The sequence below is a fragment of the Phacochoerus africanus genome, chromosome 1 (genome assembly GCF_016906955.1).
Source record: "Phacochoerus africanus isolate WHEZ1 chromosome 1, ROS_Pafr_v1, whole genome shotgun sequence".
Taxonomy (NCBI): Eukaryota; Metazoa; Chordata; class Mammalia; order Artiodactyla; family Suidae; genus Phacochoerus; species Phacochoerus africanus.
Window position 1 is genome coordinate 127,010,389 of NC_062544.1, and position 975,354 is coordinate 127,985,742.

The following is a 975,354-nucleotide window of genomic DNA, read 5'->3' on the forward strand; positions in this document are numbered from 1 at the left end:
CTCCCTGTTAGGGGCAACATGGAAACCTATCTCACCCAGCTTTGAGAGCCCATGCTTCATGTTACCCTTCAGCAAAACCTGCAGCAGCTGTGTCTGAACACTTCACCTCTGTCTACATTGACTTAGAGACCTTATGATCTCAGGCAAGTTACCTAAAATCTCTCAGCCTCAGTTTCCCCTTCCGTCCATCTGGACTAAGACTATTATAAGGATTAAATGAGGGAGTTCCTGTTGTGGCTCAGTGGTAACAAACCTGACTAGTACCGTGAGGATGTGGGTTTGATCCCTGGCCTCACTCAGTTGGTTAAGGATCCAGCATTGATGTTCACTGAGTTATAGGTCACAGAGGCACCTTGGATCCCATGGTGCTGTGGTTGTGGCCTAGGCCAGCAGCTGTAGCTCCAATTCAACCCCTAGCCTTGAAACTTCCATATGCTGCAGGTGCAGAAGCTTAAAAAGCAAAAATAAATAAATAAAATTAATGAAATCAAAATGTATGAGAAAATGAAATATAGAATTAACATATGCTCTAGCAATCCCATTCCTGGGACAAAACTATAATTGAAAAATATACATGCACCCTATGTTTTTTTCACAATAGCCAAGACATGGAAACAACCTAAATGTCCCTAGACAGATGAATGGATTAAAAGACATGGTACATATATACAACGGAATACTATTCAGCCATAAAAAATTAAATAATGCCATTCGTAACAACATGGATGGAATTGGAGATTCTCATACTAAGTGAAGTAAGTCAGAAAGAGAAAGACAAATACTGTATGATATCACTTATATGTGGAATCCAAAATATGGCACAAATGAACCTATCTACAGAACAGAAGGAGACTCAGAGACATAGAGAATAGACATGTGGTTGCCAAGGATGGGGGAGAGTGGGATGGATGGGGAATTTTGGGTTGGTAGATGAAAACTATTATATTTAGAATGGATAAGAAATGAGGTCCTACTGCACAGCACAAGGAACTATATCCAGTCTCTTGGGATAGAATGTGATAGAAGATAGTATGAGAAAGAAAATGCCTATATACACATGACTGGGTCACTTTACTGTACAGCAGAAATTGGCACAACACTGTAAATCAATTATACTTTCATAAAAAATAAAATTAAAATATTGTAAAGAGCTTAGCAAAGCTTAACACATAGTAAGATCTCAATGATATATTTAGTTACTATCATTATAATTTTTATGTCTTCATTAGAAGGATCTTATTCATCTACTTCTGTTGGCTAGCCTTTTTCTTTCTTACTCTTCAATGGCTCAAGTCTTTATTTTCTTTCCCTCTTTAATTCAAGGACATTACACTCTGCTGGGCACTGTCCTCACAGATTGTTGACAATGATGAATGGAACAGATTTCCTTGTCCTCAATAGACAATACAGGAGAAGGTAATGTAATCAGAATGCAATGCAAAAAAAAAGAGCCCATGGCACCAGGGAGGACAGTTCCAATGGTATTACTCTGAATAGCTGATATTGAATGGCACCCTCTTCCCTGCAAACAGCTCTCTACGATGTTAGGAAACTAAAGCGTTAGGAAACTAAAGCAAAACTCCCCACCCAGCTTTCAGTGCTGTGAAAACTGGACTGAAGAAAAGAGGTCCAGGAGGCATGGATAAACTCTAAGGCATTGCAACTGAGGGCTTGAGACTGGCATGGTTTTCTTGCTTGTGGAAGAGAGATATTCATACCAGAATCCAAAAGGATAGAGCTTCTATTCTAACAAAATTGGGGAAATGATTTAAATTGCTTTATTTCCTTCTCTCTACAATTTCTGTAATAGTTCTTACTGCATGCTCTTACTGTCAAATAAAGCTTCATTTAAAAGTCTCCATGCATTTGGAATCTGAATTTATTGCTTCAGCAAAACTTATACATTGTATTAACGTGACCACACATCCTGATTTGGCTAGAATAGTCCAGCTTTATTCCTGTTGTCCTGGCATAATTATTAATAGCATTGCCTTTCACTTGCAAAGGTGTCCCAGCTTGAATGATAAATGACAATTATACAGTCAACCTAACTTTAGTAATCTCTCTTAAAAATTTTTTTTAAGTTTAAAGCTATTTTGATGCTGAAAATTATAGGAGAAGTTGAACTCCTTTTCCATATCCTTCCAATACTAGACTGACAGAACCATAGTGATAATAAAATTATTTACCATTTATTAAAAAGCAAATTTACAAGTCATCATGCCAAGGATTTTGCTCATTTTATTTCACAATAAGCCTTACAGTTTCATTTTTTTTAATTTCCCCAACACATTTTTTTTTCTACTGTACAGCATGGTTACCCAGTTACACATACATGTATACACTCTTTTTTCTCACATTATCATGCTCCATCATAAACGACTAGACATAGTTCCCATTGCTATACAGCAGGATCTCATTGCTAATCCATTCCAAAGGCAATAGTCTACATCTATTAACCCCAAGTTCCCAATCCCTCCCACTCCCTCTCCCTCCCCCTTGGCAACCACAAGTCTATTCTCTAAACCCATGATTTTCTTTTCTGTGGAAACATTCATTTCTGCCATATATTAGATTCCAGATATGTGATAAAATGTTCAACATCACTGATTATTAGAGAAATGCAAATCAAAACTACTATGAGGTACCACCTCATACCAGTCAGAATGGCCATTATTAACAAGTTCACAAAGAACAAATGCTGGAGGGGGTGTGGAGAAAGGGAACCCTCCTGCACTGTTGGTGGGAATGTAAATTGGTACAACCACTGTGGAGAACAGTATGGAGGTACCTTAGAAAACTATACATAGAACTACCATATGACCCAGGAATCCCACTCTTGGGCATATATCCATACAAAACTTTCCTTAAAAAAGACACATGCACCCACATGTTCATTACAGGACTATTCGCAATAGCCAAGACATGGAAAAACCCCAAAAGTCCATCAACACATTGTTGGATTAGGAAGATGTGGTATATATACACAGTGGAATACTACTCAGCCATAAAAAAGAACAAAATAATGCCATTCGCAGCAACATGGATGGAAGTAGAGACTCTCATCTTGAGTGAAGGAAGTCAGAAAGAGAAAGACAGTTTCATTTTTGACAAGTTTCTACAGATATGCAGATGAAGCACAGGGCACAGAAGTGGCTTGTTGAAGAACCATCCAGGGGTAGGTAGAAGTATGTTGCAGAAGGAAGACAAGGTCATGATCCAGAAGGAATGGAGAAGTTACTAAAAGAAAAAGCCTGGCAAATAGGAACAATGCATAGAAGGAATGGAGAAGTTACTAAAAGAAAAAGCCTGGCAAATAGGAACAATGCATAGATAATGAAGTGTGCTACATTCAAAGCCAATCACACCCCCTGGCTAGTGCCTTGCAGAAGTTGAAACATTAATGCTTCTTGAATTGGAGCTTGAGTCAACTATTCAACTGCCCAAATGGTAACATGAAGCCCTGAAGTCCAATGACCCTGGGACATGGAATAGAAGCCTCTGCAATAATGAAGTTTCTTCCCATTTCAACTATTCACCTCCCTGCCACACCCCCAGCTTTTCCTTGGCCATGTACCATCTCTTCAGAGCTCTCTAGAGCTATATCAAATTATAAAGATAAGCATGACTAAAAGCCAAGGGTCATTAAAAATGGATTCAAGAGTTAGCATGGCCTTCAAAATCCCTAAGATGGCTCAGTTGCAGAGGACAGATTTCCTATCTCCTCTCCAATTAGTCTACTGGCTGATATCATGAAGCATGGTCAGCAGATGTGAGCACTGGGGGATGGGTTCCAATTACTTCTCTTGCATCATTCACATTTTCACTGCCACGAGCACAGAAGTCTTATTTCCAACATCACAATTAATCTAATCCCTCCAGGTTTCCACAACTAACCACATCTTCATAAAGTTTAATTTAATGTAATTTAACGTAACACTGCCCTCTTGTGCCTCACCAAACGAGGGGCCTTTTTGGGGAAAGATTATTTTTAATTAAAAATAAAATCTATAATTTCAGTACCTTCTTCAACATTATGCTGGAGAGGGGAAGGTGTATTTCTTGCTTATCCCCCTTCATCATTTGTTCCAGTCTTTTGTTACAGTGGTTTCCACCACTGATAACTGCTGGCCAAGGAAATCAATGCTAAAGGCAGACTTTAACATAAATCCACATGTGATTATTTTAAAGTAGCATATGGACGGAAATAGCAAACAATGAATCCAGGCTGCCTAGGAATGAGGAGTACAGAAGAAACTGAGTAAGAAATCAGGAAATGAAAAGAAAGTTATTAAATAGACTCACCACAGCTGGCTTAGTGATTTCAATAGACTTGGTTGATGGGAAAACAATCAGAGAGAGCCCTTTAATTGCTTTTCTGCTGAGTTCCTTTCCACATCTCCATGTTTGCAGAGATTAATTAGGAGTTCCAATCACAATCTAAAACTAAACTCAATAAGACAGATCAGAGAATTTTTTTTAAATGATAGTATGCTCTGGAAACTTCTGAGCAGTATGTCTCATAAAATTGATGGTCAGTGGTTCCACTTTGCAAAAAGATTATTTGTAAGGAATAAGTAATATAAGAACAGAACCTAACATTAAATAGCACACAAATTGCCACTTTTTAAGTCATATTCCCAGCTCAAAAATTGAGTGTTAGTATTTTTCTCTTCATTAGCCACATCTCAGCACACTGAGCAAGAAATGATGGGTAGGAAGATGATCAAGGAAAACTTGAATGCTCTATAAATTACAGAAGCAAAAAGGAGGCAACCAAGCTGACCTCTAACATAAGGTGACATAGACAGGGACTGCATAAACACCTTGGGTGATGTGCTCTTCTCTTTTTAAGAGACAGAACTTCTTAAAATTGATCTACTATTTCCATTTGGTTTTCTAACTCCAGCATCCATCTCTGTGATTATCTTACAAGATGGATGCTTTGGACAGAATAGATGTCTAAGAATCGCATACACAGCATAGATGCCTAAAAAATCCAGCCCATGTGTTTCTCTTTCACTCCCTTACTTACCCCTTATTAGGCCATCTTCTGCTTTCTCACAAATTCTTTTTATCAAGTCCAGAAATTTCAGCTTTGCCCAAGGCTCAGTACATTCCTGATGTCTTAAATGACCAAGAAACCCCCTCTCTCTTTCCCCCACGTTCCCACTTTTTTGTTTCCGTTTTAAGTATCACGCCCCCTGCTGGTCTCTTTCACGCAGAACCCCATAAGTGTTGCATGACAAAGCCAGAGTACTCTGAGAGGTAATGATGGGGTCACTTTACCTAGTTTAGTAGGTAGAGATAGGTGTCCCTGAGGGACATTCACAAGCCCTGAGAAGGGGTACCCTGACAGTGGGTAAGGAAAAGGAAAAGAAAAAGAAAGGATGATCATTTCCAAGAGAGGTACAGCAAAGGTGAAAATCATAACAAAAGAAGTAGTTCAATTTGTTGGGAGAATTTAGAAACAGTTAAAAGCAAATAAGCAGGAAGGAGACTGGGAAGGACTATTTTGTGTCTTTTCCAGGAAAGAGTAAGAACTTTTATTATCATACTCAGGCTCCCCTTTCTTGATACTTAGTTCCTCCATTCTCAAAGCACACAGAGTTCTGTATCCAGCAATTCCCTCCACCCATCAAAACTACATCTCAGTCACACAGCTGATAAAACTCAGTCACAAGGAGAAGTGACTATAAAAATGTAGTGAGTCACAGGAGTTTCTGATGTCTCAGTAGACTATATATCCATGGAATCTATAAATGGCCTGAGTTCAAATCCAATACTTCACTCTGGCCCTCAGTTTCCTCATCTGTAAAGTGTAAATATTAACAGAATCTTTCTCACAAGGCTTCTGTGAAGATTACCAAGATGTTAAGTAAAGTGCTTAGGAGGTACCCAGAGTGTCATAGCAAAATAATCTTAGCTATTATTTGCATTTCAATTCTGAACAAATCTTTAGGGAGAAAGAACAAATCTAGTGGCATTTTAGGTAAGAGTGGGCTAGAAAAGGCACCCTGAAAGGCCAGGTTTACTACTCATGAAGCAAAGCAGGATGCACTTCATAAAGCTGCACCAGTAGAGGCTGGGTTTGTAGCCACCTAGCCTGGGGAGGAACCCCACACACCAGAGTCCCTATAGTAATTGCAGCCCAACCATGGCAGAGAAGCACACACAGCCCACACAGGGGATATCCCTGGAGCACCTGACTCTGGAGACCAAGGAGGATTATGCCACTGTGTCCCCAAAGGACATCTCCTACATAAGGCTACTCTTTCAAGACCAGGAGACATAGATGATATACCTAATACACAAAAAAAAACACAAAGTTAGGTAAAAGTGAGGAGACAAAAGAATACCTTTCAAGTGAAAGAACAAGAAAAAAACTTCAGAAAATGAACTAAACAAAATAGAGACAAGCAATTTACCAAAGAATTCAAAGTAATCATTATAAAAATGCTCACTAAACTCAGTAAGAATATCAACAAAGAGAGAGAAAATATAAAAAAGAACCAATCTGAAATAAAGTATCCAATAAGTGAAATGAAAAATACTCTATAAGGAATCAACTGCAGATTAAAGGAGGTAGAAAAAGAGATAAGCAATCTGGAAAACAGGATAGTGGAAGTCACTCAATTGGAATAGCAAAAAAAAACAGTTTTTAAAAATAAGGATAGTTTAAGGGACTTCTGGGACAACACCAAGCATACTAATGTTCACATTACAGGAATCCGAGAAGGAAGAGATAAAGAAAGGTAAAAGAGGAACTTCCTTTGAAGACATTCACGGAAAGCAAAAAAAAAAAAATGCCAAAAAGATATTCCACAAAAATGGAAATGAAAAGAAAACTGAGGTAGCAGTACTTACATAAGAAAAAATAGACTTTAAAAAAAGAATGTAACAACAGACAAAGAAGGGCATTCCATAACGATAAAGGGATCAATGCAACAAGTCAATACAACACTTGTAGATGTCTATGCACCCAATAGAGGAGCACTTAAATACATGAAGCAAATATTAACAGACATAAAGTGGAAAACTGACAGTAATGCAACAGCAGTAAAGGACTTTAACACCTCACTTACATCAAAGACTATATCATCGAGACAGAAAATCAATAAGTAAACATTGGATTCTAGTAACACATTAGATAAACATACTAGATAGACATAGGACATTCCAACCAAAAGCAGCAGAATACACATTCATTTAAAATGCACATGGAGGAGTTCCCGTCGTGGCGCAGTGGTTAACGAATCCGACTAGGAACCATGAGGTTGCGGGTTCGGTCCCTGCCCCTGCTCAGTGGGTTAAGGATCCGGCGTTGCCGTGAGCGGTGGTGTAGGTTGCAGACGTGGCTCGGATCCCGCATTGCTGTGGCTCTGGCGTAGGCTGGTGGCTACAGCTCCGATTCAACCCCTAGCCTGGGAACCCCATATGCCGCAGGAGCGGCCCAAGAAATAGCAGCAACAACAACAACAAAAAAGACAAAAGACAAAAATAAATAAATAAATAAATAAATAAATAAATAAATAAATAAATAAAATGCACATGGAACATTCTCCAGGACAGATCACATGTAGGCTACAAACAAGTCTCAATAGATTCAAGAAAAATAAAATCATATCAAGCATCTTTTCCAACTAAAACAGTATGAAACTATAAATCAATTACAAGGAAAAAAAGATACAAACATGTGGAAGCTTAACAATACTTTAAGTTTAGTGAAGAAATCAAAGAGGAAGTCAAAAAAATACCTGGAGATTGACGAAAGTGAAAACATGATGACTCAAAAATCTATGGAAGCAAGAAAAGCAGTTTTAAGAAGGAAGTTTACAGTGATACAGGCCTATCTCAGGAAATAAGAAAAATCTCAAACAATCTAAACTTATACCTAAATAATTCAAAAAAGGAACAAAGCCCAAGTTAGAAGAGGAAGGAAATAATAAAAATCACACCAGAAATGAATGAAATAGAGACCTATGAACAATGGAAAATATCAATGACTAAGATCTGATTCTCTGAAAAGATAAACAAAAGTTACAAACAAACACAACAGAAATGATCATAGGAGCTTACTACAAAAAATCATATGCCAACAAGGTGGACAACCTATAAGAAATGGATAAACTCCTAGAAACATGTAATCTTCTACGACTGAACCAGAAAAAAATATAGAAAATCCAAACAGATTAATCACTAGTGATGAAACTGAATTAATAAGCAAAAATCTGTGAACAAACAAAAGTACAAGATCAGATGGCTTCACAGGTGAGTTCTACCAAATATGTAAATAAAAGTTAATTTAAAGATAAAAGTATCTTCCTTAAACTCTTCCAAAAAACTGCAGAAAGGAACATCTCCAAATTCATCCTATATGGCCCGCATTATCCTGATAATGAAACCAGATAAAAACACCACAAAAAAAGGAAATTACAAGCCAACATTCCTGATAAACCATGGATGCAAAATATCTCAACAAAATATTAAGAAACTAAATTCAGCAATACATTAAAAGAATCCTACATGAGGATCAGTGGAATTTATTCCATGAATGCAAGTATGGTTCAATATGCAAATCAATGAATGTGATACACCATATTTAAAAAAAAAAGGATAAAAAGCCTGTGATCATCTCAATAGACACAGAAAAATCTTTTGACAAAATTCAACGTCCATTTATGACTAAAAATTCCTCTCAACAAAGTAGTATAGAGGAAATGTAACTCACCATAATAAAGGCCCTATATGACAAACTCACAGCTAATATCATACTCAACGATGAAAAGCTGAAAGATTTTGTTTAAGGCAGGAACAAGATAAAGATGCCCACCATTGCCACTTTTATTTAACAGCATATTGAATGTCCTAGTCACAGCCATCAGACAAGAAAAAGAGATAAAAGACAACCAAACTGGAAAGGAAGAAATAAAACCATCAATATTTGCAGATGACATACTATATATGGAAAATCTTGAAGCCACCAATACACTGTCAGTAAATGTGCAGGATACAAAATCAATATGCAGAAATCTGTTGCATAGCTACACAGTAATTAAAAACTATCACAAAGAGAAATAAAAAATTCTAATTACAATTGCATTAAAAAGAATAAAATACCTAGAAATAAATGTAATCAAGGATGTAGAAGAGCTGTACTCTGAAAACTGTATAACAATGATGAAAAAAACTGAAAATAATACAAATAAATGGAAAGATACATTGTGTTCATGAAGTGGAAGAATTAATGCATTGCTAAAATGTCCATACTATCCAAAGCAATCTACAGATTTAAGACAACCCCTATCAAAAAACCAATAATATTTTTAACAGAACTGGAACAAATAATTCTAAAATATGTATGGAATTACAAAAGTCAAGCAACCTGAATGGGAATAAAGTTGAAAATATCATGCCTCCTGATCTCAAACTATACTACAAAGCTATGGTAATCAAAACTATATGGTACTGCCACCAAAACAGACACATAGATTAATGGAACAGAATAGAGAACCCAGGTACAAACACATATTTATAAGGTCAATTAATTTATGACAAAGGAGTCAGGAATACATAGTGAGGAAAAGATAGTCTTTTCAACAAATGGTGTTGGGAAAACTGGACAGATGCAAAAGAATGAAATGGCCACTTTATTGAACCATGCACAAAAATAAATTCAAAATGGATTAAAGTCAAATGTAAGAGGAAATCGTAAAATTCCTGGAAGAAAGCATAGGCAGTATGCTCTTTGACATTGGTCTTAGTTATATTTCTTGATATGTCTCCCAAGGCAAGGGCAATGAATGCAAAATTTAACAAATGGGACTACATCAAACTAAAAAGCTTTTGCACAATGAAGGAAACTATCCACAAAAGAAAAAGGCAACCTATTGAATGGAAGGTATTTGTAATATATTCAATAAGGGGTTAATATCCCAAATACGTAAAGAACTCATGTAACCTAACATAAGAAAAAAGATCCAATTAAAAGGGGGGCAGAGAATCTGAATATATATTTGTTCAAGGAAGACATACAGATGGCCAACAGACACCTGAAAAGAAGGTCAACATCACTAATCATCAGGGAAATGCAAATTGAAATCACAGTGAAACACCATCTCATACATGCCAGAAGGGATATTATCAAAAAGACAACATATAAGTGTAAGCATATATGTGGAGAAAAGGGAAATTTTATGCACTGTTGGTGGAATGTAAATATATGTAGCCTCTATGGAAAGCAGTATGGACATTTCTCAAAATGAAATAGAACTACCATACAATATAGCAATTTCACTTCTGGGTATTCATCTGAAGAAAACAGAAACACTTATAAAGACATATATATCCCTATGCTCACTGCACCATTATTTACAATAGCCAAGATATGGAAGCAACCTAAGTGCCCATGGAGAGGTGAATGGATAAAGATGTGGTATATACAATGGAAAAATTTCCAGCCATAAAAAAGAATGAAATCTTGCCACTTGCAGCAATATGAATGGACATAGAGGATATTATGCTAAGAGAAATAGTCAGACAGAGAAAGACTAATACTATATGGCTTCACTTAAACATAGAATCTAAATTAAAAAACAAAAACAAAAACCCAGCAAACCAAGCAAAACAGACTTACAGATACAGAGAACACACTGATGACCACCAGAAGGGAGGGGCATGGGAAGGTGGTGAGATAGGTGAGGGAAATTAAAAGGTACAAACTTCCAATTATAAAACAAATAGATCACAAGGATATAATGTACAACATAGGAAATATAGTCAGTAACGTTTATAATAACTTTATGTGGTGAAAGACAGTTACTAGACTTATTGGGATCTATTTGTAAGGTAGATAAACATGGAATCACTATGTTGTAAACTGAAGCTAATATATTGTATGTCAACTATAACTCAACTAAAAAAAAAGAAAAAGTATGTCAAATATAACATATATAAAATAAATAATAATAAAATAAAGAACAAATCTGACCATACCACCTCCCTGAACTACACCTTTTCAGTGGAATTCCATCCCCTATTAGGTAAAAGATCTGACCATTACTGACAAGATTATTTATGATGTTTCCTTGTTCCAAGAGCTCCATAGAAATCCTTTGCAAACATCAATGGACATAACATGGCTTGAGGTTCTTGTCAAAATGCAGATTCTGAATAAGAAGTTCAGAAATAAGGTCTAGGATTTTGAGTTTCTTACAAGCTCCCAGGTATGCTAAGGCTCTAAAGACCACACTTTGAAAAGCAAGGGACTACAGCTTTCTTTGAGGAGCTCTCTAAGCCTTCTTGGCCCATGGCCAATCTGGAATGAGTACCCTTCTGAGCCCTTTTAAGTATTCAATGAATACTTTATAATCCTAATGTTGTGTGCACTTGCATGTCTTCCTCACAGCTAGTGAGCTACTTGAGAACATGAAATTCTTTGTCATTTATACCCCCATGGACATTACCCAGTATCAGGAACGGAAAAAGGGATGGATGGAAAGATGGATGGATGGATGGGTAGATGGACGAAACTATATGCATAAATAGATGAGATAATGAATGAATCAGGGACAGATCAGTCTTTTCATCTAGACACATATAGAAGCTTGACTTGAATGAAATTCTTAGAAGCTGTTTAAAATACATTTAGCTAAATGCATGGTGACAAAAATCACTGTGTGTGCTCATTAAAATCTCACCAAAAAATGTCAAGCATCTCTAAAAGTAGAGCTCTTCTTCCCAAGAAGGGCACTATGCCCTGTATTTTGGCTTCCAACTATGCTAGAGAGGTGACAATATAATCTGTTCTTAAAAAGTCATTTGAGAGTATCTTCTTCCACTGTGCTGTTTGCTTTTTCGTTTGTCTTATGTAACCCACAAAGTACATCTCAGTTTCTGCCACCATAGTTGCTGCATTATAAACTCAATTATAGTAACAAGATCAGCTAGACTTTATTAAGAACTTTTTACCAGCCAGGAAGCCTGTCAATCACTTCTACTTGAAACACCTCTCATAAACTTCATAATGACCCTAGTCTATGATACAGATGAAGAAACTGATATTAAAGAGGTTAAGTTAGCTACCCAAGGTCAAACAAATGGAAATAGAATGGAACTTGGAACCCAGGACTCTCTGACCTCAAATGCCATAATTTTAATCTGTACATCATAGTACCTCCTAAGACATGTGCTTTGGTCAGCCATGGGCACATCAAATCTGTTGTTGGGACATTTGTTTGGATAGAACTTTGGATGTGTTGCTTCTTCACTGGATGACCATTCAGAATGTTCATAATTACAAACCCCTTTGCAGAAAAATCTTTGCATTAGTTCTTAAAGGATAAATCCCATCCAGACCTCTGTGATCCTCCACCCTCCTGGATAGCCTTGCATTTCTTCATTCCCATGTCTTCTTTTATTAAAGCAGTGGGGGAGAATCAACATGCATCTGGAAGCAAGTAAAAGGCACATTAAACTCCCAAAGAATTCCACAGATCCTGAGTCTCCCCCAGACTAACAGGGTTTTCTTAGTGTTACTTGCAATTTCTGCACTGATGATGCTCTCAGGCAAGAATCCCAGCCTGTAGCTGTCCTTTTGTTACCCATATGGTTGCTATTGAGACCTCTCTTCATCTGAGATGTAGGATAACTCGGTTTTTACCACAATTACATTGCTTCTGCCACTTCCCCATTTCTCCTAGATCCCCAGTTCTGCATTTGTTCTGTGTCCCTCCTGTCAACTCAGATGAGAAATTCAGTGCCTTGACAGTTGCTACAAAAGCATGATGAAAACAAGGAAGAATTAGAGGCCAGGGACCATAGGAGCAGTCACATCCGAACTCCTGCCACATCACCCATCTTTCTCTTTATTGCCCTTCTCATTCATTGCCCTGAAAATCTAACCTAATCTCTCAAGTACGCAGAATATACACTACACACTGATACCTACATAATCAGCAACATTTCCCTCTTTTACATCCTAATAGAACCCTGAAATTTTAGAGACCCACCCAGACAAGCAAAACTGTGCTTCAGAGAACACCCCCTCCACTTCCCAGCTCCAGCAACAGGCTTGACTTGTCAAAGAGCAATCACATTACCCTTCTAGGGATGGCAAATGATGGTCACTGAGAAGTGAAGGAAGGTTTGCTGGAAAGCTTCTGGGAAAAGAACCCTCTTTCAAAGGAGATGGCAAAAAAGGAGAGAGAGAGTTTCTTGTTTTCTCTCAACCATGGAGAATAGATGTGACACCTGGAACTGCTGCAGCCATCTTGCTACCAGAGGCAAAGGAAGGTGACTTTGAGAGTGACAAAGCAGGAAAAAGATGAAAAGAACTCATGAGACAGATATAATATAGTAAGCACACTAAACTCATTTTATTTTCCTCCTAGGCACCCAGAAAACCCCAGTTAACAGCCTCCCTTTAAGTTAAGAAGTGTCATAAAATTGAATTCTGACCTACTTATATGGGTGGGAGGGATGTTTATAGCTTCTAGACCTGATCTCTAAAACATCCTTCTTGATCTTCCATATTCTTTCTCTTTTTCCATCTGCAGGATGGATTGTACCATGATTCTGAAGCTATGTTCAGAAGTAAGGGCTACAGCATAGAAGAAGCCAAGATCCCTGGATATAAGAAAATCCTCCACTTCCACAGAATGGTTCCATAAATGAGCAGTGATGATGTATTGTGTGAAGCCACTGGGATCTCAGGACTAGCTTGCTAGAATATATTATAGACTGAAGATTTCTATCCTCTCCAAATCCATATGTAGAAATCTAATCTCCAAAGTGATGGCATCTCATGATGAGGCCTTGGTAGGGTAATTTAGTCATGAGGGTGAAGCCCTGATGAATGGGATTACTATCCTTACAGGAAGAGGCCAGAGAGCTGGTCCTCTCTCTTTCTGCCATGTGATGCTATAACAAGTTGGCAGTCTGCAACACAGAAGAGAGACCTTGACAGAACCTGGCCATCCTGGCACCCTCATCACAGACTTCCAACCTCCAGATTTTTGTTGATTTTAAGTCATTTAGTTTGTGGTACTTGTTGTAGCAGCACAAGCAGGCTAAGACATACCACGTGGCATTTCTTACACTGATTAATACAACAAAATTCCTTGAGTGCTGAATCAACCAATCCTGAAATCATTTTACTGTTAGACTTTCTCTTATGAGCCAAGCTTTCTTTCATCTTTAAGCCCATTTGGGGCAATATCTTGTGTTACTTTCAGTACAAAGCATCTTAGAGAAATTCCTATCACTACAGCTCCTACTCTCACACTTGTATAAACAAACCCATCTAGATGGTCACAGAACCAAGGCCAGGATCTACTCTGTTAAAGGTTATCAGTATATAAAAGAACTTTTAAAATACTATCTAGGGGTCATCTGCTTTCTAATTCTTGCTGTGTGATTATCCACCCCCTATTGGCAAGATCTATTTCTGCACTTATTTCTGCCTGAGAAGTCCAGTGAAGTCTCCTAACCAGCATTCTCCTCCAGCCTTTCAGCAGTGGGCATTCTATAACACCTCTCTAGGTAAATCTACTGATCAGAATTCCTTGAACAGTTCCCTCAGTCTTGCAATAAGTAAGATTTTCTTTTGAGTCTTATTTTCTCTGGGTTTTTTTTGGGGGGGTGTTGTTGTTGTTGCTTTTTAGGGCCACCCCTGTGGCATATGGAGGTTCCCAGGCTAGGGGTTGAATTGGAGCTATAGCTGCCGGCCTATGCCACAGCAACAGCAATGCCAGATCCAAGCCGAATCTATGACCTACACTGCGGCTCACAGCAATCCCAGATCCCTAAGCCACTGAGCGAGGCCAGGGGTCAAACCCACATCCTCATGGATGCTAATCAGATTTGTTTCCACTGAGCCACAGTGGGAACTCCTTTTCTCTGTTCTTGGTTCAGTGGCCTCCCCTTAGGAGATGGAAGTTAGCATGAAGGCCCTTAGAGTGAAGGCCCTTGGACCAACTTCCTCTGTGCACACTATTATCTGCTCCTAGTCAAAAGGTACAAGCTTGGCCTTTCTCCCATTGCCAGCTTCCATCTTTCTCAGCCTGGTGGCTCCATTTTTCCACCTAGGATTGATGCATCAGTGAACCTACCTACACTCTAAAGGCTACCAGACGACCTCTGTTGGTCTTCCTGCAGCTCTCATGGGCTATGTAGACATAGGGGTCAGAGAGGGGAAATAAAATAGGCCCAACAAGTAGGTGTTGTAGCCCTATTGATATGTGTGGCAGATATCTGCATATCCTCCCTCTATGGTATTTTCCTTTATAAAATGAGATAATTTGTCTGAGCTCCAAAATCTTTCCTTAAACTCCTCCTCCTTTCTTCTCACATTAGAGTTCATCACTTTCTTCATCTGTGAATCTTATTATGGTCCATACTGTCCTTTGGTGTGTTCACTGATATAATAGGGTATAGAGGTTAAGAGCTTGAACTCTAGGAGTTCTCACTGTGGCTAAGCAGTAACAAACCTGACTAGTATTCATGAGGACATGGGTTCAATCTTTGGCCCTGCTCAGTGCGTTAAGGATCCAGTGATGCCACAAGCTGTGCCGTAAGTCATAGATGCAACTCGGATCCAGCATTGCCATGGCTGTGGCGTAGGCTGGCAGCTGTAGCTCCAATCAAACCTTAGCCTGGGAACTTCCATATGCCACAGGTATGGCCCTAAAAAAAACAAAAAAGAAAAGGAAAACAAGAGCCTGAACTCTAGATAGGCAGCTTTGGCTAGATTCCTAGTTCTATCACTTACTGGCTATGGAACCTCAGTCAAAGTAATCTCTCTAGGCCTTAGTCTCCTCATCTGTAGAAGGGGGTACGGATACTACTGACTTCATGAGGTAGCGGTGAACATCAGCTAATGAAATTGACTTAACGTAACTAGAGGAGTATGTGGAACAGAGTAAGCGCTCCATAAATATGCATGCAGCTATTTGTCTGTCTCAGCTCTTCTTAGATTAGAAGTCTTTTTGAGTTGAAAAACAGACTCTAACCCATCTTTTGTATTTCTAATGGTAGATTCTAAGCAGTGCTCTGTATGTGTTAATTGAAAGAATGAATGAATCAATAAGAAATAAGTGACTGAAAGAATTTCCAAGTGTGTTTATGGCTAATGAGCGATTATTTAGAGAATGTTCCACCACAAATCACAGCTTTATAGCTAGAGAATTCCAGTCTTCGTATCATCTGTCATAACACAAACCAAGCTTGCTTCAGTTTTCTCAGCAATAGCGAGGTTCTGATGCATTTTCTCTTCCATCCCCACCCTCTGCCCCCACCCAGCTCTGTCCCCTGGCCTGCATGAATACATCCTGTCTATCCATCCACAAGAGAATGGTTAAGTAAGTTCACACATACTATGAGGTCACTGAAAAGATGGGTTAAATAGTTCACCCTTCTGTGGAAAGATTTTTGTAATAAACTGTTAAATGATAAACAGGGACTTGCTGTATAGCACAGGGAACTCGACCCAATATTCTGTGATAACCTCTATGGGAAAGGAATCTAAAAGAGAATGGAGGGGGAAGGAGTGGGATGGACTAGGAATTTGGGGTTAATAGATGCAAACTATGGCCTTTGGAGTAGATAAGCAATGAGATCCTGCTGTATAGCACTAGGAACTATATGTAGTCACTTATGGTGGAGCATGATAATGTGAGAAAAAGAATGTATATATGTATCTGTGACTGGGTCACCTTGCTGTACAGTAGCAAATAATTGACAGAACACTGTAAACCAGCTATGACGGAAAAAATAAAAATCATTTTAAAAAATTTAAAAAATAAAAGAGAACGTATGTGCGTACATGTACAACTGAATCACTTTGCTGTAGAGCAGAAAATATCACAACATTGTAAATCAACTATACTTCAATAAAACTTTTTAAAATGAGGAAAAAATCAGGCTATAAAACTGTATCATATATTAGGAAATGCCCAGATCTGTGGTTTTCACCTGCACATTAGACCTTTAAAAACAACCCCTGCCTAGTCCCACAATAGACCCCTGGAATCAGAATCTCTGGGAGAGGGGTACAGGCATTGGTATTCCTTAAATCTCCCCAAGTAATTCCAAAGATATAAAGTGATATGTTATCACTGACTGTCTTTGCCTGGTAGGATTGTTGGTGGTGTTGTTTCTTCTCTTTGCTTATCTTTTTTTTTTCCTCCTTTATACATGTATTGCTTTTGTGATAAGAGGGGAAAAAATACATGCAATAGAAAGTGGCACTGGAAAGGAGGGCAGAGTTGGGGCAATTCTTTAACATCAGCTAATCCCTTAATAGAAGGAAAAGAGCTTTCTTTCTAGAAACACTTGCATGCTGCACTGTTTAAATTGAGGTTCCACAGGACTTCACTGGAGGAGCCAGCAGCACGAACATACAATTGCGTTTTAGATCAATGCCAACCAGTGAAGAGATAATTAAATGATAAGCTGGGCAACTCTAAAACACTAGGCTCATTTTTAAAGTTTATTAAATTTCTTGTTAATTAAAACCTGGCTTTAAGCGTCAACTGCCATCAGACCTTAACCAAAAGAAGTTAACACTGCATACAGTAGTTCCTGAGGTCTATAAAGCTGTGTGGTGATGAAGCAGGGGCCAATGTCTTCTATACAAACAAATCCAATCCTCTCCAATGCACAGAGTTTGAAAAAAATCTCTGAGCTGTCTCTAGAGTTTGATAATGATACATGCAGGGAGTGGCAGGATAGATAAGATCTGAGAAAGCCCCACCAGTAACATTTGTAGGGCTGGGGCAAGAGTACAGATAGAGGGCCACACACTGTATGAAATTGTTTTGTAAGTCAAGATAACGAAGTTATTTAGTTAAATGAAAGGAGACTAAAGAGACATGACCACAAAATGTAACATGTGATCCATGATTAGGTCCATTTACTGTAAAGGACATTAATGCAACAATTGACAAAACTTTTTTTTTTTTACTCAATGAATTTTATTACATTTATAGTTGTACAACCAATTGACAAAATTTGAATGGGGCCCCTGAATTAAATGATAGTCATTTATTAATGTTAATTTCCTGGTGTTAATGATTATACTCCAGTTATACAGGAAAACATCCCCATTTAGGTCAAGTATTGGGGGCACTATGATTGCAACTTACTCTGAAGTGGTTCAAAGGGGGAACTTCTTTGTATGGTTTCTTCAACTTTTTTGTAAGATAGAAATCTTAATTTTTTCCTTCTAAAGTCAAAATTTCATGTAATATGACGCTTTTGCCAAACATTACTAAATAAGTAGTGTTTATATATTTCAACTTACATCTTCGCTTCAGTTTTCTTTATTATTATTATTTAAGTATAGCTGATTTACAGTGCTGTGCCAATTTCTGCTGTGGAGCAAAGTGAAGTATATATATACTTCATACACATACACATACACATTTTTTTCTCATATTATCTTCCATCAGGTTCTATCCCAAGAGACTAGATATAGTTCCCTGTGCTATGCAGTAGGATCTCATTTCTTATCCATCCTAAATGTAATAGTTTGTGTAAGATGCAAACTTTAAACACTATTTTTAAATAACCCTTCACCCTAAAGTTCCACTATGATTGACATTACTAGTTGTCTCCACAAGAAGAAAATATTATCTTTTCTTGGCTCCTCTTTTTAAACTACTAATATTCCCAAAAGGGAATAACATATTTATTCAACAAGATTTTACCCATCTAGCCAATAATTATTTTAGCACCTACTATGTGTCAGGGACTATGTTAGGCAGTAGGGATATACTGGTGAGCAAAATTAATCTCGGTCTGGCTTTTGATATAGTAAAGAAAGAACAAATTGATCCAAAAGTCACACAAACAACTATAAAATTTCAATCATGACAAATACTATAGAGAAATATGTGCTGCCACAGCAGACCATAATAGAGGAATCGACCTAGTTTGTTTAGAATGCTGAAAATAAAAGGGTAAAAGGACAACATACACTCAAAGCACAATAAAGAAAAAGTACATACCAATTAACTTCATTATGACATGATAAGTCTAGTAAGACTAACGTGAAAAAAAAGTCATTCAGAGCTTAAAGAAGGTTTTGATCTTAATGTGAACATCAGATCATGGAGTAAGTGCCACCTGATCCGTATCTTGAAAAGTGAGTAGGCAAAGAAGTGCATGCATATCCAAGGGATTCATGTGAGTGAAGGTAACAGAAGTCATTGGGAGGGGGTTGGGGAACCAAGGCTTACTGAGAGGTAAATATCACAGTATGACTGTCCCACACCCTCTGTGAGAAAGTAGGGTAGGAGGCGACTTTCAAGGCAGTTTAGGATTAGATTGAGAAGGGCCAAAAATTTGGGGTTTTTTTGTTTTTTGGGGTTTTTTTTGTTTTTTTGGCAGCTTGGCACCATTGCAGTTTGTAAACAGTGGAGTTATTTAGCCACTCCTCTGTGTGAAAGTTAACTACACCCCTCCACAGAGGTGAGATTCCAAAATGTTGAACGAATAAACGAGTATGACACCTAAAAAGGTGACTTAAAAAGACTCCTGAGAATATTACAAAATAGAACATAACATGCATTGCCGATATAGTCATCTCAGTTTTAAATGACACAACCTCATTCACCCAGTGTCCACAAAGGGCTGAGGTGTCCAGGCTCCTACCCACAAGGAGCTCCCATTAATGCTGGAAGTGAGCCTCTGAGAATCTGTCCTACAAAGAAATGTGGAGTTTTTTTAGCACTGAAATGTTAATTTCTGTGAGAAATAAGATGCTACAATCTCCATGATTTTTACAAAGAGAGATGGTTTCTAGCTATAAATTCGGGAGGGGGGCCCATCAGATCATGTCAAGTTACATAATTATGAGTCAGAACGCTATATCGTAAGTAAGAGAAACCCAGCTGAAACCAGTATAAGCAAAAGGGCATCTATAGGATCATGTATCTGAGGAATCCAAAAGTTAATGGACTTAGACATAGTTTGACCCAGAAGTCCAAGCAAAGTCAGAGGAATTCTGTATCCATTTCTTATCTTTCTGAATTTCAGGGGCTTCCTTTTCAGACAGGTCCTGTCTTCATGGTGGCAAACTATCACCAGCAGCCCCACCACCCCCAATTCATAACCCACATGTTTAGGATTTATGGTAGTAAAAATAAGACTTTTATCATACCTTTAGCAGCAGAGCCTTGGGAGTTCAGGGAGGAAGACTCTTACAAAACTAATACAGGTCAAGAGTACATCTCTAAACCAATCACAGTATCTAAGGGGACAGGTTCATCTAATTGGCTGTTCTGAGCCAGCCCGATTCAGATCATACAGCTTCTCAACCGAAAATGAGAAAACTATAGAGAATGGTCCAAAAATTTTACCCTAAATGGTGGAAAATCAACCAGGAAAATCAACCCTTAAAAGATGAAGTAGCCATTCCAAGAAAAGTAAGAGCCAAGAATTTTCATCTTCTTTCCAGCAAATCAAACAGTGACTGAAAACTCTTTTGTGAAGGAGCCTTCACTTTATGCTAAGACAGGCAGGTCTTAACACAGGAAGCAGCTGCTATGAATGACTTCATTACCAACAACTGCTAAGCCTTCTCGCTACTGACTGAGAGGTTCTGGAAGAGTTTTCCCACAAAGTTTTTTGTTGTTCTTGTTCATATGTCCTTTAAGAAAAGAGGTGTTGTGGATAAAAACAATTTCCTCTCAGTGCATCAAAATAAAAGTGAGGGTGCTTGGCTCCCACATGTTTTACAAGGAATTTAAATTTTAAAGATATGTGACTTTATCATCTTTTGCATGTCTTGCTTTGGCATTTGTAAGAAACATCCCTTCAAAGGAACGTGTATGTCTACTTTAATATTTATCAAAATTCTGACCTGGTCTCAGCCTGAATCTCCAGTCACTTGAGAAATTATCTGCATCTGTCGTGATGCTGGCAGATAACCATCACAGAGCTTAAAGCCATTTGAGCAGAGGAAAAAATCCTGAAATCACACTGAGGGAAGCCCCAGATTTTCCAGTTTTGTTTTAATGCAAACTTGTTCATTCCATTCTACAAGAAATAGAGTCCCTCCAGGCTGTTCCTCTGGTGGACAGATTCATTATTGCTGAGAAATCAGAGAGCAGTTTCCACAAAATACTAAGGGCTGTGGTACTGACTGTATTTATTAATCCACCAAGGATAAAATATTGGTTGTGATGTTTCAGATATCACATAAATTGATCCATGGAAGGCAATCACTTTTAACAGGTTGGGGGAGGGCCAGAGAGACTGGTCATCAGAGTTGCCCAGAAAAAACAGAGTTACTATTTGTTGTTAATAAGAGACCTTGTAAATTATTGACTGGGAGGTGATATACAGAGCCATGAGACATCGTTGAAGGGCTAAGAAATTAAAAGCCATATAAAATGAGTGTCAGAGAGAATAAAATCTAGACCTTTGAAGGTTAGTTTCCATATGCATGTGTATAACAAAAGAAAAAATTGCTACAAAAGTAAAATAAAAGTGAACTCAATGACCGAGCTTTGTCACTTGCTAGTTGTATGAGTGGACACATTTCACAGACTTTCTACAGCTCAGTTTACTCATCTCTAAAGTGGGCAATTGCACGCACAAGAGGTTTTTTTTTTTTTTTTCACAAAAGAGTTTAGAACAGTCTTCAAATAGTCCATATTTGAATCAAATGTTTGATCAATGTTGTTATTATTGATATTACCACAGCATGATTAAATTAGTTTTCTAGGAAATCAAATACACAAGTGACAACATGAGGTGGTCCCCAGATAAACCAATATTAGCCAAGGAAGAAAAGAATATAATGTTTGGGAGTTCCTGTTGTGGCGCAGTGGTTAACGAATCCGACTAGGAACCAAGAGGTTGCGGGTTCGATCCCTGGCCTTGCTCAGTGGGTTGAGGATCCGGCGTTGCTGTGAGCTGTGGTGTGGGTTGCAGACACGGCTCAGATCCTGTGTTGCTGTGGTTCTGGTGGAGGCCAGTGGCTACGGCTCCGATTGGATCCCTAGCCTGGGACTCTCCATATGCGGCGCGGCCCTAGAAAATGCAAAAAGACGAAAAAAAAAAAAGAGAGAGAGAGAGAGAATATAGGGTTTGAAGGCATTACGATAAAACAACTGTAAATCAAAACCCACTTTTTTCAGATCCAGTAGCATTAAGGAAAAGGCCTTACTGGTATTTCCCTTTAAATTGCTGATTTTTAAAAAGCGTTTTTTAAATAAAATAATGGAAAGCAAATTATATGGATTGCATATGACAGACTTCAACAGAAACAAGAGGATCTGTGCCTGGTCAGTTTGCAAAGGTGACTCCACTCCTAAACTTGCTTAAGAGAATAAACTAAGATTCACAGACATAGAGAACAGACTCATGGTCGCCAAGTGGGAGGGGGTAGAGGAGGGAAAGATTGGGAGTTTGGGATTAGCAGGTGCAAACTCTTATATATAAGATGGATAAACAACAAGGTCCTATTATAAAGCACAGGGAACTATATTCGGTAGCCTATGATAAACCACAATGGAGAAGAATATTAAAAAGACTATATATCTATATAGATGTATAGTAATCATTTTGTTGTACAGAAGAAATTAACACAACATTGTAAATCAACTATACTTCAATAAATTTTTTTTAAAAAGACAATAAACTACATTTACCTTGATAGAGTTCTTCGTACATGCAACTCTGCGGCTTCTCCTCTCATTTCTCTGACATTTCCACTTTTATATCCTTGGCAAAATTATCTGTGTCCACTTGCCTTTTTTATTTGTATTGTTCCCAAGAGTTCTATTGGCTTACTCTGATGGATAAGATGTACTTACTGGTCGGGTCTCTACACTTACACCTGACAGTACCTCACCTTGATTTGAGTTAAACTGAAAAGAGTATTATTATCAATGCAACCAAAAAACCAGATCGGTCTATGGACAACGGCAGAGCAGAGTCCAGATACTTAGATGGTATCCATTAGTAAGGTGTTTTTGTCATAACTCTGGATGGCTCTCTTCATAGTAGGAAGTTCTACTGTTGATCTACTTTCTACCAGCAGAGAGTACCTTGTTTTGCTAATACATCCATCATATATTTTGAGGCTGACACTTACTGGTCTGACTTGGATCCAAAGCCCATCAGGGAACCAATCACTGAACCAGTCACTGAACCACCGTGCCTTGTGGAAAGAAGATACATTTAGCCAGACCTCGTTTATATGCTCACCACAGATAACAGAAAGTGGGAGTCAATCATCACATCTAAACTAAGGTAACCCCCCCAAAATTAATGTTTTCTATTAGGAAAAAGGATGCTGTGTGAACAGAATACTTATTGCACACACCAAGCCTTCCCTGGTCTGGCCCCACCCTTTCCCCCCAGGGAAACCCAAGGAAACGCCTCACGAAGGTAATTCTCACTCGTCCTGTACCACTCTGCTCAGTTATGATTTCCTCCAAGAACTCTTCCTTGACCATTCACATCATCATAACCCTAGGCTGGATTAGGAACCCCCAGGATCCTCTAATTCCTTTGGCCTCTATCATCTCTATCACCATACTTGTACATCTATGCTCTAATTTGGGTTTTTTTTTATCTTTTCCAATAATTTATTTATTCATAAAAATATTTTGTAACTATTATGTGGCAAGAGTTTTGTGAGGTACTGTGAGTAAAGATTTGAAAACACCTTTTTTAATTTTTTATTATGATTAAAGTATAGTTGGTTTCCAATGGTTCTTCAAGTTCTATTGTACAGCAAAGTGACCCAATCACACACATTTCCTGTGCTGTACAGAAGGGGCCCATTGCTCATCCATTTCAAATCTAACAGTTTGCATCCAAAAAACCCCCCAGGAGTTCCCATAATGGCTCAGCAAAAACAAATCTAACATCCATGAGGAAGCAGGTTCAATCCCTGGCCTCTCTCAGTGGGTTAAGAATCCGGCATTGCTGTGAACTGTGCTATAGATCACAGTCTCAGCTCAGATCTCATGTTGCTGTGGCGTAGGCCAGCAGCTACAGCTCCGATTCTACCCGTAGCCTAGAAAACTCCATATGCCACAGGTGTGGCCCTAAAAAAAAAAAAAAAAGCCCATCCATCTCGTTCCCTCCCCTTTCCCTCCTGGGAACCCCAAGTCTGCTCTCCTTGGCTGTGATCTGTTTCTATTTTTTTTTAGATAGGATCATCTGTTCCATATTTTAGATTCCACAAATAAATTATATCATTTGGTATTTGTCTTTTTCTTTCTAGCTAATATGAGAATCTCTAGTTCCATTCATGTTGCTGCAAATGGCATTAGTCTGTCTTTTTTATGGCTGAGTAGTCATCCATTGTATATATGTATCACATCTTTATCCATCTGTCAAAGACATTTAGATTGTTGCCATGTCTTGGCTATTGCGAATAGTGCTGAATGAACATAGAGCATGTATCTTTTTCAATGAAAGTTTTGTTCAAATATATGCCCAGCAGTGGGATTGCTGGATCATATGGTAGTTCTATATTTAGTTTTCTGAGGTACCTCCATAGCGTTTTCCATAGTGGTTGTACCAATTCACATTCCCACCAACAAGGAAGGAGGGTACCTTTTCCTCCACACCCTTTCCAGCCTTTGCTATTTGTTGACTTATTAATGATGGCCATTCTGACTGGTGTGAGGTGGTACCTCACTGTAGTTTTGATTTGCATTTCTCTAATAATCAGTGATATTGAGCATTTTTTCATATGCCTGTTGCCTATCTGTAGGTCTTCTTTGGAGACATGTCTATTTAGGTCTTCTGCCCATTTTTCAATTAGGTATTTTTGTTGTTGTTGTTTAGTTGCATGAGTTGTTTGCATATTTTAAAGATTAGGCCCTAGTCTATTGCATCGCTGACAAAGATTTTCTCCCATTCTGTGGGTTGTCTTTTTTTTTTTTCATGGTTTCCTTTGCTGTGCAAAAGCCTTTGAATTTAATTAGGTCTCATTGGTTTACCTGAATCTTTATTGTCATTATTGTAGGAGGTGGATCAAACAAGATGTTGCTGTGATTTATGTCAAAGAGCATTCTGCCTATGTTTTCCTCTAGGAGTTTTACAGTATCTGGCCTTATATTTAGGTCTTTATCAAATTTGAGTTTATTTTTGTGTATGGTGTTAGATAATGCCCTACTTTCATTTTTCACATGTAACATTCTAATTTTCCTGGCACCATTTATTGAAGAGAATGTTTTTCCTTCACTGCATCTTCTTGCCTGCTTTGTCCTACATTAGCTGACCATAGGTGCTTGTGTTTATTTCTGTCACTTATTGAAGAGACTCTCTTTCTTCTACTGCATGTTCTTTCCTCCTTTGTCATACATTAGTTGACCATAGGTGCTTGGGTTTATTTCACTAGTTTGACACCTCCGCTAAACTCCTTGTGCTCAGGAATTATCTAACCTAAATTCATACCCCTAGAATTTAGTACAATATCTCACCTATAGAGTAGGCACTCAGGTTTTATTGAGTGAATGAATTGATGAAAGAAATTTCAACATAAGGTCATATGCCAAATAATTAGATACATACATATACAAACACACAGATGATATTCAGAATAGTTAACAATTTGTAAATTCTCAGACCAATCAGAAAAGAGGCTAGCTGTAGGACTGGGGCCTAGAGGCATCCTCCAAAGGCCAAGTTTTGCCACTTTTGCTGCTGGACCTGGGGAGATGTAGGGTTAGGGGGATGGCAAGAGGAGCAGGTGAAGGCAGCAACTATTTACCAATTTCTATGGAAATATTGCAGGATTTCATCTGCTAGTTGAACTGGTGCATACTTGCTGATTACCAACTGTGTATGTGTTTGTGTGTATTTATACATACAATATAGTTTATAAACAGGTGCAAGTATGAAAAATAAGATTTCCATCCATTTGCATTATACATTCTCTTATACAAAAACTTCCAGTGGTATCCTGGTAGGTATCCAGATTTCTAAGAAGTATATCTTTGTCCAGAAAGATACAAGAACTCTCTTTCATTATTATTTCCATCAAAGATGCATCTTCAGGTCCCAAAGCAACAGTCCCTGATAGAGCCCTCGGAGATGGCTTTGAGATGATGCTAGTCTCAGTGGCACTTGCTCCTCTCATAAGCAATCTAGTCATACTCAGCTTTCCCCTGAATTCGTATTCATTGCCCAAGAGGGTTAAAAACTGTCCTCTTAAAAGATGGAACAAACACTACGAATCTTAAGTGATCTAAAAGCAACTAGGGTTGGAAAAATCTTCAAGGAGGCTAATTTTGCATTCACAAAGGAAACAGCGGTGGTCAGGTCCTGCCAGTGGGTGAATTTACAACATATAATTCTTTCAGAATGAGATATGCAAATTAAATCAATTAAATCCTGGCTGTGCTTGGCCATTCTGATGTGCACACTCATCGCCACATTAATTGAAACAGTGCTGAAGGAGTCTTAAATTCAGGGTAATAAGTTGTGTCTGAGATAATCAACAGGCAATGCATTCATATTAGGAATGAGAAGGAAGAGTTGATTCTAAATCATTCAAGAATCAAGCACTGCATACGAGAGAGGTGAGTCACACGGTCCTGATAACAAAGAGGAGCTCCATTTTTCAGTTAAATTGGCAAAAGGTACAAGTTGCTCAGGAGAGGAGCTGCTTTTCAGTCTCTGGACACTGAGCAGGCATGAGGGTGAGGAAGAACAATGACTGAGACCTTGACTTAGCAAGCTCCAAAATTTCAGAATAAAACAAGGCCAGTAGCTAGAAATCAAGCCAGAAATTGACTCTACCATATACCGCTTCTGGCTCAAGACAGAAACCTGGAGATTATCCTGTATTCCTTCCATTCTAGTGATCCTTCTCCACCTGTTACTCCATCACTAAATCCTCATTTTTTTGGCCACCTAATTATATCCTTAATCCATCAGCTTATCTCACCCTTTCTTGGCACCACCATACTAGACCGAGCCATTACCATGTTTCCTCTGGACTTCCGTAATTGCTCCCATACTATTTTGCCTGATTCTGCTGGTCGCCACCCCCCCTCCACCAGCCCACTCACCTTAAAGAAACCATGGCCATTGATAGAAAAAAAGGCACTAATCATGTTATACCTTAGAACCCCTCAATAGTTTCCTGTTGTACTTTGAGTAAAATTCAAACCTGTTTTTACTGAGGGATAGTTGATGTACAGTATTAAGTAAGTTTCAGGTGGACAGCATAGTGATTCATAATTTCTAAAGGTTATGTTCCATTTAAGGTTAGTATAAAATATTGGCTATATTCTCCATGTTGTACAATATAACCTTATACTTATTTATTTTATACATCATAGTTGGAACCTCTTAATACCATCTCCCTAAACTGTCCCCTCTTCCCTCTCCTCACTGGTAACCACTAGTTCTCTGTATTTGTGAGTCTATTACTTTCCTGTTATAGTCACTAGTTGTTGTTTTGTTTGTTTGTTTTTCATGTTCCACAAAAATCCAAACTTTGTATCATGGTCCAGTTGGCCACACCTAATGCTCCTCTTTCTGCCTCTTTAACCATGTCTGGTACCCAGTCGCCTCACTCCCCCTTCACTACCCCCTCCTCCACTCTGTCATTACAGCCACACTGGCCACCTTTAAGTTGTACAGATATACAGCTCTTTCCTCCCAGAGCTGTTCTCTCTGCCTAGAACATTCTTCCCTACACACCCCCACTTCTTTGGATGGCTGGCTCCATCTGATCTTATTGGTCTCACCCTAAATATGACCCCCTTAATGAGCCCTTCTCTGACCAATCTACCCAAAGAACATTCTTTCTGACTGCAAGCCCAATCGCATGCCACACCATCTCCCCCAAAATAAAGTTTGATACTTCCTTCTAGGGTTTTCACATTTTCCCCTTTAACTTGTCTCAAGAGACTAAGAAACAGAGACCCCAATTTTTGTCCTGGCTCTTTCAAGCCAGTCAACACCACTGCAGTAGCAGCAAGAGATTAAAGAGTGGGCGCTATCTGCTCCTGCTGGGCTCCATTTCCTCTGTCTGCAGGCATGCTCCAAAAGGGATATCATTCGGATGGCGGGGGACCCACTTGAGCTGATTTGCTTTCAATCCAGTCAACAAGGCAAGGCAATTTAGCCTCACATTTAGTACCACTTGCTTTGCTAAGTACATTCTAATACTTTTAATGACCTAACCAAGGGAGCACTCTATTTACATATAAGTTGATTGGTTGAAAATTTGATTTCCCCACTGGAAACCTCACTATTAATCCATGACTTATTAAGCCATTAGTCAAAGGTTTCAACACCCCAAACATGCTGTCATTAATCCTTAAGCTATCCTATCTCTCACCTTTCTTTTCCACTTCTTGGTATGACTTCCAGGGGCTGCTGCCTCTGGGTGTCTGCCTGAAGGTCCAGTGACATCTGCATCTCACCTCATGTTCTACAAACACCCTCCAGCCTTGAACTCTGATTTAGCCAAAAAGGCCTTAACAGAATTTCCCCCAAAGTCTTCACCAACTTCTATACTATTTTTCCTTTTTAAGGTCACACCTGTGGCATATGGAATTTCCTGGGCTAGGGGTCGAATTGGAACTGCAGTTGGGGCCTACAGCACAGCCATAGCAATACTGGATGAGAGCCATATCTCTAACCTATGCCACACCTTGTGGCAACGCCAGATCCTTAACCTACTGAGCAGGAATCGAACCTGTATCCTCATAGACACTACGTTAGGTTTTTAACCAGCTGAGCCACAATGGGAACTTGACTTCTATACCTCTTAATCTGACTTCATCTATCTTGACCCTGGAAAGGTTTTTAAATACCTCCAGGGAAGCTTTCCATTTTTCTCAACTAATGAACCCAATTCAATCAGATCCACGTTTTGCAAACTCTCTCATTTTTACAAATATGCTAGGGAAACATGATGCAAAAGAGGCATATATAATGTATGCCCTCTCTGACATAGTCCATCAAATGGCTCATTTTTGGATACTTGTTTTTAAATCTAGTTTTTAAAAAAGAATTTCATCTCTTTATTTATTCTTCTCTGGGGTTAAGGAAGTGAAGTCTGGTGGGAGATAATAAACCACTTATTATTACCACTGTCCTAACCTGTTAAAAAGACATTTTCTTCCTACTGACACTGCTACAGATAATAAGCATTATTATCTTTCAGCTTTATCTCTTGACATTTATTCCCATTATCCATCAGAATTCCTAATCCCAGGAAACCAAAAATGAACTCTCAAGGTCCGGAGATAAAATGGAGTTTATTGGAAGGAAAACTCCAAGAATCATAGAATCAACTATGAAACTCATAGAATCAACTACAGATGAAAAAAAGCAAGGAACATATAGAGTTGCCACTGTGACACAGTCGGTTAAGAAGCCGACTGCAGCAGCTCAGGTCACAGCTGAGGCTTGGATTCCATCCCTGGCCTGGGAACTTCCATATGCCATGGGTGCAGCCACAAAACAAACAACAACAAGGTTTGTAAAACATTAAGGAACCATGAGACACTGACAAGCTGGGTATCAGGGATATTTTACCTAGTCATTCCTCCCATAAATTTCAAAAGACAACCTCAAAAGACAACTATGCTTCTGTGACCTTAAGTGAATACTATTGGACCCTTCTTCCCTCCATCCTTTGCTTAAGACTTAAAGTCTCTGGTGAGAGAGTGTGATGTGCTGAGCTTTCAAGCATGCACATTCCATAGCAACCAGGAAACATGGAGACCAAGACCAGGAAACTGACCCAGGACTGGATGCTGTAGTACATTGCCAGCCCTTCCTTTCAGGGTCCAGGATGTCGCCTGTTGACAGCTCACAGAGAAGTCCCTCCCAGGGAATCATCCTCTACTGGGAGGACCTGCCTCACCCAGGGGTACATGCTCTACTAGGGGCCGTCTGGATGCTATGCAGGTGGGTACAGGGACGCAAAAGCCTGGCCCCTGTACCTCAGGGTGGGACATCCTTGAAGGAATATCCCAGACTCTGAGTTTCTTGAGGGGTTGGCTGACATGTCTGTGCAAACTACATCCCAGTTCAAGGTAATACTGTGTGCAGTCCTGTTTTCCTCTCTCCTTCACAGGCCTTGTTCCTAAGACTGCACCCCAGTGAAACACACACAGGTGAAGGTCCATTTTACTGTCATCTTCAACCTATGACAGCCCCCTCAGTTTCCCAAACGGAACTACCCTTAATGGGAGAGTCTGTCATAAATATGACATGGCTTGTATATGGGGTATTCAAAAAAAAATGGCATTGTTCACTATGTCCCCAAACTTTTCCTTGTTAGATTAGTTGCTGACATCAGTGAATACTTAGTGATTTATAATTTTTTAAATCCTAGAAAACCCGAGAGTTTCCTTGTGGTTTAGTAGTTAGGACTCAGTGCTTTTGCCACTGCAGCCCAGGGTTCAATCCCTGGTCCAGGAACTGAGACCCCACATCAAACTACTGTGCACTGTGGCCAAAAATAATAACTAAAATAAAATAAAAATTGAGTAAAATACTAGAAAATTCCTATCAAGTAAAATGAGTTTCCTAACCCCTACTCATCCCCTCTCTTCCCCGTTTTTCTTCCCATTCCTATATCTGTATGATCCTCTCTTTCTCTATGTAGCTATTTCTTTCTCTAGATAGGAGAGCAATAGAGATAGAGACCCACAGAGAGACACTAGGTACAATTTTATTTCCATCTGTCCTCATGATCATTTCCCTTCCTGGAATTCCTTCTCCTGTTTTCTCTCTGCCAGCGTAAATCCTGCCTGTCCTTACTTATAAAACCAAACCCTTACATTTGAAAAGCACTTGGAGAGTTCAAAGTGCTTTAAGACCCTTTAACTGATTTGAGCTTATAAAATCACCACGAAGAAAGCAGAGCGGATGTTGCTGGCCCCATTTTCCCATGGGGAGACCCGTCCTGGAAAGGTCTCATCCAAATTCATTCGTCCATCATCGTGTCCTTTGAAAATCTTCCATCCCAGTATGGCCCATCAAGTCATTCTGGTGATTATAGTGTGTCCCCTAAACTTAATGCACAGCATGAAGTGTCATTCTCCCGGTATGTCACTAAATAGTTACAAAAAATGTATTTAGTGTTTATAACATGTGAGCCCAAATGTATATATATTTCAGTCACATCATCTTTTACAAAACACCAACTAATCCCTCTGCCTTTCCACCAATCATGCACCCAAAAAAGGGCAGCCATTTGTATGTCTGTTATTTTTACAAACTGTCCAGTCCACTAATACATACCGCATTGTATATATCACAAAAATGCAGTATTTTATAAACCAGAAGCAACTCTCACTTTGAGGATGTCATAACTTGAGCCCAGAAAATAAGTGACAATACAAAGTCACACAATCAAAAGGTAGCGGATGGGAGCTAAAACCAAGTCTAGAACCAACATCTCTTCCTCTAGTCCACAAACAAATAGGGTTATTTATCATCTGCTGGCTTTCTCTCAGCCCCATGATAAAAAGACTGGATGGTGCATCAGAAGAGATTAATGCATTTCATTTTAACCAAGTCTCAAAGTTATTTGGTTGCCAGAAATGGAAACCCACTCAGACTGCCTTAAAGAAGAGGAGGTGTTTTTTGTTGTTGTTGTTGTTTTTTAAGAATCAGGAGTATCTTACACAATTTCAAGGCTGTTGAGAAACTAGAAAAGCTAGCTCAAACCAAAGAAGCTATTTTCTGCCTTGCTGTTCTCCATTCTTTACTGTCATATTGTCTATCACCTTTTTTTTTTTTTTTTTTTTTTTTTTGCCATTTCTTGGGCCGCTCCTGCGGCATATGGAGGTTCCCAGGCTAGGGGTCGAATCGGAACTGCAGCCGCCAGCCTACACCAAAGCCATAGCAACGCAGGATCCAAGCCGCATCTGCAACCTACACCACACCTCAGGGCAACGCCGGATCCTTAACCCACTGAGCCAGGCCAGGGATCAAACCCAAAACCTCATGGTTCCTAGTCAGATTCATTAACCACTGAGCCACAACAGGAGCTCCTCATCTCTCATTTCTGCTTTTCCCCCAACTATAAACATTCTTCTCAGGCCCGGTTTTCTCTGCTGCTTCTTAACCATGAAGGAAACACAGCTGCCAGAATGCCATATACTGCTTCCCAGTTCCAATGCCACCAAATAGCTCACTATCATTGCTGGGTCCCAATTCCAAATTCCCACATAAAAACAGCTGATTAGCTGAGCACAGCCAGTGAAAAAATTCACTGTAGTCAGATGTCTATGCTCACCCAAGCTGTTGGAGTCATGGAGGAGTATAGTTACCTAATGTAATCATGATTACAGGGTGTCACTTTTTGTGTGCAGAGAGGGACAATTTATTAGAGAAGGAGCTGCCCAAAGTAGCTACCAGAATAACCTTGGATATTAAAATGACCATCTTGTATGAATCATCTGGCTTCTCCCAAATATCTCAATGATGGGTATCTCCATTTATGCATTATGATGATCCATCCAAAATGAGATGTGACTTCTAATAGTGCCAAAATCATGGGGGAGTGTCATTTAGATTTTCTTTCAAAAGAGACACTGGCTTCTCAAAGGGATATTTTCACACCTATGTTCATTGCAAAAGTATTCACAATAGAAAACAAGTAGAATCAACCTAAATACCCATCAACAGATGCATGAATAAAAAATGTAATCTATACCTACAAGGGAATATTTTTCATCCTGAGAAAAGAATGAAAGGAATGAAATGCTGACACATGCTGCAACATAGATGAATGGTGAGGACATATGCTAATAGTCACAGAAAGCCAGATACTGCATGATTCCACTTATATGTAGTATCTAACAAAGTCAAATTTTTAACAACAGAAAATAGAATGGTGGTAGCCGGGGGCTGTGGGAAGGGGGGAAAGAAAAGTCACTTAAGGGATATCAAGTTTCCATTGTGTCAAATGAAAAAATTCTAAAGATCCCTGTACAACAATGTGAAAATAGTTAACATCACTCTAGAATGAAAAATGGTTAAAATGGTCAATTTTCTGTTATGTGTTTTTGACCGCAATAGGGGGTAGGGGAGAGAGAGACAGAAAGAAAAAGAGAGGGACAGATACTGCAGTTAGCTGTCAGTCTCCACAGTGGGTATCTTCAGAATCCACTTCACCTTTGAGCAGAGGCCACGCAGTTCACTGACATACTCCAGCCAGTGACGAAGGACAAGGACAGCACGGGGCTCACCAGCACTTGATGCCACTAGAGTAACCCTTATGCCACTGCTCCCTTCGAGCTGGCTGAGACATTCTCAGACCTGTCCTGCGTTGTGAGCTCTTCCTCCTTCCTTTCCCCTTACCGTTCATAGGTGTCAGCCCAACTTCAAGGTCTGAAGATTTCCCCTACCTACTCTTCCTCCTTTCCTCTTATCCTTCATAGGTATTATCCCCAACAAACCTCTTACACCCAACCTCTACCTTGGCATCTGCTTCCCAAGTAACCTACCTGCCCACAAAAAAACGCCCACAAATAAGTTCTCCCATACCCGCAAGGGAGGAAGGGCATGTGTGTGCATGTACACCCATAGCTAAGGATGCTGCACGAAGAAGCCACTCTGAGCAGCAACCTGACATGCCCAGACAGCATTAGCTCTTCTCCACTTCCACTGCATCTTTTGAACCTCCACCATCACACTTAGCACCCCATCACAGTTCTTTACAAGCCCAGGATCCCACTGTGAATATGCTCCTTGAAGGCTAAGGGAATACCCTTATGTACTTCTGTATCCCCTGCACCAGGGAGTACCTGGCAGCCCCTGGCAGATGGGACATGCTCAGGACATGTTGGAGGCAGGAGAGAAGAAAGGGAAGGAGGGAAGGAATGAAAAAGAAAGGGTTAAAGGACAGGAACCAATTTTGATATATCTCTGCACGAGTCCAGAAAAATTCTCATCCACAGGCTACATGTGTACAGTAGTCTGCCACTTCCTGTCATCCACCCAAGAGTTACCAAATATATGTTGAGTGCTTCCTGTGTACCAGATGGAAAGAGAATGTCTGCATGACTCATACATGTGCTCTCTATTCAGAGCATCACAACACAGAGGCATTGGATTCTACTGCAGTCACTGTTTCCCAGCACTGTTTGGTCAACAAAGCATCCCCTGTGCACTGTGGATTTTGACACGTGTGAGGAAAGGTGAGGGTCATCAACTGGGAAAATGGACATTGATGTCACTGAGAGTTCTCCCAAGATGGTACAGGGAAACATTCCATTTAATGACTCATTAGTCATTTTCAGGTACAGCGTGAGCTTCCCCTTCACTAATTACATTGACCTTTCTTGAGGCAAAGACTGACACTGCGAATATATTATCTGTTTCAAAAGTCATCTGTTTGTCAATGAAATTGTATCATGGTGCCTGGGGAAATATGCAGATGCGGCCACAGGCATCTGCCTCCCATTTGGAAGATTTTATCACATTTAAGTCATTCGAGTCTTTTAAAACAGTTGCCCCAATTATGATGAAATCTGTGGACTTCCTTCAAGAACAAATACTATTCAATATAGCCCCATTTTAGCTCCATTTTTAAAAATTCATTTTTCTGATTCATCCCAGCTTTGGGTGGATTTCTGAGTGCCAGGGTGGAGTGACCAGTAAGTGATGGAGACTTGCTTCAGTTCAGTGTCCCTTAGCAACAACCATCATTTCACTTTCCTGTTGCCATAACAACTATAGCTTGAACATCAAGGTCATCAAGCCCACTGAGCCTCTCTCAGGGAGCTGAATCTCTCACACTCTTCAGCCTTCTCTTCCCTGTGTGCTCTCACAGAAGATGTTTTATGGCAAATGACATTTGTTTCTCCCTTCCTCTACTCCAGGTTACTTTCGAAAGCAATCTATTTAAAAGGAACAAGGTAATCCCTAAGGAAGAAGATGAAAAGAAATGATTTGAAGATTGATAGGTCCCGTATAACATGGTATTTAAACTTTGCTGTATCTTCAAATGGTTTTTCAAAAATGAAGGGACAACATGGCCAGGGGAAGGATTTTGAAATTCTCAGTCTTCAACTCCAGTGTGACATTTGTCACCATCTGAGGACTCACTTAGGTCCTCCAGCTAGAAATTTCTGGGGCAAAAAGGAGGGAACACTGTATGGGATGATTTCCAAGGCCCCTTGCAGTTACATTTTGTGAATCCACATTCCAACGTGTCACACTTTGCAAAGGCTTGTTTTTAAGTGGTCAACAGAAGCCAGTCCCAGCAGAGGCAAGCTTGTCCACCTCTTCACTAAAACAGCTTCGTGGAACAAAGGCAAATGGCCCCTCTCGATGTGAACTTTTGTGCCCACACTGATCCATGTGTGGCAGATTTGGCGCTCCAGAAATGGTGAATCACCATGAATAATTATGGAACAGCAAACTTTCCCTCCTTTGTGTTCTCTTAAGAATTATAAATAGTCAGTATGAAAAGGGGTTTTTCACCTCAGCCCTCACCCCTGAAATCAGAGGAATTTGCTAGATATTAGCACTTGGAGATAGCATAATTCTGCAGCTCTGTTAAAGCAGACAAATCTCTCAGCAAAACTGAGTCCACTTTGGGGGAAAGAAAGGTCTACTCAGGTACCTACAAGACTAAGTGATAGTTTATTTTAGATAAACTCCACTCACCAAGCTTTGCAAGTCATCACTCTTTACTACAACCATCTTCAGAAACTCCACCCTGCTAATCACAGAACATAATGAAATAACTTTGATCTTAAGACTCTTGCATGGAACTCATTTATTGAACTGAAGACCTCACCTTCTTTCTTTACTTTTGGATGATTTCTCTGTTGGAAAAAAATGTCCCATTAGTTGAAAACGGTTCTGATGGCATGGTGTCTTCTATTTGCCAAAGTGTTTATAGCATTGGTATATTGTTTCTCCTTTCTTTTTTTCCAAAAGGCAATGTGAGCTGAAATTAATGTTCAAAATTATCATCTGTCCCCTTGCTTGTTCTGCCAATCCTTCCTGACATCAAAGTCTTAGCGCTTAAAAAGAAAGGAAAAGGAAAAGGAGTTCCCATTGTGGCTCAGTGGGTTAAGAACCTGACTAGTATCCATGAGGATGCAGGTTCAATCCCTGGCCTTGATCAGTGGGTTAAGGATCCAATGTTGCCACAAGCTGCAACGTAGGCCACAGATGCCCCTTGGATCTGGTGTGGCTGTGTAGGCCTACAACTGCAGTCCAATTCAGCCCCTAGCCTAGAAACTTCCATATGCCACAGGAGTGACACTAAAAAGAAGAAAAAAGAAAAAAAGCCTTAAGACTAGCTAGTCAGGACCTTCTCCCCCTGCCAGCACATAAAGGGCAGAAACTGGGGGGAAATATGGCCCCAAGCCTTACATAGTTGAAAATGTTTTCTTTGGGAAAAGTCAAAACATTGCAAGAAAGAAAAGGTGCTTCCTGGTTGCCCTTGTTTCATCTGTGCATTCAAAGGAGGAACAAGACATCTTGGCAAAGGAGGCAGGACACCTAGAAACTAGTCAATGATTTCCTCCCGTTGGCCTGGAGATCTGAATAGTGTGTTCTATCAAAATGGAAGATGACAGACATAGCAAATGCTAAATTCCCTATAAAAATGCTAATTAGAAACTGGTGCCTGGCACATAGTGGGCACTTAATAAAAGTCTCCAGAATGAATACATGAATCCCAATGTCAGTAATTAGCATGGACTGAGTGGAGGTAGAATAAAGTTGCAACACTGAAGAATTAAATCAAATGCTTCCACTCACAGATGATCCATATAATTATAGCTTACATTTCTAATTTATATAGCATTTTTGCTTTTCAGTGCTCTGCTACACACTCTCCCTGGCACCCACAAACATCCCTAGGAGCATAAAATTCTCCTACTCCCATTGTATAGGTGAAGAAACTGAGATGAATGTTAAATAACTTACTGAAATCATATATATGGCTACAGCACTGGGGGTTAAATTTAATGCATCTGACTCCCAGCCCAGTGGCTTTATCCTAAGGTGGAAGTTTTTCTACAAAGTGGTTTAATTTTGGATTAGAATTCCTTACCTAATAAAATACAGTTAAAGCATCTTTTTAAAAAAAAAAAAAAGAAGAAGAAAAGAAAGAAAGAAAAGGCATCTAATGTATACATGTAAGGATAACCTGACCCCCTTGCTGTACAGTGGGAAAATAAAAAAAATTATTAAAAAAAAAAAAAGAAAGAAAGAAAAAGGCATCAGTTAAGATTCCTGGCTGCGCGGGGCCTCCGAGTCTTCCGGGAGTCCACCATCCAGGAGACAGAGGGATGGCCCAGGTGAGGAGCCCAGGCTGCTAGCTGGGAGGACATACCTTGAAGACTGAGGCTCTGTGCTCTTGGATAGGTTCAAAGCCAGCCACCAATCAGTAAATGGTACTGCTTTTCCTGTGGCCAGAAAGCTTGGGTCCAGAACACAGTGGGAGAGGGCCCCTTACTCCCTAAGTGTCCGTGTTTGCTCTCTGCACGAGCAGCTCTGGGAGCTGTTGGTTTCTAAGTCTTGGTGTGGGGGAAGGGATTCATTCCACAGGGGGACATTTTGCCCTGTACCCAGGTTTTCATGACTGCGATTGACCCTTCCTGCTGCTGCACTGCTCACTGTACCTCCTACACGGACTCTAAGAAGTGGGTGGTATTCTTCCCACCCCAGGGGTGGGCAGCAGAGGCAGTGACACTGGGATCCTGGTGCCAGCAGGCCTCAGAGGCACAGCTTAGCCGTTGATTTGTGGATCTGAATCGCTGGCAAGGACATGATTTGCTCCACACAAGGCTCCAAAAGTGCTTCTCTCTCAAGGCAGAGAAAGGCAGCATTTGGAGATGGGAAGCCAAGAGTTAATGCTTAAAACACACACGTGCGACAATTCCATGCTTCTCCATGGCTGCTAATCTCTGACATGAAGCATGGGACAACAGTTGGGAAATGAAAGCAAAGCAGGTTTTGCCAAGAAGCCTGTAGGCCATGATGAACAGAGCAAAGCTGGTGCACCCCTGATGGTCTGAGCTACATGACTGCCCACTCAACTTTAATAAATCCTTTCTCTGGCTTCACTGTCTTAAAAGAAATTCCATCTGAACTTGGGACGCTTGTCAGTGGAGGGTTATGAGCTGCTCTGTCATTCCTCTCTCCCACCAGCTCTACAGCCCACCATGATCCCTCTGTGCCAGCCAACACCAGAACTGGCCTTCTCCCCTGGGGGGGTCCCAGCCCTCAGATCCCTGCCCCTCAAGTCTCTCAAACACCATCTGGAGGAATCGCACCCGCCTCTCTCCTTTAACTCCCCACAATGCATGCTCATAATTCAACCCGCACGCATTTTCCCCTGGGGACTGTCAGCTGCAACTCCCTGGGCCACCTGTCCTTGGCCAGCTTCACCTGCCTGTTTGTGGTCAGTCAGTGCCTGTCTTTTCAGAAGTCTCACTTTTCAGAGCGAGGTCAGAGCTAGGTCAGAGTAAGGTCCAAGTCACGTTGGCCTCGTTACTGGTGGGCAAGGTGACCCTGAGCCTCTTTCTCATGTCCCAAGCCCCTGAAGGGTAGGGCGCTGCTGGCAGGGCTGTGGGGGGAGGATGGTGTATGCAGGGTGGGGGGCAGTTGGAGGGGCAGAACTGCGCTTCACCTCCAGGGTTCCCACTGCTGGCGGGGATCCGCTTTTGACTCATTTAAACACAGCTATGTACAGCCCTCCCCAACCTGTACCTGCAGAGAAACCATCCTCAGGAGGCCCTCACAGTGTAGATGCAGCATCCGGAAGGGTGCCTTGGTCATTTTGACACCCTAGGTTCCACCCTTATTTCCCCACCTCTCTCCTGCCTCCTTCCCCCTCCCCACTGGTAGCCACTAGTTTTTTCTCTGTGAGTTTTATCCTTTTTTGTTTTATTCACTAGTTTGTTGTATTTTTTTTTTTAGATCCCACATGTAAGTGATATTATATATGTATAAAAAAATATTCCTTGCTGCAAGGTCGATAAACCAATTGTGATCAATTTTAGCAAGAAGGATTACTTGGAAGGATGTCAATGGCTCACTTCCAACAGGCAGGGAAAGTGGGGTTTGGTGCTGGCAAGGGCTCTAGGGGCTGATCTGCTGGAAGCAAGAAGCACAGCAGCTCTCTGTCTTCAGAAACAATATAGCCAGAAAATGAAGGTGACACAGCTCCTGTCACTGCCAGTGCCACCAAATGAAAATTCCTCCCAACATTTTCTTTCTGTTTTGTGGGGTTTTTTTGTTTGTTTGGTTGGTTGGTTGCTTTTGGGTTTTTTTAGTGGGGAGAGGTTTGGTTGTTTTTTTGTTTTTGTTTTTTTGTCTTTGTTTTTGTTTTTTTGTCTTTTAGGGCTGCACATACAGCACATGGAAGTTCCTAGGCTAGGGGTCAAATCGGAGCTGTAGATGCCTGCCTACACCACAGCCACAACAACACAAGATCCTAGCCATACCTATAACCTACACCATAGCTCACAGCAATGCTGGATCCTTAACCACTGAGCGAGGCCAGGGATTGAACCTGTGTCCTCATGAATACTAGCCAGATTCAATACCACTGAGCCATTACAGGAACTCCCCCTCCACCATTTTCTTTCTGCCCATGTCACTGGCGAGTCCCAGGAGAGAGCATCTGATTGGCTGAGGTCAAGTCACTCACCCAGCCCCTGGCTCCTTCAGAGGAGGAATCTGCTTTCCATTCCCCACCCAGTATTTGGTTTCTGTAGCAGGAGAGAGGTACATGGAAGCCCACATCCAATGGAGGAAGGATCATTCTTCAGAAAAAAAGAAAAAACAAAACAAAAAAAAAATCTGATGGCATTAAGATGAATGATTACTGAGCCAAAAATGGAAGTCAAGTACTCATCATTCCAGGTTATAGATAAATATATTATCCAAGAGAATTTCACTAGGAAGCTATTGCCTAGATGTAGAGAGGTGGGCCACCTCCCATCACTTGGACCCTTTTTGGGGTCACTGGAGTAACATAGTGAAAACAGAAGCTAGTAGGACACATAGAATCATAGAACACCTGAATGACCTGGTGAGATGTGATTAGGAGGCATCTTAATTCCCACGTAAGGAGTCTACAAAGACATGTTGGTTAAGCCCTGTTGTACTCTGTGCTATCTTTCTAATTACTACCCCCCACCCCATTCTTTTTCACCATGATAAACAATACCTGTAACTACAGTGGGGTCGTTATTAGGAAAGAAGGCAAGAGTAAGCTGGCACAGGTAATGTTTGCCCTTACTTTGGAATTTGCCATTGAGGGCCTCACTTAGTGATTGAGTGAGTTCATCCAGCCAATGAGCTCTTCTTTCTAAGACTTTTTAACTTCAGAGATACTCATTAACCTTCAAGGTATGTTGGCACCGTGGTGAGTAACCGTTAGTTTTGTCTCTCCAGCAGCTCATTTTCTTCCTTCTAGAATAACATCTGGGTTCTAACAAGGGAGAACACCTCTCCTGCCCTCAGAATACATGGTGATGGTTCTCTCCATGCTTGTTTTCAGCAAATGTAAGAATGATAAATCCATCCATTCATTCAGTGGGCATTTGCTAAGTGCCAGGTGCTCTGATAGGTACTGGGAATACTATATTGTGCAAAACAGGCTTGGGTGCTGCCATCTGGGGGGTGGAGCCATGAGTCTATTAAAGACACAGATAAATATGCTTTGAAAAATGGTGAGGCTTGCTAAGAAGGAAAATACAGAGAACTATGAGAAGGCCACTCTGTCTTTTCCTAGGACACAGAAGAGATTATAGATTGTCTACAGGTAAAGAGGATGTTGATAGTAGTGAAAAATAAAGGGTCATCTTCAAGAGAGACCAAGGAAAATGAAACTAGACAGTTAAGGCAGTCTCCCATTTTGAGTATCCCTCTTTTTTTCAGTATGGTAAGTTGGCAGTAAGAGATTTACTCTCTAAAATTTTTAAGTGCACACAACAGTATTGTTAACTATAGGCACAACATTATACAGCTGAGCCCAAGAATTTATTCATCTTGCATAACAGTAATTTTATACCTGTTGAATAGCAATTCCCAATTACCCCTTCCCTCAGACCCTGGCAATCACCATTCTACTCTCTACTTCCATGCATTTAACTAGATACTTCATATAAGTGGAATCACACAGTATTTGTCCTTATGTGACTGACTTTTTTCACTTAGTATGATGTCTTCCAGGTTCATCCATTACATGCAGCAGGGCTTCCTTCTTTTTGAGGCTGAATAATAGTGCATTGGATGTATAGACCACATTTTCATCATCTGTTCATCTGTGATAGGCACTTAGGTAATATTCACTTTGGGCTACTGTAAATAATGAATATGACAGCACAAATACCTCTTCAAGATCCTGATTTCAATTCTTTTCATCTTTTTAAGGCTCTCCCAACATAGACCAGGGATACAGAGATGAGAAAAAGAAGAGTTACAGAGCAGGGAATACAGTCTCAACTTCAAATGAACAAATTTCAGAGAAAACATCCTAAAAGATCCCAAACTTGGTCAGCTTGTTTTCAGTAAAGGAACATTATTTCATCAGGACTGGGCTAAGCCCTGAGAGGGGTGAAAGAAGGGCGATAAAAACCTATTGTCTTTCAGATGCTCCCAGTGTTTGTATAGAAGAAACAACAAGTCAGTTTATCCAAGGGCATGGTTATGTGAAGCAGACAAACTCTGTTCAAAGATAGTGATTCTCAGCAAAGAGGAAGAAGGCACTTGATATTTGAAAAAAGTATACAATACCCTAAAAACATGTGTCTTTATTATCAAGTTTGGGACTGGTACTGATATACAGACAACAGTGAAAAGTACTAAGGGAACACGGGTTTTTAAAAGTTCTAAAAATGTTTCGGAGTTCCGGTCATGGCTCAGTAGTTAACGAATCCGACTAGGAACCATGAGGTTGCAGGTTCAATCCCTGGCCTTGGTTATGGGTTAAGGACCTGGTGTTGTCATGAGCTGTGGTGTAGGTTGCAGATAAGGCTTGGATCCCACATTGCTGTGGCTCTGGCGTAGGCCAGTGGCTACAGCTCCGATTCGACACCTAGCCTGGGAACCTCCATATGCCGCAGAAGCGGCCCAAGAAAATGGCAAAAAGACCAAAAAAAAAAAAAAGTTCTAGAAATGTTTCATTTAGAGGATAGGTTCATGACAGGTACAGTAGCAATAGAAGATAGCACTTGTAAGTTATAAGGGCTTTGGAGTCAGATGGTCCAGGGTTCAAATCCCAGCACTGCCACTCACTAGCTGTAAGGAACAGGACTGTGGGCATAAGACCTCACTTTTCTGAGTATCAGATAACACTCTTAAATAATAGAGATAATAATATGGCCTACTTTAGAGAGTAGTTGTGATGATGAGATGGGATAATTATTAGAAAAAAATTTGAAAAAAATTTTTAATGCGTACATATATATATGTACAACTGGGTCAATTTGCTGTACAGCAGAGATTGGCACAACATTGTAAACCAACTATACTTTAATGTTTTTTTTTTTATTTTCCCACTGTACAGCAAGGGGGTCAGGTTATCCTTACATGTATACATTACAATTACATTTTTCCCCCAGCCTTTCTTCTGTTGCAACATGAGTATCTAGACAAAGTTCTCAATGCTACTCAGCAGGATCTCCCTGTAAATCTATTCTAAGTTGTGTCTGATAAGCCCAAGCTCCCGATCCCTCCCACTCCCTCCCCCTCCCCCTCCCCCTCCCATCAGGCAGCCACAAGTCTCTTCTCCAAGTCCATGATTTTCTTTTCTAAGGAGATGTTCATTTGTGCTGGATCTTAGATTCCAGTTATAAGTGATATCATATGGTATTTGTCTTTGTCTTTCTGGCTCATTTCACTCAGTATGAGATTCTCTAGCTCCATCCATGTTGCTGCAAATGGCATTATGTCATTCTTTTTTATGGCTGAGTAGTATTCCATTGTGTATATATACCACCTCTTCCGAATCCAATCATCTGTCGATGGACATTTGGGTTGTTTCCATGTCTTGGCTATTGTGAATAGTGCTGCAATGAACATGCGGTTGCACGTGTCTCTTTTAAGTAGAGTTTGTCTGGATAGATGCCCACGAGTGGGATTGCAGGGTCATATGGAAGTTCTATGTATAGATTTCTAAGGTATCTCCAAACTGTTCTCCATAGTGGCTGTACCAGTTTACATTCCCACCAACAGTGCAGGAGGCTTCCCTTTTCTCCACAGCCCCTCCAGCACTTGTTATTTGTGGATTTATTAATGATGGCCATTCTGACTGGTGTGAGGTGGTATCTCATGGTAGTTTTGATTTGCATTTCTCTTATAACCAGCGATGTTGAGAATTTTTTCATGTGTTTGTTGGACATCTGTATATCTTCTTTGGAGAAATGTCTATTCAGGTCTTTTGCCCATTTTTCCATTGATTGATTGGCTTTTTTGCTGTTGGGTTGTATAAGTTGTTTATATATTCTAGAGATTAAGCCCTTGTCGGTTGCATCATTTGAAACTATTTTCTCCCATTCTGAACGTTGTCTTTTTGTTTTCTTTTGGGTTTCCTTTGCTGTGCAAAAGCTTTTCAGTTTGATGAGGTCCCATGGGTTTATTTTTGCTCTAATTTCTATTGCTTTGGGAGACTGACCTGAGAAACTATTCATGATGTTGATATCAGAGAGTGTTTTGCCTATGTTTTCTTCTAGGAGTTTGATGGTGTCCTGTCGTATATTTAAGTCTTTCAGCCATTTGGAGTGTATTTTTGTGCATGGTGTGAGGGTGTGTTCTAATTTCATTGCTTTGCATGCAGCCGTCCAGGTTTCCCAGCAATGCTTGCTGAATAGACTTTCTTTTTCCCATTTTATGTTCTTGCCTCCCTTGTCAAAGAGTGATTGACCATAGGTGTCAGGGTTTATTTCCGGATTCTCTATTCTGTTCCATTGGTCTGTCTGTCTGTTTTGATATCAGTACCACACTGTTTTGATGACTGTGGCTTTGTAGTATTTCTTGAAGTCTGGGAGAGTGATGCCTCCTGCTTGGTTTTTGTTTCTCAGGATTGCTTTGGCGATTCTGGGTCTTTTGTGGTTCCATAGAAATGTTTGGATTGTTTGTTCTAGTTCTCTGAAAAATGTCCTGGGTAATTTGATAGGGATTGCATTGAATCTGTAGATTGCTTTGAGTAGTATGGCCATTTTTACAATATTGATTTTCCCAATACAGGAACATGGAATATCTTTCCATTTCTTTACGTCTTCTTTGATTTCTTTGATTAAAGTTTTATAGTTCTCGGCATATAGGTCCTTGACCTCCTTGGTCAGGTGTATTCCAAGGTATTTGATTTTTTGGGGGGAGCAATTTTAAAGTGTATTGTGTTTTTGTATTCCTTTTCTAATATTTCATTGCTGGTATACAGAAATGCAACTGACTCCTGAATGTTAATCTTATATCCTGCTACTTTGCTGAATTTGTTGACCAGTTCAAGTAGTTTCTGGGTTGAGTCCTTAGGGTTTTCTATGTATAGGATCATGTCATCTGCATACAGTGACAGTTTGATCTCTTCTCTTCCTATATGGATGCCTTTTATTTCTTTTGTTTGTCTAATTGCTGTGGCTAGGACTTCCAAAACTATGTTGAAGAGCAGTGGTGAGAGTGGGCATCCCTGTCTTGTTCCAGATTGGAGTGAGAAGGCTTTCAGTTTTTCCCCATTGAGGATTATATTTGCTGTGGGTTTATCATAAATGACTTTGAGTATATTCAGGAATGTTCCCTCTATACCCACTTGGGCGAGGGTCTTGATCATGAATGGATGTTGGACTTTGTCAAATGCTTTTTCTGCGTCTATTGAGATGATCATATGATTTTTGACTTTTTGTTTGTTAATGTGGTGTATGATGCTGATTGATTTGCATATGTTGAACCATCCTTGTGAACCTGGGATGAACCCAACCTGGTCATGGTGTATAATTTTTTTTGGTATGTTGTTGGATTCGGTTGGCTAAGATTTTGTTGAGAATTTTTGCGTCTATATTCATCAATGATATTGGGCAATAGTTTTCTTTTTTGGTGGTATCTCTGTCTGGTTTTGGAATGAGGGTGATGGTGGCATCATAGAATGTCTTTGGGAGTAGTCCTTCTTCTTCCACCTTTTGAAAGAGTTTCAGGAGGATGGGCACCAGCTCCTCTTTATATGTTTGATAGAATTCACCTGTGAAGCCATCTGGTCCTGGACTTTTATTTGTAGGGAGTGATTTTATGACCTCTTCAATTTCATTTCTAGTGATCGGTCTGTTCAGTTGGTCTGTTTCTACTTGATTCAGTTTTGGCAGGCTGTAAGATTCTAGAAAATTGTCCATTTCTTCCAGATTGTCAAACTTGTTGCCGTATAGTTGTTCATAGTATTCTCTTATGGTTTTTTGGATTTCTGCTGTATCCGTTGTGATTTCTCCTTTTTCATTTATAATTTTGGTTATTTGGGTTCTTTCTCTCCTCTTTTTAGTGAGTCTGGCCAGGGGTTTGTCAATTTTGTTTACCTTTTCAAAGAACCAGCTCTTGGTTTTATTAATTTTCTCTATTGTTTTTTGAATCTCTATTTTATTGATTTCCTCTTTGATCTTTATAATTTCCTTCCTTCTGCTGACTTTAGGACTTTTTTGTTCTTCTTTTTCTAATTCATTTAGGTGGAGGGTTAAGTTGTCCATTTGGGATCTTTCTTCTTTTTTGAGAAAGGCCTGTATTGCTATAAATTTCCCTCTGAGCACTGCTTTCGCAGCATCCCATAGATTTTGAGCAGTTGTGTCTTCATTATCATTTGTTTCAAGGTAGTTTTTAATTTCCTTCTTGATTTCCTCATTGACCCATTGGTTTTTTAGTAGCATGTTGTTTAGTCTCCATGCAGTAGGTTTTTTTCTCTTTCCTTTTCCCATGGTTGATTTCTAATTTCATGGCATTGTGGTCAGAGAAGATACTTGGGATAATTTCTATGCTCCTAAATTTATTGAGATTAGCTTTGTGTCCCAATATGTGGTCGATTCTTGCGAATGTTCCATGAGCATTTGAGAAGAATATGTATTCTGATTTTTTTGGATGTAGTGTCCTGAAGATATCAATGAAGTCTAACTTTTCTATTGTTTCCTTTAGGATCTCTGTTGCTTTATTGGTTTTCTGTCTAGAGGATCTGTCCATTGATGTGAGGGCGGTATCAATGTCTCCTACTATGTGTGTATTCTCGTCAATATCTCCCTTTCTGTCTGTTAATATTTGTTGTATGTATCTGGGTGCTCCTGTATTTGGGGCATATATGTTGACGATAGTAACATCCTCTCCTTGGATGGATCCCTTAATCATTAAGTAGTGTCCTTCTTTGTCTTTCTTTATGTCTTTTGTTTTAAAGTCTATCTTGTCTGATATGAGCGTTGCGACTCCTGCTTTTCTGTCATGTCTATTGGCGTGAAATATTTTTCCCCACCCTTTCACTTTCAACCTCTATGTATCTTTTGTCCTAAGGTGAGTTTCTTGTAGGCAGCATATTGAAGGTTTTTGCCTTTTTATCCACTCGGCCACTCTGTGTCTTTTGATTGGGGCGTTCAGTCCATTGACATTTAAGGTGATAATTGATAGATGATTATTTATTGCCATTTGAACCTTGTGTTCCAGTTGATTCTATGGTTCTCCATTCTTCCTTTTTTTTTTTTTTTTTTTGGTTGGATGGTCTCCTGTTATTATCTGCTTGAGTGTTTTTTTTTCCATTTTTTGCAAATGCAACATTTGGTTTTGGCTTGTGGTTGCCCTGTTTTTTAAGTATGCTAACCCCTTCCCATAATTGTGTGTTTTAGCCTGATGGTCCTGTAAGTTCAAACACTTCATTACTATATTAAAATTAAGAAGAGAAACATACAAACAAACAAAAAGGGTTATTTACTTCCTAACATCCCTTGCCCACATTTTATGGTTTTGATGACTCTTTTTTATTTTTTTCTTTTTAATTTTATTTTGTTTGAGACCTGTTCATGATTAAATCTGTATGCTGGCTTATTTGAGTGACTGCTCTCTGATTGAGGTTTCCTCAGTCCTAGTTCTTCCTCTTCTTCTTTTCTTTTTTCTTCCCTTTCCTTCCTTTCTTTTTGGTTTAGAGAAGCCCTTTCAATATTTCCTTTAACCTGGGTTTTGTGTTGCAGTATTCTTTAAGTTTTTGTTTGTTGGAAAAAAATTTTATTTCCCCTTCTATTTTAAATGATATTCTTGCTGGATAGAGTATTCTAGGTTGCATATTTTTTCCTTTTAGCACTTTAAATATCTCTTGCCATTCCCTCCTGGCCTGTAGTGTTTCTGTAGAGAAGTCAGCTGATATTCTTATGGGGGTTCCCTTGTAGGTAACATTCTGTTTTTCTCTTGTTGCCTTTAGGATCCTCTCTTTATCACTAACTTTTGCCATTTTTATTATATTGTGTCTTGGTGTGGATCTATTTGTGTTCAGTTTGTTTGGGGCCCTCTGTGCTTCTTGTATCTTGAACCCAGTATCCTTTAGATTTGGGAAGTTTCCAGCGATAATTTCTTCAAATATATTTTCCATCCCCTTATCTTTTTCTACTCCTTCTGGAATTCCTATTATGCATAGATTGGCCCGCTTTCTATTATCCCATAGGTCTCTTATATTGCTTTCCAGCTTTTTGATTCGGTTTTCTGTCTGTTGACCGGATTGAGTGATTTCCATTATTCTATCTTCCATATCACTGATTCGTTCTTCTGCATTATTCATTCTGGTTTTTACTGCCCTTAGTTCAGTTTGCATCTCTGCAAATGAATGTTGTAGTTTCTCTTGGCTCCTCCTTATATTTTCTAGTTCCTTTCTGAGGGTATCTGCATTACTGTTCATATCTTCTCTTAATTCCTTCAGTATTTTCACTATTTCTCTTTTGAACTCCAGGTCTGTCTGACTGCAGAGATCTGTTTCATTGTTGACTGTTTTAGGTGAGTTCTCTTGTTGGTTTGACTGGGGGTGGTTTCTCTGCTTCTTCATCTTGCTTGTTGTTTTCTTTCTCCTGAGGGAGGTGTACTCTCCATGATCGGGCAGTGTTTGCCTTGTCACTGCCGTGGAATATTTCCTGAGGGCTGGCGTTGTTGGTCAATCTTTTTTGAGGCAGTGTGGCTTTTCTGGAGTGTTGATGGGGCTAACAGTGTTTCTTTGAAGCAAAGGAGGACTTCCTGAGGGCAGAAAGGACTGGGAGGTCCACACCACGATGGTAGCATATTTCACTTGGTCATGCAGAGCTTGCTCTGGTGTTTTTAGGCTGTGGGGTTCTTGCAGGGGGTTGGCGGTGTTGGGCAGCTGTTCCTCAGGAGTGCAGCACCCCCTGGGGGCTGGAGCAGCTATCTGGGTCACTGAGAACCTAAGAGGCTCTTCCCTAGGGCAGCCCAACTCAGAAGGATGGCCTGAGAATGTAGGCAGATCTTTTCACAGTCTGGCCAAGCTTGTTGCAGCTTTTCTGGGCTGCAGGGGCTCTTCCAGGGGGCTGGTGGTGCTGAGCAGCTATTCCGCAGGAGTGGGGCACCCCCTAGGGGCTTGGGCGGGTAGCAGGGCCACTGGAAACCCAAGAGGCTCCTCCCCAGGGCAGCCCGACTCAGAAAGACCGTCTGAGATCTTTTACCAACTCGGCCAGGCTTGTTGCAGCTTTTCTGGGCTGTAGGGGGTCCTGCCTGGAGCTGGCAGTCCTATGCAGCTGATCCACTAGGGCACCCCCTGGGGGCTTGGGCAGGTAGCAGGGCCGTTGGAAACCCAAGAGGCTCCTCCCTGGGGCAGCCCGACTCAGAAAAACCGTCCGGGAATTAGGCAGATCTATTCACTGCCTGGCTAGGCTTGTTCTAGCTTTTCTGGGCTGCAGGCCTTTTCTCGGGGGCTGGTGGTGTTTGGTGCTACTCTGCAGAAGTGTAGCCCCTCCAAAGGGCAAGCAGGCCTGTGCAGGGACAGCCCCTGCAGTGGTAGGCTTCAGGCAATTGTTGAGGCCAGCCCTCCTGGATGGCAGGCAGCCCCAGGTTCGGCGAGAGCGTAGGGGGTGGCGGGGGTGGGGGGAGGGGATGCACTGGGAAGCACAGCTTTCAGCTAGCTAGCGGGCCTGTAAGCTTGCTGTGGCGTGGGGGGTATTCTATGGGGACCCACCCCTTCTTCTCTCCCTTCCCCAGGACGGGCACAGACCAGGCTCTTTTCCCAGGTTCCCTCTGATGCGGCTTTCCACTTTCCCGCCCCTAGAGTATTGCTCCCTTCCTCTGCGACAGCTTTGTTTTCTAGTCTCCCAGGCAGTCTCTGCCCCGTCAAATGGTTTCTAGACCTCCCAAGCAGTTTCCACTCTGCCCCCCCACCCAGCCTGGGGACTAACCTCTGGAGCCTAGGTCTCGGTGCCCAGCCGCCACCCAGGCGTCCCCCGGCCCTTTCTCGGCGACCAACCCTCGGAGGCGAGGTCTCGGTGCCCAGCCCCCACCCAGGCGTCTCAATTTTTGGTGACTGTGCCCGTAGTTCAGATGGTCCGTTCGGTTCTTGATCGGCTTTTCCGTACTCCAACTTACTGCTACACTCTTCTCTGCATCTGGAGATTCCTCCAGTTCGTTTGATCTTTCCCCCGTGTAGGTGACTTTCCAGGGTGTGGGATCCCTTTCTCCTCCACAGTTCCCTTTCGGGAGCGCCCGTCCCGCTCAGATTCACCTTCTCTCACTCTCCTCTTTTCTCCCGTTCTGCCCCGTAATGTCATGAACTTCTTGCCATTATTGGAGTTTAGGTTCTTCTGCCAGCGATTGGTTGCTGTTCTGTGCGAGTCATTTATGCTGTAGATGTGCTTTTTTTTTGTTGTGTTTGTGGGAGAGGGCGAGCGTGTCCCCCTACTCTTCCGCCATCTTGTCCTCTCTCTACTTTAACTTTTAAAAATTTTTAAGAAAGAAAGAACTTTGTGCTTTCTGGCCCACAATAAATACTCAATAACTCAGCTATTATCATGACCATCATAGCTCTGATATTTGATGGATGGGGAAGGTATGGATAGATTTGGCTCTCAAAGACCAACAGTGCTCTAATAACAAATAATAACAGCTAACTTAAATGGAATATTGATGGCATGCCAGATATCATGGCAAGTTCTTCCCACATTAATCCTCACTCATCGCACAAGGGGCAGGGCAGCAACTCTTATTACCCACGTCTACCAGGTAACAGTACTGAGAAAGTACAAAGAAGTTACTAGTCTAGTCTCACAGCTGAAAAGTAGATATGCAGGGATTAACCTGATACAGTCTGACTCCACACTTGGATGCAACACTAAGCAAGGCAGTTCTCAAGTCTGTCCAATCCTCCTACAAAAAATTTTTAAAAGACTTTATGTCAGGGCCCACACCCAAATCTCCCATTCAGTAAATTGAGGTGGATCTTAAAACTCTCCAGGGGATTCTGAAGAGCAAAAGAATTTGCAAACTCCAGCTTTAGAGGACCATGACCCTGATGACCCTAGAGGGAGTTAACTGTAGCTGTCCACTGCATCCCCTTGCCCCACCCCCCAAATCCTCCAGCCTCCTGGTCTCCAGAATATACAATGCTGCATCTTTCACCAATATTAAAGAATTGTTTTCCTGCAGAACTTAACTCATTTGGGACCAACTATAACTCAGCAGGCAGGCACTCATTCCAGGTGTCAATTTCCTGCATCAAAGTCAAGAGTTATCTTTGCCCAGACTTAAAAGCCACTTAAATATTAATTTTAGTTCCACATAAATCATGAATGATAGCCCATGCCCACAGTCCTTTAAAATAGTTGGAGCTCCCTAGATTGATGACGTCTGTGACCCACTATTTATTTATCCCACTCCCTCCCACAATGTTAGGTTGTCCACTAATGACCATCCCTGGTCCCCCAGATCACAGTCAGGCACCAGTCCTTCAATCACCACAAAGAGATAATGAACATTCTCCAAGTGATTCAGAGCCAAAAGGTCCCATCATGTGTCTGTGCAGGTTCAGAGAAAAGGAGTTAACTGCTTAAGTGGTCTCTTTATACTCTGGACAAGAGACACACCACAAGTGAAAGTTCTATTTGATTTTCTAGGAACATCTAGAATGAATGTTGCTCTCAGCAGGCTTCCCAACCAAGTCCGGAAGTTGTTCTCAATAGTTGGTAAAAACCACCAGAGCTGAGAGCTGTATACATGTGGCTGTCAGCTCCTCATCCAAATGAATGGATTTTCACCATATGACACCAGAAAGCCATTAAAGATTAATCTCAAAGATTTTTTGAGATTAATAACCGAGGCAAATATATCCAACAGTACCCAGAGTCAAGGGGCACCAAGGACATGTTAAATCCAGTCCAGGTATTTACATGCAGTGGAACCATGTAGCTGCTAAACACCTTCCCTCTTTTTCTAGTATGATATCCCGGCATTCATTGCCTGCAGCAGCAATAAGCCTTGTTTAGACAAGTGTTTGAAGCGCATTGTTCACACAATAATGGAAAGAGATACATTGAGCCAAAGCTCTGTGCTTTGACTGATGTGCAATACAGCTTAAGGTGACATAATATAAAATATTTAGCTGAAACAATGCACAGAGCTGGAGCTCTTATGCAAATGTAAACATGAGTACCTTCACAGCAATTACCTCATTACTTGCTGGTGGTTTTTCTACACAATTGTATTCCACCTTCCTCTTTGACAGAGTATTCTGGGGGATTTCTTACACTGACATTCATGTATTTTTAATACAGATTTTTAACTCTATTAAAGATAAATTGATTTTTAACTCTATTCAAGAATTCTAGGGGCCATGTCTTTTTAAATCTAAAACAACCATTATCTTCAACACAAGGGAAGCAGTAAGGATAAACAGCTTCCATCTGTGAAATGGATCTCTTCAGGATGTATGTGGACAAGCAGAGAAGTGAACTACCTTCCAGCTCAGCCACCTCTACCCTGCTTCCCTAGAAAACACATTGAAAATAGATTCTCGGAATGTTAAATACCCCATCCCTGAATTCCCAAATGAATGAGCAAATCATGAAATTAAGTGTAAGCAGGTGAACTTGGGGAATGTCTCCTCTAAGGGTTTTCAATCCCTATTTGTGATTCCTCACCATAAATGTGTTAAATATAACTACATGCAGTTATTTATCTGTCCTAAAACATATCCTTTTGTGCCACTGGGGAAATTTACGCTCCTTTAGTAAGAGTTATTTCCATATTTTTACAATCAATTTCTTGCCCCTATTTTTCTTGGTTAATGGCACATTCAGGATGCACTCTGGAAGGCCCGTTTAATTCTCAGTACCACAGTGGTTAAACACATTCAAGTGACAAACATGTATTGAGCATATCCTTCGTGATGAAGGTGCAGTCTTTGCCCGCAAAAAAACTAAAGGAAGGCATGCATCCTCATCCTTCCAAAGGAGCGGCATGCCCTTCACGGCAGTCACCAAACCATCATTTGAGAACCACCATTTTCTAAGAGCAATTTCCTGGTTTTGTTGTTTATTTATCTGTTTGAGCTGCTTAAAGCCAGCAATAATTCCCAGGTTGCAAGCAAACCAGTCATGGGAGCTAAAACCAGAATAACAGAGATAAAGGAAACAAAAGCTTACTGGACAATCCGTAGTGATTTCCCATACTTTCTCCTCCTTTCTGAACAGCCTTCCATTTGCATTTGGAGATCCACATGATTCTGGGAGGCTGACTCCACACCAGAGTCCATCAGGGGAAACTTTGAGCCCAGCAGACCCAATCTATGCCTTCTACCCTTCTTGTCAGTGACTGCTTCAGGATTAGGTAGGTATTTTAAAAAGGATGTGGCTGTGAATGGGACAGAAACTCAAAATTAACAGGGATTTAAAGTTCATTTCTCTATCAAATAAATCCAAACGGCTGCTCCATAGAGCCAGCAAGGACCCAATTGTCTATCTTCTTGCTGTTTTATTCCTAGAATTCTGCTCTTATCTGCATATTTCCAAGATTGCTTACAACTAGAAAACTCCCATGTTTCCTCCTCTTTACTTTAGGGGAAAAACACTGAAACTATACACACTACTTGCTTCCATCTCATTGGCTAGAACTCAATCATATGGCCACACTAGTAGCAAAGGAAGGTGGTAAATACAGGTGGTTTGTTTGTTTGTTTGTTTTCAGTTATATAATGCCAAGCTAAAATCATGTTTCTAGGAAAGAAGAGAATAGACATTAAAGGTCATCTAGTAGCTTCTTCCTGGCATGTGATCTAAACTGTTCCAGATCTTCATGTAGTAGCTTGGAACTCAAGAAAATAAGTACATATTCCCCACCCCTTGGGATGTATCATTTGCTGAAGTGAGAACCTGAGGTGACAGTAACAATTTTTACAACCATAAAGAAACCAATAACAGGATGAAGCTGACACACAGAAGAGGGCAGAATCAAGCAAATCCCAGAGAAAAGTACCTATATATCTACTAACATCATAAAATTCTGGATCAAACCACATCTGGAACTCCATCTCCAGACTTTTCATTTATGTTACCACATAAATTCTCCATATTTTCTGAAAGAGCTTGAATTGAGATCTTATTTTCAATCAAAACATTCTGAGATTGGAGTTCCCTTGTGGTACAGTAGTTTAAAGATCTGGTGTTGTCACTTCTGTGGATCAGGTCACTGCTTTGATGCAGGGTCGATCCCTGGTCCAGGAGCTCCCACATGCCCTGGGCAGAGCACCCCCACCAAAAAAGTCCTGAAATATAGAATGAGAATGGTACAGAGAAAGAGATAGGGTGAAAGACCAAAAAATACTGAAGGATGCAAGATGGCCATTAATATAAAATGTTGACAAAAGTGACTCTTTGAGACATGAAGGTTATAGTTTATTTAAAATAGAGGTACAGGAGTTCCCGTTATAGTTCATCAGGTTAAGAACCTGACACACTGTCTATGAGGATGCAGGTTTGATCTCTGGCCTTGCTCGGTGGTTTAAGGATCCGGCATTGCCACAAGCCATGGCACTGGTCACAGTTGTGGCTCGGATCCAGTGTGGCTGTGGCTGTGGTATATGCTGGCCGCTGCAACTCCGATTCAACCCCTAGCCTAGGAAATTCCATATGCTGCTGGTGCAGCCCTAAAAAGAAAAGTACATATATACATACATACATACATCCAACATACATAAAACAGAGGCGCTGAAAAGTAACAAGAGCAGAGAATGACCCAAATATTACCAAGACTTCTTAGAACAAAGAATAAATGACAAAGAATAGCAGGTATTGAGCAGCCAGGAAATATGTTTTAAATAATTCTTTCCAAAACTGTTAGCCAGAATTAACTCTATGATAACACCACACTTTACTCCATCCTCTTTCATAGAAAAGACTTTGCTGGGTGAGATAATGCCTTAAACCTAAAAGCCTTACTAAGTTAGCAATTATTCTAGATCAAAGCCTTGGGTAGATGCCATTGGTCTTGATTCTTCAACAGATTCCATTGCGGTGCTCAGCTTTGTGAACTTCGAAGTATTTCATTTAAGGCCCCTTTAACTCTTGGCTCTGATGAAAAGACCAAGCAATTACAACACTTATGGCCTTTATTTTCCCTTAAGATCATCATCAGGAAGTCAAAACATCCAATATAAATGAAGACAAATAGGAACGATGTTGAGAAAACTATGAAGGGAGTTGTTTTCTTCTGTAAGATAATCAAGGTGAATAAGATAACATGGTTTAATAAAAAGGAAATTGAATACATGAGAAAAATGTAAGTTGGAAAAGACTATGTTCCTCATGGTCACTCATACATGAGAGCTAGAGATGGATTTAGAACTGGGGATCTATTTGTTCTAACAGACACCCCACCTAAAATTCTTTCCTTTTTTTTTTTTTTTGGATTTCCAGAGTGAGAAGACATATGATAGGGATAAGTACTGATGGAAATATGGCTTAAAACTGGTATTCTCATACTGCAAAAAGCCTGTTCAAATGTGAAAACAAAAGTCAGACATTCCAGTAAATAATTTTACACATTATTTTGCATATGAGACAGGGAACCGAATGTGAAGTAGGACATTCCACAAACACCGATTGCTCCTACCATGCCATGCCATGAACCACTCTGAGTGCTGAGAATACAGTGTTACATAAAACAGACAAGAAACACCTATGTGCAGGGGCCTTGGGCCACAATAAGGGCTTAAAAAAAAGTGTAAGGGGGCTAGGGAGTTCTCTGATAGCAGGACAGGAAGTCGTTTACAGTAGGAGAGTCAGGGAAAGTCTCCCTGAGAAGGAGACTATACTGGTTGTTTATTGCTCCATAGAAAATCACCCTCATAACTTTGCATCTTCAAACAATAAACATGTATTATCTCATAGTTTCTGTGGGTCAGGAATTTGACGGTAGCTTAGTTCAATGGTTCTGACTCAGGATCTCTCATAAACTGCTGTCAGCTGGGGCTGCAAGCGTCTGAAGCTGCCTGGCACTGAAGAAGCTATAGTTAGGCAGAGCACAGGGACATCTCTGTGTATTCCCCAAAACCCTCACAACTCAGCAGTCAGCTCCCTCACCCCACCCCAGAGCAAGTGATGAGAGAGAGAAATCAAAACAAAAGCCACGGTTTCTATACCTTCATCCCAGAAGTCGCAGGCCACCCTTCCGCTATATGCTCTTGGTCAAACAGATGAAGCCTGGGACATTGTAAAAGACTACCTGCACTGTGACCATCAGGAGGCAAGGATCACTGGGGGCCCCCTTGGAGGCTGACAAACAGTGACATTAAATAAATACCTGAGAAAGATGAGTTCAATGTCACTAAACTTCCAATGAATCACTTTTATAAATTTCAGTTTTCTCATCAATGCACTAGAAATTGTTAAAATATCTCCACCAACATCATGTTGAGAAGACTTAGATTATGTCAATAAATATCCTTGGCTCGGTGCCTGGCATTCCATCAACAAGCAATACATGTTAGCCATTATTATCATAATTGGTGATGTGGTTGTCATCATCATGTTCATTCTATAGATGAGAAAACTAAGCCTTCAAGATTTAAATCCTCACTGATGCATGCCCTTGAAACAGATGAACATTGTATTCAAGCTTTCTGAATCTAAGAGCTTCTTTATTTCACTGTGTTGACTCATTGAGATCATGGGAAGGATGGAAAAGGAGGTAAAGATTAATCCAAAGCATGAATCAGAAATTTTAAATTCTATGAGGAAAGAAAGGCCAAATATTCAAAGTCAACTCCACTGGCATTAACCAAGCAAGAGCTATCAGGAGTGTTTTTTGCCTTAAAGGAATAGAAAACCCAGCTCTCTGTGGCTTAAACAAGAAGTATGATGGTGGGTAGTTGCTAGCTTTCATTCTGACAGTTACCTTTTGGCTTTTAGTCTGTATGCTTGTTGCCTTGTAGTCACAGGATGACTGTTATAGCTTCTGGCTCCACACTCACAATTCAGGAAAATGCTCTGCTTTCCAAGATGCCTCAGCTGACATTCATTTACACCTAAGCAGCTAGAACTCTATCAGCAGCTCCCCTAGAACAGGGGTAGGTGGTGAAAGCATGGGTCAGACCATCATGATTCACCCCTAGGCCTAGACACATTACTGCCCAGGTAAAACCTGCGTTCTGGGGTTTTTTGGGGGGAGGGGGATATAGCTATGTCCATTGCAGGCAATTGATGTGTTCCTCCATAGTCATGTGGATTCCCCAAGAGAAAAGTACCAATTAAGCATGGTTGTCCCGCACTTTTCAAGTGAAATCCACACAAATACTTTCATGGTAACTGAGAAGTTAGTAGCTTCTATGTCAGAGATATAAATGCTGTGGAAGAGGAAGATCCCTGGTGATGCCAGCAGGTTAAGGATCCGGCATGTTGCAGCCGTGGTACAGGTTGCAACTACAGTGCTGGTTTGAGCCCTGGCCCAGGAACTACCACATGCCACACATGCAGCCAAAAACAAACTTGTAGAAGAGCCGCTGGGCAAATGGCCACCTGCTCATTGAAAGCCCCTAATTTTATTTATAACCTCTCTCAGACGCAGGTGAGAGAAATCTGGCTTCAACTTACTGTGGCTCCTTAAACGGCATGAACCTATAAGACCACCTGCCAAGTCAGCCGGACTGTGCTGACACGGCCATGCATATTTCTACCCTTCCTTGCCTCATCACAGCACTGCACTGGCCCTGTGTTTCCTTCCAGGGTAATACAGGACACGACTTCTTGCCCCTGGTAGGTAGCAACAAATGTTCTAGCAATTCCAAATCCCAAACATTATGCTAATCAACCTTTAGCAAAGAACGAATTTTTTTCTTTTACTATTTTTCATATTTGATGATTTCTGTAAACATTCTCCATTCTTTGTGGGTCCAGAGAGCCCCTAGAGATATATTCTACAGTGGAAAATTTCTAAAAGCTCCCAAAAGTACAGGATAGACTTTAACCTGGTTTGTTTGTTTTTGTTTGTTTTTGCTGCAACAAGCAGCAGCTTGGTGTGGGATCTCAGTTCCCAGACCAGGGATTGAACCCACATCATAGCAGTGATAGCCCTGAGTCCTGACCACCAGACCACAAGTGGAACTCCCACAAGGCAGACTCTGAGAACAACATAAAAACAATGAAATTTACTCTCAGATAATCAATAATCAAATGAAAGCACAATGTAGAAGGTTTTTTAATTTAATTTAGGAAAAGCAGATACTTAAAAAAAAAATCCATACCATTGAAATGATGAGGTGGTGTGGTGTATTAGAGCAGAGAACATCAGAATTCCTAGGTTGTAAGCCCTGTGTGTCTAGCTAGAAGCCCTGAGGCATGAACAAAGTCATCTATGCTGAGGCTGAGATGTTTTCTGCCAACAACAGAGACTGAGGTGGTGGACCTGGGGTTAGAAAAAAAAAAAAGTTGTATTTTGTGTGGAAGTGCTTTCTCAATAGCTACATTTTTTTTATGTAACAAGTTTGTGGCAGATCTTATGCAGACTTCACTTCCACCTCCTTTGCTCCCAATCTACATGGTAGGTGTGGTTGTTACTATTTTAGAGTTGAGAAAATTGGGGATCAGAAGAGCTATAGGGACTTAGCCTTGATGACACAGACAGAAAATCATAGAGCTTGGATTCAAATTAGAATCTATATGACTCGTTCCACCACAGTATTTTTTTTTTTGGCTGTACCTACAGCATACAGAAGTTCTCAGGCCAGGAGATGAAATCCCAGCTACAGCTATGATTTATACCACAACACCAGGCTAGTTTGAACCCATGCCGCTGGAGAGACAATGCTGAGGATTTTTGCTTTTATTCAGAGTTGCTTGCACACACACATAAACACACACACACACACACACAAATTCAGTGCTAGTAATTGTATTGTCTACTCTTGTCTACTTTCCAAAACATCTCACTGTCCTTCAGATCTGCCCAAGGTAATATTTTAGAATCTTTAAATGAAATTCAACAACATACTCTAGTACACTGGCTTCCCATGACATGTGTTATTTTAACAATACAGAGATATGCATGCAGTAACACACACACACACACATACAGACACACACATATGTAACACAAGGCATTTTAGATCTTATAGTTTGGGGTAAACTATCAGAACATGAATAAAATGACTGATACAGATTAAATTTTTTAAATGAAAGGAATAAAACTGCTGAAGCTACAAAACTTTTAGAAGTCAATAATCTTTTAACAAAGAGGCTTATTGACATTTTGGCTTTATGGAAAATCAAAGAGATGGGAATTATGAGGAGAATATAATTCTACATTGTATAAATGAGAGGAAGGAAGAAAACAGAGCAGCATAAGCAAGGGAAGTAATTATAGTAGAATACATCTAGTTTCAGAAAAAGTTCTTTGATAACCAGAAAACACCACATTATAAAGTTAAGGATTTAATACTCCCAAGTCCATTACAGATAGAATCTTTACCATGCTGGAAATAATTGAAAAGCAGAGTCATGCAATGGACCACTTTATGGCTTCTTTGATTTCTCAGAGCTGTTTGAAGATCTGAATTCTGGAAAGGATTTGAAAACTGGGCATACCAACCCTGACCAGCTAATTGCCAATGAAGAAGAATGAATTACTCTGAAATTATATTAAAGGTGAAAGAGGTCCCAGGGAAAAATTCTAACTGAGAAAATGGACTTAGGATAAAAGCTTGATTGGTAACAGCCATGACTATTAAGATGTTGAGTCTGAGTTCAAAGGAAGGACAAGATCAATTTTATGTTTGACAGTCTTAAGACAAGGTCACCACCCTCTGCCAAGTATATGCCAACTTATTCAGATATGACATCCATGTCATATATCCTTTCTTTACTCAGCAAATATTTTTAAAATTCTATCATGTTTGTTTACCATGACTTATACCTGAAATTTTCCTTAAGATTTTTGCTTCCAACTCATTCATTGGGCCATTGTCAAGTTACAGACAAATTTATGACAGAGGAGCCTCGACAGACTCATTCTTCTGGACTTGTAGGTAGTTAGTCACCTTATGGAACTCATTAATCCCCAAAACTGATAGAGCTTGAAAATAGAGATAGATTGCAAGCAGGTTTTGACAATTCTTGGATGACGGATCATAATGGGTCCTAAAGAAAAAAAGGGGTCCAACAATTATCTTGAGCATCTAATAGGGTGGCCACAAAAAATACAGGACACCTCATGAAATCTGAGTTTAAGAGAAATAATGAACAATATTGTAATGTAAGTGTGTCCTATGCAGTATTTGAAATGTACTTATACTTAAAAAAGATACGGTTTATCTGAAATTCAAATGTAACTGATTGTCCTGGTTTGGTTTGGTTTCTGTTGGCTTGCTTGCTTACTTACTTGTTTGTTTTTGATAAATCTGGTAATCTTACTGTCTATTAGTATCAGGTCTTATCTCACATGGAGTTAGTTTCTTAGTTGGTGAGTAAGAAAAAACTGCTGTCTTAAAAATTATCATGACCAGAGTTCTTGTCATGGGTCAGTGGTTAATGAATCCCGACTAGGAAACATGACGTTGTGGGTTCTGATCCCTGGCCTCGCTCAGTGGGTTAAGGATCTGGCATTGCCCTGAGCTGTGGTGTAGGTTGCATATGTGGCTCAGATCTAGTGTTGCTGTGGCTGTAGCATAGGCCAGCAGCAACAGTTCCGATTAGACCCCTAGCCTGGGAACTTCCATATGCCATGGGTGCGGCCATAGAAACACACACACACAAAAAAAAAAGGTTATCATGAAAAATCATTCAAATCACTCAAAGTCTCGTCTACCTGATTTTGTCACTGTACTATCTCTCAAAGATTCCCGAACAGACCGTTTTCCCTTAATATTAAAAAGTTCTCAGAAGAGGAAGGCAAGATGGCGGAAGAGTAGGGGGACATGCTCACCCTCTCCCACAAACACAACAACCAAAAAACATCTACAGGTTAAACAACTCACACAGAACAGCAATTAATCACCGGCAGAAGAACTTAAACTCCAATAACAGCAAGAATCTCATGACACAATGGGGTAAAACAAGAGAAAAGAGAGTGAGAGAAGGGGAATTGGGGCTGGACAGGTGCTCCAGAAAGGGAACTGTGGAGAAGAAAGGGATCCCACACCGTGGAAAGTCACTTAATGGACGGAAAGATCAAATGAATCTGAGTGATGTCCAGATGCGGAGAAGAGCACAGCAGTACGTCTGAGATCTGAAGAGCAGAGTGAGAACCGAACAGATCATCTGAACTACTGGTACAGTCACCAAAAACCGAGAGGCTTGGGTGGGGGCTGGGCACCAAGACCTCAGCTCTGGAGGTTAGTCCCCAGGGTTAGTCCCGGGCTGGGGAGGGTGGTGTGGAGACTTCCTGGGGGATTGGAAGCGGTCCATCAGGTTGGTGGGGCAGAGACTGCCTGAGAGACTAGGAAGCAGAGTGTCGCAGGTGGAGGGAGCGATATGCTAAGGGCTGGGGAGTGGAAAACCACATCAGAGGGAACCTGGGAGAAGAGCTGGATCTGCAGGAGAGACAAGGCACCAGTCTTGTCTGGTGGGAGGGGAGGGGAGGGGAGGGGTGGGCCACCATAAAATACTCCCCCCACCACAGTGAGCTCGCTTGCCTGCCAGCTATAAGAAAGCTTCCCAGTGCATCCCCCCTCCCCCTACCCCTCACACACTCCAAGGACCTGAGACTGCCTGCCATCCTGGAGGGCTGGCCTCATCATTTGCGGGAAGCCAGCCACCACAGGGGCTTTCACTTCCCTGGCCTGCCTGCCCTCTGGAGGGGCTAAACCCCCGTGAAGCAGCACCCAGCACCACCAGCCCCCTGCAAGAGCCCCGCAGCCCAGAAAAGCTAGAGCAAGCTCGGCCCAGCCATGCAAAATCTGCTTCCATTGTGGGGCAGTCATGACAGTTCCAGCAGCCCAGGGGAAGAGCCCCTTGGGTTATCAGTGGCCCAGCTAGCCACTCCCACCCTCAGGGGGTGCTGCACTCCCATGGAACAGCTGCCCAGCACTGCCAACCCCCTGGAAGAGCCCCCACAGCCCAGAAAAGATAGAACAAGCTCTGGCCAGCCGTGCAAAATCTGCATCCGTTGTGGGGTGGTCCTGCCAGTTCAGCTGCCCTGGGGAAGAGCCCCTTGGGTTCTCAGCAGCCCGGCTAGCCACTCCCTCCCTCAGGGGGTGCTGCACTCCCGTGAGACAGCTGCCCAGCACCACCAGCCCCCTGGAAGAGCCCCACACCACAGAAACACCAGAGCAAATTCTGACCGGCAATGTGAAATCTGCTTCCATCTTGGAGCAGACCTCCCAGTCCTGTCTACCCACAGGAAGTCTCCTTTGCTTCAGAGAGACCCTGTCAGCCCCGCCCACCCTCAGGAGAAGCCACGCTGCCTCAAAGAAGACCGACCAACAACACCAGCCCTCAGGAAACATTCCACAGCAGTGCCAAGGCAAACCCTGCCTGGCCACAGGGAGTACAACTCCACCAAGAAAAAGAAAACAACAAGCAAGATGAAGAAGCTGAGAAACCACCCCCAGTTAAACCAACAGGAGAACTCACCTAAAGCAGGCAACAATGAAACAGATCTCGGCACTCTGACAGACCTGGAGTTCAAAAGAGAAATGGGGAAAATACTGAAGGAATTAAGAGAAGATATGAACAGTAATGCAGACACCCTCAGAAAGGAACTAGAAAATATAAGGAGGAGCCAAGAAAAACTAGAAAATTCATCTGCAGAGATACAAACTGAGCTAAGGGCAGTAAAAACCAGAACGAATGATGCAGAAGAACAAATTAGTGATGTGGAAGATAGAATGATGGAAATCACCCAATCAGGACAGCAGACAGAAAACCAAATGAAAAAACATGAAAGCAATATGAGAGACCTATGGGATAATATAAAGCAGGCTGATCTATGCATAATAGGAATTCCAGAAGGACTAGAAAAACATAAGGGGATGGAAAATATATTTGAAGAAATTATCACTGGAAACTTCCCAAATCTAAAGGATGCTGATTTCAAGATACAGGAAGCACAGAGGGCCCCAAACAAGTTGAACCCAAATAGACACACACCAAGACACAATATAACACAAATGGCAAAAGTTAATGATAAACAGAGGATCCTAAAGGCAGCAAGAGAAAAGCAAAATGTTACCTATAAGGGAACCCCCCATAGGGTTATCAGCTGATTTCTCTACAGAAACTCTAGAGGCCAAGATGGAATGGCAAGAGATATTTAAAGTGCTAAAAGGAAAAAATATGCAACCTAGAATACTCTATCCAGCAAGAAGATCATTTAAAATAGAAGGGGAAATAAAAATTTTTTTCCAACAAATAAAAGCTAAAAGAACACAGCAATGCAAAACCCAGGCATAAAGAAATATTCAAAAGGCTTCTCTAAACCAAAAAGAAAGGAAGGAAAGAAAGGGAAAAAAAAAAAAGAGGAAGAACTAGGGTGATTGAGGAAACCACAATCAGAGAGCAGTCACTCAAATAAGCCAGCATACAGATTTAATCATGAACATGTTTCAAACAACATAAAACTAAAAAGAAAAAAAAGAGGCAGCAAAATCATAAAATGGGGGCAAGGGAATTAAGGAAATTAATAGAGTCTTTTTTAAAAAACTTTTTTGTTTGTTCATTTCTCTTCTTAATTTTAGTATAGTAATGAAGTGTTTGAACCTACAGGACCATCAGGCTAAAGCACACAATTATTACTTAAAAAACAGGGCACCCACAAACCAAAACCAAACATTGCATTCACAGAAAATGAAAAAAAAAAATAAAAACACTCAAGCAGAAAAAAATTGGACACCATCCAGCCAAAAAAAGAAAGGAAGAATAGAAAACCATAGAATCAACTGGAACACGAGGATTAAAATGGCAATAAATAATCATCTATCAATTATCACCTTAAAGGTCAATGGACTGAATGCTCCAATCAAAAGACACAGAGTGGCCGAGTGGATAAAAAAGCAAAAACCTTCAATCTGCTGCCTACGAGAAACTCACCTTAGGACAAAGGACACATATAGACTGAAAGTGAAGGGGTGGGAAAAAATATTTCATGCCCATAGGCATGACAGGAAAGCAGGAGTTGCAATACTCATATCAGACAAAACAGACTCTAAAACAAAAGACATAAAGAAAGACAAAGAAGGACACTACTTAATGATTAAGGGATCCATCCAAGAAGAGGAGATTACTATCGTCAACACGTACGCCCCAAGCCCAGGAGCACCCAGATACATACAACAAATATTAACTGACACAAAGGGAGAAATTGATGGGAATACAATCATAGTAGGAGACTTTAATACCCCACTCACACCAATGGACAGATCCTCTAGACCAAAAACCAATACAGCAACAGAGATCCTAAAGGAAACAATAGAAAAGTTAGACTTAATTGACATCTTCAGGACACCACATCCAAAAAAATCAGAACACACATTCTTCTCAAGTGTGCATGGAACATTCGCAAGAATCAACCACATATTGGGACACAACGCTAACCTCAACAAATTTAGGAGCATAGAAAGGATTTCAAGTATCTTCTCTGACCACAATGGCATGAAACTAGAAATCAACCATGGGAAAAGAAATGAGAAAAAACCTACTGCATGGAGACCAAACAACATGCTACTAAAAAACCAATGGGTCAACGAGGAAATCAAGAAGGAAATTAAAAATTACCTTGAGACAAACGATAACGAAAACACAACCTCTCCAAATCTATGGGAGGCCGCAAAACCAGTGCTCAGAGGGAAATTCATAGTGATACAGGCCTTCCTCAAAAAGAAGAAAGGTCTCAAACTGACAACTTAACCCTGCACCTAAACGAACTAGAAAAAGAAGAACCTAAAAGACCTAAAGTCAGCAGAAGGAAGGAAATTATAAAGATCAAAGAGGAAATCAATAAAACAGAGATTCAAAGAACAATAGAGGAAATCAATCAAACCAAGAGCTGGTTCTTTGAAAAGGTAAACAAAATTGACAAACCCCTGGCAGGACTCACCAAGAAGAGGAGAGAAAGAACCCAAATAAACAGAATTAGAAATGAAAAAGGAGAAATCACAACGGATACTGCAGAAATATAAAAAAACCATAAGAGAATACTATGAACAACTATATGCTGACAAATTTGACAATCTGGAAGAAATGGACAACTTTCTATACTCTTACAGCCTGCCAAAACTGAATCAAGAAGAAACAGACCAACTGAACAGACCGATCACTAGAAATGAAATTGAAGAGGTCATAACAACACTCCCTACAAATAAAAGTCCAGGACCAGATGGCATCACAGGCAAAGTCGACCAAACATACAAAGAGGATCTGGTGCCCATCCTCCTTAAACTTTTCCAAAAGGTTGAAGAAGAAGGAACACTCCCAAACACATTCTATGATGCCACCGTCACCCTAATTCCAAAACCAGACTAAGACACCACCAAAAAAGAAAACTGTCGGCCAATATCTTTGATGAATATAGATGCAAAAATTCTCAACAAAATCTTAGCCAACCGAATCCAACCACATATAAAAAAGATCATACACCAAGACCAGGTAGGGTTCATCCCAGGTATACAAGGATGGTTCAACATACGTAAATCAATTAACGTCATACACCACATTAACAAAAGAAAAGTCAAAAACCATATGATCATCTCAATAGATGCAGAAAAAGCATTTGACAAAAGCCAACATCCATTCATGATCAAAACTCTTGCCAAAGTACGTATAGAGGGAACACACCTTAACATAATCTAAGTCATTTATGACAAACCCACAGCAAATATAACACTCAGTGGAGAAAAATTGAAAGCTTTCTCACTCAAATCTGGAACAAGACAGGGATGCCCACTCTCACCACTGCTATTCTACATCGTTTTAGAAGTCCTAGCCACAGCAATTAGACAAACAAAAGAAATAAAAGGCATCCAAACAGGAAGAGAAGAGATAAAACTGTCACTGTATGCAGATGACATGATACTATACATAGAAAACCCTAAGGACTCAACCCAGAAACTACTTGAACTGGTCAACAAATTCAGCAAAGTAGCAGGATATAAGATTAACATTCAGAAATCAGTCCCTTTTCTGTACACTAACAATGAAATATTATAAAAGGAATACAAAAATACAATACCTTTCTAAATTGCACACCCCAAAATCAAATACCTGAGAATACACCTGACCAAGGAGGTAAAGGACTTATATGCCTAGAACTATAAAACTTTAATTGAAGAAATTAAAGAAGATGTAAAGAAATGGAAAGTTATTCCATGTTCCTGGATTGGGAAAATCAATATTGTAAAAATGGCCATGTTACCCAAAGCAATCTATAGAGTCAATGCAATCCCTATCAAATTACCCAGGACATTTTTCATAGAACTAGAACAAACAATCCAAAAATCTATATGGAACCACAAAAGATCCAGAATTGCCAAAGCAATCCTGAGAAACAAAAACCAAGCAGGGGGCATCACTCTCCCAGACTTCTAGCACTATTACAAAGCCACAGTCATCAAAACAGTGTGGTACTGGTATCAAAACAGACAGACAGACCAATGGAACAGAATAGAGAACCCAGAAATAAACCCTGACACCTATGGTCAATTAATCTTTGACATGGGAGGGAAGAGCATAAAATGGGAAAAAGAAAGTCTATTCAGCAATAATTGCTGGGAAACCTGGACAGCTGCATGTAAATCAATGAAACTAGAACACACCCTCACACCATGCACAAAAATAAACTCCAAATGGCTGAAAGACTTAAATATAAGACAAGACACCATCAAACTCCTGGAAGAGAACATAGGCAAAACATTCTCTGACATCAATCTCATGAATGTTTTCTCAGGTCAGTCTCCCAAGGCAACAGAAATAAGGGCAAAAATAAACCAATGGGACCTAATCAAATTGACAAGCTTTTGCACAGCAAAGGAAACCCAAAAGAAAACAAAAAGACAACTTACAGAATGGGAGAAAATAGTTTCAAATGATGCAACCGACAAGGGCTTAATCTCTAGAATATATAAACAACTTATACAACTCAGCAGCAAAAAAGCCAATCACCCGATGGAAAAATGGGTAAAAGACCTGAAGGGACTGTTCTCCAAAGAAGATATACAGATGGCCAACAACCACATGAAAAAAATGCCCAACATCCCTGATTATTAGAGAAATCAAGTCAAAACTATTATGAGGTACCACCTCACACCAGTCAGAATGGTCATCATTAATAAGTCCACAAATAACAAGTGCTGGAGGGGCTGTGGAGAAAAAGGAACCCTCCTACACTGCTGTGGAAATGTAAGCTGGTACAGCCACTATGGAGAACAGTTTGGAGGTACCTTAGAAATCTATACATAGAACTCCCATATGACCCCACTATCCCACTCTTGGGCATCTATCCAGACAAAACTCTATTTAAAAGAGACACATGCACCCGCATGTTCATTGCAGCACTATTCACAATAGCCAAGACATGGAAACAACCCAAATGTCCATTGACAGATGATTGGATTAGGAAGATGTGGTACATATACACAATGGAATACTACTCAGCCATAAAAAAGAACAACATAATGCCATTTGCACCAACATGGATGGAACTAGAGACTCTCATGCTGAGTAAAATAAGTCAGACAAGGACAAATACCATATGATATCACTTATAACTGGAATCTAATATAAGGCACAAATGAACCTTTCCACAGAAAAGAAAATCATGGACTTGGAGAATAGACTTGTGGCTGCCCAGGGGAGAGGGAGGGAGTGGGAGGGATTGAGAGCTTCGGGTTATCAGATGCAAACTATTGCTCTTGGAATGGATTTACAATGAGATCCTGCTGAGTAGCATTGAGAACTATGTCTAGATACTTATATCGCAACAGAACAATGGATGGGAGAAAAAAATGTATACATGTAAGTGTAACTTGGTCCCCATGCTGTACAGCAGAAAAAAAATAAGTAAAATAAGATAAATAAAAAATAAATAAATAAATAAATAACATGCCAAACAAAACAGAAAGTTTTCAGTTGAAGAGCAAATGAAGTCTTTGGGTTGTGTTTGTGGGCTATGCTGTTTATAAAACATATCATCTGACTTTTTAAATTAATGTTTATCAAACCATGTTATCATGGTTTTACATGCCAAATAGTACAGTTAGTTGAATGACATAATGAAAAATTACATTCCTTGGCCTAACCTTTCCTCATACTTCAGAGTAACTCCCCAAAGGAAACAAACACTCAACTCTTGTCATTGTTTTCCTTGGTATTTACCTCAATATTTACAAATAATAAGCCTATCCTATTCTTTCTTAACCTACCCATTTTAGACATTACCTACACATTTTATGCTACTTCTGACCCAATCTGTATTTTATGACCATTCCTTCCTCTTCAGACAATCCTTCATAGTTCTTGGAGTCAATCATACCCTTGGGTTGGTTGGTTTACTTACTTGTTTTTGCCTGATTTTCTAAGTCCGATTTTTTATTATTTTTCAAATGCTGCAATATCTCCGCCATGCACCTGTGAATAGTATTTTCCCTTTACCTGAACACAGTTCTATTTGTTTTCTTCCCCAAAGACCTCTCTCCCAGAGCTTTCCACCCACTATGCTCCATTTTGGATCTTCCTTTCTAGGCCTACTACTCAGCTGACATCCTAGGTCTTTTCCTTTGCAAGTCCCTTGTGTTGGAATGCCCATTCTTAAATTCCATGCATCCTTGTCTGTTTGTTTGTTTTCGTGGTTTATAGGAACACACCCTCCAGAATCTTCCTAGGGAAGGCTTCCCTGAAAATAAATATTTTGAATCTTTACCAATATGACAATGTCATTTTGCCAGAAAATAAATATCCTGTCTCTTGTCAGGGGTGCAAAGCGAAGGACAGTCTACTGGCCAAGCAGAGTAGAACAGGGACTCTGTGCTCTAACAGCACTGTGTGATTTTCTTCTTTAACCAATCTCTGCTCCTTCCACCCCATTCATTACTCTGGCTCTTGGTAAGAGATTTTTGAATACAGAGAAAAAAAAAAAGAAGTTACTAATTTTAAGGCCCCTTACACTGGGCCCTAAAAGTGTACCAGATGCTTGAGCTAATTTTTAAAAAGACACCATCAACCAAATCATCTCCTCAAATATTGTTTTTTTTTTTTTTAGTGATGAGGAGAATGAGTCAAAAGGTCCTACTTTACGTTATATGCAAAGGGAGGGATGGCATTTGCCAATAGTCTCTCAAAGCTATGTTGGAGAATTTGAGAATAGGTATGGGCTAAGGATACAGTAAGAGATAGAGTTAGGAAATCCCTAAATGGCTAGTGATGTACTACTAATTGGGAAATAAATAATACTGGTACCATACTAGAGCTAAGAGGAATCAGGGAAAGAATAAAGGATACCATGTTTAGGACTGCAGTAGTTAAGAACACCAATCCAAGTTGACTCCCAGCTCACGTGTCTTCTCACCAACTCTGGCTCCTCTTTCTATCTCATGCTGAATTCTGCAACATTGCTCTGAATCGCTCCCTTCCTGTGATTTTCTGGAGAGTGTCAGATCACAGTGAACACCATCCCAGTGCCCTCACTTCACGAAGTACTCCAGACAAAAGATTATAAGTGTCCTCCTCTGCAGACAGTTTAGAAAGGAGTGATGAGGCAGAGACAGGGAAGGGGAGATTCAGTTTGACAGTAATTGCCCCATAATCAGACTTTGGCCATCACCTTTTTTTAAACCCTCTTTGACTGGTACCAGCTTTTGGCTTGTCTCTAGCTGATTTGATGGCTAGCCCTCTTTCCTCCAGAGCCCCTCTGCCTCTTTCCAAAATGGCTCTTGAGAGCACTCAGATTTATGTTTTTTTATTACGAGCAGAATTTAATTCTCTTTGTTTCAATTTTCTACCTTCAGATCTTGTATAGAGACCATCATTTTGTTGATAAATGGCCTATTAATATATTTTGCTAAGCTAAAGTTTATCAGATCCAGAAAGAAATGTTGCCATCACTTAAAGAGCAGATGTGGCTCTACATGTTTTATCAGTAAGGAACAATTTTGCTTTTCTCACACCTTTTTATAGTTGTACAGTGTGACCACATTTTGATAAATACATATATGTGTGTGCACATATACTTACACACTTTACATACATACATAACGTGTATGTTACATGTATAAATTTACATACATATAAAAAGAGGAAGTTAGAATTATATATATTAATTATACTTAATTATTATATTAATTCTACTGAATATCTAAATATTAAATAATACTTTATTTAATAAAGAAATACTTTATTAAGAATATTTACCAAAACTCTTAATAAAGGGTCAGAGAAGTCATCTCTGCAAAGTGCTATTAAAGAAGAGTTTGGGAGTTCCTGCTGTAGAGCAGCAGGTTAAGGATCCAGCCTTTTTTTTGCAGCAGCAGCAGTACAGTTTCAATTCTTGGCCTAGTGCAGGTAAGGTAAGGGATCTGGTGTTGCTGCAGGTATGGCAGGTCACAGCTGGGCTTGGATTCAATCCCTGGCCCAGGAACTTCCATATGCCATGGGTGTGGCCACTGAAAAAAAAAAAGCAAGAATATGGGTTTTCTACATTTTTACAGAGATGTGCTCCTCAAATAATGAGGAAATGAAAGCCAAACTATCTCCATTTAGAAAAGGAAAGTAAATTGAGAATGTGTCAGATGAGTAATAAACATAAAAAGTCTAAATAGAACCACAGAGAATATAAAAAGAAAGAGGGAGGGAGGAAGTCATAATCTTAAAAACTCATTAAACAGAGGATAACACATCTTAGGTAACATTCCCATAATAACGGAACAGAGATCCTAAGTGCATTTCATGAAGCACACACACAAACAAACAAACAGCTAAAGGTTAAGCCACAGGGAAGGAAGTTAGTCGTTTGACCTGCCAAATCCGTGAGATCTGGAATTGCACTCATGTTAAGGAAGTGAGGGGTTCACACTTCCCCTCCCAATTTACTGCTTTATGGACAGCTCTGGTTTTTCTACCAGATTAATCCAGCTCAGATAGCTTTCTTTACAGAAACATGTTAAATAAATTAAGGAAATTGGCCAATTTGGTCAACTTTCTAAGGAAATGGTGGCTAGGTATGCAATCCCATATCCGGTAGACACAAGAGTAAAGGACCAAATTTCATTGCAGAAGTTACCATATGTTCACACTGTTTCCCCTGAGCACTCTGATGCTGATGGTACCACTGGGGGGGGGGGGGGGGGGAAGAATCCCAATAGCTAGAATTAATTACAAAGTTAAAAAAAAAAAGAAAGAAACAGAATGGAGCATAAATCAAAGAAAAGAAAAATTCCCAATTTTCTTAGTTTTTTTTCTGATTATAAAAGGAAAAAATGAAGAGGGAGAATTCTTTAAAAGGTTGATGAAGTAAAAATAATAAGGTTATTTGGACTAGCCCTCCAACACAAAACAGTTAAAACTGCTGCATTCAACATTTATAATCCTTTTAACAGCATCAACGAGCTGACAAACTAGGAAGGAAATACCAAAAAAGTACTAAGATAAAAAAGGTAAAAGGAAAACTTACAAATAATTTGGCTCTGAAGATGCTTGCCAATCTGAAAGAAACCACACTGGGTTTTTGACGGTGTTGTGAGATGAGGGAAAGAAAAGTCAAACCATGGGCCAATTCAGCATTGTGTGTCTGATAAACCACCTCCCATTTATGCATTAAGCTGAGATCTCAAAGGGCTACAGCACCAGGCAAAGCATCAATCAGGATATTCATCCCACTCCTTCTACCACAGTAGTTAGCAGAGCAGGAGGAAAGAAAGAAGGGGAAAACAAAGAACTGTCCTTGAAAGGGTATAAGCCACAGATAGGCTCTCTCAAGGGTTTACCATCCCAATTTTGCAGCACCTAAGTGGTCAAAAAAAACATACACTATAGTTTTAACTTAAAATAGTTCTCTAGTCATCAGGAAGTACCCTCCCTACACAGACACACACACATGCACACAAACCTAAATACTTCAGATACTGCAATTATCAGACATGGAGTATTTTAAAAAAAAAAAAAAAACTATGCTCCTATGATTAAGGAAATGAGATAAATTTGAAAGTAAATGAAAGGTAAGGAAGTTTTTTGGGGTTTTTTTTTGTTTTTTGGTCTTTTTAGGGGCTTGACCTGTGGTATATGGCAGTTTCCAGGCTAGAAATCGAATTGTAGCTGCTGGCCCACACCACAGCCACAGCAATGCCAATCCAAGTCTCATCTGCGACCTACACCACAACTCACAGCAATGCTGGATCCTTAACCCACTGAGCAAGGCCAGGGATGAAACCCACATCCTCATGGATCCTAGTCAGGTTTGTTACCACTGAACCACAACTGGAAACTCTGATATAGGAAGCTCTAAAGACTGTTACAGAGAATTTGAAAAAGAACTAAATTGAGTTTGCACAAATTAAAAATACAATAACCAGGAGTTCCCGTCGTGGCGCAGTGGTTAACGAATCCGACTAGGAACCATGAGGTTGCGGGTTCGGTCCCTGCCCTTGCTCAGTGGGTTGACGATCCGGCGTTGCCGTGAGCTGTGGTGTAGGTCGAAGACGCGGCTCGGATCCCGCTTTGCTGTGGCTCTGGCGTAGGCCGGTGGCTACAGCTCCGATTCAACCCCTAGCCTGGGAACCTCCATATGCCGCGGGAGCGGCCCAAGAAATAGCAACAACAACAACAACAACAACAAAAGACAAAAAAAAAATACAATAACCAAAATGTAAAACAACATACAGATGGGGCAGCAGATCACACAGAAAGAGAATTGGTGAACTGGAAGAGAGAAGGCACTTATTCAGAATGTAGCACACAGAACAAATAACTGGAAAAATAAGAGAGCCTTCGGAGAGGCCTGGCTCAAAAGAGCTATTCAATAAATAGTTGTTGAATGCACTTAAAACTGAAGACACTTTGATTTTACTAATGAGGTGATTATCTGGCTTCAGATGTGAGCTGGCTCTTCTAGATTGCGACTTGAAGAAAATCCTATAAAAGGAATATCAATTTAAATGCCTGAAACTGGAAAAAGCGACATATCATCAGATATTTGCTGAGAGCTTAATAACTGCAAAACACTGTGCTAAGCATCAGAGTTAAAAATACATATATTGGGGTTCCCATCGTGGCACAGCGTAAACAAATCCAACTAGGAACCATGAGGTTTCGGGTTCGATCCCTGGCCTTACTCAGTGGGTTGAGGATCCGGTGTTGCTGTGGCTGTGGCGTAGGCGGGCAGCTGTAGCTCCAATTAGACTCCTAGCCTTGGAACCTCCATATGCCACAGGTGTGGCTCTTAAAAAAAATACATATATTATCATACATATATATATTGCTTTTTAGGGCTGCACCCACCACATTATGGAATTTCCCAGGCTAGGGGTTGAATCGGAGCTATAGCTGCTACTAGCTATAGCTGCTAGCTATAGCTCATGGGATCTGAGCTGTGTCTGCAACCTACACCACAGCTCATGCCAATGTCGGATCCTTAACCCACTGAGCGAGGCCAGGAATAGAACCCATGTCCTCATGAATACTAGTAGGGTTTGTTAACCACTGAGCCACAAAGGGAACTCTCCAGAAGAATATCTGACTAAATACCTGCATACCCTGCAGCCCAGTCAAGTGAACACAAGCAAATCAAACCATCACACAAGCAGTCAGATACAATCCTGATACACCAGTATGGACCACTTCATGGGTACCTGAAAAACAAAATCCAAGACTTCCTTTAGGAGTAATTTTTTTTAAAGTATCCTCACTCCCTACAATGTTATATTTAGAAAGTCCAAGAGGAAGGGTAGTAAAATAAGAACACCAATATTTAGAAAGTCCAAGAGGAAGAGTAGTAAAATATGAACACCAATATTAAGGGAGTTAAGGATAGTTGAAGAAAACTGACTATTGTGGCTTAAAATGTATCTTAGCCCTCAGAGAAGAGCTATAGTAAAAGTCTTGGGAATAGGTAGAGGAAACATGGCCGCCAGCCCCTTGCCCAACAGAGACCTTCATAACTGCTCCCAAAGGAACTGAAATCACCAACACTCAACCTGGAAAAATGAGACCTGAGCCACCAGCCCCACTACCAGCCTCATAAGAGAAAACAGAACCATGTACCTCGTCAGCATTACAAAAGCTTTCCTGATGTGAAATTCAACATCCTTTTTGATCATTTTCCCTGATACTTTGGAATTTGCGTATAATGAGCATATAAAGCACAAACCTGTTTATACATTACAAGTGAATTCATGAGCCCAAAGGAAAGTTCCCAATTTACATGTGACACTTGCTCACTCGTTCATCGACTTGTTGGATCAATTACTGAGTGCCAAGTAAGCATCAGGCTCTGGGGACACAAAGCCAGGCACTTTGTAAAGAGGTTTAAGAAGTCAGTTCTGTCCTCTAAGAGTTAATCATCTCATACTAACACTGATATACAGACACTGACCTCATGGCACAGAATAAAAGAATTAATCCAGGACATTCTCAGACAGTGAAGTATTTATGTCACAGACAAATTAGCTTAGCATTGAAGTTAATATTTGCAAAGAAGAGTAATTGGACATACAATGAAATGTGTTTCCGTGTAAACTTCCATCTCAGGTCTAGTGGAGAAAGCTTGGGCAAAATGCAGAGCCTCTGCAAGCCTCATTCTTCCCATGAGGTAAACAAAGATAACAATATCTAATATTATGAGTTCCTTGATGATTCAAGAACAGTCACTTATGATGGAGCATGATAATCTGAGAAAAAAAGAATGTATACATGTATGTGTAATTGAGTCACCTTTCTGTACAGTGGAAAATTGACAGAACACTGTAAACCAGCTATCCAGGAAAAAATAAAAATCATTATTAAAAAAAAGCTTATGGGAGTTCCCGTCGTGGCGCAGTGGTTAACGAATCCGACTAGGAACCATGAGGTTGCAGGTTCGGTCCCTGCCCTTGCTCAGTGGGTTAATGATCTGGCATTGCCGTGAGCTGTGGTGTAGGTTGCAGACGCGGCTCGGATCCTCTGTTGCTGTGGCTCTGGCGTAGGCCGGTGGCTACAGCTCCAATTAGACCCCTAGCCTGGGGAACCTTCATATGCCGTGGGAGCGGCCCAAAGAAATAGCAAAAAGACAAAAAAAATTAAAAATGAAAAAAAGCTTATAAAGTATACAGCACAGTGTCCAGCCCTGAGTAAATGAAAAGCAATTTTCATAGCTTCTCCTACAATATGACAATTGCCTGAACAATACAAATCTCACTAGAAAACTAAAGGGTTTACATACCATCTATATGTAAATTTCACAGGCCTACCTTTTTTCTACCAAAGAGCCATAGTCCCTAATCTATCCCTAGTGACTCAGTTCTCATCAAGGCAAAATGTTTTATTGAAGCAAATAGTACGGGGGCTGAAAGTAGAGGAAGAAACTAAATTAAGTGATTCTTTAAATGCTTTTGCCAGTCAGGGAATGAGCCACTGTTTTGCTTTATCAATCCCTGGTCTTCTGAAATTCTTGTCACTTCATCTTCTGTTTAAAATGAAAAATTCTAGGAGTTCCCGCTGTGGCACAATGGGATCAGCAGCATCTTCAAAGCCCGCCATGATGTAAGTTCCATCCCCGGCCTTGCACAGTGGATTAAAGTATCTGGCATTGCTATAGCTGCAGAATACATAGGTCACAACTGCAGCTCCGACCTGACCCCTGGCCGGGAAACTCCACCACATGCCTCAGGGTAACCAAAAAAGAAAATTAATTAATTTTTAAAATGAGCAATTCTATATTGCTAAACTGTATTTTTTACATCCTTATTTTAACACATCCATATTTCCGTTTAACCTAACACTACTTTATTCATTTGTCCACTCATTTCTTAAAACAATGAGTTGAGCACCTACTAAGAGCCAGGCACTGTTCTAAATCTAACATGTTACACAAAATCGTTAAAATGACGCAGTTCCTAATCTCAGCTTTTTTGGTCAAGGCTACAGTTCCAAAGTGTCACCCAGAGCCTTTCCTATCAGGCACTTTCCTGCCCACTCATTGTAAAATGTCATCCCTTAAAGATGGTCCATAGCGTAAGTATCCACTGAACTCCCATCTTTATTTATAGACTGCAATTCATCAGGATGACTTTGATTTCCACTCATCCACAGTTTCTCAAGTTAGCAGGTCCTAGGATGGACAGGTGTACTGATGCTTAATTTCTGTCGTTGGGAAACTGTTCGTGTAAAGGTTTGATTGAACAATAAGTCATTCCTCTGACACAAATGAGGTCCTAATGCCACGTGATGATGACACATAAAAAGAAGGCTTCCCAGTAAATTCTCTCGAGTTTTCATCAACTCAGCAGGAAGGAGATTGAATATCTGCTGCAAGTATATGCTTATGCGGGACAGATGCACTAAGACATGAGCTATCATTTTCCCAAGCAAGATCTTAAACTCCAAGTACGTTCATGTTACAAGACATTAAAGGCCCCAAACAGTCACTGCATGAATTACAGCCGTTTACTGTGTAGGAACCAGTGGATAAGGCTCCAGACATCAAAAGACATTGCCACCAAATTTTCCATCTCTCTCACAACATTAATGCTGGCCCTGACTGATCCTGTATGAAAGACTAGCATATATTTTTAAATAACCTTTTTTGCCTTATGTAACATTCACGAACCAGGTATTGAAAAAACCTTAGCAAATTTCTGGGAAGTTGAAAGCATGTTTTGTTTTAGATGTTCAGCCTCGAGTTCACAGAGAGATGCAATAAACACATTTCCAGAAGTCCAGCAAAACATTTTCAGAAATTCAACAAAAACTCCTGGAAAGCCAAGAGCTATCAGTTCCTTCCAGCCCAACAGCATAATCCCAGACAAGGGCTTAACAAAGAGTAGCACAAGGTCCATACTGACGTCTTTTCTCAATCGTCTAATTTATACCCAGGAAGTAACTCACCCAGTGGGACCTTGCCTCTTTGTTTAATCATCCGCCAACCCCTTCACAGCCCAGTTATGGTAATAAAACACATCATTTGTACCCTGCTGCTGGTCAGCAGGTAGGAGCACCCCTGGGTGTTTACAGGTTGGGAAACTCTCTTTCATTCTGACATTGTTGTGCTTGTCTACTAGTCTCCAAAGCAATGTGACTGACTGATTCTGTCCCTGGGTCAATCTCTACCTCTAATTCTCCCTCCCTTCCTGACTGCATTTTTTTATTGAATATATTTTGCTTTTTTGTTTTTAATTTTATTGGAGTATAGTTGATTTACAAAGTTATATTAATTTCAGGCATAAAGCAAAGTAAATCAGTTATGCATATACATACATACATTCCTTTTCAGATTCTTTTCTCATACAAGTTTATCACACAGTACTGAGTAAATTTTCCTGTGTTATACAGTAGGTCCCTGTTACCTGTCTATTTTATATATAGTAGTATGTATATGTCAATCACAACCTTGTAATTTATCCCTCCCCTCCTCGTTTCCCCTTTGTAAACATAAGTTTGGTTTCAAAATCTTTGAGTCTGTTTCTGTTTTATAAGTTCTACTGTATCATTTCTCTTAGACTCCACATATTAGTGATTTCATATGATAATTGTCTTTCTCTGACTTTCACTTAGTATGATAATTTCTAGGTCCATCTATATTGCTACAACAGCATCATTTCCTGCTTTGCGTGGCGTGTAATATTCTATTATACCACATCTTCTTTATCCAACCCTTCGTTGATGGACATTTAAGTTGCTTCCATGTCTTAACTATTGTGAATAGTGCTGCAATGAACACTGGTGTATATATATCTTTTCTTTTTTAATTTTTTAATTTTTATTTCCCTAATACTATTTTTTTCCTACTGTACATCATGGTGACCCAGTTACATGTACATGTTTACATTCTTTTTTCTCACATTATCATGCTCTATCATAAGTGACTAGACATAGTTCACAGTGCTAGACAGTAGGATCTCATTGCTAATCCATTCCAAAGGCAACAGTTTGCATCTATTAACCCCAAGCTCCTGATCCATCCCACTCCCTCCCCCTCCCAGACTCTCATACTGAGTGAGGTAAGTCAGAAAGAGAAAGACAAATACCATATGATATCACTTATATCTGGAATCTAATATATGGCACAAATGAACCTTTCCACAGAAAAGAAAATCGTGGACTTGGAGAATAGACTTATGTATCTTTTCAAATTATGGTTTTCTCTGGATATATGCCTAGGAGTGGGATTCCTGGTTCATATGGTAGTTCTATATTTAGTTTTCTGATGTACCTCCATACTGTTTTCCACAGTGGTTACACCAACCTACATTCCCACCCACAGTGTAGGAGGGTTCCCTTTTCTCCACATCCTCTCCACATTTATTTTGTGTAGACTTTTTGATGATGGCCATGCTGACTGGTGTGAGGTGATACTTCACTGTAGTTTTGATTTGCATTTCTCCAATAATTAGTGATGCTGAGCATTTTTTCATGTTCTTTTTTGGCCATTTATCTGTCTTCTTTGGAGAAATCTCTGTTTAGATCTCCTGACCATTTCTTAACTGGGTTCTTACTATTTAATATAAAGCTGTATGGGATGTTTGTAAGATTGGGATATTACCCCCTTGTCTGCCAGGCTCCATTTCTGTCACCTTGTGAATCTCTGTTTACACATATCTCTATTTTTCTCTCTACATGGATCTCTCCCTGTCTCTCTTGATCTGTGTCTTTCTCTGTCTCTTTATGTCTCTCTGTCTCTGTTTTTCTGTCTCTATCTCTGTTTGCCTCTCTCACACATATGCATGCATATACAAACAATGACATTATGGTTTATCTTCACTACTAATCCAATCAACTGTTTCATGTCTATCACACTATGGCAATGAAAAACAAAGTTTCTCTGCAGAGAAATTTCATACACTATTAGAAAAAAAAATCCCAATACTAACACAAGGCAGATCTTTATAATCCCCTGCATCCAGTATTTGACAGGAAGACCCAAACATAAAAAACATGTAGGGAGGGACCATTCTCATCACTTAGATGAGAAGTACAAAATATCCCTGGATGGATCCTCAAATCCAGAGGTACCTCTATCCCTGAGTATAGATAGAGTAAGTTATATATTCTATATTTGAATTTACTATATATCCTAAATATGTGTAACTCGACCTTTCTTTTTTTTTCTGGCTTTTGTCTCTTTTTTTTTAGGGTTGCACCCACAGCATATGAAAACTTCCAGGCTAGGGGTTGAATCAGAGATGTAGCTGCCAGCCTACACCACAGCCACAGCAACACAGGATCCCAACTAACTCTGTGAGCTACACCACAGCTCACGGCAACACCAGATCCTTTATCCCACTGAGCAAGGCCTGGTATCGAACCCACATCCTCATGGATCCTAGTTGGGTTCGTTAACCACTGAGCCACAATAGGAACTCCTCAACCTTTCTTAAAAGAGAAACCATGGATGTCCACGATGGGTGGTTTAAAGGGGGCCCATGAATACTCTGAAACTGCACATCATTTTCTGCCTACAAGCATGTTTCAGCAGGAAAGTCCACAGTTTTCAGCAAGATTCCAAAAAAGTTCTCATCTTATACAAAAAATCATCAATGGGGTTGTTATTTTCAAATAAGTATAAGTTCATTATAAAGATTTTGCTTTTGGTCAATATACATCTTACCAACCAAGGGATGCTAACAGGTGCCTCGTCATCATCATATGGAAGTTCACAAAACATCATGACAATTAAAACAGTCCAAATCACTGTTTTAGAGGCTTATAAATTCTGCCTCCAAGGAATTTTTTCATTTGGCATTGCTGTTATTGTTCAATCTTTTCTATAATATTTGAGTACTATTTATGACATAGTCAAAATGAGCTCCATCTCCACAAATGATCACCTTCCTGAACATTTCCAGAGAAACTTTTCTTTTCTAACACAGATCCTTAAATACACACTCATAGAAGAGGATAAAGGCATGAAGCACTGAGCAAGGAGCACACTCTTCTCTACAATTAGTCCCACTAAGGACTTGTGGTAGAGAAAAGGTTGAAAAGGTCACCTATTGTCTTGCTTCTCAATGTAGGATGAGTTTGTGTGTTTGGCTTCAGCAACTCCCCAAGTAATGAAACGATAGAACATGGTCAAGGTTAGTTCAATGGAGATGTTTTACTTCAAATGCAATTATCATTTCATTTCAAAAACACTTCTAAAAAGAAAGGATTGCTTGGGAAATGAGTATCTAAACCGAGAACTAAAATAAAAAATGGGTGATTCCTCAAGGATGCTGGCTTTGGAAAGCAATATAAGGCCAAAGATGGAGAGGTCCTTTAAGAATTCCACCGTGTTGGAGTTCCCGTTGTGGCACAGTGGTTAACGAATCCGACTAGGAACCATGAGGTTGCGGGTTCGGTCCCTGCCCTTGCTCAGTGGGTTAACGATCCGGCGTTGCTGTGAGCTGTGGTGTAGGTTGCAGATGTGGCTCGGATCCCGCGTTGCTGTGGCTCTGGCGTAGGCCAGTGGCTATAGCTCCGATTTGACCCCTAGCCTGGGAACCTCCATATGCCGCGGGAGCAGCCCAAAGAAATAGCAAAAAAAAAAAAAAAAAAAAAGAATTCCACCGTGTAAAAAGGGAAAATCTCTCAAACTGGCCTTGAGGGCTCATTAAAATGTAGCATGAAACTTCCAATCCGTCTTTATCTCCAATAGTCCCCAACAGCCAGATTACCTCTTCCCTTCCCTCTTGAAGCCAGAATTCTAATAACTCTCCATGTCTTTGTGGCAGACAGACTACAAGGTGGCCACAACATTCTCAATGTGCCTGGTGTGTTCCCATCCTTCTATCACCAAACCCCTTGAGGGTATGCTTCCAACCAACAGAATATAGCATAGGGGATGAGATGTTACCTTAGGTATGTTATATAAGATTCCATACTCCAAGCATATTCATTCTGAAATCTCTCCCTCTCTCCTCCTCTCCCTTTCTCCCCTTCTTCCTCCCTCCTCTCTCTCTCACCCTCACCCTCCCCATTGCTCACTTTAATGTAGCTGCCCTGAACACTACAGCCTCAAGGGAATTAATTCTGCCACCAATTTAATGGAATTTAAAAGTGGATCCCACCCCATTTGAGCTTCTTATGAGAACCAGCCCTAGTTAACACCTTGATTGCAGACTTGTCAGATTCTGAGCAGAGAACTCAGTCAAGCTTTGTCCAAACTCCTGACCCACAGAAATTGTGAAGTAAGAAACATATACTATTTTTCTTTTTGGCTGCACCTGTGGAATGCAGAAATTCCCAGGCCAGGGATAGAACCCTCACTACAGCAGTGACCCAAGCCACAGCAGTGACTGTGCCAGATCCTTAACCTGTTGAGCCACCAGACAACTCCCAAATGTGTGTTATTTTAAACTGCTAAGTTTATTACACAGCACAGAAAACTAATGCAGGAAGCACTGTGCTGTCTGTCTAGAATGCTCTCCCTCTTCATTGAAATCCTGCTCCTTTGTCAAGAGTCAGGTACAAAATTTCCCCTCTGTCTTTTTCTCACCTAAAAACTAACATTTTGTTTCAGGGCTTCCCTAGCAGTTTGGTTTTCAGCCTCTTCCCAAAACTCTTTTCCCACAGGAGAGATTATAGTCCTATTTTCTTGAATGATTTCTCTGCTTGTGTCCACATAGATCACCATGACTTTAAATCTATCTATACAATCCACTTCCTCTGCCTGGGAAGTTCTTCATGTTTTTGTGGTTCTATTTCCACGAGCCCATCACTTCTCCTTCTCTTGTCACTCAACTCTTCCTCTCCCCACAACAAAGGCCAACTCGAGCATCTTTCAAACTCTATTGAGACCCTTTAGACTTGTAGCCTGGTTTCTTCCAGGGTCTGAGCCCAGGCTGATTTCTGTGGCCCACCATACTCCCTCACAAGCTTGAGAAGGGCTCAGTTACAAATCACCCCATCAGTGGATACAGCTCTTCAATCAACTCCATGAGGGCCTCACCGCTGGTATAATGGGGCAAACACCCGTGAGGCCAAGCTTTCATCAGTCACCCAGCCAGCTTTTTTCAACACTCAACACTCAGATGCAGGGAAAAATGAGCCCCTGTTTGAGTCCACATCCAGGTCGCAATAGGTCTACCTCACTTTACTTCACCTGCACCTAGTAAGCACCAGATGAGGACAGAGATAGCCTTCAATGTCCATCAGATGGTACCCAGTGCATATTAGGATGGATGAGAGTGTCAACTGAGAGACCATTTTTGCAGAACAATTTGAAATATCTATCAAAATAGAAGAGCTTATACCCTTTTACATGTCAGATGATAATGCTGTACACCTGAAATTTATACAAGAACAAAAGAGTTTATACCTTTTGATCAAGTAATTCCACTCCGGTGAACATCACAGTAAAACATCTTCACAGCAGCACAAAAGACAGGTCCAGGGCCATTCAATGGAGGATGGTTTTTAGAGTAAAAATGTGCAGGGAAAATGTTTAAGATAGATGACATATGTTATGATATAACCATACATTCATACTAAAGAGTGATATTCATCAGTTTAAAAGAACACTAGGACCTCTGCTCCCAGGGAAAGGGAATAGACATTCTTTTCCCTATTCTTCCTGCTAAGTATAACTAAAAACCCTGGGCATTATACATAAAACAAATATAGGGAAACTCTAAAAGAAAGCAGAGCAGCTAGGGATCTGCTATCAAAGGAATGGCACTGTGGTATACATACCCTGACTTTTCTTTGTGCTTTCTATATCCCCTAACTGAAGCTTAAGAAGTCAAAATCCAGCGTGTACACAAATGTTTCTCACATTCTAGATTGGCCCAAACTGGTAACAACCAAGATGACTTTTAATGTGTGAAAAAATTAAACAAAGGTGGTATATCCATACCATGAACTATGACTCAGCATAAACAGGAACTGTGAATACATATGAAAACCTCAATGAACTGCTGGAGAATTACACTGAGTGAAAAGAGTTGATCCCAAAATGTTACACACTGTCATTGGCCGTGTATATAACATTCTTGAAATCATAAAATAATAGAGATAGAGGAGAGATTAGCAGTTATGTGGGTTAAGGAGTAGGTGGGACAGGAAAGAAGTAGGTATGGCTAATACAAGGGCAACAGGAGGGGTTCTTCTGATGGAAAAGTTCTCTATCTTGATTGTATCAATGTCAATATTTTGGTTGTGATATTTTACCATAGTTTTGTAAGATATTACCACTGGGTGACACCTGTGAAAGGATACCCAACATCTCTGTATTTTTTTCTGCATGTGAATCTACAGCTATCTCAAAATAAAAGGTGTTAAGTTAAAAAAGAGAGCAAGAGAGAGAAAATACTGTGCCTAAGCTTTCCAAGATTTAAAAAAAAAAAACAGGGCTAAATTTCAGAATATTACCTCCAGTAGGAACCCATTCGTACTTATAGAGACTTACTGGGTAGCAGGCACTGTTTCAAGCCTTTTGTAAATATTCACTCATTCAAGCCTCACTTTAAGTCTCCAAGCTCAGCACTCTTATTATCTGTACACTAGAGAGAAAGAAACTGAGGCTCAAAGAGGTTGCCTAGCCCAGACAAGGTCACCTTATCTAGACTCAGAATAGACCAGGGCACCTAGGATAGACTCAGAATTTGAACTCAAGCTACCTAGCTCCAGGGTTTATGCTCTAAACAACTTAGTGTATGTTGCCTGCTTTCAGCCTGGAAGAAAATTTTCCATATAAATAAGTAGAAAAAGGTCTTAATAGATGCATATGACCAGTGGGATCCTTGTAAACAAGCTTTGCAGGGGGAAGCTCTGATTTTTCTATGGTACCAATATGCGCAATTGCAATGTGATGTCCCTAAACACAAAGGTAATTAGAAACCACCTCCAGCACATCACTGTTGGTTGTGTCCCTGTGTGTGATATAACAGATAAAAACTATGATGCCCTTGGGGAGGGGAAAATGGGGGATAAAAAATAACAAATGTGATTTTTTACCTTGTATTATCAAATCATTTATAGTGTGAGTATATACATTACTCAGACATTTTAAAAATGCAAAATAAAAGCAAGGGAATGTAAATTGGTGCAACCACTAAGGAGAACAGAATGGAGATTCCTTAAAAAGGTAAATATGGAACTATCATATGACCCAGCAATCTCACTCCTGGGCATCTATGCAGAGAAAACCAGAATTTGAAAAGATAACTGCAACCCAATGTTCACTGCAGCACTATTTACAAGAGCCAAGACATGGAAGCAACTTAAATGTCCATCAACAGAGGATTGGATATAGAAAATGTGGTACATGTATACAGTGGAATATTACTTGGTCATAAATAATAATAAAATAATGCCATTTGTAGCAACATGGATGGCCCTAGAGATTAACATACTAAGTGAAAGTTAGACAGAGAAAGATAAATACCATATGATATCATTTATATGTGGAATCTAATTTTAAAATGATGCAGATGAACTTAATTACAAAATAGAAACAGACTCAAAGAAATCAAAATTACACTTATGGTTACCAAAGGGATAAATGAGGAGGTTAGGATTAACATATACGCACTACATACACAAAAGAGATAAGTAACAGGATCTACTGTATGGCACAGAGAAATCTATTCAATATTGTGTGACAACCTATATAGGAAAATAATCTGAAGAGGAATGGATATATGTATATATATAACTAACTTTACTGTACGCTTGAAATTAATACAACATTGTAAGTCAACTATACTGCAATAAAAAAAAAATGTTATTTAAGTATATCCTGTTGGGTAAGAACTAAAGTCCAGAAAGGCCAAAGTCCCTTCCAACATATTCCAGTGCTCAAATTACTTCAACACACCAATTAACCACAGAACACTCTCCTAGACCCCTTCTCAGGACATAAAAGTCCTCTCAAAGAGTCTGACCTTGGCCTGGTTCCAGCCTCAGTTCCTGCCCCTCTTTCACACAATGTCCCCTGCCACAGACCATTTGCCTTGCACTGTCAAGTTACCATGCTTTTTTTTCATGCCATTTCCTCTTGCAGAATGCCTTTTCCATCTCATTTCTGTATTCATGCTCCACAGCTGACATAAAACCTCCCATGAGACTGTACTCTCCCTCATAGGAAACATCATTTCTTACTCTCTTTGCTCACTGAATTCTCATAGCAACCCTATGCGAGAGGGTCATTTATTATGCACATTTTAAATGGAAGGAATACACGGATTAAGAACTCATTCAAGATTTATTAGTTATCTATCGCTGTCTAAAAATTACCTCAAAGGTTAGCAACTTAAACCAATGATATTTATCTCTCATGGTTTCTATGTGTCAGAAATCTGAGTACTAATGTATCTCTGGCCCACATTCTCTCACAGGCTCTAATAAAGGGTTGCTAGGGCTGATGTCTCATCTCAATGCTTAACTGGGGAAGGGTCTTTTTCCTTGCTGGCCACTGGACTGAAGGTCTCAGTTCTTCCTTGTCTGTGGCTGGAAGTTGTGCCTAGTTCCTTGCCACATGGACCTCTATATGAGACAGCTCAGAGCATGGCAGCTCACCTCACTGGGGGAACAAGTGAGAGCAATTAGAAAAAAAACATGGAAGCCACAGTCTCCTAAAACCTAATCTCAGAAGTGCTGTCCCATCACTTTTGCCACATTTGATTTGTTAACCTGAGTCACCAGGGCCCCAGGGCCCCATCCTCACACAAACACAAGGAGATGGACACCAGGATGCAGGAATCATGGTGAGCCATTTTCAAAACTGCCTATGCACAAAAGTACATTGTAGCCAATGTGCAAAACTCAGATGTGCAGAGCATGTCCAGTATCTCCACACTCATAATCTTTTATCTCCCTGTGTTCACAGCTAGTATTCTCTATCTTGCCATACAAATATGTTTCTTGGACACCTCTGACATACAAGACACAGTCCTGGGTGCTGAGGGATGGCAGGGAACAAACAGACTGAAAACTCATGTCAAATGATAAATGATATCTGATGATAAACAAGGTCAGAGAATGAGGAGAGATGTTGAGGGAGATAATGGTTGAAGATATTCACTCTGAACAGAGACATTAAGGAAGTAAGGGGGATGCAGGAAAAGAAAATTCCAAGCAGAAGGAACAGTAGATGCAAAAGCCCTGAGGTAGGATCATGCCTGGTGTGCTTAAGGCACAGAAAGGGAGCCAGGGAGGTGACAGGGACGTGAACAGGGAGAGAGAAGGTCAGAGAGGTTGGCAAGGTCTTGCAGACCATGGTAAGGACTTTGGTGCCTTACTTCAAGGATGTCCTGATTAGACTGTAGGGTTAAATTTTCTTTTTAAGACCACATCAAGTAGTAAGAGAACAAAGTATTTTTGAGCCATTTTCTGACCCTTATGACTGTCCTGACCTCAACAATTTTTGTTTCCTCTATTTCAAAGGAAGGAGTTTACAAATGATAAGCATATGATATATCCACATGGATATCTCATATATCCATCGTGAGCCTGGTCTCCTTCATGGGAGCCTTTGCCCCTTTTCCCTCCCTGGCTTCATTGGAAAGGTCAACAGCAAGTTGCTAACACAACAGTAGAGATGGTTTTTCCTCTTTATTTTCAAAGCAATCCTCTTGATTTTTCTCTGAACAAATATCATCCAGTTTGACTGAGAACACACAAACACTAGCCAAAATGAAGTCCAGAGTCCCATCAGCTGAGGACAAAGCTGAGCCATTCAGAGCACCTGTGTAAGCAAACACCCCCACACCATCCAGTACACACACAAGGGGTCCTTACAGCTTAAAGAGGCTTTGTGCTGTGTGTGTTTCTGAAACTATACTTCCTGCTTCAACCTCTCCTTCAGATTTGTTTTTGTTGTTGTTTATTAAAGTATAGTTGATTTACAGTATTATGCCAATTTCTGCTGTACCACATATTGACCCATATGTATATATCACACATCATTCTTTTTCTCATACTATCTTTGATCATGTTCTATCTCAAGAGATTGGATTTGGTTTCCTGTGCTGTACAGGAGGACCTCATTGTTTATCCATTCTGTTTATCCATTTTATACTGTAAAACAATATAGAGGTTCCTCAGAAAACTAAGTACAGAACTAACATATGATCTAGCAAACCCACTCCTGGGCATATATCCAGACAAAATTTTCATTCAAAAAGATACATGCACCCCTATGTTCACTGCAGCACTATTCAAAATAGCCAAGAATGTAAACAACCTAAATGTCCATCAACAGATGAATGGATAAAGAAGATGTGGTACATATACATACAATGGAATACTACTCAACCATAAAAAAGAACAAAATAATGCCATTTGTAGCAACATGGATGCAACTAAAGATTCTCATACTAAGTGAAGTAAGTAAAAAAGAAAAAGACAAATACCATATGGTAATACTTACATCTGAAATTTAAAATATGGTACAAATGAACCTATCTACAAAACAGAAACAGACTCACAGACTTAGAGAACATACCTGTGGTTGCCAAGGGGGCACAGGGAGGGAGTGGGATGTGTGGGGAGTTTGTCATTGGTAAAGGGAAACTTTCCTTCAGATTTGAAGTAAGCAGACCCATAGCTATGATGCTCTACAGCGTAGATATAAAGCTGGTTTCTCAGCCTTGGCACTGTTGACATTTTGACATGAACAACTCTTTGCTATGGGTCTGTCCTTTGCACTGTCAGATGTGTAATAGTGTCCCTGGCCTCTTCTCACTAGATGTCAATAGCACTTTCCCAATGTGACAGCCAAAAATGTCTGCAGACATTGCCAAATTTCCCTTAGAGGGCAAATGCCCCAGTTGAGAACAGTTGGACAGTTTCCGTAAAGGCTCAGATGTGTGCCCTTGGGAAGGTTTCTAATTTCTTTGACCCTCTGTTGTTTATACAGACAGCGGGCCTTAGGATAGAAAGTTGGATGATGTGATTCTCTGAGATCTCTGTGAAAGATCTATGCTTATGTGAATTTGTGATACTTAATGAAGTCATTGTATGGATTAAGCCATTTCTTAATTAAGCCATTAAATCCATGCTTAATAAAAGCACCTCTTATGAAACTGAGCTACCTGAGGGCCAGAATGGAATCAAGCCCAGTGCATGGCATGCAGTATATTTTTAATAAATTCTGGCTTGATTATAAATACGTATTACACATGCTATTCTTCTCATGGCTGGCACTACTAGACCTCTTGTTTCCAGCACAAGGGAGGTACTAATAAAAGCTTAAGAGTGTTACACAATGAGCTGAGGTCACTTTAATTCAGGTCCTTTGTGAATTCAAAAATGTTCAAGGTAACCGATTCTATTAACCATTTGTAACTATACAAGTACTAGACAGATGGATATGAATGGAACATGTCTCCTGCCAAAGAGCCATGCTATGGTAGAATAAGCCAATCCCATATAAAATGAGATTCCACTCTTCAATGAAAGATGTTACAGTCAAGATGGCAGAAGGATCCAAGGATAATTCTTTTCCTTGCATCGATTCCCAGGGGAAGAAACTGCAAAGAAATGAAGCATATTAATCAACTACATTTTATAGAAATTAAGTCATTCCTTGGCAAAATCCTTCATGAAAATGGTTCACATATTTTCCCACTTTCCTAACTGAATCACATATATAATTCAATCCAGGGGTGGTTTCATCCTGAGTGCCAGCTTTGACACACATTGGCTTCCAGGAGAACTATGTTGAGTATGATTCTGAGGCCACATTCCAGTCCATGCTCGTTGTCTATCAAGGATCCAGAACAAAGAAACAGTGGCTATCTCATCAATATGACATTGTAAATATGGTCCACCATGTCAGTAAAGGGCAACTCCATCCTTGATTTTCTTGGGCCAGCATCTCTGGAATCATCCTGCACCCCCCTTTCACTCTTACAGGCTACAATCAAACAGTCAGCAAATGTTAATGGTTCTACCAGCAACATATATCCATCTCCACTGCTTCCACCCTGTTTCCATCTCCTGTGACTCACATTTGGACATATTCATCCCACTGCTGTCCTTGAACAACAACTTAGGACTTTCAAGTTTCTAGTTCTTTCTAGTTGGCATGCCCTGTCACCAGCTAACTTCACAGCTTGACCCTCCTCCTTCACCTTCTCCTTTTTTGTTCTTCCTTTATTCTTTTGGCTGCAGCTTGACATATGAAAGTTCCTAGGCCAGGGATCAAATCCAAGCCAAAGCTGAAACCTGTGGCAATGCCAGGCCAGGGACTGAATCTGTGCTGCCACAGAGACAACACCAGATCCTTAACCCACTGCACCACAGCAGGAACTCCCTCCTTCACCTTCTCAATAAGACCTTCTCTACTTTCCTATTTACAACTGCAAAAAATTAATTAGAAAATGGGAATGAAGTTCCCTGGTGACTCAGTGGATTAAGGACCTGGCATTGTCACTGCTGTGGCTCAGGTCACTTCTGTGGCATGGGTTCAATTCCTGGCCCAGGAACTTCTGTATTCCATGAGGGTGGCCAAAAAAAAAAAATCACAGCTCCCACATCCTCTCCTTATATCAAACCTTTTCCCTGACTTGTATCTATCCCTCATCATCAGATAACATCCTACATATTTTTGTTTCTTATTTATTTAGTGTATATATATATATATATATACTTCCACTAAAATATATGCTGCGGGAGAACAAGGTTTCTCTTCTGTCTGTTCACTATTATATCTCTAGCACCTAGAAGAGGGCAAGAATGTGATGTCTGCTTAATAAATATTTATCAAGGGAAGAGTAGCTAAACAAATGGGTGGGCAGGACTACAATTCAATGAAGCTCAGCAATTTTTGGTATTTTAGAAGCCTTTTTGTCCATATACCAAATGACATGCTATAATGCTTTGGTTACTTCACTATAGCCAATGAGTCTATTTAGAGATGTGCTGTTTGGTGTAATAGCAACCAGCCACATGTGGCTTTTTAGATTTAAATTTACACTAATGAAAAGTAAGTAAAATGGAAACTTCAGTTCTTCAGCCACATTAGCTATATTTCAAAGGCTCGACCACCCCATGGGGCTGGCAGCTACCACATTGGACAGCACAGATACAGAATATTCCCATCACTGCAGAAAGTTCTATTGTTCAGCACTGGTCTGGAACATTCACTTTGACTACCCCAGAGTAATTACTGTAATTAATCTGCTGATTTGAGAGACCAACTAAATCAACTTGTTACAATTATACAGAATAAGAATAAATGGAATATCAATCAAGGCCTGACTAATTCTTCTATGGGACTGTGGGCCTGGGCTTTCTGACTTCATCCTACCAAAGCTTTTCTTTCCTCATCTTGGCTTTTCATTGCTGTTCCAAAGTGCTGAGTTTTCTGGGCAGACGGCTTATAGACAGGCGACCCGATATAGTTTCACTTCTACTGCATAAAAATTGCCTCCTTAAATCAAAATTCTATTTTGCCAATCTTCTAAGATAAAGGACACATGACAGCTGTCAGAAATAAAGAGAGGAGTGGGATAAGATTCTCTGTGTGGCTAGGGATCAGAAGAGGAGTAGGTGGGTAGGAAAACAGGAAGTGGAGAAATTACAAAAATAAGTGGACAGAACATCACAAGGTCAATTGTAGTTGACATTCATAGTATGGGATAAACACACACTCTGTGTTTTTAGTACCAAAACATAGCTTACACTAGTTATCTTCCACTTGGGGATTATGATAATCTAGGGAGAAATACCCATTACCAGTTTCTGTTTCAGTAGGTCATGGGACCCACATACTGCTTCATCATTGATGCCCCCAACATTCTTTACTCCAGCAGCCACCAGCAAAGTTGGGACAGGCAAATGTCCTTCAAAATACAGTGGTTTCCCCTGCCTGCCTTTAGCTCTCTCCTCTCCTGAGGACAAAGTAATCTGCCGCTGCTGAAGCAAGTCCGCACTTCAACGCAGGTAACTCTCACCTTCAGGGACAACTGCAGTCTCTCTCTCCTTGTTTAATGACAAACTGCTTTCACATCCGTCTAAGGAACTGTGCCTATCCCTGGTGGACAACAAGCCTTAAGATCCCTCAAGGCTAAGACTAGAGGTTAAGTTCAAATGAGCTATGGGCACAATCTGACCTAATTTTAACCCTGCTAAATAATGAAAAGAAAAAAAAAATAAGCAAGCTTCTAAAAGAGTACTCAAGATGCCTTTTAATTTGCAATTAAAATGAATTTATTTTGAAAACATGCCATGTTTCATCCCTTTCTTTTCTCTAATCTGAGGAATACTCTTGTTATTTCACAGCCAAGATGTTCCTATCATTTTCTGAAGGCAGAAATTTTAATGTGGTGATTTTTCACTATTTAATGTTTGTTTCATGAATAGCATGACTGTGTTCTAATTTTGGTCCATGATTAATTGGTTCTTCCTTTATCTATGCCTCAATTCCATACTTTAGAAAGCTGGCTAGTGGATGATGAGGATTCTGAATAAGTCTTATCCACTTCTTTTGTTCCTCATGGTGCCACATAAAGAATCTGACCATCAACTGGCATGGAATTCTTGAACAAATATACAAATGAATGAATGGATATGGAGTCGCTAGGTAAAGAAGTCATCACACACTTCACATCACTAGTCATCAGGGAAATTCAAGTCAAAATCATATGCAATATCAACTCACACCTGTCAGAATGGCTGTATCAAAAAGAACACAAGTAACAAATGTTGATGAGGATGTGAAAAAAGAGAACCTTCATACATTGTTGCTGGGAATGTAAACTGTTACAGCCACTGTGGAAAACGGTATGGAGGTTTCTCAAAAAACTACAAATGGAACAATCATATGACCCAACAATTCCACTTCTGGGTATATATCTGAAAAGAAAACAAAAACATTATTTGGAAAAGATGCATGTATCTAAATGTTCACAGCAGCACTGTTTACAATTGCCAAGTTATGGAAGTTACCTAAATGCCTATCAATAGATGAATAGATAAAGAAGAATTGTGGCATATATGTATATACACACACACATATACATATATACATATACATACATATATACATACAATGGAATACTACTCAGCCATAAAAAGGATGAAATTTTGCCATTTGCAGCAACATGGATGGACTTGGAGGGCATTATGCTGAATGAAATAAATCAGACAGATAAAGACAAATATTATTTGATCTCACTTATACGTGGAATCTAAAAAATATAACAAATTAGTGTGTATAACAAAAAAGAAGTGGACTCACAGGTATAGAGAACAAACTAGTAGTTACCAGTGGGGAGAGGGAAGGGGGAGGGGCAATATAAGTTTTGGGGGGGAGGTTATTATGAGATTATATGAAATCATGTTTGGAATTTAAAGACTCTTTCATTCAGTAAAAGAAAATAAAAGTGATCACAGGTGACTGTTGAATGGCCAGTCTTGGCCTGTGTGTCTGTACTTGGAGAGTGTTCTCAGACCCTACACCTACAAGTATATTTACCAGTGTGACTCAGTTGTTGTGTTGTTGTACAGAACAACCCAGCTTAGCCCAGCTCAAGAGTAACTGGGGGCTGATGAAGGAGAGCTACTATGAGAAGACTGGGATGCAACACAGATGCCACATAACTGAATGGGTTTAAAAAAAGAAAAGTCTTGGAGTTCCCATCGTGGCTTAGCAGATAATGAACCTGACTAGCACCCAGAAGGACATGGGTTTGATCCTTGGCCTCACTCCCTTCTACAGGGTTAAGATGGTAGAATTGAGAGATTCGAGCTCACTTTCTCTCATAAAAACAACAAAATTACAATCAAGTGCTGAACAACCTTCAACCAAATGGACTGGAAATTCGAAAAGATATCCTACTCCAGAAGACAAGGAAGAGGCCACATCAACATGCTAGGAGGAGAGTTCCTGTCATGGTGCAGCAGAAGTGAATCTGACTAGGAAGCATGAGGTTGCAAGTTTGATCCCTGGCCTCACTCAGTGGGTTAAGGATCTGGTGTTCCCATGAGCTGTGGTGTGGGTTGCAGAGAAGGCTCAGATCTGGCATTGCTGTGGCTGTGGTGTAGGCCAGAGGCTGTAGCTCTGATTAGACCCCTAGCCTGGAAACCTCCATATGCTACAGGTGCAGCCTTAAAAATAGAAAAAAAAAAGGTAGGAGGGGTGATTACATGATATAAGCAACCCCATACCCACCAGATGGGAAGCCCACAGACTAGAAACTTACCGTATCACAGAGACTCACCTACAGGAATGAGAGTTCTGAGCCCCACATCAGGTCCCCATGCCTGGGGATCTGGAATTGAGAGAAAGAGCTTCTATAACATCTGGCATTGAAGAACAGTGGGGCTTGTGTGCAGGAGTTCCATGGAACTGGGGGAAACAGAGACCCCATTCTTGAAAGGCACACACAGGCTTTCATGTGCACTGGGTCCCAGGTCAAAGAAGAGGCTCCATAGTAATCTGGGTTGGATCTGACTGCAGGTCTTGGAGGATCTCCTGGGAAAATAGGGGGTGACTGTGGCTCGTTGTGGGGGAAGGATATTGGAGGCAAAGCTCTCAGGAATATTCATCATGATGTGTGCCTCTAGAGGTGGCCATTTTGAGAAAATCTGACACCACCCATCAGCACTGAGAAGCCCCAGGCCAAACAATAATCCAGGTGGGATCACAGCCCTACCCATCAGGGAACAGACTGCCTAAAGACCCCCCAGGCAGAGACAAAGCCCTACCCACCAGAGGGATAGGAATCAGCCCCACCTATCAGTGGACAGGCACCAGTCTCTCCCATCAGAAAGCCTACAGCAAGCCCCTGTACCAACTTCAGCCACAAGAGGGCAGACATCAGAAGTAAGAGAGGCTACAACTCTATTGTCTACAAAAAGGACACCACACCAAAACTTATAAAAACGAAAAGGCAGAGAACTATAACTCAGAAAATGGAGCAAGAAAAAAAACCCGGAAAAATAGCTAAGTGATCTGGAGAGATTCTCAGCTTCCAGGAAAAAGATTTTAGACTGATGATGCTGAAGATGATGCAAGACACTGGAAATAAACTGGAGGCAAAGACTGATAATTTACAGCAAACTTTGAGCAAAGAAATACAAGAGTTAAAACTTAAGCAAGCCGAGATGCAAAATACAATAGCTGAAATTTAAAAAAAAAAATCATTAGAAGCAAACAACACAAAATACAGAATGAAGAAGAAAGAATAAGTGAGGTGGAGGACAGACTAGTGGAAATCACTGATGTGGAACAGAAAAGAGAAAAAATATTGAAAAGAAATGAAGACAGTCTCAGAGAATTCTGGGACAACATTAAACTCACCAACATCCATTTTATAGGAGTGCCAGAGGAGAAGACAGAGAGAAAGGGACAGAAAAAATATTTGAAGAGATAACAGCCAAAAACCTCCCTAACATGGGAAAGGAACCACTCACTAAAATCCAGGAAGCACAAGTACCATATAAAATAAACCCAAGGAGGCATACCCTGAGACACATATTAATCAAACTGACCAAAATTAAAGACAAAGGGAAAATACTGAAAGCAGCTAGGGAAAAGAAACAAATAACATACTAGGGTACCCCAATAAGGTTACTGGCAGATTTACAGCAGAAATTCTGCAGGCCAGAAGGCAGTGGCACCAAATACTTAACATGATGAAAGGAAAAAACCCCCAACCAAGATTACTTTACCCAACAAGGCTCTCATTCAGATTTGAAGGAGAAATCAAAAGCTTTACAGGTAAGCAAAAGCTGAGAGAATTCAGCAACACTAAACTAGCTTTACAACAAGTACTAAAGGAACTTCTCTAGGCAGAAAAGAAAAGGCTGCAACTAGAAACAAAAATACCTCCAATGACAAGGCTCGCCAGTAAAGGCATATACACAGTAAAGGTAGGAAATCACCCACACACAAATATGCTACCAAAATCAGAAATTGTGAGAAGAGGAGGGTACCAATGCAAGACAATGGAGATGCACTTTCAATTAAGAGACCAACAACTTACAACAATCATATAAATACATATATATACATATATATGTGTGTGTGTGTGTGTATATATATATATATATACACACACATATAGACTCCTATATCAAAACTTCAGGGTAACTGCAAACCAAAAATCTACAATGGATACACACACAAGTAAGAAAAATCAACTCAAATACAACACTAAAGATAGTCATCAAGGGAGTTCCCGTCATGGCTCAGTGGTTAATGAATCTAACTAGGAACCATGAGGTTGTGGGTTCGATCTCTGGCCTTGCTCAGTGGGTTAAGGATCCAGCGTTGCCGTGAGCTGTGGTGTAGGTTGCACTTGCAGCTCAGATCCTGCGTTTCTCTGGCTCCGGCATAGGCCAGCGGCTACAGCTCCGATTCGACCCCTAGCCTGGCAACCTCCATATGCTGTGGGTGTGGCCCAAGAAATTGCAAATATATATATAATCAAACCACAAGAGGAGAGAATAAGAGAAAAAGCGAAGAAAAAAAGAGCAACAAAAACAAATCCAAAACAGTTAATAAAATGGCAATAAGAACATACCTATCAATAATTACCTTAAATGTAAATGTATTTAAATGCCCCAACCAAAATACATAGACTGGCTGAATGGATACAAAAACAAGATCCACATGTATGCTGTCTTCAAGAGAACCACTTCACTTCTAGGGACACATACAAATTGAAAGTGAGAGGATGGAAGAAAATATTCCATGCAAATGGGAATCAAAAGAAAGCTGGAGTAGCAATACTCCTATCAGACAAAATAGACCTTAAAGAATATTATAAGAGACAAAGAAGGACATTATACAATTATCAAAGGATTAATCCAAAGAGAATATAACAACTGTGAATATATATGCACCCAACATAGGATCACCTCAATATATAAGGCAACTGCTAATAACCTTAAAAGGAGAAATCAACAATAACACAATAATAGTGGGGGACTTTAACACCCCACTTACAGCAATGGACAAGATCATCCAGACAGAAAATCCACAAGGAAACTCAGGCACTAAAAGAAGCATTAGACCAGATGGAATTAATAGATATTAATCCAAAAGCAACAAAATACACATTCTTCTCAAGTGCACATGGAACATTCTCTAGTATTGATCACATTCTGGGCCACAAATTAGGCTTCAGTAACTTTAAGAAAACTGAAATCATATCAAGCATCTTTTCTGACCACAATGCTATACGACTGTAAATCAACAAGAAAAAAAACTGTGAAAAACACAAACATGTGGAGACTAAACAATATGCTATTAAACAACCAATGGAACACTGAAGGAATCAAAGAGGAAATTTAAAAATACCTAGAAGCAATTGATAACAAAGATACAAACTCCAGTGAGTTCCTGTTGTGGTGAAGCAGAAACAAATCCAACTAGGAACCATAAGGTTGCAGGTTTGATCTCTGGCCTCTCTCAGTCAGTCAAGAATCCACTGTAAGCTATGGTATGGGTCACAGTGGCAGCTCTGATCTGGTGTTGCTATGGCTATGGTATAGGTTGGAAACTGTAGCTCTGACTCGACCCCTAGCCTGGGAACCTCCATATGCCACAAGTGTGGCCCTAAAAAGTGAAAAAAGAAAAAAAAAAGTTACAACACTCCAAAACCTATGGGATGCAGCAAAAGCAGTTCTAAGAGGGAAGTTTATAGCAATACAAGCCCACCTCAGGAAACAAGAAAAACCTCAAATAAACAACCTAACTTTACATCTAAAGCAGCTAGAGGGAGAACTGACAATACCTAAGTTAGCAGAAGTAAAGAAATCATAAAGATCAGAGCTGAAATCAATGAAATATAAATGAAAAAAAAAAACATAGAAAAGACCAATGAGGAGTTCCCGTCGTGGCGCAGTGGTTAACGAATCTGACTAGGAAACATGAGGTTGAAGGTTCGATCCCTGCCCTTGCTCAGTGGGTTAATGATCCAGCATTGCCATGAGCTGTGGTGTAGGTTGCAGAAGCGGCTCGGATCCTGCGTTGCTGTGGCTCTGGCGTAGGTTGGCAGCTACAGCTCTGATTAGACCCCTAGCCTGGGAACCTCCATATGCCGTAGGAGCAGCCCAAGAAATGGCAAAAAAAGACAAAAAAATCAATGAAATGAAAAGCTGGTTCTTTGAAAAGATCAACAAAATTGATAAACCCTTAGCCAGACTTATCAAGAAAAAAAGAGAGAAGACTCAAATCAATAAAATTAGAAATGAAAAAGGAGAAGTTACAATGGACATTACAGAAATACTAAGGGTCATAAGAGATTACAGCATGCAACTATATGCCAATAAAACAGACAACCTAGAAGAAATGGACAAATTCTTAGAAATGTACAATCTTCCAAGACTAAACCAAGATGAAACAGAAAAGATGAACAGGCCAATCACAAGTACTGAAATTGAAAATGTGATTTAAAAACCTTCAACAACAAAAGTCCAGGAGCAGATGGCTCCACAGGAAAATTTTGTCAAACATTTAGAGAAGAGATAACACCTATCCTTCTAAAACTATTCCTAAAAAATTTCAGTGGTAGGAACACTCCCAAACTCATTCTATGAGGTCACCATCACCCTGATACCAAAACCAGATAAAGATACCACAAAAAAGAAAATTACAAGCCAATTTCACTGATGAACATAGATGCAAAAATCCTCAACAAAATACTAGCAAACCACATCCAACTACACATTCAAAGGATTGTACATCATGATTAAGTGGGATTTATCCCAGGGATGCAAGCGTTTTCAATATCCACAAATCCATCAGTGTGATACACCACATTAACAAACTGAAGAATAAAAACCATATGATCCTCTCAGTATATGAAGAAAAAGACTTTGAGAAACTCCAACACCCATTTCTGATTAAAAACCCTTCAGAAAGTGGGCATAAAGGGAACTTACTTCAATGTAATAAAGGCCATATATGACAAATCCAGAGCTAACATCATTATCAATGGTGAAAAGCTGAAAGAATTCCTGCTGAGATTAGGAACAAGACAAGGATATCCACTCTCACCACTACTATTCAATATAGTTATGGAAGTTCTAGCCTTGGCAATCAGAGAAGAAATAAATAAATAAAAGGAATCAAAATTGGAAAGGAAGAAGTAAAACTATCACTATTTGCAGATGACATGAGACTATACCTAGAAAACCCTAAAGATGCTACTAGAAAACTGTTAAAGCTCATCAACGAATTTGGCAAAGTCACAGGATACAAAATTAATACACAGAAATCGACTGCATTTCTATGTACTAATAACAAAAGATCAGAAAGAGAAACTAGAGAAACAGTCCCATTTACAATCACATCAAAAAGAATAAAATAATTACAAATAAACTTACCTAAAGAGACAAAAGACCTGCACTCTGATTATTAAGATGCTGATGAAAGAAATCAAAGATGACACAAACAGATGGAAAGATACACCATGCTCTTGGATTGGAAGGATCAATATTATCAAAATGATTCTACTACTCAAGGCAATCTACAGATTCAACACAATCAGACATTTTTCACAGAACATGAACAAAATATTTTAAAGTTTGTTTGGAAGCACAAAAGACCCAGAATAGCCAAAGACATCCTGAAAAAGAAAAATGGAGTTGGAGGAATCAGGCTCACTGACATCAGACTATACTATAAAGCTACAGTCATCAAAACTATATGGTGTTGGCACAAAGATAGAAATATACATCAGTGGATTGCAAGAGAGGCAAGATGGCAGAAGAGTAGGGGGACACGCTCGCCCACTCCCTCAAACACAACAACAAAAAAAAACCACATCTACAGGTTAAACGACTCACACAGAACAGCAATAATCACTGGCAGAAGAACTTAAACTCCAATAATGGCAAGAATCTCATGACATAACTGGGTAAAACAAGAGAAAAGAGGAGAGTGAGAGAAGGGGAATTGGGGCTGGACGGGTACTCCCAAAAGGGAACTGTGGAGGAGAAAGTCACCTAATGGACATAAAGATCAATCGAATGGGAGCGATCTCCAGATGCCTAGAAGAGCGCAGCAGTACGTCTGAGAACTGTAAAGCAGAGTGAGAACTGAACAGATCATCTAAACTACTGGTACAGTCACCAAAAACCGAGAGGCTTGGGTGGGGGCTGGGCACCAAGACCTCGGCTCCAGAGGTTTGTCCCCTGGAACAGGCTGGGGAGGGTGATGCAGAGACTAGCAACCGGTGAGTCAGGGTGGCATGGAAAAGACCGCCCTGGGGGAGGTCTAGAAAGCAGGGGCAGAGACTGCCTGAGAGTCTAGAAAGAGGAGTATCTCGGGTGGAGGGAGCAATACGCTAAGGGCTGGGGAGTGGAAAGCCACATCAGAGGGAACCTGGGAGAAGAGCTGGATCTGCAGGAGAGACAAGGCACCAGTGTTGGGGAGTGGAGAGGAGGAGGGGTGGGCCACCATAAAATACTCCCCCCACCACAGTAAGCTCGCTTGCCTGCCAGCTATAAGAAAGCTTCCCAGTGCATCCCCCCTCCCCCTACCCCTCACACACTCCAAGGACCTGAGACTGCCTGCCATCCTGGAGGGCTGGCCTCATCATTTGCGGGAAGCCAGCCACCACAGGGGCTTTCCCTTCCCTGGCCTGCCTGCCCTCTGGAGGGGCTACACCCCCGTGAAGTAGCACCCAGCACCACCAGCCCCCTGCAAGAGCCCCACAGGCCAGAAAAGCTAGAGCAAGCTCGGCCCAGCCATGCAAAATCTGCTTCCATTGTGGGGCAGTCATGACAGTTCCAGCAGTCCAGGGGAAGAGCCCCTTGGGTTATCAGTGGCCCAGCTAGCCACTCCCACCCTCAGTGGGTGCTGCACTCCCATGGAACAGCTGCCCAGCACTGCCAACCCCCTGGAAGAGCCCTGCAGCCGAGAAAAGATAGAACAAGCTCTGGCCAGCCGTGCAAAATCTGCATCTGTTGTGGGGTGGTCCTGCCAGTTCAGCTGCCCTGGGGAAGAGCCCCTTGGGTTCTCAGCAGCCCAGCAAGCCACTCCCTCCCTCAGGGGGTGCTGCACTCCCGTGAGACAGCTGCCCAGCACCACCAGCCCCCTGGAAGAGCCCCACACCACAGAAACACCAGAGCAAATTCTGACCGGCAATGTGAAATCTGCTTCCATCTTGGAGCAGACCTCCCAGTCCTGTCTACCCACAGGAAGTCTCCTTTGCTTCAGAGAGACCCTGTCAGCCCCGCCCACCCTCAGGAAAAGCCACACTGCCTCAAAGAAGACCGACCAACAACGCCAGCCCTCAGGAAACATTCCACAGCAGTGCCAAGGCAAACCCTGCCTGGCCACAGGGAGTACAACTCCACCAAGAAAAAGAAAACAACAAGCAAGATGAAGAAGCTGAGAAACCACCCCCAGTTAAACCAACAGGAGAACTCACCTAAAGCAGGCAACAATGAAACAGATCTCGGCACTCTGACAGACCTGGAGTTCAAAAGAGAAATAGTGAAAATACTGAAGGAATTAAGAGAAGATATGAACAGTAATGCAGACACCCTCAGAAAGGAACTAGAAAATATAAGGAGGAGCCAAGAAAAACTAGAAAATTCATTGGCAGAGATACAAACTGAGCTAAGGGCAGTAAAAACCAGAACGAATGATGCAGAAGAACAAATTACTGATGCGGAAGATAGAATGATGGAAATCACCCAATCAGGACAGCAGAGAGAAAACCAAACGAAAAAACATGAAAGCAATATGAGAGACCTATGGGATAATATAAAGCAGGCTGATCTATGCATAATAGGAATTCCCAAAGGACTAGAAAAACATAAGGGGATGGAAAATATATTTGAAGAAATTATCACTGGAAACTTCCCAAATCTAAAGGATGCTGATTTCAAGATACAGGAAGCACAGAGGGCCCCAAACAAGTTGAACCCAAATAGACACACACCAAGACACAATATAACACAAATGGCAAAAGTTAATGATAAACAGAGGATCCTAAAGGCAGCAAGAGAAAAGCAAAATGTTACCTATAAGGGAACCCCCCATAGGGTTATCAGCTGATTTCTCTACAGAAACTCTAGAGGCCAAGATGGAATGGCAAGAGATATTTAAAGTGCTAAAAGGAAAAAATATGCAACCTAGAATACTCTATCCAGCAAGAAGATCATTTAAAATAGAAGGGGAAATAAAAATTTTTTTCCAACAAATAAAAGCTAAAAGAACACAGCAATGCAAAACCCAGGCATAAAGAAATATTCAAAAGGCTTCTCTAAACCAAAAAGAAAGGAAGGAAAGAAAGGGAAAAAAAAAAAAAAGAGGAAGAACAAGGGTGATTGAGGAAACCACAATCAGAGAGCAGTCACTCAAATAAGCCAGCATACAGATTTAATCATGAACATGTTTCAAACAACATAAAATTAAAAAGAAAAAAAAGAGGCAGCAAAATCATAAAATGGGGGCAAGGGAATTAAGGAAATTAATAGACTCTTTTTTAAAAAACTTTTTTGTTTGTTCATTTCTCTTCTTAATTTTAGTATAGTAATGAAGTGTTTGAACCTACAGGACCATCAGGCTAAAACACACAATTATTACTTAAAAAACAGGGCACCCACAATCCAAAACCAAACATTGCATTCACAGAAAATGAAAAAAAATAAAAAATAAAAACACTCAAGCAGAAAAAAATTGGACACCATCCAGCCAAAAAAAGAAAGGAAGAATAGAAAACCATAGAATCAACTGGAACACGAGGATTAAAATGGCAATAAATAATCATCTATCAATTATCACCTTAAAGGTCAATGGACTGAATGCTCCAATCAAAAGACACAGAGTGGCCGAGTGGATAAAAAAGCAAAAACCTTCAATCTGCTGCCTACGAGAAACTCACCTTAGGACAAAGGACACATATAGACTGAAAGTGAAGGGGTGGGAAAAAATATTTCATGCCCATAGGCATGACAGGAAAGCAGGAGTTGCAATACTCATATCAGACAAAACAGACTCTAAAACAAAAGACATAAAGAAAGACAAAGAAGGACACTACTTAATGATTAAGGGATCCATCCAAGAAGAGGAGATTACTATCATCAACACATACGCCCCAAGCCCAGGAGCACCCAGATACATACAACAAATATTAACTGACACAAAGGGAGAAATTGATGGGAATACAATCATAGTAGGAGACTTTAATACCCCACTCTCACCAATGGACAGATCCTCTAGACAGAAAACCAATAAAGCAACAGAGATCCTAAAGGAAACAATAGAAAAGTTAGACTTAATTGACATCTTCAGGACACCACATCCAAAAAAATCAGAACACACATTCTTCTCAAGTGTGCATGGAACATTCTCAAGAATCAACCACATATTGGGACACAACGCTAACCTCAACAAATTTAGGAGCATAGAAAGGATTTCAAGTATCTTCTCTGACCACAATGGCATGAAACTAGAAATCAACCATGGGAAAAGAAATGAGAAAAAACCTACTGCATGGAGACCAAACAACATGCTACTAAAAAACCAATGGGTCAACGAGGAAATCAAGAAGGAAATTAAAAATTACCTTGAGACAAACGATAACGAAAACACAACCTCTCCAAATCTATGGGAGGCCGCAAAACCAGTGCTCAGAGGGAAATTCATAGATACAGGCCTTCCTCAAAAAGAAGAAAGGTCTCAAATTGACAACTTAACCCTGCACCTAAACGAACTAGAAAAAGAAGAACAAAAAAGACCTAAAGTCAGAAGAAGGAAGGAAATTATAAAGATCAAAGAGGAAATCAATAAAACAGAGATTCAAAAAACAATACAGGAAATCAATCAAACCAAGAGCTGGTTCTTTGAAAAGGTAAACAAAATTGACAAACCCCTGGCTGGACTCACCAAGAAGAGGAGAGAAAGAACCCAAATAAACAGAATTAGAAATGAAAAGGGAGAAATCACAACGGATACTGCAGAAATATAAAAAAACCATAAGAGAATACTATGAACAACTATATGCTGACAAATTTGACAATCTGGAAGAAATGGACAACTTTCTAGACTCTTACAGCCTGCCAAAACTGAATCAAGAAGAAACAGACCAACTGAACAGACCGATCACTAGAAATGAAATTGAAGAGGTCATAACAACACTCCCTACAAATAAAAGTCCAGGACCAGATGGCGTCACAGGCAAAGTCGACCAAACATACAAAGAGGATCTGGTGCCCATCCTCCTTAAACTTTGCCAAAAGGTTGAAGAAGAAGGAACACTCCCAAACACATTCTATGATGCCACCGTCACCCTAATTCCAAAACCGGACTAAGACACCACCAAAAAAGAAAACTATCGGCCAATATCTTTGATGAATATAGATGCAAAAATTCTCAACAAAATCTTGGCCAACCGAATCCAACCACATATAAAAAAGATCATACACCAAGACCAGGTAGGGTTCATCCCAGGTATACAAGGATGGTTCGACATACGTAAATCAATTAACATCATACACCACATTAACAAAAGAAAAGTCAAAAACCATATGATCATCTCAATAGATGCAGAAAAAGCATTTGACAAAGGCCAACATCCATTCATGATCAAAACTCTTGCCAAAGTACGTATAGAGGGAACACACCTTAACATAATCTAAGTCATTTATGACAAACCCACAGCAAATATAACACTCAGTGGAGAAAAACTGAAAGCTTTCTCACTCAAATCTGGAACAAGACAGGGATGCCCACTCTCACCACTGCTATTCTACATAGTTTTAGAAGTCCTAGCCACAGCAATTAGACAAACAAAAGAAATAAAAGGCATCCAAACAGGAAGAGAAGAGATAAAACTGTCACTGTATGCAGATGACATGATACTATACATAGAAAACCCTAAGGACTCAACCCAGAAACTACTTGAACTGGTCAACAAATTCAGCAAAGTAGCAGGATATAAGATTAACATTCAGAAGTCAGTTGCATTTCTGTACACTAACAATGAAATATTAGAAAAGGAATACAAAAATACAATACCTTTCTAAATTGCACACCCCAAAATCAAATACCTGAGAATACACCTGACCAAGGAGGTAAAGGACTTATATGCCTAGAACTATAAAACTTTAATCGAAGAAATTAAAGAAGATGTAAAGAAATGGAAAGATATTCCATGTTCATGGATTGGAAAAATCCATATTGTAAAAATGGCCATACTACCCAAAGCAATCTACAGAGTCAATGCAATCCCTATCAAATTACCCAGGACATTTTTCACAGAACTAGAACAAACAATCCAAAAATTTATATGTAACCATAAAAGATCCAGAATTGCCAAAGCAATCCTAAGAAACAAAAACCAAGCAGGGGGCATCACTCTCCCAGACTTCTAGCACTATTACAAAGCCACAGTCATCAAAACAGTGTGGTACTGGTATCAAAACAGACAGACCAATGGAACAGAATAGAGAACCCAGAAATAAACCCTGACACCTATGGTCAATTAATCTTTGACATGGGAGGCAAGAACATCAAATGGGAAAACGAAAGTCTATTCAGCAATAATTGCTGGGAAACCTGGACAGCTGCATGTAAATCAATGAAACTAGAACACACCCTCACACCATCCACAAAAATAAACACAAAATGGCTGAAAGACTTAAATATAAGACAAGACACCATCAAACTCCTGGAAGAGAACATAGGCAAAACATTCTCTGACATCAGCCTCATGAATATTTTCTCAGGTCAGTCTCCCAAGGCAACAGAAATAAGGGCAAAAATAAACCAATGGGACCTAATCAAACTGACAAGCTTTTGCACAGCAAAAGAAACAAAAAAGACAATTTACAGAATGCCAGAAAATAGTTTCAAACGATGCAACTGACAAGGGCTTAATCTCTAGAATATACAAACAACTTATACAACTCAACAGCAAAAAAGTCGACAACCCAACTGAGAAATGAGCAAAAGACCTCAATAGACATTTCTCCAAGGAAGATGTACAGATGGCCAACAAGCACATGAAAAAATGCCCAACATCCCTGATTAGTAGAGAAATGCAAATCAGAACTACCATGAGATACCACCTCACACCAGTCAGAATGGTCATCATTAATAAGTCCACAAATAACAAATGCTGGAGGGGGTGTAGAGAAAAGGGAGCCCTCCTGCACTGTGGGTGGGAATGTAAGCTGGTTCAACCACTATGGAGATCAATATGGAGATACCTTAGAAATCTATGCATAGAACTCCCATATGACCCAGAAATCCCACTCTCGGGCATATATCCATGCAAAACTTTCCTTGAAAAATACACATGCACCCATGTGTTTGTTGCAGCTCTCTTCACAATAGCCAAGACATGGAAACAACCCAATGTCCATGGACAGATGATCGGATTAGGAAGTTGTGGTATATATACACAACGGAATGCTACTCAGCCATAAAAAAGAACAAAATAATGCCATTTGCACCAACATGGATGGAACTAGAGACTCTCATCCTCAGTGAAGTAAGTCAGAAAGAGAAAGACAAATATCATATGATATCACTTATGTCTGGAATCTAATATAAGGCACAGATGAACCTTTCCACAGAAAAGAAAATCATGGACTTGGAGAATAGACTTGTGGTTGCCCAGGGGGAGAAGGAGGAAGTGGGAGGGATCAGGAGCTTGGGGTTATTGGATACAACTTGGAATGGATTTACAAGAAGATCCTGCTGAGTAGCATCAAGAATATGTCTAGATACCTATATCACAACAGAACAAAGTGTGGGGAGGAAATGTATACATGTAAGAGTAACTTGGTCCCCATGCTGTACAGTGGAAAAAAATTAAAATAATAAAACAAAAAAATTTTTTGGAAAATACACAGAACATAAATAAATAAATATATATATACACACACATACATATATATATACATATTTATATATATATACACACTCACACACATACACATATATATATCAGTGGAACAGGATAGAAAGCCCAGAATTAAACCCACACACCTACAGTCAACTAATTTATGGCAAAGGAGGCAAGAATATACAATGGAGAAAAGATAGCCCCTTCAATAAGTGGTGCTGGGAAAACTGGACAGCCACATGGAAAAGAATGAATTTAGAACACTCCCTAACACCAAACACAAAAATAAACTCAAAATGGATTAAAGACGTAAATATAAGACCAGATACTATAAAACTCTTAGAGGAAAACATAGGCCAAACACTCTGCAACATAAACCACAGCAATATCTTCTCAGATCCACCTCTTAGAGTAATGACAATAAAAACAAAAATAAACAAATAGGACTTAATTAAATTTAAAAGTTTCTGCACAGCAACGGAAACCCTAAACAAAATGAAAAGACAACCCACAGAATGGGAGAAAATATTTGAAAATGAAGTAACTGACAGGGGATTAATCTCCAAAATTTACAAACACCATCTGGAGCTCAATACCAAAAATATGAACAACCCCATCCAAAAATGGGCAGAAGATCTAAACAGACATTTCTCCAAAGAAGACATACAAATGGCCAAAAAACAAATGAAAAGATGTTCAACTAATTATGAGATAAACGCAAATCAAAACCACTATGAGGTACCACTTTACACAAGCCAGAAAGGCCATCACCAAAGAATCTACAGACAATAAATGCAGGGGAGGGTGTGGAGAAAAGGGAACCCTAGTACACTGTTGGTGGGAATGTATTTGGTGCAACCATTGTGGAAAACAGTATGGAGATTACTCAGAAAACTAAAAATAAATTTACCATTTGATCCAGCAATCCCAATCCTGGGCATCTATCCAGAGAAAACCATGACTCATAAAGACACATGTACTCCAATGTTCACTGCAGCACTATTTGCAATAGCCAAGACATGGAAACAACTGAAATGTCCATTGACAGAGGAGTGGATTAAGAAGATGTGGTACATATACACAATGGAATATTACTCAGCCATTAAAAGGAATGAAAAACTGGCATTTTTAGCAACATAGATGGACCTAGAAATTATCATACTAAGTGAAGTTAGTCAGACAGTGAAACACCAACATCATATGCTATTACTTACATGTGGAATCTGAAAAAAGGACACAGGATCTTTTGACTCACAGACTTTGAAAATCTTACGGTTTCCAAAGAAGACAGGTTCAGGGTGGGGGGATGCACTGGAGGTTTGGGATAGAAATGCTATAAAATTGGGGTGTGATGATCATTGTACAACTATAAATGCAATAAAATTCACTGAGTAATTAAAAAAGAAAAAAGTAATTGATCCTGTGATAACAATGACAATGATGATTATGTTGGGAAGCATGTACTTTCATTAGAGAGGCCCATTCCACAAGAGTGCCATAATCCAAGAACACAGCTTGTATTATGGACAGATCTGGACTGTTTCCACAACTTTCTATGAGACTAGAGAGGAAGGGGTTCCACTGTATTTCCATACACGCACCCACTTGGGAGAGGATCTTATGGCACAGACCTCCTGGACCATTACCACAAAAGTGGAAGGAAGCAGAATATAGCATTTATTAGTCAGACTGGCATGAGCTCAAAGCTCAGCTCCATCACTTATTATCTATGCAGCAAGGACAACTAGACAACCTTGCTCTGTTTCCTCCACTACAAAAAGTGATAAAAGCAGTGCCTGTTTCTTCATACTGCCATGAAGATGAAATAAAACACCACACATAAATTCTCTGGTCTTTCTCTGTGGAAGAAGTGTTCCATATAAGGTAGCTATGATGATTTATCTTTTTGGTTAAGATGCTGGTGGAGAACATCAACCTGTTTGAGTCCATCATGGGACTTTGACTCAAAGAACCACTGATTCTAAGTTGCAAGGGGCCTCCAGGATCATTTACCCCATGTTCCTTTCTTCACAGAGGAGAAAATCTGAGGCCCAGAGAGGGGAATCCACTTACCCTAGACTGGGCAGAGGCAATGGATTAGAAACTAGTTCTCCTACAGAAAAGTGGTTGCCAAAGCAGGAGTGGGGAGGGAGTGGGATGGATGGAGAATTTGGGGTTAGTAGATACAAACTATTACATTTACAATGCATAAGCAATGAGGTCCTACTATATAGCACAGAGAACTATATCCAGTCTCTTGGGATAGAGCATGATGGAAAATTATCTAAGAAAATAATATATATGTATGACTGAGTCACTTTTTTGTAGAGCAGAAACTGGCACAATATTGTAAATCAACTACACTTTAACAACAACAACAACAACAACAAAAATCACATAAGAGAAAAGAAAAAAGAAACTAGTTCTCCTTATTTCCTGGTCTGGAGCTCCTTTAGCAACACCAAACTGATCCCCTCCAGGAACACAGCCCTTCTCATTCTTCAGTGCTGTTTCCTTCACCTTATCTCACTGAATTGGGTGCTACCAGTGCTCTAGCCATCATTTCTCAGCACTTGTTTCTCAGTTTCTGTTTTGCTTTTGGTGCGCATCTCTGAGGATGATATACACTGGCCCTCAGGGATTTGCCCCTGGGACTGGGCCCCATCTAACCTCCCCCTCACTCCAGCGCCCCGGGTGGCCTGCTTACTCATCCACCTCCTGTGGACTTCCTTCCTTCTTTCCCCCGTCCCAATTCCCATCACCTTCCCAGAGCTCCCTGGGATCACCTTCCAAATGAAATATTTGCAGTCAATGGTTCATCTTTTGGTCAGCTTCTGGGGGACTACAATCTAAGATACCCACATACAGGATGACTGTAGAGGGAAAAATGGAGGAATAACATAACAGAAAAAAAATCTGCACAAAACAAGACACGTTGCTTGCCAAGTATACAGTTACTATCTGGGCATCACAGAGAGCTCAATCAGAAAGTACAAGCTAGTCATCGGGAGTTACAAAGACTAGAAAACCTCAAGCTCAAGCACCCTGGCTTGTCTCTGGGTCAGACCTTCAGCCAATGGCAAAGTCACCATACTCTTCTATGGACAATCCCACAGCATAACACAGCCTCTCATACCCATAATTCTGCCAACCTATAAAAAAGCCCATTTTCCTTCTCCCCTAAAAACCTTGCTCCCCACATGCATTTTTTTTTTTTGTCTTTTTTAGAGCTGCACCCATGGCATATGGAAGTTCCCAGGCTAGGGGTCCAATCAGAGCTACAGCTGCCAGTCTACACCACAGCCACAGCAATGCAAGATCCAAGCCACATCTGTGAACTACATCACAACTCACAAAAACACCAGATCCTTAACCTACTGAACAGGGCCAGGGATTGAACCCGGCTTCTCACAGATGCTAGGTGGGTTTGTTATCACAGAGCCATGCCAGGAACTCCTCCCCACGCATTCTTGGAGTATAAATTCCTAACCCTGGAAAATTCAGTCTTTCATTTGCGTTCCCCAATGCATGAGTGGGGAGGGTCATCTTTCAGACTGTTTATGGCTCAAGCTTGAGAGCCAGGAAAGCTCGTTCAACTCCAGGCTTCAATGCGACCACTAATAGGAGACAGGACTTCACTATTATGAGCTTCTGTTTTCTGTAAAATGGGATAGTAAGACCTGCCTCCAATAATGTTGTGATGATTAAATGAAATAGTGTCTGTAAGGCACATACTGACCTTTAGGAAGAGCTAAAGAAGCAGCAGCAGTTACAAAGCCAGGGCTGCATTGTCATGGGTGTTGCGATGTTGCTCTTATTTAACAGCCTCACTTGTCGTCACTGCCTGAGCCTCCCGAGACTCTTTCCCAGGGTACCACGTATTCTACAGTGAAGGATTTCAGAAGCAAGCCATCCTTCTCATTTACGAGGAAAGATTCACTTGAAGTTTATCTTTGAGCCACTGAGGGAAGAGGAAGTAGAGTTTGTTAGCGTACCATCTCTAAAAATAGAGACAGCAGGCTAACAAACCTGAAAGGAAGATGCCTCGGGAACAAAACCCAGGGCCACAGAAAACCCAAGAAAAAAAGATGCAGTGATAAAACTTAAAGCTTTCTTGCAAAAGTGGTGCACAAGCCTCTGTTTCTAATTTAAGTTCCACTGTGGCTTGCAGGAGATCTTGAATAGATGATGTCATTTCTCCTTTGCTGTCTTTGTGATCAGGACAAGTCATACTTACACAGTAAATTCCACTGGCAAATGAACGGCATAGTATCTGTTTGAAAATACGACTGTTATGGCACTGGAATCCTTCCTTTTTGCCTTGAGGAAGTGTTATGGATAATCCTACAGAAGTCCATCTAATAGAAGGAGCATGTAGAGCAAAACAAACTCATAAGTAACTGCTGTCTGATGGTGGCTCACTGCTGTAGTGTACAGATTCTGAGATGTTTAGAAGCACAAACCCACTGAGGTTTATTTCTTGTTCGTGTAACAGTTCTGAACAGATAAACAGGGTGGCAGGGATGTCCATCCCATGCAGTCATTTGGAAACCCAGGCTGGCAGAGGCCCTACCCTCATCAGCATGTGACCTCCACAGACGCCTGGGAGTTGGATCTGGCTGGCAGGGAAAGAACTTGGAGGAATGTGTGTGAGAGGCTTATGGGCCAGAACTGTGATGGTGCTTATGGCTTCTTCCCACAGCCCATTGACTGGAACTCATTTTCATAGGTTCGTGGTACTTGAAGAGAAGAGATTAGCATTGGTGTGCAGTCAACAACCTCATTCACAGAACCCCAGATTCTGATTCCAGGGCCATAACTTTTTTTTTCTTTTTCTGGCCCCACCCACGGCATATGGAAGTTTCCAGGCTAGAGGTTGAATCAGAGTTGCAGTTTCCAGCCTATGCCACAGCAATCAGGATCCAAGCCACATCTACTACCCACACCACAGCTCAGGGCAATGCCATAACCTTAACCCACTGAGCAGGGCCACGGATCAAACCTACATCCTCATGGATACCAGTTGGGTTCATTACCGCTGAGCCACAGTGGGAACACCCAGAGTCATTACTTCTTGACCTAGGTAATAGCTAGCTATGAAAAAGTAATTTGACATCTCTAAGTCAAAATGAGGAGCTTGTGGGGGGGGAGGTTTACACCACAGGTGCAGAAAAATTCTTCTCAAACTACACAGCAAGATTACAGGAAGGCCTCTCTTGCCTTTCCCACTGAGGTATATCCCAGTGTGGCTCCTCGGTGGTGGAGGGGGGGATGGGGGGGTTGCTGGTTCAGACTCTCTGGAGTTGGTCTTCCAGCACTGATGGGTGTGTGTGGCCTCACAGATCGCAGAGGTGCAAAGGACCTGGCAATAACAGATGCCTAAAGGCTGCTTCCAGCTCCAACACTCATGCATAAAGAAGCAATCCAGCAGTTTTTTCCCCACAAGATATCGGTTTTTATAGAAGGTAGGGGAAGATCTTGTCTGTGCTTATCCAGCCTGTTAAAGAGTTTCTGGTTGCAGAACTGGAGATCCAAAGCCAACAGGCAATGCAAGCAGAACACTGAATGCAAGGAAAAAGGGAGAAAGAGCTCTGTCAACATTGTTTGAGATTCTGGATTTGAATGTGTCTGAAGGCAGCAAATATCCAAAATTCCCCAAATCACAAACTGATAACCTTTTTTTAATTGTGCTGTCTTGAACTGGATGTCTGCCCTTAGCAACCAAGAGCACTAATACAAGTTCTTTGGTTATTAGCAAACTTGGACTCAAAAATGCACCACTGAACATCAAACCAATGTACTGGAAGGGTCTTAAGATAATACTCAGAGGTAAAGGAAGAACAAAACACCAGAGAAGCTTGGGAACAGCATCCTCAGATGCTCACTCAGTTTCTTTCTGAGATAGTTGCAAAATATGCCTTGGCTCCAGCTGCCTTCCATCTGAAAGAACTACCATTTGAGTCTCCAAATGCCTAGGAGAAAAAATTACGATTGACCCTACTTAGGTAACAAGTCCCCATCCTAAAATAAGCATTTCTCAACCTCAACACCATTGCCATTTGAGTCCAGAAAATTCTCTACTGTGGTGGGGCCTGTTCTGGGCATTGTAGGGTGTGCAGCAACCTCCTGAACCCTACCCACTAAGTGCCAATAGCACCTGCTCCAGATATTGCCAGTGACCCCTGTAGGGCAAAGTCACCCCTGGCTGAGCACCACTGCCTTAGACTTGAAGCAGCCAACAACCAACAGGGCCACTAGGAGATGTGAGGTAAACTGGGCCTCCATCCTAGTATGTGTCTGCTAAAAAGAATTTTCCACTAGAAACAGACTCACAGGAGTTCCTATTGTGGCCCAGCATCTTAAGAATTCAACTAGTATCCATGAGGATGTGGATTTGATCCCTGGCCTCACTCAGTGGGTTAAGGATCCGGCAGAGGCTGCAGATGCGGCTCAGATGCCATGTTGCTGTAGCTGTGGTGTAGGCCAGCAGCTGAAGCTTCGATTTGATCCCTAGCCTGGGAACTTCCATATGCTGTGGGTGTGGCTCTTAATAAAAAGGGAAAGAAACAGACTCACAGATGAGAGAACAGACTTGTGGTTGCCAAGGGAGAGGGCTTGGGGGAGGGACAGACTGGGAGACAAGGATAAGCAGATGTAAACTATTATATATAGACTGAGCAAACAACAAGGTCCTACTGTACAGCACAGAGAACTCTATTCAATATTCTGAAACAAACCATAGTGGAAAAGACTGTGAAAAATTATATATATATATGTGTGTGTGTGTGTGTGTATAACTGAGTCACTTTGCTGTACAGCACAAATTAACACAATGTTGTAAATCAACAATACTTCAATTTAAAAAAAAAAAAAGGATTTCTCTATTGAACTTCAAACTCTTTCTCTTAGATGCCTTGAGGTCACTCCACCTAAATATCATCAAACCCAAAGAAGAGCAGTATTTCATGGCTTGGATCTGGCATTGCTGTGGCTTTGGCATGGGCTGGGCAGCTATAGCTCCAATTATACCCCTAGCCTGGGAACATCCATATGCCACAGGTGTGGCCCTTAAAAAAAAAAGCGCAAATAAACTTCTCATCCTCATGCATCTCTGGGACACCATCCCTGACCTTCTCAGAAAAAGTCATTTATTCCCTTCTCTGTGTTCTCAAGTATTCTTTGTTCCATCTACTGTAAGACTTTGTTAATAGAGTTGGAATGACCTGTTCGTCCATCTGTCTTCCCCATGAAGAAATAGCTTCTCCAGTCAGCAGTGACATCTGCCAGCACCTACTAGACTACTGGGCATCTAGCAGACATACAGAAACATTTTGCTGAATGGGTTTGTCACCTGAAAGTTTAGACTACTTTTTTTTTTTTTGTCTCTTTAGGGATGCACCCATGGCATATTGAGGTTGCCAGGCTAGGGGTCAAATTGGAGCTACAGCTGCTGGCCTAAGCCAAAGCCACTGCAATGCCAGATCTGAGCCACATCTATACCTACACCACAGCTCAGAGCAACACCAGGTACTTAACCCACTGAATGAGGCCAGGGATTGAACCTGTATCCTCATGGATACTAGTCAGATTCATTTCCACTGAGCCATGATGGGAACTCCAGTTTAGGCTATTCTTGCAAAGGCAGCATAAAATTGTTAAGCAGAGGGCTCTGGAATCAAAAAAGAGCCTGGTTCCTATACTGGCTTTTCCTACACCTGCTGTGTAATTCTGGACAACTTTCCCTGTCTTCCTGTGTCAATTTCCTCATCTGTCACATGGGGATAGACACACCAAGTTCTGCATGAGACTGTTATGAAGAGTGCTAAAAAGAGTTAAATAAGGTCACCTCTCTTCCACACTTACCCCAGTGCCTTTGTATCCTGGAATATGTGTTAGCTGCTATTATTCTCACAAATCACCATCATCATTATCCATTCATACTCTGCCAAAAGGCAATCAGGTCCTCTGTTAAAAAGCCATTGCTGGCTCTAAGTTGGAAGAGAGCCAGAAAAACTACCCAGATTTGAAGGGTTGTGCCCGGGGGACATTATCCAATACCAGCTGTACAGGTGATATTGTAATGAGGCTGAACATCAGTGGACGTCAGACCATTCTAAGGCTCAGGACAACAGAGCATTCCTGAAAGCATAGTGCAGAGGACCATGAGGATGGGAAATCTGGCTTCCATCCCCCGACCCCTGGGCAAGTGTCTTCTACGTCTCAGTTTCCTCATCTGTAATATGGGCACAAAATTATCACATACACCTCCCCAGACTATGGGGAACTATCCATGGGACATTTTATTGTCATATCACTTTACAAAGATTTAACTCAATGCTAGTGCAGGGGCTGTGGTTTTTCAAAGTGAGTTGTAGCTGATCTTCACCAGCTGCTCAGCAAAATGATCTGGGCTGAGGTAACTCAACAACATGCAGGACCAGAGAGCTCAGAGAATCAGGATAGAAACTTGGTCCATCTCTCAAATCATTCAGTGCACATAAGGCCTCAAGGCTGATTGGATCCACATGAGTGCACACACACAAAAAACACCACCTTCCCTAAAGAATGGCATTTCAGAGCCAGGAAGGGGAAGCTTGTAACCCAAGGTCACAGGTAAGTAGTGAAGAAACCTATTGAGAACCCAAGCATAGAATGTCTAGACAGGAACATAGATACTGTGATTTTCACAGAATACAGATATTCCATAGTTAAGATCTGCAGTAAATATACAAATCATCCTGCAACATGTCAGTCACTTTATTAGGCACGATATATACTCTATTTTTTAAATTAAAGTATAGTTGATTTACAATGTTGTGTCAATTTCTGATGTACAGCAAAGCCACCCAGTCATACATATATATATACATTATTTTTCTCATATTACCTTCCATCATGTTCTATCTAACAGATTGGATATAGGTCCCTGTGCTATAAAGTATGATCTCATTGCCTATCCATTCTAAACATAATAGTTTGCATCTACTAACCCCAAACTCCCAGTCAATCCCACTGCCTGCCCTCCCAACCCCTGCCTTGGCAACCGCAAGACAGTTCTCTATGCTTATAAGTCTGTTTCTGTTTTGTGAATAGGCTTATTTAGGCACATTCTCTACTCTTAACCTTTGCTCAAATTCTAAAATGGTAGGTATAGGAAGTCCCATTGTGTAGGGCAATTGAAGCCCAGAGAGGTTCAGTAACTTGGCCTGGGTCACACAGCTTGTACAAGGTGGGATAAAATGGGAATCAGTGCCTTACCCCCAAAGCTTGAATTCTTTCCACCCTGTGACATCCTGCCTCATGTTCAATAGATACTACCTCCTTGAAACATGAATTGCTTTAGTCACTTTCTCCTGAGCTTGGCTAATTTAAATTTTGCAGCTAACAACAGCTGCTCGAATGTGATTCAAAGAGCTCCAGGGCCCCTCTCAAGTTGAAAACCTCTGAGAGATTAGGGAGAGGGAACAAATGCAGCTTGTGTCCAAAAAAAAGAGGTAATTCAGATTAAGTGAGGCTGGAATTAGGCTAGTCTGCAGGCTAATTTCCCAGTCAGAGCCAGGGGAGGTCAAGGTCGACAGGAAATCCCAAATGAGAAACTGAAGTGCTCAGCTGCACACCAAGAGGGCTGCCAAGAAATTAATTCATTAAAGAACAGGCTCCAGTGCCTTGAAAAGCACACAGCTTTTGATAAGGGCAGAAAGGCAAGCCCACAGCCAAAAGTCCGAGAACCTCCTTGCAAGGAGCAAGTGGCTGCCTCCATTTCGCAACCTTGGTGGCATCCAGCTGGGGGCTCCCCTTGACAACTGGCTCTCCCAGTTAAGACAATTTCCATGGTTACAGTGGCTATTTATTCATCATTAGAAATGGTGTGTGTGGAGTTCCCGTCATGGCGCAGTGGTTAATGAATCCGACTAGGAACCATGAGGTTGCAGGTTCGGTCCCTGCCCTTGCTCAGTGGGTTAACGATCCAGCGTTGCCGTGAGCTGTGGTGCAGGTCGCAGATGCGGCTCGGATCACACGTTGCTGTGGCTCTGGTGTAGGCTGGTGGCTATGGCTCCGATTAGACCCCTAGCCTGGGAAATCTCCATATACCTCGGGCGCAGCCCAAGAAATAGCAAAGAAAAAAAAAGAAAAAAGAAAGAAAAAAGAAATGGTGTGTGTGTGTGTGTGTGTGGACTAGGAGAGCACAGGTGGGATGGGAGTAAATCTAGAGAAATGGGCCAAGCCCAAAGTGAAAACATCCAATGTTAAAAATATAGAAAATTCTTTGAAAAATAAAACTTGAAGCCATGTTAAGGTCAAGAAGAGAAAATAAATTACCTTTTTCTTTTTTTAAGCCCATCACTTTTGCAAGAACAAAGGATATTCACTAGTCTATGTTCATTAAAAAAAAAAAAAAGGCAGGAATTCATGCTATCTTTAAATGAGGATAATCATTTCAAGTCTTCCTCTGTTACTGCCAAGTTGGTGCTGAAAGAGACTGGAAATTTGTCTGGGAGGGAAAAGCTTCAGAGAAAGTGAGGTTAAGCAAGCAATTAATGCAATATTGACAGTGGGCTTTGCTGATAGACTGCTCTGGCTCCTGGCATCCTGGCATCTCCACCTCACTTGCATGAGCAATTTTTGGATTAGAAAGAGAAGGTGCAAGAAATAACCCATTTGTCAAGGGGTCAGAGGATCTGGGTTTTAATGGATTGAGAATTTCTCCAGGGGAGGGACTTGCAATAGGGCATGGGGAGAGTGTAGGTAACTGGAAAGGGAAAGTGGGAAACATTATCTTTTTTTTTTTCCTTTTCTTTTTATAGCCACATCTGCAGTATATGGAAGCTCCTGGGTTAGGGGTCAAACTGGAGCTGTGGCTGAGGCCTACGCCACAGCCACCAAAACACCAGATCCAGGCCACATCTGCAAACTACACCACAGCTTGTGGCAACACTGGATACTTAACCCACTGAGCGAAGTCAGGGATCAAACCCTCATCCTCACGGAGACTATGTCTGCTTCTTAACCCACTGAGCCACAATGGGAACTCTGATAAAAGTTCCCTTTTATATTAAAGCTGCATTTTCATAAGCAACATAAAGCTCTTCTTTGGATTGTATGTATCTGTGCAGGGCCTTAAAGGGACTGATGGACACATGGGCATCTTTGCTTCTTACTAGTTATGTGTGATGTTGGGCAAGTTACTCAACCTCTCCAAACCTCAGAGATCTATCTACACTCATTGAAGTCTCACTGTGTGCCAGGCATTGCCCCCAGACACTACAACCAGATGAAGCTCCCACCCTCAGGGAGCTTACATTCCAGTGGGGATGAGAGACACAAAATATCAGTGGATACTTACACTCCAGGTGGTGTCAAGGTGAATAAGAGAATAAGGGGTGAGTGGGGTCAGAAGTGGGGGGAAACTGTTTTGGAAAGAGGGCATCTACATTTTCTTCCAGGGGGAAAATAATGGGGCAGAGAACTGAGCAGGGCCAGGTTTTTACCCTTGGCCCTGATGACATTTGTGGCAGGTAACTCCAGGCAGGTAACCCATGGGGGCTTCTACCTACTAAACGCCAGTACAACACTCTTAGTTGGGACATCATTTATGTCTCCAGATGTCTGCCAGATATTCTTTGTGGGCAAAACTATACCAGTTGAGAAAGACTGGCAAAAAGTTAGGGAGAGAGTGAAGTGGTTGTTCAAGGGCAGAGACTTCCAGGCAGAGGAAGGGCAAGTGCAAAGAAACCTTAGAGGGTAGGAAGAAGCTAGCGGTTTGGAGGAACAGGCAAAAGTCTGAATGTCTATGGCACTGATGTCAGGGAAGAATAAACTGCTTGACAGTGAAGTCAGAGCAGCAGTGAGGGGGTGAGTTCACGCAGGGCCTCAGAGTAGGTGGTGAGAGGTTTGGGATGGGAGTGGCAAGAGAAGTTATTGTAAGATTTGGACAAGAAAAGGATTTGACTGCATTTTCATCTTGAAGAGATCACTCTGGCTGCCATGGGGAGGACTGACCCTCGGGGCTAGAACAGAAGCAATGGACCACTTTTGGAGGCTCACTTGAGCATCTGAGGAGAGACACTGGTATGGAGACTGTGGTGATAGCAATGGAGATAGGAAGATGTCATCAGAGGGTTCTATTTAAATGGAAGAACTGCCTGAAATGGGTGATGTCTTGGATGGGAGAAATGAAGAGGAGAGAAGCCAAAGAAATTCTTAGTTTGGCGGGTGAAGAGCTGGGTAGGGCTGCTGCCATTACACTGGGCTTGGCAAAACTGGTCAAGAGCATATTTGGGTGCTCCTATTGGCAGAGCCAATAGCACCAATTGGATGTGTTCCCTTGGATCTGCTTCTCTAGCATTTCAGGTGGGGGTTCTGCCCAATGCTCAGCACATAACAAGAGTTCAATGAATGGGGGAAGAAAGAGAGGAGGGAAGCAGACATTCCTGGACATGTACAGCATAGAATTATTTACTTTAGGAAGGTTTATCAACTGTCCTTAAAATTATACATTTCCCTCACATATTACAGTTCAGACAAATTTGGGAAAAGGATTTCATCCATCACTTACCCCTACCTTTTGTTCCCAGTATTTTCATGCTAAAATAGAAGGACTTATTGGAGTAGCTGGGATCTGTCAGCCATGAGAAGCTGGGTTAATCTTCATGACTGTCCCTCCATTTATTGATTAGACAGTAAATCAGTGGCATAGTTAATTGGAATCAATCTCCTTCCAACATCTTTCTCTAAGATTTCTTACATTCAAGGAAAAAAAAAAAGTTGCACTCCAGAGAGACAGATTATAGACTCAGAGATGTTAACTACAGAGAAAAGTGATTTTCAAGGAGTTTAAGGGTGATATTTCTATTTAGAACAAGCTAGACTTTCTGTTGTTGAGTAGAGAAACTGTTACTGGTAATTAATTAAACACACCCCTGCTGTGTTTCCCCATAGGAGCATGATGCATGTGTCCATGTGAAAAGCATCTGTGGGTGGCTGCCATTTGGAGCATCTATGTCTGCAAAGTCAAGTTTTTTCTTCTTATTTGTACTCATGGTTTCCTCTGCCCTTGCAATCATAACCCATATGGCATATCTCTTTCTATTAGTAGGACCTGGAACCTTAGTCTTAGATTCTCTGGATTAAAGATGAGCACATTTTTTCTCTAAAGGGCAGAAAATATGGATTTTAGACTTTGCAGGCCGTAGAATGTCTTTCAAAATTATCCAACACCTTGTGGTTGCCAAAGGGTTAGAGGAAGGAGTGCAATGGATGGGGAGTTTGGGGTTGGTAGATGCAAACTATTCCATTTAGGAGGGATAAGCAGTGAGGTCCTGCTGTATAACACAAAGAACTATATCCAGTCTCTGGGGATAAAACATGATGGAAGATAATACCAGAAAAAGAATGTGTATAGATGTATGACTGAGTCACTTTGCTGTACAGCAGAAATTGACAAAACATTGTAAATCAACTACACTTTAATTTTAAAATTTAAAAAAATCTATGCTGCTATGGAGACAAAAAAGCAACCATGGATAACATGTAAACAAATATATGACTATATCCTAATGAAACTTCACAAAAACTGGCCACAGGTACAATTTGGCCCATAGACTCCCATGTTTACATCTCTACACCATAGGATGAATCTCTTTCAGATGACACCCAAGTCATTTGTAGACTGACTTTCACATATACAAAAAGCCCACATTAAGACAATCATTTAGAGCACAGCCTCCAAATCTGTTGAAAATCAGTAATAATACATAGGAACAGAATTATACTTTTTCTTTTAAGTTTTGTGTTAGAAACCTAAGCATTTCTAACCCAATAGAAGAAAGACTTGGTAGCCTATCAGCTCTATCCTTCTATTAACTACAGTGAGGCTATATGACTAATCACTCCAAAACTTAGTAACTTCAAACAACATCTATCATTCCTCCATCATCCAGTGTTCCTCTGGATGCTTCTGCTAACATGTGCCTGGCTTGCTGATCTGAGCTGGACTGGCATATGCGTCTGCCTTCAGCTGGTGGGTTGGCTGGAGATGGTTGGTCTTGGATGACCTTGACTAGGCTAACTTAGTTCTTCTCCACATGGACTTCATCCTCCAGAACACTAGCCAGAGCTGGTTCTCATGGCTTGGCTATAGTCCAAGTATGAGCATGACCAGTTATGCAAGAGAAGAGTCAAGAGTACAAGGCCTCTTAAGACCTAGGCTCCAAACTGTCCTACATCATTTCTACTAATTTCTTTTGGCTAAAGCAAGACACAGGGCTGGCTCAGAATCATATAGACATGCAACTACAAAGTTTCAGGGCAAAAGGAAAGAAACCAGAAGGACCATGAATTGGGGTCAGCAACACAGCTGGCCACTCCAAAACCAGCTTCTTACTGACCTGCATTCTCTGGATTACAACACCTCACATTATCACTTAAGCAGGAAAGAGTGAGAGAAATCACCTGACTCTGAGTCTTTGAAAATTTATATTCCAATATGTCAATTTTTCTAAATAGCTGAATAACAGCATTGCTTATTTTCCTCTACTTAATCATGTTTAAGAGAAGTATTTTTTATTTTCGTCTTTTTCTTTTTCTTTTTTTTTTTTTTTTTGTCTTTCTAGGGCCACACCCTCAGTATATGGAAGTTCCCAGGCTAGGGGTTGAATTGGAGCTACAGCTGCTGGCCTCTGCCACAGCCATAGCAATGCCGGATCTGAGCCATGTCTGTGACCTACACCACAGTTCACGGCAATGCGGGATGCTTAACCCACTGAGCAGGGCCAGGGATCAAACACGCATCCTCATGGATGCTAGTTGGATTCATTAACCGCTGAGCCAGGACAGGAACTCCAAGAGAAGTATTTCTTAGTTGAAGCATGGTTGTCTAAAGATATACTTTCTCCCGAAAGTTAATAATTAGCAGAGACTGTAAGTCTTAAGTAAAACAGCACCAAAATATCCTGGTTAGAGGGGCAAATGAAAGAAAAAAAAAATCCAAAAACATGTCTGGAAACAAAACCACAGAAAGCTGTGCTCCCCACCTTCAGGTAGATGGTCCTCCTGTAGGCACAGGATACTTTGTATTTCTCCCCCTGAGTGATTTGGACCTAAGTTTTCCACCAGGAAAGCACATCAAAGACCTTTCACTTCTTTTGTAGCAAGCTCCATGGAAACTGCATTCATTTGAAGCCCATAGTTGCAAGTAACAGAATCCAACCTGAGCTGGCTAAGGCATTTTTTAAAAATGGCTTGTAAGGATAAAGGTTGTCTCTCAGAACCCATGGGCAGAGATGCAACTGTGCTTTAAGAAGAGGCTAGAAAATAGCCAGGAAACAAGATAGTCCTCTATGTCTCTCATCTCAGTCAACTTTATTTTCCTCTCTGCAGACTAGCTTTTTCTGTTACTTAGCCCACATGGTAGAATATACGAAGTGGAAAAATGGCTCTCCCATTTTCCCTATGGTTTCTTTATTTCTTCTCAGAATGAAACAGGATGCCTAAATTTGTATGGCTGTGAAGGTGGGTTTTATTGATCCAGCTTGTGTCAGAGGGCCATGCTTGTCCAGTCACCCGTGACTAGGGTTAGAGGCTATAACCACAGTTCTTGGGGCCCCTTGTTTTTTTTGAAAGCGAAGGAGGCATTTAAGAGGTTGATGAGAATTGCAGAGGCATACCCCCAAAGTGCTTATGACAGCAGTTCTCCACACTTTAGGAACGAGTATCATTAAGAAGGAAAGGAAGTTAGTCTGGCTGTCTCATGAAAAGGTACTCATTCATTGAATCTTCAACAATCTGTGTTCCAAAATATCATATTTTTATAAAAGCTAAAAGATAACATTGTTTATTTTCCTCTATTTAACTTTGCTTAAGAGAAATGTTTTTTATAATTTTAATTTTTCTATTATAGTTCATTTACAAATGTTCTGTCAACTTTCTACTGTACAGCAAAGTGACCCAGTCACACACACACACACATTATTTTTCTCACATTATCCTCCAACATGCTCCATCACAAGTGACTAGATACAGTGCTATACAGCAGATCTCATTGCTTATCCATTCCAAGTGCAATAGTTTCCATCTATTAACCCGAGACTCCTAGTCCATCCCACTCCCTCCCTCTCCCCCTTGGCAACCACAAGTCTGTTCTCCAAGCCCATGAGTTTCTTTTCTGTGGTAGTTTTATTAGTGCCATATATTAGATTCCAGATATAAGTGATACCATATGGCATTTGTCTTTCTCTTTCTGACTGTGAGAGAAACTAGAAAATATGAGAGTCTCTAGTTCCATCCATGTTGATGCAAATGGTATTATTTCATTCTTTTTAATGGTTGGGTAGTATTCCATTGTGTATACGTAACACATATTTTTAATACAATCATCTGTCGATGGACATTTAGGTTGTTTTCATTTCCATGTCTTGGCTATTGTGAATAGTTCTGCAGTGAACACCTGGGTGCATGTGTCTTTTTCAAGGAAAGATTTGTCAGGATATATGCCCAAGAGTTGGATTGCTGGGTCATATGGAAATTCTATATTTAGTTTTCTGAGGCACCTCCATAGTGTTTTCCATAATGGTTGAACCAATTTACATTCCCATCAACAGCATAGGAGGGTTCCGTTTTCTCCACACCCTCTCCAGCAGTTGTTATTTTGTGGACTTACTAATGATGGCCATTCTGACTGGGGTGAGGGTATCTCGTGGTAGTTTTGATTTGCATTTCTCTAATTATCAATGATGTTGAGCATTTATATGAAACCATAAAAGACCCAGAATTGCCAAAGCTATCCTGAGGAACAAAAACCAAGCAGGAGGCATAACTCTCCCAAACTTCAGGCAATGTTACAAAGCCACAGTCATCAAGACAGTGTGGTGCTGGTACTAAAACAGACACATAGACCAATGGAACAGAATAGAGAACCCAGGAATAAGCCCAGACACATATGGTCAATTAATCTTCGACAAAGGAGGCAAGAATATAAAATGGGGAAAAGACAGTCTCTTTAGCAAGTGGTGCTGGGGAAACTGGACAGCTGCATGTAAATCAATGAAGTTGGAACACACCCTCACACCATGCACAAAAATAAACTCAAAATGACTTAAAGACTTAAATGTAATACAAGACACCATCAAACTCCTAGAAGAGAACATAGGGAAAACATTCTCTGACATCAACCTTACAAATGTTTTCTTAGGTCAGTCTCCCAAGGCAACAGAAATAAAAGCAAAAATAAACCAGTTGGTCCTAATCAAACTGACAAGCTTTTGAACAACAAAGGAAACCATAAAAAAAAAAAAAAGAAAAGACAGGCTACAGAATGGGATAAAAACAGTTTGCATCAAATGATGCAACTAACAAGGGCTTAATCTCTAAAATACAAACAACTTCTACAACTCAACAGCAAAAAACCCAACAACCTAGCTGAAAAGTGAGCAAAAGATCTGAACAGATATTTCTCCAAAGAAGATATAAAGATGGCCAACAAGTACATGAAAAGTATTTTATTTATTTTATTTTATGCCATGCTCACAGCATATGAAGTTCCCTGGCCAGGGATCGAACCTGTACCACAGCAGTGACCAGAGTTCCAGCAGAAACAATGCCAGATCCTTAACCCACTGAGCCACCAGAAACTCCAAGAGAAGTCTTTTAGTCTTAATTTGGAGGTCTCCAGCAACAGACCCTGAATCAAGGATTCAAGAACAAAGAGCTTATTAAGGAGTTGATCCCAAGAAAAACCAGTACAGAAGTGAGACAACCAGAGACCAGAAGGAACCAATGAATGGTGAATTAAGAAGCAAATTACCACTGTGGGCAACTGATGCTTAAGCCTGCAGGGGAACTCTGAGAAACAGTGGTGTCATACACTCAAGGCTTGTCAAGCATTGGTTAAAGGCTGCTGAGATTGGGATATTTAATCCCTGGCCCTGACAGGCTGTTGCTTACATGGTAAGAATGGTTCTACTGGCCAGAGACAGCTCAGGGGCTTCAAAATTCAGGTTCTGACCAATGGAAGTCCAGCTGATATGCACTGCCCATAACCAGCAAGGGGAGTCATTGTGATGAAATAGGGAGGGGTCACCCAGGCAGATAATGACAAGATCTGATCTACTTCTTAAAAAGTTCACACTAGATGGGGGCATCTGAGACCAATTAGTAAGTTATGTTAGTCCAGCTTAACATGCTAGTATCTGGAAAAAAACATTAAAGGTGAGGCTGGGGAGCAGTGGTTGAACACTTTTAAGAGTTATAAGAAAGAACCCATAGGAACTACTGGTGGGTTAGAGCATGACAAGGATGAGCTCAAGGTGAGTTTGTTGTTTGTTAGTTTTTATTCCAGGAAGGAAGGAATTCCAGGCCAAGCAGCCGTCAAGGTGTAAGTAATTGCCAGGCATCAAAGACTAGATGTCTTGGGTCTTGGGTGGCATGGGGGTGAGGGAGCTGGTGGAAATTTTGTTAGGGGTCTGGTTCCAAAGGGCACAAGTTGCTTTGTCTTCAGCAGTGAGTGGCCTTGGGAAGCTTTACAGGGAAGAGCGACACGATCAGATATATGTTTTACAAACTTGTTTTGGCAAATCAAGAAAATCAAATCTGAAGAAGGAGTATAGATGCAAAGGGGTCCAGTTACAAAACTGATAATAATCCTGAGATAACAAGAGAAGGTGGGCCATCTTGAGGCAGACGCACTGGCAAAAAAAGTGAGAAGGAGAGATTTAAGAAGCACTACAAGACTGCATAGGAAGAGTCAAAGGAGCTAGAGATCTGGTGTGGGTTTAGAACACCTGGATCAAAGAAGGCTCTGAGGTTTACTAGAGGTTGATAGGGAGGTTGACGAAGCCTTTCCCTGAGCTGGAGGAATTCAAAGAGAGATCATTTTTTCTTGGGTGGGTTTCCAGAAAAAAATTCAGAAAACCCAGTTCCATATGAATTTCAGATAATCAATGAATAAATTTTTTAGGATAAATATGTCCCATGCAACACTTGGAACATACTTATACTCAACAGTTATTATTTATCTGAAATACACATGTAGTGAAGACTTTTGAATTTTTCTTATTAAAATATGGCACTGTTTTCTTTGAATGTGCTGATTTTGAGGTACCTGTGAGACCCAGGGAGCAGGTGGAGACATAGGTCTCATATTGAGGGGACAGGTCATGGCTAGATGTACAATACCTGAGAACCACTTATGGAGGATGATCCAAACTTCTGCTTCTCACACTTGGCTGCACTTGGAAATCAGAAATTCTGTTTTAATTAGTCTACAGGGCAATCCAGGTACTGGGATATTTACAAGCTCCCTCAGGTGATTCTAATAGGCAGCAAGTCTAGGAAGCACTAATTGTGGACATAGTTGGAATCACAAAGGAGAAAATAATGCCCAAGATGGTTCTCTGGGGCCCATCAGTATCTAAAAGGAGCAAATTGACAACACAGAGGGGTGGACAAGATAGGTCAGTGGGAGAAGAAGGAAATAGCTAAGTGGAGAGTCAAGGAGGGAGTGGTTAGCTGTGTTCAGTGCTGCAAAAAGGAAGAGAGGGAAAGCAGAGAAGTGGCATTGATCTTGTCTCCTAGGACTTGCCCATCAGCTTTTATGGGCTCCGGATCACAAGGGGTCAGTGTGGAAAGCCCAATTTCAGGGGCAGAGGAGTGGCTAAGAGATGAGGAGGTAAACTCCCCAACATTTGTTGGCATTTGTAGACAAATAATTCATCGCTTTTTACCTGAATAACAGAGAAAATGCCACTTTTCCTACCAGACTTTCAGAGGGACAAAACTAGACTGAAAAAAAAAAACTGAAATGAAATTTCTGTTGTGTAAGGTTCTAGAAAGACTACATGTCTGACTTTGAAACAGTCTCACCATCATCGCTTCCTAGCGTTGTGATCATGGTCATGAGAGTAGCCTCTCTGGGCCTCAGTTATGCCATCTGTAAGCTGGGGACCATCATACACATTTCAAAAGGTGTTGTGAGGATTAGAGGAAGTATGCATCACCAGGACAGGGCCTGGCATATTTTGACTTCAATATTTTCACAAAATGCAAAAGGTTACACAGAGAGAAGATGACAACGACAATGGTCATGGCTGTAAGGGGAGAAGGAAGCAAACACAAAAAAGGGTTCAAAGATAGAGTCTACAAAGAAAATAAAGATTCCTGTTTATAGGTTATGCTTTACTTGAGAGATTTTTAGCAGAGTCTCATTATCATACTTTCCTTTTTATGGGGGGAGGAGGGTATACAGATTGAATGGATAAATATGAATGAGCGAACACAAACCATCTCTCTAATTTACTTATTGGTGTCTCAGAAGTACTACCTTGAAGTCTCCCATCACTACCAAGGGATTTTGATTTCCCTCTGGGTTTTTTCTTTTTTTTTTTTTTTCACTTAATCTCGCCACTAAAAGAGAATCTGAAAATAGCCATCACAAATGAGGTTTGCATTTTTCTGCTGCGGGTCACTACTGCTTATTCCAATATCCTTCCTCACAGCAAACTAACTGCTCAGGCAAGCGAGAAGGCAGACTGGATCAAAGCTACTGGTAATGTCTAAAAAGTGCCTAATTTGCCTAATTATAAAAGAACTCAAAGCGGGTTTTTTATCTTTAAAGCACCTTACTGAAGTTAACTAATAAATCCCCATAACACCTTCAGATGCACATATTATTATTTAACTCAAGATGACACTTCAGTTGGTGGCTGAAATTTAAATTAAGGTTCCTTGATTGTGAGAAGCAATCTTGAGTATGTAACCAAATTTAGCAGGACAATAGATTTTGCAAACTTTTTCCCAAGAAACCTATGTGTTATAACAAATAAATTAAATAGACTGCATCAGTAGCCATCTGGAAAAAAAAATGCATAAGCAAAAGGAATTTGTTTACTGAGATGTCCATTTCAAAGACATTCAGATTGGCAATCTAGGAGGCTAACCTAAAAATTATGTCTTCCATGAAGTTAAGATGTCAATATTATTTAAAATTATTGCCCCAAATCCTACCAAACATACAAAGAAGAACTTATACCTATCCTTCTCGAAGACTCCCAAAATATTGAAGAGGAGGGAACACTCTCAAACTTACTCTATGAAGCTACCATGATCCTGATACCGAAACCAGACAAAGATACAACCAAAAAAGAAAACTACAGGCCAACAACTTTGATAAATATACATGCAAAAATACTCAACAAAATATTAGCAAACCATATCCAACAACACATAAAAACGATCATAGGCCATGATCAAGTAGGATTCATACCAGGGTTACAAGGATGGCTCAACATATGCAAATAAACCAATATGATGTACCATATCAACAAAAGAAAACATAGTATTGGAAGTCTTCGCCATTGCAATCAAATAAGAAAAAAAAAATATCCAAATTGCCAAATTGGAAGGGAAGAGGTAAAATTGTCATTATATGGAGATGATATGATACTTTACATAGAAAGCCCTAAAGGCTTCACACAAAAACTATTAGAATTGATAAAAACAAATTCATCAAGGTAGCAGGATCCAAGATTAATATATAGAAATCTGTTGCATTTCTTTATACTAGCAATGAAATATCAGAAAGTTAAAAAAAATCCATTTTAAAATTGAATCAAAAAAACCCCATACAGGAGTTCCTGTTGTGGCTCAGTGGCAATGAATCTGACTAGTATCCATGAGGACTCGGGTTCAATCCCTGGCCTCGCTCAGTGGGTTGAGGACGTGGCATTGCTGTGAGCTGTGGTGGAGGTCACAGACAATGTTTGGATCTGGTGTTGCTGTAGCAGGGGCATAGCCCAACAGCTGCAGCTCCAATTTCACCTCTAGCCTGGGAACGTCCATATGCCCTAAGTGACATAATAGACAAAACAAAAACAAAAAAAAAATACAAAACCTAGGAATAAACCTAACAACAGAGGTGAAAGATTTACATGCTGAGAACTCTAAATCACTATAAAGGAAAGTGAAGATGATTTAAGGAAATGGAAAGATATCTCATGCTCTTGGATTGGAAGAATTATTATTGTTAAAATGGCCATACTACCCAAAGAAACCTACATATTTAATGTAATCCTTATCAAATTACCAGTGACATTTTTCACAAAACTAGAACAAATAATTCTAAAATTCATATGGAACTACAAAAGACCTAGAAATGCAGAAAAGTATTCCTGAGGGAAAAGCTGGAGATAGATATAAACTTTCCAGACTTTAGACAATACTGCAAAGCTACAGTAATCAAAACAGTGTGGCATGGACACAACAACAGACGTTGTTGGAGATCAATAAGTGATCTACAACAGATCAATGGAGAATAAAGATCCCAGAGAGAAACTTATATACCTACAGTTAATTAATCTTTGATAAAGAAGGCAAGAACATACAATGAAGAAAAGGCAGTCACTTTAGCAAGTCGTGTTGGGAAAGCTGGATAGCCTCATGTAAACCAACTACATTAAAACACTCCTTCACACCATATACAAAAATAAACTCAAAATAGCTTAAAGACTTAAAAAAAAGACATGATACCATAAAACTTCTAGAAGAGATAATAGGTAAAACATTCCCTTACATAAATCATAGCAATAGTTTCTTAAGTCAGTCTCCCAAGGCAGAAGAAAGAAAAGCAAAAGCAAACAAATGTGACCTAATATAATTTATAAGCTTTTTCACAGCAAAGGAAACCATAAACAAAATGAAAAGATAACCTGCAGACTGGGAGAAAATATTTGCAAGTGATTCAACAAACAAGGGCTTAATTTCCAAAATACACAGACAGCTCATACAACTCAGTATCAAAAAAACCCCAAACAATCCAATCAAAAACTGGGCAGAAGATCAAAAGAGACATTTCTCCAAAGAGGACATACAAATGGCCAACAGGCATGTGAAAAGATGCTGAACATCACTAATTATTAGAGAAATACAAATCAAAATTACAATGAGGTATCACCTCACACTGGTCAGAATGGCCATCATCAAAAGTCTATAAATAATAAATGCTGGAGTGGATATGGAGAAAAGGGACCCTACCTCCACAGTTGGTGGGAATGTAAATTGGTGGAGCCACTATGAAAACAGTATGGAAGTTCCTATAAAAAACTAAAAATAGAGTTGTCATATAATCCAGCAATCCCATCCTACACATATATCCAGAAAAAAGAAATACTCTATTGTGAAAAGATATATGTACCCCAATATTCATAGCAGCACTATTCACAATAGCCAATACATGGGAGCAAGTGTCCTTCAACAGAGGAATAAAGAAGATGTGTTACATGTATACGATGGAATATTACTCGGCCATTAAAAAAGAATGAGATAATGCCATTTGCAGCAACATAGATGGACCTAGAGATTATCATACTAAGTGAAGCAAGTCAGATAAAGACAAATACCATATGATATCATTTGTTTGTGGAACCTAAAAATTAGCACAAATGAACATATTTACAAAACAGAAACAGACACACAGGTATAAAAAACAAAGTTATCATTACTGAAGAAGGAGAGAGGAAGGGATAAATCAGTGTGTCTAATATATACACACTACTATATATAAAATAAACAATAAGGATTTACTGTATAGAACAGGGAACTATATTCAATATCTTGCAATAATCTATAGTGAAAAAGAATATATATATATATGTATGTATAACTGAACCACTTTGCTGTATACATGAAATTAATACATTATAAATCAACTATACTTCAATAAAAAATAAATAAATAAAATTATTTCCCCATCTGCAAGTCCCCAGCAAATCTCTATCATTCAACTTAGAGCTGTTTTTCTCAACCTTGGCACTACTGATATTTTGGGCTAGATAACTCATTGTTGCTGTCATGTGAATTGGAGAATGGTCAGCAGTCTCTGGCCTCTACCCATTAAATGCCAGTAGCACAGTACCCCTCCCCTTCCTCTAGTTATGACAATCAAAGTGTCTCTAGACACAAACTGTGCCCTGCCGTTGCGGCAGGGGTTGTGGCGGAAGCAAAATTGAGAATCACGACTAAGATAAGAGGTCAAAGCATTTCTCTCTAGTTTTGTTCACGTCGAGAGGACTCTTGTAGACTTACCAGAAAAAATAATTTTTATTTATTGTCTCTGGATCATTATTAGTCTTTGATCTAAAGGAACAAAGAATTCTAGATTTTCCTATGGCATCGAGGGGTTTGGATGTACATGCACACAGAGGGCTCCTAAAAGAGGCACAGAATGTGAATGTGGAATTTTGTAACTGGATGTAAACCCCCCTGAACACCTGCGTCTGGACAGTGTCTGGAAACTGAGCTGGGGGTGTCCACCTATGGCTTGGAGCTTTTTCTGTCCTTCAGGTTTCCCACTGGCAATGCTAATTTTTTAAGGGAGGCTTGCAGCCCACACAGGACATTTCTTGCCTTGTCTGCCTCCTCCAACTTTGCATCCTCAAATACCAGATTCTCCCACTCTCTTGGCAGGGAGAGAAGCAGCTGAAAACTCCGTGGGCTGGTGAGAATGAGTAATTGGGCATCAGCCTTTTAGACTTCAATCTCTTGCTTCCCTGTCCCTCCTCATCTCCATACCCTCTCCCTTGACTTCCCACACTCCCCTCCCAGGTGAAGGAAATATTGGTCTCTTTTAGAGCAAGGGACAAAATCATGCTGCATTTAAACTTTAAAAAAAAAAAGTAAAGAAATTTCTCAGGAGTTCCCGTCATGGTGCAATGGAAATAAATCCGACTAGGAACCATGCATGAGGTTCAATCCCTGGCCTCGTCCACCTCCCAGTGGGTTAGGGATACAGCATTGCCCTGAGCTGTGGTGTAGGCTGCAGACATGGCTTGGATCTGGCATTGCCGTGGCTGTGGTGTAGGCCGGTGGCTACAGCTCCAATTAGACCCCTAGCCTGGGAATCTCCACATGCTGTGGGTGTGGCCTTAAAAAAACAAAAAGGGAGTTCCCGCCATGGCACAGTGGTTAACGAATCCGACTAGGAACCATGAGGTTGTGGGTTCAGTCCCTGGCCTTGCTCAGTGGGTTAAGGATCCAGCATTGCCGTGAGCTGTGGTGTACGTTGCAGATGTGGCTCAGATCCCTCGTTGCTGTGGCTCTGGTGTAGGCTGGTGGCTACAGCTCTGATTCGACCCCTAGTCTGGGAAACTCCATATGCCGCGGAAGTGGTCCAAGAAATGGCAAAAAGACCAAAAAAAAAAAAAAAACCATAAAAACGAAACAATCTCCCACAGCAGATAAAGAGATTAAAGAAAGTGTACTACATCCAATGCTGTATAGCACTGGGAACTATGTCTAGTCACTCATGATGGAGCATGATAATGTGCTAAAATAGAATGTATACATGTATGTGTAAATGGGTCACCATGCTGTATAGTAGAAAAAAATATATTGGGGAAATAACTATTAAATAATAATAATAAAACTACTAGTTAGAAGTATTAAAAAAGTTATTGGGCGGAATTATATTTCCCCAAAATTCTTATGTTGAAGCTCTCATCCCCAATGTGACTGTATTTGGAGATAGGTTCTTTAAGGATGTAATTAAGCTTAAATGAGGTCACAGGGTGGGCCCCCATTGGAAAGGATTAGTGTCCTTACTGAGGAGGAAGAGATATCAGGAGTGCCTAGGCACAGAGAAAAGGCCACTTGAGGACACAGTGAGAAGACAGCTGTCTATAAGCCAAGAAGAGTCCTCCCTAGGAACCAACATTGACACCTTGATCTTGGACTTCTAGCCTCCAAAATGATAAGAAAATGAATTACTGTTGTTTAAGCCACTGAGGCTATGCTGTTCTGTTTTGGCAGCCAGAGCTGCCAAACTAATACTCTACAGAATACTATTCAGCAGATTAACAAACAAGGAAAAAAACAAAACAAAACATGAGGACAGTCACTAAACTGGTAAGATCTGTGAGCTATATTAAGTGAGCTAAAACAGGTAACACTGCCAAGCAATATGTACTTTATCATGCACTTGTCATTTTACAACCTCACAGGCAAAAACTATGCATATGTATTTTTATGCATTTTTACATACAATGATGTGTCTGAATGGAGAGGCCCAATTTGACAACAGTGGCAAGCTCTGGGCTAAGACCAGAATTTGGGAGTGGGGTGTCATCAAGAGAGCATATACTATTTGGACTTTTTAAAAAATAAAGCTAATGTAGTATGTATTACTTGCATCATAAAATAAAAAGTTAAGTTTTTTGTCCCATCTGCCTTTCCAGTACTTTCAAAGTCCGAGTCATGTCCTCAGTGATGACCACCTCTGGGTCTTTCTCAATGAATTATAAAATAATAGAGAATTGGGAACTCTGTCAGACCTAAATTCAATGAATGGAGCAGACCACTCTCCAGTCTTTGAGTTAAACCATCCATGACATCACAGGGGAGGGGCACAAAGGATTAAACCCTTTCTCAAAATCTAAATTAAAGCTCATTAATAAAGAAAGACAAGTAAGACATTTTCATTCTCTAAGCATATATTTTTGGGACTTCTTTTTCAATTCACTGCAGTGAAATTCAGGAAAAGAGAGAAAACAATTTTTTTTAAATTAAGACTGAAACAAAAGCCATCCAAACAAAAATACACCCTGGTAATATAAATAAACCCCCATGAAGTCAATTTCTAAAATAAAACTGAAACAGATTGAGGGGAAAGGAAATCATAAACCAGACTGGGCAATTTCAAGGGTTCATGACATTGCTTGATAATTTTGCCCATCGATCTGCAGGAAGCGTTTCCCTGTGTTACAAGTTTCCAGTAAGACCTGCCTGGTAAAATAAATAAATAAAGTGACTGTCAGCAAAGGTACTCCCAGTCTGAGTGCACTTTCTATAACCCAAATGTTGGCTCTGGTAGGAAGAACAAATAAAAGATCTGCTTCTTCGTAGAAAGGAGACGAACGTTTTTCTTTGAAATATATGTTGGCTGTTCTAATAGGCTTCAGGATTATAGAGATATCAAATGTGGTCTATTCTCACTGCTTTTCCTTCTTGTTTTTCTTCTTCTTCTTCTTCTTCTTCTTCTTTTTTTTTTTTTTTTTTCGTTTTTAGGGCCACATCCTTGGCATATGGAAGTTCCCAGGCTAGGGGTCTGTGTATGTAGGAGCTACAGCTGCCAGCCTATACCACAGCCACAGCAATATAGGATCTGAGGCGCATCTGCAACCTACACCACAGCTCATGGCAACGTGGGATCCTTAACCCACTAAGCAAAGCCAGAGATTGAACTGGCATCCTTATGGATCCTAGTTGAGTTTGTTAACCACTGAACCATGAAGGGAACTCCCTCTCACTGCTTCTTTTTGTGGTAGATATTTTTAAAGTGATGGGAGGGGTCACTTGGTTCCCTGTCAATTGCTCCTTTGGGCTCTCTTTCCTCTCCCACTGGACAGTGGGTCTCTCTCCTGAAGGCTCACAGACATTTTCCAAGCCTTGCTTCTACCTCTTCCTTCCTATTTAGTCCCATGGGTCTTCCATTCAATGTTGAACAAGCTGCACTCAAATTGCCATGAGGTCTCTGCCCAGGTCTTCTCCTTGGCGAGCCTTTCCTCCTCCTTGCCTCCTTTCTTTGCATTGTCCAGAGCAAGTCACCCTCTTAAAGACAGTCATGGGCACCACACATACCTCCACTGCTCTTACCACAATTTAACTCAATCATTCAACGTCTCTCTGTCCTGCCAGACTCTAAACTTCAGGAATATTGGGATTTTTCTTGCCTTTGACAATGAGCACTATGCCTGGAGATCATGCTTATTACATATTTGCTAAGTAAGTGCTTTGAAATAAGCTATATATTCAGGAGATAAAGGAGGGAGTTAAAGTCAACTAAGTTCTAATTTCCAAGAATACATGGAGAATCTGCCTCATAAAATTCCTTCCATAGGGCTGACTATAGTGAGGGCTGTCAAGTTGATGGGTTGGACAGGCAGATGAAATTTTCACTGGTCTCACCATATTCAGCAATTAGTTCTAGATTTCATGTTTATTTCAAATGTATTTCCCTTTGGTCCAGAGTAGGGCAGGTCATATCAATGGCGCTCCTCCACCCCGACTGGGTGGATGTTATATCTCATGCTAAAAACAGGAGCTTTTACTTAAATTAGCATTTATTCACAGCACTATTTTCCCAAGAATCTTATTCCCCTTAAATTTTAAGGCTTGTTATGTTCTTTGGATTATAGGATTATAATTATTCAACCATGACATAATTACTTTTCAGCACAAAAGTTGTCTGCTAAAAATAGCTGTGTGGGGGATGGGAGTGCGGTGGGAAAAGAATTGAAAATACTTTGGAAGAATTGGAAAACAACCTTTTATCTTCATGACTGCTAATTGCTAATTATTCAATATGCTCTTTCTCGTTAGGTTTTAGCATACCACATGTCCCTTTTCATAAGAACATTAAAATATTTCTCAAATGAATTTAAATGAAATTATCCTAACAAAATCCTGGTTTAAATGATGGTGTTCAGACCTTTATTGAGAATGTGGTAGTCTCTCCATCATCCTTATTAGTGAATAAATTTAGCAGTGACAGGAATATTAAACAAATCACAATGGATACATATATGCTAAGTATCTTTATATTTGGCTAATAACTTCTTGGAACTGAAAGACTGTTTCAGTTTACCTTGAGAAAACGCTCTCTAACCACCTCTCCTTTGAGCTGCTACTCTGCTGCAAAGTAAACAAGACAACAGCAGATGCTGTGAAGCAGAGAGAAAGAAACTGACCCATGCACCCTCCCCACCCCAGCCTACAAGCTTAAGCAGATGGAGAAAGCAATGGTGACCAATTAGAAGCAGCTGGGACCTTAAAACGAAAAAAACAAAAACCCATGCCACACCCCAGTCTAATTAAAGCAGGCTCTCTGGGGATGGGCCCAGGTATCAGCATTTTTATTTTTATTTATTTTTAATTATTACTTTTTAATAGTTATTTCCCCAATACAATTTTTTTTCTACTGTACATCATGGTGACCCAGTTACACATACATGTATACATCCCATTTTTGCACATTATCATGCTCCATCATAAGTAACTAGACATAGTTTGCAGTGCTACACACGTAGTATCTCATTGCTAATCCATTCCAAAGGCAATAGTTTGTATATATTAGCACCAAGCTCCCCAACCATCCAACTCCCTCCCCCTTGGCAACCACAAGTCTATTCTCCAAGTCCATGATTTTCTTTTCTGTGGAAAGGTTCATTTGTGCCTTATATTAGATTCCAGACATAAGTGATATCATATGATATTTGTCTTTCTCTTTCTGACTTACTTCACTGAGGATGAGAGTCTCTAGTTCCATCCATGTTGGTGCAAATGGCATTATTTTGTTCTTTTTTATGGCTGAGTAGCATTCCGTTGTGTATATATACCACAACTTCCTAATCCGATCATCTGTCCATGGACATTGGGTTGTTTCCATGTCTTGGCTATTGTGACGAGAGCTGCAACAAACACGTGGGTGCATGTGTATTTTTCAAGGAAAGTTTTGCACGGATATATGCCCGAGAGTGGGATTTCTGGGTCATATGGGAGTTCTATGCATAGATTTCTAAGGTATCTCCATATTGATCTCCATAGTGGTTGAACCAGCTTACATTCCCACCCACAGTGCAGGAGGGCTCCCTTTTCTCTACACCCCCTCCAGCATTTGTTATTTGTGGACTTATTAATGATGACCATTCTGACTGGTGTGAGGTGGTATCTCATGGTAGTTCTGATTTGCATTTCTCTACTAATCAGGGATGTTGGGCATTTTTTCATGTGCTTGTTGGCCATCTGTACATCTTCCTTGGAGAAATGTCTATTGAGGTCTTTTGCTCATTTCTCAGTTGGGTTGTCGACTTTTTTGCTGTTGAGTTGTATAAGTTGTTTGTATATTCTAGAGATTAAGCCCTTGTCAGTTGCATCATTTGAAACTATTTTCTGGCATTCTGTAAATTGTCTTTTTTGTTTGTTTCTTTTGCTGTGCAAAAGCTTGTCAGTTTGATTAGGTCCCATTGGTTTATTTTTGCCCTTATTTCTGTTGCCTTGGGAGACTGACCTGAGAAAATATTCATGAGATTGATGTCAGAGAATGTTTTGCCTATGTTCTCTTCCAGGAGTTTGATGGTGTCTTGTCTTATATTTAAGTCTTTCAGCCATTTTGTGTTTATTTTTGTGGATGGTGTGAGGGTGTGTTCTAGTTTCATTGATTTACATGCAGCTGTCCAGGTTTCCCAGCAATTATTGCTGAATAGACTTTCGTTTTCCCATTTTATGCTCTTCCCTCCCATGTCAAAGATTAATTGACCATAGGTGTCAGGGTTTATTTCTGGGTTCTCTATTCTGTTCCATTGGTCTATGTGTCTGTTTTGGTATTGCCTGAAGTCTGGGAGAGTTATGCCCCCTGCTTGGTTTTTGTTACTCAGAATTGCTTTGGCAATCTGGGTCTTTTGTGGTTCCATATAAATTTTGGGGTTGTTTGTTCTAATTCTGTGAAAAATGTCCTGGGTAATTTGATAGGGATTGCATTGAATCTGTAGATTGCTTTGGGTAGTATAGCCATTTTTACAATATTGACTGTTCCAACCCAGGAGCATGGCATATCTTTCCATTTCTCTACATCTTCTTTCATTTCCTTGATTAATTTTTTAAAATCATTTCTTGGGCTGCTCCCATGGCATAAGGAGGTTCCCAGGCTAGGGGTTGAATTGGAGCTGTAGCCACTGGCCTATGCCAGAGCCACAGCAACACAGGATCCAAGCCGCATCTTTGACCTATACCACAGCTCACGGCAATGCCAGATCCTTAACCCACTGAGCAAGGCCAGGGATTGAACCTGCAACCTCATGGTTCCTAGTCGGATTCGTTAACCACTGAGCCACGATGGGAACTCCTGATTAATGTTTTATAGTTCTTGGCATATAAGTCCTTTACCTCCTTGGTCAGGTGTATTCTCAGGTATTTGATTTTGGGGGGTGTAATTTTGAAAGGTATTGTATTTTTGTATTCCTTTTCTAATGTTTCATTGTTAGTGTACAGAAATGCAACTGATTTCAGAATGTTAATCTTATATCCTGCTACTTTGCTGAATTTGTTGACCAGTTCAAGTAGTTTCTGGGTTGAGTCCTTAGAGTTTTCTATATGTAGTATCCTGTCATCTGCATACAGTGACAGTTTCAGCATTTTTAAAGCTCCTGGGTGACTTCCATGTGCAGTTGAGGCTATTAACTGTTAGCTTAGTGGCTACACTGCTTGGTAATTCTCTCTGATGAGATATTGGTCTGTAGCCTATACTTTGCTAGAGATAGTTGTTTCCAATGAAAGCAGGCAAAGTCTCAACAATATTAGTGTCATCAGAAATAAAAAAGAACAGTCACAATGTATCCCTTCAAAAGTATTGAAACAAAACCACTCAAGGGTGCCAAGTTTTATATATAAGGTTGTTTGCTGCAGCATGTTTTTGTAATCCAATCCATACGGGAATATTTAAGTAAATGGTCAACTTCAGAATATGAAACTACTTGCAAATCAAAACTAAAATGAGCTATCACCTCACACCAGCCAGAATGCCCATCAGAAAAAAGTCCTCAAACAATAAATGCTGGAGAGGGTGTGAAGAAAGGGGAACCCTCCTACACTGTAGGTGAGAATGTAAATTGGTGCAACCAATACGGAGAACAGCATGGAGGGTCCTTAAAAATCTACATGAAAAACTACCATATGATCCAGCAATCCCACTCCTGAGCCTATATCCAGAGAAAAACTATGACTCAAAAAGATACATGCACCCCAATGTTCACTGCAGCACTATTTACAAGAGCCAAGACATGGAAACAACCAAAATGTCCATTGAGAGAAATGGATAAAGAAGATGTGGTATATATATACAATGGAATATTACTCACCATAAAAATAATGCCATTTATAGGAACATGGATAGACCTAGAGATTATTATACTGAGTGAAGTCAAAGATAAATACCATATGATATCACTTATATGTGGAATCTATTAAAGTGATACAAAAGAATTTATTTACAAAACAAAAAACAAACTCAGATTTCAAAAGCAATATTTTGGTTATCATAGAGGAAACAGTGGGGCAAGGGGAAGAACTGGGAAGATGGGAATAACATATAAACACTACTGTATAAAATAGGTCAATGGCAAGAACCTACTGTATAGCTCAGGGAAATCTACTCAATAATTTGTAATAACCTATCTGGGAAAAAAAGAATGGATACATATGTGTGTGTGTGTATCCAATTTACTTTGCTGTGCACCTGAAACTAATCCAACACTGAAAGTCAACTATACTCCAATAAAAATTTTTTTAAAAAGAATATAAAACTACTAAGAGTATACTTTATTTAGTGTGTGTTACATAAATGTCCTATAAATAGGATCCTGTTCTGGGAACTTGGAATTCATCAGAGTTCAGGATCAAGATCCTTGCTCTGGTGAAGCTTACAAGGCAAGCTATATAATTTGCAGGACCCAGTGCAAACTGAAAATGTGCTGACCCATGTTCAAAAATTACTAAAATTTCAACATGGTGATGGCGGAGCATTAAGTCAAGCATGGGGTCCTTCAAAGCACAGGGTTGCAAGTCCAGAAATCTCAGTTTCTAGAGGAGGGAGACAGGTCATAAACAATAAAGATAATAAGTAAGTACATAAAGTGTATGCATATTAGAAGCTGATAATTGCTGTGGAGGGCAAGAGAGAAGAGCCAAGAAAGGAAATCAAGTTGTCGATTTAAGCAGAGTGGTCGGAATGGACCACATGGGAAGGGTGAGATTTGCACAGATCTAAATGAAATGAAGGAATCAGCTGTGAATGCTTGGAGGCAGAGATTTCCAAGGCCAGGGACTAGCTAGGGGAAAAGCCCTAAGTGAGGCTGGGGGCGTGCCTGGGGTGAGGATGAAGCCGATCTGGTGAGGAAGGGGCATAGAAAAAGGAAAAGGCCTTCTAGACAGCTGTGAGGATTCTGACCTTTCAGTTGACATTTTAAAAGATTTGCTCTGGTTGCTGCATGGAGAAGAATCTGTAGGTGGGCAGCGAGAACAGAGAGGAAGCTATTGCTGTAACCCAGAAAGGGGGTGCTGGGCTGCGAGGTCCGTGGCTTGCCCAGCTTAAAGACTGAAGAGCCCAGAAACAACAATGGTTAAGTGAAGGGGAGAGCTTACATATCTGAAGCAAGGTCCCCGGACAGCACCCTACATGTGCAGTGGATGGTAGGCATGACATAGCAGCAGTCATCACTCCCGGGCTGGGGTTGGGGGCAATTGCCAGTTATAGGGGAAATTCAGTCACGTTGCCTCATTAGTTACCAAGGAAACCAGTAGAAGGGCACTCCCTTTACCTCCTCTTTGTTAAGCTATAACTATCTGGCCTGATTAGTAGGTAGGAAGGTCAGCTTTGTGTGTAGGGTGTAGATGAAGCAGGCACTGGCCAGGCAGAGGGTGTACAGAGACTAAGGGAACAGCCATCTTGAGTGGCCTGACCACACAGGAGGGCAGATAATGAAAAAAAAAATGTATATATATAAATGTTAAAAATTATCCACGGTATATAAGGAACAGCACAAAAAACAGTACTTAATGGCCCATTTTTTGTTGCATTAAAATGAAATCCCAAACTATGTATACATTTATATATAAGGAGAAAAAGATCATAAATGTCATAAAGCCCACTGTTAATAACAGCTATTTCTCTGGATTGGGATTGACAGGTAGTAAGGAACAATGTCACCTTTTATTTGCTACTCTCCTGACACACTTGATATTTTATTGTAAGTATGAATTAGTTTTGTAAATTAAAAAAACCCCACTGCTTTTCTAAGTAGGATACTCCTGGAGCAGTTCTCTGCTCCACACAGAGACAGGGAGGTTTGACAAAAATTGCATCATACTTAACCGAGTTTCTATAGCTTGAGAAAGATGTAGTTAATCTGAAAAAATAACAACAAAAAAGAAGGCGTTTCCAATGTGGCTCAGTGGGTTACGAACCTGACTAGTATCCATGAGGATGCCAGTTCAATCCCCGGCCTCCCTCAGTGGTTAAAGGATCCAGTGCTACTGTGAGCTGTGGTATAGGTCACAGATGCATCTCGGATCCCAAGTTGCTGTGGTGTAGGCTGACAGCCCCAGCTCAGATTCGACCCCTATCCTGGGAAATTCCATATGCCACAGGTGTGGTCCTAAAAAGCAAAAAAGTACAAACAAACAAAAAAACAAAAATCCCCAAGTTACAAGATTACAAGGTTTGAAACCAGAATCTGGAAGATAAAAAAGAAAAGAAAAACGTAGTGAGGTGGCAATGTATAAACCTGGAGAAAACCAAATAGAACAGCGAATGACTGACTTTAACATAGGAAACCAGATACAGAGTGTTCTGCACGTATGAATAAAGGTACTGTGAAGAGGAGGTGGAAGGATTAAGTTGTGGAAAAAATGAACTCTCCTAACAAGAGGATGATAAACATGGGCCAGGGGACTTTTCAGTTATGAGATGACCTGCCATGTCTAGGTTGCTGTTTCATGGTAAGCGTTGCTCTCTGGCCTGGCACTAGTGCTTTGCAGGTTTCACCCTGACCGTCCTCTACTCTGCACTCCGTGCAGCTCCGAGGCCATCTTTGTCAAGCTCAAACCTGAGCGGGTCAACAGCCCCTCCCCTGGCACACATACAGCTCCCTGGGGGCCCTGTTACATTCTCCAGCGGTCTCCTATGGGGCTGAAGTCTCAAAGGCAGAACAAGACCCCCTCCGCGCTCTCAAGCTGCCGCCCCTTCCATTTTGGACCACATTTCCTTCTCTCACCAGTTAACTTCTCTTCCTTCTGGAGTTATAACCTTCATCAGTCTGGCTAAATCCTCTCTTTTTTTCTCTACTAACACTCTGTGTTTCTCTCTGCAGTGGGATTTAGAAAGAAGCATTTGACTCGTCGCCTTGCCCTCCCCAAATGGAACGTTCCAGACCAGGAGGCAGGTGTTTCTAGTCCCACCACCCACCTGGCCCAGCGTGGTTCTCAGTGTTTTAAGAATAAATGAGGAGCAGGCTTGCCTATTACACCTGTAGGAATTAGCAGACTTTCTGGGCTGTTTTCCCTTCACCTCTAGGCTCCTAGGAGATCTAAGGGAATTTCTTTCCTAAGAGATAAATGTACTTAAAAGGACAGTGTTTACTGGTGTGGTGTGGCCTTTTACAGGGCCACGCTGTGCAGACCCATTTGTTCTTTTCTTGATGGATGTGACAGTGAAACTTTTCAGTTAGGTAAGGTGCTGAGTGAAAGGTGGCAGTCACATGCAAAACTCGAGTATTTACTGTTAAGACCACCTTGCTGAAATCTGTGTACTTTCAAAAAGATCTTGTGCTTTGACTCTAGCGATCACTGAATGCCTGCACTGAAGAAGTAGAACCACACCACTCCCACCCCCAGCCAACAGGTATAATGATTAAAGGACATCATTGGGTGGAACTAGTCAAAAAATTTTCACAGAGGACCCATGCCTGCAAAATGAAAAAGAAAGAAAAAAAGAAGAGAAAGAACAATGGTTGTTTTGGAAAGGGCCAGCCTCTTTTCTTCTTAGAAGTTTGTAATGACACACATTCCAAAATCATTAGGATCTTATTGTGCCTAAACACCCACATGCTGATGATGTTGGGGAAGTCTAAGAAAAGTTACCTGAAGGAATTTTTTTTTTTTTTTCTTTTTGGCCATACCCAGCAGCATGTGGAAGTTCCCAGGCCAGGGATCATATCTGAGCCACAGCAGTAACCCAAGCCACAGCAGTGACAATGCTCAGCCCTCAACTGCTAAGCCACAAGGGAACTCCCGGGAGGAACTGGAAAGGGCTCTTCTTTTCAGGATAAATGCAGAGCAGCTAAGGTGGTTGATTGCTCACCAGCAGGGAAAATCCTTGTAGCTCTTATTAAGTCTCAGCACCTTCTTTTGGGGGTGACTATTTACGGCAGGCAATAAACTTGTGCAACGTAGGGGTTTTACAAATAGTTTCAATTGTCAGCTATGCCAAAGACCACTGTAGATGCCTTCTTAGCAGAAGAGATATTTGGGAAGTGAGCAATATCCATAACTACAATATGACCAAAAAAGCAACGTAACAGCGGAAGAGATGGATTGCAAGGAGGCACATACCCTTCTGAATGCCCAGGAACTCAGGTACTATAGGGAAATCCTAACTACTAAGCCATACTAAAGGTACAATCCAAAAACCGTGTGAAGGAAAAGAGAAAGTATCAGTAACTACCTGATCAACCGGGACACATCTAATTAATTAGCCTTTTCATCTAGATAAAAGTATGTATAACTCCACATGCATCTCTATTTCTGAAAGATATATTTGAAACTTTTCCTCAACTCTCACAGCATGGCATTTTAGATTTATATTTTAAAACACTGCTAAGCATACTTTTTCTACTTGCGAAGTAGTATGAACCACATCATTATTTTTAGAAGGAAGATAGAGGGCCTTCTTCCCCATTTGAATAGTGAGAAAACATTTCTTCTCTTTGACTGGAAAATAAACTAAGGCAATGAAAAGGAGTCAAAAACTGGAGTTCCCATTGTGGCTCAGCAGAAATGAACCCAACTAGTATCCATGAGGATGTGGGTTCAATCCCTGGCCTTGCTCAGTGGGGTGGGGAATCCAGCATTGTGGTGAGCTGTGGTGTAGGTCGTGGACTAGGCTTGGATCCCGAGTTGCTGTGGCTGTGGCACAGGCCAGCGGCTATAGCCCCGATTCGACCCTTAGCCTGGGAACTTCCACATGCTGCACTTTTGGCCCTAAAAAGCAAGAGAAAGAGGGGAAAAAAAAAAAAAGGAGTAGAATACTGATTGCCATACAGAAAATCCTTTTCCAAAAAAAGTTTACTGAGGACTTTTTTGATTGTCAGAGGTGGGCTAAGCACTTTGAATATACTTTTACCAACTCTATACGGTCTACCGTTTAAAAGACAAGGAAACTGAAGAAAGTTAAAAGAGTTTCCACTGTGGTGCAAGAATATGTGGGTTAAGAATATGACTGCAGCAGTTCAGATCACTGTGGAGGCACAGGATCGATTCTGGCCTGGTACAGTGGGTTAAAGAATCTGGCTTTGCCACAGCTGCAGTATAGGTCATAACTGTGACTTGGATTGAATCCCTAGCCTGGGCACTCCATATGCTGTGAGTATAGCAACCCCGCTCCTCAACAGCCGGGGAAAAAAAAAAAAAAAAGAGGTTAAGGAACAGCTCATCACTATGCATAGCTGGGAAGTGATGAAGCTCTTGGCTTGGTGGGTTTTGCTTTATTACCAGCGTTCCATGAAATATCACAAAGCCCAAAATTTCACATGCGTTCACATTAGCTGGGGATCTTGGTAACTGCACATTCTGATTCAGTAGGTTGAGGGTAGGGCCTGAGATCCTGCCTTTCTAATATGCTCCCCTGCCCCCTGTGCACGAGGCAGCAGCCGGTCCAGGGACCACACTTTGAGTAGCAAGGTACTACACTATGGCCAGACCAGAATTTCTTCTCTTTCCACAGAATGGTATGATACTTCATTGAAATGGGAGCCAGACACTCTCACTTGGTTCTGTGGCCCTGATACACTTGAGACAAGACGGAGACAAAAAAAGATATCAATCCAGAAGCAATCGTGGTTATGGAATGCATACATTTCCATGTATTTTTACAGTAAAAATGCATTAAAAAATCTTTCACAAAAGAAACTTAAAAAATACAAGTAGGGTGTTCAGTTCTCCCCACAACATTCTTTCAGGCATCAACTGTGTAATGGGTGGGAGAGGAGGTCCTATACGGTTTGATTTAATCATACAAAATACTCATCCATATCATCTCTCATCAAGACATTTACATGAAGTGGGTGGGGGATTAGGGAAAGGAGGCTCAACAGAAGCAGTCTCCAATGTAAGGTTACAGTAGTTCAGAGAAACTATCTTTCTGCTTAATGCATAGTCCCTGTACAGTACAGTGTTTCCAAAGCAAATCTGATCTATAGCGCTCAGATGACGCAGCCACACCAAAAGTCTTCACGGAAGGAGTCAAGCCCAGATAGGTAGCACATGGATTCTAAAATGTTAAATATCATCTCTGACACCATGAAAGACATCAAGATGTTCACTTCACCATGTACTCCAAAAATCCACCTCTTGAGTTTTATTGAAAACTCTGGACCACAATTGAGAGCATCGATCATTTAACATTACCGATTTGGCTCAAAAGAGTGAGAGAATTCCTAGCAGTGGACTGTTAGGAATCAATTCCCCAGGATGGCTCTTAAGAGACTGATGAAAAAAGAACATCATTATTCAGTTGTGTTCTCCCTCTGCCTTACTATACAGCCCAATGTATGCTTTGGATGGAAAACGCTGATGGTGAAAAGAGCAGTCACACAAGACGTTTTCCTCTCTCGTAGTTATAGAATGTACGCTGTGTCTGTTCCAGGAAAGGAACTTGGTTTGTTCATGTCCACACAACTACAGCTACTCATTCTAATGTATAAACCCATAAGTCAAATAAAGCTATGAACAATGTAATATTTATATATGCATAGTGTTTTATAAAAAGATTGGCCCACATACTGCTTTTCATCAACACAGAAAGAGCATTAAGTCCATAGCACACTGCAAGAGATGAATGAAGAACAGAAATGCAAACAGGTGCTTAATAATTCACAAGCAGGCTCACCATGGAGGAAATGATGGTATTCAGACCAACTAAAGCTTCAGAGAATTACTTATATAGTCTCCCATTTTAAAACAGCTTTACATACCTGATTTAGTTTACAGTAAAATATATCCCAATGAATCAATTTGTCCCATATTCAGAAATATAAACACATATCACATTCCTCACAGCTAAATTTTTGTCATAAATTCTCTTTTATACAAGAAAAAAGGCAACAGTTGTTTTGTTTGTTTTTAAACAGGCTCTATTAATTACAATTTTTAAACTCTGTACACACAATAATTGGCTGGTTTTCTCCACTTTTTTTCTTTCTCCTTTTTCTTTTTTTTTAAAAACAGTACCATAAGAACAACAGTGATTGACTTGCAAAGTTTTGTGTTTGTATGGAAAATGCAAAACAGTACTACAGAAATACACAATGCATCGTAAGCAGCGGTTTGCTGTAGTGGTCCAACAAATACAAGCAAACGTTTTGGCTCAGCTAGGCAGTAATCCATTTCAACCACACCCTGGGGCTACAGCCGACCCAACCAAACCTCCTGCGGGAGAGCAAAAGAATGGGTCTGTTTTCAAAGAAATATCACTGTTTTGTTATGTCCAAAGACTCAGGGTCATAAGGGCAGAAGGTTTGCTAACTAGATCTAGAACCACTGAACTTGCATCCTCCTATCCCTTTCAATCATCCTGGAGACTTTGATTAGGATTCCAAAGGAAAATTGGCATTTCTAAGAATGAACATGCCCAACCCGCACTTCTTTAAATATCACCAGAGAGTTGCCTTCCACCAAGATTTACTCCCCCCACCCCTCCCACAATCTGGTGAAGGGCAACCTCGGGATTACACTAAAAACGGAGGAACATGACTTTTGTGTACTGGGGATTTTTAGGGCTCCCTCACAACGGGCACATTGCCCCCTCCATTTCATCCACTATTCTCCCTCAAATCAGGCAAGACAACATAGGTGTTTGTTGTCCATTCCCTCCTAGTAGTTGAGCAAAGCTGGGATGGCACTGCCTTAATGAGATCTTATTAGATGTTGGTGATGCTAATGAACCTGACCATCTGTGCTTGGGCTGCATTTGGGTCAACCCTCTCCTCTCTGTGCCTTTCTATGGCCGGGAAGAGTACAAACTATTTTCTAAACCATCTATAACTCAAGAACGTAACATTTCTTTGTGCTGTGTTGTTTAGCTATAAATATCCTTCATTTGCAATAGTAGTCTCTTCATACAGTTTGCTTAATTTTAGGATCATCGACAATCCTAATCCATTCCAGAATTCTCAGCTTTTACAAATATAACTTTTGCCTTTTTGCTCTTCTTTTTTTCCCCCAAGAAAACCTCCTAACTACAGTAGAGCACTACATCACTACATAATAGTCTATATCAAGCTTATCAATAATTTTCCTTACTTAGAGAAAATGATCAACAACCCCATTTAACCAGGAGAGAAAAAGATCGCCCCCAAAAGGGAACAATTCTTGATAATTCTACAGTTTATGTAGAAACAAAATTTATATTCCTTTGGGGCAGCATTTGGCAAATAATTTCCAAAAAAAGTATGCATTTAAAAATACTTTCTTTAATATGATACATCAGGCACAACACTTTTCATATAGATATATATTTTTTTCTTCTAAGATTGCGAATGCATCAAATGTTTGTCGCTAGTCACAGGATCATCAGGCTGACGTCAGATGCTTCATTAGGTAAGAAACTAAATTATTTCAGCTTTGTGAGCTTCCTCTTAGAACCTTTGACACGGTAAAGGCCAGGATGTGATTCAGAGTCTCAGATACTGAGGTCGGTGCTACATTCTTTGTAAGGTCGCCTTCTCTGCTCCGGGGGATGTCTGGAACTTCTGCCGGCATCCTGTTTCAAACTCGCCTCGACCCTCTCCCTCTCTCGGTGGCTGCCTTTGTCCTCTTTGCTCTTTTTCTCCAGGGACCGCTCTCTCCTCCGCTCGGGGGACCTGGTCCGCCTCCGGTCTGTGGATTTGGCTCTCCTTTCAGGTGAGCTTCCTCTCTTTCGCTCGGGGGATCGTCTCTGATCCAACAGTCTTTCAAGAGACCTCCTCCGGCGGCTGGGGGAGCCGTCCCTCCGGCGGGTCGGGGACCGCTCCCGCCTCCTCTCCGGGGAAACCTCCCTCCGCTTCTCCTGATGCTCCCTCCTCTCCAAGGTGTTGTCAGCGCTGCGCGTGCCTTCCCTCCGCTTCTCCGGGGACCTCCTCTTGGGGCCATTGGTCACCATCCGCTCGGGTTGGGCATCCCTTCGTCCCTCGGGTGCCCGGTCCTTGGGTCGGCAAGCCCCACTGTCGGGTTTTCTAGAAGTTCCGTTCCATGTGTGATGTTCATTGGGTTGTCGGCTGCCTTTTGGATCCCTCACTTGTGCCCGCTTTTCCCCATGTAGTGATGATTTGTGAAGATCAGGTGCGTAACTGGACTCCAAGGATGGATGCTGTCGGCGGTCGGGTGGTGTGGCCCTCATTTCCGGAACACCTTGTGGACCGGCGGGGGGGCCGTTCCCGTCGCTGCTGGGGTCTGCGAGGCAAAGAAATGGAGAGCAACAGTTTGGTACCGAGGACCAGTCTCCTGTCCCCACCCGCACACTTGAGATCCCATTAGTCACAACAAACAAACAACTGTTAAAAGCAGTCAGAATCAAAGCCAACTGAGTCTTGGTTAATTTCAGTGTCAATGAAACTTAAGAGTTAAAAACTAGTACTTGTGGCTTTCAGCAGCTAGCCCACTGTTCTTTATACTTATGATTAAAAGACTTGCAACATCAGTCATGAATTTCATCTTTAAGGGCACAACTCAAATAGTCTTTCTAAAAATAGCAAAACGTCCCCCTCTTAACTATCTCCTGCTTTTTCCTCACCCTCCCAATCCTTCCCCTCCACCCCCCCAATATTTATATTGAAACAAATACTTGTTTGGGTTTACTTAAAAATAATTTGGACTACTGAACTGGAGGGGCATGAGGGAACTTTTTAGGGAAATGGAAGAGGCTTATGTTTTGATCTGGGTAGGAATTCAATGGGTGCAGACAGAGGTGAAAATTCACTGCAATGTACCTGCAGGCTTTATGCATTTTACTTTAGGCAAAGACTACTTCTATTTAAAAAAAAAAAAAATCCTGTCTGGTGACTAGAGAGAGGCAACAGAGCCAGCTGTTCATGATGGGCAAATGGGACAAAATGTGAGGGTCCATTAAACATTCTACCTTTGTGAATGTTGTTCAACTATTTTCTTTATTTTTGTGAAAGTTTAAGAACCTGTTGTTAAACTGTGGAATCTTTTGACAGATAAAAGGAAGAGAGATTGTTAAGTATACACAGGACATAGTTGGGGTTTAGACAGAGGCGCTTTTCTCGATGCTATAGAAGCACCCATAATTACATCTATGAGCCGCGGAGTCACTGGACAGCTACTTACATCAAGACAACTACAGATTAAACAGCAGCGTAGCCCATAAGGGTGGATATTTATTGTTACGCTACCTAAAATAACACTGCAAATATTTTAGGTAGCCTCTTGGATGTATGTGAGCTCTTTTTAAAACAGGAATGCTTTGTCACACCTAAATTCAGTATGTCATATACATGGTCCCATTCCAGGCAAGGCACCTGAAATAGTGTGCTGCAGCATGGAGGGCAAACTAGAGCCACAGTCATGAAGGAATCACGGATGCCCTGGAAAGATCTTTCATGAGCCAACAAGGTCAATATTAAGCAAATAATCTCCTTCATGAATGGTCTCCCCAAACACAGGGTGGATTTTAACAAAAGCAGGAATACACCGCTTTTGTTAAAAAAACAGGGGTCAGTATACTTTTTCTATAAAGGACCAAAGAATAAAATATTTATGGTTTTGCATAATTTGTCATAACTGGTCATCGCTGTCACTACAGTGCAAAAAAAGCAGCCGTGGACAACACACACAAAAAAAATGAGCTTGGCTAGTACCAATAAAACTTTATTTACAAAAAGAGGCTATGGACAAGATCTAGCCAGTGGCCTATCATTTGCCAAGAGATAGATAATCTCCTCTTCCTATCCAACAAAATCTTGTCCTTCTAGGTGAGAGATTTGGGATCTTTGTTTTCTCTGAACACTGGGTAGACTACTGAAATTAACACACATAGAAGCTTAGGAAGTCATTTCAAGATCTGGGTGAGGGAAGGGCCTTCAGTGACTATCCTCCACCTAACCTTAGGGTTTCTTAACACCTACATTTAAGGGAAGGGAGAGTAAGACTTTGCACAGGGTCAGCGGTGTACTTACAATTCAAGGAACGCAGGGTGCTCAGAATGAATTGCCAAACATATCAAAATAGAGCTAAAGCAGAAGCAATGAGGAAATTAGGCCACAGCACAGAAACACCTAGTATTGATTGAGCTACAAACCGTAGTTTGATTATGGCCCATAAGGTAGAAGCAAGCCTCCCCGTGCTTTTCATTTCTCATACATGCAGCGAGATTAGGAGGTATCATCGCTGTAGAAGGGAGGGCCCAGCACCAAGAACAGTCAGAGAGAAAGAGAAAGAGAGAAAGAGAAAAAGTTGAACATTTAGATTCCCTATAACAAAGAGGAAAGAAAAAAAAAAATCTGCATTGGTTAACATAGGGCAAAGAGAGTTTATTTGTCCAGTCAGACAGTCTAAGGCAACACTCAAATAAGGCTGCAGAGACCAAAATCAGAACAGTGACGCATTCAGACAGCCAGATAAGGTGACTTAAGAACCCAGACAATGAATGCACCCTTTTTTCTTTTTCTTTCTTTCTTTTCTTTTCTTTTCTTTTTTTTCAAACAACTGGAACAATGACAAGCTGGCATAAGAGAGCATTAACAATAAACAACCAAAGAACATAGTTCCCTCCCTCCCAACACCCCCCCCACCCCAAAGACCGCGGCAGTTAAATTAAGTACAAAAAACTCATTACAAAAATAGCCTCACAGAGAAGCAGGTTCCAATCAAGTCAGAAAAATATTGGAACTTAACATATTATAACCCATTTGTGACTCTACTCAATAGATAATAGAGAGATTTAGTCCCGATGACACATGGAGACAGTACAAGCAGCACAGCCCTGGCACGTTCAACCCTTCATAGCAAACGGTGTATTGAAACGATCTTTATTTTTAGCCCAAAGAACGTTGGTTAGTGTTGGATTTTCATCCTCAGTGCAACAGACATAGGTTTTGAGAAGGTACACAGGTTACTGACGATGACTCTCAAATGAAATATCACATCCAACAGAAGCATAGGGAAGACAGAAAAGGGAGACAATGTTACAGTTTCAAGTGGCATCGATACACCTATGGTCAAGGTTTAGTACAGTGCACAGCTGTGGCATCTTAAAGTGGTCAAAATACCTCCCCTGGGGGTGGCCATGTCTAAAGGGGCTTCATCTGATCCCACCTCTCCCCCACCTGGGACCTCTGATATTTTGCACCTGGAGGGATGTCCAACACCTGGGAAGGATGGCCTTCAAAGGAGTGATCCTTCTCCTTGAGCTGCATCTGAATTAAGGATCTCATTAAGTCCAAAAATGCAAGGGGGAATTGTGCAGAACGACTTTCAGAGAAGAGGGTGATTAACAGATAAATCCCTAATAAAGGGGACCAACATATATGGGGACCATTCAATCACAGTTTCTATAGAAACTTTTGTAGACCTTTGGTTGGGAAGAAAAGCCCTACATCTAGGGCATAGCTTTTTTTTTTTTTTTTTTTTAATTTTAAACAAGAATCTCAAATAAATAGGACAGAATTATTACAATATACAATATTTTGCCATCAGAACACTAAGTTACGTAAAGATCACTGCTGTTGAGTCAAATCACGGCTACAGATATGACAAAGGAACTCTATGTATAAGCTGGCTTTCCTCACAGGAAAGGTATAGTAAAGGTATGTTTCCCTCATGATGTGCACTGGGAATCTATTTCATCCTTTATCATTTAAAAACATATGGCTAATGTATCAAGAGTTTTGTTTGTTTTGTAGTAGTGGGCTCAGGTGGTCTGATTTGGGGTAGGGGCCAGTGGAGAGGGATGCAGAAGTGTTGTATACAGAGCATCAAGGAGGTGAGCAAGGCCCCCAAGTCATCTCCCAATTTCATGCCTCTTAAAGACTTCAAGTAACCAAAAAAAAAAAGAGGAGAAAAAAAAAAAAGAATTGTGCCTCGACATATCACTCAGGAAACCTGCTTTCCTGCTTCTTAAAAGGAGTATAGTCATTTTGTGCTAACAAGTGGATCTGAGAAACGGTTTGGCACAGTTCAAACAAACATTCCTTCGCTCTTGGTCGGACTAGACAAAATGTTCTCTCTGATTATCAGAAAGGGGGCTATAAAGATCTTGTCTTAGGCCATGCCCCAGTCCACGTAAGCAAGCAAAAGGATGAAATGTGTAGAGATTTCAGAACAAGCGAGGCAAATAACCACATGGTGCGAGAGGCTGGTAAGACACTGGTGAATAGGGGAAACAAAAGGGCTTTCCTGCGGCAGTTCTGGAGACAAATTCATGGAGTCATGCCAGGGAAGGAAGGAATGTTTTCATAGTTTGACCCACCATATTCTGGGACCGAGCCGTCTCCCCGCTTCAGAAACAGACGCACCCTGCGGCCACCATTCTTAATCAGTTCTATAGCCCGAGAATGCTTCATGTTTTTGGTGGTCTCTCCATTGATCTCTAAAATTTCATCACCAACCTGCCAGAGCAAGAGAAAGCCAAGTGAGAAGATCACAGAAAGGCTGCACCAGTGACTGAGGTGCTTTATGATTTTAAACTCTTTCACTTATTGATTCACTTTGTATTTATTGAACATGTTCCAGAAATATCTTCTACTACTTAGGATAGAACAATGGAAAAAAGACCCCAAATCCCTGTCCTCATGGGGATCATATTCTAATGGGGGAAAGATAACAAGGAAACTATAAAAATGTATGTATGCTAGTCAGTGTAAGTGCTAAGGGGTAAGTACAACAAAGGGGAATATGAACTGCTAGAGGAAGGAGGATGTGGTAAGACAGCTTCTAGGATGTTTTCCAGTAACCCCTGCCTCCTTGAATCCACATCCTGTACAAGAGGTCAATTCAAAGAGAGAGTTACAAAATAAATTTGGCTCCTGTCTTACTTGCCTTTTTTTGTTCTCTCATTTGTTCATTCTGATGCACGCTGTGAGCTGCCTTAGAGAGAGGGCTATGATTTTCCTATGATAAGGAACTACAGGAGGGCTTGGGCCAACAGCCCAAGATGCACTAATCCTGCCAACCAACAACCTTGTGAGTGAGCTTTAGAGGCAGAACCTTCCCCAACTGAGCCTTCAGATGAAACCACACTCCTGGTTGATACATTGGTTGCAGCATTTACTATGAGAAGGCTGCTATTCTAGGCACTGGAGATAAAGGGATGAACAAGACAGGCAAGATCCTTGCTCTCATGGGGCACATATTCTAGAAGGTAGAAGAGGAAAAGACTGGCTTTGGAGTTTACAGCACTGAATTTGTGTCCTATCGCTTGTGAGCTCAGTGACCATGGCCAAATCCTCTAACTTTTTGGAGTTCACTTCATCTGTATAAGAGGAGCATAACAACTCATGCCTACCAAGCTGAGGAGGGCCAATTGAATAATACATGTCAATATGTCTTCTGAACTATACAATATTACACAAAATATCATGATAGTGGTATTTCTTTTTAACAATTTTTTATTAAAGTATAGTTGATTTACAATGATCAACCAATTTCTACTATACAGAAAAGTGATCCAGTAATACATATATACATTCTTTTTCTCATATTATCTTTCATCATGAAATATCACAAATGATTGGATACAGTTCCCTGTGCTATACAGCAGGACAGTAGTATTTCTTTCAATCAGAAAATTTTTAAGTAAGTAAAGCCATGGTAAAGCATATCCCATGTGTCTGAAATTTAAACAAAAGGAATATATACCACTGTATATGAGCCATCTGTGCATGTGTATGCATAGAGGAAAGATATACAAGAAACTGGTATATAGTAGGACACTGGAAACTATATTTTTACTATGTCCGTTTTTTTTTTTTTTCTAATTTAAAATTACATTCATGGTCTACTTTCTTAATTTAACAAAAAAACTCCTTAAAAAATTCAGACTGGTAAGTTCCTGTGTGGTGCGATGGGTTAAGGATCCAGCAGCATTGTCACTGCAGTAGTTTGGCTTGCTGCTGTGGTGCAGGTTTGACCTCTGGCTCGGGAACTTCCATATGCTCCAGGTGTGGCAAAACAAAACAAAATTCTGTCTAAAGAAACTTAAAATTCAAGGTTCTGCTTAAGTTACAAGTATTAAGTTTTCCACCTCTGGTCACTTCCCTCTTTCTGCTTAGGACTAATTTTATTCACATTTTTCTTTTCCTGACCTGACTCTTGATTTCTTTTAATTCCTTGTAAATTGCTCCTAGGTGTATGTCTCAATCTACATCCCCTATGAGCAAATGATAATTCTTTTTTCAATCATCTGATCTGCCCAGAAGAGCAACATATTCATACATGGCAAGAGAAAATAGATATCTATGCAAAAGGGGGTGGACTTTGACCATGTGTGCATTTAAAATTTGCAGGAGTTAACCATTGTGGCTCAGCAGTAATGAACCTGACCAGTATCCATGAGGACTCGGGTTCAATCCCTGGCCTCACTCAGTGGGTTAAGGATCTGGCATTGCCATGAGCTGTGGTATAGGTCACAGACGAGGCTTGGATCCTGTGTTGCTATGGCTATGGCTGGCAGCTATAGCTCGAATGGACCCCTAGCCTGGGAACTTCCATATGCTGTGGGTGTGGCCCTAAAAAAACCAAAACCAAAACAAAACAACCCCCCCACAAAAATGCAGCTTTGACTACTCCCAAATGACTCTGAATATTCATGGCATAGAGTCCTTGGCCCTTTGCTGAGGCAGAATTAACTACCTCCTGAGGACAAGGGAGGGCTGTGGTGACTAGCCAGAGCCTGAATGGAGCTCACAACCCAGAACCTATAGAACTACATGGCTTCCTGCTCTCTAAGCATGCTGCTATACTTAGGAATTCCTAGGAAGTCATATGCCTGCCTCCATGAGATTCAGTAGAAGAACTATGGAGATGGGATTCAGAAAATATCCACTTTAATAAGTTCACACTTTTTTTTAATTTTATTTGTGCATGCCTGCATCATACAGAAGTTCCCAGGCCATGGATGGAACCTGAGCCACAGCAGTAACCAGAGCCACAGCGGTAACCAGAGCCACAGTAATCATAGCAGTGACAGCTCTGGATCCTTAATCCACCAAGGAACTTCTGTATGTGATTTTTTCCCCTCATTTTTGATCTGCTCCATAGCATATCATGTTCCCGATGCCGGGGATCAGATCTAAGCAACAGGTGCAGCAATGCCAGATCCTTAACCCACTGGGCTGGGCCAGGGATCTAACTGGAGTCCCATTGTCTTCCAGTGCTTCCAAGATGCTGCTGATCTCTGTTGTGCCACAGAGGGAACTCTCTATAAGTGATTTTATTTTATTTATTTATTTTGCTTTTTTAGGGCAGAACCTGTGGCATATGGAAGTTCCTTTGCTAGGGGCTGAATCAGAGCTGCAGCTGCCAGCCTACACCACAGCCACAGCAACATGGGATTCAAGCCAGCCGTGTCTGTGACCTACACCACAGCTCTCCGCATCGAGGGATCATTAACCCACTAAGCGAGGCCAAGAATTGACACCTGGATTCTCATGGATACTAGTTGGGTTTGTTACCGCTAAGCCACAACGGGAACTTCTCCTATAAGTGATTTTAATTCCTCATTCAATCCCAGAGTTGGAAGAGCTCACCTAACTTAGGCAGCTACGGCTGCACTTGAGGGAAAGATTTACGCCAGGGTTTCTGCATTTAGAGTGTCCTGAAAGCTGTAGAAAACTGTCCTTCTCACAAACATGTGGATTCCAAAAATAAGATGTCAAGAAGTCACTGCAGATGACTTATTTACATCCACTCCAGATGCCTCTCCCTACTTACCCTCATCTTTCCACACCTTTCTGCAGGACCATCCTCTGCTAAGCGCAGAACATAGAGGTCCATGTTATACTCTCGGCCCCCTCGCAGGCTAAAGCCAAATCCCTTGGCTCCTCTTTCCAGTTCCACAGTGTAAAAATCTTGCTCCTATTCAAAGAAATTCAGTCAAGTCATTCTGGGAGAACTGAAACCCATACCCATTTTTCTCACTCTCTCTCTTCCCAAACATTCTTCACTATGCTCATGTGACAAAAAGGCACAGTCTTATCCCCTTCCTGGTGGTTCCTGATGGTTTATTAATATTCATTAACCTTAGGAATTCAGAGATCCAGGATGTGAAAAAAATATTCATGAATGTGCATACAGATGGCACACTGACATGCATGTATGAAAATGAAACCAGCGAGGCTGTGACTGGCATTTGTAGCAGAAAATCCTTCACTACATGATACCATCCTGCACACTGCTGGGTGTTCAGCCTCCCTACCCAGTGGCTAAAAAAAAAAAAAAATCTCATCCTTAAGAAACCATCAACAACCTCCACACATCTGGAGAGTGGTTCCCATGTGAGTGGAGGAGCATCAGGAACGGATTAGGGGAGGCTCTGAGAAAGCCCATGAAAAAGGAACATATTTAACTCTGTATCAACCAATGTTTCCCAAATTTGTTTCACCTGTTATCACTTACCTGCCCCCCCCCCCCCCGCCCCATTTCCCCCTTGCGGGACAGGTAGCTTGCTTTATGGGTCTCCCTTGAAATTCACAAGTCTGAGAAACACCTTCACAAAAAGACATTTTCTTGACATAAATGCCTCTATGAATACTGTGAGGAGTTATCAGCCACTTTGTGCTTTCTCTGATCACCAATCCTTGAGATAATTAGAGCTTTTTATTTTGTTTGGTTTTCCCCCAGAAAAGGATGTCTAGGAATATTTTTTTCCAAGGTAGTAAAATAAAATGTCATTTCCTTGACAACCACATGTGAGGCCCTATTTAGTACATTCTCCTCACACAAGGTTATTTATTTTAATTGCGGTGCCTTACGAAAGATACCTGGTAAAAATAACTTCAGAAAGTTGGAAAGAAAAGCACAAAGCCAACAAGGGAAAAGAGAAATGGCTCTCACCTGTGTGGCTTGGGGTGCTTTGAACTCAAACTGAGATTCCGGCTTTGGTTTGGTGATATTCCTGCCAAAGCAAGAGAAAAAAATATCAGAGCAACCTCGGGGGAGACTGAGAAAGAATGAAGGCAGAGTAGAGTCACACCAGGGCTGACTCTGTTCCCTTGAAAGTAACACAAGTAGCCAAAGCCATGTCTGACCTGGTCTCCTGAGCCCCCTGCTGAGAAGGGGTGTGTGTGGTAGTGATGGTGGCAATCTTCTCTGCGTTGGTCAGCAAAGTGGCATTCGAAGACTCTGCAGGGTGAGACAGAGCATGATGAACTGGGAGCCCCAGAGAGGACATCATCAAACCAGGACAGAAGCCCCACATCTGAATGACATCTGCTCCTCCGTCAGCACTTCAAACAGTTCTAACATGAATTTCTAAACAAGAGTTTAATGGACCCTTCTAAGAGCTTCTATAATGTGAGCCATGGTACACCCCATGACCCTCCCCACAACCAGCCATCTCCCCAAATGAAATAAAGAGACTGCCCAAGAAAACAGTACCCTAAAATGCAAGCTGAGGGAAGTGCCTCTCACTCCTCCCACCATCACTTAAAAAGGGCAGTCCCATCAAAACATGGCAGGCATCGCACCAGAATTATTTCCCAGAATTTCAGAGGCTGATAATAAATGTCTCCGAGAATGTGTCCTGCAGTTTAACACTGGTCTTTAGTGAGTTGGCTTGATTTTTGCATGTAAATATTAAAATAAAAGGTGTACTAACATCTCATTAAATATATACACACGTAACATCTATATTCTTTCCCAGAGCTTTTAGCTGAAAATGTAGAATTCTTGAGAGATCTTGCCTAAAAAAGTTCATTTTAAAACTTGCATTATTTAGAGCCAGAGTTTGTAAATCTAAGTTGTATAAATCAGAATGCCATCCTAATGTAATGAATATGACTCGATTCTTATGTAAATTGACTTTCTTCTCCACTAAACACATTCACAAGCAACTTCATTAATCGCCAGGAGTTTAGAGACCCAGAATCCGAAAACACTCATGAACATGCTTACAGACTGCAAACCAGCATGCATATATGAAAACAAATCATTCATATAGTAATGGCTGTATGTTCTTTTATGAATTATTTCTGCAGTAAGATCAAGGCAGATAATAAGCAACCATGAGCAAGTTACACTATTAATATTCATTTTTAGGTTGATTGGAACTTGACACAAATTTTCTAATAAAAAAATGCAAGGAGTTTCCCTGTGGCTTGGGGGGTTAAGGAACCTATGTCATCTCTGTGAGGATGCAGGTTTGATCACTCAGTGGTGTTGCCCACAAGCTGTGGCATAGGCTGCAGCTATAACTGGGGTGGTGAACTTCTAAGATTAGCCTATATCTGCCCATGTATTTCATAGCGTGCCATGAAGTCTAGAAGTTTCTAGCAGTCCTGTGGTTTGAGTAGGCACTCTAATGTTTGTGGGATACATGTATCTACCCATCACGTCTAACATTTCTAAGGGAGAAACCTGTGAGGTATCCCCAACTAGGATACCTGGAACACATCTCTCTCCACTGCAGGCTTTGTGACAAGACATCTCACTAATCCCAATTGTTTGTGCTCTATCTTCCATTTTACCTTCCTAATGATATTACTCGTCTTGGGTCTGGCTTCCTGTTATTTTATTTTCATTACATGTTGTTAAAAGCGTGAGCTGGAGATTCAGACCCAGGTTCAAACCCCTTTGCCCTGACTCACTATCTGTATGCCTTATTTTCCTCACCTGGTAGAAGAGGATGATGACAATAATTCCTTTTTCTTAGATAAAAGTATATGAAATGTTCAGTGCCATACCTGAGATATAGTAAGCACTCAACACACACTATAGTTGTGGCCCTTGTTACTACCTCTACTTTATATATATGTATTTTTTATTTTTTATTTTTTTTTTTTTTTGCTATTTCTTTGGGCCGCTCCCATGGCATATGGAGGTTCCCAGGCTAGGGGTCCAATCAGAGCTGTAGCCACTGGCCTACGCCAGAGCCACAGCAACGCTGGATCCGAGCCGCGTCTGCAACCTACACCACAGCTCACGGCAACGCCGGATCGTTAACCCACTGAGCAAGGGCAGGGACCGAACCCGCAACCTCATGGTTCCTAGTCGGATTCGTTAACCACTGCGCCACGATGGGAACTCCCTATTTTTTAAATATTTACTTATTTATTTATTTTGCTTTTTTAGGGCCGCACTTGTGGCATATGGAAGTTCCCAGGCTAGGGGTTGAATTGGAGCTGTAGCTACTGCCCTACGTCCCAGCCACTGCAATGCAGGATCTGAGCTGCATGTGCAACCTACACCACAGCTCACAACAACGATGGATCCCCAACCCACTGAGAAAGGCCAGGGATTGGACCTGCATCCTCATGGATTCTAGATGGATTCATTTCCACTGAGCCACAACGAAAACTCCCTATATATATTTTAATTTTATGGCATCCATGGCATATGGAAGTGTCCAGGTCAGGGACTGAATCTGAGCCGCAGCTTCAACCTATCCCACAGATGCAGCAATGGTGGATCCTTTATATAACCTACTGTGCTAGGCTGGGGACTGAACCTGCACCTCCTCGGTGACCCAAGCCACTGCACTTGGATTCTTAACCCACTGTGCCACAGCAGGAACTCCTCTACTTTGTATTTATTACTGCGGGAATGTGTCTAAGTTATTTAAACTCTCTGTAAAATAAAAAAGTTGAAATAGGATTTTTAAGTTTCTATTCCAGCCCTAAAGCTATATGATTTTGATAATGAAGGCACAAGATTTCCAAGAAAATGTAACAAGGTCATATAAACTGAAATGTGAATCCCATTCATTCTTTAGGACAATGATTCTCAAAAAAAATCTGCTGCTCCAGATTCTGAGGGTACAGGAATCTGAGGTCAAATAAGAGTGAGAAATTGTGAGTAAAAGAGAGAGAAATGTATCTGGATGTTTGTGTCTTGTGTTTCCTGTGGACTCTGCAGAGCCTCAATTGTGCCAATACACTTTTCGAGGCTCCAAGGTGGGGAGGTGGTGCTTCTCAAGCCTCTTGGGCATAGTGGTTACAAGGTCAGAGGCAAGAGTCACATTATCTGCTCTGCAACCCAAAGTCTGCAATTTACTGACAGGACCTGATGCAAAGTTACTTAAACTTTCTATGCCTCAGTTTCTACATTTGCCCATGGAGGATTATGGAGAGACCTAAGAAAACTGGTGAAAAGATGACCTGGGAGGAGAGTGTTTGGGCTTGTGTCTGGCACATAAAAACTGCTCAAAAAAATGATTAGCATATTTCTTATTGGTGGCATGTATTCCTCACAGTATCAAGAGCATAGTATTAAGTCCGTTTTTATGACTTCAGTTAATGGGCATAACCAAGGTGCTAAATCTAAGTGGTTATTTCATAAAGTACATCTACTATGCCAGTACAAAGGATGAGAAGACTGCACAGCCCATCAATACGATTTGCCGGAAGTTTCATAAACATGTATATTGGTCCTTTAAAAAAAAAACTTCATATGGCTCATTGTAATTAATTTTGTGGAAGCTCTCTGGGAAATCACTAAATTGTTCAAGCCATGGGGAAATCATAATCAGGATACCAAAAAGAACGTTTCCTTGTAATTAAAGTGATTATAATTAGTGAATTGTGTGGAGGTCCCTCTTTAAACAGCTTGGGTGTTTTTCGTAGCCAGGGTTTCTAGGCAGATCAGACTGAAATCCCATTCTCAAGCCATTTTGTCTTTCTCTCTTTTTTTTTTTTGGCTGCTCCTGCGGCATGCAGAAGTTCCTGGGCAGAGGATCGAACTTGAGTCACAGCAGTGACAATGCCAAGTCCTTAACTGCTAGGCTACTAGGGAACTGCATCAAACCATTTTAATATTTCTGCCATTTTCAAGGTTTGATGAGGTATAACAGATAGTCAATACACATATAAGAATTCTTTTTGATTTTCCTCCCATCATTCCTTTGCTATTTTTTGCAGATTTATACTCAAATCCATTTTAGATTGAAGCTTAACTTTAGGCACTTCAAAAATTAATATTTAATATGCAAATGCATATTTGAGTCCATTGATTTTTCTCCTTTCATTGTTTTTCTTCATCTATGAACAGCCACCATTTCTTGATTGTTTACACTGTGCCAAGCACTGTGTGAGGTGCATTACCATATGTATGACTGCATTTCATCCTCACAACTCAATGAAATAAATGCAATTATTACTCTCCCCCTTTTATAGTTGGAGACACCGAGGCTTAGAAAAAGTAGGCAACATGTCCAAGGTCATCCAGAGAGCAAGGGGAGGTGTTGGGAATTAAACTAAGGCCTGCTTAACGTTAACTTTTAGTCTTATTCTGTTTACAAGAGAATTATGTGCTGGTATCAAGCACAAATCATATCTAATTGGTACATTCCTTTCAAATAAGCAAGTACTTTTACATTCCTGTAATAAATACCACCAACCTCACTAAGCAGGATCACAGCTTAATTAAAACACAAACTACCCTGGTTTTAACCTCTAGATATCTTCAGCCATCTTCCAAGTGAGCACTAAAATAATTGTTAGCCTACCCTGGATTTCCAGAATACTTTTTTTTTTTCCCCCTTTTTTGGCCACCTCATGGCCTATGGCGTTCCGGGGCCAGGGATCAGATCTGGGTCACAGTTGCAACCTATGCCGCAGGTGCGGCAGCACCAGATCCTTAACGCACTGAGGCCAGGGACTGAACCTGTGTCCTCATGGATACTAGCTGGATTCTTAACCTGCTGAGTCACAAGAGGAACTCCAATTTTAATAAACTTTTAAGTCTTCTCTTAGAATTTAACCAAAACAGTATGTGCTAAAATCCTCTCCAGCTTTTTAAAATACAGAGATGAAGCCCATTATCACAAATGTCTCTATCCCAAAGCAAAATTCACCCCATGTGATAGAAAAAATAGAAAAGGGCCTAATATAAGAGTACACCCCAGCAGCAGTTTTATAAAGGGGTGTCAATGTATCTGACTTTTTAAAACTCCAAGGCAGATGGACAGATTGGCTGCTTTTGTGATAAATTCCAGAAAGCGCCCTATATCCTTTGTTAAACAGTGGTTACACCTGCTTGAGCTCTCGCAGGAATGAAAATGGATATTATTACACTGTCCACAGCAATCGTGTATCCCAAAAAAGCATATCCTAGCTCTCAAGGCACTGTCACGGTGCTGTGCTAAATCAGGGCACTAACTTCTGACAGAAGCTTCCATCTGGGGTTTCAACTTAGCCCCGTGACAAGTGATTACCATTCTAACCTCGCTCCCATGTTAATACCCTTAGCTTCCCTTACAGAATCCCTATTACAGGGCCAAGCAAGCTTACAAAGGAGGCCATCATTCCTTTCATAAATATTTTAATGCATAAACACATACGTAATAAATATCTGGAGGAAGTGTTTGAAAATGTATATCCCATAAATATTTGAAAAGTCTGGGGAGACTTTTAAAGTGTATACGATGGAAACCCTGTTCTTTCTGCCCTAGTCTAGGCTGGCTATTATCGCCACAGAGCCTTCTATAAAGATAATTAAATGATTCCACGCCTTGGTCAAGGAAAGAGTAATATCTGTGCTGCCAAGCCCTACCTCCTAGACACACAAATACTTTAAGTCAGACAGATGTGAAGTACAAATTTAAGAATGTATTTAAATAATACATTTTTGGAGTTCTCTGGTGGCGTAGCTGTTAAGGATTCTGTGTTGTCTCTGCTGTGGCTTGGGTCCAATCCCAGGAACTTCTGCATGCCATGAGAGCAGAAAAAAACAAAAACAAAAACAAAAACAAACAAACAAAAAAAAAACATCTTTCTGTCTATCTCTCATAGTTTCATTACTTTGAACGTGATTCAATCTGAGGATTCCCTGTTAGCCTGGCTCAGCTGGGGTCTGCTCTAGCTGATGAGAATCTCACTTCCACCCAGATTTTGGGGTATTTCTACACAAGTGGTAGGAAACCTGAATGGTTTGACATGTTAAATTTCAAGTTCGGATTCAGTATGTCTGCTCATTCTCTGGGCCTTTCTGTGCTGCCACTATCACTTTCTATCCCTTTCCCATCCTCGTCCCAAAGGCCTAAAAGCAGAGATGGTCCTCTGCAGGCCCATGAACTGCAAAGGTGGGCCTTCTAACAACACAATGATGCCAAATCAGGGGGTCATGTTTCAAAGGTTTGTTGGATGGGCTGGCAGAGGAAGAAAGGTGAGAGGCACACAGGAGAAGGAGAAAAGTAAAACAGGAGAAAATATGAGCCGACTGATGACAAGAAAATGAGCAGCAAGACCTAGGAAGAGCAGTGAATTCAGGTGGGGTCCGAGCATTGCCGCACCAGGAGCGCATCTTCCTGAGGCACCTCCTCAGGTCTCGCAGAACGGCACCCTGGACCAGCTGGATTTCTAAGAGCTTCAAAGCCATTCTGATGAATAACTTCAGTCTCCTTGTGAGGACCATCCAACATAATGTCTCTGGGCCACTTGATCAATTAGATACCAGAGTGAGAGATGCAGGGAAATCATGTCCTTAACATGGAGAGGACACCTCCCTTTTACCTTTCAGTCTACCTTGTCCAATACCCTTTGATGGAGAGGCAGTGGATCCAGCATGATTCTCTCTCTTTTTTGGCCAAGTATGTGGCATGGAGAAGTTCCCGGGCCAGGGACTGAACCTGTGCTACGGCAGTGACAACATCAGATCCTTAAGCACTAGTCCATCAGGGGAACTCCAAACATGATTTTCTCCTCAGCAAACTGGAATGGTCATTCTCTGTCTTCTTGGTTTTTGCAAAATCCTCCTAGATTGCTTGAGCATCTCTCCAGAAATCTCACTCTGCTGCCTTTACTCTAATTTCCAAGACGGCAATTTTTGACCCCATTTAGATGATGAGCATCACTAATCCACCCTCTGCCAGACTTGATTCCCGTTACCAGGACTCTGAAAACTACAAGTAACTGATGAAGAGTTTTATTATCATGGCAACGAATTTCTGAAATATGGTGGCAATGAATTTCTAAAACATTCCATCCTCTGCAGCAATCAACCCTCAACTACACTGTACCAACTTTAATGTTTACTTTCTTCTAACCAAGATGTCCTGTGATATGTCTTTCTGAATTTTATACTTTCAAAGCATTAAAGTTTAAAAAATGTTCTTTTATTGATAATTCTTATTGGATAGTCTATCTTGCCTTAAATATTTTGGTGTTCCAGTTTTCCAAAAAGATTTTCCTTTGCACAACATGAAGTCAACAAGAATGTGCATGGTAGTATATGTGGCTTCTGCATATGTATGTCTTTCCTGATTTCAAACTCTTTTTCTAAGCCCTTCCCTCAAGAAGCACTTTCTTCCCTTCCTTCCTTTTTCGAAATTCTCATGCTCACATTGACTGATCAACCTAGACTGGGCAAGTCAATTCCTGTGTCCATTTCTTTTGGATTAACTGTTTGAAATTTCTCCACAGCTTGTAGATAAATGTATATAAATATATATACTAAATTAGGCTCTCACAGCCATTTGTCACCAATTTTTCCTGGTTCCCTTCATCCTTTCCATTAGGAACCTATGCTCTATCATCTTGTGATCACTTTCCTAAATTGTAATAGCTTTCCAGAGTGGTGAATTGGTAGAATGGACTCCAGACCAGATGGTAAATTACTAACCATGCATCTGAGGCAGGGTGAAGTAGGCCATCATTCAAGCAGCTATTTTTGCCTCCACACTTGGTATAGGGTATTTTTGGTATAGAGAAACTAATCTGTTCTTGGAACCAACAATTTTCAAATATTTACTGTTTGGTTTTGGATTTACTTTTTTCCTGCACAGATTATACCATTTGAATTTTAACCAATATGGCTCTCTTTCTAACAATTAGTATAGGAAAGTGTTCATCTGGTGAATTAATTTTAGATAAAATCCCTGATTTTATTTTACAGACCAATGGCACAGAATTTTTATCAGCTATCTCCATAAACTACAGTTTCCTCTTGAGAAAATATATATTTCATTTCATAACATATATAGCAAGAATGAAAAAAACAAAACAAAACACTGAAACATTCTGGGACAAGTATCTCTTTTTTCCTAAGGGCAAAGTCTGCTTAGAAGGAGGTCAGTATTCAGAACTTCATTCTCTGAAGGATCTATACTTAATAAGAATAGTGTATCAACTTCATTTTTATTAAATATGAATAATGAAATGAGTACTGATATGTTTTGCTGTATAACTTCTGATGGGGAGTGGGGAGGCTGCCCTGCGTACTGCAGGATGTTTAGAAGTATTCCTGGTCTCTAACCATGAGATGCCATTAGCACCCACGCCAGCCAATGCCAAATGTTCCCTGAAGGGCAGAATCATCACTGATATAAAAGATTCAAAGATGTGAATTTAACCAATCAAGCAAACAAACAAGATCAGGAGTCATTTAATGTAGGCCTGCCGAAGTATCAAAAGTAGAGACTTTATTCTTTTTTTCAATCCATATGCAAAAATGAGGAACAAACTATGTAGACACAAATGCTAATAACCTCCCATTAAATAAAAAATTTTGATAAATTTACTTATTCTGGTTAAAAAAAAACAACACAGTACTGGCTCAGCATTGTCATATAGGTTTTGCGATATCGCCGTATCTAGTACACTCAGATTTTAGTAATTATTTTAAAAAAATCATTAATAATGTCCAGGTAGAATATCTGGTGAGCTTCACCACCCATACTCAAACTATTCTGTCATTTTAAAGACAAGGGCATCAAAATAAAATTTAAAAAACTGGGGAAAGTTAAGGATTTTTGGAAATGTTTATCTCTATAGCACAACAGGATCCCAGGGCTAGGGGATTAAGTCAAGAGGGCGAAGTAAAGTTGAGTAACAGTGGCTCACGTTTGTATGATGGGTATGTTGAGTTAGGGATGGATAAGGCTGCCTCTAAGTCAACACTATTCAATTACATGAATATTGATGATACAGAAAGAGACAGAGCTAGAGAGAAACAGAGAGAGAGGGAGAGAGGAGTAGAGGGAGAGAGACACAAGAGGTATACTTTACCATCCCCGGGAATGATGCGGAGGGTAACCGTATTTCCTGCTTCCTTGATTAGGTTGACAATGTCAGAATGGGACTTGTTGGTGATGGAACATCCATTTACTGCCAGGATCCGGTCTCCTACTTTCAGCTTGCCACATCGGTCAGCAGGGCTCCCCTCAATAATCCGACCTATTTTGTGAGGCATAGCCACACATGCATTGCCTGCTTTGATAGTGAGTTTTAATTTTTTTTTAAGTTACATGGGAATATAGTGAAGGGAGGAGAAAAAGGGTTGAAAAGGGAAAGAGAAGGTTAAGTGTTAATTAATTAAAGCATTAAGCAAATGTTATTAAAGGAGAACTCTGTCCCAAGGGTCAAAACATTGGCAAAGTTTGGGGCATTTGCAAAAGTTACCGCCCTTAAAGGATAGGTCATGGCTGCAGTGCTTTCCCTGATTCAAAATGCTGGGGAAACCCCAGATTCCCTCCTCTATTAATAGCAACCTTTGGGATCTTTAGCAACTTTCAAAGATTCCCAAGTGCCCCAAAATAGTTTGCTGTGGGCTTATTTGGGGACTGTAAACGCAAAGCCCAGAGCTTGGAGGCTTTTGCACATTCTGTGTTCATGGTGCTTCATTTTTACCAGCTGTTGCTTAAGCTTCTGCCAATGTTTTGTTCTTTCTCCATTTAGAAAAAATAATCACTGGGCATCTGGTAAAGCCTAAGAGTCTGCTAGCACCAATCTGAAAACATCTAATGGACAAACACTTAGACTTCCTGCCTTCTACCCAGAATGATGAAAGCTTTAGCAAAAGGGTATAATTACAAGATGAGCCAAGAAAGCACCTAACCTTGACACCTATTTTTCCTTTGATGACCTCTGCTCACTCAGCCAATCTTGACGGCTTTTAGAGAGGAGTCCAAATGGCTCATTAGCTTGGAAATCCTCCCTCTTCCTCACAAAAATCCCATCAAAGGAATAAGACAATCTAGCACCTACTCAGGCTGAGGACAGTGATCCGAAGCTAGGTTCAAATCATTCCTCACCTCTTTTCCTTTAATCATTTCCTTTGTGCTGGTTAGTTACTATCAGCGATGATAGGAAAAAACCAGGAAAAGTACATTTGAAGAAGGTTTATTGAATGCTTGGGAGCATTTCATGTCAAAACCAAGAGTGTTGGTAACTTTTATTTTTTGCCTCTGATTCATAATTTAATAGGTGTACAGGTCTGGGTCCCTTATTTTTGCTGCTCATGGGCCCAAGAGCATTGGTAACTTTTAGCTAGTGGTGGAAAATGGGCTCTGAAGACTGACATAGGGTTTCTAGATAATTGTATACTGAGCTTCAATCTTTCTTGTTCATATTCACTGATTTGGAGAGTCTGTCTTTCTGGGGACTGTACGATAGTTATAGAGTTGAGCCGCCTTTGGGAAAAGGTGACAAAGTGAACATGGGTGATGGTGAAACTGAGAAGGCTCTCCCATCATAATTTAGAGCTTAAGGATCAAATGTGTGGGAAAATGAGCTACAATTCCTTTGAATTTCACCACATTTGTCTGTGTCTCTATCACTGGATGTAAGGTCAAGGTTAAAGAATTTCTTAAAAAAGGAAGTTAAACAGTTTTTTTGGAATATAGCAAGCAAGAGTGGTGGAAAGCCTCTATAATCAAATTCAAGTTCTTGATTAAATTTAGTCCACATCCAAGGACAATTCCCATGGGAAAGGAATCATGCAAAGGTATCAGGGCAGCAGGTAGGAGGAAAGCTCTGCATAGCTCAGAAGTCTCATGCAAGGTATTAGGGGAAGTTTAATTTGTCCATTGTAAGAGCCGGAGGATAACAATCAAAGACCAAACTGTAAGCAAAGACATTCAATGTCCATTAAATAACACAGAGCTTCCCACAAGATGTATCTGCTATGTCATTCTAGAAGGGGAAACTGAGAATTCTAAAATTCTGAGAACATCACAGGGGTACATGGGAACAAATTGTAGATCTAAAGGAAATAATCTGAGATTTCTTTCCCCCCTTTGCTTTTCTTTTTATTTTTAAATTAAGCAGAACAATCTCTAGCATTAATTTTAAAACAAGCCAAAACAAAACAAAACAAAAAAAACACACCTCTGTCTTGAGGTCCAGTTGCCTACCACCCATGACATGCTGTGATAATGTTATTAAGGGAGCTCACAAAAGCACTGTTAGTAATGGGCATTTGTTACTGCAGCCACACATGCATGAACCTGACGACGCACCATCTTCTAATGAACACACCTTAGAGGGAAATGGCTTGAGCAGGAAGAAATGTACCAAGACTAAATGGAGGCAAATGGAGTTCTACTGGAGCAGAAGCAGATGGAGCACCTAGCTGATGTTAACTAACAAATGACCTGGGCCACTGGTCCTCGGTCTCCTTGTGGGTAAGTCACTTGGAGAGAGAGCTGAAGTTAATTTCACAGCCTATACAGCCTTTCACTGTCTCCCATCACATTCCATACTAATTAACAGTTGTGCTTGGGGAAAACAACTGATTCTTCTTTAATGCAGAAGGTTGATTATTTTTGGAGTACATACTTATAATTGATTCTCATAGGAAAGAGATTCAGAGTTTCCTAGTTCCTAGAATCACCTGGGTTCCTTTGTGTCTCACCTAGTGTACCTAGCAGAGAGTCAACCTTCCAGGATGGTGACAACTGTGTTTCTCTACACTCTGCTCACATCTCCAGCATCTAGATGAGAAAGGATGCTCACTCTTGCTAGAATTCAAGGGCAGTGAAGACAAATGGCTCTATAACGCAGATGTTAATTTGACTCTTAACCAGGATATGGTAAACATATTGTTTAAAATAAAAATTTAAAAATTTCAGATGGGGATAGAAAAGGGACACAAATAAAATGGAAAGAGTACAAAAAGTACTTCATATACACTTTTTTACTCCTTACACCTCTATTTTTTTTCCCCCAGGCATTTATTTTTACAACCATATTCTTCTTTTAAAACTCATAGACCTTCTGAGGCAAGTGCTATTACTGACATCCTGCTCAGGACTTTACAAATGGTTTTCTCCGGCAAGAGTTTCTCACACTCTATTGTCAAGGAGCTTCTTTGCAAATTTAACATGTGCCTGAAGTTGTCCACCTGTGAACACGCAGGCATAATGGATGCTAAGGGGTTAAAAAAAAAATCCCACCCTTCAGGAGGGGAAAGCTACCAAATAAACTCCATCCCCAATTAAGACTTTAATGATCTGAAGCGGAAAGCATGAAAAGCATTTCTGTTAATGAGATTCTGGCCGTCTTTCACTCGCCATAGAAGAGTGCTCCGCTATCCCAAGAAAACACTGGGGAGCAGAAGGGCCCTCACTCACCGAAAGTCGTGCCTGCCTCGGGCCTGCTCACCGACGACACGATGACGAAGCCGAAGCCCTCGTTCTCCCCGCGCCGGATCTCCACGTCGTAGGGCTGGACCACTGCACTCACCACACCGCTGCCGCCTCCGCCGCCGCTGCCGATGCCACTGGTGCTGCCGCTGCCTGAGCTCACCGTGTTCAGGGAGTTCTGGCTGCCCTGCGGGGTCCGTTTCTCCTCTGTCAGCGAGGCGGGCTGGTTGCTACTGTGATGGGACGAGGCTGGCGAGGGCACCTCGTTCTCCGTTTTGGGGGCTGTGCCAAAGAGAGGCACCTGTTACCTGCCTTTGCAGCAAAGTGTTCCCTGCCACCCCTTCCTCCTTTCTCCCTCAAATCTGCAGCTAAATCAATAGATTGGCAGCTAGCATGGCACCTGACCTCACAGAACTGAACTACAGAAAGTGAAAACAGCTTTTCTGTAAGTCTTTACCATTCGGTATTGGCTGACCGTGACGCTAGGGATAAATCCCCAAAAGGACACCCACATTCTTTATCATTTACACCATACTATATATTAATATCTACATTCAGACTCAAGTTGGCAGCAAGATCGGCCCACTCTGAAATATTTCCTGGTATACAAGTCAAAAAACGACCTCTCCACATTATGCTAAGTGAAATACATCAGATAAAGACAACTATTACTGTATGTTATCACCGATACGTGGAATCTAAAGAATACAACAAACCAGTGGATATAACCCAAAAAAAGCAGATTCACAGACATACAGAACAAGCTAGTGGTTACCAGTGGGGAAAGGGAAGGTAGGGAGGGAAACACAGCGGTAAGGGATTAAGAGGTACAAACTATTATATATGAAATAAGCTATGATGTGACTCCCCGTCATGGCTCAACGGCGAGGAACCCAGCTAGTATCCATGAGGATGCAGGTTCAATCCCTGGCCTCACTCAGTGGGTTAAGGATCCAGCATTGCCGTGAGCTGTAGTGCAGTTCACAGATGCGGCTCAGATCCCATGTTGCTGTGGCTGTGGTACAGACCAGCAGCTTCAACCCCCAGGCCTGGGATCTGCCATGGGTGTGGTCCTAAAAAGACCAATAAATAAATAAATATAAATAAAGCTATGAGGATATATTGCACAACACAGAGAATATAGCCAATATTTTATAATATTTTATAACCTTTAACAATTGTGAATCACTATATTGTACATCTGTAACATATGATATTGTACAGCAACTAGACTTCAATGAAACAAACAAAAATGAGCCATCCAAGGAAGTGCAGGTGTGGCCCACAGCAAGGACAACCGCCATCTTTGCCTCAGAGACATGTCCTTCGCTGCCTTCAAATTGTCATGACCCTCAAGCCACATGTCTGCTCAGCTTTCCAAAGAGTTTTACTTCTGCTTTTTCCATCAGGGGAGAGATAATAAGTTGACAGCACCATTAAGATTTCCATACTGTGGGATTCCTGACAACACCTATCCGAGGCACACTTAGCTTCTCTTCCTAGCTTCTAGATGTCAATTATCTACTTTGATCACACAATTGGATCCATTAGCCTCCCTCGGAATTCATCTTATCAAATTCTAGTTTTATTGCTTTGTCAAGTGACAGGGTAAAGCACTCCTAAATAGCCCACAGTGGTAGGCAGGGCTGACTTATTTTTCATGGCAAAAGCAAAATGTGTGTTCAGGTTTTAGATAGCACTACTAAACTGATTCTCCAAAGCATCTCCTTTCATAGATTTCTTTTTGTTGTTGTTGTTTTTGGTCTTTTTAGGGCTGCACCCACAGCATATGGAAGTTCCCAGGCTAGGGGTTGAATCTGAGCTGTAGCTGCTGCCTACAACAGAGCCATAGCAACTCGGGATCCAAGCTACTTCTGAGACCTACACCTCAGCTCACTGCAACGCCGAATCCTTAACCCACTGAGCAAGGCCAGGGATCGAACCTGCGTCCCCAAGGATGCTAGTCAGATTCATTTCCTCTGAGCCACAACAGGAATGCCCATAGATTTTATTTTTATTATGGTGAGATATACAGAACATAAAACTTATTAATCATTTCAGGTATATGGTTCAGTGGCATTAAGTACATAAACATTGTGTAACCATCCCCACCACCCATCACCAGAACCTCTTCATCTTTCAGAAGTGAAATTCTGTGCCCATTAAATACTAATCGTTTCCCCCTCCCCTGCCCCTGGCAACCACCCTTCTACTTTCTGTCTTTAAAAATTTGACAACTCTAGGTACCTAATATAAGTGGAAGCATATCATATTCGCACTTTTATGACTAGCTTATATTCCTTGGCCTATGTCTCTTCAAAGATTTAACATGTCTTTGACCCAGAGCTAAAAACCTCCAATATTTAAGATTTAAAAAATCAATCTGAAACAAAAGTTAACATTGCTCTCCTATTTTCATTTGGGCCAGTCAGAAAGTTTTTATCTCATCTCAAAAGCTGTTTCTAACTGCTCTTGGTTGCCTGGGTTACTATGCTAAAATTCCAAGGCCAAAATGAACTCCAGGGACATAAGCGATTACCACTGTTCTCCATGGCTGCGGTAAGGTGGGCTCGCCCCCTGGAGTCTGATATCTTAATTCTGCAATTAATTGTATGTCATCTAAATGAGCTCTACTAGTTTTTTTTTTTTTTTTTTTTAAACAAGGTGCTAGTTAATTTCCTCTGATAAGTAGTTGTTTCACTAATATTGAAGCCATGGAGAACTCATAATATTTTGTATTATACTTTTGCAGTAATTCAACTGACAGAACATGGAATCTGTCTCTTCTGCATTCTGGGTTCTTTCTTGACTACTTGGAGGTGGGGGCTGCAGACAAAGGTGCTGAATGCACGGAAAGCACAGACCCTTTGCAATGAACTGGCAAAAAATGTTGGATTCTGATACAAAGGTAAGCATGATTCTCGAGGATGGCAAGAAGGGAAGGCGAAAATCACAAGGCAGTGGGAAGGAAGGAATTGGTGAGGGTTTTAGAGAGAAGGTTATATTGGAGTTGGGCCTGAAAGGATACATAGGATTTTGAGTTGCAGGAGGGAAGAATCAAAGATGAAGTGGAACTGGCCAGCTGTACAACTTTCTTATAGAGAGACATTTTATAAGATGAAAATCTCAGTTTAATATATATGACTGTCAACAACAGAGTAACTTTTTTTATGAGCTTATTTGGCAGCACAAACCCAATTCTTGGTCTCTTAATTTGAAGCTATAATTCTCCTGACTGTCACTGTGACCTCTTTTGTTGAGAATTCTCATCCTATGAAGAAAATGACTAAGTTCTGGTTGGCAAGGGGATGGAGGGAGGGAACACATATTCAGCTAGCCCTCTTCTAAAAGCCTTTGCTGAACATGCATGGATGGCACATTAAAGCACTTTTGAATGACAGGAGTTTCACAGGGCTTGAGAAAAGCAAACCATCTGGAAATTCTGAGCTTAATCACATTTGCAAACATTTGCTAAAATAGATGCATGGGGAGGCAGACACACGGAGGGGGCCTTTTCTATGCATAAAGTGACAAGGAACTGTCTAAAGGAATGAAGGAAAAATATACCTGCAAACACCACTTTACGCCGCACTGTGAGATTGACGTGGCCTTGCTTGGCGGCTTGTTGCATAAGCTGGACCACAAGCTGGTGTGACTTTCCAATGACAGGTGTCCCATCCACACAGATTAATTCATCCCCAGACCTCAGGCGGCCATCCGTATCAGCAGCACCCAGTGGTACGATGTGACCGATATAAATCTGTTGGATCATTGGATGATGGATGAAACATTGACCTTTAGGTTTAGTATTACAGACAGGCCTTGGAGCCATTGTGGGTTTGGTTCCAAACCACCGCAATAAAGTGAATACCACCACAATGCAAGATACATGAATTTTTTGGTTTCCCAGTGAATATAAAAGTTATGTTTACACTATACAGTAGTCTATCAAATGTACAATAGCATTATGTCTAAAAAAGTACATATCTTAATTTTAAAAATACATTTTTTAGGTCTTTTTTTTTCTTTTTTCCCACCCCGTGACATATGGAGTTCCCAGGCCATGGATCATTTCTGAGCTGCAGTTGCAACCTAAGCTGCAGCTGTGGCAAGGCTGGATCCTCAGCTCACTGGGGAGTGCTAAGCTAGGGATCAAAATCATGTCCCAGAGCTCCAGAGATGCTGCCAATCACGTTGCACCACAGTGGGAACTCCAAAAAATACATTCTTGTTAAAAATTGCTACCCATCAACTGACAATGTAGGGCTGACACAAAACTTGAATTTGTAAAAAAATGCAGTATCTGGAGAGCATAAGAAAACAAAGGCTGCCTGTATAATGATGGCCTTTCCATCTGAGAACCATTTCAATTTGTCCATGTCTGCCTTCATGCTGCAAACACTAATTGAGTGCCTACAGGGCACCAGGTAGTACAGTAATTCTTAAATTGTGGAAAAGATAACTTTTTCTTGTTTGGTTTCTTTCCATTTATCTGTAGATTGGTGATGACTCATTCTTTCTTTGCCTTTGCAGAAATAAATCACTTTATTCCATTCATTTGCAAAACTTTTTCTCCTTTTCTATCCACCTAAGAAGCCTCAGTTCAGAAAACTCTGCTAATTATAATAATAGTACAACTTTTCTTTAAAGGTCAGCATATGCCTAGCAATACAGAGTGCATTAAAACTACTCTTAAATGAAGGGATGAATCAAGTAGAGTCTAGTTGGACACCCCCACTTCTGTAGTCTATGGAACTTGCACATAGAGGTGGTCTTTATATTTAGTGTCTTGCTGTTATATTAACCATTCACTAAACTTTAGCTAAAATATTTGTGCTTTCTTTGCCTTCTCACTAGATGATGCTACAAGGATCTTTACATGGCATTTACATTATTTCCAAAGAACTCTGACAAAAGAGTGGTTAAGCACATGGATGCTGGAATCACATACTTTCCACTCTGTCCATTTACTAACTGTGATCCAGGTAAGTTCACTAACCTTTCTGTGTTTTTGTGTTTTTGTTTTTTGGTCTTTTGTTTAGGGCTGCATCTGTAGCACATGGAAGTTCCAAGGTTAGGGTTGAATCAGAGCTACAGCTGCTGGCCTATGCCACAGCCACAGCAACTTGGGATCCAAGCCATGTCTGTGAAAACTACACCACAGCTCATGGCAATGCCAGATCCTTAACCCACTGAGCAAGGCCATGGATCAAACCCTCATCCTCATGGATACTAGTCAGGTTCATTACTGCCGAGCCACAATGGGAACTCCCTATGTCTTTATTTCAGTGATTTGAAAACTGGGGATACATTCAAAGATTTGATGGATATATGAGAAGAATGTGTAAAGACTGTAGAAGCCTTTAGCATAGCATCTGGCACATAGTAAGCACCCAATAAATGGTAGCTATTTTTACCATGACGAGGAAATGAACGATATTTATCTTTAGCTTTCTCTTCCTTTTGCAAAAGAATCCTGTGATATTCTACTCAGTTTATTCTAAAGATGAGGCCTGCAGAAGTTAAATGTCTCCTGATCCTTGTTCAGGGTTCTTTCTCTAATTTTGTAAAGAGAGTGGTCCTACTTTCTCTAATCTCTCATAATGCTTTTTCAAGTGCTCTCTATGTCCTAGCTACTCAATACACAAAGCTAACTACCTGCTGGCAGATTTAATGGAACTGGCCAGAAGGATCAGCCCATTGTATTCTTAGTTGATGTCTATTCCTATTTTGCCTTTTGGTTTACTTTTCTTTGATGGGGAACTCATATGCTACAGCTGTTGCTTTCCAAAAACACAAACACAAACCTTTTAGAAAGGATCTAGTCCCTTCTTACTCAAGACAGAAAATGCTTTCCAAAAGCTAAAGAAAACTCTCCACTGCTTGAGATGAAACAGTCTGGGATTCACTTAGCTGAACTCAAATTCTTGGTGATTTCTCACCGCTCTCAATTTGCTTTGAAGTCTTAGAGAACAGGGGTGAGGGGTGGGGATAGGTAGACAAAAGACTCACAGGTTCCCCTGGTTCATTGCCACCCAGAATCCTAAATCCAAATCCAGTTTCTTTCCTCCAGAGGAAGATGTCCTGTTCTTGGTAATCTGGAACTGCAGAGAGGGGAAAGGAAGAGAGAGGTTATTTTTCTAATAAAAGGAATCAGAGCCTGTAGGCGAACACAGTGAAAGGACCAATACTGATGGTGCCTAAGCAGATGACAGCTTTCCAACACAGACAAGGGAACAAAATAACCTGGACAGGTGAAACAATAACAGAGAATGCTGGGCGAAAATTAACAGTGGGCACAGTCATTGAGCCTTAAGTTTTTTTTCAAAGGACTAATCACTGTTTGATAATTCCTCATCAAGCCCAAAGCTATTAGCCCTGATGGAGGCCAAAGTCAGCACTCACCACTCTCCAAGGTACTGTCACAAGAGGAACTAAGAAATTAAAATCATCATGCTCCCCCCATGTCTGAGGAAGCTCATGTTAAGTCAGAGCGACCTCTGAAGTGGAGGCTGGCTCGGAGGATAGAAGACCCTTCAAGTACCTGATGTTGTCAACTAGAAGATGAAACAAAGCAGCTTGAGGTAAAAAGTGTCCTCAATTAAAACAAACAAAAAAAATCCCTTATTTTTCCCTTTAAAGTAATCAAAACTAGCAAAGCCAATAATATGATTTGTTAGATCATTTTTGCCGAAAAAGTTACTCTTGAATATCCTAATATTTCCAAATGTAAAAATTTACTATGATTTTACTACCCTGCCAACCAGCAGCCGGTTTTACACCCTTAAGCTCAATGGGGACAACAAAATTGTTCTATATCAATGAACTGTATTTCATCGCTAAAATGAGTGCTTTACTCCAGCATCTGTCTATATTTCAACATTGTAAGTATTAATTTATTATCCAATAACTTGATAATTTATTTCTAAAACTCAGTAATAGTCTAGGGCTTTAAAATGAAAATGGCAATTTTTTTAAAGAAAAGTAATTTCTATAAGAACATGCTAGAAATTGTCCTATAGACCAGTCTGTTACTTAACTAAGGTAGTATAAAAAGGTTATTTTTATTTAATTCTTACTTAGTATTTATCTTTTTTTCTTCTTTTTAGGGCCTCACCCATGGCATATGGAAGTTCCCAGGCTAGGGGTTGAATCTGAACTGCCGCTGCTGGCCTACACTACAGCCACAGCAAGCCCAGGTCCAAGCCTCATCTGAGACCTACACCACAGCTCACGGTAATGCTGGATCCTTAACCCACCAAGAGGGGCCAGGGATCAAACCTGTGTCCTCATGGATACTGGCCAGGTTCATTTCCACCGAGCCATAATGGGAACTCCCTAATTCTTACTTAGTATTTTATTTATTTTTTTTAATGGACACACTTGCAGCATATGGAAGTTCCGGGGCCAGGGACTGAATCTAAGTCAGAGCTGTGGCAATGACAGATCCTTTAACCCACTTCACTGGGCTGGGATCAAACCAAAATCTCGGGAGTTCCCATCATGGTGAAGTGGAAATGAGTCTGACTAGGAGTCATGAGGTTGCGGGTTCGACCCCTGGCCTTACTCAGTGGTTAGGGATCCGGCATTGCCGTGATCTGTAGTGTAGGTCGCAGACGTGGTCTGATCTGGCATTGCTGTGGCGTAGGCCGGCAGCTACTGCTCCAATTAGACCCCTAGCCTGGGAACCTCCATATGCCATGGGTGTGGTCCTAAAAAGACAAAAACAAAAAACAAAAAACCCCCCCAAATAACCAAAAAACCCGCATCTCTGCAGTGACTTGAGCCGCTACAGTTGGAGTCTTAACCCACTGTCGCAGTGGGAACTCACTTAGTATTTTAATGTATAAGCAATGTGTTTCACAGTCTGAAATAACACATTTTTTATTTAAAGAGAAAAAATATAATCTAGTGGTCATGAATCCTAAAGGAGATTTTCAGACTTTCTGGTTTCCTTAATTCCTTGGCTTTGGGGCTGAAGGGGTGTGTAGGCATGAGAATTTAATTCCCATCTTTTCTGATTTTGTACAATGGGATAGGGAAGAGATGGTGGTTGTTTAGATTTCACGCTTTCAGAGATGTCCTTTATTCAGAACTTACCCATAAGCTTAAAATATACAGGGAATGAATACACCAAAAGAAAAGGAACTCAATGAACAGGTAAGTACAAGTCAGAGGAGTCTGAATCCACTATTTTTGCTTGAACTATCTTAATGCAGCACTTTGAATGGAGCTTCTTATCCAGTGCTTTTTTAAGATAATTGCTGAGGCTAAGCTGTAAGATGCCATGGTGAATGGAGTTAAGCTACATCATCGGACTTCTAGAAACACAATTTTGAGAGTTGTATTTTCTTAAGCACACTAAGGTAACAATATTTTCTTTCTGTTTGAGTAGCTGGCTAAAGGATATTTGCTGTGATAGCCTCATTGAAACAATAAATTAAATCAAGTTGAGTCTTGTCTTCGGCTCACTCAAGCAGGAGGGTTAGTACTAAAACAGACCACGGGTGCTTTCCAACCAGCACGAGATTCTTGGCAGAATCTGCTTTAAATCTGCTGAGCCTTTCTGTGAACAAGGGAAGGACCTGTGCAGAGACCTCCAACCCAGACAAAATTTTTTTGTAGCATCATTTAATACAGGAACACTTGTCTATCCTACGGTAACACCCAATGAAGAAGTTCCTACCTTGTATTGCTCATTGAGGAGTAAGCTACTATGGGATGGGCGGCTGGGGCCAACAGACTTAGGCTTATCATACAGTTTAGTCCATTGGGGGGGAAAAATGTTCCTTTGAGAGTCAATAAGCAAACAGCAAAGTTTCTTTAAAGAGCTTCCTGTTGAAAAGGAAGATGCCCAATGACAGACACCAAGGATGGGGAAGATGCCAATGATGAGCCTTCTAGGGAAACACACAGAAACACAATACACCAACACAGAGATATGTTACAAAGAAAGTCTTTTGGCCCTTGAACTTGGGAATCTTGACAATTTTTTTCTTCAACCAACCAAAAGCTATAAACCCAAATATATAATTCTGGTGATCAATCAATACTGACTCATCTTACAGAATGTGAGAATTATTTTTCTCTTCTTTGTCCTCTGCTGTTACTTCCTCCTAAGGGCACTGAAGTCTCTAAACAACTCCCTCCACATGGTTTTTGTTCTTGTCTTTATTTCCAGCAGATTTTATTAGAATTAAGTTTTTAGGAGGCAGCAGAGGAGAACCATCTTTCTGATATTACTATCACCTTTTTTTTTTTTTTTTTTTGAGTGAGGCTAAATCAAAAAGAGCTAAGAAAATCTGGTCTAGCTCTCTTTACCTCTAAGCCCTGGCACAGGTGACAATCTGAGCAGCTCATTTCTTTTGGCAATTTCACCAATGACCCAATAAAGCAGTCAAAAGACTTCCTTTGATAATTAGAAAAAATGGAATCACCAAGTTTGGAGAGAGCCCCCCTGGTGTCTCCATTATTATAGACACACCACACATTTGCAGACTTGGCTAAACCATGCCAATCACTTTATTTCATCTCGTGTTTGCTCTATGCTTAGTCAACAAGAACCCCCACATCCTTTCATTCATGGCATCTCTCTTTCTACCCTCCCTTTTCCAAGTTTCTCCCCAGCCCCCAGACTGATGGGAACATTAAACAGGATGAATAGTAATGGAGAAATAAAAGTTTTCAGTGGATCCTTACTCTGACATTCTCCAAAATTCGTGGAACTGATTTCTCTCTCTCTTTCACCCTTGCTCAATCCCGATGCAGGCGAAGGTGACATAGCTGGAATATTAATGTCACAATTTTGCAAAGCTTAATGTATGTGCTTTCTCTTAGTTCATTTTAATTTAGTTTTGATTGATAAGGAACATGCAGTTAAGCTTTCACAGTAAAGGTCAATGCTGCTGTGGATTTTAAAAGACTATGGTTTGATTCTTTTTTTTTCATGGTACTTTCCTTGTCAAAAAGCTAGAATTTACAACTGTACCATTGGGAATTTCATAGGACTACCATTACCATCTTAAACTCTTCCTACTTAATTATACTCTGAAGTACACATTCTCAGATGACCTTGTTTGGATCATGCTAAGAACTTTAGATTTATCTAACCCCTTATTTCCTTTTGAAAAAATTTAAGCATACTTTTGTCACTGCCACGCTAGTGCGTTTATTTAAAATAGTACCAGGTTCTTGATGGGATTAATTCTTGTGCTGATATCTGTTCAGATGAATTCTAGGCAGTTCAACCAGAATTGTCTTTTATTTAGTAACACAAATCATCAGATCAAGCCAAAACTGAACAAATATACAAACAACTGTCGTAAGAGCTCTTAAAATCTGGACTTATGCTTGAGCTGCTTAAACTCACTATGATAAAGGAGTCATTCACCAATTCCAGACTTGTAAGCCTCTCTCTTTCTTGAGGGACAGGTGTATGCTGGTTAATATGACAGCTTTGTCATTTTTTCTTTCTTAACTCTCTTGTCAACAGGCTAAGTTTCAACTGCAAGCTTTAGAATTTCTTTGGTAGTAATCACTAGTGGAAACTAGCAGCTCTTCCTCAACATTTGCAAATAAGATCTCGTCAACGTCACTTTTAAAAGACATGTACAATTGGCACGTTCTCTAGAGAACATACAAAACAGACAACATGGCTTTTAAATGACTTCCATGTGGGTTTTTAATTAAACACTTAAGCTCTTCAAAGGGATTTATTAACACAACTGTAATTCAGACTGATACTTTTGGACACTGCTGTTCTGACAGATGGCCACATCAAGAATTTGGTATTTTGCATAGCATTTACACCACATGGAGGAACGGGATCAAGACTATGGTAAGAATCTTTACACTGCCCTTTACGATAAAAAATAATACAAGGAAAAATAGATTTCCCCCCAAAAGGGGGGATAAATTAAGGGTAGAAGGAAGGGTGCTGTTGCTGTTTTCAATTTTCCTGTTTTGCCTAGAGTACCTGGCTCACTTCATTTATTTATTTATTTTTATAATGATTTTTATTTTTTCCATTACAGCTGGTTTATAGTGTTCTGTCAATTTTCTACTGTACAGCAAGATGACCCAGTCACACATACATGTATACATTCTTACTGGCTCACTTCAACGTGCTGGGTGGATGGGGCAGGGAATCAGAGCTAACAAGGCTACACGCTGCATTTTTTTTTCCAGTCTTTTTTTTTTTGAGAAGACAAGATAAAAAACAGCCTAAGGGCAGAAACTGATCTGGGATAAAGCAAAAATACTGATTAAAGGACAAGACTGACATAGGCTCAGTCATAGGTACTGGGGAAAGAAAGAAAATCTGTGAAAAATATGGAGTAATGACCATGGAGGGGAAAAGTCTCATCATTATCCTCATTTAATCATGTGGAAGAAATCGATGTGAATTTTAACATCAATTAGGCTGGTACAATCACTCAATGACGAGCCTCCAATAGTCAAAAAAAAAAAAAAAAAAAAAAAGGATTCTTGGAGTTCCTGTCCTAGTGCAGTGGTTAACGAATCTGACTAGGAACCATGAGGTTGCAGGTTCGATCCCTGGCTTTGCTTAGTGTGGTGTAGGTTGCAGATGAGGCTCGGATTCTGTGTTGCTGTGGCTCTGGCGTAGGCTGGTGGCTGCAGTTCCGATTTGACCCCTAGCCTGGGAACCTCCATATGCCAAAGGAGTGGCCCTAGAAAAGGCAAAAAGACAAAAAAAAAAAAAGATTCTTATTTGTGCTGCTAGATCCTATTCCTTAGATGTTCAAGAAAATCAAAGTCCAAACTGGCCCCATTCCAAATAGTTCAGCCTGACTTTCCTTCCATGTTTAAAATAGCTGGTTGTGGCAGAATTATATATTTTTCTCAATTTTTTTTTCCAGTGAGAACTTTAAAAAAAATTGCATGAAATACCACATTCTGAAGAAATACTGCTTCCATCGAGGCAAAAATGGCAATATGAGCTGGAGCCTCCTATTCACTGGGTGCGAGAGAATTGTCTGTCAATCCATGTGGCCCCTGACAGCACTTCAAAACACGATTTATTTTATCACCAAAAGATTTTCATACATGGGCAACTCAATCATAAATGTGTCCTCTACTGAGAAAAGCAGGGGCAGGGTCAATAAGGCAATATCTCACCATCAACTGAAGTTGGGCCATTGACTGAAGGAGCCACGTGGTTAGAAATGGGGAGGGAATGTGAAAATATTCCTCTTGGGGAAAACACTACTTCAGTGAAATCACTGCAATTAGTGAGAAGACACAGTGAGAAAGGACCCCGGGGTTCATGCTGAACAACCACTGTTAAGCAGTAGTTAACAAGGGATGTGCCAAATGGAACTTCATTTCCTCTGGTCAGAAGTCAGGTGTCCTCCAGGGGTCTTTCTGGTCCAGGGACTAAGTAAATTCTTCAAAGGATCAGGCTTTTGTCAGCAGAGCAACCCCTTAGCCAAAATGCAGGCTACTTAATTGCACGCATAATTCTTTTTTTGACTGCACCCTCAGAGTTCAGAAGTTCCCAGGCCAGGGATCAAATCCACACTACAATAGTAACCAGAGCCAGAGCAGTGACAACACTGGATCCTTAACTCACCGAGCCATCAGGGAACTCCTGCACGCACTGTTGGAATAAAAAGGCAATGTTCTTTCCCTTGAAGAGGAAAAGGATGGAGGGCCCCCTGAGTGAGTTCTAAAATTTGATGATCAGCAAGACTCCAGATGTGCCTCGTGCCCCCTGACTGCTAATGTTCACCCAGTACTGGGGCCAACCACCTTCTTAGGCAGGGATGCTGGTCTCACTCCCCTGTTTGGTTTGGGTCGCAGAGAAGCTGCCTTAGCCAGCAAAGGAAATGTTTCATGGCCAAGTCCAAGGGGGTGGGTGGGAGGCTGCAGAACCTCCCCCACCACCAACCACCTCTGGGCCTTGGCTCTCCAAGCGGCTCTGTAGGGAGAACCACAGCTATGTCTTCAAAGGAAACCTGTGCTGGGGGAGGGACAGGGAGCAAAATGGATGGATGGAATGAGTCCCTTCTATCTTCCTTCAGCAAACCTGGTCTCCTCCCTCATTAAACATCCTCTCCTGTCCAATGACAACAAGAGTTAACAAAGTGCATGTACTTCCTAGATGCTTCATCCCATCATCCAATCAGACTCATGAGAAGATGGTGGTAAAAAAAAACAGCCAAGAAAAAGGGGGGCTATTTGCAACCTCTAAGATTAAAGCATTTTAGGGACTCAGGTAATAAACAGTAAGAAAAATGAATATTTTTTGTGGTGAATAGTCTTGGAAATCATTTCATAATAAAAAGTAAAAAATTAAATATGGTTTAATAATAAACTATCCCGTTTATAAGAGCCAGAAAAGGCCCTACGCATGACATTAGGATTTCATATTTACTGACAAGATGAAGCCAAGGAACACACTTAACCGCTGTACAAATAATTAAAGCACAAACTACTCACTGCTTTTTTTTTGTTTTAAGGGAAATGTTTAGAAAGACTGATAATGATTAAAAAAAATTACCAGTATTCTGAAAAACCAAGAGACTGCTAAGAAAGCATTTAATTTTTTTCCATTACTCCTGCAATCCAAACCAATCGTATTTCTGTTCAATAGTATATCAGAGCTGTTTTGCAAGACGGGAGCTCAGAGTAGGCCACCATCCCCATGTGGCAAAGAATTAACGAGGCAGCCACTCTTATCTGCCATTTCTTTTAAGGGAAAGGAAAAACGAATCCATTTCCACTCAGACCTTTCACTGGATGAGCATCCATATCTACCCCTCCCCAAACAGAAGCCATAGTGGAGGCTCCATCAAAGTCCAGCAAATTCTGTGGCTGCTCTGAGATGCTTTCACCTCTCACCTGGATTTATCTCCCTCCTATTCCCACAATGAAAATCTATTCTCATTAAGCCTCAAGAGGAAGCTGGTGCTCTGCAACCAGGCCTGGGGAAGACAGAAGGCAGGATGCTACTTACGTCGGTTTTCATACATGCTCCTGGACTGGGCCCAGATTTTAAAAGGATCTGGCTTTTTCTGCCCAGAGCTGTCAGTCTGATCTGAAGCCGGGGCTTCGGCTGGTGGGTACTCAGGGAGCACCTGTGCGCCGTGGCTGGGGGAGGCCGTGTGCAGGCTCCGGTGGCTGGCCACACTGTGCTGGGAACTGTTCTGGCTGTCTTTTCTTTCCAGTGGTTGCTGAAAAGGAAGTGAAAGAGAGGGGCAAGAGGAGAAGATTATTATGGGTTCCCTGAGTGGGTGTTTTTCCACCAGCTTGTTTTCGCTCAGCCCTTCTTTGCACACATACATAAATACATCAACAACACTGTGGCTTCCACCTTCGACCAGCTCATGCTGAATGCAGATAAATCCCCAGGCGACTGGCAGTCAGAGAGAGAGGGGAGGGCCGGAGAGAAGGTCATCGTCACAAACCATACTGCTTTCCGGGCTGGAGCAAAAAACAAACTCTATTTACATCAAGTTTCTCAGCTAAGGCATTGGGCTGGTTTATTATGAGATGTATGCATTTTAATATCCTCAGTTTTAATTATTTATTTTTGGCTGTGCACATGGCATGTGGAAATTCCCAGGCCAGGTATTAAACCTGAGCCACAGCAGTGACAACACTAAATCCTGACCTCTAGGCCATCAGGGAACCCCCAGCATCCTCATTTCTAAACCAAAAATGTGACACAAAATACCATGCTTGTTTTAAATAAAAAACTACAAAATCCAGAAGAAATACAATCAGGGCTAAAAACACTCCTTGGGATGCCACATCTTCCATCTTTCAATAATAAAACACCTAGAGTTCCCAAGTAGATAAGTGGGTTGAGGATCTGGCATTGTCGCTGGTGTGGCTTGGGTCACTGGTACGGTGCAGGTTCAATCCCTGGGCCTGGAACTTCCAAATGCCATGGACTTGGCCAAAAAAATGTATGACAATAAAATACTCAACTTCTATCTAAGGATTTACCATCAGTCTTTCTAGCTGTAAGGAACAGAGAATAGATTAAAATCCCGTCTACATTATGTGCGCTCTTGTACTTGTAAGTATATAAATAACTACTATCTGAAAAGTTTTCATAATTCTTACTGAATCAATTTTCCAGGCACCACATTTTACCTCTTGATCTTGTGATACTACTCTTGGTTAAAAACCAATATCCAACTTTATATATGGGTTGACCTCAGGGAGTCAGCCTTCTGAGATATGCAACTTGTCTCAAATCCAAGTAGTAATCATAGGGAAAGAGATTCATCTACATTTTAGTAGAATAAATAGGTTCCTGTTCCTTAAAACCTGCTCAGCAAAAGATCCTCTGCATTTTATGAGATGCTCTTCGTTTAAAGGGCAAACTGAAGGGAAGGTACATCTAGTGGAAGGAAAAAATACTAGATTGGAAATAAAATAATTTCAGTTTTTACTTTCTCCAATAAAGGATGTGGTTAAGCCCAGGTGTTATAGTTTCCACCATTCAAAATAAAAACCCTGGAGTCCCATCTCACATGATAGACGCCATGACACTGCACTTATCTGCTCCAGAGGATTGTGATTCGGCATCTTCAGCCTCTGTTGTTGACCCTGTTGTAGCTTATGATTTTTTAAGTTGTTTATAAGATCTTTGACATAGACATTTCAGTTCCCTAAAGTTCTTTATAGCATCAAAATCTTGCCTTAGAACCAGTCCTATCACAACCATTCCTCCTTGCTCTTTCCCCAGGTCGCCACCATCTCTCCCATCTGGATGGAAAATTTCAAGGTTCCTTTCATTTACTCCTCAGGTCCCTCTTGCCCTCTCTCTTCAATCCTTGCTTTGAAATAAGCATCTGAAGAAAGGCCAAGGAGGACACAGATTTAATTTTCCCTTGACTGTTCCAGATGAGAGATCTGAAGATAGGTTTTAGCAGGGATTCAAACTTGAGGAAAACTGGGCAAATATTGAATGAGGGTAAGATAGATCATTTAGAATGATACTTGGTGTGCTTGAGGTGGAAATGTGAGGACAATACTCTCAACTAGCAAAGTGGTCTTGGTAAAAGTGAGTGAGGAGTTAATTGACTCAGACTCAAGAGGACAACGTATTCTGGTGAAGATGTCAGGAAAATATAATGACATTTGTGCAGGGACAAATACCACCATTAATTACCCCACATCCCCACCACTCCCTTTTGAGGATGAAGGGCTCAGCTCAGACTTGGATAGACCAGTATTCCAAAGACTTGGAATAGAACCCCGTCCTATCAACTTCCAACAATGTTCTTCCCAAAGTGAATTTGGCCCTCAGGGCCAGCTAGCCCACTTTTGCCCCAAGAAGGTCAATACTTGTCTTCTTGCTTCTTCTGGAGACATGCTGAAGATTTTCAGATTCAGAAAGATGTAATGATGGATACAATCCCCATCCACTTTTGCAAGTGCAGAGAATTTGTTTGTCTCTTCACTGTGGTCTTTGCAAGGGTTTCCATTAATAAACAAGCATGTGCAGCGGTCAGCCCATCTGGGGTGTGTACACACCCTAGCATAAACAGAAAAAAAGATGGACTCGGGGTGGTTTTACCCCCCTCTTATACTTTCCTGTCCTGCCTACCTCTTATTTTTATACTGTACAGAGAATTTTTTAAATAAGACAAAATTTAAGGCTATTTTTATTTAGAAATGAACCTTGGAAAGGAGAATTAATGGGATTGTTACTTTCTATTTTTTACATTTTAGTAGTGTTTTGTTTCTGCTCTGCTCTTAGAAGGAGAGGAAAAAGGCATTTTAAAAGTAAAAGCAGGGGAGTTCCCGTCGTGGCGCAGTGGTTAACGAATCCGAGTAGGAACCATGAGGTTGCGGGTTCGGTCTCCGCCCTTGCTCAGTGGGTTAACGATCCGGCGTTGCCGTGAGCTGTGGTGTAGGTTGCAGACGCGGCTCGGATCCTGCGTTGCTGTGGCTCTGGCGTAGGCCAGAGTCTACAGCTCCGATTCGACCCCTAGCATAGGAACCTCCATATGCCACAGGAGTGGCCCAAGAAATAGCAAAAAGACCAAAAAAAAAAAAAAAAAAAAAAAAAAGCAAAAGCAAATAGTAGTTTCCATGTGCCTCAATGGGTGAAGGATCTGGTGTTGTAATTGCTGTGGCATAGGTTTGATTCCTGGCTTGGAAACTTCCACATGCTTGTGGGTACGGGGAAAAACAAAAACAAAACCATACACACACACAAAAAAAAAACCCCAAAGTAAAAGCAAATAATTCAATTGATTAAGGATCTCTGGGTTTACCACGAGAGTTGCATGCCTCCCTTTCAAATGCCAAACCTCTCCTGGATTTTTCAAATGAGTAGCAAATGCCAGATGTAGGGTTGGTCCACCAATACTAAATTCATTTTGCAGCTAATGTAAGTCTCTGACATGTGAAGCTCCAGCCTCCTTCGTGTAGAAGCTCCTTTTCACAAAGCCTCACTGGGACCCAGAGAGGAGCAAGGCAGGATGACCTAAGGGAAACCACACTCAATCTCCTCTTCCTTTCTGGGGTTACTCTGTAACTGCTTTAAAGTTAACAATGCTTCCCATCACTGCCTCTTCCTGAACAGGAGAAAAATAAATACCTTTCTGGCAATCCTGTCCCACTGAGTCTGGACCTTTCTCCAGCAGGAAATGCCCATGTGCTTTTAACACATGCCCACAACTGCATGCACACAGATTCTATATGTCACCTCATGGGTTCCAAGAACCCCTCCCCCCTTAATTTTTTTTATTTTTAGGGCTGCACCCCCCGCACATGGAAGTTCCCAGACTAGGGGTTGAATTGGAGCTGCAGCTGCTGGCCTACACTTCGGCCACAGCAACGCAGGATCTGACCTCTATCTGTGACCTACACCATAGCTCACAGCAATGCCAGATCCTTAACCCACTGAGCAAGGCCAGGGATAGACCCTCATCCTCATGAATACCAGTCGGATTCATTACTGCTGAGCCACAAAGGGAACTCCCCAAGACCTTATGATGGCTCTCCCATTGTAACAAATCTGACATGGAGGACCTGGAAATCTTGACTAACTGAGGAGACAGCTTTGCCATAACCAAAGGGTGCAAATGAAGGTGACCAGAAACGAGGCTTAGGCATCTTTAAAATGTTATCACCCTTTCTCATCTTCCCAATAAATGACACATTTAGGTTTAATGCATCACAAAATGAAAGATACAATCTGGACCCAGTTTACAAAACTCCCTCTCCATCAAACTGCACCTCTGTATCCCCTCTTAATGCCACCTAAACTCTGTTTCTAAATTTGAAAAATGAAAGTAAAGCAGCATCCTGAGAATATGCTCTAAAAACCATGCCATTGCTAACCCAGCACTAAAGGGCATATTCTCACCCACCCTCAAGGGCTAAACTTAACACAAGCATCTGGAAGGTTTTTGGATCTTCCCTGATAAGATTTAATCTTACATTTCTTTTCAAGTTCAATTATGAAAATGAGTTATTTGAAAATGTATTCCGTATTTGAAATCTTGGCACCTAGCGTTTGGTTTTTTTTTTTTTCCTCATCCACAGCATGCAGAAAGTTCTCTGGGCCAGGAATCGACCCTGTGCCACATTTGTAACCAGAGCTACGGCAGTGAAAATGCTGGGTGCTTAACCAGCAGGGTTCTCTGGCACCGAGGCTTTTTGGAGCTATGTTCTCTGTGTGTGTGGAAAAGTTCAAAATGGGCTTTTTTATTTTCAGAGAACATGCTAATTAGTTATGATGTCTTCTATTTGGTTAGGGTTCAGGAGGGTCCAGGAGAAAAGCCATGTTTATATAGCTCTCAAATTAAAGGCACTTTGTATGCCTCTTCCGCAGTCTGGATTACCTCCCAGAAGACTTGGGGCATGAGAACAAATTCACTTCTGAACTAGTTATAACACAGGATATGATTTGCATCAAATGTGATTGTCTTTCACTTATTTTCCTAGGTGAAAAACTTGACCACAGATGAGCATCTGTAGTTAAAGACAAACTTTCAATTCTGCTAAGGTTATTCTGGGTCTGCCAAGACCATGGATGGAGCAAGCACTCAGAAGACCAATGAGAGAACACCTAGAGTAGCCCCTCTTAAGTAACTATGTGAAATACACTCATTCCTTCATTGAAGAAATATACAATGATCACTGGCTGGAAGCCAGACTATGAAAGATACAATGTGTAAGCTAGAAAGAGGTGGTACCTGAGAATTTATACCTATGTATCTAGATGTGTGTGAGTGTGAGTATGTGTAGATGGATAGTAATCAAATAATCCTAATGGACTGAGGACAACATACTGCAGTGTCCTTTAGCTAAGTAATAAGGAAAGGCCTCTGGAAGAATGTTCCATTAATGGAAGCAGCATGTGCTAAGTCTGCAAAGCCAAAATGAGCTTGGACTGTGTGAAGAACGGAGAGGAGGCTAGTGTGGCATGGAAGGGGGGGTGGGGTGGCCAGAGATGAACTTGGAGATCAAACAATGCATGGGTCTTGTGGGCTCCATGAAGGAGTTTGGGCTTCACTCTCAGGTCTGGGGAAGAGGAATCCACTGATGAATCTAAAGCCAGCATGTGCCAGGAGCCAACTACTTCCAGAGAGCTTGCTCTGGCTAGTGTCTGGTGAATAGCTTAGTGGAGATGGGAGTGAAAGCAGAAGGCCAGTCAGAAGGCTACTGGGCAGACCCTGTGAGGGACCTGGGGTGGTTTATACCAGGGGAAAAGTGGTGACAACGGAGAGGGAGGGCAAAACCAAAAAACATTTTGGTGCCGGATTTGATAGGCATTGATGAATGGTCCAATGAGGAAAAAGAGGAAGGCGAGGGGGAGAGAAGAAGGAGGTGGGGAAGGGGGAGGGGAAGAGGGGATCTTAGAAACAAGGATATCCACCTGCAGGTCCCCAGCTTGAATAAATGGTTGGAAAGGAGCACCACATACTGCGTTGAATATTACCAGTGTTAGCTACTGCCATTATGCAGATATTTTTGAAGCCAGATTTTTATTTCTGAGCATCAAATCAGGGACAACTAGAAAGAAAGAAATGGGTTCAATTTTAAAAACTCCATAGACGTCCTTGGCCACACGCTAGCTGTGAACGTGTGTCAAAATGGTACCAACCTCCCCCCCAAAAAACGATTTCCTTATTACTGACAGGCCAGGGAAATTGGAAAGATGCAATGGACTTCATAAACAGAAATGGGGGAAAAAATCCACTCATTAGTATTTCACAGAATGATTTCAAACTGGAGGTACTTATAAAGTGAGCTGAAAATATTTGCTCGGAAGAGCAAATGAATACAGACAGCACTTAGGAGCTTAAATGATGAAAAGAATTCATGTGGCTTAAAAATGACAAATCGATCCATTTTAAAGCAAAATTATTTACAGTTCACATATCTGCCAAGACTGAAGGCCACTACAGAGATTTACATGGACAACAGGAAAAACTCCAAGTGCTGATGAGGTTTTAGGCCAATGTCATTAAAGGTTGCACGCAAATCAGTCTCAAATACAAGCCCAATCAGAGGATGGTCCTTCATTTTGTTTCTTTCTTTTATCCTTTACGGGTCTAAGTCAAACAGTTTCTTCCCAAAAAGGCACAAAGGAAGAGATAATGGAGAAGAAAAAGCAGGTATTGATTGGATATGAAAATGAGTTTGAATTTATACTGAATGTTTTAATGGAATCTGGTACAAGAGCAAAGTCTATTTTCTAGGGCTCCAAAGGCTGAGGTCATGAGTTGCTACGAGCAGTGAGAGGCAAAAAGACTTAGCTAAGTAACCCTCATCCTTCCCCCACCAACTCTCACTGTTTCTCCTTGAAGCTTGGAGCTTTGGTGGGTTGTGTTATTATCCTAGTTCTGGGACAAGTGGCATTGGGGCCACCAAGAGAGTTTGAGAAAGAGGCAGCACGGAAGACAATTCAGGCCGGGGTCACTTACTATGCACTCTGTCTAAAACACCTCTCCCTTGTACTTCTTAATGCCTTTTCCCGGGGGAAAGGAACAGAGGAAAGTGGATCAGAAACATGTTGTTGTTGCTGCCTCTCAGCTTGCTGTGTTTGCTGAAGAGACTTTCTTGCCCATTATTTGGTGTCCCCTACACGAAAATTTGGGGGGAGAAATTTTTTTAGGCACAAGGAAAATGTTGTCTCCTTAGTGAAAGCTTTATGCTTTTTTTTTTTTTGATCCAAAAATAAAAAGCAGAGTAAATAATGTAGTAACCAATGTTGCATAGGCTGCTGGGGAACTCAGAAGAATTTCACAGCTCCACCACAGCATCTAACTCAAGCTTGGGTCCTTTTTATGGCTTTGGATGACATTTTGCTTAGGTTATTAAAATTAAGAGCTGCATGATTTTCATGGTTCTATGTCATATTTTTGCTTGGTTACCTTTGGAAAGTATATGATTATCTGACTTTTGGCTTCATAAGGATGGTGTGTAGAGATCTGCCTGTTTATCTCTCTCCAGCTATATGAGGGCATGAATATTTTCTGTCTTAGTTCCTGCTGCATTCTAGAGCTGAGTCTGGTACATAGGAGGTACTCAATAAAATACCTGTTGATGGAATAAATGTCAAAAAAACTTTGGTGATTTGTGACAATGACTCTTCTTCTTGAAAGGAGCAATCCATGAATCACTTGTAAGCTCCAAAGAGAATGGCACCATGACCATATCATGCCAAAACCTGACACTTAGTAGTTTCTTGACACTAACTTGCTAAAGGATGGATGGACAGATGGAGCAGTGAATCAAAAGATGAATATATGGAGAGTTGAATGGATATGTGATGGATGGGCAGATGGACAGGTGGACCAAGGGAGAAAATGACTCAAGAGTTGGGAATTAAACTAGTGAGAAAACACAAGTGAACACCAACTTACACTTCAGGGTTTGGTGTGACATTTAGCGTTTGCAATTCTCACACACAAAATCCTTGTGTGTGATTTAGATCAAGAGCCTCTGTGAAACAAGTTTCCAGTCAGAATGATTAAACTGGGCCACAGAATCAGTTTCCCAGGGAGGCCTGAAAGCTAACAGCAAATATGTCTTATTTTTGTCTCTGCCATTTGGCAGAAAAACCCCTGATGCTGTGGTTGTCCAGGTATCAAATTAGTAACCTTTTATTAAAACACCGCCATCGGCCCCCACGAGTATATAAACCATCCATTTAACGTTTAAACTACATCTTGTAGGTGAAAGTGCTTATTGAGAGCCAAGTTATAGAGGCAATCCAGGATGAGAAACAAGATCACCAAGAGAAGTCCTTCTGTTCTACTAAAAACACAACTACTTAATTATTGAAAACATTTATAGAAAAAAATGTATGAGGGCAAAGGAAGCTGTCAGTCAAGTGAAGAAGCCAACAGTGTCAGGTGCCTCTACAAATAAAGAACCAACATATGGTCCTGAGTTCAGACAGTATATTCTCAGAGCTGATGGTCAGGCTCATCCTATCAGGCTCATCCTATCACAGCTCAGGCACAGTGTGCATTTCATTCCATGGTCTGCTTAAGGGACCCCATCTGTTACGATGTGAATGGCTTTCTGGAACTACGACAGCCAGCTTCCCCATGGATTCCCTCCGACCCTACCAGAAAAACCCCATCATCATCTGTCTGTCTGGCAGGACTTCATCAAAATTCAAACTGGGAAAGAGAAACAGCTTTCAACCCACCTGTATGGAACTCCCACTGATCACAGATGTTAGCAAGGCTCTCCTGGCAACAGCAGACCTTGGCTGACACCCCGCACCCACAATTTTGTATAGCAGCTGCCATAGTGTGCCAGCAATGCTGTGAAAACCATCAGCCCTGTCCTGGCAGAGAAACTGGGGAAGGAGAAGCCCCTAGGTGGGGGCTGGTTCCTTTAGAACTCAGCAACACACCAGTCTCTTAGCTTGTGGTAATTAAGAGCCAGCAGACTGTGGGCAAAGCAGTTAAGAGAGCTTTTTTTTTTTTTTCCTCCCCTAGGAATGCAGTTTGAGTAATTGGCTTGCTGCTTGCTAATGACATGGATTGAAAAAAAAATAAATGGTCACAGCAAATTCTCCTCACTGACTTGGTGAATGCAGGCTCCATACCTGTTTGCTAGCCTTTGAGTTCAGCAGGGAATTCCAAAACACTTTGAGGGAGAAGAGATGCAAATGAATCTACAGAAATCCTTTGCACAGCAAGTTTAAATGGGATGCAAAACAGAATACCTTGCTACCTGGTGTCATGCTGCCCGGGCAAAAGTGCTCTATCTTCCCCCAGTATGCTTCTTGTCAAGACTCCATTCCATGTGGAGTGTGTAAAATAAGTCCGCACATCACGTAGCATACTTAGGGGTGCGGGAGGAAAAAAGGAGAACTCCTGCTAACTCAAGCTCATGTGACACATCTTACAGATTTGCTTCTTTTTTTCTGAAGGCTGAATAGATTTCTGACTATTACCCAGGGAGCCAGAGACACACATGCAGGTACACACACACAGATACTCAGACACACACTCTCTCTCACACTCTGGTATCTCTGAGGTTCCAATGTAGACACCTACCAGCACTTCTCACTCTGGACATTAACACAAAATGACAAGGGAAGTAGCCCTGAAGTCACATGTTCCCATCACCATGGCGCCATGCCATTGGAATCACATCAATTATTACAGGTTTTTCTCTTTGGAGAACTTAGGAATGAGGCTTAAGAAGGCAGAAAGCTCTCTCTCTCAGCTCCTCAATAAACTTCTGTCTCTCGCTGCCAGGCTTGGGGACAGGTGGAAAGAACTCAGCTGCAGCACCCACCATAAGCTGCAAAGTTTAAAATATTCTCCTTTCTCAGAAAGCAAGAGGCTGTCAATATCCCTCCCCCACCCCCTCAATATTCAAATCACAAAGAAGTACACCTCTCTTTATCTTAATGTTAAATGATATGGGAAGCTTCTTTCCCCGGGGTCAATTTCACAGATCGATTTCATAGGCATCAGAGTTCCAAATTTTGAGTTTTTAAGTAGCATTGTAATTTGTTGTCAGTGCCGTGGGAGCAGAACTCACCACCACCAAGCAAAACACTACAGCCTCTAAGCTATTAGCTAACATGTCAACTAGGTAATGCATCTTCAGGGAAACCAGATTAGAAAGGACAGCATAACATTGATTTTTTTTGTTTGTTTGTTTGTTTTTTTGTTAAAGAATCCTATACCTGCAGCATAATGCCGCTAAAGCTGGCAAAACAACAAAGGACATTTCTTAACAGTAAGGAAATGTCTTATTCTCAGTGCGGGGGCATTTTCCTTGTGAGCACAGGCATATATACAGGGCAGAGTGATTCCTCTATAAACCTACAGGCTTTAACATTTTTAAATAATTCATCATTCAGTGCCTAAGAAAGCTTGCGGAGGGAATCTACTCTTGTGAACTGCTGGAAACACCACTTGAGAGCAATGCTCCTCAGGAAGCAGGTAAAGCATTTTTTTTTTTTTCTCTCTCTCTTCCCAAAAGAAACAATAGCATTTGTATCAAGTTAAAATATCTAAGAAACTCATTGTTTGAATGAGAGGTGTGAAGCATTTATACAGAGAAAATTCCAAACATGCATTCTTGAGCTAGACTCCTGCAGCCTGCCTACAATCTCTAGACAGTTAAAGACAAACCCCAATACCTTCTATACCAGACGGATCCCCAGAACTTAATAAAATGAGCTCTGGCTCTTGTCTCCTCCACCCACTCTAAAACACATTCAGTGAGGTCCAGCCAGATAGCGTCCTCTCCCAGCTGCAGCCCCCCTACCCGCACCCCCCAAAAGAAGCACCAAGTAACTGACAAGTCCTTACCGACTTTGGGCTCTTCTTGGGAACTGGCAGCCCTGGAAAAAAAATGCAACAAGGAGGGAAGGGGGGAAGAAATCATTAGCATATAAATGTTACCTTTTCCTTAAAGAATAATCCCCAGGTGTTTCATGGCAAGCTAGCCATCTGCAGAGTTATGTCAGATTTCTCCCTAGCATCGGAGTTACCAGGCTGTTCATATCGAATCAAAGCAGAGGGAGGAGGAGAGCGAGAGGCAGGAGATCTATCTGCATTAGCTATGCTGACTTGTACTGCAGCAGCCTGGAGGCTGGGAAAAGAAATTCACAGACCTCAGCGGCCTGGGAAATTGAACACTTGGACAGAATCTCAAATGCTCTTCTGGATTAAGAGGGACTTAACTTACAATTAAGTCCAGGATATTTCCTTTCCACACGATCTACTTGTCAGCTGAAGCAGACCAATCAGGACAGAGGAAGAGGGTGTATATTTAGTTTCAGAGGAGTACATGGTTTAAATTAATTTTTTTTCTTTTTTGGTCTTTTCTCCCCCCTCCCCCCACCTTTTAGGAGAGGAAATGCCTTCTTTATCTGGATAAGCTGAATACCAAAACAAAGACGGATGCTCTTCTGCCAGCACAGAATACAATTCAAGTTGGTCTAGGACCCCCCTCCAACCATCAGTTCATCTCCCCACACTCATCCCCAAACAAACTCCTATTTAGTTGGCTGGGACCAGTGCCTCGAAAGCAAGCTGTTGGGGAGTGAAAAAGAGAAATTTCACAGAGCTAAGCGCAAAGATAATAATGGAGAAAGAGAAAGGCAGGGGAGAAAAAGATGCTCAGTGAACCTAGGTGGCTCTTCCAAAACCCTGTCTTTAGTGGGAGGGTGAGAGCTGGAAGGGACCCCTGATCTTGCTTCTAGGAAAGTCAGCGGCCATCAGGGGCACACTTATGGGAAATCTGTCACCAGGGAGTGGAGCAAAGGAGGGCTAGAAAGGAAAATAAAAGCATTTATCAGTGTTACAAAAGTAATCATTTCTGCAATCTGTCCTCTCATTTTTTTTTTTTTTAATTTTTGGTTTGAGCCAAGATTAAAATGTGAAATGCAGATGCCACCCGTAGTAGGCACAACACGGGATCCGATGTATTGCGATCTGATGATTGTGCAATGGAAATTTCAATCTTTTTATGAAAACCTTGATCCCTAGGTAGCAGGATGATTTCAACTTTCTTGGAAGTGACTTGTCAAACCATGCTAAGTTTGGAGCAAGTAACTCAAGGCCATGGAAGGGGTAAATGGGAGAAGGTAGCCACAAGGAGGAGCACTGCTAAGGGGCCCCCTGCAGGAGAGGCACGACAGGGACTGCTCACCCCCACAGGCAATGGGGGCACTCTTCTGGCACAGCTTATCACCTCACCAAAAGGAGGTCACCACGGTCTGGCACAGAGGCTGTGGGACTTCGGAGTGCATAAGGAGGACGTGGCGGCTTCTTATCAGTGCAGAAGCCCAGGTCCCACCCTGAGGGGCCCAGGAATATGCAGTATGAACAAACATTCCAGGAGATGCTGGCGCAGAACATCTGAGGACCCCCTTTAAGGAAACTATGATAGAGCAGAACGAGGATTATTATTCTTTCAAACTTGGATAGACAAACTTCAGTGAGTTGCTTTAAAGTCCCCTGTGCCTCAGTTTCTCAATTTAAGAAATGGGGAGAATAAAATCCACGGCATAAGGGTAGTTGTAATAATTAAATAGACAAAATGTTTAAAAAGCTTCAGACTTGGCACAGAGTGGGTCCTCAAATGCCAACCCCTTTCATCTTCCTTTGCTAACTTACACCATTCAGGGGGAAAAAAAAAAAAGTGGCTATGGTTATCTTATTGTAAGTAAATAAGCCTAGCATGTCAAAGTGCAAAAAATATTGTAGGGGAACTATTTTGTCTCTGGATGAGAATAACTGTGTTGAGCAATTTAGATGTGTCATTAAAAAAATAATTATTAGGTGCTTTAATTTGCTCATTAATGTGATTCCCTTAAGAACTTTCATCAAGTTACATTCATGTGGGTCACTGTGTACACTTCAAAATGGTATAATGTTACATCTTTAAATATACATTTTTCCCTAATTCAGACTGATCTTCTTAGTTAAGTGGAATAAGCAACACTTCACTGTGGTGAATTTTTACTACACTTGATGTCATCCGGGATCCCAATGACCTTCACCAAACATGGTGAAGAATCTCCAACCAGTTAGGAGGAGGTAGGGAAAATGACTGCCATCTACATTCTGTGAATCATTACTATAACTCTGACCATCTGAAATTCCCAACCTCTTAAGATTTTCATATGGAAATTAAAGGGCATTTGTGATTCTCTATCACAGAGAGACAGTCGCACACACATTCAAACATTATACACAGGTAGGAAGATGCTCCCAAGAGCGTTGTTGGTATAAAGGGAACCTGGAAATGACTGCAAGCCCTACATAAACTCAGGGACATCCAACTCATGAAACCATCTGCAGAGATTAGAAGGCACAAGCTAACTCTATGGGTAACAACATAGATGGTCTCCAAGCCATAAAGCTGAACAAGAAGAGGAGGCAGAGACGCAGGCATAGGAGACAGGTATAAAGCCCACTTAGACACATTCGCCTTCCATGACAGTGCCGAAATGTTTGTGGTGGGGAAAGAAGGGCTGGGGTGAGATAGAGTAGTTTAAGCACTTTAGCTTCAATCTAGAATGTTTTCAACAACACCATATTCACATCTTGCTGAGGCAATAAAATATTAATTTAACAATAAACATTAATGGCCCTTCCATTAATTCTACAAAAATCAACCAGTCTAAAGCCTACTGGGTCACTGGCTAAAGTCTGTTTCCTCTGAGGAAGCAGCTCATGGAGGCTTCTAGGCTCAAGTGACCCCAACAAGTTGTATTTTTCCACAAACAAGAAAAACTTCTTTGAATTTAAAGAGTAATTTGCTCCTCTCTGCTGGCAAGTCGCCAAAATCCTTCCTCTTAAAAGAGCCTCCCCACTGACAGGAGCCAAAAGTGGCCACAAATTAGTATTTAAAAAGTCGAAAATCAAGAGACTCCACGAGTTCCCGTCGTAGCGCGGTGGTTAACGAATCCGACTAGGAACCATGAGGTTGCGGGTTCAATCCCTGGCCTTGCTCAGTGGGTTAAGGATCTGGTGTTGCCGTGAGCTCTGGTGTGGGTCTCAGACATGGCTTGGATCCCGTGTTGCTATGGCTCTGGTGAAGGTGGGTGGCTACAGCTCCAATTAGACCTCTAGCCTGGGAACTTCCATATGCCGCGGGAGTGGCCCAAGAAAAGGCAAAAAGACAAAAAAAAAAAGAGACTCCATTTGACTGCTGGAAAGAAAGAAAGAAAGAAAGAGAGAGAGAGAGAAAGAAAGAAAGAAAGAAAAAGAAAAATTGAAGATTTGTTTTAGGCCCATGGAGTCATTAAATCTTAAAATCTAATGAATATGAATGCTGGAACCAAGCTCCTGATGACAATTTATAATTTATTTCAGCCAAAGCTATTCAGATGGACTGAAAATAGCTGGGAAGACCTAATGGAAGCCACTTAAAGGAGATCACTATTTGGCAGAATTCTCTAAAACCGAGAAATCATGATAGCTGGCCCTGTCTACTGTCTAGTTAGAGGTGACTGCAGGATATCCCACACTGGATGGGCAACAGATAGCACCCTGATCCCATACCATTGGACCTGATCGCACATCATTGGTTTTTCTTACTACAGATGCATGCTCTGTGTTCCCAGTGGCAGCAGGAACCTTGTGTTGTAGAAATCGTGTCACAGGTTACCTATGAGGCACATGAGCAGAAGCAGCCCCTGTCTTAACAAGCTCATCTGCTCCCTCCAGGGAAAGGAAAGGGAATTTTGAGAAGTGGCAGAAGAAAGAATCCACAGACAGCACCATCTGCTCTTAGAGCCTGGAAGGTGGCAAATGCTACTTCAAAGGGACCCCGGAAAATTTCATGGGAACGTGCACCTTCCGAGTGTGAGCCTAAGTGTGATCCATATAAGTGAGAAAAGCTTGGGACCTGCATTTCTCAAGTTCCCAATGAAGAAGGGGTCCCCTGGGAGAAAACACATGGCAAATTCTCTGCTAGCCACAGGGATCTGATCAGTAACGATGAGGAGGAGGAATCTCTTTCCTTTGAAATATCAAAGCCATAAACTAGGCTACTGAACATGTTCTCATATAACTAAGTGGCAAATGTTATTCTTGATGGAATTTTATAACAGCTGTATACCAAAGATTATATCAAAAAAGTAAAACTATAACAGAACCCATAAGCATTTCTGAAACAAGAGAAGATTATACACTAAAACTGTATGTTCTTTGGCTCACGGGATCATAAGAGAGCTTTATTACCTACCTTAGAACTGTCTACAACAAGAAAAGCTTTTTTACTTATGAACCTATACATACACACAAATACCAATCAACAAAAGTCTATACTGCTTCTTTAAGACAAATGCAGCAAATTTCAGAGCATTTTATTGCAATTTTCAATCTCCAGAGACATCTCTGCCCTCTACATCCTCCAAAACTTACTTACTTTTCTCCCAAATGAATATACACATACGGTTTCTTTAAGCACCCTGTTGAGATTAAGACTTGTGTGTGTCCTACCAACTACATGGAAACATGGACAATATTAGACAGCTCAGCTGGGCCATCAGTGAAGTCAAACAGAAGCCAATCACTGCCATTTGGGCACCAAGAATCAAAAACCCTGAGATGCTAGGAAAGTGAGTGGACCACCCCAGACCTAATTGCCTTTAGATTTAAAGGAAGTGAGAATGTCAACCAACCTTATGAGCTGGAAGAATAAAAAAAAAAATCATGCAAAGGGGAGTTCCCGTCGTGGTGCAGTGGTTAACGAATCCGACTAGGAACCATGAGGTTGCGGGTTCGGTCCCTGCCCTTGCTCAGTGGGTTAAGGATCCAGCGTTGCCGTGAGCTGTGGTGTAGGTTGCAGACGAGGCTCGGATCCCGCGTTGCTGTGGCTCTGGCGTAGGCCGGTGGCTGCAGCTCCGATTGGACCCCTAGCCTGGGAACCTCCATATGCCACGGGAGCGGCCCAAGAAATAGCAACAACAACAACAACAACAATAACAACAACAACAAAAGACAAAAAAAAAAAATCATGCAAAGGGCTTGGGGGGTGGTGGTGTGAATCTGAAAGTCAGTATCCAAAGCAAAGCGGATCTAAAATAATAAAAATGTACTGTCTTATCAATTTCCTTTTTTTTTTTTTTAAATTGTGATAGTCATTCCTCTTTGCACTTTGTCCCACCATTTGAGCATTTTAATGGGAACATTTGGTTTCCTCCTCTGCATTCTGACCAACACTATGTCGCGAATCCACATGTCCTCACACACATGAGATTCTTCAGAGGATTGCAAAGCAAAATGCTGCCTTAACAACTGTACTGGTTCTGAATCCAGTAATGATATAGTCATGGAGCAAGGAACTTATATATATCAGAGAGAGGGAGGGAGGGAGGAGTAGTTCATGGAAAAGCCACGGAAAGCAGAAAACTGAGAATTTGGTCAGGGGCTAACTTGAGATTCCCAAGAGGATAAGATTACTTCTGAGTACATTTTCATTTCAGACCTCACTAATCTTCTTTCTTACTGTAAAACTTAGCAATGCAGAATCCTAAACATAGGGCTCAGATTATAGCTGACTTCACCTCAGTAAACTCATCATTAGGCGTTTGTATGAAGGGAACAAGCAGAAAGTCTCACACAGATTTATATAAAACGATGCTTAACAGAATGTTACATAAAGAAGGTAGGAAATGGAAACAATCTGAACTTCCAAGAACTAAGGAATGAATGAACACAGTGTCATAACCAGAAGATGAAAAATTACAAATTTGTTAAAAATGAATGGACTGGAAAAGTAAAGACTATTCAGTGATGTAGAAAAATGCTAAGGACATATGACATGATAGCAGATTTAAAACTGCCAGAGAATATAACCACATTGTTAAAAAAATAGATACATGTATGGAGTTCCCGTCGTGGCTCAGTGGTTAACGAATCCAACTAGGAACCATGAGGTTACGGGTTCGATCCCTGGCCTTGCGCAGTGGGTTAAGGATCTGGCATTGCCATGAGCTGTGGTGTAGATTGCAGATGCAACTCAGATCCCGTGTTGCTGTGGCTCTGGTGTAGGCCAGCAGCTATAGCTCAGATTTGACCCCTAACCTGGGAACCTCCATATGCTGCGGAACGGCCCAAGAAATGGCAAAAAGACAAGAACAACAAAAATAGATACATGTACCTATCACACACGTACATCATACACCCAAAGACTAAAGAAAGATGTGTGAAACTCTTGTTTCAGTATGCTAGGATGAACAGGTGATTCACATTCTTGTTTTCCAAGGTTTTGCATATAATACAGCTATGATCGTAAACGGCTAAGCATTACTGAATACTGCAGCCATATTGAGTGTGCTTGGACAATGGGATGTACTTAATGGCTTCAGTGCAATGCTAGATCAAAAAATAACTGAAGTTTGTTCTAGCGCTCTCTTGGCTCAATGACTGCCTTTTCTAGTCAAGTATCTGTGCTGCTAAATTACTGGGCCATGGCCTTGATTGAAAATGGGATAAAAAGCTGTTACAGCCTCTTTTAAGCAAAGCTGCACAGAAGCACACAATTCTGCATACAAATTCAAGGAACCTCTGAAACCTTGACCAAGGATACTGAGAAACCCATTCTGTTGGGGCCTATGATTCTCAGGTCAAATTACCTTGTCCAAGCACATGGGTATGGTGTTTGAAGGAATTTTAGGGTGAGGTTTACTTTAGTTGAGTTTCTGCCTCTATGAAGAACAATGTGTATGTAAAATACTTTATCTGAAAACAGAGGGGACAGTGAGAGGAATCAAGCAGAAAAGGGAAAATCTCCTTTCTTGGGAAGATGTAAAGGACAGAGCTAAAAATTTTTTTGAGGAGTGACACTGCATTAAAGAACACACTAGGGGAGTTCCAGTCATGGCTCAACAGAAACGAATCTGACTAGTATCCATGAGGATGCAGGTTCAATCCCCCTGGCCTTGCTCAGTGGGCTAAGGTTCCGGTGTTGCCATAAGCTGCAATGTAGGTCACAGACACAGCTCTTGGATCCCATGTTGCTGTGGCCGTGGGGTAGGTCAGTGGCTGTAGCTCTGATTCCACCCTTAGCCTGGGAACCTTCATATGCTGTGGGGATGGCCCTAAAAAGACAAATAAAATAAAATAAATAAAAAAGTTACAGTAATTTATTTTTAAAAAACCCCACCAGAACACTAATATTTATATTAGCAAAAACGCTGCTGCATGAAAAAATTATGAACCTCATATGTAATACTTTTATTCATATTTTGGCTATGTCTATGGCATATGTAAGTTCCTGGGCCAGGGATCGAACGTGTACCACAGCAGTGACTGAAGCCACAATAATGACAACCACGCGCAGATTCTTAACCCGCTGAGCCACCAGGGAACTCCGGTAATGCTTTTCTTGGGCAGGAGGGAGTACTATGATGATGAGACAAAAAAAAAAACCCAAGAGATTAATGAAGAACAGATGGGAAGGGGCACAGGAAAAAGAGTGAAAAAAATCGATGGTTTTCTCAGTAACGCAGAATGAATGATGATTTGACTGCAAACCAGTGGCTCTAAACAATTAACATTAAAGGCCATAATGTTTCTTTTAAAAAAACCATCTGCCCCATTCTCTGCCAATTAGTTTTTTTGTTTGTTTTGTTTAATACTTAATATATAAGTTGGGAAATAAATTTAAATATCCCTCATCTTACCTGTGAAATGATAATAAGGACAGGCCAGAAAACTGAAAAAGGTAGGTACAGTCGGCCTAATTTTTTCCACTAAGGGCAGGAAGGAAACAAAGGGAAGTGCATTCACTCATTTAAGTGAGCTGGGCTAAGGGTCTACTATGTGCTAAGAGCTGGCATGAACTAAAGCAATGCACTCAACCTACAAGGTCCTCTCTTCACAGTGCTCACACTCTGTGGGGAAACAGAATAAACAACTTCACAGATAATTTCAGAGTGATAACTCTAGTGATGCACACGAAGCAGGATAATGGAATAGGCAGTGCCTGAGATCCGTGGCTACATTATACTCAGTGGCCAAGCATGTCTTTCTTTTCTTTCTTTTTACAGCTGCACCTGCAGCATATGGAAGTTCCCAGGCCAGGGGTCTAATTGGAGCTGCAGATGAGGTCTAAGCCACAGCCATGGCAACATCGGATCTGGGCCACATCTGCTTGCAGCAAGGCTGGATCCTTAACCCACTGAGCAAGGCCAGTATTGAACCCGAATTTTCACAGAGACAACATCAGGTCCTTAACCTACTGAGTCAGAATGCGAACTCCAAGCATGCCTTTCTTGAAGAGAGAGAATTTGTGCTTAAAACTTGAATCACGAGAAGGGATCATGTGTGTACCTATCCACCCATGCAAGATTTACTGAGCTCTACCATATGCCTAGCAAAGCAACACTGAAGAGATAAAGGTAAATCAGACACAGCCCTAACCTGGAGGAATTCAGTCTGTCTTAAGAGAGAGAAGGAAAGCAACAGATATAATTCAGTGTGGTGTGCTAAGTGCCATGACAGAAGGGAGGACCATTGCTCTTGGGAACATGTGAAAAGAAAGCCAATCCAATGAGAAGAAAGAGGCAGAAGGTACCCTGAATACTAAAAAAAGGGCCAGCATTTAATCATGGGGTCAGGGAGTTGGAAGCAACATGCAATAATTAATGCTTGATTGAATATTGATGATGACCTTCTTTTAAGGTTCCCCCTCCCAAAACTAAATTAGTGTGCCAGCATAAACTCAAGGCCAAGTTTAAATTAGAGTACATTTCCACTGAAGGACCTTACAAACACAATACATCACAAAATTGAATCCATAAAACAAAATGAAAAATGGTTCAAGCTTAAGACATGTTGGATTTTTTTTCTCCCTCCTCTAGCCAAATACCATCATCAACCCCACAGTATAATTTTTTCATTGCAAATATGATACCAGCTGCCAAGAAGAGGAGCATCAGACTTAACGTCTCCAAAAAGATGAAGACATTCTTTCCTTTGGAGACCTCATAATGGTCATTATGAAATATTATGGCCATCATAATTTAAAGAGATAGCTGGACTTCAACTGTATGGAATAAAGTGGCTCCCAAATGCCGTGTCAGGTGGCATTTTGTTAAGAAGATTAAGAATATGGTTGTACAGCTTTACAGCAATGGAGAAGTCGGCTTCAATTACACAGTACATATAGCCTAATAAATATGTCCCTAAGAGAAATAAATGGCTTGCAAGGCTGGTGATTGCTAATGGTTTACAGAGCCTTTCACCTCAAAGTCACAAGCCTTGAACTGGCACAGGTGAGGAGAGGCCCAGAGTCATTAATACCTGCGCTGCTCAAAAACCTCAGTAAGATGGATGTATGGTCCTCACGCAATTTCTGAAAGATAAACGGTCATTTCAGAAAGGGTGCTGTTGAAGTATCATAGATAGTCGAATTGTTGTGGACTTTTGAAAACATGAAAAACACCCTGAGGGGTCAAAAACTCGGCTTCTCTTCTCACTTGCTAAAAAATAAATAAATATACAGGGTGTCTTCCAAAGCAAGGGCTGAATACAAAAATAACTAACAAGAATGGAGAGCTGGCCTGTGACCCACATTTATTCTTCCTAACTGCTGTCTAAGTACTAATATCATCCCAATGGTTACAGATGAGAAAACTGAGACAACGATGGTTAAATAAAATGTCCAAGGTCACAGAGTCAAGTGAGTGGCTGACAGGAAAGACTTGATCTAATGCCAAGCCTGTGCTTTTAAACACTGAACTGTAAGTCTCATTCAAAGGTGTTCACCTATTTTGGATTACAGCCCATTATGAAGGGATTAAAATGACAGTGTTTATGTAGACAAAAGACATTTTGTCTTTTGCATACAGCTTCACGGTTTAGGTTGATATCCATATAATGGGTAGAGGTATCTTGGACCCACAATTATGATGTGACTTTAGGAAGAGAGTTTCCTTTTTGCAAATAGCACAAAGTCTATGCGTAGTTAATCAAGTTCTTAAGATTCTGAGATATTTTACCCCAAGTCACAATATGGATGTCACTGACCATCTAAAGCTACACATGCTAAAACAGAAGAAGATGGGTCACTGATTTGAAGGCCATGAAGTCGGTCTTTAAAACTAAACATCTAACAGGTTGGCTAGACATGGAGTCTTACAGAATACTTTTAAAAGCTTCTTACTTCTTTGTTTAGCTGGAAAATGTACTGACACTACTTGATAATAGGATTCTTTTCCCCCCCAAAATTGGGAGCAGTGAAAAGAAAAAGCACTATCAATCTAAAAAGTCCACTAATTTGTCATGAGGCCAATCTTCCTTCTACAGGGAATATTTCTACTAAGATCTACTTAAAAGAGTGGAATTAAGCCAGTTTTTCAAATGGTTCCAGGAAAGCTCTCAAAACTCTATGTGGGTTGGAAATGTTTATAATTTGAGTATTTGGGCATAAGATCTTATCTTAGCCTGCAACTGCTTCTGCCTCTGAGGAAGATTCCCCAGCTGGCTTTCCTATCACCTACATTTCAAATTTGAAATACTTTGTGTACAAATGCCCTGTTACTCCCATTCTTCTTACCACTGGTTCATCAAGGTCTCCCTGGGATAAGAGGGACAACCTGTCTCTGCAGCTGTTCTTCCAAAGTTAAAAGTTTGACTTTTAGGAGTTCCTGTCATGGTGCAGTGGTTAACAAATCCGACTTGAAACCATGAGGTTGCAGGTTTGATCCCTGGCCTCACTCAGTGGGTTAAGGATCCGGTGTTGCCGTGAGCTGTGGTGTAGGTCGCAGATGCGGCTTAGATCCTGCATTACTGTGGCTCTGGCGTAGGCTGGTGGCTACAACTCCAATTAGACCCCTAGCCTGGGAACCTCCATATGCCATGGGAAGCGGCCCTAGAAAAGGCAAAAAAGAACAACAACAACAACAAAAAGTTTGACTTTTATCTGCATAGGATGTACAGGGATGTATGGGCCGGGTGCTGCGGAGGTGGGGGTGGGGGGGATTATGAAACAATAGCTCAAAATAGCCCACTGAAACAAAAAAAGTTAAAAATCTCTTTTCTGAGGTAGAAAAACAGAATGCTGTGTGGGTCCTTATTTTAAGGTCACTGGCCCCAAAGGGAAGCTTATCATTGTAATTGGTGCTGAGATGTTTCTAGGTTAAAAAAAAAAAAAAAATACATGCCAGGATCCTTTTCTTCAGGATGACTGACTTTTAGGATGATTCTTATCCTGGGTGCTTATTTTTAGCAACATAAGTCAGGCATAGGACCAAGTAGGAGACCCAAGAGGGTATCCTGAGTTTCATCCTTACAGGAACTAACTCCCTAAAACCTAAGGCCCTTCTTGAGGCTACTTTATCTTCCCCACCACATACACCTCCAGATGGTATCCTGAGCCCATCCAAGTCCGTCCATCTCTACTGCCACCGTCTCGTCTTGCCTAGGTGGCTGCAAGAGCCAAAAACCTTATCTCTGTTTTATTCTCCATCCCCTTTAATGCATTATCCACACCAAGTCCAGAGATACATTTCTACAGTAAAAATCAAATTATATGAACTCCTGACTCCATGTCTCTGTGGCTTCCCAATACATTTTAAGGAAACATGAAGTCCTTCCATGTTCTACCAAGTCCTCTTCACTCTGACCCTGCCTGCCTCTATAAATCCCACTAATCTTACCCTTGAATGGGCACTTTAGCCAGGCTGGTACTCTCTCCACTTCCCAACTCCTTCCTTTCATTCCTCTGGGCATTTTCATTGGCTGTTCCCTCTGTCCAGAACACTGTGCCTGCAGATCTATGTGTGTGGGTGGCTTTTAATCACTCAGGGCTCTCCTCAAATGTCACTTCTCCTGAGATGCCATCCAGGGGTCCAGACCATCAGCAGATCAGAAATGACCCTTCTCATCCCCCTTTATCTGCACAGCCCCCTTTGTTTTCATAGACCCTGTGACTCCCCAAAATCAATGTGTTTACTCATTTGTCATTTATATCATTTATCTTGTTTACTGCCTCCATTTCAGGGCTCTGTATCTTATTCTAGGGCTAGTCCCCCAGCCTTTGAATGGCATCTGGTCCCCTATTCAGTAAGTACCCGTAGAATGAAGGCATGCCTGCTGGGAGCTTAGGCAGTGAGTTTGTGTCTTGAAGGCTGCAAGAAGAGCTGATGAGGCAAAGGCCAGGGGTGGGTGGGGGTGGGCAGTGTGGCCTTTCTTTTCATCACCACCGTCACTGCTGTGACTATTTCACAGCTCCTGATCCTTGGGCTGCTCCTGATTTATTGGCTTGCTGCCAGGCTCAGCTCAACTCACCGCTGGCTGGCTGCCTCCCTCCTCCTCTGGCGCAGAGAGCAAGGTTCTGCTGTGCCACCTTGTGTTCTAAATTCCTTATCACAACGGATAGGGAAGGGCTCAAGTTGAAGAATTCCCTGGAGGCTCACAAGGCATTCCCCAAACCTGAGAGCCCTTGGTCCCAGCAAAGGAGTATGTTCTCAGAGACCCCCGGAGAGCCTAAATACATTTTCAGTTAAGGATGGCTTCAGTGCTTTCCTTTGAAAAGCAACTTTGATGACAACACTGACTTAAAAAGCTGCCAAAGCCTCACCCTTCCCCACAAAAAAGCAAACACACCCTGACGAAAAAGGCTCTTTCAGGTTCTTTTCTTCAGCCAAATCCAGGAATCTCTTAAGCAGTTTCAACAGCTTGATTTGGTGTGACAATCACTCTTTCTGTCACAATGTACTTTTTGCCAACTAGGAGGGCAATTTTCCCATCTGCTCCATAAGGGCGTCTATTATTTGGCCATTTCAATTAACTTCATTACTGAACTGCTTAATTGTAATGGAAGCCACCCCTGGCACCGTATCAAACTTTACTCCAATCTCTCAAATTTAGAAAAGCATGTTAGCCTTGGAGAGCCCAGGTCACGGTTAACAACAGCAAGGGGATCTGGCTTGGGAGTCCAGAGGCACTGCATTATTCAGTGTCTGGCAATCAGACCTAAAGAGCCATTTACTGAAGGGTCATGTTTTTCCAATGAGCAGAGGACAGATGATGAGCAGCCCCATTCATCTCCTATGGAGATATTAAATGTCTTCAAAATCCTCTTGCTGAAACAATATCTGCCCTGGTCTAGGTGATTATATGAATTACAGAGGGGGAAAAAAAGCTGTTTCCTTGACTCTGTCAATTTCTAATGATTGCTGCCCTCTATAGCAACAGGAAGCAGGAGACGCTCATGCTTTGTTCAACTATTAGATTTCAAGTTTTGGCGAGTCAATACTCATTTCGCCAGTTGGATTTGCTTAAAGGCAGACTATGGGAATCAGTTTCACCCCCACACACCCTACACACACACACACACACACACTGTCCCACTCAGGATGAATCTCAAGTAGAAATAACTTTTATAGGTCAAGTGTGTTGAAGATGCAGGGAAAATTCAAGGACTGCAAGGCCACTTAAAGAAATATTTTAGCTGGGAAGAGCATACACAACAGGGCATTGCCTTGAAGAAGTACACTATGTTTATAGCAGGGAAGAGTAAGCAACAGAAATTCTCACTGGAATTAACAAAGGTGCTCCCCCAATAAGCACTTTACAGTGAAGAAGATACTCTACATGCTACTCACGGTGGAGCTCAAATGCCAGAATCCTTTTGCTCCCTCTCCTGTCTGATTTTGGCAGTTGTGTGTGTGTGTGTGTGTGTGTGCTTTCTTAGTAAATGAGGATCTAATGAAGTTTAGTCAGTGCAGAAGGAGAACAATGCAAACACACTGCAAATGGATTTTCCAAAGCTGTCAGCAAGTTTTTGAGACTGCTTTTTTTTTTTTTTTTTTTCCTTAATTTTATGGCCACACCTGCAACATATGGAAGTTCCCAGGCCAGGGATTGGATTTGAGGCACAGCTGCAACCTATACCAAAACTGCGGCATTACCGGATCCTTCAACCCATTGCACTGCCCAGGGGAGCTAACCTGCACCTCCAGAGTGACCTGAGCCAGTATAGTTGGAGGCTTAGCCACTATGTCACAGTGAGAACATCTGATACTGCTTTTTATATACAAGAAGTTAGCCATGGGTATTTTGGGGCAGTCCATGCACAGTGAATGTACCCTGTTAACCAATGTTTCTCTTGCTTTTAGATTTAACATCCTCTGGAATGACTTATACATGACAAAGAATTCCTGAAACAGTCTAACCAAAAAAATGCAGTACGAGCAGCACACAGGAACATGAGGAACATGTCCCTGGCCTTGAACTCATACTCAGCTTCTCCCAAAATTAAGAGCCCGTGGATGCACAGATAAGACAAAGGTGAAGGTTCCCACTGCCCTTCCCATGGTTTGGATTCTAGACCCCCACTCACACATTACTTTCAAGCATCTTTCCTCCTTCCCTCTCCTCTCACCAACCTCCCAACAGCCTTCTTTCCTGCAGCAGTGATTCCTACTTTTTAGATTTCAGGGCCAGCAAATTTTCACTAAACAGATTTGAGCAACTGACCACAAGGTGCCAATTCCCTCTTTTGCAAACCAAGAACATTAAAAAAAAAAAGAGGGGGGGAGGTAGGAGTTCCTATAGTGACTCAGTGGTAACGAACCTGACTAGTATGCATGGAGATGCAGGTTTGATCCCTAGCCTTGCTCAGTGGGTCAAGGATCTGATGTTGCCGTGAGCTGTGGTATAGGTCACAGATGCGGCTAGGGTCCTGCGTTGCTGTGGCTGTGGTGTACGCTGGCGGTTACAGCTCCACCTTGACCCCTAGCCTGGGAATCTCCATGTGTGGGGGGGTGCAGCCCTAAAAAGACAAAAAAAAGGGGGACGGGGTAAATAAGAACCAAGTGCCATTCCATATGTAAAAGGATATTTCAGCAGAGTAAAAAATAGGAAGGATATAATCTCTAAAGGAGTTTATCGTCTTAGAAAAACTTTACTTCATGAATAGTCTACTACTCTGTCCTGCTTTTTCTCATTTCACTGTTTACTGAAAATCACGTCATCCCAGACCGGAAGGAACTTCTCCAGCCACATTTTTTTCCTGAGGCATCTCCTTCTTGCCTTCTCTTTTCTTTCCTCTACCCCAGAAAATGACTCTAAAAGTACTAGAAATGGCAGGACCACCTGAGTTTCCCTTCCACCTCCTTTTTCCTAAGCCCCATCCGGCCCAACAGAGTGGTCAACCGTCCACCAGGACTGCAGTACTGAGCTAGATACAGGTCCACTCCTACTTCAGATGACAATGCAGAGGCTCCGGGATGCTGCCCATGGCTGGCCTGGGCTGCACTGCTGGCGGGTGGCAGAGAGTGGGGACTGCAGGGTGATCGTGACAACGGGCCAAGGGGCTACTTCCAACACTGAGCTGATACAGAAGAAATGGGGACTTCTCACACAAAATCTCTCCAATCCAAGTTCAACACACAAGAATCCAGAAGCTAGTTTCATTTGCATCTTAAAAGAATAAGATACAGCATTTCTAAGAAGCAAAAACTAAGGGTGTCACTACTATATATAACAGAGATCACCAACAAGGACCTAGTGCACAGCACAGGGCAGGGGAATATACTCAGTATTTTGTAATAATCTAAAAAGGAAAAGAATCTGAAAAAGAACACACATGTATGTATATATACTTATAACTGAAGCACTATGCTGTACACCTGAAACTAACAGGACACTGTAAATCAACTATACTTCAATTAAAAAAAAAAAAAAAAGGTGTTGTGGAATTCCCATTATGGCTGAGTGGTAATGAACCCAACTAGTATCCATGAGGACAGAGGTTCAATCCCTGGCCTCACTCAGTGGGTTAAGGATCTGGCGTTGCCATGAACCATACTGTAGGTTGCAGGCGTGGCTTGGATCTGGTGTTGCTGGGCTGTGGTGTAGGCCAGCAGCTGTGGCTCCGATTCAACCCCTAGCCTGGGAACTTCCATATGGCGCAGGTATGGCCCTAAAAAGACAAAATAAATAAATAAATACATAAATAAATAGTGTCGAAGGGGTGAAAGCCATGGTTCTCAGCCAAGGTTACTGCTGCCCTCGGGGGATGCTGGCCATGTCTGAAGACACTATTGGACATCACTGCTGGGGAGGAGAGTGCTCCTGGGATCTAGAGGGGAAAGAACAGGGACAGTGCAACACATCCCATGCTGCATGGGACATACCCACAACAAAGAGTTATCCAGTCCAAGATATCAACAGTACCCGGTAAGGGAAACTCTGGGATAAAAAACAACTGGCTCTTTCTCCTTTGATCACCAAAGTCAAAGTAAAAATTGCTTTGCAGGGGCAAACGACATAAAGAATCCCATGAATTCATGGGCAATGCTATTAGTTTTCAAATGCAAGAATTTCCTGCTTTGCTAAGTGGTATCTATGGCAAAAGTAACTACAGAAAACATTTTTAAATTTAGAAACAACATAAATACCTAAGAAAGCAAAGACGTAATTACAAGTATTTCCAAATGATGAAAATAAACTGGTTACTGTTTATGCAACTATAAGAAAGCTTTTTTAATTTTTACTTTGATTTATTATTTATTTATTTATTTTGGCTATGCCTGTGGCATGCAAAAGTTCCTGGGCTAGGTATCAAACACACCACAGTGGTGACCAGAGGCACAGCAGTGACAATGCTAGCTGCTTAACTCATGTTGAGCCACCAGGGAAATCCAAGAAAGCTTTTTTTTTAAGTTTCTTAATTTTTTTTTTTTTTTTTTTTGGTTTTTAGGGCTGCACCCCATGGCATATGGAAGTTCTCAGGCCAGGGGTCCATTCAGAGCTACAGCTGCCAGCCTACACCACAGCCACAGAAACACCAGATATGAGCTACATCTGCAACCTACATCACAGTTCACAGCAATACAGAATCCTTAACATACTAAGCAAGGCCAAGAATCAACCCCACATCCTCATGGATACTAGTCACATATGTTTTCATGAGCCATGGGAACTCCCAAGAAAGCTTTTTTAAATACAGTCTTTTTGATGGGTGTCTCATGCCATGCCCCCTGAACATGTCAATTGTTAAAATAAATGTCTAGTGAAAACACAGGTTGCTGAATGAGGTAAGCTGATAGCCGACACCAGGGATAGAAAGGAAGGAATTCCCTGTATTACAGAATCTTAAAATTGCTCCCTGCTGCAGCTCACCAACTATTATAACTGCTACTCTATTCTACAGCACAAAAGGATCTTTCGAATAACTTTGCCTCAAATATTAAAATCACAGAAATAGTATATGAGAATTTTTCATGGCAAAGGTAACATGCCAAATGAAATTTCTGGAAAAAGAATTAAGCACGGGAAAAGGGAGCGGATGTGATTAACCACAGGGTATTTTAGCTGTTTACTTGCATGTCATTCACCTATAATGAGAGATTAGCACAGTGCTGAAGTTCCCCTGAATGAAAGGAAGAAAGAATAGCGTTTGCCGCATGTGGCAAGCAGCAATAACAAAAAAAACATTGAGAACATCAGAAACACAAAAAGGAACAGGACTATGAAATAAACCAGAGTAACAGCATGGCTTTAAAAAGGCAGGTTCCACATTGCCAGTGGAAACAACACTCCTAAGGACCTACCTACTGCTATTTCAAAGGTATTAAGGTTCTACCAACAAAATTTTGGAACCCGAAAGGAATACGTTCACAAAGAGGGGACATGACTAATACCTGAGCAGGATTACAAAAAGGGGAACTACCAGACAAAGTATAAGCTGGCAGACATTTTTGAATCTGCAGATGCCAAGATGGCAATGCAAAGACAGACTCAATAAAACCTAGCAGACACTTAAGTCCGAATGGTGGTAAAGAATGTGTGATTTGGAGTGTCTGTCGTGGTGCAGCGGAAATGAACCTGACTAGGAACCATGAGGTTGTGGGTTCGATCCCTGGCATCGCTCAGTGGGTTAAGGATCCGGTGTTGCCGTGAGCTGTGGTGTAGGTCGCAGACACCGCTCGGATCCTACGTTGCTGTGGCTGTGGTGTAGGCTGGCGGCTGTAGCTCCGATTGGACCCCTAGCCTGGGAACTTCCATGTGCTGCAGGTGCACCCCTAAAAAGACAAAAAAAAAAGAATGTGTGATTTACTCTGAGGAAAATGAAGAAAGGTGGGACAATATTACACCAAGTCAACTCACTGCCTCAGATAACAGTTTTGAACATGTTTGAAACTGTAAAATGCTAGAGGAGAGGCTAGAAAGATACCTTTTCTGATAAAGAGAAGCTTACCCAAGTGAGGTCGCAAAACTAGTATTTGCGAAGGCAAAAGCTATCACAATAATGTTCCTCAGAGCAAACACTTTTCATCCAAAGGAGGCGATAACTAATTAATGAATTAATTTTCATATGGAACTAATAAAGCAAGGGCAGAAAATAAACTCTAAAAGTCAAGAAATAGTCTGAAGATACCTTCTTTCTCTGTTCAAAAAAAAAAAGTAGAAATTAAACAAAAAAGAAAGGAAAAGTAGCCAGTTCCTGAAATTTGGAAATGATGATGGTAAAAAGAAACTCCTAGAAAACGAGCTCAGAGCAGGTCCATGCAGCCCTCTCCTGCTGTCTTTGGGTCTCAGTCTCAGCTGTCTATGGGCAATGGGCAGGTAAAGCACTAGAGTGTGTGAGGCCAGACGGAAGACAAAAGGAAATGGCAGCCTGTGGCAAACTGGAATTGTTGGTGCCAAGTAAAAGCATTCAAATTTTAAAATATTCTTTGAAGAGATGACTGAAAAATACATGAGTGTGTCATGCCAAATACTGCCCAGGGACCACCAATTCACAACTCTAAATCCTTCTGATACTTCAAAGCTCTGGTCTAGTAGTTGCCAGCATAAAGCTTTTTTTTTTTTTAGGGCCGCACCTCCAGCATAGGGAAGTTCCCAGGCTAGGGATCAAATTGGAGCTGCAGCTGCCTATGTATGTCACAGCCACTGCAATGCCAGATCCCAGCATCTTTGATCTGCATACACCACAGCTCACAGCAATGAAAGAACTTCAACCCACTGAGCGAGGCCAGGGATCACACCTGCACCTTCATGGATACTAGTTGGGTTCATTTCCGCTGAGGCACAATGGGAACTCCTCAGCAGAGGGCAATTTTGCCCACCATACCCCTAGAGGTGATTTGTCAATGTCTGGGGACTTGTTTTGTTGTTACAATTTGGGGGAGGAGGTGTAGAGGCAGGTAAGCTTCTGGGCAAGATCAGGGATGCTGTTATACCTCCTACAACCCACAGGATGGACCCCTGTAAGAAGGAATTACCTGTTTAGAAAGGATAAGCAATGAGGTCCTACTATATAGCACAGGGACCTCTATCCAGTCTCTTGGGATAGACCACGATGGATGATAATGAAAGAAAGGGAATGTATATTTATGTATGACCAGGTCACTTTGCTGTACAGCAGAAAGTGGCACAACATTGTAAATCAACTAGACTCTAAAAAAAATAATAATTAATTAAAAAAGGAAATCTGGGCGTTCCCGTCGTGGTGCAGTGGTTAACGAATCCGACTAGGAACCATGAGGTTGCGGGTTCGGTCCCTGCCCTTGCTCAGTGGGTTAACGATCCGGCGTTGCCGTGAGCTGTGGTGTAGGTTGCAGACGCGGCTCGGATCCCGCGTTGCTGTGGCTCTGGTGTAGGCCGGTGGCTGCAGCTCCAATTGGACCCCTAGCCTGGGAACCTCCATATGCCTCGGGAGCGGCCCAAGAAATAGCAAAAAGACAAAAAAAAAAAAAAAAGGAAATCTGCACTTAAAAAAAAAAAAAAAGAATTAGAATCATTAGGCCCAAAATGTCAATAGCAGAGGTTGGGACACTCTGCTCCAGCCTCCTGCCAATCAAAAAGGCTTCCTTGTCATCCTCATCCTATCTGACACATCTCTTTTCCAAATCTGTACTGCACAGATTCAGACGACTGTGAGTAAGGTTCACTTGTTAGTTCTGTCTCCCTAACTAGGAGTAGCTTGTTTTCTATCCCCGTATCCAAGAGCTGTGTACAAACTATGCACTTCATCCTTGATTTGGACCAGGAATGTGTCAACTGGAAAGAGGCTCATCACCCATTTACAACTAGGACATGGTATAGAAGAGAAGAGCTATAATGTAACGTCCACCGATTCTATCAATAGGAAACCTCAAATATACAGAAATTTTAAGAGCTTAACTTTAGGGAAAAAAAAAAGAATCACCAAAGCTAGTTCTACTTTCTGCAATTTACAAATACTGCTCCAAAGGCCAACCCCTCCTCTCTTATGCTAGATCCTATTTCATTCTTTTTTGTTTTTTTCTTATTTGTGGCTGCACCTGTAGCATATAGAGGTTTCCAGGCTAGGGGTTGAATCAGAGCTGCAGTTCAGGCCTACACCACAGCCATAGCCACACCAGATCCCAGCTGCACCTGCAACCTACACCACAGCTTGCAGCAACACCGGATCCTTAACCCAATGAGTGAGGCCAGGGATCAAACCACATCCTCATGGAGACTAAGTTGAGTTCTTAATCCGCTGAGCCACAATAGGAGCTCTTGCCCTTCTTAGCACCCTCGCTCCTACAATGATGTCTTTCTTCTCAGCACTTCCAGTTTCTCTGTCTATTGGTTGTTTCTATCAACAACCAGAATGCTGTCATACCTCCCATCTTAAAAACTAAACCAAACTCTCTAGACTGAATATCCCTCTTTAGCTAGTACTTCTTTTCTCGGTTCCATTTTACAGGGAAAACAACTTGTTTAAATCTCCATCCTACTTCTGCCTTCCACCCTGATTCCGGGCTGCTGCATTTGCACACATGATGGGCTCTGCTCTCAGAGCTGACCAATGCTGCACGCACTGTCTCCACACTCACATGCCTCAGCTTTGTGCTGCCATCCTCATGGAAGGAATCTCGAGACATTTCTTCCCTGGGATTTGTTAATACCACATTTCCTGTTTGCGCTGGCTGCTCCATCGCGATCTCCTTTACTCTTCCCTCCTGCTTGGCTTGACCCTTGAAAGGTGATGGGCCCTAGGGTTCAGGCCTGGCTTCTCTTCTTTCCAGTCTTCCCCTAAGTCATTTCATTCACCCTCATGGCCCTAAAGACTGTCTACATGTGCGTCTTTACAAACTGTGGGGGTTTCTGTCGTGGTGCAGTGGAAACGAATCTGACTAGGAACCATGAGGTTTCGGGTTCGATCCCTGGCCTTGCTCAGTGGATTAAGGACCCAGCATTGCCATGAGCTTTAGGTGTAGGTCACAGACGCGGCTCCAATCTGGCGTTGTTGTGGTTGTGGTGTAGGCCGGCAGCTACAGATCTGATTAGATCCCTAGCCTGGGAACTTCCATATGCCATGGGTGTGGCCCTAAAAAGAACAAAAGACCAAATAAAAAAAAAAACAAAAACAAAAGAAATACACCTTATAATACCTTCACATGCATGCATACATGTGTTCATATGTGATCACATATGTGTATGCACACATACAAGTCAGTGTTTCATGAATATGTGCTTATCTTTATTGATTGTGACATATTCTGTTTCTATTTTATTTCAGTTTGAGAAAAAAAACACTGTTCAGCCCAACCCATTGGTTTCAGGACTCAGTAATGGGTCCTAGCTCGTACTATGTAGCAAACGCATGTATAAGGTAATGGCTTATACATGTTTCTCTCTCCAGCCCTAACCTTGCCAGCAGTGAATCCCAGACCCCAGGCAACTGCCTTTATTTCTGTTTCACCTGGATGTCGAATGGGCATTTTACCTTTAACATGGCTGAGAAGCACTTGGTTCCAGAGTTCAAGGTCCACCCACTCCTACCTCAGTATCCAAATCTCAATAAATTGGCCTCAACAAATTGAGGCCCCTCTGTCTATCCAAGCCAGAAAACCAGGGGTCCTCTTGGGCTCCTCTCTAACCTTTTCCTTCTTTAGCAGGGGCTGGCAAACTGTAGCCCAAGGACCAAATAATGTGTTCCTGGAACACAACCAAGCTATTTGCTTCCATAGCATCTGCTACAAGGGCAGGGTAGAAGACTGGTAACAGAGACCGTATGGTCCACGAAGATATTTATCATCTGGCCCTTCACAGAAAGAGCGTGCCAATCCGTACTCTGCAGTCAACTTACCAAGTCCTGTTGACTCTCCAAACACATCCCCAGTCCCCATCTTCACCACCATCATGCTAGCCCATGCTGCCAATACTCTTCTCAAACCACCACAAAGGCTCTACGGAGTTTCCCCCTTCCACATCAGCTCCTCTAAAATTCGTTCTTCACACAGAAGCCAGAGGATTTGTCTAAAATTGTGACATCTTGTCCCTTTACTGTTTGAAACTGGAGGTCATAATGAAGATAAAATCTGACTTCGTGAGGCTGGTGGCCAGTCTCTGAAACCTACCACCACTCCCCATACTCAACTTTCTTCAGTCACACTGGCCCCCTAGTTCTGGTTCTTTCTTGGAGCCTTTGCACTAAATGTCCCATGTTCCTCGAATACCATTTCTTTCCCTGTGGTCACTCAAAATTCGCCACCTAATCCAGCCCTCACGGCCCCACCTCCCACCTCCCATCACTCTCGTTCAGGTCCTCAGGTTTGTTTTCTTCATAGCACTTCTCCCTGGATGACATTTTCTTGTTTATCTTATTATTTCTGCCCTTTGCCTCCTTCCTCTAGAACACAAGCTTCATGAAATCAGGGGCAAACTCGTTTCTTTTTTTGTGGATCATTCCATTCCATCCCCAGTGGCTCCACAAAGCCTGGCCCACACTGTTCACAGATTCCACCCCCCCCAAAAAAAAAGTGAAAACATAAAAATATCCTTATATTCAAATTCAGCCTTGTAAGTAGAAACACAGAATAATTACTCTACAGCCTGCTGGCCATGCCAATAATTCTAGCATGAAATTCCTACCCTCTTTCAGAAAAGGGAGAGGATACCACCACCCCTTAATGAGAGTTATAAATCACGCATTCATTTATAATAAATAATGCACAATAGCAAATAACTAAGTGCATTAAGTTTACCTTCAAAAGAGGATGAGACATTCCTTTACAGAAAACAAAAACAAAAACAAAAAACAAAACAGGAGTTTTAGGTATGCTGACCACTTTGCATTATGAATACAAAAGGAATACAACACAAACCACCCAATAAGTCAAAAACTGCATATAAATGTTAGACCAAGAAAGTCAAGTCTGCTTAGGTTTAAAAATTATAGGACCAAAATCCATTAAAAAATTCTAAGACTGGTAGTTCCCAGTGTGGCACAGAGGAAATGAATCTGACTAGTATCCATGAGGATGTGGGTTCAATCCTTGGCTTCGCTTAGTGGGTTAAGAATCCGACACTGCTGTGAGCTGTGGTGTAGGTCAGAGACCTGGCTCAGACCCCAAGTTGCTGTGGCTGTGGTGTAGGCTGGCAGCTATAGCTCCTATTTGACCCCTAGCCTGCGAACCTCCATGTGCTATGGGCATGGCCCTGAAAAGCAAAAAAAAAAAAAAAAAAAAAAAAAAAACCACACAAAAAAAACTAGGGCCAAAAATCAGAGTTCCTTATATTAAGATGCTGAAAATAGGGAGTAATTTTAATCAACTATATGATGAAAGAACTAGAGACGTTTTTATACTTATCTCACCTCTTCCTATATATATAAATGTGATCTACCAACCTACAAAGAATTCCCAAGTAAAATCCTTGGTAACTGTCAACCGTAGCAGTAAACCAAAATAACTTAAATCTGTATTAAAAATAAAGGCCAGATGATTGCTTAGTAGCAAATACGAGTGGCAGCCTGTTTAGCACCATGCAAGTGATGGGAAGTTTGCTAATTTTAACTTAAACAACTTTAAACAGCTGGGAAGATTTAGCAGCACACTGGATTTGACAAGAGGACTCCACTTGCAAAATTACTAGAAAAACTATGCACCACAGGTAAGCAGGGAGGTTAATTACTTTGAGATACTGAATCAGATAAATACACCAAGAAATCTTCAACATATTGCAGCATATGGAAATTCCCAGTCTAGGGGTCAAATCAGAGCTGCAGCTGCCAGCCTACACCACAGCTAGAACAACACCAGATTGGAGAGCTGCAACTACAACTTATGCTGCAACTCGCAGCAATGCTGGATCCTTAACCCACTGAGTGAGGCCAGGGATCGAACCCACAACCTCATGGTTCCTAGTTGGCTTTGTTTCCACTGCGCCATGACTGGAACTCCCCGACATCTTCCTTTTTAAATAGAAGTCTAACAAACTGTACATTGCTGATGTGGCAGATTATGTATTATTTCATATATGAGAATTTAAAGTGAATTTTTTGTGTTAAAGTTTCTTCCTCTTTTTGGATTAAAGATACTTTACATTTAAAAGCATCTTTAATTAAATACTTAAATTTAAAATAATTTAAATTAAGCTCCATAAACAATATCAGTCCAGTATAAAAGACGAGGTGCTTCCTGGCCAGGTGGAGGCCACATAATCCCAGTTAAAAGCTAATGAAGCTGTCACAAGACTGGGACACAACAGATCTCCCCAAGTGCTAATACTTAACAAGTCTTTCATGTTCTCTGAGTTTCAATTCCTTGTGACCCTGTAACATCCAGTTAACACATATAAAGAGCTTAAAGCAGTCCCTACACATGGAAAGAATTTAATAAATAGGACCCATTATTATTATTATCTGTATAAAAAGAAATCCATTAACCATGAAGTTGCCTTCAATTTCATATCTTTCTTCTATTCAAAGGCATAAAAATAAGAGAAAGGGTAAAGGATATTCAACACACTATGTCTGAGGGCAAAATAACCAAAATCTCTGGAGCAGCACTGTCCAACAGCACTTGCTAGCAGGATGGAGATGTTCTGACTGCACTGTCCAATATGGCAGTCACCAGCCATGTGAAATGTGGCCAGTTGGACCAAATCTTACATCGCATTTAACTTTAATGAGATAGCCACGTGTGGCCAGTGATAACTTCACTAGATGCTAGAAAACATGCTCAACTGGACCTATGTGATTCAGCACCATGCAATGCATTTCATTGCCATTCATTCATTTATTTATCGAAGTATAGCTGATTTACAATGCTGTGTTAGTTTCAAGTGTACAGCAAAGTGATTCAGTTTCACACACACACACATTCTTCTATTCTTTTTCAGATTCTTTTCCCTTATAGGTAAATACAGAATATTGAGTAGAGTACCCCGTGCCATACAGTAGGACCTTGCTGATGTATCTATTTTATGTAGAGTGGTATTTAGGGCCACACCTGCAGCATATGGAACTTCCCAGGCTAAGAGATGAATCAGAGCTGCAGCTATAACGCCAGATCCTAACACTGAGCAAGGGCCAGGGATCAGAAATTGAATCGCATCCTCAAAGACACTATGTCACGTTCTTAACCAGCTGAGCCACAACAGGAACTCCAGTAGTGTGGACTTGGTTTTGTGTGTGTGTGTGTCTTTAGGGCTGCACCCATGGCACATGAAAGTTTCCAGGCTAGGGGTCGAATTGGAGCTGCAGCTGCCGGCCTACACCACAGCCACAGCAACTCAGGATGTGAGCAGCATCTGCAACCTACAGCACAGCTCACGGCAACATCAGATCCTTAACCCATTAAGCAGAGCAAGGATTGAACCCCCATGCTCATGGACACTAGTCAGGTTCATAACCCGCTGAACCACAGGGGAAACTCCCTAGTAGTGTATACTTGTTAATTTCAATCTCCTATTTATCCCCCAGTCCTTTCCCCCTTAGTAACCATATGTCTATGGGTCTGTTTTGTATATGTGTTCATTTTTATAATTTTTTCCTTGTTGTTTAGAACAGCCTGTGACAGCATGGGCTGTGCAGGCCCAACTAACCTGGGTTGGAAGTCGGGCTCTGCCACCTTTTCCCTGTGTGATTTTGAGCCGGTCCATTACCTTCCGCTGCCCACTACCTCAGCTCTAAAGAGAAGTACTCTGCTCAGAAAATTTTCCAAAGGATGAACATATGTGAAAACTAAGGGTCTGGCATGAAATCATTTTGTTCCTTCAATATATATGATTTTCTGAGGATCTACAACGTCCATGACTTCAGGGAGTGGGGATCAAGCAGTGATTGAGACCCAGTCCCTGCTCCCACAGAGACCACAAGGAAGGGTCCGTGGCCTGAGGGAGGATGGAGCAGAAGTGATAGCAATGGATGCTGTTTTCATCTCTTGGAGTGGTCAGAGCAGCCTTCTCGGAGAAAAGGACTTTTGAGCAGAAGCCTGCAGGACAGGAGTGAGAGCCCTGTGGCTCTCTGAGAGGAAATACACAGATAGAAGAAGTGCAAGGTCCTGACACAGGACTTCGGAGTTAACTCTGAATGATGGGACGCCATCCTGACAGGAGCAGTGACTTGATCCAATTGACTTTAAATCACTCTCTCTGGAGAATGGACTGGAGGAGGCACCGGGACCTGATGCAAGGCCACATGGCAAGGCCAGGTGCCACATGATGGATGGCAGAGGCCAGGGGAGAGGTGAGAGGAAGACGGAGGGAGAGGAGGATGGGGAAGGAAGGGGAAGGATGGGGAGGATGAAGATGGGGAAGTGAGGAAGTGAATACACAGAACTCCACCACTATCACTGCCAGCAACCTGAATTCTCCTTTCAGAAGCCCTGCAGCTCAATTTGAGAGATTCTGGCGGTCAGACACTTAAATGGTGCAATTTGCAATTCATTCTCCAGTCGATGACCAGAGGGCAGAAGGAAGACAGGCGCCTGATCGCTGGGTTTACCTCTCCAGCACAGCTCACTGCAGTTCTAATTATGATGGTTTTGCATTGTTTCAGAAGGGGAAAAACACACACAAAGAAGAGCTCGTGCTAATCATGTGCTTAGATGATGGGATTAGACATTGCTTTTGATATGTGGGTCAATGACTATTTAATGAACTAAACATCAGTAAATGTGGATGAAAATCAAGTGGCATTAATTTGCCAAGGACTTCAGATCTTATTCATTCCTTTATGTATAAGATGTACTCTCTAACAGTTATGGTATTGGAGCTTCTTGTCTACAAGGCAGAAGGCTGCTTAGCAGAGTGGTTAAGCAATCAGTCTCCGGAACTGTAATTCCTCAGTTCACATCCTAACTTGTCACTAATGAGCTGTGTGATGCTCCATGAATCACTGAGCCTCTCTGAGCATCCTCTCCTCTAAAATGGAGGTAAGGTTTTAGTCCCCTCAGAGGGCTTCTGAATTCCGATATGAGAAATTTTTAGAACCAACCATGCCTGACACACTATAGAAGTATTTAGTGTTTTTATGACAAATGCTTTAAGCAAGGAGGAGTCTTATACATGCTTTCCCAGAAATTGCCCTTTTGCATAATACTACACAAATTTAGCTGTAGAACATCGACACCTAAAACAAAAGCAGTTCTTTCCTTTTTTTTTCTCCACTAATCACTGCCTTCATTTCCCAGAAGGTCCTATTCAGAATCACACCACAAAAGTATGGTGGTTCTAACATGGGAGGATGTTAGGGTGGGTTGGGAGGTTTTATTTCCGTGTGTGTGGTGTGCGTGTGTCTTGTACCATGATAACAATCCTGGTGCATAGTCAGTAATCAATGATAGCTGTAACATTACTGTTACCATCCCTAGCACCATTTTCAGATGTAGTTTTTGCCTTTTAACATCTTGTTTATCTTTCTGAAGTTATGAAGGGTGACCGTGAAGCTATATAATTAATTTTCCAATGTGATTTGTGGACCAAGTTTAATTTATCCAGCTAGTATATACTAAGACCACATGAGGGTTCCCCAGGATGAGCCAGGGATACAAAAGCATAAAATGGATACAGCGCTGCCCTCTAGGAACCCTAACATTTCATTACTTTATATTCAGATATAAAATTACTTAATGTCTTACTCAATATATAAAACATCACTTCTAATTCTGCTATGATCACCAAAAGCCACAGGAAGCTATGCTCCAAAGAAGCATTTTGGAGACCCAGACCTCCCTTCTATCCTCCTCTGACACAGAAAAATGTCAAACTCAGGAGCTGAAATGGACCTTATGGAAGACAGAGAAATCTGTTGCTTATAAAGCAGAGTTTAAAAGAATATCACTTAGGAATGAAAACACTGTTTACTTTTACAAACTTATTTGGTCCCCAAGTTATATGTCCCAGAATCAAAAGAAGAAGGGACCATGAGCCTGATATTGCTTACAATTCTGGTTTTACATCAGAACTGCAACTAGTATTAGGAGCTTCTAAAAATATACAGGTGCCCCGGGCATCGTACCCTGAGATTAAGCTACAGGTGCAGGCTAAAGTTCTCTTTAAAAAATAAATAAATAAATAAATAAAAAGCCAACACACCCAGGGACTTCTGATGTCAGGTGCTATCAATGAAATATACTGATTTATCATGTGACTGCTTCTAGGTCAGGAACTGGCATGAATGCTCATCAACTTATTTCATCTATATCATACACATGCAAATGAGTAGAATGACTCCCATTTTCCCAAGACACTTACCTAGGGTCACAAAGGAAGTAAAAGCCAAAATTGGAATTTAATCTTGTATTGTCTGACTCTAGAATCCTGTGGTCTTTCCTCTAGACATCAATGAGGTCATTCTTGGCATAAAATTAGAGCTAGAAGGGGTCACCTTAAAGATGATCTAGTTCAAAACATCATTTTTTTGGACACAAAAATATGCTCCAGGGCAGGAGTCATAACCTAGTCAGAAGTATAGAGGGGCTGTGGGTAGAGTATAAACTGGAGGTGGGCTCCTGAAAGCCTCAGATCAGCTTTTTCTTCAATATGCCTCTTCTTCAAAATAAAACCTACATTCTCCAATTTTATAAAGTATTCCAAATATTCTTTTTTTATTATTGTCTAAACTTTTATTATTATTTTTTTAAAACTGGGTCACCATGCTATACAGTAGGAAAAAAAAATTGTATTGACCAAATATTCTTAAAACAGAGTATTCTGACTCAACCCCAAATCAGATCAAGAGTGTTCCAATTCTGAAGAGGTATACATTAGCCAAATACACAAAATATTTTGTACAGAGGAGCACAGATAGTTATGCCACATATAATCTCTTTTTTTAAAATACAAAATTTTCATGGAACAAATTCCACATCTTTCATAAATTAAAAAGAAGAAAAACTATTCAAAAAAGGAGAAATCACCTTCTAGCATGATGTTCCAAACAGCTAAAAAAGCCTCTATATTCACACTGGTGGCAGGTGACAGGTGTCTGAATGGCAAATGCTATGTAAAAAAATTAAGAAAAATAAAAGGCATTCTCCTGACTGGACAGCAGAGGGAGAAGGAGGAACAGACTTGCCTTGGGAAGCTGGGGAGCTAGGCACAAGAGGAAGGTACTGTCCTTTAAAGAACTTGAGTGATATCAGCAGGCAGGGACAAGTTTACAGAGTGGAGATTGGTCAACAAATCAGTAATGGTCCCAGCTGTCAGGGCATGTGGAACCCACAGCAACCCCAAGCCTGACCTAGGAGACTGTCTCCAGAAACTTCCAAAGGATATTTCAACCTCTGCTTATCTCTAGGTGCGTGGGAGGAAGATAAGAAAAGACGGTTAAAAGCCAAAATGCACCTGATCTAGACAAGAGTATCAAAAATGAGCTTGGGAGATTAAGAGTCAAAACCAAAATACAGACGTGGCTAAGTTCTGCCCCCAAAAGACAAGTTCTTTAAAGCTTAGAAAGCCCCATCCTTGAGTTTTGAATTCTTGAGAATCAAGAACAGTATGGATGTAATGAGCTTATCAATCTGCTTACCAGGAGTCATGACAGAAATGAGATTTATTAGAAAGAATCAGTGAAGTGGCCATTTACTTCCTCATTTAACCTAGCTGCTATCTTGGTTGATCATCAAACCTTCTCATTTACACCCCCATCATACAGGAGAAAGGATTAAAGTGCCAGCTCTGATTCAAATAGCTGATATATGGCAGAAACAAATATATGTTTTCTAGAAAGATTAATAATAGCTAGTGGTAGCCTGCCAAATGCAGACATACAAACTTTCTATCTTATACATAAATCAAACACAAGGCATATGGAGTATTCTAAAGACTGCTGATGTTACAGTAACTTTAAATTACTCAAGTTCCAGAATAAACTATGTAGATGTTGACTAATGTGCCAATATATTCTGGATCTTCCCTTATTAATTTAATATTATAATATGGCATTAACCAAAAGAAGACCTTAGTAATTAAGAAGGGAGAATATAAACATATTTGTAATCAAGGGGTATTCGGGGTGGGGGCATGGCACGTGGAAGTTTCTGGGCCAGGGCTCGAACCTGTGCCAAAGCAGCGACCAAGGCCACTGCAGTGACAACACCAGTTACTTAACCACTGCACCACAAAGGGTATGTTTTTATAATGAGTTGTTTGCTCGTTTGGGCAAATTCATTACAATATGGTTCCAGTAACCTTTTCAAGTTTGTAGATTACAATGAGACTTTATTTTTTGCTCCCCTTAGAAGTGAAATGAATGGAAAAGAAAAACTGAACACAATGCCAAAAGAAATAAGGGAGCAAATAAATGAAGAAGGAGAGCAGGGTGATTGGTGACATCCAATGAGTAGTGAGTGAAATAGAGATGCCCTGATGTACCAAAAACCATGTAAAAGTTTCCAAGTTTCAGGCCACTGACATTAGCAATTATGCAAAACTCAGTGGTCCTCAGAGTTAAGTAGGGCAGAGCAATGGACTGGAAACCAAAGAATCCAGTTGAATTTCTCAATCCTACTGTTGGCTGGTACCTTCCTACCTTTCAGGGACGTGGTAAAAATGACATGAGAGACCTTACGTAGGTTTGAAAGTGCTTTGTATATACTGCTAACTTGTCTGTAAGTGCCAGGTAACACCATCATATGCCATCAACACTGGTGGCATATGAAAGTTCCCAGGCTAGGGGTTGAATTGGAGCTATAGCTGCTGGCCTACAGCAATGCTGGGATCTGAGCCTCATCTGTGACCTACACCACAGCTCATGGCAATGCCAGACCCTTAACCCACTGAGCAAGGCCAGGGATTAAACCCTCATCCTCATGTACCCTAGTTGGGATCATTAACTGCTGAACCACGAAGGGAACTCCCATTTTTTTCTTTTCTTTGTTTTTTTTCTCTCCTCATTCTTAACTTTAGGGCATATCACACTATATCTTGATCACTGTCTAAAGACAATTATCTGTGCAGTCAAATGATCTGGGTACATGAAAAGACTTCAAAATTTTATTGGTAGAAATAACTTAAAAAAAACAAATAACACCTACGAATGTCTTTTATGCCTAAGCAAGAAGGATGGAATGAGCATACTGATTCAGACAGTTCTGAATGTTGGATTTCCTTCCAACAACCTCAATCACCACTTCCATCACACAGCTTCAGGAGAGCCTGAGAACATGGCCTCCATGACATAAAAGAACTTTTCTGTTGTAATGAAACCAAGAGGAAATAAAAGTCTGGTTCTTTTCAGAGAGTCAGGATACAATGTGTGTGAAACACATCATGTTGGGAAGGATTAGGAGAACGACCAATCTCAGGCCCCTTGTGTGAGTTGATCAATTACGATTAGTGACTAATACAGACCCAGGAGGAAGACATTTCAACACATGGACAATATTTCTCTATGTGAGGTCATGGGACCTTTGGTAAGGTGGGGATGGGGGTGCTGGCAGGGGAAAGAAGAAAGCCAACTGTCTCAAGATCTCTGAGATCCTTAATTACTTCATTATGTGGAGGTGTTTTTAATATGATTGGTAGAGCTGTTATTCCTGCCAAGTATAAGTAATCACATACCCATTCATTCATTCATTCCCTATTTATTAATGAACACCTAGCAGGAGTCAGGTACTGCATTAAATGCCAGGGGATACAGCTATCAATATGTAGACGTGGGCCCTGGCTTTATGGATCTTATATTCTAATGAAAAAGGCAGAGCAATGACAACCACAAAAAAGGAAAAATACAAACAATGACCTGTGATAATAATGATGGTGGTAAAAGCTATGAAGAAATGGAGTGATGCAGTAAAGATGACATGGGGGTGCTGGGGGCTACCTTAGCTAACTAGTCAGAGAAGCCTTCTATCAGGAGGAGCCTCGAATGAGATGGAACCTGCCAAGTGAAGAGCTGGGAAAAGAGTATTCCAAGCAGCAGGAACAGAAAGCACAAAAGCAATGAGACAGAAAGGGCTTGGAGCATGGAAAGCAACACAGAAACACAGGTGGCCAAGCACAGTGAGGAGAGGAGAGGACTCCCAGATGAGGTGAGAAGAGTGGCCCAGAACCACATTTTGCAAGCATGCTGTAAAGGCCAGTTTCAGGAGACTTTAGGGACAAAAGTTTTCAAATTTTAATGGTTTATAAAAGGCACAGTCTGACTTACATGCAAAGGTTTTGCTCTAACTAAACATGTCCCTTTGTACAAACACACATGAATGAACACAACCTTTATTCTAAAGAGGCTAGCATTTGGAGTAATCAGAAGGCATATTGAATGCATTTCCCAATATTTAAATAAAAATGATCTTCAAGGAATAGAAATTTAGAAAGCCCCACATAACTCTGGTAACCAGAAAGTTAAACAATGGATTTGGGTTTAAAAAAAAAAAAAAGAAAGAAAGAAAATAAATCTACGTACCTCCTCGCTGCACCAGTAGTGTGACCTCACTTCCCTTTGGACATTCGATGAGCATATCTACAACTTGATTGTGAGTCAGAGCCTGCACATTCTTCTTATTAACTTCCACTATAAGATCCCCTTCTTTCAGGCCCCGGCACCTCGGACTGTCAACAATTTGTTTCACTCTTTGGCCACCGCCTCCAGGGCTGTCCGCGATAGTAAAACCAAAGCCCATTGGCCCTTTGACTATGTGAACAGTTATGAGTTCTGGCTGAGTGGCTATGGAAGAAGCCAAAGAGACGGTGTCATTGGGGTAACCATGGGAACCGTTTGAAGCCACATCTGCTGGGCTGCTTGGCCTGGCATCCTTCATGCCATTGACTTTGCCTGTTTTACTACTGTGACTAGCTGGTGAATCATAGGTCTCCTGCCCATTCACAATGATTGGTTCTTTATCCAAAATGGCCACAGAAGTCACCAAACTTGTGTTGGGGTCATCTGGGTCAAAAGGCAATGGATAACCTCGGCAGAGTTCAAGGTCCACGCTGGCACCGATGGGAATGGACTGGAAGATTTTCACAACTTGTGCATGTGTGTGTCCCAAAACACAGGTGTCATTGACACTGACAATTACATCTCCTGCAAAAGAGTAGGGGGTTAAAAAAAACAGTGCCCAGAAAAGTTACATCCATTTTATACTATAAAATCCTACTAATACGAGGCTGAACAGAAACTGGATTTGGGGGTGGTACTGTAAAGCACAAAGAGACTGCTTCTCTTACTTATTTTATGCTAATAAGGCCCTCTTAGAGCAGCTAGTGTCTTCCCTGCTAATAAGAGTATAATGATCACTGAAAGAACACTGGAGCTTTCTTCTAAAACAAATTTTCATTGCAGAAGACCAAGTTTAGAATTCATTTATTCAAATAGAGCTACATTTTTAGTAAATTGCTGCTTTACTGTACTCACCAGCAACCTGAGTTCCCCCAAAAGGGAAATTTTGACAGGGATTCAAAGGTTTTCATCTCTACCAGGGAACACATTTATGTAGTGGAAGAACCCTGCTCATTCACCAAGTTTCTCAAGGACAATTACAAACTTGTGAAATCGTGGCAACCTCTGGTCTTGAGCACACAGGACCAAGTGGTGCCTCCTACCTGTTTCCATCTTGCCGTCCAACGCGGCAGGACCATCCAGGACCAAGCTCTTGATCTGCAGAAACTCATCAGGTTCATCCCCACCAACGACCGTGAAGCCAAAGCCACGACTGCTTTTCCGCAGCTTTGTGTGAATGAATTTGCCTTTCAACTCTGAAGGGTTCCGGGTAAAAAAGGGTTTGCCTGGATTAAAACAAGAAATGCATGAAGAATGCCAACGTGAGTGAAAAGATGAATCAAATAAGAAATGATACAATTTCCAGATCACTCCCCAGGCTCCTGCGCTGAGGCATTTGGGCACAAAGGTGTCCTAACAGAGTCCTCTCTGGATTTCAGTACTAGGGCGTTCCTAGGCCCCTTTGTTTAAGGAAGGGGCTAAAGTATACAGTTTGTCAGCAAAAAGATCCAAAAGAAAATGTAAGAGAAGGACAGCATTGGTGTCCTTCATCTGATACCACTACTTGGTTTTGTTTCCTGTAGTTGAAAAGCATTTGGGCTGCCATGAGGTCCTTCAGAGGAAATGGCACGGATCTTTGCTTTGCATCTTTTGTTTTGTTATAGTTTATATTTTCCAGTATGGCTTCCAATATGTGGCTTTGGTCTTGGATTCCATTTATAGAAGCAACTAAGCAAAAACTCTCAATTAAACAGAAAACTCATTCTGAAAATAAACAGATAATACTAGAAAACATAGTATGGTCACAAAGAATAACTCAATAAAAATGGAGAATGATTATTTTAAAAATTAGTCATCTAAATTGAATTCTAAATTCAACTTTGGATTGAATTCTAAATTCAACTTTTTTCTTTTCATTTGATCTTTTATAAATTTATGAAATCGTCTAGATATGTCAACTGCTAAATTTTTTTTTTTTTGGTCTTTTCTTGCCTTTTCTTGGGCTGCTCCCGCAGCATATGGAGGTTCCCAGGCTAGGGGTCGAATTGGAGCTGCAGCCACCGGCCTACGCTCAGCCACAGCAACACAGGATCCGAGCCGCGTCTGCGACCTACACCACAGCTCACGGCAACGCCGGATCATTAACCCACTAAGCAAGGGCAGGGATCGAACCCGCAACCTCATGGTTCCTAGTCGGATTCGTTAACCACTGCGCCACGACGGGAACTCCATCAACTGCTAAAATTTATGGTTTAAAAAAGTGTAGGGCATATGGTTTACGATATTTAAGAAAAAGGAAAAACAAAAAAACAAACAAAAAGAAACAGTTACAAATAAGAATGAAAGAGCTCCAGAATTCAGTTGTCTCATTTAAAATAAAGTAATAGCTATATAGCAAAATATCTTCCAAACGTGCTAACCTAAGATTGTATTGGCAATTCTTGGTAGCATTCACAAATAACATTTTGCACAGAAGACAAAAATTTTATTTTGGGTTTCTACATAATTGAGAAACTCCACTGGAATTTCTCTGATTAACCCAGGTAGTGAACATCATTCTATGCTCACATGCTCAGACTCTTTCAACTCTCCGAATTATACTTCCTATCTCTTGCCTTTGCCACATCTTTTCCATCTGCCCTATTTCTTTTCCATCAAAAATGGATAGCAATGAGATTCTGTTGTATAGCCCAAGGAACTATCACTTCTGATGGAACATGATGGAGGATAATGTGGAAAAAAAAAAAAAAGTAATCCAGGTTCTTTGCTGGGTTACTTTGCTGTACAGCAGAAATTGATAGAACATTGTAAATCAACTATAATAAAAAAATTTAGGAAAAATGTTATTTGAAAAAAGAAAAAAGAGAGAGAAAAAGTTTCCACCTACCCCTGCACCAGGAAGCTGGCACCGAGGAAGGAAAGTTATTTTTGGTTAAAATAAAGTAATAGCTATATGGTTAGCTATATCTAAAAGGTCTTTTTAAAAAAGGTTTCTGGGCACACATACAATTTTAATTGTACATTTCAAAAGTTTTTGGCTCTGAAAAAGGTTCTTATAAATTGCCTAGAGTCATAGGTCTGCTCACTAACCTCCTCTTCTCTAGTGCAGTCCTGAGGCTGGCTAGAAGCATGACAGACTACAGCTCTGTCACCATGACTAAAGAAAAGCAACACCTTGCAGGATTCAGCCTGCGAAGTCATCTGCCAAAGCATCAGGACTGTGCAGTTAGGGCTTGTGGGGGGACAGTTGCCATGGCAACTACCAGATGGAAAACTGGGGACCACTGAGATAACCCCCAAATTTTACTTTGGGGGGGTATGTGAATAGCTGACATTCTTGAGGCTGAGGCTACTGAAGAGGGCTTGAAGGGAAATACATTTCACTAAGGCAAAGACATCAATAGCTGTCACCTTCTCAAGGAGACTTTGTCTGTCCACCTACTATAAACTGCAATACCTTCTTCAACATTCACCATCCCTTTTACCTACTTTATTTTTGTCCTTAGCATTCATCACCATCTCACATACTATACATCCTACTTCTTGGGAGGGTGTTTGGTCTCATCTCCCTCTACTCCACCCCTTTGTATAAGGCACCGCATGTGCCCATATATCCAACACCAGAATGGAAACTCCATGAGGACTTTGGCTTATATATTCAGGGTGTAAAATACGACCCCTTCATTTTACGTGCTCCAAAATATTTGTGTTGAATGAATGTAACAATGAATGAACAGCATAAAGAAATGAGATTTAACATGTCTTTAAGAAGGCTGAAAGAGGTGGTTGGGTGTGTAAGTTTTTCACCGAACATAGGCAAGGTTATAAAATATTAAAAAAAAAAAGTCTGGCAGTTTGTATGTATTTTTTACAAAGCCATTAGCATAGTTTGAGATTACAATGTTTTCAGCTTAAAAGAGACATGAAGAAGACAATGAAATTGCACCACTGACTTCCTTTTTCTTTTTTTTTTTGTCTTTTGTCTTTTTAGGGCTGCACCTGTGGCATATGGAGGTTCCCAGCTAGGGGTCTAATCGGAGCTGTTGCTGCAGCCCACACCATAGTCACAGCAACACCAGATCTGAGCTGCATCTGTGACCTACACCACAGCTCACAGCAACGCCAGATCCTTAACCCACTGAACAAGGCCAGGGATCATACCCACAACCTCATGGTTCCTAGTTGAATTCATTTCCACTGTGCCATGATTGGAACTTCTGACTTCCTTTTTCAAAGCCTAACCAGGGAGGGAAGAGCAGAGGGTTCTACACTGATACACGTTTCATGACGTTTTATGTATGGGTAGGTCATCAGTTAATGTAGCTTTGGAGAAGTGCTTTTCTACCCACAGCAGTGGAATGTGAAGCTCTCTGCTGCAGCCCTGTGGCACATGGAATTTTCTAAGAGTGACATGACTAGTCACAGGTCATAAGATCTGGTTATGTGTGAGAATCATCTGGGAAGCTTCTCAAAAATGTACTCATTTCTAGAGCCTACCCCAAAGTCACTGATTCAGAATCTTATGGGTCTTGGCCCCCAAATCTACTCTTTTTCTGCCAAGTTGGTACTATTCTTGGTACTAGTGTTTGAATACCCTAGACCAGTGTTGTCCAAGAGAATTTTTTGACCCAGAAAATACTCTAGATCTGCACTGTCTGATAGGGCAGCAACTAGTCACACATAGCTCGTGAGACCTTGAAATGTGGCTAGGGGAACTGAGGAACTGAATTTTTTGAGCTCTGAATTATAATTAATTTGAATGTAAATGGTAACATGTAGCCAGTGGCATCCAAAATGGCTGGCACAGATTTAGACGATGCAATGGGGATGTCCCACAAAAAGACAAAACAACAACAAAAAGGATTTTGAGCCAGGGAGTTCCCGTCCTGGCTCAGCAGAAACAAATCTGACTAGGATCCATGAGGATGCAGGTTCGATCCCTGGCCAATCACAGTGGATTAAGGATCTGGCGTTGCTGTGAGCTGTGGTATAGGTCACAGATGAGGCTCAGACCTGGTGTGGCTGTGGCTCTGGCGTCGGCCAGAGGCTACAGCTCTGATTAGACCCCTAGTCTGGGAACCTCCATATGCCGTGGGTGTGGCCCTAAAAAGACAAAAAAAAAGGATTTTGAGCCAGAAGTTAAACTGTTCCTAATGACAACCAAGGTTCAAGTCTGTGCTCCACTGCTTCCTGGCAGTGCAGCCATGGACAAGTTACTAAACCTCTCTCTGCCTGAGTGTTGGATGTATAAGCAGAGGTAATGATGTACCAACTTCATCATTCACATGATAGTTGTAAGGAAGAACTGTGACAGATAACACAGGAAAAGTGCTTAGGAGGTATCTGGTACATAAAAAGAGCTCCACAGCTCTAAATCATTATTTTGAAGATGGTGGTGGTGAAGTGGGTGGGGTAAAGGCTGCAAAAATCGCTCTCTCAGCATAAACTGAAGGCTAGAGAGATTTCCCAAGAGCAAATCTCTCTAAGACAACCATTTGCTGGGATGAGAAATGCATTCTTGATCAGAGGAAAGTTTAGTTGAACAGTGAACTTAGCAAAATTAATACCAAACCTTCTAATCCAGTGAGCTGTACAGCTTATTCTAGAGTTCTATCAGGAAGGCAGACCAGGAGGCTTAACCAGCAGGCAGGGAACACAGAATTGTAAGCCATGATGATAAAGTCCAATTTAATGTTTCTCATAATTACAGCTTGGAGTTAAAGGGTATAGATTTAAACTGGTTTGTTTGGGACTGAGTATATTCCAAAGATTATGACTATGTTTGAAAGACAAGCATCAATCCAAAGACTATACCATAGAAGGGTTTTAAGAGTAATGACTGATTCCCACAGACTTCAGTGAGCCTCTCCCAAATCCCAAACCAGTGTGGGAACCAAGAGGACTACAGGGAAAAAGAAAAGAAAAGAAAAAAAAAAAAAGGTCTAAAAATGGGGAAGAATCTGAGATAAAGTTCCTAATATAGATCAATACCATTTGGACTCTTAAACTTCTTTGGTGCACTAAGAATTTGGCACTCAGAACCAGAAACTTTAGAGCTTTAATATATTTAATCTCTAAGACAATTCTTTAAAGAAGCTAAGCTGGTTATCATATATGTACATACCCTGTTTCACACAATAATAAATTTTAGCTTAGTTCAGGGTATCCCACAGTGATTAAAAAAAAAAAAAAAAACAAAGCCTCCTGCCTCTATGGATTTAAAGTCTAAAGAGGAAAACAGTTGTTAAATAATTAAGCACAAATGAACCCTAATTATAAACTGCTAAATTCTATAACTGAGAAGTGTAAGATGGGGTGAATAAATAAGACAGGGGAATCCAGCAAAAACCTTGGATGAGTAGAAGTTAGCAAAGCAAAGAGTGGGGAGGAAAAGATAGCTGCCAGGAGGGACCAGCATGTGCAAAGGCTCTGAGGTGGTCCATGGTTTCCCTGATTCAAGGAACTGAAAAGAGGTTCAAGGAACTTAAAAGCTAGAGTAGCTAACCTGCCATGAGAGGTGGAAATAAGACAACATGAGGCTGCAGAAGGGATTTTATGTTTAAAAAATAGAGAGGAGGAGTTCCTATTGTGGTACAACGGAAACAAATGTGACTAGTAACCATGAGGTTGTGGGTTCGATCCCTGGCCTCGCTCAATGGGTTAAGTATCCGGTGTTGCTGTGAGCTGTGGTGTAGGTTGCAGACACGGCTCAGATCCTGCAGTGCCATGGCTGTGGTACAGGCTGGCAGCTGTAGCTCCAATTTGATCCTCAGCCTGGGAACCTCCATATGCTGTGGTTGCAGCCCTAAAAAAAAACAAAAACATTAAAAAAAAATAATAAGAGAGTAGGCCGCAATCATTTTTATATTAATCAATATGTTATTATCTACTATGTTCTATATTTATTAAAACCATTATCACTATTAAAAAGTATGAGATTTTTATACATCGATGGATATTAATACCAATCTCACGACAATATTAACTAAGAGGGAAACAATTTTTCTTATGAAAATTATAATGGAGAAATGACAGGGCAAAGTGTTATCCTACCTATCTTTTAATATCTAACACAATTATATTTCTTTAGAAATGTAGAGAGAAGAAAAATTTTATATTTTTTAAATGGTTCTGTACCACAGACTCACCAATGCTATGAAACATCATGCTTGTTCTGTTTTGTTTTGTTTTTAATTTAAAAGGAAAATCTCTAGGAGTTCCCGCTGAGGCACACAGGGTTAAGGATTAGGTGTTGTCTCTGAGGTGGCATGGGTTTGACCCCCAGCCTGGAGCAGTGGGTTAAGGATCTGGAGTTGCCGCAGCTGTGGCATAGCATACAGATGTGACTCGAATTTGATCGTGGCCTGGGAACTTTCTTTTTTTTTGTTTTTGTTTTTTAGGGCCACACCCATGGCATATGGAAGTTGCCAGTCTAGGGTCGAATTGGAGCTACAGCTGCGGGTCTACACCACAGCTACAGAAACGTGGGATCCAAGCTGCGTCTGTGACCTACAGCACAGCTCATGGCAACTCGAGATCCTTAACCCACTACGCAAGGCCAGGGACTGAACCTGCATCCCCATAGATACCAGTCAGAGTTGCCTCCACTGAGCCACAGTGGGAACTCCTGGCCTGGGAACTTTCATATGCCACAGCTGCAGCCGAAAAAGGAAAAAAAAGGAAAAAAAACCTGAGCAACAAAACCCGCAAACCTTTTCTATCACTTAAGAGTAATGAGGCCTAGAAATATCAAGATTACAGAGCTTCCAATTTTCAAAAATGAACCTCTGTGGGGGGCTCATACCATTTACGAATGTAAATAAGTGAGACCCAATGAAACGTTGTAAAACATGCATAACTGCCAAAACCGCAGCAAGACTAGGAGGTTAGAATTTACAACACAGTAATATCAAACCATTTTAGGTTTACAGAAGAGTCTTAGTCAAAAGCAAAAGTGTTGACTGGAATTGTGAAATATCTAGTGCTGAGTTTTCAATGTATCTTATTTAATACAATATTAACTATCTGTGGTCTCTTAATCAATGGTGCACAACTCTAAGATGGTTTTGCCCCCTAGTGGCATTTAGCAATATCTGGGGACATTTTTGTTAATCACAAGAAGGTGAAGGGTTCCATTGGCACCTAGTGGGTGGAGGCTGGGAACATTGCACAATGTACACCGGACAGCTCCACAACAAAGAACTATCTTGGAACAACTCTTTGGGATGGAACAACTCTTTTTATTTTATTTAAAAAATAAAATAAAATTTGATGCAATTATAAAAACACTTTACCCTGAAGTGGAGCGTCTCTGGCCGGCTCCGGATTGCTTGGGGGGTGGTTTGGAATAACAGGAGGCACAAGCGATGAATGATCTTCTGTCCAATCTACAAGGAAGGGAAGAAACAGTTTACCATTCTTCCTTCAAATAGCTGGTTGACTTCCTTAGGGTGCACCTTCTTCTTAATCACAACAATTAATAATTAAACTACCCAAACCAATAAAACCAGAATAAAACCAATAAAATTGGCAAGAAATTGGTATCTGACCCCACTTCATGTTAAGAATATCCATCATGGTTCCTGTGGGGGGGGAGTCAGAGAAAGTGTTTCTACCTCCTTCTCCTAAGACCTTGGAGGATAGAAATAATGTGGTACAACCACTGAAATCCCCAGTGTTCTTGGGCTGGAGAATCCAAAGTGAGATCAACTGAAAAACATCAAGAAAGGGGGCCCAATGTGGGAGAAACTTCTCTAATGCATTTGAGACCTGGGCTGGGCTGCCGAACTCTGCTTGCATGGGGTAGTGAAGCTGGGTCTCAGCAGTTTTGCTAGGGTGCTCTCTACTATCATCTCTCAAACCCAGAGAGGGTCGATTTCCAAAACTCCTGAGTCCCAACTGTAGTGGTACTCACTTGGGAGGCCCAGAAATAACCTATGATGAGTGACCCTTGAGACTTACCCCAAAGTCATTTTTCAACTAAGCTATAAAATACAGTCAATTTTATACTCATCTTTCTATTGTGTATTCCCATTCCCCAAACTTACAAAAATATTTAAAAATAATTTCTTTTTAAAATAGAAAAGAGATTAAGGTAGAAAGAACTTTTCTTTTTGTGTGTGTATGTGTGCATTTTAGGGCCGCACTCAGCCTATGGAGGTTCCCAGGCTAGGGGTCAAATCAGAGCTACAGCTGCCAGCCTACACCACAGCCACAGCAACATGGGATCCGAGCTGCGTCTGCAACCTATACCACAGCTCATGGCAACGCCAGATCCTTAACCTGTTGAGTGAGGCCAGAGATCAAACCCGAAACCTCATGGTTCCTAGTTGCATTTGTTTCCGCTGCACCACGACGGGAACTCCAAAAAGGAGAACTTTTCAATAGGTGAGTACACTCGCACACACAGACACATATATACACCCTTTCTCTAAAATACAGTCTTTGGCAGTGGTTGGCAAACCATTTACCAGCCAAACTGGCCCCAATGCCTATTTTTATTTCTCTTTTATTTATTTTTTTGGGGTGTGCCCAAAGCATGCAAAAGTTCTCGGGCCAGGGATGGAGGGGGTACTAAGTCCATTATTTTTAAAGAATGCAATGGCAAAAATGAGGAAAAACCTAATATCTATTAATAAACAAACAGCAAAATGAAGTGAAGAGATTCATAAAAGGAAATACTTTGCACTCATTAAAAATTATAATGTAAGTCTGTATAAAGCATGTTTCAAATATGTGCAAGAAATATATTTAAGTGAGAAAAAACAGGTCACAAAACTAGTAAATATATAAATATATAATGTTAATACATATAAATTATGATCTAGCTTTTGTTAAAATATGCATATTTGTATAACCCCAGAAAATTTCTGCCCAGTGTTTCTTGCTGAGAATGGGATAGAACTCAGCAGGGAAGATTTAAATTCTTTCCACTCCCAAACTGTTCATATTTCTCCAAAGAAAATGAATTAACTTGTAATTTTTTAAAAGCATTGAAAATTACCAGCCTTTTCTGATTCTTACATGTAATGTTCTGAAAATGAAAAGTTAGTTTCATACCCAGTACCTCCTCCTAAAGTGCTGAAAGTGGTTTGGATTTAGACACCAGGTGCTGCACAAAGAACATTCTTTCACCAGCAGCAAGTTCTCCCGTCTAATGGCAGCCCCTCTCTAAGTTCAAGTGGAGATCAAGGGCTTTTAAACTGGGCTTCCGGCTTTAGCTGTCAGAAGGGGCTCTCCCAGGAACTCTGCATTACTCCCCACCCTTCCAGGACTTCAAGTCCCCAGCACCGCAAAGGACATGATCCTCAAGGCCAGTTCTGACCACACGGGGGTGTCAGCGCCCAGGCTGTGCCCAGAGCTCCTCAGCCCCAGACATCAAGGCAAAGCCAACCTTCTGGCTGCTGTTGCTGCTGCGGCTGTTGCTGCTGTGGCTGCTGCTGCTGTTCCAGCTGCTTCTTCCGTTTGGCTTCTAGAACGGGGTTCTCATATTGTGTCTTCCTGTTGATGTGGCTGGAGCAGAAGGCAGAATGCATTTGGTTAGGAAACATTTTATCCCGTAAGCAAAACGCCAAGCAGGCCAAGTTCCTTGATTAAAACTAAGCAAAAAACATGGTCCAAGATATTGGGCATGTTGTGTCAAAATGCACAGTTAAAGATGTATTTAAAAAAAAATAAAAACAAATGGTTTCCATATACTGACTGCTTATCTGGACCAAATGTTCTCCAGCACTGACCACACACTACCAGTGTTACATGCATTTTACTTTAAAAATCTTCAGTAAATGCCCGGGAAGTAGGTGCAATTTGTATTCATATCTTCTGGAAAAAGAAAGTAAGCTTCTGGGCAGTTAAGTAACAGCTCGCCTCACATCACAGAGCTGGTCGACACTAAAGAGGCCTACAAGCTCAGTCAGGCCTGCTTTCACATCCCAGGATTTTAACCATCAACTCTCTCAAATGTCCAAGGCATCTCCTGACAGGGGGCGTCTCTTTAATTCAACAGGAAGTCGATTATAGGATTATTTTAAACTGAGCTTAAAGTGGAGAGGCGGTATTTTGTCTGCAATGTGTGATGCCAGAAATTCTGCATATAACTTTCCAAAACAGAGTTCACGGGAGCCTGGGCAGTTCCCTGGATGGTAAAGTTACAAGAAGGGCTCTACCAACATCTGTCAACTATTTTGATCAACCGGCATGGAGTCAGGATTAAAAGGATGAGCCTTAGGCAAAAAGATTCCAAATGCAGCTAACCTAAGCAAATGCGATGTGTTCAAAGTGACAAAGACCCAGATAGTTCAGATGGCTCCAAAATAAGGTCATGGCAAGATAAAAATACACACACAGACACAAAAACACATACATGAATCCAAATGTGTATTTTTTTGGCCATAGACTTATGTATGTACATACACACATATTACCCAAACATATACAGACAAACACATACATATTTCTTTTTTTTTCCTTCATTACCATCATATTCATAAGAAGTTTGGGAATGTTCCTATTGTGTGATTAATTTCAAAATCAAAGTAGTTTTTTCAAGCCAGGCTTTATTTTTTAAATTCGTTTATGTTTATTTCCTAATTCTGGTAGACAATTTCACACTGAGAAATAGTCTAACATTCCTAGGCATCTGGATCCAAAAGGACACAGGGAGGAGAAGTGTATGGTCAGAGAACACCTGGCCCCTCAAACCAAGTCTCTTCATTCATCAAAGCTCAAGTCATCTATTCCTTTTCTCTTTTAATGCACAAATTGGTTGAGGGAGAACTGAAAATGAGCCCCCATTTGACAGAAGCCCCACCGTTCATCTGTGAGAAAGATGATCTGCGGGACACACAAAGGAATTTTATTTTATTAGGGTTGAATCGGAACTATTGCTGTTGGCCTACACCAGAGCCACAGCAATGCCAGATCCGAGCCGCGTCTGCAACCTACACCACAGCTTACGGCAATGCCGGATCCTTAACCCACTGAGCGAGGCCGGGGATTGAACCCGCAACCTCATGGTTCCTAGTTGGATTCGTTTCCGCTGTGCCACGACGGGAACTCCTGAACTTGTAAATTTTTTTACAATAAGATGCTGAACATTTTACGGCCTGGGATTTTTGTATCCTATGTCCTTATCACTAGGGTATCAGAGGAATGACTTGACCTTGCCATTAGCACAAGAGATAGAAAGCTCTCAAGTTATCTTCTCTGTGGCAGGAAGGATTCTGATACTAGAACATTCACATGGCATTTGTTTCTTTCGAAGTATCTTTTTATTATTTATTACCCATCCTTCTTAGAGGAAATGATGTAAAATGTATTTTTCAATGTTTACTCATTTAGGTTTCTTTTATTTTCTGTGAGTATCCTACCAACATACGGTTGTGATAAAAAGACAAACGACGTGCCTATGGCTAGAATAAGGTACATGGTGATGTAGGTTTTGAGACTTGTAAAAATGAAAAATGGGAGCCATTGTATATTGCAGAGGTAAAAAGAAGCTTACAAGGTTTTGCCACTTAGGCTTGCTCTCAACGTCCTTCTTAATTGTGGCAGCATTTCATACATTATTTAGATTTGTCTGAGTGACAAATAAGACCCTTTAAAGAAAGTCTGAATGAATAAATATGTAATTACTGAGAAGTTTGGACCTGGACAGGGCAAAAAAACAGGGAAAACAAGATTCTCTTCCTGAAGATAAGCAACCCACACTCAATAGATCTATTGAATCCTTGCTCTTCTCATTCATTCAACTAATACTTATTAAGTCCGTGCCATATGCCAGGTCTATGTTGGGCTTCAGTAATACAGTGGTAAAAATAGAAGACCTGAAGCCTGCCCTCATGAATTTTATGAGCTAATTTATCATCATCAGATTTGCTGAATATTTTCTCATTCATTAAATTATAAATATATTTTCATTATAAAATTAATATTATTATTAGTCTGTTTATACCTTGTGAGGGTAAACTCTGTTTAGCATAAATGTACATAATTAGAGAAGGGTGCAAACTAAAGGGTGTTTTAATAGGCACTTACTCTACATAGTAGATACCATAGACAGGGTCTTCAATCTTTTCCCAACCAGCAGGCAGTTCTGAAAAATAAAAGAACATTTAGAGTAAAAAGAGCATGTTTTTGAAGAGTTTAGGGCTTTGCAAGGGTTAGGCCAAAAGAGAATAACTCATAAAAATAATGCCTTACATCCAATTAAAACTGTGTATCCTGACCAAAAAAAAAGACCAAGCATTATTTTTATTTTATTTACCAGTGTATTTTTCTACATGAAGAGCAATTCTTTACTGATATTTTGCACAAGCAAAATCAACAATTAAATTATAATGTAATGGAAATAGTTAAATTTTGCCTTGAACAAAATTCAACTAGTTCCTACCTTAAACATTTGTAGTGTTCTCATTTTATTGCTAGACTACCTTACCACACAAGCAAAAATGGATGAAAATAAACGTTTCTTTCCATTTTCAATACAATACTGCTGTTTTTGCTCTCCCTGGAACAGTTAAAATTTTCATCTTATTTTCTCCTTGTACCTCATTAAAATGTTACCAAGTGAGTAAAAATGCCTACATGGAGAAAGGATTTTTGAACTGTAAACACCTATCACTCAACTGCTATACCTGGACAGGACCATCTTTGCCAGGACTGTGCCTCTGAAAGCAGAAATACAGACCTTGCTTTCCAAGAACTTATTACCTAAGAGGGGGTAGAATTTATTCCTTTAAATGTGGTGGTAAAATTTCATTGGGGGATATAAGTGCCTTTCTGAACACTCGACTGTGCTCTATGGAACTTTACTTCATAAGGTTTCTTATCAAAGAGCACAACTTTATTAACTGGGTAATGATGAATTCTGTCATAACAAGAATCTATTGTGAAAAAGCCCATTGCACCAGATAATTTGGTGAGATAAGTAACAATATTGGGCTTTGTGTCATTAAATAACTCTTCAGGCAGAGCAGCAATTCCCCACTTAATTTCAAAGCCACCCTAATATACAGGTAGTTCGGGCAAGCTTGGATAACAGTGTACTCCAAAGTGAATTATTATTCCTAAAAGTAGCTATTAAAACTGACTTGAATGGATTACAAACACTTGAAATATCACTTCTTTTGAAAAACCGGATTTTTTAAAAAATTCAGTGAATCCTGTGGTCACTCTTTGAAAACAGTAACCACTTACTTCATCAGGCCATAGGGCTTCCATAAGCCACAAATAATTCCCTGCTGAAATGGAACCATGTACATAAACACGTGTGCACACATGCACGCGCGCGCGCGCACACACACACACACACAAAGGCTAATTATTCAAAGTCTACATTTTGCTCAGATTTGGCTGCACATCAAAAAAACATTAATTTCATGGTTTTTGCTCCACATGTTATTTATTTGCAAACAAAGAAACAGGTTCCCCCCCCCTTTCTTCCAATTAAAAAAAAAAAAACAAAAAACTCTCCCCCCAAAAAAACACCTAGCAGGTTTTAAAGAAGTCTTTGAGTTCCAGGAGGCATAAGCTACTAAAATGCAAGGCAGGTCCAATGGGCAGATGTTGATACAACTTGGCATTTATACACGCAGAGTCTTGCGGACGGATGCAAATCAAATGCCTGGGAAATGGTTTTCCCTTACAAAGCTGGAAATTACCATTTAAATGAAAATGAACCAGGAAAATATTTCCAAAGAGTTGGAAAATCGAAGATTAGAAAAATGCAAATTGGTGTCCAGGCATAGGTAGGTGTTGAGGGGACCACATCATGTTTAATGGACCAGACCTCTTTTCAAAATCTGCAACCCTAATATATGACCTGATTTTCTTTGATAAAACAGGAAAAAAAATTAAGGATTCTCTTCACTCCTTTATTCATTTGTCCAACATTTACTGACTGTTACTGCTTGCCTGAGGGTGCACTGGGCCTGAGGGGGTGCTGGGCACCAGAGACACAAAGATAATTACAACCAACTGGGCAGACAATTCAAACACAGTACCGTAAGGGCTTTGATGGAGCCCCACAGAGGGTACAAGAAAGAAGCCATCTATGACTTTGCCCTATCACCTACTTAACAACTTATGTTCCAGAGTTGAGACATAAGGCCGGTCCACTGGTATTTCTGGACATTTGTAAATGTCAACACATCTTCTGAGACAGATTAGCAAACTCCAGAAATGTTCCAGTTTTTTCACGCTAAAACTCATTTAAAATTGAAAAGATAGATTTCTCACTTCCAATGTGGTGATTAACTTAATAATAGGAATTAGTCTCCTAAAGCCTAAAATAGAAATGGGTCATTGATTTTAAAAAAGGAAAATGTTTGTCTTCCAATTTGCCATTTGGTTCTAAAAAGTTGAAAATGGCTGAAAATACTGAAACTCAGGAAATGATGACATCAAAATTGTTTTTAACACTCTGAACACCTGTCCATGTCTAAATGTCTAACAACTGTCAGACATCAGACCGGTCAGCACCAGCTGTCACTGAGATTTCAGCTGACTAGGACCTCCATGGCGTTGTCCAGATCTTGATGTGAACCTCAGCTCTACCTCTCTATTAGGCATTGGGCTCGTTTCTTACCACCTTGAAACCACATCTTTCTCCTGAGTTTACCTAAATAAGGATGTTTGTAAAACCGTTCACATAGCACCTTGCACCTAGGCTCAACTAATGGCAACTGATCTAGGAGAGTCCAAAAGACATAGGACAGGTCTATATGTCCTGTTTGTTTGCTGTTCCTGCCACTAAAAATCTCATGGTGTACTAATTGATACCATGGAAGCAAACATGGATGGGACAAATGCTCCAAGTTCTTTTTTCACAAGTTTGGTTAGCACAGAGATTAAAGTCATGTTCACAATCAGAGATGAATTTCCAAAATGTGACTCAGTTTTGGTTGCGAGGGGGACCTCATTTCCTAGTGTCTGTTTCTCCTAACTAGTTGCAGCCCATGAATACCCTGTCGTTTCAAAAAGAAGGTTCTTCAGGTACTTTTTGATTTCAGGGAGGTAACTGCAGAAGATGTGATAAATTCTGCAAAACAAAAGTGCATAATGGAGCTACTGACCCAGCCCAAACAACAGAGTTCGGAAATGACAACTCTGTAATCAAATGATCTGTGTCCGACACCCCAGTCCACCGCCCCCACCTCACAGAGGCTGATTATAGTGAGGATTTCCTTGTCACATCTGGAAGCGTACTGTTCACTGAACATCTGACAGTTGCTATTGTTTGAAATTAGGATCCTCTTATTAAGAAAATGGGCAGTGAGCTTGTCAAAAGAATCTGGAGTGAATGCAATGAAAAATGTGTGTGTGTGTGTGTGTGTGTGTATGTGTGTGTACACGAACCACTCTTGACACAGAGGACATATACAGTCAAAAATCAAGAGTCCTGTCTCTACCTACAAGGATACATTTGGGCCATTTCTATAGAATACATGTTCCTTGTCTGTCCCATGGTAAGGGCAAAGACTACCTAAGGAAGTACTGAAAAGATTAACGAGAATTAGTTCATAAAGAAGAAAAGTGGCAAAAATATGTGCTGGGAGACATATTAAGACACATTCTCAGTAAGTCTCCTCTCAAGCCCCACAGTAACTCCTCTTTCAGGCCCTCCTTATAGATAAGGAACTTGAGAAGCTAAAAGAAGATGACTGACTTGCCCAAGGTCACAGAGCCAGTAAGTGGGGGAGCGCTGATATGAAGCTAGGCAACTTGCCCTAACCCTGGAGAATAGCTCCCACTTCATCAAACCATCTCCCACAATTGTGGCATGAGAAGGGACACCGTGCAGCCAGAAGAACATACTTTGTAGAGTCTTTAACAGCGATAGGAAAGTTTCCACACTTGTTATGGTTATATGAGAAAAAAAGAGAAGAGCTGACTCTTTTCTAAAAATTTCAAGCTTCCACTGACACAAATAAGGTTGTGTGTCCATGCACAATAGTGTTATTTCACCAGCGGTCCACACACAGTTGTGGTCATTCACACACATCAGTCAGGTGGCCTGAGTGGTTTAAACGGGTTTCACAAAGGATCAAGTCACTTGTTTTATATCTGTAAAACCCAGGACTGTCTTTTTCAATGACATTATCTGATATCATTGGATTGATTTTTTTTTAAACAAAATTAGTTACGAATTGTTCTATTACACAGTCTGAATCTCAAGTCATTCCTACCACAAGACCACAAGGACAACTTATTAAATATCTTTAAAAATAGATCTTTCAATAGTTATCGACCACCACTGGCATATCCACCAGTTACAAGCGGATATGTTCCAAACATTAAAGAAAAAAAAAATAGAACCAAATTCTATTACATCCTAACTCTAGTCAACCATGATTGATTATCTTTATCTATAAAGATAAATCAAATCAAATGAAAACAATAATCTGTGTTAAATATTTATATTTTCAGTTCTTAAGGCAATCTCAAAAATGCTAGTCTGATTCAATAATCTCATGACAGTTCCATTTCTATTGATGTTAAATCATTGTCTATTTTAAAAATAAAAATATACTATCATCAATTTTCAATCTGCCAAAATTTCATGCGCAATTTGGCTGAAACTTAAGGCTTTCTCATCTTCCACAGATGCATCAGATGGAATGAAAACTAATTTTAATATTGTTCAAAGCTGAACATAAAACATTTAACTTAGCAGGGAACATAATTCAATATAGTCCAACAGCAAAGATAAAAGAGTTTGGCATTATCTGCTAATGTAAATTACTCTTAAACTGTAAGAGCTAGGAGTAGTCAAAACTTGATTTACATTGTTATACACAGTCTAAGGAAAATGACACATAAAGCCAGCAGCATCTGGTTTTCAAGCCATTCACTACAGTTACAAGTCAACATGTAGTCTATGACTGAATAACAATATAATACTAACACTTAGCAACCATTGAGTTAATCAGTGGAATTGTACTGCTCGTACTCCCACTAAGATCTTTCAATGAGTCTGGTAGATTTTTGTTTGTTTGCTTTGCTTTTCAGTATTCCCCATGGAGAAGGCCACCCACCCCCAAAAAATAAAGAAATGAGACTGCGGTAGATTATAGGAGAGTTCAAAGGAGATGGCATCTATTCTCTCAGTTTTCTCTTAATCCTCAATTTACCAGAGTATCTAGCATCAATTTGCTAACTCTCATTCCAGTCTCAATTCCCTCCAACTTTTTTTTTTCTTTTTAGACAGAGTTTATTACAACTCTGCCTGATGTCTGCAGTCAGACACATGTGTGGGACGACTGATCTCCCATGGATAAGCTGGGATGAATAGCATAATTGGAGACATGCAAACTAAAGAAACCAAGGGATTAGCAATACACTGGAGAGAAAGCATCCAGGGCAAGTCATGCAGGCTGGGAGGGTTTACCTAGTTCACTGTCCAGCTCCTCGGTATGGATCCCTTCTTCTCCAAAGGAATAACAGGAATGAGACAGAAAAGAGAGAAAGAAAAATTCAGACACCATCACCAAGAAAGAAACACCCGTCAAGAAAAACAGCAGCAATCACATCACTTTCTTGCATCCTTACCTGCATTGTGGCTTATTTCATTGGCTTGGATAGTCAACCCGAGACCTCAGTGTAAATCCCAAAATAGTAAGAGCTGATATTGGCACCATTATTAAATGGCTCACTTCCTTGCATGTCAAAATAGGGTTTGATTGGTTGTAAAAGATGACAAACACCTTTGCGGTTTCAATGTTCTTATGTGGGAAGTCACTTATCACAGGCCCGATTTCCAACAAAGCTGTTGGACCTTTCAATATTAGTCCTTTTAATCCTTCAAGAATCCTGTAATCAGTGAGGCAATTATACTCACAAAACATGATTTAACTAATAAGTAATACTGCTGTCTTAACACCGGAAGGTGGGGTCAAGTTGAGGATGCAGATTCTAAGGTGAGCTACACTTCAACGACTTTCTAAAGGAGGTGGAAAAAGGCACTATGTCACAATGATGGACATCGAAGAAGTGAGGCTTGAAGGCTGCCCTGTAAGGGATATTGTGAGGAAGTGTTTACTCTAAGACTTCTAAGTCAAACAGCTCAGAAATACTAGAATGAAAGTGTTCTCAGTAATTTCTTTTTTTTTTCTTTGTCTTTTTAGGGCTGCACCTGTGGCACATGGAGCCAGGCTAGGGGTCGAATTGGTGCTGCAGCTGCCAGCCTACACCACAACCATAGCAATACCAGATCTGAGCAGGGTTTGCAACCTACACCACAGCTTGTGGCAATGCCAGATCCTTAATCCACTGAGTGAGGCCAGGGATCTAACCCACATCGTCATGGATACTAGTCTAAGAATCTGACTAGTTAAGAATCTACCCACTGAGCAACAGCGGTAACTCCTGTTCTCAGTGATTTCAGCGAGCAAAATAAGATCTTTTCCATTCTTGACCACCTCTTGCTGCTGTTTTATTATACTTATTATATTATTATAACTGAGACTAGAACACAGGACATCACACAAAAAATCATTTCATATACAATCACTTCAGCTATATAGTGGTGACTGTCCCCTCCACTGCAAGTTCCGCAAGGATCAACCCTATTTTCACTACTACACTCTGCTCAGTGCCCAGTGCAGTTTTTGATACATGATAGGTAACAACTATTTCTCAAAAGGATGAAAGAAAGAACAAATGGATTGATTACTGACTTCAGTAACCAACATGGCCCTACACACCTTAAAAACTATCCAATGGCCAACAATAAGGTTTGATACTAGTATTGTTTCCTAAGAAGGGAATCCAATTTACATAAAATATCTCAAGAAAATTCCCCTTTGAACTGATTTAACAATATCTTTAGGGCACTCACTCATTTCCTCAAAAATCCTTTAATTAGACCTACTATGTGCCAGCCATTACTCAAGACGACAGAGACATGGAAAAGAGCAGTCAGCCACATCCTTCTGGAAAAGAAGACAAGGCTAAAGCTCACATCAATAAAAATTAAATTAAAACTGTGATAAGTTCTCTAGAGTTATGATAAATAATAGAGTGACCTCATTACACCTGGGGGCAAGGTCAAGGGAAGAGTCCCAGAGCTGAACTATGAAGAATATGCAAAATTTAATGGAAAGATTTAAGAGTGGAAAGTGACTAGAAATTAAGCTCTCCAAGAGCAGGGCCTTTTGTTTATTGTGTTCAATGATCCATCTGCAATTCCTAGAATGCACTTGACATAGAGAAGGCATTCAATAACCATTTGTGGAGAGTAAGGGTATTCTAAGAAGGGAGATTATCCAACTGTCATGGAGCAGAAACTCAATGAGGACTAGGGGGGAGGAAAGATAGAGTGAGGGATGGAACGAGAGGCAAACAAGCTCAGAGAATGAAGCACAGAGAGCTTGAAGAGACGAGCTACAGACTTGGCATTTACAACACCACATTTTGAAAGACTGCTCTGGATACACTGCATAAAGGAGAGTGGGGAAGAGGCTGGGTGGAAGATGAGCATGGTTAGGATGGTAGAGATGATCAAGAAAACAAAAAATGGATTCCAGAGACATCTGGGAGGAGATGTGATCTCAGCTGGATGTACATGGGTTAGAAGTGGCTGTTAAGGACAGCCAAAGGTCTAGGGGGACACTTAAGTCGGCATGAATTTACTCTCACCCGAGACAGGGAACACTTAGAGAAGGCCCGATTTTGTCAGGGGTGGGGTGGGGAGTGGCCTGAAAGATCATTAGTTGGGTTTTAATCAGAATGAGTTTAGGGAGTTCCCGTCATGGCTCAGTGGTTAATGAATCTGACTAGGAACCATGAAGTTGCAGGTTCGATCCCTGGCCTCGCTCAGTGGGTTAAGGATCCGGCATTGCCGTGAGCTGTGATGTAGGTCACAGACACGGCTTGGATCCTGTGTTGCTGTGGCTCTGGTGTAGGCTGGTGGCTACACCTCTGATTGGACCCCTAGCCTGGGAACCTCTATGTGCTGCGGGTGCGGCTCTAGAAAAGACAAAAAAGCCAAAAAAAAAGAATGAGTTTTAAAGTCTCTTTGAGACAAATGACGTTATTAAAGATAAATGCATTAGCCTGGAGTTCAAAGGCTAGGGAGAAGGCTTCTACTTGAACTATTAAAACAAAGAAATGACAATGGGCGCTCAACCCTGAAGATCAGTATCCCAAACTAGTTAATGATTTTTTTGAGATAGGAAAAAGAAAATATAAAATTTTTTCTGGTAAGTATAATGCTATGTACTGTTATATTCTATATGCATATGACCTACAGAGAGTAGAATGAAAGACAAGAACAATATTGTGCCCAACAGCGTGACTCTTCTTTGTGTCGTGATATAAACAACACAAGGCAGATTTGTGGTGACTGGCAAGAGAAAATGCAGGTAGGAAAACTGATACCTGCCATTGTGATATAATCAGGTTATATATTTATGCTTGTATACAAGTACACAGACATACGTATAGTTTCTACTAGAAACAGAATGTTTGCATTCTATCAGTGACGGGATAATTACTAACTGCCTTGGTATGAATACATACTTGTTCCAAAAGGATTAACATTAACACCAGTGACATGAATTCTAAGAATTAAAAATTACTGCCATTGTTAACAAAAACATTCAGTCATTTGACTGAATACTTTTACTCCATTTTTCTAAGTAAAAGCCATTGAAATCCTCTGTTATCTATAAAATTCTATTAACAGGCATTTTCATACATTCCCAGTATAATTATAATGGCTACTGACACTGAAGATCTGATGGTAATAAAAGCACATTCAATGGCTTCAAAATCATCAGGCATTAAATAAAGACTAGATTTTGTTCCAAGAAGTTTTATGGCTGGATGCATTTTATGTTCTGATCTTTGAGAACTGGTCACCTATGTATTATATATTAAACAGAATATGGGAATAATCAGGATAGTCCACTATTCCTTAAGCTTGCAACATAATGCAGCTGCCACGCCTGGGCCGTGCCTTCTTCAGGACTAAAGAATCAAAATAAAATAACCACAATAAAAGGATCCTCTGGGTTATACCTCCTTAGTCAGAAAGATTTGTACTTCCCTTTGAAGGCACTCAGGTAACCATGAACATAGATTCATTCATTTCATGTAATCTGCAATCCACATGTAACAGCAGGATCTTGGACTATAAGGTGTTGACAAGATCGTACTTTAGCAGATTACATTTTCAAACAAACCTCAAGTTTATAAAGACAACAATTCTGCCCCTTAGGATAAATTAATAAAATTTCACTATCTTACAGTAAAATGTGCATTCAATAATTATACTACCAATTCAAATGCCAGAAATGAATAATGAGCAGCAAAGCAAATCATTTCCCTTTTAATTTGTCCATGTCAAAAAGCAATTTTGGTAGAACTTAGGAAAGACTGGAAGGGAACACATTTGTTCTGTCTCAATTTTTTTTTCCTTTCACAAAAGTAATTACAAATCCCAAAGCCTTGAGATAAACTTAAAAAGGGAAAACAAACAAATAAAACTAACTCTTACAGCTAGTTGATTTTTTAAAAAAATAATAATAACAAGGAAAGTGGGGCTAAGGGTAACACCTCAGTCTCTTTTGTGGAAGAAGATGCTTTCTGATATTTAGGATAGATTCCATATCACACAAAGATTCCCAAACAAGGCAAGATATGCATTCTTTAGGTCAAAACTTGGGGGAAATGATAGAGTTATGAAACATGCAGAGTTCAAGAAAAGTTGTATTTTTTTTTTCTCTACGACTGTCATAATATAGGATAAGGGTCCATTAGATAAGTGCCATCTTGGGTTTCTAAAGTCCTAGAAACTTTCTAGAGTTTATCCTCGTTTGTGAAGAGGCATCTTTATTTGAAGAGTTCCTGATTGTTCTGAAGTTCTGCTTCTAATGGAGAATTTAGGATGCCTTCATGTTAAAATAAACTCTTCTTTTATCACCATTTTACCCATGTCCCTCTTGCTTTTGGAAACTACAATGCACTGGATGACCCTTTAAAAACGCACTGTTAAAACCCGAGTGACATGTCAACAAGCCCCCCAACTCACTTAAACCCAGAACTTTCTAGCCCTTACCATCATCTTCACACTCTTCCAGTGGCTTCTGCTGCTTGTTCAGGCACCGAGGGTCTAACCAAGATGTTGTTTTTGTGTTATGGCTGAAATCCAGAAACAAAGAAATATGTATGAAAAGAAAAAAAAAGCAAAAAGCTCAAGGATAAAAGATTTACACAATCTTGATCATTTACTCTACAAACAAAGCAAAGATACTTTCCAGCAGCAAACTGAGGGCAGAAGAGAGCTCCAGTTTGGAATCATGAAATGGCTTGAAAAGGAAGGAAATTTGATAGGCTTTTTCCCAATCTAAAACATAACCATTCCATTATGGAAAGCTTAAAAGGTAATACCGGTTATATTTTTGAAAAATGAACTCTAAATCACACCCCTTGTCTGTACTGTCTACTCTTTTCTAGACTTATTTTAGTCTTCACATTTGTCAAATTTCTATCTATTTTACTTTTTTTTGTTGTTTTGCATTTTTAGGGCCCCACTTGCGGCATATGGAAGTTCTCAGGCTAGGGGCCAAATCGGAGCTGCAGCTGCCAGCCTACACCACAGCTACGGCAACACCGGATCCTTAACCCACTGAGTGAGGCCAGGGATCAAACCCATGTCCTCATAGATACTGGTCAGGTTCATTACCACTAAGCCATGATGGGAACTCCAGGAAATTCAATCTATTTTAAATTAGTCTATGACTTAGATCTTGGATGCTGGAATTCACAAAGGAGGAGGCCACTTCCCTCGTTATATTACAAGAGAATCCTCATGACTATATAAAACCACTTGAATTCATGTGAGGGGTTCAAAGCTGTTAAGACATACCATTTAATTACAGCATCTGAGATGATGCATCAGACAGAGGGAAGGCAACCCCAAATTACCTATCACAAAGAAAACCCGGGCCAAGGAAAAGCTTGGAGAGACTGAACATATCCTACTTTCTTCTGGAGGGTCTAGCTCAACCCTACATCAGGTGTTTCAATGGAACCTGACTACTGCCCTTCAACCACGTTAGAAATAAATGTCAAAAGAATGACAGGGAACGCTGACCTGAAGCAGATCTGGGACAAAGTTCTGCTCAAGCAACTAGTTCACCCACTCTATGCACACTAAATATGAAGAGCAAAGAACTACAAGTCTGGTAGTTTAAACTGCAAACCAGAAATGAGAACAGAAATTTTTAAAAAAGAATTTTTTTAAAAAACATCTGAAGTTAAGGCTGTAAATACATTAAGAAACTGTCACAGTTTTTTTTTTTTTTATTTTAGATCCAAATCTTACTAACTATTGGGGAAAAAATTAGGGCTTAAATGAAAAACCAAATGTGCAAATATATACAAACATTATCTCAACTGTGTTAAAAGAAGAAAGAACAAATGAAAGGTAATATAGTTAGAACTATCTCCACCAATATTACCTATTTGTCCACCTAGAACTATCATAATCTGTCTTGTCATTTACATGTAAGTAACAAATTATTTAACCCTTATAAGAACGCTGAGAGAGGAATATTATTAGTATTAAAATGATCACTCCCCATTTTCCACATGAGAAAATCGAGGACAAAGACTTGAAGAAACGAGCCCAAGGACACTCTGTTGATGCTCGCAGAACTGGGAACCAAATCCAGGGAGGCTCTCACTAGAATCCATGGTCTACACTACTTATACACAATAAGAGTATAAAAATGGTCACTGATGGGAGGGAAGATAATGTGGCTTTAAAAAACAAAAAAAAACAAACACTTTTTCATTTCAAGAGAAATGTAGATTCATATGCAGTTAAAAGAACCACACAGTGAGGTCCTACACACCCCCACCCTTACCCTGAAACCACCAAGGGTAACATCTTGCAAAACTATAGTACATCACTTCCAGAATACTGATACCCATACAGCCAACACATGAAACAATCCCATCATCACAAAGTTCCCTCATCACAAAGTTCCCTCACGTTGCCCTTTTAAGCAACAATTCTCTTCGAATTCCTCCCTATAAGACAAATTTTTAATCCCCTGCAACCATGAATTTGTTCTGCATATATATATATATATATATAGATAGATAGATAGATAGATAGATATTTTTTTTGGCCGCACCCACAGCATGAAGAAGTTCTCCAGCCAGGATTAAACCCGTACTATAGCCATGACCCAAGCCACTGCAGAGACATAGGCCTTAACTACTAGGCCACCAGGGAACTCCTCCATTTCTATAATTGTGCCTTATCAATAGTGTTATATAAATGAAATGATATAGTATGTAATATATTATAGTTTAACCACTGAAGAACATCTGGGTGGCTTCCAGTTTTTGGCTATTTGTAATAAATCTACTATAAATACCTATGTTCAAGCTTTTGAGTGACTATAATAAGTATTCACTTCTTCAGACAAATGTGCAATTGCTGGGTCATATGATAATTATATGTTTTGTTTAAGAAACTGCCAAACTGTCTTCTAGAACACTACACAGTTTATCATACCCATCAGCAGGGTACGTGTGATTGTTTCTCTGCAACTACACCATCATTTAATGTTGTTACTATTTTTTATTTCAGACATCCTATTAGGCTACACATCTATAATATCCTTCTGGTTTTATTTTGCATTTCTCTAATGGTTAATGCTGTTGAACATCTTTTCATGTGCTTATTTGCCACCTGAATATCTTCTTCAATGAAATGTCTGTTCTTGTCTTTACTTCATTTTCTAACTGACCTTTTTGTCTCATTTTGTTTTGAGTTTTTAAATACATTCTAGATACCAGTCCATCTTTAGATATGAGGTTTACAACTATTTTCTCCCAGTCTGTAATGTGTCTTTTCAAATCCTTATCAGAGTCATCTGGAAAACAGAAGTTTTTCATTTTGATGAGGTTAAATTTATCTACGAATGCTTTGCCTTTCACTAGGTTCCAAAGATTTTGCATTTTTTGTTTTTCCCTAAAAGTTCTATTATGTTACCTTTTACACCGTAGTCTATGATGGTCTATTTTCAGTTAATTTTTTTTGTCTAAGGCATGAGATTTAGGTTGAAGTTAATTTATTTACCTCTAGCTATACACTTATTGAAAAGGGTATCTTTCTTGCAATGAATTGCTTTTGCATTCTTTGTTGAAAATTGGTTGGATATATTTGTGAGTCTGTTTCTGGGTTCCATTGATCTATGTGTCTATTTCTTCATAAATACCAGAGTTTATTACTGTGGCTATATAATAATTCTTTTTACCAGGTAGACTGATTACTGTGACTTTATCCTTCTTTTTAAGAGTGTTTAACCTCTTCTAGTTCCTTTGCTTTTCTATATAAATTTTAGCATAAACCTGTCTATATTAACGAAAAGTCTTACTGAGATTTAGACAGGGTTTACAATAAATCTGTACACACATTTGCAGAGAACTGACATCTTTACCAATTCTGAGTCTTTCAATCCATGAATAGAATAGGTCTCTTCACTTATTTAGACCTTCTTTGACTTCTTTCATCAGCATTAATTTACAACCTACAAAATCCTATACATGTTTAATTAGATTTATACATAAATGGGTTTTCATTTTTAATTTTTTAAATTAAAAACATTTATATATCTTTTATTTTTATTTTTTTGTCATTTAAGGGCTCCACCTGGAGCATATGGAAGTTCCCAGGCTAGGGACTGAATGAGAGCTGTAGCTGCCAGCCAATGCCACAGCCACAGCAACACAGGATTCGAGCCACATCTGCAACCTACACCAGAGCTCACAGTAATGCCCAATCAACCCACTGAGCAATTCCACTGATACTAGTTGGGTTCGTTACTGCTGATCCATGACAGGAACTCCCCTAAGTGTGTTTTTTAAAAAAGTAAATGTGAATTATATATTTTATTGTTTGCTTGTTCAATGTTAGTGTACAGATAAACAACTGATATTTGTATGCTTTGCTTTTATCTTGCTGACTTATTCTAGACTTTTTTGCACATTTCTCATAAGTTTCCATATAGATAATCAATCTGCATATCTTTTATTTCCTTTTATTGATTATACTGGCTAGAACTCTCAGCATGGTGTTGAATAAATACAGTAAGAGCTAACATCCTTGAGTTATTCTCAATCTTGCAGGGAAAGTATTTTCTTTCACCATTTGAGTATAATATTAGCAGAGGTTTTTTGCATATGCTCTTTATTAAGTCAATATAATTCCCCTCTATTCTTATTTTTCTGAGAACTTATATCATGAATGAATGAGTTCCATCAAACACTTGCTGTCAATGAATATGGTCACGTCATTTTGTTTTTTCTTTAGTAGGGTATTAATATGGTGGATTATAATGATTAATTTTTTAATACTGAACCAGTCTTGTAGTCCTGAAATAATTCTCACTTGCTTATGATGCATAATTCTTTTTATGTACTATTAAATACTATTTGCTAATATTTTGTTATAGGTTTCTACATCTATATTCAAGAGTATATTGCTCTGCAGTTTTCCTTTTTCATAGGCTGTCCTTGTCTGATTTTGGTAACTAGGTAATATTAGCTTCTTTAACACAATTGGGAAGTGTGCCTCCTCTTTTCTTTTCAGGAAAAGGTTGTGTAGAAATTTAAATCTTCTTTGAATAGTTCTCCAGTGAAACTAGCTGGGCCTAGAATTTCTTTTTCAAGAGAATTTCAACAACATATTCATTTTTCTTAATAGTTACAGAGCTATTCTATTCTATTTTATTCTATTCTTACATCTGCACCTGCAGCTTATAGAAGTTCCCAGGCAGGTTGTTGGAATAGGAGCTGCAGCTGAAGCTGATGCCACAGCCATGGCAGCAACAGATCCGAGACACATTTGTGACTGAACTGCAGTTGGGGCACCACCAGATCCTTAACCCCCTGAGGGAGGCCAGGGACTGAACCTGCAACTTCATGGAAACTGTGTTGAGTTCCTAACTTTTGAGCCACAACAGGAACTCCTATAGGGCTATTTAAATTATCTACTCCATATTAGATGAGTTTTGGTAGTTTGTGCTTCTCAAAGAATTTGGTCCATTTCATCTAAGTTATCAAATTTATGTGTGCAGACTTTTTTGGCAGCATTCTCTCATTACTTTTTTGATGTCTTCAGGGTCTGCAGCAATTTTTTGTTTAAATCTTTTTTTTTTCTTTTGGATATACATGCAGCATGCAGAAGTTCCCAGGCCAGGGATCAAACCTGCACCACAACAATGACCAGAGCCACAGCAGTGAAGACATCAGGTCCTTAACCACTAGGCAACCAGGGAAATCCTGTTTACATCTTAATACTGGTAATTCAAATCTTTAATTTTTTCTTTCTGTCTTACTAGAGGTTCTTCAATTTTATTCGTTTTGAAAAATCAGCTGGTTCCTTTGGTGATAATTTCTCCTGGGTTTGTTTTGGATTTCATTAATTTATGCTCTTAATTATTTCCTTCCATTCACTTATTTCATGTTTTTCATTTGCTTTTCTGTTATATAGGCTGTTAAGCTGGGAGCTTAGACTGTTGATTAGAGACTTTTCCTCTTTTCTGCTATATATGTGTAGGGCAATAAACTTACTTTCCATCACTGCTTTGGCTGTGTCCCAAAGTATAGCAGTCCCTGTTACTGCTATACTTTGCTAACTCCAAGGAAAAGACCATCTTCCACCCTGTCTTCAATAAGCGTTTGGCATTAATATGAAGACAGAAGTGTGGATCATCTCTACCTTTTGGTTGGAAAATGACAGAGGAGCTACATTTCAACCATCTTGGATTTCCTAAGTTAGTTCTGAAAGAGGGTATTCTGAGACCTAAGTCTTTTGTTAAATGTTTGGTGATATAATATTTGTTTAATTTTGAAAGACTTTTAAAATCTTGATATTCTCAAACTATATTCCATATGCCTTGCACTATGTAAAAATATTAACTTAAAATGGATCATAGGCCTAAATATAAAATATAAACTATAAAACTTGGAGCTCCCACTGTGGCTCAGCAGTAATGAACCCAACAAGTATCCATGAGGATGTGGGTTCAATCTCTGACCTCACTCAGTGGGTTAAGGATCCGGCATTGCTGTGAGCTGTGGTGTAGGTTGGAGAAGTGGTTTGGATCTTGTGTTGCTGTGGCTGTGGCATAGGCCAGCAGCTGCAGCTCTAATTCAACCCCTAGCCTGGAAACTTCCATATGCTGCAGGTGCGGCCCTAAACAAAACAAATAAAATTACAAAATAAAACTTTTCAAAGAAATATTGCAGAAAATGACTGCACTTTAACTTTGAGTTAGACAAAGATTTCTTAACTATTACACTAAAAGCAAAATCCACAAGGGGGAAATTTTGCTAAATTAGACTTCTAAAAAATTAAGAACTTCTGGGCCTTCAAAAGACACAGTTAAGATAATGAAAAGGAAACCCAGACTTGGACAAAATGTTTGCAAATCACAAATATAATATAGGAATTTTATCCAGAATATAGGAAGAACTCTTCAAACTCAAGAAAACTGCAACCCAATTAAGAAAAAAATAAGCAAAGAATTTACCATTCTAAGAGGCTAGACATATTCTTCATATATAATACCATAACTTATATATCCGCCATAATTTAGTTGCCTAACTTTTTAAAATTTTTTTTAATTAAAAAAAATTTTTTTTTTGTCTTTTGTCCTCTTAGGAGCTGCACCCTCGGCATATGGAGGTTCCCAGGCTAGGGTTCTAATCGGAGCTGTAGCCGCCGGCCTACGCCAGAGTCACAGCAAGGCCAGCTCCAAGCCACGTCTGTGACCTACACCACAACCCACAGCAACGCCGGATCCTTAACCCACTGAGTGAGGCCAGGGATCGAACCTGCAACCCCATGGTTCCTAGTTGGATTCCCTTCTGCTTTGCCATGACAGAACTCCTAGTTGTCTGACTCTTTAGGGAAATTATTAATCTTATGCTTCCTCCAGCTCTTCAGATTCAATGATTAGGATGATATGCTAATTATTTTTTTGTACAAAGCCTGTTCAGTTGTAGAAGAGGAGGCCATTGGCACACCACCAATTCTTTTAGACTGAATTTATATCTGGAGCTGCTAGAAAGAGAGAAGGAAGGGAGATATTCAGGTAGAAAGAATGGTACTTTACTCTATAAAATAGACTTCGCCATTTTCGGTATAGGCCATCTCCCAGTTTTCAGGTAGAGGACCTAAATTATCCTCTGCAGTAAGAGGTAGGTATTGAGGGAACTTCTGAGAAGGGTCCGTGATGGGAGCAGCGGTGATGCTACTATTCACAGGCGGGAGTGACGTTTCTTGGAGAGTGTGCTCTTCTTGGTCACCGGAATCGGCTGTTTCATCATTGGGAGAGAGAGAGAAAGAAATTTCATCAATTATTGTCCCAACCCAGGAGCTCACCACCGTGCACATCTATCTTCTTTAAAGCCCTCATCCTTCCTAACCGCTGGACAATGACTACACCCTGTTTTATTTAGATGAAAGTTCTTTTAATGGAAAACATCAAAATGATGAACTAAACTTATTTTACCAAAAAAAGAGAAAAACATGCTTAAATGATGGACTGCTCACCATCCTGGAAATGTTAAAGAAGAGACATACTCATCACTCAAAACTCTCAAGTCCCTTTAACTAAGAAGGTCATCAAGTCACTGAATGAGCTGGACTCTCATCCCATAGCTATCTATCATTTGGTTTCATGACCCAGAGGACTTTGGGGGCCAAGAAGAAAGTCCATGCTGAAAACAAAGAAATGGTTTGAGACAGTCCTTGTCCATTTTGTATAAATTACCTGACAATTTTTGGTTGATAGTGGCCAAGATGAAAGATGATAATCAAGCTAAAAAGTCTACAGAAGTTGAGAATATAGATAGTTATACCAGTGAGTCAGTTGCTAGCATCTTTTGGAAAAGTGAGGAGAATGTTCCTGTGAAAACCAAGACAGTTACCCCCAGAAACAGTATCATGTGGGTGGGATGATTTGACTTAGGTCTTGAAAGCTGTAAGTACACAAGTCTCCTTGCCTTCTTGTTAACTAGAAACATCAAGAAGTGATGTCATCAAAGTCTCCACAAATGGCACTGTTGATACTGGTTGAATTTTTATAGAGGCTGACGATATTAAATGTCAGTCTCCATGGGGCTTTAAAACATGATAAGCAGGGGATGTAGTCATTTTCTATTTCCCACAGTAATTCTCTGGCAGACATTTTTGATTTACTCAAGCAGACTTGAGGGTTAATAAAAAGCTGTTTGCAAATCTTTCGCCAATGAGTCACTCCCAATAACACATGAGAATAAAGGTCATCAAAAAATTGGATGGAAGACACAACAAGCTGATTAAACAACCACATCCACCATGAATCTACCGCCACTGAGGAGGCTGCCTACGGTCTTTCTCTGCCCTACCTCTATCCTCTCTTCTTCTGGTACCACTACTCAGCTCTCCCTTCGGAAACCACCCCCTCCATTCAAAGTCCATGGGGTCCGAGGAAGGACTGACTTAGATGAAGTGGGCCCAAAGTCACATCTGTATCACTCTTGCCTTTATGACTGGACCAGGCACATGATCCAAGGAAAATTAGTCCACACATTTGGACCAAAGGAAGTGCCTGCTGGAACTATCAAGCATGGGATAGCCTCTTGATGCTGAAGTTATTAAGATTATAGATTCTCATGTTGTAAGTGCTGGTGGCTATCTTGACAAAACTTGGCATGGCTTGCCTGAGCATTAACCCCCCACCCGATATAGGAAAGCAAAGATGAAATAGAAAATTCCCCATTCCCCTGATGAAGCCTCTCTGATTTCACGTATTCCTGGCCTCTTTAATTGCTTGATCCCCTAAATTCCCTTTTCTGCCTAAACCAATTGGAGTTGCTTTTACAATTTGCATCCATGAGTGCAGACTCATAAAACAATTATAAGTTTGAAGGGAAAAAGGAAATGAGGCCACCACAGAAGAAATACTTTGAAATTACTAATCAATAACAAAATAAATTCAAAACATGGCAAGAATTAAAAGATCCACCCTTAATTCCCCAGGAGCCAAAAGGTCTTCATTTCTGGTCTACCATCAGAAGGTACACTTCTCTCACTTAAACCTATGTGGGAATCTTCAGGAGACATTGTGAAAATGCTGCCATGGCCCTCTATTTCAAAGAGATTTGAAATTAGGCTCAAAAATGTGAATTTCAAGAGCGCCCAGGTGATAGAGGGTCAGGTACAAGAATCATACTTTGAGGACAGAGATATTAAAAAGTGCTTAAAAAAAAATCACTAGTTACTTTAGCTTCCAGAAGCAGTTCTGCCCAGCTGGCAATGTGCCAGGATATGGTGCAACCTCAGGGTAGAAAGTCCTATGATCATTGGTGCTGGGTAAGAGGCACAAATGATGATGTAGGTCTCGAACACCGGAGAGGGTGCATCCTGTCTGAAAGGAGCAGAGAACTCAGTGCCAGGCAGTTAGCAGCACCCTGGGGAAAAGTGGATTTGGATTTTCCAGATCTCTGATTTTTTCAAGACAGCCAGAAATCCATATTTTTATGCAGAAACTCCCAATTTTCCAGTCATAATTCCTTTAAAAATTAAAGCAGTGTGGCATGAGCAAAAAAGTAAAGGGCAGTGATTACAAGCACTGACAGTGATTACAAGGACAGACTGTTGAGTGTGACTCCTGGCCTTTACTGTGCATGAACTTGGGAAACACACTCAATCACTGTGCACCTTAGTTTTCTTATCTGAAACATGGGAATAATAATAATACCTACCTCATGCAATTGTGGGGAGAATTAGGTAATCTAAAGCACTCAGAACAGGCTTTAGCATATTGTAAACATCATCTTCTTCATCACAGTTGTTATTATTAAATTTTGTTTTCAGGTCAGAGCTGGCCCTCAGGCTGATAATTTATTACAAAGAGGCAGGAAAAGATGGATCTGATATCAGATGATAGATTAAATCAAAGTGTGCCCATTTCTACTTGTGTGACTTTGGAAGAGGCTTTACCTTTCTGAGCATTTGCTTCCTCATCTGTAAAATGGGTTTAATGCACACACCATGAAAACAGAATGATTCAGTACATACAAAGCATCTGTAAAAACACCTGGCATTCTGTGCGTGCTCCATGGAGCTCAAGAGTGGCATCTACTACTGGAAATACCAATGGCCAAAGTCAGTGGTCATCTCTTAATAGGATATTTAAGAGCCAGAGGAGTGCAGAGAAGTGGATAGCAGAAATTCAATACTTTTACTGAAAAAAAAAAGGTTTTTTTTGCTTTTTTTAGGGCAAGGCATATAGAGGTTCCCAGGCTAGGGGTCGAATCAGAGCTACAGCTACCGGCCTACATCAAAGGCACAGCAACACCAGATCTGAGCTCTGCCTGTGACCTACACCACAGCTCACGGCAACGCTGGTTCCTTAACCCGCTGAGCAAGGACAAGGATTGAACCCTCGTCCTCATAGATACTAGTCAGATTCGTTTCTGCTGTGCCATGATGGGAACTCTTGAAAAAAAATTTAATGGACCCATTTTAACAGAAATTAGATGTAATAGGAAAAGGGTGGTGGTAATAAGTGCGCCGCTACATATGAAAAAAGAAACAACTTGGTTTAATACGAATGTATACAATTTATGGAGGGTGGGAAGGGAAGGAGAGGGAATAAAAAAGTCCCACCAGTATTCCAAATCCAGAACTACATGAAGGGACTATTAGCTCACTGGAAAAATATATATTTAATTTTAATTTTAATTTTCTAGAGAAAAAAGGAAATCCTTCCAGCAATTAGAACTTTTTTTTTTTAATATATTTTTTTTTCTTTTTAGGGAGCACCTGTGGCATATGGAGGTTCCTAGGCTAGGAGTCTAATCAGAGCTATAGCTGCCAGCCTACACCACAGCCACAGCAATCCCGGATGCTTAACCCCCTGAGCGAGGCCAGGGATCGAACCCACAACCACATGGTTCCTAGTCAGATTCATTTCCACTGTGCCACGATGGGAACTCCTCAAAAACTCTTTAACTTACCAGACATTTAAGAGCACTGCTAGCACTCTCTTGCTAAAGACTGCCAGTGCATCCAAACATGACAGAATGGAATATGGGAACACAGGCTTGGGGAGGAGGCAGGAAGCCTCTCTCTCACTGTCTACTGGGGTTAACACATACAGTTCCTCAATGTTCTCATCTGAAAAATGGGGAAGACAGTTTAAGTAGGCTACTTATCTCTCAGGATTCCCAGGAAGTTTACAGGATATATGAAAAATGATTCATAACCCCAAAACAAACATGAAAAACACTTTCATTTATGGTAAATCAGAAGCTTCCCAGCACTGACATATGCACATACACTTGGCAACTTTTCACTGTGATTTTGACAACATAAGCTCATATCAAACATACATTCCTGAGCTTATTTTATGGCCACACCTGCAGCATATGGCCAGGGGTCAAATTAGAGCTGCAGCCACGACAATGCCAGATCTAGATCTGAGCTACATCTGTGACCTATGCCGCAGCTTGCAGCAACACTGGATTCTTAACTTGCTGAGTGAGGCCAGGGATCGACCCCAAATCCTCATGGACACTATGTTGGGTTCTTAATCCTCTGAGCCACAACACGAACCCCCTAGAACTTATTTTAAATTACACATGCTTTAGGCGTTCTTTTGTGGTGCAGAGGGTTAAGGATCCAGCTTTGTCATTGCAGAGGCTTGGGTCACTGTTGTGGCGGGTTGGATCCCTGGCCTGGGAAACTCCACACCCACGGGCATGGCTAAATAAAGAAATAAATACATTATACATGCTTTACGTTTATGTGCACATCCCACACTGTCTGTATACACAACCAGTCAAAACCTTTGAGGCTGCAAAGGGATAAAAACTTGATTTACAACACAGAGCACAGTGGATGTGGAGAACAGAGCAGGTTCTGGAGTGAGACTTTTAGGGCTGAAATGACAGCTTTGACATTCACTGGCTTTGTGATACAACAAGCTACTAGACCTCCCTAGCATATGCAAAAGAGCTTAGCAAAGTGCCTGCCACAGAGCACTGGGGAAACATTAGCCTTACAGTAAAATCATTATCTCTTGACATTCCAAAGCAATATTTTATCATTAACCACTAATGAAAAAGCAGCATCGGCAACCTAATGTTCAACAATAGGAGGGCTGTTGGGAAAATGAGCCTAGTAACACAATTAAATAACATTTTTAGTGTCTCTTAGAGGTGGTTAATGGATGAGTCAGCTACTTTTTAGTTGTGGCGGTTTGTTATATATTTTCTAAGATGTCTATAATGAACAAAATATGTTTACAAATGTTTTAATTTATTTGTACTAATAACTTCATGCTTTGACCAACTGTGTGAGTCTACTTTCATGAAGCACACGTAGAGTGTCCTCTCGCCAGGGCTCCTTAGGTCCATAATTTGGGCATAATCTGTAGAGGAGCATCTCAACTGCCTTGTGTTCAACAGTCAAGTTCTATGGTGAGAATCTAGGATGACTGCTCATTACTTAGCTCCTGCTTCCATCATCAATTCTAGGAAAGAAGGAAGGAAGGAGGGGAGGAGGGAAGGAGGGAAGGAGGGAAGGAAGGAAGGAAGGAAGGAAAGAAGGAAAGAAGGAAGGAAAGAAGGAAGGAAGGAAGAGAAGAAGCTACCTTCTGAGGATAAGTTCCCTGCTTTTTTGCCAGCAGACAGTACCAGGTTATTTAGGCATTTTATGCCTCCTTCTAAAGACCCAAGAAGAAGTCATCTGAGATAGTATCAATAGCCTGTTATTAAAAATATCCTGGTAAGGAGTTCCCATTACAGCACAACGGGATTGGCAGCATCTCTGCTGCACCAGGATGCAGATTTGATCCCCAGCCTGGCACAGGATCCAGTATTGCTGAAGTTGTGGCATAGGTCTCAGCTGTGGCTCAAATCTGATCCCTGGCCCAGGAACTCCATATGCTGTGGGACGGCCAAAAAAGAAAAACAAACAAACAAAAACTGATAAGTATCATTTAAAATAGCTCCATAGTGTTTCTACATTTGAATCAGATGCTCTTTATCACAACTTGCCCAACCAGGAGCCCAGACCTCATTATGCTCCTGCCATTTCATGCTTGAAGTGGCTGGTGGACAGAAACTTAAAGGTTCAGAGGATAAGAAGCTTTAATACAGCTAGTTTGATACATGTATCACAGAGTGGGTAGTGTCAATTATTTGAAAGAATTTATATGCATTAGGATATGCAAGTTGTCGGCTGTCACACTGGTACTTTGGCAAGTTGAGGAGGCATTTATTCAACATATCCTTACATAACAAAGATGCTCCATCAACTGTATATCTCAAGACCAATTCTCTCTGTGTGCATTCTATTGGCTTTTTTGGTGTTAAGATGGAAACCTGAAGAAGACAACCAGGAGTCACTTCGCTGTCTTTTTGCAGAAACTAATGACCAGACTGAATTTAGCAATGATGACCTGGGCCCAGGTGTTTTTTTTTTTTTTTTTTCTTTGATGCCAGGATTTCAAGTAGGGATTTTATGGAGACAGACTTTCTGAGGTCTGGCTTCTAGAGACAGAGATTCATAGTAGTTAGAAAAAGCATAAAGAGCTGTAGTCAACTACCCCTATTCTGGACTTGCTTTGTACCAAGAAATCCATTTAATGAATGGAGGACAAAAAAAGGCACCCAAGAATTCTTGGGGACCATCCAGTCAGCTTGGCAGAACTGTTTCACTGCAAGGTGAAACACCCCAAGGTCTTTCTATGTTTGTGCCCACATCTAGATTTTGGGTTATATCATGATTCTTAGTGGCAAAAAGATTAAGACATTAAAACACTGGCTATTTTTTAAAAAGAAATATTGACTTTTTTCCATAAACTACTGTTGATTTGGTGACAACTACTATAAATGGGTAAAATATTTTGAAGCAGATGAAATTAGCTGATTTCAACACATGCTTATGAAAAAACTGGTAAATTTCTCCTGAATAGTGCAACTGTACGCCACCCACTGGCCTAATCTGTTCTAATGGAGGAAACGGAAATTTTCATGGAATTGAATTCTCAGAGCTGAAAGGGGAAACTTAGACATGATTTAATCTTAGCCAGTCATTTTACAGATGAGAGAAATTAGGTATTATGTTCATAATAAGACAGCTATCAAAAACCAAACTACGGTAGCAAACCAGGTCTCCTCCTTTCTCTCTCTAGTGCTTCTTGTGGAAGGGTTGGGCTACTATTATGATGATAAGCCATCAAAATTTGTATTTTTCTTTTTTTAAATTATAGTTGATTTATAATCTGGCACCTCTCTGCTGTACAGCATAGAGATGCAGTCACACACACACATTCTTCTACTCATACTTTCATCATGTTCCATCCCAAGAAACTGGATATAGTTCCCTTTGCTATACAGTAGGACCTCACTAAAACAAAACATTTTTTGGCCATGCCTGCAGCCAAAAATTTTTTTGTTTTAAATTCTCACCCTGAAAAATTTTAGGCTTCTGAACTCAACGAATGAGAAAGCTTTAGAAAGGCCCATACAACCTGTAGAGAACATTAAATTAACACAGACTTTTCCCGAAACACTCTATCAGACTTGGGAGGCCAAGGAGGAAAATACAGAGCTGTTAACTAAGAAAACATTTAAGTATAGGAGAAAACAGAAGAAATAAGATGGTTTTCAAAGACTGAAGTAACTTGTGTCTTATGCAGCTATTACATTTCAAGTTAGTATATAAGGTCAAATCCCCATATAGTGAAAAATATTATTAAACAGTTCTGGGTCACTGCATTAACCCAAGAACCCTATCATAGCCTCTGTGAACACTGCCTCCTAGGAATGTGCAATTATTAAACTCTATAGTCTTGTCCTTGAGAATCCCTTCATAAAATATAGCCCACCTAAGCTTGAACATATAGCCCTGAATGTATATACAAAAATATAATGCAATGAGTAATATATGCCACATAATACAAAATACATATGCAATATATAATCTTTTATTCTTTTTCCATGTTTTCTCTCTTAGGGAGTAAAAGTTGCGTAAATTAATTGAACACATGATATATTTCCGCTGTAAGCTGAGAAACTTACAAAGGTGTAAAATAAAAGGATGCTATTAGCCTTCCACACAGCATTAGTTGATATTAAACTGTAAAACACTATCTCTTTAAAAGCAATAGGACATGATTATGGAGCAGTGTTAAGGCCAAGAAATAAATGAACAAAACAGAGAGAGCTTTTTTTCTTCTTCTTTTTTTTTAGGGCGACACCCACAGCATATAGAAGTTCCCAGGCTAGGGTGGAATCAGAGCTACAGCTGCTGGCCTATGCCACAGCCACAACAATGCAGGATCCGAGTGCATCTGTGACCTATACCACAGCTCATGGCAATGCTGGATCCTTAACCCACTGAGCAATGGCAGGGATCAAACCCGCATCCTCACGGATACTAGTTGGGTTCACTACCACTGAGCCACAATGGGAACTCCCAGAGATATCATTTGGAAGAGAAAGAAAGGATGCTGATTTCTTGATTTCTTCCTACAAACATTTCCCTCCTGCCCCTTGAAGATAGTTGGGTCAAATTAAAATACTCTTGCCAAGAAGCATAAAAAATAGGCCAGGCCAGGGATGAGACTCTCTCTTCCCCTCTGTGGTCAGTTTGAATTTTGGCAACGCTTCCGAATTCCTCTTGAGAACAGAAGCCTCCTAACTCCTTGCAAAATCCTCCCCCAGCCTCTTTCCCTAAGTCCATCAAAGGAGGACATGGTCTGGTCTTTACCTGTAAAGCTACTGTTCATTTCAGGAACGTCATCCTCTTCCTCGTTCTCCGCGTGGACTATGCCAGCATTTTGCATATCATTGTAGGACTTGGTTCGCTTTGGGGTCGACTGCTTGGAGCCAGAATGAAGGCTTTGCAAGGCATCCGTCGTGATCACTTTCCCACTGACTGGCTGGCTAGGAGGTTTGGGCGTCCCATAATAGTTTCCTAGGTGATGGAGAGACACATTTGCATGTTTCAGAAAGAATACTTTGTTTTCTCAAGACTACAAATCCCAATCAATTAGCTCATTAATTTTTTTTTTTTTAACTGGAAAACCAGAACAAACTATATTTCATTTCTGGAATGGGTTAGAAAACCTGTTGGTCCCACCCAGCTAGACCTGGTGATTTTGGAAGCCAGGAGGAAAGCTACACTGTGGTGGTGCATTGAACTTATTAAGGCTAAAAACAAAGGCAGCTGTGCAGAATGGTAAAGCTTTACCCTCATTACATTTGAATTTCAATGGGTCACCTTTCTACATATATGCGCCAGCATAATGAGGAATCCAATTTAGAGTGAGCCTCACACAAAATAAAAAATTCATTACTGCCAGCACCCTTGCAGGCCTACAAAGTTGAGGTCACCTTCCCTTAATAAGGGGACTCCTCAAGAGGGAACTGGGGCAATATTTTTCAAAAAGGAGATTCAACACCACGTGGCGCCTCTTTAACTGAATGGCAGGCCTGACTGGCAAGGTCACAAGGGGTTGGAACAAACTCTTGCCAAGTTTCAACAGGAAACTCTGTGTGGACAGTGGCACAGAGGCACCACCTATGGGTCACTGTTAGTAAGTGCCTTTACCTTTAGCCACTTTCTCCCAGAGTTTGGCTCAGGTCTGGCTGTCATGTGCTGAGTGACTGAGCAGTACCTGGATTGGCTTTGACATTCTAATTTTTTATCTTAATATATGTATATTTTGAATGTGTAGTAGAAAGGTCTAACTACTAATAAGTAATGATAGTAAAATATAACATTTACTTTTAAAAATTAAGTGATAAAGCAATTCTTTATAAAATTACTTTTGGGGGGGGGGGATTGTCCATGGCATGTGGAAGTTCCTGGGCCAGGGACTGAACCTGTGCCACAGCAGTGTCAATGCAGATCCTTAACCTATTGAGCCACCAGGGAACTCCCTAAAATTGACTTCTAAAAAATTCAATTTAAAAAATCATACATATATGGGAGTTCTCATTGTGGCGCAGTGGTTAACGAATCTGACTAGGAACCATGAGGTTGTGGGTTCGGTCCCTGGCCTCGCTCAGTGGGTTAAGGATCCGGCCTTGCCGTGAGCTATGGTGTAGATTGCAGATGTGGCTCAGATCTGGCGTTGCTGTGGATCTGGCATAGGCCAGAGGCTACAGCTCCGATTAGACCCCTGGCCTGGGAACCTCCATATGCCACAGGAATGGCCTTAGAAAAAGCAAAAAGACAAAAAAAAAAGAAAAAGAAAAAGAAATTTATCAAGTGAATAATAGCAATGGTAGGGACAAGGATTTCCTTTTGAAAATTAAAAATTATTTTAAAGAAAACTTAGTAAATAATAGACACTAGGTCAAGACATAGTCAAAATCATGAAGGTGATTCATGAATGGCGAACATTTGAAAAATATACCTTATAATCAATAATACTCAGTGACTACATGATAAAAAAAACCCCATCAGTATCAGAATGCCATTGATCTCATGTCTTAGAGTAAGACCAGGAAAATATATCATAGGGAGCCCTTCCAAAAGTCCTAAGTAATGTTTGTAATTCTATCCTTAGTAAAGTAGAATTTGTAAATAATGACAAATCCTGTACTCACTCTTTCTTCTCAAGAGTCTCAACCCATTGTCTAACCTCAACACACAATTATATGATATGATACACATTTTATTGTACAAGCACAAAAGCAAAGGTAGCCAGTGGTACACTGTTCTGGATGAAACACACAGATGATAAAGCATGTGCATCCATTAAGCTTTATCTTTTTTTTTTTTTTGTCTCTTTAGGGCTGCACCCGTGGCATATGGAGGTTCCCAGGCTAGGGGTTGAATCGAAGCTATAGACGCCAGCCTACACCAGAGCCACAGCAATGCGGGATCCAAGCCACGTCTGCAACCTACACCACAGCTCATGGCAATGCCGGATCCTTAACCCACTGAGCGAGGCCAGGGATCGAACCTGCAACCTCATGGTTCCTGGTAAGATTCGCTAACCACTGAACCACAACGGGAACTCCCTAAGTTTTATCTTTTTAATTAAAATTTCTTTTTCATTCATTGACTTCTTTAAAATATTCTTTGAATCATCAAATTTATGAATATACACACCCACTTTCTTTGAAAGCTCTGAACACAGATATTAAAAAGAGGGGTAGACGAATGGGTACCATGTCTGAATTTGAGGGAATCCAGAAGCCTGATATAAGCACATTCTGGTGACTTGTCCTCAGTTCAATCATTACAGTTCTTTCCCAGAAGGTGATACTTCAACTTCTTCAAAAAATTTCTTTCAGGTGCCCCACATAAAGGCATAGGAATTGAGTAGAATCAGTGTGAAGAAAGGGCATTGATGTGTGTTTCTAGGGGCTGTCACAAGTGCAGGAAAGAACAAGCATACAAATGAACCAAGACTCATCCACATTTCTCAAAAGGTTACACCAAAGGATGACCTGCCTTTGATGAAGTTGGAACAATGCCTCAGTGTTCACTATCTTCATGAACTGAAGCCTGTTACTGAGGTTTAGGCAAATAAAGAAACAAAAAACAAAACAACCTCAGCTATTTCAAAAGTAATCTTCACCATGAACAAAAAGTACAGCCAAAGCTCTACTGAATTGATTTCTAATTCCTTTGAATCACTGTTGCACTGAAACATCATACACATCTTTGAGTCAGAGGTTAAAGTAAGACTATAAAGAAGAATTTATATCTATAAATAAGAATCTTTCACTGAAAAATGTGACTCAAAGATACAACCCTTTATTCAGAGTCTTATAATAATAATTTTGCAATCATTACCAAGAATTTTCAGGGCCATTAAACCAAGGCAACATTCATTAAATGACTGTCATTTAAACATCAATTAAAACTTAGACTTCCTCAGTTTTAACACTTACGACAAAAATAAGTGTTTGAAAAAGAAAAGTCCTACTTAAATTTGACAAATATGTGTAGATTCTCTGCAGGTGTCAAGTTCAGGGTCTTTGTTAAGTTAATAAATGATTAGCAGATTTCTCAATGCAATTACACACTCTCCCAAACAACCTACTTATTCACATTGTTTTCCCATTTCTGGAAATTCATTTAAAATTGATTAGAGACAGATAAAGGGCATATTATTAGGCTGAACCATAATCAATGGCTGTTCTTACAGAAGACAAACTATTAAAAGGCAATTTTATTTGGGTTAATCCAATGTACAGGCATCAGTACTCAGCAGATGGCACTGACAAAGAATTTGGAAGAGACAGCTTGTGGTTCAAATCCCAGCTTCACTGCTAACTGGTTATATAACCCTGGACAAGTCATTAAACCATTTTTTTTTTTTTTAAGTCCTTACTCTCTTCTGTAAAATTGGGACTTCTTTTTTTTTTTTGGTCTTTTTGCTATTTCTTGGGCCGCTCCAGCGGCATTTGGAGTTTCCCAGGCTAGGGGTCTAATCGGAGCTGTAGCCACTGGCCTACACCAGAGCCACAGCAACATGGGATCCGAGCCGCGTCTGCAACCTACACCACAGCTCAAGGCAATGCCGGATCGTTAACCCACTGAGCAAGGGCAGGGACCAAACCCGCAACCTTATGGTTCCTAGTCGGATTCGTTAACCACTGCGCCACGACGGGAACTCTGGGACATCTAAGAATACCTCGTTTCTACCTTGAGCACCTCTTATGAGAATACAATGAGAGGGTCCATTTAACGCCTATAGCACACACAAAAGGCTTCACTACAAAGAGGCTTGATAAATACTACTTAATGTTAATAGTGTATGTTTCTAATCTTTAAAATTAGTTTCTTTATACCATGTTGGAAGGATCAATGAGATAATGTGTCTGAAGCATTTGGCACATGGTAACTGAGTACCATTTCTTTAATGATGTAAAAGAACAAGCAAGCAAACCTGCCAATAACCAAAGAACCTTGGGCAGGTTATACACCTTCAGTGTAATAACTTTCTCTGTGAAATGGGAATGGTGGCACAAGCTCTAACAACCTCACAGAATTATCATGAAAATCAAGTGAGGTAGCGCTCTTGAAGGTACCTTGTAAACTCTAAGGTGTTATGAATATGAGACAGTGTCATTATTCAAACCTCTCTAGTACTTCTAATTTCCGATGTTGCCTCCAGCCTTAACAGAATAGCTTTTTCTATCTATAGTGGTTTTCTAAAGGCAGAGGGTTCCATTTACCTTTACAGATTTTTTTTTTGTCTTTTGTTGTTGTTATTGTTGTTGTTGTTGCTATTTCTTGGGCCACTCCCGTGGCACATGGAGGTTCCCAGGCTAGGGGTCTAATCGGAGCCGTAGCCACCGGCCTACGCCAGAGCCACAACAACGCGGGATCCGAGCCGCATCTGCAACCTACACCACAGCTCACGGCAACGCCGGATCATCAACCCACTGAGCAAGGGCAGGGACCAAACCCGCAACCTCATGGTTCCTAGTCGGATTCGCTAACCACTGCGCCACGACGGGAACTCCTACAGATTTTTTTTTAAGCATATTTTTAAAAACTTGAATTAGTGACCAACATTTAAAAATTGAGTATTTCTGTTGAAAATCTGGATGTGCTGGAAAGTGCTCCTTGACAAACAGTAAGGTCTCAGTCCTTGGAATTGTCTCTTAGAGGCAATGAATGCTAGTGACAAGTGTGTGATCAAAACCAACTCACCAGGAACACACACTGAATTAATAAGGGTTTCTGCAGAGAGATTGTGGCTCCTCACATTGGTCTGCCACAGCCCTTGCCAGACAAACACCTTGACCTCAATCTAGACAACTACCTGAAGGCTGTTGCAAAGCAAAGGTCTGGGCAGATAGAGGCGCATGAACACAGGATGGAAGAAAACCTAGACCTTCAAAAAATAAATAAATAAATAAAAATCATGGAGTTCCCATCATGGCTCAGTGGTTAACAAATCCGACTAGGAACCATGAGGTTGCGGGTTCGATCCCTGGCCTTGCTCAGTAGGTTAAGGATCCGGCGTTGCCATGAGCTATGGTGTAGGTGGCAGATGCAGCTTAGATCCTGTGTTGCTGTGGCTCTGGTGTAGGCCGGGGGCTGCAGCTCCCATTCAACCCCTAGCCTGGGAACCTCCATATGTCGTGGAAGCAGCCCTAGAAAAGGCAAAAAGACCAAAAAAACAAAACAAAACAAAACAAAAACCAAACATCCTCAGTAATTCACGACTGTCTTTCAGGGAATTGTTTGGGTGAATCTACTTTTGGGGCCCTGGGTTCGTGGCCAATGGGATCACGTAAGGAATCCATGCTATCTTTTCATGGAGCCAAGGGCAAGATGGCTCATGCACTGCCCTGTTTGCCACAGTGACCACCACTTCCACTCCACTGCCTCTACCCAACCTATTCATTCTCCCACTGCACCTGCCTGGCATTTAAATTCACAACTCCTCCCTTCAGCACACTGGCCACCTTATCCCTCTGGTCACCACCGGGCCAAGCCTCACCATGGCAGAAACACAAACCTACAGAGAATGCGCCCCAAAGACTCCTGGGGAAGAGTATATGTATCACTTAACAGTATGAAATGAAAAATCATTTGAAGAATTATAAATGAAGAAAAGGTTCATTTGGGTCATCATTTGGCAGGCTACATAGTTTCTAAAAGACACGAGAGCCTGACTGTCCCACAGTCCCCATGTCAGCCAACACACCCGGTCTTGAGGTGGCCGGGCTCCCTCCCAAGTGCAGCTCCCTCCCACTGCTCTTTTCAGAAGTGGCTCCATGATACCACTCAGCAGGGATGCCAGCTGCAGAAGGAGGGGTGGGCAGGGAAGATGCAAGAGGAAGCCACCACCGCTGGCCTTAATTAACAGGCACCCTCTCTGGCCACGACTGGGCCAAAGAAAATATTTTCTGACATGCGTTTAAAAATTAATGGGGACTGCAAATCAATTTTTAGAGCTTGATAAAATATTTAAGGAGGACCATAACCCTGAGTTTTAAGCCAGAATGAATCAAATCTTTACGGCCTCTCACTTTGTACAAATTTACTATTCCTTCATTCATTTCCTTATTGAGAATCTCCTCTTAGGCCAGGCACTCTGCTAGAAGTGTGAAAATGGCACTAAAACTAAAACATGACTTTCACAAACACTCTACATGGGATGTGGGGTTTCTTTTTCTCTGTTCCAAGGAATTTTTTTTATTAGAGTATAGCTGATTTACAGTGCTGTGTCAATTTCTGCTCTATAGCATATGCATGACCCAGACATACATATATACATACACATACACACACACGCACACACACATTCTTTTTCTCATAGTATTAGTATGAGACTCTCTAGTTGCATCCATGTTGCTATAAATGCAATTATTTGTCCTTTCTTATGGCTGAGTAGTATTCTATGGTATATATGTACCACATCTTCTTAATCTACTCATCTGTCTATGGACACAAGTTGTTTCCATGTCTTACTTTGGGCAAATAATAGTTCCATTAAGTGGAGAGTCTGCTTTAGTAGGTCAATTCAGTAGTGATTCTGAATTTCTAACAAGCACTCAGGTGATGCTGATGCTGCTGGTCCATGGACCACCTTTTACGTAGCAAAGGAAAAGAGGTTAGAGAAAACCATTCTTCATTCATAGATTAGGAACTAGGAGGCTCAGAGCAGAAGAAATGCCCTCTATATGGTTACTTGGCTGGCTCAGGGTAAATAGCACTCAGGCCCTTTGTCCTCTAGTCCCATGTTTCTTTCATAGTTGTGAATAGGGGCAGGTGGTGGCAGAAGGGATGACTTGTCTGTCCTCCTCCTATAGAACAAGCTTTTGAAGATAAGAAGCAATGGCTGGCAACCTAGAGCATGTACTAACAATGGTGCAACATGGCTCCCAAGAGGCAAAATTGAGTTTGTTTTTGGGGGAAGATCTATGGGGCGCAAAAACCTTATTATTGTTCTGTGTAAAGCACACATTTATATACAGTACCTAAGGACACAGAGAGCCAGCATATCAGTTTTTGCCCTGGCCTCAAGGTCGTGCATATGTGATTCTTGCAGGCTCTGCAAACCCAGTTGATGGTCGCTCCCCTTGCTCTCTGCTCTAATCCCACTAGTTTTGTTTTGGGCCCCGACCAATTTCACAGCTCTAGCACCTTCTCCCCCTTCTTCCTTTCCCTCTTCTTCCTGCCCCCACCCCCAACCCCAGCATCTCCCACTTGTCCTCTGACTTCACCAATGAGACCAACGCCTCTTGCATAGGTTCTCAGGGAAGCTTGAACCTCTTCCCTCCCAAAGCTCTTTGCTGAATTTATCAGACTGTTTATTTAATCATTATCTGTCTTCACCTCTAGACTGTTCACTCCATGAAGGGAGGAGCCACAAGTATTTAGCCAACCACTGCATTCCCAAACAAGCAGGGTGCTAGCACACAGAGTCACTCAGTGATTATCTGCAGAATGAGCAGGTGGAAAAAGTAGAGACAGTACACGTGACTCCCAGCTGAGGATGCTCCTTAATAAGTATATTGTGGATCTGGTTTTGAATCACATGACTCATGGCAGTTTCGTTCCAGTCCATCAATTACATTTGAATTAGTTCAGATCCACATCGCTTCTCTTTGTCACTTGCTTGCTCAACACATGATGGTATCATTCACAAAACTCCCATCTCTTTCTTTTTCCTTTTCCTTATTATCCTGTTCCACCCTGCAAAACTATGATTTGCATGCAAACAGAAGGGCAATGAGCCCCATGTCCTATAAGTAGATGTTTGCTTTTGCCAGTGCTGTTTGGCTTTGAATATAAGACCAAAAAGGGTAACATAAGTTAATAGCTTTGTGACCCTGAGCAAAATAAGGGACTTCACTCTCTTTCCAGCCTCGGTTCTCATGGTATAAAGTAAAGGTAAGACTAGTACCCACCTAACAGAGTTTTTGTGTGGATTCAATTAGAACACGTGTATAAAGCACTCAGCATTGTGCTTGGTACAATGTTAGCATGTAATAAACTCTAGCAGTCTTAAAGTGTGTCTGATGCTGGGAGCAGATAACAGCTCTAAGATGTAAAAGGTGGTATGATTATCAAAATATATATTTAGGAGTTCCCGTTGTGGCGCAGTGGTTAACGAATCCGACTAGGAACCATGAGGGTTGCGGGTTCGGTCCCTGCCCTTGCTCAGTGGGTTGACGATCCGGCATTGCCGTGAGCTGTGGTGTAGGTTGCAGACGCGCCTCGGATCCCATGTTGCTGTGGCTCTGGTGTAGGCCAGAAGCTACAGCTCCGATTCAACCCCTAGCCTGGGAACCTCCATATGCCGAGGCAGCGGCCGAAGAAATAGCAACAAGACAAAAAAAAAATATATATATATATATATATTTAAAAAACATTAACAAGAAGTTACCTTTATTGTTTACCTACCATATCTCATTACACAGACATTCACTGATTCTGATCTTTACTAACAATCCTACAGAAAATAAAAGCCCATCAATATTCCCATTTTCAGATGAAGTAACTGAGGTTCACACAATGCCTAAGTGATAAAAGGATCTTTATGTCTCCACCATCTATGTTCTTGACACCAGGGGAGCCCTGAGCAGGGAATTAAGCAAAATGCCCCTGGCCTCAGCCTCCTCGTCTTCAAAGGAAGAGGAACAGACAATTGTCGCACAGATTTTCTTTGGTTACTTTTATTATCAACAGAGAACACTCCACGGCGGAGTTTGCCAACAGAGCTTATCACAACAGAAGGCTTAGGAGGCCTGCCAAAGAACAGGACTCCAGACGGTCTCGTCTTCCTCAATGACAAACAAGAACTCTCTTCACCCCTGCTTTATCTCCGTGTCCCCCCAAAGTAGATCCCTGGCAGCTGCCTTTCTGCAGACCTTCTAGGAAGCAGAACAGTAACGTTATTGAAAGCTGACATCCCCCCTTCCTAATTAACAGGCAGAGATATGCAACCCATAACTCCAACTGGAAATGTCACACTGGCACTGCACTTCCATGCTGGGGGTAAAAACCTTTGCAAGGCTGAAAGTGTATAATCAGCCTCTTCTACCCAGAGGCATTTGTAAAACAGGCATGTTTGGAACCACCCCTGCTGAATAGTTCAGCCCTTGTAAACTCTCTTCAAGAGAAGTCCCAAGGGCTGGCTGAGGCAGCAACCTGTCTTGCTGAGCGAAAATGTCAACAGGAAAAAAAAAAAAAAAAAAAAAAAGGAAAGCAAAGCAAAAAGGAGATGGTGCTGCTGATTTATTTCGAGAATCCTATCAAATAAATTAGCTCAGTGCCACAATTAGGAAGTTGGGCCAAGGAGGAAAGACATGTTTATTCTTGTCGTCTTTTTTATATTTAATGGCCGCACCCGAGGCGTATGGAAGTTCCTTGGCCAGGGACTGAAACTGAGCTTCATCTGTGACCCAGGCTGCAGCTGTGGCAATGCTGGATGCTTTAACCCATGGCGCTGCACCAGGGATCAAACCCTCGCCTCTGGAGTGACCTGAGCTGCTGTAGTCAGGTTCTTAACTCACTGTGCCATAGCAGAAACTTCTATTTTTATATTTTTTGCCTTGCCTTGATGTCAATACCAGCCAGGGACTGAGTGAGGAATTAGTTCAAACTGCAAAGACAAGACAAATTATGAATTCCACTAATGAATTTTATGCCCCGTGAGGGGCAATAGTTAGGTTCCTCATATGGGCAGGGAGGGCCTCTATTCTGTTGGAATATACACATTATATACTGAAATGTATACCAGTGTCATAACTGTTGGGTGGAAAATTTCATCGTGGAAACCTGGCCTTTTCTAGTGTTTCTTATCTTAGCAAAAGGTGCTAGCATCTATCCAGGTTTCTTTCTTTCTTTTTTTAAGGGCCACAGGTGTGACATATGGAAGTTCCCAGGCTAGGGGTCTAACTGGAGCTACAGCTGGCAGCTACAGCCACAGCCACGCCATATCTGAGCTACATCTGTAACCTACAACACAGCTTCTGCTGAACCACAACAGGACCTCCTATCAAGTTTTCTAAAACAGGAACTAGGAGTCATCCGAGGAGAAGTATTGTCACATGAATCTTCCACCTTCCTTCTACAATAACCAATACATTACCAAATCCACATATATATCTCATACTGTTGATATAAGAATTTGGTGTGCCTCTAAAAATTGCAATATTGTCTAAGATACTTATACTAATGAAAGAGCATGTATCCAAAAAAAATAAATAAATAAAAAATCACATAAATATCTCAAGATTCAATCAGCTCTTCATCCCTACCACCAGCACAGTCTAAAGCTAACAACCCCACGTAGGGTTGAAGATAAAATGTGAGACTGGTGTGAGACTGGTGTTCTGTATTTTTATTTGCTAAATCTAGCTACCTAACTCCAGCTCAACCACCAGAGCTCATCTAATGATGATTACTACACGGGAAGCATTTCCCAACTCCACAGACATCAAATCTCTCCATCCTCTGGTCCCCTTTTTAGACCCTTACAACTGTAACATACTTACAAATGACTATTTACTTCTGTGATTATCTGAATTATGTATCCCATGAACTAGACTGTAAGACCCATATGGACAATGATCGTAATTGCTTGCTCAGCACTTTATCTTTTATGAATAAATGAATGAATGAACAAACTAGGTACAAGAGCAGTGTCCATTTTCAGGTGCTGACATGGGAAAGACTGGCATCCCAGTCCTGCCTGGGACGTAACTAGAGTGATAGGCATTTGACCAGGTTTTGTCCCCAAATCCCTTTAGTGTCTTAGACTATTCTCTCTTTGGATCTCAGTTCTGTCTTGTGAAGAGATGAGCTCTACTGGCTTTCCAGCTTTAAAATATTACAATCCTGCAATTCCCAACCCCAACTAATATTGGACCCGAGAGCATATTTGGAAGGTTATCAGGCCTTGGGGTTTTAATGGTTCACTCTATTTGCCCGCCCCATCATACATCGCTGAATGAAACCACAAAAGAAGATCACCACTCCTCTGTAGTTCCATCCTCTTTGGGAGGATTCATAATTATGCTTTTCTAAAGCAGCTTAATGCTTAAAGATGAGCTTAGCTCTCTGAAGTTGGACGAGTGAGAAGGGAAAGATACTTGAATGGGTCCTCACCTTTCCTTGCAGACACTTTCATTCTAGAACTGCCCTGTAAAATATGGCAGTTATCAGATACCTGTGTCTATTTAAGGCTAAATTAATTTAAATTAAACTTAAAATCCAGTTTCTCAGTCACAATAATCACATACGGCCAGTGGCTGCCATGTTGGAGAGCTCAGAATACAGTATGCTTCCATCACTGAAAAAAGTTCTGTTGGATGGCACTGGTTCTACAGGAAGCAAGAAATGATTCCCTGCTCCTCCATCTCTAGGACCAACCTTCCGACCTTCTCTTGGTTCACTGCACTTGTTGTCTCCGGACTCAAGCCTTGTGGCTGGTGCTGACTTAGAAACTGAACTCATGAGATCCTATGACAAGCTTCAGGCCACAGGTCACTTCCTCAAGGGGACCGACTCTGACACATGATTAGATGCAGTGCCCTTACTATATGCTTTGGGGGTGCCCTTGTAGGTTCCTTCTCAGAATCATATCTCTTGAAATTGTTTAAATTTAATTTACCTTCCAAGACTGAGGGGCTATAGAATACAGACCCTAGAGCTAGAGGCCTGGTTTGAATCCCAGCTCTAGCTGAGCTCACCATATGAACTTCAAAAATAAAATAGGCCTTTGGGCCTCATACTCTTTTTCTGTAAAATGGGGATAAAAATGTACCCAGCTCATAGAACTGCTGAGTAATTAACTGAATGGGTGCATAAATCCCTTTGAAGAGCACATAATATACACTGGATGTTGTATATACTAGACAAACGTTGGCAGAAATAAATTACTAAAAAGCATAAGCACCTTCAGAGGCAGAGCTGTTTGGTTCTTGTCCCATATATCACACCCTGTGCTTTGGAACAATGTTGAAATGAACTGTGAATGCAGAGAGGGGCTGGCTTTAAAACCGCACTGCCACAAAAATACTCTACAGAACTATTCAAAAGAGTGTAGTCAAGGTATTTGTACAGGGATGTTCTTGGCAGCATTGTTTGCAAAACACTCAAAAAGGGTGGGGGGGCATCCTAAATGTCCACCTGTAAGGGGCTGGTTAAATCAACTACACGTATTCATACAATGGGATATTTTGCAGCATTTATGAAGAATAAGATAGAACTATGTGGGGTACCTGGAAAGATCTCTAAGACGTGTTAAATGTGAAATAAACAATAACACTTATTTTGAACTTGTTTGAATCTTTGCACTAGCTACCCTGCCCCCACTTTTTGTGTTTTTAGGGCTGTACCTCTGGTGTATGGAAGTTCCCAGGCTAGGGGTTAAATCGGAGCTGCAGCTCAGCCTGCCTCCACAGCCACAGCAACACCAGATCTGAGCCACATCCTCGACCTACACCACAGCTTGCGGCAACGCCAGATCCACTGAGCTAAGGCCAGGGATCGAACCTGCATCCCCATGGATACTAGCCACAACGGCAACTCCTGCACCAGCCCTTTAAAGATGGTTTGCTGTAAGGAGGAGGAGAAGCAACTTGGGCTTAAATATGTTTAAGTTCTTTACCAAATATTCCATCATGTTCATTTATTACTTCTACTTAAAACTGTTTATAAAGTGTTTTGTGTGACTGTGCAAACTTTTCCTCTCTGGAACCAAGACAGGCCAAGAGGAAAAAAAATGTGAACAGGGGAAACAGACAGTGAGTACCCAGGAAGTACTGCTGCACCAGCAGAAAGGGGGGCGGGGGAATCCACCAGGGTGGCAATTTCGGACCAGTTATGTGTGTCAATATAAGAGCTAATGCTGATGGAAAGCTTACATGTGTCAGATGCTGTGCTCAGCCCCCTCCAATTATTGCTGTACTTAATCCTACCTATGAGAAAGCACTATTATTATCCTCATTTTACCAAAGGGAAAATGGAGACATGGTGCATTAAGCAACTTGCCGGAGGGTACACAGCTCAAGAGCAGAGCTGAGGCTCAAATTCTGCAGGGCCACAGCCCAGTCGCATGCCTGGTGTCCAACACGCAGAGCCACCTTCCAAGGGCTGGTCCAGGGGAGGCAAAGACAGAGAAAGCTCTTTCAAAGCTCTGCAGCCTTAGTCCTATGACAGTATCTGACCTTTAAGAAAAATTCCATTTCACTTGCAGCTTATGAGAGTCAACATGATACACTCTAGTTGGTTCCCAAAAATGATGAGCCATCTTCTATGGTAGGAAAATTATACAGCCGAAGGTCAAAGGCTGCAGAACACAGTCAAATGGCTAAAACATGGGGTGGATTAACACAAGCTAGAAGAGGATTTCAACCCCAAAATAACTGAGCGACATTCACAGAAAGACAGTTTTAACTAAAGATGATAAGACATTTTTGGAAAGAAAACCACTTTTTCCTGTTGCTCCCCATCAAGAAGCTGGGTGAAAGTCCTAATGGGCTGTTTTTCTAACTTTTTAGTTATATCCAGACTATTCTTCTTGGGGTTTTCAGGAAAGTGCATGGGATCTCGAAGTCCAACAGCTGGGTTTGTTCCCTTACTCTAGCATTCAAGAACCAGCTGCACAACCTTGAGGAAGCTCCTGAATAGGACCTGGCTTTAGCTTCCCCATCTAAAAAGTCAGAGATAATAGCTACCCTCGTCAAAGCGATAAAACTAATGGGAAAACCAAGTGACTCCACCTAAGTATCACTTGTAACATCAACACCTCAATAAAATGAGTTGATTTTCTTCTTTTTGTCCCAGACAAGCTGTTGTCTAACTACATGCTTTTCTATGTCAACCCAATACCCTCTGGCTCTTCGCAGCCACTGTAGCCCTGAGCCTCTCCAAAAAGGCAAATGGACTTTATATATATATATATAGTCCATTTGCCATATATATATATATTATGGACTCAAGCTCCCCTAAAGGGCTCCATAACTGAGTTCGGATAGGACAATTCACTTTCTTAACCAAAAGGATCCACACTTGCTCTTTTCTCAGCCACTGGAATTTTTTTTTTTTTTTTACCAGATTCACAGTTATAAGATAATTACTCATTGAAGAAGCTCCTGGTACACCTACTCAACCCCCATTCTCTTCCCTCACCCTATTGCAAAGCCTTAATAAATCATTCTTGATTCCAGCATCTTCAGACCCCTGCCAGCCCACCAACCACCAGTCCCATCCCAATACCTCAAGGAAACCACAACAGCTAGTAATCATCAATACTCTTAAGGAAATCTTCCTGAATTCACAATCGGGAACTTGATTAACACCTAAACATGCTTCAGCGTCTATTCAAAATTTGGAAATGAGCAGTGGGCACAAAGATAATGCTCCAAAAACACATCAAACCAGAATTAGCATCCCCAAGGTTCACAATCATTACTTAACTGTTAGCCACTGCCCGGAACAGGGGCAACTATCACATCAAAGCTATAATATACCTAATAAACTAATAGTCGCTTCCTATTCATCCTTTGTTTTTAAGTCTAATCTTGAAAATGACACCATGATCGTCCAATAAATCCGAATTTTGAGAGCTTATAAGAGTAGACATAGCAACATAACTTGACCTACTTATTATTAATAGTATCATATTGTGCCCTTCTGTCTCAAATAATAACATTCAGAAGAGCAATCAGGCTATAATATTGTTTTCAGAAAATACAAGTTTAATCTCCCCCCACATTTGGCTTAGGGTTTCCAACCCAACTTGTAACATCTCATCCTACAGATTTATTTTCACCTCTGTGAAGTAATTTATGTCCATGTTATTCAATGCAGCCCTGCTTTTTTTATTATTATTCAATGAATTTATCACATCTGTAGTTGTATAATGATCATCACAATCCAATTTCACAGGATTTCCATCCCACAACCCAAGCACATCCCCCCACCCCCCAAACTGTCTCCTCCGGAGACCATAAGTTTTTCAAAGTCTGTGAGTCAGCATCTGTTCAATGCAGCCCTGTTTTGAAATACTAAAAATGTCTACCTAAAGGGAACTCATTAAATAAATATAGTCTATCCATACAGAGATTGTACAGCCACCGAAAAAGGAAAGCAAAAAGTGCTCTGTTACTAAACTGCAAAGACCTCTAAGACATATTATTATGTAAAACAGCAGGATGCCAAATAGCATGTAATGTGTACTGCCTTCTGTATAAAACAGGGGAGAAATCAGAACACACATATAAAACACATGAGTGTGTGTACACCTGCACATGTGTGTTTGTACTGACATAAAACAATTGCAGAAGAGTAATCATAAACTGATAACTGTAATAGCTGGAGAAAGAAGAACTGGAAGCTAGGCAGGTGAAAGATTGATCTATGAAGTCATTTACATCCCAAATATCTTGGAATGATTCTGCTTTATGAAGCACGTAAACACATTATCTACCCAAAAAATACATTAAGTATCGACTGGTAGTTTAAGGTGACATTCCAGTCCTTGGAGATTAAAACAACACGACCTGTAAAGTCGCATTTTATGACTGACCATGATTCTTATTCTTCTTTCTAGTATTATACATGCCCATATGAAACACACAAATACAAATGCACGCACATATGCGCGCGCACACACACATTTAAGTCAATAAATTAAAGGAGAAAACTTTAGCACAAAAAAAATTATTTTAAAAGAATTCTACGAAGCCTTATTCCACATATTTTCTTATTATTAATCACATCAAGGGGAACGCAATTCTCTACAGATGTCCAGACTTCCTTAGTCCACAGGACACCTTTGCCTAGATGGTTCCAGATCCTCTGAAATACCCAGCAGACAGGCATCTTACTGCTGCCACACAGATCAGCTCACCTTCATAGGTGCCAACTTCCAGAAGAGTCCCGCTCTGCTCGAGGTCCAAGAACTCCTTTACAGTCAGAAAGTTATAGTCCACGCCAGGCACCTCTCCTTCTCTGGGAGACCGGGTTGTGCCTGCAGCAAGACGAAGGACAAGAAATCATCAGTCTAGTGAAACAGGAAGCGACCCATCCAGGTGTAATTAAAATAACCTGTTCAGTAAGCTGGTGTACCTAAGATGACAGAACCACCTACCGAGACAAGTCTTCTTTCCAGCAAAAGAGCACTGTCACTCTCCTCCCCCACCTCCCCACTGGGCCTCTCAAAAAAAAAAAAAAGAAGAAAAGAAAAGAAAGAAAGAAAACCAACACAGCTAGGCAACCCAGGGAAATGTATATCATTAAAAACAGAAAAAAAGAAAAGGAAAAAAGAAAAACTGCACTGAATGAAAAGGGGGAACTGGATTTTATACAGACAACACTCACAATCAGCAGTTTTTAGGACTCCAGTAAATTCTGAAAAGTTATCCACCTTAAGCTCAGTGCCTAAGGAGTTTATATTTTTATCCCCGGCCTCAAAATTCTTGTGCTCCTCAATACATCCATCAACTTCCAATGCAACAAACCCTTTTGAAGAAAATGACACCCACTGCATAAACACATCACTAGAGAAATTCAATTGCCCAAGATCTGTGGCTGGATACCGCCCAGGGATTAAAATGTTGCTGCTTTTCATGTAATTAATATGTTTGGCAAAAAGAGGCCACCCATAAGTTCTGAGTGGAGAAAAAGGACACTGCATTTGCTAGAAAATACCTCCCCTAAATTCATCTAGCCATTTTCTCAAAGACTAATAAATATAACAATTCTTCTTATGAAGAAATAACACAGAGCCTCTAGAATATTCAAGTCACCCAGCTCAGATGCTGGGCTGCAGGCCTATCATTTTAGCCCAACCTCAACCAAAAGTGTGGAAAGAATGTGGTTTCTAGACAAAGTTAACAAAGAAAATAAACCAAGAAGCAACTATGTAGTGCTTGCCAGGAACCTATTTTAAATGTGAGGGGAGACCAAAAAAGAGCAAACTTTTATGATTTTTGCTCCTATGTTCAAGTTAGAGCACATAATCAACATGGCTCATTTTACTAGGCTTTCAGGTTAATGCTTTCAGGTATGATAAGCAGGGATTTTTCCCTAGTCCTAGTTTGAATCTCCCCAAAGCAATTCAATAACCAACTGTATGCACTCGGTGGCTACAATGTTCGTGGCAGAGTGCAGTTTTTATCACCTGCCTATGTGAATTTCCACACAACTACAGTGAATATTCAGAATTCTCTGGAATCAGGAGTTCCTGGCATGGCTCAGGGGTAATGAATCTGACTAGTACCCATGAGGACACAGGTTCAATCCCTGGCCTCACTCGGTGGGTTAAGGATCCGGCATTGCCACGAGCTGTGGTGTAGGTCACAGACGTGGTTCAGATCTGGTGTTGCTATGGCTGTGGTGTAGGCCAGTGGTGACGGCTCCAATTCGACCCCTAGTCTGGGAACCTCCATGTGCTGGGGTTGCGGCTCTAAAAAAACAAAAGACAAAAAAAAAAAAAAAGAATTCTCTTGAATCAAAAATACCCTCAACTCAACATTTGTTGCATATTTTACTCAGGCTAAATACATTTTGAAGTAAGCCAAATTTTTTTAATATCTGAAACCTAAGTGTTGTAAAGCGCTACAAAGTGTCCAGGGAAGTTATATTGCAAATGTTGGCTTATGCCCAGCACCCTGGGACTTTCTGGTAAAGAGAAAATTTTTATACTACTGCTTGTGTAGTGTCCCAAAGTCTACTCTTGAACTGTTCCCTAATTCATTTCCATTTCTGGCTCCCCTGGCAGATGACAAGTCCCTTGAGGTCCTTCACAAAATTTAAATTTATATCTCCGATGTCAGGCACACAATGGGCACTCCTGAAGCATAAAGAGTACCACGTACTGTTGTCGAGCAGGTGTACAGAGTGGGAATGACCACGTACAAGCCCAGCTTGTGGTCTTAGGCATGTTTCTCAGCTTTTGTTCCTTCTCAGTTTCCTTATCTGTGAAATAAGGACAATTATATTACCTACACTAGAGATCTGTTGTGTATACTGAAGGAGATAAGACTTTTAGAAGGCTTAGCTCCATGACTGCTCTCAGATACCATAATTTAGGTTATTACTAGAATGAAATGAGTTGGTAGAATATTATACTTCAAATTATATATACTAATTTTATATGTATATATAAAATTACATACATTATTATGTTTCTTTTTTTTCAAGAATCATTTACTGAGGTCCCAGATACCTGCCAGGCACCAATTTAGGCACTGAATAAGCCCAAACCCCTACCCTAATGGAATTTCTATTGTACTATGAAAGATAAAAGATAAAAAATAAATATGTCTATGAATGCAGCATATAATTTCAAGTATCTGAAACTGTCTTGGAGGAAGGAAGCAAGACAGGGGATAGGAGAGCTACTTTTTTTTTAAGCTTTATTTAAGTATAGTTGATTCACAAGTTTGTGATAATTTCTGCTGTACAACAAAGTGATTCAGTTATACATGTATACACATCCATTCTCTACTTTAGATAGGTGATTAGGAAAATCCTAGGTAAGGAGGTGTCATTTAAACTGAGGGCCATGCAAAGGTGATGGGAAAAGCATGGGGTTGCGGGGGGCGGAATGAAAGAGAGAAGGCCAAGGGCTTTGAAGTAGGAATAGGTTTAGCATGTTAGGGGAAGGGCAAAAAGTTCAGAGTAATTGCAGCAGAGCAATGGAAAAGAGGTGAGAAATGAATGCAAGGGACCAGATGACGCAGGCCACCCAGAGCAAATATTTCACATTTTATTCTAAGCATGATAGGAAGTCACTAGAGGGTTTTCAGCAGTAGGCACCATGATTTATTTTTAAAAGATCACTGAACTTGACAGAGGACAGCAGTGTAGGATGGGAGGTGGGCAAGATAGAAGCAAGGAGACCAGTTAGCTCTCCACCTGAAACTAATACAACAGTGTAAATCAACCATACTCCAACATAAAATAAAAATTAAATTTTAAAAATAGAAAAAAGAAAACCGGAAGTCAACAAACAAAAAAGAAGACCAGTTAGTTGGCTATCACTGTGTCCAGGTGAGAAAAAAAATCAGGGCACAAGAACAGCAGGAGGGAGGTGGTAAGAAGCCATCACATTTCTATGACAAACTGTGATCAGTTGGAAGAATGGGAAGACAGTCCACGCGATAGACTCTCTAGATGGAATTAAAAGCACACCAACTCATCAGGCCACGCTCAGTCCATATTTGGAAGACAACTTGTTGATAGAGCAGATGGAGTGTGTAGGAAATAAGGACTGGTATTTTATTCTTTGACTTGGGCATATTGACTATGCCATTTACAGAGATCACAAACATGGAGGAAATGGCTTTTAGGGGGAAAAAAATTAACGGTTTGCTTCTGAAACATGTCAAATTGTAGCTGCCCATTGGACACCTCAGTGTAGAGAGCTGTCGACAGTTGATTTGGTACATTTGAAGATCAAAGTGATGGTTGGGCCCTGAACTTGGAAGTCATCAGTAAACCAATGGCATTTGAAGCCAAGAGACAGAGAGAGAGAGAGAATCTAGGGAGAGAGAGTGTAGAAAAAGCAGCCAAGAAGTTTGAGCTGAACACACAACCTTGTAATTTTTAGAAACAGAAGAGGAGGGAGAGTCTCAAAGGAGACTAAGAGGCAGTAGCCAGAGGAGGGTGTGATGTCTCAGAGCCAAGTGCAAAAGCTGTTCAGCCAGCTACTCAGAAAACACAAACAGCCTACATCATATTGGGAAATTCCAGCATAGGGCAAGAATAGAATCACTTCGAAACTTGCTGTGAAAGAATCTGTCCTAAATATGTTCTTTGTGGCAAGTCTCATCCTTGGCCTCCATACCAAGATTCTAGTACCTAAATCCATCCCCAATTCCCATCCCTATTATTCCTCAAACTAGGATAAATGAGACCAAACAAACGATTTGTTGGGTTTTTGAAGTCTTCTATACCAGATAATATTGGGTTTTGTTTTTTGTTTTTATTTTTTTCACTCCTGTAAGCCATCTTATCTTTGCCATTTCTTCCAACCATGTTTTCAGAACCAATTTGTGAGATTTACTTTAAAGACAATGATAACCTCTGGGTCTTAATTTCCTGGAAGGATTCAACGTAATCAAGAACTTGAAAAATCTACATGTGAGAGGAAAAATGAAACTGGGAGATACCCATTTTTCCCTTGGAAATAAATAAGCTTCAAATGGCCTTTGCGCAGCAGAGGAAGAGGGGGAGGGGTGGGCAAATCCCCACCCACCAAGCCTTCAGGGTTTATTACCCAGACAAAACCTTTCCTCTCTGCAGGCTGGCAGGAGGTTTCCTCCCAGTTATCCTCTAAGCAACCCGGCTTGGGTCTGGGCCAACATGACCAGGCTCCATTCAGTGACGCTGGGGAAAAAGGGCCTGGGAGGGGACCCCGCCCCCTCTTTTCTTCCAGCAGAATGACAGGCTGCCTGCTGGACACACGCCTGGCAGATGGCATTTCAAAGGGTTTTCAGGAGCCATCTGGGGTGGGTACAATTATTACAAACCAGGCTTCTAACAAAGCCAGAAGGGTTACTTCCTGGCAGAAGAGAAGTAAAACAAATTCTATCATGTTTCTCAGGGACAGCATATTAAAAAAAAAAAAAAAAATCACCAGGCTGACAAACAGGGATTTCTAAGCCTGCAACGATGCCTTCTGCTGGTCTAGCTAGAAATTAGGCCAACAATATCTTGCATTTATTAGCTTTATACAAACAAACACAGTGCCTACCTCCTTGCCTTTAATAAGAAGAAAATAAAAGAGAAAGAGATTATCAAACACTAGGAAAAAAAATAATACCTTCTGTTTATTGAATGTTTACTTATGCCTTAGGCTAGGTGGTAAGCACTTAATCAATACCACTGCATGTAATCTTTCTAAGAAACAGAAGGATTGCTATTATACTCATTTTACTGATGAGGAAGCTGATACTCGGAGAAGTAACCTTCCTAAGGTCACATAACAAGTAAGCTGGGCTGAGGTGTGATTTGAAAGTAGACAATCTGCCTTTAGCATCCCTCATTCTAAACCACTGTTGTCCAAGTTAGAACTTTGTGTCATGATGGAAATGTTCCATATGGTTGAGTCTCAACATGGTAGCCACTAGACACATCTGGTTAATATTTTTCTAATTATATATATTTCAGGTGTACAGCATTATAGTTCATTATAGTTCAACATCTGTACACATGTGGTTTTTGATAATGTGACAAAGGAACTGAATTTAAATTTTATCTTAGTTTAATTACTTTATATTTAAATAGCTACATGTGGCCATATGGTCGACACCAGATTGGTGAGTGAAGTTCACCCAAATGCCATGGATGGCATTTTCAGTACAACATTCACTACAATGCCCCCAAGGCACCTCCAGCTCTCAAAATAAAAAAAAAGAAACAGACCAAACTGCAGAATCTTGTACTCACACAGGAAATTCATCCTTTTAAAAACTCTTATATGCTTTGATAAATGATCTAATCACATTTTATGCTGTGTATTAAAACCTCTGGGGAGCTCCCGCTGTGAAACAGCGGCATTGACAGAGACATCGTCTTGGGAGCACTGGAATGCGGGTTCAACCCCTGGCCCAGCACAATGGGTTAAGGATCTGGTGTTGCTGCGGCTGTGGTTTGGTTCTCCTCTAAGGCTTGGATTTGATCCCTGGCCTAGGAGCTCCATATTCCAAGGAGCGGCCAAAAAAAAAAAAAAAAAAAATTCTGTTAGGTTCCTATTGGCTATGGTCTCTTAGGGAAAACAAACAAACAAACAAACAAAAAACTTACAGATATTTCTGATATCACCATTTATAGTAAAAATAAAAATTGAAAAAGAGACCAAAAAAGAAAAAAAAAAGCAACCTTACAAAATAAACAAATTAAAAAATGGTGTGCCTATGAATAAGGGAGTGATTGAATGAAATATGGCAGATTCACCCTTAGAAACTGTTTTTTTTGTTTATGTAAAGAATACTAGGTTCAGAGGAATATCAGGAATGTAGATTTGAGTGATATAAAATGCAAAAAAAATCACTGCATTTTACTGAAAAATAGAAAAGAAAGCCCTTAATGGGTGCTTTATGAGCTAATAAACAGTTAAATGGGTGGAATAAACCTTTACCAGTGGTAACCTCAGGAGGGTGGGCTTAGAAATGGGGAGAGAAAAAATAATTGTTTCTTTAAAGCTCTCTGTAACATTGTGCATGTAGTTGTTTTTGGCATTTTATACATCAAATAAAGTAATTACTTAAGAAATCTTGAAAGTCTGGATTCTTGGGTGTCCTACTCAAGTATCTTCATTAGCTTAGTCCTGGCGAAAATGTGCCAAAGGAGAGAGGCTCCCAGGAATATACTACAAATAAAGTGGAGAAAGTGGCACTATTTTTCTGCCTGATTTTGCTTCAACCTCAAACTGTTCACACCTTAAATAGAGTCCTTTTTTTTTTTTTTTTTTTTTTAGGGCCACACCTGCAGCATATGGAAGTTCTCAGTCTAGGGGTCGAATTAGAGCTGTAGCTGCCAGCCTACACCACAGCCACAGCAATATGGGATTTAAGTCGCATTTGCAACCTACACCACAGCTCATGGTAATGCTGGATCCTTAACCCACTGAGCAAGGCCAGGGATTGAACCTGCGTCCTCATGGATCTTAACTGGGTTTGTTACCACTGAGCCATAAGGGGAACTCCCAAACACTTAAAAAGTGTTACTATTTAATAACATTTGCACCAGAGTAGTGAATACCACCAGCCTTGTTTGCCACCAGATCATAAATTAATTTGAGCTATGCCCTGCTGACTTTCTCAGTATGAATTATCGATGCCCCCAAAAGTCTGCTACTGAAAGCCTGAGTGGCTGCTTTCTTCTGAGGCACATTTTATGGTTCATAAACTTTCAGTGTACCTGACATGAATGATCCTTGCTGAGGAAATCAGGCAATGACCTTCCTTCTCATCAAACACCACAAACTACAGCTACTGAAAGGAAACTGGATTCAGAGCTCATTTGCTCTCTCTGCTTATTCTACAAGTTCGCTTGAAATGCCCAGTTAAGGCAACAACAACAAAAAAATCCTAGAGGTGAGACACATTTAATAAGTTATTTCCTTCTGCTATGTGTTCCCAACACCATTAGGTTTTGAGGCAAGCCATCACTCAGCACCTGCCCAACTGGTCTCGAGGCCAGACTGCTAATAGAGTGATCATTACTAAGATTAAAGTGTTAATACTCAGTGATATCACCTGATGTGAAATTCATCTGGGTCCTGCTGATCCAAATCTAACCTAAATTATAGGCAAGGCAACTACCTCCATGTTAAGGAAAAAGTATAAATTTCTATAACAAAACAAGTGTTTACATTGATTGAAATTGGGCAGATATCCACGATAGCCTCATATCATCTACTCTTTGGTTGATGGAGCAGAGTAGAAGATTTTGTTTCCCCAAATTCACTCCCTTGACTTATTGTGCATAGAATTTTTGCCATATCTCAGGCCCAGCAGTACTATTTATGCAATATTTCCCCTTCAAGTCAAAGTTGTTTAAAAAACAAATATATCCATGTAAAAAGGAATGCTTAACAGCTAGCCACATACTTATTAGAGAGAATTCTTTTGAAAAATCTTACAATATCAGGTGCTGGCAAAAACATGGAGCAATCGGAACTCTCATACATTATTGGTAAGGATATAAAATGGTACAGCCAGTGGGAGAAGAGTTTGGCAGTTTATTAAAAAGTTAAACATACATTTACCATGTGACCCCAAATCACACTTCTACGTATTTATCCTAGAGAAAGGATCACACCTACATATTTATCCTAGAGAAAACAGGATAAATATATTTATTCTATATTCAAATGTTTATAGGAGCTTTATGCATAATCAACCCAAACTGTGAACAATCCAAATGCCCTTAAGTGAATGGATAAACTGTGGTAAATCCCTACAATGAACTCAGCAAAAGTACAGATGTACACAACAACAGGGATTAATCTCTAAGACATTTTGCTAAGTGGAAAAAAAAGCCAACCCAAGTATCTATCAACAGAAGAACTGACAAAGATGTGGTACATATATACAATGGAATATTACTCAGGCATAAAAAAATAATGAAATAATGTCACTTGCAGCAACATGGATGGACCTAGAGATTATCATATTAAGTGAAGTAAATTAGAGAAAGACATATATCCTATGTTATCACTTATATGTGGAATCTAATAAAAATAATACAAATGAACTTACAAAACAGAAACAGACTCAAAGACTTTGAAATCAGCCTTACAGTAACCAAAGGGGAAAGGTAGGGAGAAGGATAAACTAAGAGTTCAGGATTAACATACACACAGTACTATGTATAAAAGAGATAATCAACAAGGACCGACTGTATAGCATGGGGAACTCTACTCAATATTCTGTATTAACCTATGGGGCAAAAAATCTGAAAAAGAATGGATGTATGTATACTTGAATCACTCTGCTGTACACCGCAAACCACCACAACACTTAAATCAAATACTTAAATAAAAAATAAAAATGAAAAAGAGGCTACAGACTGTATGATTCCATTTCAGTGATATTCTGTAAAAGACAAAACTATAATAGGGAAGGAGAATAAACCAGTTGTTGCCAGGTGAGTGGTTAGGGCTGACTACAAATGGACAGCCAAGGGAAAAGGGGAAGGGGTGGGGGCTGAGAAGACAGAACTGTTCTACATCCTGATTGTGACCAAGATCGGAGGACAATGCATTTCTCAAAACCTACATGCAGAACTGTACACCACGAAGAGTAAATTTTACTGCTTACTAAAATTTTAGAAAAGGAAACATTTAGCATTACCTCTGATGAACCATCAGTTTCACCCTGCCATAAACAGTAACTAAAAATAAATGCAACAAAAATATAGTCCTTTGATTTTTATCGAGACCCTGAGGTCCACATTCCCTTATTAATTACAAAGGGAAACTAACAAACATTAGGAAGTTGTTAGAGACCTATTAGCACCAAATTGAGCCTTTCTCCCTAACATCATTACTAGGATTAAAAAAAAAAAAATTATAAAGAACATCATCTGCTTGGTATTAGAATAGACCTTCAAGGAACACGGCCTAAAATCATCTCATAATATCCCTAAAGTCGTTTTGGGTTTTAGGAACCACTAGGATTCGGCTTCTAACACCTGGGACAACCCAGGACAGAGGTTGGGAGTTCCCTTGTAGCACAGCTATGTTAAGGATCTAGTGTTGTCATGGCAGTGGTTTGGATTGCTGCTATGGCTCAGCTTCAATCCCTGGCCCAGGAATTTCTGCATACTGTGGACATGGCAAAAAAAAAAAAAAAAAAAAAAGATGGAAAAAAAACAAGTTCAGCTCCATCACCTGATTCTTCAAAGAATTTAGGTTGCTCAAATCTCTTTAAGTCTCAGTTTCCTCACCTATGGTGAGGATGGGAAAAATAAAATCATAAAAATTAAAGGAGATAATTTTTAAGTGGAAATACTAAAAGTATCCACACCTCTGGACATTGTGCCAGTATCAAGGCATACACCCCTCCCATTATGGTGCCCAGCAGGGAGAAAGTAGGTGAAAGCTGAAAGTTAAAAGCAGTTGATGTGGGGGTTCCCGTCATGGCTCAGCGGTAACAAAACACCACTAGTATCCATGAGAAGAGGGGTTGGATCCCTGGCCTCATGGAGTGGGTTAAGGATCCAGCATTGCTGTGAGCTATGGTGTAGATCGCAGACGTAGTTCGGATCCTGAGTTGCTGTGGCTGTGGCTGTGGCCAGCAGCTTGGCTCTGATTCAACCCCTAGCCTGGAAACTTCCATATGCCACACCTGTGGCCTTAAAAAGAAAAAAAAAAAAAAAAAAGTAAGCAGTTGATGTGGAGTTCTCGTCGTGGCTCAGTGGTAACAAACCCGACTAGTATCCACAAGGATGCAGGTTCAATCTCTGGCCTCGCTCAGTAGGTTAAGGACCTGGCATTGGCGGTGAGCTGTGGTGTAGTTCACAGACACAGCTCGGACTCAGCATTGCTGTAGCCGAGGTGTAGGTTGGCAGGTTGAGCTCCAATTCGACACCTAGCCTGGGAACTTCCATATGCCTTGGGTTCAGCACTAAAAAGACAAAAGCGGGGGGAGGCGGGGCAGTTGCCATTCAGTTGCCGTGGGTTTGGCTAGCTTAGAAACCGGGATCTGAGTTTCAGCACTCTCAGAGATACGCTCAAGGAGAAAAATCTCTCTGCATATGATTTAGATGCATTACATATTATTCAGTATTCCTGCAAGACAGTGTCACAGTCAAGCCAGCATCACATGTCCAACAACTAAGTGATCTTTATGCTTTTCCCCTGTAGGGATAACTCCTGACTCCTTGGCTCAGATTCAGGAATGGCCTAGACCCCGTTTCATCATCTCAAAATAGAAGTCTCATAGCATGTGCCATTGCAAACATTTTTCTATGAGTAAATACTCTTCTAGGAAGCCTGACCAACTACAAGTGTGTAGATCCCCTTACTCCCAAAACAGAGATTTACTTCCAAAACAGTAAACAATATATTTACTGACACTGATACTGATCAACAGCCTAAACGCATTTAATAGATTCACAACACTAGTGACTTATCTATGGTGCCTTAATCATGGCATCAGACACCCAAATGTGTCCTATACTATGAATATGTACCGCATGTTCCTTCCTGGATATAAAGCACTTTTGAAGCTTTCATATTACCAATTCCACCAGTGAACACGAGGTAAGCACACAGAGATAGGCTGTGTGCATATGAAAAGAGAATTTTATCTCCTAAGAGAATGTGCTTATGTTTAAAACAAAGTGACTTAGGAGTTCCCGTCGTGGCGCAGTGGTTAACGAATCCGACTAGGAACCATGAGGTTGCGGGTTCGGTCCCTGCCCTTGCTCAGTGGGTTAACGATCCGGCGTTGCCGTGAGCTGTGGTGTAGGTTACAGACGCGGCTCGGATCCCGCGTTGTTGTGGCTCTGGCGTAGGCCGGTGGCTACAGCTCCGATTCGACCCCTAGCCTGGGAACCTCCATATGCCGAGGGAGCGGCCCAAGAAATAGCAACAACAACAACAACAAAAAGACAACAAAAAGACAAAAATAAATAAATAAATAAATAAAACAAAGTGACTTAGAGATGAATGGATCAAGAAGATGTAGTACGTGTGTACACACACACACCCCCCCCCCCGACACACACACCACAGGCTATTACTCAGCCATAAAAAAAAAAAAAAAAAAAAAGAAAAAGAAATAATGCCATTTGTAGCAACAGGGAGGGACCTAGAGATTATCCTATTGAGTGAAGTTAATCAGACAGGAAAAGACAAATGTCATATGATATCACTTATATGTGGCATCTAAAAAAAAAAATGATACAAATGAACTTATTCACAAAACAGAAATAGACTCAGAGACACAGGAAACAAACTGGGGTTACCAAAAGGGACAGCAGGGTGGTGGGGGGTGGGGAGAGAAAAGTAAATTTGAAGTTTGGGATTAACAGCACTACTATATATAAAACATACAACAGAGACCTATTAACTATAGCACAGGGAACTGTATTCAACATCTTATAATGACCTATAATGGAAAAGAATATGAAAAAGAATAAAAGAATAAACTGAATCACTTTGCTATCTATATACCTAAAACAAATACAGTATCATAAATCAACTAAACTTCAATTTTTTAAAATAACTTATCTATTTATTTATTTATTTATTTGTCTGTCTTTAGTCTCGTTAGGGTCGCACCCAAGGCATATGGAGGTTCCCAGGCTAGGGAACCTAGAGGTTGAATCAGAGCTACAGCTGCCGGCCTACACCACGGCCACAGCAACATGGGATCTGAGCCTCGTGTGTGACCTACACCACAGTTCACAGCAATACCAGATCCTTAACCCACTGAGCAAGGCCAGGGATCGAACCCAAATCCTCATGAATACTAGTTGGGTTCATTAACCACTGAGGCGTGATGGGAACTCTTAAAAGTAACTTTAAAAAAAAGAATGAAAGATTTTAGATCATTATTATTATTTTATTTTTTAAATTGTTATTCCCCTATACAATTTTTTTTTCTACTGTACAGCATGGTGACCCAGTTAAGTCCCCTACTTCTATTTTTTCAAATCCACCAAACGGATAAACAAAAGCAACCCTATTGGGTAGTTACTATTATTGTCCCCACCTCACTGATGAGAAAACAGGTCCAGAGAGGTTAGGAGACTTGACAAAAATTGCACAGCCAGGATTTGAATTCATGATTTTATTGCCACAGAGCAGGAGAAAGCCCTGCACACAGAGATGACACTGGGTGCAGAGAGAAACTAGTGGGGGGAGCACTTCATCACCTGTCCTCATCACAGAAAGTAAAGGGGTGCTCATGGGACTGAGCCTGAAGGAGAGCACCCCCTCCCCCCACTCCCCAGGACTCCCTTAATCCCAAACCTGAGCTCCTGGAAATTGTGTCTAACAACCTCTTAATCAGAATAATGAGGTAAATCAGGCCAGAATCCATTGAACAGGAAAGTCAAGTAATAACTTGAACATGCATATTAACCATTCTTCCTCTTTGATGCAGGGAAGGGAACCTTGGCACATATAAACTCAAGGGAATCTTGCATTCTCTTAGAAACCAGAAAATGAAAATTCTCAAGCTGTCATTGATTCATTTCAAACATTCAGCATCCAGGCAATAAAGGATAAGGATCTCCAGCACTCGATACACGCTTATCAAAAATCAACTTTGGAGGATTATCTCGAGGCATTTTTGTTCAGAAAGGAATGCCGCAAATCAGTAATGCCATAGTCTAGTACTAAAAGCTCTCTGTGATAAAAAGGGATTATCAGATAGACTTTCTCTGTTATGACAGGTAATACTTTCTACTTTTTCTGAATTAATGACAGCAATTGTTTGTAAAAAAATGGAATGAACTAATGCCAACGATTTCAACCAGGTAATTTCAAAAGCATGTGAAAGAAAATGATTATTTTCATGCAAAGCTATAATTAATGAAGAATATCAAGTTTCCACAAATTAGGTGACTCTGCAGGCCCACTGCTGAATGCTTCTAATCTTTGGCAGCTTTCTTTCTTTACTTTTAAAAAAGTAATCAAGAGTGACTGCCAATGGGTAGACAGTTCTTTTGTTGGGGGGGTACAGAGAATATGCTAAAATTAGCTGCAATGGTCGCACAGTTCTAAGAATATAACAAAAGTGCTGATTTTTGTAGAGAGTGTACACTGTCCATCAATAAAGCTTAAATATTTTAAAATATTACACTACAGAAAAGCAGAGATAAAGAGAAAGCAGTATCTGTCCTCAAGGATATTACAATTCAGTAGAGGAGTTGGTACATTTCAGTGAATACTGTGTGCTGGTGTAATTTGCTCTTCAACAGTAAGTTGCTTCTGTTAGTCCTTCCAATATATAAACCAAGTGTAAATTCGAGATCAGAAATTAGTGACTATGTTATGTTATTTTCCTAAAAATTGCAGGGGTCTGGAGTTTTCCCAGAAATGTCATATAGAGAAACCGTTCTGAAATCTAAAATCAGAATTGGTGACTTCGAATTCCAGCTCTGATATTTACAAACTGTGTACACAGCCAAGTTAAACATTTTGGGGCTTGGTTTCCTCATCTCTAAAATGGAGATAATCATAATACCTACCTGGTAAGGTTGTGTAAGGATCATATAAGACAACGCATACATGATGCTAGGCCTGTTTATAGCCCACATTTAATACACACTGGCCACAATGAAAGTATCATCACTACTACCACAGCCTCCTCTTTCTTTCCACCTATTTCCCTTTAAAAGCAAAGGACCTGGAGTTCCCTGATGGCGCACTGGATTAAGGATCTGGCATTCAGTGCTGTAGCATGGGTTCAATCCCTGGCTTGGAAACTTCTGCACATCACAGGTGCAGAAAAGAAAAAAAATAAAGAACCTAACTACTGACCCTTTGTTTTACTGCTACCATGCAACACTGGTTTTCCTGTGCATAAGTTAATTCTTCTTCCAAGAGGGGCAATTTTTTTCTTAAAATTTTCACAGTTCCTAAAAATTTCTATCCTTCTCATTTTTCAAAGCCTCTCACCATAGATGCACACAACTCTCAACCACAACTCTTTGGATGGTCCTTTGATGAGAAATCACAAAGTCAACATATTCTATAAATAACGTAATTTTAGTCACTCATTTATCATTAAGCACCAGCATCTACCTATAAGAAAGTGTCTGAATTTGAAGACCTCAAGTCTCCTAATTTGATGTTACTGTTTTATTCCTCATATGATGAACTCCTCATAAAGGATGTACAACTTATTTGCTTAAGAAAAGACCTATACACCTGGATATAAACAGAGAAATCAATTTACATCTAGTACCCAGAGAGAGCTGTTATAAGAGCACGTCGAGATGGATCTAAGAAAAAAGGAGTTTGTATTGATTTAATAAATACGTCGGTTCTCAGTTGACCTAAGCGTGATAGTTCTTGAAGCCTTCTCAAGTGTTTGGCCTAACAGTCACCACCATGTAAATTTGTCTTTGGTTCCCATCAAGTATGAATACTGCTTCATCAACATAAACAAAAGCAAATAGTGTGTGACATATGATAAGACATGCTAAAAGAATAAAAAGGAATTGGATACAACATTAAGCCTTTATCAGAGACATATATACTGTTGTACTACTTACATGTTTCTGTACTGAGAGTATGGCTGTTATAGCATAAAAGAAAACACAGTGAGAACAGTAAAACTTCTAGGACAGCAGTGTTGAAGGGTGACTGAGCAGAAGGCCTAAAATCTGAGTATTTCTTCCTGTATTTTAACACATGCTTCCCCTCTCTTTTTTATTTTCCTTAATACCATCATTCAACCTTGAGAAGGCTTTATTAGCACCTTAAAGTTCAAAAAGTGTCTTACGAGCCAAGGCTGAGAAACATCAGCAGGTGAACATCGCTGAACGGTGGGTTCCCAGGCAGCTGAAGTCACTGCTGGGACTCTGCTATTGTTCATAATCCACTTAGGCTTTTCCCCCAGAAACGATGACATGGGCAGATTCCCAGAAAACTGAATTACCACCTTGACTTTCCCCCATTCTGGGACCATCCATTACCTTATCTAATGCTTGCCAATTATCTCTCTAACTCTAAGTCATAATCCAAAGAAAAACACGGACTGGGAGCAATTGCAAAATGAACTAGACAGCGCAGCTGATGAACTGTTATTGCCCTCCTTTAGCTTAGTTCATTTCTCAATGAGCAATTATAGTCTCACATTATATAGTGCTTCTCTTGTCACAACTCGAGGTCGTTTTATGTTACAGACGATGCCTCCTAGATAGATGAGTCATATAAATTACTATTTTTCACTCTGACTGTGAAGCCAAATGAAGGAGCTTTTAGAGGTGAAATTAAACACAAATTATTAATGCTCTAAACATTTGCTTGGAAAAATGAGGACAGTGATGAAGCCTGTGCTGATGTGACGGCACCCACACTGACATTTAAAGGAATAATTTCATTAGAATGCTATACGGGGTTTCAAAGTTATTATTAGAAAGTGAGTGGCCAATTAAAAAAAATAAAATCAAGCAGAAATGTTTATTATTATAAGTTACTTCGAATAATTACTACATAGGAACTACAAATTATTCTATGCTTTCTAAGAGAAATTGACCCTTTCGAACGAGCCTTCTCTCAGAGATGTTAGGTAACGGAGCCTTTCAAAACAGCCATGTCATGGGAAACCTGCAGGATTCTCCTTAATCCAAGAATGCAAATTGTACCCTTGTCACCTACACCAACTGCACCTTATGTGAGGCTAAATAAAATTAGATCAAGGGTCTAATCAAGACTATGAGAGACAACTTTTTAAATCGATGCATTAAAAGGTAATGACATCTTAGTTGTGACATATGAACAACCTTTTCTTAGGGGGAAAAAAATCGAGTGGTTTCATTTGTTTTTACTTTATTTCATACCTATTAACTAAACGTCATATCACACAATGTTTCCTGGTCTTCATTCTTTGGTTTCATCTAGTGCAGCAGCCCTATCAACAGTGCCTGCTGGTCAAGGGCAACGAGAGCGGAGAGGTAATCTTCATCTCCTTGATTTGGTGGTGCGTGTGTGACCGTCACTAGCTTCCTATCAGCAGGTGAAGACCTGGGGGATGTGACAGATGATCCCTGAGCTCTTAGAAGCAGTTGTCACCAGATCCTGCCTCTTAACCTATTTACCCAGCAGTTACACTCTCATCTTCTGGGTAACCCACATTTTTGCCCAGAGGGAGCAAAGAGTCTACGTCTTTAATAAATCCAGAAGCTACCACCATGGCCTTCCACAAACCTGGCTTCCCAAAACAAAACCAGAAACAAACAAACAAAAAAACGGTATAAGTATTTTTTTTTCTTTTTATGGCTGCACATGCATCATATGGAAGTTCCCAGGCTAGGGGTCGATTCAGAGCTGCAGTTGCCGGCCAATGCACAACCACAGCAATACCAGATCTGAGCTACATCTGCGACCTATGTGGTAGCTTACGGCAATGCTGGCTCCTTGACCCACTGAGCAAGGCCAGGAATTGAACTGGTGTCCTCACAGAGACAATGTTGGGTCCTTAACCTAATAAGCTACAATGGGAACTTTGGGTATAGGTATTTGATTGAGCCAGCTGGGAAATCCAGAAAACATCTACTCTCAACAACTAACACATGTTACATCTAAAAATAGTAGTAAGAGATTAAAGCTATTTATGTTTAAATTTAGTGACCTTACTACATTTTGTATAAGAAAATTTTTGTTTTATACATAAAACAGAAAATGAGACACTAGAGAATGCTTTCTTAAACCTTTAAATGGGGAGTTCTCATTGTGGTGCAGCTAAAACGAATCTGACTAGGAACCATGAGGTTGCAGGTTCGATCCCTGGCCTCGCTCAGTGGGTTAAGAATCTGGCATTGCCGTGAACTGTGGTGTAGGTGGCAGACTCGGCTTGTATCTGGTTTTGCTGTGGCTCTGGTGTAGGCCAGCAGCTACAGCTCCAATTTGACCCCTAGCCTAGGAGCCTCCATGGGCCGCAGGTTCGGCTCTGAAAAGACAGAAAGACCAAAAAAAAAAAACCCTTTAAATGAACACCAACTAATGTCAATTCATGACATTTACTCCAAAATAAGCAAAAAATATGCAATTCACAAAATAGGGTCCCATCAAATTTAGGATACAGTGGCGCATTTAAAAATTAATAACCTTTACTCTTTTATTCCTAAATTCAGAAATAAAAAGTACACACTTGGAGTTCCACTGTGGTGCAGTGAGTTAAGAATTCGACTGCAGCAGCTCAGACTGCTGCACAGGAGCATGCGTTTGATCCCTAGTGGGTTAAAGGATCTGGCGTTGCCATTGCCATAGCTGTGGCGCAGTTCACAACTGCTGCTCAGGTTCAATCCTTGGTCCAGGAACTTCTGTATGTCATGTGTGTGGGCAATAAAAAAAAAAAAGTACTTGCTCTAGAAAATTTAGAACTCATACAAAGAAGACAACCATCCCCACCATCCAGTAAGGGACACTATCAATGTATCAATCGTTAAGGACCCAAAGTCCCCAGTTAGCACTCCAGGCCCAGGGATGAAGTCTTGGCATCTTCAGGTAAATTCTCAGCCATCAGAATTGTCACAAACCACTGCAGTGTCCATTACAATCAACACTCAACAACCACGGGCTAATACTTGACAAGGAGAAAGCACTGCCATTTTTCACAGCCATGTTATTTAGCCCACTTGCCATGAAGATGCTTGGATTACACAAATACTAAAAATGAGATTGAGGACATGGGGCAAAGATTACTGGAGTAAGTAGTGCTGACTGATGCACAATCAGACATTTTTCCATGGAGTCGAGGGATTGGAATGATAAACATTCAAAAATTTATCAAAGGCAATTTCTTGCCCTAGGCTTCAAGCTCTAAGTCATTAAGTAAGATTATCAGTAGTTGTCTTAATAATAAAGAGCAGGAGGAAAAAAAAGAGAAGCAGCAAGGGCAGTAATAGTGGATGTTGAATTAATAACACAGGTTTATTGCACCTCAATGTTCATAACAGCACTAATCACAACAGCCAAGAAATGGATGTCCATTGGCAGAGGATTGGATAAAGAAGATATAAGACCATATACAATGGAATATTACTCAGCTGTAAAAAAGAATGGGATGATGCCATTTGCAGCAACATGTATGGACCTAGAGATTATCATACTAAGTGATGTAAGTCAAAGACAAATATCATGATATCACTTATACATGCGATCTAAAAAAAATGGCACAAATGAATTTATTTACAAAACAGAAACAGACTCACAGATATCAAAATCAAACTTACAGTTACCAAAGAGGAAATGTGGGGAAGAAGGATAAATTAGGAGATTGGGACTAACCATATATAAAATAGAAAACTAACAAGCATGTATGGTATAACACAGGGTACTCTAATCAATATACTGTAATAATCTATATGGGAGAAGAATCTGAGAAAGAATGGATATATATGTATATGTATAACCGATTCACTTTGCTGTACAACTGAGACTAACACAACACCGTAAGTCAACACGATAAGCCAATAAAATTTTTTAAAAAATAAATGATACAGGTATACTATTATCACCACCACAAACAAATATTTATTAAGCACTTACTCTATGTCCACCACTGCATGAAGTCCATTCTTCTCTCTTTGAAACCTCTTCATAACCATGAGCCTAGTATTAACATCCCTGCATCTCATATGGGGAAACTGAGCATTGGAAAGGACCTATTATTTGCCTAAGACTGTCACATAGCTAAAGAGGTATCTGAACTGGGATTAAAACTCAGGATTTCCTAGCTCCTGAGGCTGACCTCTAAAGTCTGATACCACGTGGCTTCATGGCTCCCTCTGTGCCAGTCCTGTTGGTCTCCTTGTTCTTAGTATACTCCATGCCTCACAGCCTTTGCACTTGCTATGTAAAACTCGCCCCAACCAAGCCCTCGCTCTCGGTGGCCACTATTTCTCCAGATAGCCTCAGGGCTGCACCCAAATATTATTGCTATAGCTTCCTATAGACTGATTTGTGTCCCCCCCCTTGAATTCACACATTGAAACCCTAACTCCCAAGATGACAGTATTTGGAAGTGGGGCCTCTAGGAAGTAATTAAGTTTGGATAAGGTCATAATAGTGGGACCCTCAAGATGGGATTACTGCGCTTATAAGAAGGATGCCAGAGAGAGCTTTCACTTAAGCTCACTCTCATGCTCTCTATCTGCTAAGTGAGGACACAGAGGGAAAGCAGCTGTCTGCAAGCCAGGAAGAGAGCTCTCACCAGAACCCAGCCACATTGGTACCTTGACTTGGATTTCCACCCTCTAGGTTGTGAGAAAATAACATACTTCTGCTATTTAAGCCACCACTTTGTAGCACTTTGCTACAGCAACCAGAACACACTAGCCATCATTTCCATAAGAATCTTCCTAATTTAAGTTGCCTTATTTTATTAATATTTTTTCTTTTTAGCATCACACCTATGTCATATGTAAGTTCCCAGGCTAGGGGTTGAATCGGAGCTGAAGCTGCTGGCCTATGCCACAGCCACAGCATTGCAGGATCCAAACTGAGTCTGCAACCTCGATCACAGCTCATTGCAACTCCAGATCCTCAATCCACTGAGCGAGGCCAGGTATTAAACCTTCATCCACATGGATACTCATCAGGTTCTTAAACTGCTAAGTTACATTGGGAAATCCTAAATTGCCTTATTTTAAATAGCAACTTCCTTCTCCCTCCCAACCCAATTCCTGTACCACCTAGGCTGCTTTACCTTTCTCTACAACACACATCACCACCTGTGCTGGTTCTTAAAATCATCTCTCAGCTTCAACCCACCCTGCCATACTCTGCTCTGTGATGCTGGGTAGGAGTCTGCAAGTTCTATTTCCCAGGAAAGCTGAGGCCAATGGAAGGAGAAGGAGAGGCTGGAGGACAACAGAAGGGACTTGTTTGCTACTCCTGTTTGTTGTGTCCCCAGCAGGGGTCCTTCACCTGGAACTAGCATCTGTTTTCAGGCCACAGCTCCTCAGAACCAGCTCCATCCTATCTGAGAGGTACCTGCATCCTGCCTCTGCAGGGCGATGCTGCCTCCTCAGAGGCACTGGGCCCCTCCCCTCAACAATCTCTCCCTCCTCACTTGGATCCTTCTCCCTAAGAGTGTGAGCTTATTCCTGACATTATCTTCTTCTCTTTGTGTAACTCTGAGCTCCCCTTTGCCTTTTTCAGACCTCCAACATCAACACCCTATGTTACTACAGATTCCCTCTGTTGAAATAACTAGTATTGCTTTTGTTTTCCCGACTGAAGCCTGGCCAATACATTATAAAATATTACAATATATTTTAATTTTAGATTACATCAACATTTTAAAATATATTTTCCCAGTGGGGTGTAAGATCCATGAGAACAAAGGGCTTTCTCTCTCCTGTTATAGCTGAATTCCCAGCATCTGGGAAAGTATCTGGCACAGGGTGCTGAGTAAATGTCAGCTGAATCAATGGATCCCTTTAGTTAATAGCTTAAAACTAACCAGAAGCCACTGCTGGGGCTTCAGCCTAAAGACCTACCCAAAGTCTTCCCTGACTCTACCTAAAGGGAATCCTCTCAGAGTCGCCTCTGTGGCTCAGTGGAAATGAACCCAATTAGTATCCATGAGGATCCTTGGCCTCGCTCAGTGGATTAAGGTTCTGGTGTTGCCATGAGCTGTGGTATAGGCTGGTGGCTACAGCTCTGATTTAACCCCTAATATGCTGCAGGTGTGTCTATAAAAAGAAAAAAAAAAAACCTCTCTAATTCTCCTTCACAGACCACTGCATGTTTCTTTCAGAATACATAATAACTTTATGCATCTGTTCAATTCTTTATCATCTTTTTCTCTTACCACCACATTAATACCCTTAGGACTAGGGTTACACCTGTCCCACTACATCCTCAGTGACTAGCACAGACTGGGCATGCAGTGGTTGCACAATTATTTATTGAAGGAAAGGCACATGGGGGTTCAGACAATTTCACTAGACAACAATACCCATGAATGTTTCCAGAAAGGAAAGGTAGGAGGAGACAGGAACTAGGGGCGATCTCACTGTGGAACTCTTTGGTTAGACTTGGAATTCCCAATGGTTGCTATTTAAGCCAGATTTAATCCCACAGCATTATGAGATATGAAGTTATATTCATAAATTAACATACTTCATAAACATCAATACCATGAAAAATTTAAATCTCTGTTGAAATCGAGTTCCTCTGTATCTTCAACAAATATTTATTAAACACCTACTATGTGCAGAGGGGGTTGGGTAAAGTAATGTGATAGAGTAACAAATGAAAGTCTCTGATCTCATGGAGCTTATATTCTAATGGGTGGAGATACATAATAAATAAGCTAATAAATATGTCATAGGACATTCAGTATAAGGGAGAAAAAGTAGAGTCAGAGTGATAGGAAATTCTGGGTGGTGAAAGTGGAATGACAATTTTTCCTGGTCAGGGAATGGCTCACTGAGAAGGTAAAATATGCACAGAAGTCTAAAGGAAGGGAGGATGGGAGTGATACAGAAAGCCAGGAAGAGAATTCTAGGCATCCAGCCCATGACACCAAATGCAAATGCCCTGAGGCAGAAACACCCTCGGTGCTTCAATTAGAGCATGGAGAAAGTCACACACTACAGCGTAGAGATGATGAAGGCTTGATAACACGGGGAGATGTAGGCCACCATAAGCACTTTCGTTCTTACTCCAGAAAAGATGGGGAGCCATTAGAGAGTTTTCACTAGAAAAGGCTTAAGAGATTTACAGACTCCGATTTTATTTTATTTTATTTTGCTTTTTTTTAGGGCCGCACCCGTGGCACATGGAGGTTCCCAGCCTAAGGGTCCAATCAGAGCTATAGCTGCTGGCCTACACCACAGCCACAGCAACGCAGGATGCGAGCTGCGTCTCTGACCTACACCACAGCTCACGGCAATGCCGGATTCCTAACCCACTGAGCAAGGCCAGGGATCAAACCACAACCTCATGGTTCCTAGTTGGATTCTTTTCTGCTGCACCACTACAGGAACTCCCAGACTCCAATTTTAAATAGGTCACTGTCTACTGGGCTGAGAATAAACTCCATGATGGACTAGAATGGAAAGAGGAACAGTAGTTAAGAGGATAGTATAGCAATTGAAGTAAAAGACTATGATAAAGTCAAAGAGCTACTAATCCTGCCCATTAAAACATGGAAAATATTATGGAGGTTCCTCAAAGATTTAAAAATGAGGAGTTCCCATCATGGCTCAGTGGTAATGAACCCGACTAATATCCATGAGGACGAAGGTTCAATCCCTGGCCTCGCTCAGTGGGTTAAGGATCTGGCATTGCTGTAAGCTGTGGTGTAGCAGACATAGCTTCGAATCTGGTGTTGCTGTGGCTGTGGTGTAGGCTGGCAGCTGCAGCTCTGATTTGACCTCTAGTCTGGGATCTTCCATATGCTGTAGATGCAGCCCTAGAAAGACAAAAAATTCAAAATTCAAAAATTCAAAAATGGAGTCCAATTCTCCTCCCCTTGAATTGGAATCTGCTTAGTGAGTTGCTTAGCCAAGAGAATACAGAGGCAGTGATGTTATGTGACTCCTCTGGGCTAGTCAGAAGAATTCTTGCCGCTTCTGATGTGGGCTCTTAGATTGCTGATTGGCTTTTTGAACACAACAGCCATGCTGGGAGGGAGCTGGAGAGCCCCATGGAGAGCAACTGAAGTCCCCACCCAACAGTCGCAGCTGGGCTCCCAGCCACCAGCCAGCACAACTCTGCAGCTACCGAGGTCTATCACTTTAGAAATAAACCCTTCAGTTCCACTTGAACCACCCAGTGGAACAGATACAAGGCCCCCACTGGACCCGAGCCTACCTGCAGATCTGTAAACAAAATACACACTTATTATTGTTCTTAAACCACGAAGTTTTAGAGTGATTTGTGACAGCAATGGAGAACCCAAACAGAATTCGCTATGGACTGGATCAGCCATAAAGGACAAAAAAATTCCCAAGCATTTATTTGGGAGACAATGGTAACAGGATTAAGAACTTGAGCTTTGGAGTCAGAATGCTATGTATCTGAACCCAGATACATAGCACTGGTATGGTGACCCTAGGCAAATTAATTGATTTTTTTTTAACTTCAGCTTCCTCATCTGTAGATGAAATTAATAACAGGGCCTAGTTCCTTGAGACATTGTAAGGTTACATTGAGATAATGTACATAAAATATTTTGCCAGTGCCCAACACATAATGAGTATTCCTTAAAAAAAAAAAAAAAAAGTAAGCTAGCAAAAGGATTGATTTTTCACCTTTATAAAAATGGCATTATACCACTGAACATTTTCAAAATGGAAACTTCTATGGCATGCCTCCCTGATTCCCATTACACTAAGAGCTGAAATGCAAAAAGAATTAGTCCCAGGGGAATCAGCAACCACAGCTGACTACCTATCTAAGCATGAACAGTGTTTATTAAGACGTTTTGTTATTATCTGCCAAACTTCCTTTCAGAAGCCTCTTGTGACTGGTGAAACACGGTGGTAATGGAAAGAGCTACCTAAATATTCCCGGTTCTCAGCATTAATACTTCTCCCCAAATCCAAGACCACCAAATCTATCTTGGCAAAGATTTTTATCTAACTTGGAAGAGAGCAAACCATTATGACACCAGCTTAACGAGACCCCATAAATTCATAAAAGAGTATGATTTTATCATCCCATCCAGAATCTTACTGATGATAAGTGCAAATTCCATTATAAAACTCGAGACATTGTGATGTAACATCTACCACAGAAAGTGGAAGGAACTTCAAACAGAAGGATCACTTTACCACTTTATTAACCTGGCCTGGATAACAGATCACTGTTTGAGATACATCCCATTTCCACTTTATTGCAGAGATTACACTGAAGAGAGAGCTGATTTTAACAGTAAAAGTCTTTATGTGGCATTTAGCCAGAAGCAGTAAAATTGTGACCTAACAAGTACAGCAAAAGAGAAAAACCTACTGCCACATATCTTGATATTAAGCAAACAGCCTTCAAAATACACCATTGGAAGGATGTTTGAAAGTAATATTGCTTTAAAAATATCAATAGCCCACGATTTAGGAGCAAGGACAACAGATGTTTAGCACTGGTTTAATAAATATTTAAATATGTATGCAGACATGCATTAGTTCGTAAAATACAGATTTCAGAAAATATTAACTTGAGGCCTGTGCTACTTACTGAGTAAATACAAAGTACAATGAATATTCATGAACAATGAAAATTCACTGTTTTAATGTAAATATGCATACCTAAGTACCTGAGTGATTTAGCTTCCTATTTGGTGGTTGTTAGATGATGATAAATATCATACCTCTTACCATATGTTAAAGAGTAATTTAAGGCACAAGGGCTTTATGAAGAGTCAAGTAATCATTTTCAACTGCAAAATAGGTGAAATGCATTAGGAAGTCATTACAGACTAACAGTCATAAAAACTTCTCATTTTAACAAAGAAGACACCATTTAGCTGCTGAAGCATAAACCGAAGTTTTGTTATTTTTAAAAAAAACTTGCAATGGCTATTAACTTTATTGCTTAGTTCAACAGAATTTAATGTATCTGGTGTGTTCTCCTACCCTTTCCATCTTTCTTTATAGCTACAGGTATTGTTTAAGATAATAATGAGTTCCTGAACCCCTTTATTGCTACAGAGTTGCTACCTCTAGCAATCAAGAGAACATACTACCACAGAGGAAGAAAAAGCCAGTCTCAATCTCACAATGCTCTTCATCAAAAACAACGCTTTATCTCACAGCATGGCGTGCAAATATTAACAGATTTTTAGCAATAAAGAGATCTAAGTCCACAGCTTTTAGAAAGCACCAGGTTTAACACAATTTAATAGAATTCTTTACTTCAAGACTTCTTCAAATCCTATTATATGCTCATTGAGAGTTTCCAAAAAGGAAACACTACATTGTGTTCACCCAACTCTTTCTTCCGTAGGCAATTCTCAGGACCAGTGTTCCTCGGCGCCAACTCTAGGGAAGAGCAACTCAGGCTGGCAAATTCCTGGTTTGAGAGGAACTCAGCATGAAGAAACTATCCCTATTGGACCCCTCTCTCCCACCATAAAAAGCTAAGTTTAGGATCTCACAGCGATTTATGAGATAGCACACACCTTCTAGGCTCAGGTGACAAGAAGAGCCAATTCAAATCTAATTACATCATTCACCTGTTCCAAGTCCTCCCATGGCACTACCAAATAAAACTCAATTTTTGTATGGTTCTTGGAAGTTTTTCCAGGACCTGCTCATGCTTTCTTTCCTGGTCTGTCAGCCTTCAGGATCTGAGTTTTGGCACTCCCAGCTCCCCCTAACCACCTCCCAAGTAAGTGCCCCCAAAGCAGAGCAGGTTTGGGTAATTTCCGAATGTGGCACTTACCACGACTGTCCACCCTTGGAGATCTTACTCCTGTTGTTCTCTTTCACAAAACACTTTAAGCCACCAATTCCTGCTGAACTTCCATATGTCTGGGTATAAGGCTCAGTTTAGACATCACTTCTTCCAAGAAACTTTGCCTGATACATAAAGTCTGGGCTATGTATTGTTAGTGTGGCTTCGGACAGCATCCAGCCCTTCCCCACACCATAGGATTTACCACTCTCCAGAGAAAGGATCTGTTTACTTGTTTCCTCAACCAACATGTCCATGCTCTGGGTGCTAACTATTGGATCTGGGCACACATGTCTAGTAAAAAGTCTTTTACACCAAAATCAATCAATATATAAATAGTTGTTCAGAATGTATGATAGTCCATAAGAGCGCTAAACCAATTGTTGTTGAAGCACTGCATGCCCATCATTTTAAGAGTAGAAAATTCTATTTCAGATGCTTAGGGATGTTAAATGAGACGATGCTCTAGTTTACACACTGCAAAGGTGCAAGAGAGGGTTAGAGGGTAATCACAATAAATGTCATTTGATGGGGGCAAATTTAATGAGGGAAGTCAGAATAAACGGGGTGGGGGGAGTAAAACATAAGCGACAAAAGCAAGGTACAGTGCTCTTGTTTCTGCATTTAAATGAACATTTGTCTTACAGGGACCAGGAGAGAAAAGGCTGCTCTCCTCTTGGTCTCTACTCCACGTGCATCTCAAAGCAAGCATCTTGCCCCACTTCACAAATCAAGAGAATTTCAAGGGAAATCTTGACCTCAAGCTATTTTATTTGCCTCATGTGCTTGAAAATGGACTGGCTTGTAAGTTAAAACTCAACAGCCTAACCCTTCTAAGAAAGAACTCTTCTTTCAGTGCTGGCAAGAACTGTAAATAGTGGCTATAATTGATATGCAAACCCAAATTAGTCAACAAGGCAAAGATATCCCTTTCATAATTGTATGCCATTCGAACAAGCACAAATATTTCCAAAGTGCACAATGTCCAAGAGATCTCACTATAGATAGTCTTGCTCTGACACCAACAGATATTCAAATTTAAAGATCACATAAAACACAGTCCTCAACTGACTCCAGTGGCTGTTGCAAAGCAAATGCTCAATGAAACTTTGAGAAAGGAAGAAAGGAAAAGAGGGGAGGGAAAGAGGAGAGAAGGAAGAAAAAGAAGTCCAAAAAGGATGAGGAAGAAAAGGAAAGAGGGAGGGAAAGAAGAAGGTTGATTTTGGTTGTTAGGACAGTTCTGTAATTCCACAGCAATCTGCTACAACTCAAATAGTCATCTATACTCTCAAACCATGAGCCCTAATACACACTGAAAACAGGTACTATCCCAATGGAAAACTCGTGACATATCCTATCTGTAAACAATGAAGTCTCTTATAGACTTCACAAAAAGACAAACAAAGGTCCACAAGTAAGGCAAAAGTGCTCATTTCTCATCAAGAGCCCACAGAATTGCTCTCAAAACTCTGAGGTAACAGAATGTTTCATGTGCACACGGTTTGGCATGCTACAGGATTCAATGAATGTGAGCCTCTAGTTCTATTACTCTAGTCTTGCTTATAGACAAGGTACATAAGTTCCCCAGACATAGCCATCCCTCTGCCCTGAGGTCAAAGCTACCTCATTTGTGGACAAGCTTCCCATGAAAATTCCAGCGTGTGCTATTGTTTTCTGCCCAGTTTCCAGGGCATATACTGAGGTCTTTCCGGCTGTCGTTCAGTTCCAGAGCTGACCATGCTAGAACAGAGTGGGGTCGGATAAGACAGGGACAAAAAAAAAACTTGAGCAAATGCAGCATCCTGCTTCCCTGGTCTGCTGCAGAGACAAGTTCGTAATAACCAAGTGTGTAGTCCTTACTATAGAACCAATATGAGCCAAACAACAGATGATACCAGGTAGATATGTGATCAGTCAGGCCATGCAGAATTCCTTGCAGTCAATCACATACTAACTCAGCTCCAGGGGGACCTCTCTCTGGAGGTCAGTGCTCAGCCACAAGGTTTTGGCTGAGATCCAGAAAAATGTAATAGGAAAACTGGCAAAGCTCCCAGCCTGGCCCATTAATAATCTGCAAACTGTGCCCTCCAGATCAAGCACTGAAGACCACAGGGCCTGGAGGTACAGCCTCACATATGTCTTACAGAAACAATTACTTTAAAATACAGGTTCATTTGTGCTGTTTGCTAGAAATGGTTCTCCGTTCCCCTCTGCTCCACCCCCCTTGGCCAGAATTTTAAACCCCTATTTATAGATGCATTTCTAGATTCAAATTTCAAAGATTCTCATCTCCCTAAAATGAGTTTGTGGTCCCCTTCCAGCTCACCACCATCAACCAGCCAATCAGCAAGTTTCCCAGACATAGCCATCCCTCTGCCCTGAGGTCAAAGCTGCCTGATTTGCGGACAAGCTTCCCAAGAAAATTCCAGTGTGTGCTAAACAGAACACTTTCCTCAAATTGGCAGCTCCAACATATATCCTCACAAACCCCATCAACTCTCAGCAGTTGTGTTTCCCTTCTCCTTAGAGTATTTACAACCAAGCCTACTATCTGCTGTACTGAGGTAATCTGCAGAGAAATAATTGGCTAATGTTTGCAATACCTCTAAAATCTAAGATCAACCCATGATACCCAAAGATTTCATCTTCACAAAAGGATCAGTGGTAATATGAATAATGTAAATGCTAATTTTAGAAAGTGATTTTTTTGGGGAGTTCCCGTCGTGGTGCAGTGAAAATGAATCAGACTAGGAACCATGAGGTTTCAGGTTCTATCCCTGGCTTCACTTAGTGGGTTAAGGATCCGGCGTTGCCATGACTTACAGTGTAGGTCGAAGACATGGCTTGGATCCAGAGTTGCTATGGCTGTGGTGTAGGCCAGTGGCTGCAGCTCTGATTAGACCCCAAGCCTGGGACCTCCATATGCTATGGGTATGGCCCTAAAAAGACAAAAAGACACACACACACACACACACACACACACGCGCAAAAAGTGATTTTTTCAAGTCCACTAGAATAGCTTGGAGAGACGTAAAATAAAATGGATATCTTTATATATTTTTTAATTGAACTATAGTTGATTTACAATAATGTGTTAGTTTCAGGTATACAGCAAAATGATCCAGCATAGATATATAGAGATAAATATAGATATACATATATATTCTTTTTCAGATTCTTTTCCACTGTAGGATATTAAAAGATATTAAATATTGGAGTTCCCTTCATGGCTCAAGAGTTAATGAACCTGATTAGGATCCATGAGGATGTGGGTTCAATCCCTGGCCTTGCTCAGTGGGCAAAGCATCCACCATTGCTGTGAGATGTGGCGTAGGTCGCAGACACAGCTCAGATCCCATGTTTCTGTAGCTGTGCCATAGGCCAGGAGCTATAGCCACAATTTGACCCCTAGCCTGGGAACTTCCATATGCTGCGGGTACAGCCTTAAAAAGCAAGAAGAAAAAAAAAAAAAAGATATTGAATATAGTTCCCGGTTCTCTTATTCTCATGATGCTCACTCCCCTGGGGACCACAGTGACTTCACCGAATTACAGCCACAGGGTGATAACAGCTTTTAGACACTGTTCATAGAAAAAAGGGGTTCCTTATTTGTTACCTATAATCAGATTTTCAAAGAATTAATCTGATATTCTCCACTTTCATCGTAATTTACCTTACCATAATGAATTAGATCTTCAAGTTAGTAATATCTCTATTGTGCTTTTCACTCCAGTGACAGTATGAGATATTTGATCGTTTCTTTTTTTTCCACCCTCCTGAGTTCAATTCACCATGAAGTGCTACGGTGAAGTACGACAAGGTCGCGTACTGCTGCCATGTTGTGCCAAAAGGGCTGCTCAAATTAGGGTAACCTGGGAGGATATCTCCTGTAAAATAAATGGCGTGTCACTGAAATGGCTACTTCTTGCTTGTCTATCATTTGAAACTTAACAAAGTCAGAGAGATGGGTCCCAGGAGCACACCTCTGGCAAAAACTCCAGTTCTTACTAGCAGAGGATGCCATGCAGAAATTATGCTACCAAGCTGTCCGGGATTCTTCATCTGCATGCAAATTAGTTCCTATGTGCTACAGCTTCTATTATGACAGTATTAAAACCAGAATTTGATAATGAAACTCTCTTCTTCGTGGAAACACAGTTCAATTACTCTAACAACACACCGAATCTACCTGCCACTGCTCACCAGCTGAAGAGCCTAATTTTCCCTCCCACAGAAGGTGCATTTGACCCACACACTGCTTTAAATAAGTACATGAGCCAAGAAGGGAATTTCTAGGCTTTTTGAATGCCATGATGTCAGTGCTCCCTCAACTGACAATATGGTAATCGGGTGATTAAACAGTTCCACCCAATTCCTCTAAAGAATAAAAAATTAAACGGCCATCCAAATCACAGGTGTTCACCCCTACATTTTCGTGGAAATTGTAAAGGCCACCAGCAGGCAGGAGTGGGAAAGGAAAAAAAGGATATTAAGTCCTTAATTTCAGGCCTAAAACACATGCACTGAAGGTAAGAACACATGCTTCAACTATTTACGATGGTCATTATATTTCAGGCAGGCTAACAGCGGCACATTTTTCTCTTCCCCTGGTACCGTCTTGATTTCTCAAATAGCTGTCCTAAATCACTGCTTTCAGGACAAACCTGCAGAGGAAAAGTAACCACTCCTTGGTCATACCAGCAGCCCTCTTCCCAGGAAGCCAAGTGCCAGCCAGAACTGTGCCAGGATTTCCACAGATGCTGAGCTTGAGATGTCATTGTGACGACAATCAGCAGAGTCTCACATCTAATTATCTGCAATATTGTTTTCCAAATTGCTCGTATTTCAGAGAGATTATAAGTACTAACCAGCAAGTTTACAAAAAGTGCAGACTATTAAACTTGACCTCAAGTTAATTTTAGGTCAGTGAGTATATGAGCCTGTTTCTGTTCTACAAATAAGTTCACAGACTTTGAAAAACTTAATGGGGAGTTCCCATCGTGGCGCAGCAGAAACGAATCCGACTAGGAACCAGGAGGATCCGGCATTGCTGTGGCTGTGGTGCAGGCTGGCAGCTGTAGCTCTGATTCGACCCCTAGCCTGGGAACTTCCATATGCCATGCGTGTGGCCCTAAAAAGAGGGAAAAAAAAGGAAAGAAAGAAAATTAATTTCACAGACTGCCTTTTTCAGTTGACTGAAAGGAAAGCAAAGACTTTAAGAGGACAATAAATTAATTCTAAACTACTGATTAAGTCCGTCTTGTCACTTATATCAGGAAAAACTCAAACACCTCAAAAAAGGCAGCTTGAAACACCATCTTTGCACTTCAATTATATCCCATGTCAATCAATACAGAGTCATCTAATGGTGCAAAGTTCCATCAGTTTCCTGAAAACTGATTTTCTCTAAGTGGTGCAAATGGAGTTCTCTTTGTGGTGCAGCAGAAACAAACCTGACTAGTATCCATGAGGATGCAGGTTCCATCCCTGGGCTTGCTCAGTGAGTTAAGGATCTGGCATTGCCGTGAGCTGTGGTGTAGGTTGCAGACGAGGCTCGGATCTGGTGCTGCTGTGGCTGTGGTGTAAGCTGGCAGCTGTAGCTCTGATTCGACCCCTAGCCTGGGAACTTCCATATGCTTTGGGTGTAGCCCTAAAAAGGAAAAACCAAAAACCAAAAACAACCCACAAAAAACAAACAAAACAAAACAAAAAACCAAAACATGGACCTGTTAATGAGGCTGAAGTTCTATGGCTATTCATTGACCAGATTCAAGACATACAGCAGGGGCAGGTGCCAGGGTCTGAGGTCAAGGTGGCTGATCAAGGAGAGGGGGCACCTGTTCCCATGGAGCAGAGCATCCAGGGAACCTAGCCCTCACAAAGACTGTCCCTGTCTGTGCAAGACACTGGACAGGCTACACAACACCTGCATCTCAACTTCTGAACCTGTAACACAGAGAAAATGCCCACCCCCACCTCCCCTGGTCAAAGGCTATTTCAATTTGATAACCTAGTTAAGCACTTTCAACAGTGCCTAAAGAGAGCATACACAAGGCAAATGTCAACTCACATTTCTTTTCCTTTTGCCCAAGGTAAAAATTCACCACTTTGCCAATACATTACTTTTTGCTACTCAAAATAATGCCATTAATGTCTAATTAGAATGCTTTCTGTTTTTACAAATAAAAAAGAAATATTGAAAATTCTGTTCTCATTTTCTTGTTTTTTTTTTTCAGGGCCACACCCACAGAATAAGGACGTTCCCAGGCTACAGGTCAAATCGCAGCTACAGCTGCCAGCCTACGCCACAGCCACAGCCACAGCAACACAGGATCCAAACTGCATCTGCAACCTACACCACAATTCATGGCAATACTGGCTCCTTAACCCACTGAGTGTGGGCAGGGACCAAACCCAAGTCCTCATGGATACTAGCTGGGTTCGTAACCGTGGAACTCCTATTCCCATTTGAAAAGTGAAAGGTTTTGAATACCTATGTTAAAAGAGGTAAAAAAGAAAAAAATATATAATGTATCATTTGAACCATTTTAACTTAACATAAATTCAGTGGCATTTAGTACATTCTCAGTGTTGTTCAACCACAATTCATTATTTGGTTCCAAAATATTTTCATTGTCCCAAATGGAAGTTCCCTACCCACTCAGCATTCACTCCTATTCCCCTCCACCCCAGCTTCTGGTAACTGCCAGGGATTTGCCTGCTCTGGACATTTCATATAGTGGAAACATACAAATGAGGCCTTTTGTCTCTGTCTTCTTGCACTGAGTGTTAAGTTTTCAAGGTTCAGTCATACGGAAGCATGTGTTTGTGCTTCATTCCTTTAGGTGCCTGAATAATATTCTGTTGTATGGATATGCCACATTTTGTTCATCTATTTATCAGTTGATGGACAGCTGGGTTGTTTCTGCCTTTTGGTTACTGTGAATAGCATGCTGCAATGAACATCCATGTACAAGTTTTTGTTGGAACATCTGTTTTCAATTATTTTGAGTAAATAACCTAGGAGTGGAATTGGTTTCAAATATTTTAAACGTACACAACACATATATGAAATAAACATATATACACAAAGTATACATACATATAAGTATACAATATAACATATCCATGGATGCAATTAATAGGTGGTTATGCCAAACACACACATACACACAGCAGGTAAATTCTGTAGTAATCCTTTCCTATACTTGTTTGGTTAAAGACTTTGCTGTTCCCTTCATCATTAGCTGATTTTGACCCAATTCCCACCTTCACATTTATAATCTCTTAAATGACTTTTCATCTTTTCCACACCCTACCTGCTGATATTACCCTTAGATCTAGGAGAGCTCCTAACTAGTATTAGTCGTTCCATAAATGTTTGCTTAATGAAGGAAGCAATGAAGCAGGACCTTGCATACAGCAAAGGTAAAGCGAGCACCTAAAGGAAAATGAGCCCCAAAATCAATACTCAAGGTTAAAAGAAAGAAGGGCTGGGGTTCCCTACAGGCCTCGTGGTTAAGGATCTGGCATGATCACTGCTATGGCACAGGTTTGATTGCTGGCCTGGGAACTTCTGACGAGGCCAACAACAACAAAAATTTAAAATGAAGAGCTTCCGGAGTTCCCATCATGGCTCAGTGGTTAACGAATCTGACTAGGAACCATGATGTTGTGGGTTGGATCCCTGGCCTTGCTCAGTGGGTTAAGGATCCGGCGTTGCTGTGAGCTGTGGTGTAGGTCACAGACACGGCTTGGATCCCATGTTGCTGTGGCTCTGGCGTAGGCTGGTGGCTACAGCTCCAATTGGACCCCTAGCCTGGGAACCTCCATATGCCATGAGAAGCGGCACTAGAAAAGGTAAAAAGAGAAAAAAAAAAAAAAAAAAGAGCTTCCTTTAGTGCTCAGAGAGCTACCTTGAATGTCACTTTCTGAATAGGTGTTACCAATTCAACAGTGTCAACCACGCTGTTGAATTCAGCAAGTGCTAGGACTGAACTTGATTTCTCCCAGTATCACAAAGCTCCTCCAAGTGGTGTGGCACAAAGGTTAAAAAATACAAATGTGGAGTTCCCATTGTGGCTCAGTGGGTTAAGAACCCAACATAGTCTCCATGAGGATGCAGGTTTGATTCCTGGCCTTACTCAGTGAGTTAAGAATCCAGCATTGCCACAAGCTGTGGCATGGGTCACAGACGTGGCTTGGATCTGGTGGTGCTGTGGCTGTGGCACAGGTCTTGGCTGTAGCTCTGATTCCACCCCTAGCCTGGGAACTTCCATATGACACAGGTGCAGCCATTAAAAAGGGGAAAAAAAATATTTGGAGACAGCCCACTGCTAGAATCTCTACTGGCCATGCTATTGCTTGCAGTTCCTAAAGCTTCTATTTGCCCTTCTGAAAAATAAGGACAAAAACCCCCAGGCCTTTGAGTTGCTGTGAGAATGGAATGATGCAATCCACATGAAGTACTTAACTAAGTGCCTGACACAGACATAGTACAGTCAAGGGTACCTCTTATCATTAATTTAGTATGTTGCAAGTCTAAATGCAATCTCTCCTCTTAGGGCACACCAAAATCTTTGGGAAAAACCAACTCTCACTGTTCCAATCCAGACCCATGGTTCCACATCTACATACTGATGAATCTCAAATTTATAGCTTAAGTTGCAGGCTGAGCTCAAGACTTTCCTATTATCCAACTGTCTTCCTGAAATTTCCACTAAAATCTCTGAGACATATTAGGATTAATATTGCATGCACCTTAAGAGATTATTATTGGAGGAAGTTGGGTGGACGAAGAATACACAGAAACTCTCTGTACTATGTTTGCAACTTAATGTGGGTCTTAAACTATTTCAGAAGTAAAAGTCATTAATAATCTTACTAAAATGAGCATGGCCCAAACTACTCTAGATTTGCTGTCTAGCCCCAATTTCCCCATCTATCTTAATAAAGGAAACATGGTGCACTCAACAGGACTGGGAGTGGGGATTGGGAGGGGGATGAGCACTTAGGCATCCTCAGGTGCTATTAGAGCAGCATTAAGAACAGATGTCCTGGGAACAGAATCCTGTCTCCTCATGGCTCCTTCCATTTCCAGCCAAATGACCCTGGGCAAGTTATTTAACCTTCCTGTATTTCAGTGTTTTCATCTGTAAAATGAGAAGAAGTAGCACCTATAGCACAGAATCATGATGAGGAATACGTGGGTGAGTCGATCCACTAAAGGATTTCAAAGGACATATAGTACATTACAAGGTTTCAGTAAATAATTGGCTATTACTATTTTCTTTCTGCCTGACACCCACACCCAACAGGTATTCTGAACCTGACATCTTCCAGCTCTTTCACTGCCAAGGGCTCTAGTTTAACCCACCAGCACCATTAGTTTCCATAAATCTGCATGTCTTCCTATCTTATGTCTCTGTTCCCACTCCTGCCCTCCAACAGCTCAGTTTGCAAAGGAGTCAGAGTATACTTTTTAAAACCTAAATAAAATCATCTCACTTTCTGCTCCAATGGTTTACCATTAAGAATAATTAAAAAAAAAAATCTTAACAGTGTTCCAAAAAGCCGTATACGATGTCACTCCTGCTTTCTTCACTAACAGCATCTGCCTGCATTCTCTTTTCACTAATTCCCAGCCACAATGGCTTTGAACATGGCAAAGCTTTTGCACTGGCAGTTTGTAGCAGGGATTGCTACTTGACCGCCAACATCTACTGCCTATTCTTCCTTAGTAACAGAACTCCAATTTCCTATGGCCACATGATGTCTTAGAATAGAGACTGCGTGTCCAGATTGCCTTGTGGCTAGATTTAAATAGGGAACTACATTCTAGCCAACATTACCTAAGCAGATATAGCATGTGCAACTTTCAGGAAAAGACCTGAAATCAAGATGGCACATCTCCCTTTAATGTCTCCTTTGGTCAGACTGACTATAGAGCAAATATGACTATAGAGCAAATATGGCAGCTCAGGCTTGACTATCCATTCTGGAGCATAAGGTTGAGAAAACGTAATGCAACTAGAAAGAAGGAGCCAAAAGTTGAGGAGGACAAAACAAGAATATGAGTCCAGGTGATTAAGTTGCATAGTCAGCTCTAGGTTACCGACCTCTGAACTGCTAATTTGAAGGAGAAACACAAAGCACTCCTATCCTGTGTAAACTACTTTAATGTGAGTTCTCTCCTCACTTCTCTGCAGAATTATTTTTGCCATCATTCTGTGCCTGGCTGCCTCATTCTCATCAGTCAGGTCTCCCCTCAAATGGCACAACCTTAGGGAGCCCTCCCTGACCACCCAGGTTCAGAAGGACTTTTCTCTCTCTTCCAGGGTCTCCACCACACACTCCATGCTTTTGTGTTCAGAGCACTTGATGGCACAAGGAATTATTCATTAACTTTTAAAATGTCTATCTCCTTTCACCAAAAGTAAGCTTTGGAGGGAGATGGTCTGTTGTACCCCTTCCCTCAGCATTTAGAACAGCTCCTGATACGCAAAAGACCTACCTATCTTTTGTTTTGTTTTGTTTTGTTTTAGAGGCACACCCACAGCACATAGAAGTTCCCAGGCTAGGGGTCAAATTGGAGCTAGAGCTGCCGGCTTACACAACAGCCACAGCAACATGGGATCTGAGCCTCGTGTGTGATCTACACCACAGTTCACAGCAATACCAGATCCTTAACCCACTGAGCAAGGCCAGGGACCAAACCCACATCCTCATGGATACTAGTCGGATTCACATCTGCTTTGCCACAAGGGGAACTCCCATACCTATCTTTTGACTGACTGATTTATGGTGTGTGTTTTGTGTTTCCTCCAAATACTTTTTTTTGTCTTTTTTTGCTATTTCTTTGGGCCGCTCTTGCGGCATATGGAGGTTCCCAGGCTAGGGGTCGAATCGGAGCTGGAGTCACCGGCCTACGCCAGAGCCACAGCAACGTGGGATCCGAGCCATGTCTGCAACCTACATCACAGCTCACGGCAATGCCGGATCGTTAACCCACTGAGCAAGGGCAGGGACCGAACCCGCAACCTTATGGTTCCTAGTCGGATTCGTTAACCACTGCGCCACGACGGGAACTCCATCCTCCAAATACTTTGTGGCTTTCTTACATCAAATTAGTGGATTCAATTCAGCTGAACATTTACTGAGCACCTATGGGGTAGAGACACTTGAGAAACACAGATGAGGCATGGTCACTGGCCCAGGAACTTCGTGGTGTGACAGTAATGTTTTCCCCATTTCTTAGGACACCATGAAATATTCAAGGAGTAAATGGTAAGCTGATGGTAACTTTTGCTCTGAGTATACTTAGAAAAAAGCTTAGAATTTACCCATTATTTCCAAAACTAGATTTTGGATCTAGTTTTGAAAAACACTGCAATCATTGCTTTAGTGTTTTGACTATCACAAAACAGGGACATTTTCCAAAACAGAGCTTCAAAATGTCATAAAACATCCAATTATTGAAAAATTCTGTCATTGCACGATATTCCCTTCAAAATCACTCTCCAGAATTCAAAGACTTTGATTACCCCCTGAGAACAGTAACAAGTAGACTGCTACCAAGTCCTTTTAATGAGACCAAATATTCCCACAAGAGGCAACTCCAAATAGATCTCCTCCATTAAAACATTTTCTGTGCATTTGAATTAGGAATTATCCACGTGACTCAGATGGTTTCTTGATATAATTCACCTAAGGTGGGAGCCCTGCAAATTAAGTCTCCAAAATCTTGTGAAACCATCCCACCTACTACATTCTTCCGATCTCAAATTTTTTCCACTACTACCTAAGATTGCTTGTGAAAGCTTTTTTTCAAAAAAATTTTTTCCTTCTTTTTATGGCCGCACTTGCGGCATGCGGAAGTTCTCAGGCTAAGGGTCAAATAGGAGCTGCAGCTGCAACACTGGATCCTAGTGACGTCTGTGACTTATGCCACAGTCTGTAGCAACACTGGATCCTTAACCCACTGAGCAAGGCCAGTGATTAGAACCCACATCTTCACAGAGACAATGTCAGGTCCTTAACCTGCTAAGCCACAAGGGAATTCTGTGTGAGTTTTTATCACTTGTACAAATGCTGCCTTGGGATTTTCTTTAAATGATCACTAACGGTCCTCTTTCTAGATTATGTTATGACGTAGAATACAGTATAAAAGCAGAATTTAATACTAGGTAGTTATTTATTTATTTATTTTTATTTTTTTTATTTTTTTGTCTTTTTGCCATTTCTTGGGCCGCTCCTGCGGCATGTGGAAGTTCCCAGGCTAGGGGTCTAATCAGAGCTGTTGCTGCTGGCCTAAGCCAGAGCCATAGCAACTCGGGATCCGAGCAGCCTCTGTGACCTACACCGCAGCTCATGGCAACTTCAGATCCTTAACCCACTGAGCAAGGCCAGGGATCCAACCCAGAACCTCATGGTTCCTAGTCAGATTCGTTAACCACTGTGCCACGACGGGAACTCCAATACTAGGTAGTTTTTTAGAGTTAAAAGGGACTGTCAGTTAAGAGTATGGGATGTGGAAAGAGAAAGACCAGACTCTGACACTGGCCCAAGCTATGTGACTTGAGCAAGTCCATCAATAACCATTCCAAGCCTCAGTTCCATGAAAGCTAAGGTGACAAATGAATAAGATCAGGAAACTAGACCACAGTGGCTGCCATAAATGGTCACTGTGACGTCAGTGAGAATGATGGCAATGACAGCAAGAGTGAGCCAGGATTGGAACCTAAGTCTGATTGCCTCTAAAACTCAATCTCATTTCACTCTTTCTTTTTTTTTTCTTTTTTGGCTACCCCACAGCACATGGAGTTCCTAGGCCAGGGATCAGATCTGAGAGGCAGTTGCAACCTAAGCTGCAGCTAAGATAACACCCGATCCTTAATCCACTGTGCCGGGCTGGGGATCAAACCTGCATCTTAGTTATCCAGAGAGGCCATAGATCCAACTGTACCATAGTGGGAACTGTGCATTTCACTATTTCCTGCACAGTTTCTTCATTGCTGGTCTCCCATCTAAAGCCTTGAGAGGAGCGTTCAGCTCTGATTTTTAAGGTGCAGAAGCCACAAGGCCTCTAGAGGGTGAGTCTGTTCAACCCCATCGCCATGGCAGGTAATTTGTGCAGCGGGAAGGACAGAGATGGAAGGGGATGTGCCAACTCTCCACATGGGGGACAAGGCACCATATGGCTCTGCAATTAGGGAGGAAGAAGATTGCCAGGGGCAAAAATAACCCTGGCAAAATCCAATATGCCTGGTAGGAGATGTCAGCCTAGGTCAGTTCCTTCTAGAATTGTTCTTCTTCCCCCAACCCCACAAGAGATTTTACTGTCACTCCTGACCATGAATTTAAAAAGGAATTGAAAGATGAAAAGGGAGACTGATGACAGTGAACATTTCTAAGGCCAGATCATTAAAACAAGTTTCCCCTTTCCTAAAAGCCTGATGCATGAACAATTCTTCAAAGGTAAGATCTGCTTTAAGAGATTGCTAACTCTGAGGAAGCTTAACAACTTCACTCTCCTGCCCTGTGAAAAATGCAGGTGAACTAGATGAGATGGCTTCTCTCCTGCAGCTCTAAGGTAAGTGTCTGAGTGCAGTCAAGGTGTCAGAGATGGCAAAGGGGAGATGAGGATGATAACTGCAGAGATGGATCCCAGCAGTCCCAAGGAGTGAAGTTCATGTTCAAAGGAAAAGGGCAGGCAACACTGAAATAGGATCCATAGAATGTATTAAGACCCCAAGTGTATTTCTTTCCATTTACAGGTATATTTCACAACAGGAAAACAACTAACATGGTAATCTTAAATCCAGAAAGTAACCCAAATGTTCAGTTTCTTTCTCTTTTACTGAAATGAACTTACTAATGACGTGCAAAGACCATCATTCATTCAGCTGAAAGATATTTTACGTATTTGACTACGAGGGATTTTTCAAAGAGAACCAGCTAAGGGCTGTATTTAGCAAAGTGAAAATTAATATTTCTTGAAAGAGAGATCAGCTAGGTAATCTCTTTCTTAATTATGACACCTCAATATATTTTTTTTTTCTTGACAGCTTACAGTCAAAATCACCCTTGACTGCTGCTTCTTTGGTTAAACAGCAGCTGAAGAAGCTGGCTTGGATTCAAGGACTATGTTTAATTAAGAAAAAAAAAAATTTTTAAAGCACTAGATTCACACCCACTTGGTGTGATACTCACACCATAAGGGGCACATGGAAAATGAAAACAAATGAAAAAGGCTGATTCACGCCTCAATTTCTGCTCACTCTGGGGCTTATCCAGTGTTGAAAGGCAGCTGACATGGACTGTATTTATGTTTTTCCTTATAGACTCTTGATTTTGTTTTTTATATAAATTCAAATTTTGCTATTATTATTTTTGTTCTAATCTTATCTCCCCCAATACAATAAACTGTAAGTTCTGTGAAGGTAGAATTAATCTTGTTTAATAATTCCTAGCACACTATACGTTCCTAGCTTCTAGGATTTCCCACATAGGAGATTCTTAGGATCCCTAGACTAGATAATATGCATGGGAAAAATGCGATCTGCTAATGAAATGTAATTTTTAAAAGAAAGCTGTGAAAATGTTACAGCTTTTCCTTCCTAGGGATGTCTACCAAAAAGATGATGAACTTTCTGGCTGGAAGCCTTTCAACAGTTATGAAGATAAAAGGTATCAGAAAGGATTCCAGGTTCTTTTCAAAGGAAATAATCCTTTCAACCAGGTGGAGCAGAATTTGTATTAGAAATGTACTGTTTTGGTCTATCCAGTCTCCACTCCTCATTTTAATGCACCCTGCTCCCATCCTAAGAAGTCGGCATGTGACCCTGACCTAGTCATCAGCATGATCTATCTCTAGCCAAAATGTTCACTGGTGGTCATATGACCCAAGTTAACCCAAGTGGACTCAATCTTGGGACTTTGGTCTCAATCATTAAGAGAAAGAAACTCACTTTTTAGGAAAGTCGCTAAGCCGCAAGTATGGGAGCCTATAGCTACAAGGAACAATCCCATTCCCACCAGATGAGCCTATGATTTCAACCAACACATCATAGGGCAGAGCTAAGATACAGGGACAGATCCATGACAACAAAATTGGGTGCCTAGATCCAGCCAATATTTCTGAAGGCAGAAATATTTTTGGACTTTTTCATTAGATAAGCCAATAACTATTTTTTCCTTTTTAAGTCAGCAAGAGCGCAGATTCTGCTTATGGTAACAAAGGAGTTCTAAGTGAAATGTGGGTGTTAATGAGGATTAGTACAGGTTTGCAATACTCAGATCCTTCACAATATATCCCAACCTACTTTCTCTAACCTCAACTGCCATCATTCACCGTTCATTCTCCGCATTTAAATATTAGATGCCCCTCACTACTATCAGCTGCCCATGAAAACACCACACACATTTATACCAACATGCTTTTGCTTACGCTATTACCTCTCCTTTTGAGATCCTGCCTCCTTTCTCTGCCTGGAAAACTCTTACGGATACTACAAAGCCCATTTTGTCTGTGATAACCACCTCCAACAGTCACAAGCAAAAACAGCCACTCCCTTCTCTATGCTCCTTTTGCATTTTCCCTATGACAGGGAACCATACAGCATTTGCCACATTGGACAACTGTTATTTGTTCCTTTGTCTTTCTTCTTGCTCTACAGTCCATATTCAAGAAAGTTAACTTAGTCACATTTGTCTCCTCATAGTTTAATGTTCAATAAACAATAGCAAGAAAGAGAAAGGAATGAAGGAGGAGGGGGGAGAGGAAAAAGCAAAACCCAGGAGATCAGTATTAGATTCAAATATTTCCAAAACAACCTTCCCATCTTTCTACTTACACTGAAGAACCACTGGAAATAATTGCCGTTAATCTAATAGTAAAATTAGGATTCCATGTTCTTCTTAAAACTCTTGAAAAGTAGACATTTAAGAGAAAGAGAATGAAGTTAAGTTAAATGTAACCACAACCATTAATGTGCCTCTGCCATTTCCTCTAATGTTCAGGTTGGAACATAAAAATGAAACCAGAGGGCTGAATTATAGATTTCAGGAAAGAAATGGCAAGCAAGGCCACCAAACTCTCAATACAGTCAACAAAATGCCTCTGCTAAGAATCATCCTTTAACTGGAACAGACTCAACAAAAAATTTCTTGACCAGACTGAAAAGCACACCTCACACTTGTAATGCAGGGAAACTCCCATCTCTCGTCCTCTCTCATCCAAAAATATTTGTCTGGTGTTAAATGTTTTCTGAAAGAAATACACAAATTCAGAAATGTCTTACAGGTAGGTTTGTCCCAGGCTAGGCTGGGTTTAACTGTGATTTTACCAAAGCTTTTTGAAATCTGGAAAGTAAAATATTAGGGCTATCAAAACAAGTATGTAATTGACCTGAAAAATTAATTACAGCCTCGATGTAATTCTCTTCAATTGCTAAGATCCGCTAGATGCTGCACTATCATTTAACTCTCAGAAAGCAAGATTCGTGGCAGAACCAGATGGACGTGAAGGGCAGCAGCTGGAGCAGGAGCAGCCACTTTCTCTGCTTTTGGTCCTCAATATTTTTCTTTAGTGAAACAAGACACACATATCAACTACTGTTAAGACAGAAAATGTTCTTCCTCCCAATATGGCCAAGGGGCCAACTGAAATGGATATCCCTGTTCTCTAGGGAACAAAAACAACAACAACAAAAGATGCCTGTGTCCTTTTAACCTGTACCCGCATTTGTGATCGCCGGCCAAAGCATATGTGCTCAATAACAGGGGTGTAAGGAAACATATGTTAAATAACTCACTACAGCATGATCAAAAGCAGAGTGAGCTTTGCCATGTTCTTCCTAGACACAAAGGGAGCTGGCTTCCTGAGCACTTTAGCAGACTGTGTACAGCTAGTTAGCATATGAAGGGCGGCCCGTGCCTGCACCCACTTTCTGGAAACAAAAGCAGTCTGTCATCAATATAAACAGTTTACATACCAAAGGTTTCTAATTAACCTTTCACCAGTGGTTTTGACCACAAGGGCCTTTTCCTTCTTAGTCTCTGGAACCTTGGGAAGCACTAACTCTAGATGCTTAGTCTGGGGCTTGATGGGGCTTTCAGGCTTGGATTTGAGCATCACTTCTGCTACTTAGGAGCTGGTGTGAACTCAGGCCAGTAACTTAACCTCTCTTGCTTCCCCATGCACTGAGAAAGGCATAATAGCTCTCTCATCCAAGCAGTGGGAATATTCAATTAAATGACAAATGGAGGGAGTTCCCGTCGTGGCGCAGTGGTTAATGAATTCGACTAGGAACCATAAGGTTGCGGGTTCGGTCCCTGCCCTTGCTCAGTGGGTTAACAATCCGGCGTTGCCGGGAGCTGTGGTGTAGGTTGCAGACGCGGCTCGGATCCTGCGTTGCTGTGGCTCTGGCGTAGGCCGGTGGCTACAGCTCCGATTCGACCCCTAGCCTGGGAACCTCCATATGCCGCGGGAGCGGCCCAAGAAATAGCAACAACAACAACAACAACAACAAAAAATGACAAATGGAAAGTGCTTGGCACTAAGATGTGTTCAAGGGGCGGAGCATACACCACACACGGTGACAAGTGGGAGTTAGATACTCTAGATCTATGATCACAAGCAATAAGTAGAAGAGAGTCTCCTTAATTCATATTTGCCTTCCTGGTCCACTGTATCCAAAATAACTACAAACCCCTTTATGAGTAGTCCCTCCTTATCAGAGGATACATTTCAATACCCCTAGAGGATGCTTAAAACTGCAGATACTACAGAACGCTGTATCTACTGTATCTATTGGGGTTTTTTTGGGCCACACCTGTGGCATGCAGAAGTTCCTGGGCCAGGGATTGAACCCGTGCCAAAGCAGTGACTAGAGCCACAGCAGTGACAACACTAGCTCTTTAATAACTGCTAGGAAACTCCTACTATGATTTTTTTTCTTATTATGCATACTTATGATAAAGTTTAACATATAAATTAGACACAGTAAGGGAGTTCCAGTCATGGTGCAGCGGAAACGAATCCAACTAGGAACCATGAGGTTGAGGGTTCAATCCCTGGCCTTGCTCAGTAGGTTAAGGATCTGGCATTGACGTGATCTGTGGTATAGGTCACAGAAGCAGCTCAGATCTGGTGTTGCTGTGGCTTCAGTGTAGGACGATTGGACTCCTAGCCTGGGAACCTCCATATGCTGAGAGTGTGTCCCTACAAAAGCAATAAAATAAAATAAAAAATTAGACACAGTAAGAGATTAATAACACAGTAAAAGATGAATAACTAATGAGGAAGTGGAAAAAATACAATAATATTCTGTAATAAGAATTGGGTAAATGTGGTCTGTCTCTCTCAAAATATACTGTACAAATTTAATACCTTTCCATCTTAAGCACTCACCATGCACTGTGGCCAGAATTTTAGGTGATAGCAAAACTAATATGAATTTCTTTTTCATACTTCACAATTTCACAGATAGAAGATCTGTTCTTACTATAGACCCCAGCAACCTGAACATATTTTTCATTCTTTCTTTATTAAATCAAGAACTTCCACCTTTTCATTCATTTATTTATTTGCTTTTTTTAGGGCGGCATATGAAAGTTGTCAGGCTGGGGGTGAATCAGAGCTGCAGCTGCCAGCCTACACCACAGCCACAGCCAAACCAGGTCTGAGCTGTGTCTGCAACCTATACCACAGCTCACGGCTATGCCAGATCCTTAACCCACTGAGCAAGGCCAGGGATCGAACCTGTAACCTCATGGTTTCTAGTCGGATTCCTTTCCACTGTGCCACAATGGGAACTCTTCACCTTTTCATTGAATGGAAGCACTTTATAGTTTCTCTTCTGTACATCTGAACTGGCGGCATCCCTCCTATTGTGGTTTGGTGCCATTATTAAGTAAAATAAGGGTCAAGCACTGTGGTATCAGGACAGCCAATATAATAACCGAGAGGGCTACTAAGTGACCAATGGTCAAGACACACTGGCCAAAGAGATGATTCACATCCAGGTGGGACAGAGCAGGTTGGCATGAGATTTCGTCATGTAACTCAGAACAGTGTACAATTTAAAATTTATGACTTGTTTACTTCTGGAATTTTCCATTTGATACTTTTGGACCATGGTTGGCCTTGGGTAACTAAAATCAAGGAAAGTGAATCACTGAATAAGGGAAGGACTACTATACCCTGCTTTATTATTTCACATCAAAACATGTACCACTGTTTTGCATTTTGCATTTATTGCGGGTTTATTTTCTGTATCCACATTCCATAATGTGAGGGTGGTTGAGCTCATTGCTATAAACCCCATGCCTACAATAGTGCCTGGGGGAAAAAAAAGAGGCCCTCAATAAATATTTGCAGGATGAAAGAATGAAGAGAAGTCAAAAAACATAATGGGTATAAATGTCACATCTGTTCTGGGGAAAGGGCTGTATTTATTAAAAGGATTTTTAATCTCATGGGTTGCTTTAAGTTGGCAACAGGATTATCATCTATTTAGGCAACAAATATTTACCGACAGCACATTTTACAATGCTGCCTTCGAGGCACTGAGGAAGAACTAATGATTAATCAGATCTTGCCCTTAAAGAGGTTTTAGGAATTATTGTGCACCAATGCACAATAATTCCTCCTTCACTGGGTACTGCCCCTCTCCCTTCTCCCACATGGTGAGCAGAGCAAATGCAGCCAGGTTGGTAAAATGTAACAACCAACCCACAGGAAGAGGGATGGAGGAAGCTGATGCACAGGGCTGCACAGCCAGGCTAGAAGAGGACTTCAGGGTTCTCTATGATGCCACTAGCCCCGATTCCCAGCTGTCACCAAATCTCTGGGTGGTACAGGAACCAACAACTTGGGCGGCAAAATAATCAGGCAATAGATATGATGAACTTTTTTTAAGGTGAATACTTTCCTAGGAAAAACTACCCTAAAATAAATAGAAATCTGAACATATGTTAAAACATGAAGACGTCTCTCATAGATAGCTATAAAGGAAAAACTGATGACTTTATGTAGGATAATTAACAAGCAACAGACTAATGTCCTATAACCATTTAACAATAAAAATATGTATCTGGGGATAATCAGATTTATTTAAGGAAATATCCATGATATCATGTTAAATTAAAGAATCAGGATTCAAAGCTACATATACAGGATAATCCCAACTAACTTATGTGTGTAGGTGCATAAATGTATACACACACACATATATATACACACATATACAGAGAAAGTATGCATATGGATATAAGTGTGTGTGTGTGTATATATATATATATAGAGAGAGAGAAAGATGTAGAAGTAGATGTAGATATATATAAAGGTAATATAGCTGAGTGTGCACAATGATTATTCCTGTTTTATGAAATTGGTAAGATTCTTTCTTTTATCCTCTAATACCTTTTTGTACCTTTCAGATTATCTATAATGAGAAATTATTGTTTTACAGACAAAATGCTGTACTTTAAAAAATATTGCTCAAACACTTCTGGAAAGTTCTTCTGTTTGGAAACAACTAAATAGCAAATGCTTCCGAGACCACCAGAAACATACTTACAGTGGATCCAGTTGGTTTATTACTCGTTGTAACAGGGAGAGAATACAATATGGGTGTTGGGGGAGTGGTTCAAAAAGACATTACTGCAAAAGGCTTTTAGTCATGAGTCTGTTGACTTCAAGCAATTTGAGGGAGGGTTTGAGGAAACAAGGCTTCTATCTGGACTGGATGCTGTTAAGAAGGAGAAGCAGTTCTCTGCTTATACATTCTAATAAGTACTGTTTAGAACACAGGAGGAGCAAAGGACTGCTACACCTATAACTATAAAAACAAAGAAGCAATGGTATAAGTCATACTAGTCAGGAGGAGAGGCTGTAATGTCATTTTTGTGGTCTGAAATATTTTTACATTTTTGCTGCTGCTGAGACATGCTCATGAGTGGTCTTGTCCTGATCTACCATGAAGGCCTCACTGACAGTAGCATGCCAGCTCTGAATGTCAAGGAAAATGCTGTTAAAAATACTGATGAACAAGCAGAGTAATTCAGATTTTCTCTGATAACAAGCACAATGCAAACTTATTGGTGTTATTTTGTAAATTAAGTAATTCATGTGAGGGTGACATAAAAGTTATAAATTTTCACAGACTGCTGTCGCTCACATCTTCAACATCATCGCCATCTGTCTCAATCTCTTCTAGGACACAATAATCAGTATTTTTTTGGAGGGCAGCAACAGAAACTTGGGCCTCAATTTTCATGCACCAAGATGGTTAAGAATAGTAGATATTAAGATCTGAAATGGACACATATTAAAAGTTCCGACACAACTTTTAAAATCTATTTCTTTGTAACTCTAACATTAGTCTTTCCTTAAAAATCCATAAGAAAGAAAAATGTGTAGCATCCATCCTCAAATATAGTAACTTAAAAGAAACATCCAATTGAAGGAAGAAGTGGGCAAAGGTGAAATGGCAAGAAGTGGGCTACAAATTTTCAATGGTTCAGCCCAAATAAGACAAAACAATGAAAACAATGGGGGAAAATAAGTACCACATCCTATGATGTGTATACACAACAGTAAATGATAAAGCACTCTGGATAGTTTCTTTCTGTGTTTTCATGGGCCATTCTGCACCTTGGAGACCATTTTTCTAAGGGAGAACACTCTAGAAGTTCATCTAAGTTGCTTCTCGAAGCCTAGGAAATACCTAGAAGTTAAAACTGCTTAATGTGAGACTTACCACTTACTATATAGGAATTCCATCTAGTAGACACCCCTCAAAAACATCTATGCTTATCATCTTGTCAAAGGATTGCAGGTTATTGAAACAAGGCAAAGAAATTACAGCCTAAAGTAAATGGGTAACAGGAAGGGTGATGTACATAGAATCAAAATTAAGACCAAACTCAAAGAAATCAGGTCCTCTTTGCTATTTACTTTTAACTAGGACATGTACCAGTACGTAATGGGGTAGGATTTAAAAAAAAAAAAAGAAAAAGAAAAAAATAGCCAACCAACCAGCAAACTCAAAAACTCCCTCAAACCCACAGTCCTCTAGTTCCTCCACAGAGACAACCACTGTTTTCTACACATGTGCATACAAATATATAGTCACTCACTTAAAAACACACACGACAATGAACTATAAACACTGTTTGCTATCTTGCATTGACTCAACAGTATTCATTCATTCATCCAGTGATGTACTAAGCAACTATTGGGTAGTAGCACTGTTACACAAGGTGTAGTGAGCTGATCAAAATGGATAAAATTCTTAAACACATGTGGAGTTGATACTACAGTGGTCCATTCTATATCAGCATATAAGCCACACCTCATTCTTTTAGCGGGGTGTATTCACCCACTCTAAGTATATGCTGCAATTTCTGTAACCAGTCCCTTACTGATAGGCTTTTAGGTCATTTTCCAGCTAACACATTCTTTTTAGTAAATATTGATCTTATAGCATCCTTTTCATTTATAAACAAATATTTGAGTCAAATGCTAAACAGCTACTTAAAATTTGTTAAGCTAAGTCAGCACTGTATTTTGAAAACGTTTCATTCACTGACTTCATTTAATCAACATCTCTAAAGCCACATGGAAGAAGACATTCTTCTAGAATTGTTTAAGTTCAGACTCCAGTTGATTATTTGTAACAGTTTAGCAGAATACATTACCGTTTTTAAGAGCAAGGAGAGAAAGCAAATGTCATCATCAATCCATTTTTTCCCCTTGCAACAGTTAGGTGTGGTGCTAATCCTTCCAGCTGGTTTTCAGACAGCCTTAAAATTAACTTTGAAGTTTCCCTAACCCTTAAAGTCAGAGTGACTGCTTTACCAAGAGAAACAGAGCTTTTACTGAAGAAGGCAGAATTTATCCAGGTTTTATACTTGCAAATGTAGGTGTTCTGGGGTGTGTGTGTGTGTGTGTGTGTGTGTGTGAGTGTGCGCAACATTTGTAGAGGGTCTATGATTCACTGCAGCCCAAGGAATAATTACTGAACCATACTAATCCAGGAATTACAAAACAAAAACAAGCCCCAATACAAGAACCTGTACTGAAATACGAAAACAAAACAAAACAAAAAACAAACCTTAACAGTAACATTTCTTGAACACTATCTATGCCAGGCCCTGTGCTACATGTTGTTGTTGTGTGGGGGTTTTTTTTGTTTGTTTGTTTTTTTTAGGTTTCATTCAAGTACAGCTGACTTACATTTTTGTGATAATGGCTGTACAACAAAGTGATTCAGTTATACCTATACACATATCTTTTCTTTTTCGGATTCTACTCCCGTACAGATTATCACGGAATATTGGATGTGCTACCTGTTTTAAGCATAACTCACTTGGCTGCAGATGTGAACCCACTTTACAGATGTGAAAACTGAGGCTTAGTAGGATTTAGGTGTCTTGCCAAGTTCATTCAGCCCCTAAGCGACAGCGCTGAGCATAAACACAGACAGTCTTGGCTTAAAAATCTGTAAATGGTTATGCCACTGTGCTCATGCAGCAACAAAATGCATCTAACAATAACTGGTTATAAATTACATGCTAGGCATTTTAAATTCATTACAGTACAATGCATCATGTAGGATTGATAGAGGTTAACTCACTAATTCTATACATGTTGGATCCAAGACTCAAACCCAATCTGTTTGACTCTAGTCAGTCTACTTTTATTCTCCTTGCGGCACCTCAGAATGATGAGGCCATAGAGATGTCTTACTGCCCATCTTCTGCAAAGAGGCAGAGTTAAGGGCATGAGCTCTGGACTAATACTGCCTCCATTCAAATCCCAGCATGGCCATGTGGTTGCTGTGGACACTGGACTAATTAATCTCTCCATGTTTCTGTTTACCTGTGAACTAGGGAGTCTTAGTAAGCTGTATATATATCAAAGAAAATAATATGTGTGAGGCACTGATAACAGTGTCTGGTCACCACTGAGGCTCTCCAGACAGCTCACTTCTGTAATAGAGCTACAATCATGTATGTTCTATCCCACATAAAAATCACCACAAGATGACCTCAGGGTGCAGCCTGGGGCTGTAACACATCACTCCTAGAAAAAGCCAACTATGAAGTTTCATTATTAGGAGAAAATTAAGGACAACATTCAACTGGCCAGTCACTGTGGAACTCCCAAACCCCCATCCAATAGCTCCTCAACAAAGGTCTATCATAAGCACCCAATGCAGCCAAGAATCCACAGAGCTTGCTAATGGGAATCTGCTCTGGGCTGGAGGAAGAAACTCTGCCTTGCAGACAGGCATGATTGCCAAGAGTTGCATTTCCTGTGAGTGGGCAGTGAAGCCATAGAAACAAGAGCCACCGGGGTGTGTGGGGGCATCCCAGGTGAAGGGGAGCCCTCAGAGCTTCAGAGCGACCTTTTACCCACAGATGAAGAATCCCAGCAGGGGAGGAGAGGGGCAGCTGACAGCCAGCCAAGGAGGTCTGTCTGGGGTGCCTTAGCATCCCTCTTTCCGTGTTGGGGACCTCCAGCGGGCTCAGGGTAGGGGGAGAAAGACCGCTCTACAATGGGGCTCTGCACAAAAGGACCTCCTTCTTTTCAACCCTCTCCATTTTCTCCAGCTGAGCCCAGTTGTCTGCAAACCACAGTCTAAAAGCTCAAAATACAGGCTACTGGAAGGGTGGGGAAGGAGAGCAGGGGGGTAAGCCAATAGTTCATTAAGTAGCAGCTGGCCAATGAAGTGGGGACGGCGGGAACGGGAGGCAACGTGGTGGTGGTGGGGGGACACCCCAGCTTTTACCCCACTGGAGGCAAAGAAGCCCCGGGAAGACCCCTGGTCCTAAGCTGCTGGAGCCTGGAGGAGCCTGGCTGCTCTCCTCCTCTTCCACCTGCCCCCCGCCACAGCTAAGGCTGTTCCCGCGTGCGGGCCTTGCCGCTCAGCTGTGCTGGCCAAGATGATCGCCCACAAAACATGGCTGAGCATCCGCGATGCGCGCGGACTCGGGCGCGTTTCGGGGAAGGATGCGGCCGGCGTCCTGCTGGCTGGGAGCGATCGGAGGTGGGCAACTTGAACGCCTGGACTGGAGACAAGCGCAGCGCGCTCCAGTTGCTCCCTGGAGCGGCTCCTTCCTTCCCCCCTCCCTCAGCTTTTCCTTCCTTCCCTTTCCTTCTCCTTTCCATCTTCCTGGCTTCCCCTTTTTCTCATCTCTGCCCAACCTCCTTCCGGCCTCCCCGACCCCCGCCCCTCCCCTCTTCCTGCGGTCACTTCCAAGCCCAAGGACAAAACCCGCCTGCCCGCGGTTACCTGCGGGCCCCCAGAGCGGCCCCGAGATCCGCCTCGGTCACTGCCGGAGTCCAGGCGCGCACTCAGCCGCCGCCCGCCTCATCCCCGCGCATCTGAGCGCCCCGGCGGCAGCTGTTCCTTTTATGCGGCCCGCAGGCAGAGGCACTGCCCCGGCGTCCCCAGCCCGCTTGATCCTGGCAGCGGCGTCAATGCGCGCTATTCACACTCAGGGGACGCTGCTGGGTCCCCCAGGAGTGCCGGCCTCCCGCCCACCCCCATCCACAGGGCCTGGGCAGGGGTGGGGGCGATAAACAGGGCTTTCAGGGTACATAGCCTGGGAGAGGAGGTCACATGGTCTCAACTAGGGGTAACCAAGGAAATATGGGCCCACCAAGAGTTGCAACCTTGTAAATGGATGTGGAGATGAGGGTCAAACAAGAGGGTAGGATTTACTTAAAAATGTAGCAGGAATAACACTGAACCTTCCATCATCATCAATATTATCATTTTACAAATAATTTTTAATAGCACCTGACCTTTCACTAATGACTATTATGAGCCAAAAAGTATTGTCTCCTGGAGCAGAGCATTTTGAATTCACTGTGCAGGTGTTCCAGCCCACCACTGCGGCACTTTGGATAATACCAGTCATATCTTCCCTCTTCTGGAAACGTACACTGGCCTCAATTCATAAAATAAAAGCTAACTACCTTAGCTTGTCATTCAAGGTCCCTAAGAACAAACAAACAAACACCCATCCTAAAAAAAATGCCCTCCTCTCCAGCCCAAAAGCTGATTCACTCACTATCATGCAACCCGAGAAAGGGGCAACAATTTGTCTTCCTTCTGAAAGATGAAAAGGATGAAGCTCAGAGACGTTAAGTAACAGCCCAATTGTTAAGTTCCTGGAGCAATTGTTCCAGGTCAGCCCAAGTTCAAAGTCCGGGATCTTGGTCTCCCCATGCTACTGCATCCTGTAAAGCTTTAAATCCAAGAGGCATGGCTTTTGAACTTTGGAAGATACTTCACCTCTTCTCTGGCAAGGATAAAACCTGAAAAAGCTGAACTCCCTGGGCTGAGGGGGGAAAAAAAAAAAAAAAAAGTCAGTTTTGAACCTGTCTCCTTCTCCCAGCTCTTCCTTTTGATTCACAGAGAACTGTAGTTTTAATCTCAGGTGGAGTGTGGCAATAGTGAATGGGCGTCTTCACGGAAAATAATCAATTTGACTACATTGGGGTTGGCTCCCAGCATGTGCGCATCACTGCCTGGGACATCAAATCATCTCCAGAGAAGGCCAAAAAGCAGTTATTTGATAAATTTTACATCATGTTAAAATAATGTTTTTGTGTGAATTACAGAAGCAGAGGACAGTAAAATGCACACCCAGGGTCTGAAGCAGGCCTCCCCTCAAAGGTGTGGAAATACATTAGCCAAAGGAGTAACACATCACATTTACTCTTGTGTCTTTTTTTTTTTTTTTTTTCAGCAGCCACAGGGGAGGATTTGCCATGAGGGGTTTCCCAAAGCACACAGCTGGCACAACTGCCTCAGTGGAGCTCATTAGCAGAGGAGATAAGCCTGATTCTGATAAGATGCAGTCAAGGAATGTCTAAGTTAGTAACTCTCAATAGATGGGGGTGGAGGTGGTGAGAGCCTCCTATTGAAGTGAAAGTGATTTTCAGTTTTGAATAATTATATTAGGTCATCCAGCATGTGGAATGGAGTGTCTGTAGTACACAGTGTTCCTGCTGAGAGGGTTCTTGAAGGCTGAGTGTTAGGAGGCAGAAAGCCTATAATTAGAAGCCCTGAAGCACCCACCTCTCCATGAAGAATGGAGGACAGCCTGCCCAGGTAATAGGGCTCTGAATGTGTGTGTGTGTGTGTGTGTGTCTCCCTGTCCCTACTTCTCAGCATCACCATCGAATTACCATATAATAACAATGCTTATAAACTTCAAGGGGGCGGGGAAAGAATTAAAAGCAAAGGGAAACAAAAGAACCACTTTACAGGACTTGAAAAAAAATGTAATTTAGACATTTGAACCCATATCCAAAGGAAGCTTGCATCTGATGTGGGGGTGGAAAGTGAGTGGCTCTGCCTTTGAAGCAGCCAGCAAACTTCCTTACCACACTCTGATTCCGAGCTACACAATTTCTCATTTCATTTGCACTCAGGGTAAACCTTCTTAGACGCCCTTCTCCATGCTGCTGGTAAATGCCACAGGGAACCAGAAAATGAGGACCTGGAGATGATGTCACCATTCTTTTGTTTCTCTCCACTCAAATATATGAAAATGGGTTTCTTTGAGCCAATCTATCCTTTCTTGGGCCCTGATCCTCTGAATTACTTACTCTTGGAAGAGTCTGAAAACTGAAATTTGCATTTGCCTGTAACGGGTAGTCTGGCAAATCCAATTTAATTCTCTGGCCACTCTTGAACCATCAGCCTATCTCAAGCAGATGCACATGCTACGCCTTGGTGAGGATTCTGAAACGAATTTTAGGTTTTGTGTCATTTACTGACTAATTTATGTTTCCCATTCACAGATGGCAAAGGTAAAAGTTTCCCAGTGGCAAAAAAGTACATCTTCATACAGCTTGGGGTTTTTGCTTTTCTGTCCAGGGCAATGATACCTCTCAGGCAGATTTAGTCCTCGCCTCAAATAGAAAGAGCTGGTAAATCAACTATAATAAAGTAAATAAATACATAAAAATAAATAAAAAGAAAGAGCTGTTCCTAATACTCTATTGAAAATCAAGAAAAGACACCACCTGATACTTCATTCAATGGCGTTATCTACATTCTGTCTCAAACAATAATACTGGTTATTTTGGTTTTGTTTTGCTTTGTTTTTTGAACCTTTCAAAATGGATGGAAAAATTAAGTCTGATTTAATCACTCTCAGCTCTGCATGGTATAACAATATCAACTCATACATTTGGAGTTTGACTAGCTGGAGGCACTTTCTCCATCGGACTCAACTGGCCACCCAGAACTTATTTTCTCTGTGGTAGGTATGAGTCGTGTCCTATATTTTGGTGGTTGGTGTTTATTTTTTTAAGTGCAAACATCATGGCCCTAACATCAAACAGAATTTAGTTTGGCTTTGAAGGTTTTTTTTTTTTTTTCCTTAAAATATAATATCCTTTTTTGGTATTTATTCAACACATTTTTTTAAGCACTTACTATGTGTTGCCTTGTTCTGGGCATTGGAGATGCAACAGTGAGCAGACAAAAAGCCCTACCTTCATGTGATTCCTGTACCTAATGAGACACTTAACATCAACATTGCAAATGTATGCAGAGCTGACCCACAATTATTAACCCTAATCATGGAGTATTAACATAACAGGAAATTCTAATTAATGAGTGCGCATAGAAAGCTTTTCCTTGGTTTGAGGATATGCTATGTATTTTTTCTCCATTGATGTTCTCACTGTTTTTAATATGAATAAGGCTACAAATTGACAGGCGTGATCATGGTTTAAACCTTGATCTTTGGAATCTACCTGTCCTGGGTAGATAACTTCAGCCTGCACTTGACTGTGACCTTGAGCAAGGTACTCAATTCCACTAAGTTTCAGTTTCGCCATTTATATCTTTTAATGGGGATAATAAAAATATCTCCCTCGAGGTAAGGTTGTAGAAAATAAAGGCAAATCATTTAGTCCAGATCAGTGTTTTCTCGATTTTTTTCCCCCATTACAGATCCTGCCAGTAAGCGTTTTTAGATTTCTTTCCCCCAATTAACCCCCTTATCCAATGAAATTTTATTTTACTTTATTTATTTAGTTTTGTCTTTTTAGGGTCATGCCCGAGGCATATGGAAGTTCCCAGGCTAGGGGTAAAATGGGAGTTGTGGCTGCCCGCCAGAGCAACTCTGGATCCGAGTCATGTCTGTAAACTATATCACAGCTCACAGCAATGCCAGATCCTTAACCTACTGAGTGAGGCCAGGGACTGAACTCGAGGCCTCATGGATATTAATTGGGTTCGTTATAGCCACAATGAGAACTCCTCCAATGAAATTTTAATAACCACAGATATCCTGCATGACTCTTTAGGTATCACAGACATCTGTGTGTGTGTACATATATGTGTGTGTGTATAAATAAGATTTTTTTCATTTCCCAAAGAACCAGTGTTTTCCCCCCTTGAGGTGATACTGCTCCCCACTGAGAGACTGGGCCTACACACTGGCTCATGGTGCTTGCTAAATCTAAGCCAATATAATAGTCATAACAAAAATAAATAAAATAAATATAAGACCCTCTGTCTCCTGACTAGAGAAGAGCATAAAGTCTGATAAAAAGATAACAAGAAGACCATTGGCTGTGATACCCAGGAAGCCAAAACCCTAATCCAGGTGCACAGCAGGCAGCATCTGGAGATTGGGGTTGAGCCCAAAACAAGAAGACGTTCTTGTGGATGAGAAAAGGGCAAGATGCAAAGTATCAGGGCAGCTGGACAAGAAGTGATTATAATTTTCTTTTTAAGGGCTGCACCTTCGACATTTGGAAGTTTCCAGGCTAGGGGTCTAATTGGAGCCTACACCACAGCCACAGCAATGCAGGATCTGAGCTGCATCTGTGACCTATGCAACAGCTCATGGTAACACCAGCTCCTTAACCCACTAAGCGGGGCCAGGGATTGAACCCGCATCCTCATGGATACTAGTTGGGTTCGTTTCCACTGAGCCACAACGAGAACTCCAGGAGTAATTACAATTCTTAACCAGTCAGCTCAGGCTACCCATCGCTGCCACATGCGAAGAAGAATCAAGGCAACACCTAATTGCGCCAGGACAGATATGTTTGCACAGAGTTTTTTCTTGCCTGAAAAGTCCTCTTTCCACCTTTCTGCTCACCCAAGTCTCACTCCTCCATCAAGTCTGCCAAAAGCCTCATTTCTTTCATGAAGTCTTTTCCAGTGGAAAATCCTTTCCACCCCTTAGTCATCACACAAATCTAAGTTGAAGGACATTTTACAGAGTAGCTGATCACAGTTTATTTATTATCTTTTAAGTGTCCAGGTCATGAAGGCCCAGGAATGGCTGAGGAACTGTCCCAGATTGGTGGGATACAACAACTAAATACAATGTGGGGTCCTACACTGGTTCCTGAGTCAGAAAATGACTTTAGTGGGAAAAATATATATATACAGGGATATCCACTGGAGTTCCCTGATGGTCTAGTGGTTAGGACTTGGTGCCTTCACTGCTGGGGCCTGGGTTCATTCCCTGGTCTGAACTGAGATCTCACATCAAGCCACTGCTCACCATAACATTAAAAAACAAAACAAGCAAACAGAAAAAGAAAAGGAAGAAAAGAAAAAAAAAAAAGAGAAATCCAAATCATCCTAGTTAATAGTATTGTGGCCCATGTTAATTTCCAGCTTTTGATCATTGTATCCTGGTTATATAAAATGTTACCATTAGGGGAAACTAGTTAGAGTATATATGGGAACTCTCTCAACTATTTCTACAACTTTTCTCCAAGTCTAAATTATTTCAAAATAAAAAAGTTAAAGAGAGATGATGATTTGTTCATTCATTCTTACAAATATGTCCAGAGGGTTGGGAATCAGCCATGAACCAAACAAGACAGAAATCTTGGATATTATTATACTTTAGGGATTTCACTTTTCCTCAGAATAGCTGTGGGGCAACACCTATGGGCCTTATCCTGTCTACTAACGCCAGGCCACATCTGTGTTCTCTTTTCATATTCCCATAGCGGGAGTGTAAGTTGCTCACAGGCGGGGTAAGGCTCTTGTCCTCTGCTTTTCTCCAAGGGAGTGGACAGGAGAAGAGGGTGCCCAAGTCCACTGCATGGCATGTAACGTACGCCTGGAACAGTGCTTGGTGCAGACTAGATCTTTGATAGGCGAGAGGAGGTGTCATTTTTAAAAACAGAGCCTGGCACAAAGTAGGTGTCTGATTAACATGTTTCTTGCCTTGAATTTGAAAATCATCATCTGTTGTAGTTCCAGATGTGGCTCAGCAGCAGTGAACCCGACTAGTATCCGTGAAGATATGGGTTTGAATCCTGGATGCGCTCAGTGGGTTAAGGCTCTGGTGTTGCTGTGAGCTGTGGTGTAAGGTCTGTGGCTTGGATCTGGCATTGCTGTGGCTGTGGCATAGGCTGGCCTGGGAACTTCCACATGCCACAGGTACAGCCCTAAAAAAAAAGCCAAACAAAACAAGAACCAAACAACCCCCCCCCCCCCCCCACAAAGGAGTTCCTGCTGTGGCTCAGTGGAAATGAATCTGACTAGTATCCATGAGGATGCAGATTCAATCCCTGGCCTCACTAAGTGGGTTAAGATCTGGTGTTGCCATGAGCTGTGGTGCAGTTTGCAGACGTGGCTCAAATCCCAAGTTTCTGTGGCTGTGGTGTAGGCCAGTGGCTACAGCTCCAATTCAACCCCTGACCTGGGAAGCTCTCTATGCCTCAGGTACAGCCCTGAAGAGAAAAAAGAAAAAAAAAAGCAAATAAATTACATTAAATTAAAATGATCATCTTTTGCTCTCCTTAGACTTAAATGCAATGATTTTATGACATGACATATGTAAATCTTTGACAAATAAATGTGTACATATGCTACAGAGCTTTGTGACAGAACGTTAGTGAATTTCTTTTGGAGATAGTGGAAAAGAGGAACAGAGACCTGAACTAATACACCCTAATGGACACTAACACTTCAAAAAATAAATTAAGATGGGATTTAAAATATTTCAACAATGTACTTTCAGCAGAAATTGGCACAACACTGTAAATCAACTATACTTTAATAAAAGAAATTAATTTTTTTTAAAAAGTACCTGAAACTATTAAATTTAGAATGGATAAGCAATGAGGCCCTACTGTACAGCACAAAGAACCATATCCAATCTCTTGGGATAAAACATGATGAAAGACAGTATGAGAAGAAGAATATATATATATATTTATGACTAGGTCACTATGCTGTACAGCAGAAATTGACCAACACTATAAATCAACTATTCTCTAATAAAACTAAAATAAAACATTAAAAAAAAGACAAGGGATGATAATCAAAAGAGAAACACCATACTTACCAGATGTTAGCTACTTACACATAATTAAAACAAACAAACAAAAAAACTTGTCAGATGGTTCTGAAATGCAGTGTGCTTTTGCGACTCAGAGTGGAACTGCATTTTTCTTGGCAAAGATCTCCCTGCTCATCCCCATACCTGAATCACCTGACAAGTTTCCTTACTGCAGGCAATGACGTCTATAATTTCAGGGTCAGATCTGACCTGTAGTGCATACATCTGTTCCTCTTCAGGGTTCACTCTATTAGTGTCACCTACATCCACCCCATTCTAGAAGCCAGAATCTCAGCAATAATCCTGGATAACCCCTGCATGCACATCTCTAAGTAATGACAAAATTTCCTAACTATATTTCAGGTCCATCTATTATTATCTCTACTGCCAACATTCTCATCCACCATGATCTTCAGCCTGGACAATCATAATAGCTTCCAAACTGGCTTCCCTACCTGTAATCCATCCTGCTGATAGCAAACAAAAAGACCTTTTAAAAAAATTTTTGTGAGTAAATCTGATTATGTCATTCACCAGCTTAAGTCTTCAAGGAACAAAATCTTTGGGGGTTTGTGCTGTGACTCAGTGATAACAAAGAACCCAGCTAGTATCCATGAGGATGCAGGTTCGATCCCTGGCCTCGCTCAGTGGGTTAAGGATCCAGCGTTAATGGTGAGCTGTGGTGTAGGTTGCAGATGCAGCTCAGATCCCGCACTGCTGTGGTGTAGGCTGGCAGCTGCAGCTCCAATTAGACCCCTAGCCTGGGAACTACCATATGCCATGGGTGTCGTCATAAAAAAAAGCAAAAAAAACCCCACCTTATTTTGGCCTGAAAGGACATGTTTGGTCTTGTCTCAACCAACCTTTCCAGCATTATCTCTCAGCACGATTCCTGGCTCTTTTTGCTCTTTCCTCAACTAGCCTTCTTGCACTTTTGGAAAACATACAAAGCTGTGACCACTTGGGAAAGATTATGCACCAAATCATACCCATTACAACTACTCAGACTTTGTATCTCATTTCTCATTTGAACAGCATCTTCTACTAAAAGACTTTCAGCAATCCCCCAATTCTGAGTTGGTGGCCTCAAAGATAGCCTCTAGGGACGCTCATTTCTCGGTATTCAGATTCTGATACATTCTCTGCTCACACAGGGTACCACAGTTGGTCTATGTGACCAGTAATATTTGGAGAAGTGATGGTCTATCACTTCCAAAGTTAGGTTATAAGACACTACCATTTCCATCTTGGTCATATGTGCACACTCTCCGTCTCCTCTTGGACTGTTTGCTCTATGAGAAGCCAGCTGTCTTGCTATAAGCATCTGAGTACTGAAGCCTAGAGAGCATGTAAATGATCTTCTAAGCACGTTCCTTAGCCCCAGTCAAGCTTTCAGATGACTGTAGCCCCAGCAAACAGCTTGACTGCATCCTCATGAGAAGCCTTGAGTTAGGTCCACCCAGCTACACCACTCCTGGATTTCTGACCCTCAGAATCTGAGATTAAACATTTGTTGTTTTAAATTGCTAAGTTTTAGGGTAATGGTGGTGGTGGGGGGGAGGTTATTTCTTCCACAGCAGTAGGTAATGAATACACTTGGTTAGTTGCCACTGTCACACTGTTTCAGAGAACCTTATTCCTCTCCTTCCTTATGCATATCCCATTGGGTAATGATGTTTCTGCGGAAGTAAGCTGATCATTGCTGGTATCCTCACCAGTTTTGCCTCTCCACCTCACTAGGCTATTTCCAGAACTTTGCACCAAACATGAAATGGACCCTCCAAAATATTAGCTATTTCAATTTTTAGAGTCTGATACCTGGAAGTTTTTCCTTCTATAATGTAATCACCTTATTAAATGTACTTTTGGTAGGGAGTCTCCATATGTAATATAAGCCCTAAACATAGTGAGTAATAAAAATGAGACATCCTTGTAAACAAATCCCTCAAAGTCTCATCCACCATTAATGTCACTCTACAGCATGCCTTCAACAGGGAATACCTGGAGTCACACCCAAGAGTCTAATAATAATAAAATAGCATCTGATCCTCATCTGGCCAGACTGAAATCTCCCTCATGTCACTGTCTTGCAGATCTCTAGAAGTCCAAGGCACTAATAGGCTTTCTCATCCTTGAAGGATAATTATCACCGTTCTCCATGTTAAGTACACTGTCTTCCTAAGAACTAGAGGTAATTGCTATCAACGCGCAACCAGGGGACTAACTGCTCCAATTTGTGTGTCTATTTTTAATTGGGTGATTTTCATTCAACCACAGATGACCACCACTTTATTGGTCTCCTCTCTGGAAAATGAAGACTGCTGGTCATAAGTAGAATCATCCTTGAAGTAAAAATACACCCAGGAGTGCCACAAAAGATCTGACAGACCATCAATGCACAATGTTAACTCAAACTGGTGATTTTATTTTGTTCTTGCACAATCTACCCTCAGTCACTGCCTCAATTCAGGGCCTGTGGCCCACGATGCACTTCCAAGAAACACAAGACTTTGGCCATCATTTCCAGTGGGGTGACTGTGGAAGCAAGAGTTGTCCAGCCTTGCCTAAATACACATTCTCAGCAGGGGTGCTTGCTTAAAAAAAAAAATCCAGATTTTGGACACCCCCTTGATACATTCAGTCAGAATTTCCAGAGGAAAGGCCTAGAGGTCTGCATTTTAAACAAGTAACTCAAGAAATGGACTCTCTTAACAGAATGAAAAGCTCCTGTGTAACCTAGAATCACTCTATGGGGCTAAGATTTCACATATGTACACATCTGCTCTACTGCAAATGACAGAAAACTGAGGAGAACAATGAACCTTCTAACATTAGGAACTTCATTCTCAAGTATGACTGCTTCGCCATATTAGGCTTCTCACAGGGGAACCAAGAGGATCAAATTAGACACACACCGCGCAAGAGACGGCTCAATTCCTTTTCGCAATAGGTGGGGGTAAAAAAAAAAAAAAAAAAGTCACAGAACAATGAAAATAACAATACTCTTCTTGGAGTTCATGTTCCTTAGTGATTTTACTAATAAGAAACCAACATTCATAACTCCTCAGACCATCTTCCTCAGAAGCTGTGCATTAGAAGGAAATTATCAGAAGGTATTTTTATGTCGCTTATCACCATAACAAATAAATGGGACTCCAAAGAGCAGACTGAGTCATCTTTTCACTTTCCTCAGCCACTCTTTCTTAACCTCGGGATTATGAAGAAGCAGCTGTTTTTGACCCCAACTTCCAAATTATTTTAAGCAGACCTATGTGAACATTGGAGGGACATTTCCATGTAAATGGCCGATACTACAATATTTTAAGTTTCCAAAATGCCCATTATCCACATGAAAATATCTGTCTACACAGTACTTCAAATGTTTAAACTTACTTTTACTTTAATTTTCTCCCTCTGCTCTCTTTTGAAATATCTCTAATATTCCTGGTGCTTGCTCAGTAGATGGCAAGTGCCACATGATGTGATTTAATCCATTACTTCACGTAATCTATCTCAAACCTCTTGAAAAAAGGGGACTCTTCCCTTTTTATATGACAGAAAATGAACGCTCGGAGTTTACAAAATATGTCTAAGTTCACATGGCTCACAGGTAATGAATAAACAAGAATTTCAAACAAATCGGAATGATCCAGCAATCCCATTTCTGGGCACATATTGAAAGGACATAAAATCAGTATCTCAAAGAAATATCTGCCTTGCTCTGTTTATTACAGAATTATTCACAATAACCAAGACATGGAAAAAAGCTAAGTTTCCATCCACAGATGAATTGATAAAGAAAATGTTTTACACACCCACGCCCACACACACACACACACACACGAATACTATTCAGCCATACAAGGAAGGAAATCTTGCAATTTGTGACTACTTGGATGAACCTGGAGGACATCATGCTAAGTGAAATGAGCCAGACACAAAAAGAAAAAAATAGTGTATGATCTCATCTCTATGTAGAGTCTAAAAAGGTTGAACTCACAGAATCAGAGAGCATGATGGTGGTTGCCAGGGGCTAAGAGGTGAAGACAAGGGGGAGATGTTGGTCAAAGGGCACACATTTTCAGTTATAAAAAGAGTAAGTTCTGGGGATCTAATGTACCACATGATGACGATGGTTAATAATAGGGTATTGCATATTTTGCTGAGAGTAGATCTTTTTAAGTAGTTTCACCACACACAGCAAAAGGTAACTATGTGAAGTGATGGACATACTAATTCATTTGATTTGGTAATCATTTGATAATGCACATGTATATTAAATCATCACATCATACATCTTAAATATATACAATTTTTATTTGTCAATTATACCTAACAATGCTGGGGAAAAATAAAATCAAAACAAATCTGACTTCAAAGCTTCTTTTTTGGCAAAATAGCAAACTCTATATATGTAGAATAAAAATCATATCTTTCCACTATGAGATTAAAAATGCTGATTGAGGACAAATAAAAAGAGGATTCCCTAGCATACCTCAGTGTTGATTTTCTGTTACTTCAGAGAAAGGAACACATTATTACCACTTAAATCAATCTATTTTTAAATTAAAAGATCCAGAGAAAGACAAATACTATATGATATCACTTATATGTGGAATCTAAAAAATACAGCAAACTAGTAAATAATAACCAAAAAGAAGTTGGCTCACAGGACTTCCTCTTGTGGCTCAGTGGTTAACGAATCCGACTAGGAACCATGAGGTTTCAGGTTTGATCCCTGGCCTTGCTCAGTGGGTTAGGGATCTGGTGTTGCCGTGAGCTGTGGTGTAGGTGGCAGACTCGGCTTGGATCCTGAATTGCTGTGGCTCTGGCATAGGCTGGTGGCTATACAGCCGATTCTACCCCTAGTCTGGGAACCTCCATATGCTGTGGGAGCGGCCCTAGAAAAGGCACAAAGACAAACAAAACAAAACAAACAAAAAAAGAAGTAGGCTCACAAATACAGAGAACAAACTACTAGTTAGCAAGAGAAGGTAAGGGGTGGGAGTTCCTGTCATGGCTCAGCAGTTAACAAATCTGACTACCACCCATGAGGATGCAGGTTCAACCCTGGCCTCGCTCAGTGGGTTAAGGATCTGGCATTGACGTGAGCTGTGGTATAGGTCACAGACACGGCTCAGATCCTGCATTGCTATAGCTGTGGCGTAGGTCAGCGGCTACAGCTCTGATTTGACCCCTAACGTTGGAACCTCCCTATGCCACAAATGCGGCCCGAAAAAGCAAAAAAAGAGAGAGAGAGAGAGAAGGGTAAGGTAAAGAAGGTAAGGGGCTAAGAGGTAGAAATTGTTATGTATAAAATAAGCTACAAGGGTATATAGTGTATAGCACAAGGAACTTAACCAACACTTTATAAAACTTTATAATATCTATAAGTGGAACATAACCTTTAAAAATTGTGAATCACTGTTTTGTACACTTGTAACTTACATAATAACACTGTACGCCAACTATCCCTCAATTTAAAAAAAAAAAGAAAAAAATTAAAGGTGACCATTAGGATGGTGCAATGAAAAATATTTTCCTTGGGAAGGAGTTCCCATTGTGGCTCAGAGGGTTAAGAATCTAACTAGTATCCATAAGGATGTGGGTTCGATCCCTGGCCTCACTCAGTAGGTTAAAGGATCCAGCATTGCCTCGAGCTGCAGTGTAGGTTGCAGATGCAGCTGAGAACTGGCGTTGCTGTGGCTGTGGTGTAGGCCAGCAGCTCCAGATCCGATTCAATCCCTACCCTGGGAAGTTCCATGTGCCGCATGCATGGCCCTAAAATGATTAAAAAAAAAAATTGAAAAATGTACTCCTATCACTCATTCTGCCTTTAAGAAGAGACTACTAGAATTACTAGAGCAAATCCTAAGACAGTTTTGGATTCAAAAGAAGCCAGTTACCTGCAATCAATTCAACAGGGTCAGAGGGAATGTGAACTGTTTCCTATTCTCTTTGTTACCAGATATGGAAAGATGGACACATAACAGATGCAAAGCCACTAAGGAAAACCCATCTCGGACCAAGGCACCGTGATGAGGTTTGCCCACGCAGAAGGGTTTCCTGCTGTGGTGCCCACCCACTCAAGACAAGGTGAGCCAAGTGGCCTGTCTCCAGATACTCGGCAAGTCTGGGCTAAAGACTGCGTGGTCAGGACTCCAGGGGCGAGCGAGATGCTCAAGTCGCAGATTTGAGCATCAAAGAAGGTGATCCCCGGAGACAAGTTCTTGCATCAGTACAAATGAAGCCCAATTTTTGGAAATGTTCAAGCCAGCACATCTTTCCTTACTATGTCTTTTTTTTTTTTAGTTTATTTTTTTTTATGATTTTAAGTTTTTCCGTTATAGTTGATTTACAGTGGTCTGTCAATTTCTGCTGTACAGCCTTACTGTATCTTCTTGACACAACACAACCAATATGACAGATACATAGAGAAGGAGAAAAACAAGCTGTTTCTTCTGTATTCTGTATACTGTTTTCAGTATCAAACCCAATGCATTGCCTATTTCTGTAATGAGCCCTATACTTGAAGGTTTTATCAAGAATTTGTGCCTCCAGGTAGAAAAACCTTCCACAAATCTTCAAACATGAAAGAAAAACTGACTAAGAAAACTGAATATACGACAGTGATTTTTCCCCACATCAACAACTTCCCTGGAGTTTCCGTTGTGGCTCAGTGGTTAACGAACCTGACAAGTAACCACAAGGTTGCAGGTTCAATCCCTGGCCTCGCTCAGTTGGTTAAGGATCTGGCCTTGTAGGCTGGCAGCTACAGCTCCGATTTGACCCACAGCCTGGGAACCTCCATATGCCTCTGGTGAGGCCCTAAGAAGACAAAACACACACACACACACACACACACACACACACACACACACACACACACAATACCTTCCCTATTTGACTCCCACTCCCCTCCAGACTTGTATTCACTCCTTCATCCTCAATACAAGGGACCCAATTAGAATATCTTTGGCAGGGGCAAAGGAAGAATAAGGACCCTTGCCAGAATAAAGTAGAGGATACTAGCAAAGAAGAATTCAAAAGTTCTATTTTACGTATTTTACAAAGAAACCACCACACAAAAACCTCAAACTCAAGAAGCAAAATTCAAGGACGTGCTTAGCTTGAGGTCAAAGAATACTGATGTTCACGAAACAGTCGGGGGTTAGGGGTGGTGGTCCATAAACTCCCTGAAATCACAGGCAAACTTTGGGAACATGTCTTCATAAGCCTTGTTTGTGGGAGAGGGTTGATGGATTTCATTCTATTATTAAAAAAAAAAAAAAAAATCTGACTCCCTTGGCCACCTGACATACTAAGTTCTGGTTTCTTCTAGAGAAGTCCTAGGATCTTAGGATGTTCAAGTAGACAGGCACTTGAGACATAATTTATGGCCACTCTCATCTTGCACATGAGAAAACCGAGACATGCAGATGTGATGTTTACTACCATCACTTAAAGTAAATAAAATACGAATTTCTCACTTTTTAAAATAAGCCACTGTTTTATAAAACTTTATTGACACATTCAGACAGACTCAGCTGAACCACAGCTGGGCAGATACGCCCACCTCAGCTGTAACAAGGAGTTCACCTGTTTTTATAATATTTTATAGAAAATAAAATCATAAAACATAACATGTTTTATCAAATCTAAGGTAACTGGGAGTTCCCGTCGTGGCACAGTGGTTAACGAATCGGACTAGGAACCATGAGGTTGCAGGTTCGGTCCCTGCCCTTGCTCAGTGGGTTAACGATCCGGCGTTGCCGTGAGCTGTGGTGTAGGTTGCAGACACGGCTCGGATCCTGCGTTGCTGTGGCTCTGGCGTAGGCTGGTGGCTACAGCTCCGATTCAACCCCTAGCCTGGGAACCTCCATATGCCGCGGGAGCGGCCCAAGAAATAGCAAAAAGACCAAAAAAAAAAAAAAAATCTAAGGTAACAATTACAATTTAGGAAGCACAATAAGGCAGAAAAAATACTGCAATTAAATGGCAACTTGCCATTGATGGTAGAATGCATTTCAATTTCTGAAACACTAAAATACCATGCATCTTAGAGTTGATGAAATACGGTATTACAAAAAAAGAAATGCTTTGGCTTATAAAGCTCGTGAAAGAACAGAATGTTGTCAACTTCCTTTTGTAATAATTTAAACATAAGAAGAAGCATGTGGAACATCTCATACATTAAAATTCCTCTTTTCAACACGTGTGAGACCAGCACATACCGAGTAAATCAAAAGAGTTGCACAAAAGAAATAACACACAATTATTGTGCATACTTCAATATCTTATTTTAACACAGAGAACATTCATGCTTTTATCCATCTTTTAAAGTAGAGGAGTTCCCATTGTGGCTCAGCAGTAATGCACCCGACTAGGATCCATAAATATGCGGGTTTGATCCCTGGCCTTGCTCAGTGGGTTAGGGATCTGGTACTGCCATGAGCTGTGATGTAGGTTGCAGATATGGTTCAGATCTAACATTGCACTGGCTGTGATGTAGACTGGCATCTGTAGCTCTGATTCAGCCCCTAGCCTGGGAACTTCCATATGCTACAGGTGCAGCCATGAAAAAAAAAAAAAAAAAGTAAAAGATAAAAATAAAGTAGACTGAGGACTTTTTGGGACCTATGTTATAGGTTAGGATTGAGAGGCTCTTTCTTGATAGAAACTACAAATAATTTAGAGTCTATGATTCCAAATTTGGGTTCATTTGGAATGGAGTGATAATGTAAAGAAACTTGCAAAACAACACAAGCGGTTTTTTTGTTTTTTTGTTTTTTTTTTAAATGACGTCTCTTTATATACAGTCCTTCCTGCACCTAATTTAACAACCTGGCTGCAACCAGCGTGAACTAACCAGGCATGCAAGTGAGACACCTTGCATGTGGCCTATCTAACCCCTAGTCAAGCCTCTGAAGGACAAGAGCAACTAACGCTGACAACCACTGAGATGAACCTGACCCAGAACCAGACAGCTAAGCCAGCCCCAGTTTCCTCTTCTATAGAAACTGTATGATGTAATACAATGTTTTAAGCTGCTAGGTTTCGCGATAGTTTGTCACAAAGCAGTGACAACGAATGCAGAAGCCTTCTAGATGATGTGGGCAATCAGCAAGCTGAGGGCATCTTTCAGAACAAAGGGCAGGTTGGTTCATGGAGCTTCCTTAAAAGAGGTTTTCTGAAGTTCTGTACTACTCAAAGCTACCAAATATACCTTTGTATGCCAGACTGTTGTCTCCTTTCCTAATTCCTCAGTAAGGTACTGGACCAAAGGTGAGTAATGAATTAAGAGGATGTGTGGGGGTTAGTAGATGCAAACTATTACCTATAGGATGGATAAACAACAAGGTCCTACTGTGTAGCATAAGAAACTATATTCAAAATCCTAAGACAGAAAAAAAAAAAAATGGAGTTCCCGTCGTGGTGCAGTGGTTAATGAATCCGAATAGGAACTATGAGGTTGTGGGTTCGGTCCCTGCCCTTGCTCAGTGGGTTAACGATCCAGCGTTGCCGTGAGCTGTGGGGTAGGCTGCAGACGCAGCTCGGATCCCGAGTTGCTGTGGCTCTGGCGTAGGCCAGTGGCTGCAGCTCCGATTTGACCCCTAGCCTGGGAACCTCCATATGCTGTGGGAAGCAGCCCTAGAAAAAGCAAAAAGACAAAAAAAAAAAAATCCTGGGATAAACCATGATGGAAAATAGAAAAAAGAATGCATAAATGTGTATAACTGAGTCTTTTGTTGTACAGCAGAAATTGACAATATTGTAAATCTACAATACATCAATTAAAAAAAATAAGTTAAAAAAAAAGAGAAAGTGTGATAATGACACCAGTAAGTAGCAGGGTTGGGTTAAAGGGACTGAGCCCTATATGCAAATTAAATTTGAGAAGAAAAGAAGATACAAGAAAACCAAGCCTACTCTGTGCTTGCTGCATTTATGATGGCAAATCAATGCAATCATATTCTACCCTATTCTGCCTTAACACCTGCAAGTGGCTTCCAGCCAAGAACGTCAATCCTGTTTTCGTCTCTTCTCATACTGCACTGCACCCCCAAAAGTCTATATCAGGGATTGATCAGCACCTGGAATAGCCCAGGCCTGAAAAAGTAGGTTTCCAAAGCCCACATACAAATGTGTTTCATAACACAAAATCAGGGGCAGAAAAAACAAGGGAAAAGTGAACTGAAAAATACCTATATTTTAAAATAGTCAATCCAGCCCATTTCTGAATGCATAGAAAGTCAATTAGCAGAAACTCCGACATTTTATTCAAATCCTCATGGTCAAGGCTTAGTTAAATAAATCCATTCCGTGAAATACAAAAGTAGGCTAACATATTTTATGAGCAGGTGTTGGGTGAAACAGGCTCTTCAGTCTTCAAAATTCAGAGAAGGGCAAGGGCAGGTTCTGACTGGCAAAAATAGAGAAATGGATACCATGGTTGGCATGTGTCCTGAATATACCTCCTTTTGAAAAATTACCCTATAAAGGAGATACTGTCATCGCAAATTTCAAAGATAGGGAAACAGATCAAGGGGATTAAGAATTCACCCCAAATCACATAGTCAGCCTGACTTTAGTGCACTCATTTTCCCTGCTCTACGTTAAGATGGGGCAGCTGATACATAGATGCTTCTCTCCTGGTCTTTTTTCCCATTGGCACTGGTTAGAGCAGGGGCATTCCAGTTGCTCATTCTCTGGGATGCTGGTGGATTCCCACTAACTGTGGACTTCGCCAGGCTGCAGGAAGAACTGAGAAGAAAATCAGAGCTGAACTCCAGCTCAAAAGTAAGAGCCTAATTTTGGTAAAAACATAGATAAGTCACCTTTTAGCTCCTGGGCCTCCAGGACTGAAATCGCTACAACAGCACAGAAGATAGAATCAAAAAGTGAATTCAAAACTCTCCCACCTCTTGTAAGCTGTGCAATCTTGGATAAGTCAGGTTAAACCAAGATCACAAGGCGTCATAAAAATTACATGAGAATGTTTATATAATAGTTGCCAGTAGCAAGCACCCAGTACACCAATGGTATGGATCCGTAACAGGATCGGTGCTTGTGAGTGCAAAGAAAATCAATTAGCGGAAACTATGGACATTTTATTCAAATCCTCATGGTCAAGGCTTAGTTAAATAAATCCATTCTGTGAAATACAAAAGTAGGAGTTCCTGTAGTGACTCAGTGGTTAACAAATCCGACTAGGAACCATGAGGTTGTGGGTTTGATCCCTGGCCTTACTCAGTGGGTTAAGGATTCGGCATTGCCAGGAGCTGTGGTATAGGTCAAAGATGCGGCTCGGATCTGGCATTGCTGTGGCTCTGGCGTAGGCTGGTGGCTACAGCTCTGATTGGACCCCTAGCCTGGGAACCTCCATGTACTTCAGGTGCGGCTCTAGAAAAGACAAAAAAGCCAAAAAAAAAAAAAAAAGTAGGCTAACATATTTTATGAGCAGGTGTTAGGTGAAACAGGCTCTTCAGTCTGTTTTGCATGCAGAATGTTTTGCACATTCCAGCCTGGGTTCCAACCTAGATGCAGCCACTTCCAAGCTGGGTAAGTGAAGTACTCCATATTCCAAAAACTCAACATTCTCATCAGTAAAACGGGTCTCACAATTGTGCCAACTTTTTGGGTTGTTATGAGGAGTTGATTCAATCCAATTATTGCTAACAACTAATGGTTAATGAATGTGTATTTATGTCAGACCAATCCTGTTTATTTTGTTTTGTTTTTTAAGGCTGCACCTGTGGCATATGCAAGTTCCCACGCCAGGGGTCAAATCAGAGCTGCAACTGCCAGCCTACACCATAGCCACAGTGACAGCAGATCCAAACTAAGGCAGGTACCAGTGTATTGCACTCAGAAAGGACTTCATACACTGAGCTTCCAGCAGCAGCACATATGAGGAAGCTCTCCTGCAACAGGAGGCTGAACTCTGGGGAACACAAGACCCAGGTCCCCCCTGACCAAATGGACCACCCAGGCTTGTGTACCTTCTGCTTTCCATTCTTTCCCTGCTATTAAAGCCACCCTCCTGACTGGGTCATTAAAAACCGACCGGAACAGAGGGCAGGGCTGGCAAATGACCTCATGGATCCTGGGCCAGAGCCTCTGCCTTCAACATGGCTACAAAAATAGATTACAAATCTTTTAAGGGGAAAAAAAAGGGCAGAACAAATCTATTTTAAAGATTCTTTCCTTCCTTTTACAATCACAATGTGCTTCACAAGTGCCCTAATTTTGATATTTCCACTGCCATCTTCTGCCCCTGCTTTTGGCCTCCTTCCACATCTAATTCTGATTTTTCTTGTTCACTGAATAGATCTAGCCAAGGCAAAGAGACAATTAGATGGCATAAGAATGAATTAGATTAAAAAAAAAAAACACCCTTATAAATAACTCCCTGCAGAAATCTTGAAATAACTGTGGACAATAGTTGTCATCCAATATGATACGAACAACAATAAGACCAGCAACAACAACAAAAAACAAAATAGTGGACCATGGCCCATGGCTATTTCCAAATCCCCCAGGAAATTAAAAACAGGCATAGCCTCATCTCAAGTTCAACAGCAAACTAAACATTTATTTGCTTAACATTTTAATGGCCTAACAGTATTCTAATCTGCAGCCACAGTCTTTAGCAGAGAGACTGCTTGTCAACCTGCTCTTAAATGGCATCACTGATGTTCTTGTTTTGTTCTGTTTGGTTTCCCTTTTTCAGTTGCACCCGAGGCAAATGGAAGTTCCCAAGCCAGGGATTGAATCCGAGCCTCAGCTGTGACCTACGTGGCAGCTGCAGCAACACCGGACCCTTTAACCCACTGAGCTGGACTGGGGACCAAATCCATGCCTCTGCACCGACCCACCCCTCTGCAGCTGGATTCTTAGTCTGGGTCACAGAAGCAACTCCTGGCATCATTAAGATTTTAATGTCGGAGTTCCCGTTGTGGCGCAGTGGTTAACGAATCCGACTAGGAACCATGAGGTTGCGGGTTCGGTCCCTGCCCTTGCTCAGTGGGTTAACGATCCGGCATTGCCGTGAGCTGTGGTGTAGGTTGCAGACGCGGCTCAGATCCCATGTTGCTGTGGCTCTGGCGTAGGCCGGTGGCTACAGCTCTGATTCAACCCCTAGCCTGGGAACCTCCATATGCCGCGGGAGCGGCCCAAGAAATAGCAACAACAACAACAACAACAACAACAAAAAAGACAAAAAAAAAAGATTTTAATGTCATTAAAAGTCCATGAGAAAATAAGTTTACTAGCCCCTCATTGCCAACAAACTCATCAGTGGCAGAAATATAGTATGTTTCCAAAAGCTTCAGACCTAGTTTGACAACAATTTAAACATAAAGATGGGCCAGCAGGCTACACATCCAGACTACAGGTTCCCCAGAGAAGATAAAAACAACAGACCTTCGGTCAAGGCTGGCTGAACTGCCAAGATACTGTGGATATGTCCAAGTCCTGCTCAAAACTAGAGAGTCACCAACAGGCACCCATTCTAGCCTGTATGCACACATACATACATACATGCTTATACATGCACATATGTGTGTGCATAAGCAATTTATTAAAGGCTTAAACACAGTTCTAGTGACAACGAACAAGAGAAAAAAAATGTGCACCTGATTTAAGACAACTTTTCCCTTTTTTTTTCTCATTACCCATGCTGTAAGCCTACATCAGATACAGGCTAACTGGAATAAAAATAAGCATTTTTATCAAAGGCCTACTGTCATGTTTCTTGCTGTTACTCCATAAGATAGATCCAAATCTAGCATGCCAGTACTAATTATAAAACATGGAGGCACATTCACAGACAGCAAATATTGTACAAAACTTTAGGAGTAAACAACAACAATGACAATACATGGTGGCCACCTGGATTCATGATTGTTAAGTCACAGGGTTTTGGTTGATTTACTATCTCAGACCCTCACCTCCTTCAACTAGACAATGTGGTTCAGTTTGGGTAAAACTGCTCTTATTAAGAAATATTTATGCCACAACCTACATGCTCATAATCACACAATGGATTCAGAGGAAATCCTTACCAGTTATGTGGCAGTTATAGGAACCGGCAGAAAAAAAATGGCACATTCTAAACAGAAAAAAAGGATAAACAAAAGCAACTCTGGTTAACATGTTACACATCTACACACATCATCTATATTCTCATGGGAAAAAGACAAGAAAGATACCAACATGAAAACATTAACAGTGACTAAGCAGTGGAATTTGGGTGGTTGTCATTTCCTCCATTTGGCTTATCCTTTTTCTTTCCACAATTCACACAAATGATCTCTGTGATAGTTACATGAACTGCAAATGGCAGCACAGGCAGAAGGACACACTTCATGCTCAAACCCTGGGGAATTTTGTTTTCTGAGTTCCTTTAAGGCTTTGGCTAACATGACATGTTAATGCAGAAGTCACTCTTCCCAAGTCGGTGCTACTGGGGTTTTGTTTGCTTTCTTTGGAATGTGGATCATAGGCTTGCACTCAAGAGTTTGGGCATTCAGCAAAAAGCACTCCAAGGCGCAATAGAGTTTTAATTAGCAGTAGTTTTCCAAAAGCAGGCAAAATTGACAGAGGTTCTGCAGTGTCAGAATGGACCTAAGAAGCTTTTAAGGCCTTTAGTTCAAAATGTTCAGTAATGCTTATAAAAGCTGTGGTATCTATCTATCTATCTATGGCCTTGCCCTTGGCATGGAGAAGTTCCCAGGCCAGGGATCGAACCCAGTCAACACAGTGACTGGAGCCATAGCGGTGACCACGCCGGATCTTTAAACTATTGAACCGCCAGGGAACTCTGATCTTTAGATACATTAGTTAAAATCCTCTGAATGTATCTGTGTGGCTCTATATCAATCTTCATTTGGAGGTTATGTCTAAAGACTAAACTGGGACTTCCTGCTGTGGCACAACGGGATCAGTGGTGTCTTTGGAGCACCAGGACGCAGGTCTAGCATTGCTACAGCTGTGGAGTAGGTCACAACTGCCACTCGGATCTGATCCCTGGCCCAGAAACTCCATATGCCATGGGCTGCCAAAAAAAAAAAAAAAAAGGTCTAAATCGGGGCCATTCTTCCTTTCGCACAACCACACTGTCTGTGAAGGATGAAAAGGAATGCCCTACCTCCCACTCAAAACACAAACAAACGAAAAAATGATGCTACAGACAGCAGCTACAAAATTTTTCTTTTGAATGAATGTCCTACTACATTTGGTAGAAAGCACTGTAACTATGTCTGCAACCACTTCATCAAATCCAACAAAGAAAAAGAAAGAAAAGAAAAAGGGGGGAAAGCAGCAAATACTCCTCATACGCTGCTGTTATGTACCCACTGGCATGTGGTATTTACATTTAATTTAAGCTGAACAGGACCCTGGCAAATCTCTTTTAGCAACTCAGTGTTTCCTTCAAAGGGATGTTAGGACACAAATCCTATTATCAGCATCCATGTCAACAGCAACACAGAAACCTTTAAAGCCCATTCCTAAGGGATCTATTTACCAAGGGAAGGACCCAACCAGAGGGGCAACTGACATGAAGTGTTGAAGGGCCCAACCTCCACTTTAATACCGACTCTTCATAAATTCTTCTCACCTCTGAGTAAGCTGCAAGTAGTGTTCTTGTTGGTAGTGAATCAGGAATTATTTTCTCATCTCCTTCCCACTTCTTATCCAGTTTAGCTCCCAGACTTTGTGGCAAATAAAATAATTTTTTAAAATTCTTTTGTTCTTTTCTAATTTTTTTTTTCTTTTTAGGGCCTCACCTGCAGCGTATGGAGTTCCCAGGCTAGGGGTCCAATCAGAGCTACAGCTGCTGGCCTATACCACAGCCATAGCAACATCAGATCCGAGCTGTGTCTGCAACCTACACTTCTTTTTAGAATTTTTTTTTTTTAATTAAAAAAAAAATTGTTTTCCCTTTTTGACTGCTACACAGCATATGGAAGTTCCTGCTCCAGGGATCAAATCTGAGCTGCAGTTGCAGCGACTCTAACCCACTGTGCAGGGCCAGGGACCAAACATGTGCCTGGTACTATAGAAATACCACCAATACTACTGTGCCAGAGCAAAACTCCAAAATAAAATAATTTCTGACAGGGAAATGTGCATTTTGGAATTTGTTGTTGTTCACAGGAGGTTAGAGAGACCTTGTTATAGCCATCCAAGCAATGCAGGTGACACCTTGTTATGGTGTGTCGTCAATGCTTAACTATAATCAAATCAGGGTGCAGAATGGAGTCATCTTTCTGAAACTCCAAGTCAGGGAGCCACTGCACATGAGCAGGACACTTTGACATGATTACCAACATGCTTTGCTCAGGTTGGCTGCTTTGGCAATAGATTTAGTTTCCCAAGCAGTGCACTGGGTAATAGGGACTATGAGTAACTAGGGTCTTAAATTTATTCAATCTGCACCTGTTTGGTGCCTGCCTTGGGTGAGGCTCTGTGCAAGGTTCTGTGTGTTGGTTTCAAAGAAGAACTGTTGCCAAGTTTGCTTTAGGACTTTAATAACCACATCATGTATTAAATATAAATGCAGAGTATCTTGAAAAGCCTCTGATAATGCTCCATAAATTTCACTTACAGAATGAGTCAAGCCTTTAAGTGTATGGATGCCTTTCCCATTAGTGTGATTTCCAGGGTTACTTATCCTCTGTGCTTCTGAGGTTTCTATGACTGAGAGCAATGAGTTAATAAAAACATCCATGTGTACTTTTATTATTCATTTACAGCAGCTGACACAAAGTGGCAGCCCATGTGCTAAATCCAATCAGCTAAGAAATTTTTGTCTGGCTATCATAGTGCTTCTAATTCTTTTTACAAATTAGTTGCCAAGCAAGCCAAGTGGTATCAATGGATGAATGGATAAACAAGTCATGATATACACATACAAAGGAATATTATGTAGCCTTAAAAAGGAAGGAGGTTCTGACACAGGCTGCATCATGGATGAACCTTGAGAACATAATGCCAAGTGAAATAAGCCAGTCACAAAAAGACAAATATTGTCTAATTCCATTTATATGAGGAACCTAAAGTGGTCAAATTCAGAGACATAAAGTAGAAGGGTGGTTGCCAGGAGCTGGAGGAGGGGGCACGGGGACTTGTTTAATGGGGAGAGTTTCAGTTACACAAGACAGAGTTCTGGAGACTGGCTGCACGACAGTGTGGATATAATGTGACATCTGTACACCTAAAAATGACTAAGATGGTAAGTTTTACATTATACCTATCTTAGCACAATTTAAAATCTTGCCAGGAGCTCCCGTCCTGGCTCTGCAGTAATGAACCTGACTAGTAACCATGAGGGCATGGGTTTAATCCCTGGCCTTGCTCAGTGAGTTGAGGATCTGGTGTTGCCATGAGCTGTGGTGTAGGTCGCAGACACAGCTTGGGTCTAGCGTTGCTGTGGCTGTGGCGTAGGTAGGCAGCTATGGCTCCAATTTGATCCCTAGCCTGGGAACTTCCATATGCCATGGGCTCGGCCCTAAAAAGGACAAAAACAAAAAACAAAAAACCTTGCCAATATTTAAAAACCGGGAGAAGTCACAGAGAAAAAATAAACTGAGATTTCCAGCTTGTGTTAGAAAATGGAGAATATATGACAGCACGCCCTGCTGTCTGGCATGGAGGCTGGAGCAGAGGAGCCACACGCTTTGATGTGCTCCAGTCCCTTCAAGTTCCCTGGTGCCAACCTGCATAGCACGTATCATTTATTGATGGCAGGGGTTCCCAACAGGGGTTGCTGATGTGTGTGAATTAGGACTCTTACTCTTGGTTCTAGCCACAGCACCCTTATCTGTACCCAGAAGATATTCCTAAGATTCTGGGTGTATCCAGAGAAGGCTACCATATCTTACCAAGTCTAGGACACTGGAGTTACCTGATTTATGGAGACTTAACTAGATGGAGAGAAGTCAGAGAGGCTGTACTGCATGAGCTATAGCTAAGACCTACATACTGGGACTCAGGAAAGATGAAAAGCCCTGAACTTCCACAGCTCAGTGGCATTCTGCCTCCCTGTAGGGGTGAATGCAGCCTTTGCTCTCCTGCCACTGGAAGGTTCAGCCTCTGAGCAGAGGTTCTGGACCTCACTCTGTCAAGAGCTCTTAAATCGGCTAATTAGGAGTCATGTGCTTGGTGGCCACTAGCAACACAAAGATCCTTCTCCTTCTCCATGGTGACTAATGGCCCACTGAAGAAGCCCACTTAAACCTCATGCCCAGCACCCCACCTGAAGGAATGCAAGTGTGATGTGTATTATCAGGAATGATTAGTTTAGGTCAATTCATTTATATTGGGCAACATTGTATTGTACTGAATAATTCTATAACAAGAGAAATCACTTGAAAATTTTATTTCTGGGTGGCTTCCATAGCATCTTATGTCTCATCACAGGGAATGAACATCAAGTGGATTGCAGGTCTCAGACACTATAGATCTGACAAAATGAAAATACCTACTATCCCCACCTCCTCACCAGGAAGCTTTTAGAAAATGTGTGGCTGTGATTTTAGTTGTCAAATGATGAGGGGTAGATGCTACTAACAATTACTGTGCAGACGCAGGGACAGGAAATGGTCTCTGATACTTGAGACGGGTATCACACAATGGAACTGACCCACCCAAAGGTCTTCAAATCAAAGAAGGAGAAGACCAGGCCGTTTTATGTTGACTCCTTGGCACCTGTGGGCTTTTAGCACATGACCCAGGTATATAGGAAAATGAACCATGGTCAGAATTCAGTAGCTAGACTCCCAAGGTCTAGCAGAGAATATAAATACTTTGTGCTCCCTTGAAAGCCCACACAGTCTTTCTCAATCTCAGTTTCTACATCCGCAAAAAGGTGGGACTTCTGCTCACCTTCTGAATTTTCTGAAGGTTTAGCTAAAGTATGGATATCAAAGAGGGTTTGCAACTATAGAGCCAAGGGCACAATTAAAGGGTGGCTTTTTAAAAACTATGGAAATAGCCCAAATGTCAACAAATGAATATATTTTTAAATTAAAAAAAAAACTGTCAATGTGATATATATCAAAGAATGAACTGTGAAGACATGCTAAGTGAACTAAGCCAGATACAAAGGACAAATGCTATGTAATTTCACTTACATGAGATACTTTGAGTAGTCAAATTCACAAGACAGAAAGGAGAAGCATGGTTACCATCAGCCGTGGAGAGGAAGAAAAAGGGAATTATTGTTTAATGAGCACATAGTTTCAGTTTGGGAAGGTTAAAAAATTCTGGAGATGGATGATGGTAGTGGTTCCATAAGAGGATAAATATTCTTCATAAAACTGAATAGTATACTTTAACATAGTTACAATGATAACTTTTGCTATGTATAGTTGACTACAGTTTTAAAAGTTAAAAAAGAACCTTCCTCACCTGTAAGAATGAATATATGTGCATAGCAGATAACGCAGATAAATAAAATGTAACTTCGTGCACAACTGAGAAATGACCATGCTCATTCTTCAGGTTTAAATCCTCCAAGGATTTATTCTTTTAATTATCCTTTAAGATCAAAAATGTTTGAGAAAACATTATCTGGTGAACGTTGAATCTTGCACTATTTTCACTGAGATAATCAGTTTGGACAAGGCAAGGAGGAATTCACAGCATTAGAAGGAAGGTAAGGGGGGGGAGGAGGAAGAACAATAGGAGAAAAAAGGAGAGAGAGAGGGAGAAGAGGAAGGGAAAGGGGAAGAAAAAGAAGAAGACAAAGATGAGGAAGAAAAAGAAAAAGGAGAAAAAGGAGAAGAAGCAAACCAAACTGTCCACTAGTGAATAACAAATTCAGTTTTGCCACTGTATCCATAGAAAAGTGGGTTTAAATGTTTTTAAAAATCAGATGCATTTCTGAATTGTGTTACCCTAAAGAGGGCAGAAAGGTCATCTCTTTTTCCAGAAACCTATAAACCAGTTTGCTCTTTACTGTTTTTCATTAAAATTTTAAATGTGAAATATGTTCTGGCAAATGAAAAACCCAAATCCACCTGCCCACATTAGGGATTAATTGCTTGGAAAATTCCATTTTAAAAATTGTAGTGGGTGAAACTAAGGGGCATTTTTTTTTCCGCATCACTCAACTGTATGCGAATTATTTTATATAACTTCCTATCAAGGCAATCAAAATATATAATACAAATTTTTCCTCAAATATTGTATTTTGGAAAATGTAGAAGAATATAGACGTGTTCTTGAAATGGTTTTAAAAATCATGAGAACATACTGAAGACTTATCAGTCAAAGAAAATTGTATAGTGTTATTTATAAAAGCATCCAGATGATTTTCAAATGAATCCCTCAGTGAAATTTCAGAAGACTTTATGAAACAGACTTTTCTACTTCATAAATGTATTAAATGTATCCTTCAAAAGCACATATGATTAGGAGGATATATGATGGGATTACCAAGAAAAAAAAAACATAACCAACTAACTTCTTTCAATAATTGATAGGGTTTTTATTTTTGTTTTGTTATATCATAAGTCAAAGAATAAAGCAAAGAGTAGATTTCAAAAGCCATTTGGTACAGTTTTCCTATAAAATCTTTGATAAGGGAGAAGCTAAGAGTGACTGAACAGAGTACCAATTGATGGCTCAATTTTGAGAAGTGCCACTCATCTCCATATTTGACTATCCTATCAGTGATGTGAGCATATCTTAAGTGAAAATACAAATGGCATGCCAGTGAAAAATAGCTTTAAGACAGTCCTAATAATTTGCCACACAAAAGACTTAAAATTATTTGGCCAATTTAGACAAATATACCTAACCTCACAAGAAAAGATTAAGAAATTTAAAAAAAAATACTATTATTTGGGTGTTAAAAAAAATAGCACATATACACCAATGGAGAGGTGAATTTAGGAGAAAGAGGCAGGAAGGAATTATCCTTTAACAGAGAAGTTCTATGAAAAGCAAGGAATAATCCTTCTAAATTGTAACTAATAAGAATGAGGCAGATCAGATTGTTTTATAATGCTGAGCACTTATGTGTAAAGCACCACTATTTCTCAGTACTTGAGAAGTAATATCTCATCAATAGCACTCAACAAGGAGGGCACCACTATGATCCAAAGACACAAAGAATTTAAAGGATGGTCCGAGGTCACATGATTTTAGGTGAGGAGAGCTGGATTTGCATCCCAGGCTAAGAGAGCAGGTGATACAAACATCACAAGTTAAGGGCAAGCTAAAGGTGCAGAAAGAAGAAGGGGCAGAAAGAAAGCCAGTGTTGCTAGCACATGATGTGTGGCACAAAATGAGGGGACACTGGACAAGCACGTGGGGAGTTATCACTGACCACCGCAGGAGAAAATGGAAAAGACAAGGTTATAAACATCTATCCTTCAAAGTGGTTGTGCAGAGGCAAGAGAACATCTGTCAAACATGAATACAGAATTTAGGCACTGAGTGTAGAATTTAACTAGAGACCTTGAGTTCCTTTGATCCTATAAATAGACTAGCAGTAATTGTGGTAGTAGAGACTACCATTTATCAAAAATATCCTATATGCAAGTATCCTTTATCCTTATAACAACATTGTCCAGTAGATCTTACCATGCCTATTGTAGACACAGAAAAATTAAAATCCCATAGTCTAGTCAGTTAACAGAACCAAGATTCAAGGATAGATCTGTCTAGTTACAAAAAACCAGTGCCCACTGCACAACTTTCCTTCCCAAAGGAGCAACCAGACCATAGGAACACTTTATTTGTGCAGTAGTTTTAGCAAGAATCTAACTCACACCTAAAACCAGATTGTTTCTCTCTAACTTAGTCTCCAAAGAATTTCCCAGAAATTATCATGAATTTCAATTTAAATTTGCACATTTCATTCACAAGGAAAAAGAAAAAGCAAACATGTTACAGATATGAAGGCAAAGTTAAACTAGCCTATCTCTATCCCTCAATCACATGCCCAAAATAACCAATGAAACTATCCTGAAATTGATATTTGCTCTTTTCACAAAAACTACATAAATCAATTAATCAACCAATCAATCAATATACAAACACACATATATATATACACACACACATATAAGGGGTTTCTTTTCATTCAAATAAAATCAAGCTGTACATACTACAGAGCATTCTCACATGCACATTGATATTAAAATTCTAAACAAAACATCGATAAATCAAATCGGACAACTAAAAAGGATAATAAAATATGACAACAAATAAAAAGGATAATAAAATATGACCAAGTGGGATTTATCCTCGTAATGCAACATTGGTTTAAAATCAGAAAAATCTATTGAGATAATTTGCCATACATAATAAAAAGAAAAATCATATGATCATCTCAATAAACAGAAAAAAAGCATTTAGCAAACTTCAACACCAATTTCTGATATCAAACCTTCGGCAAATTATAAATAACAGGAAACTTCTTCAACCTGATAAAGGGAATCCATGAGATATGTACAGCTAGTGCCATATTTAATGGTGAAAGTTCAATCAAGAAGAGAACATCTGTTCTTTCATTTCTCTTCTCTTTATTAGAGATGCTAGCCAGTGCAATAAAGCAAGGAAAGGAAATAAAAGGCACCCAGATTGGAAAAGGAAGTTGTAAAACTTTTTTTTTTTATCATCAGACAGCATGATATTTACATCCAGAGATGGCAAAATCTAACAGTTCTTGTACCTAAGTTTTTTTTTTTTTTTTCGTTTTAGGTCCGCACCCATTGCATATGGAAGTTCCCAGGCTAGGGGTCGAATGGGAGGTACAGCTGCCAGCCTATGCCACAGCCACAGCAACATGGGATCTGAGCCACATCTGTGACCTATACCACAGCTCATGGCAACTCAGGATTCCTGACTCACTGAGCAAGGCCAGAGATCGAATCTGCCTCCTCATGGATACTAGTCAGATTCATATCTGCTGCACCACAATGGGAATTGTGTATGTAAGTTTTACTGGGTGTAAGTTTACTGGAACAAAGTCACATCCATTTCCTTATGTATTGTCTATAGCTGCTTTCCCCATACATGGGGAAAAGTTGACAAGGTGTGAGAAAGCTTATATGACTAACAAGCCTAAAATATTTACTCTCTGGCTTCTTAAGAAGTAAAATTTGCTGACTCCTGATCTACATACAAAATCTGATGAAATATACAATAAAATTATGAGACCTAGTAAGCCAGTTTAGCCACACTGCAGAATACAAGATTGCTATACATAAATCAATTGCATTTTATATACAGGCATACTTGATTTTACTGTGCTTTGCTTTACTGCACTTCGCAACTACTGTATTTTTTACAAACTAAAAGTATGCAGCAACCCTGCATTGAGCAAGTCTATTAGCACCATTTTTCCAAGAGCATATATACTCAATTCATGTCTCTGGGTCACATTTTGGTTATTCTCAAGGTATTTCAAACTTTTTCATTATTATTGTATTTGCTATGATCAGTGAGCTTTGATGAAACTAACTGTTTTTTTGTTTTTTGGGTTTTTTTAATAGCCATACCCTCAGCATATGGAAGTTCCTGGGCCAAGGACTGAATCTGAGCCTAGGCTGTGACCTACACTACAATAGCAGCAATGCCAGGTGGTTGAACTCACTGAGCCAGGCTCGGGATCCAATCCAAGCCTCTGAAGTGCCCTGAGCCACTGTGGTCAGATTCTTAACCCACTATGCCACAACAAGAATGCCTGTATTTTTAATTAAGGTATGTACATTGGTTTTTTTAAAGACATAATGCTATTATACACTTAATTGACTACAGAATCATGTAAATATAACTTTTATATGAATTAGGAAACCAAAAAGTTATGTGACTCACTTTGTTGTAATATTTACTTCAGTGCTGTGGTCTGGAATTGAACCTGCACTACCTCAAAGGTATACATGTACTTGTAATTTGTAATCAGAAATTGAATATTTAAAATACATTTATATACCACATCTTCCTAATCCAGTCATCTGTCGATGGACATTTGGGTTGTTTCCGTGTCTTGGCTATCGTGAATAGTGCTGCAATGAACATGCAGGTGCGTGTGTCTTTTTTGAGGAAAGTTTTGTCCAGATATATGTCCAAGAGTGGGATTGCTGGGTCATGTGGTAGTTCTAAGTATAGTTTTCTAAGGTACCTCCATAAATGGCACAAATGAGCCTTTACAGAAAAGAAAATCATGTAATTGGAGGACAGACTTGTGGTTGCCAAGGGGGAGGGGGAGGGAGTGAGATGGATGAGGAGCTTGGGGTTAACAGATGCAGACTACTGCCTTTGGAATGGATTAGCAATGGGATCCTGCTGTGTAGCACTGGGAACTATGTCTAGTCACTTCTGATGGGGCATGATAATGTAAGAAGAAAGAATTTATACATATATGTGTAACTGGGTCACCAGGCTGTACAGTAGGGAAAAAATAATGTATTGGGGAAATTTAAAAAAAAATACATTTATAATAGCATTAAAAACCAAAAAATGCTCAGGGATAACCCTGACTAGGAATATCATTTGCCAAAATGACCTGTATAGATGCAATAAGAATTTACTGTGAAATATTTTAAAAGATATACCCTGTTCATGTTCAATATCTTTAAAAATGTCAATTCTCTCCAAACTGTGCTATATCTCTATATCCAATGCAATCACAGTCAAAATCCCATCATACTGTGTTTTTGCAGAAATGGACAAACTCTACCATCAAGTAACAATTATCAATTACCCTTTCAACAGTAATTTCTGTACATTCTAACAACAACCATTTGGAAATTCAGCTTAGGGCACCAGAACAATCAACATAGTGATACCAATATCATAATATATGTAACATACTAGCAAGAAACTAGTGGTGATCCATGGCAATTCCATGCAGACATTACAAATCAATCACTATACACTCTTGCTAAGCCTCGATGAAGCATTCCAGTTCTAACAGCTTGGAGCTGGTACAAAAGGTGAACCCTCATTGCCATTCTAGACATCCAGCAGCCTGTGGATGCTGCTGACTGAGGTAAGTAAATAGTTGTCTATCTTCATCTTTTTGCCTGGCTCTCTCTGTACCACTTTATTGCTTTGCCAAAATCAAGGAAAATGGGTTTTTGTACTGCTGCCTACATTTAGTCTTGCATTTAAATATGTTCCCATAATGTTCTTTTTTAAGAGCCAATACAGGACTCATATATTCCAGGAAGCTTCCTATTGACTAAGCCCATGACATACTAAGTGTGACTTGCTCTGAATCATTTCAGCACTGGATTCTGGGCTAGATGACACCATATTTAGTTATCTGCAGCTAGGGTTATTCTCTGAGCCTCATTTTTCTCACCAATAAAATGATGAAAGTCACATGTATATTACAGAGTTGTTGTGAAGACAAGAGATGATGTATGTTTACCACTGGGATATGAGCTCTACCAATACTGAGATTTTTGTCTAAATCACTGTAACACCAGCACCTAGAATACTGCCAAGCAGATGGTAAGGGTTGAATAAATAGCTATCAAATAAATGAATATGTAAATAGCATTTCCCATCATGGCATATAAAAAGGAGTTCAATTCATGTACATAGATAATATTCTGTAAGAATTGAGCTTCTTGAAGCTAGTTACCCTGGAAGATCTCTTTGTCCCTGGGAACATTTTTTACTCAGGGCTTCTAAAGGTAGAAATTAAGGCAAACATCATGAACACATCTGGACTAGAGTGAAATAAACAAGACACAACTCTTGGATGCAAATTTTACAAAAGTGCCCCCCAAACTTGGTAACTGAGAGAAATAGTTATTTTCATGCAATATTTTTTAAAATGAAAAATAATGCAGAAAAATCCCCAATGAACCAAATTATCAATTTTAAATAAAGATAAGATCAGTTCTGAGCAATACTGAAGCCTGAGGCAATGGGACAAGAAAGAGTAGCACTGATTCTACCTTTATTTACAATAATTTGACTTTGAAAAACAATATATTAAAATAGCATTTCTCTTGACTATTAAGTTTCACAGCACCCCTTAAGTTCTATGCTGAAGGTGAATGCCTCCCTGGTTTCATCTACCCCTAGCCCTGCCCAACAGTCTAACCCAGCCTTGAAAAGTCCCTTAGACTGTCCATGAAATAGAATATTCTACTCTCAATACATTCAGCTCAGTCAGTTTGTCTCCACTGTTGGAACAGCTCATTGTTTCTCCAGGTAAGCCCTGCATGAAGAGGCTGGCTTACACTGAAGGAGCCTGGCCATCTACAAAATGTGTCTTTAAGCAGCATCATCACACTCAGCTCAGGAGGTGCTGATATTATGGGCGACTTCTGGGAACTGAGACACAGCAGAATCATGTCTTCCATGTTACCCGGACTCCAGGCCCTGCCTCCAAGGCAGATGGACACAACTACACCACTTTGTCTGTGTGTTCTTACTTGTATTCTCTCTTTCTCTGTTGTCTGTCTGTCTCTCTCTGTCTGTCTCTCTCTCTCAGACACACACACACACACACACACACACACACACACGTTTGACTTGTGCAACTGGGAGGCATAAATAATGTGACCTACTGGAACTACAATACCATCCTCCCCAGCCTACCTGCCCATGGACTGACTGACTTTGTCCTCAGGAACTGCAGCTCCTCCAAATCATGAGTGATTTCCTCCAGCCACCAAGACAAAGGAGACTCTGGCAGCCAGGCTCTGTATTCCTTTTGCTTTCCCTAAGTACCCGCACCATATTGCTTCCCACAAATTCACAGTTTTATCCTGAGATGAAATCGCACCATTTCTGCCAGGAATCACACACGGAAACATGGTTCTGTTTTGTTTCTGGACATACTGTATTTGATAAAATTAGAAGGAAGTCACCATATCAACATTTTCACACAAGGAGAAAGGAGGAAAAAAAAGGCAGAAAGCAAAACTCAACCCGCTACAAGACTCAGAGAAGAGACGAGAAAATGTTTCTTTCAGGTTTCAAATCTTCAGGTGCAAAATATTCATTCCTCTTCCTCTTTTTCCCACTCATGGCATGTAGCCAGCTACCAACTACTATAAGAACTGGATACCAATCCCATTAAACCTGTTTAAACCTAAACGGAGAGACAGTCATGGGGGGAAATGAAATCTCCCTGGTCCAAGTCTGTCCAGAAGAATTGGATATTCTCTGCAAGCTCTCTGAAATCAGTTCCGTTTGAGGGGGGTCACTGTTACAAAAAATGGACTTGGCACAGCACCTCTCTTAACAGAAGGGAGGTTGGGTAATTATGTTCATGTTAACATTCATGGCGGGAATGTTCTTGAAGTTCAAATCAGCCATTGTCCAGCACTACCACTACGCAAATTCTGCAGTCACTGAGGATCACATTTAACTAGTTCCAGGTACTTTCCAGATGAGGTAACAGAGGCTTGCTAAGCAAGGGTGGGTATCCCATCTTAGGTCATAGTGATCCTCCCCAAAAACTTCTGCCAAGGAACCATGATTTTTTTTTTTTCTTTTGGCTGTACCTGTGGCATACGGAAGTTCCTGGGCCAGGGATCAAATGTGAGCCACAGCTGCAACCCATGCCAGCCAGATCCTTAACCCACCACACATGGCCAGCCAGGGATCAAAGCTATACCACCACAGAGACAATGCTAGATCCTTAACCCACAATGCTACAGTGGGAACTCCAAGGAACCATGATGTTTTCAGCTGCCGTATAGTAAGATCATTTGAGTCCAAGACTGGCACAGGTCTGGGCTTTGTCCAATACCTCCCCATGTTTCCACAAATGAGACCCCTCTCCCCAATGCTCTAAGATATGCCATATGACATGAGTGGCTTCAGAAATGCAGCCAGGAGTCACAAAGTCACAAAGATTCACACCTCTGAGACCATCACAAAGGGAATCATGGATGGAGAGTGATTCATAAAAAACTCACTCAGTTTGTGTGCACAAAGAAAGCCAATGAAATGAGACATGTTCACTTGCATTCTTTCTTCATTAATTAGTGTATCTTCTTCCTAATTATAAAACTATAATGATCTCACAAGGCTATTAGCTGCCTGAAGCTGCAAAGCCTTTTCCCATCTTAGTCACTGATCTACCCCCATCCAGGTCTGAATCTAATGTTGAATAAACATTTCCTGAATACATTTTTTCAATGAAAGAAAAATATATCTATTTATTGAGAAATTCTCCAAAACATGGGAAAATATTTATTTATTTTTTTTTATTTTATTTATTTTTTTGTCTTTTTGCCATTTCTTGGGCCGCTCCCGCGGCATATGGAGGTTCCCAGGCTAGGGATCGAATCGGAGCTGTAGCTGCCAGCCTACGCCAGAGCCACAGCAACGCAGGATCCGAGCCGCATCTGCGACCTACACCACAGCTCAAGGCAACGCCGGATCATTAACCTACTGAGCAAGGGCAGGGATCGAGCCTGCAACCTCATCGTTCCTAGTCGGATTCATTAACCACTGCGCCACGACGGGAACTCTGGGAAAATATTTTTAATGAAGCAAAACTCATCATTTCACAACACAAAGATAGTGGCAGTTATATTTTAGCATATTCTGATCAGAAGGTATTACGTGTATGTACATACACGTTTTCAATCTAATTTGAGATTAGACCATATATAGAATTTTGCATTCTACTTTTCTGTGCCAACTAGCATCTTATCTTACTTTTAACTTTAGCCTTCCCTTTGGTTCTCTTTTCTTCAATTCAAGTGCATTGGCAGCTAAAGGCACCAGAAATGACTAAATCAATACACAGTAACCCAAAGTCAAACACCAGAGGTTCTTGCTAGAGTTAAACATCTTTGGTAGAATAAAAGGAGCCTAACTAGTTCTTCCTTATTCCTAACACAGGTCTTTTCTTTTCTTTTTTTTCCCAATTAACAAGTCAAACAAACACCAGGACCATTACAGTCATATTAAACTTTATAGCATTATCCACACAAAAAGGATATATATCTTTATATCAAAGATAAAGAATGGCAGGACCATAAAAGAGACACGACGGACAACAATTGTGGGTATCAGATTACTCAAGCACCTCTGAATCTTAAAGATTGCCAAGCAGTTCCCATAAGAATCAAAGTTTTTTTTCCCAACTGTTTCAGACTATGAAAATTCGTTTCTAAAAAATCAATTGTGCCTTTTAATTCAGCTCACTTCTTCATCAATATCTCCACTTGGGTACCAAATATATAATGAGACCCAAAGTCTCCAAAGTTGAACAATATTCTTCCCCTTCAAACCTTGCAGCCCACCCCATCTCAGTAGATGTGGCAGCAGCTTCCCTTTGGGCTCAGGGCAAAAATCTGGATGTCTCCATTTTCTCCTCTCCTTCTCCCACACCTCCCATCAGACCTCTGCCTTCAGAAAAGACTCAGCATCTGCCCACTTCCTACTCATGCTGGGCAAGCTTCTATCACTGCTCACCTTCACAGCAGCATAAGCCTCCCAACTGTGCTTCCTGAATCCCACATACCTCCTCATCGTCTTATACCCACAGAGCATCTAGAATGGTCCTTTAAAATGTTCAGTCAACCAATGGGCAGCACGAGAGACATTTCTGGAGTGAAAGACGGACTGACTTCCATGCCTTGGTTGTGATAATGGTTACATGACTATGTGCATTTATGAAAGCTCATAGAACTATGCCAATAAAAAAGCATTTTACAATATGTTAAAAAAATTAAACTAAAAATGTAAGTCTGACCAGAGAAGTTTTCTGCTCTAAATTCTGTATCATAAAAGTGAAGGTCTCACGTGATCCAATCCTCTATTGCCTCCCTGATGTCATCTTCTAATATACTCATCTCCCCTTCTGCACATTTTGGTCCAGCAACACCACCCCCCACCCCCTTACTGCTCCTCAAACAAGTTAGGTAGGCTCCTGCCTTGGTAACTTTGTGTTCGTTTGTTGCCTTTACCTAGAATGTATCCTCCCTCTTCAATGGTACTCCCCCTCCCCCACCTCAGATATTTGCATAGTTAAGATCCTCTACTCCAGCTCTTGCATGAAAGTCACCTATCCAATTAGGCTCTGTTTAACGTGGCCAACCATCTCCCATCAGCATTCTCAATACCCCTTAACTGCTCTACTTGTCCTTTTCCTTTCACAGATTTTTATCCATTTCAGACATAGCCTTATAACTTACTTATCTATGGCCATTGTCTGACTCCCCATTGCTCACACCCAGGGGGAACCAAAGCTCCTTGAGAACAATCAGCTTTCTTCTGTTAGCCAATATATCCCCAATGCCTATTAAAGCACCTAGAATGTAGTTGGTATTTAATAAATACCTACTAAATAGATGAATATACAGTTGGACCTTATCACAGTGTGAGGCACTACACTAGCCCCTATGATAGATTCAACATGTAAACTGACAGTTATTCTGTTCCATAAATGGGTTCGACTACCTAATCCCCAAGTTCCCCTCTAGTTTACAAACTCATTTCATAAGGGTATTTTACTTAAAAATTTTTTTTTATTACTTAAAAAAATTTTTAATGATTTTAATTTTTTTCAAAAGGGTATTTTAAACTATACCAAGGGCTCCATCAGAATGTAAGCTTCCTAATTGCAGGAATTTTAGCTGGCTCCCTGGCTGCTGCATCCTTGGACCTAGAACAAGGCATGGCATGTTATAAGTGCTCTGTATCTGGTGATGAGTAAGCTCCCTGTGGACAAGAGATACAGCTCTTGTTGGTTCTGAGTGTCTGATCACACCCAGCGCATACACAGAAGAATACCAAGCATAGAGGCTTAACTCTGGGGTAAACTCAGTCTAGTTGCCTAATGGTCAGATCAAAACAATCCCAGGTGGCAGGACTACACAGTATTCCTCAACACTCTCAGGAATATTAGCAAAAGGGATGATTTTAAACATAGCACAGAAGGACTTTACTTTGGGTGGCAGCCTGCTGGAATTCCAATCAGGTGCATCACATCAGACAGAACCTTATCAGTGTGAGTATTCTGGGCATGAAAACAAGGTCAAGTAAGCCTCTGGTGGAAAGCAAGCTTCTCCGGAGAAATTGCTGGGGTTTCCCTTCACATCCTGACCTTGTTACCTCATTTCTCAATCTTTTTTTTTTCTTTTTTGTCTTTTTGCCATTTCTTGAGCCGCTCCCGCGGCATATGGAGGTTCCAGGCTAGGGGTCTAATCGGAGCTGTAGCTGCCAGCCTACGCCAGAGCCACAGCAACTCGGGATCAGAGCTGCGTTTGCGACCTACCACAGCTCACGGCAACGCCGGATCGTTAACCCACTGAGCAAGGGCAGGGATCGAACCCGCAACCTCATGGTTCCTAGTCGGATTCGTTAACCACTGCGCCACGATGGGAACTCCCAGGCTGGTATCATTTAAAGATCTTAAAACTGATCTGAAAATGTCTTCGAAACAATAATGACATCACTTTCATTATTCTTGATTTCAAAAGCATGCTTCTTGCAAGGCAGTTAAATGAAGTCATGTTATAATGTGAGTTATAGTTGAGTAAAACAGACCTAACTTGTCTGTATTATTTGATAATAATACATATGTTCCTGTGACCTTGGACTAGAACACATTTCACTGAATATCATCAACTTTCTTAAGTTATTTATGGTGGGATTTCTTATTGATGGCAAGGGTAGTATGTGCTGACTGCAAGGTTTTTTGAAACAGCTATGCCAGTATCAACAACCACGAAGGATAAACAAATGAACATCAACAGAAAAGAGGCTGGAACAGGAGCAAGTTCAAGTTCATTTACCTTGTCATTGTAATTGCACCCCTGCAGTCTAGCTCTTAGTGTTCTAATAAATGCAACCAAGATGAAGCTTGAAAACAGGACTCTGTAAGAATGTAAAGGAATGTTCTAGCCAACTTTTTTATTTTTTATTTTATTTATTTATTATATATATTTGGGGGGGGGTCCTTTTTCTTTTTTTCCTAGGGCTGCACTCGCAGCACATGGAGGTTCTCAGGCTAGGGGTCTAATCAGAGCTGGAGCTGCCAGCCTACACCACAGCCACAGAAACGTGGGATCTGAGCCACGTCTGCGACCTGCAACACAGCTCATGGCAACGCTGGATCCTTAACCCACTGAGCAAGGCCAGGGATCAAACCCACAAGCTCATGGTTCCTAGTTGGATTCATTAACCACTGAGCCAAGAAGGGAACTAGTAGCCAACTTTTTAAATGACTTTTTAAAGAACTGAAAACACATTCAGGTTAGGTGGGAATTTACCAGGTAAGAGTGTTGCTTTGAAAAATCTGTACCAAGAAGAGCTCTTGTCATTTTCTCCTTAAAGATAAGATTGTTGCTTCTACTAGCCTCTCAGAGGCAAAGCTGATGACCAGAATAGGAAAGGCAGTTCAATGTGGAGAACTTTGCACAGTGAGAGGGGTGTGAAGTTCAAAGCTAGATGGAACATAAAATAATTAACACATCACTGAGCATCCAGACTCAGACATTCTCTACCCCCATTTCCATTTTCCACAGCCCAAAAAAGCTACTTTTGCAAAAGAGAGCAAACTGGCTGAAAGCTAATTCTCTTCCTTTAGGTGGAAGGTTGGGTTCAAGTATTGCTCAGCCTACATAATGAGATATTCTGGCCCAGTTCTAACAGCTGATTCAGCAGAGACCAGCTGGAATAATGGTTTTTAGGAGACCAATCCTGGAATTGGTGAGGCCCTGAAAGCATCCTGCCAAAGTCAGCGATTTCCTCAAAATGGGGTCAGGTTATCAGAACTGAGATGCTCTATCCACAGCCTTCTTTCTTGGAGAAGGCAAAGGCTAGCCTATATACACCCACTATCCAAAAAACAGCCAAGACATAATTGGCAGCAACCTCCAGCAGAACTGAGTGATAAGCAATGTTTAGCAAAACTGGGAAGCCATGGATTTATCTGCAATTACTTGCGAGTATTCCATTCAAGTGGCAGAAAAACCTGAAGAATGAGTCATGGGTCATGGCTTTTGACTTTTGAAAAAAGCATATAAAAGCAGAAAGAAGAAAAGCAGGTGGCATCCTAAATTGTTATGCCCTCAGCCTCCCTAAAAATAAATTTGAAGCGTGTGGGCAAAAAGATATCAGTAACTACAGCACTAAAATAAATGGAAAACGTCAGAGTTACAACTTAACAAACATGCCGAGATTCAGGACAGTGCCTCTCAAAACTGTATGTGTGATATTCTTGGTAAGTCGAGCATAAAGAGCAGGCATGCTTTCTGTGACTCATTTATTCATTCAACCATTTTATTCATGCCTTTCATGCACTGGGTACCATACCAGACAATGGTGCTACAATGGTTAATGAGGACCTGCCTGCATAAGTTCACCTGCGTCAATGATATTGATATTTACATTAAGAGTTATTATTTGGTGAATGTGCCACTATGTGTTATGTTCTATGCAAGGCACTCATTTAAACCTAACAATCATCAGCAATTAGGCATTGAGACCATTTTACAGATGATGGAACTGAATCTTACAGCAGTCAAATGGTTTGTCATGATCAGCCAGATAGTCAATGACAGAGCCAAGATGCAAGTCTAGATTTGATTCCTACCCTAAGCTTAATGTTTGAAAATAAGATCTTTATACTGTATAGCATATCTTGTTAATAACCTATAATGGAAAAGAACCTGAAAAAGAATAAAAGTATACATATAGTGTGTGTGTGTATATATATCTGAATCATGTGTATATATGTATGTGTGTATCTGAATCACTTTGCTGTACACCCGAAACTAACACAACATTGTAAATCAACTATACAGCAGTTTTAAAAAATAAGAGGTTTATAAATAATGTTTTAAAATATCATTTTGATATTTAAAAAAAAAATCACACAAGCCAAACGTTAGCAGGACTGAGTGATAGTTTGTGCATTCCATTAAAATTCGTGGTTGAAAAACCCTCACTTTAAAAAACAAATAAAGGATACTTCACCAAAAAGACAAATGGATGGTAAATACACACAGGAAAATATGTTCAACATCTTAATCATTTGGAAAATTCAAGCTAAAAATCATAATGAAATATGTCTTCACTATGTATTAGAAAGTCAGGGGAAAAAAACTTTTTTAAAATTTTACAATAGCAAGTGCTGGTAAAGATGCCGAGCAACCACAACTCTGGGAGTGTGCAAAATGGTTCTGCTTTTTTGGAAAAGACTTTGATGGTTTCTTACGAAGTGGAACACACTTACCACACAACCCAACAATCTTACTCTGAGATATTTACCCCAACAGAGTGAAAAATCTAGGTTTACACAAAATCTCTTCTTTCCCTGGGGCTCTGGATCTTGCTTTCTTTGTAAGCTCCTTTAATGGATTTATTCATAATCCCCCCAAACTGTCAACAACTCAACTGTCCTTCAGCTAGTGAATGGATAAACACACTGTGTGGTACATCCATGCAATGAAATACTATGCAGCAAGAAAAAGGAATACATCTGAGACACTCACCAACAGAGATGAACCTGAAATCTCATTTGTTATGTGAAAGAGGCTAAATCCAAAAGCTTCATGCTTTATGATTCCATTTATATGACATTCAGAAAAAGGAAAAATTATTAAGGACTGAAAACAGATGCAGTTGCCGAGGGGTGAAGGAAGAAATTAATAACAAAAGGGTAAGAGGAGAATTTTGGGGGATGTCAGAACTATTCCATATCTTGAATGAAATGGTGGTTACAAAACCGTATGAATTTGAAAAACTCCAAGAACTGCATAGCCAAAAGAGCAAACCATATTGTAAGTAAATTCTAAACAGTGAATAAAATTCATTGCAAAAAATTATGACTTTAACATGAGAAATCAAACACCTTTCAAAGACGCATTCAATACGTAGAACTCATTTAAATTATAACCATCTCAAATTACAAGTAGTTTTCCTAATGACAATAATGTTGGAACATCTATCTTTTCCAACTGACAAGTAACTGACTTTTTTTCTTTTAACACCTTCTCTCTGGTTGGCAAGCAGAACAGTTCCCTCCAGCAGCTTTACTCTCAATGCTGGAAAATGCAAAACATGGCACAGGGGTACTTCTGGGATGGGGAAGCAGGTTTCTCAGCCTGTAATAAGTCACAAGAGCTGCTGTGGCTAATGTATGGCTTTACAGGGGAGAAAGTGCCATGATTCTGTAATTTTCCAAAGGCTTACTGGTTTCCCATTAGGGGAGATGCATCATAAGAATAACCTAGTCAACTGCCCTGGAAGTTTCCATCCTCATCTACTGCTGGGTAAGTGCCTTGCTATCAAAGTCATGGTTAGTTTCTCTTGACATATTTTACCATTCCCCAATAAGATATCCTTGCGCCCCAGAGTCTCTCTTTACCTTGATGTGTTTTTTTTGTTATTGTTGTTGTTTTACTGTCTGTGGAATATTAGCGAAACGCCCATCCCACTTTTTTGCATGACATATTATAACACAAAGAAACCAAGCAGGGAGTTCTCATTGTGGCTCAGAGGGTTAGGAACCAGACAGTGTCCATGAGGATGAGGGTTTGATCCCTGGCCTCACTCAATGGGTTAAGGATCTGATGATGCCACAAGCTGTGGCATAGGTTGTGGATACAGCTTGGATCTGGTGATGCTGTGGCTGTGGCGTAGGCCAGCAGCTGTAGCTCCAATTTGACCCCTAGCCTGGGAACTTCCATATGCCACAGGTGCAATTGTAAAAAAAAGAGAGAAAGAAATCAAGCAGAAGCACTCCAAAGGCAAGTACTTTTATGAAGTGTCTGTCAGGCCAGAGCAGAACAGTGTTGGGAGAGCGACGCTCTCAGATCTAAATTTCCGGACACACATGTGGTTCCCTCCCTGGGGCTTGAGAACTATTCTCCTGCTTTCCTTGGAGGCTCCTTTCATGAACAGCCCCAAAGCTCTGGCTCATCTGCCTACCAAAGACTGGCTAAAAACCTATATTACAAGTAATTCAAAGCATGAAATGAAAATTGATGCTTTCAACTCCTGTAATGATGAAAACGGGAAGCTGCCAGAGACTCCGTGTTCCTTCATTTTCCATGTCAGTTTCCAAGAATACAGACAGCAATATGTTGTATGAGAACAGAATGGAAGCCGAGTGAAGCATCTCTCCCTAAATTTGACCCCATTAAGGCAGACCTTTTACAGTAAAACACAAGTCTGGTAGTGTCGTATGAAGAGCAAAACAAAACCAAAAACCTTCAAAATAGACACTCGGCAGAGTAAAGATGACAAGCCATCTCCCTGTATACAAAAGTGCATTAAAACAATGAACTACTAGGCTCTTGAATGGAAACAAAATCACACTGTCCAATCTGAACAACACAGATGAAAGCCTTATCACTGTTGGTGAGATGGGTGGTTCAAGTTCTGCCTCTACACAGTTTAAACATAGGTAAAACAAGAGAGCTGAGCTAGAATACCATCTCAGAGTTGCTTGAAATATTATGCTCTACAGTTTTAGGAATTATAAAAGCATAGAAGGTAACATATTTTCTTTCTCTATTAAAATGTAAGTTCCTGAGGGCAATCATTGCACCCTTGATAACTAGGACATATACAATATGTTCAAAATTGCATGTCTGGGGGGATGATACTAGAGGTAGGATAAGTTTGCTTTGCTCCATCATTTGACCATCAGATTCCATAAATATGAAATATTTATGGAATATTAAATGTAAAATACCTATACATCTAAATTGGGATGTCACGGTAGAACTGGTAGGCACACATAAATGCATGAGACATGGAACTTAGCCTTGAACTTATGTTCCAGATAAGGAAATGAGAAATGTTAACCTGAGAAAAGAACCATATCAGCAGTAAAGGGTTTCCAGTGATACTATCTAAGGGTTCAGAGCAGAGGTAGGTCAGAGTGGACAGCGGGGATTCTGCAGAGAAGGCTTTCTCAAGTGCATGGACATGAAGTCAATCCTTGACAGGCCAAGAAAGATGAAAAATGGCAGAGAAAGGGACTCTTTTCCAGAGCAGGATATTATACAGGGGAATCGAGATAAGGTGTTTCTGAACGTTTATGTATTAACAAGATAGCATGAAAACAGGTTCAAACTCGCCAAACACCCAGGCTCATTCACCCCATATTCTGCTGGACAGCTCCACTGAGATGTCCCTTATGACCTTTCACTCTGCCTGAGATCTTTCTTCTCAGGACCCTGCACACCATCTTGGACGCTTCTCTTTCTACATCTCCCATTCTATCATTCACCAAGGTCTCTCTCCTGAATATCTCCTGTGTCTCCCCTCCTCCTGTGCCCCCACTTAAGCTTTCACTTTGACCATAGATTCCCTGCTGCCCCCCGCCCCCCGTATTAACTACACCCCCTAATCCAAGGGTTGACAAACTTCTTCTACAAAGGGCCAGACAGCAAAGAGTTCAGCTTTGGAGGCCATATAGGCCTTGGATTCAGCTCCTCAACAGTGGCACTGAAGCACAAAAGCAGCCATAAACAAAACATAAACATATGACTGTGTCCCAGTAAAAGGTCTTTAACAAAAACAGGCAGTGGCTTGAGGACTGGAGTTTGACGACCCCTCTCTTAGATGTCTGCCAGAGTGGTTTTCCAAAAATACAAATAAGACCATGTTATTCCCCAACCTAAATTCTTCCAAGACTCCCACTGCCCTCAGGATAAGTTCCAGGCTCCCTGGCAGGACATACAAGGGCCTTTGTGTCTCTCTCCTTGCCGGTCCCTCACAACTCAAGAATCAATGATTTGATGCTTCCCAGAAACACGAGCCTCTCATGCCACGATTTCCACAAGTTTGAGTGCTCTTCCTGGAATGTTTCCTCTCAAGCATCTGGCAAACTCATGTCTATCCTTCAAACTCATAACCAGTGTCTCTTCTATGCATTCTTCCCTGAACTAGGGACACAATTCAGGCCATTGTCCTCATTCCCCAAGAAGCTTTACATATATCTTTTAGAGCCCATATGACATTGGCCTATCATTGGCTGTACATGTCTCCCACCACGACCAACTCCAGTGGACCCTCCATGAGGATAAAGGCTGTGTTTTGTGTGTCTTTGTACCCTTTGGCCCCAACATACTATCTAGGACACAGCTATGCCATAGCAACTGTTTGATTGGTCAAAAGAAACCACAGAAACTCAAACTTTGGTGCTCATGTAAACTTGGATAACTGCAAAGAAATCAGAATCCACTAAATGCTCTCACTACCTTGGGGATGCCAATGATTTGAATTCAATACTCGCTACTGAAAGCTGTCCAAATGTCAGAAGGAACCATTCTTTCTCAGGATGATATAGTTCAAAATTTCCCCTTTTAAAAAGAGACGTACTTTAAAACTGCTACTTAGCTGTCTCCCCATTAGCCTTTAATTAGATGCTTGAACAATGCTGATTATGTTACATTCTCTTGCAGGGAGCTAAGTCCTCAAGCAATTAGTTTGTCCTATCAAGTATGACCTGCATCACCATTGTGCAAACCTTCACAGAGCAGGGACAATTCCTATGTCTTCCAAAGCTAGACAGAGCTCTGGAGGCCAGAGGACCCTGAGTTCATGGAAAAAGGCTATAAAAAGTCTTTGACCTATCAAAGTGGCAAAATTTTAAGTTTATACTAAGTTTGGTGAGGATGAAGGGAAATGAATACTCCTGTACATACTAATAGGAATGCAAAATATAAAATTATTTTGGTAGAATAATTTGGAAGGACCTGTGAATCCTAAAAAGCACACACCCTTAAACTCAGTGATGCCACCTTCAGTATAACCTATATTAGGATTCACAGTGGGGCACCCTGGTGTATGCGCAAAAATGCTCCTTTTCAGCACTGTTTCTCACATTCCAACACTGGGAATGATGATGGAAATCATGTGCAGTGATGTTCTTCATGAATTCCACACACCACACCCACTGCATTCCTGACAGCCCACTTCCAAGTCTAATAAACCTCTCCAACTCACTAAGTCCAAAATGAAACTCCAGATCTTAAACCAAAAGATGGGGCAGCCTCAGCTCACTCTACCCAGCCAAAAGCAGCTCCATCCTATAAGGTGTTTGGTTTACAAGAACCTTGTAATCATTCTCTCACACATCCCTCATCTCATCCATTTCATCCATCAGGCAATTGTTTGGGGCACACTTTCAAAATATATCCAACATCTTTTTTTTTCTTTTTTAGGGCTGCACCTGAGGCGTACGATGGAAGTTCCCAGGCTAGGGGTTGAATCAGAGGTGCAGCTGCTAGCCTATACCACAGCCATAGCATCACCAGATTTAAGCCGCATCTGCGACCTACACCACAGCTCACGGCAATGCCGGATCCTTAACACACTGAGCAAGGCCAGGGATCGAACCTGCAACCTCATGGTTCCTAGTCAGATTCGTTAACCACTGCGCCATGACGGGAACTCCTTCCTCTCCCTTATATCCTGACCTCTCCTTCCACAGTTCTAGCCATTGTTCTATTCTAGTCACTCTTGCTACAATGCAGATACCCCTTCTGCCACAGGGCCCTTGCACAGGGCTTCATACTCCTGGCAAAGGTCATCTATAATTTACCCAGATACACACATGGCTCCTTTCTTCACTCATTCAAATTTCTCCTTAAATGATACTTTCCTAGTGAAGTCCACCCTGAAAACCCTATTTAAAATAGCAAAATGCCCCCTCCAGAGTCTTGACCACCTTACTCTGCTGTTTCCCCTCCCCCACATTACTTTCTAATATACAAAATTATTTATTTAGTACATCTACAGCTGACTGTCTGTCTCCCGGACTAGAACTGCTTGAGTAATCTTTATCTCCTTTGGTCACTAATACCTCAAGCACCCAGAACAGTTCCTAGCACATAAAGGTTGTTTAACACATATATGCTGAATGAATAAATAGAGCTTTTTGTGAGAACAAAATGAACCATCCCTAGCAAATGGTAATCTAATAAGTGCAGGTTGCAGTTATTAAAAAGAATGAAGTAAGCATATACATACTAGTAGAGGAAGTTGGGAATTTGTAATGGCAATAAGAAAAACAAAGCTGTACTAGTGTGCAAAGATAATTACTAGAGCATTTTTAGTAATACTGAAAAAAAAACAGAATCTGAATAGAAAAAAATCTAAACAATCTTAAATCTAAGCCATCTAATCTCATCTCTCCATCCCAAGTAATAATTAGTTAAATAATACCAACCCTCAAGTCCATACTTTGGATACCAGGTAGTTGTTACCAAGAATTAGGTAGGAATAATTGTTTTATCATATTAAGATATCTATTTCAGAATTCCCTTGTGGCTCGGTAGTTTAAGGATTTGGCGTTGTCACTGCTGTGGCAAAGGTTTGAACCCTGACCCAAGAACTTACGCATGCCACGGACGGGTGCAGCCAAAAAAAAGGGAAAAAGGTATTAAAAAAAAATATATATATATATATATATAATCTCTATTTCAGGTAGAAAAAAGTGATTTATTATTTGAACAAGACGTGGAATGTGATACCATTTACTTGGAAAGACAAAAGAGAAAAAAGGTATCTATACATATTAATGAGAAAAGGCTTAGAAAGAAACAAATTTATATATACATAAACTTTTTTATATTTAAAAAATATGTTTTAAAAATATTGGAGTTCCCGTCATAGCGCAGCAGCAACGAATCCAACTAGGAAACATGAGGCGGGCTCGATCCCTGGCCTCACTCAGTGGGTTAAGGATCTGGCGTTGCCATGAGCTGTGGTGTAGGTCACAGATGTGGCTCGGATCCTGAGTTGCTATGGCTGTGGTGTAGGCCAGCAGCTGTAGCTCCGTTAGACCCTAAGCCTGGGAACCTCCCTATGCTGCGGATGCGGCGCTAAAAAGCAAATAAATAAATAAATGAATAAATAAAAAATAAATAAATGTTATTTTTGAGAAGTGGGGCTGTGGAGGGAGTAAGAGCTCGTGTGTAATTTTACACAGCATTGTTTCACTATGTAGGCAACTATGTAAAGCTTGGTTTTACCAACCACAGTAATTTTTAGGAACAAACTTCTCACAGCTGAAAGATTTCTTTTTAACTAATCATTTCAACCTTATTCCCTATTCCCTCATCTTATTAGGTCTAAATTAACATGAATTCTAACACGAGCTCCAGGAGGGTAGGGGGATTTTATCTACTTTAGTCACTGCATTTGGTCCTTCATACCCAAGAAGTGCCTGCCACACAGTAGGTGCTCAAATATTTATAAAGTAAGTTAGTTCTAATATGAGATCACCTCCAGGTAAAAATATAAGCAACAAATGAAAAGGTTCAAAAAGGTACCAAAAGGAGTTCCCGTTGCAACGCAACAGGATTGGCAGCATCTCTGGAGCACTGGGACAAGGTTCAATCCCCAGCCCCACAGAGTAGGCTAAGGATCTGGTGCTGTTATAACATAGGCCCAACTGCAGCTTGGATCTGATCCTTGGCCCAGAAACTCCATATGCAGTTCAAACAAAAAAACAAAAAAGTACGAAAAAAGAAAGGACAAAGACTTCAATAATCTAGAATAGTAAACCTCAAAATAAGGAGTTATTCATTATAGACATTGCTTCCTTTTCAGGTCTCTATTACAATGTATTATGTATTTTTTAAGCAATTATGTATTTTTTAAGCAATTCTCTTTGGCATTCCTCCACAATTAATTAGAAAATTATGGCACTTCCTATCTTACAGGCAAGATATTTCATATGGTTGTTGTCCAATCTGTAGATTCCCACTGATCTAATCCTCACTGTGGCAAAGAAATATATCCAGTGAAATAATTCACATTCAAAGTCTACAAGAGTGGGACAGATCATGGGAAAAGGAGATTCTTTAATTAGGAAATCAGCTCAGTACTTGAGATCAATTCAACAGTGAGTAGAATCGAAATGTGTATTTCCAAGAGAACTACAGGAAAAACTAACTGGTTTGTGGGAAGGAATATATGTCATTAAAAACAAGGAAAAAGGAGTTCCCTTTGTGGCTCAGTGGTTTAAGGACCTGACACAGACTACATTAGGATGTGGGTTTGATTCCTGGCCTTGCGCAGTGGGTTATGGATCCGGTGCTGCTGTGGCTGTGGTGCAGCCTGGCAGCTGCAGCTCCGATTCAACCCCTAGCTCAGGAACTTCTGTATGCCACAGGTGTGGCCACAAAAAAGAAAAAGAGAGAGAGAGAGAATATAGTGTTTATAGTGTTCTCACTTTCTACTTTTAAAATGCTGTTTCATGGAGTTGTGCTTTCTTGCTTCATTTTGCTAAGAGTAGCTCCACTCTAGAAAATAACTGAAACTTCTTAACAATGACCTGTCCAAGTTCTCAATGAATCTACTCATTCAGCTCTTTCTTGAAAACAGGTTATGAGCTAAATAAGCACTGGGCCTAGGATTGGATTAGAGAAAGAGAAATAGAGGATCCCCCCCCCCAAACTTGCTGAGCCTCAAAATAGAGTTATGTGCATTTTGCTTTTTCACTGCCCTTTCAGGTCAGATAATCACAAATGTCAACAGGTTAAAAATCTTTTCATTCAAGAACTTTCAGCCTCATAATTCGTCTTTAAGCCCAAGAACTCTTTTACTCTCATGCTTAAGATCTGCTCAAACATCTTAGCAAAAATTAGGTAATATTTCCCCATTCCATTTTTACTCAAATCTGACAGCCTATTAAAACTCAAACGGATGTCAACCTCATTGAAAGAAGGTATAAGTATCAGCAACAGCAGCTTTGGAACTGTATGGGGGAAAAAAAAAACAAACACAAACATCAACTCAACAGATTACTGGAGAGTGAATGGGTTTTTATCAATATGGAACCACATATCAGATAGTGAAATATCACACTATTGCAGAAGCATTGTGTGGTAATAACTTTCCTGGCCACGGCCACCCTCAATTGATCATGCAGTTGTGCTAGAGACTCCCCCTCCCCACAAGGGCAAGGATTTATCATCAAGACCCAAAAGCAAACAAAGGCCTGCAAGATCTCTGCACTCAGTGTTTATAATACTTTCAAAGCCTAAAAGTCACCCAGAGCCGACATGCTGTCAGAAACAGCCATCAGTAGAGTTAATGATTTAATGGTTGGAATTGCTGTCTCTTCTTCCCACCAGCCTTCTCAAAACATGCTCCGACAGTTTTTCTAGTGCCAGAGGGTGTCAGTATGACTGCGAGGGATGTGCTTACATTCAAATATTTGGGGTCTGATTATCAACATAAAAACACTTTTTTTAAAAAAAGAACAAATATGCTGAGAAAATGGTGATTACCAAGCTAACTGGATTTGGCCATGAAATACAGTTGCCAAGAAAAGAAATACTTGGGCTGTATTGATGTAGGGAGGGTGTCTTGTGATTTAGCTTTTTCTAATCCTGTAGTTTCTGTATTTTGTATTTACTTTTCCCTTTAGATACCTTTTACCTTTAGTTACAGGTGCTTCCCAAATTCTTTTCCCTATAGCAACTCTAATAAGCCAGCATCATGGATCTATATACTTACTGGGATCATTAAATCAGCAATCCGTTGGTATCACATCACCTGCTTTATGCGTCAGAGCACAGGGTCACACAGAAATCATAATTCAATTTTTCAATCACTGATGTCACTTAATCATGGTGATTGACTCCTTTGTGAATATGGAGATCTCTCTCTTTCCCCTTTTTCCTCTCCTCTACACACATCCACACGCTAAGAGAGAATGGAAAACAAGGGGAAGAGAAGGACTGCCTCATCAGAAGCCTCTGCTACCTGTGTCTTAGTAATATCAGTTATTGTCATAGCTTCTGTGGTGCCTTTACTGCATGGGCATAATTTCTTGTACTTAAGAATGTCAAAGATCTATAGCACTTGGTCCCCAAAACAGTCCTAGGTATCTGGAAAAAATACACTGGGTTAAGGTGGTCCTTTGTTTTAATGAAATGGTTATCTTTAAGCTTTTAGAGAACCGTGAGACATACCATTGAACATATCACAAACTGCTCCTTCTGACCACAATTAACTTAAAAGGCAGAGAGAATCTGGTCTCCCCTGGGGGAGGTCTCATGATAAACTCAACTGGCCATATTTTTGCTCAGCACAGACCAGCAGGTAAGACTCAAGTCCAAAGGTAACAGTAGACACATACAGGAGCTATAAGTAAGTGAAAAGAACAAACTGATCTCACTTCTCTTCATTACATGCACAAGTCCAAATACATAGTTTTTTTAGTGTCGCCACAGAAATACAGCACAAGAAAGAAACTACATAGGGATGCAAATGAGTAGCCTTCAGTTAATTAGATGGGGTCCTGTGGGGTGGAGGTTAGAGAACAGTATCCTCAGAGGGATCTTTTGCCTCTGGCCCATCCCCTTTTCCCAAAACAGAAGAGGAAAGACATTGGGAGGCAAAAGCAGACTGCTTCTGTTTGCTCAGTTGAGAAATGGAGGAATCAAGTCTCTGTTGATAGCATTAATCTGCTAAAGCTTTCAACAGCGCTACAATTCATTGGCAAGTGATGAGCTGCGTCTTGTTGATGAGTTCCTTGCAAGTTAAATCAGGAAAAGAACCTAAGAGCTTAGCCAATCAATACTTGAGGGCTTCCAAAGTTATCAAAAGACACCAATTTTCAGACAGTAAAAGCCTTACAGGTGATAAAAGACAAGCTTTTCCCAACTAGGAAAGGCATTTATTTTCCCAAAACCAGAAAGACAATATGTTAGTCTTGGGACAACCGAGTGCGTATACATGGGTTCATGTGCATTGTGGATATATCTACACTTAAATATTTTTAATATAAAAAGTCTCAATGACCTCATGCAAAAGCTTCCCCAACAAATATGTCTGAACCTTTGGAAAGCGGTGAATACTTATTCAAGAGGAGTAGTAGAACAAATAAACAAATAGACAACAACAAAAACCAGCAAGGCTTTTTTTTTTTTTTTTTTGGTCAGCACACTCTTATAAGTACTATCCTAAATAATTCTCAATTGACAAAGCCTGAGCATAGCAAACTCTAGGAAAGAGAAAAGGACACTATATCCTTCCTAATCCTTATAAATATGCCACATATACCCTCAAATAATTTGGCTCAGACACAAATCCACTCCCTTTGTGTTGGAGGCAAAGTCTGTTTTCCAACACCAGGGACATGACATCTTCCTTGCACACTCCACTGCTGCCTGGTACTTGGGTCAGAAAGACTTGGGTCTTGGGAAGCGACAGCCTTCATGCCTCTTTAAAAAAAAAAAAAAAAAAAAAAAAAACAGCTTCCCTGGCTTGGCCCACTCAAAAGAACCAGCTAGGGAGAAGAGCTTTTCAGCTCCCAAGCACTCCACAAGCCAGAGACTCTAGATTCTGCTATTTTCTGCTTGCCCACAGACATGCATATCTTACCTAGAGGAGACAGCGGTGCTCTGACACACACATGTTAATTTCCAGGAAGGAAACTTAAAAAGCCGTCTGCACCGGTACTCTCTTTCATTTAAAAATGGGGAAAAAAACGGGAGGAGGGGATGGCAGCTCTTTCCTCCTTTATTTTCCCTGGGGAGCTTGCAAAGCCCTCCAAAGTGCAAAGGCATTTGCCCACCGCGCCCGCGAGAAGTAGCCCCCCACCCCACCCCGCCTTCTCCAGCCTGGGCGCCGGAACAATGCAGCAACATACATTTCCCAACACCTGCTAGAGCCTATTAATATGCACGAAGACGTATTGATTTTCCCCTCGTCCCTTCCCCTGCCCTCCACACTGAGCAGGCTTTCATCTCCTCCTTTACCATCCATCAGGAACTCATTTCGGCGGCCCCCACCCCCTCCCACCACCGGTCCCCATTCAGCCGAGCCCCTCGCTCGAAAGCCCCGGCTGACGAGCACACTTTGGAATGCACTTCATTAAAATTGAGCTGCCCGATTCCAACCTGCAATGCGGAGGAGGCAATACAAAGCGCGCGCCACACTTCCTCCAGCATCCCCTTCAAAAGCCCCATTGTTCGCCAGGCATCTGCTCCAGAGCCCGGCCTCTCCCTACCCACTGACCCCTGATTTTTTTTTTTCCCCCTTCTCTCCCCCTCCCCCGTCCACCCTTCGCGGCCAAAGGGGCCTGCCGGGTGAATTAGAACGCAGCCGCAGCCATCTGGCCCTCCCAAGCTAGCCCGGTTTCTCCCTGCCCCTCCTCCCTGGTCCACACTCCACACACGGCATCTTCACCTCCATGGATGTTCCCACAACCCAAGCTCAAACCTCCAGCGGCTGGGCGCCTCTGCCTCCGCCTGCCTGTGCCCAGGCTTCCTCCCGCCGCGGAGCGTTCGAATCCAGAGGTGGACAGGGGGCGGCGGGGGCGGAGAGGGGGCGATCATGGACCACTTGTACTTGCCTGCAAACCCCAGCCCAATCGCCAAGCTTAATCCTTCCCTTTGTGAGCCTGAGACAGCCTCCCACCACGCTGGTCCTCGGCTCTGCAGCGGCTGGAAAGAGAGGCGGGGGTTGCGGGGGGGTGGGATCCGAACCCCTTCCTAGGCGAGCTGGGGGCCCCTCGGCCACCTGACCACCGAGAGGTTTTGCGAGGGAAGGAGGCGCTGGCGGCAGGAGCAGCTGACGGCGCGAGAAGGGAGAGAAGATGCCCAAGCTTGCGCCTTTTATATTACTGGCGACATTTCTAACACATGACAACAATTTCCATCTGTATTTAAGCCGGGAGTGTGAAAAAAGAGCATTACATCACAGAGCCCGGGTTCCTAGAGGCTGCCGGATATCTAGGCCAGGGGGATTAGGGCCGCACCTGCGGAGCGGGCGGGAGTGGAGCGAGGCGGTCACTACCTCTCCTGCCAGGCATGTCAGGTCCCCAGAGCCCGCCCGCGAGGTCCTGGGGAAGCCCCCGGCCGAGGAAAGGCGAGAAATGGGGCTGCTCCATTTGCAAGAGGCAGGAGGCTGGGCCGATGCGTGGGTGGAGGCAGGGAAGGTGGTGATTTTCTGTTAGGGGTGCAACCCAGACTTCCCAAGAGAGGGGTAGAGGGCTTCTAGGAGCTTTTAGGTGGGACCCACTTTTGCCCTTCTGCCTCTTCCCCAACTCTGGAGGGAATTTCAAAGATAGTAACTCTGATGTTTGAAATAATAGTTTTCCTGTGAGTTAGAAAGGTGCATGGAGCTGCTTAGAATGTTAATTTGTGAAATCTACTTTCAAGGAACAGCCACTTCAAGAATTAAGGGTAGACAGAGGTTCAGAATCAAGCTGTTTCTTTACTGCTTATCTCTATGTCATTTGCATGTACTCTAAAAGAATCTGTAGGAGCCTCATGGATAGTATTATCTCTATTCTGTTTTGGATGAGGCATTCCCTCCCCTATCTCCCACCCTCTTCAAGGAGAAAACTTTATTGAAAGACCTCTGGTTCTAAAGAGGTTTTTTTCTCTGTTGTCAGATGGTCAGTCCTGGGAACTGCTGACGCCCTTCCTTATAAGGTGAGAACTCCCACAGACTGTCAAAGGTGGGGAGTCAGTCCTCAGCCTACTTTTTCCTAATCCAGGTGTTAGAGAGCCTGGGGCAACCATCCTCCAAGAATTCATTACTCATTTCAGCCTGGGGGAGATAAGGAGGCAGGAGGAATGTTCAGAGGGGCAAATGACAAGAAAATAAGAAAAGGGAGGGAGGGAGGAAGCAAGGGACATTTCTCTTCCTGGGGGTTAGGGAGGACAAGGACCATGCAGAACCTAGATTCAATATGGGTGGAGGACCAGATGTCTTAGGATGGTAAAGCAGGATGAAGGAGGAAAAGGTGATGGGGCAGCAGAGTCTTTCAAATTGCAAGGTAACTGAGATCTTGCCCTCAGATGCAGTGTCAGCTGGATTTCACAGCAGAGGAGAAAACAATGTGTGTTCCTTCAATATTTACTATTCAGTAAACAGTTGATGTGGGCACATACATCTTGATATCTGTTCCCTGAATGAACCAGGATGTGGAGGGACTGCATTTCTAAAACTCCTTGTCCTTCTGGTCAGTTATGACCATCAAAAGACTCGACTCTGGACTCTGAGATCAAGTGGGTTCTAGCCCCATTTCTCTACATTTGTACTGGGGGGACTGCATAATTTACTTGTGAGGTCTGCATCTGCTTCTTCACATGTGAAAGGTATAGAAACTATCTCCTTGTGAGGATAACATATACCAGGTGCCTGGCACAGTCGACCACATGTAAAGGGAGCTCACTAAATGTTGCCTAGCATTGTTATTATAACTTCATGTAAAATGTCCCCCCAAAAATCAAAGCCGCCAATCCTCTACTTCTGTGGACACGTGCAAACTGGAACAGCTTGCAGGGCTTAGCAAAAGGCAGACACCAGCATCCTGAATGTCACTCAACCTGTCAGAAAAAGTGAACAAGATGCCTTGGAAGAAAAACAGTTTGGGCTGCTTCATTCTTGTTTCACATCTACTTTAGGAAGATGGAAAGGCCTTATAAGCTGAATATAAAGTATTAGCTTACATTTTTGATTTTCAAAAAAACTTAAGGGGATGGTTTCCTTATCAACCATGTACATAATACATGTGAACATTTACATCATTTCCTGTCTCCATCATCATCAAGAAAAAACAAAAAAGAGAGACAAGATTCTGCATAAAACTTTCAAAAGTCTTTAGCTACACCCTAATGCTGAAAAATGGAATTTGTGTGTTATTAGTTTTCCACAAGAAAATGATTGTGCACTACAAATTAAATTGCTCTTTTGCAAGGAAGCTGCTTGGAGACTGCACCAATGGGAACAAAAATACAAAAGCCATTCTCTTTATGAAAGAAAGAAGGGAACTTTTATTCAATAAGTATTCAAGGATGTAGCTTTCCAATCTTCACCAGAGAGCGAAAAATAGCCCTCATTTGGTTTGGAAATATCCCTAACAGTAACAAATTATTTTCAATCAGAGTCCCCAAAGGCCAGGTTTCTCTATGTATAAATGAAGCACAAGGCAAAGATTCCACGAAAATCTACTTGGTTTTTTATCAAGTACACACTTGATCTCCAAACCGGAGGGTTTCTGAGCTTGTGTGGCCTCAAGCATAAACCAGGAGAGGTGCTTAATTGCATTTCCTTTGAATTCTCTTTTGTCACACACCCCAAATTAAAAACAAAAGGTCCTGGGCCAGCCTTCCCTCTTGGGTACCTGACTTAAGGTCAAACTATGCCCGATCTTGAGGGCACAGGGAGTAGCAATGAAATGCAGATACTTCTTTACTACAGTTTTTAACAAACAACTGAAAGGGCCAAGAATTTCCTTTACTGATTGTGTTCAAAGGAATTACAGAAATGATTAGGAATCAAACCAATTAAATGTTGTAGGAAAGTGACCACTTGGGAGGTAAGAGAATGCAGTAGTTACTAGAGTGGCACTTGGGGCCAGACTAACTGGGGTCAGAACCTACCTCTGGCTCTCTCTTGGTATAATCATTGGGTAAGAGACTCCACCTTGCTACACTTCCACTCTCTTATCGGTGAAATGGGAATAAAGAGTTCCTGCCACACAGGATTGTTATGAAAACTAGGTGATATCATAGTTTCTGACTTACTTCACTTAGTGTGATAATCTCTAGTTGCATCCATGTTGCTGCAAATGGCATTATTTCATTCTTTTTTATGGCTGAGTAGCATTCCACTGTTTATATGTACCGCATGGAAGAGAATGACTTTCATTAAGTCAAAGACAAATGGCATATTACTTAGCTTCGAGTATTTATCAACCCAAAGAGATGGGTATTTTCATTATAATAACCTTTGGTTTCCACCATTAAATATATACGTATATCAGCTTGAGATGGTATTTTTCCAGCTGGATTTTAACTTGAATTGCCACAAAAGTGTAAAGAAGACACCCTTTTATGAAGAAACAACTGCACTGACAATTCTCTGGATTTTGTTAGCCAATAGGGGAATCAAACAGCAAATGGGAATTTCCTATGAATTGCCACAGAGTTTCTATGGCTGAAAATTTCAGCAAGAAGTAGAAATAGGGCAGACATGGAACATTTACCTTAAAGTGTCACAAGTCTAACATTACTACTCTTCAGGTCGTGAAAGCTGACCATCTTCTTGGATGGGACTCAAATAAGCTTTTTTTACAGGTTTGCCAAGGAAATGCAGGAAAAGCAAGCTGCCGGCTAGGCTATTTCCCCTGAAAATGGCTCATGCAATGCAAATATGAAATTTAAGATAGCTACTGAGAAAAGAATGATCCTGCAATGGCATTGTCAAAGATCAAAGTTCCAGGAAATTCAGACTTTTATTGCACAATGGATGTTGTCAAAATTGACTACGTTTGTATGACCAGATCTCTCCACAAATGATCTGTTTTACAAGACCACCTCCCTCCCTCCTTAAAACTGTGTAATGCATGTTGACACCAGTATCACCTTTGTGTCTTTTGACTTTTGCTGGCCTCAGGACACAGGTTAGGACTCCCAACAATATAGGTACCCTGTGCATGTTACAACTTTTTACCACAATCACAGCCAAATGAGCTTCTGAATAAATTCTGAATGAATACGTAAAGAGGGCATGAAATACAGATTTGATACTTGCCAGGGAGTGTGATGTGAAAGGCAACTGTGCTTCTTGGGGGCCAGGCACCATTGCAGGAAATTCTTATCTTCTTAGAGATACATGAAGACTTGGTGCTGAAGAGCCCAAGAGTCAGCAATAAAAGAAAAACAAGCCTTTGGAGGCCAACCAGACCTGTCCAGGGTGCCTATCCTACCTTTAGAGCATGCTAAAGAGATTTCAGCAGCTCTCAGAGTTAATGAAGAGGAAGGAATGAGTAAGTTTACAGTAGGCACCATTCGAATGTGCCCAGCAGTGAGCCTTAGGTCAGTAAATTATAAGTGGTCCAGCTTGGCCTCGGTAGTGGGTTAGTTATATGGCAGACTTATCTGTAATTTCTCTAATTAACATCAAGCATTGTAGGAGAAGAATTACAGATACCAAATTGCAAGAAAGGCCATTTCCATCCCCAACTCAGAGAAGAAACCAAGCAAGTTCTACTGTGCATCAGTGCGGTTAGGTTGAAAGACCCCCCCCCTCATCACTCCTTGCTGCTTGCTAAACAGTTGTCATGGAAATAGAGTATGCATGGCTACTCATTAGAACATGGATCTATTTCTGCATTTTGAGCACCTATAACCTGCCAAGGCCTCTCTTGGTGCTTTTCATGCATTGTGTCAACGTAATTCTTCTATTGCGACAATATTATGGTCCTGATTTTATATATTAGGAAACCTCAGGGAAGTAATGGGCCTCTTAGTCTCCTGAAAGCTGAAGGAGCCTGCTTCTCCAAGCAGTTCCCTTGAAACCGTTCTGGTCAATGCTGATATGGGTGTTTAAGGCATTTTTCAATAACTATCTGTGCCAGTATGATATGTTTCCCCTTCTGATTTCTATATATTTTAAAAATATATAATCTATCACAGTAATATGGTTTGAGATGCCTAGGTCATCTCCAGCGTACATGAATCTGGTGTCAAAGGGGCATCCTACGCTAGTTCCTCCCAAAGCAGAGGATTCTTTACCCCTTTCTGGTCTTCCCACCTCCCACTGTAGGTCACACTGCCCCGAGACACTATTGCCTCTGCCCCAGAAGCAACTTCTCACCTGGGCTGGCAACAAGTCTGTTAACAGAAGTGGTCCATCGAGCATCTTCAAAACCATCCCCAGCAGCCCCATCACTAGCTCTATCACCATGACCATGATCATCCCAGCACCCTCCAGATGTGAGGTGCTCACAAGAGACCAAGACTATGCTAGGCCTCCAGGAAACCCTTTAAGGGAGGTACTGCAAATGAAGAAATCAAGTCTCAAGAAACTAGCCGACAAGGAAGAAGAGAAAATAAAAGACACGCTCCCCACCACTACCCGGGGGGGGGGGCATATTTCTTTAATTGGGTCCCACATCTGCATTTTATCTTATTCCTTCCTTTTTGGAAACTCTCTTCTGCTTCTCATTTGCCCCAGTTGTAAGCACAAAATTCTTAGGAGAAAAGATTTCTACTTCTAGTGTTCCTTTGTAAGAGATCAATCACTTTGGCCTACTGTGTATTAGGCATGTGGCCACTGTCTTTCCTTTTGTACTACAAGTATTTGAAAAAAAGAAGAAGAAGATCACATTGGGAAAGAGAAAGAAAGGTATTAGAATATGTTAATGGCCCATTCATCTGATATCAGAATAGCCTTTTTTTTTCCCCCACACTTTAGACACTATTTATCCATGGCTTCCCAGTGCCTAGAAACCACAGCTACTAGTTAACATATACCTCTTCGGGTCATCCTCACCACAACCTATAGAACATGTATTATTGGCCCCATCCCATAGACGATGCACAGAAAAGGGAGGCAACCTGTCCAAGCACAGCTAATAAGCAGCAGAGTCAGGACTTAAAACCCAGCTCTCTCTCTCTGAATCAGCAGAAAAAGACCAACTACCCAAATAAAAAGAAAAATGGGAAAATATTTCGATAGGTATGTCACAAAAGAAGGTCTACAGGAGTTCCCATTGTGGCACAGCAGAAAAGAATCCAGCTAGGAACTATGAGGTTGCAGGTTTGATCCCTGGCCTTGCTCAGTGGGTTAAGGATTTGGTGATGCTGTGAGCTGTGGTGTAGGTTGCAGACTCAACTCAGATGCTGCATTGCTGTGGCGCAGGCCAGCAGCTGTAGCTCCAATGGACCCCTAGCCTGGGAACCTCCATATGCTGCGGGTGTGGCCCTAAAAAGCAAAAAATAAAAATAAAAAAAAGAAGGTCTACAGACAATAATATTTGAAAGGATGTTTAATATCATTCTACATCAGAAAAATGCTAATTCAAATCACAATGAGAGACCACTGAACATCCACCAGGCAGGATGACCAAAAGTCAGAAAGACTAACAAATGCAAGTGTTGGTGCAGGATGAGGAGCAACTGAAGCTCTCACACTGGGTTTTAAGTCCTGACTCTGCTGCTAGTACAGATTGATACAGTCATTTTGGAGACTGGCAGTACCTGTTGCAGCTGAGCTGTTTTTGCCTATACACACCCTCACTGTAATCCAATAACCCTGCTCCTAGGTGGGAAGTCAGTACCTACATCCACTTACATAAGAATGTTCCCAGCAGGAGCTAAAAACTGGAGACAGCTTAAATCAACAGAAGAATGGTTAAAGATGGTGGTCCATTCCTACAATGCCAAACTACATAGCAACAATAACAACAATCAAACTGCTATGATGTGCAAACAATATGGGTGAATTTCACAGAAGTCACGTTCACAAAAGCAGTTAGAACAAAATAGTACATACCATATGATTCCATTTATATGAAACCGAAGAACAGGTAGGAGTTCCCTTGTAGCACAGCAGGTTAATGATCAGGTGTTGTCACTGCAACAGCTGGGGTAATTGCGGTGGCATGGGTTTGATCCCTGACCCAAGAACTTCCACATGCTGCTAGTGCAGCCAAAAAAAAACAAAACAAAACAAAAGAAGTGTTCTATATATTGATCCCGGTAACAGTTACATAGACGTGTGTGGGTGTTACCTGTGCACATATGGATAAAAATTTAACAAGCCATGCACCTGAGATTTATGCAACTTATTATGTGTGGTGGAAGAAAAGGAAAGAAAGAGAGGAGAAGAGGAAACAAAGGGAGGGATGGAGAGTAGGAGGGAGAAACGAAGAGAGAATAGGAGAAAGAAAGCTGATGTGCCATGACAAGCAAGACCCCTAAAGGAAACAACATAAATTAAAAAAAAAAGCAAGTATTATATCAAGTTATTTTTTTTAACTGCTCTGTATTCTTAAAAGGTGCTATATTTTACTTAGTTGTATCTGACAATTTGCTTCTCAGTTTGTAAACAAGCCATATCTACAATGAGAAGGTACAAAATTTCCCCAAAGGATCCCAGATGGCAGTGAATTTGCCTGGGGTGTCTGATTCCAGCATAATGAAGCAGGTGGCCAATGGGAGGACTACACTGAGCAGCAAACTTTAAATTCAATAGAACCTATATTAGCTGCAAACTTCTATCCACTGGTGCAAAAACCTGTAGACTCCCATACTCAGCTATATTCATGCACCAAACTATCAGAACTCAGGCCAAGTATCAGTTCCTCTGATGGTTTTATATGATGTCTCCTTTTCAAGTCATATCAGACATATATTCTTTATCTACAACCCAGGCAACATTTTTTCCCAAAATTCCACTGAAATCAATGTGAGGCTTCCTGCCCCTGCCCTCCAATCACTATGTGATGATGAGACTATACAAAATCATTTAGAGACAGAAATAAGGTAAGTGCATCCCTCAAACCAAGTGATGATGAAAACTAAGAACACGGAAGTTGTAACTCTCGACAATTCTGTAAGGTCTGCTTGTAATGATCCTATGAGATGGGAAAGGAGAAAAATGTCAAGTTCATTTATGTACAGCAACTACAATTAGAAAGCCAAAGTAATAAACCTTTCAAGAGTGCTAACCTTGAAAATTACTTCATTTCCAGTATAACCAAAATCAGTCTCCCTTTTCAAAGCAAAGCACTTAAGATAATAGTATGGCTTCACTTCTAAAAGGCTGGTCAGGAGAGGAGAGAAGTCCCTCCTGGAAACATGGCAGCCTCAGAAGAAATGGTCCAAGGAATAGTTTTCCTTCTGATGACAGGAGTGTGAGAAGGCTGTGCCCTATTACAGCTGGGATTCTGGTCAGGTCATCTTGCTTGTGTAGATGGTCCCTTGAATCACTGTCACATACCCTACTTTTGCTTCTTCCATTAACAAGCAACTGAACATGGATCTGACACAGCCAAGCCTTAAGCCTTGGTCCAGAGAGTCATCCCATAGCATCTCAAATCTACTGAGGGTGCCAAGAAGGGGAAGGGGCAAGAAGGTCTATTTTTCAAAAGTCTTAAATTTAGACTTTTGTTACCATCAAATAAAGTTATGTCTACAGTTATAAAGATACATTAAGAGGAATGAAAAGTATTTGAACTTGGGGGTCTATTACTGGACCGGACTGCCTTGAGTTCGTGTTTTACATATCTTGCAATTAGTGAACAGCCCAATTATACCGCATTGCTATATGTATGTTAAAAGCATTAATTATATGCAAACATTAAAACCATGTCCTATCTTTTGCTGTAGCACTGGTTTTTCTTGTTGTTTTTTAGATATTTCAGGAGACTCAATAAGTGGTCTATCCTTAAGGGATCCTTAGGAGAAATCACCAGCCCCAAGGACTACATTATCTTGGGACTGGGCCTGGGAGATTAGGTTGCTTAATGAGCCTATTATACTCCTAATAAACAAACTCCTTTTTAAAGAGGAATTAAGCCTAGAGATGTTAAACAGAGTCACTACAATCACCTGGGTAGACACTTCCTGATCCTCCTGCTGCTTCTCCTTTCCCCTATCCTTTGATATTTATTTCACTTCCTGGTCACACGGATTCACTGGTCTCAAGACTGAGCTTGGTGCCTGTCCTTGTACGTCATATAGTCCTGGGCTTGCCCAGGGGATTTATCTTCCTCTCTCAGAGCTGCCTCTTGTTTGGTATGGTGGTTGCCCACTGTACTACGCACTCCCTGAGAGCAAGAAAGTTTACCCCTGAGTGTTGACCCTCTATCGCTGTATCTGCTCACAGTGGTTTTCAATAGTTGTTTGTTGAATGGACAGATAGATGGACTTCATGGAGAGTGACTGGGTGAGTAGATGGATCAACTGACTGAAAGAAGGATAAATGAAAAAAATACAAGTTCCTACCCCCAAAGATCCAATTTTAGTATTTCTCAAACTTTTACGGAGCTGTATTAGGAATGGAAAGATCTTGGAATTGGATTGGATTAGGATTCTGGTATAGCCGGTAGCCATTATCCTCACTGGAGGAAGGTTCAATTTCACGATGATTGAGACATGCACCCCCAAGTGAATGGTAATTTGGTTCTGTCTTTCAGGCGAGCTGAATATCTCCTACTGGAACTCAGCCGCTGCAGAAAGCCAGACAATCAGGGTGCTGCCTGCCACCAAGGCACCATTCACATAGATTAGACATTGAATAGGGCCCCCTGGAGTTGTAGAATATGGTGGCTTTGATGAGATCCAAGACGCAATTATCTTAGAAAGAATAACAAAAGATATCTCCTCCCCTTCTCTAAAAAAGAAATATGCTTAATTACTGATTCTTTTTCTTTCTTTTTTTTTTTTTTCAATGTTCTCTAAAGCTATAAATAGTAGGCAATGAGACACTGGCTAAGAGTGAAATTTCTAGAACAAGACAACACAGCTCTACCACTTATTTGCTGTGACATCTTGGGCAAGTTATTTAACCTTTTTGTTCCTCAATTTCCTTGAATGTGGAGAATAATATACATTCAGGACCATTGTGAGGATTAAATGAGTTATTTATACTAATACAGGATAAAACCAAGCACATGGGAAGGGTTCAATATATGTAGGTAATTATAATGATGATTATTGTTCTCTTAGAATCCCATTAGCAGATATTAGGATCCATTTAAAATAATTTACCGTAGTTTATTTACTAAATATATTCAGTGTGTATGTAAGTATCTATATACACAGATGTACACATACATAGTCTGAGCAAAGGAAATGTGGTGTCTACTAGTGGAAACTTTAGTATCCATGTGGACTGCCTGAGTTCCAGTCGTATTCCACAACTACGAGACAGGTTATTAACCTTGTTAACCTTACTAAGCCTCAGTTTCCTTATGTGCAAAAGAGAAAAACAGTACTTACTTTCTTCATAGGATTTCCATAAGGATTAAATGAGAGACTATAACTAAAACATTTAGAGAGTTCCCATTGTGGTGCAGCGGAAATGAATCCAACTAGTATCCATGAGGATAAGGGTTTGACCCTGGCCTTGCTCAATGGGTCAGGGATCCAGCGTTGCTGTGAGCTGGGGTGGAGGTCACAGACTCGGCTTGGATCCTGTGTTGCTGGGGCTGTGGTGTAGGCCGTTAGCTGTAGCTCTGATATCGACCCTTAGCCTGGGAATTCCATATGCTGCAGGTACTGCCCTAATTAAAAAAATAAAAATCATTTGTCACGTACTTAGTATTCCATAACTGTTAGATTTTTGTTTTAATATACACACAGTTTCTTTCACGCTAATTGACAAGATCTATGAAAGTATTGACAAAATCTCAATTCTAGGCAAAAAAAACATTAATAAGGGGGAAATCAAAAACATAACATTCATATATAGTTTCCCTTCCCAGAACCTATATTGGCTGTGTTTTAATTTTTTTTTTGGGGGGGGTATGAGTTTGTTTTTAAAACATTTTATTTAGAAATGATTTCAAACTTACGGAAAATTGTAAGAATAAGAATAGTACAAAGAATGCTGTTTCCCCTTTATACAGATTCACCTATTATTAACATGTTAACCTACTGACTTCTCTCTCCCCATAAAGAATATATTTTTAACCATTTTTAATGTTTTGTAGCCCTCTCAAAGTTACATTCACTATGGCCCTTTATCCCTAAATACATTAAAGTGTATTTCCTCCAAATAGAGATGTGTAATTGATTAGCTTTAAATGCAATAGGAAAATATGTCAATGAGTTGTTAATAAGTCTACTTTATTCATATTGTGGTTGAACTAACACAAGTGACATTTTCTTGTTGTAAAAATTAAGGGAATTATTTTGTTTAGCTCAACTCATATGGATTTCAGGTAAGCCCATCAGAGCATAACTGGTGAAGTGTTCTTACTTGGATCTTAGCATAAATGCACATTATCCATTAGAGAAGCCAGAAGTTTTAGTTGTGCATGTTTTTATTAAAGAAACTTGATACAAGCTTTCTTTAAAAATATATTATAGTCCATTCTCTTGACTTAAATGATTCTTGCTATATCTAAAATTACTAAAATTTGGTGAGTAAAATCTTTTCTTAAAATAAATAATAGACAGTAAGGATACTATGAAACTTCCATGTCCCTATATAAATCACTGTGGAAATTGCTCTATAATTGCAACAAATCTTGATGAAAAATGTCAGCTAAAATTATAAAGCAATTAAATAAATTAACATGGCTGCCAAATAGATATATTAGTATCCTACACCCAGCCAAGGACTAATCCATATGTTATTAAGAGAAGATTCTTTTTAAAATTCAAGACATTAATTTTAAAAATGGTCTTTAAGGTGATGGAACCCAGAGAAATAAGCCAAGAGCACAGACTCTTAGCAAAGTTTAGAACTGGGCTTGAACCTGAGTGACATCAGTATTAAACTACTCATCTTGAGTAAGTCACTTACCTAAGCTCCTCACACCTTGACTGCCACGCTCCGCAAACAGGGATGATAACACTAAATGCCTCTCCAAGTTAGGTAAAGGTTAAAAGAGACAAAACTTTTAAGTAACTTATCACAGTACCTGGTACACACCGTAAGCATTCAATTAATGATAGATATTACTGTTAAGCAATAAGACTGGCCTAACGTGTTTTCATAAGAAGATGAGTAATTACATCAACTCTAATTAGACTTAAATCTAAACTCCTATGGCTTTCTCTTGTTCTACACCCCTGAGCACCTTAGGATAAAGAACATCAGCCAAACCATGTTTATATGAGTCTATTAACAGACACATATAAATCAAGCCCAGTGTAATGAGCTTTTAAGTTGGTAGATGTTCTTTCCTTTTTTTTTTTTCTTTTTTCTTTTTTCTCCAATATGGCTCCATCCACACAGCAAATATACAATGGCAATTAGGGTTAACAACATATAATAAGACATAGAAAGAAAAAAGAACCCTGGGGAATTAGCTGGTGCCGGGAATGTGCAGAGAATGTGCTATTTCAAGCATGCCTATTATTGGCTAAATGAGCCAATTATTAATCTTCGCTATGTTCTCACCTAGCATGGAGTACTGGGCTGCTACTCAACAAATGTTGGAAAATCACTTTTTCAACTTAGCTTGTCCCCCCCAAAAAAGAATCATATAAATCATAAAAATCAAAGAAAAGAGAATCACATTAAAAAGGCCCAAAGCCTAATGAGAACTTGAAAAGAGAAAAGGGAGAATGCTGGGCTCCTCAAGGAGTCCTGTTAGGAAGGGAAGGGAAACAGGGTAGGGAAGAAAGAAGACTGGTCTATATAGAGGACCTTTAAATAGAGGACGCGTCAAGTGCCACGATCACAATCACAGCTGGGGGCTTAGGGACCTCAAAAACATCAACACAGGTAATGAGAAAATGGTGTCCCAGAACGCCCAGGTCACCTGCACTGGTACAGGGTAGGGCCTGCCAGCCTCTCCAGTCCCCCATACCGGAAAGCCCATCACCTCTGATGTTGCTGGTATTCGAGCAGCAGGCAGAAGAGGTAAAGTTCCCATCGCCAATGTCTAAGTCCTTCTCATAAACTCACTGATGGACTAATGCTCTTCTCCTCTGGTAAGAAGTATACAGAATAGATTCTTGTAGAAACGACAAGTGGTATGCTCCTGGCATTTATCAGATGGGCGTTATCAGAATAATGAAGAACCATCCTGCTTCCCTTACCATCTTTCAATGCCCCACCAGACATTCATGAGGATGAAAATTTGTTTGTAGGTTCTCTGAGCCCAGACACTAACTCCAGATCACATCGAAACCAAAAGCTTTTTTGTTTTTCTAGTGCCATTATTTTTAAACATGGCACAAAACTTCTTGCATAGACTACTGCCTCACTTTTTCAGCTTATACTTGGTGGAAGAGGGAATCACATCTGAGAAGTGATATAGCAAGCAGAGGAAAAAGTCCCCTATACACAGACAATTTGGTGTTTAAACTGTTTCCTTTGTATACAACACTGTGTTACACACTAGAAGATGTATAATAACAAATCCAAAGCATAAGAATTCAACCTTACCTACGAATCTGCTTTGTTGCCGCTACATCCCATTAAGTGGGGTGTTGTGAGCAGCATCACATTTAAAGTCATCTGTTAAAACATATGTATTTGGAATTCACATTGTGGCTCAGTGGATTAAGAACGTGACTAGTATTTATGAGGATGGGGGTTCAATTCCTGACCTCGTAGTGGGTTAAGGATCCGGCATTGCTGTGGCTGTGGTGTAGGCTGGCAGCTGCAGCTCCAACTTGACCCCTAGCCTGGCAACTTCCATGTACCACAGGTGAGGCCCTAGAAAGAAAAAAGAAAAAAATATGTATTATGTATGACAGAGAACCTTTATTGAATATGAATCATTCACTTCTTCTCTGATGCAATCTTTGGCTTCTTAGAGGACAAGCCAGGGGGAAATCAATGTAGAACAAATATGTTTTGATGGAGAAGGAAGGAAAGGTCAGGTATTGTAAGTGGCTGGGCCAGTAGTAGGAGGAGTCTCTAGACCGCAGACCAGCTGGAGGCACCTGGGAAAATATAGTTCTGATGGGTAGAAGGGAAGAGGAGAGAAAGAGTTGAGAACTGATGGAGAAGAAGTGAGGACAGGACAGCATTACAAGGCAACAAGCATTTTGTGATTGAATAGAAAAGGAGGAGGGTTTAAGAGTCCAGTGAGCTTGAGTTCAAATCCTTAATAGCAGTGTGTCCTTGATGAAGCCAGAGTGAGAGGTGACATATGTACAAGCACTAGGGAAGGGTACCCAGCACACAGTGGGAGTCTAAAACCTGAAGAGCTATTATCATTACTAGTCAGAGTTCTGCAACCAGGCTGAGTTTTGTAAAGACTAAAATAATCCTTTCATATTAGATAGCACTTAACTCTGGTGGGACGACAAGGGCAAGGGCCACAGGGAGAAAATTTCCAGTGACATTTATCTGATCAGTCCTGGGGAGGCTTAGAGAATCCTCACCATCATAGGTGACAACCTGAAACCTTCCACACAGTCAAACAAACCAAACCTGAACCCAGAGATGCACAGTGCTCCAACACTCAGTTCTTCATCCCAGCCTCTTGCTGATACACTGGTCTACTTTATAATATCAGCTCTAATTGCAGAAGGGGTCGAGTCTAGGCAAGCATTACTTGAAATAGCTGTGTGTAAGAGAAGCAAACAGGTTCAAATAATGCCAAAGGTAATTTATGGTCCTGACATGACAATCACATTCAAAATAATACACAATGCCAAGTGTTGGTTAGCAGATGCTGACACACCTGTTAGAATACAGCACCTCTACAAATAAAGACCAGACTATGTCTACCACAACAAATTTTCTTTTTTGGTGGTACCTGTGGCATTTGGAAGTTCCCAGGCCAGGGATTGAGCCTGTGCCACAGCAATGAAGATGCTGGATCCTTATCCTTTTGGGCCATCAGGGACTCCTACCACATCACATTTAAAATGGTTTTGTAAAAAAAAAAAAAAGGGGGGGGGGGAGATCCGGCATTGCCGTGAGCTGTGGTACAGATGTGGCTCATATCTGGTGTGGCTGTGGCTGTGGCTGTGGCATGGGTCAGCAGCTGCAGCTTGGATTGGACCCCTAGCCTGGGAACCTCCATATGCCGCAAGTATGGCCCTAAAAGGAGAGAAAGACAAAAATAAATGAATGAATAAATAAATAAATAAATAAATAAATAAATAAATAAATAAATTGGTTTTGTAGGAGGTCCTGTTATGGCTCAGCAGTAACAAGCCTGACTAGTATCCATGAGGACACGGGTTCAATTCCTGGCCTCACTCAGTGGGCCATGGCTGCAACTACAGCTCCAACTTGACCCCTGGCCTGGGAACTTCCATATGCCATGGTTGCAGGCCAAAAAAGCAAAAATAAAAATAAAAAATAAAAATAAATAAAATTGTTTTGTAGATCAAACATGTTTAATCCCTTTGTAAACTCCTTTAGGTCAATGATCAATGCCTCTTACACAGGTTACAATGGTCTCAGCATCAGGGAGAGCCTTGATCAACAAAGTGTCAAGCCACAGAACCAAACTGATTTATCCTTTCCTCTTTCTGATGACCTCAGCTTGAAAAGAAAGATGTGTTCCTGCCACATTGAGCCCAGAGAAGGGAGGAGGAACAGGAGGGGCGTTGTTCAGCATTCCGAAGTCCCAGGACTCCTGGATAAGATGTATCTCGTTTTGACAGATGCAGGAGAGTAAATGACAAACCCTGTCAGGTAATGCATTTATCTTCAGGGGGAAAAGCAGCCACTCCAAAGCGAGAATCTCAGATGTTGTCACATCGGCGAGGACAAGAAGTCATAGAGCAGGAAGGCTACCAGTGCAGAAGGAAGAGCAATATGTAGCCTGTAATTAGAAGGAGCTGTGAATGGGCACTCCAACTCCAAGCTCCCTGGGAGCCTTGACTCTTTCTCTGGGTTTGGACTCCTAGCCAGGTCATCAGTGGAGTCCTCATCAGTTATCTTAGAGGTCAAGTCGCTGAGCTGCCCCTTTTTTCCTGATTGCTTTATGGCAAGCGCAGCTCTGCTGTTTCTCCCAAATGTCAAGTAATCAAGAAAAAAAATAAGGAAACAGGAAAAACAAAGAGCACCTTTATTTTTTCACTTGTTTCTTCATTCAACGGATATTTATCCCATGGTCTAGGCACTAAGCTAGAGGTGGGGTGGGCATTAAAGGAGATACAGTCCCCGACCTCAGAAGAGCTAGGTTCTAACAGGACAGACTGACACACAGCCGGCACCATATGTGGCTGAAGGAGGTCAGAGAGGGGGGTTCTGGGTGAGGAGGGCAATAGGACCAATCTATGGAAGTCTTCTGGAGGAAATGCATCTAGGCTACTGCATAGAAGATGTCTGTGAACTAGTCAGATGGGAAGGTGGGAAAATGAGAGGTAATGATATGTACAGTTATAAGAAGCTATCAGGTATATTCAAGAAATGAATGAAATTTGCATGACTAAAGAATTGAGGGGAGGAGACTGGAAATATAAACAGAATTTGAGAGGCAAGAGACAGGAATATTATCCAGATAATTCTGAGGATTGAGAGAAGTGAGCAACAACAATAAATTTTACATGCATTTCAAATCCATTTATCTTACAGTGTTTTCCATGGGTATATTAAAAAAGATCTAATTAAAAAAAAAAGATAAACTGAGATATCCCAAGAGAACCCCGTAATGATTTGTTAAAAGCCGAATAATCATTACATAATTATTAAAATTCTATTGTACCCATCAGTGAGCTATGTGAAAATCAGAGAGAAGATACTTATTTTTAAGATATGGTGCTTTACCTAGCCTCCACCCTCAAGACATAAAACCCTATGGTTTCAAACAGCTACAACTATAAATCTCAGCAGTGAGAAACATTTTTTCTTTTTTCCTTCCACTCAACGATCTGTGTTAATTCTACACAGCACAGGAGTTACAGGAAGAGCTGGTTAAACCCTGGCCATTCTATTTGCTAACTGTGTGACCCTATTTACCTCTCTGGGCCTCTGTTTCCTCCAATGCACCCATCTCTTAGGGCTGCTGTCAGCAGACAATGTTGGAGGTGTGTATTTCTAGTTCCATTTATTAAAGAGCGAAGGAGACTCAGAGAGGTTACATGACTCGCACCAAGCCAACCAAGACAGCCCTCAGATTTCACACCATCTAGTTTTGTTTTGGGGGGTTTTTTTGCCATAATTTTTTTTGAGGGTGGTGATTTTAAATGGCAAATAGAATTAAATTTCAACTACAATGACCTTTTTCATACTGTGGAAATATAATAAAGGTTTCTGAATCAAATAAAAGAGAAGTGGAAAGGATTAACAACTGCAGCAGGAATAGCATGGGATGAACAATTTAAGTGGGTGAATGGTATGGTGTATATGAATTATATGTCAATAAACTGGATGAAAAGTGAATCATGTGGCAAAATAGGAAGTAATATGTACCTAGTTACAAGAAGATACCAGGTATATTTAGAACTGGTATGATTTTGAGGAAGTTACCTTTGCTGCTTCATGCTCTTACCTGTAAAATAGGGATGCTGTTACTTGTATTATCTTTGCCAAAGAATTAGGATAAAATGGAATCCTGAGTGGCAAAAATCCATCATGGTGCCCTGCAGGCACTACTACACTATAATGACATTAAAATGAACTTGAGAGCAAACAGGCTTTATTTGTTCATTTCCAATGACAGAGGAGCCTCCCAAAATGTACAAGAGAAGTCTACCCCAACTCGCAGGCACCTGTTTGTGAGATCATCCCTGCTCAAAAGCCTGAAGTCACTGAAATATCGGCAACAGGAAGTTCTGGAAAATACCAATTTGCAAGGAGCTCATTTTCCTGTGGCACAGCTACAACATCATAGGGAGGATTCATGCTCCCAAAAGGGGTTTCCTCATCCATGAGGACAACAGCTTGGTAAAGGCAGTTCTGCTCTCCAGCCACATGGGCCGAAGAATCAAAATAAACACAAATGAGGCTCCAGTTATCCAAGCCCATAACCAAATCCCAAGTCACCCCTAATCAACTCGTGTTCAAAGGCACACGCACTGCACCAGACATGGAAACAGACCTCTTCTGAATTTCCTTCCTGTTTTATGCAGGAAAAATAAAATGAAATATTACTTGTTTTCTCTTTAGTAGGAAGACCCTTTCCACATTCCAATTCCTGATTTACTAGCTTCGCAGAAACAAAACACCAATACTAACAGTAGATGCCAAGACAAAATATAATTTTCAACACTGATTTCAAAAGGCAGAGGTCACTTATGCCCCTGTTCCTACCAAGTGGTAAGCTTAAAACCAAGCCATTTAGCTCACACTCAGGTCCAATAAATCAGTGGAAAAAAATAAATGGTAAAGCTTGCCAAAATGTAACCATAGTAACACCACAGATGCGTCAAGAAATGGTGTGTTCATTTGCTTCATTCCCCATTTCTTAAAATGGAATCTGAGTAGGGGAAAAATTACATAGAGAACAATCATGATTCTGCAATTACTGAATTCTGCAAAACTGCATCCAACCTGCTGTACTAGAACTTCAGGGGCAGCCATGCATGAGCTACAAACAGAGCCCTGGATCTTGCCACTTACCAGTTATTTGATCTCCCTGTAACACTGCATCCTCATCTGTAAAATGGGCATTAAAAACCCCAACCTCAAAGTTATATTCTAAGAGTAAAACTGTACAGTATACCAGAAGCCAGGGCAATCACTTGAAGCCCTGGTCACCCTTTTTTGTTTGTTTGTTTGTTTGTTTTAGGGCTGTTCCCACAGCATATGGAGGTTCCCAGGCTAGGGGTCTAATCAGAGCTGTAGCCGCTGGCCTATGCCAGAGCCACGGCAATGCAGGATCTGAGCCGTGTCTGCAACCTACACCACATTTCACAGCAATGCCAGATACTTAACCCGCTGAGCAAGGCCAGGGACCAAACCCGCAACCTCATGGTTCCTAGTTGGATTCGTTAATCACTGAGCAATGATGGGAACTCCAAAGCCCTGGTCACCTTTAGCCTTGCTGTTATTGGCTTATCTTTGGGTTTTAGTTTCTTTCTTTCAATAAAAATAGGAAGGTAATCCCTGCCTCATCCACATGATTAACATTAGGAATTATTATTAATCCAAATGTAAGGAATTATTATTGAAATAGTATTTGGATTATAGTTTTCAACTCTAATGATGCAAAACTAAAGGAACTGAGAGCCAGAGATTCACATTAATGCATTATCACCTTTTCTCTGTCAAGTGCAGCTCTACCACTCAGCAGAGAGAGGCTACCTTGGGCCACTTACCCAAGTTACTAGCAGTCAACCTCTTTTCTTCTTGGAGCCTTGGTTTTATTAATAAGTGAAATGAAGGGCAGGGGTTATTCTAAAATCTGATCTCTAAAGGTCCCTGTCTAGATTTTCAGTCAAAGTCCTTGTAGATCCAGGGCATGTCTGAAATCAGTTCTGTTTATTATTTTGCAGTAGTATGAGGAAACCTTAGCATTCTAGCACATCACTTGCAAAATATTACTTTTTAAAAGAAAATCACTCTTAGAAAATGGATCACAGCAGGATACCTTGAACTTCAAGTTAGTCCACCTTTTTTGGCTGATTAAAAAGATGATATTTCTAGGAGTTCCCATTGTGGTGCAGTGAAAACAAATCTGAATAGGAACCATGAGGTTGCAGGTTCGATCCCTGTCCTTGCTCAGTGGGTTAAGGATCTGGCATTGCTGAGGGCTGTGGTGTAGCTTGCAGACGCAGTTTGGCTCTGATGTTGCTGAGGCTATGGCGTAGGCTGGCAGCTATAGCTCTGAATGGACCCCTGGCCTGGGAATCTCCACATGCCGCGGGTATGGCCCTAAAAAGGAAAAAAAAAAGTATTTCTTAAAAAATTTCATATTTTGAAGGACTGGATAATAGGAGAAGAGAAAATTTCCAAGCAATTAAATCAAAACCATTCTTGCATCTTATTTCAAATGAAATTAAATAAGTGCATGTCTTCCTGGGATTCCCACCTTATAATGAGCTATAGGAATGTAGTTTGGTAGAACATGGTAATAGCTCATGACGACTGAGCTGCCAATTTATCTACCCTGTAGAATGACTTTCTTCCTCCCTTCCTTCTTTTCTGTTTTCTTTACTTTCCTTACCGCAAAATCTGTGATTTCATAGTCCCAACATTCTATGTCTTGCTTTTCATATTTGGTCTGCTCTAATGGCTTTGGGGTTTGGTTCCAACCTCTGGAAGCCAGTTCTTCAAACAAAATTATACATGAAATCATGATTGATGAATCTGATAACAGTGGGTAAGAAGAGCAAGTGAGGGGCCATTAGAGACCCATTGATCTCCTCGGGCATCAGGCTGAAGGCCTCTAGCCTGGTCCATTCCATTAATGACAATGGTGGTTAACATTTCTGGAGGCTTATCCCACACCCATGTTGCACAAGATGCACTCACCCATTGACTTCCTAACAGTTCTCTGGAGTCAGCTTGAGGATGTCCTTTCCACAGCTGTGAAAACTGGACTTTACAAAGGATAAACACTTGGCCTGGCATTATCAAGCTAGTAAGTGGCAGAGCCAGAACTAGAAAGCCAAGCCATTCACCCTGCACGGCATTGTATGTCCCATGGCCAATTATGACTCCCTGGACTTAGGGAGTCACTAAGGGAGCAAGCTGTCAAGCATTCCAAGATCAGCTGTTGATCTCTTCTTTCTCCCCTCCACTTTTCACACCCCTACCCAGCAGTAAGATGCCCCAAACTGACTACTTACAAGGCACAGCATGGCGGTAAAGGTTATCCCTTATGGTCTGCTGGAGCTCATGATCAGGCGACCCTTTCTGGAATCGCTGACTGAGAAAATGTCGCAGGTCCTTGTTCAGCTTTCCTCCTGCAGGAAACATATAAAAGGTAGTGCATCAACAATCAGTCCTGCTAGAGGCTGAGTAGCCTGAGATCTGTGTGAGGGAAAGCCACACGAACCCATTCTAGTCCGCCACCCTCAGTCAACAGGAAGACGTACTTTAGGTTTCCCTCTGCAGGGGAAAAAACAAGCAAAAGTGTAATAAAGATAAAACAGCATTGAAACCACATTAATTTGAGGGTCCCAGTTCACATAGTACTAGGAGGTTAAAATAACCAAGAATTTAAATGAGGCTATTACATTTAAAATACGTGCTATAGACTCTTGCAAACACTATTAAATGGAAAGTGGATAGCTGAAACCTTAAAGAGGATAATCTAGCACTAGCTGACAAATTACAAAATGTTCTGACCCAGGATCCAACTGGAAGAAATTTACCCTATGAGTATATTTGCAAAAATCTGCCAAAATCACAATTGTTTATTGCAGCATTTTTATAATAGAAAACAAATAAGAATAAACACACATACACACAAAAAAACCATGGAAACAACCACCAGGGATCAACTAAGTAAAGCACAGTTCATCCATACAATAACTACTCTACAAAAACCATATCCTCATATGTTGATAATGCAGGAAAATATGTGGACTAGTACCTACTATCTGACCACTTTTGTGTGAAAAGAATAAAGAAAGGAGAGACTATGTATTAACGGAAGGAATCATCAGAAAGTGTTAACAGTTTTCTTTAGCAAGAAGGACTTGAGTTTGGGAAATAAAAGAGGACACATAAGAGTTCCCATTGTGGCTCAGTGGTAATGAACCCAACTAGTATTCATGAGCATGCAGGTTCAATCCCTGGCCTCAATCAGTGGGTTATGGATCCAGCATTGCTATGAGCTGTGGTGTATGTCACAAATGTGAATCCGACCCCACATTGCTGTGGCTGTGGCATAGGCCAGCAGCTGCAGCTCTGATTAGACCCCTAGCCTGGGAACCTCCACATGCAGCAGGTGTGGCCCTGATAAAAGGAAAAAAAAAAAAAGGCAGCATCACTCTTCATTATACAGAGATATATAGCTCTTACTATCCTGTAAGATACATATTAGTTTTGTTTGTTTGTTTAAATTATTGTTTTTCTTTAAGCAGGAGTTACCTGAGCAGGTCTATGTGTTTATTTCTTTTTAATTCGCTACAGTTTAATGGGGGAAAAAAAAAAGCTGAACAAATACTGTTACAAAAATGTATCATAGAAAGAAGAAACCAAACTTAGAGAAAATTATAAACACAATTATAGTCTACAGCTTCAGCAGGCTTCTAGATCAACCTCGTTAACATTGTTTTTTAAAAACGATTTTTTATTAAAGAGTAGTTGATATATAATACTGCGCCAATTTCTGTTGTACAAAAGTGTGACCCAGTCATGCGAGCACATGCGCGTGCACACGCACACACACACACACACACACTCACACACACTATACAGCTTTTCTTATATTATCTTCCATCATGGTCTATCCCAAGAGGTTGGATATAGTTCCCTGTGCTATTCAGTTAACATTCATCCTTAATGGAAAAAACTGCTTCAGTGACAGCTAAAAATAAAAAAGCTAAGATCATCCTTCCATTTTTAGACAACATATAAAATTAGGTAAGAGCATTTCTAAAAACAGAGAAATAATGCAGCAATGCAGTATCCATGTGAACCACAAAATTCACATCTTCAGATGACATTTTCCCATAGTCAAAAAGAGTAAGTCGTAAGGATGACAGTGATGGTTAAGATGAGGCTATAATCTACCTAAGGGAGGAAACTATTAATTTTTTTTTTGTCTTTTTGCTACTTCTTTGGGCCGCTTCCGCGGCATATGGAGGTTCCCAGGCTAGGGGTCTAATTGGAGCTGTAGCCACCGGCCTACGGCCTGCGCCAGAGCCACAGCAACGCAGGATCTGAGCCTTGTCTGCAACCTACACCACAGCTCCCGGCAACGCCGGATCGTTAACCCACTGAGCAAGGCCAGGGACCGAACCCGCAACCTCATGGTTCCTAGTCGGATTCGTTAACCACTGCGCCGCGACGGGAACTCCCAAATTTTTTTAATATCATATTCAAAACCGGATTCCTTGCTATAGTTGATCATTTTAGAACACACTAATGACACTCAATTTGAACTATTTTATTTGAATTGTAGGACACCTAAGGTTTCAAGTGGTTGAAAGGAAAATACATAGGTCACTCAATTATTCATTGAATATTTATTAAATGAAGCAGATAAACACCCACCCCACCCCACTTCCCACCCTCCCTTAAAAAGGGCACGAATAAACATTTCATAAGAGAATATATATGATATTCCATGAAGCAAGTGAAAAGACATTCAATTTCACTAATTATCAGAGGAAGGCAAATTAAACAGCAATGAGATCCCAGTACATAACTGCTGGAATGGGAAATAAATAGTAAGCGTTAGCAAGACTGTGGAGCAACAGGAACTCTTATTCACTGTTAGTGGGTGTATAAAATGGTTTATTCCCTTGGAAAAACAATTTTGCAGTGTCTTATAAAATTAAACATTCACCAGACAATTCACCCAATAATCCCACTATTGTTTATGCCAGAGAAATGAAAACAAGTACACATAGTACACACATGCACAACTTATAGATAATCATCACGGCAACTTTATTCCTTATAGAATATTCCCAAATTGGAAACAACCCAAAGGTCCACCAATAGATGAATGGAGAAGCAAACTGTATTATAGTCAAACAATGGGATGCTGCACAACAATTAAAAGGAAAAAAAAAAACCACTAACACATACAGTAATACTGATAAATCCCAAACACATAATGCTGGATGCAAAAGAGAACACAGCGTATGACTGCATTTATATATAAAGCTTCAGAAGAGGCTAAACTATACAGAAAGCAGTTCAACAGTTACCTGGGGCTAAGGGTAGGCAGAGACTAACACACAAGGAAATAAGCTCAATGGAGTGTACCTACAATCAATTTCCTGGCTTGGCAGATGAACTATAATTATCCAAGAATGTTACCATTGGGAGAAACTGGGTGAAGGGTACACAGGACCTCTGTACTATTTTTTTTTTTACAACTTCCTAGAAATCTACAGTGATTTCAAAATAAGAAACTTTTTAGAAAGGTGGAGCAAAAGGATACTACTTGGGTGAATCAAGGGTGATTCTACTACAGGAACTCTTAACTGTGGTAGTGATAACACAGGTTGATACAATGAATGGGTACATTTTTACAGTATGTAAATTATACCATAATAAAATCAATTTCAAAAACTAAAAATATACAAAATTAGTGAATGACTATGTGGTAGGTACTATTCTAGATGCCTAGTTTACAATTTCCCTTTAGAGAGATAAATGGAAGTGTTTACACAGACAAGCTCGGATGTAAATCCTGGCTCCATTACTTATTAGCTGGTGAACCCAAGTGCCTTGCTTCATCTCTGAACCTCACTTGCCTCATCTGAAAAAAGAGAGCATTGATGTAACAGTAGCTCTGTCACAAGATTGTTGTAAGGACTGAATGAGATTCAGACAAGACTTGGCAAAGAGAAAGCCCTTCATGAAAGATGGAGATTATCATTATAATGTAAAGTGGACAATTGTTAAAGCAAGTGCGGAAAGAGCTGAGATCAGTCCAAAGATGAACTGTCATTCTCTTTAAAAATGCACATAAACATAAAACCTATTGACTCCGTGATGGCTAGGAATAAAATACAGGCACAGGGAAATGTGGAGTTAATGATAAAATTCTGAAGTTTCTGGAAGGGACTAAAACTACTTATAGTCAGATTGTCTGGACACATGTCAACTGGTAACCATTTAGGGCATACTTCATACATTCCTGGCACTGCAGTGGAGTTGTAGTTCAGAAAATGAAATCAACTGGTAAATTATGGTATGTGATAGTCACATCTGCCAACTCAACCTTGAGGTCTGAAGCACTTTTGAATTTGACCAAAAGGACAACCATGTTTCCCAGAAAAATCTCCACTGCCTAGAACCTCGGATTTATATTCCTATTAGGAAACCAGAGTTCTAGACAATAAAAAGACAGTGAGCAGTGAGTAGCGAAGATGTTACAGAACCAAATGTACTGTCAACCAGGTCAAAAGCAACTCCAAAGGCTCAGGATAGAGAACTTCTTTATCCCAAATAGATCCTTAGGGATCATGTGCAGTACCTATCAAGATGAACCAAGGGCATATAGAGTGGAAGCATTCTCAAGACACAGACATTCTTTGTTTACACTGGAGCTTTCCATTCAAACTAGCCAAGTTAGCTCAAGTTTATTATCATCAAACTAAAACTCCTCTCTTCTGCGGATGTGCAAAAGGGCAGGGTTAACTATGCTGCCAGTTAACATTTACTCTGTGTTCCATGACATTTGTAAGCGAAAGCCTCAATCTTCACATTACATTAAAAATACTGTACTTTTGGGCATCTAATTTCAAATTAATTGCCAATTATTCAGGGGACACACCTATAAATCTTCCCTTAATTGTCAAGGGCAGTGAGCCAATGAAATAATAAATCTCTAGATAAAGAGTTTGTCATAGCATCTTCACTTTTTATGAAATCCAAGATTTGTTTTGCAAATGGAAAAGAAAACATCAGTCAGGAATATGTGGAACTTTTTCCAAGAAAAGAGTTTCAAGCTTATTTTGAGACAATTTTATCATTTAAGTGGGAAAAAGGGGGCTTAGAACCTGTCCTGGATTAGCCATTATTTTATATTTTTTTATGTATATATCTGGAATTATATGGCTAAGTTTACAACAATATAGCTCTGCTTTTTTGATTCACATTGGTTTAGAGAAATTTAACCATATTAATCAATATAATTTGTAATAATTTTTAATGTTGTAAAATATGCCATTTAAAAAATATACACCAACATTATTTCTCCTTCATAGAAAAGTTGGCTATTTCCAGTGGTGACAATAAAACTATACTGCAATAAATGTCATCATAATATTTTTTGTTTTTAACAGATGTGTGAATTTCCTTTTCCTCTAGACTATCTAAACCTGGATCTAGCCCCCTTCTACTTACCTAGATATCACTAAATTCTCCTAAATGGTGGTGCCAATTTACCTTTCTACCAAAAGTCTCAGAGGTCGCATTTTCCCCACACTCAGTGTAATATTTGGTATTATTAGTGTATCAGGGGTCCCGAGACCCCTCCCAGATTTTAAGATTCACTAGGAGGATTCACAGAACACAGTATATAGCTGTACTCAAAGCTATAGTTTACTACTGTGAACAAGTACAAAGCAAGAGCCATAAAGGGAAAAGGCTCAAAGGGCAACAAACTCCACAGGAAATCAGGTTCAAGCTTCCAAGTGTCCCCTCCCCAGTGGAGTCACTCTCCTGCCTAGGGTGACGTGTGAAATGTGCCCATTAGACATCTGAGACCACTCATTACACATCAGAGTTTTTATTAGGATGTGGTCATGCAGGCAGCCTCTGAATGGCAAGAAACCAAGCTCCAGACTCTCGGAAGGAAAGCATAAAGCATATCTTTTGCACCAACAGTTAAAGCACAGTGAGTAGCTATTAGTTCTGGGAACGGAAGGAACCCTCCTGAAATCCATGTTCCCAGATTTCAGCCAAGAGCCAAATTGGAAAGCTAGCCTCCAAACTAACAACTGTTAACTCTTATCTGCACTGCCTAACTTCTAAAAATCTTCCCAATCTAATAAAGATAAAATGGTATCTTGGTGAGATACTAATTTACAATTAATGACTAAAGTGAAATAGGAATTCTATCATTTTTTAAATACATTTCCTCTCTTGTAACTTGCCTGCCCATATTATTTTATACATTTCCTAATGTGTCATCTTGTTATTCTTTTTTATTTATTTTTCACTGCTACACCTGTGGCATATGGAAGTTCCCAGGCTACTGGGTTGAATCAGAGCTGTACCTGCCAGCCTCTACTTGAAGCCACAGCAATGCCAGATCTGAGCCACATCAGAAACCTACACCACAGCATGTGGCAACACCGGATTCTTAACCCACTGAGCGAGGCCAGGGATCCAACCCACATCCTCATGGATACTAGTCAGGTAACAGGAACTCTTATTTTATTATTCTTGATGTGTTTTCTATATCCTGGATATGATTCTTTCATTAATTATTTATGTTACAAACTTTGCTTGACATTCTTTAAACATGAAATAACCCCTTATAATAACTGAATTGTATCATTTCTCCAACTTTTTCTCTCCTATTCTAGATAGTTTTCTGCCAGCTCAACCAGAAGCATCATTTTCAAGGTGATGGATTATGCAGGGGAATCTCTTTGCTCTGATCTCTATCTCCTAGGATACAGATCCTAAGGAGACTGCTAGTCAGAAGTAATCTTCAAGGTCAAAAAATTGGATTTCCAGAGATATTATTTTTGAGTCCTCTTAATTCATCCTTTTCTGACCAAGAAACCAAAATACAACTTTCCTTGTGTCATACAAGCTCCAGAACATCTAGAAAGATGGCAAAGAATAGTCTTTCATGACAACCAGAATTCAGACTTCAATACATTACAAATTTTCCAGGTTAAGGAAAAAACTTGCATAAGGAATTAAACTCATCACACTTCTGGGTGGCTGTGATAGGACACTGCTTTTTCAAGGATGACTATAGCTGTAGAAAAGGTATATTTATTAAGGCAATACAAATGGTTTATACCGCAGTGGAATGATTACAGAGGAAAAAAAAAAAAAAATCACTGTCAGAGTTCCTGTTGTGGCTCAGTGGTAACGAGCCTTCCTAGTATCTATGAGGATGTGGGTTTGATTCCTGGCCTTGCTCAGTGAGTTAAGGATCCAGCTGTGAGCTGTGGTGTAGGTCACAGACGAGGCTTGGATCCTGTGTTGCTGTAGATGTGGCGTAGACTGTCAGGTGCAGCTCCGATTCGCCCCCTAGCCTGGGAACTTCCATATATGCTGCAGGTTCGACCCTAAAAAAGCAAAAAAACAAAAAACAAACACACAAAAAAGCCAATGTCAGTTTAGCAGTTTAGATTTACAAATGGTATTTTTAACACAAAAATTATAAATTGAAATACAAATTTACTAGTTTTATAGTCACTCAGTCATATAATCGGACATTGACTTAAATGAGTTTTGTCTGAAAAATATGCCTGCTATTCATTTTATTCTGACTTATTTTTCCCAATATTTCCTTATCATAAAAATAATATAAATCACTGAGGAGTTAGTATTAAATGGGTACAGAGTTTCAGTTGGGAAAGATGAAAAGGTTCTGGAAATGGAGGGTGGTAATGGTTGCACAACACTGTGAATGGATGCAATGCCACAGTCTTGTACACTTCAAAATGGTTAAAATGATACATTTATATTATGTAGATGGTACCCGAATAGAGAAGTAAGAGATTAATTAAACATTTGAAAAACATACAATGGTACAACCAAGAAAGTTAAAAATCATGTGTTACTTAATTTGTATCACTATTAACATTTAGTACTGTATGTGCTGGGTAGGCATATACATATATACATACACACATATACCTACACATATATACTTATAATACACTTAGACATTAAGAGTCATTCAGTCATTCAACAAGTCTTTCTTAATTGCCTTCAGCCAGATACTCCATGAGCCCTGAAGACACAAGAGGACAACTCCTGGGTCGGGATGGACATGCCTGTATTAGGAAGAATAAACAGCACTGGTCTCTGGGCAGAGGTAATTGTAAAGATGAGAACAGAAGGAAGAAAAGAAGCTGGTTAGTTTTGCCAGGTGTGTGGGGGAGAAGCAATCTAGGCAGAGGAAACAGCATGTGCAAAAGCTTCAGAAGCAGAAAAGAGGTTGACATGTTAGAGAAACAGCACGAAGCTAAGACAAGGGGTAGGCTCAGACTGAGGGTAAAGAAAGAAGTAGGGACCAGACAATTATGTCCCTTGCAGGCCAAGAGAAAGAAAGAGTCTACATTTTATTCTAAACTCAGTAGGTATCCACACAAGGGATTTTAGTTGGGGAGGTAGGACGGTCTGGTCTAAATTTTGAGATTATTCTTGGAGCTGGGCAGTGAGTCAAGAGGAGAGGCAGGGTAATGGGATGAAATCAGTGAAGCTGACCCAACAAGACCCAAAAAGGGACCTAGACTAAGGAAATGGCTGGGAAGAGGGTCAGGAGGGGACAGACAGGAGATGCAACTTAAAGCTGAAACGTGATGGAGGAAGACAGCAAATGCAAGGGAGGAGTCAAAAGTAGTTCCTGTATCTGAGCTTAACTTGTGACAAACAGTGGAATTCTGTTCCACGAGGTATTTAACAGGAGATGTGTAGGATCGTGCAATATGTTATGGATATCCAAATGTTCTAACAAGTAATTCATAAACATTTCTAATATACTATTGATGCTTAAAAATAGTGTTGGAGTTCCCATTGTGGCTCAGCAGAAATGAATCCAACTAGTATCCATGAGGATGTGGATTCAATCCCTGGCCTCATTCAGTGGGTCGGGGATCCGGTGTTGCCAAGACCTGTGGTGTAGGTCACAGACAAGGCTTGGATCTCTCGATCCCGCGTTGCTACGGCTGTGGTGTTGGCCAGCCGCGACAGCTCTGATTCGACCCCTAGCCTGGGGAATTCCATATGCCACAGATGCAGCCCTAAAAAAAAAGTGTTAATAGCTACATAGTATTTTAGCTTATCAATCCACCACAACCTATGTAATCATTACTAATTATTAAGCATATGAATTGCCTCCATTGTGATTATCCCCCTTACACAAAATCTATATTTCTGATTATTTTCTCATGAATCTTAAAGTGGAAATATTATTGGGGAGAAAGCATAAAAATGTTTAAGGCTCTTGATACAAATTCCTTCCAACAAGATTGTATCAGCGTGCCTTCATCCAGCTTGATTTTAAATGGCTCCAAAAGAGCAGTGTGGATTCATCATAATATTAGCAGCCTCATATTAAGAGGCATCTAGATGTCTTTGCTTTAAAAATAAATAAATAATTATAAACAATGCTTGGAGTTCCCATAGTGGGTGAAGAACCCAACTAGTATCCAGGAGGATGTGGGTTCTATCCCTGGCCTCTCTCAGAAGGTTAAGTATCCAGCATCGCCATGAGCTGTGGTGTGGGTTGCAGACATGGCTCAGACCCCGTGTTGCTGTGATTGTGGTGTATGCCACATGTGCAGGCAGCTCTGATTCAACCCCTAGCCTGGGAACTTCCATATGCTACAGGTGTGGCCCTAAAAAGGAAAAAAAAAAAAAATGAAAAATTTTAAAAATAAAATGAGATGCCGGGAAGAACGCTTAAAAAAATCCAACAATGCTATTAATGGAAAACCTCAAATACGAATTTTTGTTGAAATTTCCTGGATGTAGAATTAATAGAGGGGAGGGAAGAGCTGGGAGCTTAGGATGGCATATGCACACTGATTTATGGAAGAGATGGTCAACAGGCACCTGTATATAACAAAGGGAACCCCATTCACTTTCTGTGATAACCAATATGGAAATGGATATGTATACTGAGTCACTTTCCTATACAGAAGAAATAGCACAGCACTGTAAATCAACTATACTTCAATAAAAATTTTTTAAAAAGAATTAATAGAGCCATGAGTATGAACATTATTTTTAAAGATTCTTGATACATACTGACAAATTGCTTTCCATGCAGCAGTTTCTAAAAGAAATACAGTATCACTTATCTGACAATTACAGAGTCCAAATGAGAATGAATTTCTCCTTTTAATTATGTGATTTAAATAAAAAACTTACTACCAATAATTCAAACATACGCCAACCCTGTATTAGAGAGGCAGCATGGATGGTAAAACTGTTCCATTTCATTTTGAGAAACTGGTGGTCCTGATGAGAAAATTAATTTGAGAATGGCCTATTGAGAAATCATGAATGAATTCTATTACCATATGTATATTAGTAAAAAAATAAAAACGAACAAACAGGAGTTTCTGCCATGGTGCAGTGGGTTAAGAATCTGACTGTAGTGGCTCAGTTTGCTGCAAAGTCGTGGGTTCGATCCTTGACCCAGTACAGTGGGTTAAAGGAGCCAGCATTGCCACAGCTATGGCATAGGTTGCAGCTGTGGCTCAGATTCAATGCCTAGCCAAAGAACTTCCATATGCCATGGGTGCAGCCGTGAAACAACAACAACAAAAAAGTAAATTAGAAAAATATTTCAAAAAACAAAAACAAACAAAAAAACTCTCACGCTTAAAAATCACACGAACTCAGTGTGCCAGTTCCTTACAGAATGACTTTCCCAAATGACATGCAAGCATTGATCAGAAGTCAGTAAAATTTTTCTGTAGAGGGCCAATGGCAAAACAGCACATATTTTCTAGCTTTGGAAGCATATTTGGACTCTGTCCAGCTAGTTAATAGTGCCTTTGTAGTAGGAAAGCAGCCATAGATTATATGTAAACAAGGCTGTTTTCCAATAAAACTTTACAAAACACAGGCATCAGATTTGGCCCAGGGGTCAGAGTTGGCTAACTCTTGGTCCAGATGTTTGACTTGCTTCTCCCAATGAGCAATTCTACTTGTGCGATTCTTGGGGTAGAGGGTATTCATCATCTCCAAGATAAGCCTAAGTGTCATTACCCAGAAAGTTGCAGAAATGCATATCACAGGGCTCTACCCAAGACTCACTAAACTAAAATCTCTGAAGGTTGGGTTCTACAATCCCTGGTTTAAGAAGATTGCAGGTGATGCTAATACACGGAATGGCCTAGACCATTGATCTAAGCCCGGCAAAGCCGCTTAACAAAATGTGGGGAGCCGGGCTCTTAAAATACCTTATTTCCCTATTTCTCCCATCTCTTGCAAACCTCAGAAGATGCTGCCACTCCACTAGCGGGCTACTAATAACACCTTACTATATGAGGCAAAGCACAAATGACTCCAGACAGGTGGTTCCTCATCAGACCTGCAGAGATGAAATCCTTTCCCCTAGTGGTACAAAGACTATTGTTCTTTCAGTCTTGTTTCTATAGAATTTAAAGAAAAGAAAATTGTGCACCGAGTCTATGATGCGAAACAGAGGCTGAGGGCCAGATTTATGTATGCTGATGAAGCTCTAGAAACTACTATTTACATTTAACTCCCCACATGCACAAGCAAGAAACACTTTGCTAACACTTCAGGATATCTGCTTTATCATTATTTCCTGCCTGACTTCTCTGGTCTTTTTCTCTTGGTCAGTCTTTTGATAACAAATTTCATCCCACAGTGAGAAGAAACTTGAATTAAGCACAGAAGGAAAAGCAAGGTTTAAATTCCATCATCTCTATTTTTTCCATTATTTCCAGTCTTTTGTGCGTCTTACTTTTATTCCACTTACACTAGGGTAGCAGAATAACACCTGTTCAGAAAAAAAATAAAAGATTTACGAAAGAAAGCAAAAAGACCATGTTCCCCTGCTGGCAATGTTATATTGCTGATGTGAGCTTACGCCCAGGCCTAATCAACAAACAGCTGCATGACCTCACCAAACACTGAAGGCAGATGTCCCTACACTCAGAACACTGAATGGCATCTGAAGACGTGTATACGGGCTTCGAGAAGAAACTAAATTCTCCTAAGACACTCCATTAGGATCTAAGGGAACTGTGCTCAGACTATTTACAATAACAAAGACATGGAAATAACTTAAATGTCCATGGACAGACGAATGGAAAAAGAAGGTGTGGTATATACACATGAAGGAATATTACTCAGCCATTACAAAGAATGAAATAATGCCACTTGCAGCAATATGGATGCAACCAGACTATCATTACTAACTTAAGTGAACTGGCAGGTAGAGAAAGATAAACACCCTATGATATCACTTAATATGTGGAATCTAAACACAAACCATCATATGCTATGAAACAAAAATGGGCTCACATATATAAACAACAGACTTGTGCTTGCCAAGGATTGGGGGAGGGAAAGATTGGGGGTTTGGGATTAGCAGAGGCAAATGATTATATGTAGGATGGAAAAACAAGGTTCTATTATATAGTACTGGGCACTATATTCAATATCGTGTGATAAACCATAATGGAAAAAAATATATAAATATATATAAAGAATATAGATACATATTCTTCACATGTACATATATAAAACTGAGTGACTTTGCTATAGAGCATATATATATATTTATATATAAATATATATACAAATATATATACAAATACATATATCTGAGTCACTTTGCGTAAATTAACACAACATTGTAAATCAATCACACTGCAATAAAATTAAAAAAGAAAAAGAATTGTGTTCTGGTGACCTGCTGGCCTCAAGTGACAGTAATGAACACTGATGGAGCACTTCTGACAGGCCAGCCACAGTGCTGAATAGCAAATCTCACTCTAACCCTATGAAGTTGGTTCTATTTCCAATCCCATTTTATAGAAGAAAAAACGGATACCCCACATCACCCAGGTAATTTGGCAAAGTGGATATATATATATATAGATATAGATATATATATATATCTATATATATATATATAGATATAGATATATATCTATATCTATATCTATATATAGATATATATATATATGGGCAGGGCAAGATGTTAATAGCTGGTCAACAATGGCATACATTATGCTGTTTTATTCAATGGCAGTATGGGTTTGACATTTTTTTTAAATAAAAAAGAGTAAAGTAAAACGACTATTTTTCTTAAACAGTTACCCTCATTATCCCTCGAGAAAGCATCTAGATGAATTTCAATATAAAAACCAAAGCCTGGAGTTCACATAGTGGTGCAACGGAAACAAATCCAACTAGGAACCATGAGGTTGCAGGTTCTATCCCTGGTCTCATTCATGGGTTAAGGATCTGGCGTTGCCATGAGCTGTGGTAGTGTAGGTCGCAGACACAGCTCGGATCTGGTGTTGCTGTGGCTGTGGTGTAGGCCAGCAACAACGGCTCTGAATAGACCCCTAGCCTGGGAACCTCCATATGCTGTGGGTGTGGTTCTAAAAAGACAAAAACAAAACAAAACAAAAAACCAAAGCCTGATTTCCCATGTAAACTGCCACATTGTACAGTTGTCCCAATTTCCTCTTGAGGCTCAACAAATGTAAAAACTAAGAAAGTTACATCTGAATAGCATTAGCTTCCAGAGAATACCCAGCCGGGAAGTGTAAACCCCAAATAGAAGCCCTGTACTCTTGGGTCTTAGGATACTGCTGGCAAGCAAGAGGTTTTCTTTTCCTTTTTTCTTTTTTTCTTTTTAGGGCTGCACCTGTGCAAGGAGTTGAACAGAAGCTGCAACTGCAGGCCTATACCACTGCAGTGGCAACACCGAATCTGAGCTGCATCTGTGACCTACACCGCAGCCTGTGACAATGCCACTAGACAGGCCAGGGACCAAACCCACACACTCACAAAGACAACTGTGGGTCCCCAACCTGCTGAGCCACAATAGGAACTCCCAAGCCAGAGGTTTTAAATGTGTTTATGCAAATGCATACTGAGACCCTATTGGCATTTTATAGCCTTGAATAGCCATAGTAATAACATAGCCACTCCCCCTTCCCTTCCAGCCTCACTCCAATTCATTCTCAGACAGGAACAGATAATCCAGGTCGCAAACTATATTCTAAGATGGTCTAATATCATTCACGCAACAGGAAGCTGGGGCCAGAGTTCCAGGTCTTCTGACCTACACTGGGAAACCTCATACAAGCAGGGTTAGTTAGGGCACTCCACTCTAATTTCTGCTGAATTTGGAGAATGGAGACTACCAGCAATATCTATACCTCAATGGATGCCTCTAAAAAAGGTGAGACCGTTTCCTCTGGGCAAACCATCCTTATGAGTCTACTCTTTGCACAGTACCCTTTAAAGGAAACATCTTTCAAAGCTAGAAACAAAAGAGAGAGTCACAAGTATATGGTTGGAGACTGAAAAGAAAAACATCTTGCATCAGTAAGAATCTGCAGCAGAAGCAGGTACATTTTTCTGAAAGGCCAGATAGTAAATATTTTAGGTTTTGTAGGCTATAATGTCTATATTCCAACTATTTAGCTCCGCTTTTTTCAGCAGGAAATCAACTCTAGACAAGATGTAAAAAACTGCATGGCTGTTTTGTAATAAAACTTTATTTCAAAAACAGACAGCAGGCTGGACTTAGCCCACAGCTGTGGTTTTCCACCACCCCAATTCTAGAGGACTATGTCTCTCTAAAAAAATGCTCTGTATGTTCCTAAGATTGCCAGGATTTGCATGTTTGTGCACCTGTGTGTGTGTAGGTAGCTCTGGCATGTAAACTATTCCCTTAGAAAAAGAGTAAGTGGGTAAACCATGAGTCTGCACTGAGAGAACTTACATAAAAATACTCAATAGCCTGGAGTTCCCTGGTAGCCTATTAGTTAAGGATTCTGCACTGTCACTGCTGTAGCTCCGGTTCGACCTCTGGACCTGGAGCATTTGCATGCCGCCCCCCCAAAAATAAAACCTCAATAGCTTAAAAAAACCCATCCCCAAGACCTCTAGAAAGTAGAATCATATATTTATATTTCATATATTTAAAGACTTAGCCTTCTGAGAAATTTATTAATTGACTCCTAGAATAAAATCTGTTACTGGTGTCAATCTCCAGTTTACACAAATCTGCAAGCTAGAAAAACTCATACACTATAAATAAACATTTCCCTTTGATGATTATATGTTTGATGCTTTTTCATAAATCTCTTTCATGAATACCATCTCACTTAAACCTTATAAAACCCAGTCAGAAAGCTGTCATTCTTCCCTCTTTAAAACAGATGAAGAAGAGATTCCATGGAGTTCTGCAAGCTGCAAGCTTTGGCATAGGCTGCAGCTACAACTTGAATCTGTTGTTTATCTATGGCTGGGGTATAGCCTAGCAGCTGCAGCTCCGATTCCACCCCTAGCCTGGGAACTTCCATATGCTGCAGGTATGGCTATAAAAAGCAGGGGTTGGGGGGGGGGGAGTGAGGCTTCCAGTGCTGAGGTAATCAGATGCAGCATCAGAACTCAGACATCCTAAGCTCTATGCCTCCCCACCCCACCCCCACTTCCAGCTCTGTACCTCCAAACCAGGTGTTTATCCAGAAATGAAAAGTGAAACTTTTGGTTAAAACCACATCCTGCTATTCTTCAAAACTATTCAGATCAGGAAAAACAAGGCAGACTTAAGGACTGCTACAGACTAGAAGAGTCTAAGACATGGCAACTAAATGCAACACAGTGTCCTGCACTGGATCCAGGGACAGAATAAAGGAGGCAAATGAATGCAATTTTTTACAATGTGTCATGGTTATGCAAGACATCGGCAGTAGGGAAAATTAGGCAAAGGAGATTCTGGAATCCTCCATACTATCTCTGCAGCTTTTTGCATCTAAAATATTCCCAAATAGAATGTATTTATTTAAAAATGCACATAACGTACCTGTCATGTGAATGTGCCTATGTGCAGGGTTTGTGGGCTATTTTACTGGTGCAAATCCAATAGGTAAGAATTCTCACAGAGATTCATGTCTCTAGATTGCCCACAGCTCTCATTTTCAGAGAGTGTGGAATGTAGTATACCTGGCTTAAAAACATTTGGGAGAGAGAGTTCTCAACTCATAGCCTGAGCATCGGATATTTCTAATCCCCATAATTCCCCAAGTGATTATCATTTTCACACTCTACTATGTCCATTCCATCTCACTATCTTTCAGCTGCTATTCAAAAGTGATTATAAATAATGGGGCTATAAAAGCCATTCAATAATGAGGACACTCACTGGCCATATGCCCACCCCAACAATGGAAGGTGATTTATGTAAGGCAAATGCCATCACATCTGCCAGGCTGCTTCCCCTCTGATGGGCTCTCCAACGGCAGATGAACACGTGGCTCTGAATGGCCATCTTCTTCTCAACTAGAGCACAGACCTGCAAGCTAAAGTGCTACAGCTTTTTAAATTTTATGTACAAGGAAAAAAAATAAACTCAGTAAACCATTTTCTGGCTTGCCATTCCATGTATCCTGAGAAGATGAAGGAGGAAAAGCACAGAACATAATCAAATGGACCTTGTGAGAATCCCTTTGTCACAGAATGGGAAAGACCTCGATGGAATCCAAGGACAAAAGAACTCAGACCTAGCCAGCCCCATCTCACCCCTCAACATGTGAAACTTCAGCAGATACCAGTTTGAATACTTTGCACAATCCACCCAGGGTTTCTCTCTGGAGGACCACTGGCATCTTGGTTCTTTGTTGCTATCGGTTTACCCTCTGGACCTCAGCATCCTTATTCTTGGCAGCTCCCAAATATATGCCTGAAATATTCCCCGATCTTGATGACAGCCCTCAGAGGACAGCCCCGCTTTGGGATATGGGTAAATGAAAAGCAATCATGGACCATTATTCCTTAACTCTTGAATTGTCTTTCTTTCTCCCCACCCCCCATTTAGATCCAAGAGCATATTAGAAAAAGAATATTGCATTGTGGTTGCCAAGGGAGAAGGCAGAGGGAGAGAGACTAGAAGGTTAGGGTTAGCAGATACAAACAATTACATTTAGAATATTAGACTATGAAAAACAAGGTCCTACTGTATAGCACACAGAACAATATCCAATCTACTGGGAGAGACCATGATTGAAAAGAATATTAAAAAAGAATATACATTTATGTACAACTGAGTCAACTTTGCCTTTCAGCAGAAATTGGGACAACATTGTAAATCAACCATACTTTAATAAAAAAAAAATTTAGAGAGTTTCCACTGTGGCACAGTGGGTTAAGAGTCCAACTGCAGCAGCTCAGGTCACTGGGTCCCTGGCCCAGTGCAGTGGGCTAAAGAATCCAGCATTGCTGCAGGTGTGGCATAGGTTGCAGCTGCAGCTTGGATTCCATCCCTGGCCTGGGAACTTCCATGTGCCTTGGATGTAGCCATTAAAAAAAAAAAAAAAAAAATTTAAAAAATTTTAAAAAAATTTAAAGAAAGAGAAAGAAAAAGAATATTGCAGAAGAGCCTATACTGGGGATGATTCCAAACTGCTAAGATCTGTTCTGCAGACACTCACATAAACATAGCTGTTTTCTACTACAGGGTTACTGACCAAGAGGAAGCAGAGCTTGGCGTGGAGAGCAGGGGTTGGAGCTAGTCTTCACACTGGCCCAGCAGAGGTCCACTCTGACAAGTCTCTCAATAGGAGGTCTCTCCATCAGTGTCTCTCCCACTGCTCTGGTTTGCTGTGTACACAGCCTTTACCACTCTTTTTTTCTTTCTTTCATACATCTTCATTTTGTTCAACACTTTTTTAACTCAAAAAAATTTTTATATTTCAGAGTTCGTATTTTATGCAGAAAAATATTAACAGTCTTTGTTTTACAGGTATGGGATTATGAGACATTTGCTGTCACCACGTGTACTTTATATTGCATTTGATTTTTTTCTGGCCACACCCATGACATAAGGAAGTTCCAGGGACAAGGATCAAACCTGCGCCACAGCAGCAACCCAGGCCACTGCAGAGACAATGCTGGATCCTTAACTTAGTGCACCACATGGGAACGCCATACTACATTTGATTTTAATACAATTTTTTATCCTTGTAAAAGGAATTCAAGTCTAATATAGAAAGCTCAGAAAATGCAGGTAAGAAGAAATATTTTAAATCATTCTACCACATCTATATTGATTTTCTAAAATAAAGTTTCATTGTGGAATAATTTTAGACCTATAGAAAAGTTGCAAAGATAATACAGCTGATTTGCTTTTTTGTGGGTAATTTTTCTCTCCTGGTAGGACTACGTTTATCTTGAAAATGTAGGAACAGCTTCTGTACATCCCCCACACACCTAGAACCACCTCTGTTATGCACCAGATCCTAATATAACCTTCTTAGCCTTTACCATTCTTTGAAGTGATTTCTTTTCCTTTTTCTTGTTTATTACTTGCCCTCCCCCACCAAGACAGTCTCATATGAGCCCTAGGACCCGCTCAACTTAGAGGAGAAACTGTCATAGACCTAGTGATGACTAAAGTAATGGATAAGATAGGTCACACTCATTAAAATAATACATGCAGTGGCTAAACCAGGATCAGGTAGACCTATGTTACCATCCTGACTTTGCCATTTGCTACCTCTGTGATCTTGGACGAGTTCCTTCATCATTCTGGGTCTCTGCTTCCTTATCAAGAAAATGGGGATAATGACAGTACATACAACAGGGCTGTCATGAGTAATAAATGAGAACACATAAGGTAATGCTCAGTAAATGCTAGCAACCCTCTCCTTGACTTGAAAATAATATATTTCAAAATACCCCATTAGTGGAATTCTCTTTGTTCTCAAGGAGAGAAATTTTTTAAAGATTCATGATGATGACTAAATGTATAAAACAAAGTCAAACATGTCAACTCTGCCCTATCACAAGAAAGCAAATTAATTAAAACCTATGTATGATCACCAGATTGGTTTTGCACACTGAACACTTACAAACAGAAGTGTGGGTAGTACACTGTGTAGCCAAAGGTGTGTGAGCGGAGGTTTTCCAGGTTTGCGTGGACCATGATGACAGGGCAGAGCAGCAAATAACTGCCCTCCACCCGTTAGCCCAGCAGCAGTTATCAGGAAATCCAGCATTTGTTTTTTTATTTCAACATTTATTTCTATGTTTTTCATATATGAATTGCATTGTTTCTTCATTAATTTGGATTATCCTGATGACTAATTATGTTAAGCATTGTGTCAGGTGCTAATGGAATGTCTATTCATTTGTGACGTTTTTATTAGGTTGTTTCATCCTGTTCCACCTCCCCCTCTTCCTTTTTTTTTTTTTTTTAATGGCCACACTCATGGCATATGGAAGTCCCTGGGCCAGGGACTGAATCCAAGCCACATCGGTATCCTATACCCCAGCTGTGGCAATGGTGGATCCTTTAAGCCATTGAGCCAGGCTAGGGATCAAACCCATACCACCAGAGTGACCCAAGCTGCTGCAGGCAAAGTCTGAACCCACTGCACCACAGTAGTAACTCCTATTAGGTTGTCTTCTTAATAATGACTTGAAGAATTCCTTATGCATCCTGGATAACAGTCCTTTGTCAGAAATATATTTTGCCAATATCTCTGCCCAGTCTGTGGCTTGTCTATTCACCTTATTGAGCTATCTTTTGATGAGCATAAGTTTTAACTGTGGATGAAGTCTAATTTATCCATTTTTATGGTTATTTTTGTCTCTAGTATTCATTTGTTACAGACAAGTCAGAAAACAGAAACATGGAGTAGCTACAAGAACCCTGTGGTGTCCAGATAGCTGGTCAAGTATTATTCTGCATGTTACCGTGAGGCTGTTTCTGGATGACTTTCACATTTAAACTGATACAGTGAGTGAAGCAGACTACCCTCTCCAATATGTGTGGGTCTGGCCCAGTCAGTTGAAGGCAAGGTGGACCAAAAAGGCTTACAATCCTACCAGTCAAAGGGACTTCCACCTGCCTGAGTTTTTGAGCTGGGACATAAGCTTTCCTGCTTTTGGACTCAAATCAAAACGTCAACTCTTCTTCAGTCTCAAGCATGCCAGCCTTCAGTCTAGAACTGGCAACATCAGCTCTCCCAGTTGTCAGGCCTCCAGGCTCTAACTAAAACCACACCATCAGCTCCTCTGGGTCTCCAGCTTGCCAAGTGTAGATCTTGGAGATTGTCAGCCTCTGTAATTACATAAGCCAATTTCTCATAATAAAGTATATATAAATAAATAAAATCTCTACTGGTTCCATTTTCTGCAGAACCCTAATACATCATCTGCCTCTTCTAGTGCCAACACAGCGGGTAGCATTCTAATAGGTGCTTAATGAATGTTGCTGAAATCCCTAATAAAATGGCCTGGCTCACCTATCTATAAACGAACAGGCTGGATTTGACAATCCCAGAGGTCCCTCTCCTTCTAAAAATCTGATATGTATCGTGGTCTCACCTTTTTGTTCTAGCAAGGGCTTCACCCTTGGGTGTCCTTTTCCAAAATTAACTCAGCTGTGCCTCTCAGAAGTGACAAAGCTCCCTCCTTGCTCATCAACTCAGCAGTCATTCTAACAGGCTGCTGCTGCATATAAACCTGTTATGGCTTGTTTGCCTCTACTTGGTAGAAGCAGTGCTAAGGCTTCAAAGTTCCCTGTGTTCAGGAGTTCCCATTATAGCTCAGTGGTAACGAACCTGACTAGAATCCATGAGGATGCAGGTTAGATCCCTGGCCTCGATCAGTGGGTTAAAGATCTCGAGTTGATGTGGCTGTGGTGTAGGCCAGCAGCTGCAGCTCTGATTTGACCCCTAGCCTGGGAAATTCCACATGCTACAGGTGAGACCCTAAAAAGAGAAAAAGAGTCACATGTGTTTACACCTAATAGGGGTTGTAGCAGCTGAATTCTCTTGGTCTCTCCTCTAAATATATTGCTTATAGACAGACATACCCCACTTCTAAAATGACGTTTAAAAAACTCCAACCACGATGCCAAGTGAAGCAATAAATGAATCACTGACTGCTGTTACAGGGCAGTCAAGGCTGACGCTTCTGAGCTACCAAAACGTCAAAGAGGATCCAACATTTGTCAGGGGAACCAAGAGAAGCATGCCAACACCTCAGTCTTTGGGAATCTGTGACACCTTCTTTTCCACTGCTTGATTTCAGGCCCATCCTTAAGAGAGAAAATTGTCTGTGGAAATTAAAGTGATTCGAAATAAATTCTGCCTTTTGAGACCAGACTACACCTTAGGGAAATGCCAAACCACAAGTGAAAATTCTTGCTTTTGACTAAGCCTACATTAAAAAAGAAAATGAGGTGATAGTGATTTAGAATCACAGTTTAGAATGTAAAAGGCATTGAATCCACTGGGCTTCCCCCCATGGCTCTAATAGCAAAGGCAGAGCGATGCTCTCCCCTTGGGACCGGAAATGTTCTAATAACAGGGAACCATCCAGGCTTACTCAGAATTTAAGCAGTGTAACTAGACTTTACCTGTAAGGGATCCATTATGAACCTTTCTGAACATGAGAATCACCAAGAATACTACCAGTGCTAAATTCCCCATCTCCGACCAATTAGGTAAGAACCTATAGGGAAGAACTGGGCATTGCTGGGTTCCCCCGCCCTGCATCTCCCTCGGTGATTCTAGTGTGTAGCTAGGTTTCTAAGCCTAGCCTACTTCTCTGATCCTGGATTCTCAGTGGATTCACTAACTGTGAGAATATCTATGCAGAACCTTCTGTTTACAGAGAATCCTATAGGATCTCCTAAGATGAAGTGCTCTGAGCTTCAAAGCAGAAATAAAACTCTGAAACAGGAGCAGGGTGGGGTGGATGGGAGGGAAAGACATCAAGGGGAAGGGAAGCTGAAAAAAAAAATTTTTAATACCATCTTAGAGTCACAGCCCTGGGAATTTAATTTGGGTTTCTGCCTGCCCTGACTAGGAAAGGAAACTCAAATTATCTGGGTAGAAAATTCATCTCAAAGGATCAGGGGACTCTGGGTGACCTAGACTTTGATGTCTCTCACAGTGGCTCAGCCAACCTCTTTGCTTTCACACCAATTCCTGAGAAAAGCCATGTTACATATATTTAGTTCGAAGAACACATATCAGGTGTAAATGGTGGGAAAGGGGCTGTAATCCATGACAAAGAGCCAGGTGAGAAAGGGCGGGCTGGGAGAACAAATGAGGGGCTTTCCCATACTGAAATAATAATCCTGAGGGCTCCAATGTGGCACAGGCTGACTTTTGGAGCTGAATAAAGCACCACCACATTTAGAAAGAACAAGAGAAGATGAAAGAACAAATAGAAGGCTCTCCCAAATTAAACGCAACTCAAATGTGACTGCTGTGAATTGGGTAATTATTCTGCTGATGGATTCTACACTCAAACTAACATTGAACCATGTGCTGCCTCATTTCAAGTACCAACACCACGCGATGCTTTCAGCCACCCCCAGATCCTGATCAAGCCGTTCAGTGCTCACAGGAACAATCAATTTCCTTTAATGAGATATTATTCTGCCACTAGTCAGAGATATAGACGCTACTAGAATCATCTCTGTCTCCAAAACACTCCCAGGGAATAAGAGAAAAGGCTTTAAATTTTTTTCATCAGCAACTAAAAATATTTAGGCCTGGCAGAAACCCCTTTCCTCATCCCAGTTAGGAAAATTCTTGAGGACGTGTTTCTGTACTATCTTACCCAGGCATCTCCCCTCCCTATAACCTTGATGTGTAGGTTTTATTTATTTATAGCCAAATCACACTGGTATCAAAAGTTTAAGCAAATTCAAATTATGAAAGTAAAGCAGTTACATTTTCATTGCTTTCTCCTATTAAAAGAAGGCTAGCTTACTTAACATTTGCTTTTCTCGCCATAATTAGAAAGATTATGGAAAGAGAAGATATAGTCAAACAGGCTTGAGCGCAAAATAGCTAAAAAAGAAGTCCCATATATAAAAGAATAACAAAGAATAAGAGCTCCATCTCTCATGTGATATGTATTACCTGTCTGGAAATTAAAACACACGTCGTGCTATCTCTAGAGAGGAATTCTGTTCCAAAACGAGGGTCTGATGTTTGAATTGTGCAAGCCAAATCAGCTCGAAGAAACAGAAGGCTCTGCTAAGCTTTAGCAGAACAAGCCCTAACATAATATGCCAAGGAACACGTTTGACAAAACAGAAGTAGAAAAATATTTTCAAAATCGGTTCTTGGCTTAAATCTAGCATTTGGCACCTCAAATAAACACAGAGAAGAAGAACGAACTTGGTTGTGCCACGTGACTTTCTGAACTGCAGCAGGCCTGACAGTGGGGGAGGTTATTCATTTCTCAGCTTCTCAACATCTCTGCCCTTCCAGGAGTGCCTTTCCAGGTCAGGGTACCTTAGAAGGCCTAGAAAGAAAAGAACTGGATAAATGCATATTGCCAATCTTCTTAGCACTTACTATCTCCTTTAAAAGCAGGCTGATAGCAAACACCTCATGCCAACTCAACAGCTCTCATTAATAAATGTTCTGGATTATAGAGCCAAGTCAATGTCACACCTGCTGTCTATAAAAAAGTAAAGGAGTAACACTTTCCCTTCTGGGAAGATGGGGCAGATGTACATTTCCCTATTCCTCCCACTAAGTACAACAAAAGACCTTGGATGCCATCTACAAAACAAACAAGAAGTCTCTGAAATGTAAACAGAAAAAGGCAGACCACCTAGGAACCTCAGGGAAGGCTCTAAGCATGCACATGAGTTCTTTGGGCTTTCTTTATGCCCCATGTAACCCAGCATCAGAGCTGAAAATGCTGACAACAGGTAAAGGTCAATGGGTTCAGACAACAAAAGTCCAAAAAAGGCCACTCTCTTTACCTCAACAACCAGATAACTAGTAGACCAGCAAGGCAAAAAATTTTTAGACAATAACTGCTCTATTCCAGCCAAACACCACAGGAAAACTATGGTTCCACTACCATAGAATCCAACAATGACTGAATAGAGAGCCTAAACTTCCAGCCTCTCTAGTCTGTCATGGGGTGCCCAAAACTCTCCTCCCCATGCCAACAAGATAAATATAGAGACATAAGCTTAAAACCCACTTGGCAAAAATGAAACTTTTCTCCTCCCTACTCCCACCTTCCCTCATATGCAGAGACCCCATGGGAAGCCACAATTGCTCTCCCCAGCAGTAGTCAGAAACCATAATCAATGAAATAAAAAATTCAACGGGATAGGCTTGACAGTATGGGGTGGGGGGGAGACAGAGGACAAAGTCAGTCTACTTGAAGGTCAAACATTAGAAATTATCCAATCTGGGAGTTCCCGTCGTGGCTCAGTGGTTAACGAATCCGACTAGGAACAATGAGGTTGCGGGTTCGGTCCCTGCCCTTGCTCAGTGGGTTAAGGTTCTGCCGTTGCCGTGAGCTGTGGTGTAGGTTGCAGACGTGGCTCGGATCCTGCGTTGCTGTGGCTCTGGTGTAGGCCAGTGGCTGCAGCTCCGATTGGACCCCTAGCCTGGGAACCTCCATATGCCACAGGAGCGGCTCAAGAAATGGCAAAAAGACAAAAAAGAGAAATTATCCAATCTGAAAGAGAGAGAAAATGATTGGAAAAAAATACGCCTTGGGCCTTGGGGACCTGAGTGACGAAAACAAAACAAAACAAAACAAAAACTAACATTTGTGTCACTGGAGTCCTGAAGAAAGGAGAAAGAAGGTATAGTTTAAAACATGAAGAAATAAATAATTACGGAAAACTTCCTAATTTAGCAAAAGACAAACACATATTCAAGAAAATGAGCAAGCCCAAAGTGAAGTAAAATTTTAAAAATCCACACCAAAACACAACATAATCAATTTTTTTTAAACTAAAGGAAAAGAATAATCTTCAGAGCAGTGAGAGAAATGACACCTTACCTAGAGGAGAAAAACAATTAATGTGACAGTGCATTTTTCATCAGAAACTCTGGAGACCAGAAACAGGTATAACATTTTTCAAGAAGGGGGGTGGTGGCTACTGTCAACCCAGAAATCTATATCAAGCGAAAATATCCTTCAGAAACAAAGTGGAAATAAAGACATTCCAGATGAGAGAAAATTAAGAGATTTTGTTGACAGACAAATCCTGAGAGGACTAAAGAAGTTCTCTAAATAGAAAAGAAGATTTTTGGAATTAAAGGAAAGAAGAAAAATCAATGGAAATAGCATAAATATGGGTAAACAGAATATATTTTCTGACTCACCTTCCATTTTCCAAATTAGATTTAATAGTCCAAAAAAAAAAAAAGGTAACACTGTCTGGCCTGGTCTAAGTGTACATGGAGGAAATACTTAAGACTGATGCCATAAACAAGGCTGTAAAAGCAGATAAAGTTTCAAAAATTCTCTTACTTAAACTGACAAAAGGACAATAATAGTTGACTGCAATAGATAGATAGAGTATATAAATGTATACCTAAAGCAACTAAAGGCTATAAAAAGAGATACACTCAAAAACACTGGAGATCAATCAAAACAGAATGCTAAAAAATGTTCAAATAACTCAGAGGCTGGCAGGAATAGGGGAATTGAATAACAGTGAGAACAAAAGCAAAAAAAAAAAAAGACACACTCTGAGATGACAGCGATTACATTAAATGTAAATGGTCCAAATATATCAACTAAAAGACAGACATTAACGGAGTAGATTAAAAAACGTAACCCAACTATATTCTGTCTATTAAAAACTCATTCCAAATTTAAAACTTCTTAGGAGTTCCTGTGTGGCTCAATGGGTTAAGGATCAGGTGTTGTCACTGCAGTGCCTTGTGTTATTGCTCTGGCACAGGTTCAATTCCCTGGCCCAGGAATTTCTGCATGCCACAGGTGTGGCCAAAAAATAAAAATTAAAAAAAAAAGTAATACTTATTGGTATGTCAAAAGTAAAATCATAGGCAAAAGATACATTATGTAATCACCAATCAAAAGAAAGCAGGACTACTATATTAATATCAGATAATATAGGCTTCAAATTGAAAAGAATTAACAGAGAGAAGCACTATATAACGATAAAATGGTCAAACTGCCAAGAATACATAGAAGTGCTAAATGTGCATGAACCAAACAAGAGAGTTATAGAATACACAAAGCAAAAACATAAATGCATAAATTGATAAAGCAAAAAAAAAAAAGGCAGAAGAAACAAATCCATAATCATAGTTGGAAATTTCAACAACCCTCTCTCAACAATTGATAGAATTAGAGAGAAAAACTCACTTTCAAACAAGATTAAAAAGACATTCATAGAATATTCCACCCATCAACAGCAGAAAGCACATTCCTTTCAAGTGTCCACAGAATACACACAATAATAAGCCATATTGTAGACGATAAAACAAACTTCAACAAATTTTTTGTCTTTTTGTATTTCCTCAACAATATTAAAGAATTTTAATAATACTGAGTGTATTCTCTAACCAGAGAAAATCTCAAAAGAAATAAACATTGTACTGAATGAAAAAAATACAATATATCAAAATTTGTGGGACAAAGCTAAAGAAGTGCTAAGAGGAAAATTTATAGTATTAAAGGTTTATATTAGAAAATACGTTTCAAATCAAAATCTTAGTTACTAGTTCAAGAACCTACAAAGAAAAGAAAAATATAAAGAGCAGAAATTTGTGAAATTAAAAACAAAAACAGAAAAAGCAATGAAACAAGCAGATCAGACAATTGACGTATTTCTAGCAAGAATAACGAAGGAAAAAAAAGAAAGAACACACATTTCCAATAAAAAAAAAAAAACAGATGGAGTTTCTGTCGTGGCACAGCAGGAAGCTAACCCAACTAGGAACCATGAGATTTCGGGTTCAATCCCTGGCCTTGCTCAGTGGGTTAAGGATATGACGTTGAGGTGAGCTGTGGTGTAGGTCGCAGACGTGTCTCAGATCTGGCGTTGCTATGTCTTTGGAGTAGGCTGGCAGCTACAGCTCCGATTAGACCCCTAGCCTGGGAATCTCCATATACGGTGGGTGTGGCCCTAAAAAGACCAAAAAACCCAAAACAAAACAAAAAATAAACAGAGAATATCACTTGCATACATAAAAAAGGATATGGGAACACTATGAACAAATCTACAGAGGTATATTTGACTATGTAAATTAAATGGACAAATTCCTTGAAAAACACAAACTACCATAACTCACCCAATATGATATATGTAATTTGGATGATCTTACAAATGTTAAGGAAATTCAGTCTGAAAACCAAAACTTCAGGGAGTTCCCGTCGTGGCGCAGTGGTTAACGAATCCGACTAGGAAACATGAGGTTGCGGGTTCGGTCCTGCCCTTGCTCAGTGGGTTAAGGATCCGGCGTTGCCATGAGCTGTGGTGTAGGGTCGCAGACACGGCTCGGATCCCGAGTTGCTGTGGCTCTGGTGTAGGCCAGTGGCTACAGCTCCGATTGGACCCCTAGCCTGGGAACCTCCATATGCCGCGGGAGCGGCCCAAAGAAATAGCAAAAAGACAAAAAAAAAAAAAAAACTTCAAAAAAGAAATCACTCAGCCCACACTGTTTCACTGGAGAACCTACCAGATGTTTAAAGAGCTGTTATCAGTTATACATAATCTCTTCCAGAAAAAAAGAAAAGCAAAGAACATTTTCCAATTTATTCTATGAAGCTACTATTAACTTATTAACAAAGCAAAAGCAAGGTATCAAAAAAGTAAACAATAAAGCAATACCTCTCAGAGATGCCAAAAATTGTTTTCTAGCGAATTGAACCTAGCAATACATAAAAAGAACTATACATCAGGACCGAATAGGGTTTATTTCAGGGATGCCAGGTTGCTTATACATTCAAATATCAATCACTGTAATCTAAAATATTAACATGCTAGAGTTCCCGTCATGGCTCAGTGGTAACGAACCTGACTGGTATCCACGAAAACGCAGGTTCCATCCCTGGCCTTGCTCAGTGGGTTAAGGATCCAGTGCTGCCATGAGCTATGGTGTAGGTGGCAGATGTGGCTCCAATCCCGTGTTGCTGTGGCTGTGGTGTAGTCCAGCAGCTGCAGCTCCAATTCAACCCTTAGCCTAGGAACCTTCATATGCTGTGGGTACAAACCTTAAAAGACAAAAATAAAACAAAACAAAAAATAAAAATAAAAAAATAAAATATTAACATGCTAAAGAAAAATCACATGATCATATCAACTCATTCAGAAGTATCCGATAAAACTCAACACCCATTCATGATAAAAACTCTCAGAAAATTACAAATAGAGTTCTTCAACTTAACAAAGAACACCTACAAATCCCCACAACGTTATACTTAATCATGAAAGACTAAATAGTCCCTCTCACCCAAGACTGGCAACAGTGCAAGGCTTTCATCACTCTTACTCAACACAGTGCTGGAAGTTCTTGCAAAAGTGCCGGCAGAAAAGACGATAAAACAAACAGAAGGCACACAGAGAAGGAAGAAATAAAATTGTCCTTATTTGCAGAGGCTATGATTGTTTACATAGAAAATTCTAAGTAATCTATTAAAAGCAAAAATAAAAACAACCTCCTGATATTAATAAGTGACTCCATAAAGACCACAGGACATAAGAAACATACCCAAAAATCAACTGTATTTCTATATACAGCTGACCCTTGAACAACACAGGTTTGAACTACATAGGTCCACTTATATGTGGAAATTTTTCTTTTTTCTTTTTTTTTCTTTTTTTTTTTTCTTTTTAGGTCCATACCCGAGGCATATGGAGGTTCCCAAGCTAGGGATCGAATCAGAGCTATACCCACTGGCCTACACCACAGCCATAGCAACATCAGATCTGAGCCGTGTCTGCGACCTACACCACAGCTCATGGCAAAACTGGATCCTTAACCCACTGAGCTAGGCCAGGGATTGAACCCATGACTTCATGGTTCCTAGTCAGATTCGTTTCCACTAAGCCACGACGGGAACTCCATATACAGACATTTTTCAATAGTAAATACTACTACACGATCCATGGTTGTTTGAATCTGTGAATACCAAGGAACTTCAGATATGGAGGACCAACTATAAACTATACACAGATTTTCAACTGCATAGTGGGTCAATACCCAAAACCCCTGTGTTGGTTCAAGGATCAACTATACTACCAATGAACATAACAAAAGCTTAACTTAAAATACAATATAAATTTATAATTTCTCAACATAAAGAACCCTTAGGCAAAAAAATCTAAAAATTCATGAACAGGACTTGTCTGTTGAAAACCAGTAATGAAATAAATAGTGATGAAAATGGTAATGAAATAAATCAAACTTACATAAATGGAGATACATGCCATACTCACGGATTGAAAGAGCCACAAAGCAAAGATTTCAAATGTCCTCAAACTGTCATTAAGGTTTAGAGTAATTCCTATGAAAATCCCATGAAAGTTTTTGTACAGATAGACAAGGTAATTTTAAAATTTACATTCAAAGGCAAAGAAACTGGAATAGCAAACCACATATCTGACAAAGGACTAGTATTTACAACAGATTAAAAAACCAAAAAAACTCCTACTACTCAATAGTAAATAACAGCAATAACATAATTCAAGTAGAAATGGGCAAAAGATACAGACAGACATCAAAAACACATTGCCTAAAATAATGGCAATGCCAAACGCTGGTTAGAACACAGAGGAAGTGGATGACTTGCACACTGCTCATGGGAATGCAACTGGTACAGCTACTCTGGACAAGTTTGGCAGTTTCTAAAATATCTAAACATGCAACTATCATATGACTCAGCCATGTACTCATGGACATTTATTCCAGAAAAATGAAAAATCATGTTCACACAAAAACCTGTACATGAATGGTGCTAGCAGCTTTACTTGTAATACACCAAAAAATGGCAACAAGCCAGATGTCCTTCAGTGGCTGAATGGTTAACAAATGTGGGAAATCCAGGCCATGGAATACTACTCAGCAATGAAAAGGAAGCAGCTATTGATACATGCAACAACCTAGTTGAATCTTTAGAGAATTATGATGAGTGAAAAATGCCAATGCCAAATGATTAGTTTCTGTAGATTCCATTTACATAACATTCTTGAAATGACAAAAGGCAGGAAGAGGCAAGGAAGAGGTTCTCCCTCATAACCTCTGGAGGGAGCTTGGCCTTGCTGACATCTTGATTTCCAAATTCTGCCCTCCACAACTATGAAAGAATAAATTTCTGTGAACTTAAGCCACAGGCAACTAATACACCAGCTGTAGCAGCAGCCCTTAGAAATCTGTTGGGAAGCTAGATTCTCACGTCCTGCCCAGGCCAAAGTAAGTCAGTGATGAGAATGCAATTAAAGTCTGAAAAGCACTGCCATAAACTACTACACAATTCTTAACTCATATAGTAATGACTTTGTATCAACATGGAAAGCACTTATAACATCTCTGGATGTAAAATAAGTAGGGTGCACATTTGAAATTCCATATTGCTAGTGTAATTTTTTTTTTTTTTTTTAACGACTGCCCCTGATGCATATGGAAGTTCCAAGGCTAGTGGTGATTTGGAGCTACAGCTGCTGGCCTACATCACAGCCACAACAATGCAGTATTTGACCCATGCCTGTGACCTTCACCACAGCTCATGGCAACAACGGATCCTTAACCCACTGAGCGAGGCCAGAGATCAAACCCACATCCTCATGGATACTAGTGGAGTTTCTAACCCACTGAGCCATAATGGGAACTTGATGGTGTGATTTTTGGGGTGCATGCATAGAAGTCGAGGGCTAGATGGAAACAAGCAAAATAAAAACAGCTGTTTGGGACAAAGGGGTTGTGACTTCTTCTTGCCAAACACCCCCAGTTTGTTCTTCATGCTTCTTATAATTGTTAATATGTGTTATGATCATTTTCCAAGGCCAATATAGGTGGGTCAACATTTGACTTTTTTGTTCACTGCTTTCCTCAGATCATGATGACCTGGTGGAAGGAAATCCCACACATGGGGCTGACCCAGGCTCATGAACAATCAGGTCTACAAGGGCTCCACCTTGATTTTAGTCAGTTCAACTACCTGCAAAAAGAACAAAAAATAGTTTGTCCTATTCTTGTTTGAAGAAGCACCCAAACAGCTCAAACACACTCTGAAGGCAAGGACCCTGCATGTCCAGTCTTGGAGTCTGTACTTGCTCCAGGATACACATCTGGGCAGCAAGAGCCCAGTATTACACAGTGGAAATGCTCAATGCCCTGACTGTGATGATGGTGCCCTGCGTGCCTGGATGTGATGACCTCTGTGCTTGGACATGAAGCCCACTCTTCCAGCTTCATGGAATCAGCAACACCAGACAAATAAATCAGCTGATGGCTCATCAGTGAGTCAACTTTTAAATGCTTTGCTTCCATCTTTTTCTCACTGCAGGCAGACATCCCAGGCATGCCATCCTCGTAAGTGGCACCAAGAAAACACCACCAGATTTTCAGAGGATCCATGAAATAATCCGTTTCCCATAGTTGAAAGCAACTGTATGTTTCACTTAACCCCAAAGTTAACTTTTCCAATGATCTGTATTACAAGCCAACTTCCCCCCACATCCACCCCCACCCCGCTGATTCTTAAAATGACTACATTTCAGATCAACTTTTCATCTCATCTTTAGAGAACACAGCGCCCTGGTTCAAACATGTTTTGGGAATATTTATATGTAAACATCTAAAAACCTATCTTCTTTAACTATTACACTGAAGGGAAAAGGAGAAAACACTTTAATTAAAGGGATAATGCTAAGTTGGCTGAACAAAACAATATCTACTTCCAAACTTCAACAATTATTTATACACAAGCCATCCAAAGTAAAAACTAAATGAGCTTTATTATTGTTTCTATACTAGTCACAGTCATCCTATGAAGTCATTATTTAAATATTTTCAAACTCTGATTATGAAAGGGTAGATAAATAAACACTCTCCTGAGAAAATGAGTTTCACTTCTCAATATGAAGTCACTTGCCATTATTTCAAGATATCAAGAAGAAAGTGAGATTCACAGTCATTCAAACTGAGTAACAGAGGGGAGGAAAAAATACCATAAAACCTGGAAAAAAGAAAACATTACTTTCAATCAGGGCTTTCAACCTTAGTTATTAGCACTACTGACATAGGGGGCCAGATAATTTTTCGTGTGGGGGGAGGTGTGTGCAGGGGGCCTGTGCTGTGCATTTTGAGATGTTTAGCAGCATTCCTAGTCTTCACCCACTAGATGCCAGATGCCAATTCTCATTTGCCTCTGGCTGTGGAAACCAAAAACATCTCCAGACATTGCCAAATGTTTTCTGGGGAACAAACCGTCCTCAGCTGGGAACTGCTGCTTTAATTTAAGCAATAGGGCAGCCTAGCTGAATCAAGTGATGTAACAAATCGTCCTTGGCCTCGGTAGACTTAGCGGTTTATTAACACAATAGAATGACTGCTCCCCTTCAACTTCCATGACCACATTTTAGGAATCATGCAAGTATTGGGAGAATTCATTCAGTGCAAGGCCATGCATGAAGAGGCTTCAGCTTTAAAGGGATTGAAACAAGGGTTTTGTTAACTGGTCTAGAGACTGAATGTATAATTCTGAAGAATGAGGCCAACGACTAGTTGCTTTGAAGCACAAAAAAATCACTATGCCCCAAACTGTGGGCAAGCAGACTGTCCTGGCCAAAGCTATGGTCAAAATATGACCCCCTATTAGTCTAAATTGCTCGAGTCCAGGAACTCTGAGTGGTTAGAAGTCCACCAGGTGAGCACACTCATTCGAGCAGAAGTCACTTGTGCTTATTACAAAATAAATTCAATGGCTTAAGCAACCCATTATGTTATTTTTTTTTTATTCCTTTCCCAATGAACATCTGCACTGAATTCACAACTAGGGGAGGAGGAAAAAAACCACCTTCCTGTAGCTGAAAAGTTATTTCTGACTTCCTCTGTTTTCCATGTCCTTCATGCCACATCAGTTGCCCAGTTCTCCCAATTCCACCTCTTGTCTATCTCTTGAACAGGCTCACTCCTTCCCATCACACATTTCATTGCTCAATGACTACAGACACCTCCTAACCAGATACCTAGTTCTGGCCTCTTCCATGGGACATAAAGCAATCTTTCAAAAGCACAAATCTGATTACCCTTCTCCGACTTGTATAGCTTCATGGGAATCCTGATTTTTTTTTTTTTTTTTGCTTGTTTAGGGCTGCACCTGCAGCCTATGCAAGTTCCCAGGCTAGGAGACAAATCAGAGCTGCAGCTGCTGGCCACAGCCATGGCCACAACGTTGGGATCTGAGCCACGTCTGCAACCTACACCTCAGCAAACAGCAATGCCAAATCCTTAGCCCACTGTGCCAGGGACTGAACCTACAACCTTGAGGATACTATTCAGGTTCCTAACTCACTGAACCACAATGGGAACTTCTCCTTAATATTTTTAAACGAAATCCACACACCTGCAAGCTCCTGGATTATCTGGACCATCAATGTGGAGGGTGGGTAGGGACAGAGAAAACAATACTATGTGCAATGGAATCTGATCTGATACAGGGTTTGGTACTAAATGTTTAAGAAGCCAGAATCACTGCTAATCTAAATTAGATCTAGGAGTTCCCATTATGGCTCAGCAGAAACGAATCTGACTGGCATCCATGAGGATGTAGGTTCGATCCCTGGCCTTACTCAGTGGGTTAAGGATCCGGTGTTGCCATGAGCTATGGTGCAGGCCACAGACAAGGCTCGGATCTGGAGTTCCTATGGCTATGGCATAGGCCAGTGTCTGGCTACAGCTCCAATTTGACCCCTAGCCTGGGAACCTCCATATGCTGTGGGTGCAGCCCTAAAAAGACAAAAAATAAAATAAAATAAAAATTAAAAACAAATTACATCTAAAAATCCCCTTAAGTTGCCAGGACTTTGGCCTTTGGAATTTCAAAGGCCAAAAATCAACCTCTCTGGTTTCTCTGTGAATTTTTGTTGTGTCTTTTCTTACCCTGAGACAGCAAGAGGGAGCGAGCCCAAGCCTAGTTTAAATCTGGCAGGAGTGGAGGATGGGGAAGTTACAATGGTGATAAACATTATTTAGGATGTGATGCCGGAATATAAAACATAACTCCGGCTATGTTCAAAATATACATACACATACGCATTATATTTCCATGGGGTGGAAGAAGAGGGAGGGGGCTGTTACAGAGAGAGTTATATGCAAGGCAAATGAACTAGAAAGAAACACAGCCATATGTTAACAGGAACATCTCCGGATGGTGAAATTACAGATGATTAATTTGATTCTCAAAACTTTTCTGTAGTTTCCACTATCAATAAGGGAATAAGAAAAATAAATAAAAACTCTAAAAGGTTACTTAAAACAGAAGTCTTTATATATAGCCTAGATAGAGAACAGATGGCAGAGGTAGCCTCAAATTGTTCAAGAATGGAAAGATTTATCATTTGCCCTTATTCTGCTAAGCTGTAGATTTCCGTCCCCAGATAACAGGGCACAGAATAGAAACTGTTGTCAGGTGGTATGTTCACAAGTTATCCCCTCAAATCAATCAGCCTTAAGGTGGGTTTTTTGTTTGGTTTGTTTTCTTTTGCTTTTTAGGGCCGCACCCGCAGCACATGGATGTTTCCAGGCTAGGGGTCAAATCAGAGCTGCAACTACTGGCTTAGACCACAGCCAAGCAACACGGGATCCAAGCTGCATCTGCCAATACACCTCAGCTCATGGCAACACCAGATCCTTAACCCACTGAGCGAGGCCAGGGATCAAACCCACATCCTCCCGGATACTAGTTGGGTTCATAACCCGCTGAGCCAAAATGGCAACTCCCAGCCCTAAGGTTTTCAACTCACACACAGGAAGATACACAAAATCAAGGACAAAGAAATTGCCAGTAAAACTGTTAAGTGCTGGCAGTAGAATACTAGTGTACATGTTAAAGGTATAGAGAGACCTGCAGAATGCTGCCTCATCTTGAATACAAATAAAGGGAGGAGGAGTTCCCGTCGTGGCGCAGTGGTTAACGAATCCGACTAGGAACCATGAGGTTGCGGGTTCGGTCCCTGCCCTTGCTCAGTGGGTTAATGATCCGGCGTTGCCGTGAGCTGTGGTGTAGGTTGCAGACGTGGCTCGGATCCTGCGCTGCTGTGGCTCTGGCGTAGGCCAGTGGCTACAGCTCCGATTCAACCCCTAGCCTGGTAATCTCCATATGCCGCGGGAGCGCCCCAAGAAATAGCAACAACAACAACAGACAAAAGACAAAAAAAAAAAAGGGAGGAGCACAGTTTTGAAGTTTTGAAGTTTTGGTCACCTGACAATAATCAGTGAAAAGGTTTCCCTGCCACTTTCAAATCAAAGACTCCATGAACAGTAAAAGCTTCAAATTCAGTTTCGTTCAACACATATTACTGAGTCTTATGCCACGGGCTTGTCTATTTTTCTCCTTGAAGAATGTCTTGTGTGTTCTGGGTATGCTGTTATGCCAATCTGCCAAGTTTTACCTGCTCTTACCTCTACTTACCCCAAAGCCACAGTGTAAATCTTGATCAGGGCAAGAAATGCACATTTGTGTAGAGACCGCCCACTCTGTCTCCTTCTGCCCCTGGCATTTCTTTTCCGAAATTTCCCCAAGTATGACAATTCAAGCTCCATTGACTTCATTGTCCAGTGGTTTGAAAAAATGCAAAGTCTTAAGGAAAGAGTGTGGAGTGATTATAGGTATTTTGCAACTATCATATAACTTAAATTTCAACATGAAAATGCCTCGTGCTATTACCCCATTTCGTTCATATCAATTTCAGAAAGTGAAAATTGTCTCCTGCCTTAGAAAGCAAGCTCAGTTGGAATCATAACAGGGGCCTTTATAAGCTCCCTTTATTACACACAATGCATTTTCCTACCAGTGTAAAGGCCAGCAGGGGAGGAGGGGGGTCTCATTCAACTCCCTGGCATTCTAACCATACGATGACAGGAAGACAAACAGAGAGGAGTGGGGGAGGGAAACAGCATCTCACCACCTGTAGTCCCAGATGGCACTAGAAGACACTTCACTGAAAATCCATAAAGCCTTTAAAAAATATAAAGCAATGCGCTAATTAAAAGGAAAAAAAAATCTACATCCAGCCACACAGAGTTATGGTACAGATTATCACATACACAGTCAACTGTGACTTCAGAAACAGAACCCAAACTCCAGCAAAACACAGACGAGAAAATGAAGAGGTTTTCTGTTCTTCTTTTCAATGATGGTACAATGGAACTTCTACAGATTTATTAACTTAAAGACTTTTTCCATTTTGCTCACTCTGACACATAGAGGAGAATTCTGAGTTGCCATCACCCACCACCACAATGATGGCAATTTATTGCAGGACTGTGTTACATTATTTAATTCACTCCTTCCCACTCTCTGAAATGGAAACTATCGGCATCTCTGTTTTAGGAAAGAGAAACTGAAGCACAGACAAGTTAAGAAAGCTTCCCAAGTTCACACAGCTTAGTATGAACTGGATTTGAACTTAAGCAGCTGAATTCCAATGTCCAGCTCTTTCACACTCTTGTGAAAAGTCATGTTATTTAGCAAAGAAATAATCTACCTAAGTTTTTTGGTTTTGTTTTTGTGTTTTTGTTTTGTTTCGTTTTCTTCTCAAAGGTTGGCCAACTCTGAGTTTACTGACAACCAAAAGGCTCTTGTGTCAAAGACACTGGAGTTGTGTGTGCATGAAAGTATGGTCTTCTGGAATCTAATAAAAAAAGGACACACTGAACTTCTTTGCATAACAGATACTGACTCACAGACTTTGAAAAACTTATGGTTTCCAAATTAGACAGGTTGGGGATGGGGGATGGGCTAGGGGTTTGGGAGGGAAACGTTATAAAATCAGGTTGTGATGATCACTGTATGACTATAAATGTAATAAAATTCATTGAGTAATTTAAAAAAAAAAAGGTGTAGTCTTATTGCTAACCAGTCCAGAGTTTAGTTTTGTCATGAAAACATCATCCTCTAGTGTCATCATGTCTGTATCACCACAAGAGAAAGTTTCAGAAGTGCTAAATTAAAAAAAAAAGTTTCCCTCAATATCACCCAGGAAATTCCAGACCATATATTGGAAAATTCATTCTTTCTAATCAAAAGTTAGAAAACTTGCATCCATCTCAAAGTCCCTTTGCCTCTGATGCATTTTACTGTCTCTCAAACTACATATGCCACTGATATGATGTTAGCTCTGTTTGTGTTTTCCAACTGGCCTCCCAGAAGGCTTAATATTGGAAATGAGGTGAAGTCTGGTGAGAGTTTTCAAACGAGATCTCAGATTCAAAGGGAATCCAATTCTACATGCCAAACCATCATTAAACACAGAACAATATACATCTTTTAAGCAATTTTCAATTCTGAATCTTATACATATAAAACATTACAGAATATGAGAGAGGCTAATGGAATTACGATAACCATCAAATGCAAAAGGCAATGGAATCTTTTAGTACAATATTCTTATTTTGGGGGTGGTGGGGGAAGGCATGAAGGGCTAGCTAACAAAAAATGGGAATAAAAGAAAGAATACCTGTTATAGTCCACACCAAACATAGGCTGTATCTGGAAGTACCAATAAGAGATATTATGGCAAGCATGATGATAAGGAGGCTGAAGATAATGCTATCAATAGTTAATACTTACAGAATGCCTATTACCTGCCAAGTATTAGGCTAAGTACGTTATATGCATCCGTACCTTCAAACCCCACAACAACCCTAGGAGGTAAATATATCTGTTAGCCCCAGTTTAAAGAGAAGGGAACAGGGAGTTCCCATTGTGGCTCAGTAGGAATGAACCCGACTAGTATCCATGAGGATACAGTTTCCATCCCTGGCCCTGCTCAGTGGGCTAAGTATCCAGCATTGCCATGAGCCATAGTGTGGGTTACAGATGCAGCTTGGATCTGATATTGCTGTGGCTGCGGTGTAGGCCAGCAGCTACAGCTCCTATTCAACCCCTAGCCTGGGAATTTCCATATGCCGCAGGTGCAGCCCTAAAATAAAAAAGAAAAGAAAAGAAAAAATTAATAAATAAAGAGAAGGGAAGAGACACAGAGGCAGGCTAAGTATCTTGCAGAAGGCAAGGAAATGTGGAGCTGGGATTCCCCTCCAGAGCTTGTGCTGACAGTGCCTCCCAGGTAAAACAAACAGAAGATATGCATTTGAATTAAGAGGGGGCAAGGGAGGCATAGGATTTCCATAGGGGAAACCATGGGGTCGGGGGAGGAATTGAGAGGCTAGGAATAATATATATACAATACACTACTGTATAAAATAGATGATTGGGGAGTTCCTGTCATGGCGCAGTGGTTAACGATTCCGACTAGGAACCATGAGGTTGCGGGTTCGGTCCCTGCCCTTGCTCAGTGGGTTAACGATCCGGCGTTGCCATGAGCTGTGGTGTAGGTTGCAGACGTGGCTTGGATCCCAAGTTGCTGTGGCTCTGGCGTAGGCCAGTGGCTACAGCTCCGATTGGACCCCTAGCCTGGGAACCTCCATATGCCGCGGGAGCGGCCCAAGAAATAGCAACAGCAACAACAACAACAACTACAACAACAAAAGACAAAAAAGACAAAAAAAAAATAGATGATTGGAGTTCCTGCTGTGGGGCAATGGGATCAGTGGTATCTCTAGAATGCTGGGACACAAGTTCAATCCCTGGCCCAGTCCAGTGGGTTAAGGATCCAGAGTTGCCATAGCTGGCATAGGTCGCACGTGTGGCTCGGATGTGACCCCTGGCCTGGGAACTCCATATGCCACGGGGCAGCCAAAAAAGGGGTGGGGGTAAAAAAAAAAAAAAAGACAAAGATGATTAACAACCTATTTATAGTTCAGGGAAATTTACTCAATAGTTTGTAATAACCAATAGGGAAAAAAGAATAGATATGTATATATTATAACTGATATATATATATATATATATATATATATATATTATAACCGATTCACCGAAACTTATACAACATTCTAAGTCAACTATACTCTAATTTAAAATAAGAAAAGAGAGAGAGAGGCAAGGAAAAGTGCTATTTTGTTTGTATAAGAGCCACATGTAGCTAGTTACTGAGGGGGTGAGCTGTACTTATGTCCCAAATGGACACCTCTGTTCAAAGGCACACAAAGTAGGATCCCCAAGCAGTGCAGTGAAACCACCCCCTCCCCCGCCCCTCAGATTCAACAGCCTGGTTGAATTTGGGTTTCTATAAAAATCTCTACTTGGCTGCATGCTCATTAGCCTGAGCTTAGTGCAGCCAAAATCGGGAAGCAATGACACTTGCTCCCAAGTCTGGAACAAAGCCCAATAAAAATCAAACCACCTGGCATAATAACCGCCAAGAGAAGCAAAGGCACTAAGACCTTCGTTTAAATCTTGACTCTGCCATTGAATCACTTACCTGCTACTGGGAAGGTCACCAATATTCTCGGAGTGTAATTTCCTCATTTATCAAACTGGTGGAACAATACCTTCCTTAGAGGGTCATTGTTAATTGAGATAAAGCACGTAAAATGCTTATACCATATCTGACATATTTATCAGTGAATCATTAAGTATGAGCACAGGAAATAATTTGGGGTTGAACATTCATTCAATATGTTAGGACTTTAAAATGACATGGCAGCCATACCAAGGGAAAAAAACCTGTGACTTTATCTCATGTTCCCTGTGGGAAGATATTCAATGTTGAAAAGAACAGTTTTATTGCAAAGGTGGAATGAGGCGAGGATTTCTTACATCAACTGATGATGGTTTGGGGGCTCCAAATCACTTCTAAAACTTTTCTTTGGAGCTTTAGAGAACTGTACAGCTCCCTTTATAAATATCACTGTTGACTTTACATAAGGACATGATGAACCAAATATCAATATGTCAGTGCAGGAATGAAAGCCCCTGTGTGCTATTCAGTCAAAATCCAGTGGTCAAGTAAAACGCTGCTATGTTTAACAATCAGGGTTAATTTTAAAACAATTTTTACCTTTTCTGTCCTCCAATACCATCTGTAACCACCAAGATTCCAACTTGCCAGTAACCGAATTAACATAATGAACAGAATGACTGGCCAATGAGGCGCCAGCTGTATAGCACAGAGAACTCTACCGAATATTCTATGATCATCTACATGGGAAAGGAATCTGAAAGAGAAAGGATGTGTGTACATGTATAAGTGAATCACTCTGTTGTACAGCAGAAATTATCACAACCTTGTGAAACAACTATACTTCAACAAGCTTTCAGAAAATGAACAAATGAATTTTACAGAATGTCTCTTCTCAGATGTTAATGTGCCTTTCTTTTAATTATCTAGGAATGTGGTTAAAATGCTGATTCTGGTTCCTTAGGACTGAGGTGAGCCCTGAAATTACATTTCTTTCTTTCTTTCTGTCTGTCTTTCTTTCTTTTTTTTTTTTTTTTTGGTCTTTTTAGGGCTGCACCCTTGGCATATGAAGTTCCCAGGCTAGGGGTCAAATCAGAGCAGCAGCTGCAGGCCTACACCACAGCCACAGCAACACAGGATCTGAGCCACATCTGTGATCTACACCACAGCTCCCAGGAACACTAGATCCTTAACCCACTGAGAGAGGCCCAAGGATCAAACCTGCATCCTCAGAGATACAAGTCAGATTCGTTTCCGCTGAGCCACAACAGGAACTCCATGAAACTGCATTTCTAACAAGCTCCCAGGTGATGCCCATGCTGCTGGTCCATGGACCACCCTTAAAGTATCAAGGCTGTAGGCACAAGTCATCCATCGTGCTTGCTCTCTTTCTCTCTCTTAATCCAGCTTTGAATTTTTTTTTTATCAGTTCATAAGATACTTTTTGTCCTCCTACCTCAGTTTCCATCCATTGTCAAAGCCAAATGAAATACCTATGAAGTACAAAACTCCACTGGGTCTAAATGTGAGGGTTTTCTGTCCCAGTACCTTGAATAACTACATCAGGTTGAAGAAAATGAACACTAGAAATCAACCAGAACTTAGATCTACAACTCATTCCTTTAAAGATCAATGATATTGGCTCCCTCTTTCTGTATTTCATGCCAGTCCTACACTCACGTACTCTCGGTAATCACCAAGGAGATCCTATATTTATCTCAATTTTGAAGAAGAGCAAAGTGAGGCTCAGCCAGATTAAATAACTAGCCCAATGTCACCTGGATGGAAAGTACAAACTCTGATTACCGAGGTCACGCTTATATACCTACGTTTTGATGTACAATTATCCCAGAACTTCCAATTCAACTTCTGGAGAAAAATGGCACCAAACCACTCCCTGTGTCATGGTGATGTTGGCCCCAGGATCCACATTTCTCCTCTCTCAAATTTCCAAATGAGTAGATGGGGAGAAAAGCAGGTTTGGTCTCTTCATGTGATGGATTGAGCTGTGGTTTATAACAGCCTGCCCAGAACAATACTTAAAAAGATTATAGGAGTTCCCGTCGTGGCGCAGTGGTTAACGAATCTGACTAGGAACCATGAGGTTGCGGGTTCGGTCCCTGCCCTTGCTCAGTGGGTTAACGATCCGGTATTGCTGTGAGCTGCGGTGTAGGTTGCAGACGCGGCTCGGATCCCGAGTTGCTGTGGCTCTGGCGTAGGCCAGTGGCTACAGCTCCGATTGGACCCCTAGCCTGGGAACCTCCATATGCCGAGGGAGCGGCCCAAGAAATGGCAACAACAACAACAACAACAACAAAAAGAAAAAGACAAAAAGACAAAAAAAAAGATTATAAACTGGCCACCAAGAATTCACTTAGCTATCCAGTTTAACTGGTATCTTGAAAATGATGCCTCTGTACTTTGTTGTGGGGTACACACAAGAAAGAGAAGGTAGGGTTTCAGCCTCCAAAGGAAGCCAAAATTTGGGGTAGGGTAAACTTCATTGATTTGAGTCATTATTTCCACAAATATTCACTGAGTGACTGTCAATGTCACCCACTCTACAGGGTACTAGGGTGATGAAGGTAAAGAGGGCAGACAAGGGCTTCGCCCTCTCTGAGTTTAGAGTCAAGACATTAAATGCACAGTGATAGAAATAATCACAGCTGTGATGACTGCAACAAGAATCAAGTACAAAAAGTTGGAGGAGACACACGACCTTGTCCTGGACTATAGACAATACATCCTAGAAAACTCAGACACAGTTAAGATAAGTACTCACTCATATTTATTAACCTTTTTTAGTGGGAGGGAGGTAGTCTAGCTGTACAAAGTAACTGTCCCTTGACAACTCTGAAATCAACATAGTCATTGCAAACTAAGAACATTATCCTCCAGTGAAAAAGTTTCCAGATCTCATTAGTGGCAAATGGGTCAAATTTCTACGCCTGTCATATGATTACCTCCAACTGTGATTTAAAAAAATCACAGAAAGCAGGAATGTCCAAAAGTTTTCTGACATCTGTCTTCTAATTACTCTTCTCACTTTCACATTAGACACATTTTGCTATAATGAAACAAGATGAGCAAGGAACATCATCTCTGTGGGAGGCCACCATGTCTAGTCTTCCATAATAAGCTATTATACACATTGGAATTGTCTATATGATACCAAAGGACTGATTACTACTAGAATTTAATTCTTGGAATAAGCATGGTTGATGGAAAAGTACGGAGTTCAAACAAACACACGCTCATCAAACTGGCACCTCATAGGCACATCAAACAAAACACTAAACTACACCCAGGATTCCAGCTCGAATACTCATTTTCTGAAGCAAATTAGGGCACAGAGCCATCTTTCCTGACATCAGATTAGAGCTGTAGAAAATAAAAAATCAAATCAAAAAGCCCAAATGCCTATCTTCTACACATTTGCTCACTGGACGGTTTACAACTAGATTAATTATGGGTATATATCGTCCGGGGTGGGGGGGGCCTTTTCAGATCCCCATTCTAGAATCTAGAATGAGTGAGGAGAAAAGCAAATGTCAAAGCATATCTACATTATCCTATTTAAATTATAGAATAAATGATTTCCTGTCAACAAAATGAATTCTGTATGCTGTTTTGGAAATGGCATCTTATTAAACACACAAGTCATTTTCATAATTAAACAAGGACCAATTCAGTGGAAAACAGCCATTAAAATGACATCTTGGTTTTTCAGAAAAAGAACTGGAAAATCAACATTTTGAAATACATGGGGAAACAGAAAGCACAGCAACACAGCAATCATCAAAAGGCTCTTCTGGACTCAGGTCAAGACTTTTGAGTTGGCATCCCCACCCTGCTTCCTCTAAGCCAGGAGAGCTTGGGCAGCTCATCTGAGCCTCAGTTTCCCCATTTGAATCTAGTCTTTCTATATTTCTTTATTATTGAGAGCAGCCCACAGACATACTGAAAAAAAGAGGAATTCCCCCCCCCCAAAAAAAATCCACTAACAAATTCCAGATAGAAGCTCAACCAGAACAAACCAAAAAAATTAAAGGAGAAAAAAATGGGAAGTTCCTATTGTGGCTCAGTGGGTTTTGAACCTGGCTAGCATCCATGAGGATGCAGGTACAATCCTTAGCCTCACTCAGTGGGTTAAGGATCTGGCACTGCCATGAACTGTGGTATAGGTCACAGATGTGGCTTGGATCTGGCGTTTTGTGGCTATTGTGTAGACTGGCAGCTGCAGCAGATTCAAGCCCTAGCCTGGGAACATCCATATGCCACAAGTGTGGCCCTAAAAAGCAAAAAAAAAAAAAAAAAACAAAAAAAAAAAAAAGGAAATAATCATGAAATTGGACTAACTATCCTCACCCCCAACTATAACAAGTAGGATCTATTCAGTCCAAGGAGAAATCAAATTGTTTAGATCTAACATGGAGATGAGAACCCCAGACTGGTTTCACATGAAAAAGTACTTATCTAAGTAAGGATCAACAAATGGTTTCAATAAAAGGCCACTCTAATTATTTTAGATTTTGAAGACCATACAGTCTCTGTAGTAACCACTCAGGTTAGGTCAACTGTATAGGGTGAAAGCTGCCACAGACAATGCATGGCGGCATGGGCATGTCTCTGTTCCAATAAAACTTTATTGAAACAGGAGTAGTTGACCCATCCCTGATCTAAATGGAAGTTTGAGAGGTCAGTGTGGTTGGGTGCCTTCTGTTTTTCTAGCAGTAGGTCCAATGATTTCAAGGGCAGGGAAGGGTGAAGCAGAGAGGTAGGGTGCTATGCCTCCATGCAGACCACATACTGGGAGTTCAATAAATATATCTGCAGGGAGTTCCCGTTGTGGCGCAGTGGTTAACGAATCCAACTAGGAACCATGAGGTTGTGGGTTCGGTCCCTGCCCTCGCTCATCGGGTTAATGATCCGGCGTTGCTGTGAGCTGTGGTGTAGGTTGCAGACAAGGCTCGGATCCCGCGTTGCTGTGGCTCTGGCGTAGGCCGGTGGCTACAGCTCCAATTCGACCCCTAGCCTGGGAACCTCCATATGCCGCGGGAGCGGCCCAAGAAATACCAAAAAGACAAAAAAATAAATAAATAATAAATAAATAAATAAATAAATAAATAAATAAATCTGCAATGTTCTATCTCTTTAAAAAATAATGGAGGAATTCCCGTTGTGGCTCAGTGATAACGAACCTGATTGGTATCCATGAAGACTAAGGACACGGTTTGATCCCTGGCCTTGCCATGAGCTGGAGAGTAGGTCACAGATGTGGCTCAGATCTGGTGTTGCTGTGGCTGTGGCATAGGCTGGCAGCTGCAGCTCTGATTCGACCTCTAGTCTGGGAACTTCCATATGCCGTGGATGCAGCACTGGGGGAAAAAAAAAGCAGAAAGGTCTCAGAGTGAGATTAAAAGGATACAAACATGAACTCAAGATAGCAAAATGTCAACATCTGTGAAATCTGGAAGGTGGCTTCTCAAACTACCAGCTGTGAAGGACCAGGGCAGATGTGCGTGTGTTTGTGTCTTTTTAGGGCCACACCTGTGGCTAGGACCAGGGTTTTAAATGGCCAGACTGCTGCAGCCTGATACTTCTGTACATGCAGCGGAAATGACACAGGATTGGCCAATTGCTCTCAATAGGCCAAAACTCTTACTCCCACCTTCTCTACTGGCTTCCTGGACTGATAACAGCATGCAGACTGACACACTGAACAGATCACACTGTAAGAACTGTTGACATTTTTTTTCCCCTTATGTTTGAAAGATGGCACATTGTAAATCAATTGTACTTCAATAAAAAATAAATAAAATGAATAAATAAAATCAGAAGGGAGGGGAGAGAGAAGTCAAAGACTGACTCTTTAAGATGTGGTGATCATGAAGCCAATTTGCAGACATGCCAAACCCAGGGGCTAAGTAAGTGCATTTGTAGATCCTGCCCCAGGATTTAGGAGGGTGAGTAAGTCATAGTTTCTGACCCCAGGGAACTTTCAGTTTAACTCAGGGTTTGTCCCTCTTGTCAATATCGACATTTTGAAGCAGATAGTTCTTTGCGGTGGGCAGCTGTCCTATGTCTGTAAGAGGCTGAGCAGCACCCCTGGCCTGTGCCCATTAGGTGCTAGAAGCACCTCCCCCAGTGGTGACAACCAACAAAGCTCTCCAGACATTGCCAAATGCCCCCTGAGGATCAAAATCACTTCCGATGTGAACCACTGGCCTATAGCAAAGGAATGATCATTAAAACGAACAAGTGATAGGGAAAAAGCTTTAACCCCCAAAATGTTAAATCTTCATGGAAAAATACTGTCAATTATCAAATGTAAATGTTGACTAAGAGGCATTTATGATTATTAGGACAATGGTAGCTGCATTGATACTGCTCTGGGACAACGCAGCCGTTCCCAGCTGTGCTGGACTTCAGCACTAACCAAATTCTGTCACCTATGGTATGTCACGGAAGCTCACAGCCACCAGCCTTTCCATTTGTACAACTGTTTACCACATACTATTGTATTAGTAACTGGAGCAATACACAAAGAGCATTAAAAGATAATCAGAGATGTTGACAGGACCATGAATAACGACTAGGAATTGTATTTTCTTAAGAGAAAGACGACTGACTCCCGGGTCAGTGTGGATCTCAGGGTCATCCCCACACATCCAACCATTTTCATCTCAACATGGAACTCCCCAGAGGCTGTTCTGCTGAGCACAAGTCACATAAAATGGTTTGAGAAGAAAGAATTCTATGGCAGGTGAGGCTAGGAAAATTGTGAGGCAAAATCTTGCAGACACTCCATCACATATGAGTGTAATAAAAGCTCAGAGAATCCCTAAAGGGAAGAAAGGAATGAAACATGTCTAAAATGTGTTTCAATAAGTTCCAAGACTGAATTGATGGTGGGTTTCTTTTAAATACCTACAAGCTCCAGGGACCGACGTTGAAAAATTTTGTTTGAATAGCTTGGTTGTTAGAGGCCACAGAGAAAAGAGCAGACCATCCACCACTAAGGGCTCCTTCACTGCTCTGATGGAGCCTCTATGACTCCTCACTCTTCCTCAAGGTAAGGACTCATCCCAGGTTAAGCACTATGCAGCTCTGGATCCCTTCAGAAAGTCAACAGCCACCCATTCGCTGCAGGACCACAATTAAGGCTCATTAGGGGGAGCTAAGTTCTGGGCTTCATTTCCCTCTGCCCCTGACGATATCCATCCCAGATCAGAAAATGTGATCCAGGTTAAGCCTCTCAGGAATACCTACAGAGAGTTCCTTGTGGCTCAGCGGAAACAAATCTGACTAGGATCCATGAGGACACAGGTTCAATCCCTGGCCTTGCTCAGTGAACTACGGATCCGGCATTACTGTGAGCTGTGGTGTAGGTTGCAGACATGGTTTGGATCTGGCATTACTGTGGCTGTGGCATAGGCCAGAGGCTACAGCTCTGATTCAATCCCTAGCCTGGGAACTTCCATATGCCGTGGCTGCAGCTCTGAAAGGAGGAAGGAAGGAAGGAAGGAAGGAAAGAAAGAGAAAGGAAGGAGGGAAAGAAGGAAGGAAGGAAGGAAAGAAAGAAAGAAAAGAAACACCTACAAATGGAGTTCTTGTTGTAGTTCAGTGGGTTAAGAAACTGACGAGTATCCATGAGGATGTGGTTTCCATCCCTGGCCTTGCTCAAAGGGCTAAGGATCCAGTGTTGCCACAAGCTGCAGCATAGGTTACAGGTGCAGCTTGGACCTGTTGCTCTGGCTGTGGCGTAGGCCAGTAGCCACAGGTCTGATTAGACCCCTAGCCTGGGAACTTCCATAGGCCTCAAAAAAGCAAAAAGAAAAAAAAAAGAAAAATGGGGAAAAAAAAAAGAAGAAGAAGAAAAATGGCTGGGTCTTGTTTGTCCACACTGAGTGAAAACAGCCTTCTGCTTCGGAACAGAGAAAAAGTCTTCTAATGAAGATATTTCCATTTTTCAAAGGCCTTTATTTAAATACTTTGGTGACATGAGGAGAGATTCCATGAGGAAGGAAGCAATGGGCTAGGCCTTGAGGGATAGGTTGAAATGGACACATGGGACTGGAGTCTTTAGGAGACATGGGGAGGGGGTGGGCTGAGACAGGACAGGAAGGTTTCAACATGCTTTGAATAGAATGAACAAATGTAGTGCAGAGAAGGGTTTGGTTCCTCAGAACTCCACAGTAGCCAGCTCCTGTGAGAAAAGCAGCCAGAAGGTAAAACTTAATTATACTCTCCGAAGCCATCGGAGACATGCCTGCTTGAGGAGCGTGATGTGTGCTTGGCACCAGAGAGGGAAAGAAGGGCGGCGTGTGTGGGAGAGAAGAGGGGGCCAGGAAGATTGTGTGTCTTTCAGAAGTAATTCTGGGCTCTTCAGAGTTTTCTGCAAGACAACAGTATAATGTCAAGGTGCCAAGCATGAACCTTGAACCCTGGCTGCCTGGGTGCCCATCCCAACTCTATTTTCCAGCTGTGTGACCTTAGATTAGGTGCTTAAACTCTCCATGCCCAGTTTTCTCACCAGCACAATGGAGATGAGAGTAGTACATCTATCTCAAAAGGGATGACATGGGGTTCAAATGAGATAATACACTTATAACATTTAGCACAGTACCTGGCACACACAAGGCCTGTTAACAGCTGTGAAATGGAGCTGGCTCACAAAAGCCAAATCTTTTCCCAACTCCATATTCAGTGACATCGGTCACCCTCTGCCAAAGCTAGTCAGTTTTAAACAATTACCAGCACATCATATTTGTACACAAGTACATATGTGTATTGTGTACACATACACTATGTATATATGTACATGCATATATACATACGTGTGTGCCATCACTACTACTATTGTTACTAAGAATTTTATTTTTTAGCATGACTCAAGCAGAGACTGGGTCATTTGAATTCCTGGCTTTTATACAGGTTACATGGAAATGCTAAGGGTGCCCCAAATCCTCAACCCAACAACAGATGTTTATGAAGGGCCCACATATCTGGCACAGACCTAGTCATTATGGGCTACAGTGGAGGCATAACAAAGGTCTTTGCCCATAAGGAGTTGAACATTTAGCTAAAATTTTTTGCAAAGAAAATGCTGGAAATAAAATCTAAACTCATCACACCTCCTCCACCCCATCACTCTTTATTCTTCTCTCACAAGATTAACGGAAGGCTAAGCAGGAAGCTGGTCCCAAGCAGTCTGTGAGCACCGCTTTCCCTGGGATCACTGTGAGCTGGAGCTTACCTATTCTCTCTCCTCCCTCCAGGAATCTCAGCTCTCCCCACAATTGATATGGACCAATACAGCCTGAAGCCGTGCATATTTGCAACTCATCATTCCTACTAGTTATGTTCAGAAAAACAGCCATGGTACACACATGGACACAAAAACACCCATACCCACTTGCTCACATTTATCAACTTAACAGAAGTCAATAAGCATGCATTAAGCCTTCAGACGGTGCCTAAGCGCCTTCTATAACTTTTCACCTTTGGAGGCTATTCTTCACTGTTTTCAGCTATGCCTTATGATATCACATCAAAATTAAAAATCAGGTATTGTAATGGTCATCATAACACCAAATGTTGATTGAGAGTTGACTGCCAGCCACCCATTCTTCTATAAACTTCACATTATTCTGTGAAAGGTCTTGTTAACATCCCCATTTTACAGATGGGAAAACTGAGCTCTAAAAGATTAAATAACTTGCCTAGGGTCATAGAGCTGGTAAGAACTAAAAAATCAATCTGGAGTTTGGCAGACTCTCGACCCTGTGCTATTAATCACTGTAAATCAGGGCTTCCCAATTTGGCAGCTTGTGATCGAGTGCAAGTGGGGCTGAATAATTCATTGCTGTGATCGCTGTGCACTGTAGGCGTTTAGCAGCATCTCTGGCCTCTACTGACTAGATACCACGAACAATTCGCATCGGTGACAATTAGAACCAAGCTCACCCAAATGTGTTTGCTAAATGTCCTCTATGGGTCAAAATTATCTCTGGTTGAGAAGCAATGCTGTAAATTCAGAGGAACAGAGTAGAGAAATTGCCAAGCCTGGCTATATATGAGAAATAGCTATGAGATGCTTTTTAAAAATAAATTATAATTGCAGCTACCAAGCCCTACCAAAATTTCATTTCTAGAGGTCCAGCATAATGGTTAAGGAAAATTTTAAGAGGAGACACCTGCCACCTATTAGCTCTGTCATCCTGGGAAATTACTTGCCTTCTCAGAGACTCAAACCCCTCATCTATAAATTGAATGGACACACCTAGACTGTAAGACCTCAGCATAGTAACAACCCATTCTGCGAAAACACCTGATACCCATCACTTAACTCCTTCCTAGGTTTCCACCCTACACTGAGTGGGTCAAATCCCCAAAGGAGAAAAGTCAGTACAATTCCACATAACTATTCCATTTCACATAACTATGAGGCAATCTGGCCAAAGACCTTCCTTGAGAGAATACAATCTATTCACAACAGACACAAAGCTGGGACAGAAGGATTGCTGGAAAAGGCTGGTTGGTTTCCACTTCACATCTGAGGGAGGAAAAATTTAATCCCAAATTAGAAACACATCTTGCCATGATGCCAAGTATCTGCTGCATTCCTGAAGAAAATAATCCCCCAAATCAGTAGTACCATAAACTGTATTCACCAGAAAACTCTGACTTGAAGAGACACCAGGAAATGTGCTCATGCTTTTGGATTCATTAAATGTGTTTATGTCCTTTATGTAATGAAATGCAAAAGTAAAAAAAAGTGGACATTACCTACACTGGGCTTTTGTCTGAAAATCCTAGATCCTATCCCTAACCTGACAAAATTCATTCCATGACAAAAAAAAAAAAAAAAAAAAAAGAAAGAAAGAAAAAACAAAACACTTTAGAGAATCAAACTGTCATTGTTCTGCCTGTATATACTAGTTAGGGGCATAAGGAGAAAACAGCTGAGGGATTTTAGCAATAGCTTTAAAAGAAGCTATTTTTCTTTGCTTTTACCAATGTGTGTATAATCCGCATGTTACATTAGTTTAGGTCACTTTTACTTTACACCCCCACATGTTGAAATGGAATGATAATGGTTACATTTGAAAGTGTCTGGAGTTGTTAAAGCAAAATGAGAAAAGCCAATCTTCAAGTAGGAGAGGGAAAAATAATCCCTGCAAGAATGGTGTATGGAAGGGAATCTGCAGTAGGGTAGAGAAGAAAGAGGAGAGTTCCTGGATTATCCGCCATGATACAGTCTTCTGCCCAGAAATTAATGGCATGCTATCAATTAATTAACAGATGATCAGCGCTACAACAATTTACAAGAAACTTATCTCATGGGAAGTAGACTTGCAGCTATAATTTTAAATTCAGTCTTCTAAATATGTACTACCAAATACAGTCTAACAAACCAGGTCTTACTCAATAGTAAAGTGGGAAAGAAACTATTCCAACTTTCTTGGGGAGTATGAAATTACAGAACAAGGGAATCTACTGATTCTAAGTGACATACCACTAGGCCATAAAGGAGTATGAAAAACTTCTTCTATTCCACTGTCTCAATTGATGGGTTAAATAGGTTATAAAAAAGTGAGTGCTAAAAAATACTTGTGCCCAAGCCCAAAGGGGCATCAGCCTAATAACCACTACTGCCACCTGTTGGTGGCTGGTAGAGTTGCACTTTTATTCCAGCTTGCAGTTCTTTGTCCATACTGGACCAAGGTTCCTTAACTAAAGTTTTACATGAAGAGGAATATCTTTATACTATTCTTAATGGTGTAGTACATAAGTTCTTAAACATTTCTTCCAATGTCTGTATCCTTATGTATCCATTCACTGAATGAATTCCCTATGCTGATCTGGAATAAAGTTGCCTCAAATTTCCTGAGGTCTTATATTTTATCTTAAAATTTCATGTGAATTTTATGCTCAGCACTAGAGTAATCCACTCCTGGTTCCATGTAAAAGTACTTATGATTTTTCACACTTCAACTTCTTAGGTTTTATAATCAAATATCAGGTTATCTTGACAAAAAAAAAAAAAATCACAAAGGAGTTCCTGTTGTGGCTCAGCAGAAACGAACCTGACTAGTATCCATGAAGATGCAGGTTCAATCCTTGACCTTGCTCAGTGGGTTAAGGATCCAGCGTTGCTGTGAGGTGTGGTGTAGGTTGTAGACGTGGCTTGGATCCCTAGTTGCTGTGGTTGTGGCACAGGCCTGCAGCTGTAGCTCCAATTAGGCCCCTAGCCTGGGAACTTCCATATGCCATGGGACAAAAAAGACAAAAAAGACAAAAAAAAAAAAAAAACACAAACAAACCCCACAAATATCGGGTTATCTTGATGATTCATTTTGGTGTATCACATTAAGCCCTGGTTTCATGTAACCCTGACTATTTACAACCTCCAGAAACACTCTTGCCCCAATGTGAGAAGCAGTAGCATGAACTGAAGCTCAGCTCTGCCACAGCCCCTCATGTGCCCACACTGAACCTTAGCTTCCTTATCTGTAAGATAAGGACCTTGGACAGGAGCTCTAAGGGGCTTTCACCTCTGCAACAATGACCATCAGATCTCTAGACAAAAGCCTCCCTTCTCTCTACTGATGAGTCATAGATACAGATTCTCATAAAATATGGGCACAGAAAAAAAATACAAAAATTCTATTATTTTATAGAATATACAAATAAATTAATAAATAATAATATAAACAAACATTTCCTATTTTATCTACATTCCTGAAAGCTTTTTTTTTTTTTTTTTTCTTTTAGGGCCATACCTGCGACATATGGAAGTTCCCAGGCTAGGGGTTGAATTGGAGCTATAGCTGCCAGCCTACACCACAGACACAGCAACATAGGATCTGAGCCGCATCTGCAACCTACACCACGGCTCACAGCCAACGCCAGATGCTTAACCCACTGAGCAATGCCAGGGATTGAACCTGCATCTTCATGGATCCTAGTCGGGTTCATTAACCACTGAGCCATGAAGGGAACTCCCTATTCCTGAAAGCTTTTATATTCTAGTTGGCAAAACAAAAGCTCCCCCCTATTCTTCTCATTAGCAAAGTGGGGAAATGTCTTATAGGTGGGGTCACCTCACATTTAAGCATACACACTAAGTCAATAAGGCTAGACTTAGAGTTCAAGAGTGAGGCCAAAGAGGATGATAAAGATATAAAGGAGCATACCAAAAGAAGTCTCAAAAATGTAGGGTAGATCCGAAACATACAAAGAATGCTTAAGGCTCAACAATAAGAAAGTAACCCAATTAAAAATGGGCCAAAGGTCTTAAGAGACACCTCACCTGAAGAACAGATACAGATGGAAAATAAGCTATGGAAGATGTTCCACAGCTTATGTAGTCAGGGAAATGCAAATTAAGACCACTAAACATCTCTTAGAATAGTGAAAATCTGGAACTGTGACAACACAGAAAGCTGGCAAGGATGTGGAGCAACAAGAACTCTCATGACAGAAATTAAAAAATGGTACAACCACTCTGGAAGACAGTTTGGCAGTTTTTCACTAAACCAAACATACCCTTAGTATGTGATCCAGCAATTGTACTCCTTGGTCTTTATCCAAAATAATTAAAAAACTTATGTCTACAGTTGTAGAGAAACTGGAACTTCCACACACTGCTGGTGGGGACATAAATCTACACAAACACCCTGGAAGTATCTGTTAAAGTTGAACATATACCTAAAAAAAATAATAAAATAAAAACAAAACCAAAAAACTTATGTACACACAAAATCCTATACATAGATGTTTAATGGCAGCTTTATTCATAACTGCCAAATCATGGACGCAACTAAGATCTCCTTTAGTCAGTAAGTGGATAAATAAATGGTGACACAATCAGACAAAGGAATATTATTCATCACTAAAATGAAATGAGCTATCAAGCTATGAAAAGATAGGGAAAAAGCTTAAATGTGTATTCCTAGGCCAATCTGAAAAGCTATACACTGTATGATTCCAACTCTATGATATTCTGGAGAAGGCAAAACTCAGGAGAAAGTGAAAGATCAGTGGTTGCCAGGAGTTAAGTGATGGGGTAAAGATGAACAGGCAGAGCACAAAGAATTTTCTTGGCAGTAAAAATAATCTATATGATACTCTATATGATACTACAGTGATGAGTGGATACATAGTTCAAACCCATAGAATGTACAAGAGTGAACCCCAATATTAAGTGCAGACTTTGGGTAATTATGACTCGTCAGTGTAAGTTCATCAACATAACGAAGGTACTACTCTACTGGGAGATGATGACATTGCATCTTACACACATGTAAGAGCAAAGGGTGTATACAGAAACTCTAACTTCCTCCGGACTTTTTTTGGCTAGGCCCATGGTATGTGGAAGTTCCTGGATCAGAGATCGAACCCATGCCACAGCAGCAACCCAAGCCACTGCAGAAACAACACCAGATCCTCAGCCCACTGGGCCACAAAAGAACATCTCTTCCTTTCAATTTTGCTGGAAACCTAACAACGTTCTAAAAAAAAAAGTATTCAAATTATATATATTTTCCCTCTCCCTCTCCCTCTCCCCCTCCCCCCCATATATATACATATATGATGTTATGTAGCTTTGATTTCCCCACTTGGTGGCCTGTGGATTTTTCATGCCAAGCCCAACAGGTAATATATCAGCACAGAGAAGCTAATCGATTTTTTTTTTTGGCTATGCCTGTGGCACATGCAAGTTCCTAGGTCAGGGATTGAACCAATGCCACAGCAGCAACCCAAGCCACTGCAGAGACAATACCAGATCCTCAACCCACTGGGTCACAAAGCAACTTCTCTTCCTTTCAATTTTGCTGGGAACCTAACAATGTTCTATTAAAAAAAAAAAAAAAGTCTTCAAATTATATATATTCTCTCTCTTTCTCTCTCTCTCTATATATAAATTTATATATATTCTATTAAAAAAGTCTTCAAATTACATATATATTCTCTCTCTCTCTCTCTCTCTCTCTATATATATATATATATATAAGATGTTATGTAGCTTAGATTTTCCCACTTGGTGGCCTGTAGATTTTTCCGGCCAAACCCAACAAGATAATGCACCAGCACAGAGAAGCTAATCACAGCCCAATCAGCATGAGGTCTTCTGGCAGATACTGGAACTGCAGAATGCAAGCCCTCAAATGTATTTCCAAGAACAAAACCAGTCATTTTCTTTCTTCTCTGTGATCACAGATAGCCCCAATCCCAGGAGGTGCCTGTCAAACTGCACATAAGGGAACTGTATTTTCCGGGAAAAAGCCAATGTGTCAGAGGCAGTGATCACAGGAATAACCCCTTCTTTCTCTTTTTTTGCAAATACAATTCAGTGTTCCCTCATTTCTGCAGTAGCCCCTTCCCAGATTTTATGTTCTCAGACAAGTTTCAGCACTACCATTTCCCTCAAGGCAAATCCATTGTGCCCGTCACTTTGTCAATATCCCTACTCCAGCCAGGTTCTAGGGGTGTTGTGTTTTGAAAGCTGCCCATCACACAATCTGTTGTCTGATTCAGGATCTGTTACACCTCCCAGGCACATCAGTAGTCTACCTTTGTACTACAGCAAAAGCTTGAAGCGATTTATCAGTTGCAAATCAAATATTAAAAATGAGGATTAATCTCATCACTGCAGCCCAACAGATGCGGTTAGTGCTAATAAATAAACTTCAAACTTCCTGGAGACACTGTAAAGTGCATTCTCAATTTGCTTCTGCACCGGGTTCCTAAGAGAGAGGAGGGGAGAGCACCATTGATATTCTAAGGCTGTGCTACCCAAGGATTCAAGCAGCTGGTTCTGCTATATCTCACAAGATAAAAGATTCAGAAATTAGAGGGGGAGAAACATTCCGACCTGATGCTCTCTGATCTTCCTAACAATCCTTCAGTCTCCATCACGTCAAGTGTGGGCACTGAGATACATGAGGCCAAATAAAAATAAAATTACAACAGCTATTAACATGTGTGATGGAAGGGTACATGAAAACTCCAGATGTTTAGTTTTTTGTATAATTTAAAACAGTAACATATTGGCCTTCAAAATGGAACCCCCTGGCCTCTAAACTTCAAGGATAATGGAAGATGCTTGCTTAGAAGAAATCAGTCTGGAAAGCTGCAGTCATCAGTCTCAAAGTAATTTCTGCCAAAACTACAGTAGTCCTCCAGCAACTTAAACACAGGAAGAGAAAAAAAAAAGTGCCGGGAAAATGCTATTTGAAAAGGTTTATTAACAGTACATTAGAGACCACATATCAAAGTTACCTGTTAGAAAACTGGTGAAAAATACAGAGAGATACACACATATAACTCATATAAAAATGGAGCATAGTGAATTCAACAATACATGAAAAACAAAAGCAAACCCACCACGAGCCAAGTAAAACTTGATCCAAAAATTCAACGGAAGTACAATAGAAAGATCTACTGAGGTAGTTTGTTGCAGTGGTAGAGCCTCATACCCACATCTGACTTAGGAATTTCAACTGTATAATTAAGCTACAAAAACAAAACAATAATAACAAAACCAAAAACTACTGTCATTGATGAAAGATGGGCTCTTTAACATAAGCCAACCCTTTCGTGAGATTCAATCAAAGAAACAACGATCTATTCTAACAATGGAGGAAACTTTAGCTGAGCTGTTCTCACTAAGAAACATAAAGCCAGAAATGGGGATGTACAGCAATACAAAACTTCCTCAACTTACAATGTGATTATGTCCTGACAAATCCATTGTAAGTGGAAATCACCGTAGGTCTAAATGAACTTAACATACCCAACTTACTAAACATCATAGCTCAAAATTGCATACCTTAAATGTGCTCAGAACACTTCCATTAGCCTAGAGTTGGGCAAAATCATCCAGCACAAAGCCTGTTCCGTCATACATTGTTGATATCCCATGTAATTTGTTGTTTACTTTACTGAAAGTGAAAAGAGAATGGTTGTCTGGGTATAGAATGGTTGTAGGTATAGAGTTGTGAGTTGTGATCTCAGGGCTGAGCCAGGGTGCAGAGGCTGCCATTGCCCAGCATTGTGACAGAGCCTGGGAAGCAAACAAAACTCCAAGTATGATTTAAACAAAATTCAAAATATGATTTCTGCTGAAAACATACGACTTCCACCAAAAAAATTATGAGCTGAATCATCCTAAGTCAGGAACCTTCTGTACAATTTTCATCTTGTTTGATGACTTTCAACATTAATACCCCTTCACATATCCATACTTTAGAGGAGAAAAATGATATGGTCACCTAGGCATATAAGGTAGAGAAAGCATTTGATAAAACTGAGCACATATTCCTAACACACTTTTAATAAAGCACAAGGATGTCTGCAGCGTTACATCCAATAGTAAATTTTGTAGGAAAAAACAAAACAAAACAGTATACATGTATTGGAGAGAAATCACCACATTATGGTGTATCTACACCAAGAAATTCTGCATAATCATTAAAAGGAAGGAAACATACCATCATACACAATAATGAGAGGAAAGATGCAAACTAAAGGGCAGAATGAAAACTACAATAGCAATTTCATCAAAGACATGACAGGTACATATACATTAACCATTTTTATTGAGGTACAGTTAATTCAAAATGTTGTGTTAGTTTCCAGTGTATGGCAGTGATTCTGTTATACATATACATAGATATATATATACACATTATTTCCAATTCTTCAAAGTATATGTTTTGCTTTTGTTTTTTAGGACCACACCTGCAGCATATGGAGGTTCCCAGGCTAGGGGTCAAATCAGAGCTGTAGCTGCTGGCATATACCACAGTCATAGCAACACGAGATCGGAGCTGCATCTGTGACCTACACCACAGCTTACGGCAATGCCGGATCCTTAACCCACAAAGAGAGGCCAGGAATTGAACCCACATCTTCATGGGTACTAGTTGGATTCATGACTCTCTGAGCCACAAGGGGAGCTCCCAAAGTATGTTTTTATATTTAAAATAAAAAGCAGCTAAAGATATTCATTAAACCATTAATAGTGGTTAGCCCTGGGGAAAGAAAGTGGAGCAGCTTTCATTTTTTACTGTATAAGTTTCTGAAATCTTGTTTTTTAAAAAAACATATTTCTTCTGTCATTAAAAAAAATACATAAATCTAGAGAATGCGGGGTAGGGAGTGAATTAAAAGCCACAGAATTGGAACCAGCCCCAGAGAGGTCATCTAGGAAAAACTATGTCCATCTCCATCAAAGAAGAAAGGCATCCTTTTTATGAAGACTTTAGAGAAGAAGATGGCACACCTCCTGGAGAACCTAGTCAATGGTTATACCACCTGAACAGTGAGAAAAAGATCCTTCCTTTTATCTACCCTCCACCCCTCATTCTCAGCTCAGAGCCCAATCCTTTTGTTCTTTCCTCAGGAGTTATAGAAAACAGATGGTCACACCATGCTTTGAATTTGTCAATGAATCACACAAAACCAACAGTGTTTTTCTGGAGGGACAATATTGTGTTCTACAGCACAGAATGACATCTCCCAATGTGCTCCTCGCACAGTAACTTACCAGACTTCATTACTAATGAGCCATTCAAAGGGTTTTTAACAGATGTATTTAACTCAATTCAACAAATATTAATTGTCTCCTCCGCACTTGGTATTTTATCATGAGCTGTGGAGGTCCCTTTACAAATTAAAAATTTCTTGATGGGAAAGGAGATAAACAATTCAGGATAGTTTAAGATTAACTAGGAGAATGCATTTATTATTATTATTATTATTATTAAAGGATAAACATTAATATCTTTAGAGTTGAGACTAGGCTAAATAAGGTGAGGAGAGAGAAATTTTACGACCTGTTAAAAATTTGCTATTTTATTTTGTCTTTCTTCTTAAACTTTTTTGGACATTTACTCTTTGCCAGCAAGGTCATATAAGCTTTAGCAAGGTCAGCACTGATGTTCTGGCCAGGGCATAGGCAAGTTGGAACCAGAAAGACCAAGAGAGAGGCTTCCAAGGTCATCACAAATCCAGTAGTGACAGCAGGGTTAAGGTTAGGGACCCAGATATATCAAAGAAGACCTGATCTGGCTTGATGACAGACTAGCAAAATTTGGTAGTCTCATCAACAGCAAGAGAGGTTCATTCCAGTAATTGATATAAACTGGGAAGAAAAATGATGGATTCAAGAATTCTTAAGGTAATAGAGAAAAAAAAAAAAAAAAAGGTTAGTATCCGGAAAAAGGAAGGCAGTTTAAAAAGCCAAAGTTGGACCCCAGATTTTTAATTTAGGAAAGGGACTCACCATGTTAGGTTACCTCTGCACTTTCTACACCTCACAGCTTTCTGCAGTTAGCATGAAAGTTTGGTGGCAACTTCACCACTTGGTCTTACTCTTTTATATCCATATCAAAAGGTAAAACTTGGAGTTCCCATCATGGCTCAGTGGTAATGAACCTGACCAGTATCCTTGAAGATTCAGGTTTGATCCTTGGCCTCGCTCAGTGGGTTAAAGGATCCAGTGTTGCCATGAGCTATGATGTAGGTGGCAGGCTGCAGCTCCAATTCAACCCCTAGCCTTGGAATTTCCATATACCATGGGTGCGGCCATAAAAAAGCAAAAAAAAAAAAAAAAGGTAAAACTTCATATACCAAGAGACCCACTCCTGCCTAATCCAAATCCACTAAGGAATGAACTAAAGAAGAGACACTGCTGCATGTGAGGACAAAAATTGAGCGTTATTCACCACTGGCAGGTTGTGTTTCCTCCCTCAAAAAATAAATAAATAAATAATTAAAAAAAATTAACTACTCATGCTGCAAAGTTGGTAGTATTTTTGCATTTTCTTTAAGTAACCACCCTGCAGACCAAAAATTACACATAACATCTTTGCTGACAAAATAAATGGGAGTGTTACTTGAGATCAAGTAAAAACACACTGGGACTAAGGGAAATGTATAAGAAGTCATTTTGGTTCTAAGTAGAGGGAATGTTTGGGGACTTGATGAAGATTCCAGAAAACACTAGTGCAAAGTCTGACTTCCTCAACACAGAAACCTCAGAGCCATTGTTTCTCACCTTGCTCATCTGCATGGCGCTTTCCACATTTTGCCCACCTATTGTGCTAACATGCTTTGAACAAGAAAAATGTCCACTGGTGCAACATGTCTGTCCAACTGCAAAACTCAACAGGCTTCTGAATGTCAGCAAAGTTCCACACATACCCATTCCATGAATCTTGAGACTCTTCTCATTCCAATGTATCCTTTTTTTCTTCTAAGATAGCTGTTCTCTATCCTCATTGACACCCAAGCGAATAATTAAGATCCATCTCATCATCCAACATGAATAATGGCCTATACAGTGACAAAACTCTTTTTTTTATTTCCATGCTCCACCTGCTCAGCTTTTCTGCCTCCATCATGTTGTTTAATTTCTCGTCAGCTGAGCATATCTTTGGACTAATAAAGCAATTTTCCCCTAGAGTGTGTCATTTCTCCAGGGAAGGTTTTCTGTTTACCTGCCTATGTTCTTTAGCTCAAAAACATAACCATGCTGTATTCAACTGTTTCAAGTATGCCACCCTTGCAGTGTGTTTGATACATGAATTACATAGAGTGAGCCAGTGATGACTTCATCTTAGGACCATCCCTGTCCAGGTATCCATGGTGATAAGAACTGTGATGGATGTTTCCCTGGGAATTCTTTGATAAATCTTGCCAGTTCCTAAACAGCACTCCCACAGCCTAATGAAAACCTCTCCTGGACTAAGCAGAAAACCCATCATAAGGAAAGAACACATCTAAAAGCATGGGACCACACAGAGAGCACTCCCTTCAGATGGCTCTGCATGTGACTTGAACTGATGATTCAAAACCCACAGCTGGATAATGTCACCACTCTTGGTCAGCAGTCCCCAAACCCTAATACCCTCCCCCACAAGGGTATAAAGAATGTCACAACAAACTTAACAAATTGTTTTCCATTTTTCACATAAACTGGAATGATCTGGGGACATGTTCACAAAAAAAGGCAGTCCGCTCAGACCTGCATTCTAAGATGCATGCTTGAGTTAAATGAGAAATGTGCGAATTATATAACTCAAATGTCAAACACTGTGCATGCTTCTTATTTAGGCTGGAACCCATAGTAACAAACATTTCCTAATGCATTTTTTAAGATCTCAATTTAATTCCCTGCTAAAATGAAACTTTTTGAGATATATAAATTGCTGGTATCACCTACTTATGGTTTTTAAAAATACTGCTAAAAATGCTATATCCAAAAAGGATAGAGGGAGAATTCCCTGGTAGCACAGTAGGTTAAGGATCCATTGTTATCAATGCAGCAGCTCAGGTCCCTGCCACGGCATGCGTTCCATCCCTAGCCTGGGAACAAACACATGCCACATGTGCAGCAACACATTAGAATACAATATCACACCATACAATACAATACAATATAAAACAAAATGAAATAAAATAAAAGTAAAAAGAGTAGAGGGACTGAGCACCCCACCCCCACCCCGCCCCGCAATCTTGGGAAAATTATCATCAGGTCATACCTTCCTTAGAGGAAGAAGAATGACCAGACCCTGGGACTACTTATCAAGGGTGGGAGATAGGTGTGGCTTTAAGAAAACCTCTCATAACTCCCACCTTCACTTTACCCTCCAGAAAAAAGACTACTGCAATGACTGGAGAGGATAAAGGAGGTTTCTGAGACATCCCAGACTGGATGGAGTTGCATTCTGCCTGTTAGAAGTCTGAGGGCAGGGGGCTACGGAATCTTCCCCCTTTCCCTAGAAGCATGGTTAAGGCAGCTGTAGGACAAGGGCATGCCCAGACCATGATAGTCTAGTATGTCTGGCATTCTTTCTTCTCTCTCTCTCTTTTTTGTTTTGGGTTTTGTTTTGTTTTTTGGCCACACTTTCAACATGTGGAAGTTCCCCTGGCTGGGGATTGAACCCATGCTACAGTGGTGACAACGACATCCTTATCCACTAGGCCACCAGGGAACTCTTCTTTCCTCCCTTGATGAACAGGGATGGAAGCGGAGTCTAGTTCTCCCTTGATCTCAAAGACTTCTCCCTTCAAAATATGGGTAAAAAAGCTGGAAATGCATCCTATAGAAAAAGCCCTTAACATTTCAGGGTTTTTTTTTCTTTGTACGCTGTCTATTCTCTCATGAGAAAAGGAAGAACAGGTCTGCAAGTATCTCTCTTGGATTCGCAAGCCCTACCTCAAACCTACTTCAGCCAAGACACACCAGTGGATAGCAGCCTAGGGTGGCTCTCCTCTGACCATTAAGACACTGTCTTGCACAGTCACTAATTCCTTCCTTTTGATTTGTCTCTGATTTGAGCAAGCTAAGATGACAAGGACCTTGTAACGTGTCATCCAAACAGGGACACTCTTGAGAGTGAAAGGGGGTACTTTTAATAATTATCCCGGGTATGTTTTGATGTATAAGCAATGAAGTCCTACTATACAGCCCAGGGAACTATATCCAATCTCTTGGGATAGAGCATGATGGAAGATAATATGAGAAAAAGAATGTGTGTGTGTGTGTGTGTGTGTGTGTGTGTGTGTTTGTCTGGGTCACTTTGCTGTACAGCAGAAATCGCCAAACATTGTAAATCAACCATACTTTAATAAAATATATAAGTAAATAAAAATAATCATTTTCAGACAACCAAGGATCTATACTAGAATTATACCAGACAAATCAGAAAAGTATGTATAAGTTTTTCTCATAAAAGAGTAGAAAGACTGGATACTCAAGTTTGGGCTCTGGGGAAGATGGAGGATTGGGTTTGGCTTATGTTAGTTTTTAAGCCACCCTGGTTCACTGACAGGGCTCAGGAAAGGAGTTCCCATCAAGTCCGTAGGTCCAGATGTGCTTAAGGAAGATCTGCAGGGGAGCTTGGGGACAAAGCATCTCCATGCTTGCCTTCTGATTCATCTTCTGTGCATAAGTGTCTCAGGAACTTTGAGAAGACAGCTTAGTACTCTTTGGTTTACTGACTAAAGCACAATCACAGAAACTTGAGAGCATGCACCCCATTATTTACAGACTAAGAGTAATTCTAAAGCATTTCTCCCTGAATGTACTCCTTCTCTCTTCCAAAGACCCGGGTCTTACTCAAAGACCACAATCTAAAAGCATCTGCCCAAACACACTATTCCCTCAGACTTCCTGAAAAGTAACAAAGGACTGATGTGACTCTCAAAAGATAAAACCATTATTTCATCCTGCCATTAGTTTTGAATGTAAGTTATATCACTTTCACTCTAAAGGAACAATCCCAACATTTTTTTTTTCCAGAAAAAAACTCTTCATATGTTTATAAATCTAACTGGGAGAGACATTACAATTTACACTATCATTTTGCTGTCACGTTGTTTGGAAACACTTTCCAAAGACCATAACTCCAAAAAACTTTGTTTCAATAAACACTGACAGATCCTGTGCACTTATATTTCTGCTTGAGTTCACTCAGATGCCAATGCAAAGCCCTCTTGCTTTTGAACAGAACACTGTTAGATGGTCAGTGAGTAATTTCCACTCTTCATCCCCACTCCCAGTCACACAGATAAACCTGAATCAAATCAAAAGAAGTTAAAAATTAGATACCCAAGGGAATAGAGAAGAAAAAAAAAAAAAAGTCCATGCCAAGGTATTAAAGAATGTAGTGGGTTTAGATGGACATAAATAAAATCATTCACACTCACAATTTTAATTTTTAGGGCACTCAGAGAAAAAAAAAAAAAGAAAGGATAGACAAGGGAGTTCCTGCTGTGGCTCAACAGGTTAAGAACCTGACACAGTATCTGTGAGGATGCAGTTTCAATCCCTGGACTCCTTCAGTGTCTCAGTGGGTTAAGGATCCAGAGTTGCTGTGGCTGAGGCATTGGCGTGCAGCTGCAGCTCCAATTTGACCCCTAGCCTGAGAGCTTCCATATGCTGCATGTGCAGCTGAAAAAAAGGAAGAAAGAAAGACAGGATTCCCTTGGAAAGGGAAAATGTTCCCTTTCTAAAACAAAATATCCCTGGACGGAAAAACTGGAAAGTGAGTCCAGGGCTGAAAGTGAATGTCGTGGACAGGCATGTAAAACCAGAAAAAAGGACCCAGTCACAAAAAGCAGTCCAGCCCCAGAGGAGGTAAAACAATCCTGACAAAAAAATAAAGGGGAAGGAGTCACTCTAGCCAATATTATGGTTTATGACACAGCTTCAATAATCAAGACAGAGGAAGAAACATATATATCAATGGAACATAATCTAGAACCCAGAGATAAACCTACGCAAACATGCCTAGCTGATTTTTTTTTTTTTCTTTTGGTCTTTTTGCTTTTTTCTACGGCAGTTCCCACAGCATATGGAGGTTCCCAGGCTAGGGGTCTAATTGGAGCTGTAGCTGCTGGCCTACACCAGAGCCATAGCAACACAGGATCCAAGCCACGTCTGTGACCCACAGCAACACCGGATCCTTAACTCACTGAGCGAGGCCAGGAATCGAACCCACAACCTCATAGTTCCTAGTCGGATTCATTAACCACTGAGCCATGACGGGAACTCCTGCCTAGCTGATTTTTAACAAAGGTGCAAAAAAGCTTTCAATAGAGGAAAATTTAGTCTTTTCAACAAATGGTGCTAGAACAATGGACATCCATGGATACTGACCTAAACCCCATACCTCACACAACAACTGACTCAGGATGGATCACGGACTTAAATGTAAAACAATTACGCTTGTAAGGGAAGGAGAGAAAAATCTTTAGGATCTAGGACTAGTGTTATTAGAGTTAATAAGCTTGACACCAAAGGCATAAGCCATAAGAGGAAAAACTGATCATTTGAATCTTATCAAAATTAAAAACTTTTGCTCTATGAGGGTCCACTAGAAGAGAAAGAAAAAAGACAATCTACAAACTGTCATATCACACAGGTGACCAAGGACTAGTAATCTAGAACTTATAAAAAACTCCCAAGTCTTGACATTTTTTTAAAAAAAGGTCCAATTAAAAAATGAGCAAAAGACCTGAACAGATGTCTGGCTGAAAGAGACCTGCAGACGGCAAGTACATGAAAAGATATTCAACATTATTAGGCATTCGGAAAGGAAATTTTCAACTACAATGAGACCATTTCACACCTATCAGAATGGATACAATAAAAACAGTGACAACACCATATGCTGGGGAGGATGTGAAAAAACTGGGTACACTCATACATTGCTGGTAAGAGTAGAAAATGGTACAGCCACTCTGGAAAATGCTTTGTCAGTTTCTTGTAAAACTAAATATTTGACCAGCAATTGCACATTTGTGCATTTATCCCAGAAAAAAAAGAAAATAACACTATACATAGAACTACCATATGATCCAGCAATCCCACTCTTGGGCATATATCTGGACAAAACTTTCCTTAAAAAGACACATGCACCCGCATGTTCACTGCAGCACTATCCACAATAGCCAAGACATGGAAACAACCCAAATGTCCATCGACAGATGGTTGGATTAGGAAGATGTGGTATATGTACACAATGGAATACTACTCAGCCATAAAAAAGAACAAAATAATGCCATTTGCAGCAACATGGATAGAACTAGAGACTCTCATCCTCAGTGAAGTAAGTGAGAAAGAGAAAGACAAATACCATATGGTATCACTTATATCTGGAATCTAATATATGGCACAAATGACCCTTTCCACAAAAAAGAAAATCATAGACTTGGAGAATAGACTTGTGGTTGCCTAGGTGGAGGAGGAGGGAGTGGGATAGACTGGGAGCTTGGGGTTAATAGATGCAGACTACTGCCTTTGGAATGGATTAGCAATGAGATCCTGCTGTGTAGCACTGGGAACTATGTCTAGTCACTTATGATGGAACATGATAATGTGAGAAAAAAGAATGTATACTGGGTCACCATGCTGTACAGTAGCAAAAAAAATAATGTACTGGGGAAATTTTAAAAAAAAAAGTTAAAAAAAAAACATTTATTCAAAACAAGCAGTGAAACAAAAACACTGTACCTATACTACGCAGCAATTAAAAAGGGACAGACTATTGATAAAACAATGTAAATCAATCTCCAGAGGAAAAAAGTCTACTCCAAAAAGTTAATACATATTACTCCCTTAACATAAAATGTTTGAAATGACAAAATTTTAGAAATGGAACTGAGAGGAGTGATTATCAGCAGTTAGAAGTGGAGGCAGAAGGGAGATAGGTGTGACTGTAGAAGGGTAACAGAAGTGCCAGTTGTGATGTCGGAATGGTTTCTACCTGGCTGTGAAGGTGGGCACACAAACGTATGTAAATGAGCAAACTGTATAAAACCACATCCACACACCCACACAAATGAGTACAAACAACACTGGAGAAACCCCCCTTTTCCAAAATTTATCTCCGAAATACCGTCAGAGGAAACGGGGCCAAGTGTCCCAGCAATCACGTGAATCTACTGCATGTGAAACTAGGATCATCTCAACATTTTCTATTAATAAAAAATAAGTGCTAAAAAACAAAGCATCATTAAGGTATATCCTTTCTACAAGTTCCCATCGTGGTACAGCAGAAACGAATCTGACTAGTATCCATGAGGATGCAGGTTCAATCCCTGGTCTTACTCAGTGGATTAAGGATCTGGTTTTGCCCTGAGCTGTGGTGTAGGTCCCAAACTCTGGCTCGGATCCCACATTACCGTGGCTGTGATGTACACTGGCAGCTGCAGCTCTGATTTGACCCCTAGCCTGGGAACTTTCATACGCCTCAGGTGCAGCCCTAAAAAAAAAAAAAAAAAAAAAAAAAAAAAGCAAAAAAACCTAAAATGTAACCTTTCTAACACCAAGTAAAAATACTAGTATACAAAATGAGTGGAACTATTTTAATCTTGTTAAAATGTGAACATGAGCCTGTGTAGTCAATTGCATCTTTTCTATTTTAGAAATAAGGTTTTTGGGAGAACTATATGGAGTAAAGGGACAACTTCAGAGGATGATGCTGTCCTGCATAACTGCTCTTTTCTTTCCAGGGTTGGGAGAATACCCATATTCTCTGGCACTTGAAATACAGAGCCACTGGGAGAGGTGGAAAACTAAACTGGAAAAACAATGCAGCCTGTGGTTACCAAGAAGTCACACTTGCTTATTCCCACCCTCATCTCCACCCCCAATTAGCTCCATTTGCTTCAGTCTTCTCAGGCCTGCATTTAACACCCTCTCAGAGCACACTGCAAAATAAATCTTAAATCTGTCAGCAGCAAATATGGCCATAGCAACTTTCCCCCAATTACTACGGCAACAAAGTGAACAGCAGAGAAAACAACTACAGAAGAATGTGCCACTCAGCTGTCATGTGCTGTGCAATGAGCATCACCTCTCTGTTTTCCATGGGCCCTGGCTTAGGGCAGACTTGGCCTCAACAAACTACATGCAGTGCCATCACACCTATGACCGTCCCTGTGGCCTATGCCCATTTATTGGTCTTCGGGTTGAGAAGTTCACAACAGATGGTATCTCCTCCAGTGGGGCATCTTGGAAATCTGCAGGGGTGTTTTCTAAACACTGAGGGGAAAGGAGCTGTCAGAACAACTGAGAGGGAAAACTCGGATTGGGTGGACACTGTGCCTCAAAGAACTGTGCATGACTCACCGATGCCCTAGTGGGCAGGAAACAAAATGCCAAGCATCTGAGCCTAGAACTTGCCTTCCGTTCACATAAATGCAAAGACAGGGGAGGTGGAGGGGTGTTATTGCTGTTGTTGTTTTACAGTTTTAATACACAAAGCATGCGCAATTGGGTAAAATGAGAAGACACTGCTATTCTGCTTTGTTGGGAACTTGGACCAAGGATTGTACACCATTTCAGAAAACTGCATCACCAAAGGCAAGAGTAGCCTGTTCAAGGCATCTGTAGCAGTGGATTTTATAGCTGAAGCATTCATAAGGAGTCTATGTATAAGCGCAAGTCTCTGATACCTCATTATGTCCAAAATGGGGACCAAGATCAGAGGTACTGGCAGCATCTGGCAGTTCATTAGAAATGCAAAATCTCAGCCCCTGCACCAAAGCTGCTGGATTAGAATCCACATTTTAAAAACACTCGCAAAAAAAAAAAAAAAAAAACCACTCGCAATAGAAGCAAGTTTCTAGTAAACTTGTATCAAAGCATCAATCACACATACAGCAAAGTGCATCATTTATTATAAATCAGTGTTTTTTTATTTTTATTCTCTATAGTTACATTATTACATCATATTAAGAATTACTTATGTTAGAGTTAAACTGGGATTTGGGGATTAACAGATACACACTACTATATATAAAAAAGATAAACAACAAATTGTTGCTATAATACATCATGGGGAAGTATAGTCAACCCTGGAATAACCTATAATGGAAAAGAATCTGAAAAAGAATATAGACACATATACACATGTATGTATAACTGAATCATTTTGTTGTACACCCAAATTAATAGAACACTGTAAATCAACTACAATTTAAAAAAATAATAAAAAACAGGGAAAAAAGAATTATATATATATATATATAAAAGAAAATATTATCTAGTTATTTCACTTTTGGATAATAAAAGGAACACTAAAACTGGGAGTGATGGAGTTGAGAACTACTGAGAAACTATTTACGCACTGCCATCTCCGTAGTTTTATTTTTCTACATTATCCCCAGCCCCAGAAAAATAGCTGAACGACAGCTGACTACAACAGAAGGAAATGCGTACTTCCCTCTATTACAATTTTTGTGCCCCAGATGGTCCTCAATGTCACGAAAATGTGGCAGGAACAAAACTTGCCACTCACAAATGGAAACATGTGGAAAGACACTTCCTCAGAGACCCAGGAGTCCATGTGTTCAAGATAAAACAAATACTCCATAAACACTTCCTCGAATAGTCCTATTCCTTGACAAAGTATCCCACCTCCCGCTTCTCAGGAGGAAATATGCTTACACTTTTACCAGAGAAAGTTTTGTTTTGAACTGAAGTACTGCCAAGATTGACTTTTCCTAGGATACAATCAAATGGACCCGAGTTCCATGTTCCCCCTGCCACACTGTCCCACTAGCAGCTCAAATGCATTCCACTTTCAAATGCATCCTCAGCATCATCTCTCTTAAATCTGCCTTTTCTCCTTGGCTCCCTTATTTCCGTTAATGACCTCCCAACAACAACAACAAAAATCCCAATCTTCTAATTCCACAACAGTGAAATAAGTCACAGACAATTCACTATGTACCAGGCCCTACTGACACCAAGATGGAAAAGACCTAGTACGCCAGGGAGTAGAAGCTCACAGACAGGAAGTCCTCATAGTCCAGACTTACTTATCACCTGGAATATTCAAAAACATCCTTGAATCCTCCCTCTGATTTGCTTCCAACACAGAATCAATCGTCAGGATCTGCTGATTTTATTTCTGTGACATCTCCTCTATTTGTTTACTTCATCAGCACCTACTTGTCTAACGAACTTAATTAGCTGCAGCTTAACTAACTAGAAGCTCAATTAACTGAAATCTTTTTCATTGGATTTACAAGAAAAGAGGTTTGCACAAGGCTGAAGGCAGGTGAATGGGATACCTGCTATTTTTAACTGTCAGGCATACATTTCTGCGTTGGGCCACAGTACCTCCATTTTCTCCTGAGGATCTGTGTCCCATATTCCTTTCCTGGCTCAGTCCGTGGATTTCAGTGGGGTGGTCCCTACCCCTTGGTATAAGAGAGGGCACATAATCCAGCTTTGTCTGTTCCAGGCTAGGAGGGGGTAGGAGGAAGGGAGTCACAGGACCCAAACCAGGCCAATGACATTTCAATCAGGGACTCTACTGGAAGAAAGGCAAAGAAAAATTCAATTGTCACTGCAAATGGTAAGTGAGCAGACCTACTGGAGTCCACTTCTTTAGACAGGCAAAGATCTTCCTCGAGAAGCAAGTGACTGTGGAGGGAGAGTAAGTCCAGCAGACAGAGCTGAATCCTGATGACACACTCTTTTCTCAGTAATAAATCCCTCTTCAGACACTTTCACACAATTTTTTGCTAAAGCCAGTTGAAGTTGGATTCCTAACACTTGCAACAAAAAACAGAGAAACTTGGAAGGATTTTTTTTTTTGTCTTTTTAGGGCTGCACCCATGGCATATAACTTGGGATCCAAATCACGGTTGCCTGCACCACAGCTCATGGCAACGCTGGATCCTTAACCCACTGAGTGAGGCCAGGGATAGAACCTGCATCCTCATGGATGATAGCCAATTTCGTTTTTGCTGAGCCACAATGGGAACTCCTGGAAGAATTTTTTTTCAGTTGCTGAATTTAGTTTAAAAACTTGGGAGTTCCTCTTGTGGCTTAATGGGTTGTGAACCTGACTAGTATCCATGAGATCCCTGGCTTTGCTCAGTGGGTTAAGGATCGGGGGTTGCCTTGAGTTGTGGTGTAGGTCGTAGATATGCCTCATATCTGGTATTGCTGTGGCTGTGGCGTAGGCTGGCAGCTGGCCCTCCGATTTAACCTCTAGCCTGGGAACTTCCATATGCCACAGAGGCAGCCCTGAAAAAAACAAATAAACAAAACAAAAAATCACGCAGATCTATAAAACTTTAAACACTCTGATGGTCTACATTAAAAATTGTTATTTGGGCATTCCCCCTAGGGTGCAGTAGGTTAAGAATCCAACTGCAGTGGCTCCAGTCACTGCAGAGCCATGGGCTTGATCCCCAGGCTGGCACACTGGGTTAAGGATCTGATGTTGCCACAAATGTGGCTGAGATTCGATCCCTGACCCAGGAACTTCCATAGGCTGTGTGTGTGGCTATTTAAAAAAAAAGAAAAAAGAAAAAATCTTTGGAATGATGCCTGTGAAATACTAACAATACTATGCTATCTTGAATGCTAAAAGATGGAATCCTGGCACCTATCCCCTACTTAACAAACCAGCAATATGTGTGAACTAGTTTTAGACTGTCTAGAGAGACCACCCTCAAACGTGTTCTCAGGACACCAGTCCCTTAAGAAAAAAGACAGGGGTGTGAATGTGTGTATGTCTGAATACCCTATTCCCCACTTGGCAAGTCACAATGGATATTAGCATATGAAGGCCGTTGTGAACTTCTGCATGTAAGGAATCTGCTTCCCAGCATTCTTTGACCATGATTTTTATTTATTTATTTTCAGGAATACTCAAGTAACATTTCAGTTGAGAAACACTGCACAAAAGAGCCCACCAGCTCTCTCTTGAATAAAACCTTTGTTGTGTTCTTCTAGGTTTGCTGTTATATTGATTAAAATGGTAAGAACCTTGATTTTTGAAATCTAACCTTTTTTTTCCTTTTTAGGGCTGCACCAGCCTCGTACGGAAGTTCCTAGGGATTGAATTGGAGCTGCAGCTGCTGGCCTATACCACAGCCAGAGCAATGCCAGATCCGAGCCATGTCTGCAACCTACATACACCATAGCCCTGGATCCTTAAGCCACTGATCAAGGCCCAGGATCAAACCTGCATCCTCATGGTTACTATCCGGGTTTGTTACCACTCAGCCATAATTGGAAGTCCAATCGAACCTAATTTAAATCCCACTACAGCAGTATATCACACCGTAATATACTTCCAGAAGTTATACCATCAGCACTGTGCTGTTTTTCAATTTTGTATTTGAGACTGCTGTGGCTATTTGTGCTTACATGTGAGCAAAGAGAAAAAGGTATGCATCACTGGACTTCCATTATCCTGGAAAATAGGTGCTTCAGCCAATTCCACCCTAATTAGTTTCTCAGAGAAGCTAAAATCCTGTTTTCTGCAACCCAATAGCTAGGTGATTTAACAATCAAAGTCAACGTGCTGCATGTCAGAACAAAGTAAAATTCAGGTGGCAGCTCATCACTCCAGAATTGAAATTTAAATATTCTGACTTTGGGATTTAATTACATGACTAACACTACTTGAGCTGAATCAAGTGGACAAGTATAGGCACAGGAGATTTTTTGCTTAATGTGATTTGGACATTCTCAGATGAGATGTACTGGCTTAGGAACAGTGAAAAACAGAATTTGAAAAACAAGCTCAATGTTAGAGCATGCAATACAAAGGCATGCATTAAATGTTTCAATGCTCAACAAAGTATGGTTGCATTCATTCCTACTTGGTTGCATATTCATTCATCAATAGATATTTATTGATGGTCTACTCTGGGCTAAGAGCCAGACGATGGGGATAGAGTAGTAAATGAGATAGACTTCCTCCCTTCCTTCATGTTATTGGCGAAATTATGGCCCCACCCTCCACCAGCCAAATTCATTTAAGCCCTAACTCCCAGTATCTCAATGTCTTTAGAGATAGAGTCTTTAAGGAGGTAATGAACTTAAGATGAGGTCATCACAGTGGGCCCTAATCCAACATGAAGGGTCTCCTTTACACGGAGAAGTTAGGACACAGGCATGCACAGAAGCAAAGTCACAGAACAACAGAGAAGGAAGATGACCATTCACAAGGCAAAGAATGGAGTCTCAGAAGCATCCCTGCTGGAAACCAACTTCCAGCCTCCAGAATTGTGAGAAAGCAAATTTCCATTGCTTAAGCCACCTAGCATGATACTTGGTGATGATGGCCATAGCAAACCAATATGCTCAGAAAGCTTCAACTCTACTTGAAGAGACAGACCTTGGTGAAATAATCACATCAATCAACCCAGAGCTGCAGGTCTGACTGTGAACACAGAGATCCAGCAAGAGGTGACAGAGGAGAGTGACCTGGAAGGGAGACCAAGGAGGTCTTCCCTGGGGAAGAGACACTTGCATGAGATGGGCAGGAGAGGAGGTAATAGAGTGAGAAGGGAGGGGCTGTGCCTTCTAGGAAGGGGATCCAGTATGTGCAAGGGTCCTGCGGAGAAGAACATGAGGGACCAATGGTAAGCAGTGTGGCTGGGGAGAGAAAGCAGGCAGGTGTAGGGGGAGATGTGGGGCTGGCCAGGTAATCAGAGGCCAAGCACTAGTGCTCCAGACAAGGAAGGACTTACTATTAAGGTCATACTCCAAGAGTCTACAAACTTTGGTGGGAAAACATTACATTCCTATTTTTACTAACTTTTAACTAAAATTCAGCATTCCTGTCTAGTTGTAGGCGGCAATGCATGATGGTATGGTAGCAATATCTGCAACAACTTTTTCACCATTTGAAATCAGAAGTATTTTTCCTGTTGTGTTCAGACACCGTGAAATTCATACGTGTTCATCAATTCAATACTTAAAATTATGGAGTTCTTGTGCCTGGCTCTAGATCTTGTTACTTAACACATTTAAAGAAGCTGAGATAGGAGTTCCCATGGTGGCTCAGTGGTTACAAACCTGACTAGTATCCTTGAGAATACGTGTTTGATCCCTGGCCTTGCTCAGTGGATTAAGGATCCGTCGTTGCCATGAGCTGCGGTGTAAGTCACAGATGCAGCTCAGATCTGGCATTGCTGTGGCTGTGATATAAGCCAGCAGCTACAGCTCCAATTTGACCCCTAGCCTGGGAACGTGCATGCCGCAGGTACAGCCCTAAAAAGACAAAAAAAGAAGCAGCAGCTCAGATATTACCCCTATGATCCAGATCCTCCAAGTTTAAAATATTTTGCTAACTGTATTTGAAGGGAATTGTTTCCTTTGTAATGTTATTTTAGGCTGTTAAAGATAGCATGCTGAGATTGTTTCCATAGGTTTTGCCAGCATGCCAGAAGGATCCAGGCACAAAAAGTTTAAGAATCCTTAAGATGTTTGTTTTGTCTTTATTCTAAGATTAATTGCTAGCTGCATCACTTTGGGCAAATTTTTTTTAACATCTCTGAGACTTAGTTCCCTCCTCTGTAAAATAAATGTTTATAAGACTTATAGAGGATCCAATGAGTCAATACACAAAAAAGGCTTAGAATGGACTTAGTAAGGCTTAACGAACAGTAGGATTATTAATGAGACTCCACTGTGTTGTTTTGAGGGAGTAACATGGTAGTCAGGTTGATACTTTGAAAGATAATTCTGGGTCAAATGTGGAGAATTGTCTGAAAGAGGTCACAACAGCCAACACATCAGACTGCTAGAGCAGAGCTGCACTTGAAGAACGTTCTAGTCTAAAATGAAATTTTTCACTAGGGGAAATTATTCTTCAAATCAGATCTGAAGTAGAAGCCAGACACATCAATAACAAAAAAGCAGAGCCATTCTGACTGGAGTTGGGTGTAGGACCCGAAGTGACTTCTGCTCAGCGCTTCTCTCTGCTCTCAAAAAGTCAGCTTCAAGACATTTCCAAGAAACTCCTGAATCCACAAAGACCATCCTCTGTGAACTGTTCATATGTGACAATTGTGAAACTGCCAAAGCTATTCAAAAACACCAGGTCCTTATAAAACAGAGGGTTGTCCACTGCTCAACTTGCCTGTATTTTCAGCAGCAGTTGGGATTCATTCATTTATGCAAGAGCATTTTTTGAGTGTTCACTCTGTACTTTCCTAGGTGCTGAGGATACAGCTGCACTTACAGCGTTAAGTGAAAAATCTAGCGGGCAGGAGGGAGGGAAGAGAAAATAAACACAATAAAATAAGAAAGACGTACATACATCTAGATGATCATGATCTAGATTAATATCTATGAGGCCCTGACACTCTAACTGGCCATGTTGTTCACTGATGTAGGCCCAGGATGCAGAAGAGCATTTGGTAAAATTGGTACCCCAAGTTGAAGAGAGGGATGGATGGATGGCTGGATGGACAGACAGGTGGAGAGCTGGGTAGATGGAAGAATTGATGGATGGGTGTATGGAGGGAAGAGTCAGTGGGTGGGTGGACTGATGAATACATGGAAGGCTGGAAGGAACATTCCGAAGGGGTGGAGAAGGCAGGAAGGAACACTAAGGGAAATGAGATACTGAGGGAAAAGCAGAACACATAGAAAAAGAAGTATATTGTTTGAGAGGAGGAATAAAAGATAGCAGCCTTAACCTACAAAGTTTGATTTCCATTCATATAACCTGACAAGATGAATAGTTTCATCAACATTATCGTCATACCATCATCACCACCATCGTCATTTTGTAGATACTGGGACTAAGACTCTAAAACATTGAGAGGCTTTCCCAAGGTCAAGCAACTTTTATATCAAAGCTAAGACTTGGACTCTTGTCTTCATTAACCCTTACTCTTGGGTTCCAAGACATTTAGAACAACAACAACAACAACAGCAAAAACACACAAATTGGCCACATCTTCAAGATTGCCAGGTGAGATTCTGAAAATGATATAAAAATTAGAAGTGGGAGGAATAATGCCCACATCACAATTTCCTGGAAGATGTTTATTGACTTACTTGCAATGTCTACCCTGCTAGCCCCCAAAGGGAGTCAAGGGGAGTCTTCCTGGATGGCCCTGATCCAAAAGGACCAGCAGATACTGTGCTTCAAAAGGATGCCCACATTCAGAGCATTTACAGGAGGAAAAAAAATATACGCCCAAAATTTTTTTAACTGACTTTTTTTTGTCTTTTCTAGGGCCTCATCTGTGGCATATGGAGGTTCCCAGGCTAGGGATCTAATCGGAGCTGTAGCTGCTGGCCTACGCCAAAGCCACAGCAATTGGGATCCAAGCCGAGCCGCATCTGTGACCCATGGCAACACCAGATCCTTAACCTACTGAGCAAGGCCAGGGATCGAACCTGCAACCCCATGGTTCCTAGTCTGATTTGTTAATCACTGAGCCATGATGGGAACTCACTGACTTTATTTAATCAGCAGAAAAACAATAAAGATGAAAATCAGTGCTATAAAATATAGTCAGTTAACTAAACAAACAGGAAGCAAAACGCATTAAGAACCTGACCTTCTATATGCTCTAATATTTGAATATACATTTTTTAAGCTAAATCTAAACAACAGCAAGAGCAGTTATTTCCTTTCCAGAAGCACTTACCCTGCATCAGGCATTGCACTCAGCTATGTGTTCTAGAGCAGCACACCTAACTTGCCATGCCACGTTTTCTTCAGTAGAAACATGACTTTATTTAATCAGCAGACCTCACCAGCCATCATGAGGACTAACTTTGGCAAACGGCAGGTGGGTATTAACTGCTCAAAATGTGAAGTGTTCTGGTCATCACCTCCCTGGGTCCATCCTCACATAAACCCAATAAGGTGGCTTCAATCAAATCCTTTCTATAGATGAGTAAATCAGAGCTTGGTGAGCCATCCTCAAAATTAGAGAGCAAAAAGGACTCACTGAGGAGTTCCCTTTGGCTCAGCAGGTTAAGGGTCCAGCACTGTCACTACAGTGGCTCTGGTTACTGCAGTAGCATGGGTTCCATCCTTAGCCTGGGAACTTCCACATGCTGCGGATGTAGACAAAAAAAAAAAAAAACAACAAACAAAAAAAACAACACTAGCTGTAAAGTCCCTTAATTAAGACAGATGCTGACAACACCAACAAGGGATACTGGCTGAGCATTCTGCTCTTGACCCAACGCACCTGGAAACTCTTACGTTGCAAAGAACAGCTGCCATGACTTTCCTCCCTAACTCACACTCCCGTGACTAAGCCTCAGCTGCACTTCTCAAAGCAAGGCCCTCCAACAGGCAATGAAACAAACATATGTGAAAAAAGCAGAAATCTATTATTTACAACAAAGACTAAAGACTGCCATAACAAAATACTGCAATTATTGCTCACTCCTCTGTCTGGATGTCTCTCAGAACAGATGAAACAATTGGTTTCCTTTATGTTTTATTTTTCCTGTTGAACGATTTTTTTTTTTCCGTGTGTATATTATAGCAAATACTCTATCAGGGTACAAGATGAGAAATTTCTTTTGTATATGAGGTTGTTTGTGCTCAAGGGAAAATTTACTAAATTAAGTGGACATTTATTACAAAAAAAACCATTATGGAGGAAAAGAAGGAAGGAAGTCCCCAAACTAACAAGCTTATGAATACATAAGTGCCATGGGAAATCCATCCTTATATATCCCCCCACGCAATCCTCCTCAGCATAGGCAATGGAGAAATGAAAAAAAAGAAGATAAGTTATATATGAAATAGAGAAAGGAAGACAAAATGGAAATGAGTGCAGAAGAGAGGTATCTGGGGTGGAAGAATGTTAAGAGAAAGCCCAGAACTGACTCAGGCATCACCCCCATCAGAGGATGCAGAGACTTATCACGTTACAAAGAGAGCACTACAGAAGGTCACAGTGGGCGTGGACCAGATGGATACGTGTGAACAAAGAGAAAACAGGATCTGCGCCCTAGACACACTCCCCTTCAGTCCACCTTGCCGTGGGACCCTGTTCCTGCTGCTCCTTGGCCTCCCCTACCAGGTAAATGCTGACTCCTCCTTTTTGAGGTCTTCAAAGCACTTATGATCTGAAATTATCAGGTCCACTCACTTAGTACTTTTTAAAACTGTCTGTCTCGGAGTTCCCGTCGTGGCGCAGTGGTTAATGAATCCGACTAGGAACCATGAGGTTGCGGGTTCGATCCCTGCCCTTGCTCAGTGGGTTAACGATCCGGCGTTGCCATGAGCTGTGGTGCAGGTTGCAGACGCAGCTCAGATCCTGTGTTGCTGTGGCTCTGGCGTAGGCCGGCGGCTACAGCTCTGATTAGACCCCTAGCCTGGGAACCTCCATATGCCACGGGAGCGGCCCAAGAAAAGGCAAAAAGACAAAAAAATAAAAAAATAAAAAATAAAATTTATTAAAAAAAAAAAAACCTGTCTGTCTCATGATGTTCAATATATATTGTTGAGGAGTGAACACTGCTGGAACAGAGGCCTGGACCTCTTCTAAGGACAGATGAGTCCCTGCAAAGCCATGTGATGTATAAACTGTTGGGTCAGATAGAAAGGGATTTCATTTCACATGTAGACTCCTAGAGCTCAGTTCTGCCTGGATGCTGGGTGGAGAAGTCATCCCAATCCACATCCAGACCACTGGGAAAGAGCTCTGTGATTGATTCGTGATGTCTGTCATGAGTGTCCACAGCAAGAATGCCACTGCTTTATTCACCCTTTACTCCTTCTAGGTCTCCTAAGATGCTTTCCTTGTTTCTACCCTCCACAAGCAGCCAGACTGCCCAAGCTGAGGCAGATCCCACCACTGAACCTGTCAAAACCCTTCTGGGACACCTCTTCTCACTTAGAACACAAAATAATGGCCATTCATCATCCTCCTGTCCTCTCACTCAAGGGCTCTCAACAGCACTGGCTTCCTGGCTGCTCTTCACATATAACAAGGACTCTTGGAAGTATTTTATTCCATCAGAAATACCCTTCTCCCCCAAAGACTCTCAGGCCCAGGTCCCCTATCTCTTGCAGGTTCAATTCCCCCTTACTTGAGCAGCCCACCTTGCTCATCCTATGGAAAATAGCCCTCCCTCCCTATCACTGTCTATAATCTCATATAACTTTATTTTTCTTTAGGACACTTCCTACTTAATGTGCTGTATTGGTTGTCTGTTTCCTCTCTCCATCCCTCCTGGGCTCCATCTAATACCTAAACACAATTAGAAAGGAATGTTACCCTCTATTCAAGGAGCATCCAGAGCACTTAGAACAACAGTGTACATAAAGAGTGACCAGCACAGTCATGTGCTGAATGAATGAATAAATTCCCACTGATAATTAAAATCATTAAGGCCTATTTTCATCTGAAGAACAGTTTGCCCACTCATGAAAACATGTCTATAGGAAGCTCCTACCTTGCTACCTTCCTACTAGATAACATAAACTCAATTTCCCAACTTGAGACAATTATCACGAAAAGTCAAACAGAAATACACATTTGGATGCCCAGCAAAAAGCAACACACCTCACTGTGAAACACATGTAATAAAGAATCAAGGTGGAGAAAAGCTCTCCCACATAATCCCTTATAAATTCTCCTTAAAGCATGGTTCTCGTAGTATGACCCTTGGACTCAGCATCAGACTCCCTAGCTAGAAATGCAAAGTCTTGGGCCCTAGCCTAGACCCCTGAAACAAAAACTCTGAAGGCAGAGGCCCAGACATCTGTGTTTTTCTTAATAAGGTCTCCAAAGGATTCTGATGCATATTCCAGTTTCAGAGCTACTGCTCTCAAGAAAGAAGTGAGATTGCAAATTTTACTTTAGGCACAATCTTAGTCTTTTGACTAGTAAATGAAAAGCATGATTTCTGAAAAGGTAGGTGAAATAGTTCTCAAATAATAAACAGCAAATTTCATCCTACCACCTTAATGCGGCTGTCATTTTTGGCTACCTGATGTACAAAGAGGATCTAACATTTTAAATATTTTACAAAATCAAGCCTCATATTCCACAGCTGCCTCCGATCTACTTATAAATAAAACAGAACAAGCACATCTAATTTCATCCCAATGTTGTGATTGTTTCAGGTAGCAGTTCTGATAATTAGCAGGAATCAGCAAATTAAAAAATGACTGTAAAATGGGGTGTAAGAAACCCTCAAAGGGCTGAAAACCTGAGTGCCTAACAGCCCCACGTCCAGAAATTTCACAAAATGTCTTTACCTGAAGCTGTTTCTCTAATTGCTTCTAATGAAGTCAATGCATGTGTTAATGAAATATTAAGCGCAAATATGAGTGCTTATAGGATACACACAACTCTTTAGAAAACCCAAGTGCTCTAGTCACTCCCAGATCTAGTGAACAACAAGGGATGGGATACCCAAATCACTTTGACAATTCACTATACCAACACCATGGCACTCATTATAACAAATTTCAGGGACAAAAACCATGCCCACAATATGGCTTGAGGACAGTTTATATACACAAGTTAGCAAAAGGAATTACTAACTTCCTGCTAAGTGCCACATTCATACTACACTTGTTTCACTTTCACCATAGCCGTCTGAAGTCTGTATTTATCCTTAGTTACAAATGAAGGAAATGAGGTCCCAGAAGACAAAGTAACTTATCTCAAAGTACACAATACGTAAGACCAAAGCCTCAACTTGAATCCAAGCGGCTTTAGATTAGAGATTCACTTTTTTTCCTCCACATCACACATAGGGCTTCCTTGAGCTGCCAAGACAGTCCCCCCCGCTCCAAAATAAAGGAACTCTTACTATAGGACTGAGAAGGAAGTGACTAGGCTTGAAGCACTTGAATACAAACTTCATTTGCCAAGAAATGGTCTCTGGCAGACCCAGCTTTTTCCCCCTTTTCCTTCTTTGATGCTCTGAATCACAGCTGTACATTTCCAATAAAAAGACACATGCATCACAGACAGTCAATGTGAGCAAAAGAATAAAACAGAGAGGGAGATATTAAGAAATGGCTGCGCTGGTAGCCGTGATAAAATTTTAATGCGAACATTTTCTGAGACCAGATTTCAGCTTATCAAGCACTATGCAAATCATATGCAAATCCCACACAAGCCTGCATATATTCCCATGCCTGCCTTTTTTTTTTTTTTTTCTCTCCCTCAGATGTGCCCCTTGGGAAATCCAAGTAGAAACAACGGAGCTCTGATCACCCTCTTGGCTCACTGCTCTGGATGGAACATTTGCTGGAGTGGAGATGACAAATCTGAGGGGAGTTTCTGATCGGTATTTGGTACATATGTTCACTGGCCTCCTACAATGGCAGCATTAAATCCAATGTCAAGAAGAATTTATATACACATATTTTTGAAGTGTCAGTTTCAAAGACCTCAGCCCAGTTTCCAGCAGACTTTTGCCATCCTGCTTCTTTAAAAATCAGGGCAAGAGCAAAACAGACCACCTCTTGGATGGACTCATTAGGCAGAAAGGGTTTGCACAGTTGAACCCAATGCTTTTGCAATGAGGGTTATAATGGAAAGCAAGGAAAGCCCAAAGCCACCATAGCCCTCTAGGTCACTGCTGACATCTGTCACAGGGTAATCTGTAGGCTTTCCTGGGAGACAACTGACACACGGCATACTCCTCTCACTTCCTAGAATAACCAAGGCTCCTCCAGCTTGGCTTTGCAATGGTTTAACTGCCCTTGATTCTCCTACATCTGTCCCCTTTGCTTCCATCAGGACCCAGCTTAAATGTCCGCTCCTTAAAGAGGCCTTTCCAAGCTAAAGATGAGTATCCAAGTATTTTCTATCAGAGTATTCCAACCACCTGTCATTCTTTAATTATTTTATCTGCAGTATGTCTCTTCCGAATCTCAACTCCCTGAAAGCAGAGACCTTGTTTGTATTGGCAAGAGAGTTTCTCTAAAGCCTTGGCATGTTTGTCAAGTAAATGAATAAATAAGGAGCTCCCTTTTAAAATTTCCACTCCTAAAAGCTTGAGCTCTACATATGGTGGTGAGAAACTTTTTCTTCCTTAGATCTCTGAGATGCAGGGCTGCCCTCCCCTTCCTCCCCTGCTAAGGATGATGGAAGGTACTGGCTTGATGGAATACTCTAAGCAGAATCTGGAGCAGAGACACTGAGAGGAGGGGCCTAGGGAGGCAGCCCCCCACCCCCACCCCAAGTTCAGGAGATCTACGCTACAATTGCCAATCTGCCTCACTGAGCTTCAAGACATGTGCTTCTCCCTACTGTTTGGGCAGAGGGTGGCTGGCTTTTCTCTTTGCTGCCATATGAGCTGTATAACTACTGAACCAGAAGATGAGCAAATCTGACAGCTGCTCCAATACTGAGTGTGTTGAACTCCAGTAATGAACACCAGGAGGGCATAATACCCTGAGCCCAGGAATGGGGTGGAAATGAGGACCCAAGACCAGTGAGTCAATTCTCTATTCAAATGCTGGACGACGCAGCTTGCTGACTAGAATAAAGACCCAATAAAAACTTGTCCAAGAAAATTTAAATACACTCCAGGTGCCCTTTCTCATTCCATTAGATGCACTGCCCTTAGGCAATTCTATTTGAGCCCAAGGCTTCAATTATCATCTCTATGCTAATGAGTCTTCTAGGCTGGACCTTTCTCTAAGCTCCTCCCATACGGCTAACTGCCCTCTGGACACTGCAACTTGGATATCGCAGGCATCTCAAACTCAGGCATCTCAAACTCATAACGTGCAAAACTTGCCTAAGGTCACCCTGATAGGAAGTGGCAGGTTCATTTCAGTTTGAGATGACACCAAAGAATATACACAGTCTTTCCCCGTTGTGGATGGGAATGCCTGTAGGTGGGTAAGAGGGAGGGTATACTCATTTGCTTGGGTAAATGAACCTCAGGAAAATGGCAGTGAACACTGTCAATAAAACTTCTCATTAACCTACAAATGGTTAACTTCAGTGGTAGCTGGGGATTTTCCTAGACGTTGATGGCCTTTCAAGTTGCTGCAAGAAATTCACTTGCCTAGAATTCAGTGGGTTTGGAGGGAAACTAGTACAACCTAACAGCCCTTAACCACTTACTTTGCTTTGAAAGTGTCTCAGTTAATGAAGGATCTCCCAGGGCTGAAAGAGGGGGAGCGGGGGTGGAGGAAGGAAGGGGTCACCAATTCACCATTCTCTTCCAATAATTCTCATAGGGAAATACTGTTTCTTAAGTAACAATGTACAGGTCCAACTGGCCCTGTGTTCTTTCTCATTCCTTTTATGTTTTAGTTCACCAACATGAATAGGCTTACTTAGCCCCATCCTTGAATGGAGCTCTGTCATGCTTAGAAGACACAGTTCATTTGCAGTTTGTTTCCAAGCTTCAACTCTCTCCAGTTTTCTTAGACACAGTTGTTACCCAGCAAGCACCAGCCCCAGGTATCAACTCAGCCAATTTGCACAGGGAGGGCCATCCATCCTTCCCAGTGGGGGAGCTCCAATCAGACCAGTTGTGCTGCACTGTCTCATTTCCACAAGCTTACTTGGGATTTTTTTGGACATTACCACTTGCCAAGGTTTTTCCTGTCCGTGATCTTCTCTGTTTCCAATTATCTTTATCCAGAAAGATTATCTTGAATTGTTGCTGTTTTCTCATTTGACTTGGCACCAAGAACTTGCACATTTGACAAAACCATCAATGGGGCTTAAGCAGTTTTTAAATTTAGGAAGGCAATGGTAAGTTGGTTTCTTTTTCAATAATTATCCTCATCAATTCCTGAGAATTCCTGTGCACTTGAATATCTTACCTTGTAAAGATTCATTTTTCTTCTTCTTCTTTTTTAGGGCATATGGAAGTTTCCAGGCTAGGGGTTCAATAGGAGCTGTAGCTGCTAGCCTACGCCACAGCTACAGCAACACAGGATCTGAACCAAGTCAGCAACCTACACCACAGCTCATGGCAACGCTGGATCCTTAACCCACTGAGGGAGGCCAGGGATTGAACCTGAGTCCTCATGGATACTGGTCAGATTCGTTTCTGCTGAGCCGCAATGGGAACTCCAAGATTCGTTTTTCTGAAAATACTTCTTTTTTTTTTTTTTTTTAAGGCACAGGAAGCATTAGCATTCACCCTATGTAGAAATGCACCTAATGAGCTAAATATTTCTATGTTGTAGTCATGCACCAGACCCCATCTCATTTCATTCTGCAGAAGACATGCACTGTGGGCTATGTCTCATATTTACCTACCCTTCCCATTAATCCCTGCTTTCCTTTCAGGCTCAAAATACAGCTTTCTACTGCAACACAAACTCCTTAGTGGCTTTCCCAAATCCCCAATCAATTAAAAATGGCTCTGCCTGGCTGGATTTTTGCAGACCTTTGCTGAGGTTAAGGATCAGTCACAATTCCCCTCATATTACTTTCATACAAATACTAGGTCGGACACTGATGCAGAGACTGTCAGGAGAATTCATAAAAACTCTCATTCTCATGGTCTTACATCAAGCTATGTTCTTATCAAGGTGCCTGTGAAGTAAGAGAAAATGATTTCTAAGCTAACATTTGGATAATAAAGTGTTATTCTAAGTTAAATTTTTTTTGAGTATGTTAGCTTAACTGAGTATTTTTTCCTGTCCTGTGGAGTTTCACAAAATGGTTAGCACTTGGTGACACACCAAGGCTAGCTATGAGGTGCTCCTGGAATTTACTGAAATTCTAACTAGAGGGAGTATCTTGGTAAATTCCTAAAAGGAGCAATACTAACTACACACCCAATCCCTTAAAAAGCAATTGTGGGAATTCCCACTGTGACATAGTGTATTAATGATCCTTCCTTATCTCTGGTGGAGCAGGTTCAATCCCCCCCTCAGCATAGTGGGTTAAGGATGCAGCATTGCTGCAGCTGTGGCATAGGTCACAGCTGCAGTTCGGATTTGATCCCTGACCAGGGAACATCCACATGCCGTCCATATTCCGAAAGGAAGAAAAAAAAAATTGTGTGCATATTCTACACTGAAAGAAAATAGCTAATTTCATGTTACATGACTTGTACCTCACTTAAAAAAAAATAAACTACTACTGCATCAAGTTCAAAGTCCATTTATGCAATCTCTGATGATGATACTTTGTATTGATGAAGATACTTCATACTGATGAAGATACTTCTTCATACATGTTGGGGATCAGCCTATGACTTTCATATGCAATCACAGAGCCTCCAATTTAAGGCTGTAATTCTCCAAAATCAAATCATAATAGATGCTGGAAATCATCACACTCTCCTAGATGATTAGATCTTAATTCATCCCATTCCAAACTTTACTTGTATGTGGAAAAGGAATTTTAACTTTGAGCTCAATGACATGGAACAACACTTTTAAGTTTTTCTTCAGATGGGGCAAATGTATAGCTTTATGACTATCAGTCCATTCAGTATGGAATCTAATGAAATGTTAACACTGATATTCTAATTGATTAACAAAGGAAAATCCTGGATTTGCAGCTGTGGTGCATTGGGTTAAGAATCCAACTGCAGCAGTGTGGGCAGCTGCAGAGTCATGAGTTTGATCCCAAGCCTGGTGCAGTGGGCTAAAGAATCTACTGCTAACGAAGTTCACTGGGAACTTCCATATGCCATGAGTGTGGCCATGAGGGGAAAAGAAAGGAAAATTCTTATGGTAGAAAGATGATGTGCTTATCTGCAGTATATTTCCCTGTGGATGAACTGGAGTTTTAGCATAAACCTCATCCTGAGTCACAAGTTAACAAATTCCTCCCTAAATGGTATGAATTCTGTGTTTGTAAAGATATGACTTTAGGTACTTTCTATACAACAGTTCAAAGGGCCCCAAGTAAGTAAGTTCTCCAATCAAATTTCTTCCTAAAAATAAAATATTAGCACTTTTGCTACGTTTTGTTGGGAGAACCATTAGATAGTATACAGGCAAGTTTGAATTTCACCTTGCTTTGTAGATGAGATTTAAAACAATAAAATTTTAACTTCCTCAAAATGAGGTCTGTATCTGAAAGGACCAAAATCTATGTTTCCTTTGTTTCTAATGATCTGAAATAGCAAACCATGACAACTCTTGACATGTATGAGCAAAATCTGAGCAGCATGTTTTTAAAGCCTCCCTGGAATATTTAGCAAGTGTTCCAGAAAGCTTGAGGAACCATACTAAAGCCTCTGTCTGCCATGAAACTACCCAGGCTCTGTTACCCAAAAACTGACTTCATCTCTTGGTGAGTGTGAAGCCAAAGCACATAACCAAGCCAAAATCTGGAAAAGAAAGGATTTACTACTTGCAGCCAATAAGGAGAACACCAGGGATCTTTCCCAAAGCAGTATCTCCCCAAACATCAGAACTGGGAAAGTTTTAAGCTAAGGGTACATGCATATTCATGAAGGGGTGTATGCAGAAGAGAATTCAGCACAGAATAGGGGCTAAAGGCTGAGAGAGTCCAAGCTTTAATTGACTGAAGTCATAAGGGGCAGAAAAAGTGAAAATCATCATCCCTTAGGTTCCAACCAGTCTGGGGTCTCAGCATGAAGTTACCGTCCTGAACTATGGCTTCTTGAGTACTTTTTCTTCATTTCTGCATTCCCTCATTTCTCTCAACATCCCTAATTACGGACACTAATTCAAGGGCAAGCATTGTGGTCAGGCTTAGATCACAGAATGGCTTAGGCCAAAAATGGCTTCTCAAGTCAAGAAGGCTATGCCTGGTTCTTTTTCCACCAGGGACTCCCCCACCCCATCTGCCTACAGCTCCATTCACTGATTAACAAATGTGGACCAAGCACCTTCTATGTGCCAAGCCCAGTGCCACTCATGTGGAAACTGTCCAAAATGAGCCAAGGTCCTCTGTTGCAATGAGCTGGGAAACAGAGAGCACTACAACAGAATCTGCCAAGTGAACAGGGCAGAGGGAAGCCTGGGACATGAGAAGGGACACCGAGATAGCCCCAAATGGAGTAAAAGATGAGGAGGATCCAGGCACAGGAGGAGAAAGTAGGGATTCAGGAAGGAAGACACAGAAATGCAAAGACACTAAGACAAACTAAGTCAGAAAGCACCATGGCATTTCTGTTAATTTCGTTAGAATGGAAATGGGTGGAGGGTGGGTAGCATGGGATAAAACTGAAAAAGCAGGAAGGGGCCAGACACCACAGGGCCCGGTTAGCCATGGTGATACGTTTCTGCATCTTACTTTCATGTCATCAACAATACAGTGAAGGCATTTACTAGGAGGCTCAATTTGCTTTAAATTCGGTCCTATAATTCCATCTTTGGGAAGCATAAACACACAATTTCCGTTCCAAAACCACCTGTGGGTTTCATTCATCATTTCAAGTGAACTACTATCTTAGCACGGCAGCAGGAAAAACTGGAGACTCGGCAAAGAATTTAGGGAGATGACAGCTCATTGATCAAACATGAATGTGAATGCCATGGTTACTGTAGACAGTGCAGCAACTTCTATCCCCAAAGTCTGACCGAACCTCAGATGTTGGAAACTTTTCTGTGGTGCTAATTGGCCCGGCTCCTAAGGTATAACTTTCAAATGAAACCTGGCATTTCACACTTCCACATTAAATATTTCATTACTCATATGCTTCCTGGTTGAGACCCTGCCACATGGAAGCACTTTGTAAATAATCAAAATATGCAATCAAGATGGCAAAAGCATCTCTGGAGAAGAGAGCGTTTTTAAGCCACAAGGATAAAAGAAGTTCCACCAGTGGTAGGTTTCAAGACTTCCCTCTCAAGTTTCTTTCTCAGTAAAGTCTTTAAACTACACCTATGGCTGAACCAGAAGAAAGCTAGTCTATAGGATATTGACAATCAGAAGGCCTGTAAAAAACTCAGTTATGACCATGCCAATCTAACCCAGGGTTGTGACTGTGTTAAGAATATACAACTGAATAGGTACAAAGAACTAAGCATCGTTTGATAGAACATCAATGTATATATATATTTTAAAAAGCATTTTAGGAGTTCCTTGTGGCAAAGCAGATTAAGGATCCTGTGTTGTCACTGCAGTGTCTTTGGGGCCAGGTTCGATCTCTGGCCTGGGAACTTCCGCATGCTATAACTGTGGCCGAAAAAAGAAAAAAAAAGAATAAGCATTTCATCATCAAAGAGCATGGAGTTGGCCAAGTTCTATATATGACCTATTTACCAAAATAACTAACCCTACAAATGCAACCAACTTTTTAAAGTTGAAAAATTATTTTTTTTCCGCTTTTTAAAAAATTTTTTGTATTTTTATCTTTTTAGGGCTGCACCCACAGCATATGGAGGTTCCCAAGCTAGGGGTCCAACCGGAGCTGTAGCCGCCAGCCTATACCACAGCCACAGCAACACAGGATCTGAGCTACGTCTGCAACCTACACCACAGCTCACAGCAATGCCAGATCCTTAACCCACTGAGCAAGGCCAGGGATCGAACCCGCAACCTCACAGTTCCCAGTCGGATTCATTTCTGCTGAGCCACAAGGGGAACTCCTGAAAATTAATCTTTATAACCAGCCTTACAAAATCAATGCCTTTCCCACAACTAAACCGTCTCCAGCTTGAGTCTCAAGACTGCTCCAGCCATTTACAGATGATTCAACCTGGCTCCCCACCGCTCTTCCCCACCCCCACCCCCACCCCCTGGCTTAAAAATTTTAATACCATTTAAATACGGACTCTTTTTTTTTTTTTAAGCCAATTATGAAAAGACACTGAGGGCCAGGAGAAGAGGGAGGCCAGCTTTAGTTGGGATAAGTATCCCCTGGCCACTTAAAATTAAGAATGAGGAGCCTGGAGTGCCTGTTGTAGCTCAACAGGTTAAGAACCCTACACAGTGTCCATGAGGATGAGGGTTCAATCCCTGGCCTTGCTCAGTGGGTTAAGGATCTGGCATTGTTGTGGCTGTGTTGTACGCCTCAGCTGCAGCTCTAATTTGACCCCTAGGCCCAGGAACTTCCATATGCCACGGAAGAAAAAAGAAAAGCAAAGAAAGACCAAGGAGCCTGGGCAGAGCTCTCTACCCCTGTGGAAAGAGAGGGCACTCAATCAGAGGAGCAGCCAAGGTGCTCAGTGATGGAGGAAAGAGCCCTATCACAAAGGCAGGAAAGTGAGAATTGCTGAAAGATCCCATTTTCTCCCCATTAATCCAGAAAAACTTTATCATATATATCATATATCAAATAAACATATATTTCTTCTAATTCGGGCTTATGTAAACAGTGAGATTGGCAAATGTGTTACTGGTAGTGGGGGGAAGAGGTGGAAAAAGGAAGGTAAAATGGGAGAAAAGATGAGGGGGGAGAAGAGCTGAAGGATGGGGGTAGGGAAGAAGGGAAAGGAAGAAAGAAGAGAAAAGAAAAGAAGGGGAAGGAAAGAGAAAGAACAGACAGAAGATAGCACTGCATGTCTTTTGACACTTTCCAAAGAGACCTTGAATTCATCTCAATTATCACTTCCCTTATTTTCTTTTCCCCAACCAACTGTCAAGGTATCTAAAGGAAGGGTATATCCCTTCAAGCAGAGAAAAATACTTTCCAACTCTCTCATCCTATTTCTCAATTCTCCACAGGCTGTATGGCCTTAGAGGGGGAAATGTGGGGTTTCCTAAGAACTAACAAATTCTTCTAATTTAATTAGACCCAAATGATGGACAGACCCACACACCCCAGCTTTGGCAGCATAGAACTTTAAGTTTAAAATGAACCTTTCATTTTCCAATAAAGGTGGATGGATACACACACACACACACACACACACGATTGATCTCTGTTCCCTTTTGTGTGACAGAAATGTGCTCTGCATTCCCATCACTATCTCTCAGTTTTTTCCAAGTATAAAAAGGGATGAGGGGAAAAAAATGTGCAGCCTGACACATTGCTTAAACCAATCTCTGAGGCATAGGTGGTTAGTGACACACCAGAAATAAAAACCTTCTATCTCTTTGTTTCCAGTTCAATGCTTAACACATTGGATTACTGAATCTTCTAAAGTTGAAGAAAACTTATCTTTGAAGGTGTGTCATTTGCCAAGTCTCTGCCTTTTAAAAGTGATTTGATTCATCCACTTCTATTAATACTTCTGAGGCTTCTCTCCATTTTTAAGAGCTACTGAGAGAAACCAGACTGGAGGACAAAATATTTAAACCTTTTTTTGGAGACATGATAGTTGAATTTTTGGGAAAATGAAGAAGCAAAATTACAGACAAAGCAAAAACATCAACATTTCTTTGCCAACATAAGCTTCCTGCAAGACTGGATGCGTTTAATACCATCCTTTCCGTTTCTTATCCACTAGAGATGTGTTGTAGCACGCCATGCTGACATCCAATTTTGTCCCCTCAATCAGCAAATAAGAGTTCTCACTTTATGTTCCACATGCAATGGGTTAAAAATTCAAGACATGCTTTTGTCAAGCAATTTGAAAAGAAGTTAAGCAGCTCTAATTTACTTAGGACACTAGGCTCTATATTAATTGAAACTCGAACTGTAACTGTTGAAAATCAGGCCATGCTTGATACGTTCTTGCTTGGAAGTATCTGGTGTGTGTTTTAAGTTATGAGAAATAACTGTCTCCAAAATCTGTGACCTAATGGTCAAAGCTCCTCCAAAAAGCCTACTTGAGAAAAGAGTGAACTGTGGCACATAAAACTCTTAAGTTTTTGACTTTTGAAAGGTCTCTCTTGGAGATCACCCCCTGCCCCCCCGCACCACCACCCCACCCCATAATTTAAAGAAAGCTTAAGGAGTTATTCTCCAAGATTTCACAAGCCTTGTGAGTCTTGATTTAGGAGCCAGCGGGGGTAGGGAGTGGGATGGACTAGGAGTTTGGGGATACAAACTATACATTTAGAATGGATAGGCAATAAGGTCCTACTGCATAGCACAAGGAACTGTATCCAATCACTTGGGATAGAACATGACACAAGATGGCATGAGAAAAAGAACACATATATACGCCTGAGTCACTTTGCTGTACAGCAGAATGTGGCACAACATTGTTCATCAACTGCAAGAGGATGGAGTTGGTACTTGTGGTGAGTTCAAAAGACAACCTAAAAAACGTTTCACACTCTTTCCATTGACAGGTAGAGTGTGTGTCTCCTCCCCTTCAATGGGGGCTTTTGGACAACAGGACCACTCAAGAATATGGTAGAAGGAATGCTGTGCCAGTTTTCAGTCTGAGGTTTTAGAGACTTCCGGTTCCTCTCTCCTGGGGTACTCAGTCACCACAGTGTGAGGAAACCAGGCCAAGTGGAAAGGCCATGAGCATGCATGCTGGTGGACAGCCCAAGGTGAGCTCCCAACCACGAGCCAGCATCAATGGCCAGACACGGGAGTTAAAAATCCCACAGGATGAGTCCAGCTGCAGCGCCTATCTGAACAGCAACACCATGAGAGGCCAGAGCAAGAACAACGCCAAAACCAAGAGAGATAAAAATGAAATCACTGTATTAAATCACTTCGTTTTGGAACGGTTATGTAACAAGAAATTACCTGAATAGTACATTAGAAACATGTTCTCAATGAAATTCTCTCTGGGTATTTCTACAAATTTTGTCCATAAGTGCCTGTGGGAACCTTACCCAGTGTGCACAACTCTACCTTCATTCTCTCACAGGTAAAATCTCCGACTTAATAGGCATTTAGGCAAATGATAGAGAAACAATCTTAGTGTTCAGTCTTGACCCTAATACTGGCAAATCTCTCTTCCAAAGATAAAAACAGCTTTTCAGGACCCATTTTTTGCCCCTTAGGAGGCAGTTTCTGTCCACTGTCACCGACTACAGACCCTACTATTTGCAGTCAGAAGGACTAGGGTTACTTCATGATGCAATCTCACCCTGCTGCTGCTTCTCCCTGCCCCCCAAGCCCTATCAAAGCTGCAACCATCACCATGGAAACTAGCCCAGGGAAGAAGCTCCACATTCTTGGTCAAACCTTCGATGCTATCACCCACAGGAAGCTCTGGAAAGAGAGGCTAAAAGTAAAAATGGTTCTTTCTCATTCTGAGAGGCACCCATTGCTTTCTCCCATTGTTTTCTCCCTGTCAAGCTCCAAGAGAGATTCCAAAAACAAAAATAAATGAAACTCGCCTCTAAGTGACTTCCAAAATAATACCTACTGCCTACCTTGTGGGAACGACTAAAACAAGTGATACAGAGGTCTAATTCCCAAGGATTTTTGTGCAATGGGCTGAATCTACCACTAATTGAGAAGATAATGATTAATAACAGATTACAAGGTTTCATAGCCAAAAACCCCTCACTTCCAGTCCTGACCCCATTACTAAATAGCTGGGGAAGTCCATTCACTCAATTTGTTTTTGATTTTTGTTTTTTAGTATTGTTATTTTTTATGGTCACACCTAAAGCATATGGAAGTTCCCAGGCCAGGGATCCACCATACTTTCTCAGTGACCTGAGCCGCTGCAATTGGATTCTTAACCCACCGCGCCACATCGCCACATCGGGAGCTCCCACTCACTCATTTGTATATTCATTCAACACAGCACCAGGTCACTGCTACTTTGGGAAAATCTTTGGGATACAAAATAGACAGTCCTTGGAGTTCTCATTGTGGCTCAGTGGTTAATGAACCCAACTAGCATCCATTAGGACACAGGTTTCATCCCTGGCCTCGCTCAGTGGGTTAAGGATCTGGTGTTGCCGTGAACTGTGGTGTAGGTCGCAGATGCAGCTCAGATCCCGTGTTGCTGTGGTTCTGGCGTAGGCTGGTGGCTACAGCTCCGATTTGACCCCTAGCCTGGGAACCTATAATCCAGCTGCTGGGAAGACAAAGGTGAACAAAATGAACTACTTGACTTTAAAGAGTTTTTATTCTAGTAGTGGAGACAGAGAAAAAGAAATGTTTTAAAATGACTGTCATTAAAACCCAGGAAAGAGACATAAGAAGCTAAAACAGAAAATAAAGAGTCTCACTTTGGGGCAGTGGTCAGGAGGAGGTAAAGGTCTATCAACTCTTTAAGCCTGAGTTTGTCTTTGTAAAGAGTCACACTACTGCACTGAGTTGTCATAAGGGTGCAAATTAAACTCTGTAGAGCATGTGCAGTGAGCATGGAGCACAGTGATGCTCAGCAAATGGCAGTTAGTTTTAGGATGAATATGACATATCAAAGTACCCTGGGTGAATCTTGGGAATGGCAACCCACACAGACCTTGAGCCCAAAGTGTCCCTGCAAAGGATGCTAAGCCCTGACCACTCTCTGCCCAAGGCCACCTGTCAGGGCTGTGTCTGCAGGAGCAATCCTCAGAGAAAAGGTTTGTCTCCCTCCAGAACAAAGAGCAAGTCTGCATAAAAGAGGCGATTCCCCAAGCTCAGGTTTCCTTGGTTCAAAGCAAACCCTGTGTGCACAGTACCCACCTAAGCCCCTTCACATCACCCCCTTGGGATGTGGGAGCTGACAACATGAGGCAATCATTACTTGCTGTGCTGCCAGCGATTAGGTCTTTTATCTCTAAGAGTCTCATGTTTTCTGGAAGCATGCACAGAACCGTAGCTAGCTCACATGCAGGGTAGAATCTCAGATCCCAACCACATCCTTCCAGATCACCACTGATCTGTAACTTAGTCTTCGACAAATAAGTCCTCCGCCACTTCCTTCTTGACACGGCAGCCTTGTCAAGAATGATGGTTCTTTGGTGCCAACATCATGAAACACACACACACAGCCCACAACACCAATGTAAATCGCCCCCAATTTCTTTTTTCACCACCATCAAGTCTGGGAGTTTCTTTTATTCCTTACTACTGGAGAACAATTACAGACATTAATGATAGTGTTTTATTCCCCCAGAACATCAGTCAGAAGGACCAAGGACCATAGGCACAACTTTAGAATCAGCATACAGTATGGTGACAAAGATATGATATGACAAAGGGAGTGGTAGAGGAAGCCACAAAGAATCATAAAATCCAAGAAAGCGGCAAATTTGCAAATATGGTAAGCATCTAGATTTGCTCTTAAAATGGAGACCTATCTAGGAAGAAAAATAACAGTGGACAAGTAAATTTTAATCAGCAATGCTTGGCAGAAAGGCATTTTGTCAAGGGTGTATCACTTAACAGATGGTAAAAATGGTGTATAACAATCTTCGGTATCCCAAGCCAAAGTACAAAATGACAGGCAAGAGTTAGAATTTCTGCAGGGTCAGAAAGCTTTTTTTTGGTCCCCTTACTGTATTTCCTTCCACCTTTCCAAGCCCTTTTATTTATTTATTTTTTAATGTGCAAAGGTGTAAAATAAATTCACTAACTCTTATTACATATGGCTAAGGCTCAGGGTTGAAATATATTTTTAATTAAGGGTACTGTTGGGAGTTTGGAAATTCCAATCAGACCTGCACTTGTCCATTACATCCTGGCTGCCAAAAACACCAAAATTAAAAAAACCCACTGGTTTACTTCCATATTACCATTTATCCCTAGGAGTTAGGGGCACATTCCAGGTAAGGAAACGCAGGTACAAAGAGACACATATACCCAAGAACCACAGCTTCAGACACACATTTTTTTGTTTATTTAAGACAAGAAATCACTTGGGGAAAGGAAGGAGATTGATCACTTCTAACAGACACTAGCCAGCCTGTGGGATTATTTCATGTCAAGGATAATTGCATCAATGAAATATTTATGTGTGCTCATTAAAGGAAAACACTCCATTTTATAACCAAGATTTTGTGCCGCTTAAGTGAAACAGGAGGACAAGTTTGAGTTATCGAATCCACTGTTTGAGATTTGTAAATTCAGTGAACTAAAGCCAGGGCACTGCCTATGTCAGCTGGCCTCTGGGCAACAAGAGATTCTGAAAGCAGTTTATGAGAGTTGAGCTTTCAAAAACTTCCGTGTTCCAAAGCAATCTAAATGGCTACCGACCGACCGATGAATGGGTTAAAAAGACACAGTATGTCTATACAATGGAATAATACCCAGCCATAAAAAATAATGAAAGAATGCCATTTGCAGCAACATGGATACTAAGAAAGTAAAAAAGAGAAAGACAAATACCATACAATATCATTTATATGTGGAATCTAAAATATAGCACAAATGGGAGTTCCCATTGTGGTGCAACGGAAATGAATCTGATTAGGAACCATGAGGTTGCAAGTTTGATCCCTGGCCTCGCTCACTGGGTTAAGATTCTGGCGTTGCAGTGAACTGTGGTGTAGGTTGCAGACATGGCTCAGATCCTGCGTGGCTGCAGCTGTAGCTCTGGGAACCTTAGACCCCCTAGCCTGGGAACCTCCATATGCTGCAAGTGCAGCCCTAAAATGCAAAAAAAATAATAATAATAATAATAAAATATAGTACAAATGAACCTAACTACAAAACAGAAACAGACTGACAGACATGGAGAACAGACTTGTGGTTGTCAAAAGGGAGGGGGAGCGGGATGGATGAGGAATTTCAGATGCAACCTGTTATAGTTAGAATGGATAAGCAATGAGGTCCTACTGTATAGCAAAGGGAACTCTATCCACACATTTGGACAGAACATAATGGAACACAATATGAGAAAAAGAATGTATGAACAGGTCACTTTGCTGTACAGCAGAAATTGGCAAAACATTGTAAATCAACTATACTTTAATATTTTTTTTGTAAATAAATAAATAAAGTCTCATGTTCCAAAGTCAAGGGATGTGAGATTCCCTCTGTTCTCTGAAGCCTTTGAAAACAAAAACTCAGCTTCCAAGAGAAGATATGCTGAACTAAAGCAGGCACACTCCTTTGGCTTGCTTTAAATTAAAGGCATCCCCTGACCCTCATCTTGGGGGCTGAGGTGTCAGACACCATCTACTGTGGAGTGTGGCACTCTATCAGAGGGGGGGCCAGCCTGAGAAACTGGGAGAGTCTCTGAGGACCCAGAAGGCATCTGAGGGACCACTGAATGCACTGCAGGCCAGTGAACTGTAATTCCAAAGGGATATGTGTAATCTTCCTTAGAAAACTCAGACCCGGGAACACACAGGCTAAGAACATAAACACATTTCATCTTGAGAAATGGCTCAGGGAAGGAAAATAAAAGTAATAAATTATTCTCTACACAGTGTTGATTTATCAGTTATTACGTCAATGGCAAGACACACACACACACACACACACACAAAGAAGAGGAGGAAGAGCAGCAATTAGGCCAACACAAAGACAGACTATCTTATTTCACAGAATGGTAGGAACAGTGGGGAACTGCAATTCATTCCTTGGTACCTGACTCTGAAATCCCTGCTCTTTAAAATCACTTAATTGCTTAACTTTGCAGGGAATGTTTACTTCCTTTCTCTGCTTTTTCTCTCCCAGAGTCCTGCCTAACAATTTATGTGGTAAAGTTTCTAATAATTCTTCTTGATGGCCCCCAAGACGAATGGAAAGAAAAAACTTGCCTTCGAGGAGTCCAAAGGGAGGGAGCACTGTGTAGCAGGCTTTGTGTTAGGTGCCAGGGCTTTAAAAAAAAATCTGACTCTATAAACTGTAGCATGATTTTAAAAGAGGTTTCCAGTACTAGGTCTCAAACATTTTATTGATTAACTCTTGGCTGCAGTAAATGAAAGTCAAGTCAACTTAGTTCAAGCCAAAAAAGAAATTTATCAGAGCACGTGCAGGGCAGAATAATGCCTCCCCGCCACCAAAGACATCTATGTCCTAGTCCCCAAACTGGTGGATATCTCACCTTACGTGGCAAAAGGAGTTTTGTAGATGTGATTAAGTAAGGGACCAAGATGGGAGACTTCTGGATCATCTAGATGGGCCAATCTAATCACATGACTCCTTCAAAAAGAAGAATCTTTCCTGGCTTTAGTCAAAGACGTGATGAAAGAAGCAGGGTCATACAGATGGTAGTGACTGAAAACCAATAGAGTAAAATAACTAAAAAGTCCAAGAGTTCTCTGCAAACCCAGTTAGAACAAATTCCTTCAAACAGATTATTATTTTTTGTGTTTTTGGGTTTTTTGTTTTCAGGGCTGCACCTGATGCATATGGAAGTTCCTAGGCTAGGTATTGAATCAGAGCTACAACTGCCGCAAGTCTACAGCACAGCCACAGCAGTGCAGGATCCAAGCTGTGTCTGCAACCTACACCACAGCTCACAGCAACACTGGATCCTTAATCCAATGAGTGAGGCCAGGGAGCAAACCCATGTCCTCATGGATACTAGGCAGGTTCATAACCCACTGAACCAAAACAGGAACTCCTAAACCAGTTGTTCTTAGATGGAGACAATTTTGTCCCAGGTGGAAACATACCTGGTTATCGCAGCTGGGAGTTTGGGGGTTGTGCTATTGGCATCTGGTGGGCAGAGTTCAGGGATGCTGCTAAATATCCTGTACTATAAAAAGATAGCTGCCTGCAACAAAGAACTGTCCAGCACAAAATGTCAATAGTGCTCCATCTTAAACAACATAATACTGACCCATTTTATGTGTTGGCTTTGCTTAGTTTTATTCTCAGGTAAGATCTCTCCACATAGTAGTAATATGGCTGCACACAGCTTCAAGCCCACAACTTCCAACCTTAGAAAGCCCTCCTTTGATAAATCTGGGCAAAGTCCTTGGGTTGATTCTGATTGGCCCATCTTGGATCATTCCCTGACTCTTAAATGAGTCATAGGAGCTATGAGGATGGAGCATTATCCCAACTGGCCAAGCTTAGACACATGCCCTCTGCTAGAGCCGAAAGGGCTGAGTCACCTCCAATTCCCCATAACCATAATGCAGTAGAAGAAGATGGCTATGGAAAGGAAACAGAGTGTGAAAGATTTTTAAGTGTTTGCTGCTACAGTAGATTCTGTCTAATCAAGAGAACAAAGGGTGATTCTGGAGGGTTGTATAAACACTGCACAACAACATCTTCCATTAGCAGGTCTCTGTACATCCACACCTCTCCTTGGGCCTCTGAACTGAGAGGTTCCCATCAAAGTGTTTCTCAAGGGGTCACAGTGACATACAACTGATAGGCTATGCTGTCTGAGGTTAACATGACATGACTTCGGTTAAGGAAGACTTTCTTTTTAAGAATGCCATGACTGGGCATTCTCACAGAAGAAAGCTCTAAAGAATTGCCAGAAGCTCTGTGGTTGGATCTAAAGGATGAGAAAAAAGGATCAGTCTGAGAACTTGATGCAATTCTCTTCACAGTACATGTTTCCAGATCAAGAAGAAGACAAACCAGTCTTTGATCAGTCATAGCCACAGACAGGTGAAAGAGAAATGAACTCAATGCCCTGCACAGACTCTGCAATGCTGAATCTTCGCTTTATTTTTTCAAGCTGACTTTTCCTTTCACACTCCTTTTCTTTGCAAAGTATAGGCAGTTCACTTTAGTAAAGCATTAGTCATGTGCCCCATCTTCAGATTTCTTCACCTTTTCATAACTCTTGTATAAATAGTCAGGACTAGCCTGTGATCAAGGATGATGTGGATTCTGAGCACCTACTAAAGTCAAATTATTCTAGGATTCACATCCAAACATGAGAGTAGAACCTAGAAGTTGATATAACACTAAAAAGGGCAAACATAAAAAGTAAGAACAGAAAAAGTTATTTTTCTTCATATGAATCTCCCAGAAACAACAAATTTGTCATGTCTGGATTCAAATTTCCCAAGTCAGGCATCATTAGGCATCCTTGACAGATGTGTATCTGTCTGTTCAAAACTAGAACACAATGTTTTTCCTTCCTTTGTTTATTTGTCCTTCCTTCCTTCCTCCCTTCCTTCCTTTTTTTATTTTGTGCCTCCCTTCCTTCCAGAAGCCACCAAGAGACACTGTCAACTCCACACTACCCTCTCTCTGCCCCTTACCTCATCCTACAGGCTGCCTTTCAGAATTTGCCACCAGCATCACATAGCCCTACAAACAAAAGTACAGAGAGCAAATGTCCTATATTGCTAGATACTAAGAATGATTTTTAAATCATTTGAAAAATAACATTTAAACCGAAATATTAAACCAACTATAATGGAAAAAAAATCATTAAAAAAAATAAACCAAAATATTATATATTCATAACAGAAGAAACACACAAATACAAAGATCCATAAGCAGCACATGATCCACACAAAGATAACCAGTATAAACACATTAATTTATATTTGTTCTAGCTGTGCATACATATGGACACATACACAAACACATATAAAATACATAGAATATTGGAGTTACCATTGTGGCTTAGCGGAAACAAACCCAACTAGTATCCATAAGGATACGGGTTTGATCCTTGGGCCTGCTCAGCGCATTAAAGGATCCAGCATTGCTGTGAGCTGTGGTGTAGCCAGAAATGGCTCGGATCCTGAGTTTCTGTGGGTGTGGCATAGACCGGCAGCTGCAGCTCCAATTCAACCCCTAGCCTGGGAACTTCCATATGCCGTGGGTGCAGCCATAAAAAGCAACAACAGCAACAAAAAACATAGAACATATACAGGATACATATATTAACATATACAATTTTACTTTTGTAAAATAGATAATATAGAACATTTTTATAAAAGAGATATTATACATTTACTCCATTGATGATATACTGTGTTTACTATCTAGATTACTGTATAGATACTGTAGAGATTACTCTCACCCCACCCCCATGGCCATACCTGCAGCATATGGAAGTTCCCAGGCCAGGGGTCACATTGGAGCTGCAGCTGAAGCCTACACCATAGCCACAGCAACATCCAATCCAAGTGTCTGCGACCTATGCTGCAGCTTGCAGCAACAATGGATCCTTAACCCACTGGGCCAGGCCAAGGATCAAACCCTCATCCTCACAGAGACAAGTTCTTAACCCACTGAACCACTGAGGGAACACCTGTATAGATTACTTTTAATAAACAATGAGGAGTTTGTGGTGCAGCGGAAACAAATCCAACTAGGAACCATGAAGTTGCAGGTTCGATCCCTGGCCTCACTCAGTGGGTTAAGGATCCAGCGTTGCCGTGAGCTGTGGTGTAGGTTGCAGACGAGGCTCGGATCTGGCATTGCTGTGGCTGTAGTGTAGGCTGGCAGCTGTAGCTCTTATTAGGCTCCTAGCCTGGGAACCTCCATATGCTGCAGGGGCAGCCCTAAAAAGACAAAAAAATAAATAAATGAACAATGAAATATTTTGTAACTTTCTGTCTACTACCTACATAACGTATCATGAACATTGTTCTATACCAATTCATATTCATCTTTGTCCTGTCCAGAGAGGAGGGACAGGGTAATTTCAGAGCAGTGAAATCCCTTGTGACACAGTGGATATACCACACAGAGGAAGTGTGCCAGGCTGTGGGAGAAAAAAAGGTGCTATCTAGCAAAAAGTTTTCATACTGGATATTTTCATGCAGAATCTCCTACCCCAAGGCAGCTCCGGAAGAAAGCTGAGAAACTCCAAACAGCAGAAACAAGATCGGGAGACTATCTTGGCTCCTCTGGCTGTGGAAACTCCTGGGGCAGCACTTCTTAAAGTCGCAGGACCCCTTTATACTTTTCAAAATGATTCTGTCGAGCGATTGCTCTTGCTCACAGGGTTCCTCAGGAAGGGGACTGGATTCTGCAGTCCCTTTTGCCATCGTCAGTAACAAGCTGGCGTCTGTGCCTCTGCAATACACACCTACCTCCTCTTTAAGTACTGCTTCCTCGGGAGAGTTAGGAACATAGCAACAACAACAAAAGATGACCAAGTTGGTCGTCCCCCCCCCCTTTTTTTTTTTTTTGGCTTTTTTAGGGCTGCATCCGAGGCATATGGAAGTTCCCAGGCTAGGGGTCTTATTGGAGCTGTTGCTGCTGGCCTACGCCCCAGCCACAGCAACACCAGATCCTTAACCCACTAAGTGAGGCCAAGGATCGAACCTGCAACCTCATGGTTCCTAGTTGGATTCGTTTCCACTGCGCCATGAAGGAAACTCCAAGTTGGCCATTCTGAAATGTACAATGAATGTCGTAATCACAGCTTTGGTGGGGCACTTACGCTAAAGTGAAAGTAAGGAAATCATCACAGACGAGGGCCTCATTACAGCCTTGAGTATTTCATCTTCGCCAAGATGCAGTGGGAGCCTCAGAGAACTTGGTGTGAAAATTAGCATGTTTAGGGATTAGAAAAAGTGAGAATTTGCTAGATGTACCTGTGAACATATGTATCTTAAAAATCCCATCACTTGCAGGCCCACCATCATTACAAATGAAGCAATCTGATACTCTAAGCAAGGAGCTGACAATTAGAAGACTGCACAGACAGGTTTAATTAGCCTGAACACTGTGGATCTTTAAAAAGGTATTACAAGTATTAGAGCTTTCTTCCACCCCAACCAGGCTTTGTAAAAAGCACATGTGTTTGTACATAAACTCACTCACACTGTCCTGTCAAAATTATGATGTAGTGGTGGAGATGGATGCTAAGAGAAACAGTTACCATAGCAACGAAAAAAATCACCACCACATTGGAGTGATTCTGTCTCATCTCTCAGGGTGTTACCAGAATGACTTGCTCAAGTTATCCTCCAGCCATCCAGAGGAAAGTCCTTTAGGCACAAGACTCCAATTGCTCTGAATCACCTGAGTATGGCCATAACTACAACGTCTCCGGATAGGAGATTTTACTGCATACCTGGCTCAAAAAGATAATCAGCAGCAAGCACTAGAATGTTACCTCAGAGCAGGGCTTTTCCCCTGTTCTGTTCTTTTCTGGCTCCCCATTTCCCAGGATAATGCCTGGCACATAGTGGTTGCTCAATAAGTACTTATTGCATGAATGATCACAATGAAAAATACAGCACTAATGAGAAGCACAGGGTAAAATTCTATACTTTGTTGTAAAATCACAAGGCCCAGGATTGGGGTCAAAAGAACATTTTTTTGTTGGGGGGCGGGGGGCTGTGCCCACAGCATGCAGAATTTCCTGGGCCAGGGACTCAACCTGTACTACAGCAGTAACCAGAGCCGCAACAGTGACAATGCTGGATCCTTTACCCACTGAACCAAGAGGGAATTCCAAAATAACTCAATATTTCAATCTGCTTAGAAGAACTCCAAATAAGATTCCTAAGTTTGATTCTTTATTTCTTCCATGAAGTCATTCTCCTGAGACAGAAGTACAGTGGTGAAGTGGGTGGACTCTGGTACCAAAATGCCTGGGTTTGGATCCTGCCTCTCTCACAGCATGACCTTAAAGGAATCAGTTAACTTCTCTGTGCCCCAGTGTTTCTATCTGAGAAACAGAATGACTAACAGGACCTACCTCAAATGTTGGCTACAATCACTGAACACACACACTATAGATAAAAAGATGACTAAAACATCCCTAAGTTTTTAATATACCACCACCACATGATAGTATATATTTTGTTACATGGCTCACTCTCCCCACCAGGAGTCAGAATGACAAGCATCAGATAGCCTATGGAAGGGCTATGTCTCAACTATGCAAAAGTTGGTATGCATTTTCCTACAGTTAGGAAGTGGATTGGGCAACTCTACCAAATCTCTAAAGATCATGCCACAATGAAGAGATGTACACTTTTATCAGCTACTCAGAAACTAAGACTGGAAAGCAAACATGTAGGTTTGCTTTCCAATCCACAGCCCAGAAAAGAAGGAATGCAAGGGACTTGAGTAAGACCAAGCCAAGGGTCTCTTAAAAAAAGAAGCAGCCAGCCTCAGCTGATCACAGACAAAAGATCTGGAGGTTGGGATTCCAAGACACTCCACAGTGAATGCTCCAATATTAGAAAAATCTGTGCAAAACAGGAAAAATGTGGAAACTAGACCACTCTCAAAAAACTTGATACCAGATAATTTAATGAGCAATAAAAATAAAAGTGGTGGTTGCCAAGGGGGAGGGAGGAAGAAGTGGGATGGATGGGGAGTTTAGAGTTGGTAGATGCAAACTATTACATTTAGAATGGATAAGAAATGAGGTCCTACTATACAGCACAGGGAACTATATCCAGTCTTCTTGGGATAGAACATGATGGAAGATAATATGAGAAAAAGAATGTATATAAATGTATGACTGGGTCACTATGCTGTACAGCAGAAATTGACTCAACACTGTAAATCAACTATACACTAATAAAAAATAAAGAAAAGGAAAAAAGAAACTATTGTTTCAAGGGTTAATAGTAGTTGCTTTTCAGATATTGTCTGAAGCTGGTTTAGCAGGGGAAAAGTGATTTATATGAACAAATTCTTGGCGGAGAGAGAATAGTAGAGAAATATAAAATTATGCAAAGACTTGTTGAGATTAAATGAATTACTGCTGCATATGAATCAGTCTTTTTTAAAGAAACTATACAGTATAAAATAGACATGGTCTTGTAGTTGATTAGATTTACACTTCCATCTTATTTAAACTAGGCCACCTGGAGAAAAAATAATTTACTGCTTTTTACATAAAACACCTTGGCTTAATATTTCACAATGAGGAACCTTGCTTTTGAATTAAATCATGCCAAAATGGGAGTCTAGGAGAATAGGAAATTCAGTATGTGGGATGCTAGCCATTCAATGTGGTAAAGACAGTGAGTCCCTGACACTGCATAACAATTGCCATGTACATTTTCCTACAACTAGGAAGTGGATTTAGAAACTCTACTAAGTCTTTGATAATCACACCACAAGGCAGGCACAGACTGCCATGTTTTCCTGTTAGGACATCAAGTTTCTGCAGCATTCAGAAAGCCCAGAAATCACTGAATAATGCCATTCTTCATTCACAGATGAATAGCCAGGCAGAATTATGGTCTTCCAAATGCACTGCTTTGAAAGAAGGCCATGCATTCTCTATGCCACTGTCCATAAATTTGCTAGAAAGTGCAGCTTCTCAACCAGGGTTCCTAGGAAGACCAATGCTCTCAGATCTCAGGGGCCTGGGTGGGGATTTGGAGAGCAGAAGGCCTCAGGATGGTCTCACCCTTTGTGCATTTCAACAGAGCACTAAATGCCCTATCAAATGTCATGCAAATATCACCACTGCCTCTATCAGCCCTGACACGCCCAAGATGGGAGGCAGAAGGACAGGCTGTAGTTCCATACAATGTCAACAGGAGTTTGAAAGAAAAGAAAATACCTGGGGATGGGGATTCTGTAGCCAAATAAGTAGAATAAATAATGACACAAAGTAATAAGAGACTTCTTCACTACAGGACCTTGAAAAATTCCTCAATATGCTAAAGGAATATGATACTGCTATATTTCACCAGCTTATTTGACAGCACTCACATGTTAATGGAGTTTCATCAGGATTATGAACACACAGAACAGTCTGAGAACTGCTGCTCTAAGTATTTAACTTGTTATCTGATGAAGGGGTTTCAATAAGCATTTGAGTTACATGTGAATAATTTTTGTTGTTGTTGTTTTTCCTTTTAGGGCCACACCCACAACACATGGAAGTTCCCCAGCTAGGGGTCAAATCTGAGTTGCAGCTGCCAAAGGCCTACACCACAGCCATAGTAACTCGGGATCCATCTGACACATCTGCCGCCTACACCACAGCTCACAGCAATGCTGGATCCTTAATCCACTGAGCAAGGCCAGGGATCAAACCCACATCCTCACAGACAGTAAGTCAGGTTCTCAACTTGCTGAGCCACAAGAGGAACTCCATGAATTTTTTTTTAATTAATAAAAAAGAAAGCGGGGAGTTATTCCAGATGGAGTTACCAACGAGGTACACATTTTATGATATAAAAGACAGAATGTGATCTGGAAGTAGAGAGTAATACTACATTTAAATGACCTCAATTAATTCTGCCATTCTCCTTCTAAAATCTTCCAGGTGTATTTGTACATTGCATGTTTTCTTTCATTTCATTCAAGGAGGATTTATTTATTTTTTATTTATTTTATTTATTTTTTTGTCTTTTTGCTATTTCTTTGGGCAGCTCCCGTGGCATATGGAGGTTCCCAGGCTAGGGGTCGAATCGGAGCTGTAGCCCCTGGCCTACGCCAGAGCCACAGCAACGCTGGATCCGAGCCGTGTCTGCAACCTACACCACAGCTCATGGCAATGCTGGATCGTTAACCCACTGAGCAAGGGCAGGGACCGAACCCGCAACCTCATGGTTCCTAGTCGGATTCGTTAACCACTGCGCCATGACTGGAAACTCCTCATTCAAGGAGGATTTATGAATGCCTGTGTGCCCTGGGCCTTAGAGATCCCATTGTCCTTAAAAGACAAAGTAGGCCACGTGGTACTTCCATCTTCAGAAAGGGAAACGGGCAATAGAAATGTAGATGTATATAAATTCAGACATGAAATTATGTTATGCTTTTAAGTGAGACCCATCAACCTGGAAAATGCGATGTACAGAGAAAGACTGGGTGGCTACTCTAAAGACATGACACAGGAGCGGAGTCTGTAACCACGAAAAACAGCCAAGCAAAGGGCCTGGGGAAAGAGGCTACCTTATCAGGCAAATGACAGGGGCAAATGCTTTGAGATAGATATGAGTTCAGGGGAAAGAGAAACAGAACAATGGCAGTTGGAGCACCTCCTAAGAGAGAAAATGTAGCCAAAAAATGAGACTGGAGACTCAGGGAGGGAACGGATCATGTTGAAGCCATAGAGCCCCAGGTAAGGAATGTAGATGGATGTTCATTTAAGAGAAGACACTAGGCACATTTTAGCAGAAAAAGGCCCTGACGCAGCTACTCTTGTTAAAAGCAGGTGCTTCTTTGTGGGAAGCAGCGGTAGGAAAGGCTAGAAAATGAAGCAGGGAGTAATTCACTCCTCAGCATGCTGGTTAAGAGTTCCTGCTGTGGTGCAGTGGGTTAAGGATCCAATTGCAGCCACTCAGGTCACTTGGGAGGCATGGGTAAATCCTCAGTCCAGTGCAATAGATTAAGGACCCAGCACTGCTGCAGCTGTGGTGTAGTTCACAGCTGTGGCTCAAATTCAGTCCCTGGCCTGGGAACTTTCACATGCCACGAGTGTGGTCAGAAATACAAACAAACAAACAAACAACCTGGTCTACCTAAATGTCCAAATCCTGGAGGAATGAGTCAAACTGGATACTCATCCAGCTATGAAGGACCAGATGTTGTCACACAGGGGCACAGCACCCTTCAAACAGTATTGGCAGAGAAGATACAGTCATTCCAAAGAAAAGATGCCAAGAAAAACACATTTGCTTTTCTATTCTTTCGTCCAGGGCATCGTTTATTCTTAACAACCTTCTTTTGAATCTTAACTGAGAAAAGAGAAAAAAAAAGAACTTGAGAGTAAAACTTTTTAACTACATAAGCAATATTCCTCTAGCAGAACTCAAGTGTGTGTTGAAGCCAATTATTTTTTAAAATAGTAAGACTTTACCTTGATTCTTAATCAATACCCATATGACAACTCCTCACAAAATGATAACTTCCCATGTTTAATAACTGCTGAGATTTAAAAAAATAAAAGTACAGCATACAGTAAAACCTGATTAATTCTATTCCTTATTAATGGATTTTGTAAAACTTTGGACCTGGGTCATCTGAATCTGTATTCTGCTTTATCCCATTTTTTAAAATTCTGTTCTACAAATTAGTGATTAAATGACAATGGTGGGGGGGGCAAAATTTAATCTGAAGACTACAAACTATACAGAAATATATTTATACAGAACCAACACACTAATTACAAACTGCTTATCTGCTCATTCTTGTAGGTACTTTGATGTTACTTATGCCTATATATTAGAAAACAAATGGATTCATCTAAAAATTTTACCCAGTTTATTAATTTCAGTAATTCTAGCTGGTCTTCAAGGTTGGATCAAATCACAAGCAATAAATTTGCCTTAACATCTAGGTGTTATGTAACATTATGCACAACAGGTAACAAAAAACAGACATATTCTATCCAATCACCTGCAGATCTGGTTTTACCTGAATTTCCAAGTGCAATAACCTCCAGCTATTCAGGTTTAAAAATGATGCTGACATGAAAACAACCTAAATGTCTATCCACAGATGAATGGATTCAGAAGATGTGATGATATATACACAATGGAACATACAATATATACACAATAAAAAAGAACAAATAATGCCATTTGCAGCAACATGGATGCAACTAGAGAATGTCATCCTAACTGAAATAAATCAGAAAGAAAAAGACAAATACTATATGATTCACTTACATGTGGAATCTAAAATGTGGCACAAATGAACCTATCTACAGAACAGAAACAGACTCACAATACAGAGAACAGATTTGTGGTTGCCAAGGGGGAGGGGAAGGAAGTATAGTGGACGGAGAGTTTCGAGTTAGTAGATACAAACTATTACATTTAGAATGGAAAAGCCCTAGCACAGGGAACTATATCCAATCACTTGTGATAGAACCTAATAGAAGGTAATATCAGAAAAAGAATATATATATATATATGTATACACACACACATACACACACACATACATATATGTATGACTGGGTCACTTTGCTGTACAACAGAAATTGACAGAAAACTGTAAATCAACTATAATAAAATTAAAAAATAATAATAAAAAAAGAAATGATGCTGAATCTAACTCAGAGAAAACACTGCTCATTTTTTTTAGGTCTGCGCCCATGGCATATAGAGGTTCCCAGGCTAGGAGTCAAATCAGAGCTACAGCTTCTGGCCCATGAAAGCCACAGCCACATAGGATCTGAGCCTCATCTGCAACCTACACCACAGCTCATGGCAACGCCAGGTCCTCAACCCAGTGAGAGAGGCCAGGGATTGAACCTGCAACCTCATGGTTCCCAGTTGGATTCGTTTCCACTGGCCACAATGGCAACTCCCAAATCTTGCTTTATTGTAACATTAGAGCAAGTGCCCAGCAAAGCCAGATTTCTTGTGCAGAATTGTGCTTGCTCTCTCTGGGACCCATCTTTGAGGCTCTCATCACTAATGAAAGTAAACTCCACCTCCTGACCTTTTCAGCTGTTCCAGGAATGCAGCCATAACCAGCGTCTCCAGAGTACCTCTGAATCAGTCTACTGTAAATACAGTACTGCAGTCTTAAGTGGCAGACTGGACTAGATTTTAAAACAAGTGGTTAGCAATAAAAGACAGCAACACTAAAATCACCATGCCATGCAATCCTGCTAGCTCTGATCTTCAGTTATAGAGTAGTACCAGATGATTTAATTAAATAAGAAATGCTGGATTACTTTCTTTCTGTTGCCAAACACTTTGGGACCTCATGTTCAATTAAAAATTAAAACTTGGCCACATATTCCAAGTGTCTAATCACATTTCTCAACATCTGTCTTTCATTCTAGGCCAAAAGAAAATAATATTTACAGAAGAGCAGACTGAGACAAAATACACTGCTGTCTTTTCATCTGCTTGACTTGGTGAACATCTCCATTGCATAATTTGTCTGTTAGGTGGTATATCAGTTAGGAATGCTTTTGGCTGCAAATAAGAGAACCCTTGAATAACAGTGGCTTCAATAATTAGTAGTTTAGTTTTCTAGAAATCTGGAGAGAGATGATCCCTGGGGTTGATTCAGCTTTTAACAATGCTGACAAAGACACAGCTCTCTCCTTCTATTTTACCATCCTTGTTAGGTTAGTTTCCTATTTCAATCTGTCACCTCACTGTTACAAGATGGCTGCTATATTGCCACGCAACATAACTCATTCAAAGCAGGAAGAAAGAGTAAGGCAAAGGATTTATCTTCAAGGGGTGCCTCTTATTTTTATTCAGGAAGGCAATCTCTCCCACTTCCCCTTAAGCTTCATTGGCCAGCACCTGGATCACATGCTGGATCATAACTCTACACCAATCACTACTGAAGAAGAACAAGCTGACTAGACTGGCTTAAATCTATCATGATTCATCAAGGAAAACTGGGACAACCATGTTTTGCTTGAGACCAAGTAACTATGCTGACCAAACACAAAACCAAGGTTCTGTTAGAAAAAATAAGGGACAGAAACATGCTAGGGTGGTCAAGACAGTTGTTTATACCTCCAGTGTTTCCTAGAATGGAAGTATCCACGAAAAACCACCTAAACCAATGGCCATTAAAGAAGAATAACAGTAATATATCTTCTGTTTCCTATAATGCCCAAATATTGTGGGAAGCTGAAACTGGTCAGAGCTATAGAATAGGATGAGTTACTGTCTAATTCTCCTCCCTGGGTTTTTGAGGGTTTGTTCTTACAAAGAAAGATGGTCATCTCCATATCAAGTTTTACCATATCCTCTAAAAGAAGCACAATGCAATCAAATCACCTCTGGAAATATCTTCCAGCCCCCAAATGCAGTGATTGGATATTCAGAAGGTAACCAGAGGACAACAGAATATTTTATCCATTTTCCCTTGAGGTCATTTAAATGCCCATTTAAAATGTACAACACACACCCCAGTGATATAATGAGTAGTATAGAAAGAGGTGATACTTGCAAATACTCTTGAAGGAAATCTAACCTCATTGTGTGAGAGCTCCAAAGGTATGTGAAGATGTTTGTTTGCCAAGTCAGACACACATACACGTAATTTCCATGTTATACCTAAAAACACCATCACATAGCCAACCTTAACATTTGGCTGCAGTCTGGCTAAAACTGAATTCTAGCAGCATACAAAGAAATTTATATTATCACACATAAATTAGCAATTTTTAGTGCTTTAAATAGTAAGTGGTACTTCGTAAAACTCAGCCAATAAGCAAACTGTGCATATTTATCCCCAGGAACTGAAGACTAAGATGAACATTAAACGTTGATAGTAGCCAAGATTGGAACGTAAGGCGTAATCTCTATTTTTGCAAAGTTTATAGCACATGGCAGAATGAGACTTCAAATTTTAGAGCCAAATATAACGTTGTTAAATTTTAGAGCCAAATATAATATCATTAGCAGTGATTATTTGGGGTTCAGATATCATATTAAGATGATAATAAAATGTCACAATTAAACAATTCTAAGTCTTGTGGAAAATCTTTCCCCTTGAAATTACTTTGCTTCCTAGTAGCAAATAACCATGCAAATAAATTAAGCAAAAAAGCTTTTTGCCAACCTGTTCAGGAATAAAATGAATTCAGTCTTGGCCTAAAGATAGAAGCCACAAATATAAGAGAGAAAAAAACAGAATCTAGAGAGGAAAAGCTCCTCCCTTTCTTTTCGTGGTCTCTATACTAGGGATTACAGTCCAGTTCTTTGGCACTTAGCATATAAACAAAACACACATGCAGGCAGCATTTGGCCACTATGATTTAAAAGACACAAAAAAACTTGCAAATACTTTCTATGTACATACTTGTTATTTGACTGATTCCTAAGGAAGCTACTAAACAAAACCTAGCAGAGAACACAAATTTCATCACTCTTCTCCTAACTCAAAGAATTCCCTGTATTACCAGAATGTGCCATATGAGAAAAGACAGGAAGTATCTGAATTATTCCAAATCAGGAGCCCTGCCCTGGATTCTAACATCAAGATGCTCTCTACTGCCTCCTAGGGGAGCTCAACATTACATCAGGAAAAGAAGACAATGCTTTCACATCATCACATGCTATTGGTCACTTATTTCTAATGACTTAAAAACAAGAATGTGAAATTGATTTAAAATGAGGATTTCTTACATGTAACATTCAAAACTCTTGTGAGACTTAGTTTTTTTCCATTTTGACAACTATGAAGAAATCAGGCAAAAGTCTTGCCACTGCCTATACATCATATCTAAGCATAATTAACCCATTACCACTCCCCTTCCAGGTCTGGTCCACTTCCTTGAGTTTACGCATCTGCTAAATGAAGGTGCTAGACTATATCTACTCTCTAACAAGTGTCTCTAAATTCTAAAAATCTCTGACTTAATGATTCTTTTTTTTTTTTGAAAGGACAGTTGATTTACAATGTCATCTTAGTTACAATAAAGAATTTAGTTATAGGTTATTACAAAATATTGAGTATATTTCTTTGTGCTATACAGTAGGTCCTTGTTGGTTATCTATTTTATGTATAGTAGTATGTATGTGTTAACCTCAACCTCTGAATTTATCCCTCCCTACCCTTTCCCCTCTGGTAAAATTTGTTTTCTATGTCTGTGAGTCTATTTCTATTTCATAAACAAATTCATCTGTATCATTTTTATGATTCTACATATAAGTGATAATCATGTGATATTTATCATTCTGTGTCCCACTTCACTTAGTATGATCATCTCTAGGTCCATCCATATTGCAGCAAATGGCATTTTTTTCATTATTTTTATGACGACTCAGTGATTCTTGAATTACTTGATAAGAAACTCAAATAAGAGAAATAAGGTAGGTATGAAACATTAGGGAATGGTAAGGACTGTGGCAAACTGGAGAGCTCATTGTCCCTTAAAGGGATAAGGATCCACTTAGTTCTTGCTAATTATATATGCAAAAGCACCTAATTTTTTTTTAAAGAAAAGCCCAAAAAGTATATAAAATATCTATAACTTAGATGTTTAAATTATAAAATGCTATATTGAGTAAAAGAAATAATTGGATTTAGGCCACCAGAGCAGACATCTCTGCTATAAAATCATCTATTGATGGCAACTGCAAACCAAGAGACAAACCAGACAAGGAAAACTCATCCATCTCTCCTACAATGAGATTCATCCTATCAAAAAAACATCTGGTTAACAGGGACAGTTGCAGCAGATGTGGTAATTTGAAGACTGCTTAAATCTTCAGCCAGTGCCTTGGCTGGGTGTTTCATCTTAATTTTGAAACAAAGTAGCTTTATATGGTATATTAAAGCAAAACTAAATCACTCCAATAGTCTGTGCTATTTCTTCCCAGCAGGCTCAGTTCAAAAGCTCAGAGGACAGATAGTCAGATGGATGCTCCCAAGGAGGAAGCAGAGGGAACAGAACAGCCGTAACATTTGCAGGAGGCCATGTTACCACTGCTGTTAGGGAAGAACAATGCAAGTCTGCTTAAACATAAAAGTTCCAGCCTTAATTCCCACTGCTACTTTCCACATCTTGGGTCTGACTTAAAACTCCAATCTACTCTACCTACTGGCATAAGAGCCTGTCCTCACATCCATTTATCTTCTTCAGAAATGAGTACAGGCTCTCAGTCCATTTTCCCCATAGCTGACAGACCAAGGCACAGGGAATAGATTGAGAAAATGAGGATGAGCTGGCGAGATGCCAACTCATCTTTATGTGCAGGTTAAATACACTGTCTTATCTATATAACCTTTACTATCATTAGTCAAATCTCTATTTCAGCAAGCAGCATTGAAATCTCCTTAGCAACTGTTCCCAACTCAAATATATGACCTTTGAAGACTCCCAAAGGAAGCAGAGTTGCTAAAATTTAATAAAAAGGTCCAATCCCTTTGAATATATTTACGCATTTACCAGTAATTCCTGAGGGGCTAAATCCAGCATTATATCTGGATTAACAGCACTGGGGAAAATGAGTAATAATAAGCAAGTGAGAAAGAGAGAGTAAGAGTACAAACTCTAAAATTATTCTGCCGACCATTGTAATTCACGAGAGTTTTTCCCCATATATTAAAGAATGTGTAAACCTGTGCATATAGTTAAGTTACCTGAAAATCTAGTCAAAGCTTTACTGATCACTTAAAAACAAATTATTTCTGAAGCAGATACAAAGTTCAGTTTAAGGTCCTGTACATGTCATTTAACCTCCAAAGATTTCTTCAGATCCCTATTAGAATTGTGCTATATTCCCAGCAACTTTTTTCCTTGAACATGAAGGTATGAGAGCCATGCAGCCTGCTTCGTTTAAAATTTCACTGTATTGATTGCTGTCTGAAAGTGTTCTAATAATAGGTAAATGAAAGCAGGATTTATGTATTATTTTGGTCTTATTTAAAAAGTGGATGAAATCTATTTTTTAATTTTTTTTTTTTTTTATGACAGGAGATGAATAGGAAACAACTGTTGGAGGTGACACCTGAGGTTATACAAGACAGAAAAAGTAACACAGGGGCCAATAAGTGGAATCAGTGGGATTCCACACACTTTGCTGAATCATGTGGATATTATAAATCAGAAAAATCAGTGATATTGTTAAAGGGTCAAAGGCAGTCAGAAGGCTCCAATGATGCTCAGACAGCCCTGAATTTGGTATCCACAGCTTTCACTATGGATCATTCTGAGTCGGTGGAAACTCCCTGAGCCATTGTAAAAATACAAGCCCCAGGCCCCAAAGCAGTAAATCAATAGTGATTATTATCAACAGCCTACTAAAGACCAAAAGAAAGTCAACACGTGGTGACCAAGGAGTTCCAAAATTAAAGATCTCTCCTCTGCTAGTTCTCATTTACAACTAAAGAAATTAGACAATTCAACATAAACATTTTTAACAACAATAACTGCCATCACCCATGAAATGTTTAGACTATGCCAGGCACCATGCCAAGCACTTCACAGGCATTGTGTCAATAAATCCTGAGGATGTCTTTGTGAGGCTGTTGTTCTTGTCCCCATAGTCAAGGTTCAAGGTTACCCATGAAGATTAGATGGCAGGGTGAGTACTTGAGCTATAGCCTGAACCCACGACTCTACCTCCAAAGTCACTCATCTTACCTAAGGTGTACCAACATCTACAACTCCTTTAGCCTTCTCAGAAATAACACAGATATTTATTAAAGTGAATTCAGAAAGGAAACCGAATTTAGCTCTCCACCCCTCATTTTCTGTTCCCATCATTTGACTCTCCTATGGTTTTATACTGGTCTCAATACACGAGGACAAAATTTTTTTTTAAGCTGCACCCGCAGAAATTCTTGGGCCAGGGATCAAACCTGAGCCACAGATGCCTGTAACCAGAGCCACAGCAATGACAATGCCAGGTCCTTAACCCACTGAGCCACCCGGAAACTCTAAGAGATTCATTTCTATCACTGGATCGCAAACCTATTAATAAAAGTTCCCAGAAACAGCAGCACATTCACCTGTCCAATATTCACCAGTGGTGATTTTTAGACTATCAGAGCCCCAGAGGATAAGAAGAAAGCTCCCATTTACCAAAACTCTATTAATTTCAAAGACGTCATTCACCAAATATTACAAATATCTGTATACCCACCTGCCAGAATTGACTATTAATATTATTTACTTCAAGCCTTTTAAAATGGATAGATGGATGAATGGAAGGATGGATGGAGAGGCAGAGAAACAGCTAAACAGAAAGTATATATGTGTGTGTGTGTGTATGACCCAAAATTAAGGATAAAAGTAACTTCTTCAGGTAAGGGACAAGTCAATCTTTGGAACTAATTTATTCATCGCCACATATCCCAATAATATGCAAGTCACTGAACAACAGGGAACATGTCAATAGTGTAATATTGCTCCAAATGTGTATATGTAAGCAGAGTGCTGTGGAGATATAGCAAGGGTGAGCTATAATCTTGTCCTAAAGACACCATGGGCACCTTACTTCATAGGTGACAACTGTCTATAGCACCAGGTCAGTAAAATTAATGAGCTGTGGAACCTAAAAACCTGGTCTAAGGGCTTCAGCCACTCCTTACTCACAACCAATTGCCACCACCTGTTGTCAACCTTTCCCTCTCTGCTTAAAGTAGGAAATAAAGGCATATGATGAGTAGTAGGTGGTCACAGTCAGGTCACAAAGGTCCATGTGAGTCATGTCAAGTTGGAACCAACAACAGGTTTCAAACAAGAAAGTGAGGTCATCAACATCACTCCAGATACATATGGCAAATGGGTCAAAAGGGGGAAATGGAGAAAGTTGAAATTTCACTTCACCAATTACTGAAAACACATACCCACACACATATTGTTAACTTGTGAAACCAGCCTCATTAGGCCTCCTAAAATTAGCTTCTGTACTCCCTTACAATTTTTTAACTTAAAAAGAATGAATCACTGTAAGCAAGAGTGCTTTCAAAAGCTCTCCAGTTTTCTTTCCACTTTGTGCAAGTGGCTTTAGGCCACATTTTCTCACTACAGTCCCAAAGTATTTAAGTCATGAGTTTATACTAAAACAAGCACTCATCCTTTCCATGGCTTCCAAGAAGACTTATAATGGTTTCTTGTGCTAGTTTATCCAAAGCCTCCCATAGGAAGGTATACTCAGTACACATAGGTTCTTCCACCTGGACACACACATACACACACACACACACACACAAAACCAGCAACTCATATTCACATTTCTGCCAGGAAACAGCATGGATCAGCTTCCAATGGGGGTGCATTTAAGTTCTTACAATGATCAACTAATAATGACAGTAACAACTGATTAACAACATTAATAATATTCCCTGAGTGCCAGACACTGTACAAGGTATATTTCATAATTACCCTAATACTTAATCCTTTCATGAATTCTAGGAGGCTGGTACAATTACTATCCCCAGGTACAGAGAGCAATGCTTAGAGAGGTAATGAGCTGGCCGAAGGTCACCCACCCAGTAAATTAAGATGCGGAGATCTAAACCTAGAGAGCCAGCCTCCAACCCCCATGTTTCTCAATGCCATGCCCACCATATCAAGTGCAAGAACAACAGAGGCTGTTATACAAAGGTTTCTGTCATTATGTGTCAACAGCAAAAACAAAAGCAATGGCAGGCCTATATTCCACATACAGGAATCAGGGACCATGTCAAATATTTTACATCATCTCATTTAATTTTAAGAGATGATTTGAAGAATCCCTGTGCTCCTGTTGAGACAATCACGCATTTTTTTTCTTCTTTTACAATAATTCAACACACCCCAGAACACACTTCTCATTCAATAGTACCTTTTTTTATAGAGAGCAAGTAAGAGCTTGGAGTCTGAAGCATCAGCATGTGACTTGGGGATGCCCCAGGAATATGTCTAGCAGACTTTGGCAAATTCTATGGTCTCTGAGCCTTAATGTCCTCATCCAGTGAAGACTCCCGTGTCTTTTCTCAGAACTCTTCACGGATGAGTGAATGGAAGAGTACACTACCCAGGACCTGGCAGGGTAAGTACACAGCAATGGGCCATGTTCCTCTTCAAGCCAAGACCTGCCACCAACCTGCTTCCTGTGTTCTCACTCTTTTAATGAATTCCATTCTAAACACATTGTCCCAAGATTTATTATCTGACTTCCCCTGGATTCTGTGTAGTCAGTAAGCTTTTCTGTCCCTGCATCCACAAAACCATATAGCATTTGTCAGTCCATCAGAACACAGAAAACAGACTTAAGAAGCTACCACTAATTGAGGAAACCTGCTGATCGACAGTATGTCTGGGAAATGTTTGTAAACAAACTCTGAAACATCTGCCCACCCACAAACGTGAAAAGAGACACACACAATTTAGCTCTTGAAAGGGGTAAAAAGGCAGCCAGGGAAAATAAGCCCTATCTCATCAATCTCTAGGAAGAAGAGTGCAATGCGTTTTCTTTCTACAAAAGTATTTGCACAGAGTCCTGAATGCCAAGTGCAAACAGGAATACAAACAGGAGTCAGACCATCCCATTATCAGCGCCCCAATTTTACTCAGATCATGGGTTAAAAGAAATGCATATACTATATATTTGCTTTTTAGGACCACACTTGCAGCATATGGAAGTTCCAGGGGCCAAATCAGAGTGACAGCTGCCACCCTAGGCCACAGCCACAGTGATGGAGAATCTGAGCTGGGTCTGTAACCTACACCACAGCTCATGGCAATGCCAGACCCTTAACCCACTGAGCAGGGCCAGAGATTGAATCTGCATCCTCATGGATACTACTTGGATTTGTTACTGCTGAGCCACAATGGGCTCTCCTAAAGGAAATAATTTACCTTTGTTCCTGTAGGATAATACACTTCCTAGTGTAAAGGGCTCTATCCTTTCAAAATCTATTCATTCATTTAACTGCATATCAAGTTCCTGCTATGTGCCTAGTATCACAAAGTGGAGACAATTTAGAAAGTCCCTAAGGGTTTCTCCGTGCAGTTATTCATACTCCACCATCCCACTTTTTTCCTTTGTACTTTTTTTGGTTTTTAAGGCTGTACCTGTGATATATGAAAGTTCCCAGGCTAGGGGTCGAATCATAGCTACAACGGCTGGCCCAAGCCACAGCCACAGCAATGCAAGATCCAAGCCTCGTCCGGGACTCACACCATAGTTCACAGCAATGCCAGATACCCAACCCACTGAATGAGGCCAGGAATTGAACCCATGTCCTCATGGATACCAGTTGAGTTTGATACCACTGAGCCACAATGGGAATTCCTCCACCATCCCACTTCTAAATCAACCAAGAGAAATGTTTCTGAAGCACACCTAGTTTCTACCAGCATTTAAAAACTCTAAAAGACATTTCCACTAGTTCATTAATGGTTTTGTGAATATGAGTATTTTTTTCTTGTTCCTAGGATACACTTAGAATATATTCATTTTCTTGTGCTGGTTCTCTAATCTTGAATGGGATACATTTTAACATAAGAAAAGAAAGTCTGAGGAGAATTCATTTGCACATAAGAAAAATACGTATTCACCAAGACATCGTTATTGTGTGTGAGCTTTGTCCTTTTGCTTCTTAAAAAATCAGACTTCACGCTCTTTTATTAGAATTCTAGTAAGAGGATGCACTGGAGTTTTGTGGGGTTCTTTTAAACAACTTTCTCAAATTTTTCTTTTTGTTTTTTTCTGGTTTTTTTTTTTTTTTTTTTGGTCTTTTGTCTTTTTAGGCTGCACTTGAAGCATATGGAGGTTCCCAGGCTAGGGGTCAAATCAGAGCTGCAGCCACTGACATACACCACAGCTCACAGCAATGCCAGATCCTTAACACACTGAGCAAGGTCAGGGATCAAACTCGGGTTGTCACGGATACTAGCTGGGTTCATTAACCATTGAGCCTCGAACAAGAACTCCCCTATCAGTTTTTAGAAGAGGCTGAAAGCATCTTGAGTATCCAATAACAGAGGAAAGGAGAAGAGCTAAATTTGGAACATGCTTACAATTATTTGTTGATGGCCAGGTTGCCTGCAATTAGTTTTCAACTGTCACAATTAAACACCCTACTTTAGAGGATTTTGGACCAGAGGAAGGCGATAGAATCATAGACTATCCAGCCCAGACCAGGGTCTCCCAAATGAACTAGTTTGCATAGGTCAGATGATGGGACTCACCTGGTCTAACCCTATTACTTGGCTTCTGTCTCATGACCCAGAAGAATGACTGATACGCAGTGAATGCTCGAGATTCCACGTGTGGAATCAGTGAAATGGACAAGTTAGTATAAAGCTCACACACAGTAACGATGTCTTGGTGAATATGTATTTTTCTTGCGTGCAAATGAATTCTCCCCAGACTTTCTTTTCTTATGTTAAAATGCATCCCACTCAAGATTAGAGAATCAACACAAGAAAATGAATGTATTCTAAGTGGTTAGGAATGGGATGAATGGCACTTGGTCTTTAATGAATGTGATTGATTAGAATGAAATCTTAGAAGTTCCCATCATGGCTCAGTGGTAATGAACCTGACTAGTCTCCATGATGATGTGGATTTGATCCTTAGCCTCGCTCCATGGGTTAAGTAATCCAGCACTGCCATGAGCTGTGGTGTAGGTCACAGACGCAGCTCAGATCTGGCTTTGCTCTTGCTGTGGCGTAGGCAGGTGGCTATAGCTCCGATTCAACCCCTAGCCTGGGAACTTCCATATGCCACAGGTGTGGCCCTAAAAAAACAAAAGGAAAAAAAAAATGAAATCTTATAATAGAGTTGACAGAATGAATGAAAGCCTCCAAAGGTATGGAAGAAAAAAGACTTATGAAAGAACACTGAATCAAAGAAAGTAGATGTAGAATTTATTATACTGCGAGAGTTTAACTTCAATAATAAGAAAGGCTCAGGAAACATGACAAAAATTTTAAAAGCAAGAAAAATGTGCACAAGTATTAACAGTGAAATCTCTGAGGGGTAGTACCATGGCTAATTTACTTTTTAACATCTTAAAAACTGTGATGAAATGTGTATATGTATTTTAAATTAGCCATTTCTAGTTGAATATTTGGGCAGTATTAATTACATTTGCAGTGCTATATAACCATCACCACTATCTATTTCCAAAACATTTTCAATTATATCTCAACAAAACTTGGGGGAGGACGTTTCCATTAACTCAAACAGAAGTTCTGTAATTATTAAGCACTAATTCCGTATTCTCTAACCTCTAGTCTATTTTCTCTTTCTATGAATTTGTCTCTTCTAAAGAATTTATATAAGTGGAATCATATAACATTGGTGCTTTTAAGTCTGACTTCAAGTAGTATAATGTTTTCAAGATTTCCCTACAACAATTTTTTTTTCGGGGGGGGGGGGGGGGGTCATAGCATTGGCATGCCGAAGTTCCTGGGCCATGGATCACAACAGTGACCCAAGCCAAACCAGTGACAATGCCTGATCCTTATCCCTCTGAGCCAAGAGGGAACTCCCACAACTGATGTATTAATTATTATAATTTTTTTCTTTTTTATTTTAGGGCCACAGGTACAGCATATGGAAGTTCTGAGGCTAGCAGTCAATCAGATCTGCAGCTGCCAGCCTACACCACAGCCACAGCAACACCAAATCCTAGCTACATCTGCGACCTATGCCTCAGTGTGCGGCAACACTGGATCCTTAACCCACTGAGTGAGACTAGGGATCCAACCCGCATCTTCAGAGAGATAAAGTCAGGTCTGTAACTCACTGAGCCACAAAGGGAATTCCCTACAAATGATATTTTTAAAAAATTTATCTTTACATATTTGATTTCTTTTTTACAGTGGAAATGTTACAGGTAGGAAATCATTAGGTTTTGTGTTTTAATAATGAGTGATAAACAGTGAATCAGAAGAGAAAAAGGAAGTCACCCCAGGCAGGAATAAGAGAGCAGGTGAGGGGCAGAAGACAGGTGTTTCCACAAGGGTGTGGGGAGTGGTGCTTCTGAGCAGGGGTCCGTCATCAGACTGTCCCTGTGATATCAGCCTTACAGAGAACAGACACACCCCAGAGTACCTTGCAGAGCTCTTACCTCTAGATCCGCACAACTGAAAAAAGCAGAGAGCATCTTACTTACAATTGAAGCCCTAATTTTGCACCCAAGCATATTCTGCATGATGTGGCAGGTTACAAATGAACACAAGAAGACAGCATCTGTCAAGTTCCTGAAGAAACCAGGCAGAACCAAATAGAATTCCTTACCTGAAAAACATAAACACATAACACATTAAAATTCAACTGGCATAATTTTATGTCCTTCTTAGTCGTTTAAGCCACATGTTTAATCTATTATTTCTTCTTCTCATGGAAGACTGGCAATGGCAAGGGAATATTGAATTCTTAATTCAAAGCACATTTGCCCTCTAATTCAAGACTGCTCTGATGGAAATGCTCCCATTTAGGAGGTATATTTGATAAGTGCTCCTAACACAAATATATGAAACCACTGCATCAAACATAACTCAGAGTGGCCAGCAATCATTAACAGCACAATTATTCATTTCCAGGACACAGTAATCACATAATCAAATGAACCTTCCACTCCAACTTGAAATCTCATCTAACCCCTGAATTCAGCTACTCAGCAGGTTAAGGATCCAGCACTGCCACCAACTGTGGTGCAGGTCACAGATGCAGCTCAGATCCCCTGTCACCAGCTGAATAGGCATCCGTTCACTCAGCACATCTACTGAACACAAACTCTGTCCACTGATGATCCACAGAGAAAAAACATGATTACAACCACTAAGGCCTTTTTTTCTTTCTTTTTAATGGCCGCATCTACAGCATATGGAAGTTCCCAGGCTAGGGGTTGAATCGGAATTGCAGCTGCCAGCCTACAGCACAGCCATAGCAACACCAGATTCGAGCCGTATCTGTAACTTCTTACACCCCAGTTTGCAGCAACATGCATCCTTAATCCACTGAGTAAGGTCAAGGATCAAACCCACATCCTCAGAGAGACTACGCTGGGTGAGCCACAATGTGAACTCCCCAAAGAGGACTTTAGATTTTAATGTAGAAATAAATTACACTCAAGCCTCTCTGCTAGTAAATTCATAAAAAGTAATTATATTAGCTTCTGTTTCTTCTGCCTATTCAATCATTGATTCAGTAAGTATATTCAGAAGATGTGTGCTAAAAAATAAGTATATTCAGAAGATGTGTGCTAAAAATACGCAATACAACAAAAAACAAAGCCCTGGTCCTGTCCTCAGGGACCTTACAGTCTAGCAGCAAATACAGATGTTCCAATATAAGTGTGTGTGATGGGATGGCAGAACAGGGAAATCTAGTCTGGGGTAAGAGAAGGCTTCTTTAATGACACACATCTCAATGAGGACCTAAAAGATTAATAGGACTTAAAAGAGGCATCATTTAAGTGGTTGGGAGTGGTTCTCAAAGTGTGGTTGGGGACCCAGGAGGATTTCTAAGACCCTTTCAGAGGGTCCACAAGCTCAAACCTATTTCCTCATAATAGTAACACATATATATGCCCTTTTCACTCTCCTTTTCACAAGTATACAGTGGTGCTATCCAGAGGCTATGTGACTAGTGACATCACAACAGAGTGAAGACAGAAGCAATTAGGAGATACTAGACATCTTTTATTAAAGTGGACCAGAAAGGGATTGGCAAAAATATAAAGGAATGCTATTATTATATTCTTTTAAATTCTCAGTTTTGACCTCTAAAAGGGGGACTATATAAGAAACAAAGCCTTTTTGCATTCTTAAATATACTTATGATTTGAAAGGCGTAAACTATGGACTTAAAGAACATATTAATATTAGTTCAACAATGGCTACCAAAATACACACTAACATAGGGGTTAATAATAGAAAATGTGGGGCCGGGGAAAAAGGATATACTGGACCCCTATATATTTTCTGTGCAATTTTTCTGTAAACCTAAAGCTATTCTAAAAACTAAAGCCTATTAAAAAGAGATTCTCGCACCACATACAAAAATAAACTCAAAATGCATTAAAGACCTAAATATAAGACCAGAAACCATACACTCCCAGAATAAAACATAAGCAGAACACTCTTTGACATAAATTGTAGCAATATTTTTTTGGATCTGTCTGCTAAGGCAAAGGAAACAAAAACAAAAGTAAAAAAAAAATAGGACATAACTAAACTTAAAACCTTTGCCACAGGAAAGGTTACCGTCGACAAAACAAAGAGACAACCTATTGAATGGGAGAAAATATGTGCAAATTGATATTAACTGATATTAATTGATACTAACTGAAATAGTTAAAATATATAAATAGCTCATACAACTCAATATAAAAAAAACGAAGCAGCTTGATTAGAAAATGGGCAGAAGACCTGAGAAAGAAGGCATAAAGATGGCCAAGAAACACATGAAAAGATGTTCAACATCGTTACTCATCAGAGAAATGCAAATCAAAACCACAGTCACCTCACATCTGTGAGGATGGCTACATCAAAAAGACTGCAAATAACAAATGCTGGTGAGAGTGCAGCGAACAGGGAACTCTTGACACTGTTGGTGAGAATGTAAATTGGTACAACCACTGGGGAAAACAGTATAGAGGCTCCTCAAAAAACTAAAAGCAGAACTACCATATGATCCAGCAGTTCTACTGCTGGGTATATATCCTAAAGAAACCAAAGCACTACTTTGGAAAGATACATGCACCCCAATGTTCATAGCAACCTTATTTATAATAGCCAAGATACTGAAGCAACCTAAGTATCCATCAACAGATGAATGGATAAAGAAGATGACACACACACACACACACACACACACACACGCATGCACACACACCACACAACACTACTCAGCCACTAAAAATTGAAATTTTGCCCTTTGCACACACATGGATGGACCTAGAGAGTATTATGCTTAGTGAAGTAAGTCAGAGAAAGACAATTACTATATGTTATCATTTATATGTGACATCTTTGAAAATAAAACAAACTCATGAATACAACAAAAAGGAAACAGACTCAGATAGATAGAACGAACTAGAGATTACCAGTAGGGACAGCAGAGGGGGAGGGGCAAACAGGCGTAGAGGATTAAGAGATACAAACGACCATGTGTAAAAGAGAGAAGCCACAAGGACATATTGTACAGCACAGGGAATGTAGCCAGTATTTTATACTAAGTATAAATGGAGTATAATCTATAAAAATTTGGAATCTTTATGTTATACCCTTGAAACTAAATATAATATTGTAAATCAACTATACCTCAAGGAAGAAAAAGACAGAATAAAGAATGCAGAGATCAGAAACATTGAGAACTGACCTATAAAAAAAGCAGAATTGCAGCTATGAAAGGAGGTGGACAGAGAAACCTATGAGCAGAGTGTTGGGCCACGAGGATGAGAGGCGATAGTAACTAGAACTAAGGTGGGGCTTTAAAGAAGGCTGTCTAGAACACAGGCAAAACACTCTCTGACATCAACCTCACAAATATTTTCTCAGGTCAGTCTCCCAAAGCAACAGAAATAAGAGCAAAAATAAACCAATGGGACCCAATCAAACTGAAAACTTTTTTACAGCAAAGGAAAACAAAAAGAAAACAAAAAGACAACTTACAGAATGGGAGAAAATAGTTTCAAATGATGCAACCGACAAGGGCTTAATCTCTAGAATATATAAGCAATTTTTACCACTCGACAGCAAAAAAGCCAATCACCCAATGGAAAAATGGGCAAAAGACCTGAAGAGACTGTTCTCCAAGGAAGATAAACAGATGGCCAACAAGCACAGGAAAAAAGTGCTCAACATCACTGATTATAAGAGAAATGCAAATCAAAACTACCATGAGATACCACTTCACACCAGTCAGAATGGCCATCATTAATAAGCCTACAAATAACAAGTGCTGGAGGGGTGTGGAGAAAAGGGAACCCTCCTGCACTGCTGGTGGGAATGTAAGCTGGTACAGTCACTATGGAGAACAGTTTGGAGATACCTTAGAAATCTATACATAGAACTACCATATGATCCCACAATCCCACTCTTGGGCATATATCTGGACAAAAGTTTCCTTGAAAAAGACACATGCACCCACATGTTCATTGCAGCACTATTCACAATAGCCAAGACATGGAAACAACCCAAATATCCATCGACAGATGATTGGATTAGGAAGATGTGGTATATATACACAATGGAATACTACTCAGCCATAAAAAAGAATGACATAATGCCATTTACAGAAACATGGATGGAACTAGAGACTCTCATACTGAGTGAAATGAGCCAGAAAGACAAAGACAAATACCATATGATATCACTTATATCTGGAATCTAATATACAGCACAAATGAACATTTCCACAGAAAAGAAAATTATGGACTTGAAGAATAGGCTTGTGGCCATACGGGGGGAGAGGGAGGGAGTGGGAGGGATGGGGAGCTTGGGGTTATCGGATACAACTTGGAATGGATTTACAATGAGATCCTGCTGAGTAGCACTGAGAACTATGTCTAGATACTTACCTTGCAATAGAACAAAAGGTGGAAAAAAAAATGTATACATGTAAGTGTAACTTGGCCCCCAAGCTGTACAGAGGAAAAAAAAAAAAAAAGAAAGCTTAAATGCTTCCCCAGCATGACTGCCAGAAACAGGATCCCTCCTTTCTCCTAAAGCAAGGAAAACAAAAAGTCTCAGGGACAATCAAGCTAGAAGCAAGAGCTGTAGGCACCTTAGTGGCCAAATTTAGACAATGAGACTTTTCAGATCTGCTTTTATCAAGTTTAGGAGAATTAAGATTTTGTTGTTTGCATATGTACCAGGTAACTTGAAAATGACCTCCAAGAGCCCACTAAAGTTAGCTTCTCCAATGGCAAAGAGAAGGAAACTGAAGTAATGACTGTAGAGACATTCCCATTCTCAAGTTCACATCTTCTGGACATGATTAATGCAAAGCCCGGGACAGGGTATGAGCCATTAGATCTTTTGGCTCTCTTCTGGGTTACGGTTTTTAAAAACTGAGCAGTAACCCCCAGAGAGTACAGGATGCCAGGGAAATGCAATTAGGGAAATGTAATTTTCAGACACTGGATGATATAAATCTGTGGCTGCTGCTTTGTACTCCTACACAGTACAGGGCGGGGCTAGGTTCAGCTGTCCATTCATTCTTTCAACTGACACTTATTAAACACCAACAATGTGCCAGACCTGACATCAAGGAACTAGTGGTTGCATAAGAGTAACTAGTTGGGGGGGGGGGGGGGGGGGGGGGGGAGGGAGAGCGCAATGATACATTTTGGTATGTGCTATCAGTGAGATAAAGAAAGGTTGATGTAGGAAGGCAAAGCAAGGACAACATGAGGAACATATCTTTCTGGAGAAGGTGGTGTCAAATGGTATGAGGATTCAGGTTTAATCCTTGGCCTCACTCAGTGGATTAAGGATCCAGCACTGCCGCAAGCTGCGGCATAGGTCACAGATGCAATGTAGGTCACACATGCAGCTAGGATCCAGTATTGTCATGGCTGTGACACAGGCCTGCAGCTGCAGCTCCAATTCAACCCCTGGACTGGGATTGTCTACATCCCAGGTCATTTAAAAAAAACAAGGAACAGATGATTAAATGCACAACAGTGTTGAGAGTGGAGGCAACACATGTGCAAAAGGGCAGGAGCAACACAGGATCCCAGAGCAGCCCTGAGAAGGGGAACTAAACCAGGGGCTGGAGAACAAAGAGTGATAGCTGTGGCCATGATGGCACCCTTGCCTGTGTCAGCCAGCAGCAGGTTGAAAGAAACAGATGGGTTCGGAGATATTTCAGAAGAATATCAATGGGGAGTTCCTGTTGTGGCTCAGTGGTAATGAACCCAACTAGTATCCATGAGGTGTAGGTCACAGACACAGCTAAGATCCCGAGTTGCTGTGGCTGCAGGTAGGCCAGCAGCTGTAGCTCCAATTTGACCCCTGGCCTAGGAACTTCCAGATGCTGAGAGTTCGACCCTTAAAAAAAAAAAAAAAAAAAAAGTGTGTGTGTGTGTGTGTGTACATATGTTTTATTTTAACCTCTTCAGGCAATGCCAGGTGATACAGACAGAGCCTCTTCTTTCTACCTGCTCCATAACCTTGGGGGCAGGATTTAAAGACAAAATGATTATACAATAGGAGGCAGGTCAGGAAGGCTTCAGCACAAATGAGGAAAAGCCAGCCTCCTGGAGACCAAGGTTCTGATGAAGGATGAGCAGAACAGGATGAGGTCTAGTCAGTGCTGGAGCTGAAATATATGCCACACTGCCTCTTGGGAGGGGGAGGGAGTGGGAGGGATTGGGAGCTTGGGCTTATCAGACACAACTTAGAATAGATTTACAAGGAGATCCTGCTGAATAGCACTGAGAACTTTGTCTAGATACTCATGTTGCAACAGAAGAAAGGGTGGGGGAAAAATTGTAATGTATACATGTAGGATAACCTAATTGTAATGTATACATGTAGGATAACCTGACCCCCTTGCTGTACAGTGGGAAAATAATAATAATAAATAATTAAAAAAAAAAGAAATATATGCCACAAATTAAAATCAGAAAGCTGAAGCTCCCAGGCAAACACAATTATAAGATGACTAGATAATCAGAAAAATGATGGGTCGGGGACCATAAGGCAAGCAACTGTAATTCTGTAAAGGGTGCTGATGGAGTACAGAAAAGAAATTTAGACAACCTGAAAGGAGTTCAAAAGGGAGGCACACAAGACACAAACGGGTTGGGAAAACAGGCTTTAAAAAAAGTGGTAAAGTTCCCATTGTGGCTCAGTGGGTAAAGAACCTGATTAGTATCCATGAAGATGTGGGTTCGATCCCTGGCCTCGATCAGCAGATTAAGGATCCAGTGTTGCCATGAGCCACAGCGTAGGTCACAGATGAGGCTTGGTTTCAACCCCCAGCCTAGGAACTTCCATAAGCCACAGGAGCAGTCCTTAAAAAAACAAAATGATCAACTGGGATTTATAATAGAAAGGAAAGAAAAGGATCATTCATGCTGCTTCTCACATTCATGCTGTCTTCTTCAAGACAAAACCTGGCATTTACAATCAAATTAACAAATGAGATGAATCCTAAACAGATGAGATAAATTTTATAAAAGAGTTCACAACACAGTTCCTCTACATTGGGGTTTAGTTAACAAATACTGGTTTATACACATTTTTAGAAACCTACGCAAAATAATTAGTGACTTTGAGAATGAGCCTTAAGTTCACAATTTGCTATATAGATCAGAATTTCTCCAAGCGTGGTCAATGGACAGCCTATCTCTCTCTCACTGGGGGTATCTGTGGAATATGCACACTTTAGGGCCCTAATTCAGACGCATTTCATTAGAATCTCTGGGTCATAGGAATTTTTCACAAGCTCCCCTAAGGAATTTTACAGAGGAAAGCAAGCCGACCTCACTCAAGCATTCCCAAATCAACACAAGAAATAAAGTACTACTTGGAATTTCTGTAGCCAAAGAATTTTACAACAGGAGGTGTCACTGGATATGGAAATAAGTTACCAAGGAAAAAGCAGCTTATAAAAATCTTTGAACCTTCCTTTATATAAGATGTAGTGAAAACAAACTAGTAAATATAACCACAACAACAAGAACAATAACAACAAAAGAAACAGACTCACAGATACAGAGAACAAACTAGTGGTTTCCAGTGGGAAGAGGGAAAGAAGGAAGACAAGAGAGGGGTAAGGGATTAAGAGGTATAAACTACTAGGTATAAAATAGATAAGCCACCAGGACATACTACACAGCATGGGGAATGTAGCCAGTCTTTTATAATAACTATAAATGGAGTGTAAGTTTTTAAAATTGTGAATCACTGCACTGTACGCCTAAAACATAAAATATTGTTTTGTTTTGTTTTGCCATTTCTTGGGCCGCTCTCACGGCATATGGAGTTTCCCAGGGTAGGAGTCGAATCAGAGCTGTAGCTGCCAGCCTACGCCAGAGCCCCAGCAACGCAGGATCTGAGCCACGTCTGCAACCTACACCACAGCTCATGGCAACGCTGGATCCTTAACCCACTGAGCAAGGCCAGGGATTGAACCCGCAACCTCATGGTTCCTAGTTGGATTCGTTAACCACTGAGCCACGACAGGAACTCCTAAAACATATAATATTGTAAATCAACTACACCTCCCAACAAAATGACTCAATGCCAGTTAAAAAAAAAAAAAATGTAATGGGCAAGTTAGTTATTTATCCCCTCTGAGCCTCACTTTCTTCATCTTAAAAATGGGGATTAAAAAGAATGTCATACATCTGTTAAGAGGACTGACCCAGCTAATACTTTACAATGCACACAGTGCCTGGCCCAGAGCAAGTACTTGGTGAGTATAAGCTATAATTATTTGAATAAAACATCTGACTAAAATAATAGAACTAGCCCTGTATTCAGAAGAGAAAAACGTGTCAATTCCATTTCTGCTCTTAGCCCTAAGACTCTCTGAAGTACAAGAATCCTTCTGCTGGTAGCTTCTAGAAAGAAAGAAACTGTCCTGCCCCCTGCTGGTCAAAGGAATACTAACAGAGAGAGAGAAACAGACTTGCCTGCACTATAGCAGTTTCATTGTGTGGCAGGGTCAGCTTCAAAGAGCAAACAGTGTCTCTCTTTGTCTACTTTGATGTCTCTTTTCAATCTCAGATTATGATGTCGCACTGACCTTCAGAGGAAAGGGCACTGTTCTACATGGCTCTGATAAGCTGCTTTCTTAAAAACACTTCCCAGAGGCTAGCAGAACTTCTTACTAAGGGGACAGGATGACGACTGTGTCATTTAATAGTGGCCTTAGGAAAGAGACAGCAAGGACAAAGACAGTTTCCAAATGTCACTGAGTAATGGTCTTTGCACCTATCACTGAGTCAAGTGTGGACAATATGTGTGTAAGGATACATGTGCATGTGAATTTGTATGCACGTGCATATTACATACATTTTCTCTCTCACTTTAATACATAAGACCACTTCATTTGAGTTCATTTAACACTTTCATAGCTTAGAAGATGATATACAACATTTAGAATTAAAAGACTTGATTACTAATTTTTTAAATGGCCTTCTTTGTTCTGTTCAGTCTTTTATAAACACAGAATTCCATATGGAAGGATTTTGAAAAGTATTTCTCTTTAAGATGTCTTTAAAGATACTAAAAAGTATCTTTATGATCTGGATTCAAAACTCAGGTTTTGTGGTTTCCTTTAATATGTCAGGAAAGTCACTTTACCTCCTTAAGCTTCAATTTTCTTCTGAAAACTGAAATGCCTACTTAGGTTCCCTTTAGGTTTTTCTACTTAGGTTAGGTTAGGTTTCTACTTAGGTTTCATTGAGAAAATGCCTACTTAGGTTTCTTGTGAGGAGTGAATGAAATAATGTACAGGGCAGTGCTTTACAAAGAGTAACCAAGCACCATAAATGTAATTTAAAGTCAAAAAGGGTCATGTAATTAATTCAAAATGGTTGCTCTGCATAAAATTTTGGAAATGTTCTTGCAAAGGTACAACTGCAACCCCAGAGGCAAGATTCTTAAGCATCCAGGACAGCCAAGCTACTACAGGGATGGTATCGTGAAGGCATCTTTTCTTGGCTGAGGATAAGGCCTTGATATATCCTTGAGTGTGACAAAAACTGTCTCCTTGACCAAATTTTAGTTAGGCTTCTCTGAGCCTATTTCATGGCCTTGGTCTTCATCCTAACCTTGGCCTGTCTAACCTCATTTAAGCCAAGAATTATACTAAGTCATGCCTCACCCTTGATATCTGATCCCCTTGACCTGCTTGCTGCCATAATCCTGTTAGCTGGGTTAGCAAGAATCCCTCTACCTCTTGGTCTCTTCTTAGTAATTTTCCCTCCACTGACCCCCTCACTCTGCTCACGGGCTACAAATCTTTGCTTGTCCTTCATGATTCAGAGGTGAGCATGATTTCATTTCCCTATGATAAACCCCTCTTGCAAGGGTCCCAACTAAATGGATTCCTTACCACTTTAACAAGCATCAGAGTAATTTTTTCTTTAACAGCATGTACAGGAGTTCCCTTTGTGGCCCTGTGGGTTATGAACCCGACTTGTATCCATGAGGATGAGGGTTCGATCCCTGGTCTTGCTCAGTGGGTTAAGGATCTGGCATCACGATGAGCTGTGGTATAGGTAACAGATGTGGCTCGGATCCCTCACTGCTATGGCTATGGTGTAGGAGAGCAGCTATAGCTCCAACTTGACCCCCAGCCTGGGAACTTCCATATGCTGCATATGTGACCCCAAAAAGAAAAAAAAAAGTGTGTAGAAGGAGAGAAATAGGGAAAAGCATGAGCTTACACCATAGGGCAGTGACAAAGATGGCAGAAACAGAAGAAAATCAGGAAAAGCCCATATATCCTGAACTGAAATTGAGGGTGTGAGAATTTGCAAAAGCGGGCATAGGGTTGCTTGCACGCGCGCGCACACACACACACAGAGTCTGGGAGGCCTAAACGGTCCAGGCTCATTGGCTAAGTCTGCAAATGCCTCAAAGTTAAGAAAGTAAAGTCAAAGGACAACCAATCACAAACACCCCACTATATGCTTCCCTAAATAATGCTACTGCTTCAGTTATAACCAATCCAATAATTTTCCTTGCTTTGCTTCTGCCTCTTCTCCTTAAGAGTCACTCCCTTTACTCCTGTCTATGGCATGCTCCAAACTATTTCCAGACTGGCTATGCCCAAATCTAATCGATTTTGCTCAAATACTCTCTTAAAATTTTTAGTATGTATCAGTTTATCTTTCAAAGAGGTCTGATTATTATTCCCACTTTATTTGTTAAATACCTAATAATTAGAAAAATAATTTTTACTGAGTTACACAGCTAGCAAGTGGCAGAACCTGAAATTAAATCCAAGTTGGTGGACTGTGAAGCATATTCTTTTCACAATCACACAAAACTCAACCCCTTCCTTGGGAGGACTAAGAGAAAGGAGGAAAAGGAAAACTAAAATTCCAGGAAAAGCAGATGGGCTCAGAACTACAGAAGCAGCCAAGTCCTACCTCACAGGCAAAAGCCCTGATCACATGGTTGCAGGCAATTTTTGAATTGACTCTTCATGTCCAACAGAACAAGTCAGTCAGTTTTCCCCCTACATGAGCTATAATCACTCAAAGTTTTTCTCACTGTTTTTCAAGACTTCCTCCCAGAGAACTTTTTTGTTCTTCCTAACCCATCAACTTGAAATCTAATACATGATGGCTTCTGCTGTAAAACTCTAAATTTCTATCAATTATTTTAAAGCATAAAAGGAAAACTCAAATTTCCTACTTATCGATAAGAGACAGAATTTTGATCATTACCACAAAGACCAAGTTAAGCAAATGTGCCAGGATCTGATGTAAAAACAATGGTGCATTAAAAATTAATTGCCATCCCTCTTCAAGTGACAGTTGCAGGAGGGGGGAAAAAAAAAAGCTAATTACTGACAAAATGATAAAAAAATTAACTATTTAAAACATCTATCAAAGACTTATTAATATTCAGGGTACCTGAAAACATATTCACTCAATTTAATGCTCACTCATTTGTTTTCGTCCTCAGATTTTTATCCTCAACATTTTTTCAAGGACAAGGAAGTTATTTCACAAGCTTCCAAAACAAGCATTTTTATTGTTGCATGATACACTTTTTTAAAATTATGGAGTCTTCCTTTTTATGATTGCCACTATGAAAGGAAATAGCTTAAAGCAAACAGTTTTATATAAACCAGTTCCCCCCTACCCCAAAGGCAGTGCTAGTTCTAGGCAGCTGAATGGAGTAAAACTTTGGAGAAGCCCCATAGGGTTTCAATTTCTTTATTCTCATTATTTGAAACCAAATATGCCAAGTTACAGAGAAACATATGGCAAATTCCTAGTGAACCCAACTGAGACATTATCTTGGAGGCTAGACCCATTTGGAGTACATATTAGCTGATTGCTATTTTCCATGTTTAAGAGAGAGTATCATCCACATAAAGAGGGGGGATGGGAGGATGGACAAGTTAGACAACACCTAACACTCTCCAAACTACAATGTATTTACTGGAGTTCCCGTTGTGGCGCAGTGGTTAATGAATCCGACTAAGAACCATGAGGTTGCGGGTTCGGTCCCTGCCCTTGCTCAGTGGGTTAACGTGAGCTGTGGTGTAGGTTGCAGACGCGGCTCGGATTCTGAGTTGCTGTAGCTCTGGTGTAGGCCGGTGGCTACAGCTCCGATTTGACCCCTAGCCTGGGAACCTCCATATGCCACAAAAGCGGCCCAAAGAAATAGCAAAAAAAAGACAAAAAAAAAAAACCAACAACAACAACAATGTATTTACTTTTTTTTTTTTTTTCCAAGGGCCAAAAGTGTGGCATATAGAAGTTCCCAGGCTTGGGGTCAAATCAGAGCTACAGCTGCCAGCCTACACCTCAGCCACAGCAACACTGGATAAGAGCTGAGTCTGCAACATATACCACAGCTCACAGCAACACCGGATCCTCAACCCACTAATCAAGGCCAGGGATCGAACCTGCATTCTCATGGATCCTAGTCGGATTTGTTAACCACAGAGCCGCAAAGGGAACTCCTTACATTATCAATTTTTTTCACCCATTTCCTGTGCTCTCCAGCCTCTGCCAAACATCAATTTTGTACTCTGTTGCTATAGGTTCTGACATATAACCCATATATAAGTGAGGTCATACAATATATGTCATACGATATTTGTCTGACATATAACCTATATATACGTGAGATCATACTATGTCTTTCTCTCTACCATCTCTTTGGTCATAAATGGCAAGATTTCCTTCCTTTTATGGCTGAATAGTATTTCAGAATGTGTATGTGTATACAGACATGTACACAGCACATTTTCTTTTTCCACTCGTCCACTGATGGAAACAGGCTGCTTCTGCATCTTGATTATTGTGAAGAATACTGCTATGAACATGTGGGTGCAGATATCTCTTCAAGAAAGTGATTTTATTTCCTTTAGAAATATTCAAATTGCTGGATCCTATGGCAGTTCTTCTCTCTTTTTTTTTTTTTTTTTTTTCCTTTTTAGGGCCACACCTTAGGCATATGGAAGCTTCCAGGCTAGGGATCAAATCAGAGCTGCACCTTCCTACCTACGCCACAGCAATGTGGGATCCAAGCCATGTCTGGGACCTATACCATAGCTCATGGCAGCTCTGAAGCCTTAACCCACTGAGCAAGGCCAGGGATCAAACCTGCATCCTCTTGGATATTAGTCGGATTTTCTACCGCTGAGCCACGATGGGAACGCCCAATTTTTACTTTTTTGAGAAACCTCCATAATGTTTTTCATAGTAGCCATACTCATTTACACATTATCTCAGTGAATTCTTACAACAATTCACCCAAGAAGGTAGTTATCTCCTTTTGACAATTAAGGAAAAAAGCTTAGAAAGGTTAATTAACTTGGCTGGGTTCATGGTCATTTCTGACCCATTTCGGTCCATACCCTTTGCCCTATACCTATGGTCCCTTGACAGTGGCACATTTGCACAAGCATGAAGGAGTGTATTTGAAATAAAAATCACCGCTTTGTGCAGAGTCATAGAGGAGGCAGGGAAAGAGTGTGGGTGGTATTAGAATTAATTTCTTCCAGACAGTCTGTGATGGGATTCAGCGTGAGGGAGCAGGCATTTACATAAAGGCATATAAAATGAATACCTTCTAAGAAAATGTAAATGACACTCAAGGATCTAACTAGATATATTTATGGCCTACAGGAAGGTTAGTATAATGCTTTAATATTTTCTCATGTGAATAATGAAATTAACTTAGCACAATCAAGCACATCTTAAAAAAAAATAAGGCAACAGCTATTCTGCAAAGTTACCATCATAATTAAAATAAAATCTCATTAACCCTGGGCCAGCTTACTTCAGTTAGTGCCAATTCCAGGAAACTGTTACCCCGGAGGCAACTTTATGCATTATTTTGTTGTAATACAAATAATGAACAATCTCTGAACCTGGATAATTCAAAAGCTGTCATTTCCAATCTTTTCCATTTTAAATTCATATAGTTTTATCATTATCACTTCTCCACGTGTAAATAGGCTCTCCCCTTAAGTCTTTAAAACACTTTCAACTTTCACATGGGAAGATTCCACAGATATTCTAAATCTGGGAACAAGGACACAGTATCTAGGTGATGAAAACATTTATATGGGAGATGCTGTGGATTTTCTCCTCTCTCTTTCCCAACTGAGATTCTTCCCTGACCCTGACAGGTTGAAAAGGAAAGCAGCCATCTGATGGAGTTTTCCATCTGGTGAAGTTAGAACAGAGGGAGGCTGCACTCCACTCCAGGGCATATGGCAAAGAAATCGTACTCATTTCTGTGCAGCACAGCTGATGAACTCATGCTGCTGGTACATCCTGGCGTGAATGAGAGCAAAGTTCTCAAGTGGTGAGGAGCTAGAGAAGACAGAAGTCAGAAGATGTCATTATGAGCTCTCATGTGGTCAGACATTTGGGACCACCATCAATATCTCATAAAATCATGATTAAAGGTCAAAATCCTTGTTGGGACCATTGCTTCTTTAAACGCAACACTGCTCTAGGACCAGACAGTAGGAGGAGTACAGCCTCATAAACATGACCTGTGCATCTCAGCCTCCAGCACCTGCTATACACAGAGGCTGCTATAACAAGTCTTTCTTAAATATCTGGACATCCTGAGATATGCCCTTTGCCCACTGTACATGCTCTGGAGTGAATTATAGCAGCATGGTCTCTTCCTGTAAAGCACGTTTATGAAAAATTATGGCCACCTTCCTAAGTGATACATCCTGAAGTCAATGGTAGATATTCTTACCTTCGATGCAGAGTACTCAGCAAACAGATCTAAAATGGAAGTTTTACACTGTCTACATTTCAGTCTTCACTATAACAACGTAACGCCCACAAACACACCCTCATAACAAAACAGTATACTTAACTCTATTACCTACCCATGATGAAAAAGGAGAATTCCCTGGAATTTATACCTGAACTGTACATGGAAGGCCAACTTTGACACCTTTTCAGTTCAAGAGTAACTATAAAATCACAGTGGCATAATGCTATTTGAGACACTGAAGACATACACCTCAGAATCCATAATGTGGCTTAGCTTTCAGCTGTTACATTTTTGAATGCAAAGTTTATACAAAAAAAAAATGAAAAGCCCTTCTTAAAGTATGCTATTTTTTTAACCAGAAACTTGGAGAGAAAAATAGATTTGATTTTTCAATGTTGACTCTTTTCATCGTCACTAAGTTTGAGCTGACAATGAGCACTGATTTATAACCATTTTAAGGACCAAAGCAGGGGGTGAGGGAGAGGGCATTTACAGAAAAGAGATGTTCTGAAATATGAAAACAAAGGGACTCCACAGTAGCTATACAACCGATTTTTTTAATTTATTTTTTTATTTTTTGTCTTTTTGCTATTTCTTGGGCCGCTCCCGCGGCATGTGGAGGTTCCCAGGCTAGGGGTCGAATCGGAGCTGTAGCCACCGGCCTACACCAGAGCCACAGCAACGCAGAATCCGAGCCGCGTCTGCAACCTACACCACAGCTCACTGCAACGCCGGATCGTTAACCCACTGAGCAAGGGCAGGGACCGAACCCGCAACCTCATGGTTCTTAGTCGGATTCGTTAACCACTGCGCCACAACGGGAACTCCGATTTTTTGTTAATATAGTGTAAATTAAATTTCTATAAATAAAACCAGACACCTCCCCTCACCAGTGACTTACACTGTCTTCTCAAAATTGTCTCACATTATACAGGGGCAAGTAACTACTTCAGTTTTAGTTTTCCCTGCCAGCTTCTCTGTCACCTAATCCCTAAAAATGGAACTCTAAGATGAATTATTTTAGAAATTAAACAAGGAGGAAAGAAAAGGAAAAATTTATTTTTTATTTTTTATTTTTAGGGCCGCACCCATGGCATATGGATGGAGGTTCCCAGGATAGAGGTTGAATGGGAGCTGCAGCTGCCGGCCTACACCACAGCCACAGCAATGCGTGATCCCACTGTGTCTGTGACCTACATCACAGTTCACAGCAACACCAGATCCTTAACCCACTGAGCAAGGCCAGGGGTTGAACCCGCAACCTTGGGGTTCCTAGTTGGATTGTTTCCCCTGAGCCACACTGGGAACTCCAAAAAAAAATATTGATTTCTGCTTTCTCTGGTTTCTATGTTGAGATTTTCCTTTTTTGATATAGAAAGCCAGATACACTTGAATTTTAACGAAATGAATCACCTTGCTACTTCTGAAAAAATACAGACAGACGTTCTGCTCCAGGGAGATACTCAAGAGCATTTCTTTTCTTGCTAGAAACTTCTCTCAGGAAGCGCTAACAGGAGAGGCCCATTTCTGTGATGTCTCTCACATACACAGCTCGAAGGCACCTGAAACCCTGGAGCCTAATTAAGTGGTTCTAACCTGAAAAAAGGACACTTGCTGACTTCAAGAGCATACTAACTATGGAGGAGATAAACCTCTCCGAGTTCTACTTGAGTCTTTCAGAGGACCATCTATAGAAACGACATTGTTAAACTGATCATCTTCCCAGGTCAAGAAAACAAACCAGAAAAGCACAGCATGAAGGCCATGATGGTGGGGTGGCAGCGGGGGGTGGGGAGAGGGTGGGGATGGTTCTTAGCAAGAATACCATCAAGGAAACTCAAGGAAGGGAGGAAAAGAAAGGTTATTCTTCCCCTTCAAAGATGCTTCTTGCTACTGATTTGATTATATTCAAGACTTTCAGGTATTATACAGCCAGTCTGTCTCATTGTTTCTTTCTCATGTGACTCTCATACTCAAGAAAGGCACTCTTGGAGTTCTGGTTGTGGCTCAGTGGTAAGGAACCCCAGCATCATTCAGAGGGTTAAGGATCCAGCATTGCCATGAGCTGTGGTATAGTTCATTGATGTGGCTTGGATTGGGTGTTGATGTGGCTGTGGCGTAGGGCGGCAGCTGTAGCTCTGATTCCAACCCCTAGCCTGGGAACTTCCATATGCATACCTGTGACCCTAAAAAGACCAAAAAAAAAAAAAACCAAAAAAACAAAAAGAAGAGAAAAAAAAGAAAGAAAAGCATTCTTGAAATACCTGGAAAAAATCCATATATATGTATTTTTTAAATTTTATTGAAGTATAGTTGATTTACAATGTTGTATTAATTTCTGCTGCACAGCAAAGCGTTTCATTTATACAGATATACATTATTTTTCATATTCTTTTCCATTATGGTTTATTATAGGATATTGACTATAGTTCCCAGTACTATACAGTAAGACCTTGCTGTTTATTCATACGATACATACTAGTTTGCATCTGCTAATCCTGAACTACCAATCCTTCCCTCCCCCAAACCCTCCCCTTTGGTAACCACAAGTCTGTAATCTGTCTGTGAGTGTGTTTCTGTTTTTGTAGACAAGTTCATTTGTGTCATCTTTTAGATTCCACATATGAGTGATATCACATGGTATTTGTCTTATTCTGTCTGACTTACTTCACTTACTATGAGAATCTTAGGTCCATCCATATTGCTGCAAATGGCATTATTTCATTACTGAAAAAAAAAAAAATCCTCTTTTGTCCAGAGTGGGACAGATTTTGCAAACAGTCCACCTGGACCTAATGTCACATTTTACCCAGCATACAGTGTGTTTATTAAAAGTGAATTGGTTGACAATGTATCATTCTAAAGCAATGGTTCTCAACTGGGGGGTATATCATCCCCTCAAGAGACATGCAGCAATGTCTGGAGACATTTTTGGTGGCACAATGCTGCTGGCATGAAAGGGGTAGAGGCCAAGGATACAGCTAAACATCCTACAATGCACAGACCTCCCACAACAGGAAGTGTCCAGCCTAACATGTCTAGATTGTCAAGGTTGGGAAATGCCGTCCTAAAGAAAGCATGTTTATTGCCTTCACTCACTCAGAAAACTGTTCTCAGAAGGGTAAACTTTGTAACTCAAAACTCTTCATTAACTCCAACATATCCCACCAAGAAGTCTGAAAAGTAGGCAAATATTTATTTACTTACTACTTTTAAAAAAATAGGACACTTAGTGCATATTAGTGCTAATCCTGAACTACCAATCAGGTAGTTAGTGAGTTAGGGACCTGGCATTATCATTGCTATGGCTGTGGTTACTGCTGTGGCGCAGGTTCAATACCTGCCCTGGGAACTTCTGCATGCCGCAGATGCAGCCAATAAACAAACAAATAAAATAAATAAATAAGACACTCAGATAAACAACAAGGTCCTACTGTATAACACAGAACTATATTCAATGTCCTGTAATAAACCATCATGGAAAAGAATATGAAGAATGTGTGTGTGTGTGTGTGTGTGTGTGTGTGTGTGTAACTGAATTATGCTGTATAGCAGAGATTAACACACATTGTAAATCAAGTATACTTTAACAAAATATTTTTTTTTTTAATGACACCTGAGGAACACATATGATTGTGGCTGTGGCTGTTAGAATTCACTATTTATTTATTTATTATCTTTATTTTTTTCTTTTCTTTTAGGGCCCCACCAGCAGCATATGAAAGTTCCCATGCTAGGGGTTGAATTGGAGCTGTAGCTGCCAGCCTATGCCAGAGCCACAGTATCACAGGATCTGAGCCATGTCTGTGACCTACACCACAGTTCACAGCAACACCAGATCCTTAACCCTCTGAGCAAGGCCAGGGATCAAACCCACATCCTCATGGATGCTAGTCGGGTTCATTAACCACTGAGCCGCGACAGAAACTCCTAGAATTCACATTTTAAATCCATCTAAAACATTGGTGAGCTTTTCTTACACATGACCTCATAGCTATACATGCCTTACTACAGCCCGAGAAAGGAGAAGTGTCAAGCCCGTTGTGAAGAAACGAAAACTCAGCTTAAAGAAAATAAAGTGATTTGTCTGGATTTTCCCAAAGGGTGCACAGGAGAGCTGGGAACTGAATCCTGCCCCTAATTGCAGCATTCTTCCTCTGACGACAATGATGCTCTCTCCCCGGACAGTTTTATAAACATCAAACTGAGCTGCTATAATTATAACCATGCTCATCAGCACCAATCATTCACAGATATCATAAGCCCATCCAAGTCTCAGTATCCTTACCACTAAAATGGGGTTATGTTATGAGGAGCAAAAGAAATAATGCTCATTAGTGCGTACTTAGCACAAAAAGGGCTCTTGGAAGAACAAGCAGCTGCTGTTGTTACTCCTGCTGGTAGGATCCCACACCAAGTGTGTAATTATAACAGAATAACATTTGAATAAATAACTAAATGTTAGGTGAAGAGAGCCACCACAAGGAACATTTAAATATCTGCTATAAATACCATATCCAATAAAACAGATCTGAGTCTTATCTTCACATTTAAAAGGAAAGTGACTGGGTGACAAAGACTCAAAATGGAGCTCATCGTTTTGTGACTCGTGTGGCACTGATATTAAAACTCAAGCCATGATTCAAATTAGACAATCTGGATTCAAATCTTGACTCTAATGACAGGGAAGCAACCTAAATGTCTATTGACAGATGAATGGATAAAGAAGATGAAGTACATATACACAATGGAATATTACACAGCCATTAAAAAAGAATGAAAATAATGCCATTTGCAGCAACATGGATGGGCCCTATAATCATACTAAGTGGAATAAGTCAGAAAGATAAAGACAAATACCATATGATATCACTTATATGTGGAATCTAAAAGATGACACAAATGAACATATCTACAAAACATAAACAGTCTCACAGACATAGATTATAGACTTGTGGCAGCCAAGGGGGAGAAGATGGAGGAGGGAAGGATTGGGGTTTGGGATTAGCAGATGCAAACTAATACATAAAAAATGGCTAACAGCAAGGTTCTACTGTATAGCACAGGGAACTATAGTAAAATCTTGTGATAAAGCATAATGGAGGAGTTCCCATTGTGGTTTAGCAGTTAACAAACCCGTCTAGCATCCATGAGGATGCAGGTTCAATCCCTGGCCTTGCTCACTGGGTTTAGAATTCAGTGGTGCCATGAGCTGCGGTGTAGGTCGCAGACGTGGCTCAGATCCTTCATTGCTGTAGCTGTGGTTTAGGCCAGGGCTACAGCTGTGATTCGACCCCTAGGCTGAGAACCTCTATATGCCACTGGTGTGGCTCTAAAAAGACAAAAAAAAAAAAAAAAGCAAAACAAACAAACAAACCAAAAAAACAGCCTATAATGGAAAAGAATGTGAAAAAAAATGTATACATACACATTTATCTTTTTTTTTTTTTGGTCTTTTTGCCTTTTCCATGGCCTCTCCCATGGCATATAGAAAGTCCCAGGCTAGGGGTCAAATAGGAGCTGTAGCCACTGGCCTACACCAGAGCCACAACGACGTGGGATCCAAGCTGCGTCTGCAACCCACACCACAGCTCACGGCAACACTAGATCCTTAACCCACTGAGCAAGGCCAGGGACCAAACTCGCAACCTCATGGTTCCTAGTCGGATTCGTTGACCACTGCACCATGACGGGAACTCCACATACACATTTATCTAACTGAACAACTTTGCTATACAATAGAAATTAACACAACATTGTCAATTGACTAGACTTCAGTAAGATAAATTCTGAAAAACATCTTGCCTCTACCACTTTCTAGCTCTTACCAATAGAAAGTTACATAACCTGGGTAACGTTCAGTTTCCTTGGCAAAACTGGACATTACAACAGTACTTCCCTCAGAGAACTATTTTGAAATTCAAATGATAGAATGTATGTCAAACTCTTAACACAGGGTCTGACACACTGTACCCGTAGAATAAATGCTAATCATCACTGCTGCTGCTTTTTGTTATCACCACCATGATCATCAGCACCACCACCACCACCACCACAAGGCCCAGCCTGAGCCCGAGCTCACAGAAGGCTCACAGTAAATGTCAGCTGATTCACAATCACTAACATTTAATAACTGTTTCCTCTGTGCCAGATACCATACTATTACTATCCTCTTTGAAAAAGGAAGGAACTGAGCACCAGAGAGTTTAAGAAACTTACCCAAGGTCACAGAGCTAGGAAGTAGCAGAGCTGAAATGAGAGCCCAGAACATCAGGCTTCAAAGCCTATGTCCTCAGTGACCTGACAACACTGTCTTATAAGGGAAGATGAGTGAAAGAGAGGGAGGGTGAGAAATTTCTCATAGATGTAAAATCTCAACATAGGAGATTCATCTCAAAACCAGGAAAAGAAACATCATGCTTGAGCTGGACTGTCAGAGGGCAGCTTCTTAGAAGCACATCTTTGGAATAAGAGGTGAAGTCAGGTAGGAAACTGCCTTTGAGAGCAGTGAGCTTGTTTCTCGTTTTCAACATATTTATAGTATATAGACAGATGACTTAAAGAGAGAATTAGAGATCCTTAAAACAGACAGAAATTTAAGAAGGAAAGGAGGGAGGCTTTCCACATGACAGATGAAGCAATGTAACATATGTTCTTTAAAACCCCCAACTCAGGGAGTTCCCATTGTGGCTCAACAGGTTAAGAACCTAACTATTATCCATGAAGATGAGGATCTGATCCCTGGCCTCCTTCAGAGGGTTAAGGACCCAGCATTGCCATGAACTGTGGCACAGGTTACAGACATGGCTTGGATCCAGTGTTGCCATGGCTGTGGCTGTGGTGTAGGCTGGCAGCTGCTGCTCTAATTCGACCCATGGCCTGGGAACTTCCATATACTGCAGGTGCAGACATAAAAAAGAAAAGGAAAAAAATCATCTTGACTCTCACCAGGCAAGTCCAACTAATTTCCAGAGTTTCCCTGAGACGGACAAGGCAAAAGATGGGCTATTTGGGGGTAAATGAGCTTTCAGATATCATAAGGTACAAGCTATACAACTTCACCATCCGTTACCAACTAAATTCCAAGGAATGATTCACTGATATGAAATGATAACAGGAAACCCCTCCAAAGCCAGAGGAGGTAAATGGAGTCAAATGAAGAACACTGTCAGACATTTTTATGAAGAATAAATCATATTTCCAAAGACCTAGGCGTAGCTTTGTCAAGTAAGGTCTCCACAAACTACTAAATACCAAATCCCAACACTGTTAAGCCATTTCCTATAGCAATTACGTGAGCTTTTGTTCCTAACCTCTCAAAATGCTTTTATGTCCGTCTCTTTTCAATAGTGGCTAAGACACAGAGGTTAAGAGGAGAGAATCACTATGCTTCATACAAGCCACAAACTGAATACACAGTTCCGCAAAAGACGCCTTGATTCTGTCAGCCAGCCAGCTCCTTATTTATCAGCCAAGAATGAGGCTGGAATGCACAATTTCGTGGTAATCACAGAAAACAGATGCCCGTGATGGCTGCAGGATCATGGATGGGTTTTGCCTCAGGACCACTTGTTAGGGAACATGAGCTGTTCCATCTCTACTGCATCCTTCAAGGGTTGTTAGGCTTCCAAGTGTTGGCAAAAACAAGCTTCGTAGGGGGGATGGTGCTGCAAGAAACAAAAAATGGTCTTGACATGACGAAGAGCTTCCATCCCCGTGCATGTTCGTTCATGAGGACATAAAACGAGGACCGTTTGCCCTTCAGGATGCAAGCCTCACTAGAACAGACTGTAATATGAATCCAGAGTTTCGGGAGGCCAACAGGGCAGTGGTGGGAAGTGCTTCCCTTTTTCGTTCCAGTAATTCACTATCATGCAACCAGTGCTCATAATACCCCCAGAACGACTGCATTGCAACAGGTGAAAGCCATTTCCAACACCCAAACCCTCTTGGCTGGCCATCCATAAACAATCACAGCTCAACTGGTTCTACTTTCTCCTCTCCAACAAAAACCACACTGTGTCCCAGGAAGGGGCTCCCATCAGCAGTTCCTTGAAAATCCATTTCTTTCTTCTCCAAATCAGAAATTCCTTACAGAAGTTCCCACTGCGGCACAGTGGAAACGAATCCGACTAGTAATCATGAGGTTGTGGGTTCTCACCTGACCTTGCTCAGTGGGTTAAGGATCTGGCATTGCCGTGAGCTGTGGGTATGCCGCAAATGCAGCTTGGATCCTGAGTTGCTGTGGCTGTGGCTGGGAGCTGTAGGTCCAATTCGACCCCTAGCCTGGGAACTTCCATATGCTGTAGGTGAGGCCCCAAAAAGGCAAAAAATTTCATACAGTTGTTTGCAGACATCTGTGATGATGGAAAAGAGATGTTTGCCACAGAGGGGACTCTGACAGCACCTATTCATGCTCCAAAAACTAGCCTCTCTTAGGAATCTCGCTACTGTACAGCAGCTGGACAATGAGGTACAGAGAGGGGGAGGGGCGGGGGAGGACAGGAAGCAAGAATGTGCAGCTCTCAGAAAGACACATCATTATTCTACTTTATAAAAATCCCAAGCAAGTAGCAAACCACTCATTGTTCATTTATTCATTCACTGGACAATCATAAGCAGACCCTGGGAAGTAGGAATGTTATCAATAACAATAATGACTGTTTCTATTTATTCCTTTGGTTACATTTTGTTTGGTGTCTTTATTTAGGGCCAGCCACTTTGCTAAGTGCTTTACATGTTTTCCTCTTGTCATGCTCTATATCCACTCACTGAAGTATATACTACTGGTTCCTTCCATTTTAGCAGAGAGGAAACTGAGATCCTGAGGGGCTAAATATCTCACCTCTAGACACACAGTTAGGAAGGGGCCTGAAACAGATTTAAACACTGGTCTGCATGTAGAACAATATACAGGGTAGCATTCTCCATATGGTATTCATGTAGGCATTACTCCACACTTCCAGGATGGGGTATAAACGCAGGCCTAAGTGTGTAGCTAAGGAGAATCATCGCAATGCAAATTGAAACCCCCCAAAATGAAAACATCTATTCCCAAAGTAGTGCTGGCTCAATAAATTATGGTGAAGCCATACAATGTAATATATGCAATCATTACAAAGGAAAACACAGAGCTAAGTGAGGGGATGATGGCAACATAGATAGAGCACTCACTACTTGTCAGGCATCTTCATGGGTCACCTCATTTAATCTTCACAACCATCCTAGAAATCTGAGGCACAGAGAATCAAACTCATCCTACCATATGCCTAAGTGCAAGATCTGGGGGTCCGATCCAAGCCATCTGACTTTAGCATTCATATTTTTAAGAAGTAACCTACACAATTCCTTGTTGGGAATGTATGCATATTCCATATGCACACACACACACACACACACACACACACACACACACTTTAAAAAAAACCCAATTGTTAACAAGGTTTATAGTTGGGTATTAAGATAGTTTTCTCTTCCTTTTTTGGGGGGAGGGGGTCTTTTTTATGGCCACACCTGTGGCATATGGAAGCACCCAGGCTAGGGGTCAAACTGGACCTGTAGCTGTCAGCCTACACCACAGTCAAAGCAACTTGGGATCCAAGCCACGTCTGGGACTTACATCACAGCTCACGGCAACGCTGGATCCTTAACCCACTGAGCAAGACCAGGGATTGAACCTGTATCCTCATGGATACTAGTGCAGTTCTTTACCGCTGAGCCACAACAGGAACTCCCTCCGTCATTTAAAGTAATAAACATGAAATACTTAATACAGTTAGCAGTTAGAGGAATTTCTAGCCCCACTCCACTCCCTACAACATAGATGACAAAGTGGTATGAAACTGAATTATCAAGAGATAATCAGGCAAACATCCAGTGTAAGCCAATATAACATTAGTTATTGTTGTGATTCATTCTCTCTCTGATTCTCCCCCTCCCTCCAAATGGAAAGGAAAATGTGGGAGTTGGTGCTGCGGTGCAACAGATTAAGGATCTGGCATTGTCTCTGCAGTGGATTTGGGTTCAATCTCTGGCCTGCATAGTGGGTTAAGGATTCAGCATTGCTGCATCTGCAGTGTAGGTCACAGTTGCAGTGCAGATCGATCCCTGGCCCTGGAACTCCTAGCTGTGGCCAAATAAATAATTTTTTTTTTAATGGAAAGGAAAACTCCAATGTCTAGTCTGACTTCGCAAGGGTTGCTGATATTCTACTTGACTACCTTTGCTAAGGTTTCAAATCAACAAACATTTTAAAAGAAGAAAGGAAATGCCCATTTTATTTAATTTGGTTCTTCTTTTCTTACTCTAAAATCAAAGTTCAATTTACCCTAAAGTTTTAAAAAGTCCTGACAGGTGAGGCTTTGCAGAAAGATCACCTAACTCGACAAAATGCTTAAAGGAAAAATTCATCAGAAGCCCTGTATTTTACAGACAACAGATATCCACCATAAATCACTTTTGTCTTTTTTCAAAAACACCCTTTTAAAGATATGGTAAGAAAAATACAGTGTCATTTAATGTGACTTTTTAAAAGGAATTTCAGAAATTTGTTTCTGGGGTAAACATAGCTGTGTACACACAGGTTCAGCGTATGCCTAGAGCCTGCTGATTTCTTCCAGATATTTAAAAACAGCACCTCATGTTTTGTCCATTTTCATGTCTTTTTCCACTTGGCTCAAAGTGACATGGCAACAGACTGTGTACTCTTTCCTTGGGGTTTCCAGTGAGCCAAGAATACGGCAGAAAAATGTCTATTTCTTCATTCATTGAAGAAATTATAGGAGGAGTTCCCGCTATGACACAACAGGATCGGTGGTATCTCTGGAATGCTGGGATGCAGGTTCAATCCTTGGCCCACCACTGTGGGTTAAGGATCCAGTTTTGCCACAGCTGAGGCACAGGTCACAACTGCAGCTCAGATCTGATCCCTGGCCCAGTAACTTCTTATACCAATGGGTGGTGGGGCAGGGGGTAAGTGCTAAAAATGAATGAATGAATGAATGAATGAATGAATAAGAAATTATAGGAACTAAATTAAGTTAACCCAAAAGTGACATAGGTTTTCCCCTAAGGTCACAATGCATACTTTCCACCATGGTCTCAGTGGATGGTCCTCACTGTGGTATCCTCTGTCCTACAGAATTTAACAACTAGCATCTGAGTAACATCATCTAGTTTGCCTATTCTATTTTAAAAGTATAATATAGGAAATTAATGCCAACAGAATAAAAATCTCTGGCAAACACAATGAACCCCATTTACAGGCCTAGAAGTAGAAATGAACTGAACCCAAAGGAAAAGGCTCCACAACCTACAACAGGATTACCATTAAGGGCTGGCTTTTTATTTGGTGCCAGGTGTTTGGTTCTCATTCAACAACTGGGCATGGCAGTGACAAGTACAAAGCTACTAATATTTGAGGGCTGCAAAGCACAAGAGTCTCCTTAGTATTCTCAATAACCTTAGAAAGTGTGTATTATTAACTCTACTTTTACCTAATCAGAAAAGTGAATTTTCAAATTTTTAAGGAATTGACCAAAGTCATTCCACTAGAGATCTGGAAAAGTTAGGATTCAAGCCCAGGACAGCCGAACACCAAATCCACTAAGCTAGAGTGCCTTTTCTCCATCTTCATGTTGCCTTGAAAAGTGTCTTGGAGACGCTTTGAGACTAGCCTTTAGAAATAGTCAACCAGAGGCTATAGAGTCTTTTGGAATTAATTTTGTAGAGAATTTAATCACTGGCTGGGGAATGCCAATGATTCCTTTCCTATGGAGTCAATTCTTTTTGTAAAATTAATTTTTTAGAGTTAATATCCTGTTAGTTTCAGGCATTCAGGCATAGAGCAGATCAATTCAATTATTTATATATATGTATAAATATACACATATGTGTGTATATATATATATATATATACACACACACACATATATATGAAAAGTATGTATGTATATGTAAAACATTCTTTTTCAGAATCTTTTTCCATATAGGTTATAATAAAATACTGAGGTATAGTTAGTTCCCTGTGGTATAGAGTAGGTCCTTGTTGGTTATCTATTTTTTATATAGTAGCACATATATGTTAATTCCAACCTCCTCGTTTTTTCCCACATGAAGTCAATGGACAATCTTCAACATGAGTTGACATTTCAGATTTTTCTGTCCTTCTCAAACTTGCTTCTAAGCAAGGTAATGATGCTTCCTATACAATATATACACTTCTACAAAATCTGCCTAACTTGTTAATATGTACACGACCTGGCTTAATATAACCGAAATATTTGCTGCCCTTAACTAAATAATGTGATTTGACCACCCCAACCCACAGTCCCATCTGTGGCTTTATTCTCACTATCTATTAAATTGAGGTAGGACTGAACTATGCCTAGCACTTCCCTTCTTATTTAATGAATAGCTATGGGTATTTGCATTTGCCTTTCCAGTATACTTAGTACTAATTAAACTTCACAGATCTTACTACAAGCACAGCTCTTCCTACAAGGCATAGCAAAGTTAACAAATCAATCCTCAAAAAAACATCATTTGGGCAAGTGGTCAGAAGTAAGGATTTTAATGACATTGGTGGTATTCAATGGAATACATTTTCTAGGAGAAGGGAAAAGTCCTGCTCTAGTGGGCAAGAGAGTAGCCCCCCAACCCCGAATCCTTAGAGGCTACAGTCCAAGATGCCTAGTGGATGCCAGAAACTGCAGACAGATACTACCAATCCCTATAGATACTATGTTTTCACCTAGATACACATACCTATGAAAATGGTTAATTTATAAATTAGGCACAAAAAGAAATCAACAATAACTAATAAGAAGATGGAACAATAATAATATACTGTAATGAAAGTTATGTGAACGGAGTCTCTCAAAATATCTTATTGTACAAATTTGTGCCTTTTCCATCTGGACCAACCACTTATCACATACTGGGGCCATAACTTTTGCAGTTTGAGGTGCAACAAGAAAATGAGCACAAATTTCTTTTTCCTTCTTCAGGATTTCACAAAGAGGAGATTCTTTCTTATGGTGGATCTTGGCAACCTCTGCATACATTTTTTTTTTTCCTTTCCTCATTAAGTCAAGACCTTTCACCTTTTCACCTGAAGGAAGAAAATGGCTTCTCTTTGGCAGATCTGAACTGCCAGTGTTGCTCCCCTTACATTGTGGGGTCAGCATTAAGTAAAATAAAGGTCCACGAGCCCGGAGAGACAGATAGAGAGGATCTGATAATGAGACACGGGACAAAGAGATGATGCACGTCTGGGCAAGAAAGCAGGTGATTTCAATATGTTACTCAGAATAGCAGACCATTTAAAGCTTACGAATTGTCTATTTCTGGAGTTTTTCATTTAATATTTTTAGACTACAGTGGACCAGGTAAATGAAACCCTGGATAAGAGGGGACCTAGGGCAGTGAGAATACACCCAAGTTACCGCCATCCACTCTGGGTGCCACATTTTAAGAAGGGTATCCAAAAACCAAACTATGTCCAAAGGAAACATGAATGACAGGAATTTGAAACCAGGTTGAAAGGAACTCTATGGTTGCCTCAAGCAGGAAAACATTAGGTATATACCTAAAACAATGTTCCTTAAATTAGTTCAAAACATGAGTTTAATAGGATGTACCACCAAAAAAAAAGTTCTTTTGTGGTGCAGCAGGTTAAGGATCTGGTTCTGTCACTGTTGTGGCACAGGTTCAATCCCTGGCCCAGAATTTCCACATGCCGCAGGCTTGTCCCCCACCCCCCAAAAAAAGGGAAGGGCCTTAGAGTCAGACTGTTGGAAATGATATGATACACATCACATCTTCCTACTTTGGAAAAAAACAAACAAGCTAATGTTCTAAAGAATACGTTTAAGGAATAGATTCTAAAGATTTTTCTTCCCACATGGCCTAAACATCAATGATCTAATCACCAGAGCTGGCAGTTATAGCAAGAGCTTCAAGACATCAAAAAAGACAAACTGGTGATCTCTTGATAAAACAGCCCTCAAGTGTGGGGAATGTGACTTGCTGAAGGGAAAGGAAATCCTCCTCCCAGCCATTACTGTAATGAAGTGACAGAAAGCACACCAGCCTTGGGTAAAGATGCCTGATTCTGGTCCTAACTCGGCCAGTATTGGACCATGGCCCTAGGCAACCCTCCTCTGTGAGGGTCTGTTTCTCTTTGTTCTCTTCTATGTACTTAGTATAGATTATCTAGAGGGCCAGCAGAATCATAGCATGCAAAATGAACCAGCACATGTGTACTGTGTCACCTTCTATTCACACATCTAACTTTCCTTCCTGACCCCTGTGTGATCCCGAAGTTCTATAATATTTCTTCCAGATCCAAAACACAGAGGCTCTCTCTTTGGTTCTTTTGGTTTGTTTGTTTTTTGGGGGTTTTGTGTGTTTGTTTTTAGGACCATGCCAGTGCCATATGGAAGTTCCCAGGCTAGGGGTCCAATTGGAGCTGCAGCTGCAGGCCTACACCATAGCCACAGCAACACCAGATCCAAGCCACATCTGCAACCTATGCCAGAGCTCACGGCAATACCGGATCCTTAACCCACTGAGGGAGGTCAGGGATCAAACGCGCATCCTAATGGACAATGTGCAGGGTTCTTAACCTGCTGAGCCACAAGGGGAACTCTTATTTGTTTTTTAATAAAGACATTCCTCAAAGGATTTTCAAAATTCCCATCATTCTAAATACTGGAGAATATTTTTATCACATTGAGAAAGCACAAAGGCATCCACTTCCTTCAAGGAAAGTATCCCCCAGAATTAAATTCTGACAATAGAATTAGGCAAGCATCCTCTTCTCACTGGAAATCCTTTAAACAAACTACAGAAAAAATTATTGAAGGCCATTGGTTCCACCATATCCAATTCAAGAACTGATAAAAGAAAGGTCACTTGCCTCAATTAAGTTTTTTAATTATCTTTTTGCTTTCCTGAAGCACACACACATACTTACAAAAACTACTGAAGTCAAACAGCAGAGTTAGAATGTGTTCTGAAAAACTAATCACTCCTGCAGGGTGCACATAATAGAGCCAGCTGTGGGGTAGAATGACTTTATTCACATCTATTAAATAAATGACATAGGCAAAATGCAACAGTGGAGGCCCATTTTTTTTTTCCAGTTAAGGCAGAGCACACAAGTATATGGGTCTGAACCTTAGAATTTAATTTTTAACATCTTTGCTTTAGACAGCTCCTCAGTAGCAATACTTTAAAGAAATCATTATCTTTTAGAAAAACATGTTTTTAAAAAATAAAAACTGCACCACATAGAGAATAATATATTCCCCTTTAAACTCCAGGGACAAGACACATTTTTCCAGTATATCTTACTATAGCCCACTGGGAATCTGAAGAAGCATATGTACCCTAACTCAGTGCTAAGAACATGTGAAATCTAACACTAGCAAATAGCATCTTGGTAACTTAAGCAGAAGCATTTCAGTTTTAAAGTCCATAATTCCTTACAAGAAGCACTGCCTTAAAAATTTTTTTTGGCAAAATCTGAATATTTGCTTTCTCATCGAAAAAATAGGAAAATATTCTTTATAAGACGTCAATATTTTTTTCTGATGACAAAAGGAACACAAGTAAGCAAGGCCAAATGATTACCTAAGTATACATAATCCTTAGGAACGTATGTATTTAGGGATTGTTTGATGATCTCTTTACAAACATGGGCTCACACTGCACTGGTGCTGGGTTTTGCTGCTCAAAGTACATCAGCATCACAAGAAGTTTATTAAAAATACACAAGGGCAGGCACCACCTCAGGTACCAGCTGCATTTTAAGGATATTCAAAGAGATTTGTATACAAATGAAAGTTGAAGAAGCCCTGGGCTAGAAGATGATTATAAAGCATCATTCCCTATTCTTCTTGGGGAAACAATCAAAATCCAGGTTCTGATAACACACATCTCTGGACAACAAGAAAATAAATACACACTTTGTTTTAAATGTGTAGTTATCATCTCTATACAACAGTGCCTTTAAAAAAAAGTGTGATCTGATTTTTTTTAAGAGCAGATCCATAAATGATGTCTTATTTACAAAAACAAAAGATCAATGTAAAAACCCATTTCAGAACCATTGTAAGCAGTTACCTAATCTCTTTATCCATCTCATTTCATCTTGGCGCAATAAATAAGCAGAATGAGGTGAAAAGCCTCCTTCAAGTTCAGGTTCGGAGGTGGGGGGGCAGTGTGGAGGTGAGGAAGTCACTTGGCAACCCCAGATTGCATTACTTCTCCAGTAGAGTAGCTCAAACACCATGGATGAGATGGCTTCTCCTGTCACAACTTCTTCTTCTTTTTTTTTCCTTTTTTTTTTTTTTTGCTTTTTAAGGTCACACCCATGGCTTATGGAAGGTCCCTGGCTAGGGGGTCGAATCAGAGCTGCAGCTGCTGGCCTACACCACAGCCATAGCAACACAGGTTCCCAGCCAGGTCTGTGACCTACACCACAGCTCACAGCACTGCTGGATCCTTAACCCACTGAGCAAGCACAGGGATCAAACTACATCCTCATGGATACCAGTTGGATTCCTTTCTGCTGAGCCACAACAGGAACCCACCTACCACAACTTCTAATGAAAGTCACAGCATCCAACAGAGTCCTTGGGCACAGACGTTCCTGTCCAAAATTCACCAGTGTGAAAGTCTCACCTGGCCGATCTACAAGTCACCTGGGAGACTGCCACCTTGGGCCACTGATGCTATTATAGCTCTGGCGCACCTTATTATTGAGGAGTGCGGGCAGGTGAGGGACACAGAGGAAAACACATCAGAGTGCAAACTGCTCTCTGCCTAGATCACAGGCTTGTTCGAATCCCCTGGCTACGGAAAAGTATCTACTAGGACAAGTGCTTTGAGGCCATTCAGCTTTTCCCAGGGACTCTCTACCTGCTTCCAGTTCTAAAGAAGATGTCTCCTGGAACCCTGGAACCCAGATTCCCCACTCTTATATCAAAACTGGCCAAGTACCATCAGTAGTGTGTAAATGCCAGCATGCATTCACCTCCACCCTTTTAGTTACCCTACGACATTACTTAGTCAATTTAATCTCCAATCCATCTTGCCAGGTGAGGGGGAAAAATAAAAAGAGCTGGGAGAAAGCCTGCTGATCAGTCCTTGTTCTGACCATATGCATTAGCCCTTCACAGAGGCAAATCAATCCACGTGCTTCAGTTCCAACAAGTAAAAGACACCTATTTGCCTCAACAGCTTCTCAAAGTGGGGTTCACTTCGCATGGAGAGTTGGAAGAGTTATGAAAGATGCTTTTAAAAAGTAATGAGCATTCAAAAAATATCAGTGGTTTGAAAATAGTTTGTTTTCTTCACTTATTTTATTTGTAAGGAAGTCTATTTGTGGAATATGATTAGGCAAATATCAGCATCGATGATAGGTGAATGTGGAAAAAAATAAATCCTAAAGGTGGTTGGTTCTCAACCTTTTAAGGTGGCAAAGCAGAGATTTCACCTTAAGTTACAAGAAAAATTTTATAACTATTTAGTGTAAAATCACGATTGCCATATTACACATCTGTATTTTTTTAAACCAGCTATCAAAATGAGATAAATCAGCATTCTTCAAACATGGAGGGTAATAGTTATTTGCTAGTAACTTATATTGTTTTATTTTCTGCTAGCATTCCACAGGAAATAAGCTAGAACAAACACTAAAATGTTAAGCAATTTTGATAAAAGGTTAAAACTTAATGGACTTGACTTTTTGTTCAATAAGACTGTCTTTTTCTACAGTCCAGCCTAAATCATGAATCCTCAGTGCTGCCAGGAACACACTGAGAACCAGGGGCCAGATGGCATCTGAAGTCCATTTTATGATTCTGTATCATGTAAGATCTTAATTTACAGTTGTAAATGTTTTAAGGGAAAAAACAAACATAGACATTTTATAAAAAGTTATAAATAAAGAAATTAAATAAATCAGATCCGCTAAGCATGACTCCTTCTCTGCAGCAGTCAATTTCTTCTTTCCTTAGTGATGAGACTTGATGATCCTCTACTCAAAAGTCTACCACCAGTACTGCCAGGCTCTGGGGAAAACCCGTTCCTTCCTGGTCTTCTGCCCAGACTCCATGGGACTCAGGTAGGGACCCCATGGGACCCTGCCATTCCAGCAGCAGGAGTGGATATGGGACCATGGGCCACCACCCTGATAGACGCATGGAACCCAGTTGAGCCAACTGGGCTTTATTCAGAAAATGATAATGGTGCTAGAAGGGAATGGCACCTCCTTCCTTGGGATCACGGGTGTGGGAAAGAAGTAAGCCTGGAGCTGTTGTGTGCAGAACCTCTTACTGAGATTACAGCAAACACAGAGGACATGAACACAGAGCAGAGAAAAGGCTGAAGAGTCTAGGATAAAGCATCACAAGTTAGGAAGCTTCAGAGGAACTAGGGGTGGCATTTGTAAATCAGTGTGTATTTGGTACAAGACACATTTTCACCAGATTGTGTGACCCAGCTCCTGATGATTGAACAGGATGGTGAGGCTTCCTCATCTTCGAGGATGACAAAAAAAGATGTCCAGAAAGCAGGAAACAACATGAGAACTGAGGGAAGGGAAACAGTGTGAGGGAGTAGAAAATGGAAGGTCCTGAAAACTGGGGAACTGGGTTAAGGTCCAGGCTGCCTCAGACCAGTCAATGCCTTCTTAATTAAAAAAAAAAAAAAAAGAAAAAAAAAGTTATTTCATTTTTCCAAGCTTGGTTTCCTCATCTGTTAAGAAATAAATGAAATCTGGAAGTTCCCGTTATGGCTCAGCGGTAACAAATCCAACTAGCATCCATAAGGACATGGGTTTGATCCGTGACCTCACTCAGCAGGTTAAGGATCCAGCATTGCTCTGAGCTATGGTGCAGGTCACAGATCCTTCGTTGCTGTGGCTGTGGTGTAGTCTGGCAGCTACAGCTCCAATTCAATCCCTCACTAGGAATTTCCATATGCCGCAGGTGTGGTCCTAAGGAAACAACAACAAAAAAAGCAAATAAATGAAATCTTATGAATGAAGTTTTCTGAAAAGTGTTTGGCACAGAACAGCCCTCCATTAATGTTAGTTATTGCTATTTTTACCTCCATAAAATGCAAAGTTAAAGAAAAAACATAAACTCTCAAATTCCCACTGACTCAGAATTCCTATGACCAAAAATTGATACAATAAAACAACAGGCAACACCTCCAAGAGATTAATGACCTAATGGGGTAGGAGAAGATCAATGGCCAATAAACTCAGAATATTCTGGCCCCAGGTCCAAGCAACACTATTCTGATTATTTAAAGTTGGCTACTGGCTCAAAAAGTTCCACAGACAGTGGTGCTGGTAGACAAGACTTGGAATTCTAAGTTACAATCACTTTTGAACTTGCTCTATGACCAAGAAGTGCCTAAGACTGCCTTCTGGAGAATACAGTCAATTTAGAAGGAAAATATAACTGTACTCTAATTTGCCTTTCTCAGGCCTCAGATTGCCTTGACTGGGCTGGTTATGCCTTAATTATACTTAAGTCATTAATTTTAATGACATTTGTGTAATTAGATACAAAAACATTAATTTTTATATCCCATTGTACTTACCATTTAATAAGAATTACTTGTAGTTGCTGAACAAGTTACAAATTAGAGTAATTCCTCTCAAAGAACAAAGAGGAAGAAGAATTCAAAGGAATAGAGGAAATTCCAGAAAGGTTGGTTGCAGAAACTGTACACTACAGAATCCCATAATGCAACCAACTCAATAATTAAGCGGCACATGGACATTTGTTTTCATACAATTAAGATTCTCTAGCTAATAAGCAAAAGTTAAAAATTGACATATGGAGGTCCCGTCATAGCTCAGGAGAAATGAACCTGACTAGTATCCATGAGGACATAGGTTCAACCGCTGGCCTAGCTCAGTGGGTTAAGGATCTGGAGTTACTGTGAGCTGTGGTGTAGGCCACAGACGCAGTTTGGATCCTGAGTCGCCATGAGCTGTGGTGTAGGTCGAATATGCAGCTCAGATTTGGCGTTGCTGTGGCTGTGGTGTAGGCCGCAACTGCAGCTCTGCTTTGACCCCTAGCCTGGGAACCTCCATATGCCATGGGTAGGGCCCTAAAAAAAGAAAAAAAAAAAAAAAGCAAAGAAAGATAGATAGTAACATTTTACCCTAACATTGGATGAAACTTTTCATTATTATGACTCTCTCTACTCAAGATGTGTAATTCTGGCTGAATCGACGTTGTTTTTGAGAAGCATAGAAGTCCTGAGCGGGGCAAAATGGTGGATTATCATCTCTGATGCTGCTTACAAAGGCACAGAAGGTTTTTAACAGATAACGTCATTGTTGCCACTACCATCTCCCTGTGATTTTTACCACCCATGAATTTATTGGAAATATGTTTGAAATGAACACAATTTTTGTCCCACCATTGCTTCTTATTTCAAATACCCAAGTTTTGGTAGGAAAGGACTTATAATAAGTACTCACATACTTTCATCAGAAGCCCATTGGCAAGTGTCCCCCTAAAAACTCAGAGTCTCTCAAGCTCCTGTTCACACAGCCTATGGACACACTGCATGCCTCCCCTCCTTACCTTGACCTTCACCAGCTCTACTCAGAGGAAGAGGATGCTCAGAATACCTTTGGGGATGAACAACATGGAACTTATAGATCACCAGTGATTTTAAGTAAGAGACAATCAAGAAATTCAAATAAAGAGCCAAATGCAAGGGACCATGTGTCTGTGCCTAACAAGGGGTCCATGGATATGCTCCTGGCCGCGGGTAACAGGGTGACCAAATGAAGAAATCAGGTGTTTGGAACTAGATATGCCTGGATTTAATTTCTGCCACTGCTACTGATTAGCTACATGAGCCAATTACTTAAGCCTTTCTAAGTTGTCTCCTCATCTATAAATTCGGGACAAAACTATTACCATCATCACAGGGTAGGAGTGAAAATTTAATGAAACAATATTCTCAAGTTCATAATGCCTGGCATAGAGTATGAGTTCAGTAATATTTGCTGTCTTATTTATTTATTTAGTCTTTTCAGGGCCTCACCCGAGGCCTATGGAGGTTCCCAGGCTAGGGGTCCAATCAGAGCTACAGCTGCCGGCCTACATCACAGCCACAGCAACACGGGATCCAAGCCGCATCTGCAACCTATACCACAGTTCATGGCAACACCAGATCCTTAACCCACCGAGCAAGGCCAGGGATCGAACCCGAGTCCTCATGGATACTAATCATGGCTTGTTAACCACTGAGCCATGACAGGAACTCCTCGCTGTCATTTTTATTATCATTCTTATCATCATACAAAAGTCACATTAATATAATATCGATATACATTAATCTCAAACGCAACTTTCTCATTCTAAGTTTTCTGAAATCTTGTGATACAACGAAGTTTCTCCGTCCCTCCCCCCAATACTACTGCTTACTTTGAGGAACAGTGACAAATGTAACAACAGAAAGCATCTTATAATAAAGAAAACATAGTCTATATGCAAATGGATAAGCCCAGAAAACATCTACAATAATCTATACCAAGTGTTAACTGTGGTTACAAGGAATGGGAAGGCTATAGGTCTTTTGAACAGCATTTTCCAATTTTTATTTGATGAATATGTATTACCACCGAAATAAATGAAACAATTTGTTTCCACAAAAAAATAAAATATAATATGAATCACCAACTGACACTGTGTCCAAAATCTAGATGAATGTATTACATGAATGCATTTTTTGGTCACCCTTGCTACCCAGTTGGTAATTTTTATCAGTTCCTTGAAATATAATTACTCAATCCTCTGTCTTCTCCATAGGTGGTACCCAAAGAATAAATTAAATCAATGCAGCATTCTATATTACTTGCTGACTTGCTGCATGAAACACTATGAGCATTAGACGGCTGCTGTTTTTTTTGTTTTTTTATAGTTTGTGAATGTTTTACCTTCTATTAATTAGTTTTACCCTCTATTAATTAAATCCTACTTTCAATTTTTTTAAAAAGCCACACAAACATTAATGTCAAAAAAAGTGATGAGGTGAAAGAATAGAAGATATATTTTCAAAAACTTTTTAAGGTCTCCGAGTCCCAGAAAACATAATTTTTTAAATGTTAATGCTTTTTGAACACACACGCACACACACACACACAAAGATTTCCTCGTCAAACAAATTGAATTATAAATTGGACATCAGTTTTGTAAAAGCTGATTTCTAAAGTATAATGGAACACATCTGGGATGATTCTGACTCTCCTCGAATATTTGGTTTTCTTGGCAGCTGCAAGAACTCTCTGGGCAGACACACGGCTACAGTAATTAATGCCAGCTTTCAGGCATCATAGTGGAAAAAAAAAAAACCTCCTGACAGTAACAAAAAATGGTACCCCCTTCCTCCCAAATTAACTGTGGGTTTAATATGAAACATGAATCCACAGGGCTTCTAGCCTAGAGCAGCTGAAAGACATTTTTGTGACTCATGAACAAAGAGTGGTTTAATCTCTTCCATCAGACCTTTCCTGCATTTCAGCTACTCTCCTTGACACCCACTGATGGTTGCTTCATTCATACCCGGGTGAGGTCTGTGCCCAGCATTGTCCCTGGCTTCCACCACTGGTTCCAACAAGGCTTTACCTTCTCCTTGCTTTTCAACTCTCCACAGCCCCTGAAGGGCACCCAGGGCTAGCACAGTGCCTGGAACAGGGCAGGTGCCCAACCAGAGGCTGGGGGTTGACCAAATGGATGGTGAATGAGTACACGCATTAAGAACATGTACCAAGGGAACGTAAGCTAGTGCAGCCACTATGGAAAATAGTAGGGAGGTTTCTCAGAAAACTAAAAATAGAATAACCATATGACCCAGCAATACCACTCCTGGGCATATACCCAGACAAAACTATAATTCAAAAATATTCATGCACCCCTAAGTTCCCTGTAGCACTATTCACATTAGCCAGATGTGGAAACAACCTAAATGTCCACCGATGGATGAATGGATGAAGACAACATGGCACATATATACAGTGGAATATTACTCAGCCTTTGTCTTTTTAGAACAAAATAATGCCATCTGCAGCAACATGGATGGACCTAGAGATTATCATACTAAATGAAGTAAGTCAGAGAGAGAAAGACAAATACCATATGATATCACTTATATGTGAAATCTAAAATATGACACAAATGAACCTGTCTACAAGACAGAAACAGTCTCACGGACATAGAGAACAGATTTGTGGTTGTCAAGGGGGAGGAGGTGGGGAAGGGATGGAGTGGGATGTTGGGGTTACCAGCTATAAACTATTATATATAGAATGGATAAACAACCAGGTCCTACTGCATAGTATAAGGAACTATATCCAATATCCTGTGATAAACCATAAAAGAAAAGAATATTTTAAAAAGAATGTATGTATATATATAACTGAATCACTGCTATACAGCAGAAATTAACACAACACTATAAATCAACTCTGCTTCAACTAAAAAAAACCACTATGTCACAAAAATCTGTGTCCATAAACATTGAACTACATCAAAAAATAAAGCAACCACTGAAAACCAGAAGACTCTCCTGACTCTAAAACTATTCATAGATGTAAATTTTTTGCAAAAATTTACAAATTTTATAAAATTTATAAAAACAACATTTCCTATTTATTAAAGTTTTTTTCAGTTTTCTTGAGATTGTAAAGCAAAGAATATTGTCTGTCATCCAGTGCTCCAAGGATTAAGTCACTGACCTACAGCACACCCTGTAAGGAATTCTGGATGAAGAACAAGGTAAGGCACTCTGTGCTCTGGGAAAAGAGGCAAAAGGGTCCTCTGATAGCTATATTTTTCAGGCAAAAAAATTTTAATGAATCCAGATTCTTGCATCTTTCCATATTTAAAAAAGCAGTAAAATCGTTAACTGAGATATTTGTTCCTTGTGACTAGCAGTAACTGAGATAAATGCTAACTTGCATGTACTCAGCCCAAAACGCATAAATCCTGGCCCCTCTCCCTACCTCTTTGGAGTGGCTCCTCAGTGCTCTCTGAGAAACTGTCTCCCAGAATAAAGTCCTCAGTGAGATTCCTGAACAGTACCACTCTCATGGTGTCCACTGTTTTTTGTTCCCCAATCAACAAGACAGAATTGACAGACATTACTATGTAAGTTTAAGGTATACAGCATAATGGTCTGAAATGATTACCACAATTGGTTAGCATCCATCTTCTCATATAAATACAACAAAAAGAAATAGCAAGTAATAAAAAAAAAGCAAAAAAAAAATTTTTTCTTTGTGATGAAAACTATTAGGATTTACACCCTCAACAACTTTCTATAGATCATCCAGTAGAGTTAACTACAGTCAAAATGTGGTACATTACATCCCTGGTACTTATTTATTTTACAATTGCAAGTGTGTGCCTTTTGACCACCTTCTTCAAATTCTCCCTCCTCCTCCCACCAAATCTCTGGCAAACCTCTTTATCTATGAGTTTGGGGGAGTTTTTTGTTTGTTTGTTGTAGATGCCATATATAAGAGAAACCATAAGGTACTTGCCTTTGTCTGACTTCATTTAGCATAATGTCCTCAAGCTTCATCCATGTTGTTGCAAATAGCAAGATTTCCTCATTTTTATGGCTGAATAATATTCCACTGCATGTATATATCAAAACTCATTTCCCATCCATCTCTCCATGGACACTTAGGTTACTTCTTTGTCTAGACTACTGTAAATAAGGCTACTATGAACATGGAGGGGTTCTTTTCAAGTTAACATTTCTGTTTCCTTTGTCTACATTTCCAGAAGTAGAACTGTGGGTCACATGGCAGTTCTGTTTTTAAGTTTATTCTAACTTGCAGAAGCAATCATATAGATAATGTGCTAAGCAGTTGGGTAACCTTAGGCAAATTCCTTAGACTCAGAGCTTCAGTTTCCTCACCTTTAAGACAGAGAGAGCAACAGTACCTGCCTCAGGGGGTTGCTGTAAGGGTAAATTAGCTACTGTTAATAACTGGAATAGGATGAATGCTACAGGATAAAAATCAAGGGGGAAAAGTAAGTGAAAGCAAATAAACATCAAGTTCATTATCACTATTTTATTAAACTACAGGGGCCATCCTTAGTATAAGTGCCAAATGAAAGTGAGAAAACATGTTCAGTCTCCTTAAAAAAATGAGAAATAACTATACAGAGCTGCTGGCTTCAAATCCTGGCAGTTTGATCAGGGTTCCGTGTTAAGAGATTTCTGGGCCTCTGTGTAAACAATATTTAAATGGAGATGATGATAACAGTTACCATCTCATGGGGTTTTTGTGAAGATTAAACATATAATGTGTGTAAAGAATTTAGCAAGATGCCTGGCACCAAGTTAATAGTCAATACATTTTGGCTAAGACTACCATAGTACTAGTTGAGGATCTTGTAACATGATGATTAAATAGGTATTGTACAATAATTTCTATATTGTGCATCACTTATTCACGCATCTCGTACTCATTGAGCACTTACATCAGATGAGGCAATTTTAGATGTTATATGCTGCTAAGCCCCACTAAAGCAATGTGAGAGACAGTTTACAGCACCAACCTCATTAAAACAAAACAAAACATTGAATTAAAAAGAAAAAACTTTTGGAATTTCTGTTGTGGCTCAGAGGGTTAAGGACCTGACATTTGTCTCTGTAAGGATGCAGGTTCGATCCCTGGCCTCATTCAGTGGGTTAAGGATCTGGTGTTACTGCAAGCTGTGGTGTAGGTCGAAGCTGCAGCTCCAATTTGACCCCTAGCCTAGGAACTTCCATATGCCACCGGTGTGGAAAGAAAGAAAGGAAGGAGGAAAGGAAGAAAGTGAAAAAGCAAGCAAGCAAGCAAGACCTTTTGAGAAATGAAGGTAGGGACAAGAGGTAACATTTGTTGAATACCCAGAACATTCCAGGCCTGATACAGAGCCCTTTACATGTATATTTAATTCCACCCTCACTATACACCAAGAAGATTAATATCATCACCCACCTGCACAGGTGAGGAAACACAGCAGTGAAGCCACTTGTCAAGACCACACAAATCACAGGACCAGAAATTGAAACTCAGAGTCACCCAATTTTATACGCCCTTCTCTTTTAAATTTCCTAAACAGAAAAGGACAAGAGATAACAAAGCCAAACTGTCAAAATTTATTTTCACAATTAGTAAGTTTTATAGAGCCAACTCTCATCTCAGCTCAAGGTGTTATTGACAAGTTCCCAAAGATACCAATGTATTCCAGAAGTTCTCTGCAGGGGGGTGATTATGCTCCCAGGGGATGCTGTCACTGACCAGTGACATTAAGGGCCATCACAACTAGTAAGGCGCTACTGGTGTCTAGATGTAAGGCCAGGAATGTTTATAAATACCCCACAATGCACAGGATAAACCTTTCACACTCCACAGGGATTACCTGGTCCCAAAGGCAATTGTGCTGTGGAAAGCAACACAATGTCTTTTCTAGCAAAGGAAATCTTGGTTACTCCATTTTGATCTGGTTTCCGGCTGAAACGCCCCCTGCAACCTTTCCTCTTTACCTCTTTTCCCAGCAACAATTTGTTTCAAATTAGCCAACCGGGAAGAATGTGCGCCCTGACCTGACCAATGGGAAGGAGACAGGTCCTACTTCAGGGAAAGGTCAATTACCTACTTTAGGGATAAATAGAGGCGGGTCCTTTGTTCAGACCACATGCTTTTTGGAGTACCCACCCCCTTCTGCCGAAGTAAAGAGCCTTGTCAAGATTTCTCCTTGTCCACGTGTCTCACTTTCCAACACTGATGACCCGAGCCAGAGTTATCTTAATTTCCAACAGTGACGAGGTAAAGAAACCCTGTATTAACCAATGAAATGAAAAGCTCTGACTTTCCTTCCAAACAGCTGTACTTTGCTTATGCTTGGTCATGCTCTAGAATTCCTCAGTAATAACCACTTAGCATGCTCATTTTTTCTCCACTATTAAGTTTATGCTTCAGCACACATTACGGCCACTATGACCTCTTCCATCATATTCTGGGCTTGGCCAGCATTCACATTCACAGCCCTCTTCTCCATGTAGATGTGAATAAATGGACCGAGGCTGGTTTCCAGTCAACACAGAAAGTTCCCAATTAGTTTCCGAAATGGCTCAGCCCAAAGTAAGGAAGGTCAGGAGGCAGGACCTTCAGATGCCATACTTGACACACTCCACATTTTTCCTAATATTGTAAGTCCCCCTACCCCTCCCCCGCAAGAAATGTAGCCTTCTTTGCCTGTGTTTTCTGGCATAAGAAAATGTGAAACAAATTAAAATTAAACTTTGCAGAGGCAAAGTTAAATGTGCTTTCTAAGAGCAGGAACTGCACGGTCGCTTAATAGATTTATCCCCTAATTTGATAGTCTGTGCCCCTTCCCAGAAAAATTCAACTTAAGATTTATGGCTCTTATTGGATGGCTAGCTCTCCTGTGGGAACACAAGCCTTTTTTAAAGTCACAGTCTAGTGAATTTTTCTCACACCATGGAGGGAAATATCTTGATTCCTTAAGGCCTCCAAAAAAAGATCCATCTTTTGAAAGCAACAAGCATGTTGTTAAGCCAAGTCAGTAGCAACTAACTGGAATCATTTTCTTATTAGTTAGATCTGTTATCGATTACCCATGAAGGAAGCATGAATTGTCACACAAATCACAGCTTTTTAAGGGGAGTGGGGGGAAATGACAGCTTGAACACATTTGACAAACCTGAAAAAGAGGAATTCCCATCGTGGCTCAGTGGTTAACAAATCCAACTAGGAACCATGAGGTTGCAGGTTCGATCCCTGGCCTTGCTCACTGGGTTAAGGATCCGGCATTGCCGTGAGCTGTGGTGTAGGTCACAGACATGGCTCGGATCTCGAGTTGCTGTGGCTCTGGCGTAGGCTGGCAGCTATAGCTCCGATTGGACCCCTAGCCTGGGAACCTCCATATGCAGCCCTGGAAAAGAAAAAGGGCAAAAACAAAACAAAACACCTGAAAAAGAGCTAGTGCCTTTTGAGCTGATGCTGTCATCTTAATATGTCACAAGAAGAGGCAGGAAGAAGGAAAGGAGATTTATGGCTAACAAACATGCAAGCAGGAAGGCAAAAATACTTCCCCTATCAAATCTATACAGACTATTCTAAATACTTAACTCTAAAATTACTAACTTGTCTGAAAGACTTGCAAAACACTAAAGACAGCTTATAGAAGAAGTTCTATACCTATGCTCCTAAGGTGATGCAAAGGATGAACAACCAGACTTGAAAGCCTTAAAAAATGAGTTCTAGAGGGCTAATTTGCACCTTTCTTTCACAGATAGTTTTAATACTCATATTCAAGATTACACAAGCTCAGAAAGTGTTAACAGCTAATTCTAAGTTCCTCTTTGAGGAAAGAATCCATTTTAAAAAATAAAATGATTCTAACATTAAAGTAAATCATTACTGTGATCAATTGGGTGAATAAACTCACAGTATATTTTAAGGCATGTGTAGATTTGTTTGTAAAAGCTTAGAAAAATTAGGGAAGGATGGGCACCATTATTAATAGTGGCTCACAGAAGGGGGCTGATGAGAGAAGAGGAAAAGAGTCTAGCCCACCTGGGGCAGGAGGCAAGAGCACTGCTTTATTCTGTACTTTTTAAAGAGCTGTAACTGTGAACACATTTTGCTTTTCCCGTATTTTTCAGTTTCGGCACTTCCATATTTTATTCTTTAAAGTCTGGAAGGAAAATATAATAGCGCCTGCCAATAACAACCACAAGAAACAAATATTGGTATATCATAAGATATTTCACGGCATTCACTGACCACTTCAATGCACTGGGCGCTAAGAAAGGGTTTCCTTTGATCATCTAAACATTTGATTGTTTCATCTTCCCAACTCCCTTATCTGCTCTGACCAGGGAACGTAGTCTACTTTTTTTTTTTTTTAACTAAATAGTTTGTTTCAAGAAATAGATTCATTAAAAGAATTATTATATAAATTATATAGCAATTGCAGCTTTCCAAAGACCAAAGATATAATGAAATTGACTTGACATTAAACTCATATTATAGATAATTCAGATTCATCTCACGACTGAGATGCTGTTACAGGATCATAACTGCTTCGGGCGTGATATGGGCAATATTCATAATGAAAACAACCACCATGAAAGGGATTCAGTGATGGTTCGAGCTCATTTTGGATTCATCTCCATCACCATGCACCTCCTTCTAAGGCTACAAAAACACAGTTTGGGGAGTTTTCCTTAAGCCACAGGGTCAGGGGAAGCTGACCCCTCAGACTAGAGAGCCCTTTGCTGAAAATGATCATAAAAACAGACACATGAGAGAAGAGTATTCCCCTGGGCAGCTTGGCAGGTTTCACTGCTTCCTAGGATTTGGGATGGGATGCCTTCTGTGTCAGTTCCTCACATGGCCCAAGACTAGACCCAGTGGCTTTTAAAGGGAAATACTCTACAATCACAGTCGGCAGAAATGATAATTCAGAAGCATGATAGGAGGAATAATGACTCCCGAAGCCGTCCACATCCTAATGCCCAGAACATATGAATATGATACAGGGCAACAGAGAATTAGAGTCTCTAAAGGTATGCATCTTAAAATAGTGAGATGATACGGGATTACCCAGGTGGGCCAGATCTAATCACAATCAAAAGTGGACAATGGGAGCATCAAAGAAGAATCAGAGAGAGCAGTGACTATGGAAGAAAGGCACAAAAAAGATGCAACATTGTTGATTGTGATGATAGAAGAAAGGAGCCGTTAATGGCTGGAAACGTCAAGGAAACAGATTCTCCCCTAGAGCTTCCAGGAAGGAGCACAGCCCTGATGATAGCTTAATTTTAGCCCAATGAGACCCCTATCAGACTTCTAACCTACAGGACTATAAGAAATCATAAATGTATATGTTCTTAAAGACTGGTATGTTTCAGACACTATGTTTGTGACCATTTTTTACAGCAGTAAAATGGAGATTAATACAGGGAGTAACTACTGAGTTTTCTCTAAATCCCTTAAAGAATATAAAGTATTTTAAAAATAATTATATGGATTATTTTTTAGCAAAAAAAAAAAGCAAAAAACAAACACACAAGTTAGATGAATGGCTCACTTTATTATGATTGTTTTCCTTAAAATATGTGCCTTTCAAAGTTACTGATCTTAGAGTTCCTGTCATGGCAGAGGGGAAACGAATCTGACCAGGAACCATGAGGTTGCAGGTTCTATCTCTAGCCTCATTCAGTGAGTTAAGGATCCAGTGTTGCCATTAGTTGTGGTGCAGGTCGAAGATGTGGCTCAGATCTGGTGTTGCTGTGGCTGTGGTGTAAGCTGGCAGCTGTAGCTCCAATTGGACCCCTAGACTGGGAACCTCCATATACCACGAGTATGGCCCTAAAAAGCAAAAAAAAAAAAAAAAAGTAACTGATGTTTACTATTATTATAATTTAGGGTATCATCTTGATGGTTTGAAGGACTCTGTTTTAGTCAAGTTGATCTATTTTCAGATTCAATAACCACAACAATTAGCATTTACTAAGTGTTTACTGTGTTCTAGGCATAAGTTTTAGCCCATTAAATCCTCAAAATCTAAGAGGCAAATACAATTACTGCTGGGCCACTGGTAAAAATGGGTCGTAAGCCTAAATTTAGGAGCTAAAACTATAAAATGCTTAAAGGAAAACAAGTAAATTTCAAAGAGTTTAATTAAAACAATGTTTTTTTGGATATGACCAAAAGCATAAGCAACTCAAGGGAAAAAAATATGTCAAAAAAGACTACCTCAAAATTTAAAATGTTTGTTCTGTAAATGATTCTATCAAAAAAAAAAGACAACCCACAGAATGGGAAAAATATTTACAAAACATGTTTGTGATAAGGATCCATTACCTGGAATGTGTTAATTTAAAAAATGTGCTTACAACTCAACAGTAAAAAGATGGCTCAATTAAAAAACAGTTCAGTGGAGTTCCTGTTGCAGCTCAGCAGCTTAAGAACCCAAAATAGTGTCAGTGAGGATGTGGGTTCAATCCCTGGCTTCACTCAGTGGTTTGAGGATCCGGCATTGCCACAAGTTGGAGGAGAGGTTACAGATGTGGCTCAGATCCAGCATTGCTGTGGCTGTAGTGCAGGCCTGCAGCTGCAGCTCCAATTTGACTCTTAGCCTGAGAACTCCCATATGCCACAGGTGCAGCCCTAAAAAAAGGAAAAAAAAAAAAAGCTTCAAAAATTTTAATGTTCATCTCTGCATAGAAGACATAAAATTGCTGATAAGCACATAAGATGTTCAACACCTTATTACTTATTAGGGAAATATGAATCAAAGTTACAATGAAATACCACTTCACACCTACTAGAACAGTGTAAATCAAAAAGGCATAATAAAAAGTATTGGTGAGGATGGAACTTGGAAAAAGTTCCAAAAGAATTTGGAAGTTTCATGGGTCAGCACTTTGAAAAAGCCTGGTGATTCTTCAAAAAGTTAAACATGGAATTACCATATGACCCAGCAATTCCATTCCTAGGTATACACACAAAGGAAATGAAAACATATGTATACAAAGAGACATACACAAGCATTTATAGCAACATTATTCATAACAGTCAAAAAGTAGAAAAAAGCCCAATGTCCATCAACTGATGGATGAATAAAATGTGGTATATCTTTAAAGTAAAATTTTATCTAGCAATAAAAAGGAATAAAGTACTGATGTATGTTAAAATACAGACAAACCTGAAAATAAGGTAAGTGAAAGAAACCAGTCACAAAAGACTACATGTAATGTGATTCCACTTATAGGAAATGTCCTAAATGGGTAAGTTGATACTTATAGAAAGTAGATTTGTGGTTTCCTAGAGCTTGGACTTGAGGGAAAGGATTGAGCAGGGGGTGACTATTCACGAGTGTAAGTTTTCTTCAAGAGAGGACAAAGACATTCTAAAATTAGACTTTGGGGATGGTTACACAAACTTGTGAATCTATTAAAAACACTGAATTATACATGTTACATGGATGAATTGCATGATAGAATAATTATATCCAAGTAAATCTGTTTATAATGTGATTTAACTTCTGTACTCTGTATGTATTCATGAATTACTCTAAATTTTAAATAAATAAGGAAGCAGATTATCTGAAAAATAATTTAAAACCACAGTCAACCACAAGAGGGCACAGTCTTCATAGCTACAGAACTAGGAGATGCTATGTTACCTGGGTAATGTTTACCAGTTTGATCTCAGTCCACCTTTTTTGGGGGGTTGGGAGGTAAGTTGTTAGTAGGTTTCATCCGGTACATTTAAGCCAGCAGTGTGACCAGTGTTGATGACAGATTTAGAAAATCATGACTTAAACACAAATAAAAAGTAAATGTTTAAATTCAACCTCAGTCATAAACTATGGATGACACTGTATCACATTATTTCTTTCCCTTCTAGTCACATAACACATGACACAAAGTTATTTACTTAGCATAAAATTATTTGAGACAATAAAAATCATTACAAGAAATGAAACATGTTACACAAGTACTGGTCTCTGGTTCTTTGCTCTCTATTTCCATTGGAACAATGCCTGGTATAAGTGGCATTTCAATAAATATTCATTAAATGAATCAGAGAAACAAATGACTGAGTGAAATCCACAGCTCTTAAATTTAAGTTAAAAAAAAAAAGAAGTTTTATCTACTATGTCTTGGAAACCAGGTCAAAATATTTCCCTTGATCCATTCCACATATGAATAAAACATTACAGCCATTTCACTGAATAAATATTTCCCAAACAAGTTCATAGAGACATTCTGTGGTATAAATATAATTCTTTGGGCCAAGGAATCCGTTACCATTGACTGACACACCTCTCTCAACGTGTTATCTTCAGTCTTTCTATTTAAAATTCTTCAACCAATGTACCTCTTAATAAACCACAAGCAGTGTACATTTCATTAGAAGAAGCCACATTCCTCTATGTATGTCTCATATTTCAAGTGATCTGACATCACAATGGTATGTGGAGCAATAAGAATATTCTTTCCTCCCCCAGAAGCCAGGTTCAGATGGAAAAATTCTACTTCCCTCTAAGCTCAGTCACAAAAAAATTAGGCATGATTGTTACACTAATTTTTCTTTGGGGATTAACAAATGGGTTTGAGACACAGATCCTAGTCATCTTTAAGGCTCCTTGAGTTTATTAGGCGCTGGAGCACTTTCATAGGAACGCACTACAAGAAACTAGATCACCAAATGACAAACTCAACTTGAAAAGCCTTCCTCTGCCATTTTTTTAGTGAAAAGTCAACTGTCAAAACAAAGATGTTATGTTTAGCTGGTTCTAGGCAGCCCAGAAACTTTAAATAGAATTCCAAAACAAGTTGTACTTGAGCGACAAGGAAACTAACTCTCACACATCATTCATTTATATACCTAAAAATTACTCTATGTAATCAGGGCTATATTAGGTGCTTAGACATAGGACAGCAAAAAGGGCACATTGCCTGAGGCCCTTGAGGAGTGCACAGCCTGGTAGACCAGAAGGACAAATTGTTAGTAAATTGACACTAAAAAGACACTGGAATGTCATGGGGAAGTAGGTGATGTTATGGGAACACAGAGGTTGAACACCTAATTTAACCTTGGGTGGTTACTAACAACTATAAATGAATGTGATATACAGTCGAAACTTAAGTAGGATCTAGTCACTGACATAAGGAGAAAAAAATACCCTTGGCAGTAAAGGGGGGAAAAAAAAAAGCCTATCCAAAGCCTTGGGTGCAGGATAGCTTAGCAAGTTCAAAAAATAAGAGTTTAACATGGTTTAAATCAACTATGGCATAGAGGGGTGAAGGAGATAAAGACAGGCCAATCACGAAAAATGTTTATTTAGAATAGATCCTTCCAGAGCCACGGCTGCAGAGCTTGAAAGTCTGGAGGCTGCATTTTCCCCTCCCTCCACTTTTTCTAGAGTCTTCCAAATTTCCTTGGGATCAAACCAGAAATTTTAAAAATTCATTAACACACAGTGTCACTCAGCTGTGCCCAAGTAAGTTAACAGGAAAGAAGAAAGTCTCCCAAAGCCCATAATCGCATGTATGCTCCAAGCACTTTCAGGTTCTACAAAGAGTTTTCAAATGCTGTCTGTCCTAGCCAGCCATTCCACAACCACCCGAACAAGATAGGTGCTTTCATCCCAACCCTACAACTAGTACTACTGAGGTTCAAAAAGGAGAACAGACAAGGCAAAGTCATGAGCTCAAGCAACAATACTCGAATTCCAACTGTGGCCTGTCTTATTCCAATTCTCATTTATTTGCTGCTATACCAGCTGCTTCCCACTTAGTTGCTGGTGCATCTGTAAGTTAGGACCACTTTTTCCTAGGCATTTGAGATAATTCATTTCAGTCTATTTCAGGAAGCTTCTTTTTCAGTTTGTTCTACCTAAATTCACTCCTCACAGCCCTACTGCCAGCTGTGTCACAGAGGTCTATGGACGGCCAAGAAAAACTACCAAGTCTCATTTTACTCAAGACCCTGGGCTGTGATAAAATTAACTCCACAGTAGCTACCTCCAAATCACTTGGTTTGCAATTTTCTCTGTATTGCTCCTCCCCTCAAACTGAAGCATCTCAGAAAGCAAATCAATACTCAGAGAAACGGGACAGCCTCAAAGGAAAATAACAATGAGCCTAAGACACTTTCTACCATCATGGATGAGGATTGCTCAGTGAGACTAAAAGGAAAATTCAGAAATGTTTATTTATTCTCTAAGCACCAAACTCATAAAACAAACAAAAAATTTAAAAAACAAGCAAAAAAGTTAAAAAAAACAAACTAAAACTATTCATCATTAGGGAGGGAAGAAAAGCAAGCATGTGGACTAGTGAAGCCACTCCTGTCCTATAGTATTCCTCCCTCTTCCCCATTCCCAAAGGATGCTCAATCCCACTCAGTCATGAGCTTCTGCAGGTGCTAACAAAGGCCTTAGGAAACCCTACTGGGGAGACAAGAGATGGGCACAGATGCTAAAATCCCTCCTAGAGTCTATAGTCACAAGACAAATTGTGCTTAGTTCTAAGATGCCTCCATTGGGCGAATCATCAAGAATCATTTACTCCTTCAACCAACCTTGAGAGGTTTAATGAAATAAGGTCCATTTTACACTGAGGCAGATGGATTATCAGAAAGGCTGGGAGGAAATGCCCACTGTGACTCAGCGGTAATGAGCCAGACTAGTATCCATGAGGACTTGAATTCCATCCCTGGCCTCATTCAGTGGGTTAAGGATCCAACATTGCTGTGAGCTGCGGTGTAGGTTGCAGATGTGGCTTGGATCCTCCATTGCTATGGCTGTGGTGTAGGCTGGCAGCTGCAGCTCCAATCTGACTCCTAACCTGGGAACTTCCACATACTGCAGCTGAAAAAAAGAAGGAGGAGGAGAAGGAGGAGAAGGAGGAGAAGGAGAAGGAGAAAAGAAAAGAAAAGAAAAGAAAAGAAAAGAAAAGAAAAGAAAAGAAAAGAAAAGAAAAGGAAAAAGAAAAGAGAAGAGAAGAGAAAAAAGAGAAAAGTTGGGAAATTTAGTCAACCAGCCGGTCTAAAGAAAATTCGGAAATCAAACGCAAATCTCTGGGCCCTACCTACAGAGCTGCATTTGTCCTTCTAAATAAAAGGTGCCCCCATGTTCAAATCTCTCAGGCCACACTAGAAAACCTTTTTCTTGTATGGTCCAAGAAAGTACCCTCTGGGCTCATTAAACATTAAACGATAGAACAGGCTGATTCCAGCTCAAGAGGCTGATTCTGCCCATATCTCATCCCTTCAGAGTCCAGATGCTGCAACTGGGGACCCAGAATTGGTGAGGACTATGTAAAATTTATGGAGTACTTTCCAGATGAGGAGGAAAAAAAAAATCACAAGTCCTGCTTTTACAAGTCCTTGAACAATATACAACCTCAATATTGTCATCAAATTTTCTTGTCTTTGTTCTATTTTGTCCTCAAAATGATGTCTGGTCCAGAGCACTCCCAATGAGAAACATTATTATGAACATAATCACATGCCATCATTATCAATGTAATAAATATACCATATCCCTTTCATTTCAAAACTTACAGGACTAAAGATGACCAAGAGAAAACTTCTTCTTTTAAAAGAAAAAAAATCAAACAAGCATTTGGGGGGAAAACTAGCTCTAACTTTCCTAAGAGCCAAAGCAAGTTTATGCTTATCCCAATTTATACCAAACAATCCCAACATTTAAAAATCACATCTCGGACTTCCAGTCGTGGCACGGCAGAAACGAATCCAACTAGGAACCATGAGGTTGATCCCTGGCCTCGCTCAGTGGGTCAAGGATCCAGTGTTGCCGTGAGCTGTGGTATAGGTCGCAGATGCAGCTCGGATCTGGTGTGGCTGTGGCCAGCAGCTATGGCTCCAATTAGACCCCTAGCATGGGAACCTCCATATGCCACAGGTGCGGCCCTGAAAAGACCAAAAAAAAAAAAAATCACATCTCCCTGGAGGCCAGAGGGATGCTCATTATCATTGGAAATTGCAAAGGTTATTTTTTTAGTATTTTTTGCATATAATTTCCATTGTCAATTCAAGTTCAGCTGGATTTGTCAGAGGCACTATGTACCCTGAAGATGTTACATATCACGGATTGTCATAATGGGCCATTTAAGGTATATTAATTTTTTCCTTACCTCACATTAATTGTAAAACATTTCCTTTGTTTTAATGTTTATAAATGTTTTAATATTACTTTTACTCTGAAGGTTGTCAGACTTAGCACATAAAAATACAGGATAATAAAAAAAATAGAATTTCAGATTAAAAAAAGACTAAAATTTTTACTATGAAAAAAATCAAGATATAAAAAATTAAGAACAACCATAAGACCACTGGACCATTATTTTTTAAAAAAAGAAAGAAGAAAAACAAATGATGAAATGCTTTGTTTGACCTTTTGATCTTATTCCCATCTTAAATACAGCAGTTCATATAAATGGGGAGGGAAAAAGAAAAAAAGACAAAGTCCACTGAAGCAGCCTTGTAACATATTTGCCCAGCACAGCTCTGCCTAAATCAGTCTTTTATTAACCCAGACTCATTGAGTTTTTAATCCTACTTTTTAAAGTCTAGTAATGATCCTCCAAAAGTCAAACCGGAGGCCATTTTATTGGTTTAGCAGAAGATACAACAGTCAGACAAAAATAGCGGCTATTTTTCCGAAAACACATAGAATTAGAAATTGATAGGATAACATTTGACTTGTCCTGTTAAATCAACTATAGGATAAAAAAAAATGTTAAGCATAAGCTAGTAAAGTGGGGAAATGGCAGCCTCCTGACACTTCAACCTAATAATCTTAGCTTCCTGGGAGAACACAGGAGAGAGAACCTTTCAATCCTACAGTAGTCAGAGACAGGTGTCATAAAAGAATGTTCAAATCAACATGCTTTACCCAGCAGTCTTTTCACAAAGGGACACCCGAGAGGCTTGCTGTTCCTCCTCCATTACCGTAAGCTCCTCAATGATCCACCTGCCTGCAGATTCCAGGCAAAACCACCCCCTTCCTTTCTCCTGGGACTAAAGGACCACAGTATCTGGGATGTACTGCACATCCACAATACAAAACACGGCTTGGGTCCCAAGTTTTTCCCTTCCTGGACCACAAGGCAGAAGGTACAATAACAGTAAAAGGAAGAGGGCAAAGTCATGGCCAGAAGGTCTAGAAGGGCCATCAGCACCAGCCATAGAAGGAAAAACTGTTAATGAGCCCAAACCAAAATTTAAAACATTTGCTCTACAGAAGGACCAGCTATAGACAGGGAGGAAGTAGGTGCAAAATCACATATCTGACACCAGACTAGGATCTGGAATATATAAGGAACTCTCAAAACTCAACACTTCTTTCCCTCAGTTGCCACCAAGGCACTCAGTCCCTCTGAAGAAGCTATAGCCATGTTGGGGAAAGCCCCTCACTTCACAGCCTCTGTCCCTGAGCTTGACTGTGTCAGCCTGGCCTTCATAGTACACTTTTCTCTCGCGTGTTCGGTCACTAAACTTGAGAACACGAGAGAGAGGGACAGCCTGGCTCCCACAGGAATTGGTTCTGACCTCTGGGCAAGGCAAGCCTGCTCTTAGTAAGTTAAGCTTTGCACGGAAACAGAATGAAGGTATTTTTATTCATTCAATTTAAATGCTTTATAAAGCTTAAACCTCATGAATTATAGTCACATTAATTCTGATGCTCTAACCAAGGGGTGGCATATCTTATCTATAATAAAGTAACAGACAGTAAATATTTTAGGCACTGCAGACTATACACCCTGTACTCTAACCTCTCAAATTCTTGTTGTAGTGGGAAAGCAGGCTTAGACTGTATAGAAAAAATGTGAAGGACTGGATTCCGGGAAAACTTTACTTATAAAACAGATCAATGGCCAGATTTGGCCTGAGGGCCATAGTTTGAGAAGCCTTGCCCTAGCTGCTATCAAAATTTCAAGAATTTTTCATTGTCCCTTAGTCTTTTCAGGATGTGATTTTTAAGTGAAATTTTCTTTTTCTTTTCTTTTTTTAACAGTGCTTGCTAATTATCTAGAAAACTTTGGCTATGCCTTGTGAGCCATGATCATTTGGTATACACTGAAGCTTAAGTGATTATTTGCTGGTAGTTTTTTTAACTTTGGGGGGAAAACAATTAAAACCCTCAGGCTCTGAGATGGAAGCCAAGCCTAATTATTGTGAACCATATAAACCATTACCCAGCTTCGATGGTCTCTCAAGTTTCCAAAAGAAAGAGTGCAGACAGTTAAACACTGCAGCACAGTCAACACTGAAGAAGCTTCTAAGGAAGCTTTAACAGGGTCAAGGCGCCTTGAGAGACTCTAGGGCTAACTGCATTATGCTAGAAAAGCTTTTTTTTTTTTTGGTCTTTTTGCTATTTCTTTGGGCCGATCCCGCGGCATATGGAGGTTCCCAGGCTAGGGGTCGAATCGGAGCTGTAGCCACAGGCCTACGCCAGAGCCACAGCAACGCGGGATTCGAGCCACATCTGCAACCTACACCACAGTTCACGGCAATGCTGGATCGTTAACCCACTGAGCAAGGGCAGAGACAGAACCCAAAACTTCATGGTTCCTAATCGGATTCGTTAACCAGTGCGCCACGACGGGAACTCCTAGAAAAGCTTTTTAATTACTCTGATATAAGTAAAGCAATTAAAAAAATGAAAAACAGGAGTTCCCTGGTGGCTCAGTGGGTTAAGGATCCAGCACTGTCTCTGCCATGGCTCAGCTCAGGTCACTACTGTGGCACAGATTTAATCCCTGGCTAGTTCTTGAGATACAGCTCTTGAAAAGACTATAACATGCCTGAATTGCTAGGACACACCTTCAATTCTACCTTTTAAACACAGAGCCACAGAAGCTTTGAACAATGACTTCCACCACCCTTTCACATCCTTCTTCCTTATAGGAAATATAAGTCATCAGAGCCCATAAAGCAGACATCATTCTGAAACATCCATCAAAGATGCTACTCAAGTTCCAAAGAAAGACTTCAGGGGTAGGAATACCATCAGTTTGGGTGTAGCGCTGCAACAGTTTTTGTTTCTTTAAGTGACTTAGGAAGAGAGCCACTTAAAGAGTTTTGTTACACTCCACGCTCAGGCAGGTTGCAGTCAAAATAAATGCTCCCAAGATCTAAGGCAATCTTCATTGTGAACTGAGGTTTCCTTTAATTAAAGCATTTCCCAAAAATGGTGCAGAAGTGAACTGAAAGGTTCATTCACAAATCAATCAAAAGTATTTTTTTTATTTACTGAAAAGTGCAATATTTTGGTATTTTATTTTTTAAAATTACTCAATGAATTTTTTATTACATTTATAGTTGTACAATGATCATCACAACCTGATTTTACAGCATTTCCATCCCAAACCCCCAGCCCATCCCCCACCCCCCAACGTGTCTCATTTGGAAACCATAAGTTTTTCAAAGTCTGTGAGTCAGTATCTGTTAAGTCAACTGTAGTTTTAAGTGCATATTAAAGCCCATATTTGGGAATTCGCTGGTGGCTCAGTGGGTTGGCGATCAGGTGGTGTCAATCTCCTGGCTCTGGTTACTGCTGTAGTAGGGATTCCATCCCTGGCCTGGGAATTTGAGCATGCCACAGGCACGGCCAAAAAAAAAAGAAAAGAAAGAAAGAAAGAAAAAGCAACCCATATTTAAATATTTTTAAAGTATATTCTTTTGTTCAATGTTCCAAAAATCTTTGGAAATGCTGTAACATTTTGTACATTTTCCTCCAGATTACTAAGTGTATCCAATGCTTTACATTTCAATGTTTTTCAATTGAAATGATGTCTGGGAGTTTAAAAAAAAAAAAAAGGTGAGCATATTATTTGAACAAACAACTAACATGCTACTCAAAAAACAACTTTATACTTTCCAGATGTTTTTGAACATCCAGAATAAAGACTCAGGCTACCAAAACCCAGGTCAACCACTTCCTAGATGAGCCATCTTTAGGTATGCTATTTCATCTCCCAACACTTGTTTCCTCATTTGTTTTTGTTTGTTTGTTTGTTTGTTTTGTCTTTTTGCCTTTTCTAGGGCCAGTCCCGTGACATATGGAGGTTCCCAGGCTAGGGGTCTAATCAGAGCTTTTGCTGCCAGCCTACGCCATAGCCACAGCAACATGGGATCCAAGCCGAGTCTGCGACCTACACCACAGCTCACAGCAACTCCAGATCCTTAACCTACTGAGCAAGGCCAGGGGTCGAACCCCCAACCTCATGGTTCCTAGTTGGATTCATTAACCACTGAGCCACGACAGCAACTCCTCTATTTCCTCATCTGTAAATGGAGATACTAATAATACTGCTCTCATATGGGATTTTAGGCAAGAGAGAGGAATCAATGCATGTAACCATTTAGCGTAAGTCCTGGCAGATAGCAAGCCCTTACTAAGTGCTAATTATCTTCCTCCTCTTCCTCCTCCTCCTCCTCATCACCACCACCACAATCATCATTTCCTTCTTCATCAATTTCTAGTCCCCACATTTAAAGGTGCCATAGGTATTCAATATATAAGTGGCCAAAACATGAGGAGTAAAGCATTCACTGTTGAAGGCAATGAACCCTTCATTACCTCAGAGTATGTTATTTAAAACTAAGAGCATCCTTGAGTAATTTTGAATTTCTCTATTATCCCCATGAGGAGATAGAGGGATCTGCGGCAAAGGCCATACTTGGGGTGTCAGCTAGACCAGTCAACACAATCACAGTCTCTTGATCACACATCAAACAGCCCGGCAAACAGGAAGAACTCGGTGGGCAGGCCGGGAATAGCTTTGAAAGATGTCAAATACATCCTATCATGGAAGACAATTTTAAATTAGGGAGAAAAAATTGCCAAATAAGAAACAGGCAAAACTGTCATCTCTGGGAAAGAGAAATAATAAAAACTAAAAAAAAAAAAACCTAAAAATTTTAAATGTCCATTCCTATGGTTTCCAGGTATTTCAATATTCTTAGATTCTACCAGAAACTGCTTGGCATTTTACTCATAAATGTACCTCCTTTGTCTTAGAATGAATCTATCTGTACATAGTTTTTTGTTGTTTTTTTTTTTTTAATTTTTCTTCCAGGCAGGAGGGTGAGATCAATCAGGTGACTCAAGGCAAGTCCCTCTGCAAGTTCTTCCTTATTTAAGTCTTCTTCTCAGTCACCTTATATTTATTTGCAAACCACCAAGCAACACGTGTTCCTATTTTGGATGTTCATGAAAATGAGAAATGAAAAACAACTCTAGGTAAAATTCTTCTGGGCTAACACCATGGAGCTAAAATTTCCAGTGAAACATTTATTTTTGAAATGGCATGGAACAACCACAGACAGAGGGAAAAATACAAATTTCAAAAACAGCAGGTGCTTAGCTTCTAGTTATACAAAAACACTGGTGTAGTCAATACCAATGGCTTGAGTGTTTCCAGATCTAGTACTATACATTCAAAGGACTGGTTTAAAATAAAAATAAAAATAAAAACAACTGAACCTCTTAACTGGCAGAAGTAGCAAGGTCTTGAGATCAGATGCAAAGTCATAACATTCTAGAAAAATGACGGGTTGTTTAGATTTTTTTAAATTTTTAAAATTTTTCAGCCATACCCACAGCCTTATGGAAGCTCCCAGGCCAGATCCTTAACCCAATTGTGCCACAGCGAGAACGCCCAGATTACTTAGATTTTAGACTCCATCAAGATGACTCCAAAATCTGGAGAAAAATCTTTGCACTTAGCTGAAGTAGCATCTTAGGCAAAGTTGGCTGGAAAAAAGGTCCACATCACCAAGGTCTGAGGAAGATCTCTACAAATCTCGATACACATCTTGCTGGTAGCCTCCCTTACTTCCCACAACCTCCCCTCTCACCATTTGTCCAACATTCCAAGCCAGTGCTTCTCAACTTTTTCCAAATACACATATAGGTTGTAAGGTTTAGTGGAATATCAGTAGCTTTATTTTTATATTTTTAATATCTGTTGGTTAATAAAATACATACAAACAAAAGCCATTAAGACATTTATCAAAAGAGTTCCTATTTTATTAACCCCCAAAGTACCTGCATTCGTTTAAAAAGTCATTCATTTAAAATTTATTTGAGCTCCTACTATGTGCCAGACACAGTTCGTAGAACTTGAAATACAAATTCTGACCCCCAAGAACCTTCTCTCCTTCCCTCTCTCCCCATCTTTCTCTCAGAAGAAGAATGCACAAAATGGCTATTTTGTTTTCTTTCTTTTTTCTTTTTTTTTTCGTTTTGGCTGTCCTACAGCATATGGAGTTCCCAGGCCAGGAATCAGATCCAAGCCATAGTTCCAACTGAAGCCACAGCTGCAGTGATGCTGGGTCCTTAACCCACTGTGCAGGGCCAGGGATCAAACCTTCAAAGCAGCACTCCCAAGATGCCGCAGATCCCATTCTGATAGCGGAAATCTGAATTCCATGAGATTGAGGAAGGGAGGAAAGAGAACGAAATGGAGGCAGTTTTCCCTTTGTCTTTGGGGTTTTAATTTTTGAACATATTGATGCATTTCTGAATTAGTCATGAACTGAAATATAAAGGATATGGATAAAAGAATTATGTAAAAGATGTCTAGAAAAGTTTCAAGTCCTTTGCAATTACTTTAAGCATTGCCCTCCCATCACAACCCAGATATGAGTTTGCACCCAATGCCACATTGCATGCTGGGATAAGATACTAGTGGATCCACACGGTTATTCCCATCAATGACAATTAGTAAACTGGTGGCAACACTCAAGCAAGAACCATCTTTCTTTTGTTCACCCCTGTAAACCCCGTCAAGTACACAATGGCTGGCATAGAACCAATACTCAATTATGTAATTACTGAATGCCCTGCTGAAAGAATGAATGACTACTTTCTACTTTTGCCTTATGTCTCAAGGACTAATACTTCCTTGGTGACTCCAACACACTCTCCAAGACTCCCCTCAAAGGTTCACTCCTGTGTGTCTGACTTGTGTTGACCTCTAGCTTACCTACAAAGTTCAGGCCTACATTTCCTTGTCTTCTGCTGATGGGCACACCCATGTAACAATCATGCAGATGAAAACGGAGACATTTCTAGGTCTCCCAACAGACTCCCTCAGTATTGTGTCCTTTCATCTTTATAATAACATCTTCATCTACTTTTTGTTTATTTCTTTGTTTTTGGCTACTTGGAAAATGAAAGAAGTTTTGACTAAGTCAAAGCTAAATCAGCCTTTAAAAAAAAAAAAAAACAAGACAAACACCTCTAATCTAACAGAGACTAAAAACAGTAGGAGGAATCTAACAGTATCCTGTCAAAAGATGAAAATTTAACCCTGTTGGGACTAAAATTACATGGGTGATATGTATTGAAAAGATCAGTGTGCAAAGGAAAACGTATTAAAGGTTTCTGTTTGAAATACCTTTATTCGCAATAGTCAATGCTTAAATAAATTTTCTTTGTTTGTTTGTTGACCATAAATAGAAGATATACTAAGGAAATATTCAGATGTGACACAACAGGCTCCTTCAAACCTCCCATCTTAAAATTGTTCCCTTTGTGAAACCTTGTTCCATCCATCACTAGAGAAGGTCAAAAGGTAAAATAACGAGTTAATAAAATTTTTTAAGGACAAAATACCTCATACTTTTTCTTACAGAGGAATGATAACACAAAGCCCTCAACACAAAATTTTAACAGAGGTCCAAAAAGACTGCTTAAAGCTTTACAATAATAATGACAAATTAATAAGAATCTACAGAAACTGTTCAAGGAATCTCTAAAATCCACTCTCCATCTCTTCCTGGGACAACTCCAAGAACATTCAAGTACCATGTGTAACCTTCAAGAAGTTTGAAAAACAAACATTTGTCTGAGCAATGTAGAAACCCAGAGAAGTATCACACCATTAGCTCCTCAACACAGCCAGGCACAGATTCTGCTTGGCACAGAGCACAAACAAGAAAGGCAGAAAGTTCTAAAGAATTCATTGCTTCACAAAACAGAGCATTCTTCAGATGGCTTAGTGAAAAGGGACACAGTAATTCCAGAACATCAAAAACAGAGGAAAGATTTCCAGATGGCGTCACTGACTGGTGTGGACAGTCTATTTCTATCAGGGTTCCTTAACCTCAACACCACTGACACTTGGAACCAGATAATTCTTTTTTATAGGGGTTGCCCTGTGCATTGCAAGATACTCTTAAAAGCATCTCTGGTCTCTGCCCACTAGGTGCCAGTAGTACATCCCCAAGCCTTGACAATCAAAAAACCTCTCCAGGCATCCTGTGTCCCCTGGGGCAGGACACAGCCCTTGGGTGAGAACCCCTAACTGATAACAGTGACCCAGATGAACAGTGATGAGGAGGATGAGGATGACAGCGATGAGCAGTAATAATAATAAATCAAAACAATTCCAACTTACTTAATATTCTACATCAGATGTTGTCCTGAGGACTTTATACATGCTTTGGAGGGTAAAACAACCTTATGTGATAGCTACTGTAACTTTGCATGTTTTAAAGATAAAAGAACTAATAAGGTTCAGAAAAGTTAGATGCCCTATGCAAGGTCATGCAATTAGGAAGAGGCTAATGAGGGGCTCAACTTTCAAATCAATAATTTTGACCACCAGGCTATATATTAACATCTCCACAGGAAGAATTATAGAGTTCACCAAGAGGTTAATATAGAACATGGTACCCAAAGGATACAAGAGATGCTGTCTAGAGGCAAGTGAAGCAGGCCTCCAATGGACAAGAAACCCTTGTGTGGCTTCTACTAATAACATATGCTTTACATACAACCTCCATCATCCTCGAAGCAACCCTTCAAGTCAGACACCAGCATTCCCATGACCCAGGTTACAAAAAATTGCATCCACAGAGGTTTGAGTAAATTATTCAAGGTCACATAATTAGCTTTCCAGATGGAGCCAAGACTTAAAATGAGGTTGGTCTGACAACTGAGTTTCAATTGTTAGGGACACAATGAGTTTACAGGCTGAGGGACAATAATAACATAAAAGGCCAACATATTACAGGCAGTAACTGACGCAGGTTTAATACCCTTGGGTCTCACTTTGTGTTGAAACCTTGAGAAGGACCAAGAGAGCTCACTCTTGCTCTAACCACCTAACAAACTGGAGACTGTTCCAGTTGTTCCAGTTTCCTATCCCTCTGAACTTACTCAGACCTCATACAGGTCTTGGCTTTTTGTATCTCATTTTAAGTAGAACCAGAATATTAACTTCCCAGCTGAAAGTCAGCTGGGACCTGTGAGGTATGAACAATATGTCTCTCACGGATAACCCAAAGGGGAAAGGAAAGAAACAAAGAGAGATTTATGGTGGGAAAAATGAGAGTAACACCCAAGGAGGGAATAATCTAAAGTACAAATATTTAATCTGAGAGAAGTATTTGGATATTGGAAACTCCACAGGAGAACAGACCATGAATATGGTCCAGAAGGGCCGCGAGGTTGTTATTATAATGCACATACACTGAAAGCCTATTTTACAGACACATATACACACAGGAGAGCGGTGGAAAAAACAATGAGGTTTCCCACAGTACTTTCATCATAGACAGTGAGGCTATGCCCCAATAGCTGAGATAATTGACCACTTTGGGACCCTATGCTTGTTTCCGGACCCTTCAGCACCTCAAATGCAGGTGATAAATTTAAATTTAAGGCCATTAGGATATAGCAACAATTGTCACCATTTCCAAAAGGAAGCTAAATAAGTAGGTGCGAGAATTTTATATGAACCTTTACCAGGATCACAGAAATTCAGTTCTCAGATGTCATCAATCTAAGTTCCCTTGCAATGTGGAAACAAGCCAGACATCCATTAAGTGAGAAAGGTGGCAGAGAAGGGACATCAAAGGGGCAGAAAAGAACAATTTAAATGAGGGGGGTCTTTCAAGGAACACTTTGCACTAGGCTCTTCACTCTGCTCTGCTCAGTCCCACCATCCTGCAAATATCCTGAACAATCTAAAAAACAAAAGAACAAAACAAAACAAAAAAAAAAACCCTTCCAGTTATGACGGAAAACCCAACTTAAGCCAAAGATGGGACATTCTGATCTGCTGACCTAGTCACATGTCCAGGCCCAGGGCCTAGAAGTCAGGGAGGAGGCAAGCACAGGAGAAGAGGGTCAGATGCCCAGGGAGGTGGTACCCAGTTACCAAGTTAAGAGGATGGATGTGATGCAGGCAAAAACATACACTGCACATTCTGGTCTTGTGTCATATACAGACCATGGTGTATACTGCACACTTCCTCCTTCTCAAAAACTCAGCCTTGCAAACTCACCTGTGTTCCTTTCCTCTCTCCTGCCCTAAAACACACCTCCATTTTAAGAGCGCCTTCTCCAGGGTGCTTATGTTGAGTTCCCCTTCCAACCTCACACTCACGCTTACACACATTCTTCCATTATCTGTCATTTTCCTTCATTTCAGGATCTCATCTTTTCTTAAGTATCTAATAACCTCATCCACAGCAGAAAAATGAGCCAGTACAACAATTCATTCACCAAAAGAGCCACCATTTTCATCTTTGCCAGTAATATCCCATTAGGTAAAGTCATTGTAACTCCAAGGCACACATGATAATGGAGGAATTTCAGATACTGTGGCACTTTGGGGAAACCAAGAGAGCCTCTGCTCTTAATGGGCTTCAAATCATGCCACAGAGAGAGAGCCTCTGAAGTCTAGCCCCAGGAGCCCTCACCTTGTCCAATTTATGCCTTGTGCACCTAAAAGGCTGACTGGTATGCAGGTAATGCCTCTAACCAGAAAAGTAATACTTCCAAAAGGTTATTTCAAGACAGACTGTTAAATGAAACATGAGTAATTCCATTAGAGTGTTGATGAGGAACACAAGTCAGAAATTGCTCAGACAATGTAGTAACCACAACAAATGGAAGATGAACTCCAACTTGGCTCCCCAGAGAGAATCAAATGAACTGAGGGGTATTTTCTTGCTCTAATTTCCAAGGATGCAGCAAAGGTTCCATGTCTGTCAGTGACATTAAGGAGCTGGTCTTGGAAAAATGATGGCCATATTCAATCAGCCAAAGGGGACACAGCCCTAACTCAACCTATGTCAAAGAGTAGGTTTCTCCGCTGCCACAAAAAAACAGATGATACAAGTTCAAATCATGTTCCTGTGCTTACTTACACACATATATCCACATGTACAATAACACGCAACAATGCAATTAAACTGCAGAATAACTCACAAGTAATGTTACCACTGGAAGGACATATTTGCTGTTTTACTATTTGCTAAAGTTATTTTCTTTAAATAAAAAAATTTTAATGTCAACCTTGAGATCTGTCTTACAATTTCTTTTTTTTTTTTCTTTTTTAGAGCCACACCTGTGGCATATGGTCTAGGAGTCTAATCAGAACTATAGCTGCCAGCCTATACCACGGCCACAGCCACACAGGATCAGAGACGCATCTGTGACTTACACCACAGCTCATAGCAACACCAGATCCTTAACCCACTGAGCAAGGCCAGGGATTGAACCCACATCCTCATGGATACTAGTTGGGTTCTTAACCTGCTGAGCCACAATGGGAACCCCCCTGTCTTCCAGTTTCAATGGCATCCCTTGTAGAATGACTTCCTCAACTTACCTCTCTGAATGTGCATATAAGACACCCCATATGCCCAGATGCTTTAGATAAAGCTCAAGACCTTCAGGTGACACACCTCAATGAACCCGGAATGGTCAGAAGTTTTCCCAATTTTGCTTCCTCCTGTTTTGTTTTTTGTATGCATGTTCAGGTCTCTCTCCCTTTTCTCCTACACAGACTATATTTCAGTATCCTCATTACCTTGTAAGTATCTGGCATGGAGTAGGCACTTAATCTATAATTCTTGGGATAATTAATCCAATGGTTTTAAACAAAAGATTGATGAAAAATTTAATGAAAAGCTCCATACTGCCTCAACCAGCTAGAACTGTCACAATGAAACAGTGGGTGGCTTAAACATCAGGAATTTAGTTCTCAGTTATGGAGACTGGGAGGTGAAAGATCCAGGTGCCCCCTAATTTGGTTCCTGGGGAGAGTTCTCTTCTTGGCTTATGGATGGGCCATGGTCTCTCTGTGTCCTCACAGAGAGAGCTCTGGTCTGTTTCTCTTCTTTTAAGGACATTAATTCCATCAAGGGAGCCCCAAACTTATGACCTCATCTAAACCTAATTACTTCCCAAAGGGCCCACCTCCAAGTACCATCCTGTTATGCGTTAGCCCTTGACCATATGAATTTGGAAGGGATGCAGATATTCAGTCCACAACACTTGCAGACACAGGAAAGAACAATTTTGTTCTCAATGCATCACAGATTTTTAGCCTCTATAAGCTAACAATAGAAAACCTTCTACAATAATAAAGTATGTATCTAAGAAAGCAAGAAGCTGACACACATCTTTCATTATTTATCTCCAAGTAGTTTCACAAAATACCCTTTGGCCCCTCAATATTTATTGAGCATCTACTGTTATGGAAACTTTTCCCTTAGTCTTATAATTCAGCCCCTAATGACATGAACAAAAAAATGAAGACTCCCTACGCTAATATTTCCTGGTTAGAGTCTAGGAGATGAGTGTCTAAATCCTGGATTGCTTTTTCCTTATTATGTTGGACATCTTTTGGATTGTCTGCCAAGCCCAGAAAGCCAACACTTTTCTCAGGAAGCTTCCTGCCAGATCTCCAAGGGGAAACCTCAACAGCCATGTTTTGACAGAGAATCAAATCTCCACTCATTGGCCAAGTGCAGTCAGCTGTTCAGCCCTGGCAAAGTGAACTCTCTTTCTGGGGAATGTGTAGCTGTGAATAATTGCCAGTCAGTCAGTCTCTGTGGGTGGCTGGTACTTCAGAAGAAGCTAGGGGTTATTTATATTTTCTTCCACATGAAAGCTATTCTCCAGAAAAATTCAGAATTTACAAATACTAAAAAGCTAAGGCAAGAGGGAGGGAGAAAGTCCCAGTGGTTTTCCAGGTTCAGAGTGTAAGCCATTCCCAAGTACCAGACAATCCCTGACCATGAATGGAATAAGGTACTCCTGTGTAACAGACTCCCTCTTTTTCTTCTCTTACTTAAGCTACTTCCATTGCTAGCTAATCCACGGATTGTAACCTAATGTGTATGTTCTCATATCCTCAGAACGTGAACATTTTTTGTATACTTACACATGGCTATAAACAAGAAACTTTTCCTGTTTGTGCAAATTCCCAAAAAACCCATGGGGAAGGGCAAGTAATCTCACCATTTCTGAATGAATTCAGCCTGAAACTGATTCGTATATCTCTGTAACTCAAAGCCAAGTCACCCAAAGACTTTTCAGAAAATATATTTTCCTCAACAAATGATGATCTTTTTAAAGTACGGGGGAAAATAATAATGCCTCACCAAGCTGGAGACGCTTATGGCATTTCTGACTCAGTGTAGGTGCAATATAAAAGTTGCCACGAAGTGGATGTTCTAGAAATGTCACCTGCTGTTACTGTTGCCATTAATCTTATCATTTACCTGTTCCTGACCCAGTGTACCCCAATAGGGCTGGAGAGGTAGAAGCACACATTCCTGAGACCTTAAATCCATAAAAACATTTTCTCTGAGCAAGGATTGAATAAAATTACAAGATAATTATAAGAGTGAACAATGACACTTGGCATGCTATGTTTTAAAGGAATTCTAGATGACATAAAATTAACGACACAAAATGAATAGTTAAAATGGATTTACATTTTTTAAAAGAAAAAGGTAAATGTATATTTACTTATTAAAGAGACAGAATACCAAAAATACACCATCATAGAGCTCCTGCTGTGGCACAATGGGATTGGTACCATCTTAGAAGCACTGGGATACGGGTTCGATCCCCAGCCCGGCACAGTGGGTTAAGGATCCAGTGTTGCCACTCCTGCAGATTAGTTTGTGGCTGTGGCTCGGATCTGATCCCTGGCCCAGGAGTTCCATATGCCGGGGGGCAGCCAAAAAAAAAAAAAAAAAATACACCATCACAATGGCATTGGAGGAAATAAAAGCACCTTCACTCTTCTGAAGGTTGGATTCCTTCAGATCTGGATGAAGGAGTGAGAGGTTGGCATAGCAACTGCTTCCCAAGCTATCCTTTTTGCATCCTGTCAAGCCTCACCCCACCTCGCCCATAGGCCAAGCATGGGTTGGGTGAGACCCCTAAGAGCTGAAGGCCCTTCTGCTGTTCACCGTCCACCTGCTCCAAGAAATTCTACAATGGAGCATGACATACCGGAGTTCCCATCGTGGTGCAACAGAAACGAATCCGACTAGGAACCATGAGGTTGTGGGTTCAATCCCTGGCCTCGCTCAGTGGGTTAAGGATTCAGCATTGCCGTGAGCTGTGGTGTAGGTCACAGACGTGGGTCAGATCTGGCATTGCTGTGGCTCTGGCGTTAAGTCGATAGCTACAGCTCCGATTAGACCCCTAGCCTGGGAGCCTCCACATGCTGTGAATGCAGCCCTAAAAAGGACAAAAGACAAAAAAATACACAAACAGGAGTTCCCGTCATGGCGCTGTGGTTAACGAATCCGACTAGGAACCATGAGGTTGCGGGTTTGGTCCCTGCCCTTGCTCAGTGGGTTAACGATCCAGCGTTGCCATGAGCTGTGGTGTAGATTGCAGACGCGGCTTGGATCCCATGTTGCTGTGGCTCTGGCGTAGGCTGGTGGCTACAGCTCCGATTCGACCCCTAGCCTGGGAACCTCCATATGCCACGGGAGCGGCCCAAGAAATAGCAAAAAGACAAAAAAAAAAATACACAAACAAAAAAAATGGAGAGGAGTTCCCTGGTGGTCTAGTGGTTAGGACTCGTTTTCACTGCTGCAGCTCAGGTTCAATCCCTGGTCTGGGAAGTGAGATCCCCACATCATGCCACAGCTAGATAAATATGTACGTACATACATACACGTATATAGGAAATGAAAACAAAGACATTCCATTTGGGAGTCTACCAAATTGGCATTTAATCAGAAATACACAAAGTGATAGTGGGCATATAGAAAAAGGACAGACTCAGACTTGACTTGTGGGACACTAAATATTTTTAGTCTTTTTGAAGGGAGTCTTGGCAATGCACATGACTCTAAAATATGCATCCTCTTTGACTCAGCAATTCCGCTTCTAGAAATTTCTTCTACAAAGATAATCAGAAAGATGCAGAGTGCTCAGCGCATGCAGGTGTTCCCAACAACGAGAGCAGGGAGCAATAGGACAAATCTAAAGGTTCCCCAACAGTGGAGTGGTTCCTAGAAATAAAGCACATGTAATTAAGTCCAGGATTCCTCAGACTTTGTCTCGAAAAGTGCAAGGAGTTGCTGATGCATTTCAAGGTCCCCCGAAGCAGTGACTGGAGAATTTCAGTGAGTGAGTCTCTTTTCTATTCATCGCACACTTAACATGCATCACATACTAGGCAACCTGCTAAAATTATTTATAATGAAATGGTTCTTCTCTTTAAGAAGCAAAAATTATTGGACATTAAGACCATTATGCAATCATTAAAAACCATGTACTCTAAAGGTATACACAGACATAAATGGATGGTTTGCTTCCCAAGTATCTAGTAGCTTCCAGCGAAGGGTAGATCTTTAGCTCCTGCTAAAGACAGGTTTTCCTGCCATATACCAGGGTTATCAACCCTAATATAAACTTAATATACTCTTTAACATCATTTGCATAAGGCAATTATGATAAAATCTCATTCTTAAGATGGTGAGGAAACTTAATTGAGATGACGGAAAAGTTTTTTACCTCAATGTCCGGTACACACAACTCCCTAATAGAAGCTCTTTTGCTATACATCGACCTAAGGCCTATAAGCTCACATTTAGCCAGCGTTTATACTTCACTTTTCAACGATGGAGCAACAGAAACCATCAGCTCAGATATCCTCAAAAGCATTGGTGAAACCAAGTCTTCTCTGTAGTCAAAAATGACCCATCTCACCAAAAGACTCCAGTCTTTGAACTGTACAGGTGTTGGCCTGGGGGTGGGGATAGAGGGTTGCAATGAAGGAAGGAAGTACTTCTTTTTTTTTAAGCAACTGCATATCCTCACAAACAACCCCAACAAGTCACCTTTCCCCAGAGCCAACTCCAAAAACACTCAGAGCATCACAGAACATTACAGAAGCCTTTTATGGAGAAAATCATGGCTGTCGTGTTTTTATGTCTGAGAAATGGTGATAATTCAGGTTTCACTTCTATAGTAATTTGATGTGATCGTTTTAAAACACAGACATAAAATGGTTCATTTCCAGCACCAGTTGCTAAGAGTCTTGGCATTTTAATAGGAGGCTTATGAAAACATACCTTTTGAAAGAAAATACTAACGTCTACCAAGAGGAAAAGGATGGATGAAGCTCATAAAATTTAACTGCAACTTAGTTTTGACTTGGGAAAGTGGCAAGATCATCCACTTGGGAAACTCAATCCAAAGAGTCACTGATAGATGGCTGAGTCCTACCTGGTACAGTTTCCAGCTAGTTGCTGCCATGAGAGCCCCTTGTCTAAACGGTTCCAGGAGCTGTGGGCAGACAGCACAGTTGATGTCTGCCCCTCCATCACCACTTCTATGTCCCACCTATAGAAGTCTCAGGGACTCTTGGATTTAGAAGGGAGTTTCCCTCCTTGAAGTGTGACAAGTCTGGACCTGGTGTCTGGGAATAAGATGGTCCAGCCTCAGCTAAACCAAGGCCAACAACTGATTGTTGGTGGCTCTGAGAATGCAGGCGAGAGAGGGGGTGGGGGGAGAGAGAGAGGGAGAGAGCGAGAGAGAGTGAGAGTGAGACAGAGAGTGAGAGCAAGAGCGAAAGCACCTAGCCAATTCTCAAGAGAGAACACCTTCCTTCAAATTCAATCCCACTCAGCAATTTTACCTTGTTAACCAAGAAAGCTGAGCAAGCAACTTCTGGTAGATATAGGAGACCCTACAGAAGCCACCCTGTTTCCAAATATCTCCTCACTCATTTGACATAGGCACCTAAATTCTCACCTTGAGTTGCCATCAGATACAGTAAGAAAATACTTAAAATTTCCCTAACAGGGAGGGAAAAATCCATGAAGACAAATCCTGCAGAATTATCTTAACAAGAATTTTATACTTCATAATCATAAAACATTTGTTATGTTATAAAATATATTCTATAGTAAGTATATTAATATTTATTAAGGGCTTACATGCCAGGAACTGTCACAAGTGTTTTACATACCTCATCTTAATTAATCTTCACATGCTTCAAAGCAAATTCTATTATTATCTACACTGCACTCACGAAGTAACAAAACCTTAGCTTGATTGAGTCACGGGCCAAGTCACCCGGCAAGTAAGGAAACAGAGGAACCTAGGTTCACTGAACTCTAACATTCTTCTCTAACCACGTTCCAAAGGAGGCTGGTCAATGAAAGACAGAGGTATCAAGAGCAATGGACACTGATTTGTCTCTTTTTTTTTTTCTAGGGCCACACCTGTGGAATATGGAAGTTCCCAGGCTGCAAGTTGAATTGGAGCTGCAGCTGCAGACCTACATCACAGTCAAAGCAACACCAGATCTGAGCTGTATCTGCGACCTACTCCATAGCTCAGAGCAATGCCAGATCCTAACCCACTGAGTGAGGTCAAGGATCAAACCCCCATCCTCATGGGTACTAGCCATGTTTTTTACCACTGAGCCACAACTCCCTGTCCCCTTTTTCTTTTTTTTTTTTTTTTTAAATATTATAGTTAGTGCAGTGGTGCTAAATATTAGGTTAGCAGGTGAATGGAATCACTAGGGAATTTTTTTTTTTTTTAATGCTAATGCCAGGGCCCTGGCCCCCTACCCCCATTCTGATTCCAATTTGCTTGTGCATCAGAATTTGTATACACCTCCCCAGATGATTTTCATGGAAAATCAAGGTCTGAAACCACCATCCTAAAGTATTTGGGGTAGAAATGAAATGTTAATAGAAGAAGCTAAGTATCCACATGAGGTTTTAGAACACTGTGTGATAAAACTTCCTTGACAGAAATGTTCTATAACCTGCACTGTCTATTGGACAGTCACTGGCTACATTGGCTAGTGTGACTGAGAAAATGAATTTTAAATTTTATTGAATTTCAGTTCTTTTTCATTTAAGTAGAGAACAGAGGCTGCTATACTGAATGGTACAGCTGCAGAGGTCTACCAAACTGCCTCAGCTTCAGTGGTTTGCAACAGCTGAAGATGGATGTGGACTGTAAGCAATGAGGTGAAGTAGACAAGCTCTTACTGTCCACATCCATCATTCAACAGGACCAATTTTCCAAAAGGAGCTTTGTTAACAATTCCAATGCTTTGAGAAACTAACAAGAAAAAAAAAATCAATGCCATTGAAAATACGTCAAATATGTTCAGCCAAATATGCTCCGAGGACGCAACTCTTCAGGATCACTTTTAATGTGCTCTGTAAAAAGCAAGTACCAACTGCCTGTCATGGCCACATCTTACATACCATATCATAATGATAATGCAAGGAAATGAACAGAATTAAGAATGGGAGGAGTTCCCGTCATGGCTCTATGGTTAACGAATCCAACTAGGAACCATGAGGTTGCGGGTTCGATCCCTGGCCTTGCTCAGTGGGTTAAGGATCCAGCATTGCCGTGAGCTGTGGTGTAGGTTGCAGACGCGGCTCGGATCCCGCGTTGCTGTGGCTCTGGTGTAGGCTGGTGGCTACAGCTCCGATTAGACCCCTAGCCTGAAACCTCCATATGCCGCAGGAGCAGCCCAAGAAATGGCAAAAAAAAAAGACAAAAAACAAACAAAAACAACAACAAAAAACAAACAAACAAACAAAAAGAATGGGAGAAATTGTACATCTTCATATCTTTGGCACCTACTCCAGTGCATATTCAATGGATTAATTAATAATTTAATGATAGAGCAATGATAAATATTTATCCACTATCTGTAATAATGCAACTAATTATACTTGAGGAGTATAAGGGCTTAGACACAAGCTACAGTCTACCAAAAAATATAGTCTACCAAAAACCCTCATTTTATTTCCATTTTATTTCAATAAAAAAATTTTATGGCGTTTCCTGGTGGTCTAATGGTTAAGATTTGGTGCTTTCATCACTGCAGCCTGGGTTCAATCCCTGGTCTGGAAACTGAGATCCCACATCAAGCTGCAGCACGCCTTGGCAAATTAATTAATTAATTAATTAATTAATTTCTCTGGCATATGATGTAACTGTGTGTCAAGCTATTAAGCATTCCTTAATAGCCTTAATTTGGACTACAAGATGACATGTCAGTGGACTAATTCCAGAGATGTGTACATTTTCCTAAATTTTGCCATAAAGTGTGGTTTTTTTTAAGAGCTTCAGATTACTTTAATTCTGCACATCTAATGTTGACATATTTTATATCTGAATTCAATTTAATGCTTTGCAGTAAATTATACTTAACTAATTATATATGTGAATGCTTCCATAATTTCAGATGATTTACTGTATTGTGAATGGTACTTTCAAAAAGGAAACATCATCCATGGCTCTGCATTCACCTTTACACTGCAGTCATGCTAAAACCTGGGCACAATACCAGTCAAAAAGAAAAAAGATCTTCATTCACCTTGTAAGTTAAATTGTCTGGAGATAAAAAGGAAAAAACTTGTGGATATATTTCTCATTAACTCGATAATATACTTGAACTTCGTCCCAGTCTCCAAATTGAAGAATATGTTAACTACCAACAGCTCAGCTCTTAGAAAAGAGAGAGGAAGAGGCATCAGTAAGACTGAAAAAGTGTCCAGTGTGCTCAAGGTCATTGGTTGCTTTGACCATTCCTATCCTTTTGGGCCATTCTATCCAATTCTACATCATCTCAATATCAACTCTGGCTCTGGCCTTGGTAAATACTCTTTTTATGACAGTAATGAAAAGGAAGAGTTTGCCTTTGTTTTCAAGATAATGACATAGCAAATGTAATGGAACAAGACACAATGGTCCAATAAAAAAGAAATGCAAATCCTAAAAGAAATTTGGACTACGATAATGGCCTATAACAGTCATTTCCAAAGCAAGAGACCATGATATCCACTAATTGCTCCTTTCTAGTTACATAGTGAAAACCAAAGACATAACACACTAATTGCAATCAAAGAACTAAGTGAAATTATGAGTGTCTCTCTCTCTCCCCTCCCTTATACCCCCCCATCTCCCCTTCTCTCACCCCCGACTTACTATTCTTTTTGAAATAGAACTTTTAAAAAAGCCCCCTCGTCTGTCTGTCTGTCTGTCTGTCTTTCTTTAGCACATTGTTCTATATTATGCAAACACTTCCCTGGTCTAGAAAATGATCCTCCATGGCTTGGTTATTGCACACGTTTTTCTACCAAAGCATTCACTGTACTATTTTGCAGTTAGTTTGTATATCTTTCTCCAACATTTAATTCAATCAATATTTATTGAGACTCCATTTTCCAAGTGCCATACCAGATGCTGAAGATCTGATAATGAAAATGGTAAGTTTCATGGTCTGATGAGTGCTCTAATGGGAGTACAAGGGGGTGCTTTGAGAACACAGAGAAGAAAGGATCCAGCCCAGGTGTGGCAGTGAGGAAAGGCCTTCCAGAAGATGTGATCCAAAGAGTGACTCCAAGTTGGCCAACAGAAGCAGTAGAGGGACAGAGGGTAAGGGAGGTTAAAAGCATCACTGGCCCAAGAAATACCATGTAGCAGCTCGGCAGCGGTGGACACAGCATTGAATGAGGGAGATGGCAATGTCCACTAAGCTTCAAAAGGGGAGTGGAGTGAGTTCAAGATGAGGCCAGGGAATGAGCAGAGGTCACCACTGAGGGACTTGTCCATCTTGTTAAAGAGTCTCAACTTCTATTCTGACAGCATGAAGGATACTTGATACATACTTGAGTTTGATAGGATAGCCTTAAAGAAAGGAGACTAGAGCATGGAAGATGCTAGAATCTGGAAGACTCCTGCATTTGTCTCCCAAATTGCAGCTTAATGGGATTCAATGCAAGATCGGTAACACTGATTCAACTGAACTCATGTTGGAAAACATATTCCTTTATCTATTCACTCAGAAAAAAATATGCATTTCCATCCTTCTTTACTAGCAATGCATGTGTTGCCCCTCCACAGAATATGCGATTTGAGCTGTTTTGTAATTACTAAATTAGGCTCCCCTAAATTCTATGCAGCCTACTTCCTTCCCACCACCCTCACATGTGTCATCCCAGTGGGGTACAAATGCACAGCAGCAGGTGAGAATTGGAGAAACAACATAATACACTCAGTCACTAATTTATTTGGGCAAAGGGCTTTCTTGCTGCCCCTGTGACTTAACATATTCAGACTGAGGCAAAGTTTAAGACAAGCAGCTAAGGCAAAAAATTAGATGATAGTGAGGAAACTCAAAAAAAAGCAATGAACAAACCAAGAAACAAACAAAAACCTCAAAAAAAAAAAAAAGGCATGCTCCAGCAGAATGATGGTTTACATAAGCTAATAAATGCTAAGACAAATATTCTTTTTTCAGAACGTCTCTTCTACATATCAAGGCAACCATCTTCACCTCATCAGGTCACTCCATTCTCCATTCGCACAAAAAAGGAAGACTCAGCTGTCTTCAGGCATCTATCAATTTAAAGGAAGTACAGAGAACAGAGTTACATGCCTACTAACAGCACAGGGATTTGACAGACAATCCACAATGGGGGAAACTACAGGACGAACAACCCCATGTTTCAAAAATTAGTTGCAGAAAGAGTGAAACCAGAGACAACGCTGTGGGGCTCCTGGGAGCAAAAGCCTTTCTGTGTCCCCCACTTCCTGTTCTTAGGAAATGGGCTTCATTCATCCACCATGACCTTCCCTGAGTTCCTAAGCATAGGTTCAGAGAGTTGCTGATCAGGAAAGGGAGGAACAGTCAAGCAACAATAATACAGCCTTGGGGCAGGATCCTGGTTCCCTCTTAAGGGATACACATAATAATACAGGCATCTTATACACCTAAGGGAAAAGTTATATTTCTTGTACTTCTAAAGAAATGAATACTTTGGAATTGAAAAGCTTAGAGTCCTTCCTTGTCCTTCACCCTGACTTAGTTATATTCTAAATACAATTTTTCATAAGCTAAAGATTAGGCACCCTGAGCATAATTGTCTATGGGTTAAAGATTATTAGTGCATAATGTGTTTTAGGACCTTTCCTAGTTTGTTCTAATCACTGATCAATACGCCCTTTTCACAAGTACTCTTACTCTAGACAGTAACCCAGAAAACCATCATCATGATCAGACTGAGATCTCTTGACTCCAGCTTTGATGAATAAGATTTCCCCAAAGAAAGAAGAATTTGTGTTTGTCCCAATACTGATTCCTATCTGAAAATCTGTTTTTCTCCTTTTCACTATAAAACTCCTCACAATCCACAAATAGCAAGTGCTGGAGGGGCTGTGGAGAAAAGAGAACCCTCCTGCACTGTTGGTGGGAATGTAAACTGGTACAGCCACTATGGAGAACAGTTTGGAGATACCTTAGAAATCTATACATAGAACTTCCATATGACCCCGCAATCCCACTCTTGGGCATCTATCCAGATAAAACTCTACTTAAAAGAGACACGTGCACCCGCATGTTCATTGCAGCACTATTCACAATAGCCAAGACATGGAAACAACCCAAATGTCCATCGACAGATGATTGGATTCGGAAGAGGTGGTATATATACACAATGGAATACTACTCAGCCATAAAAAAGAATGACATAATGCCATTTGCAGCAACATGGATGGAGCTAGAGAATCTCATACTGAGTGAAATGAGCCAGAAAGACAAAGACAAATACCATATGCTATCACTTATAACTGGAATCTAATATCCAGCACAAATGAACATCTCCTCAGAAAAGAAAATCATGGACTTGGAGAAAAGACTTGTGGCTGCCTGATGGGCAGGGGAGGGAGTGGGAGGGATCGGGAGCTTGGGCTTATCAGACACAATTTAGAATAGATTTACAAGGAGATCCTGCTGAATAGCATTGAGAACTTTGTCTAGATACTTATGTTGCAACAGAACAAAGGGTGGGGAAAAAAAATGTAATTGTAATGTATACATGTAAGGATAACTTGATCCCCTTGCTGTACAGTGGGAAAAGAAAAAAAAATAAAAATAAATAAATAAATAAATAAAACATTATCCTAATGTCAAGATAGCCAAAAAAAAAAAAAAAAACTCCTCACAATTCTTTCTGGGGGGGGAGGCGGGGGCACAGTCTTTAGGGCATTAGCCCGCTGTGACCCTCCTTTGCTGGCAGAGCAATAAAGCTATTTTTTCCTCCTTTACCCAAAACTCTGCCTCTGCATTTCAATTCAGCACTGGCAAATAGCAGGCTGAATTCTGGCAAAGAGAGGAAAATGGGGAAGCTGGAGGAGACATGTAGAAGAAACTTAAATAACAGGAAGCATAAAAGACGAATAAAGCACTCACAACACATGGTCCATATTCAGACCCTTACTCAAACAAAGAGACAAAAAGTATTTTATGATGTGTGACACCTAGTAATTTGAACAGAGACTGGATATTTCATGATCAAGGACTTATAGTTAATTTTTTTTTAACTTAAAAATATTTAATTAAAGAAGTTCTTGGGAGTTTCTGCTATGGCACAATGGGATTGGCAGTGTCACTGCAGTGCTAGGAAGCAGGTTTCAATCTCCAGCCCAGCAAAGTAAGTTAAAGCATCTGGCACTGTCACAGCTGAGGCACAGGTTGCAACTGCAGCTCAGACCTGATCACTGACCCAGGAACTCCATATGCCAAAAAGAAAAGAAAAGAAAAGAAAAAGTTCTTCTCTAGATATTGAAATATACATGAAGTGATAAAACATCTACAAATTGCTTCAATATCAAATAGAAAAGAGGACAAGACTGAGGAAAGCTCTTGGGGGCAGATGGTGGCACCATAGGGTCCATTCCCTTATTCTGTCTACTCTGTTCCATTTTATTTTCAGGAGACAAGAAGGAACATATATTCTACAAAAGCAGGAGGAGTCTTAGATACCCTGTTTTCTATTCCTAGTCCCTGGCACCATTCGTGATAAACAAGAGGCATAATAAATATCTGTTAAATGAAAGAGAGGGCAAAATGCTAATTTGAAAAGATATATGCACACTAATGTTCATTGCAGCATTATTTCAATAGCCAAAGTATGGAAACAACCTAAGTGTCCATCAACACAGGAATGGATAAAGAAGATGAGGTATGTACACACACATAACACACACACGCAATGGAATATCACTTGGTTATGGAAAAAAAGGTATCTTGACACTTGCAACAACCTGGATGAATCTAGAAGATATTAGGCTAAGTGAAATAAGAGAAAGACAAATGCCATATGATCTCACTTATATGCATATAAAAAACAAAACAAATAAAATGAAATAAAAACAGACTCACAGATAACAAAAGAACAAATGAGTCATTGCCACAAGTTGAGGGAGGGAGAGGGTGGGAGGACAAAATAGGTGAAAGGAATTAAAAGGTGAAAACCTCCAGTGAAAAAATAAAATAGGCCACAAGGATGTAATATACAGCATAAGGAATATAGTCAACAATAGTATAATAACTGTACTTGTATGGGGACAGAGGGTTACCAGACTTACCACTGTGATCTTTTTGTAATATGAGAGATGTCAAATCATTACATAGTAGACCTGAAACTAACATAATATTGTATGTTAACTATGTTTCAATTAAAAAGAGAGGGAAAAAAGAAAAAGGAGATGGCATGCAACTAGTTCAGATTATTCATTTGGTTCATGTTACTCATTCCACTAGTCCATGGCGAGTGGCAGCCATGGGGAGCCCCATATAAACCTAAACAAAACCTTCCCCAGCCTGCTTCCACTGACATACACACAGCATGCACTGCTGTTGTCAGCAGCATCTTTTTAATCTCCTCTTGGTCACTATTGTTATGCCTCCAGGTGGCTTATCCTTCAGTACTCACAGCTTAGCATATAATAGACATTATTATGGGAATGCAATAAATGGGAGAAAAATCCAATCATTCTTTTTTTTTGGTGGGGGGGGTGACACTTACTACAGTGGCTATTGACTGTGCCTATATTATGTGTCAGAACTGATTAAGATGCTGAAGATGATAACCACTTCACAGCTCTTACATTTTTAAGGGTGGACACATGCCTGTCATGCCCCTTCCCCAATGTCACCAGGAGAGTCAGCAGTGCACAGGGGGCTCTAGAATTTAAGAAAGCCGGCTATGAATCCTGATTTTGCCCCTTACCAGATGGTAGGACAGGAGATGAATTATTTAACTCTCTTCACCTGGTGTCATGACTGGTTAAATGGAAAACATAGAAATCTACCTCCCAGAGTTGCTCTTAGAATTAAACACAGAATGCTTATTACATTATCCAGCCAAAACAATCAATAAAGCTACTGATGATCATACCAGCTTTTTTAAAGATTAGTTTGTTTTAATTAAAAGGGGATTAAAGATGGTGTGGCCAAGTCATCCCTATCTATCCATCACCCTAGCAAACCTGGAATATATCTTGGAACATGACATGACTTGGAACATGGCATGATTTTGAGAATCCCGGTGCCATTCTTTCCCTAAACCCTTGGGGGAAATCTCAGAGGAGAGATCCAACAATTGCCAGGGCTACAGATGCACAAAGAGTAGGATTTGTGTGCTCATCACATCTGGATGCCTTTCCAAATCCTCAGTGGCCAAGAATCCCTCATGAGTTTCAAAGCAATATGTTTATTTGCACACTTGCTACAAGAGGCCAATGCATATACCCTGCTGCCTGGATGGAAGCAAACAAGGGGCCTACCAGGTCAATTCCCCAGCTCTGAGCTGTCCAAAAACACAGGAATGGTGATGGAGACCTTAGGAAAGCAGTGTGTACAAACCAAATGGCTTGTTGAAAGGGTTTTGCATAAGGTTCATTATCTTCAAAAATAAATCCATTCACAGCTCTCAGATGACTATCATTAATGGATTCACGAACAAAGAAACAGACACAATAGCCCTCCATTTCCTCCTGCAAGTGGCCACCTACATACCTTTTGAACCTAATGCAGCACTTAGGGCTTGGGTTGTTAGTCAGGAAGGCAATATTGCTATAGAAGCCATGGTTTTTCCCTTGCCTATCAATAATTTATCCTCTCAGTAAGTTACAAGAAATACCTGCTTGATGAAAAGCACCATGCTACTTTCCATCTTAATCTCTTTTGCTCCCAGACACCAAGGAATCTGTAGGAATATTCAAAAATATTTTAAAATTAAATGGATAGTAAATATATACAGATGGTCACTAAAAGATGCATGATCTGCATCCTCTGTCCCAAACCAGCAAACGTACATATGCAAGCATTCCAAGGGAAAATACCCATGAGGTGAGGAAGAGGAGAGAGAGTAACATCTCCCAAAAGCACAGACACAGGCTACTTCCATGTCTTGGCTATTTTAAGTACTGCTGCTATAAATATTGGAAGCATGTATCTTTTCTAATTATGCTTTTCTCCAGACATGAAAACAACCTAAGTGTCCACTGACAGATGAATCAATAAAGAAGATGATACACATATACACACAAAACGTAATACTACTCAGCAATAAAAAAAAAAAGAATGAAATGATGCCATTTGCGGCAACATGGGAGGACTTAAAAGATTATCGCACTAAGTGAAGTAAGCCAAACAAAGACAAATATCATTGCTAACTCTTCTGTGAAATCTAAAAAAAAAAAAAAAAGATATAATTGACCTTATTTTCAAAATCGAAATAGACTCACAGACATAGAAAACAAACTTATGATTACCAAAGGAGTGGAGAGGATAAATTAGGAGTTTGGAATTAACATATATACACTAATCTACATAAAATAGTTAACCAACAAGGACCTACGGTACAGCACAGGGAACTATACTCAATATCTTGGAATAACCTATAATGGAAGAGAGTGCAAAAAAAGAATATATATTTATATATGAATATGAATAACTGAATCATTTTACTGTATACCTGAAACTAACAAAACATGGTAAGTCAACTAAATTCCAATAAAAATTCACGGACAATGCATTAGTTATTTGTAAAGAGTGTCTTGGTTTAAGATATTTTAATAGATTACCTTTGAAAATCAAAGCCTGTGGTTCATTTGGGAAAAACTAAGAGAAAAAATGAAAAGTGCTATATAGCTTATCAATTAAGTATTTTGGCCAGTGGTTTCTTCTTTTCTCCTTCTAGCTGATAGAGCCTCTCTTATGTTTAGAATCTGCCTGGCATCTAAACAACTTTTTTTTTTTCAGCTGTGCCTGTGGCATGCAGACGTTCCCAGAGCCAAGGACTTAACCCATGCCACAGCAATAACCAGAGCCAAAGCAGTGACAATGCTGGACCCTTAGCCCACTAGGCCAACAGGGAACTCTTAAAGAACTATCCCTAACATCAGTTGTTTAAATCTTGAACCATAGCACTGAGATGCTGAAGCTGGCTTGCGGTATCTCTTTGCAACTATATTCTCAGTGACTTCATATTGGTAGCTTGAAATCAGCCATGGCGGTGCATTTATGCCATGGAAATCAGACTGTGCTACAAACCAGGGCTCTTTTTTCCCCAAAGAGCCAGTTGTTAAACACTTAACAGCATACTATTAGAGCTAAATATGCATCAAAAAGGGGCTGGTGGAATAAATTACAGCACTGCTATAAAATGGACTTCCAAAACACCTTGAAAAGTAATGTAAACCTATATATTTATTAATGAGGAAAGTTGTACACAGTATTCTTAACTTACAATTATACATGGTTTAAAAACTATATACACATATGTGTTTTTATATGTGATCCCATTTTAGTAAGATACACACACACCACAGCCCGTACACACAGACACATAGAAACAATCTGGAAATACATATACTGAAACAGTAAAAATACATGATCACTGGCCGGTGGGGGTATAGGTAAATTATAGTTTCCTCATCTAGTTTTCCAAAGTATCCAAAGTTTTTGGAACGAATGGCTATGATTGCAAAACAGGCAGGGACCACAATAAGCAAAATGAGCAAGTTCCTGTCATGGTTCAGCAGAAACGAATCCAACTAGTATCTATGAGGATGCGGGTTCGATCCCTGGCCTCACTTAGTGGTTTGGCACTGCTGTGAGCTGTGGTGTAGGTCACAGACTTGGTTCGGATTCTACATTGCTGTGTCTGTGGCACAGGCTGGCGACTACAGCTCCAATTCAACCCCTAGCCTGGGAACTTCCATATGCCCTGGGTTCAGTCACAAAAAAGCAAAAAAAGAAAAGAAAAAAGAAATGAAAAGAAATTAGTATTATTATATTGGCCCAAGCGGATGCATTTCAATGCTAGCATTGTGCCACTTATGCATGAAAAAGACTCGAATAAGTAAGAAGTGGAGGGGAGTATTATTTTAAAACGTCCTGAAATGAATTAAATATCAGAGTTCTGGGTACATTTTCCAAAGCTGTTTTGGCCTACAAAAATCTGCTTCTGGACTCATTAAGGCAACTCAGTCTGATGAAACTTTGAAAAAATTAATATGTAATTGAGAAGAATATTTTTCTTAGTGACCTTTCCTATCACTGCCTACACTGGTCAACGGCATACAACACTTGGTACATTTTACACCTAACTCAGAAGCCCAGGCCAATATGACATTTACCAGCATGTATTATGTTTTTTAATTCTTTCTCTAATTACAGTAAAGGCATTGCAATGAGACATCAACAGCTTTGCCACTTAATGCTCTGAAGATCTCAGATCCTATAAGAAACCCTTTGCAATAGGTTTTAAAGATGGAAACGTGATCCACTTAACATTTCAAAGATGAGTTTTCCCCCACACCTTTTATACATGTTATCAAACATAATATGAATGATAACATTAGTAAGAGGAATAAGAAAGGCATTCTTTAAAAATGAAAAAGAGGCTAAGTGTGGGTATCGACTGGGAGTTTGAAGTTAGTAGATGCAAACTATTGTATTTGGAGTGGATAAGCAATGAGATCCTGCTGTATAGAACCGGGAACTATATATAGTCACTTGTGATGGAACATGATGGAGGATAATGTGAGAAAAAGAATGTGTGTGTGTGTGTGAGAGAGAGAGAGAGACTGGGTCATTTGCTGTACAGCAGAAATTGACAGAACATTGTAAATCAACTACAATAGAAAAAAATTTAAATCTTTAAAAAATGAGTAAGAAGAAAGTAATCCAATTCCACCAACACCGTCCTTAGCAACATTCTCCAGCTTCTCTTCACAGGACTTGATTTACTCAAATCTAATATGAATTTGTGCTGCTACCCCCTGCTTCCTAGTCCCTGCATCCTACCCTCTGCATCCTAACCTCCTCATCCTACTCTGTACCAAGGTTCCTACTTCTTAAGCAGATTTAGCATCTCCTATGGGGGCTCACTTTTCGTAATCCAGGGTAATTGGATGATTAAAAGACTTCTAAAATAGTTCTTAAAATGAGGATTTCCTTATTTTTATTCAAGTTTCTCAGACTTGCCTTGTTTTTACATGACTTTGAGAGTTTTGAAGAATACGAATTGGGATTCAGTAGAATGACTCTCAGCTAAAGCTTGATGTATTTCTCATGATTAGACAAGGGTTATAAATGTGCAGAGAGGAGTTTCTGTCATGGCTCAGCAGAAACAAATCTAGTAATATCCATGAGGACACAGGTTCTACCCCTGGCCTCGCTCAGCACATTAAGAATTGCCATGAGCTGTGGTGTAAGTCCCAGACGTGGCTTGGATCTGGTGTTGCTATAGCTGTGGTGTAGTCTGGCAGCTTGGATTCAACCCCTAGCCTGGAAACCTCCATATGCCGCAGGTGTAGCCCTAAAAAGACTAAATAAATAAATAAGTGAAAACGTGCAGAGAGAATACCAATGGGTGAGATGTGCTTCTCATCACACCATATTAGGGATCCATGATGTTAACATGGCTTATCACCGGTGACCCTGACCATGATCACTTAGTGAGGTTGTATCAGCCAGGTTTCTACACGGCAAAGTCACTATTTTTCATTTTCCATGTTCTAGTCTTTGGAAGCAAGTCACTATATCCACACCACTCTTCAGAGGAGGCAAATTAAGCTCCCCCTCCTAAAAGTCAGAGTGTCAACATAGAGTACTTAGAATTCTTCCGTCAGAAAGATTTATCTTGCCTCCCATTTATTTATCTTTTCCACCATTCATTGTTATCATTGTGGACTCTCAGAAAACCACTTTGCTACAATCCAATACAATCGTTATTTACTTTGTTGCTATTTATATTTTTAGCCTGCACAATTTTTTGAGAAATGGAGATCTGGGATTTTCTCATCAGCTATGCTAGATGAAAATATTTCATTTATCTTACAGTTTATTTTCCCAGTGCTAGTGGTTGCCCCATAGTTCTAGGAATCTGAGATCTGCTCTACAAATGTATGCCATTTCCAGGGCCACCAAGCTGCATAGCTCCAGAGAGTCCTGATCATAAATAAACTAAAATTAAAAAATAAATAAATAAATACACACACATATGTAAATGAAAATGAAGGAGATCCTTTACCCAGTCCCAAAAATCTGGGTGCTAGTTATAAACTGAAATCTTCACCACTAAACTTTGGCTAGCACTCCTTTCTTTTCCTTTCTATCTTCTATTCTTTTCCCAGATACAAGGGCAAAATAGCAGCATCCATGGCTAAGAGCTTAAGAGATTTGTAGGACTTCAGAAAGTTAATGTTACATTGGGAGGTAAGATAGCAAGTGGGAATGAGATGAAAAAAGAAAGCAACCATTTCCATGTATTGATCACTCAAATAATAAGTCTATCAATGCTCAAAAATCCCTTCAGGAGACAATACTATCACCTGGAAATTTCTCAGTAAAATGAAATAATACTGAAGTCACACACAGCAAAGTCAGTTTATAGAAAGTCAAACCACCCTTCCTCCAAAGCCCTTTCTCTCTCTCTCTCTCTCTCTCTCTTTTTTTTTTTTTTTTGGTCTTTTTGCCCTTTCTAGGACTGCTCCCGCAGCACATGGAGGTTCCCAGGCCAGGGGTCCAATCGGAGCTGTAGCCGCCAGCCTACACCAGAGCCACAGCAACGTGGGATCCGAGCCTCGTCTGCAACCTGCACCACAGCTCACAGCAATGCTAGATCCCCAACCCACTGGGCAAGGCCAGGGATCGAACCCACAACCTCCTGGCTTCTAGTCGGGTTCGTTAACCACTGCGCTATGACGGTAACTCCCAAAGCTCTTTCTCTTAAGCACTATCGTCTTCCACCTCCAAGCAGGCCAGGATCTAAACTTTAAAATGTCTTTGACCTAGGATGGCTAAGTCAAGGGGGTCAAACACAGATGTATCAGTTGCATCTTTACTTCAAGCATTACTCACCTGCTTTCTCTATAAGACATATGAAATTTCTAATTCCCAAACTATGCACTCCTGGCCTAGAGAGAGTTGTACAAAGTCATTGAGAGAATTATTGCAGAGAAGGATAAGCCTTCTCCTATCTCATTTCAGTACTGCGAAGTACTCATATTTATGTAGCATGGAAGTTATTTTCCCATAAAACCCTCCCAACAGCCTGCAGTAATTTTTTTTAAAAAAAAATAAGTTATTTGTAAAAATAAACACTGTCTTTACATCTAGCCTGACAAGGCTGAGGCTTACATCCATCCAACAAATTCCCTGAGCACTTCCTTCCAGAGGGACCAGGAACCATTCATTCATGCAAAGTTCATGTTCAACTGGAGTGAATTTCATAATATATTAATTAACACAGCTTCATTCTGCAATGACAGGAGCCATCTGCTTTCCTGGCATCAGAGAAAAGATGGATTTCAAGTCAGTTTAAGGGAGACCTGAGCCTGTTTGTATCTAAATGTGAAACTGAAAGTTGACAGTTAGTTCTACTTTTCATTGTTAACTCAGCACATTCTAACTGCTTTCAAGGCCAGAAGAGGACCACTCATGCATCAAGTTCTGTCTCAAGCTGGGTGAATATCAAGCATCAATATCAGAGGCTAACTCTGGGGCTGAACTTCCACAGGATGGAGAAGGCAGCTCATTCCCACAACCATAAGATTTTTCACCACTGAAACTTCTCCACATTTCTCTACAGCTAAAGGAAGACCCAAGCCTGTTTCTATCTGAACATGAAACTGAAAGTTGACACGAGAACAGCTGTCAGGTGATGGCCAGCCAGGAAATGGGGATCTCATTATTGCAATGACAAGGAATTGAATTTTGCCAGTAATCCAAATGATCAAGGAAACAGATCTCCCCTAGAGCCTCCTGAAAGGAATACAGCCCTGCCAACACCTTGACATTAACCCCCAGAGTCTTGGGTCAGACTTCTGAGCTTCAGACATATAAGATAATTTTGTATTGTTGCAGGACACTAAGGTCATAACGATTTGTTACGGCAGCAATAGAAAACTAACACAGAGTCTCAGGCAAAATGAACCCCATGGGTCAACATCTTCTTAGGTTCTCAGTCTTTAAAAATGAAAAGGAACCAGCTGCATAGTACTAAATAGTGCTACATAGTGCTACATAGTACTAAATAGTACTATATAGCTACAATGTACTAAAGAACATTGTTCTGTTCTTTGGTAAGTGAGATGGTTCACTTAGTAAAGGATGGTTCACTTACTAAACTTACTTAATACAACCACACTTGCAATGCCCAAGACAGCTGTGGTGTGGGGCAAAGTCTCTGAGAGATTACTACGAAATGTATTAATCATTCCAGATCATTCTCAAAATCAAAGATAATTATCTTTGACCAGTAATTCCAAGTTTTATCATGGATTAGGAGCTTCTGTAATGTCAAAAAATGACATGGATATGAACAGTTGTGCTTTCAGTGTGGAGTGACATAATTCCCCAAATCTAGTCTGGATTCATCAATGCTTATAAATGAATTGCCATCCTATCAATCACAACAGCATCACATTCAAGCGAAAAAGTGCATTCCATATACAAGGGAGAATATTATTAATGCAGACAGACTGGTATACATACAGCTGTGTATGTGTGCAATGCCCAGACCTATAATATGAAAACCAGTGTCTGTTAGCAGATGTAAGCTATTACACACAGAGGAGATAAAAAACAAAGTCCTATTGTATAGGACTATATGGAACTATATTCAATGTCCTATGATAAACTATAGTGGAAAAGAATATTTAAAAAAAGAAAACAGGACTTCCCTGGTAGCTCAGCAGGTTAAGGATCTGGCATTTGTCATTGCTATGGCCTGAGTCACTGCTGTGGCACAGTTTCGATCCCTGCCTCAGAAATTTTTGTAAGCTGCAGGCGAAGCTAAAAAAAAAAAGGAAGAGAAGGAGGCAGTGGAGGAGGAAGAAGGAGAAGAGGAAGGAGGAGAAGGGGAAGGAGAGAGGGGTGAGGAGGGGCGAAGAGGAGAAAACAAGTGTCTGGACTGAATACCACCATTAGGTCCCTGGCACATTCTGTGTCAGAAGGTACCTCTGTCTGAGGCATCACAGTTTTTCTACCTTAAGGATAAGTCAATGTATTTGCAATCCTTAAGGATTTTTAATTCTCTTAATATTTTAAGGAATCACAAATCTACCTGAAGCTATATATGTACTCTAAAGCCACACCTGGAAAAGATATTATAAAAAGAATGACTTTTCCCAAAAAAAGTCACACCCCCAAAAGTACATAAGGTAGCTGTAGTTGGCATGATTCCATTTATCACGAATTCATGCCTGATTCAACCATGACTCTGATGAAAGCTCTCGAGGCAAACAGAAAATAAGTTTTTTTTTAATCGATTCAATTATTTTCTAAATATTAAATCATACATAACCAATACTTGGGGAAAATGCTGCTACACTCATTTTCTCTCAGTAGACATTACTTCCATCAGACTCCCATAGGCAGACTTAATATCATTATAGGCTCCTTCAACCAATGCCAAATATTTCAATAAGGCTGACTTACATATGCCATCCATTTCCAATATGGCATATGGATAACAGAATGATATGCACAATCCATTAAAAATAATCAGGAGTTCCCGTCGTGGCGCAGTGGTTAACGAATCCAACTAGGAACCATGAGGTTGCGGGTTCGGTCCCTGCCCTTGCTCAGTGGGTTAACGATCTGGCGTTGCCGTGAGCTGTAGTGTAGGTTGCAGACGCGGCTCGGATCCCGCATTGCTGTGGCTCTGGCATAGGCTGGCAGCTACAGCTCCGATTAGACCCCCTAGTCTGAGAACCTCCATATGCCGCGGGAGCAGCTCAAGAAATGGCAAAAGACAAAAAAAAAAAAATCAGATGTGTCCATGTGATTAAATACCTACTCAAAGCTTATCAAGGTTACAATAATCTTACTTCAATACTCTGAGTAAATAAAATATAAAGAGATGACAATACCTCCGTGGTTTACCATAAATCCCAATTGTGGCATCTAGTGATAACAAATGAAAAGGTTTATAGTAATAAATTGAAGCAAATAAACATGTAAAACCAGAGAGAAGGTAGCATTTGATGGCTCTAGGAAGGCTGTATGGAATTTTTAAAAAGTGACAACAAGCTTGACATTTAGACGCTGCCAATAATCAACTGAGCCTCTTTCAGCAAATAATTGGACTTCTCTGAGCTTAAGTGATTATCTCCCTTATTTGTAAAATGATGAGGCTGGTCTACATTTGAATTTGTAGTCTAAATTCATGAAAAATACACAGAATAGCAGTGCTTTTCCTGATGACGTTCCTCACTTCTAAGACCAAGCCCGATGTCAGCCCACTGCTCTGAGACCCAATTTAATGGAAAACCTCAAGCAAGTGTAAATTTCCCACAAGCCTCAGCTTCTCCTCCGCTGAAAGCTTCTGCTTCTAATTATGAGGAAGAAAGGGCAAATTGTGGAGAAATTCCTATATAATCCAAGTAGCATCACAGTTTACAAAAAACTCAAACAAGCTCAGACTAAAACTCCAAGCTAGTGAATTCCACGCCCTTCATACTTTTAGGAATGAGGTGTGTGGATGTGAGAAGAATAGAGGGAAAGCATCTCATTGTAACCAAGTACACTGTTGACCTTGGCCATTCTTCTTCCAAAGTACACAAAATAGAACACTTAATCCATAAAATAGATTTGACGATTGGCCTTTACATCTTGACAATTGGCATGCAACCACAATAAAGCATGCCAAGATTTTAAATGGAGGGGAAAGAAAGAGAGAGGAAAAAAAAACAAAAACAAAGAACTCAATGACTCCTGGTCTTAAGATTTGGAAAGGAAAGCAAAATGAAACAAAACAAAATTCCACAAACATTTTTGGCAAGCGAGAATTTGAAACGCACCTACTGGAGAATACCTACTTGCAGAGATGGGAATTTTAGATAAAATAACCACTTCAACTACACTTTAAAGAAAAGGACTTTTTTTATTTATTTATTTATTTTCCCCACTGTACAGCAAGGGGATCAAGTTATCCTTGCATGTATACATTTTTTCCCCTACCCTTTGTTCTGTTGCAATATGAGAATCTAGACATAGTTCTCAATGCTACTCAGCAGGATCTCCTTGTAAATCTATTCTAAGTTGTGTCTGATAAGCCCAAGCTCCCTATCCCTACCACTCCCTCCCTCTCCCATCAGGCAGCCACAAGTCTATTTTCCAAGTCCATGATTTTCTTTAAAGAAAAGGACTTTAAAGAAAAGGAGGGAGGGAGATGTGAAGGAGGGAAGGGAGGAAAAAAAGGTGGCAGATACTAAGTCTTACCAAAGATCTGAAATTGAAAAAGGTTAATCTGAAACCTGCCACCTGAGATGTGAGGCACAAGGTTATAGTGAGAACACCCCCCAGAATTCTAATTTACATAATTTATCCACCCCTAGACTTGGAGAGTGGTGACTAATAATTGTGGGAGCCTCGCTTTTAGTAATAGTGCTAATACTCTCTTGAGAGACTTCATACTGTTATTTATTGGGGTCTTTAATGTTTTCCTGTCATCACTACGAAGTGCCTTTTGGTCTCAGTTGTTCCCAACTATCCCTCTTTTTGAGAGCATCTCCACCTTTCCTGCCCACAGACTAATGTTTAATTGTGTTTGGAAAGGGAACAACCCAACAGCCATCAGCATAAATCACATCACTACTAAGCACCACATTTAATTGGCAGAATTGATGTCTCCCAAACACAGAGGGTTCTGCAGAGTCTTTGCACCTTATAATTAGGTTAAGCCTTTTTAAAAGGATGCCAAGGGAGGAGGGAACAGAGATTCTCCAGAACAATGAAGAAAGACTTTCCATATGCTTTTTGTGCATCTAATAAAACTAAACTAATAAACTAAACCCATTGAAAATAAAATACCTAGGGAATGGGAAATCACAAAACTATAAAGTTGACAGGCAGTTCCTCATAGTCAGATTGCTAGCAAATCTCTGAATGGGTGTTCTTCCATGCCTCTCAGCTCTGCAAGTACACTCTGCCATTCCTCTACCCTAATCAGGTGAAGACTCACTCACCCTTGGATTCTCCTGGGTGAAGCTAGATGTTCCTTCCCTCTGCCACAAAACAGCCCAGCCCACAGCTTCAGTTCCAGCAATCACCATGTGTTTTGTAGCTGACCTTTTTTTGACCATCTGTCTCCAAAGACTTGAGTTTCTTGCTCATTTCTGTCATGCAAGTGGTACTTAGTACCTATTGCCATGACTGTCAATCAAGCAAAGCATCTGCCTCAAATGTAACTATCTAGGTCTCTATCCACTTTGATGAAGATGGCATATCAATCAAGGATACCGTTGAATTTGCAAATCTGATTATTTTTATGCAATGGCAAGGGGTGGGAAAGGGCAGGGTTTGACCTCTACTCACTACTTTCACCCAGTGTATGGCTGTGTCAAGGGAACAGATTATATATGTATCATTATTTTTTTTAATTCCTTATAGCAACTCTAAGAGTTCCCTGGTGATTCAGTGGGTTAAGGATCCATGGTTGTTGCTGCTATGCCACGGATTTAATTCCTGGCCTGGGAATTTCCACATGCCAACAGTGTGCCAAAAAAAAAAATTCCTTATAACAACTCTATACTATTGCTTTGTCATTCCCATTCTTATGGATCAGGGAACTTGAGCTTGAAAGAATGAATGACTATTCAAACATCTCCCAACAAGAAAATCAGTAAGAGAGCAAGGACTGAGCCAGAGATCTATCAAACTTCCAACATTCACACCTTAGAACCAACCCATCCAACTTAACCAACAGCATGTCCATCTCCAATTCAAAATAGGACTGAAAAATTGACAATTACCTTTCACTTAATGTGCATGTGTATGTCCAAATATCTACTTCATAGGGTAACCAATGTTTGCAGCTCTTGGCAATGCCATATAAAATAAAGACTATTCTTTTTTTTTTTTGTCTTTTTGCCTTTTTGCCTTTTCTAGGGCCACACCGCGGCATATGGAGGTTCCCAGGCTAGGGGTCTAATCAGAGCCATAGCCACCGGCCTCCACCAGAGCCACAGCAACATGGGATCCGAGCCATAGCTCATGGCGACGCGGGATCCCCAACCAACTGAGCAAGGCTAGGGATCGAACCTGCAACCTCATGGTTCCCAGTCAGATTTGTTAGCCACTGAGGCATGACGGGAACTCCAAGACTATTCATTTTTTAATTCCAAGGTTATTCCACTATTACTACCATCTGTGAGAACTACCTGCCTTTGTCCCCAAGTTAAGTTTTCAGGCTTCTGTGCTTTCGAGAATGTTCATCCTATTTCAGTCTAAGCTCCCTTAAGAGTTTCCTTAGTTGGGAAAATAAATATGTGAAACCAAAGGTTAGCTAAACAGAGAGGGGCTAGTTCTCTTTGATTCATTTGCATGCTGGAAAGAGTTTATGTACTAATTTTCATAAGATTCCCCAATGGCTTTCTGTGGTAGAGAAAATATATTTAGACTACTTGTATATGTGGCCACTTAGATGATAGAAATCTACAGTTCATTCAACAAATTCTTACTCAGCACCTACTGCCTGAGTGGCTGGGAATTCCATAGTGAACACAGCACATGTAATTCCTATTTTTCTGAAGCTAATATTCTTGTGTGTAATACTGGCTGACAAATAAGTAAATAAACAAAAAAGGCAACTTCAGATATTAGAAGTGCTAAGAAGAAAATGACTGAGTAATACAAAAGTTGGAGGTTGGTGAAGTCAGGAAAATGGTAGCAAGATGGGGCTGTGCAAAGTCCTTTAGAGAGGGTAATTACAAAAGTTAAGGCTATGCTAAATTTAGAGTTCACCATATAAACTAGCAGAAAATCTGAGGGAAGGTATTCTAGACAGACTTCAAATGACATAAATAGGTTTAATATGTTCAAGAAACAATACAGAAAGCCCACGTAAGTTGGAGCTACCTTTCCCTTACTGATTTCTACTTTGATTTCACTGTAGTTGAAGAACATATCCTGTGTGATCTCAATACTTGAGCTTTAGTGAGGCTTGTTTTATAGCCCAGGATATGGTCTATCTCGGCATATGATTTTCAAGTAGTTGAAAAAAATGAGCATTCTACTTTTGTGGTATAGAGTGGTTGATGTACTGCTAAGTTGTTATTGTTGAGGCTGAGGTGTTAAAAATCTCCCACCATAATTGTGAATTTGTCTACTTCTCCTTTCATCTCTATCAGTTTTCACTTTACATAGTTTGCAGCTGTTGTTTGGTGCATATACATTTAGAATTGCTATATCAACTTGGTAGAATGATGTTTTTATCACTATAAAGTGTCTCTATCTCTGATTATTTTATTTGCTCTGATATCTTCTTTATCTGATATTAATACAGCCACCTTAGAGTTCCCTAGTGGCACAATGGAGTAAGTGTCCAACATTGTCAGTGCAGCAACTCACTATTGTGGTGAAGGTTTGATCCCTGGGGCTTGAGAACTTCCACATGCTACAGGTACAGCCTGTACAGCCCAATGCTTTCTTTTGATTGTTTCCATGATGTATTTTCTCCATCTTTTTCACTGAGCTTTCCTTTTTCATAGTGTTTGAAGTGTTTTTTTGAAGACAGCATATAACTGGGTCATAGTTTTAATCCACCCTGCTAGTCTCTGCCTTTACATTGGTGTACTTACATCTTTGTGTTTAAGGAAATTACAGATGTGTTAGGACTTAGGTCTTACTTTTTTGTATTTCTATGTTTTCTATTTGTTCTTTCTCTCTCTCTCTCTCTCTCTCTCTCTCTCTCTCTCTCTTTTCTTTTTCCAGCCTTCCTATAGGTTGCTTGAACATTTTTTTCAGAATTCCATTTTGGTTTGTCTATAGCATCTTTGAGTGTATCTTTTTGGGACAATGTTTCTTTTATTTCATGGATATTTTATTTTATCTGGGGACTTATTGTATGCTAGACACTATGTAGCTACTTTACTCATAACAAGGTAACAAGAGACTTCAGTTGTCATAAGAATATGAAAAATCAGCTAGTTCAGATATGTCTGGCAGCAAGAGGAAAAGTGTCAGAAGGGCCTCTTAACAGCAACGAGAAACGTACCAGCAAGTCAGTTATACAAAGTAATTGAAGACTCACTTTCAAACCAAAGCCAATGCATTTTCTAATTCCATGAATCTACATTTCCTGAGTTTCTGATTCTTGCCACTTTAACAAATAGGACTCATAAGTATGATAAAGGCCATTCATGGCAAGCCAATATTTGAAAATAGATAACTGTGTATAAGAAATTAATTACTCTGTTCTGGTGTATTTACTTTCATTGCCAAATAATATTTGCATTAATATTACATTTTTATAGTGAAGTCTAAGAAATCTAAACTATTAGAATGTAAATGAGAACATTCTTATTTTACACTAAGTATTTATAGACCATAATTTGGCAGATTTAATGATTTATATTTACAGTTTTAGCACCCACCATACCATATATAGGCTCTCCCACCCTGTGATTGAAACCAGAATGCAGCCCTTCTGTTCAATTGCCCTGTTTCTTCCCTTGCAGATCATTATTAGGCTTCTTGTTTACTACTGCTTTAATAATGAAATTGGTGTCATGGAGAACAGATGAAAGGAGAAGTGAAGTCCACATCACTACAGACAGAAATGGTGTTCCCAGCAATCTGAAGACTCAGTATCAGGACACTCTAGTCTGGTGGCTCTGGGCCCTGTCACCTGAACAGCCTCAGGTACATACTTCTACGGTCCACCAGCTCAGCACTGCCTTAAGTAGGCTGTGTAACCCAGGATCAAAGTGAAGCATACACACAAGAGGTAAAAGGAACTAGAAAAAACATCACAAAGTTGAATATGGGGCAGCACAAACTAATCCAACTAGTATCCACAAGGATGCCAGTTTAATCCCTAGCCTCACTCAGTGGGTTAAGAATTGGCGTTGCTGTGAGCTGTGGGGTAGGTCTCAGATGCAGCTCAGATCCCATGGACCCCACATTGCTGTGGCTGTGGTGTAGACTGAGAGCTATAGCTCAGATTTGACCCATAGCCTGGGAACTTCATATGCCATGAGTGTTGACCTAATAGCAAAAACCAATCAAACAATCAATCAATCATCACAAAGTCAAATGCTTCCCATTGGAAACTCTGAAAACTTTGCTTCATAAATACATGAGAGATTACAATCAGGAGAGTAAACAGCTCTAGTTTCTGATAGACCAGATGGTAACAAAGAAACTAATCTCATTTTAAAGCCATAGTGCAATGCTCCCACAGTTTTTCCAATTTTTTAAAGGATCTCTACAACATACAGAGGTTAAGGATATGGGTGCAGGAAAAAATTAAGGTCGCTAAAATCAAGAACATTGCTTGGTCCCCAATTCTACAAGGGTTAAGCGGTGACCCACTGCAGCTGATCACAGGAAATGCACCCTGAATGGAATTCAGAATCTCAAAAAACAGGGTGAGACACTCTGTGCTTTGGACAAGCAGGCCCTTACATAGTTTCATGCATAGCTTGGAAGAATTTCAATGACCTCAGATTCTTGAATCTTCTTTTGTATAGAAAAGCACTATAATCACTTCCTTGCGATACCTGTTCTTTGTGATTAACAGTAATCTTTTAGTATGATTATGTATTTCCTAGCCGAAAACCATATTTAGACTGGTTTATCCTCTATCTCCTCAGAGCAGTTTCCTCAAAGCTACTGAGTGGCTGTCTTCCTGGCTATTGTCCTCCGTAAGACTCTGAATAAAATTTAAATGCACAACTCTTCTGTTGTGTGTCCTTCTTTAAGTTGCCAAGAACCATTGGCTCAGTGATAGGGATGGTGAAGAAAAGACAAAAAGAAGGAAGTTCAAGATGACGATGGAATACACAATAAATAAGATAGAAGGATATATTGTAGACTACAGAGAATATAGCCAATACTTTATGATAACTAAATGGAAATTGAATATAATCTTCAAAAATGGAAATTACTCTGTTGTGCACCTGAAATCTAGATAATACTGTACATCAACTCTACCTCAATAAAAATGGTTAAAAAAAAAAAAAAAAAAAACTTTGGGAGTTCCCGTTGTGGCTCAGCAGAAATTAACCCATTAGTGTCCATGATGATGCAGGTTTGATCCCTGGCCTCGATCAATGGATTAAGGATCTGTGAGCTGTGAGCTATGGTATAGGTCACAGACGCGGCTCAGATCCTGCTATGACTGTGGCATAGGCCAGCAGCTGCAGCTCCGATTGGACCCCTTGTCTGGGAACTTCCATATGCCACACCTGTGGCCCTAAAAGAGCAAAAAGGCAAAAAAAAAAAAAAAAGGGAAAAAATGTTAAATCGCATACATACACACAAAATGAAAATGTAATCAGATCAATTTCCTTGTGAAACACCAAAGTATCTCAGCTCCAAGGAGACACAGGTAGGATATGGAAACCACCTCCTGCTAGAAATGATCCCAGGCAAAATGTGGTTTCCAAGTCAGATGTGTACCTCCCTGGCCCCGCTACCTCCATCATGGGCCCTATCTGTTGTCTGTACAGCAGCTGGCTGAACAAGCCCTCAAGTCAATACCAGCTGGAGCTGCTGTGCCTACTAAGGGAAGACAGGACACAATACTGAAACATGAAAATGCAACAACTTTCTCTGGGTAGGAGAGGGCTTCCGGGTCTCTCCCAGACACATTCTGCAGTGCCCACATATCTGCAAAGTCAGACTACCATGATATCCAGCCCTCCAGCTCACCACAAGGGAATACAAGCAGTGGGGGTCTTCATCTATTGCTTGTATAAAACCTGCAGCCACTGCAACCAGCTGCTCCTCCAAGCTTCTGCCAAGCTCCTGCTGCCTAGTAACAATGAGTATTTTACCTGTGGCCTAAAAAGCACATATGACTGTAAAGCACAAAGTAACTCAACTTTGTCATTTGCTTTCTCCTATGCTATCCTTAACTCTCCTTTAGATTCACAGCCGGGGGGGGGGGGGGGGGGGGTTGTCAGCATGCTAATCTATGTTAGTCTTGGTTCATCTATCATGTCCAGTCTGATACTGATATCTGGTTCCTTAAAGGCATAACCCCCAAATTTCACACTTCCTTAGGGTTTCTCAAACTCAGGCCACCAACACCTGGGGCTGGATAATCCTTCACTGGGGTGTCTGGGCTGCACACTGTAGGATGTTTAGAAGCACAGTGGCTTCTGCCAGCAGCATCCCTTACCACCCACAAGTTTCGACAATCAAAAATTTCTCCAGACATTACCAACTATGCCTAGGGGTGAGAGAGGGGGTGCAGGGGATCCCACATTTGGAGAACACATCACCCACATTAAATCCCGCCTGAAATGAGTCAAGTGAAAATGCCCAAGGCGGGGGGGGGGGGGGGGCTCATTTCAAAAACAGGATTGTGATCTAGTTTGATAATATAGACACAAAGGAAACCAATCCTGGGAATTAAATATTTAAAGAACTAAATCTTTAAACATCAGTGGAAACATTTTTTAATCATTATTTCTATTTTTCCAGTTCCTGTTCCAGACCTCCCCCAACAGAAATGCTTTGCTTCAATCAAAATTTTATTGCCATTTCTCTAACATCAAAACAGATGTCACAGCCCTGAGTTATGGAGCTGTTTCCTAGAGAGCAGGAAGCTGTTGATTTTTCCCTCCTGTGTATCGTAAGAGATAACAAATAAACAACACCAGCATTTGTAATGCCACGATTTATACTCCACTAAGGGAGGAAGTATAAAAGGTTACTTAATCAAGCAAACAAATTCACACCTGTTTTCTCATTTTTTTTTCAAGTTCTGTCTCCATGAATTTTATAAATGTGTACTTTTAACCTAATATTGTTTCCTGCTGAAAGAAATATTTGGACTACAGCAAAAAAAAGTTCTAATGCTTTCCTTCCTTCTAGCAAGCTTCAGCACCTACAAGGTTCCCAGGGGCAAAATCATGGTGAATGACTGTTGCTGACTTAGTTCCACACATACCTTACTTTTCTCTGCTTGCTCTTGGGCCATGAAATACAATACTCACAATGGAAGAAAGTACCTTTTTGTTAAACTCTTCTCCATCTCCTCATCACAAATAAAAACTGAAACATGTCTTCTTCATCAAGAAAACCCTATCCCTCTTTACACTCCGTGGTTAGTGGCCATTCATTACAATGGTTCTCAGAGATCTTCACTGTCTCCTGGTGTTCAGGTCCTTCGATAATCCTCTGCCATGAGTGTGGGATAGGCTTACTTACTTCTGCCTAAAAGAACTGGGCATGGGGGTGGTGGTGGAAGTGGAATGGACGGGGAGTTTGGGGTTGGTAGACGTAAACTACTACATTTGAGGTCCTACTGTACACAGGGGAATATAGCCAATCTCTTGGGATAGAACATGATGGAAGAGAGTTTGAGAAAAAGAATATATATATATGTATATATATGTATGTATGTATATGTATATGTGTATATATATGTATGTATGTATATGTGTGTGTGTGTGTGTGTGTGTATATATATATATGAATGGCTGGGTCACTATGCTATACAGGAGAAACTGACACAACACTGTAAATCAACTATATAAAGACAAAATAAAATTTAAAACATAAAATAAAGGAACTTGGCAAAAGCGGTAAGAGGTCACTTCCAAGATAAGGTTATAAAAAGACTATGTCTTCTGGGTTTTGGTTTTTTGCTTTTGTTTTGTTTTTAATCTTTTTTTCCCTTTTTTTTAAACTTTTTTTTTTTTTTAGCTATTTTATTTTATTTTTGGCCATGCCCACAGCACGTGGAAGTTCCTGAGCCAGGGACAGAACTGGCACTACAACACCAAGCCTGGTGGCTGCAGTGACAATGTCAGATCCTATACCTGTTGCACCACACAGGAACTCCATTGGTCTTCTCCCTCTCACTCTCTCCTGGATCCTTGTGCCCTATCATGTATGGAGAGATCCATTTGGTGAGGGACCAAGGTCTGCCAACTCCAAGAGTGGTCTTGAGAAGAGAGTCCCCTCACCACCCCAATCAAGCCTTGGATGAGACTGCAGCCCCAGCTGACAATCATCTGCCATCTCCATCAGAAACCTTGAGCCCACGGTGCCAAGTTAAGCCATGCTCAGATGACTGACCTACTGAAACTATGAAATACGAAATATTTATTGTTATAAGCTGGCAAATTGGGGGTAAAATGTTACACAGCAATAGATAACTGATACATCTTCCCAGCTGGAGCCATCTACAGCCAAGGTAAGACTGAGAACCCATGACTTAACTCACTCTTTTCCAAAGAGCCTCTGACTTCAGAGGATCCTCTCCCTATTAGGTTCCTGGTGTAGGAGGAATATGTCCTCATCCTTAACTTCTACAGTGTGGAATGTTTTCCACATTGAAACAACCAAAATACAAAGGAAGTAAGAGAAAAGAAGGTTCAAATTTGGGGTCAGTTTTCTTTACCAATCTCAGAGAAGCTCTAAAAAATGAGACTTCCAGGAGGAAAAAAATGTTTGGGGAATACCAGCTATCCCCTCTTCTTGGAGAACCCTAAGGTTTCCTAGCATATTGAAAGCTCTGAGAAATCCTACAAAGGCATTCTGCTTAACTTCAATCTTTTATTAAAATCCTACTGAAGTAACATTCCGCATGACACACTTTTGAGAAAAGGGATCCAGGACAGGAGTTCTCAAAGTACTGCGTAGAAAGTAAATGAAATCCTAAATCACACAAGTCTTGTGTCTTATCTTATTGTGTCTTATATTATAGTGTCTTTCCCAATGCAGAAGAGATCCTACTCCCAAAGCACAAAAATGAAATTCTGAATGAATTGATACTGACTGTCATTTACCAATTTTCCTCTCAAAGATGGGCTAGGGCATGAGTCCACTCTCACTCGAGATTTAAAGGTCAGGGAGATATCAGCATTCAATGGAGCCAGGCAGAAATTTGGTCAACCCTTTCTTTCTTTGTTCTGCCAAATCATATTCCTGGGAACACATAGCATAGTACATAAGGAGTTGGGAGCTGGAGTAACTCTGAACTTGATTTCAGGCTCCATCACTCACTACACCTATCAATTTATCCTTGATGAGCTTTACCATTTTTATCTGTAAAATAAAGATAGGAATTTTTATTATGGCTCAGCAGCTTAAGGACTGGACATTGTCTCTTTGAAGATGCAGGTTTGATCCCTGGCCTTGCTCAGTTGGTGAAACTGTGGCATAGATCGCAGATGTGGCCTGGATCTGGTGTTGCTGTGGCTGTGGCGTAGGCCTCAGCAGCAGCTCCGATTTAACCCCTAAGCCTGGGAATCTCCATGTGCTGCAAGTGTAACTCTAAAAATGAAATAAAATAAAGATGATAATAATAATAAGCAGCTTGATGGGTTATAGGAAATCATTTACGCTTAGTTTTGACACAGTGTCTGGCACAGAGGAGGCACTTACTAAATGCCACCTACTATTATAGTTATCATCAGCCCATGTATCAGATCTGAAATTCACATAAGTTCCTAACAGAGTCAAACTATTTCAACAATCATCAACCACATCCTTCACAATTGCACAGATTTCATGTCCCTGCTATGCCTTTAAATGGCCAGGCTGAAGAATCTGATGTTTAACCTCACTCCTATGGGGCAGCTCTTAGATCTTCACCTCCACCTATTCCAGCCACACCTGTCTCCACCTTCTCTAGTTCCAAACTGCAAACAGTGCCATAACCACTACCTCAATCTTAGACGTTTCACAATCTTTCATAAAAGGTTAGCTTTGCTGTCTTACTTCCAACATCATTCATGATGCCAGCCAGTATCTTACTGACCTTGTGGTCTGGGAGACCAATTAACCTGCAAAGCCTATCAGACCCCTTTACCTTCTTATTGAATTCAAAGATAAAAAACAGGTAGATGAGGAGTTCCCGTCGTGGCGCAGTGGTTAACGAATCCGACTAGGAACCATGAGGTTGCGGGTTCGGTCCCTGCCCTTGCTCAGTGGGTTAACGATCCGGCGTTGCCGTGAGCTGTGGTGTAGGTCGCAGACGTGGCTCGGATCCAGTGTTGCTGTGGCTCTGGCGTAGGCCGGTGGCTACAGCTCCGATTCAACCCCTAGCCTGGGAACCTCCATATGCCGTGGGAGTGGCCCAAAGAAATAGCAACAACAACAACAACAAAAAGACAAAAGACAAAAGACAAACAAACAAACAAACAAACAAAAAAATAGGTAGATGGCAGGGCTAAAACAAAGCATCCATCTTCTTTTCATAACATTTGGGAACCAGAGCCACAAGCCAGCAGGAGCAATGCCACGCTTAACCCTTCATTTTGTCAGTTCAGAACCCACAACAACTGACTTGATGTATGGTTGCATGCACCAGACATACACACATAGCAAGGGAACAGGAGATTAGGCAGCTAGAAAGGCAGCAACCAGCCCCATTCTAACACTAAGAATCAACAGTGCTTATGTAAAAGTGTTATTTTCAAACTGCTCACAAACATCTCTCAAGTTGACTAGGGGTCGTATAAAAACTAGCATCATTCTAGGATGCAGGCTCTGATGTAATATGGTCTCAAGGGAACAACAGCTGAAAAGAGAAATTTCATCCCAGACTCTACAACATTGTAAAGCCACAGCAACATGGAAACACTGGATACAGCTTGGCCTTTGAGGGACCTTAATAAGTTACTTAACCACTCTAAGCAACCTTTCCTCATTTGCAAAATGGGGGTCATGGTCTGTATCATCTAGGTTGTAAGAGTTAAATGATGGTCTGCCACTAACGGCACAGTAGGGCAGTGAACCTGAGATAGAGTCTCTGGCTCCAAGAGGGGCCTTGTAATAATCCTAAGTAGCAACGGGTTCTAAGGACCAACATTCATGGTCATCAATATGTTGGAAACATTTATTCTATAAAATAAATGTTTTGTATTTTCAGTCCTCCAACACCCCTAATGTAGGTTGTTTTATTATCCTTACAACAGACGTGGAGGGACTTTGCTCTAAAGAGCTAGGAAAAGCTGGAGCTAGGATCCAGACATAGGCAGTCTGATTAAAGGATCCAAGGTCCTAGCCATTGCTCCCTTAAGGAAGCATTTAATACATATTTGTGAAAAGATGGATAGGTTGATAAATATAATTGTCTGGTCTTTTAATTCTCTAAGGCTTTTTCCCCCACAAACAAAAAGGGGAAAACATTGATTTGTTCTCCTTGCAGATTACAAGAGTAATGTCGTCATTTGATTAAGAACCAAGCACATTTGTTTTTACCAATATTAACACAATCATTTCCTGAACCAAACTTATATTACCCTGAGGGGAGAGAATTTTTTAAACACTGCCACATAATGAAATGGCTGTGCAAAAGCAACAGCTGATCACCACAGGCAGTTTTTTCCTTTGTAAATACAAAAATCCGATCAGCTAAAAGAGTGCAGCATGACAAATCACAAATCAGAGACAGAGTCTTTGACACAAGGATTTAAAGCTCAAGAATTTCAATGTACTTAATAACATTAAATCTGAGGCAGATGGTGGAATGCCTTAAGAAATCCCAAATTGTTAAGGGTATCCCAGATGGAAATGCCTCAGCTGGGCTTGTATTTCTTCTCTCTGGATCAGAAAATGGCTGGCACCACCTGGTGGTTCTTTTTTCCTCTAAAAATCTAAGTCCAGGGAATCCCCATTGTGGTACAGCAGAAAGGAATCCAACTAGTATCCATGAGGATGGGGGTTCGATCTCTGGTCTCCCTTAGTAAGTTAAGGATCCAGCGTTGCCATGAGCCCTGGTATAGGCCACAGAGTGACTCAGACCCTGCATTGCTGTGGTTCTGGTATAGGCTAGCAGGTACAGCTCCAATTCGACCCCTCGCCTGGGAACTTGCATATGCCACAAATACAGCCCTAAAAAAATGAGAAAAAAAAATCTAATTCCCCTCAAACCATAAAACTGAGACTTGAATGACATTCTTGCTGTCAGAGTTATCCATGTAAGAAAAGAGGCAATCCTTAATTTATATCTCATTCACACAGTTCTAAAGTGTCAAACAAATTTAATTTGTAACTACATGAAAACGCTCTCATCTCTAGATCATTCCTTTAAATAGAGAAGTTATATCAAAATACTTGAGTGGAAATCACCCCAAGACTCACAGCCAGCTCAGCTGGAGTCCTTCTGAACTGAGCCTGGGGAACTGCCCACATCATTCATTCATTCATTCATTCAGGGCCAATAACAGAGAGATGATTTCCTGTAAGTTAAATGTGCTGTTGATGATACAATGCCACCATCTTACAGATGGGAACAAGGCGACTTAGACTGAATTAAGAACTTGTCCCATGGAGTTTCTGTCGTGGCTCAGTGGAAACAAATCTGACTAGCATCCACGAACCTCCCTATGCGGCACGTTCGGCCCTGAAAAAAAAATAAAAGGACCTGTCCCAGAACTAGTACGTAGCAGAGCTGGGATTTAAAAGAAGTTTTACCTGTTGTTGTCTTTTAAAATTTTTTTTTTTTCTTTTTAGGGCCGTACCCACGGTATATGGAAATTCTCAGGCTAGGGGTCCAATTGTAGCTGCAGCTGCTGGCCTACACCACAGCCACAAGCCATGCCAGATCCGAGCCTTGTCTGTGACCACAACTCACGGCAATGCCAGATCCTTAACCCACTGAGGCCAGGTATTGAACCCACATCCTCATGGATACCAGTCAGGTTCATTATCAGCTAAGCCACAACAGGAACTCCTAATTTTTTAAATTTTGAATTAAAGTACAGTTGATTTACAATGTTTTGCCAATTTCTGCTGTACACAGAGAACAGACTTGTGCTTGCCAAGGGTAAGGGGAGGGAGTGGGGAGAACTGGGAGTTTTACCTGTTCTTATAGTCCTCACAGCTATGCTATGATGTGCTTCGTCATGATGACCACAATGCTGACTAATCCAAATACCTTTGCATGAAATGGAGGGGTTTCACATTTAAGCCCTATTAACTAATTGCAACTAAGCTGAAATTTTCCTTCACTGGCAATATTACTAAGTCAAGGTGCAGTTGTACTGGACACACAGGTACTCAAACATTTGCTAATTCCTTAAAAGTTCAGTTGACGCTGGGTAGCTCTGAAGTCCTAAATGCCTTTCCCCAACAGAAGCACCAAAGGGATAACCAGAGGATAAGAATTACCCAAAGAACAGGAAGGGCATTTGTCAAATTTATAGCAAGCATCCACAAGGAGACCCAAGTCAAAAGAAATACACTTTGTCCAACCATGTGTCTCTGGGTTACTGGAGGTACGGTGACCATGAGAACTGTGTGTTAACCAAATGGGAAACATATGGGAGCATTAAAAAGGTGGACAAAGAGAGGCCAAGTGACCTAGAATGTTTCATACACCATGTTGGGCTTAAAACAGTCCTAATAAGATGTTCCGATTGACATCCTATGGGTGGGAAATCCACTTTGGCATGTAAGTACATTTACTCCTTGTCCCACAACCTCATCACTGCACAACTTATAATAACACAACACTTACAAAGAGCTGACAGGCAATTTTTTATTTAAAGGAATACAAAATAACTTGAGACACAGTCTGCCCAAAGAAAAAGCCTATTTTTTTGGTAAAGTTACCCAACTTATGTTGCATCTAATTGTGTGTGTGTGCATGTGCATGCATGTATGTGTGTGTGTGTGCATGTGCGTGCATGTATGTGTGTGTGTGTGTGTGTGTTTTCCTTTTATGCTGAGAGTTCTCAATGAAAGGAAGAAAATGACCTTATAATTTACAAAAAGATTAAAGAAAAAAAAGCCTGCAGTGGGAAGGGAGGAAGGGCAGCAGAGTTGGTTAGGGTGGAAAAGAAAAGCTTGGGTACTGGACCCTGCTAATCCTGACTCTGAGCCCTGCCACCTGCAAGCGGGATGGTCTTGGTCAAGTGATTTAAACTCTCTTAGTCTCATGGTCTTCATCTTCAAATGGAGAAGACTTCCAGAGGTGGTGGAAGCATGGAGCAGCTCACCAAATATTTATGGCCTCTGCCACTGCAAACATAGGAAGATTAACTTACTTGTCCTCCTCTTTGATGGGGGGGGGGGGCGCAGAGGGTGTGTGATTAGTTCTAGGTCATTAGTTGTGTGTAGAAACCAAGTGTATCTGTATCGCATTCAGTCCAAACTCTCAACAGCAGATTCAAAACCATCCGGAAGCCTTCTTTTCCCACTGGCACAGCAACTAGCAATGTAGGAGGGTGGGTCTCTGTCAATCCAAGTGACTATGGTGGACAGACCCCTCTCCTTACCCAATGACCCATTTGATGCACAAGTATCCTGAGCTAAAACCAAGCCTTTTGCTTTTCCTTGCTTTTCACAACACCACTATTTGGAGATTACCTATGTCTGTTACTGCAGACAATACTGAGTAACATTTTATAAGCTGGTTGTAAGGAGTAAATGGTAGCATGTCCACAAGCATTCAATGAATGATATTTTTCCTGTAAGAAATAAGCATTTCTGCTAGATAAGTACAAATGGTTAAATGGTACTTCTGGGGCACACTAGAGGTATGTTTTTTTTTTCACAACTAACAGAGGAGAAATGTAACTGAAAAAAAAAAAAGTCATTCAATAAACATTTTCTTTCTTCCTCTTTACAGGTTCCACTGAAGATCTGATGTTGGTGTTTGGAAATCTACCAAAATTTAATCCCAAAGAAACCAGCTCTTTTCTCCTGAGTCAGTTTCTAAGAGAGCTGAAGTAAGGTTGTACCCAAGAGCATCCCAGTGGCAGGAGGCGGGGCTCAAACACAGGACTGTCAGGGCCTGGCATTCCCACACTAAGCTACCCTGCTGCCCTTCCTCCCCTCCCCACTACACATGGTTTTTATCTCTTCATAAATTATAAGGTTTCATATTTTAGAGTTCCTGGTGACCTAGAGGGTTAAGGATCCAGCGTTGTCAATGCTGTGGCTAGGGTCACTGCAGTGGCATGCCTTTGATCCCTGGCCCAGGAACTTCTACAAGCCATGGGCACGGCTAAAATAAATAAAAAATAAAATAATAAAAATACAAACAAATTATATAGTCATTTTCTTTCCTTCACTGAAAACTATCAGCATAGAAGAAATACACACACACATACTGCAGAGAATTTCTCTGCAATATAGACAAATACTCCTTGATTGCAGTACAAAGCATGAATACATATCTAAAATCAATTTATCAATCATTGACTATTATGGTGCAGGGCCATCGTGTATTTTTCTCCAAAATAATTGATATTAAAAGTGAAATAAAATATCACCAGCCAGGAGTTCCCATTGTGGCTCAGCTTCAAAGAATAAGACTAGCATCCATGAGGATGCAGGTTCAATCCCTGGCCTCCCTCAGACGGTTAGGGATCCGGCGTCGCCGTGAGCTGTATATAGGTCACAGACGCGACTCAGATCCCGCTGCTGTGGCTATGGGGTAGTCTGGCAGCTACAACTCCAATCTGACCCCTAGTCTGGAAACCTCCCCATATGCCTCAGGTACCGCCCTAAAAAGAAAAAAAAAAAAAAATATATATATATATATATATCACCAGCATATACAAATCACCAGCCAAACAGACTTAGATCCCTGTTTCTTTATAAAAAATAATAATAATGCTAATTTAAATGTAACTATTACAGGGAGTTCCTCTTGTGGCTCAGGGGCATAGGCCAGCAGCTGTAGCCCAGACTCCACCCCAAGCCTAGGAACTTCCATATGCCACAGGTGCAGCCTTAAAGAGCAAATAAATAAATAAATAAATAAGTGTAACTATTTGGGGAATGTTCTAAACACCTGTACTGGTATGTTTGTGTCATGCTCTAAACTGGGGTAGAGATGGCCCCCTTCTACTTCCAGGATGCAATCTAGGTCCACCAACTAGTCCCATTTGGCCTGAGATTTACCCAGTTTCAGCACTGAAAGTCCTGCAAACCTAGAAAGCCACTCAGTCCCAGGCAAATCAGGAGGACAGTCCAACACTCTCTATTTTAAGAACATCCCACATCCCAGGAGCAACCTGGATCCAGGACAAACCACGACAGTTGGCCACCCTAATAATGCAAAGATATCCTTGAAGTGTCAAATAAGCAAGAAACATGTTCCTGGGGTATAAAGACAAAGGGAGGAACATTACATCACCTAAAAGAGTTTCATATTAAAACAAAGATGTAATAGAATACTACGTCAACTCTGGATGAACTTTTAGGAAAAAAAACAGGCAGTCAAAGCAATGTTGAGTTTTTTGTGCTGTTTTAGCAGAGGTACACGGGTGAAAAGAATTGAAAACCAAGACTGCAGAAGAAAAGCCACTGACATAAAAATACCCAGGAAGTAAAGTTTACTCCCTCCCTAAATTGCCACAAGAGCTTAGACCAGGGGGGAAACTCCTCAAGGTCTCGGTCACATTTCCTTTCTTTTCAAACACTCCCTACTAGAAAGCAGGGATTTCACATTGTTCAAGAGGAACTACGTGCCTAGTATCTAGAACTAGGCCTGGCATGTGAGAAGGGCTTACTCTACAACATTTTAATAAATGAGTCGTTCAAACCCCATCCACTACTGGATAAGCTACTACCCTTATTAGGATCTGTGAAACAATCAAAGATCATATTTATGGAACTATTTGCATTTTTTTTTCTTTTTACACCCACACCTGTAACATATGGAAGTTCCCAGGCCAGGGGTCAAATGGGAGCTGAAGGTGAGGCCTGTGAAACAGCCACGGCAATGATGGATTCAAGCCACATCTGTGACCTACACTGCGGCTTGCAGTAAGGCCAGATCCTTAACCTGCTGAGCAAGGCTGGGGACAAACCTGCCTCCTCATGGAAACTATGTCAGGTTCTTAATCCACTGAGTCACAAGGAGAACTTCCTGATTTGCATATTAATCAAAGCTGTAGGAAAGCGATTTATAATATTTTTACATATCTCTTCATCTGATTTTCTTCCATTCAGGGACTGGTGGGTAGGATGTTATTGCCTCATTTGAATTTTGTTGGGAGTGGTGATGGGGTGTAAATGTGTAAACTCAAGTTGGGGAAAATCTGTTAGGCTAAGTTATATATATCTATACTTACATGGTCACATATGTTTAAGAATATTTTCTAAAATACATTATGTTGGCAGAAATCAAGTGTTGATACTAATATAAAACAAAGTTTAATCAAAAAAGTTCGAAGACATAAGCATCATAAGGAGGAAGAGACTGCATGGGTTTGGTTTTGGTTTTGGTTTTGGTGTTGATGGCTGCAGCCTTGGCATATGGAACTTCCTAGGCCAGGGATTGAATCCAGGCTGTAGCTGCAACCTATACCATAGCTGCAGCAATACCGAATCCTTTAACCCACTGCAATGGGCCGAGGATCAAACTTACGCCTCTACAGTGAGCCAGTCCACTATGAGGTTGGATTCTTAACTCACTGAGCCACAGCCAGAACTCCTGCTTTTGTTTCTGTTTTTAGCCTCACGAGGGGCATGCAAAAGTTCCTGGGCCAGAGATCAAACCCACGCCACAGAAGTGACAACACCGGATCCTCAACCCACTGAGAGGCAGGGAACTCCTGCATGGGGAAGAACTTGATAGGAATGTGAAGGGAAGCCCAAAGCTGAGATCATACAGAGAAGGTATTTCAGGTTTGAAAAGAGAATAGATTTTGTTGGGGTGGGAGGCTTACAAGCATGTGGGCCCAAGGCAAGTGGTCAAATTCTTCTACCAGGTGGGGTCATGACTGATCTAATTACCAAGTGTTCATGGGTCAATACTACTTATAACTGCCCTCCTTTTGGACCCTATTTCAGGGAAGAGATCCTGGCCAAGGTAATTCTCCTGGTGGCTTCCAAGAGATGATACAGTGTCTAGTCACAGGAACAGCAGACTGGCAGGGATGGGCTTCTTGGCCTTGGCCAGCATCGGACTTGAGACTGCCCAGAAAGGGAAGAGGAAAATAATAATCAAATGCATTTTACTTTTTACCACTCACCCAACACAGTGTTTAGGATGGTGGACCAAAATGTGACACTCCAGGACTTTACGTTGTCGCTGAGTGGTAACAAATCTAACTAGTATCCATGCTCGGTGGGTTAAGGATCCAGCACTGCAGTGAGCTGCAGCATAGACTGCAGACATGGCTCAGATCTGGCATGGCTGTGGTGTAGGCCAGCAGCTACAGCTCCAATCTGAGCCCTAGCCTGGGAACTTCCATGTGCGGCGGGTTCGGCCCTAAAAAGCAAAAAAAAAAAAAAAAGAAAAAGTGACACTATACCTAATGGGTAGAAACAAACACTAGACATGTGTGTAGGCTCACACCTCCACTCTCCCCCAGAAATTAGATGACATGCCTGATATCCATATTTTAAGTAACTGGCAAAGTATGAGACAATATTTGTTATCTCTACTTTGAGACACACCACCAGAATCCTTGGCTGATTTGGAACTCAAGATTAAGTGATTTGAGAGTTCCTGTCCTGGCTCAGCAGAAATGAACCCGACTAAGAACCATGAGGTTGCTGGTTCGATCCCTGGCCTCGCTCAGTGGGTTAGGGATCCGGCGTTGCCAGGAGCTGTGGTGTAGGTCGCAGACTCGGCTCAGATCTGGCATTGCTGTGGCTGTGGCACAGGCCGGCAGCTGTAGCTCCAATGTGACCACTAGCCTGGGAACCTCCATATGCTGTAGGTGCAGGCCAAAAAAAAAAAAAAAAGGCTAAGTGTTTTGAGACTTACGACAGTCTCTAGATAGCCCAACCCAACACAGATGGAGTAAAGAGCTCAGTGGAAACTGTGAACATTACCTTGCCTGTATGATGTGAATAGTCCCACAAGTTCATTTTGAAGATATTGACTGATAAGTGAGTTCCTGCCACAGTCACAATCTTAGCTCATTCTTCTAGCCATACTCTGTGCTGATAATATTTATAACACAACATTCCTTCCCTGAAATACCTCAATATCAAAAGTCTAAAACACCATACTTTTCTCAGCTGCTGGGAAGTTCTGATACATCAAATCCTTATTCATTTCTCTGTTCTTCCCAAACTGTCCTCCCTGTCAGCTTCCTATTAGAGAAACATACAGTGAATTTCTGGATCAATGAATAAACCTTACGATGTGTCCAAAAAGGACAACTGAGGGACAAGGAAAGAAAAGCAGTCTCTATCTACACAAGACCATACTTTATTAAACTGCATTAAAATGTTTTGCCTGCTGTATCTTGTAGATAATGTTAAAAGCGAAAACCAGTGTGGAAGAAAATGGTCTTCTGAACCCAGAACCTTCAGAAATGACCCTGATAAAAAAAGATCAGCTGGATGAAAATTCTTTTTATTTAAGGAAAAAAATTTTAAGCAGACAGAAATAAAGAAACATAAAACAAATGCAATATACTTTTTCTTCCTCGAGGATTTTGCCAACCCAGTAACTTAGAGCATGTTTTATAGGTACAAAACATCTGGGAGTTTCCTGGTGGCTCAGCAGTTTAAGGATTGGGCATTGTTGCTGCTGTGGTGGGAGTTTGATCCCTGGCCCAGGAACTTCCATATGCCATGAAATAAATAAATAAATAAATAAATAAATAAATAAATAAATAAATAATATATAATAACTATATTTATTATATAATATCAATATATATTTATTTATGATAATATATACACTTATATAATCTATAAATATAGAGAGAAACAGAAATGAAAGCAAGGAGGGTCCAATGAAAGGGGTTTCAGTGTGGTGCCTTTGGAGTCTTCCATATGGATGTGACCACTAGCTCTGTCATGTTCGAGGCAACTGGCTCACCTTGAGCAAACTTCTCAACCTGTCAGGCCTCAGCCTTCCCACAGGACTCCAGTAACCCTACCTGCCAGGAGGAATGTGAGGACTGAATTCAAGCATTTACCTGAAGCACTAAGCACCTTAGCCAGCCCACAGGATGTACTCATCAAAAGATACAATTAGGTGTAGGACCCTATATGAATCCGAAAGACAGAAAACTGCCTGTGAAATGTTGGCTTTGAGACCTGCAGGCAAGAGATCAAACAGAACTAAAGAACTAGGAGGAAATGTCATTAAGTAAATGAAGTCAAAAGGGGGCAGAAAGACATGTATATTTATAAGAAACATGCCTGTATCACATTACCCGCTCTGGGCCCATCAGTTTGGGTGTGGAAAAGAAGCACAGTGTTACACCAAGCACATGGAGAAGGAAACTTCTTGTATAGCCCCTCAATCATTCTTTCACTCACTCATGCAATAGAGAGTCACTGGGACCTGGGAACTTCTCATGGGTCAGGAAGCCCTGGTTCAGCACAAAAAATTAGATCGTAAGTGTGTATACACACATGTGAGTGCATATGCACACGTACACCAACCCCCCCCCCCCCCCCACACACGTCCTCCCTCTGCTCTTCTAAAGCTTACTGACTGTAGTGATGTCCAACAGAATTTTTTGCAGTGATGGAAATATTTCACATCTGAACTGTCCTACATGGCAGTCGTACATGGTTACTGACCACCTGAAAGGTGGCTATTGTGTTGGAGGGACTGAGTTTTTTTTTAATTTTCAATCATTTGTATTTCTTCTTTCTTTTTTCTTTTTTTGCTTTTTAGGGCCACACCCATGGCATATGGAGGTTCCCAGGCTAGGGGTCAAATCGGAGCTACAGCTGCCGGCCTACACCATAGCCACACATCTGAGCTGCATCTGTGACCTACACCACCACTCACAGCAATGCCAAATCCCAACCCACTGAGTGAGGCCAAGGATGGAACTTGCACCATCATGGATGCTAGTCAGATTCACTTCCACTGTGCAATGGGAACTCCCCCATTTGTCTTCCAATTTAAACAGCCACTCATGGCTATTGGCTACCACCTTGGGTAGTACAGAAATTGACAGATGCAGCTCTCAGGTCAGGGAGAAGAAAAGGAAAAGCAAGGAGAATTGAAGACCCCAGAGGAACGGAATGCAGGACTTACACCAACACCCTTCTATATAGTCAACTTTCTGTACAGACTAAATATCGCATATGTTCCATGCCTACCTCCTCCTACCCTATAATATGCCCTCTCAGGTGGCAGAAGTTAAAAACAAACGGCAGATGGTGGCAAACACTCAAGGTCCTATTCGATCATGTATATACCGAAGCACTGAGTCAATGAACTCAGGTGCCCAATCCAATTTAGTCCAAACTGCATGCTGCCTGATGCAGTTTCCTTCTCACACATCCCTGCACACAGAATAACAAGGTCACCTTCACACAGAGTGACAGAAATGCTGCAGCGCTACAGAAAACAAGGAATCGAGGAGAACACACCAAGCTATGCTCCTCTCTATGGTGAAATATTTCAGATGAATAAGGGAGAATATCAAGTACTAAACTTTCGTCTCAACAGTCCAGTTTCCAGAGGTCAACCTGCCTCTACCATAAGATGCACAGAGCACATTAGTCTCAACCTGATCTGAAAGCTGGAAAGTTCTCCCCATTGTGTTAATGGAAGCAAACTTAGGTCCCCTAAGTTAGTTAAACCTAACCCTAAGTTTGCTAGGCAGCAAAGCCAATCTACTGATGCCACTTTGCGGTAAAGGCAAGTACAGTGTTTATTGCGGGGCATCAAACAAAGAGAATGGGCAGCTCACGCTCAAAAGAATTAAAGGGTTCTTTTAATGGAAAGGTTTTTAAAGGCAACATCTGGAGTGAGGGTGAAGCTCATGGACTTTGTTCTGATTGGTTTGTGGTGAGGTAACAGGATGATGATTCAGGAATCTTCATCATCAACCTTCTGGTTCCAACCAATCTGAGATCTCTGTGCTGTAATCTGCATGTAGTCACCATCCACCACCTGGGTAGGTGGAGTTCTTAGTTTCTACAGAACAACTCAAAGATACTCAACAAATTCTTTAAAACATCCATCCCTTGAGGAGGAACCAGGACTCTGTTTTATTGCTGAACTATTGTTTAAGCTATTATCACTTTTCTTGCTTGACTGCTTTTCCGTGGTTTCTGCATGCCCTTACTTCCCTAATTAGTAACGGCTTGCCTCTGCTCTTTGGAACTCATCTAAGGCCTAGGAAAAATAGTGGACATGAAAGGACCCCACAGAGCCCTGCTGGGGTTCAATCCCCCTTTGTTTGATACCCCTCAATCCCGAGGGGAATAGGGCTTAGGACAAGAGAAGGAATAGGTTTAGATAGAGAGATTAATCCTCAACACAGCAGGGGAACTTGGTTTCCACTGTGGCCAGCAGCATGGAGGAATAGTACCTTCTCTTCTCTGGGAGTCCTGACATGTGCTCAAGTTCACAGGATGCCTAATGGAAGGGGACCTCCAGTTTCCTGTGGAGCCAGACTTCCTTTTCTCTTAATAGAGTGACATATGAAAAATTGTCAACAAGTCTCCCCAAAATGCAGGAACCACATGAAAATCAATAAAACCTGACTGCCCTGTTCATTTGATGGGAGTCAGCCAGACCAAACGGAGGTAATGGGGCTTAGCGGGGCTCACGGCCACTGCAGGCATGCAAGCAGACCTGGCAGAAAGGCAGCCCTTATTTCTCAATGGGAGTTGGCCTTTGCTCTTAGGGTCAGTTGCTAGAATCATGGTCAGCAGTGCTCACAACAGGAAATAGAGCTGGTCTTTATGAGGAGTGGCAAAACAGTTTCCTGGAGCGAGGAAACACAGGAGGCACAGAATCTGAGACTGAGATTTTAGGAATCATCCAAACCCAAAAAGGAAGCCAAGTAATCTATGGTTTCTGGTGTATCTTCTTTTTCACGTTTTTAACAACTCTAAAAATTGATGAAACTGTGTAATTATCACCCAAGGATGGTTTGCAAATCAGAGTGCTTTCATAGCTATTTTCTAATTTACAAAGGTTGATCCTCGCACAATTCCAGCCAGAGCAGAGATCTTGGAACCCACTGCAAATTGGAGAAAATGGGAGTCAAGGATCCTGCCAGATCAGAGTCCAGGGCCTCTGACATCCACCAGGGATGTGCTGCAGGGAGCTGATCAGCAAGGCTGTGCGTTATAGCTCTTCTGTCCAGCATTTCACTGAAGGAAAAATCAGAAGGGTAGCAGAATTTACCACCCCAAAATATGCCTCTTTGGAAAAAAGACTATTTTAGGCTGAGCACTTTTAAGAAGCAGCAGACATGGGTGAAGCTCCGAAAACGGAGTTAACCTTTTTTAAGAGACATTTTACATGGATAAAGGACATCTCCATTTGTAAGGATTTCTTTCCATCTGTAACAGGAAAAGGAGGATGGCTGGAACTCCAGGAACACTTATCAAGGGAGAATCAGACTTAAAACTGCCTAACAAGCATACCCTCATTTACAATGGTCCCAGTTAATTTGACTCCCCTGCCCACACTATGCCCAACATCTTCTTCTGTTTTTAGCTGGAGAAGGTATTTAAGGGATTGCTTAGGTTATTTTAGGAAATTTTATTCAGGTTTCCCAGGTCTCTCTCATGTATACAAGAAGCATAGATGCTATTAAACTTCTGTTTGTTTTCTCCCTGTTAATTTGTCATTTATTAATGAGTGTCTCAGCCAAAACCTACAAAGCTAGAAGTAACGTTATTTTCCTTCCACTACAAAGCGGCGGGGGGGGGGGGGGGGGGGGCGCACTTAAGATGCCTTTCTTGAAATCCTAAAAATGCAATGCACTAGGAAGCTGGTTAGGTGGTGCTATAGTCTGCCGGACTAGGGATGGGACAGCCACAGGTGCGTCCTGCTTTACCTGCATTCCATTCTTTGCAAGAGGGACATACTGAAAATACCCCTCAAGCATTTAAAAGGAAATAGGAAGGGAAGGAAGGAGAGAAAAAATAGGCCAAGCTACACCACATTTCTGCTATTAAGTAAAAATTCATAAAAACCTCCTATTTTCAACTGTATTAACTCTAAAGCGGTGATAACAAATATAATATTTTAATAATGGTAAGCTTAAATGTAATCATTACCAAGGAACAAAAAATTGTGACAAATTGAAGCTTCCAAATGACTTCAGAGAGAACTCATTACTCTATGAGTTAACATGATACGAAGGGATATCATAATTTATAGAGCTAACCAGTGTGATTAGCAATAAGAAAGTGCCGTGCCTCACATCAACAACATGAGCGAGTTGTTATGGAGACAATACACCGGTGGGTCTCTGCTGCAGTCAACTAATTTTTAATCTTAAGGATTTGTGACTCTGCTTGGCTGGATCCTGCTATTAATCAACATGAACAGATGATAAACAGGAGTTTCAAAGTTCTAAAAGGAGATCAACGAAGTCATTGCTTCTTCCCAGCAGGAACTGAACATTCCTTGACCTCAAATTCCGTTCTTCTCTTTATCTCTTCATGGGATATAACTGTGAATATCTCTTCTGTTAAGAAGAAAGGGGCCATGGAGTAGCATTATGATGCTAAAACTGTGCTCTGTAAACACACCTCAGGCCTGCTCTTGCCACCAAGAAACTCCTCCTGTGTTTGATGACATGGTATGTGAAACAACACCGCACTTTTCAGTGTTTACACAAATAATCTCCAACTACACATACATGGAAATCAGAATAAATCAAATCCTATATTCTCAGTGACTTTCTTTCTTTTTTTTTTCTTTTTCTTTTTTTCTTTTTATAGCACATGGAAGTTCCAAGGCCGGGAGTCGAGTAAGAGCTGCAGCTGGTGTACACCACAGCCATGGAAACACTGGATCTGAGCACCATCTGCAACCTATGCCACAGTTTGTGGCAATGCCAGGCCCTTAACCCATTGAGCAAGGCCAGGGATCCAACCCAAATCCTCAAGGAAGGACACTATGTCAAGTTCTTAACCCACGGAGCCACAACAGGAACTCCTCATTGACTTTACTTCTATTTCCAAGTTAACTCATCTTCACTCTCAAATGAGCCAACACCAAGTTTCTCTGTCTCTATGACAAATATAAGTGGAGTCCTCAAGCGTACAGAGCAAGAAAGGAACTCTTACTCTGGGCAGAAAAGGGCCAGAAGGGACCAATTATTCGTTGAATGCCTGCCACATGCCACTGTTGGGCTACGTGCTTTAAATGCATGATTAGATCTAGTCCTTATCCAGGAAGTACAAACAAGCACACTGACAGAGTCATCGTTATAGATGAATAGAAACACTGGATCAAGGACAAGCCAGAAGCCACACAGCTGGGCAGTGAGAGATGGTCGATCGGGGTCTGAGGGTCTGAATGTCTTCCCCCTCCCTCCCTCCACCCTAACTCAAAACAGAAGTTCTCTCAGGGGCCATAGGGATCTCTGGGTACATTTCTGTTGGGAGCTGTGGGGACTCGCCATGGTGATGGCATTCTCAGGCAGGTGCCACCGGGAAGGTCTCTCTGGAATTATGTTACGAGGTGCCCTCCACTAAGGCAGCAGGTGCCACCAAAGGGAATCCTCGAGGGGAGAAAAGCAGGACATGTGTACGGCAGGCTCACAGCGAGTAATTTTCCCTCTGGTTCCACTTCCATCAGCTCCTTTCAGAAGGGAGACTGTCCTTCAGAGATTTAAACTGGGTTTGACATGACAAATAATGTCTTTGAGCCACTGTCCAAGTAACGCACATTACTCATTACTTCTCTCTCATTTTTTCATCCCTTCCAGAGGAACAGACAGAATTCAAATAAGAGTGGCACAGCTTGTCCCTTAATGAAGGTCCTGACTTCAGCAGCATTTCAGAGGATGTGAGAGGGTCAGTCGCAGCATGCCCTGTGACCAGGGGGCCAGGGCCACCCCAGAAAGCAACTTCTCCTCACTCTGGTTTGCAGCTTTGGGGAGCCAGGGCCTTACCCTCTTGATATTAATCCTTGCTTTCAAAGCTTACCAGAGATGCCTGAAGGCTGAACACACCACTTGTAAGTAAATATTTTGTTTAGTAAAGCGATGGTTGCTTTTTCTTTATTATTATTTTTTTAGTAGAGTTAGCAGTTTTATAGGCATGTGCTCTTTTGTCTAGCCACCATGCCACCAGTTCTGACTGTCTCAGATGGGCCAGGGTCATCTTCTGCCACCTCCCTGGCCTCTAAATGCTTTGTGATGAAAGGTCCCTTTTACATAATCAAAGGGAAAAATAGTAAAGCTCATCACCACCAAAATTATGCCCCCTCTAGCCGTCTTGTACATAAACCCCAGAAACCAAGGATGTTGATACCATCACAGAGGAAACAGAACAGAACATTACAAATAAATAATGAGAGCATCAACAGAGAGAAAACCACCTCTGCCCATAGAAATTGGAGAAAGTGCCCAAGTGAGGGGCTGTTTGACCTTGGTCTTCAAGGTCAAAGTGGGAGCTTGCTGTGGGAGAGGCCCTCAGAGAAAAAGACATTCACATGTGAAGAGCAAAACAATGGTATGGCTGAGCCACAGGGACTATGCCTCCACTGTCCCATCTAAAAAGTGCATCCAATATGCCTTTAATACTGAGGAACCAATAAAAACAAAAAATCATTGCTTAGAAAGCAATTACCAAGATGCTAACAGGTGTGTGGACTCCATCTGAGGCAGGAATGGTAAGATGGTAGATCTGGAACAAATGGCATAGTCTCGGGCACAAAAAGTCCCAAAGAACACGCCCTGTTTAATTAGCACTCCTGGGCCCCCCTGCTTGATATCTTGTTCAACTTGGATTCCTTTCCTTTCTTTCCATCTCAGGAGGCACTGGCCGCCTCACTGCAGACTTGACCCACTTGCTCACCCTCTCTTCCCTTCTGTGGGCCTAGAAGATAGGACTTCCCTGCAATAGGCCATTGGTCATAGGCTAAGAGCTCAGGCACTACAAATGGCCATATTTTGTTCTTTTTTACAGCTGAGTAGTATTCCATGGTATATATGTACCACATCTTCTTAATCCATTCAACTGTTGATGGACATTTAGGTTGTTTCAATGTCTTGGCTATTGTAAATACTGCTGCAATGAACATAGGGGTGCATGAAACTTCTGAATAAAAGCTCCGTCTGGATATATGCCCAGGAAGTAAGTCAGAAACAGAAAGACAAATACCACATGAAATTACATAAGTGGAATCAAAAATATGGTACAAATGGACCTAACATGATGGAAGATGGAATGAGTAAAAGAATGTATAGGTATGTATGATTGGGTCACTGTGCTATACAACAGAAATTGACACAACATTATAAATCAACTATACTCTAATAAAAATTTAAAACATTAAAAATTTTAAAAAGCTCAGGTACTAGACTAAGAGCAGCCTGGGTCTGAACCCTGGTTCTTCCAGTTCTCAGCAAGTCACCCCCAGGCTCAGATTTCTCTTCTGTAAACTGTGGCAAACACCATTACCTTTCTCATAGGGGTGATGCTTATAAAGTAACCTAGCTCCTGCCACAGAGTGAGTACTAAATAACTGTTAGCCTTAATTACTCAGTATGTCTGGGTATGAATATTTGGCCTCAACACCCCAAAAGTGAGGCCACTTCCTTAAAGCGATTCCTTGGTGTATCTATTATCTTTGTCTGCAGCCCAGTCCGAAGTTTGGAAACCTGGATCATTGAGCACCAGAGAGCCAGATGAGAAAGTGAATAAATGCTGGCAAATCCACTCCACTGCTAGACCAAGAGCTCAAAGCCTCTAAAGCATCCATAAAAAATGGGCAAAATGGATGAAAATCAACAGTAGTCTAATTGTCTTCATGTAACTCAATAAACCTGACCAAAAAAAAAAAAAGTAATTATAATTGATGACATAATCATAAATGGAATTTTTAAACAGCTCTAATAAACATGGATACAGACCCTTCTTTTCTCATTCTGAGCCCATCTCTATCCTAATCCTCAATAGCAACTGCAGTGACAGTTTCTCAGGGATTAGGTCCCCCCCTCTATACACCCAACAATAACTTTCCTTCAGAGTCCTTCATATTCATTGCCATGATTATTTGACTATTGTCTGTCTCTCCCACTAACATTAAACAAATGACCATGGAAAGAATGCTCTTGCTTAAATTTTTAAACCTTAGTGAATATTAACCGAATTTTGACATAAAAAATAACATATTTGTAAATTTAAAAAATTAGGTTACATGTGAACATGTTCAGCATAATCTATTTTGCAAGGAAAAATATTGGGACCACCTGCCAACATACACACACAATGAGAAATTTCTGGAAGTTTCTTTACCAAAACATCAACAATGGATTTCTCTAGACAAGAAGAAAACATCTATGCAGCATCATGACCACCCCCTTCAGAAGATTCCAGGCTCTTTTTTCCCCCTGGTCCAGGCCAGGGAAGTTTTCTCCTGAGTGACGAATGGAATGGACCACTTCCATGAGCAGGTGGCCCGCTTCTGTGGTTTGCTTGCCAACTGAGAAAACAGCAGCTGTGATAGGCAACTGTGGACAGCCCAAGCCACTCAGCCACGGCAGCGGGGGTGAGGTCCATGGCGCAAGCCGAGGGGCTAGACCAGCCACATCCAGCACTGCATGGCCAGCTACACATCAAAACTGGCAGGGAAAGCACATTTCATTCCAGTTTCCCAGCTTGATCTGGTTCACTCTGGACAAGAGACAAGCAATGGTGGAAGTCCTACGTGCCTTTGCCCTGTTGCCTGCCTCCAGGCTGTGGCGGGGGAGCCAGGTGGCGTCCTGAGTCGCTTCATTGGAAATACTGGACTAGTGTGTGAAGTCCTGCCTACTCACTTTGTCGTTGTTCAAATCCAAACCTCGGTCACAAAATGGAGGTTTCACTGAGGCTGCAGAATACAGGAAATGAAGGTTTTTATAGGGAAGGCTGGCAGGGATAAAGGAGCCTTCCCTATAAAAACCTTCATTCATCTATCCATCTATCTATATCTATATATCTATATATGTGTCTCTGCTATTATAATGATACACAAAAGCAGCTCTGCCTTTCATTATTTTACATGAGAGCTGTAATTCTGTCACACATACATACGTGAATATAATACATATGAATACATATGCATATGTATATACATATGTGTATATACACACATACATATATACACAAACATATATACATATACACTCGGTCATAGCTATATGTACAATATACATGCATACACACATACAGATGCAAACACACATACACGCATATACATACAAAATGTGCATGTACACACATATACAGGCATACACAAAATACATACACATGTGGCATATACATAAAATAGATGATGCAAACATATACACACATGCATGCATGTATAGACAACACATGCAGGCATACACAGACACATTTACATTTATATGTATGTATATAGACAGTATGTATTATATACAGTAATGTTTATTTAAAAAATCCAAAATAGGGGAAACTAGATGGAATAGGGTGATATTCTTCACCTTTTTTTTTTGGTCTTTTTTTTTTTTGCCTTTTCTAGGGCCGCTCCCTCAGCATATGGAGATTCCCAGGCTAGGGGTCTAATTGGAGCTGCAGCCGCCGGCCTACGCCAGAGCCACAGCAACTCAGGATCCCAGCCACGTCTGCAACCTACACCACAGCTCACAGCAAAACCGGATCCTTAACCCACTGAGCAAGGCCAGGGATCAAACCCTCGACCTTGACAGTTCCTAGTCGGATTCGTTAACCACCATGCCACGATGGGAACTCTTTTTTTTTTTTTAAATCTTTTGCCGTTTGTCTTTTTAGGGCTGCACCCACAGCATATGGAGGTTCCCAAGCTAGAGGTCTAATCGGAGCTGTTGCTGCCAGCCTACACCAGAGCCACAGCTAAGCCAGATCCAAGCCACATCTACGATCTACACCACAGCTCACAGCAACACTGGATCCTTAACCCACTGAGTGAGACCAGGGATTGAACCCACAACCTCATGGTTCCTAGTCGGATTCGTTTCCACTGCGCCACGACAGGAACTCCTCCTCACCCTTTGATGGCACGATTTTCTCCTGGAAATTTGTCAAGCCAATAATCCAGGAAGTATGCCAAAACAAAAGTCTGGAAACATCCAAAGCATTAACCAGTTAAAGAAATTATGGTACACCAAAAAAGGGAACACTCTGCATACTTTTAAAACCACAGATGCAGCTGCTGACATGGATAATGTTCATGATATGTTATTAAGTGAAAAACAAATTTCAAAACACTACATATTGTTTGCAAAACACTAAGTATATTGATTCAAATTTTATAATATAAACATATACCTTGTATGTATAGAGCAAGCATATATATATTACTCTATTAAAGATATAAATATTACATAGGATATAAAAATAGAGACATATATAAAATGAAGGTACACTACACATGAGGAGAGTAGTTAAGCTTAGGAGGGATTGTGGATACTGGCTGTCTTCATTTTTTTTTTCTTTAGGGCCACACCTGTGGCATACACATGGTCGAATCGGAGCTATAGCTGCCGGCCTACACCACAGCCCCAGCAATGCAGGATCCTTAACCCCACTGAGCAAGGCCAGAGATCAAACCTGCATCCTCATGGATACTGAGCCATGACAGGAACTCTCTTCTGTGTGTGTGTGTGTGTACTTTCTATTTTTTTATTCAAAAACAAGATGTGCAATTTTTTTAAGGTGGAAACAAAGAAAGAAAACTCTAAAGGAAAAAGGAAGAGAGATAAACACTCACCCTATCCACACACCCCCCACCCAGGCTGGGATTCAGCAAAGCCAGCCAGGTGACAAAGACCAGGTCCTGACAGAAGAACCCATGTAATCTGGACTCCGGATCTAAAGAACTAGAGAGGCAGCATCTCATTTATATGTAATATAGAGGCAAGATAGCTTTTCCACTCTAGGCATTGTCCACTAGCCTTTCCCTCTAGCTCACCTTCCCTCTCTTCCCCCAGGTTTCAAAATTTCACTTTTCCTAAGGTTGACTGTTTTCTAAGGCTGGAGGGTTGCCATGTTCATTAAATAAACTTGAAAACCAGCATAACTCAGGGTTGCTCACCAAGGGTAGAGGAGGCCCAGTAGTCAGCACAAACAGAGAAGAGGGTGAGGCAATATGGAGCAGTGAGGACTGCGGCCAACCAGCAGGGTGAGCAGCCACTCAACTGCTGCTGGCTGTTGCCAAGCAGGATGCGAGCCCAGCCATGTCTATCCATCTTCAGATCTTTTAAGGAGAAGCTGAAAACCCAGATATCTGGGAAATCTGATACTTTAAGTGTTCATTACTTTATGGGTGCATCCTTGGGTGAGTTATCTATCCCCTCTCTGGTATAAGTTTCCTCAACTATAAATTGGAGATAATAACTATATCTATTTCCCAGGGCTAATGTGATATACAAATGACTCAATCCACAAAATGTTTAGAATATTACCTGATCAAAGGTAAGCACTCAGGGGTTATTATCATCCAAACACTGCTCTCATGGGCCACCCCTGAAGGACCACTACACAGGGCTAGAAGATCCCTGAGGGCAGGGCCTGTTCCTCCAATAGATTTGGTTACCTGACCTCTAGGGCAGAAGCTGACACACTGTTGGCAGCAGGGTTTTCTGAATATATCAATCAGTCACAGAGTATTTCCTAAAGAGCGAAGGTCCTCAAAGCCCTTCCTGTATTACCACCCAGACCCACCTAATCTCAGAGTCTCTAAACCTAATCTCCATGTCCCTTAAAAACAAGGAAGAAAAAAAAAAAATCATGGAGTTCCGGTTGTGGTTCAGCAGGTTAAGAACCCAACTAGTCTCTGTGAGGATGCGGGTTTGATCCCTGGCCTTGCTCAGTGGGTTAAGGATCTGGCTTTGCTGCAAGCTACGGCATAGGTTGCACATGTGGCACAGATGTGGCACTGCTGTGGCTGTGGTATAGACCTGAAGCTGCAGCTACAATTCAAACCCTAGCCTGGGAACTTCCATATGCTGCAGGTGCAGTCCTTTAAAAAAAAAAAAAGAGCCTCCACATAAGGCTGCCCTCAGCCCATGCCAAGGACCTCAGTCCTTTATTTGTGCTTTTGGAATTACAGTCTGGGCTGGAGATGGGATGTGGCAAGGCTAGGGAGGATGGGAACAGATGGCAGTCCCAGGGGTGACTTCTTGTAACGGCTGATCTACAGGAATCCATAAGCCACGACTCTCTGCCCTGTTATTTGTTTACACATCCACCTGCTGAGAAAAATCCTCGAGAGCTCCTTTTGGTCCATATGCTGTTCTGGAAACTTGGCCTCGTGTAGGAAAGAGGAACGAGAGGTGCCAAGGCTTCCCTATGCCAGGCTCCTCACCTGGCCTCCGCCCCTGCCTTTGTGAGACTTAATTGTAATCTCAGCCATCTTGTCAGCAGATTCTATCTTGGAACAAAACCTCAGGTGAGGGAGTTCCCTGGTGGCAGAGTGGGTTAAGGAGGAAGCCTTGTCACTGCTGTGGTTCACATTGCTGCTGTGGTGCAGTTTCAATCCCTAGCCCAGGAATTTCTGCATACTGCTGGTGAAGGCAAAAAATATATTAAAACATTTTAATTAATTAATTTATTTATTTATTGGTCTTTTTCTAGGGCCGCTACCCACGGTATATGGACGTTCCCAGGCCAGGGGTCTAAAACATTTTTAAATAAAAAATAATTTAAAAAAATACCTCTGGTGATCCTACCTATGAGGATAGATAAAAATAATCACTGTCGTGACATAGTAGACCCCACACTAAACATTGTCAACAATCCTCACGTCAGCTTTACAACAACACTTTGAGCTAAGTATCAATATCCTCATTTTATAAAGGAAGAAAGTAAATCTCAAAGAGGTGAAGGAACCCAGCAAACATCACCAAATGGTGGAGCAAAGATTCAAAAGGTAATCTGACCATGAAGACAAGCTCTGAATCACTTCACCACTTAAGCTCCCTGAGAGATTTACAGCCCTCCGGATAAAGCTTGGAATCTCCAAGAGTCAGTGGCAGGGACTCTTAACGTGTACTGTGCCTTTTTCCTCTGGGAGGTACTTAGCCACATCCAATCCTGCCTCCTCTGAACTCCTGAAAATTCATCCGCCCTATTCCCTTAAGCACCGGATCATTTCCTGGGAGCTAACAGGTCTACCTAGAGAAACCCTAAGCCCTTAGGGGCCAGAGGTCTGACAGGATAAACCATTCTTGCATCATCCAGCTCAACAAAGACTTGTTATATGAGTTCCTCAACCTTTTTAGTGAGATTATAGGGCAGAGTGGTCTTTATAAATATTTTGCATATTTTACAGAACTCCTGACTTCTCCAATGAAGTTCATCTGCCTATAACACTTAATGCTATAATCTGTTAACCCCTGACCACTTTCAATTCCCTCACCTTGCTCCACATTTTCTTTTTTCCCAAGGCCCTTATCAATATCTACTGTACTTCATAATTTACTAATTGATTATACTTGTAATGTATTATCCATCCTGCCTGCCCAGTCTCGGTAGAATGTACACTTTCCAAGGGCAAGACTTTTTTAATCATGTATTCCAAGTGCCTTCAGCAGAGCCTGGCACATAGTAGGCACCCCAGCAATACTTCTCCATGAACTACGCTGAAATGAAGATTCTAACAGCTTGACATCTCACGTTCCTAGTGTACAATTAATGGTTCTCACACTGCCTACTTGGTGCGTGAGAATGATAATGAGAAGGTGAGAGACCCCGGTGGACCATGTGGTATACTGGCACAGAGTAAGTGTTCAATATCTCTTCCTTACTCTTAACCCAGAAAATGAAATCTGCATTGTATGCTGTTCCTGGCCTTATGGATTGAGCCACTGATTGCTCCCCTTACAATAGATGAAGCTGTTTCTGAGGTTGGGAAAGCCATTCTTATGAAATGCAATTCCTCAATTCCTTCTTAGAAAGAGGATGCTGAGGGTTTACTTCTACCATGGACTGAAAGCCTATAATGTTCACAAGTGTCTGTAATGATTGGTAAACAAACATGAGAAGGGTAGGGCTGGACTTGATTTAATAGGTTGCCTGAGCTTTGGGTTACAGTGTCTTTTTTAATTCCCAGGACCCAAGGTCAACTCAATACCAGGACTGGGCTGCCAATGGCTCTTTGATTTCATTTGAAGGGAATGAAGAAGATGGTCCGAATAATAGAGAAAACTATTCATTCTGATCTCCTCACAAGACCTTGATCTCCTAGAAGGTAAGGGCTCTGTCTCAATGCATCTTTGTAACCCCTGGCCACAGCAAGACTGGACCAAGGAACTCATTCAATGAAATTAGGAGGAAGAACAGAAGGAGAGAGGAGAAAGGGGAAGGCACCAGAAAGGAAAAGAGTGTGGACCAGTAGGGAGGGAGGGAAGAAGAGACACAGGAAGGAGGAGAGAGGAGAGGGAAGGGAAAAATTGGACCGTGTGAAGAGCAAGACCCTACATTTTAGTAAAGAGATGAAGAGAGGGTCTTGGAGCTCCCGTCATGGCTCAGTGGTTAACAAATCTGACTAGGAACCATGAGGTTGCTGGTTCGATCCCTGGCCTTGCTCAGTGGGCTAAGGATCCAGCATTGCTGTGAGCTGTGGTGTAGGTCACAGAAGCAGCCTGGATCCTTCATTGCTGTGGCTCTGGTGTAGGCCGGCAGCTACAGCTTCGATTAGACCCCTAGCCTGGGAATCTCCATGTGCTGTGGGTGCAGCCCTAGAAAAGGCAAAAAGACAAAGAAAAAAAAAAGAGAGAGAGAGGGGGGCTTTATGATTTTATTATTATTATCATTATTATTTTTAGTGCCACACCGCAACACATGGAGGTTCCCAGGCTAGGGGTCAAATTGGAGCTGTAGCTGCCAGCCTACGCCACAGCCACAGCAACACCAAACCCAAGCCACATCTGCGACCTACACCACAGCTCACAGCAATACCAGATCCTTAACCCACTGAGCAAGGCCAGGGAATGAACCTGGATACTAGTTAGCTTTCTTTCTGCTGAGACACAACAGGAACTCCCTTAATGATTTTATATGTTCCTATAGGTGCGCAAAGCTAGGCAATCTGGCAACAGTGGATACTCGGGGTGGGGCTGAGGGAACGGTGAACTTGGGGAAGGAGGCTGAGTTTACTTTTTCTTCCTGCACCTCTGTCTCTAGAGGCTTTGCTCTGGTACCGGGATGGTGTGCCTACAGCAAAGCCATCCCACTGAGAGCACAGCACCAAGAGAAGATGTGGGAAATGCCGAGGGAAAAGAGAGAAAAATAATTGTGGAATTCTGGATGCTCTCCAGGAGCCAAGTGCTGCGTCACAGGAGGCAGCCAAGAGGTGGTATAAGGCCAGTGGGGCATAAAAACATGGCAGACCTGGCAGGGGGTGTGGGGGGGAAAGTAGAAGGCACTTTTAATGGGACCAAGCTTGGGGACCAGACTTCAGAAAAAGCTAGAGGACTTCAGGAAAAAGTTGGTGGATTGAGTGATCTGGGCTATTCAGCATCACCCTGATGCAAAGTTTCTAGAAAATGTTGGGAAAGAAACTCTAAAAGTTGCCCTGGAGATGAGGCTAACTGAATTATTACAGAAAGAGACTGACCAATTTTCTTTTGACCATATGGTCACTGTCCCTTCTTGGACTGCTCCAGAAAAGGCTGCATGAATCCCATGTTGGTGTTTTATCCTGCCTGTATTGGTAGGAGCTCTCCAGTTGTTTGTGTCTCCAGACAAGGACACCCTCTTTCATGTCTGTCTGCCATCCACAGTCTCCGTAATCCAGACATTGGTGCCAATCTACTAACTTACCAACAGCATAACCTGGATGTGCATTACAGAATCTCTCAGACCTTCAGCTTCCTAAGTAGTAAAATAAAGTACAGAGTTGTTAGAAAGAGTAAATGAGATAATTGTGTTAGCACAGTGACTAGCACACAGGAAGCTCTCAATGAATAGAAGCTGCGCTATTACTTTGAGGCAGTATCTCATATACTACTCCCGGTCTCTCTATAATGCAAATGCTTATTATTAGTTCCATTTCACAGGTGAGAAAACTGTGCCTCAGATCTCAAGTTTCCTGGGAGTTCCCATGGTGGCTCAGTGGTTAACGAACCTGAGTAATATCCATGAGGATGCAGGTTCGATCCATGGCCTCACTCAGTGGGTTAAGGATCTGGCGTTGCCGTGAGCTGTGGTGTAGGTCGCAGACCTGGCTCAGATCCCGTGTTGCTGTAGCTGTGGCGATTCAACCCCTAGCCTGGGAACCTCCATATGCTGTGGGTGCGGCCTTCAAAAGACCAAAAAAAAGTGAAGTTCCCTAAAGTTCAAGGCTAGATTTTGAATGCAGGTTGAAATCTCAGGCTCCCAACTGATAAGCATACCGTCTCCATGACATCTGCTCCATTTTCTTTACTACTTTCCTTTAACATACATTACCGCATCCCCTCCCCCCTTCCGCCTTCATCAATTTCTCTTCCTCTTTCCTGTCCCCAGCCTATACATACCTGAGGCCACAAACACACACCATGAGGCACTGAGCTCAGAGAGAGATGGACATAGAAGAGGATCAATAATCAGAACCTATTTGGCAGAGTCTTCTAAAACCAAATACAAGCCAATCTTATGGTTACCATAAGTGAAACCTTTGCAGGGAGGGAATAACTGGGAGGGTGTGAATAACATGTATACACCACTGTACAAAAGAGATGATTAACAAGAACCTACTGTGTAACACAGGAAAATCTACTCAATAGTTTGTAATAACATATGGGGGAAAAGGGCATGGATATATTTATATGTATTCACTTCATTGTAAACCTGAAGCTAACACAACATTGTAAAACTACTATACCCCAATAAAATTAAATTTTAAAAAAAGTTTTTGTAAATAAAATCAAATATATAACTACCATCCACCCAAGCTGTTCTTACATCTATCGAAACATCCTGCCAGACAAGAATAAACACAACATTGTTATTGAAAATAGCCCCAAAATATAAGCTACCCAGATGCCTATGAATAGAAGAATGAATAAATCTATTATGGTACGGTCACAGTACACAAGTAATAATAAATGAACTTTTGATCCAACAAAATGGATGCCTCTCACAAACACTGAACAAGCTAAGCCAGGCATAAAGAAAGCACACACTACAGTTTTTGTTTACTTGAAATTCAAAAGCAGGCAAAAGAAATGCATGGTAAAAGAACCAGGACAGCAGGGACTTTTTTGAAGAAGGAGCAGTGAATGGGCAGAGGCCTGAGGGATGCTTTGGGGGTGCTACCAGTGTTCTGTATCTTGATCTGAGTGATAGCTACATAAAAATATGTAGGTTAAAAGGTCACCAAGCTGTATTTAATATTAGTGTACTTTATGTAGGTTAAATTTCCAAAAAAAAAAAGAACAAAGGCAATAAAAGTATCTACATCCATTTCACTGCAGAGTTCTCCAGGCTTCTAGGGCAGTGGCCAAGATGGTGGGCTTTGGTACTGCCCACAGGCAAAGTGCTATCTGGTCTCTTGGCTGAGACCTAAAACAGCCTTTTGTACAAGATTGGGAATGGAACAGATCATGGCACGTCCAAGAGAGTCACAGCCAAGTGCATCTGCTGCTCTTTGCATCTTTTGGCCCCAGTGGCAAACTCTCAGGCCTGCAGAGAACGGCAGCAAAAGCTGGAACAGAGCTCATCCACAGCTGGGCTGCTTGTGCCTACTCTAGGTTATGTTCTTTGGAAACCCTCAAATTAATTCCCATTTCACATATTCTGGCACATTTGATAGTTTTTTTGTTGGTACATTATGATACTCCCTTATCAGACCAGGAATGCTTTCCTCCAAGATGTTTATTCCCTCTGGGTAAAGAGACATATCTACTGAAATTTTCACTGTCAAATGAAGGGATATGCCTTGGTTATTTTCCAGCTATAAAAATATTCCTGATTCTTAAAGATGCATTGCAGAATTAGTGATCATAGTTTAACATGATAAAGAAAAGGAGAAAGATTAAAAAAAAAAAAGAGTAACAGGAGTTCCCTTTATGGCTCAGTGGTTAACAAATCTGACTAGGATCCATGAGAATGCAGGATCATGGCCTTACTCAGTGGGTTAAAGATCCGGCATTGCTGTGAGCTGTGGTGTAGTTTGCAGATGCGGCTCAGATCTCGCGTGTTGCTGTGGCTGTGGTGTAGACCAGCAGCTGTAGCTCTGATTCGACCCCTAGCCTGGGAACTTCTGTATGCCTCAAGTGAGGCCCTAAAAAGAAAAAAGAAAAAAAAAAGAAAGAGTAACAGTAACTGATACTGATTGAGTTCTTCTTGCCAGTGCTTGCTTTGTCTATTACCTCATTAAATTCTCACAATAAACCTATAAAATAGATCATATTATCCCTATTCTACAGATGAAGAACTATAGCTGAAAAAGGTTACAACACTTTCACTTATAAGAATTTATAAAGGGAAATTCCAGGACGACGACTATGGAGTGGTCAGAGATAGCACCCAATCCAGATTAGAGCAGGAAGAGAGTAAAAAACATGAGGAGAGGACTCCAAAAAAAAAAAAAATTTTTTTTTTTTTTTTTTTTTTTAAGAATTGATGAATGTGATTGCTTTGACAATGCTGTGAGGAATTTTCAGTTCTGCTCTAGTCTGGGGAAGAATCAGAGATGAGCACAAAGAAAAATAAGCAACAGAAAAAGAAAAACCACTTATCAGTGTCACAAAGAATATGTAATTATAGTACACTATGTGACTCAGCTGTGCATGTTCATCCAAAAATGTTGATATACTGACACTGAGATGTAGATTTTAGGAGGGTAGAGGAAGGGCAAGTGTGGTTCTGGGTGGAGTGAGAAAACAATCCTCAAGGTCCTTGAGAGAGATAATAATACATAATAGATGTTAACTACATTTGAAACTGCCAGAAACAAAAATGTAAGCATATGATGTCTCAATATAAAGGGAGATATCAAAGAAAAAGCTTACAGAGTTAAAAATGATCCCATCTTGGGGATCCCACTGAAGGGCAGAAAGAAGGGGTGATGCTGTAGACCCTAACATTTTTGTTACATTTTGTACTTTTTGACTTCTTAAAATTATCTACATCAGGAGTTCCCGTCGTGGCTCAGTGGTTAACGAATCCGACTAGGAACCATGAGGTTGCGGGTTCGATCCCTGGCCTTGTTCAGTGGGTTAAGGATCCGGCGTTGCCCTGAGCTGTGGTATAGGTTGCAGACGCGGCTCGGATCCTGTGTTGCTGTGGCTGTGGTGTAGGTCCGTGGCTACAGCTCTGATTGGACCCCTAGGCTGGGAACCTCCATATGCCACGGGAGCAGCCCTAGAAATGGCAAAAAGACCAAAAAAAAAAAAAAAAAACCAAAACTACATGTACTGCTTTGATTTTTTAAAATACAAATTCAGTTAAAACAAAAAAGCCTTACTCAAGTTGGAGCTGAGATTCCAATGAAAGTCTCAGTCCAAAATCCAAAATCCATCAACATACTCTATGGCCCAACCTAGAGGGCCTTTTCCCCTCTGGAATTTTTATAAAATGCTCTTGGGGAGGTCTTGGAAAACATCTTTATACAAATAAAGACATTCTGACATAATCACCAATATGAGTTCATTCATTCCACAGAAAAGATGAAACTCTCTATGGTTCAACTCCCCCTCTACCAATACTTAGATGGGATGAGTAACACTTGTAGTTAGGGCCATAAACACCGGCAGTCTCCCTATAAGTATGAGCAGCTCTCAAAAGGCCACAGATATTTTAATCTGTTTTTCTCCATTTCTACCCTTGGGGACATGTTCCCTAGAGATGACCTCGGCTTACATCCAGCTGCAGAGAGCAGTCCTCATCCATGGAGAAAAAGTCTTAGCTTTCAGGCATGGAATCAGTAAGGAAAGAAAAAGGAAAATAGCTTCACTCCAAAACATTCACCTAGGTTTTCAGTTAACCAATGTGCTGAAGCTTTTGGGTCATCAGAAAAGAACCTGATCACTGATAAGAGTAAAACAGCCCATAATAAAACAGGACAATAACATCCCCAAACCACTCTGACTTGGGATGTAATCCTCATGTAACAAGGTTCATGCTCCAAAATCAAAAGCCTAGATATGATGATGTCCATTCATTCTTTAATGGCCCAAATAAAGACAAAGTAAATTATCATTCTCTCTAGTCCTCAAAGGAGTGTTTCTTATACCCTGAGATGAGAAGGAGGAAACAAAAGACAATTCACACCAGATACAGGATAGGTTTCCCACCATCACTGACTGCGTGGTATCTGTGTGACAGTTTAAATATTGCACTTTGCTTCCACGTTGTCAACCTGTTTACAGGTAGCCCAAAATCCTGCCCCTGATCACAGCCCAAAGGAAAGCTTCCTGGATTGATTTAGTGACCAACTCTGACCAAAAGCTGCCTGCAACTAAATGATGCAACAGGTTTGGGTGGACAGAGGCGATAAGGTGGGAACTGTTTTTTGCATTAGAAAGTTTCTTCTTCCAAGTCCTCAACATTGATTCCATCCGAGCTGCTCTCACTCTGCCCCTGATGCCAGAGCTCCTCCAGCTGAGAGCTGGAATGATCAAAGTCAATACAGAACTCACTCTGGAATGGCTTCTATGCCATCAACCCACCTTTTAAAAAAAAAAGGAAGAAAGAAAAGAAAAGCTCCTCAGTAAACAAGAGTATCCCCACCAGGCAGGTCTGCAGCCTAATTATAGATGAGTCAGCTCATCAATGCACCAGAGACCTTAGCTGCCAAGTTCCTTTAACATTTCTCCACTTGGTGATGACAACCCAGAAATTTAAGTGGAAGCAGTGAGTGAAAAAGAAACAATTTAAGTTCACTGGGAGCCCCAGGATGGACAGGTAAACACCCGACAAGTAGTTATTCTTTCTTTGCTTTAAGGAACTTGGAATACCAGACTCACCTCCACCTGCGGTAAGCAGAATTCCAAGTGAGAGTAAAGATTGTGGGCAGGGAGAAGCCAGGGCCACCTCCACAAGGGAAGAATCAGGTCCCTTTGGTGATTAACACCCAGCTCGTCATGATATTATACTCTGAATAAATGTGCCAATATACCAAGTGATGCGATGCTCAAAGCTTCACATATTTCATCAATTTAGGACAGCCAGACACCTGTGTCCAAGCCCATCCCCCATTCATGCTGGCTGTGTGTTCACGGACAAAGCTGGTTTTTTGTTTGTTTGTTTTGGTTTGTTGTGTTTGATTTTTAGGGCTGCACCCAAGTCATATGGAAGTTCCCAGGCTAGGGGTAGAATCAGAGCTGCAGCTGCCGGCCCATGCCACAGTCACAGCAATGAGGGATCCCTGACCCACTGAGTGAGGGCAGGGATCAAATCTGCATCCTCATGGATAGTAGTCGGATTAGTTTCCATTGTGCCACAACAGGAACTTTGCAGACAAAGCTCTAAGCTCTCTGTGCTGAGAATCACCTGTAAATTAGGAATAATCACAATCCCTACAACTCCAAGAGGGGTTAAAAGGCTTGAAGTAGACAATCTGGATAAAATATGTGGTACGCAGTAAGGAATCAATAGCATTTTATAATTAATATTATTATCATTCCCATTTTACAGATAAGGAAACTGACAGAGAAAGGATCACAAACTTGTCTAAAGTTACATAGCTGAGAAATGGCAGAACTGGATCCCGAGTTACTGTGGCTGTGGCGTGGGAAGTGCAGCTCCAATTCAACCCCTAGCCTGGGAACTTCCATATGCCGTTAGCATGGTGCTAAAAAGACCCCCCCCCCAAAAAAAAAGCCCATTTAGCAGTAATAATACTAGTAGTGGTGGCGGTGGTGGTAATCACCACAGCACCAGTCAGTGACTCATGGCATGCCATCATGGGCTTGATTCCCATCAGGAAACTCAATGGGTCACAAATCAGCTAAAAAACATCAGGGGTGTGGAAGCCATATCACAGAAGAGGAGCTATGCATTGCCAGGACAAGTATGGACAAGAAAACCACTGAATGGTCCCCAAACAAGGATATAATCAGCCTATCAAATGTCCATGTCATAAAAGGAGGCACCACACACCTCATACAGGAGAAGCTGATGAATAGCTGACCACCATAGATCACAGGCAGGCATCCTTACTAAATCATCTCGGCAACATAGGCAGGAAGGAAACAGCCTTCATTTCCTCACTAGAGAAAAATCAAAGTTAAGCCACCTCACTGAGAAATAGTTAGAACCTCCTAAATTAATGATTAAGATGGTGCTCTTGGTTGAGGATACATCTCAACAGTGTCACATCATCACTTTCATCCTCTTCTACATTTTCATGGACAAGGAAACACCTCTGGGTCTGATTTTAACTCTTCTTCTGCACCCTCATCTCTGTGTAGATGGGGACTGAGTCATATTCACAGCTATACAGCCAGAACCTAGAACAGTACCTGGCACATACTAAGTAGAAACTAAATATTTGCAGAATGCATAAATGATGCACCTAAAGCTCTTAACAGGCAAACACAAAGTACTCAGTAAATAAAAGCTATCTGATTATCATTATTTTCTATTTTACTCTACTGAAGGATCAACCTATGTCTTTGGATCCTCACAACATGCAAGCCTTAAATGCAGAAGCTCTTAAGTGCTCCAGGAATAAACAAAGGAAAAAAGATGAACATTCGCAACTCACCGTTTCACAAACAGATCCCTGCCATCATAAATGAGGGCTTAAATCAAACCCAGATCATATACACACAGACACTCACACAACCCCTGCAATTTATTGTGTATATATTGCACATTTCCTTCCTAGAGGAGACAGAAGAATCCACACAGCAGAAAAGGTAATTAACCAGATGGCACTGTTGCTTTCACAATCTGGAACCTCATTAGTGTTGATTCCTCTCTTCCCACCAAAAAGCAAACTCCTTGAGGGCAAAAAGTGAATAAGAGATAAATCCAAGATTGCTACTTCCAGTTGACCAAAAGAGGAGATGAATGCTGAAGATAAGATTTTAATTGTAAAGTTTATTACAAACCTCTTTTGAAAGTAATACTGTTTTAACAAAGAAGAGATGCTTTCCCAGCTCAATTTTTCTGTCACTTACTCACCCCTACCTCCTACCTTCACTAACAAATTAACAGCATGTTATAACTAAAAGAAATACCAAAGATTATCTAATGCCCAACTTTCTCAATTTACCCATGCAGGGAAAGCAGAGATGTGCCAATTTCATGTGAAAGCAAAATCATACTCAGACATTTTCGGGGGTGGGGGGGACCTGCCCTGAAGGCATATGGAAGCTCCCAGGCTAGGGGTCGAACCAGAGCTGTAGGTGCCAGCCTACACCACAGCCACAGCAGCGCAGGATCCAAGCCAAGTCTGCAACCTACACCACAGCTCACGGCAATGCTGGATCCTCAACCCACTGAGCAAGGTCAGGGATTGAACCCGCATGCTCATGGATACTAGTCAGATTAATTTCCACTGAGCCATGATGGGAATTCCCCATACTCAGATACTTTAATGTTCTCATTACCTAGTATAAGAACAGAAAATAATTTTAGATCTGCAAAGGCCATAAACACCTCTGTAAATATTTGCTCAGCGGGTTAAGGATCCAGGCCAGCTGAAAGCTGTGGCAGAGGTAGCAGATGCGGCTTGGATCCGCTGTTGCTGTGGCTCTGATTCAACCCATAGCCCGGGAATGTAGCCCAGGAACTTCCATATGCGGCAGATGCAGACATAAAATTAAAATATATACACATATACATAAATTCGCAGTTTTGACTCAATTCCAGCTTTGTTCCTTTCTTCAGACCCCCAGCTTCCACTTGATTCCTTTTTTTTTTCTTGGTCTTTTTAGGGCCACATCTGCAGCATATGGAATTCCCAGGCTAGGGGTCGAATCAGAGCTGTAGGTGCTCTGATTCTGTAGATACACAACCACAGCAACATGGGATCCGAGCCACATCTGCAACCTACACCACGGCTCACAGCAAACCGGATCATCAACCCACTGAGAGAGGACAGGGATCGAACCTGTGTCCTCATGGATTTTTTTTTTGTCTTTTTTTGCTATTTTTTGGGCCGCTCCCACAGCATATGGAGGTTCCCAGGCTAGGGGTCCAATCGGAGCTTAGCCCCCGGCCTACACCAGAGCCACAGCAACGTGAGATCCGAGCCTTGTCTGCAACCTACACCACAGCTCACGGCAACGCCGGATCGTTAACCCACTGAGCAAGGGCAGGGATCGAACCTCATGGTTCTTAGTCGGATTCGTTAACCACTGCGCCACGACGGGAACTCATGTGTCCTCATGGATTTTAATAAGGTTCGTTACCACTGAGCTGTAACAGGAACTCCATTCCACTTGATTCTTAATGTGACTTTTCTCCTAGGAACTTATGTACAAGAAGGTATTTCAGCAGCTGGAGGTCAAAAAGCCCTGCATTCCAAAATTCACATGTGGAAGTGATAATGACCAAGTCTAGATCAACGGGGTGGTTCACCATCAGTATCCCCCAACTCAAGTGGGCCCAACCCAGCCTGACAAAACCCAGCCCTCTATACCTGGGGTAATCCAATCAGAGCCAAGAGGTTGTGGCTCTACTGTACATTCTCAATCACATAACTAAAACCTGAAAGACCCCAAAACATGTCCCCAGTCAGTAAGCCACAAAGAGTACCATGACATGTCCCTAATTCCTCACTGACATTTTCCACGGTTTGAGGGAAGAAAAGGTCACAATAGAAAGGCACATTTTATAGAGTTCCCATTGTGGTGCAGTAGAAAAGAATCCAACTGTTCATGAGGATGCAGGTTCAATTCCTGGCCTTGCTCAGTGGGTCCAGGATCCAGCATTGCCGTCAGCTGTGGTATAGGTCGCAGATGTGGCTCGGATCCCACACTGCTGTGATGTAGGCCAGCAGCTGTAGTTCCAATTTGACCCCTACCCTGGGAATTTCCATATTCTTCAGGTGTGGCCCTAAAAAGCCCCCCCCCCAAAAAAAGGCATGTTTCTTAGGTGAGTCAGACAGTGATCAAGAACAAGGCAGCATCCTTAGAATTCTAGAGTTCTGAGGAGAAAGTGTCCTTCACAGTCACTGGTTCTGCCTCTTTGTTAGACAAACTCACATCCAGATCAGTGAAGGAGGTCCCAGCGTGAGTCATTAGCAAACTCAGGTCTCCTGATTCCCAACCCTATGATTTTTCTTCCACCCTGACTGAAGACATAACAGACAAGTGGTCCAGGACTGCAGAAACACAACTGTAACTAGTCATGCTTTGGCATTTTTCTCGCCCTCCTAAATAAGTTTGTCTTTCAAGATCAAATCAAATGTCCTCTGTGAGGTCCACCTTGTCTTTCCCCAGCCCAGTTGGGACCAATCACTCCTTATTCCCTGTCATCAACTCAGCCCTTTCCTTGATCTGCCAATTAACCCTCAGTTCAGTTGATTTTGTAAATGAATTTTATCATTCACCACTTGTCTCTTCCTCTGGACTGAGTGTTCCTTCATGGCTGGGTTCACTTTTCTACTCTCCATTCACTGCCAGCCTCCCACATGCTACACATTTGCAAGTGCTCATTAAAATGTTCATTTATCCCACAAATATTTACTAAGCTCCTACTTTGTGCCATAAGTCCTTGCACTGGGGAGGTAGCAATGACCCCTCAGGAACTGAACCTGCCTCCCAGGCAGTCTTCACTCTTAAAAGGAAATTACAGAGCGAATTATGTAAAACTATAGATGGATGATACTGATCAGAAGAAAAGTATACTGTGTTTACCTGGGTAGGAACCAATGTGAGTAGGTAACAAGGAAAATGATCCTTCTAAGAGGTTCTCCATGTAAACATGCTTATTTGGGACCACTGTGTGTTTCTGGTGGCCAGTAAGAGAATGTATTCAACCTCAAGATATTAATGATCATAATTTCATCAATGAGAAAAATATGTTTGGGGCAGGAGACTCAACAGGAATGACTCAAGGTGAAGTTGTGACATGTTGGCGACCAAAAGAGGGAGGGAGAGACTGGAATGGAATTTGGGAGGAAATTTTTAAAGAACAGGACCGAGGTCAAATGAGGAAGGATCAGAGCAGTGAATAAGGGAAGGGTTCCCCAAGAAAGGGTTTTAAACTGAGACCTAAACTATGACTAAGACAAGGGTAGCTGGGTGGAGGAGGATGAGAGACAGGAAAGATGTGGACCCTCCCATGTGGAAGGAACAGCAGATTTATATTGTGCCTGAAGTCAAGATTACAAATAACCAGCACACTGTAGACATCCCATTGTTGTAAAAGTAACCGATTTTTAGGCACTTCCATTTCTTCTTCTTTCACCACTAAAATCCACACGTAGCAGCCTGATGCTGCCTGGCAGATGTGTCAATTCCTCCCAGATACCATTTGAAACAGATTTAGTTTCCAGGAAGCATCACATATAAATTTTAAATCACTCTCTTGTCTTTAAAGGACAAGATGGTCTCAGGGTAGAAACTGCACAGAAGGAGTTGGAAAACTTGGGTTTTAATGGCAGTTTTGCTGTTAATTTACCAGGTGGCCTTTGGCAAGTCGATAAACAACTTTCTGTCTTTAATTCTCTGTCTATAAAATGATTAACCAGAATGACCCTGTTTTCTAAAAACACGGAAATTTTGTAACTGCCAACATGTACCACTGAATCTGCTTTAAAAGTACCCGGTAATAGGAGTTCCCGTCATGGCTCAGTGGTTAACGAATCCGACTAGGAACCATGAGGTTGTGGGTTCGATCCCCGGCTTTGCTCAGTAGGGTTAAGGATCCGGTACTGCCATGAGCTATGGTGTAGGCTGCAGATGCAGCTCGGATCTCGAGTTGCTGTGGCTCTGGTGAGGGTGGTGGCTACAGCTCCAATTCGACCCCTAGCCTGGGAACCTCCATATGCCACGGGAGCGGCCCAAGAAATTGCAAAAAGACCAAAAAAAAAAAAGTACCCAGTAATAGAGTCAACTTTAAAAAGTAAGGAGTTCCCTGGTGGCTTAATGGGTTAAGAGCCTGGTATTGTCAATGCTGTGGTGTGAGTTTGATCCCTGGCCCGAGAATGTCAGCATGCTGAGTGTGGCCAAAATTTATTTTAAAAATTAAAATAATAAAAAGTAAAAAACCATTTAAAACTTTAAAAGTTGTTTGGTCTTTTGATGAAGAGGAATTTCATTCCAAGAGATTATGTCTTTTTTTGCCTAAATAGTTTAAATTCTCTGATAGAGAATTTACATTAGAAAAATAATACATGGCCCAATTCTTAAGCCATGCAACATTGAAAACTCGAAGGTAGACACACTCTTGGCTGAATGACCATGGCCGCATGTCTAACAACTTCATATGGTGCACAGATATCAAGAGAAACAGCCAGCAACAGTGTGGCAATGTCAGATCTTGGTTTGAATAAGAATTCTTCTACAACTTCACCAGCTAAGTAACCTGACTCTGGCCTTATTTAACCTTTCCAAGTCTAATTTTCCCCCCAAGAAAAATGGAAGTAAAGACTGCCACAGCTGACAGCTATGGCAGAAAGCCTCAGTCATAATATATTAATAAAACTTAGCCTAGTATAAGGCATATACCAGTGTATGTGGCACATCAAATATGCAGCAACCAAAAAGCCTTAGAAATTAGAACATGGAAGTCTATTTTTATAGCCTCTTGATAACTACTGATACCAAACACACGCATGGCTCTCACCATGCCAGATCCAACAGCCAAGATAAAAAATAATAGTCAAAACCCTCCACATGTATTAACCCATTCAATCTTCACAAAAGGTACAGGAGTGAGTTATTATCCTCCATTTTACAGATGAAGAAATCATCACATAATTTACCCAAAGGAACAACTGGTCAAACCAAGCACTTGAACTTTAGAACCTGTGCCCTTGACCAGTCTGCTATATTGCTCCTCTACAAAAAAGGGGAGCCACTTGATATTCTGAAGCATGAGGATCAAAATAATTTCTTGGGAAAATTAATCTGACCATATCCAAAAAATCAGGTGAATGAATGAGACTAAATAAAATCAGGGAAGGAGTTCCTGTCGCGGTGCAGTGGTTAGCGAATCCGACTAGGAACCATGAGGTTGCAGGTTTTCGCTCCCTGCCCTTGCTCAGTGGGTTAAGGATCTGGCGTTGCCGTGAGCTATGGTGTAGGTTGCAGATGTGGCTCCGATCCTGAGTTGCTGTGGCTCTGGCATAGGCCAGTGGCTATGGCTCCGATTAGACCCCTAGCCTGAGAATCTCCATATGCCGCAGGAGCGGCCCTAGAAAAGGCTAAAAGACAAAAAATAAAATTAAATTTAAAAATAAAATTAAAAAAATAAAACAAAATCAGGGAAATGAGAGAAACTGATCAAGGTCATTAAAAAAGAAATCAGGTGTTTCATTATACAATATTTTTTTTTTCTCTTTTAGGGCCACACCTGTGGCCTATGGAAGTTCCCAGCTAGAAGTCAAATGGGAACTATAGCTGCCGGCCTAAGCCAAAGCCACAGCAACTCGGGATGTGAGCCGAGTCTGCCACCTACACCACAGCTCACAGCAGTGCCAGATCCTTAACCACAGAGCAAGGCCAGGGATCAAACCTGGATCCTCATGGATACTAGAGGAGTTCTTAACCCACTGAGCCACAACAGTAATTCCTATACAATCTTGATTGAAGGTGGATTTTGTGTCACCTAAACCAGTTGGAAATAGTGTTTCCAAAATATTGCGGGTCCACGTTGCACTAGCAACTTCTTGCCTAAAAGAAATGTAATCAAATAATTCTGCAATGTGACCCTCAAGAATAAACAAGAGTATCTCTTTTATAATCAGGATTGGGTCATAGCAAGGAAGAACTTAATACTTGTTGGATAAATAATTCTTACCACAATTATAGAAAAGACTTATTTCTGGAATTCCACCAAAACTGGCAATTTGCTCTAAGATTCTACTGTTGCAAGACCACCCAGTTTAAACAGAGAGTGTCAATCACTGAATTAATAATAGTCACACTTTTCAAAAGATATACTTTGAAAGAAACTGTTGTCATTAACACTGGCATCAGAATATCCAGTTGTGAGAAAAATGAGACATTCCAAAACTGCTGCTGTTCTAACCCTCTCTAGGGTCTTATTTTCCCTGTCTCTCACCCTCAGGCAGAGGGAGAAAGGAAACTGCAAAAATTACAATGGTTTATCCTGGGTTTTATGTATATGTGAATTGCCTATGGGCATTCAATAAAATGGGACTCCCCCAAATAAAATACTGGGGCTGCCACATTTCCTGTTCATCAGGAAGAAGTAAGCTTTTCAGTGTGAATGGCCCAGTCTAGCAAAAAGAAAGAAGAAATGAATTCTTTCAGAATCATTCTCCAAATAGGTGAAAGCAACAAAAAGAAAGAAATTGTGATTCTAGTGGGAAAAGAACGAGAGTGAAAAAAGGAAGATATATAGAAGGAATTCAACAACCAAGGGCTATGGTTAAAGGGATCTGAAATGATGGTCAACTAATGTAATTCTGAATTCACAATATCACAGAAAGAAATGTGGACCCAAACAAAGCCTCCCAACCTCCTCTTCCTGCCATTTGCTGCCTATCCTTAGATACAACAGGGAGCTAATGACAGAACGCACAGCACATGAGGTATCTAAGTGCAGACTCATTACCACCATGAGAGGATAAATTGGACCACATGGAGTGGAAAAATAATGGGAAAACCTGACTACACCACCATCTAGAAACACACAAAATGGGCAAACAATGAACAAACTACTTCTCTCAAATACAAAAGGACAGGGTTTCAAAGAGTGGAAGTAAAAGAAGGAAGAGAAAATGTTCAGATAACTTGAATCAACTTCCCCACCACTATAATAATGAGCTGTCAAGTTTTCTTTATATGTATTTTCTAACCACAGCAAATAAGTTTGCTGTAGCCAAGCAAAAATAACTCTACAAGGATAACGTAATATACCTTCATAAATGTTTGATAGTTCCTATCAAGTTAATATAGATTTAAGTAAAAGATAAAACTCAAGGGTTGAGGAGAAGATAAGGAAATTTGTACCAACATGATGTGCATCAAAAACCTTTAAAAAGTATAAATCTCATCACCAAGCAAGTTTTGCATGGAATGTGTCTCAAGAAAATATTCAGACAAATATATAATACTGTATAAAGAATGATACTCACCACAGTTTTATCATTTTATAAAAGCAGAAGTGCAGAGACCACCTAGATATTAAGCCTTAGAACTCATTAAATAAACCTAAAACATTCATAAAATGACTATCTGGATAGTGATACAAAATGGTTTTCATATGTTATTGATTATACCCTGTCAAATATAGATCAGCAGGGAAAAACGTCAGGCTATGAAACAGATAATATCTTTGGGACAAATGTTATCTTAACTATATATGGTGTGTGTGTATATTTGCAGATATATATATTCACATACATAGGACGCTATTTAAAATCAAATGTATGGTAACTACATATAAGAAGAAGTATTTCAGTTTTCTTAATCTATATTTTCTAACTAATAGCAAACAAGTTTGATAAATGCAAGCAAAGATAACTCTACAGGATAATGTAACATTCATAAAGGCTAGAACTTTATGTACATATGGGCAACCTTTCATCAGACTGAGAAATGAACTATTCCAAATCTCCCCATTTTACAGTTTCATTACCTAATAAAGTCTAGCTTAATACCTATTCTGCAGAGAATATTCATATGTAAATGTTGCATTATCAGCAAAAGTGTAATATTTTTTGAAAGTCAAACTACATCAGTGGATAAAAACAAGGAAACAACTCAAATAGGAAACTATTTTTTTAACTTACATTTGGTATATCAAGGGGATTTTTTACCTAATCTGAAATAAATGTTGATGTCTCAGGATTCCTTGTAAACAAAATGATAAAGTCAGACTCTTCAGTAAAGACTGTGAGTTGCCTCCTAAGATGCCTAATTTCCTCCTTCCTCCAAATTCTCAGCTGAGCATATGGCTGCCCTGATTAAAGTCTCCCATTGCATCTAGTTACAGCCATATGAACAAGGTCTGGCTAATGATGTGAACAGAAGCAACGTGTGTAATTTCCAAGACATGTCTGTGAAGAGAAGAGACCTGCCTTCCCCTTGTCCCTCACCCACTAGGAGGAATGCCATGGAGGACGATGCTAGAAATGGCAGCATAATAAATGAGATGGAACCCAAGTTCCCAACCCCACAGAACCACCACATTAGCCCTGGACTATTATAGGGCTGGACCGTTACATCAGGCAGAAATGAACTTCCATGCTCTTGAAGCCACTGTGATTTGCTAAAGCAGCTAAACCTATGTCTTTGGCTGATGTACAAAAAAACCTGAACACAATGGAACCAGTAAGCTGTACGTGATTGCTCCAACCTGATCTTTCTTATACATCCCTTCTTCAAAAAGCAGCTCAGAATGGGTATATAACACTTGTCACTTCTTAATCATTTAAGAAAATAGAGTACCTAGGTAATGTCCCAGTCTTTTGTGCATGAAATACTAGGTGAAATTATAACAAAATATTAAGGAGAATCTAAGCTGAAAGTCAGATTTTGGGGCAAGATCTAGATTTTTAAAATACTAAAGATCCTATGTCTATTTTAATCATGTAGAAAAAAACTGGAAAAAATATAACTCTGATTAATTCACCTCTAGAGGCCTGGAATTCTGGGTTTAGAAAAGAGGGAGGTAACAGAAAAAATATAATTTCTTCTTAATACATCTATGTTTTATTAGAGTTTTGTAATAAACAAGATTACTTTAATAATAAACAAAAATAAAGTATATGTTAGAACTCTGTAAGAACACTGGTTAAAAAAAAGCAGAGGCAGGAGTAGGCAATGAAATTTCCATCTACAAATAAAATTACAGCTTTCTGAAGTCAATAAAGTAAATCCATAAACTTGTAACTTTTACTGTACATAAAAAACTCTAGCACATCATAAAACAAACCTATTTCTTTAACTTCCTCTCTTTTAACGGATACAACAATTTCTCTCAGACTGAGACAGTAAACAGAAAAAAAAGAAAACTCATGAAAATTAAAGGAACAGAAAAATACATATTCTACATCCAGTTAAGAAGTTAAAAACAAACAAACAACTCACAATCATAGGACACCCCTGGATCTAAGGCAAAGAATTTTTTTTTTTGCTTTTTTTTGGGGGGGGGTGGCTTTTAGGGCCACACCCACAGCATATAGCAGTTCCCAGGCTAGGGGTCGAATCAAAGATGTAGCTGCCACCTATACCACAGCCACAGCAATGCGGGATCTGAGCCAGGTCTGCAACCTACACCACAGCTCACGACAACAGCGGATCCCTGATCCACTGAGTGAGGCCAGGGATGAAACCAGAATCCTCATGGACACTAGTCAGAGGCACAGTATTTTCAGTTTGGATATTACATTAGTTCATCGTTGAGCCTCAGTCAGTATCTGAAGGCCATCAGGACCTTGTGAGGATGTGGGAGGCTGCCTGTTATCAAAGGTGGGCACTGATACATTAATTCATCGCAAAGTATTTATTCCAATGCAAGAAAAGTATAGCTACACTACACATACACACTCAGAGAGTAAATTTTAAAATGCTAAAATAATACTGTTTACAATTTAAAAACATTAAAAAACAAAATACCGACTATAAGATACTAAAGGCCTGAGAGTTCCTTGGTGGCCTAATGGTTAATGACTTCCCATTGTCACTGCTGTGGCTAAGGTTACCGCTGTGGTACAGTTCAAACCCTGGCCCAAGAAGTTCCATATGTCAGAGGCATGGCCAAAAAAAAAAAAACAAAAACAAAAAAAAACAAACCAAAAGGCCTTTAATTCTCCCATTCTAAAAGAAAAAAGAAAGCTCAGATGCTCAAGACATTCCAACCCAAGTCTCCCATAAAATGCATGTCACAAAATCTGATAGATGGAAATATCTATACATATACCTGGAATTAACTGTATACTAAATAAATAATGTAATTTAAATATAAGTATTTTCCATTACACACACAGGTATATAACAAATTAACAAATACAATAATATAGAAATGCAATATATAGTAAACAGGGACTACCTGATTCATAGTGGTTTTTAAAACTAAGATTCTAAAAGTATAACTAAGAAGTTCCCATTGTGGCTCAGTGGAAATCGATCCGATTAGTATCCATGAGGATTCGGATTCAATCCCTGGCCTTGCTTAGTGGGTTGGGGATCCAGCATTGCCATGCACTGTGGTGTAGGTTGCAGACGTGCTGGATCCCATGTTGCTGTGGCTGTGGCTATGGCCGGCAGCTGTAGCTCTGACTCCCTAGCCTGGGAACTTCCATATGCCACAGGAAAAAAACAAAACAAAAGAAAAGAAAATTATAACTAATATGAATTGAATGTCTAAAATTTTTTTGAAATATAGACTCTAAAAGATTAGAAACCACCACCCTTATTCAGAGGGTCTTTCAACTGATGTGGATAATATGTCTGATAGCTGGCAAGAGTATCTAACCAGAGCCCTGGGTCAGAGGGAAATGGCTGAATTAACTAAGCAAAGAGAACAATCATCAGACCTATAGTAGAAAATGCATGAAAGGAATACCTGTCAACTAAAAAAGGCAAGCACTCCCTTTTGTTTTTAGAGTCTTTGGAGATATCCCATTGCATCTGAGGATTTTTTTTTTTTTTTTCCTTTTTACAGCCACACCCGAGGCATATGGAGGTTCCCAGGCTAGGGGTCAAATGGGAGCTACAGCTGCCAGCCCAGCCTCAGCAATGCAGGATCCAAGCTGAATCTGCGACCTACACCAGAGCTCACAGCAATGCTGGATCCTCAACCCACCGAGCGAGGCCAGGGGTTGAACCCACAACCCCATGGTTACCTGTAGGATTCGTTCCCACTGTGCCACAACGGGAACACCAACATCTGCAGATTCTGGATCAGCACAGATCCTCCTCTTTGGGGCTTAGTGATGCACTCAACATTTTCGGTCCAGATGCTTCATTCTCTGTGCTCTCAGTTGCTTGGCTACACAGCAAGCCACAGTGTTGCATATTCTTGAACTATTAGTTGAACACCACTAGTGACTTTCAACAAGTTTCAAGTTTCTACCACCCTATCTTTTTTTTTTTTTGCTACACCCACAAGCACATAGAAGTTCCCAGGCCAGCAATCAGATTGAAGCCACAGCTGCAATCTACACCACAGCTGTGGCAATGCTGGATCCTTAACCCACTGAGCCAGGTGGCGGTGGATTGAACCCTCACCACCACAGAGACAGTGATGGATCTTAACCCACTGCACCACAGTGGGGACTCCCAGCCAAACTATTTTTAAACACGGGTGACTGGAAGGAGTAAAACTCACCAGGGAGCTGCTACTTGAAACATATATGTATTTCAATGTGAGGGCAGCTTGAATTCAATTTGAGGGGATTCCAAATAACAATAACTAAAACAAAAATGCAAAATCATTACAGGGATAATGAAGAAAAGAACAATAATAACAGACACGGACATCTATGAAAAGTTATGGTACTGGGTAAATTTACACATGCTAAGTCACCAGGGCTACAGGATCCAAAGACCAAGAAAACTACTCTAGAGTCCTCCACATTTTAATGCATGCCTTGAAATCAAAAGAACAGCAATGCTCTATTTCCTACGCAATCAGAGGGAAACAAAAGTGTCAATTACTCAAAAGTCACTTAACAGCAATTACTGGAATACCACTCTTCTGAATTTCTTCCCATTTAGCTGGTATTAAGCTGAATCTATAAGTGGAGGGGGTATTTAGGTGAAGAGAATCAAGCAGTATAAACCTCCAGTTATAAAGCAAATATGCATAAGGAATATGATCACTAATACTGTAATAACTTGGGAATTCCCTGGTAGACTAGCCCTTAAGGGCTTGGTGTTGTCATTGCTGTGGCTTGGGTTACTGCTGTGACTCAGGTTCAATGCCTGGCCCAGGAAATTCCACATGCTGCATGGCCAAAAAAACTTCCTGGCCTCAATAACTACACAATATTAAAGTACAATGAAATGTGTCAGGAGATAAAAAAACAAATTTATTAATCTTCCCTAGAAATATGCTGTCAATAAAACAATACAATCCAAACCATGACATTTCCATTTTCTAATAACTTAATGCAAGAAGTTATACCTGCCTCAGTGTCAGGTATAACTTGAGAAATACCTGCCTGAATTTCAACAAACAAACTGATGTGTGTGATGCCTAATGGAAAAACCTAACCTGGGAAAAAGGAGGGATGTCAAAGGACTTCCAACAGGTTGTAAGGCTTCCTGAGGGGAGGTGACATCAAGAACTCGACTAGAATGTAAATCTATAGGCGTTATGCACACACAGACAGGCATGAGGAGGGTCACAAATAGACAGAAGATTTAAAGAATACAGTTAACTAAAAGATTTAAAGTAACTACAGTAACTCAACAAAAGCATGAAATACAGTAAGTTACAGTAAGTATAATTACCATAGCAGCACCCCCCCCCCTTTTTTTTTGAAGTCTTAACTACTAGGCTTTACGTGCATCTTCTTAGTATGGTCTGATCAGCCCCATCCTTAGACAGGCCTGGGGCATTTAAAAATCACAGAATCCCTTGAAACTCTGATTTAGTCACTCCAGGATGGGGCCCAGTATTTTAACAAATGCTTTAGGGTGAGTCTGATAATCAGGCAAGTTTGGGAAATCATGTATAATCTCACAGAATCCTCCTAACAACCCTAGGAAGGAGGAACCATTGTTAGACCCACGCGACAGCTGAAGACACTGAGGCTTAGAGAGGTCACAAAGCCATTCAAGGATCAGAGGCAGAAGCAAACAGATCTGTGAATTTGGACCAGCACCTTTTATTCTAGAAGAATAACTGCAATGGCCAAGTTCCTTTTTCCTATAACACAACAAAGAAAGACAGTAACAAACACAGTTTCAGGAGACAGCAAAGATTTAGTAACATCCTCAGAGTACCTGCAAAAAGGACACTGATAAAAACCTGTAGCGCAGTTCCTGGTCTGTCATAAGAATGAAATAAGACGATTTCCTTCCTATCTCCTGCTCTTCATCTGTTCTATGGACTTCCTATAAGGGTGTATTTACACCTCCTTCTCTGAACTAAAACCAAACGTTCTTAAGACATACACAAACTTAAAAAAAAAAAAAGATATAAAATAAATGTTCGGCAGATATTTGCAATAGATTTATTTAATTTTTCACTTATTTTTTTCATTTCACAATAGCATTCAAACTTTGATACCCAAAAGCCCCCCTGGCTTCTTATCTAGAGAAAGGCACTTAAAATCTGCATAACTCCTTTAAAAATCATAATGCCATTAACATAAATCTTTCCTCACATTCTCAAATTCCAACAGAAATAATGATAGTGTAAGAGAAAACAATGATAACTAACTTTTATTTAACGTCTAACAAGTATGAGATCACTAATTATAATGATAAGTCTAGAGGGAGCCCCATTTTTATATATTAAGGAAACAAATGCAAAGAAGTTAAATATCTTGTCCAACATCAGATAGCTTTTAAGCGGTGGAGACAGTACTCAAACCTAGAAGGAGAACTTAGGTTTCATTTGAATCTGACAATGAATTTGTTCTGGTTATTGGCTGTATAACAAATCACCCCAAAACATCACAGCTTCAGACAATAGCAAGACATTTATTATCTTTTACAATTTTCATGTGTCAGACTTTTTTACAGAACACAGTGGAAATGCCCTGTCTCTGCTCCTTGATGCCTCGAGTTTATACTGGGATGGTTGAGGGTGACTCAACAAGCCAGGGGCTAGAATCAGGCAGGACCCCCTGGCTCAGCTAGGGCTATTCACTGAAACACCAATGGGAGTGTCTCCATGTGGTTGCTTGAGCTTCCTCACAGCCTGCTGGTTGGATTCCAAAATCAAATGTCCCAAGACATCTCACTTTTTACGACCCTATCTTGGACTTCTCAGAGCACCACTCACACCAGAATCACAAATCCCCAATGATTCAAAGAAAAGTAACACAGATGCCCCACCTCCCCATGGAAAACCGTGTCCAACTCACACTACAGGAAGGGTACTTGGAATGAGAGATGTCATTGCAATCAACAGCTACCATAATCCCTAAGAGACAATGAATGAATACTAGGCTTCCTAACTAACAGCAAAAAACTAAGTTTCAAAAAGGCAATGGGACCTGCCCAAGCTGACATAATTGTTTTTGACACACCCAAGGCATGTAGAAGTTCCTGGGCCCGTGACTGGACTCAACCAAAGCAGCAACCAAAGCCACTGCAGTGACAATGCCAGATCCTTAACCTGCTGCACCACAAGAGAACTATCCAAGGTGGCATAATTAATAAATGATACTAAGATGTGCAAACAGGCCTTGCTGTTTCCAAATCCGTGCAATTTATACCATACTTGTAAAACATGCCAGTGAAACTGTGCTTTTCATTGGCTAAATATAGTACACATGTTTGTTCTTGAAAAAAATAAAAACATCCCATAAAATTACACTAAAAGAATATCTAAATAATAATTATCAGATTGTGGAAAGGTGGCAAATCGAAATCCTCTTACATTCTTAGCCATGTCAATCATGTTGAATACTAGAGTTTATTTGTTTTGAGGATTAGTGTAAGAAAAGGAGAAATAAAATACCAAGAGTATTCGGCAAAGAGAGTCCTTGAGAAGAAGAGGAGCCAGCCAGGACAGTGGTGCAACCATCCAAAGAAGCCCACACAGGACAGACTCAAGCAACCCAATGAGCTACCATCTCCATGTGATTGTCACATCCAGAAGGGGAGTTCTCAGTCACCACCACAGACAGCTTGCAAGTGCCAATCCCAGCAGTGAGTGTCTCCTATGGCATGGGAAACTGCACAAGCCATCTTTATTGCAGGCCAAGGCTGCTTACATCATCTGGATTTACTGCCTTATGAAAACCTGTAGTGTAAATATTTATCATTGTCACGGCACCTTCACATGAAGTCACGATAGCACACACCCATCACTGTGACATTTCCAAAGAGGACTGAAGGATATAACCAGGATCAAAATGGAGACACTCAGGAGTTGCCGCTGTGGCTCAGAGGATTAAGAACTCAACATAATGTCTATGAGGATGCGGGTTCAATCCCTGGCCTTGCTCGGTGGGTAAGGATCCAGTGTTGTCACAAGCTGCCGCATAGGTTGCAGATGCAGATCGGATTCAGTATTGCCATGGTTGTGGTGTAGGCCAGGAGATGTCACTCCAATTACAATCAAAGACTGGGAACTTCCATATGCCACAGGTGTGGCAAAAACAAACAAAGAAAATCAAAATGTCTCCTTTTCAGGTATCCGTGATGTTCCTCAAGGAGAGTTAGGAATTTAACAATAAATCCATTGGTCCTTTATTTCACCATTGGGCTGAAAAAAATGACAGGCATGAAAGCGACTGTACTTCTTGAGCAAATGTGTCTTTTTAAGTGGGCAGGTTCAGCACCTGCTCCCTAGATGAGTTCACAGCAAGTACAATAAGCAGAATGCCTTATTCTAAAATTCAGAACCTCATTTTCAATCTCTTTTCTTCCCACCCAGTGCACTGACCAAGACATTGAAGAACACAGCATGTGAAATACATACAGCATTTGCTGGTCTAGTTTTGATGAAATGACATCTTGAGGGTTCAGAATCAGACTGTGGCCTCAGAGTCAGAAGCCAGAATTCTCAAAATGATCTCCCTTCATTCCAGAAGGCAAGGCACAGCAGATACTACCTTTGTCTTTAAACAATAATCAAAATATTTATTTACAAACCCCCACCAAAAATCTTGAAATGATAAATGCCTATCTACCTACTCTGCAGCTTTCTTTATCACAAGGAATAACATAAATCCTTGTTAGTTTGAAGTGCCAAATGTATAATTAATGGCTAAAATCAAAACAAGTGCATTTAGATGGTAAAGCCTCATTCAAAATTACGCCAAACCACCTTCCACGTTAATGTTGAAAAACAATGCCTATCTGACATACACTTACTTGCAAATGCTTTTCTCCTCTGAACAGATCCTTCAGTAATCAAACTATAATTGGCATTAAGCCCAAAAGAATATTCAACCATAGAAAGTAATATCTCCCTGGAAACCAATTAATTATTCAGCATTACTCGGCTGCCTAGAAGCCCAGAGATACCCGGACTGTTCCACAATGGAAACACCTGCCTAGCACTTCTCCAGCAAGGAGAGAACCACAGACTCATTCCCACTGCATCCCTGTAACACTCAGGAAGGGATGCTCAAAGAGGATCCTATCAGTTACACCCAACAACCTGGCTGAGAAAGTCCCAGACAGATCATATCTCTACCAGCTGTGGTATTTTTCTCCCTTACAGGCAGTGGCCAAAAGGTTACAAGACCTCAAATTCAGGGACAAGTAAACAGACTTGGGTAAGGAAGGAAACTGAGGTCCCCATCAAAACAGAAACCACTAGGATATTACATCATCATCATCATCATCATCATGACAACAGTAGCAGTAGTCCCAGCAATAAGAGCACAACCACGTGCAGTACTGATGGGAAGGTGGTCATACATGATCCCCAACAAAAGCCTTAGAAATACTGAACAGCAAACAGCTCGGACTCAGCAATTCTACATCTAGAAGTCCTCCCAGGAAAACCACTCATCCATTGGGCAAAGATTTAGGTACAAGGATGCTCATCATAGAATTGTCTAAAATGGGGGTGGGGGGCACGGTGAAGGGGGGTACAACTAAGATACGTGACAATAAGAAAACAGTTGTATGTATTCCATACAGTGGCATACTAAGCAAACCTTAAAAGTGACACTGTTAAGTCATGTGGAGGTGTGTGTGACCTGGCAAAATATTCATCATTTACTAGGAACTGAAAATTCAAGTAGCAACACATGCACACTTCAATACAAACTTATTAATTTTATCCACAAACACCCAATACATCTAGAGTAACATAGTCTAAAAGGATAAAACTATTTGAATGAAAGATGATTTTTTTTGGGGGGGGGCTTTGTTCTTCTAATATTCCTATAACAAACACAAATCACTCTTTGGCCTCAGAAAATTAGTGGAAAGCATTTAGTGATCTTTGTATCTGCTCTTACACACAACCATGGCATTTCGATTATTCTAGGTTTACAATCATTCTTGAAATCAAATAGTACTAGCCCTTTCAGACAGCAGAAATTTTAGATTTTAATAAAGTTTAGTCAATTTAAAAAACAAAGAAAGAAACTTAATGGAAAGCATTTAAGCATTTCACCCACATTCAACCACATGGGGCATTTTTAAAGGTATACTGTTTGCAGAAAAGACATATATTTGCTCCCTAAAATTAACTTGTAATGGAAATCCAAATATTTAACTCATGATAATTGCAGAATTAGTTCTTCTTCTCTGTAGAATTCTTTTTTTTTTTTTTGTCTTTTTGCCATTTCCTTGGGCCGCTCCTGCGGCATATGGAGTTTCCCAGGCTAGGGGTCTAATCGGAGCTGTAGCTGCCAGCCTACGCCAGAGCCACAGCAACGCAGGATCCGAGACGCGTCTGCGACCTACACCACAGCTCATGGCAACGCCGGATCGTTAACCCCCTGAGCAAGGGCAGGGATCGAACCTGCAACCTCATGGTTCTTAGTCAGATTCGTTAACCACTGCGCCACGATGGGAACTCCCTTCTCTATAGAATTCTTAAGAATAAATGCTTGAGATAAGACTGGACACAGCCAGAGAGTTTGATATGTATGATTCTTTCAACAGAATCTTTGCTCAAAAGGACTCTTAGTTTATCCCTTTATGCTAGGTATTTTCACCCAGAAGTCCAACCCTACTTATGACATAAAGGATCAAATTCTTATTCTTCCCAAATGATAGTCCATCAAAAACTTTAAACAAAAAGTGGGTGAGGAGAAAGTACTACTGTTTTCCAACACCTTAGGGAGAAGCAGTAACATAGAAGAGTTTAGTGTGACAACATATAATGTAGGCATTGACTTGAAAAGGTTAAATACACGTTGCATGTATGTACCCACATGTGTATAAGTGCATTATTATTCATACATATACACATAAAACAAAAAGATAACCTGAAATACAAATTTTGGCAAGTACAAAAAATAGGAATCAGCTAGAGCCTCATTCATTGGTATGATTCATTTCAGCTAAAATCAACAGTCAGAATTCCTATCGTGGCTCAGCAAAAACAAATCTGACTAGCATCCATGAAGACGTAGATTCGATTCCCAGCCACGCTCAGTGGGTTAAGGGAAGCAGCGTTGCCGTGAGCTGTGGTGTAGGTCACAGACGTGGCTTGCATCCTGTGTTTCTGTGGCTGTGATGTAGGCTAGCAGCTACGACTCCCATTCGACCCCTAGCCTGGGAACTTCCACATGCCTTAAGTGTGGCCCTAAAAAGACAAAAAGTAAATAAATAAAATAAAATAAAACCCACAGCCAACAGTCAATGACGAACTAACTGCTCTTTTTTTGTTCACTCTGGGCAGCGAAGACTGGAATAGGAACACAGTATCACTTAATGTATTTTGAAATATTAATTATACAAAGTCCTTCAAAATAAACAGACCTAGAGCAGCAAATAAAAGCAGACAATGACAAAGCAATATACTTTTTTAAAAAAATGACGTCTTTTAGACAGAGAAAATGCATTCTTGCTGTGGAATGGAATCCACATGGAGAGAATTCAGCTCCATGAAAACAGCCATTGGAGGCAGGAAGTTTGCCATTACTCAGGGCTATTTTCTGTCTATAATTCTTACTAATAATATGTACCTTTATGATCATTCATCTGAAAAAAAGCAGGCTTATCGTGAAATGAAAACAGATCACAGGAAGGCAGAGGAGGAACGTCAACCTCATGAAAAAAATGAGAATCTTTCAGACGTGCTGACAGATAATGGAAACATCACCCATGCCAAAAACTACCAGCCCTTTTGACTTGACTGAGTTAAAACCCTTTAAAGACAACAATACCAGAAGAATAAAATGAAGAGGGCTGGAAACAGAAGGAACAATTATGAGCTGTCCTCATTTTTTATGCTGGAAAATTAATTTATAGTGAGGACCTTGGCATCAATATTAATTTTCCATACATGCACCAAAGACTCACAGAGATTTTTAATACAATTTTATAATGTATTTCAGGTAACTTGCTTACATTTTAAATTAGACTTGCAAAGGGGGGATTAAAGTTACAACTGGATTAAGGGGTGCAAATTAAAACAAACTCTCCCTGATGCATTATTTTTTCCAGAGACCACAGAAGTCTTGGTCAAGTCCAAAATGAGAGGATTAACATGGCCTTCAATCCATGGAACTCCCCATCTTTCCTCCAAAGAAAGAGGCAAAGGAAGGTTTTTCTCATATCCATAGTTCATCACTTACAGGTGTAGATCAAAGAGAATAATTAAATAAACTTCCAAAGATTTCAGAGCAGCTTTCACATTATCTTTCGTCCCATGATTACAATTACTTGCAACCAAAATGTCATGAGGTTTCTATCCTACCAGTAAATTATGTTTGTCTGTGTGTCCTGGGGCCAAGCAAGGGGCAGTAGATAGCCAATCACCATGCCTTGGATAGTCCTTCAAGGACACACACAGTTTCTTACATATCTTACCTTTCCTATATGAGGCCTCTTTGATTTCATCAACTATATCAAATCACACCTACCTCCCAGGGCATAAAAGGTATAAATCAAACATCAATAACCAACCTTCAAAATAACTTGCTGCTCGCTACAATGAACATGATGGATGAGAGGTGGACAGAAAACAGAGGGTTAAAATCGGGAAGAAGGAGTGAAGGTGTAGTCAAAAATAACGTGAGTCATGTACCTTGTCTAATATTAGACTTGAAACAGGGCTTAGCACACCACAGACACTCCATAAATGTGTACTTAGGAATAACATTATTTTGCCATATCTGTCTGCCCAACACCATGCATATAAAACTCACCACTGATTGACTAGGTTCTAATAAAGTTGAACTTAGGATGGGGAGGGAGTTAACAAGAGGTCCAATAAGGTCCAACCAACAAGCATAACATCCAACTGTGGTGAACACCACTGGGTAGCCTGGCCAATACTCAGGCCCCCAATTTTCTAGCCGGTGTCATACTGTTATCTATTGGTTTTCACAGATACACTTCCAGCTACCATATCTTCATAGAACTCCATGACACTGGCCACTATTTATGGATTCAGGTCCCTATAGGACCATCAGAGCCCCTCTGATTGGAATTCACAACAAGGACTGAAAGATCCCAGCCTCAGTTGGGCTGAGCCGTGAGAGAAAGAAATGTATGTGTGGGAACTGTGGGCAGCCTGGCTCTGGTATAGAAGGCATATGAGTCTATTTTTAATAGGAGAACAGAAGAATGAAGCAAGAGCACATTAAGGGGGAAAGGATAGTATCTACAGGAAAATTAATAAGGTTCAAAGTTCCAAGTCCAGGGATGCTTCAAATGCTTAACTATAGCCCTGACCTTGGGTGTTCCTTAGGCACCTTACACCTAAAAATACACACCTTCTTTTTGCTTTTGCTCTAGAGCATTCCACTGCTTGCAACTCAGTAGCCACGCATGAAAGATTCACAAAAGCAATCAACAGATCAGAAAGATGAGAAAGGGAAGGGCAAATGATCCAGGGTGGCCCTTAAGCAGATGAGAAATCTGCCACACAGGGCCAAGACAGAACCAGGATAGAGCCAGGAGAGTTCGGACAAAGTGGATGCATTGCAGTTGTGCTCATCATCTGCGGGAGGGCGAGGATAAAGCAGTGACTCAACTAGCTGCAGATATCAGTGTTGTTTTTACAGTGTTTTAGTATCTGTGAATACCACATTCTTTTCCTTTCTTGTACAGTCTTGTTTGAAACTCTGGCAAAATGCTGCACAGGGGAAGCAATTGGAAGCTGGCTGAGATGAAGTTCTGTGATTTCAATTAAAAACACTCTCTCACTCGTCACTTGCTACCGCTGTGAAAAAGAAAGAACTGCAATGACACGACAAGAATTTTTTTTCCTATTGAAAAATATTTCTCTTAAGCTTCAGAATAGTGAAAATCATTTATCTGCATATACAAATGACTTCTTTTCAAGCTATACCAGGGGCTCTGATCCAATCTCCAGATGCTGGGAGAAAGGCAAATTTTGTACAGACTAATTCTCCTGTTCTCATTTCCTAAGTGACCTCTATGCATTTGCATTTATATATCCAAGAATGCCTAAAAACTCCCCCAAATGCCTGCTAGCCCACAGAGTTCCAATAATTATCACTTTTACTAGTACATGTTCATTCTGCTTCAGAAGATACCTGCCAGGATGAAAATTTCATTATTATTTAAAAAACAAAAACAAAAAACACTTTCACCATGCAAAAAGAACCACCAGTTCTCCCCAAAAAGGACAAACATAATTCTTAATTTTCCCCCGTGATACTAAACATTCAAGAACACAACCATAAAACCTCTTTGTGAATGTTCTCTGCTGTGAATTAATGATATCTTCTAATAGAGCAAGAGTATGGAATAAATATCTGGATTGGCTTCTGCTTCCTGAGCAGTCATACAGGTTGGGATGTTAGCATTAAGCAGCAGGAAGCAAATGAGCAAAGTGGAGGGAGAAAGGACTCTCCCACATCTCTGGGCTTTGTCTCGCCAAAGAACTGGCCCCAGGAACACCGCCTCTCCCTCCAGGAGGAAACCACAGATTTCCAGCCCACTACCTGAAGGCCAGGTTCCAAGAGTGGAATGAAAATTAAAAGAGTCAAGATGGCTCCTTCACACTGAAATTCCAGCCCTGCAGGTAGACAGCAACCTGCCACACTGACTTCAGAAGGCAGGGATGGCTCCAGCCCCTCAAAATGTGTAAAAATAAACCCGCAGATGGAGTCATGCATTCCTGTAGGAAGCGCCCACGGCCCTGCTGGAGTCACGAGCAGAAGGGCTGAGCTTTAGCTGTAAAAGAACAGACCGAGCTCTCTTACCTGTACCAGCCTGCGGCTCCCTCCCCCTTATTCCAATTTGGGACAGGCAGCCAGGGCTCCTCGAGTAACTCTGAGAAAGGGGCGGGGCTGCTGGAGTTTCTGCTTGCACCTGAGTGCAGGAAACTGAGCATGCTCCCTCACCAGGGAGATGCTAGGGCCAGGATGCCGCCCTCATCCTAAGCTTCAGAGAAAGACCAGACCAGCACACTGACCTTCCAGTATTACTATGAACCTCAGAAACACACGAGAAAACTAAAACTGCCCAAAGAAGCTGAACCAGAATTTGAAATTAAAGAGCAGGAGTTCCTGCTGTGGCACAATGGGATCTGCAGCATCTCTGCAGTATCAGGATGCAGGTTTAATCCCCAGCCCAGCAGAGTGGGTTAAAGGGTCCAGATTTGCTGCAGCTAGTGTGGGTTGCAACAGCTGCTGGGATCTGATAAGAAAGAGAGAAGAAAGAAGGAAAGAAAGGGAGGAACGAGGGACGGAGGGAGGGAAGGAGGAAGGAAGGAAGGAAGGAAGGAAGGAAGGAAGGAAGGAAGGAAGGAAGGAAGCAAGGAAGGAAGGAAGGAAGGAAGGAAGCAAGGAAGGAAGGAAGAGAAAGTTGAGTTCCCATCATGGTGCAGCGGAAACTAATCTGACTAGGAACCATGAGGTTGCAGGTTCGATCCCTGGCCTTGCTCAGTGGGTTAAGGATCCAGTGTTGCCGTGAGCTGTGGTGTAAGCTGTAGACGTGGCTCGGATGTGATGTCGTTGTGGCTGTGGCATAGGCCAGTGGCTACAGCTCCGACTGGACCCCTAGCCTGGGAATCTCCATAAGCTGCTGGTGCGGCCCTAGAAAAGCAAAAGAGAAAGGAAGGAAGGAAGGAGAGGAGAGGAAGGAAGAAATTAAAAAGCAAAGGAAGAGAAAAAAAGTGGTCCTAGGCATCACTGAAATGGCTAGAATAAGACCACCAGGCCAATCAGGAAAAAGTAGACATGCATGGAATTCAGCCGGGGCTTCTTAGCTTGAAGCTTTAAAGTAGTACATGGGCAGAGGATAAGAGCTCGGGCTATGGGACCTAGGTTTATATCCTAAATACGCCAGTTTCTAGTTGGGTATTACCGTAGACAAGTCACTGCTCCCTGAGGTAAAGTTTCCTCATCTACAAAACAGGAGTAATAGCTGAGCCCATCTCACAGGGTGGAGTGAGAATTAAATTCTGAGCACACAGAAGGCAATCCGGAAATGTCATTATTATCAAAGGTAATATGACCCAGGAAAATCTACACATACCCACACACCCACCCACCCACGCCCTCCTCAGAAACCAGTTTCCTTAGGAGAGAGGAGCAAGGCTACCTCCTGAAAGGTTTCTATTGTCATACCTTGCCAACCGGTTTGCTCTAATCCAAGTTCCGAAGTGCCTTTTATGAATGGCCCAGTTTTCGATTTGCCTTAAATTTTAAATTCCTTGACACCACATAAACCCAATAAATTAGACAAGAGTACAGAATACGTAATCCTTGTGGAAGGCATGGAGATGGTGCGATAAATTTTCATGCAGCTCTCACCTTTATAACTTAGTCCAGACAGTGCAGAAACACCATCACTCTCATGGCTAACAGTTCTGCAGACTATTGAGATGAAGAGAGCCTGTGAGGGCCAGAGGGATCTGCACTGACCAAAGCATTTTCTATTTCCCCTGCTTGACCTGAAGTCAGATTCTAAGGATCAGAAGGGGCCACAGGGAGTTCCTGTTGTGCCTCAGTGGGTTAAGAACCCAACTAGTGTCTGCAAGGAGGCAGGGTCGATCCTTGACATCACTCAGGAGTTAAGGACCCAGTGTTGCCACAAGCTGCAGCATAGGTCACAGATGTGGCTAGGATCCAATGTGGCCAGGGCTATGGTATAGGTTGCAGCTGCAACTCCAGTTCAACCCCTAGCCCAGGAACTTCCATATGCTGCAGGTGCTGCCATAAAAAGAAAAAAAAAAAAAAGGGAGGGGGGGCATAAAGCTACCAATCTCATGGCCTGTCTCACCTACTATACCTGCAAAGGGTTACTGAGCCTCTGAGATATCAACCTGGGTGAAGCTCACTGCCTGCTTTAAATCCTCCCAAGCCTGTCCACTGACCTTAGAACCATGGCCTCAGGGCCCAGTGCCCAGGCCTCTGCTGCCCCTCCCAATTTAGCTCCAGCCAAGCCTCTCTGGACCCGCCCTCACCTAACACTCCAAGCTCCACCAAGTTCTTTTTTGTTTAAACAGCTAATATTTATGGAAGATTTACCACACGCCATATAATACGCTTTCTTTTAATTGAAGTATAGCTGATTGACAAGGCTGTGTTCTCTTCGGCTATATAGCAAAGTGATTCAGTTATATATATAATATACATATTCTTTTTTTTCATTTTCTAAGTTTTACTGGAGTTGGTTTGCAATGTTATGATAATTTCTCTGTACAACAAAGTAATTCAGTCATACATGTACATTCTTTTTCAGGTGAGCCTCTAAGACTGTTCCCACCATCCCTCAGCCCAGAACACTGCTCTGCTATCCCACCTCCAGCTCTTGTCTAAGAGTGTTCCCCTACTGATCTGGTTCTCTCAGAGGGGAAGAAATTCTTCTCTACTGATCTAGGTTCTTCTGGCTGATCTAAGGATGAAACTGACATGAGACAGATTAACAGGAGAAAACCAAACATTTAACAGCACGTATACAGGGGAAAGACCCAGGAAAACTGAATTACTTGCCAAAACCCTGAAGCATGGCCTTAAAGGCCATCTTCAGCTAAAGACAAAAGAGGATGTGGAGGGTATCAGTTTGGGACTTCAAAGGGCAGGAAGGCAATTCACATGGAGACAGCAAAGCACATGTTCGGTAAACAAATGTCTGCTGGGCATCAGAGGCAACAGGACACAGAGAGAGACTAATCTCTAGGTCCTGCCCAGTTTCCCCCACCACACCCTGCCCCTATTCTTTGTAGCTATATCTGGTAATAGCTCTATTCCAGGAACAGGCCCTTGATCTCAATAACGTTAGGTATGTCAAGGAAAGATAACATGAAAAACTTGATGAGTCTTCTATGTCTAAAACAATCAGCCTAGGAGTTCCCGCTGTGCCACAACAGGATAGGCGGTACTTCTGCAGTGCCAGGACGTGGGTTCAATCTCTTGCCCCAGGGACTCCACATGCTGTGGGGCAGCCAAAAAAGAAAGGATAATACAGCAACAATAATAATAATCAGTCTAAATTAATCCTCATGCCAAAAAGACACATTTTAGTGTGGGAAACTGTGTTTCCCTATAGGTTCACATTCTGTTTTACAGCCTGCCTCCAGCACCCCCTCCCCACTAGACTGGAAGCCCCTGAGGGGAGGACCTCAGGTATAGTGATGACTGCCTCCCTCTAGCAGCTGCCCGTCCACATTCTCTCTGCACAGCATTTTAAAATAAAGCTTCATCAGGTAACAGAAAAAGAAAAGGTCTCACCTTGAACCCACATTGCCATAAGGGGAGCTTTAAAAATCATTTTAAGTGAGTTCCTGTCACTGCTCAGTGGTTAACAAACCCAACTAGTATCCATGAGGATGCAGGATCAATCCCTGGCCCTCACTCAGTGGGTTAAGGATCTAGCATTGCCATGAACTGTGGTGTAGGTTGCAGATGCAGCTTGGATTCCCATGACTGTGGTGGCTGTGGTGTAGGCTGACAGCTACAGCTCCCATTTGACCCCCAGCCTGGGAACATTCATGTGCCACAGGTGAGGCCCCAAAAAGACCAAAAGAAAAGGAAAAAAAATACTGGTGCCTGGGTTGCATACTTAAGATCTTAAATGATTTTCGATCTATTAGCCCCCAGCATGGGTTTGTTTTTTTGTTTGGTTGGTTAGTGGGCTTTTTTTGCCTGTTTGTTTTTTTAAAAGCTCCCCCTGGTGAGGCTATTGTGCAGCCAGGTTTTAAACACCACTTTAGAAGACCTGCTTGTAAACCATCTGTGGGAAACGACCAGTTGTTTCTTACTTCCAAAAGTATCCAAACCCAATAAAAATGAATACCTAGAAAAATAAAAAATGCATACAAAATACAAGCCACCAGGTTTTCGTATTTTTAAACTGAAGTAATGGGCAGTTGTTCTGTGTACTTAATATTAAATTTCTAGCTCATTTCACTCAGTATGAGATTCTCTAGTTCCATCCATGTTGCTGCAAATGGCATTATGTCATTCTTTTTTATGGCTGAGTAGTATTCCATTGTGTATATATACCATATCTTCCGAATCCAATCATCCGTCGATGGACATTTGGGTTGTTTCCATGTCCTGACTATTGTGAATAGTGAGTGAAATGAGCCAGAAAGACAAAGACAAATACCATATGATATCACTTATAACTGGAATCTAAGATCCAGCACAAATGAACATCTCCTCAGAAAAGAAAATCATGGACTTGGAGAAGAGACTTGTGGCTGCCTGATGGGAGGGGGAGGGAGTGGGAGGGATCGGGAGCTTGGGCTTATCAGACACAACTTAGAATAGATTTACAAGGAGATCCTGCTGAATAGCATTGAGAACTTTGTCTAGATACTCATGTTGCAACAGAAGAAAGGGTGGGGGAAAAAATGTAGTTGTAATGTATACATGTAAGGATAACCTGACCCCCTTGCTGTACAGTGGGAAAATAAAAAAAATTATTAAAAAAATATTAAATTTCTAAATGCTTATTCTCAATTTCTGTATCTATATCCTTGTGCACCAGTAACTAAGGCACAGTTTGCACCCCAACAGAAGTCTACCAAACCCACGCTCAGAGAGGAACTGCCCAGAGGGCACAGGAAGGGACAAAATATAGTCTAACAACTTAGCTGTACCATTCAGCTGACACCTCCCCGGAGTGACCTGTTGCCTATCTAACCAGTACAACAGTGCTACAAAGATCAGGACAGACTTACCCTCTGACAGATTTCTGTGCTATTATGGGCAAAAGGACGTGGCGTTATTTAGAAAGTTGAAAGAATCGGATTTCTGGGGTGGTTTATATACAAAGCATTCCCTTTTTTAACAATAATTTTGCATTTGTTCACTTGGTTGTTTTTTTAAATATCTCTGTATTAGAATACGTGTTTTGCATTACCTAATATGTAATGTAGAGGCGTCTCATTCTTCTCCCTGAAAATATGCTATTATCATGAAAGCACATGTTGAAAATGATAGCATCTAACTGTAAAAAGAATGCATGACTTCGACCAAGACTAAAAGAGGGGAGTTCCCGGGTGTGGCTCAGTGGAAATGTATCTAGACCAGTATCTCTAAGGACGCAGGTTCCATCCCTGGCCTCACTCAGTGGCTTAAGGATCTGTAGTTGCCATAAGCTGTGGTGTAGGTCGCAGATGGCTTGGATCCCACGTTGCTGTGGCTGTGGTGTAGGCTGGAGGGTAAGCTCTGATTCTACCCCTAGCCTGGGACCCTCCATACACCGAGGGTATGGCCCCAAAAAGACCAAAAAAAAAAAAAGAGAGACTAAAAGAGGAAAGGGAGACTCATGGTCTAAAATTAATTTGAGGATGGAAGGAATGAAGGTGGCTCAGCAGAGCAAATGAAGGCTTCATAGAGAAGGAAGCATGAGGGGTGGGGCTTAAAGAGAGTTAGGATTAAAGAGGGAGATAGAAGCAAGGAAGGATTTGAGCCCAGTGTGAAGGACAGCAGAAGACTGCTAGTTGTAGCACCAGGGCTGTGCCATGATGAGGGAGGGAGGGACACAATGAAGAGACATCTCTTCCGAGAGGGCATGGGTCCCCAAGGCTCCAGGTCCATTCCTGCCCTTCTTTAGCAACCACAAAAGACAGTGATTTCTTTAACTATCTGGGGAAAGACCAAACGAAGAAGCTTAAATATGATCTAAGCCTAAGTCCATGGTCTTCCCAGGAAGTTTAAAAAGGAGAACTTGAGAAAATACTTCTGCTTCTGAGCCATGGTGAGAAAAATGAGATTTCCCAGTTGTCTCAAGCATCGATCCACAAATTCAGTGAAAAAGATCTTGCCTCTTATTTACTTAAAAAAAAAAAAACAAAAAAAACCCTGAAACAAGCTCTGCTTGGTCAAGGTTAGGGAATTTTTTTTTAAGAGATAGCTCAATTACAAAAATAACATTAGTTTTGGTCATTTGATAGCCCACAGAATTAAATTTTCTAAGAAAACCCACGATTTGGTTTTTTTAATTTCTAGGAATATTACTACTTACCTCCCTTTGGTTTTAAATATGATGTGATACAGAGTATTATTAATAATAAACACTTCATATATGTTATTCCCTTTCATCATCAGAGAACCCTAGTAGGTAGATATTACAGACTGAAGCATAGTGACATAGTTACTTGTCCAAAGTCCTAGGGATTATCAGTGACAGAATGAAGACTCAAACTTAGGTCTCTGGTGCCAAAACCTTTCACCACCTGTGAAATGCTTTCACTCCCACTGCAGTCCTAAATCTTATAACAGCTCAGTTAGTCAAGCTTCGTCTATTGAAACATAAGCAAATACAAACATAAGGAAGGTACATTAAAAGCAAAAGCACATACTGGTTTGGGGGAGGAGATTAGGTTTTTTTGGTTTGGGGGTTTTTTTGGACTGCACCAGTGGTGCTCGGAAGTTCTCGGTCCAGGGACTGAATTTGAGCCACAGCTGCAACCACACTGGATCCTTAACCCACTGCGCCATAGCAGGAACTCCCCACAAATTGTTTGAAAATTCTGGAACACCCTGCTCTCTGAAAATGGCCAACCAAAAAGCTTGACATTTTTCAGGTTGAAATCTTTAGTAGACGTGGTTTTTCATGTGCCCAGCCCTGATTCCTCACTGAGAGTCACCATTAATCCTTCTGGGTAACTTCACTTTAATGGCCTTAGAGTCTTCTTTAAGCTCATCCTTTTCCGCCCCAACTCTCTTCCTCAAATATGAATGACTTTTAAAGACTTGTTCCTGCCTCAGGCCCTTGACACTTGCCATTCTCTCTGCAGGGAACTCTCTTTCCCCAATATCCACATGCCTGGTTTGGCTCATCACTCCAACCCAAATATCACCTCCTCCAAGGGACCTGCTAGGATTACACTGTGTCATACTATCCCCACTCAGCTCCTCATTCGCTTCTTGTACTTTCTCTCTAGTCTTTGTCATTATCAGAGATTCTTATTCACTGGACATGCAAACTCCACCCAACTTAAGAGAAAGAATAAAAGTTAATACAGAATAAATGAACCAGATGCCTCACATTTCATAAACAAACCATACCCTCAAGGGAAAGTTCCTCTAAGTAAATTCAAAATAAGGGAAGACACCAATATTGAATATTTTGCTAGCTTATGTAGAGAAACACTCAAAGGTGATGCACACAGAAAATTTCTACCAAACAACAATACATCAACCTCTTCTTCCTGCTGTTTAACACTCTACCCTCTGCCAATATTGTCCTCTGCAATCCTTAATGTTTCTAAAATAACTTTTTAACTACGGCTATGAATTATTTCCTACATTGCCTCCTCTATGAAATAGGTTAGGTTGCAAAAATCAGCTAAGAAAAGATTGCTAATTAAGCTATCCAACATAGAGTACATCTTCCCTTCCTGAAAACTTTGAGCAATCTTCCCAACAGATTCCTCAGGGCAACTTTCCAGTATGCCTTATTATTAGAGGAGTCTCTTGGTCCTCAATAGGACAATTCAGAGACCCTACATTTCCATCTACAACATAGTGGGGCTGAAACTCAGCAGTCTGATCGTTCCCTAGCATGTTATGTGATGCAGATTAATTTTTTATCAAAAGCATGCAGTTTATGGCTTTAAAATATAAGAGGAAGACTCCCAGCTATGATAAAATAACCCATTTTATAAAGGCACCTTTTTATAACCCCAATCCTATACCCAATTGTGAATCAAGGGAATTCTTATTACAGGATGCTTTCAGCTCACAGTACCTCCCCTCCCCTTGAGTTGACTGAAATTACATTCACATATATAAAATCTCTCCTCCTACACTGACAACATTGATCAAGGGCTAGCATTAAAATTATGTTCTAGAGCCTACTTCTTCTCAAAGCTCTGTCAGCTTTATTTCAGAGATTTTGGGGTCCCAAAAATAAGCAAGTACAGATAATATCAACACAATGGTAAGTTCATAATCACATATCCACATTTGGATAAAGTTATACTGAATAACTGAATATAAAACAGTAAATATTTTAAGTAGTTTGGGCTATTAATTTAAAGACTTAAGAAGTAACTTTGGAGTTCCCATCGTGGCTCAGCGGAAACGAATGTGACTAGCATCCATGAGGTCTCAGGTTTGATCCCTGGCCTCGCTCAGTGGGGTTAAGTTGCTGTGGCTGTGGTGCAGGCCGGCAGCTATAGCTCTGATTCAACCCCTAACCTGGGAACCTCCATATACCATGGATATGGCCCTAAAAAGACAAAAGGCCAAAAAAAAAAAAAAAGTTTCTTGCTATAGAAACAAGACATGACACTCAACCTCCACCAAAAATCAGTAAGGCTTCCCATTACCCTCAGGACATAATCCCATGCTTCAACTTTCCTCCCCAACATACTCCTGAAGTAAAAGTCCAGACTCATCAAATCTCTGTTCTTCAGCTATTCAACATAATGGATGGATTTCTATCTTCAGGGCTCTTTCGTACATGGTAGACTTCTAAGCCAGCATTCACTTCCCCTGCTCCATATGGGAGCAATCCAATTTTGTCTGTTACCACTGAGCCGTGACAGGAATTCCCAAACTGGCAGTTTTTTAACCAGACCCAAGAGAAGTTATGGGTTTGATCATCAGTAGCTAGTTAACAAAATAAAAATTCCCGTGAAGTATTATCTCACAGAATGATTATGAGAATCAAAAGCAAGCATTTTATGCAGGAAAGATTTACCACCATGAGAAGATATTGACACATATGCCCAGAAGAGGCAAAGCAGGTCCAACTGAGTCGACATTAAGACAAGTCTGTCCAAGGTGTCTTAAACTGCAGGATCAGGTGCAAGTCACCAAAATAGAAAGTAACACAGCCCCCATTTCCATCAAGCAATCCACCCACCAGACATCAAGAAGAATGATATAGCTTTTGTTTAGCACAACCATTTTAAATACCACCAAGCCACAAAGTTCGATTTTCATTAGTAGTAGTTCATATTTAACAAACTTGCATTTCAGAAAATAAATCCACTGAAATGAAATTGAGATTAGACTCCCACCACCCCAACTCCCCCCGAAATCCAAGACAGGGTTCCATGTTTTTTAGTCAACTTCTACTGAGACGCAATCTCAAAGTATATGCTATAGCAGGTTGATAGGTACATGCAGGTTTGGCAAATAAGGAGGTGATATACAGAAAGGATGGATTCTAGAGGGGGTTCTCTGGTCAACTAAGCTTGGGAAATGCTGTGTTAGGCAAAACAAAGTATGTTCCTTGAATATGGTACAGCTCGGAGCCTTTCACATGGTATGCATTTCAAATCCCTAAGTAGGCACTGGAATAAAAAGCATTTCCCAAACTTACTTGTACAGTGCATCCTGCAGAGAAGTCTTTCATGAGAAACAGAATGAAAAATGTAGCTGAAAATATTTAAAGATGGAAATACACGGAACAAACCTTTGGTCAAAGCATACAGCAGTGTACGGAAATGGCAACGAGGGGGAGGCGAATTTTACCACTGACCCAGTACCCCAGTTTTGCTTCCTCATATTCAAGGAGTTCTAAAACTCTTGAATATTATTGATAGTTTAGAAGAAGCTCACATGGGCCAAGAATGCAATATGTCTAAAACTGGAGAGTTAATTAGAGGCAGGAAGAAAGGGAGAAAGGAGAAAAGAAAAAAGACTCTCCTTTCTCTTCTAATACTTATGAACAACTAACTTGTTTTCATTTCTTTTTTTTCCAATAGGTTTAGACTTATGAAAAAAAAAACCTCAAGGCATAATCAACCAAACATCAGCCTTCAGGAGATGTACAATATGACTCTATCCACAGGTCAGCAGACAGATATTCAGCAAACACAAACAAGGTGGGAAACTCTACCAACTAAGAGCCTTCTGCAGAAAACTAAAAAAAAAAAAAGTTAATAGTGAACTGATAATAAAGTCAACCCATTGTTTTAGAGAGAGTAATGTAAACAACCAACAATGTTTATTTCAGGGCAAAAATTGATTTGCTAATGTTAATTAATTAGAACCCACAACCAAACATATCCTAACTGCCATATTTCCTGCTTTAATGGTTTCTGCAGTCACAAATTCAAATGACATCAGGGGCCATGCAGATAACCTTAATGAGTGAAGCAGGCAGGGCCTAAGAAAACAGGGAGTTATGGGGACTGGGGACAAAGGAGGAACTTGAGAGTACATTAAGCCTCAAGGCATTCATGCTCAAGTAAACCGCAGTACTGGCTTCCCCTCTGGGGTCCCCTCGCCAAAACAACTCATAACAGGTGCAACCCAAATTCAGCCCACAGGCTGCCGTTGTGGGAACTCTGGGAGACCCACCATCCTTAAGAGGATTTGAACCCACTTGTCTACAAATGCCTGATGAGCACATTAAATTCACAAATTGCCAGGTTGAGAAAAGAGTATCAAAAGTCTACAAATAATAAGTGCTGGAGAGGGTGTGGAGAAAAAGGAACCCTAGTACACTGTTGGTGGGATTGTAAGTTGGTGCAACCACTGTGGAAAGCAGTATGGAGATGCCTCAGAAAACTAAACATAGAACTACCATTTGATCCGGCAATTCCACTCCTGGGCATCTATCCAAAGAAAACCACAACTCCTAAAGATACATTTACTCCGATGTTCACTGCAGCACTATTTTCCACAGCCAAGACATGGAAACAACCTAAATGTCCATCAACAGAGGAGTGGATCAAGAAGAGGTGGTACATATACACAATGGAATATTACTCAGCCATTAAAAAGAATGAAATACCGGCATTTTTAGCAACGTGGATGGACCTAGAAATTATCATGCTAAGTGAAGTCAGCCGTACAATGAGACACCAACATTAAATGGTTTCACTGACATGTGGAATCTGAAAAAAGGACAGAATGAACATCTTTGCAGAACAGATGCTGACTCACAGACATTGAAAAACTTATGGTCTCTGGAGGAGACAGTTTGGGGGGTGGGGGGATGTACTTGGGTTGTGGGATGGAAATCCTGAGAAATTGGATTGTTATGATCATTATACAACTACAGATGTGATAAATTCATTTGAGTAATAAAAAAAAGAAAAAAAAAACAGTATCAACCCAGATGTGTCAAATATACTGCTAATGGTGGATGAGTATTTGCAAGGTGTATGTACACATATAACATGTTTTCAACACTGTGCCACTGAGCTGAACGCCCTACAATAACCTGCTGAGTGACCTCAGGCAAGGTGTGTCACCTCTCAGAGCCATGGTCTCCCCATCTAGAAAATAAAGATGGTAATACCAGCCCCTCTGGACAGCCACGCAGGTTACACAAGAATACATATATAACACTATTAGCAGAAAGCAGGCATTTGTAAGAAAATTAATAAAAAGAAACTTCAATTAAAGAGAGCAGGGCCCAATGGGAGGAAGCAAGACTCTTCTTTCCTGGCAGGGACTCCACCAATGAAAAGCTGTGGACTCTGCTTATTAGATCCCTTCCCCAACTTTCTTTTCCTCTCCATTAAAGTGCTCTCCTTCCCTTGCCAGGGCAGGGGTGGGAGGAGTATCTTCCACGAGGCTCGCCAAGGTTGCAGACTTCAAAGCACAATTCACTGCTGATCCCAAATAAACCCATCTTGGCTAGGGAAATATCTCGCAGTCTATTTATTTCAGGTCAACACATTCAATTAAATGATAGTTAATAATTTTTATGACCAAGTATATTTCAGTTACTATTACAAGGGATGTTCAGAAAGATTCATGGGAGGACTGAGTAAATTTCAAAAGTAAACTTTTAGGGAAATGGTGCTGATCAATCCTTTGGATGACACTACTAATCTTGTGATCAATCTGAGTCACCTTCCCGAAGTCACGGGAGAATGCGGGTGCTACCTCCTAGAAATGCTCAGAGCCCCGGGGAGAGTAAAAAGTACTGGTGCCAGTTATTTGAACAGCAGCTTGTGCACATTTAGCATTAATTCTGTTCAATATTGTTAAACAAACATCAGAAGTGCAAATCCAAACACACAGGCTCCTAATAAATAGTGCCCTGCCAAACACCTTGCAATGTGCAGTCATTTGCCCTCCGTAATTCACACCCATCAATGTTACTATTCTCACCCCAACTTCCAGAAGATGATCTGCATTCTTGCCCTTTTTTTAGACATTGAACATTCTCCCCTACAAAAATTTTAAAAATCCAACCTGTTGGGTCTTTTGACTTTTTTTCAATCCCTGCAGAAACTGGACTAGGAAGAGGAAAAATGAAGTAGTAACACCCAGGTGCTTCCTACCTAATTAAGAGAGAAGTCTACAGCTGCACTGGTAGTGAATCGTCCCCGTGGGTTATCCATGTGTATCCTTCAAGTGGCACGTAGCTCCATCAAGAGCCATATTCCATATGCTTTCCTGAAAACTGCCTTCTCTTAGCATGGTAAAATGAAGACTATCAGGTAACTAATGGTATTTTCTGCTTCCTGGCTTTCCTCCCTATGGACAATCCAGTTCATTTGTGTTTCCTTAATTCTAAAAATAATTAAGTAACCTTGAAGCAAGAGGCTCAGGGCTTAGTAAATCAAGCTTTAATTTATTTTGAATCAAATTGCACTGTCAGTGTTTTTTGTTTGTTTGTTTTTGTTTTTTGTTTTTAAAAAAAGGCTAGATGCAAAATTATATACAGGAGTTCCTACTATGGTGCAATGGCATTCCTGGAGCGCTAGGATACAGGTTCTATTCCCAGCCAGACATAGTTGGATTAAGCATCCAGCGTGGACACACTGCAGTATAGTTCCTGTTGTGGCTCAGCAGGTTAAGAATCCAAAACAGTGTCCATGGGAATGCAGGTTCAATCCCTGACCTCACTCAGTGGGATTAAGGATCTGTGCTGCGGATGTGGCCAGGAGCTGCAGCCCTGATTCAACCCCTAGCCCAGGAACTTTCATATGCCTCAGGTGCAGCCATAAAAAGAAAAAAAATCACATATAAAGTTACCATGTGTCAAACACACACAGACCTCATTATTACGCCAAGGGTGGTAGAGTCATTTTAGGGCCACACACACTGCTTAAGGAAGTTCCCAGGTTGGGGGTTGAATCGGAGCTACAGCTGCCAGCCTACATCACAGCCACAGCAACACGGGATCCTAGCAAGGTCTGTGACCTACACCACAGATCATTATAGTGCCAGATCCTTAACCACTGAGCGAGGCCAGGGATTGAATCCTCATGGATACTAGCTGGGTTCGTTACTGCTGAGCCGCAAGAGGAACTCCCACTACAAATAAATATTATCCTTAAGTATTTTTATTAAATGCCCAGGACAAGTGAAATTTGAGCAAGAATGTAAATAATCACATCGGGTTTATTTTTTTACTCTTTACATTTCTTTGAATTTTCCAGGTCCAGAGTTCCCATCGAGGTGAAGTGGTTGACGAATCCGACTAGGAATCATGAGGTTGAGGGTTCAATCCCTGGCCTTGCTCAGTGGGTTAAGGATCCGGGGTTACCGTGAGCTGTGGTGTAGGTTGCAGACACGCCTCGGATCCTGAGTTGCTGTGGCTCTGGCTTAGGCTGGGGGCTACAGCTCCGATTCGACCCCTAGCCTGGGAACCTCCATATGCCTCGGAAGCGGCCCTAGAAAAGGCAAAAAGACAAAATAAATAAATAAATAAATAAATAAATAAATAAATAAATAAATAAATAAATAAAATTTCCAGGTCCATTTTATTGTATAGGAATTTCCTGTTTCTTGATTACAGATTTTGTGTACTTACCAATAATTTAAACGGATTTAAAATTAAGATGTCCCATTTGTGATAAACCCACAGCAAATATAATTCTCAATGGGGAAAAACTGAAAGCCTTCTCACTCCAATCTGGAACAAGACAGGGATGCCCACTCTCACCACTGCTCTTCAACATAGTTTTGGAAGTCCTAGCCACAGCAATTAAACAAACGAAAGAAGTAAAAGGCATCCATATAGGAAGAGAAGAGATCAAACTGTCACTATATGCAGATGACATGATACTATACATAGAAAACCCTAAGGACTCAACCCCAAAACTACTTGAACTGATTCATAAATTCAGCAAAGTAGCAGGATATAAGATTAACATTCAGAAGTCAGTTGCATTTCTGTATACCAGCAATGAAATATTAGAAAAGGAATACAAAAATACGATACCTTTTAAAATTGCACCTCACAAAATCAAATACCTCGGAATACACCTGACCAAGGAGGTAAAGGACCTATATGCCGAGAACTATAAAACTTTAATCAAAGAAATCAAAGATGTAAAGAAATGGAAAGATATTCCATGTTCCTGGATTGGGAAAATCAATATTGTCAAAAGGGCCACACTACCCAAAGCAATCTACAGATTCAATGCAATCCCTATCAAATTACCCAGGACATTTTTCACAGAACTACAACAAACAATCCAAACATTTATATGGAACCACAAAAGACCCAGAATCGCCAAAGCAATCCTGAGAAACAAAAAACAAGCAGGAGGCATCACTCTCCCAGACTTCAAGAAATACTACAAAGCCACAGTCATCAAAACAGTGTGGTACTGGTATCAAAACAGACAGACAGACCAATGGAACAGAATAGAGAACCCAGAAATAAGCCCTGACACCTATGGTCAATTACTCTTTGACAAGGGAGGCAAGAACATCAAATGGGAAAAAGAAAGTCTATTCAGCAAGCATTGCTGGGAAACCTGGACAGCTGCATGCAAAGCAATGAAACGAGAACACACCCTCACACCATGCACAAAAATAAACTCCAAATGGCTGAAAGACTTAAATATATGACAGGACACCATCAAACTCCTAGAAGAAAACATAGGCAAAACACTCTCTGACATCAACCACATGAATAGTTTCTCAGGTTAGTCTCCCAAAGCAATAGAAATTAGAGCAAAAATAAACCCATGGGACCTCATCAAACTGAAAAGCTTTTGCACAGTAAAGGAAACCAAAAAGAAAACAAAAAGACAACTTCCAGAATGGGAGAAAATAGTTTCAAATGATGCAACCGACAAGGGCTTAATCTCTAGAATATATAAACAACTGATACAACCCAACAGCAAAAAAGCCAATCAATCAATGGAAAAATGGGCAAAAGACCTGAATAGACATTTCTCCAAAGAAGATATACAGATGGCCAACAAACATATGAAAAAATGCTCAACATCGCTGATTATAAGAGAAATGCAAATCAAAACTACCATGAGATATCACCTCACACCAGTCAGAATGGCCATCATTAATAAATCCACAAATAACAAGTGCTGGAGGGGCTGTGGAGAAAAGGGAACCCCCCTCCACTGTTGGTGGGAATGTAAACTGGTACAGCCACTATGGGGAACAGTTTGGAGATACCTTAGAAATCTATACATAGAACTTCCATATGACCCCACAATCCCACTCGTGGGCATCTATCCAGACAAACTCTACTTAAGAGAGACACGTGCACCCACATGTTCATTGCAGCACTATTCACAATAGCCAGGATATGGAAACAACCCAAATGTCCATCGACAGATGATTGGATTCGGAAGAGGTGGTATATATACACAATGGAATACTACTCAGCCATAAAAAAGAATGACATAATGCCATTTGCAGCAACATGGATGGAGCTAGAGAATCTCATACTGAGTGAAATGAGCCAGAAAGACAAAGACAAATACCATATGATATCACTTATAACTGGAATCTAAGATCCAGCACAAATGAACATCTCCTCAGAAAAGAAAATCATGGACTTGGAGAAGAGACTTGTGGCTGCCTGATGGGAGGGGGAGGGAGTGGGAGGGATCGGGAGCTTGGGCTTATCAGACACAACTTAGAATAGATTTACAAGGAGATCTTGCTGAATAGCATTGAGAACTTTGTCTAGATACTCATGTTGCAACAGAAGAAAGGGTGGGGGAAAAATGTAATTGTAATGTATACATGTAAGGATAACCTGACCCCCTTGCTGTACAGTGGGAAAATAAAATAAATAAATAAATAAATAAATAAAATTAAGATGTCACTACCCCTCAAATACTTCATTATTTGACTGTTGGGACCAACTGGGCTTCCAATGTATTTTGTAACTATTGTGAGTCTAATCATAATGTGATATTTAATACAAAAGTCCAAGCGTTTATTTTTTTTTATGAAACAACAGAGTCTTTAAATCTATAATGCTTTATAATTTTCAAAATTTACAAACATCATTTCATATAAATGCTTTTTTTTCTCCCATGCACTCTTTTGCTTACCTTGATTAAAAATCTAGAGTTAGGGAGTGTCCGTTGTGGCTCAGCAGTTAGCGAACCTGACTAGTATCCATGAGGATGCAGGTTCAATCCCTGGCCTAGCTCTGTGGGTTAAGGATCCGGCATTGCCATGAGCTGTGGTGTAGGTCACAGACTCAGCTTGGATCCCACATTGCTGTGGTGTAGGCCAGCAGCTACAGTTCTGATTGGATCCCTAGAGCCTGGGTACCCCTGGGTGTTGCACTTAACAAGGCAAAAAGAGCAAAAAAAAAAAATACTAGAGTTGGAAATACTCACCTGCAGAGTGTACTCTTTTGAGAGATATCTTGTGCCACAACATTATTTAGCTGATCTAACTGCAACACATCAATTGTTTTTATCCTATGGTTTGGTGGCTAGACATGTGAACTTAATGATTATTTAAAATCAGAATATTTCAGGAGTTCCCGTCATGGCACAGCAGAATGAATCCAACTAGGATCCATGAAGTTGTGGATTCGATCCCTGGCCTCACTCAGTGGGTTGAGGATCTGGCATTGCTATGAGCTGTGGTGTAGGTCGCAGACGAGGCTCAGATCTGGTGTTGCTATGGCTGTGGCCAGCAGCTATAGCTCTGATTCGACTCCTAGCCTAGGAACCTCCATATGCCGTGGGTGCGGCCCTAAAAAGCAAAAAAAGAAAAAAATAGTAAATGGAAAATGGAAACCAGCAAGGCAGAGGACACCAGGCATCATGTGCTCCCTTCCAGGGTGAGAGAAAGGAAATAAAGCAGCTTTTAAATAAATTGATTAATTAAATAATAAAATCAGAATACTTCAAATATTTTTCTCTTCCTCCAACTGTCCCACCAATAAACAAATGCAACATAAGGAGAATGCTTATAAAGTGTTTAAGAGTTAAACTGTATCCCAGAGACACGGCAGGGAGAGGGGGTATGTTGGCCATGCCCACTCATGGCATGTGGAAATTTCCTGGCCAGGGATCAAACCCAGGCCAGAGCAGCAACCCAAGCCACAGCAATGACAATGCCAGATCTTCTACCCACTGTACCACCAAAGAATTTCAAGACATCTGTTTTTTCTAAAAGAATAATAATCCTCATTTTCAAAAAAAAATAAAATAAATAAAACAGCTAATACAAGATGAAAACTAGCTGAAGGGGCCTAAAATCTGAGTCCCATATTACTCTAGCAGGCAACAAGAGCATGTCTACTGGGGATTCAATGCACATGAAATCAGTAATATGGTAAACACTGATTTGAGAAGACAATCTGTTTTCATGACCCTTGCTCAACAGAATTTCATCAGCGTTTCTTTAATGCTGAATGAATTCATATCATTGATTTTGGAGATTTTTTTTCCACCCAGGAGATGAAATGCTGACTTCTCATTCTGAAACTATGTATACTTAAGAACAATTTGAGGAGTTCCCTTTGTGGCTCCGTGGTAACAAACCCGGCTAGGATCCATGAGGATGAGGGTTCGATCCTGGGCCTCACTCAGTGGTTAAGGATCCAGCGTTGCCACGAGCTGCGGTATATGTCGCAGATGCGGCTCAGATCCCGTGTGGCTGTGGCTGTGGTGTAGGCTGGAGCTGCAGCTCTGATTTGAACCCTAACCTGGGAACCTCTATATGCTGCAGGAGTGGCCCTAAAAAGACACACACACACAAAAAAAAAAAAAAAAACTTACTTTTTAACAAAATATTCTAGACATTCAATCATATTGCCCCCCCCCGAAATTTTTTTGAACATTATTCTTGGATAGAAGGTGATCTATTTTTTTATTTTTTAACCTATTTTTTATTAGAGTGTAGTTGATTTACAGTGTTGTGTCAATTTCCGTTGTACGCCATAGGGACCTAGTCATATATACATATACATTCTTTTTCTCACACTATCTTCCATCATGTTCTATCACAAGACATTGGATATAGTCCCCTGTGCTGTAACCCTAGGACCTCACTGCTCATCCATTCTAAATTAATAGTTTGCATCTACTAACCCCAAACTTCCTCTCCATCCCACTTCCTCCCCCCTGACAACCACAAGTCTGTTCTCTATGTCCTTGAGTCTGTTTCTGCTTTGTAGACAGGATCATTTGTGCCATATTTCAGAATTATATCCAACGGTTCTCATTTTAAGACTTCTGGAAACTCAGGAATGACAAGGATTTAAGTGGTCACCTGATCCAAATACTCATCTAAAGTTTGAGTCCATTCACAACTTCTGCTTGGAATGAACCAGACTGGGCTTGAAGAGCTAAGATCCAAAGAATGAACCACCGTTCCAGGGGGTCACATCTCATTTTAGGGAGCTTCATATGTCACCAATTACTGCCATCATCCTGTTCACATCTCTAAGGTCCACAGAGAACAAAAGTGAAGTTCATTTACACATATTAGCCAACCACCCATTTAAAGTGATAGTCTCCACTGCCTTTAGGCTGTATGATTTTCTTCCAACTAAATACCTCAGACTGTGCCCTCATTTTCTCTAAGACCTCTGTGACAGTCATTAAAGGCACAGTGATATTCAAAAACAAGTGGTTCTAAAATTACCTTCCTTTTAGTTTTCAGCAGTGTGGAACAAAACATATTGGATCTTCAATCAAATTCTGACAGTCACATACAAACACCATATGAGTTTCTAATCCTCAACCATCTCTTTTTAAGGCTATAATACATGGTTCAGGTGAAAAACTAATCTCTCTTCTCTTAGATTCAATTGCCTCAAGGCACTCCATATTTATAAACTTCATTCTCTCCTAGGACTTACATATTTTTTAAACTCTACACTATAATTAAATTTAGTCCATTCTGCCCCCTTCTCAGAAAGATTCTTAACAACATTTATTCAATTTCACATTTCAGAAGAAAATGAAAATTAATGCTAAATTGAATTATCCATCATGGTTATTTATACACGGGTTTTAATTTATATAACAACATTTACATTAGCTAAGTACAAAATGGAATTAGGTTGCAATTTTACACTTATAATCTACTCCACTGCCAAAATAAGTTCATTTCAAATTAAAATTGCACTAAAAATGCAAACATATGATTTTGACTTTTATTACCATTTCAACCCACTGAAGAAATTATTTAACATGGCTTTGCCAAGTGGGAAGAATCATACATGATATTTGCTCAAGCCAACATGAAATCAGAAAAATCCGACTTGAAAGGACAATTTTCTAATGAGATTGTTTTTTTAATTTTTTTCTTTTTCTTTTTTTTTTTTTGGCCATGCCCACAGCATGCAAAAGTTCCTGGGCAAGGGATCAAGCGCACACCAGAGCAGCAACCCCAGCCACAGCAGTGATAATACCAGATCCTTAACATACTGAGCCACCAGGGAACTCCAAAAAGACAATTTTCTTAAATCAGTCTGTATTCAAGCCTTGACTTAAAACTTTCTTTAAAACTCTACCAAAAGACTAGAATAATCTCCAGTCACTGCGGCTGTGGCATAGGCTGGCTGCTGCAGCTCCAATTCAACCCCTAGCCTGGGAACTTCCATATGCCTCAGTTGTGGCCCTCGGAAGACCAAAAAAAATATCCAATCAATGCAGACATCATTATTTCTCATACATTCCCCCTCAAGGAGTGATCATTCTGCCCAATCATAGAAGAGCCAATCAAAATAACTAATAATTGAATGCAGCCTACTAATAAAAATTAAAGAAATACAGAAAAAAAATCAGAATTGATTTGGAAAAACAGCTTAAAAAAAAAGAAAAAAGGAAACTTTTTTAAGAAAATACCTTTATGTTCAGATTAGATATGAAAGAAAAGAATAACAATAAGAGTATATTAAATGCTTTATCCTATGCATCTGATCATCTCAGCTAATGCTGAGAATCTAGGATACAAGTACTGTTACTAGTGCCCTTCTGTAGAAACAGAAGCTCGAAAATATGACATGACATACACAAGTTTACACAAAGTATAGCAGAGCCTAAACTCATAACTAGCAGCCAAGGAAAGAGCTGAACCTTGGTGTAGTAGGTTGAACGGTTGTCCCCACAATCCAAAAATTCATGTCCATCAAGAACCCCAGGTGACCTGAGTTATTTATTTTTTATTTATTTATTTATTTTGCTTCTTAGGGCCACACCAGCAGCATATAGAATTTCCCAGGCTAGGGGTCAAACCAGAGCTGCAGCTGCCAGCCACAAGCAACACAGGATCCAAGCTGCATCTGTGACCTACACCAGAGCTCATGGCAATGCTGGATCCTTAACCCACTGAGCGAGGCCAGGGATCGAACCCACATCCTCAGGGATACTAGCCAGGTTCATTACTGTTGAGCCGCAACAAACTACGTTTTTTTTTTGGTTTTTTTTTTTTAAGATGACCTTATTTAGAGATAGAGTCTCTGCAGATATTATTATTTAAGATGTCACACTGAGTTAGCATAGGCCCCAAATCCAGTATAACCGGGGTCCTTATAAGAAGAGAGAGGACACTCAGATGCGCAAGGGGAAGCCGGCCTTGTGTGGTGAACAGGGAAGCAACACTGGAATGATACAGCCACAAACCAAGGAATGCCAAGAGCTGCCAGCAACCAACACAGGGTAGGAAGAGTCAAGAAACGGTTCTTCCTGAAAGCCTTCAGAGAAAGCACTGCCCTGGAGACACCTTGACCTCAGACTTGCAGCTTCCAGAACTGTGAGAGAATAAACTTCTGTCATTTGAAGCCACCCACTTTGTAGCACTTTGTTTTGGTAACCCTAGGAAACCAATACATCTGGGAGGAAAATGTAGTAATTCTAAATAGCACTGCATCCCAAAGAAAATCTGTGAAAGGGAGAGGCAGAAAGAGGAACCAGCCAGAAGATCACCAGGTTAGTGTCAAATAACAACCACTGGTGTATTAACAGTTCCTTCCAACAGTCACTGGAAGCCCCAGCTTGCAACTGTATATACCTATGATGAGCTCCAGTAACAGAACATAATGAGAAAACAACACTTTTTCTTGATAGCAGGAATATCTGCTTATGTTGGACAGAGAAGATTCACAACAGAAGAGATTTACATAATGTAGCCTCCCTAAGGGCTGAGAAGCACCTAAATAAATTAATTATTCTTATCAGCCTACAAGTTCATGTGCCCCAGGCAAAAGAGGTCTGATCCCTCCATGCAAGACCCACAAGTGCTCTAGCCATTCCATATGTATCCATGTGCCCACCCATGGATGAAACTGTCAAGCCTGCTTTCAATAAACATCATAAACAGTAAATGTCATAAAGAGCCTACCAGGTACCTGGCATTCTGCTTGTTCTTAGAGAAAGAGTGAGTAAATATGACAAACATAAGGCCCAGCTCTTCGGGAGTTTACCCTCTAGCAAGAATGAGAGACATTCAATCAGTCATTTTAAGTGTGATGAGAATGACCAAGTAAACATAAAAGATGCTGTGAGGGATATGAGATAAGGCTGGTCAGTCATGCGCAGTTGTCCAGGCTGCGCACTGCACAAGGGCACCTGGCTAAGGAACATGCAGGAGCTAAAGTGCACTGCTGTCCATGTGTACAGCCTGACCAGAATAGCAGTTAGTTTCTCATTACCAAAAAGAAGCCATTTAGATTGGCATCAACCCTGAAGATGTAGAGGATGGGACCAGATCTCACAGGCGGTATTAATAAACTTGGATTTTATATTAAGTGTAAAGGGAAGTAATTGAAGAGTTTTTTAAGTATTAGACTCAGTTGTCTAGGGGAGCAGAAGCAGTAATTTACCCAACATGATTTCATTGCTTGTGTAATACTGAAATAACTCAAGAAAATGTATAAATAATTGAAGCAAAGACCATCTGTAAAAATGCCATTTTGGCTCTTTACCAATTGATGTGCATTTCAAACTGTGATGAAAAATGAAGCTTTTTTCATTCTCTTAACTTGAGGAGGATTTAAATGGGTTTAATAATCAGATGCTCTTTCATTTGACTCAAGGAGTATCACAGGTCCTATTCAAACCTGCCTTCCCTTTCTATAAAGCCAGTGCTTACCTTCAAGAGAAGCTACTAAAATGCTCAAATGAAGAAGGGTAGGTCTGCAGAAATGGGATCTGTTCTCCCCATCCAGGAGATTGTTAAGTTGGAAAATTAAAGCTGTCACTTTAAGATTTATGATTTACCAGTCCTGCAGTTTGAGAATTTCTAGCATCAAATCAAGCAAGACTATCACTGAGAAACAAATCTATATAACATAGGGATTCTAAGAGAAGCCATCATTTCCTGGACAGAAACCAGGAGACCTAGTAACATGAGGTAAGAGTTAGACCGTCCTACATCTGAAAGGATGTATGTGAGTCAATTTGCTTAGGGCATTAGAGCAGACATTGCACTGCCTTCATCACATAAGATAGAGTGCAAAACCTGTCTCTGGTCAGATACATTTAAGAAATCCCATATCCTACACTTCAGGCTTCAGTTTCCTAATATATCAAATGAGAATAAACAGACCTGCTTATTACCTCCTAGAGTTATGGTAAGGATTTACTACTCAATATATGTTAAGTGCTCAGAACCATGTCTCGCACATAGTAAGTGCTAAATAAAAGTTAACTGTTAACCAAAACAGTATGGTTCTGGTACAAAAACTGACATATGGATCGAGGAACAAAAGAGAAAGCCCAGAAATAAACCCACGCACCTACATCAATTAATCTTTGACAAAGGGTACAAGAGTATACAACGGGAAAAAGATAGGCTCTGCAGCAAGTGGTGATGGGAAAGCTGGACAGCTGCATGTAAATCAATGAAGTACACCCTCAGGTCATACACAAAAACAAACTCTTAAGACTTAACATAAGACAGACATGACACCATGAAAATCATAGCAGAGAATATAGGCAAAACAGTCTCTGACATAAACTGTACCAATGTTTTCTCAGGGCAGTCTCCCAAGGCAATAGAAAAAGAAACAAAAATAAACAATTGGGATCTAATCAAACTTACTAGCTTTTGCACACCAAAGGAAACCATAAACAAAACAAAAAGACAGCCAACAGAATGGGGGAAAATATTTGCAAACAATGCAACCAACAAGGGCTTAATTTCCAAAATATACAAACAGCTCATGCAACTCAACAACAAAAAAACAACTCAATTGAAAAATGGGCAGGAGAACTAGATAGACATTTCTCCAAAGAGGACATACAGATGGCCAGCTAGCATGTGAAAAGATGTTCAATATTGTTAATTATTAGAAAAATGCAAAATCAAAACTACAGTGAGCTATCATCTCACATGGATCACGACGGCCATCATTAAGAAGTCTGTAAGTAACAAAGGCTGGAGGAGGTGTGGAGAAAAGGAAACCCTTCTACACTGTTGGTGGGAATGTTAAGTTATACAGCCACTATGTGAAACAGTATGGAGGCTCCTCAAAACACTAAAAATAGAGCTCTGCCATATGATCCAGGAATTTTACTTCTGGGCATATATATGGACAAAAATATAATTGAAAAAGATACACACACCCCTATGTTCACAGCAGCACTATTCACAATATCTAATACATATTGTGTATTGTTTCCATCTAATACATGGAAACAATCTAAATGTCCATCAACAGAAGAATGGATAACAACAAAGTGGTACATATATATGATGGAATACTATTCAGCCATAATAAAAAATGAAATACTACCATTTGCAGCAATGGAAATAGATGGATCTAGAGATTGTCATACTAAGTGAAGTTAAACAGAGAAAGACAAACATCATATGAAATCACTTATATGTGGAATCTAAAATATGACAAAATGTACCTCTATGAAACAGAAAAAGAGAACACAGGCATAGAGAACAGACTTATGGTTGTCAAGTGGGGTTGGGGGATGGAAGAGAGACGGAGAAGGATCTTGGGTTTAGCAGATGCAAATCTTTACATATAGAATTGATAAACAACAGGTCCAATGGTGTAGCACAGGGCATTATATTCAACATTCTACGATAAATGATAATGGAAAAGAATATTTTAAAAAACAAAAAAAGTGTATTTTTTAATTCAAAACTGAATCATTCTGCAATACACCAGAAATTAACACAACACTGTAAATCAACTATATTTCAATTTTTAAAAAGTTAACATTATTATTTTTAGAGAATCATGATGGATTTCTATACATAAAATCCTCTGAACAGACATGGAAATAGATAAATCTGTTGAGCTATATGTGTCCCAGTCTTTGCCAAACTTGTCTGGCCACAAATCCTTTTCTCTCCCCATTAAACACTTTCTATCACTAGGGGAGCTCAAGTCCTACAGCGCTCACTCACCATGAGACAAGCTGCTTTGAGCCTTGTGTCTCTGCTGTGTTTACTTCCCACTGCTCATCCAGGAATCCAGAAGGAGATTTTATTTATAATGTAAGTCATGAGACGGCAGAAGAAGAAAAAGCAGACCCATATTTAGGCCACCTTTAAATTTCCAGTTCCTCATCTACTGACTCGTCCTTGATTATTTCCTTTGGAACTTAACTCCAAAGTAATAAAAGACCTCAGTCCAGGTGGTGTTTTTATGTATTATTTATTCATAAGAAATTAGCTGAGAGGTCACATGAAATGACAATAAAGGGCACCTTGCCCAGACTTAGAGTAAAAAAGCCCACCTTGACCCAACAAGGACAACTATAAACAACCCAGGGCCAGTAAAAATGTAATTCTCCAAAGCACATGAAGCTGGGAGAAAAACAATAGGAACTATTGCTCATAATATTAACACAATATGGCTTATTCTCTTTTCTATTTACATAACCTAGAACACTAAGTAACACCCCTTTAACTAGAACATGTTAGTTAGACAGATGAACATGAAGAACTCCTACCCCCAACATGAAGAATCTCATCCTCTTAAAAAAAAAAGGCTTGGGAGTTCCCATCGTGGCGCAGTGGTTAACGAATCCGACTAGGAACCATGAGGTTGCAGGTTCGGTCCCTGCCCTTGCTCAGTGGGTTAAGGATCCGGCGTTGCCGTGAGATGTGGTGTAGGTTGCAGATGAGGCTCGGATCCCGCGTTGCTGTGGCTCTGGCATAGGCCAGCGGCTACAGCTCCGATTCGCCCCCTGGCCTGGGAACCTCCATATGCCGTGGGAGCGGCCCCAGAAAAGGCAAAAAGACAAAAAAAAAAAAAAGGCTTAAAAATAATAATAGCTCACACTCACATAGCCATAACTGTCCTTAATGTATTAACTCATTTAATCCTCACAACTACCCTTTGATGGCATGTCTCTTATACCCATTTTTCAGATGAGCAAACAGAAGCAGCACCAAGCATTGAGCACTTTACCTAAGATCACACAACCAGTAAAAGAGGGATTCAAATCAAAACAAGAGACTTTGGATCCAGGCTCATGCTCCTGACCACTAGTCACACCCATGATTATGATGAGATATTTTTAGGTCCCAAAATCTTGTTAATTATTTTAAGACCTGGGTTCTTAAAAGGATTTATATCCACTTCTGAGCTTGCCAGTTTACTGAAACAAATATTAACCGAACTTCAGACCTTGAAGACCCACCTTTCCCTTCATAGTGTGTCTGGCTTGAGAATTACCTGTTATTTATAGGATATTTCTTTAAATAAACACATTTTAAGATGAATAGTTTTACTTAGAAAGGAAACTTCATTTCATTACTATTGTGTTTTTTTTTTTTCTTTTTAGGGCCACCCTGTTGGCATATGGAAGTTCTCAAGGCTAGGGGTCTAACTGGAGATGTAGCAGCCGGCCTACACCACAACCACAGCAACACAGGATCCAAGCTTCATCTGCAACCTACACCACAGCTCACAGCAACACTGGATCCTTAACCCACGAGTGAGGCCAGGGATCAAACTCAAGTCCTCATGGATACTATTTGGGTTTGTTACATCTAAGCCATGACAGGAACTCCTCATTTCACTATTGTGAGAGACAAAACAGTATTGTCCACTCTTAAGTAAAAGACAGCACTAAAGATAGATAAGTACAATGCAAATAAGGGAATGTTAATTTCTAGCTAAAAACTGTCATCTGCAAAGAATCCAAGACTGAAATCCATCTCTTCCTCCCTCCCTCCCTTTTCCTATCTTCCTCCCTCTCTTCTTCCCCCCCCCAACCCCAGGTACATTAGCAAGTGCTAAAAAATATTCAAGATTTACTGCCACAAAATGAGTCTATTTCCTCAACAGAATCACTGACTGAACTAAAAGAGAGAGACAGTCTCACTTTAAGAGTCAATGTCATTTAATGCCAATCTCCTCACGTATCATGGGTGGTCTCACACTTTGGAAAACACTGCTTCCAGGAGCATTAAGACCTAGAGATGTCACACATATAGATTTATCTGCCAATAAATCAAGCTGCCCCTGCAGGTATTTTCCATAATGAGAAATCACAGAGATAAATGCAAAGCACTGCCTCTAGGTTCAGTCACTCAATGGTAAAATGATCTGGTAAGGGAAATCTGGCTTGGCTGGAAGCCGTTCCTGCGGCGAGGGGCCTGTGGTTTGCACTGACCACAAGATCAAGAGCAGCCAGGAAGGGGACATGGGTCTGTGGAGAGCAGAGGGCTGCATTCTTAATCTGTGAGGGACCAAATCAAGGCAAGGAGGGGAGCCCTGTGTTCATCTGGAGCCTGGTGGACCACACCAGGTGCTCAGGGCACACAACTACTCAACACAGCATGCCCTTTTCAGACAAGGCAATCAGCGATGGGGAAAGGTCTGAAAATTAAGCCACTTGAGGAATATTATCACCCTCTTTAAAACAGCAACCCTAGTCTCTGCAGCACACTGATCCCCTTTACTCTGTTCTATATGTTTCATAGCATGAAATATTTTACAAGTCTGTTGTGTTATCTCCCGGCATGAGGATAAGAATATTTACTGGGTTTTTTTCCTTCTCTTTCGTTCTTTTTTTCTTTTTAAGGCCACACCTATGGCATATGGAAATTTCCAGGCTAGGGGTCAAATTGGAACTGCAACTGCTGTCTATGCCACAGTCACAGCAAAACAGGATCAGAACTGCACCAGAGACCTGCACTGCAGCTCACAGCAATGCCAGATCCTTAACCCACTGAGCGAGGCCAGGGATGGAACCTGCATCCTCATGGATACTAGTCAGATTCTTAACCCTCTGAGCCACGCCAGCAACTCTGGCTTTTACTGTTTTGTTCACATATGCAACATGAGTATGTCCGACAACACCAGACATGCACAGATGCTCTGCAAACTGAATCAATGAATGAACTATTTCATTTGAATTATGGATGCTTACAACCAGAAAGGAGAGAGCTTAGATGAAATTCAATGGTTGCAAAAACCCGGCCTCTGTTCATGGATGCTGAATACGAACCGGAGACAGTTTTGTGTGAAATAGAAATGAGTAGCTTTTATTGCCTTGCCAGATAAAGGAGGGCACAGCCATCCTTATTTATTTATTGCCCAAAAGACTTTGCCCTCCCTTGAGAGAGAATAAGAAGGGGTCTTATAGTTTGGGACGGAAAATACGGTCACAGATAAGAATCAGGGTAGAGGCAAGCTTGCATTCTTCTCCAAAGCTGGTGTTTAGTAGCCCTAGGACTGGTTCTGGTGGTCCTTAAGGTTATCTTGCCATGACCTTTCCTTCTGGAAGGAAAATGCTTCATTAAGCAGTTAACACCTTCCTTTTGTCGGGGGTTTTAGTTCTACAGAAAAGCTTTATGATATCGCTGTCTGCATCCCAGAGGGGGAACCAGGATCTTTTCCCAAGGCTGCACTATTGTAGTTTGACCATTCTCCTTTGTCTCTGCATCCCTGCCCTTCCCTGATTACCAATGGTTTGAACCTGCCCTTTAGAACTCAGGGGAGGTCTAGGAGGCTGAAGGAAGCCTACAGACAAGAAATAGGGAACACAGAAGGGTTTCTGTGCCCTGGAGCCCCACAGGGCCCTGCTCAATTTTCACAATTAGCTTTTAATTTTACGTATTTTGTATTTCACATTGATTATAAGTGTACATCCTGGGATCAGAAAGACATGGGTTTGAATCTGACATCTGCCACTTACAAGCAACTCTACTCCAAATATTTGGATAACCTTTTGTGGTTACGTAGAGATAACTACAATGAGGTTGAGAATTTAGTGTTGGGGAGTAGAGGCTGGATTAAACTGGGGAGGGGTAATAGCACTTATTTCTCAGTGTTATCACAATGCTTAAAAAAGATACTGTGTGTAAAAGAGCTTTTAAAACTCCTCTTCCCAATGAACCATTATCCACCCTCGTTTATGGTTATTACATCATCGGTCATGATAATTTACTGTGTGTGGAGTTCAGTGGTGGCAGGAGCCCCTGTGTTAACTAACACCAAAAAGCCAGTGGTACACAACTCTTCCCAATCTTGTGTTCAGCACCACACCAGTCATTTAATATTGCCACGGTAGGAGTATTTACATAATGGAAATTGGCAAACACGACAAATCAGGCGCTCCCTGCCTAGAGCAGGTTGATAACCATTAGCTAGCACACCACTGATTACACTTGAGAACAGAATTGGGGGCAAGAGCAACGTAAGGGCAAACTTGGAAATAAGTGAGTTTCCCAGATTGGCATCATTTATCAGGAGGATGAGATGTAATCAATGCCCCGTTTTCCCACTGAGTCAACTTTGTAAGCACAGGAATCTCAACCGTCCACATCTCTGCATCTCCAGACACTGCCACAGGGGCAAGCATGCTGCATATTGTGGGTTGTGGCTGTATGTGATTGTTTCCTTCTGCCTCAAGATTCTTTAATTCTGCAATCCACGTCAAATTACATTAGGTCTAATTTCCATGGTTCTGATCACTAGTGAAAATCTGGCCAATGCCTTCTTTTAAATATAAAGGATGCAGTTTCACCTTTGAAAACTACCTTTCAAATAAGAAAGTAACAATGGGAACTGTTACATAAGGAGAACCACGCCCTGCAGTGTTATCATTCCAGTCTGCAGGCAAAACAATGAAATCACTCCTGTTCTTCAAAAATACCCTGAAAATGATGCAATTAGCCTGAGCCTTCAGAGATACAAGGAGGAGAAGTGGGTGAGACACAAGAAGTTTTTATGGACACCTTGCAATGTTTTCAATGAAAAAAAAGCCTGCAACAATGAACCTATTTGTAGAACATCTGTCCTGAAACCCAAATGGCCTTCATTCATCCTTTCTCCTCAGTCTGATTCAAAATTCATTTCACACAGGATCCACTCCTAATCTGACACACACACACACACACAAAACAGCCATCACATTAATACAATAAATGGAATCAAAAAATCTTTATCAAGAATTCAATGCAGGAGTTCCCGTCATGGCTCAGTGGTTAACGAATCCAACTAGGAACCATGAGGTTGAGGGTTTGATCCCTGGCCTTGCTCAGTGGGTTAAGTATCCGGCGTTGCCGGAGCTGTGGTGTAGGTCACAGATGAGGCTCAGATCCTGCATTGCTGTGGCTCTGGTGTAGGCCAGCAGCTATAGCTCTGATTAGACCCCTAGCCTGGGAATCTCCATATGCCGTGGGATCAGCCCTGGAAAAGGCAAAAAGATTTAAAAAAAAAAAAGTTCAATGCAATTTAGATAAGACACTGGACAATTTACCTCTACCTGAGATCCTTTCATGCTGCCAAGGCTATAAAAGTGAAAAACTAAAACAAATCTTTACAAACAAGGTGCCATAAAGCACAAACCACAAACCAGGGGGCCTCAGAGCAAACCAACCTGGGGTAATAATTCCGGATGAGAGGGACCGAAGGGCTACATACAGCATGGGAAGTGCACTCCATCAGAAACTCAGGGCCCCAGTTCATTCTTTGACAGACTAATAGTTCTGTGGCTTGGGGCAAGCAATTACATGAATCTGTAGTTTTCTTCATCAGCAAAAGGAAAAATACTCCCCCATGAACCTTATACCTTTCCTAGAGGCTAAATCACTTAAAGTATGTCAACATAAAGTTCTTTAAAAACAAACTCTGAGTAACAAAAATGTGTATCTAAAGCTTCAGGTTCTTCCAATCATGTTCTGGCCTTGACTACTAGCTTTTCCCAGTCAGATAACTCCAAGCATTTATTGAAAAGATCACTTGTGGAGTTCCCTTGTGGCTCAATGGGTTAAGGACTTGATGCTGGCTCTGGTTACAGCTGTGGTACAGGTTCCTTCCCTGCCCCGGGAACTTGTGCATGACACTGGACAGCCAAAAACAAAAAAGACCACTTGCATTCTTGTGTTTACTCAACTCCTTGTAAAGTTATATCACAGGGTAAAAAACAGGTTATGCATTATTCCTCAGGGTACAAAAAAACACTACCATTAAGCATGGATCTGGGGGTTCCCATTATGGCTCAGTGAGTTAAGAACTCAACACTGTCTGAGACGCAGGTTTGGTACCTGACCTAGCACAGTGGGTTAAGGACATAAAAAAAAAAAAGTAGATGTGAACCCAATTTGTGTATGGCACAGCACAAACCCCCACCTACATTTTCTTACAATTCACATTTCACAATTTTTACAATCACACTGTTGCGAGACAGTGTATATGTACACTCACAGAAAAACCATGTGACACAAATTTCAACTATGTGTTTTAAAATACCCCCTCCCTGGGAGTTTCCATCATGGCTCAGTGGAAACAAACCTGGCTAGTTATCTATGAGGACGAGGGTTCGATCCCTGGCTCCGCTCAGTGAGTTAAGGATCCTGAGTTGCTGTGAGCTGTGGTGTAGGTCACAGACTCAGCTCAGATCTGGCGCTGCTGTGGCTGTGGCCTAGACCTGCAGCTGCAGCTCCAATTTGGCCTCTGGCCTGGGAACCTCTATATGCCATGGGAGTGGCCCTTAAAAAAAAACAAAAAGTCAAAAGGTGAAAAGAAAGAAGGAAGGAAAGAAGGAAAGAAACTTCACCAAATTATTTAATCTTGAGTGGACACAAATGCTTAAAAACATTTCAAAAGATCTCAGTGAGCTTTTTTTTTTTTTTTTTTTTTAAGCAATGAATGCCTCAAACTTGCACTTTTTTATCTGACTGGTACCTCATTTTTTTGTTGGATTTCTCTTCCTTTTGGTTTAAAACAATACAAAGAAAGCCTTGTTGGAGACCAGGGCTCTACTCCAATTACTTCATTATATTGTTCAAGGAGGAAGTATTTCAGCCATCCTGACCCTTCGCTGTCCATGGCAAATAAGAACATCAGAACTGCCCCGTGTATTCAGCCCAAAATTTCAGGCAATGCTTGAGTTTACACAGACCAGAAGAAGGATATTTGTTCTCTCTTCCTCTCTATTCTTTCGAATGCCTATTTACAAATGATGATTTGGAAAAGCCAGTAACACTGACTTTCCTCATAGGTGTCATAAAAGTACCCTATGGATAGAGTCTTTGATTTTGACTTGTAACATGGGGTGATAAGCTATTATCTCACTAAAGCTCTTAATAGCAAAATTTATAACCCAGGATCTAAGTAGGAATAAGGGAGAGGAAGGAAATTACATTCAGGGTTTTATCATCGACTGCTGCTTTGTATAACAACAGGCTGCAAATGTGCTGCCTCATAAAGCTGAGTTAATAGATCATGTTTTCTAAAACTAGTTCTCTCCTACATGAGCAGATACCTTTGAGGAATCTGTCTGTCCCACAGGCTCTTTTAGGACCTAATCTCCCTCTTCAGCATCTCCCCATCCACATACATATACCATCAACAAGAAAATGTTCCTGGCAGCTCCAGGGTCCGGCCCCTCTCCCTCACCCCCCCACCCACCACCCCCACCCCCCCTGGCAGATACCTCCAGACTCTCCCCAGAGCAATGGCTGCTTGGCTCAGGAATGGATATCTGACTAAGGCTCTACCAATCAAATTCTCTCTTTGGGGGAAACTAGAACACAGTCTCTGTGACTCAACTGTTACAAAATAAATTGGGGAGCTGTACGACTTCCAAAGTTCACCAATTAAGTAGAAAATCAAAGACCATCTGGAGAAAAAATATATGCAGAGCAAAGAAGAGATCAAGTAAGAGTTCTTGCAATTTTCTTTCTTTCCTTTTTTGTTTTTGTTTTTGTTTTGTTTTTTAAAGGCATATGGAAGTTTCCAAACCAGGGATAGAATGTGAGCCACAGTTGTGGCAACAGGGGATCCTTGAACCCACTGCACTACGTCGGGGATCAAACACGCACCTCCTCAGTGACCAGAGCTGCTGCAGTTGGATTCTTAACCCACTGCACCATGGCAGGAACTCCCCTGGCAATTTTCTAGTCCAGTTCCAGACCCTTCAGGAGACTCTACTCTAGCCTTCACATGGGATTCCATGAGACATTCCTTTTTCTATGTAATCACTTGCCTTCCTGCCTATGCGGTTATCTGAAACCACAGTCAATTCATAAGCTTAAATAAAGCACTATGCTATACTCCCCTACATAAGGCTTCGCTTACTTAACATTTCTATCTTTTCAAGGTTTTAATCTTATGAAGTGAATGATGTAAAAGATGACATGATGCCACATGCCTCTAAGTAATACCTAACCCATCATTCCACTGAAAATTGGGCATCCAGGAAAAGAATTACAATCATGCTTCTCCCAGGGGAGTTCCCGTCATGGCTCAGTGGTTAATGAATCCGACTAGGAACCATGAGGTTGCAGGTTCAATCCCTGGGTTAAGGATCCGGCGTTGCTGTGAGTTGTGATGTAGGTCGCAGACGCGGCTTGGATCCCACATTGCTATGGCTGTAGCATAGGCCGGCAGCTACAGCTCCGATTTGACCCCTAGCCTGGGAACCTCCACATGGCACGAGAGCGGCCCAAGAAATGGTAAAAAGACAAAAAAAAAAAAAGTTAAATTATGCTTCTCCCAGTAGCTAGATACATTGTACAAATATATGTGGTTGGGAGGCTCTTTCCAGGGCTAGGTGCAGTCGATCCCATTGCAGACAAAGGCTATGTTCACTTTTTGGAGTCCAGAGAGAATGCAAAATGGCTGATATATTCTGGGTAACACATTACTGCAACCTCTAACAGCCTAAAACAACAATAAACATTACCTCACACAGTTTCTGCAGGTCAGGATTTGGAAGCACCTTAGCTGGATGGTTCCGGCTCAGTCTCTCATGAGTCAAGATGTTGGCCAGCTAGAGTCATCTGAAGGCTTGATGGGGACTAGAGAATCTGCTGCTGAGATGCTTATTCATACGGCTATTGGCAAGAAAACTGGGTTCCTCACCATGTGGATAATTCCAGAAGACTGCTTGCATATCCTAATGTGGCAGCTGGCTTACCTCAGAGCAAGTTATCCAAAAAAAAAAAAAAAAAAGCACAGGGGGAGACAAAATGTCTTTTATGACCTGGCCTTGGGGGTGACACACTGCCATTCTACCATATTTTATTCACTCAAATATTGGTCCTCTTGGGTGTGAGAAGGAACTATACAAGGGCATGAATACAAGAAGGTGGGAATTGCTGAGGTGTGGGGAGGGTGTCTTGGAGGCTGGCTACCACAACTGGGTAGATTAAAATGTATATTCAAGAGTTTCCTTCATGGCTCGGGGTAATGAACCCAAGTAGTATCCATGAGGATGCTGGTTCAATCCCTGGCCTCGCTCAGTGGGTTAAGGAACCAGCATTGCCATGAGCTGTGGTGTAGGTCAAAGACCTGGCTCGGATCCTGTGTTGCTGTGGCTGTGGTGTAGGCTGGCAGCTGCAGCTCCAATTTGACCCCTAGCCAGGGAACTTTCATGTGCTGCAGCTGTGGCCCTAAAAAAGATTTAAAAGTAAAATAAAATAAAATGTATATTCATTGATTCTTTTAAGTTAGCACTACATCTAATGCTTGGAGTAAAAGAAAGAAGGAAGATGTCTTAGTTGAGCCAGGGCTTATTCATTATTTATGATAGTATGCACTGTGATGAAAATAAATGGGGTATGAAACCCGCTCCTATTCCTTCAAAAGAGGTGACTTGAGGTAAGAAGCTGAGACTTGCACATAGCATAATTAGAGAGCAATTAGAGTGACAAATTGATTCTAAGTGCAATACAGGTTCAGAAAAGGAAGAAGGAATAGGGTGGCTGAGCTAGAGGAAAGTCCTTCTTCACTCTACAAACAAAGGCTTAGCTTAAGTTCACATCCTTAACCACCTATTTTATGAACTACAGGTAAGACTTCTTCCCAACATTCATCTGAAGTTAGCAAGTGATTTAACAGGTCTAATGACTCAGTAAGTCTAAGAAAAAGGCTTTCACTCTAATTATACAACCAAGTCGCTCATCTATGAGGTTATTTACTTGATGTTAGATGGCTGGGCTGAGCAGAAAATATATATATATATATATATTTAAGGATAAAGGGGCAGTATTTTAAAGTGCTCAAAATCATCTTGTGAGCAAATACCAATAAGGAATCAGTACCAATTGAATCATGTGGTTCTACAAATATTTATTTAACAGCAGCTATTATAAGCCAGTCACTGTGGTGGATACTAGACACACAGTGAGAATAAGACATACACTAGTCCTGCCCTCCAACAGTTTCTAGTCTAACAGAAAAGGCAAAAAAAAAAATTAACATTCTAATAAGGGAATGGTGAATGCTACTATGTTAAGGAAGGCCAAAAGAGCTATGAGATCAAAGAAGAGGCTCTATCCCACTTTTTTTTTGGGGGGGGGGCTTTTTTTTAGGGCTGCACTCTCAGCATATGGAGGTTCCCAGGCTAGGGGTCAAATCGGACCCACAGCTGCTGGCCTATGCTACAGCCACAGCAACGCCAGAACCAAGCCTCATCTGTGACCTACACCACAGCTCACAGCAACGCCAGCTCCCTAACCCATTGAGCAAGGCCATGGATACTAGTCGGGTTCATTACCACTGAGCGCTGACAGGAACTCCAAGAGGGACTATCTTTTCCTAAATCTAGGATACTGTCAAGGAAGGACACTCCAATTAAATGACAATGAAGTTAAAATCTAAAGTATGTATATGAGTTAGATGGGGGGAAAAAAGCAGTGGGGGCAAGAAAGAATATTCCTGCTAGAGAGACATACGGGTTTTCAGGCCAAAAGCTGGAAAACAAAGTGAGTTAAAGGAACTGAAAGAAGTGAGAGACTACAATGTACAGGCAAAGAGGGCAAATGGGAAGACAGAGAGAGGAAGGGCCTAGCAGAGTGAATTCTCTGCAGCCAGTCCCAGCAAGAGGTGGAGTCTATTTCCTCACCCTTTACATTCTGGCCAGCCTGGGACATGCTATGACCAACACAGTGGCGAAGGTGACACTGTGTGACCTCTACAGCTGGGGCCTCAAGGGCCCTTGCCACATCCCCTTTCACTCTTTCAGAATGCTATCCTGAGACCACAAGTTAAAGAGGCCAGTCTGGCCTAACAGAGGAAAAGGGACCACATGGAAGAGAACCAAGGCGCCTGAGTGGACAACCAGAGCACACGATATAGGCCACCTTGGAGCTTCTGGAGCCCACTCACCCTTCCAGTTGAATGCATCAGAGCAGTGACCCCCAGGGAAACCAGCCAAAGAGCTATCTGGCTAACTCAAAAAATCATGAGAAATTACAAATGACTGTGTTGTTTTGAAGCCACTAAGCACTAAAGTTAGCAAACAGAAAGAGGCCCGTTCACACAGAACCAGGTTAAACACTGACCTTCATCCTGAAATCAATGGCAAGTCATCTGGAATAAATGGGTTTTAAGAATGGAGTACCACAAGATATCAGTACTGTAGACACAGTGCCTAGGCCAACAAGATTTCCAAGAGCCTAAAAATCCTGTAAAAGTGGTAGGGAAAAGGGGATGGATTACGAAATACAAAAACAAAATGGCAGAATCAGAACTTGTGTGTGTTTCACTAGATGTTCCAAATTCACATCAGATCAACTGCAAATCAATTCTTACATAGTTAAAGGTTTGTTTTACCATCTGGGAGATGGGGACATTTTAATTTGTTGGATTAGCCATAGAGGGGGGACTCTCCAAAATGCCTTGTTACTTAACTGTTTTTGGATGGCAAACACAGAACAGAGAGAAGGTCTCAGAACTGAGAGAAGCAAGCAAAGAGACTGATAGGCTTATTTACCGCACCAAGGTGCTGATCCACCAATACAGCAACAAAGAAATTATATTTACCTTGCAATCCAAAAAATAAAGAAAATTCAGCAAAAGTGGAGTCAAACTGCTTTAAAAATTTTTTCTTCATCTGATTTTCCCCATAGACAACATCTTCCATCACAATGATGAGCCACTTTGAACAGAGGACTGAAAGCAAATCTATACCCATGTGGCTATACCACAGAATCTCATCAGGAAAGTAAAAGAGCAAGAGAGAGGAAGACCTATTTTCTGGAATCTAAATTCCAAGAGCAAGTTATTACTGTTTCACATTATTGAGCGCTGTCAAAAGAACAGCAGGCAAATACCTTAAAAACGCTTTCATACCAATTTGCAGAGGGCAGCCTGCCCCTATCTGTCACACCTCCCTTGCCCTTTTCCCTCCCATCTCCAAGGCGCGCCAGCTTTGTCTGTTTTGATTGGCAGTGCACAGTGTTCAGTGAAGGAAATCCCCTCCGTCCCCAGCTGGCTCACCAGGAAATTGTTTGGAAGTCAGCTTTTTCCTGGAGGTGGCCAGACTGACCACAGGGAGAGAGGGAGGTGGTCTCTGGAGCTGAGAACATGCCCTGGGCGGCCAATTTGTGGCTGTTGGGTTGACCACCTGGCCATGGCCAGCCTCTGCAGTGTGTGTTTGCTGCATGGGCTTTTTTGAATACGTATAAACCAGGACTCATTATCCCTCACCAATAAATATAACTTCTTTTTAATTTTTTTTTGGCCACACCCATGGCATGCAGAAATTCCCCAGGCCAGGGATGGAAACCATGCCACAGCAGTGATATGAGCCACAGCAGTGACAAGGCTAGAATCTTAACCTAAAGAGAATTTTTAAGTCATACCTTTTTATTTATTTATTTATCCAACTTAACTTCTGACAAACAGGAGAGCTAATGCAAAGGGTGATTCAAAGAAGGGCAAGGAAAGATAATGAAATCACATCAAAATTAAATAAGAATCTTCCCTAAAGGAGTTCCCTTTGTGGCACAGCGGAAATGAATCTGACTAGAATCCATGAGGATGTGGGTTCCACCCCTGGCCTCGATCAGTGGATCAGGAATCCAGTGTTGCCGTGAGCTGTGGTGTAGGTTGCAGATGTGGCTTGGCTCCCACTGTTGCGGTGGCTGTGGTGTGTAGGACGGCAGCTGTAGCTCTGATTTGACCCCTAGGCTAGGAACTTCCATATGCAGCAGGTGCGGCCCTAAAAAGCAAAAAAAAGAATCTTTTCTAAAAGATGTTCTTCTGTTTGATGACGACTTTAGCTCCAAAAAGTCTTAAATAGGTGAAGTCAGGCTGTCAGTCAGTTTAATGAAAAGATTATATAGAAATTCTTTAACTTTTAATTTAATTTTATTTATGCATGTAGACTTTTTTCCAAGAGCAGCTGCCAGAATCAAAAAAAATATGGGCAAAATAATACTCTCCTAAGGATGAAACATTTAACCACACACCTTGCCCTTATAAAAAAAGGTTAACATGATCCTCCTTACTCCGAAGTTCAAATACATACAAGAAAATAGAAGCACCGTGAGAAATAAAGAACTTGGTATGTGCAAAGGAACAATTTCTTTCAGTTTAGCTTGGTTAACTGAAGTGTTATTCAGGGGGTAAATGGTGCAGTATGTTTATTTGAGGACCTTTAACAAAAGCTCTACTCTCACTTATCTGCCCAAGATGATTCAGGAACTACATAGTGGCTGGGACAGGATGGCCAACCTCTGAATGTCTCCTTCAGTTTTAAGATGACAATGTTTAAAAATGTCAACCTCCCCCACTAGCCACATTCAGTGAGACTTGATACCTTTTCCCTTAACAGCATTTTAACAAAACAATTTTAAGCCCTGAATGGAATAAATTAAAACAAACTGTCAAGCATGCACCCTCTTGAAGGCAGACTGCCTAAAATGAACACACAAGGGACATCCTGATTGTCTAAGGCCTCGAGATGCCCTTGTTCTTCAGTATAACAGTGACTTAAGATTTATTTCTAGTTTTCCTGAGACTCATTGAACATTTCCTGAAATGAGACCACATCACTGAAATCATTTTATTGTAGTAGGCTGACAGAACACAGCCTCTGTAGCAGAGGCAAGATATAAATGAATAAAGAAAGAAACATATTTTGTTTTTTAAAACAGAGGATGCAGCCATTGGAAGTAAACAGTAAGAACTCTCTCAAGCTGTTATATCCTGTCCTGTTTAACTCATTAATTTTGGAGACCCTAAGCTGACAGAGCAAACACTAGCATTAGTAACTTCTTTATGGATGAAGGTGCAGCTAAAGAGAAAAACATAAATCAGTCTATTTATATTTTAAATTAACACAGATCACGCATGGATAAAACAGGATACTTGGCTCATCAAGGAAACAGACCCTTTTGAACTTATTGCAGCCCCACAGTTGCAATGAAGTCTCTTTTTTATTTCCTCTTTTTTTTTTTAATTGCCTTTTTTCAAGTCAGGCAGGAAGGCCAACATAATAAAATGTGAAATCTTTATTATTAAAAAAAAAATCCAAACTCCATTTTACCACTAAGATCATTATTTCACAGTCTTTCATGTTTATACACTGAGGAGAAAAAAAAAAAATCAGTAAATGGACAGATGACCAATGCTAAACAAATTACAAGCAGCTGAATGTAGAGGACTGATCATGAGTTATTCATAGACACACTGAAAATATAAAAGTGGGAGTTCCCATTGTGGCGCAGTGGTTAACGAATCCGACTAGGAACCATGAGGTTGCAGGTTCGCTCCCTGCCCTTGCTCAGTGGGTTAACGATCCGGCATTGCCGTGAGCTGTGGTGTAGGTTGCAGACGCGGCTCAGATCCCGTGTTGCTGTGGCTCTGGCATAGGCCGGTGGCTACAGCTCCGATTCGACCCCTAGCCTGGGAACCTCCATATGCCGCGGGAGCGGCCCAAGAAATAGCAAAAAGACAAAAAAAAAAAAGAAAGAAAATATAAAAGTATCCCAAATATACACTGTCAAACGGTCTTAAAGACAGCTCATTTTCTAAGTTCATAGAAAATATTACAACGGTGGATGTGGAATGATGAGCCCATCTAAATCATTAAGCAGAGTGACAGGGACCTTTAAAAATACCAACTCCTGCTTCTCCATCACTCAGACCAGCCCCTGTGATCTTCCCTGCAGTGGATCATCTGCATCTAAGCCCCTACAAGAAAGGAAAGGGTGATTGATCTGGGGAGTAAAAAGGCTTCAGCAGTCACGTATCCAGTAGTTGGAGGCTAATGAGGATTTGGAAGCAAAGCTGACATTCCTCATTTCTCTGAACATCAGTAAGCATACTGCAGTCACTGAATAAATGACCGTTCCAAATTTTACAGAGTTTCTGGATCATTTTATAATCTCTGGAGATAAAGGAAGAATAAAAAAAGACAGAAGAATTTTAAGTGACTAAGATGGGAAAACAAAACAAAACAAAACAGAGAATCCTGAACTATCAGTGTAGCAGAAGCTGTAAGCTGCCTGTTAAAAATCCTACCCCTTTGCCCTTAGTAACAGGAGAACCTCCACGTCACTGGTAACCAAGTACCAGGAGCTGGGCGAGGAGGCCATCAGGGAGGGAAGGTTTCAAAGCGCCAGTCACACTCAGGAAGGAGTGTTCTCCAAACCTCACTTCTCTTTATCCCACTCGAAGCAGAGCTCACAAGGAAAGTGCCACTACTCTTTGCAGCTGCTTCAACAAAGAATGAAGGAGTCCAATTATTTTACTAATGAGGTCCTTTCTTCATCTTTAAAAGGGGTAACACTTTGAATTTTATTGGATATGATAAGTAAGGAGAAAAATATATGCAAAGCACTTACCACGCTGCCCAACCCAGGGACAACTTAAAAACTTTAACCATGATTTGGTTTGTTCATAGCATGTGTTTCAGCGGATAATCTCCACCACCTCACAAAGGCCAAAGCCCAAACAGCTCCCTCGTATTCCAAAATTCAACAATTCGAGAAACTCTAGGAAGTATCACAGTTTTCCTGGCAAGTGACACTATATTTCGCCTCTTCTCTCCACTGCAGCACCACACCACCCCCAGCCCAAATCTGTAACTGGATGTGAAACTGTAGCCACGGGAGAAAAATTCATAGAATCAAGGTGCAAAGGGGTTGGAATCCTCTTGTTCCTGGTTAAAACCAAGATGGTTCACTAACACAGAATTACAGCGCATTCCTGCAGAGCAGGCTTTCTGAACTCTAGCACTATTTGCTTTTGTGGCTGGAAAATTCTTTGCACTGAGGAATAGTTCTGTGCACTGTAGGACATTTAAGCAGCATCCCTGGCCTCTACCCTCCAGATGCCAACAGCACCCTTCCATGTCATAATCAAAAATGTGTCCAGATACTGCCAAATGCCCCCTGGGGGACAACATCAACCCTGTGAAAAAAACGATAGTCTAAAGTCACTGAAATGAGAACCACAACTCTCGTAAAGTCTGCAGCTCATGGGCATAGCTTCTCTCTCATAAGTGAATCAAATCACCTCTTCAGAAATAAAAAGTGTTTCCCAATGGCTTTGGGGGCACTCAATGAAAAAACATTAGCTTTCTTAGAGAAGGCAACTTTCTTTTTTTTTTTTTTTCTTTTAGGGCTGCACCCACGGCATATGGAAGTTCCCAGGCTAGGGGTCGAATCATCAGAGCTACAGCTACCAGCCTACACCGAAGGCACGGCAACATGGGATCCGAGCCTCATCTGTGACCTACACCACAGCTCACGGCAACGCCAGATTCCCCAACCCACTGAGCAAGGCCAGGGATGGAACCTGAATTTTCACCAACACCAGTCAGGTTCATTACCACTGAGCCATAACAGGAATTCCTGCAACATTACTGAGGAGACAAACAATCTTTTTTCTATCCTGCTCAGTTACTGGCCGGAGCTCTGCGGCAAAAGACAGATTAACAAGAGAAAGGGTAGAGATTGTTTTTCTTTCTTTCTTTTTTTTTTTTCTTACTGTTGGCTGCCCCGTGGCATATGGAATTTCTGGGCCAAGGATCAAATCACAGCCACACTGCGACCTGTGCTACAGCTGCAGCAACACCAGATCTTTTAACCCGCTGTGCCAGGCTGGGATCGAACCGGTGTACTGGTACTGCAGTGACACTGCTGATCCCAGTGCACCACAGCTGAAATGCCAAGGATAGAGATTTTTCTAATATAACTTTTATATGACACAGGAGCCTTCTTAAGAAAATGAAGAACCAATAAAAGAGTTACACCTAAGCAATTTTTTATAGTAAATCTAAGAGTGAAAAGTCACAGAATAAGGTGTTAAGACAAAAGGATATAGGCAAAGCATAGTGAACTGGGGGAAATGCAGCAAGAGTTGTTAATTCAGATTCCTCCATGGAGTCTCAGGAAATAAGGATGCTTCTTTTCTCCAGGTATAGGCAAAGGTCTGCAGGGATCATAGGCCTGAAAATGCCACTTCTCAGATACCATCAGTTTAAAATACTCCACACGCCGAGATGCCATATTTGGGGATGGGGGTCCTGAATCCCGTTCCCTTTCTCAGATGTGGCCAACTCAGCATGTCACTATACACACAGCTCAGTTTGGGAGAAGAGTTACTTTTATGAATGTTTTGTATTATTTGCAGGAAAGACATACAAAACCAACAAAAGGAGTAGTCCTGACACTAGTGAAATACTCTGTTATTGAACAAAAATACTCCTCACTGAGGATGGCTGACAAGCAGTATCTGAAGTTTTATCCATGTTTCAGAGAACTGTCATATTTTAAGAGCCCTCAAGCAGACAGCTGATCATTCTAGGGTCTAAGCACAATCTGTTTGGTCCCTCTACCCCAGTCCTTTGGGGCCATAAAGAACATTGGCATGATTCCAACTCTAATATATTATGGCTGGCTTCTTCTTTGGGTTGTTAATTACTATTACTAAATACGAGGTCAAATTTATAGACAATAGAATAAAAGTAGTATTGTCATTTTCTAAATTTACAGTTAATTGTATCAGGTAGAATGCTAGCAAATACCTTACTTTTCTCATCCATAAAATGGGGCTAATAACAACATAGGGTTATTATGAGAATCAAATTAATTAACATTTGTAAAATGTTCATGATAGTGTTGGCCCACAGTGAATACTACTTAAGTGCTTGTTAAATAAAGTTAATATGCCCTGTTATTCGAAGATGAAATTTTTAAGTTTTTGCTTGCATTCTCATGTCAAATTGGTTGTATTTTTGTGCTGTTTTGTTTTTCTTTTGCTGGGAGGCGATGCAGAAACACTGCTTTGAAATGTCCCTTTCTGTCTCTCAATTTTCAGGATATACTTACACCTTGGGGAGGGGGAAAAAAAAAAATTTCAGGAAACAGTACTCCACAATACATACGTGATGCACTAATTGTGCATGTGTGTGTATGTGTCTATGTGTGATCATACATGTATGTACACTTCAATTCTGGTTGCAACCTACTAACATGAGTTCCTTACCATCATTCATGAATCTTGTCCAAACAATTTGAAAAACATCATTTAGGAAAAGTATTCCCAGATGTTTTGCAGGACAGCAATAAGATCAGCAGGTACTAAAGAAGAGGTTCTGTGGTCAATTACATTTGAGAAAAGTTTATTTTGTATATCCCAACAACAATGCAAGTCAAGAAATTCTGCAATTAAGAAATCAATGGGAGTTCCCATTGTGGTTCAGCGGTAACAAACCCAACTAATATACATGAGGATGCAGCTTAGATCTCTGGCCTCGCTCAGTGGGTTAAGGATCCAGCGTTGCTATGAGCTGTGGTGTAGGTCACACACATGGCACAAATCTGATGTTGCTGTTGCTGTGGTTGTGGTATAGGTCAGCCGCTGTGGCTCTGATTCCACCCCTAGCCTGGGAAGTTCCAGATGGTGCAAGAACAGCCCTAGGAAGGAAGAAGGAAGGAGAAGGAGAACTGCACCTGCAGTTCCCAGGGCAGGGATCAAACCCGAGCAGTAACTGTGACCTACACCACAGCTGCAGCAATGCCAGATCCCTAACCCACAGTACCACAGTGGGAACTCCTATTTTTTTCCCATAATAACAGATTAGCATCACAAAGCTTAAAGAATCCTAGCTAATTTTTTTTTCTCAAATGGAAAAAAGTAAGTCTCAGAGAGAAACATTCTTCATGACTCAGCCTACAAGTATACCTGTGCTTAACTCAATGGAAGTACTTAGGAATTCTTGCTCAACTCCATGAAGCACTTCTAGTTTCTTAATATCATTTAATGAAAAGTGATCCCAAATTTTCTCCCATAAAAGGAATGTACTAGTTGAATAAGTAAGATAGCTGAGACTGAAAGTGTTATATAAATGCTATTAGCTTTCAAATTTTTTTTTTTTGGTTCATTCATCCATTTATACAGAAATCTATTCAACAAATATTTATATATTTATGTGCTAGGCACTGAACTAGGTACCAAATACATATATTTGAGTGGCAGTGGTTGGCGTTTTCTTCCCCCCACCCCCAGTTTAACTGAGATTATCATTGAGAAAAAATGTTGTATTAGTTTAAGGTATACAGTAATAATAATGTGATATATGTATATATTATGAGTGATTACCACAATAAATTCTGCTATTATCAATCACGTCTTCGGGTTTGAAATTATTTTAATAAAGTCTTTTAAATAAACAAAAATTTTAAGACCACGAAGGGAGCTCTTGGGATAGTCCATCTCTTCTCTGCAAAATACTTCTAGAAAGAACCACCAGTTCACAAAATGCAAAGCTATGTGTCTAAATTACTTACTCTTTGTAGCATCAGAGATTAATGGAAAATTGGGAGAATTATCCAAAAATAGGGAATTGGTTAGGTAATACAGAGACGGCCAGTTCTGCTGGGTAACATCAAAATGTATAATGGGGAGTTCCCGTGGTGGCGCAGTGGTTAACGAATCTGACTAGGAACCATGAGGTTGCAGGTTCGGTCCCTGCCCTTGCTCAGTGGGTTAACGATCCGGCGTTGCCATGAGCTGTGGTGTAGGTTGCAGATGCGGCTCGGATCCAGCGTTGCTGTGGCTCTGGCGTAGGCCAGTGGCTACAGCTCCAACTAGACCCCTAGCCTGGGAACCTCCATATGCCGCGGGAGCGGCCCAAGAAATAGCAAAAAGACAAAAAAAAAATGTATAATGGGTTAAGTATGAATTAATTATATACTGTTGGCACTCACTTGTTATACTGGGGATATTTATTATATGATATTGCTGCACTGAGGTGGGAAGTGTGGATTGGAAAATGGGAACTAAAATTGTCAGGTTACAATAGAAAAACTGAAAATAGTTGCTGTGTTAGAGCAGCAGTGCTCAAATGTGAGGTCAGACATGAACCTGCTGGAGAAGCCTATCTTAAAATGCAGGTTGTCTGGCCTCTCTCCCAGGTGTTCTGATTCTCAAAGCCAAGAGTGTGCCCAATAATCTGCATTTCTAACGACCACCCAGGAACTTCTGAAGCCAGTGGTCTACGGATCATAGATTCTTTCAATGAAAATTTACAGGGTACTTGGTATGTGCCAATTCCTGCTCTGGGTGCTTAAATGGAGCAGTGAGTAAGGCATGCTGGAGAAACAAGCATGAGGGTGGTAATAATATATTTTTTCTAACTCTTTAAAAGTAAAACAGTATTTCTCATAATTCAAGAGTCAGATTTTCCCTGCTGCAATTTATTTTTTACATAAAGGAAAAACACATTAGGTGGCTCTTTGGGGCTGACCCTAAGGTCAGCCTCTGGCGGGGACACTGGAAGGGTGTGGATGGAGTTGGCAGCCACCTGGGGAGGGCTCTTCAACGGAGGCTCCAGCATTTCCTGCCAGGCCTGTGTGCCCTCCCAGGGACTTGAGGATGATCACCAGAGGTCAGAAAGGGTGGTGATGAGAGGGAGCAAAAAAAAAAATGTGTTAGCTCACTTCCCACGAAGCACCAGTCCAACTGGCAGAAACTGTAAGTCCTCCTCCATCTCTTCCTGGTTGCTGAGGCTGGCCTCTCTCTGAACTTCATGCAGGTAGATTTTGCTCCCCGCCTTTTCTGTGCTTTAACATTTATTTCCTGATTTGGAATATTAAAACTTTACTACATCCAGAAAGAATGTATATATATGTATGACTGGGTCACTTTGCTATACAGCAGAAATTGACACAACATTGTAAATCAATTGTACCCTAATTAAAAAAAAAAAAAAAAATGGGTGGTGGCTCCATGGTTAAAGAACCTGACCAGTATCCATGAGGACGGAGGTTCAATCCTTGGCCTCACTCAGTGGGTTAAGGATCCAGGGTTGCCATGATCTGTGGTGTAGGTCAGAGATGTGGCTCAGATCTAGAGTTGCTGTGGCTGTTGTGTAGGCTGGCAGCTGTAGCTCCAATTCAACCCATAGCCTGGCAACCTCCATACGCTGCAGGTACAGCCCTAAAAAGACAAAAGACAAAAAAAAAAATTTACCACACTCTATTTTTTGGTCCTCTCCTCCCTCCCCTTTGGGCCCAAATGTCAGCACGTTTCTCCAGGTTAGAGAAAGCCAGAGCCAAGGACAGAATGAAATTCAGCTTAGGCGGGTACAGCCAGGAGTGGGAACAGCTCAATCCTATTTGTCTTGGCAAGGCGTTCAGTAAGCTGTTGGTTATGTCATTTGCCCACAAGTAGGCAGACCTCGATGTTTTTGCAGTCATCCATTACCCAAAAATGGTATCATGAACACACACACACACACACCCAGCAGTACACAGCTTCTCCGGTCCCCTCACCCCCCCTCATCCCCCCAACCGGCACAGACTCCAGAAGCAGGGCTGGACACAAGGGAATGACAAGCAGGAAAGATACAATCCACACTGAACCAAACACATAAAATTTTAAATACTCCAGTAGTTTTTCACCTACAAAGAAAGTACAGGGAAATGTGGCTGGCTGGGGGATTTGATCCAGCTAATAAGTTGATAGGACACACTTTGGAAGTTAAATCTAAAATGACAAAACCAGAAAGCCGAGGAGTACGCACAATTCCACTGCTGAAGTGTTTCATCGCAGGTATTTTATTTGAATTAATTTCAATTTACAGCTAAATGTCAAGGAAAATTGGTTTGTTTTCTATATTGCATTATGTGTTGTACCCTAAGGCCTTCAGGCCCTGAGTAACTTATAAATAAGTAACATTTTCTCCTCATTGTTATGTAAAATCATTCCCCAGCTTGTGCTTCCTGCAGTCCCTAAAGGAAACAGAATCCCAATGTTACAAGAGAATAAGATCTATAAACCATAGCAAACAGTTCCTGAAAGCAGACCAACAAAATGCTAAGAGAGTAGGCCTCTGTCCCTTTATATTTATGGTTGTATCCATACGGAGGCTGGGATTCAAATTTGTAAAACCCCAAACAGACCTGCAAGGTATAACTAGCCTCCACTCCTAGAAAAATCATATGATTAACCTAAGAAGAGGAAAGAATAAACAACAGCATTGCTCTAGATTTCAGCTTCAGAAAAATGGTAAGGATTAAAAAATCCTGTACTTTTATCTTAAAAACCATCAAATGAGCACAATGAGGCAAGCTACCACGAAACTGTTATGATCAAATGACACTAATTATAAGTGACACTTCTCTGATTACCTACTGAAGCTTTTAAGTGAAAGCTGGAATCAGCAGTACCTTTTTGTCCTGTATACTCTGACAGTGTTGAACTTCAAGGCCAAGGCAAGGAGTCCAGTTCAAGACATGCCTCCTCTTTTTGGTGACCCTTTTGTATTCCAAGAAAGGGCTAATAGCAAAGGGCCACTCAGCCTTGGAATATTCTGAGCTAAGACCCAACTGGACCTTCTCAAAATATTCTCCTGTTTTATCAGAGTTTCTCTCTCTACCTTGTGACTTTGCTCATTAATGAAAGTTTTCTCTACTGCAACAGCCTGAATAAAATGCCCACTACATTTGCCCTTTTACTATAATAATGTCCAAACTGCTCAAATAGAGCTATGGTAAACCTTGAAATGGGATTGAAAGTACCTGGCGAGCTCATTAAACTACAGTTTGTGTTAAACCCAAGGGCCTGGAAATTCTTGGAAAGTTCAGTAAGGACTGACTCCAAAAAAAAAAAAAAAATCAAAACCCCTGTTTGAATTTTGGAAGTCTTTCTTTTAAAACATAAGGACACAACTCAAACGGGCTTGGCTGATTCAAAAAATTTGTGAAACAAATCATTATGTCACAAGCGAAGACATTTATCTTCAACTCACGGATTTCAAAAGCCATAGAGGCCTAGGAAGTAAGCAACTACTGAAATGACATAAAATTTAAACTGCTTGAAATTGCTTTCACAATTTAAACTCTGTTTTGATTTTAGCATCATTAACTCTCTTAGCCATCGTTTAAGAAACAAACTACGAAGCATGAAGATGCTGCTGCCCATACACTATCCGTGAACCAGGCAGCTGAATTTTACGTCCCAAAGCAAAAGGACTGACCTGACTCAACCACAGTCTCCTTAACTACCCAATAACCCACCTAAGAAGATGACAAGAGCAGAAGGAAGCACAGGAAAAAAAGATATGCAAAGAAGGCAAATGTCACTTCTTTTCAGGTGTCCTCACCAGACCTATCGCTCCGTATTCTTCAAAGCATTTGTCACTGAGCACACTTCCAAGGCAGCCACGATGACATGCAGTGATAAATTTTTATCTGCTCAACTCATTAAAATGAAAGTGGGCCTGGGTCGTATCCGATGCATTCCCAATGCCTACATGATACACCCGAGCAAACTGTGCGTCCACTGCGTGGGTCATTATATTCTAGAACAGTGCTTGACACATAGGAAGCAGCCACTAAACATTTGTTGAATGAATCAATTAATGCCAACTGCTGTTTCTGTTGTTATTTCTACTGCTTGGCTGGAAATGGTTAGGTTTCTGTTAGGTATAGAATTAAATAAAATAGTACCTTCTGCCTCAATTATCATTTAGACTTGTCGAAATTTACAGCTTCATTTTACCAAGCCTAAGGATGCCCCAAGAGCAGTAAATGTACCTTTTATTCTCTTTCAAAAGCCCTAGTACAGTATAATATTGAACATATAGGGCTAGGGTTCAGCTGTGGTATGAGACAGGCTTCTAAGTTTCTAAGGTCCCAAAGAGTTCACCATTCTCTCCAAAGAGCCAAACATACCCAGGAGTCCCTCTTGGGCAGAATTCACTTATCCACAGTATCCAACTGCCCCCGCCACCATCCACCTAAACCCTAAATGTTTAAACATTTTTATCTAGGAAATAGTGAACTGGATCGGGACTAGTAACTCTATTGGTTCATAATGTTTTCACAGCTTGTCAGTTTTAAGCAAAAGAAATGAAAAAGCCACATCCAGGATCAAAAATTAGACACACACGTTAGGATATGAAAGTAAAGCTAGACCGCCCAAGCGGAGAGCTTAGCGCTGGCTGAATTACCCAGCTTAACTTCAGAGACCCGCTCCTGAAAAGAAAAAGACATCTGGCGATTTTGGTCTGTGGTGGGAAGCGTGGAGCCTCACTGAACCTTCCTGGTAAAGGACCTCCCTATGGATGAGCATTTCCACTCAGTCCCCAAAAGACTGGAAACACCAGGCATGCCTACTTCGTAGTCGTTTGCAACAACATGGATGGACCAGGAAGGAGGGTAGCACACTTAGTGAAATAAGTCAAAGACAAAGACTGTATATTATCACTTTCCTCTGGAAGCTGAAAAATAAAACAAACTGGTGAATATAACAAAAAAAGAAACAGACTATAGATATAAGAGAACAAACGTGGAGACCAGTGCGGTGAGGATGGGGGTTTGAGGGAATGGGGTAGCAACAGTATAGGGGTAGGGAGTTAAGAGGTACAAACTATTATGTATAAAATAGATTAGCTACAAGGATATATTGAACAACACAAGGAATATAGCCAATATTTTATAACAACTATAAATGGAGTAAAATCTTTAGAAATTGTGAATCACTATGTTGTACACCTGAAACTTTATTATATGCTACACCTCAACACATACACAGACACACACACACATACATACATACATACACACATACCCCCCACTGATAGCTGGTGAATGATGATCAGTGACAGGCTTTGGATCCAGAAAGTAAGGACTAAGGTAAAAATTAAATTATTAAATGGAACCCTGCAAAACACTATAGGCATGGGGGGGGCGGGGGATACAAGTACTATAAATTCATATGTAAATTAAATGCTGTTATTATGCCAAGGGGTTAAGAAAAAAAAATTAGACTATTTCCTCTCCAAGAATTTGTAAATCCCTCTTCAACAGAATGGAATGGAAATTTTAAAATGCACCCCCCACTGATCTGCAAAAGCCACCATTTAAATGAAAATGCCTGCCTAGCATCACAGAAACCTCCAGCCAAAGTTCGATCTTCTCTATGGGTCTATTAGGGGACAGGCAGGGTGAGGGTCTACTGGGAACAGGCAGAGAGCTGGGGAGACTTTGAGGACAGGACCAAAACAAGCACTTGGTTCACTAAACAAAGTAACAGAACAGTGCCGGTCATCCTAAGGAAATCTCCCCAGCGCCCTATTCCTGCTTCTCCTTGTGAAGGGCTGTGTCCAGGCACCAGCGCTGAGCTAAACAACACCATGACCACAGGCCACAGACAGGTCAGAGTACTTGTAAGGTGGCCAGTGTGGCTACAGTACTGTATCTTAAATTTTATTTCATCTTCAATGATTTAAATTAAAATGACAATGCAGCTAATGGAAAACTTTCATTGTATTTAAAACCATCTGAATCTACTTTTTCAACTAAGCTCTGGTACATGTATATACACATCAAGTATTGCCAAGGAAATCATACTGTCCAAATTGAGATGCGCTTTAAGTGTAAAAGATACCTGATTTCAAAGATTAAGTATAGGGAAAAAGGTAAAATATCTCATTAGTAACCTCATATTGACTACCTGTTGAAATAATAATATCCTGAATAGATTCAGTTGAACTGAATATCATTAAAATTAACTCAATTAAATGTAATTAATTTATCAATTAAAATTAATTTTATTTATGCAAGAATAAACCGCATTATTAATATCAATTAACCTTACTTCATTTTATTCTTTTAAATAGCTATTAGAAAAATGTTAATTGCCTATGATTCACATTATATTCATATTAGCACCACTCTTCAAATTCAAATCAGCTTAAACTTTCAACTTTAAAATTCCCTCAAACTTTTTTGTGCCTGGACTTTGGTAGCTGGATGAAACCTATAGGCCCTTCTTGGAATGATGTTTATGAAAGAATAAAATAAAACGTATAAGAATATAAAGGAAATCAATTATAGTGAAATACAGTTGGCCCAAATACTTCCAAAATAATTTTATAACTTTTTTAAGGCATTGAAAATCATAAATAAATAGTGATGAGTCTACTAACTAGTGTAATTTCTAACTAGAGATAAGCATGAATGGAACTGTCACGCCATATTAAAATATCCGTGATTTCTACTGATGGCAAAGTCTTGGGCATTGTTTATGCTGCTCTGGTTTGTTGCCTACATTCATAATTGAAGGAAATGCTCAAGTTCAGTCCGGGGTGAGGGAAAATGTAGATTTAATTTTTACCTTGCCAAAATGTACCCTGATTTCCCCCCTCTGACTCCCCTGGGGATCCAGGGACTCTAGGTTAAGGGAGCTGTTTAAAACATGGCGAATTCCTGAGTCTGTTTGTCAAAGAGGATCCCTACCCTAAGGATGTCATTTTACCTTGGCTCATTCCTGTTCATGTGGAGCTCATGACTCACAATTCCTGTTTTTGACCACAACCAAACCAATATTACAAGGAAGCGCATGCACTTGTTTTTTTCCGATACTTTTGCTCTCCAAAGGGAACAGGAAGAGTGGTAAGGAATGTATATTTAAAAGGGGGGAAAAAAATCTTAACTACGTAGTACCAGAAAACAATTCTTTCAATCTCATGATTAATTTCTATGTGTCAAAACACTCAGCAACCAGTAAGACCACATAAATTTCGGTGGCACTTAATGTAATTGCACAAAGCACCTCCCAGTTTATTTTCATTTATGGGTGCTTCTACAATACTTATTATCTGTGAGGCATTATTCTAAGGACTCCAGGTGTTAACTCCTTAATCCTTAACACAGCCCTATGACTAGAGTACTATTAGTATTATCCCCTTATGACGAAAGAGAAAACTGAGGTGCAGAGAGAGGTTAAGTAACTTTCCCAAGGTCACACAGCTGGGCTTCCAAAAGAGCACAGCTGCCTATTGTATTTTCAAGGTGAGGACTATACCAAACAAAGGAACCTTAAGACTCTATTCATTACAAGTGAGTTAAAGTTTGGTTTGGTTTTACCACCTTCTCATTTCTAAATCACTCCCTGGAAAAGTAAAACTAGATGAGGTAAGAAAGGCCAGCTTGATAACTTCAAGCCTATTCACAAACAGGTTTCAAAATAAAACCAAATGCCTTTCTTTGTCTGTGACAAAAAATAAGCTCCTCAGTATCTTCGGGCAGAGAGTACTGTGCCTGGCATTTCTTCCACTCATATCTATATGGGCCAGGAGAATCTAGGCGTGTGATAAGCCAACTTTCAACTTCATCACACCAGCTTAAGAGACATTACACACACTCGCAGGACTGCACCAGCAGGAGGATGACCAAAACCGCAGTCACTGCTGACACCCTGTCGCCAGGGTCAGGGAGACTCCGCCTCTGTCAAGCGCTCAGCCGAGAACTACGGTCAGCAAAACCAGCCCTACAGGTGTATCCTGGGAGGCAGGTGTACAAGGGCCCACATTCTTCCCTCCTGTGAACAAATGCAGGATTGTTTCTGTGCTGTGCTGGATCCCAGGCCAGATAAACCTCTGCCCACTGACATCCCAACACAGAAACACTCTTAGTAGGCTGCCACTCTGTAAAGGAAAAAGGCTCTGAACGCCAACCACTCCAAGAAAGAAGCATATGACGTTAATTGCATTCATCTAGAAAGACAACGCTCCTGAGTTAAATTTAACTACAGCAAGAATCTTCAGGGTGGACACAATTGATCAACATTTGTGGCTCAAAAAACCAACTGCTACCTTTTAAAAGATCTCTTAGACTCATTTTAAAAGCTTCTTCTTGGCTGAGTAAACTGCCATCCCCTTGCTGAAATGATAGAGTCCCAGTGGTGGCTATGATATTAAATAAAATGACTTCATTTCCTCCAGAGAAATATTTTGACCTTGACCCCCTCCCCCCACCCTACCCCGCTGACTCTGGCACTCCAAAACACAGACTCCAATCTCAAGGGGCAAAAAGTCAGGCCTAATAGGCCTGGCCCGTTCTCAGATTAACAACCTTGGGGGAATAATCCTCTATGAAAATATTTTCAAGATTGGGGGGTAATCACATTTTGGGGCCAGATGAAATTTGTTAGAGTTTGCACTTTTGTTTCTAAAAAGCTCTGAAGTCATTTGTTTCCCACAGTTTCAGAAGCTACTTGGTGGGAAAGAAAGCCAGTTCCTAGGCAGCCAGCCAGCAAGAACTGGGTTGCTCTGAAAGCGAGCCAGCCCCCGCCAAGGCTGGGCTCAATGGCCAGCTCTTGCCAAGGTGGTTAATGTTTGACCTAGGTAGAGCCAGAGGTACTGACATGGAAAAATGTTTATGGCAGTGTATCAGGAAGCAAGCAAGACCCCCAGAGAGCCGGCCGGGTTTGCTGCTTCAAATTACAATGGAGGAGTCAGGCCAATCCCTGAAACAGTAATCCCTGGTCAAGGGTGAGGGATGGGGGTACATTGTTTGGAGGGATAGCAGGGAAACAGCAACACTGTGACGAAAGACTTAGATTCTGGAACCAAACGGTCTCCCAAACTCCTGCTCTGCTACTTCTTACCCAAGTAAAACTTAGTCAAGCAAGTTCAACACTCTCCTACCCCTGCAATTTTCTTTTTCCTCTTTTGGCTACCCTGAGCATATGGAGTTCCCAGGCCAGGGATCAGATCTGAGCCACCGCTGCGACCTACATCACAGCTACAGAAACACCACCGATCCTATTTTGCCACAGCAGGAACTCCTCTTCCTGTGGTTTAGAGCCCACAACCCACAGGGTTGTTGTGACGATTAATGGATGGATATGCACCAAGTATTTCAGCTAAGTGCAGCTATCAGCAATTATCAGATGCCACTTCATAACATTTATCATTTTTGCCATCATCGTCCTAACAGAGGGTCGGATGGCTGTCTCCATGGAGAGAAGAAAGAACTGAGGTTTAGAGAAATTAAAGAACTTGCCCCCATCATGCATTAATAAGAGACCATGTGGAAGGATTCACATCAGTAACGTAAGCTCAGGGCCCAGCACATCTCTGTCTCTCATCTGGATATTCTTTTCCTTACTCAGTTTCTCTTGAAAGAAAGAAAAAGAAAGAAAGAAAGAAAGAGAGAGAGAGAGATGGGGAAAAGTTTAAACAAAAAAGCATATTTTTTAACTTAATAAAAATAACCTTAACTGGAGTTCCCTGGTAGCACAGTGAGTTAAGGATCTGGTGTTGTCATGGCTGAGACCTGGGAACTTCCACCTGCCACAAGGCATAGCCAAATAACAACAGCAAGCAACAATAATAATAATAATAACCTTAACTAATTACAAATGAAATTCCACCAAGTCAAGGTCTCAGAGGCTGCAAGGTGAGGGGCTACTCCTCTTCCAACCTCCTGACCTGGCTTGTATCTCTTTCTGGCTGATCTTTCCAGGCCAGGTAAAGGCACTGAAGAAGGCCAAGGTCAGGGGGAAGCTACCCCATAAGCCACAGCTCAGGTATCTCTGAAAAGTCTCTCCTACAGCTTGGACGAGGAGACATGATAAATGTGGGCACCAGGGGAAGGGAATGCAAACAACCCACATAACTCGCCCCTGCTTCTTCCTCCTTGAAATGCCTTCAATTTCCCTCAAAAAAAAAAAAAAATTACCTTGTGGTTCCTCTTTTCCTTTACATCACTTTTTCATCTCTGGGATTGCTACAATTGGTTGTCCTTTGAATATCAACATGACAACCACTGATCTTTCAAAATATCACCACCACCCCCCCGCCCACGCCCCATCAGCATGTTATGGCAAAAAAGGAAAAAACAACCACACCGGGCTGCCCGTCACAATATTTACCAGGGCTGGAGTGTTTTGTTTTCAGTGGAGGATGCAGAGCTGACAAAGGAAAAACAAAACTCCTCTGTGTCAAAACATAAGCTGAAGATGATTTCCTTCTCTGCTGCCCTTGTGTCAACTGCACACAAATCCAGGGCTGCCCTGGGCTCAAGGAGTGTTTATGGTCCTGCTGGGCCATAAACACTCCATCCTTCAAAACAACACACAGAGCCACCCAACATCAAACGAGGTTGTCCCAGAAAGGATATGTTGTTGGGTTTTGACGTCTGATGCACTGAGCGAAATAACTTTGTTTCCCCTAAAAATAGATAAACTAAAACAAATAGAAGAGTGTTCCAAAGCAGTGTAGCCAGCCACTTCTTCCTGTGACTCACAACGCACTCATTTTTATAATGACTGTGGGCCAGAAATGATGAGCTCTTCGGCGGACTGACTCATGCCTCTGCATACTAATGCTATGAGGACTTTGAAATCATTCCCATTTTGCAGATGAGAAAACTGAGGCTGACAGCGATTAAGTGACTGCATAGACTCGCTTTTTTTTTTTTTTTTTTTGCCACTGGCATTTAGATTCCAGTGTGTTAGATTCTGGAAGATGAAATTTAAGAAGACTGCCTCACATTCAGTTAAGGCCTCCAATGATCACTAAGGTTTAAGCAAAATTCATTCAAGATTTCCAGGCTCCAAACCTCAGCTTCAACTCTTCTCAATAAAGTACCCCGGCTCCATAATGATCACTTTTTTAAATTTGAAGTCACCATACTTTTAAAAGGCTAAAATGAAAAGATTGACAATACCATGTGTTGCTGAGAATGTTAAACAATAGAAACTCATATACTGCTAGTGGGAATGTTAACTGGAACCACCCCCCTTGGAATGCCGTTTGGAATAATCTACTGGAAATAGGAAAATGCCTACTCTATGACCCAATCCTACAATTCCACTCTGAAGTACACCCCAGAGAAATGCAAAGACATTTCATGTGCACCAAAAGACATGGATGGTCACAATGACAGTAACATCATTCACAAGCAAACCGCAAGTAACACATACATCATCAAAAGAAGAGCACATGAGTGAGTATGTGTTGCTATCTTCATGTCCACAACATGGACAAACCTCAGTGTAATGGTGAGGAAATGAAACCAGGGACAAAAGAATACAATATTGCATGAATCCATTTATATAAAGTTCTGAAACAAGCAAAACTCATTAGTGGGGAGAGAAGTCAGCAGAGTGGTTACCTTTAGGGAGGAGGAAGCAAGGCCAAAAGGGAGTGTCTTGGTTACTGTCAAGTTCTAATTCCATTTTTTTTTTTTTATTCTATCAAGTTCTAATTCCAGACTGAGCCAGCATCACCCAAGTAGGGTGACTTTTGGGTAATTGATCCATTGTGCACTTGAGATTTATGTGACTCTCTTTTAGATGACCTTTCTCTCCTTCTCCTCCAAAAGAAACAAGTTAGGGAATTCATAAAATGTTGAAATCCAAACAAGGTTTTTAAGACTTGCAGAGGAAAAAAAAAAAAAAAAAGACAGTATGGACATTTTAAATGGAGTTCAGTGATCTTAACATGCAAGGAAAGCTCTATGGAGAAATCATCTCAGCAGTATTTTAAACTATGTTTGTATTCAATAAAGACTTGCTTATTGTGGCATCAAAGAGACACACAAGCAATCCATCTTAGGAAGAGGCACGCACCCAGTGGCTAGGGTTTGAAAGTATAACTCTCCTGTTGCAATGACCCAGAGAAATATTTATATCATTTAGTATTTGACACAAAACACCCTAAGTCAGGGTAAAAAGTGAGCATTCTCAGTAGCGGCTACTAAGAGAAAGCAAGGGCCAGCCTGGTATTAAATGTCTTCTTTAGCATGGTAGCCTTATTTCCAACCAAGAGAAGACAGCAGGGCTCTACAAAATATGATATGGCCCATATATCTGAGGTCAAATAGTTTCCCTGGTCCTGGAGGGGAAAAGTACTTTGTCCCTTGACCAAGACAGAAAGAATTCCAATGTATCTCACACCTGCCAAAACACAAACAAGGTTTCGAACTCTCCTGAAGCCCCTGGAGGCATAGTAGCTTCAAAAGATACAGACCCTGGGAGTCTGGGAGTCTGAACTGGCTTTTTCTCTGGCCCCTTCATTTGGTGAACTCTCAGAAAAATTTCAGACCCACCTCAGACTCACCCCTCCCAAGCCTTCCCTGAGCTTCCATGCCCCTGCGTTGGGTTCTTTTATCTTCTAGGCACTTTGTTCCTTTCCACTTAGCCCATTACTCAAATAATCATTAGACCCTTATCTACACAATTTTTTCTTTTTTTCTTTCTTTCTTTTTTTTCTTTTTTTTTTTTTTTTTGGTCTTTTTAGAGCCAAATCCTCGGCAAATGGGAGTTCCCAGGCTAGGGGTCAAATCAGAGCTGCAGCTGCTGGCCTACGCCACAGCCACATCAACATGGGATCAGAGCCACATCTGCAACCTACACCACAGCTCACGGCAACACTGGATCCTTAAGCCACTGAGTAAGGCCAGGAATCAAACAAACATCTTCATGGATACTAGTCGGGTTCATTACCACTGGGCCTACAAAATTATTTGATTCACCTCAAAGAACATTATTTCTCTGACCATCTTTGATTCCTGAGGGCCCAATATCTGTATACAATGGATGCTCAATAAAGTCTTTTCTTTTCTTTCTTTTTTTTTCTTTTTTTGGCTTTTTAGGGCCACACCCATAGCCTATAGAAATTCCCAGGCCAGGGGTCAAACTGATCAGAGCTGCAGCTGCTGGCCTACACCACGTCCACAGCAATACAGGACCAGAGCCATGTCTTCAACCTACACCACAGCTCACAGTTGGATCTTTAACACTGCATCTTTAACCCACTGAGGGAAGCAGGGATCGAACCCATGTCCTCATGGATACTAGTTGGGTCAGTTAGTGCTGAGCCATGATGGGAACTCCAACTCTTAATGAACAATGAATCAAGTCTTTCTCATACCAACAATAACAAGGGGAAATATCTTCCTATTCTATTCAAATCAACAAACACAGCCTGCTAAGTTTCAGGAGTGATCTAAAGTTAGAAGGGCTTTCACACAGTCAAGTTCACTTTCGTTTCTGCCGAGATTCCCCATGTGGAAAAGCTCCCAGAAAGGCTTTCTCCCAGATAAGGAGAAAGAGATGTCTAGACAATTCCGCTTTAGCCTTCTGCTGGGAAAACCTCCAGCTATCTCACTGAACCTCATATAACCAAGTCATAGTTCACATTTCACAGATTCCTCACCAGGGTTTTGGCATCTTTAGAGAAGAGGGCTGGGGGATGGGTGGGCAGACACTGTCTGTAGAGTGGTTTCTAACCTACCCTTAAGTACAAACAATTCTAAGAAGGCTGGGAGGTCACTGGTCCCTGCGGTTGCCAAACAAAAAAATAAAAAAAAAAGAGGTCTGTCCTATGGAGAGTCTCCAAAAAAGTGAAAAAGAGCCTAATCATGATTTAACTACAATATTTTATACTGTAATCACAGAGGAGAAAACCACAGCAGAGAAAATCTCCTGGGTTGCAAGCTGGAATTGTGGATCCCATTGTCCATACCAACAAACAAAAGATTGCTCTTGAGCAAAACTGGATAGGAAAGTGGGATCTTGGTACCCTTCACCCATTTCAATTCTCCCACATCTCCCTAAAATTTCCCCACCTTAGTGTGCCTATAATTTCCCCATCCTTCCTCCTATGGGGCTACAAGAGAAAAAATTCTGAGAAATGAGTTTCAAGGCTCTGGTTAGGTGCATTTTCTCCTTATCTATTAATAACCAACCCATGACTTACTGACTTTCTATACCTTGTCCCTAAGCTGTAAGTTCTTGGTTGGACCCATCTGTTGTTTTCATGCTACTGGCAGCTCAGAGAATAGTCTATGTGTTACACGGCAGGCTTGTAAATGCTGAGAGGCTAAAGAGATGAATTGGATTCTTTTTTGGCTTTGAAATAACATTAAACCTATAGAAATGAAAGTCACCTTGAGCTTGGTGCTACTTGCCCAGCATCCCTTTCCCCTTCCCTCTTTGAATTCTTTCAGTGACGCAGCCCACCCCTTCCTGAGTGGTAGTTACTATTGTTATGTTAACCCAAGTTCTTCAAGCAACACTAAGCGTGAGTAAATGTACTGTACACTGTCAGCACTGAATAAATTACTAGGATCCTGAAGACTCCTTATGTAAATGAAGAAAAATATGTAAAAAAAAAAAATCCATTGAAAAATAATGTGGACATCCTGCATGGCTAGCTTTAACAACAGAAATGCCTTTGTATATGTGCTAGGCTGGGTATGCTGGAAGCCCTTCTGGAGACAGTAATGAGATAAGGAAGGTCTAGTACCTGGATAAGTACCTAGATCATGTCTCAAAAGGTACTTGTGAGAACAGGTATCCTCATTTTCATTACAGTGGGGAGCTGAACTGATAACACAGAACTTCATCCACTCAAGTCACTTCACATGTTGCGAAAAACACGCTTCCAATAAAGACAGGCTCCATTCCTCTCCCCCCTGACCTTCCTGTCAGGCTTCCCTTAATGAAGTTTCTGCCTGATAAACATCATGAATGTTCCATTGTGTTGAGAAGAAAGAAGCTCACATCAAATTGCTTGGTCTGAGCTAAGCCCTTGGGGGCCACCTGAGCAAATCAGCTAAGTTCTTTGGAAAAGGTTATTTCTCCAACCGGGACAGTTTCCATGATTTGACTTGGCATAATATTCAACAACAGGTTCTTTTTCTTCTACTATCTTTCTCATAATCAGTAGTTTCAGGACAAGAAGGAAGTATATTTGGCTTGTTTTTTCTCATAAACACAACTCCAAACTATATTATTCAAGTGTACTCAAGTTTTTCTGGGAACGATACACACAAGCACACGTGTGCACACACAAACCAAATGTACTTTCCAAATTATTTTAAAAAAAGGTATACTTTGCAGAGTTCCTGTCGTGGCGCAGCAGAAACAAATCCATCTAGGAACCATGAGGTTGCGGGACTGATCCCTGGCCTCACTCAGTGGGTTGAGGATCCGGTGTGAGCTGTGGTGTTAAGTCGCAGACATGGCTCGGATCTGGCATTTCTGTGACTGTGGCGTAGGCTGGCAGCTGTAGCTCCAATTAGACCCCTAGCCTGGGAACCTCCATATGCCGTGGGTGCAGCCCTAAAAAGCAAAAAAAAAAAAAAAAAAAAGATATATTTTGTTACATCAAAATATTGATGAAAAAGTCATAACACAATGGGCAGAGAAATTAGGTTTCATCTCATTCAGGAAAGAAAAGAAAAGATGTTAAAGGAATATCCATTTTTTTCTTAAATACCATCTATAAAATAATTATATCATTTGCTCCAAGAATTCTGTCATTAAATAATGACAACTCAGTGTAGAAAGGACAGCTCACAACTTCTCCATAATAGTTATTTTCTAATTTTAACAAGAGCCCTGTGCCCTTTTATAGGTACTAATTTATTTAAATTTCACAATAATCCTAAATGAGAATGGGAAAAAAAATTCCAGGAGAGCAGAGAACTTTGCCAGCTCTTTCTTCCCACTCATTTATCTCAAGATCTGGCACAGTGCCAGGCATACAGTAGGTAATTAATAAAACCTGTTGAGGAGTTCTCGTCGTGGTACAGCAGAAATGAATGAGACTAGGAACCATGAGGTTGTGGGTTTGATCCCTGGCCCTGCTCAGTGGGTTAAGGATCCAGGATTGCTGTGAGCTGTGGTGTGAATCGAAGACACGGCTCAGATTCTTCGTTGCTGTGACTGTGGTGTAGGCAGGCGGCTACTGAGCTCCGATTCAACCCCTAGCCTGGGAACCTCCATATGCCACGGGTATGGCCCTAAAAAGCAAAATGAAATAAAATAAAACAAAACCTGTTGACTGAAGGTCCACATTTTTTTGATATATTAGACAAATGCAGCTCTTAACACCCAGGAAAGGAGTCCCCGCTGCGACGCAATGGATTAAGAATTCCACTGCAGTGGCTCAGGTTGCCATGAAGGCATGGGTTCGATTCCTGGCCCAGAACAGTGAGTTAAAGGTGTTGCCACAGCTGCAGCTCCGATTTGATTTCTGGCCTGGGAACTGCCATATGCCTTAAAGGCAGCCATTAATTTTAAAAAAACGAAAACAAACAAACAAAAAAACTCAAGCAAATTGTCCAAGAGATCCAGAGAAAAGGAGTCTCCTTCTTTACACCTGAAGTCTCTCAACCTCTCCCAATCAATCAATCTCTATCTCTGCCTGTCCCTCTCTCTCTCTTTCTCCCTTTCATTTGCACCCATTCTCAAGGAACCATGAATTGCCAACAAGTCTCACTGGTGAGCATCACTTCTCTTTCCAGGGTAAAATTTTACCCTTTCCTTTCCTCTTTTCCAAACTTCAGAGGTTTGAGCACTAACCCAGCTCAGGCAGATTTTGGGAGCAGCTGCACACTTTTACCTTCTTATACAGGGTCCCTAAGAATCATGCCAATAGGGTTTATTCTGGATTCACTTTCGGGGCTGTCCCTGAGGATGCCCTGTTTTGATGTTCCTCTTCCTTATGAAGAGACATACAGAACCCATTTCAGGGATGTCCGGACACATAAGAAATGCAAAGAATTTCAAAGAGAAGTCAAAATCAGCGGCAGCCAACTCATCTCCTCTAGAAGCCAATGAGACCAAGGACCGTTCGTGAAAATAAGCATGCCTGCCCAAAGCCCCAAGGCATAATTATAATTAGGCTTGCACTGAAATCTTCCAAAGAAGCCAAAACCTACTGCATATATTTTCTTAGCCAAGAAACAGATGTAGGGTGTAAAGGATTTTCCAGTGAGCATCTCCGAAACAGATACAACTACCTGATAAATACTTCCTCTGCCCAGAGCATCTACTGTGAAAAGAGATTAGCCAGATGACCCTGAGGATCATTCAGAGTTTATTAAAAATGCCATCATTTGCATCCCCAGCCTTATGACTTTAACCACAACTGAGTTTCATTTTACTATTAGCTTTTTTTTAAAAAACAAAAGCTTCTTTTTATGTAGTTAAACTTATTTTTTATTATTATTATTATTTTTTAACAGCTGTACCCATGGCTTATAGAAGTTCCTGGCGAGGGGTCAAACTGGAGCTGCAGCTGAGGCCTATACCACAGCCACGGAAACACCATATCTGAGCAGCATCTGTGATCTACACCGTAGCTTGAGGCAATGCCCAGATCCCTAACCCACTGAGCGAGGCCAGGAATGGAACACACATCCTCACATAGACATTGGGTCCTTATTTAACCCACTGAGCCAAAAGGGGAAACCCTAAATGTATTTTAAATGAAACCTTTATATCACTTCTATAAAGAGACATACAGAATCAACCGCCTTAAAAATAAGGTAACTATGAAAGCAAACACCAAGAAGGAAAAATGATGGCATTATAAACTATGGCCTCTCAATTAGAAAAGGTGATTAACAAATGTTAAAGGCATACTGGCACCTAGAATTAAGGAGAAAAGGGGAAATGACTGAACCTGAAGGGAGGCAGAAAAGTCAGTCTCCCCTTTACTGCCTCAAGTATGCACATACCAGCTGACTGCAGCCTTCCTCCCCCAGGCACAGACACTATCAAGGCCACAATGTTCACCCCCAAGTGACCAACTAGGGCAAAGCTTCTCCTCAAAACATCCAGGGGTGGGAGTTTACATATTTCTTTCTATTTCCTACCCTTCTCTCCACAGAAGATTTTGGACAGCCAACTGAAGTTCTGTCTAGCAGGTGAGATGTTAACAACTGTGACAAAGGACAGCATTCCAAAATACCCCAAGGTAATCCCTACCCAGGGAGGTCACCCAGAACGCTAGACAGCAGGAGGATCCAGAATTGGAAATGCTAATGGGAAGGAAAGGAATTTTAAAAAGATACAAAAAATAGCAAGGAGTTCTTTCTTCTGCAAGACTGACCTTCAAGAGCTCAAGGTCACAGCAAAGTGGTAAAACCTCAGGTACCTATACCTGTTTCCCAGAATTCAGATGAAGGCTTTTTCCCCAACCATAGAAATCTCTGTCACCTTACATAATCCTGCAATTTCTCAATCTGGCGGTTAAAAGAAAAAGGGCAAAACCTGGAGATTATGACCACTAAAGTTCAACAGACTTGGGATTAAATCCCATTCCTGCCTCCTGACTTCACCTTGCTCATCTGCAAACAGGACACTCTGTTAAAAGTTGTTTTGAGGGTCAAATGAGGCAATGTACACAAACATCTGGCCCCAGTACCAGGCAAACCAGTTGCTTCTCCCTAAAATCCAGAAAATCTATTAAATTGTTTTTTTAATCCATGAAATTAAAATTAATTTAGCACTTACTTTATGGCACGTATTAAATGACTAATACATTGTAGCCTCTGTTCTAAATGTGTACATGAACTGATTCACTTCATCTCACAAAACCCCCTGAAGTGGGCACACTATTATTATTTCCATTTTACAGATGAAAACACTGAGGCGACAAAGAGGTTTAATAACTTGCCCAAGGTCACAAGGTTCAAACAGCAGAGCCAGGATTCAAACCCGGGTTCTAGAGCTCACATTCCACCCACCTTTAAATGCCTCTAAAATGCCAGAGAAGTATCACTAAACAAGCCCAAAATGACAACTGGAGAGACAGCCATGCCATAAAACAAGTAGAGTAAAATGTTTACGGCAGAATCTATTAACAGACATATGGGTGTTGACTATAAAATTCTTTCAACTTTACTGTATGTTTGGTAATAAAATATCGACAGGAGATCGAGGGAAAGTCCAGAATGTTGTTTTCTGCTCAAAAATGGGAGAACACTGAAAAAAGGATTTGCCAATAATGTCGTGGTGAAGGGATCTTTTTTCTAAATGTCCCAGGTAAATTCACAGGCCATAGAATCAAGTTACAGGATAACCCCAACGGGGGTGGAAGGCTGGGAAAGAGAGAGGGGCTGGGGATGGAGACCTTGGTCCTCCGCCAGCTTAACTAGGGAAACCATCTCCCCACTGAAAGCGTTAATGGAAATGCCAGGCCAAAGCAGTCATCTGGAAATCGTTTCTTGACACTGTACATGCAAACAGACACGGCTTCTTCTGAAATGGCAAAGAATGCAGTGGTCCAACCATGCCTATCTTTAAGAACTGGCAGGCACCCAAGACAAGTGAACAGATTCCGACTTTTCAGGCGTTAGAGATGAGTACTAGCCTTAAAAGCCTCCAAAAGGAATGAAGACAGGAAAGAGTGGCGAAAGGGATGTCACCCAGCTGAGGCTGAGCCAGCAATTAAGGGGAGGGGCCAGTGTTCACTGGTGTGGCCTACCCTGGCCTGGGAGGAAATTCGGGCAGTGCTCACAAGGGGGACCGGTTTCTTGTGTCTTTCAAGAAGGCTCCTGTGATTTGCGTTTTACACACTTCCATGAGATCAACACTTCAACTAAAGGTTTTCCAGCTTCCAGATTGGGTCTGAGGGTAGGCTGGGGAGTTGGAGAGAGAAATGAGGTGGACAAGATGGAAAGGAAATATGAGAATGAAATTTTAGGCATAGCCATAAATCACCGATAAAGGTAGAAAGTGGTTTATCTTTGTAAAAGGGCAATTTGGCAATACTTAATAAAATGTATCTACCTTTTGAAACAGAAAAGTCCACTATTGGGATTCTATCCCATAAATACAATTATATCTGCATGAAGATCAAGATACAAAGAATATACTACTCATTGCAACATTATTTGTAAAAACAAAAGGCTAGAAGAATTTTAATGCTCATCTGCCAGGGGACGGGTCCAATGAATTATGTATGGAACACTGACAAGAGGGCGAACTCCAAGTCACTGAAAAGAATGAAGCCAATCTCAGTACTGATGGAAAAACAGCTCCAAAATAGAGTTGTAAATCATATGGAGCAGTAACTGATACGTATAGACCACCAAAAAATACACAGAGCTGGAGTTCCGTGGTGGCCTAGTGTTTAAGGATGTGGCATTGTCACTGCTGTGGTTAGGGTCACCACTGTAGAATTGGTTCGATCCCTGGGTCAGGGGTATATATGTATACACACACACACACACACACACACATACACACAAACATATGTTAACATATATGTGTAAACATACATGCACACACACACACACATACACATATATACGTACTTTGTTTTCTATATATATTTTTTCTGTGTGTTTTTTTTAGGGCCACACCCACAGCACTAGGGAAGTTCCCAGGCTAGAGGTCAAATCAGAACTGCAGCTGCTGGCCTGTGCTACAGCCACAGCAACACAAGATCCAAGCCATTTCTGCAAACTACACCACAGCTCATGGCAACACTGGATCCTTAACCCACTAGGTGAGGCCAGGGATCGAACCCACATCCTCATGGATACTAGTCAGGTTCCTTATTGCTGTGCCACAATGGGAACTCCCTGTGCATTTTTATTAAAGGAGGGAAGGAAAGGGAAGAGGAAAGAGAACTTTTATTTCTTGTTATCTTTTCAAGGACAAACCTGTGGTATACGGAAGTTCTTGGGTCAGGGGTCAAATCAAAGCTGCAGCTGAGGCCTACACCAAAGGCACAGCAACACCAGATCTGAGCCACATCTGTGACCTATGCCGCAGCTTGTGAAAACACTGGATTCTTAACACACTGAGTGAGGCCAGGGATTGAACCCGCATCCTCACCAAGACGTCAGGTCCTTAACTACTGAGTCACAATGGAAACTTGGGGAAAAACTATGTTTAAATTTCTAGAACCAAAAACTATCAAAGGTGGTTGCATCTGGAGAAAACCAGAGAAGACAAGGAACCACAGGTTTTTCACTTCTATATGTCTTTCTGTACTGTTTGAATTTTTTATTCCACATCTACACTCCTTTTTCACTTTTAAAAGTAAATGCATATGGATATTCTAAATCAGACCATTGAAAGGGTTACAATATATTTGTAGTTTGTTTGTGAATCTGTACTAAACTATTTTTCTTAGGGGGCTGGGACCATTAGTGGCATATGCTAAAAAAAAATTTACATTTGTAGAACACTTCAGTCACTTCTGTATGTATTAACTCCTCTTGATTAAAAGCTCCAGGACTGAAATTCCCTTATGGCAGGGTGGGTTAAGGATCCAGAACTGTCACTGCAGCAGCCCAGGTCGCTGCTGTGGCGTGGGTTCAGTCCCTGGCCCAGGAACTTCCACATGATGCAGGTGCAGCCATAATAAGTAAATAAATAAATAAATAAATAAATAATAAAATCGCCAGGGCAAAAGTGTGTCACTACCACAGACATTCTGTCTAGGATTTCTTCCGTGATTAAATCCAAGTATTGGGCTACTGATTTTGGGAAATCATGTTAATTCATACCATTTCCAAGTGATTAAAACTCAAGTCTTCTTTAAAAATCATCGGTTCCCCCCACTTTAAGTACAGGTAGGTCTTTCAGTTCTTACAGATGACCTAAGACAGAAAATCCTCAGGTGTTGCCTTTTCATGCTGAGTTGATAAGATTTTCAAAGGGCATTTTTACTGATGTCCTTTGGTTTCCAGCAAAAACAAGTAGGACTAAGAGGATCAACACCCTAGAGGCCATAAGTAAAGTATGATGAAGCTTTTGTTTATTTAAAATAATATTTGATTCATAGGGAATGAGACAGTCCATTCAGAATGTAGTTCCCTGGTGATCTAGAGGTTAAGGACTTGGCATTGTCAGTGCTGTGACTCGGGTTGGATCCCAGGCCCAGGAACTTCCATGTGCTACAGGTAATGTCTACTCTGTGTAGGCATTCATAGGATGGCCTTAAGTGTAATACCCAATTTACACAGGCCAGAAGTAAAACAAGAAACTGCTAAATAACTTGCCATATTAGGAACATGTCCCCAAAGGCTAAAAGCCCAATTCAAAATAATTCAAGTGAAAGAGCAAAGTTTTATAACACTGAGATATTCCCTAGAACCTCAACAAAGAAAAGAGGCTTGTCTCAAGGAAGAGAGGCTGGAATCCCATCCCATCAGGATTCTCTTCTCTGTGGCTGCCTTCTTTATCACTGATGCCAGCTTCTGCTACACACTGGAAAACATGCTTCTCAGTTCCCTTCTCAATAGGAACCATCTCACCAGGAACAGGAACAAATCTCTAGTTTGGAATTAAGAGCACTGGGGGCCCTATTGTTCTGGGGTGGGGTAGAGGGCTGCCCTATGCTTTGTAGGAGGTTTACCAGCATCCCTGGCCTCCACCCTCCAGATAAGATGCCAGCAGCCCTGCCCTCTCTGCACAGCTGTGACAATCAAAACTGTCTCTAGACATTGCCAAATGCCTCCCGGGGGTAAAATTATCACTGACCAAGAGAAATTGGAATCCCTTGTTCAGTTTATCTTCTAAAGTGCTGAGGAAGGGCTCCGAATGGCTAGCCTGTTGCTCAAACGTGGACAAATAAATCATGGCAATCTTACACTCACAAGGTGACCCTGACAGGTTTGTGTTTTAAGAAGAAAGTTTCCAGAAGGAGAAAGGTGTCACTCTACCACTGCTACGTGGCTTTCCCTAACACCCCTAGGTCAGTTCTGCTCAGTAGAACCTTCTACAGTGATAGCCATGTTTTATATCTGCACCACTGAATACAGTGGTCACTAGCCACGTGTGGCTACTGGTCATTTGAAATGAAGATGCTGCAAGTGAAGAAGTACATTTTAAAATTCTCTTTCACTCTGATTTCTATTTAAAGAGCCACATGTAACTATTGGCCACCAAATAGAAAAGCACAACTCCACGTATTAAGAAATTTCAGGGTCTTTTAGGAAAGCTGCTGGCACATACTGGATGCTTAATAATCATTTACTGAACGAATAAATGAATGGACAAGACTGAACACATTACATTTGTTGATTATTAGGGAAAGTCAGAAGACTTCAGCTACAGGGAAAATGGGAAATCCATGACAAAGAATCAGGAAAATGGAAGTAAACCCAGGTATCCACTGATAGATGACTAAATAAACAAAATGTGGTGGGTGGGTGTGTGGGTGTGTGTGATGGAAAATTATTTAGCTCTAAAAGGAAAGGAAAATTTGACACACGCTACAACATGGACATTACACTAAGTAAAATAAGCCAGTCACAAAATAAAAATATTATATGATTCTACTTATATAAGGTTACTAGAACAGTCAAATCCATGGAGACATACCATAGACAGGAAGTTGCCAGGGGCTGGGAGAATGAAGAAATGGGATGTCAAAGTGTTTAACAGGTACGTACTTTCTCAGTTGGAGAAGATGAAAAGTTCTGGGGATGGGAGTTCCCGTCATGACACAGTGGTTAACGAATCTGACTAGGAACCATGAGGTTGCAGGTTCAGTCCCTGCCCTTGCTCTGTGGGTTAAGGATCTGGCGTTGCCGTGAGCTGTGGTGTAGGTTGCAGACAAGGCTCGGATCCTGTGTTGCTGTGGCTGTGGTGTAGGTCCGTGGCTACAGCTCCGATTCGACCCCTAGCCTGGGAACCTCCATATGCCGTGGGAGCGGCCCAAAGAAATAACAAAAAGACAAAAAAAAAAAAAGAAAGAAAAGTTTCTGGGGATGGGTGATGGCAATGGTTTCAGAACAAAATGAATGTAGTTAATGCCACAGAAAGAACTGTGGATTTATGTATATTTTACCATAAAGGAAAGAAAGAGAAAGGAGGATGGATGGATGGATGAATGCAGAGATCTACAAAGCTTAATACAATATGGTAGACTGGGCCATTCCTGATGATTCTTCATGCTGTCCTTGTATTAAAATTATATAGTCATGCCCTTTTCCATGTAACTTTATAGTTTTTTGGGGTTTTTTTCTTCTGACATGGAGTATATTTCCCTGCACCATTAATGTCAGATTTGACCATGCAATCTGCTTTGGCCAATGCAATGTTCTCAGGATTACATGACACAAACAGAGGCTTCCAATGTGCTTCTGCAGTATGGACTGCCTTCTGACACTCTGGTGATGCACCATGAAAAGAAAACATGAGAAGCTGCTAGCCAGAGAAAAAGAGGAAGTAAACCGAACAGATTCAAATCCAACCTCAAACTCTAGAGCCAAGACCAGCCAACACACAGCCTGACATAAATCCACTGTGCCCCAACCTGTGATTGCACCAACCTCTGTTGTTGCAGGCTATGGCGTGTGGGGGCAGTTTGTTACGCAGCATGGTTATAGTAAGAGCTACCTGATACAATGGTTTCAGTGGTCTTGGCTTTGCCACCAAGAGACTCTTCAAAGAGTAATGAGCACTTGCCACAAAAGTGCTTAAGAAGGAGCTCTTTTCTAGAATTAAACATCTATCAGTTCTTTTAAATAGAATGCCCTGAACTATAAACTTTTACAAATTATTTAGGAGGCCTACTATGCCTCAGAGCCTTGAAGAAGGTGAGTCTAAGGTAGAATTGTGCTTCCTTCATTCCTTAAGGGCCCGTGGCTTAAGGTCTTAACTGGTGTTAAACCTGAAGCAAACAACTCCTGGCACTTCTCATGACACATTATCATCCCAGGAGACCATCTGAATTTTAAAGGATCCAATTTGAAATGCTTCCTGAAGCACTTCAAGCTTCACTCAGCATTCTCCTTTGCAAATTTCTCTTTTCAACAGTCCCTGGCAGTCACTCAGAGCTGGCAGTCAAGAGACTCTACTCTCTGAGACCGTTTACCCAGGGAGGAAGGAAAATCTGCACATAGTCAAGCCCACATTTTTGCACAAGTCAAAGAAAGCAAACCATGGCCAATCAGAGGGCACATAGCAGCCATATCATCATTGTCCACAAAGATTCATGAAGCCAAATCAAGCACATGGTCAGTTCCACAAGACAGAGATGGCTTCCTGCAACTTGCTAGGAGGAAGCCTTCCCAGTGTCTTACCAGATGTGCTTCCCTGGGCTTTGGAGAGTTCCACACTCTACTCCAGCCTCTCTTCACCACTGTACCAAGTGAGCAGAGGAGAAGGAATGGTTTGGATTTATTTCCCCCCAAGGAGCAAACTTCTTATCTTGCTATGCCCAGGCCCACCTCTGGGCACACTCAATAATCATGCCACACCCAGCAAGGAGCAGAAGGAAAATTCAAGGGCAAATGGAAAAAGATTCAGGGAATGAAAGAAAAAGCATCTGGGAAATGACTCTAGGGTAGGGCATGAGAGAGAAGGTATTAAAGGCAAAGCTTTTCCAGGCCCACCCCTTCCATCCCTGCAGCCTCTAGCTGATCCTAAATTCTGCCATATCATATGGCAAAGTAGTTCCCATGTCTCATTTGGGAAACTGACAGGGACATAAGATAGCAGGGAGGAGAAACACACACTACCCACTAATGGCAGAGAAAAAAAGAGGGAGAGGGAAAAAAATTAAAAGAAAGATTTATAATATAAGGCCATTGTTGTATTTTTTAAATTTTTTTCCATTGTGTTTTATTACGGGATACTGAATATAGTTCCCTGTGCTATATAAGAAGACTTTGTTGTTTATCCATTTTATATATAATAGTTTGCATCTGCTAATTCCAAACTCCTAATCCATCCCTCCTCCTAAGCAACCATAAGTCTGTTCTTTTTGTGTCTGTTTCTGTTTCATAGATAAGTTCCTTTGTATCATAGTTTAGATTCCACATATAAGTGATATTACATGATATTTATCTTTGTCTAATTTATGATAATCTCTAGGTTCATCCAAGTTTCTGCAAAGGGCATTATTTCATTCTTTTTTATAGCTGAGTAATATTTCATTGTGTATATATATTACATATTCTATATCCATTCATCTGTTGATGGACATTTTAGGTTGTTTCCATATCTTGGCTATCGTAAATAGTGACAAAGCCACTGTCTGAAATTCAACATGTTAACTAATGTAAAAAAGAAGCAGAGAATATAAACACTTTAAAAAGATGTTCACCAAAAGATGAAATTTTGCTGGCAATTTTAAACATTCTCTAACGCAGTAACAGTCCACTGCCCTACATGGATGTCATATGCATATGTTTCTTCTTTTGTATAAACTGTAAATTAACTAAGTAGGTATTATTTTTAACTTCTGCTATGTAACTTTCGGCACAGTCAACACCATCTGACCTTCACTTGGTTGAAACCATCCATTCTGCTCTCTAATTTTTATTTGAACTTTCTATTCAGCCTGAAATCACACATGCTCCTGAGAAATCATTATGATGCCTCTGCAGTCTACTAATGATGAGGATGAGGATGAAGACAGGGAAAAGGGAAAAAAATCAAGAAGAGAGACTCTATATTCAACTACTAACAGTCAATATTTATTAACCACATATGTGCATTTACTCAACCCTCAGAACCATAAAAAAGTATGGAAATATTACTGTAACTTTATATATAAGAAAATATGCTCCAAAATACTTAAGCATCTTACCGAGGTCAAACACCAGGTAAAAAAATGGTGCCTGGATTAAAGCCAGGGCTGATTAATTCAAGTCCTGATCTCAGAACGATGTCTCTAAGCATACTGCCCTTCAGATGGGTACCAAACCCAGCTTTCTGAAGACAAAAGGTGAGAGGACTTGTTCTCCTCCAGGAGACAGTAGTGGACTCATCTCAGCCCCCTCTCTTAACTGTAGTCAAATTTTAATGAGATAAAGGAAGTTTTCACTAAACCTCTAATCAGGTATATGGTCTATCCTCCTTCCCCCTGTCCCCCATCTTCAGTATCTTTATAAAGGAAATACAAAGAAGCTGCACTGGGTGGCACAGGATTTGATAAGAAACTCACACCACCTCCCCCCCTTTAAAGTTCTGACTACTGCAGCCACCATGATATTCTGATACAAATTTGGCCAAACCATCCTTTAAGGGCTCTGTTTACACAGAGCAAACAGGACAACTGAGAACATCCTGCCAAAATGATAAACTCCGGAAACATGAAGCAGGACACTGTGTCTCAGTACATAATGAGGAAGAAAGAGAAAAAAGAAAAATAACTCTATACTCTTTTTGAGCCACACCCACAGCATACAGAAGTTCCCAGGCTAGGGGTTGGAGCTGTAGCTGCCAGCCTATGCCACAACCACAGCAATGCCAGATCTGAGCCACCTCTGTGAGCTACACCACAGCTCACGGCAACATCAGATTCTTAACCCACCAAGCAAGGCCAGGGATTGAACCGCCATCTCCATGGATACCAGTCGGGTTCATTACCGCTAAGCCAGAGCAGGAACTCCTATAATCAATTATTAAGAGTCAACATTTTTTTTTTGTCTTTTGTCTTTTTTTTGTTGTTATTTTTGTTGCTATTTCTTGGGCCGCTCCCGCGGCATATGGAGGTTCCCAGGGTAGGGGTTGAATCGGAGCTGTAGCCCTCGGCCTACGCCAGAGCCACAGCAACGCAGGATCCGAGCTACGTCTGCAACCTACACCACAGCTCACGGCAACGCCGGATTGTTAACCCACTGAGCAAGGGCAGGGACCGAACCCGAAACCTCATGGTTCCTAGTCGGATTCGTTAACCACTGCGCCACGACGGGAACTCCAAGAGTCAACATTTATTAAATACATACATGCATTCACTCAGTCCTCAGAACAACATAAAAATATGCTAACATTTTGTTTGTTTTGGATGCACTCACAGCATGTTTAAGCTTCAGGGCCAGGGATCAAACATGCACCACAGCAGCAACCCAAGCCACAGTGGTGCAAGTGCCAGATCCTTAACCCACTGAGCCACCAAGGAACTCTCAAAAGTATGCTAATATTATTCTAATTTTACATATGGGAAAATACACTCAAAAATGCTTATATAAAAATGCACATACATCTACATATATAGCAGAGTAGCAAAGATCTTGAGACCTAGGTTTAAAAGTCACCTACAACTCTTGCTGATTTTTGAACTTTGTGCTAATTAACTGTTATAAATCTTAGTGTCATTATTCATAAAAGGGGGCTAATAACTACAATGCCTTGTGAGGATTACTAGAAGAAATGTATATAAATTGCTTAGCACAGGATCCTGGCATAGAGAAAGCACTCCAATCAATATCAGTATTTACTTCTATATGTTAATTTGGCTCGAATCAGTTTTTCTTCCCCAAATCCTTTAGTAACATTTTAATTTTGAAACAACTCATATAATCGAGGAAATTACAAACAATATCAAGAATCCAATTAGAGTATTATATACCACTTAAAAATACTGATGCCATACAATATATTTGGCATTAATTTCATCTAAAAATCACTTTTATACTGTAAAGCAAGTATGAATTAAGTTAATGTTTACTGTTCCCTGTTCTAAACTGGCATAAAGGATATAAAAAAGGAAAAATACAGAAAAACATGAATTTTCTTTAAACATTTATTCGCTTTTAAAAGTCAAATTTAATCCTAGGAAAGTGGCAAGGTAGAATTCAACTATGGTTAACGGAGTAAAAGAGGTAGTTTGCTCCTTGAGAACACAGATTACAGCATTCCTTTGAGCTTCCTAATGACCATGCACAGTTCTTAGGATAGAGTAAGTCCTTAAATACTTGTTAAATGCATGGAGATTGGGATGGATGGATGGATGGATGGACGGACGGACAGACAGAGTAAGTGAGTGGGAGGATGGATGAATGAACAAACAGATGGTGAAGTAGCTCAGTGGGTGCATGGACAAAAGGAGGCAAAGAGGGTAGGTATGTAGATGAATAGTTGGGAAGTGGATGGATAGATGGGTAGATGGAAGAGTAAACAAATTGATCAACTTTATGTTATCAGATTGCATTTGTTAGCTATTGCTGTGTGACAAACTACTCCCAGCATATTGGCTTCCAATAACAACCCTTTATTATCTCATAATTTCTGGAGGTCAGGAAAGAAGAAGAGATTTAGCTGCGTGGTTCTGGGTCAGCATCAGTCACATCCTTATAGTCAAAGCATGAGAGGGACTGCAGTTATATGCAGCATGACTAGGTCTGGAGGATTCTCTTCCAAGCTCACCCCTATGGCTGTTTACATGGGGCTTCAGTTCCCCACCACATGAGCTTCTCCACAGGGCTGCTCGCAACTTGGATTTCCCCAGAGTGAGGGAATCCAAGAGAGAAGGAAAGAGAAAGAATGCTCAGGAAAGAAGGCAGACTTTTATAATGACACACTATCACTTCTGCCATCACTTCACTAGTGGTCACACAGACCTGTCTGAACAGTGTGGAAGGAAGACCGCCCAAGGGTGTGAACACCAGGAATCACTGGGCGACATTCTGGAGGCTGTAAAGTTTGAAATCATCAAATCTAATCCTGGAGCCAAACTCAGACAGTGACAAATTAACACAGCATCAGAGGCAGATTTATTTTTGCACAGTTGAAAAGCTTATACAAGTCATTAAAATTAGGTTGCAAAGATAAAAAGGGAAATATCTATAAAGAAAACGTAACTATCTCTGAGAAATGTCAACTTTGATTTTCTTCCTGATCCAAAAATGACTGAAATGTTTCTGCTGCCTGGCTTTCAAGTCATGGCAATAGAGGGTTTTTGTAAAAATTCAGGACTTAAAATTCACCAAACCCATCAGTGCCAAATCAGTGGCAAATTTCCAAAATCACATCTTGCTTTTTCAGGAGCACAGGTTAGATCTAAATGGATAAAAAAAAAGAAAGAAAGAAAGAAAGAAAGAAAGAAATAGTTTAAAACACAAAATGGGCTGTCATTTCTAGCCTGTGTACAAGCACTTTACATTTTATGTAAGGCATAAAATAGAAGGAAACACTTTTCTAGAATGCCTTATTACCCAAGTCTGAGTGGAAAGATAGTTTTTACATCATCAAAAGCTTTGGACTGATTTCTGTTTCTTCATCTGTAATCAAATGTCACTCAGACTGAAACTAAAATTAAGTCATAAATGACAGATGTTGACTCTTGTTTTTGAGCTCTTCCGGGATTGGATCAAGCCCTTGAGTATCCTCATGGGGCACAGTCTTCCCCTTTTTAAATGTTTCCAGAGGAGGGTAGCAGTTGCCAGCATATGTTAATACAAAGTACCTGAAATCATATGTTTGACCTGGAATTAGGCAGAAACAAATGCCAGGCTGAACTCAGTTGCCAGTGAATGATGGAAAGGGTCTCTTTCCCAAAGGACAATCTTTATGGCTGCTTCCTATTGTGGTACCTTCAAAACTGCCCTCTGTGAATGCTTCATCAAAGTTCAACTCCAAGTGAAAAAAAAAAAAAGCCAAAAGCATTTGGTAACTTCAATGGCATTTCTTTCTTCTAGCTGTAACTCATTGCTGCTGCCCACATGTGACACCAGATGATACTTTAAGAGCTGCTAAGTCGTAAGACATTCACAATTAAAAGGAATCATCACCAACACCTTCAAATGATGGAATTTATTGTACCTGACTATTTTTTAAACAAAGCGAGGTGGGGGTATTAAAATGTAGGCCCTACAGAATTTATTTATAAGGTCTTTCTTAGGTGTCTCAGAAAGAGAGAAAGACAAATATGGTATGACATCACTTATAGGTGGAATCTAAAAAGAATGATATAGATGAACTTATTCAAAAAAGAAACAGACAGTCATAGAAAACAAACTTATGGTTACCAAAGGGGAAAGGGGGGGTGGATAAATTAGGAGTTGGGGATTAACAGACACACACAACTATATATAAAAGAGATAAACAACAAGGACCTACTGTTGTATAGCATGACGAACTATATCTGGTAATTTATAATAATCTATAACAAAAAATCTGAAAAGGTATATACATACATATAGATATATACATATATACAACTGAATCACTTTGCTGTACACCTGAAACTAACACAACATTGTCAACTATATACTTTAATTTTTTTTTTTGTCTTTTTGCTATTTCTTTGGGCCGCTCCTGTGGCATATGGAAGTTCCCAGGCTAGGGGTCGAATCGGAGCTGTAGCCACTGGCCTACGCCAGAGCCACAGCAACGCGGGATCCAAGCCCAAGCCGCATCTGCAACCTACACCACAGCTCACGGCAACGCCAGATCCTTAACCCACTGAGCAAGGGCAGGGACCGAACCCGCAACCTCATGGTTCCTAGTCAGATTCGTTAACCACTGCGCCACGACAGTATCTCCTTTTTTTTTTTTTTTAAATATACTTTAATTTTTTTTAAAAAGATATAAAAGACCTTTCTTACCACTGACTTTACCATGGTAAAACATTTTTGATCATGTTTTAGAGTTAATTACTCTTTCATTCGACTCTGTCAGTCTTTTGAACCAAACTCAATTAAATACAAAATCAATCAAAACACCCTTAGCATAAAGGACAGGTAAACCAAGAAAAAGGATTAGAAATTAATGATACTACATCAGTAGAAGCTTTATTACCTGCCCTAATTCAGATCACAGATTTTCATCTTGTTTTGCACAGAAGAAACAACAGGCAGAAGGCATTTCAAATGACACCATCATTCTCAGAGGTGTGTCTTACAGGTATTTTCAAGAAGAAATCATTTCACTATTTCAAGTTAATAAGAAATGGAAACCGCTCCAGCAGGCAATCATTCAAATTCTAATTTCAGGAAACCAAAATGTCAATTAAAGCATTTAACCTTGGGCCTTTTTAGTGATGCTCAATACTTAATTTATAAAGATCGTGGCATTATGGGTTTCCCTCCATTTAATTTGTGCTTTAGGCATCTCAGTGTTGGAAAGGAGACCAGGAGTCATCATCATGCAATCTATTGGTGTGGTCCCCTCCCCCACTCAATGGCAGTCTTGGAAGGTTGTCAACTTCACGGCCAGTGTCACCAACACCTTCAACCTGCAGGCAACTCCACTTGACTTCATCTTGAGAGCACCCTCAGGTACAAGTTCCAGAGTTGCTTTTCCAAAACCAGATCAAGTCACTGCACACTTGAATACCCACCTTACAAAGCTGTAAGTAAAATCCAAGTTCATTCCAAGGTCTACAAAACCCTATGTGAAATGGCCATAGCCTTGTCTTTGAGCCATCACTTGTCTGTATGCCACTGGAGCCACAATGGTCTTCTAGCTCTTCCTCAGGCTCACTAAATTCTTTTCTGCCTCAGGGCCTTTGTTAGTGCTGCTCCTTCTGCTCCAGATCATCAATGAGGCAGACTCTCTCATAATCCAGGTCCTGTCTCAAATATCGACTTCTCAGAGAGGGATTCCTTGACCAACCAAACTAATATTACATCTCCCATTATCCCTTATCACTAGCTGTTATTTCTATCTGCATCTATTCATTAATATGTCAATTATCTGCCATATATGTACACATAAGGCAGCAAGCTCTATAATAAGAGCAGTCAAAAACTAAGACTGATGTTGTACATAAGACTCACTGGGTATCAGGCATCATTCTAAGCACCTTAATTCTCACAACAACCATATAAGGCAACCAATAGTGTTATACCAATCTCAAGACTGGGGAAACTAACACACAGAGAAGTCAAAGAATTTGCCAGGACACACAGCTACTCAGTGGTGGAGCTAGGATTCAAATCCAGAAGTGTGTGGCTGTAGAATCCAGGCTTTTTTTTTTTTGTCCTTTTTTTGGGGGGGTCTATTTTTTTTTTTTAAGGTCCCCACCTGCAGCATATGGAAGTTCAAATCGAAGCTGCCGGCCTCCACCACAGCCATGGCAACACCAGATCCAAGCCACATCTGTGACCTACACCACAGCTTACAGCAATCCTGGATCCTTAACCCACTGAGCAGGGCCAGGGATCAAATCCACATCCTCATGGATACTAGCTGGGTTTGTTGCCACTGAGCCACAATGGGAACTCCTGAATCCATGCTTTTAACCAGCACATCCTGCTGCCTTCCCATCAGAGTGGAGACCTTCACTGTCCGGCTCCCTGCTGGATGCTGGGAAGAAAGGGTTAGAGGAAGGGAGCCAACGCGTCTCCTACACCAGGTCAACTTCCTCAATTTCCTCCCCTGCTTCACCCCCAAATACTTCCAACTCAGGGAACCTATACCCCACCTCCACCAATGTACTCAGCTTCCTCCCTGTTAGGTACAATCTAACATCATATAACACAGGTGACTCAGCTCTACATTTCTTCAATCACAGGGAATGGTTTTAAGGACCCAGAAAGCAACTCCTCCTTCATCCAAAAGAGCCCAAATATCCACTTCACTCACTCATTTTTTTTTTTTAATTCCAGAAAAAGGAATCAAGGTAGAGGGAACAGCCAGTTTTTTGGTGTTTTTTTCTTGTTTGCTTGCCCTTTTTTTTTTTTCTTTTGCTACAGCCAACACACAAGCGCCTCAAGATCTCTGGAACAATAAATAAGAATTGAACATTAAAGGCCCAGTCCAATTTTTCTCCAGTAATTTATCAAACACGGCACGACCTCAGCCTATAAGCCCACGCTACTCTTCCAGCTTCTAGGTGGATCATACTATTTCTGTCTTCAAGAGATGACATTCCCAGGTCTAGGAAATAGCCTGTTGCTTAGTCAAAATGCCATCCAACAAAAACTTTCCTAGTGGTTAAGTTCAGCTTCCCTCAGGAGCAGTTGGCTGAGAGCTCACTGGGACACGTGGTTTCAGCTATTCATACTGGATAGGGTAGTACTATTTTTCCTCAAAGCAACATAGCCCAGCAACCCCCAGGAACCCTGATTAGCCTCTTTGGGGATGTGCCTGGAAAACTCATAGCTGTCTTCACTTCTGGAACTGAATGGCAGCATCTCTGTTTCACAACAGTCGTAAAATATCCAAAGAAATAGGAGCAAAAACTGATGTCTCTTCTGCAAAATTCTTTCTCTTTCCCTGTTCCTCATCATGTTTTTCGAACACAGGTCATCAGGAGTAACGGAGACCTATACCTCAACTCTCTAAAGAACAGCTACATTGATAAACTTGATGATATAGGGTCCGAAGGAGTTCTTAATGAGTGAATAGCTTATACGATAATAGGACATGCTAATTAAGCCAATGTCTCCCACTGCATCGCTCAGATGGTTCTAGCATCAGGCTATGTGACTAAGGATACAGAGCCCTTATAAACTGTGAGTTCAGCAATATCCCAGGCTACAGCTGCACCCTTGGTTATTGAGAATCATCTTGAAACTATTCACTGATGACTCAAGAGCAACTGCCCTTCAAAGTGGGTCAGTACAATGGATCACTAGTCCTGAAAGAGCTGCTGAGCCCTTGACCCTGGTGAGAGCACCCCTGGCCAATGGCCAGGGCCAGGGCCAGGGCCAGGTGAGAAGAGTGAGGTTGGGACATACAAGTATAGGGTCTGCTCCTGAATTCATTTAAAATTTTAATATTCTGTCCGTCATGAAGTTTTTAATTCATTTTGATTTTTAAACGTATTGCATTCACTATTATCCACCTTGATTACTAACGTTTTGGCACTCCTTAAATTTTGTGCCCAAAGTTTATGCCTCATCCTAGTCCCTGCCCTGACAGCCTGTCCCTGTGGAATAACTGCTTACATCTTAAGCTTCATGTGCCAGAGATGATTTACTCATCTGTGTTATGTCCTTTGATTTACCCTCATAACAACTCTGTGAGGTGGTTACTGTTATTATCTCCATCTTACTCAAGACAGGTTAAAAAACTTGCCCAATGCTGCACACTAGTAACAGCAGAAAGTCTGAAGCCTTCACTCCCAAAGTGGCCAGAGGGGAATTTGTAGCCGTACCAATATCTCTTAACAGGTTAGCTTAAAACCCTTTCCTTTTTTTTTCTTTCTTTTTCTTATTATTTTTTTTAAGTTTTATGGAAGTACAGTTGATTCACAATGTTGTGGTAATTCCTGCTGTACAACAGTGATTCAGTTATATATATTCACACATCCGTGCTTTTTCAGATTCTTTTCCCATATAGATTATTAAAACCCCTTCCTTAAGCACTCTGCTTCACTTAAAAGAAAGGGCAACCAAGGAATACAACCTAATTCTCAAAATATTAGCCCCCCAAAAAGCTCAAAAGACTTTGGACTATCACAAGCTAAACATAAGCAAGACAATGCTTATCCTTAAGAGAATATTTAAACAAGCTTCTAAGGTTCCAATTGACATTTCAAATATGACTGACGAACAACAGGAGAAAACAATCTCAGTGCCCCAATCGGAACCAGAACCAAACTTGCTGCAATCCTGGTAATAAGGCATGTACAAGCCTTAAAAAAGAAATGAAGTGCATCAAGGCTGAAAGGAACAGGGATGTTTGCATTTGCACCTGGGGAACATCAAAGCAAGAGCTAATTTTAGGACTGGCTGGCCTGTTCAAATCCTTTTACCTTAATTACATACTTCTACTAGTAGAACCTAGCAGGTTGGCCCTTATTCAGACGCAAGAGACAAATTCAGATACACACACAAACTCATTTATAGATAAAAATCAGTATAGGTTGTAAAGGTATTTATAGAACCTATTTCTTCAAGTGAACCTAAGGATCTCTGCAAATATTAAACTTGTACTAAGATAAGGCAATCTTTTTTTAAGTTAATTTGAGTAAAATCTGAGACACATCAATAGACACAATATCATATTATCATGACTAGCATACAGGTTTCATTTCATGTGCAAATTCCAGTTCCTGAGAATAATTCTGCAAATAACACATCCACTGTTGGTGGGTGACAGTACCATGACTGATCAGCTATGTCTGCCATGGGCTTAGGGGAAAAATGACCACACAGATCTAACCTATTTGCTACACCAATTCTAAACCCTTTGTCCTTGAGTTGATTAACCAAAAGCCAAGAGAGGACAGGCATCTATCAAATTAGAGTAGAAATCCTCACAAATATCTTCAGCATTTAATACGTTCGTCTTGGCTAACAGTTCTAAACTGAGTCATGGTGCAGGCTCAAAATGGACACTATTTTAGTTGTTTTAGTTTTCCATTTCCAGTTCTCTTGGAGTTTCTGCAATGCCACTAGACTTTTCACCTGAACTCACAGATGCAAAAATACTGAGCCAAATTGGGTCCATCCCAAATCTCTTTCTGAAATCACAGCCCCATTGTTCTGAGACAATATGACATTTCCTCCAAAAAGGTAGTTAGTAAATAAACAATCAAAAGCTGGAAATGAAGTTTATTTCAGCCTCTCAAAGTACCAGGGGAAAAAAAGCAAGGGATTCATACTTTACACAGTTATTAGTCTTGTACTCACTTCAATAAGCTTCCATTCCATTGAACTTTTTGGAATGGGATATATAAAGAATTTTCAGTGAGACACTTCCAACTATCCCCAATTGTTTATCACATACACTTCCAACAAGGAAGAGCTGGATATCAACCAGCTCCAGCTAGCCATTGACAATACACTTGCATCTGACCAAAATGATCAGGCTACCAAATAGGCCATTGTGACTGTTTTGGCCATTCTGAAAAGAGACTGAATTCATGAACTAGGTCTCAGCTTAAATGCAATCTCCTGCAAGTCCTTGACCTGCCACCCCCATTCAGATGATGTTAACAACAATCTCTCACATGTTCCTGAAGCACTGTGAGCTCCTTCCAATACTCATCATGCTTCTAGTGATATGCTCAGAGAAAGAGCATGGCCATCTAATTCATCACGGAACTCAAAAGGTTAACAGCCTTTCAAAAGGCTCACACACATGCTCAATAAATGAGGAAAGAGGATTGCCATTAGTACCAAAAGTGGGTTGGCAAGGGCTACTACAAAGAACTGGACTCAGATACTTGAAGCTGTTTTAAAACAAAACAGAGGTAAACTCTCCCCTCCTCTCTATGGCACAACATTAATCAGAGAATAAGATGGTATTATATTTTGAAAAAACTATTTGAGAGGGTGGAGGTATATTTAAACATGCAGATTGACCACCACAATTCCATTAAGCACTTCCATCCCAGTATAAAATTTTTTTTTGTCTTGTCTTTTTTAGGGCCGCACCTGCGGCATATGGAGGTTCCCAGGCCATGGGTCTAATCAGAGCTGTAGCTGCTGGCCTATACCACAGCAACCCAGATCCAAGCCATGTCTGATACCTACATCATAGCTCAAGACAACACCGAATCCTCAACCCAATGAGCGAGGCCAGGGATCGAACCCACAACCTCATGGTTTCTAGTCAGATTTGCTTCCGCTGCACCACGACAGGAACTCCACAAATTTTTTTTTTAATACGTAAATATTAGGTTCAAAGAGCCAAGCAAAACCACATCTTTCCATTAACCTCTAGATTCCCCGTGCCCAAAACTTAGCCTTTTAAGAAGGCATTAAATTAGTATTAGAACAAAGGAGCAAGGGAATAAAAGGAAGATGGTGGTGGTGGTGGTGATGATAAAAACAACAACAAAAGAATAAAAATAGTAATAACAATAACAAGGTACTAAGTACTTCCTGGATACCAGATACTACTCAAAGTACTTTACATGCATTAACTCATGTAAACCTCCCACCAACTTATAAACTGTACTTAAAGTACGTACCTTCTGGGACTAGTAACATCACTATTCCCATTATACAAATCCAGAAAACAGACATACAGAGGTTAGGTAATCTGGCAAAGTTACCCATAGAAGGAGCTGCTTTCAACTAATGTTTCTGTTCACCCTAGGAGTACTGAGTGACCGGAAGAGTGAGGGCAGGAGTGAATGATGAGATAACTGTAAGGAACAGAGGGCTCAGGAGGGGCAGAGAAATGATGTATTTAAAAGACTGACTACCTGGAGTTCCCGTCGTGGCTCAGTGGTTAACGAATCTAAGAACCATGAGGTTGCGGGTTCGATCCCTGGCCTGCTTAGTGGGTTAAGGATCTGGCGCTGCCATGAGCTGTGGTGTAGGTCAAAGACATGGCTCAGATCCCACGTTGCTGTGGCTCTGGCGTAGGCTGGCGGCTACAGCTCTGATTAGACCCCTAGCCTGGGAACCTCCATATGCCGTGGGAGTGGCCCTAGAAAAGGCAAAAAGACAAAAAAATAAAAATAAAAAATAAAAGACTGACCACCAAACCCTTTGATTTGTTTTAAAAACACAGTATTTACCTTAAAAGAAATGTACTTAAGAGAAAAGCATTCAAATTTGGAACCATGCTATCTAAATCTTGTTGTTGGTTCCAATTCTTTTAATGCATATTATGTGAGCAAATTTTTTTACTTTTTTTTTTTTTTTGGCTGCTCCTACAGCATGCACAAGTTCCTGGGCCAGGAATCAAACCTGTACCAGAGCAGTAACCAGAGCTACAGCAGTGACAATGCCAGATCCTTAACCCTCTGAGCCACCAGGGAACTCTATTTATTTATTTATTTTTTAACCTACTTATTTATTTTTAAATTTTATTTTATTTTATTTTAGTCTTTTTGCCATTTCTTGGGCCACTCCCGCGGCATATGGAGGTTCCCAGGCTAGGAGTCCAATCAGAGCTGTAGCCACCAACCTACACCAGAGCCACAGCAATGCAGGATCCAAGCCGCATCTGCGACGTACACCACAGCTTCAAGGCAATGCCAGATCCTTAACCCACTGAGTAAGGCCAGGGATCGAACCCGCAACCTCATGGTTCCTAGTCGGATTAGTTAACCACTGAGCCACAACGGGAACTCCATTTATTTTTAAATTTTAAAAGACAAAAAAGCCCAGAGTTGCCAGGCTCACCAAATGTTGCTTTTTTGTTTTGTTTTTGGTGTGGGTTTTTTGGGGGGAAGGGGGGAGCTGTGCCTGTGGCATGGGAAGTACCCTGGCCAAGGATCGAACCTAAGCCACAGCAATAACAATGCCGGATCCTTACCACTAGACCACCAGGGAACTCCAACTTACCAGCTGTTTTAAAGCCACTTCACAGAGCCCTCAGAGAACCACACTGTACTCTGTGGTATTTAGATAAAAGAACCTCGTTTAATTTTCACAACTTCAAAGAGGAATACAAATAAACAATGGTCTGTAAATCATTAACTACTGAAGTAGACAGCAAGATGAGGGAAATAAATAATAAGTCTACAGAGTAAAAAAAGGAGAAGCAAATATTTATGTCAGAAAGCAAACAAGTTTTTCTTTTTGAGTTTTCTTGCATTTTTTCCTCTTTAAGAAACCTCATGCATTACAATATCCATGTTCTGGAGTTCCCTGGTGGCTGAACGGGTTAAGGAGCCGGTGTTGTCACTGCAACAGTTTGGGTCACTGCTGTGGCATGGGTTTGATCCCTGGCCCTGAAACTTCCATATGCAGCAGTTATGCCCCTCCCCCCAAAAAAGTATACACACGAGCACACACACACACATTCCTTAAGATGACAAAAATTTTATAGAATAGACCATGCCCTCCGAGGGCTATCATGAAGGCTTTTTGAAAGCTTTTGGTCCTGGGGTCTCTTAGTCATAGAGGTCTTCAAATTTGGACTTTCAGCACTGCCCTATAATGAGCTCAGATATCTGTGACTCTAATTTACTGACTGGAATGAAATTACACCACTGTCATTACCACTTTACACATGAGCCCCATTATCAGACCACACATCCTCCAAGACATCAGTAATTAATATTTTTTATGAAACCATAATTATCTAATATGGCAGTCACTCCACACAGCATATTATGTATGCATTAAGAACACTAATTAATTAGGCATAAATGTTTAAAACATACCATCATTTTCATAGCTTTGTTTGGCATTTATGCTCTTCATGAATGCACAGTGGAAACTGCCCAAGGTCTCTCAACCTCTGCTCTGCTCAGGATGGGACTGAAGGGAGTCGATGGTGAGTCAAAAGGTAACAGAACAGGAATCTGCCCTTTTCTTGAAGCTGCACCTTGCACAGGAAGACCTAGCACAAGACGAGAAGCACAGAGCCTGCCCAGGCTTAGCCCTAGAAGAGAAGCTAGGAATTGAACCCCAGGCTGGTGTCAGGCTGAAGTGGTCATGGAAATCCTATCCCCTAAGTCAAGAGCTCTTCCCTGAGTCATAGGCAAAGGACCAGATGCCCAGGGGACTGGGCCAAGGGATGCAGGCATTTGTCTTCAGATTAAACCCAGCTGCAGCCAAAACGGCCCTGCAGAGAAAATCTCCCTTCACTATTTTAAGTTACATAATTAAGATGTCTGCTCCCGAGAGGTCAGAAGACACTGCAATGCAGTGGTGTTCAAGAGCTTGAACCCTGCAGGCAGCGAAAGGCCCCCCCTCACAAGACCTGGGGCAAGAGCTGAGCTAAATGCAAAATACATATATGTCACCTCTTGAGCACTTAGTATATATGACACCTCATATAATATCTACAACAAGTCTGTAAGTGGGCTACAGTGTTCCTGATCACTCTGAAGGTCAAAGAGGATAAGTAGTATGTCCAAACTGTCAGATAACTGACAAGGAGGAGGAGCCAGGATTGGAACCAGAAGGCAATGTAATTCCAAAGATCTACTCTTAATGGCTGCAATTTAACAAATTCCCCAAAAGGCAAACCAGAGACCTGCTAGAGCAACATTGTCCAACAGCACATATAGGGCCGACTGAAACGTTCCACAGCTGAGCAGCTATACATGGCTACTGAGCTGAAATGCAGCTAGTGGGAAGTTCCCTGGTGGTCTAGTGACTAGGACTCAGTGCTTTCACCATTGTGTACCAGGTTCAATCCTTGACTTGGGAACTGAGATCTCATATCAAGCTGCTGCGCACTGCTGGGAGGTGGGGGGGGTGGGGGTGGGGGTGGCTAGGGGAATCATGGAATTAGAGAATTAAAGGTATGATTTTCTTTTTATGGTTTTGCCAGGGGATGCTATTTTTATTATGACGGTCATTGAAGGTCTCTGTAAGGAGCTGACCTGTGAGCTGAGGAATGAATAAAACAAGAAGTAACAAATAGCAGGAAGAGTAGGTCCAAGGGCCCTGGGGTAGGGTCATACTTGGTATTTTCTCTTTTTTAAAAAAAAATTTCATTTGGATATATAGCTGATTTACATGTATGATTTTATTTAATTTCTATTCATTAAAGTATAATTATTTAAAATGTAATTAGTATAAACATAGGTCAGGGTAAGCTCTAGAGTACATAGAAGATCTGTGGCCTGGTCAGTGCTGATAAGTGAATATTCAAACTTTCAGGCCAACGCTCCTTTCTCAGTATCAGACATCAGCAGTCCTGTGTACACACTAGGTCTCTGACCCGCACCCATCAGTTAACCAGTGTGAATGGCTACTAATTAGCAATTCTGTGCTAAGTTACAAGGGCCCCTATGTTATCCTTTAATTCTTCATATACCCCTGCACTGTCCTCTTACAGGCCACAAAAATGTGGTTCAGAGAGGCTAAGTTATTTGCCCAGTGTCACACAGCTAGTAAGTGACAGGAACCAAAATTCAAAACACTTACCTTCAGACTTCACCTTATTTAAAGCTGGATCTTAACTGCCACCACCATTTAACTGTCACATGAGGATGACACCTTTCCCTAATTGCCTCATGGTGTTATAAGGCTAAAATGAGATCAAGGAGCCAAGAAAATGTAAGACAGGTGTGAGTTATTATCTGAATACTTTTTTTTAAGTTTGAAAAAACAAAAATCCTCTCAACTTTTTGGAGGTTGTTAGCAAGGACTTAGGACATGCCAACCAAAAAAGAAACCTACGTCAATAAATAGTGGAAATATTCAAGAGCCTCTCCAAGTCACTCATATCTCCACTTGTCCTGAAATTCAAGGTATTTTGTTTGTGGCATCCAATTTTTTTTTCAGCCTATGGTTCCCAGAAGCCAGGGAAGACAGCTCTTCTCAAGTTGAAGGCTGAACCAGGCATAACTGTGTTTTTGACAATGTTAGGAACTGTCCCCAGTAAAGGGGGAATCCACAGAGCACCCTAAGTCTACTGGGGGGTAGGGAGGTTGGGCGTCTCTCATTACCCACATCCCTCCATCTGAGCTATCCATCTGGAGCAAAGCAGGATTCCTACCACCCAAGAGGAAACACACAGCTTCCAAGACCCATCACTCATGAGGGCAAATCCAAAGCTAACCCACAACAGCAAACACCAGATAAACACAGTGAGATACACTGAAAGAAAGTCCAACCTGGAAACACAATCATCACACCAGCCTATACATTTTAATTGTAGTCGTAATGAGCAGCCACTGTTCATTTCAAGCATTAGGATAAAACCAGCTATTCCATTTCACAGACTAAGAGCAGTCCAAGAGTGAAAATATAGGGTAGGTTCAAGAATTATCATTAGCAAGAAATCATTTTTTAAAATCACCACCACTCATGTGAAATATTTTCTCCTCAGGGAGTTCCCATTGTGGCTCAGCAGTTAAAGAACCCGACTAGCATCCATGAGGACACGAGTTCGATCCCTGGCCTCGCTCAGTGGGTTAAGCATCCCGGCGTTGCTGTGAGCTATGGTGAAGGTCACAGACATGGCTTGGACCCCGTGTTGCTGTGGCTGTGGCGTAGGCCAGCAGCTGTAGCTCCAATTAGACCCCTAGCCCGGGAACTTCCATGTGCACCAGGTGCGGCCCTAAAAAGACAAAAAAAATAAGAAATTTCTTAAAAAGAAACATTTTCTCCTCAAACTCTTCCTATCCTATTTTTTTCTTTCCTAGACATGTCCATTAATAATAGTTATATGCCATAATGCCCTTAAGACAGCTGATGGCACACGTTAAAACTCCATTCTCTCATTTGACCCTTAGTGAGCCCCAGGGATGATTAGTCTCTCCGTGGGACCAATGACTTAACTAAAGCTCAGAAAGAGGTAGCCATTTGCCTGTAATCCCCAAGTGAAAAAGTGGCAGAACTGAGCCTAGAAGCCAAGTTTGCTCACTTTTACTCTGGTAGCACAGAATTATACATCTAAAATGTTTCCTCTTCTGATACTATTCAGAGCACTGTAATTATTTCTGTATAACCAGTAAGTCTCAAAAAAAAAAAAAAAAAAAAACTTTTAAGAAGGAGAACACAGAAATAATGTAATACGTGGATTAAAACAGGTAGAGACTAAAGATAGTAAGATTACTGGACCCTATCCTAGGCTCAGTGGTTTTCGATTTCAGGTGCACACTAGACTCGCCTGAGAAAATTTTTAGACAAACTCTCTAAACCTGTATCCCATTCCCAGAAATTCTGACTTAACTGATGCAGCTTGGGCCATCGATTATTTTTTTTTAAACTCTTCCCGCCTGTAGCTGAAAACCACTGCTACAGGTCAGAGTTTGGATAGTACATGGACGAGGATAGTATGTGAAATGATTTTGGAATACCAGGCACATTTTTTTAATGTTAACAGTGTGTTCTTTCTTTTAATTGCAGTGGAGTTAATTTACAATGTTGTGTTAGTTTCAAGTGTACAGCAAAGTAATTCAGTTATACATATGTCTGTCTATCTATCTATATATCCTTTTTCAGATTCTTTTCTGTTACAGATTATTACAAGATACTGAGTTTAGTTCCATGTGCTATACAGGAGATCCTTGTTGTTTACCTGTTTTTATATACAGTAGTGTGTAGATGTTAATCCCAAGCTCCTAACTTCTCTTCCCCCTGCCCCCGCCATCCCCTTTGGTAACCATAGGTTGTTTTCTATGTCTGTGAGTCTATTTCTATTTTATAAATAAGCTAATCTTATCATTTTTTTTAGATTCAACATACAAGTGATATATATTTGTCCGTATTTTCATTTTAATGAGTAATTGAAAAAAATGAGTTGTCTTATAAAATCCATGATTTTACAGACTAACATTTAAGCTGCAATAGCAGCACAGGTTCAGTCTCTGGTCTGGGAACTTCCACATGCTGCCCATACAGCCGGAAAAAAAAAAAAAAAAAAAAGCTTTTGAGCAAAAGAAAAATGAAAAGTAAAAAAGAGTACAGGTGGTAGACAAATATGACAGCTGGAGTGGAGAAGTCTTGAGAAAAAGGTGAGAGGGAGGAGCAGACACAGGAGGAGGAACTGACCAGAGGCAGGGAAGAGACAGAAGGAGTTAAAGAGAGTGAACCATGACAAAGTGCAGGAAAATGAAATCAAGTTCTCTTTCTTCTTCCAAGTGGTAGGGCTTCAGGAAGCACTCCACCATGGGAAGAAATGGAAAAGCTAAAGATGAAGGAAGGAGGTTACTGATGGAAGACCAACATCTAAATCAACTACTCGGGCCAGTTCCCTTAAAAAGACCTACAAGCCCCTTGAGGATGATGCCACCTATTCTGGCAGTCTGCCAGAGGGTGGCCCATAGTCAGGGAGACTCTCCTTATTTAGCTGAAGCTTCTAAAAGCATATGAGCAAAGCTGTAAAGCCATTCTCGGGCACATGCCTCAAGTTTCACACTTCAAATTTAGTTCCGTGGGACTATGCTCCCTGGAGCCAGTCTGCCTCCTCTGACAGGGTAAATGGTCAACATGAACTCAGTAGAGCATAATGCTCCTCAAGTCCACAAGTCATCAACTAGACTACTTGGGCCAGAAAGAGAATCCCAACCACAAAAACTTACTTATCCTCACGCATACCTGCCAATGGGCAGAAGAGTCATGGTATATAGACAGAAACATACAGAGTGAATCACATTGTGAGAAAACTATTTCCTGTCTCATTCTCTCTCTTTTTTTTTTAGGGCCACACCTGTGGCATATGGAAGTTCCCAGGCTAGGGTCAAATCGGAGCTACAGCTGCCGGCCTACACCACAGCCACAGAAATGCAGGGTCTGAGCCACGTCTTCGACCTACACCACAGCTCACAAGGTTGTCGGATCCTTAACCCACTGAGCGATGCCGGGGATGGAATCTGTGTCCTCATGGATGCTAGTCAGATTCGTTAACTGGTGAGCCTCGACGGAACTCCTGTCTCATTCTTTTCTTTTCTTTTTTTTTTTTTTTTTTGTCTTTTGCCTTTTCTTGAGCCGCTCCTGCAGCATATGGAGGTTCCCAGGCTAGGGGTCAAATTAGAGCTACAGCTGCCGGCCCACACCACAGCCACAGCAACGTGGGATCTGAGCCACGTCTGCGACCTACGTACACCACAACTCACGGCAACGCCGGATCATTAACCCACTGAGCAAGGCCAGGGATCGAACCCGCAACCTCATGGTTCCTAGTCGGATTCGTTAACCACTGCGCCACGACGGGAACTCCCAACTGTGGCCTTTTGAGATCCAAAATTGGAAGGGTTAAAAGAGAATGAGGAGTTCCCCTCGTGGCGCAGTGGTTAACGAATCCGACTAGGAACCATGAGGTTGCGGGTTCAGTCCCTGCCCTTGCTCAGTGGGTTAACGATCCGGCGTTGCCGTGAGCTGTGGCGTAGGTCGCAGACTCGGCTCGGATCCCGCGTTTCTGTGGCTCTGGCGTAGGCTGGCGGCTACAGCTCCGATTAGACCCCTAGCCTGGGAACCTCCCATACGCCGCAGGAGCGGCCCAAGAAATGGCAAAAAGACCAAAAAAAAAAAGGCCACAGTTTGGAACTATAGAGTTTTTTAATTCCCATTTAACACAGGTGAATTGCACTCAATGATGAATGGACAACAGGACTCAGGCTCAGAAGCTTTTTTTTTTTTTCCTTTTTTTGTCTTTTGTCTTTGTTGTTGTTGCTATTTCTTGGGCCGCTCCAGGGGCATATGGAGTTTCCCAGGCTAGGGGTCGAATCGGAGCTGTAGCCACCAGCCTACGCCAGAGCCACAGCAACTCGGGATCCGAGCCGCGTCTGCGACCTACACCACAGCTCATGGCAACGCCGGATCGTTAACCCACTGAGCAAGGGCAGGGACCGAACCCGCAACCTCATGGTTCCTAGTCGAATTCGTTAACCACTGCGCCACGACGGGAACTCCAGAAGCTTCTATTTATGCACGTTTCTACTTAGAGCTGTGACAGAGTTTGCTCTTAAAATACATCTAATTCTTCAAAAGCGAATCGGTTACAGAAAAACAGGTCAAGAGTACAACAATAATGGGTGAACAGGGGAAAAAATTGTGAAGGTGGTTCCAAGTGATTCACATGTGAGGACTACTTCAGATCTGTGTTTTCCTGTTCTTCTTCAACGGTTTTCTAAGTGTTTCTCTACAGCCTCAGTGTACTTATGAAACGTAGGTGTTGGAAATTCAGAACTAAGACATCACTTTTTCTTATTCCCAGGAAACCAAAAAAATAGCATGGATGAGCTCATACTAGCAGACTGCCTCTTGGCCTGCTTCTGATGCAATGAAATTCAAACATTTACCAACCACTACAACCTTTCAGACTTTGCTCTGACTGATCAAATACGTGGGCTGATGTAGACTCTTTTCTTGCTTACCATCTCCCCTATATTGCGCGTTAATATCAGTTTTCCAAAATAAACCCCAATGCCAAGAGAAAGACATGTGCAGGATGATGGCATAGAAGGGTTCAGGTGCCAGAGAAACATGGAGTCTGAACATGGGCAAGTTAATTATTCTCTCCAAACCTTCACATCCTCCTGAGGTTTTTTTTTTTATTATTTTTTATTTTTTTGTCTTTTGTCTTTGTTGTTGTCGTTGTTGTTGTTGCTATTTCTTGGGCTGCTCCCGCGGCATATGGAGTTTCCCAGGCTAGGGGTCGAATTGGAGCTGTAGCCACTGGCCTACGCCAGAGCCACAGCAACGCGGGATCCGAGCTGCGTCTGCAACCTACACCACAGCTCACGGCAACGCCGGATCGTTAACCCACTGAGCAAGGGCAGGGACCGAACCCGCAACCTCATGGTTCCTAGTCGGATTCGTTAACCACTAAGCCACAATGGGAACTCCCCTCCTGAGGTTTTAAGAGGATTAAATGAAACAATGCACAGAAGGTGGCTCATAAACTAACTGATGTACAATGGGCACTTCATAAATGTTAGTTCTCTTTCCCTTGCTTGAAGAAAACAGCCAGTGACACAGTTAAGGAAACGGTACCTCACCAATGTCCTGACACAGACATCCAGGTCATATAATTTAGGACAAGTATCTGCTCTTTTTCCCAAGGTCCCTGAGTGACAGCCTTCATTCTCTGTAACAAAAACACGCAGACAACGCAGTTTGTACCGAGCCAGTAACAGTGAACTGCTCTGTGACCAAGGTTAATTGTGGAGTAATTGTGTCTGCCTCTAAGCAGCACTTTTACTTTAATATTTACCACTTGGCCTTCCGTTCAATTCCAGACCCATCTAACCAAAACTTTCCAATTCCCCTTCCAACATAGGTTTAACAGGCTTCAGCATCACCTGGGAATCCTGTTCAAACAGAGATTCTCACCTAACAGGCCTGGTAAGAGGATTGAGATTCTGTCTATAATAAGCTGTCAGGAAATGCTGAAGCTGCCACTCAGTCCACAGACCACATTTTAAGAAGTGAAGCCCTAGACAACACCAACACCTTCCAGATCCAACACAAGGACATGGGAAGGAAAAGCCCAGGGCTGATCAGGTTCTCACACAGTCCCTTCTCTTTCCATGAGTCCTGCTGTCATTTCAGCTTTTATATCCCAATGTTCCTGCGAGCCGATAAAATGTCTAACAGAACTTCCATTTAAAGGAGAACCACTGCATCAGGCCTTAGGGACCTGGTTGTCATAACAAAGTACTAATTTGCTTATTTCACCTGATTTTACTGGCAATCCATCTGATGTCAGTTTCCCCACTGATGCTTCAAACTGTCAGCTCTGCCTATTTTTCTGCGGGGTGTGGTCCTACGTTGGTGGAACAAGAACCGATGTAGCTTGAGGCTGCTGAGTTGCTGTAGGAATCCACAGGCAAGGAGAAGAACCAGCAAGCCCTTACTAAACACCTGTCAACCAAGAAGAACTTGCATCCAAACAGACTTCACACATTAGTCATTCGCTCAACAAATGCTGGCAGGTCACTAACTACGTGCCAAGCTCGGTTCTGGGTCTCGTCAAATGAACCCAACAATGTGGTCATTACTGTAGCCTTTACATCATTCGTGGACGCTTCTTTTTCTTTAAATCAAGTCAAATGAAATTTGATCACAAGCCTGTGAGTTAGGCAGTTCAAATGCTATCTCATCAGACCCTTTGCTATGCCATCTTACATAGTTTTTAAAGTTCATGAGGAGTGTGTGTGTGTGTGCATGCGTGCTCTAGAAATCACACATGCACATGTGCGTGCACAGACACCTCTTAGGGTGGTTAAGTAAATTTCTTCCAAGTAACACAGCTAATACTGAGGAACAAAATCCCACTCGATTCCAAGATCCAAGCTCTTTTTTCTTCTTTTTCTTTTCCTTTTTCTTTTTAGGACCACACCTGCAGCATACAGAAGTTCCCAGGCTAGGGGTTGAATCGGGGCTGCAGCTGCTGGCCTAGCCACAGCCATAGCAACACCAGATCCAAGCCACATCTGCAATCTATGCCAAAACTTGTGGCAACTCCAGATCCTTAATCCAATGACTGAGGACTGGATACTGTATCCTCACAGAGACAACATCAGGTCCTTAACCCACTGAGCTGCAACAGAAACTCCTCAATGTATTTTAAATGGAAATTTTGCATCACTTATACAAGGAGAAATACAGAATCAGCTGCCATAAAAATAAGCTAACTCCAAAAGCAAACTTGAAGCAACTCTGGATCCTTAACCCATCGATCGAGGCCAAGCACTGAACCTACATCCTCATGGATATTAGTCAGGTCCTTAAGCCACTGAGCCACAAGGGGAACTCCACAAGATCCAAACTTTTAATCTCTAGTCTGCACACCCTTCCTAGCAGAGAGAAGCAATTCCCCTTTGGCCCTCAAGAAGTTTATCACCTCATGAAAAAGAGGGAAGAGCTCACAGCTGGGAGGCAGGTAAACACAGAATGGGGTAAATGCTAAGCCAAAGTGAACACTTCCAACACAGGATGCTCTAGAAATCAGCAGACCATGTGCCATCCACTGCCCTTTCCAAAATACTTTCAAGTTGGGGAAATTTGTATCAAATTTCTTCCTATCCATATGCTAAGCTCCCTAAGGTACAGAGACCAGCCCAGCAACAGGCCCATACTGAGTGCCAAGTATCTCCTGAATGCATTTGTTTTAGATCATTTTTATACCAAACTACCCAAAATTTGGTGGCTTAGAACAAACAACCATTTCATTATTTTGCACAATTCTGGCAGTTTGGAATCTGGAGAGCAAAGAGCGGGATGTCCCGTCTTAGCTCCAGGCACATCTGCTGGGGCTGGGGTCTCCCAGATGCCTCCTACACTCACCAGTCTGGGGTCCCTACAAGAATGGCTGCAACAGCAGAGGTTGGTTAGAAATGCTTACAAAGACTTAAGAAGACAGGTGCCAATTTCCACTGTGGCTCAGCAGAAAAGAACCCGACTAGTATCCATGAGGACGTGGGTTCAATCCCTGGCCTCGCTCAGTGGGATCTGGCATTGCCGTGAGCTGTGGTGCAGGTCACAGATGTGGCTTGGATCCCACATTGCTATAGCTGTGCTATAGGCTGGCAGCTATAGCTCCAATTCAACCCCTAGCCTGGGAACCTCCATATGCTGAGGGTGCAGCCATTAAAAAAAAAAAAAAGTCCGGCGCTAATTGTGAGGAAAGCACCTCCACCAACATACGAGCTTCCAGGGTGGAGAACACCATCTTGTTCCTCCCCGCTCCTCCAGGCTCACGCATGGCAGGCCCCAAACCAACACGTAAGGCACCATGACCCTCTGATGAATCACCCAGCTTTGGCTTCTCCCTGGTGCAGACAGACAATAAGAAACACATTTCCATAAAGGCGCTCAGAGAAGCAGCAGCAGCATAAGTAACACAGGGAATCCCGCCTTGGGATGTATTGGCTACCCAATGGTGCCTGTCCAAAAGATTCAGTGATGGCAAATAACTACAATGAGTCATTAGGAGGAAAGTGGCTTGAGCTGTCCCAACACGGGGAAACCAAGAAATAATAACAGGAAGATTTGGTCCTGCTGAAAACTCAAGGTAATTAGAAATTAGAAATATTTTTTAAATGGTACAGTTGATAGAAGTGAGAAGACACATTCTTTCCTCTCGTTCTCCCTGTAGGGAATGGAGGATTCCTTAAGGGTTTTTTGGGGTTTTTTTTTTTTTTTTTTTTTGAGATGGAGATCAGATCCAAAGTGTGTGTCCAGGCCACAAATGATGAATTCAAATCCTGCCCCAGATGTAGTCAGGGGAGGAGGAGAAAGGAAGAAACCAGCACAGGCACATTCCTAAAACACCAACTTAACAACCTCCCATAATCTCTTCCAGCTGACAGTGCACTGTTCCACTGGGCCCTTCTAGTCCCATTTGTAATGATTCAGGTAGGTTTGTTTCCATAGTACTCGCCCTACATCTACACTCTGGGAAGCCTGGGCCTAGGTTCTTTGCCACAAAAGTTTGTGCACCAATTCAACATGCTCTTTTTCTGATTTTAAAACAGTAAGAAGAATGACAATAACAATAACCAGAGTTCTAAGAATCTGGACCTTAGACCTACATGTGTGGCTTGGAATCTAGGACCAGCCACTCATGAGCTAGGTAACCCTGGGCAACTATTGGACTTCTCTTTTTAATTTATTTATTTCCTTATGGAGACATTATTGACACACAATAAATTACTACTTTAAAGTGTGCAATTTGATGTTTTGTCATATATGGGCACCCATATGACACATCACCACAATCAAGATAATAAACATATCCATCATCCCTCAAAGTTTCCTTGTGCTTCTTTGTAATCCCCTCTTCTTCCCCCCCCCCTTTTTTTTTTCTCCATAGCCACACCCACAGCATATGGAAGTTTCCAAGCTAAGGGTCAAATCTGAACTGCAAGTGCCACAACCACAGCAATGCCAGATACAAGCCATATCTGTGACCTCCACCGCAGCCCACAGCAATGCTGGATCCTTAACCCAATGATGGAGGCCAGGGATTGAACTCGCATCCTCATGGATACTAGTCAAGTTCTTAACCTGCTGAGCCACAACGGCAGCTCCACTAACTGGACTTCTATGAGCCTCCATTTCCTCATCTATATAATAAGAGAAAAATTATAACACCTGCCTCATAAGGATGTCAGAATTTTTTTTTAAATGATATCATGTCTGTCCCAAATGCCCAGGACATGGCACCCAAGAAGTTCTCAATAATTGCTAGCTACTATTATAACTCGTCTTTTTATACCGCACCTAACCCTCCATTAGCAGTGAGACACTTTTCTTTTTAAGTCTCATAATTCCATCCCATTCAAGTCTAAGTGAATTTAAAATATACGCCAAAAACTCAAAAAAGAAATACAGGCACAGCTGCCAAATGGCAAGTTAAAAAGCCATAATTTTCCATCATTGGAATATATTTAGTGATAACTATAAATGAAAAAAAAAAATCCCAATTTCAAAGCACCCTCCCAGTCTGATGGTCTGAAAACCAAAAATGAAGTTAGATTTCCGCTAGTATTTTGCTCCCTTCCACTCCTGTGTGTCAGTGCTGGGTGGAGAACTCCCACATTTCCTGTTCTGAGCCAGGAGCTCTCTGCCAGGTAAAAAAAGCAAGAGGCACTCTAGCTTGTGTTCAACAGCTGAGACAGTCGGAGGGCTGGGAACTCAGGCAGCTTTCTACCATTCTTTCTGGATGATTCCCGATGGTATCAGCACCCTGAACTGTGAGAGTGCCCAGCCAGCCAGGGTAAAGGTTCAGTCACCAAATGACTAGCAAGCCTGCCCCTTAAGCAACCCTTGTATGGCCATATACTGTATCAAATGATGTCATCTCCAGGACACACCTTGTTAGTTGTTCGACTCCCAGCTTCTCACAGCTATAAAGGAACTAGCCCGCTGGCTTCTCTACGTGCTTCACAGAGGCAGAAATTTAACTGGGGTATATCTGGTTCTTTAAATTTTCTTTTGCAGGTCATGTTGCCTCCAGCCCTTTACATGCCCTAGAGAACAGTTTCTGCTCTAGAGCGTGCTTAAAAACATTAGTGGGAGTTCCCATCGTGGCTTAGCAGTTAATGACTCTGACTAGCATCCATGAGGACTCAGGTTTGATCCCTGGCCTTGCTCAGTAGGTTAAGGATCCAGCATTGCTGTGAGCTGTGGTGTAGGTTGCAGACACAGCTCAGATCCTACATTGCTGTGTCTGTGGTGTAGGCCAGTGGCTACAGCTCCAATTCAACCCCTCCATATGCCACAGGTGCAGCCCTAAAAAGCAAAAAAAAAAAAAAAAATGAGTGTACCTCTCTGTCTAGATGGACACAGTCTGGCAGCAAACCGTTTTACTTTCACTAACCCACATATGTGAAACATCACACAAGATCCCAAACTCTACAACCTCTTAGCTGTCTGCAGACCAAAGTTCAGATTTGCCATGACATGTAAAACTACAGCAGTATCATCTGAGCAAGGAAAAATCAGCCCTAAAGAAGTCAATAAAAATGACAAAATAGAGGAGTTCTCTTGTGGCTCGGTGGGTTAAGAACCTGGTGTCACTGCACCAGCTTGGGTTGCTACTATGTCACAGGTTCGATTCCTGGCTGAGGAACTTCCAAATGCTGCGGGCACGCCCCCACCCCAAAAACAAAAACACAAAACACAATATACAGATACGACATTTCATCCAGTGTATTCTACCACATCACCCCTCCAACCAGTCTAAAATTATCCTGTTCGAATATTTACTATTTTGTTTACAATCTTTCCCCTCCACCCCACCCCAAACAAAATTAAAAGATCCTTGAGAGCAAGGACTTTATCAGTCTCATGCACAATCATAACTCTGATCTCACAAGGCCTGGCAAACAGTAGTTATGGCGGATTTGATTACATTTTTTTGGCAAATATTTCTCCCTCCTTCTCTTCCCACCAATGTGGGAGGAATATACTTCATTAACATGCTCTGGATCTGTGCCTCAATGACAGTGCCATGTCAGTTCCAAGACCAGGTTTATTTGTCCAGGCCTATTCCTGCTTGCCCTCTAGGAGCTTGGGTTCTTGCCATAAGGAGACCTGGCCCAGATTACCCCTGCCTCCACCAGCCCGGGCCCCAGAAGGAGACACGTAGAACAGAGCTCCCCAGCCAATCCACACACCTGGGAATGTGAAAATAAACACTCACTGCTGAAGACCATGGAGTCTGGGGTGATTTGTTGTACACCATTTTGGGGCCAATAGTGGAAAAATACAGTAGGCTCTCAATATATTTGCTGTATTAACTCTAGTTAGAACTTCCAAAACTGCATTCCCTGGGACAATTCTACAACATGTCAAGTTTTAATAAGCCTGTTTTTGCTTTCGAATATACTTCTTTGTGTAGTAAAGAATACCTATTCAGGAATACCCACTGCGGCTCAGCAGGTTAAGACCCAACTAGCATCCATGAGGATGCGGGTTCGGTCCCTGGCCTCACTCAGTGGTTAAGGATCTGGCGTTGTGGCAAGGTGAAGCACAGGTCAAAGTTGCAGCTCGGATCCAGTGTTGCTGTGGCTGTGACATACGCCTCAGCTGCAGCTGCAATTGGACCCCTCACCTGGGGGCTTCCATATGCTGCAGGTGCAGCCCTAAAAAGAAAAGAAAAAAAAAAAAGGAATATATATTTAGGAGTTCCCATTGTGGTTCCTTAGGTTAAGGACCCAAACTTGTCTCTGAGAGAATGCAAGTTCAAACCCTGGCCTCATTCAGTGGATTAAGGACCTGGCATTGCCACAAGCTGCAGTGTAGCCACAGCTGCAGCTCTGATTCGACCCTGGCTCAGGAACTTCCATATGCTGCACATGCAGCCGTTTTTAAAAAAAAGGATACATATTTTAAATTGGGACCAAAGAGAACAACACTGATCTGTTTAGTCTTCTTTATTTAACTAGAGCCAAAAGATAATGACCACTTTTTCCATTTATAGATTAGACTCTGATGGGTTTTGTTTTTTTTTTTTCCTTACCGTCTCCTTTCCTAAAATACAGTGAAAGCCTCTGGCTCATAAGATACCAATTTTTATGGGGTAGTATCCCTTTCATCTAGTGCAAAAAGCCTCAAAGTTCATAAAATTGGGGCTGTAAACTTTTAAGGCATATAGCTTTGTAGGGTTACTGTTGATGTATTTCATTACTTGAAACATTTAATGGAAGTAGTTTTACAGTTCACTTACATATTGTATTTACAATTACTTCATTTCTTAGCAAAGCATTGAATCACATTTAAATGGGGGTAAAAATCACCATTACATTCTCTAAGTACCTTTTCACTCTGACCCTTTATCACTCAAAACTATAGCTATGAAAGAATCCCTTTTTAATAAAATTACAATTTCAAGGGGGTGGAGAAGAGACAGAAAGGGGAAAGGACCAATAAAATCTGAGGTCAATATGTTCCAGAGCTATGGTACTGATGTGTTTAATGTGAATGTGCCAAGCATATGAAATACCAAAATTTCCTATGCGCAGGTGGTTAAAATCTATCAGTGCCTTCTTCCCTTCTAAGTGTGAAAAAATATGGGAGAAGCACCTAACAGAATACCCAGGCCTTATGGCAAATATATGGTCAAATAGTCAGAGATTTTCATGACCTAAAAATCCAGAATAATTCAAAATGCTTTCCAGGACACCTTGGGAAGTCCAGCATTTTCTCTATGTCATAAAATTCAATGCACTGTTTGAGACACGGTAGTAATGTTGGTCTATTCCCCTCTGCATTGTCAAGATCCGAAGTTCCCTTTAAGCCTCCATAGGATATACCAGTCAGTGGGCCCTAATCTTTTAATCATCCGGAACAAACTGCGTCATGTTTTGCAAATACAGCCCAGTCAAGTCATGAGAAGCCTGTGTTCCCATGTTGCACTTATGAATTAATGACTAACTTATCTGCCCCAAGATAGTCAATGAAACCAACAGATCTGAGAGAATTCCAACTAAAAGTAAAGACACTTGACATTTTAGTTAACTCAGGTAACCAAATCTTTAGAAAATGTACTCTTGTCCACAGCAGTCTTTGTTCCCTGCTAATAATTTTTAAAAAACTTGAGGTTGCCTCCCCAGAGATTTTTTTGAGGACTCCACAAAGACTGAGGAAAACAGGTTGAGAGCCAATGTGAAGTTTCAATTATTAATTTTCCCTCTCTTTATTTCTATCCTAATTAAATTTTCTTGTTAAAAAAAATAAATTAATTAAAAAAAAAAAAACTTAAGACTAAGGCAAGAACACTCCCAATACACACACTCTAATGCTTCGACCCTGATTATCTGCCAAGCATGAAGAACGGTCCACAATGAGTCTGAAGGGAATGAAAACAAAAACCATCCAAAGGCACCAGGCAAGACAAAAAGTGTTCCCAACTGGAGCATCTCAGAAAGGAAGCAGGAGGACTGAGAACTTGGCTTAGCCCCCATGCTTCAACTCGGGGGCAGGGCAGGGGGCGGGGGTGGTGCAGCACTTCGCACAAAGTGCTGGGCCCACACTGGGCCCTTAAGGAAAGTTCACTCCCTGTCACTGACAGAGCAATCCTCTATGTTATGCGCTCAACCTTTTTTTTTCCCCCATTTTTGGCTGCCCTACAGTATACGAAGTTCCCGGGCCAGGGATCAGATCCAAGCCGCAGTTTTTCTGTTTGTCTTTGTTTGGGGGGGAGGTCTTTTTTTAGGGCCGCACCTGTGGCAAATGGAGGTTCTCAGGCTCTCAGGGGTCAAATCAAAGCTACAGCCACCAGCCTATGCCTCAGACACAGCAACGAGGGATCCAAGTCACGTCTGCAACCTACAGCGCATGGCAATGCCGGATCCTTAACTCACTGAACAAGGCCAGGGATTGAACCCACATTCTCATGGCTGCTAGTCGGGTTCGTTACCACTGAGCCATGAAGGGAACTCCCCCAGCCATCTACTGAGATGCCAGATCCTTAACCCACTGTGCTGGGCCAGGAATCAAACCTGCAATCCAGGGCTCCAGAGGTACTGCTGATCCCATTGCGCCACAGCAGGAACTCCACAGGCTCAATCTTTTCTATCAGGCTTTAATGAAAGGGTCGCAATCATTTATTCTCTTGGTGCACCAACATCAGTGACAACCCACAGCAGGGTAAGTCCTATCTAAGGTGCCTCACACCCCTTCTTTTGTTTAGTCACCCCACTGATCCAGTGAGCAAGAAGGAAACTGAGGCTCCGAGACTTGCAGACCACATGGAGTAAGACATCATGAAGATACCCTGCCCTGGTGCTAGAGATGATGAAATGAAAAAGATGCACTTATTTTCCACAAGGGGCCTGCTAACAAACAGAGGAGCCAGAAAGGTCTGCAGACAATAACTGGATGTAGGAAGAACTAAGAACCAAGTGTGAGGTTTCCAGAGGAGGGCCAGAGGCTGGTGTTCAAGGGTAGAGGTTCCCAAGACTGAGCTGGATTTGAGTGCAGTCTTGAAGGACCATTCGGAGTTGGTCTGATTGGGATAGAGAGGGGGAGAGAGCAAAGGCCTTCCAGGAAGAAATTACCTCTGTGGCATTTTCAAAAAGGAAAAAATGGAAATAAATTTTTTCAAATATTCGAAATAGTTTAACATCTAAAAATCATGGTGATTTTTATGTGCCAGGCATTGTCATGAACACCTGACAGGTAGGATCTCTCTTAACCCTCCCAAGTGCTGAAGGACATAGGTCCTATAATTAGCCCTATTTTACAGAGGGGAAAACTGAGACTCAACGGGGGTTAAACTAACTGGGCAAATAAGTGATTAGACTCCATTCCTATATAATGCAGAAATATACAGGATCAGGGCCTCAAAGACAGCTCTTACCTGCCCTTCAGATGTTGCTTCCTGTCCAGCTCATCATAAAGTGTCTGCCTCGTCAAAAACAAGGAGTCTGAAGAACAATGGAAAATTTGGGACATCTGTGCCAATTTCAATGAAAAAATTGCTTTGCCTACATGCCAAGGTGCAAAAGCCCTTAGAAAAAGATAGACACTGAAAGCTCTCATACATAAAACAAAAGGCCACCCTCTATGATGACTGTCATCGTTCAAATCTTCCCCCAGCCTCTGTACTTGTTCCCAAACAGAAACTCGGGTTTGACAAACCACTTCCTGCCTCAAGCCTTGTAAGCTGCAGTGGCTCAGACCCTCTGAAGCCCACTGACATGCCTGTTGCCTCTATTTCAGAGAGTGAGTCTCATAAACAAAAACAAATGGCCAGCACAGAAAGCTCTTGCCAGTAAAGAGACCTGCATTCCTTTTCCTCAGACGAAACATTAACTTCCATAATCAGCTCAGAAATAAAGCATTTTTAATTAGCAATTTTTTGAGACTAAGGGCAAATCTGCAGAAAAGAAAAAAATCTCTTTGGATGATGAAGCAAGATCTCACTACATTAAATGTCTCTATAATAAAGAATTCCCTATCTGCCCATTTTAATCACTTGACATTTTGTTCCCTTTTGATGCAAACTTACAGCAAACAACACCACTGTTCCAATTTTGTGTGTGAGGACGTAGGCAAGAATTACGGCCTATTTTTAAGTCATTTTGGAGGGGGAAGGTGATGTATGTCTTTGAAATGACTCCCTAAGCCTCATCTGTCCCAGCATGGACTAGTTTTCAAAAGTGGTGCTCCAGTATTTCAAAACTGTCTCTAATATTTCCAGATACCACGGGCATGGGAAGGACCATTCACTCAGGCAGGTAAATTAATAATTGACACCAACAGGAGAATTAGTACAGGGTTGGACTATACACACATCATTATCATCATCATCATCCATGTAGCATTAGGTTAGGCAAAACTGTGAACTACTTCGAGCTGCCTGCCATGAACATGTGAAGGAAGAAGAAATGATAACTGTGATACCTAATAAAACAATGACAATGAACAGACAGATGGTGCCCAGCTGTAAAGCCCTTTTCCCGTTGAACAGCAGCATCACAGGACAGCCATAAACTCATCCACACTCTTCCTCCCCTCTATTGCTTCTCTCTAGTTCTCACAGGCCATCCCCTCTGCTCAAGAAGACAAAGACACCGGATAACACTGGCAATCTGGCCACAGTGTCATGCAAAGTCATTTGGCTTGGTGACACCTCAGGTTAAAAGGCGGGTAGGCATAATGGGGACTTCCTACACAATACCGGGAACTCTACCCAGTACTCCGTGGTCATCTATATGGGAAAAGAATCTGAAAAAAGAATGGATGCGTGTACATGTATAACTGAATCACTGAGTTGTAGAGCAGAAATTATCACATTATAAACCAAGCATACTTCCATAAAACTTGAAAAAATGAAAAAAAATTGATCTTTTGTCAGAACCAGAAAAAAAGGAGGTGGGGGAGGGTAGGCGTTAGAGAAAACTATTACATTACAGCCAAGGGGAAAATCCCTATTTTTGTTTCTTCACTTATGGGCAGATCCTTTTTATTTTTTTAATGTATTTATGTACCAGGAAAAAAAGGAATGTATTAGTTCCCAGGGTATTTCTTGTGACTGCAAAGAGTTTTTATTGACACTGAACCCAGTTTTGGCAACTTCTGCCTAAAAACAGTGTGGCATCTCAGGAAAAGTGCTGGTCTGAGAGCCAGGAGGCCAGAACGCCAGTCTAAGCTCTACCACATCCTAGCTGTGTGACCCCAGCTAAGTCACCTCTCTCTTGAGCATAGGCATGTGGAAGATAAAGATAACAGATGAGGTCCCTTCTAGCCCAGAGACTTATTACCAGAAAGTGCCTTCTATCAAATCTTTGTCAAATCTGGTTTTAAAAATCGTCATGGGTAGGAAGCTGCAAAGGAAGATATTAGCTCAAAACCAAGAATATAGTAGGTCCTAGGGGATGTCAGGAAACTCAAAACCTTTCAAAAGTTCCAAGTTAGGGAACAGTTTCAACTGCTTTTAAGGCTAATCTGGTAACTACTTGGAGTTTGTTTTTAACAACGTAACAATACTAAAAAAAAACACAAATACATCACAATAATCTACCTGTACCTTCTTTTTAAGATGACTGTGCTACTTCTTTTGTACCTGGGAAGCAAGCTCAACATTTCATAAGGTGACGTTTTATGTCACAAAAAAATATACATGGGGGTGGAGGGAAACACTCAAAATTTACTTGAATGGAGTGCCTTTTTCCAGTCTTTCTCTCTCTCCAGTTACTAATGCTCCACAAACAAATCACCCCCGTACTTTGTGGTATGAAACAACCATTTTATTATGCTCACCAGTTGGAGAATTCCAATGGAGCACAGTGGAGACAGCTGGACTCCACAGCATCCAGGGCCTTGGCTGGGGGTGATCTGACAGCTGGGGGCTGAAATATCTGGAGGCATCTTCACTCACATGTCTGGAGGCTGACACTGGCCATCCGCTGGAACACCTACACATGGTGTCTCCATGGGCTAGTTTGGGCTTCCTCACAGCATGGTGCTGGGTTCCAAGAGTAAGGCAGAAACACATGGCATTCTTATGGTCTTTCCTCAAAAGTCACAATATGACTCCCATCATACTCCATTGGTCAAGACAGGCACAAAGGTCTGCCCAGGTTCAAGAGGAGGGGATCTAGACACCCTCTCCCTACCCTATGGAAAAAGAGTCAAAGTCATATTGTAACATGAGCACATGGGAAGGGACAGGGCTTTGCCATCATTTTTGGAAGACGCAGTTTTCTATGCCAACAGACTTTGACAGAAGAATTCCACAAACAAGGTAAGCACAAAAATCTGGGTCTCAGGCATCCTTGACTATTGCAGATTTAAAGAAACACTTTGATAGGCAAGAGATCATAGCAGGGAGCTGGAGGAATGGCATTTTAGCCAAAGAAGCCCACCAAGCTGCCTTTGAAGCCATGATTACAAACACTGGTTCTGCTAACAATCAGAAGTCCTCGATATACAGTATATACATTTATGGTTTTATTACAGCTTGGTTCCTTCTGTATCCTACTGACATATGATTTAAATGTACAGGAGTAATAAAACATCTGCTGAATTACAGTTCCAAAGTTCAGAAGACACGGAGATGAAATCTACGAAAATGAATTCACCGTGTTAAATAGATGTTTTCTTCTTGGTATTTCTAATGGAATACAGAGAGCAGCTGTTTATAAAGCAACCCACATGCAAAGCCATGGGTGAAGCTTAATTCAGAGCTGATGTGACCTACAGATCTTTGGATGTATTGCAAGGGACACCTCAGTCTTCAATAATGTAGCATCTCAGAGTAAGCCCACTCTCCAGGACAGCAGGGGAGGAGAAGGAGAGGAGATGACTGACATCAAGGATCCCAAGCTTTTAGCATTTTTTCTCCTTGTGATGCCTCAAATCCCTACTCTAGCCTCTTCTCCAGTTTCTTGTTTTTGGTTTTTGGGTGTTTTGTTTGTTTGTTTGTTTTTTCTTTTTAGGGACGCACCTGCAGCATATGGAAGTTTCCAGGCTAGGGCTCGAATCAGAGATACAGCTGCCAGCCACAGCCACAGCCACATGCATCTGTGATCTACACCACAGCTCACAACACTGGATCCTTAATCCACTGAGTGAGGCCAGAGATCAAGCCCACATCCTCATGGATATAAGTTGGGTTCGTAACCACCGAGCCACAACAGGAACTCCTCTTCTTCAGTTTTAAGGATGTAATAGGTCCACCTTTCAGGTTTCCAGAGCCATCACTAATCAAGAGCACCATCACCATCAGATCTAAAGTTCAGATCCTTGTTTTGTAAGCAACAGGGCCACTCCTACTTGTTCAACAATCAATATTCACAGCCTCTTTGCCTCCCTTCACCTACTAAGAAAATCTTTGGCATCTGCAATGCAGCACTAACCCAGTTCTAAAAAGATCTCCTTGCCTCTTACTCTAGGTATTGTTGTTTCTGTGCATATTGAGGCGATCAGTATGTTAGAGTGGTGGAGGGAAAAGCAAAGAGAGACAAGAAAACAGCAGCTGAAAGATAAAGGAAGAGAGAGAGAGAAGGAGAGGAAGGGCCACATGAGGTCAAGGAGAGACTTGGTATCGAATAAGGAACATACAATAAGAAAACCTTCAAGGCATCTACCAGGTACAAAGAGTAGGACTGAAGACAAACTGTCAGAGAAGGAAAACATTGCAGAAAGGAATCACCTGAGTTCTTCTAAATGTTCCTCAAGAGGAGTTCCTACTGTGGCACAAACGGGGATGGCAGAGTCTTTGCAGCGCCAGGAGGCAGGTTTGATACCCAGGCCGGCACAGTGGGTCAAAGGATCCGGTGTTGTCACAGGTGCAGCACAGGTTGCAACTGCAGCTGGAATCTGATGCCTGGCCCAGGAACTCGATATGCCACAGGGCAGCCAAAAAAGAAAAAAAAAGTGGTAGTCACAAGACTGGAACCACTTCTACTGTTGGCCCACTATACTCTGTTTGACTGAGACACTGCTCTAAGAATCAGTCACTTAGGATCCCTAGATTTCCTTGGGATCAATAGAGCTGATAAAAATGAGGCTTAGAAGGATCAGTAACTCAAAAAGTGACAACTCACTTCTGCCTCTCACTAAACCTTGCAATCGCCACTGCATCACACTACCAAACAAATACAAACCTACACAGATTTCTTTAGCCCTTACCATCAACTGCTCCTGAGGACAGCTATTCACCAGGCCAGAACCAGCCAGCAGAATAGGAAGCATCTGTGTCACTATGCAAATAACATCAGCAAATGAGAATTAACTCGAAAGAGGCTGAAAAATTACAGCCAGTGGGTGGACTGGAAATAAAAGGAATTCCAGGAGTTCTCTTGTGGTGCAGTGGGTTAAGGATCCAGAGTTGTCACTGCAGCAGCTCGGGTTACTGCCAGGGCACAGGTTTGATCCTGGCTCAGGAACTTCCACATGCCACAGGGGCAGGGAGCCAGTGCAGGGGGGAGGGGATTCCCACCTTAGAAGAGAGAAAACTGCCAAGGATTTTATTTCGAGATTTAAAGTCTTAAAAACTTCTCAAAACGTCATTGCAACACAAATATATACAAGTATGTATATATGTGTTTATAGATAGCTACACTTATTATTTGGATGTGTGTGTATGTGTGTATACCTACATCAAACTCAAATGACTTATTTTAAGCAAATGCTAAACCCCAGAAGAAGCTGCAGTAAAGCTTTTTGCATGTGTTTAACACCAACCATCTTAGGGTACCAGGACTTCAGGGAGTTTCTAATGATGTTGTTTAAAGAACAGAAAATAAAAACATCTGAACACACAGACCCATAAATATGACCGGAGAACAGGATTATATATTTTTTTGTTTTTTTGTGAGTTTTTTTGTCTTTTTAAGGCTGCACCCACAGCATATGGAGGTTCCCAGGCTAGGGGTCCAACTGGAGCTGCAGCTGCCGGCCTACACCACAGCCACAGCAACTCAGGATCTGAGCCACATCTGCAACCTACAGCACAGCTCATGGCAATGCTGGATCCTCAACCAACTGAGAAAGACCAGGGATCAAACCCACGTCATGATGGATACCAAAGGTTTGTTAACCACTGAGCCATGATGGGAACTCCAGGATTACACATTTTTAAATTTTGTTCTGGTTTGTTTTTAGCTCAGCAGTTTTATCTTTAAAGAACATGGACTTCCTGTAAACCATATTGAGCTCAACAAAGCTCCAGGCACAGTGCAGAGGCCGGATTCTAGGGTCAGGGGAGGAGAGAGAGCCTGTGGCAGGCCTGGTAAAGCTTTATCAGTTCTATCTGATTATCCCTTCTAAACTCCAGGTCACAGTGGCATTCCCATCTTCCCAGTGAGTCACCGCCTCCTCTCCTAGATGATTAATTCACAGGCAAGAATCAAGTTGCAAACAAGAGGGTTGGGAAAGCGAGAAGCAGAAAAGTTGAGCCATACACTCAGAACATAATTGGTGCCTGAGAAACCAGGAGTTGCCTCCAAAGCCTTCACACAGAGCACATGTCAGAGATGCAGTCCAATCCTGATGGGGAAGAGAAGAGAGGACCCAGAAACTCAGCTGCATAAATGTACTGGCATGAGACCAACAACGTAATTCAGAGGGAAAATTCCTTAACTGCATCCCAAGCAGTGATCAGGTCTATGGCTGCAGTGTTGTTTCAGAGGAAACATTTCAGGACCATTCATTCATCACAGGCGTTGGGATGTGGTGGGGATGAGCTTGACACACAAGAAAAAAGAGACTGCAGACAAGTAAGGAAAACAGAGAACAGCTAAATGAGACAAGCCACAGTGCAGGGGTAGCTGTGTCAGTGAATTTGTTACACTTTCCCCGGGAGCAAAAGAGAATGAAAGGTACAAAACTGGGGAGGAACATAGGCACACCAGCCACACCTGTTCTCTGGATCTGATTTGGCTGCACAGACTCTTACTATTAAGTGGGGTCCCAAGACCAGCATCAGGGAGCAATGTTGGAGCTGCCGACCTGGGTCTACTGAATCAGAATCTGCATCCCCCAGTGGTTCACATCCACATTCACAATGTATATGGTTTACTTGTGGCGCCCTACACAATTTGCTGAACCCAGAGGGTTCTGTCTTCTCTTTATTTCTTCCTTTAGTATCCAAAGCACATGGGCACCATCCCTGACAGGGACTGTGGATACGGCACTGATGGAAAAAACAGAACACTCCAGACCCTCAGGTAGCTTAGAGTTTGGTCTTGGGGAACAGATGCAACTCTTACAACCATAGCTACACATAAGAGTACAACATAAAAAGTGTGATGGGTGCTGTAAAAGGGAAGCATGTGGTCTCCTGAGAGTATAAAACAAGGACATCAAACCCTGCTAGGGATGGCTCCCTGGAAAAACTGATGATACCATTGAGATCTGCAGGATGAAAAGACATCAGGTAAGGAAGGGAGGGGGAGAGGCATATGCAAAGGCCCTGTGGTGAGAAGCAACACCACACATTAAAGGAACTATAGGGAACAGCCTGTGCAAAATGAGTCCGCAAGAGAGTCATGGGCCAGACCATGCAGGCTCCTGTAAATCCATGAAGGATTTGATCCTAAGAACAGAGGGAAGCCCCTGACAGGTTTTAAGCAGGTTACACACAAGGTTAGAAAAAAGAGGGTAAAGAGAAGTGGAGAGATCACAGAGATTTTACTCTAGAAGCAAGATTCAGACCCCAGAGAACCCTGTTTGCACAATGCACCTTCCCCTCCTTTGACCCTGGGCTATATCTTCCCTGGCAGCATCCCCACAAGACAAACTGAGCCATTTTCTATGAAGAAAAGTAGGCAAGAAGTGCCCCAGTGCTAGAGCAAAAAGAACAGACACAGAGCTAGAGAATAAGCTGAAATGGCTGCCCAGGATGTTGGGCAGCACTTACTATGACTCTTAGAAATATGGAATATCTGAATTCTGACTTTTTTTTTTTTTTTTTTGCTGACCTCCTGGACATCTCTGAGCCTTCATTTACACAAAGGGCATGATAATCCCTACATCGCCAGGGTCTGATGGGACTGAACAAGTCAGACTCTACAAGCCCTGAGCAAGGCACTTAACACACAGTAGCTGTGCAATAAAGGATGTACTAACTTTACCCATACATCACTGTGGTTCTCAATCCACCCCCAAAAGCACATTAACTGTCAACGCTACAACAATACCTTAACTGAAAAATAATCTTCACTGTCATGGAGCAAATGCTTAGATTCAAGGCTAAGCCCTCACCTCACATTTATTATTTCATTAAGTCTCTACAATCACTCTAGGAAGTGGGTGCCGATATTAACCACACTGTACAACCAAGCACAAAGAAGAAAACTACCTTGTTCAAGTACCAAGTGTGGGTCTGGGATTTCAGCAGGCTCCTGGCTCCTCGGGGCTCTCTGTGGGCACAGCCCATGTGGTAAGGTGGCGATTCCCACAGAAGGCTCTCCCACTGACTCCTGAGCTCCCTGAAGTACCGTGTTCTCAATCGGCATGAAATTAACCAAAGCCCAGCATGGCCTGGTGCACCCAAATTCTCACTGACTGAAAGTCTAGATGAAAGCAGCTGCCTCTAAAAGAACCTGACCCTCTGGATCCGGCAAACAGAAATAAAGGCTGAAGACAAGTGTATTTCCTAGAACCTGACTATTTCTTTCTAGTGAAGAGAGGCTTTCTCTGGCTTGGCTGTACTCTGCCGTTCCCAGCTACCTGAAATCCCTAAGGACTGAGTTTTAATAAAATGCAACTTCCTCTTTGGAATTTCCTGTTCGGGGTATTTAGAGGAATGGCCTAATCTCTGCTTTCTTTCAACCATGAACTGAACCATCTCTATTTTCCAATTTTCTGCACACTATGGCCACCACCAACTTGGTATTTACAAAGCACATTTGCCCGCAGGATTTCCAGGCAGTGATAAAGGCACGGAGGAAATTTTTTTTTTTTTTTTTTTTGTCTTTGGTCTTTTACGGCTGCACCCGTGGCATATGGAGGTTCCCAGGCTAGGGGTCGAATCAGAGCTGTAGATGCCTGCCTACACCAAAGCCACATCGATGCCAGATCCGGCCGCATCTGCGACCTACACCACAGCTCACAGCAACGCCAGATCCTTAACCCAATGAGTAAGGCCAGGGATCAAACCTGACAGATCCTGGTCAGGTTCGTTAACCACTGAGCCACGACGGAGGAAATATTTTATAGCTGGTCCTGCTCTGGTGCCGTGGGGGGGCATGCAGAATGCCAGCCAGCGGTAAGCAAAGGACCGGGACTTAAAAGCCTTCTCAGAGGAAGACAAGTATTACCTGTGGGATGTAAACGCTAAGGGGACTGGTGAGTCAAGTGCTTCCCCAGGGAACTGGAGGGACACCCATTTCCCCTGGCTAAGGAACATAATAGAGGGCTAGAGTTCAGACTGCTCTTCCGGCCGATGATTCAGTTAGGACAAATGATTTCACCTTGCCTTTCAATCCCCCATGACAAAAAGGATGTTGGAGAAAGCCAATTCAGCAAACCTCAGAGGTGTCCCCACACTGCAGCAGATGTAAAGCCACATGGACAATGAAAAGGATTGCTCTGAGTATCCTTTTCTGTGGCAACTAACATTGCAACAGTCACAGAGTAGTAAAAGTATACATATGGGGACTAGGTGAGGGTGAATTCAAATCCAAACACAATGGGAGTTCCCATCATGGCTCAGCAGTAATAAACCCGACTAGTGTCCATGAGGACTTGGGTTCAATCCCTGGCCTTGCTCAGTGGGTTAAGGATCCAGCACTGCCGTGAGCTGTGGTGTAGGACTCAAACGCAGCTGTGGATCAAGCTGGGGTGAGCTGACACCACCCAACAACCTAACTTCTCCTCCAGAGGAGTTGATCCCTAGAGCATTCCTGAACAGAGGTCCCATATGGTCATCTCCATCCCTGAGTTTGCTTTCCAAGGAGCTGAACAATATACTTCACCAAGAAATGGGAAGGAGAAGAGAGTGAACTATGACCAGTTCACAGTATTATACTATTTGATGTGTCATTTTTCCAAGATTAAGTAAAATGTACATCTGAAGCAAAAAAAAAAAAAGAAAGAAAGAAAAAAGAAAACGAAAGTGAAAAGAAAGAAACTGAGGTAACTTTTTTAAAGGGCTAATACAATACCCAACAGACACTCAATATTTCCTCTTTCCATAGCTCTAACTCTCCCTGTATCACTTAAATTTGTCTCCATCAGGTTTGCTTGTGCTTGTTTTAAATGAAATGAATAGCAAAGTGGGTATTTTAAAATTACATCCTATAAATGAAAAAGAACACGGAAAAAGAAAAACAGCAAAATGTGAAAAAAAAGTTTAAAAGAACAAGTACTGACATTATCTATAGTTGGCTAACCTGAAACACCCAACTTTAAAATGCATACAGGCTTTAATCCATGAAACACTTAAAATTTTTCTTGGATAGGTCATCAAGTAATATCTTAAACTTAGTTTGTAGCAAAGGACAAAGAAAAGTAATTATATCATGAACTACTAAATTTCTGTAATATAAACTATATTTTATCTAGCAACCATTCATTCCAAGTTTTTCTTGGACATATAAATATAAGAATAGATTAAAAGTTCCCTATCACCAGCCTTGCCTTGAAACACAAAGCCAAGATATTAAGGCTCAGAAATAATCAGCCAATTACAAAAAGAAGAGGTGGAAATGGATAAGAAAAGCAGATGGAGAGGCTTTGTTAACTCATTTAACGGGAACTTCCCAGGAATGAGCCATTAACTTACTGAGTAATAGACTTGTAGGGTCTTTACAGAGAAATGCAGGGCACAAAAGACCAAACATCACTGAAGAGCTTCACCGAAGCCTCTTGCTATAACTCAGAATGGAGTCCCATGCAATTTCTTAACATGAGCCTTCGTGGTGAGAGTACATCCCTGATGGGCCAGGGTGAAGAGGAGCAGAGGATGACCAAGATTAATAAGCTAAGAAATGTCTTCTTAGTCCAGTATCTTCATCCTTTTCAACACTTTGACCAGAACGGATGTTAACTAATGATTTTCAACTGCTTCTTCCTACTTCCCAGGTAATACAAATGACATGCAAAGAAAAAATGAGACCAAGAATACACAGAGTGACTAACGTAATGGTCTCTACCTTTGCTGGCCTGTTCTTAACTCTTGATCTGTCTGGATTCTGCAAGGTTCTCTGATTTTGGTGTACTGTCGTCGTTCTCAACCAGGGACTATTGTGTACAATGCCATGCCTCATTCGGAGACTTCTAGCAATGTCTAAAGACACATTTTGATTATTAAAACTAGTGGGTGAGAGGGTTTACTGGTATCTAATAAGTAGGGGCCAAAGATGCAAGAATGAGCTAAATACCTTACAACACCCACCACAGCCCCCAACGCAAGGAATTATTCTGCACAAAATGTCAATCGTGCTGAGGTAGACAAGTTCTAGTAAAGCAGAGTGAGCACCAAAATCCCAAATCAGGAGTTCCTGTTGTGGCTCAGCAGGTTAAGACCCTAACATAGTGTCCATGAGGAGGTGGGTTTGATCCCTGGCCTTGCTCAGTGGGTTAAGGATCCAGCGTTGCTGCAAGCTGCAGCATAAGTCACAGATGCAGCTCAGATCCAGCATTGCTGTGGCTGTAGCATAGGCCAGCAGCTGCAGCTCCAATTCACCCCCTAGCCCAGGAACTCCCATATGCCGCAGGTGCAGCTGCAAAAAGAAAATGAATTTAAATAAATAAATAATCCCAAAACAAAAGAGCCAAATTGGAAGCCCAAGTACCTGCCGCAGGTACGTGGCTTTTCTGAGCCTCTGTTTCCATAGGCATAAAATGGAGCTAATAATATTCTGAAAGAGTTTTGATAAAGAATACAGACGATGACAGATGAGAAATCACCCAGCATGGTGCTTGGCACATCCAAGGTGCTCTGATGTCTGCTCTGTCTGAATCACTGCTATTTTTTAACTGCAGCCACTTCCCACCCATCCCCATTTCCTCTAGAATTTTACTGGGAAGCAGAGAAAAGAGGAACCCAGCCAACTCTGAAGCCCACTCTAGGTCAAGAGTTTGCATGGAGCTCATTTAATAATTCTGACTCCTATTGTGTCTAAATTTATGTTTGCGGAACCCGGGGGTGGGGAAGGCCACAATTTTTACATTTTTCCGAAAGGTGTGTTGTTTTTCCAAAGGAGGATTTCATTTCAATGACCTAGGAGCCAAATGAAAGAAGGAAATGCAAAAATCCCCACTAGGTCATTGAAAAAGCCTATTAGTGGGGATGCTAATAAGTTCATTTCTCAGACAAAGGAACATCTTCAGTGAGGTGACTGAAGACTTATTATTTAAAGAGAAAAAAGGAGATGCTCAGATAGCAGACAAAAACAAAGAAGGTAACCTCTCCCTTAGTAATGACCACACATGGTGGCTCAACAGAGAACCATGGCATAATGTATTAGGGGCCTAATCCTCAATTTACCTTATAAAAATAACACTTGCTTTCTGTAAACCACACCAAGTCGTGTATGTAATACCCAGTTTCCCATTACTCTTGCCCCAACTCCAGTTCTCAGGGGAAGGGAGGGTAACCATATAACTCATTGTCCAAACCAGGCCACTAACAAATGAAACAATGAATAATTACACCAGAACGACAAGTGTAGACCAGATATTTATCCAGCCGACTGGGACAGATGGCCACCCTATTTAGAGGTAGCCATGGCTAATAGTTCCCAGTCATTGCAGACTTTCATATTTTTAAGGCACATACAAATGCACCCATGAGGTCAGCTGTCATTTGTGATGGAACACGATGGAGGATAAGGTGCGAAAAAGAAAACTGCGTCACTTTGCTGTACAATAGAAACTGACAGAACACTGAAAATCAACTGTAATGGAAAAAATAAAAATCATATAAACTTAAAAAAAAAAAAGAAAAAGACATTTCCAGGCTAAGGGTCAAATCAGAGCTACAGCTGCTGGCATACACCACAGCCATGGCAACACCAGATCCAAGCTAGGTCTTCAAACCTACACCACAACTCACGGCAACACTGGATCCTTAAGTCACTGAGCAAGGCCAGGGATTGAACCCACATCCTCATGGATACTAGTGGGGTTTGTTTCCACTGAGTCACAACAGGAACTCCCTTTCTCTGGCTTTTTAAATTTAATATATCATGATGTGTGTACATGTCAGGACATAGACATTCACCTCATTTTCTTAGTTAAATGTAGAATATGCTACTTTAGGGAGGTGCCATAATTTTTCCATCACCTACAATATATATAAGTCAACTTCAAATTTTTATCATTATGAGCAGCACTACAGGAAACGTTATAACTCTTAATATGTCTTTTACGGGCTTAAGTATTTCCAAAGACAAGGCTCCTAGGAATGGAAATGCTAAGTCAAAATGTGACCATTTTTTAAGCATTCTTCCCAAATGCTCTCCACAAAGGCTTTCTCAGGTCATATCAAAACCTACAGCTACTCGACAGTTTTGAATTCCTGCCAAGTTGATGAAGGAAGCATGCCATGCACCCCAATGTTCACAGGAACATTATTTACAATTGCCAAAGTATGGAAGCAACCTAAGTGTCCATCAATAGATGAGTGGATAAAGATGTGGTATAGAAATATGCGATGAATTACTACACAGCTGTAAAAAAGAATGAACTCTGGCCATTTGCAGCATCATGGGTAGGCTTGGAGGGGATGATGCTAAGTGAAATAGATCAGTTAGAGAAAGATAAATACTGTACAATATCACTAATATGTGGACTCTAAAAAATAAACAAGTGGATAAAACAAAAAAGAAGCAGACTCCCAGATACAAAGAACAAACTGGTGGGGAGAGGGAAGGGGGGTGGGACAACATAGGGGTGGGGGGACAAGAAGGGCTCTTATAGGATTATATGAAATCCTGTGTGCAACACTTTTGAAAGTTGTAAAGCACTATAGAATCTGAATCATCTTTTATTCAATTTTTAAAAAAGAAAATGTATACAAAATTAGAAGAAGAAGAAAAAAGATAAGCAGTAAGTGGCATTTTGTGTAGGGGTCAGAGAGCATACTCCAGAAAACTTGACCAAATGACCCAAGATGAGATGCCAAAAGGCATGTCTATCCTCAGACCTGATAAACTGCATCAGATTGGGTGGGGGTGGGAGCATGTTACCTCATTCCATGATTGCCTCACGTGTTCCCTCCACCCCAGACAGTCTGGGCCTTGGGGTACATGGAATGTTCCTGCCTCTGGGCCTTTGCTCTGCTGTCCCCTCCACTTAAGAGGAACATTCCACCATCTCTATAAATGTCCTATGAGCAACAAATACAACCTCCTCCAAAAGGCCTGTCCTGAGAGTGACTGCAAACTGTCTTCACATCAACTTTTCCTCCTGGGGACGCCCACGGCACTGCTAATTCCCCCGCTGCACCCCACCTCTTCCCCATCACCTGAATCAGAGCCTACAGTCACCCCAGATCATGAGGACTCAGAGGCAGTGGCTCCAGGGAGGCAAAGACACACATACCTACCTCAGTTTCCAGGCCTTAGATCCTGCATCTGTAAAATGGGGCTTTTATATAGTGCTTAGCCTAAGGTTTATTTTTAAAACTATATGAGCAAATGTATAGAAAATACTTAACATATAAGATGAGATTAAAGCAATGTTGACAATTTAATTTATTCCTACTTAATAGTGGAATTAATCCTTTGAGGGCATGTTTCATTCAGCTGTGAGTCCTTTGGAATCTCACACATTCATTTGCATATAGAAATAACAGGATATATGCATTTGTTGAATGGAGACTTTAATCCAGTTGCTCACTGGATCCAATGATAATAAAGATAACAGCATCTCATGAATTGAGCGCTTACTACCTACAAAGGTGAATACTTCTCATCCGTTATCATATTTAATCTTCACAAACAATTCTCGGAGGCAGGTACTTTACAGATGAGAAAACTGAGACTGGAAGAAATTATAAATCACACCCAAGGCCAGAGGTGGGTAGGGGATTCTGACCTACAAAACCTGATTCCAGGAGTTCCTGTCATGGCGCAGTGGTTAACAAATCCAACTAAGAACCATGAGGTTGTGGGTTCGATCCCTGACCTTGCTCAGTGGGTTAACGATCTGGCGTTGCTGTGAACTGTGGTGTGGGTTGGAGACGCGGCTCAGATCCAGTGTTGCTGTGGCTCTGGCGTAGGCTGGCGGCTACAGCTCTGATTTGACCCCTGGCCTGGGAACCTCCATATGCCACGGAAGCAGCCCAAGAAATGAAAAAAGACAAAAACAAAAAACAAAAAATAAACCTGATTCCAGGGTCTGTACCTAACATGTTCCTGAATCTGTGTCTTTAATGCTGCACCTCACGAGGCACCTAATATCATGTTAGAGAGTGAAAACTACAGAGTCCCAAGACTGCCTAGTCTTATTCACAATTTCTTTCCTAGAATATAAAATACCTTTTTAGACATGGGGTCTGGATTTTCAGAGGGGGAGGAAACCCTCCAGCAACAACGTAGGTATCCCTGTGCTTGACTGACCCACCTCTCACTACATCTCCCTCCAGTGAAACCAAGTATTTACTTTAAAAATAAAATGAGGAGTTTCTGCTGTGCTTCAGCAGGTTAAGAACCTAACACAGTGTCTGGAAGGATACAGGTTCAATCCCTGCCCTCACTCAGTGCATTAAAGATCCAATGTTACTACAAGCTGTGGCACAGGTAGCAGATGTGGCCTGGATCTGATGCTGCTGTGGCTGTGGTGTAGTCCTGCAGCTGCAGCTCTGATTCAGCCCCTAGCCTGGGAACTTCCATGTGTTTCAGACGCAGCATTAAAAAAAAAAAAAAAAATGTCAGGAGTTCCTGTCATGACGCAGCAGAAATGAATCCAACTAGGAACAATGAGGTTTCGGGTTAGATCCCGGCCTTACTCAGTGGGTTAAGAACCCAGCATTGCCATGAGCTGTGGTGTAGGTCATAGATGAGGCTTGGATCCCACATTGCTGTAGCTGTGGTGTAGGCCAGCAGCTGTAGCTCGGATTAGACCCTTAGCCTGGGACCCTCCATATGCCGTGAGTGTGGCCCTCAAAAAAAAAAAAAAAAAAAAAATTTTAAAGAAAAGAAAATGAGCCCAGAGGGCAGGGGCAGATGACACTGTGGTGACAGAGGAAGAATGATGGCTTCTTTCAGTTTCTCAGACCCTGGAGCTGACCCATACAGCAGCCTGCAGGTCCAAAGACATGCTCATAGAACTCTGTGCAGCCTGCAGCCCCAAGACAGTAACAGGATGGGGCACAGCAGCAGTGTGAGGACAATCGCTAAGGACACCAGCACCAGATCAGCAGCTTTTAGCCTCCAGGGGATGAATGCACAGCCTCAGCCCTTATTGGCACTTAAAGTGCATAAAGACCACATCCACATGACCAATGCTCAGGCTTGGTAGGCATGCAAATAATAACTTCATTAAATTCTAGTTATTTGGAGCTCCCACTGCGGCACAAATGGGATTGGCAGAATTTCTGCAGCTCCAGGACACAGGTTTAATCCCCAGTGGGTTAAAAGACCTGGCCTTGCTATAGCTGTGGCTTAGGTCACAAATGTGGTTCAGATCTGATCCCTGGCCTGGGAACTCCACATGCTATGGAGTAGCCAGAAAAAAAAAGAAAAATAATCCTAGTAATTTGTCTTCACATCTATATATGGTTTCCTACAATACTCTTGTACAGACTAAGAAACTGAGGTACCAGCATTATAAAGTAGCAGAATCCCAGATCACCTGAAAGGAGGAAGAAAATAAGACAGCCAGGAAGTATGATGGTTTCCCTTCAACAGCCATGCCGTTCCGTGACACCATATGCAGGGCTTGTCCAAACCGCCCCTGTCATACATGGATGGTCTTTCTTGATTTGGAAAAATGGAAAGTGTAATAAACATGTACTAATTGATAAATGGAGATCAATATGGTAAATCAAAGTCAGCTCAGGATACAGATCAAAGACATGGATACAATACTCAGGTCCCGCTAATCCTAGAAGAGGTTCACTTCCTCACCAATAAGTGAGGATGCCACCAACCAACTCCTGGGCTCAGAAGGGCATCCATTATTCCTGGACCTGAGAACTTGGTTTGAATCCCAGCTCTGCCATTAACAGCATGGGCAGAGAATACCTTAACCTCCTCAAACCTCAATTTCTTCCTCTGGGAAATGGAAGTGATTATATCATTTCCATTCCATAGAGCTGTTTGGAATGAGATAACACAGAGCACTTACAGCAGAGCACAGCAAACAGTCAAGGCTGTAACGAGTACTTCCAGAAGAATTAAATGAGATTAAAGTATATAAAAACTTTAATAAGCAATAAATGTCAAGGGGTTCCCTTGTGATCCCACTCACAGCTGGAACAATCAATTGCAAGAAAAAAATGGACCAAACCAGCCAACTATCCTAGCATCAAGTTTATTGGAAAATGTGTATCTTTAAACCAATCCTTCTATAATTCTAAAGACTCAGGAATCATTTAATTGCTCTATAATCATTTGTAGCTTCCCGCAGAGTGGTGACTAAATTCAGGCTTCAGAGAGAGATCTAAGAAAAATAACATGAAGACATAAAGAGAGTATACTTAGAATATGCCTCTATCAAATCTGCTCCATGTAATTTGGTCCAACAAATTCAGCTCCATAAAATCTAAGAGGAGGTGGTGGTGCCAGGAAGTGAGATTAAAAACCCAGAGTGTTAAACAGAAGTGTTTTGAGTCAATTATGCAGTAAATTCAGTGCCTCCACAAACCTTAAATCAAAAGTGATCAGAGTCAAAAGAGGAAAACTGACAAATGTAATATAATAATAACTATCATTCATTCACTATTGCCTTTGCCCTGGGCTCCATGCTGAGAGCTTTGCTGCAACAGTTCCTTTAATCCTTGTAGCAACCATACAAGGTGGGTGTTCTTATAATAACTGTATCACAGAAGTAAAACCATGCACCCAAGGTCACACAGCAAGCTGGCAATGGGACTGGATTTGAACTCACACTATTTGAAATGCAAAGTCTGTATCACTCCTGAGTATATGACCTCTAACCCAGGAAGGAGAAATGTTGGCCAAGTCAAAACTGATGATGGGATTAAAGTCTCTAAGACCTGGAGATCAGAGGCAACATTAAAAACAAACCAAAAAAAAAAAAAAAAAGACCCAGTGACCAATAGGTAGACCCTTCACAAACTGCTCTAAACATTGCTGGCAAAGCTCTACTCCGGGGAGTTCCCACTGTGGCTCATCAGCAGGTTAAGAATTTAACTAGCATCTATAAGGATGTGGGTGCAATCGATTCCTGGCCTCGCACAGTGAGTTGAGGATCTGTAGTTGCCACAAGCTGTTATGTAGGTTGCAGACGTGGCTCAGATCCCACATTGCTGTGGCTGCGGGGTAGGCTGACAGCTGCAGCTCTGCTTCAACCCCTAGCCTAGGAACCTTGGGTGTAGCACTAAAAAGACCAAAAAACTCCATCCAGGCAATAAGTTCCCCATCCTCAGAGAAATAGACATTAGGCAAATATTAGATAAATGGCCTCCCGGATAGACAGAAGTCAGGCAAAGCTATAAGAAGAGAGAAAAGCATTAGAGCCAAGACATCAAGAAAATCTAACTGCACCTGCTTCTGAAGGAATGGGAAGACAAAAGTTAAATAGCAAAAGGAAGAAATACAAATGTCTATTGGGAGATGGATGGATAAAGAAAATGTGGTATATCCATACAATGGCATGTTACTCAGCTCTTAAAAGGAAGGAAATTCTGACACATACTACAATATGGATGAGGCTTGAGGGCATTATGCTAAGTGAAAGCAGCCAGATGCAAAAGGACAAATACCACATGATTCATTTATAGCTGGTACCTAGAGCAGTCTGGCTGACAGAGACAGAGAGCAGAATAGCAGCTGCCAAGCACCAGGGCTGGGAGGGGGAGCTAGTGGTTAATGGATACAGTTTGGGAAAATGAAAGAGCTCTGGAGGTAGACAGTGGTGCTGCCTGCACAGCAATGTGAATGCACTTAATGCCAATGAACTGTCCATTTTAAAAATGGTTAAAATGATCGATTTCATGTTACACATATTTTACCACTATTTTTCAAAATATCAATCAGAAACTTGCTCTGGCCATAAAGTGCCATCACCTGGAACCATGTCTGAGGTGAAAGCTATGTGTCAGCGCTAGGAGAGGCATGAACTTGTGTCTGAACCCATGCAGGGGCACGGCTGCTCGCAGACAAACAGAAGCTCTGGGCTGTGATGGGCCAAGCAGACAGACCCTCACACCACTCCCAGGGCATAGAGCTTTCCTTCCCCCATGAAGGGCATAAGGACTGCAGCCTCCCAGGGCGCAATGGGGGTGGGGGGGCCAGTTTCTGGCCTTCCCCAGATCACATTCCAGAAGCTTCCATACCCTGAATTCACACAATGGTCAATGCCATCTGAAGCAGATTCCCCCAAGAGCCACGAGGCAATAACACAGCATCCTGGTGGAAGTCTGAAAGGAATCCACCACGTCACCCAATCAGAGGGATAAGCCAGCACAAGCGATGACCTCTCGAGCGTCCGTGTCCCAACCTCTAAAATGGGAGGACGGTACACATACCTCACAGCTGGTGCTGAGAATTCAAGGCCAGGCTCAGACAGCTCTCAGAGCACAGCCTGACACACCCGACACTAAATCTCATTCTGCTCTTGTTCACATCACTGGTACTAGCAGTTTTCTCTGCTCACTTTCCACTCTCCTACGTGAGGTCCAACGGGGAGATGATAAGGCACGCTGTGAGGTGGACAGAGCTGGAAGGTCTCCCAACTTTGACAAGGAAGACGGAGTTTTAGACTCACACGATAAAGCAAGAGAAAAGCATGAAGAGTCAAACAGTGAGAATGCCACGAACCAACGTGATAAAAGGAAAAGCAAATTCTTTCCTCTTCTATGGGAGTTATTATCTGTCAGTTGCTTTATTATCTAGGATTCACCTATTTTTTTCCCCTTTTATCATGGTCAGAGATGGGGTCCCTAATTATTGCTGGCTGTACTTCACATACACACACACACAATCACAGGACAAAGATAAATTTAGGATATTTTGGTGTGTGTATGCACATTTGATGTTATATTTTACAAACCTAGAACAAAATACCTTTAACCACTGCCCCTGCCCAATACACACACACACACAAGCAGCCCAGGCATATTCTCACAGTAATTAACTTCCTGGTACCATCACTCAGGAGATATAAAATAGACTATTTTCCTCCAAAGACTGTATGCCTGAGTAACAGCATTTGGCTCCACTCTCTTCCCCTAAAAATGGCATCCCTCCTCTTCGCCCACCAACCAGGGTATTCAGAGCGAGGAATTTATTTATTTATTTATTTATTTATTTATTTATTTAGCTACACCTGCAGAGTGCAAAAGTTCCCAGGGATCAAACCTGTACCACAGCAGTAGTAGATCCTTAACCCACTGAGCCACCAGGCAACTCCCTGAGCCAGGATTTGAACCCAGTCTGCAACTCCAAAATTCCAGCCAAGCACCAGACCATCATTGCTTCTTTTACAGATGAGGAAACTGTGGCACAGAGTCTAAGTCAAGTGGCCAAGGCGGGTAAGGAGTGGGCTGGAACTGAATGAAACCAGGGCAGCCCATAGTAACCACTTAAGCTCTCTTGATTCACAGGGATTGCCTATAGCCTGGGGCTGCTGACTTTCTCTGCACCCCTGCATTCTGGGTGCTCAGGGTTTTAATCAGCCACCAGAGCTCAGGCTCTCACCTCACTCGGCACAATACAGGCCTGCCCTGGTTACTTACCTATTTCCTATTTCCTCTTCAAGTCATTGCTTGTCACACTTTGCCAGCTGACTGAAAACTTGACCATTCATCTCTCACTCTGCCCTTTGGGAATCCATAGCCTGTCTCCATAGCTCCCCAGAACTTCTCAAAGCTCCTGGCTACACAGCAGCACTGGGAACTACGTCTAGTCGTTTATGATGGAGCATGATAATGTGAGGAAAAAGAATGTATATATGTATGTGTAACTGGGTCACCATGCTGTACAGTAGAAAATTGACAGAACACTGTAAACCAGCTATAATGGGAAAAAATAAAAATCATTATATAAAAACAAACAAAACAAAAAATAAAATAAATTATTATGCAAAAAAAAAAAAAACTCCTGGCTAATCTTCGCCTCTTCCCCGAGCCATATCTGAAAGTACCTCCCCACTGCTAGAAAGCAGCTATTTGGGTTGGTCCATTCATTCATTGATCAGTTGTCCCATGACAAGTACTGCCTGGCCTTAAAAATAGGAAAGCATATCATTCAGGTTTCTCCCCTCGAGGTAACTGTGCACTCCAGTGGGACAGATAATAAACCAAGAGGCTAATTTCAGATGGCAATGAGTGCTGAGACCATGGAGAGTGATGGAGTGGTGAGTGAGTGGCAGGAGCCAAGGTTCTATGAGAAGCTAACACTTGTGTCTAGACCAGGGCTTCTAAATCTTGATCCTACTGGCATTTGGGGCCAGATAATTCTTTGTTATGAGGGACTGTTCTAGGTAGCATGGTTAGTTAGCAGCATCCCAGTCTCTACCCACATTATGGAAGCAGCCTCTTCCCAGTTATAACAACCAAAACTATGTTCAGACATTAACAAATGTTCCCTGGTTGGGGTGTGGAAGATGGAAGCAAAATCATCCCCAGTTGAAAATCACTGGGCCTAAATGATATTTAACAGCACAGACTCCAGAGCTAGAACTAGATTCAAATCACTGCTTATTCAAAGTTGCAGCAAGGAAATTAACTAGTACCCATGAGGACGCAGGTTCGATCCCTGGCCTCACTCTGTGGGTTAAGGATTCAGACTGCTGTAAGCTGTGGTGTAGGTCACAGATGTGGCTCAGATGCTTCGTTGCTGTGGCTGTGGTGTAGGATGGCGGCTACAGCTCCAATTAGACCCCTAGCCTGGGAACCTCCATATGCTGAGGGTGTGGCCCTTCAAAGAAAAAAAAAATAAAGAAAAAAAAATCTACCTCAACAGTTACTGTGAAGAAGAAGAAGATAATGTCTGTTATTATGGACTGAATGTTTGTATCCTCCTAAAATTCATACATTAAATCCCTAACCCTCAAAAGGGGTTTTTTATTTTTATTTTTTATTTGGAGATGAGGTCTCTAAGGAAGTAATAAAGTTTAAATGAGTCATAAGGGTGGGGCCCTGATTCAGTAGGGTTAGCACCCTAATAAAAAGAGACACCAAAGGTTGAAGGCAGCCATCTGCAAGCCAGGAAGAAAGCCCTCACCATATACCAAAATTTCCTGGCACCTTGATCATGGACTTCTAGCCCGGAACTGTGAAAAAATAAATGTCTCTTGTTTAAACCACCCAGCCTGTGGTATTTTGTCATGGCAGCCCAGGCAGAGTAATGTAGATTTTCTGTGACGAGCCTGACACAGGGCTACAATAACAAAGTGTCAATAAATGGAGCTCTTATTATTCTTTAACCCAGACCCATCAATTACTAACCACATATCCAAGGAATCCACTCTTTCCTAATCTATTCTCAATTACAACTGAAGCTCATGTGGCATCTGTCCAGTGTGATTCCCTCCAAATCTACCACTACTGTGGGAACAGGTACAAGATTTGGGCATCTACCCAACATCTACCTGATCACTTCTTCTGTCTTAACAGCACCTACCTGTTCCTTAGGGAACCAAGTCTCTCCTACTATAAGAGTCACATGGCCCAGGTGAGAGTGACTTCACCCCCACTGCACATGGCCAATGACTGACGTAAGCCTCAAGCATCGATTTAACAACTGCAGACTTAAACCACTAGGCACACAGCATGTGGCATTCCTTGGGCCTCTCTCTCCCTGGTTGTAAATAAGACCCATCACCCCATTTTTCCACCATCATCCATCTGCAAACATGAGAAGCCATCCTAAGGGCAAGCCAGCACTGTGGAAGAACAGCAATGAGAAGCAAGGCTGTCCCTTAAATATTCAGGTTGTGTCCTTACAGGTGCTAAGGATAGGCTGAAATCCAGCCCATAATCTGCTCTTCAGGCTATGCAGGGATGTGTTTGCCCAGAGGAGATATATTTTCTACTTTGAACAAAGATATCATATGGGTGGAGTTGCCTGGTGACTCAGTAGGTTAAACATGCATCATTATCACTAGTCACTCAGGTTGCTGCAGTGCTGTAGGTTCAATCCCTGGCCCAGCAAGTTCTGCATGCTGTGGGCACAGCCACAAAAAGAGAGAGAAAGGGAGAGAGAGAAAGAAATATGGGCCAATGACATCTCTGAAGCAAATCAGGGAAATGTGACCCATATACCCTGATAGAACACTACCTGAAGTTCGCCCTTTGTTTTGAAATTCTTAGCTACATGCATCAGCTAATCCCCTTTGATATTTAAGCCATTTGAGTTGTTTTCTATAAAACATCAAGGTGATAGAATAGTTTATGCAACTCCAAGGTAACTGAGAGTCTCCCTCTTTGCATAAAATACTCAAACTGAAATAATGTATTCAACCATCTGTTATATTAAGTGCTAGAACACAGGAAAAAATCACTCCTAGCCTCATGGAACATATCTGTTCCACAGAAACCACTTCACTTGGGACAATCAGCACATTACCATACAGTAAGCTTCTTTAAGAAAACCATCCCCAGGAAACATATTGTTAAAAGGTCAAAAGGACACTTTAAAACTACCTACCCTAAGCTTTCACATTTAACAAGCATCAACCCAAAGGGTTATTCCAGCGTTTTCTCAGAGCAAGTGGATGTGACAAAAAGAACTATGACTGTCCTCAACATTTGTAATGGCAATGTCTCCTGTGCTGTTCTATCTAGTAAATACCAGCCACATACGGCTACTGAGAGTTAAATTTAACTTAATTTCACATAAATAAAATGAAAAATTCATTTTCATAGTGGGGCTGGTAAAAGGCAGCCACACCAGTCACATTACAAGTACACAATCTCCACATGCAGCTAGTGGATAAAATATTAGACAGCATAGGTAAAGAATATTTCCATCATCACAGAAAGTTCTACTGGATGGCACTGTCCTTCCTCCAGAGTTCCTTTTTATTTTAAAAAGACAAACATGGTGGTGAGAAGGGGGTTTCTCTCAATCACCAGACTAATGCTAAAATCCTGAAGCAAGAAAATGACCTTCCACATTCACACCTGCACACAGCCAGTATGTACCACCCTAGAAGAACGAGTAGCTCAAATAACTGTCTATTCTTGACTTCCTTCCCCAAAGTTTCTTACTTTTCTTAACTCTCATTGGTTCTCCCTTTTAAAATTTTTTTTAAATTATAGTTGATGTACAATTCTGTGCCAATTTCTGCTGTACAGCAACTGAGTCAGTTATACATATATATGCATTCTTTTTTATAGTCTTTTCTATCATGGTCTATCCCAGAAGACTGGATATAGTCCCCACTGCCATACAGCATGACTGCATTGCTTATCCATTCTAAACGCAATGGTTTATATCTACTAAACCCTAATTCCTTGTCCATCCCACTCCCTCCCACCTCCCTCTTGGCAACTACAAGTCTGTTCTCTATGTCTGTGAGTTCGTTTGTTTTATAGACAGATTCATTTGTGCCATATTTTAGATTCCACATATAAGTGATATCATGTGGTATGTCTTCCTCTTTCTGATGTACTTCTTAGTATGAGAATCTCTAGTTGCATCCATGTTGCTATGAGTGGTATTATTTCGTTCTTTTATATGGCTGAGTAGTATTCCATTGTATGTATGTACCACATTTTCTTTTTTTCTTTTTCTTTCTTTTTTTTTTTTTGTATTTTTATTGCCACACCTGCAGGATATGGAGGTTTCCAGGCTAGGGGTCCAATTGGAGCTGTAGCTGTTGGCCTATACCATGGCCACAGTAACACAGGATCTGAACTGCATCTGTGACCTAAACCACAGCTCATGGCAATGCCAGATCCTTAACCTATTAAGCAAGGCCAGGGATTGAACCCACGTCCTCATGGATGCTAGCCAGGTTTGTTAACCGCTGAGCCACGACGGGAACTCCTGTACCACATTTTCTTAATCCATTCTTGCGTCAGTGGACATTTAGGTTGTTTCCATGTCTTAATACCCAGTCAATGTTTATCCGAGTATAGAGGGGAAGACCTGTTACCAACATTTATTAGGGACCTGGATTTGAAAAGGCTGACGTGTTAGAGGCCAGAGCCTCAAGCTTTAAACTCCTATAACCAGGCAGAACATTTTTAAACAGTGTGGATTCTCAGGGCCCATTCCCTAGGATCCTTGAGACCTGTGGACTCAAGACATGGGGCCTCCCCATATTTAATAAACACTCTGGATGATTCTGAATCCGTGACCATTTTGTGGACCATTCTTTGGAGTTGAGGCATCAAGGCTCTGTTGGGCATGGAGACAGGAAGCAGCATCACTAATGAACTGGCCCCCAGATGCCCAGAGCTTGAAAACTCTTCCAGGTAATTCTGACGTGCTTTCCATTTACCCAAACCCAATTTGTGGGCCACTGTTTTTGAAGCTGATCATTTTCTCCAAGCAGCTCTGCCTGCAACCTCTTGGCAGCCATTAGGTGAACACCAGCGCCTGGTAACAGGTACACAGGGCTACAGATTTTCCCCACAGCCTTTTCAGGATGTGTCTCTTCCCTCAGAAATTCAGGCAACAGGGGGACTCCTCATGTTTTATTAAACCCCATGGAGAGGCTCCTTCCATCACAAAAGACTCCAATACTAACAGCTGGTATTATCTTCCCATTAATGCCGTCTGCTCACAATGGTCTGTCTTCCTGGGAGACAATTATTTCACACAGAATAGCTTGAGCTTACATTTTTAGCTAACATATCTCAGAAAGAGATTCACATTGCTTGAGAAAGCCGGGGCCTTTCTTCCTTATGGCAGCATTTTCCCACAGGCTTAGACAGAAATAGGCAAGAGCTGCATGAATTTGTCCTTTGCTGGGCATCCTCTCTCTCTGACTTTTCTCTTACAAATAAAGATTCGGGTACAATATGTCAATACTGAGACAATATTATGGGCTTTCTAAAAGACTCTTCCAAGACCCTGTGCAGGTACCTAACTGTGGCTTTGCACTATGGTGTAATTTACTATGGCTAGACTCTTCCCTTTACCAAAGACAAAAGCTCAGGACCTTTATCAACAACTGGACACCCTAAAATGCCACAGAATACAAGCTTTTCCTGCTACATCTTATCCTGGAGGACTTTTTTTTTTTTCTTTTTACACCCATACTTGCAGCATATGGAAGTTCCCAGGCTAGGGGTCAAATTGGAGCTGCAGCTGCAGCCTACAACACAGCCACCACAGCGCCAGACCTGAGCTGCATCTTTGAGCTACACCATAGCCTATGGCAACACCAGATCCTTAACCCACTGATCGAGGCCAGGGATCAAACCTGCATCCTCAGAGAAAACGTCAGGTCCTTAACCCACTGAACCACCAAAGGACCTCCTCCTGCAGCATTTTAAAGTAGAATGGAAGCCAAATTTCATGCCAACTTGGGGAATTCCGGATGCCCCAAAAGTGGTTGTTGTAATGAAGAAAGTAGATGTGGGGATGGAGCAGACTCAACTTGAGAATGCTCTAGTTTTGTCTCTCATCCAAAGTCCCAGATTTACATTGAGAGAATCCTATCTAAAATCTGAATTCCTAGACAGCCTCTCAAAATGTTTTCACTCTGATATGGGTATGGAGAAAGGGAAAGGGAGAGAGGAGGACAGAAGAGAAACACAGTCCCAATCCAAACCTGACAGAACTTGAACTCCATGCTGGGCTTCTGCTGCCCAGTTTATAAAATAGTTCTATATTATAAAATAGAGGCCATTCCTTCCTTGGCTCTTTGACAGACTGATTACACTGCCTAAACTTTTTTTTTTGGCCACAGCTATGGCATGGGGATGTTCCCAGGGCAGAGATCAAACACATGCCACAGCAGTGACAATGCTAGGATCCTTAACCACTAGGCCACCAGGGAACTCCATACTGCCTACATTTCTAATCTGAATTACCTAAATCCCCTTCCCCATTTTAGGGCAGCAAACCTGGCGTCTGACATGAGTTCTGCCATGTCGAACAATCCATTATGCAGGCAGGAATGCAGCAAGGGCTGCGCTGGTTTTCAAAAAACAAAATTCTACCAGATAACCTTGGCCCTGAAGAACTGATGTCTACCACTCTAAGAAGTTAATCGTGTTCTGAAAGCATCCATTCTTGGAGTAAAGGTCAGGGTCCTGATTTACTTGAAGAATGTTCGAACAAGCTGTGTTGTTGGTGGATTTTCTTGCTATATTAAAAACCTCCCTAAGAAGTATATATACATAGAACTCATTTTGGAGTTTTTATTTGGAAGGCCACACATTTCACAGTACAATCACCTGAGATCAGAGAATATATACTATTCCCAGGACACATTCCTATAAACGGCCTTGTCAAGAAGTTATTTTTGCACCCAATTCTAAGACTCAGCACATCAGGAAACTGAAATAAAATATTCCAAGAATCACGACCAAAATATGTCCTCTCCCCTGCTCCTCGCAACTCAAATGGTGGAACTGTCAGTGACAAACTGGACCCACTTCTGGAAATTATTATTCAGGTTAATGCACATTTATAGACATTCACTGTGAGCTGGTCACTATCCTGGTGTCTAAGAATACAAATAAGAGTAAAAAATGTGATTATTGCTCTTTAAGAGAAGTGTGAGAGACGTCAAGTGAGAAAGGCAAATACATCAACAAGAGGGTGCAAGCTTGTGACCTGAGGACCAGATATAGCTCCCAGATGTGTTTTGTTTGGTTTATCCATGCTTTTGAAAAATTCTAAACCAACACTTTTAGACTGGTGAGGTACGCTTTTTTTTTTTTTTTTTAACAATTTAGGCTTCTGCATTCTCTTGAAAATTTGAAAAACCTGGCAATGCTGGTCAGTGTTCGCACATGTCAACAACAGGCTGACGCTGCGTGGCATCTGCTCCCTTTGAACCAGACATGAACTTCCAATTTACCCCAGTCCCCACTACTCCCTAATGTGCTTTAAAATACCTGCTCAATATCTGAGCTTGTGATAATTATATTATTTAAATAAATATTTACTGCATTTATATTTATTTATAACAGTCATTGCAAACTCAAAATATTGAGCACAATTCCAGGGCTAGGTGGTATCTATTGTAACTCAAATAAGTAAAAAATTACAGCACTCTCACAAACAGGCAGCAGGGATTTAAGCTGATAAGCTGTTTGAAGAGCAAGATGATGGTAGGTATTAAGTTTTAACAAGATAAAATTCATGTAAGCCAAGAGTTCTAGACATTGATCCGAAGAAAATATCTGAAGAAGTTCACTAAAATGTTTATAAAGATATTCATCATTGTGTTGTGTAAAATAGGAAATGAGAACAACAAAATGTTCACTCTCAAAGCATGGTTGAACATACACTATAGCACAACCAAAAACTGTTTCTGCAGCCATCAAAATGGTAAAGTAGATCTACATGTAATGCAAGAAAAAAGTCCAAGACAAAATTGTTAGGCATAATGAACAATCTCACCAAAACAGTATGTGTTGTACTATCCTATTTTCACAAGAAAAAGACCCTCCCAAAAAAGTCTACAAAAGAAAAAAAAAGTGTATTTGTGTGTGTGTGTGTGTGTGTATATATACACACACACACACACATATATAAACGTCTGGGTAAGAATAGAGTAACACATGTATTTCTCTGAGGTGGGATTATGGGCAATGTGGATACATTTTCCTTTCATATATTCGCATCTTTCTATACTGTACACACTGTTTAAATGAGGGAAGAAAATTAAAGTTCGCCATGAAAAAAACATGAGCTGTGGAAGCACAGCCCAAATTGAAAGTGATTGATAGTCATACAAGGTCACAAGACTATCTGGAGTTTTTACAAATTCGAAACCAAAAATCTAGATGCCTATGCTTTCTTAAAAGAAATTACTCACACACACACACACACTCCAACACCAAAGAAAGTCCTTTTTCAACAACTTGATCTTGATCTTGGGTTCTGAATTCTGAATGAAGTCACACAGACTTAAACAAGCTGATAGGTGGAGGAGGAAATGAAGAGGTTCTCCCTCTCAGATGTAAATTCCTTCACTTGGCCAAGAATCCAGGTGGTAAAATACTGACTCTATTTAAATCCAGCCAAAGTGATGCCTGCTGTGGCCGCATTACATAAGCAACAGGCTCCATCACAGTGCACATCTGGTCAGAATAAAGGCCCTCTAAGACCTTCAACACAATTAATTCAATATTTTCTCTACAGTTCAAAATGCTACAACAACTGGCAGACAACCATCTTAAATCATCACAGAAAGTCAGACATATGGCTAAGTATATTTAATATGCTTTAAAAATAAGCTGCGGATTTCTAGCCAACAAGATCTTAGGCAAGAATTTTTCTTATTTATTTAAAAGTTATGCCTACCCATTACCTCAAAAGAATTCAATTCAAAAGTGATTTCTTGAGTACCTAGAGAGGGCAGGGATTACAAAGAGACATAAAACAGGGATGTTGCCTTCAAGAATTCAAGAAACACATAATCCAGTAGAGGAGACACTACTGTGACTCCTGAAATCATGATGTTCGTGGAGGAAAAAAAAGAGAGGGACAAAGAGGAGGAAGCACATCAACAACCTTGGGTGAGGAAGACCAGGGAAAACAATAGAAGGCAAGTTAAGTGGAATGGCTTGAATACACAGCAGCATGCTTCAACAAACACTTTGACACAATATTGTAAATCAACTATACTTTCATATAAATAAATAAGTTCTTAAAAAACCACTTTGGGAATCCATTTTTGAAATTTGTGGGCCTTTCTTTGGTGGGGTCCCCAGGCATATTACACTATCTCACACAGCAATGGTACAGCCTAAGATATAGGTACATCCACACACACACAGTAAAAGGATGGGGGGGCGGGGAGCAGCTATAATCAACACACTTTGAGTGTGGAAACCTAGGATAAGGATTTTAGAACCAAGCAGATCAGAACTTGAATCTCATCTGTGTCAGCGGCCTGGGGGCCAGGATAAATTATGTAACCTCTCCAGCTGATTTTCTCATGACTAAAATGAGAATGACATCACCCTACCTAGGCAAAACCCTAACCTGGGTCTCAGGAACAGGTCAGAAGATAGTCTATAGCAACAGTTATGACTATTAGTTTACCAGTCCTAATTCAGATGCCCAGTCTCAACCATGAAGTTAAAACCTTAGACCTGGGTGTCTCAACTTCAGCCTGAGTGCCAGTTGGGGTGGCTGCCTCTCTGTCATGGGGGCGCTGTATTGTGCCTTTAGGATGTTTAGCAGTATCCCTGGCCTCCACTCCCTTAATATCCCCAGCACCCCCCTATTCTGGGTTGTAACAACCAACAATGTTTCCAGATATTCCCAAATGTCCCCAGGAGTCAAAAATCACCCCCAGTTGAAAATCACTGTTTAGAGGAACTCTTTGATGGGTCTTCATTTCTCAAGTAAAAATTATCATGGCTCCTAGTAGGCAGGTAGATAAACACTAGAGACATACGAGCAGAGGACAGAGTATTTTGCATATATTTTCTCTTTTAATCCTCACAACCCCTCCATGAGGTAGGTACTATCCTCATTTTCAACTGGGACAATGGAGGTTCTGGGAAGTTAACATGCCCATGGTTCTTCAGCTAGAGTCAGACCCAACCAGTGGGCCTCCAAACCCGTATAACACTAAGTCCCACTGCCTCCCCATCCTTTGCTGACTTGGAAGCCCAGGTATGGTGCCAGGAAGGGCAGAGGACTTCAGCATCAAGTCCTCAAGCATCACCCTTGCTGGTACTGGCCTGCGCAGAAGCCCAGGAAGAGGAGCTATCCTCATTCTACACCTTACTGGCCCTGGGTGCCAGTGACAATCATTATAATCAATTCATCACCAGTGACAATGCAGAGAGAAGTTCAGGCGGCTCAGCCTTCCACCAACATACCATGAGATCTAGAGCTTTCCTTCTTACTTGTCTGAACTAATCCAGTCTCAGCCTTCTTCAAAAGTAGCATCTATGTCAGGCCAAAAAAATGAGGGCTTTTTCCAGACTTGAAAAGCTCTCCTGAGAACTGTGAACCACAGTCTCTATCTCTCAAGAGACTCTTTCTTCTCTCCCAAGTGCTTTTTTTTTTTTTTTTTTGGTCTTTTTGCCATTTCTTGGGCTGCTCCCTCGGCATGTGGAGGTTCCCAGGCTAGGGGTCGAATTGGAGCTGTAGCCACCAGCCTATGCCAGAGCCACAGCAACACGGGATCTGAGCCATGTCTGCAACCTACACCACAGCTCATGGCAACGCCAGATCGTTAACCCACTGAGCAAGGGCAGGGACCGAACCCGCAACCTCATAGTTCCTAGTCGGATTCGTTAACCACTGCGCCACGACGGGAACTCCCCAAGTGCTTTCTAACAGGGAACACGCAACCTACAACAGAAGCTAATATTTTTGGGAGCACTCACCACATGCCAGGCCCTGTGCCATGTGGTTGACTTCGATCTCTTCATTTTATTCTTTCATCACCTCCAGAAGTAGATATCATTATCCCTATTGGCAGAAGGAGAAGTCCTAGCACAGGGAGGTGCAGTATCTCACCCTGAGTCACCCAGCTGAAAGGCTGGCTTCTAACTCAGGCCAACCTGAGTCCAAAACCTGTCAATCTACAACACATTGATAAATGGATATATCTTTTTTTTTTTTTTTTTGGTCTTTTTGAGAGGGAGAGACATACTATTTCATTATTTATTTATCTTTTTAGGGCCACACTCACGCCATATGTAAGTTCCCAGGCTAGGGGTCAAATCAGAGCTGGCAGCTGCCGGCCTACACCACAGCAATAGCAACACAGGCTCCAAGCTGCATCTGCGACCTACACCACACCTCAGAGCAACGTGGGATCCTTAACCCACTGAGCGAGGCTAGGGATCAAACCTGCACCCTCATAGATGTTAGTTGAGTTCTGAACCCACTGAACCACAAGGGGAATTCCAAAATGGATATACTCTGGATTATCTTCCCAGCAGCACTGGAGTCCTGTTAACACTGTATGTAGCAATAATTTTGAAATATGGTTTATAATCAGGACATAATGGCCTTTTAGTTGCACCATCTTACCCCTGTCCATAAAGAGAGCTTCCAGTCTCATCTCACAATGAAGAGGCTGAAAGATTAGCCTTATTGTGGAAAATATAACTGCATCCCATTAAAGGCGCACACTAATGCCTCTGTTGGCAATAACAGTGGGGCTGACACCTTTGCCGGGAGAATGTAATTCTCTTACGTAACTCATTTGCACCACACTGCAGATGGTAACAGCAAAAGTCTCTACACACAGCTTACAGAGCCTGGAAGAACCTCTTACAGTCCACTGGAGGGTGAGAGAGTGTGCAAAAGTTCCCTGACACACTCTGCACAGTGTGCTGCCCTAAATCCCTAAAATAAAGACCAATGGAAATAGCCTAGCAATGCTCACTGTCTTCAAGACTATTCCCAGATCAATAGTGAAGCTCTCTTTAGCCCAAGCCCTAGACTGCGAATGTTAACCTCTTATCAAGCTTAATGCAATCCAATACAAAGTACCTACATTTGCAGAGTTTCAAACATTAGAATTTTCAGAGACAACCAAGCTCAGGAGAGATGTATGCTAGTTCTAAATTTGACAGTGGACATTCAAGATACTAGAGCAGGAGTTCCCACTGTGGCTCAGCGATAATGAACCTGACTATGATCCATGAGGATTCGGGTTCAATCCCTGGCCTCGCTCAGTGGGTTGGGGATCTGGCATGGCCATGAGCTGTGGTATAGGTCACAGACGAGGTTCAGACCCCACGTTGCTGTGGCTGGCAGCTGCAGCTCTGATTCAACTCCTAGGCTGGGAACTTTCATATGCTGCTGGTGTAGCCTTCAAAAGAAAAAAGGAGAAGAAAAAGAAGAAAAAAATACTTGCGCAATGACTAATCATCAGGCACAGTTCTCGATACTGGGGACACAGCAGGAATAGATCAACAACAGCCCTGCCCTCTCGGAGCTTATATTGGAGAAAGAGGAAAAAAGAAGGAACTCTAGTTATACTGAAACAATGTACATATTATAAAGCAAAGCAGAGAAAGGGAATAATGAATGAGGACAAGACAACTGGGAAAGACTTTAAATTCATAAGGGAGTAACCTTGCCAGATGTCCAGGTGGGGATCAGCAAGCCTTGGATGTGGAAAGACAAGTCACAAGTCACCAGGCAGATCATGGCTGTGGGCAGGGGGTGGAGTTGGTTGATAAAGGGAGCTTTGGAGTTCCTGAGAAGACTGTGGTTTTCATTCTGAGAGGGACTAGAAAAATGATTCTAAGTAATGGATTACTCCATTCATTAATTACTTGGCTATAAAAAGAGAAGATTATTATTTAATAATAAAAGACACTTTTTAAATTACAAATCTTCTCATTTCGCTCCATGCCTTCAGAAAAGATGAATGACATCCAGAACACATGGGAGGGGCCCTTCATAGGTCACCATATTAGAAAGCAGAAGTCAGCATCATTTGCGTGTCCTTGACATCCATGGGGGTTCAGCTGGGAAAACACCAAAACAAATTCACTGGAAATACTATACAGATGCCAACACCCCCCAGGGGTGCAGGAGAGCAAAGCTCCAGCATTTACTAGGGATTTTTCAAGGTTATAGATCTCACATATGAGCTGCAAAAAGACAGACAGGAAGGCAGTAACCTACTTTTTTTAGGATATGAATGTCAGCCCTTAACGAATTTGACAGCCTTTCTTCTCAGTGTATACAAAATCAGTATATCCTGTTACCCAGATATACAAACTCAAGGAAGGGACCACTAACATCAGAGACTGGTGTTTTGCATTAAATAACCATCGTTTATAAAGCAACGTCCTTCGTGTAAACCCTTGTGGTAAGGAGATGTCAGAATGTTTTCTCTTATAAACCACTTAATTCCCCTTGGTGGATATCATCAATTCTGCCATGTGAAACTAGCTGGGTAATGAATGCCAACCAATGCAGGAAGCCAAGTGAATGCCATTGCATCATCAGGTCAAGTTAATCTGTTTTTTAAATAACACAGCCATTGGCAGAGGGTGGCCACTAGAAACAATGGATGCGTTGGGTTGCCTGCCTTGCATGTTTTTTTTTTTTTTTTGGTAAAAGCTGTAGAATGTCACAGTGGAAACTAAAAATATCCGTCAGAGAGTGGTCTTTTGGCACCAAAGACAAAAATACATTGATTTTTTTTTTTTGAAAGTTCAAGTTTAAAAAAAAAAGAAATATAAACACGAAGCACAGTTTAAGAGCAAGAGAGGACAAAAATCAGACTGTTTTCTGTAGCAAAGATTCACTGTTGGCTGGAAAAACTGCACCCAGGGACAATGCTACAAGAAAACGGAGGTAAAGTGTCATTCTCCTGGATGATGACATAGAGCAGGTCTCACAAGAACAGAAAACAGAAAAGCCTCTCATCCACCTGAACATCTGAAATTTCACTTCTTAAACTCCACCTAGAGTCAACAGGCAGAAATACGTAAATATAATTCATTAGGCCTTGTCGGTCATTTATTTATAGCTCAGTATAAATTATTAGACACAGGGAATCAGCTGATTGGAATATCACATGATGAGAAAAATGAACATATTAGGATCCTAAATGAGAAGAAATCAAAGATGGACAGGGAGGAAAGAAGGAAAGATGTGGTAGATGGCCGGGTCTGCACTTCCCATCTGAATAGAGAGGGATAAGAGAAAATTCATTCATGCAGCCAACAAATTTTAGTGAACACCACTGATTTTCCAGGTACTATTTCTGGCGCTGGGAAACCGAGAATTGAACAAGTGAGATAAACTTCTTGTTTTCAGGGACCTTGCATTCCAGTGGGAAGAGAGACAGACAATAAAGAAGCAAGAGAAGAAGATAAAGGGAAATTATGTCAAATTATGAAGACACAAACCAGGACAGTGGCATGCAACCCAGGGAGCTATTTTATATGGGGTCAGTGGAATGCTGGGACCAGCTCATACTGGCTTGGAGAATCAAATGCATGCATCTCTTCCAGACCAAAAATGCTACAAATCAGGGTCTCCCATCCACCAGAGCTGGTTGTTAAGCCTTTAGCAGCACACCACCAGATGAGGAGGTTTTTCTGAATACTAAGGAAAGGAGTCAATCTTGTGCTGGGAGGGTGGCAAATCCAGAGACCCAGAAGCTGAATTCGCAGGAAATCAAGCAAGACAGGACTCTATGTTTTATTTTATTTTAATTTTAAATATTTTTAAGGCCACACCTGTGGAATATGGAAGTTACCAGACCAGAGGCTGAATCGGAGCTGCAGCTGGGGCCTATGCCACAGCCACAGCAACACACAGATCCTTAACCCACTGAGTGAGGCCAGGGATAGAACCCGTACCCTCAGAGAGACAAAGTCAGGTGCTTAACCCACTGAGCCATAGCAGGAACTCCAAGACGCTGTGTCTTAAAATGAGAACAGAATTACTTTTTTACAGTTGTTGTAATATATTCCAACGGGTCCAAATAAACAGTGTTGAAACAAAACCCAAAAAGGCACCAAGAACTACATGTATACGGTCATAAGTCTCTCATTACGGTGAGAGGAAGGGTCTGGTGGTGGTGTTGTGGTTGTTTTAATTGTGTCTTATTTATTGTCTCCATTCTGTCTATAAAAAAAAGTGGAGGGACAGTTTTGGTTCCTGGGTAATTTGCAAAACCACAAAATTCCCTTACAAAAATATGTAAGCATGACCTATAATATTAGCAGATTGGGAAACTACAATCACACTATTTTAAACATTTGAAGTCTGGGTTATTCAGGGAATCTTAGCATTTTATGAGGGCAAAGGACCTGAAGGGGCATACTTATTTTAGGTATAAAGAAAGGCCCAGGAGTTCCCGTTGTGGCACAGTGGAAACAAATCCAACTAGTATCCCTGAGGATGTGGGTTCAACTCCTGGCCTCACTCAGTGGTTCGAGGATCCAGCGTTGCTGTGGCTGTGGTGTAGGCTAGTGTCTGTGGCTCTGATATGACCCCTAGCCTGGGAACTTCCATATGCTGCAGATTTGCCCCTGGAAGCCAAAAAAAGAAAGGAAAGAAAGAAAGAAAGGCCCAAAGAGGTGAACTACTAGACACGACAACTCTAGCAGCCTAGCTTATTCTGGAACACAGGTCACCTGCCTCATTTGATACCATGTTTTCAATGTCTACACCCTAGGACAGTGGTGCTCAAAAATGAGCATGCATCGGAATTCCCTGAGGCCTTGTTAAAAACACCCCACAGGCTCCACCCTCCTGAGTTTAGGTATCGGTAGGGCTTGGGTGAGGCCCAGGAATCTGCACTTCTAGCCAGTCCCCAGGTGATCTTAATGCCACTGATCTGGACCCCACTTCAAGATCCACTGACCCAGGAACTAGGAGCATGGGTTTTGGGATCCAACACAGCTGAGTTCCAGCTCTTCTTCAGCCACTTGTTTCACCTTTGGAAAAGCCACCCAAACACTCTGGAGCTCAGTTTCTGACACGTGAGTCAGAATCCAGAACAAAATGCCCATAAAGCACTAGCTTAGCCAAGGGCCTGGCACATCCGAAAGCAAATGCTCAACAAATACTTCATCCTAGAGCTAAGTTTCCTGAATTACCAGAGTTTCCCTGCTTCTGCTGTTTCATTTTCTGTGATTTCAGTTAGCCACAGTCAACCATGGTATGAAAATATTAAAAAGAAAATTCCAGAAATAAACAATTAATACATTTCAAACTGTGCGCCAAGCATCATGATGAAATTTCCCGCCTTCCCACTCTGTCCTGCCCAGGACATGAATCATCACTTTGTTCAGGGTATCCCAACCGATAGTCACTTAAGAGCTCAGTTATCAAATTGGCCATCCTGGTACCGCAGTGCTGGTATTCACGTGACCTTCATTTTACTCAATAATGGTCCCAAAATGCAAGAGGAGTGATGATGGCAGTTCAGAGCTGCCAAAGAGAAGCCAAAAAGTGCTTCCTTGAAGTGAAAAGGTAAAAGTTCTCAACTTAATAGGGAAAGAAAAAAACACATGCTGAGGATGCTAATAAGATCTATGGTAAGAATAAATTTTCTCTTCAGGAGATGGAGAAGAAGGAAAGAGTAATTCATGCTAGGTTTGCTGCTGCACTTAAAACTGCGAAAGTCACAACCACAGTGTGTGCTAAGTGCTTAGCTAAGATGGAAAAGGCATTATATTTGAACAAGAAGATCTTTTGAAAGAGATCACATTCCTATAACTTTCATCATAGTATATTAGTTATAATTGTTCTACTCTCTCATGTTGTTGTTAATCTCTTCCTTTGCCTAATTTGGAAAGTATCACCTGCAGATAAGGGAGGATTACTGTACTTTTCCCCTTTTTCCACATACACTACAATGGCTAAAATTCAAAAGACAGACAAGATCAAAGACTGGCAAAGATATGGCAGAATTGGACCATATATAGCAGCTTTATTCATAATAGCTGGAAAAAAATAAACAGTCCAAATGTCTATCCATCAACAGGCAAAAATATAAAGCAAGTAGCACATGTATATGACAAAATACTATTTCACAATAGAAAAGAACCATGATCAGACAACAATATGAAATCTCTCCAAAATATTTTGAGTGAAAAAAGCCAGACACAAAAGAGTACGTACTACATTATTTCATTTATATGAATTTCAAAATACAGACAAGACAAACCCATGGTGGGAGAAATCAAACAGCCAGTGCCTCTGGAAGAGATAGGCGAACTGACTGAAAAGGGACAGGAAGGAAATTTCTGGGGTGATGGAAACATTCTGTATCTTGATTTAGGTGAAGCTAACATGAGCATATACATTTGTCAAAACCCGCCAAACTATATATTTAGGATTTGTGCATTCTATGATAGGTAAAAATGTACTTATAAAATATACGTGTACACTTTATTATACATATAAAGTAATAATACATACCATATATGTTATTAATATATATATTAATTTTTAGGCACTTTTGTGACAAAACAGTCTCTCCATTTATTTATTTATTTGTCTTTTTATGGCCACACGCAGCATATGGAATTTCCCAGGCTAGGGGTCAAATCAGAACCACAGATACCAACCTACACCAGAGCCACAGCAACTCGGGACCCAGGCCATGTCTGTGACCTATACCACAGCTCACGGCAACGCTGGATCCCCAACCCACTGAGTGAGGCCAGGGATCGAACCTGCATCTTCAGGGGCACTAGTTGGATTCATTTCCACTGAGCCATGATGGGAACTCCACGTCCTTTCCATTTAAAATGAATCAACTCCAGGAGTTCCCTGGTGGTCTAGTGGTTCAGTTGAAGCCTGGGTTCAATCTCTGGTCTGGGAACTGGGTGTGCAGCCCACATCAAGCTGCTGCACACCGTGGCCATAAAAACAAAAACATTGTAAAAAATAAAATGAACCCACTCCAACCTAGTAGATCCATTTAGCTTGATGCCTTCACAGTCCAGTCCTGCTTCATATAATGCCATTTGCTACAGGCTATTTTGGTCTGTGCATCCTTCCAGAGAGCTACCATGAAATAGATATAGCAGAATTTTCTCCCACAAAAAGACCGTGACATTTCCATACAGACAGCACCCAGAGTGACCCATGTCCCTGGGAGTTGCTAGCTCAAGGTGCAGACAACACAGAAGTAACATTTTCTTTTACCATGTACCAAGCATAAGCTTATCTAATATGATTAAAACACAGTAAATAAAACACAGGAAGAGCAATTCTGTAACATAATTTAAATCATAGTCTCATTATGAAAGAGAAAGCTGATGAGATGCTTTTTTGTGACATCCTTTTGTAATGAAGATGTTAGATGGTCTGGCAGTGCCTGTTGTCATCATTACAGGAAATAGTAACTTCCACATCTCGGTGGATTCCAGGCCATTCTAGTGTCCCCATCCACATCTTTATTCTGTCTCATTGTAATAAAAACAAGTAGATGTACACACACACACATGTGTAGCATACAGAATAGTTTTAGGTGAAGGGAAATAAGATGGGGAGACACTACAGAACCCAGAAGTGTCTGATTCCAAACACACTCAGTTATCTGACCAATCCTTCCAAAGTTCCCTGGGACAACGCCTCCTGATCTTTGGTAACTAGTGGAAGGAGGCTCAGCCACGTGCAGTAGCTTGCACACTGAGAACAAGTTCCCATCAGACCCACTAGACACCAGCAGACCCTGAACTGGATAGGCAGGTACTCCCGCCTGACCTTCCACCAGCCCCTTCTCCAAAATGCCCCTGCACAGTGACCTGCAGCTGATCCCATCAAATGCATTAACACAGTTATTTTCTCTACAGTCCTATCAAGTCCTAATAATCCAAGTACTGGTATTTGATTCACAATTCAGGTTCCTGACATTGAAACCTAGATTCAGAAATAAATAACTGCCCCAATTCAGTTTAAACATAATAATAGCCCATCTTTATTGAGCACTTGCTGTGTGCCAGGTACTGTTTTGCACTGTTTTGCACTTAGTAGTTTACCTAATACAAGAAAGCCAGTTTACAGATGAGAGAGGACACGTTCTCAGGTGAGGTAAGGTGTTGGACCTCAGGCAAAGCTGGGGAGATGTAGAATGAAGGAAGTACAGTCTCTCCCTTCAAAGAGCTTACCACAGTGTACAGAAATGAGGGGAGGGCCCTAACTCATAATTCAGAGTAAGTAAAAAACCACAAGATACACCTTTAGGGGAGTTCAGAGGAAGAAGGATTTATTCGTCCTGGCAGGATGCTGGAGGGCTTCTTGGAGGTGTCCAAGTAGAAGATGAGGACATAAATAGAAAGAGCTTTCCAGACCGCTCAGTCACTCAAAGCTACCAACTCTTCTCTTAGTTCCCTTGCTCCATTTCACCTGGAACAGGCCTGCTTCCAAGATAGGATCAGCTCAGCCCAGCCCTCCTTTCCTCTGACACATTCCTCCAGCTGCTGCTTGCCCTTCCAGGCCTACAGGCACATATGGGAACTTTTCACCAAGGCTCACTCTGGTGCTTTCATGGGGGAGAAGCTGCGTCATCGGTAAAAGGAACCCCTTTAAGGGAATCCAGTCCTTCTGCACCGGATTATATCAGACAGTCCCTGGCCTGCACCAAGCTAAGTCGTAAGGGACTCCCACCACCAGCAGCCACCAGAAAGGTCATCACTCCTCTCCAGGCTTCCGAGAGATGAATTTGCTCCCCCTCCCTCCTCTCAAACGCACTCCCTGGGTCATCCCTCAACCTCTTCCTCATCAGGGCTTAAGGCTCTGCAGCAAGGGCTCAAACCCTCACTCCTTTGTAACCTTGGGCAAGTAACTGAACCAACCCCAGCCCCAGCTTCCTTATAATATGGGATTTATAAGAACAACTCGCTCTCAGAATTGTTGTGAATCAGAATAAGGTAGTGCAAGGAAAGCACTGTACAAAGAGACTGGAACGAAAGAGCAACTATTAACACCATCACAGGGATGATGTTGGTGGCAGTATAAACTTGGGCTTGACTGGCGCTGAAATACCCCCTCCACTCTCTTCCCCCACCGCCACCCACAAGCCTGCGGCCCGGCAGCACGGAGGAGACACATGCGTCATCCAGCTGTGGAGTGAATGCAGGATCTTCCGGCAGCGGGCTTTGGAACCTAGGCGGTGATGCCTCAACCCACCTGGGCTGCTGCGGGGTGAAGGTTATTTTCTGATGGGGGAGGTCCAATAAGCAAAGACCCTTCCCTCCTTCGTACCCATTCTCCAGGTGGAAACAGACAAGCGGCCAAAGAACGCAGCAGCTGCGCCAGCGGTAACGACCCCCCCAGGGAGCCAGAAGAACGTCCCCTAGCCCCGGCTTCAGTTCCCCAACTATCCTCCAGATGCGGGAGAAGCTGCGCCGCACTTGGTGGCTGAGATAACAGGTTGGCAAACCCGACCTGCGAAAAAAATCTCCGCGCTTCCCCGCGCAAACCTAAGCCCCTCTTCCCTACTCAGGTGGGCAAACAACCTACAATCTCTCAACAACTTTGTGTATTTCACCAACACAGGCGCTTGACCTCAACTTCCCCTCTAAGCCGGGTTTGCCGGAGAAAAGCGGGAAATTGGGGATGGGGGGAGGGAGTCTCCACAGGCCGCTCCCCTTTTCTGGGGGCGCCTTCCGGAGGCGCGTCCCGTCTTACCTTGTCTGACGGCTTTGAAGGTGACGGCCTCCTTGCAGCTGTCGATGACTCCCAGTACGTCATAGCGGGGCAAGCCGGACACCCGGATCCCCTGGACCTCCAGAAGCAGCTCCCCCTCGCCCAGCCGCGGGCCCTCGCCGCCGCCAGGAAGCCCCGACGCCTCGGCCGCCGCCACCGCTCCGACATAAGGAAACTCTCCATTCTCCGCGCCCCCCAGCACGGTCACCCCCAGCTCGCCCTGGGGTCCCCGCTTCACGGTGCATTCGTGAACCTTGCTAGTCCAGTGATTCTTCTTCTGGATCACTTTTGACATGATGAGTTACACCCCTCTTCCCCCCCACAAAAAAAATAATAAAGTGAGAGACAGGTGTCCCTCCACAGCACAAGCCCCCCCAGGCCCTCGCTGGTTCATGGGAGAGACATCTCCCCCCAAAAAACGCAACGGGAGAGAGAAACTTGGCAGCCTCGCTCGCCGCACACACTCGCGCACTCAAGCCATCATAAAACAAACTTTCTGGGCTTCCCCGCGAGCCCTGCACAGGCGCCCGCGAGCTTTGTTTGCATTCCGGTGCTTCTCCGTCCACGTTCCGGCGCCTGACCGTGCTCTCCCGGACCAGAGTCCACTCTGCGCCGCTTGGGTTATTTTTTTTCCTTCCTTCCTTTCTTTCTTGCCTCTTAGAAATGCGGTGTCTCCTCTTTGCCGCCCGCCTGGCTCGCCTTTTCTCGTTGGCGGGTTGTTCCTGAGCGTGAGGGAAGCCCTTCCAGCCAGTTGCTGGGAGCCCAGGAGACGCGGTAGCGAAGCGGGGGTTGGGGGACGGGGGGGAAGTGCCAGCGGCCCCTTTAAGCAGATACAAAGGCTCTGCTTGTTTTGTTACAGTTCATTCTATTCCGCGCCGCCGAGCGCAGCGGCCGGCGAAAGGAGACGCGCACGCATGCGCACCGCGGCCTCCAGCCGGCCGGCCCGCCCCACCCCGCCTTCCCGAAGGGAGAGATTCCAAAGTGCTTCCCGTTGGGTCCTAAAACCGACCCGCCAGGAGCAAGCAATTTACCCTCCTTACCACACACCTCTGATTCCTCCTTTTCTTTTAGTGCCCTGGGCTCAGCAATTTCTTTCGGGGGTTTGGGGGAAGCGCACGTGTATTACTCCAACTGTTTGAAACTTTTGAAAACATGGGCCAGTTTGGTTTTGGCATTTTAAAATCATTTAAAACAGGTGGGGGTTGGGTAGGCTCACACACACGCTCGCGCTCACACTCACGCACACAAGCACGCGCTCACGACAGCCTAAGCCTCACCACCGCCTTCAGCCAGTGGCTGGCCACGCTGTTGGTCACCCAGCCCCGGGCGCCTGCCTTGCAACCCCCACCCCGACCCCCGCCACATTTCAATCTAAAACCCTGAACCAAACCCAAAGGCGTGCGTCGGCCCCCCCTTCTCCCCGCCTGCACTGCGCCCTTGGGTTTGGGTCATGGAACTAGACTAGCCCCTGTCTCTGCGACCCTGGGGAAGGGGACTCTTGGATTCCCCAACTGGGATCCCTATGAGCGTCACACGCTCACACACACACACGCACGCACTCAAACTTTGAGACCAACTTTTTTGGACGTGGGAAAACTAGACCAGGGAAAGAAGCCAAAAGGCAAGAGAGGATTCGGGTCTTCAAGTGAAAAGAGGTCTAACTTTTTAACTCCCTTGTGGGCAGCGATTTCTGGAGCCAGGCATTGGTCCCAGGATCAAATTCCCGACTGAGCTGGGCAGCCTTTGGACCCGCCCCGGGGCTAGGAGATAAGAATCACCCCCAGATCTGGGATCTGCACCCGCGTCCTGGAGCCCGCGGGAGCGGGGGCGCGGCAGACACCTATTGGAATTCTCAGCCCCGGGCTTGGTGCTGCCTTCGGCGCCGCCCGGGGACGTGGGGGTGAGCCAGCTTCAGTTCCTGCCAGGTTTGGGAACGTGTTTTAGGGCTGCGGACTGAAAGAATAGCCTGCACCATCAAGGCTGCCCTCCCTAAATACTCCCCAATCGGCCTGAGCGATAGTCTCCCAAGCATTTTCTTTTCTTCTGTGATTTATAACTTGTTTATTCATCTTTGGTCCCAGGAAAGATTGCAAGTGCTAAATAAGGAAGGGGAGTGTAAGGGACTCAGAAAGGAGGGAGTGCCACAGCGGTCACGGTTGAGAGCCTTTCTCTGGGGTTTAGATCCCCACCAGTCCAGTCTCTGTGACCTTGATCAAGCACGGGGACCCCTCAGTGCCTTAGTTTCTCCCTTATTAAGTACATATAGCAATACCTCACTAGGTTCTTGGGAGTATTATGAGGGAGAAGAGCTTGCATACGATAAAAATTTGGTGTAGTAGTAGTATAGTATTTGGAAAGAAAATTAGGAATCATTTGGGATTTCAAATTAGATGATACCAATAATCCCTCCTCGCCTTTATGAAACTTAAAATATATAGGCATACATGGAAACACTTTAAAGCTCTGATTGTAGGGTGCTATCCTCAGCTAATAAAAATAAGAGGAATGTTGATGCTTCTCTCTTGGGACATCCAGAAATGAAAAATCCCGTTGCTTTGTAGTATTTGTAAAAGAAGGAAGTGACCAATTTTCCATGGCTCTTCTTGGTGAAGAAAATTTCATCTTCAGCCTCTTTTCTTAGAAGCAATCTATTTGAACTGGATCAAAATGAGTGAGAGCTTCAAAAGATCCATTTCCAAACACAGATCCAGCCAGTCAGAATCTCAGGGATGGACTCTATCATCGGGACTTTTCAGGTTCCCCTTAAGTGGTGCTGTTACACAATGTGGAGGACCATAGTTATAGCTTCTTGATTCCTGAGCTGCTTTTTTTTTCTTTTTTCTTTCTTTCTTTTTTTTTTTTTTTTTTTTTTCTTATAAATCACAGAGCCTTTTAGGAGAAGAAATCTGTGGTCTGCTTCTTTCTGCAGAGTGTAAGCTCCAGGAGGGCAGCACGTATGTTTTGTCAGTTCGGTTTACTGATGTATTCCCAGTTCCTAGAACACTACCTGGTCCCTGGTTAATGCTCAAGTGTCTGGTGAATTAATCCTCCCCCTAAAATGCACATTTTTGCATACTGCCTTAGAGTGAAACCACAGATTCCCCTATAAGTCACTAGCAAGCTTGACCTTGTATGTTCCCCACTTCCACACTCCATGTTCTAGGAGTCAGATTGCTTGCCAGGAATTTCCCCACCTGCCTCCAATCAGTGGTCCCCTACCTCCTACCTCAGTTTTACCTGGAAGAGTCCAAAGGATGGGCAAGACCACATGGTTTGCAATTCCTCCCACTGGCAGCAGCACCATCTTCCCTCTCCTGGATTCCACATGTCCCTGAGGATGAGAAGAGGAAAGGACTTGCAATTTAGCCCACTTCAGATTTTAGATTGGAATAACACATGCCCACCATCCACCCCCACCACCCACTAAAGAAGGGGTACCTGAGAGTAGAGATAGCAGGGTGGAGGGATGGAGACATATTATAATCCAGGAACATAAAAAGAAATAATTCGAAACTCCAAAGCAGCTGAGACTTCCAATTTCTAGGCATTAAGTTTATGATGTCCTCAAACTCTCTGCTCCTCCTCTAACCTTTTCTGTCTACTCTTTCTCCTGGTCCATTTCCTGTATCCCACACTGAAAGCAACTTCAGGACAGAAATCATATCTATCCTCTCCAACCTTTGACTCCTCAGTACCTGAACCCATGCCTGAAGGGGAGTATGCACAATATACACTTGATGTTTTTTTTTTGTTTTTTGTTATTTAGGGCCCCACTTGCAGCATATGGAGTTTCCCAGGCTAGGGGTCAAATCAGAGCTGTAGCTGCCGGCCTACACCACAACCACAGCAACAACACATCCTTAATCTACTAAGGCCAGGGATTGAACCCGCATCCTCATGGATATTGGTTGGGTTCATTAACTGCTGAACCATGGCAGGAACTCCCACACTTGATGAATAAATGCATGAATGCATGGATGAAGTGTGACCTTAAACTGGATAATAATTGACCTTTGACATGAAGCCTATTTAGAATTGGTGGTTAGAACCAATACTGATAGACTGTTTTCTTTTTTTTTAAAAAAATTTGATGGCCACACCCAGTGGCACATGGAAGTTCCCGGGCCAGAGATGGAGTCTGAACCACAGCTGCAGTCTATGCAGCAGCTGCAGCAATACTGGATCCTTTGAAACACTGTGCCTGGACGGCATCAAATGTGCACCTCATCAGCAACCAGAGCTGCTGCAGTCTGATTCTTAACCCACTATGGCTCAGTCGGAACTCCAATAGATTGTTTTCTTGAAAGAGTATGTATTTATCTTGAAGTATATTTTTCTTGAATAGATGTAAAGTGGAAACCTAGTGTTCTGGCTTCTCTCACATTATAACTTTGGCAATACATTCCAGTGGTGAAAATAATACCATAAAATACCTAACTTTGAGTTTGACCATGTGTGCCAGGTTATATGCATTATTTTATTTAATAGTAACAGCAATCATGTGATGTATGACCTCCATTTTGCATGAATAACCTTGGAGGAAAGGGAAGATAGGCAAGTAAAGAAATTTGCTCAGTGGAACTCCCTGGTGGCCTAGAAGTTAAAGGGTCTGGTGTTGTCACTGCTGTAACTTGGGTTCAATCCTTTCCCTGGCTGGGGAACTTCAACATGCTGCAGGCATGGCCGAAAAAAAAGAAATAAAGAAACTTGCTCACGCTTGGGAATAATAAAGCTAGGATATTAACCCGGAGGCAGGACCCAAAGTCCAGGCTCAGAAGCACTGCACTGTGAAGGTGTAGGATATGGCCATTCACCTTCTAGCATATTTGGCCACCAGCATTTTTTTGGCTCCTGCATCTGCCTCATAGTGTGCACGTACCAGTCATCAACCTCCTATCTCTTCCTTGATACTAAAGGAATACAGTGTTTCTACTCCAGAATCCAATCACCTGTTCCCCATCTGAGAACTCTGAAAATCAAATAATTTACTGTAATGTGAAGAGGATTAATTTGCCAACATTTCTAAAATGTTTGGAGATCTGTGGGGTGTGGTATAGGTGACATGCCAAATATCCTTATATTGTTATTGCAGAAGCATTTCAACAATGAACTCTTTTTTCTTTTCTGTTTTGGCCAACCTTCAGCACATGGAGTTCCCAGGCCAGGGATCAGACCTCAATCTCAGTTGCAAACTTTGCCCCGATACTTAACACACTGTTCTAGGCCGGGAATGAAACCTGTATCCCTGAGCCCCAGAGATGCCACTGATCCCATTGCATCACACCAGGAACTCCAACAATGAACTCTTAATAAACACAGTAGATGAGAAGATGAGAAATAAACTGTGACAGGATAAACTCTGCACAAATTAGGATCTTATTTTCATATAGCTAGTTCCAGTAAAGGGAAGGAAAAAACACCCCATAAGTATAAAATGTGCATTTTTTTTCTTTACCCCAATATGCTTTGTTTGTTTGTTTGTTGTTTTTGTTTTGCTTTTTAAGGCTGTACCTGTGGCATATGGAAATTCTCAGCCTAGGTGTCGAATCAGAGCTATAGCTGCTAGCCCATGCCACAGCTGTAGAAACACGGGACCCAAGCCCCATCTGAGACCTACACCACAGCTCACTTCAACGCCAGATCCTTAACCCATTAAACAGGGCCAGGGATTGGACCCACATCCTTATGGATACTAGTGGGGTTCATTGCCACTGAGCCACAACAGGAACTCCTACGTTTCTTTTCAAAGTTTTCACTTGTGAGTAAAGAAATTCATTATTACAGTCTAAGCTGGTAATTTACCTCTTTTTTCTGCAAATGTGAAGATAGGAAATAAGTTGGTCAACTGTGGGTCAAAAGAGGACATATAAATTGGTTATCTTTCTGTTTCTAAAGAATGCCATCAAGAGGCGTATATTACAGACATCAGTATAAATGCTTCATACTCAGTGAGGTAACTGACATCAAACTGGTGATTTAGGGCAAAAGATCAACAAAGAAAGCTAAAGCCCTTAGTTCAGACAGAAGGAAACTGACAGTGAAGGCCACCACTTTCCAAATCATTTCTTGGAGACACTTCTATGATTTACTTGATAACTTGTTCTTTTGCTCACAGGGTGGCAGATGGGTAGTTTGTTCTGACTAGAATACTCCTTTTCTTAGTCCTTTCAGCTAGGCAAGGATAAGTCAAATATTAATTCTTATAACCTTTCAAGATATCATAAGTGAACTATTATTTTAATTCTCTACAGGGGGAACCCCAGGAAGAGAGTTTGGTCCTGGCTAATGTTCTGGTTCACTTCCGTTGGAAAAAATAAATAATGGTAATGGGAAGATTTGAAATTCGAAGTTGGATCCCTGGAACCAAGAGAAACCCAAGAATTTATCATGGAAATCACTCCTAAAATTTCCCGAATGTTCAGCTGTAATGTAGCATCATCATCCATCATCCTCTATAATCCCACTGAAAATATACCTGATGATATTATTAATTCCTTGCGAACATGGTACTTGCATTTTTCTTCATAATAAATATTTGTATCTTTCATCTCCTGTGAACTCTAAGAAAATATAGTAATTTGTTTATGGTATATGCTTAAATAATACAGGATTTTATTATATTTTATTTATTTTTGTTGTATATTTTTAACAGTTTATTGCACTGAAACAGAACTGATCGTGAGAGGAATAAGAGTGGAATGATTGTATTTTTAAAAATACCCTAGTAATATATTTTTTAAGGTTTTAAAAAATCTTATTGATTTACAATATTCTGTCATAGTAATGTGTTTTTGCAGAACAACTTTAAAAATAGATAAGTAAGAGGGCAGCATTAAATTAAGTAATTCAAAATTATATTACCACAAGACAAACACTTTTTACATTTGGGTATATCTCCTTCTGAACTTTGGCCGATACAAATATGCACACCCCCACACAGTCAACTTTCTTAACTTTCTCTCTCTCTCTCTTTTTTTTTTTTTGCTATTTCTTGGGCCACTCCAGTGGCATATGGAGGTTCCCAGGCTAGGGGTCCAATCAGAGCTGTAGCCACCGGCCTCCACCAGAGCCACAGCAACGTGGGATCCGAGCCACGTCTGCAACCTACACCACAGCTCACAGCACGCCAGATCCTTAACCCACTGAGCAAGGGCAGGGACCGAACCCGCAACCTCATGGTTCCTAGTCGGATTCATTAACCACTGCGCCACGACGGGAACTCCCCTCTCTCTGTCTCTATATGTGTTTGTGTGTGTCTCTCTCTCCCCATTTAGAATTTATAGTTAATTTATGGAATAAAATGATCCTTTTATCTTTTATCACTCCCCAATATATTCTCAGTTTTATTTTCTTTTTTTTTAATTTTTTTTATTACTCAGTGAATTTATTACATTTATAGTTGTACAATGATCATCACAATCAGTTTTCTATTTGTTAAACATAAACCTATACGTATCACTTTCATTAGCTCCATAATATTCCATTCTTGGAATGTTCCAAAATGTATTTAACCAATGCCCTACTAATGACCACTTAGGATTCTGAATGGGGCTAAAGTAATTATTTAGGATAGTTTTGAGGGGGTTTTTTTGGCTGCCCCTATAACATGTGGAAGTTCGGGGCCCAGGAATTGATCATGCATCACAGCAGTGACTCAAACTGCTACAGTGATGCAGTGACAATGCCAGATCCCTAACCCAATGCACCACAAAGAAACTTGTATTAGGATGTTTTGATTGCCAGTGACAGAAACCTAGTTGAACTAGCCTAAGCAAAAAAGGAAATGTATTACCCCATATAACTGGCAAGACTAGAGGTGAAACACATTTTCAGTAAGTCTAGATGAAGAGGCTCAAGCAACGCCCTCAGCTTTCTCTCTCCATCTCTTCTTTTTTTTTTTTTTTTCTTCTTTTGCCCTCATCCTTTCCTACTACATATAGACTGGCCTTCTCCAGCGAGCCAGAAAAGATAGTCACGTGCAGCTGACATCTTCCAGGTTCAGCAATCTGAGAAAAAGGAGATTTTCACTAACAGATGGAAAAAGCAATGAGAGAAATTTCAGTCTATATTAGAGCTTTCACTTTCAATTGTAGAGAGTAGAGACAGTCTGCCTACCTTCAGGGTCTTTGAGAATAAACACACGTGAGTCACACACATGATCGCCTGCCTGATCAAGCCTGGCAGAGTGTGTGTGGACTTGAAAGGACTCAGGGAAACCTCATTAAGGTGGGTCCCTTTGCAAGCTCCTATCAGGGTCACCTCTTCCACAGTTAACTAAGAGCTCCAAGACTTCAAATCCGATTTAAATCAAAGCCGTAGTGGTTGGCCCTCACATTGGTAGATATTTTAAAGATCTCAAACTGGCAACAGTGCAGGATGGTACCCTTCACAAAGGAAGCCAGTCAAGTTTTACACTTGTTCAATACAAATGATTTAGAGAACTACACAACATCAATTTCAAATATTCTTTTTTTTTTTTTCTTTTTAGAATCGAATCTGTGGCACATGGAAGTTCCCAGGCTAGGGATCAAATCAGAGCGGCAGCTGCTGGCCTACACTACAGCCACAGCAATGCCAGATCAGAGCCTGTGACCAACACCACAACTCACAGCAATGCCAGGTCCTTAACACACTGAGTGGGATCAGGGATCGAACCTGCATCCTCATGGATATTAGTTGGGTTCATAACCTGCTGAGCCACAAAGGGGAACTTCCTAAATTTAAAATATTCTGAAATAAGTCATCAGTTTTTCTGAAGCTAAGCAAAAAAAGAAAATTAAATATTCGAAGATGGCCCATGACAGTTGGTAGACTGTTTTCATTCATTTATTCATTCAGCGAATGTTGATTAAATACTTGTTCCTATTAGGCGCTGATGGCATAGAACTAAAAGATATACTTTTTCTTGGCTGAAGGAAGTTTACCTCCTAATTGGATGCCCATTGAATACTCAGACGAGAAAACAAACCAGTTTAATAGTGTTGGATAAGTTCTATGACAGGGAGCCCTGGATGATCCTGGAGGACATCTCATTAGGAAGGACTATAATTTGCAAACATGGCTTCAGAAATTAAAGGTGCCATTGTTTGGAGAACTTCTTGCTTCTCCTCCTATAATTTACCTTAACAGTATTTTTTTTTTTTTACCTTTTAGGGCCACACCCACGGCGTATGGAGGTTCCCAGGCTAGGGCTCCAAACGGCTTATGCCACAGCCACAGCAATGCCAGATCTGAGCCATGTCTGCGACCTGCACCACAGCTCACAGCAACGCCGGATCCTTAACCCACTGAGCAAGGCCAGGGATCGAACCTGCAACCTCATGGTTCCTAGTTGGATTCGTTTCTGCTAAGTCATGACGAGACCTCCAATAGTATTTTAATAAGTGAAAACAACGTCCAGTTTTATGATCACATTCTGATACTCGAAGGTGTGTTTTATGGAGCCATTCACTGAGTTCCCAGATGGTTATAGTTGCACAAAGTGTGAATATATGGTTCCATAAAAGACAACTCTGGCTCACCACAAAGCTGATCCAGCAAATACTAGGTGGAGTTTTGGGAAATGACTCAGCAATCTGGAATCTGAGCAACCTTGCTCCTTGAACTCTTTCATCTTTGGTGAACTGTTCCCCATAAAATCTTGTAGCCAGATGAATGAGGACCCCCAAATTGTATTATTCATTTTCTAGATTTAGTACATTCCTAGAATTTTAAACTCGTTTTTATGGATGGCTGCCCAGGTGAGGGGAGGCTTAGCCAAACCAGGAGTGGTTATGAGCAACATCCCCCAGGAAGTCGTCATCCAAATTTAGAGTGCTTATATTCTGAACATTCCCGACTCTCCTGGCTGAGAAATTCAGCTTGCTGAGTTTGGGTACCCCAAGGATTTTACATGCAGCAGACAACTGCTGTATTAAGCTAAGTACAGGAAGACACTGAGGTTTTAATTATTAAGTTAGCCCCCTGCCTTAGTGAATACACAAGATGGCATAAGCTTGGGAATGCTTCTGCTTCCAAACTCACAGCATCTGCATTTTTCAGATGTTTGACCTTGATCTTGTGACCTTTCCTCTAGAATTCTGAGAGTGTTGGGACTACTCACAGCTGAGTGATAGGAGAAAAAATTACACAGATAGCAGATATCAATTCTTTTTTTTTTTTTTTCTCCTCTCTCTCTCAAGTCTCAGGTTACTTACTTACTTACTTATTTATTTTGCTTTTTAGGGCCACACCCATGGCATTTGGAAGTTCCCAGGCTAGGGGTCCAATTGGAGCTACAACTGCCAGCCTATGCCACCGCCGTAGCAATACCAGGTCCAAGCTGTGTCTGCAAACTACACCATAGCTCATAGCAATGCTGGATCCTGGACCCACTGAGGGAGGGAAGGGACTGAACCTAATCCTTGGCATACTAGTCGAATTTGTTTCTCCTGTACCACATTGGGAATTCCAGATTATTCTTCTTCAGAGTAGACCCAACTCCCCCTTCAGTGATTAATTTTATTTTAACCTATAATCTTGGTATGACTTTATATTTTGAATTGACACCACTAAAATGTAAAACTATTAAAGCTAAGTGATCCACCAAGGCAAGCTGACATGTCCTGACATTGTTCTCCCGATAGCTAAGACACTTCTCTAGGTTAATATTTTCAATTTTTTAAAGTTGCTGTTCAGAGTAAAACATCCATTTTGTTTCACTTGCATATACATACATGCATGCACACATGTTTATATGTATTATTGAAAGAAAAGTTTCATGAAACTGTATTTATCCTTTTTGTATATGATGCACTATTCCTTGGGTTATGGCCCACAGCCAAATTTGCTCCTAAACCTATCCCCTCTACAAGCTAAGAGTGGTTTTATGTGTTTCAGTGGTTAAAAAACAAACAAAATACATTGAGACATATTTACAATATGTCACATCATGCTTTTCTAAATCTTTGCATTTATTATCTTGTTAGATCATTGGTGGTTAACAAATTTTGAGCAAGTGCTCAGTTTGTTGGATGCTTTGGTAAATACTTTTAGCGATGCATTTATTTAATTATCTCTATGAGGCAGTGAGTACTGGTAGTTCCACTTTACAACTGAGGAAGCAGAGACTTTGTATCTTGTACAGGATCTTATACCTAGGAAGTGGCAGTTGGTATTTGACCCTAGGTTTCTCTGCTTCCAGACTTAATTTTTTTTTTTTTTTTTTTAGGGCTCTGCCCAAGACATAGGGAATTTCCCAGGCTAGGGGTCAAATTGGAGCTACAACTGCTGGCCTATGCCACAGCCACAGCAACTCTGGTCTGAGCTGCCTCTGTCACCTACACCACAGCTTAAGGCAACACCGGATCCTTAACCCACCGAGCAATGCCAGGAATGAACCCTTGTCCTCATGGATACTAGTTGGATTTGTTTCCGCTGTGCCACAGTAGGAACTCCCCAGGCTTATGATTTTTAATACTATTGATGTTTACAGCTTCTTGACCACAGCTTAACATATAATATGGACCCAATGCATATTTGAAGAATGAATGAATATATGTATGAATAAATGAAAGAATGCAGAGATAGAATGATGTTCTCCCATAGAACCTGGCCAACTATAGGAACACAGACAAATTAGATGATTACTTAGTGCTTTAAAAAAACAAGCTGGGAGTTCCCGACGTGGCTCAGAGGAAATGGATCTGACTAGCATCCATGAGGATGTAGGTTCCATCCCTGGCCTTGCTCAGTGTTGCCATGAGCTCACAGACACGGCTCCAATCCTGAGTTGCTGTGGCTGTGGTGTAGGCCGGGGGCTACAGCTCGGATTCAACCTCTAGCCTGGAAAACTCCATATGCCGTGGGTGCAGCCCTAAAAAGACAATTAATTAATTAATTAATTAAGAAGCAAAAAGGAAGCAAACAAAAAAAGAAATAAACCCTTCGTTTGCAACTGCAGCTCGTATCTGATCACCAGCCTAGGAACCCCATATGACTTGGGGTGGCAAAAAAAAAAGAAAAAAAAGTGTTCTAGAACTAAATAGTGGTAATGGTTGCACAACACTGAATGTACTAAATGCCACTGTATTGTATACTTTAAAGTGACTGGAGTTTCTTGGTGGCACAGTGGGTTAAGGATCCAGCGTTTTCACTGCTGTGGCATGGGTTGATCCCTGACCCAGGAACTTTTGGATGCTGTGGCTGTTGCCCCCCCCCCAAAAAGTTAAAATCGTAAACTTTATATTATGTGAATTTTACCTAAAATTTAAAAACTCACTCTGACACCATTTAAAAAAGGTGATAAAATAATATAGAATGTGTTTGGGTACACAATACAACTTAAAAAGGGGGAAAAAAAATTATATGAAATAGCAGTTCTCAGTACAGTATCTTGATTTAAAGCATGGACTTCCCAAACTGGCAGCTCTAGAATCAAAGCCGTATGCTGTCACATAATGGCTAGTTATGCTTAGGCAAGTTTTATAACCTGTCTGAAACTCACTGTCCTCATTCATCAACTGTGTGTTATTGCTGTTAGTTATATTAAAATATTTTTTATATAAGTTGTCACTTAGCCTAATAATGATGATGATGATTAATACATACTTTGTTCTTTTTTTCCTTTGTATATATATGAATTGAGTGTTGCTAGTCTTCCTAATGATCATTATATTAAAAGCCAAGTGATCTGAGAAAAGAGTTCCTTGTGGTGAGCAGGTAAGAGATCTAATACTGTTATTGCAGTGGCTCAGGCTGATGCTGTGGCGCAGGTTTGATCCCTAGCCTGGGAGCTTCCACATGCCACAGGGGCAGCCAAAAAAAGAAAAAAAAAAGCAAGATGATCTGAGTTTGAGCAGTTATTTTTATTTATTTATTTATTTTTCAGCGATCTCAGCATACAGAAGTTCACAGGCCAGGAACTGAACCTGTACCACAGCAGCAGCAACCTGAGGCACTGCAGTGACAATACCAAGCCCTTGACCCACTGAACTACCAGGGAACTCTGATAACAATAGTATTTTTATCTCTGTGTGTGGCTTTCTACATTCCAGGAACACTATCCTATGCACAGATCTTTAAAGTTGCCTCCAAAGGAGTCTAGCAATCCACTTTAACTATCACGTGAGGTTCTTTTGAAATTTAGGCTAAATTGCCTTTACTAAAATTTCTAGGTTGCTTCCTTACTTTCCACCAAGTAAAAACCATTGTGGAATGTGGGAGTTGCTAGGAAAGATTTTATTAAGAAAAAAGATATCTATTTCTCTTTCCCTTCCCCTTGAGAATTAACTAAGCTGTCACCATGAATATCAAGACTGCTCTTTCTTCTTGTATTTGCATATGGCATTTTCCCAGGTAATTTATGGAGCAAATCCTGACACAGATCCAGAAGAAACCATACAGTACCTTTAGTATCATTAGTAACCCAAAGGCCAAAACATTTAAAGAGGCAGAGGAAATCCATCTCCCAAAGCTCAGAGACAGTGCTCTTTGCTCTGTATGGTATTCAATTTCTCCACCCATACAACTCACCCTTTCGTGAGTAAGAGAAAGAAACTTCGGAGTTCCCGTCGTGGCTCAGTGGTTAACGAATCTGACTAGGAACCATGAGTTTGCAGGTTCGATCCCTGCCCTTGCTCAGTGGGTTAACGATCCGGCGTTGCCATGAGCTGTGGTGTAGGTTGCAGACGCGGCTCAGATCCTGCGTTGCTGTGGCTCTGGTGTAGGCTGGTGGCTACATCTCCGATTCGACCCCTACCCTGGGAACCTCCATATGCCGAGGGAACGGCCCAAGCAATGGCAAAAAGACAAAAAGACCAAAAAAAAAAAAAAAGAAAAAGAAAGAAAGCAAGCAAGCAAGAAAGAAACTTCTAGAACCCTGCCCTCTAAACTCTGTTCCTTGTCCTCTCAGGCTCTCCTAGGAGTAGAGGAATGTAGAGGGAATTAGCTGCTGTAGGGTTTGGCTTCCAGTTGGTCAGCCCTGAAGTTAATGGCTCTATGGGAAATTTTCAATCTCTGTCCTTGACAAGAAACTGCAGGACCACAAAAGCTGCCAGCTGAGTGACTATAGGAAGAGTGAGGAGGTGGGTCTGATGGATATCTGGGGAGGGAAGTATTTAACAGGGTTTCCAACTGAGCAAGGCCAGGGATCAAACCCACATCCTCATGGATACTAGTCAGGTTCGTTAACATTGAGCCGTGATGGGAATTCCCTTGCTCCAACATTCTAGCGCTACCAACAACTGTAACAAAGTTTGACTGGCATTGGACATACAGGCATACCTCATTGTCTTGTACTTCAAAGATACTGTGGTTTTCTTTCTTTCTTTCTTTTTTTTTTTTTTGTCTTTTTGCCATTTCTTGGGCCACTCCCACGGCATATGGAGGTTCCCAGGCTAGGGGTCGAATTGGAGCTGTAGCTGCTGGCCTACACCAGAGCCACAGCAATGCAGGAACAGAGCCACAGCAATGCAGGATCTGAGCCGAGTCTGCAACCTACAACACAGTTCACGGCAACGCCGGATCGTTAACCCACTGAGCGAGGCCAGGGATCTAATCCACAACCTCATGGTTCCTAGTCGGATTTGTTAACCACTGCGCCAGGACGGGAACTCCCGTTTTTTTATTAATTAAAAAGTTGTGGCAACCCTGCCTTAAGCAAGTCTATTGGCTCTATTTTCCCAGCAGCATTTGCTCACTTCAGGTCTCTGTCATATTCTGGTAATTGTTGTACTATTTCAAACATTTTCATCATAGTATTTATTATGGTTATCTGTGATCAGTGATCTTTGATGATACTATTGTAATTACTTTGGGGTGCACCAAACCGTGCCCATGTAAGACAGTTAAACTATCTGATAAATGTATATGTTCTGACGATCCACAGATCACCCATTTGCCCATCTGTCACCCTCTCCTTGAGCCTCCTCATTCCCTGAGACAAAACAGTATTGGTATTAGGCCAATTAATAACCCTACAGTGGCCTCTAAGTGAATGGCCTCTAAAGAAACAGTCTCCTGGAGTTCCCATTGTAGTTCAGTGGTACAAACCTGGCTAGTATCTATGAGGATGCAGGTTTGATCCCTGACCTTGCTCAGTGGGTTAAGGACCCAGTATTTCCATGAGCTGTGGTGTAGGCTGGCAGCTATAGCACCGATTCAACCCCTAGCCTGGGAATTTCCACATGCCTCAGGTGTGGCCCTGAAAAGAAAAGAAAAGGAAGGGTCCCCGTCTCTCATTTTAGGTCAAAAACTAAAAGTGATTAGGCTTAGTGAGGAAGGCATGTCGAAAGCTGAGCTTCTTGTGCTGAAAGTCAAGCCTCTTGTGTCAGTTAGCCAAGTTGTGAATGCAGAGGAAAAGTTCTTGAAAGAAATTAAAAGTGCTTACTCCAGTGAACCTGTGAATGTTAAGAACGTGAAAGAGTCTTATTGCTGATGTGGAGAATGTATTAGTGGTCCAGATAGAAGATCAAACCAGAAGTTCCCATTGTGGCACAGTGGTTAACGAATCCGACTAGGAACCATGAGTTTGCAGGTTCGATCCCTGGCCTTGCTCAGTGGGTTAAGGATCCGGTGTTGCCGTGAGCTGTGGTGTAGGTTGCAGACATGGCTCAGATCCCCCATTGCTGTGGCTCTGGTGTAGGCTGGTGGCTACAGCTCTGATTAGGTCCCTAGCCTGGGAACCTCCATATGCCGTGGGATCAGCCCTAGAAAAGGCAAAAAGACCAAAAAAAAAAAAAAAAAAGATCAAACCAGTCACAACATTCCCCTTAAGCCATTGTCTACTCCAGACCCAGGTCCTAACCCTCTTCTATTCTATGAAGGCTGAGACAGGTGAAGAAGCTGCAGAACAAGAGTTTGAAGCTAGTAGAGGTTGCTTCGTGAGGTTTAAGGAATGAAGCTATTTCTATAACCTAAAAGTACAGAGTGTAGAAGCATCAGCAAGTTACCCAGAAGATGCAGTTAAGATAATTTGTGAAGATGGCTATGCTAAAGAACCTTCTATTGGAAGAAGAAGCCATCTAGGACTTTCTTAGCTAGAGAGGAGAGGTCAGTAACTGGCTTAAAGCTTCAAAGGACAGGCTGACTCTCTTGTTAGGGGCTAGTGCAGCTTATGACTTGTAGTTGAAGCCAGTGCTCACTTACCATTTCTAGAATCTTGGGGCCCTTAAGAATGATGCTGAATCTACTCTGCTTGCACTCTATAAATGGAATAACAAGGCCTAGACGATGGCACATCTGTTTACAACATAGTTAACTAAATATTTTAAGCCGGAGTTCCCGTAGTGGCGCAGTGGTTAAAGAATCCGACTAGGAACCATGAGGTTGCGGGTTCGGTCCCTGCCCTTGCTCAGTGGGTTAATGATCCGGCGTTGCCGTGAGCTGTGGTGTAGGTTGCAGATGCGGCTCGGATCCCGCGTTGCTGTGGCTCTGGCGTAGGCCGGTGGCTACAGCTCCGATTCGACCCCTAGCCTGGGAACCTCCATATGCCGTGGGAGCGGCCCAAGAAATAGCAACAACAATAACAACAACAACAACAACAACAACAAAAAGACAAAAAAAAATATTTTAAGCCCACTACTGAGACCTACTGCTCAGAAAAAAAAGATCCTTTCAAAATATTATTGCTCATTGATGGCACAACTGGCCACCAAATGCTCCAATGGAAATGGACAACAAGATTCATGTTGTTTTCAATGCGTACTTAACACATTATCCATTCTGCAGCCCAGGCATCAAGGAGTCTTTTACACTTTCAAGTCTTATCATTTAAGAAATATATTTTGTAAGTCTACAGCTGCCATAGACTGTGATTTTCTAACAGATCTGGGCAAAATAAATGAATAAAACCTTCTGGAAAGGATTCACCATTCTAGATGCCATTAAGAACATTCGTGATTCATGGGAAGAGGTCAAAATATCAGTATTAACAAGAGTTTGGAAGGAGTTGCTTTCAATCTTCATGGATGACTTTCAGAGATTCCAGACTTCAGTGGAGGAACTAACCACAGCTATGATGGAAATAGCAAGAGAACTAGAATTAGAAGTGGAGTCTGAAGATGTGACTGAATTGCTGCAGTCTCAGGATAAAACTTGAATGGATGAGGAGTTGCTTCTTATGGATGAGAAAAGAAAATGGTTTCTTTAGGCAGAAATTACTCTTGATGGAGATGGTGTGAAGATTATTGAAATGATAACAAAAGATTTAGAATATGACATAAACTTAGTTGATAAAGCAGCAGCAGGGTTTGAGAGGGTTGGCTCCCATTTGAAAGAAGTCATATTCTGGGGAAAATGCTGTCAAATAGCATTGCATGCTACAAAGAAATCCATTGTTAAAGGAAAAGTCAATTGGTGTGACACAGTTCACTTTTGTCTTATTTTAAGAAATTGCCACCGCCACCCCACCTTTCAGCAATGACCACTCTGACCAGTCAGCAGCCACCAATATGGAGGCAAGTCCCTCCATCAGCAAAACAGTTCTGATGTTAGTACTTTTTAAGCAATATATTTTTAAAAAATTAAGATATGTACATTGTTTTTTTTAGACATAATGCTATTGCATACTTAAGAGACTACAGTATCAGGAGTCATGGCTCAGTGGTTAGCGAACCCGACTAGGAACCATGAGGTTGCAGGTTCAATCCCTGGCCTTGCTCGGTGGGTTGAGGATCCGGTGTTGCTGTGAGCTATGGTGTAGGCCGGCAGCTCTGATTAGACCCCTAATCTGGGAACCTCCGTATGCCACCGGACTGACCCTAGAAACGGCAAAAAGACCAAAAAAAAAAAAAAAGAGAGAGAGAGACTACAGTATGGTGCAAACATAACTTTTATATGCACTGGGAAAAGAAAAGTTTCATGCACCTTGCTTTATTGCAATATTCACTTTATTGAGGTGGTCTGAAATGAACCCCCAGTGTCCCTGAGGCCTGTCTATGTTGGCTTAACACAATCAAAATGGCTGAAGCCCCCAGTTCATACACTATACCTCATATGACTCCTCCAACTAGGTCAAATGTCCTGTATTTGTTTTAGCAGCACCTATATTTTTTTCATTCAGGCTTTTTTTTTTCTTTTTTTTTTTTTGTCTTTGCTGTTTCTTTGGGCTGCTCCTGTGGCATATGGAGGTTCCCAGGCTAGGGGTCGAATCGGAGCTGTAGCCCTCGGCCTACGCCAGAGCCACAGCAACGCGGGATCCGAGCCATGGCTGTAACCTACACCACAGCTCACGGCAACGCCGGATTGTTAACCCACTGAGCAAGGGCAGGGACTGAACCCGCAACCTCATGGTTCCTAGTCGGATTCGTTAATCACTGTGCCACGACAGGAACTCCTCATTCAGGCTTTCATTCACTCAAACATATTAACTGAGTGCCTGCTATGTGAGAACAGTTTGCTAAGCACTAGGTACTGGTTCAGCCCTTCATTCAATGAATATTTCTTGGGGCATTCCCATTGTGGCTCAGAAGGTTAAGGACCAGATGTTGTCTACATGAGGAGCCCTGGCCTCACTCACTGGGTTAAGGATCCGGTGTTGCTGTGAGCTGGGGTGTAGGTCGCAGATGCTACTCAGATCCTGAGTTGCCGTGGCTGTGGAGTAGGCCTGCAGCTGCAGCTCTGATTTGACTCCTAGCCTGAGAACCTCCATGTGCCACAGGTATAGCCATAAATAAATATATGTATATTGGGCACCTAACACCTATCGGGCAGGTGAGCTTCTAGGGAAAAAGTAGACAAGTAAATGGACAAAGGCTCTGTTCTTATGGAGCTTACATTTCAGCGGAGCACTACAAAAATGAAGAAAATAGTCCTTGGATAGTATAGATGATTTGCAGATGAGAAAAAAGAATAATAATGCCCTGAGTTGGGACTGTAATTTTGCATAAAGGGGTCCAAGAAGTCTTCCTGGCTAAGTTCCTATCTGAGCAGAAACCTGAAGGAAGTGAGAGCGGATCAGGTGGCTGTCTGGGAGACAGAGTTCCAGGCAGAGGGAACAGCACGGGCAAAGCCCCTCGGGTAGAGAATGCTTTGTATGGCATGGAAATACAAAGGTGACAACCCTGGACACTGCTTTTACCTTCTTGGAAGAGAGAGTCTGTTTGTGAAGACAGATAATAATCAAATATCTCCCAAAGAGATGTCTAATTCTTTTTTTTTTTTGTCTTTTGCCTTTTCTAGGGCCACTCCTGGCATACGGAGGTTCCCAGGCTAGGGGTCGAATTGGAGCTGTAGCCACCGGCCTACACCAGGGCCACAGCAACGCGGGATCGGAGCCGAGTCTGCAACCTACACCACAGGTCACAGCACGCCAGATCCTTAACCCACTGAGCAAGGCCAGGGATCGAACCTGCAACTTCATGGTTCCTAGTCGGATTCCTTAACCACTGCACCATGACAGGAACTCTGAGATGTCTAATTCTAAAGAGCCAATGTGCCAAGAGGAAAACACAGGCTGGAAGATCCTATAAAGATACCTGATCATATCTGAGGGAAGGATCCTCTTAGGAGATGTTTAAATTGAAATTCAAAGAGAGAGGTTAACCCCATAAAGGGGAATGAGGCTGTGGAGTATTAGGGAGGGTATTACCTGTAAAGGGAACAGTTGTGTGCAAAGTGTGTGACAGTTGTGTTCAATGTGTGTGTTCAGGGAGTTACTACTGTGACTCAGCAGTAATGAACCCAACTAGCATCCATGAGAACTCAGGTTCAATCCCTGGCCTTGCTCACTGGGTTAAGGATCTGGCATTGCCATGAGCTGTAGTGTAGATCGCAAACACGGCCCAGATCTGGTGTTGCTGTGGCTGTGATGTGGGCTGGCAGCTGCAGCTCTGATTCGACTTCTAGCCTGAGAACTTCCATATACTATGGATGCAGACTTAAAAAAACCACCACCAACAACAAAGTGTGTGTTCAAAGGGGTGGATAGGAACAGGGCTGGTTCTAAGACATGAAAGATCCAGATATCTGCCTTGCAGAGGAGGGGGAAAGCATCCTTGATAAGCTAGAGGGTATGAAAGGGAGGCAAATCACACAGGGTCTCTGCTATTTGTAATTACTGTCTATTTTTATTTATTTAATACCTGCATCCACAGCATACAGAACTTTCTGGGTCAGGGATCAAATTCGAGCCAGAGCTGCAACCTATACCACAGCTGCAGCAATGCCGGATCCTTAACTCACTGCCCAGGGCCAGGAATCCAATGGGGCCTCCACAAAGATAACCTGCTGCACTACAGCCAGAACTCCCATAGTTACTGTTAATAAATGTTTACTGTTCACCTTTACTGCTGGAGCAAGTTCCAGAGGGCTGCTGGGTACCCTGTCTCCTTCACTGCTGTATCCTCAGCTCCTATCTTGGGTGTGGCCCCCCAGAAAGGGCACAGGTTGAATTTATGGACTGGCTGGCTAACATCTCCAGCAATCTAACAACCGGCTGACAGCCTCCACGGTAACAAGAGGCTCATATTTTGTGAGTCCTTGGTTCTGCCAGATTCTAGGTTGAGAAAAGGCCAGCAAACTTGGCAGTATTCACAGCTGTAATTTCTGTTTCAAAATCATAGATAATAGCTGACTTCGACCCTGGAGGTCTCCTCCCACTGAGAAGCAGAGTCCCCATGGCCCTTTTCTACCTTGGAGTCCCTGCTGCAGCTATGGTGTAGATCACAATTGTGGGCCCAAATCTGATCCCTGGCCCAGGGATTCCATATGCTTCAGGGTGGCCAAAAGTGAAAGAAAGAAGGAAGGAAAGAGAGAGGGGAAGGGACGGAGGAAGGAAGAAAGGGAGGGAAGAAAAGAACAAACGTGTGGTGTTATCTAAGATACTGGTTGCCCATCCAGTAGACTGATTGCCAAAAAAGTGAGAAAGAAAAAGTGGGTAGCATAACTCAAGTGGAGAGATTCAGCCAAGTCCTTTTTTGTAAACCTGAAGACCACCCTCATATCAGCTTCCACTCCCCCGTTCCTCTTTCCCAATAACCCCTATCTTGCATTTGAGCCCCCCCCTCCCCGTGGAAACGGGGAAATGATCAGCTCAGGGAGCCAGGTGCAACCCATTCAGTTCACCTGGCCTCAGTCCTGGACGCAGGGCTGCATCTGTGACCTAGGCTGGTTCTGGAGTGAAGCTCGGAAGCTGTACTTGTAATGCCTGACAGCTGCTCCCTTCATGCCAGACTGAGGGGTGGTGTTGGCAGTTACAGAGCCTGGCACAGCAGTGGAGATTTTTGCCACCAATAGAACGTGCCAGTCTGGAGCCAGTGCTAATTCAGAGGGGATCAGAGTTGGGAGAACTGAATGGAAAGAGCAGCGAAACCCCTAAAACATGGTGAACCTCAGAATCAGATTGCACCTGAATCCTGCCCAGTTTCTGGACTCTTCCCTGAAGTAAGTCCATATATTCTGTTTATTATTGAGATTGAGATGTCTGGATTCAGTGGCCAAATCGTGTGAAATGGTGAGGGTGATAGAAATCCAGAAACAATTTTCTGTCCTCCAAATAATATAACAGTGTGTAGGAGAAATTGGAATGCAGGTGTAATAGCTACAGGATCCATTTTTTCTTAATTTTTTTTAAAAAAGTGAAATCTGCCAAGAGTTAACATCTTGTTATGTTAATGATATTTTGAATAAGTAAAAATATGTGAGTTTTCTTTAAAATGGCAACAGTATGAAAGGGTAGACAGGAAACAGGGAGCTTCTATCCCACTCTTCTCCGATCCTCTCTCCAGAGGCAACATTTTAATTCCTTAAAAGGCTTCTTATGTACATTTAAGATATTCTGTACATAGATCTCCCTTTTAATTTACACAAATGGTGCTTTATGCTGTCAGCATGTTACTTTTCTCTCACAAATATATCTCAGTTTGTTCCATATCAGAAAATATTTAAGCTGCTTCTTTATTTTTTATTTTACTTGAAATACAGTAGATGTGCAATATTATGTTTCAGTTCATTTGTTTGTTTGAATGGAAAAGCTGCTCCTTAAATATGGCAATATAGCTAGGAATTTTCCATTCTGCGTTTCACTGTCACCTGCAAACAAGCATGAGTAAATTTGTTTTATCAGTGAAAGGAAGCCACGGTAGCAAACACCTTTCATGCATTTTTGAGGAAATTCTTTTAAAATGATTCAACAGCTCTACCAAGCTATTCAATTTTTTGATTCTGTTATTTTTTTTAAACCAATTCCTCTAGAGAGTCATTTAGGCTGTAACCTTTAGATATTTTACACAAAGCTGTAACAAATATCGTTATGTATGCTTCTTTATTTGAAAGCTATATAAAATGTTTTTAACAATAGTCTACATAAATAAAAGTGGTTGAATAAAAAATTTTAAATTTGAGGCCCTGAATATAAGAATTTAAATATTGCTTTTTGTTAGCTTTTTTTTTTACATTAACCCTTTTCCTACAAATAGATTCTATTTTTTAAAAATTGAAATACAGTTGATTTACACTATTATGAATTTCAGGTATACAGCAAAGTGATTCAGTTATACATATTTTAAAAAATTCTTTTCCATTATTGAATATAATTCCCTGTGGTATTCAGTAAATCTTTTTTATTTTGTGTATAGTTCTATGTATCTGTGAATCCCATACTCCTAATTTATCCCCTCTTTCGCCTTTGTTTATCTTAAGTTAGTTTTCTATGTCTGTGTGTCTGTTTCTATATTATAAATAAGTTCATCTGTGTTATTTAGCTACCACGTATAAGTGATATCATATGATATTTGTCTTTATGTGGCTTACTTCACTCAGTATGACAATCTCTAGGTCCAGATGGACTCCTTGTTCTGACTCATTCATTCATCCATTTATTGATTCAACAAGTATCTATTGAGTACTCACTTTGTACTAGGGACTGTTTGGGGGCTATCATGATGTGTTCATTGGAGAAGAAGATAGTAGGTCCAGTAAACAACCAGGCATCTGTGGGTATTTAGACATATTAATATTTAAAGACTTTAGTTGTAATAGCTTCAGTTATTTCAGTGCGAATCTACTCGGATTTGTAGTAGAAGGGGTCATGTCTATGTTAGATCATTCAATATTTCTAGGTGATAAAAATAAGGGACCAACAGCCCCTTTCTAGGGAGAACCTTCCATACAATACCTTACTGCAGGAAAGAGCTCCAAGCCATTCACTAAGCATCAATGCCCGTGTGGGTTCCCAGTAGCCCCAGCTCTCTGGCCTTGGCTGAATGGACTGGGGTGGGCATGGGACCTCAGGGCAGCCAATTTATAGGTTGTCTGGTTGCCTATGGGATAACCTGGCTCCAGAGCTTTGTCCGTTAGGAATGTTAGCTGAGTCTTATAACTGCTGAAGTCCTGTAGTCAAGGTTTTAAAACCTAGTGACTAACCGGAGTCACCCAGGTCGGATCAGTTATAGTGGCAATGGTTCTCACATCTGAGCAGACATTCCTTGCTTCTGGACTCTTCCACTTAGTCAGTCCGTATGTTCTATTTATTGTTTAAGTTAAAACTTCTATTTAACTGGTGATTGATGTCCAAATCATCCTAAATAGTAAGGGTGATGGAAATTCAGAAATAATCTTCTCTCCTTGCCCAGAAGGCCTATTAAAACACAGATGATTGTTTCACCATCAGAATTTCTGATTCAGGGAGTTCCTGTTGTGGCTCAGTGGTAACAAACCCGACTAGTATCCATGAGGCTGCAGGTTTGATCCCTGGTCTCACTTTGTGGGTTAAGGATCCAGTGTCGCTGTAAGCTGTGGTGTAGGTCGCAGTCGTGGCTCAGATCCCAAGTTGCTGTGGCTGTGGCATAGGCTGGCAGCTGTAGCTCCAATTCGACCCCTAGCCTAAGAATTTCCATATGCCGAGGGTGTGGCCCTAAAATGCAAAAAAAAAAAAAAAAAGATTTTCTGATTCAGTGGATCTTGGGGGTGGTGATAAGAATTTGCATTGTTACCAAACTCTTAGTTGACACTGATGTTGACAATCGAAGGACCACATTTTTAGAATCACTGCTCTGTTGAAATCTCTCCTCCATTCAAGACTCTGTGAAGTAAGCTGGGTCCTCTGCTTACCATTAGGCCAGCGCATTCCAGTTTCTGGGTCCCTGTAAGGCCATTCTACCATAGAGCTGACATTCCTGATTGCCTTATTTTTCTTCAGGTCTTTACAACATCTCCACATTATCTGAGCTAATCTGAGTGAACCCTTACCACAATGTGAGCCTCTAATATAGATCATAGTAATAGGCATCATTTATTGAGCCCTTACTTCTGTACAAAGCATACTCAATAAATGATGAGATGCTCACTAGGGAATTACAATGACTTGTAAGTATTTTGTCCCTAAGTTCATTACTGCAGTATTGTTTATTTTGTATTTTTCTTTTTCTTTTTTTTGTCTTTTTGCCATTTCTTGGGCCACTCCCGCGGCACATGGAGGTTCCCAGGCTAGTGGTCGAATTGGAGCTGTAGCCACCGGCCTACGCCACAGCCACAGCCACGCAGGATCCCAGTCGTGTATGCTACCTACACCACAGCTCACAGCAACGCCGGATCCTTCACCCACTGAGAAAGGCCAGGGATCGAATGTGCAACCTCATGGTTCCTAGTCAGATTCATTAGCCACTGTGCCACGACGGGAACTCCTGTATTTTTCTTTTTAAAAACTGTTTTTAATTTCCTCTTGATTCTTGCCATCAAATATAGAAGACCAGTTTTGCCTCAGCATTTGCAATTTTTTCTACACTTGCAATGTTTCCAAATATTCTCAAAAATATTAAAACCCAGAAAAAGTCAAAAGCAGCACTAGCAGGAGTTCCCGTCGTGGCACAGTGGCTAATGAATCCGACTAGGAACCATGAGGTTGCGGGTTCGGTCCCTGCCCTTGCTCAGTGGGTTAACAATCCAGCGTTGCCGTGAGCTGTGGTGTAGGTTGCAGATGAGGCTCAGATCCCGCATTGCTGTGGCTCTAGTGCAGGCCAGCGGCTACAGCTCTGATTAGACCCCTAGCCTGGGAACCTCCATATGTCGTGGGAGAGGCCCTAGAAAAGGCAAAAAGACAAAAAACAAACAAACAAACAAACAAACAAACAAAAAAAACAGCACTAGTAAATAACTGAACTCTTCCTTTGACCTAGATATACCGTTCCTGACAAATTAAAACATCTTACCTATGAGGACATGTGTGATCATATTTATTACAAAGAGAAATGGGGAAGTTTATTAGAGCTTTATTTACGTCAGGTCTCATCCTAGTAATCCCAGGCCTCTGGTTATGTCTTTGTCAAACCTTAAAATGGAATGTATATTTTCTAATTGTTTCTTGTGTTTCTGCTCCACTGGTCTCTGAGCTTCAGTGACTCAGCAAGTGGGTCTATTTGTCCACCAGTTTTCTCTCAGTGCCTAACATGTGACAAGTGTTGAGTAAATATTGGTGGATGTTTGGATTCAATGTTTGTGTTCCTCCCTCCCCAGCAAAAATTCTAACCCCCCAATGTGATGGAATTTAGAGGTGGAAACTTTGGGAGATAATTAGGTCAGGGGATGAAGCTCTCAAGAATAAAATTAGTGCCCTTAGAAGAAAAGGACAGGGAACTCCTTTGCCCACTTTCTTCCATGTGAAGATACAAGGAAAAGAGGGGAGTCTACAAGCTAGAAAAGGATCCTCCCCAGAACCCAACCATGCTGACACCTTCGTGTTGGACTTCGAGTCTCCAAACCATGAGAAATAAATTTCTGTTGTTTTTAAGCCACTCAGTCAGTGGCACTTTGTTCCAGCAGCCCAAATAGACTAAGACAGTGAAATTGAATTTACCTGGCTATACACATATCATTAAAAGATGGTAAGGCCAGCATCCTTTGTGGAATAAAATTAAATGAAAATAATAACATGAAAATAATTAGAGTAGAATAACAAAGTGAAAATAAAATAGCTCATTTAGTAAACCAGGGAAGAAGGAGAAGCAACAAGCCTAGGAATTTCTTCATTCTTCATTCCCTTGATAAGAACTCTGCCTATGGCCAAGGGCAAGTAAATTGTATTGTTTAATCAGTGAAATAAGGCAACCACCTTCAACTCATTTAAAATGTTGGTGCTCTGTATTCTGTAGAAGAAATGTAAGAGAGCATAATGAAAATGACAGTCTGATACATCGAAATGGCCCCTTTTATCTCAAGACCTTGAGGCATTGTGCAAATGATAATTATCTCTTACATCATCCCCTCTGAGGTAAGAATTATTTTCCCCATTTTTAACTGAGCCTCCATAAAATTATTTCCCCCAAAGCCCCAAGTCATAGCTGCTCTCTGAATTCCTAACCTCCTGAGATATGGCTAAGTTAGCACATAAATCACATTGTTAAAGAAAACTTTAAAATCAGGGCAAAAAGTTATGTTGGAGCTATCAAGAGAATAAGCTACTTAGGGATTTCAGATTTCAAATAAAACTTCCCCAGTGATGAGCGGAAATGGAAATGGATTGGAAGAATGTTAACACAAAAACCTGTTCAGTTCTACTTCGTATTTTAATGACATTTTCAATATTTGGATGGCTTAAGAGATGAATTGACTTCAAAACACATTCTGAAGTTGTAGGTGATCTGGAGCCAAAATAAAGAATCTCTGATGAAGAATACATTCTCAGAGGAATGATAATAAAATCCTAGACTGGGAGAATGTTCCATTTTATTGCCCAAATCTGTAGAAATTCACCGTGGCAGATCAGACTTTTAATATCTGGTCACAACAGGACATCATTCTTAATGATCCCCAGCTGCAGAGAATATGTACTTGGAATTTTTATCCCTACCTTTGTGCTTTTAGGGATCCTACATTATAGATTTATAGAATTTTTGAACTTTTACTTGCAGAGAATTACAAATGTCAGGAAAAAATGACTACGATAGTACCAAAACTCCCACAGTGTCCTTCACCTAGACTCAACAATTGTTAATGTCTTGCCACATTTGCTTTGTCATCTGTCATATATAAAATATTTTTCCCAAACTGTTTGCAATTATATTGCATTCATTATGCCACCTTACCCTTAAGTTCTTTAGTGTGTATTTCCTAAGGACATTTCCTAAGGAATGTAACAAGGACATTCTCTTACATACCCGTACTACAGTTACCCAATTCAGGTAATTAAACATTGATCAATACTTTTATTTAATCTTATGACCACTTTACAATTTTGTTGACTGAACCAATAAAGACACTTTCTTTATTGCATTTTTCTTCTACAGTACAGGATTCAGACCCAAGATTGCATATTACATTTTGTTATAGTGTCTCTACTTCTGATCAATTCTTCATCCTTTAAAAATTTTATTCATGACAATGACATTTTTTTAAGAACACAGGTCCCTTTATAACTAAATGACATAGATAAAATTTTGGAGAAATGTAGTTTTTATGGTGGTGGTTATTGTTTTTCTGTTAACAACTTTGATGGCAACTGCTAGAAAAGAAGATATGGGAATTGCATAGCTTCTGATTTGGTACTGTCAGTGAAATTCAAAACGAATCCACTCAATGCAATATCCTAAGGTAGCGCCTGGTACACAGTTACTGGAAAATAAATGTGCTCAAGAGCACCTTTCTTCCTCCCTCCAAACATGCATGTTCCATGTGATGAGGGCCATATATGAGTCTTGTTAGTAATTTCTTCCTAATTATCTAACACAATGGGTTGGCATTGAGTAGACTCAGTAAAACTTTGCTGAATGAATAACTCATGGGGATGAAATGTACTCAGATGTGTTAACTAGTGCCATTTCCTTTTTTCTTTTAAATTTTAATCACCTAACTTAGTGACAAGACACAAAATAATTGAGCGGGTTTTGAAAGTCTTCACCTTCTCAGAAAAGTGGGTTTCCCAGCAGGTGTCAACATATTCCTGCAAGGAACATTTTGTTTACTCCCCAAATCCTTAAAATCCAGTGACATTATTATATCCTGTTATCTTTAACAGTCATTATACATAATTCCTTCTCTTTACTCATTTCTTCTCTGCACAGTTTAGAATACCGAAAACCTATCAACTTAAATTCTGATCAGTTGAAATCTGTGGAGTTTGTGAAATGTTCTCTGTCATCTGAACATGCTGAGCAAATTTTAAAAATAAATCAAGAGTGTAAAGGTTCCTGTTTAGTTTACTTAGGGAAATCAATAGTACCCAGCTGAGGCACTGTTTACATACAAGTGGTAGTTAATTGCAAAGAGCCATAGACTAGAATTTAATTACCAAACTTAGGGGACAGATTTAGGGGGCCGTGTTTCTGTTTACTTGTTCTTATCCCCACACAACCAGACAAAAATGATTGATGCTCAGAGAAAAGGAACTGGCCTAGGATCTCACAGGTAGTAAGTGGCTCAGGTGGGATTTGAATCCAGGTTTCTTAGTTCCATCTTTGATAGACCACTCTGTGCCAAGCTAATTTGAATCATGAGGGTCCTTACTGTGCCAAGTCCCCTGTAGGCAAATTAAATTAGTAATGTGACTTTACTGAGAAAAAAATTTTTGAGAAAGAATTAAATATATGCTATTTTAAAGAAATCAACAATATAGTACTTGTGGGAAAACTAGAACTTTGGCCTTTTTTCTCACTTATTTTAGGGTTGTTTTTATTTTGAAATACAAGGCTGGGTGTGGGAAGTGGCCTTTGTGATGTCTTCAATCCTTGAGCCTTTTGAAGTACTAACTGCAGCCCTGAGTCCTTTAAAAGTAATAAAACAACATTTCATTTAAAAATATTCTTTTCATCATTTTAGAGAAAACTTCCTTCATGTTGAGTTAATGGGCTTTTCCTGCAAAGTACGGCAGTGAAAGACTTTGCTTGAATTACCAAACTTCGAGCACATTTTGAACAATTAGAACAGCTCCTGAGATAAAGGGAGTCACCTGGCAGAAAGCACATAATTGTGTCTAGAGAGAGTTACAATGAAGATTTCAGAGTAACATTAGGTTCTGATTTTTCATTATTTATCTCGTCAGCTAAAGATTAAATTCTTTCTTCATGTTCTGATAAAATGCCCTTCTGAATATTTAATAGCCTATTCTACTTACAGGTTTTTTGTTTTTTTTTTTTTGAACATGTTTTTGTTTTTTACTCGGGGGATAAGTTTTGGGAAGAGTGTTAGGAGTTTGAAAGTAATTGTATTAACTTTAAAAAAAGAATTGTGAGGAGTTCCCACTGTGGCTCAGCTGTAACAAACCTGACTAGTATCCATGAGGATGCAGGTTTGACAGCTGGCCCCACACAGTGAATAAAGGATTCCTGCAGCTGTAGCTCCAATTTGAACCCCTAGCCTGGGAACTTCCATATGCCACAGATGTGGTCTTCAAAAAAAAGAAAAAAGAAAGTTTAAAAAAATTTTTTTAAAAGGAAGAATCATGGAATGGTGCATCTACTCCTATTTTAAATGCTCCTTTTGGAGTTCCCGTAGTGGCTCAGTAGTTAACAAACTCGACTAGGATCTATGAGGATGCGTGTTCAATCCCTGGCCTCCCTCAGTGGGTTAAGGATCTGGCATTGCCGTGAGCTGTATTGTAGGTCACTGACATGGCTTAAATCTCTCATTGCTGTGGCTGTGGTGTAGGCTGGCAACTGTGGCTCTGCATGCACCCCTAACCTGGGAACCTCTATATGCCGCAGGTGCAGCCCCCAAAAGCAAAATAAATAAATAAATACTCCTTTTATATCTGTGATTTAGACCATTCATAAGTATGATTGGTTTCATTTAAGTTACATGCATTTTCTTCTAATCGTGCTCCTCAAAAATTATGGGAAAGAACACGAGACATAAACCTCCTTTTGTACTTGACCTATATAAACTGATGAATGAGGGTCATACAATAAACATGTGCTTGTTTGTAGTGACTGGGATGAGATTGTCCTAACTGGCTGGTTAGTGAACAGGCCAAGTGGTCATAGTTGTAGAACCTAATATTTACTGAGCCGTTTGCTATTTGCAGGCGCCAAGGAAAGCACTTTACTTTTACTTAATCCTCACCTGAAACCTCAGAGGCAGTGCCTATTATTTTATCAGTTTTGTAGATGAACACGAAGAGGCCCAGAGAGGCTATTGGTGATCTTCATAGGTAATAATCCCATTCATTCTGGCTCTAGAGGCTACATTTTGTTTTGGATAGATGTCACAGACACTTGTAAGAAGGGGTAATTGGAAGGACATTGAGTAGATTCAACAAACTAGAGGAAGAACTGTTGCAATTGTCCAGACAGGAAGTGAATAGGGGCTGGGACTAGATGTTTGTGTGTGTGTGTGTGTGTGTGTGTGTGTCTTTAAGGCAGAATTTTTTTTAATTAATTTTTTCTTTTCTTTTTTAACCCATTCCTCCCAGCATTCACCTGCCACCTTTGGCAACCACCAATGTTCTGTTTTCTGTATCTATGATCTTAGTTTCACTTTGCTTTTGTTTTTTGATTCCCCATATAAGTAAGATCATTTGGTATTAGTCTCTCTGACTTATTTCACTTACTGTAATACACTCAAGGTCCATTTATGTTGTTGCAAATATTTCAATTTTATTCTTTTTTATGACTGAATACCATTCCACAGTATGTATATATGTATGTGTATGTGTGTAAAAACGTGTGGGTTGGAGTTTCCATTGTGGCTCAGGAATAATGAATCTGACTAGTATCCATGAGGATGTGGGTTTGATCCCTGGCCTCACTCATTGGGTTAAGGATCCAGGATTGCTGTGAGCTGTGGTGTTGGCTGTCAGCTGTAGCTTTGATTCAGCCCCTAGCCTGGGAACTTCCATATGCTGTGGGCGTAGCCCTAAAAAGCAAAAAAAAAAAAAAAAAAAAGGCGGGGGGAGTTTATATATGTTTTCAAATTAGTGCTTTTATGTTCTTTAGGTAAATACCCAGAAGTAGAATTTCTGGATCATGTGTGTATTTTTAATTTTTTTGAGGAATTGCCATACTATTTTTCATGGTGGCTGTCCCAGTTTACATTTCTACCAAGATTTCTTCACATCCTTGGCAATGCTTGTTATTTCTTGACTTTTTGATAATCATCATTCTCACCAGCATGAGGTAGTATCTCCTTGTGGTTTTTGTTTGCATATCCCTGTACCTGTTGGCCATCTGTATGTCTTTTTTGGAAAAATACCTATTCAGCATATCTGCCCATTTTATAAATTGAACTCATTTTTTTTTGCTTTTTAGTTGATGAATTCTTTCTAGGTTTTGAATATTAGCCCCTTATCGAATATATGATTTGCATTTTTTTTCTCCCCTTCACTAGGTTGCCTTTTCACTTTGTCGATGGCTTCCTTTGCTCTTCAGAAGCCTTTTCATTTGATGTAATCCCACTTATTTATTTTTGCTTTTGTTGCTTTTGTTTCTGGTGTCAAATCCAAAAAATCATCATCGGAGCACCCATCGTGGAACAGAAGAAATGAATCTGACTAGGGACCATGGGGTTGCAGGTTTGATCCCTGGCCTCACTCAGTGGGTTGGGGATTCGGCATTGCTGTGAGCTGTGGTGTAGGTTGCAGATGTGGCTTGGATCTGGCATTGCTGTGGCTCTGGCGTAGGCTGGCAGCAACAGCTCCGATTGGACCCCTAACCTGGGAACCTCCATGTGCCATGGGTGCAGCCCTCAAAAAAGACAAAACAAAAAACAAACAAAAAAAACACATAAAGACCCATGTCAAGGAGCTTACTGCCTGGGTTTTCTTCTGGGAGTTATGTGGTTTCAGGTCTTATGTTTAGTCTTTACCTTTATGAGTTAATTTTTTTTTTGTATGATGTAAGATAATGGTCAAGTTTCACTCTTGGTGTGGCTGTCCAGTTTTTCCAGCATCACTTATTGAAAAGACTGTCTTTTCTCCATTGGATATTTTTGGCTCCTTGATTGTAAATTAACTGACCATGTATTCATGGGTTTCTATTCTGTTCCATTGAACTGTCTGTTTCTATGCCAGTACTATACTTTTTAAAATTACTGTAGCTTTGTAATATAGTTTGAAATCAAGGGTATTGATGCTTTCACCTTTGTTCTTCTTAAGAAGATTTCTTCAGCAATTTGTGGCCTTTTATGGTTCCTTGCAAATTTCAGGATTATTTGTTCTATTTCATTGAAAAATTCCATGGGAATTTTGATAGAGATTATATTGATCTGTAGATTGGGGAGTGTGGACATTTTATCAATATTGATTCTTCCAATCCATGAGAATGGAATTTCTTCCCGTGTACTTGTCTTTTTTAATGTCTTATAGTTCTCAACATATGAGTTTTCACCTTCTTCATTAAATTTATTCTTAGGTATTTTATTCTTTACAATGCAATTGTGAGATTATTTTCTTAATTTCTCTTTCTGATAATTCATTATTAGTATATAGGAATGCAATAGGCTTTTTGTTTATTGATTTTGTATCCTGCAAATTTACTGAATATCTTTGTTAGTTCTAACAGTTTTTTCGATGGACCTTTCAGGGTTTTCTTTACATAATATGTTATCTGCAATTAGTAACAGTTTTACTTCATTCTGGTTTGGGTGCCTTTTATTTATTTTTCTTGCCTAATTGCTCTGGCTTTGACTACCAATTCTCTATCTTAGAGGAAAGGCTTTCAGCTTCTCACTGGTGTAAATGATGTTAGCGGTGGACTTGTGACATATAGCCTTTATTATGTTAAGGTATATTTTCTTTATACCTACTTTGTTGAGAGGTTTTTTTTTTTTTTTTTAATCATAAATTAATGTTAGGGACTAGAATTTTGAGGGTAAAAATAAAAGGAAATGTGTAGAGATGATCAGGTTCTGGTGATGGATTTGATAGGGACATGCAATAGAGGGCAGTATCAAGAGTCGCCCTAGGTTTTTCCTTGACTTAGGGTGAAATATGTATTTGCCTTTTATCCGGTTTCTGAAATAGAGCTCCTAAAACTCTTGGGATGTCCTAAATGATGAAAGTGATAATTTTTTTTATGATAATGAGGTGACTTTTGGATCACCAGTAAGGGTTGGGCCTGGTTGCCAGGAGAACCAACGATGTGATTAGGGGGTTGGAAATTTCAGCCCACCTGCTTGACTCCGGGGTAGGAGGCAAGGGCAAAGAACTGAAGGTAGATCAATTGCCACTGGCCAATGATTAAATCAACCATTCCTTTGTAATAAAGCCTCCATAAAAACTCAGAAAGACAAGGTTCAGAGGGATTCAAGGTTTGTGAACGTGTGTAGATATGGAGAGACTGGGACCCTTAGAGAGTGTGTAGAAGCCCTGAGCCCTTTCCCCATGTCTTGCCCTATGCCTCTTTTCCACCTGGCTATTCCTAAATTCTCTCTCTCTCTGTCTCTGTCTCTCTCCTTTTTTTTTTTTTTAGGGCCACATCTGCAGCATTTGGAAGTTTCTGGGCTAGGGGTCAAGGGCTACTGCTGCCGGCCTACACCACGGCATTTCAAGATCTGAGCCACATCTGTGACCTATGCTGCAGCTTACAGCAATGCCAGATCCTTAACCCACTGAACAAGCCAGGGATCAAACCCACATCCTTATGGACACTGTCAGGTTCTTAGCCCGCTGAGCCATGACAGAAACTCCAAATCACATCCTTTCTAAGAAATTGGTAATCTAGTAGTGGGTTGAATCATAGGGCACTGAGCCGATGTCCTGAGAATTACTTGGTTTTGTGTGTGTGTGTGTGTGTGTTGTGTGTGGTGGGGGGCCACACACATATCCAAATATTGGAATTGTGTCCAGGAACCCCAGAAAACATGATGAGGGTGGATGGTGGAGGAAGCGCCCTGGAGGAAAAGATCAGTGAAACCCTCATTTGTCCAATTCCTTGTTAGAGGAAAGCCAGTCAGAATGAGTGGAAGGTCAGCATGATGAACTATTTTAAAGGAAACAATTTCATTATTTCCAGGAAATAGAACCAGGCTGTAAAATTATTCGTCGGTCTGGCCCGAGCACTTGTTTAATAAAGAATTAGAAATGGTTTGCTATTCACAAATTGGTTGCTCCACAAACGATTCTTCTCAAGTGTTTGAAGGTGGTTAAAAGCAGTTTGTTTTTCTAGAGTGTTTAAATATTCCCTCTGGAAATCTTGTTAAACTCTTCATTTGCTCCCCAAACTCTCTCTCTTAAAAAAAGAGGAAAATGTAGAGTCTAGGTGAGCGTCTGCCACAATTAATGAGGCTTTACTCAATTAAGAAATACTGACCAGGTGCATTAGCCTTTTTCCTCCTCTGGGGTCAATAGAGGCACTTTTCACCAGGCACTTAAACCTTAGCTGGTGTTAGTGATGGTTTTAATGACTGTTCTGGTCAGTAGTTTGTGTTCTGCCAAATAGACGAATGGCGTGGGGGTGGGGATAAGGGGCAGCGTCTCATTGCCTGTTTTCCCCAGAAACCAGTCGCACATCATCGACTTGGGGCTCACATGGGGATGTGTTGTGATGGAGGTATTTCCTCTAACATCTGTTGAATATCTACACATGCCAGACTTCTACACACACTGTCTGCTTTAGTCCTCACAACCACAAGATGTGGAATATTTCGTTCTGCCCATTTTGCAAACCACACAACCCAAACCTTAAACCTGTATGTCCTGCCTGCTGACCATCTTCACCTGTATATCCCTGAGCAGAAGAGCAAACTTGTATTTGTTACCTCTTCCTCTAATTGGATCTTCCTCTAATTGGGGTCAGCAACCAATTAATCCATCAAGAGTTAGAATTCTAGACTCATTCTTTTTTTTTTTTTTGGTCTTTTGTCTTTTTAGGGCCACACCTGTGGCATATGGAGGTTCCCAGGCTAGGGGTCCAGTCGGAGCTACAGCTGCCAGCTTACACCATAGCAACAGCAATGCCAGATCATAGCCGCATCTGTGAATTATGCCACAGCTTGTGGCAACACCGGATCCTTAACCCACTGAGTGAGGCCAGGGATCAAACCCGCAACCTCATGGTTCCTAGTCGAACTCATTTCCACTGCGCCATGACATGAGTCCTCTAGACTCATTCTTTGTCTCTCTCTCTTTTTTTTTTTTTTTCTTGCTACACTCACAGCATGCAGAAGTTCTCGGGTCAGGGATCGAACCTGTGCCACAGAAGTAAACCAAGTCACAGTGTGTCAATGCTGGATCCTTAACCCACTGAGCCCCAAGGAACGCCTCTAAACTCACCCTTGATTTGTTCTTCTCTGTTTCTTTTTAACTGTTATATATCCCACCAATTGCCAAATCCTAATGGTTTCACTCCTGTATATTTCTGTACAGCTGACCCTTGAACAACAGACCTGACCTGCACGGTTCTGCCTATTTGTAGATATTTTTCCATAGTAAATACTACAGCACTACATGGTTCACTATTGGTTGAATCTGTGGGTGTAGAAGAACTACAGACATGGAGGCCTGACTGTAAGTTACATGTGGATTAATACCCATGTTGTTCAGAGGGTCAACTGTATTAATTTTTTCTAATTCATTTCTGTATTCATTTCTTACGGCTGCTGTCACAAAAAGCCACAAACATAATGGCTTAAAAAAACACAAGTTATTATCTTATAATTCTTGAGGCCAGACTTCTGAAATGAATCTTGTTGGTCTGAAATTAAGGTGTCAGTAGTACCAGCTCCTTTTGGAAGCTCTAGGGCAGAATCTATTTCCTCATCTTCTCTCATTTCTGGAAGCTGTCAGTATTTCTTGGATTATACTCCAAACACATCAGCTTTTCTCTCCCTGCATCCTTGGTTACCCATCCAAGGTCTTCTTCCTCCTATGCAGTTGAATCTCCTTCCTCTTCCTTCTTATAAGAGCACTGTGATTATATTAAGGACTCACCTAAATAATCTTCATCTCTCAAGATCCCTAATCACATCTGGGAGTCCTTTTTGCCAGGTAACATTCACAGGTCCAAGGGAGGAGGACATGGACAACTTGGGGCGAGTCACCTTTTTTTTTTTTTTAATTCTTATTGAAGCATAGTTGATTTACAATGTTGTGATAATTTCTGCTGTACAACAAAATGATTCAGTTATATATGTACACACATCCATTCTCTTTCAGATTCTTTACCCACGTAGATTATCACAGAATATTGGGTAGAGTTCTCTGTGCTACAGCAGGTTCCCATTGGCCAATCATTCCTTATACATCAGTGTGCTTATGCCATTCCCAAACCCTCAGTCATCCCTTCTTTGGTAACCAAGAGTTTTTCAAAGTCTGTGAGTCTGCTTCTCTTCTGCAAATAAGTTCATTTGTATCCTTTTTTTTTTTTTTTTAGATTTCCACATTTAAGTGATATCACAAGATGTTTGTCTTTCATTGTCTAACTTCACTTAGTATGATAATTTCTAGGTCCATCAATGTTGCCAAAAATGCCATTGTTTCATTTTTTAATGGCTGAGTAATATACCACTGCATATATGTACCATATCTCTATCCATTCCTCTATCAATGCAAGTATAAGTTGTTTCCACATCTTGGCTATTGTAATAATGCTGCAGTGAACATTGGGGTGCATGTATCTTTCTGAATTATGGTTTTCTCCAGACAGATGCCTAGGAGTGGGATTGCTGGATCTTATGGTGAGAGAGGCTATCATTAAGCCCACCACATTCTCCTTTCCCGGCTCACCCTGTCCTTGCCTCTCACCTCCTCAGTGGTCTCTCTGTCTTCAGTTTAATCCATCCTCCCTTCCAGCCCTCCCTGTCATGTAGAGCAGTGGTTTCCCAAGGCAGATCCATTAACTGAACCCCCAGAAAGTTGTTAAAAGTAGAGACGCCTGGGGAGTTCCTGTCATGGCTCAGCAGAAACAAATCTAACTAGTATCCATGAGGATGCAGGTTCAATCCCTGGCCTCGCCCAGAGGGTTAAGGATGTGGCAGTGCCATGAGCTGTATAGGTCACAGATGCAGCTCAGATCTGGCATTGCTGTGGCTCTAGTATAGGCCAGCAGCTACAGCTCTGATTTGACCACTAGGCTGGGAACCTCCATATGCTGTGGGTGAGGCCCTAAAAAAACAAACAAACGGAAGTACAGATACCTGGGTTTTCTGCCTGTATTTGTATTTTATAAATCTACCACCATACTAATTTAAATAGGTAAATGAAGAGACAAAGCTTTGTACTTTGATGTCAGCACCAAAATTTCAATATAGGAGAAACTCAAATAGGAGTTTGGGGGATTCCTGGGGAATTTCCCTGAGGCTGTGTTTGCATAGCAAGCATATTGTGTCTACACTGATTGCTGGTTACAGATCAATGAAAACAGCCAAGTTTTCTAAAGATGGTTTTATGCAGATATTACAGTAGTTTTTTAAAAATTGTCTGACTTGGAAGTAACTTTATGGGGTTGATGATGGTAGGAAAGTGATGATTAGATCTTCCTTCTCCAGGCCAAGGTTTCTCTGGGGCACTGATGCCAGTGAGTTTGGGAACCTCTGATTCTGATCATAAACTTCTTGAGGACAAGGATCCTATCTTGTTCTGTATTTAGTCCCCACTTCCTAGGACTCTGGCACAAAGCATTTGTATCCTAAATGAACAATTCCGTGAATTAATGAAATGTGCTGGTATGAAATGCTAGTACAAAAGAGTTTAAGTTTTTTGGTGTTGTTGAGTTTTTTACTAAAAGACGACCTACTTTGATGAGGAACTGAGGCAAGGGATTAAGGGATCTCTTGGGAGAAGCATAGACAACGAGGTTGTTTAGAGGTCAAGGTAAGCATTTGCTGTTAAAGAGTGTTACCAAAGCTGGCTGGTGGTGATGCATGTCCAGAGTGGACCCACACACTTCCAGGAAGTAAAAAGCCAAGCAGATGCATGGTATTTGTATCTGTCTGGATATAGGGTGTATAGCTATAATAGCTAACACCTGGCACTTCCTATGCACCAGGCATTGTTCTAAGCACCATATATGTATCAGCATGTATGTATAATCATCCCGTTTACCTTTCACAAGAACCTTGATCACTCACCAAAAAACTCACATACCAACAATGAAACAGGTTGGTTAAATAACTTGGCCATGGTCACACAGCTAGAGAGTGGATCCAAACCCAAGCACCCTGGTCCCAGAGGTTTTATTTGATGCACTGCCCAGAGAGCTGTGTTGTGTCACCCAGCAAGGTGAAACTAAGATGAAAGAGCAGACTCTGAGTGCATGGTCAAGTTAGGTAGAAAGGAAACAAATATAGACCACATCGTGAGACTATGACAAATAATTTAATACAAATGTACCCATCCTCTGAAGTCTTAAGGAGGGCAAGTGATTGTCCTGCCAAGATCATGACAGTAAATGGCACAGTGGAGACTAGAATCCATTTGTGTCTGAGATCATATCCATGAACTTTGAAATGGGATGAGACTTTCTAAGGTAGGGGGACAAGGGAAGATAGAGCAAGGACATTTTATTTAATCTCAGACTAAGAAAGGCCTGGCCTTATGATTATTATTTAAAATTATTTTTGCTATAGAATGCAGTGATTTTCATTAAATTGACTGAGTTTCATAGCTATCATCAAAATCCAGTTTGAGAACATCCTCATCACCCCAATAAACTCCCTTATTTCCATGTATAGGAAATTGTGTACATGTTTAATTGTTTCTATCTCTAGCCATAAGCAACCACTCACCGACTTTATATCTCTATAGGTTTGCTTTTTCTGGACATTTAATACAAGTGGAATCAGAATATATGTGATCTTTTCTATTGGCATCTTTCATTTAGCATAACTTTTTTTAGGTTCATCCATGCTGCAGCCATATATCAGTAGTTCTTTCCTTTTTACAGCTGAATAATATTTCAATTTGTGGCTCTACCACATTTTGTCTATCCATTTGCCATTTGACACTTCTTTGGATGTGTCCCACTTTTTAGCTCTTAAGAATAATGTTACTATGAACACTCATACACAAGGTTTTGTGTGGATGTATGTTTTCATTTCTCTTGGGCACATGGCTAGAAATAGAACTGCTTGGTTGTTGTGGTAGTTTTGTTTACTTTTGCATCTGTTTAATCTTTTTTTTTTTTTTCTTTTTTGGCCCTGCCCATGGGATATAGAAGTTATCAGGCCAGGGATCAAATCCGAGCCCCAGCTGCGACTTATGCCACAACTGGGGTAACACTGAATCCCTTAACCAGTTGAAATTCTGCATATGATTAATCTTTAAGAAATGAGGGCCTGATATTTATGCAAAGGTCTGAAGGCTGGAAAAAGAAAAAGCCAGGGAAGGAGGAAGGGTCAATGTTTTAGGCAATGGGAAAAGTATTAGTTTCCTTGTTCCTGATGTGGTACCTATAAAGTATTAACTATTGTATTTTGCATCTTAAACCCAAGGCTTTGTGTTATCAAAGGAATACTGTCAATTTCTTGAAGGTGATAAATGTGCCTGCATCATAGCAAAGTTGCCTTTTCTCAGTTTGTATTGAGCTATTCTATGAGAAATCATTACAAGAAAAAAAAAAAGGGACCAACAAACACTCAAACAAAGCAAGCAAACAAATAAAACAAAACCCTGATGGTTTGGTATGAGAAGGCCACGAGACAAAAGGAAGAATCTATGCTGTTCCTTATAGTCTTTCTTTTTCTACATTTTAGCAAGTTAATCTCCTCACATGCACAGCAATGATATTTGCAGAGCCTGAAAGCCACAGCTCTGTTTCCCTGCTTCCCAGAAGATAAATGGTGTTCAGCAAAATGCAGGAAAATAATCATACCCAAGCCATCTTTCTCCAACACGCTTTCTTCCTTTTTGTCAATTTTAGCCAAAGTTGCTTTGTATACCCGTGTGTTTTCCCTCTTCATGAGCTTTTCTGTCCAAGACAGAGAAAGTATTCAGGACCCCAGCAGTTGTGCACACAATATATTGGTTAATGCAAGGTGACCTGCAGGTTTCAACTCGGTTTGCAAAGGCAGCTGCAGTACAGCCACGGAGGCAATTACGGCATTACAAACCATGGACATAAAGTTGCAGAGCTGATTTCTAAAAGGCCCAAAGAGAGTTTTTACTTCTTAGCTTATGACCAGAAGTTCATGGCACATTAAGTTTTCCATTTGAAAGCTAAGAGAATCCCTTGCCACAGCTTCTAACCTCTCAAAGTGATCGGAGAGAGAAAATGTCAGGCTTTCTCTTGATGAAAAAAAAGTATTCTCCAAGTGTAGTGATAGAATGCCAGCTTTATCCTTACTTTCAGTTTGAGCGGGAGGCAGGGATTTGGTGATACATCTGGACAGAGGTCAGCAATGGCCTCTTTTTTTTTGCATCAACATAAAATTCTTGACCCTAACTTTTGGAATTAGCCCCTCGGTTTTCCTTTATGAAATACAGCCATTTTCAAGTTCAGGTAGTTTGGTTGGTTTGATACCATCAGTGTGCCCTGCGGGTAGGCCCGTGCTCCAGAAGTGACCTTTTGGAGCAATGGATACCCCTGGTCCTGTGATGGGTTCAGCAATAGGCATGTGACCCATTCTGGGATAATGACAAGTCTAGAGCTTTCACTTAAACAGTTGGGAAAGAGGCACCCTCTTTCCTTCGGGTTGTTAAGCTGGAAACAATTTATTTTATTTTTTGTCTTTTTTAGGGCCGCACCTGCGGCATACGAAGTTCCTAGGTTGGGGGTCAAATTGGAGCTGCACCTGTTGGCCTACACCACAACCACAGAAACTCAGGATCCAAGCTGCATCTGCAACCTACACCACAGTTCATGGCAATGCCAGATCCCTAACCCTGAGCAGGGCCAGGGCTCGAACCACATCCTCATGGATCCTAGTTGGGTTCATTACGAGTGAGCCACAATGGGCATCCCTAGGCTGGAAGAATTTAGGTCTAGAGGTGCCGACAAATATCTTCTCTGGCTTCAAGGAAGGGTCTAAACAAGAGCAGAAGAGAATAAACCCAACAGAGAGGAAAGTAGAACCCAGAGATGGAGGAAGACAGATTGCCATGGCATCATCTCAGCATCTGGAACCCACTGTGCTGACACCCCTACAGTCACTGGACTAGTTCACTATGTGACGAGTGTCTGGATGGAAGGAGAGTTTTGTTAACTGAAACAAACAAACAAAAAATTCTGACCAATTCAGGGTCACCCAAAGCTGTGTTTAGAACTAAAAGAAAATAGACTTTTTCCATCCTTTAAACTCCATCTCTGGAGTTCAGTTGTGGCACAGTGGAAAGGATTCTGACTAGTATCCATGAGGGTGCTGGTTCAATTCCCGGCCTTGCTCAGTGGTTGGGCAATCCGGCATTACTGTGATCTGTGGTGTAGGCTGAGAGCTGTAGCTCTAATTCCACCCCCTAGCCTGGGAACATCCATATGACACAGGGGCGGCCCTCAAAGGCAAAAAGAATCAATAAATAAACTCCAACACTGAATCAACATAGCAATTTGAAAATAACCCCAGTACATGCATCTGAACTCAGCATACTTTTCATTTATTTATTTATTTAGCTTTTTGGGGCCTCACCTGTGGCATATGGAGGTTCCCAGGCTAAGGGTCCAATCGGAGCTACAGCTGCTGGCCCACACCCCAGGAACACAGGATCTGAGCTGCGTCTGTGACCTACACCACAGCTCACAGCAACGCCAGGCCCTTAACCCCCTAAGTGAGGACAGGGATTGAACCCGCAACCTAATGTTCCTAGTCGGATTCCTTTCTGCTGTGCCACGACAGGAACTCTAGCATACTTTGTTTTATCTATGCACAAGTGCCGCACATAAAAATTCCAGCAAATTAAACCTGGGAAAGTCCCAGAAGGTGAAGTAACTGCACAAGGTCATATGTCGTGATGTAACTGAAGTGCCTTGGTATCAGTGTCCTCCACTCTGTCTCACTGTCTTTTAGTGAAATGAATTTCAAAATGAAAGGTCCTCCACATAAGTGGATTGTAATGTCAATTTATGGGGAGTGGTCAGCTTTTGCAAATAAATGAAGTAGAATAGACGACATTAAGATATATTACATATAATAAGAATATGTCGTATTTTATGAAGTTTCATTCCAGTTGAACATAAAAAATAATTTCCATGTATACATAAAAATCAATATAGTGAATCTTTGAATCTGATATGAACTATGTACCTCCTACTGTGGTTCTTGGTCAAAGTTTGCAAGCCTCTTGAGTGCATGCTAGGATGTCTTTTATGAACACATTTACATTTGAAAGGGGGAGGTGTGGAATATGGTTTTCATAACAGGAAGGGGTCCCTGGCCTCCCAAGCTAGCCTATTCTTGAGGGCATGGATTCTAGAAGGTTCTGAGCGTGAGTTGTGAGCACAACCATTTCCCTGTTTGTCTTCCCCATCACTGAACTACCAGTAACCAGAGCATTCTTTGGGAAAGCTTTCGGAATCCTCTATGGGATGAAAGTACTGTATAAAATCAAGTCTGGTCTGTTTATGGGGTCTGTTTATGGATGTAATTCCCCGCATCCAGAGATCAGGACCAGAGCTGCGGTCTGCACTGCACTGCATCTGATTCTCATTAACTGCCTGTGCTTTCCGCCCCAGATCCGGCTTCTCTGCTTCTCTAAATTACTGCGCACATGGCTGGCTTCCGCAGCCTGCTCAGCCCCGGTCATCTGCAATCCAGTCCGCCACTCCGTTTGAACCCACACTGCAATTTGAGCGGACTCATATCAGGAGTCCTTTAGACATGAAAATTCTCTCTCATGATTAAAGAAACTTCCTGAGCGCAATGCTGCTGACTTCATAGAGTTTCCTACCAAACACGGGGGAGAAGGGGCAGGTTCGATTTCTTTGGCCTGGAGAAAGAAAACTGGATAATACATGTTTATACTGTAACTTAGACGGCAAACAAGATTACTTCAATCCCTTTTTTAGTATTAAAAAAACATTGCGTAGTTTTTCTTAACCTAATAATTACCTATATAATGCCTACTATATATCAGTCACCTTCTCAAGGCTAAAAAATTATTGGAATTCCGTGGTGACTTAGCAGCTAAGGATCCAGCTGTGGCTCAGATCAATCCCTGGCCAGGGAACTTCTGCATGCCAAAGGGCAAAAAAAAAAAAAAAAAAAAAAGTGAACAATTAAGTCACAGCGATCTTCATATCCACTCTGAATTGGGATGAGCTCAGCAATGCTGAGCATCCCTCATTTTTCAGTATTTAAAACTAGAGGTAGGAGTTCCCGTCGTGGCGGAGTGGTTAACGAATCCGACTAGGAACCATGAAGTTGCGGGTTCGGTCTCTGCTCTTGCTCAGTGGGTTAATGATCCGGCGTTGCCCTGTGAGCTGTGGTGTAGGTTGCAGACGCGGCTCGGATCCCGCGTTGCTGTGGCTCTGGTGTAGGCCAGTGGCTACAGCTCCGATTCGACCCCTAGCCTGGGAACCTCCATATGCCGTGGGAGCGGCCCAAAGAAATAGCAAAAAGACAAAACAAAACAAAACTAGAGGTGTTTAGAAGTTCCCATGGTGGTGCAGCGGAAACAAATCCAACTAGTAACCATGAGATCGCTGGTTCGATCCCTGACCTTGCTCAGTGGGTTAAGGATCATCATTATGGTGAGCTGTGGTGTAAGTCACAGATGTGGCTTGGATCTGGCCTTGATGTGGCTGTGGGGGAGGCCGGCAGCTACTGCTCTAATTGGACCTCTAGCCTGGGAACCTCCATATGCTGTGGGTGTGGCCCTAAAAAGACAAAAACAAAACAAAACAAAACAAAACAAAAAAGCCCCACAAAAAGCTGTAGGTGTTTCTCACTCACACTTGTTTTCCTTGGGTGGGCATGTGAATATGCAGGTGGGGAGCTCCTCTACACATCATCCACTCTACCCTGACTGCACCTGGGGAGCTGCAGCCCCATGGGCAAGGGAACTTAGGCCAGCCAATTGTGGAGGACTTCTTTACAAAGGTCTACCCAGAAGCCACACCTTCCTTCTGTTCATTCTTCATTGGCTAAAGCCAGCAATGAACCTTGCCTAACCTGAGGAGGGCAAGAAAGGGCTGTCCTACCATGTTTCTGGAAGGAAGAGAAACAGACATATTTACTGAACAAGAAAAATGACTACTGCAACTGTTCTATGAAGAATGTTTACAGATGAAAAAACTGAAACAGAGTTCATGGAACTTGTCCCAGGCCACAGAAGCAGTAAATGGAGTAGGATGACCAGGTTTAGCAAATAAAAATAGAGGATGTTCAATTAAATTTGAATTTCAAGAGTTACCGTCGTGGCTCAGTGGTTAACGAATCCAACTAGGAACCATGAGGTTGCGAGTTCGGTCCCTGGCCTTGCTCAGTGGGTTAAGGATCAGGTGTTGCTATGAGCTGTGGTGTAGGTCGCAGACTCGGCTTGGATCCCGTGTTGCTGTGGCTGTTGTGTAGGCCAGTGGCTACAGGTCCGATTGAACCCCTAGCCTGGGAACCTCCATGTGCCACCGGAGCAGCCCTAGAAAAGGCAAAAAAAGACCAAAAAAAAAATTGAATTTCAGACAAGCAAGGAAAAAAAATTTTTTAAGTATAAATACAAATCTCTCATAAGTAGGTTTGGGATATATTTTTGCTAAAATGTATTTGTTGTTTATCTGAACATTAAATTTTTTTTATAATTTTTTTATTTTCCCACTGTACAGAAAGGGGGTCAGGTTATCCTTACATGCATACATTACAATTACATTTTTTTCCCCCACCATTTGTTCTGTTGCAACATGAGTATCTAGACAAAGTTCTCAATGCTATTCAGCAAGATCTCCTTGTAAATCTATTCTAAGTTGTGTCTGATAAGCCCAAGCTCCTGATCCCTCCCACTCCCTCCCCCTCCCATCAGGCAGCCACAAGTCTCTTCTCCAAGTCCATGATTTTCTTTTCTGAGGAGATGTTCATTTGTGCTGGATATTAGATTCCAGTTATAAGTGATATCATATGGTATTTGTCTTTGTCTTTCTGGCTCATTTCACTCAGGATGAGATTCTCTAGGTCCATCCATGTTGCTGCAAATGGCATGATGTCATTCTTTTTTATGGCTGAGTAGTATTCCATTGTGTATATATACCACCTCTTCCGAATCCAATCCTCTGTCGATGGACATTTGGGTTGTTTCCATGTCCTGGCTATTGTGAATAGTGCTGCAATGAACATGCGGGTGCATGTGTCTCTTTTAAGTAGAGTTTTGTCTGGATAGATGCCCAAGAGTGGGATTGTGGGGTCATATGGAAGTTCTATGTATAGATTTCTAAGGTATCTCCAAACTGTTCCCCATAGTGGCTGTACCAGTTTACATTCCCACCAACAGTGCAGGAGGGTTCCCTTTTCTCCACAGCCCCTCCAGCACTTGTTATTTGTGGATTTATTAATGATGGCTATTCTGACTGGTGTGAGGTGGTATCTCATGGTAGTTTTGATTTGCATTTCTCTTATAATCAGCGATGTTGAGCATTTTTGAACATTAAATTTAATGAAGTGCCCTGTATTTTGTCTGGCAACCCTAAAATGGAGTGAGTAGCCAGGATTTGAAATGGAGTATTCTAGCTCCAGAGATGAATAATCTGTTTAGTAGCATTCTCTTGCTTCTGTGACTTTGTTCCTCTTCCAATGTTAATTTAATCTTTGTTCCTTAATCATACGAATAAGGCCATAGGCAAATTTGAAAACTTTACCAAAGGAAATAAAAAAAGCATTCTGTAAATGTCTTATTACTGATAGCTTCCTGTAGGGTCCTAGGAGGTGGAGGTAAGGAGGGGACAGGACGTGGAGGAGGTTAGAGAATAGAGGGGAAAATAAGAATCTGTCTACTTTCAGCCCCATCTCATGATCTGCCCCTGACATTCTTAGCTAATGGAAGAGGAAATGTGGGGCAAATAATCAAAATGATGGTTAACTCACCAGATTTTCCTCCGCAATTATGAGGTGTGGCATATTTGCTTTTTAAATTAGGAAGCACTAAGGCTGATGGTAAAACTGGTTTTCATTCTCAGATCACAATAGTCAAGGAAAGAGGCTTGAGCTCAGAGATAGATTCAGCCCTGTGGCAGAGAGTGGGCATATGATTATGCGTGTTGGTGTGTGTGAGTTTGGGGGTGGGTGGGTTATGATGCCAGCCTGAGACTCCAAAATTTTCAGATACTTTCCCACCAATAGGATAGTTGGTATACAAATAATTGTTAATAATAATTAAGCCAGCCCAAGACTCTAAATTTTTCAGATACTTTGCCACCAGTGGGATAGTTGGTATGCAAATAATTAATTATATAAAAATTCAGCTATTAAATAGCTGGTATATGATTAGCATTTAATAAATACTTATTAATTGCCTGACACAGCCAAGTGTATAAGGGGAATTAAATATTTCTTGAGTCAGTGAATGATTGATACTCATAAAGTTGATACCTTTACTTGCCCTAATTTTTTTTATTAAAGTATAGTTAATTTACAATGTTGTGCCAACTTCTGCTGTATAGCAAAGTGACCCAGTCATACATATATATGCATTCTTTTTCTTATATTATCTTCCATCATGGTCTATCCCAAGAGATTGGATATAGTTCCCAGTGCTATACAATAGGACCTTGTTGTTCATCCATTCTAAATGTAGTAGTTTACATCTACTAACCCCAAACCTATCCATCCTACTTCCTCTCCTCTTCCCCTTGGCAACCACAAGTCTGTTCTCTATGTCCGTGAGTCTGTTTCTGTTTTGTGGATAGGTTCATTTGTGCTATATTTTAGATTCTATACATAAGTGATGTCATATGGTATTTGTCCTTCTCTTACATACTTCACTTAGTACAATAATCTCTAGTTGCATTCATTTTGCTGTGAATGGCTTTATTTTGTTCTTTTTATGGCTAAGTAATTTTCCATTGTTTTTATGTACCACATCTTAATCCATTCATCTGTCAGTGGACATTTAGGTTGTTTCCATGTCCTGGATATTTTAAACAGTGCTGCAGTGAACATTGGGGTACATGTATCTTTTCAAATTATGCTTTTTTCTGGATATATACCCAGGAATGGGATTGCTGGATATTATGGTAGTTCTACATATTTAGTTTTCTGAGGAACCTCCACACCGTTTTCCACAGTGATTGCACCAATTTACATTCCCACTAACAGTGTAGGAGGGTTTCCTTTTCTCCACATCCTCTCTAGCATTTATTATTTGTAGACTTATTATTGATGGCCATTCTACTACCTCACTGTAGTTTTGATTTGCATTTCCGTAGCAATTAGTGATGTTGAATATTTTTCTTATGCCAATGGGCCATCTGCATGTCTTCTTTGGAGAAATGTCTATTTAGGTCTTCTGCCCATTTGTTGATTGGGTTGTTTGTTTTTTTGTTGTATTTGTCCTATTTTATAAATGAGGAGTTAGAAGTTTAGAGGGGCTAAGTGATTGTTGATTAAAGTTAGACCGATTTCTGAAGAGCTTTTCGTCTAGGCAAGAACTTAATTTTGTCGGAAGGCTGGTGTTTCGGAGCTCCCTATTACTATTCCTTTTGATTTGACTTGGCTTTCTAAGACCTTGAAGCAAGGAGCTGAAGCTGGTGACTCATCACCCTATTAGGAATAACAACAAACAAACAATTAGTAAGGGTTGATTGGCATGGCTGAGCCCTTGGATAACATGATAACCACATACAGAACAGAAGATTAACATTTCCTTGCTGCTAAATGGTCTGAGTCTCAAGTCTTAATCTCCTGCAAAAGCAGAAAAAATCTTTCCCTAGGCTAGGTTTTAAAGCAAAGTATTTCTTGTGGTTTGACAATCCCACCAACTGAACCACTTTTCTTTAAATTGTGTCCTGCAAAGACACAACCTAAGCGGTTTTGTTTTAGAAATAGATGCTTATGCAAAAGCACCCATCATGCTTTATTTAAATTTTGCTGGGCGTTCCCATTGTGGCTTAGCAGTAATGAACCAGACTAGGATCCATGAAGATGCAGGTTCAATCTATCCCTGGCCTCTCTCAGTGGGTTAAAGATCCGGCATTGCCATGAGCTGTGGTATAGGTCACAGACGTGGCTCGGATCTGGTGTTGCTGTGGCTGTGCTATAGGCTGACAGCTGCAAATCTGATTCAACCCCTAACCTGGGAACTTCCATGTGCTGCAGGTGCAGCCCTAAGAAGACAAAAAAAAAAAAAAAATTGCTGGCTTGCTTATCATTCAGAGAGACTACCTTCTCAATGAGGCATATGTAGATTCATTTCAGATCTGAGCAATGGAGATTCAGTGTCCTCTTACTGTGTGCCTTGGTGTAGGGACCAAGGTAAAGGAAAGTAAATGCAAGTCTGAAGAATTTAGTTTTGATAAGGAAGCTATTCAACACAAGTGTGTTCCTTGGGCTTAGACCTAGGGGTATATCAATAAGCTGGACCTACACAGCTCAAAGACTTCAGTAGTGTAATAGGGTATAACACTTGGCATTAATTAATTTCCTTTGAGGATACTATTATTTGCTAATTACTATATCCCAGGTCCTGTCCTGTGTTCTTTCTCATGATCATATTTTATATCCTTCAAAACAGGTTTATATTCTAACACTGCTGGTGAGTATTCAGTTTGGTAAAGCCACTTTGGAAAACTTTGGCAATATCTCTCAGGCTAAGGGTCCCTGGGTCCCTAATGAGCCAGCAATCCTGTTCCTCAGTATATATATCCATCCAACACAAATGCACATGTACAAGTACTTACCAAAAGTCACTTTCCGGAATGTCATAGGAGCACTGTTAATAATACCCCCCAAATAGGAACCACCCAGATGCACATCAACTTTTAAATGGGTAATTAAACTGTGATATATTCATACTGGCAGCAATGCAAGTGAACCCTCTGCAATAACATGCTGCAGCTCTGATTTGACCCCTAGCCTGGGGATTTCCATGTGCCACAGGTGCAGCCCTAAAAAAACCCAAACAAATAAACCAAGCCAAAACAAAAAAGCTCCTATACTAGATTATCAGATAGTAGTCACCCTTAGAGGATGGTGTGGTAGAAGTCTAAGGTGGCCACATGATCTCTGCCAGTAGCGTCACCCCCTTATATAATCCCTGCAACTTGAATACAGGGGAACCTGTCATTTGATGGGATATTACTCCTGTAATTAAGATTCCTAATCACCTAGGAGGTTGGCCAGGGAACTAATCAGGTGAGCTCTTAAAAGAGCATTTAAAGGTCAGAGATAGAAGTCAGAGAGACAGCTACTGCTGGCCTGGAAGAAAGCAAGAGTCTGAACTGGATGAAAATCCCATGGTGACCACTGAAGGCAGCCTGTAGGAGCTGAGACTGGTATCCAGCCAGCCGGCCAGTAAATAAAAAGAAAGAGGGGACCTCACTTATCTCACCACAGGGGAGTGAATTCCACCAACAACATACATGAACTCAAGCCTCAGAGGAGAACCAAGCCTTCACTGATACCTTGATTGTCACTTGTGATCTGAGCAGAGGATCTAGCTAAGCCATGTCCTGACCTATGGAAACTGAGATAATCAGTGTGTGTTGTTTTAAGCCACACAATGAAATTGATTCACTACACAGCAATAGAAAATTAATATAGATGGTTGGGAATGGAAGGGAACTACTAGGGCACTGAGAGTGTTCTGTTTCCTGATCAAGGTAATGCTAACATGAGTGTATATATATATATATATATATATATATATATATTTTCTGTATTTGTCTGTCTGTATGTGTGTATGTGTGTGTATATATTTATTTATTTTTGTCTTCTTAGGGTCTTACCCGCAGCATACAGAAGAACCCAGGCTAGAGGTCAAATCAGAGCTACAGCTGCCAGCCTGTGCCACAGGCACAGCAACACCAGATTCGAGCTGTGTCTGCAACCTACACTACAGCTCATAGTTATATTGGATCCTTAACCCACTGAGCAAGACCAGGGATTGAACCCACATCCTCATGGACACTGGTTGGGTTCATTACTGCCAAGCCATAATGGGAACTCTTTATTTATTTATTTATTTATTTAGTAAAGTACAGTTGATTTATAATGTTGGACCAATTTCTGTTGCACAGCAAAGTGGGTCAGTATACCCTTGGCAACCACAAGTCTGTTCTCTGTCCATGAGTCTGTTTCTGTTCTGTAGATAAGTTCATTTGTGCCATATTTTAGATTCCACATATAAGTGATATCATAAGGTATTTTTCTTTCTCCCTCTGACTTACTTGACTTAGTATGAGAATCTCTAGTTGTATCCATGTTGCTGTGAATGGCACTATCTTGTTCTTTTTTATGGCCAAATAATATTCCATTTTTTATATGTACTACATCTTAATCCATTTATCTGTTGATGGACAGTTGTTTCCACATCTTGGCTATTGTGAATAGTGCTGCTATAAACTTTATAGTGCATGTCGAATTATACTTTTTGAATTATGGTTTTGTCCAGATATATGCCCAGAATTGGGATTTCTGGATCATAAGGTATTTCTATATTTAGTTTTCTGAGGAATCTCCATATAGTTTTCCATAGTGGTTGTACCAATTTACGTGAATGTATTTTAAATTTGTGACAATTCATGTGCACTTTTCTATCTGTATAGGATACTTGGTATAAGATATCAATACAGTACTATGAAATGTTCATAAAATTATGTATGGTCTTAAAAGTAAGTTGTACATTAGGATCTATATTTTACAGTGGAGGAAACAGAAGCCCAGAAACACACAAACCCAGGTCCATCAGGTTACACTGCAGCCCATTCCTCTCATTCAGTCAGGCAATAAAAATATCCCCTGGGGATTGGTGCTACCACAAAACAAAAATAAATAAAAGGGGGAAAAAAAAGAACAGTAACCCTTTAGAAGGAATCAGACCTTTGTGATATGTCATTTCAATTATTCAGAGAAGCTTGATAATAATTCCAGCCATTCTCTCGTGGTGCAGTGAGTGATCTCTGATAAGCGCAGCCTTTTATTGCTGTCTCACTGCCCCTCCTTCCTCCAGAGGCCAGCCAGAGTCATAGCTGCGGAAGATTCTGACTTTTGACCCTTCGCATCAACAACAGAAAATGAAAGCAGAGATAAGGATAAGAGGTAGGGGCTCATCCAAGGTGTGTTTTTTCAGGAAAGGTGTCCCTTAGAGCAGCAATTTCTCTTAACAAACAGCAAACCAACAACAACTGTCTTATAAAGAGATGTACCAATGTACTGCATGATCATTTTAACAGAATTAAAGAAACTTAGAAGTTAAAAACCTGTGGAAGTTCCCATAACGGCTCAGCAGAAATGAATCTGACTAGTATCCATGAGCATGCAGGTTCAATCCCTGGCCTTGCTCAGTGGGTTAAGGATCTGGCATTGCCATGAGCTGTGGTGTAGGTCACAGACTAGACTTGGATCTGGCATTGCTGTGTGGCATAGGCCTGAAGCTGCATTTCTGATTTGACCTCTAGCCTGGGAACCTCCATATACTGAGGGTGTGGCCCTAAAGAGACCAAAAAAAAAAAAAAAAGGAAAAGAAAGAAATTAAAAACCTGTAAATTTAAAGGCTCACCTTCTAAAAATAACCAATATTAACTCTTGGGCAAATTTTTGTTTTGTTTTGTTTCTCAGTGATCTATCAGTGTGCACTAAAAAAGCAAATGAGGCTTTACAGCAAAAATTGGCACAACATTGTAAATCAACTCTAATTTAAAAAAAAATTTTTAAAAGCAAGTGGAAATTTACCAAAAGCCAGAACTGGCTATCCTATTGTTATGTAGAAGGATGGCACATGCATATCTAAAACTGCACTGTCCAGTCGAGCAGCCTCTAGCCACATGGAGATGTGCTATGTAAAGTACACAGAATTTTTAATACTTAGGAGAAAAAAAAAAGTAAATATATCACTAGTATTATATTCATTATGTGTTAAAATGATGATCTTTTGGATAAATTGGGTTAAGTAAAATATTTTATTACTAGAATAAAATTTTATCTGTGGCTTATATTATGGTTCCATCAGGTAGGCCAATCTAGCATGTTGCAGAGTCTCAAAAAAGATACCTGCAAAGGAGACAACTGGGGGATTCAGCTCCATGGTGTCATTATTTTTTTCTTAGTAATATTTTTTTCTGATTATAAATGTATCACAGTACATTAAAAAAAAAGTCAGAAATGCAGAAAAGAATAAATTAGAAAGCAAATGCTCTTCCAAAACCTGAAGCATCATTTCTGTTAACATGATGGCTTATATCCATATGGCTTATATTTACATATACATACTGTATATAGTCTGTTCTATAAAGATTTTTCACTAAATATCATAGGCTTCCTTTTGTAGTAATACATAGGTAGATATTTCACTGTATGAATGTACCACAAGATTAAGGTTCTATATGATCCATTTTTCATGGGGTAAAAAGTTAAAATGTCACCTACTAGAATTTAAATAATACTTTTATCATTAATTCATGGCAATTTTAGGATTTTAAGTCTTCAAGGAATGCCTAGAAATTAGTGGGTGCTCAATTGCTATAAATAACAAAGTTAGAGGAAATATTCAGTGTCAACTAGCCAACCTTTATGCTTGTAGAATTAGCACATTTTATTAGATATATAAAACCCCTTTGTATTAAGAAACATGGTTCAGTCTACAAACACACACCTCTGGAGCTCCCTTTGTGGCTCAATAGATTACAAACCCAACTAGCATCCATGAGGATGTGGATTCTATCCCTAGCCTCACTCAGTGGGTTAAGGATCCAGTGTTGTCATGAGCTGTGGTGTAGGTCGTAGACATGGTTCAGATCTGGCATGGCTGTGGCTGTGGCATAGGCCAGCAGCTGCAGTGTAGACTGGCAGCTGCAATTCTGAGTTGACTGCTAGCCTACCCTGGGAACTTCCATATGCTGCACTGGTGCCCCCCCAAAAAAACACACGCACAAGCGTGTGCACACACACACCCCTCTAGGTGTTTAAGGTCCGTAGATTATCATTCTATGCTATACAATTGTCATGAGTTAAAAATAAAAAAAAGGCAAATGTCATCTATTAGAACACAATGGAAATATTCATTGAAGGGCTTGATAGTTTCTTCTGGAGTTTGGAGGACCCAGAACCTGACTTAGATGGAATAGCCTAAAGGTGAGTGGCAAAGCATACAAAGCTTTGAGCTTTGAGCCAAAAGTGAGGACACCCCATTGGCACTGGTAACCTTGTTTGATTCTGTGAAGATTCCTCCACTCTGAGGAGAGCTGTAGCTGAATGTGGCATTAGGTACAGGCTATATCACCAGGGTAGTCCAGGAGGGGATGCATATGCTATTGGTGGAAGAGTGCAGTAACTAAGGAAGTAGAGCACTGTCACAAGTCCCTAGTTTTGATGTTCAGTAAGATCGTATTGTCCCTTTCTATCAGTTCCTTCCCCTCCCCCAGGCACAAATCTACATGGTCCAGAAGTAGCCAAACAAGGAGAGAAGAAACAAATCGCTCTGCTTTCCCATCTGGGGTTAGGTCTAAGTTTACTGAGGGAAAAAAGTCTGAAATGGATGAGAAACTGCAGTTTTTGCTTGTTTGTTTATTTGTTTGTTTTGCTTTTTAGGGCTGCTTCCATGGCCTATGGAGGTTCCCAGGCTAGGTGTCAAATCGGAGCTGTAGCTGCTGGCCTACACCACAGCCACAGCAACAATGAATCCGAGCCTTGTCTTCAACCTACACCACAGCTTATGGCAACACCAGATCCTTAACCCACTGAGCAAGGCCAGGGATTGAACCTGCAACCTCATAGTTCCTAGTCGATTCGTTTCCACTGCGCCATGACGGGAACTCCTAGAAACTGCAGTTTTGATATGAAAATTATACTGGACATTCTAATATCTGAAAATGGGATTGTTGATACTTGAATGTTCCTGAACAAGCCATGGAATCTATCCTAGGTATTGACCTGGGTTAGAGGAGGAAACCACAGTAGAGACAGTCTGAAGATGGCAATGAGGGAAATAAATTTGCTTCTTTTTGTCTCTTAGCAAGTTCAGTTCATTTAATTAGCCACTTTCTCCTGCAAACCTTCATTACCATGTAAACTGTATCTCATTTTTCACAAACTAAGATAACCTGAATTGACCCAGGCAAATTGTTAGTTTGGGATCAAGTGAAGATTCTTCACTAGAACCAGACAGTTGTCTTTTGACAAACATAGGACTGGACTGGTCCAGGAGCAGAAGCATCAGTGTCCCCTGGGAGCTGTCAGAATTGGAGAATTCCAGGTTCATCCCAGATCTACATCATAGGTATCTACAGTCTAAAAGCATCCCTAGGTGATTTATAAGCACATAACATTTTGAGAAGCATTGATCAGAGAACTCAGTATTAATCAGAGAACTCAGTATGTTTTGTATTCTCTCCTATATGGGGAACTGCTCATTTTGATCTCAGGATTGTGAAATGTTGACTTACGAGGAGCTTGGGATTATGAGACCTGGGCCCAAGCTATGTTATCCTGGGCAAATCATTTCCAAGACTCTCCTTCTGCTTTCTCATAGTTATTTCATCAGATGAATTGTTTGTGTGGGTTTTTTTGTTTCTTTTATAGTGATTTTTATTTTTTCCATTGTGTTCCATCAATTTTCTACTGCACAGCAAGGTGACCCAGTCACACATACATGTATACATTCTTTATTCTCACATTATCATACTCCATCACAAGTGACCAGACATAGTTCCCAGTGCCATACAGTAGGATCCCATTCCTTATCCATTCCAAAGGCAATAATTTGCATCTATTAACACCAAAATTCCAGTCCCTCCCACTTCCTCCCTCTCCATCTTGGCAACCACAAGTCTGTTCTCCTTGTCCATGATTTTCTTTTCTGTGGAAAGGTTCATTTGTGCCATATATTAGATTCCAGATATAAGTGAAATCATGTGGCATTTGTCTTTCTCCTTCTGACTTACTTCACTTAGTAGAAGAGTCTCTAGTTCCATCCATGTTGCTGCGAATGGCATTATTTTGTTCTTTTTTATGGCTGAGCAGTATTCCATTGTGTATACATACCACATCTTCTTAATCCAATCATCAGTGGACATTTAGGTTGTTTCCATGTCCTGGCTATTGTGAATAGTGCTGCAATGAACATGTGGGGGTGCATGTGTCTTTTTCAAGGAAAGTTTTGTCTGGATATATGCCCAAGGGTGGGATTGTTGGGTCATATGGTAGTTCTATATTTAGTTTTCTAGATACCTCCACACTGTTTTCCATAGCGGCTGTACCAATTTACATTCCCACCAACAGTGAAGGAGGGTTCCCTTTTCTCCATACCCACTCTAGCATTTGTTATTTGTGGACTTATTAATGATGGCTATTCTGATTGGTATGAGGTGGTATCTCATGGTAGTTTTGATTTGCTCTTCTCTAATAATCAGTGATGTTGAGCATTTTTTCATGTGTTTGTTGGCCACCTGTGTATATTCTTTGGAGAAATATCTATTCGGGTCTTTTGCCGATTTTTCCATTGATTGTTGGCTTTTTTGCTATTGAGTTGCATAAGTTGTTTGTATATTTTAGAGACTAAGCCCTTGTGAGTTGCATCATTTGAAACTATCTTCTCCCATTCTGTAAGTTGTCTTTTTGGTTTTCTTAAGGTTTCCATTGCTGTGCAAAAGCTTGTCAGTTTGATTATGTCCTTTTTGTCATCAGAGAAATTGTAAGGTCCCATCCTGCTCTGACATTCTGTAATTCCAAGAAGTTTCAATGAGGCAAAAGAAAGAAAAAAGCAAAGCCCAGTTGAGATTTAATAAACTCTGTAATAAATTGATAGAAGAGCCACTGCCGCTTTACCATGTCATTGTGTAACTTTGATGGAGGGTACTGTCTCTGTATCCAAGCTCATTACAGTGTCCTTTGTGTTAGCCCAAATGAAAAATAATTTCCTATTTCATAACAATTATCTCTTCTTCCTTGAGGAGGAAGCATATTTGATGGGAAAAGAAGGTTATCACTGATACAAAATAATATTTAGAGCAGCAGGCTGCTGAGAGCTTCTGAATCATTTATATTGGAATGATTAGTAAATTCTTTATTTGAAAAACATGGCTAATTGGGATGGGTTTGGTGTGTAAGGATTTCTTTTGAAGAAAGCTCTGTTGAAAAACAGAACCAAGAGTTCCCAGTGTGGCTCGGCAGGTTAAGAATCCAACTAGTATCCATGAGAATGTGGGTTCCATTGCTGGCCTCATTCAGTGGGTTAAGGATCCAGCATTGCTTCAAGCTTTGGTGTAGGTTGCAGATTCGGCTCTGATCCGTTGTTGCTATGGCTGTGGTATAGGCCGGCAGTTGCAGCTCTGGGAACCTAGCTTCCACCTATAGCCCAGGATCTTCCACATGCCTGAGGTGCAGCCCTAAAAAGAAAAAAAGAAAGAAAAACAAAACCACTCCCTCCCATTTGCCTCACCTCCCAGACACCAACCTGACCTTCTAAAGGTCATGTGTCAGTGTGGATGAAGGACAACAGTGAGTTTCAGTACTTAGAAATATGTATCATGTGCATCAGTCATTCACTGTGTGACTGTAGCAAAGCCTCTTTCCTCTTCTGTCGTGTGGTTCTATTATCTTAAAAGTGATTGGATTGGACTCTTCTATGCTGCATGTTAATTGATGCTCCCTCATAGAGGCTGTCTGCAACTTTGGGCTGAGAGAGACAATAGGACTTGAAGCAAGCTCAGAGGGAAGGAGGTGATCCATTAGTAATGTCTGCTCTGGGCAAAGGAACAGGAAGTGACAAAGTAAATTCCATTTGTTTGCAAATTTATGGACTTGGAGGCTCTCTGAGGACATGGATTTTTAAAAATGGTTCCTTCTGAAAACATTTATAAAGGGTTCTTCTTTTAAAAAAGAAAAAGCTTCTTCTTATAGGATAAAACAAAAGAAACAGACTGATAACTAGGTTTGCTATTGCTTTTCTGGAACCTTTTAAAAACTTCAAGTACATGTGTGTTTCTGGTACTTGACAGCAACATGCAGGGCAAGCTCTGAGGGAAAGAAAAATGTGCCTGGATTTAAAAGAAATTCAGTGTGAGATATCTGATAGGTCAAAAGTGATTTATGAAATGAGTTCTCTGTTTTGTTAAAACATAGAGTGTTGTTCCATTCAGGGGCCCTTGATATGAAACAGATGCCCAATCTATAAATCAGGCACCCTGCAGTAAGGAGATGGCATTTTTGTATAAATTATTGTGGATTCAGGAAGGAAAAGCATGGATGAACAAATTTTTATTGGCTTCTTGGCATAGAAGTTATTTTATCGGTCTTCCGTCTGGGGTGATCTTCTTCCACACCCATTCTTCCTAGGGGATTGGTGATGAGGAAAGAGTTGAGAGTTCTTCTCTTTGACCTAACAAGTCCCTCCCCAGGTTTAACATGACCTTGTAGATAAATGCCTCTTTCCCAGCCTGTGGAGCTTGCACCACTTTGCATTCGGGTTCAGTTTCAAATGTAAATCCCAGAAAGGAAGGTGGATTAAAGTCTTCCATGGAGTTCAGAGAAGGAATATAGATGTAGTTTTCTTTTTCCCCTTTCAGGTCATTAAGTTCTTCCTTCAGTGGTCTACTTTCTACTTTCCATTTTAAAAATGAAAACGTCATTGTTTGCATGCCTTGGCTTGGTTCTTTGAACATTTTTGACCCAGTCAGCTAATGATCATTCTCTTTGCAACTGAAAGCAGCAAGCTGGTTCATTTATTCGTTGGTTCAGTAAAAAGTATGCCTTGAACTTCCTGACCGAGAGTAAACAATGCCTGGCCACTCAGGTTAAAGGGCAGTATACAACCTAGAACAGGGACATAGAGGTATTCAAAATGACAGAGAATTCAAATATGGGTTCTGACTTGAGAAATCCTTATTTGTTTTAGAAGATGTTAATTATTTTCTTTATTTTGATTGCACAGAGTTGGTCATATGTTCACATAGCTCAAAAATAAAAATGAGATCAAGGAGTTCCCGTCGTGGCTCAGTGGTTAACGAATCCGACTAGGAACCATGAGGTTGCGGGTTCGGTCCCTGCCCTTGCTCAGTGGGTTAATGATCCGGCATTGCCGTGAGCTGTGGTGTAGGTTGCAGACTCGGCTTGGATCCCGCGTTGCTGTGGCTCTGGCGTAGGCTAGTGGCTACAGCTCCGATTCGACCCCTAGCCTGGGAACCTCCACATGCCGTGGAAGCGGCCCAAGAAATAGCAAAAAGACAAAAAAAAAATGAGATCAGAAGAAGTCTTATTCTAACTCCTGATTCCACCTACCCAATTTCCACCTTCAGCCTTCTAAATGTAACCACTCTTATTAATTTCTTATATAGCCTTCTGGTGTTTATGTTTGTGCAGATATAAACAAATATAAGTAAATTCTTATTTACCTTCTCTTTACATAGACATTAGGAGACTCTATGTATTGTTTTGCATCCTGCCTCTTGCACTTTATAGTTGCCCTGAGATTTCCACAGGGCACAGAGAATTGCCTTCTCCTTTTTACAACTGTGTTATATTGTGTGGAAGCACCGTGGTTTATTCATCCACTCCTCTTTAGATGGACACTTGGGTATTTCCAGCCACTTGCTCATGCATGCACACAATTCTGCAATTAATAATGGGGTTTATCTGTCACTTTACTTCATGCTGGTTTAAGTACAGCAGTTAAAAAAAAGAAAGAAAGAGAATTCGCAGGAGTGAAATTGTCAAGTAAAAAAGTAAATGCATTCATAATTTTGATAGGGATTGCCGATGAGCTCCCCAAAGTGTTGTGTACCATTTTGCTCTCTTGCCAGCAATGTGTGAGAGTGCCAAATCCCACTATTTATTACAGAGTATGTGTTGTACAATTTTTGAATTGAATTTTTGCCAACCCAATAGGTGAAAAATGATATCCTTATTTAGTTTTGACTTGCATTTTTCTTATTGTAAGTGAGGTCAAACATCTTTTCAAATGGGTGAGAGCCGTTTATATTTATTTTTCTGTAACCTATAAGTATTCCTGTCATATTTCTATTGCTTGGCTGATATTTTCTTCTTCACATTTCTAGGCAGATTTACTCTTATTGGTGATCATTTATTTTAAAGATCTGACCTAAGTCCTCTTTTTTTAAAATTCTTTATTTTTTTTCTTTTGTCATTTTTTTAGGGCCACACTTGTGGCATATGGAGGTTCCCAGGCTACGGGGTCCAGTCGGAGCTGTAGCTGCTGGCCTACACCAGAGCCACAGCAACGCCGGATCTGAGCTGCATCTGTGACCTACACCACAGCTCACAGCAAAGCTGGATCCTTAACCCACTGAGTGAGGCCCGGGATCCAACTCACATCTTCATGGATTCTAGTTGGATTCATTACCTTTGAGCTCCAACAGGAACTCCCACCACCCAATTTTTATAATTTATTTATTTACTTATTTATTTTTAAACAAATTTTATTTATTTATTTATTTATTTATTTATTTATTTATTTATTTATTTTCATTTTTGTCCTGCCCTGTGGCATATGGAGTTCCCAGGCCAGGGATCAGATCTGAATCCCTCTTGCTGCCTATGCTGAAGCAGTGGCAATGCCAGATCTTTAACCCACCGTGCCGGACCAGGGATTGAACTTGTGTCCCAGCACTCCAGAGGCATGGCTGATCTTGTTGCATCATAGCTGGAACTCCCACCCTATTTTTAAAATGAGGTAACTGCAGTTCTTGCTGTGGCTTAGTGGATTAAGAATCTGACTGCAGCAGCTTGGATTGCTGTGGAGGCATGGGTTCCATCCCTGGCCAGCGCAGTGGGTTAAAGGATCCAGCATTGCCATAGCTGCAGTGTAGGTAGAAGAGGTGGCTTGGATTCAATCCCTGGCCCAGGAACTTCCATACGCTGCACAAATTTTAAAAATAAATAAATACGTAGATTAATAATAAACAAATAAAAAATGAGATAACTGAGATTCAGAATAGTTAAGCAAGTGACTGCAGGCCACACAGCCAGTAAGAAGCAAAAGTGATGCTCAGATCCAGGTTTGTCTTACTCCGAAAGTCTCTCTCTCCTCTTAATCCTCCAGTAGTACTGTTTCTTTTAGGCAGAGACCAGAATTAACTAATTCAAACTGGCTTTCATTTTCCAAGCACGCAAGATGACAGAGGAGGATTTTGTTGAGATCATGCTGGGTGGCATGTGGAAACCCAGCTGTGATTAGACACATGCCTTGGATAATCCACCCAGTGAATAATCCCCAGGAAGATTGATGGTATGTCCCCCACCCCCACCCCACCAGGAAAGTATTGCCACAACGCATCTGAAGCTGAGAGGAAACAGAAATGACAAGAGGCTGAAAATTACACAGGAAAAGGATCACACCAAGCCAGGCATCAAAGCGTGTGTGTGGCCTCTGCAAACCGAGCACAGAAACCAGACTTTACCAAGAGAGACTTCTCTTTAGGTGCCCAGGAGGTTTTTTAATGTTGTGGCTCCTTCTGGCTCTGCTTTCTTCAAGGAGTGTTCAGGAGAACCTGAGAGATAGGTGGTGTCTGAAATTCCTCATCTAGTCCTTTTTCAAGCAGCTCAGGCCAGCACCTGGGGCTCAGGCATCTTGGGAAAGATGCTTTCCCTTCCCAGCTGTCCTCTCTGTTGAAAGCTGCCTGTGCTATGATGGAGAAACAGTGCTGGCCCCAAGAGACAGAAAGAGAGAAAACTGTGGTTCATTTACAGCATTTGACAAATCTGCAAGATTCAAGGGAAGCGCATTACCAACTGATTAAAACCCCGGGTCCTCCCCTCCGAGAATAAGTGTGTGAGAACATTTCATTACTTGCTGAATAATGTAATCACTGCAGTCTTCTGCCAGTTCAAAAAATACAGCCAAGATGCCCATTTTCATTCTATTTCCCAACCACATTCTAAAAGCCATCTTCCTTAAGGCAACTTCCCTCATTTTCTTTCATTCCAGTTTATTGGGACTCGATAAAATATGAATCGAGTGGATTTAAACTTAATTAAGGCTACGGTGGTTTTTTTCAGGGACATAGCAGGTGTGCACAAGGACGTGTGCTGTTGGGATTCAGGAGGTGTCTCCTGGTGTTCAGATGGATCACACACACAGGAGGGGAGTCTGAATGGACTTCATTTTTGCAAAGCATTTAATTAAAGTTTTCATTAAGATACAGAGGTCAAGCATTTCCTCTGAATGTTTGTGTTCAGAAGTGGAAAAATCAGAGATCCTGTTGTGGCTCAGTGGGTTAAGAACCCGACTAGTATCTATGAGGATGCCGGTTCCATCCTTGGCCCCCTTGTTCAATGGGTTAAGGATCCAGCCTTGCTGCAAGCTGAGGCATAGGTCGAAGATGTGCCTCGGATCTGGCGTTGCTGTGGCTGTTGTATAGGCCGGCAGCTGTTGCTCTGATTCCGCCCCTAGCTTGGGAATTTCCACATGCCACACGTGCGTCCCCTGCGCCCTCCCCCCCTCCCCCCAAATAAAAGAAAAAAAAAGGGGGCAGAAAAATCACTGGAAATAGATTTTTAGGGTTGTTTCCAAGGTTTCAGCTTGATGTTATAGGTGAGCTGGTATAGTAAAACCAAGATCTTTGAACTGTAGCCACATCAGAGAGCAAAAGTTAGTAAACTCTTCTGCAAAGGGCGTTGACTTGAAATAAATAGCCTGCCGGATATTTCTCCAGCAAAAGTGGGTTTCTTAGGGATCAGCAGAGAATTGCACTTTGGGGTCTGCAACTATGGAGAGCCGGGCATAAGACCCCTGCTCATCAAGGGAAGGTGACGGCTTTTATAGCGGGGCAAACACATTGGGAGAACTAAAGGAAACAAAGGGTCCAAGGCTTTTCATTGCCTGAGTCCTTGCCAGGAGAAAAGTCTTTCTTTGGAGGGCATGAGGGCTCCCCCTTCTGGTCTCCTGACTCCACGTAACTGAGATTTTTGGTTTTGTTTTTTCACAAGGGTTAGAGAGTAAATATTTCAGGGTCTCTGTCGCAGCTCCTCACCTCTGCCATTGTAGTACAAAGGCAACCATAGCCAGCATATACATGAACTCTGTGTCAGTAAAATTTTATTAAAAACAAATAAACAAACAAAAAATGGCCAATGAACAGAACTGGTCCAAGAGCCATACTGAGCAAAGAGGACTTTCTTCCCCTAGGTGGGGAATCCACAAAATTAGAATGGGAGGCCAATAAGGGGACCATGGAGGTGGATTTGACACCGACTTTTTATTTTCATCCTTCTTTTTTTTTTTTTTTTTTTTTCCTTCTTAGGGCCGCACTCGGAACATATGGAATTCCCAGGCTAGGGCTCCAATCGGAGCTACAGCTGTTGGCCTAAACCACAGCCACAGCAATGCCAGATCTGAACCGTGTCTGTGACCTACACCACAGCTCATGGCAACTCCAGATCTTTAACCCACTGAGCAAGGCCATGGTTCCTAGTCAGATTAGTTTTAGCCGAGCCACTATAGGAACTCCTCATCCTTCTCCTTTCTCTTTCGTCCTGGCTGACCTTGGAAATTCTATGGGGGGAAGGGTAAAATTTAGCCTTGAAACTCATTCAAACCTGGGTTAAATCTTGGCTCAGTCCCTTATGTAAGTGCTTGACTACTGAGATTGTGTTTGATCTTTCAAATGAGACTTGGGGTAGATAATAAAGTTACTGTGATAGTCATGAACAAGTATGAATGAAGCTTCACAAATCAGAAATCAATACGTACTAAAAAAATTGTATAGTACAAAATAAGCCTAAATTGTTACTGGTTTGTCATCTTTGTCCCCTAGTTTTATGAATCATATTCTGGGGCATTCTCTCGTGGTTCAGCAGGTTGGGGATCCAGCATTGTCATGACTGTGGCTCTGGTTACAGCCGTGGCTCAAGTTTGATCAGTGGCTCAGGACTTCTGCATGCCATGGGCACAGCCAAAAAAAAAAAAAAATTTAAACTCAATTTCTTCTAGACTTTCATATTTGATAAGATTGGAAGCCGAAATGTCTTTGGAAGAGAATACGTCATTGTTTTGTCTGGGAGTGACAAAAACACAGAATGACTGTGGCTCAGATGAGAGCCATGACACCTGGGGTGGAGGCTCCTTTTCTCTGGGGTTTCCCACTTCCACGTTATTGTCCAGTGGGGTGGTTCTGGTTTGGGGCAGAGGGGAGTTAAACCATCAGAGAGGTCATGGCAGAAAGAGCCAGAGGCAGGAGGCTTTGCAAAGTCACCTGGTGACTTCCTCATGTACTCTGTCACAGGAAACTGCTTTACTGGCCTTAACCATCTCTCACCTTTGTTTCCTTATTTATTACCTGTTTCCTCCCAAAAGGATATAAGCTATGGGAGTTTGGGGACTGTTTTACTTGCCCCTCTCTTTCTCCCTTACCTGATAGAATGGCTAGCCTATTATAGAGACGCATTCAATATCGTTAGAATGAATTCCAGAGTAAACTTATTTAACTTTGACCCACAGAAAGGATTCATTTTCAGGTACCTCAGAGTGCTTTGTGAGTAGTAAGTCCTCAAGACAAATGCCAGGAATGAAGGCTTGGACAGTGTACAGAAGATCTGTCAGCTTGGATTCATGCCAGAGAATAGTGGTTAACAAAGATTCCATGCTGAAGGACATGCAAAGTGTTGTGCATGCTCTCCACCTCCCTCTAATCCAAGGTGGTAGCAGCAAGAAGCAGAAAGCATGCCATTGACACTTACTGGAATTCCGGGGTGATTGGTCTGCTGTATTTGCTGGAGGGAGGGGGGGAGGAGAGGGAGGGAGGAAGGAAGAAGGAAGAGAAGGGAGGAGGGGAGGAAGGAAGGGAGGGTGAGGGAGGGGGGGAGAGGAAGGAAGGAAGCGAGGGAGAGGAGGAGAGGCGGGAGGGAGGTTCTTTATTTCTTCTTTCTTTCTTTCTTTCTTTCTTTCTTCTTCTTTCTTTTCTCTCTTTCTATCTATCTATCTTTCTTTCTTTCTCTTCTTTCTTCTCTGTCTTTCTTTCTTTTCTTTCTTTCTTTCTTTATTCCTTCCTTCCTTCCTTCCTTCCTTCCTTCCTTCCTTCCTTCCTTCCTTCCTTCCTTCCTCCTCCATCTTTTTAGGGCTGCACCCATGGCATATGGAAGTTCCCAGGTTAGGGGTTGAATCAGAGCTATAGCTTCTGCCTATGCCATAGCCACAACAATGCCAGATCCAAGCTATGTCTGCAACCTACACCACAGCTCATGGCAATGCCAGATCCTTAACCCACTGAGACAGGCCAGGGACTGAACCCGCGTCCTCATGGATATTAATTGGATTTGTTACCACTCAGCTGCTGTGGGAACTCCCCATCATCTCATTTTAATGATCAAGAACTGGACTTCGGGAATGTTCAATAACTTGCTCAAGGTTATACCCCTGAAAAACAAAAAAGCTAGAACTTGGCCCAGGTGTATCAGATTTTAAGGGTCGTAATCTTAAACACTAGATTGCATTATCCAGAGGAGACTGCTGAGCTATGTGGATAGACTGAGAGTGTTTCAGGCTTCCTAGACTCATTGGAAAGAGATGCTTGAGGTGCAAGAGATTCATCTTTTTAATTTTTAAAAAAATTAAAAAAATTTTTTTCTTTTTTGGCCAACTCACAGCATATGGAGTTCCAGGACCAGAGATCAAATCCGAGCTGAAGTTACAACGTATGCTGCAGCTTCAGCAATGCCAGACACTTTAACCCACTGTGCGGGGCTGGGATTAATCCCGCATCCTGGCACTGCAGAGATGCTGTTGTACCACAGCAGGAACTCCTCATCTCATCTTTTTTAGAAAAAATATTTCTTCTTATAGTTGACTTACAATTTGTTAACCTTAGGCGTACAACAAAGTGGTTCAGTTTTATATATATATATACATATAAAATATATAATATTTTTATATATATAGTCTTTTTCTGATTATTTCCCTTAGAGATTATTACAAAATATTATATATAGTTCCCTGTGCTATAGAGTAGGTCCTTGTTAGTTATCTCTTTTAGATGGCATGTCTTTAATATGTGTGGCAAAGAGATATAAAGAAGCACTTTGAGAAGGAATCACTATACTTAGTCATTGTCCATTGATTTGACAATGAGTCTGTCTGAACGTATTCTTTTATTTCATCATGATTAGTGGTAGGCATTCAACCTAAATTCAAGGGAAAGTTAATGAAGCGAAGTCCAAAAGTTAACAAAAGGAGAAAAATAAATCAAGTTGATAAAGAGCTAAACTGGAAGATTTTTTTCTCAAACATTTGAAGTTGCATTTTTTTAAATCAAGGGTCATATGTATAAATTCTTATTTAATTAGGCTTTTTTTTGATAGAATGCAGCTAAAAATCATGAGCATAATCCAGATTTTAAGAATTATAACTATACAGGTGTTCCTGTTATGGCTCAGTGGTTAACGAATCCTACTAGGAACCATGAGGTTTCGGGTTTGAGCCCTGGCCTGGCTCAGTGGGTAGGGATGAGCTGTTGTGCAAGTCGCAGATGAGGCTTGGATCTGGCATTGCTGTGGTTCTGGCCGGCAGCTGCAGCTCCGATTAGACCCCTAGCCTGGGAACCTCCATATGCCACGGGTGCGTCCCTAGAAAAGACAAAAAAAAAATTATAACTATAAAATGGCTTGGAATACATTCTTTTAAAATGCAAATCAGGGAGTTCCCTGGTGGCTCAATGGGTTAAAGATCTGGCTTGGTTTCGATCCCGGGCTGTGAACTTCTATATGCTGTGAGCACAGCACTCCCCCTCGCAAAGAAATACAAATCAAAATCTTCCTGTTTAAGGCAGTGTGGTATAGCAGAAAACATCCAAGGCTTAGAAGCAGATGCATTTAATGCTGGCTTTACCAGTTTCTGCCTTAGTGGTCAATGTCTTCTTACTTCTCTGAGACTTGGTTTTCTTCTCTTACAAAGACGGGAGGTGGGGAGTTCCCATTGTGGTTCAGCGGGTTAAGAACCTGACTAGTATCCATTAGGATGTGGGTTCAATCCCTGGACTCGCTCAGTGGGTTAAGGATCTGGCATTGCCATGAGCTGTGGTCACAGATGCACCTTGGATCTTACATTGCTGTGGCTGTGGTGTAGGCTGGCAGCTGCAGCTCCAGTGAGACCCCTAGCCTGGGAACTTCCATATGCCAAGGGTGTGGCCCTTAAAAAGAAAAAAATAAGGTGGGGGAGAGGTAGGTACCAACATCTCCTTCAACTTCTTTGTCATTAAAAAAAAAATCAATGAAATAAAAATCCCACAGTGTCTGCCAATTACAAGTGCCCTTGAAATGCTGAATTGGGCTGTGAATTTAATATGTGGTATCTCTCCTGGGGACTTGGTGTACTCATTGATAACACCATGTCAATAAATAGGACATTTCTGGATATTAGGAACCCAGCACAATGCAAATCACTGAGCATGTTTATCACTTTTACTTGGTTAAAGTTGATTGGATTCTTTTTTAAAAACACTTTTAAAAAATAGGAATAATATATCTATGGCAAAATGCATAAATCAGAAGCATAATGTCAGGGAAATTTAAATATGCATGCAGTCAAGTATCCCTAGCCAGGATCAAGACAGATATCCAACACCCCAAGTTACCTCATACCCCCTCCAGGTCGGTTCTTCTCCTGAAGGGAGCCAATAATCTTTTATGTTTTTTGTAACTTCGCATTTTGAAATAATCTCATCTTTACAAAAAAATTGCAAAAGTGGGACAAAGAATTCTTGCCTGTCACCCACTTTTCCCAAGCGATAGCATATTGCCTAATCAGGGACAGTTATCAAAAACTGGAAATGCACATTGATACAATACTCTTAACTATTCCACAGGCCTTATCTCGATTATTTCACTCATGTTCTTTTTCTGGCCCAGGATCCAAGCCAGGTTCACACATTGTATCCTGCTGCCATCTCTCTTTAGTCTCTACCCCAGTCTGAGACAGTTCCTTTGTCTTTCCTGACGTTTTAAGAGACTGGTTCATTATTCTGTACAATGTCCCTCAATTTAGGTCTGTGGGATGTTTCCTCATGATTAAGTTCAGATTATGTGTTTTTGGCAAGAATGCCACAGAAATGATGTGGTGCCCCTGTTAGTGCTTTCTGATGGTTGCTGCATAATAATGGCTCCTTATTAGTGAGATAATCCTCCAACACATGCTAAAGGTAGTATCTCCCACATTTCTCAACTGTAAAGTTATTTTCTCTTCTAATTAATGATTATCTTATTGGAGATATTTTGAGACCATGCAAATACCTCATTACTCATCAGACATTTACCCTCTCATTTTGGCATCCATTATTTGCCAAATGGTGGTTTTCTTTTTTTATCACTCCTTTTTTTTTTTTTTTTTTTTTTGCTTTTTAGGGCCACACTTGCAGCATATGGAGTTTCCAGGATAGGGGTCTAATTGAAGCTACAGCTGCCAGCCTACACTTCAGCCACAGCGACCTGGGACCTTAGCCTTGCCTGCAACCTACACCACAGCGCACAGCAGTGCTGGATCCTTAACCCACTGAGCGAGGCTAGGGATGAAACCCACATCCTCATGGATCCTAGTTGTGTTCATTAACCACTGAGCTACGAAGAGAACTCCCCTTCTACATTTATGAATTGAAATTCCACTGCACAGAAGAGGGTTCCCTTCTCCTCCATTTATTTCTTCACGTAATTGTTTATTAATATCAGTCTATACTCATGGAGATTTATTTTATTTCAAGTGTTATAATTCATTACTATCAGTATTTATTTATTTATTTATTTTGTCTTTTTAGGGCTTCGCCTGCAGTATATGGAAGTTCCCAGACTAGGGGTCAAATCTGAACTACAGCTCTGGGCCTACACCACAGTCACAGCAACTCAGGATCTGAGCCTCGTCTGCAACCTACACCACAGCTCACCGCAACACCGGATCCTTTGCCCACTGAGTGAGGCCAGGGATCAAACCCACATCCTCATGGATACTAGTTGGGATCGTTACCACTGAACCACGATGGGAACTCCAGTATTTATTTTTATTCTTGAATTGTCCACTGGGCAGCTGAGGCCAGTGGAAGTGTCTTCATGTTGGCTTCTGTGTCCTTTAAACATGCCCTGTTATCTTTTTCAGAAGTTTCTTATTTTCTAAAACCATAAGAAGCTCCAAGCTCATCTTGTGTTTTCCTTGCCCCAGATCTGGAATTAATCATGTCTCTAAAAGTCCTGGTTCCTTTTATCAGGGAATGGCATAAAGAGAGGGATCTGGGAATTACATATGCTCATTGCCACTGAATGTCATTGTTTTCACTGCTTCATGATGCTCTCAGCAGAACATAATAGGGAATATATATATGTGTGTGTGTGTGTGTGTGTGTGTGTGTGTGTGAGATATATTAACACATACACACATGGACATCTATTTCTCCATCTATTGTATAGCTGTGTATATGTATGCATATACATACACATACACACACACACACACACACACACAGACATACCCCATGGTTTCATATCCACAACTAGTGCCAATCCAATACCACATTGGATTGGCATTATTCCTTTTTTTCTTAGCTGTAACTCTTTTCTCTGACAGTGAGAAACCCATATCTTATCTATAATATATTCACTAACTTGCTCAATCCTTGAATACACACAAGATAGCTTCAGAATTGCTAACCATAACCCTGTTTAAAATGGTTCTTTAGTGCTTCAACATATAGTGAAAATGTTCTTTCCTAAAGTTACTTTGGGAGTTCCCATCATGGCTCAGTGGTTAATGAATCCAACTAGGAACCATGAGGTTGCAGGTTTGATCCCTGGCCTCGCTCAGTGGGTTAAGGATTCTGCGTTGCCGTGAGCTGTGGTGTAGGTTGCAGACGTGGCTCCGATCCCGCATTGCTGTGGCTCTAGTGCAGGTCAGTGGCTACAGCTCCGATGAGACCCCCCAACCTGGGAACCTCCACATGCTGAGGGTGCAGCCCTAAAAAGACAAAAAAATAAAATAAATAAATAAAGTTACTTTATTTAAAATTTTTTTTATCATTATTTCCCCAATACAATTTTTTTTTTCTACTGTACAGCATGGTGACTCAGTTACACATACATGTATACATTCTTTTTTCTCACATTATTGTGCTCCATCATAAGTGACTAGACATAGTTCCCAGTGCTACACAGCAGGATCTCATTGATAATCCATTCCAAAAGCAATAGTGTGGATTAGGAAGATGTGGTATATATACACAATGGAATACTACTCAGCCATAAAAAGGCACCTTAAAAATTATTTTATTTTTGTCTTTTTTTTTTAGGGCCGCACCTGTGTCATATGGAGGTTCCCAGGCTAGGGGTCCAATGGAGCAGCAGCTGCCACCTACACCAGAGCCACAGCAATGCCAGATCCAAGCCAAGTCTGTGACCTACACCTCAGTTCATGGCAACACTGGATCCTTAACCCACTGAGTGAGGCCAGGGATCAAACCTGTGTCCTCATGGACCCTAGTCAGATTCGTTTCCACTGAGCCATGACGGGAACTCCTCTAAAGTTACTTTAAAAAAAAATTTCATGGAGTTCCCATTGTGGTGCAGTGGAAATGAATCTGACTAGGAACCATGAGGTTTTGGGTTCGATCCCTGCCCTCGCTCAGTGGGTTAAGGGTCTGGCATTACTTTAACCTGTGCTGTAGGTCATAGACACGGCTTGGATCTGGCATTGCTGTAGCTCTGGTGTAGGCTGGCAGCTGTAGCTCCAATTAGACCTCTAGGCTGGGAACCTCCACATACTGTGGGTGTGGCTCTAAAAAGACAAACACACACACACACACACACACAAAAAATTTCACATGCCCCTCACTCCCAGCCATTCTGTTATTCAGTTGTAACATGGGTTGTTATTGTCTGTATTGTGTTTGGGTTCCACCACTTCCTGGTTGATTTGAATTATGTGTTTATTTTCAAGAATACAAAATATTAGCATGGTTGCCAGATCCAGAGCTGTATGTACTCAGTCATGTCGCTCCTTTTGTGTTTCTTCCAGCCCCTTCCCTTTTCCCCATTTTTTCTACTCTGTTCTTACTCATCTCCTGTAAAGAGTCATTTTCAATAGTTTCCACTTTATCTTTCCTGTGTTTCTTTTATACAAGTGAGCAGACACATGTATGTTGTCTTTTATCTCCTTTGTTATGTGAAAGGGGGTAAGCTACAGATGCCCTTTTTCACATTGCATTTTTCACTGAAAGCATACTCTGGAAATCATTTTACATCTGTTCATGGAGACCGTCCTCATTCCTTTCCTTCACTGCAACACGGCACTGTGCTGAGTGAGTGCACCTGGGCTCTTCATCCTGTCTCCTGTCTGGGGGCACATAGATAGTTTCCAGTATTTTGCAAGTCCAAACAGGGCTGTAAGAAATAACTTGCATCTATGTATTTTTGTATTCTTGGAGATGAAGCGTCCATGGAAATTCCTAGACAGGGGTTTGTTGGGTCCCCGGCATAAGCTTTTTGTCAGATGTTTCCAAATTTCCCCTCTACAGGGCTGGTAGCAATGGACAGTCCCACCAGTGCTGCATGAACACCTACTTCCCCTGCAACCCAGTCTTGCTGACAGAATGAGTTGTCATCACTTTCAGCTTTCACAAATGGACAGGTAAGAAATAGTACTTCACTGCTGTTTTAATTAATATTTAACTTGTTATCTAATTAGAAAGGAGTTTGAACATCGTTTCATAAGTTTAAGGACTGATTGTATGTGTGTATTCGTGTGTGTGTGTGTGTGTGTTTGTATGGTCGGTTCATGTGTCTTTTCCCTTGTTTTGTTAGGTTTTTTTTTTTTTTTTGGTCTTTCTGTCTTTTTAGGGCTGCGCCCATGGCATATGGGAGTTCCCAGGCTAGGGGCCCAATTGGAGCTGTAGCTGCCGGCCTACACCACAGCAACTCCAGATCAGAGCTGTGTCTGTGACCTACAACACAGCTCACTGCAATGCCAGATCCTTAACCCACTGAGTGATGTCAGGGATCAAACCCAAGGCCTCACGAATGCTATTTGGGTTCGCTAACTTCTGACCCATGATGGGAACTCCTGCTTCTTTTTTTTGGGTTTTTTTTTTTTTACATTACAAAATTTTATTAACAAGTTATGTCATCTTGTTGATAAGATAATTATTTTGTTCGGGTTTTTAAAAATTTTTGTTTTTTATTGAAGTGTAGTTGATTTAGAATATTGTGTTAATTTCAGGTATACAGTAAATTAATTCAGTTATACACATACATATATTCATTCTTTTTCAGATTCTTTTCCCATATGGATTTGTTACAGAATATTTGTGTGCAGTACAGTAGGTCCTAGTTGATTATCTACTCTGGATATAGTAGTGTGTATATGTTAATCCCAAATTCCTAATTTATCCCTCCCCCCTCAACTTTCCCCTTTGATAACAGTAATTATTCTGTTGAAGTCTGAGCCTGCTTCTGTTTTGTAAATAAGTTCTTCTTATCATTTTTTAGATTCTACATATAAGTGATATCATATAAAATTTGTCTTTCTCTGAATTACTTCACTTAGTTTGATAATCTCTAGGTCCATCCATGTTGCTGCAAATGGCATTATTTCATTCTTTTTTATGGCTGAGTAATATTCCATTGCATAGATGTACCATATCTTCTTTATCCATTTCTCTGTTGATGTTTAGTTTGCTTCCATGTCTTGGCTATTGGAAGTAGTGTTGTGGTGAACATTAGGGTGTATGCATCTTTTAAAAATTTTTTTAATCCCTATGTTTTTGTTCTGCCTTTAAAAAAATTTTATTGGAGTATAGTTGATTTACAGTGTTGTATTAGCTTTAGGTTTATAGCAAAGTGAATCAGTTATACGTATACATATATCTATTCTTTTTTCCCATGTAGGTTATTACAGAACATTGAGCAGGGCTCCCTGAGTTATGCAGTAGCTTCCTGTTAGTTATTTACCCTATATATAGTAGTGTATATGTGTCAATCCCATCCTCCCAATTGATCCCTCCCTCCACTGTTTCCCCTTTGGTAACTCCGAGTTTGACCTTGAATTCTTTGAGTCTGTTTCTGTTCTACAAATAAGATCTTTTGTATCATTTTTAAAATTAGATTCTACATATTAGTGATATCATATGATATTTGTCTTTCTCTGTCCAGCTTACTTCACTTAATATGATAATCTCTATGTCCATCCATGGTATTATTTTGTTCTTTTTTATGGTTGAATAATATTCCATTATATATATATACCACATTTTTATGCAGTTCTCTGTTGATGGACATTTAGGTTGTTCCCATGTCTTGGCTATTGTAAATAGTGCTTCAATGTGGGGCTCATGTATCTTTTCAAATTATGCTTTTCTCTGAATATATGCCCAGGAGTGGGATTGGATCACTGGATCATATGGTGACTCTATTTTTAGTTTTTTAAGGAATTTCCATAGTGTTCTCCACAGTGGTTGTACCATTTTACATTTCCACCTTCACTGTAGAAGGGTTCTCTTTTCTCCACACCCTCTCCAACATTTATCGTTTGTAGACTTTTTGATGATGGCCATTCTGACTAGTGTAAGGCAATTCCTCGTTGTAGCTTGGATTTGCATTTCTCTAATAATTAATGATGCTGAGCATCTTTTCATGTGCTTTTTGGCCATCTGTATGTCTTCTTTAGAAAAATATGTCTTTAGAGCTGCTACCCATTTTTTGATTGAGTTACTTTTTATAATATTGAGCTGCATGAGCTTTTTTTATATTTTGAAGATTAATCCCTTGTTGGTTGCTTCATTTGCAAATATTTTCTTCTAAACTGTGGGTTGTGTTTTTGTTTTGTTTATGGTTTCCTTTGCTGTACAAAAACTTTTAAGTTCAGTTAGGTTCTGTTGCTGTGATTTATGTCAAAGTATGTTCTGCCTATGTTTTCCTGTGAGAGTTTTATAGAATCTGGTTTTACATTTAGATCTTTAATCTTTTTTTTTTTTTTGTCTTTTTAGGGCCACCCCTGGACCATATGGAAGTTCCCAGGCTAGGGGTTGAATCGGGGATGCAGCTGCCAGCCCATACCACAGCCACAGCAATGCTGGATTGTTAACCCATTGAGTGATGCCAGGGACTGAAGTGAGTCCTCATGGATATTGATCAGGTTCATTACCAAGTATTGGGCCACAACAGAAACTCCCTTTAACCCCTTTTGAGTTTATTTTTGTGTATGGTATATTTTGTTAGTTTTGATTATGATCTTTACCCTTCTATTTTTCCACTGGGCTCTCTAATCCATTTGAAGCTTTTTCTTATATATGGTGTAAATGATATTAAATTTTATCTTTTACAATTGGCTACTCAGTTGTCTCACCAGTGTCTATTACACAATTATCTTCTGCCCTAGTGATTTGAGATGCCACTGTTATATGCTAAAATGTCATATGTCTTCAGTCTATGTGGGGGCTTTCTATTCTATTCTACAGGACTATGTGTCTTTTCATTTGCAAGTACAACACTGTTTTAATTATAAAGGCTATTTATCTGATAAAACAGACCACACTTGAAATTCTTTCTAGTGTGGGTAGGAACTATTCTGACTACTAACACTGTAGATTAATTTTGCCAGTTTTTCATATTCATATAAAGTCACTGTATAGTGTATATTATTTTGTGTCTGACTTCTTTCACTTAATCTTATAACTGTGAGATGCATCTACATTTTTGGAAGCATCAGTAGCTTGTTTATTTTCATTGTCTTTAGTATTTCTTTGTATGCCTTTGCCGCAGTTGCCTTAATCATTCTTCTTGATAGACATGTGGATTGTTTTCAGTTTGAAAGCTGCTGTGAACATTCTTATGCCTGTTCACCCACACATCTCTTTGGAATCCCAAGGAGTAAAATTGCTAAGTCATAAAATAAATATATTTTCAGCCATAGTAGACCCCGCAAAATAGTTTTCAGAGTGTTTATATCGATTTGTATTCCTACTAGCAACGTGTAAGATTTCTAGTTGCTTCACAGCCTTGTCAGCACTCAATATTGTTAGTCATTTAAGTTACCTTAAAGGAAAAGAAAGGAAAAGAAAAAACCTTCCATGATATATCCTTCTTCTTGACACTCAGGAGCTGATTCCAAAGCAAAGAATGCCTGAGATAGAGAACACACCACCTATACGGGTACCCCACCACCACCACAGCAGGCCCCATATCTCATCTCACCTGACAGTTTCCTCATGGCAGTGATGAATAATTCAGTTTTATAGAAAGCATAAAGTAGTTGTTAGCCTAGATTCAGTGTAGCACACAGTTTGTTGCCTTATTCCAAAGTCATTTTTTCTCTTCCTCCTTACTAGCAGGACCTCAATTTTCTTCAGCGGCCATCCTTCCTGGAAGGATGCATCACTATCTCAGGGGTGCATCCTGACCAAGCCAATCATGGCTTCCCTACTCCGCTCGTACCAGTAATTAGCTGAGGAATGAGCATGTGACCCATGTCTTGTCAATGAGAAAGGAATAAAGGTCAGCTAAGGGAGTGAGGGAGCCCTAGGAAAGATTTCCTTACTGTTAAGCAGGGGCTTCCAGAAGACATGAACCTCCCCCGCTTTTTCTTTTTCTTTTTTTTTAAATTAAAGTATAGTTGATTTACAATGTCACAGCAATTTCTGATGTACAGCAGTGACCCAGTCATACATATATATATACACATTCCCTTTCTTAAATTATCTTCCATCATGGTCTATCCCAGGAGATTGAATATAGTTCTCTGTGCTGTATAGTAGGACCTCATTGCTTATCCATTCTAAATGTAATAGTTTGCACCTACCAACTCAAACTCTCTGTCCATCCCACTCTCTCCTCCCCCCGCCTTGGCAACCACAAGTCTGTTCTCCATGTCTGTGAGTCTGTTTCTGTTTTGTGTATAGGTTCCTTTGTGCCACATTTTATATTCCACATGTAAATGATGTCATATGGTATTTGTCTTTCTCTTTCTGTCTTACCTCACTTAGTATGAGAATCTCTAGTTGTATTCATGTTGCTGTAAATTGGCATTATTTTGTTCCTTTTTATGGCTGAGTAGTATTCCATTGTACCTCATCTTCTTCATCCATTCATCTCTTGATGGACATTTAGGCTGTTTCCATGTCTTGGCTATTGTGAATATAGCTGCTATAAACTTAGTGGTGCATGTGTCTTTTCAAAAATGCAATCCCTTTTTGCCTCTGGATGTGGTATATCTGGGTGCAATTGCAACAGCCATCTGACTGAGAGGCTGAAAAATGAAGCACATACATGAAAGAATCACAAGAAATGGAGACAAAACCTTAAATATAGGTCCTGGATCCTGCCTTATCCAAGTTCATGTGAAGTAGTAAGTTTACTTATGATTTAAGACCATGTGGGCTGAGTTTTTCTATTACCAGCCACTGTAACCATGGTATTGGGCTGTGTTAGAATAACAAAGGGATTCTCTTACTCATCCCTTACAATGAGGTTATAGCAACCTCCTCTTTGTCTAGATCAGTGGTTCTCAGTCTTTAGCATGCATTAGAATCACCCGTAAGATTTATTAAAACAGCTTGTTGGAATCCATTAAAGAATTTGTGATTCAGTAGGTCTGAAATAGGGCATTTTCCAAGTGATGCTGATGCTTCTGGTCCAGGGACCACACTTTAAGAACTGCTGTCCTGGAGTTCCCGTTGTGGCGCAGTGGTTAACGAATCCGACTAGGAACCATGAGGTTGTGGGTTCGGTCCCTTGCTCAGTGGGTTAAGGATCCGGCGTTGCCGTGAGCTGTGGTGTAGGTTGCAGACAAGGCTCGGATCCTGTGTTGCTGTGCCTCTGGCCGCCACAACTCCGATTCGACCCCTAGCCTGGGAACCTCCACATGCTGTAGAAGCAGCCCAAGAAATGGCAAAAAGACAAAAAAAAAAAAGGAGGCCCTGTGGAGGTTTCATGGGTCACCTGCACATTGAAATGTTCCCCCTGTCCAGTGAAGCTTTCTGATGCTCTGGTTCGAAAGGATCACACCTAACATTCAGAATTCACCCTCTATCTTACTTAAAAACAACAACAATACAACAATTCCTACCTCATGTTAACAGAATTCATTAGGGCAAAAATCCTGTGGACTTGTTCATTGCTGGTGTCATTAATCAGTTTGCTTACATTTGGTCTAGGGTAATTTGTCAGTTATAAAGTCTGTTTATTGGTTTCCTTAATTTTTTTTTTTTATGACCACACTCATGGCATATGAAAGTTCCTGCGCTAGGGATCGAATTCGAGCCACAGCTGTAATCTACTCCACAGCCTTGGCAACATCAGATCCTTAACCCTCTGGGCCTCTCCAGGGACTCCTGTTCATTGGTTTTCAACAGAAACCAAGAGCTTATCCTATAAATTCTGCAGCTGTGGAACTAAGGACATAGAGCTCTGCCTTCATTTTTTGGAGCATATATCACTGCAGTGGCTCCTCACCGCTCCACTTCAGGATAGATATATTATGTATGGAGTGCACATCCCATAAAGCAAAGTGTCTTACTTTCTTGACTCAGCAATCATTAGCTGCTAAGACAATGATTCATCTGGTCAATGCCAGCTTCCATGTGAGAAGGAAAAAAAGACAGCACATTAGGAAGATTCTCTCATAGGCTCTCTCTTACCATTTCTCCTCTGAGTCTACTTTTATAAAACCACTGGGTTCCAGAATCAGAATCTATGGGTCTGACCTTTCTAGGTCTTGACCCTCAAAGAAGTCAAAAGTGAAACCAGAGTCCTTTGAAGAGAATAATGAGGAAGGTGAGGTTGAGTCATCTGAAGTTGTAGATGAATGAACAGGCTGGCTTCTGCCGAGCTATCAGACCACTCCTCTTAACTCACTGCCTCTCCCACCCTCCAGTCCAACTAGACTGCTCTCTTTATACCCATCAAATATTCAAGTTCTTTCATGATGACCTGGAACTCTTCACCCCAGATCTTCTCATGCCTGGCACTTTCTCAATGCAATGATCACTTCTTCAGAGAAGCTGCCCCAGTCACCCAGCTGAAAGGAGTCCCCCACCTCACCCCAAAAATATTCTTTTTTTAAATTTTATGCCTTATACATGTGTATTTTTTCTCTCTTTTAAAAAAAATACAGTCAGTTTACAATGTTGTACCAATTTCTGCTGTATAGCAATGTGAGCCAGTCATACATGTATGTGTAGATTCTTTTTCTCATACTATCTTCTATCAGGTTCTATCACAAGCAATTGGATATAGTTTTCTGTGCTATATTGTAGGACCTAGTTGCTTATCCACTCCAAATGCAATACTTTGCATCTACTAACCACAAACTCCCTGTCCATCCCACTCTCTCCCATCCCCTGGCAACCACAAGTCTATTCTTCATTTCTGGTGATGTTTCTGTTTTGTATATAGGTTCACTTGTGCCATATTTTAGATTCAACACACAAGTGATATCATAAGGTATTTGTCTTTCTCTTTCTGACTTACTTCATTTAGTATGATAATCTCTACTTCCATTCATGTTGCTGCAAATGGCATTATTTTGTTCTTTTTTATGGCTGAGTAGTAGTCCATTGTATATATGTACCATATCTTCTTGATCCATTCATCTATCAATGGATATTTAGGTTGTTTTCATGTCTTGGCTATTGTGAGTAGTGCTGCAGTGAACATAGGGGTGCATGTATTTTTTTTATTATTATTACTCAATGAATTTATTACATTTATAGTTGTACAGCGATCATCACAATCCAATTTTATAGGATTTCCATGCCACAAACCCAGTGCATCCCCCTGCCCCCCAGACTGTCTCCTTTGGAAACCATAAGTTTTTCAAAGTCTGTGAGTCAGTATCTGTTCTGCAAAGAAGTTCAATTTGTCCTTTTTTTCAGATTCCACATGTCAGTGAAAGCATTTGATGTTGGTATCTCATTATCTGACTGACTTCACTCAGTGTGATAATTTCTATGTCCATCCATATTGCTAAAATTGCTGGTATTTTGTTCCTTTTAATGGCTGAGTAATATTCCATTGTGTATATGTACCATGTCTTCTTGATCCACTCCTCTGTCGATGGACATTTAGGTTGTTTCCATGTCTTGGCTATTGTAAATAGTGCTGCAAAGAACATTGGAGTACATGTGTCTTTTTGAGTCACTGCTTTCTCTGGATAGATGCCCAGGGGTGGGATTGCTGGATCAAATTGTAATTCTATGTTTAGTTTTCTGAGGCATCTCCATACTGCTTTCCACAGTGGTTGCACCAAGTTACAATCCCACCAACAGTGTACTAGGGTTCCTTTTTCTCCACCCCCTCTCCAGCACTTATTGTTTGTAGACTTTTTGATGATGGCCATTCTGGCTGGTGTAAGGTGGTACCTCAGAGTGGTTTTGATTTGCATTTCTCTAATAATGAGTGATGTTGAATGTCTTTTCATGTGTTTTTTGGCCATCTGTATGTCTTTGGAAAATCATCTGTTTAGATCTTCTGCCCATTTTTTGATAGGCTTGTTTGTTTTTTTGGTATGGAGCTGCAGAAGTTGTTTATAACTTTTGGAGATTAATCCCTTGTCAGTTGATTCATTGGCAAAGATTTTCTCCCATTCTGTGGGTTGTCTTTTTGTTTTGTTTAGGGTTTCCTTTGCTGTGCAGAAACTTTTAAGTTTAATTGTCCCATTTGTTAATTTTTGTTTTTATTGTCATTACTCTAAGAGGTGTATCTGAGAAGATGTTGCTGTCATTTATGTTGGAGAGTGTTTGGCCTATGTTTTCCTCTAAGAGTTTTATAGTGTCTGGTCTTATATCTAGGTCTTTAATCCATTTGGAGTTGATTTTTGTGTATGGTGTTAGGGAGTGTTCTCATTTCATTCTTTTCCATGTGTCTGTCCAGTTTTCCCAGCACCACTTATTGAAGGGACTGTCTTTTCTCCAATGTATATTCTTGCCACCTTTGTCAAAGATCAGTTGGCTGTAGGTGCATGGGTTTAATTCTGGGCTTTCTATCCTGTTCCACTGATCTATATTTCTGTCTTTGTGCCAGTTACCATATGGTTTTGATGGTTGTTGCTTTGTAGTAGAGTCTGAAGTCCAGGAGCCTGATTCCGCTAGCTCCATTTTTCTTTTTCAGGAGATCTTTGGCTATTCTCGGTCTTTTGTGCTTCCAAACAAACTTTAAAATATTTTGTTAGAGTTCTGTGAAAAATGTCCTTGGCCATTTGATAGGGATTGCATTGAATCTGTAGATTGCCTTAGGTAGTATAGACATTTTGACAAAATTGACTCTTCCAATCCACGAGTATGGTATGTCTTTCTAACTATTTGCGTCATCTTTGATTTCTTTCATCAGTGTCTTACAGTTTTCAGAGTGCAGGTCTTTTGTCTCTTTAGGTAGGTTTACTCCTAGGTATTTTATTCTTTTGGATGCGATGGTAAACGGGATTGCTTCCCTAATTTCTCTTTCTGCTCTTTCATTGTTAGTATATAGAAATGCCATCAACTTCTGTGTATTAATTTTGTATCCTGCAACTTTGCCAAATTCATGGATGAGCTCTAATAGTTTTCTGGTAGAGTCTTTAGGGTTCTCTAGGTATAGTCTCATGTCATCTGCAAATAGCAATAGTTTTACTTCTTCCTTTCCAATTTGGATTCCTTTTATTTCTTTTACTTCTCTGATTGCTGTGGCTAGGACTTGCAGAACTATGTTGAAGAGAAGTGGTGAGAGCGGGCATCCTTGTCTTGTTCCTGATCTCAGTGGGAATTCTTTCAGCTCTTCACCATTGAGAATGATGTTAGCTCTGGGTTTGTCGTATATGGCCTTTATCATGTTGAGGTAGGTTCCCGTTATGCCCACTCTCTGAAGGGTTTCTATCAGAAATGGGTGTTGGATTTTGTCAAAGGCTTTTCCGCGTCTGTCGAGAGGACCATATGGTTTTTATTCTTCAGTTTGTTAATGTGGTGTATCACACTGATGGATTTGCGGATATTGAAGAACTTTTGCATCCCTGGGATAAATCCCACTTGATCATGATGTACAATCCTTTTAATGTATTGTTGGATGCGGTTTGCTAGTATTTCATTGAGCATTTTTGCATCGATGTTCATCAGTGAAATTGGCCTATAGTTTTCTTTTTTTGTGGAGTCTTTGTCTGGTTTTGGTATCAGGGTGATGGTGGCCTCATAGAATGAGTTCTGGAGTATCCCTTCCTCTGCAATTTTTTGAAATAGTTTCAGAAGGAGAGGTGTTAGCTCTTCTCTAAATGTTTGGTAAAATTCGCCTGTGAAGCCATCTGGTCCTGGGCTTTTGTTTGTTGGAAGTTTTCTAATCACAATTTTAATTTCAGTTCTTGTGATTGGTCTAGTCATCTTTTCTATTTCATCTTGGTTTAGTCTAGGAAGATGGTACTTTTCTAAGAATTTGTCCATTTCTTCTAGGTTTTCCACTTTATTGGCGTGTAGTTGCATATAGTAGTCTCTTATGATCCTTTGTATCTCTGTGATGTCTGTTGTTACTTCTCCTTTTTCATTTCTAATTTTATTGAGTTGAGTCCTCTCTCTTTTTTTCTTGATAAGTCTGGCTAGGGGTTTATCAATTTTGTTGATCTTTTCAAAGAACCAGCTTTTTGTATCATTGATCTTTTCTATGGTTTTCTTTGTTTCTATTTCATTGATTTCTGCTCTGATCTTTATGATTTCTTTCCTTCTACTAACTTTAGGTCTTGTCTGTTCTTCTCTCTCGAGCTGCTTGAGATGTAAAGTTAACTTGTTTATTTGGGCTTTTTCTTGTTTCCTGAGGTGGGCTTGTATTGCTATAAACTTCCTCTTAGAATGGCTTTTGCTGCATCCCATAGGTTTTGGAGTGTCGTATCTTCATTGTCATTTGCTGCTGGGTATTTTTTAATTTCCTCTTTGATTTCTTCAGTGATCCATTGGTTGCTTAGTAGCATGTTGTTTATGACCACGTGTTTGTGTTTTTTGCAGTCTTTTTTCTTGTTGTTGATTTCCAGTTGTATAGCGTTGTGGTTGGAAAAGATGCTTGATATGATTTCCATTTTCTTAAAGTTACTGAGGTTGGATCTGCAGCCCAGGATATGATCAGTCTTAGAGGATGTTCCCTGTGCACTTGAGAAGAATGTGTATTCTATTGCTTTTGGATGGAATGTCCTATAAATATCTATTAAATTCATCTGGTTTAATGCTTCATTCAGGGCCTGTGTCTCATTATTGATTTTCTGTCTGGATGATCTGTCCATTGCTATAAGTAGGGTGTTAAAGACCCCTGCTATTATTGTGTTAGTGTCAATTTCTCCTTTTAAGATTGTTAGAGTTGCCTTATGTATTTTGGCAAACCTAGGTTGGATGCATAGATATTTAAAATTGTTATATCTTCTTCTTGGATTGATCCTTTGATCATTATGTAGTGACCTTCCTTGTCTCTTAAAATATTCTTCATTTTAAAGTCTATTGTGTCTGTTATGAGTATTGCTACTCCAGCTTTCTTTTGATTCCCATTTGCATGGAGTATTTTCTTCCATCCTCTCACTTTCAATTTGTATGTGTCCCTGGAAATGAAGAGGTTCTCTTGAAGACAGCATACATGTGGATCTTGTTTTTGTATCCATTCAGCCAGTCTATGTCTTTTGGTTGGGGCTTTTAGTCCATTAACATTTAAGGTAAGTATTGATATGTATGTTCTTATTGCCATTTTATTCATTGCTTTGGATTTGTTTTGGTTGTTCTTTTTCATTCCCTTCTTCTCTTGTTCTCTTCTCTTGTGGTTTGATGACTATATTTAGTGTTGTATTTGAGTTGATTTTTCTTATTTGTTTGTGTATCAATTGTAGATTTTTGGTTTGCAGTTATTCTGAAGTTTTGATATAAGATTCTATATATATACAAGATTGTTTTAAGTTATTGGTCTCTTAATTGCAAGTGCATCTCCAGTGTCCTGCATTTGTACCCTCCTCTTCTCACAATTTCTGATTTTGGTGGCATAATGTGTGTGGGTAATTTTGTATCTTTATGGTATATATACTTTTACTGGTGAGCCTTGTCATTTGTGGTATTTTTGTTTCTTGTTGTGGCCTTTTCTTTTCTGTCTACAGAAGTTCCTTTAGTATTTGTTGTAAGGCTGGTTTAGTGTTGCTGAATTCTCTCAGCTTTTGCTTATCTGTGAAGGTTTCGATTTCTTCTTCAAATCTGAATGAGAGCCTTGCTGGGTAGAGTAGTCTTGGTTGGAGGTTTTTTCCTTTCATCATGTGAGTATATCATGCCACTCCCTTCTGGCCTGCAGAATTTCTGCTGAATAATCTGCCAATAACCTTATTGGGGTTCTCTTGTATGTTATTTGTTTCTTTTCCCTAGCTGCTTTCAAGATTTTCTCTTTGTCTTTAATTTTGGTCAGTTTGCTTAGTATGTGTCTCGGGGTATTCCTCCTTGGGTTTATTTTATATGGTACTCATTGCACTTCCTGGATTTGAGTGAGTGGTTCCTTTCCCATGTTAGGGAAGTTTTCAGCTATTATCTCTTGGAATATTTTTTCTGTCCCCTTCTCTCCCTCTTCTCCTTCTGGATGCTGGTGCATTTAATATTGTCACAGAGTCCTCTAAGCCTCTCTTCATTTTTTTTCAATCTTTTTTCTCTTTTCTGATCTGCATCCGTAATTTCTACTAATCTGTCCTCCACCTCGCTTATTCGTTCTTCTGCCTCCTGTATTCTGCTGTTGGCTGCTTCTAGTGAATTTTTTATTTTGGTTATTGCATTTTTTTTTGCCTTTTCTGGGGCCACTCTTGTGGCATATAGAGGTTCTTAAGCTAGGGGTCCAATCGGAGCTGTAGCCACCAGCCTACACCAGAGCCATAGCAACTCGGGATCCAACCCACGTCTGAGACCTACACCACAGCTCCTGGCAATGCTGGATCCTTAACCCACTGAGAGAGGTCAGGGATTGAACCTGCAACGTCATAGTTCCTAGTCAGATTTGTTAACCACTGCACCACAACGGGAACTCCTCAGTTATTTTGTTTTGCATCTCTTCTTGTTTAAGTTTTATATCTTGTATCTTTGATCAGTGTTTCTTGTAAGTTATCCATCTTTGCCTCTAGTTTATTTCCAATGTCTTGCATCATCTTCAGTATCAACAGTCTAAAGTCTTTTCCTCAAGGTGAGGATCTCCTGATCACTTAGCTGATTTTCCAGGTTTTTTTCTTTCTCCCTCATCTGAGTTATAGTTCTCTGTCTTTTCATGTTTGTAGGTTTTTTGTGTGGTGGCCTATTTATAGATAATAGAGTCATAGCCTCTCTTACTTTTGGTATCTGCCCCCCTTGTGACTGAGATTGATATAGGGGCTTGCTGTAGGCTTCCTGATGGGAGGGACTGATGCCTGCCCACTTGTCGGTGGAGCTGATTTCTATCCCTCTGGTGGGTGTGGCTTTTCTTTGGGTGAGATTAGAGGTGGCTGTGTGCATGGGGGGTCTTTAGGCTGCTTGTTTAGTGATGGGTGGAGCTGTCATCCCACCTGGATTGTTGTTTGGCCTGGGGCTTCTCAGCTCTGACTGGTGGGGCCAGATTTTCCCAAAATAGCCTCCTCCAGAGAAAGGCATGCTGCTGATTATTCTCAAGAGCTTTGCTTCCAATATCCTTCCCCAACAACAAGCCACATTCACCCCTGTTTTCCCAGGAGGTCCTCCAACAACTGCAGTCAAGTTTGACCCAGATTCCTATGGAGACTTTGCTTTGCCCTGGGACCCAGTACATGTGAAAGTCTGTGTGCACCTTTTAAGAATGGGATCTCCGTTTCCCCCAGTCCTATGGAGCTCCTGCACACGAGCCCCACTGGCCTTCAATGCCAGCTGCTCCAGGGGCTCTTTCTCCCAGTGCCAGATCCCCACACGTGGGAGTTTGATGTGGGGCTCAAAACTCTCACTCCTGTAAATGAGTCTCTGTGAACCAGTTTCCAGTCTGTGGGGCCTTCCCATCTGGGAGGTATGGGGTTGCTTATATCATGTAATCGCCCTTCCTACCTCTTGATGTGGCCTCCTCTTTGTCTTCTGGAGTAGGATATCGTTTTGAAAGTTTCTGGTCCATTTGGTTGAAGATTGCTCAGCATTTGGTTGTAAACTTTATTGTTTCTAGGAGAGAAGTTGAGCTCCAGTCCTTCTATTCTGCCATCTTAATCCAGGGGTGCATGAATCTTTTTGAAAAGTTTTGTCTGGATACCTGCCCAGGATTGGGATTGCTGGATCATATGGTAGTTCTATGTTTAATTTTCTGAGGCACTCCATACTGTTTTCTATAGTGGTTATGCCAATTTGCACACCCACCAACAGCTATAGGAGGGTTCTTTTTTCTTGCCACCAGTTCCAGCATTTCCCAACAATAGTCTCATAACACTTTACCCTGTTTTATTGTCTTCCTTATCCATCAGACTATCTGAAATTATGGCTTATTCACTTACCAGTTTGTTTATTTGATATCTCTCCCATCTACTATGTAAGGCCCATGAGATCAAGACCTCTGGCGCCTTGTTTACCACTCCACCCTCAGGTCCTGGAAGAGACCTTAGTCCTTAGTAGGTGCAAAGAGCACTTGGCAGGGGGTCAGATGATTTGGGTGACATTTCCAGCAGTGGGAAAACTTGGTTAATCTCCTCATCTTCCCAAGCCTCCTTCCTTCTTCTGTAAATTGAGATAAAATGCCTACCTCAGAGAGTACTTGAGAAGACCATTGGAACAATGGTCCTGAAAAATATATGTTTTTTAACCTGTTAGTATTACAAGTGGGAGAGATACCAGGGTTTCCTAAAGGAGCTTGGTTAGTGAAGGGATGAATGAAATCTCATGGTACTGGGAAGGGGGAGTCTTATCCTTTGAGACAGATAAAATGTTAGATGCCTATCCTACTCAGAATAACAAAAAACTGGAAGTAACTACATCAAGAGACAACATCGATTGGAAGTGCCCTTTGTGGCTCAGTAGGTTGGGAACCCAATATGGTGTCCATGAAGATGCAGGTTCAATCCCTGGCCTCACTCAATGGGTTAAGGATCCCATGTTGCCGTGAGCTGTGGTGTAGGTCCCAGTTGCAGCTCAGATCCCACATTGCTGTGGCTGTGGTTTAGGCCAGCAGCTACAGCTCCAATTTGACCCCTAGCCTGGGAACTTCTATATGCCATGGGTGTGGCCCTAAAAAGTCCAAAAAAAAAAAAGGGGGGGGGTTCTGTCAATTCCTGCTGTTCAGCAAAATGACCCAGTCATACATGGATATACATTCTCTTTCTCATATTATTTTCCATTATGTTCTGTCGGAAATTTGGGTGTAATTCCCTGTGATATACAGCAGGACTCAAGTGATTTTTAGACTTGGATTTCTGGAGCCCTGGGGTCTTCTTGGAAGCCTTTTGGAGTCTCAGTGTGGCAGAGGGGAAGTTGCAAGGAAAGGGAGCCTGAGTTGACAGGAATCCATGACCCTTTTCCCCTAATTCAGTCTGAGTAACTCCATTCTCATATTTTTTGCATTGTCTGAGAAGCTCATTACTTATTGCTCAATCTTCACCCCCTACTTCCTTCCTACACCCTGATTTTGTGTGCAGTGGCACCAGGCCCAACCTCAAGCTGTGGGATATGATCAAAGTCATTCATGACAATCCTGTCCCTCAATTCCTAGTCTTGATGATGGCTTACGACCCAGCTTGGCCCATGAAACATGAGAAGTCCCTGATGCCACAGCTTTGGGGAAACTTTGATTTCCTTACAAGAAAGGGACATCTGTGGCTGGTACTGACCTTGCTTTTTTCCCTCCCCTTCCCTTCACTGCCAATATCATATCTGCTGTTTCATCAGCAATCTTATCCCCATGTGGCCATAAGCATGATGGGAATGCCTGGAATCACAGAGACAGGGAATTTGACCTCAATGAGCTACTGAACCAATGCCAGCAAACATCTGGCTCCAGAATTTTTGCCATGTGAGGAAAGGACCCCACTATTGTCTAAGCGACTTCATTTGGGTTTTTGTCCCTTGCCTCCAAAAAAGCATCCCTAGCAGATAGATAGGCACATATTGATAGGATTTTGGATAGGATTTTGTTGGACCAAGGAGTCTGAGGCTAAGAAGAATTTGAGACCATTTTGCTCTTGTCTCTTTTTCTCATCTGAAAGATAACGAAAGAATTTTAACTGGCTATTGCTGAAAAACAGCTACCTTAAAGCATAGAGATTTCAAACAATAAGACTTTTGTTATCTCTTACAATTCTGTGCCTGACTGGGCTCAGCCAGACAGTTATGCTGCTCCTAGTGACATCTGCTGGGCTACAGTTATCTGGGGACTCCACAGATTTACTTGTCAGCCTTGACAGGTACAGCTGGCTCAACTGGGACCCTGGGTCTCTCTTGCAAATCTCAGAGCCTCTCCCTCACCACCTGGCCTCGCCATGTAGCCTCTTCTTTTGATCTCTAGGGCCAGGTGGGTGGATTTCTTATATGGCACCTTAGGGTGCCCCAAAGCACAAAATCAGAAGCCACCAAGCTTTCCCAAAGCTTAGCATAGACCATAGGCTTCCCACGACCTGGCATAATGTCGCATTTGTCACACTGGTGACAGTGAGTCATGGGGCCATTTAGATTCAAGGGTAGAGAACACATCAGCAAATGTGCTTTACTGGGGACAATCTGCATGTTTTCTACCCAGACTGTGAAAGCTAGTGATCTAAGCTGCTAGAGTCATAACTCTTTAACTAAGTAGATCACTGAAATGCTGAGTGATGTGTAGTGAGATGGAATAGGTCCAGCTGGGGAGGACAGTGGGAAGGTACTTATCCCTAATCCAGGATTTTTTAAAAAATTAAAGATAATTGATTTACAATGTTGTGCCAATTTCTGCTGTATAGCAAAGTGACCCAGTCATACATATATATACTCTTTTTCTTATATCATCTTCTTTCATGGTCTATCCCAAGAGAATGGATACAGTTCCCTGTGCTCTACAGTAGGACCTCATTGCTTATCCATTCTAAATGTAGTAGTTTGCATCTACTAGCCCCAAACTCCCAGTCCATCCTACTCCTTCCCACCTCCTGCTTGGCAACCATAAGTCTGGTCTCCTTGTCCATGAGTCTGTTTCTGTTTTGTATATAGGTTCATTTATGCCATAATTTAGATTTCACATATAAGTGATAAATCATGTGTATTTGTTTCTCTTTCTGACTTACTTCACTTTGTATGATAATCTGTAGGTCCATCCATGTGGCTGCAAATGGCATAATTTTGTTCTAAAAAGAACAAAGGCCAAGTAAGTTTCCATTGTATATACATATATATATATCGCATCTTAACCCATTCATCTGTTGATGGCATTTAGATAGTTTCCATGTCTTGGCTATTGTCCTAGTCCAGAGTTTTTCAGCCTCAGAGCTTTTGATATTTAGGACCAAATAATTCGTTGCGGTGGGGGCTGCCCTGTGCATTTTAGGCTGTCCCTGGTCACTACCTACTACATGTCAATAGCACCTCTCCTCTAGTTTGTAACAACAAAAAATGTTTCCAGATATTGTCAAATGTACCCTGGGGATGATAGAGCTGCCGCTGAGGACAGTGGCACTAGCCTTAGTGGTGTTTAGAAGTTCCATGACTTCAGTGAAACCCAGCTGGGCTGGAGAAGCTGATTTTACATGTGGGCCAGTGGAATACATTTATATTCTTAAATTCTACCTGTGGGAAATGTCTTTATGTGATAGAGAAAGATGGGACAATCAGTTTCACACACCGGGCTGCTTGTTCTTTGTGAAGTCTTTGCTGTAGATAAAGGCTTTTTAATTTCTGCTATAAGTTCACCAGGGGTACTTTTAAGACTCTATCCCAGGGGATTTCCCTTCGTGGCTCAGCAGTTAATGGACCCAACTAGTATCCATGAGATGCTGCTTGGATCCCTGGCCTTGCTCAGTGGGTTAAGGATCCAGCATTGCTGTGAGATGTGGTATAGGTCACAGACGTGGCTTGGATCTGGCGTTGCTGTGACTGGCATAAGCTGGTGGCTACAGCTCTGATTCGACCCCTAGCCTGGAAACCTCCATATGCCACTGGTGTGGGCCTAAAAAGCAAAAAGCAAAAAGCAAAAAAAAAAGTTTGTATCCTCTGGCAAAATCTGAGATGGTAATCTCCTTCACTGCCACTACATAGTCTAAGCCAGTCTCTTTCTCTGTTTCCTTTCCCTTTACTGAGGGTTGTCCACAAATACATAGGTGGATTTTAAAGCCATGGAACTGGGTGAGATCAGCTAGAGAAGCAGGCAGATGAAGGAAGAGGAAAAGGTGGTGGCCTTTGCCGGGATCTACCCTGAGTCCTTTCAACATTTAAATGTGGGAAAAAAAGAAAAACCGAAGAATGTTTACACACACACACACACGTACATATACCGATACATACATATGTACAAATACATAATACATATTTTTATATGCACATATCTAAATTCTTCTATTCATTGGAAACCAATCAACTATATAAAGTAAGAGGGAAGAATCTAAAATAATTCTAGGTCACACCTAGATAAGGCAAATGAATCAGTCTGTTCACTGCCAAGTCCAGACTTGTTACTACCTCCTCTAGAACATCAGGGATCATATTTATGAGCTCTGTAAAACTTGCCTGTCTTGCTCACTCCTGTGTCCACAGTGCCTGGAAAAGTGCCTCACATGGAGTAGGTGTTTGTAATGTTTGTTGAATGAATATGTGTCTGTGCTGGAAGGCACAACAAGAGCGCTAACACAGAGCCAGATGTCTGTTTGTTGAATAAATACGGTCTGTGCTGGAAAGCAAAGTGTTGATGATATGTTTTTTGAATGAATATGTGTTTGTGCTGGAAGGCACAATAAGAGCTCTAACACAGAGAGCCAGATGCCTTGGGTCATAGGTAACAGTTCTGTGTGATGTCCCTGCAGTCTATGCTGTTGGTGCGCTGCGCACATCCCCTTTGCCCAGATGGGAGACTGTCTTCCCATGGCTGCACGCATTGGCTTCATCTGAGTGAGGGAAGATGATGACTTGGACCAGGGTGCTGTCAGGAGAAGTGTTAGAAAGGATCAGATTCTGGATTGAATTGTTTCTCTGTTTAAGTTCTTTATATGTTATGATATTTTTGACATCTTTAAAAAACCTTTCTGGGGAACGAGACTAGTATCCACGAGGATGTGGGTTCGATCCCTGGCCTCGCTCAGTGGGTTAAGGATTCGGTGTTGCCATGAGCTGTGGTGTAGGTCACAGATGCAGCTCAGATCCCGTGTTGCTATGGCTGTACTGTAGGCTGGCAACAGCAGCTCTGACTTGACCCCTAGCCTGGGAACTTCCATATGTTGCAGGTGTGGCCCTAGAAAGACAAAAAAAAAAAAAAAAATCTTTCTGGCTGGGAAAAGATGGACCCTTCCAGGGCTTACCAAATTCTTGGAGTAAAGGGCTCAGCATGCCTTTGATATGCACATTAACCAATCCAGAGCCCTGCCTGCTTCCTGGGAGACAATATTCCTCTGCCTTAATCATCCCAAAGCTAGATGCCAGGCAACTACGGACCATCATTCTAGCTTAAAGTTCAGAGAAATTATTCAAAGTAGCCAGTCCTAAGCTGTCCTGCAGAAACTTCAGTAAAGGCTCTGGCCTAGATTTGCCCTGCAGAAACTTCAGTAAAGGCTCTGGCCTAGATTTGCCCTCCTTCCTGTCTTCTTCCCCTTGACCCAAACCCAGAGTTCCTCCCAGGCCCCTAGGTGGCCTGCTCCACCGCCGCCTGTTTCTAAGACCTGTGAGGATATTAAATCCTGTTTTCCTGAGCCTCTCCTATGTCTATTCTTGGGACCATGCCTGACTGACCACCTCATAAAAGAACACAGGCCTGGGATACATTCTGATGGTAGCCAGCAGGATTTCCTGGTGGATGAGTTATGGAAAGTGAGACAAAGATTGCAGACAAGGATGAATCCAGGGCTTCTGGCCAGAGCAAATGGATAGAGGAAATGGAAATTTGCTGTGATATGGAAGACTGCATAGGGAACAAGTCAGCAGTGGGGTGGAGGAACAGAAGTTAAGTCTGCGTATTTCAACACAGCCCTTAGCAGTCCAAGAGGAGAAATTTAGTAGCAGTTGAAAATTGAGTCTGAAATTTAGGAAAAAGATCTGAGTGAGAGTTCCTGTTGTGGCTCGGTAGTATCCATGAGGATGTGGATTCCATTCCCTGGCCTCGCTCAGTCAAAGTATCCGGAGTTGCCTTGAGCTATGGTGTAGGTCACAGACGTGGCTTGGATATGGTGTTGCTCTGGCTGTGGTGTAGGCTGGCAGCTGTAGGTCCGATTCAATCCCTAGCCTGGCAACTTCCATATGTTGTAGGTGCAACCCTAAAAAAGACAAAAAAAAAAAAAATCTGAGCTAGAGATATAATTTGGGTGTTATTGGCATATAGGTGATATTTAAAGCCATGAGACTGAAAGAAATCACCCATGGACTGAGTATTTAGAGAAGCGCTGAGGACCAAGGACTGAGATTTTAGATCATCAAAGCTTAAAGGTTTGTCCCAGTGGCTCTGTAAGGTTCATTTCCATTGTCTTATCCTATATTCACATGGCTACTAAGTTTCTCAGGCTCTCCCCAAATTCCACATATTTCTTTTTAATTATTCATCATCTTAAGCCAGTTGTCACTGTTATCTCTTGCTGTACCCCAAGCTTCACCAAAACAGTGACATAAAACAACAATATTTTGGAGTTCCCATTATGGTTCAGCATGTTAAGAAGTTGATTAGTGTCCATGATGACACAGATTCAATCCCTGGCCTCACTCATTGGTTTAAGGATCTGGGGTTGTCAAAAGCTGTGAGCTGTGGTGTAGGTTGCAGAGGCAGCTCAGATCTGGCCCGGCTATGGCTGTGGCATAGACCAGCAGCTGCAGCTCCGATTGGACCCCTAGCTTGGGAACTTCTATATGCCGTAGGTACAGAAGTAAAAAGCAAAAACAAACAAAAAACAAAGAAACGAACAAACAAAAAAACCAGCATAATTTTATTATATCTCAGGATTTTGTGATAGGGGCTGCCTGGTTCTGATCCCGGTGGGGTAGCTGGAGGTCTGCCAGTGGTACTCAGCTGGGGGATAAGCTAATATTTCATTGAGGACAGATGTGAATTGGATCTTGCAGCCAAGAATGTAAGAGCCGATAAAAATAAGTTACACTGGAGTGTGCAAGAAAAGAGGGTGGGTACTGCCGGAGAGAAGACTGAAATCTTGTCAGCCCCTAGGGCTCTTCTAGAAGTTGGGGGAAATGACTAGAAGTTTGGTAAACTGCAGCATAAATAAGAAGAGACAACTTTCCCCTTGTACAGAAGAAGCCAAATCCCACCAGAGCGTGGGCCTTCCTCTGCTCGTCACTCTCATTTCACTTCATTGAGCCTTGACTTCATGACCTACGGTCCTTGAGCAGAAGCCACTGTTTGACATGCTTCTCAGAGAATGATTTCCAGATTCCTCCAGGCAGAAGCTGTTGTTTGTTCTGCTATGTCCCTGCAGTGCTTTGCACCCACAGGAGGTCTTCCTTATCTGAGGGAAACTGACACCAGACAAAAACTTCAAATGAGGTGGAAACTTCAGTGTATATTTGTATTTGGTGTGGATGTGCATTTGGTGTGAGGGCAGGCCTAGCAGGACTTGACCTTGAAAGAAATTATAAAAAGAAAATATCTCTAATTCAATAAAATATTACTTCCGATGGCAACTACCTACACACAAGAAGTGAAGAATGAATCAAGCATTTATAGTTTTGCTTTGCATGCAGTTTTAATAAATAAAATTGCATGATAAAAGGTAAGACAAAGAGTTCCTGTTGTGGCTCAGTGGTAACAAACCCAACTAGTATTCATAAGGATGCAGGTTTTATCCCTGACCTTGCTCAGCAGGTTAAGTATCTGGTGTTGCTGTGAACTGTGGTGTAGGTTGCAGATGCAGACACGACTTGGATTCCCCATTGCTGTGGCTATGGCATAGGCCAGCAGCTGCAATTTCCATTTGACCCCCAGCCTGGGAACTTCCATATGCCCCAGTTGCAGCCCTTAAAAGAAAAAAAGGTAATAATTTTTAAAAGGCAAGACAAGTCATCCTTTACCCAAGTGCTACTTTTTTTTAGCCAAATACAAAAAAAAAAAAAAAAGATTTTTGCATGTGTATAGGCACACCTGTTATGTGTATATAATGTTTTAGAGCTTCAATATTTTAAACTTTTCTGGTCTATAATATACTTACGGAAGAGTCCACAACTTCTAAGAATACATCTCTGCGAATTTTCATTTTCTTTTCTTTTTTTTCGCTGCTCCCGCAGCATATGCAAATTCCCAGGACAGGGACTGAATGCACGCCATAGCCAGTGACTCAAGCTGCTGCAGTGACAGTTGGATCCTTAACCCACTGCGCCACACAGGAACTCTGATTTTTTTCATTTTTATAGACTCTTCACACCCAGGTAGGCAGCACCAACTCCAGAAACAGAACTTTCCTAGCACGCTGAATACTCCTATTGTGCCTAAAGCCAATTATCCACTGCCCACATCCCTTCCTCAAGAAATAACTCTCCTGTCTTCTGACAGCATAGGTGAGGTCTGCTGGTTCTTGATCTTCATATAAATAAAATTATATTTTTTATCTGCCTTCTTTTTCTCCACGTTATGTCTGTCATTATATTTGTCAGTGCTGGTAGTGGTTTATTCATACTTATTGATTCCTGTGTATTTCATAAATGCACATACTGAAACTTATCCATTCCACCACCAAAGGATATTTCAGAGGCTTGTAGGAAGAGGGTTACTGCAGATGTTTTAGTATCTGAGTTTTGGGTACACACAAGTGTGCATTTCTTTTGGGTCATGATGTAGGTGTTCTTACCTGTGAATCTGTTAACTTGGTCCTTTCTGTTCAACACTGTTGCTCTAGCAACATTTTGTGCAATTGCTGAACTACACGTGTTGGGTTTCACTGACATGCGATATACTTTACGAAAGAGCACATCATGATTTAGAATTAAAATTACACAGTTTTTGTGGATACAGAAACAGGGTAGCAGGGTGCAAAATGATGTGACTGAAACAAATATGCATCCAGGGAGGATTACATCAATTCTTTTAAATATTTGTCGAAGGGACCTAAGAAGACAGGTCCCTCAAGGAGGCGAAGCTGTCATCACACTCAAGTTCAGGAAGCATTGCCCATCTCACATCAAGCCATGCTGCTGAAGAAGAAGTTGCGAATTTCCTTGAAAGAGACAAAAGTATCATGTCCTGGTGTCATGGGGGACTGTCATTGAGGCCTAGGGTCATCGTTTGATTGGCAGTCTTTTCACTCTTTCTTGGAGGTAGATGAATAACAATGCATTTACTAACAATGGTGTCTTATAGTTTAATGATATCTGGTGATTAGAATGATAAGATTAGAGCTGTAATTTACTGGCCCAAACAATTGCACTTTGAAAATTCAAAAAACTGTTTTCAAACATCCTCTCCTTTAATTTGATCCTCCCAGCAGCCCTATGTGGTAGGTAGTATTTTCAGCCCTAGAGAAATTAGGTACCTTGTGCAAAGCTGCAGTGGTAGTATGTGAGGGAGCCAGGACTCCAACCCAGGCATGCGGGGCTTACTGAATGCTGACTCTGCCCAGAGCCGGGAGGTTTGCAGTTTTCCAGCTGCTCTACTTGGAGGATAAGTTCATCTGAGGTGCGGAGGACAGGAAGATTACTTTGGCTCCATATCTAGGCAGTATTCTTCATTCCACCTTAACAGCCATAAATCTCCCGCTCTGGTCCTCGCTCTCATCGTCTGTTACCTGTCTGAGTTGTAATAATTTCCTGCTAAGTCTCCCCACTTCCAGTATTAGCTCTTCCTAAAATCCATTCTCAACACAGCAGCTGAGTGAGCATTAAGACATCAGTTACAACACGTCACCCCTCTACCTCCAACCCTCCAACGGCTTCCTATCTCTGTTGGTGTAAAATCTGAGCATCCTCCAGGCTTCGTGCCATGTGACTTTACTTGTTCTCTGACCTCCTCTCTTGTCACTCCCTTTGCTCCCTCCCTACAGCGATATCAGCCTCCTTACCTGCCCACGGGGGTTTTTCTGGTTGTGTCCCCCAGGAGCTGACTCAGAGACAAGGATTTGAGAATAAATTATTTATTTGGGGGAAGCAAAGGAAATACCTGTAGGATGCCAGAAAGGGAGATAGCAAAGGGAAGACTCCTAACATAGGCTGTAATTAAGCCAGCTACCACTGTGGATGACTGATCTCTGTCTACTGGCAAAGTCTGGAAGCAGTGTACAATAGACACCTCAGCTTAGCCCTCCTGAGGGGCAAGGGACCTGGGGGGAGGTGGTGAACACCCTGAACTCTCTCCTGTCTTTGGCAGGTGTCGATCTCACCATTGCCAGCCAGGTGCGTGAGTGTGTGTCTGTGTGTGTGTGTGCTCGTGCGTGTCTGTTGAGGGGTGGGGGACCATAGTAGGTTCCAGTGCCCAGAGAAAGCCTTCAGGCAAAAAGGATACAAATGCTGGTAATTTGACTTCCGACTGACACTCAAGAAATAAAGCCTGAGGCTTGTGGGCAAAACCCTGGACATATCCACTATTGGCCCATGCGTTTGCCAATTCCTCTGTCTAGAACACTCTTCCCTCTGATATTCGCATTTTCACCTTTTAAGTCTTCACTCAAATGATACCTTTCCTGATCACCTTTAAATTGTCACCCAACTTCTAACACACACGTTTCTTGTTCATTGTCTTTCTTTTGCCACTACACAGAGGCACCACAAGGGCAGGATTTTGATCAGCTCCATTTGCAGCTTTATCTCTAATACTTAGCATGGTGGCTGGTACATAGGAGGTATTCAATAAATATTAAATTAATGGGGGAAATGTCATTTTAAAAAGTCTCCATTTGTCTCCTGTGTCTATTTGTCAATTGACTTGTAATCTCCAGAGATGGAAAAAATATGATTAATCAGCATCTACAAACACCGCTGTATACCTATTAGGACCTAATGAGGAATGGCCTTAAACAGCCCTCACGTTCTCACTTTCAAAAATGTTGACTGTCTACCACATTCCAGGCACCATTTAAAGGACTAGGAATACCACTGTACAGCAGCTAGGAATGGCTGTTGGCAGGAAGTGGCAGGAACACCAAGAGCAATGGATTAAACCAAGTCAGGGTTTTATTTTTCTCGTGTAATTAGAAGTCTAGACATAGGCAGTACAGGGCTCCGACAGCTGCTCCAAGGGCCATCAGGGACTCTGTCTGCTTCCACCTTATCCTCGTGGTCCCAACTTGGCTGTTTCGACTCTGGTAGTGTCTGCATTCCAGGCGAGAAGAGGGAAATGGTGAAAGAATAGTGTGTTCCAAAGGATTCCTCATCCTATGATCATCCCTTCCTGAAAAGTTCCACTGCACAATCCCAGCTTGCCTCTTCTTACCCATCTCTTGGCCACTAGCAGCAGCAGAGCTGAGAAACATAGAGTTTTGTTTGATTTGTTTTTGTTAGTTGGTTTTCTTTGGGGGGCTACTTGCTTCTATATACGACATTGGGAAAGAAAGCTACATGCATCCTTGAGTAAGGGGCCAGCAATTATCTGGTGCCCTGAGATCTGTAAGAACCACACTCTCTTGAAGCTGTCACGGCTGTGCAAGTGAACAGAAAACCAGAGGTTAAACACACCCACTAATACATACATACCCACTAGCAAAAAAAAAAAAAAAAAAAAAAGCCAAATAGCCACAAGTGCTGTGCAAAGTAGTAACTCAGAGTGATTCAGAATCTACATTGTACCCAAAAGTCAGGGAAGCAGCTCTCCCAAGAGGTGACATTGCAGCTGACCTCTGAATGATGAAAGAGAGGCCACCTTTCCAAGATCAATTGCAATTTTACCAATCCTTTCTTGGCTATAATTTAATCTAGGACAAGAAAGCTATAACCATGTCTGCCTAGTCCTATAAGATCCAGCTTTCAAGATATGGGATAAATCATCATTACTTTTCCTGAACATTCTCTCAAGGCTGCTATGAGTCCCTTCCTCTTTTTCAATATTCTTTTTCATCTCTCTTTTCTTCTCCCTGACACACAGAGCAAAAATGCTGCCATTATTGATAATATTGGTAAATGATCATGAGGTGGAGAGGTTGAAGGGAGATTTTTTTGTTTGTTTTGTTTTGTTTGATTTGTTTTGTTTTGTTTTTTTAAAGCCCAATAAGGGCTAATGCCAGGGGAAAAAATTCCATAAAACAAGCCATATGTGGGCAATTTGTAAGACTGGGAGTAATTTGTAATTCTAAAGAAATTCTGTTCAAACTGTAAGTCAGTCTGGTGAATGCAGGTAATACTAAAGAAGATGAATTTTGAGAGTTCCATGTTTTAGCTTCAAGAACCTGAGATATTCGGTGAAACTCTCCTTTGCATTAGATTCTAAATCACACACAGCCTTAGAAATGTTCTCCAGCGTTCATGTGATGTAAGACAGTTGTTATGTAGAAATGTGATTTGTACATCTAGAAGGTCTGCTGGCCACAATAATGGATTGAAATGTTATCAGATTTATTTTTTTCAGGAGACTCTGCTGATGTATGGTCTCTTGCAGCCAGTTCTTTTCTTCTAATCCTTTTATGCTATAATTGCACCTTTGTGCATGTTGACAACTATAGCACCTAAGACTCCTCACCTGACCCAAATCAGCAGGTGAGTTGAAGTCCATTTTCAAGAGCATCAACGGGGAGAAGGGTGGGAAAGTGTTAGTGAACACTAAGGCTCTAACATGGCTCTAACATACTACCTTCCTTACGTTCACCGGTGACTCTTGATCCTTTGCATTGAAATGTTTAAAACGCTTTCTATCACATTTCATGTTTAGGTTGCAGTTTTGTTGTGCTGTGTCTTGTACTCTTCTACCCCAGATTTTCCCAAGATTGCCCAGATGATTCAGCACATCTACAAAACTGCCACATCTAGATGATTTTTCATTCTTTATCTGGATGTTTTGGCACTGTGTAAATGCTGCCTAAGTGAAAAGTTTTTCTCTTTAATTGTGAGAAATCTGTGCTGTAGTGGATTCAGACCCGCTAATATTTTTAGCACATATTACTTTTGGGGGGTAATGATCTTCTCTTTACAGGAAGTCGCTGCTGTCTTTCTGTTGTACTTGCAACCGCTGACAACAAAACCCTATGCTCTTAGTTTCTGAATTCCATAGCTTCTTCAGGTACTAATTGCACTTACAGAATAAACATGTAAGGTGAAAGATTTTGATAATCAAAATGATTTTAACACATTATTTGAATGGTTTAAACAAAATGGTACATTAATACAAAGGAATTTGCAATGATTGGCAACAATGTTCTTGAAATATTAATCAGAAAGTGATGTTAATAGCATATTGAATAAAATAATGTAATTACTGGATCACCCCAATCTTGTAAGATGCAGAAAAAACTGGGAAACAAAATATTTATGTATTAACCATTGTATGGTGGGAGTCTGAGTAATTTTTCCTTCATTATTTTGCTTTTTATTGCATAGTTTGAATTATTTTCATAAGGAACGGGTAAAAGCAATTGTAAAAGGCTAATCAATTTATTTTTTAGTGAGGAGGCAATGGATGAGGGAAAAAGAACATCAGTTTAGGAACTGAATAGACGTGGGTTCAAATCCAACTGACCATTTATTGCATGTGCAGCCTAAACCCCTAAGCTTCAACGTCTTTCCTCAGTAAGCCCAGGAGAGGATGAGTGGTTCTCCAAAGCCATGTCTTTTTCAATAAATATAAAGATGGAGGGTTGAAATGATAGTTGCTAGACTCCTAAAGAGAAGATGGTAGAAGAATCTGTGAGAGGTCATGAACATCAGATGAGACACAGAGAGGGTGATCAACATGAAGTCTTGGTGACGTCCACGGTCCCAGACCACCATCAGCACAGGCTTGCTGTCTCTGTTTGCAGAGTGAAAATGAACACTCTATACAGATCGTGAGGTGATGCCAGTAAGACAATAACAGTGCAAGTATTTTTTTTTTTTAGCACCGCACCTGCAGCATATGGAAGTTCCCAGGCTAGGGGTCGAATCAGAGCTGCAGCTGCAGGCTGTGGTGTACATAGCCACAGGCATGCCAACATGGGATCCAAGCTGCATCTTTGACCTACACCACAGCTCTTGGCAACACTGGATCCTTAACCCACTGAGCAAGGCCAGAGATCAAATCTGTGATCTCAGGGATGCTAGCTGGGTTTGTTACCACTGAGCCACCACAGGAACTCCTAGAATTGCTATATTCTAATGTTTGCTCTTGTTCCCCCACTGCCCCTCCCCTCCTACCCCCAACTGGAAGTAAAGAAGGGCTGAACATTAAAATTACCGTTGGAGCTGGGATGGCAGCTGTAGGTATTTAGAAGTCTATTTTAGCAGACTTCCCTCCACTTGGAAAACAAAACAGGGATAACTCCCTTGACTTTGTCTCTTTATCTCTTGCCATTTAAACACAGATATCCTGTTGTGATAACCTCTGACACTTTATTACATGGCTACGGTAAATAACAACTGCTCCCATTTTCTATGTCATTCCTGGTTAAACAGTGCCATTAATTACTGAACATAAAAGTTGAAGTTTTTCTGAATAGAAGGAAATGTCATTTGGACTCCATTGCTTTGTTCACTAAATTTATTTGAGGGCTTGGGTGGTTTAAATGGCTAAGAAAGAATCATTGACTTGTTGATCTGTCACTGAGAACTGCCCCTACACTGACCATAGAACCAGCCAATTTGGGGGCCATGGTGATATGTTAGAGGACTGACAGAGCTTCCTTGGAAATCTGAGTTGACTGTGAAATTAAGGAATTAATAAAATTGAGAAATCAGCTTCCAAATACTCTCAAGCTACCTTAATTGCTTAGAATATGCAGCTTGAGCTACCTTTTATACTGTATAAAACAACACTCTTTGTAATTGAAACAGTGTTTGAGAACTTACAAAGGAAGTAAGTTTAAAATATACAAAAGTAAGTGAGTTTAAAAATATTATAGGTTACTTAGAAGAAATCTTGGAAATTGTTTTACCATAAATTTCTGTATTGATCAGAACTTTGAGTTAGAGCTTTTGTCATCTCTCATTTTTGATAGTGTCAGTCTTTGTCATTCCTTTTTTTTTTTTTTTTGTCTTTTGTCTTTTTACGGCCATACCCGTGGCATGTGGAGGTTCCCAGGCTAGGGGTCGAGTCGAAGCTGCAGCTGCTGGCCTACACCACAGCCACAGCAAAGTGGGATGTAAGCCATGTCTGTAAACTACACTACAGCTCATGGCAACGCCAGACCCTTAACCCATTGAATGAGGCCAGGGATGGAACCCGCAACCCCGTGGTTACTAGGTGGCTTCGTTAACCACTGAGCCATGACTGATGGGAACTCCTCCTTTTTTCTTAGAGCCGCAACCATGGCATATGGAGATTCCCAGGCTAGGGGCTGAATTGGAGCTGTAGCTGTTGGCCTACACCACAGCTCATTGCAATGCTGGATCCTTAACTCACTGAGCAAGGCCAGGGATTGAACCTGTGTCCTCATGGATACTAGTCAGATTTGTTTCCTCTGAGCCACGACAGGAACTCCTTTGTCAGTATTTCTTAAATAAAGAAAAGCCTGGGATTGGATAAATCAGATTTTATTGAAAGTTGTTTTAATTTTGTTTTTCTATTATCAACTCAGTTTTTTCTTGACTTACATTTTAACTTCAGAAAATATTTTTATTTCAGATTGATTTCTTTTTTAAAATGTGAATCTGGTGACATAATACACTGAAGTGTTTATCATCTTTTTCTTAATACAATTTTTAAACGTTATACTCCATTTACAAAATGTTGGTTATATTCTCCATGTTGTGTATTACATCCTTGTAGCCTTATACCCAAATAGTTCATGCCTTTCACTCTCACTTACTCCTATATTGCTCTTGCCCTCCATCTCCCCACTGTAACCACTACTTTGTCCTCTACATCTGTAAGTCTGTTTCTTTTCTATTTTATTCTCTAGTTTGTTGTATTTTTTAGATTTCCACATATACATGATATCATGCAGTATTTGTCTGATTCGCTTCACTTAGCATCATGCCCGCCAAGTCATCCATGTTGCTGCAAATGGTAAAATTGTGTTCTTTTCTGTGGCTGAGTAGTCTTCCATTGCATATATGTGCCGCATCTTTTTATCTGTTCATCTGTTGATGGACATTTCAAATTAGTGTTTTCTTTCTTCCTTCCTTCCTTTCTTTTTCTTTCTTTCTTTCTTTTGGATTTACACTCAGGAGTGGAATTTCTGGGTCATATGGTAGTTCTGTTTTTACTTTTTTGAGTAATCCATACTGTTTTCCACAGTGGCTCCATCAGGTTGATTTTCAGTTTCTGCCTAACTTTTTTGAAACTTAGCTTTCATAAAACATCAGTAAACATTGTGAACTGGTAGATGATAGGACCCCTGAAATTTAAGATTTGGAAGGGGGCTTTTCTGTTCCAGCTTTCCGATTAGTTAGATGATTACTATAGAATGATTAATATTGGTGATATTTTAAAGGTGAACAGTGTTTTACCCTACATCATCTATTTTGTATCTACATCTGCCATTTTCAAAAGTGGTGTTCATTTCTACAGATCAGGTCTGGACATAAATGTAAGGAAAAATTTAAGACTGGGATAAACAAAAGGGCTGATTGGATAGTCTTTTCATCAAAGTGCTGAAGTCTCTGGGGATTACACACTCCCACAGGAACAGACATCTTTGTGACTAAGCTCTTTTACAAATCTGTTGAGATAAACGTCAGCCTAAAGACTGTATGACTATCAATCTCTGTATTGACCAGGAAAATTCAGAAGTTGACGAGAATACTGAAGTAATGCAAATAACTCTTGTCCGTAGACAGGCAAAGAAATTCTGTCCTGTGGATGGTCAATTGATTTTCTTCTCCCATTGTGGAAGCAGACAGCTTTGCGTCCATTTGTAAATAGAGTGTATATAGCCTTCTTAACTCTACATTGCTTCCCTCTTTGACTTCTTTGAATGGGTTGTCACATTTCAGTGATTCTCACTGGTAATGTGATAAATAAAATATTTAGCAGGTATTCATTTTATATTTGTATGAGAGCCTTGATTTTACCTTTTTGAGAAATTATCCTTTAACTTAAGGTGTTACACAAATGGCCCTTGCATCATAGAACACCACTTATCCTTCTCCCTAGGATTATCGATAAAGACACTGAGGCTTTCAGAAACTCAGTATACATATATACAGATATATATGTAAAAAATACACACATATATATGTATAGCTCATATATATGTAATAAATTGCTGAGCTGGATTTGAATCCACATCTATTCAGTTTCTAAACTGATGTTCTTTCCATCTCATAGCACTACCTTCTCATTAAGAAATATACTTGTATTATTTAAGAATTGCTTTTTTTTTCATGTTCCAATTGAGGCTGATATTGGAAGTTAACTATTTGTTATCCAAAATAAAAGGGGGGCAGTTCTCATCATGGCACAGTGGTTAACAAATCTGACTAGGAACCATGAGGTTGCGGGTTCGATCCCTGGCCTTGCTCATTGGGTTAATGATCTGGCGTTGCCGTGAGCTGTGGTGTGGGTCGCAGATGCAGCTCGGATCCCACGTTGCTGTGGCTGTGGTGTAGGCCAGCAGCTACAGCTCTGACTGGACCCCTAGCCTGGGAACCTCCATATGCCGTGGGAGCAGCCCTAGAAAAGGCAAAAAGACAAAATAAATAAATAAATAAATAAAATTAAAGTGGGGATATTCTCATAATGTTGAGATTCATGGTAGTAAAATTTGATTTACATCATCTTAGACTTCAGCTTTGTCACTTTGTCTTTCTGACTGCTAGGTTTCTCTGTTCTGCACTGGCGGGGATATTTTTCTTGGCTTTGCATGAAGTAATACCATATTTCTCAAAGCCTCGGTTGGTTTCACTGAAGGTATGCAGTAAATTGCATACATAGCTACTCCCACTCAGTGCTTGCTCAGGCCTTTTGATTATGTTGAGAAGAAAGCCTCAGTGAGGTGGCCATGTGTCTGTAACATCTCTCATTCTTGCCTTGCTCCTCCTTACAACAAAGAGAGAGCCTCAGAGCCCCGCCAGCAGGGTCAGCATATAATTTGTTTTGGTTGTCTTTACTGTGCTTATTTAATGGTTATCTTTTATTTATGGAAACTCATTCTGTTTTGCATTTACATTCATAGTATAAAGCTTCCTTTAGAATAGGGTGCTGTTAAAAAAATTGAGGGAGTTCCCCAACTAGTATCCAAAAAGATGCAGGTTCTATCCCTGGCTTCGCTAAGTGGGTAAGGATCCGGCGTTACACCACACCATGAGCTGTGGTGTAGGTCATAGACTAGGCTCAGATCCCAGGTTGCTGTGGCTGTGGTGTAGATTGGCAGCTGTACCTCCAATTTGACCCCTAGCCTGGGAACTTCCATATGCCGCACATATGGATCCAACAAGCAAAAAAATATTAAGTGAGGATGATAGTTATGAGCTACGAGATGGCAAAAACTATGACTCTAATGCCTCAAATTTGAGATGGAGGAGAGTCTTTGGAGGTGGAAAATCCAGGACTGTTCCAATCAGCCAGGTCCTAGTTAAGTGGCCCTGGGTCACTTACCTATACTAACCTATCCATCGAACTGAGAATACTACTGTCTACCCACAGATTCTTTGTGACAAGGAAATAAGATACTAAAGGTGAGTATAAGCTTCTCAAGGTCACAGAGTCTATAGAGTATACCTAGTTCATCTTTTTATCCTTCAGCTTTTGATACAGTCCTTAGCACATAGAACTCAGAGCTCATTTTGTTCTTTCCTTCTGTGGTGCTACTTAGTGTGATTACATATTATAAAGCAGAGGATATTACCTATGACCATATAAAATATATCCAAGCATTTCCAATCTTTCATTTTTCCCTGTGATTGTCCGTGTATACACTGTATACATTGACTACACACAGGATATACATTTGAAGTGTAGGAATAGATTATAAAGCAAGAAAAAAATTCCCTTCTTAAATCTCACCTCATGATACTTATACATCACCCCTTGAAGTCAACCAGTCTTAACTTGACAAACTTCTATTTTTTTCTATAATTAAAAAAATTTATATACTTGAGATACCTCTATAAACACAGCTTTATAACCTGTTATTTTCGCTTAATGTTAGATCATAAACCTTTTTATTCAGTGTTCAGAATTCTTTCATTCAGGTTTGTTTGTTTGTTTGTCTTTTGTCTATTTAGGGCCACACCTGCAACATACAGACGTTTCCAGTCTAGGGGTCAAATTGAAGCTGTAGCTGCTGGCCCACACTGCAGCCACAGACAGCAACCGGATTCTGAGATGCTGTCTACGACCTGCACCACAGCTCACTCCAACAAGGGGATCCTTAACCCACTGAACAAGACCAGGGGTCGAACTTGCATCCTCATGGATACTAATCGGGTTCGTTAACCACTGAGCCACGAGGGAACTCCTGGTGTGATTTTTAATGTTTGAGGCACAGTGGGTCCTTCTTTTCTCCATCGTGTGATCTACCAGGAGAATGTCAGTCTGGGAACTCTTTGGTAGAATGTTTCCAAATGATCTGGGTGGGGAGGGCAGAGCTGTTTTGGAGGCGGGGTAGGGAAAGTGGGGAGATGGGGGAAGTGGGTAGGAAAGGAGGCTTGGGAGACAGAGTCACCTGCACAAACTAGAGTGGGAGGCCCTGCAGAAGGGACAGGGTGGTGGCTGTGGTGAGGCTTGGAACCACCCATTAATCTTGTGCTCCCTCTGCTGGCTTTGCTGAATACATTCACCGCCTGAAGAACGTGAGCAGGCACTACAGAGGAGCCAAGTCCTTTGAAATCACTTGTGACAGACGGAGGAGAAATGGCCACCCTTTTTGCAATTTTTAGAAGATCAAAGTTTACATCAACACTGATGGACTGATTGATTGTGCTTATTCAATTGAAACACGTTGGACTCTGTCACCACTACTCCCTTGTCCCCAGGGTAATGGAATTCTAAAGTTCTCCCCTTTTCTTTCCAAGATCCTTATTATTCTCCTGCCAGGTCTCCAGTGATCTCTTTGGTCATTTCTCTTAACCGTATCTTGCTGTTGCTTTTCTCAGCGTTTTTCCTCCTCTTGCCCCACCCCGCCCCCTTGCTGGTGCCATTTGTGAATGAAAAAGTAATGATAAAGCCCTGCCTTTGCTTTGCAAAGCAGGTCTCAGTTAGCTGCTCTAATTGTGCAGCCTGTTATTTCTCCGTTTGTGCTTAATTCAAAGCTGTAAAAAGCTTTTCAAAATAGGTGTGTGCTCTCCTTGGCAGTTGTGCTAAAACAATGCCTCCAATAAAAAGAAAGCAAGACATGTTGGCAATTTCCTTTTCCATAATTTATAGTGATTTAGCTCCCCCCATCAGGAGATAAGAATTTCTTTGGGAACAATTTTCTTTTAATAGCACCATCTGAAGCAGCCAACATTTCTTTTGCAGTCATTAGAGCTCCTAGCCTCCAAAACAGTGACTTAAGATTGAATTAGGATTTAGAGAGTGGCTGCTTGCATCACATAAATAAACAATGTGGGCCCTAAACATTTCATTACAGAACTTAAATAATCAGTACAGATGGCCAGCTGCAGCATTACACACGCATAACCCATTTAAAAGATGACATTGTGGGGTCAGGAGCGTTCATGTTCTCCCAGCGCTCTTCATTTACTCTACTTGGGTTACTTCTTTTACACTAAGCACCAAAGCCTGGGTCAGGCAAATTATTGCAAGCAGTAATGCAGACAGATGAGAAGATAAGGAAATTGTTGAACAACGAGAGGACAAGTACTAAATTAGCTTAAGGATTTATAGCCCCAAGCTTAGCCTAATAAATGTTATTTGCCTCAGTCCTTCTTGCTGAGTTGCAAGTGAACAACAACCACAACAACAAAAAAACAAAAAACAAAAAACCATAAACAAAAAACCCAAAAAAAACTAAACCTCAAAAAAATTTAAGTACACGTAGAAAGGTTATTTATTATCAGCTTCAGATATAGCTGGTTCTAGACCCTCAGGTAAGGTTGTTAAGGCTGCTCCCTTCCATGCTGGCTTCATTTCTAGCATGATGCTGTTGCTGGTGTTCTCTGATGCTCCAGGCCTGTGTATTAACACCTCCAATTCTATGGAAAGTGATTCCTGGAGTTTCCATTCTGGCTCAGCAGTAATGAACCTGACTAGTATCCATGAGGATGTAGGTTTAATCCCTGGCCTGGCTCAGTGGCTTAAAGACCTTGCATTGCCATGAGCTGCGGTGTAGATTGCAGATGTAGCTGAGATCCCGAGTGCCTGTGGCTATGGTGTGGGCCAGCAGCTGCAGCTCTGATTCGACCCCTTGTCTGGGAATTTTCATGTGCTGTAGGTGCGGCCCTAAAAAAAAAAAGAGAGAGAGAGATTCTTTGTCCTAATCATTATAGGAAGAGATTATTGTATCTCTTTAACATATTTTGAATATGTTTTGAATGCATGCATTTTCTGAACAGTCATTGTGTCTAGAAGAGTAGAATGCTTTGATGGAGTCCTTTCAGCAAGCCATGATTAGGGAGTGGGGGGCAGGGGTGGGCTGTGGGAAAAAAGGGGGTTTGTGCATAGTTCCACCAAAAGAACTAGACTAGGGGAGGAAGTGAGTGGCCCTTCAAGGGAAAAATCTATGTGCTATTAGCAGATGGTGATGGAAGGGGTGTTAACTAGGAAAAGGAGATGTCTAATCCTTCAACCAAGGCAATATAGAAAGGAACATTCACTAGGACTTCCCAATGAATTCAGTTAACACAGAGAATAGACCCTACCATCATTACTGGCAAATGCCAAGTCTGTTTATTTGCCTGAGGTTCTAGTTCCAAGTGTACATTTATTAGCAGGCTGATCTAGCAAGTGTTCTGCGTAAGTAAAAAAAATCTTACGAGCATCTTTTCTATGCTACCACTCCGGGTTTGCCAACTTTTTAAGTTTTCCATTTTCTCAAATGAAAGAAGAATGGCTTACTGGACACCATCCTCAGTCTGTTGAATTAACCAAAATGTGCTGCGGCTCTTCTGAGAATCCTAGTGCTGAAAGGGTCAAGTGAATGTAAATAAGGTACGGTTGAACTAACAGGTTCCAGACTGCTAAACTCCTGTTAAGACTTTAGAAATGTTTCTTTCTTTTAACTTGTTCTTGGGGCCATTTACTTGTGGTTATTCTGCTGGTGCCACAATCTCTCTGGAATGTTTTACTAGTCAACAGACTATAATAATACTAAAAGGAACTGTTGTTACATTTCTGTTACATTTCTGTAAATGTAACTGTTGTTACATTACAAACACACAACACACACACACCCCCCCACACCCCCCACACACAAATGACTACATAGAAAACCATTGAATCTGAATGAGATGGATTGTATCAATATCGATTTCCTGGTTGTGATATTGTCTACATTTGTAGGATGTTACCATTGGGGGAAAGTGGGGGAAGGAACATAGGAGCTCTCTATATAATTTCTTTATAACTGCATATACATCTACAACTGTCTTAAAAAATTTTTATAGGAGTTCCCATCATGGCTCAGTGGTTAACAAATCCGACTAGGAACCATGAAGTTGCAGGTTTGATCCCTGGCCTTGCTCAGTGGGTTGGGGATCCAGTGTTGCCATGAGCTGTGGTGTAGGTCGAAGACATGGCTTGGATCCCATGTTGCTGTGGCTCTGGCGTAGGCTGATGGCTACAGCTCCGATTCAACTCCTAGCCTGGGAACCTCCATGTGCTGCAGGAGAAGCCCTAGAAAAGGCAAAAAGACCAAAAAAAAAATTATAAAGAATATAAAAAATAAAAATAACATAAGACCAACAAATCCCCCCAAATAGCGAAGTGTTGGCATTATGATAATATCCTGTGTTGTCTTCATGGAAGTAAACATGTGAAATATTTTTCCAAATAATGGTGTGAATGTGTCCTTATCTTCATGCAGACTGAAAAGCTTTGGACTGAAATTGTTGAAGCCATAGGCTGGTATACAAATACGATGGACTTAGTTGTGGAAAGAGTTCTGGCACACAAGTTCTGTAAATATGTATTCATTCAACAAATATTTATTTATTTCATTTTTTTTTTAAATTGCAGTAAGGAAGTTCCTATTGTGGCTTAGAGGGTTAAGAACCCAGCTAGTATCCATGAGGATGTGGGTTTGATCCCTGGCCTCGCTCAGTGGGATAAGGATCTGGCATTGCCACAAGCTGTGGTATAGGTGGCACATGCGGCTCAGATCTCTTGTTGCGTGGCTGTGGTGTTGGCTGGCAGCTACAGCCCAATTCGACCCCTAGCCTGGGAACTTCCATATGCCGCAAGTGCATTTCTGAAAAGAAAAATAATTGCAGTTAAATTCACATAATATAAAATTAATCATTTTAAAACAAAATCAGCTGTTTTGAAGCAAACAGTTCTAGTACACACATAATGATGTGTAATCACCATCCCTATCCATTTCTAACCATTTTTATCAAACCAAAATATTTAGCACTTACTTTCCATCTCTCCTCCCTCCTCTGCACCCTCTAGGTCTGGCAGCCACCAATCTGCTTCCTGTCGCTACACATCTGTTTGTGGATATTTCATAAGACGGAATTATAAATGCGTGAACTTTTGTATCTGATTTCTTTAGCTTAGCATAATGTTTTGGATGAAGCTTAGCATAATGTTTCCTGATGAAGGAAAACATTCATCAATGTTGTGGCATGTGTCAGTACATCATTCTTTTTCCTGGTTGAATAATATTCTGTTGTATTGATATAGCACATGGCTTATTCATTCAACAGCTGATGACCATTTGGGCTGTTTCCCCCTTTGGGTTAGTGTGACTAGTGCCACTATAACATATACAAGTATTTGCTTGAACATCTGCTGTCAGTGCTTGTGGGAATTTACCTAGGAGTGAAGTTGCTGGGTCACATAAAAATCCTTTGTTAAACTTGTCAAGTATTTATTGAACCACCAAAGTATTCCCTGTAGTATTCTAAGTGATGACAACACAATAGTGAACCAAAGACATGAAGATCCTCCTGTCCTGGGGCTTATAACTTAAGCTAGTGAAGACAAAAAACAGCAAGCAGGAGAGGTGTATAATTTGTAGTACAAAATGAAAATGCAGGTCTTCTTGGAAAAAAATTATTAAAAATTTCAAAACAGCAGAGTTCCCATTGTGGCTCAGCAATAAAGAACCTGACTAGTATCCATTATGATGTGGAATTTGATCCCTATCCTTGCTCAGTGGGTTAAAGGATTTGATGTTGCTGTGAGCTATGGTGTAGGTTGCAGACACAGCTTGGATCCCACATTGCTGTGGCTGCGGTGTAGGCCGGCAGCTGTAGCATTTTGAGCTCTAGCCTGGGAACTTCCAAATGCCACCAGTATGGCCCTAAAAAAGACACACACGCAAAGAATTTCAAGACGGCAACAACAGAGCATTAAACTACATGTAGGACACTTCTGTAGGGGCCCTGAGATACTTTACATGTCACTCACCCTGAAGCTGACTCTGACAATAAAGCCATAAATATAGTAATTTCAGATGCTGAGCACCCACAAGTACACAAAATAGGGTCACATGATAAGAACAACTGGGAATGTGTGAGCTACTTTGGATAGGTGGGGAGAAAGGCCTCTGTGAGAAGGTCATGTTCAAACTGAGACCTGGATGATGAGAAAGAAGCAGCTTATCAAGGTCTAGGGGCAGAGCATTCAGGCAGAGGGAACAGGATGAATAAAGCCCCCAAGGTATGAATGTTCTCTGGGTAGCTAAGGATGAAAACAACAGAACAAGGCTAGTGTGGCTGGAGCCTAGTGATTTCAGTCTGTATCTAAGTATGACTTCTTTTTCTTTTCTTTTCTTCTTCTTCTTCTTCTTTTTTTTTTTTTTTTTTGGCTACATCATGCAGTGGCTTGATGTGAGATCTCAGTTCCCAGATGAGGGGTTGAATCTGGGCTGTAGCAGTTAAAGCGTCAAATCCTAACCACTAGACCACCAGGGGACTCCCAAAATGTTATTTCTAACATTATGCTCCTGAAGAATGCCCCCAAGTTTTCACATTCCTAATCAATAAAAACCTGGGGAGTTTCCACTGTGGCACACTGGGTTAAGAATCTGACTGCAGTGGCTCTGTTTGCTGCAGAGTCATGGATTTTATCCCCAGTCCCATGCAGTGGATTAAAGGATCCAGCATTGCCACAGCTGAGGTGTAGGTCACAGATGCAGCTCGGATTCAATCCCTGGCCCAGGGAACTTCCATACACCATGAGTACAGACATTAAAAAAAAAAAAGTGGGGCTTGTTCTTTAGAACGAAGCCAGCAAAGCTGCCTTGGTAACCTTAGGATCTGGACCCATGGTTCTCAAGGAGCAGGGCACAGCACATGGGTGTTCCCTGGAGGACCCCATATTTTGCTGAATGTGTAAAATTTATGCTGCTTCATGAAGAATGCCTAGTATATGTGGGAGTTCTGAGCTGAGGGGTGACTGGATATGGTTTGTGTGGGGGACAGTTTGATGCAAAAAAATGATAAGAAGCATACCATCATGTCCAAGACTGTCCCCTGGGATGTACTGAAAATGTGGGATTCTCAGACACCAATGGTCAATTAATCATTGACAAAGGAGGCAAGGATATAAAATGGGAAAAAGACAGTCTCTTCCGCAAGTGGTGCTAGGAAAACTGGACAGCTGTATGTAAATCAATGAAGCTAGAATACATCCTTACGCCATGTACAAAAAGCAACTCAAAATGGCTTAAAGACTTAAACATAATACAAGACACCATAAAACTCCTAGAACAGAACATTTTTTTTTAGGTCTGCACCCACAGCATATGGAAGTTTCTGGGTTAGGGGTCGCCATGGAGCTACAGCTGCCGGCTTATGCCGGCCTATGCTCTGGCAATGCCAGATCCTTAACCCAATGAGCAAGACCAGGGATGGAACCCTGGTCCTCATAGATACTAGTCGGGTTTGTTGCTGCTGAGCCATGGTGGGAACTCCCACAAAACATTCTTTGACATCAACCATACAAATGTTTTCTTAGGTCAGTCTCTCAAGGCAATCGAAATAAAAACAAAAATACACCCATGAGATCTAATCAAACTTAGAAGTTTTGTATAGCAAAGGAAACCATGAAAAAAAGAAAAGACAACCTGGGAGTAAATAGTTGGAAACGATGCAACCGACAAGGGCTTAATCTCCAAAATATGGGAGTCCCCGTCATGGCTCAGCAGAAATGAATCTGACTAGTAGCCATGAGGACACAGGTTCCATCTTGGCCTCGATCACTGGGTTAAGGATCTAGCATTGCTGTGAACTATGGTGTAGGTCACAGTCATGGCTTGGATCTGGCATTGCTGTGCCTGTGGTGTAGGCCGGCAGCTACAGTTCCAATTCAACCCTTAGCCTGGGAACCTCCATATGCCTCAGGTGCAGCCCTAAAGAGCCAAAAAAAAAAAAAAAAAAAAATCTCCAAAATATGCAAACACTTCATGCAATTCAACAACAAAGAAACAATCCAACTGAAAAATGGGGAGAAGACTGAATAGACATTTCTCCAAAGAAGACATAAGGATGGGCAACAGGTCCATGAAAAAAATGTCTAACATCACTAATTATTAGAGAAAGGCAAATCAAAACTGCAAGGAGGTACCATCTTACAGGGGTCAGAATGGCTATCATGGATAAGACTACAAAAAACAAATGCTGGAGAGGGTATGGAGAAAATGGAACTCTCCTGCACTGTTGGTGGGAATGTAAATTGGAACAAGCTCTATGGAAAACAGTATGGAGGTTCCTCAGAAAACTATAGATCTGTGGTAGGATCCAGCGATCCCACTCCTGGGCATGTGTCCAGACAAAACTTTCATTCAAAAAGATACATGTACCCCTGTGTTCACTGCAATGCTATTTACAATACCCAAGACATGGAAACAACCTAAATGTCCATTGACAGTTGAATGGATTAAGAAGATGTGGTACATATACACACTGGAATACTACTCAACCATAAAAGAGAACAAAATAATGTCATTTGCAGCAACATGGCTGCAGCTAGAGATTCTCATACTAAGCAAAGTCAGAAAAACAAATACCATATGATATCATTTATTTGTGGAATCTAAACTATGGCTCAGATGAACCTATCTACAGAACAGAAATAGTCTCACAGACATAGAGGGCAGACTTGCGGTTGCCAAGGGGTTGGGGGAGGGAGTGGGCTGGACTGGGATTTGGATGTGAATAGATGCAAACTATTACATTTAGAATGGATAAGCAATGAGGACCTGCTGTATAGCACAGGGAACTATATCCAATCACATGTGATAGAACATGATAGAGGATAATGTGAGAAAAGTGTGTATATATGTATGACTGGGTCACTTTGCTATACAGCAGAAATTGATAGAACATTGTAAATCAACTATAATAATAATAATAAAAAGAGTGTGGGTTCCTAACAACAGAGTCCTGGAAGTAAAGGAGCCTGAACTGAGGCCAAGAGCTTAGAGTGATTTTTGTGCATACTCTGGTGGACACTGCCAGATATGGTTAAATGGAAGTAGACTGCATTGCCATCACTGCTGATAGCTCCCATGTCTTTCTATCTCTCTTAGGATGCCTTCAAAAGCTCAGTACTCATAAAGTTCTGGGAACTGGAAAAAACGTAGAGAAGATGACTCCAGACAACACTTACAAGGGGTGAAAGTCATATGCCTGGCTGCCCTAGCAGTTCTTTCTGCAACTGGGGAACCCCAGCCCAAGAAGCAGGCCTCACACTCACGCCAAGAATTGTCTGGAGCCATGAAGGCAGTTGGGGGTGAGTCAGAGAGATGATACAGTCCAGGAGGAATCTTTTAGGAATTATTGTAAAATCAATGGTGTAACAGCCTAGTTAAATGAGGCTGGAGACTGACTATTAGAAAGGAAAAAAAACCCTTATATTTGCACGTGTTCCCTAAGCAGTGTTAGAAATGATGAAAGAAGAGCGATGAATATCTAACAGGAGAAAATGAAGATGTCAGATCACAGAAATGATTGAGTGGAGATGTAAATGCTTCATAAGGTTTGCAAGAGTAAATGTTGCCTAGTTCTTTTTGGTGGATAAATTCTGTGTTATCTTCGATCACTCTGAATAGCTTGGATCTATAAACGTGGTCATATTCCTTTTAAAGGATGCAGTCTTGGTCCACTGGCCTACAATAACAAACGACTCTAGACCGAGTAACTTAAAAACAAACATTTATTTTTCACACTTCTGCAGGCTGGGGATCTGGGATGGGAGGGCAACACCTTGGGTTTTGGTGAGAGAGCCCTTTTCTGGGCTACAAACTGCTATAATTCTCACTGTATCCTCACACGGTGGAAAGAAGGTGAGAAAGCTCTCTGGGGTCCTTTTTTATAAGGGCACCAATCCTATTCATGAGGGTTCCGCCTTCATGAACTAATTGCCTCCCCAAACCCTGTCCCCCCTGCCCCCCAACTAATACCATCATATTGAGGGTTAGGATTTCAACATATGAATTTGGAGGGAGACAGATGAATTCAGGTCATTGTAGACCATATTGGCTTCTGAAATGGGGTTCATATTCATTGCCTTTGTGGAAGTACTGTCTGGTGAGAACATTTTGCGTTGTTTCAGCCATGCTTGGGGGTCCAGCTATAAGACAATTCTCTGCAAAATACAAAATCCCAAACTCTTTGGCCATGTTTAGCAGGCATTGCTGAATCTGCATTCCATTCAGATTGTGCAACACATACCTTTTATTTTTTAAAAAAAATGCTCATCATTTGGCAGGTTTTTTTTTTTAATATATTCTTTGAAAGCGAAGTACCTAGGGAAAATGTTATATTCTCATTTCAAGCTAAATATAACCCCTCCAGATGGAAATAGAAATTAGAAAAAGTTCCATCTCATCTCAAGTAGTTCTTTTTTTCCTCTCTGCTATGATAATAGAAAAAAGTCACTGAAAACCAGCTACGTAAAAAAACATTCCCCACATATTTTTTTCCTAGTCTGAGTCAAATTTGAAAGTTAAGTCACTTCTTTATAGTGAGAACTCTGAAAATAATTATTTTGTAATTGTTGGAAAAAAGTGAAGTTACAATAATTGTAATAATGTTCTACAAATATAAAGTTAATATTTGTATGACTGAAATTTAATCTGACAACATTGGCTTCCTATGACCTGTTTTAATAGGAAGGGTATACTTTTCATTTTTGAGAACCTTCTACTTGAAAATTGAATAATCAGGAGTTCCCGTCATGGCTCAGCAGTAACAAACCTGACTAGTATCCATGAGGACCTGTGTTCAATTCTTGGCCTCTCTCTGTGGGTTAAGGATCCAGCAACTCCTATTTGTCACCTAGCCTGGGAAATTCCATATGCCACAGGTGTGGCCCTAAACAACAACAACAAACCCCAAAAAGAATAATCAGGAGTTCCCTGGTGGCCTAGAAGTTAAGGATCCAGAATTGTCACTGTTGCGGCTTGTGTCACTCCTACGGCCCAGGTTTGATCCCTGGCCAGGGAACTTCTGCATGCTGCAGGTGCCACCAAAAAAAAAACAAACCAACAAATAAAAACTTGAATAATCATTCCACTTTTGTTTCAAAAATTGCATGCATATGTATTCACATGCAAAAAAATAGAATATGGAAGAATATGTCCCAAAATGTATGTAATCATCACATCTAGGGGTAAGATAAAGTATGATTTTTTCTTTTTTTGTATTTTCACATCTTTTACGATGACATTTATTATTTATTTAATATGCGGGGGAAGAGAAAACTAACACGGGCAAACTAGGGGTCGGAGTCTTGGCAATAAGCAGATGGCATACTCAAGAGTTTCAGCAAAGAAAGCTGAACTGAGTTTAATCACTTTGTGGAGAGGAGCTGGCAGGGTTAGGAAACCAATAGTTCACATGATCAAGTACCTAAGGATGCCATGTAGGAAGCTATTACCACCCTTACAAAAGGCCAAAGTGGGAGAAACTTGATTCCAGAGCCTGAAGAAAACTTGAGGCTGACAGGCACTGGCAAGGCGGAGGCAGAGCTGGGAGAAACAATCACCCTCGTCCTCATTTCTTTCCCTGATCTGATCCCAGTGGAACCCAGGTTAGGCCCTCCTAAGAGGTTGGTCTCAAGGACACAGAGTAGTGCTGGCGTCACCTGTAGTCACTGTCATGGTGGCCTTCACAGCAAAGAAGATGTAGAAATGGATTCAATCTAAGTCTGCCTGACCCAGGGCTCCATCTGCCCATCAGTCCCAAATAACAAGGACGGTGTGAACATGCTAAGCTTTGCTGGTCCGCTCTCCTGGGTGAAAAGGAAAGGAGGGGGAAGGACAAGAACAAAAGGTGTTTAGACAAGGGTTCAAACTGTGCACATTCTCAGTTGATAAGCTGTGCTATCTGGGAAAGCGCTGTATTTCAAGTGCATCGGTGACTTCCTGCTCAGCAAAGGAAACCACCAGTAGAGCACAAAGAGTCCTGTGGAATGGGAGAAAATACCTGCAAACCACATATTTGATAGAGAAAAAAATTTTTTTTAAGCTGCACGTGTGGCATATGGAATTTTCCATATGCCACACGTGTCGAAGAGATACAGCTGCCAGCCTACACCACAGCCACAGAAACGCCAGATCCAAGCCACATCTACGACCTATACCACAGCTCACAGCAATGCTGGATCTTCAACCCACAGAGCAAGGCCAGGAATTGAACCCAAATCCTCATGGATGTTAGTCGGGTTCGTTAACCACTGAGCCACAACAGTAACTCCAGATTCTGCATTTCTGTCACACTCCTAGGTGATGCTGAGTCTGCTGGTTCAAGGACCACTCTTAGTGTAGCAATTCTTGTCAATGAAAAAATTAATCCATCGTCAACCTAAGAAAGAAATAGAAATTTTTATTCAGGATAACCTAAGGATTATAACCTGGAAGACAGTCTCTCAGAAATCTCTGAGGACTGTTCTACCCATTAGAGGTCAAAGCATAATTATATATGTTTTGGAGATAAAGGGTTATACATCATACTAACATATTGACAGTTTACATAGTTCAAGGCAAGTAATGGGTCACTGTAACTCCTTACAAGGTTGAGAATGGAATGTTATCTCCTAAGGAGTTAACTTGCTGGTGCCAGGAGGAAATTGCCCTTTTTTTTTTTTTTTTCCCAAGTAGGCATTCCTATGTCTTCTAAGAGGACCTGGTTAATGTATAATGCAGATGTAAAATTCACACTAAAGAGAAGGCAGGAGTGGCTTAAAAGACTGAGAAATTCTTATGTTAAATTTTTTTTCTTGTCCTGCCTTAAAAATATTTTTTAAAATCAGCTTTAAGCAATATACTATATTGAGATCTTCCTCAACTTACGACGATGTTATTTCTGATAGACATATTGCAAGTGGAAAATATTGCAAGTGGAAAATATCACAAGTTGAAAATGCCTTTAATACATCTAACCTGCTGAGCATGATAGCCTAGCCTACCTCAGACATGCTCAGAACACTTATATTAGCCTACAGTTGGGCAAGATCATCTAATGCAAAAAGCCTATTTTAGGAGTTCCCATCGTGGCTCAGTGGTTAACGAATCCCACTAGGAACAATGAGGTTGTGGGTTTGATCTCTGATCTCGCTCAGTGGGTTAAGAATCTGGCATTGCCATGAGCTGTGGTGTAGGTCACAGATGCGGCTGGGATCCTGCATTGCTGTGGCTCTGGTATAGGCTGGCGTCTACAGCTCCAATTAGACCCCTATGCCATGGGTGCGGCCCTAGATTAAAAAAAAAAGACCAAAAAAAAAATCCTATTTTATAATAAAGTGTTGACTATCTCAGGCAATTTATTGAATACTATACTGAAAGTGAAAAACGGAATGGTTCTTTGGGTACAGAATGGTTTTAAATGTATCTGTTGTTTACTCTTGTGATCACTTGGCTGACTGGGAGCTGTGCTTGCTGTCTTGCCCAGCATCACAAGAAAGTATACTGCATATTGCTAGCCTGGAAAAGATCAAAATTCAATGTACAGTTTCTACTGAACATGTATGGCTTTTATAACATTGTAAAATTAAAAATCGTTGTCAAACTTGTAAGTTGGGAACCATCTGTAGTTGCAAGAGAATACTGGCATTGGTACATCAGTTAGGATGCTTTTGGTTGCAGGTAACAGAAAACCCACCTCAAGCTGGCTTACTTAAAAAAATAAAGATGGGAGTTCCCATTGTGGCTCAGCAGGTTACAGACCCAACGTAGTCTCTGTGAGGATATGTGTTCGAGCCCTGGCCTCCCTCAGTAGGTTGGGGATCCAGCATTGCCACAAGCTGCAGCTTAGGTCACAGATTGGGCTTGCATCTGCTGTTGCCATGGCTGTGGTGTAGGCTTGCAGCTGCAGCTCTGATTCGACCTTAAGCCCGGGACCTTTAATGGCAGGTGCAGCCATTAAAATTAAATTAAATTAAATTAAAGATGATTTATATTGTCATGTAACTAAAGAAGACTGTGATGGGGTGGAATTCAGGCACAATTTGATCAAGGTTCTAGCTCTGTTTCTCTGTGATTCTCTTGGTGTTGCCCTCCTCTATATGCTCTTTCCATTTTTGGTTGACTTCATGGCAAAATGACTGCAGTTTTTTCAGCTGTCCTATCTCTGTATTTTACCATCCAGTAGAAAAGAGGTTATCTGTTTTCCTAGCCATCAAGAAAAGTTCTATTCTTCACACTGATTTGACCAATTCAGGTTCTTTATGGGGTGAGGCGGGGAATTTATAATGTATTTGGCTGAAGTTGTCTGTTTGTTAGTTTCGTAAGAGCTGGCTCATGTTGTCCTGAGTGCCTAGTCCTGATGATACATAGATGTTCAAATAATCTACCTTCCATGAAGTCACAGGTGGACCCGTGGCTCCATGTCTACCTAGAGCAGTGATTCTAAACTCTCCCACATAAAAATTATTTGGGAAACTTTAAAAACACAGATGCCTAGACTTCTACCCCAGATCAAATAGATAAGAGTTTCTTGGGGAAAAGCCTAAAAATCTCAGTTTTACGTAGATCTAATGTGCAGTGATTCCAAGGATTGGAAACCCCTTACTTAGAGCAGTGTCTCTCAGTAAGAGGGAAGGAGGAGGGTTCTGTCCCCAGAAGACTTTTGTCATTTGTCATTTGTCATTGACATTCTATTGATGTTTGTAGCTGTTTTTGGTTGTCACAGCTGGAGAGGAGTTGCTACTGGTATCTGGTAGGATGGTGTGAAACATCTTTTAATGCACAGGACAACCCCCTCCCTCAAACATAAACTACCCAGCCCAAATGTTGATAGTATGGAGGCTGAGAACTGTTGACCCAGAGGGACAAGATGTTAGAGCCAACAGTTTATTTGCAACACATTCTGGCACACAGATAGGGGGACATATAATATGGAATGGTAGTTTTCAGGCTTTATTAAGAATTAGCAGGAGTGCTTATTTATTTATTTATTTATTTTTATTTTTGTGTTTTGGGCCCACACATTTGGTATATGGAAGTTCCCAGGCTAGGAGTCAAATCAGAGCCACAGCTACCAGCCTACACCACAGCCACAGCAACACCAGATCCTTAATCTACTGAGCGAGGCCAGGGATTGAACCTGCATTCTCTTGGATACTAGTCAGATTCATTACCACTGAGCCACAACGGGAACTCCAGGAGTACTTGTTTAAAATGAAGCTTCCTGGGTCTCAGGCTCTTAAGTATTAATTCATCCAATCTGGAATGAGGTCAAGTCAATTGAACACTTAATTCTAACAGAGTTGATTTAGATGTGGGTGTTCCATGGAGCACACCTTGAGAAGCAGTAACAGAACATGCCCACCTACATCTCACATTGTGCAGTCAGGTATGAACCCAGGCTGAGCCCAGAAATAGCCTCAGGAAAGGTGACGTCTGGAGCCAGGAATGCCCGCCTGCTGGTGGAATAGCTTATGTCCACAGTAGATGGGGAGATCTCTGGAGCTGCTGAGGCCCTGGCAGTGCCCCTTACTGTTCTTGGCTGGGCTTGGTCTTGTAAAGTCAAATGAAATCCCCAGTCAGTTCACGGTCTCATCTTCCTTGAAGGAAAAATCATCTGCAGACGGGATTGCTGCTTCCAGTGCAACGAGAAAGCTCTCGGGGTTTCCTGACGCTTGTTTTTAGAGCTCCAAGGGGCTATTTCTATCCTTTCTGTGAGTGTTGTGAGATAGGTTGGAAAGAAAACAAGATTCTCCTCAGGAGTAGACAGTTTATTCAAATCCTTTCATGTAATTGTGATGAGCCTGGCCTAGACGCGCCATGGCCAGGCTGTGTTTATCGTCTCACTGTGGTGCCTGAAAGTGAAACCTGGGTGCCAGATCCTGGCTGCCTGGGAGATCTGGGAGGATACAGAAAGTCTGACAAACTTCAGTCATCCACTGGGTCTCCAGGGGGGCTGTGAGCTTCTGTCAGAGATCCAGCTCTGGGGACAGACCCACTCCCTGGCAGAGACGACTGACAAGATGCCTCTTCCCTTGGCTGCCTGCTACTGTTGTAGCAGCATTTATCCTAAAAGTAGCACAGCCAAGTCCTGCCTGGATGCCTTCTGCATGAAGTTTCCTCAGGCTTGTACAGTGTATAGGGTTCTTCCATACTTGCCACCTCATGGGGAGAGGCAACATTTTGTAGGAGGAGGGAAAAACAAAACAACAACCAAAAAACCCCCCAAACCACTGGCTTTGGAAACCGAAGACAGACGTTAAGTACTGGCTCTGCCTCTGACCAGCCTCATTGGCTTTGACCACCCCCTCACCCTGTAGGTGTGGCTCACTTTTACAAACATACCATTGGTCATCCTGTAAGACCAATCTTGTGAAATCAGTCCAAGGATTCAAATCAGATGAAACGGGTACTAGCTCTTTGATAAAGAGCTACACAGGGGTCCTCATTCTGAGCAGAGTGTGGCCCCCTTAACACTGATGATGACTTAAGTGTCTCTGAATAGCCTGTACCAGGTCATGTGTGATGCATAGTTAAAGTCACTATTTCTCTTTCTTCATTTGGTTAATGGCTGTCTCCCAACCAGGCAGGGACAGTGTCTAACTTTTGGCATACCTGTTCACCTCTACTTTCTCAGCCAGGGCTCAGCTCAATAAATATCTGTTGAGGAAGTGAACAAATGAATGAGTGAATGAAAAATGAAGTCAAATCTACAAAGGTTTTGAGGATGCCTCCCACGTACTAGGGTTTGATGGTCAGGAATTATATGTGGGCAAGAAAGAGAAACATGACCAAACTAATGTGACCTCAAAGAAATAACCAGGAATTACACCCAGGTCTTGAGGGACGAGATGAAAAACCGGAAAATCATCGAGTTCACTTGCCCAGACTGTCTTTCCATCCTCACACCACTCCACTCTCATCTCCTCACTTCCTCTCTGCAGTGCGTTTTATTCTCTCTACCTTCAGACTGGTTCCTTCTTCTTTGTTTTTTTTGCTTTTTAGGCTATAGAGGTTCCCAGGCTAGGGGTCAAATTGGAGCTGCAGCTGCCACTCTATACCACAGCAGTGCTGGGTCCTTAACCCACTGAGTGAGGCCAGGGATGGAAACCGCAACCTCATGGATACTATTCGTGTTCATTACCACCGGGAACTCCCTGGCTCCTTCTACTTTGATCAAACCGGAGACCAGACCACTCCAGCCTCTCATTTTAAGCACCACCTTTATTTATTTATTTATTTATTTATTTATTTATTTATTTATTTATTTATTTATTTGCTTTTTTAGGGCCACACCCTCAGCATATGGAGGTTCCCAGGCTAGGGGTCAAATTGGAGCTACAGCTGCTGGCCTACCCCCCCAGCCACAGCAAGGCCAGATCTGAGCTGCGTCTGTGACCTACACCACAGCTCACAGCAACATTTTATCTTTAACCCACTGAGCGGGGCCAGGGATCAAACCCACAACCTCATGTTCCTAGTCAGATTCATTTCTATTGCACCACTACGGGAACTCCATCAGCACCTCCTCTTATTAATCAGAATCTCTGAGTGCCAAACCCTAACTTCCCAGAGCAAAATTAGGAGTGTCTCAGCTTAGAGAAAGGAGATACCACCTCAGGTCTAGTCAGCCATGATGGCCCAGGCAGTGTGTGGTGGGGGCGGCCCTCTGTGGAAGGGCCCCAGAAGCAGGGGTTCAGAGGGAAGGGGGAGTGGAGCTGAGCAGTGATTACTGGTAGAGGCCTGTCTAGAACACAGACACTGTGCTGGGTGCTGGGGAAGGACCATTCCTTCATTCCAGAAATAATAGTCACTGGTTGCCTACTATGTTGTTGTCACTGTTCCAAGTATTGGGGATCCAGCAGTGACAAGGAAGACAGACAAGAACTTTGCCCTCCTGGAACTCTCATTCTACAAGACAAACGATTGTGCCTCACAGCAAACATGAACAGGAGCAGGATAACTTCAATGGTGGTCAGTGCATGGAGAAACTGGCAATATGATTTAGGGTGGTGGGGCAAAAGGTGGGAAGGTTATTTTTAGTTGCCATTTAGACTGTTCTATTCTGAAATATTGGCCAAAATTCCCAAAATAATAGTGCTAAGATCTGTTTGTTCTATTTACAAAGAAGGAGGTAAGATTCCAGAAAGTTCCATGCGGTTCTTTCCGTGCTTATCATGATATGAGGCATGATTAGGCCAAAACAAGCTTTGGATTAGGGACAACCAGCCTGGGAGTCAGCCTCTCTAACCCTCTTTTGGGACATATAACACAGCTCTGAGCGACTCAGGGTGTACCACATTTCAAGAGCCATCTGCCTCTGCTTGATTTGGGGGCCTGCCTGGTGCAGGCTTTAGAAGTAGAGGTTGATAGAGTGGGAGAGCTATTCATCTGTTTATCTGAATTTCAAGCCACTTGGACTTTTCCCAAGTCTTTCATAGAAAGGATGGGATCTATTCTATAGCCATTCTCAGAAATAACAACAGCTAAGGTTTACCGAATGCTTAACATATGTGAGGCAATTAAGCATTCTGGTCACCAATTTCAGAGTGAGGGAGGGTACCTCACACCACCAAGCAATTCAGATACCAGATGGATGTCCTACAATGCAACTCAGTTCTGACACTCTCTACCAAAGAATAGCACCAACTTCCAAAGGTTAAGGGCTCAATCCCACAATCACATTAACATAAAAAAAGACACCTTTGCCACTCTTATCACTTAGGAAATTCCACGAGTCTTAGGAGCTCTGTGTCAGAAATAGAGTTGAAGACAGAATATATATTTCTTAGTATAAATCACAATATCACAGCTATGTGCCAAAATCTCTACATATATTAACTTAATTTCTACAATTAGACCATGAGCTAGATACTGTTATAAGTCCCATTTTACAGTTGAGGAGATCAAGGCAGAGAAAGCTTAGATACCTTGGTCAAAGTCATGTAGTAGAACTAAACTTCAAATCTAGGCATTCCAGCTCCCAAATCCATGATTCTTACAAATAATATCTGGTCCCAGCTGACTCAGACCCTGGTCTCTGGCTTACCTCAAAGTAAGTATTGAACAACTAAATGACTGCATCAAGCTTACTGTCTCCATTGCTATATAAGTGCCATGTGCATGTCCAATATCTTTCAAAACTCGTATTCAAATACAGAAAGGGAGAGGGAAAAATCATGGCTATCTAGTCAAATGCAGAACAAATTTTGGTTTTTTTGTTGTTTTTTTGCAACTTTTCCATCAAACCATTATAGTCTGAAACCTATCGAGGGAAGAAAGTATTGTAATACACTTGTCTTCATTTAGAGGTGAGATTAGACCCAGAGATTGTGCCCCAGGTATGGAGAGTAAGAGTGAAGTATTAAAATACTTTGACTAAAATTTAACCACAGTAGAGTTTCAGACACCAGTGTGTAGTCAGGAAAGTATTTAGAGTCAGGCAGCTTTTTGACGCTTCTAACCTAACTGCAATCCTTGGTAAATGTGGTGGAATTGATCAGTTGAGTCCAAGTCTGCTTTTGCTAGAAGGAACTGGAAACACTTTTCTGTTTCTCACTTAAAAAAAATTTTTTTTAATTGCAATCTAATTCACATACTGTAAAGTTAACCTTTTAAGGTCTAGTATTTCACAGAATTGAACAGTTGTCACTACGATCTAATTCCAGAACATTCTCTTCACTCCAAAAAAGATAACCATTAGTGGTCACTCCCTCTTCCCCCCTTCCCTGGCAACTACCAGTCAACTTTCTGTCTGTCTGGATTTACCTATTCTGGACTTTTCATACAACTGGGAATCAGATAATATGCAGGTTTTGCATTTGGCTTCTTTCACTGAATGTAAGTGTAAGATTCATCCATGTTGTAATATGTATCTATACTTTATTACTTTCTATTGCATAGTGATATTCTGTTACATGAATTAAACCCATTTTATTTATCCATTCATCAATTGATGGGCATTTTTTGACTGTTATGAATAATATTGCTACCAACATGTAGGTATAAGTTTTTGTGTGGATTTTTTTTTTTTTTTGGTCTTTTTTATGGCTGCTCCTGAGGTATATGGAGGTACCAGGCTAGGGGTCAAATTGGAGCTGCAGCCTCTGGCCTACACCACAGCCACAGCAACATAGGATCTGAGGTGCATCTTCAACCTACACCATAGCTCATGACAACACCGGATCCTTAACCCACTGAGCAATGCCAGGGATCATACCTTTGTCCTCATGGATGCTGTTCAGATTTGCTTCCACTGAGCCATGACAGAAACTCCTGGATGTTTGTTTTTAATTCCCTTGAGTATGAACTTCAATGGTATTGTTCCTCTTTTTGGCTATTGGCTGTTGATTCTTATAGGTAATTGGTTCACAAATTGTTATATCAGGTGGATTTTATTTTATTGGCTAAAGGAAAGTAAGGATTTATTTCTCTCTTTATATGTGGAGAGGCAGGGGGAGAAGGGAGAGGTAGGGATGATACAGAGTTTTGTCATCTAACCTTGTCTAGTGAATTGGTCTTGAGTCTCAGAATAGAAATGAAGTAGGTAGGAGCCTAAGCAGTTCCTAAAATACTTGGTAAAACTGTACACCATCAGGATGTTTTGGGACCCAAGGGACCAGGTTCAACATGGTGGGGACCTTCTCCCCGTATTGATACTGGAATGAGGGCCAATGGGGAGGGGCTAAGGGACATGAGCTGGTGGGCAGTCCAGGATGTGAGGAGGCCAGGATGCAAGGACATACAGTTACAAGTCCTGCTTTGTGAGTCAGGCTGATTTGGGAATGACTATTTCACCCCCAGGTTGGCAACCTCCAGACCATGTCTGTGTGGCCCTACCTCAAAGGCCCAGTGCAAACCGGGGTTGTTGCTTTTTGCCTTTCAGGGAATTTGAGGCCTGACAAGTATAAGTAGCTTTGACCCTAATAAAAAAAGGAAAGATGGGAGCATCCATGACCTTTTAAATCCTCATGTTTCTACAAAGCCTGGTGTTCCTCATGAGTGTTTTACAGACTGGAAGAAAATAGATTTTGTGCTGTGTAAATTATTTTGAGTTTACGGTCTCCAGTGGGAAAGCCAGGGCAGAGTCGTCAGAGTATGTTTTACGCCATCCATTAGAATGAGATCCTTATTGATGAACCAATAAAGCATGCCCTGCCTGAGCCTTGTGATGGAATCTCCTAATTCATAATTAATATTCAGATAAAGAACCACCACATTAATCTGATTTCCCTTCTTTGGTAATTGGTGTTTAATTTCTATTTTATTAGCCAAGATTGGTTAAATCTTGGGAGCTTCTGGTTCCAAGGGTTTACCCTGAAAGTCTGCAGTGTCCTTTAGCATTTCTAAGTTAATGATACCTTGCAGCAAACAAGTAATGTGGAAATGTTACCTTGTTTTACTTTCAAGAAGCCCCCTTCCATGATCTGATGTGGGCCATGTGCCCCCTCGGGAAAGTAGAATGAGGTAGATATCATGAACCCCCATTTTAACTCATGAGGAAACTGAGGCTTCAGAAGGATCTTCAAGAATTCCCATGTGTGGCTCAGCAGGTTAAGACCTGAACATAGTCTCCCTGAGGAGGCGGTTTTGATCCCTGGATTTACTCAGTGGGTTAAGGATCCATTGTTGCTGCAAGCTTCGGTGTAGTTCACAGACGCTTCTTGGATCTGGTGTTGCCGTGGCTGTGGGGTAGGCCTGCAGCTGCAACTCTGATTCTACCCCTAGCCTGGGAACTTCCATATGCTGCAGGTGCAGCCCTAAAAAGAAAAAAAAAAAAAAAGGGTCTTCCATGGCAAAAAATGTCTTGATTCTAATTCTCTCAATTCTACACAACCTTTGTGCCACATTTATCAGATATTAATAATGAAACTTGTAAGGTGGTTTTATTGACTTAACTTGTAAAATCAGTTCTGGCTCCTGTTTCTCCCCCTCCCCCTGCCCCTCAAAGCCAGTGTGTAAATAGAGTGCTTGAGAAGCCAATGCTGGGAGCCAAAACACTGTCAGGATGACAAATCCATTCAGTTAAAAGAAAATAAAGTTCTGCCCAAGCAAAATGATTTTTAAAATCAGACACTTATGTGTAAGGGAGATGCATTTATTCCCATTACACTTGGCCTCCCCTCCCCTCCAAGACCGCAGAAAATGCATTACTCCTCATGCACAGTAGTCTGTGACAAACTTGAATTGACATATTGGGTTAATAAACTATTATGAAAATCAATAGCAATTAAAGGGAACACTTCGCTGACAGAGTTGACAGAATGGAATGTATTTGCAAGTTCTTAATTTTCTTTTTTCTCCTAATTGTTCCCTCTGGCTGTCGTGGCTTTCAATTGTTCATTATCCAAATATCAAGAAAGCTGATCTGGTCTGGGTATTATTGGGTGATTTCAACTACCAGAAGCGCAAATTGGGATTTTTATTTTCTAAAGAACTTCTCTAATCTTGGGTTTATTCCTTTAAGCTCTTTATCATTCCGTGCTATGATTGGTGTTTACATAGAAAGCGGAGGCCAACTGCTTTCCTGTGGAATCAGTATAAATGGATTTAGGCCCCAGCTGGAGATGTCCAGGTTGACACTCAGGAGTTACTCAACAGTTTCTAGACTGTGGATTCCTAAATGCACAAAGAACATCTTTTCCTTTCCATCTTCTCCCCTCATCACTGACTTGACTTCTATGGGGAATGTGAGTGGAACAGATGGCGAGACACAGAAGCAAGATAAATAATGGAAAATCCACCAAAAAGTTTTCTTTGACTACCAGTGACTCTAGGACCAAATTTGGGGAACACTGGAAATGTATCACTTGATAGGTCTAGAGAGGTATGGATACTTGTATTAGAAATTAGTGAATTTAGGTAAACTGAGCAGGAAAATGCCACTCCATGTCTTTTCTTCAATGAGTTTTTTATTTACTTAAATTATCTGGATAACATGATTTTTTCATTCATATCCATCCATCCCTCTATGGAAAACATACTATATGCCTGCAGGCATTCAGGCAGGTCTCTCTCTTTTTTTATCTTTCTTTCTTTTTAGGGCCTTACCTGTAGCATATGGAAGTTTCCAGACTGGGGTCAAATTGGAGCTGCAGCTGCTGTCCTATGCCACAGCCACAGTGACACTGGATCTGAGCCACATCTGCGACCTACATCACATCTTGTGGCGATGGCAGATCCTTAACTCACTGAACAAGGCCAGGGACCAAACCTACATCCTCATGGAGACTATGTTGGGTTCTTAACCCACTGAGCCACAGTGGGAACTCTCTAGGTAGGTCTTCATGATATGGAAACACACAATCCCTGACCTCAAGACCTTCAGTCATCCACCCTTCAATCTGACCCATAAACCTCCACACACTCACACATTAAGGAGACAGAATGTAAAAAGGAGATAATTCAATGGGATAGGTGTTTGGAAAAGGAAAATCAAAGATGGTAACATGGAATTCATGGAAGCTTCCTGGGGTATATTCGTTTGCTGGGGTTGCCATAACGAAGCATTGCAGACTGGGTGGCTTAAACAACAGAAATTAATCTCATAGTTCTACAGGCCAGAAGTCCACAATCAAGGTGTTATCAGGGTCAATGTCTCCTTGGCTTGCCGCCATCTTCACACGGGCTTCCCTCTGTGTATGTCTGTGTCCTAATCTCGTCTTAGAGGACATTATCCATATTGATCAGGGTCCACCCACATGACCTCATTCCATCTTGATTACCACTGTAAAGGTCCTATCACCAAAAATGCCCATTCTGAGAACTGGGAGTTAGGACTTCAACATGTGAATTAGGGCTTCAAAACGTGAATTTGAGGGGAAACACAATTCAGCCCATAACACAGGGGAGGTGACTTTTAAACTGGGACTTGGAAAAAAAGTAGGATTTAGTCAGGTGAGGAACTGGATACAGGGGAGAATGTTCTGTGCCAAACGTATCTATTTGTCAAGGCAAGTGGGAGAAAGTGGCAGATGCTTCAAGCTGTTTGTTCTTTGGGGTGACTAGCACCTAGATGTGCCATGGAAGGCAATAAGATTTGAGGCTGGAGCGTGAAAAGGGCTGGAATGGGGACGTCCTTTCCGTCCAAGGTAAGGTTGGGACAATGCAGTACATGGGAGGATTTTTAAGCAAAAGACTGAGGACCTGCTTTATAGTAATTCATTATCTAGAGGTTACTGATGGGAGCATGGGCACAGAGCACAAGCCTTGCGCAAGCAGTCTTGAGGCTGTTCATAGAAGGACATAAGTTGTGGAGATGATGAGGATAATAATCCTCCTTGCATATGTAGGTGCAGTTAAGATATTTTTGTTCAATCCTCCAAATTCACACCTGAGAAAACCAAGGCTCAGAGAGATGGAAGAATCTGCCTAACGAAGGTCACAAAGCTAGCTTGTGAGAAGCCTGGACTGGAACTTCAGCCTCTCACCTCTTTGCCCCAGGCTCTTTCTAGGAAATCAGCCTCCTTTCTGAGTGGGCAAACTACCATCTCTGGCCTCCCTTTCAAAAAGCCCTGCAGTGCATATTTCTTTGTGGTCTACTCAACAGCCTTGTTAAAATGTTCACCCTTTTAAGGAAGAAAGAAAGCTGTCATTTGAGAAGCATTTACTGCCATAATTACAGATGCCATTTGGTGACGCTGAGCGAGAAAACCCCAATGACTTAAAAGACAAACCACACTCCATCTGCCACAATCTGTCAGGGGCCAGCATTTGACAGAAAACATTTTGATGAAAACTCTTCTGCTGTATTTTCAAAAGAGATAGGCATGTGGCAAGGAACCACCCTGATACAATTATTTTTTTCTCATTATGGGTTTTGTTTTTTATTTTTTGTTTTTTGTCTTTTGTCTTTTTAGGCTGTACCTGCAGCATATGGAGGTTCCCAGGCTAGGGGTCTAATCAGAGCTGTAGCCACCGGCCTACACCACAGCCACAGCAACGCCAGATCTGAGCTGCATCCACAACCTACACCACAGCTCACGGCAACGCCGGATCCTTAACCCACTGAGCGAGGCCAGGGATGGAACTCGAAAGCTCGTGGTTCCTAGTCAGATTCATTTCTGCTGCGCCACGACAGGAATTCCTAATTATGGGGTAGTGATTTTTTTAACCATTTTTTATGTGCTACCTCCTACTCTCCCCTTTAACCTAAGCCCATCCTTTATCCTTTGCGCCAATGGGCACAGCTTCCCTGAACCCTGGGAATCTCATTCCCAGCTTTCTTTCTTTTCATCTTTGTCATCAGAACTTTTGTGGCCCCAAGAGCGTTTTGTCTAGGACCCAGACCAAGGAACTTTTCTTATTATGCTCCAGTGACTCCCACACAACAGGAAGGATCAGAAGAGGAAATGGAATGGTTATCTCTGTGCTCTGCCAGCTGGAGACACAGCCAAATTTCTGCAGTGCTTACCTCCCTCCTCTTCCTTTGTCTTTATGGTTCCCTCTTGCCCTCTCAATGTACCCATTGTCTCCAAGTCCTCTCTGCCTTGACCAGAGTCTGACTGAACCCCCATTTAATTGAAAGTTTTGCATAATGAATCATTTATGCTGGAAATGAACATCCTGAGAATCATCCCATAAGATCAGTGGTTCTCAATCAGGAGTGACTTTGTCCTCTAGGGGACATTTGGAAATGTCTGTCACAACTTAAGGGAAAGGGTATTAGTAAAATCTAATGGGTGGAGGCTAAGGATGCAGCTAAACATCCTACAATCCATGGGACATCCCCCACAACAAAGAATTATTCCGACCCCAATTGTCATTAGTGCTGAGGTTAAGGAACCATAATTTTGACAGCTGATACTTCACACTTTATTCTATGGCAGGCCTTATTATAGAAATAAAGGATTCTTAGATAACCATGCATTTTTTTCCCCCTACAAGTTCACTGTCTAGAGGGGTATATGTATAATTTACTGTGTTTTTAGCTGCAAGTAACAAGATTCCCAAAGATTGGCTTAAAGATAGTTTAAATTTTCTCATGTAACCAAAAGATGGAAGTAAGTGGTCTTACTATTATTTAACTGAGCAATTCAACAATGTCAGGTATGGCTCAGCTTCACCAGAATATTTTTGGCTTTCCCCTCATGGTTACAAAATGGCTGTCACAGCTCTAGTGTCACAACCTCCAAGACAGGATAGATGAAAAGATATATGGGACTTCCTCTGATGCATTGATTTTTTTTTTTCTTATGAAGGAGTTAAAAAAAAAAAAAATTCCAGAAGCTCCCAAGCCCAGTAGTCTTTCTTGTTATCCTTCGTGCCAGAATTGAGACACTTGCCTGTTCTTAAACCCTTCAAGGAAAGTTTGAAATGAGATTACCATCAGTGACTTAAACCAGGAATTGGCAAACTTGTCCTGTAAAGGGACATGTAGAAAATATTTTAGGCTTTGTATGCAATGTATGATCTGTGTTGCACTGTCTTCTTTTAATTTTTATAACCTTTAAAATGTTAAAACTATTCTTAGCTCATTGGGTCATGGTTTGCTGATCCCTGGAAAAATTGCTTTCTAATACCTGAATAAAATCAAGTTTCTGTTATCAAGGAGAATGGGGACAATGACTCTTGGTAGGCAGACAACTGTGTATGTCACAGAAGGTCTGCAGGTAGAAGGTAATTATAATACATTGAGACAAGTGCTACAATAAGAATGCGTAAAAAAGGCTGTGGCCATTGGCCAGCCTCCAAGATGGCCTCCAGTGATCCATGCCTCCTGGTATTGATACCCGTATATTAGGTTGGTTTGTTGGATTAAGATAAATTACAGTATTTGACTTTAGAGCCTAGGTCATTAAAGACACTGCTGCTCCTACCTCATTCTTTTGAAGTGTCCATTCTAGGGGAACCAGGTGCTATGCTGTGAGAACAATGTAAATAAACTGTTGAGAGGCCCACATAGTGAGGGGCTGAGGCTTTCCACCCACTACCAGCTCCAGCTTGTCAGCTCTGTGAAGGAACCTCCTTGGAAGCAGCTCCTTCAACCCCAGACAAGCTTTCATTCGACAGATCCTCTGGCTGAGTTTGACTGTAATCTCATTGAGAGATCCTGAACCAGAACTTCTCAGCTAAGGTGCTCTGAACTCCTGACCTACAGGAATTGGAAAATAATAATAATGCTTGTTTATTGTTTTAAGTCCCTTGCTTTTGATTGAGGTGGTTAGTTACTCAGTCATAGATAACACAGGCATCTAAGGGGGTGGGTGGCAATGCTTCAGTCTTAAAACTTTTGGAATGGAATTTTCAAATATTAGTGACACAGTAAGGTATGGTGGTGGTGGTTGTGGGGGGTGTGGAAACCCAACAGCCTAGGATTCAGGAGATCTGGGACCTCTAATTCATTTGTGAACTTGGGGCAAATTTGTTAGCACAAGTTCCATATATGTGCCTGATGCACAGTGCGTCCAAACAAACTGAAACATCAGAATATGGAACAGAGAAAGGTTTAGTGCAGGGCCATGTAAGGAGGAGGGTGGCTGTGCTCCCAAAATATCCCGAACTCCGAATTCTGGGAACCAAAATTGCAAAGCATTTTTTAAAGGCAAGTTGAGGAAAGGGCATGGTTGATTGTTGCAGACTTCTTGGTGCAGAAATCCTTTGTTCTTGTAGCTGTCCACAGAGGTCAGGTCACCATGTTCCTGTAAACCTCCAACATGTTACATGTATACATGTTATACTTCAGAGAGGAGCTAAAGCAGAGGATATGGGGGAAGAGTCTGCTCCCTGAAGGCCCCATACAAATGTATTCACTATGGGGAGCACAAGCACATCCTGGTAAGGAGAGGGTAATAACTATGAGAAAATTAAAAAATTAAATTAAATTAAAAAATTATCAGAAGTTTGTACAATAACCTATATATTATGATACAAGTTTCATTTCTTTTCTCTGAGATAGTAAATAACTTATTGCCCCCCTTCCCGCCCCGCCCCATGCATTTTGAAAACAAAATTACAGAAACACCCCTAGTACCTGGAGAGGTTGGACAGGAACGTAAGTGTCCTACATTAGGAAAAGCCAGTCGTCAATGAAGCATGGTTCAGAACCAAGGACAGTAGCCTATATACCTCTGCCATTTCCCCCCCACAGAAAATTTGGGGCTCGATATGCATTTTCTGGCATCCATTCTCTGATGTATAAAATTAGAGGAGTTGAATCATATGCTATTTAAAACTCAGCTCTAATCTGTAAACTCATGCTTTCAGCTTATTTGCATTGCTCTCAAATCCCTGTCAAACACCTTCAGTTTCTGCCAATGCAGAAGGTCAGTCCTGTCTATTGGATGGACATAGCATGCGGGGTGATATATTTAACTCCCATCAGCTTACCAAGGAAAAGAAGCCAAGGGTGCTAATTTATTTCTCTTTATCTGGCTCACATTGACTGCTGTTTGCCCTCGCTTGCCAAGCCCTGCAGGGGATAAAGGAGGGACGTCACAGATTCCTCAAAAAGTTTTCAGCCTAGAGGGGAAGTGACAAGGACTCAAATAACTGTCTTTACTGTGTTTCTCCTTCCTCCTTCATATATACACTGTACTTGTCTCCCTACATAGGACTGATTCTCAGACAGGGACTTTAAACTTCTTACTTCCATGTAAGTATTGCTGTGTACTTTAAACCTCATCTCTCTTATGGAATGAAGGTTAATGATTTACAGACACTTTTTAATTTGGTCAAGACCACTGTTAAAATTTGTTCATCTGCAAAATGGGACTAAGGGTTTTGGCTCTGCCTATTTGTGACTTTTGTCATCCCATCACTCCCCTTTCCATTGCAGCTTTGGCTGGACTGTCAATCGCACCTACTGTCAGGTCACTGTACTGGCCATGGACTTGAGCCCAGCCAACAGTGGTAAACTGCTCCATCGTTCATAGAAGTTGGCTCAAGGGATGTGTACGTGGCAAAGCAGGGCCACTTAGGATCTCTTCACATGATCTTATTTCTGCTTCATTTGCAAAGATGATGTAAGCTTTAGCTGCCTGTAGGAAGCCATCTACAGTCAGGGGAGATAACACTAATGTATTGAAGAAGAATGAAGCCAAGGTACAGAGAGAGAAGGAGTAAGAGAGACTGAGGAAGAAAAATGAGACAGAGGGAGAGAGAGAGGTTGCTTGGTCTCTGGATCTAGTCAGGCCTGAATATAGCACTTTTTATCTATGCCAACACATTCTCTCTTATGCTTAAGATGTATTTTTCACTTACATCCTAAAAGAATCCTGACTAACATGCTAACTCTAAGAGTTATTATGAGGACCAAGAAAAATATTTGAAAGCCTTTTGTCAAACACAAAATATAAAAACTGCAGTAATACTCTCTGGAGCTAATCCTTTAATTGCTTCACGTGTCCTTAAGTGCATAATAAATACTGTTCCTTCAATTCTGTCCTGCAGCCTTGATGCCCTGATGATGGGAAAAATGTTTAGTTCTCCTTCCTGTGATATTAACCTAATGTGTTTCACTTATTAAATTTCTCAATGAACTAAATAATAACCTGAAAGATCTCTGTGGTCTTTCCATATGGGTTAAAAAATGTATAGCTACCCAGAGTTAAGTGCAAACAGCTTTTTGAATTACTTTATAACAAGAACCTTAAGGAAACCAGGGCTCTCTTGATGTTTTGCTGAAATTGCAGTGAAATGGCTGCCACTGTGGATGATGAAACACTCCACCCCTCACTGCCCTTGATTTCATCTGCACTAGGATGAATCCATTACAGTGACATTCCTAAAATTCTGAGGCAGGACAAAAACTTTTGCAGATGTTTTCTCAAATTAACTTCTTTTGGAAGGGGGTTTGCTCTTTAGAAAAACTTGCATTTCTAAAGCATTTTTAGGAAGGTCCTTCTGGAGCCTTGACTTATAGTCAGAATTGTAATTAGTCTTATTTTTTCTCCAAACTTAAAATATCTCTGCTGGAAACACAAGATTTTGTCTTTTCTCTAATCATAGGACATTTTGGAGTATAATTTAGAGATATGGAAGATTTGATGGTTGAAGTGAAAGCAGGGCCTGCCGTGGAATCTAAAAATTTGGTGGATCTGAGCTTCCAGCCCTTAAGAAGCCATCCGGTTCAGTAATTTCTAAAAACTGATCTTTAGCTCATAAGTCTTCCTGATATGGTATTTAATCATTGAAAAAACGCTGGTCTTTTTTTGAATTTTTACAAGGACTTTTGGTTTCCTAGATTTCAGATCTATTCCTGAAGACCTATTGGATAGTTACTAAGCAGTCATTAATGCTTATTCAAATTCGATATCCAGAAACTAAGCTTATTGCACTACTAGAGTTGCTGAGGCCTCAAATTTGGTGTTATTTTACTATATGCCACCTACGCTGGTCCCATCTCTATTCGTCAGTAAGACCACATTCATTGCCTAGGCAGTGAATTGCCTTTGCGCTTGCTATTTCCTTTGGTTTGGAGTGCAGTTTCTTAGTTCTTCAAACATTTGGCTCCACTGTGCCACTTAGGTATCAACTCAAATGACATCTAAGTACCTTCCCTGCCCACCCCATTAAAATAGCTACCCCCAGTCACCCTTGGCTATTGTATCCCATTTTGTTCTATTTGTTGCTTTTTATGTTTATTGTCAATCTTTCCCTTGGAGTTTCAGCTCCATGAGGACAAGGGCCTTATTTGCCTCCTCATCTTTATCACCAGCCTCTAGGAATTATGTCAGATACATGATAGGCACTCAATAAATATTAGCTGGATGAAAAAAATCTGGCTTCCACCCAACTTTACACACTGGCGTGCAGTTGTTAGATTCCTACTAGACATTGGGAGCAGGAGGCCTGGGTGTGCCTGTATGACTCAAGCATTTCAACCATTGCTTCTACTGTCAACCTTCAGTATGTCTGAGATTTTAGGTCCTGAAGTCAGATGGATTTCTGTGCAAATTCAAGGCCAGTTGCTTTGTGCCGCCAAGCACAGGCTCCTCTCAATGGACCTCAGTTTCAGCATCACAAAATGATGCACTAGCCTTGTAGGATTGTGTTGAGGATCAGGTGGTACAATATACCAAGCACTATTTTAGCTACTTTAGATATAAAACTGGGTAATATAACATAATTTAATCCTCATAAGAATCCTCATAATATAATCCTCATAAGAAGAAGAGATAGGGTGTTTAAAAAACACTGCCACTGTACAGAATGGAAGATTGATGCACAGAGGAGTTAAGTAACCTGACCAAGGACACATAGCTATTAAATATCCTAGTAGTATACAAACCCTATATGCTTCTCCATACATGTACAAATTCACTGTGTCTGACACATGGTGGGCACATCACATGGCCTCTGGCATTGTTGGAATGACTAAATAGGAGGATGAACATGGTATGGGGAGCCCAGCACAGAGCAAGAATTTAATTGATGTTACTGTTTCACTGAAAGCAATCTTTCTTGTCAAAATAGCTGGCAGCAGAGCTACACCAAATGCAGCCCAGTTCCTGAAGACACTGACTATTTCACTTTTGTGGACCAGGATGGAGTACAGTAAAACAAGCTTGGACTGCAAAGTGTTTGTAAAATTTTCTCTCTGTCCTCAGTGACAGTAGCAGCAGAGCCCTCACATCTAGTTTTGTGGGATGATTTTGATGATGGTCCTGCCTGCTTGCTCTGCTCAGATTCTCTAGTCATCTCAGCAGTTATTTGATTTGTCCAGTATCCTTTTAATAAACCCTTGTTTTTGTTAAACACATACTATTGCTTGCAACTAAGACTCTGAGATTCTCATTTCACTCATTCGTCACATATTTACGGAGCAACGCCTATGTGACAGGGGCTGGAGATGCAGCATGAACCACACAGAAAACATTCCTGCTCTCATGGAGCCTATATGAAATAACCTTCGTCCTTTACTTCCTCCCTGTAAACTGCCATTCTCCAGCTCCAGCTCCTTCACCTTCTCCTAGCTGACACAGTATTAGTCCCTTCACCACCCTGGTCCCCCTCCTCTAATGCTCTAAGAGGTTGACGGAGTATTTGTGAGGAATCTTAAGTACCAAGTGCTCAAAACACAATCATACTAGATTAAATTAAAAATATATTGATTCAGGAAACAGAAAATTCTAGGGTGGGTCAACTTTAGGCAAGACTGGTCAGTGGCTCTCTATTAGTGTGCTATAGGGTAGCCATAACAATGTACTCCCTGCTGGGTGGCTTTCAACAACAGCTAATATTTTAGTTACTTTATTGAAGTATAGTTGATTTACAATGTTGTGTTAATTTCTGCTGTAGAGAAAAGTGATTCAGTTATATATGCATATATATATTTAATAGCTGAATATTAAATATATTGGGGAGATATATATATATATGAAATATTTTTCATATTCTTTTCCATTATGGTTTATCACAGCATACTGAATATTGTTCCCTGTGCTATACAGTAGGACCTTGTTGTTTATCCACCCTATATATACTAGCTTATATCTGCTAATCCCAAACTCCCAGTCCATCCCTCCACCACTCTTCCTCTCCCTTGACAACATGTTCTCTACATAGGTGAATCTGTTTCTCTTTGGTAGATAAGTTCATTTGTGTCACAATTGAGATTCCAAATATAAGTCATATCATATGGTATTTGTCTTCCTCTTTCTGATTCACTTCACTTACTATAATAATCTCTAGATCCATCATGTTCTGCAAATGACATTATTTCATTCTTTTTTATGGCTGAGTAATACTCCATCTTTTTTTATGGCTGATGTAATATATATCTATCTTCTTTGTCCATTCCTCTGTTTATGGACATTTAGGTTAAACAACAGATAGTTATTGTTGAAGTCTTGGGTGCTATAAGTCCAAGATCAAGGGGTAGGCAGGGCTGGTTCCTTCTGGGGCTGTGGAGGAGAGTCTGTTCCTTTCCTTTCTCTTAGCTTCTGGTGTTTTGCTGGCAGTTTTTGGAATATCAAGTAGCAGAGAACAAACAGGGTGCTGCTATTCACTAGTCTACAGAATGAGACTTATGTAATTCTTCTATGACAAAGTTCTTAGCTGAATGACTCTCCCCAGAAAACTCAAGGTCTCCCCAAACTCATCAGAAATAAGGAGCAATTTATGAAGTTACACTTAAGTTATGGATCCCAGTGCACTCATGACTCCACACTTTAGCATTTATATCCTCATTTCTATCTTGAACCAACTTTCTAGAAGCTCTCTCACTCATGTAATAAGACTTTCATAAGAAAAGACATTGTGCCTTGAGCAGTTATTAATATTCATTATTATTTCTAAATGAAAACCAAAATGAGATGATGTTGTCAGGCTTATGAAAATGCATTATGAAAAAGTCACCAAATACTGCTATGCGGAGCATGCCACTCAAAGCTTTAAAGATACAGTCAGTACACTTTGGTTTACCTAGCATTCTACTTTGGTCAATCCAGAAAGTGAATTGAATTGCATGGGGGTTTCTTTGATAAATGAAACTAATTGATACACTGAGCACACAGCTGCCATCTGCAAACCTGGCCCTGGCTTTTGAATCAGAACAGAACTAGTTCTCATCCCAGCTCCAGCCCTTTTACTCTATAGGCAAGTAACTGAACTGCTCCAATTCAGTTTCCTCATCTACAGTATGGACATAAATATACTTGGCTCTTAAGGTCGTTTTGAGGATTAAATAAGTCAACCTATGAAATCACAGCCTACACTCAGACAGATCCTTAGCATCTGTTTAAGGAAAGCACTCAGCAAAATGGCAACCTTTGTGAAGCTAAAAAAAAAAAAAAAAAAGCAAATCTTTCCTTTAGTAATTAGAAAACCATAAGTGCCCTTGATCCTTTGGCTTGAACATAATGTTTAAATAAATTGAATCTTTGAAAGCCACACCTGGATAATTTTGTTTCCATCTCCAAAGAGATGCCCTATCAAATCGCATAGGGAGCATTTCATTGGGTATTTAGTCTGTGGTTTGTTACGCCTCCAAGTACTTGTTTTGAAAAGCCATCTATGCTTACATAGAGTACAGAGTACTTTAAGGAAAAAACTAGAGCAGATATTCTGGCATTTTCAGTCAAACCTGAGAAAAGTGGTGAGGTGTTATATAAGCACAAAAAACTAGGAATGATGTACGTCATTACAGCCAGAACGGGGAAGCATGGAGGGAGCTGGCGGATGGTGGCATCCTTTACAAGTGACAGTCCTTGTGCCTGTAATACACTGCTCTAATATAAATTCAGAGGATGCCTTGGAGCTTAGTAAATCAAAAATAGATTTGAAACTTATTGATTAAATAAAAAAAATCAAATCAGTCTTCTCCTGAAACCTTATTTGCAGTTATAGGATATTGCCTGAAATTTGAGATTACTAAGGAAAAAGCATCAGCCAAACACAGGGTGTTTGGCTGAGTTCAGAAGGTCTCGGACTTCTGTATTTATTTAACTCACCATTTCCAAGTCTAATATCACATTATATCTAACCAATAAAATAACTGGTGTTACTGTGGGCAGGAATCAAAGGACACCTGATATTGTCCTTTTTCTTTTCTTTTTAATTATCACTGACACACAATATTATATTATTTTCAGGTGCACACCATAGTGATTTTATCTTTTTATACATTAGGAAGTGATTACAATGACAAGTCTAGTTACCATCTGTCACTATACAGAGTTATCACAATGTTATTGATTTTGCTTCCTTCTTGTACACCACATCCTTGTGACTTATTTATTTTATAGCTGGACATTTTTACCTCTTAATCCTCTTCACTTCTTTCTCCCATCCCCCCACCTGCACTGTCCTATTTTCCTAAAGGATCCCCCCATAATTTTTAGGATCTGATGAGGATTTCATCTTTGACTGCTTCAACTGGGGAAGCAGTGAAAGGTGGTAAAAGATGGAGCTGAGGGAGGATGCTGAGAAATCCACTCCCCCCTATTCACAAAGCATGAAAAGAAAGAGGTGTCTGATATCGTTTTGTACCAGATAACTGATCTTATTATCCTGATGATTAATGGCCTTCTTAGATCTCTTTCTAGCCCTATAATTTTGTAATTCCAAAGTCTCCCTCTAACTATCAAGGCCATTAAAGTAAGGATCACACTTCGGCAAAAGTGAGATTACGGCGAGAGTCATCCAGATAATTACTATAATCCTGGGCCTCCCTTTGGCACTGGAAGTCTGGCATAATTAATCAAAAGACTGGCCCTCTTGATTGAGTGGACAGATGGATAGCAAAGTCTGCTGAGAAGGGCATACACGCTGGTACCACAGTGAGGGTCAGCTGACGTGATCTTTGCCTTCAGAATTTTGGAAGAGTTTACATAGCTGAACCCAGTAGATTGTCTTCAGGTTTGGACAATCTTAGTGATGACAAGGAACAAGAAGGCTCTGAACAGAGAAGTTATTCCAAAAACCACTCAAATAAATTGCCTTTGACAGGAGTTCCCGTTGTGGTGCGGAAACAAATCCAACTAGGAACCATGAGGTTGCAGGTTCGATCCCTGACCTCGCTCAGTGAGTTAAGGATTTGACGTTGCCGTGAGCTGTGGTGTAGGTTGCAGACTAGGCTCGGATCCCACATTGCTGTGGCTGTGGTGTAGACTGGTAGCTACAGCTCCGATTGGACTCTTAGCCTGGGAACCTCTATATGTCATGAGTGTGGCCCTAAAAAAAAGACAAAAAGAAAAAAAAAACTTGCCTTTGACAAAAGGGAATACCCTGAGCAAAGTCGTGAACATACAGAGAAATTTTTTCAGCAAGAATTCACAACCCTTCCTGGAGTAGCTCTCGCCCTTTGAGCTACTGACCCTTCCTAGCCAGCATCTCCTCTCTCCTCCACCTTATGGTGAATCCCCACTGATGCCTTTGGACCTATGTAGAGCCAATGCTATGGATCCCTTTATTTCTCTGTGATATGATTGCTCAGGAGATGGGAAGCAGGAGATCAATGGGTGACCTGGATGGTATATGAAACCATCAGGTTATACACTTAATCCCTTGGGGAGTCCTGCTGAGTAAAGCTGGCCTTTTAGGCTCAAGGTGGGGTCAACAGTTCAGAGACATTTCCTGAGAGTCTACTATGTGCTGGAGTTTTAGAAACAGCTGTGTTCATTCCCTTTAACTCTAGTCTAGATGAGGCCTGCAAGGGATATATTATTGACTTTCTCACACTATCAGGCAGCTATTCTTTCATGCTACTTATGGAAGGGCAAGTGGTAAGATGAGTGGACTAAACAGAATTGATTTTGGCGGGTTGGCTTTTTGGGCTATATGAGACAAGTGACTTCAAAGACAGTGACCTCATGATTGGAATTTTCTGGCTGAGACTGCTCTTGAGAATTAGAAAACTTGCTTTTCCTGACAAGTGTTGAATTTGAGGAAGCAACCTACTCTCTCAAAGAGTTCCCAAGCTAGGAGTCTAATTGGAGCTGCAGCAGAGGCCTACACCACAGCCACAACAACGCCAGATCTGAGCTGCGTCTGCTACCTATGCTGCAGTTTGCAGCAATGCCAGATCCTTAACCCACTGAGCCAGGCCAGGGATTGAACCTTCATCCTCATGGATACTAGTTGGGTTCTTAACCCACTGAGCAACAACAGGAAATACTAAAATTCCCATAAATATTTTTTAAATGCCAGCAAGTAACAGGAGGAAAGACCTTAAGAAAGCATAATAAGAATGCAAAATTAAGTTGAAGACGGATATGGTAAGATGTATATGCAATTGTTTAAGGACATGCAAAGCAGTATCTTACATAATTGATGGACTACATATGCCTATGACTGAAGGATGCATTACAAATTCATGGTGGTGCCTACCACTGAGGAAGGAAACAGAAAAAAGGAGCTTTCAAGGACTACAGAGAGGATTTCAACTTAAACTGTAATTTTGGTCATGTATTTTATTTATTTATTTATGGAGGTTCTCAGGCTAGAGGTCAAATCAGAGCTATAGCTGCTGGCCTACGCCACAGCCACAGCAACAATGGATCTGAGCTGTGTCTTCGACCTACACCACAGCTCACGGCAACGCCGGATCCTTAACCCACTGAGCAAGGCCAGGGATCGAATCTGCATCCCCATGGATACTAGTCAGATTTGTTTCTGCTGAGCCATGATGGGAACTCCTTTTTTTGTTTTTCTTTGTTTGTTTGTTTTTTTTAGGGCTGCACCTGTGCCATATGGAGGTTCCGAGGTTAGGAGTTGAACCGGAGTTGAATCTGCCAGAGTATACCACAGCCATAGCAATGCCACATCAGCAACCCACTGAGGAAAGCCAGGGATTGAACCCTCATCTTCATGGATACTAGTTGGGTTTGTAACCTGCTGAGCCACAACAGGAACTCCTGGTCATGTATTTTAAAGAAAATGTTTTGAAAAACTAACAAAATGTTTGGAGTTCCTGCTGTGGCACAGCGGGTTAAGGATCCAGGGTTGTCTCTGCAGAGATACAGATTTGATACACTGCCTGGTGTAGTGTATTAAGGATCTGGCGTTGCCATAGTAGAGGCATAGGTCATAGCTACAGCTCGAATTTAAAGAAGTTAACATTTGTTCATTTTGGTTGGGAAGTATGCACACTTTTATTATATCTTTCTGTATTACATATTTTAAAAGTTTTACAAATTAAAAAGTTAAAGCAGTTTTAAATGTTTTCTAATAAGTCAGTGAATTCAAAGCTTTAAAAAAGAGTTAAGATGACCTACTTAAACTCAGCTCGAAGCAACAACCAGTATTGCCAATTTGATATATATTCCTCCAGATTCTTTTCTAATTTACAACTTGACTTGAAATACAACTATTAGTCTTCTTTCTTCAGAAGCTCAGAACTTCTCTTGCTGACTACGGTAACCAGGGAGGTAGCACTGCTAACAGAAAAATTTTTTAAATATAGTAATTTTGGAGTTTCTCTTGTGGCTCAGTGAGTTAAGAATCCAACCAGTATCCATAAAGATTCGAGTTCAATCCCTGGCCTCACTCAGTGGGTTAAGGATCCAGCATTGCCATGAGCTGCGGTGTTGGTCACTGACGGCTCGGATTCCCAGTTGCTGTGGCTGTGGTGTAAGCTGGCAGCTACAGCTCCGATTCAACCCCTAGCCTGGGAACTTCCACACACTGTGGGTGCAGCCCTAAAAAGATCAAATATATATGTATTAATTTATTTTCCAGAAAATGTGAGATTAGCACCACGAGAGTAAAGATGGAGTGTGACTTATTAATGGACAAAGTTCCTAGAGTAAAAAACGTTTGTTCTTGCCCCCAATGCCTAAACATCCGATCCATAATTTTTACTGGAAAGAAATCAAATTCAACTCTATTTCTAGCCTTCCTCTATCATTCGCCTATAAAAACTGTAACATCTAAGCTTTGCTCTATCTTCCATAAGCACTTCTGATTACCGGGCCATTTTTTTTTCTTCTTCTTATGATTACAAATAACCTTCATTAAATGTGCAAACTGAACTTACTGTTTGGAATTGCCTGCCTGGCTGCAACTTAGAATTATTCAGTTTTTTTTTTTTTTTATTAATCTATGTGTTGGGAGACAAGAGAACATTTTGATAAATACTCATGAAATGTGCCAGATCGTTGCATACTGGGAGTATCTATTTGCACAAAGCATTGACGTGAACATATGGCTCACAAGTTCTGAAGCCCGATCCTGTTAGATAGATAGATGCTGGTAATTTATCATGTGCCGCCAGGAGTAGGGAGATGAATCGTAAAACCTGTTAATGGGTTCTGGCATCCAGGCAACAATCCTTTCTGGCCTTTCTCTCATTGCCTTCGGACTCATCAGCATCTCTCTGAAGTAGGATTCAAGGATGAAGTGCTCAACAAGAAAACTTGTTCTCTAAGTTTTAAGGAACATCAGGGAGGGCTTGGTTATAAGCGGGCCTAAAAGAGAAAACACTTCAGAGATAAAACCACGTGGTCTCTTCCTCTGAGGAATTTTTTTTTTTTTTTAAAGGACTTGTAGCTTCACATACTACAAATCTTTCTTTCCTGTTTTATCCCCTTCTCCCCTCTCCCACTCCCATGGGAACCAGGAATAATACTTCTTAACGGCCCAGAAGTGGATGGGAAGACAGGCTGCAAAGCCATGGAAGTGCTCTGGAAACTCTTGACTCCTTCAGACTCACCAGAACCAGAAACTATAAATAGCAATGCCTGGCAAGAGGGGAACAAGGGACAGACCGTTCACTTCTTCAGAATACTTTTGAGCAGGAGGGAGAGAGAATGCCGGAACGTTTTACATATTTTGCAGAAAACCTGCGTCACTCCTTTCAAAGTGGAGCTGCTTGGCAATGTGGGAGAGCATTTATCTGGGCAGGACTCAAATCTGAGGAATTCTGCAGTGGCTGCCATTGATCTTATGGGATTTTAGAAAATTCCTCCTTGAGGAGAAAAAGTCAACAGAGTATTATTTATTTATTTTTTTGGAGTGTGTGTCTACAATATGCCTATTATGGGCTGAATTATGTCCTCCCCAAATTCATATGTTGAAATCCTGACCCCCAACCTGCCTGTATTTGGAGGTAGGGTCTTTAGAGAGGCGATAAATGTTAACTGAGGTGCTAAGGGTGGGTCCCTGATCTAAGGGACTGGTGTCCTTGTAAGAAGAGGAAGAGCCACCAGAGAGGCCACTCTCTCTCCACACATGCAGAGAAAAGGCCCTGTCAAGACCCAGAAACAAGCTGGCTCCCTGCAAGCTAGGAAGCGAGCTCCCACCAGAAACCAACCCTATAGGCACCTTGATCTTGGGCTTCCAACCCCAGTACTGGAAGGGAATACACTTCTGTTGTTTAAGCTACCTGGCCTATGGTTTTCTGTTGCGGCAGCTTGAGCTGATTCATTCGATGTCGGCTAACACTGGGAGGTGGATTTCATCTCATTTAGGTATGTTAAATGACTCCAGATACACATTAAGGTCTGAGAGGTAGCAGCATCATTAAGAGAATTGGTTGTTGGATGCAGGCAATCCTTGTTCAAATCCCGCTTAACCACTTCCTAGGTGTGTGACCTCTGACAAATGATCATCCCTCTGCACTATTTCCTCATCCGTAGAAGAGGAATAATAATAGTTTATATCTACAAGATTGTTGTGAGGTTAAACTCATTACTGTGTGCAGAGCATGTCACAGTGACTGGCAAACAACACTGCAAAATGCTAGCTCTGACAAGGAGGCTGAGAGGCCTGTGTGTTGACAGTATTTTTAGTTTACAAAGAACTTCCATAACCATGATTACGCTGGATTTTTATAGCCATCTAATGAGATTAGTTGGAAGGGAAATGTTACACCCACTTGAGGGAAGAGAAAACTCAAATTCAGAGAAGCCAAGAAACTTTCCCAAGATCGAATTTCTAATACACCTAATAAATCAAGCAGAGCCAGGCTTCAGATGAAGGTCCCCTGACTCCTAGTTCCATGCTTTCTGAACTAAATTTGCTATGTCTCTGAATTCCTCCCTCCCCCCCCCCATTCCCTCTTCTCTGGTCTTTTTTTCACCAAACATATATTGAGTTTCTATTATGTTGCTAACATTTCCCATCTTTCCTTGGACCTGTGTTTCTTTTCATTTTATTCATTTTGACCTGAATGCTAAGTGGCTGCTGTGTGTGCATGTGCATGTGCATGTGCATGTGCATGCGCACGCCTGCCTGGGGACACATCTGTGCCCCCATGCTGGTGCAGCCCATACCATCATCTTCTTGGGGGTGACCCTCTGCCTTGTGTTGCTCCTCTTAATCTGCCAGTTTTTTTAGCTCTAAGAAGACAGCACTCAGCTTTCAAGGACATATTATAAATAGAGCCTTAACAAGACTCTCTTTTCTTATCTGAAAACTGACACCAAACACAGGCAACCAGGACAAAAAGAAAGAGAACAGGGTAGTGGTAGAGCAGATAATCAATATCTTTAAATGATATGAGAGCAGAGATTCCCAAAAGGGAGGTGAAAAGAGATCCGAAAATGACAGCTTGAGACGGCTTGCTAGGCTCTTCTAAGAGAGTGAGGGATAGGGTGTCCTTTGAAAAAGCAGATTTCATATCGCAATTTGGAGAAAATGTCAAAAATATCTCTTATTCTCATAGCACAAGCTATAGAAATAAAAGCTCCACAGAATATCTGTGACCCCTGAAACTGTGTAGGAGGTGGACTCTCAATTGTGAGGTGAGATCACTAGCCAGGGTTTGAGGCCATTTGGGATGCAAATTTTAAAAGTTGGGAAACATTATTCTGTAGAGTCTTCAGAAGAAAAGCAGGACCTGGAAGTTAGAAGGAGTCAATGCCTGAAAGGCTCCCATGGAGTTTGAAAAAACCATCAAATCCAAATTCCTATTTTACAGATGAGGCAACTAAGGCACAGGGAGACATCTCTAGCTGCAGGGCTAGGGGTTACAATGCCTCACCAAGCACTTGATTCGCCCTGAAGGTGGGGGATATCAGAGAAAGGCCAGGGAACTCCCAAGCAGCCATGCTTTAATTCTAATGTGGAGAAGTCAAACATGCTTGGAGGAGGTTGGGACCTATCCTGGGGCATTAAAGGAAGCCATTGCAATGGAGGGCTGTAGGAACACAAAAGCAGATTCTTCTTGCTGTTCTGGACGGGTTCTAAGACTCCACAATTCTTCAGGTAGGTCTTTCCAAAGACCTGAAGTAGTAGATTGCACAGTAAAGGATGTAGCGGATCATGATGTAGTTATTGGCTTTCTGTGCATAAATAATGTCCTCTAAGGAACAGGGTTCTTATCCTGGAAAATCAACCACCCCCAAAGCAATGGTGATCCTTACCTTCACACTTAACTTGACTCAGATCCACACCCTGACCTTTAGCTTGAAGTTGAACTGAATCCTTTCCCTGATCCTTCCCCTAAGTCTGCCTCTGATCTTCACCATGTCTGAGCCTGACTCTGACCCAGACTCTCATCTTAATCCTGACCTTACACTGATTGATTCTCACCTTCACCCTCACATTGAACTTGTCCCATACACTGGCCTTGACCCTGAGGTTGACCCAACCCTCACCTTGAATCTGATCCTAATCTTGACCCTGAAACTTACTTGACCCCCACCTCCACCCTGATCAGGATCTTGAATCTTATTCTAACCCTGACCCTTACTGTGTCCCTCAGCCGACTGTAACCCTTATACTGACCCTGACCCTATCCTGATAATGACCCTAAACCTTTCCTTCACATTTCCTCTGAATCTGATCCTAATCCTCAGAGTCACAAAAACTTAGATCCTGACCCTCACCAAAATCCTGACCCTGATCTTATTTTTTTTAATTTACCTTTTATTTATTTTTTTCTACTGTGACCCAGTTACACATACATGTATGCATTCTTTTTTCTCACATTATCATGCTCCATCACAAGTGACTAAACATAGTTCCCAGTGCTACACAGCAGGATCTCATCATTAATAGATTCCAAAGGCAATAAATAGTCTGCATCCATTAACCCCAAGCTCCCAATCCATTCCACTTCCTCCCCATTCCCCTCTCCATTGGCAACCACAAGTCTATTCTCCAAGCCCATGATTTTCTTTTCTGTGGAAAGATTCATTTGTGCCTTATATTAGATTCCAGATATAAGTGATATCATATGCTATTTGTCTTTTTCTTTCTGACTTGCTTCACTCAGGATGAGAGTCTCTAGTTCCATCCATGTTGCTGTGAATGGCATTATTTTGTTCTTTTTATGGCTGAGTAGTATTCCATTGTGTATAGATACCACATCTTCCTAATCCAATTGTCTGTAGATGGACATTAGGTTTTTCACATGTCCTGGCTATTGTGAATAGTGCTGCAATGAACATTCAGGTGCATGTGCCTTTTTTAAGGAAAGTTTTGTCCGGATATATGCCCAAGAGTGGGATTTCTGGGTCATATGGTAGTTCTATGTATAGTTTTCTAGGGTACCTCCATACTGTTCTCCATAGTGGTTTTACCAGCTTACATTCCCACCAACAGTGCAGGAGGGTTCCCTTTTCTCCACATGCTCTCCAGCATTATTTGTGGACTTATTAGTGATGGCCATTCTGACTGGTGTAAGGTGGTATCTCATGGTAGTATTGATTTGCATTTCTCTAATAATCAGGGATGTTGAGTATTGTTTCAAGTGCTTGTTGGCCATCTGTATACTTTTCTTGGAGAAATGTCTCTTCAGGTCTTTTGCCCATTTTTCAGTTGGGTTGTTGGCTTTTTTGCTGTTGAGTTGTGTAAGTTGTTTGTATATTTTAGAGATGAAGCCCTTGTGAGTTGCATCATTTGACACTATTTTCTCCCATTCTGTAAGTTGTCTTTTTGTTTTCTTTTTGGTTTCCTTTGCTGTGCAAGACCTTGTCAGTTTGATTAGGTCCCATTGATTTATTTTTGCTTTTATTTTTGTTGTTTTGGGAGGTGTTTTGTTTTGTTTTGGGGCTGCATTTCTGGCATATGGAAGTTCCAAGGCTAGGAGTTGAATTGGAGCTGCAGCTACCAGCCTACACTACAGCCACAGCAACATGGGGTCCAAGCCGAGTCTGTGATCTATACCACAGCTCATGGCAATGCCAGATCTGTAACCTACTGAGTAAGATCAGGGATCAAACCTGAGTCCTCATGGATGCTACTTGGGTTCATTACCACTGAGCCATGACAGGAACTCCCCTGACCCTGATCGTGACCTAGATACTCAATGCAAATCTCTTCCTGATTGAACTCTGACCTTTAACTTGAATCTCACAATGACCCTCATCATAACCTTGGGTTTGAATGTGAACCTGACTCTCCCCCTGACCCTATATTAATCCTGACCATCGCTTTGACCTTTATCTGACACTTAACCTCACTCTCTTCCTGAACTTTACTTTTATTTTATGGGTACAATATTAAAAATTGAGGTATAACTGACATAACATTATATTAGTTTCAAGTATACAATGCAATGATTCAGTATTTGTATACACTGTGAAATGATCACCATGATAAGTCTGGTTAACACCATACATAGTTACAAAAATTTTATTTTCTCAAGATGAGAACTTTTAAGATCTACTCTTTTAGCCACTTTCAAATATCACAATACAGTCACCAGGCTGTACATTATATTCCTGTGACTTACTTATATTGTAACAGGAAATACATACCTTTTGATCCCTTTCACCCGTTTCATCCACCCTCAACCCTCACCTTTGGCAACCACTACTCTGTACTCTGAATTTATAAGTTCAATTTGTTGTTACTGTTGTTTAGAGTCAATATATAAGTGAGATCATGCATATTTGTCTTTCTCCTAAACCTTACTTTTTTAGGAGGAGAAGGAAGTTTGGCCGGGCCCATGGCATACAGAAGTTCCCAGGCCAGGGATTGAACCCACACCATAGCAGGAACACAAGCCATAGCAGTGACATCACTGGATTCTTAACCTGCTGAGCCACAGGAGAACTTCTCCTAAATCTTACTTTGAACCTGACATTCATCAAACCTTGATCCTGACCCCTGCTTACACTCTACATAGACTCTTATCTTGATGCTGACACTTACCCTCACTTTGACTCTAACATTGACTCTGAGCCTCACCCTGAGCGTTAACCTTCACAACATGCTGGTCATGACTGAAACTCTAAATCTGATGCTCATAAAGAATCTGATCCTCATCCACAGTCTCACCATTGATATGATGCTTACTCTGATCCTTACTCTCACCCTCACTTTGTCCCTAACACTAAAGCTGACTCTGACATTGAACCTTATCCTAACTCTGACACTTAGATTATCCCACCCTCACCATGACCCTGACCATAATGTGATAAATGTAAGACCCAGACCCTAACCATGACCATCACCCTAACATGACAGACTTGATCTTGATCTAGACCATCACCCTATCATACTGACCTGAAGTTCATCCTCACCCTGAGCATCTCCTGAGTCCTGACATTCATCTTTATCCTGATCATGATTATCTTCACTCTTACCTTAACCCTGATTCGACTCTCAGGAAGACCCTGGCATTTGTGGTGACCATCAACTGACTGCACCTTCATTGTGACCCTAATCTTTCTTCTGAACCTTACCTGACCCTGTCCTTTACCCTGACCTTAACACTGACCCTTAATCCGATCCTTACCATGAACCTCACTCCATCATGATCCTGACCCTTATATTCTCACTGAGCTAGACCCTTACCTTCACCAAGACCTTGCCTCACCCTCCTAATTCTTACCTTGAATTTATTATACCCTCAACTAAGCCCTCACTCTGAATCTGTCTTTTATTCTGACACCCTGAAATTGGCTCTCCCTTGCCCTGACTCTCATCTTCATCATGACCCTAAAACTATCTCTGACTCTGATTATCACCTGACATTGACTCTGACCTCCCTGCCACTAAGAAGTTACACTGACATTGAACTTCAACATGCCCTGATCCACACTAAAACCGCGCTTATGACTCTGATCAACAACTTGACCTTGACCCTGTTCTGGACCCTCAATCTGACAATGACTGCAGCTCTCACAAAGACCTCTACATTCACACTGACAATCAACCTAACACTACCCTGATCTGACTTTAAAATATGGTAACAAACACATAATATTCACCATCTCAGCCATTTTTAAGTGTATGGTTCAGTTGTGTTAGGTACATTCTTATTGTTGTACAACCAATATCCAGAAGTCCTTTCATTTTACAAAATTGAAATTCTGCAACCAATAAACAATAATTCCCCATTTCCTCCTCCCCCAGCCTCTAGCAACCATCCTTATAACTTTTGTCCCTATGAATTTGACTACTCTAGGTACTTCATGTAAACAAAATCATAGAGTCAAAGACATAGAGAATTTGTCTTTTTGTGACTGGCTTATTTCACTGAGCATAATACTGTCAAAGTTCATCTATTGTAGCATATGATGGGATTTCTTTCTTTTTAAGGCTAAATAATATTCTATACCACATTTTGTTTATCCATTCCTCTGTTAATGAACATTTGGGTTGCTTCTATCACTTGGCTGTTGTGAATGTTATGAATATGGACTTATAATATCTCTTTGAGGCACTATTTTCAATTCTTTTGGGTATATAACCAGAAGTGAGATTTCTGGATCATAAGGTAATTTTCAGTTTTTGTTTTTGGACCGCACCTGTACCATATGGAGGTTTCCAGGCTAGGGGTTGAATCAGAGCTGTGGTCGCTGGCCTACACTACAGCCACAGCAATACCAGATCAGAGCCGTGTCTGTGACCTACACCACAGCTCATGACAATGCCAGATCTTTAAGCCACTGAGCGAGGCCAAGGATCGAACCTGAGTCCTCGTGGATGCTAGTCAGATTAGTTTCCACTGAGCCACGACAGGAACTCCAGTAATTTTTAGTTTTTTGAGAAACTACCATACTGCTTTCTATACCAGCTATGATTCTGATTTTTTTGTTAACATGTATGTGATCCTGTTCTTCATCCTGACCTTGGTACTGAAACTTAACCTGATGTTTAACCTGAACTTCACCCTGAATCTGAACCTGAAACTTATCTTACTGTGTCTTTCATACTGACCTTAACATTAATCCTCAACCTGGTCCTTAGCTGAACCTCATCCCAAACCTAATCATCATGCTGACCCTAACCATGACAAAGTCATTGACCTTCACTATGTCCCTAAACTGTACCCAGAGCCAGACCATAACTCTCACTCCATATCTCATACACATCCTTACATTCACCCTGACATTCACTGCCTCTGACTATGATTTAGACCCATATTAGTATAAACAAGCTCAGTCTCAGACATTCTTCTCAAAATAACTCTGTATTGCTTTTCTGAGTAAAGCAAGATAAACATAAGGACAGCAAAACACTTTGAAAGGCAATTCTTATTAAAAAGAAAAAAAAAGATAAAAATATACTGTTTTTTAAACAATTTTAAGTTGGCCCTTTATTTTTAAAGTGTCCATGAATTAAAAAAAAAAAAAAATAGGAGTTCCCATTGTGGCTCACTGGGTTAAGAACCCAACATAGTGTCCATGAGGATGTGGGTTTGATCCCTGGCCTTCCTCGGTGGGTTAAGGATCTGTCATCACCACAAGCTACAGTATTGGTCACAGACACACCTTGAATCCAGTGTTGCCATGGCTGTGGCGTAGATCACAGCTACAGGTCCAATTCCACCCCTGGTCTGGGAGCTTCCATATGCCGCAGATGTGGCCATAAAAAGGAAAAAAAAAACAAAAAAAAACCCAACAGCCTTTTAAATAAAAATAAAAATGCTATCACAGAGTTAAAATCATACTTTAGACAGACAACTTTCAGAAATTAAGTCAGTTCAGATGGCTGGCATAATTGTCCTCATTCGGGTTTGACAGCTAACAAAAAATAAAAGTGCAAATATTTATACCAGCAAATGTGCTCTCAATGTAACTCACAAATTCAAAATCATTTAGAAACAAATGTGTTTCTAACCTTGAAAAACCAAAATAAATTGGAAAACACATTAAAGATCTGATGCTTTTGTTTGTTTGTTTTTGTCTTTTTAGAGCCACACCAGCGGCATATGGAGGTACCCAGGCTAGAGGTCCAATTGGAGCTGTGGCTGCAAGCCTATACCAGAGCCACAGCAACTCGGGATCCGAGCCTCGACTGTGACCTACACCACAGCTCACAGCAATGCCGGATCCTTAACCCATTAAGCGAGGCCAGGGATTAAATCAGCATCCTCATGGATGCTAGTCAGTTTCCTTAACAGCTGAGCCACGATGGGAACTCTGTAAGATCTGATGCTTTTTTGTTACCTAAGAAAAAAGCTATAACAAGAAATAAAAGGTCAAAGGCAAAGACTTAGAATCTCACAGTAATCCTTCAGCTGATCACTACTATGTTAAAAAATGTTAACCTAAATAAATACTGTCATAATCATACAGAAAAGAAAAGTCTTGGAGAAACAAGTCCCTAATTTGACTTAGGATGTTCATTACATTAAGTTTCTGGATGGCCGATTATGCCAAAACACTTGCAAATGGAGATTAACAACAATTCTTCATGACATTGCCCATGAAGCAGAGATAAATCAGCAACAATATTAAACCAGCACTAGTGGCCTAATTTTATTTTATTTTTATTTATATTTGGGGGGGGGCCTTTTTGCCTTTTCTAGGGCTGCACCCATGGCACATGGAGGTTCCCAGGCTAGGGGTCCAATCAGAGCTGTAGCCACGGGCCTATACCAGAGCCACAGCAACTCAGGATCTGAGCCACATCTACGACCTACACCACAACTCATGGCAACGCCAGATCCTTAACCCACTGAGCGAGGCCTGGGATCAAACCCACAACCTCATGGTTCCTGGTCAGCTTCATTAACCACTGAGCCACAACAGGAACTCCAAGTGGCCTAATTTTAGAGGAAGACACCAAGGATGTTTCCAAAGCAAGTCTTACCTGCCAACCACACAATCCTGATAAAAACTGTCAAGGTGAGTCATGGGCAGGAACCAAGGACCCTAGACCACTTTAAATACCTCCAAATGGACTTCATACAAATGCTTTTTGCAGTGATTGGAAATTTGTTCCGTCTATTGTGTATTTATGGTCAGGATATGCATAACTTTATCCTTGCTAGAGAGTTATGCCCTTACTTAGAGGAGAGAGCTTGGTTTTGTTTTCCCACCAAGTGAATGCCCCCTTACTCCTCTAATGACTGAGCCACTCAATTTACTATTACTCTAAGTACTTTTACACAGAAACTCCACTTTCCTTATCACCTATGAGTCTTTGAGAACAATCCAGAGAATTAGTGGATTTTTAAAACTAAAATGAACAAAGCTCAGAGTTCCCATTGCGGCTCAACGGTAATGAACCCGACTACCACAGCTCACAGCAATGCGGGATCCTTAACCCATTAAGCGAGGCCAGGGATTAAATCAGCATCCTCATGGATGCTAGTCAGGTTCATGAGGATGAGGGTTTGATCCCTGAACTCTCTCAGTGGGTTAAGGATCCAGTGCTGCTGTGAGCTATGGTGTAGGTTGCAGACACTGCTAGGATCCAGTGTTGCTGTGGCTATGGTGTAGGCCTCAGCGGCAGCTCTGATTGGACTCCCTAGCCTGGGAACCTCCATACGCGGGGGGTGTGGTCCTAAAAAGAAAGCAAAATAAATAAATTAAAATTAAAAAACTGAAATGAACAATGCTCTCAAAAACTCTTGAAACACCACCACCCTAGATACCACTAGCTTGCAAATCTGTAGGCTTTCTTGGAACCTCATGTTTGTCCCAATTCTGCAAGGATGACAATTTCTTAAAAGGACAAATGGTTGCGTCCGATGGTCTAGCTGGGGTCCCAGTCCTGCTTCTAAGGCATTCACTCCTTGGGGGAAGGGATGGAGCTGCCACAGACCTTTCTTGCTTATCCCAAACCCACCTTCTTTACCCTTGAGCCAGTGAAGAGCTGCAGGTTTTTACATTACCTGGTATCCTTCTGCAACTTAATTCTTTTGGTCTTCTTTTGGCCTAAGTCACCTGCCCACTGCTTTTCAACACATGTGCATACCAGGAGGCAGGCAGGACTCTGGTTTCTGGCCGGATTTGCAAGGAGAAGCCCCCGCCCCTGGACATTTTACTCAGAACCCGGGGAGGTCAGGACTCACCGTGCTGAGAAATGCCTGCTGCAATCCCCTTGACCCCGCCATGACTGACCTTAGAGGAAAAGTCCCCTGTCCGACTAATTGGCTGCCAAATTTGTCTTTGCGAAGTTCAAGCGCGAGGGAGCCCTCTGCAGCCCTTAGGAGTGCCTGCTGCGGAGGCCCCTCGGGGACAGGGGTTAGCGGGGAGATCTGTTGCATCTTCCTCTTTCCTCAAAAGAAAGAACGACACAGGAGGCAGGGACCAGGGGGTTCAGATAAACATCCGACTGCGACCACCAGTTCCTTCAAGAGCGTGCCCTTGCTCTGGGCAAGCCCCAGGGCACAACTCAAATGTTGAGGCTTTCCCGCCAGATTCACCCGCGCGCGGTGTCTCCACCTGCTGTTACAGTGGTCCATGTTTTAGGGGTGAGCTAAAGAGTGCGACGGCTTTAAAAAACATTTAAAAAATTAGATCAGAACTACCCAAGGGAATCTCAAAAGAGTAGTTGAAGGGTATGCATAAAGCATTGAGAATTAACAATAATTTGGTGACAAAAGGAATCTCTTGATCAGGGTACAAAATAATTTTTGCGTGAAAGACCTAAATTCTCATTTATTCCTTTGAAATATTATATAACAAATTTTAGTAAAGGGTCTATTGATATACACTTATTTGTATGAATTTAATCATACATAGATAAGCAAACATATAAATAGGTGGTAATTTAAAGTTTCTGACAATGGCTTTAAAATACAATTATCCTGCATAGAGACCTGTATGTCTGTGAAATTCTTGTACCTAGTATAATGAACATTTATATTAGTATCTTTAAGTATAGTAAGCAACCCTTTCTTTTTTTCTTTAGAGCTAAAAGATAGACAGAGGAAAAAATTTAAAGCCATTCAGCTTTTTTTAAAATAGTAAGTATTTATCTCATATTATTTTAACATTTTGAAATTGCAAAAAAACACAAGGTACTCTAACCCTGGCCAAGCTTGACTCCACAGGTCCTGTGTCCATGTGTACATTTGATTTGTCAGTGCCCTTGGGTCATTGATTCCTGGAACATACCTGTGACTGAATAAATTGGACTATTATTGATTGCACTGAGAGACAGTGCACAGCACTAGTATGCCAGGGGTTTTCTCAGAAAGAGACTGTTAGAAAATAACTATTATAGAATTTGGTCCTTTGTTGGGTGATTTGGGGAAAGTCTAAGGAAGTGAAGGGTTTGCTTTAGATTGGGTGTCATTAGAAAGTGGGGCCAATTCTATGAATGGGTTTTTTGGTGGACACATAAACATAATTAGTTAATGATTTAAAGTTTATACCTATAGCTTTAGAATATAACTTAGAGAGTTCCTGTTGTGGCTCAGCGGAAACGAATCTGACTAGTGTCCAGATTCAATCCCTGGCCTCACTCAGTGGGTTAAGGATCTGGCATTGCTGTGAGTTGTGGTATAGTTCGCAGACACAGCTCGGATCTGGCAGGTATAGTTCTGATTCGACCCCTAGCCTGGGAACTTCCATGTGCCACAGGTACAGCCCTAAAAAGACTAAATAAATAAATAAATAAAATATAATTGTCAGTTTATTAAATAAAACAGTATGTAGGTCATATTAAATTTATTATGTGAGTGAACTGCAAAAAAATTTTAAGCAAAGAGAAAATCAAGCAGAAACTATCTATATATATTAATTATCATCTTTAATTGAAGTGATCATTCTTTTCTTTCTTTTTCTATAGGCATAAGTGACACCTAGAGGACAGAAAGTTAAAAACCATCCACGTAATTTTTTGTGTGAGCGTTATCTCATATTAATTAAAAATATTGAGAAGGCAAATGCAAATATATATGTATTATCATCTAAAGGCATTTTCATATTTAAATTACTGATAATTTGAGAACTAAGAAGTCAATTAAAATCTGTTTTTTTTTAATGTTTATAGCAGGTTTTTTTAAGTTTTATTGGAATATAGTTGACTTCCAATGTGTTAACTTTAGGTGTACAGCAAAGTTAATCAATTATATATATATACAGATATACATAATATATATGTAATAATATACATGTATGTATATATATATAGACATTCTTTTTCAGATTCTTTTCCCCTATAGGCAGGCTGTCACAGAGTTCTGAGTAGATTTCCCCGTGCTATACATAGGTCATTGTTACTTACCAATTTTGCATATGGTAGTGTTGTAAACATGTTTTATATCAATTTTTTTCCTTTAAGTAAGAATGTACCTTTGAAATAAATGTGTTTTGCTCTCCTTACATTTATCTCAGTTTACCCTAAGGAGCAATAAGGACTTTCTCATAAAAGGAATGTCTGAGGCTGAGTAAATTTGCACCAGTATAAATTGTTTTCAATACCACTCCTTGTTTGCCCCAAACTGAGGCATATATAAGATTTATGTGAGGAAAAATAAAAACAAAACTCAAATGCCCTTCCTCTTAACTGCTCTTTCTTCCTATGATTTAGAACAGGGTAAAAGTAGCCTAAGCTGTGTGTGTGAAAGCGAGCTGGTATTTACACATTGTTCCCAACAGTAACCCTTATTGCAAGTTAAAGCAAACATAAGTGAAAGTTGAGTGTATGTGTATAAACAAGCTCTAAAGGAGAAATCAAGCTCAGAATCAAACATTCATTTCAAAAGAAAATTCTTAATCACTGTTAGAATTAACAGAGTTGAACACATGCTCTGAGGCAAATCAATGAAAACCACATGTTCTTCTTAACTGCTCTTACTTTGAGGTAGACCATATTTACGCAAATCAAAGCAGCATATATGAAAGCACACAGTGCAAATGTAAGCAAGATCAAAAATACACATAGTTCTCAGAAGTACATTCTTTTTTTTTTTCTTTTGTTTAATGGTCCCACCCATGGCATGTGGAAGTTCTCGGGTCAGGGATAGAATCTGAGCTGCAACTGCCACCTACACCACAGCTGCAGCAACGCTGGATCTTTAACCCACTGTTCCACAGTGGAAACTCCTCAAAAGTACATTTTTATCGAGAGTTACAACGAATCTTGATAAAACCAGAGTGTAAATGTACAAGATTTCATATTCATAGGTGTCAGGTTCAGTGTATTTATGAGGTATTTCATGATGATAGAGAGTGTCAGGCTCAAGATAAGGGTGAAGTTCGAGGGTGAAGTTCAAGGGTGTATTTATGGGGTATTTCATGATGATAGAGAGCGTCAGGCTCAAGATAAGGGTGACCTTGGTTAGGATGAGGTTAATAATGAGGGTCAGGACCAAGCTTTGTGTCAGAGAGAGAAGCATAGACAACATGAGTGTGAGGTTCAGGGTCACTGTTGTGGTGTGTGTGTATAAGTTTTAGATCACAGGAAGGGTCAGGATCAGTTTCAGGTTCATAATCAGGATTAAAGTGTGTGTGAGGGTCAAAATAAGGGTCATGATCAGTGAAGAGTTAATTGTGAGAGTGAAGATAGATGTCAGAGTCAGGGTCAGGGTGAGTGTTCTGTTATGGGTGATAAGGTCAGGTTGAGTATCAAGGTTACTCTTGGGTTCATCATGAGAATTAGGGTCAGAGGAAGGTCAACTACTCTGACCCTAATTGTAACTTTCATCCTCATCAAGACATTGAAGTTCACACTGGCCTTCATCCTAACCTTGACCATGAAACTTGAATGCACCCTTTCCCTCACTCACCCTAATCTACCCCTCATCCTGAAACTAATCCTAACATGATTTTCACCCTAACCCTGCCTTAATTCTCATCCTTATCTCAATTCTCATACCTCACCTCTACCTGCCCCTTAACCTGACCATGATCCTCACCATGACCTGACATTCATGCTGACCCTGACCTGGAATCTGACCCTCACTCTCACACTCTTTTCTAGCCTGGCTATTGGTCTACACTTTACCACCTCTCTAGCCCTCAGTTTCACTCTATGATGACCTTCATAGTGACTCTCACCATGACCCTAACCCTTACTCTTATTACCCTGATCCTAAATGTGATTGACATATGCCTTCACAGTGACTATAAATCTGACCTTTATCCTAATGAATCTAACCTCTTACACTGACTCTGATTTACCCTTATGCTGATAATAATTTTAAAAATTTTTTATTTTTATTTAATTATAGTTGATTCACAATGTTGTGCCAATTTCTGTTGTATAGCAAAGTGACACACATTTTTTTTCTCATGTTATGTTTCATTATGGTCTATCCCAGAAGATTAGATGTAATTCCTTGTGCTATATAGTAGGGCCTCATTGCTTATCCATTCTAAATGTAATTGTTTGCTTATACTAACTCCAAATTCCCAGTCCATCCCACTCTCTCCCCCCCACCCCCTGGCAACCACAAGTCTGTTCTCTATGTCTGTGAGTCTCTTTCTCTTTTGTAGATAGGTTCATCTGTGCCATATTTTAGATTCCACATATAATTGATATTATATGGTTCTTTTCTTTCTCTTTCTGACTTACTTCACACAGTATTAGAATTTCTAATTGCATCCATGTTGCTGCAAATGGCATTATTTTATTCTTTTTTATGGCTGAGTAGTATTCCATTTTGTACACATACCACATCTTCTTAATCCATTCATCTCTTGATGGACATTTAGGTTACTTTCTTATCTTGCCTATTGTGAATAGTGTTTCTATGAGCCAGGTAATGATTTTGAACCTTACCTGACCCTAACTGTCATCCTGACCTTTAGCATGACCAAAACTTTTACTGTGATAT

The 975,354-nt window shown here is 41.0% G+C and overlaps 1 protein-coding gene across 14 annotated transcripts; it reads right to left on the reverse strand.

The window, feature by feature from the left end:
* Positions 1-142,906: 142,906 nt before the first annotated feature.
* MAGI1 (membrane associated guanylate kinase, WW and PDZ domain containing 1) lies at positions 142,907-819,560 on the reverse strand. 14 transcript variants are annotated; one of them, XM_047778808.1, is made up of 25 exons: positions 818,627-819,531; positions 405,157-405,273; positions 280,052-280,171; positions 263,971-264,177; positions 255,317-255,518; positions 248,236-248,318; positions 243,565-243,600; positions 238,212-238,269; positions 235,570-235,688; positions 233,471-233,563; positions 226,280-226,462; positions 225,141-225,761; positions 192,368-192,399; positions 181,558-181,774; positions 177,279-177,362; positions 173,592-173,683; positions 171,147-171,339; positions 167,568-167,861; positions 164,224-164,424; positions 155,314-155,407; positions 155,120-155,180; positions 153,998-154,141; positions 150,537-150,675; positions 148,368-148,456; positions 146,301-146,500 (listed from the first exon to the last, which is right to left on the reverse strand). In XM_047778808.1, exons 1-25 carry the CDS (start codon positions 818,937-818,939, stop codon positions 146,444-146,446), a joined length of 3,849 nt encoding a protein of 1,282 aa, XP_047634764.1. In that variant the 5' UTR covers positions 818,940-819,531; the 3' UTR covers positions 146,301-146,443. The 14 variants fall into 14 exon arrangements, with proteins under 14 accessions (XP_047634748.1, XP_047634687.1, XP_047634704.1 ...); XM_047778801.1 differs by having other exon boundaries at positions 164,224-164,427; XM_047778792.1 differs by lacking the exon at positions 148,368-148,456 and having other exon boundaries at positions 142,907-146,500; positions 164,224-164,427.
* Between the last annotated feature and the right edge of the window lie 155,794 nt (positions 819,561-975,354).

What these genes read in the sequence shown, in the direction of transcription:
- MAGI1 (XM_047778792.1), bottom strand. Translation starts at nt 818,939, where the DNA reads ATGTCAAAAGTGATCCAGAAGAAGAATCACTGGACTAGCAAGGTTCAC. An exon ending in TTACCGCCATGCTGTGCCTT is followed by an intron (nt 280,172 to 405,156) that starts GTAAGTAGTCAG and finishes GTCTTGCTGCAG; the next exon opens with GCACAACCCGGTCTCCCAGA. An exon ending in GCAATGAACCAGGGGAACCT is followed by an intron (nt 171,340 to 173,591) that starts GTGAGTCTTTTG and finishes ATGATCCAACAG; the next exon opens with ATTTATATCGGTCACATCGT.